The 1,153,433-nt window shown below is 39.6% G+C and overlaps 6 protein-coding genes and 4 long non-coding RNA genes across 48 annotated transcripts; 5 read left to right on the top strand and 5 right to left on the bottom strand.

Annotated features, from left to right (window-relative positions):
• Window positions 1-217,742: 217,742 nt before the first annotated feature.
• CHRM3 (cholinergic receptor muscarinic 3) lies at window positions 217,743-734,001 on the top strand. Of its 6 annotated transcripts, none has more exons than XM_073793631.1 (6): window positions 217,743-218,305; window positions 359,306-359,414; window positions 452,904-452,956; window positions 489,808-489,910; window positions 636,129-636,249; window positions 730,685-734,001. In XM_073793631.1, the coding sequence occupies exon 6, from the start codon at window positions 730,704-730,706 to the stop codon at window positions 732,474-732,476; it is 1,773 nt and encodes a 590-aa protein (XP_073649732.1). In that variant the 5' UTR covers window positions 217,743-218,305; window positions 359,306-359,414; window positions 452,904-452,956; window positions 489,808-489,910; window positions 636,129-636,249; window positions 730,685-730,703; the 3' UTR covers window positions 732,477-734,001. The 6 variants fall into 6 exon arrangements, with proteins under 6 accessions (XP_073649732.1, XP_073649731.1, XP_073649733.1 ...); XM_073793630.1 differs by having other exon boundaries at window positions 452,904-452,966; XM_073793632.1 differs by lacking the exon at window positions 217,743-218,305 and adding an exon at window positions 356,064-356,167 and having other exon boundaries at window positions 452,904-452,966.
• A 12,439-nt stretch (window positions 734,002-746,440) lies between these two features.
• LOC141276716 (uncharacterized) lies at window positions 746,441-755,047 on the top strand. Its single transcript, XM_073793695.1, has 5 exons — window positions 746,441-746,483; window positions 746,940-748,152; window positions 748,742-748,848; window positions 749,799-750,012; window positions 754,526-755,047. The coding sequence occupies exons 2-5, from the start codon at window positions 747,934-747,936 to the stop codon at window positions 755,045-755,047; spliced, it is 1,062 nt and encodes a 353-aa protein (XP_073649796.1). The 5' UTR covers window positions 746,441-746,483; window positions 746,940-747,933.
• A 14,082-nt stretch (window positions 755,048-769,129) lies between these two features.
• Window positions 769,130-873,465, top strand: ZNF37A (zinc finger protein 37A). Its single transcript, XM_019935919.3, is given in 11 exon segments — window positions 769,130-769,285; window positions 770,348-770,483; window positions 783,601-783,745; window positions 784,397-784,492; window positions 789,894-789,998; window positions 817,342-817,400; window positions 851,541-851,667; window positions 851,950-852,045; window positions 852,424-852,450; window positions 863,288-864,685; window positions 864,688-873,465. Coding segments are annotated over 10 exon segments (2,100 nt in total). The 5' UTR covers window positions 769,130-769,285; window positions 770,348-770,468; the 3' UTR covers window positions 864,720-873,465.
• Window positions 873,466-878,650: 5,185 nt separating this feature from the next.
• LOC141276694 (uncharacterized) lies at window positions 878,651-918,333 on the bottom strand. Of its 2 annotated transcripts, XR_012326658.1 has the most exons (5): window positions 918,040-918,333; window positions 917,453-917,607; window positions 879,547-879,630; window positions 878,993-879,088; window positions 878,651-878,747 (listed from the first exon to the last, which is right to left on the bottom strand). It is a non-coding gene; the product is annotated as an uncharacterized lncRNA (long non-coding RNA). The 2 variants fall into 2 exon arrangements; XR_012326657.1 differs by lacking the exon at window positions 878,651-878,747 and having other exon boundaries at window positions 878,950-879,088.
• A 45,182-nt stretch (window positions 918,334-963,515) lies between these two features.
• LOC141276696 (uncharacterized) lies at window positions 963,516-965,157 on the bottom strand. Its single transcript, XR_012326660.1, has 3 exons — window positions 964,914-965,157; window positions 964,448-964,577; window positions 963,516-964,172 (listed from the first exon to the last, which is right to left on the bottom strand). It is a non-coding gene; the product is annotated as an uncharacterized lncRNA (long non-coding RNA).
• Window positions 965,158-970,416: 5,259 nt separating this feature from the next.
• On the bottom strand, window positions 970,417-1,005,190 carry LOC141276697 (uncharacterized). Its single transcript, XR_012326661.1, has 3 exons — window positions 1,004,915-1,005,190; window positions 971,477-971,548; window positions 970,417-970,763 (listed from the first exon to the last, which is right to left on the bottom strand). It is a non-coding gene; the product is annotated as an uncharacterized lncRNA (long non-coding RNA).
• Window positions 1,005,191-1,008,283: 3,093 nt separating this feature from the next.
• On the bottom strand, window positions 1,008,284-1,012,239 carry LOC141276695 (uncharacterized). The gene is made up of 2 exons (XR_012326659.1): window positions 1,012,128-1,012,239; window positions 1,008,284-1,008,647 (listed from the first exon to the last, which is right to left on the bottom strand). It is a non-coding gene; the product is annotated as an uncharacterized lncRNA (long non-coding RNA).
• A 17,901-nt stretch (window positions 1,012,240-1,030,140) lies between these two features.
• Window positions 1,030,141-1,050,159, top strand: ZNF25 (zinc finger protein 25). Of its 4 annotated transcripts, XM_033842142.2 has the most exons (8): window positions 1,030,141-1,030,339; window positions 1,032,410-1,032,510; window positions 1,032,618-1,032,731; window positions 1,038,219-1,038,302; window positions 1,043,622-1,043,748; window positions 1,044,048-1,044,143; window positions 1,046,167-1,046,230; window positions 1,046,723-1,050,159. In XM_033842142.2, exons 5-8 carry the CDS (start codon window positions 1,043,715-1,043,717, stop codon window positions 1,047,804-1,047,806), a joined length of 1,278 nt encoding a protein of 425 aa, XP_033698033.1. In that variant the 5' UTR covers window positions 1,030,141-1,030,339; window positions 1,032,410-1,032,510; window positions 1,032,618-1,032,731; window positions 1,038,219-1,038,302; window positions 1,043,622-1,043,714; the 3' UTR covers window positions 1,047,807-1,050,159. The 4 variants fall into 4 exon arrangements, with proteins under 4 accessions (XP_033698033.1, XP_033698031.1, XP_019791494.2 ...); XM_033842140.2 differs by lacking the exon at window positions 1,038,219-1,038,302 and having other exon boundaries at window positions 1,030,142-1,030,339; window positions 1,032,436-1,032,510; XM_019935935.3 differs by lacking the exon at window positions 1,038,219-1,038,302 and having other exon boundaries at window positions 1,030,142-1,030,339.
• Window positions 1,050,160-1,064,313: 14,154 nt separating this feature from the next.
• ZNF33B (zinc finger protein 33B) lies at window positions 1,064,314-1,098,626 on the bottom strand. Its single transcript, XM_033842136.2, has 5 exons — window positions 1,098,459-1,098,626; window positions 1,096,152-1,096,210; window positions 1,084,180-1,084,306; window positions 1,083,824-1,083,973; window positions 1,064,314-1,068,109 (listed from the first exon to the last, which is right to left on the bottom strand). Exons 2-5 carry the CDS (start codon window positions 1,096,164-1,096,166, stop codon window positions 1,065,990-1,065,992), a joined length of 2,412 nt encoding a protein of 803 aa, XP_033698027.1. The 5' UTR covers window positions 1,096,167-1,096,210; window positions 1,098,459-1,098,626; the 3' UTR covers window positions 1,064,314-1,065,989.
• A 10,982-nt stretch (window positions 1,098,627-1,109,608) lies between these two features.
• On the top strand, window positions 1,109,609-1,152,748 carry ZNF248 (zinc finger protein 248). Of its 30 annotated transcripts, none has more exons than XM_073793618.1 (10): window positions 1,109,667-1,109,718; window positions 1,110,728-1,110,781; window positions 1,111,524-1,111,625; window positions 1,111,718-1,111,759; window positions 1,119,976-1,120,123; window positions 1,120,402-1,120,497; window positions 1,125,196-1,143,798; window positions 1,148,428-1,148,554; window positions 1,148,695-1,148,899; window positions 1,150,038-1,152,748. In XM_073793618.1, exons 4-7 carry the CDS (start codon window positions 1,111,745-1,111,747, stop codon window positions 1,126,674-1,126,676), a joined length of 1,740 nt encoding a protein of 579 aa, XP_073649719.1. In that variant the 5' UTR covers window positions 1,109,667-1,109,718; window positions 1,110,728-1,110,781; window positions 1,111,524-1,111,625; window positions 1,111,718-1,111,744; the 3' UTR covers window positions 1,126,677-1,143,798; window positions 1,148,428-1,148,554; window positions 1,148,695-1,148,899; window positions 1,150,038-1,152,748. The 30 variants fall into 30 exon arrangements, with proteins under 30 accessions (XP_019791490.1, XP_033697681.1, XP_073649719.1 ...); XM_073793626.1 differs by lacking the exon at window positions 1,109,667-1,109,718 and having other exon boundaries at window positions 1,109,725-1,111,625; window positions 1,125,196-1,141,160; window positions 1,143,057-1,143,115; window positions 1,143,540-1,143,798; XM_073793619.1 differs by lacking the exon at window positions 1,109,667-1,109,718 and having other exon boundaries at window positions 1,109,725-1,111,625; window positions 1,125,196-1,141,160; window positions 1,141,820-1,141,884; window positions 1,142,064-1,143,798.
• The last annotated feature ends 685 nt before the right edge of the window (window positions 1,152,749-1,153,433 follow it).

Raw genomic sequence — 1,153,433 nt, 5'->3', positions numbered from 1 at the left:
AGCAAATCTCTTTCTCCGATATTCTGTTTATGTATATAGGATAGATATGATTTCTAAATAGATGAAAATACCCAAGAATATCATTTCTGTTACTTAATAAACACTCATTGTATGTTAGGTACCACTATCAGCGTTAATAAAACATATCAAATATATATATATATATATATATATATCTCACACCTAACTCCCTTTTCTAGTCTCTGTTTATTTTTTAATTTTATGTCATGGAGTTGTGAAGCGTCTACTCAAGAAAGATAAAATTTCTAAACATACAAGTTGCATAGCAATGGGAGTGAGTGTTGTAGGCTGTGATACATGCTGGACTTTAGTCCCAGGGGTTGTTTCTAATTCATTATATTATTTCAAGAGCCTAGTAGGCAGTTGAATAAAGTATTCGTTTCTTAGCCCTGTTGTAACAAAATGTTACAAACTGTGTGGCTCAGAACAATAGAAATTTATTGTCTCACAGTTCTGGAGACCAGAGATCTGAAATCAAGCTGTTGGCAGGACCATTCTCCCTCTGAGGGCTCTAGGGATGGATCTGTCCAGGCCTCTCTCCCTGTTTCTGGTAGTTCCTTGGCTTGTGGCAGCATAACTCCAGCTTTCATATAGTAGTCTCCCTATGTACAGTCTTTCGTGAATCCAACTTTCCCTTTTTTATAAGGACACCAGTTGTATCAGATTAGGGGCCCACCCTACTAATCTTAATTTAAATAACATATGTGATGAATACGATCATATTCTGAAGTATTAGGACTTCAACATATGAATTTTTGCAGAATATATTCAGTTCATAATAGGCAGCAATTAAATAAATGTTATATTACATTAAGGTGATATAGGATATAATCTCAATAAATGACCTTTGAAATTTTTGTAAAAAAAATGTTTTAAAGAGAGTTTTCTGTGATTTTACCTTCTAATAAAATTTCATAGGAAGTTACCCTTCATTGTCCTTAATTGTATTTTAATACATACATTTTTAATCTGCCCAATTGTTTACCTCAACTTGTGGGTTTTTTCCTCCAAGAAACAGCATGAAATAATAATGGGAGGCACAGAAATTAAATTCCAGTCTGAGGACAGACTAATTACCACACTGATGTTTCCGCAAAAGTTGGGTATGAAGCTGGGTATTTAGGTTTCTCCTATTTAATCAGTGTGTGGGTGTTTCAGAACTCTATTGTATTCACATCTGTTCGTAATCCAATGGTGGAACAGTCCAAAAAAGCTATCGTGTATGTTGTTGCTTCTAATCAGTTTTATTAATTATTTCATAGTTTTCAATAGAATAATTGCCATTTCTTTCTTATGCAATCTCTTTTTTTCCTTTTCTCTTTCTCTCTCTTTTTTGCTTCTTATGTTTTGGGCCATTGAATACAAATCAACTTTGTTATTATTTGGCTATTTTTGTGCTCACTGTTTTTTGTTTTTTTTTTTCCAGAAATGAGCTTTAATATTTAGACGTCTGGGGGGCTTCCCTGGTGGCGCAGTGGTTGGGAGTCCGCCTGCCGATGCAGGGGACACGGGTTCGTGCTCTGGTCCGGGAGGATCCCACATGCCGCGTAGCGGCTGGTCCCGTGAGCCATGGCCGCTGGGCTTGCGTGTCTGGAGCCTGTGCTCCACAACAGGAGAGGCCACAACAGTGAGAGGCCCGCGTACCGCAAAAAAAAAAAAAAAAAAAAAAAAATATTTAGACGTCTGGGGTTGCTACTGGTTTTGTTAGTGATTATAAGCAAGTACAAAAATAGAAAATCCTTATATTGGCAGTTCTTAGATGCTAGTAGTGTTCTAAGCCCTTTAGATATATTAATACACTTAATCTTCAAAACTATATGAATATGTAGGTAGTATAATTTTAATGCTGATTTTGTGGGTGAGGAGATTGAGTCACAGTATTTTGTTTATTATGTTATAATTACATTTTACATGTAAAAGGTAATATATTTTATGAGTGTTATGAAGCTGAAATATGTTCAATCCTATTTTTAGGATTAAATTTCACTCTGCCTGTCTCCAAGATGGGTGGTCAGCAAAATTTTTCTTTAAAGAGTCAGATAATAAATATTTTAAGCTTAGTTGGCCATATGATCTTTGTTACAACTAATGAATTTTGTCATTGAAAATATGTAAATAAATGATGTGGCTATGTTTCGATACAACTTTATTTATAGAAACAGGAAGTGAGCCAGATTTGGTCCATGGGCCATACATTATAAATTTCTGATCCAGAATATATTTTTAAAATCCACTATGTATTCACTTATGCTTAAGGTGAAAAAAATTTACTAAGCTCCTACTTGCTATGCTGCATAGATTCATTTTCCTCAGAGAACATTTCATGAACCTTTGTAAGGTAGTGCTTTGCCTTAAAAGTAAAAGATTTTCCTCAGTGCTTAAATTTAATGTTTGTGCTAAGTACATACCTAAATCTAGAAAGTACATGTAAGTTTTAAAATGCAGAATTGCATCACTTCTAAGATGCACACTTTTTATACATCAATATCTGTGAAATTGGAATGTGTCTTGCAATTTGTAGTCTTAAACTTGAGGAATTACAGAATTAGCTCATTTAGTTATGTTACATGGTTGATAATTTTTGATGAAAGACCACCAGAAACACACCTGGAGTTGACCAAGTTGTGTTTCCTACTCATTTCAGGGAGTAAGAAGGCACCCAGGAGTAAAATGGTGTTGAAAATGACTTACGGAATTGGAGTTTGTGTCAGCAGATTTGGGGGAGGGTATAAAAATGGATATTTGTTCCTCATTGGATGCTGTCAGGAACTGTGGGTAATTCTATGCCTGGGTATCTTACTAAATCTTCTCTGAAGATGAGAGTATAGATAAAGGCTAAGCTGTAGTTGGTAAAAGGGCAGTAGTCACTCACATTTTCCAGTATAAAGTGATATTTAGTCATTTTTGTGACATGAACAATGTTACAGAGTGGTCTTCTTTTTGGTCTCAATTCATCGTGGTCACAGAATGGCTTTGTTTGATGGTGATGATCTGTGAAATTGTTTATGTTCAAGGGCAGAGCACTAATGCCTCCCCGTGTGTACCAGGCCAGCCTCCGGACAGACGGTCAGAGGCTGCTTTTCTCTAGCTCAATATGATGTTATCTTAATCAACTTATCATGCTGCTATAAACTTTTAGTTGACATCAAAGAGCTCTATGTGTAGCTTTTATTCTTAGAATTTAAGATTTCTTGAAGTAATCAAGTTTGAACTAGAGTGACTAGTAGAGTTTCCTGAGTGTAGGAGGTATTCAGTAAACGGTTGCTAAATGATTTCGTTACACTCATGCGGTATATTTTTCTCCATGAATATTGAAGGCTGAATTCTAAATGAAATGTATCAGAGATGAATGACACACAGATGTCCAATATATAGTCTGATATGTCTAACAGACCTTTTAAACATCAGACTGATGAACTTCTGTGAGTTCACTGAAACGCTAGAAATTTTTCCATCTGTTTCCTTACTCTCACCTACAGTAACATCACCTTCAAAACAAGACAAGGTGATTTACAGTTGGGCCAAAAGACCTCTCAGACATGAGTTTGCCTTAGATAAATATGTAAACTATTCATCCTAAATGAGAAAATTAGAAGTTAAAAATGATTCCAATAACCATAAATTTTAATACTTCTGACTGGAGTATTATTGAGTGATTTATTTTGGTTCCTAATCCTTTCCAAGTCGTGGTCCCAGAATGTAATAGTTTTACATAATAAGGGCAGAAAATATCTATTGCTAAGACTCACAATAATAGGGGAGAAAACAAAGTTAGAAAAAATATAGTAAACAAAGCACATAGGATCTTACACAATGGGAACATTCTGCACTAATAGTGGAGTTGTTGAAGTCATTTAAAGTCTTCGACTTAAATTTTTTGGTTAAGTACATCATTCTTTTCCAACAAGTCTTAAAATGTCATATTTTTCACAGCAACATCAGTCTCATAAAAAAATGAAAAGAACTTGTTTCTGAAAGTGTCATTTTTTAACACCAAGAGAAGAGAGTTGTAAAATGTGTTTCCTTATATAAGTGGGGAATCATGAAATCATTTAAGGAAAAAGTTGCTGAAAAAATTTATTGAAAGTGCTATGTGTATCTTGTTAGGATGGAGTTTAGTTCTGACTTATAGGATCACAAAAACACTCATTAAACTGTCACTCAGATGCTACACAAGTAGAATAAGCTATTACTGATTTAATTAGGTCTTTGGGATTTTTTCAGTTTAATAGTGACAGTTGCCTACATGTGAACAAGAATGTATATTTTTGCTTTTTTAATGTTATTAAATTTAAAGTTGATGATGTAGTGAAGGCAGAATATTGCCCTTTTCTTGACTGTAGTCATAGTTTATATCTGATGTCTCTCAGTTAAGGAACATGGCTTTTCAAAATTCAGCTTCATTAGTTTTTTCAGATGGCATGGGCTAAAGAAGAAGGGACTGGAAAATAATTATAAATAGTAAAAGAAGAAAATATGTACTTTGGAGGGCATAAGGAAGTAAAGTTAATTGAGTATAAAGTCCTGTTTTGAAAAGCATGCTCCCCATTCAATCATAAATTGCTTCTGGGTGGACATTTTTTGTCCATCAAAACACCTAACAGCATTTCTTGGTACATAGATAACTATTAAATCTGTTTAGTATAATCTTTCAAGAACTTTTATTTTAAGCCATCATTAAGAATTCATTTTTAATGTGGTTATTTGTAATAATACATATTAGCTAGTTGAATAAATAAAATTTCTTGTATAGGATCCAAGATAGGACCATTCATATGAAATTCTACGTTGCAATAAAGTAGAAAATTCAGGGATATTATTAATCTAAAATGCCTACATTGATTGCTTCTATTCTGGGCAAGATTCTTGACAGCTCTAAGTACCATTATTCCTGAGAGCATCCTTTGGGAAGATAAGAGGGAATGGAATCTAGAGCTTTACTAATTTAGGCAGAAAGGTGCCAGGATGGAAAATCTCCATACAGGATGTGGGTGGTGAGAGGAGGCAGGGATAAACTCCTGTTATGAAAACAAAATTGTCTAGGATGTTACACTAGACATCTTATTTCATGGCATCGCATTCAGTATGTCTCTGAACATAGGGGGGAAGGAACCCTATCAGACAGGTAAGTAATTGAAGATCTCTTGGAAAACATACTTGTATGACCTACAGAATCTTGTGGAATCTCTTCTCTAGGCTGGCATAACACTTTTATGCTGTCAGTGCTTAAACTGCAGTGATTAGTCCGTGAATTCAACAATCGATATTCATTAAAAACTCCCCCAGTTTGAGTCTATATATATAAGTAGCATGAATAAACTTTGCTAGCTTCATGGTCCTATTTTCACCCATAAGTTTAGAAACTGCCATCTCCTTCATGTTAAATTCTCTGTACTCTGCATAAGAGTGTAAATTGGTATAAACACCATGGAAACTATTTGAAAGATCTGAAAAAGCTAAAAGAACATATATCATATGAACCAGATTTCCATTCCTAGGTATATATACAATAGAAATGCATAGGTATATGTTCAATTAAAATATGAGTAAAAATATTTATTGCAGCTCTATTTCAGTAGTCCTAATATTCATTTTCTAGGCTGCCATAACAAAGTACCACAGACTAGGTGACTTAAACAATAGAAATGTGTTGTCTCAGTTCTGGAGGCTGAAAATTTGAGATCAAGATGTAGTTTGGCAAGGTTGTTCCTTCTGGGGATGGTGAGGGAGAATCTCTTCCTGGCGTTTCCCCTAGCTTCTGGTGGTTTGTTTCATTTTCACATGGTGTCCTCCTTATATGGATATCTGTCTTGAAATTTTCCCTTTTTATAAGAACAACAATCATACTGAATGAGTGTACACACTGATGATCTCAGTTTAACTTGATTACATTTATAAAGATTTTATCTTCAAATAAGGTCACTTTCTGAAGCACTGGGGATTAGGACTCCAACGTATGGATTTTGCGGGCACACAGCTCAATCCATAACAGTCCTCAAATAGAAATGGCCTAAATATCCATCAGCTCAGAATAGATAAAGTGTAGTATATTCCTAAAAAGGAAGAAATTCTAAATGGTAATAAGAATAAATGGTGTATTGACAAATGAATCAACGAGGTTGAATCTCGTAGTCATGATATTGAGCAAAAGCAGCCAGAAATTTACATACTGCATGAGCTCTAGAATACAAGCATAGTGAATCATTGCTTATAAAGTCCCAAAATATGGGCTACATTGCAGAGATAGGAGCAGCCACTACTGGAGAAGGCTCAAGGGTTGTCACTAGGGTATTTAATTCTTGATCCAAAATGATTAAATCACATAATTAATTAATTAATTGAGCTGTAGAGACATGATTTGTGTGCTTTTAAAAAATATATGAAGACAGTATAAAAAGTTCTAGGACACAAAAGAAAGGAATAATTATGTGCTACCTTTAAGGAAGCCACGGAAAACTGTCTCCAATTTCAATAAAAATATTTTCCAACTTAAAAAATTGCTCATAATCTCATGCAAAATGAATGGTTTAATTAATATGCAAACATGATCATATTGAAGCCCATAATAACTAACTCTTTCATTAGAATATATGAAAACTTCAGAGGAAAAGTGATTTAAGGCAGATTTTTTTTTATGGGTGAGTAAAAATGCTACAGGTGAAAAAGCAGAAGAAAAATTCTAGAAAAAAAGAACTCTCTGTGAATTGGCTGAGATTCACAACAAGACTATGACAAAGTTGAACAGAAGTTACTGAGAGATTTAATGTGACTAAAACATGAAGGAAACGTCTCAGTGTATTTGGTGTATGTCTCCTGCTAACTTACAGAACTCACAGCTTGGAATGCTTTTCTGTATTCTCCTGTGATTGTTGGTTGAATCTTTTAACATGGCTTCTGTAAATTACATTTGTTTTGATGCCTTCCTCAATACCCACAGTTTATTATGACTGACAGCGTATTGAATCAAAAACATATATTTTCTCTGATTGAGAGATAGACTGTGCCAGCGTTGGCTTGTAGTTTAGTTTCTGGGAATATGGGAGACATTTAAAGAAACATCTCCTAAGAATGTTAGATAAAATATTTATTTTGAAAATTTTTATAATGCATAGGTGAGTGGAATTTAAGTATGAATCAGTGATCAGAAATACCGTAAAGGGCATTGCCACAGAGGTTAGGAGATCTATAGCAAATGTTTGTCCCAAGTATATGCGTCAAACCAAAGTGTTTTGATGTTTGAGTGTTAAGGGTTGCGTACCTGTGATAAAGGAGACAAAGCCTGGCCTGAGCAAGGTGGAAACTCAGATTAGAGATCCCCTGAGTAAGACTAAGACAGCAAAGGATAGTATCTTCTCCTTATTTCCATTTGTACAAAACAAACAATGTATGTGTTGGAAAATGACCTGTCTTTCCCAGCCCTGTTTCTAAGTGAAGAAAATTCTCACTTAAACAGCCTTAATAAATCATGAGATTGAGGCCATTATTCACAACATCCATTGAGACTCTAAAATCTAAATTAAAGATTTGCATTAAATATGCTACTAGGCATTTGGCAAAAACCAGTGCACATTCTCTGTGGAGGAGCTCAATTTAAGTGCAGGTTTCAAAGATTTCCCAAAATTAAAGTCAAAGAAAAATAAGCCCAAACTCAAAAATCACTGAAAATTTAGAAAACAAAACATAATGCAAATGAGTCAACAGAAAATAAATCAGCAAAATCACTTTCAAAAAAGCTTGTAAAAAACAGGCATTCCTCATTTTATTGTGCTTCGTTTCGTTGCACTTCACAGGCATTACAGTTTTTTACAAATTGAAGGTTTTTAGCAACCCTGCATTGGGCAAGTCTATTGGTGCCATTTTTCCAATGACAGTATTTTTTAATTAGAGTATGTACATTGCTTTTTCAGACATAATGCTATTGCACACTTAATAGAATACAGTGTAGCGTAAACAACTTTCATGTGCACTGGGAAACCAAAACCTTCCTGTGGCTAACTTTATTGTGATATTCACGTCACTGGAGTGGTCTGGAACCAAACCCTCAATATCTCCAAGGTATGCCTGTAGTAGAATTGTGAGAGACAATATAAAATAAATTATGTTTAATATTTTGAAATACATAAAGAATTAAAAACGTGAAAATAATAAGAAATTATAAAAATGGACCAAGCAGATTTGTAAAAGTACTAATTTGGACTTACAAAAATTACAAAAAATGTATAAGTAAAATTAAAAATTCAGTTAATGTAATAAACATCAGAATAGGTGTAACTCAAGAAAACATTGACAAGTTAGAAAATGTATCTGAGAAATAACCAAGAAGTCAGCACACAGAGAAGTAAATAAAATAAAATATAAAATGGAGGTTTATAGACTTACAGAATAAAGTAATAATAATCAAAATTCATCTAATCAGAGATTCAGAAGTAGATCTGGGGAAAAGGAAGTAATAGCTAAAAAGAAATTTCTAGAACTGATGAAAAGCATCAATCCAACTGATTGGAAGAAGACTAATGAATAATAAACATGTTGTAATTTAAAGAAGTAAAACTGAAACACATTGACAACAAATAGAAGACTTTAAGATCAAATGCAAAAGGCAGATTTTCAGTAAATGAATGATTACTTGGCTGGTAGAAATAACAGATGCCAGAGACATTAAAATAAGTTCTTCAACATTCAGAGAGAGAAAACAAAGCAATTCATCTAGCTAGAATTACATATCCAGAGAAATTATCTTTCAAAAATAAGGGTAAAATGCTGGCAGTATTACACAAATGAAACTCAAAAGATATTATTAATAACACACCCTCAAAAAAGGAATTTTTAAAGGATGAACTTTAGAAAGAAGTTTCCAAAAGGAGGGTGTCAGATGTAAAAGATGATAAAATTATATTTATGTGTAAATCTATTCAAATATTTTGAATAAAAGAATAAAAAATCACCCTGAAATTTGTGGAATTGAAAAATCAATATAGAAAATAGCACGTATCTGACACAGAGGGTGATAGCACTTTAAAGTTCTCCAGTGCTTGTTTTCTTAAACAGTCTAAACCATTCCCTAAAACATTAGACAAGTAGTATATAATTTTCATAACAGTACAGGCAAAACTGAAAGAAAAAGAGATGATTAAGAAAAAGAAAAGTGGATAGAGGAGAAAGAAATACAGGAAAAGTGTAATCACTGAGCACACAAATAATGATGGTAGAAATAAATCCAACCCTATCAATAGTTATTATCAATATAAAAATGTTAAAATCTCCAGTAAATGTCAAAGATTGTCAAAAAATCCAGTTACATGTTGTTTACAGGAGGCATACTTAAAGCATAAGGACATAAAAGTTTAAAAGTAAAAGTTTAAAAGTAAAAATGTTAGTAAATTTTATTTCCTATGAATCCTAATTACTATCAGTCAAAATAGATATAAAGCAAAACATTGTAAGTGATGAACAATAACCATATGCTAATAGAAGGCTTAGTTCCTTAAGAGTCTCTATCAGTAATTCACCAGTATAGTCTTAACATGACTTCCAAACTCAATAAGCAAGTTTTTCTTTTTAACATCTTTATTGGAGTATAATTCCTTTACAATGTTGTGTTAGTTTCTGCTGTATAACAAAGTGAATCAGCGATATGCATAAGTATATCCCCATATCCCCTCCCTCTTGCGTCTCCCTCCCACCCTTCCTATCCCACCCCTCTAGGTGGTCACAGAGCACCGAGCTGATCTCCCTGTGCCATGCAGCTGCTTCCCACTAGCTATCTATTTTACATTTGGTAGTGTATATATGTCACTGTTACTCTCTCACTTCGTCCCAGCTTACCCTCCTCCTTCCCTGTGTCCTCAAGTCCATTCTCTACGTCTCTGTCTTTATTCCTGTCCTGCCCCTAGGTTCATCAGAACCTTTATTTTTATTTTTTTTTAGATTCCATATATATGTGTTAGCATACAGTATTTCTTTTTCTCTTTCTGGCAAACTTCACTCTGTATGACAGATTCTAGGTCCATCCACCTCACTACAAATAACTCAATTTCATTTCTTTTTATGGCTGAGTACTATTCCATTGTATATATGGACCACATCTTCTTTATCCATTCATCTGTCAGTGGACACTTAGGCTGCTTCCATGTCCTGGCTATTGTAAATAGTGCTGCAATGAACATAGTGCTACATGACTCATTTTGAATTATGGTTTTCTCAGGGTATATGCCCACTAGTGGGATTGCTGGGTCATATGGTAGTTCCATTTTTCATTTTTTAAGGAACCTCCATACTGTTCTCCATAGTGGCTGTTTCAATTTACACTCACACCAACAGTGCAAGAGGGTTCACTTTTCTCCACACCCTCTCCAGCATTTATTATTTGTAGATATTTTGATGATGGCCATTCTGACCAGTGTCAGGTGATACCTCATTGTAGTTTTGATTTGCATTTCTCTAATGATTAGTGATGTTGAGCATCCTTTCATGTGTTTGTTGGCAGTCTGTATATCTTCTTTGGAGAAATCTCTATTTAAGTCTTCTGCTCATTTTTGGATTGGGTTGTTTGTTTTTTTTGATATTGAGCTGCTTGTATATTTTGGAGATTTATCCTTTGTTAGTTGCTTCATTTGCAAATATTTTCAACCATTATGAGGTTTGTCTTTTCATCTTGTTTATGGTTTCCTTTGCTGTGCAAAAGATTTTAAGTTTTGTTAGGTCCCATTTGTTTATTTTTGTTTCCATTTCTCTAGGAGGTGGGTCTAAAAGGATCTTGCTGTGATTTATGTCATAGAGTGTTCTGCCTATGTTTTCCTCTAAGAGTTTGATAGTGTCTGGCCTTACATTTAGGTCTTTAAACCGCTTTGAGTTTATTTTTGTGTATGATGTTAGGAAGTGTTCTAATTTCATTCTTTTACATGTAGCTCTCCAGTTTTCCCAGCACCACTTATTAAAGAGGCTGTCTTTTTTTCATTGTATACTCTTGCCTCCTTTATCAAAGATAAGGTGCATGGATTTGTCTCTGGGCTTTCTATCCTGTTCCATTGATCTATATATCTATTTTTTGTGCCAGTACTATACTGTCTTGATTACTGTAGCTTTGTAGTATAGTCTGAAGTCCAGGAGCCTGATTCCTCCAGCTCCGTTTTTCTTTCTCAAGATTGCTTTGGCTATTCGGGGTCTTTTGTGTTTCCATACAAATTGTGAAATTTTTTTGTTCTAGTTCTGTGAAAGATGCAAGTGGTAGTTTCATAGGGGTTGCATTGAATCTGTAGATTGCTTTGTGTATTATAGTCATTTTCACAATGTTGATTCTTCCAATCCAAGAACATGGTATATCTCTCCATCTGTTTATATCATCTTTAATTTCATTCATCAGTATCTTACAGTTTTCTGCATACAGGTCTTTTGTCCCCTTAGATAGGTTTATTCCTAGGAGAATAGGAATAAACACATTAGTGTATAGGAATGCAAGAGATTTCTGTGCATTAATTTGGTATCCTGCTACTCTACCAAATTCATTGATTACCTCTATTAGTTTTCTGGTAAGATTATTAGGATTCTCTTTGTATAGTATGTCATCTGCAAACAGTGACACTTTTACTGCTTCTTTTCGAATTTGGATTCCTTTTATTTCTTTTTCTTTGCTGATTGGTGTGGCTAAAACTTCCAAAACTATGTTGAATAATAGTGGTGAGAGTGGGCAACCTTGTCTTGTTCCTGATCTTAGAGGAAATGATTTCAGTTTTTCAACATTGAGAATGATGTTGGCTGTGGGTTTGTCATATATGGCCTTTATTATTTGAGGTAGGTTCCCTGTTTGCCTACTTTCTGCAGGGTTTTTATCATAAATGGGTGTTGAATTTTGTCAAAAGCTTTTTCTGAATCTATTGAGATGATCATATGGATTTTATCCTTCAATTTGTTAATATGGTGTATCACATTGATTGATTTGCATACATTGAAGAATCCTTGCATTCTTGGGATAAACCCCAGTTGATCATGCTGTATGATCCTTATAATGTGCTGTTGGATTCTGTTTGCTAGTATTTTGTTGAGGATTTTTGCATCTATGTTTGTTAGTTATATTGGCCTCTAGTTTTCTTTTTTTGTGACATCTTTGTCTGGTTTTGGTATCAGGGTGATGGTGCCCTTGTACAATGAGTTTGGGAGTGTTCCTCTCTCTCCTATATTTTGGAAGAGTTTGAGAAAGATAGGTGTTAGATCTTCTCTAAATGTTTGATAGAATTTGCCTGTGAAGGCATCAGGTTCTGGGCTTTTGTTTGTTGGAAGATTTTTAATCACAGTTTCAATCTCAGTGCTGTGATTAGTCTGTTTATATTTTCTATTTCTTCCTGGTTCAGTCTCGTAAGGTTGTGCATTTCTAAGAATTTGTCCATTTCTTCCAGGTTGTCCATTTTATTGGCACAGAATTGCTTGTAGTAATCTCTCATGATCCTTTGTATTTCTGCAGTGTCAGTTGTTACTTCTCCTTTTTCATTTATAATTCTGTTGATTTGAGTCTTCTCCCTTTATTTCTTGATGAGTCTGGCTAATGGTTTATCAATTTATCTTCTCAAAGAACTAGCTTTTAGTTATATTGGTCTTTGCTATTGTTTCCTTCATTTCTTTTTCATTTATTTCTGATCTTTATGATTTCTTTCCTTTGGCTAACATTAGGGTTTTTTAGTTTTTATTTCTCTAGTTGCTTTAGGTGTAAAGTTTGTTTATTTGAGATGTTTCTTGTTTCTTGAGGTAGGATTGTATTGCTATGAGCTTCCCTCTTAGTACTGCTTTTGCTGCATCCCATAGGTTTTGGGTTATTGTGTTTTCATTGTCATTTGTTTCTAGGTACTTTTTGATTTCCTCTGTGATTTCTTCAGTTATCTCTTGGTCATTTAGTAATGTATTGTTTAGCCTCCATGTGTTTGTATTTTTTACAGTGTTTTTCCTGTAATTGATATCTTGTCTCATAGCATTGTGGTCAGAAAAGATACTTTATACGATTTCAGTTTTCTTAAATTTACCAAGACTTGATTTGAGACCCAAGATATGGTCTGTCCTGGAGAATGTTCCGTAAGCACTTGAGAAGAAAGTGTATTCTGTTGTTTTTGGATGGAATGTCCTCTAAATATCAATAAGTCCATCTTGTCTAATGTGTCATTTAAAGTTTGTGTTTCCTTATTTATTTTCATTTTGGATGATCTGTCCATTGGTGAAAGTGGGGTGTTAAAGTCCCCTACTATGATTGTGTTAACTGTCAATTTCCCCTTTTATGGCTGTTAGCATTTGCCTTATGTATTGAGGTGCTCCTATGTTGGGTGCATAAATATTTATAATTGTTATATCTTCTTCTTGGATTGATCCCTTGATCATTATGTAGTGTCCTACTTTGTCTCTCGTAATAGTCTTTACTTTAAAGTCTGTTTTTTCTGATATGAGAATTGCTACTCCAGCTTTCTTTTGATTTCCATTTGCATGGAATATCTTTTTCCATCCCCTCACTTTCAGTCTGTATGTGTCCCTAGGTCTGAAGTGGGTCTCTTGTAGACAGCATATATATGGGTCTTGTTTTTGTATCCATTCAGCCAGTCTGTGTCTTTTGGTTGGAGCATTTAATCCATTTACATTTAAGGTAGTTATCGATATGTATGTTCCTAATACCATTTTCTTAATTGTTTTGGGTTTGTTTTTGTAGGTCTTTTACTTCTCTTTTGTTTCCTGCCTAGAGAAGTTCCTTTAGCATTTGTTGTAAAGCTGGTTTGGTGGTGCTGAATTCTCTTATCTTTTGCTTATCTGTAAAGGTTTTAATTTCTCCATCAAATCTTAATGAGATCCTTGCTGGGTAGAATAATCTTGGTTGTAGGTTTTTCCCTTTCATCACTTTAAATATGTTCTGCTACTCTTCCAGGGCTCAGAGTTTCTGCTGAAAGATCAGCTGTTAACTTTATGGGGATTTTTAACATAAAATAACTTTTTTATTTTAACATAAAATAACTTTTATGTTATTTGTTGCTTTTCCCTTGCTGCTTTTAATATTTTTTCTTTGTTATAATTTTTGATAGTTTGATTAATATGTGTCTCGGCCTGTTTCTCTTTGTGTTTATCCTTTATGGTGTCTCTGCACTTCCTGGACTTGATTGACTATTTCGTTTCCCATGTTAGGGAAGTTTTCGACTATAATCTCTTCAAATATTTTCTCAGACCCTTTCTTTTTCTCTTCTTCTGGGATTCCTATATTTTGAATGTTGGTGCATTTAATGTTGTCCCAGATGTCTCTGAGACTGTCCTCATTTCTTTTCATTCTTTTTTCTTTATTCTGCTCCCTGTCAAGTTATTTCCACCATTTTATCTTCCATCTCAGTTATCCATTCTTCTGCCTCAGTTATTCTACTATTGATTCCTTCTAGAGTATTTTTCATTTCAGTAATTGTGTTGTTACTCACTGTTCATTTGCTCTTTAGTTTCTCTAGATCCTTGTTAAATGTTTCTTGCATTTTCTCCATTCTGTTTCCAAGATTTTAGATCATCTTTACTATCATTTCTCTGAATTCTTTTTCAGGTAGGTTGCCTATTTTGTTTTCATTTTTTGGTCTTGTAGGTTTTTTCCTTGCTCCTTCGTCTGTAACATATTTTTGTCATTTTTTTTTTTGATGGGTGGGGCTGTATTCCTATCTTACTGGTTGTTTGGCCTGAGACGTCCAGCACTGGAATTTGCAGGGAGTTGGATAGAGCCGTGTCGGTGCTAAGATGAGGACCTCCAGAAGGCCTCACTGATTAATATTCCCTGGGATCTGAGGTTCTCTGTTAGTCCAGCAGTTTGGACTTGGAGCTCCCACCACAGGAGCTTGGGCCCAACCTTTGGCCTAGGAGCCAAGATCCTGCATGCTTCATGGCGTGGTAAAAAAAAAAAAAAAAAGAACAAAAGAAAGGAAATAAATAAGGACTAGTACATTATCAAAGAATAAAAAAGAAAATAAAATTAGAAAGATAAAAAATATATTAGGAAAAATAAAACTATAATTGAAACAACTGCAACAAGGTAAAATATAAGCAGAACAGAAAAAAGAAAAAAAAGGGGCAGGAACAAGCCAAAAAGAGAGAACAATAACAATGTATAAAGAATAAAATAAAATTAGAAAAATGAAAGGTTTATTAGGAAGAGTAAAAATATAAAAGAATAACAATGAATCAACAAGGTAAAACAGAACGCCAATCTAAAAGAGAAAAAAAATAAAGTCTTGGCTATGGGAGCGGAGTTTAGGCAGGGGTGGAACTTAGGCAGGGGTGGGGTTTTGGGTGGGGCAGGACCTAGTTGGGTAGGAGAGTGACGTTTGAGAATGGGACGGGGCCTAGGTGGGGTGACGTTCAAGTTGGGGTGGGGGCTGTGCTTAGGACCTGTGTGGAAGGGGAGAGGCAGCACCTTGAAAGGAGGGTCTCTGGGGTGTGCAGTTCCGGAGTTTGGAGGCAGGGCCCTGGATGAGGGTGTGTGGGTGGGGTTAGGCCCAGCCCATTGGAGGGGGTCTCGGGGGGGGGTCTCCGAGTGTAGAGTTGGGGCCTTGGGTAGAGGTGTAGGGGCGGGGCTTGGGCTCTGAGCAGCAGGAGGGAGGCTCCAGGGGCAAAGAATTAGGCCTGGGAGCCCAGCAAGCTTCCTGGTGCCTAAGTGGACAGGGAAATCTCTGGCTGTGTTTCCTTCTGTTCCTTCATGCCACTCCCCCACCGTGTCCCCCAGGGTCTCCCCCATTGCTGCTGGACCCCTAACAGTGGGTGGGTCCCTTGGGTATAGGAACTCCTTCCCTCCTCCAGCCACCCTTCACGGGTGCTGGTTCCGGAGGTCCAGCCTTTACTTTTGATCCCCCTTCCCTCCCTCCCTCTCCCTCAGGACCCACATGGCTGGAGGGGGCCTTGTTGGGCAGAGGATCAGGCCTGGGATCTCAGCAGGCTCCCAGGGGCCCAATTTGGCAGGCAAAACCTGGCCATGCTCCCTTTTGATCCTCTGCCCCCCAGTGGTTCCCCAATTTCCCCCTTTAGGCGTGGGATCCCTTCCCCTCCCCCAGCTGCCCCTTGGGAGGGCCAGTTCAGTCCTGCTGCCACTTTTCCTCCCCCTTCACTCTCCCCATGTCCCACATCCTACCCAGTCGCTTGGGTTTTCTCCCATCCCCTTAGGTGTCGGTGGTCCCCCACCGTTGCAGGGTAGATGCCCTAGTTGTGAGGAGACACGAATTCTGTGTCCTTCTAGTACGCCATCTTGACTCCGCCCCCCAATAAGCAAGTATTGACAGAATAAGAAGGAAAACAGAAAACTTCACAGACATAATAGAATATTTTAATTCAGCAATCTTAGCTGTTGTTGAATCAAGCAGAGAGAAATTCAGTATGCATCCAGGTGATTTATTTAACATATATAACAAACTTATTTAATAAACTTATATACAGTATTTCATTGTATACAAATGTGCATTGTATAGTTAGTCAAACTCTTCCAGAAAACTAAAAAAGAGGAAATACTAATTCATTTTATGAAACCAGTATTGCTTTCTTACCAAAACAAAATAAGGATGTTATAGGACAGAAAATTTTATTAATACTTACAAATCATTAATGTAGATACAAAATAATAAAATTGGTGAAGCCAGTATGGAAAACAGTATGACAATTCTTCAAAATATCAAACATAGGATTACCATGTGATCCAGCAATTCACTTCTGGGTGTAAACCCAAAACAATCGAAAGCAGTAACTAAAACCGTTATTTGTTGATCTGTGTTCATTGCAGCTTTATTCTCAGTAGCCAAAAGATGGAAGCAACTCAAATGTCCGTTAATGGGTGGATGAATGAATAAGCACAATGAGGTGCGTATACACATACACACACACACACACACACACACACACACACAGCACAATGAAATATTATTTAGCTTTGAAAAGGCAAGACATTAAGATACATGCTACATCATGGATAAACCCTGAAGACGTTATACTGGATAAAATGAATCAGTCACAAAAGGGCAAATGTATTATTTCATTTATAAGAAACATGTAGAACAGTCAAATTCATAGAGACAGAAAGTGAATGGAGATTGCTAGAAGCTGGAGGGAAGGAGAGTGAGAAGTTAGTGTTTAATTGGTAAGATTCCTCCAGCTCTGTTTTTCTTTCTCAAGATTGTGTTGGCTGTTTGTGGTTTTTTGTGTTTCCATACAAATTGTGAAACTTTTTGTTCTAATTCTGTGAAAAATGCCCTTGGTAATTTGATAGGGATTGCATTGAATCTATAGATTGCTTTGGGTAGTATAGGCGTTTTCACAACATTAATTCTTCCAGTTCAAGGCCATGGTATATCTCTCCTCCATCTCTTTCTGTCATCTTTGATTTCTTTTATCAGTATCTTATAGTTTTCTGAGTACAGGTCTTTTGCCTCCTTAAGTAGGTTCATTCCTAGGTATTTTATTCTTTTTGATGCAGTTGTAAATGGGATTGTTTCCTTGATTTCTCTTTCTGATCTTTCATTGTTAGTGTATAGGAATGCAAGAGATTTCTGTGTATTAATTTTGAACCCCGCAACTTTACCAAATTCATTGATGAGCTCTAGCAGTGTGCTGGTAGCATCTTTAGGATTTTCTATATATAGTATCATGTCATCTGCAAACAGTGACAGCTTAGGAGTTTCACTGTGGGAAGATGAAAATATTCTGGAGGTGGCTGGCGGTGATGGTTGTACACAATGTGAATGTACTTAACACTACTGAACTGTACACTTAAAAAGAGTTAAAATGGTAAATTTCATGTTACGTATATTTTACTAAAATAAAAAATCATAATAAAGTATTTTCTAATTGAATTTGGCATTTTATAAAAAATAATATGCCATGATAAAGTTAAATTTATCTTAAGTATACAAAGATAACTTAATATTTAGGAATATATGCACTTAATAGATCAAAAGAGAAAAATTTTATCAAGAGTAGAAAGTATTTTCAAAATTAAACACTCCTTATGATTAGAAAGAAAGTCATGAATAAAAATGAGGAAGAGAAGGGAACTTCATTAGTCTAATAAATCATATCTAGAGATGATTACAGGGCAAAGTACATCATTCTAAATGGAGATTTCTGTAAAGAGAAGCAATCTCTTTAAAATCAGGTGTAAAAGATGATCACTATCATTGCTTATGCCCATCAGTATACTAGAGATACTGGCCAGGGTATTGAGGAAAACAAACAAACAAAGTAAACTGGAGGATTAGAATAGGAAACAAAGAACATAATATAATTACTGCATTAGAAAACCCTAAAGAATTGTCAGGCAAATTCTAAGAATTAATAAGAAGAGATTAGTTAGATGGCTGGATATAAGGCTGATGATCATAAGTCTTTTTACACACCCCTAGCCAATAACCCAAATATGAAAGAAAACACAGCTTATAACCATATAGGCAAATGTTAAGTATCTAGAAATAAATTTAGTGAAAGGGGCACAAGGCTTCTACAGAAAAACAATTTCACACATTTATGAAAGAGATAAAGAGAGATTTGCAATGTGTATGGATAGAAAGAATGAATGTTTCACAGATTTTAATTCTTCCATGTCAATCTATAGATTCAGTACAATTACATTAAAAATCCCAACACAGATTTTCATAAAATGTGATAATATTCTAAAAAAATTAATTGGTCAAGTGAAGGAAGAATAGCTAGAACACTTTCGAAAATAAAGAGCAAAGTAAGGGGACTTGCCCTACAAGATGTCCAGATTTATTCCAAAATTGTCATCAAGAAGATAGTGTGGTATCGTCATAGAGACATACAAAAATTGACAAATGGGTTAGAATAGAGGACACAGAAACAGACTTACAAATGTAGAAAACTGCAGTAAATGCTACAGATGTCATATCCGATTAGTGAGAAAAGGAGCAACTTCAATGAATCTAGAAAAGAAAAATTATTAATATGGGAAATGTTGGATTGGGTGAATATCACCCACCATATTATAAAATAACTCTAAACATAGCAAAGACTTAACTGTTCAAAGAAAAATCTTAAAATCTTAGGAGAAAATAAAATGTGACAATCTTATTAAAACGAGTTAAAGATAAATCTAAGACTCAAAGAACATTGTTCAGGAGAAAACAGATCAATGTAACTTATTAAAATTAAATGTGTTTTTCTTCAAAAGACAACAATGAGAAAACACGATAGAGACTGAGAGAAGATATTCTCAGTACACACAATTGATAAATGATTTGTATCAAGAACATGTAAAAAATCTATAAATCAATAAGAAAAACACAAACATTTCTATAGAAAAATGGTTTAATAATTGTCAGTGAAATGGAATTACATATTACCAATAAATCTAGGGAGAGTTGTTCACGTCATTATCAGTTTGGAAATGCAAAACATAACCATAAAGAGTGATAATTTTACACCTAAATAGCAAATTAGTAAATTTGAAGATTGTAACACTACCTAGGATTGGAGAGAGTAATTACCCTTAGAACTCCTGTTATATTGACTGTGATAGTGAACTAGTACTACTGTTTTACAGATGCCGTGTCAAATTATTTTGTAAAGTTGAATTTTTTTTTTTAAAGGGAATGCTATTTTATTTTTTATTTTTTGGCTGTGTTGGGTCTTTGTTTCTGTGCAAGGGCTTTCTCTAGTTGTGGCGAGCGGGGGCCACTCTTCATCATGGTGCGCGAGCCTCTCGCTGTCGCGGCCTCTCTTGTTGCGGAGCACAAGCTCCAGACGTGCAGGCTCAGTAGTTATGGCTCAAGGGCCTAGTTGCTCCGCGGCATGTGGGATCTTCCCAGACCAGGGCTCGAACCTGTGTCCCCTGCATTGGCAGGCAGATTCTCAACCACTGCGCCACCAGGGAAGCCCTAAAGTTGAATATTTATTTACCTTATGATCCAGTTCTTTATGACCTAAAAGAAAGGTGACAATAGCAAATGTGACAGTTGCAAATACCTGAGGATGATCCAACTGCCCATCAATGAGAGAATGGATGAAAAAACTGTTCTAATCACACAATAAATATGATGTTGCAGTTAAAATGGATGAGAGTAACATGTAACATCGTGGATGAATCTGCAGACAAGTTCCAAAATATTATATACAATAAATACCTTGTTCCTATATTTGAAAAGTATGTAAAACTAAAATTTATGTGTGCATATGTGTATGTAAACATATGCAAATGCTTTTTAGTAATACCTATAGAAGTAAAAAATAAGTTGAAAGCAAGGAAAAAATGAACACAGCATTCACGATTAAGTAGGCTCAAATGTAGTGGAGGTGGAGTGAGGAGATAACTTGGTTAAATGAAAGGCATTGTTCAGGTCCTAGCTTTTGTTATGGGTGTTGATTTCACACATAATAATATGATTAACAGTGATATATAATAATATAAATATATTATAAATGAGAAACTAGATAAGAAACTAAAGTGGTTATGAGAGTGTGTCATGACATTAATGCTAAACATTTGTTTATATTTATGGGTTACCAGAATGGCACTGACTAACGAAGCATTTGGTTACTGTGCCTATCATAAAATTAAAATATTTTGCTCATCAAAGGTCACCTTAGAAAAGGTAGAAAAGATAAATTACAAATGAAGACAATATATATGTCCCCAGTTATCCTTTTCCCATATATTTGGGAAACCATAAGTTAAAGCAAAAGAATGATTACCCCAATTCAGGTTAGCCGTTAACTCTGGGTGTGGGGGGAGGAGGCTGCAATGAGGAAAGACACAATGGAAACTACTAGCAAAATTTGGTGTATTAAGCTTAGAGGTGGTTATATGGCTGCTCTTAATTATTACAACCTTGTTATCACAATAATTTGCATGTGTATTGTGTTAATACATATACTACCTGGCATTATCAATTTCCACTAAAATACCTTCTAGTTGGGTGAAGTGTATCCTTCAAACTGATGTTAGAGTTAAATAATTTATTACATATAGATAAATCAGAACAGTGTCTAGCAATAAGTCCTTATTTTAGTAAGTCCTCAATAAGTGTCAGCTGTTCTCATTATTAAAAATGCTGTAAAAGCCATTTGCAGACTTATCTCATTTAGTCAGCAGAACAGTCTTCTGGAATCAATATGTCTGATAACATTTTATAGATAAAGGGTTTTATGTTTCCCAATGAAATGCCTTCCTCTTGGTCATATTTCTAATGTGAAATAGAATCAGAAGTCAGATTATTAGATTCTAAATAATAATCAGTTTACTGTAAAATGCCTAAAAAGAACTCAGTGTTAAAAAATTGGCAGGCAGTATGCCATCACCAAAATGCAACATGGCCTGGGATTCAGCTCCATTCTGCTGCTGACTAGCCTGTGACCATGGCCACTTAACCTCTGTGTAACTCAGAAAGTGACCTGGGCTGAATAAGGTTATATCTTAAGCACATTTTTAGCTCTAAGATTGTGTCACATATTTGATCTTTTTCCCGTATTACCACTGATATTTTTGTAAGGCTTGACAAGAGTAGGTGGAAAGGAGGATACATCCATGTTAATTTTCCAAGATAAATGTGGCTGCCTGTTAGTCTACTTTTTAATCCTTTATTTGCATCACTCTTGCTTTGTTTTCTTGTCTCTTTCTGTGTATGTCAACATAAAATTATTTTTTTCTCAGAATTTTTTATTAAGAAAAATAAAACCCATGTTTTTGGTATAGCACTGGAGCTTTCTAAAACTATGCACCAACCACAGCCGTAGTCTTTTGTAGAGACTATAACACACTTTCGACCAGCTCTATATCCCAGTGGTTCAGAAGTGATATTATGTTTTACATATTTAAATCGTTGAAAATATTTTACTGTTTTGCAATTCATGAAATTTAATCTGGAGAAAGACAGAAAAAGAATAGAAGGTGCTCACATTTCTATTAACTTGAAAAGTACTTAGATTGCCTGGCGTATAGGAAGGAACAAATAAAAATCAGTTATTATCATTGCTAATACTAAGTAAGTGGAATTAGGCTTAAGAAGTGACACACTTTAGGCTGTCAGTCAGTTACCTGGTAGGATAAATACAATTTTTGGTACAGTTTGGAGATAGTTTTCTTGTAATATGTAGTAGACAGGGACTGGGCTCCTGGAAATAGGACAGAAGGTACAAAACTAGTTGCTGAGGGCACTGAAAACATACTTCACTGATTTGCATTTGCTTAGGAATAGTCTTTGAAAAAAGGAAACATAATCAGGTAAAAATGTTAAAGCCAATTCCATATTGATAAACAAGTATTAAAGCAATGTGCTCCCACTTTGGAAATAATAGTAATTATTTATATAAATACTATTTTAATGTACTTCACATACCTTAGTCCAAAAATTATACTGCAGATGGAATAACCAGGAGAATTCAAATACAAAAGGCATTAATGTTACTGGAAGTGTTAGATGTTATTTTTAAGAAATGACTACAAGAAATTGTGTGGATAATGAGAAAATAAACATTAGGATTTATGGAGAACTCAACATCCATTCAAATAACATCATTCTCTATCTACTATGAGTAAGGACTCTGATTGATATTGGCCTTCATGGTCTCCAAGATAAAAGTAAAAATGTCAAATTAATTTTATAGGAAAAAAGAGATTTTTAGAACCACAGAAAAAGTCATGTAGGTGTTGCTTCTTCTGCTACTAAAATATTTGAATAGCAATCATTTGGTGTTAGAGTATCAAAGATTGTAAAAGACAGCAACTACCTCCAAAGGAAGCAATATCCATGTTTTCTGAACTTTACAAAGATTGCCTCCAAAGAACTATTATATTCTTTATCAACGGGGGATATGTTCCAAGACCCCCAATGGATGCTTGGAGAGTACCAAACCATATTTGTACTATGTTTCTTCCTATACGAACATACCTATGATAAAGTTTAATTTATAAGTTAGGCACAGTAGGAGATTAACGACAATAACTAGTAATAAAATAGAACAGTTATGACATACAAGTTAGGTGAATGCAGTCCATATCTTTCTCAAAACATCTTGTACAAATGCAGTGCCTTTCCATCTTAACTAAGCGCTTATCATGCACTGTGGCCATAAGTTTTGCAGTTTGAGGTGTGACAGCAAACCTAGCATGAATTTCTTTTCATTCTTCACAATTTCAAAGATAGAAAATTCATTCTTACCATACATTTTAGCAATCTCACTATAATGATTTTTTTCTTTCCTTATTAAGTGGAGAACTTTCAACTTTTCACTTCAGGAAGCATTTTGCAGCTGCTTTCTGGCATATCTGAATTGCCAGCATCCCTGCTCTTGTGCTTTGGGGACATTTAGTAAAATAAGGGTTACTTGAACACAAGCACTGTGATACCTCAACAGACTATCTGGTAACCCAGCTGCTACTAACTGACTAACGGGTGGGATGTGCTAGACAAAGGGATGATTCACGTCCCAGGTGGAATGGAGCGGAATGGCGTAAGATTTCATCTCACTACTCAGAATGGCGTGGAATTTAAAACTTATGAATTATTTATTTCTGGAATTTTCCATTTAATATTTTCTAACCACATTTGACCATGGGTAACTGAAACCTTGGAAAGCAAAACTGTGGATAAGGGAGGACTATTGTATACTTTCTGAATATTTCTTTCAGTAGTATAAGTTGATGAACTGTATTAAGAAGCTCATCAGTTGCTAGTCATCTTTAAGAGAATATTAACTTCATCAGGCCAGATATATAGAATATACATTTAACATTCTGCCCCAAATAATTTGAGGCAGTAGTATATACACATTGGTTACAATGAAAAATAATAAAATAGTGGTTCCCTGTTTTTTCTCTGTTCCTTCACCCATTCTTCCCTTTATGAAAATAAGCATATTAAATAAATTACTCTAGACAATTAATGTCACTTGAAAATTGAATGGCAGCCAGGCATTTTCTTAGGAAACATTTAGAGGATGGAAGTACTTAGAAAATTGAGGATTTTAAAAGTGCAATATTTCAAACATATCATTTTCTAACATATTTTAATTTTTTTAATTAATTAATTTTTGGCTGCATTGGGTCTTAGTTGCTGCGCGTGAGCTTTCTCTAGTTGCGGTGAGCGGGAGCTACTCTTTGTTGCGGTGCGCGGGCTTCTCATTGAGGTGACTTCTCTTGTTGTGGAGCATTGGCTCTAGGTGCACGGGCTTCAGTAGTTGTGACTCGCAGGCTCGGTAGTTGTGGCTCACGGGCTCTAGGGCACAGGCTTAGTAGTTGTGGCGCACGGGCTTAGGTGCTCCATAGCATGTGGCATCTTCCCGGACCAGGGCTCAAACCTGTGTCCCCTGCATTGGCAGGCGGATTCTTATCCTCTGTGCCACCAGGGAAGTCCCTTATTTTAATTTTTAAATTTATTTTACTTTTGAAAGAAGAAAGAGGAAAAATTGCAAGGCAAAAAAACCTTACAGAAAAAAAGCACAACAGTTTGAATTGGTTCTTTCCAAGAAACTAATGAATCAGTTCAATAATGAGTCAACGTAAGGTTCTAAAAACAATCTATATTTTAACTCGTTAATTGGTTGCATACTAATTTGAAAAAATATTGTTAGGAAATTGGAGGATTCTGGGAAAATTACATACTAAGTACAATAATGTGTTTTCTTTTTCCCAGAAGTTGACCTTGTATGTGTGTGTGTGTGAGCCCATGTGCACATGTATGTGCATTGCAGGTAGGAGAGGGAGATGATTAATCCCCAAAGTTATGATGGGGCTCTCTAATCTGTTTCCAATGTGCCATGATGATGTGGATAGGTGTGGATATAAGAATGAGAGGACCTAGTGTTTGGCGAGGAAAGTTGCCTACCCAAGTAAGCCAAGAGCAAATAAACACCTTGATATGCTAGCTAACAGAGGGTACCCAGATAATTTACATATTGTATCTTCTTAGCCATCTGTTCATTTATCCATCTGTTTAATTTGTGCTCACTTATTTTACATGTATTTATTATCTACTATTTGTTGGAACTAACTTGGTATTGGGGATGCAGTGGCAACAAAACAGACATGGTCCTTACCCTCATGGAATTATCAGTCTGCTTGGGATTGGGGTGGTAGATCTGTGATGGGTAGGAAATAAATGCAAAAACATAAAATCCTCTTTTAGAAAAACATAAAATTCTCTTTTAGAAAAGCGTACAGAAAGTGGAGACTGAACAAGCATAATCTTGCCAGAGGAGGTCGAGAAAATCTTCCTGAAGGAAGTGACATTTGAACTAAGACTAGAAAGATGAGTAGGAGTTAATTAGCTCAGTAGACAAAGACTTGGAAAGGGCAAAAGTCCCTGAGGCAGAAGGGAGTCTGGTTCATTTAACGAAGTGAAAGTTGAACAATTTGACTGGAATGAAGAGAAGGAAGAAGAATTGTACATCATGAAGTCAGAGGGCTGGACGGTGACCAGATTTTGTCCTTAAAACTAAGGGAAGTTATTGATTGAAATACTTAATCAGAAGAGTGCATGGTTAGATTTGTAGTATGTAAGAGGCTTCTATGACTTCAGTCTGGAAAATGGTCTAGTGGTTCCCAAGAGTAGCTGTGCAGAGACTATTAATACCATAGCCAGAAAAAATTGATAGTACCTAGGACTAGAGATGGTGAAAAGAGGATAGATTTGTGAGATATTCGGGGGAAAAAATATCGGGTGCTAGAATGTAATAGTAAAATTTGAAGAGCCTTCAGTTATTTGCCATGGGGTATTTTATGTTGGGTATATTGAATTTGAAGAGCATTTGAATTGTGTGAGTAGAGATTCAAAATAGTATTTGGGTGTGTGTAACTGGAAATGGAGCAATATGTATTGAGCAAGAGGTGTAGATTTAGGAGTGAACATCAGATATGTGATATCTGAAACTAGGTGGAAGTGTTAACCAGAATCATGTAGAAATTTGAAGGAAATTTGAAGGAAAAGAAAATTACAATATTATTTTGAGGAATAAGAAGGAGAATGCCTAAAAACAACCAGAAGGAAGAAGCAGAAAGGTAGGAGGAATTGGCAGAAAAGAAGAGTAGTACATTTTTTTAAAAACTGCAATGATATGAAAAGCTGCTGAGATAAAGTCTAAAAATGTTCATTATTAAGAACATGGAGGATCATGGAAGTTAATGAAGTCTTTGACAAGAACAATTTTAGTGGCTGCTTGGTAGGAATGGAAGTAGGATTGCCTTGGGTTCAGAAGCGCAACGTGAGGAATTGGAGAGAGTTAGTGAAGGTAGTGTTGGAGTGGGAAAGAGGAGTGGAAGATAAGAAAAGCTCCCCGGCCCCTGTGTACCCCATCAGGATGGGAAATAGTTGAGTATGTTGGAATGCTGATAGAGAAGGAGCCATTTGAAATGGAAATATTGAATATAGGAAATAGAAAAATATAGAAAAAATAGAAAATGTTGAACATGGAAAAGTAGTAGGAGTCATTGGGATCACCTTAATCCAATCAGGCATTTAACTCAAAACTTGTGGTATGGTTTTTTCTACCTCTGCTTTGCCCCGTATTGTAAGATGTAAATTTCCAGGGACGCCAAATGTTTTATAAGACTCCTTCTATTTAGTATAATCTCATTTTCATCTCTAAATCAGCTTGAGGCTACTGATAACTCTGCTCTGCTTTTTTGGTGGCTTTTTGCTTAGTTTTTAGCATCTTGCTCTTTTCCTGGTTAAAATTTCAGCAAATATATCAAGGAAGGAACCCCTTGAGTTGGACGTTACTTCCCTACACCTCCCTTCTCAAGATTTTGGCTTAGTGAATCATGGATGACTGGCCAGCAGCAAAGTTTATCTCACCTTGCCCTTGTGAGGTTGGGAAAAGTTTGCCTTGCTCTACTGATTCTTTGCTGCATTCCTGACGATTTTATCAGCCTCTAGTTCTTCGCTATTATTAGCAAATACCCTGCATAGAAAAACAACTTACATGATACTAGCTCACATTTCTGGGATTCCCTTTCCTTCAAGATCTTGTCCTCTCAAATACTAGTTTCTTCAGCAACTCTGCAATGGATTCCACCTGATTTTGTATTTTATCCAACTCCTCTGGTTGTTCCCAGTGGGAGCACGGCTTTTCAGCAGGCTACTCCATCATATTCTAAAGCGGCAGAGTTGTGCTTCATCTAACTCTAAATACCATGATTGATTCAACAAAAATCTCAGAAGTTATGCTCAAGGTGTTCTCTTGTTTTATACAGTTAAATCATTATAGTGGCAATTCATTCAGCGTTCTGATTTTGCATAGAAACCTTTAAAATGGTATGTTGTTAGCATCCAATACCCAGTGTAAAAACAAAGTTCTTTTAATTAAAACCTGCTTTTCCATTAGGGACAGTGCACAGTCTTCAAAAAACTGGTAAACAAAACCAACAATTTGGGTTTGATTCACAATCCACAAGCCATGGATTTTAGAATGTCCTCTGAGGAGGAAAGGCATGTTTTCTCATTCCAATGATTTCGGGAACAGAGAGGTGCCTGATGAAGCTTTGAGGACTAAGAGTGCTCCCCTTAATCTTGATTTTTTTAACAGGGAATCTTTTATATTGCAAAATTTATAGAATTAAACAATGAAAATAATTTTTTACATGCTTCTGTTTATTCTATAAGAATTTCCTTGTAATAGGAGACAAACAGCATCATTCCTCAAGTATAAAGTTTAAATTATAATTCACTTGATGAAAGAGACGAACTCTATACGTAGTATGTTGTCCAGTTATAGCCCTATTAAATTCTCCTCCTTCCATTGTCCTTTGCTTTGTTTTATTAGTGATTGGACATAGCCCAGCACTGTTGCACTGTTTATATGAACTACATATTGATTCAGGGCCTTCTTTTCTAAAATCCTGTATTTTCATTCCAAGTTTCCACAAGAAATCAAGAATAAAATTATATTGTCATTGGGAGGTAACTACAATATCCTTGGAACTTATTTTTAGGATATCAGACAGAATATCATTTTTTATCTGCTAAATAACCTGAAAAGATCTTTCTTTAACAAGTCAGGTTGGTTATATCTCTCACAAAGTTTGAATAATTTGGCTTTTACCTTCTTGTTCTCTACTGCTGTAGTGATTAAGGAAGGTGAATTGAGTATAGGAGTGATAATATATGTCTATTTTGAATATTGAACTGTAGCTTTCAAAGAATCTAAACAGCAGCTTTGGGCCTTTGTGTTGATGTGTCTGTAAGTCAGTGTGATGAGTTAGACAAGGTGACACCTCAATAAGAAGGACTTGAGAGTGCAAAGAGTCTGATATTGACTAGCTATATCCTTGGGCAAGTTACTTAATTACTCAGCTCTATAAATGGAGAAGAATAGAACAATAACAATACTGTCCTCAACGATATTCCCTCAAATGCAAATCAAAGAGTGTGTGAAAGCACTTTATAACCACATAATACTAGGTAAATGTTAGATTGGACAACAGTTAATAACTAATAATCGAAAACATCAAGGGTAGTCAAAAGGTACAAACTTCTAGCTATAAAATAAATAAGTCAAGGGGATATAACATACATTATGGTGACTGTAGTAATAATACTCTATTGTATATTTGGAAATTGCTAAGAGAGCTAGATATTAAAAGTTCTCAACACAAGAAAACAGATTTGTAATGGTGCGTGATTATGGATGTTAACTAGATGTTGTGGTGATCATTTCACAGTATGTACATGTATTGAATCATTATGAAACTAATATAATGTTATTTTGTCAATTATATCTCAAACAAACAAATAAGAGCTGAAATCTATACTTAAGGATCATGGTAAATCCTAAACCACAACCTAACACTTCATTGATTAAACAATGAGGTTTGGTTTTAAGAAAATGCTATTTTTTTTAACACCATAGTGGTATATAAAACATTGAGGATTTTGTTCTTATCATCATGATTTTCAAATACAAAATTAGGTGTGTCATACCATGTAAGTGCTTCGAATATTTTCATGTACAAATGACTGATCATCCAATTTCGTTTAACATGAATGAAAACTTTTGGCTTCCAAATAATTGCTAATTCTGTAGAGATGGCCACATGGATAATCTGAAGAAAGATATTAGCATTGTATCGTGTTTTCATTTTGGTTAAATCCTCATTCCAATCTGATTTAACATTGATAAAGCAATTACTCTGCTTTTATAAAGCAATTATAAAGTCCTGGCCTAGGCTTGGTTCATAGTTTGTTCCTCCTTGGTCTTCATTTTCTAAACAATCACATTATAAAATATTTAATAGATATTGTGGGATAATAGATATTGTGGGGCATCACATTTTTTCCAAAACACATCTATTGGGATACTGTATAAATATAGTGTAAGAAAAGTATGACTCCCTGCAAATAGTTGTCTAAATACTTCTAATAGTCCATATCTATTTTGTTGAGAGTATAATTTTAAGGATGTATAAAAGACAGTAAAAAGAAAGCTCAATTGAGAAATCATATGCTTTGGGGAAAACGGAATAATAAAATAGTGATATGTAGCAAAAAAGCACAAAATTTGATTGTGTAGATGCTTCCTACCTATAGAATGAAAGGGTTTCTATTCATTTTAAGATAAAATGGGTAATAATTTAGGAACAGGAATGAAGAAATTGACCTCCTGTTAATAAGGCACTAACTAGAGAACAGTTTGTTTACTTCCCTGAAAAAACTGAGTCATGCGTACCTAGCCTGAGGTGGTTGCTGGGATCTGAATCCCAACCCCATGGCCTCAGAAAACATTGTGCAAAGGAGGGCCATGTACCCCAGCAGGCGGAGACAGGGGAAGTGGGTTTTGCTTTCCTTTACTACTTGTCTTGTGAAAACCCAGTTGGGATTTTCCCCCCTTTCCTCCTTTCTTTTTTCTGTGTCCAGTTCTAGTGGTGGGTGGATGGTGGGAGTAGCCAAAAGCAGGCAGGAGAAATCTGTAGAATACATGTTAATGTTGTGTGCACACAACCAGTACAGTACAGATTACCAGGATTTAACAGACACATGGTAACTGGAAGAGCTTTCCCTTAGCTGTCAACCCAACAAAAACACAATGACCCGTTCTTTCTGAGTATCGGTCTGTGATTTTCCTTCAGTGTCTACAGGTTTTCCTTTCATCTCCTGTGCTTTTGAATGCCTTGGCACAAAGATTTCCCAATCTCCTACTATTGTCTCCGGGGTAACACAACCAATGTGACAGGCGAAGTCTCACGCTTTAACGTTCTGCTTCAATTTTTTTTTTTTCTTGTCGTCCTGCTTCCACATTCTGTGGGCTTATGCTCTGGCACAGATCCAGCCTGGGACTGAGCATCAATATTAAAAGATTGGATTTGTCTAAGGAAGTTATTAATCCTATTGTGCTAGTTAACATTATGAAATATTTATGAAAAAATACTGCAAAACACTTGGAAAAAACCCTCAGTATTTTGTCACGAAAGAATACTAGAACTTAAAAAAAGTAATACAATAAAAATGTATGGTGCACATATTGATATGAGCCCAAATCAAAGGTTATTTATTATGTAGTGTACAAAGTAATAATGTTTTTAGGAGAAAAAGGCCAGAGTAAAAGGCACAGCCCCTGTTTTTATGGAAATAGAGTGTAATTACAGACACAAGTAAATAACTAGTTACATAGAGATTGAGCATATTATTTTTGTTATGATAGAGTAATAATCATACAGAGGATAAAGAAATTATCTTGATTGGCAACATAAGAGAAAACTTTATGGAAGAGATAACATTGAGTAGAGATTTACAGAATTTCAGCATATCAAGTTGAGATTAGTAGGGTAGGTTGTCCAACATAAAAGAAAAAATGTGAAAAAAATTAAGAAACCAAATGATCAGAGAATTGGAAATTATCATGTGTTTCATTTTTTTCATGAAGAAATAGTTACTGAACATTTGCAAACAGTGTTTAATAAAATAGGATGAGCCTTACTGCTTAGTGTTGAATACAAACTTTAAATAAATGAATAATTATAATTGTGATGAATGTTATGAAAAACGTAGCCACTGTGTTTTCATAGTTCCTTACTTGGTCAACTCAGGGTGGAGGAGCAGAGAAATCCGTCTGATAAAGAGATTTTTAATTAAGTTAGATATAAAAATTGTTTATATTTTGCCATACTAATTGCATCCTTTTTGCTAAATTTTGTGGGGTTTTTTTGTTTTGGGTTTTTTTTTGGGGGGCCACACCCGTCAGCATGCAGAACTTCCCTGACCAGGGATCAAACCCGTGTCCCCTGCATTGGAAGCACGGAGTCTTAACCACTGGACCACCAAGGAAGTCTCTTTTTGCTAAATTTTGAAAGTAAATTATAGACATTGGCATTTCATACCTAAACATTTTAGTAGGAATCTCTAAAGTATAAGAACATTTTCTACGTAATCTTAAAATCATCATTAAAGCTAAGAAGGTACCAGTATTTCCCTAATATCATACACTTTCCAGCCATATTTAATCTTCTCAAATTGCTCCCTTAAAAAATGTTATTTTTTTAATAACCAGACTGTAGTCAAGGCCACACATTGCATTTCTCTCTCTTAATCTATAACATTGCTACTGCCCAACCCAAATGTGTGTGTGTGCGTGCACACACATGGAACATTGGCAATATTCTACCTTCTGGATTTGTCTCAATCATTTCTTTTTGGTGTGTTTTAGGTTGTTTTTCTATACCCTGTATGTTCTGTAAATTTAAGATTAAATCTAGGGACTGGATAAGATTCACTCCATAGATGATGTTGTGTACTTCCTTTTGCATCATTTCAAAAGGCATATAATGCATAGTGTAGGTTTTCTCATTATCAGTTATTTTAAATTTGATCTCTGGGTTAATGTAGAACCAGAAAGCTCTCTCCATTGTGAGGTTATATTTTACTCCCCAAACCAGCAATTAAGCTGAGACAATACCTCAGCTCCTTGCAAATTCCAGTTATCCATTGATCTTTGACCTAATAGATTTAGTGTCTAATGATAATGCTTGGTTACCAGTTCTACCACTACAGTTGCAAAATTGTGATTTTCTAATTCTACCACTCAATATATTTTTATTAGCTTATAATTTTTAAAGAAGTTCTTTGCAGTATCACTATTTGAGCATATTTGGTAACCTTGAAACACAATTGTGACTAAAAAGGTACCACAAAGGCTATTTCTTTTCCTGTAATTACCAATGCTTCCAACAAGTAAATAGTTTACTAATTCATTTGATGAAACATTTTTAAGCTAGGAACAACAAAAAAAAGAACAAGATGTGGAAAAGAATTTTTTAGACAAACAGGACAGCATTTCAGAGTGTACACTTTAAAAAAGATATAGTTCATTAAAGGAAACAAAAGAATGGAGTGAGGTTTGGATGGGGAGAGTGAAATAATGCTAGAAGAAATGAAGCCGTAATTGTGGGCCTTGTAACTGATGGTAAGGATTTTGGTCTTCATTTCTATGTAATTACAAAATCACTTAAAGGTTTTAAGCAACAGAACCAAATGTTCAGATACGCATATTTTTACATAGTTCCATTTTTTTCTTTCTTTATATCTATTTTTTAAATTGAGGCATTTCATACATAGGATAAAGTGCACAAATCCTGAATGTACAGCATCATGAATTTTCTGATATCGATACATTCATGGAACTATCCAGATCTACATATAGAATATTTCCAACCTCCCAGGATGTTCCCTGATGCATTTTCCGAGTCAGTACCCTGTGGTACCATCCTCAAGATGAATCACAATGACCCCTGTGTCGTGGTATCCATATCCTTGTATAGTCCCCTTGCACAATAAATAAGGCTGGGTTTTCTTGTCTTCTTGTTTTGTTTTGTTATAACAAATAAGATGATGTATGTTGCTGATAGAGGTTGCATTGAATATGTAGATCTCACATTTTAATAATATTAATTATTCCAACCTAAGAACACAGAATACCTTTTCATTTATCTGTGTCTTCTTCAGTTTATTTCATCAGTGTCTTATAGTTTTAAGTGTATAAGTCTTTCACTTCCTTGGTTAAATTTATTCCTAGAGTTTATTATTTTAGATGATATTGTAAATGGAATTGTTACCTTAATTTCCCTTTTAGATGGTTCATTGTTAGTGTACAGAAATGTAATGTATGTTGATTTTGGATCCTGCAACTGCACTGAACTCATTTATTAGTTCTCACAGTTTTGGGTGGAGTTTTTAGGGTTTTCTTATAAGATCATGTAATCTTCAAACAGAGATAATTTTACTTCTTCTTTTCCAATTTGGATGCCTTTTATTTATTTTTCTTGCCTAATGCTGTGGCTAGGACTTCCAGCACTGTGTAGAATAAAAGTAGTGACAGTGGGGCATCCTTGATCTTAGAGGAAAATCTTTCATCTTTTCACTATTGAATGTGATGTTTGTTGTGGGCCTGTCATAGATGACCTTTTAATTAATTTATTTATTTATTAACATCTTTATTGGAGTATAATTGCTCTACAATGATGTGTTAGTTTCTGCTTTATAACAAAGTGAATCAGCCATACGTATACATATATCCCCACATATCTCCTCCCTCTTGCGTCTCCCTCCCACCCTCCCTATCCCACCCCTCTAGGTGGTCACAGAGCACTAAGCTGATCTCCCTGTGCTATGCGGCTGCTTCCCACTAGCTATCTATTTTACATTTGGTAGTGTATATATGTCAGTGTTACTCTCTCCCTTCATCCCAGCTTACCCTCCCCCTTCCCTTTGTCCTCAAATCCATTCTCTACATCTGTGTCTTTATTTCTGTCCTGCCCCTAGGTTCATCAGAACCGTTTTTTTTTTTTTTTTTTTTTTTAGATTCCATATATATGTATTAGCATATGGTATTTGTTTTTCTCTTTCTGACTTACTTCACTCTGTATGACAGACTCTAGGTCCATCCACCTCACTACAAATAACTCAATTTCTTTTCTTTTTATGGCTGAGTAATATTCCATTGTATATATGGGCCACATCTTCTTTATCCATTCATCAGTCAGTGGACACTTAGGCTGCTTCCATGTCCCAGCTACTGTAAATAGTGCTGCAATGAACATTGTGGTGCATGACTCATTTTGAATTATGGTTTTCTCAGGGTCTATGCCCAGTAGTGGGATTGCTCAGTCATATGGTAGTTCTATTTTTTGTTTTTTAAGGAAACTACATACTGTTCTCCATAGTGGCTGTATCAATTTACATTCCCACCAACAGTGCAGGAGGGTTCCCTTTTCTCCACACCCTCTCCAGCATTTATTGTTTGTAGATATTTTGATGATGGCCATTCTGACCGGTGTGAGGTGATACCTCATTGTAATTTTGATTTGCATTTCTCTAATGATTAGTGATGTTGAGCATCCTTTCATGTGTTTGTTGGAGATTTGTAGATCTTCTTTGGAGAAATGTCCATATAAGACCTTTATTTTGTTCAAATCCATTCCCTGTATTCCCACTTTGTTGAGAGTTCTCATCATGAAAAGATATTGAATTTTGTTAAATGCTTTGTCTGCATCTATTAAAATTATCATAATTTTTTATTTTTATTTTTATTTTTTTTGCTGTATGCGGGCCTCTCACTGTTGTGGCCTCTCCCGTTGCGGAACACAGGCTCCGGATGCGCAGGCTCAGCGGCCATGGCTCACGGGCCCAGCCGCTCCGCGGCATGTGGGATCTTCCCGGACCAGGGCACAAACCCGCGTCCCCCACATCAGCAGGCGGACTCTCAACCACTGCGCCACCAGGGAAGCCCTATCATAATATTTTAAAAATTTATACTGTTAATGTGATGTATCACATTTATTAATTTGAAATATCCTGACATCCCAGGGATAAGTCCCACTTGATCATGGTGTATGATCCTTTTAATGTGCTACTGAATTTTGTTTGCTAGTATTTCATTGAAGATTTTTGCATCTGTGTTTGTAAGGGATATTGGCCTATAGTTTTCTTTTCTTGTAGTGTCCTTATCTGGCTTTATTTGGTATCAGGGTAATGCTGGCCTTCTAAAATGAGTTTGGAAGTGTTCGTTCCTTTTCAGTTTTTTTGAAAAAGCTTGAGAGAAATTGGTATTAATTTTTCTTTAAATGTTTGGTAGAATTCACTAGTGAAGCCATCTGGTCCCTTAGTTTTTTTCAGTGGAAGGTTTCTGATTATTGATTCAATCTCTTTCTCATTATTTATCTGTTCAATTTTTCTATTACTTCATGACTCAGTCTTGATAAATTGTATGTTTCTACAAATTTGTCTGTTTCTTCTAAACTATCTAATTTGTGTGCATATAATTGTTCATAGTAGTCTCTTATCCTTTTTATTTCTGTGGTATCCATTTTAATATTCCTCTTTCCTATAATTTTATTAATTTGAATCATCTCTTTTTGTCTTAGTCTAGCTAAAGGTTTGTCAATTTAGTTTCTCTTTTTAAAAAAATAACTCTTAGTTTAGTCTATCTTTTCTATTGTTTTTCTAGTCTATTTCACTTATCTCTGCTCTAATTTTTATTATTAAATTAACTTCAGTTAACTTTGGGATTAATTAGCTCTTTTCTAGTTCCTTAAAGTGTAAGGTTAGGTTGTTTGAGATCTCTTTTTTTTTTTTTTCCTTAGCGTAGGCTTTTATCCCTCTAAACTTTCCCGTAAGAACTGCTTTTTCAGCATCCCAAAAGTTTTAGAAGGTTGCGTTTTCATTTTCACTTATCTCAAGATATTTTCAAATTTCCCTTTTGATTTCTTCTTTGACCCATTGATTGTTTAGAAGTTTGTTGTTTAATTTCCATGTATTTGTGAATTTTCTAGCTTTCCTCTTGTTAATTGGTTTCCAGTTTTATACCATTGTGATCAAAAATGACACTTGATATGATTTCAGTCGTACATTTGTTAAGACTATTTTTGTTACTTAACATATGACCTCTCCTGGAGAATGTTCCATGTGCTCCTGAGACGATTGTACATTCTACTGCTGTTGGATGGAATGTTCTACATATGTCTGTTAGGTCCATTTTGTCTAAAGTATAGTTCAAGTCCATTATTTCCTTATTGATTTTCTGTCTGGCTAATCTATCCTTTGTTGAAAGCAGTGTATCAACCTCCGCTACTTTGATTGCTTCTTTCTACCTTCAGGTCTGTTAAAAATTGTTTAATATATTGCAGTGCTCTGATACGGGATGCATATATATTTACAATTGTTATATCCTCTTGATAAAATTACTCCATCATTATATAATAACATTATTTATGTCTTGTTATAGCTTCAACTTAAAGTCTATTTTGTCTGATATAAGTAGAGCTACCCCTCCTCTCTTTTGGTCTCCAACTGCACAGAATATCTTTTTCTGTCTCTCCTATGAGTGTTCCTAAAGCTTAAGTGAGTCCTTGTAGGCAGCATATATTTGGGTCTTGTTTTTATCCATTCAGCCACTCTGTGTCTTTTAATTAGAGATTTTTAAACCATTTACCCTTAGAGTATTTACTGATAGCTAAAGATTTACTATGGCCACTTTGTTCATTGCTTTATGATTATTTTGTGGTTGCCTTCTTACTCTCTTGCTATCTTTTGATAATTTTTTATAATGGTATTCTTTGATTTTTTTTCTCTTTATCACTTGTGTATCTATTGTAGGTTTTTGCTTTGTGATTCCCATCAGCCTTTCATAATACATCTTATAAGGGTCTATTTTAAGCTGATAAGAACTTAATTTCTACCTTCTTACTTGACCTCCCCCCACATTTTACATTGTTGATGTAACAATCTACATATTTTTATATTGTGTATCCATTAACAAAATATTGAAGCTATATAGTTGTTTTTATAACTTTTGTCTTCTAACCTAACTAGAGTTCAAAGTGATTTATGCACCAGCATTTCAGTACTAGAGTGTTTTGAATTTTACTATATATTCACCTTTACCAGAGAATTCTATTTTGAATTCTTTGTCAGGTAACTCATTGATCTTCATTTCTTTGGGGTCAGTTACTGGAAAATCATTGTTCCTTTGATGGTGTCATGTATGATTGCTTTTTCACATTTCTGATGGCTTTGCTTTGATGTCTGAGCATTTGAGGGAGCAGTCATTTCTTCCAGCCTTTTTGGAGAAAGACTTTCATCTGTGGTTGGCTGTGAGGTCACTGGCTGGGTGGGGTGTAGTGTCTCCAGTTCCTGGAAGGGCAAGGTGGCGGTAGTCTCCACGCAGCTCTGCCAGCTGAAAGCCGCATCCACAGAGACTGTGGGGGTCTTCTGTGGTCAAGGGTACAATGGTCCCATGAGTGGCAGGGTACTCAGAGGCAACAGCTGCTAGACTTCTGTTTTCCCCTTTTTGCCTATGGGAAGAAGTTTTAGCTGAGGGGATTCCTCTTGGTGCCAGTTATGGGGTGCTGACGCTCAGAGCAGAAGCTGATCTGGGGTCCTGGGATCAGGTACAATTAGAACTACTGTAGCACCTGGGTTCTGGGTATGTTTGTTGTGATGGTGGTGCAGGTATCTGAGATGTGGGCATGTGCAGATCTCTTGTGGAACCTTGGTCTGGGTCTCTGGGGATTGCCACAGTGACTCAGGCTGAGGGTGGGGGGGGAACAGTGGAATGGTCCCTGGGTTAAGAGGGTGTAGCGGTGGCTTCAGCTCAGAAGGTGGGGTGCAGCAGTAGCCTGCCTTGGGGATGGTGGCCCCTGGGGGCGGTCACAGAACAGCAGTAGCTCAAGTTTGGCAGGTCAGAGCCCCAGCTTGGAGCCCAGCGGGTGGGACGCAGAGCAGCAACAGTGGAGCCCTGGTGATAGTGGGTAGAACCATGACATACAGCCTTGGGGATGGGGCAGAGCTGCAGCAGAGCAGCCTGGTGATGGCAGGTCAAAGCCCCAACTTAGGACCAGGGAATGGGTTGTAAAGCAGCTGCAACTTGGCCTCGGTAATGGCAGGTAAGTGACGTAACTCGGGGCCTGGGGAAACGGGGGTGGGGTGCAAAGCAGCAACAGCTTTGGTCCTGTAGATGGTGAGGTGCTTTGGTGACATGATCTAGGAGAGCCAGGCACAGCAGTCAGTGTGGTCTCACCGCAGAGACAGCCCCAGCCCCAGGGAGGAGACACAAGGGCAGGGACTTCAGGCAGCTCCATCGTCTGGGTTCAATATTTGTGAAGAATTGGGAGATCCTGAGCAGCAAAGTCTGCATAAGTCATTGGTAGTAAGGATTGGTGAAGGTCTCCTGCTCTCCTTTTCCCTTTGGCATGAACTCCCCCCAAGGGAGGGTGTCTCTATTGGCCCCAAGCTCCTCTACTCTGGGGGATGGGGTGGTGCAGGTGAAATGCTTCCTACACTCTTCTCTGTAGCCATCCTTGGATTTTGAGCTTCATAGTTTTTTGCTACTTCTTTGCTGTAGTCCACAGCTTTCCCAGAGATATTTTCTTCAGTTCGTGGTTATTTATTTACTACTTTTGTTGTTTTTGTGGGGAGAACAAGTGTTGAGACCTCCTAGCCCTCTCTTTGCTGACATCACCCTCGTGCAAATTTACTTTTGTTCTGAAGTCTTTCGCTTAACGTAATGTTTTTGAGATAGATTCATGTCCTTGGGTATGAGTAATTTGTTCCTTTTTACTGTTAAATACATTTCATTATGGAGATATACCATATTTTTAAAAATTCATTCTACCACTGAAGGGTATTTGTTTTAATTTTTTCAATTTGGGGATATTATGAATCAAACTCTTTTTTCTATTACACATATTGTATATGTCTTTTCATGGAGTTATGCACTTCATTTGTCTTACGAATATGCATAAAAGTAGAATTGGTGAGTCATAAGGAAGAAGTTCATTTAGTTTTTAGTAGATTCTGCCAAATAAATTTTCAAAGTTTTTCTATCATTTTACAGTCCTACCAGCAATATATGACCATTCTAAGTTGTGTCACCGCTAGATATTGTCCCTTTCTAGTTTAAGTCGTTTGTTTAGATGTGTAGTGGTGTCTTGTAGTTTTAATTTGCGTTGCCATGGTGAGTATTGTTGTTTCATGGTTTGTGACCACTTAGATAACTTGTGATATATCTTTTTCCCATTTTACTTTTTATTTTGATCTATAGGTTATTGATTTGAAGAATTTTTAGGACTTCTTTATATAATCAGGGTATGACTCATTTATTGTATGTATGTATTGAGAGAGATTTGCATTTTCAATCTTTTAAAACTGTCTGCTATTTAGCAGAAGTGATTAAGTTTAATAAAATTCAACTTATCTATCTTGATTTTATGTCTAGTGACTTCTGTGCCCTAAACATTTAAGAAATGTTTGCTTATTCCAGGTTATGAAGATATTATCTCATGTTTTCTTCTAAAAGCTTTATAATTTAACATGTCACACTTAAAGCTACGATCCATTTCAAATTAGATTTTGTATAAATCATGGGGGGAGGTCAAGGTTCATGTTTCTCTACAGTTTCCAGTTGGCTCAGTATCATGTTTGGAAAGGCTATCCTATGCCCTGTGAATTGCAGTGGTGTTTTTGTCATAATCATATAACTATATAGAAGTGGGTCTTTACGTGCAATGAATGGATCCTATAACAGAAAACAGGCATGAGTGGAAAAACTGGTGATTCTTCAGTAAAGTCTGGGGCTTAGTTAACAGTAATGTTTCAATTTTGGCTTCTTGGTTTTGCCACATATATCATGGTGATGTAAGATGTTAACATTAGGGAACCCTGGGTGAGGGTATATGGACACTTTCTGTATTATCTTTGCAAATGTTCTCTACATTTGAAAGTATTCCAAAATAAGTAGCTTGTTTTTCAGAAGTCAAGTCAGCATGGACTCTATTTTGCTTATTTGGTGTATTTTCCTACCATTTGCATTGATAGCACAGTGCCTTAATTGCCGTGGCTATATAGCAATCCTTGTATAGCAATCAAGGTGGTGGAAGTAAACTTAGCCAGTTCTGGGATTAAGCTGGCCTGTCAGATTCTGCTTTTTCACTTTTAGGAGTCATGAGTCTCCAAGTAAGTAGTTCCAGTTAGAGAGAGTATATGTAGCTATGACACAGAGAGGTGACATGGAAAGGAAGAGAAAGAGACTCAGCTAACCCAGAATCTCTGCGGAGCCCTGCCTTCAATATTATCCCCTACGTCAGCTGACTTGGGAGTGAGCCATCTTGGACCTCCAGGTTACTGAGGCTACTGCTGGTATCATTGGGAACAGGACACTCCAGCTGAGCCCAGTGAACATATGGAATTGTAAAAGCCACTGAACTTTGGGTTTGTTTATTATGCCACAAGAGCTAAACAAGAGTAAAGCTCTAACAAAGGCCTAGGCAAAAGGTAGGGTAGTTGATCATTGAAGTTAAGAAGGAAGGTTCAAGTGGCCAGGGAGGAGGGAAGTGTAAATGTGTAGACTAAAGGGAAAGCACGTGACCTTCGATAGTGCTCTGAGGGACACAGTGCTCTGAGGGACACAGTGCTCTGAGGGACACAGTGCCTGGCTCTTCCAGGAGGCGAGAGGAGGGAAGAAGAAGAACGAGCAACCACCTCTACTTCTCTACGTGCTGCAATTCAGGGAGCAGACTTCTCCTCCTACCTTAAACAATAAATATGACGAAACATAACAAAAATTCTTCTCAAATATGGGACAATAAATAGTGCAGGACTGATTATTTTTTTCCTTTTCTAAAATATTTATTTATTTATTTGGCTGCACAGGGTCTTAGTTGCGGCATGCGGGATCTAGTTCCCTGACCAGGGATGGAACACAGGCCCCCTGCATTGGGAGTGCAGAGTCTTAACCGCTGGACCACCGGGGAAGTCCCAGGACTGATTCTTAGGCAAAGGGAAACAAACATGGTGAACCCTGTGACTGTACCAGATATCTATCCAGAAGCAATTTCTGAATCATGGTGCAGGGAAGAGGAACCGAAGCAGAGCCAATAGTCTTGCTTAGCTGAGGAAACAGATCAAAGTTCCGGAAGACTGCTGCACGCAGAATTTGGAGGGCAGAACACTGACAATGAGGGCACCATGAGAAGAGAGCTCCATAAATCAAAATAGGGGTCCCATTCACCCTTTAGCTGCAAACCTATCCACACTTACATGGGGTAAAAACTCATGAAAAAGGTGGGAGGCCAGGAATCTTAAAAGTCCATAGTTCCTGGTTTTCAACAGGATTGGGAAATGTTTGAATTCTAGCCACTGTGGAGACCACTTTGGACAACATTGAAATTTTAATCAGTAAAGCCCCAAGACAAGTCAATTCTTACCAATAAGGCTAATTTAGTCCTGAATAAAGGCTGCTGTAAATCTTCCCTGCAAAAGCTTAACAGTAAGCCTCCAAAAGAAAAACCTGATTTGCAATTAACTTATTGCCTACCAAAACAAACTTCAAAGCTCTGAAAGAAAGGAAACAAAATCCGAACAACCAAAATTCTATAAAGGAAGAAAACAAGTTCTAACACTCAAAAATATAAGAGTCAAAATATCATACATTCAATTAAAAATAGTAAGCATATATGGACATAGAAAAAAGTGATCCATTACTGCATTTAGTCAATAAAATCAGCGAGAAATAATAGAGATGATAGAATTTGTAGAGTAGGATGCTAAGGTATATGTTTTAAATGTGCTCAGTATGTTTAAGGATTAAAGGAAATTAGGACAAGACTAGAGGGAGAAAAGAAACACATGGAAAAAAAGAACTGAAGGAAATTTCTGGAGATGAAAAATGTAGTATTTAAAATGAAAAATTCAGTTGATAGAATTATAAGTAGATTAGTCATTGAAGAAGAAAATATTCAGTGAAGTTGAATACACAGTAAAATAAATGAGCTAATAGTGGAGATAAAACGGACTGTAAGAAAATATAAAATTAATAAGGAAAAAAAGAAGGGCATAAAAAAGATGAAGAGAACAGAAGAGAGAAATGGAACATAATTGGAATAGGGTTGATTTACCCTAATCATGTTAAAATTTTTATTAAACAAATAATCTAACTATTCTAACAAAGCAGTGGTTTTAAATACAAAGATACCAATATTTTTTAAAGAAAGTAATAATTTTAAAGTGATATAATCATCTAAAATAACAGTAATAAAGCAGCAGTGGCTGTGTTAATTTCAGAACAGGTAGACTTTATGACAAAGGACATTACCAAGGATGAAGAAAACATTTCAAAATTATAAAGAATTCAACTTATCCATGGGACTTACCTGGTGGTGGAGTGGTTAAGAATCCACCTGCCAATGCAGGGGACACAGGTTCGATCCCTGGTCCGGGAAGATCCCACATGCCACGGAGCAACTAAGCCCGTGCACCACAACTACTGAGCCTGCACTCTAGAGCCCATGAGCCGCAACTACTGAGCCCATGCACCACAACTGCTGAGCCTGGGTGCTGCAACTACTAAAGCCCACGCACGTAGAGCCCGTGCTCTGCAACAAGAGAAGCCTCCACAACGAGAAGCCCGCACACAGAAATGAAGAGTAGGCCCCGCTCACCACAGCTAGAGAGAAAAGAGCTTCAAAATACATGAAGTAAAACTGACAGAACTGAAAGCCAAAAATAGACAAGTCTATAATAAGAGTAAGAGTTTTCAACACTCAGAGCTTAGTAATTAATAAAACAAGTAGGTAGAAATCTCTAAGGATGGGGGAATTTATACAAAGATTATCAACCAATCTGGTCTAGTAAATTTGGTAGAGTACTCCATACAACAGCTTAAAAAATAGACATTCTGTAATGCACATAGAAATTTACCAAGATAGGCCTTATGCTCATCCATGAAACAAGTCTCAATACATTCATAAGAATAGAGGTAATTCAGAATGTGTTTTCTGACCACATTGGGATTAAACTGGCAATTAATAACAGAAAGAATGAGACACTGCCAAATATTGGTGAAATTATAATGTACATTTTAATGTAACTTATAGATAATAGAAGAAATCACAAGAAAAAGTAGAAAATATTTTCACCTAAATGGGGATGGCAACAAAACATAAGAAAACTTGTGTGATACTAATGAAGTGAAATTTGAGGGAAATTTATGGCTTTAAACATTGTTATTAAAAAAGAGGATTTATCTAAAATTAAATAAGAGAAAGAGGAGAGAAAAAGGACAAGGAGCAGGAGGAGGAAAAGAAAAGTGAGTTAAATCCAAAGTAATTAGAAGGGAAGCAGTGGTAAACATAATAAAGATTAAAATCAGAAAATGGCAAAATAAAATATGAAAAACAATAAAAAAAACAATGAAACTAAATGCATATTATATGGAAACGTTTAAAAAATGGGGGGAAAAGTCTAGTTACCAAGGAATAACAAAAAGACAAAGACGTAAATTCCTAATACCAGGAAGGAAAGGGCCCATTACTACAGATTTTACAGACATTAAAATGATACCGAGGGACAGTATAAGCAACTTTATGCCAGGTTATTGAATATCTTAGCTGGAATAGACAAACTTGTTGATAAACACAGCTTACCAAAATTGACTCAAAAAGCAATAGAGTACCTGTCTCTCAATAAAATCAAGTAATTTTTAATTTATAATAATTTGCCACAGCAATGATTTTAGGTCCGGATTAATTCATTGCTAGTTTTGACCAAGCATTTAATGAAAACTAATATCAATTCTACAAACTCATGCAGAAAATACAGGAAGAGGAAACACAAATCATTTTATAAAGCCCGCATTACTCTAGTATCACAACCAGACAATGACATCGACAAGAAAGAGATACACAGTCCAATATCTTTTATGATCATAAATGCAAAAATCTTTTTCATTAATATTAGCAAATCAAATTTAGTAATATATTGGAATAACATACCTGACCAAGTGGGATCTGTCCCACTTGATTTCAACATTTGAAAACCATTCAATGAACTTTATTAACAGAATAAAACAAAGGAGATATATGATTGTCTCAATAAATGCAGAAGAAAACACTTGACGAAATTCAACCTCCATTAACAATAGTCTCAGCAAATCAAAAAATTCAACTTTTCATGTTGAAAATAGACATCTTTAAATTTCAAAGCTAAAATTATACTTAAGAATAAAAGCATGGGTCTTCCCTGGTGGCTCAGTGGTTAAGAATCCACCCGCCAATGCAGGAGACACGGGTTCGAGCCCTGGTCCAGAAGATCCCACATACCGCGGAGCAACTAAGTCCATGCGCCACAACTACTGAGCCTGCGCTCTAGAGCCTACAAGCCACAACTACTGAGCCTGCTCACCTAGAACACGTGCTCCGCAACAAGAGAAGCCACCGCAACAAGAAGCCTGTGCATCGCAACGAAGAGTAGCCCACGCTCGCTGCAACTAGAGAAAAGCCCACGTGCAGCAATGAAGACCCAATGTAGCCCTAAATAAATAAATAAATAAATAAATTTATTTAAAAAAGAAGAAGAAAAGAATGAACACTCCACCCATGAGACTGGGAAAAATCAAAGATGTTCCTCTCACCACTTACACCAAACATTGTACTGGAGGTCTTGAAAAGTGCACTAAGGAAAGAAAAAAAGGAAAGCATACACTTTAGAAAAAAACTAAATTTTTAAATTAATAGACAATATGATCATGTATGCAGAAAATTCGTGGAAATCTACAAATAACTACAAGAATGACACAAGTTATTTGACACAGGTCAATATGTAAAATTAATTGTATTTCTACGCACTAGCAATGAAAATTGGTACTCAATATTTAAAAAAAAATTATTTAGAACAGTGTAAAACATGAAACAATTAGGGATACTTTTAAAAAATATGTGCAAGAATGGAAATAAAACAGTGCAAAATGAAGCAGAGAGAAAATAAAAGAGATCTACATAAACGGAGAAGTAAGTATACCATGTGGATAGATCAGAAGATTCAGTATTATTAAGATTTCAATTATCCCACACACTGTTGGTGGAAATGTAAATTGATACAATGACTTTGGAAATGCATTTGGCAGTTTTTTAAAAAGTTAAACAACACTTATAAATATTTATCTCCTTAGACATGTTTGTCAAAGAGAAATGAAAACTTGACCACACCGATACTGGTATACAAATGTTTATAGAAGCGTCATTCAGAATGGTCAAAAATAGGAGTCAGTTTATCCATTGAAAGGTAAATGGATAAATACACTCCAGAGTATATATAGTCATACATAGAATACTACTCAGCAATAAGAATGAACCAACAACTGATATATGAAGCATGAATAAACCTCAAAAATAGCAAGATGAGTACATACTGTGTACTACAATTTAAATTAAATATTGGGAAGGATAGATTGCAGAGCAGTTGGTGGTGGTATCTGGTTTGGTAAATGGTATACCAGCAATAAGCACATGGGAACATATTGTGGTGATGGGCATATTCTGTATCTTTCTAATGGTGATAACTACATGAATGTACACACACAGGTATTTGTGAAAACTCATCAAAATGTGCACATAAAGTGGATGCATTTCATAGTATGTAAATTATATTTCAAAAATTTAATGAAAAATAAAGTGTACAACACATAGCCAGGAATACAGGATTTGGGTGAGGAAAGTAGTGGAACAAATATTTGGAATTACATATAAGTTCGGATAATGGAGGGAGTTGAATTCCATTTTAAAATTTGGGGATTTTATTCTGCCTTTCAGGCTGTTGTAATATCAAATTCTCACAGTTTACTGTCAGACACTCAACTTTTTGAATTGTTTTACTATTGTGTCTCATAACTTGACGTGTAAGAGCCCAATTTAAAAATACAGATATGGACTAACAGATTTTACAAGGATGGATAAACTTGGCCTGATAATTGAGGCTGGTTGGCTGAGGAATTGGCCCCTGTTTGGAAGTCTACTCATGAAACTATTAGGACAAACTTGGTGAACATAGCATAAATAAAATAGACCTCAGTATTCTGAATGGGGTATTTCCATGGTGAAGTGATAAATCCTCTTCTACATTTAGAAATATACACTTGTACTATGCCCTTTATTTTAGGCTATAAGGGACAAGCAAGGAACTCTCCTTTTTCATGTATGATGATCATCCTCCATCTTAATAAATTCTAAAGAATGACTTGATTTTACAGTTTGCAAAGCATTTTCGTGTAAAAAATTTATATTAGTTTTATTAATTGCATTGGTAATAGACAGTATACTAGCTTTATTTATATTAGCTTTATATTGCTTCTATTTTAGAGGTAAGGAAACTATGATTCCAAAAGTGAAGGAGAAGAAGACACAAATAGAACTGACATTTATTGAACATTTATTATGTGTCAGCATTATGATGTAGAACCTAACCTCTGCGTGCTGTCTGCACTAATCCATACAACACTCTTGAGAGATCAGAAGTATATCACTGTTAATACATACAGAGACTCAGAACCAAATGTCCAGGCTAGTGAAAAAAAAATAGTAAAGAACAGAAACAATGTTTTAATCCAGATGTCTGGCTTCAAATATCTGTATGTTTCACTAATCAAAACTGCCTTACGTGAGTTCCTAAAGAAAATATAAGTTGAATCCTGCACTTTCTATTCCAAGTTTAGTTTTCTTCACTGTGCGTCTGCTGGTCAAAGTACATATTCCCCCACTTACAACTCATTTCAAATTAACTTTATAATATAACAAGTTTTAATTAATTCTTGTGTGTAGAATAATTTTATCAATTTTATATAACTGAAACTATTCAAATTAATATATAATTTTATCAGGAATATGATCCAAACCAAACTCCAATAATGGTCATTTAAAAAATGTTTAATTTAGCATCTATTCTTTCCTGTAATTTGCAGATTTTTGTAGATTGCATTTGCAGAAACATTTTCTGACACAATTATCCCAGGGAAGCCCGGTTTGTTTTTTGGGTTTTTTTTGGATATTGAGCTGCATGAGCTGTTTGTATATTTTGGAGATTAATCCCTTGTCAGTTGCTTTGTTTGCAAATATTTTCTCCCATTCTGAGCATTGTCTTTTCATCTCATTTATGGTTCTCTTGATGTGCAAAAGCTTTTAAGTTTAATTAGGTCCCATTTGTTTATTTTTGTTTTTATTTTCATAACTCAAGGAGGTGAAATCTAGAAAAATGGTACTGATGCACCAGTTTTCAGGGCAAGAATAGAGACACAGACGTAGAAAATGGACGTGTGGACATGGGGTGGGGAAGGGGGGTGGGATGAATTGGGAGATTAGAATTGACATATATACACTACCATGTGTAAAACAGCTAGCTAGTGGGATCCTGCTGTACAGCACAGGGAGCTCAGCTGGGTGCTCTGTGGTGACCTAGATGGGTAGAATGGGGGGGGGAGGGAGGTCGAAGAGAGGGGATATATGTATACATATAGTTGATTCATTTCGTTGTACAGCTGAAACTAACACAACATTGTAAAGCAACTATATCCCAATTTAAAAAAAAAAAAAAGAATAAAGCTGCAGAGTGGGACTTCAACCACTAAAGCATTTCCTCTAAATAGAGTTGAAAACACAGGATCTTTCACCAGACTTTGAACTTCTTGGTTTTTAAAACAATGGTCTAGGCTAATTAAGTAATGTTTAGGAATGTAGTTACCTAAGATTTTATTTGCTCTCATTTCAGTAACAGCTGACAGCACCTTGCTCTCTATAACTAAGAGTAGAAAACAGTTTTGGACACTGTAGACCTAATACTTTTGAAATAATTTCTAATGAGTTGATGAATTGCATAAGTTTTAAAATACTGTTCTCTTTCTCTTTGGTTTTATAATTCATGAGGTTTCAGAGAGAAAAAAAATCACACATATTGAGGCTTCCCTGGTGGCGCAGTGGTTGGGAGTCCGCCTGCCGATGCGGGGGACACGGGTTCGTGCCCTGGTCCGGGAGGATCCCACATGCCCCGGAGCTGCTGGGCCCGTGGGCCCGTGGGCCATGGCCGCTGGGCCTGCGCATCCAGAGCCTGTGCCCTGCAGCGGGAGAGGCCACAGCGGTGAGAGGCCCGCGTACTGCAAAAAAAAAAAAACAAAAAAAACCCCCACACATCTTCAGCCTTTTAAACAGCTGAAAAACATCAGTAATTTATCTAAAAGTTACCCAGATGTAGGCAAAACTTGTAACATTTCCTAGAGTTTTGTTTGTGTATGCTTGACCTGGAGTTTGTGATCTTACAAATTAAATTCATGCTGATGTTAATGGACCCAAATATATTTGTCTAGAGAGTATTACTACTTTAGGCAATTTTGCCTGAAGAGGACCGTGCTTCACCAATGGAAGAAATCTCTAAGGGTAACCTTTTGGAGACTGCAGTGATTCTGGTGGAAAAAAAAAAAAAGCCCATGGTCTATGTTTTGGTTGCTCAGGTGGCGACATTTTTTTTCTTTTTTGTTGTCTTACTTAATAGTTGAGATTACTAAATAAATAGGAAGAGATCCAATTTGAAAAGACCTTGGAATGATCCAATGGCACATAAGAAAAAAGAAAAAAATGCCAGGTATAAAAGGCTGGGGAGGAAGAAGTCTTGGAAAATGAAAATAGTGACAAAGGTTTCCATAAATAGAAAATAACTATCAATAGTGATATGTATACTCGTATAAAATTTACTTCAGATCAGAAATTTTTTTGAAGACACATGAATGCAATGTAAAGAAATACGAATATTATTCTGTATCTGTATTATATATTATATTATTCTGTATCTGTATTATTCTGTAGCTGATATATACAGAATTATTTAATGGGTGTTGAGAAATATACTCTTCTGAAAGTCACACTTTTTTGTTATTGTTATTGCTGAAGGATTTCACTGCCAAAATGAACATTAAAGGGGAGTAAATTCAGTAAAAGTGAGAAGAACAACACATTAACTTGTCTTAAAAATAGTTCTGCGTGTGGGAGAGAAGATGGTTGCTCTAAACTTCATTAAGCCAATTGTTAAGAAGACATCTGGAAGCTGATATACTAGGGGAGGCCAGGCAATAAACGTGCATTGCTATTTTATGTTAAAATGCAGCCGTTTAAGTTGGATTTGCTTGAACAAAACGCATTTTTTTAGTACTTGCCAATTGCGTTGCCTCCCTGGGTCCTTGCTGGTGTGGCAGGAGGACAAGAGATAATTTTTTTTTTTGTATTCCATATATTATGCTCTAGACCCAAACCAACATTGTGGTGGGTCTTTGGCAATATCATTAAAGCAAAAATGAAAGTTCATAAAATGTCTTTGGATATATACTTTTACATCAACTTTATCACTGAATATAAGACTTCATTTTTCCATGCATAAATAATGAATTGATGTTAAAGAATTATTAGATATGAAGTTCCAAGAAAGAAACGTTAGTATACTCATAACTTGGCTCCAGTGGCTTTTAAATTTTTTGAAGGCAGCTGCTGTGTCTTACTCACCTTTAAATTAACAGGGCCTAATCCTGCATTGACTGAAAAAATTGCATAAAATGGTTCAGGAGCCTTTTGATATTTTACAGAAACAATTCTTTAAATCCACCACTATCTCCCTCTTTCCATACCATTTGCACAACCATTTAATATCTGTTCTATATATTTCTGCACAAGTATAGCCTGTGCATAATGGTCACTTCCCTGCAAAAAGCATCATGTATTTGTCTTCCCAAGGATTCTGAATATGCATGGATCCTCAAAGCCACCACCAATTCTTGCCTAACTCTGGTTAACAGTCTGTTTTTATTAGTTTGTCATCTTTCCATGTGTCTTCCCTTGCCTTCATCAAAGCACATTTTTAAAAGGGCTGAGATTTTTTTTCTATTTCAAAGCAGCTGTTTCAAAATATATACAAATGAGTTTCTTTAAAAATGTATTACCAAGGATTATGCTCAGCATAAATCTCCCTGACCCTGACTCCTGAGTCCCACTTCGATTACTGAGCACTTTCACTTTCTATTTTATACATCCCTCTACTGTTTGAAGTTTCACAAGCGTGTATTGCTTTTTCTATTCAGGGAAAACAATAAAGATATTAAAATTTTGAGTAGGCTTCTAAGGGGATATATCAAGCAAGTATATCCTCAAAAGAGTTTTCCAAATATTAAATTTAATTTATGTGAGCTATTGAGAGAACTGTAAGAAATTTAATTAAGTTTTTCTAATGCAGAATAGAGATGATATAAGAAGAAATATTTTCCCAACCCCATCTCCTATATAATTAGGAATACCATGAAAGATAGAGGTGTTTATCCTCTGGAATAAATGTAACACTAAACAATTCTTATTCTTCAGCATGGAAATGTATTAATTCAAATAAATTACAGCAATCAAAGACTTCAGGTATAAAAGAGAAAATACTTGAAGGATGTCATTTAAAATATAGTTTATAGACCTTAGAATTTGATTGTAATTTTCAAAGGCCCTGAGTCAGATAAACAAATAGGACCAAAACATGACTCCTGATTTTATGTCATATTTCTATTCCAATCCTCATCTGTGTCATCACCCTGTTTTCGAGACATTTCTCACCCCTACCACATTAAGTTCCCCAGTTCAGAAGATAAGGGTGGAAATGAGAGGAAAATCATGGATATATTCAATCATGTATGGCACTATTACTTTGACTCGCTTTTCATTTCTTTATACTCACTGAGCCCTCCAGAAATGCTTGCATATCTCTTTTATAATTTTCTCCCACTGTTGTACATTTCTGCTGTTTCCAAGTAGCTCTATACCACTTGTATATGAGATCTTTAAGAATATTTTTGTAACTTCCTTCCTAGAGGAGTGAGTGTCACCTGATAGAGGATAAATGTATTTGTTATAAGTAGTATTTTTAAAATTTATTTATTTTTAATTTATTTAATTTTGGCTGTGTTAGGTCTTCATTGCTGTGTGTGGTCTTTCTCTAGTTGTGGTGAGTGGGGACTAATCTTCATTGTGGTGCATGGGCTTCTCATTGTGGTGGCTTCCCTTGTTGCAGAGCACATGCTCTAGGTGCTCGGGCTTCAGTAATTGTGGCACGCGGGCTCAGTAGTTGCGGCTCATGGGCTCTAGAGCGCAGGCTCAGTAGTTGTGGTGCATGGGCTTAGTTGCTCTGCAGCATGTGGGATCTTCCCGGATCAGGGATTGAACCCGTGTCCCCTGCATTGGCAGGTGGATTCTTAACCACTGTGCCACCAGGGAAGTTCCCAGTGTTATTTTAATGAGTCTTCAACATGGAAATTTAGGCAACAGTAAGGCTGTCAGAAAAACAAAATGCCATTTAAGAAATGTTAATCTAGGACATAATGCTATAAATGGAATGAATGAAGTCTAAGAGCATGTTTCCAATGCTTTTCTATTTATTATTCTGTTTATTTGGGAGTACTCAAAAAAGCTTTTTGATGGTTATCAAGTAAAGATGTACAGTTGTAGTAGCCAGCTTTGATGATGACCCCAGTGATGCTCACCCCCAGATGTGTATCCCTGTTGTCTTCCCCTCCTGCATTGAATAGGGATGACTTGTGAAACACGTAGCAGATTGGGGAAATTATTGCAGCTTCTGCTTTTCTCCCTTGGATCATTTTCTCTGGGTGAAACCAGCTGCCATGTCCTGAGAATACTCTAACAGCCTTTTGGAGAGATCTCTGTGGCTAGGAATAGATTCCTCCTGCCAGCAGCCAGCACCAACTGGCCAGGCATGTGAGCACTCCCCTGAGAAATGATCCTCCAGCCACAATTAAACCTGCAGATGACAGCAGCCCTGGCCAACATCTTGACAACAACTTTATGAGAGGTCCTAAGCCAGAACCACCCAGATAAGCCACTGACAAATCCTTATCCACAGATGTGATAAAATAAATATTTATTGGGTTTCCCTGGTAGCGCAGTGGTTGGGAGTCCGCCTGCCGATGCAGGGCGCACGGGTTCGTGCCCCGGTCTGGGAGGATCCCGCGTGCCGCAAAGTGGCTGGGCCCATGAGCCATGGCCGCTGAGCCTGTGCGTGCATCCGGAGCCTGTGCTCCGCAACGGGAGAGGCCCTAGTACCGCAAAAAAAAAAAAAAAAAAAAAAAAAAAAAATTATGGCTTTAGGCTGCTAAGCCTGGGGGTAATTTGTTATGCAGCAAAAGCTAACTAATATAAGCCTATTTACTAAAGAAATTACTATAACTTTCTTTTATTCCATCACATTATAGATAGAAAATATATTTAAAATCAGAAAAAAAATTCTGACAGAATCTAACTACTTTATATGAGGTTATAACCATGAGAACATTCTACGACAGACATATTTAAATATATCTTGCTCTTGATCTTTTTTATTTTTAACAATGCCAGCAGTCAACATAATAAGTCTTGTTAGTGCAGAGTTACAGAAACTTCATCTTAGAAATAGTTTTACAGCTGTTGATTTAAAAGACCATGAATATTTAATCCAAATGGTGTTAAATTAAAATGTATCTTAATTCAACTATTCCCAACTTAACATAATTTAACTTTAATAAGATGTCCTCAAAATTAAAAAAATATGAACCATGAATATATGCATATAATTTATTGGAAAGCAAAGTGATTCCTATTGCTAGCTTTTGACCTGCTATGCTTAATCTATTTTTTTAAATCCTTTTGTAAATGATGATTAAGATGCACAGCATTCAAAGGTAAGAATCTCAATTAAATTGTTCTAAAAAAAAGTCTAAATTGTTCCAGATTAGAATGATAGACTGACACTGGAGTTCATTTCTCCCTCAGACTTTATATTGGAAAAGAGAGATAACAATTACTCATCCATCCTCCTAGTAATTGTACTCTATAGTTCTTCTTACTGATTTATTCAAATAAGCTGCTGTAGTTTTTCCTTCCAATATACACCTCACAGGCAGTATCTATTCCATACTCTTCCCCCTAAATTTAATATATCTCTCATAAGAGAAGTATATTTTATGCATTTTTTGAGTAAGTGTATTTTTAAGAATTTTGAGGCCCAGTATTTATGAGGTAGATAGAGGTGGTAAGTGGAGTGAAATGTTGATCTCATCAAAAAGAAACAAACAATGAAACCCGACCCAGGTATCAAATCTATTTCTCTTGGTCAGGATTATCAGGTCTCAAATGGAAGCTAATCTCTCATCCATACTAATATTAACTGCTTTTGTTTCTTAGGTTGTTTGGGAACGGCTAAATATATTTCATGGGAATTCATCGTTTTTAAGTCTCCCTGATTACTTGCCAGTAGAGGGAAGGGAAGATATTAGCATTGTTTTCCTCATCTAACTCCCTTAATATTGAAAAACAATCTGAGCCTTCTCGGTGAAAAGCTTTACTGAGTATATTCAATTCTCCTGCAGTAAAACTGAAAGCATTTTTTGTATTCAATTATTTCTAGTTATTTTCCCTGTATTTTCAATGCTGTTTTTTTAACCACACTAAGGAGTAAATCAAATAGACTTGGTTTTGCTACTTACCAGCTATCTTGAATATATTTCTCAATCATTTATGTTATTTTTCCTATGGTGGTTGTATTTCTTAATCACTCTGAGCCTTAGTGTCCTCATCTACAAAATGGGAATGATAATACCTAACATTATGTCTAAGAAATGTGAACTGTGATGATTTTACCTTGAGAAAAGGGAAAGTGAAACCACACAGGAACTATTTTGGTTTAGAATGTATTACTCTGAGTAAGTGAAGTGTAGATAATTTTGAGCTGGACAATATCATCAGGAATTGGTAACAGCAATTTCTTCTTTGTAGAAACATTTATTCTCCCTGAATAAAAGAGAGCAGTTTAGCATTGGTAATCATATCCCTAATTCTCTGAGCAAGTCTTAGGAGACATTGGCTGCTCCCTTGGGGAGATGCAGACAGCTGGTCTTTGATGGGCAGGCATTCGGTTGGTGGTACAGGATACACTTGGAAGGCGGAGGCCTGGTAACCAGGCGTGCCTATAATGCAGATTTGACTTGTTCACAAAACACTGAAGTTCTGGGGACGCTCCCTTTAAAATAACAGTGGAAGAGAGGTCCTAGTACCAACAAACCATAGTTTAACACAGGTCCCTGAAATCTGCTACGATCTCAGATTTTGCAAGGGAAAATATTCATAGTCTATGAGCATTCTCCTTGCATCCCAGGACAGGACAATGGCAGAGATGGGGGAGGTTGGTTCTTTTATTGTTCATTGATCCTTATCAGTTCTTTTTCCCTTGCCTGATCCTGAGTGCTCAATGCCAGGACCCACATATGCAGTTTCCCTACCTAGCTCAGAAGCACACAGAGCACCAAAATGCACAAGGCTGTGGTGATGATTAAGTAAAATATCAATGAACATTTACAAAATACCCAGCCCCATACCTGGTCCAAGGTCATCATCCAGCAAATCGTATATATTCCCTTGCTCAATCCTTTGCATTCATTTATTCAACAAAACTTACTGTCAATGAGATTTCTTAATTAAACATTTTCTCTTTTTGTCTTAAAATGTTAATTTAGGAAGAATTTTCATCTAAGCATGTTGAAGTTGTAGATGATGAGAATTGAGTTCAGATTTGAGATCATTGCAATTTTTAACACTAAAAAGGTATCTGCTTCTCAGTTTTAGGCAAAATGACTCTTTGGTTTGTTTACTTTCCCTTTTTTTTGGTATTTCTTGCTACATGTCAGTAGCCCTTGAGTGTGATATGTGGTCACTGAGCAGCAAAGAGCCAAAAGGAGGAAGAAGCCAGATGTGAGGAAGAGGTACTGACTGGGTAGTGGGAAGGGGGCAATCCTGGTAGAGTATCCAAGGCACTTTCAGTGCTATTTCCAGAGTAGTTTTTCCCAGGACATCTAATGAAGTGGAAAGTTATGACATCTTTTTTAAATTGAAGTATAGTTGGTTTACAATGTTGTGTTAGTTTCTGTTATACAGCAAAGTGATTTATATATATATATATATATATATATATATATTCTTTTTCAGATTCTTTTCTGTTACAGGTTATTACTAATATTGAATATAGTTCCCTGTGCTATACAGTAGGATCTTGTTGTTTATTTTATATAAAGTAGTGTGTATCTGTTAATCCCAGGCTCCTAATTTATCCCGCCCCTTCTGCTTTCCCCTTTGGTAACCATAAGTTTTTCTTTGTCTGTGGGTCTATTTCTATTTTGTAAATAAGTTCATTTGTATGATTCTTTTTTAGGGTCCACATATAAGTGATATCATATGATATTTTCTTTCTCTGTCTGACTTCACTTAGTATGATCATCTCTAGGTCCATCCATGTTGCTGTAAATGGCATTACTTCATTCTTTTTTATGGCTGAGTACTATTCCATTGTGTATATGTACCACATCTTCTTTATCCATTCTTCTGTCAATGGACCCTTAGGTTGCTTCCATGTCTTGGCTATTGTAAATAGTGCTGCTATGAACATTGGGTGCATGTATCTTTTCAAATTAGAGTTTTCTCTGGATATATGCCCAGGAGTGGGATTGCTGGATCATATGTTAACTCTATTTTTACTTTTTAAAGAAACCTCCATACTGTTCTTCATAGTGTCTGCAATTTACATTCCCACCACCAGGGTAGCAGGGTTCCCTTTTCTCCACACCCTCTCCAGCATTTATTATTTGTAGACATTTTGATGCTGGCCATTCTGACTGGTGTGAGGTGATACCTCATTGTAGTTTTGATTTGCATTTCTCTAATAATTAGTGATGTTGAGCATCTTTTCATGTGCCTGTTGCCCATCTGTATGTCTTCTTTAGAGAAATGTCTATTTAGACCCTCTGCCCATTGTTTGATTGGGTTATTTACTTTTTGTTTGTTTGTTTATTTTTATTGAGCTGTATGAGCAGTTTGTATATATTGGAAATTAAGCCCTTGTCTGTCACATCATTTGCAAATATTTTCTCCCATTCCATAGGTTGTCTTTTCGTTTTGTTTATGGTTTTCTTTGCTGTTCAAAAGCTTTGAAGTTTAATTAGGTCCAGTTTGTTTATTTTTGCTTTTATTTCCATTACTCTAGGAATTGGATCAAAAAAAGTATTGTTGCAGTCTATGTCAAAGAATATTCTGCCTATGTTTTCCTCTCGGAGTCTTATAGTATCTGGTCTTACATTTAGGTCTTTAATCCATTTTGAGTTTATTTTTATATATGGTGTTAGAGAATGTTCTAATTTAATTCTTTCACATGTAGCTATCCAGTTTTCCCAGTACCACTTATTGAAGAGACACTCTTTTCTCCATTGTATATTCTTGCCTCCGTCATCTAAGATTAATTGACTGTAGGTGTGTGGGTTTATTTCTTGGCTCTCTATTCTTTTCCACTGATCCATAGGTCTGTTTTTGTGCCAATACCACACTATTTTGATTCCTGTAGCTTTGTAGCATTGTCTAAAGTCTGGGAAGATTATACCTCCAGCTTTGTTTTTTTCCTCAGGGTTGATTTGGCAATTCTGGGTCTTCTGTGGTTCCATGTAAATTTTAGGATTATTTGTCCTAGTTCTTTGAAACATGTATGGGTAATTTTAGAGGGATCACATTAAATCCATAGATAGCCTTGGGTAGAGTTATGACATCTTATGGTAATCCAGCTGGGAATTAAAACTTTGGGAGCAGAGGCATGAAGAACATCATGACCACAGATACATATTTAGGTACTGAAGTGTTTATGATCAGGGTTAGGTGTAAGGCCTAGAAGCAGGGGATAAAAGCTGTATAGAGAGAGTGATGTAGGGTTCATATGGATAAGTTATACATTTGTTCACCTTCTGTGGATAAGTATATGAGACTGACCCACACATTCACTATCACCTTCCTAGCACAACTGCATTAATTACATTATTACATAATATTATTCCCTTTGCTTTGGGCAGAATTAATATTAAAACCAGTTGTGTGAATAATACTTTGGTGTGTTTTGGAGCTGATATTCACTTGGGTCCTTGAGTTACTTTTATTTTTTTAATTATTTATTTTTGGCTGCATTGGGTCTTCGTTGCTGTGCGTGGGCTTTCTCTAGTTGCGGCGAGTGGGGGCTACTCTTCGTTGCGGTGCACAGGCTTCTCATTGCGGTGGCTTCTCTTGTTGCAGAGCATGGGCTCTAGGTGCACAGGCTTCAGTAGTTGTAGTACACGGGCTCAGTAGTTGTGACTCGCCGGCTCTAGAGCACAGGCTCAGTAGTTGTGGTGCATGGGCTTAGCTGCTCCGTGGCATGTGGGACCTTCCTGGACCAGGGCTTGAACCCATGTCCCCTGCACTGGTGGGCAGATTCTTAACCAGTGCATCACCAAGGAAATCCTTCGAGTTACTTTTTAAAATGTCTTTGTGAGAAATTTGTGAATTCTTACTTTCAGGAGAAAATACCTCAGAGATTAAGTTCCCTTTTAAGAAACAGATAATGAAATATAGCTAAACAAATGTTTTTGTTTTTACTAAAATATTTCTTCTCAACTGTAGTAAGGGATTAAAATCAAATGGAATTCCAATAGCTTCTATTTTGTTTTACCTTAAATATCCTAAGGGGTGAGTTGGACATAAGAACAACTAAATATAGATCATAAAGGCTTAAATACAAAAATGTTCATTTGAACAAAATCTTCATTTTCTATAGATTTTCTCATGGAAGCACCCTAGAAAGTCTTGTTCAGAGATTCAGACAGTTGAGGTTAACTCTACAACCTACTGTACTCACTTTTGCATTTATCAAAGAGCATAGTATGATCTAAATTTATTTTGATATTTTTGATATTTGAAAGCCTATTAATAATATTTATCAAGACAATGGAATGTGCATTTATATGTTCTGTTGAATCTGCAGTGGAAAAACTCCAACACAGTATTCGGCAAGAATATTGAATTATGAATACTAATAGATTCTGGGTTTTTATAAGACTCTACATCCATTTATTTGATAAATAAAAATAATGGGTGAGACTCTGTGCTAGGTCAGAAAGATTCAGTGTATTCCAGGCTTCATGAATCATGGAATCTAAGAAGCAGGACAGACTTTAAACAAATTAACTATGTAGGGACAAATGAAAGCATTTATCAGAAAAATATTGAAATATAATCCGAAGGGCCAGAGAAATATCTTTGAGGAAGTGATTTTAGATGAGTCCTGAGGGATGAGAAGAAAGTTATACTTGTGAGAGTGTGAAAGGAAAGATCAAGGTCTAAAAAAGTCACCATCTTTCAATGTTTAGTGGAGAGAGGAGCATGATGAGGGAACTGAAGGTTAGGCGAAGCCATAAAGATAAGAAAGAGGGGAAAAAAAGAAAGGAATTAAAGGAACAAAGCTGGAATTACAAGTGATAAAAAAGTCAAAGGAGTGTAAGATGAAGGAGGCCTTGGTCAAAACTGCAGACTTGTACAGAGAGAGAAGAACTAAGATGAATACTGATAGAAGACCACTCCATTTAGTGGGCTAGACATCATTTGAAATCTTACCAGTGAGTGAAAGGTAAGGGGAAAATAAAGGGATGAAGACAAACATATACCACTCTTAAAAAGTTTAGCTATGAGAAGATTAAAAAATCAGAAATTGAAAGAAAATAAGGGTAGTTGGAATTTTTTGTTTTGTTTCACTTTGTATTATCTGAGGATGCAGTGCTATTGTGATCATTGCTTATAACACAATGGGAGCTGCAATAAAGAAAATAATTTGAACATGTTTGTAAAAGTGAAAATGTGTTAAAAGGGAGTCTTCTTTCTAATTAATGATTTAACTATATACAAAAATACTTACAATATGAAACCTGTGCAGAATTATGAGATGAGTGTGATTACATCTCAACATTTTAATGTCACATAAAATCAAGAATATTTCAACAGCACTTAAATCTTCAAAGCTAAATCCATTTTTCAAATTGATTTTAATGGCTCATAACACAATGCCTGATTATTTTCTCTGCTTTCACCCAGTATATGTAAGGATATTAAATAAAATCAAGTAGAAACTATCTTTAAGAAAGGAAGCTTTGTCTGGCCTATAACTGTGTCAGATTAGATGGGTTAACAACCACTGTTTTAGCTTAAATATAAACTCTGGATTTGGGTATTGAAAAAGGATAACCCTTTGGACTAGTCTAACAGACTAGAACTTTTTACACTGCTGGCTTAACAAATGGGTCAACTAAAAAACAAGTACAGTTTGAAAACATACTCAGTCTTTTAGATGAAAAGTATGCCAAGATTGTTCATGTCGATAACTGATACCATTAAATTAAGACCTGTCTGAAGTTAATCAGGGAATGCATTTTATCACTGTGAGCTACAATTGCCAAATTGCTCAAAGTTCAATATTATTTGTGTTAGATTAAATGATTATCTTAATGATATTAATTATTAAGTACTTACCATTTAAGCATTTAGTAACCACTGTCTTATCAATTGAGATGATATTCATGGTGGCACTGTATTAGTTCACTAGATATGTTATTTTCCATGATCATGATTCTATTACAACTCTGTTTTCAAAATCAGATATTGTAGCAATAAAAAAAAAAACTGGTAGAGCTTCCCTGGTGGCGCAGTGGTTGAGAGTCCGCCTGCCGGTGCAGGGGACGCGGGTTTGTGCCCCGGTTCGGGAAGATCCCACATGCCGCGGAGCGACTGGGCCCGTGAGCCATGGCCGCTGAGGCTGCGCGTCCGGAGCCTGTGCTCCGCAATGGGAGAGGCCACAACAATGAGAGGCCCGCGTACCGCAAAAACAAACAAACAAAAAAACTGGTAGAGCTTATGATTTCTACTAGTATTAAAAATGTTTGAGTCAATCCAAATAGGAATTCTAAGAATAATAAAGGTGAAAATTAAAAGCTGATAATAAAAGTGAATAATTTAATCAATGATATTAGAAAGAGTGAGGCACCAAGGTTAATAAAAATAAAATAAAATTTCTACTTAATTTTTTAAATTTCAAAATAAAGTCCAGTTGGATGAAAACTTTTAAGATAAAAATAAGAATGATTTTAGCCCCAGTATGTAAAGAGCTGAAAAGCTGCTATTTTCATCCTTACAACAAGAACGTTGGACAAAATGAAAACTGACAACTTTCTACTCATCAGATGACTGAAGTCACAGGGCAGACTGACACCCCAGGCACATCCACAGAAAGAAACCCAGATCTGACTACCTGGAGCAGAATCCTTTGAAGTCATAACCTGAGAGGAGCAAATAAAGGGTAACTTTGATTAATTGCAGAGATTCAGTGTGGACTTGAGTGTGAGTTAGAAACTCCTTGGTCTCGTAGGGGAGCCCTCACACAGTTTTCACTTTGAAGATCTGAGAACATCCCCTCCTAGCCTTGACAAGGGGAGGGGGAGGGAAATCAATGTGAAAGAAGCCCAGCACACTCTCTACCCAACTCCCAAGAGTATGGGCTGTGGTAGAGGAAGGAGTAAAAGCACTTTACCTGAGCTCAATTCTGAAACCATATCTCAGCTGGGAGAAGGAAATTCCTCTTTTCTCCAGCCCCTTGAGCTTTCCTGTCTTACCTGAGTGGGGGGAAGAGGAAACACATTTCAACAGGGGTAGGGCTTCAAGAAAATAGACTGGAAGTGTACCCAGGAAAGTCAGCAAGAAGAAAAAGCTGTATGAATGGAAGAGGGGGAAAAAAATCACTTTTGAAGTCTACGGTGCAGAGACGCAGGCCCACTAAATGGCTGAGACTTTTTCAGAAGACTATATAGAATGTTCCTCCTCCTCCCCTAATTGACCACCACACCAACTGGGATCCAGGATAATAATAATGAATTACAGTTGAAAAAACAGCAAGCTGTAGACTCTCTCTGAGGAAGAATACTTAGATAAGCCCCAAATCAAGAGGAGAGACAATAACAAAAGCTCTAGAGAGATCTGAAGCCTCAGACACTCATAGCTACAGCAAACATTAAACATAGGCTAACTCCTAGTAAGATTAACATAATACTCAGACTAAAGGAATTTCTGTTACCTAATACAACATGTCTGGCTTTCAAAAAGCAAAATTACAAGCTTTGAGAAAAGGCAATAAAATACACACCATGAGGAGATAAAGCAAGTGTCAGATTCAGACTCAGATATGACACAGATTTTGGAATTATCAAACAGGAAATTTAAAATAACCATGAATAACATGTTAATAGATCTATTGAAAAGAAAGACAACATATAAGGACAAATGGGTAATGTAAGGAGACACAGCAATTCTAAGAAAGAATCAAAAGGATACATTAGAAATAAAAATAAAGACAGTAACAGAAATGAATACCTTTGACTGGCTCATTAGTAGATTCAACATGGCCAAAGAAAGAATCAGTAAACTTGAACACAGATCAATAGAAACTTCTCAAGCTGAAATGTAAGACGATAAAAATAAAAACAATAACAACAACAACAAAAACCCAAAACATAATAGCACATTGAACAACTGTGGGATAATGTTAAATGATATATCTGTAATTGGAATATCAAAGTAGAAGAAATAGTGAACAGAACAGAAAACATATTTGAAGTCACAATGGCAGAGAACTTTCTAAAATTAATTACAGACACCGAATCACAGATTCAAGAACCTCAGAGAACACCACGCAGGATAAATACTGACAAAGACACACCAAATCATATCACATTCAAACTACAGTAAACCAAAGAAAAAGACAAAATCTTAAATGACATTAAGGGATGGGGGAGTGTCTTACATGTAGAGGAACAAATATAATAAGTAGGCTTCTTATTGAAAACAATGCAAGACAGAAGACAGAGAAGCAGAACCATAAAAAGAATGAAAAACATTTAAAAATAATATACTGTCAAATTAGGATTATTTTTTATTGGAGTATAGTTGATTAACAATGTTGTGTTCATTTCAGGTGTACAGCAAAGTGATTCAATTATACATATACAAGTATCTATTCTTTTTCAAATTCTTTTCCCACTTAGGTTATTACAGAATATTGAGCAGAGTTCCCTATGTTATACAGTAGGTTCTTGTTAGCAGCCTAAATGTTCATCGACAGATGAATGGACAAATTAGGATTCTATACCAACAAGTATATTTAAAAATGAAAGCGAAATAATGACATATTAAGACATACAAATCTGACATAAATTATCACAAGAAGACCCACATTTTAAATACTAAACAAGCCCATCAGACAGAAAGAAAATGATAACACTTGAAAATCTATATCTGGGTAAAGAAAGGAAGAAGACTGGAAATGACTTGCATTTGGGGAAATTGTTATTTGTTTGCATTATAAAAACTACAAAGCAAATTACGAAGATTATGAGTTATCTCATATGGGTTATGTCACATTTTTTAATTAATAACTTCCAGATAGAGCCCACATTATAACGATTTCTGTTGCCTATTTTTTCTGGTATATCAAACATTCTTTTCTGGGTTTTGTTGTTATTGTTTTTCATTTGTCATAATTCTTTGTGTAAACTGCATTTTAACTAAAAAAATGTTGTAGCAACTCTGTCCTCCCACACCCAAAATTTGTTGTAGTTTTTCATTATCTCTTTTATTTTTTTAGTGACTAACTAGATTATTTAGTTTAAATCTCTTCTGCCCTCTACAGAGTTAAGTCTCTAATGTTCTTTAAGAGGCATAGCCTCGGTTATGCCCAAAGTTGACTGGGAGTGACAGCAGTTTTGGCTTGTTTCTCTTTGACTTTCTTTCCTTAACCACATCCAGCTCTTACATTCCATTAATTGCTAATCTCTGTAGTCATGAACAATGTCCTGATGCATAAATAACTCAAAACACTATACCCATCAATACCAGACTCCTTTGAAAGGATATTTCCTTAGGTTAATGTTTGAGATGTGTTTCAACCCCAATCAGGCTCTTCTGTGCTGTCTTTTTAGCAGGTTCTCACAGGCAAACTAACCAGCCTATAGTTTAGCTTATATGCACAATGACTCTACTAATCTTCTGCTTTTTGTCTTTTACTACAAGCTCCACTGTTTTTATTTATTTATTTATTTTTTTAACATCTTTATTGGGGTATAATTGCTTTACAATGGTGTGTTAGTTTCTGCTTTATAACAAAGTGAATCAATCATACATAAACATATGTTCCCATATGTCTTCCCTCTTGCATCTCCCTCCCTCCCACCCTCCCTATCCCACCTCTCCAGGCTGTCACAAAGCACCGAGCCAATATCCCTGTGCCATGCGGCTGCTTCCCACTAGCTATCTACCTTACTATGTTTGTTAGTGTGTATATGTCCATGACTCTCTCTCGCCCTGTCGCAGCTCACCCTTCCCCCTCCCCATAACCTCAAGTCCGTTCTCTAGGAGGTCTGCGTCTTTATTCCTGCCTTACCTCTAGGTTCTTCATGACATTTTTTTTTCTTAAATTCCATATATATGTGTTAGCATACGGTATTTGTCTTTTTCTTTCTGACTTACTTCACTCTGTATGACAGACTCTAGGTCTATCCACCTCATTACAAATAGCTCAATTTTGTTTCTTTTTATGGCTGAGTAATATTCCATTGTATATATGTGCCACATCTTCTTTATCCATTCATCCGATGATGGGCACTTAGGTTGTTTCCATCTCCGGGCTATTGTAAATAGAACTGCAATGAACATTTTGGTACATGACCCTTTTTGAATTTTGGTTTTCTCAGGGTATATGCCCAGTAGTGGGATTGCTGGGTTATATGGTTCTATTTGTAGTTTTTGTAGTTTTTTAAGGAACCTCCATACTGTTCTCCATAGTGGCTGAACCAATTCACATTCCCACCAGCAGTGCAAGAGTGTTCCCTTTTCTCCACACCCTCTCCAGCATTTATTGTTTCTAGATTTTTTGATGATGGCCATTCTGACTGGTGTGAGATGATATCTCATTGTAGTTTTGATTTGCATTTCTCTAATGATTAATGATGTTGAGCATTCTTTCATGTGTTTGTTGGCAGTCTGTATATCTTCTTTGGGGAAATGTCTATTTAGGTCTTCTGCCCATTTTTGGATTGGGTTGTTTGTTTTTTTGTTATTGAGCTGCATGAGCTGCTTGTAAATTTTGGAGATTAATCCTTTGTCGGTTGCTTCATTTGCAAATATTTTCTCCCATTCTGAGGGTTGTCTTTTGGTCTTGTTTATGGTTTCCTTTGCTGTGCAAAAGCTTTGAAGTTTCATTAGGTCCCATTTGTTTATTTTTGTTTTTATTTCCATTACTCTAGGAGGTGGGTCCAAGCTCCACTGTTTTTAAGAGGAATCGGAAGCTTTAAGTTCTCCATACTCTATTGCAAATAAAGACAGTCTGTTGGGGTAAAGAAACTATCTATTTTACGCCCTGCTTTTGCTTCCACCCAAAATTTCTGAGCCTTGAATCTGGAGTTGGGCTTGGGGATATTGTGCACTTCTCACTGGATGGCATCATTGCTTTGGTAGTGCAGTGCTCAGTGGACAGGAAGCAGTAGTCTCAGATCTTCTACGCTTGTCTCTCCTGAAATGGAACCATTGCTAAAGGAAGGGCTCCAGGATTCTCAGCTCCATGCCCAAGGTAGACTTTCTGACCCACAGGCGAGGGCTGGGTGAAAGAAGAGAGTTCACACTAATCAGCTACACTCACCCCAAACTTAGCCTCAGCAACACACCCTGAAGGCAGGATGAGAAATGCTGACATCCTGCCCATCCCAGTAAGATAGCCCTCCATCTGGGCATTGGCTGGACGGAGAGCCTTGTGGGGAGCCTTGTGTCCTTGGCTATACCAGTATGAACTGGGATTTTCATCTAGCTGAACTGGAAAGGGAAGGGAGGAAGCAGATCTCAGTTCAAATACCACAAACTCTCATTATTCTTGCCAAATGTTAGTGAAATCTCTTGAGTAAACAGTTTCCTCATTTGCCGAATAGGCAGACCTCAGAGATGTGGAGGGTTTGGTTCCAGACCACCACAATGAAGAGAATATGGCAATAAAGTGAGTCACACAAAGTTTTTGGTTTCCTAGTGCATGATCTATGTTATGCTTACACTATACTGCAGCCTAATAAGTATGTAATAGCATTATGTCTAAAAAGACAGTATACTTGTATAACTGATTCACTTGGTTATAAAGCAGAAACTAACACACCATTGTAAAGCAATTATAGTCCAATAAAGATGTAAAAAAAAAAACAGTATACATACCTTAATTTAAAAATACTTTATTACTAAAAAATGCTAACAATCATATGAGGCTTTAGCAAGTCGTAGTAGTAGCATCAAAGATCACTGATCACAGATCACCATGACAGATAAAATAATTACGAAAACGTTTGGAATATTGCAAGAATTACCAAAATGTGGCGTAGAGACAAGAAGTAAGCAACGCCTTTGGAAAAATGGCACTGATAGACTTACTGGATGCAGGGTTTCCATAAACCTTCAATTTGTAAAAATTGCAGTATATGTGAAGCACAATAAAACATGGTATGCCAGTATACCCATGGGACCATTTCCGGAGACTACTGATTTTTTATATATACATATATATGTGTAAAATTTTCCCCAGTATCACTGAGGAATGGATCCACAGAACATCTTACACTGTCATGCCAGAAAATACTGCAAAGAAATTGTTAAAGCATCTAGTGTCCAATTCAAATAGAAAATACAAAATCAAGTACTTGGGTTTTAATTTGATCCAAAGAATTATAATATAGAATTAACTAGGAAGAAGATAAAATGAGGAGGCAGAGTGATTACTTTTGTATATTAAAATTTTTTTAATTTGGAACTCATCCAGTACCTTCATTTATTTTAAAGGCAGCAAACAGGCAGATAACGAATTAAAAAAGGTCTAGACCACCTGTAATAGATGTTACAAAATCCATTCACATACTTAGAATAAAGTCATTCAGGTCTTCATTCAGAATCAATTTACTTTAATACATACAGAATTCTAACAATCTTAGTTATCTGGTTTTGAAACCCAAAGCTGACTAAAAGCAGCTACTACGAAGATGAATAAATTCTACTGCTGCAAAATGTAATAGCACAACAGAATAGACCTATTTAGTATAGGAGAAATAATCTTCAATAATATAATAATTTATGTTAGTAATGGTCATTTTTAAAAATTAATTTACTTATTTTTGGCTGCATTGGGTCTTTGTTGCTGTGTGCAGGCTTTCTGTAGCTGTGGCGAGCAGGGAGACTGTTCGTTGCGGTGCGCGGGCTTCTCATTGCAGTGGCTTCTCTTTTTGCGGAGCACGGGCTCTAGGTGCATGGGCTTCAGTAGTTGTGGCTTCTGGGTGCTAGATCACAGGCTCAGTAATTGTGGCACACAGGCTTAGTTGCTCCGTGGCATGTGTGATATTCCCAGACCGGGGCTCGAACCCATGTCCCCTGCATTGGCAGGTGGTTTCTTTACCACTGCGCCACCAGGGAAGTCCTCTCTTTGCTCTTCTTAGAACACACTTTGACATGTTCCTACCTCAGAGGTTTTGCATCCCTCTTCCCTCTGCTTCAACTTCTCTTCCCCAGATATCTCCAGAACTCCTTTCTTTACCTCTGCAGCATGTTTGCCTGACTGTGAACTTCACAATTAATCTTCCCCAATCTCTGTATTAACTTGTACACCTCCTCACCATTTCCTATTCACTGTCCCTGCATACTCTCCACAGCCCCTGTTGCCATCAGACATATTTATTATCTAACCCTCTTGTGTACGATATAACGTCTATGACAGCAGGAGTCTTTTTTGTTGTTTGTTTTGTTCATTGCTAAGCCTCAGTTGGTAGAAAAGTGTTTGACACAATGTACCCTCTTAGTAAGTATTTTTGAATCAGTAGCTATGACTGGAACACCGGTGTGCTCAAGCTCTTAAATTTAGTTGGAAAAGGAATCAGTAAAGATCATTAAGAGCAAAGAGAGAGGAGAAAGCAAGTCATATAAGTCATGGGTAGGAAGAGTCTCATGAAGGTTTGGGTAGGTGAAGATTTTAAAATGTGGAAAGTAGTCAGGATTTTGAGGTCAGGTCATGCACTTTGAAATTAGGAGCTTGATGATGAGACAGACTCTTTCCACAGAAGCATGGGTCTGTAAGTGACATTGCACTGATGTTTTGTTTTGTTTTTTAAATATCTATTATTTATTTATTCTGCTGCGTCAGGTCTTCATTGCCGCACGCAGGCTCTTCACTGTGGTGCACGGGCTTCTCTCTAGTTGTGGCATGCGGGTTTTTCTCTTCTCTAGTTGTGGAGAGGGCTCCAGAGCATGTGGGCTCTGTAGTTTGCGGCATGCAAGCTCTCTAGTTGAGGTGTGTGAGCTCAGTAGTTGTGGCGCGTGGGCTTAGCTGCCCCACAGCATATGGGATCTTAGTTCTCCGACCAGGGATTGAACCCGCGTACCCTGCATTAGAAGGTGAATTCTTTACCACTGGACCACAGGGGAAGTCCCTGCACCCATGTTAAATGTGATTTGGAGTAGATGAAGTCAAGCAGCAGCATTTGACCATTGTGTTACAAAGCCTGATAAAGCAAGAAGAGATAGAGATTGAAAATGACTCTATGTGGATTTAGGCATGAAAATAGGTTATTTTAAGATGTGGGAGACTTGAAAAGAAGTCTGAAAAGAAGGAAGGCAGTAGAGATGGACCATGGCTGAAGATAATAAGATAAAGTGTTCTGCTTCATGGATCCACCATTCTAACTGGAGAGGAAAAACCAGAAATTTCCGTAAAGAACAGAGTATAATCAATACTATCAGAGGAGTAAAGGAGTTCAGCCAGAGCAGATAAAGTTAAAAAGGTTTCAGCAAGGTTCTGACATATGAGACATCGCTTGGAAAATACAACAGTCCCTTCATAGTATGTATACATTTATACAGTTATAGTTTTCATCTAAGAATAAAGTTTGGGGGGAAAAAAAACCTTATGCTTCTGAGTTTTGTAGACCCAACACAAGAAGCAGAACTAAGCTGCTGTAAAAAATCATTAAGGTGCAAGGAAAAGCAAACTTTATAGAAGCAAACTGTAAACCTGTGATCCTGATGGTTTTAACAAGTTCCAGAGTAGACATGCTATACAGAAGGAACTTCCACAGCAACACAAAACAAAACAAAACAAACTGAGCCAGGGAAAGGGTATTTTGATGCAGTGTTACAATAAAATATTTTACCTAAAAATAATTCATTGTGTCATAGTAGGGAAATAAATTTGCCTGCAGAAATGACAGATTTTGGAGATAGAGTCCTAATTCAACTATTGAGATTGATTTCATTTTTTTGGAGAGTGGTATTGGGTCTTGAAATTTCTTAGTATTTGTTTGTATATAAAATTGTCTACTTTATTTGAAGGATATTATAAAAATGATAAATAAAATTAAACTTGAATAACACTTGCTCTGCAAATAATAGGCAAAAAGATATTGCTTCTTCAGTTTTAGAGACATCAGTGCATTGACATTTGAAGGCTTTCAAAGAGTGACAGAGCAGTGGCCCTTGTCAAAATCAATCTAATCCTTAAGGAAGTATCTATATGGCTCCCACATTTTGTTGTCCTTAACATGTCACATTGAGAAATTTAATGGTTAAGAATTATGTTTGATAATATATAATTTTAGAAGGCTTTTGAGTGAGTATAATACTGTATTTTTATGGATAAAGACAACACAGGTGAAGGAGTAGTTATTTGGAGTGCTCTTATGGGAATGATATTCAACTTGTCAAATCAGTATTGTCAACTTGAGAGTACTTAATAAAAACAAGGAAGGGGAAATACAGGGAAAATGATCTCTGTCAAGAGGAAAAAATGTTATTTTGCAATGTTCTAATACATTAATCAAATAGATTTCATGTTTGCTTTTCATTTCCCAGTGGTATGCTAGTTTAAGATAATTAGTGCTATGTAAAATATATTATTTAAGTAATTGAAGGTTGGTTGTGGGAAAATTTTTTATCTATTTCTATTACATTCTGGATTTTATATTAACACAGTGAAACATGGTTTCCGCAAATATAAAATTCTAATAAGGATTTTTTATGGTGATGTCAGGTATAAAGTAAAGATCAGTTGTTTGTTTTTAGTTACACTTCCTTGGCAATATATTTTTTTCATTGTTTAACTGAATGAAAATTATATAATACAAATTATCCTCTCTTCTAATGCTTAAGAGAAATGGAATGGGTTTATAGTAACAATCATTAAAAATGAGAATCATTTCAAATGTAAAATTTATCATTTTAAAAGAAATGATTTCAGAAAAATCTACACTCATTTTAGCAATAAACATGTACTTTAGGAACAGATTTCCTGCTATTTTATTTCAAGCAGAAATAATTCAATATCAACCTCTTTTTACAATGTTAAATTATTCAATATGTTCTTTGATTTGAGACTGGGAATTGAGCAGATCATTTAACATAAAAAAAATTGCATAAACTCAGAGCTCAGACATTGGAATCTCTTTGTTATTTTGAAACTTTTAACTGTCAGTGAATAAAAACAGTCCCAATATTCTCTGAGTCATTGAATCGGTCAATTCTATCAGTAATCACCTATTGTTTTATGGTAAGCACAGTGTTAGGCCCTATGGGTACACAACAAGGCTAACTTCTTGACCTCAGGAAGCTCACAGCCCAATGGCAAAGAGAGGAAAAAAGAAATTCACTTGGCACCATAACTATATGCAGCTAACAAAAGAAACTAAATCTGTTTACCTTTAACAGAAGTAGTGTTTATGAGAAGAGCACTGGAGAACCCAGAGATTAGGAGGGAAGCCTGAGGACCTTAACTTGTAAAACCCAAAGGAACCAAGGCATGGTGGCTCTGCTGATGGGGTTTTGGATGCTGTCGCGGGCACTGTCACCACTTGATAACTGCTTCACCACTGCTAGATTCTTGTTGAGTACACTGCTGGTGTTGGGAATTTCTCATCTTCCCCTGCAACTCTGTGTCACTCGCTCAAGATTCAAACTCGAAGTGGAACGCAGGTTTGACTGAACTTAAGTAATGTATCCCACGCCCCGTGTGTCAAAGAGAAGGGAGAAAATATTTTCCCCATGTGGTCCTGAGGTTGGATCCACAGCTGAAGTTCTTATCATAAGAGTCAAGAGGAGGCAGCATGGGCTGATGAAGCAGCTTGAAGGAAGCAAGGTGGCTAGTGCCATACTGAAGTAAGCCCAGCTCTCATTCATATAAATTTGACAATAAGAGGAGAAAAATGTAATTTTTCAGTATCTGATTCAGCCCTGTTCCCACCTGCTCATCCTTTATAACTACTATTCTTGATTTCTTCTGTATCTGTCTAGAATTTCTATCTTCAAAATCAAGTAAATATGAATATAGTCTTATTTCCTTCCCCCTTTACACATAAGAACATATTAAACCACTGTTCTACATCCTGCTTTTTTATTTAATTTATCGTGGAGCTCTTTCTCTATCAGTACATATTTTCCTCCCCTTTTTTTAAAGTTCCATGCATCATTTTGGATTAGCATAAGTTATTTATCTTTAAATTACATAGAATTTAAAATAAACTGGCTTAAATTATTTTAATTTAAATTATTATAATTTAAGATAAATCAATACATTATTGATGTCTAAGTTTGTCCTTCAGCCTTTTGCCATCACAAACAATTTTTGCAATGAATATTCAGAAGTCATTTTGCAAGTGTGTGTATACATCTATATAGATATAGATATGATAAATTCCCATATGTGAAGTTTCCCGATTGAAAAATACATGTATTTGTTATTTTGAAAAAAATTTACAAACTTTCTTCCATTAGGATTGAAGTTTTGCTCCCACCAGCAGTATATGAGAGTGCCCATTTTATCCCAGCAACTTCACAAAAAAAAATGACTTTGAACTTTTGTACTGTTGCCCATCTAATGCAGTTTCAGATTTTTTCTTGCCACTTTTATTTGCATTCGTTTATCAAATTTTGCCAATTTTAAGTTTGGTGTTTTAGATTTTTGTGGTTGCTGTTTATTAATGTAGTCAAATGTATCCTCTCACTGTTTCTAAATGATGAGTAAGAAAGGCATTTTCCACCACACAATTGTAATGGGATCTCCCACATTGTCTTCCGAGGCTTTTACACTATTAGTTTTACATATAAATCTTCGATCCACTTGGTTATAATTTAGTGTAATGCATATGATGGAACTCCAAATCCATCCTTTTCATATGGATATTCAGTTACCCGTTTATTCAAGTCTATAATTTGCTGTCTTGGGTCTCGCTTTTAATCTACACTCAATTACCATACCATTTTGATTTATTTCCAGGTTTTTAATCATATTACATTGGTCCATTTGCCTGTCTTTCTAAAAAATGAATTTCTTACCTACCAGGGTTATGATTTACTTCTTAAAATATAAAGGGAGGGCTTCTCTGATGGTGCAGTGGTTGAGAGTCCGCCTGCCGATGCAGGGGACACGGGTTCGTGCCCCGGTCCGGGAAGATCCCACGTGCCGCGGAGCGGCTGGGCCCATGAGCCATGGCCGCTGAGCCTGCGCGTCCGGAGCCTGTGCTCCGCAACGGGAGAGGCCACGACAGTGAGAGGCCCGCGTACCGCAAAAAAAAAAAAAAAAAAAAATGTAAAGGGAGAACCTGATGCAAATTGTGGCACTGGATTTAACTTTAACTGCTGAAAAATAACTGGTGCTACGAAAGTGTGTGAAGGCTTGGGAAAAAGGTAGTCACAGTGAAAGTTGCTTTTTTGCCAAAAATCTCTCCCCTTCCAGTCTTTCCATAATTCTTGAAATTATCACACAATGTATTCTGTAGGGTTACACTGTGAATAGCTCCTTTTCAAATGCAAATATTAAACTGCTTAACATTTTATATATATATATATGTTTACATCTCTTTTGGAGTATAATTGCTTCACAGTGGTGTGTTAGTTTCTGCTTTATAACAAAGTGAATCAGTTATACACATACATATGTTCCCATATCTCTTCCCTCTTGCGTCTCCCTCCCTCCCACCCTCCCTATCCCACCCCTCTAGGCGGTCACAAAGCACCGAGCTGATCTCCCTGTGCTATGTAGCTACAGGTAAATCTTAGACACAGCAGTCAAAATCCAGGGTAAATTACATTATATCAGAGGCACTGGAAAATCTTCAAGGATGTCTTCCATTTAAAAGATTTTATACCTTTCTGTTCCCTGTACATTTATTTTCATAAAGGCATATTAGATTAATCCTGTAGGTAGCAATCTACTGAGTACTGTGTCAGGAGCGCAGTAAAACTTCAAAAATACGGTTCTAAAATGAAGAATATTTTATCCAGAGTAATGATTGATGTTTACTGCTATCAGGGAGAGTTTGAGGATTGTTATGTTAGTAACTTCCTTTTCTCATCCTTACATGTTAACAGATGCAACCTGAACTTCATTGCCAAAACTCGAAAAACATTCCCTAGAGCAGGGGCACAAACATAGGTCCATTTGATGGCAAAACATGAACTTCTTGATTGCAGCTCTTACAGGGACTTCTAAATGTGCTGGGATACAGGAGAAGCCTGCTTTATTTCGCCCTGTGTCTCAAGCCCAACAGATCTGAAAGACAAAGCCATCTGCTCATTGGTCATTTATTATGCCATGAACAGTATCTAAATCCTTAGAAGAACAACAAAGGGCATCCTTACTTAAAATAGATTTTTTTCTCTTTTTCCTCCCTACCATTTATTATATTTTGCCATAGTTTTCTGCACACTTTTTTATTGCGTTATAATTTATAAAACAAAACACAACTACATTTTACTTTTGAATAAAATATGTAATGTCATGAAATAAAATGCATTCATTTTAAGAGCACTTTTTAGTGACTTTTGACAAATATGTACATGTAATACACCTACCCCAACACACGCATATTCAAAACCAAGAAATACTTCCACTCCCAGTGTACCTGCATGCTCCTCTTTTCCCTTTGTAGTAGATTGTGCACTGCCCCTCCAGGTGCCTGAACCCAGGCAACCAGTAATCTGTTTGCCAGCAGAGATCAGCTTTGCTTTTCTAGAATCACATATTAATGAAAATCATGGTGTATGTACTCTTTTGTGTCTTGTTTTTTTCCTCTCAAAAAAATGTTTTTGAGATTCATCCATGTGGCTCAATGTCAGTTTTTAAATCTTCTCTGAGGTTGCCCATTTGAATAAAGCTGCTGTCTTATTAAATTGTAGACATTGCATATTTGGATACCAGTCCTTTGTCAGATATATGTATTGGAATATTTTCTCTAGTCTATAACATGCCTTTCACCAGAAATCACAAGTTTTTATTTTTGATGAAGTCCAATTTATCCTTTCTTTGCCTTATATGCCCCAAATAACATAGCTCTGCCTATTTTATTTTATTATTATTTTTTTGTGGTACGCGGGCCTCTCACTGTTGTGGCCTCTCCCGTTGCGGAGCACAGGCTCCGGACGCCCAGGCTCAGCGGCCATGGCTCACGGGCCCAGCCGCTCCGCGGCATGTGGGATCTTCCCTGACCGGGGCATGAACCCGTGTCCCCTGCATCGGCAGGCGGACTCTCAACCACTGCACCACCAGGGAAGCCCAGCTCTGCCTATTTTAAATTAAAAAGCAAACTGTTTCTTGTTTTACAGGCATAGATTTTAGGTTTAATGATCCATTTTTAGTTCATTTTTCCGTATGGTATGAGGAAAAGAAAGTAGTTTGTTTTTTCCCTCCCAAATGATATCCACTTGTTCTGGCACCCTTCGTTGAAAAGGCTTTAATTTCCCCATGAAATTACCTTGGCACTTTTGTTAAAAATCAATTGCACGTGTATGTATGGTTTACTTTCTGAATCCTTTCTGACCCATTGATCTATTACCAAGTTGCCTTCATTACTGTAGCCTGTTAAGTACTGAAATAAGATGGTATAAATCCAGATGGTATAAATATGTTCTTCTTTTATAAAATTGTTTTGGCTATTCTAGGTCCTTTGTGTGCCCATATCCTTTTAAAAATCAACTTAACAAATTTCTACAAAACAAATCATGCTTTGATTGAGATTGCATTGAATCTATAGATCAATATAAGGACAACTGATATCCTAGCATTTTTCAGACCAGGAGCATGGTATATATCTGCATTAATTTATTTCTTTAATTTCTCTCAGCAACATTCTGTAATTTTCAGTATACAAATCTTGCACGTATTTTGTTAAATACCTCCTTAAAATTTCATGTTTTTGATAATGTTGGAAACTTGTTGTTATTGTTGATGTTGTTTTGAAATTGTTCATGGCAGGTATATAGGAATACAGTTGATTGTTGAGAACTAACCTTGGCTCTTCTTGTTAGTGGCCTAAGATCATCTCTGAAAATTGTTCGCTGTTCACTTAACCCAGAAAACCCCACAAAATCATGCGAATCAAGAGGTTCAGATCTTTGTGTTTACTTGTAGAACATGAGTGAAACTTTCCAGGCCATCAAGGGCATGCATACCCAAAAAGCCACTAAGTATCTGAAGGATGTCAGTTTATAGAAGCAATGTGTGCCATTTTGTCATTACAACAGTTGAACCAGTTGGTGTGCTTAGGCCAAGAAGTGGGGCTGGATACAGGCTCAGTGACCCAAAAAGAGTGCTGAATTTTTGCTGCACATGCATAAAAGTGCAGAGAGTAATTCTGAACTTGAAAGTTTACATGTAGTTTCTCTGGTCATTAAGCACATCCGGATGAAAAAAGCACCTAAGATACAGAACTTACAGAGCTCATGGTTGGATTAAACTATACATGAGTTTCCCCTGTCACACTGAGTTGATCCTCAGCAAAAAAGAATAGATTGTTCCTAAACCAGAAGAGGAAGTTGCACAGAAGAAAAAGATATCCCAGAAGAAACTGAAGAAACAAAAACTTGTGACCCATGAATAAATTCAGCATAAAATAGTTACAAATAAAAGTAAACAACGACAAACTAACCTTGTATCTTACTACCTTACTAACTTATTATTCGTAGTAGTTTTTTATAGATTCCTTAGAATGATCTACATACTTGGTCGTGTCATCTACAAATAACACTTTTGCTTCTTCCTTTTCAATCAGTATGCATATTATTTATTTTTCTTGCTTGTTGGACTGGTAAGGATGCTAAAGAGGAGGGTTCAGAAGGAACATCCATGGCTTGCTCATATCTTAGGGGAAAGCTTTCAGAATTGCATCATTAAGAATATTGAGGACTTCCCTGGCTGTGCAGTGGTTAAGACTCCTTGCTTCCAACTGAAGGGGGCACGGGTTCAATCCCTGGCTGGGGAACTAAGATCCCACATGTCGTATGGCATGGCCCCCCCCAAAAAAAGAAGATTATTGAGAGTTTTCCTCATTGATGGGCATTGAATTTTGTCTTTTTTTTTCACCTGTTAGTATATGCACGTGGCTTATCCCTTTCTTTGTCTTAATAAGGTGAATTACTCTGATTCACCTTTCCATGTTAAACCCAATTTGGTCATGCTGTATTACATCTTTATGTGTTGCTGCATTCTATATTCTAATATTTTGTTAAGGATCTTTACCCTTATGTTTAGCAAAGTATTATTATACACATTCTGGATTTTTTTTTCCCACAGACTTGTGATGTTTCACTTTGATTAGTTTTGGAAAATTGTATACACCATGAAACAAATACTAAAAAAAACTACAGGACATTTCAGTTACACCAGAAAGCTCTCTCCTGCCTCCTTACCCCGTGGGTAACCATTGTTCTGATTTCAATCACCATAACTTAGTTCTGCTTGTACTAGAACTTTATATAAATAGAATCATACTGAAGTCTTTTACTTCTCTTTTGTTACTCAGCCTGATGTTTTTGTGATTCATTCATGTTTTTTTTCCATGCAGAAGTAGATTTTTTTCCCTTTATTGCTGAATGGTAGTTCATTTGGTGAATATACTACAATTATTTAAAAAATCTCCTTGTTGAAGGACAGTTGGCTTGATTCCAGATTTTGATGAGTATCAATAAGGGTCCGAGAAGATTCCCGTAGAGGATTTTGGGGGACATATGATTTTATTTTTCTTTCTTTCTTTCTTTTTCTTGGGTAAATACCTAGGAGTAGAATTGCTGGGTCATAAGACAGACATATATTTAAATTTAAAAAAACACAGAAGAGTGTTTCAAAGTGATTATACTATTTTTCTTTCCTGCCCACAATGTATGAACATTCAAGTTGCTCCACGAGGACGTCACCATTTTGTATTTTCAGCCATTTTGATTTAAGTCCCTTTACTGGGTATAAGAGGGTATTTAAATATTGTTTTAATTTGCATTTCCGTGATAACTGATGAAGTTAGAAGTATTTCTGTGTGCTTATTGGTTATTCACTTACCTTTCTTTATAATTGCCTCTTTATGTTCTTAACCCATTTTAATTAGATTGTTTTTCTTTTAATAGTTTAGTATTTCTTCATGTTTTCTAGATACTGTGCTTTTACCTGGCTTTGGTCTACTGATTCATTTCCTTAATTGTACTTCTGATGAGCAAAACATTTTAATTCTGATAAAAATCCATTCTTTTCTCCATTTTAACTGTTAATTTTTATGTCTTATATTAAAAAATCTTTGCTTATACCCAGTTTGCAAAAGTATCATCTTATGTTTTTCTTTAAAAAACTGTATAGTTCTACCTTTGTATTTATGCCCATGATCTATCTTGAATTAATTTTTGTATATGAAGCATAGTCATGGTAGAGGCTCTTTTGTTCATATGGATACCCAATATTACAAAATTATTTATTAAAAAGCTTCTCCTTTTTTTATCAAATTGAATTGATGCTTTGGTTGAAGATTAATTAACTGTATAGGTATGATTCTATTTCTGGACTCTTCATTCTGTTCCAGTGATTTATGTGGCTAGCTTTCAACCAATACTACACTATCTTGATTACTATAGCTTTATAGTAAGTCTTGAATTCAAATACTGAGAGTCCTTCAACTTTGTTTTCATTCTTAACCATTTTTCTTCTCTGGCCGTTCTAGATCCTTTGCATTTCAATATTAATTTGAGAAACAGCTTGCTAATATATTTTTTAAAGCCTGTGGGATTTTAATTGAGATTGTGTTGAATCTGTAGATCAGCTCCATGAACATTGTATATGTTTCTATTTACTTAAGTCTCCTTTAATTTTTTTCTCAGCAGTGTTTCATAGTGTTTAGGTCTCGCATACCTTTTGTTAAATTTACCCAAAGGTACGTGATGGGTTATATTTAAGTATTTTAAAATTCAATTAATTTTAAATTTGATTTCAAATTGTTTATGATTACTATAGAGAAATAATTTTGCATTGACCTTGCTAAATTAATTTATTAATAATGATAGGTTTTTATAAATTTTATAATGTGCCCTACATGCAATCACATTAGCTGAGAATAATGACAGCTTTTTACTTATTCCTTTATATACTTAATGTCATTTTTTTCTTGCTAGTATCTTCATGAACCACTACATTAGGCCCTCCAGATGTTATTTTTTTAACTTTTTTTTTTTTTTTTTTTTTTGCGGTATGCGGGCCTCTCACTGCTGTGGCCTCTCCCGTTGCGGAGCACAGGCTCCGGACGCGCAGGCTCAGCGGCCATGGCTCACCGGCCCAGCCGCTCCGCGGCATGTGGGATCTTCCCGGACCGGGGCACGAACCCGTGTCTCCTGCATCGGCAGGCGGACTCTCAACCACTGCGCCACCAGGGAAGCCCTTAACTTTGTTTTGATTGAAACATAGTTTTCTCTTTTTTTAATGGCTCTCATAAAATATAATTGACTAAAACAAACTGTACATATTTAAATTGTACAGTTTGATAAGTTTTGACATATGTTTATCTGTAAAATCATTGCCAGAGTGAAGAAAATTAACAAACCAATTATTGCCAAAAATTTTCTCTTGCCCCTGTAATCTCCCATATTGTTCCTTCCCATATCCATTTCCAGTCCCTCACTGCTACTGGGCTGCTTTCTGTCACTGTAGGTTAGCTAACATTTTCTAGAATGACATATAAGTGGAACCATACATTACTCACTATTCTTTGACTTATTTTGCTCAGCATAATTATTTTGAGACTCATCCATATTGTTGTCTGTATAAATAATTTAGTTTTATTGCTGAGAACTATTCCATTGTAAAGATATACTAAGTTTGTTTACCATTCACCTTTTGATGGGCATTTGGGTTGTTTTCAGTTTTTGGCTAATAGCAATAATGTTGCTATAAACTTTTGTGTACAGGTTTTTGTAAGAACGTAGTCTTTCTCCTGAGCAAATACTCAGTAGTAGAATGTCTAGACCATATGGCAGATGTAAATTCCCAAGCCGTTTTCCAAAATCTTACCTTTTTATATTCTAGCAGTGTTGGAGAAATCAACTTGCCCCAAATATTTGTTAATATTTAGTGTGGTTAGTTTTGTTGACCTAAAACAAATAGACTGCCAGATAGTTCTCCAGCAAAGATGGATTTATTTAGGATTAGCAGAGAATTGCAGGTTGGGGTCTACAGCCATGGCAAGTTATGTGCAAGTCCCCTCACAGCAAAGGAAGGCGAATACATTTAGAGAGGCAAAAAGAAAGTTGGGAAGGCTCTAGTAAACAAAGGGTCCGTGGCTCTTCATTGGCTGAGTCCTTGCCAGGAAAGAAAAGGAGTCTTCCTTCTTCCTGTTAGGCTCTGCTATCCTTCTAGGGTGTGAGATACTGTGCCTCTGGTTTCCAGACTCTATTTAACTGAGGTTTCTGTTTATTAATTATTATACTCTTTTAAAAATATTATATATTCTAATACGTGTACAGTGGTTACTCATTCTAGTTTGAATTTGCATTTCCCTAATGGCTCATAATGTTGACATCTGTTTATATGCTTATTTATGTCATGAAATTAAAATAAACTAGGTAGTTAAAAATGACACATTTGCAAGAAAAAAACAACATGGCAAGAAAACACAGATTTATTTATGCTTTAATAAGTTATGAGCAGAATAACTAGTATGTATGAATTACAGTTGCAGTATGTTGGCACTGGTAAATTTATCTGATTGTTACACTATCCCAAGCTTAAAATATATTTGAATATTAAAAAACAAAAATGATTGTGTATTTCAAATACTAATATTTCTTTTCACTAGAATATTTCTTTCTGAATATTCCTCTAGTTTTACAGTACACACACATGCACACACATACTTTAAAAAATAAAATTGTTACTATTAAAAGAAAACAGTATACTGAGACTTATAAATTCTTAACTGTACTATTCTTCTGATACTGCATCTGATATAGCTCCCAGGTGATGTAATATGCTTAATACATTTCTCATTAGTAGTGAATAATTTGTGTTATTTCATACGATCCATCCTGTGACAAATATCAACTTAAATTTAGTAGTACTGTCAACAACTGTGCTGCAAATTGTTGATGAGAAGGCTTTACAGGAATTAAATCCACAACCTTAACTATGTTGTCAATCTTTTCTAACAAATGAGTTAACTTATATAGGACTGGTTTCTGTACGTGGTCAGAAATGTAAAATAATGCTGAATATTTATGAATTTTGAACTGAGATGACCTGGGTTTGATTTTGAGGTCTGAAATGTATTAAGTATATATTGATAATTTTGGACAGAGAATTTAATCTCACTGCACATCAGTTTCATATTTTATATGATTGCATTAAAATCTTTTATATGTCACAGATAGTAAGTATAAGTTTACAGGAATAAAACTAACAAGAAATATTTCCATCAGGACATGTTTTTGATTGCCTATAATGTGCCAGTCCTAGTGTTAAACCAGAGATTTTTTTTTTCTTTTGGCCGTGCTGCGTGGCATGAGGGATCTTAGTTCCCCAACCAGGGATTGAACGTGCGCCCCCTGCAGTGGACCACCAGAGAAGTCCCTAAGCCAGAGATTTAGATATGAGTAGGTCATATGTGATTCCTGCCTTCAAGGGAGTTATATTTTAATAGAGAAGATAAAGCTAAGGAAGTGAGAATTCAGTAAAAATATCTAAGACTAAAGGAGTTAAATAGGCAAATGAGGGAAAGAGATAATATGCCAGGCAGAACAAATTCCATAGGCAAAAGCCAGTAACTGAGAGAAAATAACATTAAAGTTTTGTGTCATGGCTAAGGTTTAGAAAATAACAGGAGAGAAATGGCACAAGATGAGCCAGGAGGGTTGAGCTGGAGACATCTCAGAGACCATGTAAACATATTACTAACATTGCAATTAATCCTTAAGACAACTGAACAGCTAGGTTGAACTGTACTAAATTGCTGTCCTTATAGATGAAAACAACTCTTTGGTTCAAGCTTAATAAATAATAATAAATCATAAAATAAGATGAATAATAATACCTGACATATAAGAATAGAGATTTACATGATCCAATATATTTAAAGTGCTTAGAACAATGTTATACTGTGTTAGCTATATTTTAAAAAGGCAATGGTGACAATGATGGGGAAAAGATGACCAATAAGAGGTTATATTTAGAAAATGTGAGATTATTTGGAAATTTATTGGTTATAAAGGAGATGGAATAAATCTGGGGTTTTAAGGATGATCTTCACGTTTCTGGCTTAATGCAAATGATTTGTACCATTTCTTGTCAGCATGAACAGTGTTCAGATATCACATCTCAGGGAGCTCAGTTTTGGACATGAGGAGTTGGGGATGGCAGTGGAATGTGAACATAGAGGTGTTTGGTATAAAGTTTTGGGGTAAATGCTGTTAGGAAATATCAATATAAGAGTTGCTAGCATGTGGATGATAATTGAAGGCATAGGAAGGATGAGTTATGGGTGTCCCAGGGAGAGTGTGGGCAGTGGACAAAGTGAAGGTATTATGCTGTAGCTCTGAAATACACCCACTTTTAAAGGGTAGATGGGAGGATGGAAAAATAGAGTAAGAGACTAAACAAAAGTAATTTGAAAGCAGGAGATCTGTTGTCTTAAAGGTCAAAGGAGGAAAGTATTTTGAGGAGAAATCGTTTCATGTGGAAAGCAGTCAAATTTAGTGGGGTCAGTTGGTGCATCACCATGAGTGAGTATTCTGTACTGCTGCTTTTCCCCCATGCACGTTTCATTTTCTTATTTTTCTCTGACAAGAAATATACTTCATGTGTCACTCACAGGGAGCACAGTGTACAAAAATCAGCGAAAGAAGACGGTTATTCATAATAACCTTCTTGATAAAAGCCAAGAATGATAGTTTCAGTATATTACAAAATAGACACATGCTTTTTTCCTTTGCTAAATGACTACAGTAGTGACTGACATAAATGCATAAGAAAAGTCAGAAAGGGGAATTCCCTGTCCATCCAGTGGTTATGACTCAGCACTTATACGGCCATGGCCAGGGTTCAATCCCTGGTTGGGGAGCAAAGATCCCGCAAGCCCCGTGGCGCTCCCCCTTTCCCCCTCAAAAAAAGAAAAGGCAGAAAGTTTGAAAATGAAAAATTAATAATTTAAATTATTACTATTTAAAGTCATTAACATTCATTGTGAACAAAGAGGGAAAGAATGTCAATCTCTTTTTTAATATTTTTATTTGTTTATTTTTTAATATTCATTTTTATTTATTTATTTGGCTGCGTCCAGAGTGCATGGGCTCTGTAGTTTGTGGCACGCGGGCTCTCTAGTTGAGGCACGTGAGCTCACTAGTTGTAGCGTGCGGGCTTAGCTGCCCCGCAGCATGTGGGAACCTAGTTCCCCGACCAGGGATCGAACCCGCGTCCCCTGCATTGGAAGGTGGATTCTCTACCACTGGACCACCAAGGGAAGTCCCAAGAACGTCAATCTTTTAATTCACAAATAAACTAAACAAATAAATGTCACAATTAAAAAATTTTTTTTAATAAATCTATTTATTTTATTTTTGGCTGCATTGGGTCTTCGTTGCTGTGCGCAGGCTTTCTCTAGTTGTGGTGAGCGGGGACTACTCTTCATTTTGGTGGGTGGGCTTCTCATTGCGGTGGCTTCTCTTGTTGTGGAACACAGGCTCTAGGCACAAGGGCTTCAGTAGTTGTGGCACACGGGCTCAGTAGTTATGGCTCGTGGGCTCTAGAACATAGGCTTAGTAGTTGTGGCACATGGGCTTAGTTGCTCCACGGCATGTGGGATCTTCCCGGATCAGGGATCAAACCCGTGTACCCTGCATTGGCAGGGATATTCTTAACCACTGTGCCACCAAGGAAGTCCCTAAAATTTTTTGAAGAAAGTTTTATAAGGAGTTGGAACACTCCAGGTTACCAGTGGACTATAAGGACCATGCAATGGAGGCCTATTGCCTCACCTAACCTATGGTGCCTTTTGAGGAGAATACTGATCTGAACTCAATGTTGGCCTGTATGATGTGTTTATCACAATTCAACAGAATATTTTGGAGATTGTGTTATCCCTAATCGTTTTCATTAAAGAATAATTTCTGAAATATTTTCATTTTCATATGTGATGCCTATCATGGAAGATATTTATAATCTAGTTTTACAAACTTTCTTAGGATGTAAAATAATAAATTATATATATTTGTCCCAATAATTCTGATAAAATGAAGTGTAAGGGTAACAGAAAATTTATACCGATGGGAACTTATATTACAAATTAATTTGCATAACAACCTGAACACTAATGATTAAATATTACTTATGTTTGTGGCATGAGAGGGTTGAAGGGGTCATTGATGATATAATAGTGAAATCACTACTTATTGTTTAGATTATATAACATTTAATTCTGTCACCTAAAAATGGAGCATCAGTGTTACTATACTTCTCTCCAAGAAAATGGTATGAAATAATGTGTTATCATCAATAAATGTAGATGAGCTGGGCAGGGGTTAGCAGGGCACTTCCTTATAGTTTCTTTGCAGAGTCAGCCTGTTTCATTATTGACTTAAAAAATTGATGTCCTTAAAAAAAAAAAAAAAAAATTGATGTCCTTGTTTAACATGCTGACCAAGCACTTTATGTCTCCCGGATTACTTTAGAGAGGTTGGTGAAGCATAGGAGAAGGTTAGGGCCATCAGTTGTTGGAAAAAAATAGAGTATATAGCAGCAAGCTAAGTGGAGTGGCTGTAAGATCAAAACTCTTAGAGACTTAACAGTTTATCAGGAGGTAAATTGGGGAAAGAAGAAAATAAATCACTAGCACAGAAGAGGAGATTAGAGGAAGAAATGTAACAAAATAAGTAAAGTGCAAATAAAGTACAAAACAGAAGAAATAGGGAAAATGTTTTCCTACTTACCTGGAGATAGAGAATTAAGAATTTAGAGAAACCCACCAGAATAGATGAAATTACCATTTCTGAATATGAACTCTTACGATTTGTTCGAGTATCTCATAGAAGCAGAAGTGAAATAATTCTGAGTGTTTGAAAGATCTACAGCTTTAATGAAATGAAAATGATTTTGGGGTGGGGATTTTTAAACATGCTATCAAGTTATAGTTTAGCCTTATCATGCACAGCAATGTGAATTATTACTAACATTAGTTATTGTTTTCCATTTCATAGATTTCTACGTTGCTTTCATTAAACTGACATTGCAAATGTATCAGTGACATTTTTCCTCCAAGGTCCAGTGTGGAATCTCTTTAAATAAATGAGCTGATGTCATCTTAACTTTGAGTGATACTGAGATCAGGTCAATACCTAAGGATGAGAATGCACTTTCATTAAGAAAAAAAGAAACAATAAAAGTAAACATGTAATAAATCACAGTCTTCTTTGATGGCTTTAAATGAAGCCTCATTCTGTAATTCCCTTTCAATCAGAAAAAACATTAGCATGTATTTTTTACTTCTCTTGCAAACTATTTTAAAGAAACCTTCAGCATTTACCTAAGTAACCTTACTACCGGCTCAAAAATTAATTTCTCTGAACCTTCTCAATTTCTGTTAAACTAAGTGAACATTTCTATTATGGTATTAAACTTAAAAATATTCCTTAGAAAATCCAGCATAACTGGCAATTTTGATTTTTTATTGATTACTACATCTGCCATGGAACATCAAATATATGATTTCTGATGTTTGTTTTAGGAATAGTTCCAGAAAATATACAGAAATTTGAAATAATAATCCAACTTGAAAGAAAAAGAATGAAATTGGCACACTGGACTGGACAGCATAGGAAAGTAGTCAAGAACAGGGACTAATCTTGGCTGTGTGATTTACTGGCTGTGTGATTCCAGACAACTCTCTACTTCAGTTTCCTCTTGTGAAAATCAAATATACTAGTACCTAATTCATAGAGTTGTGAGGATTTGATAAGGTGATATATATAAATTACATAGAATAGCACTCTCTCTATATAAATGCATATGTGTGTGTGTGTGTGTGTGTGTATAAAATTATTGCCTAAGGTAAGGCAGGGATTGCTGACCAAATTATATCTATAAATGACAAAACAAATACAACTAGGTTATCGTTTAGAGAACCATGATTGGTTATTAACAAAATTTAACATTGTTTTCTAATTTATGAAGACAATTGTCTAATTCTATTCAGGCTGCTACAAAAATACAATAGACTAGGTGGCTTATAAACAACAGAAGTGTATTTCTTACAGTTCTTGAGGCTGGGAAGTCCAGGATCCAGGCACTGGCAGACTTGGTGTCTGGTAAAAGCCCAATTCCTGGTTCATAGATGTCTATCTTCTGTGTCCTCACATGGCATAAAGGGCTGGAAGATTCTTTAAGGTCCCTTTTATAAGGGCATTGCCCACCCTCGTGATGTAACCACCTTCCAAAGGCACCACCTTTAAATATACTCATATAAGGAATTAGGTTTCAACATATGAATTTTGGGTGGGGATGAATGCAGTCTATAGCAACAATCCAGAAAATATGTCTGTGTGAATGCAAAGACTGTCTCCTACAATCATGGTCTAGAGATCGTTTGCTCAATAGAACATCCTGTGATGACTAGCATGTTCTATAGTCTTTATTGTCCAGTGTGGTAGCTACTAGCTTCATGTGGCTCTTGAGCCCTTGAAATGTGGCTAGTTTAAATGCTGAACTAAATTTTCAATTTTAATTAATTTAAATTTAAATAGTCACGTGTGTCTCATGGCTACTACGTTGAATATCACAGGTGGAGAAGATATGATAGAGGACCTAGAAATATATTTTTAATTATATTTTATTTTGTTTACAGGTTATAAAAGACTGCATAGTCTTTTCAACAAATTTGCATGCTATATAAACAATAATAAAGGGAAAACTGCCTATAATTTCAAAATGTATAAGAAATAACCTCTCATAAAACCTAAGTAGATTTTCTCCCAGATTTAATCATGAATGTGTATAAAAATTCTATGTGCTTTAGTTTTTTGAATAGTTGGTATCATAATGTGTAAAAACTAGGGAATTTCGAAAAATGGACTTATGTACAATGTTTTTGGGGTCATTGGGTGCCTCTGGAAATGGAGGCAAATTCGTTTGTGTTTCAAGAAAAGGTATTACCAATATCAGACAAATGCAAATGGACAGACGTTCCAAAAAATAACTGATCAGTACTCATCAAAATTGTTTTATGATGAACTGGAGGGATGTGGAATGCAATGTGGAGCACTAGATTGGGTTCCGGACGAGAAAAAAAGAAAAAGTACATTAAGAGTTGGGTTTCCCTGGTAGCACAGCGGTTGAGAGTCCGCCTGCCAATGCAGGGGACACGGGTTCGTGCCCCGGTCTGGGAAGATCCCACATGCCGCGGAGCGGCTGGGCCCATGAGCCATGGCCGCTGAGCCTGCGCATCCGGAGCCTGTGCTCCGCAATGGGAGAGGCCACAACAGTGAGAGGCCCACGTACCGCAAAAAAAAAAATGTACATTAAGAGAGGGGACAATGGTAAAACTCAAATAAGTTTGTAGCTTAGTTAAATCGTGTTTTGGATGATAATTGTTCGATAGTTACATAAATTGCTAACAGGGGAGACTGAGTGAAGGAAATACGTGAAATCTATAATTAACAAATTCTTTGTCAGTCTAAAATTATTTTAAAATAAAAAAAAATCACCAAATTCTGTAGCTTTAAACATTGGCATTCAGTAAATTTTCTTGAACTGAATCAGACTTCAGTTAGCAGCATGTACCTTTCTGTATTCCTCCTGCCCATTTTCCTTCAGCTTAAGCAAAACGGCAACACACATCGTACAGGTTGTGTGTACGCAGGAAAACGGCTTAATCTCTCTGAAGTTTAGTTTCTTCACTTAAAAAATCAAATAAAACCTGTTGCCTGCCTGACTCATAGGATGGTTGCCAGATTCAGATAAGGTTTGGGAAAGGAAACTTTAGCTCAAAGCTTTTCCTTCCTTATTGAGCCTGAAACTCTAAACTTCATTGATTTATTGTATAAATATTGAATGGGTATATAGTACAGCATATAAAATCATGGCTCTCAAAGTGTGCTAACCTAATGGAAAACACAACAAAGTCAACAGATAAGCAAATCCTTTAGGATTTCATGTTAGGAGAATCTTATTCCAGATTTTGGATATCAAAAAGTTTTCTCTAAGGTGAATGTGATTTTGAGATTTAAATAATTAATATGTATTATCAGATGAAATATGACTTTTGATCCAAAGACACACACATAACCTGTTTAGGAAATAAACTTCAGCATGACTAGACAGTAGTGAAGTGAACAACGGGAGCTTTAATTGTTTAACTTCAGACAGAAATTATATCATGACGCCTCTTGAACGTCATGCTAAAAATTGTTAACTTTAAGGTTTGGGGGAGGAAATATGGATTTTAAGAAGAGGCTTCGGAGGCCTGTCATCATGATTACATTTTGGAAAAATCATTCTGTTGAAATGTGGAAAAAGATTGGTAAATCTTTTCATGAATCTGTATGATTTATCCAGGAATCCTAAAAATAAGCTTTGGTAGGAAATGGTAAAAATAATTACAGGTGCTACTGCTCTTGCAATAGCAGTGGGAGCAGGAAAGAAGAGATTCCTTACGTTTAAGGAAAGGTAGTTGGTATGCATTTTGAACCAGCTAGATGTTGGGAATAAGAGTAGTAATCGGTGGCATCCTTGATCTTGGATGGTCAGTTAATTATGCAAGATTATGTACATCAGGAATTTGTGTATGGAGTTGGGGATTTAGAAGTTGTCAATAAATATACTGTAGTTGAAAGGAAACATCACAAGAAAAGATTATTAGTGAAAAGTATACACCGCAAGACAAGAGAAGGGCTGGAGGATGAAAGAAAGAAAGAGTACAGAGGAGTGTTGAGTAGGAGTAGCGAGAGAGATTGAAGAAACATCAAACATGGAAAGGGTTTGAAATTCATTAATGATGCCAAATACTGAAGAGTGGCCGAGATGCTGACTTGGCGCTCAGTTGTTCACCGGTGACCTGGAAAACAGACTTGGTAGAATGGCAGGAATCCAGAAAGCAGCATGGATAAAGAGTAAATGGGAAATTGTAAAATTGGAAAGGCAACTATGGCTAGTTCTCTCAAGAAGCCACTCTGAATCTGTATCTCTGGCTAAACAAAATTGTTGAACTCAGTTATCTTGAGGGACTCTTAGCAACTCTAAAGTTCCATGTAAATAGTACTGAATGGAGCATTGCATCACTTCTCTATAAGTTACGTATTTGGACTGAGTGATCAGAATTCTTAGTTGGTATGGTCTTATAAGAACCATATTCTTTGTGAATTCCCTATTCAGCATACACATTAATGATGTTAAATGATCAGGGAGGCTATTAACATTCCATTGTTTTAAATTTTGTCAGCGGATTTGATAAAAATAAAAAATACAGCAGTTTCTCTTTTCTCTACCCAAGTAATAATTATCATACTTGTTTGCTTCTGCTTATTTCTATGTTGAAATATAAATGAAATGTAGTCTAAGTGCTAGTTCCCTTTGTTTATATACTTTATTTTAATTTATCTTTAAAATGAAGTATTAAAGATTATTTTGAGTGCCTCAAATTTCTGCTAAAAGTTTTATCATAAAATAGTGTAAAATGTGCAAATCACATGTCAGAAAAGATTATTCCAGCCCAACTGAAAATTCTTCCCTGTGTGTTCCTTGGCACGTTAATCAATCATGAACATGAAGGAACAGCTGGTGCCAACTAGTCTCATTGACAAGGAAGTGCCAGTGTCTGGAAATAGATGGTCCAAGATTTCCTTGTGTTGATTTCTTTAACCCTCTCTCTCTCTCTCCTTTTTTCTAGTTTCCTCCCTACCCTCTTTTCACACATACACACACCCATGCTCACACATGCATGCACACATGCACACGTGATTCATGGCCAAACAAATAGGCATTTTGATCAACTTATTCATATCATGATTAGACACTATAAGGAACCATACAATTAAAAAACATAGCTTGGGGCTTCCCTGGTGGCACAGTGGTTAAGTATCCGCCTGCCAATGCAGGGGACATGGGTTGGAGCCCTGGTCCGGGAAGATCCCACGTGCGACGGAGCAGCTAAGCCCGTGTGCCACAACTACTGAGCCCGTGCACCACAGCTACTGAGCCGGTGCACCTAGAGACCGTGCTCCACAAGAGAAGCCACCGCATTGAGAAGCCCGCACACTAGCTCGCCGCAACTAGACAAAGTCTGCACACAGCAATGAAGACCCAACACAGACAAAAATAAATAAATAAAATAAATTTATTAAAAAATAATAAAAAATTAAAAAGTAACTTTAAAAAAACATAGCTTGGGAAACATTGGGATTTATTTTTATTTATTACTAACCATGTGTTCATTTCCCTTGATTATGAATAAATTTCTTTTTAGAGACTAAATTATCATATTCAAACATTTATGAATACTAGCCCCTAATACATTGAACAAATATGGTTATCAGTCTTGATTTTAATGTATATATTATTTCTTCTTGAGTTCCTGATGCCATTTTTATTGTATTCCTTATTATGCATACCACAGATGAAAATCCTCAGAAAGTATTTCAATATACATTTAGAAAAACTTGTACTAATTCTGGATTTGCAGATTGCTGTATCACTCCTTTCAAATGTGTGGTCCCCAGTCATTTGTTTGAATACTATAATTGTATATTTCTGTAAATTTGTTTTAGGTGTTGTTTTAGAATAAAGTCAAAAGAAGATATTTATTATAGTTCGTAAAAGGTAGCTAAAATAATGTAAAATTCCTAGAACTGAATAAAAAGGGTCTTACAGAGACAGAAAACAATACAATTTCATAGTGAATTGGAAATGGTATGTGTCACCTTGGCAAAACCACCTTTGTTTGTAAACATTACAAAACAGTGTTACCTAAGCAGGAGGAAGAAAATGCAGTGATAAATTACATGAAAGGTTCTCCATTATAAGAAACATACAGGAGGAAAAAAATTGTGTTTAAAGGAGAAAGGAACAGATTCTGTTCAGCTTAGAAATTTTGCCAGTGAGGAAAATGAAGGTAAGGGAGATTAAATTGTTTGCTCTAAACCACAAAGCTATTTACTTAATGAAACAGGTGGGAAAATAATATTTTCTTTAATTCAGAATTATAACTAGTTTTTCATTAAAATGCATTTAGCTTGCATTATTATGCTTCCAAATTACGATTATATGGTTGGCAATAATTCATCTTCTCTAAATAAATAAACTTAGTTTAATCTGAATATTTACAGATGAAATAGGATTGGGATACCTTCATTAGTTAGTGATTTAAATGTAATTTGTGCCTAATAAGCAAGAAAACTAAATTGTAAGAAAGCCAAGTAGGCTATTACTGCAAATAATGAATACATTTAGTAGATGCTAATTCTAGAGTACATACATTACACTTAACTCTACATTGCTTGTACTGCATAACTCTACAATATATCAAATAGATGATCCATGAAAACTTCACTAATATTTCAGAGTTTGAGCTTAATTTTCCTTTCTGTAAAATGGAGGCCTTCGACTATTTGTCCTTTAAGATTTCATCTGTTTTAAAACTTTTCTAACATTTACATCTGATATTAAGTAATATCAATTTTATGACAAAGCATTAAGTAATGGAACAGTATATCTTTACAGTAGAATTGTAGAAGAGCTCATTTCTTTTAGCTCCTGTCTCCTTGCCATTGGTCTCTACTTCTAGGACTACCCTTCACACTGTCAGAGTTATAATATTTCAATCAGAGAACAAGAAACACAATAGAAAACTCTCAACCAACCTTTCTTTAAAAAAAAAAAAATACACAACAACATAAAATGAAATGGTTTCAACACCTGAAAACTCACCCCCTGAGGTCCCCAGGCATCTCAGAAGGCAGGGGTTAGGCTTAAGTCTAAAAATAGAGGGATTGTTCAAACCTCCCCAGAGGGAGCAGGTCAGTGGCTGTGTACCCTCTGAAACCTCTTAGCATCAGCTAGGTTGTGACCCTTCTACCTGCACCACTACGGGAGACTGGATTTTTTCTCTGAAGATTTAAAATCTGAGAAATTGCAGACTAAGGACTACCAGGTGCAGAAAAGTTTAGTGTTGAGGTTCAGGAATACAAACATTAAATGAAAGTCAAAAGGCTGAAAGAAACTGCTCCAAGCCCTCTTGCTGCACCTTATCTAAGAATACAGGCAGCCAGGAGGATCCTCTCCAGAGAGAGCATTCCTCTAGATACTAACATTTGGGAAATTCTTAGTGAAAAATTCACTCACTATCTGTTCATTCTGCAGGGAAGCCTACACGTTAATAAGTCCTGGCCATGCACACATAACTTCCAATCAACACGATTAGTTTTTAAAGAGCAAAAGGAATTCTACTTCAGAAAATAAGGTGAATTGGTCTCCTTCCAGTGTAAACATATAGACATTCTTGATTAAATATATTTTATATTAAACTACACTGTTCTTGTTAATACATTTGTATTTTATTAGAAAATCAATCAAAGTATCCAGATTCCAATGACAAAGAAAGGAAACAAATTGGTAGCATTAAGTTGGAGCTGATGTCAAATAACCCAGATGGATTGGGTCCTACTTCCAACTTTTTGTGACCATATAGGCATAATGCGACTTTATTAATAGATAGCATCACATACACAGTAGTCCAGAGTAAAAATGTCTTCATAATAAAAAATATGTAACAGTGAACTTTGTTGACATAATGACTTAATATAATAATACTATGTTATAATTAACATGATTTCTTTTTTTTTTTTTTTTTTTTTTGCGGTACGTGGGCCTCTCACTCTTGTGGCCTCTCTCCTTGCGGAGCACAGGCTCCAGACGCGCAGGGTCAGCGGCCATGGCTCACGGGTCCAGCCGCTCCGCGACATGTGGGATCTTCCCGGACCGGGGCACGAACCCATGTCCCCTGCATCGGCAGGCGGACTCTCAACCACTGCGCCACCAGGGAAGCCCAATTAACATGATTTCTAACCTGAGGATGTACCTAGGGAGTTACTTTCAGCAAATAGTCATGCCTCATAACACTATTTTCCTTCCATGTCAAGAAAAAAGTGAGAAATATCGTCTATGTATAGACTGTTGTACTAACTTCTAGCCACTTTGTTTTTTAACTTTTAGCCTATCTGTCCAATTGTTTTGACGATTCTCCTTGCACAAGGTCTAGGAAGAATTAATCAAAGTAATACCAACTAATGGCAACTAAGATGTAGAGAAAATAATTTTGTTTTTTACCTAGAAAATGTTATTAGCATAAATAAATCTTTTCAAGCCATTAAAAGGGTGAGTTTAGAAATATCAAATTACTGATTTCAAGAAAATGTAAGATTTAGTACTCTGAATCATCTATTATTTTTCTTGACGTAAGCAGCTTAGTAAATGGGTTGAAATCACTGTGCGTGTAAATGCCTTAATTTATCTCCAACTGCTGGTATCTGGGGATCAGAGATGTGACGTCTCTCACACCCTCCCACTCTGATGACATCTCCAGCACACACCTTATTTTTTCAGAAGTTGAAGGAAGTGAAGGAGGCAAGAGAGGAGAGGGACAGGTTATTTGTTTGTTTGTTCATGTTGTTGTTTATTCACATTTAACTGTCCTGCTATGGCAGGTCTTTCTTTGTTAATGCTCATAATCATAAATGCTCAAGATGTGGCAGTCGCTCCAAAGCTTACTTGGAGATACATATGCTGTTTGGAGGCCCCATGGGAGAAACGCTAGTATGTTTCATGATATGGACAAGGCACATTCTGGCTGCAGTCTTGCCACATGTCCCTATTTTTGCCCCTTTGCAAGGAATAAAATCTATACCCTTTCAACAGTTGAGGTCTGCTCATCTTGGCAGTATGCCTACTTTGGAAGAATACTTGCAAGATGGCTCTGTTCAGCTATCATCCAAAACATCCATGTGCCAGTCAATTCCCACATCTTTGGATGTCAATCCAGGATGCTCCCCAGCTGCCCCCTCTACTCACCCTGTCATAAGGGGCTCCTCCAGGTCATTTCATGTCTTCATCATCCTTAAGGCAGAGAGGTCGGCGCCAGTTTCAGCGTTTGCAAATGTCCTCAGACTCCAATAGATGTATCACCTTCTAGCTACAGTGCATTTTCGTGGTGCCCCTGGGGTACGCTTAAGAGTTTCTAAAACTCAGTCTCCTCTCCTTTCAGACATCCCCAACTCTACAAAGTTGGGGAAGCCCTCTTTACCTGGCATGACTATAACATTATGTGAAGCTTGATATTTTATGAGATTAATCAACTTCAAAATTACTTTGCTATTTTCAATAACTTGTTCTTCCATATGAATATTATGAAAAATACCTCAGTGTCATTGTAAAACATCTCTGAGATGATTAGAATTACATGTAATTTATACGTTATTATGAAGAAAATTGGCATAGTGAATCCTTTTATTTATGAACGTGGTTTCATTCTACAATTAGATTCTCATTAGTTTATTTCAGTAGAAATTTATAATTTTTTGTAAAACTCTTGTACATTTTTATTTAATTATTCAGTATTTTCAGTTATTGATACCATAGCTTAAAAACTACTTTTTATTGTGGTAAACTATACATAACATAAAATTGACCATTTTATCAATTTTTAAGTGTACATTTTAGTGGAATTAAATACATTCACTTTGTTGTGCAACCATCACCACTATCCATTTCCAGGCCTTTTCATAATCCCAAACTAAGCTCTATCCTTTTAAGTTAGATTGCCTAATTAATTCTTTTGCTACTATAAAGGATAACTACTAATTTTGTATAGTTACTTCATGTAAGGAAAACTCTCGAGTCTATTATTCATTCTAATAGTTTATCTCTAGATTCTTTTATATTTGCTGTATAAAAATTCATGTTGTCCTAAAACACCAACTATGCCATTTCCTGATAGTTTCGTGTAACTTAATCTCATATTTTATAACATTTTTTTTCTCTATTCTAAATCTTGGGCATTTTCCTTGTGTCTTTCCTAAATTTCTGCTAATTTCCCTTTTAGCTGGGTGTAATTAGCTATTTAACTCAGTTGTTGAGGTTTTAAGTTCCCAATTTTAATTTTTCTCAGATCTACCTGTTCTCTCTTTTTTTTTAAAAGATTTATTTACTATTTATTTATTTGTTTCATTTATTTTTGGCTGCATCAGGTCTTAGTTGCGGCACACGGTCTCTTCTCTGCAGCACGAGGGCTTCTCTCTAGTTGTGGCATGCGGGTTTTCTCTTCTCTAGTTGTGGTGCTGGTTCCAAAGCGCTTGGGCTCTGTAGTTTGCAGCACTCAGGCTCTAGTTGAGGTGCACAAACTCAGTAGTTGTGGCGTGCAGGCTTAGTTACCCCGAGGCATGTGGGATCTTAGTTCCCCGACCAGGGATAGAACCTGGTCCCCTGCATTGTAAAGCGTATTCTTTACCACTGGACCACCAGGGATGTCCCTCTACCTGTTCTTTTGTTCATAGCACCGACTCTTTTCATTATAACTTCTCCTCTTTGTATTTTGCTTCTAAATGCTTTTTTTAACATCTTTATTGGGTTATAATTGCTTTACAATGTAGTGTTAGTTTCTGTTGTATAACAGAGTGAATCAGCTATATATATATATATATATATATATATATATATATATCTCCTCATATCGCCTCCATCTTGTGCCTCCCTCCCACCCTCCCTATCCCAACCCTCTAGGTGGACACAAAGCACCGAGCTGATCTCCTTGTGGGATGCGGCTGCTTCTTACCAGCTATCTGTTTTACATTTGGTAATGTATATATGTCAATGCTACTCTCTCACTTAGTCCCAGCTTACCCTTCCCCCTCCCTGTGTCCTCAAGTCCATTCTCTATGTCTGCATCTTTAAGTGATTTTTACATCACTTTAAAATTGTTCTGGGGCTTCCCTGGTGGTGCAGTGGTTGAGGGTCCACCTGCGGATGCAGGGGACACGGGTTCGTGCCGTGGTCCAGGAGGGTCCCGCATGCCGCGGAGCGGTTGGGGCCGTGGGCCGTGGCCGCTGGGCCTGCGCGTCCGGAGCCTGTGCTCCGCAACAGGAGGGGCCGCAGCGGTGAGAGGCCTGCGTACTGCAAAAAAAAAAAAAAAAAAAAAAAACAAAACAAAACAAAAAAAAACTGTTCTGTTTTAGTTTCTCTGGGTGCTAATCTTCACATGTGTTGTTCTTGTGTTCTCTTCTTTATGGTAGAATGTTTAACATTGAATTTTTTTTTCTCTTAGCTCATCTTCTGTTGCTTCTTCCAATCCTGTAGTCATCCATAAACTTTAATACCACTTGTTCCTCTAGAGTTATTTCATGTTTGTCCCAGCAGGTGCTCAATGGATTTCAAAAGTCACCTTATTTGTCCCTCTATATTAATTACTGGCTTGTAGATATCTAAACAAAGGGAATGCGGGCAATTTGAGCTCAGTGCTTGCACCAGGTAGAGGCTATAGCTTTTTCCACATACTAAGTTCAAGTTAAAGCCAATTTTCCTATTCCATCTTGACCTGCAGGTGGTTTCTTTTTCATCCACTATCCTAGAGGGTGATGCCTGCCAAGCTTCCTATATCATGCAGATATCTCAGTTCTAGAGTCTGATTTGCTTGGGCCCAAGGAAAAGTCCTTATGCCCCTTACCATGGGATAACCCAGACACCCAGTCATTATGTCCTATTTCTGGACCTAGTTCTTTCAGGCTGCATATCACTGTTGTGTCAAGTTCACTCTTGTTTTGCACAATGACATTTTTTTTCATTATGTTTTTCTCCTCTATTTAAAAATTCTTCATGTTATTTTTTTTTATTTTTTTTGCGGTACGCAGGCCTCTCACTGTTGTGGCCTCTCCCGTTGCGGAGCACAGGCTCCGGACGCGCAGGCTCAGCGGCATGGCTCATGGGCCCAGCCGCTCTGCGGCATGTGGGATCTTCCTGGACTGGGGCACGAACCCGTGTCCCCTGCATCGGCAGACGGACTCTCAACCACTGCACCACCAGGGAAGCCCTGTAACCACATTTTAATAAAAAAACATAGATGCTGGAAGAAACTGAGAGATCTTTTAAGTCTAACTACTTCATTTTAGAGTGAATCTTCTTATTTATGCAGATTTGGCTCTTGGCCAAATTGAATGCCTCTTATCTCCCTGCTTTTAAACGGTAGCGGTCTCAAAGTAATCTGACTAAAGTACAATAATTTAATCTACTTCTATTCTATTTCAGTACTAAACATTGCAGAATGTATTTTTTAGTTTTGAGTACAGATGCTTTATTAAGAAATGGCAGAGAAACAAAAAGAAATATAAGGCAAGGAAGAATGGGAAATAAAGAGATGGTGCATTACACAGAGGTCCTTTCTTCATGCAGAAACACAAACCTCCCCTTTTACTTGCAAGATCGGCAGACAGGCTATAGAGAAAACAACATGCTCCAAAATGGACATAGAAGGAGAAATGGAGAGGGAATTTGTCTGTCTGCTTCCACCATCTTCCATTGGTCCATGTTTGCCCATGGGGAGTTCCAGTTTTCGTCTGACAGATCAGATAATGGAACTGCCCAGATGTGCATGGGGAGTAGGTCTCCTCAGCAGCAGCTTCAGCTGAGCAAAGGGTCAAGGACTCCAGAGACAGATAAACTGAGAATCTAAAACAGTGCCTAAGAGGTATCATAGTACATCCATAGTCCCCATCCTCTTTTCTTCATCAGATTTGCTTGCGTATCATGTGGCACCAAGTTCCCTTTCTGAAACCCCCTACACTCGTATTGTTGGATTTAAGCAGACGTAGGTGAGAGGGGTCCTTCATCACCAGAAATATCCATGCGGAGGTGCTGTAGTACAATCTGAAGCGTACAGTGCCAGAGGATGTTGAGCATCGAAATTGTATATCGACCTTCCAGTCCTGTTGTCCAGTCTTGAGCCATGCAGAGTGTCACAGCTCTGGGCAGTAGATTCCAGCGCTGCATCCCTGCTAACACGGAGTTGTAGGCTCACCTGAACTTTCCAAAGAGGTTTATGGTCAGTGGAAATTGGAATATTTTGCCCTAGAGGCATTCTTTTTGACCCCACAAGCATTCTTTTTAGGTATAAAAATATCTTCTTAAAGCACGTAGAACCTGGAGAGATAAATATTATAGACAGGTTAAGAAGTGGTTTTAATTACACAGTAAATTATTGGGCTAGTCATTATTATTTTTTTTTAAGAAGATGTTGGAGGTAGGAGTTTATTAATTTATTTATTTATTTTTGCTGTGTTGGGTCTTCGTTTCTGTGTGAGGGCTTTCTCTAGTTGTGGCAAGCAGGGGCCACTCACTATCGCGGCCTCTCTTGTTGCGGAGCACAGGCTCCAGATGCGCAGGCTCAGTAGTTGTGGCTCACGGGCCTAGTTGCTCCGCGGCATGTGGGATCTTCCCAGACCAGGGCTCGAACCCATGTCCCCTGCATTAGCAGGCAGATTCTCAACGACTGCGCCACCAGGGAAGCCCGGGCTAGTCATTATTGAAGGTAGATACGGAATTCCTTTATATTCTCTCTGTGAGTTGTCCTAAATGAAGGATGTTCTCTGAACTGTAACTTAGTTATTTTAATACACTTTAAATGAATAGATTTCAGAAATCACCTGAAAACATATTAAGTCAGTTTGAGTCTCTCCTTCAATTTCTTTTAGGTTTTATCTATGGGTTACAAAAATAAATTTGGTTAAGTTTTAATTGTCCTTCCATTGTATTTCAGAAGAGGAATCACAAATAGTCCCTCACACTAGCTGCTGACTTGAAGAAATTAAAAGTCATAAACCAGTTGGAGCTCTTTGAGTAAAAGATAGTGTGTATAGTCTAGTAAATAGACTATATACTAGCCTATTATATACCATAGTGTACCTATAATATACAATATATACTATAGTATAGTATGTCTTTTGGGAAGGAGGATGGGAGTTGGTATCAGTGAAAAAAAAAAAAGAAAATAAGCAAGGGAAAAGTAAAATGGTAAGCCAGCATCTTTATACAAACTAATGAGGTGGTGTACTCTGAATTGAGAGCATGTAAACTCAAATATATGAACTCAGCGAACACCAAAGTTTTAAAATAAAAGTGAAGTAGGAAGAAATGTAATTTCAAACTGTATTCTGTTTTCCTTCCTCCTTTACACAGTGGTTTTCCACAGACCTTTAGAGGTACATTGTATTAGACACCTTCTTTTGAAATTCAGCGTCATGCTCTAAATGTAAATTTGAATCAAGCACGGTGATGCGTAGTTTTACATGTCAGTGGCTACACTGTAGTACCCAGTAATTCAAGCACTAATCTAGATGTTGCTGTGGGGGTGTTTTGTAGAAGAGGTTGACATCTACCATCAGTAGTCTTAAAGTCAAGGAGATTATCTGCAATAATGGGGGTGAGCGTCATCCAGTCATGTGAAAGACCTTAAGAGCATAACTGAAGTTTCCTTAGAAAGAAGAAATTTTGCTTCTCAACTGCGTTTTCTGTTCCTGCTTGTAAGTTTCCAGCCTGTCGTCCTGCCTATGGACTTCAGACTTGCCCAGCCAGACCCCACAACCACATAAGCCAATTCCTTGAAAAACAATCGGTGTGTGTCTGTGTAGTTCTACTTCTCTGGTGGAACTCTGACTGATATAAAGCTTGAAACCTTGACTGTCAAATACAAAAATCAGAATTATGAACAAAATAATCAGCACTTTCAATATCAACAGTGAATTTGGCTTAAAGGGACACAAATTCTCAAAAACAAATAGGTTCTTTAGATTGTTTTCCTCGATCATGAATCAACCATGTTCTGAATTTCTGACACTGCTGTAGAAAGGCAGTTTTATATATGAGTCTATATTTGGAGATTTACCTCATTTTCTGCACAGTCTCTCAGTTTATATTCTTAGGAGTTTGTTTATTAGCACATACCTTCACAGATGCAAGCATGCAGATAGTAGATGATAATTTTAGGTAGACAATTGCAGGAACAATAATTTGTCATCAACAACAAAAATTTTCTCAATTTTTATTCAATTATGAACTGCTTACTTTCACATGAAACGTTTTGTAGACTTTTAGTTACAATAACTCATTAATTTTATCATGCTCTATTTTCAAGTATACTGCAAACTTTTGTTTTTCTTTTTACATATTAATTAATTATTTATTTATCTTTGGCTGCACTGGGTCTTCATTGCTGCGTGTGGGCTTTCTCTAGTTGTGGCAAGCGGGGGCTACTCTTCCTTGTGGTGCACAGACTTCTCATTGCAGTGGCTTCTCATTGCGGAGCATGGGCTCTAGAGCACAGGCTCAGTAGTTGTGGCGCACAGGCTTACTTGCTCCGTGGCATATAGGATCTTCCCGGACCAGGGCTCGAACCCCTGTCCGCTGCATTGGCAGGCGGATTCTTAACCACTGTACCACCAGGGAAGTCCTGTTTTTCTTTTTTTCAAAACATTCAGTCAATTCTCTCAGCAAAACAATTCCTTCTCTACTGCCCCTAGGGGAGTTTGCACCAAACTGTTAGTAGTTTATTTTTCTGAAATATCAGTTTTGCTGTTTGAATATTTAAGCCAAAGAGGAGGGGGTCAGAATTTTCAAAAGCATTGCCTACCTTGTAAAAAAGCAAGTAAATGATCTTAGAATTCTGTCAAGGCAGAATGTGCAGTTTTGCAAAGGAATTTCCCTTCATAATTCTGCCTTTCCTTCTCTCTCACCTGTGGAATGGCTTGTGTGTCTGAATACTTCTGTAAGGCTGGGCTTGGCTGGACTTCCTTACACTGACTCTACTTGCCTGGTCCCTCATTGTCATTTGCATCACCTTTGATCCTGGCCATGGAAGTTGGAGTTCTTTGTTTCTCCCAGTGCTTTCATCTCTTCATGAGCCTTACCAACTCCACTGTTCCAAGTGAAAAGGCAGTCTAACCGATTTTCCTTGAATGCCCCCCCACTGGACCTCTTTCTACTTTAGACACTTGAACCTTCAATTATTCTCTTTGACCGAGAAGCAGATGTGTTTGCCCTAAATATTACACACTCTGAAACAAAATATGTTGAATGCACATTCATTTCTGTATATACATGTTTAGCATAACTTCTTGAAGTGTGGGTAAGGGGAAAGCTAAAACTTAGACAGCAATTACAACAGTTACAAAAGTAACTTTTTCTTCCCCAGATCAGATAGTCTCTGAGAAGGAAAATTAAAGGCCCTTATTAGTTTTGCAGTCTTGGACAAATTATTTAACTCTGAGTTACATCAATGAAATGCAAATGATATCTATCTTGCAGAGTAAGGTAATGATTATGTACATAAAGTTCCTGATACATTGTAGGTGTTCAGTGAAAGATAGCTGTTACTGTCATTAACTTTCTCTCCAGAAAAGGACATAATCACACCTGATTATATCTTCCCTGTGATCCACACCCCAGGGTGTGAGGATGGGCAGAGAAGCCTCAGCTCCATCCAACCTCAAATTAATACCCTGCCTGTGAAGGGCATTGCCCTTAATATTAGGGTAGCTTTGGTTCCTGCTAGTTGTTCAAGTGTCTTGACCCTAGAATATCAGGGCAAGCACATCGTCACTGTCTTCCCCATGAGCTTCATTCAATACAAACTTTGATATCAAGAAATTGTCCATGCATGCACGCAAATTGGGCAATCCACTTTGCCCTATAGTTGTTTATTCTACTCAAATATTTTGAAGCTGATATAGCTGGAGAGGTCAATTTGAGATCAGCTGGATTCCACATAGGCAACAGCATATATTTGGAAACATTTATTTTAAGGTTTTGGTTTTTAATTTTTCTCGAGTTGGAAGATACATATGTATTTGAGCTTAAACTGATTTTTCAAAATCCAATTAAGAGTGCTACCCACTTGACATGGAGATCCAAGCACCAATAAAATTCGGGAGTTGGAGCTGAAATAAGGTGGAAACAGAGAGTCAGAGCCAGATCCCACACCATTGCCATTCGGGCACCTACTACAAGGTGTGTCCGTGTTAACTGGAAGAACAAAGACAACCAACAAGCCGTGGACTCGGCCTCACTCATTCTGTAGAGACATCTGCCCTTCAAAACTATCTTTGATGACTCCCAAGACTGAAGGACTATAACCTAAGAAGGGAGAGGACTTGCTTAGAAGCTGCCACTTTGCTCATTTTTCCTTCCACGCTCTTGAAATGTTTCCCCTCCTGCTGGGAGTGCCACCATCCTTCTCTTTCTCCAGTGAGGTTTCTGCATTCTTATTGAGTACTGAGCTCATCCAGGAACAGAACAGGAGACTGTTCTGAGTCTCAATGGATTACGTGCTCTTTCTTTGTGCTCCCACATCCTCATTAAAATTATTACAGAACTGTAATTTGTATCTATGTGCTCCACTGGACCACGATCAGTTTAACAGCAGAGACAATGCTACACTCATCTTTGATCTCCAGTGTTTAGAATATTGACTGGTAAATGATACAATTTTGGCTTTTAGAAAGAGTTACATCAATAAATAACATTTGTAAGATACATTTATTCAAACTACTCTGCATTTACTTAAGAATACTGTTATTTAGCTCAAATCTTTATTCATTTTTCAAAAAACATATCACAATAAACTTGATTAAATGATCTGTTAAACACAAAGGAAAATACTGATTTTAACATACCTTCATGTGCCACACTAGAAATGTCATTAAGGGAGGAAATGATTTGTCTGTTATGACCCCTTAGGTGGCCTGAGTTTGGTCCCACTTATAAGTTCTTTCTACATCCTAAGACATGATTTGTTGATATGAAGCCAGGGTAAATCATCTCTTGTCATCCTTTCTTACCTTTGGGGCAATCCATTTCTGAGATGGTTGGTTCTCTTCCCTTCTCATGGAGGTGCCTTAGTCACAGTAGAGATTTACTGCTGGGGGCTTTTCCTCATCATATGGAAATCTGTACCAACCATCCCAGATAGTAATCCTGTCTTTTGCGTCTTTGGTCCTTATTGTTTCTTCTCTCTTTACCCAAACACATTTAAATAGTTACTAAAGTTTGTAAATCCACAAATTCTTCCCTAGTAATCACTGTCAGGTCTTATTGCTTTCCTCCATGATTTCCTGTAGCATTTTTTCCTATACCATTCACTTTGCCATTTAATTCTTTCTCCAACTGATGACAAATGCTGTGCAGTCTATTTCCAAATATAATATAAGCTGGCATGTTAACAAATGGATAACATCTCAGTGTGAGTTTTCCCAAGCCTGAGATAAGGGATTGTACTCCAGTACCTTATTTTGGGAAGTAATTCCAAGGGACAAAAGTGGGGGACTGGGAAACATGAAACCAGGAAAGATTGCCAATTCAAGGCTAAATGGTTACTGCTGTGGACAATGGGGTCCCAGTTCTACTGGGGACTCTCTGAAGAACCATGTGAAGTAGTCCTTAGTCAGTGAATCAGGGTGTACTTATCCATGGACCTCCCCCTTCGCCTTGACCAAGGGCTTGCCCATACTTCTTGGTTTAACTTACCTCAGAATGGTGAGTGGATCCCTGCAGACCCCCATGTGGGGGTCATAGAGAATTCTCACGGCAAGAAGTAAGAAATGTGTGATGCTGCTAGAGCACAGTATTTCAGGTTGCACTGCATAGTGGTGGCCACACAGAGCCTAGAGTAAAAAGGTGGGCGAGGGAAGGTGAGGGGAGCATAAAAATGGCTCATAGAAGCTATAAAAGCGGCATCTCTGGCTTTTGGTGGGTAAACACAGGAGCTAACTGGTCAGCTGCTCCATAGGGCAAGAGGAGGGGCAGGGAAAGCATTGTAGATGGGGTGATCATTGAGTTGCACAAAATATTGACTTCAGCCTCAATGAATTACTGTAGTACAGCATGAAATGCTTTGGCAAATTCAATGAATATAAAGGAGAGATTTTTCTATTTCCCTTCTTTGGCATCTTACTTACAGGAATAATTTCATTCCGGCTCTGCTTAATGAGTTTTATGACCCCAGGCAAGTGAACACCTTGGCTGGACTCCAGTTTCTTCATTTATGAAATGAGGTGATCACTGAACTCCACTGAGGCTCTAACATTATGATTCCATGAATCCGTATCCTCATAGTACACTAGAGCCTAAAATCCCACTGTCTTTCCAGAAATATGCACATCTGTATTACTGTGCTTTGCTTTCCTGCTAAATTCTCTGCTAGAATTTTTCCAGGGCTGGGAGACTCCACTAAGCTTCATTTTGCTTTCTTATGTTCTGTATGCTGATATTAATGATTCATGAATTGCTTTGGAATTTCCTAAATATTTATACAAGAAAAAAGTCTGTAAAGAATGCAACCCTGAAAAAAATAGTTAATGATGACTTCATGAAAATTTTAGCACATGTGCCCTTGGAAATAGTGACTTATAACTGCATGCTAAATGGCAAATTCCCAGAGTGTTTCCACTAAGATGAAAACAAAAAAAAAAAAACAAAAAACCCTGAACTCTTTCCCATGGCCTCCAGATTATATATCATCTGACAAACAAACTCTGCTTCCTCATGCCCTTCCATCTCCCTTCCCTCTCCTAGTTCGAGCAACAGTGGCTTGCTTTCTACTTCTTGACCGTGCTTAGCTCATCTTTGACTCAGGGTCTTAACCATTCATGTTCTTCCTGCCTGGACTGCTCTGCTCATCTGTGTCTTCTCCTTGTTATTCATCTCTCCAAGCCAATATCACATCCTCAGAGAAGCCTGTCCTGCCTGCCCATCCAGCCTAAATTTGCTACGGTCAGTCTGTGTTACTTTATTTTTCTTCCCCAAATTATCACCATCATATTTTTTGGTTATCTAGTTTATATTTAGTTATGTATTTATTTATTTTCTGTCTCTAATAAAAGATAACCTTCCTTCTTCAATTGCATCACCAGTTCCTATTAGAATATCTGGAACATAATCGATTCAGGATTGCTGAGTGGCCCATGGTCAACATTCAAACAAAAGAAAACAAACATTGAACTTGAAACTAGAATTCTTGAGTTGTTTCTGATATGAGATTATGTAATCTGAGAATAATACCATCTATCCTGTCTATTGCACAGGTTGTTGCTTTATGTTTCGACTTTAATTATCTGAGACTTTCCCTTCAAGAATATTCTAGAAGAATGCATTCATTCATTCTTTAACACTTTATGCTTATGGTTTGAATCCCAACTTCATCATATATTAACTGTGACAACTTGTCCAAGTTACTTAGCTGCCTTATGCCTCAGTTTCCTCATCTACAAAACAATGATGACAACAGTACCTACTTCATATATTATATCCAGAGTGCTTAGGAAGTACCTAACACATGGTAACCACTATGTAAGTGTTAACTACTGGTTTTTTTTTTCATTCTGTATAAGCTTCTTTCTCTGTTAATAACTCTGATTAATCCTAACCATCCTCCTAGGCAACACTCAAATGCTTGGTCTTCCATAAAACCCTTCCTTATATCCCCATTTACCTTTACCTTCCCCCACCAAAATCCACGTAACATTTATACTTTTTTACATTCTATTCACTTAGTAAACACTTCAATACTTTCTTGTTTGTTTATTATTTGGTTTTGTAACACACAGTAAAGAATCATCAGGTATTTTCTTAGTGCCAGTTTATGAATAAATTTTTCTCCCAATAAATGGAATTAATTCTGTCTCAATTTACTTAAAATGCATATTTAAAACATTTGATTCAAACGGTTCCCTTTGTAATGATCACTGGTCTTCCTGAATAGAGGGGAAAATGTCACATCTACTTTTTCAAGTCAGTTGTCTTTTCATTTCAACATACTCCAGAAAAAGTTCATTTTTATTTTACTACAATTTATTTGTTATAATTCAATATAAATTTTCAGAAAAATAGTTACTGAATTTAATGAAAACGATCTGTACACCAACCCTAAATGATGTGTATCTGCTGTTTGTCCAGAAGATTTGTAACTTTAAAAGTACAATACAATATTTTTCAGGATAGTTCTTATAATTTAAAATCGTTTATACCCAAAATGAAGTGTGAAGCAAAATATTATACACAAATTATAGTTTACATCTATTTCCCGGTTATAGTCAGAAGTGTTAATTTCTTAGTAAGAACTTCATTTGCTTCATTTTCTACTGATAGAAATATAGACGAAACTCCAAAGATGTTCTCCTAAATATATTTAGAAATTGAACAAACGTAATTCCTTTATTTATCTCCAGTCAGTCATCTCTTCTATTTCCTGAAAAGACGGGTCTAAATCTTTATCGCTAGCTCCAGTTCCCCAGGTGTACACCTGCAGGGACATTCATCTGCAGATAAAATAGGACCATCAGATATGAACCTTTTGATTTCCTTCTACTTCCGGTCATAAAGATCTCTGTATTCACTTATATTTACTTCCTGTTCTTCTGTGGAAGGTCAAAGAAACGTACCCCATTTTCAAGCTCAACACCTTTGTCCCCTTGGCTTGCTGGAATAAAGAGTATTAGATATACCTGATTTAGGTGTACCTGAATATGAATCCCAGTTCTGTTACTTAATAACCATGGGACAATGGTTATTAAAATTTTCTGAGTATCTTTTGTTTCTCTGTTGTAAAGTGGAGATAATAAGTGCTACCTTGTCGAGTGATGATTATAAACATTATAAATTACATAATGTGTTAAGTAACCAGCAGTGTACACGTACAGGACCTAAAAAAGTTGATTTCTCCCTCTGCTTCTTTTTCCTCTCTTAAACTCACAACTCGCCAGACCTCAATTGTCTTTGTCTCAATGAGGGGAGATTCCTTTTCCCTTCATCCCTCTCTAACATCTCATTTTCTTATTTTTATCTTGTCCTTATCCAAATCACTCCATTACCTCCTGGATTCTACACTTAAAGACCCTTTCCTTACTGTCTCTCTTCTCCTTCTTATAGCCAAATTTCTCCAAAAGTTTCTCCTGTCTTCATTTCCTCAGTTTCCCATTCATCCTTCTAGCTAACTCAGACGCCTATCATGTTATTAAAACTTCTGTTTGCAAGTTTAACAAGAATCAGTTGTCAATTTTACCATTTTCTTTATGATCATTCTACTTCTTCCACGTCCTTGAAAGTCGTACCTTTCGTGGCTTTGATGACGTGGTGCTATTTTTCCTCCTCTCTAGGTAAGTCTCCTTATTCTAGCTCCCTCTTACATACACGTAAGTTCCAGCAACCCCTTCTTTGTCTCATGTGCACTCTGTCTATTCTAACAGAGCATTATTACAAGTTCCCACAACGTGAATAGTTTCCTCTCTGCTGCTGTCTCCCAAATCAAACTCCCCAGCCAAGCATATCAATTGGTTAATATGCATTTCAACCTGAATATCCTACATGACACTCAGACATCTAGAATCATCATCTCTTACACCCTCAAATCTATTGCTAATGGTTTTCTATATGTTGCTTACTGGACAAAGAGCTTTCAAATGTCCAAACTACAGGCAAATGAAACTTTCCAGATTTCTCTCTGGATTCCTCATCAACCCTATCCAAATGTCCGTACAGTGAATTCTACCTCATAAATGTCATTCCATCTGTTCTGTTTTTTCCCACTGCTTAAATTTAATGCCTTAGAATTTTTCACCTACACTATTTTCATATTTCCCAATTGAGCTCCTCAATAATTTCTCCTTTCTTATTGATCATTGTGCAAAATACTACCAAAATTGTTAACATTCTAAAACATAAAACTTAAAAAAATTTATAAACTTCAATAATTTTAAGTTCATCAGCAGCCTAATTATGTATTCAATTACAGTCCCTAGAGGATGGGAGAGGACAGAAAAAATATTTGATGAAGTCTGTAACTCCTTCATGAGAAGCTCAAAGTTATGAATACTTCCAAGAATCCTAACATCCTCCTAACTTCCCCCCCCCAAAAAATGAAGGAATCTGTAGTTGCTTAAGAAAATTACTTAAAAGAAGTGATGAAGATAAAATTTTAAAATCAGCCAGAGAAAAAGTTTGAATTACACACAATGGAACAAAGATATGGATGACAGCAGATTTCTTACTGAAAACAAGGTAAGCCAGAAGAAAAAAAACGCTGAAAGAAAAAAATTTCCACCAAGCTAATATTCTAAATTCAACAAAAATTAAAATTCAAAAACAAAGGCAAAATACTTTTTTAGACCAAGAAAAGCTGAAAGAATTCATCATCCATCAGCAGACCTTCATCATACCATATACTGAAGAAAGTCCCTCAATAAAAAGGAAAATGACAGAAGCTGAAAATCTGAATATACACCAAGAAATGAAGAGCACAGGAAATGGTAACTGCTTAAGTAAATACAAAAGATGTTTCTCTTGCACATTAAATCATTTTAAATGGTAATTGATAGCTTAAGGCAAAAATAGTAATGCACTATAGTATTTGTAACATTTGTCAGAAGTAAAATATATGACCAAAAAAGCACAAAGAACAGGAAGGAAGAAAGAGAAATATGGATTTGAACAAATACTTTATCATAAAAGATACATGGAAGGCAACTAAATACATGATAAGCTGTTTAACAGCATTCGTCGTTAGGGAAATGAAAATTAAAACCATGATGATATACCACTAAATACTTACGTGAATGACTCAAATTAAATGACAATACCAAGTGTAGACAAGGATGAAGAGCAACTGGAACTGCTGATGGGAATGTAAAATGGTACAATCACTTTGGGCCCTAAGTTAACAGTTTTCTAACATTGTGAATAAACACTTCCCAAGTGACGCAGCCATCTTTATCGGAGGTATTTGCCCAAGAGAAATGAAAGCATATACCAGTATTCCTCTACATGCATGTTCCTAACAGCTTTGTAATAGCTCAGAACTGGGGACAACCCATATATCCATCCATAGTCTAATCAATAAACAAATTACAATATATGCTTACAATAAAATGCTACTCAGCAATAAAAAGAATGAGCTATGGATATATTTTAAAATATAGATGAATCCTAACCTGTTTATGCTTAGTGAAAGAAGCCGCTTCAAAAAAGTACAACTTATGATTCCGTCTAAAAATTACATGTAAATCTCTAGTGACAGAAATGAATCAGTAGTTTCCTGGAAGGGGATGCAGGCATTGCAGGAAGGAAGAAATACAAAAGGGGCATGAGGAAATTTTTGCTGATGATGGATATGTTCATTATCTTTATTGCTTTGACTGTCTCATCAATGTCTACCTATGTCAAAATGTATCGAATTGTACACTCTAAATATGTATACAATACAGTTTATTGTATATTGATTATACCCCCAATAAATCTGTTAAGTTTTTTTAAAATTCAATATCCATGTTCTTCAGCATATTATGAAAGGTGCTGTTTTATGTGCATAGCCTTAATTCCTACTTCCCACGTGCATGCATCCTGTCCTTCAGTCCTGCTGCATCACTACCTACTATGCTCTAAGAACCATTCTCATGCCACCATGACTCAATATCCAGGCCTTCTTTTTAGAGCAGACTTTATCCCTTAACTGGAAAATACATAATTTTTCTTCAAGGTACAATTCAAATGCCCTTGGCACCAAAGTACAACCAAAACAGCAAAAAGAAGGAAACACTATTTGTTGGGTATGTCTTATTGAGTTGACCCATAGTGAGTGAAAAATCTTAATGTCAATAACCAGTAGAAGTCCATACAATCAATAAACAAATTTCAAGGATTCTTTACTCTGGAATTTTTAAAGGCAAGAAAGATACTAGTTGAGAATGATTAATCCAACACTAGGAGTGTATGATTAATAGAGAGTTTAGTAAAGAATTGTATTAGGCACACAGATACTAATAATGTTACCTAAATTTTATTGAGTGATTATTATACTGTGGTTACTACAAATGTATTATCTCATTTAATGCAGAAATTATATTAGTGACACATTTTTATTATCTTCATTATAAAAATAAACTGAGATTTTATAGTTAAATTAGCTTTCCCAAAGTCTCAAAGGTCATGAGTTGGGAAGCAGAGGTTTGAATAGTAGTAGTCCAAATTCAGAGATCTCTCTTACTGTCAGCACCCTGCCATTCATTCTTATGAGAATTTCTAAAACCACTTCACTGAGGAATTAGTTAAACATTTATCCAGGTATAGTTAAGTAAAATGTCTGTTTTGTTTTTTTATAGATCCTGTTAATTTCCCATTCATACTCTACATTGTCCTAAACTTTTATCTTCTCCCTTACAAATAAGTGACAGAATGAACTCTTTTTAGTATTTGGGCTGCTAAACTAATTTCACAGAATTTTATATCTCTGTCTGCTCAAAATCCAGATCCTAAAACCCATCTTTCATCAACAGCATTCACATTGTTTCAAATACCCCTGACTCTGGTTGTTACTGCATTGAGTCTATATAATGCAAAGCTTCCCAATGCTTCTCCTGCCATATGTCTAGTGTCAGTTGCTTTCAAGATGGTGTTTGTCTCTGTTTATCTGTAATGTCTTCAGCAGTACTAATAAGGGTGGGAGGTATTGTGTGGGCAACCCTAGCTATTACTGAAAAGAAACATCTTCCAGACTAAGTTTCACTAGATTCAGTCTCCTCCACTGAAGAGAAATAATTTATTCTTCGTCACTTACTGCATAATATTTTCAAATATTTGCCTTATGATTTTTTTCATATCAGGGCTTATGTGGTTATATCACATTTTCCCTGCACTCTTTCGTGTCACCCTCAGTTAGAATTGCCACCACCCCCCCTCTGTACTGCCCTGGCGCTTTGCCTGTAGCAGAGTTATAAAACTTTGCCTCTTGGAGTCTGCTAGACTATAAATTACTCCCAGGGCATGACCATGTCCTATTTCTTTCATATGAAAAAGCCATCAGGGACTTCTCAGTCCTCATCTTGTTAGAACTCTTAGCAGCACTGGACACAGTTGCCTCTCCTTCTTCCTTGAATCCTTTCCTTCGTTTGGCTGCCAGGTCACCACCCTCTATTAGCTTACCTATGCTTGTGGTTGGCCCTGCTTCTCTGTCTCTTTCTGAAGGTGAATGGTCCCCAAAGGGGTCGTGCAGAGCATAGCTGTGCCATTGGGTGTGGCGGCCCTGTCCCCAGGGCAGATCCTTTGAGCATTTATATTCTATCTACTTTAATTCTTTTTTTCTATCTCATCCATTTCTGTGGCTTTAAAAACCATCTCTAAGCTGACAAACCCCACATTTATATCTCCAGCACAGACCTCTCCATGAACCCCATCCTCTTACATCTGTCTGCCTATTTGACATGTCTGCTTGCACGCCTAATAGACATACAAGTCCTAGCTTGTCCTAAATTGAACCCTGAGTCTTTCCTGCTCCCGAATCTCCTAATACGGGCTTTCACCTTTTGGTAAAAACAATTCCATCCCTCCTGTGGCTCAGGGTAGAACCCCTGGACTCACTTCTGATTCTGCTCATTTGTCTCCTATAATATAAATGATCCATTAACACATCCTCTCATCTCTCTTTTCAGTATATATTCAAAAACCACACACTTCATACCTCCTTCACGGCTACCACCCTGACCCAAACCACCATCATCCTCTACATGGATTATTGCAGCAGCTTCCAAATTGTCTCCTAAATGATAACCTCACTCTCTTCAGCCTGTCCTCAATACGGCAGCTAAAGAAATTCTGTTGCTCAAACCTGCCTAAGGCTTCACATCTCAGAGTAAAAGACAAGCTTATTGCAATGGCCTACGGGGCCTTTCAGGATTTGTCATCTCGCCTTCAGTGCGTTGTATCTATTCCTCCTTTCCCTACTCACTCTGATGATCCACGCTGGCTTCTTTGCTGTTGTTCAAATATCCCAAGCAAAATCCTCTGTACTTGCTATTCCCTTTGCCTAGAACAGTCTTCTCCCAAATGTCCACACAGCTCATTCTCCCCCTTCTCCCAGGTTTTGACTCAAATGTTATCTTCTAGGGAAACTCTCCTTGATCCTCCCTAGGCGATAAAAAGTTTCTGACCACTTCTATCTCCCTTCCTACTTTGTTTATTTTCATAAAATTCACCTTGGTGTAGTCTATTATATATTTTAGTTATTTAGTTAATTTATTGTCTTTCTCTCCCCTCATTAGAATGGAAAACCCAGAGTGCAGGGATTCTGTTTTTCTCACCATTGTTTTCCCAGCACTTAGAACAGTGCCTGATGCATAGAAGGCACACAAAAAGCATTTGTGGAAAGTGTAAAAGTATGAGTGAAACAAGTGCATGTGTGAATGAGAGAGTGAATGAATGAATATTTCCCATGACCTAACCTCATTTCTGTGATAGATAAATAACAGTAAATATTTATTGAAATGAAAAGGAAAGCTCAGGCAAATAGGACAAAGTTAAAATGAGAAAAAGGTGAAGATTAATGGAGAAGGACAAAAGTAATAACAATATTACTCTCTCTTCTCTCATCTTCACATCTGATGTGGGAAAAGGAGAATTGTTCTGGACAACTTACACTATTGTTTACTTTAGCACAAGCACTGAATTTTTCTTTTCATTTGTTAAGTTCCCTGCCACCTGCTTTCTTTATGTTTGTAAATACAGATGATCCACCTACTCAGTTGGCTTCTGTCAGCTGTCCTGACTTTTGTTCCAATCTTATTTTGCTGTTTGACCTACTCTACCATGCTGTAAAGACATCTAGATGTAAAACTGCTAAATAAATCAAAAAGATTATGCCAGGTCCTTTTAGAAGAGACTGTACTTTGGTTCTCGAGGAATAAACATGAAAAATTGTTTACATATTAGTGGAGACATAACTTGTCTCTATACGTATTTTTTAATATATATAATCCCACTTTCGCCAAGTTATGTCAGGAAAATTCCCCAGTATTTTTCCTCACTTCACAAAAGTCAGTTTATCAGGGTTCTTATAAAATAGAACTGAAGAGGAACTCATTTGTGCCTAATCATGGTGGTTGATTCAGACACTCATACTATCAGTACTATTGTCACTCCATTTTGAGAGGCATGTTGTATGCAAACCTCTTGCTTTTTCTGTAACTAGATGGACATTGTAATTTCTGTAGTGTGCTGTTCCCACTTGGTTACGTTTTGGAGACACTGTCAAAGCACTAATGAAAATTACTAGTCAATGAGCAATCATTTATTGCGCAGAGCCCATGCCTTCAAGGAGCTAATGATCCAGCAGAATTATCAGACATACATATGGGATTATAATATTCAGATTAATAGTACACAGCTATTAAAAAGGCATGCTACTCTAACCCACATACAAGTGGGCGTGAGCCAGAGGTTGCCTTTCAACTTTCATTGAGACAGCGTGTTGCTTCTCTCTGCCCAGCCTGTAGTCCGAGACAAAACTGATCATGTTAGAAAACAACTGAAAGAGAAACAGCTAATCCAATGTGTTTTCTGCTCACACAGGGAACAGAAGACAATTTATGCTCTTCTAAAGCCAGAGAGGAGTGTGTAAACCACCCCTTACTCCCACCTATGCATAAAATCATTCACAAGCAATGCAGCCTAAAATGCAAATTTTAAACAAGGTTTAGCAGAGCCAGAGAAAGCAGAGCCTCTTTCCAGCTTCCTTTGGCTCTCACTAAGAGGGAGATGAAGACAGTCTGTAGTGTCAAAACAACCAGGCTGCAGAGAGGATCTTGCTGTTGAGATTGAGGAGGGGGATTCACCTGAGGGATCAATCTGGGGGATTCTGCCTCGTGACAGTCCCTAGTTATTGCCTCTGTGGCTGGGAAGAGTCAAGAGTCAGAGGATTCTGCAGGGCATGGAACTCTGCCCATATTCTTCTTCCAGCTCCCTTTTCTCTTAATGGCTTTGAGGAGAGCAGCCGGATGACCTCGATGTGACTGCCCCAGAAATAAGCACCTGGCGCTAGCACCCGTGTGGCTTCCCGTCTTTCTAGTCATTCTGAGCCCTGCATCTCTGAATTGCAGGATATGCCCTGTTTGCTCTCAAATCATTTCCTGACAGTCTCCTGCCTGCTCTGCGTCTCAGGAAACTATTTTCCATGCTCCCTGTCCTCCGGCTTCTGTGTATTTTGAGTCCATGGGAAGCGGGGCCAAAGGAAGGGAGAAGCCCTTACACTGGGTATCGCTCCCCCTCAGCCTCCTGACAGCTCCTCGGTAGCTTCATTTCATGCTGCATGGGACCTGCCTATGTCACAGCTCCTGCCAGGGAGCCAGCCTCATGGCGTCTGAGCTCTGTTAACACGACCTCTTCTTATTCCTCCACTCCTGGGCTAATAGGGGCTTCCTGGTACAGCTAAGCTCTAGGTTGCCTTCCTGTCTCTCTCTGTCTTGTCAGGCTGCCCTTCACCTGTGTTACCAATTTCTTGCACTAAATTATTTTATTTTGAAGGAGCCAGTGCCATTTCTGTTTTACTGCTGGACACTGATTCACAGGTTGTCAATCAAGTTGGATCTTTCAACCTCCTTCTTGGCTAGGGTTGCTAAGGTGTAGAAAAGGACAATGTTCAATAGACCACCAGTTGTCTTCCCAATCCAGCAGATGATAGCCCTGACGTGCATATTAACTATATATATGTTTTATTTAGTATATTCTTGACGCTCTGACATCTGGGCCCTCGGTGACTGGTAGGAGACTGCCCCTTGAAGGGCTAGCTAATTCTTAGAGGTGGCAGACAACTCCTCTGTGCGCATGACTGTCATAAGCAAACCAGCCAATCCAGAGCCCACAGGGCTCAATCACCTCCTTTATCACAGTCTAACACTTCCAACTCTTATCCACCTGCCGTAATGACCCTGGGCAGTGCTTGTACTCCAGAGCCCACTGAAAGTATTCAAACTCGCCAACCCTACGCCTGCTTCCCCTCCTGCCTCACCCATTCTTGCCATGGAAACCATGGTGAGGGCTTCGCTCATATTTTCCTCTTACTTCTTCTGCCTCCCGACTGGTTCCCCGTGTGGCCCTGCATGGTGTGTCATGTGTCCTATTTCTAGGGATCTAGCGCATATGAGTATAAAAATTTCTTCCTTCCTAACAGTCAGTTCTGTGTCTGTTTGTCTTACCACACATGTTTAAACAAATCTTGGTATGTTTTTAAACAATGAGATACAGTCTTTGGTTTCTGTAGATTTTTTTCCTCTAATATTTTATTCTTAAATATCATCATTCTATTAAGATAGTCGGTTGGAAGATCAGATGAAAGGGAATGTTAGCCTGAAGCTACATTTATCTAAACACCACAGAGTGTTTACATGCCACTGGTCAGCCTTAAGCCATCTTCTTTAATGGTCATTTTTAATTGTAATCAGTCTTATTAGGTCTTCTGCCCTAAAAGAACCAACCTCCTGGTTCACCTTTCTTTCCCTCCTATTTCACAAAGACAATCGAATGCACCGTAGGTGAATTACTTCAGTTACCTATCCCCCACATGCAGAATGTTCTGTTCCTGCAACCTCAGAGAATGTAGCTTCACTCCTCCTGGAAGCTAATCCTCTCCCCTGTGCTCTGTATCCCACCTGCTCCAAACTGCTGTATGCTCAACCCAGCTCTCTTCCTTGGATTCTCTACTTTTTAAATTCTTCCCCTCAGCTTAAGAAAAGTCCAAGTCTTTTAATATTTTTCAAAATTTATTTTATTCAAGTATAGTCAATTCACAATGTTGTATTAATTTCTGCTGTACAGCAATGTGACTCATATATATATATATATATATATATATATATTCTTTTTCATATTCATTTCCATTATGGTTTATCATAGGATATTGAATGTAGTTCCCTGTGCTATACAGTAGGACCTTGTTGTTTATCCATTTTATATATAATAGCTTGCTCTGCTAATCCCAAACTCCCAATCCATCCCTCTTCCCCTTCCCCTCCCCCTTGGCAACCACAAGTCTGTTCTCTATGTCTGTGAGTCTGTTTCTATTTTGTAGATAAGTTCATTTGTGTCATATTTTAGATTCCACATATAAGTGATATCGTATGGCATTTGTCTTTCTCTCTCTGACTTACTTCACTTAGTATGATAATCTTTAGGTCCATCCATGTTGCTGCAAATGGCATTATTTCATTGTTTTATACGGCTGAGCAATATTCCATTGTATATATGTACCACATCTTTATCCATTCACCTGTCGATGAACATTTAGGTTGTTTCCATGTCTTGGCTATTGTGAATAGTGCTGCTATGAACATAGGGGTGCATGTATCTTTTTGAATTAGAGTTTTGTCTGGATATAAGCCCAGAAGTGGGATTGCTGGATCATATGACAATTTTATCTTTAGTTTTTTGAGGAACCTCCGTACTGTTTTCCATAGTGGTTGCTCCAATTTACATTCCCACCAAAGGTGTAGGAAGGTTCCCTTTTCTCCACACCTTCTCCAGCATTTGTTATTTGTAGACTTTTTAATGATGGCCATTCTGACCAGTGTGAGGTGGTACTCCATTGTAGTTTTGATTTGCATTTCTCTAATTAGTGATGCTGAGCATCTTTTCATGTGCCTGTTGGCCATCTGTATGTCTTCTTTGGAGAAATGTCTATTTAGGTCTTCTGCTCATTTTTCAATTGGGTCGTTTGTTTTTATGCTGTTGAGTTGTGTGAGCAATTTGTGTATTTTGGAAATTAAGCCTAGTCGGTCACATCATTTGCAAATATTTCCTTTTCTGTGTGTCCCCCCTCCTTCCCGCTTTCCTTTCATACCTGAACTTATGGAAGATTAATACTTAAAAGTAATTTATCTTCTCTTCGTCAATTATAATCTGGTTTATGCCCCTTCTTTCCACCGAAACTGATGTTTCTGTGGTCTCCAGTCACCTCCCAATGAACTACTTTGTAAATCTGATTTGGCCTGTGCAGTATTTATCACCTTAGGCTCCTCTTTCTTCCTTTGATTGACGTGACACCACCCTCTCTTGATTCTCAGGCTGCACTTTCTCACTTCCCTTCCTTGTCTCTTCTTCTTCCTGTTTGCCTTTTGAATATTGCAGTTCCTGGGTTTCTTCCTTTGTCATTCTCAAAGATCCATTCACCTACTTTCCTGGCCAAAATGGTGTCACTCCAAGTTATACCATTGGGTTAAGCCAGCATTCCCCTAGTGGGTATTACAAAGAAAATGTATGTAGATATATACAAATATTGACAGATATTGGTAGAAATGCTATAAAGGAATGTTTTCCCTAGTCAGATAAGATTGGGTAACAGTTAACTAGAGAAAATTAAACAGAGAGAGCATATCTGCGATGCACCATTTCTAAAACATTTTAATTTTTTTTTAAAATAAGGCATATATTAACACCTTTTGGCAGTATTGTCATGCAGAAGCTAGTTTATAAAATGTCGGATGGTAACACTGTTTCAGAAGGACCTTGCATAAATTTGCACTAAGATACATTAATTTATTAGGACCCTCTAATAGTCTAGTGTGGGCAGGAATAACGCAGTGTATCTCATATTAAAACGTAAGTTAAGCAAGTTTTGGTAAAAAGGAAGAGACAGGCCTGAGGCAAGTCGGGACCATGAGAAAGCATGGCACTGGGCTAACTTAGACATTCCCAGAACTTGAAGAAATTTCACGAAACTGCAGTAAGGCAGTAGACATACCAAAGGAATGAAAGATTTGTACAAGACTATTGTTCTGCACCAGTGAAAGTAAAAAATTACATGTTTTTTAAAGTTGTATAGGTTAATGAAACTCTTCAAAATATATATAACTTCTCCCCATCAGTTTCATCAAAATGTAATACTCAGATAAAACCTTTGAAAAACTAAAAAAAAAAAACCCTTTTCCTTATAAACAATTTTATTTCCTTTCACAAATGATAAGGCTGTAACTAATCCAATTTACAAAGAGAGAAACCTAGTTTTAGAAGATAATTGAATTTGTGTTATTACGTCCACAGAACTAGTCTTTGTTTTTCTTGTAGGTATAATTAGAAATAGGAAAATGAAGAAACAAAATTGAATTTTACCTAAAGCACATATGAAAGTTTAGTTACAAACATGGTGTATATTGTTCAGCTTCGAGCTGTGATGAATACTTTTCAAAGTCGTGGAAAGCTGTTTTAGAATGGTGTCCACAGCAACCTAGCAAAATCTAAGCAGAGGTACAATTTTTTTTAATTAGTCTTTAATTGTCCCTTTTCAAAGCTGGAACAATCATATCAAAACTTTCAATAGATTTCATTTATATTGACACAAAAATACAATACTTTAAAATAGTACCCTTTAGCATCTACACTACAGATAGACACAAAATTAGAATACAGCTGTAAATAGGAAATTACTCATTTCAAATTATGCTGTTAAAATAGAATGTGACATTACATGATGCATCTCTTCTTATGAAAAAAGCATATCGCAGATATTTCAAGACAATCCCATATTACATAGAATTTATTTCTTTTTGCTTACACATGTGATTTTTTAATATTAACCACTGACTATGGTATTCAAAATTACATACTTGGCCACATAAAAGCTTTACAACATTTTAAATGCATACATTGAAAGTTTAGATTACATTGTAATCTAAACAAACAGTATTCACCCAGCCAGCAATACTCAAGAGAAGGGAACACTAAAAACTGGACATTTTAATTTTAAAATTTTGTATGAAAGAGAATTTGCTATCCTCTCAAAACTTGACGGAACTATTACCAAACTGCAGATTATGTCTTTTCAATCCCTCTGGGAACATCTATCTACCCAGCATCTGTCCTTGTTCCCAGCTTCACTCCTCAGCGTCACAGCTTGTGTTGAAGTATAACATCTTTTCTGTCACTTAGCAAACTACTTTTGCTCACAAGCACAGAACTTGGGATTTCCAAGGCATTACTCTAAACTTGAGAAGAACATCTTTGAGGATGTAGCACTTCTCTGCTAATCCTTCCTCGTTTTCCGTCTTCAACACACACAGAGGCAGCAAGGAAATAAACAGAACCATACAGTTGTTTGGAGGACTCTGTGACGAGGAAGTGTCTGGGTCTCAGTGGATTGTTTAAGACACTGATGTCAGCCTATGCAGTATTCATTCTTCCTTTCCTCCAACCTGAAAGGCTCCCATCTGTTCAGGATTACAGCATGCTCAGATAAAAACTTACAACTTATAGATCCTTTGTTATTAGACATAACTGAATGCTGGCAAATAATGCACATAATGGCATTGAGTGGGGCTTTGGGAAAGTTTCTTTTAAAGGAGGAAGATTTAGCTGACATGTGCCCTTTGCCTTTTTTTTTTTTTTTTTTCCTTCTTCCTGCTTGAAATTCAGTACAACACTGGAGGCAAACCAGAGGTGCCAAGTATAACATGTGAAGGATGACTGAATGAAAGGCTGAATCCCACACAGAGTCTTGGGACCACCATACCTGTCCCAGGCAGCCTATCTCTGGACCACTTGATATGTTGAACAAACAAACAGAAAACCCAAATCCCTCTCATGTACAACTGATTTTTCATTTGGTTTTCTGTTACTTGTAGCTGAACACAATCCTAGCTACTACAGTAAGAATAGTCTACCCTAGTTAATTTTTATAATGCTGAGCCATGTCCGTAGTATTTGTGCCAGATAAGCATGACTTTTTCTGTATTATAACAGAATGAAAATATTAGACTTTATCCCTATTTAAATCCTTGTTTTTGTGGATAAACTTAAAAGAAGCATAATTATCAGCACTATAGCCATTAGAAGTCAGAAATAAAACCAGATAAAATCTGAAAACATGTTTGTATTGGGTGTTGTTTAGAGCTTTAAATTTAATTGTTAATAAATTGTATATGTAGTACATTAATTAAAATGGATAACTCCACAATAATGAAATATATGACATTTGAACTATTAAACATAAACAGAATTAAATAAAAGAAAGTTAAATTTCAGTAAAAGAATGCTATAACTTAAAACCACCAGAAAGCTGGTAACTGAAAGGACATCATTTGAATTTAAAATTTAAGGATGGAATGAGCAGCTGTGTTGTTGAAGAGCAGTATAGTTTTGTAAAACAAAGTGCTTGTGTAAAATCTGTGAAACCAAAATCTCAACGCTATCCACTCTTATCACACTAAATAGATAAATTGATGAGAGAGAGAGAGAGAGATGATAGATGATGGGTAGATGGATAGGCAGATGGGTGGATAGATAGATGAAAGATAGAGAGACGGGTAGATGATGATGGGTGGATGGATAGATAGGTGATGCATACATGCATACATACACAGATAGAAAAAATATGGCAGTTACCATGGTACAAACTCTTTATGTGGCATTCATGACTCTCAGCGAAGTATCCCCAGACTCTTTCTCCAGTTCCTATCTTCCCACCTCGCCACCCTCAAACTCAGTAATCAGTTCCACACAGTTTGCATAAATGGCCACAGATAGAAGGAGAGTTACCACAGCCTTCCCCCACTCCCTTAGGAAGAGCAGACAGGGGCTGATAACTGTGTTCCCACTTTGCACACTGAGTAAAAAATGTCTCTGAAAGAAAATTAAAAATGGGAAATTCAGTGCTTGTGAACATGCAAGAATCAGGACAGCTTCATTTTTTAGATTGTGTAAAAGGTGAGACTACGGCTTTACTTTGATAAGCAAGCATTTGAAGGTGGCTGAGTTTACTAATACTGTAGAAGCATTTTAAATTATTTGCTGATGATTGACTCTTAGAATTACCTGGTATTCTCCATTTTCCTTGTAAAAATATCAGTATGGACCTACTCACCTGATGCAGGAGCCCTTCTGATCTCATTTGTTTTTACTTTCTTTTGTTATGTTCATTATGCATTTTAATTAGACATCAGGAAACCAAATAAAATATAGGTGTATAAAGAAAAGTAATTCAATAACCTTGAAACTTGTAAAAGTGAGCTGTTGCTGCTCTCCTCTACCTCCCAAACCATCTGTGGAATGAGGTGTGAGCTAACTAAAATAGGAGTAAAAATGTAAAAATATGGACTAATCCTTCATTTGCTTCGTGTTTATAAGCTACCACTTGATGTTAAAAATAAAAATTGAAACTTTAGACAATGCATTATGAATATAGTTTATGCAAGAAAGACTAAGAGATATCCATCATGGGCATCTATTCAAACAAAAGGCTTTGGTCTTACATCAACAGGTGGGAGATTGCAGGTATACTGATCAGCTTCAAGTTACAAAAATGGTGTTAAGCTATTGGATCAGATGATTGCTTTGTTGCCTCGGAACTCTGAACTCAGTATAATTTATGCCTCTCTTATAGAAGAGGAAAGACTAAGAAAGGGAAGCAACATGGCCAAGATCACCTGGTAGAGTTCATACTTGAACAAAATCTGCTCAATTCCCAAACCGCTGTAAGCAGATACTGAATTCCTTCCTTAGATGCCCACTATGATATAGTAACATCATCGACAGTGGCTAAATTGGAAACAAGTATACATACATAGAAAACATATGTATCCCTCAAGCAAACTGTATTGATTTTCAGTTTTGCTTTCTATGAATCAAATAGAAAAAAAAAAGACAGTATTTTAGTATTAATGTTTATTACCAACGAATTATGATTTCCATTCAACTGGAATGCATTTACTTGGATCCTGGATATTAAGATATTTACTAAATTTATATTGTTGCTAAGTAACAGATTAAATGCAACCCACCTCAGTGATTTTAAACACTGGATAAATGCCACCAGTTTTTAAATAGAAAATGTGAAGTACTATAGGATACTCAGTTTGGGGTTCTTGAGTTGCATTATGATTGGAAACAAATTTTCAACTAATTATTCTTCCCTCAGCCTTCTTATATCACGTCATTCCCTTTGCCTTCATGTCCTCCTCATGTAGAAAAACTTATTTTTGTACACAGAAAAAACATGAAGGCTCTTTATTTAGCTCACAGAAATTATACCTTAAACCTGGAAAGATTTTTAAGTAAATGGTAAAAGATCATTTAATAATCTTATGGCCATTAAACCTAATAATCTTTTTTTAACATCTTTATTGGAGTATAATTGCTTTACAATGGTGTGTTAGTTTCTGCTTTAAAACGAAGTGAATCAGTTATACATATACATATATCCCCATATCTCTTCCCTCTTGCATCTCCTTCCCTCCCACCCTCCCAATCCCACCCCTCTAGGTGGTCACAAAGCACCGAGCTAATCTCCCTGTGCTATACAGCTGCTTCCCACTTGCTATCTATTTTACATTTGGTAGTGTATATATGTCCATACCACTCTCTCACTTTGTCCCAGCTTACCCTTCCCCCTCCCCATATCCTCAAGTACATTCGCTAGTAGGTCTGCGTCTTTATTCCCGTCTTGCCCCTAGGTTCTTCATGACCATTTTATTTTAGATTCCATGTATATGTGTTAGCATACAGTATTTCTTATTCTCTTCCTGACTTACTTCACTCTGTATGACAGAGTCTAGGTCCATCCACCTCGCTACAAATAACTCAATTTAGTTTCTTTTTATGGCTGAGTAGTATTCCAGTGTGTATATGTGCCACATCTTCTTTATCCATTCATCTGTCGATGGACACTTAGGTTGCTTCTATGTCCTGGCTATTGTAAATAGAGCTGCAATGAACATTGTGGTACATGACTCTTGAATTATGGTTTTCTCATGGTCTATGCCCAGTAGTGGGATTGCTGGGTCATATAGTAGTTCTATTTTTAGTTTTTTAAGGAAACTCCATACTGTTCTCCATAGTGGCTGTATCAATTTACATTCCCACCAACAGTGCCAGAGGGTTCCCTTTTCTCCAAACCCTCTCCAGCATTTATTGTTTGTAGATTTTTTGATGATGGCCATTCTGACTAGTGTGAGGTGATAACCTCATTGTAGTTTAGGTTTGCATTTCTCTAATGATTAATGAAGTTGAGCATTCTTTCATGTGTTTGTTGGCAATCGGTATGTCTCCTTTGTAGAAATGTCTGTTTAGGTCTTCTGCCCATTTTTGGATTGGGTTGTTTGTTTTTTTTGATATTGAGCTGCATGAGCTGCTTGTAAATTTTGGAGATTAATCCTGTGTCAGTTGCTTCATTTGCACATACTTTCTCCCATTCTGAGGGTTGTCTTTTCGTCTTCTTTATGGTTTCCTTTGCTGTGCAAAAGCTTTTTAATTTCATTAGGTCCATTTTTAAATTTCTGTTTTTATTTCCATTTCTCTAGGAGGTGGATCAAAAGGATCTTGCTGTGATTTATTTCATGGAGTGTTCTGCCTGTGTTTTCCTCTAAGAGTTTAATAGCGTCTGGCCTTACATTTAGGTCTTTAATCCATTTTGATTTTATTTTTGAGTATGGTATTAAAGAGTGTTCTAATTTCATTCTTTTACATGTAGCTGTCCACTTTTCCCAGCACCACTTATTGAAGAGGCTGTCTTTTTACCATTGTATATTCTTGCCACCTTTATCAAGGTGGCCATATGTGCGTGGGTTTACCTCTGGGCTTTCTATGCTGTTCCAGTGATCTATATTTCTTTTTCTGTGCCAGTACCATACTGTCTTGAGGACTGTAGCTTTGTAGTATAGTCTGAACTCAGGGAGCCTGATTCCTCCAGCTGCGTTTTTCTTTCTAAAGATTGCTTTGGGTTTTCGGGGTCTTTTGTGTTTCCATACAAATTGTGAGATTTTTTTGTTCTAGTTCTGTGAAAAATGCCAGTGGTATATGGATAGGGATTGCATTGAATCTGTAGATTGCACTGGGTAGTAGAGTCATTTTCACAATGTTGATTCTTCCAATCCAAGAACGTGGTATATCTCTCCATCTATTTGTATCATCTTTAATTTCTTTCATCAGTGTCTTATAGTTTTCTGCATACAGGTCTTTTGTCTCCTTAGGGAGGTTTATTCCTACGTATTTTATTCTTTTTGTTGCAATGGTAAATGGGGGTGTTTTCTTAATTTCACTTTCAGATTTTTCATCATTAGTGTATAGAAATGCCAGAGATTTCTGTGCATTAATTTTGTATCCTGCTACCTTACCAAATTTATTGATTAGCTCTAGTAGTTTTCTGGTAGCTTCTTTAGGATTCTCTATGTATAGTGTCATGTCATCTGCAAACAATAACAGCTTTAGTTCTTCTTTTCCAATTTGGATTCCTTTTATTTCTTTTTCTTTGATTTCTGTGGCTAAAATTTCCACAACTATGTTGAATAATAGTGGTGAGAATGGGCAACCTTGTCTTCTTCCTGATCTTAGTGGAAATGTTTTCAGTTTTTCACCATTGAGGACGATGTTGGCTGTCGGTTTCTCATATATGACCTTTATTATGTTGAGGTAAGTTCCCTCTGTGCCTACTTTCTGGAGGGTGTTTATCATAAATGGGTGTTAAATTTTGTCAAAAGCTTTCTCTGCATCTCTTGAGATGATTATATGGTTTTTCTCCTTATTTGTTAATATGGTGTATCACATTGATTCATTTGCATATATTGAAGAATCCTTGCACTCCTGGAATAAGCCCCACTTGATCATGGTGTATGATCCTTTTAATGTGCTGTTAGATTCTGTTTGCTACTATTTTGTTGAGGATTTTTACATCTATGTTCATCAGTGATATTGGCCTGTCGTTTTCTTTCTTTGTGACATCTTTGATTTTGGTATCAGGGTGATGGTGGCCTCGTAGAATAAGTTTGGGAGTGTTCCTCCCTCTGCTATATTTTGGAAGAGTTTGAGAAGGATAGGTGTTAGCTCTTCTCTAAATGTTTGATAGAATTCGCCTGTGAAGCCTTCTGGTCCTGGGCTTTTGTTTGTTGGAAGATTTTTCATCACAGTTTCAATTTCAGTGCTTGTGATTGGTCTGTTCGTATTTTCTATTTCTTCCTGATTCAGTCTCAGAAGGTTGTGCATTTCTAAGAATTTGTCCATTTCTTCCAGGTGGTCCATTTTATTGGTATATAGTTGCTTGTATTAATCTCTCTTGATCCTTTGTATTTCTGCAATGTCACTTGTTACCTCTCCTTTTACTTTTCTAATTCTATTGATTTGACTCTTCTCCCTATTTTCCTTGATGCCTCTGGCTAATGGTTTATCAATTTTCTTTACTTCTCAAAGAAGCAGCTTTTAGTTTTATTGATCTTTGCTATAGTTTCCTTCATTTCTTTTTCATTTATTTCTGACCTGATCTTTATGATTTCTTTTCTTCTGCTAACTTTGAGGGTGTTTGTTCTTCTTTCTCTAATTGCTTTACGTGAAAGGTTTGGTTGTTTATCTGAGATGTTTCTTGTTTCTTAAGGTAGGATTGTGTTGCTATAAACTTCCCTCTTTAACTGCTTTTGCTGCATCACATAGGTTTGGGTCGTTGTCATGTTTTCATTGTCATTTGTTTCTAGGTGTTTTTTTGATTTCCTCTTTGATTTCTTCAGTGATCTCTTGGTGTCACTAAGTAGTGTATTGTTTAGCCTCCATGTGTTTGTATTTTTTACAGATATTTTTTCCTGTAATTGATATCTAGTCTCACAGCATTGTGATTGGAAAAGATACTTGATACAATTTCCGTTTTCTTAAATTTACCAAGGCTTGATTTGTGACCCAAGATATGCTCTATCCTGGAGAATGTGCCATGATCACTTGACAAGAAAGTGCATTCTGTTGTTTTTGGATGGAATGTCCTATAAATATCAATTAAGTCCATCTTTTATAAAGTATCATTTAAAGCTTGTGTTTCCTTATTTACTTTCATTTTGGATGATCTGTCCATTGGTGAAAGTGGGGTGTTCAAGTCCCCTACTATGATTGTGTTACTGTCGATTTCCCCTTTTATGGCTGTTAGCATTTGCCTTATGTATTGAGGTGCTCCTATGTTGGGTGCATAAATATTTACAATTGTTATATCTTCTTGGATTCATCCCTTGATCATTATATAGTGTCCTTCTTTGTCTCTTGTAATAGTCTTTATTTTAAAGTCTATTTTGTCTGATATGAGAATTGCTACTCCCGCTTTCTTTTGATTTCTATTTGCATGGAATATCTTTTCCATCCCCTCACTTTCAGTCTGTATGTGTCCCTAGGTCTGAAGTGGGTCTCTTGTAGATGGCATATATACGGGTCTTGTTTTTGTATCCATTCAGCCAGTCTATGTCTTTTGGTTGGAGCACTGAATCCATTTACATTTAAGGTAGTTATCGATATGTATGTTTCTATTACCATTTTCTTAACTGTTTTGGGTTTGTAATTGTAGGTCTTTTCCTTCTCTTGTGTTTCCTGCCTAGAGAAATTCCTTTAGCATTTGTTGTAAAGCTGGTTTGGTGGTGCTGAATTCTCTTAGCTTTTGCTTGTCTGTTAAGGTTTTAATTTCTCCATCAAATCTGAATGAGATCCTTGCTGGGTAGAGTAATATTGGTTGTAGGTTTTTCCCTTTCATCACTTTAAATCTGTCCTGCCACTCCGTTCTGGCTTGCAGAGTTTCTGCTGAAAGATCAGCTTTTAACCTTATGGGGATTCCCTTGTATGTTATTTGCTGTTATTCCCTTGCTGTTTTTAATATTTTTTCTTTGTATTTAATTTCTGATAGTTTGATTAATATGTGTCTTGGTGTGTTTCTCCTTGGATTTATCCTGTATGGGACTCTGTGCTTCCTGGACTTGATTAACTATTTCCTTTCCCATATTAGGGAAGTTTTCAACTATAATTTCTTCAAATATTTTCTCAGTCCCTTTCTTTTTCTGTTCGTCCTCTGGGACCCCTATAATTCGAATGTTGGTGCATTTAATGTTGTCCCAGAGGTCTCTGAGACTGTCCTCAATTCTTTTCATTCTTTTTTCTTTATTCTGACCTGCAGTAGTTATTTGCACTATTTTATCTTCCAGGTCACTTATCCGTTCTTCTGCCTCAGTTATTCTGCTATTGATTCCTTCTAGAGAAATTTTAATTTCATTTATTGTGTTGTTCATCACTGCTTGTTTGCGCTTCAGTTCCTCTAGGTTCTTGTTAAATGTTTCTTGTATTTTCTCTATTCTATTTCCAAGATTTTGGATCATCTTTACTGTCATTATTCTGAATTATTTTTCAGGTAGACTGCCTATTTTCTCTTCATTTGTTAGGTCTGGTGGGTTTTTATCTTGCTCCTTCATCTGCTGTGTGCTTTTCTGTCTTCTCATTTTGCTTATCTTACTGTGTTTGGGGGGCTCCTTTTCACAGGCTGCAGGTTCGTAGTTCCCGTTGTTTTTGGTGTCTGCCCCAAGTGGCTAAGCTTGGTTTAGTGGGTTGTGTAGGCTTCCTTGTGGAGGGGACTAGTGCTGTGTTCTGGTGGATGAGGCTGGATCTTGTCTTTTTGGTGGGCAGGTCCACTTCTGGTGGTGTGTTTTGGGGTGTCTGTGGCCTTATTATGATTTTAGCAGCCTCTCTGCTACTGGGTGGGGTTGTGTTCCTGTCTTGCTAGTTGTTTGGCATAGGGTGTCCAGCTCTAGAGCTTGATGGTATTTGAGTGGAGCTGGGTCTTGGTGTTGAGATGGAGATCTCTGGGAGATTTTTGCCATTTGATATTACGTGGAGCTGGGAGGTCTCTTGTGCACCAATGTCCTGAACTTGGCTCTCCCACCTCAGAGGCACAGCCCTGACGCCTGGCTGGAGCACCAAGAGCCTGTGATCCACATGGCTCAGAACCAAAGGGAGAAAAGAAAGAAAGAAAGAAGAAGATAAAATAAAATAAAGTAAAATAAAGTTATTAAAAAAAATTATTTAAAAAAATTTTAAGTAATAAAAAGGAAAGAAAAAGACAGAAAAGAGCAACCAAACCAAAAAACAAATCCACCAATTATAACAAGCACTAAAAACTATACTAAAAAAAAATAATGGACAGACAGAACCCTAGGACAAATGGTAAAAGCAAAGCTATACAGACAAAATCACACACAGAAGCATACAAATACTCACAAAAAGAGAAAAAGTATAAATAAATAAATATATATATATATATATATATATATATATATATATATATATATCGTTGTTCCCAAAGTCTACCTCCTGAATTTGGGATGATTCATTGTCTATTCAGGTATTCCACAGATGCAGGGTACATCATGTTGATTGTGGAGATTTAATCTGCCGATCCAGAGGCTGCTGGGAGAGATTTCCCTTTCTCTTCTTTGTTTGCACAGCTCCCGGGGTCCAGCTTTGGATTTGGACCTGCCTCTGCGTGTAGGTCACCTGAGGGCGTCTGTTCTTCGCTCAGACAGGACGGGGTTAAAGGAGCCGCTGATTCGGGGGCTCCAGCTCACTCAGGCCGGGGGGGGGAGGCGCACGGAGTGCGGGGCGGGCCTGTGGCTGCAGAGGCCGGCGTGACGTTGCACCAGCCTGAGATGCGCCATGCATTCTCCTGGGGAAGCTGTCCCTGGATCCCGGGATCCTGGCAGTGGCGGGCTGCACAGGCTCCGGGGAGGGGAGGTGTGGAGAGTGACCTGTGCTCTCACATAGGGTTCTTGGTGGCGGCAGCAGTGGCCTTAGCGTCTCATGCCCGTCTCTGTGGTCCGTGCTTTTAGCTGCGGCTTGTGCCCGTCTCTGGAGCTCCTTTAAGCAGCTCTCTTAATCCCCACTCCTCGCGCACCAGGAAACAAAGAGGCAAGAAAAAGTCTCTTGCCTGTTCAGCAGCTCCAGACTTTTTCCCGGTTCCCGGGTAGCCGTGGCCCACTAACCCCTTCAGGCTGTGTTCACACCGCCAACCCCAGTCCTCTCCCTGCGTTCCGACCGAAGCCCGAGCCTTAGCTCCCAGACTCCGTCCGCCCCGACGGGTGAGCAGACAAGCCTCTCGGGCTGGTGAGTGCCGGTTGGCACCGATCTTCTGTGCGGGAATCTCTCTGCTTTGCCTTCTGCACCCCTGTTGCTGCGCTCTCCTCCGTGGCTCCGAAGCTTCCCCCCTCTGCCACTCGCTGTCTCCGCCCGCGAAGGTGCTTCCTAGTGTGTGGAAACCTTTCCTCCTTCACGGCTCCCTCCCACTGGTGACGGTCCCGTCCCTATTCTTTTGTCTCTGTTTATTCTTTTGTCTTTTGCCCTACCCAGGTACGTGGGGAGTTTCTTGCCTTTTGGGAGGTCTGAGGTGTTCTGCCAGCGTTCAGTAGGTGTTCTGTAGGAGTTGTTCCACATGTAGATGTATTTCTGATGTATCTGTGGGGAGGAAGGTGATCTCCACGTCTTACTCTTCCGCCATCTTGAAGATCCTCCCAAACCTAATAATCTTTTATATAAATACTTTTGTTTGTAGCATTCAAAAATATAAGAAATAATTATTTTAGATTAGAAAAGAATGCTTTCTTCAAACTGAACATTTTAACTTATTTCTGTTAGAAACTTAAGGTTGAAAAGACCCACACCACAAAATTCCTATAGTTTCCTTTAACTTTAGAAGTGTTTCAACACTGAGATCAGAACAGTGTCTCTTTAATTAAATAGTTCTGTACCAAATTCTATGGCTGTTTAAGGAGGTATATTCATACTGCTTCCTCGGAAAGTCATAAATCTCACAAGGATGTGCCTCACTTTAGAAAAATTCATCTTGAAAAGCCACCACTTATGGAAAAAAGATAACATGTACATATATTTTTGCATAAGTCCAAGCAGCATCTTAATTATGTATGAATCCATAGCTCATAACAAAATCAATAGCGGCAAACACCTTTATTGTGCTTTCAGCCCAGCAGATCTTAGTTAAATAGATGAACAATTAGTGTATTTACAGTAAAGAACAAGGAATCAACATGAGCAGAAAAGCCAGCTGCTTTTAACTTGTACATTGGCTTTTAAAGAATGCTTATCTTAGATAAGATGTCTCCAAGAATGTGTACCTTTGTTTGCATTAGGTTCCTGACTTAAAAAAAAACACAAAACACTATTCAATTTTCCTTGTATTTAGATCTTTGGCTTCATCCTTGGTTAGGTTTTTATTTTTATCTAGAGTACAGTGTATTTGTTTTCTAGGAACATACTTAATTTTTATAATGAAACTTGGAAAGAACTTAAAGTTTCAGTTGTTTTAAGAAGTTGATTGAACATGTATCTTTGTGGAATATGTCTCTCTGCCTAGTGATGGATGGCTTAGCCTAGTAATTTAGAATTTGGTTTCGTTACAAAACCTGAAGAGTTGAAGTTTACTGTCAGTATCAATATCTTGACTTTGGTTGTGCAGATTATTGGGGGGTGCTTAATTACAGACATGAAGAAGAGGATTTTTCACCATGCCTAGATTATGCACTGGTAAATTATTCTACAGTAGTAAATTATGCACTTTTTATAAAATGCCTTATCTCTTTCAGAAATAACTGCTGCATTTAAAATGGATACATAGTGAGTGTTTCTGCCTGACTGTCAACTGAATTGTTAGCTCAAATATCATCAGTAACTTATTTATTTATTTATCGCTGTGTTGGGTCTTTGTTGCTGCGTGTGGGCTTTTCTCTAGTTGCGGCAAGTGAGGGCTACTCTTCATTGCGGTGCACAGGCTCAGAAGTTGTGACTCCCGGGCTCTAGAGTGCAGGCTCAGTAGTCGTGGCACATGGGCTTCGTTGCTCCGTGGCATGTGGGATCTTCCTGGATCAGGGCTCGAAGCTGTGCCCCCTGCATTGGCAGATGGATTCTTAACCACTGCACCACCAGGGAAACCCTCATCAGTAACTTCTTAATCTCCAAAGCCCATGGCCTTTTTGGTCTACATCTTCATCAGTCTTTTGCATCATTTGCCCCTATTGGTTATCCTTTCCTTGACATGTTCTCGTAGGGGCTCTATAACCCTGCTTTTCTGTCCTGCCAATCATTCTTATTCCTCCTTACATCCCCTGAGCAGCAGTGTCCTGAGTTCATTCCACTACCTTTTATCTTCTTGATTTCTTTCTCTCTGAAGTCATGCCCTCCTTGTAGCTCCAAGCATCTCCTCTTAGAAGATGACTTCAGAATCTGCAGGCCCAGCCTAGTCATTTCCCCACTCTCTGGGTCCACACTTCCAGCTGCCAGCAGTTGTGTCTTCCTGGATGTCTCATCAACAGCTTAGACTCTGATTTCCTCACCATCAGGTGCAAACGCCTGACACCACTTGGTCCCTATCTTCTTCCATGCATCAGACAAAATGAGTTTTTGGTCATTTCCTAAGCACAGCTTATTCACTTATTTGACTCTTTTGTCCATTCTGTTCTCTTTGGGTAATATGTTTTATAATTTTTCTCCAGAAAAGAGTTTACACAAAATGCTTCAATTCAGTGCTTTGTGATTCTGTAGAATTTCATTTTAAATGCCCTTAGGCTCTCATAGGTCATCACTTTCATCATGGATATTTATGTCAAGATGTGTTTTCTGACCAAGATCCTAAGTTCCTTGTGGGCAGGAAACTTCATGCCATCCACAGTGCCTATGTGAGGTGTTCAGAAGGTGGTGTTCAAAGAATATACAATGGCCCATAAACAGAGTGCAATGAACTAATGGCTCTTGAAGCAGAAGGATGCTGTTATTGGTTTGGAAAACTGAGCTCTACAACAAACTGTCTGAAAGGGAGAGTGCTAATGGTAACCTTAAGAAGTAAATTTGCTTCCAAAAACCTGTGATAAATTCCCAAGGAGGGATATACTCACCAAAATAACCTGTCTCTATATTTGAACTTGAAAGCTATGATTTTTGCATTTAAAATAATTTACTTAAATCATTGTGGAGCTGCAATTTTTCCTTATATAAATGGTTTTAGGAAAAGCAAACCTGAGTATACATAAGAATGTGGTTCTCTTATATATAATTTTGTTTCAAGCAACGTAACTTTGTATCGGCAATGTAATGCCAAAATCCAAATACCTGAGCAGCTGGTTTAATTTTTAATATTGTAGAAATGTACAGAGTTCTAATTTCCCTTATCACTTTCAATAGATATTTGAAAGTATCTTTTTCAAACTATTCAGAGAATTGGGGAAATATTTACATCAGTTGACTATATCATACAAAGTTCAAATACCTTGGCAGCATCTTAATTTATCATTTTTCATACCAGAGGCCTGTTTTCAGTTAAAAAAAATAAATTTTGTATGAAAAATTAAAATACTGGTATAGATTTTTTTTAAAAAGAGACTCTCATAAATGTTGTTTCATATAATGTACTCTTGTTTTTTGCCAGATCCTGATAGTAAATTAGATAATACACTATTAATCAGAGTTCTGGTTTGTGAGTCACAATTTTATTTTGGCATTTCAGGTGCACTAATTTTTTTCCTATAAACTAATCTGTTCCAAAAAGTCTCCGTGATGTAGTTTCATGTTTTGTTTTGTTTTTCCCAAGAACAGCAGCAGGCTCAAAGTCCATGTGGGAGAAAAACATAGGGATCTGTGACTTTTTTCCCTTTGTTAACTGTTGATGTATAGAAAAAAAAGTAACTTTATCTTAAGAAAAGATAAAGCAAAGAATAGGTCTCATATTTTCACTGTAGCCCAGGAATTAAGGCTCTCGAATCGGTCTACCTGCCCCTGGCAAGGAAAAGCTCTTGTGGGATAGAAGCATGCTCCCAGCTCTAGGGGGTGATGAAGATTCCCCATCTTCCTTTACATCTTGTTCACTTTTCTGAGCAGGACATTGGCTGTTGGCTTGGACCAATGCCAAAGACACCATTGGTGCTTTTTTTTCTGAGGCACATAGTTTTGGGTTGGGTTGGGGTATGATAAGGATTCTAAAAGCAATTACTCCCAGTTGGAAATCTTCTTTTAGGATGTTCCTTTTAGGATCACCACTTTGGGAACCAATCTCTTTCAGCTCTATCACTTTTGAAATCCTTCTTTCCTATTTTGGATTGGTTCTTTTGGATTGCTTCTGTTTATTCTCCTGTTGGGTCTGATACAGTACCTCTTCTTGCTTGATGTGATGAACCACAGTCATCTCCTTAGAGCACCACATGGGAACCAGGGTGAGGGCCAAGGAAAGAAAAGATGAGGCAGAAAGCATAGGTTTGTCTCGAGTCCTGGTGGTGGAAATTCCTGACTCATACATAGTCTGTTCCATCCCCATAAAGTAGGCTTCATGAACACTGGAGGCCAGAGCTCCAGATAGTAATACAAGGTTAATTTTATCCTAGAGTTTCTCCTCTGCCCAACTCACTCAAAAACTTGAGAGAAATCAGCCAGCTGATTGGGGCTAGACATTCAGGCTCCTAGCCATCTCTCTTCAGAGTCTCCATGTAAGAGAAAGATTAAAACCAAAGATTTGGGTCATTTATATATAGGAGATTAGAGCAAAGAGAGAAAGAGCCTCTGAGGATTAGAGACATGTAAAGACCTCAAACCTAGTCTAGACACCCTCAGGTAAAGCCCTAATGTCAGTTCCACCCAAGGTCTGATACAGAGAGGGCTTCACACAGTACAAAGATAGCTGAGACACCATCTGATTCCATCTAAGCAAAAACAGGCAGAGATTGCTAACAGTCATTTTTATCAGAGTTAAAATAGATGATCTGAGTCCTAAATGATGATTTTTCCAGGTAACAGCTATGTGATATTCACTGATGAGATAGCACTCATCAGTCAACCCTTATTCATGCCATTCATAGGCAGTACCACTCTTAGATCTGGCTAGGCAGGGTCCTTATTTGTAGTTTGGAGTGTCTTCCTGAAAATATCCTAAGACCCCTCTGCTGTGTGGGCCTGCAGTGTCATCAGGCAAGAGGTCCCAGGCCTGGACTGCTTGGTCCTAGTCTCCGTTTTTCTGTTTTAGGGCACTCTCTAACCATATCCCATCAACCCCCTCTCCTATGCCCACTCCACATGAGGCCAATGGGATGCCCCCAAGGAGGAGAGAAAGGACTCAAGCCTTTAGGGTTATCCCAAGACCTTGTATCCCCAGTCCCTGCTTCTAGAAGGAAGATCTCTGGTAAGCAGATCAATCCAACTAGCTAGCACAATATTTCTTTCACATGCCAGTATTATGCCGACACTCTGATTTTAAGTCATGGAGGAAACAGAAGACATTTACAGCTATGGGTACCAAAGAACCACCACTAATCCATGGGTTTGAGCCATGTGTTGAGGCCTGTTCATTGGCTCTCACCCATCCGTCTCACCCATCCATCACTGCCTCTGCTCTGGACCTGAGAGTGGTGAAGTAGCACCAGAATTCCCTTACTCCATGTTCCCCATGTCAATAGCCCTAAGAGAAGCCAACTCACCTCCTCTACAGTCTTCACCACACATATGAAGCGGTTCTCAGGGGTGGCTGTACCTATTTCTTTTAAAGTATTTTGAGACCCTTAAAATCCACAAGAGAAACCTGCCATGCCAATCAATGTCCTCTATTGCCTCCAATAAATATGGTGATGTTTTGTTCTCCTTCGTCATTATTAAGCCATACCAGATGAGAGATCGACATTGCTTATTCAAAGGGAATCACTCTTCTTGCTTGGCTCATGGGCCCCTTAACTATCCTCCCGACTTGTGTTAGTATCTAGAAGGCAGGGACACCATTGTAGGAGACCACATTCTAGGAATTTAGTCATCGTGACCTAAAATGTTCAAGAGATATGGTTGCATGTTGTCCTGTGTTTACAACGTAAATATTGGCAATTTAATGTACCAAGAAAATGAATTATCTTTCACGTTATTCTGAATATTCTGAGTAAGATTTGCATTTGAAATCATTCTTAACAAAGCACAGTAACAAATTTTGATAGTCATTAGAATACAGTATTCATGATGGCTCAATGGATGATATGATGTCATGAGTATCAATGTAATCAGCATTAAATAAAGGATATCAGGAAACTGAAATAGCAAGAATATCTGTATTGTTTTAAATATAGATCATTTGAATAATAACATTTTAAATATTAACATTGTTGCTACCTTTTCATTGTGGTGGACATATGAAATTATCCAAGAAGTATGCATTTGATAATAAAGTCCATGAAGAGATAGTTTCCTAGATCTGAACAGCAGATGATAGTGCCCGAACACCACAGAGAATCCTCATGCATTGATTGGACAGTAAATGAAAAAGAATAAGTACCTCTTCTCTACTCATTATTCTAAGTCTAAATCTAAACCTATGGGTCATTATACCTCACATGGTTCCTTGAATTTTGCTTATAAATACAAAAGCCCCACACAACAATATTGCACAAGTTCCCACATACTAAGAGCAGCCCTGCCCACATGCTGGGGTTTGGCAGCCTATTTGGCCCCGGCAACGTCAGCACAACCATACTTTAGTGTCTGTCCCAAAGCAGAACTGATCTCAACAAGAACCAGCAGGTCTGTGATCATTCCAAAGACAGTCATTTCTTAATAGGTGCCAGCTACAATACCAGTAGCTGACGTGTGGCTTGGGTTGGGGAAGGGGTATGCAGAGGAAGAGCCTAAGGAAAGTGGAAGAATGTTTTAACTTTCTGCTTAATCTCTGTCACAACCTCCACTACCATCAGCTTCCAGAATAAACCAATAGACCAGTATGCTAAGGAGTGCAAGCAACCTCAACCCAAGCCCCAAGCATTTCTCATTTTAAACGAGATTGTAACTAGTAAGCCTTCCTTTTCTAGAAATTATAGAACCACCACTCTTCGTAGGAGTAATATCAACAGACTATGCAATAGGATGATAAATTAACCCTTTCCTGATGTTCAGGAATTCTTATTGAGCCACAAAATGAGTCTAAAGAAGTGTTAAGTACTCCCATAATCTAAAGAGATCTCTTCATAGTGGAATGTGCTGTAGAAAGAACTTACTTCAAGGAGAAAGAATGAACTATGTTAAACTCGGTTCATCCCAACCCAGAAATTTTAAATACATTTGAGACATTGAGAGAAAGGGAGAACTTCTCAGGTCTTCTCAGACAAGGCACACAGTCTTACCCTCCAAATGGGACAGGAAAGAAGGAAGTGCTCACCCTGCTCTCACAAGCCAGGTGAAGGTGGCTGCAAGAGATTTTCCCATAAAGCTTAAAGATGTCTTCCAGAAGGGGATCCTGGTAACAGTTTGTGGGCCTATCTTATATTTATTCTTTGTACACCAATGCCAGTAACATTAAGATGAATCCATCTAGGCCTAGCCTAAATATAATGAATAAAAGATAATTTTCAGAATGTTGTGTTAGAGCAGCTCCTGAATACCAATAGGGATCACCATAAAATTGTTACAGTGATGGGGTCCAAGCCAAAGTGGAGTTGAGGTTTGTAATGACTCCTACTGACCTTTTCTGATTCCGTTTATAAGTTGATTCTAAGAAAGTCTTATTCACAAATAACCCAAAAAATAGGCAAGTACAGAAGAAACGTAAAAATTTCCATGATAATTTGTCATTTCCTTCATTTGTCCTTACTCCACTCTCTGTGCCAATTTTCCATGAATTACATAGACAAACTTTCGATAATGTTAGAGCTCATAGGATAAGCCCTCAATTTTCCTTTACTTTTTGTGACATAACTATTATTTCTTGTTGAATTTTTGAAAAATACCTACATTGCTTTTAATTTCTTAGGTATACTTCCTGAGTCAGAGTTCAGTGTTCCATTCACTGTAAAAATTCAGTAATCGCTTACTGATTGATTATCTCAAAAGAGGAAGCGTCCAAAGTAGTGTAGCTGGATTTGAACCTGACTGAACGCCAGCTGACACTTAAATGTGCTGTGGGATCATCACCATGTCACATGAACTTCCAGGGCCCAAGGTTTTTCAACTGTAAAATGAAGGGAATGGACTCAAATATCCATCTTGAGGTGTCTCATCCTCCATTATCTTGAATGTTTTGCTTAGTTTAATTGAGAGATTCAGCTGTTTTCCAGCCTGAGCAATGTTGCATCTGAATATCTGGGTTTATTAGCTAAATGTCAGAGCCCCTTCTTGTGCCGATGAAATGTACATAATTTAGACTGTAGCAGAAAAGGTCTACTTTACTATGACACTGGAACAGACTTTTCCCTATGCATCCCACTCACACCATCTCTGGTTGACTGAGACCAAGAGGCTTCCTGAGCAGGAAATGAAACCCTTACCTTGAGAATAGATCACAGTGGAATGGACACTTATGCCTGTGGGTTATGACTATAGAAAAATATACTGGGAATCTAAGGAGAGTGAATTAGAAATGCCAGAAGCCTCTTATACATTACCTGTTGAAATATTCCTACTCTTACTTTACTGAAGTGTGTTTTCTAACCTCCAAAGAAATGTCTGGCCATTTAGTGAAAACTATTATTTTTTTCGTTAAAAAAAACAATCCCACAATTTTATTTTCCCACAGAAAATTCTACCTTGGTACCATCATTACTATATGCCAGGAAGAAAAAACAAACCATATTCTTCAGAGCATTTTAAAATGTGTGAGAACCTAGCATATTTCCTAAATAAAATTCATTCTTTTGGCATATATTTGGGGAGGGGAAAAAATTATAATACAAAACCGTCACGGAGTTTTTGCTTCATAGCTACAATATATTTGACTTCTTTCCCTTTTGTTGTTAATTTATTCCTTTGGCCAAATTGACTTTTCTTTTTTTTAACATCCTTATTGGACTATAATTGCTTTACAAGGGTGCGTTAGTTTCTGCTTTATAACAAAGTGAATCAGCTATACATATACATATATCCCCATATCTCTTCCCTCTTGCATCTCCCTCCCACACTCCCTATCCCACCCTTTAGGTGGTCACAAAGCACTGAGCTGATATCCCTGTGCTATGCGGCTGCTTCCCACTAGCTACCTATTTTACAATTGGTAGTATATATAAGTTCATGCCACTCTATCATTTCGTCCCAGCTTACCCTTCCCCCTCCTTGTGTCCTCAAGTCCATTCTCTAGTAGATCTGCATCTTTATTCCTTTCCTGCGCCTAGGTTCTTCATAACCATTTTTTTTTTTTTTAGATTCCATATATATGTGTTACCTTATGGTATTTGTTTTTCTCTATCTGACTTACTTCATTCCATGTTACAGACTCTAGGTCCATCCACCTGACTACAAAAAACTCAGTTTCGTTTCTTTTTATGGCTGAGTAATATTCCATTGTATATATGTGCCACATCTTTATCCATTCATCTGTTGATGGACACTTAGGTTGCTTCCATGTCCTGGCTATTGTGAATTGCGCTGCAATGAACATTGTGTTACATGACTCCTTACGAATTATGGTTTTTTCAGGGTATATGCCCAGTAGTGAGATTGCTGGGTGGCATGGTAATTCTATTTTTAGTTTTTTTAAGGATCCTCCATACTGTTCTCCATAGTGACTGTATCAATTTACATTCCCACCAACAGTGCCAGAGGGTTCCCTTTTCTCCAAACCCTCTCCAGCATTTACTGTTTGTAGATTTTTTGATGATGGCCATTCTGACTGGTGTGAGGTGATACCTCATTGTAGTATAGGTTTGCATTTCTCTAACGATTAATGATGTTGAGCATTCTTTCATGTGTTTCTTGGCAATCAGTATGTCGTCTTTGGAGAAATGTCTATTTAGGTCTTCTGCACATTTTTGGATTGGGTTGTTTGTTTTTCTAATATTGAGCTGCATGAGCTGCTTGTAAATTTTGGAGATTAATCCTTTGTCAGTTGTTTCATTTGCAAATAATTTCTCTCATTCTGAGGGTTGTCTTTTCATCTTGTTCATGGTTTCCTTTGCTATGCAAAAGCATTTAAGTTTCATTAGGTCCCATTTGTTTTTGTTTTTGTATTCCATTTCTCTAGGAGGTGGGTCAAAAAGGATCTTGCTGTGATTTATATCATAGAGTGTTCTGCTTATGTTTTCATCTAAGGTCTTTAACCCATTTTGAGTTTATTTTTGTGTATGGTGTTAGGGAGTGTTCTAATTTCATTCTTTTACATATAGCTGTCTTGTTTTCCCAGCACCACTTATTGAAGAGGCTGTCTTTTCTCCATTGTATATTCTTGCCACCTTTATCAAAGATAAGGTGACCATATGTGCGTGGGTATATCTCTGGGCTTTCTATCCTATTCCATTGATCTATATTTCTGTTTCTGTGCCAGTACCATACTATCTTGAGGACTGTAGCTTTGTAGTATAGTCTGAACTCAGGGAGCCTGATTCCTCCAGCTCCGTTTTTCTTTCTAAAGATTGCTTTGTCTATTCAGGGTCTGTTGTCTTTCCATACAAATTGTGAGATTTTTTTCTTCTAGTTCTGTGAAAAATGCCAGTGGTATATTGATAGGGATTGCATTGAATCTGTAGATTGCTTTGGGGAGTATAGTCATTTTCACAATGTTGATTCTTCCAATCCAAGAACATGGTATATCTCTCCATCTGTTGGTATCATCTTTAATTTCTTTCATCAGTGTCTTATAGTTTTCTGCATACAGGTCTTTTGTCTCCTTAGGTAGGTTTATTCCTACATATTTTATTCTGTTTGTTGCAATGGTAAATGGGAGTGTTTCCTTAATTTCTCTTTCACATTATTCATCATTATTGCATATGAATGCAACAGATTTGTGCATTAATTTTGTATCCCGCTACTTTACCAAATTCATTGATTAGCTCTAGTAGTCTTCTGGTAGCATCTTTAGGATTCTCTATGTATAGTATCATGTCATCTGCAATCAGTGACAGCTTTACTTTTTCTTTTCCTATTTGGATTCCTTTTATTTCCTTTTCTTCTGTGATTGCTGTGGCTAAAACTTCCACAACTATGTTGAATAATAGTGGTGAGAGTGGTCAACCTTCTCTTGTTCCTGATCTTAGTGGAAATGGTTTCAGTTTTTCACCATGAAGCACGATGTTGGCTCTGGGTTTGTCATATATGGCCTTTATAATGTTGAGGTAAGTTCCCTCTGTGCCTACTTTCTGGAGGGTTTTTATCATAAATGGGTGTTGAATTTTGTTGTAAGATTTCTCTGCATCTATTGTGATGAACATATGGTTTTTCTCCTTCAATTTGTTAATATGGTGCATCACGCTGATTGATTTGCGTATACTGAAGAATCCTTGCAATCCTGGGATAAACCCCACTTGATCATGGTGTATGATCTTTTTAATGTGCTGTTGGATTCTGTTTGCTACTATTTTTTGAGGATTTTGGCACGCATGATCATCAGTGATGTTGGCCTGTAGTTTGCTTTCTTTGTGGTATCTTTGTCTGATTTTGGTATAAGGGTGATGGTGGACTCACAGAATGATTTGGGAGTGTTCCTCCCTCTGCTTATTTTGGAAGAGTTTGAGAAGGATAGGTGTTAGCTCTTCTCTAAATTTTTGATAGAATTCGCCTGTGAAGCCATCTGGTCTTGGGCTTTTGTTTGTTGGAAGATTTTTCATCATAGTTTCAATTTCAGTGCTTGTGATTGGTCTGTTCATATTTTCTATTTCTTCCTGATTCAGTATCGGAAGATTGTGCATTTCTAAGAATTTGTGCATATCTTCCAGGTTGTCCATTTTATTGGCATATAGTTGCTTGTAGTAATCTCTCATGATTCTTTTTATTTCTGCAGCGTCAGTTGTTACTTCCCCTTTTTCATATCTAATTCTATTGATTTGAGTCTTCTCCCTTTTTTTCTTGATGAGTCTGGGTAATGGTTTATCCATTTTGTTTAGCTTCTCAAAGAACCACCTTCTAGTTTTATTGATCTTTGCTATTGTTTCCTTCATTTCTTTTTCATTTATTTCTGATCTAATCTTTATGACTTCTTGCTTTCTGCTAACTTTGGGTTTTTTTTGGTCTTCTTTCTCTAATTGCTTTAGGTGTAAGGTTAGGTTGTTTATTTGAGATGTTTCTTGTTTCTTAAGGTAGGGTTGTATTGCTCTGAACTTCCCTCTTAGAACTGCTTTTCCTGCATCTCGTAGCTTTTCGGTCATTGTGTTTTCATTGTCATTTGTTTCTAGGTATTTTTTGATTTCTTCAGTGATCTCTTGTATCACTAAGTAGTGTATTGTTTAGCCTCCATGTGTTTGTATTTTTTACAGATTTTTTGTGCTGTAATTGATATCTAGTCTCACAGTGTTGAGGTCAGAAAAGATACTTGATACACTTTCAGTTTAGTTATCTTTATCAAGCCTTGATTTTTGACCCAAGATATGATCTATCCTGGAGAATGTTCCATGAGCACTTGAGAAGAAAGTGTTTTCTGTTGTTTCTGGATGGAATGTCCTATAAATATCAAATAAGTCCATCTTGTTTAATGTATCATTTAAAGCTTGTGTTTCCTTATTTATTTTTCTTTTGAATGATTGTTCCATTTGTGAAAGTGGGGTGTTAAAGCCCCCTACTATGATTGTGTTACTGTTGATTTCCCTTTTATGGCTCTTAGCATTTGCCTTATGTATTGAGGTGCTCATATTGGGTGCATAAATATTTACAATTCTTATATATTCTTCTTGGATTGATCCCTTGATCATCATGTAGTGTCCTTCTTTTTCTTTTGTAATAGTCTTTGTTTTAAAGTCTGTTTTGTCTGATATGAGAATTGCTACTCCAGCTTTCTTTTGATTTCCATTTGTGTGGAATATCTTTTTCCATCCCCTCACTTTCAGTCTGTATGTGTCCCTAGGTCTGGAGTGGGTCTCTTGTAGACAGCATATATATGGGTCTTGTTTTTGTATCCATTCAGCCAGTCTGTGTCTTTTGGTTGGAGCATTTAATCCATTTACATTTAAGGTAATTATCAATATGTATGTTCCTATTACCATTTTCTTAATGGTTTTGGGTTTGTTATTGTAAGTCTTTTCCTTCTCTTGTGTTTCCTGCCTAGAGAAGTTCCTTTAGCATGTGTTGTAAAGCTGGTTCGGTGGTGCTGAATTCTCTTAGTATTTGCTTGTCTGTAAATATTTTAATTTGTCCATCGAATCTGAATGAGATCCTTGCTGGATAGAGTAATGTTGGTTGTAGGTTTTCCCCTTTCATCACTTTAAATATGTCCTGCCACTCCCTTCTGGCTTGCAGAGTTTCTGCTGAAAGATCAGCTGTTAACCTTATGGGGATTCCCTTGTATGTTATTTGTTGTTTTCCCTTGCTGCTTTTAGTATTTTTTCTTTGTATTTAATTTTTGATAGTTTGATTAATATGTGTCTTGGCATGTTTCTCCTTGGATTTATCTTGTATAGGACTCTCTGCACTTGCTGGACTTGATTAACTATTTCCTTTCCCATATTAGGGAAGTTTTCAACTATAATCTCTTCAAATATATTCTCAGTCCCTTTCCTTTCTGTTCTTCCTCTGGGACCCCTATAATTCAAATGTTGGTGTGTTTAGTGTTGTCCTAGAAGTCTCTGTGACTGTCCTCAATACTTTTCATTCTTTTTTCTTTATTCTGCTTTGCAGTAGTTATTTGCACTATTTTATCTTCCAGATCACTTATCTGTTCTTCTGCCTCAGTTATTCTGCTATTGATTACGTCTAGAGAATTTTTAATTTCATTTATTGTGTTGTTCATTATTGTTTGTTTGCTCTTTAGTTCTTCTAGGTCCTTGTTAAACGTTTCTTGTATTTTCTCCATTCTATTTCCAAGTTTTTAGACCACCTTTACTATCATTACTCTGAATTATTTTCCAGGTAGACTGCCTCTTTCCTCTTCATCTGTTTGGTCTGGTGGGTTTTTACCTTGCTCTTTCTTCAGCTGTGTGTTTCTCTGTCTTCTCATTTTGCTTAACTCTTGTGTTGAGATCTCCTTGTCTCAGGCTGCACGTTCGTAATTCCCTTTGTTTTTGGTGTCTGCCCCCAGTGGGTAAGGTTGGTTCAGTTGGTTGTGTAGGCTTCCTGGGGGAGGGGACTGGTGCCTGTGTTCTGGTGTATGATGCTGGATCTTGTCTTTCTGGTGTGCAGGACCGCGTCTGATGGTGTGTTTTTGGGTGTTTGTGACCTTATTATGATTTTAGGCCGCCTCTCTGCTACTGGGTGGGGTTGTGCTCCTGTCATGCTGATGTTTGGCATAGGGTGTCCATCACTGTAGGTGCTGCTCATTGCATGGAAATGGTCTTGGCATTGAGATGGAGGTCTCTGGGAGAGCTTTTGCAGTTTGCTATTACGTGGACCTGGGAGGTCTCTGGTGGACCAACATCCTGAACTCAACTCTCCCACCTCGGAGGCCCAGGCCTGACACCCAGCCAGAGTACCAAGACCCTCTCAGCCACATAGCTCAGAAGAAAAGGGAGAAAAAAAATAAAGAAAGACAAAATTAAAATAAATTAAGTTATAAAAATAATTATTAAAGATTAAAAAAAATTAAAAAAAGAAAGGAAGAAAGAAGAGAGCAACCAAACCAAAAAACAAATCCACAATGATAACAAGCACTAAGAACTATACTAAAAACAAACAAACAAACAAACAAAAAACAGACCGATAGAACCCTAGGACAAATGCTAAAAGCAAAGCTATACAGACAAAATCACACACAGAAGCATACACATACACTCTCACCAAAAGAGAAAAAGGGAAAAAATATATAGTTTCTCCCAAAGTCCACCGCCTCAGTTTTGGGATATTTGTTGTCTATTCAGGTATTCCACAGATGCAGGGCACATCAAGTTGATGGTGGAGATTTAATCCGCTGCTCCTGAGGCTTCTGGGAGAGATTTCCCTTTCTCTTCATTGTTCGCACAACTCCTGGGGTTCAGCTTTGGATTTGGATCCGCCTCTACGTGTAGGTCGCCTCAGGGCACCTGTGCTTCGCTCAGACAGGACGGGGTTGAAGGAGCAGCTTATTTGGGGACTCTGGCTCATTCAGGCTGGGGGAGTGAGGGGTACGGATGCGGGGTGAGCCTGCGGCGGCAGAGGCCAGCAGGACGTTGCACCAGCCTGAGGCGCCGTGCGTTCTCCTAGGGAAGCTGTCCCTGGATCCCGGGACCCTGGCAGTGGCGGGCTGCACAGGCTCCCAGGAGGGGAGGTATGGATAGTGACCTGTGCTTGCACACAGGCTTCTTGGTGGCGGCAGCAGCAGCCTTAGCGTCTCATGCTTGTCTCTGGGGTCCGCACTGTTAGCCACGGCTCACGCCCATCTCTGGAGCTCCTTTAACCGGCGCTCTTAATCCCCTCTCCTCGTGCACCCCGAAACAATGGTCTCTTGCCGCTTAGGCAGGTCCAGACCTTTTCCTGGACTCCCTCCTGGCTAGCCGTGGCCCACTAACCCCTTCAGGCTGTGTTCACACCGCCAACCCCAGTCTTCTCCCTGGGATCCGACCTCTGAAGCCGGAGCCTCAGCTCCCAGCCCCGCCCATCCTGGCAGGTGAGCAGACAAGCCTCTCGGGCTGGTGAGTGCCAGTCAGCACCGATCCTCTGTGCGGGAATCTCTCTGCTTTGCCCCCCGTGCCCCTGTTGCTGTGCTCCCCTCCGTGGCTCCGAAGCTTCCCCACTCCGCCACCTGCAGTCTCTGCCCGCGAAGGGGTTTCTAGTGTGTGGAAACCTTTCCTCCTTCACGGCTCCCTACCACTGGTGCAGGTCCCGTCCCTATTCTTTTGTCTCTGTTTATTCTTCTTTCTTTTGCCCTACCCAGGTACGTAGGGAGTTTCTTGCCTTTTGGGAAGTCTGAGGTCTTTTGCCAGCATTCAGTAGGTGTTCTGTAGGAGTTGTTCTACATGTAGATGTATTTCTCATATATTTGTGGGGAGGAAGGTGATCTCCACATCTTACTCTTCCGCCATCTTAAAGGTCTCTCCAAATTGACTTTTAATGCTAAACTTGCTTTGGGATTTGTTGGGTTAAGATTGACAGTGTTCAACTTACTTGTCTTATTAAAGACACTTTTGCTCATTAACTGGTATAGACATCTTGCTTGTGTTTCTAAATCTTTCTCCGTCTAGAAAACTTACTCTTTGGAAAGATTAAATAAGTAAGGAAACTGTAACAGAGAACAAACTTTCCTCTTTAAAATAGTATCTTAGAGTTAAAACCAAAATTTTAACCATAGAATGCAATGGAGAGTTTCCACTGTAAGTAATGTTTGAAGATCCAATCCTGTTTTCTGAGACCACTAGTATTATTTTCATAAGGAATAAGATATTCTCTTTACACTTAAATTTATGCATTTGACCTTCTCCCATAAAAGATTATTTGTTTAATACTTAGACAAAGGTAGTAAGGAATTAGTTTCACTTCAAATAACTGTCCTGCACAGCACTGACCTGATAACTTGGTTACTGAAAGCCACAGGTCTGGGCTATTAACAATTAACTAAGGTAAGCTGCAATTGTGAGGGGTGATAAGAATGACCTTGTTTAATAATACAGTTCACAGGTGAGCAACGAAGTTTATGTAGCTCTAGGCTTAGAATAAGTTCTAAATAAGCCCTAACATGTACATGCACACAAAAATGGCAGTGTTCACCAACTTTATTCTAATATTTTATCAGAAATTTTATTATTCTATGGTGGGATCATAAGGAAGTTTATTTGCATGCTCAGATTTGATAAAATAATATCATCCAACTTACTTCCTTATATGTACTGAAGTAAGTCATTGTGAAATGATTTCAGGAACACTGTCTTTTAAATTTCATATCACATCTGAAATGTTTAGTTTTCAGAAGATATTATATCCCAACAATCGTTTTGCATTCCACAGTAAGTATTCAAGAAAGCATTTCAAACCATCCTAAGCATGTGTTCTTACTACTACTGAAAATGGAAAAATCATAAATATTGCATTTGTTCAATGAGCAAATAAAATTGTCTAATTTGTTTCCTTTTTTCTTTTGTTGAGCAATTAGATATTTTAAACTATAGTAATGATTTTTCACTGCAGAAAATATAAATGAAAAAAATTATTTGCAGTTTGAGAAATAAAAATGTGAGAATTTAGTCTTCCAATGACTCACATGAACAAATATGCAAGGGCCCTCAGCTCGATGACTGACCCATGCACCAGGAGCTCCATGTTCTGTGCTGACTGGGGATTTGCAGGGTTCAAGAGAAGACAGGCAAATTAAGACATCTGCTGGTACCCTACACAACTCTTAAAACACAACTCTTAAAACATTGACTTAAGCAGGTTTCTGCACCCCCACTTACTATGCTTTGGGTGCTCTGTTTACCTCCAAGTAGGGGATCGAGTAAAGCAGGATCCTAAACATTATTTCCAATGGAACTATTTTTCGGTTGAATTGCTATCACCAACATGAGGAACATTCGTGCCCCACAAATACAGTTTGGGGAATGCTGGGCTGTAGATCTGTGTTTGGGTGGAAGTAAGCAATATTCTTGTGGTAGTTAAATCCATGAGACTACACGAGGTGGCTCACAGGCAAAAGACAGAACAAGAACTTTGCAGAAGAACACCACAAGTTCCAGGACAGGCAGAATATTATATTGAGTTTATTATGCATGCCATAGACTCACAGAATTGTTAAATTAGAAGTAAGAACAGAGATCATTTAGTTCAACTTCCTCACTTCAGAGCTAGGGCAATTAAGAACTGAGGAATTAGGTGACTTATTTAAAGTTACACAGCTTGGTTCCTGTTTGCTAGTTGAAATCAGGAGAGAAAATATATTCGCCTAAGGAAACTTGCTCTAAACAAAAGCAGCAACTTCGGGTCACAAGTCATTAAAGTACGTTAAAATTAATTTCTTAATATAGAAGATGAAGGAATCCACTGGGCTTCTTCCTTCCTTCATGTAATTTTTTTTTAATTTATCTATTTTTGGCTGTGTTGGGTCTTCGTTCTGCGGCAGGCTTTCTTTAGTTGCACTGGGCAGGGGCTACTCTTCGTTGCAGTGTGCGGGCTTCTCACTGCGGTGGCTTCTCTTGTTGCAGAGCATGGGCTCTAGGCGCGTGGGCTTCAGTAGTTGTGGCATGCAGGCTCAGTAGTTGCATCTCACGGGCTCTAGAGCAGAGGCTCAGTAGTTGTGGCGCACGGGCTTAGTTGCTCTGTTGCATGTGGGATCTTCCTGGACAGAGCTTGAACCCGTGTCCCCGGCACTGGCAGGTGGATTCTTAACCACTGTGCCACCCGGGAAGCCCCCCTCCATGTAATTTTTGATAATGAGGAAGGAATGTTTTGAGTGGACAAAGTAGACCAAACCCTGGTCGGAAGCAACCACACAATGATAGTTCTCATGACAGTGATAAGAAGAGAAAGAAAAAGAGAAAATTCCTGTGGTTTGTAGTTTTATGTGGCCTTTTGTTGTTTCATTTGAGAGTGATGAATACAGAAAAAAAAATAGAGTAAGTTCTTTTTATTCCTCTTGACTCCTCAACAGCTCAAGTTATCTAATATAAGTGGAGTGTTTTTACTCTTTAGTAAAAGACTTTGTGTATGTTGGCCTAGAATAATTCAAAATGATATAATACACCTTCTAGCAGCATTTCACACTCATTTTTTTAAAATTTATTTATTTATTTTTGGCTGTGTTGGGTCTTCGTTTCTGTGCGAGGGCTTTCTCTAGTTGCGGTGAGCGGGGGCCACTCTTCATTGCGGTGCGCAGGCCTCTCACTGTCGCAGCCTCTCTTGTTGCGGAGCACAGGCTCCAGACGCGCAGGCCCAGTAGTTGTGGCTCACGGGCCCAGTTGCTCCGCGGCATGTGGGATCCTCCCAGACCGGGGCTCGAACCCGTGTCCCCTGCATTGGCAGACGGATTCTCAACCACTGCACCACCAGGGAAGCCCCCACACTCATTTTTTATGCTAAAAAATAACAAAAAATGGCAACTTTTTTAACACACTCTTAAAAGAACTATATTTTTGGAGCTGCAGGAAATCTAGTTTCTTGTCCTCACGGTTAACAGTGTTTGCTCATATGAAACAGGCCACTGAACCTCTAATTGCTTAACAACTGTACCTTTGATCTGTTCTCATTTTCTATCTAATTAAATGAAAATGTTATTTCAGATTATAAGCCAATGAAACGAGGTGTCATTTTTCTACCCTTCGCCACATCTTCCCTTTTAACTAGAGCAGGTGCCATAATGGATATTCAATATAAATGCCTATAAAGTAGAGATAACAATAATATCTCCCTCAATCTTATTGACAGGCTTCATTGAGATAATATACGTGACCATTCTTTGTAAAGAGTACAGCACTATTTATACATCATGGATGATGATGATTATTATTACTAGTGTTAACATTGCAATTTACAAGACAGTGCTCCAAACATGGAATGGGGGATATTAAAAAAGAATCAGGATATTTATAAAGCTAGGTTTGCAACTCTTAGCACACGATAATCCTTCAAAAATATTTGCTGAATTAAATATAAAATCAATAGAGAACAAATGCAACACAGTGGAATGTGGGTACAGAATAACAGATGAGTAAAAGCCTCATGAAATTAATGTGGAAAGTGAGTAGTAAGATAATTTTTTAAAAAGTGAGAGACCTTGATTCATAATTTGATGGAGAAGATAACATAAGAAAAGTAGTTTTGATGAAATCAAAAATGTCAGGAGTGATTCTGAGCAGGGAACTATGATTGTAATGTGATCAAGGAATTAGGCAATAATTAAAGTATCATAATCAGGGCGGGTATTTATTTGTGAGGGTGATGAAGTTGGAAACTTTTCTATATAGAGAGAGAAGAAAAAAGAGGTGAGATAATCCAGGATTTAGAAAGAGGCAGTTCTGTTCGACACAACTGTCTCAGTGAAGCAATCTTTGCTTCACTTTAAAGATATCTTTTGGACTTCCTGGCAGTCCAGTGGTTAAGATGCCGAGCTTCCAGTGCAGGGGATGTGGGTTCAATCCCTGGTCGGGGAACTAAGATCCCGCATGCTGTGCAGCCCCCTCAAAAAAATATCAGCTTAATGTATCTGTATTAAAAGTATTCTCCAGTCTAATCTCTCCCTTCAACTCCAGAATTAGACATCTAGTTATTTAGCACCCATGCTTGCATGACTAATATAAGCCTCAAAATTAACAGGTCTGGGAATGAACTGTTGCTTCCCTGCACCCAAAACCTTGGCTCCCCGGGTCTTCCCCATCTCAGCCAATAGCAACACCTTTCATTTAAGCTAACATGCTTGGATCGTTTTTAACTCCTTTGTTTTGCTCATACCTCAAATCCAAACCATCAGCAAATTCTCTCAGCTTTCCTATCAAAATATATCCTAAAACCGTGAATTCACCATTTCTCACAATTCCCACAGTTCTGTGCTAGTAAAACCCACAAAATGCAACAGATTCTTAAATGGCCTCTGTGCTTTCTGCTTTGCCCTACGACAGTCTGTAATCCAGTTGGCAGTTATTTTTGTTTGTTTTGTATTGAAGTATAGTTGCTATACAATATTATATGTTACAAGTGTACAATATAGTGATTCACAACTTTTAAAGCTTATAATCCATTTATAGTTGTTATAAAATGTTGGCTGTATTCCGCATGTTGCACAATATATCCTTGTAGCTTATTTTATACCTAATAGTTTGTACCTCTTACTCCCCTACCCCTGTGTTTCCCCTCCCCGCTTCTGTCTCCCCACTGGTAATCAAATTTTGCCCGTTGCAGCAACATGGATGGACTTGGAGGGCATTATGCTAAGTGAAATAACATCAGACAGAGAAAGGCAAACACTGTATGATATCACTTACATTTGGAATGTAAAAAATACCGCAAACTAGTGAATATAATCAAAAAGAATGACTCACCTGGGAATTTTCACGCTTGCTTTTCCTTCTGTCTGGCACACCCTTCCCCCAGATGGTCACAGGCTTCCTTCCAATCTCTGCTCAAATGTCACTCCTTCAGAAACGTCTTCTCTGACATCTCATTTAAATATTACCCTTAAGCATTCTCTGTCCTTTTACTCAGCTTTATTTCTCTTCATTGCAATTATCACTACAGACCTCACCCTATTTAGACATTGTGTGTTTGCATGTAGCGTGTCTCCTCCACTATAAATTAAGTGCGTGAGGCGTGTCATCTGTCTTACTACTGAGTCCCAAGAACCAGTGCCTGGAATATAATGGACACTCCATAGATGTTTGCATATAACGTTTATTAGTCCCTAGAACCCTGGTTTTTTTCTTCGAGCTAATATGTATTTGACATTTGTGATTTTTACCTATGATCATCACCTGAAGAAGAAAAAGACTAACTGAATTCTGCAACTTTTCGACAATACTCTTGAGGCACACTTTCAGCTCCTCAGGAGGGCTCTGTACTATAGAAGTGAGTCATTACCTGCCCCCAGCACACACACTTCTAAGAGAAGCCAGTCTCTATACCACTGCAGACGGGCATTTAGAGCAAGGTTCTGTGCCATGTGAACCTGAGGGCCTGCCCCAGCTTATTGGCTTAGCTGTGGTCAACAGGTTCCTGGTCATCCCACACGCACCACCTGGCTTGCAAAAATGAGCAGAATCAATCATATTCATGCCTTGAGAGTTTAGAAATAGGAAACTGTGAGATTGAAGTAATTAGCTGAGCTGAACAATCTTAGGAGACGGGGAGCCGAAGCAGCCGTTCTAGGTCTTCTGCAGGTAAAAGACAGAGCAGGGTAATGAGCAAGAGTGCTCAGAGGTGCCAAGATTCCCTGTGTGAGCTGCCAGGGAAGTCCTAAGAGGGAGACAGAGAAGAGGACACCTTCACAATTCAGCTCCAGACTGTGTGTATCTTGAAAATAAATAACCCCCCTCTTTCTTGAAGTATTTGGGTAGACCACTTTTCTCTGAACCCGATAGAACCATGACATAATCTGCCTAATTACAGACTAAGGACTGCAAAAGATACAATATCATACATAGCATTCTTTTGCTCTCAACCAAGGGCAATTACAGGTTAAGTGGCAGTGTCTTTTTTTTTTTATTAATTTTTAATGGAGTATAGTTACATTACAACGTTGTGTTAGTTTCTGCAGTACAGTAAAGTGAATCAGCTATACGTATACGTATATCCCCTCTTTTTTGCATTTCCTTCCCATTTAGATCACCACAGAGCATTGAGTAGAGTTTCCTGTGCTATACAGTGGATTCTCATTAGTTATCTGTTTTATACATAGTAGTGTATATGTCAATCCCAATCTCCCAGTTCATCCCTCCCCTCTTCCGCCCTTGGTATCCATGTTTGTTCTCTGTGTCTGTAGGTAGCAGTGTTTTGATGATGGTCTGTGAAGCTCGTGCAGCTTCATCTTTATCCATAGTCACACAGGCACTTTACCTACCTTCTCCTTGCATGTGAAGTTAGATGTTTTATTCACCTTATAAAAATATAATGAAATCAACTGCCAATAAAAGTTCTAGGGATGAAGGTCTGAATTGGAATCTCTCGGCTACTTGCTGCCTTAAGCCATTTTTCCCTAGGTTAGCTTTCAATTAGCAAAGCAAAATATAGGTTTAAAGCAATTATCTGGATAATTCAAGCAAAAACATTGCTTTGACTTAAATTGCCTGAATAATTGTAAGTTAATCATCTCTTCTCTGTTGACTTCCTCTCAAGTGAATTGTCCAGGCAGTAGAGACAAAGCATGGTGGTAGCTTAAGTTACCCAGATAATGACATGCTTGCTTTACTCCACCTAGTCAACAAGACCTGGCTATGGTGTAAAGAACACCAGTGGAGAAATGACAGGAAGTGACAGCTAAGGCCAGCCCTATCAACGGGAGGTGAATCAGGCATTGGACAAAAACCAAGAAGGTTTTATTAGGGAACACAAGGTGTGTGGGGCACCAGGGACAGCCCAGGTGGGCAGACCTGCCTCCCTGCAAGGCCACTTGATGAGTAAGGGAGTGGAGGTGGGGAAGGACAAGTCTGATGATGACAAATCCTCATACATGGGAGATGCTTGGGGAATAAAATGGCCTTCCAAACCCCCAAACAGTCACTATGTAGTATGTTCAGCTGTTGATTAAAGAGAAGAATTTTTAAAATTTTAGGAACTTGAAGTCCAACATAATATCACTCCAGTGCCTTATACATCAGATAATTTGAAATGTACTGTTAGTAAAATTACATCCAACAAACTAAAAGCTCAAAGAAATACTCCCCACCATTATCTTATTTTTATAGACTTATTTTTAAAGTGTGATTTCCTCAATTAAACTCTCTCTAATTCTAATGCTAGCTACAGGGAGGAAAAATTAAGAGGTGACCTTTTAAATAAGAACCTAGAGGCAAGACGGGAATAAAGATGCAGACCTACTAGAGAATGGACTTGAGGATAGGAGGAGGGGAAGGGGAAGCTGGGACAAAGTGAGAGAGTGGCGTGGACATATATACACTACCAAACGTAAAATAGATAGCTAGTGGGAAGCAGCTGCATAGCACAGGGAGATCAGCTCAGTGCTTTGTGACCACCTAAAGGGGTGGGATAGGGAGGGTGGGAGGGAGGGAGACGCAAGAGGGAAGAGATATGGGGACATATGTGTATGTATAACTGATTCACTTTGTTATAAAGCAGAAACTGACACACCATTGTAAAGCAATTATACTCTAATAAAGATGTTAAAAAATTAAAAAAATAAAATAAAAATTGAATAAATAAATAATCTGAGCTGTGCTAAATCAACAATGACTCCATTTCCAGAACTGAGGGAATTCATGAAGTAATGACTCTCTATCTCTATTGCTTTAAATCCATCTGCCAGTAAAGTAATTTCTGCTGAAAGGCTGTCCTGTGAGCTATTGGACATCTATGTTGTGAAGGTTATAATCAAATTATCGTTTAAGGTTTATGGATGTATCATATTCATTCAGCAAACCTTTATTGTACGCCTATAATGTGAGAGGCAATGTGCTTTCACACATATTATCTCATGCTTTTATTTGCACCACAGAGCAAGTGATATATTATCCTTGTATTTCACCGTAGACTACTTTACTTTCAATTCCCAAAGCTGTAGCTTCTATATTAAAATAAAAAAAGAAATCAAAACAGGATAGGATATAAAGGGAATCAGTATTCAGATATAGTCTACACTGTCAAAAAACGGTTTTCTCTTCTATACTATTAGTATGTTGGTATAAAATGTCAAGCTTTCCCTTTTACTAAAAATTCTGACTCTATCTCATTATTATCATTAAATAAATAATACAATTTTTATATTATCAGTGGTGGTAATTATTATTTATAATGTTACCTAAGTCTTTTTTCTTACCTTTCATGTGTCAAATGAATCTTCCTGACTATGTTGGCAACAGATCTGCTTTTGTGAAAGAATGATTCTGTGAAAGAAAATCTGAAATACATGGTTAAGAGAGTGGTTTGGAATTACTTGAGTTTCAGTTTTGATTTGTAAGAATCATTTCTGCCTTAATTTTTAGGTATATTGTAGATTATAGAATACATGGAACTATGACAAATTACTCCATATAATGTAGACCTGTTTCCTCCTCTTTAATTGATTGGTCTAAATTACCAATATTACTTAACTTGTATTTTAGAACACATATATTCATATTTGAAGACTCAAATTTGTAATTTCTGTTCCTGGTTAATGCACACCAGGTCAGATACGGATACTATGTGAATTGCCCAAGGTCATGCAAACTGCTTCTATAGGCTGGCAGTGAGGGCTTATCAGAACAAATCAGCAAGGCACAGCGCAGCTTTGAGTTTACGTAAGAGGAGACAGAAGGATACAAATAATTGATGTGCCTAATCAGGTAAGGGATCAGCTCTAGAAACCACACTGCTCTGTATAAACAGCATGTTTTTGCTCAGATGTCTGCCTTGATCATTTCCCCCCCACCCTTTTTTTTTTTTGCAGTACACGGGCCTCTCACTGTTGTGGCCTCTCCCGTTGTGGAGCACAGGATCCGGAAGCGCAGGCTCAGCGGCCATGGCTCACGGGCCCAGCCGCTCCGCGGCATGTGGGATCTTCCCAGACCGGGGCACGAACCCGTGTCCCCTGAATCGGCAGGCGGACTCTCAACCACTGCGCCACCAGGGAAGCCCTTCCCCCTTTTTTGTTCAAGGAGTTTAAAACCTTCAGGCTGATGGATCCCAGGAAAGAAGTCAAATGGGCTGTAGGAATTACTTGGTGGTTCGGTTACTAATACCACAACAGCAGTTACACTCAATTAGATGCCACTGAATTGGCAGTTTTTAGTGGCTCTCTTAAAAAGTGTGTGTGTGTGTGTCTATATTTCCTCTCTCTCTCTCTCTCATTTCTTATGTGGTCACACTCTGCAGTTGACACTTATACTGGCCCCTAGAATTTTTGGTACATCGTATGATAATGTCAACGTTTTTCCTTGAGGCCATTCTGAGAAGTTTATTAGAAGGCCTTCCCGTGTGCATTTGGTTGAATTTGGCTCTGCTTAGATACCTGTTTGTTCTTAGATTTTTTTTTAAACTGCTACGTATGTTGGAAGGGAAGTTGGATGACATTTTATTTATTTTAAGTTGTCTTTTTGTTTCCCCTAGAGCAGCAAAAGGAAGGATGTTTTTGAGAATAATCTTTTTTTAGTTACTGATTTCTACAAGGAAAAGCTTTTTCATATATTTGAATAATTCCTTTTGTAAAACAGACTAACTTTGAAATACAGCTGCTATATGCACTTAATTGACTACTCGACACAGCAATTTTCTACTCTATAGGGTGTCCCAGTGCTACAGACTACCATATAAAATGATTTTCAAAGTGAATTGAAAACCTACGGAATTCTTGGAATGATTTGAAAATTACCTTTCCCTTTTTTAACTTTTACATTGAAAAATATTGTGTGCCAATCTGACAAAAGTAAACTTGAAGCTGAATTTTGTATCTTAGATATGTGATGGATGGTACCTTTGTGTTATTGTTGTTGTAGTCTATATACAACAACATAAACTTTCTTTTCCTTTGTTCGCCATCTTTAGATATTTACTGAGTACCTGCTGTGTGCAAGGCACTGACCTGGTACACAGAAGTATACAAAGGACATAACATGTAGTTCCAAACTGCAGTGAATATATCATCTGTTATGTAATATAAACTATGGATACAAACACTTTGCCTTCCAAACCCCAAAATAATGTACAATCTGAGTACAGAGGAGGAAAGATAACTTCTTTCTTTATTGAAGTTTAGTTGATTTGCAACACTGTGTTAGTTTTAGGTGTACAGCAAAGTGATTCAGTTATGTATGTATGTGTTTTTATCAAATTGTTTTCCATTATAGGTCCTTACAAGATATTGAATATAGTTCCCTGTGCTATACAGTAGGACCTTGTTGTTTATCTGTTTTATAAATAGTAGTGTGTATCTGTTAATCTGCTACCCCTAATTTATCCCTTGCCCCTTGCCCCTTTGGTAACCATAAGTTTGTTTTCTATGTCTGTGAGTCTGTTTCTGTTCTGTAAATAAATTCATTTGTATTGGGCTTCCCTGGTGGTGCAGTGGTTGAGAGTCTGCCTGCCGATGCAGGGGACACAGGTTCGTGCTCCGGTCCGGGAAGATCCCACATGCCGCAGAGCGGCTGGGCCTGTGAGCCATGGCCGCTGGGCCTGCGCGTCCGGAGCCTGTGCTCCGCAACGGGAGAGGCCACAACAGTGAGAGGCCCGCGTACCGCAAAAAAAAAAATTAATTTGTATTATTTTTGATTCCACATATAAGTGATATCATATAATATTTGTCTTTATCTGATTTACTTCGCTTAGTATAATATTCTGTAAGTCCATCCATGTTGCTGCAAATGACATTATTTCATTCTTTTTTATGGCTGAGTAATGTTCTATTGTGTATACATACCACATCTTTATCCATTCATCTGTTGGTGGACACTTAGTTTGCTTCCATATCTTGGCTATTGTAAATAGTACTGCTGTGAACATTGGGGAGCATGTATGAAAGATAACTTCTAAATAAGGGATCTGAAGAACACTTCCAGAGTGGAGGAGCAGATGATATTTGAGGGAGAGGATGTTTAGGACTTCCACATGTGAGATTAAAGGTTGGAAATCTGAAACAAAGAACGTGACCAAAGTGAAGAAAACACAGGATGCAAAACTCACCAGGAAGTCTGCCACTTTGATGAAACCATAGAATAACGATGTAATAGTAGAAGGATCGAAGATGAACCAAGATTCAATTGTAGTAGGTCTTGACTGTCAATCAAAAGAGGCAGTTTGTTATTCGGTGGGTAATGGGATTTAAGTAAAAAACAATAATAACACAAACAAATATCTTTGCTCAAGAAAAATCAGATGATGAGAATTGGATAAATCAAAATGTAGGGCTTCCCTGGTGGTGCAGTGGTTGAGAATCTGCCTGCCAATGCAGGGGACACGGGTTCGAGCCCTGGTCTGGGAAGATCCCACATGCCGCGGAGCAACTGGGCCCGTGAGCCACAACTACTGAGCCTGCGCGTCTGGAGCCTGTGCTCCGCAACAAGAGAGGCCACGATAGTGAGAGGCCCGCACACAGCGATGAAGAGTGGCCCCCGCTTGCTTCTACTGGAGAAAGCCCTCTCACAGACACGAAGACCCAACACAGCCAAAAATAAATAATAATTAAAAATGAATATCTGCTTATAAAAAATAATGTAAAAATAATAATGTGTAATAATGTATTACTGTTGCTATAATTGTTATTGTTAGAGAGGAACATTGTCCCATACCTTCTCTTTCTGGGGAGAAGGAGCAAAGTGTGGAAGAAAAGCAAGGTAGATTGAATTCAGAACAGAATTAAACCAAGAGCAGAATGAAATGAGAAAAAGATTTTGAATTTTAAAATAGCAATGAAGATATGTTAGGGGATAGAAATCCCAATCCGAATCAACTTAGAGAAAAGTGTATTAGATCACGTAACTGAAAGTTCTGGAACAAAGCAAGTGTCATCAGGCCCTAGTCTGCCTTTCAGCTTTGTTCTTGTCTATATATTGGTTTTATTCTCAAGCACAGTGTGATTCCAACATAGCTGCTTGTAGCTACAGACCCACATCTTCCCATGACCAAAGCTGGTGGAAAGGAATATCTTCTCTTCCCCAACACCTGATGAAAGTATCAGGCCCTGATTCACACTGACCTGAGTCGGGTCAGTGTACATCTCAGAAACATTAACTAAAGCCAAACAAGCAAAGAGACAGCCAAACACCTTTGGATCTGACAGCCCAGAATTGCCCTGTTTCTCAGAGACCTGTTCTACTTCTTTGGAATGAGCACCTGGTACCCTGCTGACAATGGGTACCTGCTCCTTAGCCATAGCTGAGTAGATAAAGACATTCTTCTGACCCAAGCTGAGCTGATCAGAATCTGTCTCCAGGAATTTGGATTCAAAATGTCTCTGCATGTGCCTAAAAGTAAGGATTTATAGAATCTGTAGCAGAGGGAGTCCATGTACTTTTAGAAGCAGACATAGTCGATAAAACAGGAAGAGTAAAATTAATGTGCAGAGAGAGAAAAAGATAAAGAGACCATGTACCTCAAGAAAAAAAAAAAAAAAGAAGAAGATCTTGAGAAAGTCTTAGTCCCACAGAGCATTCAGAGCCTAGTTCCTGCCCCTTCTAAAAGCCCAGCTATATAGCCTGCAGCTGCATAGGTCTCAGACATCCTTGTGTGCTTTTTGATGAATACACACGGGCTCCAATATCATAATCCTCCCCTTCCTTTTATTTTCTTAAGATATTTGTAGTTTTTTTTAAATTTGCAAACAAAAAACATGCACAAAACCAGAAACGAAATAGGGCTTAAGTCAGCCACTCATTCATATATCTGAATAAACTGCAGTGGTTCCTAGAAGCAGTAAATGAAGAAAGTACAATGAAATTTCTTGCCAGATATAGAATGGCTTAAAGGTCTGAAGCTAAAGAGGAGAGGAGGCTAAGAATAACAAAGAGGAAAGGCTAATTATCTCACTAGTAGAGGAAAAGTCATTTGCACATTCTGCTTTACAGTGACTTCTGTCTGCAGGGATCAAAGTTGTCAGCTATGGCATTTTAGAATATGAATGATTTAATCACAACATCTTACAGTTGAGATTTGGGATTTTTTTTTTTAATGTGCTTGTTTTTGAGGTAAAAGGAAAGGGTTTCTGAATGCATCCTTAATTACAAAGTTCAAAACAGAATTTGGTACCTTTCCAGCCCTATTCACGACTAAACCCCAAGGCCATTTCAAGATGATACCTTAGTCAAAGAAGTAATGCTGTTGGTCTATTGTCATTCTTAGATCTTGGGAGCATTAAGTAATCTGGGCAGCCTGGTTAGGATGCCATTAACTCCTGTGTAGTTTGATTCAGTAGGTCAGATATGTGGCCAAAAATCTACATTTTTAACAAATATTCCAACTGATTCTGACTCAGGGGTCCCTGAGCCAAGCCCTGAGAATTCTCATTCTGGGAGTAATTATCACTGATCTTGAGTAGGCAGTTTGGGACAGCAGATTAAACACTGACCTGTACGTCAGAAGTCACGACTTTTCTGAGGCTGTTTCTTCAGACTAAGAAATATTAATTCTATCCTTACCCATTTCAGTTATTGTCAAGTTAAAATAGTATAATAAAGTATGATTACAATATTCTTTGTTCACCATTTATGTTGCAGATCCCGTGAGTGAAAGCATACTTATTCCATGGGAAAGTGCCCTGAATATCAAAGTACTCCTTAGCTGCAATTGTCAACAGGTATGAACTAGACAGCAAAACTAAATGTCTTCAGGGTGATTACAAAAGCTCTCTTTGTTTTGATATGAATTGGGTTTCCTTTCTCAAGACCTCATTCTTTCTCACTGGCCAAGGGTTAACAAAATCATGACATTTCCAGTTATTCTTTTCTCTTTTAGTTCAAAGCTTCACTTCCTTTGGGTAAATATTCAGTCAAATTCAAGTATTATTATTTCCATCACTATCCACAGCGTGTTACGTCCCCCTGTCTTAAGGTCTTCACCCCCTGTTCTCACTTCTCTTTTTATAGGCCCTTTGTGTCCCTTTCTACCACAGCTACAGGTAGGAAAAGAGGAGTGGTCTTATGTAATTGACCTCCCTCAAGGAGAGGCATTGCATATCTGGTCTGTGCAGTTCTTTTGTCTTCTGCTGTTACTGTTGAACTTTAGTCAGTGTCTGGGACGAGCAGTATCCCAGCTCGCTTTCAGCCTGAACAGCATCCGAAGGTGGTCTCAGCAAATGAATCATTCTCTGTCTGCAGATCCCCATCTGGACCCCAGTGCAGGGAAGCATGGCTGCCTCCCTCAAAATCCAGATGGAGTTCCAGGCTGTCTCTAGTGAGAGAGCTCTCTTTCTGCATGGTATCCCCATGTAGTGGTGGAGAAATGACTCACTCTTCCAGAGTCTTTCACAGGCTATTGGAAACCTCTGAATCTCTGCCAGGCCAAACTCAGTTCTAAGGGAAACTGGGGATTGTCCTTGCTGTCTCCCACCATGTTACAGCTCTCCCCAAGTTCTGCGCTATCCACATTCCCAAATTGCTACACTTATCTGTAGACAGGTTTCACTGCCAAGCCAACATCACCAAACTTGATTCCGTTATAAACAGAATAGCCTCCCTAATGTTCAGCAATGTCCTTAGTGGCCCCCATGTTAAGAGGAGACGTGTCAAGTATACCCCTCATACCAGGACCAAGTTCCATTCTTCAACTTTCTTCTTTGTTGCTTCTCTCTTTTTCCTTAGCTAAGTTGTCTTTTTATTTCTTGCTGTAATCAAATAAAAGGAACTAATTTTGCCTCATCCACTTGGTTTGAATCATAGGCTTTCAACACCAGTGACACCAGTGTGGGGTATTAGTAACATTTGGCGTTTTGGAATTCAGTCTCTTTTATTCTCAGCTGCGTACTATCTCATGGGAATCCACACATTTTTACTTTGGTCACCAGATGAGACAAACAGCATGCTTATTTCTTAAAAACAACAACAACAAATAATAACAAATGATAAAACCTATAGACACTGCCTATGTTTTCAAAGCATTTACAATTTTTTAACATCTTTATTGGAGTATAGCTGCTTTACAGTGGTGTGTTAATTTCTGCTTTATAACAAAGTGAATCAGCTGTACGTATACATATATCCCCATATCCCCTCCCTCTTGTGTCTCCCTCCCACCCTCCCTATCCCACCCCTCCAGGCGGTCACAAAGCACCGAGCTGATCTCCCTGTGCTATGCGGCTGCTTCCCACTAGCTATCTATTTTACATTTGGTAGTGTATATATGTATGTCAATGCCACTCTCTCACTTCATCCCAGCTTACCCTTCCCCCTCCCCATGTCCTCAAGTCCATTCTCTACATCTGTGTCTTTATTCCTGTCCTGCCCCTAGGTTCATTAGAACCTTTTTTTTTTTTTAGTTTCCATATACATGTGTTAGCATATGGTATTTGTTTTTCTCTTTCTGACTTACTTCACTCTGTATCGCAATATATTTTAGTTTGTCTTTTACCATCATTTTTGTATCAGCAGTGCTTACCACAATAACTCGAACTTTGTAGAGGCTCCTAAGACTTTTTTAAATAATTAATTTACCAATATGTTAATTGCATTAAGACAAGTGCAGTTATTAATAAAATATCACATCAAAGATTTATCATGGGGTTGGCAATCAGAGAAGAAAAAGAAATAAAAGGAATCCAGATTGGAAAAGAAGAAGTAAAACTGTCACTGTTTGCAGGTGACATGATACTATATATAGAAAATCCTAAAGATACAACCAGAAAACTACTAGAGCTCATCAATGAATTTGGTAAAGTTGCAGGATACAAAATTAATACACAGTAATCTCTTGCATTTCTATACACTAACAACCAAAGATCAGAAAGAGAAATCAAGGAAACAATCCCACTTACCATCGCATCAAAAAGAATAAAATACCTAGGAATAAACCTACCTAAGGAGACAAAAAACCTGTACTCTGAAAACTATAAGATGCTGATGAAGGAAATCAAAGATGACACAAACAAATGGGAAGATATACCATGTTCTTGGATTACAAGAATCAATATTGTCAAAATGACTATGCTACCCATGGTAATCTACAGATTCAATGCAATCCCTATCAAATTACCAATGGCATTTTTTGCAGATCTAGAACAAAAAATTCTTAAAGTCTGTATGGAAACACAAAAGACCCCAAATAGCCAAAGCAATCACTGATCCTGGTCAGTGAGTAGCCTCCTTCTCTGGTGGCAAAGGCACAATTATAATCAATGTGATAAGTGTTATATGGGACCTACAAAGTGCTATGGGGAGAAAGAGAGGTAAGTCCTACTTAAGAAAGCCAAAATAACATGTACACAAAGAGTGGATTTAAAGATGAGTAAGAGTTTGCAAGACAGTGACAGTTACAGCATGTACCAACCTAAGGAGTAGATTAAAAACCTAAGCTGCCTAAGGACCAGTGGGGTCTGGTGTGACTGGAGCATGTTTTATGTCAATTGTGGTAGGAGATAAGGGTAATGCTAAAACTACTAAGCTTTTAGAAGACACTGAAAAACATCTTCATAAATTTGAGTTTTGGGAAGACATTCTTAGTATGAATAAACTATTAGCCATAATTTTTTAATGAAAATTGGATTGCAGTAAAATTAAGACTTCTACTTATCAAAACACACTGTTAAAAAGTGAAATGGCAAGCAATAAGCTGGAAGAAGAATTTTTTAGTCAATACATATGACAAGGGACAAGTATCCAGAATATATAAATAATCCATAAAAAGGAATAATAAAAGAAAAGTGGTATCTAGAACATGTAAAGAATTCCTACAAAACAATAATAAATAAATAAAACCCTATATTAAATGGGCAAAAGATACTTCACAAAAGAAGATACATGAATGGCCAGTAAGTACATTAAATTATGTCCAATATTATTATTGGACATAATTATGTCCAATTGGACATATTATGTTGGGCATATTATGTTGGACATATTATGTTGGACATATTATGTCCAATATTATTATCAGGGAAATAAAAATTAAAACTAAATGAGATGCCATTTGCTTCCCACTCAAATGGCTAAAATTTTAAAACGAGGTCAGTGCCAAATATTGGCAAGATTTGGAGCAATGGGAACACATTTACCATCTTGGAAACCTTTTTGTTTTATGTGTTTTTCTTTTGTTTTGTTTTCTTAATTACACATACCTTTACCAGATATGCCTGCAATTTCACTCCTAGTATCTGCACAAGAGAAATGAAAACACATGTCCATGAAAACAATTCCACTAGAATGTTCACATCAGTTTTGTTCATAATAGCATAAACGTGGAAACAACTCCATTCCCACGAACAGACACATGGATTAATAAATTATGGTGTAATCATTCAAGGGAAGATCACTCAGCATTTTTTAAAAAATGAAGTAAATTAGCCCTCTTCAAAATACTTACTAATAACTAAATGAAAACTAATAATTTTGCCGAAGAAAACACTAACAGACAGCAACTTAACCAGGTATCCAATGTAAGCATCACAAGTCATGGGGCAAAGTGACAGCGTGAGCCTCCCCGTAGGATGTACTGAGAAGGATACATCATCATCCTCATGACATTCCTGCCAAAAACCGCATAGCCTGAATTTAATAATGAGGAAATATCAGACAACCCAAACTCGAGGACATTATACAATGCCTTTGCTCTTCAAAAATGTCAAGGCTATGAAAGACAAAGTCAGACTGAGAAACTGTTCCTAATTAAATGATCCTGAAGAGACCTGAAAAGTAAATGTAACACTTGATCCTAGATTGGATCCTGAACCAAAAATCATGTTTTTTCTATGAAGGAAAATATTGGGGAATTTGGTGACATTTTAATAAGGTATCTAGATTAGATGCTGCTATTATATTAATGTTGATTTTCTGACTTTGATAAGCGCACTGATATTCTGCTGTTTTGAGGCGTTATACATGGAAGAATTTAGGGGTAAAGGGGCATAATGTCTGCAACTTAACCTCAAAAAGCTCAGAAAGAGAAAGAGAAAGCAAATATGGTAAAATACTGACAATTGGTAACTTGGGTGAGTGGTTACACAGAAATTCTTTAGACTGTCCTTAAAACTTTTATGTACATTTGAAATAAAGTCTTTTTAAAAAAATCTGATACACACAGTAACAGGGATGAAATTCATAACTAGCATGCTGAGTGAAAGTAGCCAAACAACCCTTAACATATAACAAACTTAGATAAAGCTCAGAACAAGCAAAACCAACCTACGATGATAGAAATCAGAGAATGTCTTTTTTTGCCTATGACCAGTAGGGATTGATTGGAAAGGGGCACTGGGAAGCTAAGAAAAAACCAAAAACAGGAACTGAGGACGTTGCAGATTATATTTTGCAATGAAGCAGGAAGTATTAAATCAAGCTCCTATCTGGCCCTACCTTAACGGATCAACTGTTTTATAATAGTTGATTAGGTGGGACAGCTTTCTTCCAGAGACATCATATCAGTTAAATGACACGGAGGAATTGTTATGTTGTTTCTTTTGGACTCTTATGGAAGCTGTTTCCGACTCTTTTGAGTGAATACTTTTAAAAAGAGCTTTAGTAAGTGTAAAGACTACTAGTGATAAATATTATTGATAGTTCACAATTACTGACTACTTAGAACATCCCCAGCACCATGCAAAGTATGTACCATCTCCTAAATATGGGTATTCCCATTTTACACATAAAGAAATGAAGAGTCAGAGAGTTCAAGCATCTATAGAAATTTACAAAGAGGCAGAGCTAGGTCTGGAATCTAGATGCAAACCTGGATCCGTGTTAACCCAGAGGCCCCTATTCAACATATATTAGTATATCCATTATTCATTGTATAGTACCTGTTGGTACTGCCTCCCTTATGTGACAGAGTCTTTATAAACAAGAAACACACATCTAGTTACTTATCTTTGTAGAAAATTAATAACATTCGATCTCTCACATGGACTGTGGTGGTATGACAACATGTTGAGTCATACCATATGTCATTTCAAAGTAGTGTAAAAAAGCTAGGTATTTGTTTGTTTCTTTGTTTAGGAATTTAAATAAAGTATGGGGTATGTTGAGGTTCATTTTTGGTTTTATAATCTCTGACAAAATTCACCAGTATCATGTTAAATGATGCCAGGATACCACTTTTCCTACTAGAGAATCTGAGGATCTAAGATCATTTTCAGAGTATAGAAACACAAATGATTTTTGTATACTGATTTTGTATCCAGCAAATTTACTGAATTTGTGTAATAGTTCTAATAGTTTTTTGGTATAATCTTCAGGGTTTATTATATATAATATCATGTCATCTGCAAATAGAAACAGTTTTGCTTCTTTCTTTCCAATTTAGATGTTTAGATGGCTTTTTTTTCTTGACTAATCACTCTGGCTATGACTTCCAGTACTTTTTTTTTTTTTTTTGCGGTACGCAGGCCTCTCACTGTTGTGGCCTCTTCCGTTGCGGAGCACAGGCTCCGGACGCGCAGGCTCAGCGGCCGTGGCTCACGGGCCCAGCCGCTCCGCGGCATGTGGGATCTCCCCGGACCGGGGCACGAACCCGTGTCCCCTGCATCGGCAGGCAGACTCTCAACCACTGTGCCACCAGGGAAGCCCTCCAGTACTATCTTGATAAAAGGGGTGAGAGTATCCTTTTCTCTTTTCTCATTTTAGAGGAAAAACTTCCAGTTTCTCACCACTGAGTATGATGTTAACTATGGGCTTGTCATGAATGGCCTTTATTCTATTGAAGTTTATTCCCTCTATTCCCACTATGTTGAGAGTTTTTATTGTGAAATGATATTGAAGTTTGTCAAATTATTTTTTGCATCCATTGAGATGATCATCTGATTTTTATCCTTCATTTTGTTAATGCAGTGTATTACACTGATTTTTTGTGTGTGTGCATGTTCAACCATCCTTGCATCTCTGGAATAAATTCCCCTATATCATGGTGTATGAGCCTTTTAATGTATTTGAATTCTGTTTGCTAATATGTAATTGATAATTTTTGTATCCATGTTCATCAGGGATATTTGCCTGTAATTTTATTTTCTTATAGAGTCCTTGGCTGGCTTTGATATCATGGTAAAGCTGGCCTCATATTATGAGTTTGGAAATGTTCCCTACTCTTCTATTTTTTGGAAGAATTTGAGGGTTGATGTTAATTCTTCTTTAACTGTTTGGTAGAATCCACCAGCGAAGTCATCTGGTTCTAGGCTTTTTTTGTTGTTCAGAGGTTTTTGATTACTGATTCAATCTCCTTACTAGTAAATGGTCTATTCAGATTTTCTGTTTCTTCATAATTCAGTCTTGGTAGGTTGTATGTTTCTAGGAATTTATTCATGTCTTTCAGTTTGTCCAATTAGTTGGCCTATAATTGTTTATAACAGTCTCTTATGATGCTTTCTATTTCTGTAGTATCAGTTGTAATGTTTTATCTATTTTGTTTATCTTGTCAAAAAACAAGCTCTTAGTTTAATGTTTCTTTTTTATTGTCTTTTTTGCATCTCATTCATTTATTTCTGCTCTGATCTTTATTATTTCCTTCCTTCCTTCTACTAATTTGGGGCTTCATTTTTCTTCTTCTTTTTCTAGTTTCTTGAAGCGCAAGTTAGGTGGTTTATTTGAGCTCTTTTTTTTTCTTAATTTAGGCATTTTTTGTTATAAACTTCCTTCTTAGAACTGTTTTTGCTGCGCACTATAAGTATTGATATGTCGTATTTCTGATTTCATTTGTCTCAATATATTTTTATTTATTTTTGACCCAGTTTTTTCAGTAGCATGTTGTTTATCTCCATATATTTGTGAATTTTTCAGTTTTCTACTTGTAATTGATTTCTAGTTTCATACCACTGGAATCAGAAAAATGTGTGATATGATTTCAGTCTTCTTAAACTTATTGTGACTTGTTTTGTGGCCTAACATATGAAAATGCTATATTTTTTATCAGTTAGTTAGTTATTCATACATTTTACTCAATATGAAAGAAGCTACATTAGAGACTGGTATTATGAACTTTTTAGTCCTTCCCATATGTTTTGTTTTAACAAGTCATGCTATAGCATTTGGACTGATACAGCTCACAGTATTTGGCCATTAGATTAGTGGATGGAATACTACAGTCCCACAGTTTGATAAGATACAAAGTCTTTTTAAATAAAATACTTTTTGGCATGATATTAATGTGTTCCCTCTTGGTACTTGACATTAAGAGTACTCAAAGTAATGATGAGGCCACCCTGATCAAGCAAGGTTATTTGTACCCTGCTTCAGATATTATCAATAGGTTTTTGTAATTAAAATCAGTACAGTCACTAAAAAATAAATGTAATCATCACATCTAATTTACACCACTTAAGGAAGTGAGAGAGATCAAACTTTGTTAACTAGTTCTTTTCTACTGGATTCTTTCACAAGATGTAGATAAAATTAGTTTCATTAGAAGAAGGTCAAAACTTTGTTTCCTATTAAAAGAGAAAAAAGTGCATGAGGAGATTTTCTATTTTCACTGTCTCTTCCTTTCACCTTATTTGTCCTCCTATGAAGATATGATAATTGGACCATGGGGGAAAAGCCAAGAGAAATCTACAGAAGCTGACCCAATACTCTGATATTACTGAGTTGCTAAAATAATTTTGGAACTACCTACCTCTACACTTCTTGTAATGGGAGGTATTTAAATGTCTTAAGTCACTGCTAGCTATTTTGTTGTTTGTATCCCCCAATATTTCTACCTAATACAACATCTTTATTAACCTCCTTAATTCTACTCCCCATATGCCAAGTTCTGCAGGAATTCTAACCTTTCTGGAATAACAATTCATTCACAGCTCATGACCTTGTTATTTATGTATAAGTGAGTTTGACTTTTACTCTACTCCCAACAGACCAACCAATAAAGATATAAATTTGATATGTGCCCACTTTTATCTTTATTTCTACTTTAATGGCTGTGTTTTTATAACTGAAATATCCTTTTATCTCTCCCTTTAGTCTTGAAATAAATTCCCCCCTTTACGTGGCTAAAGCTAACCTGTGTACAGTAAGTCTCCTACATACGAACGAGTTCCATTCCAAGAGCGTGTTCGTAAGTCCAATTTGTTTGTGAGTCCAACAAAGATAGCCTAGGTACCCAACTAACACAATCGGCTATAGAGTACTGTACTGTAATAGGTTTATAATACTTTTCACACAAATAATACATAAAAAACAAACACAAAAGATAAAAAAAACATTTTTAATCTTACAGTAAGTACAGTACCTTGAAAAGTACAGTAGTGCAGTACAACAGCTGGCATACAAGGGCTGGCATATAGGGGTTGGCATCGAGTGAACAGGCAAGAAGAGTTACTGACTGGAGGAGGGAGAGGAGGTGGGAGATGGCAGAGCTGAAGGATTGTCAGCAATAGGAGACGGAGGGCAAGCTGCAATTTCACTCACGCCTGACGTTTATGGTACATGTTCTGGTTCCTTGCTGGATTGAATTCTATCTACCCTCTTGAAAAAATAATCCAGTGATGTTTGGGTAGTAGCTCTTTTTTTCTCATCATAGATGACACAGTAGCATTGGATTGCGTTCTGAACAGCTGCTGCAACCATCGTGTACTGTTCGACTTTTGGGTCCTGTGCCTCAAAAACTAACAGTGCCTCCTCAACTAAAGAAAATCCCCTTGCCATTTCCTTCGTCATGAATCTCTTTGGTTCTTCAGTTATTTCTTCTTCCTCTTGTCTCTCTTCATCCTCTCTCTGGGCCTCCAATTCCATCGGGTCTTCATTAGTAAGCTCCTCGTGTTGCACAGCAAGGAGTTCAATGAAGTCATCCTCTTGCAGATCTAGCTTGAAATAAAGATACTGTACTACTGTACTCTATACAGTACTGTACAGTAAAGTACACAAAAGCACAACCACTTGTAGAGGATGCATGCACGTGACAATGTACACCAGACACATGAACTAGCTTACGTGATTGGACATGCGGACACATGTTCGCATGTTTGAAAGTTCGCAACTTGAAGGTTCACGTGTAAGGGACTTATTGTATTTTAAGCTTCTTTGTTCCCATCCTTGAGTGCATCTATTCCCATAGCTCTTCACATCTGGCTAATGTGAACTATCTCACTCATTTAGATCCTTTTTCTCTGTCTTCAAATTTGTCTATGCTTATTTTATTATGAAATAAATAAACTGATGTCTTTCTACTCCCCTTTTTCCAAGGCTCTTGAAAATTTCCCACTAATTTATTTCCCCCTTCTTCACTTATAATCTCATTTACTCAGGTGTCTGCTCACCTTAAAGCTTCCGATTTATTTTCTATTGCCAAATATAATAGCTTCCATTTGTTGTCCTTTTCCTTAAATTCTGAATCAGTTGAACACCATCTTATCCACAGATGTTTTCCTCCCTCAATTCAAATGAACCAGGATATAATGATTCCCCTTCTATCTCTCTGACCATCCCTGTGATTTTCCTTACTGACTTCTCTACCTGTTCTCTCCCTTTCTACATTTGCATTCCACATATTTAAGCTTCCTGAGTTCTTCTCTCGACAAAATTCTCTCTCCCTTGGGGACTTCTTCCATGCTCACTGCTAAGATGTCATTTTGATGGAAATGGTACTAGACCAGAAGCTGGATCAGATCCCTGAATTTAATTCACAAGCTAATTTCTCAACTTCTCTGTGTCTCAAGCTTTCATTTGGCAATGACGATTAGTTATCTTTAAGATAACTATTAATTCTAAGACATTAAGTTGCCACTTAAATTTGCATCTCTGATCCTTCCTACTGACCATTTTCACTTAGAGGTTCCACTGCTTTTTCAAATCAGTAGGAATAAAATCAAGCCTTCTTCCCTGTTCCCCCTCCTAACTTTTTTCCCTCCAGTCAGCTCCATCATTGCTTCTTCCATTCCTGAGTCTCCTCCATGACTATATTCTCCCCTTCTGTCTTAATTTTCATTAAATACAATCTTTATCATAGCACTTCACTCCTTTAAAAATATGATTAACTTGATTTTATTTAAGATGTTAAAATTACCTCTGTTTTTCTCACATTCATTACCCTTTGTAATCTGGCCCTAGCATACCTGTCAAAATATTTTCTGCTATCTCCTTTGATTCTCTGCACTTCTTTTTTTTTTTTTAAATAATTCTTTCTTTATTTATTTTTTTTATTTTTGGCTGTGTTGGGTCTTCATTTCTGTGCGAGGGCTTTCTCCAGTTACGGCAAGTGGGGGCCACTCGTCATCACGGTGCACGGGCCTGTCACTATCGCAGCCTCTCCCGTGGCGTAGCACAGGCTCCAGACGCGCAGGCTCAGTAGTCGTGGCTCACGGGCCCAGTTGCTCCGCGGCATGTGGGATCCTCCCCGACCAGGGCTCGAACCCGCGTCCCCTGCATTGGCAGGCAGATTCTCAACCACTGTGTCACCAGGGAAGCCCTCTCTGCACTTCTAAAGCTAATTCCCTTAATGCTTGGGGAAAAGTCTCGCTTGTCCCTTTTGTTGGTAGCTTTGCTTATACAGTTCTCCTGTTGAAATTTTCTCTACTTTCTCCAAATAATGCTTTTCTCTAAATAATGCTTATTTTCAAAACCCTTTTCTCCATGAAATCTTCTCAGAAGGATCCCTGTCTTCAATCATTTCACTCTTCTGAAATCTTATTCAACTAACATCAGCCTATCACAGATAATTGTTATTGTTCAGAGGTTAGAGTTCACACCTTAGGATGCATCTGTGTAATATCTTGTATGGTTTGCTAATTGTTTTCATGTAGGTGATGAACACAACCCAGTTTCCCTAAAGGCCTTCTGGGAGAAATTTCATGCCTTTTTTTCCTATCATTTGTAGGTCACTTGTTGAATGGGTCACATATATTGGCACCAACCCTTTCAAAAATGAAGTAAAGTGTTATTATTATTCAAAATTTATGGTTGAAAACAACGTGGTTCTGAAGAAGTCAGTCATTAACCCAGATTTACACAATGATTAAGTTGAAAGCCAAGACTTAACTCTAAATCGGCCTTATTCCAAAGCTTGTTATTGAGCATAGTTCAAAAAACAAAAAGGTAAAAAGCCTCAGAAAATACACCCTTAACCCTAGTGGCACAATCCAATTAGTAGTAGGAAGCTCCCCAATATTGTAAGATTTTTCAGCATTTTCAAGATTTCATAAATCAAGTCCTTGTCTACCTGTGACTTATTGGTCAATGTAGTGGTGCTCTAGTCTTGTCACACATAGTGGGTAAATGTATCCATTTACACTATACCACTTTTTCTATATGGTGAATAAAGAAGTGGAAGTAAAAATCACGGCCATAAAAATTCTTAATTGCACAAATATGATATACTTTAATTTAGAAAATATCTCACTGGATAAAATTGGAGTTAAAACATTTGGAATTAATTTTAGTTATGTGATTAAAAATGGGTGTGTGCCCATGTGCATAATAAACACATGTAAATAAAGAGCTGAGGGAGTTTTTGGTGTTGTTGAGGGATTCGTCTTTATCTTCTCTCCATATTCCTTTCTTATTCATACTGAACTTGGTTTAAAAGTAGCACAGATTATTTTTATATTAGGATCCATTAGCCTACATTCCAAATATGTCACTCATGGATATATATCTGCTTTTGAAAAAAAAAATTAACTGTGACAATAAAAATAGAGCTTTCTTTTGTAATTACTAGTAGTGAGAACAGGTAAATATAAAAATTCAAAGAAAGTATAGGGTTGTTTAGGACATACGGACCACGGGACAAGCAATGAGCAGAGCTTATCACAGCAAAGCACACAACACCTGGGAGATGGGCAATGCTGGCCAGCCTTGTCCATTCACTTTCTTGAAAAATCACATCTTTAATTTTAATTACAGAGTACGATTTAGATAACTAATTGGACTGTGTTGGAGCAAATGGAGCTTAAGTGAATATCACATCAATGACCTTAGAAATTTAACTTTCCTAAGAAACAAGTTACAATATAAAAGTGTGTTTATTCACTTCAATAAATATTTGTTGAATACCTACTCTGTGCCCCATGTTACATTAAGTGCTGTTGATGGGGGAAATTAGCAAGACTGGATCTTGACATTTCAAGAATTTCAGTCTGAATGAAAAAATAAACTATAAATTATAATGTGACATATACTATGGGAAAAAATTTTTAAAGAAACTTGTAAAAAGAGATAAAACTAAAGATGAGAAACTTCTAAATGCAGTCGGGATTTGAACTCAGCACTCATTTATGAGTAAAAATGCTGAAGAGAGCTTACTAACATGTTTGTAGTCAAAATGTATATCTTGCAGAATAGTTTATGATACAGTCACTATTACCAGTGTGCCAAGTTCTGTGTTTTTTGCTCAATAGGTCATAAAAATGTGTTGAAGTTATTAACCCTCCTTTGGTGATATATAGGGAGTTACAAAATGCCTTAACCTCCCAGGCTTACATTGCACATGTAGTACAGAATAGGAAAATAAGCACATTTGATAGCATCTTATGTTTGTAGAGCACTTTATGGCTTTCAAAACAGTTTAACATAATTCACAAAAATATGACGTATGAGTAATTAGCAAGAGAATGGCAAAGAAGTTTCAAGACTCATTAATTATGATGTAATATAGGAATTGAATCTATTATCACAAGATAAAACTGAAATATCAAGTTTGTCAGTAATAAGCTCTGAGACCCTGAGCTTATCACTCCACCTTTCTGAGATTTAATATTATTGTCATTGAAATAATTTAATACTTATGTTGCAGGGTTATCAGAAGAATTGAGAGAAAGATCTTAGATATAGCTCTTTCTACATATCTTGGCAAAGTTAAAAATACTATTGCTTTTCACATCCCAAAACGTGATACCATTTTTTAAAGCAAATTAATTGGTTTGCAAGATATAGAGATCACAAGTTTTCTTCATTTAGTAAAGTGTCACTCTAGGTAATTATTTTTGTCAAATACTTGAAATACAGCTTGTTTAAAACTGAAAATGTGAGATTAGCATCTAGTGGAGTGGACTGTCTTTACTTCTTTACTTACTACAAAGGAAGAAAGTAAAACATTTTTGAATAATTTCTCCAGTACTTTATAAACATAAGTACTTTCAGCATCCATGTTGAAAAAGGAAATTATGCGTGCATCTCACCTAAAAAGCTTATGTAAAATGTGGAGATATGGATGTGAAAAAAAGAACAAACTGGACTGGGAACTAAGGTTTATTCTGAAGACTATATTTAAGACATAATAATTTAGGTCCCAATATCAATTAGTTCCTAAAATAAGAAGTTAAAAAAACCAAACACCTACTCAATTCTACTCTACAATTTAGAAATAGATTTTATGATGCACATTCCTGGCATGCAACAACCTGAAACTCACGTACTTTTGATATTGGCTCAGACCTCTTTGCATTCAAGATGCATACACTTCTGCATAGTATTAATAACTCTCACATTCTCTTCTGAGGGGGCAGGAGGCATAACAGTGCTTACGTACATCTTACAGGGTTGGCGAGATATTGGTGTGATGTTATCCAAAGCCATAGAGATTGTTGCCAAGACTATATTTGATATAGGAACTGCAGTTAAAATGCAGTCGTTATGGCTCTAAGAATTCTCTGTAACTGTAATCATCTTAAAATAAAAATGATGTAATTAAAAATTTTCCTGAATAAATACATCCATAAAATAATTTTCTTAGCTGGCAAATCAAATTATACTTGAGCTAAAGCAGTTCATATTATAAGTGATAGTAAAACTGAAAAATTTTAATCAAAATATCAAAATTAGAAATTTAATATTTCATTCCCATCCCAAATATTAATTGAAAGTCTTTTATATCCAATCTCCCAGCTTCAAATAGTAAAAATACAGAAACTTATATAAACTTTGTAAATTTTAGGGTCAGGTTTGGAGATTAATGCATTCATATAAAGAAAGATAAAACTAATGATACAAGACAGTAATAATATGAATGATAGCTTTAATTTTCAGTGTGCCTACTCTGTAGGTAGTCCCAGATGTTTATAAAGTGTTGTATTGTTCAAGCCTACCATTTACCTTTTTGTGTGTGTGTGGTACGTGGGCCTCTCACTGTTGTGACCTCTCCCGTTGCGGAGCACAGGCTCCGGACGCGCAGGCTCAGCGGCCATGGCTCACGGGCCCAGCCGCTCCGCAGCATGTGGGATCCTCCCGGACCGGGGCGCAAACCCGTGTCCCCTTCATCGGCAGGCGGATTCTCAACCACTGCGCCACCCGGGAAGCCCTACCATTTACCTTTTAAAATAAGCCTTTATATTCCAATAATCCAGACGAAGAAACAAGCTCAAAATGGCTATTGCAGTTTACCGAAGCTACATAGTTAGACTTCTATAGACAGAGCCAAAATTGGAGATCAGTTCTTTTGGATGCAGTCCCGCTTTTTTTCTTTAGTGCATGAGACATATTTACAGTAAATGCTATCAGATATTAAAAGAATGAGAGAGATAGGTTGATTACCTAAGCCTGAATTGAGCCCTTACAAATAGATAGGAGACAGATACAGGCCAAGCTTGAACAAAAATATGAAGCTCTCCCCTGAATCCCCGTAAGTGAACTGAAGTTCCGTAGCGTACCTCAGCACACAACTGTGGAACCTTAGAACTGGTAATCAAAGATCGAGCAAAAAGCTGCAATGGTAACCATTGAAATAGACCAAATTCAGGTTATCGGCACAGGGATATAATAGACGGTAGTAATGAAATAAAGGGTCAGGTGACCGGAGGGGAACATCAGGAAGGAAATGCTTTGCAGGTCTGGGTGGTTGAATCAACAACAAAAGAAAAAGAAAGAAAAACGTGTCAAAAGCTTTAGCTTTCTAACACTTTCCTTGCATTTATTGTTTTGCTTTTGTTCAAACTGGAGAGCTACTTATATGGCTCTGCAAAATTCACTTCACCCCATTGGCCTTAAGAATATTCACCTAAATAATGAAGGATTTTTCACTAAAAGATCTCAAAGGATCTAAGGTTTCTTCTAGATGTGCACTTTAATGATGTTTTGCTTAGAGGGCATTTAATAAATATATCTTGAATAAATGGGTCCCTACCTCCCACATAGGAATTTATTATAACTCAGTAACTGTAGAACAATGAACCAAGTATAGGGAGATTTTAGATAATGAGTTTTTGAGAGCACTGGAATTGTTTTCCCTTTTGATGAGTAAAATTAGAAAGGTAAATTATAGGATATGGTAAATTTCATAGGGGCAAATGAACAACAAAAATAGCGCTCATTTCAGGGTAAGCATTTGGCTTTTTTTTTTTGGAGATTCAGTGTATTTTCTGAGCAAACCTGCTCCTATCTCCTATCAGTAGTTAATACCACTGAAAAAAAAACATGGTATGATTGACAGCATAGAATAAAAGCAGATGAATGATTCATCAAAGCACCAACATTCACAGTCTGTAGTACAACAATTCACAAATAAAGTAGAAGAGTCAAAGTCTTCTTCCCAGAGTGTAAACCCATTTCTCTAGCTAATTAAAACTCAAATATTAGCTGAAATAAAAAGAAAAAAATCACAATAATTCCATGAATTTTACCATCTGAGAACAAAGCTGATATCTTGAGGATTGGGGGATACTTTTCTCTTAAGAGAACACTGTAGCTGTTTCTAAAATTGTCTCAAGGAGAGATGTTGATGCTCCTTGAGCATGGATTCAAGAGATTTTTAAGGAAAATTAATGGGGAAAATAGTTAATAAAAAGAAAAAAAATAATTCTTGTTGTATAATAATCATAAAAACTTAGCAAAGATAACAATTAAAAGGGAAAATGGAATCAGGTGAGAATATTAGCATTATCCTTTTGATAATATTGAATACATTTGGGGTTCACACAATCAGTAAATGTTGGGTCAGCAGAGCATGTGTGAGCACACTTTGCAGCCAGGATCTCTCAGAGCAACCAGAGTAACTGACACATCTACCATTAGTTAAGAAGAATATTGGACAACAGAACACATTTGCACAGACTGAAATCTATTTCCATTGCTAGAATATCAATTCAAAACCCTTATTACGATGGGTCAGACCATCCTCAACATGAAGACTGTCATGTTCCTATGGTCATCATTATTGACAATAATCTAATTTCTTGAAAGTTAGCCAGACTTATAGGATTCACCTCATATATTAGACCAAATATATATGTGCAGGTGTTAGTGAAAATATCAAGAGTAAGGTCAATGGTGATTAAATTTTAACTCTTGGTGGTTTGAATATGGGTTTCAGTAGGAACTCTGACTTGATTTTTTTCTCTCACACACTTTTATAATATATCTTTAATTATATAAGAGAATTGAATTAAAAGAGAAGTCTCTCTTCTCTGTAGTTCATATAAAGCTTGCCTTCTTTCATTACTTTATCTTCTGATCTTTGTTACAGAGCACAGTATAATATACAATGGAAACCACACTTCTTTCCCATCCAAAATGGCAAGAAGAAAAAAAAAAGCAGCACATTCTTTTTAGGGCATGGTTTATCTATAGATGTGGCTTCCTGTCTGTACTTTGTGGAACTGTTACTGAAGCCTTCGGCATTTATGTGATCACACAAGGACATGCCATTTTTCAGTTTAATACATATGCAACCGTATTTTAGACTGTATTGATACAATGGAAACCTACACAGTTCATATCACCAATTCAGTCTCTCACTTCTATGTTCCTTTCTCAAGAAACAAGAATATTAACCCAAAGTTGTTGATAAACTATAGTTTCTACTTTACTGTTTACAAAAGTTCATCTTAAATCATTAGCCAAAAATAGAAAAAATAGCAATGTAATGAGTTATATAGTATATACCACATTCTGGGCACTGGTCTATATGGGGTAGTGGTGAGATTTGGTCATCACAGTTCACTTAATAAAGAAACTGAGAGGCTAAGTAATTCACTAAATGTCACACAACTACAGGGGTAAGTCAGGATGTAAACCCAGGCACTCATGCTCAAATTCTAGAACAGCCACTGCTTAGGCTGCAATGAGCAACTTCAGCAAGTATCAGCATTTCAAAGGCTGACTCCTTTTCACCTTCACAGAAGGATAACTCTGAAGCAGGCCTTCTAAGAATGAAGCAAACATTAAGAAAATAAATGAATATGTTGACTTTTATTTACTTTTGAGGGAAAAGAAGTGATCAGGAGAGTTTTGTAACATTATGACTTTTAAAATACATTTTACTTCTCTTTATAAATACCTCACAATCAGAAAATTCATTTAAAAATAATCCCAAGATGTATGGTTGTAAGAATTTTCATAAGAACCTAATTACTGTGGGTTTACTTCTCTGTAGTTTTTGATATAATCAATAGAATGGCTCCTTTATAAAGATGAAAACGAATACAAGTCAAACTAATTCAAATCTGTTTGCATTTTTAGCAGAATACTTGATGTGCTTTTAATTTAGTCTTCACCTCAGATTAAATATCAAGAATTTGTATTGATCATCATTAATTCAGTGTGTCAAGTTAGAATTCTACAAAAGTTTTCATGCCTTTTCTAGTTTCAAATCTAAAGAGGAGGAAAAAGTATACAATTGGCCAATGTAAGCTTCATTTCTAGTATCATTTCCAACTGTTTCTATTGGAATTAGGCAAAGAAACAAGTTGACAAAGTAAAAATAGCTACAAAAAATGATTCTGGAGAAATTAAATTTTTCAGGTCAGGCCTACAAAGAAGAAAAAAGCAGCATTAACAGGTAAGAAATTCAATGAAAATGGAAGTCACGCGCTTAGCAATAGACATGATGACAGAAGAAGACCTTGCTGTGTAACCACTGCAAGCCTTGGGATCTCTACTGTTTAAGTTTTTTAACCTTGCTTTGGTCAGAGAAAAAAAGAAACAAAAACATTCATAAGTTCAAGCCCAGAGGACTCAGAAACAAACACAGTCTCATTCATGTAACTCTGATTGAACAAAATAAAATATGTTTCATGTTAAAAGCATTTGCATTACTTTTGATTCATGATAAATACCATCAAACTAGTTCTCCCTGAATGACTTCATGCTCAAGGCATTAAAAATTCAGGACATACAAGTAAACTTCTCTAAATACTTTTTCCCAAACCTGTCACAATAATTCATAGGAAATTAAATAAACTTCCTATTCAATATTTTTTAAAAATTATTTGATTTTCTATTCCTTATGCAGCACCAGCTAAACCATGTTCTGTTATCCTGCATGCAGACATACATCAGAAAAAAAGCTAAATGTTTTTATTAATATAATTATCTTCTTATCCTATAATTTAATACATACTGTGTTTTGCTTTTTGGAAAAAAAAAGCTTTGTTAGTACTTAATAAACTAAGGAAAATACTAAAGATCTGGGCATACAATGCTGCATTTAGTATGTTTATAATGATCATGGAATATTTTCATGGGAACCAGCCAAAGCATAATCTTTCCCCATATCTTAAACCCAGCATAAGATAATGTCAGGAAGAAATGCTAACTGGAATAACCAAAAGGAAGAACCAGTGCTTACAAAGGAGCATAGCTTCACTTCATGCCTGAACAAATATATAGGCAGGTCTACTTGCAAGAATATTACTTAGGTTTGTCATCTGATTTTACTAAAGTCAAAGATGTGACACATCACTTCCAGTGGAATGAAACATTCTTCCGGTTTAATTAAATATCCTGTCCGTTGAATATATATCCATACTATACCATTATTTAATATATAAAGCCCTGGCTTTCACTATTGTACATAAATAACCATAAAGAAGATTGCATCAGTAATTAAATGTGCTATGTAGTGACTCACTGTGGCTATATAAATAACTCTGCATTATGCACATAGTATATGTACATTTGCCACCTTAATAGCAACAAATGATGCAAAATAGATGTGGGAAATCAAAAACCAAATGATTCACCTTTTCTTGATACAATATTGAGTGTCAATAATTCACACAGATGATACATTAAAAACTTTGTGATTTTTTTCCCAAAGGAATATTAGGAGAGTCTAATGTTCGTACACAAAATGCAGATGACAACCACCATTCCAATTACAAGCTCTGAACACAAAGAAGAGTGGTTTTCTTATTACCTGAAAGCCATTGGTCATTTGCACATTTCCACAGGGATGCCAGGAACAGAGAACTGTCTGGATACTGATGATCTTTTTATTTCTACTTTGTGACCTAGCCTCACTAAAGTTAATACATCCTATTTCTTACTACATTTGAAGAAGAACAAAAAAAAAAAAAGAGGAGAGGGAGAGAGATCATTGGAAGAGTAAAAGAAAGAACCAGGAACATGAAATAACATGAAATTAAGCTAAGGAAATTATGTTTCCAGAAGAATGGTGTTGTCTAGTCTGGAAGACAAATTGCCCCCAACTTAATTGCTTAGAGTAACAGCCATGTATTTCTTCACGATTCTGTGGGTTGGCACTTGTTGCGGCACTCAGTTGGGAAGGACTGTTACTGCTCACTCATGTATGTAGTCCTCAGTCAGGACGGTTAAGACGACTGGGCCTCTGTCTTCTTTGTGCTCTCTCATCCTCCAGGAGGCTAGCCTGGGCTGTTTGTTCTGTTGTGTTTTGTTTTTTAATGTTGAAAGAGCAGAGAGTAATCTCCCTTCAGCAGGTCTTTTTCCAGTATCTGATGGCTCCCTTGACCAAGCACTGAGGGAATGTAAGAAGAAAATCACACACACCTGAGGGTGGAGGGAGGCATGAGTCATTTCATGAAATTATTACAACCATCTACCCCAGATGACAGAGTCCACCTTATCACAGGCCGAAAGAAACGGTTAACAAAGATGAAGGTTGAAAAGGGGGTTGTTGGATTTGATACTTAGACACAAGTTTTAGGAGTAACGGGAGAGTGTGGCAAACCGAGATTGAAAAATTAAAGAGAGAGAGGTTGGGAGGGGAATATGCTCTCCTTTTGTAGTAATTTATTGGCAAAAGAAAGAAGAGAAGCAGGGCAATGCCAGAAGAGGCAGCAACAGTAAGGAGAATTTGTCAGCTTCTTTTTGTTCGTTTATTTTAGGCAGAATTGATTTCAGCAGTTTTTTTCCCCCCTTGAGGAGAGTAAGTAGAAAGGAAAGTTTTAAATTTTTGCAAGACAAAGGCACAGCTACTCCCTAGGCAAAGATTGATAGATGAAAAAGAGAAGGCCAGCTCTGGTCTTCTTGAGCCCTGAACTGAGGTGTAATGAACCAGAAAGTTTACACTTACGTGTTAATGATTAAACATGGTAATAATGTAAAAAGGTGTTTATTTGCACAGCAATATAACTGGCACTCAGATAAACTTCCTTGGAAATCTCCCTTGCCTTACATCATCTTTTGTAGCTGCGGAGCTCTCAGAAGCTCTGGGAGATTTGCCTGATTTGCCACCTGCCGTAATTGGATTATCAAGAGCAATGAGAGCAGTTTTCCCAAATGATTTTCAATTTATTGTCTTTGTGATTGAGAGGAAAGAGAACATTTCCCATAACCCTGGAATTTAATCCTTGGGAACTTAAACAAAAGTATCTTTGACTCAAAAAAAAAAAAAAAAAAAAAAGGCATGTAGGTAGTATTTATGGAATTGTAGTTGAATGGTCTAAAACGTCAAGTGCCGCATTATAAATAAATGCCTGGAGTTTCCCACTATCGTATTTGTTTGCCTCACCAAACACTATTGACACTATTGCTAATAAACTACATGGCAATCACTTGGCAGTGAGCAGGAGAAAACAAATAAAATCTAGTTCTTCTGTTGATTAGAACGTTAAAAACAGGCTGTTGGCAGATTACTCTCCTAACACAGTATTTATATAGACTGTTTCCCACATTTCCTTGTAGTTGTTGATATGAATAGCTTTAAGGGAAAAAGATCTAACTCTGAGCAAAAGGATTTTGTAAAGCCAGTAAAATAATGTAGTCACTTATTTTGTTTTGAAATGGGAGTGGGTAAGAATAAAGAAAGTCACCTTTTCACTATTAATTCAGGAAATCTCTCCACTACCACTCTTGTTTGTTTCCAAAACTGGAAAAGCAGAAGGAAAGACCTAGTGTACTGTTGCAGAAATGGAAAAATCTCATAAAAATAAAAAAGCAGGAAGTAGCAAGGTAGAGCTATAAAAACCCAACCCACCTGGGGGAGAGAAAGCATTTTCTCACAGATATTTAAGACAATCTGAGAACTTCCCTTTGCATATAAAAAAAAATGTAAAGTGTGAGATTAGGCAGCAATGTTTTTCAGACTCCTGTACACACAAGAATTATCTGTGGGTCATGTTTTTTAAAAATAATGACTCCTCGTCCCTTCATTCCCCTTCCCAAAGGCTCTAGATATTTTTTGAAGCATCTTGAGTAATTACAATGAAAGTGTTTGTAAGGCAAAACTTTGAGAAATATGGATTAAAAGTGAGAGTGTCTTCTACATGTGTGTAAGCTTCTATTCTATTCTCTCCAAGCCTGCAGCCTATACATTTCCAGGTCCTGATGACTTCACTTGGATCATCTACCTCACCTCTTCCCACAACTAGGTTTGCAAGGTCCCAGTTCACACTCTTGGATAATGCTAAACCAATTTAGATGGTGCAGATACATCGTGTTTTGAAATGGTTTTGGCTTTTAGTATTGTCTTTCCTTATTTTTCTACTGTGCTCATTTGCCATTTGAAGAAGAAGGGCAAACAGAGAGACAGATGTCCCATGCCACTCTTAGCCACTAGATATGTAAAAGGGAGAGAGAAGACAGAGTTGGTTTCTAACTGAAGGATGAGAAGTTGGTCATAGGCAGTGAAGGGAAAGGGCACGTGAGGTATAGGGAACCAGATAAGGAAAAGCACCAAAGAGTGATAGAATGTAAAGTTTCAGAGACCTAATGTAACGATATGTAAGACACCATGCTGGAGAGCTACAGGTGCTTTCAGTGCTAGATAGAAGAATGACACTGTCAAGAGACGCATTAAATGAATCAGTATCTAATTACGTTTAGAAGAGATGTTTACTAAATAATAATATCAAAGAACATAAGCACTTTTTGTAAACACGTGAGTATAAAAGTTTATCTTTTATTCCTTCTTTTTATATCTAGGTCTTCAAGCACAAAAATATTCTCTTAATTCACTAAACGTTAATCTCTTTAAATAGTATGTGCAGGAATTCAAAACATCTGACCAAAGCCACATATGAAATTCCTTCACGGCAGACTGCCATCAAGAAGGGTGTGAAATCATAGTGTATGTTTACTGTCAGCATAGGTTTAGAACTTTTTTCATTTGAGAGCTTAATAATTGGGCAGGGTTTTGATAGTCCCCAACCTGAGAGCTAATCAAGTATACATTCCCCAAATCAGTTAGCTTCTCCATTGTCTTTGTGATAGGAAAATACAATTCAAGAATAAAGAATAGAAATGAATCTTTTGTTAATATCTGTTCCAATGAATTGGTTAAACTGGTTTAGTTCTAATTAAGAGATGTATGAGTTAAAGAGAGATTTTCCCAACTTAAAAAAAAAAAAGTTTATTGAAATGTTACAAGAACTTGGACTAATTGCCCTTTAGAGAAATTTAGAACTATCTGGTTTATCTCTAACATTTGAATAGTAAACTTCAAGCAAATATGTATATATATATATATATATATATATATATATATATATATATATATGTATATATACCTAGATGTACATGTATGTGTGTGTGTTTGTGTGTGTGTGAGTGAGTGTATGGGTTAGTATACATATACATATTTCCTAGCTCTTTCTACTGAAAAAATCTAGGAGCAGTGACACCCCAATAGCAATTAGCACACATAGAGTCCAGGATATTGGTTTCTAAATAACATTATATAAAAGGAACCAGGGACACTTGGACAAATGATTGATTCTAAAACTAGGGCGGAGAAAGTATCTGGCGTATCTTGTGGCTCCAGAAAGTTTTTTTTAAAGGGGAATTAAAAAAAAAAGATGAAGGTATGTATAAAAGGCACAGAACCGAACCTGAAATAGCTCCAATGGCCAAAGATGGAACAAATTGAGCCATGAAATAAAAAATAATACAATCTCTAGAATAAAGTAAATATCTATGAATCTATAGTGATATAAATAAGTGATAGAGTAAATAAATGAGGGAGAAGGGACAGGTCTTCCTCACATAAAAATTACAAAAATTAAATGTGAAAGGAATAACATTTTTAAAAAAATCATTAAACCACCAGATTAATTTATTCAGACAAGATCGACAGATAATAAAATTAGTGAGCAAAAGTTTAAGGGGAAACATATTTGCATAGTCAATAGTATCTCCCCCAAGTATTTCTTATGTACTTAAAAATACAAGGTAGAAATGTATCTGTAAGTAGTTAAGAAAACACAGTAGCATTATTGGAGAGATCCGACCAGCAAACGCACTTTAACCAGATTCCATTTTAAACACGGTATCAAGTTTAACGTCAGCAATAGTAAGATCTGTTGACATCACATAACTCCTGTATGTAGCACTGACAGTGGAACACCATCACTTCTGTGATGTTCTGGGCAAAAATATATTAATATAACCTCAATTCTTTTTTGCCGCACCATGCATCATGCAGGATCTTAGTTCCCCAATCAGGGATCGAACCTGGGATCAAACCAGGGATCGCACCCCCTACAGTGGAAGCACAGAGTCTTAACCACTGGACCACCAGGGAAGTCCCTATAACCTCAAGTTAATCATGTGCAAATGCCAGACAAACCTAGATGGGAAGACATTCTGCAAAATAATTGATCTGTATTTTTCAAAAGTGTCAGGGACATAAAAGATAAGGGAGACTGAGGAATTGTCACAGATTGGAGGAAAGTAAGGAAATCTAACAACTAAATGTAATGTGCAATTCTGGGTAGGATTCTGGAACAACAAAAGCCATCAGTGGATAAGCAGGTGAAATCGAGATACAATCTATAGTTTAGTTAACTATGCTGTACAATGCTTACTTTGTTGGTTTTACTAACTTTATTACAGTCATTAAGACTTTACTGTTAGGGGAAGCTATGTAAGAGGCACACAGAAACACTCTACATTATTTTTGCAGCTTTTCTCTAAATCTAAAATTACTTAGAAATATAAAAACAATCTAATCCTGTACAGATACCCACAGGGATTTTGCAGAGGCTAATATGATTTTGCCCTAGGAATACACAACCTAGGACCGGCCGTAATTCCCAGGGAAAACCACTCCTGCAGAAGTTGGAAACCACAGTTAACAATTGCAAATCTTGCAAGAAGCTCTCATGAAGGAGAGTTCATGGGATCAACCAGAAGGAGGATTAGGGCCTAAAAATTAGAGAAAATGGACGAATATGAAAAAGACCTTAAAGAATGTATGTTTCAAATGTTTAAAGAGGTTAACAAAAATAAACAACAGAACAGGATATTCTGAAAGTTTAAGCAGACTTTACAAAATCAAAAATTAATCTCCAAATGAAAAATAAAGAAAATGTAAAACTTATACAGACAGTCCTCAACTTACTATGGTTTAATTTACAATTTTTTTGACTTTACTGTGGTGTGAAAGCAACAGCATTTAGTAGAAAGCTGTACTTCAAATTATGAATTTTTGTCTTTTCCCAGGGAGGTGGTATGCAGTGAGATAGTCAAGAGGGGAAACAACCAATACACTTATAATCATTCTGTTCCCATGCAACCATCCTGTATTTCACTTTCAGTACAGTGTTCTATAAATTACATGAGATAGTGAACAGTTTATTATAAAATAGGCTTTGTATTAGATGATTTTTGCCATATATATATATATATATATATATATATATATATACACACACACAGATAGATATCTGTATCTATCTGTGTGTGTATATATATATATGTATATCTGTGTGTATATATATACACACACACTATATAATCCAATATTTTAAACATAGTTGAAATAATCACAGTTTTAATTAATACAGCCTTATGTTTCACTAAATGTAGTTTTATATAATTTTGTGCAAATTTCTTCTCATTGGGGGGTGTGTGTGTGTATGTTATTTTATGTCAAAAGTGCTATTTCCAATGAGTAAATGAGTATGGTAATGATGGGCAACTTAAAAGGTTACATAAGTGAAATTTGTCATTCATTTGGTTAAAAAAAAAACTCTACCTCACTTAAGACATTAAGTAAGTCCTGGTAGATTAAAGATCCAATATAGGAAAATCTATTTAAAATCAGAATGGGTAAACATGAAGAAAAAATTCACAAATTTGACAGCATAAAATTAAAGCATTTGGTTTAGCAAATTAAATTAATGGAGGAAGGAGAAACATGAAACAATTGATGAACATCCAGATAGCTAGTATTCCTACTATCCCTAATATTTTTAAAGTTTCTTCTCAGGCATTGATTCACTTATTCAACAAGTATTTATTGAGAATATACTTTGTGTCAAATGCTGATAAAGATTCTGGAAATGCATCTGTGAATAAGGTAGACATCTACCATTATAAAATCTAGATTTTAGTGGAATAAACTATTTTTACTCTAAAAAAGAGTAAAGCAACAAATAAACAAAATGATTGCAGACTGAATAAGCATTGTGAAATAAGCAATAAGTGCCTGAGATGAAAATTAGAGGAAGACATAAGATTTTTACTGAGTTTGAGCTCATACTGTTTGCCACATGACAAGCCAATAAATCAAGGTAAGGTTTTGGGGCAAGGAGTAGTGACTTTATTCAGGAAGCCAGCAGACAGAGAAGAAGGTGGACTAGTGTCCCAAAGAACCATCTTACCCAAGTTAGAATTCAGACTTCTTTTATACTAAAAGGGAAGGGGATGTGCCTGGTTGTTGTAAACTTTTTGGTGCCAGAATCCTTTCTTCTTGCAGCTGCCCATGTAAGTCTGGACAGGGTGTTCTTGTAAATCTCCAACAAGACAAAGGTTATTCTCTGTTCTGCAACTTTTTATCTCTATATGAATGTATAATGTTATACCTTTAAAGATCAGAGCCTTGGGAATGGGCTATCATGTATATTTCAGGCTACAGACAACATGCTTTTACAGAGGTGCAGAGCCAGCATGACTAAGCATAGGCAGCAGAGCATAAGGCTTAGAGCTAAAAGAATCGATCCAATATGGAGTCAGGTTTGTTCTTCTCTGTTACAGGATGGTCCAAGAAGGCATCGCAGAAGCAGGGACAATTTATCTGGGAACAGAAGAATAGTATGAGCCAGTCAGCTGACAAATGGAGAAAAGAATGCTCAAGCCAACTGGTACAACATGTGCAAAGTGTCTGAGGCAGTCAAACTTTATTGTCTTTGCTATTACTTTAAGAATTCAAAGAAATAGAGTTAGAAAAAAAATGGCTGAAGTATATGGAGGCAAAGGTCACATCATACATGCAGTTATCATGTAGAATATGGTTAAAATGTTCCGATTTTACTCCAAGTGCCTTGGGGAACTATTTAAATATTTTAGGCAAGGCAGTGATTCTATGTCATTTTTCTTCATCTTTGTTCCTGTGAGGAAATTGAATTGATGGTGTGAAAGACTGGGAGCAGGGAAATCAGGTAAGAGATTGCCAGGGATGTGTGATGTAGGCAAAAGTGTTGTCAATGGAGATGGGGGTCAATGCCAAATTCAGGGTATATCTTGAAGATTTAATTTGCAAGAGTTTTGATAAATATGATGTATATTTAGGTACCTAGGTTATTGACTTCAATATAAATTTAGGTTTTAATTATAATTTTAAATTAAGCAAAAGATATTACTAGGCAAATCACATAATAGGATATATAAATATTTAATAAACCTATGACTAGATCCTCTACCTTACTAGTATTAAAATTTGATAATTAAAGATAAAAATAAACACAAACATCAAAAGATTGATAATATCCAGTGTTGGCATGGATGTAAGGAAATGAATGCTGGGCTGAAGCCTATGCACAATTTGTGTTTTCTTTCCCTCCACACAGATATAACTTGCTCCAACAAACTGACTATCCATAATATAGAGCAGAGACTCAAGCAACTGCAATAAATACATAGTTGAACAAAAAATAAACCTTTATTGTTAATTTTTTTCAAAAAACCCTGAAATTTGGGAATGATTTATTACCTATTACTGAAGCATAACCCAGCCTACCATAGCTGGTAAAAACTCTTTTTGTGCTTAAAACATGTCCATGATATATTGTACGGAAAGCAAGTTGTAGAATAACATGTATATTAGAATCCCACTTCTTAAAAAATTAGAAAAAACTATATATGTTATATGAGACAGGAAAAATATCACAAGGCAACTGGTAACTTCTGGAAAGCAAGAAATTATAAGTATTAATGTTTTCTTATACACATTGTAGTTTTTTGGTTTTTTTTTTTTTTTTTTTTGCGGTACACAGGCCTCTCACTGTTGTGGCCTCTCCCGTCATGGAACACAGGCTCTGGACGCGCAGGCTCAGCGGCCATGGCTCACAGGCCTAGCCACTCCGCGGCATGTGGGATCCTCCTGGACCGGGGCACGAACCGGTGTCCCCTGCATCGGCAGGCGGACTCTGAACCACTGCGCCACCAGGGAAGCCCTGTATTTTTATTTAAAACAAGAAGCAGTTGTTTCTAAACATAAAAAAGAAAAAGTTATCCTGATCAACCAGACCACAAAAACTATACTATAATTCTATATTTATTGAAAAGTATTGGTTATGCATGAGAATAAAATGATCAATTAAAGTGAATAGCAAGTCCAAAACCAGACCAAATACAACTGAATAAAGAGGAGTTTATCATTTCAAGACTGTGCAGAAATAAATATCTATTCAATGAATTCAATTGATACATTGGTTACACATTTGAAAAGGATTAAGTGAAATCCATACCTCCTCTTTTTAGCAAAATTAATTCCAGATTCATTACAGTTATGAATGTAATAAAATAAATCACATAGATAAATGGTCTTTGTCTCATGGGTTGGGATGGGCCTCTAACTGTGCTGCCAAGGCCAGAAAGAGTTACGAGTAAATTGGTAGATTTGTCTACATAATCATCAGTCAACCAATTACAAAATAGGGGAAATATTTGCAAACACATGTAACAATGCCCAGTCAAAAATATATAAACCTATCCAGGAACATAGCAATTACATCCCTAGGTAAAATTCAGCAGAGATTGCAGAAGAGGTGTTTTTTTTTTTGCACTGCTAAGTCATTAGGGACAATCTGGGTGCCCATTCTTGGAAGACTGGACTCATAAAATGTGATTAATGAACAGCACAGAATATCTTGCAGAAATCAGAATTAATCAACTAGATATACACCCAGCAATACGGATTCTTCTATTTAAAAAAAAACATGGTGATGAATGAGTTAATTATAAAATAGGATGAGATGTATAGCGTATAAAATTTATGTAAACTAACTTCATAAGTGCACAAAAGGACAACATACATTCAGAAGCACATGCAAACCAAAAAAATGTACATTAAATACTTTGGAATGGATATCTGTGTGGGAGGAGCTGAGAAATAAAACAAAGGAAATGGAATATATAAAAAAACCATAAAACAAAAGCGAAGGAACAAAACAGAATTAGGCTTTGCAGAGACCAATGATAATGTGCCATACCGTCGATGAGTGTAGTTATCTCAGTGCACTCAAAGTTCAAAACATATATCATCAGTATTTTAAAAATAGGCTACGGCATGAACAAGTAAATGAGCAGCTAAGAGATACAAATAGGTAGTATGTATATGAAAAAGACTTCACTTTTACTATCAATTAAGTACTTACAGATTAATATAAAAATTGCTATGTGTTTATTTATTGACTAGTCCATTGAGAAATGTGATACCAAGTAGGAAGTATCATTCATAACCATCGCTAATGGCACTAGACAGTGGTAGAGAAACTTTCTGGACCATTCAGACAAGGCTCAAACAATACTTGAACAAAAATGTATATTATAACAGTCTTTATAAAAGCTAACAGCTGGGAAGAAATATCCAACCCTTAAGGGTTAAATCACATAAATGCTTCATCAAACAATGGAATACTTAGAATTGATGAGTTAGAGGCATTTTTCTCTGTCTCCATATTTTTAAATCTTTCTACAATAGACATGCATTATTTTCTGCAAAACATGTAAGAAACAAATAATAAAAATAAGATGAAATAAATTTGGAGGGGTTTCAGAAATTAAACTCCTGTAGAAGAAAAGCTCTACTGTTTATATTCTGTTCTGTGACAAATAACATTAGAATTTTAATGTATTTTACTTTGCTTCTTTTCACATAGATAACCTGAAGTGGTCTTTATTAACTTGTAACTTCATACATTCCCTTCCCACAATTAAGAAATGTTTGTGATTGTTATTAAAAATCTACATGGACATTTACAATATAGTTAAGAGGGAAAACATACTTAGATTTTTCTGCAATAAAAAGGCTTTTAAAAAATATATGTGCTAAACCAGGAGAAAAAGTTTCTTGAATAGGAAATGGCATAAAAAGGTGTTTTTCCCTCATTAAATTAATTCATTATTACATTTTGATAAAATGTAAAATGAAATAATTGCAAATTTGATATATTTCATGTGATTTCTCGGTTCATGGGTAAATAGTAAAATTTATGGACAGCACTTTTTTAAAATTAAGACTTGATTTTCTAACGTGCCTTCCAGTTGGTGTGGAAGATGCCAGACTCCATGAAGACTGGATAATCCCACAGGCTTCTAGGAGGTCATAAACACTTTAATGTCGGTGGAAGGTGAGAAAACAGGAGGCTCAAAGAGGCAAGTTCAGAAACTTTCATTTATTTAACCTCATTCATTAACTATTTATTGAGTACTTCCTGTGTGTCAGTATTCTGGAAAAAAAAAAAGAAAGGATGGTTCTTTTAGAGCGGTTTGAGGTTCAGAGCACAATTGACCGGAAGGTTCAGAGATTTCCCATTACTGCCCCATCCCACATATGCACAGCCTCCCCCATTATCAACATCTGCCTCCAGAGTGTACATTTGTTACAACTGGTGAACCTGCATTAGCACATCATAATCACCCAAAGTCCATAGTTTACATTACAGTTCATTCTTGATGCTGATCATTCTATGGGTTTGGGAAACTGTATTACGACATGTATCCATCATTATAGTACCATACAGAGTATTTTCACTGCCCTGAAAATCCTCTACGGTACACCTATTCATCCCTCCTCACCCATAACCCCTGGCAACCACGGATCTTTTTGTTGTTTCCATAGTTTTTCTTCTTCCAGAATGTCGTACAGTTGGAATTATACAGTGTGTAGGCCTTTTCAGATTAACTTCTTTACCTTAGTAATATTCTTTTACGGTTCCTGCCTATCTTTTCATGGCTTGATAGCTCACTTCTTTTTAGTGTTAAATAATAGTCCATTGCCCATATATACCACTTATTTATCCATTCACCTACTGAAGGACATCTTGGTTGCTTCCAAGTTTTGGCAATTGTGAATAAAGCTGCTATAAATACCCATGTGCAGGGTTTTGTGTGGACATTCTTTTTTAACTCCTTTGGGTAAATACCGAGGAGTGCAATTATTTTTTTTTAACAGATATTTTTCAAGCTAATCAGATGTTTCAGGTATCCAATATTGAACCTTCACACTCTAATAACTTTTATTCCTTATGAAATGGAAAAATAGTTTTATTCTGATCTGAGTGCTGGAAGTTGCCTTGCTCATCTGTCTTTGCCAGAGAAGTTGTCACTTAGAAGAAAAATTTGTCCTTCACATCATCTGACCACACAAACCTGTATTCCCCCTATGTAATTCTCCTTTCCTGTTGTCAGACTTATTTACTTTTTTAACAAGATGTTTGCACTCTTTCCATGTACATTCTCGTCCACAAAGATGCAAATGATTAAAGTACAAAAAGGTATGACCTTTTTGACCCAGAGGTATGTCTTGGTCAGCTGTGTACAGTGAGAACTCTGAGAGATGAAGGACTGGAGCAGAGTCTTATCTTGCCAAAAAAAGTTTATCACTTTTTTTTCCTCTGCAGCTACGGGGGGTGAAGAATTCACTCTTTTATTTGTGGTCTGATGACAGTTTAAAGTTTTATTGAGGATGTGGTCAGGCAGTGGTAATCTGCAACCCACATACAAAACATAGCACTGAAATCTTTATAATTAACTGTGTATGATTTAGTAGGGTCATTTAGAAAGATGATTCATCAGCAGTAGGTGTAAACTGGTTCACTAAACCTAAAGCTTAAGGGGAAAGAAGAGATAGAACAGTTTCTTGATTCCACTTTAGGCTATTAGCCAGGTGATTCAGAGTCCTTGAGAGTCCTGATTCAGGCTTCATCTCTCACCTCTGATAGGATGCTGGAGTTTCATGCCAAAAAACTTATCTTTCCACACTTCAATTATGTAAATCTCTAAAATAAGCCTCTAACAGGGGTATAGGGATTATGCTACTTGTAAGCCTGTGTTCCAAAGCACTAATATTTTTCTTCATTCTTCTTTATATTTGAGTGTGTGGATTATTTGTGTACAGGGTTTTCTTTTCCCAGTGAGATTGCACATCTTGGAAAAATTGTGTGATGGGCACTGCTTTCTTTTGGTACCTTTTCATCTTTTCTCAGACTCGTCATACCTAGTCTTTTTATGCTTCTGAGCCCTGGCAGACACTCTCAGACAATTATAACAGACACTCTCTCTGGGTAGCCCTTAGCCTCGGCAAAAAGATTTACCCTTTTCTCTTTAAAATCTGCTGTCAGCAAGCTGTCAATTTAAAAAAATCTGAAAGTATCTTCTTCTAAATGGTTAATAACAGCTCACTGGAGTTCACTGTTATTCTGTTCAGCAGAGCTTGCAGGAAAACGTATCCTTTTATGATAAACGGAAATGGATCCTTTATTTGAGGCAGTGTTCCACAACTAAGGGCAGCAGAATCTCTTGGAATGAATTTTTAGGAATGCAGGTTTCCAGGGTACCAGACATAGGGTTAAAGCAAGGGGCTTTTCGTACCCCTTAAATATTTTCTACTGTGACCTCTAAAGAGATTTTGTATCCAAGGTATGATATTATATGAGTGCTATAATTTGGCCTTATGCCAAATGCCAAGAAGTTTAGAATCAAATATTGAGCATTGTACATCTATTACAACCTCTAAGACATATATGGTCAGCTCAAGATCAAGTTCTAGAACATTCGTTGATTGTATATTGCAACAGCTGCATCTCTTAGAGGAAATTACATTCACTTCATCAGCAAGGTGGTTCTGTTTGACCACTGGTTGTCCACATAGTCCAGTCTCCAGTGGTTTCATAATATTTTTATTGGTTTATTGCAAAGCCTTTTGTTGTAATTTTTATTCCAAAAGTAATGTTTGTTACAGCTGCACTGTCCAATACGGGAGCCACTGGCCCCGTATAGCTACTGAGCGCTTGAAATCAAGCTGGTCTGAATTGAGATGTGCTGTAAGTGTAAAACATAAATACTCACTGGGTTTTGAAGAGCTAGTGTAGAAAAATAATATATCATAATTTTTATATTAACTATATGTTGAAATTATGTTTTTAGACACATTGGATTAAATTAAACGTACTTTGACTATGAAATCATTTGTTTTACTTTTTCTAAAATTGCTACTGTAAATTTTAAATTGCACATGTGGCCCACATTATATTGTTAAGGACAGCACCAGCTAGAGATTTGCATGCCATAGTCTGAAGTTTCAGTTTGCTTTAAATACAATGAGAGGTATTTAGTAGATTCTAAGGAGGTGATATTATTTACCCTTTAAGGAGATTACATTGTTGCTGTGTAGAGAAAGGACAAGAATGGTGGCAGGGAAACCAGGCATAAGATCAATGATGGTAGTTTAGACCAGTATGGTATAAATGAAGATGGAGAGAAGAGGATAGTTTCAATATTTGCTGTGAAAGTTGGGCTATAGGAAAAAGCGATGATTTCCAGTTATTGAGTAACTGAATAAGTGGATTCTTAGGGTGCCCTTTTCTGGGGTGGGGAAAACTGGAGTAGAAATGGGCTTGAGAGCAGGGGCAACAAAGAGTTGTGCTTTTGAAATATTTTGAGATGCCAAGTAGACTTCAAAAATGAAATTGTTAACTGAGTCCAAGCTCTATACTTCTCATCTAATGACAGGCCAATAAATCAAGAGACAAGTTGTTGAAGCAAGGAATAGCGACTTTATTTGGAAGGACAGCAGACCAAGAAGATGGTGCTCTAGTGTCCCAAAGAACCATCTATCTTCCTCAAGTTAGAATTCAGGTTTCTTTTATACTAAAACAAGGGAAGTGGGTAAAGTCCTGGTTCCAGCCAGACTCCTGAAAGGGTGTGTTAATTTCTTTCTTCCTGCAGCCCTGCACTGGTTGGCCTGTTCAAGATGTTTCCTGTGAGTTAAACAAAGGTATTTTAGCTTAACGTTCATTACCTGGGAGGCAGGGTTCCAGGAGATGGGTCACTGTGTATGATTTAAGCTTATAGGCAACATCCCTTTAGTGACTAACTTGTAGTAGAATACAAAGGTTCTTCCCTTTTACAAAATCAAGTAGAGGAGGAAGAAGGGCCAGTAAATTGCAGGACAATAATACATGGCAATGTCCCCGAGGTCAAATAAATAACTTGCTTCACATTATCTGAGAGTGGTTCACAATGTCACATTCTGTTTAGTAAGCAAGGAAGATGTGCGCAGAGAATTAGCCATTACATGTGGCAATGTGGAGATAGGTAGCAACCTTGATGATAATAGTTTCTTATAGTCATAGTGATGAATGTCCAGCCGACGTGGAAGGTAGAGTAAATGGGGGTGATAAAATTAGAAAATCACTTCGCTGTACAGTAGAAACTAACACAACATTGTAAAGCACTATACTCCAACAAAAATTAATTTAAAAAAAAGAAAATTAAAAAGAGGTTAGCAGCTCATTCGAGATTTGTTGTGAAGATAATCAGACAGAAGGAGTAGTAGCTGGAGAGAGACATGATGTCTGTACTTCTTTTAAAAGTGAAGGCCTATTGGGGGATTATCTGTGTGCTAAAGAGAGTTATTCCATAAAGTTGGGGAAAAAAACAATGCAGTAGAGAGAGAGGATAATCGCAGACACAAGATTCCCGAGTACAATAGCTGGAACAAGATTCAGATCTCAAGGACTTTGATATGACTAGGATGCTTTTCCCACTGTATCTGAAGAACAGACAGTGTAGATGAGTACAGATACAAGTGAATATTTGTCCTCTCTCTCCCCACTTTTTTCCGTCCTCCCATTACGTGTGTGTGTGTGTGTGTGTGAGTGGGTGTGTATTTACAAATCTCATATCATTCCAAACTTATCAGTTTGTAATATTTGGAGACAGTTTTGAATGCATTGATCTATGTGTTCTAGCTTCAGATATCATTACAGAGAACTCTTGTGCCTCTTTCAGGGTTAGGACCTGTCACTTCACTTTGGTCAATTTTATAATATGATTTTAAAGTCTCCTAAAAATGTGACATGGTTAAGTCTTTTGCTTATTAGTTCATTATTCTGAACACTTAATGATTCACTTCAGTTTGGAGATTCATGTCCTCCACTTTGGGGAATTTTCTGTATTACTTGTTTGATTATTTCCTCCTTTCCAATGTTTATTTTCTCTCATTGTGCAAACCCTATTATTTGGGTGTTCCATGGATTATTCCTACAATGGCCACACCTTTATTTCTTATTATCCATTTGGTTGCCAATATGTTCTATTTTCTAGTAGTTTCCAGTAGACTTTAACACCCTAAACTTCTTCTTTTCAAAAGAAAAAAAATGTTACATGGTACTTTTAATTTCCTAGAGCTCTTACTTTGATCTCCATTCTTCTTCACTACATTTTACTCTTCCCTCATGGGTTTGGTATCTTATGTCTCTGAGTATATTAATTACAGTTTCTTTGAAGTTTTCTTTGCTTTCAGCATTGCTTCTGATCCTTCTGAGCTCCTTATGTGTTATTTGTTTTTTGGTTTCTACCTTTCCTGTTAGAGACTTTCCTCATAAGTTTTGACATACTCAGCTATCTGTTCATATTTAAAAATTGTTTTAAGCTCTGTGTGAATGGCAGAATATACTGACTGGTAGGATTTATTGTAAGATGATCAGATGGCCTTTGGAGAATACTAAATAGCAAGACCTAGGTTTTTTTCCTAGAATGGTTCAGTTTATCTCAAGAAGGATCCCTCAAATTCTTGATCTTGTATAAAACTTGATTGCTGGTGTTCCACAGCCAGGTAGGGGAAAGAGCTTGGGAGGAGGGTAGCAGTTCAGCATTTAGTATATGAACTTCCATCTAACACACCTCTTTCACCCTACATTTTTCAGTATCTGGTTTTCCTTAACCTACGCCTCTCTGGTTCAGTATTCTCCAGAGGGCAGTTTCCCTTCCCTAAAAAGCCTGGAAGCCGTAGTTGTCTGACAATGTAAGGTGGAAGTGGGAGCTAGGGATCTAACTCCTTCTTCTGTAAATTCCAGGCCACCCCAGGCTTCCATCCCATCTCCAAACATACTCCTTTCTATAGTTGTGATGCCTTAGCTTGTAAGTTTTTCCAGAATTCTAAAGAACAAAATCTGCTTTCTTCCCGTTGATCACCTACTTTGTAGATACACATATTTGATCTTTCTCTACTTTGTTAAATAACTTAATTCCTACTTTTCCTTTCCATCTTCGTATGTTGTAATTCAGAATTATAGATGTTTCCTAATTTCATGAGAAATTAAACCAGTGTTTCTGCTTCCTGGCAGAGGTAGCAACATTGCTGAGTTGCTAACGTTGCTAGGTTAACTGTTTACATTTAATTTTGACAATGGAGTTCTTCTTAACAATCAAGATTCTTGAATATATTGCCTTTCTGAAACTCTAAATTAATAGCAGCATTTACAGTGTTCTATACCCTCACATGTATGCTGAGTATTGCTTTTTATCCTAAATATTAATCAAAACATAGTATGGTGGTCTTTCCTGGTGGCACAGTGGTTAAGAATCCGCCTGCCAATGCCGGGGACATGGGTTGGATCCCTGGTCAAGGAAGATCCCACATGCCGCAGAGCAACTAAGCCCGTGCGCCACAACTACTGAGCCTGCGCTCTAGAGCCCGAGAGTCACAACTACTGAAGCCCACACGCCTAGAGCCCGTGCTCCGCAACAAGAGGAGCCACCGCAATGAAAAGCCCACACACCGCAACTAGAGAAAGCCCACGTGCAGCAACAAAGACCCAATGCAGCCAAAATTGAAAAAAAAACCCAAACATAGTATGGAAGGAATAGCTTCTTGTTCAAATTCTCATACTTAAAACCTAAAAGGGTTATTATCTTCTGAAAAAAAGAAAAAAAAAAAGAAAAAAACCTTCAGAACCAGAATGGAACGCAACTAATTCTGGTTTCCTGGTGAAACAGAGGTGACTTCATGAAGGAACTAATATTTCACCTGTATCTTGAAATATTTGCCCACCTTTTTTTAAAGGCATTTAAAGAGGGGATTATAAACAAGAGAATGGAGGCAAATAGGAGACCAACATGTTCAGAGAATAATGAGATATTTGGGAGGAACAAAGAGATAATGTATGAGAAAGGATTTTGAGAAAAATAAAAAGCTTCCATAAATTCAGAGAAGCATTACTTTTATTGATATCAGTTCCATCTTCATCCTGGAGTTTCGTGTCTCCTCAGTGAATAATATATATGCTTAATGGTCTAGTTCACAAGGAACCCACAAATCTTCTTCAGGAGAGCCCTAGAAGAGATTCCATTCCAATTTCACAAGAATTATTACTTGATAAAAAAGTTCATAAAATTGTCTTTTGCTATTTTTTTATGATTAAGAATTAGGCTGTTGTCAATGGTTGTGATGCATCATGCAGAATTCCCTGAGTCCAGCTGATTTCCACTCACTGGTGGTGGACAGCTCCAAGCATGCTGCCAGTGGCCAACATCTTGAGTGCCCCTCTGCTTTGCTGCTTCAAGGCCCTCTTCTAATCCACAGGAGGCCATTCAGCTGCAAGCTGGCTTAGCCTGCAAAGGTAGGAGGACTAACCTCGTGGGAGCAATCCGCCACAAGCTAGAGACAGGAGTCTTGATAAATGCCCCAGCCTTCCTGTCTTCTGTGGTGGCAATGCTAAGGCAGGTTCTACACAGTTCCTCACCAGGGTCCATGGTGGGATCGAACCTCACTTGCTCACAGTGGCAACTGGAGCATCAAAACATAGAGCTGGCTCTTCTTCCTTCTTTTTCTCTTTTTATACACTTTTAATTCTGCTCCATGAAATTTCTTCTGGGATAATTTACCTACACCCAATTCCTTTTCTCATGTTGGGCCTTTGGAGAAATCAAAATAAAACATGTACTTAACAAATTATGTGTCTCTACTACTTACCTATTTCTATTAACTCCACGTAATTTGCAAGCATCTAGACTTTCCTATCTCTTTATCTTAGACTGACAATTTAAAATTATGGCATTTTTTTCCCAAATTCTTGGCATTGATTACATTGATATACTTAGAAGAAAGATTCATCAAAGATACATAAAGGAAGAACACTGACCTAAGAACCAGAAAACCCATATTGTATTCCAAGATTTTGTATCACCTAATGGGGAGACTGTATAAAAGTCATTTTACCACTCTAAAAACCTCAGTTTTCTGGTTTATTGAAATGAAGGTGATATAGAAGGTTATTCCAAGGCACTGGTTTTATGATTCCATGAAATTGTTAGAGACAGGCCTGCTTTAGACAAAGCTGTCAATTGAGCCAGTTGCTAGGTGGTCAGTTGGTCACGGTTTGGAGGCCCACTTGCACGTGTGTTGGTCACGGTTTGGAGGCCCACTTGCACGTGTGGCCTGCCATCCTCAGGCCCAGAGCAACTTCTCACCAGCCTCCAGTCCAAATCTGTCACTTGCTTGGAGAGTTCCTAATATTTCAACTGCCCATGGCCTTAAATATACATAATACTTAATTTATGTAAATAGCAGGTACTGTCTGCTTCTAGAGAATGTAACAAAGTAAACCATGTAAACAGGAAACTTGCTAAGGAGGACAAGCCTACAAATCCCATGCTAACCCCAGGTTCTTCCCCTTTCTTAATCAGCCCTCTTAGGTAACACACATGGATATGTGACTTTCTCCATATAAGTCACCTGGCTTTGTGTTGGCCCCCAATCTTGGCTCCAAAGGTGAAGTTTCTAGACAAATGGGAGGTGGATACCCAGTGATGGGAGGAGCTTGGAGGCAGGAAAGGCTTTACTGCACTTTGCAAGTCATCCTGTGTCACTGGTTGCCGATTCACTTACCCTGAAGGCTGGCTCTGCCAGAAGGTATTACAAGAAGAAAGTAAAATAATCTCTTTGTTCTGACTCTAGAAATGCTGAAAGGAAATTCCTGTTCGCAGCAGGTGATTAAACAAGCTTTATTAGAGGCCATTACATGGAGTCACTAATGCTGCTTTGTTGCAATAAAATGGTTCATTTTCCCATTTTCTCATTCTCTGAAATTTCAACTAGAATTAATTAGATTTATCAAAAATTTTATAACTCCAAACTGGCTGCCAGAGTCTTATAAGAACACTTTTATAACCTGGGCTCTTAAAGCAGTAGAGCTCAAACTTACCCACCAACTTCCCCCTAAGATAGAGGAGAATGGAGTTACATCTTGAAGAAAGGGATGTCTATGAAGTTTCTGTTACAAGCATGAGAATTCTCCAAAGCCTTCTCTTTCATCTTAAAAATTCATATGAATTTGCCTTCTACTCAGTAATAAACCTCAACTTAGGTCAATTTCAAAGTAATGTATGAAATTATTTACTAATTATTTTACCCCATCAAAATGTTTAAGGAAGAATAATAATTTGGATTTTATGTTTTATTCATATATGATTTGCAAGGATGAAATAGAAATATTTCTCTCTCTTCTCATGACACTTCTAAACTGCTCCTGTGTCATATATTCAAACTGAATTCATTATGAAGCATATTTTTGGTGCATCTGAAATCCTATATCACATCTAAATATGAAATTCATTGGGAGATTGGGATTGACATATATACAGTAATATGTATAAAATAGATAGCTAATAAGAACCTGCTGTATAAAAAAATAAATAAAATTCAAAGAAAAAGAAATTCAAACGTCAACTCCATTATCCTTACAAGAGAAACATAATGATCAAAATTAATTATCTATCAAGTGAAACTGGAAGAAAGAGGATATTATGGTCTTTGTGTCTTTAGGCTTCAGAATGTATAGGTTTAGCATGATAGCTACATCAGCTGAACAAGTCCAGAAATTACTTTTTACTGCTGGCATCTGACCTGCCACAATATCTAGGGCAGGTTCAAAGTGAGCACACAGTGTTCAACAGAAACATTCAGTTCTCTTCCTATATCCCCTTTTTCATCTCACAAACTCATCCTTTTCCTTTCTTTTCCTTCCTTTTACTTTATAAACCCAATCACTGCCCACTTCAGAGCACATTCTTGCAATTTTGTTTCCACCCCACATTCTCCTGCATGGTAGATACTGTTGTTTTGTCTCATTAGAGAAAGGCATAAATATTCTTCCTCCTTTCACTTTAGCCACTCTCTTTGGATTTCGTATTAATGAAATCATTACATTTCCTTGCCTAATCAATTATTACTCTGCTATTCATAAATCCAGTAAGTTTGATGGCAAAACTTTGATGGCAAAACTCTGCCAAGTCCTTTGGATATCACAGAATGGCAACCTCTATATAAATGTCTGCTGTGATTTCTATTAGATGAAGACACTTTATGGTATGTTTTATTGCCCATTAATAAATGACCAGAGTGGTAAAGATATCTGGAGAGAAGCCTCGTTTCTTGCAAGCACAAAATATGTGGGTTAATGGAGCAATTAAACATACTTTCATATCCCAAGGCTGTAATAATATTAGGAAAAGTAAGTGAACTATTAAAAAGGAAAGACAACTGTAAATACAGAGAAAGAACCAGAAGCTTAACTTCTGTAAAAAGTGAGCAGGAAATATATGACAGAATTTCAAACAGTAAGCAATTTATAGGGCGCCAGATAAATTGATGTCTTTATATCTTTTCTTGTCCAAAGAGGTATCTTATTTTACTGAGGTGAAGGAAATATAAAGTGGGTAAATAATCCTACAAAAGAAGCAAACAATAGGGCAGTAGTAGGTCCTGTGGGGGAATAGTAGTCAAAAAGCATTTTAAGAGGTATTAGCAGTTATGTGATTATGGGATGTTGGTATAATAGGCTGTTTGGGAGATATAGAGGACATGAGGGTTTGTAAAATGAAGTGCAGAGCCCAACATTGGTCATCTTTGTGTTCCTAGGACGTTGCACATTTGTGCCATGTAGTGCTTGTTCAATAATTGGTAATCTGCCAGTATTAGTATACCAGTAATTGGTAATAATGGTAATAAAGGTAATAGAAAGATTGGGTTTATTGGTAACTTCTTGACAAAGCCAATTTGAAAGATAAAGTTTAGAGGAAGATTTAGCCACTTGATATCAACAGCATATACATCCTCCCAGGACGCTCACCTTCTTCTTTGCCTTTCCTCTTCTATCCAGCCTGTTTCTGAGACTTCTAGTCTCCCGCCTCTGATTCCTTTGTACTCTAATGCTTCCACCACCCAGACTCAGTACACTCATTATGATAATCTAACTTCTTAGCTCCTATACCCTGCAGGCTGAGGGTTGCTAGAAATAACTGCCTAACCATAAACTCTTGTGGCCTTAAAAGTTAGCTGAGACTTTAGGGCAACTTGTAAAAATTTCACTTTTTTTTTTTTTTTCTTGCGCTGCTTCTTTCAACTCCCTCAGTAGCTTCCGAAGATCTCTCTTCTTCGTTACTCTCCTTACACTCTCTAATCAAATTCCATCCTCCACACTACAAATGAACACTTGCCCCCTGATGCATGAGCTCTGCTTAGTTAGCCATTATGGCTAATATCTTCCCATATTCTTCTTCACCTATGACAAATCGTGTGTATATGTGTGTGAATCTTGGCCTAAAGTCATTTGTAGAAGAGTTTTATGTCCAAAAAAGCCACAATTTTTACTTCAGATGCATTCAAGAGTAATGAAAGTCCGTGCTGAATTCCCCAGAGTAAGTACTAACAGGATTATACAAATAGCAAGATGTCATAAAACTTACCCAAATTTCGACTAATCATTATAGCTACTGTCCTAACATCTTTATTTTCTTAGTCTCTAAAATTTTTTTGCCTGTTGCTTCCTTATCCAGATGTGTTAGGGTTTCCTCTCCCAGAGGAGTGCCATGTCTTTCCTTACATAACTCAGTTTTGCTTGCAGAGACCTCTTCCAATCTGTCATCAAAGAGGCCCTTTGGCGCTTCCCTGGTGGCACAGTGGTTCAGAAACTGCCTGCCAATGCAGGGGACATGGGTTCAAGCCCTGGTCCGGGAAGATCCCACATGTAGCGGAGCAACTAAGCCCGTGTGCCACAACTACTGAGTCTGCACTCTAGAGCCTGCGAGCCACAACTACTGAGCCTGCATGCCACAACTATGGAAGCCTGTGCTCCTAGAGCCCATGCTCCGCAACAAGAGAAGCCACCACAAGAAGAAGCCACGCACTGCAACGAAGAGTAGCCCTGGTCGCCACAACTAGAGGAAGCCCATGGGCAGCAACCAAGACCCAACACAACCAAAAATAAATAAATAAAATTTTAAAAAATGTTTAAAAAAAAGGCTCTTTGTGGCAAGTCACAGAGTGAGCAAAGACTCCTTAGAATGCAATGAGAACCATGAGATGCTTTGAGTATTTGTGTTTCTACATTCATGCTTGTCTTTGCTTTCTCTCCTTCAGTTCTCAAAGACAATTATGCCAGCTCTTTTCAGCTAACCCTGCTGAAAAGCACACACCTTTGAGCACACACCTTTCTGTCTTCAAGAAATTATCCATCAGTATTTCTTTCTTCTATCCCTGTATCTAGAATATATTTAAAAAACACCTAACTAAGTAATAAGAAAAAATAGTTTAAAAACAGGCAAGGGACTTCCCTGGTGGCACAGTGGTTAAGAATCCGCCTGCCAATGCAGGGGACACGGGTTCGAGCCCTGGTCCAGGAAGATCCCACATGTCTCAGAGCAGCTAAGCCCATGTGCCACAGCTACTGAGCCTATGCACCACAACTACTGAAGCCTGCGTATGCAGAGCCTGTGCTCTGCAACAAGAGAAGCCACTGCAATGAGAAGCTCGTGCACCACAACAAAGAGTAGCCCACACTCGCCCAATTAGAGAAAGCTGGTGCACAGCAACGAACACCCAACGCAGACAAAAAATAAATTAATTAAAAAAAAGTAAAAACAGGCAAAATAACTGAACTGACATTGCACTAAAGATGGACCAATGACAAATAAGCAACATGAAAAGATGCTCAACATCAGTAGTCATTTAGGGAAACACAAATTAAGACCACCGTAAAATATTACTATACAACTATTTGGCTAAAAGTAAAATGACTGACCATATCAAGTGTTGGTGAGAATATGGAAGGACTGGAACTCTCAGACATTGCTGGTAGCAACATACAATGGTACAGTTTGGTAGTTTCTTAAAAAAATGAACATAAACTTTTTGTATGATCAAGCCATTGAACACCTTGGTATTTACTCTAGAGAAATGTAAGTGTATATCCAAAGAAGATTTGTACAGAAATGTTCATAGAATCTTTATGTGTAATAGTCCAAACCCAAATGTCCATTAACAGGTGAATGGATAAACAAACTGTGGTACTCAGCACACACACACACAAAGGAATTAACAACTGATAATAACTACAGCATGAACAAATCCCAAAATACTACACTGAATGAAAGAAGCCAATCCAAAAAAAAAATACAATATATAATACATGAGTCCATTCATAGAAAATTCTAGAAAATGAAAACTAATTTATAGTGACAGCAGATCAATGGTTGCCTGTGGGGGTGACAGGGAGTGAAGACAAGGAGAGGTGGGAGTGACAAGTTACAAAGGGTCAGGAGAAAACTTCTGAGGGGCTGGATATGTTCATTAAATTGTGGTTATGATGTTACCAGTACACATATAAACACTCCTGTGTTTCTCCTTCAGTCTCACAATAGTTTTTTACACCAGATATGTGATTTCTCCACATGTCAAGCAATTCTGCAACACTAACTGGGTGTCCTACGTTTCAATGCAGTCCTGACACTACTTGGAGTTAGCATCAGATCCCACAGGTTAAGGGCTCAGTCCCACAAGACTGCCCCTACTTCAGATGCCATTCCCAAGTCCCAGGTTGTCACCTGTACTTCTCATCAATGGGCTATAAATAGAGATTCTCATGACTCTTCTTTGTGATCAATAATTTGCTAGAATAGCTCAGGGAAACACTGAGTTACGTTTATTGGTTTATTGTAAAGGATATAATAAAGGTAACAGATAAAAGATAGCAGCCAGATAAAGGAATGCAAGGGGAAGTTGTGTGGGAAAGGGCATGGTCCCTCTGTGCTCTCTCTGGGTATGCCACTCTCCCAGCACTCGATGTGTTCACCAATCCAGAAGCTCTTCAAACCTATAATATTGGGATTTTTATGGCAGCTTCATCGTTTAGGCATGGTTGAATATTAACTCCATTTTCAGCCCTTCTTTCCTCTCTGGAGAATGGGAGGGAGGCCTGCTGAAAGTTCCAAGCTTCTAATCATTGGTTGGGTCTTTCTGGCAGCCAACCCCCATCCAGGAGCCTACTGAGAGTTGCCTCATTAGAACAAAAGATACTTCTATCACCCAGGATATTACAAGGAATTTAGGAGCTCTATGTCAGGAACCAGGATCAAAGACCAAAAATTAAAACAAAAGATGCTCCCAATTCTCTTATCACTTAGGAAATTGCAAGGGTTTTAGGAGTTCTGTGCCAGGAACTGGGAGCAGAGACTAGTGTATATATATATATATATATATATACATATATTTCCTATTATCTCATTATACATATATATATATATATATATAAACTTATCCAATTTTGCACTTTACTATGTACACTTTATTGTAAGTCAGTTATACCTCAATAAATCTAGTAACATTTTCATACACTTGCTTTCCTATTTATGTCTTAACCCATTAAAATTTGGTTTCTATTCCTATCACTTTAGAGAAACAGCTTCAATAAGATCTTCATTGATATTTGAATTGCTATCATTTATCTATCTATCTATTTTATCCTTATTTTACCAGATCTTTCTGGTACATTTGATAATTGTGGTAAGTTCCACTACTTGAATTCCTTTACTCCACTGGCTTCTGTGACACTGTAGTCCTTTTTTTTTTTTTAATAAATTTTTTAAAATTTATTTATTTATTTATCTTTGGCTGTTTGGTCTTTGTTGCTGCGTTCCGGCTTTCTCTAGCTGTGGTGAGCAGGGGTTACTCTTCATTGCAGTGCTTGGGCTTCTCATTGTGGTGACTTCTCTTGTTGCAGAGCCCCGGCTCGGCACGTGGGCTTTAGGAGTTGTGGCACTTAGGCTCAGTAGTTGTGGCGCACGGACTTAGTTGCTCTGCGGCATGTGGGGTCTTCCTGGACCAGGGCTCGACCCCATGTCCCCTGCATTGGCAGGTGGATTCTTAACCATTGCAGCACCAGGGAAGTCCCTGTGACACTGTAGTCTTGTAGTGGTCATCATACCTTTCTGAGAGTTTTTGTCTTTTTTCTGTATGTACTCCTTTTTCTTTTCTGATTTCTAAACTGTGGTTGTATCCCAGGATTTCACTGACATCTCGTCTCAACCTAAATATTCTTCCTGAATATTCTCCTTGACTGTCATTGACCCAGCTGTCTCATAGATGCTGGTCACCCACATCTACATTGCTAATGTGAGACCCACACTAATCTTCAGAGTATTATTTCCAAATGCTTGATGGACATCTCCACTTTTATTTCCCATAGAATAGTGGATACAACAAATGAAACACTGAAATCACCATCTTCACTCTTAAACAAAGTCATACTCCAGAACTAACAGCCTGGATTTTAAATATCATAAGCCCACCTATCACCCACGAATCACTCTTGCATTATCCTCTTAAATCACTTCCTCCTGACTTCTTGCTTGTATTACCTGAAACAGCCTCTCAAGTAACCCCTCTCTTCTAGTCAACTCCTCTTCAAGCCCATGTTTCCCGTAACGGCTGCCATTTCACACATCAGCTGTGATGCTTTATTAACCACAAGATGAAATGCAAACACCTTATAGGACTAATCAGATACAGAATTTTCTAAGGTCTGGCCTTATCTATCTTGTTAGCAAACATGTGCATTTACCTTCTGCTACCAACACTCTGCTCTGGCAGTAGTCAAACAGCTTTTAGTTCTACACATACACTGTGCTACCTATTGCTAACATGTCATTACTCCCACTGTCCTTCCTGCCTAAAATGCTCTTTCTTCTTCTGTTTTTTTCTGGATAACTGTGCTTGTCTGTCCAGATTCAGCAGAGGCTTTAACTACTCTAGGAAGCCTTGCTTTATCACTCATCGACTCAGTCACACCACAATTACTCCTGTTGCATCCAGGGCCTTTTTCAGTGCTCTCCAAATACGGTTTGATCTAAATCACTCTACTTATTAGTTATTTATGTAATAATCACATTTTACCGGAATAATTTAGTGTCATTCTATGCCTAATACATATCTAATATGTCTCAGGTACTGTGATAGTAACCTTACAAACAATTATTCCTCTAAACATTCCTTTGAATCAAATATCCCCATTTTTAGGGTATAATTTAAGAAATTGAGATGTAAAGAGATTAATTAACCAGTTATTAGTGGGGAGGTATGGGATTTGAACTCATCTATGTAACTACGGTAGCTTAAGCTCTTAATCACCACTATAACCAATTTTGTTCTCTCTCTCTCTCCTTCTTCTCCATCTCTTTCTCCTCCTTCTCTTTTCTCTTCTCTTCTCTGTTTCCACCTCTCTCTCCCTCTCTCTCTTTCTCTCACAGCAGAAATTGTGTGTTCACTTCAGAAATTGTGTGTTCTTAGGGAAGAATAGGACCTACACAGCTGACGTTCAACATACATTTGCCCAGTGAGAAAAAGAATTCTGACAACTAAATCATTTTCTTTCCACTGCATCAAATTAAAATTGGAAAAAATAATAACTTTTAGTAGGAACAATTCTGAAAAGTCATCTGCTCTGATTTGATCACATTTTTTATACTGAGAAATTAAATGTCTGGTAAATTTTATTCTCCAGTGACCCTATTCATTCCTCAGTCTTAAAAGTGGAACAAATATGGATCTGAATATTATGAGATTATTTTTTAAAATCCCAAATAAAATGCATTCTGTAACTGGCAAGAGGCTGATAATATAATGAGCCTGTGGTAGATCTCATTTTACATATATTAGAAGACTGAGTTAGTTACAGAATTTTGGAATGGGTACAGAAAAGAAAAAAAAGACTGAGAAATGAAAAATTGGTTGAAATGTTGGTAAAGACTTAATAACTAAATGTCCTTAAAAATAATGATATGCCAAACTAAAGGAACTTAAAGAGGGACTTCCCTGGCAGTCCAGTGGTTAAGACTTTGCCTTCCAATGCAGGGGTGTGGGTTCGAGCCCCTGGTCAGGGAGCTAGGATTCCCACATGTCTTGCAGGCAAAGAAACCAAAACATTAAAAAAAAAAAAAAAAAAAGCAATATTGTAACTAATTCAATAAAGACTTTAAAAAAATGGTCCACATCAAAAAAATCTTTAAAGGAAGTTAAAGAAAAAACTTTAGTCAATATGAAGGAATGATGTGGGGTGAGTTCTAATGCCAAGAGTGCTTGTAAATCCTGAAGTGGTATGCCTTAATGAGCTCAGGGAGTTCAGAGATAAGGCATTGATTCCGTGGGTTTGTGTACTTTGTGTTATCTTCGGTTTGAAGAAAGTTTAATTTTAACATGCATTGAGGGCCCGCAAACTATCTGTAGCCATAGGAGGTATACTAGATATATTTGTTCAAAATGTGCCCAGTCCTTTGCAGAAGACACAAATACAGAGCTAAAAAATAGTCAGCTAATAAGTTTTTTTTTTTAAGTCAGGTTGCCTGTATCAGTGAAAGCACCACAACTTCTGAGAGTCCTGGAAGATTTTTTGCTTTTTCTCAATTAATTTGTATTCTCATTTATGCATTTTGACTAATTTTTGATAGGTTTTGACTAAGTTTGGGGCATATGTAAATGAATAAAACTTATTTTCTACCTACATGAAGCCTACAGTTAAGAAGATGAAAACAACCTTTAGTACCTGATATTCCCATATGATCTTCAGCTAAGCGTTAGATCCTAGGCTTGTTTAGGATGACATAGAAATGTACATATAGCAACATAATCAGTTATACAGATTAATCTATTTTATAAATAGGGTGGTGTTGTAGATTGCACTAGAATTATAAAAGGATGAGTAAAATTTTCTGTGTTAGAGACTGCCTTATGGCTAGAAGTAGGTAACACTTCTAAATATGGTATACCTTAATCCTAAGAGAAAAGGGAGTATGCAGCAGAGATTGTTAGTGTTTTTATCTGATATTCATTTTCCCTTTCTTGTTTACAAAACTGCAATTACAGTCTAAGCAAAGAACAATGTTTCATAACTTCTTTTGCAAATGGAATTGATAATGATAAGTAAAGGGGCAGACGCTGGATGGATCTTTTTGACCTTAAAGTGGTCTATCCCAGGCTAGAGGTTATCCTTTTATTTATTTATTTTGCGGTACGCGGGCCTCCCACTGCTGCGGCCTCTCCCGTTGCGGAGCACAGGCTCTGGACGCACAGGCTCAGCGGCCACGGCTCACGGGCCCAGCCACTCCGCGGCACGTGGGATCCTCCCGGACCGGGGCACGAACCCGTGTCCCCTGCATCGGCAGGCGGACTCTCAACCACTGCGCCACCAGGGAAGCCCGAGGTTATCCTTTTATCTTCCCTCCTCTCCACTTCCTCCTTTTTCTTGCTTCCAGCACAGACATCATTACAGGAACTCCAGCAACCACTGTAGACCATGAAGAGATCTTGATGAAAGCTACAGATTTCTGTTGAAGCAGAAAGCTGGCAGGAACATGCCTCCCTGGTGATTGCAATGTTACCATACTTCTAAGATTTTTTTATGGGTGAGGTAATTGAGTCTCTATTATGTCTAATGGTGAAGTTAATTTGAAGTTTTATTTTATATGTATCAAATTTAATCACCCATACAGAAATAGGATAATCACCCATACAGAAATAGGATCACCCATACAGAAATAGGATAAAAATCACCCATACAGAAATAGGATAAAAATAGTCAGCTAATAAGTTCGGGTAAGAGTCAAGAACTTGATCTGAGCAGAATAGAGAGTAAGATCCCACTAATGTCACTGACAAGTATTAACACCACTTCTCTCATACACAATTCTAATTTTCAGCCTCCCCTATACAATTATAACTCTTCATTTAAGATGGCTTCAGACTTGTTGAGTACATAACCTTCAAATGTAGCTCTATGTTATTGACATCTATAACAATCAACCCAAATTTTCCAAGGAGAACAACTAAAAATTGTGGATAATGTTCTTTTAAAAAAATCAAAGATATTAAACTGCTGTCAATGCAGCCTGGATACAGGGACCAACATCTCCAAGAAGAGGAAAGTATATTGGGGTGAGCCTTGTGATTCACTACTTTTCCCTTAGAGACATTTGTCTCTGTGAGCCAAGTAGCTGATGTTGGTTTGCAACTTCCGGGGTCCTCAGGTGAAATTGAAAGTGGCCCCCTTACACACAGGGCAAGGAGAGACTGAAGAAAGAGGCAAACCACCCCAGGTTGGCAGGTAGCAGATTGAATAAGCAAGGGAACTTACGTACAAGACTTGTCTTGGGCGGCTGCAAGATGAGATCTCTGCCAGAATCTGAAAAGTTTATACAGAGGCTTTAATGAGGTGCAGTTACATATTGTCCAGATGGTCTCAACAACACTTTACTCTCTGAAGACTGCATCCTTGAAACAGCTCAGGCTATGGGAATGGTGGGTGGAAGGTGCTTTCCAAGGACACTGGGGACGGTAAGGGGCCACTGATTGGCCGGATCCAGTTCACAAGTCAACCAACGCTCAAGTCCTTTTGATGACCTCCAACAGCTGAATAGCCTAGCAGGAAGCAGGGACTAAAAGGTTAAGCAGCAGAGCAGACTATCAGCAATCTCTGGTTGATAAGAAAACCAAAATTGAAGTTCAGGGCTGGCCAAATATAAGGGTCCTGGTAACCATCCCAGGCATTCAGGTGGAGCCCTTGAAAAACTAAACCCTAGATGGCAAACTGGAAATTGTGCAGCTCTCTCTAGATTAAAACTGAGTTTCAAATCAACTCATGCTAGACTTGATTAAGGTTGTCTGAGTCTAGACTAACTGCTTGCATTTTTGAGAAATTAAAGAATATTTAAATTAATGATGGGATGTATCATATTCATGAATTGCAAGATTCAATATTATGAAGGTGTCATTTCTGCCCCAAACTGATCTGTAGATTGAATGTGATCCCAATTAACAATCCAGCAGCTTTTAGTGGGAAGCTACCACCGGTTGTAAAAGTTTTATGGAAATGTGAAAAATTAAGAATAGCCAAAACTTTTAAAAAAGAACAAAATTGAGCTACTAGAAATACAGTGATGAGAAAAGCAATGAGGTCCCTGCCACTATAGGGTGCACAGTCCTATGGGAACATCAGAATATGAGCATAAGTTTTTTTCAAAAGAAAAGCATAGGATAGAGGGGCAATCCAACCTAGTTTAGGGAGCCTTCCTGAGAAACTCATCTTTAAGCTGAGCTCTTGAGGATAAAGAATGGTTATCTAGGAGAACAGTAGAGGTAAGAACCTTCTAGGAGAGGGAAGAGTTGGTGAGAATTCCCTGAGAAAGAGAGAGGGCTTATAAAATAGAGTGGAGGGTGGGACGTGGGGATTGGAATGAGGATTGGAAAAGGATAACTATAGAAACATAAGCAGGGACTAAAACTGGGTAGGGCTTACAGGGTGTGTGAAATAATTTGTACTTTATGCTAAAAGTCAATATTTTAAGGGACCTCCTCCCCCAGGGAATACAGAGATAGAATTTGCATTATCAAAAGACTTCAAAATATTATTCTATCTGCAGTGGGGAAGATCAAATAGAGAAGTTGGGAGAGAAACTAGCAGGGTCTTCCTAGAAAAGTTCACTAGAGACATGCAGTTGTTTAGAATAAAGTAGTAGAGGTAGAGAAGAGTAGATGCAATAAAAACTAAGACACATATATGGTACTAATAAATGCTAGTACATCGTTGTTAAATGTTGGGAGAGAGACCTATTGATTTATGAACCTTGGAATACTGGGGAAGAAGGAAGGAGGAAAGGAAGATAGGAGGAATGGAGCGGGGGAGGGAGAGAGGAAGAAGGGAGGGAGGAAAGGGAATTCAGAATCCCACAGTGTCTGGGAGGTATGGCAGCAAAAAGAAGGAAGAGGAATCAAAACTCCAAAACTCGGGCTTCCCTGGTGGCGCAGTGGTTGAGAGTCCGCCTGCTGATGCAGGGGACGCGGGTTCGTGCCCCGGTCCGGGAGGATCCCACATGCCGCGGAGCGGCTGGGCCCGTGAGCCATGGCCGCTGAGCCTGCGTGTCCGGAGCCTGTGCTCTCACAACAGTGAGAGGCCCGCGTACGGCAAAAAAACAAAAAACAAAAACACTCCAAACCAAATGAAAGGTTTATAGACAGAGATTGAAACAGTAATAGAAAGTTTTGTTACAAGTCAAAATACAGTCTTCACACTGTTTACACAAGATTGTGGGTCCTTTTAGCACAATCTACATGGTTAATAGCTCTGGAAGCACCAGTCAATATATTTGATGATAAGTAAATAAGTCTTAATTATAATCATTAATAATTCAACAGATAATCAAGAATAATGTATAGATGTCTTTTAACTTGGTTTTATGATATTTTTACCAGGACATTCAGTTTCTAAATTATGCATTTCTTACTTTGGCAGCTGTTGTAATTCTTTTGTGTTCCTGGGCACAGGCTCTCTAGAGCACACAAACTCCAAAGCTTGTAAGATGATGGGAAGGAAATTCATGAGTTAAAATTACACCATAGGTAATCCATGGTAAATGAGATACATGATAAAAAAATTTAAATTTATATATTATAAAAAACTATATGAGCAGAGTCATTTGAGTCATAATAAATAGCATAAAGTTTTATTTCATTTTGTTTTACTTAAGAACAACTGTTCCCATCACCAGAATAATTTTATTTGTAGGCAGAAATCAGCACTGTGTGATTTTGAGCTTGATGGAAAACTAAATGTGAATCCAACTTCTGCCATCTATTAATTTTTGTCACATTTAATAAGACATTCATGCCTATTCTAGCCTGTTTTCACCCCTACAGAATGAGTTTCATCAAAAGATCAAAATAACAGAAATAAAAGTATTCAATGTATTAAAGTATTACCTATAATTATCATACACAATATTGTCATATTGTTCCCAGATATGACATTGCCTCAACTACCAAGTTAAAGGTCATTTTCTTGCTTTAAAATTGTTCTTAATCTTGATATTACTCATTAACATTCTTATTTTTGAACCTCAATATATTTATAAGTTTATGAAATTTTTAAAGAATGAGTTCAATGACAATTAGTGATTTGTTTAATGTGTAAGGTGATGAGTCAAGGGAACATAGGACTGTTATGTAATAGACTGGAGAGGTCTGTCACTAGGCGACATGAAACATTCAGAAGCAAAAAAGGTTTGGAAATGGAGGAGAGGAGGGAAGATGAGTTCCACTGGGCAATGTCTAATATGTCATCGTTAAATCTGAGCTAGTGGAAGTCTTGGCTATAGATGGGATGGCTCAAGTATAGAACACAGAGCAACAGGAAGAGGGCCAAGGGCTCCGGGGAACTAAGGGAGCACCGAGACACAGGGAGAGAAATAAACCAGAGCTCCAGTTAAACCACATTCCAACAAACAGTATTGTCAGAAGAAATAGAGGCAAAAGCAGAACAAGAGAAAAGGAAATATGTGATTACCAACATGTTTCTCACCAGCCAGTCATGGACCCCTTTTCTCTCACAGCTACTTTCTTGGGTCACTCCCTGTTAGCTGTCAAGGTGTCCTAGAGCAGAGGTCCAGCTGTCATCTCCGTTTTCCAAATTCTACTGGAGAAACCTGTCATAAGCAGCTCCTTACCAGAGGCATTTATGACAAATAGGTAGAGGGTGACTAACTTGGAAGCGAATAAGCTCAAACTTCAGTCTCTCCTTGTATGAGCACTCTTCTAAGGCCTTGGGGCTATTTTAGTATTCATAAATGTATGTTATTTTCTCCTGAAGAAAACTCAGCCCCAAACCAGGGTCCATCCATGCATACTGGATAAATTCACACATCTTTGATTTGGAAAGGACTTTAAAGGTCATATGTGTCCTCCAACCTTACAGGAATCCCTCTGCCAACATTATTTAAAAATCATCATCTAGGGCTTCCCTGGTGGCGCAGTGGTTGACAGTCCGCCTGCCGATGCAGGGGACACGGGTTCGTGCCCCGGTCCGGGAAGATCCCACATGCGGCGGAGCATCTGGGCCCATGAGCCAGGGCCTCTGGGCCCGCGCATCCGGAGCCTGTGCTCCGCAATGGGAGAGGCCACAACAGTGAGAGGCCCACGTACCGAAAAAAAAAAAATCATCATCTAAAGGAGGTAAATGGCCAACTGTGTTTGGATTTTGCTCTGTCACTTGTCCAGTTTCCCCATCTCTAAAAGGGCAATAATATGAATTTCCTGAAAAGGAAGCTGTTGAAATAAATAGAAAGTTCATAGCACCTTACCTAGCACAAAGGTGGGGTTCAGGAGTGATTGTTACTATTGTTCTATATTGGAATGTTTCCAGAGATTAAAATCTCACCACTTCTTTAGGACAGACGGACACTTTATAAAGGTTAAGCTACGTCTTCCTTATCATGAGCTGGAGCCCATATCCCCATAACTTCCTCTAGAACTACACAATTTGTTTACCCTTTCTTCAAAAGTTTAAAAGAGCCATTCATGTCCTCTAAGTCTTCTAAGAAGAGCTACATTCTTTAACTATTACTTGACGTGTCTTGAAATGTAGAAAGCACAGCTTACTGTCTGGCATTTAGCGAAGTTCAATGAGTGATCTAAAGTAAGTGAATGAGTAAGGGGATGCATGAAAAAATAAAATTAATCTCAATCATTCTATCCTTGGTTCTCACTTCTTAAAATCTGGTGGACTAACTCTGAAGAATCAAAAGTATTCTGTCCAAAAGAGAGTGCTAAGGAATTATCTCCTCATGTAATCAAATTACTACTTTTATTCTCTTGACACAAAGAAAATTGTACACGTTTTTAAACAAGTTAATCCCAAGTTTTTTTTAATGAACTTTAGACTGGCCAGGTATCCCCATTCTTGAGAGCAGGAATTCGGTGTCACTGAAGTTTGCATTCTCCACCTCGTCTTGGACCTAGTGCTTTGCCTCTAATAGATACTCAACATACAATTTTTAAAATTTGAAATATGACATACACATAGAAATGTGCACACATTGTAAGTGTGCAGCTTGATAAATTTTTACATATGTATTTACTTCGGTAACCACCATTCAGATCAAGATAGAACATTATGCCCACCCCACAAATTTCTTCTTTTCCCTTCCTTGTAAATACTCCCCTCCAATCAAGTAACTATCTACCACCATAAATTCGTTTACTCTGTTCTTGATTTGATTGTTAAGTTAAAATAAATGTGTGAGTTTATGGATTTTCCATTACTTTCTACTGTTTTTTAAATTTTATTTTTTTTAAGACTTGGTTTTTTAGACCAGTTTTAAGTTAACAGCTAAATTGAGGGGAAGATACAAAGATTTCCCATTACCACCTGTCTACACACGTGCACGGCTTCCCCCATTATCAACATCCCTCACCAGAATGGTACATTTTCTACAACTCATAAGCCTACATTGGCACAGCATAATCACCCAAAGTCCATAGTTTACATTGCAGTTCACTCTCAGTGTTGTACTCTCTATAGACAAATTTATCATGGCATGTAGCCATCATTTTGGTATCAGAGTATTTTCACTGCCCTAGAAATCCTCTGTGCTCCATCTATTCATCCTTTCCTCCCCTCCAATCCCTGGCAACCACTGATCTTTTTACTACCTCCATAGTTTTTCCTTTTACAGTATATCTCTTATAGTTGGAATCATACAATATATAGACTTTTCAGATTGGCTTCTTTCACTTGGTAATATTCATTTAAGGTTCTTCCATGTCTTTTCATGGCTTGATAGCCCATTTCATTTTAGTGCTGAATAATAATATTACATTGTCTGGATGTATCCGTTTATTAATCCATTCACCCACTGAAGGACGTCTTGGTTACTTCTAAGTTTTGGCAATTATGAATAAAGCTACAATACACATTCATGTTCAGTTTTTGTTTGGACATGTTTCCCACTCCTTTGGGTAAATACTAAGGAGTGCACTTGTTGGATCATTATGGTGAGACTATATCTTGTTTGTAAGAAACTGCCAAAATGTCTTCCAAAATGTCTGTATCATTTTGCATTCTTTCCGATAACGAACGAGAGTTCCTTTGCTCCGTATCCTCGTCAGAATTTGGTGTTCCAGATTTGGGCCATTCTAATAGGTGTGTAGTGGTATCTCACAGTTGTTTTAATTGGCATTTCACTGATGTGAAGCATCTTTTCATATCCTTATTTGCCATCTACATATTTTCTTTAGTTAGGTGTCTGTTAAGGTCTTTGGCCCATTTTTTAATAGGATTGTTTGTTTTCTTATTGAGTTTTAAGAGTTCTTTGTATTTTTTGCATAGTGGTCCTTTATCAGATGTGTCTTTTGCAAATATTTTCTCCCAGTCTGTGGCTTCTCTTCTCATTCTTTTGACATTGCCTTTCACAGAGCAGAAGATTTTAATCATAATGAAGTCCATCTTATCAGTTATTTCTTTCACAAATCATGTCTTTGGTGTTGTACCTAAAAAGTCATTGCCATACTCATGGGCACTGAGTTTTTCTCCTGTGTTATCTTCTTGGAGCTTTATAGTTTTGCATTTGACGTTTAGATCCGTGATCCATTTCGAGTTAATTTTTGTGAAAAATGTAAGCTTTTTTCCTAGATTCTTTTTTTTTTTGCATGTGGATGGATGTACAGTTGTTTCAGCACCATTTATTGAAAAGACTATCTCTTTTCCATTGTACTGCCTTTGTTCCTTTACCAAAAATTAATTAGCTATATTTTTCCAAGCCTGCCCCTGGGCTTTCTATTCTGTGCCATCAATCTATTTTTCTATTCTTTCGCAATACCCACACTATCTTCATTGCAAAGCTTTTTTAAAACTTTTTATTTTTTATTGGCATATAGTTGGTTAACAATGTTGTGTTAGTTTCGGGTGTAAAGTGATTCAGTTATACATATACTGTATAGATATATGTAGATATACATGTATCTATTCTTTTTCATTCTTTTCCCATTTAGGTTGTTACATAATATTATTGAGCAGAGTTCCCTATGCTATACAGTAGGTCCTTGTTGGTTATCCATTTTAAATATAGCAGTGTGTACATGTCAATCCCAAACTCTCTCACTATCTTGATTACATAGCTTTATAATAAGCCTTGAAGTTGGGTAATGTCAGTCCTCCAACTTCGTTCTTTTCCTTCAGTATTGAGCTGGCTATTCTGTGTCCACAGTGTCTTTGTACAAACTTTAGAACCTATATTTGTCTATTTTCTTTTCCTTCTGACAATACCATAATGTCCTGATTACTGTAACTTTATAATAATTTGAAAATCTGGTAGGAAGCCTAAAAGTCCAATTTCTAAATTCTTCAGTACTGTTTTAACTACTCTAGCTCCCATGCATTTACCTACAAATTGTAGAATCACCTTGTTAATTCATACACACATACAATGTAGGGATTTTGATTGAGATCACCCTGGAACTGTAGACCCATTTGAAGAGATTCAACATCTTAAAGTGTTTAATATTTCCATGCTAGAATTTTTCCATCTTTTTATTTTCGACCGTTCTATATTCTTACATTTAAAGTTTGTTTCTTGTAAACAACAAATAGTTGGGTAATTTTTGAACCCATTCTGAAAAATATTTGCCTTTTTAAAGGCCATTTATATTTGATATAATTAATAATACAGTTGGATTTTACGTTTTCTATCTTGCTATTGTTTTCTATTTGCCCCATCTGTTCTTTGTTCATTCATTCTTCCTTTCCTGCCTTCTTTCACAGCAATCAAATATGGTTGACAATTCAACTTTATCTTCTCTATTACCTTCTTTTTTTATACCTATAGGTATCATTCTTCCATTGGTTACACTAAAAAAGAATCATCCTTAATACTCTATACCTTAAATCATTACCAAATTCAAGAAGAGAATATTTAATCTTTCCACCTTGGTGTTATTGTTATTATACGTTTGACTTCAGTGAATGTTTTAAACCCCACAAGGGGGACTTCCTTCGTGGCACAGCGGTTAAGAACCCGCCTGCCAATACATGGGATGTAGGTTTGATCCCTGGTCCAGGAAGATCCCACATGCCACGGAGCAACTAAGCCCGTGCACCACAACTACTGACCCTGTGCTCTAGAGCCTGTAAGCCACAACTACTGAGCCTGCAAGCCACAACTACTGAGCCTGTGTGCCACAACTAATGAAGCCCATGCACCTAGAGCCCGTGCTCCACAACAAGAGAAGCCACCCCAATGAGAAGCCCGTGCACTGCAGTGAAGACCCAATGCAGCCAAAAATAAATAAATTTATTTTAGAAAACCCCACAAAATAGTCCCATTATTTATGCTTTAAACAGTCTATTTTCTCATACATTTACCTTTTATGGAGCTGTTTATTTTTCCTTACACTTCTCTGATTCAGACCAGGATCACCTTCCTTCACCTTAAAAAGAATACCCTTCAATAGATATTGTAGTTTATGGTTAGCTGACAATGAATCCTCTCAGCTTTTGTCTGTCTGAGTGTATCTTTTCCCCCCTGCAATTTTAGCTTTTTTTTCAATGGGCATAGAATTCTAGCTTGACGGGTTTCTTGTTCCTTTCAGTCCCCTAAATATGTCTTTTATTGTCTTCTGGCTTCCATGATTTTTCTGTTGAAGTCAGTGTTCATTCATATTTTCCCTCCAAAGGTGACATTTTTTTCTTCTAGCTGGTCTAAATATTTTCTTTTTATCTTTGCTTTTCAACAGTTTGAATCTTACGGACCTCGTTGATGTTTTCTTTGCTTTGGGTTCATTGAACTCCTTGAATTTCTGGGTTGACACGTTTCATTAGACGTGGCACGTTCTCATGCATTGTTTCTTTGAATGTTGCTTCTGGTCCTACTCGTCTTTCCAGATATTTCCTATGAGCTTGTATATGAGACCGTCAGCCCCATCTCCTGTTTTGCCCAGGTGCCATGCATCTAGTTAGTTCTTGATTTAGCAGTCCAAAAAGCTCATTTTATTCTTTTTCATAGAATGTAATAATCTGCTGAAATTCTCTATCTTTGTATTCATTTCCAGGGTAGTTTACTTAATATATTATTTATGGTTATTTAAAAGTCCTTGACTGTTAATTCCAGATCATTTCTTGGTCTCTGTCTATTAAATGTATTATTATTAATTTTTGTCATCAAATTTCTGTTTTCCTTCTTTTCTTCTTCTTTTCATGTCTACTAAGTTTTTATTGCATACTGCATTTGCAAAAGTTCTAGCTTAGATTTTCTTCCTCCAATGAATTTTGAGTTGTGCTGTGGCAGAATAGTTAAAGCGTTGGTGGATCATCTTAATGCTGAAAAGGTCTAGTTTTTTGTTTTTGTTTTTTTAATTAATTTATTTATTTATGGCTGTGTTGGGTCTTCGTTTCTGTGCGAGGGCTTTCTCTAGTTGTGGCAAGCGGGGGCCACTCTTCATCGCCATGCGCGGGCCTGTCACTATCGCTGCCTCTCTTGTTCTCTGTGGAGCACAGGCTCCAGACGCGCAGGCTCCGTAATTGTGGCTCACGGGCCCAGTTGCTCCGCAGCATGTGGGATCTTCCCAGACCAGGGCTCGAACCCGTGTCCCCTGCATTGGCAGGCAGATTCTCAACCACTGCGCCACCAGGGAAGCCCTGAAAAGGTCTAGTTTTATTAGGGCGAATCTATTTTGGTTTTATTCATTTTCCTAGGGCGTTATTTGTACACCCAGAAAGTATCCTTCGGGGTGGTCTCAATCAACCAAATGTCTAAGGTGTTCACCAAAGTCCCTACTTAAATATCTCCCCAGAATTGTGTGATTTTCAGGATCTGTACTCAGATTTCCACTTCTCAGCCACTACACTCTATCAGGCTTCCAGAATCTTGCCCTGGGACTATGCAGCATAGGCATTCGGCTAAGGAATGCACAGGAGTTTCCGCAGAGACTTCTGGGGTTTCCTTTCCATGTCCCTCTCTCTCGTGCCCTCCCAAATCTCAGTTACCTTTGCAGCTCCAAGCTCTTGAGCTATGTGTCCTCTGCCTGGTGAAACTCGCTGCTTAGTCTCAACTTTCCAGTACTTCTGCTGGAAAAAATGGCCCTTAGGGAAATATCTGTGTGAGTGGGCTCCTGACTCAAACATTGTAGCCCCGTGTTGGTTGCTTTTAATAACTGAAAATGTAGTTTTATATATTTGGTCCAGGTTACGTAGTTATTTTATGGTAGAAGGCTAAACTGTCTGTCTTGTCCATATCCAAAGTCTTGTCTAATAATTGAATAAATCTTTTGCTTATCCTGTTCTTTTTAAAAACAAACCTAAAATGCAAGATTTCAAAATATATTTTAGTTCTAGTTTATCTCCTTTGTTTTAGATCAGCATCTGAAGTAATGTACTCTTTGGGTTCTGATTTTGGCATCTCGCAAGTTAGTACTGCCCTTCCTTTGGCTCATTCTCAAATCTAATAAGTATCCCTTTTATATTTTTCTCTTAAGTATAATTTGATAAATCTGCTGAACAGTAGGGCAATAAGCTCAGAATCAAACACCTTACTCTGATCTAGCAAGAATCTCCTTACTGGGACATTTGGGGCAACCCTGTCCAAACTGTTAGTTTTTAGTTTGTTTAATATTAACACAGTTTACATTTACCTTGTTCATAAAGATAATAGGAAGGTTGGCTGAAATTAGAAAATGCCATATGTATCAGTTTAATGGCTACTTACAAAGAGAAATGAAGTTAACCTGGTAAGATATTTTTACTACATTGTAGTTGTTTCCTATTCTTTTCTGACTACTGCCAAAAAATTCATTTCAGGATCTTCTATAGAATATTGCCAGGGATCCATCTCAAACTTAATCACTGTATAGATAACAGAATCTACTTAAAAAAATAGAACATATCTCTATGCCCATTCTTCTGGCCCCTTGTCTGTTACTTATGGAGTTACCAAATATTATCAAAGTTACCCCTGTTCCCACAGGCAAATAGCAATTTCATACTCCTCTTACTAGCTATGTAACAGGCAATTTACTTAGACCTTTAAATTCCTGTGCTTTATTAAATGGGGATAAAATATTTGTGTGAAAGTTTGCTTTGAAGATTAGGGTAATATATGAAGACAACTATTGTTATTTCCTTTGAGAGTTATCCAAACAAGATGGCTTATATATTGATATCATTGTCATTCTAGTAATCTGCATATAATTCACCTGAGCTTGGATATTTGAATTAATTTAAGTAGCCACACGTTTTCTCATTATCTTTTTTCCTGTTATGATCTTTATTCTCTGTAATCAATGTTTAGTCCCTTCTCTCCTAAAGATTGTTCTACCTAGAAGGGACTATATAGACTCAGAAAGGAAGGTGTATATTTATATTTCTCTCTTCCCTTAGTATTACTTACTTTCTCCAAGAAGAGGTTTACCTTTTTCTGTTTGTCTTGCTCCAGATAGAATTAACAAAATCATGTTGCCTCTTTTAATATTGTTAAAAAGTTTAATTTCATACTGTGCTCTTTTTTTTCTTGTTTTTTTCCCCAGTTACCACTGTTGATTATCTTTGTTCTTTGTGGGATTCTCTTATAATCTTTCCTTGCATACTCTTTAAAATACCCTCAGCCTTCTGTGGGGTAACCTCATTGGCATCTTTGCCACTTTGAGATCTTTCCACTAGTTAGCTGAAAGTATTTAGTAAGAAATTTATTTTTCCCTCCCTTCTTTCCTTTTCCCTCGTTTCTTTCCTTTTTTCCCCCTTCCGTTCCTCCCTCCCTCCCTTTCTTCTTTCCCTTTTCTTTCCTTTTAGCTTCCCATTCCTCTTGAGTTATATATGAAACTTAAAAGCCTGGCTAGCAAGGTCCTATCTTTTTTTTTTTTTTTCTGATTAAAAAATAAAACAACTGTGTGTTTGTGTGTGTCCGCACACCTGTGTCTTTTCCACACACGTTTGTCTCATTTACTCCTAAGGCGTAAACTTCCAGAGAAGGAAAGGCCAAGAAGTCCTTTATTAGTACATTGCTCTGTATGAACAAACTCTCACTAAATGTCAAAAAATGAATGCCTCAGGCTGCTCTCTGGGGAAAGGTTTTCAGCCGAGTCGTATACCGTAACTGAGCTGATGATGTTCTTTCGTCAGTAAGTTGTTCCCAGGAATCTACGTCCTTCCAGGCAGTTCAAGCAAACCAATTTATAAGAGAACACGACGAAACTAATTGGCCAACAAAAGCCGTCCTTGAAGCACCAGGCGCACGATTAGGGGACACGTGTGCCCGGGCTGGGTGGGTGGGTGAGTCTTGCGTCTTCAGGGAGCCCGCCCGAGGAGGACGCTGGGCTCTCCCACAGCTGGGCGCCCTCGCCCCCGACCAGGCGCGACCGGCGGAGCCGAGCGAGCACGGGGGAGTCGAGCGCCACGCCGGCGGGGCAATTGGGCATGCTCAGAAGGCCGGCAGGTTTGGGTCTCACCCAGGCAGCTTGTGCATTACACCAGCACGCAGCCGAGGCGGGGGGTGGGGGGGAGGAGGGAGGAGCGGGGGAGGCAGAAGAGGAGGAGCGGCCAGCAGTAGCCACGACCGCCACCACCAGGCAGAGGAAGAGTTCGCGAGGAAGGAAAGACCCTCCTCGCACTTGAAGCGCCTGGCATTTGCTTTTGGAAAAAGAGAATACAAGATAAAGGAGGAGACGGGAAGAAGAAGCGGGGGAAAGAAGTGAGGGGGGAGATAGAGGAAAAAAGGACGTGAACCGAAAGGGCTAGATCGTGCAGGGAGCCCGAGGCGCGGGGGCGGCAGTGCGGAGCCAGGAGCGCCGCCGCTTGGGCAGGTGCCGCGGCTGCTGCCCGGAGGCGGCATGTGACGCGCGGCCGCAGCTGCCCGCGGGCGGAGCGCTCTCGGACCCGGGAGCGCACACCGCGGGGCAAGTCGGTACCATCCCGAATCCCCACGCTCCTCCTCAGTTCGCCGGGGCGGCATAGGCGCTTCTGGAAAGACAGGCGATGAACCGAAGGGCGGCTCCGGGCATGGGCGCGCGGTCCTAGGACACTCGCTTCCTGAACGCCGAGCGGGAGGCGACCAACGGACGGTGGACCGGGCGCCTCCCGCGCTTTGGGGAAGCGCAGACGACCGGCGTGGGACGGCCACCTGGAGCGCAGCGGCCAGGTAAGGACTGCCCGCACCAAGCCGGCGCTGGGCAAAGCGGGTGGCGGTAGCGGTTGACCTAGTTTTTTTGCCTTGTCGCGTTGCAAAAGGAGGAAAAAGTTTTCTGCGCGAGTAGGAAATGCCCTTGCTATGGGGAGTTTAAAGCGGGTACTGGGGAGGGAGGAGAGAGTTGGTCTGTCGATTTGGGGGGCCGGGCGGAGGCTTGAACCTGGAGAGAGCGGCATCTGGGGCGGAGTTGGAGTTCTGGAACCAAGGGTGCGAAACGCCGGGGTGACCATGTGCGGGGAAAGCGACGAGAATAATACGAGCGGTGGCCGGGAAAGAACCTGGGATGCCCCACCCGGCGCTCCTTCGCTTGGATTCTCTGTCCCCCGAATGCGGAATCCGAGGCACGGAGTGTCCGGACAAGAGGAGCTTCTTGGGTCGGTGTGTGTGTGTGTGTGTGTGTGTGCGCGCGCGCGCGTATGTGTGTGTGGTGCGTGTATAGGTCCCCCCATTTGATTTCCTAACGCTTTTAAGAAGGTTAAAGCAGACACCGGCCAACCTTGCAGTGGGGCCGCTACCTCGGATTGCATTTCAGGGACGAAAGAGGCAAATTTGGCACTTAGTGTAACACCTGGGCGAAGGTACTGAGCCCGGGTGCTCGTCTTCACTGACCCAGGCAGAGTTTGCGCTCGCGGAGCGGCAGCCGCTGGATTGCGGCGGATCTTCTCTCTGGAGCCCTCCCCCAGCGCAGCCTCCTTACAGCTGGGTTAATTTCTGTGTGATTTGAAGCGGTGGGGGTTAGGGGAGGGTTGACTCAAGCAGCAGAATTCACTTGTCTACTTGGCGCTTGTGCGTGCTGGCATGGTGATCCTGTTCGGCGTGTGTGCAACTCTCCTTGCACGCAGTTTGGAAGTGGTAGAGGAAGCAGAGGTTTGGGAATTGCATCCCATATGGACAGATTTCAAAACGCAAACATTCATTTGTCTGCAAGTGCTATTTGAACCTGTTCGATGGCTGTAAGGATATGCTTCCCTCCCGGTGTCCGTGTTTGCAATGTGAAACGATGGCTCTCCTTAGGAGGTAATTTAAGCGTTTATGTTGTTAAGGACACTGATTATTTCACTGTATGCTTTGCACAGACCCATCATTTCTCTCTTGGCCTCTGAATGCCAGCAAGCCAGTAGTCCTCCATGTGGGGTCTTTTGGGGTTATGATTGGAAAAATAATCTTTGTAAAAAGTATATTGGCTGGTTATATAGTGCCCGATAATCTTACGTTTTGTGAGATCATTGTATTGCATGAAGCATTCATCACTATTTTCTGTGTTTAAAACAATGCCCCTGTATTTACTTAAGAGGCACTACACAAGAACATACACTTCAGAAAGGGGAGAGCTGACGCTGGAACAAATCCATGCATATAGACAGGGTTGTGATAGTAGCTTATTAATTAAGAAGAAGAAGAAGAAGAAAAACCCTGAGGTCTTTCTGTTCCAAATGTGGTGGGATAGATATGGCGTTGGGTGCACCCTCTTGTTATGGGAGCTGGTACTGTGGAGTATACGTAGAACACGTGTGCCTCTCCAGTGTGGATTCAGCATGCCACAGATACGTGGTTTTGATCATACACTCCTATCACTGAATAACCCATCTTTAGATTTTGTGTACATGGTTTTTTGCAATTAGCTTAATATGTAAATAGCTATTGTTGAGCTAGAAAGCACATTAATTTTGAAATGGGTTTCCATATGGAACTGTAACTTGAGCTTAAATTACTAATTTAAAATTAATTACATTGCAGGTCTGATTCAGACCATTTCTGTAGGCTGGGGAGGGTGGTATAAGATTGAATTTAATATGAAAATAGTAGTATTGAAATACTGACTTTTAAATAACAACCCATATTCCAATGTGCTTGATATTTAAAAAAGAATATGAGATGAAAAGTAGATTTTGAAAAGGATCCTCGACAGTGTATACCTTTTGCATGGAAAATTATGAGAAAAGTGTAATTTGGGGAAAAGGAAAGCATGTTTATGGAATTGGTTAAGATTTACAGAATGATCCAGCGTGTTACAGTAATAAGTAGCTCTGCATTAAACCTGCATTTAAAGTTATTTAGGAAACTTTCCTTTAAAGTTTAGAGAAATGGGTGACTGTTTATTACCTCATTTGTCTTCCTGGGACAAAAGGTAAAAATATAACTTCAAAAATATTATTTATTTCTGAAGATTATTTAGGCATACTTAAAAGTTCTTTAGGGCGCACCCTTTCATTTTCTCATCCTTATAAAGACAGCTGATTTATTTCCTTACAAAAAGAAACTTTGTTATTTTAAGTGTGTAAAAACATGAACTTCTTTGCATGATATTTTAGCATTTGATTGCAGACAACCTGTTGAACATGAGTCTAGAAAAAAATACGAAATTTGCAGAACTAGAATTTCTTGAATCCATACCAGGAAACTGATTAGACAGAAAATTAAACCTTATGATTAAAAGCAAAGCTGCCTTGTGTATTTGAACATAAGAAAGTAATTTTCTCTATCGTTCCCGGAGCCAACATAGTGTTCTCTCCTAATAAAGTTGTTAACATTGGCAAAATTAGTTGCTTACCCCTAAATGGCCTGGACGTTGTCAGTGTAACTATTAAGAAACTGGGTCTTGTTTGCAGTGCAGGGAAGTTTATGTTGAGAACAGCTGTGATGTAGTGGCACTTCAGATAGGAGATGAATGAACTGTGACGCCTATGAAGCGTGAGCCTCTGATCGGGACGCAGAGAGATGCATCTGCCCTTCACTTATGGGACCTAATTTGATGTCATAATGTATTGTGACTAATAGCATTTTCCTCACGTTGTGGTTCTGAAGTATCAGTGAGTGACTGGAAATGTTTTATTTTACACAATGGGTTGGTGAATTTAAAACACGTTTTTCTTACAGAAGAGTATCAAAAAGGCATATATGGCTCCAGTTAAAAAAAAAAAAAAAAAGCAAATCCCTCCACCATGATGATTTTTTAAAATTAATCAGGATAATAAAATGTGTCTCATGCTTAATCCTTGAATGCAGTGCTTTCCCGGGTGTGATGGCAGTGACGTGTTCCACAAGATTTTTCACCTTTCGATCTCATTTAGTCCAGAGGAATCCCTATCCTGGTTATTAGTCTTAACAGAACTTTGGGATAAAATTTCACCGTGAATGGAAAGTTTTAATTTTAGAGGGAGAATGTGAAGAGATCATTGAAGGAATTTGACAGGAGGCAAAGCTAGTCAAATTAGAAATTAATTTCAATTTCTCGAATCTGACAGTCTCTATCTTCTCCATTAAGGAAGTGGTCCTTGCTCCTATCAAATTCAAAGTAGCCACTTTGAATCCTAAATCAGTTGTCCCTGTACTTCTTCCTCCATAGACGCTCCGCAGAAAGGCTGTGCAAGTGCAAAGGTTCCCCCCTTACGTTGTGAACCCAGCGTCTCTAGAGAGCTCTGTTAGACGTCTCCATTCCCTAAAAGTTGCATATCCTGTGCAGTACAGATCTGCATTAGCATTGTCTTCAAACAAAGAAATGAAGAGTTTTGATGCAGTGAAGCTACTGCAAATGTGGAATCACAGTGGGCCTTACAGGAAGACTGTGTCCCTCTCCAGAGCATGTCTTTCCCAGTGCACAGATGGAGATGATCAGACAGTAGTTGCAGAGTGGGTTTAAGAGTTGAAAGGCGTGATGCCTGTGCACACACTTTTTGATCAGTCTCTAAAGCACTGTAAAATGCAGTGCGCGATTTGGTTGCCCACCCACCTTTATATTCCTTGGCGTCGAGCATGGAGAGCCAGTGTGTAGGTGTCCCTCTGGCTCAGTAGTTGGCTACTGTGTGTTCCTTTTTGTCCAGAAATTTGGGCGGCTTGCAGACTCCCCTGCCTCTGGCAGGCTCACCCCTTCAGGCTGGCAGTTTTGTTCTCCCACCTGTTGGAACTTCCTGCTCATCAGCTCCCAAGGGCCAAGTCCTCTGGCTGGCGTGCACCTTCTCAGACTTCCTCTGCGGAGGTGCAGCTGCGGCTGGCCACGCTGACACAGGACCTGGGATCTACTGGTGATGACAGCAAGCCAACAGCAGGAATATTTGAGCCACTGCCATCTTCTTCTCGCCAGTTGTGCCAGCTCATCCTGAAGCCAGCTAGAATGTGAACACTTTGAGGAGGAACAATGGTGGAAAAAAACCACAGTAGCTGGCGGGTGCGCTGTGGGGTTTGAGCTCTTGCCTTCCCCAGCCCTGTTCTGGTGAGACTGGGGGTGGCGGCAGGGCTGGCCTTCCTGATTCATCAACCGGTGCAGAAACAGAAGAAGGGAGTCTGAGACGGGATTACCTGCCCTAACCCTAGTGAGCTCTACTGATTGCCATGCCCAGCTAGCCTCGGTTTCTGCAACCCCCGTCATATTTGCCATTTCGTAGGACTAAACTTTTCTCATGTTTTCAGTTTGCATTTGCAGGACTGAAGTTGTGCCTAGAAAGACTTTAGCGTGACCTTGACAGTTAGTCTCACCCTTTCCAAGAACTTCTGTCCAGAAGCAGGAGTTTACTCCTTCCCTTGCCAGTCTCTGCTGCAGCCCTGAAGTGGACAAACCCCTAGCTAGGCCTGAGGCAGGGCCACCCTTGGGACAGTGTATCATTTCTGCCTGGAGACTTGTGCTGCCAGGTTCCACTTGACAAATCTCCTTGTGTGTCATTGTTGGCAGGATCAAATCTCTGTTCTCCACTCTCCTCCTGGCCACTGTAATTTGAGTTGTTGACTCTCCACTACGGAATTAATCCTTCATTAGGTCATTTGTTCTAGCCTAGCCCCAGCTTATTTCCTGTCCCCGGTGTTCCCTTGAAATCCGGCACACCAGCTGAGCCATGACATATTCTACCTTCAGTCACCTCTACTGCAGGAAGTGGTGCTCGTCTAGACATCCTGGGTTGAGCAGGATATCCTCCAGTGACTGCTGTTTAGATAAAAGTCAGGTGAGGTTAAACCAGAGTAAAATACTACCAGCTGGTTTCAGAGAGGAGCGGGCTACCAGGTGTCTACTGCAAAGGCTGTGCCTTTACGGTCGTGAGGTGTTTTGATGTTCTTCCACTGAAGCCTTCTAATTGATCACAAGTAGGTATGGCCATGGCGTTAGATTCATACAAAAATATCCTGTCAGTAAGCTCTGGGAAAAGGCATCTGCTGACAGTCTGTGTCAGTATTTTTGTATTTATCACTTTGGAGTAGATTACCTCATTAGAATTGCCGGCGCGATCCAGTCTGGAGAGAAACCTAGTTATTGCTTAGCTAGGTACCACTTCTTGCGCACAACCATTTGCAGTTTCATCCAGCCAGCTTTCACCTCTAGGGGACCCCAATCCAGTGGTATTGTGTAGACTCCAAGAATCCGTATACATTTCAAGTATCATTGGGTTCTGTGTGTCTGTATCTGTGTGTCTATGTATCTATCTTTATTTATCTCTATCTCTATTTCTATGTCTTTCTATCTGTATCTATCTGTGTACATTCATTTAAAAGTATTATTGAGCACAGTGATTTTTTTGGTGATTTTCAATTTTTTTTAGTTCAAAATAGTCTAAAAGCACAACGTCTCTCATGCAGAGATCCCTCAAATCAATTGCATTGGAAAGAAGTTCTCATACATGAGATGGAAGCAAAGAGCCTCCTGTCTTCCTTGCCTATGATTTCTCACGTATGTGATAACACATGTCACGTGCATTACCTCGTGGGAAGGGAGCCCTGCAGGGAAACTGGCATTGCCACAAGGTTCCTTTACATGGGGTCCTCCTTTCTTCCTTCTTTATCCCCAAACCCTTCTCATCACACAATAACCAGCCAACCTTTTTCAGCTTTCCTTGAGTGCGGCTATCACCCTGCTTTCCCTCTGATAAATTATTTTAAACCCCTCAATTCATTTAATAATAAGAAACTGAAAACATATCTAAGCAACTACAAGCCACATGTCCCTCATCTGAGTTCTGGTTGTTCTCACTATCTTTAATATTAAAGTCGACAGTCAAGGGTAACCCAGGTAGTATTTATGATTCTTTCTAAAGAAGTTAAGTCATGAGAGTGTTTAATAAGTACATTTTAATAAATACTTGCTTGAGTAAAATGAGTCCCTCTCTCTATCTGTCAATCATCTGTCTGCCTATCCAGCCATCTCTGCTTTTCACTTATACACAGGAGTGTATATCCCTGTGGTAACGAGTGTTATCTAATGTGCCAGGCACAGTGGACATTCTTTTTTTGGGTGCTCAGAAGGGTGAGTCCGGGGCTCGGCCTTTCAGGAGCACGTGATCAATATGAGGTGAGAGCAGCTCCAGAAATCTCAGAATTGGAAGGTGATGTTAGACATTGTATTCGCTTCCTAGGGCTTAAAACAACAGAAATGTACCATCTCATAATTCCCACACTCCCTTCAAAGGCCCTATCGGAGAACTCGTACTTGCCCCCTGCAGCTTCTGATGGCCGTGGCTGCATTCCCCGACCTGTGACTGCCTCTCGCCATTGCCCGGAGTCAGATCGTCTCCTCCCTTTCTGTCTGTGTGTTTCCTCCTTTGTGTGTCCATCTTACAAGGATACGTGTGATTGCATGCAGGGCTCACCCAGAAAATCCAGGACAAGCTCCTCCTTTCAAGGGCCTTAGCTCTCACACCCTTTTACCATATAAGGTAATATTCATGGGTTTGGGGGATTAGGACGTAGACAGACATATCTTTTGGGGGGGCCGTCATTCGGCTCACAGCAGAAGTCATCAGTGAAGGGCATCCTACTTTGTGACTCCCCATTGATGATTGTACAAACTGTGTGGTTTGTACGATTTGAGAAATTAACGCCCGCAACGCGTCTCATTCCATTTCCAGAGAGCAGGGAGAGGCAGAGCCTCCTTACAGCTGAGGCAGAAATCCAATTCCTACTCACTGTGCCTGTTGGCCTTCCTAATCATTCTGAAAATTATGATGGGAATACTTCTGATCTTTCTTCCATAAGAAAATCTTTATCAAGTTCAATAGTTTCAAGTTAAGTCAACCTAGCCCTTTCCGCCTCTTCTAACTTTTCATGTTCATTCCTAACATCTTCATTTACACTTGGTGTGTAACATCCACATATCTCTAATTTTACCGACTTCTGACTGTAACGTTTGCTCTCTGGCTTCCATCCTCAGGAGGTTCACAGAAACCGCTCGGCCAAAAACCACCTGTCCCCTCTTAGTCACAAACAAAAGGCCCTTTCCCGGGCATCCCGCTTCCTCTCTTAGCAGCACCTTCAACCACCCTTCATTTTCAAAGCATTGTACTTCCCTGGCTGTCTTCCTCCTCTGGTTCCTCTTCCGCCTTCCAGCCTCCCTGCACCGTCTCCCAAGCTGCATGAGGCTCTGCAGGTCTTTCTCCTCCGTTGACTCCCATGCCTTTCTTGCACCCTTTTCCTTTTGTGACTTCATCCATTGTCATGATTTCCACTACTTTTCAATGTGGGTCACCCATCTTATCATCTCCAAGCCTGGTGTGGCTTCTGGAAGGGGCATTTCCGTGAGCTTGCTGGGTAGCACCGCCTTCATTTGTTTCCTCCTCGCCCTGCTCCCCTGAGGTTTCCTGTTTCCATGCCTAGGGTGGCCACCCTGTGGCTTGGAGTTTTCTGAGTAATCTTGATTTGTTCTCTTGCATAGTTTCCCACATTTAGTCAGATACCAAATTGTAATAATTCAACCAAGTAATAGCTCACTCAACCTCTTGGCTTCTTTTCTTTCCTACTACCAACACCTCCGTTCAGGGCTTTTCCAACTTTCATGTGCAGTCAGGTCACATGGGGATCTTGTGATAAAGGCAGACTCTGATTCAGGAGGGCTGGAGCGGGGCCTGGGGATCTGCATTTCTAACCCCCCCCAGGTGATGCTGATGCAATCAGACCTTTATACATTTCTCTGAGTCTCCAGGCTTCCCAGCTGATTTCACTGATTATAGTCCCTTCTTCTAATCCACTTTAGAGATTACTTTTATTGAAGATCAAATCTGATCATTTTTTCCCTCCTATCCTCAAAACACTTCTCTGACATCCCCTTCTATTACCTATCGAATAACAATGAAATCTCTTACATCAGCATTCAGCTAGCATTCCATATGTTCCATGGTTTGGATTTACATTAAATTCAATCTCAAGTCTCAAGGTCACCTTTAACTTTACCCGCAGTACTTGCTGTTCTGTACACCCCCTCTGCCATTTTCATGATTTTCACATGTTCTCATGCTGCTTGGAATGCCCTTTCTTCCACATCCTCATGGGTCCAAATTTTAGCAATTTGTCAAGGACAAAGTGCTTGAAATGCCACTTTTCACTGTGAATTCATCTCTTAGTACTTTATCAGATTCTCAGTTTTATCACTGATCACATTCACTCTTATTTGTGTGTGTGTGCGTGTGTATAAATTATTTCAAATACTAGAGTGTGAAGTGCTTGAATGATGATGCCATGTTGCATTTGTCTTTGATTGCCCTAAAGTACTTCCTATGGAGTCATCCCCATAAAATGCTCAATATACATATCGACATATAAAGTATGTAAATATAGTGGTTTTGATGTTTTTCTCATTATAAAAATAATATAGATTACACAGAATTCAGTCATGAAAGAAATATATTATGTCAAAAGTAAAAGTCCATCATGACCCAGTGCCCCCAAAGATAACCAAGGTTAACAGTTTGATGCATAATCCTCTGATATTTTTCTGTACATATCCTAACATTCATGCAAAACTGGGATAATAATAGACTTTTGTGAGCTGACTTCAAATGTAAATCTACCTCCTTGATTTTTAAATCTGCAGTGTGTTCTAAAAGATTGACTGATTTCACTGCATAAAAATCAATCCACTTAAAGTGGCCCAGCAATAAAGAAATCCGTTTGCTTTGAATTTCTGATTAGTTAAGCATGTCTATGTTCAGCACTTTCTCTGCCCCCAGGATCATACTAGACACTTCAGATTTGTAAGAGTAACACACAAACACTGCCCTAGAAGACACAAGCTGTTCTTATGCCTTCAGGCTAATGTCGGCCAGTGGACTAATGGAGGTACAGTGGTCACTCATTTTCGATGCCAGATTAAAATCATCATGTTTGATGACATGCACTCTCAGATCGTTAACTTTTATGTTGAAATTGAAGCTTTTGCATTATTTAGATCCATAAAGTACAGGTGACTCATTTTGAATTCGGAATGTGGACATTTTAGTCTGTCTAACGCACGCACACATATATATGTATATTTGTTTTTGTTTCATGAATGAATATAAGTTTGGAATAAAAACAGAAAAACTTTAACAAAGACGACAACATCTTGTATGTGCAATAAAACTACAATTTAGGGAGAAGTATGGAGAAAAAACATCATAATGATCTGTGTCTTAGAATGCCAGTAAGTCAAGACACAATATGACACATTTGTTGAAAAGAGAATTCCTTTAGAATTTGTAATCAATATTCCCCTAAGAATTTTGAAGAGAGAAATCTTTTTTTTTTTTTTTTTTTTTTGTGGTACGCAGGCCTCTCCCTGCCGCGGCCTTTCGCGCTGCGGAGCACAGGCCCCGGACGCGCAGGCCCAGCGGCCATGGCCCACGGGCCCAGCCGCTCCGTGGCATGTGGGAAGAGAGAAATCTTAATAATGATGAATGTTTGTTATTGCTACCCTATTTGTCATTTAGAAAAATGTTTGTGGTAGAATTCTGGAAGATAATTTTCCTGGATAGTGGGAGGGCAGGTATATGGTCAGGGAATCTAGAATTGTCAGCAAAATTGGTTGTGTCTTAAGAAGAAATACTTAAAACTAGAATGCCAAGACAGTAAGGGGAGAAAACTTTGAACCTGTTTGAGATTTCTGCAGTGTGAGTTAGTGAAATTATAAAAAGAATATTTCTGCATCCTGTTGAGTGATTCACCCAGGGTCCCAAAATTCACAGGCCTGGATCTTTTGACTCTGTGTCTGGTTTTCTCTATCCTTTCATGCTAGATCTCTTCTCAGGACCCAACTCACCTTTCTCGCTTGACATCCTCTCTCGGTGATTTCAGCTGCGCTTAGGGCTTCAAGTGTCGGTAGACATAGTTTTGTAGGCCGTAGCTCTTCCCCTGAGTGCTAGATTTCCATGCTGGCACCCTGTTGGACATTTCCACAAAGAATATCAATCAGGCACCTGTCATGTATCATTTGGACTCTGGAACCCATCATCTTTCTCCAAAACATGCTGTTCCTCCTATTTTTTTCCTGTATTAATTGACTGCATCACAGTCATCCTAGGAGCTCAGACTTGAAGCATCTCCAATCTGCATCTCCTTTATACCCTCCCTCCTCTCGTTCAGTCTCTAAATCCTACTGGATTTTCCTGAACCGTCTCATCAGTTCCTTCCTCCCTACTCCCACTCCCATTTTCTTGATACAGGCCTTCCCCAACCCCCCCCAACCCACCCCCGCACTGTCCCGATGGCCTCTGACTTGTCTTTTTGCTTTGTTTGCTTGTACCTATTCTACAATGAGATCAAAGTCCATTACCGTTTCACTCTCCATAACTTTCAGTCCCTTCTTTCTTTCCCCCCTCTGCTGTGGCACTGTAGCCACGTCAGCCTGCTTTGAGGGTCCTGGGATGTGCCTCTAGGTAGACCCTCCACACTTCCTGAAATGTGCTCCCTAGCTTTGGCCTTAGCAGTCCTGCAAACAGGAGGAGGCCTGCATGCCTCCTCTAAGACAATTCGTCTCTTCATTCCCCATGCCCCTTGAGTGTATTATTCTTTGCCATACTTGTTTCCACTAGAATAAACGATGCAAATATCAAAGTTTTCCTCTGGATTTTGAGCTTCTTATCAGGAGCCACCCATTATTTATTTCTCTATACCCAGGACTTACACATTGTGAAATGGGGATGAGCAACTCACTATATTGAATGATGGTTAGATCTCTGTCAGGGCAGAGATGTTTATGTTATGTTTTATTCATGATACAGTCCAAGGGTCTAAACAGTGCTTGGCAATAGTACTCGCATTAAGTATTGGTTCTTGAATGAATTCCTTCTTACTGTCCCTTTTGGGGTGGGGGAAGAAATCTGAGGTTTAGAAGTTTTCAGTGTATTTTGATAATGACAGGATAGTTTACATGTTAATAAACAGTAAGGAGTTCTTGATGAATATGATACAGAACATAATAAAATTATCCCAGGTCAGACTCAGAGTTTCACTTGCTTGAAGCGTTGTCTGCAAGGATATAATGGTTGCCCTGGTGACCCTAACATTTTGAGAGGCATTGTTATCTCAGATAACATCTAACAAATTAGGGCTCTTCTCACCAACTTGTTCTAGTGGCCAGGACTTTTGAAGGAGTCATTTTTCATTGATCACCAGTTGCTATAAGTAGCCAGGTCTCCTAAGGGCTTTTCATAATCACTGAAAAGATTTCCATGACAGGGATTTAAGGTGATGTTTCTACCATTGTGGCCTAGGATCATTTGACCAAAATCACCTGGGGTAGTTGTTAAACTGTAGCCTTGGGGATTGAAACTAGATCAGCTGAATTAGAATGGGGGGAGGGGCAGGGTCTGCAATCTGCATTTTAAATAAATACCTTGAATGATATTTCTGCCAGCTAAATTTTAAAATCCACTAAGGGAAGAGAGAGACAGAATATTTTGTTTGAGAGAACGATTGAATGAGCTAGAGAAACACTTTGTATTTTTTTTAAGTAGATTAATAGCCTGGATTGGCAAGGGGTACATTATCTTAGGCTGTTCTCTGGTAAAATGAGCCATTCAATTTCGGGTGTTTCTCAGGCTCTGAGGAAGGGCAGAGTGCTCTTTTCCACTGAAATTTAAACACAATTGAGGAATAACTGAGGTCTCAGGTATAGAATTAAGGTGAAACCATTTCCATCACATGTACCCCTTGGTAACTAAATATATAGTTTTTTAAAAATATGGATAACATTGTTCACAAGGTGCTATAGAAACAAATTATCTCAAATACATCTAGTCCTGAACATTTTTTCTTTGTTTCTTGTGTTGTACCATGGAACTATATCAGAAGCGGACCACATTTTTGCATGTGTATAATGCTATATTTAGAGTCTAACTTTCTGAGCAAGTACATCACATATATTATTGATGTGAACAACAGAATGTCAATAAAGGAATGACAAAATAGTCTATAAATGCTGCATATGTGCACAGTAGTTTAATTATTATGAATGGTCTTAGAAATGGACATAGATTAGTTTTGCTCAATTAAAGGGCATTTTATAATAGATCTTCTAGACGTGAGTGCATTTTAAAAAGCATATACAGTACAACTAATACTTTCACACAGATTTAATGTAAACTATAACATAAATTTTAAGAGAATTAAACAAAATTGTCAATCACTCTGTTCCTTAGAACTTTAGAAATTCCTCTGGTAGGGGACCCACACAGTCTGGCCTATTTTCAGCTTTTCTACCGGCCATTCACTTGTTCATTAAATTTAAGTTCCTGAATTGTTTCAGGCACTGTTCTAGATGCTAGAGATAATTAGATGAATAGTCATTCTGCTTTCATGGAACTTATGTCTTTGTGAATTCAAATCCATGAAACCTGGAATAATATTCCCAGGGTTTTCTAAACAGGCCTGTTCCTACTTAGTGTCAAGAAGAGAGGAGATGGGGGTATTAGGATAGTGTAACCAATTAGATGTGTGATCTTCCTTAGGCTTTACTTTCCCCTCACCTCTTAAACATGGGGTTTAGATTAAATTTTTCTCGGCAAAATACTGCTGCTTTTCTAGAAAAATTAGACTGCTGATACTAACTTTTGCCACTAGATGGCAAACATCTGCATTTGTGTGTCCAATGAGTGAGTCAAGTTTTGAAAATTAAAATGAGGTTGAAAGTGATTCACTTGATATGAAAAATAATGTCAGTCTCACATGAATGAGAGGTAGCGGTTGCTCCTATGTGCCATGGATTCCATCCTTTAAACGTGACCATTTTAAAACTCCCTGGCATCTACTTTTCCATGTGGCTACCTGCTCTGTTTCTTTTCAAATGCAGGGCAACCCATTTTTGAAATGCTTTTTGAAAATCGCATATATTGCTGAAGTTATAACAGTGAGTCTTTAATGTACTTTTACCAGTGTTCTTTTTTTATGAAAATTAAAATAGTTTTTTCAAGCTGAGGCATAGATGAATACACTGGGTGGATCTAGAGAATGTGTTAACTTTATCAGATATAACATGAGAAACAAATGTTTCATTTTCCTGTGACAGAAGAAACAAAGATACTAGATACTCTCTGCCTGACTACTTCACTCGATCTACTTTTGGCTACAAGAGTCCAAAGAAAATGAAACGGGAACAGAAGTTACATCTGGCAAATCACATATATAAACCAAGATTAGCATCACTGTTACAGAACTGAAAGCTGGCCCAAAGCCTGGTGATGAAGAGCCCACCTGTATCCCCTTTTCAGCAAGGAAATAACTAACCAAAGCATGAACACAAGCATGTCTTTTGGAAGACCGAGGGTGCCATATCAAGTCCAAACAACACTAAGCTATGAAAAGTAGTGCCCACTGACTCGAAATTTCTGGGAAACCCATACCAACTACACATACCGCCTTTGACTTTATAAAACAATATTGTTTTGAGGCAGCTAGGTTCAGAAGGGGTTATACAAATTTGCAGCAAGTCTTGACCCTAGATATGTGCTTATAATCTACAACGATGTTCACTTGTAAAACAGAGTTTTCTTGGCCAAGTTGTTCTTGGGATTCAAAGGGTGAAGAAGCCAGATCTTTTTGGAGGGTTATCAGGTACTTGGTGTTGTAAAGGATTTCACTTGAGGAGAGATACTGTAAAAGGACCAGTAAGGTTTAAATAGATGGAGACGCAAGGTAGAATATTTAGGCAAAACTTAACTTACATGTGAAAACCCCTTGCCGTTTTTGGTCTATACCATGAACACTCCATCTCAGATCCTTTGCACTTACTGTTCTGTTTGGAACGCTCTTTGTCCAAAAACCTATACAGCTTGCTTCTGCACTTAAGATATGTCCTCAAATATCACCAGCATTTTGTGATCACCTCATCTGAAACAGCATGCACCTCTTTCATCATTCACCATCTCCTTAATCTGTTGTTTTTCTCTTCTGAGCATTTATCACCACCTGATACAATACATATTAATTTTTTTGGTTTCATTTATAGTCTGTTTACACCCACTACAGCATGACTTCTCTGAGACCAAGGAATTAATCTTTTATTTTAATTGCTAAATATCCAGTTCCTAGAACACTGCCTGGCCCAGAGTAGGCTCCTGTCAAACCCTAAATGACTAAATGGGTATGCAATGCGCTTTTCCTAGAGCCTGCAGGAGTGAAGCCCTGCTGACTGTTTTTTTTTCTTTTTTTGGCTTCTGGCATCTTAGTTTCCTGACCAGTGACTGAACCCCGGCCTTCGGCAGTGAAAGCTTGCTGTCCTAACCACTGGACCACCAGGAAATTTGCAGTGCCATGTTTATTTTTCCTATTTATTTTGTTAACATCTTTATTGGAGTATAATTGCTTTACAACGGTGTGTTAGTTTCTGCTGTATAGCAAAGTGAATCAACTATACGTATACATATATCCCCATATCCCCTCCCTCTTGCATCTCCCTCCCACCCTCCCTATCCCACCCCTCTAGGTGGTCACAAAGCACGAAGCTGATCTCCCTTTGCTATACGGCTGCTTCCCACTAGCTATCTATTTTACATTTGGTAGTGTATATGTGTCCATGCCACTCTCTCACTTAGTCCCAGCTTACCCTGCCCCCTCCCCATGTCCTCAAGTCCATTCTCTACGTCTGCGTCATTATTCCTGTCCTGCCCCTAGGTTCATCAGAACCTTTTTTTTTTTTTTTTTAAGATTCCATATGTACGTGTTAGCATACGGTATTTGTTTTTCTCTTTCTGACTTACTTCATTCTGTATGACAGACTCTAGGTCCATCCACCTCACTACAAATAACTCAGTTTCGTTTCTTTTTATGGCTGACATATTCCATTGTATATATGTGCTGCATCTTCTTTATCCATTCATCTGTCGATAGACACTTAGGTTGCTTCCATGTCCTGGCTATTGTAAATAGAGCTGCAGTGAACATTGTGGTACATGACTCTTTTTGAATCATGGTTTTCTCAGGGTATATGCCCACTACTGGGATTCCTGGGTTGTATGGTAGTTCTACTTTTAGTTTTTTAAGGAACCTCCATACTGTTCTCCATAGTGGCTGTATCAATTTACATTCCCACCAACAGTGCAAGAGGGTTCCCTTTTCTCCACACCCTCTGCAGCATTTATTGTTTGTATATTTTTTTGATGATGGCCATTCTAACTGATGTGAGGTGATACCTCATTGTGGTTTTGATTTGGATTTCTCTGATGATTAATGATGTTGAGCATCCTTTCATGTGTTTGTTAGCAGTCTGTATCTTTCTGGAGAAATGTCTGTTTTAGGTCTTCTGCCCATTTTTGGATTGGGTTGTTTGTTTTCTTGATACTGAGCTACATGAGCTGCTTGTATATTTTGGAGAGTAATCCTTTGGCAGTTGCTTCATTTGCAAATATTTTCTCCCATTCTGAGGCTTGTCTTTTCGTCTCGTTTATGGTTTCCTTTGCTGTGCAAAAGCTTTGAAGTTTCATTTGGTCCCATTTGTTTTTTTTCTTTTTATTTCCATTTCTCTAGGGGGTGGGTCAAAAAGGATCTTGCTGTGATTTATGTCATACAGTGTTCTGCCTATGTTTTTTTCTAAGAGTTTTATAGAGTCTGGCATTACATTTAGGTCTTTAATCCATTTTGAGTTTATATCTGTGTATGGTGTTAGGGAGTGTTCTACTTTCATTCTTTTACATGGAGCTGTCCAGTTTTCCCAGCACCACTTATTGAAGAGGCTGTCTTTTTTCCATCGTATACTCTTGCCTCCTTTATAAAAGATAAGGTGACCATATAACATGGGTTTGTCTCTGAGCTTTCTATCCTGTTCCATTGATCTATATTTCTGTTTTTGTGTCAGTTTTGTGTCTTGATGCCTGTAGCTTTGTAGTATAGTCTGAAGTCAGGGAGCCTGATTCTTCCAGCTCCGTTTTTCTTTCTCAAGATTGCTTTAGCTATTCGGGGTCTTTTGTGTTTCCATACAAATTGTGAAATTTTTTGTTCTAGTTCTGTGAAAAATGCCACTGGTAGTTTGATAGGGATTGCACTCAATCTGCAGATTGCTTTGGGTAGTATAGTCATTTTCACAATGTTGATTGTTCCAATCCAAGAACATTGTATATCTCTCCATCTGTTGGTATTATCTTTAATTTCTTTCATCAGTGTCTTATAGTTTTCTTCATAGAGGTCTGTTGTCTCGTTAGGTAGGTTTATTCCTAGGTATTTTATTCTTTTTGCTGCAGTGGTAAATGGGAGTGTTTCCTTAATTTCTCTTTCAGCTTTTTCATCATTAGTGTCTATGAATGCAAGAGATTTCTGTGCATCAATTTTGTATCTTGCTACTCTACCAAATTCATTGATTAGCTCTAGTTTCTGGTAGCATCTTTAGGTTTCTCTGTGTGTAGTATCATGTCATCGGCAAACAGTGAGTTTTACTTCCCTTTTTTCCTATATGGATTCCTTTTATTTCTTTTTCTTCTCTGATGGCTGTGGCTAAAACTTCCAAAACTATGTTGAATAATAGTGGTGACAGTGGGCAACCTTGTTTTGTTCCTGAACTGAGAGGAAATGGTTTCAGGTTTTCACCATTGAGAATGATGTTGCCTGTGGGTGTGTCATATATGGCCTTTATAATGTTGAGGTAGGTTCTCTCTATGCCTACTTTCTGGAGAGTTTTTTCTATCAAAAATGGGTGTTGAATTTTGTCAAAAGTTTTTTCTGCATCTATTGAGATGATCATATGGTTTTCCTCCTTCAATTTGTTAATATGGTATATCACATTGATTGATTTGCATATATTGAAGAATCCTTGAATTCCTGGGATACACACCACTTGATCATGGTGTATGATCTTTTTAATGTGCTGTTGGATTCTGTTTGCTAGTATTTTGTTGAGGGTTTTTACATCGATGTTCATCAGAGATATTGGCATGTAGTTATCTTTTTTTGTGACATCTTTGTCTGGTTTTGGTATCAGGGTTATGGTGGCCTTGTAGAATGAGTTTGGGAGTGTTCCTCCCTTTGCTGTATTTTGGAGGAGTTTGAGAAGGATAGGTGTTAGCTGTTCTCTAAATGTTTGATAGAATTCGCTTGTGAAGCCATCTGGTCCTGGGCTTTTGTTTGTTGGAAGATTTTTAATCACAGTTTCAATTTCAGTGCTTGTGATTGGTCTATTCATATTTTCTATTTCTTCCTGGTTCAGCCTCGGAAGGTTGTGCTTTTCTAAGAATTTGTCCATTTCTTCCAGGTTGTCCATTTTATTGGCATATAGTTGCTTGTAGTAATCTCTCATGATCCTTTGTATTTTTGCAGTGTCAGTTGTTACTTCTCCTTTTTCATTTCTAATTCTACTGATTTGAGTCTTCTCCCTTTTTTTCTTGATGAGTCTGGCTAATGATTTGTCAATTTTGTTTATCTTGTCAAAGAACCCGCTTTTAGTTTTATTGATCTTTGCTATAGTTTCCTTCATTTCTTTTTCATTAATTCTGATCTGATTTTATGATTTCTTTCCTTCTGCTAACTTTGGGTTTTTTTGTTCTTCTTTCTCTAATTGCTTTACATGTAAGTTTAGTTTGTATATTTGAGATGTTTCTTGTTTCTTAAGGTAGGATTGTATTGCTATAAACTTCCCTCTTAGAACTGCTTTTGCTGCATCCCATAGGTTTTGGGTCATCCTGTTTTCATTGTCATTTCTCTCTAGGTATTTTTTTATTTCCTCTTTGATCTCTTTAGTGATCTTTTGGTTATTTAGTAGTGTATGGTTTAGCTTCCATGTGTTTGTATTTTTTACAGTTTTTTTTTTCCTGCAGTTGATATCTAGTCTCATAACATTGTGATTGGAAAAGATACTTGATATTATTTCAATTTTCTTAAATTAACCAATGCTTTATTTGTGACTGAAGATATAGTCTCTCCTGGAGAATGTTCCATGAGCATTTGAGAAGAAATTGCATTGTGTTGTTTTTGGATGGAATGTCCTATAAATATCAATTAAGTCCATCTTGTTTAATGTGTCATTTAAAGCTTGTGTTTCCTTATTTATTTTCATTTTGGATGATCTGTCCATGGGTGAAAGTGGGGTGTTAAAGTCCCCTACTATGATTGTGTTACTGTTGATTTCCCCTTGTATGGCTGTTAGCATTTGCCTTATGTATTGAGGTGCTCCTATGTTGGGTGCATAAATATTTACAATTGTTATATCTTCTTCTTGGGTTGATCCCTTGATCATCATGTAGTGTCCTTCTTTGTCTCTTGTAATAGTCTTTGGTTTAAAGTCTATTTTGTTTGATATGAGAATTGCTACTCCAGCTTTCTTTTGATTTCCATTTACGTGGAATATCTTTTTCCATCCCCTCACTTTCAGTCTGTATGTGTCTCTAGGTCTGGAGTGGGTCTCTTGTAGACAGCATATATATGGGTCTTGTTTTTGTATCCATTCAGCCAGTCTATTTCTTTTGGTTGGAGCTTTCAGTCCATTTACATTTGAGGTAATTATTGATATGTATATTTCTATTACCATTTTCTTAATTGTTTGGGGCTTGTTTTTGTAGGTCTTTTTCTTCTCTTGTGTTTCCTGCCTAAAGAAGTTCCTTTAGCATTTGTTGTAACACTGGTTTGGTGGTGCTGAATTCTCTGAACTTTTGGTTGTCTGTAAAGGTTTTAATTTCTCCATGGAATCTGAATGAGATCCTTGCTGGGTAGAGTAATCTTGGTTTTAGGTTTTTCCCTTTCATCACTTTAAATATGTCCTGCCACTGCCTTCTGGCTTGCAGAGTTTCTGCTGAAAGATCAGCTGTTAACCTTCTGGGGATTCCCTTGTATGTTATTGGTTGTTTTTCTGACTCGCTGCTTTTAATATTTTCCCTGTATTTAATTTTTGATAGTTTGATTAATATGTGTCTCAGCGTGTTTCTCTTTGGGTTTATCCTGTATGGGTGTCTCTGTGTTTCCTGGACTTGATTATTTCGTTTCCCATGTTAGGGAAGTTTTAGACTATAATCTCTTCAAATATTTTCTCAGACTCTTTCTTTTTCTCTTATTCTTCTGGGACCGCTATAATTTGAATGTTGGTGTGTTGAACGTTGTCCCCGAGGTCTCTGAGACTGTCCTCAATTCTTTTCATTCTTTTTTCTTTATTCTGCTCCCTGGCAGTTATTTCCACCATTTTATCTTCCAGCTCACTTATCCCTTCTTCTGCCTCAGTTATTCTGCTATTGATTCCTTCTAAAGTATTTTTAATTTCAGTTATTGTGTTGTTCATTATTATTTGTTTGCTCTTTAGTTCTTCTAGATCCTTGTTAAATGTTTCTTGTATTTTCTCCATTCTGTTTCCAAGAGTTTAACTCATGTTAACTATCATTACTCTGAATTCTTTTTCAGATAGGTTGCCTATTTCGTTTTCATTTATTTGGTCTTGTAGGTTTTTACCTTGCTCCTTTGTCTGTAACATTTTTTTTTGGTCATTTCTTTCTTTCTTTCTTTCTTTTTTTTGATGGGTGAAGCTGTATTCCTGTCTTACTGGCTGTTTGGCCTGAGGCATCCAGCACTGGAATTTGCAGGCAGTTGGATAGAGCCAGGTCTTGGTGCTGAGATGAGGACTTATGGGAGGTGTCACTCTGATTAATATTCCCTGGGGTCTGAGGTTCTCTGTTAGTCCATCAGTTTGGACTTGGAGATCGCACAGGAGCTTGGGCCCGACCTCCCACCTGGGAACCAAGATCCTGCAAGCCGGTTGCTGGGGGTTCCTCCTGTCCCCTTAGGTCCCCGTGCCCTATCGGTGCCTGGTAGGTGCCCTAGTTGTGCAGAGACACGAATTCTGCATCCTCCTTTTCCACTATCTTGGCTCCGCCCCTATTTTTCTTATTGCAGAAGGGAAAACTGACAAACCTATCCCATATTTTCCTTTCAACCAGGGCCTTTTCTTTTGAACATCCATGTTGAAATAGTCACTAATAGCATCATTTACAGTGAATAACAGATTACAGGTTAACAATTGTAGGCTTGAAGAATAATGAAATAAACTAGCACATTCAATCAAATTGAATATGGCCAGCTTTTTTTCCAATAATGCTATTTGACCCTGTTTTTCTGTTAGAATTAGATAAGAGAGAAACAACTTGTTGCCTTCTTATTCTTTTCAATTCTATTTTTGTAAATGCCCACTGACTTAATTACGAACATATGCTTTAAAAAGGAAGTAAAGAAATTCTTCTCATTGTAAAATGGAAGAGGAAGATGGAGTAGAGATTTTCTGTAGTTGGGATTCTGTGTCATACTTTAGGAAGTCAGCGGTTGAGTGCCTACCGTGTGCCACTGTGCAAAACATGATACACAAGAGTATGTTGGCCTGGGATGCTCTTGACATGTCATAATATACTTAATTTTCTACGTTACTTTGCTAACATGATTTATAGTGGTTCAGTTATGCTGAGTCTCTCTAAAATAATGAAATGGTATACTCTGTTAGCGTTTTCACAACCAAGTCCAGGTTTTGAAATATTGCTAAACATGCTTGAAGGTAATGTTTTCTGTCTTTCCATCCATCACACATTTATTAAGCAGCCGCTAATGCCAGGATGCTGCTCCACACTGGAGACAGAGTGATGAGGAAAGAAGACAGGGTCCTCCCCTAATGGAGTTTGAGGTTTGAGTGAATCAACTAATTTTTCTTTCTGTTGAGAAGTAGCTTTAAAAAGTAGTATAATGTAAGAGACAGTCTGGTTTGAAGGATGCTGATGTGGGCATAATCATGAGCAGATCAGCATCCCTAATACTGGAAATTGTGTTCTGTTGGTGGTTGGGTAGAAGGCACTCCCTGGAGATACGGTTTCTTTGGAACCTGGGCCTCACCAAATCACACACACACTCAAGTTTAGAAACTGTCTTGACCTCAGTTGGGCCTGAATTTTTCCCATCTCAGATCTTGAAACCATATGTGTATGTGAAAACCTTTGATGGTCTGGGCTCTGAATCAAGGCAGAAAACAATATTTGTGTAGGTGTGGCTTCAAAGCAGATATTTGGAAAGTTAGGGAGATATCTTTCTGGGATCACATAGGTTAGTGGTCAAATAGAATTTGGGATGGTCATGAGCTTGGCTCATTGATCTCTAAAAGGTAATGAGATGCTTGGAGTTGGCATCAAAGAATTCACTGAAGAGAGAATGTCTTTTATTAAAACAAAATCAGTGATCTAGGTAATAGGGCAGTTTTGATTTGAGGGTATCTACTGTTCTCTTCTAACATTTTAAAGGAGCTTCTGGTGTATGGTATTAGATGTCTGATATTAACCTTAAAAATTGTTTCAATCACAAAATGCCCTCATGCTCCCAGAATTTGTAAGGTCCTTCTGAGTGTTTACCAATTTACATTCCCAAGTTCTCCAACCATTATTTCTTCTTTTACCTTTTCCTTTAATCCAGTGTTTCTCAAGTGGATTTTCCTCATTAATGCCCTCCCCATCCTAGGAGCCTTTTAGACTATTTTTTCCCTTAATCATGAAAATTTTAATGCCATACATTTATTGTGTATTTGTTTATAAAATGTGACCGTTTAGAGAGTCAGAAACCATTGCAATCTCTAAGACATTTTCACCCTCTAAGAACTCATTTTCACCCCCTTTGGGGTGATATCACCCCCATAGAATGCATGCTTTAATCATTTATAGCAGGACGATATGAAGGCAGGAGTGATTCCATGCCCCACCGCACTCACAGTCCCTCAGTCCCCTTTCTCTCTCCTCTCCCCAGAAGTTCTGCAGTGTTGACCTTATTCCCTCACTGAAGTCTGCAGGATCCCTTCTCACCCCCTTCCTCCATTGCCATCTCTTAGTTGAATGCTCTGATCCTTCAGGACTGGTCCCTGTGTAGACTCACCAGCTATCCCTAGAGAAGGATTTCCATTAAAACGTCGACAAGGATGTCCCTTAATACTTGGTTTCTGAACAGTAGAAAAGATCAGTATATTTTTTTCGGAGGCAAAATGTGAAAATCCAAGCACGATTTCATGTATCTTCCTGCTTCTTATTGCTTTTTTTCAGCCCCATTGGCTCAGGGAGTCCTAAGCTGGCTGTGTTCTTCCTGGCAAATCTGCCTGTTCCCAGCACCCAAGTGCAGTTGAGATACAGGACTGCCTAGATGTGTCCACTCTGTTGTATTTTTAATATGATTTTACACAGTCCTTGCATTCTTGTGCCACCAAAGAGTTTTCAAGCTTTTGTAGTACCCCAGGCCTTTAGAAAGTCGCAAAGTTCCCAAGGCTGCAATAAAATGATAGCATCCTCAGTGCCCACCCTTCCTAGATCCCCATTCATGAGAGGCAACCATTTTCATCTCTTTAGGCTCTTTTTTCTGTTATTTACTTCCGTATTTCTAAATAGCATGCCCAGACGGCTATGTTTTGCTTTTTGACTTTTAGAATTTACTTCTTACTATATAAAATGAGGGCTGTTACTTCTTACTATGTAAAATGTTTTAGCCCGTTAGAAATCATTTTACTCCCAAGAGAATCATTAAAATTTTTGTTATATCAAATTCATTGCAAGCATGTTTGACTATATGTTTTACTCATTACTGACCTATTTAGAGACCTTTGATATTTTCTTTTTTTTGTATTATTTTTTGGTTTTCTTGGAATTAATAGTGTCTCATAGTCTCCCTTCCTCTCCTTCCTTCCCGCTCCCTCCCTTCCCTCCTCTCTCCCTCCCTCCTTTCCTTCCTTCCTGTCCTTCATCTCCTCAGGAGTCTTCCAGCCTTTTGCTCTAGTCAGGACTAGCTGCTCTCTAGAACTGCCAGGTAGCTGTCCTCTAGGATTTTTCCATCACTATACCCATCCCCATATTGTTTCTTTTCTTCAGAGTTCTTCAATTTTATTATCTGCAGAGTGAGAAGGATAATTACTATCCTGGCCTCTCCTGGTTCTCAGGAGCATTAAATGAGTGTATATGTAAGTACATATTAGAACTCGCATGTAGGACTTCCCTGGTGGCACAGTGGTTAAGAATCTGCCTGCCAGTGCAGGGGACACGGGTTTGAGCCCTGGTCCGGGAAGATCCCACATGCCACGGAGCAACTGATAAGCCCGTGTGCCACAACTACTGAGCCTGTGCTCTAGAGCCTGTGCTCCACAACAAAAGAAGCCACCGTAATGAGAAGCCCACGCACCACAATGAAGAGTAGCCCCGGCTTGCCACTACTAGAGAAAGCCTGCACGCATCAACAAAGACCCAGCGCAGCTGAAAAATAAATCAATAAAAAAAAATTTAATTTAGAACTTGCATGTAGTACACACCCCAAAAAGGTAATAACAACTTACTGCTACTGTGTATACTGTTTGTATACTCATTTATTTTTCCATTACATGTCTTAAATGGAAAGTTTCTATGGGACAATATGAGTAGAGTAGGAGCTTACCGTAGAATAAGTTAAGAGTCCTGCACAGTGGTAATGTACTCATACTTATTAGAATTACTATTAATGGTCTACCATACTGCAGACTTTTTTCAAGGGTCAATCAGAGCAGGTACCACTTGAAGGAGAGAAGGGTAGTTCTTTTCAGTGTGACTGAGGTTTGCTGGTTAGCCACTGCTGCCCTCACCTTCCTACACTCTGGCCCTGACAAGACAAGCCCATTTTCTATGAAGGTGGGAACTTTCTGTAATCTGAATGTAAGTTGTATGCTGTCTTTTAGGAGTGTTCTATATTTTATGAACTTCAATCATATTAAAATCAATATCATTTGAAGAAAACTGAATCATGAAAGAGTGAGTGTCTATGTTGGAATGGAGAACTCACTTGTCCAGGGTATTTAGCTAATTAATTAAATGGAAAGGCTGAAAATCAAGTATATTGAGATGTTTCTTTGCCACTAGTGAGGTTTGGAGATGTAGAGGATACACATATACATGTATAAACACATTTTAAACAAATAACCAAATGCCAGCTTGTTTCCCGTTGTTATTATTTCCATTGCAAATGTTTGCTTGGGTGCTTTAAAATCATACTGATGATATCAGAATAATATAAACTCAAGGGGGAGGTGTTTGTTGAAAAGAAACCAGGGTTCTTGACAAAAATAATTGGCATTTGAGGCTCTTCTAGGCTCTCATCATTAGTGGAGCCTCCACAGTAATTTTATAAGCAGCCCCTGTGTTGCCATTAGGAACAGGTGGTGTTTGTCAGCTGAATATCTAAACGTTCTGAATCTCTGGGCACAGGCACACCTCATCACTGCTATACTGTTTCATCTATTCCTTTGCTTGCTTTCTATTCATAATTAATTTTGTATTGAACCCACTGGCTTTGATGACAGTTAAATACTTGTTTTTGACATAATGAGAAGAATACTTCTTCAGTGAATCACACAAGTGGCCTACCTTTTTTAAAAAGGGTTAATCCCTTCCTTTGATTTTTCGTAAACTTAAGTAATGTGAATATTCATTTAGGTTGCATCTACCTAAGGCAAGTGTTTACAACCATTTGATGTTATTTGGAACATACTATCTTCCATCCGGTCCCATTGGCCTCTGCTATGTGACATTACACAAGCATCAACCTCTACCTTATGTTTGCTCCAAAGCAGGTAGTAAAAAATCTGGAACAGAACAAAATAGTTGAGATCACATAACAGACATTTCGAGACAACGGAGTAGCATAGACAGTCTGCCTAATTTTATATATTTCTTTAAATTCAGTCCAGCTGGGATTAAGGAGGATTAATTCAATGTATAGAGTAGAAGCTGAAAATGTATTTTATTTTATGATCAGTTTATTGGGAGCTCCTGCCCTTAATGGAACAATGGCTCTTAGTGCAAATACAACTAGGTTATAGGAAACCACAGTTTGAGCCTTTCTAGAGAATGATTCACTGACAATAATATAAATATTAATATTTACAAAATATTGTGTGCTTACTCTGTGTTAGAACAGTGCTAAATACTTCCCTGTGTAATGTATCATTTAATTCTTGAAACAATATACAAGATAAGTACTCTCTCTTGTTTAATGGATGGATATAGTAAACCACAGATAGGTTAAATGACTTGTCCAGATCAGGTTTCAAACACACGAGTGTTCGGTTCTGTTTAAAGACGTTTGCAACCTCTGGACTAAAAACATGAATCTCACAGACTGATCAGAGAAAAAGTTTTCTTTTTACAGAAGTTACTTCTTATATTCCTTTCTACGTGTCACAGTAACAGCTCATTAAATTTAAAAAATTAAGGCCACAATAAAAATACGAAAAGCAGGAAAATGAAAGTAACTGGAGGAAAAAATAAAGTTGTAAACAAGTAAGGGACCCAAATTTGGATAGGGAAAATTTTAATATATCTAAAAGTATAATTCTTTAGCTGCATTGCTGTGGCATACCCATGATAATTTTCATTACCAGTGAAGCTAAAAGAAGAAAGATTAGTAACTGCTTAAGCAGCAGCTAGAGAGGAAAAAAATTTTTTTTTTAGTAGTCAGACTTATAACCAGATTCCAATAATATGTGATTTTATTCATTTAAGTAGGATCATCCAGGGCTCTGAGTATAATGTTCTCTGTGCAACTTGGAAACTGATTCAGTGGTCTTATGTAAACAGTGCATAACTGATATAAAAGATGACAAGTAGAAATCCTAAATTTCTATATTTGGTATAGATTTTCCAAGTAGATGAAAATTAAGGGAAGCAGAGCAGACTGTTCAAATATGAACATGGGCTAGTGGGACATTGCCATTGTACCTACCTTCCTTGATCATCAGTCTGTTGAGAACTAAAAGAAGGGCTCTTCAAGAACAGAATTAAGTATTGTGGGGAAACCATATTTGCTCTGAATTTCAAAATCTGTTTTTAAAAGAATAAAATCTTAGAGATCATATTTCATATGGTCATGGGTCTTCAGTGATTATAAGGTTTTTTTTTTAATTAAATGATACTTTAGTTTTGTAGAATAATTTTTATCTACACTGACTTTAAAGTTTAGATTCAAACAAATTACAACATGTTATCAATACATAAACTAACCATTGACATGTATGGTAAAGTAGAAGGATATTTCCCCTTCATAAAAGATTTTCTCTATAGAACACCCTCTCTGGGGTGGGGAGGAGAACCTCTGACAGGCACTTCATTCGCTTCCTAATGAGTCTCATTGTTTTGAAGGATAACTATTCAGCAGTGTGAACTAGAATGAAATATTCTGGTATCTTTTTTCCAAGGAAAAATATCCACCTGCACTAATGACTGCAAGTTATCAGTAGTGGTGTAAACTATGTTCTCTTTTTGCTGCCAATTAATAGTTTTCTTCTTTTCAGAAAGTGATTTCATGGAGTGCTACTTTGTAAGTCAAAAGAAGAGGGGGAAAGTTTAAGTTAAAAAGTATAAGGTTTAGGGCTTCCCTGGTGGTGCAGTGGTTGAGAGTCCGCCTGCTGATGCAGGGGACACGGGTTCGTGCCCCAGTCCGGGAGGATCCCACGTGCCACGGAGCGGCTGGGCCCGTGAGCCGTGGCCGCTGAGCCTGCGCGTCCGGAGCCTGTGCTCCATAACAGGAGAGGCCCGCGTACCGCAAAAAAAAAAAAAAAAAAAGTATAAGCTTTAACAAAGATTATGCTCTGACATATGAGACTCATTCCATGGTTGGTATGTTACAAGACTTCCAGAAGGGTACATCTATAACCCTTCTCCCCTCCAGCGGATATGGTTTGGCAGCCCAGATTACCGCCAGCTAGTAAGCTACCTCAGCTCTCCCTTTAGATACGAGGATGGACAGTTCAGAAAGATGAGGAACTGGGTCATGCCATTGTTGAGGGTGGAGGCAGGAGACCAGTAGGAAGGAGTGTGGTGCCAAAATTGCTTCTCCAGTTCGTGGATAAAGGGTATTGCACAAGGGGATAAATTATTACTATTTGAGGCTTTAAAGTTCATTTGTAGAATGAAGAAAAAAAAAAACCTTGAAAAGGATGGAAACCCATGGTATCAGAGGCAACTGATAACAGATTGACTAGGTGATTTTGCAGTCACCCTTACCTTCTGCTTCTGAGTTTCGGGAAGAAAGATGCATGTTAACATTTCATCATCCTCCTAAGATGTGAAGAAAACAATTTCAGCTGTGAATATGTGTTGCTCACACATGCTGTTTTCGAAAGAAAAAAAATGTGTCGATGGAGAAAGATTTTGTGAAATGAAATTCATAGACTTCATGATTGAATAAAGAATATGGTATATTTTAGAACAAGCGGTCTGTGCTTCTGGGTAAACTTTGTGCTTGTTCCATTTGGTTCTTAAAAGAAAAAAAAAGTTATTCCTGGTTGCGCTTCTCAATCGCTGCATCCTACTGGCCAGGCGTCGCATCTTTTGTTTCAGGAGATTGCCATAGATATCAAAAGGTTAACTTTGTAATGGACAACAAATTATGAGTGCATGGTGGTATGTTTATTATCCTAGACAGTCACTGTAAATTTATGTTTTAAGCCAGCATATGAGATTGGAAAATTATTAAAATTAATGTTTTAATTTTTGCTTTCCATAATTTTACACATAATATGTATATCCCCTAGAATGTAATTTGGTATCAGAAATGACTTTTGACTGTCCAAAGACATCTGTTTTCTATATTCCTAAATTTAAATTTTAGAAGTTGACAACGACTTATTAACTTTGAGTTCCGTAGGTTTCCCTGTAACTAAATACAAATTGAAAAGCACAAATCTTTAAGTCTAGACACATGAATACAATGAAGAAAAAAATAATCCAGGTCATGATTTTTGTTATAACTATTTAACAGCAGATAACCAATTGTAACAGATTTATTTTTCCTTTTCAACAGATTTTTAATTTACCTTCACCAAATATTTGCTTCTGAGCTAAAACCTACGCAAGATAGGATGCCTATACACCTTAATAAGAAATAAAGCAAACTAAGTATCAGATTTCCTAGACTGCTCTATTAGTTAAAAGTTTCATAAATGACTGCTAAAACATATATACGTTAGGGTGTTGAAGCAGGGATGCTAAACTCAGATGCCTACAGCAGTGAGGCAGTGGGCCAAGTGGATGTAAAGTGTAGCCCCTGGGAGAGGGTAGGGACTCAGGCCAAGTAGATGGTGCACACCATTGTGAAGGTGACCCACTGCTCACCTGAGCCTGTCTTTATAACACGACAGTGCTGACCCTCTGTTGTCAGATGTTCTATGTGTTTAACGGATGCTTAAAATCAAGTTTTTAACATGAGTTTTACTAATGTTTAGATGTTGCTTTATATGTATATATTTATATGCTATAGATGTTTATATGTATTATTTTTTAAATATTGCATAAGCAAACAAAAGATTTACCAGGATCAGATCATCTGGGTGGCAGGCACTTTGCAATCTGCCTTAAGGAACTCATTTGTGTGTGCACACAGTGTTCTATAAATTGTCTGAGAAGCATTTGTGATTTTTTTAGTCTATTTGATATATTAGGGAGAAATTTGGTTTTTTCAGGTTATCTTTTTTTTCTTGAAAACCTTGAAAGGTTTAAAATTATTTTTATTTATCCTAACCATGTATAGGAAGAATGTCCTTTATTTTCTTCATAAAGAATAAGTAAAATATCACAACTTTGTACTACTTGGTTATGGTCATATGTAATGTGTATTTTTGTTTTTTTAAGAAATTCCATCTACATCACTCTAGAATGGACTTGGTCATTATTAATCTATTATTAAATCCAATATTAACATACATCATACACCAAAAGTCAGTGAATAAATGCATGAAAGAGTGCTTACATGGATTTCTTTTCAATGTAGAAAAACACTGCAAGAAAGCCCCCCAAAAATGAACAGTTATTTTGTGCTAGCCACTAGTAATAAAATGATGAGCAAGAAAATCTATGTGTGTAATGGAAAGTACGATAATGGTAGTTATCCGATTTGTAGCATGCCAAGTATCAATAGATAAAATCTGCTTGCTTTAAATGAAGGAACTGAAATTTTCAATGTATTCTTCCTTTTACCCTCAATGTTTCTCAGGGAGAAATTATGTTGATATTGATACTGGAGTGGGACTCAAGTGTAACACTTGAGAAGGGAAACATCTCCCATGACAATGAGTCATTTGGTTGGTTGGTTTCCTCATTGCAGTTTCATGGGACACTGGTGCAGTCACTCTTGGTGTCTGCACATTCTAGTCTAAGGGTTCTTGTATTTTTTACCTCTGTCTGTTAGATGTCTATCTGACTTATGTTTTTGACGGTAGAGACATCTGTTCTCTCTCTAATCCATAGTATTGCCTCAGTGAATTTGACTTGATCTGACTCTGTATGTCCAGCTCTCAAGAGGATTCTTTTAAGTATAGTCTACTTATTCAAGTCAAACAAATTTTAGTGCTGTGAGCTCCCACCCAACCTTTTCATATGGATTAACTTTTTTGGAAGAGTCAGGATGGAAATGCTTTTTGGAAGAGTCAGCATAACATTTCCATGTGTAGGTATAATTTGTATTGACATTTAGATTTTTCTTTGAGTTTATAACAACATACAAGTTGGATTTAAGCTTTGAGGTCAGGAAATCACAAGAGAAGAATATATAAGAGTATTTAATTCATCTACCTTTTATTTTGAAGGATGATAGTTTAAAGAAGGATCAGACTGTATATGATTAACGTTTTCAGACTTGAGTCTGTAGTCCATATTGTTCATATATTCCAGCAATTCAATAAATTAAATGTTAACAATGTCCACATGTAATCGTCAGGATGCAAATGGGGAGCAATTTATTGTATTAGAAAGATTAAAATTGAAATAACTTCAGCCTTCTCACTGTGCTTTGCATCATTTTTCCTGGTATTATTTTACACCGCTTGAACTAGGGAACCATTACCTTGAACAAGCACAACTAGTGTGGTGCCAGTGAAAGCAATTGTATTTATATCTTTCTCCCATTGCTGCTTCATGTCATTTCAGTGGGACTGATCATTTCCCTGCCCCTGAATGAAACTCTACAGTCCAGTGACTTTCTGGTCCTCCTGTCAGATGCACGGACTGAACTCAGTGGTTAGACTGTATACTCCATCTAATGGTCAAAGGTCTAACATGGTTTTAGGGAAGCTCTTTTCTTTATTCTCAGGCTCCCTGAAGATCAGGACCTTTAGTCAAAGGAAGAGAGTGAGAAGGCTTCTCATTGTTGAGGACTTGAGCTCTCTCACAAAACCACATCTGGCTTAGGGGTTCCTTTTCATTGTTCCAGAGCACTCTGTTTGCTTGCCTCTATCTGAGGTAAACTTACCACACTTACCACAAACAACTGTTTCCCTCTTTATCGACAGGACTTAATGTTTTCTGCATCTGTGCTTTCCCAACGCTTTCCATAGTAGGCACATACGCTGGATGGATAAACTCATAACTGGAATGCTCAAAGTTCTTGCAGAGCTTTTAAGAAATTCAGATGCTCTGACTCTACCTGGGAGATGTGAGCCAGCAGATTTTTTAAAGTTTCACAGGGGATCTTGATTTACAACAGAGTTGAAAGCCACTGAGCTTGATGTTTAAGTTTTGGCAAACTTAATAGCGTCAACACAATTTAATTAAGGGAAATTTACACTTTTAACCTAAAAATGAGTTTCAGAATAAGGAATCTTATGAGGTCTTTCTAGTTTTTCCTCATTCTGAATAAAATTATTAAAAGTACCCTCTATCTTTTAAGATTGATAAGTAGGTATTGATTTCAGTATAAATCCTCTGGGACAGCTATGCCAACTTTCCCAGTTATTCTCTTTTAGTAAGTTTTATGCAAATGGTCAAAGTTTAAATGTATCTTTGACCTCAATATATCTTTATTTTTTAAGAACAAAGAAAGCAAAAGTTATATAAATGTATTATGATAGTAAAACGTTGAAACATCAGGGCACCATGATGCAAGTTGTTTCCCCTTCGCATATTGACATGTAGATCTAGTGGCTGTTTGATAACTTCATGTAATCTCTTACAAGTTATTCTACTTAAAAAAAAAATCATGTTTTTAATGGTGAGAAAAGGCAAAAGAGTCTACAGGAAATGAGTAAAACCTCTAAGATAGATGGCATGTAGGTAGAGTTAGTTTTTTATTTTTTTAAAGGAAATGGATAATACAACATTCCAATTTACTGATTTTTTTAGACTACACCAAATTTCTTTAATAATTCAGCAGATATTTATTGTGAATCTATAAGGCACATTTGGTTGTCATGAAATGGCAAGATTATGCTGTATGTTTAGCATGCTTGTTAAAACGAATTCTTCCTGATTTTATTACTTTTTGATTTTCAGGTTTAGTAAGCAGTTACCTTGGAAACATGGTGTCTATTAGTGATAACTAGAATATGCTTTTCATTTTCTGACTGCCTTGTATGAAATGCCACAATGTTTTAAGTTCCTTATTTGGAGTCCTTGACCTTTTCATTAGAGTAGAATAACTTGGGCGGGGGATAAATTTGCATTGAGTTATATAAACTTAACTATCTTTTTGCTAATAAGTACTTATCATTTAATTACACTTAAATATTAAACTATCCTTTAAGACTGTAGTCCCCAACCTTTTTGGCACCAGGGACCGCTTTCGTGGAAGACAGTTTTTCCACGGACCAGGCGGTGGAGTGTTGGTTTCTGGATGATTCAAATGCATTATATTTATTGTGTACTTTATTCCTGTTATTATTACATTAGCTCCATCTCAGATAATCAGGCATTAGATCCGGAGGTTGGGGACCTCTGCTTTAAGATACCCTGTAAATAATGTCAGTTTTAAAAATTGCATTGATGCATTACTTTTATATGTTTTAAATATGTGACTTTCTATTTATAAAAGTTTCTTTGCTCTCCAGAGATTGAGCTATCGTTCTTGATTTGACCTCCAGAACGTAGTTTAGGAAATATTAAGTGTTCTTAACTTTTTATTGAGAAATTCCAACATCAGTGTGAGACTTACCCTGTGGAATGCTTCACCTCTAATATATTCTTTATCTCTCCATTTCTCTATATTAGGCTAGTTTTACAGTCTCTAGTTTTCATTGCCAAACCACATCGTACTGATGCCAGATTTTTTTTTATTGGACTAACGCATATGTTTAATTTTTTTTTAATACGTGAAGAATTCAGCTTATAATTTATATTACACCATGGAATGTGCAAAATACAATAATTTTAACATGTGTACAGGTAATTATGCTCTGTAGATGACATGTCACCATTGCTAAATTATAACACAGATAACATTACAGAAAAGTGAAGGCCATGTTGACACCTTAGCCAAGAGATAATAAATGAGGCAAGAAACAGCTTACCAATTATGGCCAAAAAAAGGGGAGTTTATCTTCCTTTTATATTTTACAAAATGTTTTAATGCAAAAATAAGCAGTGGTCTCAATAATACTACCATAAGGAAGCTTTCTGATTACAGTTTTTAGACATAGACTACATTTTTTCTGTTGCAGACTTGAACAACAACAAAGTTGTGTTAGACCCTGTAAATCCTGAGGAAATGACTTGCCCAGTGCATGTATTTGGAGATTTTCTGGGAAGTCAGTAAACAGTCTTCTGTTTTATTTTCTTTTTTCTATTTTACTTATTTTCTTCAGAACAAGCGTTAGAAAAATATGGATTGTGGTTGTACTGTGTTGAGCTCCACTTTTTTATTTTTAAAAGACAGTCTCATGCCATTGAGAAGGTTAAGTTTTTATAATGATAATGACTTGTTAAATGGGAATAATACCCATTTAACACAGGAAAGCTGTGATCTTACAGAGCAAGTCATTGGAGAGATCATTTTGCAGTTGAGAAAACGTGTGATCAGAGAGGATGAGCCTTCAGTTCAAATATTCTGGGTGCCAGTTCTGTTTGATCTTGGCCAAGTTTCGTAACTTCTGTTTGATCCTTTGTTTTCTTATCTGTAAAATGGACGTAATAATACCAATCCCAAAGGGCTGTAGCTAGGACAAAATGAACTAAAGCCTGTTAGTGTCACCTGCATGGTGCCTGTATCTAAGGAATTTGGGGGGAATTAATTGAAATTCCCAAGAAACTGTCTTTCTCATTCTTTTCTTGGTCTTTTTAGGACATTCATTAAAAAATATGAACAGCAGGTGCACAATGTTGATCCTCATATTTTTGCCTTTAAAAGAAAATCATATGCAATTAGGAAGTCAAAATTCTCATGATGAAGATAACTTGTTTATGCAACACTTTTGACTGGAATAGAAACTCTACCACACATGCTCAAAGACCACCTGGATTCCATTTATCCAAAGGTATCCATTAATCAGTTACCCTGCATCTAGCACAGCACTGTGGAGGAGGATGAAGAGTGGGGATGAGGGAAGATACAGTATCAGATTCCAGTTTTTGAGCAGCATTTGGGAAAGCCAAGCCAAGTAAGTGAAACAATACAAATAACAATCGTGCAATGTATATTTGGGTGGGATTTTGTTGTGAAACCATGTTACTAAAATTTAGAGTCAGAAACTATTATGAGGTAGGATTAAATTAGGAAATTTGTAAAAAGCTTCGATCAGAGTGACTGGTACAGAATAGAAGCCCAATAAGTAGTAGGTTTAAATGTACTTATAGGGCTTCCCTGGTGGCGCAGTGGTTGAGAGTCCGCCTGCCGATGCAGGGGACGCGGGTTCGTGCCCCGGTCCGGGAAGATCCCACATGCCGCGGAGCGACTGGGCCCGTGAGCCATGGCCGCTGAGCCTGCGCGTCCGGAGCCTGTGCTCCGCAACGGGAGAGGCCGCAATGGTGAGAGGCCTGCGTATCGCAAAAAAAAAAAAAAAAAAAAAAAAATGTACTTATATATGTCATTATCATATTTTTCCTAAGAAATAGAAAAACATTCAAGAAAAAAGCCATAAAACTGCAGTCCGAATGCTTCTTCCTTTGTGATGCCATCTTGAATATCCAGAGAGTATTAATCTGTTTCTCCACTGTGCTTCCATAAATTCTAGTCATACCGATATTAGTACTCCTTACACATAACGTGGCAGTTAGTGGTGTATCCTCCTGGGTAGACCAGGCATCCTCAGGGGAGCTGGTAAGAACTTATGCAGCCATATAGTCCCTGCCCCTAACACAAAACCTGGAACAGAAGAATTTGTTAATATTCGTTGCATTAAATAATGGGTTTTTGAGCTGGGCATGGAAAGAAATGTTAGATTTGCATTCATGGCAGGACATGAAGGTGCAGGGTGGTAAGGTCACTCCAGGAATGAGAACAATCTTTCAAGATGTGGAGATTGAAATGAACATCTCATTTTGTTCATTCATTCAACAAATAGCTATTAAGCAGCTATTTTGTGCCAAACACTTGAGTGAAAGCAGATATAGCCTCTCCCTCTGGAACTTACGAACTAGTGGGAGAGATCAGCATTAATCAAACAGTTGTAAGAGTAAGTACACATTTATAACTGTGATAAATTCCACACAGGAGAGGTACATGGAGCTCTAAGGCAGCACCTGACCTGGTCAGAGAGGACAGAGTGTATGTGCAGTTGGGTGATGAGAGAAGGGGGAGGATTCCTAACAAAATGAGCAGCATTGCAGGCACCACTTGACGGCCTAAGAGAAGGCTGTGGGGTCAGCACAAGGGGATCTATGGACAGGGTCGTGGGTATCAGCCTGAAGAAGGCACTGGGGCCGGAGCAGATAGGGCCTTGGAGGCCGCATTAAGGAGTATTGACTTTCTTATGAGTCAAACTTATCAGAACAGTCCAAACCACTGAAAGACCTTGAATCTCTTTTTTGAAATTTATTCAAGTATAGCTGATTTACAATGTTGTGTTAATTTCTGCTCTACAGCAGTGATTCGGTTATATACATATATACACATGTATATACATTCGTTTTCATACTCTTTTCCGTTATGGTTTATCACAGGATATTGAGTATAGTTCCCTGTGCTATACAGTCTACAGTAGGACCTTGTTGTTCATCCATTCTACATATAATAGTTTGCATCTGCTAACTCCAAACTCCCAATCCACCCCTCTTTGTTGGCAACCACAAGTCTGTTCTCTGTGGAAAGACCCTAAATCTTAAATGAGCGGTGACAGGGTGGCAGAAAACACCAGACGTTCATTTTGGCATTTTGAAAAGCAGACTCTGGCTGCAGCAGGGGTGATGCAGTGGAGCAGGGCCAGAGAGGATTCTGGTTGAGGTTTCCAAGGGGCTAGTGCAGTCCTTGGAAGCATAGACACCAGTGCTGCTGATGGAGACAGAGCAGTTGGATACCGGGACAAAGAAGAATTAATAACTTCACTACAAGTGAATTAGGAGTACTAAGAATCAAGGTTAAAGAGCTAATATGGGCACCAAATGACACAGCCTTAGGCCCAATAGGTGAAACCCAATGCAAATGCTTTTTCACATTTCTGCCTTTACCCACGTTTCCCCCTTAATTCATTCACTCAGTCGTTTATTCAGTGAATCATTTACTTATTTATTCATTCTCTCAAATATTTGTTGAGTGCCTACTATGTGTCAAACACAATGCCAGGTTCCCTGGCTGACTTTAATTTCCCTTTCCTCTGTCTCTCAATTTATTATAATATTTCTCACCAGAGTGCAGCTCAAAGCCTCATCTTCCAAGAGCACTTCGTGGATCTCCCCAGTTAGAAATAGCAGCCTTAGGACAGGAATAAAGACGCAGACATAGGGAATGGACTTGAGGACACGGGGAGGGGGAAGAGTAAGCTGGGACGAAGTGAGTGAATGGCATGGACTTATATATACTACCAAATGTAAAATAGCTAGTGAGAAGCAGCCACATAGCACAGGGAGATCAGCTCGGTGCTTTGTGACCACCTAGAGGGGTGGGATAGGGAGGGTGGGAGGGGAGACGCAAGAGGGAGGAGATATGGGGATATATGCGTACGTATAGCTGATTCACTTTGTTATAAAGCAGAAACTAACACGCCATTGGAAAGCAATTATACTCCAATAAAGATGTTAAAAAAAAAAAAAAAAGAAAGAAATAGCTGCCCTCACTTGTCTTCCCTCGTGAAGAAACAGCCCGGGTCTCAAGCATTAAGTCATTCCACTTTACCTGTAAACCTTGGTCAAAGAGCTTCTTTTTCACGTTTGGCTTCTTCCACCGGAACAGAGACCCACAAAATATAGGCATATGGTAAATGATTATTCAAATGAGTCAAATGAAAGAAAACAAAGGTGGGAAGTTTTTCACGGGGCAAAATTAAATTTTCTCCAAATGATGATCAGATTCCCATGATGCTTCTAGCTTTATGTACTATTTTTATTATTTTTCCTGTACAATCTTGAGATACTCTATTCCTTGTAATTGTGTTCTTTCAGAAATCTCTGATGTGTCTTTCAGTGGCATGCTGGAGCCAGCTCAGGAGAGCCAGATGTGCCCATCTTTTTCTAGCTCCTTCTTCAGTGATGTTGCTTTGGTAGCTTGAAATTGACAATGATGGCAGTGTTTTCACCATGGAAATTGGCACATGCTATAAATCAGAGATGTGGCTTTTTTTCTCAGAAAGCTGGTTGTTAATTATCTTCTAGCACACCATTGCTATGAATTCAAAATACAAAACAAAATTAAGTTTGGTGAATTAAATTAATTCTCAAACAGATGTGTGTGTGTGCACCGCGCGTGTGTGTGCATCGCGTATGTGTGTGTGCACGTGCAAATTGAAGTGACCTGAAGCTATTTGTAAGACCTGTGGAAAAAGTGAAATTCTATTCTAATCTTCATTTTGTACTTCACTCACTCAATCACTCATTCAACCAATGCACTTAACTGGTGAATGTAGCAGACGATTGTCTCTTTCCTCAAATTGATTATAACTAGTTGGTGAGAGACAGCAGGAATTCCTTCTCAATATAATGAAGATGGATTCTAAACTAAAGGAGAGGCCATGCAGGTGAAGAGGAGGAAATAGATTTAAGAACTATATAGGAGACAAAACCAAGAGCACTTGATAAACCAGTAAGAGAGTGAGGAACAGAAGATAATTGCCAATTTCCTAGATGGTGCAGGTGGTGGATGGTTGTTTTTCTCTAAAATGAGAATGCAGGCAGAGATATGGATTGAAGAGACATGTGGGTTGAAGGGAAGGCAGAGGTGGGTGAAAGAGATGAGTTTAATTAGGGGCATGTTAACTTGATGTTGTTTTAGAATACTTAGGCGGTGCTTTGAAATATATATGTATTTGGAAATTGGAAAGAGATTGGGTTCCAGTGAATTAAAGTAATTACCATGTAGTGGTAATTAAAGCTGAGTGAGACTATGATGGAGTGTTAGTCAGGATCCCAGCAGGAAACAGATGTCATTCTCAAATGGGTAATGAAGGAGAATTTGATGAGAAGACTATTCATAAAGGTTATGGGAAGGATTAAGGAAACCAGCTGAGTTGGTGAAACACTGGGATTAGCAATAGCAGAGAGCTATTACCACTCAGGCCTGAGGGACCAAAGGGAAGAAGATGGACAAGTGGAAGCTGAATCTGTAGAAGTGGCTGCAGGAGAGAGTTGCCCAGTAGTATCTATAGCCTTCAGTACAGGAATGTAGCCACTGCCAGAACTTGGCCCAGCAAGAGAAGAGGTTGGGGGATACATCTGATGTCCTCCCTCTCTGCCCACCCTCTGCCCTTTGCCCTCTGCCTCCCATTAGCCAAATCCATAATAAAACCAAAGGGCAAGGAAACACCTTGAGGCTCCATAGAGGTCATCTTCCTTGGGTGCAGAGCAGGGTAGAGAAAGGTGGAGAGTATGATAGTGGATTTAGAATGGCAAGTGGAAAATAACCAATGAGATGATGCAGAGACTGAGCCAGGACAGAACCTTAAGAAGCACCAACACTGAAGAGACAGGTAGAAGAAGGAGCCTGAGAAACGGCATCCAGAAAGACTAGATGCAAACCAGGAGTGGGTAGTTTTGCTGAAAGGAAGAGTGGTCTAAGAAAGAGGAAACAATTGTCACATGCAAGGGAACAATCTAATAACAAAAGTCCAAAGAATGCCCATAAAATTAGCCATTTAGGGTCCTTGGTGACTATTTTTACTTCACATTGTGATTTTCAGACAAAGTTATGAAATTGGTGGTAGGCACAAAAACAGATTTGTAAAATCCAATGTCAGTGTTCTTGAGTCAAATGTGAAGAGAGAGGTAGAAAGTGTGCCACCCTCAAAGGTGGACCCCTCCTCCCCCCACGGTATCTCCTGTTCCATGTGTGCTCCTGTGTCTGCAAGCACACATTGTGAAAGGTACCTGAGGGGAGATGGGGAAGTATCACCTTGAGTCCACCATGACATTATCCAGGAAAGGAAGACAGTGGTAACTGCCAGCAACAATAAAGGAGTAGGCCACTCCTTTCTGAAGTCTCTTGGAGTCTGACAGTAGCAGACACATGTGCAAGAGTTCAGTATTTTCCATTTCAAAACTGGTGGTGAAGTTATAGTTGAAAACTTCCCTAATATGGGAAAGGAAAGAGTCAGTGACGTCCAGGAAGCGCAGAGTCCCATGCAGGATAAATCCAAGGAGAAACACACGAAGACACATATTAATCAAACTATCACAAATTATATACAAAGAAAAAATATTAAAAGCAGCAAGGGAAAAACAACAAATAACATATGAGGGAATCTTCATAAGGTTAACAGCTGATCTTTCAGCAGAAACTCTGCAAGCCAGAAGGGAGTGGCAGGACATATTTAAAGTGATGAAGGGGAAAAACCTACAACCAAGATTACTCTACCCAGCAAAGATCTCATTCATATTTGATTGAAAAATTAAAAGCTTAACAGACAAGCAAAAGCTAAGACAATTCAGCACCACCAATCCAGCTTTAAAACAAATGCTAAAGGAACTTCTCTAGGCAGGAAACACAAGAGAAGGAAAAGACCTACAATAACAAACCCAAAACAATTAAGAAAATGGTAATAGAAACATACATATTGATAACTACCTTAAATGTAAATGGATTCAGTGCTCCAACCAAAAGACATAGACTGGCTGAATGGATACAAAAACAAGACCCGTATATATGACGTCTACAAGAGACCCACTTCAGACCTAGGGACACATACAGACTGAAAGTGAGGGGATGGAAAAAGATATTCCATGCAAATGGAAATCAAAAGAAAGCTGGAGTAGCAATTCTCATATCAGACAAAATAGACTTTAAAATAAAGACTATTACAAGAGACAAAGAAGGACACTACATAATGATCAAGGGATCAACCCAAGAAGAAGATATAACAATTGTAAATATTTATGCACCCAACATAGGAGCACCTCAATACATAAGGCAAATGCTAACAGCCATACAAGGGGAAATCAACAGTAACACAATCATAGTAGGGGACTTTAACACCCCACTTTCACCCATGGACAGATCATCCAAAATGAAAATAAATCAGGAAACACAAGCTTTAAATGATACATTAAACAAGATGGACTTAATTGATATTTATAGGACATTCCATCCAAAAACAACAGAATTCACCTTCTTTTTAAGTGCTCATGGAACATTCTCCAGGAGAGACCATATCTTGGGTGACAAATTAAGCCTTGGTAAATTTAAGAAAACTGAAGTCATATCAAGCATGTTTTCTGACCCCAACGCTATGAGACTAGATATCAATTACAGGAAAAAATCTGGAAAAACTACAGACACATGGAGGCTAAATACTACACTACTAAGTAACCAAGAGATCACTGAAGAAATCAAAGAGGAAATCAAAAAATACCTAGAAACAAATGACAATGAAAACACGACCAGCCAAAACCTATGGGATGCAGCAATTCTAAGAGGGAAGTTTATAGCAATACAATCCTACCTCAAGAAACATCTCAAATAAACAACCTAACCTTACATGTACAGCAGTTAGAGAAAGAAGAAGAAAAAAACCCCCAAAATTAGCAGAAGGAAAGAAATCATAAAATCAGATCAGAAATAAATGAAAAAGAAATGAAGTAAACAATAGCAAAGATCAATAAAACTAAAAGCTGGTTCTTTGAGAAGCTAAACAAAATGGATAAACCGTTAGCCAGACTCATCAAGAAAAAAAGGAAGAAGACTCAAATCAATAGAATTAGAAATGAAAAAGGAGAAGTAACAACTGACACTGCAGAAATACAAAGGATCATGAGAGATTACTACAAGCAACCCTATGCCAATAACATGGACAACCTGGAAGAAATGGACACATTCTTATAAAAGCACAACGTTCCAAGACTGAACCAGAAAGAAATAGAAAATATAAACAGACCAATCACAAGCACTGAAATTGAGAGCGTGATTAGAAAGCTTCCAACAAACGAAAGCCCAGGGCCAGATGGCTGCATAGGCGAATTCTATCAAACATTTAGAGAAGAGCTAACACCTATCCTTCTCAAACTCTTCCAAAGTATAGCAGAGGGAGGAACACTCCCAAACTCATTTTACGAGGCCACCATCACCCTGATACCAAAACCAGACAAAGATGTCACAAAGAAAGAAAACTATAGGCCAATATCACTGATGAACATATGTGCAAAAATCCTCAACAAAATACTAGCAAACAGAATCCAACAGCACAGTAAAAGGATCATACACCAAGATGAAGTGGGGTTTATCCCAGGATTGCAAGGATTCTTCAATATATGCAAATCAATCAATGTGATACACCATATTAACAACTTGAAAGAGAAAAACCATATGATCATTTCAGTAGATGCAGAAAAAGCTTTTGACAAAATTCAACACCATTTATGATTTAAAAAAACCCTCCAGAAAGTAGGCATAGAGGGAACTTACCTCAACATAATAAAGGCCATATGTGACAAACCCACAGCCAACATTGTTCTCAGTTGTGAAAAACTGAAACCATTTCCTCTAAGATCAGGACGAAGACAAGGTTGTCCACTCTCACCACTACTATTCAACATAGTTTTGGAATTTTTACCCACAGCAATCAGAGAAGAAAAAGAAATAAAAGGAATCAAAATCGGAAAAGAAGAAGTAAAGCTGTCACTGTTTTAAGCTGTCACTGTTTGCAGATGATATGATACTATACATAGCGAATCCTAAAGATGCTACCAAAAAGCTGCTAGACCTAATCAATGAATTTGGTAAAGTAGCAGGGTACAAAATTAATGCACAGAAATCTCTTGCATTCCTATACACTAATGGGGAAAAATATGACAGAGAAATTAAGGAAACACTCCCATTTACCACTGCAATAAAAAGAATAAAATACCTTGGAATAAACTTACCTAAGGAGACAAAAGACCTGTATGCAGAAAACTATAGACACTGATGAAAGAAATTAAAGATGATACAAACAGATGGAGAGATATACTATGCTCTTGGAATGGAAGAATCAGCATTTTGAAAATGACTCTATTACCCAAAGCAATCTACAAATCCAATGCAATCCCTATCAAACTATCAATGGCGCTTTTCACAGAACTAGAACAAAAAGTTGCACAATTTGTATGGAAACACAGAAGACCCCAAATAGCCAAAACAATCTTGAGAAAGAAAAATGGAGCTAGAAGAATCAGACTCCCTGACTTCAGACTATACTACAAAGCTACAGGCATCAAGACAATATGGTACTGGCACAGAAACAGAAGTATAGATCAATGGAACAGTATAGAAAGCCCAGAGATAAACCCACACACATATGGTCACCTTAGTTTTGATAAAGGAGGCAAGAATATACAATGGAGATAAGACCGCCTCTTCAATAAGTGGTGCTGGGAAAGCTGAACAGCTACATGTAAAAGAATGAAATTAGAACACTCCCTAACACCATACACACAGAAAAACTCAGAATGGATTAAAGACTTAAATGTAAGGCCAGACTCTATAAAACTCTTAGAGGACAACATAGGCAGAACACTCTATGACATAAATCAGAGCAAGATCCTTTTTGACCCACCTCCTAAAGAAATGGAAATAAAAACAAAAAGAAAGAAATGGGACCTAATGAAACTTCAAAGCTTTTGCACAGCAAAGGAAACCATGAAGATGAAAAAACAACCCTCAGAATGGGAGAAAATATTTGCAAATGAAGCAACTGACAAAGGATTAATCTCCAAAATTTACAAGCAGCTCATGCTGCTCAATATCAGAAAAACAACCCAATCCAAAAATGGGCAGAAGACCTAAAGAGACATTTCTCCAAAGAAGATATACAGATTGCCAACAAACACATGAAAGGATGCTCAATATCACTAATCATCAGAGAAATGCAAATCAAAACTACAATGAGGTATCACCTCACACCAGTCAGAATGGCCATCATCAAAACATCTACAAACAATAAATGCTGGAGAGGGTGTGGAGAAAAGGGAACCCTCTTGCACTGTTGGTGGGAGTGTAAATTGATACAGCCACTGTGGAGAACAGTATGGAGGTTCCTTAAAAAACTAAAAATAGAACTACTATACGACCCAGCAATCCCTCTACTGGGCATATACCCTGAGAAAACCATAATTCAAAAAGAGTCATGTACCACAGTGTTCATTGCACCTCTATTTAGAATAGCCCGGACATAGAAGCAATGTAAGTGTCCATCGACAGATGACTGGATAAAGAAGATGTGGTGCATATTCCATAAAAAGAAACGAAATTGAGTTATTTGTAGTGAGATGGATGGACGTAGAGTCTGTCATACAGAGTGAAGTATGTCAGAAAGAGAAAAACAAATACTCTATGCTAACACATATATATGGAATCTAAGAAAAAGAAATTGGTTCTGAAGAACCTAGGGGCAGGACAGCAATAAAGATGCAGACGTAGAGAATGGACTTGAGGACATGGGGAGGGGTAAGGGTAAGCTGGGACGAAATGAGAGAGTGGCATGGACATATATACACTACCAAATGTAAAATAGCTAGCTAGTGAGAAGCAGCAGCATAGCACAGGGAGATCAGCTTGGTGCTCTGTGACCACCTAGAAGGGTGGAATAGGGAGGGTGGGAGGGAGATGCAAGAGGGGGGACATATGGGGATATATGTATATGTATAGCTGATTCACTTTGTTATGAAGCAGAAACTTAACCATTGTAAAGCAATTATACTCCAATAAAGATGTTTAAAAAAAAAAACAACTGGTGGTGAATTATTTGACATAAATGTTTAATAGTACTAGGCTTGGTCTCCTACAGTTTGAGTAGGTAGTTCAGAATGCAAAGTATGACCTGGTTGTGAATTGGACAAGGAATCCCAAATCATTGCATGGGATAGTTTAGAGGAAAAAGATAAAAGACTTTGTATTTAGTAGGCAATGTCAGGAGACTAGCATTTTGAATTATGAGTGAAATGCATATAGGGAAGGGAATAGTATATAGGAAACATTCCCTGAATGTTTGTTAAGTAAAACAAAATAAAACTTAGTTGCAGAAACATTTAGTCATGAAAATACTTGATAGGAGAATTGTTCTCTTCTTAAACTGTTGGTCATCTCACCAAAGGATCCGCAAAAGTAACATTTGCCCTGTATGTTTCTAGTTGATTTTTTCCATTACAAAATATAACTTCATTAGCAAACCAACTACACCAAAAATTTTAATAGGCAAACGTAGCCATCCCTTTGATAAATTCCTTTCAAGGTTGTTATTCTCTCTGCCCTCTTTTTCTACATATTATATATACAGTTATGTATAGTTTTCCTTACTAGCTTTATATGATGGGCATTCTATTACTTTATAGCCATCACTTTTAGTGGCTGAATAATAGTCTGTCCAGAAGATGCAAGATGGTCTTCTTAGCTTTCTCCATGTTACTGGGAGTTTGTGTTTTTTCATGTTTTTCCCTATTATCAATATACTTGTGATGAGGTCTTTGTACCCAGAATTTTTCCCCTTGAGTATTTGGTTGTTTCCTTAGGAAATCTTTTGGAATTCCTGAAATCAATTTACTAGGGTCAAAAACATTGGTAGGGATCTTGATGCAATTTACAGCTAGTTGATATTACTGTTGCTTAAGCTCGCCTTTGAATAAATACAGTTTTACTTGCTTCAGCCCTTTGCATATCTAACAAGTCCCTCAACCAGGTAAACCTGGTGGTTTTTAATCTTTAGGCCTGTAGAATGCAAATGGTAGTAGCTCTGGGTAAGAGGGAAATTAACAAACAGATTTAAAATCCATTATCCCTGAGTACGAAGTTAGAGATTAAGTCTGAATACATGATTCTTAAGTCATTATCTGTGATTTATTTCCATCTAATAATTATTTGCTGTAACACTTCAAACTAGATCAAAAAGGCTAGCTGTGATCTCCGTAGTCATACCCACTGTAACATATGCTATAAAACCGTGATGTAACTGTTATTAACCAGTACTTGTTTAATGGGTTTAACTCTTGCCCCAGCAAACACCGCAGAGCTCAAGCATGTGGCACATATTTTCTGTGCTTTGCTCTTTTACACTTCTGAGAATGTGTTGATTTTTCATATCTGGTGTTTTTAGTTGGCTGGTCTGATTGCATTTTTCTTCTCTTTGCATTTAATTATTTTTTCCCTTCTGTCAGTATTTTCTGCCCGTCTTTATTATCATGAGTTTTTCTCACCATCTCACGGTAATTCTTTTGCATTTTCCAAAACTACCTACACAAGGATTCTGCCATCTTTATACTTCTTTTTTTTACCTTCCAGATACAAATATGTGTGTATATACATATATCACTTAAACATGTGATTACAGTTAAATAAAATACATGTTCAGATCATAAAAAAACATTTGATTAAGTAAATAAATGCACAGACAGTCCTTTAAATATTTTTGCACTGTGCAATAATCGGTGAAATCTGTAATTTTACACATTTTTTGAATTTTCACTTCTGATTCCAAGTTAAGTCAGTAAATGCCCCAAATGCATAGAGTTTCATAAACTCTCACAAGCTACCACCATGCATCTGTCTAAGATAGGCTCAACATTGATAAGTTAATAGGTTAATTTTCATGTAACCACTGGATACTTTTTCATTCATTGGCCAAAGTGATCAGAAGAAAACCATGTTCAGCTGGATTTTGGGAAAATATTGACACAGATAAACTGGTAGACTCACTATTTTTTCTTGAGATTATTTTTAGAGCAGTTGTAGGTTAACAGAAAAGTTGCAGAGAAGATACAGAGATTTCCCATATACCCACTGCACCTGAACATGCATAGCACTCCCCATTACTGTCCGTATTCCCCACCAGAGCGGTACATGTGTTGCAATTGATGAACTTAACACTGACACATCACAATCACCCAAAGTCTGTACTTTACATTATAGTTCACTCTTGGCGTTTATTGTATATTCTGTCGATTTGGACAAATGTAAAATGACATGTGTGCATCAGTATAGTATCATACAGAATATTTTCACTACCCTAAAAATCCTCTAGGCTCTGCCTATTTCACCCCTTCCTATCCCCCCTACTCCTGGCAACCACTGATCTTTTAACTGTCTCTATAGTTTTGCCTTTTCCAGAATGTCATACAGGTGGAATCATACAGTATGTAGCCCCTTCTGATTGGCTTCTTTCCTTTAGTAATGTGCATTTAAGTTTCTTCCATGTATTTTTATGACTCGATAGCTCATTTCTCTTTAGAGCTGAATAATACTCCATTGTCTGGATGTACCACAGTTTATTGATCCATTCACTTACTGAAGAATATCTTGGGGCTTCCCTGATGGCACAGTGGTTAAGGATCCGCCTGCCAGGCTTCCTTGGTGGCGCAGTGGTTGAGCGTCCGCCTTCCGATGGAGGGGACATGGGTTCGTGCCCCGGTCTGGGAAAATCCCACATGCCGCGGAGCAGCTAGGCCCGTGAGCCATGGCCGCTGAGCCTGCGCATCTGGATCCTGTGCTCCTTAACGCGAGAGGCCACCACAGTGAGAGGCCCGCGTACCGCAAAAAAGAAAAGAAAAAAAAAAAAAAGAATCCACCTGCCAATGCAGGGGACACGTGTTCGAACCCTGGTCTGGGAAGATCCCACATGCTGCGGAGCGACTAAGCCCGTGTGCCACAACTACTGAGCCTGCGCTCTAGAGACCATGAGCCACAACTACTGAAGCCCACGCACCTAGAGCCCATACTCTGCAACAAGAGAAGCCACCGCGCGCCGCAACTAGAGAAAGCCCACGTGCAGCAACGAAGACCCAACACAGCCAAAAATAAATAAATAAAATAAATAAGTTTATTTTATTAAAAAAGAATGTCTTGGTTGCTTCCGAGTTTTGGCATTTATGAATAAAGCTGATATAAACATCCATGTGCAGGTTTTTGTGTGGACATAAGTTTTCAGCTCCTTTGGGTAAATACCAAAGAGCATGACTGCTGGATTGTAGGGTAGCATATGCTCAGTTTCTTGAGAAACTGCCGAACCGTCTTCCAAAGTAGCTGTACCATTTTGCATTCCCACCAGCAATGAATGAGAGTTCGTCTTGTTCCGCACCTTCACCAGGATTTCGTATTGTCAGCGTTTCAGATTTTGGCCATTCTAATGGGTATGGTGATATTTCGCTTGTTTTAGTTTGCATTTCCCTGATGACATATGATCTGCGGGGAAGACTGAATTTTAGAAAAACACTTTCCATACCTAAAAATAAGGTTTTTTTTTACCTTCCAGATACAAATATGTGTGTATATACATATATCTTCAAATATCTAAGTAAGGATATCTTAGTTACTTTTAATATTCAGTGAATAATAGAAAAGCATTTTCAACATACCGAAAATCATAACATCTGTTCCTCTTGGTGGACATCGGAGTTCCTTTTAAACGAGTCTCTGCTTCTGATCCATGCATTACAGTACTGAGCCAAAGTTTTCACCGTGAATGATAGAATAAGACTTTCATAACCCTTACATATTGAAAAGTCTAATGATATTAACTCATTTATTCACTTGTTCATGAAATATTTATAGGTACCTACTATGCTTATAAAATGCTCTGGGGTACAATAGGAGTAAAATTAATTTACATAATAAATCTATGCAACCTAGCTTATTTACCCCCTAAGATAAATTTATAGGTTCATAAGGGTCACGTAACAGGTTTTTGTTCAGTCGGTCCTCCACAGATGATCGAGTCTGCCTCATTGATTTTCATTTCCAGGAAAACGATTTTTAAAGCCTATAAAGTAGTAACTAAATTGCCTGAGGATAAAACTAGGCATGCCAAATAATGAAATTAACAAGGTTCAGTGGCTCTACAAGACACAATAGCCTCTTTAGGAACAAGGAAATAAAGAGTATCACTAAAAGGTACTGTGTGTGGGCTTAGGTTGGAGCAAAAATCAACTTGGAGTTCAAGGTCAGGCCCTGCTTTTCGAAGTGAAAGACTTACTGTCTGTTAGTGTGAAGTTCCCTGAGGTTGCTTGCCTTTCCCATGCGCTGTAATTGAAAGTCAAAGATAGCATCAATTACCACTTGAGTGTATAATGATTCATTTCCTTCTTTAGTGCTTATTAAGTACTATGAGAGATACAAAGAGATAGTGTTTGGTGCCCTTTGAAGAAATTAAGCTAACAAGGATACCTTTTTCCTACCTTGTGGGATTTTGAAATGCTGTTTAACTAACTAAACTTCTGGGCCATGATCCTAAACTACTTTCATTTCCATTTTACTGTATCCAGATACTTCTTCCCAAGGGTCAGGGATTCTTCTGCTGAGAGTACATCTCCAGGAGTGCTAGAAGCTGTAACTGTTTATGAACTGAGTTAATAAACACTCAGCAAGCCCCTGCCCTGGGGGGAGAGTGGGGACCATGGCTCCCCTTGGTCCTCACTCAACCCAACACAAACTTTTTGTAACCATCTCTCTCATCCTCAAAGGATGTGGATTTGAAGGGGACTAAGATGATTTATGGATGCTGTCAAGGGGGTCTAGAGGGGGAAGGGGAAAAAGACAAGTGAGAAGTTCAAATTCAAAATCCCATCTGGAGGTGGTCTGTTAGGTGTTGACCTACTCAGTCATTCCATAAGCAGTTTTGTTATCTTCTGGGAAAATTCTGGGAACATCTTGTTATTGGTTGATAACTTCTCAGGGGCATTCAATCAGCCGGTCTGTGCTTCAGTGATTTGACATGATAGATGTGAAAATGCATTCATCTTCTATATTTATAATGAAATACATGAATCCTCTTCTTTAGTCATCTAGGTTTCATTTGCGTTTAATCTTACCTAATTAGCTACCGCTATACTGCCGCTGTTTGCTACAAGGAGAGTTACTGGGGAAAACGCTCTGCACGTAGATTGTAAGCAGAGCTGCTTTTGCAAAGGTGAACTAATTTTGGCCTGTCCTGACCCCATGGTATGCCATTTATAAGTGCTATGCTAGGATATCTACTTTGTTTACTTTGAAAAGTTGGTTTTGATGCTCATTTATGAATATATGGTATGATAAACAGTAGGATATGTATGAAAATGGAATGTATGAAAGCCAATTACGGTATCATTTAATAATCTAATTTAGAAAGAAGATGAGTTTTCTTTGGTACCACAGACTTGAAAGAGAAACTCAAATTCCATCGAATGCATTTTCTACCCAAAGATAGTCTGTCAAATAATACACAAATATCACTGTCTAAGCTGCTTTCATAGGCTCTTTTATTTTTGAGCACTGGGGCTTCCCAGGATATTATCCTGGGTCCTTTTATTAATTCAACAATTTTTTATTAAGTTCTGTCCTCTTCGTTATCCTCTCCCACCGCACTCTGGGTTACCTTAACCCCAAACATGACTTTATCAGTTAAGGCTTTTCAGCCAGCCCAGTGCTCTGTGTTCATCTCTACCAGTGTTATTAACTCTCCGATCCATGGCTCCATCAGTTGCCCCAAACCTCCACTTCAAACCCAGGACCCAAACTTATCTCTCCCCAAATATCAGAACCTCTGCAGCCACCTTTATCCGTGGTGTCAGTGAATGGAACTCAAAGGCTCTCAGTTGTTCAATTCAGAAAGCTCAGATCAGCCTAAATTCCCCTGCTCTCACCGTGAGTCATTTAGTCATGACAATCCCATTTCCTAAATATCTCTCTTATCCATTCTCTTTTTTTTAAAAGCACCTCTATGGCCTGAGTTCAGGCTCTTCTCATTTTTTGCTTCAACAAATGCACTTAATCCTTAGGCTTCAGTCTTCTTGTCTTTTCTACCTCTCCTCCTCCCCCTACCTCAAAACTTGCTTTTGAAGATCACAGTCTGATCAAATCACTTCTTTGTTTAAACTTTTTCTTTGGTTTCCCGTCAGTTACGCTTGAGCCTTGATAATGCCTGGTAACTTCTGCACCGTCATCTCTAAACAGTCCTCTCAGTAGCTGGGCAGGCAGTATATTGTGATCTCATACTCCAAGTCTTTACATGTCCTATTTTGTCTACCTGGAGGGCCATTTCTTGCCTTGTCTGTATAGCTAATTCCTGTTCCTCTTAAGAGAAACATCTTCTCTTGGATATTTCCTAAGACCCCCCATCTATATAGGAGTAGAGTTACTATGCTGCCCTTCTGTATTCCAGGAACCTTTTGTTCATGACTCTTATAACTTACCACATAGCACGTGTGTTTATATGATAATCTGGTCTGTTTCCTCAAATATGTAGTGACTGCTTTGAGAGCAGGAACTGTGTCTTGTTTACCACTGTCTTCATAGGAATGGGCATATTCAGTGGCAGTCAACAAATATTGAGCACCTACTGTCTGCTGGGCACTAAGTGCTTATAACACATCAGTAAATGAAACAGTGAATGAAAGATCCCTGCATACATGAATTTATGTTCTAGCATATATAATATTTGGTTGGTATTGAGAGAGAAAGAAGGAAGCAAGAGGACAGAGAAAGAAGGAAAGAAGGATACCTTGAGATGAAATGATGGAATCGTAATTGCTTTGAAAGGAAACAGGAATGGGTATTTTGGTTGAGAATTTGAGATTTCCAAATACCAGTCTGTAGAAAGCGAAGCAGGCCTCTTGAGATCTCCTCGTGGTTTTTCTCATGCCGGCTGCCACCTTAGGACTTCATTGTAGGACTTTACTGCCTGTGGGGGGCAGTATTGTTCCCATGTATTTCCAATTAATAAATGTTTTATAAAACTTAAAGAAAATTATAGGAGCGTTTATTTAACTTTTTTTTAGAAATTTAAAAGAAAACTAGTAATGTTCAATGCTTTTAAGGAGGGCATAAAAAGTTTCCCCACTATTGCTGGTGGGATTTTCTTATCCCAAGGAAATCCTGAGTGAATAAGTGAATGAATGTTTGCATTGATACCTATAGCTTTCCTACAGATCAGTATCTGAGGTAGGCATTTGGAAGTTTCATATTTATTTTTGGCAAATGTGCATAGTTTTAAAAAGATGCTCTGCTGTTTTTCATGCTTTACAGATAAAGTGTAGAAGGTGAATCCCAACATGTTTCTTCAGTGCCTAGATTTAATCTTGAACTCAAACGGACCTTTGCTTTTCCTGGAAATAATTTTATAGCCTTATTTTTTTTAAATTATGCGCTATATATTATAACTTAGGCCGAAAGTCTAAGCTTTTCATAAATTTATTTATGTATTTATTTTTAGCTGCGTTAGGTCTTCGTTGCTGCACGCTGGGCTTTCTCTAGTTGCGGTGAGCAGGGGCTACTCTTCGTTGCAGTGCGTGGGCTTCTCATCGCAGTAGCTTCTCGTAGCAGAGCATGGGCTCTAGGCGCATGGGCTCAGTAGTTGTGGCTCACGGGCTCTAGAGCACAGGCTCAGTAGTTGTGGTGCACGGGCTTAGTTGCTGGGCGGCATGTGGGATCTTTCTGGACCAGTGCTTGAACCCCTGTCCCCTGCATTGGCAGGCAGATTCTTAAGCACTGTACCACCAGGGAAGTCCTGCCTTTTTTTCAGCATTTCCATAGTGTGATGTTTTGCACTGCTAGGGCTTTATGTAAGGCATTGTTAGGAGGATCACATTTCTCTTTTGAGAATTAAAGATATGTGGTACTTTCTGAAAATAAGTTTGAAAGATACTGTAAATAATAATGAGACAATTTTTTTTAAAAAAATCTGTATATGCACATGTGTGCAGGTGCGCGCTCATGGGCACGTAAGAAAGAGAGGGAGCGAAATCTTGGCTATTTAGCTTAGTAGTTTAAAAGACAGTAGGATTGGTTTGGAAGAGTTTTCTTGAAGTTTTCCAGCAGATTGTAAACACATTAATTTAAAAGAGACCACTTTCAGCTAGTCAAGGCGTCTTTGAACTGGTTAGTTTGAGGGACACCAGCCATTTGGAACTTGGAGGTTCTCAAGGGACCGTTGGTCCTGAGCGTTCGGGGGTAGAGGCACCAGGATGAGCACGTGCTTCCCCACGGCAAACAGAGCTGTGGGTCCTGAGCAGCTCTCGCGAGACCACCATGAACTGAGTGGGCAGGCGGCCCCTGCCCCGTGGCATTTTACTGTGGGCAGGCCGGCGGTGTGTGGGGATGACACAGCTTTCTTTGCTCCTGTGTCTGCTGCTGTACTCTTTCCTCTGTTTCACCCACCTGTCCGAACCAGCCAGGGAAAAGTCGCTGGTCCTTGTTTTGTTTGAAAGTGAAAGAGCTTTATGAATTTCTCTCACTTCATTAATTGCACTCAGATACTTTTTTTATATGGGATTTCTTGTAACCTCTTTTTCAAATGTTATGCAGATGAAAAACGTCAAAGAAATGGTTCCTTTTTCTAGGGCAGACATATTAAGTTTAGTAGTAAGGTAGGCTTCTGTCTTTATGCCTTGTTGTTTTCTCCAGCACCTTCTCAGATAAAACCCAGACTTGAGTGTTACTCTTACTCCGTCTTTATTGGGAGGTATGCTTTTGCCTCCCCAGGTTTTTGTTTGACCTTATCACTGAAGGAAGCCCCCATGAAGTGACCTCTCATGGGATTTCCAGTTCTAGACCATGTGAGTGACTCACCAGATACAACATAGCTCACACAGGAAGTCTTTTTTTTCTCTTAAATAAGTGGCCTCACATAGTCTGTAGTCTACTGAGTAATGCAAACTTGAACTTCTGTCCCAGTTAAACAGTTCTTGATGCCTTTGTCATGCTTCGTTCAGAGCTTTGAAATAATACTACCATCTCTGCTCTGGGACACTGTCTTCTCCCCCACCCCCAGTGGTCTTGGGGACCTTGGGGATTGTGGTGGCATGGAGAGCCTTTCTGATTGGACTGCTGAAGTGGCAGAAGACGAACAGTGACCAAATAGAAATGAGAGTCCAAAAGGTTCACCAAAACAGCTCAGGGAATCTGAGACTGGAATCTGAAACTAGAGAGCATGGACAGCATTTGATCGCTGCTGCTAAAAGTACAAAGCATTTCATCTGTTTGAGATGAAAACTAGAAGGATTTTGGAATTATTCTTGCAGATTTCTAAGGCCTTATTGTCTTCCTAGTGCTTTGCTTCCTGAATAACTGTGCTCCCCACTGGGGTCATTGAAGTAGGGAATGGAGGAATCACATAGTGTAGGTCACAGGAATAGAAATGGCAGATGTAACCACGGATCTTAAAGCTCGTTAGCGGCTCCTTATGCACTGTATTTCTTCTTCAGCCATAAGCATGTTGCATTTTAAAATATACCAAAACACATTCTCACCTAAACCGTCTTGCATGATATTATATTTTAAGTACATTAACATTTATTTCTACCCCGGGATGTTTCTTAATAGTTAAAAAAGATGTATTCTCTCAAATGATAGCTGAAGTGTAATTGAGATGTAAAACTTACATAAATTATAAATAGTGCAGATTTTCGACACATGCATAAACACAGACATATTCAAGTAAAGCCAACTCTGTGATTTCAAATTCGTATCCAGCTGAAAATGGAGCTGCCCTTTATAAACTAACTAATAAAGAACAAGATTCTGCTTTGATTTGCTCGAGCTGAACAAGGCATTATGCTGCTTATCTTAGCGTGCTGACCCTGGTGGAGTCTGGAGTCTGATTTTTTATATTTTCCTGTGATACACCAAAGTTTGTCATATAAGCTCCTTCCTGTAGATTATCTGTATGACATGGAGTCATAGTGAACCTGCAGTTACTATGAAATTGATAGAACTGTTTTGTCAGTCCCAGCAGTGACTCAATATTTGAGTTATGAGAAGCTTTTCTGAGCTACGGAAGGTTTAAGAGATCTATATGTTAGAAGAGATAATGGATATTTTTATCAAGTTGTGAATCTCTTATAAAGAGCATCGAGGCTTTCTGATTGTGTGCAATCAAAGAAAACGTACTTATTTCACAGTGTAATATTTTTCAGTAGTGATGGGCTTCTGAAACCTATTCCAGAATTCTGAAAGGGCCTAAGCAAAAGGTTGCCCAAATGTGCACCATTCATCAAAGAATAAAAAACCAAATCAACAGAACTTAGGGACTCTGGAAACAAAGAATGTCTCATATGGAATCAAAATACAACTCTGATTGTAATGAACAATAATCACCGTCCTTCTAAAGAGTTGTGTAAGTTGAGCCTAGCTTATTATCCAGTTTGTTAAATAGTTGCAGCAGTATCTTCTCTTGGAGTACTTAGTGTGAAAATCTAGATTCAGACACATTAGTGGCAGTTACTGAAAAGGGCGCATGGCCCTGGGTAGCCCAGCAATTCCATTGAAGGCCACTAGATCATGGTTAGTAACAAATACAGTTTTGAAACATGTGCCTTGGGTCTGGGTTGGATTGGAACTCCTGGGTTATCGTAGGTGGTCAGGTCAAGATGTGGCTGTCTTTTGAGACCTAAATCCAAATGGCTCTACGGACTTTAATAATAACACTAGCACTTTGTGGGAAAATGTATTTTTATATTTAGTCACTTGTGGGAAAATGTAAATTTATGGAGGAAGGAAAAGTAGAATTAGAATTTGTGGTGCTTCTGAGGACAGTAGCTTCTGGGGGGCGCTGGGGTCAGAGCTTTGGATGCTACTGGCCAGCACCAGGACACTGGACACCTGGAAGTGTGTAAGGACAGGAAAGGGGGAAATTGAAGTAAGGTACAAAGAAAGGTAAGAGAGGGCTTGTGCACAAATTCTAATTATTTGTGTTTTTTAGAATAATGGAGAAGGCAGTCAACCAACATACTATACGAAGTTGATCTTAAAGATGTCCAGGTTGTTAAAATTCCTTTAAACTTAGGTTTCATTGGGGTATTAGGATCTATTATAGTCATTTCGAGATTGTTATGCCTGGCCTTTGCACCTGAATGGTGCAAGCTGGGCATGTCTAGGACGCTGGGGCTGTCAGTACAGAGAAGGTTTGCTAGGGAGCAAAAGGCAGTCGTGTCTTCAGTTAGGACAAGGCATCTGCCCATTAGATCTTAGAAAATAATGTGCAAGAAGATGGTGTCAGGAAGTTTAAAAGACCTCACTACAAGGCCAGGAGGCTGGTAGGTTTAGACATGAGTGAAAAGTGAAGAAGCTAGTACTTGAAAATGAATCACAGGGGAAAAGAAAAGAGGACAGGAGACCAGCAAATCTTGGTCTGCTGGTCTCAGACAATGTGTGTGTCCTGTTTAGGAGAAATACTGGCATTAAGGGCAGGACTAACTCTATATGCATGTGTTAGGTCATTCCAACTTGGAGGAACATAAGGCATTTTTATCATTAAAGTGATGTTTAAAGGGTCAAAGTATTCCTATCTCATAGTCATATCAGTACTTACTGAATGTAATATTTTTTTGTCAGAGAACAGGTCTCAGTGCTCTGTTGTTCTTTAGCCAGTTAACAAATGTATCCTTTCGAATAGTGCTAAAATGGCACGTCACCCAAACTGTACCTAATTAAGTAATTTCTTAATCCTTGCCTGGAAACCTGTACTATTAGCTCTGACGTCTTTATGGTTAAACTCCGTAAAGAGTTCAGTCTCCCCTGGGTGATTGAATTTGCATTTACTCTTTGTAAGGCAGACGGTACTCTCTTTGACAGTCATTCGATTGCTTAGTCCTCTGGGTATTGACAGCTAAATTTATAAATCAGCAGATTGAGGACAGAAATGGAAAAATAAGCAGAAATAAATTCTCCTGATAGTGATGATTAACTAGAGGAAAGGTTTATAAAGTTTCCCCAAATTATTGGTTATTATTTTAAGCATGCATCATCATTTGCTGATGAATAGATCTGAAATGGAAACAAAATGTGAAAGAACATTTATAATTGGAAAAATTATTAGAGCTCTTGGTTCCTAGCCGAGTTAAGCAGAAGTAAGACAAAACAAAAAAGGAAGCAAAACCATGACCATTACCTAAATCGGAGCTAGTTTTCATGCTTTTCTGTGTCGTTCTGAGTAAGGCTTTGGACACTTGTACGTTTCATCAGTATCGCTAAGATGTTTTAAAGTCTCTTTTCCCTATAAAAAGGTAGAGGGGCGAGTTGACATTTCTTTTGCTTCATTTTTCATTCAGAGCTCCCAGTATTTCTCTACATTTGAGCAGAATGGAATCTACAAATGGAGGGTATAAGAATTAGTAGATTTATAGCTGGGCACATCTGTCTGCAAACCAATAATAGACCGGTTTTCAAATGTTGGGGAGGGGGATGGACACTAAATGGACCAAACCAAGTGCCAGGACATTTTGGAAAGGTCCGTAGACAGTGGAAATGCTTGTGACCTGTGATAAAATAAAGCAGTGAAAATCCTTACAAGTAAGTTCTTGAGAGAGACTAGGAAAGGATTTCCCAGGTTGTTAAAGCTCTTCCTTATTTTTCGTAGCTGTAATTAATAATTTTAAATAAGACAAAATTTTTAATTCTTGCCCTGACCAGTTTATTTTATAAAGCTGTTTGTGTGTGTAAGAATCCGTACCCTTCTCATTAGCCGAACTCAAGTTACCACGCACAGGTGAAGAATCTTAAAATCCTCGAGAACAAACACTTAAGAGAAATGAAGATACAACTCCAAATACATGATTTATGTCTTTAGCATGCGGTGCTATTTGAATTTCATTGTATACCTAGAGAAGAGGCGGCCCATATATTAATTGTCAAAGTGTATATAATTGTGTGTTTTCTCAAATGCTTCCTTTCACATAGCAGGGCTGAATATCAGGTCCTGTCAGCTTGTATGACGTTTAGCATTGAGGACATCAAATGCATGTTAGTTCTTGATGCGGCGTAGATAGACACGACGTTTTTCTTTCTTTCTGTGTTCTTGAGGTTAATGAATTTTTCAGGTTGAGAGGTATGGACTGTCTCTGGAAACAAATGTGTGCAGCAAGAACTGGCCTGGGAGAGAAAATCAGAATACTCATTTCCTACTTAGAACCTGTGTAGTTTTTTTTCTGGTGAATTCTTTGTGCTGGTTTCCTCTCTCTACCCAACAGTGGGCGTGCCAGTTGTTAATATGCACAGGCCTTCTACCCAAGGCTGAGGTTTAAAAAAATGTATTTACAAATAAGGATAAAATGTCAATTTAATAGATGCACCTATCTTTAACATTTTGTGTTTAATTTATTGTGAGATAACAAAGCTTACTTTATTCCATTTAATAGTGAATTTCAAAAGTCTGAGGTCATTGTTCTCACTTATAAAAATATTTGAAGTGAATTTACAGTATTTTTCTCCTCCCATATGTGACTTGCAGCTTTTGGTGTTCGTAGGGGCTGAAAGTCATTTATAGAAGAGTCATGTATTTGAGGAATAATCTGATGGTTGCATAATTTCTCATGAGTCATATAGTCTCCTAATATGGTATCAAAGTGAATATTTCTTACTGAAGTCTTCGGCAGCTAAGGAGAACTTTTTTTGTAGTGTTACGGGTATAAAATTGATACCAGTTCTTCTAAATAAATAATTATGAGAACATCAAGTCTGGAAAAAATTGCAGTAAACTATTACATTTACATAAGCACAAATGAAGTTGGAATTGCAAAGATCACATCAAAGTGTCTGTGGGGAAGAACAGATGCTAGGATGAGATTTGGGGGACTTTTTTTAAGTTGACTGTGACATCAAAAGTTGTATATAATAAATACAGAGTACTTTGTTGGAGACTATTTACTTTAATGAAGATTCTAAGAAATGGTTAGGAAGTGAAAATTTAAAGAAAATTATTATTTTTTTCGTTTAAACATTAGTCGTATAATATTTTGACTTGTCAAAGGCTAGGTATGCCTCAAATTGGTTGAGTAGAAACTTGAGTCATCACAGAGAATTTGAGAGAGACTGAAAGAAGAATCAATTAAACATTTGTTGAGGTCTTCCTTTTCTCCTAATTGTATTATTTGAGCTCTTTCATATAAAATGTGTTTCATGTTTTATAGTTAACAAAATCTTTCTACACTTATTGTGTTATGCAATGCCTACCCAAAAAGGAGCTTGTGAAACATTCACTTTTAATACTTGCAATCATGACCTTTTTGTACTAAGAACCAAGCATGCCAGGTACGTCATGTATATGTCTTCTTCGATTCTTACAAGAACCCTTCAGCTTAGTTATTAGTATTGTTGCTTTAGAGATGGGCTAAAAGAAAAAAAAAGAAAAGAAAAAAAAAGCCTTAAGCTGGTTGTGGGTCTTCCCTCAAGAGTCACACAATTCCTATGTACCAGAGAAAATATGAAAGCCCATTATATTTTAACTCCATATGGCTTCTCTCTATATATTTTTAATTGCTCTCTCTTTTAAAAAAGAAGAAAATAAGATGAAAAGAGTTAAATAACACACACACACACACACACACACACACACACACAGATTCTACTGGATACAACCAGTCCTACAAAGGTAAGCAAGACATTTTGCCTTATAATAAGAGAGAGAGGCATTTCATATACAACTGTAATAAAAAGAGTGTTTTTAATAAATTGAGGAGGATATAAAATACTAGGGATTTATAAAAGAGGAAGCAATTAATTTGTATTGGAGGGAATAAGAAGGACTTCATTAGAGGCCCTGATGGGCGAGCTTGGATCTGAAAGGTGGGTAGATCTTTGTTAAGGAGAGACGTCAAGTGTGAGGAGTAGATAGGGATGGAGATGGAAGACTGCAAGGCAGGGGGTAGGGGGTGGGGTGGAACTAGATCAGGGAACACCTGGAATGTCACGCTGAAAAGTCTGTTCAATTCAGTTGATCTCAGAGAATTTAGGGGGGAAAGTCAACTGAATGTTAGAATGATAACTCTGATGAAAGAATATAACATGTTTTAGTTGAAGAAAAAGAGAATTAAAAGAGAACAGAGAATGTTGCATATGTCCTAGTGGCATACAGGAGGGACCTGAAATAAGAGAGTTGGAGTGGAAAGGATGGAGAGCCTCTCTAAGGTGGAAGGATTGGATTGGATGATTTTTCGTTTGATGATGATTTACTTGTAGGGGCACATGGAAAGAGAAAGAACTAGGATGGTACCAAGGTCTCTGGCATTAGTGACAGGGAGGATGGAAGGTGTGGAAGGTTTAGGGGGATGGATGATGATTTCATTTTGTGCAACAGGCCAGCAGATTTAGCACCGAGGAGATGATTGACACTGGAGGTGGTTATCTTCATGAAGGGTAATCCGATTGTAATGCGGAAGAATATGTGAAAGTTGGGGAAGTTGAACCATACAGATATGAAATAATAATTTTTCAGAAACTTGTCTAGCTTGGCAAAGGAGAAAGAATGAAGACACAGGTGATGCTAGCTTGTCTAATAAAAATGATGCTGGTGATCATAGCTGAGAGTTTTTGAGCTCTTCCAGGGGTCAGGCATCGCCCTAAGTATTTCCCCATTTACTCCTCATTGCACCCTTATGAAAGAGATTGTATTATTATTTTCTTTCTACTGATGAAGGAAAAAACACACATAGAACGTAATGGAAAGTGACTACGCATATAACAGACACGTTTCAAGACTAAGGCATCTGAGTTTAGGAGTGAGAATATGGATTAACAACAGGAGCTGGAATGTCATTAATGTTTCATGGCGCTCTGCGTACTGCTTTATTTTACAGTTGCTGGTGGATAGTGTGGCCACCCTCTAAGGCATAGGGTGGAGGCATAAGTTTGATGTTTATTCTCTAATGCCCCTTCATTAGAAAAGCAGGCTGTTTAACATGGATTTGTGACTCTTTCCAAGATTATTATGTAGGTATGATTAAGAATAGAAACCTCAGTGCCTCAAGTTAATGTTTATAAAAGTGATTAGAACAGTGCTTAGTAAGAAGTCAAATAATATTAGCCATTATTATTAGCATCATCATCCATCTTTTCATCCATCCATAGAGCCAGTAACTATGGAGTGCTGTTTACTAAGCACTGGGGATTTGAGATGAAAGACAGAGCCTGCCATTAAGGAACAGTCCAAGGGGGAGGAAAGCAAAGCAGCCAACTGCAGAGGGTACTGATCCCTTAAAAATAAAAGATGGAGTTAATTATCGAACATCTTAAGTGGTGTGTGCTTTCTAAGCCCTGAAGACAGAAGATATAACAAATAGAATTGAATGCATTTTTATTTATAACTTTTATACCAAATGAAAAATCAAATTAGGAGCTTATTAACCTGTGAATATAACTTGTAGCAAAATAAAGGGAAACTGTCTTGAGTATATAATGGTATCAATTAAACTGTTAAGAAATTAGTAAACATCTCAGATTAACGATCAACGTATGTGACTAACCATTTGCTAAAGAGTGATCAACATGTCTAAACAAGAACAAAAACACTACAATTTAAACAGTAATCAGAAAAATATAAATTAAAACCATTATGAGCTAACTTTTCCTTTGTAGATTAGACACACATTTTTAAGACATTTTCATTGATAATGTGCAGTGAAATGGGCTAACTCATGAATTACCAACAGCAGTATAAATAGTACAATCCTTGAAAAAACAACTTAGTAATATGTGTAATACTGTATGGCCTGTTCTACAGCAATACTGTTATGTGTGGTGAAAGCGATGTGCATTTCCATTTCAGCCCTATTTAAGCAGGAGAAATTGGAGTAATCTAAATGTTCATTTAGAAGTGGGGAATGATTAAGTAAGCAGTGACTCTATAAGGGATCTTTTAGAAGGGCGTTAGTAATATTATTCAATACCATGGAAATTGCCCATATAATATTAAATAAATAAAGCAGGATACAAAAATTATGTATGTAAAAATATAGGCATTCATAAAAAGAGAGGACATATATATTGTTTTTTTAAAAGTAGATAATCTTTTTAAAGGTTTTTAAAGTCTTTATTGAATTTGTTACAATATTGCTTCTGTCTTTTGTTTTGGATATTTGGCCCTGAGGCATATGGGATCTCAGCTCCCCAACCAGGGATCGAACCCGCACCCCCTGCATTGGAAGGCGAAGTCTTAACCATTGGACCACCAGGGAAGTCCCGAGAGGATATATTTTGCTATTGTATTGGGTTTGGGAGTAGCAGGTCTACAAGTGACTTTTTTGGTTTTTCCACATTTTACAAATTTTATTTAATTAGAATCTATTCATGAATATGTGTGTACGTAATCAATTTCATCACCAACTTAAAATTGATTAAGATTTTAAAATATTTACTAAATGACTTCACTTTGATTTTTCAGAATAGCTTGTAAGATAGGGCTGGTAATATATTTTTCTTTTTAGAGATAAAGAGGGATTCATGACTTCCCAATACTAAAAATATTATGTTAGAAAATGTCTTAAGAATCTTTATACAAAAAAAGATGTAGAACGACAGGATTAAGTGAAAGTGGCTTTTCTAAGTTAGTTTCTATACGTATTTTCTTAGAATATTCCAAGAATTTGGGGAGAGAGAGAGGGAAGGGCACAAAGGAAAGTTCTGGAGGAAAAAAAAATGCATGCATTTTTTTCAAGAGCAACTGAGTGCCAGAAAAGCAAACAAAACATTTACAAATTCTTAATACTATAGTAGGAGCTTTTGGTTCAAACAGGAAAAAGAGAGCCTTCAAGTTGGAATCAACTTATCAAGAAGGCATCTTTGGAGTTGACATTATGAATTAGAGTGTTTTTCTTGACCTCTACACTCTTTTTAGTATCTTCTCAGTTTTGGGCTGGGTTTGGTGTGTCATCATTCAATGCTAGATGCATTCCAGCCACACTACAGGGTGTAAACCCCACCCAACACTTTGACCTTGAGAAAACACACACTTCAGGTCAGACAGACCTGGATTCCAGTCTGGATTCTGCCACTTCACCATCACAAGGTCTTGGGGGAATTATTCCAACTCTCTAAGCCTTGTTTTTATAGTAAAGGCGCCTTGTAAAGTGATTTGGTGGGATTAAATGAAACAACATAGGAAAAGATTTAGCAAAGCGTCCAACACATCATAAATGCTCAAGAAATGTTTCTTTCCTAGATCAGCCACTGTCAGGGTGTTGTTTACTCTGCTCTTGAAAGGTTCGGAAAGGTGGACACAGTGTTCCTATATAATTCACTTTCTATCAGAGTCTTAGCCAAATTATTAACTTTATTTTTTAAATAATTATACATGAAATAACATACTTGGCAAGTTATTAATACATTAGGTTGGAGCCTAGCATATATTTCATTAAAAGATACCTCAAATATAGTGAATTATTTTGCCAAGAAATGATATGTAGTATTTGTTACAAACTTGGGGTAAAAATACTTGTTTTTTTAGAACATGAACACTTTATCAAGTTTGTAACAAATATTTAGCCCAATTTTACCTCATAAGAGAAGAGATTACCTAAGTTGCCTAAAAATTGAAATAAATGTTCTTTCGTAAACATTCAAAATGATGTTTCAACAGACTTATTTATCATGACTAAAATATTGCTGTTGTTATAAGATAATTTTAAAAGAAGTATTGGTAATAATCTTCCCATAAAACACCAAGTAATTTTACTTCAGGCAAATAGTTAATTTTTTTCAATGTGGTTGTAAATCATCTAAACCATGAAAAAAGGATACTAGAGGATGGACTAGAAATAACAAACTGAGACCAAAATTCTCCGTGGGTCAATATTAGGAATTGAGAGCCTTTCTACTTTTAAAATACTCTGTTCTGTGGGTCTTCGGTATCACAAAGTATAAAGTTGAGGAATATCAGATTCTTTTCAACTAGAGGATGAACACTGAGCCTTCCATTTGATTTTTAACACAACGGCTCTGTTTATTATAACAGTTTGTTACCATAAAAGTATAAACTGAAAGGTAGCAATGATGGGTGAGTGTAATATATTACGTTAAATAAACTTGTCCTGCGCGCAGTGCAGGGAAAGCTCTGTTTACATTACAGTAAGCTGTTTTCTGCTACATTTACAATTCTGCTGGGCAAGTAAATTAAGAGGGCTTATGACAGCTCAATTTAGTTTATCTGGTCAACCCCCCAAGACATTATTAGTATAATTTTAGCATATTTAACTCTATTTAGGTATTTAGCAATGCAATACCAACAAAGTCTTTTTTATTTTTAAAGGAAAGAATGTTTTAGCTTTATCATTTAGAAAAAAGAACAAAAGAAAATTACTGGGCCCAAACCTGAACAATACAATCCAACATCATCAAACTTGCAAAGAAGGTGATTATAAAGATCACTGTGTGAGGCTGAAGGAGACTTGAAAAACGGAAGGATGTTTAACATATAAAAATAATTTTTCATACTCCTTCCCACAGATTGATTCTGGTTTCAACTCTGGTTTGATCCCAGGGTAAAAATGGAGGAGTTGAAAAGAGGTGTGGAATTTGCAGGTAGTTCTAAATTCTATTCTGTATTAAGTAGAATAGATACCAAGACAAGAAATTTACTTAATGACAGTGTTTTTTCCCCAGACTTCATTTTCTCAGCTTTCTATTATTTAGGATGACTTGTCACTTTCTGCTGTGTGTGTGTGTGTGTGTGTGTGTGTGTGTGTGTGTGTGTAGTTGTAGCATAAAGTGGCAGGGCAGCAACGTGCAGTGGAAGGAGACATGGGTTTGGGATTAGAGCACCCAAATTCAAGTCCCTGCTCAGCCATGTGTCAGGTAGGTGCCCACTTACACTAAGTAAATTGTTGGAGGCTTAGTTAAGGCTCTCAAATTCTGGAAACTCAAAATTATATGGTAAATATGGGTTCCCTGTTACTGTTAATCGTATAGGGACCTTTGCAAGTTACACATTTTGTGCCTTTCAAGCCACTGTTCTTTACCTTTTCCTCCAGCCGAATAGATCCCACTTCTCTTAAGCGTCTCATGGCTCTGCATTTGCACATGCTGTTCCCTTTGTCAAGAATGCTTTTCCCCCTCCTCCTCCAGGTGAGAGTTTTATCATACTTCTGTGCCCATCTCAAATTCCCCCTCTACTCTAAAGCTTTTCTCTAAGGTACCTTTAGTTATCTCTTGTTTTAAAAATATATACTGCTTCCAACAGACTCACAGACATAGGAAACAAAATTATGGTTACCAGAGGGGAGAGAGAGGGAAGGAGAGACGAATTAGGAGTATGCGATTAACAGATACAAACTACTATACATAAAATGGATAAGCAACAAGGATTTACTGTATAGAACAGGAAATTATATTCAATACCCTGTAACAACCTATAATGTGATATAATCGGAAAAAAATATAACTGAATTACTGTGTTGTACACCTGAAGCTAACACAATATTGTAAGTCAATTTTATTTCAATTAAAAATATACATATACTGCTTCTAAAATTAATATAAATACATTCTATAAAAATATAGAAATAAAAAGTTAAAAATATCAAGCATAAAATATCAACCATCTAGACATAGCTCCATGTCTAGAGATAAATATCATTAGTATTTTAGTGTAGTTTCTTCCAATTTGTTTATGCACACCCATTCTCCTCCTCCGAAAAGCAAGCAGTTACAACAACAAAATCAACTCAGGAACTGGTATGTATATACCCCTGTATTCTGTTTTCCACTTAATATTAGATCATGTGCATTTTTAAAAGCTTTAAGTATTCTTAGAAAACATTATTTTAATATTTTCATAATAGTCCATCACACAGGTAGAGTGTAATTAATGTAAGAGTTCCTCTCTTGTTGGCCATCGAGGCTATTTAACATACTTTTCTTTTATAAACAAAGGATTCTTGTGCACATCTAATACTATATCTGTAGGACAAATTCCTAGAAGGAGAATTCCTGGGCATGTGCATTTCTAATACTTTGGAAATATACTGCCCAATGGGCCCCTAGCGAGGTTGCATCATTTTTCACTTCTGCTAGCCTAGTGCAGTAGTGCCTGTTTTCACTGAGCTCTTCCTGCAAGGGCAGCACTCATCACACCGTATTTTAATGACTTACTACTTGTCTGTCTTGCTCCCTAGACTACATACTTCTAGGTGGCAGGGGCTGTATCTTATTCATTTTGAATCCTAGGGTCTAGCGCAGAGCCTGCTCTGGAAAATAAGTGCCGAGTTAAAACCTGCAGAATGAATTACACTTTCCCACTTTTTGTTTCTAATCTATGTGTCATGTATTTCTATAAGTTGATTCTTAATTGTTGATGATATTAAAAAAATATGAAATTCTGCCATTTCTGTCACTTCGTTGAACAACCCTGTCATTTCAGTATGTTAATTTTAGGACTGGCCTCGTTCTAGCCTATGACAGATTTCCTCTCTCACACAGTGTTAGCTGTGTAGAGGATAAATATGGTCATGAAAACTGAGTTTGTAGCTATCCCACTTTTGATTATGAGTGTTTAGAAAAAAATCATGAAGCTAGGTGTAAAAACGTCCTTTAAAAAAGGATATAGACTTCTTTCACAATGCTTGGGAGTTCCTTCTGCTGGTATAATTTTCCTTGGTTACTCAGGCTCGTAAATGCCCGCAGTGGTGATATATTCATTTTGTATCATGTGGCATTACAAGATGTTGATAATTTATCTTTGGTTAGGTGTCTCTCCTTAAATCCTTTAATCATTCTTCTCAAGCCAGTATTGAGGTATTACTTATAAAATAGAACATTTGTGGATCTGATCCTAAGAATCACATTATAGTGGTGAAGTGATAGATGGAATGTGTCGGTGCTAAATGGCACTGTATAGTATCAGCCCAGTAAGTGCTCAGTGAGTGGAGAAAGCACACCCTAGCCATCTGAATTTGAGGTAAAACAGCCTATATTTTATAATCCGGCAGAATTAAATTTGTAAGTTATACCAGACAATACCAAGATTACTGCCAAGGATGCATATTGAGGTAAGAAGAGAGTGTTAAGTCACAAACGTGGCCTCTCATGGTATTGAGGGCACAGAATGGGGATTTGGATGCTGGCTTAGATGTGGCCGTGGGCAGCTTACCCCAGCTCTGGCGCCTTCCTTTCCTTCCGGCATACCAAGGATAGGAATGGTACAGACTCACTTCACAGATGTCGTGCAGATTAAATGAATTCAGCACCTGTGGAGCACTTTAAACAGTGCCTGGAACATATTTTTTTAATCAGATTTTCTAATCAGGGTTGCAAACTTCAGTAAGATCATTTTAATGATTTTAACCTGGTAGCCAATCAAAAAAAAATCCAGCCAAGGGATGGGAAAAAAATAAAAGAAAATATATTGTACAATGCAGTATTACTGAATGCAAAATAGATGAATAAGGTAGTCAAAATGAACATAATACATAAAATATTTGTTCTTCGTTTCCTAAATCCTATTGCCTTTTTAAATTGAATACTATATTTTAATATAACTTTTTAATTAGATTTTAGAAATAAAATTATCAACTGATTAAATGCCATATATTTAAAAATTAAGGAAAGTGTGAAATTTAAACAGACTGGCCTGTATTGTTATTACATTATACAACATTCTTGCATAAATATACTTTCCATAAAATAATATGCCCATCCTTTAAAAGATGGTGTTTATCCATTTCCCATAACTATGTAATACAAATTGATACCCACATGTTATAAATCAAAGTCCCATTCTACCCAGATTTTGGACACATGAAACAAAAATTTACAAGTTAAAATAATTGTGAATACATGTGTCTTAATTAGTTTTTAACCTGAGTTTGGATTCCATAAATGTAGCAGAAATCACTGGCCATTTATTCAAGCTAATCGGAATATGTTTCTTTAAAAAGTTTGTATTTATTATTAAACAGTTAACAGTACTCTCATTACCTAGCCACGAATAGCTACAGCAATAAGTGACTGATGACAGTTCCACGGGGTTGCAACTAGAGTGAGAAAAAGACCAGGAATTCTAGAAATTAATTGCTTCATTAAGCCCAGATTTTAAAAACAGTTTCCTGTTTTAAAATATCTCTGCCTGAAAAACCGCTGAACTGCTGAATATGTTCCAGTATTTCCAGTATCAATTTTCACTGTAGCCAAGATATTTCACCAAGATGTAAGTTCACTGTAATAATGTTGGATCAATCAGAGTCTATTGCCTGATGTCAGCAAACAAAGAAATAATGGAAGTGTCAAAATGCATTACCCAAAGGGAGTATAAATTGTAAGAAAACTCTAGATTAATATCTGACAGTTACATTTGAAAAGAATGTCGTTTCTATTCCAGAACGCAGTGAAAGTTGGAAGGATGAAACAGACTCTTGATTTAGCCTTGCTTCTAATTAAACGATGGTGGGGAGAAGGATGGTAAGAGAGACGAGGAGGACAGGAAGTCTGCTCAGAAGCCCCGAAGTTCAAGCTCAGTGTACTGTCATGAACATAATTTAACTTCTCCATCTTATTTCAGCCCTACTTCCAAGAAATAAGAAAGAGGAAGTCTTTTCGCTGTTAATCTTTCATTCCTACCTCACAGTGTTTATCATTGTGAACATAGAGCTAATTCAGAATAATAAATGGAAATGACTTTGTTGCTATCCCATGTGTTGTAGCAAAAGCTAAGCTAAAATGCCTACTTTTAGAAACAGATTTAATTTTTTAATGTGGTTTCATCTAAATATATGCGCGTGTCTACAATAACATGCATGTTCTCATTTTAAATGGCAAAGCTACATCTCTGTACAGTTGTGCAAACTGTTGCGTGACCACATTTCATATCATGTTAGAAACGAGATGTTGCCCAGTTATATTTCCGCACACTGAACACAGATACGTTCCAAAATGAAAGGACAAGTTTAGCTGTTAAAAAAAGGATGCCCATAGATGTAAATTACACCTTCTACTAGACAAGACATTAATTATGCATCCTATTAGACAATCTTAGATACTGCAAAGATTCTGAAACAAAGGATTCTTAGTCTCATGAGCAAATCTAACTCTGTCAGTTCAGAAACAGGCACCAAAATGGTTGCACCAGGGATTTCTTGGGGGAGGTGTCTGTGAAGGCTGAAGAGGAAGGGTATGGGGCTAGGCAGGAGGACCTTCAAACCACAGTGCAGGTCTGGCATCTCTGAAGGGGGAGGGAAGTAATAGGATGGGAGAGTCTCAGACTACAGTGCAGTTTGGAGAAAAGCTTGGCCAGGTTGATAGGAAGTCTCTGAGGCACAGAGATGGGCAGAAGTAGCCTGATTCTAGGACCTGCCCTTGCTTGACCACTGGCTGGGAGTGCCTGGAGGTGGGGGGGACAGGGGTCCTGGGCCTGATGGAGGGCACGTGTCCTGCTGTGAACACCACAGCGGATCAAAAAATACAATAACTCCGGGCTGAGGCAACGACCCCTTCCCAAAGCAGGTTCTATCAACGGGAGCTCTGAGCAGGCAACGTTGTGGCCACCTTAATGACTAATACATAAGAGGTAAAAATTCATCTTTTACAAATGAGCGGCATTTGAGACCTGTTTTGTCGTTCATAGATGTTTGCGTGTATTTTGTGGTTTGGTGTCTAAGTGTCAGCCCTCCTGTTTCTGAGTGCCAGCAGTGAAGCAAACAGCTTGCTACTGCCACTCCACAGGAATCTCCTGCTTGTTGCATCTTTGACGTTCGTATGATCCTTTCCCGGTTCTAACCAGGGCAGTCAGTGGGAGTTCGGATTCAGCCCTCCACCTGGCTTTTTTGTATGATCTTAGGAGGGTTACTGAACTTTTTAATCCTCAGTTTTCTCGACTTGTAAAATGGTAAGAATAAAATAAAAGGTGGAAAGTGAGGATTTAATGAGAGAACACATATAAACCTCTCAATATGCTGCTCGGCATGTGTTAAGCACCTTAAAACTTTAGCAGTTTTTATTGTGACTGTAATTTTTGAGTATCCTTCTATTATCTATCCATTTCATCCTCTTATCCAGAAATATCTGGGTTACTGTATATGTTATATTGCTTCCATTTGAGCTGAGGAGCTTTGCTTTGAAAGCTCCAACTGAGTCTTTCAACTTAATATTTAATAGAGAATAAGTGATGTCAGAGGTCCATAAAGTACCAAATTAGGCCCGTGTCTAGTGCTGTAGATTTTAAATGTGACATTTTGCCTATTTGCAAGCAAAATGCAAGTTTCATGAAGTGTACTAAGCTTTCATACTTCTGAGAACAAAAATAAATGTCAAGGACCCTGAGGTTTATGGATAAAAGGAAGCGTGTTACCTGTCTGGATGGAGGCCAGGACAACTGCAGTTCAGAGACCTGGTTTGCTAATCAAGAAATGATACACATTTTGTTACTTTTGTTGCTTAGTGAGAAATGCTCACCATAAAATGATAAACTGCTTGAGAATGTGCATGATGGATAGTTTAAAAAGTAAAGGATTTCCCTGGTGGCGCAGTAGTTAAGACACGGGTTCGAGCCCTGGGCCGTGAAGATCCCACATGCTGTGGAGCAACTAAGTCCGTGTGCCACAACTACTGAGCCTGTGCTCTAGATTCTGCGAGCCACAACTACTGAGCCCACGTGCCACAACTGAAGCCCGCACACCTGAAGCCCGTGCTCTGCAACAAGAGAAGCCACCGCAATGAGAAGCCTGCACACCGCAAGGAAGAGTAGCCCCCGCTCACCGCAATTAGAGAAAGCCCGTGTGCAGCAACAAAGACCCAATGCAGCCAAAAATTAATTAATTTTTTAAAAAAGTAAAGTATTTTGAATTATAAACAGTGGGATTCAATACAGTATTGTGTGGACCGAAACCAAGTGATTTGTGAAACTGTTTTATCACTGGCCCCTGCCAGTTATGGAAATTGCTCCTCGTGTGAAAGTATAAATTTGTGGGTTTCAGTTGTGCTGCCCTTGTGTTTTGTCCAGGAAATTACATACCACAGAGACAGATGAGTATTAGTAGCTTGCATATAGTCGGGAGAAAAAAGAATAGAATATATATTCTAAGAAACTATATAAAGAAAGTGTAGAGGGCTTCCCTGGTGGCATGTTGGTTAAGAATTCGCCTGCCAATGCAGGGGACACGGGTTCGAGCCCTGGTCCGGGAAGATCCCACACGCCGCGGAGCAACTAAGCCTATGCGCCACAACTACTGAGCCTGCGCTCTAGAGCCCGTGAGCTACAACTACTGAAGCCTGTGCGCCTAGAGCCCGTGCTCTGCAACAAGAGAAGCCACCGCAATGAGAAGCCCACGCACTGCAGCTAAGAGTAGCCCCCGCTCACCCCAACTAGAGAAAGCCTGTGCACAGCAACGAAGACCCAGTGCAGCCAAAAATAAATAAATAAAATAAATAAATTTTTTTTAAAATTTAAAAAAAAAAGAAAAGGTAGAATATATAGTATGTTGAGTGCTGATAAATCTATGGAGAAAAATAAAACTGAAATGAAGGCTTTGGTTTTGAGTGACAAGGGTTACCATAAACTGTGACTGTTTTTCCAAAGGCCCATATTTTAAGATGCTGGCTGGGTTTAGGGGTGTAGTGTGTGGCTGGGAAGCAGAGCTAAATGCATGGTCTGGGTGATGTTGGGATGGTTCTTACTAAAAGAGCACTAACTGTGTGTCACACACTATTCAGGGACTTTACACATATTCATTGAGATTAATTCTCGGAGCAGCCCTATGAGGAAGTTACTTCTGTCTCCATTATACAGATGGAGAAATTGAGTTATATAACGGCATGGTTATATAACTTGGCTGAAGTCACGAAGCTAGTCAGTGGTGGAGTTGGATTCAGACCCACGGAGTCTGGCTCCAGAATATGTTCCGAAAAGGAAACTGTGTCTGGGAAAGAAGGGCTGGCCCCTGTTTCTCCATTAGCTTGTCAGGAAGTATAAGGAGTAAGTATTAGGGAAGAATGGAAAGGTAAAAGAAAAAAATGGCTCAGGGAAGAAGTGGATCCATATATGCTTTTTCTCCTTCTCTGTTCTCTCTTGGACATGGGCTTCCAACTCCCATTTTTTTCCCATCGTAACTGAAGGGTTGATGCTTACTGGGGAGATGCTCCAGTGTATTAAGAGAGCTGTACCTTAATTCATCTTTTCCGTGGTGAAAACCAATGAACTCACTTCGTATTAGGGGATGGGTTTGCCCAACACGGACCATTGGAGAATGATTTGTAACTAGGGAAGCTAGTGGTTGATTTCAACCCAAGGCTGCATATTGTATTGTCTTTTTTCTTCTTCATTAATGCTTTGGGCAATTATCCTCCGTCTTTATATATTATTGATCTTTGCATCTAAGTAAAACATCTTTCCTTAACCTAAATTCCTTTACATCAAAAAAAAGATTCTATACACCTTTTTCCAAAAAAGATTTAAGGCAATTTTCAAAAATACTTCAAATATACCACAATAAAATGAAATAAAGGAGATAAGGAAAATAATGATAGGAAAAAAAAGCAGAACTGGAAATAAGTTAACATCAATTCATGTGTACTTAAAAGTGATGGGAAACAAATAGGATCATAGACTCCTGGTAATCCACACAGAAAGGAAAATATAAAGTAAAATGCAGTGTTCTTTGGGTTTGAAAAGATGAATAGAAGTGTAGTTATCTGTGTGCCACAGAGAGAAACTTCCATAGTTCCTTATATAGAGATATTGTGTGAAGTAATGAGTGTCATTTGTGATACTGATGGTAAATTAAAAAGTGTATACAAAAGATACATTGGACTGTTTCTTAAAATGACCTTTATCGAGGTCTATAACATAATATCCAAGAAAAATTCAGCCAAAACAGTTCTGCTAGGGTCAAACATGACATGGTTCCCACGTGCATGTCCTGATTATTCTGGCTTGATTCAAGGATCAAATTCAGTGTGCTTGCAGAAGAAAGTTCAAGATTACATTCTCTGACAAATGCTTTAAATTTAGATATGCTGTGCCAATAAAGAAGGACAGACTTATATGAGTTATAGTTTCTGATCATGTTTATTTTAAAAATTAAATTGTTTTTCTTTTATTGTATAATGAAAGCATTCAAATTTAGAAATTGTGTATGACTTCCTCTGAGAGGAGATGTAAACTGATGCATTTTCTGTTCAATATACATAGATGATAATGACGTTTGAGTCTCAGACCATCTCAGGGAGAAATAAAGATGACAGAAATTGCAAAAGCTTATGTTATTTTTCCCCCCCCTGCGGTACGCGGGCCTCTCACTGCTGTGGCCTCTCCCATTGTGGAGCACAGGCTCCGGACGCGCAGGCTCAGCGGCCATGGCTCACGGGCCCAGCCGCTCCGCGGCATGTGGGATCTTCCCGGACCGGGGCACGAACCCATGTCCCCTGCATCGGTGGGCAGACTCTCAACCACTGCGCCACCAGGGAAGCCCGCTTATGTTATTTATTTATTTATCTATCTATTTATTTTTAAACAAATTACATTGTGGGAGAATTGGCTTCCTTTACACCTTCACGGTTCCTTTACATCTGTTTTTCTTTGGTGTATGCTTAGCGAACATTCTACACAAGCAAACCTTAGAGAATGTGCTTGTCTCTCTATATATTGATACAATACATATGTGCATATGTGTATGAAAGTCCCTTGACAGGATGGGCTCTTCAGGTGGTATTTCAGGTTGATTTACCATGTGGTTTCATCCAGTACATGCAAACATAGACCCTTTCCCTTGGAAGGTCACTAGTAACCATTTTCTACCCTAGTTCTCTCCCCACTTCCTACCATGGCCCATCCCCAGCATCTCCCAGCCCCTCCCAGCTCCTCTGGGGACATCTTTGCCAGTTACAGGTTGCCTATTTTTCTTCACTGTTTCCCTTCCTACCAGGTGTTTCTACTTCACATTCTCAATTCCTTCCCCTTTCAAAAGTAAATAAGTAAAATGACAGGAAAAACCAACCTTTTGTCGAACCATCCTTGGGCCCCTCCACCCCCAGATAATGCCATGTCTCTTCAAAGGTAAGTAGAAATATTAATTTTTAAAATTATATTTGATTTAGCTATGAGTTGAGTTTCTGTTTCCTGCATCCATTTAACTAGTAAATAATTGTGAATTTTTTTTGTCCTTTTCTCTGAAACATAAAAAAGCATAAGTGCTGAATTTATTTAAAGTGGAAAATGAGATTTAGGGGCATATACTAAATTTGAGAACTCAGGAGGCATTCCTTTTATTTTTCCACAAACCGTTTCCTCTGAGCAGAAGTGTTTACTGGTTTGTTATTGTTATTTTGTTTTTCACTGGCAAAATAAATAATGTATTTTGGGTTATACAAGGTTAGTCATATTAACAAGAACCAGTTTTTGTTACCTAAAGTTATTTGTTTCAAAAGTTGTGATTCTGAAAGCCCATTGTCATCAAAAGAAAAAAAAAGTTTTTTGTATTTATGTTTGTTCCAGATCATAAATACTTTTGTTTTTTATAATATAATGCATCCCAGGGATACAAAAAACAGTCAGCATTTCATTTTGTACATTCACACTTTTACAGCTGCTTGCAGGGTATGTGTAAAAATAACTGGACTACAAGTTCACTTTTCTGGCAGATTAGGATAGCAACATAGATGATTGATATTAAACTACTCAGAAATGCTCTAGTAGAGATAACTTTAAAATGTGTAAGATAAAGTCTTAGATTAACTTTATGTACATAGTGTGTTTGCAGCTAAAAATAATTTTATAAAGTTTTGAACTTATATCTCAAGTTTGGTTGACAACTATTTCTGCAGCTTTTTTCTTAATTACATTAACGTAAAGTTTTAAAATCCCATAGTGTGAACTAAACTTAATTTGTACATTTTATGGAATCCGTTTTGGACATTTGGTATAATATTTCTTATACTTTGACAAAATTTTCTGATCACCATTCAGCAAGTATATGACAAGAGGAAAAGAGAAAATTAATGAGTCATGATTCCTAGAAAAAGCAGTTTATTTTATGTAGCTAATATACATGACTACCTTTTGATATTATTCCAGACTATGCATAATTACTTCATTAATTGAACAACATAGATGGCCAAGTGGAGGATATTAACATCTTCTTGTAGTGGTTGTGATGATGACATGAAATAATACTAAGCTCCTGGCACAGTCTTGTATGTAATAAATAATGATAGTAACTAGTAAGCAAATAAATGAAGTGGATAAGTAAAAAAATACAACCGGATTATATTAGTGTTGCAATGATATGAGACCTTATTTTCAACCACGGAGAGAATTTTTTTCCATATATAAGCTAATTTTAGTAAATTTTCTTGGTGAGGTCTGAAAGCCTTCCAAGGCTTTCATGACAGTGTTCCATCCTGCCTCTCCTTATTCCTCCTTGCACATTCCTTTGCTCTTTTCCTAGAAGAACTGCACTTCTCTGCCATCCTGTTTGATGTTAGCAGCCTAGCTGACTTTTCGGAATCAGGCTCTCCCAGTTGTGATCTATCACTGCCGTATTCATTTTTCTTAAATAGTACTTTCACAAGACCTCTTCTCAGCAAGTAAATGTTCAGCTATCTCCCATTTGCCCTTACAGTTAGAATCTAAAAGCCAAAGTATCTTACCTTTCCACCTCTCATCGGCGTGCGTTCTCTGCATTTGCTTGGTGTTTCTTCTTCCCGTGGTGGACTTTACTTCCCATTCCTGCCAACTCCTTATAGCCTCCACCGTCATGGGGGAACTTCTCCCCTTGTGTGGACAGTGCTCTTTTCTCGTCCCCAAAGCCAATGTAACACTTCACTCTGCCATAATAGAAGTATACCTGCAGTTTCATGTTTATTCTGGGTGTGATGGATTAAAGATGACCACAAATTATTTGACTTTCTTCCCATGGAGGTGTGATGTCCGTGTGCCTTTCCCTTGGCCATGGGCAAGCTCTGTGATGCTCTGACCGACACAATGTGGCAGAGGGACACTCTGCCTTAAGAGATGGGCAGCTTCGGCTGCTTTTGTCTTCCTAGAGCGCTCGTTCCCCAAGCCTCCGTGTAGAAAATCTGACTACCCTGAGGTGGTTCTGTTTCTTTTATGAAAGAAAGGACTGTAATGGGTTCCTGACTCTAACTTATGTTTTATATATATATATATATATTTTTTATTTATTTATTTTTGGCTGCATTGGGTCTTTGTTGCTGCGCGCAGGCTTTCTCTAGTTGCGGCAAGTGGGGGCTCCTCTTCGTTGCGGTGTGTGGTCTTCTCATTGCGGTGGCTTCTCTTGTTGCGGAGCACGGGCTCTAGGGCACGCGGGCTTCAGTAGTTGTGGCGCGCAGGCTCAGTAGTTGTGGCGCATGGGCTTAGTTGCTCCGCGGCTTGTGGGATCTTCCCAGCCCAGGGCTGGAACCCGTGTCCCCTGCATTGGCAGGCGGATTCTTAACCACTGCACCACCAGGGAAGCCCTAACTTATGTTTTAATTTGAGACTTTCCCCAAAAGAGTAGTCTCCAAAGTACAGTGTGAAAGACAGTGTGTTTAGGTGTAGGAAGTAAATATTATAAATTGCATTGCTAAGTATTTTTGTTGAATATTTTAAAATTTCCATTGGGTGCATCACTTATATTTTAGTAATGTGTGATATGTAATACGTGGTTTTGATTTATGTATGAATATACATCTACTTGAGGTATAATGTATATTTTAATGAAAAATTGCATTGTTAAAGTGTTCGAAGTTCTAGGAGTCTGTAAAAATAATCCTGGACCTCTGTGTGTATATGTACCTACCTGTGCCTCCTAGAAAAAGAGCAGTAATTAACTTCTGATGCAGAGTTACAAGTCCCTGAAATGTGGAGAATGCACGTATAAAAGAGACGTGAGCCAAAGGCTCTCCTTGCAGATTTCCAGATCTATGCCTCTAATTTGATTTATTCGCCCCAAATCAGTTCCATTTCTTTAGGTGCCTACATAATTTCTCTACACGTTTCATCATAATATCAAAATGTAAAATGGAGATTTTATATTTTCCGAATTTTCTTTATTTATACAGCAAGCAAATCAATCTTGAACACCCATGATAGCTGCATAGTGCTGGGCTAGGTGCCGATGTGGCAGAGATGTGGAAATTGTGGTCCCATCTCTCAGCTCACAGAACGTTAGTGAAAGCTATGCTCTGGGCTGTCTAGAGAGGAGTGAGGTAACAGAGAACTTTCCAGCCTTGTGAGAAGGCGTAAGGGAAAGGAAAACTCTGGAAATGACCCAAGACATTTAGAGGCCAGTGAGCTGTCCATTCTGGTTACAGCATAGGATATGTGTCCAGTAAAACTGGACTGAAGTTGGAAGGATGAGATAGGAGTAGAGAGTCTTGAATGACAGGGTGAGGACCTTGACGACCCCTCCATAGGTGTGAGATACAGCCCAGCAGGTGGTTGAGCAGGCTCCAGATGGAGTAGGGAAGGTGCTTTGCTTATCAGTTTCCCCCTGTGGTGATCGTACTTTTGTTCGCCATTTGTGGCTTCTGTTCCACAGCCAAGCTAGGAGGTTTGCAAGGTTAAGGGTCATTGTTTTGCTCTTCCGTGTCACTACAGCCACGTTGATGACCAGGTAGCTTCGATTCAGGTGATGCTTAGTTGGACTACATAATTCCAAACCTTCAAATCTGAGTAGTGAAATGTATTTCTGAGAAGGAAGATTCTTCACTTTCAGTTCATTATTATGTAGCATTTCTTATTTTAAATTATAAATTACACTTCTATTCCAATTTGGAAGATTCACCAAAAATCCCATAATATGGACAGGATGATGATATTATCTGTAGTTAACAAATGAAGAAACTGGGTCCAAGAGGTTTCAATCAGCTTCTCATGGTCACTTCTCTGATTAAGTGCAAGACTAGGAATAAAGTTCACATGTTTGGAATTCTGTCGCTATGCTGTCTCTAGTTACTCTAAAGATAGTATAATCCTGGAGAAAGAGAAATTGAGCTTTGAAAATAATAAAGAAACATTGTGCTGTTGTCCTCTTTAAATGGAGCGGCTGGGCCCATGAGCCATGGCCGCTGAGCCTGCGCGTCCGGAGCCTGTGCTCCGCAACAGGAGAGGCCGCAACAGTGAGAGGCCCGCGTACCGCAAAAAAAAAAAAAAAAAAAAAAAAAGGTGATAAAGTATACTGAATTTTTTCCTCTGGTAATTTAGTATTTTTTCTTTAACAAGGTACAGTTGGCAATTAGGAAAGTGACCCTGTCACTTTAAGAACTCCATCCATGGGAGCTGCATGCCTTGAAAATGAATGCTTGTTTTTCTTTTATTTAAAAAAAAAAAAAGTCTCTGGATGAACAAGTCCCAGAGATAGGCAAATGCGTACAGGTTGTTGAGTTAAATGCCTTTAGATCTTGAGTAAGAACACACAGACATTAAGAAAAAAACGTATCTGGGGAAAATTATTGCTGTGACACTGGGTATATTCTATAAGCTTTACTTATTGACTTTATTTAAAAAGCATAACACTTTTGCTGAGATAGTTTGAATCTTGAGTTGAAGGGAATTATGATGAATGTCATGCTCTTCTTTGGCTCAGGGGGTTAGATCAGTTCTATTTTAAGGATGACACTCGGGGAAATAAAGAAAATAAAACTGATCATTTTCTCCACCAATTATGCTAAAAGCACATGGCCCCTTATAATTTTCTTCTTTAAAGAGCTCCAAAACTTAGGCTTAGTAATGGAATAGGCTTTCCTATTCTTGTGTAAGGCTTAAAGAAATCTCTGCTTCTCTCTATTCTGACTCACTGCTGTTTTCCCAGAGTGCGTGTCCATTTTGGATTAGCAGTTGAGAAATGATGATTTAATAGACTCTCACTGCCACTTCTGAAGTGCCCATGATTCTTAATTTTATTGAGAAGGGAAATAAAGCAGGTTATGAGAGTAATACTGAGTTTGCTCTGAAGCTTCAGAGTCTTCAGCTGTCTTTATCATTAGAGTGTGTTTCTACCATTACATAAATGATAAATATATTTTTTCTATGAATAATGACTCAGTAGCACTAATTTTAAAGTATAGTTTTTCAACAAAAATTAATTTTGTTGAAGTTAATATCTGGCATTATGTTTCTGGCAACATGAGGGTGATAGTTGCCAGTCCTCTATGAATGAAATTTGCTGTTTTAGGAGGAAATGAAATTTGCTGCTTTGTTCGCTCCTAGACACAGCAGTAAGATCTTTAAATTCTTTGCTGTAGATGGTACACTCAAGTATTTGGAACGATGCCATTTTACTATTTAGCATTTGACATACTGAAAATAAAAACAGTGGAAATTGAATGTCATTCCTATGACTCTATCTTCAAATTTAGTGTCAAAAATATGCTTTAAATGGTTAATGTGTAATAACGATGTAGTCTCATGTGCAAAAAAACATTGAAAAGACTTAGTATGACCCTGTCACTTTGAGAACTCCATTCCTGGGGAATTCAAACACAGATTGCAAACTATGAAACTCCGGTACGTACTGTGTGGATCCTTAGGTCCGCTCTCTTAGCCAGATTAGGAAAGATAGGACCAGAAACCCAAGTAAAGCAGGAGCCAACTGTACACAAGTCCAGCAGATTCATTAGCAGACAATTACTAGTAAACAGTATCAACTTACTAGTATGTTCCTACAGAAAGAAAAATTATACTGGGATTATAAAAGCCAGAATTAATAAGGGAAGACCAGAGGTGGTTAATTCATGTGAAAGGCAAGTGTAAAGAGAACAGTAAATCTGACTAGGGGTCAAAAGTGCTAGTTCTAGTCTGTAATTGACATCTATCCAACAGGGAAGTCTGGGTGATTTATTCAACCTGGGTTTCAGGGTCTCCTCCTCTAAAACTAGCACTTATCACAGAATTGTTGTGAAGGGTCAGATGATACAGTGCATGTTGAAGTGTTTTGCACTTTCCTGACTCTTTCCACGTAGAATAGATCATACTTGTGTCTTTGTCTCCCTTCCTTCCATACCTTGTCCTTGCAGTTTATTCTATTCATTTATTTCACATGTCCCTCTCTGCCTGTTAGACTGTCAGCTCATTAAGGTTTGATTCTGAATCATCTTATCTCCAGCTTCTAGCACATTGAAAGTTCTTAAGAAATGTGTGATTAACATTATTTTCCTAATCATTACTATGACATAAGATCTTCACACTAACTTTAAATAAGTAAATAAATTTGGGGTATGTTCTGGATACAAACCTTGAGCACTTTCTCAGATTCCTTTCATGGCCTCCTTTCCAAAAGCACCACCTGTTTCTGGGACTGTGTCCACCCCTGCCCTTTTCAAGTTTCCTGAACAGGCTGGAGTCTGCAGTGAAACCCCAGGGCTGTGTGGCCCTTGCACCCCACCCACTGAGCTCTGTCTGTGCCATTCACCTTGTGAGGGATTGAATAGTGGTCCCCAGAAATGTATGACCAAGTCCTAACCCCTGGCACCTGTGATGGTGACCTTATTTGGCAATAGGGTCTTTCAGATGGCATTAAGGATCTTAAGATGATCTCTTTAAGTCCCATAACTGCTCTCCTTATAAAGGAGAGAAGAGGGCGATCTGAGCTACAAAGACACGGATAAGAAACACGGGGAGAAAGTGATTTGAAGATGGAGGCAGAGGGTGGAGGGATACAGCAAGAGCCGCCGGCAGCCACCAAAGTCTAGGAGAGATCCACGGAAAAGATTCTCGCTCACAGCCTCCCCAGGGAACCAACCTTGCCAACACCTTGGTTACTGAGTTTTGACCAACTGAAAACCAAAGCAACCAGCCAGAAAACATCCCTGTTCTTCCTTCCTTCCTTAGACTGTGCCACGATGTGGTTTCTTCTTGCACTCTTTCCAGGGAAGCCTCAGTGTCTACCTGTCACACTTGCCAAGCTCCCTGCATTATCTCTTCCCAGTTCATTGTGGAGGCTAGCACTATAATAACACCATATGGCATTGTTTCGTGTTTTCACAATTAGATATAAAGTCTATACATTTTTATAATCTCTTAAACAGTCCTAAGAAATGGGCGTCCATTCACTACACTGACATTACACTGATTATATGAGATAACTCAATGACTCCTTAATTGTACTTGGAAGAATTTCAAAATAACTTCTGCATTAATGAGACTAAATTTTAGTTGGTATTTCATTGTTGCTGGACTCTCTTCTTTTTTTTTTTGGTCAAAGAGTGGCTTCAGGAGCTCAGCTGAGCTGGGAGAGGGCTGAACTGCCAAGTGTGGCGTTGCCAGAACATTCCATTAAAGCGCCAAGCCCAAACTGAAAGAGTTAAGCCTTTAATCACTTTACGAGATGACGCAAGCAACAGGTTAAAGTGGGAGAAAGTGCTGACGGCCCCTCACCCATTTTCCCCTACGGAACGGCGCACTGGTGGGTGTCAGGTGGGCCAGCCCAGATGGCTCACTGTGGAGCCAGCCCGGAACTATAGGCTCCGGCAGATTTATGGACCCTGGAGTGGGGAAGGGGTAGCCGAAGGGGTAAAGGAGTGGAAGAGTACTGGGACTGAGTCAGAGTTGAGAAAGGTGTCTTCAGGGTTTTGCTCTCCTCCTTCACGAGGAGGTTTTGGCAAAGACTCTTGAAGAAGACAATTGCCCAAAGCCTCCGATAAAGAGACCTAGGAATGAAGGCACCAGGGCTAGTTACGCAAAGCTGTGTAAGGGCACGACCAGCCAGAGGAGGGGGTAAGTCTTGACTGCAACTCCTTTCTTACAAAATTGATAAAAGTCTACAACTTTATGCCGTATTTACATCAAAAAGTTAAATTAAAATAAATAATAAAAATAATAAGTTGGTAATACTTACACTATGCTATTGTATTTGGGGCTATAAGCAGAGCCAGTGATACTGCCTACTCACAAGAATAAAGTTAAACTATATTTTTACTTTTGTATTAGCTTTGGGGCACCAGAGTACCAGACAGATATACACAATTAAGAGGAGGTTCTGTGAAGAACAACAAAACTGTTAGGAACATGGGATGATTTATTTGCTAAGTAAAATTAAGTTGACAAAATACCTGCAAACTGTGGGATAATATCAAACATTCTTCTGTTAGTGTAAGTGCAGTCCCTTTAAGAGAGGAGAAACACATGAGGCAGAAGAAATATTTGAATAAATAATATCTTTTTTTCCCAAAATTAAACAAAGACAGCAATCTACAAACCCAGTAAGTTTAGTAAACCCAAGCAAACGGAATACAAGGAAAACCATACTGATATGTAATATAGTCAGACTGCTCCAACCAAAGATAGGAGGGAAATCTTTTTTTTTTTTTTTTTTTTTTTGCGGTACGCGGGCCTCTCACTGTTGTGGCCTCTCCTGCTGCAGAGCATAGGCTCCGGACGCGCAGGCTTAGTGGCCATGGCTCATGGGCCCAGCCGCTCCGCGGCATGTGGGATCCTCCTGGACCGGGGCACGAACCCGTGTCCCCCGCATTGGCAGGCGGACTCTCAACCACTGCGCCACCAGGGAAGCCCAGGAGGGAAATCTTAAAACATCCAGAATAGAAGGTGCATAACCTACAGGAGAACAAAGATAAGAACAGCTAACTTCTCATCAGATACGACGGAGGCCAAAAAGATGATGGAGTGAATGATGAGAAAATACCTGTCTACTTAGAATTCCACATCTAGAAATCAATATTGTTCTAACATGAGGACTCAGTAAAACATTTCAGGCAGACAAAAGCTAAGGCACTGTGTTGACAGCTTATTTGCACTAAAGGAAATACTAAAAATAAAAGAAATGATTTAGGCTGAAAGGTAATACCAGATGAAAACTCAGATCTGTAGAAAAGAATGAAGAACAACAAAAGAATGAAGATAAAACAAAGGGCTCTTTTTGGTGTATGTCTGTCTGTCCTTGTGTCATATATATTTATTTATCTGTAAAACTGAACTCTTCAGAGCTTATATATAGCAATGCACTGGGAGATGTATAGCACGTGAGCAGCACCTCACAGTACTTAATACAATCTTACAAAAATAAGAGATATGATTTATTGAGTGCCTCCTGTGTGCCTGGTTACCATTCTTTATACATATAGCTCAAGTTTATAGCCCTTACTTTATAGACTAGGAAACCAAGGCTCAGATAAGTGAAGTCACTTACCTAACACCCTACAGCCTCTAAGTTGCAAAACAAAAATGTCAGCCCTTGCTCTCATATACTCCAAAATGGATGAACAAGGTTTTAACATTGTTTGTATGAATAGGAGACTGAAAATAACTTGATTCTATACATAGGAAACTTTAATAAATTATTGTGTTTCCATTTGGTGGAATATTATGCAGCTGTTGGAGTCAGAGACCTAAGTGGGCTAACCTAGAGCAATATCCATGACATCATTTTAAGTGGAAAAAGTCCAGATTGAATATAATGAGAATAGTGTATTTATGTCTGTGTGTGTGTATGCGTGTGTGTGTGTGTGTGTATATATATATAATATAAATATGCATATTTTGATGATTTTATGCACAAACACACATTCAATACATATACACATAGAGAGAGACCAGCTCTTAACAATACATAAGAACTGCTAAGAGATTTTGAATCTAAGGAGAAGTGCTTTAGAACTTGAGGGTCAGGATTGAAAGAGAGACCTCCTTTTTTACAGCACTCACTTTTGGTGTTTTTAAAATTTTTACTACATACTAGGATTTCTTCGCCTGATTTTAAAAGGCCTAGTTCACTACACTAAATTAATGGAGGACTCACACATAAGCTTATTAGGGGCAGAGGCCATTACTTCTTTCCTTTTTACCCAGCTTAATGTGCTGGTATATAGGCATTAATATTCATTGACCTTAAATTAAAAGGGTGTCGGTAATATTAAATAGTAAAATTTCTTTTAAATACTGGTATAGGGCTTCCCTGGTGGCACAGTGGTTAAGAATCCGCCTGCCAGTGCAGGGGACATGGGTTTGAGGCCTGGTCCGGGAAGACCTCACCTGCCACAGAGCAGCTGAGCTCATGCGCCACAACTACTGAGCCTGCTCTCTGGAGCCTGTGCACCACAACTACTGAGCCCATGTGCTACAACTACTGAAACCCGCGTGCCTAGAGCCTGTGCTCCGCAACAAGAGAAGGCACCGCAATGAGAGAAGCCCGCGCACCGCAACGAAGAGTAGTCCCCGCCCACTGCAACTAGAGAAAGCCCACGTGCAGCAATGAAGACCCAACACAGCCAAAAAATAATAATAATAAAAAATAAATAAATAAATTCTGGTGTAAGAGACAAACACAGAAATATATAGGACTGTTTAGAATAATACATAATGCAGGAGGTAATATTTGAACAGATGCTGAATGGGTAGTGTTTTGGGGGCTGAGCTGTGAAATAATATCACTTTAGGCAAGAATGATACACAGATGGGGAAGCAGAAAAGTGTAGATATGTGTTGGTGAAATGGAGTCTTTTTTTGGAAAATGATGAGCTGATGAAGGTAGGTTGGTGCCCTATGTGGAGCGAAGGGGGTTCCATTGATGGGTTTTGAACAGGGTGTCCCTCAGACTTAAGAGTATTTCAGAAAGATTAATCGGCAAGGAGTTCTTTCTCTGACGCAGAGTTTTAAGTCAGTCCTCTTTGCCATTATAAGGACTCCCTTCGTTTTCTCTTCTCCTTTCCTACTCTTCCAGCCTCCCCTCCCATGTTTTGACTCCACTTCCTTTTCCTCTGCTCTCTTTTTCTGGCATTTCTTCCCCTGCCTGGGCATGGCCGTGGCAGCCCAGTGACACCCTCCTGCTTTTCTGAGCTGCTCTGCTTACTCATAGAACCAGTATTCTCTCACACCACTGTTGAATATATCATTTCTTTTTTTTTTTTTTTCATTTCTCTTTTCTGCATGTCTTTTTTTTTTTTTTTTTAACTTCTGTCCACATGGACATGAAACTGTGATGGGAAACAGTATGGATCTTTCAGGGAGAAATACCCCCACAGGACTTGAAGCCAACAAAAGGGACAGTTTTCCTATTTCTGCTCCACAGAGTAGCAGGTTGGAGCTTGGAGTAGCACATACCAGACTACAGTTTCTTTTCTCTGCAAAAAAAAAAAGATAACATTTTTTGCCTAGAATACCTTTCTCGTCCCCACTCTGTCCAGCACCCTCAGTTCACCTGGCTAACCCATGCTCATCCTTCACTTCTCAGAATGGATTCACTTCCTCTAGGGAGGCTTCCCTGACATCCCACACCCAGGTTGCATCTACACAACCCTGAACGATACATTTCTGTTATTACACTGAGGAGCAGTTGCCTGTTTGTCTGAATTCTCCACTGAGCTATAAATTTCATTCAGTTTTGTTTCATGTCTGTCATATTCATCTTTTATGACCACTTCCTAGCTTAGATGCTGGAATTTAGTAGACTCTCAGCAAATATTTGTTAAATGAATGAATGAATGACATGATATAAAAATATAGCAAGGTATTTCCTTATTGTTTTCTTGAAACTAAATTCCTCAGAACTTTTTTCATGTCTAGCATTTTTTGTATTCATAGAATTGTAAAACATAGCTTTTTCCCCCAGAAGACACTACAGTATATCTGTGCTGACTTCATAATCATGTTTGTAAGAGGCACCATTTGAATCAAATGAATTCTTTAGTTTCGGTTTATTGCCTTCTGAAGGTAAATTTGAGAGGGGTAAGGAGACTATTTTGAGGATACTAGTGTGAACTTAGCAATAATTAACAGATTTGTTAAAGTGTTTGAAAAGACCACTTCACAGAAAGTCAGTGTTACAGGTCTTCCAGCTATTACATGTCTGTTCTACATCTTCTACATCCTAATTATTCTAACCTTTATTATACAGGAAGGCATTAAGGATTTGCTGACTAAAATGAGGCTTAAGAATATTGCACCAGTAGAAAACTGCTCCTTTCCAGAAGCTGTTAAGAAGCTCTCACTGTCATAAGCTCTCATTGTAATTCTAATCTGCTCTTCTGTGCTTCTGTGAAATTAGCTAATCATACCCTGCCTGGGTTCCCAGTGTGGTCTTTCATATCCTGCACACCACCGTAAAAGAGGCCGTTCACTGTTGGACTTCCCAGTCAGATGGAGCCCAAGTAGTTGAATATGGTCGCCCCGCAAAAGAGTGGACGGGGGAGGCACAAACCTGGGTTTGCAGGAGCAAACGGGAGTGGTTTGCCCTCCTTTTGCAAAGCTTCTTCAGCTGGGAAGTCGGTTTTGACAAGATGCTTTGTCACATGCTTGACATCTTTTTTCTTTTTTTTAATGAGGGAGTGACTGGAAGATAATTTAATCTGAAATGCTGACACCTACGTAGCTACAGATTAATGGGATACTGTCTGAAAACTTATTTCAGCACCTCAGAGACAGAGTCTACGTAAACAGAAGATGGTATGAATAAAGTAGCGGCACGTCGTGCCCCTGTCTTGGCCATTTAACTAGGCTGTGGGTAGACCATTGCCCTTGCTCTGTGTCTGCCCTCACATTGGCTGAAAAGATAATTTGGTATCACGGCAAATGTGGAACTTATAAGACCAGGATATTGCCTACTTGTAACACAGTTACTAATTTAGCGACCTATCTTTTGGATGCTTATTTTATATGGGAAGGAAAACAATTCCACTGCAGTGGACGTTGTTGAATCACGTAAGGTTATTAACAAAATGTGTAACCTTCTCAGCTTTGAAACATTCCTTCAGGATCTCCAAAAGATCTTTATTTATTTATTTTTTATTTTTTTGCGGTACGCGGGCCTCTCACTGCTGTGGCCTCTCCCGTTGCGGAGCACAGGCTCCGGACGCGCAGGCTCAGCGGCCGTGGCTCACGGGCCCAGCCGCTCCGCGGCATGTGGGATCCTCCCGGACTGGGGCACGAACCCGTGTGCCCTGCATCGGCAGGCGGACTCCCAACCACTGCGCCACCAGGGAAGCCCAAGATCTTTATTTTTAAAGTGTTTCTAGGATCTCACTCTGGCAAGAACAACGCAGTTACAAGCATGGAAGGGAGTCAGACATGGGGACGGGGGCAGGAGTGGACGTGTTGTAAGGGCTAGGCATCCTGCCTCGACCGAGGCAGTGACATGGTGCGAAGCTCACAGTGTGAAACTTAGACCCTCAGGTTGCTGTGTTCTGAGAAAGCAAAGTTAAGATCGAAAAGGAATCTTATGGCAAAACCTTCTGTAAAATAAAACCTCATATAAGAGAAAATAATGTAAGTGAACTTCAATGCATACATTTTCGTAAACCTGTATGTTCACCTGTCCGATCTTGCTGGGAAGGGGAAGATAGTGCACAACTCCATTGTGGCAATCTTGAAGTCAACTTGATTTTGGCTAAACATTTCCCCGTTCATTATGACATAAGGTCATAATTAATATTCTGAAACGGAGCATTATTAATTTTTATCTATTGTGTTTATCTATTTTATCCCGCTATGAAAACATTACTTTATGGACAAATTTCATTATCTTAGGATGCCTGGGAACCCAGCTGTCACCTGTGTCTTCGCTGTGTCTCAGGTTCATAGGATTAGGGCACAAAGCTTACCTGTCCACAGGAGTCACAGAGCAGGCCGGGAGTTTGCTGTTAAATGGGCAAGGCTAGTCTTTTCATTCTCGGACCATATGCCACCTCCCATCTCTTTTCTGAAACATGCACCAATCTTGGTCTGCCTTTTCCTTCTCCCTTTTTTTCTTTTTTTTTGCGGTACGCGGGCCTCTCACTGTTGTGGCCTCTCCCATTGCGGAGCACAGGCTCCAGATGCGCAGGCTCAGCGGCCATGGCTCACAGGCCCAGCCGCTCTGTGGCATGTGGGATCTTCCCAGACCGGGGCACGAACCCGTGTGCCCTGCATCGGCAGGCGGACTCTCAACCACTGCGCCACCAGGGAAGCCCTCCTTCTCTCTTTTGATAAGAGATTTGGGAATAGAGAAGTATATCTCCACTAGGGAAAGATATAAATTCCAGCTCAATGATAAATTGCAAATGAGATTTGGCCTCAGTGTTGGGAAGCATCAGGGGATGGCAGGGCTGTGGCCCCCTGGGGACCCATCCCGTCCTGAGCAATAGTCCCTACATAACTCCTACTCGTCCCTGCCATGCATGATCTGGGCACAGTGTGGACCAATTTCCCGATTATTTCAAGAGAAAGCAGGTATTAGGTTTTCATTTTAAAACTTCTTGATTTTAAAAGATTGCTCCCCAAAAGCATGTGTGTCACCTGTGAAGTTTCCTTACTAAGATCCTTGACCGCAAACTCTAGCCCTGCATTTGCAGATGTGAGATGGGCATTTTCACTGAGCAGTCTTTGCCTTCACCTCGAGTTTGGTTTCACTAATGCTAAAGTGACTACCTCCTGTTAAAGCTAGAAAAGTTGCTCCTCTGCTTAATATTTTATTTCAGTTAATGACCCCACCCCTCCCCAGTGCTCCTTTTGATGTTATTTTTAAGTTCCTCAGTACTGTTAGGCAAAGTCTATATTTTTTTCTTCATAATCCTCTCAAAATTATCTTCCCCTTTTCATCTCCACTAAGCACCTACTCGGGTTATCATCATTAACTTATTCCTGAACAAATGCAATAACTTGGCTACTTTTCTTCATTCAAGGAGAGAAATTTATTAGTCGGTGGGTGTTGAACATTGTGTGATGTGCTTGGGACACAGCGCTGAATAAGCCACATTCCCCGACTGCTGTGATGGTTCTCATTCAGCTGTCCTTTTTTTTGCAAAATCTCCTGTACAGACATCAGGTGTATCTTTCTTAGTTTCTATATTGATCATGCCCCACCCTCTAGAACATCTATAAATCCCTCCTGCTACCAAATGGATTCTAAACTGCTTAGAGTTGAAGGCTTTTCTTAGTCTAGCTGTGGTCTGCCCTGTATTCCAGCCTTCATTTATCACAGTGCCTTCTGCGGACATGACAGTCTTGTATCTTAACTCCCAGCTTACTTCTCCACAAACCCCATCTGCTCTCCATCCTGTTACCCTCCAACTGTCCCCCACAAACAATGGGAAATATCTAGTTCTTTTCTATCTATGGGAACTTGATCATGACATGGTTTAGAACAAGCGTTGGCAAACTTTTTCTGTAAAGGATCAGGGAGTAACTACTTAGGCCTTTGCAGCCCACATGGTTTCTGTTGAAACTACTAAGTCTGTAGTTGTAGCCTGAAACCAGCCAGAGAAGATGTAAAGGAAAAAGCATGTTCCAATAAAACTTTATTTACAAGACAGATGGCTGACAGACTGTAGTTTACTGACTCCTGACTTAGAATGTCCTCCTCTATGTCTGTGTTGCCGAATTTTCTGTTCTCTGATGCTTTCTCATCGTCACCACCAGAAAAGAATTCTTGTTTTGATTTGTGGCACTCGCCTCTATCATATCTACTGTAACAAAGTGGTTACCTCCTCAGCAAGACGACAGATTCCTGGGTGACAGGGTCAAGTGTCATTCTTCTTTATATCTCCTGCATTCAGTGTTGAGTGAATGAAAATATGAAGACATGAAAATTATATAATGTAATAAATCAGCATTACCTCAATAAAAAATAGATCTAAAATTTTAGAAATAAACATTTGCTCTATTTCACTGAAATTTCTGGATTTTGACATGTATCACAATTCCAAATGTTTAGATAGAACTTAGTGAAAAAAAGCAGTAAAAACCAGTGCAGGGAAGACCAAATTCTTGTTATAGTTATACTACTCTTTCTTCCTTTCAAATATGGAAACCAGTAAGGAAAATTGAAACCATACATGTGTTGAATTTTGTAGCATCAGTCAACTCCAATTAAGTGTAAGGAAAAAAGCTCTCATTTAAAACATTAAAGTATGATAGAAAGACAAAGCTATTTTCTATGATTTTTGTGCATGATAGTTTAGGTAAAGAACATTCAAAATCCCAATTAAAATCTCATTAGCCTTTCAAATTAACTATAAAATTATCATTAATAGTATCTATGATAAGCCTGAAAATCTCAGTGAAAACAAATTTTAAAAAAGAAGAGAATTAAGTAGTGTCTAATTTTTTAAAGTATTGTAGGAAACTTAGTATAAACTTTTTTTTCATAAACACAACAAATAAATACTTAGATTTTGGAAGAAGAGCCCTCATGTATAATATCAATAAAAAGGATAACATATCTGGGAAGAAATTCAGTAATAAGTATGTAGGAATCACATGAAAAACTTCAAACCTCCACTATTGGCCTAAATGAATGACTGAATACATGGAAACACATGGCATGATTTTAGGTGGGAAGATTTGGTATCGTGAAAATATCAAGTCTCCATAAATTAATCTCTAACTACATTGCATTCCCAATCAAAATAACAAAGTACTATTTTAGGAATACTTACAAAGATGCTAGAAAAATAAACCTAAGATAATATCAAATTTATCAATCATATCAAATTTATAAATCTTAATCTATAAAGGAAAAATATTTTCCTTTCAAAAAATCCATACTACTATATATACAAAGTCAAATGACAAACATGCTTGTATAATAGTTGCAAAAACAATTACAATAAGAACAACAACAACAGATAGACAGAAGAGAAATATCCTTAAAATACAAAGAGAGGAATACAAACCACGAAATAGAAAATTAAGCGTAGAGCGACTCACAGTTAAAGAAATTTGAATAAGTAGACAGTAACCATATGGGAATAAAGCTCAGCCTCATTACTAAGTAAAGAAATGCACATTAAAATGAGGTACTTTTTTAAACTACCAGATTGGCAAAGATTAAAGGTTTGTTAATTCTCAGTATAGTAAGGGTATCGGGAAATGGGCACTCTTCACAGCCTCTTGATTGAGAGTGTAAATCGGTATAGAGCTGTTGATAGGCAGTTTGGTTAACTTTGAAATGTGAAGTGCACATCTCCTTCAACTCTTCCCAAGAGTCAAATTCCCCCCCTTAGGAAGATTTCCTACTTGTGTAATTTTGAAAGGTGTTATTGAAATTACAGTGGTTACACCTAAATGTTCATTAATAGGAGACCCACTGAATTACGGTAAATCAGTACTTTGGACTACTAAGTAGTTATTAAAACGAATTAGACAGTTTTGTAGGTATTATTATAGGACAGTCTTCAAAATATAGAGGGAAGAAAGCAAGATGTAGACTGTTCTACGCATGTTGTTACAGTTTCTTCTATATAAGTTGTTTTGCACTTGATATGCATAAAAATTTCAGAAGAGTTAGTAAGAAATTAGTGTCTGTAGCATAGTGTCTATAGTAGGTCAGGAGATGGTGTGGAAATTGATTTTAGATATATCAAAATTTATATCTGTCTATTTTCAATTTAATCATATTCTATCTTTATAACAATAGTCTTGTTGCAAATAAAGATTATCAAGCTTTGCCTAGATACTTTGCACCAGAGAAAGGCAGGATGCAATTTTTGAGTATGAAAAATACTTATTAGGTTAGTAACAACACAGCTTCTCATACTAAGTATCACTTATATCACTGTAATGAATGTAATCTAAACCTTAACATATTTTCGGGACCTCCTGCCTCATAGCTGGGTATGGCAGGAATCACAGTTGAATTTGTTAAACTTTTTTTTTTTTCCTCTACTCCTGATTTCCTGGAAGGTATTTTTGCCCAAACGCACTTGGGCTCAGTGTACTCTCTCACTCTTTCCTCTGCCCCGCCCCCGGGAAAATGAGTTAGCAGAAATGTGGGCAGAATAACCTGGTGGGGTGTTTGCTGCTCTGGGCAAGGCTGTGAACCGGGGCGTAAAGCCCCCACCTTGGCAGAGGGGACCTGCCCGGTCCAGAGCTGTCAGCAACAAGGTATGTGAAGTCAACCTCAATCAGCCTGTTCTCCAGGAGAGATTTTGTCAGGGTGATGAAGACCTCCATATTCTGACTCTTTGGTCTTACTGTTCATTTGTCCAAAACTCATCTGAGAAGACAGATGGTACTTATTGAGTCTCCTCAAAACTCCACTGTTATACTATTCAAGACCTGAAATAGTCCTGAGAACTCACCATTGCGAGCCTCTCAGTGTATAGGTGAAGAAACTGAGGTTCAAAGCAATGAAGAAACTTGTACAATTTGAGACAGTAGCTGAACTGAAACTAAGGCACAGATTTAGTTCTCTTCCAGTAATTAAAAGAGTTTGGGGGCTTCCCTGGTGGTGCAGTGGTTGAGAGTCTGCCTGCCGATGCAGGGGACACGGGTTCGTGCCCCGGTCCGGGAAGATCCCACATGCTGCGGAGCGGCTGGGCCCGTGAGCCATGGCCGCTGAGCCTGCGCGTCCGGAGCCTGTGCTCCGCAACGGGAGAGGCCACAACAGTGAGAGGCCCGTGTACCACAAAAAAAGAAAAAAAAGAGTTTGCAAGGAACCACTAATATTAAAAACAAAAGACTCTTGGGAATTGTGTTTCATGTAATTAAGTATTAGAAATCTACAACTGATGGACTTATACATTGCTGATTTACTAATGGTTTTTATGTAGACTCATGCAAGATGACCAGTACAATTTCTCAGTAAGACATCTGGATCCACCTGAAAGATCCCCAGTTACTATTTGGAGAACTGTGTTTTTCTTGCTAAACTAGACACAATAGGCCAGGCTTTACTTGGCAGGTTATTACCTTGAACCACAACCCAATTATTACATGGGTTTTATAAAAAATCCTGTCCATCCTGTACTGAAAATATCTCAGCTAAATTAATCTCTGTGGGAAGTTGCTCTTACCACATATTTATAAGCTGGAAGTTTATTTATAGTTGAAGTTTCTTGAAAACTTTGTTTAAAAAAAATAGCTTTAAAAATTATTTGGATAGACTTCCAAACACACAGTAGGGATTTGAAAAGCACTAAGGCTCATAAGGGTTTTGTATTTAGTTAATAGGTTCCTACTGAGCAGAAGATTAAAATCCCCAGCTTGCAATGTGATTTAACTCTAAAGTCAACTAATCCAGGTTCTGAGGTTTAATAGTGTCCAGTAGGGTCCTTAAATACAGACTGCATACTAAGGATAAAAGCACTAGTTGAGCCTGGCTGAATTCATGTTATGTTCACTTCAGTAGACTATTAACCTGATATTGAACATACATATGTGGATATTTGCACATATGACACCTAAATAGGTTACCAAAAATATTTGCATATTTTCAGCTTTTTACTTCATCTCTTCCCTAGGGAAAATGTTTCTTCCAAGCAGATACAAATAATTTCTTTGCCCCAGGGTCTTCTTTTTTAATCATCTTGATATTAAAGCATTCATTGCCGTTGTTCACTATTCCATTTTTCCATGTCTGTCTGGACTGGGGCAGTCGGTCCCTCATATCACAGCTTCTATTCTAATGACATACAAAATTCTTAGTGGCTCTACCTGCAGTTTTGCAAAATTCACATAATAGGTACAGGACTCAGCAGTATTTATGTTGCTTCATGTATTGTTACTGAGTTTGTCTGCCAACCGTACTACGAGAAGGAGGGTTACATCAGTGTCCTCAGAATTAAACTCATTGGAATCCATGTAGATATTTGGGTTTTCTGTGCATTAAACCATCAGCTCTTAGGCAAAAGCCCAGACCAAGAGAGCAGCTCAAGAAACAGGCAGGCAGTGGACTTTACCCCTATTACTCTTCCCTATAATTTACCTTCCTTTTAGCTGAAGCCCTCCTTAACCACTCGCTCCAGTGTGCAAATTTGACTCTTTTCTGTGAACCACCCGCTCCTTCCCACCTCTGAAATACTTCTGTTTATCCTGAGCTGGTCTGTGGTAGGACTTACATTCTCTGTGGTCACAGTGGAATGGGGGTTAGGGCTGCCTAAGTAGCAGACAGGTCCCGCTTGGGTGTCAGCCTTACCTCCATTTGAATCCAGTTCTGTTCTTTGCCAGTTGTGAGCCCTCAGACTAGTCACACTCAGCTTCAGATCACTCGTGTGTAAAATGGGGATGATAGTAATAACTGCTGTTGCAGAATACTGAAGAATCAATCAACAAATCCATGTAAAGTCCCCAGCGCATAGTAAGCATTCATTACGTATTAGCTATTATTGTTCGTGATGACTGCTCTTGTTTTTGTTCATCTCTGCACACCCTGTCTTGGATTTCCCTTCTCCTACCCAAATTCAACCTATAAAATAACTAGGATTACAAGGGCAAAGGGGTAGAGAGTATATCTGCTATTACTGGGTTGTCAGAGGGACCAGGGGTCCTGGAGCAATATTTCCTGCTACCGCCAGTGCCTAGTTCTGTGCTGTGCTGGAACCTAAGGACATTCATCGTCTTTCATGCATTCTCTAAAATGATGCCTCCACCACGCCTTATTTTCTTATGTGTCTCTATATTTCACTTTTTCTTGGGGATGTAGATGCAGAAATCATTCAAGGCACAAACCAGATGAAAATAGCATAATGGTGTCATCTGAGGGTAGGCTAGCAGGAACTGGCCTTCCACAGTACAGATACTATTATTTCCATTCTGTGTGTTAGAATTCCAAGGCTTGGAGAGACTGAACCAATTATCTACATTCAAATTACAGCCCTACACTTGCTAGTTTTATGAGTTTATTTTTATCTTACTAAGCCTGTTTCTTTCTTTGTAAAATATGTATACTATCTACCATGTGGATTATGTTAGAGATTGAAGAAGATAATATCTGAATAATGGCTGACATAATCTATCATATATTATATATGTGTATATGTATATACACATATATACATATATATAACACATATGGGGATAATAAATATTTTTCCTGCAATGATAACTTGTCTCTTTTTTCTCCAGATTTTACTACAAATTAATTTTAAGCAGTTGCTTGTCTTGATACTTACAGTTATCCAACACAGGTGAGGCATTTTTAACATCACACAGTTTTTATGTGGGAACCATAATTACTCTGAAGTTTTGTTTAAATTTTATTTTTTTAACCTGCAGTCAGGATCCTTTTTTTAGCAGACAATTATTGAGATATAGTTTATTCACATGTTCAGCTTTATAAGACAATACAGATTGCTTTTCAGAGTGGGTTAAATCAGTTCACACCCACGCACAGGGCATACAATTTCCATGAATACACATTCTCAACAATAACTTCTGTTGTTTGATGTGTTTTTTAAAAACCCGTTTCACAGGTGTAAAATACCATTTCATTATGATCTTAAGTTCCATTTGAGTCTGGGTTCTGTTTTGATGAATCCCTGATGTTCTCTGCTGAAGAAAAGCTACTACTGAATCCATTCTGTCTGCCTCATCATTGCTTTTGAAAATCCACTTTCCCTGGCCAGTCCTCTTATCTGTATGTGTACGTACATTTGCTGAACTCCACCTCTTATGCTTTTAGTGAGGAGTATTTTGGTTTGGGTGTATGCTAAAATACCTAGGCAGACCCAGAAAACACAGTTGGATTGAAGTTCCCAAATATGGCCTATTGAAAAGAGTAACCAGGATCTTGTTTTTGGAGAGTAAATTTAGAGAGAAATGTTATTCCAAGGAATGTGAAACGGTGATAACTTTTCGGAAGATCGTTGGTGATGATGATGAGGGTCAGTCTGGTCGTTCCTTTTATGCTTTGGAATAGAGGCTCAAGGCCCTGCTTTCGCAATTACTTTTCATTTTATCCAGTGTTCTCTAGGGATTGTAAAAAGGCTGATTAATATACATTCCAGTTAAACAGACTTTGGAAAAAATATGTCAACGAAGACATTATTAAGTAGTGTTCCACGCGGTAGTAATGATGGCAAGTAGTGACGGAGCAGGGCAGCGCCAGAGACTGTCACTAAGCCCTGCAACACACTGAGGGTGTCGGTTGAATGTCTATTTGTGCTTCTTTCATTGTCTTAGTACTTTGCTTGTTCATGAACTATTTCCCCAACACATTACTTGGATGAGTAAGAAGTAGATCACAGTGTTGTTCCGAGGTCTTCCTTTCCTTATCTGGAAGTTGCTGTCTTTAAAGAATAATAGAAAGTGGAGAGACTCTCTAAGGCTGTAATACTCTACATCTATAATACTCGCTTTTTGTCCTTGCCTTCTTTTTCCTGAGGTGATAGGAGAGAGGTAAAACGGCAGTATGAGTGAGGCCAGGGCAAAGTAATGGTGATGGACCTAGCAAGGAATGAGGCCATTGCCAATGCTTGGAGAAAATCGGGAGGAGAAACTGGGTATGAGTGACATGTAAACCATTTAAAACAACTGGAATAATAGAGACGGCAGCCGGTCAGAAGGGATGTGGCCATGGTGCTGGAGCGGGGAGCCCACCATGCCACTCACTAGGTCTCCAGTGGAAAAGTTCTAGAGTGTCTTGGGTTATGAACCAGGCCTGTCTGGGCAGCATGGGAAGAACTGGGGTACAGCTAATTACTAACTGATATAAACATGTCTTAATAACTCACTAACTGCTATGACTCTCTGTCATAGGGCTGCAAATGGAGCAAGATTGAGGTCCCAGTGATGAGAACTGCTAGTCAGATACGGACATTGAGCACTGTTGATTTGGGGAATTACATATTTGCTTTATTCAACCTTTTTTTAATCATATATAAGTCCATATCAAGACATTTGCCTGGTGGAACTAAAGATCTTGCAAGCGTCAAGTTTTACTGTAAACAATAAGAATTAAACTCATGCTAGGGATTTAGAGATTTTGAACTACCTAGCACTTTAAATTTGATTATTAGTCACACGCATTCTTGGCTTTTGTAGTCACTGTATTTATTATTCAAGATAACCTAGTAATTACAAAAATAGATTGCAGGACATAGTTTGTTCCGTGAAAAATATATTTAATTTAAATAAAGTTAAATTTCCACTGCATGAATTCTACAGCTTTGTGTGTGTGTGCAATCTCAGTTTTCTAAAGAGCAGGTGGACCCAAAGAAGACCAAAGGTTGCTTTATGAATAAGCAAAATAGAGGAACATACACCGTGAGTATAGACTTTCAGAGAATTTTAAGAAAACTGTCTCTCTCTGACTGATGAATAAATTATTCATCAGTGTTGTAATAGACAACACCCTAATATCATGAGCTGAAATGTAGGTGTCTGGCAAAACCTGATGTATTTTGTGTGTAAACTAATAAAGAGTTGCATGTAAAATGTATCTTTTTCCTCTTGTCCTGCTGGAGAGCAGATATTTAATAAAGCTAAGAGATCAGCTCCAGCTTCTGGATATTTACAACCACTGTACAATTACATTTTAGATGTACCTGCCACCTCCATGGTATGCTATGCCTATTTTAATTTATTTCGCACAATCTCTTATGGAAATCCACATTCCCTAGTAGACGTAAACATGCTTGCATTCAAGAACTTTTATCTTTATAACCTCTTCAGTGCCAAGCAATGTGGAAGACTCTTAGGAACTATTTGACCTGAATTTCATTCGTGGCTGGGATTGTAAAATGGAAGGCCACCTTGGGGAATGGCTAGAAACAAAGTGGGAACTTCTCCAACTTGGTCTGTTACCTCTGATGGTCCCATGATTTAGAAAAGATTTGGCTTCTGGATTTAGGAGATCACTCGCTAGTATCACAGGCTTTTAAGGAGGTACAAATAAAGGACTTTTGTAGTTCAGACTGAGAGATTATTTCTAGCAGGGAGATCAGGATTGACCTTTCAGAGGAGATAGTATTCAAGATCGGGTTTAAAAGGTAGACATTTTAGGCAGAAGGATGAGTTACTCATGACTTCATTCAGTAAGCATCTATTGGATACTTGTTATATGTTAGGCAAAGGAAACAATGTTGAGATATGTATGGCTACAAGGAGCTTTCAGTGGCTTTGGAGGGTAGGAGTTAAGCTTGGGAAGGTGTAGGGCTGGCCAAAAACTTCGTTTGGGTTTTCCTGTAAGATGGTATGGGAAAACCCGAACAAACTTTTTGGCCAACCCAATAAATTGGGACCTTAATGTGCAAGGCTGGGTGAAAGATTGTGTTTTGTTTTGTTTTTAAAATAAATTAATTTATTTATTTTTGGCTGTGTTGGGTCTTCGTTGCTGCTCACGGGCTTTCTCTAGTTGCAGCGAGAGAGGGCTACTCTTCATTGTGGTGCGCGGGCTTCTCATTGTGGTGGCTTCTCTTGTTGCAGAGCGTGGGCTCTAGGCATGCGGGCTTCAGTAGTTGTGACACGCAGCCTCAGTAGTTGTGGCTCGCGGGCTCAGTAGTTGTGGCTCACGGGCTCTAGAGCACAGGCTCAGTAGTTGTGGCACACGGGCTTAGTTGCTCCGCGGCATGTGGGATCTTCCCGGACCAGGGATCAAACCCGTGTCCCCTGCATTGGCAGGTGGATTCTTAACCACTGAGCCACCAGGGAAGTGCCAAAGATTGTGTTTTTATTTTTTTATTTTTATTTTTTTTTATTAATTTATTTTATTTATCTTTGGCTACGTTGGGTCTTCGTTGCTGCAGGCGGGTTTTCTCTAGTTCCGGCGAGCTGGGGCTACTCTTTGTTGCTGTACATGGGCCTCTCCTTGCAGTGGTTTCTCTTGTTGCGGAGCATGGGCTCTAGGAGCACAGGCTTCCATAGTTGTGGCATGCAGGCTCAGTAGTTGTGGCTCGCAGGCTCTAGAGTGCAGACTCAGTAATTGTGGCACACGGGCTTAGTTGCTCCGCTACATGTGGGATCTTCCCGGACCAGGGCTTGAATCCATGTCTCCTGCACTGGCAGGAAGATTCTTAATCACTGTGCCACTGGGGAAGCCCCAAAGATTGTGTTTTTAAAAAAGAGATGGAACCATGTCTCCCATCCCATGAGCTCTTCTTGGACTCTGCCACCACCACCACCACCATCAAGGGGTAGAGTTTGTGTCTCTTTCCCTTGAACCTGAGGAGATCTCTGTCACTGCTTTGACCAGTAGATAAAGTGGAGATAACTTCAGACACCAAATCATAAAGATGACACGCACTGCCACCTTGTTCTCTTGAAATGCTCATGCTAGGAACCCACCTACCATGCTGTGAAGAAGCCCCAAAGCAGACTAAGACAAAACCCACATGGAGAGGAACCGAGACCCCCTGCCCTCAGCACCCACTGGGCTCACAGCTGGCAGCTAGCAACCAGTATGCTCGCCCTGTGAGTGAGACACCTTGAACGTGGCTGCCCCAGTCCTCGGTTGAGCTGCTCCAGGTGGAGAGGGGCCATTCCCACTGAGCCCTGCCCAAGCTAAAAGAATGGATTTTTACTGTTCAATAACTCCATGTTATAATGGAGTTTAATGATAATTAAATAGATTTAAGTCTTATTAATTAATTATATCATCAATCTATATTAATACTCATCTACATTCATATATAATTTTAGTATTTATTATATAGCATTAATTATTAATACATAGTTAATACTTGGAGTATAGTTAATACTATAGTATACTATAATTGATGATATTAATAAATCATAGTTTAATAATAACTAAACAGACCTGTTTACCAGCTCTGTATTTTGGGAAAGTTCTCGATCTGTTGAAAATTCCTGGCCTTGGTTTCTTCAACTTTAAAAGTGGGGATCATACTAGTACTTGCCTCTTAATGGTACGGTAAATAAGTGGAATTAATTAGAAAAGTGCCTGAGATGTAGTAAGTACTCGGTATCTGTTCGTTGTGATGACGATGACAGTGATCATGATGATGTTGATGAGGGGGATGAAAGCAAAGAGATCGCCTGGACTGGTTTATGTGAATTGACTAAAACTCACGGAATTCAGGGAATTGGTCTCATTTTTTATTTATTTATTTATTTATTTATTTATTTTTTTTTTTTTTTGCGGTACGCGAGCCTCTCACTGTTGTGGCCTCTCCCGTTGTGGAGCACAGGCTCCGGACGTGCAGGCTCAGTGGCCATGGCTCACGGGCCCAGCCGCTCCGCAGCATGTGGGATCTTCCCGGACCGGGGCACAAACCCGTATCCCCTGCATCGGCAGGCAGACTCTCAACCACTGCGCCACCAGGGAAGCCCTGTCTCATTTATTTTTGTAAGTCGAGCAACAGCTGTGCTTGTTGGACTGTCGAAGAACAGGCATTAGAGTGAGAAAGATAAATTCTGTTTTGGACTTCTGGGGTTTGGGATATGAGGGGCATATCCCTATAATTTATATAAAAGTCCCTGAAAATGTGAGCTTTGTGCTTATGAGAAGAGCAGACATTTGACTGATAATTGAAGACACAGTTGAGAAGACCTCCATGGTATATGACTGATAAGAATACAAGGCAGAGTGCAGTAATTATTTCAAGCACAAGCTACAGAACCTGCAGCTTCCTCTGACTGGGAAGACAGAGGAAGAATTCCCAGAAAAGGTGATACTAGAGAAGCTTCTTCTTTAAATCTTGGAGAGTCACTGGAAATGACTATCAATTTTATTCAAATTTAGTTTCCAAAGAAAAGAATTAGATCCGCTCTCGCCGGGTTAGTATTCAGAGACAAATGGGAAGTGAAGCTACACATTCTCAGTTTTAGAGTAGTTGGTAGTTGAATATGGAAGGGCTATTATGAAGTTGGGCACTTCTGTACAGTGAAATGGGATCTCAAACTGTGTCCCTCAATATTTTCTAGAATTTGAGTGAATTATCATGAATGTCAGAAGTTCTCATTAAAATACAAAAAACATGTTTAAGCACCAAATATGGACACAAATGAATTCCTTGTGTTGTTTTTGTTATTATTGTTTGTTTATTTTTTTAACTTCACCACCTCTACTTTGGCCGTATTTTAATTACTTTTGCTTTTGCTGTTCTCAATCTAATACTTGTAATATTCTTTCCTCTTCTAAGTTTTAGGGTAACAGTGGTCTCTGTTCTCTTTCTCAGCTCACCGAAGTCTGGTTTCTGATTTTACTTATGATTGACTTATGATCTGGCCCTCTGTTTTTACTTCAAGTATAATCACCCATAACCTCCTATTTATAATTCCAGTTGGCACATTCTTATGGAAAAGAGTAGAAGCTTACAAAGAGGACCAGAATGTTTCCCGTATTTTTGCCTATTTTTAGAGCATGAAAGTTAAAGTGTTATGGGTCCTCTTATGAACAAAGGCAACAAGAATTATGTTAATCATGTTCTACAGTCATCTGTCTCCTTGCATACTGTCATTCCACAAACATTTATTAAATACTTTAGTGTACATGCCAACACAATTTTTATACAGTGGGATGTAACACTTGACAAAGTAGGACGAGGTCCTTATTGTCTTGGAATTAACATTTGGGTACTCTAAAATTTGATGTTTATTAAAGACACCTGTTCTGCTTGTTTAAAATTCAGATTTCTAAGCTTCATTCCAGATCTCCTGAATCATAACCTTGTGTTGAAGCCAATAAGTGTAACAGGCAATTCTAACATTGGAGGTCCAGAAACTTTTTCCCATACTAAGCCTTTGAGTGTGCCCTTCCTCTTTCTTAGTATAACCGGCCCAGACCTCCCTCTTACCTATACATGTATTATCCTTCCTAATACACCTCTCTGGAGTTCTTCTTCCTGTAAACTTAATTCTCTCCTCCGTAGCTCTTTCCTCCTCTAAGTTGTTAGTAGCTAAGGACTTCCAAAACCATCCGGCAAGTTAATCCTGTATGAACTTGAGCTGGCTCTTTGTCTTCAGTATTCAATATTTGTCTTCAAATATTTTTCTTCTGTTTGTATTCTCTTTGGATCTGCATTGTAAGTTCCAGAAATACACAAACATGTGTATGATGCTTCTATAATCACTCCTAAAGCTTAGCTGGGTGTTTTTGACGTAGTACATCTTCAACATATAATTACTGATCAAATGAACCATGAATCAGGTATCAAATAAGCTCTGTTATGATTCCAGTGCTCTGTGACTAGTTGTGATATAGGACAAGTCATCAATCTCCTTCAACTCTGGCTTTGTCATCCGTTGAACTGTGTACTCCTAAGGGCCCTTTCAGTTCTATGTTGTGAGATGATGATTTGAAAAATGTGATAAAAGTCAACTTTGCCTGAATTGTCAGCAGTGCATAAGACTAGAAGAAGCAGGATTTTTTTTCAAAAGAAACAATCCCAAATAAATATACTGGATAAACCGTTAAAGGACTAGGCCTTAATCTCACGCTGTATAAATTGCTCTAGTGTAATAAACACTTATAACACTCTCTGAACCAGGTATTTTAGTGATAAGGAAGTTGTCACTTTAGTTCCAACACAAGTTCTTCAGAATCAAGCTACTATTTTACTTTCTTGATTTAACTAAACCATCCAGTGAAAATGTACAGGGGAAGAATAAATATATTTGATTAATATTATTTCTTGAAAAATATTCTTTCTTGTTACCTCTCTTCCTGGACATGTTACAGCTGGAAGATTTTTTTTTTAACTCTTGAGTAATTACATATCCTATTGTGGTCTTGAAATTATTTTAATAAATTCCACTAATGGGAATACCCAGTTATAGGCTATTTTCATTTATATAAAGAAGAAATTAACCTAGAATTTTCTTCCAGCAACCATGCTTTTGACTCTGGGAAAATCTGTATGCAAGATACTTGTAAATGTTTCCCTTAAGGTGCAGCTGGAGTTGGTTTCCAGTGATCACTCCAGCCAGAAATTCACAAAATTCTGGGATCATGTGAAACCATTCCTGTTAACAGAGAAATGTTGATACTGTAGGTAGCAGATAGAAACAGTGTTTGTTTTTTTTTTAAGAATGGCATGCTGGGGCTTCCCTGGTGGCGCAGTGGTTGGGAGTCCGCCTGCCGATGCAGGGGACACGGGTTCGTGCCCCGGTCCGGGAGGATCCCACATGCTGCAGAGCAGCTGGGCCTGTGAGCCATGGCCGCTGGGCCTGCGCGTCCGGAGCCTGTGCTCCGCGGCGGGAGAGGCCGCAGCAGTGAGAGGCCCGTGTACCTCAAAAAAAAAAAAAGAATGGCATGCTGTTCTGAACTTTATTTATGCTATTGTAATGTCTATAAGAATAACATTATTTTTATGTTTTAGAATAAATTCAGTGCATAAAAATATGTGTCTGTGCATTTCTGAGCATGCATTTTGCTTTGGAATTGTGTCTTGATGAGTTTTATTTGCTTAGTCAACGCTTGAAAACTTTTAAGAAGTGAAAGCTATTTATCCTGTGTAAGAATTCTGAGATACCATAGAAAAAGCTGTAGTTTTCACTGAGGTTGATTTGTCAAAATATATCATACTTCCAGATTATTAGGGTAAGCCAAACAAGGTAACTCTATTTTTCCTACCAAATACTGGTTTAGAGAAGAGTAGGTGCAGTAATCCAGGCCTACGAGACATGAGCAGAGTCAGCTGGAGACTTCTGCCAAGTTTTTTTGTTCATTAGAAAGAGACATAAGAAAAGTTGTTCCCTCTTCTTTCTCTGGGTGTTAAGAAATACAGATGCTGCAGCCATCCTGTTACCATCACTGAGAAGGTAACGGCACAGCTGAGAGAGGGGGACAACCTGCATCTTTAGTGGCATCATTGGATTGGATCGTGCCTGGAGCCCTGGCTGACACCCTAGACTTATTGTAATGTGAGATAATAAATTTCAGCTGTAATGAAATGACAATTTCATTGAAATTGTCATTAAATTACATTAAATTTCAGTGTAGTTGAAAACCTCCTAACAGATAAAGAATAGATAATGAAATCTTAGGGGTGAGATAGAATAGTCCAGAAGAACAAAATGAAACTACAGCAACAAAGGTAGAATATTAAAGAGAGAAACAATTCTATGTGAGGCGTGAAATGTCCAAAGGCGAATCAAAGAAAAGTACCAGATGCAATTAATTGAACAGTATTCTGTGTTGATCATCACATGGTCGGTGTTTATAGCTTATGCACTCTGATGCAGGAGGTTGGAGAGAGGTGTTCATCAAATTAATTCCGTGCAGTTTTATTTTATTAACAACTATGAGGGCAGTCTAGAACCATGGATATTACTTTCCAGTACTGTGGATAATATGTTTGAAAAATTAATTACACATGGAGTAAATCAGTCATCTACAGCTGTGAGGTTATTGTTTCCTGTTTCCATTTTTCTCATAGTTGTTATCTTGCAGATGTATTTAAGATCAAATCATTATAAAGGTGAGATTTATAATTTGCTCTTGTAATTTTGTTACTCCGTAACTGAAAATAAATTCATTTTCTTCTGGTGAGATTAAGTGTTTTAAAGGGTTCAAAAATGAAAGTGTCAAGTCTGATTTCTATGGTTATTTTTCTCCTTAAAAAATAAATTTCCAAAAAGATTAGCTATGTCTCTTCCATTTTTGTCTTTACTTTGTTGAATGATTTCAACTATGGGGGATTCATAGCTGAAATCATTTAAAAATAAATAAATAAATCAGGCTCAATTTATTTAGGAGTTGGACCAGGTTATGTTGGGAGAAGAATTTGGAGAATTTTTGCCTGGCAGATAACCAATCAAATATTTTGATTAAATTTAATTCCATAAAGTACAGACTGATACTTTCATATTTACTTCTTGATTGGAATGAAATGTGTTTCATGGGAAGTTCAGAAGGAGAGAACAAAAGTTAAAATCCTGTCATTGCCAAATCCATAGATCAGGGAAGCAAAATAAGCTTTGTAAGGTAATCACAACTGTAATAAATGATATCTTTGACTTTTTATTGCAAGTACATTTTTAATTCACTTATTTAAAGAGAGGAATGTTATAGGAGTACCCACTGGTTATGATATGTGTACGTGGATTGGAGGGTTAAGACTAAGAGAAGAAAGATGGAACGAGGGACTTGTTTTGGATGAGGTTTTGGGCTAGGACACTGGCCTGGAAACTGGATGGAAGGAACCAGCATGAGGTGAAAGATTGACTTCACAGGTGAGCAGGAGAATGACTGAGTGAGAAACAGGAATCCCGAAGAAGGACGATCCAACCTGGAGAGGGTGTGGTTTTGGTGGAAACCCCAGTTCACTCTCAGACAGTCATGATGCAAAAAATGGGATGCCCAAGTCCAGGTTTTCAAGCCGCAGGTAGCATTCAGGGCTCCAGTCAGGTGCATGGAGATGTGGGGGCATTCTGAGCTCAGGTGATAGCTAAAGGATTTCAGTTCAACTCAGCAGATTTTACTTGAATGAATGCCTAGTCTGTCTGGGAGATCTCATGGGAAAGTGGCTAAAAGTGAAGGCACAGGAAGTAGCAGAGGCCTGAGCTTCAGGACTGTGTCCTTGACCCCCACCCCCTCCTCAGCCTCTTGTTGACTCCACTACTGTTTGACAAGCACTTCAGGGTGTTTATTCTCTTTGGAGGCTCGTTGTCACCTCCCTCCCTCCCTCCCTCCTCCCCACTCTTCCTCTTCTACTTCCATATCCCTTTGCTGATGGACATTCTTTTTCTGCTGCCCCATTTTCTTGAAGGTGTATCCAGTCCTCTAAGGGACTTAGCTTAATGTGGAGGTGTCAGTTCCATACCTTGTATGAGTCCAAGGCTTAACCTCTTTCCCCAAGAAAAACTACTAGAATCGAGACTCCTGGTTGAGCAGTGAGGCAGGGATGCGTCTCTGAGTATCTGTGGTTCTGCAGCAGCCCAACAACCCGGCTGTCAGAGTCCCCCTTCCACCCCAGGCTCTGGTGATTTTTCTCATGTTGCTGTGAGGTAAGCCATGCAGTTGGGCGATGCACGTTCTCATGCCCTTTCCAGCATAGGTAGGTGTTTTATATTGGAAAAGATTTTACATTTTAGGTTACATTTCTGATGTTAGAAATCCGTATTTGGGAAGTTAGTCCAATACCAGCTGATTTTCCAGTGATATGTTTTAAATGTTTTAATAGGTATTGTAAAAAATACAATAGAAGATAACAAAAAGAGCATACAGTTATGAGCCTTTTGGCATCTTAACCTGATGCTTTCTTTTTTTTTTTTGCATTTTGATTAAATTAACTTAAATCTGTATATTTTAATTTTGTCTTTGTTTTTCTGAAAAGGATAACTTATTTATTTAAATATCCATCGATGCTGGGTTTTTTCCTATTTCCTACAAACTTTATAAACTTTCTAACAATTGGAAATAGAACATTTTCTGTAAAGTAGATATTCAAAATTCTAAATTTTTAAATGATCTTTTTATAAGTCCTTTACACCTATTATTTAAGATATTAATTAACCAATCCGATCAATTAGCCACTTAACAGATATTCACGGCAGTGGACAGTTACTGTTCTGGGCACTAGAGATTCAGTTGTTAATAAACTTTCTGATATCACAGCATTTACAATCTTCTGGAGCAAACACATTATTTACTTATTTCAGTTAGAATTTCTTTTGTGAATGAAAACAAAGATACCTTTGGAAATTGTGCCTCAGGGTACAGCTTACTTTGAGGTGCATGTTTGTTTTTAAATTGGACTTTATTTTTTAGAGCAGTTTTAGGTTTGCAGCAAAATTGAGGGGCAAGTACAGTGGGTGCCCGCATACCCCACACCCTCCACCCATACTGTCAATATCACGAGAGTGATATATTGGTTGCAATCGATGAACCTACATGGGCACTACATCATCACCCAAAGTCCTTAGCTTACATTAGGGTTTACTCTTGGGATTATACATTCGGTGGGTGTTGACAAATGTATAATTCACCCACCATTATATAATAGTATCCTAGAGAGTAGTTTCACTGCCCTAAAAATCCTCTGTGCTCGGCCTGTTCATCCTTCACTCCCTCCTAACCCCGAACAACCATTAATATTTTTGCTGACTCCACAGTTTTACTGTTTCAAGAATGTCATATAGTTGGAATCATACAGTACGTAGCCTTTTCAGACTGCTTCCTTCACTGAATAATATGCATGTAAGATTCCTCCGTGTCTTTTCCCAGCTTGATAGCTCATTTCTTTTTAGCACTGAATAATATTGCATTGTCTGATATACCATAATTTATTGATCCATTCACCTACTGAAGGCATTTTGGTTGCTTCCAAGTTTTGACAATTATGAATAAAGCTGCTATAAACATTCATGTATGGATTTTTGCGTGGACGTAAGTTTTCAACTAACTGGGATAACGACCAAGGAGAGTGAGTGCTGGATCACATTGTAAGAGTATGTTTAGTTTTGTAAGAAACTGCTAAACCGTCTTCCAAGGCAGGGGTACCATCTTGCATTCTCACCAACAACGGATGAGAGTTTCTGTCACTCTGCATCCTTGCCAGCATTTAGTGTTGTCAGTGTTTTTGGATTCTGCCTATTTTATTAGGTGTCTATCTTGTTTTAATTTGCAATTCCGTAATCACATGGAATGTTGAGCATCTCCCCACATGCTTATTTTCCATCTGTATATCGTCTTTGGTGAGGAGTTTGTTCAGGTCTTTTGCCTATTTTTTTTCATTGCATTGTTCATTTTCTTATTTGAAGTCACGCTTATCAATTATTTCTTTCATGGATTACACCATTGGTGTTGTATCTAAAAAGTCATTGCCATACCTGAAGTCATTCTAGATTTTCTCCTATGTTATCTTCTAGTTTTACAGTTTTGCATATTAAATTTAGGTCTGTGACCCATTTTGTGTGTTTGTGAAGGGTGTGAAATCTCTGTCTAGTTTTTTTGTTGTTGTTGTTTTGTTTGTTTGTTTTTGCATGTGGATGCCCAGTTGTTCCAGCACTGTTTATTGACAAGACAGTCTTTGCTCCATTGATTTCCTTTGCTCCTCTGTCAAAGATCAGTTAACTATATGTGAGTCTAATTCTTGGCTCATTGATCTATTTATTCTTTCTTTCTCAGGTACCACCCTGTCTTGATTACTTTGGCTTTATAGTAAGTCTCGAAGTCAGGTAGTGTCAGTTCTTCAACTTTGTTCTTCAATGTTCAGCTGTCTATTGTGTGTCTTTTGCCTCTCCATGTGTAAACTTTAGAATCCCTTTGATAATACCTGTAAGATAATTTGCTGGGATTTTGATTGGGATTGTGTTGCGCCTATAGATCAAGTTGGAAGGGCTGACACCATGACAGTATTGGTTCTTCCTTTCCATGGACATGAAATATCTATTTGTTTAGTTCTTCTTATTTTATTCACCCAGAGTTTTGGGTTTTCTCAGGTACAACTTGTTTTATTTTTTGTAAATTTATAACAAAATTTTTCATTTCTGGCTGCTAATGTAAATTTTGTTTGTACTTCCAAATTCTACTTGTTCATAGCTGGTATATAGGAAGGTGACTGACTTTTGTGTATTAACCTTGAACTTGCAACCTTGCTACACTCACTTATTATTAGTTCAGGAGTTAAATTATTTTATTGGACATTCTATATAGACAGTGATGTCATATGTAAACCAAGTTTTATTTCTTCCTGCCCCTTCCATATACCTTTTATTTCCTTTTCTTTAAAGTGTATTAGCTAGGACTTCCAGTGGAATGTTGAAAAGGAGTGATCTGATCGGAGGAAACATCCTTGGCCTGTTGACGATCTTACCGGGAAGCTGGCTAGTTTCTCATGAGGTCCCTTTTTTCAGCTAACTGGTTTTGAGCATTTTCTATGCGCAGAACTTAAGTGTTTTACTTGCGTTACTTAGTTCAATTCTCAAACCTGACTGCTGTCTGCTGAACTTGATCAAGAAGAAAATTTGCAGGGGGAAATGTTCCATTATTTGGTGTTGGACCATAACACAAATAAAATTTTGAAATTTGCAAGACTCAGTTCATAAAGTCCTCTCTAAACCCAAATATCACCCCAAAAAATGAAGATTAAAATTATCCCATTGAATTTTTGAGAACTTACAAATATTTTCCTTTGTCAACATCATCTATTTTTAAATAAATAACAGAAATGTGAGTAAATATAATGCTCATGGAAATACAGTGGTTTTCTCTATCAGTATGTGTATTCACTGGCCATATTTTAATGCTTAAAATGTTGCCAGTGTTTGATAATTGTATATATTTTCCTACAAATAAACTAAATATTCAAATCAAAAGTCCTTTAAAATTCTTATTAAAAAATAAATTAAGATTTTATCTAAAAATTGGGAAGACTTCAGGTGGCTTCTGATCATATATTGACTTTATGAATAAACAATAAGATTAAAAAGTACATACGACTCAAAAGGCAGAAAATGTGTCATATCGTTGTAACTTTTAATGGAACATCTAGAATAATTTGTAATTGTTCACTTTTAAAAAAATTCTGGGATAAGGATGGGGGGTAGGGGCAATACGTTTTCTTAGCTTAAAGAATTTCACAATATTTATACTTCATGAAAAGCAATGTCTGTTGCAAACCTGGTTTTCTGCCATAAACAAAGGGAGAGTTATTTCTCTGGATTTAACTTATTTATTTTTCTAAAGCATTCTGCATGGTTTCAGAAGCATTGCAGATAAACAAATATTGTGAGAAATGAGAAGTGACAATGTATTTAACTCCTTGCATCAGATTTTTAAGCAGGCAGAAGTCTGTATTTCTAATGAATAAAATGTGAATACACTGAACTCCGTCATCGTTTTGCCAAGATAGTACAAAATGATTTTGACGTATTCAGTTCACAATGAATAAAAGTGTAATACCATTAATAACCAGTTAGATATCTAAAACATGTTATATTTTAAATTTTTATGACTTTTATGTTTATTAAGATAAAAGCTCATTAAAAGCCTCTGGACATTTTAGGAACATGAACTATGAAATTAAGACTGCTATTCTTTGGGCTGGTTATTGACTGGAACCATAGGGCACCTTATTCCTGATAACCTCCTTATAATGGTATTAAGAGCTAGATAACTCATTGCTTCCCCCCTGCCCGTTTTTTTTTTTTTTTCTCTAGATTTGCAGAAAGCTCAGAGTTAATTTTTGCTTATGTTTTTGCTAATGTTTTGCTTATTTGCAGCAACCATTTGTAGGCTAGTCCTTCTAGTATGATATCTCGTTCTCTTTCTAGAGGGAATCCACCATATGTAAGAGGGCCTTCCTAGCAGGAAGAATATTGTAAGCAATTATGAAAACATATTAAGTAAAGGGATATAGCTAAGAAATATGCTAAGAGATTTATTTGCAAGTAGTTTCTCTGCAAGCTTGAAAATAACACAAGCTCCAACCTTCAATTCCCTTTTCTGTAAAATGGGCATCAAACTTACCTTGCAAGGCTACTGTGAGAATTAGGGCAGATGTTGCCTGTAAAGATGTTTTTGCACGTACATAGCCTGATAAATATTAATGACAGCTACATCTGAGTATTTTCTGAGCTCTTATTCTCATGTCAGAGACTTTGATAATCCTATTATCAAAGACTCTGGTTAAGCCCATATTGTTTTCTACTAGAGTGTGAGATGCTAGAAAATCTATAACTTCTTAAAGCTTCTGTTCCCTTCCTCTGAATTGGGGAAAACCAGTGCATCAACCTCCTAGGCTTTCTGAGAGAATTAAAGGAGAAAATGTATGTAAACCTTGGCACGTTATAAATGCTTGAAAAATGCTAGCTATTGTTATCACTGACTACAGTATTTCAGTAAAACCTTGACGCTTAGGTTAGGATTGGTTATTTCTCTCAATTCACAGATTTAAGAGCTGAAGTAAAAAGAGACTAAGTTGCCTGATTTCACTCAGTTAATAAGTTAACTAAGCAAAGTGTTAGTTTCCTTAGTTCCAAAATCTTAGCTTTCCCATTTATGTTACATCTGTGAACATTGCTGTGTTTTTCATTTAGACCATGGACAAATGAACAACGTGAGTTTACCATAAACGTAATATATACCTTATAAAGTTGCTCCAGAGTTTAGTGAAGTGTGATACATGGGGTGTTCAGTTATCAGTTGATATTAATGAAACTCAGGCAAAGAGTGTCCTTCAGACTTTCTAGGAGTATAATGGAGTTAAGAAAATTTTATCATCTGAATTATTTTTGATTTTTCTCCAGGGACTACTTTTGTCTTAAGGAATAAGCATTTTGGAAGGACACATTTTAGAAAGCACTGTTTTGATTGTCTTATATATTCTACTTTACAATTAACTAAAGCAAACATGGGGATGAATAATCAGTGTATCTGATGAGATAAAGATAATTTCCACACATGTTTTAATTTAATTGCTTTTTAAAGAGCACGAGGGAAGACTAAATAGTCAAATTAATTTTCTAGGCCAACTGTAATAAGCAAAAGTAATAAACTCATTAAATATATGCAGTGGAATAGTAAATACAGATGAAGCATTTCAACCATTTATAAAAGAGAATCAAGTAAATGTGGATTTGACCCTATCTAAGTCCAATCATCATTTAACCCCACTGCACCCCTTTTGTCAACCCAAATCATTCTCAACTTTACAACTGGATTTGGGTTGCATAATATAAGCACAAGGGTAGTTGATTGGGTTCAGTGACATATGCTGTACAATCTCCCAAACTGAGGTCCACAAAAGACACATCCCATGAGGTGCTCTTGGTGGAAGGTGGAGAAAGCAGATGCGGCCAAATGTGGACAGTTGTTAATCTGGGTGAAGACCCTTTCAATTTTCTGCAGGTTGGAAATTTTTCAAAATCAGAAGTTTGTGGGGAAAGAAACAGAAGCTAGTTCCAGGAAGTTAACCGGTGCTAGAAGTTGACCGTTAAATGCAGTGAAGACAATAGCGTGATTTAGGGTCATTATGAGAAATTGTGTACACCAGTACTTATGAGGAGGAAGTTTATGTGCAATTGTTGCAGATGAATCCCCTTGTTTAAAAGGCCGAGGGACAGTGGTTGGGCTGCCGAAGACAGGAAGACAGCGTGCCTTCCTGTCTAGCGTGATCTCATCCCTCTTCTGAGTTTAGCCCAGTGTGTATTTGATACAGAGGCTACTATAGACACAGAATGATGGACTAATGGTATTTGCATTAGAATGATTTGCCTCTCAGAAGTCATAAACCTATATTTTTTTTGACTGTAATTTAGGGATAATTGGAATGTAATTTCTTCAATGTAAATAATATAAAAATTTAGTGTGTGGTGCACACTTATCTAGATAAATAAAAATTTGTACAGATTTTTCTCTGTAGTAATTTAAACTCAAATTTTATGATTACATATTCTAGTTTAAAAATGCATCTGTTATGAGGCAGTCTTAACAAATATAGCATCTTCCCATATGTTTTAAGACCTACCAAAATTAACTTGCAAAGTTTTTTTGTAGTTCTTTCACTGATATTAGAAATCTGGTTTCTGTGTTTGGCACTTGAATTTTTAGGGATTCATATGTTAAACAGTTCATTAATTGGGTGAAGGTAGGCATAAGTATTCTTTTTATCATCAAAACAAGACCTATTTTGAAATAACTCTAAACTATTATTAGCAGAGATTTTTTTTTTAAGATTTTTAGAAATTTTTATTTATTTAATTTACTTATTTTTGGCTGCTTTGGGTCTTAGTTGCTGTGTGCGGACTTTCTCTAGTTGTGGTGAGTGGAGGCTACTCTTCATTGCGGTACATGGGCTTCTCATTGCGGTGGCTTCTCTTGTTGTGGAGCACGGGCTCCAGGCACATGGGATCAGTAGTTGTGGCTCGCGGGCTTCAATAGTTGTGGCGCATGGGCTCAGTAGTTGTGGTTCACGGGCTCTAGAGCACAGGCTCAGCAGTTGTGGCACATGGGCTTAGTTGTTCCACGGCATGTGGGATCCTCCCGGACCAGGGCTCGGACATGTGTCCCCTGCATTGGCAGGCGGATTCTTAGCCACGGCGCCACCAGGGAAACCCCAGCAGAGAGGTTTTTAACAGAGAATATTCAATGTTCATCAAATTTATTTTGACATCTCAAATATTTATCTGTAAGAGAATTGTTCTCCCAGTTTCCTTGCCATTTAAATTTACTTTGTCATTTTCTCCTGCTTAAAAGCTAGCTCCTTGGTTCTTACTCTTTTCCTTTCTCCATCTCTTAAGGTTCAAAGTGTATTGTCTCACATGTCAAATACCAAATGTTTAACTGTAAATGTGCTCAATTATTCCTGAGGAAAAAACCATTTTAATTCTCATAGTGTATTAGTATTCTTGTATCCAAGAAATGCACACAAAAAATTAAGTTGAAATCAGGACAGTTTGAGGATAAAAATGTTTTATGGTCATCAAGTACTCTAGTGTTTAAGAGTAGAGCAGACCTGTCATAATTTAAGTCAAATCAATAACTAAAATAGCAACCTTCCCAGGTTCTTCCAGGCCTTGCAGCAGTGAGCTCCCTTGAGCAGATCTAATACTGACCCTGTTTTAGGGAAGCTTTCAGGTATTTGTCAAGGCATTTGTTGACTTTCAAAAGGCAACTACAATGCAAAGCATTTTGTACGTACATGACATACTGTTAGTACAAACTTATGAAGAGTTTCAAGTGCACCTTGGTAAAAATACTGTCTGTTTGGAGTTACATAATAATAAAGCACAGAACAGACAGTGATCTGACCCAGTATGAACTTGAAGGAATCAGGGTTGGCAGTGAGAGTGCAAAAATAGACATATGCAGGAAATCCTTTAGAATGTATTTGATTATTCTGATTTCTATTAAAATAACTGGATTAGATGGTCCTCCCACATTGTAGCAGCATCCAGAAATCTATTAGCTTTACTTCCAAGCACAGCCATAACCTAGACTTTGTCTATCAGCCAAAGACCAAAGATCTTCTTTTGTAGTAATCAATACACAGACCAGTTTGAAGCGCTCCCATGGTCGACAGATGGTCGTTGCTAAGCGCAGTGTTGCCCTGTTCCCACCTCTCTTATGACATGGAAACTATTTTCCTGGACACAGGCCTTCAGAGTTATGGCTCCAGTAAAGCCAGAGGACTACAGGTGGGTTTGTGAAGACAGTGGGTCTCTGAATAACACAAGAAAACAGTGGATCTTCTTCATCCTCCTGGAAGACAGCTTCCTTCCAGGATTAGTCACTGAAAACTTGTGCTTCGCATAAATCTATAAAATTCTCCAGTGTTGACATGGTAATAATTGTTCCCATAAATAGAATGAATATATACTATGCATGTTTTGGTTATTCACTAAATGTTTGAAGTAATTTCTAGTATTGAAATAATATACCATGTGAATTCTGCTAAACTGTCAAAGGATTTCTTCAATGCATTGATTTTATGAAAAGATAGTGAACTTTTTTTGCACAGCTGGACATACATATTTACCCTCTGTTTTGTATGTGGGAAGGTCGTATATTGTTTTGGCCGTAGTACTGTTCTTACAGCGTGATGCTGATGACTGTCTGTCAAAAGATGGGAATGTGTTCTCTTTCCTTGAACACGGGCAGACTGTTGTCACTGCCCCAATTCTTAGAATAAGAGGTTTTGATTTCCATGCCATCAAAGACGTTACAGGGTCCATCTTGCTCTCCTGGATTGTTGTAATTACGGGGCCAGGTGTCATGTCAGAGGACCTTGAAGCATCCTGTGGAGCAAGAGGGCCGTGCAGAGGGTCTGATGCCTTAGGCCACCAGCCAGCACCAACTTACCAGCCATGTGAATGAGCCGCCTAGGAAGCTGATGCCCCAGCTCCAATAAAGCCCTTAGTGGGGCCTCCAGGCTCAACCAACACATGACTACACTGCATGGAAGACCCTAAGTAGACATCCCCAGTCAAACTCTTCTCCAGATCCTGTCCAACAAATACTATGAAGAATAATAAAACATTATTATTGTTTTGAGCCACTATGTTTTTGATTACTTTCTGCAGCAAGTGATGGCAGACACTGATCTTTGTTGGCCATATGTATTCATTATATGTTCTCCTTTTGTGCCTGTAGGGAAATGGGCTTTCTGGCCACTGAAAATCAGGAGGTAGAGACATTGTTCAGTTAAAGGCCTTTGAGTCCATTTTTTCCTTCCAAGAGGTATGTGGCCTTGCAGATGCTGAGCTTAATTTAAGAACAAGGCACTCTCAGTGTTTCTAATCATTCCCCTACGAAAGTTGATACATCCATCGTTAGTTTAAATGCTTCTGGAAAGGTTATATAACCTCACAGAAGAAAAGGTGGCCGTCTAGCAGAAACTTGAACTTTTCAGACCTGGTACAATCCTTTCTTGAGTCTGCAATGTCAACTACATCTGGGGGTGTCCATGTGGACTCCAGGGCCCAGGAAGGCTCTGCTGTAGGAGGCTGAGTCAGCTCCAGCCTTGCCTCATAAGATCAGACATCGTGATTAACGGGAGCAGAGAATTAATCTAGCCCCCAGGGGGTGGTGTCGTGTGGTCTCTTCCCACCTGTCTAACCCATGTGAAAAGCGGCACTGAAAAAGCAGAAAATGACAAAAGTCAAGCTGATTGCATATGTAGATGGGTTAGTCAGGATTCTCCAGAGAAGTAGAAGCAACATATATAGTTGACCTTCGAATAACGCCAAGGTTAAGGGAACCAACCCTCCCTGCCCCCATAGAATTTTAAGTGGGCCCTCTGTGGTTCCACATCTGCAGATTCAAGCTGTAGTACTGTAGTTCATATTTATTGAAAAAAATCCACATATAAGTGGGCCCGAGAAGTTCAAACCTATGTTGTTCAAGGGTCAACTATGTGTATGTATTTATCATAAAAAGTTGGCTCACCCAGTTATGGAGGCTGAGAAGTCCCAAGAGCTGCAGCAGGCAAGCTGGTGTCCCAGGAGAGCCCATGGTGTTTTCCAGTCTGAGTGCAGGCCTGAGAACCAAGAGAGCCAGTGGTGCCAGTTCCAGTCTGGGTCCAAAGACAGGAGAAGACAATTAATTGTCCCAGCTCAAGACCTTCAGGCAGAGAGAGTAAGTTCTCACTTTTGCTCTAGTCAGGTCCCACACTGGGGGGAGGGCAGTTTCCTTTATGCAGTCTGCCAATTCAGATGTTAATCTCATCTTGAAACACCCTCACAGACACACCCAGGATAATGTTTAACCAAGTATTGGGCACCCTGTGACCCAGTCAAGTTGACACAAAATTCATTATCACAGTAGGTAATATATGTTATATGTACCTGCATGTAGAAACATTTATGACTATATATGTACATATGCACACGTACACATACATACATATATTCTAACCATTTACCGACCACTTACAATGCACAATAAATAACCATTTCCAGTGTGTCAAGTCAGAGATGTCACCTCATAAAATTTTCTCAAAAATCTTCGTAACCACTATTTACATGTTTTATAGATGAAGAAACTTAAGCTAAAGAAGTGTCTGCACTAGGCCCATCCCAGAACTAACTTCAGAGCGATAATTTGAAACAACTCTGATTTTAAAATCTTCCCACTATGCCTCAGAAATGTATTATCACTCAGCATCAAGAAATAATTGTGTTACTTAGTCTCCTCTAATAAATTAAAGAACTCTAGTGTAATCGTGCCAAGTACGCAACAGGCATCCACAGAATACCTGTGGAGGGGTTGACTACGTTTCAAAACACGCGTAATGGAAAGTTGCGCAGCAGAATCATCCCAAAACCTACGCTTAGCTTTTACTTTTTTTCTTTTTGGCCCTGCTGCACAGCAGCTTGTGGGATTTTAGTTCCCGGACCAGGGATCGAACCAGGGCCCTTGGCACTGAGAGCATGGAGTCCTAACCACTGGACAGCCAGGGAGTTCCCTAGGCTTAACTTTTAGAGAGTAAATCACAGACAGCATCTTACTCCACAGCCATGCCTGTTAACTGAGCAAACATTGATAATGATATTCTTAATGCTGACCTGAGGTTCTTTCAGAATCATCAAAGGATTTGTGCCATTTAGTTTTACTGTTTCCTGCACTCGAGTTTTACAGATTATTGGAAGAGAGAATATCTGTCTATACCAACTTGCTATTAATGAATTATTTTATCAAAAACATTTCTCTAGTGATTTCAGATAGAAGTATTGTCAAAAATGGTTTATCAAAAATATGGACAGTGTCCACACAGTGCAATTCAAAACTGCCCCCAAATTTTCCATAGCAATCTCTCACGCATTCCAAGGTGGAATAAATGGGATATTATTGAGTGAAAATGCCGTGCCGTTTTCATTTGCAAATCATCATTGCTGCCATCCAGCAGTTTCAGCCTGCTCTAGGAGTTCTCATATTTTGCCTTCCACAAATATGTTAAAAGATAACTTTTAGAAAAGTTAAAAGTTGTATGTTACATTTGGAATGTTTCACTAAATTCAGCATTTCAAAATGAGATCAACTTAATTCTAAGAAATTGAATACAATTCTTCTGATGTAGTTAATTTTCTTTATTGCCTGCATTTCCGAACCTTTCATTTGGGGGCCTTTCATGAGATCGGGCAGTTAAATGACAGTGCGTGAATATAGCACCACAGAGACAGGCACACGTGTGTGTGTACTTGTCCAAGTTTCCTTTTCGTGGAAAGCTTTTCCTCCACCTCTGCACATGACTAGTTCACTAACATCCTTCAGGATCCTGCCCAAAGTCACCCCCTTAGAAAAGAAGTCATCCCATCCCCCATTGTTTCATTGCTCTCTTTATTTTCTTCCTAGCAGTTGTCACAGTGTAATTACCTGTTGAGGTATTTGTTTACTTGGGTATCATCTATCTTCCCCACTGGCATGTCAGCTCTACAAAATCAGGAACAGGTAAATTTTATTCCAAGATATACTCCTAGCTCCTAGCAGAGGGCTTGGCACACAGTAGGTACCCGTTAAATATTTGGTGAATTGTTGAATAGTTGGTTTTTATTTCAGCCTGTTGTTTCATCAGCTGGTTATCTCAGAATATACTATAGTAAACAAGTCAGTTCTGTATATTGGTCTGTTCCGTCTTACTAAGGAAGGGGCAACATAGTAAGAATCCTTGAAACTTACACTCTTGAAGTTTGAAGTAGCCTTATGATCTCTTTAGTCCTGCTTGGTCATTTAATGGTGGAGTTAGAAGTCTTAAATGTAAAGATAATGCCCAGGATTACACATCATTAGTAAGTAACATATGTCCAAGCAAGATGCCTGGCTCACAACTCTCTACTCTAGATGCTAGCACTGCAATAGGAAATTAATTTCTCAGTAGTGATGTTTTGCAAATGAAAATATCATTTCACAGTTCCAGATAAGCTGATGAATGCAAATAATCAGAGTGACACATGTGGTTTAAGATAAAAAAAAAAAATCTGAATCCATTGTCCCCCGTATGTGAAAATGTTTTATCTTAATTTTTTTTATATTCTTACTTTATGTCTCTGTTATTGTCATATTCTAATTCTGAAATTCTTATTTCAGTTTATTTTCTTGATCAAAATAGAACCAGGAACATAAAAGTACCATAGAGGCATCCAGTAACAATTAGCAAGAAACTATTCACTGTTTGGTAGAACAGTGTTTCAGAAGGGCCAAAAGTATAGCTGAAGTGATAGAGGTAGATGAAATTAATGGCAAGAAACAGCGTAATGGTGTCACATAAAACCTTGCTGTTCAGATTTTTGTGATTTAGTACAAAAGTTACAATCAGAAAAAGAGTGGTCAGATCAGGAAATTGAATAAATAAAAGAATAAATTAATAAATGAGATATTCATGATGAGTATATTAAATCAGTTAAGTTTGTTAGAAAGTAGGATCTATAGGGTGGAACTGATAACAGGAGGGCCTGAGTTGTGGAATGCCTGTATAATTTCAAGGCACATTTCTCAGCTTTTAAGTGTTAAAACCACCCAAATCATTAAGCCTGCACCCTACCCTTCAACAGTTTTGAAAATCCAATAACCCCACCTGTTATAATTCTGGATTCCTACTGATTTAAATAAAAAATATATATACCAGTTTTGCATATTATTATTTGCTATTTTTTTTACCAAAAGCAGGCCTTCTGTGACTTTCAAACTAAGTGCAAATTTTATTGACAGCGTATGTTTTTATCTTCTCAAGAAGACAGCTCCTTGTCATTGTTGTTTCCAGCAATTTGGCATTTGATTTCAGTCACTTCCCCTCCTGTTTGTAATACTTGAGCCATCATCCCAGCAACATTGCTCTGTATCTATATAGAGGTGTAGTTTTTTGAAAACATGGACAAAGAACTCAGTTATTTGTTGCCAGGTCCATCCTTTGGGTTGGCTATTATCCAGCTAAAATTTCATAAATGTAACCAAGAAAATTGTTATCATAGGGGTTTTTCTGTTAAATATAATCAGTGAATTACTCAGACTGAAGTCATAACCTGAGCATGAAAATCAAGTTTCCTTTCCAGTTTTAAATTTTATTTTATTTTTTAATAATTATTTTTTTACTTGAAGTACAGTTGATTTACAATGTTGTGTTAATTTCAAGTGTATAGCAAAGTGATTCAGTTATATATATAATATATATTTTTTCTTTTCCATTATAGTGTATTACAAGGTATTGAATACAGTTTCCTGTGCTATACAGTAGGACCTTGTTGTTTATCTATTTTATATACAGTAGTATGTATCTGTTAATCCCAAGGTCCTAAATTATCCCTCCCCACAATTTCCCTTTGGTAACCATAAGTTTGTTTTCTATGTCTATGAGTCTGTTTCTGTTTTGTAAACAAGTTCATTTCTATCATTTTTTTAGATACCACATATATATATATGATATAATATGATATTTGTCTTTCTCAGTCTGACTTACTTCACTTGGTATGATAATCTCTAGGTTTATCCATGTTGCTCCAAATAGCATTAGTTCATTATTTTATATGACTGGGTAATATTCCATTGTATATATACCTCATCTTCTGTATCCATTCATCTGTTAAAGGACATTTATGTTGCTTTTATGTCTTGGCTATTAAATTTTAATCAGAGTGAACCACGTGTTACCTCAACAGTAAAAATAAATAAAATTAAATGATTAAATAAACATAAAATTTTGAAAACAGAAAATGATAAAATGTAAGTAGATTATTTGAGCGGCAGCTTCTTTAGCATTCTTCCCAGTAGCCTGGCTTAGTTCAGAGGCCTGATCAAGAAAAATTGCTTCCAATTACTATTCTTTGATTTTTCTCAAATCTATCATATTTTTAGGGAAAAAAAATCTAATCCCTTATTTTAATACTTGGATAAATGAAGAAGTTTTTTTTATATTGAGTTTTGTAAAATGAAAATAAGAGCAAGTTCAAGCGTTCCAATCTGTCAACACAACATCCTTTACAAAATACTAACCAGAATACATTATTGTGCATTTTTGGCTTCATTTTTCTTATACAGATATCCATGTATTAAGATAGTCAGCCTAATGTTTACCTTCCTAGCCACATGATGTTGTATTGCTGTATCCTAGTTTGATTACCAGTTATTATATTGTTAGGCATTATGGTTTTCTCTTTAAAAAACTTTTAATCATGTATAGTATTAACAATTATGTACAGATTCAGCTATTTATTTGGGTTTAATTCAAAGGCTCAATTTAAGTTGAATAATGCAAATCATAACATATTCCCAGATTGTTCTTTAGAGAAAATAAATGAATTAACTGGCAATATATGTATATGTACCACTTCACCTTCCCCCAACCCACTATCTCATGACAGCGTATATTTTTTTTATTTTAATGCCTGAAAGTAGATTAAATTTGTGTCTCTTTACTCACTCTCAGGGTGATGCATTTTTCAACAGGACAACTTTCTGTCTGTTTTATCATTATTTGGAATAACGGCAAGTAGGCAGGATATGAGATACTATGCATAACATATTGTCCACCCCAGCGGTTCTCCACCTTGGCTGCATGTTACAATCAACCCAGGGACCTTTTAGAAACCCAGTGCTCAAGACACCCCAATTCCACTTAAGTCAGAGTCCCTAGGAGTGGTAATCAGGTATCAGTACTTATTAAATCTTCTCAGATGATATTCCACTGGGCAGCCAGGTTTAGGAAGCACTGATCGGGAGTTTCAGCTTGGTTGGATGGGGGATTGGAAGGAGAGAAGTAGTCGTAGCTCCATCTTACGGGGCAATCAAAATTAAGTGGTGTTGCCTGCCTTACTCAGATCTCTTGTGCTGAAGCAAATTCTGCCTCACCCCTGACTCTTCTCCTGTTGTCCACATCCTCACCCATCTAGTCTCCACATTGGAATAACCAATAAGACAGGGCTCCTTACCCAGTAGTCCCTCTTCCTCTATAGTCAGTATGATCAATGTCTATCTTCTTCTTGTGTACTTTTTTCTGCTCCTTTTCTCTGCAGAGCTAAATCTTGCTTCCTGAACCTCCAAATTATGGCTCAAGTTGTACTCTCAATGAATAACTGGTATTTTTACATTAGAGTCCCAACAACTCTACTTTGTCCCAGTGTTTTTACAGGTACTAAGGCACACCCTGCCCACTGGATTTGACCTCTGTGTTGAATATGGAGGCTGGCCTGGGTACCAATGATTGCTAGCGGCCCCTGGCTGGGTTGGGCTCTCATAGCGTTAATAAGCAAGACATTTTCTGGCCTCAGCAAACACATTCCTGCTCTGATTCCTTTGCTGCAGTTAAGTGCAAGTGAAATGTTGATGCTATATTTGAGGACCGACTCCTATCAGATAGTAGGGAGCAGGGGAAAGGGACCCCTTTTCATTTATTAGATTTTTCCTTTTTTACGTTTATTTTCTACCAGCTGCAAACTACATCTGTCTCATCCATAATGATAATAAGCATATGAATAATGATGAGAATAACTTTCATTGGATTCTTTTTACATTTACATACCAAAATGTCTTCTACAAGTGCTATATCTCATTTACTGCTGTAACAACCTACAAAATAGTTACTATACTTATTCCCATTTTACAGATGAAGAAACAGTGGGTTACATAAAGTTTCTTAGTCAAGGTAACATATTTAATAAATGATAGAGCTAAGAGGATTCCAACCTATAATTATTTTATTCCCAGAGCCTGAATTGTTAACCATTGTGTTGTTCAAACTGGGCTTCTTAAAAAATATGCAAGGCCCTCAAACAACCTACTCCCAAACTCCATTTTATATCCTTCTGTGTTCTCACTCACTGCCACTTTCACCCACCCTTTCCTCAAGCACTACCGACCTACTGGTTGTTCCCTGAACCTGTGACAACTGCATATCTTTCCCTGTGCTGTTCCTTAAGTGTGAAATTTTTCCTCTCTCCTTCCAGGTGAACTCCCACTCACAAATTTCAAGCCTCAGTTCAAATGTCAAGCTATTCTCTTTGAAGCTTTAACTGAGCATCCAAGTTGGTTAATTGCTCTTTTCCCTGTGTTCTTACAGCATACGGTAAATATCTCAATCACAGCATTCATCACTTACTACCTGAAAACTTCTGACAATTTAATTAACCTCTGTAAGCTGCAGTTTCCTCATCTGTGAAGTTAAAGATAATCAAAAAACCTATCTCAGAGGCTTATGAATATTAAAAGATAGATAATGAAAGATACACAACTGCATATTATTTAGAAAGCATTTTTAAAATATTAACTATTTTTATTACCATCTCATTGTAGACAGTTTTTTAAAAATCTGTTTTCTCATACTGTACAGTTAATTTCTATAATGATGGGTGTGATGACATGTATTTTGTACTTTTGTATTTTGCTAAGTGCTCAGCACAGAATGGAAACCTGTGAGCTCTTGCAAGTTCCTTAACTTCTCTATCTCCAAAATGAAAACGCTCATAGGGTTGATATGAGGATTAAGAGAAAATGTAAAACTGTTTAGCATAGAAGGCCTTTAATAAATGTCAGTAGCTATCATTATTTAATAAGTGAGTAAATGGTTGGATGAATTCAAGAGGGAGTAAAACCCTTTCATGTTGCTGCTTTCTTTGTCTTATACTGAGATGATGGCAGATCACAGCTGTCCATGTCAGCCATCTCTTAGCTAGACCTCGTTGTGTGATGGGATATGACAAGTCTTGAGATTCTGTCTCATTAATACTCAGCAGGACTGATTCCTGCTGTCGTGCAGGGAGTATGTGATGTATTGATCAGTGAGAGGCTTGGCACGTCTTGTTGAATGTCTCTTGTGACAACAGGATAAACACTTTCTGTAGATCCTTTCTGTTCTGCACTGGGCTTTTGGCTGGCCATCTGTCTGAAGGTGCAGGTCATCAGGATGACAGAGTAAACAAGGTGTCCTCCTCTAAATTCTAGTGATCCAGCTACAGTAAATGCCAGAATATGACTTGAAAAGTGTAGTTGACAATCTTTGGTACAAATAGGACCTGTAGATCCTGGAACAGCAGAGGTTAGAGATGGAAATAAAAGAGCCTCCATTTAGCTTGGGATGGAGACAGTCGTAACAACATATTTTCTTCTGGAATAACTCAAAAGACCATTATGGATATTCCCCTTCTTATTCAGTCTTAAAAGACTAGTCTACACTGGCTGGATCTTCTTCCTCCTCTTCCATTCACTTTTCAACCCACTGATGTCTTTTTCTAGTACTTGAAGTGTTTCAGCAATGGTTCCCTTTGAGGAAAGAAAACAAGATTTTAAAAAATTGTTACTGAAGAAATACTTGCAAATCTTGCCCTGTTTCCAGGGATAATACATCATGGAATATAGCATATCTTCAGTTTAGTGAGTACCATCTGCTCTGATATGATAGTCTGAGAAGTGAGTATAGAAAGCTCTAATTTAAAATGCCTTTCATTTTGAAGCTTAGATAGCTGATAGTTATGAGGTGTCTTGTTAATTTTCTGTTACTTTCACTGACGATGTATTTCCTACCTCAGTCCATTTATCATTCATCTTTACATCAACCCTATAGTCATCCATCTTCAGAAGTTACCTGATGCAGATTCAGTACTAGCTTCAGCTGCTAGTCTCAATCCTTTTCTTCTACCAAAAATAGCAAACCAAATCAATGTATAAATTAACCAATATGTATAAATTAAGTGTAAGTTGTTGTTTGAATGCAAAATTGGTTTGATAGGAAAAAAAATCAATTAATGTAATGTACCAAATTAATGGAATAAAGGGAGAAAACACAATATCATTTTAGTAGATGCAAAAAAGCATTTGACACAATCCAACATCCATTCCTGATTTAAAAACAAAAACAAAAACTTTCAGCAAACTAAGAATAGAAGGACACTTTCTTAGCCTGTGAAAAACGGTATCTACAAAAAACCCTACAGCTAACATACTAAGAATGAGAGAGGAGCTTCAAGATGGCAGAAGAGTAAGATGCTGAGATCACCTTCCTCCCCACAAATACATCAGAAATACATCTACACGTGGAACAACTCCTACAGAACACCTACTGAATGCTGGCAGGAGACCTCAGACCTCCCAAAAGGCAAGAAACCCCCCACGTACCTGGGTAGGGCAAAAGAAAAAAGAATAAACAGAGACAAAAGAATAGGGACAGCACCCGCACCAGTGGGAGGGAGCTGTGAAGGAGGAAAGGTTTCCACACACTAGGACCCCTTTCGCGGGTGGAGACTGCCGGTGGCAGAGCGGGGAGGCCATGGAGCCACGGAGGAGAGCACAGCAACAGGGGTGCGGAGGTAAAAGCGGAGAGATTCCCGCACAGAGGATCGGGGCCGACCGGCACTCACCACCCCAAGAGGCTTGTCTGCTCACCCGCCGGGACGGGCGGGGCTGGGAGCTGAGGCTCGGGCTTAGGTCGGAGCGCAGGGAGAGGACTGGGGTTGGCGGCGTGAACACAGCCTGCAGGGGGTTAGTGCACGACGGCTAGCTGGGAGGGAGTCCGAGGAAAAGACTGGACCTGCCGAAGACACAAGAGACTTTTTCTTGCCTCTTTGTTTCCTGGTGCGCGAGGAGAGGGGATTAAGAGCGCCGCTTAAAGGAGCTCCAGAGACAGGTGCGAGCCGCGGCTAACGGCACGGACCCCGGAGACAGGCATGAGATGCTAAGGCTGCTGCTGCCGCCACCAAGAAGCCAGTGTGTGAGCAAAGGTCACTCTCCACACCTCCCTTCGGGAAACCTGTGCAGCCCGCCACAGCCAGGGTCCCAGGATCCAGGGACAACTTCCCCGGTGTTAACTTCATTAACAAATGAAGAGGAAATAGGCAGTCTACCTGAAAAAGAATTCAGAATATTGATAGTAAACATGATCCAAATTCTAGGAAATAGAATGGAGAAAATACAAGCAACGTTTAACAAGGACCTAGAAGAACTAAAGGGCAAACAACAGTGATGAACAACACAGTAAATGAAATTAAAAATTCTCTAGAAGGGATCAATAGCAGAGTAACTGAGTCAGAAGAACGGATAAGTGACCTGGATGATAAAATAGTGGAAATAACTACTGCAGAGCAGGATAAAGAAAGAAGAATGAAAAGAATTGAGGACAATCTCAGAGACCTCTCGGACAACATTAAAAGCACCTACATTCGAATTATAAGGGTCCCAGAAGAAGAAGAGAAAAAGAAAGGGACTGAGAAAATATTTGAAGAGTTGATAGTTGAAAACTTCCCTAAATTGGGAAAGGAAATAGTTAATCAAGTCCAGGAAGCACAGAGAGTCCCATACAGGATAAATCCAAGGAGAAACACGCCAAGACACATATTAATCAAACTATGAAAAATTAAATACAAAGAAAAATTATTAAAAGTAACAAGGGAAAAGCAACAAATAACACACAAAGGAATCCCCATAAGGTTAACAGCTGATCTCTCAGCAGAAACTCTGCAAGCCAGAAGGGAGTGGCAGGACATATTTAAAGTGATGAAGGAGAAAAACCTAAAATCAAGATTACTCTACCCAGCAAGGATCTCATTCAGATTCAATGGAGAAATTAAAACCTTTGCGGACAAGCAAAAGCTAAGAGAATTCAGTATCACTAAACCAGCTTAACAACAAATGCTAAAGGAACTTCTCTAGGCAGGAAACACAAGAGAAGGAAAAGACCAAAGATAACAAACCCAAAACAATTAAGAAAATGGTAATAGAAACATACATGGGCTTCCCTGGTGGCGCAGTGGTTGAGAGTCTGCCTGCCGATGCAGGGGACACGGGTTCATGCCCCGGTCTGGGAGGATCACACATGCCACGGAGTGGCTGGGCCTGAGAGCCATGGCCGCTGGGCCTGTGCGTCCGGAGCCTGTGCTCCGCAATGGGAGAGGCCACAACAATGAGAGGCCCATGTACCGCAAAAAAAAAAGAAACATATGTATCTATAATTACCTTAAATGTAAATGGATTAAATGCTCCAACCAAAAGACGTGGACTGGCTGAATGGATACAAAAATAAGACCTGTATATATGCTGTCTACAAGAGACCCACATCAGACCTAGGGACACATACAGACTGAAAGTGAGGGGATGGAAAAAGATATTCCATGCAAATGGAAATCAAAACAAAGCTGGAGTAGCAATTCTCATATCAGACAAAATAGACTTTAAAATAAAGAATGTTACAAGAGACAAGGAAGGACACTACATAATGATCAAGGGATCAATCCAAGAAGAAGATAAAACAAATGTAAATATTTATGCACACAGCATAGGAGCACCTCAATACATAAGGCAAATACTAACAGCCATTAAAGGGGAAATCGACAGTAACACAATCACAGTAGGGGACTTTAACACCCCACTTTCACCAATGGACAGATCATCCAAAATGAAAATAATAAGGAAACACAGCTTTAAATGATACATTAAACAAGGTGGACTTAATTGATATTTATAGGACATTCCATCCAAAAACAACAGAATATACATTCTTCTCAAGTGCTCATGGAACATTCTCCAGGATAGATCATATCTTGTGTGACAAATAAAGCCTTGGTACATTTAAGAAAATTGAAATCGTATCAAGTATCTTTTCCCACCACAATGCTATGAGACTAGATACCAGTTACAGGAAAAAATGTGTAAAAAATACAAACACATGGAGGCTAAACAAAGCACTACTTAATAACCGAGATACCACTGAAAAAATCAAAGGAAACCTAAAAATACCTATAAACAAATGACTATGAAAACACGATGCCCCAAAACCTATGGGATGCAGAAAAAGCAGTCCTAAGAGCAAAGTTTACAGCAATACAATCCTACGTTAAGATACAAGAAACATCACAAATAAACAACCTAATCTTACATGTAAAGCAGTTAGAGAAGGAATAACAAAAAAACCCCAAAGTTAGCAGAAGGAAAGAAATCATAAAGATCAGAAATAAAAGAAAAAGAAATGAAGGAAATGATAGCAAAGATCAATAAAACTAAAAGCTGGTTCTTTGAGAAGATAAACAACACTGATAAACCATTAGCCAGACTCATCAAGAAAAAAGGGAGAAGGCTCAAATCAATAGAATTAGAAATGAAAAAGGAGAAATAACAACTGACACTGCAGAAGTACAAAGGATCATGAGAGATTACTACAAGCAACTCTATGCCAATAAAATGGACAACCTGGAAGAAATGGACAAATTGTTAGAAATGCACAACCTTCTGAGACTGAACCAGGAAGAAATAGAAAATACGAACAGACCAATCACAAGCACTGAAATTGCAACTGTGATGAAAAATCTTCCAACAAACAAAAGCCCAGGACCAGATGGCTTCACAGGCGAATTCTATCAAACATTTAGAGAAGAGCTAACACCTACCCTTCTCAAACTGTTCCAAAATACAGCAGATGGAGGAACACTCCCAAACTCATTCTCCGAGGCACCATCACCCTGATACCAAAACCAGACAAGGATGTCACAAAGAAAGAAAACTACAGGCCAATTAAACTGATCAACATCGATGCAAAATCCTCAACAAAATACTAGCAAACAGAATCCAACAGCACATTAAAAAGATCATACACCATGATCAAGTGGGGTTTATCCCAGGAATGCAAGGATTCTTCAATATACACAAATCATTCAATGTCATGCGCCATATTTAACAAATTGAAGGAGAAAAACCATATGATCATCTCAATAGTTGCAGAGAGATCTTTTGACAAAATTCAGCACCGATTTATGATAAAAACCCTGCAGAAAGGAGGCATAGAGGGAACTTTCCTCAACATGATAAAGGCCATATATGACAAACCCACAGCCAACATCGTCCTCAATGGTGAAAAACTGAAAGCATTTCCACTAAGATCAGGAACAAGACAAGGTTGCCCACTCTCACCAGTATTATTCAACATAGATTTGGAAGTTATACCCACAGCAATCAGAGAAGAAAAATAAAAGGAATCCAAATCGGAAAAGAAGAAGTAAAGCTGTCACTGTTTGCAGATGTTGTGATAGTATACATAGAGAAACCTAAAGATGCTACCAGAAAACTACTAGAGCTAATCAATGAATTAGGTAAAGTAGCAGGATACAAAATTAATGCACAGAAATCTCTTGCATTCCTATATACTAATGATGAAAAATCTGAAAGTGAAATCAAGAAAACACTCCCATTTACCACTGAAACAAAAGGAATAAAATATCTAGGAATAAACCTCCCTAAGGAGACAAAAGACCTGTATGCAGAAAATTATAAGACACTGATGAAAGAATTAAAGGTGATACAAATAGATGGAGAGATATACCACGTTCTTGGATTGGAAGAATCAACATTGTGAAAATGACTCTACTACCCAAAGCAGTCTACAGATTCAATGCAATCCCTATCAAACTACCACTGGCATTTTTCACAGAACTAGAACAAAAAGTTCACAATTTGTATGGAAACACAAGAGACCCTGAAGAGCCAAAGCAATCTTGAGAAAGAGTAATGGAACTGGACGAATCATGCTCCCTGACTTCAGACTATGCTACAAAGCTACAGCAATCAAGGCAGTATGGTACTGGCACAAAAACAGAAATATAGATCTATCGAACAGTATAGAAAGCCCAGAGATAAACCCATGCACATATGGTCACCTTATCTTTGATAAAGGAGGCTAGAATATATAGTGGAGAAAAAGCCTTTTCAATAAGTGGTGTTGGGGAAACTGGACAGCTACATGTAAAAGAATGGTATTGGAACACTCCCTAACACCATACACAAAAATAAACTCAAAATCGATTAAACACCTAAATGTAAAGCCAGACACTATCAAACTCTTAGAGGAAAACATAGGCAGAACACTCTATGACATAAATCACAGCATGATCCACCTCCTAGAGAAATGGAAATAAAAACAAAAATAAACAAATGGTACCTAATGAAACTTAAAATCTTTTGCACAGCAAAGGAAACCATAAACAGGACAAAAAGACAACCCTCAGTATGGGAGAAGATATTTGCAAATGAAGCAACTGACACAGGATTAACCTCCAAAATTTACAAGCAGCTCATGCAGCTCAATATAAGGAAAAGAAACAAGCCAATCCAAAATTGGGCAGAAGACCTAAATAGACATTTCTCCAAAGAAGATATACAGATTGCCAACAAACACATGAAAGATGCTCAACATCACTAATCATTAGAGAAATGCAAATCAAAACTACAATGAGATATCATCTCACACCAGTCAGAATGGCCATCATCAAAAAATCTACAAACAGTAAATGCTGGAGTGGGTGTGGAGAAAAGGGAACCCTCTTGCACTGTTGGTGGGAGTGTAAATTGATACAGCTACTATGGAGAACAGTATGGAGGTTCCTTAGAAAACTAAGAATAGGACTACCATACGTCCCAGCAATCCCACTATTGGGCATATACCCTCAGAAAACCATAATGCAAAAAGAGGCATGTACCACAATGTTCACTGCAGCTCTATTTACAATAACCAGGACATGGAAACATCCTAAGTGTCCATCGATAAAGAAGATGTGGCATATATATACAATGGAATAGTGCTCAACCATAAAAAGAAACGAAATTGAGTTATTTGTAGTGAGGGGGATGGACTTAGAGTCTGTCATACAGAGTGAAGTAAGGCAGAAAGAGAAAAACAAATACCCTATTCTAACACATATATATGGAATCTAAAAAATAATAATAATAAAATAAGGTCATGAAGAACCTAGGGGTAAGACGGGAATAAAGACACAGACCTACTAGAGAATGGACTTGAGGATACGGGAAGTGGAAGGATAGTTGGCACAAAGTGCGAGAGTGGCACGGACATATACACTACCAAACCTAAAATAGATAGCTAGTAGGAAGCAGCCGCATTGCACAGGGAGATCAGCTCGGTGCTTTGTGACCAACTAGAGGGGTGGGATAGGGAGGGTGGGAGGGAGGGAGACGCAAGAGGGAAGAGATATGGGGACATATGTATATGTGTAACTGATTCACTTTGTTATAAAGCAGAAACTAACACACCATTGTAAAGCAATTATACTCCAATAAAGATGTTGCAAAAAAAAGAATGAGAGACAATCTTTTTTCCCTATGATAGAAAAAAAGACAAGACGCTCAATTTAAAACTCAAAGTTGTACAGGACATTCTGGCAACTGCAATAAGGCCAAAATTAAATATAGAGATAAGTAAATTAAAGACATCCAGATTAGAAGAGAAGTAAATTATGCTTATTGGCAGTTGATGTGATCCTGTATGTAGAAAACCCTATGCAATCCATGAAAGTAGTATTAGAACTAGTAAAGTGTTCAGCAAAACCAGAAAATATAAGATCAATGTGCAGTCAACTGTATTTCTATATACTACCAATGAACTTTCTGAAAATGAAATTAAAATAATTTTATTCACAAAAAATTAATATGTAGGATTAAATTTAGCAAAAGAAGTACAATACGTATACATCAAAAATTACAAACCATTTCTGAGGGAACTTTCTGAAGAATGAACATGTTATCTTAAAGAAGTTAATGAAGATTTGAATAAATGGAGAGCCATCGCATGATCATGGATTGAAAGACTTAATATTAAGATGGTAGTTCTTTCCGAGTTTATCAGTCGATTCAGTTAAAATCTATTAACATCCACTCAGATTTTTGCAGAAGTTGATGAGTGGATCCAGAAATTTATGTGGGAATTCACAGGACCCAAAATAATCAAACGTTTTTTAAAAAGACAGATATACAGATCAATGGAACATAATTCAGAATCTAGAGATAAACTCGTACAATTATGAGTCTTCCACATATTAACATATGCCCCATTAAAGGAACCAGACACAAAAGCGTTTAATTTGTCAGGCATTCTGGAAAAACTGCAAGAGTAGAAAGCAGAGCAGTGGTTGCCAGGGCTGGGGAGGTAGAAGGGTACTAACTACAAAGGACACAGGTAACTTCCTAGGGCAGTGGAGATGTGTATCTTGATTGTGGGCATGGATACACTACAGTGAACATTTATGAAAACTCAACAAGCCGTATACTAAAAAAGGGTGAATTCCACCGGATGTAGATTCTTTCTAAATAAATTCACATAATTTTGTATTTTCTTTATGCTTTATCTTAAAATATAGAAAACAAGAATTGAAAGTTGAGGGATTTTTTTTTTAAATTTGTCTTTTCTGTTTTTGCCATTTCAAAGATAAAAGGCTTGAAAGGAGTGCATTTATTTTCCCTTTGCTTATCCTGTTGACCAAACCTTATTCTCCAATGCAGGCAACCTAGTTTTCTACACTAGACTAGCTGACTTGCCATCACTAACAGAACCTCTCTCCCATGTACAGCACCGGCTGTCCTTTTCTCAAATTTTTCTGCTCTCATCGAGTCCACATTCAAATAGATGTATTTTGGGAAGCTTTCCTCAATCAACCCAATTTGACGTGCACATGATCTCATTCTCTTCAGTAGCCCCCTCATTCAGATGTATGGAAATTTGTATGCATGTGATCTCTTTTATACATTGAATTATTTGTCTCGTGTCACTTCATAAAGTTGTATCAAAATTTATCTCATTCCATTGCTTAGTATACTTTTAGAAGAACGAGATTTCCTCTACCCAAGCCATATATGAGCCTCATGGGGACTAGAGTCAAGCTTTGTACCAGGACCACTCTGTTAATGAGTTTGATAGTAATGATAAAAGAATAAATAGGACTCATTTCAGAATTTGTTTCTCATTATTGTATTTGGCCATTATTTTTTGAAAGCTTTGGGGCCAAAACCAGGAAAAAACTACATATTTGATAGAGATGATGAATTTAGATGAGGGAAATTACGTTTTTTTCGCAGTTTTTTGGAGAAATAATTGAATACATTACTGTGTAAGTTTAAGGTGTACAGGAAAATTATATTTTAAAATGTTAGAGGATCATGAGAACATCTCATAAGAAACTTAAAAAAATAGTTTAATGGAACCAATGACTATATTTAGGGATTGAGTATAACTCATATAGTTTGATCATGTCAGGTGTCATAAAATGTTAGAAGCATTTTCTGTGACTCTACTTAAAATAGAATTTTTGTGGATTAAGTGTTACAAGATACCATGCACTTAATTAATTCTAAGGAAAATATGTCTCCTTTTTACTTTGTCTTGTAGAAAAGAATGGCTCTAGAATGGGCTTCTAAGATGAATTTTTCTTACAAGATATGTAGGAGTTCACTCTACCTGATAAAGTTTAACGTTAAGATCCTAAAAAAGCAAAAAAAGCAAAGTGTACTGAAAATTGGGAGGTTAGGTATGAAAGTCATCAGGAATATACTGGAAAAATGTAAGAGAAAGGATTGCCTGGTAGTTGAATATCATTTTGCTATAAATGTATGCAGAGTCACCTGTAACGAAATGAGAACAAAAAGGATTCAAGCAGATTCAGCTGAGATATTATTTATGTCTTAAATTTTCACTCTATTAGTTGCATGAAACAGAAGATTTATTTTTGCAAAATGCCCCCTTAATTAAAGCCTTAAAGAGTAATATATTTGGGAACATTTTCTTTCTCCTTTAGGGGGAAAAAAGGCCAAATCACTCTGTTTTTAGAAAAGAAAAGCATTCTGTTCTTCCTATTCCTCAATTTTTATGTGAATATGATAATAAAACCTACTGAATAAAACCTCCGTAATTAAGCTCAGTCTTCCATGATGGTAGACTACTACATTAGCAGTGAGGCTAATCTGCCTGCCACCTCTGTTGCCCCATTGAGTATAGGCTGACTTGGCTGTTCTTGCTGGTTAGCTGGTTGTCCCCCGCTACTTTCCCTCACCGTTACATGAGTGTCAGAATGGAAATGTTCGTTAGAGAACACACACTGATATACGCTTCTACATCCTTAATTTTCAAAACATGTTCACGTGTTTATTAACTTATTTTATCCCATTTCATAGATTGGGAAGTGAATCCCTGGCTAGATTACCATCATATAACAACATCATCATGATGCCAGAATTTGCTGCCACCTCTCACCTCCAGAAGTCTACCTATTATTTCTGATTTCAGGAACATTCTCTGTGACAGAAGATAAAGAAATTATTGTATGGTGGAAAGTGAATGAAATTTGGCAAAATTCAACCTAAGTTTGAATCATCAGTTTCTTAATCTGTTAAATGAGGCTGATATATATTTTCAAGGTTGTGATAAGGATTAAACGATACAGTCCATATTTGGAACAGCTAGCATTTTACCTAGTTCGCGGGAGAAGATGACTAAATGATACAGAATAATAAAAATAATCATCTGTGCTGTAGTAAAGCTGTCATTGATTGAAGGGTGTATGTAATACCACTACTAGGAGCTGCTAAACTTCAGTGAAGACTTACTTAGGAGATGCTGTCTTTCTATAACATGCTTATCCATCCAAAGATATTCCACTACCTTCCAGGCAACTGTGCTACATGCTGTAGAGGCAGCAGTGAGCGAGCTTCTGCTCTCATGCAGCTTACATTCTAGGTTGGTCTTTAGCATTTGCAGCCTGGGCTGCTTTTACAACTTTCTTCCACCAAATGCTTATACTTTTATCAGAACCTGAGTAGTAGAATTAATTCAGCACCAAATCTTTGTTGAGGGAAGGAAGATAGATTAAAACTTGGGAGAAATCTTTCTGTTAGTTAATATTGGTATTATGCACTCAGCATATCTGGGGCAAAAAGATCTCAATCTATCTGTCTCTTCTCTCCTAAAAGGGAAGTTCATCATGTTGCTGTCATATTACCAACTTTCAGTGGAACCCCAGTCACCAGGTCTTACTTGAGACCTTTCTTTCCTATCTAGTATATTTTAAGTCCTTTGCATTTCTTTTTTTCCCCCTTAGGCCCTGTATTTCTAGAACCCCAGAACCGCATTGAGCGTGGGATCTACCTTGTGAAAACACTTTCACACTCTTGTCAGCAACTTCTTCAGGCTCCTTGTGTTGCCCTTGGGTTTTGCTTAGGCCTAAGAATCCTGTCCTATTGGGAAGATGTTTTTTCCCCTCATCCCTACATTTGTTTTTTCGTTTGGGAATCTCAGCCGTTTTCCTGGCCTGGACCTGTTGTTGGTACTTCTGAAGCTTGTTCCCTAGAATCAAGGAGTCAGCCTCATGGAGGTCAGTGGCTTTTGAGGGCGGGGCCATCGGTTAGGCTGGAGTAGAGGCAAGAGCTGTGAAAGAGGCTGTCATCCGGGCCTTTGGGTACAGGCTGTTGCAGCTTGACCTTGAACCAGAGGGATGCAGCCTCACCTGGCATTGCTGATGAGGCTGAGGCAGATTAGGTATCTTGAACAGCATGCACTGTTTTCAAGTTGCAAGCCTGCCGCGTGTATGAGAAAGCATGCTTTAGACTTCAACAATGCATTGCTAGTTCCAAGCCCGTGAGGCGTCTTAAGTCTGTTGCTCCCGACTCCATTCTGTATTTGGAGTCCAGGAGGCAGGAATAACATTTGGTTTAGGGTTATGTGACGATCCTCATGGTGTCACGTTTCCTTTCGTTGGATGAATTACCTAAATTCTAACCTTGGCTTTGGTTTTCCAGTTCCCAGAATGTCCAGAGGAGAACGTGGTTTGACTACTCCCCATTCTATCTCAGTAATTTATTTCTAGCTGAATAATTTACTTCTAGTCCTAGCCGGAGGACATGGTTACTAGCATTCTCTTGGCTAAAGGCATTCTCCTCCAATGGCAAACAGTCTCTACTGGGATGGGGAACATAGCTTCAAGATTAATACTCATGAGCTGTGACTGAGGAAAAAGGGAAACTTTGTGAAGAGTGCATTCTACTAACTGGCTTAGAGTTTACTGGTGGGGCTGCCAGCCCGTGTTCTTACGTCCATCAGGAAGTTGGAGGCTTATGGAATTCAGCAGGTAACTGCCAGGAAGGTCAGTAATCTTAATGGTTGGCCTCACTGTATAAATGCATAGTTTAAGAACAATCTGTGTATATACACATATGGTAGAGGCGTTCCTATCCAAAGCCTTTATCGTGCCCTCTACTTTAGAATTATTGCTTGTTCATTGTTTCTTAATAATATCCTTGATATCAATTTGTAAGTAACCTAAAACATACTTTCTCTAATATATAAGTGGGAAGGCCCTCTTTTTATCCTTATTTAAAATGATACTTCCCTTGCTTAAATGTAGAGGTTAGAGGAGACTTGGGCTAAGAGAGACAGCTGTATGAAATGATGCATCTGAAGTACTGAATGCAAAAGCCACACTTGCTGCCATCCTAAGTGATGAGGTTGTCCTCTTTCTGCCCTAAGCACACAGTATCCTGTTGCCCTGTTTACTTGCAGTCTTTCTCACTTAGTCAAGAGAGATCTGAATGTTAGTACTAAGGAATGCTTACCGCATTTGTCTTTTAGCTGTGCCCTGGGATTAAAGGAAGTGCGATCACTTCCAAAGACTAAATAGCATTTGTGAAATTTGTAAATATTTTAACTCCAAAACATACCCGAGGCATCTCTATACCCAAGATACTAGGAAGCCCTCAACTTTTTGAAAATCGTCATATCCACTTGAGCTAACTATGATTTCTGAATCATAAGTCATTTCATTTCAAGACAAAACTAGGAAAGTATCCAAAGACATGCACGAAGATAGCCATCTAAAAGTCCAGGCTGGTAATGTGAAAAGAGAAAACCCCAACCTGAATATTTTCTATGCTTTTTTGGCTGTCTTCCTTCATACTGTGCTTCCAGGAAACCAAAGGCCTTTTCAGGTTTCAGAATCAAGAGTGCACGGGCTTCTCAAGTACTTGAAAGTAATTATGCATTCTAGCAGACAGCTTAGAAATTGTAAGGGCGCCATTTCCATCTCAATGTAAATGAATATTTTGCCTCTGTGGATGTATTCCGGTAGAAAGCTTCCTCATTCCAATAGTGGGTCCTATGAGGTCTTAAGGTAATAATTAAGCTTGCTTTTCTTTCTTTGTTTTTTCTTTTCTTTCATTTCTTAGGTTTCAAAGGTGACTTTTAAGTTTGCTTTTCTTGGGTTCCATCTCTAATATTCCTAGCATATTTCAGGTGGCCGAGGTAGTCATAGACTGCTAATTTTGTTGCAGTTTGGTAAAGAAATACCCCTTTAACTACCCTGCCTGTTTACATATCTGTTGGTCTAGTAACAATTGTCTGTCTTTGTTTTTATCATCCATAAGTTAACTGGTACATTGACCCTGTTGTCCCTCCTAACTTTAAGGTTCAGAAATTACTTTCATTTGTTCCCAAACTTATCTGTTGTTGTTATTTGAGAATGTTTAAGTGAATAGCTCTCTGATATGGAATTGTGTTAACTTAATTCAGCTCCCAGATTCCACCACCCCACCTAACATCCTAATACCTTAGATGCTCAGGGTCTGTGATGTTCTGCTAAATTCTGCATTTGCAAAGAGTTCTATTCCCAGGAATCTTTCTTTTACTAATAAAAGAATTAGATTGAATCAGATTTGATTCCTACATTTGCTCACTCACTGGCTATTTGGCTGTAAAATTCACTTGATAAGAACTGCAGGTTTTTAAAAGATGGATAGTAATAGCAATTCTGGAAGACATTGAAAAGAAAACAGATACGCGTGTAAAGCCCCCATCAAAGTGTTGTGCACAGGGGAAGGCACATAAGTAACACTGATTATGATGATGCTCCTGCTAAAAAAGGACAGGTAGAGGGCTTCCCTGGTGGCGTAGTGGTAGAGAGTCCGCCTGCCGATGCGGGGGACACGGGTTCGTGCCCCGGTCCGGGAAGATCCCACATGCCGCGGAGCGGCTGGGCCCGTGAGCCATGGCCGCTGAGCCTGCGCGTCCAGAGCCTATGCTCTGCAACGGGAGAGGCCACAACAGTGAGAGGCCCGCGTACCGCAAAAAAAATAAAATAAAATAAAATAAATGAAAATTAAAAAGGACAGGTAGAAGAGGAAAAGGAAGAGAAGCGAGGGTTGGGGAGAAGCAGAAGAGAAAAAAGAAAGGGGAGAGCAGGAGCGTGTAGTGGCTGAAATAATGAGATTGTACCTTTTGGGGAGGGCTTTCCAAATATCTCTTTCTTTCATGTACATAGTTCTCACCTACAGTGCAATTACAAAGCATGATGAGAGACTCTGAAAGGTGGTTTTTCCTCCTTTTTTTTTTTTAAAGGAGAATCCAATAGAAACTGCTTCCCACTTTCTCTGTGTTGGCTTTGCCCTAACTTTTGACCTTTCTGCATTAGCTCACCTCCCCTGTCCCCTCCGTCTGACAGTTTAACCACTTCTGTACCATCGTGACAGCACTGATTCATAAGAGAGCCCTTTATCCACAGTCTGTCTAATGGTTGTGTCAACCCAATTAGATAACGTTGGAGTTTGATTTAAAATTTAAATAGAGTTGGAGGCCGGCTGTCTCTGTTTTGTAAACTACATATGAAAAATAATCCACTGATTTTTGTCTAGTTAATTTAACTGTCCTTTAGTTAAATTTAAGAGAGAAGATGACTGGGACACTAGGAGAGCAAATGTAGACTAAACATAGAAGTTAATTTTCAGTACAACTATTCTTTAAACTCTAATAGCCAATAAACGTAAACATGAAGTGACAGTTGCCTCATTACAAATGTAAACACCCATATAAACCTGCCCAGTAGCAATTTAAACCAGACTTAGAGATATACCTCCTACTTTGCTTATGCCTGAGCCTTTTCCACCGAGGCTGTCCTTCTTTTTGGTTTATTATTTTCTACCTTACCACTGTGGCTATCAAATGCAGTTACTAAAATAGTTAAGCCTGGTGAAAAATAATTTTAGAGTCAACGAAGAAAGAAAAATACTCTTCAAATAGTCTTCAAGTTATGGAAAACCTAGCTAAAATGTATATTTTCATCCGGAATATCACTATCTGCCTCAGACCTAACCATTAGTTTGCTCAGACCATGGATAAATCAGGCGTTAAACTCTTGACATAATCATCATAGGGAAGAGAAGCCACCCACTCACACAGGAGGAGATGCTTCTGATTCCTAGATGAGTAGGTTTCATAGCTTTGCAATCAAGGTCACTTTCCTGCACCTTCACTGGTAAAAGGTGCTTTTGCTCAAACAGAATTCTTTGAATTCTTTGAATTCTTTGAATTTTTGTACCTTTGTTCTCTTATAATGTGATGAGAATAAAAGAACTCACGAGTGGGTGACACTGATTAGAACTGCCTTCAGAGGAAAGTCTGCAACTAAAAAGAGCAGTGAGCTGGATAGCCTCTGGTGGGGTTAGTTTTCAGATGCTGTCTGAGCACAAATCCACACGTTTTTGAGCCTCAACTGTTGCTCTTGTCGAATATTCTCACCCTTTTTTGGATAATGACTTTTGACACTATTCTTTTTGAGGTTCTGCTGAAATAGCTGTCTCTTTTTCTCATATATATGTGTGTGTATGTATCACATATATATAATATATACATATAAAGCCTTTGTGTATAGGAGTTAGCATCATCATATGTTGATTGCTTATGCTAATTGGGAAATATTAAAGTAAACGATGTCTGTTTTAATTAGAGTGGATGGTTTAAATGACTCCATTTCAAAGAAAACTTCAGTCATTCTTATTTTTTAAATCAGCCCCTAAATGTTTCCACTCCTAACAGCAAAATAAATAAATGGACAAACAAACAGCTCTTTACTGAAACAATAGTAATATATTATCTTGCTCGGAGAAAAAAATGAGCTTTCAAATGTGGAGAAGGTCTAGGATGTTATCACCACTTTTAGAAATGTATATACATATCTGTTTTTTTAAACATAAATTTGAACTCAAGCAAATTTTCACTTTCTCAAATAAATTGATGAACTTCAAATAAGTTACCTATAATCGAAAATTTTATTATATGTATCACACTGTGTTCTAATTTTTGTTAAGCTACCCTATGTGGAACTGCCTGTAATTTTAATGAATCTATATGTAATATTTTGTATTCTGCATTTATGTACACATTTCCTTATATCAGCATAACTTTCATACTTATTATAGCAATAAAGCATCATATACATTTAACAATGTAACATTCCGTAGTGTTGAACTGATTGCCTTTTGTTGGGTTATGGTATTAATAATAGTAGTAATAACAGCTACCATTTATCAACTGTTTGCACAATTAGTGTTCTGTTAAGAACATCTTCTTACAATGTAGAGACCAAGCTTAGTTTCTTATATGGCAATGCCTAGACTTTAGAATTTGATATACTTAAGTCTCTACTACCTGTGTGATACTAGTCAAGAAAAAATTCTCTTGTTTCCTCACCTTCAATGTTCTCCTCTGAAAAAAAAAAAAAAGAATAATAATAGCTACTTAGAGGTTGTACCTACCAGAATCTGGCACATGGTAGATGTTTAAGATATGGGAGAAGTTTGTCACTGGGGACTACTTCTAAAGATGATTTAATAACCAAGTGTGTAAAATGAAGACATTTGTACGATTTTGTGCATATTTCCAAATGGTGTTCCAGGATAATTAAGTGGTCAGGGCCACCAACAGTGTTCTAAATGTCCATTTTTTATGTATCAAATCCTCACCAACTTTACCTTTCCATCATTCTTTATTTATTCCTTAAGAAAATAATAGAGCCTGTTGTTCACCAAGCATTGATGAAGTCACTGTTTGACTCCAGGTTGCATCTTGCATGAAGGAGGTGCTGTCCATTCAGTAAGGATCAAAAGACTTGGGGGCAGTGTCCACTGCGAGGTCAGTGAATAGGCAGAAATGTAGGCCAAGTGTATGTGTGTGTGTGTGTGTGTGTGTGTGTGTGTGTGTGTGTATGTTTCCATTGCCATGTCTGTCTTCCCCATGAGACCATAGTTTTTCCTCTTGATGTATCCTATCAATGCACTTGACCAAGATATAGCCTCCTGGGAAAGACACATGTAAATAAATAATAATACAGTATTAATCATAAAAATAGATTTAATGTGCAAAATCTTGTGGCTGTATATTTCTGCCTAAGGGATTAAGGATGGCTACAGAATTCCCTTCTGAATTAAATTCTTTTTCAAGTGAATACCGTCTTACCAGTTAAATAGAGAAGAGCCCAAAGTTAAAAGGTGTAGTCCACCTAGAGAAAATAAGGTGCAAAGTCAAATGTGACAGCATAGATGAGACCTACGTGTCCGGCAGCCATTTTCCTACAGCTGTAATGATCGCGGTAGTTGATTGCTGTTAGAACAAGAGGGGGTGAGAAAGTAAGCAGGGCCAGAAAGAACATACGAAGCTGCTAAGTATCCTGTGACTCCCATGTGACAGGCAGTATGCTGGACTTCTTATGCATATTTTGTCCTACAACTCTCAGAATAACCCTGTTGAAGAGGTGATGGGAATAAGACTTATAGAAAGTAAGTTGTCCAAGGTCGTACAGCAAGAAAATAAGTGGAATTGATGTTCAGACCCAAGTCTTTGAGATCAAAACCCCTCTTCTCTTCACCGAGATGCAATTAAAATTTAAATGGGAAACCACTTAAGTGTCATTCCATTTATTGGGGTGTAATTAACTTCTCTAAAGATAAATCTTTGGGATTTTATTCTGTGTTGTCTCAAACTTAATCAAAAGCACAAAGCGGACGTGCTACAAAACATTATTTTAACTTTCTTTGATATCTTTCAAATGCAAATACTTCATCTATGGTTTCCTTGTGTTATGTAGCAGATTCTTTTTTATATAGTCTTTGTGCTTTGTTTTGTTTTGCTTCATCACCTGTTTATCCATCCTTAGATATGGCCCACCATTTGCCCTTCTGTGGGATAGATGGAGTGTCTTTTACCTGCGTAGGGTTTCTCCGTTTGCTCTCGTAATCTTCTTCTTCAGACCTTCAGCAAAAACAACAAAACAAAACTGGTTGCCTAAGTTATCTGCCTTTCTTGAGGCTGGCACATATGGGAAGAGAATCAGAGCCCTGGAGGTTTGATTTCCTTCATGAGAACTTCATTCTGCTGTATTGAAAACTGACATCCTGGTAGCCAGATTTCTCCATCCATCCTCATGGGCCCAGCCTGTGTGCCAGATTGAGTGTGGCTGAATTTACCTTCCTTTCTGGTGCTTCCTCCAGGGAAGAACCCCACTGTCCCCAGAAAAACTCCTGCTATATTCATAATATTGCATTGTCCATGGGTCTTTGTAGGGAAGTGGATTCCCACCTCCTGCTTCCAATCTGCCCTGAAGCAGCCCCTTTCTCTAGTATCATCCCCTCCAAATTGAGAACTAACAGTTTTCTAGACCAGAAATCAGCCAATGATTTCTGTAAAGGGTCAAATAGTAAATATATTTTAGACTTTGCAAGTCATACTATTTTTTTCACAACCTCTCAACTCTACTGTTGTAGCATGAAAGTAACCAGAGACAATATGTACGTGAGTGGTTGTGGCTGTATTCTCATAAAACTTTATTTACAGACTCTGAAATTTGAATTTCAAATAATTTACACTTATATGATTCTTTTAACTTCCTCCAACGATTTAAATGTGCAAAAACCATTCTCAGCTCACGGGCTACCCCAAAACAGGCAGCAGGCTATGGTTTGCCAGGCCCTGCCCTACATAGGCAGGGTGCTGAGACGCTGTTCGTCTGCAGGGTAAATTAGGGTCTGACCATCAGAGTCTCCAGTCTGGCTGCTTCTCTACAGCATCTCCAATCCAAAGCAGCACTTCTTAGTTTCCTGTGATCATGAAGTTTCTACCTGGAGTCTTTAGTCATTTCAGTTTTCTCCTCTGTTGGGATCTGACCACAGGAAAGGTGATTAGATTTTGTTAGCCAGCTGATGGCCGACCTAGAAGTGAAAGGTGGATTTTTTCTTTTCTCCCTCTCTGGAAAATTTTTGTTACTTTACCTTTTGCTGTTCTTCCGAAACCTCTCCAATTGAACTAAATTAAACTGACTACTGACTAGTTTGTAATTCTTTGAATGATTCTATTTGAACTTCATTCACATGATTTTTACATGTTTCTTCCTACTTTTTCCTGAGATTGTGTTGCAAACAGGAAGACAAGTTTGGCAAGTAAGTGAAAGGACTGACAAAGCAAAAAGTGTGACTTGAGACAAAAGATATTTGCCAATTCCTACTTCTGTTGATGCTGTTATTCATTTATTTACTCAGCAAATATTAGTGTGTGCCAGGTACTGTATCCCAAAACAAGATCTCACTTTACATTTTGGCATACAAAGATGAGTAGAATACAGTGCTTGTCTTCTGACAGTTTTAACAGTTTCTAACAGGGAAACAAAGATACGTCTTTATATAATCCTCCTGGTATCTGCTTTTCATATTGTAATTTACATGGAGCACAAGTAAGCATAGGAAAAAGTGTGTGCTTGGCACACTCCACATGATACGGAGAAGAAGCATAAGCTATAGAATAGGGACTTGCACCAACCGCCCTGCTCCTCTAAGCCTTAAGTGTTGTAAAGTGAGGAGATTACCTACATTGCAGTTTTGTTGTCAAGACTAAATGAAATTCCATACAGAGACGTCCTATAAATGCTCAGCACATAGCCCCGCCCCCCAAAAATTTACATCAGAGTATGTTAATTTTTTTGGTTCAGTTTGTTATTGATAAGTTTATAGCCTCCAGTAATGTGATACCAGTTTACTACTAAATTATTACTTCCTAATTGCTTCATAATCACTAAATTTATTCTTTACTGACTGTACAGTGTGTTTCCACTGCTATATTGCTCATAATATGGAAAACAGAGGTGTGTAAATTAAAGCCCTTTCATTGGATTGCTTGTCAGACTTTTTTTTTTTTTTTAATGCTGCAGGTTGGAAAGATGCTCTTGTGCAAATGGTACGAAATGGTGTTTACTGACTGTCCACTCTTTGTGTGCCTGCTTAGGTCTGAACAGTGATGGCGCTTGTTTCAGTTATGAGTCGCTCAGTGGACTGTGGATTGACTGAACTGTACCCATTCCCATCATGATGTACACCGCCAAGGCTCCTCACTAGTAAGTATTCTCTGTTCAGTACCATTTACATGGTTATATATTGAGCTCTTCAGCACAGTGTGCACTTACCTTGCAAGAAGTGTACAAAATACTTGCGTTTGTTTTGCTGTTATGAAATTGGCTAGACTTAGTCTATGTACCAACCAACTGCAAAAGGAAAAAATAGGTTTAGATGTATCTGTTATGTATATGTGTGCATATTGATATGGTAATATATATGTATCTAAATAGGCAGAGTTTAGAAGTGTAGAATTTTACCTCTCTTTTAACTGAATAAAAAGTTGCAGTGTCTTTTGGTTCTTTAATATCATATAAATCAGTGTAAGCCTGAAAATTTTACTTAGTTTAATATTGTGAAACAGTTCAATTTTATTGCAGTTTTATCTAACAGGGTATCTAATACACTTTCACTTACACAAGTATCATACGGGTAATTGACATAGGTTGTTTATGGTGTCATTGAAAGGAAATTCTACTCAATTCCCTTAATTTTAGTTCCAGCTCCAACATTTATCATCTGACTAGTCCCTTAAATATCTAGGGCTCAGTTTCTTCATCTGCAAAATGAGAGGAAGAATTTCTGCTTTACCTAATTCACAAGATTAAAGGACGAATAAGATAATGAATGTGAAATTATTAACAGTAAAACCCCATAAAAATAGATATCGTCTGTGGCTGACTATTATTACAAGTAGGGAGCTGGAAATAAAGTTGTGACCACAGTGTTCTTTTTAAATTGGTTAATAGAGTCTAACATTTTATTTGTTATTCACCTAAGAGATAAATGATAAAATTACACTTAACGTTAACTCATGACCCCAATTATTTTTTGTATTTCAGAAAGTTATGTTTAAATGAAATATGAAAAAACACTTTTCTCACACACACTGCACACACAAATCCCCACCAACCATAATAATTAGGTTTCTACTTCTGATCTCCAGGATGTTTACTCTATTATAGTTTATTTTTAGGTGTTTTATTCTTGGAGGAGACAAGATACACTAGATACTTATTATGTATCATTTAATTTCAGGATCCCAAGGGAGCAACATAGAAATTCGATCAGATATTACTCCTTCAGTTTAATGTATTAATTTTTTTGTTTACTGAAATCTCTTTAACACCTCATCTGACCATTCTCTTTAGCCAACAGAATACAGCTAGCCTGTTTAAAATAAAAGACTGTAAATGAAAATCTTGACAACTATATTTAGTAATATTGAGAAAGACTTTTCCACTAAAATTAAACAAATTATTATGTAACCGGGTCAGTGCAATAAAACTGGTTTGGAAATTCTTTTCCAGAAATTAGTTATGATTACCATTGAAGAGGCCATGGTTTATTACACAAATAAAATTTTTACATATAAGTGAAACAAAAATCTTAAAAATAGGTAACATACATTCACTTGCTGATATTGTAGTGTAGTCCTTAAGTATGGTGGTGGGGCCAGGGGTGGAGCAGGGAGTGGTAGAGTCAGATTGCCTGGGGTTACAACCCAGTTTCATCATTTTCCTGCTTTGCAGTGTTGAACAAGTCACTTAACCTCTCTGTGCCTTAGTGTGCTCATCTGTAAAATGGGTCTAATAATAAGAGTATTTATCTCATAGGGTTGTTGTGTGAATTACATGAGTTAATGTGGTCAAGCTCTTAGGAGCACTGTGTGACAGTAAGTAGCCAATCAGCATTAGTGATTATTATTCACTGGATGAGCATGGGATTTTGGTGCTGACTACAGATTTTGGAATCAGAAAGTCCTAGGTTCAAAACCATTAATGAATTAATGGTGAAATCTAAAGTAGTTACTGAACTTTTTGAAGCCTCGGTTTATGAGAAATAGAATGGGAATAATTATAATATACTCCATAATGCTTTTGTTAGGATGGTGGAACACAGCATCTGGCAAGAAAGGGTAGGCTATCACCATTGGGAATTGTGGAGGTATAATTGCAAATTACTATGTAATGCAATTATAAAGTAATGTAAATGAGAGATTCTCTGATTCTGAAAGTGTCTTTGCAATACGTTGTATTTAGGGGACTTTTAGAAATGTGTTCAATTATAGGATTTGCTTTGTTAGATCCACAATTTCAAAAACGACAGACAATAATTTAAATCAAATTACAAGTACAAACATAACAAATACGGCATCCTGATTTAAAAAATAAAGGTGACAAAAATCCATTGGCCTTTTTTAGGCCTAACAGAGAACATCAGCTCATTATTTAATTTGTTAGGAAGATTGGGCTGTTACCACATTTAAAATGACTTTCTGGAAAGAAAAGGAAGAAAGAGGAAAGGAGATGGAAATGTAGAATATGTGTCACAAAACAATGGAGAGTGAGGGTTTGAACTTCCACTTTCATAACCCTAGGCTCTAAGACAGACTCTCTACTTGTTCTTGTTATGAAGAAATTTCAAGTATTGTCTTTTGGGTTTGTATTGGACAAAATTCAGTAGTTGGAATGGGTGGCATTTTTCGAATGAGTCACGATTTGTTTCCAAGGTGGAAAATACTGATAAGCTGGGGCCGTAATCCAAGAGTAGATTGTCTGGCTGCTATATGTCAGTCAGAACAGAAAGCTCAGTCTCTTTCTCTCACGTGTTAATTATACACCATCTGAAACAATGGCGGTGTTGGGTCTGGTCCATCTCTGTATCCATCTAAATCAGCAGCCAGAGAGTCTTTTGCATGTCAATGGAATGTGACTTGTCTGTAACTCAGATTATAACATTACTGAATGCTTCTGTGCGCACTCCCTTTTATTCTTGTTGCTTATTTTTGCAATACCTTTAGCCTTTATAGAGTTTGTGCCTGACATGGAAAATCATGTTTCTGGAGGAGGCTTTTGAGGGTAAAGGTTTTGGAGGTGGATTCCTAGGTAGGAGCCCACAAACCATGGATGTGGTGTTAGGCTGGACTGCTGCTTTGCTGACCCTGCTTGGGGCCCCGGGTGAGAGATGACCATGGTGCTTATTCTGTCCTGCTTCTCCTGGGCCCTGCCTCATTCCATACTTGCAGTCCTTTAATGTGGCCAGCGTTCACATTTTGACCTCTCATATTAGGATTTAGGGTGTAATAAAATGAAAAAGCAGGGTCATGATGTTGGAACACAGTCGTACTCATGTGTCCTTATTTCCATGACCATTATGGATTTGTGATGTTAATCTTAAAAACTGTTCGTGACTTTAGATGTCTCCTTCTAAAGGAGTCTGACTTAGATGTCAGTCTAGTATTTCATAAAACAATATCTCTAAAAACTAGAGAGAAGTACCAGAGTTTGGAGGAGACCTCGGGTATTCAGAACTGAAGTCTCCTGTAATTTGGAGACAGAGATAGATGAAGTGTCTGTATCAGTGGGACTTTAACAACAGGCACACTTTGTCAGGCTATAAGTCTAAGCGTAGCATCATCCAGATAAAGGGAACAGTTTAAGCCTCCCATTCACAGTTGTGAATGAGCGGGAGGTATTCGAGGACAAGCAGAAGATGAGTCCATTAAAGTTGAATGTCTGCTGCAGAGTCACCGGAAGTGGAATCAGATGACTTGTTAGTGCCCTGGGGGGGGCTTTATGTGGCCCCCTCTTGTTTTCCTGCTGCAGAACCCCTCCACCTGTTTGCTGGCCACCTGTTTGCTGACCAAGCCCTAGCTAGAAGCACCCCAGCCTTACCTGTGTGACACCGCAAGCCTCCTAATGTTTGCAGATACTGCCCATCAAACTCTGATGCTTCCTTCCAAACTCATTTTACCTGCTCTGCCACCTATGAAAACTTCCTTAATCCTCTTAAAATTGACTGTTGCCTCCTTTTCTTTAACCTCTGTACTGTATAGATGCCTCTTTGATAGAACACATTCACTTCTTTTGCAATAATTGGTTGACATTTCTGTCTTTGTCTCTTTGGGCTGCTAAAACAGCACCATTAACTGAGTAGCTTATAAACAACAGAAATTTAATCACAATTCTAGAAACTGGGAAATCCAAGATCAAATCACTGGCAGATTTTATGTATGGTAAGGGCCTGTTTCCTAGAAAGCCATCTTTTTGCTGTGTCCTCACCTGGTGGAAGTGGCAAAGGGGCTTTCTTGAGCCTCTTTTATGTTTCATAAGGGCACTAATCCCATTCATGAGAGCTCCACCCTCATCATCTAATAATCACCTCCCAGAGGCCCTACCTCCAAATACTCTCACACTGGGCATTAGGATTTAACATATGAATTTGATGGGGTGTTCAGTCTATAGCAGTATCCATCTTTCCTGTTACATTCTTGGTTTATTGAGGGCACTCCTTGTCTTAGTCAGTAAAATTGTTATTAATGTAAGTCAGTAAAAAGTATAAACAGAAAAATGAAAAGTGGTCACTTTCAGCATACCATGAAGGTTGTATCATTTAAACATTTTTAGCCAAAGATAACAGGAATTTTGAAAATGTATAACTCACTCTACTGACTTCCTTAGTAGTTTATCATTAAGCATATTGTTTTTAGAACAACATTTCAACAATGATGAGAATTATTTGACCTCATCTTGACTGAAGTTAGCATGATTTCCTCCATGTAAATAAGACAACAGTTCTTAGGATTTTATATTATTATATTAACTGTATATAATACATTACTACATATATGTGTATATATATATATATATATATACACACACATATATATTTCATGTTCATAGAGGGTGTCAACTACTAATTTTATTTGAGAGAGGAGGAATATATCAAGTGTAATCAAAGGTTCCTCTAGGTTCAAGCTGTTTTTTAAAAAAACTTAGAGGGAAACATAACCAAATCCCCAAAAGCCCTCTAAGTCAATAAACAAAACCTTTGTTATAGAGCCAACTGAAATTTTATCTGAAATTTATTTCGGTAACTGTATATCACTCAGAGGAGGACTTAAAATTGTTTAGGTTAAATATTCTTGAATAGTACTGTTTTAATAGGAAAGCCCGTTAAGTCCACCAAATCAGTATGGAAACACTCTGACTCTCATCTTTGTTACTTAGTGTACATCAGTCATACACAGAGGAGTCAATATGGGCCGACTAGGAAGAGTTATAAGTAGCACAGGGTATCTCAAGCCATTCAGCTTTCACAGATGGCTGTAGACAGATAAGTGGAAAGCATTAAGCTAATAAAGACATCTTTAAGAGAGGAAAATGGGCTGACAGGGTACTCCAGTTTTCAGTGCATGAGCTATTTTAGCTTGACATGCTTTAAGCAAAAAGGCATAATGCTTGAATGAATCCTATATTAAGAATATTCATCCAGTTGTGTAAGCAGAAATATAGTGGAGTAATGTAGGTATTATCACAGTATGCAAGCTTTGATATGCTCAAGTAGGTTGAGAAATGCAGCAAGAATAATATTCTTCAAAGAACTGGGAATTTTTAAAACTGTGCCCAAAGGTAACATTTGATAGAATTCCAGGTTGTTTCCTGATAACTTTGTTAGTCTCTATTTTATGTATTAGTCTTGAAACTACAGTAACTTGGTGACCATTTTCTGACATTCTTTTTAGCTAAAGGACCTAGAGTTGCATGTTGAAATTTAATGATAATGCTGATAATGGCCACCATCTACTAAGGTAGTAACTATGCAGTGGGGTTTCACTGTACAGCATCCTTTAAGATTCACAACAGCTCTGCAAGGATGGCTTTATCTTCTCTTTACAAAGGAGGAGATGTATAATGTGCAGGGTACCCTACCAATTTATATGCATATTTCTATAACCTAAATTTGTGACAGCTTCACCACTATAGAATGATACATAAATATGGAGGCGCATAATACTTTATATGTGGAATTAGAAAACTAATTTTACTTTTAAAATAAAATTAATTTTGAAAATATATGCTTCAGGTTTTAAGTCATGCTTATTTAATATTCTGAAGAATAAATAGCTTATAGCATTATAATTAAAGATTTCCCCTTTTATCCTTCTCCAGCAATTGATATGGATAAAAATGAGAATCTGTATCTGTTAGAGACATGTCCTCAAGCAGATACAGGCAGGTGTCTTTCAGGAGAACGCATTAACCATTTTTAAGATTGAACCGTTTATCCTTGAAGTCAGATAATATCTTCATTTAACAAGTTTTATTCCATTTTATTTTTTTCACATTAATGGTCAGTGTCAATACCATGGTATGAGCATGTGTGGAAGCATTAATTGATTGATTCCACGAGATGAAGACTAATATTCTTGGTCTCAATAAGTATCTTATATCCACTAACATCCCACCAGATGCTTTCACATGAACTCTTTCTTTTCAGCTCAATTAGTTGAAAAGAATTCTGTTGATTCATCTCACATTTTGCTTCTCTGTATGATGGACAGAGACCACCAGGGTTTTACTGTCCCTTAGATGTGCCACTCAACTGCTCTATTTACCCAAACAAAGAAAATATAAATGTAATACCAAATATGCCTAGGAAGCAGAGATAGTTTTGAAGAAGCAGTGTTTTTTTTGTTGTTTTTTTTAATTAAACAGCAGGTGCTTTTTAAATTAAGCACCTGCTGGGGCTTCCCTGGTGACGCAGTGGTTGAGAGTCCCCCTGCCGATGCAGGGGACACAGGTTCATGCCCTGGTCCAGGAAGATCCCACATGCCACGGAGCGGCTGGGCCCGTGAGCCATGGCCGCTGAGCCTGCGCGTCCGGAGCCTGTGCTCCGCAACGGGAGAGGCCACAACAGTGAGAGGCCTGTGTACCACAAAAAAAAAAAAAAAAAAAAAGAAGCACCTGCTTTTTAATAAAGAAGATAATTATAATATTTAGAAGTCATTTGAAATTTAAGGGGATTACATTACCTGAAAAGAAAGTCATGTTTTAAATTATGTTAGTTAAATATATGAAACTGGAGAACTTAGGTATCCCATGTATTCATTCAACAAATATTCATGGACTTACTTCTATGTAGTAGGCCCTGGGCTATGAACAATAAACAAAGTTCCTGTCCTCATGGAGTTTATATTTCTAGGTAGCCACTGGGGAGTGAGGGGGCAGGTGGTGGAAAGAAAGGAAGTAGAATAGAATATGTGTGCGTTTATGCATATATATATATATATATATATATACGCACACACACGTATACACATATATTTATATAGAGTGATATATATCACTAAATACATGTATATACAAATAGTAATAAACTTAATTTTAAATAAAAGCCACTTCTTTTATAGCAAAAAGAATTCTTGTTTTGAACTTTCTCTAAAGCGTTTCTGTAGCAAAAAGAATTCTTGTTTTGAACTTTTTCTAAGTTTCAGATTACAGAGTTTGAAATTCTTACTCACCAAAACTTCATATTTTAATCATTTCCAGAAAGGGAAATTCTGATAACATATCTCAGTCATTATTTTTAAATAGTTCATATGTTTGCTATCTTATTTTCTTTATTCATTTTAAGAATATTTGTAGGTGTTCCAGAATCTAAAGGAGAAATCCCCGAGACTATTTTGTACATCACCAGGTTGCACTGAGAGTGCAGTCGGCTGATGGGGGACAGAAAACTTGAACCCTGTGAGACCCAAAGGGGGAAAAATTACACTGAAGGAAGGGAAGCGATTTCTAAATTTTTTTTGTTCTTTAATCGAAGTTCAAGTCCTCTCTGTGTTGAAACACGGAATAATGCGGGCATGTTGTGCTTGTATTACCTAATTGCACGAAAGTTGGTTATGGAACCAGATTTGTTTCATATAGGTTATTTAATAAGAAGTGTGATATCAGATGTGCACCTAGTGCTTGTGACAAAAGGAACAATTCAAAAATTGGAAAAACAAAGCGTCAGCCGTGCATTCACTGTTATGAGCCAGTTTTCCAACTGGACAGTGAGTCAATCATTTTTAGTGGTTTTGGATACAATATAATGACCTCTTTATTAAGCTCAGCAAGTAAGTGGATATTAAACTCTGTTTACTTTGATTGCAATGATAGATAAAGTAGACCATTCCTTTGGGGGAAGACGAAAAACCTTATAACAGTGCAGTCATTTAAAAAATATTTCTTTCTTTCCATGAATCACAGGTTCATGTTTGAAAACTTACCTACTTTTTAACTCTGAATACATGGTTTTTGTGACTTTCTCAAATCAAGATCATTTGACTTTAATGCCACTGATGTAAAAATCAGTGCTTGATACACAAATGTGCCACAAAAGATTTCGTAGCTGTTCTTACTTCATTTTTGAATTTAGTTTTTAAAAAAAATCTAGGTTAGAAAATAATGTCAAATGATTAGGTCTAATGGCTTTTTGATGATGGGGTAAAAAGACTGTTGAGGTGGAGTAACGCCAATAGTGCCTCAGTGCTAATTCTGCTGTTTTTCATTACTCCATTTAGGGAGCAAAAATAAAGAAATGTCTGCCAAAGTAAAAACTGTTGACAAATTGGGTCCCTACCCTAGGTACTAACAACCTGCAAAATGTAGCACTTGAATAATAGAGTAATTAAAACTGAATTTTTTTGAGTGTCAAAACTGTATAATCATATCAAATAATGCAGAAAAATAAATCGACTGAAATACTCTGAATATTAAGCCTATTAAAATACATTAAACAGATTATGGTAATGTCAGAGGCTTCCTTACTTAGGTTAGGGTTGCATCTGCACCTTTCACAAGGAAGAGGCACGTAAGTCGCAAGGTAGAGGTGGCAAATTTAAGGCAAAGAAAAACCCTGTATATATAAAGAGTTCTAGGTTGTTTATTTCAGTTTTTTTATAGCTCTCCCTGGAAAATTAACACAAAGCAGGGCACATAGGAGAAGGAAATAAATGTTAGGTGAATTGAATGATGTTCCTGTTTATTAACTTGAGAGATCAGCTACAAGTTTAGAATACATTAATAAAAGTGTTTATTTTTTTTAATCTTAAAGAGTAACTGGGTCATGGACTTTAATCTCATTATTTCCTTCATGTGTTGGGCTAGGGGGCCCTCAAGGGCTGTGCAGAGTAAGGAAAAGATAATTAAGAGAGAGAATCCTCTTCCTTTGTTCAGACTCTCTTCTTCCTGCTAACGAGAAAGGTGAGAAAGGCGACTTGATCACATTGTTCCTGACACCCACACTTCTTTGTTTTGCTGGCTGCTGAACAAAACTAGTCCTGCTATCTAAATTCTCTGTCAGTGTTGTTCAAACTTCAGGGATGACCTAAGAGTCAATCATAAAATCAATTTAGTATGTTATCATCAGCATTTTAAAATGAAATATAATAAAATAAAGACTATATTCCATAATTACTTTTAATAACTTGTATATACATGTGTGCCTGACTTACATGGTAAAATGTGTTTTTTACTGAGGGTCACAGTCAAAACAGAAAACCAGTGTTATTAATCTAATCCCCTTAAATTCTTCTCAGCCTTTTTTCTTGGGTAATTTGTCCTTTGTAACTCATACATTTTCAAAATCTTCACCTCATTTACTTTTTTCTGTCAGTTTAGATAGTAGCTCTTTAGTTTCTCAGTGTCTTCATCTTTATAGCCAACTCTTAGTATAGTGAGAACTGGAAGAAGTGCTCACTAGATGTTTGTTGTTTGAAGCAATGAATTAATGGTATTCTAAAAAGAACTACAATTTTGTGAGTCCAAATGCCAATTTATTTATTAATTTCACCCTTTTTCTCTTCCCTTAAACCCTATTATGGTTACTGCAGGTGCCACCATGCAGTTACACTTTAGAATTTGAGTCATTTTCTCAGTTCCCTGGCCTCTTTAATCAAGATGAGTGACCAATCCAGGTGACTCTATCACTTAATAGCCTTTAAAACAATCTTCTTCTTTACTTTGCCATGACTACTATGTGGCCCTGCAGTTTATACCTAGATTGTGGCCATAAACATTTTAATATCTATCTGACTCCAGCACTACTCCCTACTAGCATGTCATTGCCCTTGCCGTTGGGATTCTTTCGGACACACAAATCTGAATATTTTACTCTTTGGGTAAATATCTCCTGTAGCCATACTCCCTTTGCCTTGAAATTTACAATCCAGACACATTTGAATGAGAATAAAATGCCCTACAATATCTGATTTCAAGATATACTCCAAATGTATCCAGCCACACCCTATCATGCACCAAACATTTGAACTTGGGTTAGCATTCTAAACTATTACCTGAGTTACAGTCTTTTGTATAACTCGGCCAGTGGACTAACGCATGTTCTCCTCTTTGCCTAGAATGACGTCACCTTTTCTTTTTTTTTTTTTTCTCCTTTGTGGTACGCGGGCCTCTCACTGTTGTGGCCTCTCCCATTGCGGAGCACAGGCTCCGGACGCGCAGGCTCAGTGGCCATGGCTCACGGGCCCAGCCGCTCCGCGGCACGTGGGATCCTCCCAGACCGCAGAACGAACCCGCGTCCCCTGCATCGGCAGGGGGACTCTCAACCACTGCGCCACCAGGGAAGCCCAACGTCACCTTTTCTTATGCCTGGAAAATGACTACACATCCGTCAACATATGGGTCAAGGTTTTGCCTCATGTAAGAATATTGAGTCACCTGAGTCAGCTCCTCTGCTGTTACTTACTAAGTATGTAGGGAACTGATAATCCTTCGCTGTCTGTATGTTCATCCTCCCGTCCCTAACTGGACTCTGAGCTTCTCCTGCAGAAGTATTTTCAGTTCTCCATTGTAACCCTAGATAGAACCTGTCACAGTGCTGGACACTTGGAGGATGCTCAGTAAACACGGGCTGAGTGAATTCTTGTCTCAGAAACATCTAAGAACAGTCACAGCCATTCCCCATCACTTTTCCTTTTCCTTTCTTTCCCTAAGACTGTGAGTTTTATAACCTGTGAAAAGATCATATAAGCAAAGCAATTTGTCTCCGTTATTGTCTGTAGAAAGCCACTGATAACCAGTGAAAGCTCTGAACTTGGGTTATGATCTTTTTATATGGATTCACCAATTCATAGGTCTGGTAAGAGTATCCCTACGGTGTATTTCCTAAAGGAATGTTCTAATATGAGCTTGACTACTTATCTAAACACATATATTTAAAATCAAATCTTGGGTTTCAGCTTAACTTTGACCTTAACCTTGACATTGAATACCATTATATAACACGTTTTCCCTAATTTCTTCATTACAGTCAAACATTTTTAATTAAATGCCAACAACTGACCTATTAAACTATTGCATCAGATTTTAACACCAAATTCAGAGGGGTTGATTTTTATAAATATAAGATTTCCTTCATAAGATTTCAGGAAAAATTAGGTAGAATTTCAAGACAGCACAGTGATTGGGTTAATTTGGTAAATAAGACATTACTGTTAGTGCAGGAAGCTAATTAACATTTATTGTGCCTGAGTTAATTATATCGTTACATTTCACTGGATGATCATGGGAATGTATATTTTATAAAGGAAGATATTGCATTAACTCCTTAACTGCAGATATATGTAACACTAGTCCAGTGACTATGATATACCTTACCCACTCTTTCCCCCTTTTTGTCCTTGCAGAGCCAGTTTTCACACAATTGATCATTCCCAATGTGGCGTGCAAATCAGCCATTAAGGGGAAATGAAACATTGCATGTCCCTAGTCTGTTTGTTTTGGAATTAACAGCAGTGGATCTCACATTGCACTTTTCCAAGTAAATTTAAGAGTGATGGATGAACTAACTACGTACCACTTATTCATAATAAAAGGTACAAACGGTGAAGTATGGCACATTGTATGCAGAATTCTCTGGGACCAAACATTTATGTATGCGAAGAACAGGAACAAAACATAGAAAATTTTTGTTTTGTAAAAATTGTTAAGTGATATACAAGCAAATTAATTAGAATATGTATCAATACCTCTTAGTTAATAAATTTACAGTAATGTTTACAAAATGAAATATTGTTAAACTATTTTTGCTAAATCTCTTTTAGTACCTTCAGCTGTTTTATTGTAACTCATAAGCTAACTGATATTTTTAAAGACATTTGTTTTTATGACCATTAATTTTCCATATTTTTATAAACTTGAAAATACAAAAAGTAACACAAACACCTCTAATCTTAGCAATGAAAAACTCCAAAGTAAGTTTTTTCTTTTTTTTTTTTTAACATCTTTATTGGAGTATAATTGCTTTACAATGGTGTGTTAGTTTCTGCTTTATAACAAAGTGAATCAGTTATACATATGTTCCCATATCTCTTCCCTCTTGCGTCTCCCTCCCTCCCACCCTCCCTACCCCACCCCTCTAGGTGGTCACAAAGCACCGAGCTGATCTCTCTGTGATGTGCGGCTGCTTCCCACTAGCTGTCTATTTTACGTTTGGTAGTGTATATATGTCCATGCCACTCTCTCACTTTGTCAAAGCTTACCCTTCCCCCTCTCCATATCCTCAAATTGATACTCTACTAGGTCTGTGTCTTTATTCCTCTCTTACCCCTAGGTTCTTCATGACATTTTTTTTTTCTTAAATTCCATATAAATGTCTTAGCATACGGTATTTGTCTTTCTCTTTCTGACTTACTTCACTCTGTATGACAGACTCTGGGTCCATCCACTTCATTAAAAATAGTTCAATTTCGTTTCTTTATATGGCTGAGTAATATTCCATTGTATATATGTGCCACATCTTCTTTATCCATTCATCTGATGATGGGCACTTAGGTTGTTTCCATCTCTGGGCTATTGTAAATAGAGCTGCAATGAACATTTTGGTACATGATTCTTTTTGAATTACGGTTTCCTCAGGGTATGTGCCCAGTAGTGGGATTGCTGGGTCGTATGGTAGTTCTATTTGTAGTTTTTTAAGGAATCGCCATACTGTTCTCCATAGTGGCTGCACCAATTCACATTCCCACCAGCAGTGCAAGAGTGTTCCCTTTTCTCCACATCCTCTCCAGCATTTATTGTTTCTAGATTTTTTGATGATGGCCATTATGACTGGTGTGAGATATCTCATTGTAGTTTTGCTTTGCATTTCTCTAATGATTAATGATGTTGAGCATTCTTTCACGTGTTTGTTGGCAGTCTGTATATCTTCTTTGGAGGAATGTCTATTTAGGTCTTCTGCCCATTTTTGGATTGGGTTGTTTGTTTTTTTGTTATTGAGCTGCATTAGCTGGTTGTAAATTTTGGAGATTAATCCTTTGTCAGTTGCTTCATCTGCAAATATTTTCTCCCATTCTGAGGCTTGTCTTTTGGTCTTGTTTATGGTTTCCTTTGCTGTGAAAAGCTTTGCAGTTTAATTAGGTCCCATTTGTTTATTTTTGTTTTTATTTCCATTTCTCTAGGAGGTGGGTCAAAAAGGATCTTGCTGTGATTTATGTCATAGAGTGTTCTGCCTATGTTTTCCTCTAAGAATTTGATAGTTTCTGGCCTTACATTTAGGTCTTTAATCCATTTTGAGCTTATTTGTGTGTATGTTGTTAAGGAGTGATCTAATCTCATACTTTTACATGTACCTGTCCAGTTTTCCCAGCACCACTTATTGAAGAGGCTGTCCTTTCTGCACTGTACATTCCTGGCTCCTTTATTAAAGATAAAGTGACCATATGTGCGTGGGTTTATCTCTGGGCTTTCTATCCTGTTCCCTTGATCTATATTTCTGTTTTTGTGCCAGTACCATACTGTCTTGATTACTGTAGCTTTGTAGTATAGTCTGAAGTCAGGGAGCCTCATTCGTCCATCTACGTTTTTCGTTCTGAAGATTGCTTTGATTATTCGGGGTCTTTTGTGTTTCCATACAAGTTGTGAAGTTTTTTGTTCTAGTTCTGTGAAAAATGCCAGGGGTAGTTTGATAGGGATGGCATTGAATCTATAGATTGCTTTGGGAAGTAGAGTCATTTTCACAATGTTGATTCTTCCAATCCAAGAACATGGTATATCTCTCCATCTATTTGTATCATCCTTAATTTCTTTCATCCATGTCTTATAGTTTTCTGCATACAGGTCTTTTGACTCCTTAGGTAGGTTTATTCCTAGATATTTTATTCTTTTTGTTACAATGGTAAACGGGAGTGTTTTCTTGATTTCACTTTCAGATTTTTCATCATTAGTGTATAGGAATGCCAGAGATTTCTGTGCATTAATTTTGTATCCTGCTACTTTACCAAATTCATTGATTAGCTCTAGTAGTTTTCTGGTAGCATCTTTAGGATTCTCTATGTATAGTATCATGTCATCTGCAAACAGTAACAGCTTTGCTTCTTCTTTTCCGATTTGGATTCCTTTTATTCCTTTTCTTTATTCCTTTTATTTGGATTCCTTTTATTCCTTTTCTTCTCTGATTGCTGTTGTTAAAACTTAGAAACTATGTTGAATAAGAATGGTGAGAGTGGGCAACCTTGTCTTGTTCCTGATCTTAGTGGAAATGCTTTCGGTTTTCCACCATTGAGAACGATGTTGGCTGTGGGTTTGTCATACATGGCCTTTATTATGTTGAGGAAAGTTCCCTCTATGCCTACTATCTAGAGGGTTTTTATCATAAATCGGTGTTGAATATTGTCGAAAGCTTTTTCTGCATCTGTTGAGATGACCATATGGTTTTTCTCCTTCAATATGTTAATATGGTGTATCACATTGATTGATTTGCGTATATTGAAGAATCCTTGCATTCCTGGAATAAACCCCAATTGATCATGCTGTATGATCCTTTGAATGTGCTGTTGGATTCTGTTTGCTAGTATTTTGTTGAGGATTTTTGCATCTATGTTCATCAGTGATATTGGCCTGTAGTTTTTTTTCTTTGTGACATCCTTGTCTGGTTTTGGTATCAGGGTGATGGTGGCCTCGTAGAATGAGTTTGGGAGTGTTCCTCCCTCTGCTATATTTTGGAACAGTTTGAGAAGGGTAGGTGTTAGCTCTTCTCTAAATGTTTGATAGAATTCGCCTGTGAAGCCATCTGGTCCTGGGCTTTTGTTTGTTGGAAGATTTTTAATCACAGTTTCAATTTCAGTGCTTGTGATTGGTCTATTCATATTTTCTATTTCTTCCTGATTCAGTCTTGGCAGGTTGTGCCTTTCTAAGAATTTGTCCATTTCTTCCAGGTTGTCCATTTTATTGGCATAGAGTTGCTTGTAGTAATCTCTCATGATCCTTTGTATTTCTGCAGTGTCAGTTGCTATTTCTCCTTTTTCATTTCTAATTCTATTGATTTGAGTCTTCTCCCTTTTATTCTTGTTGAGTCTGGCTAATGGTTTATCAATTTTGTTTATCTTCTCAAAGAACCAGCTTCTAGTTTTATTAATCTTTGCTATCGTTTCCTTCATTTCTTTTTCATTTATTTCTGATCTGATCTTTATGATTTCTTTCCTTCTGGTAACTTTGGGGTTTTTTTGTTCTTCTTTCTCTAATTGCTTTAGGAGCAAGGTTAGGTTGTTTATTCGAGATGTTTCCTGTTTCTTAAGGTAGAATTGTATTGCTATAAAGTTCCCTCTTAGAACTGCTTTTGCTGCATCCCATAGGTTTTGGGTGTCATGTCTCCATTGTCATTTGTTTCTAGGTATTTTTTGATTTCCTCTTTGACTTCTTCAGTGATCACTTCGTTATTAAGTAGTGTATTGTTTAGCCTCCATGTGTTTGTATTTTTTTTACAGATCTTTTCCTGTAATTGATATCTAGTCTCATAACGTTGTGGTTGGAAAAGATACTTGATACAATTTCAATTTTCTTAAATGTACCAAGGCTTGATTTGTGACCCAAGATATGGTCTATCCTGGAGGATGTTCCATGAGCACTTGAGAAAATTGTGTATTCTGTTGCTTTTGTATGTAATATTCTATAAATATCAATTAAGTCCATCTTGTTTAATGTATCATTTAAAGCTTGTGTTTCCTTATTTATTTTTATTTTGGATGATCTGTCCATTGGTGAAAGTGGGCTGTTAACCTCCCCTACTATGAATGTGTTACTGTCGATTTCCCCTTTAATGGCTGTTAGTATTTGCCTTATGTATTGAGGTGCTCCTATGTTGGGTGCATAAATATTTACAATTGTTATATCTTCTCTTGGATCAGTCCCTTGATCATTATGTAGTGTCCTTCTTTGTCTCTTCTAATATCCTTTATTTTAAAGTCTATTTTGTCTGATATGAGAATTGCTACTCCAGCTTTCTTTTGGTTTCCATTTGCATGGAATATCTTTTTCCATCCCCTCACTTTCAGTCTGTATGTGTCTCTAGGTCTGAGGTGGGTCTCTTGTAGACAGCATATATATGGGGCTTGTTTTTGTATCCATTCAGTCAGTCTGTGTCTTTTGGTGGGAGCATTTAATCCATTTACATTTAAGGTAATTATCGATATATATGTTCCTGTTCCCATTTTCTTAATTGTTTTGGGTTTGTTATTATAGGTCTTTTCCTTCTCTTGTGTTTCTTGCCTAGAGAAGATCGTTTAGCATTTGTTGTAAAGCTGGTTTGGTGGTGCTGAACTCTCTCAGCTTTTGCTTGTCTGTAAAGGTTTTAATTTCTCCATCAAATCTGAATGAGACCCTTGCTGGGTAGAGTAATCTTGGTCGCAGGTTTTTCTCCTTCATCACTTTAAATATGTCCTGCCAGTCCCTTCTGGCTTGTAGAGTTTCTCCTGAAAAATAAGCTGTTAACCTTATGGGGATTCTCTTGTGTGTTATTTGTTGTTTTTACCTTGCTGCTTTTAATATGTTTTCTTTGTATTTAATTTTTGACAGTTTGATTAATATGTGTCTTGTGTTTCTCCTTGGATGTATCCTGTATGGGACTCTCTGTGCTTCCTGGACTTGATCAACTATTTCCTTTCCCATATTAGGGAAGTGTTCAACTATAATCTCTTCAAATATTTTCTCAGTCCCTTTCTTTTTCTCTCCTTCTTCTGGAACCCCTATAATTCGAATGTTGGTGTGTTTAATGTTGTCCCAGAGGTCTCTGAGACTGTCCTCAGTTCTTTTCATTCTTTTTACTTTATTCTGCTCTGCAGTAGTTATTTCCACTATTTTATCTTCCAGGTCACTTATCCGTTCTTCTGCCTCAGTTATTTTGCTATTGATCCCTTCTAGAGTATTTTTAATTTCATTTATTGTGTTGTTCATTGTTGCTTGTTTCATCTTTAGTTCTTCTAGGTCCTTGTTAAATGTTTCTTGCATTTTCTCTATTCTATTTCCAAGATTTTGGATCATGTTTACTATCATTATTCTGAATTCTTTTTCAGGTAGACTTCCATTTTCCTCTTCATTTGTTAGATCTGGTGGGTTTTTATCTTGCTCCTTCATCTGCTGTCTGCTTTTCTGTCTTCTCATTTTGCTTATCTTACTGTGTTTGGGGTCTCCTTTTTGCAGGCTGCAGGTTTGTAGTTCCTGTTGTTTTTGGTGTCTGTACCCATAGGCTAAAGTTGGTTCAGTGGGTTGTGTAGGCTTCCTGGTGGAGGGGACTAGTGCCTGTGTTCTGGTGGATGAGGCTGGATCTTGTCTTTCTGGTGGGCAGGTCCACGTCTGGTGTTGTATTTTGGAGCGTCTGTGAACTTATTATGATTTTAGGCCACCTCTCTGCTAATGGGTGGGGTTGTGTTCCTGTCTTGCCAGTTGTTTGGCATAGGGTGTCCAGCACTGTAGCTTGCTGGTCGTTGAGTGAAGCTGGGTGTTGGTGTTGAGTTGGAGATCTATGGGAGATTTTCGCTGTTTGATATTTCGTGGAGCTGGGAGGTCTCTTGTGGACCAGTGTCCTAAAGTTGGCTCTCCCACCTCAGAGGCACAGCCCTGACTCCTCGCTGCAGCACCAAGAGCCTTTCATCCACACGGCTCAGAGTAAAAGGGAGAAAAAGTTGAAAGAAAGAAAGAGGATAAAAGAAAATAAAATAAAGTATGGTAAAATAAAATACAGTTATTAAAATAAAAATATATTAAGAAAAAAAAATTTTTTTAAAGTAAAAAAAAAAAAAATTGACGAATAGAACCCTAGGACAAATGGTGAAAGCACAGCTATACAGACAAAATCTCACACAGAAGCATACACATACACACTCACAAAAAGAGGAAAAGGGGAAAAAATAATAAATCTTGCTCTCAAAGTCCACCTGCTCAATTTAGGATGATTCGTTGTCTATTCAGGTATTGCACAGATGCAGGGTACATCAAGTTGACTGTGGAGATTTAATCCTATGCTCCTGAGGCTGCTGGGAAAGATTTCCCTTTCTCTTCTTTATTCGCACAGCTCCCGGGGTTCAGCTTTGGATTTGGCCGCGTGCTGCGTGTAGGTCGCCGCAGGGCGTCTGTTCTTTTCTCAGACAGGACGGGGTTAAAGGAGCCGCTGATTTGGGGGCTCCGGCTCACTAAGGCCGGGGGGACGGAGGGGTACAGATGCGGGGCAAGCCTGCGGCGGCAGAGGCCGGAGTGACGTTGCACCAGCCTGAGGCGCGCCGTGCATTCTCCCGAGGGAGTTGTCCCTGGATCCCGGGACCCTGGCAGTGGCGGGCTGCACAGGCTCCCCGGAAGAGAGGTGTGGATAGTGACCTGTGCTTGCACACAGGCTTCTTGGTGGCGGCAGCAGCAGCCTTAGCATCTCATGCCCATCTCTGCGGTCTGCGCTGTTAGCTGCTGCTCGTGCCCATCTCTGGAGCTCCTTTAAGCAGCGCTCTTTATCCCTTCTCCTCGCACACCGGGAAACAAAGAGGGAAGAAAAAGTCTCTTGCCTCTTCTGCAGATCCAGACTTTTCCTGGACTCCCTCCTGGGTAGCCGTGGTGCACCAACCCCCTGCAGGCTGTGTTCATGCCGCAGACCCCAGTCCTCTCCCAGCGCTCCGTCCGAAGCCCGAGCCTCAGTTCCCAGCCCCGCCCGCCCCGGCGGGTGAGCAGACAAGTCTCTTGGACTGGTGAGTGCTGGTCAGCACCGATCCTCTGTGCGGGACTCTCTCCGCTTTGCCCTCCTCACCCCTGTTGCTGGGCTCTCCTCCGCGGCTCCGAAGCTTCCCCCCTCCGCCAACCGCAGCCTCCACCCGCAAAGGGGCTTCCAGTGTGTGGAAACCTTTCCTCCTTCACGGCTCCCTCCCACTGGTGCAGCTCCCGTCCCTATCCTTTGTTTCTGTTTATTCTTTTTTCTTCTGCCCTACCCAGGTATGTGGGGAGTTTCTTGCCTTTTGGGAGGTCTGAGGTCTCCTGCCAGCATTCAATAGGTGTTCTGTAGGAGTTGTTCCACGTGTAGATGTATTTCTGATGTATGCAAACTGAAAGATAGTCTCGCTCTAGACACCGAAACTAGTGAAGGCAGTCCGGAGAACCCGAAGCTCTCAGGAAGGAGCGCAGCTGCCACCTCAGTTGCGGTCAGCCAAAGTCTCTCTTCAAATAGTTTTATATTCTTGTCTTCTAAAACTTATATATATGTATACAAATGTGGGATCACAGTACTTGTACCTTTTTCGTCTTAAAAGTATAATAGTGCATTCCCATTTTGCATTCCTCTAAATATTATTCTAGAAGATAAGGGCTACATAACATATTGTATGGATATATCATAATTTATGGTGTGTTATGGTGATACTTTAGTTTGTTTTCAATCTTTCTGTATTACAACTTTCTTTAACATCCTTGCATACTTTTTTTTTTTTTTTTTGCGGTACATGGGCCTCTCACTGTTGTGGCCTCTACTGTTGCGGAGCACAGCCTCCGCACAGGCTCAGTGGCCTAGACTGTGTCTAGGTTCAGATGACAGTTCCAGTTCTGATCCCTTCTCTGACAATAAGATTCCATGCAACAAAGATGGTGTCTTTACTTGAATGCCTAAATTAACTTGTCCAAAACAGACTCAGAAAACAAACTTGTGGTTACAAGGGGAAAGGTGGGGGGAGGGATAAATTAGGAGGTTGGGATTAACATATGCACACTACTATATATAAAATAGATAATCAACAACGACCTACTGTATAACACAGGGAACTCTACTCAATACTCTGCAATAGGGCTTCCCTGGTGGCGCCGTGGTTGAGAGTCTGCCTGCCGATGCAGGGGACGCGGGTTTGTGCCCCGGTTCAGGAGGATTTCCACATGCCGCGGAGTGGCTGGGCCTGTGAGCCATGGCCGCTGAGCCTGCGCGTCCGGAGTCTGTGCTCCGCAATGGGAGAGGCCACAACAGTGACAGGCCCGCGTACGGCAAAAAAAAAAAAAACCTCTTCAATAACCTATATGGGAAAAGAATCTGAAAAAGAATGGATATATGTATATGTATAACTGAATTACTTTGCTGTACATCTGAAACCAACACAACATTGTAAATCAACTATAGTCCAATGTAAAATAAAAAGTAAAAAAAAAAATTCTGTAGATTTTGCCCACCTAACCCCAAACTTGCCTCGCTCCCATCTGTCTAATCTCCCTTTTCCAGACTTTATTCCCAGGGTATCCAGACCAAAGGCTAGATGTTTTTCTTCTTTCCTCATTCCCCATGTTCAGTTCATCCGTAACTTTTATTGACTCAGTCTTCAAAACACATTGTGAATCTGCCCTCTTTCTTCCAACTCTGCCAGTTCCATCTAGTCCATCAGTCTTGCCTGGACCCTTCCAGGTGGTCCCTTCTCTCCTGCTCTCCCATGACCACTCTTGTGTCAGTCATATCACTCACTTGCTCACAGTGCTGCAGGGGCTTTCAGAATACTTGAATACAATCTAAACTTTTTTATGGCTGTCACGGCTCCCTATGATCATGACCTGCCTGTTTCTCATCTCCTCCCACCATCCTCCACTTTCCCTCTTTATCTACCAAGTTGGCAACTTTCTGTCTTTGTGGGCTGGAATGCTGTCCCCTCACACTCCAGATGCCTCTTCCCTTTTGTTAAGGATTCAATGGATGTCATCTCTCTCAGTGGCTTCCTGCCTGTTGAGTGCAAAAGGAGCACTCCAGCCACTCTAAACAGACTTCCACATTGTGTTTCCTTCATATATGTACCATTTCTTAAACACTCATGCATTGGCTTATTATACAGTACATCTGTTCATCAGAATGTAAGCTTCATGGAAGCAGAGAAAGAGCCTGGTCTTGTTCACTCACAGCTCTATCCCTAGAACCTAGAATAGAGCTTACTGTGCGGTAGACACTAATTAATTACTAAATAAATGAATAAATCCATGAAGATTTACTACTATAAATTGTGTAAATAGAATTTCTCAGTCAAAAAGAAATTTTTAAGTAAAGTATAGTTAATGATGTTGTGTTAGTTTCTATTGTACACCTAAGTGATTCAGCTAGACTTCTCTGGTGGCACAGCAGTTAAGAATCCACCTGCCAATGCAGGGAACACGGGCTCGAGCCCTGGTCTGAGAAGATCCCACATGCCGCGCAGCAACTAAGCCTGTGTGCCACAACTACTGAGCCTGCGCTCTACAGCCCGTGAGCCACAACTACTGAAGCCCGCGTGCCTAGAGCTCATACTCAGCAACAAGAGAAGCCACCGCAATGAGAAGCCCGCGCACCCCAATGAAGAGTACCTCCCGCACACTGCGACTAGAGAAAGCCCGTGCACAGCAACGAAGACACAGTGCAGCCCAAAATAAATTAATTAATTAAAAAAAAACTAATTCTAAGTGATTCAGCTATGTGTATATATATACAATATATATGTATATGCTTTTCAGATTCTTTTCCATTATAGTTTATTATAAGATATTGAATATAGTTCCCTGTGTTATATAGTAGGACCTTGTTATTTATCTATTTTATATATAGTAATTTGTATCTGCTAATCTCAAACTCCAAATCTATTCCTCCCCTGGCTTCCCCTTTGGTCACCATAAATTTATTTTCTATGTCTGTCAGTCTGTGAGGCTCTGTGTTGTAAATAAGTTCATTTGTGTCATATTCTAGGTTCCACATATGAGTGCTGTCATATGATATTTGTCTGTCTGTCTTCACTTAGTATGATAATCTCTGGGTCCATCCATGTTACTGCAAATGGCATTATTCTTTTTTATGGCTGAGTAATATCCCATTATACATATCTATCCATCTTTATCTGTTCATCTGTCCATGGACATTGAGGTTGCTTCCATATCTTGGCTATTGTAAGTAGTGCTGCTGTGAACATTGGTGGTGCATATATGTTTTTGAACTAGAGTTTTCATCTTTTCGAGATATATGCCCAGGAGTGGGATTGCTGGATCATATGTTAATTCTATTTTTATTTTTTTAAAGGAACCTCCGTACTCTTTTCCATAGTGGCTGCACCAATTTACGTTTTCACCAACAGTATAGGAGGGTTGCCTTTTCTCCACACCCTCTCCAGCATTTATTATTTGTAGACTTTATGATGATGGCCATTCCGACTGGTGTGAGGTGGTACCTCATTGTAGTTTTGATTTGCATTTCTCTAATAAGTAGCAATGTTGAGCATCTTTTCATGTGCCTGTTGGCCACCTGTATGTCTTCTTTGGAGAACTGTGTATTTAGGTCATCTGCCCGTTTGATTGGGTTGTCAACCTCTTTGATATTGATGTGTATGAGCTGTTTTTATATTTTTGAAATTAATCCCTTGTTGGTCGCATCATTTGCAATTATTTTCTCCCAGTCCATAGGTTGTCTTTTTGTTTTGTTGACGGTTTCCTTTGCTGTGCAAAAGCTTATTGGTTTGATTAGGTCTCATTTGTTTATTTTTGCTTGTATACCTTTGGCCTTGGGAGAAATGTTTTGCCCGTTAATCCATAGTCCCCATACCCCAAAATACCAGTTTTCCTTCCCACCAACCCTTGTACAGCAGGACTAACTTTACTGCACTCCCTGCCCAACACTGCATACATAAATTCGTTTTGCGAGTTCACTGTACCATGTTTAAGCAATTGTTTTAATTTCCATATTAGTGTCTACATATGGGGTCAAAACATTTGGAAGTTTGAAAATCTTTTTCATTAGAAGCTGCAGTCACTTCTGACCCAGTCCCTGTAGGCCACATGCATCTGATGACTTCTGCAAGAAAAGTATAAAGAAAGTGGGGACCCGTTTAGTGAGATAAAATGTTAGGGACCATCCTCATTATTTGTTTTTCATTTACATATTTACATTTAAGTCATTTGATCCTCCTAACAATAGGATAGATACTATTCCCTTTTGTCAGATGAAGAGACAGCCTTTGAGATTATGGTTCGTGAAGCTAATATGTCATAGAACTGAAATCTATACCCAGGGTTGCTGGTGCCCAAACCCAAAAACTGTTAGTACAACATCATAAGAAGAAAAGGTTTGTGTCTGTTACCCAAACTTCCTGAGACTTAATGACTAAATTTCATGTAGATTCTGGATGTTAGTGTTCTATTCAGAGCATTTTTAAAGGAGACAAGTGTCATTCCTTTAGAAGATTTCCACAGACTCAAATATTTGTTTTACTATGTAAAGTTACACAGGTAGTGAAATAGACGAGACTGGAATTTATCATTTATATGGGCAAAGAAACAATAAATTGCTGTTGAAAATTTTAACAGATGTTTTATTTATGCCATTAATATAATCACATCATTATAATTTGCACTGATGGAATTTATGTTATCTTCTAGAAATGCTTACAACCTCAGAGGCTTACCTACCTTCTCAAGAAGGGTAATGTTTTCCTTATTCCAGGGTGGATGTGGAGCAAAAAGAAAAGAGACCGTAAAAAGGTCTATCCAGGTGCAAGTTGTCTCCTTCAGTTTATATAATCAAAATTATGAGTGTTTATTTGTTTCCAAGAATAAGTAGATCATCACAGACATAGCTTACCTCAAATCAGGAAGGTGAGCGTGCATCAAACTGTTAGTTTCTCAGATAGCTAACTTAATACAGAGTCATCAGAATGTCATTAACATAACCAATATTGGGGAAAATAGGAAAGGTAAAAGAGATAAGAATGGCTTAAGCTAAAAAACTAGAAATAAATCTGAATTACTTTTATACTAGTTCTCCAGATATTTGAATGACTTTTCATGATTGCTGTTTTTTAATCCAAAGCATTTAACAGTGTAGTAACTCAATAATCATGCAGAATTCCAAATGGGTTCATAGAATTTTGATATTTTTATATTATAGCAGTGACCTGTTTTAAGACACGGAGGCAAAATGTCAGTGAAAAAGCTGTGTTTTGTGACTTTATAATTAAAGGGAGATGGTTGTAGTGAATTGGAGGGTCTCTTTATTTATGGTAACTGTGTGGATAGCTAGGTATGCATTTGACAAGAGGCTGTTTGTAGGAAGCTAACTTAAAGTGGAAACAAATAGTTGTGAAAAATGAGGAAATCCTGCTGGAGAAAAAAGTGTGGCAGGATCACCTCAAATAGGAGTGTTAGAATAATTTACTATTGTAGGAAATCCAGCAGCTGGTTTATCTAAAGCATTCCTCTTTTTCATGAGCACGGGAACAAGAACAGGAAATGGTTCAAAAAGCACGCTGACGTTCCGGTCACAGATTTCTGTAAACATTTAATAGCAAAAAGTGATTTTTAGAAGCTCAGTGCTTAGCCATGTCAGGAAGTCTTTAATGAGATAATGCATATATTTCTAACCTTGGTTACTTAGAAATGATTCTAGAATGAAGAACTTCAAGTAGAATAAAGAGGAAACAAATTTCGTCTTATGTCATTCATAAAAAGTACACTGTATTGAACTCAACACTTAGAATTGGTTTTACAGAATAATGAAGATTAACTAAACATTGAAAAAATTATCCAGAGACCTAATGTAAAGTAGAATATGAGTAACATTTTATAAAACAACACTTAATCGTTCCAAATAAGGAAATAGAAGGACTGGTATAAAAAGTAGTTAAAAATCCCCAAAGATACAAGAATTAGAATAGACAAAGGAAACATGTGTAGATCACATGCCATAAAACATATCTAGGTCATTGCAAAGCACCGAGTCGATCTCCTTGTGCTATGCTGCTGCTTCCCACCAGCCAACTATTTTACATTCGGTAGTGTATATATGTCGGTGCTACTCTCACTTCGCCCTAGCTTCGCCCTCCCACCCCATGTCTTCAAATCCATTCTCTATGTCTACCTCTTTATTCCTGCCCTGAAACTAGGTTCATCAGTACCTTTTTTTCTTCTAGATTCCATATATATGTGTTAGCATGTGGTATTTGTTTTTCTTTCTGACTTACTTCACTCTGTATGACAGACTCTAGGTCCATCCACCTCACTGCAAATAACTCAGTTTCGTTTCTTTTTATGGCTGAATAATATTCCATTGTATACATGTGCCACATCTTCTTTATCCATTCATCTGTTGATGGACACTTAGGTTGCTTCCATGTCCTGGCTATTGTAAATAGAGCTGCAATGAACATTGTGGTACATGACTCTTTTTGAATTTTGGTTTTCTCAGGGTATATGCCCAGTAGTGGGATTGCTGGGTCATATGGTACTTCTATTTTTAGTTTTTTAAGGAACCTCCATACTGTTTTCCATACTGGTTATATCAATTTACATTCCCACCAACAGTGTAGGAGGGTTCCCTTTTCACCACACCCTTTCCAGCATTTATTGTTTCTAGCTTTTTTGATAATGGCCATTCTGACCAGTGTGAGGTGATATCTCATTGTAGTTTTGATTTGCATTTCTCTAATAATTAGTGATGTTGAGCATCTTTTCATGTGCCTCTTGGTCATCTGTATGTCTTCCTTGGTGAAAAGTCTATTTAGGTCTTCCACCCTTTTTTTTTTTTTTTTTTTGCAGTACACGAGCCTCTCACTGTTGTGGCCTCTCCCGTTGCGGAGCACAGGCTCCGGACGTGCAGGCTCGGCGGCCATGGCTCACGGGCCCAGCCACTCCGTGGCATGTGGGATCTTCCCAGACCGGGGCACGAACCCGTGTCTCCTGCATCGGCAGGCAGACTCTCAACCACTGTGCCACCAGGGAAACCCTTCCACCCATTTTTTAACTGGATTGTTTGTTTTCTTGATATTGAGCTCCATGAGCTGTTTGTATATTTTGGAAATTAATCCTTTGTCTGTTGTTTCATTTGCACATATTTTCTCCCATTCTGAGGGTTGTATTTTTGTCTTGTTTATGGTTTCCTTTGTTGTGCAAAAGCTTTTAAGTTTAATTAAGTCCCATTTGTTTATTTTTGTTTTTATTTCTGTTACTCTAGGAGGTGTGTCAAAAAAGATATTGCTGTGGTTTATGTCAAAATGTGTTTTTCCTATGTTTTCCTCTAGAAGTTTTATAGTGTCTGGTTTTACATTTAAGTCTTTAATCCATTTGGAGTTTATTTTTGTGTATGGTGTTAGGTAGTGTTCTAATTTCGTTCTTTTACATGTAGCATCCAGTTTTCCCAGCACCACTTATTGAAGAGGCTGTCTTTTCTCCATTGTATGTTCTTGCCTCCTTTGTTGTAAATTAGGTGCCCATATGTACATGGGTTTATCTCTGGGCATTCTATCCTGTACCGTTGATTTATATTTCTGTTTTTGGTCCAGTACCATACTGTCTTGATTACTGTAGCTTTGTGATATAGTTTGAAGTCGGGGAACCTGATTCCTCGAACTCCGTTTTTCTTTCTCAAGATTGCTTTGGCTATTTGGGGTCTTTTGTGTTTCCATAGGAAACACATTTTTTGTTCTAATTCTGCAAAGAATGCCATTGGTAGCTTGATAGGGATTACACTGAATCTGTAGATTGCTTTGGGTAGTATAGTCATTTTCACAATATTGATTCTTCCAATCCAAGAACATGGTATATTTCTCCCTCTGTTTATGTCATCTTTGATTTCTTTCATCAGTGTTTTATAGTTTTCTGAGTACAAGTCTTTCGCCTCCTTAGGCAGGTTTATTCCTAGGTATTTTATTCTTTTTTTTGCAATGGTAAATGGGAGTGTTTCCTTAATTTCTCTTTCTGATTTTTCATTGTTGGTGTGTAGGAATGCAAGAGATTTCTGTGCATTAATTTTCTACCCTGCTACTCTACCAGATTCATTGATTAACTCTAGTAGTTTTCTGGTAGCATCTTTAGGATTCTCTATGTATAGTATAATGTCATCTGCAAACAGTGACAGTTTTACTTCTTCTGGAGGGGTGGGATAGAAACGATGGGAGGGAGGCTCAAGAGAGAGGGAATATGGAGACGTGTATGCACATGGCTGATTTGCTTTGTTACACAACAGAAACTAACACAGTATTGTGAAGCAATTATACTCCAGTAAAGATCTATTAAAACAATTAATGTAGAAAAGCAAACTAGTCTACCATCAGTTAAAAGGAAAGCATATTTGTTATGTGGTTCAATAGCCTTAATGTAAAATAGAAAATTGATTTCCATTAAGTATTCAGAAAAGTCACATTTTTATGGCCCAAAGAATAAAGAATGTTCAATAGAAAGAAAGAAAAAAACATATATAGAGGAAACCTGGAAAAATACTTTAATGGAACTCATTCCCTGTAAGTAGGACTATTATTATTACTTTTTAAAATCATCCCAAGAAATTTAAATGTAATCTCTTTATAAAGACCCCATAAAGAAAGAGATTTCCATTACAGGGGCTAGAGGGTGGGGGAAATGCAGAGATGTTTGTCAAAGGGTACAGATAATTCAGTTATAAAACTGAATATGTTCTGAGCATCTAATCTACAGCATTAAGTAATATTGTATTGCATATTTAAAATTTGCTAAGAGAGTAGAAGTGTTTTCATCACACACACAAAAGATTTACTTTTCTTTCCATTTTACATAGTGAAACAGAGAAATTAATTCTTTATTCTCTTCAAAATATTACCTAAATATTTAAAACCATGTTTGTTCTCATGGTTGCCAATAGAATCATATTTCCTAAAATATCTATTGCAGTGGTTAGCCACTGCAACTAACTATATTTTTAACAGAAATATATGTGCATTGGAAGTTTTGCCTTTTTCTTGTTTAGGTTCATTAAGAAGACGCAGCTAGGCCAAAAATATGTTATGACACTTTTTAAATGATACACATGTCTTAGTATAAGGATCTCCTTGATTCTAAATTTTATTTGGTTGAGAGGAACAAAAATCAAATGCTGTGTGTTAGTTTTCTATTGCCACTACTAAAAAGCAGAACAAAACAAAATCTTTGTGGCTTAAACAATAGAAATTTATTCTCTCACAGCTGTGGAGGACAGAAGTCCAAAATCAAGATGTTGACAGGGTCTCACTTCCCCTGAAAATTATAGGGAAGAATCTGTTCCCTGACTCTTCCAGCTGCTGGTGACTGCCTTTATTCCTTAGTTTGTGGCCACAGCACTACTATCTCTGTCTCCATCTTCACATCACCTCCTCCTCTGTATAGGTCAAATCTCCCTTTGCCTTCTTTTCATACATAAGTAATACCTTTAGGGCCCACCTAGATAATCCAGGAAAATCTCCTTACTTCAGGATCCTTAATCACACTGGCAAAGACCCTTTTTCCAAATAAGGTAACATTTACAGATTCCAGAGATTAGGGATTTCATCCTAATCCAGGGATTAAGATATCTTTGGGGGGCATTATTCATCCTACTGAATGCTGCAACATGTAGTTTTCTATTCTCTAGTAGCTTTACATCTGATGCAGTTTGGGAATATATTAGAATGTAGGTGTTACCTAGAGCTTTTAGTTAACTAAAACTAATGAAAGCTACCATAACTGTAAATAGTGCAAGGTGGAAAGTGTTTGGGGTGAAAATATCTTTGTATCCAAATTACTTTTCACCCCAAATATTTAATCTGTTTTCAATTACTGAGGTCATGCTATAAAGCTATCTATTGTTCTGTGCCAACTAAGTGCTGTAGAAATCAAGTTTTAAATGTTTCAATAAAAAATGATTTAATTTACTATAAATTTTTTTTACAAGGTTTCTTGTAAAGAAACCTTGCTTAAATGGTTTGCCTAAATGTCTAAATTCCTAAAAAGAATTTCTTGCCTAAATGTTCCTCATGATGTTTATTGGAAGTAGATTGGAATACTTGCTATTAGGTGTTTCTAAATTGCCACAATCAGGTGAAAAACTCTCTTGTTTTTGTTTTGTTTTCTGGTGATACTTTTCCTCACATTCAGGCAATTTGTTATCATGGTTAACAAAATTAAGGAGATAAGATAACAAACTCTGATCTGGCTTTGTATTATAGCATGTCCAACTGAGAAAATGATATATGTTAAAACACCACATGGGTCTTTAGAGCATGGACTTGAGGACACGGGGAGGGGGAAGGGTAAACTGGGACAAAGTGAGAGAGTAGCATTGACATATATACACTACCAAATGTAAAATAGCTAGCTAGTGGGAAGCAGCTGCATAGCACAGGGAGATCAGCTCGGTGCTTTGTGACCACCTAGAGGGGTGGGATAGGGAGGGTGGGAGGGAGACGCAAGAGGGAAGAGATATGGGGATATATGGATACATATAGCTGATTCTCTTTGTTATACAGGAAAAACTAACACAACATTGTAAAGCAGCTATACTCCAATAAAGATGTTAAAAAAAAAAAAAACAACACTGCATGGGTAAAACACTGTTGTCATTTCAAGCATCTTTAATTTTGATTCAGCTGCACATCCCCAAGAGCCAGCTAAGCTCTAGATATTAATGTGAATCCGGAGATTATGTCATTGTGTCTGTTATTATGTTAATCAGTTGAAGTGAATTACCAGTGTCCAGCAAGACATTACTCACTTTGCAATGCATTCCACTAGCAATTTATCTTAGTAATAAGAGGTAGAAGAGACATATTAGTTGCTTAAGTGGCAGCAGTTGTACCTGCTAATGGAATGGGAGGCTGTAGTTATTAAAACACATTATATCTTTTGTATCTGAGTTATTCGTCTTTACTTAGATGCCTAATTTCCATTCCCTTTGATTCAGATTCTTCTGTATATGTTTATTACCTTTGAAGAATTCTTTGGATCCAGGCTAATTATTTACTTTCTATCCTAAATTGCTGTGAAATATGATGGGACATTAATTCCCTTTGGGACGTGAAGATTTCTCCTAGGAATGTAGATTGGAAGGGAACTTTGAGGAAGATTCCTTGCTCTCCTTTAGGTCAAATGTTTGTAATTCAGTATTGAGTTTTAAGCTCATCAGCACTGCCAGGCTCTTAGCCTATGGAGCAGTAGGTCCAGTGGCAGAGCAGTGGCCCCAAGATGAAGGGTTACCCACAAAGTACAGCTTTCTCCAGATAAACAAATATGATTCCTTTCCCTAATCACAAATACATATAATGTGTCTGGGTACAAGTGTATTCTCAATGATAGACTAAAAATTCTTTGCAGAAATGTACCACATTTGTATAGAGTTAACTTAACTAGCTCAAGATCTTTATTCCAGAATGACTAGAAGACCTTATTCTAAGAAAAGCATCATTGTATTAGAATGATTGGATGGAGTAATCATTTATTTCATAAGTATCTCAGAAAGTTAAATTTAATTCTTTGCTGAAATTTCAGCAAAGAATTGGCCCTTCTCAACAGTAAACAAAGTTGTAACTATCCCATCAAAGAAGTATTTAAGAATTACTGTTAGGGGCTACTTAAGCTATCTATGACCTCATTAAAACTGATAAGCTCTCTTTATGTCCATGCTAGTTTAAAAAAGAATTCTTTATGATGTAGTCAAGGCACAGGGATATTGTCTCCGTGCTTTGTGACAGCCTGGAGGGGTGGGATGGGGAGGGTGGGAGGGAGGGAGACGCAAGAGGGAAGACATATGGGAACATATGTTTATGTATGACTGATTCACTTTGTTATAAAGCAGAAACTAACACACCATTGTAAAGCAATTATACCCCAATAAAGATGTTAAAAAAAAAAAAAAAGAAAAGAAACAGAAGCTCCAAGACATTAAAAGACTTTTGCAAATTTGAAAAAAAAAAAAAAAAAAATTCATACCGTCTATGGTAACTGTAAACTACTGGTTAAAACACTTTGAGAATTTATTTTGAAGCAATTATTTAAACAGTGCCTTAGATACTGCACATTCTCTGATGGAAATGATCAGCCTCAGGCCACCTACCACCCCCACAGGTGAAGATTGCTTCTGTGGGTGGAGGTGAGTGTGTGGCTTCCATTATATCATGGAGGATGTGATGCATGTCACTGGGGACCAGGGCCCTCTGGCTGTCTCCATTGGGCTCCAGGATGCTGCCCTCCTTACCTCTGCTTTGCTTGCCCTGTTGGCATGTAAGGATGAAAGATGGATTAGTGGAAACATGGAGACTTCTCTGTTTTGGCACCGAGCCTGGTGGCTTTCCCTGCCTGACTCCCCCTCTCCATGGCGCCCGCTGGTGGGTTCTCTCTAGGCCCCCATGGGGTCTTCACTTTATCCCATTGGGCTCCAACTGGGCTGGCACTCAGCAGCCCCTTCCCCCTGCTATGATGACCTGCCCTAGTCTGCAGGCAGCCTCTCAGCTAATTCCGAGCCCATCTGCACCTCACATGAACAGGGGGAGGCCAGGAAATGGAACTTGCATGGTCTCTCGTGCTCAGTCCTGCAGGGCAGCCACATTTCCTTTCTCGTGGCTATACCCCAGGCTTGTGTGGGCAGCCTCTTTCCTGAGTCCAAGGTAGGAAAGTGAGACAAAAGCCCTGCTGGGCATGCTTTCTTCTCTCTTCCTTAACCCACCCTCCCATCCCGTGGACAATGCAGGAAGAAGGGCAAAGTAGAGAACACCTACCTCGCACCCTTGTGTGGGTCCTGGAGAAGAGCAGAAGCCCGGGACCTACACAAGGGCAGCTTTTCCTGGATGACATGCTTCTTCTTCTGGATACAAGCCTAATAATTAGTCCCAGAGGGTGAATAGGGGCATGGTCTCTACGCACTGGGACATCTGCAACTCAAGTGCCTGTGCTTAGGTCTTGAGAAATTAAAGGAGAGAGACTGGGATTCAGCAAGTCTTTTCTCTATGCATCATGCCTGGCTCTCATGTCTCCTGCTAAATTAGACAGTCAGTTTCTTTTCATTTTGTGTCCAGAAAAGGAAAGGCTACACTGGAATATAATTAAAGGAGAAAAAGTAGAATACGTTGGTCTAATATTTACAGTCGTATTATCTCTAATATTTAAATATATATGGGATGCATGTGCATACCTACGTATGTAAATACAATAATCTTGTCATCTGTTAGCTACACAGCAATAAGAAAGTTGCTTCATTTTGTAAACTTTAATTTGCTCTGTGGATATACAAGTACATACATCACAGGATTGTTTTTTGTTTTGTTTTTTGTGGTACGCGGGCCTCTCACCGTTGTGGCCTCTCCCGTTGCGGAGCACAGGCCCCGGACGCGCAGGCTCAGCGACCATGGCTCACGGGCCCAGCCGCTCTGCGGCATGTGGGATCTTCCCGGACCGGGGCACGAACCCGTGTCCCCTGCATCGGCAGGCGGACTCCCAACCACTGCGCCAGCAGGGAAGCCCAGGATTTTTTTATTTTTTTTAATGGTAAGCAGAGCTTAGTAGGTGAAATGACAGATAAAGGCTTCAAGAGTTTTAACGATACAGATCTCGTAGTGATCCTTTTTGTCCCTTGTTCCCACGGTCACCTTCCCTGTGGCCCCTCCAGCTTTGTGCAGTGTCACACACTGCTTTGCACTTCTTTTACTCTCAGTGATCTCTGTCCCACACTTCGTTACTCTCTCCTGCTCGGTCAGGACAATTGCAGCCCATCAGCAAGGTCCCTAATGTGCCCAACCCCAAGTGGAAATGGTCAAAGATCCAGCTCCTTTTCTCTTAAAAGTATTCTTTGTACTAGTTTGTAAATGCAAATAGATACGTGGGCATTGGGCATGTGCCTCTTTCTTCCCACTCAGATTCAACCTCTTGATGCTGGTCAGTGCATTGGAACAGGGCTGACTTCCTTGACTTCTTTTCCCAAGGATAAAAGCTCAGCCAGTATGTCCTGCCTCGCCATGTGTCAGATGCCATGCTCAGTAATGTACATATCATGTCTAAATTACTTTTACAAGCATTCTATGGGAAAGTTGCAGTGCTCCCCATTTTAAATTGGATTTGACCTAAAGCTGCATGATTAGCTAGTTTAGCAACTCCTATGAGTTGCCAACTAGGACTTAACACATGTGCACAGGATTACAGATGCAGGAGCTGGGGGAAATATTCCTTTACCCAGAATGATTTTTGAGCCCCGGGGGGGTTTGCATAGTGACTGCTGAAGAATTCCTGGGCCACCTTGATGAGGTGGAGAAGAGATTTCAATGGATCACTTTTCCACAAATTCAGTCCTCTTTTTCAGGCAGTTATGTGGATACCAGATACTGCTGATTTTCCGGTCCGAAAATGAGAAGCTTTAGTAATTTCTAGGCTGTATGTCAGGAAATTACTGCTAGAATTCTGCTATTGTTGGGGGTCATGTTGGATGAGGTTTCCTAATTCAATATAAACTGGCATCAGGGTAATGCAGATGTTTTCCAGCCAGTATTCATCATAAAGAATAACCATCGGCAATGAGCAACTTCATAAATTTGTATTTGTCTCCACTGCTCTTTTAAACCATTTTATTTAAATGATGGCTTCTATTTCCATTAGGTACTTAATATGTCAAATCTTTGTTCTCAAGAATTACTGGATTTCATACATCATTTTGAGGCAACGATGTTCCTCTGGTCAGATAATTAAGTTATGTGATCTGGTACATGTATTATATATACATAGTCATTGTTTCAAATTTCTTTCAAAGTGATTGCTTTATTTCAAAGAACAAAGTCATGTTATTAAGGATTCCACAAAACATTTCAAAGTAAAGAGAGAGAAAAATAAGCCTGTATACTTGATATATAGCCTTCTCTTGCTTGTGGTTATTTATAACCCTCTTTTGAATTTGCCTTTCAAGTCCAGTACTCTTTCTTCTCTAAAACATTCTTCTGCTTCACTGAATAGGTATTGTATTCGCTCCCATTTCACCCAAGCTTCCAGGGGTTCTTTGGCATACGTGACCCTTGAACTACCATATGGAGTATACACCATATGTGTGTGTGTGTGTGTGTGTGTGTGTGTATGTGTGTGTGTGTGTGTGTGTGTGTGTGTGTATATATATATATATATATATATGGAAGACATAGCGCACAAAGACCTTATATCTTTTCTTCCATTCCCTACGTCTTTCCATTACAAGGCTCATCTTCTTTTCCAGCATCCTTTCTCCTACTGCTATTCAGACCCGTTTTTTTCCCCCCTTTAGCCATCACCTTCCCTTTTCGTCTCTGATCTCTGGCTCTACCCTTCCAGTGCTATGCTGATTAGCTAACCAGGCAGTTTGACAGTGCCCTCTAGGTGATGAAGATCAAAGAGATGAAGATGCTGAGCAATATTACCTTGATACACAACAAGAGATTCTCTGTAGGAAGTTTCTTTGATCAATTTAACATGGATACATCTCAGGGCCAGAATTTGGCCCTGGTTCCCTGGCAAGTCCCAGGAAATTCTCTTTTCCAAGCCATATTCTTCCCAAGGTGATCGCTAAAGTTCTTTAATGATTTCACTACATAGCGTAAGAACAAAATTGTATTAAATGCATATAACCTGTGTTAAAGAACTTGTACGAATGTACATAATACTGTATAGCAATGCAGCATAGGTCCCCATAAACCATGCTCTTAATCCCCTTCAGCTCTCTTGCTGGTAGTAGCCATTTTGGCCAAGATCTCCTTTAGGTGACCCTCAGGTTCCCCAGTCAAATCTCTTTACAATTGTCCTGTTCTCTTCTGAGTTTTGTTCAGATCATCTCTCTGAGCTGAAATCCCCATTTTATAACTCTGTTAGTCTTGTATTTCTTTTCAGTCTTTCGTTTCTGGCCCACAGTTTTCATATAATTCTATCCCCATAGCTTTATCATCCTGGACCTTGTCTTTCACACGAGGTCACCATCATGCCCTAGAGAGACTCCTAGTTAGTTATGCAGTTAGTGGTAGAGGTTGGATCTGATCTCTTGTCTCCTGATCTAGTGCTCTTCGCCCTGTACCAAGGCAGCCTTGATAGCATCACACCTACAAGCAATCCACACTGACTTACCCTGACAACCCCTGAGAGTCGTTCTTTTATCTGCACACAACTGTTGTTAAGTGGAAGAGAGATTCGATCTGCCAACTCCTTGCCCCATTTTCGCTTACTCTTAGCAGAGCAGCCACAGTGGCCCTTGTAAAATATACACCAGAGCATACTGCCTTGCTGCCATATCCCTACCAGGGCTCCCCATTTCACACAGTGTCAAAGCTAGAGGCCTCACACAGTCCTGAAGCTCAGCGTGGTTTGGGTGTCCATGTGCTGTCAAGCCTCCGCTCCTACTTCTGCTCTTCACTCCTCTCCAGCCCGTCATCCTTGCTGGTTCTAATACCTGCCACACATGCTTCCACTGTGGCCTGGAGCCCTCAGCTCCCAGATGCACTAGGACACGCCCTTCACTTCCTTCAAGTCTTCAGTGAGATCTAACTTCCTGTACCAGGCTTACCTGGACTGCCTTGTGTAACAGAGCCAGCTGCCCTTCCTTTCTCCCCACTGAACCCTAGGCATTTCCCGCCACTCTTGGCTTTCTCTACTTATTCATTTTTGCCATGTTCTTATCACTTTCTGATGTATATAATTTACTTTTTTATTGGATTTATTGCTTATTGTCTTATTTCCTCTGCCATAATTTATATTCAATAATGGCAATGATTTTCATCTGTATTATTATTACCATCATCAGCATCACCTAGATTAACAATGCTCAGCATATATTTGGTATTCAAAAAATATTTATTGGATGGAAGTATTCATCTTAACCAACCGATGATTTGACCCTAATATTACCCATAGAACAGAAGACGCCATTCCAGAATCTTAAAATGCCGATTTTATAGTGGCAGAAACTATGCCTTGATTCTTATGTAAAATAAATACGTCAGTGTAATGAAACTCTTTAAACTTTGTATGTCCTAAAATAAGAATGGAAGGATTTAAGTTAAGGAGTTTTTTGTTTTCCAGCTGGGATATTACTTTTGTGGTGAAGTTTCTCCTTTAGGACAATAGATTTTCAAGAAAGATTCTTCATATTTATTAGCACTCAGCCCTTAAAATTCTCTGAGTAAAGTAGAACAGAAGGTGGTGATGGTTCCTCTTTTTGCTGAGTAGGCTTAAGAGTCTTGGGGGGTGTATTTCATTCACTTCTGATTAACCAAGGTCATCAGTCTATCATGAATGCAGAGAGAGAAACTCCAAGTCCTAGGAAAGCCCAGGGACAACCAAAATAGCTCCCATTATTTTATTCCTAATATCTTACAAGAATCTCCAAGGAGGAACCAGAGTACTTTCTGACTTACTGTGCTTTGAATTGGTTGCATCTCACCACTTCTCACTTTCCAGAGAAAGTAGAACACCTTTGAGAGTGAGGATGGGCCTGACATCATGCCCAGGACACAGAGTCAATTCTGGCTCCTGATTTAGGTCTCTGTCACCAGAGATAGGTGTGGGCTGAAAGTCCTGGATGTTTCATGGTATCTGGCAAAGGGCTTCATGTTTTCCCCTAGGTCAAGCCAGTCATTTAGATTCTCTGCTAAAATAAGATTCCCTTCTAGAGGTTGGGAAATCTATGGGATATCAGAGCCAGGAAGGTGTCACCTCTGGTCAGTTACGGCCATATGCAACCATCCATCAGGACTTGAGCAGGACAGCTATGTGATGACAAGCTGGGTCTGAACATGTGCATGCGTGCCCTTCCATGGGCTGTGTACAATTTTAAAATTTTGAACACACACACACATATTTAATTATTTTTTTATTGTGGCAAAAAAACCAAAACCATGGCATTAAATTTACCATCTTAACCATTTCTAAGTATACAGTTCAGTTGTGTTAAGTATATTCACATTGTTAAGTGCAGTGAATCTCCAGAACTTTTTCGTCTTGCAAAACAGACTCTCCTCATTAAATACTAACTTCCCGTCCCTTCCTCTCCCAGCCACTGGCAACCATCGCTTGGCTTTCTATCTCTATGAATTTGACTCCTCTAGGTGCCTCATATGAGTGGAATCAGACTTTTTGCCTTATTCTGTCTTTCTCTTCTTGGTGACTGGTTTATTTTACTTAGCTCATATCCTTTATGACCATCCATGTTTTAGGCTGTGTCAGAATATCCTTTCTAAGACCAATTAATATCCCATTGTGTGCATGTACCACTTCTTGTTTCTATTCATCTTGTGAGACTAGACCTCTCCCCGCTCCGTGCCCTTCCTCTCAGGGTCACAGTTAATAGCATTTGTAAATGAAATTATAGTGGTTATAGGATGTGCTTGAGATTATTCAGAAAGTGGCCTCAGAGAGTATTAGAACAGCTTCTATTTTTAAGCGAGGAATAGAGGAGTAACTCGTGAGCAGTTCGGTTCATGATGAGGAAATATGAAAGTTCACCATTTCTGCAGTGACCATGGCCTACAGGTGTTTTATCACAGCAGAGAGACCCACGGCTCCTTATGTGTCACTCAGAAAGACACACATTGTGCACGCAAACATGCACAAGCCCAATCCTCCGTGAAGATTAAACACATAGAGATTTTAGCTGTAAAGCTTGACTACTTACTTCTCCATATAAAAAACATTTCCAAAGGCAAAAAAATGATCAAAAACAGTTGAGAATTTTCAAGACCATTTGAAGACTTTAAGTTGAAAGTGAAATATTAGAAACTTCGTCTGTTTGTAATTGCTCCTCTAACACGTGTAAAGGACTTCTAATGGGTCTCTGACTAGGATCCAGAGGCTTCTAATGGATCTCTGACTAGGGGTTATTCTGGTCTAACCTTTCCTCCCTCCCTTCCTCTCTTTCTTTTCTTTCTTTTCTTTCTTTCTTTTGGTGTTTATTCACTGATAAAGTTATGCTATGACCCTTGTCCTTGTAATTTCAAAATGAGAAGTATATTTCTCATTTATATTTCTTCAAATACATTTTGAAAAACAATGGACAATAAGCTGGTCAGAGAAAATTCATAATGAATGCAGTTCTTCACCTGAGATGACAATGGCCGACTTGGTTGGGATTGACACGTGATCTTCTCCTGCACGGGAGCCAAACAGCACGTGTTCACACGACACCGTGCACACCGCGCATCATCCCCTCCCCTTCCTTGCCGTTCCAGAGTGATCAGTTATATAAATCCTTACAACTGTTAAAACAGGCACTTAGGTTTCAGAATGATTGCTTCTGAGTATGAACTGCTTCCTAATTTTGCATTGGTACCTATTCCATTGTAAAATTCTGCAGCGAATTGCTCACATTTGAATGTAATGTCCTATTTTTTTTCCTCATCTTATTTCCTGTCAGATTTATGTGTTGGTTGCTATGTCACATATGCCCAAGCCATGCATTATCTTGAAGGAGTCAAGTCCTCTGCAGCGTCCTCACTTCCCCTTTTGTTTGCGTTCCCTTAAAGTGACCAGCACAGGCATTCCGATCCCTCGTGAGAATAATTAGCTTCTAACAAAACCTGGTTCCTGAAGGAGATGATAGACGTATTGGTGTGAAGACATTAATGTTTGACAGGGCTTATTATGTCATTCTTCCCAAGGGTATGTGCATTTTTGTAACAGTCAATGCTGAAAGCCTGAGGAACAGAACGCTAATGGTTAGGTTTTAAATGCGTGCAGTGGACCAAGGAAATGAGTTTTGTTTTTTTTTGTTTTTTGTTTTTTTTGTAAGATGTGTGCTCCTGAGTATCCCTGAAGTCCTATCACACAGACGATTGTCTTTATGGGAGGCCAGCTAGGTCTTTTGGCACCTTCCAGTCATTTTTAGCCCCATCTATGTGTGCAATTATGGTAAATACATTCATGAATTTGTGTCTTGTGGCTTTTCAGTTTCTTGTACAAGAAAAGTTTGCGTATATTTTAAGATTTTTTATATTACATTTCATATTTTATGTTTACCAAAACTATTTACTATGTTTTACAAAGATGTATTACATATATCTCAGTGATACCACTTTCTTCAGGAAAATTATTGACAAGTTGATTATGCACGTTATTAATATTATTTAGCTCTGAAAAACTGGAAATTTTCCAAAAATCAAATCTATCCATAAAGGTGAAAATTTACTACCATGGTCAGCATTCAAAATATCACACTGCAGAATCTGAAGGGCATTCCACAAGAGGCACTCTATCATGTTTTAATCAATGATATTTTCTTTGTCGTTAGTATATAATCTCTTACGTGACTATTGTGAAGATGACCTGACTTACTAGAAAGTATAGATTGGAATCTGTTGGATTTTATAAAATGAATATGATTATCCCGGGTTGAGCTCTTCATTAAATGCTGTGTTTTCAGCGGTTCCCAAGCCTAGATGAATATCAAAACCACCTGAAGGGCTTCCCTGGTGGCGCAGTGGTTGAGAGTCCGCCTGCCGATGCAGGGGACACGGGTTCATGCCCCGGTCCGGGAAGAGCCCACATGCCGCGGAGCGGCTGGGCCCTTGAGCCATGGCCGCTGAGCATGCGCGTCCGGAGCCTGTGCTCCGCAATGGGAGAGGCCACAACAGTGAGAGGCCCGCGTACCGCAATAAATAAATAAATAAATAAACAAATTTTTTTAGAAAAAAACACCTGAAAAGCAAGTTACACCAGGACTCTGCCCAGTCCCCTGACCCAGCGTCTCCAGGTCTCCTACCCAGGATGCACAGATGTAATTGGCTTCCCCAAGTGATTCTTACGTAGCCAGGTTGACACCTTTCAATGGACCATTGGGAATCATTGATCTCTGTGGCCCTAGTTCAGAAAACTTGGAGCAACCTCAGAGTTTCTCATCCCCCTTCTATTAAGTAACAAGATCCTATTGACTTTATTTTTTAATAAATTTATTTTATTTTTTGCTGTGTTGGGTCTTTGTTGCTGCACACAGGCTTTCTCTAGTTGCAGTGAGCAACTAGAGTGGGGGCTACTCTTCGTTGTGGTGCGCGGGCTTCTCATTGCGGTGGATTCTCTTGTTGCGGAGCACGGGCTCTAGGCGCGCGGGCTTCAGTAGTTGTGGCACATGGGCTCAGTAGTTGTGACATGCGGGTTCTAGAGTGCAGGCTCAGTAGTTGTGGCACACAGGCTTAGTTGCTCTGCGGCATGTGGGATCTTCCCAGACCAGGGCTGGAACCCATGTCCCCTGCATTGGCAGACAGATTCTTAACCACTGCGCCACCAGGGAAGCCCCATGATCCTATTGACTTTATAGTTTAAATATCTCACTGTCCAGCTTTTACATGTATTAACATAAATGTCTCACCATTTCTCTCAAATAGAGGAATTAGATTCTATTCTGGCATAATTTTAGCATGTACTAAATATCTGTTGAATGCATGATGAGAGGAATGAATGAAAGAAATTGTGACAGACCTTGTTAAATGCCTTTTTGACCCCACGTTTTATGATATTACACAGTTCCCTAAGTTACCAATCTACCAACTCTACCAAAGAAAACAATGAAGTTAGTTTGACACATACTGGTTTTATTAAACCCATACTGGTTCTTAGGGATTCGCAAGTCTCTCTTCATGATGTCCATTGCTGTGCTAATCTATTATAGAATCATTAAACATATTAATCTCAATATTTGGGAATTACATTGCTCTTAGAAATTAGAATAGCATATGTCATTTTCCAGAATTGTAGGAACTCTTATTTTGTATAATGTTTTAAAGATCTCAGGTCATAGAGAAGTTTTCTTACCTGTGGATCCTTTCAGTACCTCTAAAGGTATTTTCCCTGAGGCCAGGATACTGGAATTCACAGAGCAGCCCTGTATAATCCCTGCATTCATGTCATGGAGTTTAGGTTTCACCTTAGCAGTTTTCATATTCACTTAGAAGCTCATTCTCCTTGACAGAGAAGACAGAAATTTATGAAAACTTGAAGAGTTTTCACTTTCTCTTTCACTTTTTCATCCAGTAACATAAGTCCATTGTTCAGAAGCACTAAATGTGAGCTTGCTTACTCCTAAAACAGTTCTTCTTACCTTTAATAATTATTGTTCACTCAGTGTGAGTTTTAGATTTTTTGAAATGGTGTTATTTGTCCTTAATAATAGTTCATACTTACTTAGTACTCACTGTGTGTCAGGCATTGCTATAAGTATTTTATACACGTGTATTAACTTATTAATTAATCGTCACAAAAACTCTATGAGATAGGCACTATTATTATCACCATTTTACAGAGGAGGAAACCAAGGCACAGAGAAGTTAAGTAATCCGTCCAGGGTCCTACAGCTCAAAGATATCTGAGTTGAGAGTTGAATTTAAGCAGTCTGGCTCCAAATATTAACCACTGTGCCAGACGGTCTCTTTACTTACCTGTCTTCCGTTATGTGCCATTTGTCCATATAGTTCATCAATAGCTTAATACTGTATGAATTCACATCCACATTGATTCTCTTAAGCATTACCTACCCCTTCTTCTATTACTAAGAGAACTTATGAATACACAGAAGAACGTTACTTCTCTCCCCATATTTTCCCAAGTCTCTTGGAACCGGACGGTACTGTGCAGAAGACAGACACACACGCACACATGCACGCACAGTTACATGAACACGTCCATTGTAAGTTGAAAAGAAACTAACTAAACATATTCGACCGAGTATTACGCTCAGTTTCCATCTTTTCTTCACTTTCAACCAAATTGTTAGTATGCTGTTATCTACCAAGGAAGGAAACTAAAATTCCTCCATGCAGTTCACACTTTTCAACTATTTATATAATCTTCTATTTTGGCAAATAGTTTAGCAACTGTTTATGCCTTGTTGAGAAGTCACTGTTATCCTCACTCAACAAAAGAAAAAACTGTTAAGTGATTGATTTGTGGTCCTCGAGAATTTCTGAAAACTGATAATCCAATGGAATGTTTCTGATCTCACCCCCAGACCTAGTGTCAGAATATCCACCAGAGCTCACTCCCACTTGATATTTGTATGTGGTTTTATATGTACCACTTTGCCTATATATAAAATATACTCATGTTAGTTATATACATGAATTATTAAGAAATGTGATGTTTAACATGCAGATGATTCCAGTGAAAATGCTCTTTCCCGTTGGTTTTCTGGTGAGCACATCTCTCTACATTGGAAGCAGACGATTCTTTACGTCTAGGGCATTTGACTACCAAAACGTATGTTGATTGGGTCTTACTCAGAGCACTTGACAGTGACCCAGGGGCGTTGTGGCCCTTTACACAGACCTCAGGATACTTCGAAGTTGCATTTTGTCCCCCTTTTTCTAATCCTTTCAAGACAGATGCTCATTTTAATTTAGGGTTTCTTGACAGGAAGTTATTATATGAGCCATATGGTACCACTACAGACCCTGTACTCTCATATGTAAGGTTTTGTTTCTCAAATGAGAATGTTAAAAACATGAAGGAGGAGGAGTATGTTATCATAAACAAGTTATCTTGTTTAAGTTTTAAAGCATCCTTATGAAGTAGTTATTGTTCTTCTCTTTTGGATGGAAACAATCAAAACTTAGAGGGTAAGAAATTATTTAAGGACACACAACTGTTAAGTGGCAAAGCTAGAATTCAAATTCAGGCCTGTCTGATACCAGCACTCTATCTTGCCTGTGTATCTGTGTGTAAAATGCTCGCAGAGTTTCCTTTGGGCAAACATTTATTGAGGACCTGCAAAACTGAACTCCCTGTGCTGGTCACCTCTGGGTACTGACATGATTAAGGCCCAATCAAAATGAATACAATTCACCATGGTTAACTATGTGTCAAGTGATTGGTAGGTGACCAGCACTGTGCGAATGTCTTGGTGGCATTGTCTCATTTAATGCTCATAGTAATCCTGAAAGGTTGGTAATATCCCCATTTGATAGATGATGAAACTGAGGCTCAGAAGATTAAGTTGTCACTTAGTAAGTAAACGGAAAAGCCAAGACTTGAACTTAGGTTGCCTGACTCCAAAGCCTGTGTATCTAACTGCTTTACCATTCGGAAGAAAAATTAGGAGAAAAATTTTCCTACTTTTCAAGAGTATACGGAGCAGAGAAAAATAAGTTCTACAGATGATTTGTGAGGTCTTTCTTTTTATCCTTTTTCATCCCTGCTGTAATGCTGTGACAATAAAAGAATACTTATAAATATCCAGTATTTGTAGGACATTTTTTAACCTACCCACTTTGCAAATACGTGTCACTTAAATAACTAAAACTTTGAATTTCTGGTAAGAGGGCACCGTGACACTAAATTGTGTGCTAAGTACAACCATAGTTTATGTGCTAGAAACTTTGGATACTGCTGGGTAATACAAATTATGCCAACCTGCTAACCTCTATGAGTTTTTTCCTTATGTTCTTGTTAACTTGACAGCATCAAACCAAGGAGGACTCAGGCTGCACTGTAGAATTGGAGAAGTTACGGGCCTAGTTTGTCTGCTAAAAATGCTTACTTCTAAACTATATTATCATCTCACTGGGAAAAATGAACCATTGTATAAAATAATGTATGCCTGGGGTACTTACCTTTTGAGTATTATTTTATCGCTAATGCAGTTTGTTACCTGTAGAAAAATTGTTCACTCAAGTGGAAAATCTCTCAAGACGTGGTCTCCCTGAGACCCCCACACAGCCTGGCTTCAGCTACCAGCCGTGTGCTTGTGGCCCTCAGACGATTTCCCTGGTTAGCAAGAATCTGCTGAGCTCCAGACTGATACATCCTCCATTTTGTTGCATATCACCTGTTCTGTGCTGCAGGCGTCTCATACCGAGCACGTTGTTTTCTCTCATTCCCTCAAAGCTACCTCTCCAACCCCATCCTAATCCACAGTGCTACCGTCTCTAACCTGAGTTACTGAAACACCACCATAGCCTGTGCCTTAACTAATCTCTCCCCTCTGGAATCCATTCTTTACATAACAACTAAAGTGAACCTTCCAAAATCACGCAGGGCCTTACTGATGAGATCAAGCTGTGAGTTCACGCAGAACCCTTCCATGTCTTCCATGGCGATCAAGTCCAGTGGCTTTAACTTGACTTGCAAGACACTCTCTGATATGGTCCTGGGTGAGCTCTCCAGAGTCCGGCTAAGCCACTTTCCTTTTTCCCTGCTGCCCTTCAGCCAGTCGGCAGGTCTCTCAGTTTTCTGGATGAGAGCTTACTCACACCCATGCCTTCACATGAGCTGCTCACTGGTCTGGCTAACATCTTCCTTGTCACCCATTCAGTGAAACGCTGCTCACTTTGGACCAGACTAATTTCCCATATCACCACTCACCATACTACAGTGATAGTTTAATATCTGTCTTCCTTGGGAGGGTGAGATTCTGTGAAGGCAGGTCACATGTGTGAATAAACCATATGGGAAGTCAGTATGTTAATAACTATTTGTGTATTTTGTATTAAATATGCATATGTGTTTATAGCTTAATTACAGATGACTTACTGAGGATATAAAACATGGAAATACTCAAATACATCAGCAGTCTCAAAAATATTTATGTTAATTACCATTATGTTTATGACTAAATGCTAGGCACAAGAAATAATGCGTTTGTTCAATAAATATTTAGTAAATTCTTCTGCTCTGCCTTGAAAATGTGCTAAATATAAGAGATATGAGGCATAGTGTGTCTTCAAAGTTTTGGACAGTTTAATTGGGAAGATAGAACACAGACACGAAGAACTATGGTAATTGAGGCCAATCTAGTGTAGGGGTACCAGGTCTCAGAATCTATCCTTAGTGACTAATTACTTAGCTAGGAATTACTTTGAAAGTAATTTTACTAATTTTGACTTGCTTTTCTCTCTGTTTACTCCTCCCACACACCCACTTTTCCCAGCAGAAATGTAAGATTTATTTAATTCCCTTCATTTGGCATCATGACAACATAAAGTTATCAGCGTAATCACTGTAAGAGGACTTTGTTTTATTTTTTGTCACCCAGCACATTTTTATTGTCAGAATAGTTACTAATCATTCATTTTTATTTACTCTAGCTGGGGAAATTTTACAAAAAGTCTTGTGACTACTTAGAAAAAAATACTTTAAATAATGGGCTCTCTTCTAGCCTGTTGACCAGCGAACACACCATAGACTCAAACCTCATGACTCCGTTAGATTAAGCCTTGAGTAATAGATAAGGTCTGTTTCTCCCCTTGCCGACTGGGGCTTCCTGACCACAGAGCCCCCTTACTCTTCCAGACCATGCTGGGCCCCAGAATGTCAGAGCAAGGCTGTATATTTCTCAGGTTCAATTAGAATAACCATTCTGAGTGACTGAGATAGAAAACAAAGATATAGATGATTCCTGTCTATTTCAAACTCTTGGGCTCTTAAGTTTTTTGTGTTTTTCTTTTTTTAGTTTTGTTTTATAGTTTTGTTAAGCTGAATTCGAATATTTTAGTGGTGTATTTAAGAACACATGGAAGAAAAGAAGAGAGATGGGGTAAGGGTAAACATAAAATAGACTAAAAAAATAGTACAGTGACAGAAATGATGAATTCTTTGGAAGCTGATGAGTAGCTACAACCTTGTGTTGAGATAGCGTCAAGGAGCGTTGGGATTAGAGTAATTCTCATGGGTGTCCAGATTTAGCCTCCTCTCCTCTGTTTACAGTATGTTCCTCATAATCTCGTTCAGGATGCCGGTTTGAAATGCATTTGTTGGTTTTGTGGCCATCATGTTGACCAGCAGTGTGTCATGTCAGTTGTAGTTCCTGATACTCTTGAAGCTCCTTAAGACCTCAAATTCATATTGACTGAGATATCCATATCATAATTCTAAAGTCGAATTAATTTTGTGAACTTTTGCACTAGGTTCTGGTTGGAGTGATTCAAACAGGTCCATGGCTTACTACTGTCAGAGGCAGTAGTTCATCACGAAAGCAACAAAATAAAACTTGAAAAATTACATAAGTGATCATTTGGAGATATAATGAATATATATAAATCTATGCATACTTTAGGACCCATATTCATATATGTAAAATATAGTCAAAGTCTAAGGACTTAGATGCTAAAAGGATGATAATCTGGAAATTCCAGTTGAATAAGGGGTGGTTGCCCTTCCTCCCTTGGGATTTTCCAGGTGTGTTATCTGGGAGAAAAAATAGGTGCTCAGGACCTTTATGAGAGTCAACTAGCTGCTCAGGAGAAAAGGTTGTTTCAGTTTGGTGACAGTGGAGAGATAGGTGAAGCTGAGGTCAATAGGAAAACATTTTGACCAGTTATGTCTAATGTAATTAAAGGAAGTGACTCCTCTTATTAAAGGAAGAGATAATATGATACATTCATGGAACAGATCCCTTTGTAACCTGTGGTAATTCAGAGAAGTTTAGGAGAAACCTCACTTTTGATCATTTTGTCATAAAATGACAAATCATTTTGTCATAAAAGTCACCCCTCAGCCTTTCCCTAAATAGTATTCACGAATAAACATGGAGCTGACTGGATCCAGGACAGCTTGTGTCTAATGATCGCAGTTGAAGATGCTGGAAATGCTTGCCAGGCACATCATTACCTTCTTCTTCAGGCTGAATCTTACGAAAGCCAATGAGGAGTTCTATTTCAGTAAGTCCTTGTACTTTAAAAGAAGACAAAAAACATGAATTCTGAATGGCCACATAGGATTAACTTGGTTTGTAAACTATGGTAACCATCTTATATCGAATTTTCAGTAGGATGCAAGGAGGAGAAAAAGAACTAGATGTTAATGGACACTTGCAATTTCCTAGGCGCTTTGCTCTCATTTTTGCCAAAAAAAAAAAAGTTTTTACTCTGCAATGTCAATTTTACTTATCATTCCCATTTTAGAGATGAGAATACTCCAGCCCAGTCAAGCAACCCTGCTAGAACTCAACTAATCAATCATGATGCAAAGCCAGAACTTCTAGGTCAGCAGTCCATCTACTTTCTACCCCCCTTGCTGCCTTTCTGAAGAATATTTCTCTCTACCCTGTTCTGCCTTAGGAAGCAGACAGCCCCAGACAGACCTCCAAAGTCTGTGAATTAACGTGTTAAAGATGTTTAGATTCTTCACGAAATAATACCTGAGGTCAAGTCACAAAAAACACCTATATAACTTGTATCAGAGTCAGAACTGATACAAAGTTATATAGATGTTTTTTGTTGCTGTCTCTTAGTGAATTTTAGCTCTGGAATTACACCATAGCCTATTAATATATAATTGTGGTCCACACCGCCATAAAGGTCTCTCTGTGAAAACCGCAGAGGTGAGCTTGGACTGCAGCCTATTTTCTGCTGCGTGGAAATTTCTCAAAGCGAATGTCAGGGCTTTGGATACTCATGAATCAAAACACAGACAGAAATAAAATTTTAGGTGCCTCTTAGAACCAAAACTAAAGGCCAGAATATAATCCCCTTCTCATTCTTCAACTTCTGAAGGAGATTATTCTTAAATTCACCATTAATTTATTTGTAAAGTATTCAGGTGTTCTTTGCGAAACATTTCAGTTCTTTTCATTATATATATTCAGATGTTATAAAGCAGATATGTTGCACACTTCCTTTTTCTTCCTGTGTGAAAATTATAAGTTCGACATTCAGGGGAAAAAATGTGCTATGTAAGCTTCTTAAATTTTTTGAGTAAAAGTTAAAATTATTTTCTTGCACTTTATGTGATACTCCCTGAGCGACAGCCAGTTCCAGGGTTGGTACTGGAAGTTTGGTGTTCCAGTTTATTACCTCTCTTCTTTTTAGAATCTGTCTGGCAGAGAGAAAGAGGAAGGTTGAAAGGTCAGCTTTATTTAGGATGAGCATTGACACCTCTTGATAGGCAGGTGTTTGGGGTAAAGCTGGATTTGAAAACACGGCTGGTGGAGAAATCTGGGCTCCTTGTAAGTCCTCAGGGCTGTCCCTTTCTAGACTTGTCAAGAAATCTGAGTGCACGTCCCTTACCTGAGCCAGCAGGTGGTCGACCTCAGCCTTACCTCACACAATCAGACCAGAGTCAGCAGGGTGACCCTCCTGGTCACCCTCTGGGAAGGTGGGCCCTGAGCCTTACCACCAGTGTTGAAGGGAGCAGCTGGCTGGGTCCTGGTGCCTTCCTGCAGGTCTGTGACGTGCCCACAGGGACGGGGCAGTGACATGCAACCCACCCCCACCTAAGGAGTAAGCTCAGCCATCCATCCTGTAAGTGAAAACACCTGTAGAGGCCAGCCTTTTAGTCAGTTTACTGCAGCTCCCTTTCTCTTGATGAAAAATATAGTGGAAAGAGGGATATGAAGTTGAAGAGGGTCTCCTCCCCCCAACCCCACTCCCGCCCCCAAACACACACACCAGAAAAGACTTTGCTTCTCCTCAAGAGATTCCTTCATTGACAGGCAGAGTAGGGATGTGGGGAAGCAGTGGGGTGCCCATGCAGCAGAGGGGTGCCCATGCAGCGCAGGGGAATTTCAGGCCATGCACTTAAGGGTAGTGGGGTTGGCAAAACTGTTTAAATTACCCACAGACACTTTCTAGTCTCTGTTTTATTTTTCTGTTTATCTGTCTGTCTCTCTGTCCTGCTCTCCCTCCTTTCTCCATTTCTCTTATCCCTAAAAGTAACAAAGTCATTTTTTGTAGGGCTTAATTCAGCAATTTTGGCCAAGGTTACAAAAGCATGTTCTGGCAAAGAGAAACATCCTGTCAGATTCATATATAAAGAAATTTTCTCCCGTGCTAAGCAACAAAAGAAGCTCCAGAATGTTTTTTTTTTAATTTTTTTAAGTTTTGGCTGTGTTGGATCTTTGTTGCTGCATGCAGGCTTTCTGTGGTTGCGGCGAGCGGCGGCTACTCTTCGTTGCGGTGTGTGGGCTTCTCATTGCGGTGGCTTCTCTTGTTGCAGAGCACGGGCTCTAGGCGCGCAGGCTTCAGTATTTGTGGCTTATGGGCTCAGTAGTTGTGGCTCACGGGCTCTAGGTGCGCAGGCTCAGTAGTTGTGGCACCCGGGCTTAGTTGCTCCACGGCATGTGGGATCTTCCCGGGCCAGGGCTCGAACCCATGGCCCCTGCATTGGCAGGTGGATTCTTAACCACTGCGCCACCAGGGAAGCCCCAAGAATTTCTTAAATTTTACAGACCTGACATAACCAATATAGTTTTCTCACACATGCTAATTATACTTTCATTAGACCAGTGAACAGGCTAATGCGTTGCGATTTTCTTTTTTCTTTTATTTAAGTGCAAACGTTTCTGAAATTTGGGTTTTGAATATCCTATTAGACCCATAGATCAGCTACATATCTTTGCTCTCCCAATTCAAATCATGTAGCATATTTTTAATTCTATGTGAATCCTCCATAAAAACATTATGAATTGAATACATTATGCCATTTTCTAATTTTAAACAAACTTGATTTAAGCACGTATGCAGATTGGTTCATTTGCTAGTTAGAATACCACCCCTGCAGCTCGCAAGGAATAGGTGAGGGACAATATTTATGAAGCCATCGTTTAGAATATTGATCAGCCTTCATACTGTCCAGTTGGAAATGAAGTGACATATCTGCAAGTGCCTCTCTACTGTATGGAGGTATTTTTATTGTTGTTAACAAAGTACCCATCTCAAGAACTCTGGTATGCAGAGGACCTCTGGTATGCAGCACATTGCATGGTATCTGGGAGCAATTCAACAAATAATTGTTGCCTGAATAAATGCTCCTGTGCTTAATGCATGGCCATAATCAAGCCCCCATTAGAAATGTTCAGTTGTCCTTTGCATTTTACATTTGTAGATGTTATATTGCAGTGATTTAGTGCACAATCATCCTGTGAACGAAAGACGATTTTGAAAATCTAAAGCAAAGTTAAAAAAAAAAAAGCATTGAGACACTTTAAAAAAAGAAAAAAGACGTCTATATATTTCAACTGTCATGTGCCCCACTGTCCTGCTCTGTGGCAAAGGAACCAGAATGCCAGCAGGTCTGGGTGCACTGCTGCTCATAATAGCATTTTACAAAAACCTGCACAGTCTTTAGATATGCAGAGCAGTGGAAGGAGTATATGCACGTGTATATGGTGGTTCACAAATGCCCAGAGCACTTTGTAGAAAAGGAAGTTGGTTTATGAGTCCAGCTTAGACCTCCAGGTGTTACGAGAAAGCAAAACTGTTACCCTAGTGAGTTACTGAAACATCATTATAAGTGAGAACTGAAAAATGTATTAATTTATGAATAATCAGTGTACTGGTTACAATGCAAAACCAAATTTTAATATCTACTAAATCACTCAACTGAGTGAAAATAGCCTCCTACACATGTAGACATCTCTCTGCCAAAGATGATTCAAGGTGCTAAACGTAAGCACTGTCCTGGGCTTCCTTGGTGTCACAGTGGTTAAGAATCCGCCTGCTAATGCAGGGGACACGGGTTTGAGCTCTGGTCCGGGAAGATCCCACATGCTGCGGAGCAACTAAACCCGTGTGCCACAACTACTGAGGCTGCGCTCTAGAGCCCGCGAGCCACAACTAGTGACCCCGCGCACCTAGAGCCCGTGCTCCGCAGCAAGAGGAGCCACCACAATGAGAAGCCCGCGCACCGCAACGAAGAGTAGCCCCCGCCTCGCTGCAACTAGAGAAAGCCACAACGAAGACCCAATGCAGCCAAAAATAAATAAATTTATTTTTTAAAAATGTAAGCACTGTTCATGAAAAAGAATCATATATTAGTGCATGAAAATTACATAAAATTATATATTTCAGACTTTGCATCTGAAATACTGTATAAGTCTCCATTAAATGTATGACTAGATACAAGACCACTTATTTACAAATGCCATAAAATGCCTTAGTGATAAACATAAAGTCGTGGTATCTTTTATTTTTATATGAAAACCCACATTTTAAGTATCACTGATTTTTTTTAAATCTTATTTTAGATTTCTCTCTGAGGCATGTTGTATTGTTTGTCTGTAAATTGTCTTGGACCTAAAATTATGGATGTGATGGGTCCACAGCACTCAACATCACCTTCATAGATCACCTGGTCTGTCTGATTCCCTTTCTCTCATTGTTCCCCCGGAGGCCAAGATGGTGGCCTTGCCCCTGTGGATCTCTAGCTCTGCCTGGAATATAATAGGTGCTGAAGGTTTGTTGATGAGATGACTGAATCCTCTTTCCTAATACTTTCATCTTCAATTCATTCACTGGTTTATTAAGTTAACCATTAAAAATCTGTTAAATGCCCATGATATATCTTGGGATATAAGGACCAATAAGATATGATTCTTATCCCCAAGGATTTTACAGTCTAGCATAAAAAGAGGACAAATAGGCAAAGAAGGGCAGTACATCTTACCAGTTTTATGACCTACGTATAAAACAAGATGCATGTGGGACACAAGGAAAGGTTGGCCGGTTCTCTTTGAGGCAGGGAAGAAAGTTTACTTAAAGGACTAGGTTTAACCCATTTTTAATAAATTGAAACTTTATAATTAAAAAAAAAAGTAGAGACCCAAAATTTCCCTATATTTATTCTAGCTTCCCTGATCTTCCCAATAGGAAACTCTTTATCTCTTACCCAAATTCTTCATGATGCATTTTTAACTTGAAGTCCCTTAGTTTCTCCAGGGAAGATAGAAAATAAAGGATTGGTATCCCTTATTTAGCAGTCTGAATTTTTGGCAGTCTGAATTGCTGGATCAAAACCAAAAAGATTAAATATAACTGGAATAAACATAAAATCCTATATTTAAATTAAAAATTTTATCATACGTATAAGAGATAAGAGAAGCACAGTTTTACATGGGGAAAAAAAAAAGGTCTGAGGATTTTAGTTGGCTACAAACTTAAATATAAGCCCATTGCAGGATGTAGCTGCTAAAAATGTAACTCACCTCCTTGCTCACAGTTGGCATTCATGGAAAATGTCTTCACATCACAGTGAGAATTATGCTCACTGTGCTGGGCACTGGGCGGAACACATCTGAAAAATGATCCGTTTGGTTCTGCATGTCATATTGAAAACTGTGGAAAACCTGAAAGCTTCTTTTGGAGAAGACCATTCACAGATGCATCTCTAGACTAGCCCTGGCCAGCATCCTGATCTTCAGCTCCAGCCATCTGCTGAGCAGCTCTCTCACCCATTTGTACCAATTCTCAATTGTTCCATCACTTCTTCAATCCAAACAGTCCACAATCAGTTATCTAAAATTGAATTGCTCTTGCTTCCCTCCACAAGCACTCTCCCTGTAATGCAGGCTTCCCTTCATAGCATCTCTGCTCTGCGTCCACCCAGATGGAAAACTTTGGGTTTCTTTCTTCTTTAACCTCTCCCTTTTGCCTCTGCTTCTCTGACATTCCCTGGCACCAGCGACAGGGCTTACACACGTCATTGTCTCTCCTTTACGTTTAATCAGCCTGTTCTTCTGTCTCTTGTATTCATTTCACAGCTAAGGTGAAAGAATATTGCCACACCATCTTAAAAATGCTAAAACAAGGACTTAAACTTACTACTGATGAAGGGTTATTTTTTCTTTTTTAATTTTAAAGTAAAGACTTTGGCAAAATTCACCCTGCATGTGGTCTTTATTTTTTTAAAAAATACAAGAAATAAGAAGATGACTCTGAACTAATACTCTAAACTGGAGTTTTCATAACCACTTAAATGAATGCATGGGGGCTTCAGCTGAAAGTTGAGAATAACTGAGTCCCCACCACACACGTTTTCGGGGCCTTGTGTCTGAGAATGTAGCAAAGTAACACAGTTTGAAGTTTATCTAAGTAGAACTGCTACAAATTTTATGTCCTGAAAAATGACAGTGTTTCTGAAATTAAAAAAAAAAAAAAAGACAGTATTTTGTCTGTTTTTGTAAGGAAGAGGGGTGCCATTTCCACTCCCTCATTCCCCTGGAGAGAAAATGCAGTAAGTGAAATGGGAGGTAGCTGCCTCAGCTTCGGCATGGGATGTCAGAGTTCAAAGGTCTCGATTGGCGAGCCCCAGAGCCCTGCTCCAGAGCTCTGAGCTGGCAGAACACAGGGTCCCAGGCTTGCGGAGTTCCAGTCTTTTATTTTCTCTCTTGAAAAGAAGCTGGCTTTCTGTAAGTGGAGCTTATTCATTTGAATTAGGACTTCTCACCATGTCTTCATTAAAAATAGATGGAGTCCCTGATATATGACGCTAGTACATTCCTTAGTGGCCTAGATGTTATAGTGGCAGAGCTGTATTGAAAAATGAATTTTAGTCTCAGAAAGCTTCATTGTAGTGAAGAGGTTTGGGCTTTTTTTCCCCGAAATACAGCTAGTCTAGAAACATGTGCCCTTATAATTATTTGAGCACGAAGTGATCTACCGTGATTGACCTTAAAACTAAAATTTAAATCTGCATCTATAGTAGCCCTGCCACTTTTTTTTCCTCTATAGAAATTGTCAGATGTTTTGTTTTTGCTTTTTGTTTGTTTTTTAATCTTCATTCTAGTGCCTGAAGGACCTGATTTCTCCTTTAGTTTCCAAAATTTGTTTGGGTGTCAGACCAAAGTATAATAACTGGATTAACTTGATTTATTTCTTACTTTATTTCTTACTTTAGAACGTTCCTTTAAAAAAAAATGAAGCTCAAATATTTTATCTCATTTGGCTGAGATCAACTCTATGATCTGTTTACCAGGTTTTTATAATTTCAATATTACTTTCAAGCCATCTGAAAAAAAGACTGTATTAACTTATATTTAAAAGTAAATAATTATATTAATTTCAGCAGCCGCCCCCAAACTTTTCCCTTCTCCATTTCTACGAACAAATGAGTAGAGTTTTGTTTTTTTTTTTCATTTTCTCTTATTTTTACTGATTTCTCTAAAAATATGTACTTACGGACCAACTTAGAAGAGCAATTTCAAATCTGTTGCCTATTTTTAACCTCAGTTTAGAGAATATAGACATTTCTTTATCAGGCTCAGAATTTCCCTAGAAGCACAACTTGAAGTAATTTGAGTTAAAAGATGAATAATACCCTGAGTAGTTCTGGACTATGGCGAGTCCAGTAAGGTAGCATTTCTCAAGTAGAGGACACAGTGTCAAGCCGTCCGTGAACCACCAGGTGAAGAAAAACATCAACTGATAGAGACCTTCATTCAGGCCTAAAGATGTAACTGACATATTACAGCAGTTGAACAGTTGATTATAAAAGCAACCAATTTGTTCAAAAGTAATCCCTAGCACCTTTAACCCTTACTCAAAAGCAATTGCTATTAAGTTGAAAATAAATCTTCAGAATTGTAATTAAACCCCTGAAGTTCAAATCCACAGATAAGCAAGTTTATCATTTGCTGCTTTATATAACCACTTTAATTGTGCTGTTAGGTATTTTCCATATCATTGGCATCTTTTTTCCCCTTTGAATCTGTATTGATTACCAGTGGCCTTGGGATATACCAGGAATTAAATAAAACATGTAAGTAGATAAACTTTTTCTCCCTTTTGATGTCCAAAACATTCTGCTAGGTGTAAAGTATTTCTGTATTCTGTGTTCTGACACAACATAATGTTATTAGTTTTAACGTTTGGAAATCAGAAGTGAAGTACTTTGCACATGACTCGTTTGATTTACAAGCAAAGCACTAAAACTGCATTTCTAAAACCAGAAAAATTTGATAAGCACAGTTGTACTACAGGGAGTTTGTTGACTTTTGTTTTAGGAGACTAAAAGTGGCAGCAACAAAACTTTTCCCCAAATGGTTCATTTTCTATATGTGTTATGCTATCGTGAGATGCATTGGCAGAGAATGCATTTTGCAAGATGTTTGTGTTTATAACAAGCACTGTTTGTATCTGTACAGGAATATCTTAATTGTGAATATAGCAGTCATACTGTTGTACCTATAAATTACTGTCTAAAACCTGTGAATTTATTGTTCTGGAACCTACTTGATATTGATGGAAAGGCTCACATAAGTTCAAAGTCTGCTTAAGACTGTCTTCAGTGTTTCAAATTTTGATGGTATTTTGAGAAAGTATAATTTCAGATACATTTGTGGCCATTTCTAGGTTTGATCAAAGTCTCACTATATTTCAATTTTTGATAGCTAGAATTCCAGTAGCCTGCAGAAAGCTGCCAGCATGCATGATTAAAGTATTTTAAGAAAGGAAGTAGTATGAATTTGTTAACTGAAAAAAAGACTTAAGTCTTCAGAAATATTTCCCATAACTTAAGGTATTAAAATATGCAAGTTGACCTCTACTATAATCCCTTATCTATATTTTATTTTTATAAAGCACAAAAACATTGGATTTATTTAAGTATTCAAAACTCATGTATTTCCAAGATGTTTCTTATATTAAAGCGTTTTTCTAAACTTCTCTTTCAGTTCCCCAGCTCTTCAAGGTTGTGAACATTGTGAGTAGTCATTGAAATGACGTTTTGTATTTATTCATTTCGGTGGAAGAGATTAGAATTCTCCTCCAACAAATCTAAACCTACCTTAACCGTTTTGCCATAAAATGGTAAAACTAGGTCCAGTGCTGCTTGGAAACTGGATTGTATACCAGGGGAAATATGTTCAATATAAACATCATTGTCAAAATTTAGTTCTATTTTTCTACTTTCAACTTTACTTCCTTAATTTTAGAGTTGATTTTTAGAATACTGCAAGTTTTTGCAGAGAGTCCCATAATTTTGACCACTATTACACCAGTCTTTCTTACTACATGTTGTTACATGTGTTTTATTTAAGAGACAGAACCTTGCCTACAACATACAGCGTCTTTATACTAGGAATCAGTGTTTGTTCATGCTTCTTAGTTTTAATTAGAGAAAAAAAATCCACTTTAAAGTACATTTCACCTGGATGGACTTATGAAACTCAAATTTTTTAAATTCGATGTGTAATATCTCTTCCATCTCTCAACTTTCACTAGACTGTTTGAAGTCACTAGAAATAAATCAATGCTGAGATAACCCCTCTAAGAATGCCTTCTTTAAATCTAGTAATTTTCCACCTCTGACTCTTCACAAGAAAAGCATTTGCAGCTCCTGGGACATTTCAGCTGTTGACACTTCAGGAACCTCCAACTCTGTGTAGGTGTTTTGAAGTAAATTTGAAACATGGAGGTGGAAGAAAAGCCATATGTCCCTGAAAGTTTTATTTTATTTTATTTTTTAAGTGAAAGATTGCTGCAAGTACGAAAGGAGAGACAACAAGCAGCTCATCCATAAGGAAAGTCCTAAGAAGAGAACCACAGTAGAGCCTCTAGTGTTTAAAATATTCTTAGCAAAAATAACAAGCCATTGTTTTACTCCTTGGAGAGTATGACAAATTAAAAAAAAAAATAGCTGCATAACTCTGCGGTTTCTGTTTGATGGATAAAAAATTCTAGCAGCAATGAGTATATCACCTGATAATACTAAATTTTAATTCATAAAGAAATTGATTAATTTTAACTCAGAGAATGGACTCCAGCTCTAACCATCACACTTTTTGAGAAGGGTGCTTTCTTGCAGCAATGCATGTATGTCACAGTGTTTCAGAATTTGCAGCACTTTCTGAGGAAGCAGAGGTACTCTTTGTTGATGATTTTAAAGTTTAATATTAACATTTAATATTTAATGGACAAGAGAACACAAAAATGTTTTTTTCTTTTGAGTATCTGCACATAAATACAAATACTTTGTATATTTGTTAGTGCTGTGGAAGTGACCACAAGTTTTTAAGCAAGATTCAGGGGAACAGAAAACAAAAGAAGCTTCATTCTTCTCTGTGTTTCTGAGGGAGAGAGGGAAGGAGGGAGAATCTGAGAACCAGAGCCTTTTCACAAAGAAAATAAGTAATTTTTAAAATTTTCCAAATAGCTCAGAGTTTAAGCTGAAGAATCAAAATAAAAAGTAAAATAAACACATCTGAGTAAATTGAATTAAATTAAAGTGAAAGATGTATGGGTGAGAATTCAATTATAATTCACTTCAACTTATATTTGGGGAATATTCCTCTTTTTACATCATCCTACCATTTATTATCATCATCAGAATGCATTTTTGGACATTTCCTGTGAGCAGGGCCCCGAGGATACAAGAGGGTATACAGAATGTTCTCGTCGTTTAGTGATTCCAATCTGTTTTCACTTTTTATGTTGGAAAAAAATAATTGCACCTTTATTTTTGTTTCAATGGCTTTATCAAGAGGGAAATTTATTTCCGAAAGGTAAAATGGTATATAATAGCACAATTACCAGTAGCTAACATGTAGAGGATGCTGAGAAATCTTGTCCAAAGTATAAAGTAAAACCACAGTAAAAACAGTAGTGTTAGAAGTTTCTGGTCTAGTGGGTTCTTTTGGTGGTTGTTTTTAATGAAGTGACTGCAAATTAGCTTTCTCATCATGAATTGTTTCTAATGATACCTTTTGATTTTTTTAATCTCATTAATATTAGGCTAAATGATTACAATATTAACTTGTGTTTATTCTCCCAGCTGTCCCCAGACCCCACTTCACGCATATAGCCATGCTTTAGTATTTTCTTACCTCTGGTTAGGTTCTTGTATTTTTTTTTTTTTTTCTATCAGGAATATTTCCTGTTTTCTGTTAAAGCCTAAACTTGTTGACAGGATTGTTTGCCACAGTGTATCTTGTGAGGGCAACAAGAAGAGAAGAAATGATTTGCTAGAGCTTTCCTTTCCCCCAAAAGTACAACTCTTGACAGTTGAGGTCTCTGAGAATAGGGGTCCCTTGTATAATTCAGTGCGGGACACAGCACGTCTTCAGAGGTCGTTCTAGAAAGATTCTGGGTTTAGACATCTAGTTCTTAATTGTACAGTTAATTCTCATGCCTCATCATAGCACAGAGCCGGGACGTTGAAGGTAGAACCCAAAGTGGGTAGCTGACAAATGACTGCTAGGGTGGGTGAGGGGCTCCCTTGTGTTTCGGTGCTGCGTAAGACACCACTGGGACCTGGGAAAAGCCTCAGTCGTTATTGAGATTGCTATTGTTATGTTATTATTCTTTAGATTTCCCTTGTCAGCCCAGCAGAACAGAAGCTTCAAGTTGGATCTTTGTTGATTCAGAGAGGATAAGAAAGCGTGTTATTTCCTGGTTCCCTTGCATCTTGAATGTGCCCTGAGACACATCAGGATCCCTTACTTTTATATTCTTGTGAAACTGATGTAATGAAAAGGTCGCTGGACTAGTGCTCAGGAGACTCTGATTCTAAGTCTGGGATTGCAACCTTGTCTTAGTAGAACTTGGGACATAAATAACTTTGTATTTTCACTGAAGTGATGTTAAATGGAGTTTGCTGTATCCATGACCCCAAATTTAAAGGTAGGGTCACTTGATTCAAGGTTCCTGATTACGGATAATACATGAATATGACCCATGGACAGAGTCACAGATGAAGGGTTGGTGCCCCCCAACTTGTTTGCGGAAGCAGCGCTAAAGGTTTCCATTTTTACACTTTAATTGGCTCTCAGATTTTGAGTGGATGTAAACTGCTTTGAACTAATTTTTCTCCTTTACACACCAAAGTGCCCTCTCCCCCCTCTCCTCTCTCTTTTTTTTTTTTTTTTTTGCCAAAATTGAGAGTGCTTTTTCCAAATGTGGGCTGTGAAAGTCAGAAGAGACGAGCTTGAGGGCTAATCGTATTCTCCCCCAAACCCCAACCCAAACCTGTGCTGCCACCAAGGTCTGCACAGAGGCCACCAAACACAACCAGGACTTCCCATGCTACCACCTCCAAGTTCAGGCCCCCCTCGCGCACACTTTGGCTCTTCCATCATCCTGTCTCAGCTGCTCCCTCCTCTTGTGACATCTCTTTTGGCATCTTATTTCTTCTCTGTGTTTTCAACCCCTCTCTCTTTTAGCTCCTTTCCACAGCCTGGACTCAGCTCTCTTTTCTTTTGAAAAGAGATCCTTCCCTTTGTTGTGTGTTCCGTGTAGACGTTGCTGCACACCTTCCCGTCACCAGCAAACTTCTTCAGAGGTTAGAGGGACTTGGCTTTGTCCATTTCTTTATCTCCCATTTTCAGCTGCACCGGCGGCCATGAAGATTCTGCCTTCAATAAAACTGTTCTCTCTCAGATGAACAAAGACCATCTCATCACCAGACTCACTGGACCCTCCTCCACTTCTCCACCCTTCCGCCTTTCAGCTGTCTCTCACGGTGACTCTCGACACAGCTCTCTCCTCCCAGACTTTCGCCTACTTCTCATCCTTTGTCAGTCTCCTTTGCAGGCTCTAGGTGGCTTTTCTTCCTCTCTTGGATCCTTAAACATTAATAGTGTTCCACAGGGTTACTCCCTGACCATCCGTTTTTCTTTCCTGATACCATATCCAAGGGTTCTCCATCCTTTTCCCTTGGCTTTAACTTCTACTCACTTGCTGATTATGCCCAAAGTTGATGTCTTACCCATACCTCCTGCCAAGGTAGTATAAGACCCAACCCAGTAACGTCCATTATATGCCCACTTGGCCACTCCTTTTATGCACACATAAGAGCTAATTTTCCCCTAAACCTACATGTTCATGTATATTTCTTCTCCTGGTTATAAGCCATGCCACTCACCAGCAAAACCAGGAACTTCGAAGTCGTCTGTGAACGCTTCTCTTTTCCCCCTCTTCACATCCCATCCAAAACTAAGTCAAATTTAGTTTAACTCTCAGATCATCTCTGGTATCCTCCTCTTCCTCTCCATCCTTGCTGCCACTCCCTTTAAAGCCCACATCATCTCAACAGTGATGGTATCAGGCATTTTGATGGTTAGTCCCCCTTGGGCACCCCCATCCCAGTACATTCTCTGCCCTTCCTCCTAGATGGAGCCCTGGGAGGCTAACTACCGTGTGGGCTCTTCTTATTGAACTAGATTCATGGGAGGCTCTGAAGGATGACAGGGAGTGAGGAGAGAGGTTGGGTCCCCGTGGTTTTGATTTGTTTGCCTTTCTCCAGGGACACAGCTCCTCCAGGGAGGCCCTCCTTCCATCCCCAGTTTTCTCCAGGCTCTCACATGGCTCCCTCCTGCCCCTTTCTGCTTTGGGCTGGTAACAGGTTTTCACTGTTACCGGTCTCTGGTGCTTCACCTTTTTTTGGTGGTTCTTTGTCTCTGCTCACACCTCTGTAAACAGCCCCTTCGGTAAAACGTCTTCTCTTAAACCCTTCAAGTGTGCCAGTCTGTTTCCTGCCAGGACTCAGACGGATGCACCTTTTAACTAGTCTCTCTCTTTAGCTCTGCGTTTCTCCAATCCCTCCTCCACCCTCTTTTTGCAGGATGAACTTCTTAATGTAAATTTGATGTCACCTACCTACTTAAAACCCTGCAGTGGCTTCCTCGGCTCCAAGAATGAGAATGAAGGCTTCTGTGGCAAACAGTGTCCTTTATGATTCGCAGCCCCTCCAGGCTTTCCCCACACCGCCTGCCCCTTCTCAGGATGGAACTAGTTAAGGCTAAGTGCTTATAAGCCGTATCAGTACAGAAAGCCCTGTGCTCTAGCTCCAGAGAGGCTGACTCTGGCCGTGCTCTGTGTGACCTGCTGGTCCCCCTCTCCCAGTGTTACCACCATGTGAACCAATAGGTATTTTTTTCAGATTTTGTCACTTAGGTTAATATCCAAGAAGAGGAATGGAAATGAGAAAGATTGCTTTTTTTCCCCAGGGGATGACTTTTTTCCTTGGAAGATGTTAAATTGGAAATAAGGATGAAAACGAGACGGATGAAATGAGGGTTGCTCAGGGAAGCTCAAGAAAGAGGCATTTTCTCCTGTATGCAAGTACCTCTGGAAAGATCAAAGGAATATTTCCCCCCTCCCTCTGTTCCTCCCTTCTTTCTTTCTACTTTTCTTTCACTCCTTCCGTCTTTGTTTCTATTCATGTTTCCCTTAGCATTAATCTCTAGGCATGACATGTTTTCCTACATTATGTGAAGTGTATTTGAGATTTTTAAACCCATTGATTTAAATACGTGGGATGGGAAAGAGGGAGAGGGGTAATTTTAAAGCCCAGTGATCGAAGGCTGGGGCCATGGTTCTCCTTTGAAATATTACTTTCAAGAATCCAGTGGAGAGGATTATGTAATTTCTTAAGTGGATCTTCACATTTCAGGAAAGGTATTACTTTTCCTAAGGGAGCGAGTCTCATGCTGGATCATTCCTTTCAGCAAGCCCCACCTCCTGCCATCCTCCACTCTCAAATCTTGTGTTTTCTCCAGTTAATTTGCTGCGGTCTGGGGCGGGTGATTGATGGGAGATTTTAGAGAAGCATAGACTCTTGAGTGGTGGTGGTACAAGGAGTGACAATGTTGGGTTGTTTCCTGATCCGTAAAACAAGCAAATAATTTCTGTGACCTGATCGATCCCCTGTGACAGAAGTGGTTTTTAAACTGTATTTTCTTAAAGGAAATGTCAATATGCATGAAAATCTGGCAGAGAGTATTGAATAATAAAGTGGAAAGAAATGGGAATGAGTTTAGAGTTTTAGAGAAACTTCTGAGTTTTTTTTTTTTTTTTTTTTTTTTTTTACAGTTTTGTAGTTCTATGACCCATTAGGGAGGAAATAAAAGTAGGCTCATGAAAGCAAGACTGTGTGACATTGGACAAATGACTTAATTTCTCTGAACCTCAGTCTTATTTCTGAAATGAGGGGAAAGAGTATACCTCATGTACTTATTGTGATGATTCAATAAAATAGATAACCTAGAAAACGTGTAAGAGGGTCTAAAGCCTGAGTTCTCAGTAAATGGGTAAATGATGGCTCTTGTTCTGTTCTGGTGGCTGTTCTCATGGCTGTTACTTAGACATTCTTGGGCTTCTCATTGTTGTCTGCATGTATGCTTTTTATGTCAATTTGGTCTCAATCCTTTCGTTCCTAGTTGTGCAATAACCTTTCCACCGTGTTAGTCTTCAATTTAAAGCTTCCGTAGTTTCCTCCTTTATTCTCATAAAACCTTTAATATCAATATAAATGCCAATAATTTGGTCCTTTTTTAAAAAATCGTGTTTTGAGTAAGAGGAGTTATGTCTGACTTTAAGATTATGATTTTATAATAAAAATTTAATTCTAGTAACAATTCTGGACAACTTTCGGTATTTTTTTTTTTTAAGATTTCTTTTTTCATGTGGACCATTTTTAAAGTTGTTATTGAATTTTGTTACAGTATCGTTTCTGTTTTATGTTTTGGCTTTTGGGCCGTGAGGCACGTGGGATCTTAGTTCCCTGACCAGGGATCGAACCCGCACCCACTGCTTTGGAAGGCAAAGTCTTTACTGCTGGACTGCCAGGGAAGTCCCAACTTTCAGTATTGTTAGGGGTGAAGTCTCCATTTAAGATCATGAATTTTGGTATGAGAAGAAACTAAATAATTGGGAGTGTGAAATACTGACCTAATAAGGGGTTTTAATTAGTGATGCATTCAGGTAGGAGAAAACAGATATCTGTCTGTCAAGAAAAGCACATCCTGGACTCAAACCAAAAAAAGTGTTCGTTGATAGATCTTTACACAATAAAAGGTAGCATTTTAAATAACATGTAAACAATAGATGCTTAATACATACCTTTTGAAGTAATGCTCAGTATTCAAACAATTATTTATGAAGCCTGCTGGAAGTATGTCTTATAGGACTAGAAGCATTTTTCTAAAAATCTGTAGAAAAATTCACTTTTTCAAGCTATTTGCAATAATAATGTAAGGAACTTTAACCATTTCTACATGTGCAGTTCAGTTACATTAAGTACATACACATTGTTATGCAACCAATCTCCAGAATTTTTCGTCTTACAAAACTGAGACCCTGTCCCTATTAAACAACTCCTCATTCCCCCCAGCCTTTGGCAACCACCATTCTTTGTTTCTTTTGTTTTTTTTAAATTGGACTATAGTTGCTTCATAACGTTGTGTTACTTTCTGCTGTACACGAAGTGAATCAGCTATATGTAGACATGTATCCCCTCCCTCTTGCGCTCCCTTCCATCCCCCGCTCATCTCACCCATCTAGGTCATCACAGAGCACCGAGGTGAGCTCCCTGTGCTATACAACGGGTTCCCACTAGCTATCTATTTTACACATGGTACCATTCTTTGTTTCTATATGTCGACCACTTTAGATATCTCTTGTAAATGGAATCATACAGTAGTTGTCTTTTTGTGACTGATTTATTTCACTTTGCATAATGTCCTAAGGTTCATTCATGTTGTAGCCTAAATCTGAAAGCTGAATAAATACTCCATTGTTTGTATTGATATATACCACATTTGTTTATCCATTTATCTGTTGATGGACACTTGGCTTGCTTCCAGAACTCATGGCTGTTGTGCATAGTGCTGCTATGAGCATGGGTGTGCAAATATCTCTTTGAGATTCTGCTTTCAATTCTTTTGGATATATATACACAGGAGTGGAATTGCTCGATCATTTGGTAATTCAATTTTTAATTATTTTGAGGCGCCTTTATACAGTTTTCTATGGGGACTGCAACATTTTAGATTTCCATCAACAGTGCACTTTGATTTCTCCACGTCCTCAACATGACTTGTTATTTTCTTGGTTTTGATAGTGACCATCCTAATGGATGTGAGGTGGTATTTCATTGTAGTTTTGATTTGCATTTCCTTAATCATAGTGACATTGAACATCCTTCCATATGCTTATTGGCCATTTGTATATCCTCTTTGGAGAAATGTGTATTCAAGTCCTTTGCACATTTTTCAATCAAGTTGTTTTTGTTGAGTTGCAGTAGTTCTTTAAATATTCTGTATATAATCCCTTATCAAATATATGATTTACAAATATTTTCTCCCATTCTGGGGGTTGCCTTTTCACTCTGTTGATTATACTCTTTGATGTATAGCAGTTTTTAATTTCGATATAGTTCAATTTGTTTAATTTTTAGAATTATTTTTTAATTTTTTAAATATATAGTAAATGAATACAGAGTTGTATTATAGTACTTCTAGTTCATTGTTGTTGTTTGCTATGGAAAAGAAGTAACATGGAAATATTAATAGTCCCTTATCACAACAGGATAACATTTTTAAGAAGTGTAGTACTTATTTTTATCTGAAGTTTTTTGTAAGGAATTCCTGCAATTAAAGGCAAGAATTTAGGCAAAGTTAACTTTTTGGGAAAGATAGATAAGGCAAGAATAAATAATAAAGTGTTACTTCAAGACTATCTGAGTTATTCTAAACAGATGCTATAACTACTACCGCTATTCAGTGATAGGCAAGGCCACGTATCTTGTATCCTGGTGGGCATTCAGTTGTCTTGGACAAAACATGCTATTGGACATGCTATTTGGACATGCTATTTATAGACTACTCATCACCAAGTTCTCACCTGAGGTTGGTTATTCAGTCTTCCTTAGCCTTTGGAAGGAAGTTGTCTCTAAAGTAAGCATGTATAGTAAAAGCCAGTGAGCTCTGGGTTTGACCTTTATTATAGCCAAGGGTTTTTCAGTCTGGGTCTAGAAACTGACCCTCTGTTTTACCAGAGAAAATGTATTAGTGACCCATGAAAAAGAGCCTTATATGATTAATGAACCTCAAGGTAAGTTGGGGTGCATGGGCATTTCTTTTAACCTTAACCATGTATCATTTTATCTATCTCTGTCTACACATACACACACATATATAACAAAATTTTATACACACACGTAGACACAGATACATTATGGATAGTTCATAGATATGATAAATTTCACAATAAATGAACAGCTTTACATTAAGTTCTGTTTGGAGTGAAAATTATAAGTATTTTTCTGTAGCTTAGTCATTTGCCACTGGAGAGAGTGGTTTTATGGCCCAAATTCTATTTGATTTTCTTTGGTGGTATTATGAAGTTTCAGACATGCAGTAAAAGATGAACTTTGATAAGAACAAGAAGATACCTAGTTACATGTTAATAAAAATGAAGAGGGCTCATAAATTGTACATTTAAAAATTGAAATATATTTTTTAAAAATTTCTCTCCTTAAGTAAATCCTTTTTCTTTGAATTAGACATCCTTGTTGTTGAGTTTGCGATTTAAGATAAAGGAGTAAACATTTCTTGCCTGTGTCTTTGTGTTCCGTGAGTGAAAGATGTTGATTATTTACACTCTAAGAAATAGCATTTCTTAGGTTGGAAATTTAATAAAACTGTAAATGGGTTAGAAAACTTAGCCTATCTGGGAAAACTGAGGTTGGATTCTTTCTTTTTTAATGACAAAAGCAATGTGAAAAAATTTAAGTTTTCTAAACACAGCTTTAGTATACTGCCATGATATTCGTTCACTTCATTGATTTCATCTACCTGACCCCTGTATTTCCTGGGCTAGATGAATTCTTGAATATATTTTCACCTATTTTTGAAATTATTGAGAAACGGAAAGATTCTCTGCAGTCTCTGACAGTATGTCTAGCAATATACTTGCTTCTCTGAGATTTATGTCTAGAGCCAAGGGAATCTTGGCTGGCTCTCTTTCCCCTGTACACTTAGCGTGTCAGGTGACAGTTGCCCTCTAATGAAGTGGTAGACTGTGCATCTCCAGAGACTGGGGTCATTTTCCGTGGCTTACAAATAATCCAAGAGAAATAGGTCCCAGCATCAATGTCATCAGAAGCATTTCAACCTGAGAATTTTTAGATATTTCCATTGTTCCTTTAATCTAGGCATTTGCAGATATCGTTCCTCTGAAATGGTGCCGTTGGGGAAAGTGGAATGCCAACTAATATTTTAAATTTCTGTACCTTTCAAAGGTACTATTTCTGGGATGATTAATTACAGAGTAAGTTTCTTCAGTGTTGCTTTCTTAATTTATGATTGTATGAGTTCATTTCATTAAGGTCTCTTTATTTTCAGTCAGAATGCCCTATTTAATGACTAAGATTTTTAATAGAAAAATTGGATTTGATAATATATTTCTAGAGGTAGGATGAAATACATATCTCATGAGTCATTTATGGGTTGAGTTATACTGGTTTTTACGCCAGGAAGAACCACATGAGCTATCCAAAATTTAATCAGCTAACATTTTAAATATCTGTATGGTTGTATGGTCCAGATAATATAAATGAGTGAAGAATCATTGTCACATTCAAAAGTTTTTATGCAAGAAGACATTTACATATCTTAAGATCTAGATATATTCAAAATCTAATCAAGCCATCAGCCTGTGTGAAAGTTTCAGACTATTTTAGTAGAAGGAAAAAATAGGTCATGCCCATAACTGAATTTAGGGTTATGGAACACGTGTTTTCTCCCCTCTTGATAGTCAGTGATGGAGCCATTGATATAATGACCATGTGGAGTTTAGTGCCTCTCATAAGATTGAGCAACAAAATCCCATGAAAACCCTGGCCAAAGGAGCAGGTCGAAAGGACTCACAATCAGGCTGACAAAGCAAGCATCTTTCAACTCTGAGAAGATGTGGAATTAAAATATAAATGTTTAAAAGAATCAAGACCATAATATTAACATTTTTGTTTTAAGGAGAATCCGTGCATATTTGGTAATTTACAGACATGTCATTTTAAGATTGTCTTAGTAGAGTTAGTCTGATAATTCTACTTTAAAATGTGTAATCATTTAAACTTGAAATTTTGACCAGAAATCTCACTGTTTATATTTTCCATTAGAATATTTAAGATAAAGTTTGTGGCATTTGTAAGGTTAATTTATTAGGTTATGAGAACTACCTAATACTTAGGGAAATTTTCCATTCAAGCATGTATAACACTTTAAAAGGATTAGACGTACCAATTGAGAACAACTATCATTCAAGGTCACCCTGGGATCAGTTTCCAAAGTGTGCCTTGGTACCCTTTGGGGTCCTTCCAGGTCCTTTAAGGGGTTTCATATGGTCAAAACTATTTTCATAATACTACTAAGAGACTATTTGCCTTTTTCACTCCTACCCCTCAGCATGTCCAGTGGACTTGCCCATAGATTTCATGAAGGTACTATATTGCAACAGAGAGATTGCAGAAGCAGATGGAATCCAGCCGTCTTATATTAAGCCAGACATTAAAGAGATTTGCAAAAACGTAAAGCAACGCCACATTTTTACTACATTTTATGTTTTGAAAAACATAGTTATTTTCCACCAAAACATATTATTTATGTTAATTTTTTAAGAATTTATTTTTTGATTTAAGTGAATTAAATAAATATGTGTTTTAATTTCTAAAACAGTAAATGTTGACAGGTGTAATTCATTTAAGAATAGCTCTTTTAGGGTCCTCAGTAATTTTTAAGAGTGTCAAGGGATCCTGAGTCCTAAAACTTTGAGACTCACTACTCTAATGATTGCTAAAATTACCAGATTTATAAAGTAAGACAGGCTAAGTAAAATGCCTAAGGAAACCTTGATTTTGATTTGTAAATTTAATGAATTGAATTCCAAATTCAAATTGAAATTTTAATTCCGAAGTAAACCTAAAAATAGTCTCTTCTATGCACCAAAAATGCTCTAAACATCAATAAAAAATGTGTGATTACATAAATCAGGCAACACCTAAGTTTTAGTTTCCTGACTGCAATCCTGTCACATACTCTATCTGAAGAGGGTACTGGGTTTTCACTGTCATCCACATGCCCTCTCTTCCCTCTTGCTGCTAAGGTTTCATTTAGGTAGAAATGTGTTATTTTCTAAACTTAAAGAGCAAAATAAAGTTTCTACATAAAAAGAATATTAATAAAAGTCTATGTATTATGGGCAAGCCCAACAGGCTAACCCCATTGTTTCCCTGGGACAAATTACCTCATCATTCTGGGCCTCGGTACTCTCAGCTATACCAGGCTGATAACAATGCAATAATTCTGCATAGGATTGTTGGGAGGGATGAATTAGTAAATTAAAGGTGATTATAATAATTCCTGGTACATCGTAACTGTAGAAAAAGTACCCAATTATTGTTTGTATTTTTATTAAAAAATTGTCAAATTCCCATTAACAAATGCATAGGCATCTTGTTGAGACAACTTTTTCTTGGTTTGCAGGTTGCCTGTATTCCTTGCTTTTATATACCTAGGGAAAATAAAAGTACATGTAAGACTGATGTTAATTGTGGGCCCAGTTTCTTTAATAATTTGGAATACTGGCAAATTTTTTCAAATTCCTGACTCAGCTTTTTCTTTGTCATAAAAATTTTATTTTATTTAACTTTTAAAAATTTATTTTTATTTTATTTAAATTATTTATCTCACTGGTATGCCACTAATATAAAAGTGAAAACCAAAGAAAGTTCAATTTAAATCAGCCATTCCATTATATGTGTATGTGTGTGTATTAAAAATTAATTTTGGAATTTATTCCTTGATCTGAAAAATATATAAACTTAACTTGCATTCCTTAGATTTATTTTGAAGTGCTTTTGCAATGTAAGTCGTGGTTGTAAACTTAAAACTATAAGATCAATTGGGACCTATTCCAGGGCTACAAGAATGGTTTTAACATCCACAAATCAATTAGTGTGGTGCACTACATTAACGAAATGAAATATAAAAATCATATGATCATCTCAATAAATGAAGAAAAAAATTTGACAAGATTCAGTATTTTTATATGATAAAAACTCTCAACAAACTGAGTATAGGGGTATGTACCTCAACATAATAAAGGCCACTTAATGGGACTTCCCTGGTGGTCCAGTGGTTAAGACTCCATGCCCGCAATACAGGGGGCTTGGGTTCAATCCCTGGTCAGGGAACTAGATCCCACATGCCACAAGAGCCCACATGCCACAACTAAAGATCCCACATGCCACAACTAAAAGATCCCACATGCTGCAACTAAAATGATCTTGCACATGGCAACGAAGATCCCACATGCCACACAGCCAAGACCTGGAACAGCCAAATAAATAAATATTAAAAAAAAAAGTAAAAGCCATTTATGACAAACCCATAGCCAACAGCATACTCAACAGTGATAAGCTGAAAGCTTCCTCTAAGATCAGGAACAAAAAAAGAATGCCTGCCCTTAGCACTTTTATTCAACATAGTACTGGAAGTCCTAGCCAGAGCAATTAGGCACGAAAAATAAATTATACCCTATGTTCTATTTTAATATTGGAACATCAGTGTTCATTCTTTTGTTTGCATTTAGAATTAGGGAAAGCTTTCATTAGGCAATTTCCCATTGCCTTCTAGGAGTCTGTGTATTTTTAAAGGAAGGTGCATTTTCACTGAAAGAAATGCCCAAATATTTATTAATAAGCACAGCAGTGTTCATACTCTCTCAGGTTCTAAGTTCCTTTATTTTATGGGGCCAACCTTGTGTCATAGTAAATATAATAAATTGCAACAACATGCTATGTTAAATATATTATTTGTAGTAAAACTTTGAAGTTTATGTATAACTTTATTTTGGAATCATTTAGTTACAAATGAATCAAGCGTATTTGTCATTGGCTGAGATTTCTTGATAAACATCATGGTAGATGCAAAATTTAACCCAAGTATTCTGCCATCTGAATCCTTAAGTGCTTATCACATCTAACTCCTTTGCTCAGAGGTTGCTTTTGAAAATATTCCATGGTAGATGCAAAATTTAACCCAAGTATTCTGCCATCTGAATCCTTAAGTGCTTATCACATATAACTCCTTCGCTCAGAGGTTGCTTTTGAAAATATTCCAAACATAGTTACTTGAAATGAACTTTTGTGGGTTTTAATAAATTACAGTCTTGGAAAAGAGTTGCTCTGACAAAATTCTTGTTGGCAAGGATATTTCCTGCTAGATACTTCCATCTGTTTTAATTGTTCTGTATGCCCTAAAGTAAGCAACATGGATATTTTACATGCAAGGAAGTACCATAGTTCTCTTGCCAAACTATAAGAGAATAAACCTTGGTACTTCTGTGATTTAGAACATGGAAAAACTCATTTGGTAATTTTGAGTACCACCATGCTAATGCAGAGAGTAACAATGACACCACTAGCCAGTGGCACACACGCAAGAACATTAAGGAAGGGCAAAGTTTATCAGCTCCATTACTCAATTCTAGACAAAATGTGACAATTTTCATCAGAACAAAAATTTAAATACAAAACTATTAGACATGATGTTAGCAAAAAAAGATTTTTGACTTGACAAATTGTACATGCTATATAAAGCAATTCAATTCAAAATTATTTTTTCTTGCACATCCCCATTCTATTTTTTTTAAATTTTTCATCATTTTTTTAACATCTTTATTGCACTATAATTGCTTTACAGTGTTGTGTTAGTTTATTTGGTGAATCAGCTATATACATATGTATATCCCCATATCCCCTCCCTCTTGCATCTCCCTCCCACCCTCCCTATCCCACCCCTCTAGGTGGTCACAAAGCACCGAGCTTATCTCCCTGTGCCATGCAGCTGCTTCCCACTAGCTATCTATTTTACATTTGGTAGTGTATATATGTCAGTGCTGCTCTCTCACTTTGTCCCAGCTTACCCTTCCCCCTCCCAGTGTCCTCAAGTCTATTCTCTACATCTGTGTCTTTATTCCTCTCCTGCCCCGAGGTTCATCAGAACCTTTTTTTTTTAGATTCCACATACATGTGTTAGCATACAGTATTTGTTTTTCTCTTTCTGACTTACTTCACTCTGTATGACAGACTCTAGGTCCATCCACCTCACTACAAATAACTCAATTTCGTTTCTTTTTATGTCTGAGTAATATTCCATTGTATATATGTACCACATCTTCTTTATCCATTCACCTGTCGATGGACACTTAGGTTGCTTCCATGTCCTGGTTATTGTAAATAGTGTGGCAGTGAACATTGTGATACATGATTCTTTTTGAATTATGGTTTTCTCAGGGTATATGCCCAGTACTGGGATTGCTGGGTCATATGGTAGTTCTATTTTTAGCTTTTTAAGGAACCTCCATACTGTTCTCCATAGTGGCTGTACCAATTTACATTCCCACCAACAGTGCAAGAGAGTTCCCTTTTCTCCACACCCACTCCAGCATTTATTGTTTGTAGATTTTTTGATACTGGCCATTCTGACCAGTGTGAGGTGATACCTCATTGTAGTTTTGATTTGCATTTCTCTAAGTATTAGTGACGTTGAGCATCGTTTCATGTGTTCGTTGGCAATCTGTATATCTTCTTTTGAGAAATGTCTATATAGGTGTTCTGCCCATTTTTGGATTGGGTTGTTTGTTTTTTTGATATTGAGCTGCATGAGCTACTTGTAAATTTTGGAGATTAATCCTTTGTCAGTTGTTTCATTTGCAAATATTTTCTCCCATTCTGAGGGTTGTCTTTTCGTCTTGTTTATGGCTTCCTTTGCTGTGCAAAAGCTTTTAAGTTTCATTAGTCCCATTTGTTTAGTTTTGTTTTTATTTCCATTTCTCCAGGAGGTGGGTCAAAAAGGATCTTGCTGTGATTTATGTCATAGAGTGTTCTGCCTATGTTTTCCTCTAAGAGTTTGATAGTGTCTGGTCTTACATTTAGTTCCTTAATCCATTTTGAGTTTATTTTTGTGTATGGTGTTAGAGAGTGTTCTAATTTCATTCTTTTACATGTAGCTGTCCAGTTTTCCCAGCACCACTTATTGAAGAGGCTGTCTTTTCTCCATTGTATATTCTTGCCTCCTTTATCAAAGATAAGGTGACCCTAGGTGCATGGGTTTATCTCTGGGCTTTCTATCCTGTTCGATTGCTCTATGTTTCTGTTTTTGTGCCAGTACCATACTGTCTTGATTAATATAGCTTTGTAGTATAGTCTGAAGTCCAGGAGCCTGATTCCTCCAACTCTGTTTTTCTTTCTCAAGATTGTTTTTTCTATTCAGGGTCTTTTGTGTTTCCATACAAATTGTGAACTTTTTGTTCTAGTTCTGTGAAAAATGTCAGTGGTAGTTTGATAGGGGTTGCATTGAATCTGTAGATTGCTTTGGGTGGTATAGTCATTTTCACAATGTTGATTCTTCCAGTCCAAGAACATAGTATACCCATCTGTTTGTATCTTTTTTTTTAAAATTCATTTATTTATTTATATTTTTGGCTGTGTAGGGTCTTCGTTTCTGTGCGAGGGCTTTCTCTAGTTGCGGCGAGCGGGGGCCACTCTTCATCGCCGTGCACGGGCCTCTCACTGTCGTGGCCTCTCTTGTTGCGGAGCACAGGCTCCAGACACACAGGCTCAGTAGTTGTGGCTCACGGGTCCAGTCGCTCCGTGGCATGTGGGATCTTCCCAGACCAGGGCTCGAACCCGTGTCCCCTGCATTGGCAGGCAGATTCTCAACCACTGCGCCACCAGGGAAGCCCATGCTTGTATCGTCTTTAATTTCTGTCATCAGTGTCTTATTGTTTTCTGCATACAGGTCTTTTGTCTCCTTAGGTAGATTTATTCCTAAGTGTTTTATTCTTTTTGTTGGAGTGGTAAATGGGTGTTTCTTTAATTTCTCTTTCAGATGTTTCATCATTAGTGTATAGGAATGAAAGAGATTTCTGTGCATTAATTTTGTATCCTGAAACATTACCAAATTCATTGGTTAGCTGTAGTAGTTTTTTGGTGGCCTATTTAGGATTCTCTAGGTATAGTATCATGTCATCTGCAAAGAGTGACAGTTTTGCTTCTTCTTTTCCAATTTGGATTCGTTTAATTTCTTTTTCTTCTCTGATTGGTGTAGCTAAAACTTCCAAAACTATGTTGAATAATAGTGGTGAGAGTGACAACCTTGTCTTGTTCCTGATCTTAGAGGAAAATGGTTTCAGTTTTTCACCATTTAGGACGATGTTGGCTGTGGGTTTGTCATATATGACCTTTTTTATGTTGAGGTAGGTTCTGTCTATGCCTACTTTCTGAAGGGTTTTTTATCAAAAATGGGTGTTGAATTTTGTCAACAGCTTTTTCTGCATCTATTGAGATGATCATATGGTTTTTGTCCTTCAGTTTGTTAATATGGTGTATCACATAGATTGATTTGCATATATTGAAGAATCCTTGCATTCCTGGGATAAACCACACTTGATCATGGTGTATGATCTTTTTAATGTGCTGTGGCATTTTGTTTGCTAGTATTTTGTTGAGGATTTTTGCATCTATGTTCATCGATGATATTGGCCTGTGGTTTTCTTTTTTTGTGACATCTTTGTCTGGTTTTGCTATCAGGGTGATGGTGGCCTCGTAGAATGAGTTTGGGTGTATTCCTCCCTCTGCTATATTTTGGAAGAGGATTGGTGTTAGATCTTCTCTAAATGTTTGATAGAATTTGCCTGTGAAGCCATCTGGTCTTGGGCTTTTGTTTGTTGGAAGATTTTTAATCACAGTTTCAATTTCAGTGCTTGTGATTGGTTTATATTTTCTATTTCTTCCTGTTTCAGTCTTGGAAGGTTGTGCTTTTCTAAGAATTTGTCCATTTTTTCCAAGTTGTCCATTTTATTGGCATATAGTTGCTTGTAGTAATCTCTTATGATCCTTTGTATTTCTGCAGTGTCAGTTGTTACTTCTCCTTTTTCATTTCTAATTCTATTGATTTGAATCTCCTCTCTTTTTTTCTTGATGAGTCTGGCTAATGGTTTATCAATTTTGTTTATCTTCTCAAAGAACCAGCTTTTAGTTTTATTGATCTTTGCTATTGTTTCTTTCATTCCTTTTTCATTTATTTCTGATCTGATCTTTATGATTTCTTCCATTCAGCTAACTTTGGGTTTTTTGTTCTTCTTTATCTAATTGCTTTACATGTAAGGCTAGGTTGTTTATTTGAGATGATTCTTGTTTCTTGAGGAAGGATTGTATTGCTGTAAACTTCCCTCTTAGAACTGCTTTTGCTGCATCCCATAGATTTTGGGTTATTTTGTTTTCATTGTCATTTGTTTCTAGGTATTTTTTGATTTCCTCTTTGATTTCTTCAGTGATCTCTTGGTTATTTAGTAGTGTATTGTTTAGCCTCCATGTATTTGTATTTTTTACAGTTTTTTTCCTGTAATGGATATCTAGTCTCATAGCATTGTGGTGGGAAAAGTTACTTGATATGATTTCAATTTTCTTAAATTCACCAAGGCTTGATATGTGACTCAAGATATGGTCTGTCCTGGACAATGTTCCATGAGCGCTTGAGAAGAAAGTGTATTCTGTTGTTTTGGGGTGGAGTGTCCTGTAAATACCAATTAAGTCCATCTTGTTTAATGTGTCATTTAAAGCTTTTGTTCCCGTATTTATTTTGGTTTTGGATGATCTGTTCCTTGATAAAAGTGTTGTGTTAAACCTCCTACTATTATCGTGTTACTGTCGATTTCCCCTTTTATGGCTGTTAGCACTTTCCTTATGACTTGAGGTGCTTTTATGTTGGGTGCATAAATATTTACCATTGTTGTATCTTCTTATTAGGTTGATCCCTTGATCATTATGTAGTGTCCTTTGTCTCTAGTAATAGTCTTTATTTTAAAGTCTATTGTGTCTGATATGAGAATTGCTACTCCAGCTTTGTTTTGATTTCCATTTGCATGGAATATCTTTTTGCATCCCCTCACTTTCAGTCTGTATGTGTCCCTAGTTCTGAAGTGGGTCTCTTGTAGAGAGCATATATACGGGTCTTGTTTTTGTATCCATTCAGCCAGTCTGTGTCTTTTGGTTGGAGCATTTAATCCATTTACATTTAAGGTAATTATTGATATGTATGTTCCTCTTACCATTTTCTTAATTGTTTTGGATTTGTTATTGTAGGTCTTTTCCTTCTCTTGTATTTCCTGCCTAGAGAAGTTCCTTTAGCATTTGTCATTAAGCTGGTTTCGTGGTGCTGAATTCTCTTAACTTTTGCTTATGTGTAAAGGTTTTAATTTCTCCATTGAATCTGAATGAGATCCTTGCTGGGTAGAGTCATCTCGGTTGTAGGTTTTTCCCTTTCATCACTTTAAATATGTCCAGCCACTCCCTTCTGGCTTGCAGAGTTTCTGCTGAACAATCAGCTATTAACCTTATGGGGATTCCCTTATATGTTATTTGTTGCCTTTCCCTTGCTGCTTTTAATATTTTTTTGTTTGTATTTAACTTTTGATAGTTTGATTAATATGTGTCTCAGTGTGTTTCTCTTGGGTGTATTCTGTATGGTACTGTCTGTTCTTCCTGGATTTGATTGAATATTTCCTTTCCCATGTTAGGGAAATTTTTGACTATAATCTCTTCAAATATTTTCTCAGGCCCTTTCTTTTTCTCTTCTTCTTCTGGGATCCCTATAATCCTAATGTTGGTGTGTTTAATGTTGTCTCAGAGGTCTCTGAAACTGTCCTCAATTCTTTTCATTCTTTTTTCTTTATTCTGCTCCGTGGCAGTTATTTACACCATTTTATCTTCCATCTCACTTATCCGTTCTTCTGCCTCAGTTATTCTGTTATTGATTCCTTGTAGAGTATTTTTAATTTCAATTATTGTGTTGTTCATCACTGTTTTCTCTTTAGTTCTTCTAGGTCCTTATTGAATGTTTCTTGTATTTTCTCCATTCTTTTTCTGAGATTTTGGATCATCTTTGCTATCATTACTCTGAATTCTTTTTCAGGTAGGTTGCCTATTTCATCTTCATTCATTTGGTCTTGTAGGTTTTTACCTTGCTTCTTTGTCTGTAACATATTTTTTTGCCGTTTCTTTTTTTTTTTTTTTTATTGGTGGGGCTGTATTCCTGTCTTACTGGGTGTTTAGCCTGAGGTTTCCAGCTGTGGAGTTTTTAGGCAGTTGGATATTGCTGGGTCTTGGTGCTGAGATGAGGACCTCCGGGAGGCCTCATTGTGATTGATATTCCCTGAGGTCTCAGGTTCTCTGTTAGTCCAGTGGTTTGGACTCAGACCTCCCACCACAGGATCTTGGGTTCACTTTTCTGCCTGGAACAAAGATCTTGCAAGCTTTGTGGCATGGTATAAAAAAAAAAAAGTAAGAAAGAAAGGAAAAAAGGAGGAGTACAATATCAAAAAATAAAGTTAGAAAGATAAAAAATGTATTAGGAAAAGTAAAACTATATTTGAAATAACCAGTTGCTGCGGGTTCCTCCCATCCCTTTAGGTGCCCGTGGTCTACCACCGGTGCATGGTCAGTGCCCTAGTTGTGAGTAGATGCGAGTTCCACGTCCTCCTAGTACACCATCTTGACTCTGCCCCCCAGTTCTTCTTTAGTTTCTATTTGTATAAATTACAGGACATTGAAAAGTACTATAAATTGAGTTGATTTATTATTTTCCAGCTTTATTAAAGCAAAAATTTTATCTATAAATTGCATATTTAAAGTGTACCGTTCTGTCTTATAACATAATGTATACATATATGAAGCTGTCAACGAAAGATAATAAGTATGCCCGTCACTTTTTAAAGTGTTGTGATGTAATTCTTTGTAATCCCTCCCTTCCACCTCCCACGGGTCATTCTCCATCACCAGGAACCACTGACGTGCTTTCTGTCAGTATAGATTCGTTTGCATTTTCTGGAATTTCATATAAATGGAATCCTGTAGTAGGCAGTCTTTTTTGATCTACTTTCTTTCACTCAGCATAACTATTTTGATATTTATTCATATTTTTGTGTGTATCAATAGTTTCTGCCGTTTGTTGCTTATTATTATTCCATTATGCTTATACACTACTATTTATCCATCCATCTTTAATAGACATTTGGCTTGTTTCCAGCACTGAGTTGTTAAAATTAATCTGCTCTAAATGTTTGTGTACGTGTCTTTGTATGGAAAATGATGTCAGTTCTCTTAGTTCAATACCCAGGATTAGAATGTCTTATGGTAGGTGTATGTTTGACTTTGTAGGAAACTCCCAAGCTGTTTTTCAAAGCGGTTATAGATTTTACATTCCTAGCGGCAGATGGGAGTTCCAGTTCCTCTACATCCTTGCTAAAGCTTGCTATGATCAATATTTAGTTATTCTAACAGATGTGTAGTGGTACTGATTTTTATTTGCATTTTCCTAATGGCTCATGATCTTGAGCATCTATCATGTTGCTTATTTAACATCTGTGTATATTCTTTAGTGAAGTGTCTAATATATTTTGAAATATTTTGTTCATGTTTTCTGTTGGGCTGTTCATCCTATTATTGAGTATAACAATTTTTTGCCCACTTTTCAGGTATAGTTCTATAAACTAAAACTTAGAGCTAATTTGATGCTGTTTAAAATCACCTTTTAATCCATAAATTCATCAAACTAGATTTCCATATCCTTTAAAATTGATCTTAAAAGAATGGTCCAAAATGTGAACCATTTCTAGTGTTACTGTTCATGCTTCGAAAGCTGTTATCATTATTTGTGCCTGTTATATTTTAATGTGTATGTCTTGTATATATGAGATTATAATTTCTTCTTAGACGATATATTGCTGTCCCATTTCTCACGCTATGGTTATCAAGTTCTTTTTAATGCTTTTCCATATCTGTAGTATATTTATAAAACCTTGTAGCTTTATATAGATATAAGAATAGCTAAAACTTGCCAGGCACTAAGCTGTTTTAAGCCCTTTACATGCATTACACAAATTAGTCCTCACAACAGCTTGGGTGTACTATTGTGATCCCATTTAGAAATGAGAAAACTGAGTCTCAGAAAGGGAAGACACCTGCCTGAGGCCACAAGTAAGTGGCAGAGCTAGGATTCACATCAGGCTATGTAGTTCCCTTACGTGTTTCTGTTAAAAACTTGAAATATGTGCTTCTGTTAAAAACTTGAAATTTTTCTTTTCAAAAACTGCTCTGGACAACCATCTTTTTGCAGAGTATCAGCAGAATATAAATCATGCCTCAATTTTCTCTCTCCAGTTAACCTTTGTACAAAAGAAAATTTTCAGTTTTATCTTATTTTCCTTTTTAAGCAGTGAAATTGCTGAAATATATGTAATGGGAGGAAAGAAAACAAAGTTTAGCTTACTGGAAAAATATGTAAATTGTAATCTGAGTTCTTATCCGTTATACAATTTGAATATGATACACTCTTATGTGCTAATTTTTACAACATGACTTCCAAGAGCATAGTATCATATGAACAGACACTCCATTAAGCATTGGCTAGATCCAAAGTTTATAAGTGGAATTTTTGCCTCAGAAAATTTAAGGAGGGTTATTTCTCTATGTAGCCTGTGTAGACAAAATTCTCTAACATGGCAAATTTGGACAGATCTACCTAAAACTTATTGTCAACAGGTTATAATTAAGAAGTTTATGATATCAATGTTAATGAAAAATGAAGTAAAGAGAAAATTTTAATTGAAGTTAAGAATTCTAAGTACAATTTATAAAATTCTAATTTATGTAAATTTATGCAATTAGGTTCATTCATAAAATGACTGGGTCATAGAGCTAGAATGGCTCTTGTGGCTTTTCTAATGTGGATCTCTGCCTTTATCAGCTCCTCATGAACCTGGCAATAAACTCTCTCTGCTTAAAGATACTCAGAAATAGAAATGCCGTGTCTTTTTTTTTATCTTAAATCTCAGTATTTTATCATGTCAAAGGGATAATCACAATTTCTGCTGCCCTAACCTTCTTAGAAGGGAGACTCTTAGAAAACATATGCCAGATTTTAAATTTTATTTTCATTGGTATGTCACAAGACATAATACCACATATCATTTTGCAGATTTTACTTAATTTTTATTAGGTAATTTTATTAATCGATAGATAGCTGTAGTGTGCATTTTTGCATGATGAATTGCCACTTCTATAAGTCAAAGATAGCAACACTTTCTGGGTTTTGCAAAGTCCTCTTTAGGATTTAAAACTTTTCCTTAAATCAGAAAATATCTTTTTTCTCATTCTGTAAATTGCATGCCCTTTTTTCAGGCGGCTAAGAAAAAAGCAATCAAACCCACAGATAAACAGAACCCAGCCCATTCCTCACTGCCTGTGAAACTCACTCTTCATTATGCAGTGAGAAATATCAACTGAGACAGGGTCTTGTTCACCATCCCAGAAGCAGCTTCATTTCTTTGGGTTTTTTGGGGGTTTTTCTTCTTCTCTTCTCCATCATTTCTTTTCCCTTTCCCTGCAGGATGCACCTAAAAGAATGCTGACTGTTGTCTCACACTTATGTTTCTGTACCCACCATGGAACTTACTCCCCACTGTGTTTCCTTGTGGGGTGAGGTGGGATTTACTCACCCAGCAGCAGTGTGGAATTGCTTTTGTGGGAGAAGAGCCCCAGTTCTGGGGCCTCACGGCCTAGGTTCAAACGCTGCCCCTCACCACTTGTGTCATCTTGAGGAAAGCTACTCAGTTACAGGGATGATAATAAGAGTACCCTTGCCATTGAGTTATCATGAGAATTACAGGAGGTAATTCATGAAAATCATCTGGAATATGTTAAGTGCTAGGTATGTATGCTCTTTCGTTTTTGGATGTAAACTCAGGATTAGGGTGAAACTATATTGCAGAACAGGCAGATGTGATTTGGGGTGTCCTCTCGTCCTCTTCCGTATGATTCTTCCAATACTCCGAGGGGGACCAAAGCGGGGAGTGAAGAAGTGATGTGACATTCATGCAGCCCAAGTTTTTGCTAAGCCAAGTTCAAACTGCACTGACTGTGCACAAGCAAAGGCTAAATTAGGTAGGCTCCTTCTTATAGCCTTTTCTGCCCTGTTGCCAATTATCTTTGAGGAATAACTGATGACTTGGAGAAGAACAAGCAATTTCAGAGCAACACACTGCTGTGTTTTTTTAAAAAATAGAATTAAGACAATGTGCATCTTTATGCATATTTAAATATAGGGTTTGTAGTTACAGGAAAATGAGGATCACACAGATGATGTATTTTTAAAATCTCCCAGCCTCAAGTACCACATAATATAACTTAATTCACTGTCAGTCTCATGCCAGCACACAAAGGCAAAGCCTAAAGTGAGCCAGCCCTCAAAATGAGTAATGTTAGTTGCCGAAAGGTCTGTAGGTACAAGAGCAATGAAAACAAAGAGACCATAAGGGGAAGAAAAGCAAATGTCTGTCACTCTGTATATGTGTATCTATCTATGTTTCTGTCTATGTCTCTCTCCCTCTGTCAGTCTTTCTGTGTGTGTGTGTTTCTTACTCTGTCTCATTCTGTCTCATGCTGTCTCTCTCAGTCTCTCTCTTTCTGTCCTACACATGTGCACACATACACATATTAATGACTTTAATTATTCAGAAATGGAAATATGACAGCAATAATCAAGAAAGATGCAGCATTGCATATGAGAAAAGGATAAGAATAGGGAAGTTAAGTATCCCTTTACCTGGCTCGTGCTTTCTTCAAGCTCGAGTTTTGTGTCTCCAGCTGACTAGTTACACGTCAAAAATTAATCTCTCATGAGTCTGACTTAGGAAGAAATACACAAGCTGGGAAAGTAGCCACTTATTTGAAAACAAATTTGCAACCAATATTGATCCCTTACAACTGTTTAGTTGTAAAGGATGAAATGAAAACGTCAGTTGGATAATATTTGGATGAGCAACCAAAAGATGCAAAAGAACAATGTTACATATGAAATTTTCGACAAAATAAAAATCTGAGTTTAAGGATTCATCATATCGTGTATGTGCGGTAGTGGTTGTCAGGTCACACTAGGAAGACATGGAAATAATTGTTATAATTTTAATGCTTATTCACAGAACAGGCTTATACTATACCTAGGAAACATAAGTCTTGAATTAAGTTCCAACATCTTTTTTTAAACTGTACCTCAGATTTCCCAGTGATTCGTGCTGCCCTTCTAGGTTGTTACAATGCCCGGCTGTTACCTCGTCCAAGAAAACTTGTATTCTCTCAGTATACCTCGTGTGATTAAAGGAAAATAGTGTGCTTTAATACATCCAAAGGTGGAATGATTTCATGTATTACAGAAATGTTTACACTTAGAGTATTTTTTGAATCCCTAAATGAGTGTCTAATTTCCAAAAATGTAGGTAATCTCTTTCAAAGTAATGAATATTTCACAGTGGGATTAGTGTATTTTAAAAAGCAAAATGGAATACAAAGGTTTAATATTCAAATAAAAATACCCTACTGTTAGCTTGAAAAGTATTCACTTCTTTCTACTCTCCATTAGGTGGGAAAAAGTCAACATATATTTTCAAGTGTTATCTGGTTGACTATTCCTTAAATAATTCTTACTGTTGTTTTTTAACAAGTAGAGTTTTTTTAATTTTAGTATGGTTGATTTACAGTGTTGTGTTAGTTTCATGCGTACAGCAAAGAGATACAATTATATATATATATGAATGGATAAAGAAGATGTGGTACACGCGCACACACACACACAATGGAATATTACCCAGCCATAAAAAAGAATGAAATAATGCTATTTGCAGCAACATGGATGGACCTAGAGATTATCATACTAACTTCAGTAAGTCAGGCAAATACATATGATATCACTTATATGTGTAATCTAAAATATGACACAAATGAACTTACAAAACAGAAATCGACTCACAGACATAGAAAACAAACCAATGGCTAACAAGTAGAGTTTTATTAAAGTCTGTTTTCTTCTTCCCTTAACCTTGCCCATGAGTTTGGCAGGGGTGATCTCAGAAAAATGGGTGTTACTAGAATGGGACCGTTTCTGTAAAACCCAGATGGACCTTTCTAAGGGAAGACAGGGACCCCTCCGTTGCTGTCAGCCATCAATCAAGAATAAGCTCCTCCCCTGGCCTGGCCCTGGGCATCCTCCAGACTGCTTCTGGTTCACAAAGACTGGGGTATAGCCTTGCTTACTAGAAGGCATTGATTGTTCAACAACAAACACAGCCCAAGACAAAATATAACGTCTATAGGTATTTTCAGGATTTTAATCTGGGAACTCACAAATGAACTAAGGAGAGTCAAATATCTTAAGTGGGAAAGAAGAATAATACTACATGAATAATACAAATATCTTCATTACCATAGTGCCTATTCCCTGATATAATTCGTGTCATTCTTTTGTTCCACTACTTGGGCCCAGACTGAGGGAAGTCTTTTAACACTGGATGCAGCAAACATTTTTTTCCCCAAACTCTGGGAAGCCAGGATCCTTTCTTACATATCAGTTTTATAGTGAGATGTGGGAATCCACATATGACTTTTGAAAATGATACCTAAATCACAGTCCACACTCTTCCTTCGGTTTCTTTATCTTCCCCTCCAGTAAACAACCTAGTGCTTTCATTAACGTTTTTACTTCTGTGTCTTCTTGTAAAAGTTTAAAGGTGTATTGTATAAAAGCAATGAGAACTCATTGTGAGATTTCGAAAATAAGCGAAAGAACACACCCACAAAGAATAAAAGGGACTGTCACAGCCATTCATTCCAGACACAAAAGGAACCTCCAGGGGACCGTTCGAGTGGTCATCTGATCTACAATCCCAAGTTCCCAAGTTATAGCCACTGTTAACATTTTGATCTGCAATTTGACCTATATGAAATTGCTGATAATTGACTGTTTGGGACCTGTTCAATCAGCAAATTCATTTGGTTAAACCTAAATTTTCTGTGTCTTTTTAAGGATTACTTTATGTGTGTATTTGTGCTTTTAAGATTGTGGACAGGTTGTCCAGACAACATTATACCTAGGTTGGTTTTTTTATCTTAATATAATACAGAGTACATTTTGCCATGTGACTGTTCTTTAAAAATATAATCTTTAAATGAGAGTTTCTTTTAAGGAGCTCTTTCATCTGTTTTTTTTGCTTCATAGATTGGGGGTCCTGGGCTCCAGGAGGGGTGTTATTCAGCAACATGTGTTAACCGTTTACCAACCAAAGGCACTGCTTAAGCCAGCAGAAAAAAACGATATTAGCTTAGGACATTTGAGCATTTTCTGAAAGGTATTTAACAAGAAAAACTCCAGGGAAACTGATTAAATACGTTATTTACGCCACCAACAGTATTATATTTCCTGAGGACAGCTGTACAGTAGGAATTGACAAAATTATAATTCTTCATATCAAAATTGACCTTTCCAAATATTTGAGAGGTTGGAATTTTAGCTAAATCCATTTTGAAGAGTTCATTCGATTTTCAAGATTGTATCTAAGAATGTCATGGTTGCATTTCAAAATTTGGTGTTCGAATATATGTATTTCTAAATATTATCATTGAATGGTTTTTCTATCTCAGATCAATTAGTTTTTGTTTTGCAGCATAGCATGCAGTATTTCTTTTTCAGAAAAATAAATTTATTTTTCATGATGTCATGGAGTCTTTGAATTTTGAGAGAAATACTTATCCAGACTCAAGAGCAAATTAATTTTTAAGCTAGGCTAGACTTTGACGAATAGATTTCTTTTTTCTGAATTACAAAAGGATCCTGAGCTGTTTGTGCAATGCAGCATTTACCCTGGTTCCCCTAAGGAAAACCTCACCTGGCCAGACAAGATTGGGAGAAGCAAGAGTCAGAATATACCTGCCTTGAGGAAATTCCAGTGCATTGCTCAGTTTTAACATTTCTGACTAATCCTGTTGTAAAGATAATGATAACATAGTATTTAAGCCAGTATTTCCCAAATTTATTTGAGCAGCAAATCTCTTTTTGGGATATTGTGGAGCTCCTAGGACTTGGGGTGAAGTCTAGAAAATACTGTAAACACCTATGAAGAGTCCTTTGATTGCTCGATTTTTCTCCTCTACACACTGTCATCTTGGTCATTTATTAGAATCCCGACAGTTAAGGTGGCTCTCTGCTACAATGCCAGCAAGAGTTACTGTTTATAAAGATGATAAATTGTTGTACCAAAAACTTTGTTCTACAGTGTGGCATTTAAATATCAATATTTTTAATAAGCAAAAGTATACAGCACTGTGAATGATGATGAGTTCTAATATTAATTTCCATTGTGTTCCTTATACACACATACACACACACACACACACACACACACACACACACACACAATGGATGACAGATTGTAGATCAGATGACCACTCGAATGGTCCCCTGGAGGTTCCTTTTGTGTCTGGAACGAATGGCTGTGACAGTCCCTTTTATTTCCCCACACAGTTACTGTTTCATGACAGTATCCCTGAGTACCCTGCTTATCTTGTATCTTCTAGAAGCATTTATAAATCTTCTCAGTCTCTGCCTGCAGTTAAGTTTGTTTCTTTTAATCACCTGTATTCCCAAGGAGTCTGGCCTAGCTGCATTTCTCTCTGAGAGGTGCCTGCAGTTAAGAGTTTACCAGGCAGGACCTCATTATTTGCTCTGGTCTTCTCTGTGTGTCTGCTTTGGTAGCAGCGTGGACCTGAGGGCACATTTGGGGCACACAGTCCTTACCTACAGTCTTGTGAAAGAGATGGACCCATGAATAGATGAGTGGGGGAAACTTAACTACAGGGAGTGTGGGAGCCTCAGAACCTAGCAGTCCAGAGAGAGAGTGTGGTGAGGACAGAAGCTGAGAGAGGCCAGCAGGGCATCAGGTGTGGCAGGTCCTCTCTGACTTGGACACGAGCTCAGCCTTCATCGTGTGGGGGCTTTGTTTTCAAGTTACTTTTCCATTAGAATGTAATATATGGCCATTAAAAAAAAAAAAAAAACTTAGAAAATAAGAATGTTAGATTTTTAAAAATCACATTCCCATCATTTAAAAGACAGGCACATTATCATTTAGCTGTAGTATTTCCTTCCTCTTTTTTCACAAGGGGCAGTTATTTTTTTTATCATTCCTCTGAGGTAGGTTGATGATTTTAACTTCTGGCTGTGGATGAGAAAACCAAGGCACTGAATCACATTAACTATCCAGAGTCCAAATTGCTTCTATTGCTGAAGACCCAGCATGGAAATTTCCTGAGTTCTGAAATGAAGAGTAAAAATTGGGGGAAAAGAAAGAAAGAAAGAAAAACTTTATTCTCCGAACAAGCAAATTCTAGGCATACAGAAAAATATGCCTTTATTATTATTAATTTTAACTTTTAAAAACATATCTGCCTTAGACGTTTTAAACTGAGCTAATATGATTACTAATTCTTCATCATCTAATGAATTCCAAAGTGTAATTGATGAGTTTGGCTGTCTCATTACCAAGGAGAGATCTTAGACTGCAAATTTGTTAGTGGTCCTTTAAGGTGTTTCTCTGATTCCTGTGTTTTTCCATGTAGAGCAACTTACTGAAAGGAGTGTTTACTCATTTTCACTTGATACAACACAAGCCTTTAAAACTCCTTTCTCTGAATAGTAGTTCTTGTTGTTTTCCTGAAATATATTTTTCCAAGGATTATTTCCCTTTTATGACACTGCATTGGAACATTGGCTAAAGGTTGTTTCCAGTCTGCCCTTGGTACAAGACTGCCTCTGAGAACCAACAGATAATAAAGAGATGCTGCTGAGAACACTGTTTTTCTTGCCAAAAATCAGATAGACTTACCTATTGATCAGTAGATAGACAGAGATAGTATCCAATTACAGTGAGGAAAGTGGGAAACAAATTGCTAAATATTTTTGATAAGTGAATAGCATTTCCTACTAAAATAAATGTGATGATCTTAGGACCTATAAGTTATAGTTTTAGGAATATATAACTATAAAAATTAACATACATGTACAGAGACAAAGGATCATTATTGCTAAATTGTTTGTAATAGAAAAAAGGAAACAATCCTGTTCTCATAAACAGTAAAAGGAATTGAATAAATTGTGGCACATCCATGCTGAGGTGGGTTCATCAGCTCTTACAAAGCGTGTGTTAGATCCACTGGGATGGATGAGGAATTTGTGCTGTATTGTTTAGTGAGAAGGGAATATGCGTAATAATATAAATGGCAGGATAACAGTAAAGGAAATGCGTAAGTTTGAATGAAAAGTGAAAGCACATGTAATGATAAACATCAAACTGTAAACATTCAAGGGATTAAATTTGGGAGTGAGAATGGGAGGAAGACAAAATCTTTTTTTTCCTTTTATGTAACTAAGTATTGTTTGGTTTATTAAGTGAGCTTAATAAGTGAGTGAGTAATAACTTTATAACTTAGAAAAAAAGAAAAGTGTTTTATTATGTATTGTTATACAGGAATGGTCATTTAATTCTGTTTCTAAGTTGCTAGGCTGCCTAGAATTCAGGCTGACAGAGATTAAGACCTAAGAACAGGAAATGAATGACAGAAGCAGGGTGAACAACACAGCTTCCTGCCCCTGAGGATTCTTCCCACTCTGTTTCCATAGGTTCCTTAGAATTGTAAATAAGCTAGTCTCCTAAACTTACTCACAAGTGCATGTATCAACTCATAAATAACTCTATCTCCACTATGAATAAAAAGGTAGAAAATATAGTTTTTCTGGATAAAAGGAAAAGTGAAAGTTTGTAACCCATGGCCCCTCTTCTCGCCTCATTTCTACCAGTAATACAGATTAACTACTTTCTGATCACCCTGTCTTACCAGTTTAAGAAATATTATGGTGAATCACATGCAATAAATTACTCTTTCACCCTCTCATTCAGATAATAGGTCTCACAGAATATCCAGTGGTATGAGTTGCCTTCAAATTAATTGTTATGAAAGGAGCTGTGGTTTTGAAATGTGCTTGTTTGTTTTTTATCCTTATACCGAAAGGTGTTAGTTAGCAAACAGGGATATTTCTCTTCTGTCATCATACATGTTCTACTCAAAGGTCATATTTTATTTTAAATCCACCACTTGGAAGACAAGGACAAAATGTAGGAATGGTAGGACTTGGGCTAAGTGATTCTTTAATTCTTTTCAGCTTCAACATTCTATGATTTTATGATTTTAAAGAAAAATAAAAGCCAAACCTACAGATAAAGCTAGACATAATCTTCCAAAGGCTTTTGTTCACTGTAGGACTGAATAGAAAATTGGGAGTGTCTTAGTCTTCTAGGGCTGCTATAGCAAAATACCAGATTAAGCTTAAACTGGAGGCTGATGGGCCAAGATCAAGGTGCCAGCAGCGTTGGTTTCTGGGGAGGGCTCTGTCCTTGGCTTGCAGACAGTGCCTTCTCAGTGTGTCCTCGTGTGGCCTCTCTTCTATGCATGGGGGGTGGCGGTAGAGAGAGAGCAAGAGAGAGCTTGTTCTCGAGAGCACTGGGTATCTCCTCCTCTTCTTATAAAGACACAGTCCTATTGGATGAGGGCCCAACCCTACGACCTTGGGGGTTAGGGCTTCAACTTATTATGACTTTGAGGAAGACACAGTTTAGTCCATAACAGGGAGAAAAATAGGCATAGGATACTGTAGGATACTAAAGTTGTGTATGTTTCACTTTATGCTAAGTTTCTGCTTTCTGAGTTTTCAGTGCATCTTTTAGTAAAAGCAATAAATTGAAGTGACATTTAACTGCCTTTTCCAGCCAGCAGTCGTAATCTTTAAAGTCTGATTTTATAAAGTCATGCGTTATTTCATTAAATTGTTAAAATGTCTTTATGGTTAACATTTTATGCAATATATATATATGCATATATCTTTCTAAAGGGTTACATTTAAAACTATCTTTTAAAAAGTTTTACTTTTAAAATAGCTTTAGTGTTGAAAGAGCTGTTTAAACCTCAGTTAGATGTTAAATGTCATCAAGTTTCTGTTCTTTAACTGGCACTGTAGAAATACTAATTAGTTGTTAAATACTTTTTTTTTCAGAATTATAAAACCAATTAAAATATAGAACACAAAACTCACATCTAATTACAGAAAGAACTAACCAACAAGCATTCATATTATTGGTTAAGTTCCTTTCAGTCACTTTTCTGTGTCCACAGAGCAAAAAGTGAAATTACAAAATTTGGGGAATACTCTTCACCCTGTTTTGTGTGTCTAGCTGAAGTTAGCCTCCAACTTTTACCTCAGCAGTACGAGATTAGGTTTGCTCAAAATTGGATTGACAAGCGGTCCTTTTCCATGAATGGGGGTACTGTTTCCTTCTCCCATTAAGACTCTGTCAAAATTGAAACGGAGAACAGTACTTTTCACTTAATTGTCTGTTGATAGTGCCTCGAATTTCTAGAACTCTTGGCCTAATGAGACTTTATAGGAGTCTCAGTATCCACTCCTGCAGGCCTCGGGCTCAGGTTGTGGTAAGAATTGAAAACTAGCAGACTGCGGGTCTCAGGCCTGCCCAGTCTCTGCAGTAAATGAGGAGATTCATCCCCTTCTGTTAGTTTCTGGGAGAACCAACAAGAGATCTGGGGTAGGCCTTGGCAAGAGACAGTTTGTAGTTTATCTTCCCCAAATCCTGGTTTGCTCTCCTCATTCTAATTTAAATGTAGATGCCATTCACCGCCTCGCCAGCATACCTCCTGTGAAGGTAAGGGACTTAATGATCTGATCTGCTCCACCATTACCAGTCCACTCACCCCAAAATACTGAATCTTGCCCACGTTCCCAACCACTGGCTGAGGTCTTTTCTGCTTATATGAACCACCAAGTTGGCTGCCGTCTTGATAACAAGTGTGGAACCTGCCTGGAAGACTTCTGAAACTGTGCTCCCCGTCTGCCAGCCTGGTCCACTGGATCTCATTCTGGGTTTGCAGTGTCTCCTTAGATACTTGTCGACTGAAAAAAATGCACGAGCTAAAAATTGAGGATTACGTTTATTCGGCAGACATACTTAAGCCTAGATGACAGCCTCTGAGGGATTGCTCTGAAGAGGTGAGGGAGGAGCCGGGATACAAAAGAGTTTTTGCAAAATAGCTAAGTAGTCGGAACATCAAAAGATTACTGTTAATTAAAGAAAAACAGACATGTCAAGTTAATGAATTTAGCATTTTTCTATGTATAGGAAGATGCAAGAATCTAGACTCATTGAAACCATTCCTTTGATGTGCATCTTAACTATCTAGGGCCAGTGTCTTGCTTTTCTCCATCCTGAATCCCCTCGGGGTGCACAGTCAGGGGACAGCTGCAGCGGGCTGACGGCTTGATGGCCACAATATCCTTTGTTTACTGTTGTGGCAGGCAACATTGTTTGTCTCCACGCTGAAGTCAGCGGTGATACAATGCTCACTGATTGAAAAAACAAAAAACTCCCAAAGTGGATGATTTTCTTTAGCTCCGGAATGCCATTCCCATTTGCGGTCTCCTCCCGCCCACAGTGTTGTGCTCTCAGGAATGCCCAGGTAGAACCTATCTTAGAACACTTGGTGTCCACCAGGAACTCTCGTTGTGCTGCTCTGAGCAAGGCCTATTGACCAAAACAGCCAAATGACTTCCCAGAATCCTTGTAGTGATTGATGGACCAAAGGAACCTCTCTACTCATTCAGACCAGGAGTTGTGTTCATTTCATAAGCAAGGTGAAGTAAAACAAGGAGGATAGAGAGAGGAGGATAATGGTAAATGGAAAAGCATGAAGCAGCACCAGGTTTTCTCTCGACAATCCCTGTAGAGCTGTGGTTCTACACAGAGCAAGCAAGCATCTGTTTCTTTATCTATAAAATGCGGGTAGCAATAGATAGGGCTGTGATGATGAAATGATTGGGTGTATGTCAAGGGCTTGGAATAGCACCTGGACTATGGAGAGCATTCAGTAAATGTTTGTTGTTGCTATTGTTGTTCCTACTATTATTAAATGGAATTTGAAATGGAAAGGATCTAAGCTAGTTCCTTAACTGGTCAACTTGGAGACAGTTATTTGATCCCTGAGCCGCCTCTGCAAATTGGGAGTAATACCAGTCTGGCACACAGGAAACAACACTTATTCTCTCACCCTCTTTCACCTGCTGTGATTTTTGTTTTCCTTCAGTTACAAAGGAATGAACGAGTTTATTCGTAAGAACTGTTGCATGTTTTCATTAGTTCTGTCTCTCCCTCTCTAGATGGTGTGGATAAAAAAGAGAAGATGGGCTCTGAAGGGAACAAATAAAAATGCAAATCTGAATGAGCAAAGATATTTAGTGAATGCTGTTTTTGGATAAGAACTGAATGCAAACCAGACCTAGCATAATATATACATTTTTGGAACTATATTTATCCTATTCCCATGAAATAGGCTGTCAGGCTCAACTTTGTCAAAGCACTTGTTATCAGATAAGGAGGTTAAAAGACTAAAGATACGTTGTGAAATTAAATAGGGGAATATTCTAGGTCCTCCCTGAGAGTTTGGGGTCTAATTTCCACCAAATACTAGAAGTTATTCTGTCTCTGGCTTTGTTTTCCTCACTATTTGGCTAACTGCATAATTACAACAATGATCTCTAGAATCGCCAATTATATTTTGATTATGAAACCTTTTGAACCATGTTTACTGGGATTTGGAAGAACCTGTCAGTTATACTGAGAGATCTGAAGCTTACCCCTAAATGAATGTCATGTGCGATTAATTTGCAATAGAGTGAATATGAAGCTAGGATGAAAGCCAGTTCCCTTGCTGGTTTTCAAAATGAATGCTTTGCTGAATCTAATCTAGAGAAACTTAGATAAACTTCAGGGTGTTCAGTCTTATTTATTGTTCTCCAATTCATTTAGCGAATAAGGTCTTTTTATTAGCAGACACGTTAATGACTGAATGGTGTTCGTTTCTTTTGTCATTAATCGTGCCACTTAATTTTCATTATTGAGAGATATGTATTTGCTTATTTTCAGTTATGTGGATCTCAATATGTAGGCATGTTGGGACACTCTTAATTGTAAATTAGACAAGTGTGTCCTGGATATTTATTAATTTTAATGATAAAACCCATATAACAAAGACATATTGAGCAACTACTAGGTGCAAGACACTTAGTAAGTTACTGTGAAAAGACCGGCACGTGCTTAGTGGAATTCACTGAGCACTTGCCCTTTAAGTCGTTAGATTCGATAAGGAGTCTATGGTGAAAGATGAATTCTAGGCTCACTGGCATGCCCCGTATGGCAGAAAACGTCTATTTGTTAGATAGAGAGGAGAGACAGAAATCAGTATTAAAGAGGCCTCCATATTGGTTTTTGGTAGACTTCCTTGATTATACTTTCTTTATTTTAGACTTTTATGGATTGCATTTTTTTGGCAACAAGGTTGATTTTCCTTGTTTGATGACTTACCCATCACTTCCTCTGGTAGGAATGGGTGTGTTAATACACCGTTGAATTTTCTCCTGAAGTTCCCATTGTAGAGATACTATTTCCTAAGGAGTTGCTTGTATCTAAAAGGAGCAGGGCAATGAGTGGAAAGAGACAGACAGCCTGGATTCAAGTGACCTCTGCTCACTCACACCCTCAGCCTCAGTTTCCCCACGCATAAAGTGAATGGCTCTCATGAAAGAATGGCTCCAGCCACTTCCTTCCTTAGGACACACTTCTCAGACTGGGGCCCCCAAGGGAGAAGCAATCTGAGAGGCCTCGCTTGAGTCAGGTGCCTGCCTTTTGCCAAAAGGAGGAGAGGGTCCCTTGATTGATAGTTCCAGTGCTGGGAGCAGTAGTAGAGGGAGAGGCTCTGGGCGTCGGGGGATGAGTGGTTTTGAGCCAGGAAAGTGGCTGATGTTCCCTGAGATACTGCTTCTCCAGCTGTGAAGGACCAATGACTTTTTTTTCTTTTCTTTTTTCCCAATCCTTTGCAGGTTGATACTTTTCTAAAAAAAGACATGTAAAGTAAAACTCTATCTTTAAATTATTAATCAAACATTTCTCCACCTCTGGGTTTATCCTGTCACAGACTCTCAGAGGAGTTCCTTGCATTCTTGCTGAGGAAATCCCCCTGCACATGCCCCTAGGATCTCTCTACTTCTCACCTCGCAGCCTCTTCTCATCCTCCTGTCATCTGACTTACCCTTCACCTCTCTAGAAACTGCAAAGTCCTCCTTTGAAAAATCCAGTAATATCTTATCAGGTCTCATCCTCAAGTTCTCCTGTAGCACTTACTGTTCCTTCCAGACGGATGCTCTGTCCTCAAGGACATCCCTCACAAGAACACACTTCCCTCCTCCTCTCATGGAACTTGGTGCCTTTTTCCTTCTCTGGATCAACCTTCTAAGAGAGATGCTCTTCTAAGATTCTGGCCCAAATGTCTGGCTCTGTACACTTTAAAATGTGAATATCAGTGTCCAAAGAGGGGTTAGGGCATTTTCTTTAAGATTTGATTATATCCCAAGGTATCTGCAAACAATGTATTTGACAAGGGACTGAAATCCAAAATATATTTTAAAAACTTATACAACTGAATGTCAAAAAAAGAACACCAACAACCCGATTGAAAAATGGACAGAGGCGGTCTTCCCTGGTGGCGCAGTGGTTGAGAGTCCGCCTGTCGATGCAGGGCACATGGGTTCGTGCCCCGGTCCGGGAAGATCCCACATGCCGCGGAGCGGCTGGACCCATGAGCCATGGCCGCTGAGCCTGCGCGTCCGGAGCCTGTGCTCCGCGGCGGGAGAGGCCACAACAGTGAGAGGCCCGTGTACCGCAAAAAATAAAATAAAATAAAATTTAAAAATGGACAGGGCTTCCCTCGTGGCGCAGTGGTTGGGAGTCCGCCTGCCGATGCAGGGGACACGGGTTCGTGCCCCGGTCCGGGAGGGTCCCACATGCTTTAGAGCGGCTGGGCCCGTGAGCCATGGCCGCTGAGCCTGCGCGTCCGGAGCCTGTGCTCCGCAACGGGAGAGGCCACAGCAGTGAGAGGCCTGCGTACCGCAAAAAAAAAAAAGAAAAACAAGTGTTGGCGAGGATGTGGAGAAAAGGGAGCCCCTCGTACACTGTTGGTGGGAATGTAAATTGGTGCAGTCATTATGGAAAACAGTATGGAGGTTCCTCAAAAAAGTAAAAGTAGAACTACCATATGATTCAGCAATTCTACTTCTGGGTTTTTATATGGAGAAAACAAAAACACTAATTTGAAAAGATATATGCACCCCTATGTTCATTGCAGCATTATTTACAATAACCAAGATACGGCAGCAACTGACGTGTGTATTGATAAACGAATGGATAAAAAGGTGGTATTCTGGAATATTACTCAGCCATAAAAAAGAATAAAATCTTGCCGTTTGTGACAACATAGGTATACCTAGAGGATACTACGCTAAGTGAAATAAGCCAGAGAGAATAAAACAAATACTGTATGATTTCACTTATATGCAAAATGTAAAAACCAAATGGACAAAATAAAACACAAACAGACTCATAGATACAGAGAACAAACTGGTGGTTGCAAGAGGGGAGAGGGATGGGGGAACAGGTGAAATAAGTGAAGGGGATTAAGAGGATCAAACTTCCAATTGTAAAATAAATCAGAATGATGTAATGTACAGCATGGGGAATATGGTCAGTATATTGTAACAACTTTGTATGGTGACAGATGGTCTCTAGATTTATTGCGGTGACCATTTCATAATGTGTACAAATGTCAAATCCCTGTGTTGCACACCTGAAACTAATCTAATATTGTCTGTCAATTATAATTCAATTTATAAAGATTTGATCCTATCTCTGTATGAGAATTGAACTAATCATAAGATAATGGTGTGTATATACTTCCAGTAGTGTCTGGGAGAAGATAGTGGACTGGAACTTCTAAGGGTCATTCCTGTGACTTCTCTTTGAAAGTCAACAGCGCTAAGTCATTTACTGAAAAAGGAAGGCACCATCACTAACATGTAAAATTAAGGGATGAGCAGCTTTTTTTTTTTTCTCTTCTTCTTACTTTATGTCCTTTCACTGTGACTGGAGCTTTGGCAGGTGTGAGGAGTGGAACTACAGAAAGAGCCTTTCATCCGAAGTCAATAGACGTGTTTCTTTTGCCAATAACAGGTGCCTTAACTCTCTGACCACCTGTGTCCTCATCAGTTACAAGAGGCGGTTGGGCACCATGATCTTTGAAGTCACTTTCTAGAAAATTCTGTGATGTTCTTACATTTTTAGAAATCATTGTGTGTAACCTAGTGACTTTCCCTTTTCCAGGGTCCTGGCTTAGTGTAAACCCTATTTTCTTGTTCTCTTCTAGCACCTGTTTTCTGATTAGAGACGAAATACATGACATTCAGAACTTCCACTAAGGTACTGTAAGGTAAGATCTTTTGTTGAGTTGAGTTCTTTGCTTTAAAAAGGGGGCTGATGGCTTGATCTGTGAGCAGAGGTTAATGAAGAATAGGAATTTCTAGGTTGGTGTTTTTCAGTACAATTTATAATTGTTACTCTGTGCATCTTAATATAAATAAGTCATGCTCAACTTTTTGTGTCTTAGTAAAGGTACTTTTTGTTTTACTAATTTGTTCATCAGATTCAAAATTACAATGAAGGAATTTGTTGAAATATGAAATAAGTTGATTTTATTTCAAAAACGTATTGTATCTTAACTGTAGTAATGTGAGGGTTTTTAAATAGTGGAAAATGTTTGACGTTTTAGCAAATATAGGACCTTATAGCTTGCCTAATTCATAGCTTAAATATTATCTTTTGATTATTTATATCGCCTTATTTGGAATCCTGTACAAAATCCGATCGTAAGTATGAAGAAAGAGCAACATTGTGAAAAAGCTCAATCCTTTTTAAATGTTATTGTTCATAATACTTTTTCTATTCAGCAGACAGTGCAGATAGCCTACCCAATATACATTCTCCCCTATTCCTTTCTTAAAAATTCCTGAAGTTTTGAAGGACAATAAGACTTCCCAGACTCCTTTGCTGCAGCCACATGACCCGTTTCTGGCTAATGAGTTCTGAGTGATGGGCCCTGGGGAGGGTTTCCCTTCCTGAATTAATTCCCTTCCTGAAATAAAAGAGCAGAGCTTCAAGAGGAGAATATTTTTGGAACATTTTCCTTTGTTATTGCCCCATCTTTCTACCTGAAAAGTAGTTCTAAAATTTGTGGCTGCAGGATCTTAATTTATGAAAGTGACTGAATGATGACACAGAGAAGTCAGTGTCACTGGAAGAAGAATTTATTACTTGCATTTCCCGAGAGAAGGGAGCACTCCATGAAGGGCCATCTGAGGAAGACCAGGTCTGGTCAAGGGGCAGAAAACAGAAATGAGGAGAAAGTCTAGGTCAGTGTCTTTCTTGGGAGTTTCGTCAGGAAAGGAGAGGCAGGGCAGGGTAAACAGATTAGGATTGGCCAGTTAGAATAATGTCGGTGGGCCCTGGGCTGCAAGGGTGGTCTCTGGTTGCCTGGTACTTGGCAGGGTGTTGATTTAGGCAGGGGAAATATTGACTTGGTGTGTGAGTTAGATAAGAAGGTGGATGGGACTATACACTCAGGATTGTTTGGTTTCCATGCAAAAGATGTGCTCCAGGCCAAACCCTTTGCTATTTCTAAGAATTGGCTAGTCTTGGGACGGACAGTTTCTCCCTGGTCAGCAACTTTTAAGATGTCAAAACATCATAAAATACAGAAAATAAAAACATGATTAATACAAAGCACAGCCCCCATCTTGTAATCACAAGGACAAAAGCCACAACCAGGGATATTGGAGCAGAAAGGTAAAAGGAGCTTGACACCTTGATGACACTCTTAAGCTCTAGTGAAGCTACCATTACATTTCCTGTTGTAGGAGACAAATAAATCCCTTACACAAGCTTGTTAGGTCTTCTGATACTCGGAGTCAAATGCAGACTTAGCTGATTCTAGCATTCATATCTGGTCATGATGCTAGATAAGTATTTCTATACCTTATTTAGTCTTCACAGTAGTGCCATCCGGGTAAGTATTATGATCCCCATTTTACAGTGAGGAAACTGATGCTTTGAGATGTAACAACTTTGTCCTATGGTAGTAAGTGTCAAAGGCAAGGTTTGAACTTGGACCTGTCAGGTGCCCTTCCCGGTACTCTGCTACGTCAGTGCTGGTCCTGGCATTATGATGCCAGGAGCCTGTACTGTTTTTGTGGCATCATCAGTGCACTAATCCTTTGCATGTCGTTCAATAATACAGAAATTCCACTAGATTATCCATTTATAAAACTAAGTGAACTGGGGCTATTCCATATTTTTAAATAAAAGGAAAGAGGGGCTTCCCTGGTGGTGCAGTGGTTGAGAGTCTGCCTGCCAATGCAGGGGACACGGGTTCGTGCCCCGGTCCGGGAAGATCCCACATGCCGCGGAGCGGCTGGGCCCGTGAGCCATGGCTGCTGAGCCTGCGCGTTCGGAGCCTGTGCTCCGCAACGGGAGAGGTCACAACAGTGAGAGGCCCGCGTATCGCAAAAAAAAAAAAAAAAAAAAAAAAAAAGGAAAGAGAAAACTCTGGTTTGGGGGAATCAGGATGAATTGAAATTGCCTATGAAAGCAGGTGAAAGAAATACTAATTCCAAGTTTTTTATTTTGCTTTTTGTTCTTTTGAAATAAAAGTTTAGGACTAATGGTCTAAATATGGCCACCAAAACTAAGCTTTTAAGCTACAGTCCTAATATTAAATACTTCCCTTCTAACAGTGTCTATTACTTCACTCAGTAGGCTCAGAAAAAAATGCAGGAAAAAGATAAATTATATAATAAAATTCCTTTCCAAAGAAAGACATGCAAGATATTGAATAAGGTACTGAGCTGAGTCAGGGGAGGAGTGCTGGATAATGGAAAAGTCCCTGGTCTGGAAACTAGGAGATGGGAAATGCAGGTGACAGCCAGCTCTTTGGAGGCTCAAAAAAGCTCCTTCACCTCTCTGGACCTTTGCTCTTTGTGTGTAAATGGAGGGTGTATGATATTCTGATATTCTCTTAATATAAAATAATAACTTACCTTGTTGGATGTCCATTGCTAATGCAGGAAAATGCTGTGTCTACTAAAGTCAACTTTCTTCTTTTTGGCCATTAAACTAAAGAGTTATCAGTTATTTTCCTTTTGCTGTCCTTTATTTCAAATACATCCTGAAATTCTTAATTTCTTTCTGTATCTTCTGTTACAACCCTGCTCCAAGTCATCATTCTCTCTTGCCAGGACAACTGTGTAAGCTTCCTGGTGGTCTCCTGGCTTCTATTCTTGCCACACCAAAATCCCTTCTGTGTGCAAGACCAGTGTCTGGGGAAACTAGATCAGAGCTTGTTATTCTCCTGAGACCTGCTCAAAACCCTTCAACTCCTTTCTCTGCATTTAGAGTAGAACCCAAACACATGACCACGTCTTACCTATCTGATACAATCAGGCTTCTACTTGTGCCTTTTCTCCCTGCTTCCTCAACACCAGTGGCCCTGTCTTTCATTCTGTTCCTTTGTGTTCTTGTCTCCCTAGGGCCCTGGCATGGCAGTCCCCTGGCTTGCAAGGTTCTGTCCCTGAAGTTTCCCATTGAGATCTCAGCTGCAAATCTTCCCTAACCACTGTCTCTAAATGAGAACTATTCCAAGTTTAATTCCATTTAAAAACTAGAAGTTTTAGGGACTTCCCGGGTAGTCCAGTGGCTGAGACTCCGTGCTTGCAGTGCAGCAGACCCGGGTTCAATCCCTGGTCAGGGAACTAGACCCCGCATGCTGCAACAAAGATCCCGTGTGCTGCAACTAAGACCCGACGCAGCCAAATAAATAAAGTATTAAAAAAAAAAAACTTAGAAGTTTTATTTTTAAGGCATATTAAAATACCCCCATATGGAAAAAGTACTTATTTGTATAGCTTAAGGGATTTAGGCAAGACATGAAGAATTCCGACATGTGTTTATGGTTTGTTGTATGGTCTAAGCTCCTTGAGGGCAGGGCCTCTCTGGTCTCTTTTCCTCACTGCCTGAACCGCAATACCTATAAAGATGCCTGTTCCCTGCAAGAAGCTTAGTAAATATTTATTGAATGAATGAATGTAGAGTCAAAAAATGCCTTAGGCAAAATATCCCAAAAGAAATTAAACAGTGCTTATAGATGTCCCCGATGGGTTTGTTGCTCTAGACTGGAAAGAAAGAAAAAAAAAAAAAAAGATGAAAAAACAAATTCTGAGAACAGGGACAGAGAACAGTACACACAGAAAATAGCAGTAAATCCTTGGGAGGGACCACTTTTGGTATTGGCACTAGTGGCATTTCTGATCTATGGTGATGGGTGACAGAGCCCAGTTCTTTGGATCTTGCGTAGATTTATTAGTTAAGCCTGGCACATAGATGATTGGAAATGTTTGTTGAATGAAGGCCCAAAAGAATGAAATAATAAATTATCGAACTACTAAGAGCAAAGCTGCCTTTTTTTCCAGTGGCCAACATAATATTCCCATGATGCCAATATTTAGTCCCTGTTAGTAACAGACATTCCAAATACAGTGAGTGTGAAAAATGTTCCATGAAACTGAGTTCAATTACTGTGCTAGGCTTCTCCCTTAGAGAGCTTCAGAGTTAATTCCATCTTCCAAGTCAGTTGTCACAGGGACGATCCAGGATGGCACACCATGCAAATGTATTAAAATGCTGATGGGAAAACGGAAGCTCGAAAAATGTCTTATCTGTCAATTAAATGATGTAGCCTCGTGGTTAGATTACAGTAATTCGGGGGGTTTTTGTTTTCTGCCAGTTGAGATTTGACAGCTGTTTATAAAATATTTACGTTCTGATTTCAGTCACATTGACAGCACTTTTGGATCTTTGGAAGATGATAATTATATGTTAGGAAAATGTTTTAAAAAGTTTGAAGCTGATCTGTTGAGGGGGAAAATCTGTTTTAAAAATTGTACAAAGGAAGGAAATCCACTTTATAAAAGGATATACTTCCAATAAAAGTCAGAAATAATAGACATTTGTGACCTGAAGACACACCTCATGTGATGGGAAGGAGTATCCTTCTCCACTCTGCCTATTTTGGCTCCCTTAGCTTTTTTTAACTCTGGCTAACTGGGTATATGCTTCTCACCTTTTTTCACTTAATTATGTATGTGTGATATTTGTGTGGTAGGTACTTGGGTAAATTAGATAGGATTTGGGGGCATCCATATGGAATTTCGTGAACAAAATTTCAATACATATACTTTGTGTTAAAAGAAGAGAAAATAACAAAACAGAAACAGACTCATTGATGCAGAGAACAGACTTGTGGTTGCCGAGGGCGACGGGGGGTGGGGAAGAGATGGATTGGGAGTTTGGGATTAGCAGATGTAAACTATTATATATGGGATGGATAAGCAACTGTATAGCACAGGGAACTATATGCAATATCCTGTGATAAACCATAATGGAAAAGAATATGAAAAAGAATGTGTATATATGTATCCCTGAATCCCTTTGCTGTACAGCAGAAATTAACACAACATTGTAAATCAACTATACTTCAATAAAATAAGTTTTAGAAAAAGAAGAAGAGAAAAGAAAAAGTATTGGGAAGAAAACTAAGTATTGAATTTCCAAATAAAATGTTTTCAAATGTTTTAATGAAAAGCGTAAATTCACAAATAACTTTTTCTTATGAGGTATTATGTTAGAAACGCTGACTTGTAATTTCCAATCAGTGATCTCTCCAAAGTCTTGATACCTGCTATTTGTGGGATGCTTTGTAAGAACAAGGAGATGATAAAAAGTTTAAAACCTATTTTATAGCCATTCAGAAGGTTCCTGGAATTGAAATTATACCTAGAGAATCTGATGACTATTACTTTCTTTCATTGACAACTGTAATGTTGAAATTTCTTAGAATAAGGCAAGTGATTCTGGAATCCAGCCTAACATGTTAGTATCAAATATTTAAAATTTTCGTAGAAAGCATATATTCTTTTGTAGCCATCACCCTGCCCATAGCTTGGACCCCACTAGATGTGTATATCAGCTCTAAATGGACAGAAGTGGGCTCAACCCTGTCTAAAGGGACCAGGAGCAAAAGTATAATTGGAGGCCCTGGACCTGCCCTCCTTCCCACCCCTGGCGCTTTCCCGCTCCTCCAGGGCCTTATGTGGACACTCAGCCTGGAAGTCCAACCCACCCCTCCCCACTGTGTCACAGCTGTCTCTTGACCACCTGCTGGGTCCTGGATGCAAGGGAGGATGTATCTTGTGAAAACACCACTGTATACCCTAGAAATGAGCAGACTTGGGCCTGTGGGCAAGGGATTCTGGGGACCTGAGTATGAAGCCTGGTCTAAAAGGAGCCCAGCTCCCCTTGGGCATGTCCCTCGGAAAGGATGAGGGCCAGAGCGGGTCCTCTGATGCAGTGCTTCTCAAATGCAAATGTGTGTACAGTCACCTGTGCAAATACAGATCCTGATTCCCAAGGGCTCAGGTGGGCCTCCGCTTTTGCATTTCTGCGCCGCACCCAGCTGCTGCCGTCAGTGACTGCGCTCTGAGAAGCAAGACTGTAATGCACAAACCGAGGCAGGGGTCCCTTGCCTGGGTGTCCGGGAGGTACTGGACAGAAGTACCAGCTTTAGGTAAAGACAAAGATGTGGGCCTGCCATGGAGAGCTGTTCTCTCCAGGACCCCCCAGCCCGGATCCTGTCCACATGGTCCTCCTCCCTGTTCTGCCCCAGGCCCCTTGGCAACCTGTCCCTCCACTCCCTCCATCTGCTCACAGCCCCTGGTCCCTGAGGGGCGGCAGCTCACTCTCTGTCTGGACACTGAACTTGCCGTCCGCGTGGAGAGCCCACCTCCTCTGTGCTCAGAGCATCTCGGAGGAGCAGCAGGTACTGGGAGTCCCCATTTTCCTTGCAGCCTGCAAGACCTGAGGCTCAGCACAGACCCGGCTCAGCCACACCTGCCTCTGAGGATTGGGCCCCATGCCCCAAACCTGCTGGCCACACGGGGGTCTCAGGGCACCAGTGTGAATCTTACACACCAGGGTACTGCTGCCCAACACGTGGAATGCCCCACAATTAGGCTTAAGAAGGCACTGTAAGTGAAGGTAGTAAGTCTAATAGCTCTCTAGCAAGATTTTAATACATTACACGGAAATAGATGAAAAAGCAAATGCATTGTCAGAAATGAACCAATTGAAAGCAATCCATTTAAAAAAAATACTTAGGGGCTTCCCTGGTGGCGCAGTGGTTGAGGGTCCACCTGCCGATGCGGGGGACACGGGTTCGTGCCCTGGTCCGGGAGGATCCCACATGCCGCGGAGCGGCTGGGCCTGTGAGCCATGGCCACTGAGCCTGCGCGTCCGGAGCCTGTGCTCTGTAACGGGAGAGGCCACAACAGTGAGAGGCCCGTGTACCACAAAAACAAAAACAAAAACTTAAATTCTCAGTGGAACATTTGAACTAAAAGGAAAAGAAAATCCAGATCAGGAACAAAATAAAGCAGAAAGTCACAGATCGTATTTTTAAATAAAAGGATCATTTGTTTGTTATGCTATACACAAATAAAATGCGAAAAAAATCAAAATAAGTTGATCAGATGATCAAAATATATCACAGAGTAGCATTTAAGACACAGAACAAAGAACCCACAAAAATAGTATCAGAATATGGAAATAAAATATATCTTAGGGGATAACTAAAAATTATAACGAGAGTAGCTGTAGAAAACTAAGAGTGATAGGTAAAGTAATAGAGATAATTTATTTCATAAAAATCCAAATTTGGAGTTCGTAGATGATACTTTTTAACTAAAAGAAGGTTTTAGACACAGTTTCATAACATGAATAAATTAAATTACATTCTAAGAGAAATGAGGAAGCTCATAGGCTTACAGTGAAAATCATAGAAAAGAATGTGAAAATGAGAGGCACAGTCTTCACAGGAAACAACATGCAGCATGCATGCAGGTATAAGAAGAAATAAATCCAAAGCACATATAAGAATGCCTTGAAAAAAAAAAGATCTCATAATGTGATAAAAGGCAAAAGCTGTGGAAGTGCTATATTTACATTCCAGCATATTATGGGGGAAAAAAGAAAATTCAATTTACACAGTTTCTTATTATTCTGAGATTGCAAATTCTGTCCAGTTTCCTTTCAGCAAAATACTTATTCAATTCTTGCTGTATGTTCCTGAGATGAAATTTCAGATGATCTGTGCTAACACTTTAATACACAGCTTCTCTCTTGAAGAGCTTGCAGTCCAATTTTGATGACAAGGTACATACACACAGTTTTTAGTAAGTGTTAAAATATAAGACCAGATTTAAATAATGTGACCAAGTTGTTTAAATACCGAACAGATTATGACCCCATAGTTGTCATGGATTGTATCTTTAGCATGTTTATATTCTTGATACTTTTCACAGTGATAAACATATATAACTTTTGGAAAATGTTCATGATGTGTTGATGACCTGCCAAGGTAGAATAAAAGATAACATTTTTATATGGCCTCAAGGGCATGGAGACCCCTCTATAAGAAGAGGGTGACATATTACGAGGTTTCAGGAAAAGTAGGGTTTATAGGGGCAGAAAAAAAGAAACAACCCAGTAGGCATTGCAAAGGATCACAGGTATAGGGCAGAATGTTACAGCCTCAGGACCTGGCTTGTGTGGAGGCGGGGTGGCGCTCTAAGAACAGGGCAAAGTGGGTAAGACCAAAAGGAGAATAATTATATTTCTAAAGGAGCTTGGAATTTCATTTGAAAATAACAGAATACACTGAAAGAGTAGGAGCAGGGGAATAACATGAGGAAAATTAACTGGGCAACACTCTGTGGAAATAGATTGAAAGCGGGAAGATACATTGATAACTTTTTCAGGAAAAAGGAGATTCGAGACAAAAGAGGAAACTTCCAGCAGGAGGAAAGAATAGACTCAAAAGACAGCATGAGACAGTCTGGCCCTGAGTCCTTCCTACATCCGTTTTGTGTTTGCTGCCTCTTGGGTCTTCGCACTTTCTGGTTCTTTGGAAGATTTGCCTCTCATATGTAAATGGAAAATGGGCTCAAGTCGCAAAGAAAAAGCAAACAACACCCCTGCCTAGGTTTTCTTTTGATTCCTGTGTCTCCCTCCTTCTCTTTCTCCCGTCTTCCATGACCCTGTTCTTTCCTTCAGTTTCCTCATGTTCCCAGAACTCCTCAAACAGCTGCAGTTTGGCCTCTGATTCCACCACTTCTCTGGAACGGCAGTTGCCAAAATGAGAAAGATCCCCTGGTTGATAAACACCAAGAATTTTTGAGTCCCAGCTTTCTTGACTGCTCTGCAAAATTTGTTACCAATGACCTTTTTGAAATTCCCTCTTTCCTTGTATTCTAAGGAACTTTCCTCTGCTTGAATCTCCTGGTACTCTTTTCCCCTCATTGTCTTTCTTTCTCCCTCCCTCTTTTCCTTCCTTTCTGTTTCTTTCTTCTGTCTATTGCTTAAGTACAAATCCCATTCCCTGCCCCTGCCAGAATTCTGTTTAGAATTCTTTTCTGCCTAATTCACTTAACTTCCAGGCTTAAGCTATGACCTTTAGCCCAGTGACTCAGATCTCTGCCCCCAGCCTAGACGTCTTTCCCTAGTCCACATCTGTGCATCCAGCTGGACCACTGTAGCTGGACTTTCACCCCAGACCCCCAGTCACAATGGCGGAACTGAATTGCTTTGTTCCTCATGCCCCTCCCCACTTCTCCATATCTCTGTCCTAGCCTTCTGTGCATCATACAGGAGCAACCCAGAAACTGAATACATCCCTTTACCTTTCTGAAATCAAAGTCTCATTATCATTCAACTTGAGCCTCTTCCTAGCTGTCTGACCTTCAGCATTACTTAACTTCTGTGTCTCTCAGTTTTCTTATTTATAAAATGGAAAAAAAATAATAGCACTTGCCTCACAGGAGTGTTGTGAAGATAATAAATGGCACATTGTAAGCTCTCAGTAAATATTAACTATTTTATTGTTTGAAGTAAGCAGACTCCCCTTGACTTGAAAAAAACAAAACTAGTTTTCTTAGTGTGTGATTTGGTTTTTGCCTAATTCTCGAGCTTTGTTTCCCACCATTTCCTAACTTCCACCCTGATTTCTTTTTTTTTTTTTTTTTGTGGTACGCGGGCCTCTCACTGTTGTGGCCTCTCCCGTTGCGGAGCACAGGCTCCGGACGCGCAGGCTCAGCGGCCATGGCTCACGGGCCCAGCCGCTCCGCGGCATGTGGGATCTTCCCGGACCGGGACACGAACCCACGTCCCCTGCATCGGCGGGCGGACTCTCAACCACTGCGCCACCAGGGAAGCCCCCCACCCTGATTTCTACCCTTACAAAAAGATGCTCTAACAGGCCATGCTCTGCCCCTCCCTCTCCCAAGTTCACTGGTGCCTCTTCCCGTTACTGGATCACGACTTAGCCATGATAATTTCCACTGATCTTCAAAGTGTGTGGGGGATATCTCTTCCTGCCCTTTTCTCCCCAAGTGTAAACTAGTTTTTCCTCCATGTGCTCCTGGAGAGCCATTATCTTAGAGATCGTTCATGCTGCATTACCACTGTGTGTGCATCTCTGTGCTGCCAGCTTCTTAGGGGTAGAGGACGCACTATTTATCTTTAGGTAGGAGTGGTTTTGAGAGGAAGTGTAACCATAGGGCGTGGACAACGAAAGAGAAGAAGCAGTAGCATGCATCAATTGTACACCTAGATGTGGCCCTGAATACAGCCAGCCGTCTTTCCTCCTCCATTTGAGCCTGAGGTAGCTGAAAAGGGGGAAGTTTGAAGAGCAGAAAACAAAAGGCAACATGATGCTATCAAGGTAAATCTAAAAGATGTGAGGGGAAAAAATGGAAGCCAGTTGGTAGACTGTTCACAATGGGTTAGAGATTCCGTGAGTCACAATGGAAGGGACTCACACAGGGGCGGCTGGCAGGAGAGGAGAGCTCATGCTGACCTGGTGGTAAATCTGTATGAAATCTTCTGGAGCAAGATTTCAGTCTCAAGAATGAGGAAAGGACGAGACTGATAACATAAATTTGTGATATATAGGAACTTGAGCTGTAACATTGGCATATACGCACAGTTTTAATGAGTCACAGTATTTTTTGTTATGAGATGTGTGTGTGTGTGTGTGTGTGTGTGGTACCATGTATAAGAGCATACTACCTATACATTTTAATATATTTTGATAATAAGAGTAGTACAGTGTTTATCATAGAAATATTGGCAGCCAGAGAAATAAAAGTCTGATATGAAGCGGTGGTGAGGAAATGGAGGTAGGTGGTATAGACGACTTTGTAGGCAAGGTTGACCTTGAGAGGCAGCAGAAACGTCGTGCAGTAGTGGTGTGGTCCAGGTAGAAGATGCAGGACCTGGGACCAAGTGAGGCTTTCTGAAGCTGGGAGACTGTATAGCCTGTTTGTAAAATGATGGAAATAATTGAGAAAGGAAGGATAAACTGACAGCGAATGGGAGAGCGGGGCACTTCAGGAGTAAAGACCTTGAGTGGGTGAGAACAGTGGGCCGGGTTGGCCCTGGATAGGTGCAGGGGCACAGATGCCAGTGGGTAGACAGATGATGATGGTCAGAAAAGGAAGCAAGTATCAAATTATTATTACTTTCCCCGTGCTGCTTTGAGTTCAAATAATGCACAGATTTAAACCTGTCCTTTGGACTGAGAAGGATAGCTCTGAAGAAAGTAAGCCGTGTGCACAGTGACCGACTTTAGGGCCTTTGTTTTTGGACAGACCTTTGTCTCCCGGCTCCGCCACTCTCCTTCAGCTGTGGGACCCTCATCAGGTTAGCTGATGGTGGGTAAGAGCCCAGGCTCCGGACTGGACTCCAATGCTGGGATCCTGGCTCCATCACCAACTGTCTGTGTCAACCTGGATCAAGCACTTGGCCCTTTCTGCCTGGGTGCTGCTTGTGTAAAAGTGGAGATTTAAGATGACCCTACCCATAGGCAGGATAAGTGACAAGTGAGAACACTGTAAATTTTGTAGAGCATATATATTTCTAGTCAATGTTAGTGGTTATTACTTCACTCTCTAAACTTTCATGTCCATCTGTAAAATGGGGTAGATAATAGACCTGCCACATGTGATTGTTGTGAGAGTAAAAAAGACATTACATGCAAGGTTCTCAGCATTACAGCAAGTGAGTGTAACGAGAAAAAGGATGTGAGTGAGGGTCAGGGGTGGCTCCACTGGATAGCCAGAGATTGGGAACTTTTGAATGAAGACTGGGAGAGAGAAGATGACTTGTGATTTGAAGGCAAAGGTTTTAAAACTTCACTTGTAACAGAATGGAAGCCAATTAAAGCCTGATGATGTGGCCAAAGACACAAAGCCCTTCCTTTGAAGCTGATAAATTTAATAAAAATTGATTCATTTTCACTTCACTAAAGATGAGGGGAGATTGTGTGTGTGCATGGGCACATTTTAGAATGAATATCTGCAGAGGCTGAGTTATTGGAATGAGATTTTTTTTTTTTTTTTTTTCCTGCGGTACGCGGGCCTCTCACTGTTGTGGCCTCTCCCGTTGCGGAGCAACAGGCTCCGGACGCACAGGCTCAGCGGCCATGGCTCACGGGCGCAGCCACTCCGCGGCATGTGGGATCTTCCCGGACCGGGGCACGAACCCGTGTCCCCTGCATCGGCAGGCGGACTCTCAACCACTGCGCCACCAGGGAAGCCCTGGAATGAGATTTTATATTGAGAAGTGACATTAATTACCACATTATATCAGAGCATCTGAACAAGTACACTAAAATAGTTAAAAATAAGTAAGCTAAATTTATTTAATTAAATTACTGGGTTTTATAGCATCATGCACGTAATATAAAAATAGTGTAATAAAATATATATACATTATGTTTTGATTTCCAAATGGAACAAAGGATCACGAGGGCAAACCTAGCATAGTGCCTGGTGTACCGTAGCGGCCGGACAGTGATGGGTGGATAAATGGATGAATAAATCCCACATTTGCAACTCTTGTGACTTACATTGGACCTCTCCATCTTAGAAAAAAATAGCTAACACATTCTATTTGTTTCTTTACAAACAAGTGCAATACAAAGTGATGCTTAATGATGGAAATCTAGATAATTAGGGATTTTTATATGAGTTGCTGTGTCACGTCAAAGAGCAAAGCAGGGCATTATGAAATAGATGTAAGGTAAGTGTAGATAGGATTGTGTTCCAGACAAAATGATACCATTAAGTATCATCTGAAATAATGTCTTTTGTGCTTCAAGATGAAAATATTCTTATGAGAAAACAAGGAAGGGAAGAGTTAAAGCTGGAAGCAATGGAGCATAGCACAAGGAACAGTGAGGGGCATTCAGAGAAGCTTGAACGGTAGGCTTGGCTAAGGCAGTCAGGATCCTCTCTCCTTCCCTCTTTCCCCGCCCCCAGCTAGTCCCCAGAATTGGAACATCAGTGACTTGAGTTGCTCACTCTAACACTGTCTCAGGGGAGTATAAAGAAACTGGTACTTAAAGTGTGGTCTCCGGACCATCAGCCTCAGCATCATCTGGGAACTTCTTGCAAATGCAGAGTCTTAGCACCCCGTCAGCCCTACTGAATCGGAATCTGCAGTTAACAAGTTCTGCAGGTGATTCACATTAAATCACAGATTAAAATTTGAAAAGTGTTGGCATAGAGATGAGAAGTGTGGGCTTTAATGCACATTGATCTGGATTCAAATCCCCATTCCACCAGTGACTGATATGGCCATTCCCCCTTGGACAGGAAGAGAGAAGGTGGACTCTGGTTGCATATGGGGAGGAGAGGAAATTGGTTCCCTCTTCAGAGACAGAGGCCTCTGCATGTAGATCCCAGAAAGTCTATCGTTGAAAAATGATCTAGACTTAAAAGGGATAAGCGTTTTGCTCTTTACCTACATAGCAGCAGAAAATGAGACACATATACTTAAAGAGTAAGACAAAATTAAACAAGTAGGCATCGAGGAAAGTTTCTAAGGAGGAATTAGAGGAAGGACTGCATCTGGTTGTATGTCAGCAGGGCTTCTGAGACAGAAGGTGTTTATGGTTGGCCTTGGGGGAGAGAGACTCCTGAGAGGGAGTTGCAGTGCAGTCTTCTTGGAGGGAGTAGCATGAGGAAAAACAGAGCCAGAAAAGCCTGAAGCACATAAAGGAAGGATTTAAAAAAAAAATCTACTTGGAAACTCCAGATTACAGCGGGGTGGAAAGAAAAAATGAATGGTACGGGTAGGTGTGGATCAGATTTTGAAGGACCTTGTTTGCTCAATTCCTAATTTCTCGTTGATGGCTAGTCATTTATTATTTTGGAGGTGGGAATTGTCACGACCAGGGATGTGTCTCAGAACATTTATCTGGCATCCAAGTGGGAGTTGCTTTAAATCAGGAATGAGTAGGGAGACTAACTCAGCAGATATTTTGTGGCCCAGGAAAAGTAATAAGACCCTGAGCTGAATTTGTAACGCTGGGAATGGAAAGGAAAGAACAGTTTGCAACAAATGCCTTTCTAACAGGTTTAAGTTGACTCTTTCATGTCAGCAAGAAACCTCAATGTTAGAGGAAAATAAAAATGATTCACCTCATAGTGGGTGTCGTTCTTGCCAAGCTCCATCTCTCGGTATATTTTTTAAAGTTAGTGTGAGTAGATGTACAGATACACTAGTTACTTATTCTATTTTTATGTCCCTGTGCAGGCAAAGAGAAAAAGGAAGCATTCTATTCATGTGTCATACTCTGAGACTTATGGTAGTTTGCTAATAATATGTTCTATTGTCTTGGTCTCAAAAGGCATTCAAGGGCTGAACCAAGTATAGTAAGGTCTTCCAGACCCCACTGATTACACAGCTGCAAAATTTGTAGCCTAAATGTCAAGCTGCCCTAGTATTTTTGCAGGCCAAAACACCAAGCAAAGTCAAGTCAAATTGTTTCTTGTTTTTCTTGAAACTTTGCAGGATCTAACAATAGAGGTCAAGTCTGGCTCAGAAACTTTAGTCCCTTCTTTAACCTCCTGGATTGTTGGCTGAGCCTGGTTTTTTCCATCTGTTGAATGAGGGATAGTCATACTTTCATCTATTCCTGCCTTTCTAAGAAAGGCTTTTTGAGCTCCTTGGTTTCAAGATGTTTTCGTAGAGTTGAAAATTAAATATACTTCAGATGTCCTCCCACACGTGGCTCTAGGCCAGTTTCACCCTTGGTGTAATTCTTTAGACTGAGGATTACCTGCGTTCATCTCACTTTACTCTCAGAGTTTGGTGCCTACCTGCCTTCCCATCTCTATAGTTCATTAACCTGCAAATCAGGCATGATATTAGTGTCATCTTGAAACATCTACTCTGTATAAACAGTGTTTCTAAAGGCTTCCCGAGTAATAGGAAATGAAATAGTCGACTTGATGCCATCCCTTTTTTGGTAAATATAAATATTAAGAAAATGTAAAGAAAAAAAACTGACATAAAAAAACTGACATATATATAAGTATTGGGATTATAAGTGATTTTTTAAATTTTAATGATTTCTTCTTTTCATATTCTCCATAATGAACAAATACTACTTACATGAGTTAAAAAAACATTACTAAAGTACTTTTTTCTAGCTTTAGTCATCATACTTCATTTTTATAACTTCTGTGTTTTATTTCTAAAACACATATCCTTGAAATGTTTTGATGATTGTGTGCATCAAGGAGTTATTTGTTTCTATAGCAATGGTTCTCAAATTTTAGGATTTCAAAATAGCTTAGGAGGCCAAGAGAGAATTATGAATTTGGGGTTTTGAAAATGGGGATCACTTAAAGCAACTAATCTTTGCTGACAACATGTTTAAGGGAAGGATATTATAATACTATGCTTTTTATACAATATACTTTTTATAATAGAAAGGATTTAGTCTAAGAATAAAAAAGGGCCTTTCACGAGAAAGGCCATAGGTGTATTTGCAGCGACGTTTACGCGTGATATATTTATATATGTATATACTATTTCAACTTCATTAGACTTCTATTTAATGACATATACTGAATAAATTATTTTGGAAACAGCCATTTTACGGTGGAACGTGACGAGGAGCTGGAATACCTAAAACGTCTCAGTGTTCTTTCTGTAATTTTATTGCCATTATAAAATTACCCAGCTTTACACAGGATATTGAGAAAATGGAAACAATAGTCTTTAATACTGTTGCACTCAATTTGGAATGTTTCCAGTAAATTGAGAGAAACCAAGGTAGAACACCACCCTGCCAAAATTTTTCCACTGCAGAACCTGGTATTAAGGATTGAGCTGACTGGCTAACAAGGTGGGCTCAGCAGTTATGGGCCCTGATGATTCAACACACAAAGGTCAGCAGCTTATGTGAACTATTCATCAAGATTGCTACCAGAATAGGTGTTTGAGACTCCCTTTTCTTCTTTAATTCCCTATTATACTATGATACTTTTTTCTCGATCAGAAATCTATATTAGGTACTAAATCTCACGATATCACCAATTTCTAACTCCCGTTTGATTCTGTGATTTGAAGTTTGGACAGGTAAGTCACTGGACCTCAGAAAATGTTCACAGTGGTAGGCTGCCTTTTAAAATAAAGCAAAATCTCATGAAAAATCTCATCTGTCTCCACTGCCCTTGGTTGCTTTGTGGGCTTCATATGTCCTTTAAATAACTAACATATTCTTCCTCCTACATTCCTTGGAGAGAAATTGCAAGGTTTATCTTCTTACTCTGACAGCTTTGTTGTTACATCCTTAGTGAAAAATTGAGGACAATGGAGTATATTTTATTGGGGTTATCTTATGTGGTCTAGTATGTGCCTCTTTGTTAATTTCAATTTGCAGTTATTAATATGCTCTGTTTATGGGTCTCTCTAATAAGGAAAAGTTCCCAGATTACGAGTTAAATACCTAAAAGAGCTGAGACCATCTATTGAGGTCTACTCTTTTATTCTGATGAGTGATTCTCTTTGGATTTCAAACAGTGAGATGAGTGTATTGTTATCATATAAATCTGTAGCTTTACCATGGGCTTCCTCTGTGTGATTCACTCTACAATTCTAATGTCATTTGTACTGATTGACAAATAGGTTTTATTTCTCATACTAACTAGTAGACTGAATATGGGTCTTGTGTTGAAAGGCATCCCGAGGCTTCCTTGGGCTCGACCAGAAGGAATGTCAAGATTGATTCATGATTTCTATAAAACGACAAGAGCAACGAGTTGCAGCCTGAGCGCCAGAGGGTTGCCACCCCTAATTTGAGATAACACGTTTAAGCTGTACTCTGTAATGTAACATTTATTTATGTTGTTCTCCAAGATCTTTCCATAAATCCAGACTTTCAATTTCATTATGTCTGCTTAGAATGCCTGGTATATTAGGATCCAATACATAATAATAATTGTTTGATTCATGGATATGAAAATTATCAACTATTGTGGCACCTAGAAGTTGCCAAGTTGTAAGAAGTATCTGTGCATCCTCTTGGCTTCTTCAAAATAATTTTACTGAGTTTGATTTTCAGTAAGTACACTTATTCCATATCCACTGTGTGAAAACACTAGTCCAGTCAAAGTTCTTTATTCTCCATGGTTGTTTTTCCTTCTGCTCCAGGTTTTCATACCTGCACAGGTATGAGTGTCTTTATCTTCTGTTTCAAACTGTCTGCTTTTGTGCCTGTCCTCTGCTCCTTGTGTCTCTGGGGAGAAGGGGCTTTTCCCCTTCACCTCTAAGTAAGCCTCTGCTCTGCCGTTATCCTCTGTCCCTCCTGAGCTCTTGTAGCTCAGCTCAGTTGTTCCCAAGATTTCTAATAACTGCCCTGTTGTCCTCTTGTCTGGAGCCTTCCCCTCTCCATAAAAGATGTACTTGTCTCTGCTATTTCATTATAAGCTGCACTTCATCTTGCTCTCTCTGTCTCTCACCTCCAGCTTTCATCCCCTTTTTCCCATCTGACAGGTACCTCTCTAGCCTCCAGACCTTCTTTCTCTTAAGAAGCTTGATATGATGATGGAAATGTTCTACATCTGTGTAGTTCGGTGAAGTAGCCGCTAGGCTCTTGTGGTTACTGAACACCTGAAATGTAACTAGCGTGACTTGAAGAAATTATTTTTTTCTTTGCATTTAATTTAAATCTCAACCATTCCCATATGGAAAATGGCTACAATAGTGGGCAATGGGTCAACCTTCTCACCCACAGAACACCAAGAATTATTTGAATCTATCTTCTCAGTTCTCCAAGGATAACCAGTACTATTCCAAGATACGTAGAAGAGAAGTTAAGCCCTTACATACAGTAGATGCTTGACAGCATTAGAACTTTCTGCTTTCTGCTTAGGTAACTGAAGTCTTTCTTCCCTGACCATTTGAAAGAGGAAGTTTAAATATCTGTCATTTGCGAATATGACAGAAAATATCTGTCACCAGCATGTCTAAAAGGCAGTCAGCGTACGTTTCTCATTCGCACCTCCTAACTCTCTACTTTAATCAAATTGATCACTGCCCTCCAAATGCTCCTTTTCCTTCTGCTGCTCAGCCCAGTATTATGCTATATCCTCAACCACTTATATCTTTCTTCCTCTCTCCACTTACCAAACTATATACTTTCTTCAAGGCTCACTTCTTGGCTTTTCTCAGAAGCTTGCACAGACCAAATGAAGCCTGTGAAAAGTGGAATCCTCCAGTCTTTAAAAATTATTTATCTATTGAAGTTTTACTACATTCTAGGCAAAGAGAAGAGTGGTTAATAATAATAGATTAATATGGGTTGAAATCTGAAGTGCCAGATCCTCTTCTTAGCTCTATGTGCCTGATTCATTTCCTTCTCATAGTACACAGTGTGATAGTAATAATATATAAATTTTACACATGAGGAAACTGAGGCATCCAAAAGTACCATGCTCAGTCTCCTGGTCAGTAATTGACAGTAAGGTCCTGCTCTTACAGAGTTTCTATCAGGGGACTTGCCAGTTCTTCATGTTCCTCAACAGTACTAATGGATTTCTAGTTCTGTTCTGTTTTACCCTTTGATTACTAAGCATCTCACAGATGTAGACCTTTCCTTCCCAGTAACAGTCTAAACTCCTAATATAGGGACCAAGCTGTTTGTTCCTTTGTGTCCAGCAAGAACCTAAGATCACATTTTAGGCAATAGTTTCCACACCACAGATATGACCCACTCGTAGGTTCTGAAATCAGTTTACTGTTTGCCTACTTCACAGCCAGACTGTTTTAATGAGATAGAATGCAGTAATATCAAACTGTGGTACATCCATACAACAGAATATTATACAGCAATGAAGAGAATGAGCTCTCGAAGACATGCAGGAACCTCAAATGCATAGTGCTATGTGGAAGAAGCCAGCAAAAAAAGCTCCGTGCTGTGGGATTCCAATTATATGACTTTCTGGAAACAGGAAGACTATGGAGATAGTAAAAAGATAAGCCGTTGCCAAGGGTTGAGGGAGAGGGAAGGAGTTAGTGATGAATAGATAGAGCCCCGGGGGGGTGGTTTAGGGCAGTGAAACTCTTCTTCATGTCATGGTGGACACATGCCATTATACACTGTCAAAACCCATTGAATGTACAACACAAAGAGTGAACCCTAATGTACACTATGGACTTTAGTTAATAAAGATGTATAAATATGTGTTTATTAATTGTAACAGATATACCACAAGAATGCAAGATGTTAACTATAAGGAAAATGGAGGCTGGGGGGAGTGATGAGAGAGATATATGGGAATTCCCTGTGGTTTCTGTTCAGTTTTTCTTCAATCCTAAAACTACCCTAAAGAATAAAGTTTATTAATGAAAAAAGTGGCACAAAATATCTAAGAACACCATGCACTGTGAGAATAAATATTGTTACAGGAAACGTTTGTTGCAGTTTTAGATCCTCATTTGTGTACACAGGTACATGGGTACACTTGGTTGCAATGTAAAAAAATACGGATCTGATTGCCAGTAAGAAGTCAAAAAAGGTTGAAGGTCACTGTTTCAGAGATTATTGTAAATACAAAACAACTATTTTCCAGCTGATTGAAAACCATCTTAGAATTCTGGTAATGATTGTAAGCTTACCTCACGTAAGTAGGAACAGTCTTTCATCCAGACTTTAGTAGGTATGAAATGTCACCGGCGTAATGTATCCGTTTTCTAAAATGATTATACATGATAGTTATAGGATGCTATATGAAAGCCTTTAACCATGTGGTACAACAGAATTAACCCAAAAGGTATAGATGACAAAATGGCTCTTGTCTGAACATTTTTCAGCCTTCCTGACTGGATGTGGTAGCTACCTATTCAGGTTTTAGTAAGATACTGGGAGTATCTTGATTTTTTTTAAGTTGAGGTATAGTTGATTTACAATGTTGTATTAGTTTCTGGTGTACAGCAAAGTTATTCAGATATATATGTGTGTGTGTGTGTGTGTGTGTGTGTGTGTTCTTTTTCAGATTCTTTCCCATTATAGCTTATTACAAGATATTGAAAGTTGTTCCCTGTGCTCTACAGTCGGACCTTGTTGTTTATCTATTTTGTGTGTAGTAGTTCTGCTAATCCCAAATTCCTAATTTATCCCTTCCCCCCTTTCCCCTTGGTTAGCCATAAATTTGTTTTCTATGTTTGTGAGTCTGTTTCTGTTTTGTACATAAGTTCATTTGTATCGTATTTTAGATTTCATACATAAGTGATACCATATATTTGTCTTTCTCTTGTCTGACTTACTTCACTTACTATGATAATCTCTAGGTCCACCTATGTTGCTGCAAATGGCATGATTTCATTCTTTTTTATGGCTGAGTAATAGTCCATTATATACAAGTGGTATGTGTATATATATATATGCCACATCTTCTTTATCTATTCATCTGTTGATGGACACTTTGGTTGCTTCCATGCCTTGGCTATTGTGAATAGTTCTGCTATGAACATTGGGGTGCATGTATCTTTTCAAATTAGAGTTTTATCTGGATATATGCCCAGGAATTGGATTGCAGGATCATATGGTAACTCTATTTTCAGTTTTTTTAAGGAACCTCCATACTGTTTTCCTTAGCGGCTGCACCAATTTACATTCCCACTGACAGTGTAGGAGGGTTCTCGTTTCTCCACACTTTCTCCAGCATTTATTATTTGCAGATCTTTTGATGATGGCCATTCTGACTGGTGTGAGGTGATACCTCATAGTTTTGATTTGCATTTCTCTAATAATTAGCAATGTTGAGCATCTTTTCATGTGCCTACTGGCCATCTGTATGCCTTTGGAAAAACTTCTGTTTTGATCTTCTGCCCATTTTTTGATTGGGTTGTTTGTTTTTGTTGTTATTGAGCTGTATGAGCTGTTTGTGTATTTTGGAAGTTAAGCCCTTGCCGGTTGCATCGTTTGCAAATCTTTTCTCCCAGTCTGTACGTTGTCTTTTCTTGATTTTTCTTTTCAATACAGCAGAACTGGTTTATAGCCTCAAAACAATATCAGGCCTAGTTTTTAGGAAATATCTGAAGTAACCCATGAGCATAGAGACTGTATTTATTTGGTTCCTACTGTTGTCCCCTAAGCTTGCTAAGAATAGGTTCCCAATAAATACAAGTCGATTTTAGACTGACTAAAGTTAGCAGTTTTATGCAATTGTTAAAAAAGGGTAGGAGTGTTTATTTGGTGATTTTGTTTTTGTTACAGGTTGGTTGGTTTTCATCTTTCTTTTCTTTCTTTTGGGGTTTTTTGGTGTTCTTTCATTTTTTCTAAATATCTCACATGGATTCCCATGTCTGGGAAACAGGAGGTCTTAGTTTGGGAGCCAGTGCGGTCCTGGTGCTGGAGCAGCGCTGAGTTGGAGCTGAGAGGGGCTGCTGTCCCGTCCGCTCTGCTTCCTCAAGTTTTTCAATCTCACCTCTTTTGTTCCTTCTTTTTCTTATCCCCTCTTTCAATACAGATCACCCTGAGAGCTTTGACTTTTATCTCAGCAAACTTACAAGAATATCAGAAGAATTAACACAATGAATTTTAATTTTGTCAGCAGTTTGCTAAACTCCCAGACCCCATTTACTTCACATTTCTTTTTCTTACTTTTCTTTACCTTGCTGCCCATCCCAAGAGAGTGAAACATGAATGCTTCCCTGTTGCAAATATACTGGAAGGTGATCGCATCACATATCAGTGCTATAATGGCCAATGGAATGGAATCATAGGAGAGAGGAAGAATATACAGTGGTAAATTAATTTCTAGTTTATGGCCTAATTATCTTTAGTCCGATTTATATTCTTAAGGAGGAATAAATAAAACCAAAGTCGTTCGTATTAGGTTTCCAGTGCAATAACAAGCTAGTCTTATATCTGGGACAGGAGTTGACCAATGCCAGTTTACTCTTATATTTCGTACAATGTCAATCAAAATACATTTATTTTGCAGTGTGTTAATTATAGTCAGTCCTTACCAGTAGAAGGCTCTTTCAGTATTCCTTTGGAGACTTTTTGTAAAAATACAGATCCTTGTGCCCAGTCTCAGGCCTCTAGAATTAGAATCTCTGGAGATGTACCAGAAATCTTTCCCTCTAAAGAAGTCTCTGGGGAATTTCGATGAGTTCATCAGCTTAGGGAACCAGTGGGATAAAATCTTGGTACAATCTTGGATGGTAAGTGAAAGTCAATTACATATCAGAACAATTTTCTAATATATATACATGAAACACTTATAAAAAATAACAGTGTTATATTTCTTCTTAGTCACAAAACCAAGTTTCACAAATGTGATACTCGGATTTATCCTCTGGGTCTTGCCTGTGGTCCCCATGAAGTATTGAAAGCTACCAAAATCCTAATGTCATCTCCACTTAAAAATACTTTTATGACGTCAGACAGCAATAGATAAGCATTCAGTTATCTAAGAACCCTCTTTGTCTGTAACTACTTAAGACTCCTTTCTTTTCAAGCATAAAACAGTATCTTCACTTAAATTGTTCTATTCAGTCCAGTTCTATTAGTTCATGTACACAGCCAGGGAAGGAAAATAGCTGTTATTCCATGTTTGGTTTATCACTGATTCAACGGTATCAAAAGCGTTTTTCAAATTCCTCTTTGTGTGTGGCCCCGTTCTTTGTGCCCTACACAAAGTGAAAGTTGCAAGCACACTGGTCTTGCTTCCTTTGAACTAATGGGGCCTTCTATATATATCCAAAATACTTTCCAAACATTTTCATTTTTTATTCTGTGACATAGAGAACACAATTACCCTTGTTCCTTTGATGGAGGGACCTGTACCATGTAGAAAGTTTATTTTGTTCGCCACACCTTTTTTTTAGTGTTTATTTTTGGCTGCATTGGGTCTTCATTGCTGCGCTCGTGCTTTCTCTAGTTGCGGCGAGCAGGGGCTACTCTTCGTTGCGGTGCGCGGGCTTCTCATAGCGGTGGCTTCTCTTGTTGCGGAGCATGGGCTGTAGGCACGCAGGCTCAGTAGTTGTGGCTCATGGGCTCTAGAGTACAGGCTCAGTCGTCGTGGCGCACGGGCTTAGTTGCTCCGCGGCATGTGGGATCTTCCCGGACCAGGGCTCGAACCTGTGTCCCCTGCATTGGCAGGCGGATTCTTTTTTTTTTTTTTTTTTTAACATCTTTATTGGAGTATAATTGCTTTACAATGGTATGTTAGTTTCAGCTTCACAACAAAATGAATCAGTTATAGGCGGATTCTTAACCACTGCGCCACCAGGGAAGCCCGACCACACCTCTTATCTTCAGAATCTTGCCTTGTGAATTCTGGGCTCTTTTTCTTCCTCAGTCTCCTACGGAGACTGTGCTGCGAGTTCCCTTCAGGCCACACCAGGCATCTTGTCCAGACCCCTCATTGCCACCCTCTCTGACGCTCCGGCCTCTCTCACCCCTTCCTCTGGACTTGCCCCGTCACCCTCCTTGAAGCCCGCCTCTTCTCATGTTTCAGTGTCACAGGATATTATTGGGCAAAGCCACAAGGCTTGTAGACAAGGCTCATTGTAACTGTGGCTCCTACTGCCTCCTCAGCAAGCCTTCACCATGGCTTAGTCCACTCTCCAGAGTGGCTTTGCCGAAAGTTCCCCTTCAATTTCCACCCCTAATTCTATGCACCGCCCTTCTGACCCAAGCTCTCTTAGAATACCCCCATGACCTGCTTCTCTGAGAAACCTAGAGCCCACACATCTTTCCTCCAGTCTCTTCAGCACATCTGTCCTTATTCTGCCCCTTTCTCTGTCTCTGAAGAGGAAATGTCCCTTCAACTAAGACATTCACATTTCTACCTGGACTCTCATCCTCTCCCTGGTCTCTAACATCTGCCCTTTCTGCCTATTTCCTGACTTCGAATCCTGGTGTTTTAAACATTAAAACTCAATTTTTTCCTTATCACGAGAAAAAAAAATGAATAACTGTGTATGATGACAGATGTTCACTGGACTTCTTGTGGTCATCATTTTGCCGTGTTTACAAATATCGAATCGTGTTATGCCCTTGAAACTCATATAACATTATATGTCAATTGTACCTCAATAAAATTTTTTAATTAAAATTTTTTTCTTGGGAATTCCCTGTCTGTCCGGTGGTTGGGACTCTGCACTTTCACCGCCGAGGGCACGGGTTCAATCCCTGGTCTGGGAACTAAGATCCCACAAGCCACGTGACATGGCCCCCAAAAAATTTTTGTAATGTAAAATATTTCTTGACCTCACCTCCCAGCCTCCTTTCACTCCTTCAGAAAGATTCCAGTGTCTGCTGTGTGCCTGGCGCTGTATCCTCCAGCTCGCGTGCATTTTCCTGCTTTGCCTTCACTGCCAGATTCATCAGCGTTGTGTGCCCTGCCCTGCCTTCCCCTCCCCTCTCACCGTTAATTCACTGTCATTTAGTGTCTCCACTTTAATTATCCTGAAACATTGGTCTTAAAGGTTATCAGTGAACCCTTCTTTTTCCTAACCTGAGCTTTTTTTTTTTTTCCCCAGTTTTTCTACCTGAAAACTTCTTAGAATTTGAGGCGGTTTTGTGACACTGCAGTCAGTATCTTAGCATCCTTGGGTTCTTCTGCTTTCTCTTGCCGGTCTCTAGGTTTGGGCTGGATTCTTCTTTTCCACCTCCTGCCTCCTGAAATAGTGATTCCCTAAAAATGAGTCTTCCTCTACTCTTTTACACTCTCTTTGCTTCCTTTTCTACATCTCTCAAGTCACTCTCCCAGCTGTTACGCAGGTAGGTCATCTTCATGTTTAATCTTTCAACTCTCTCTCCAAAGCTTAATTTCTGTGTTACTAGTTGTTTGTTTTGCTGAATGAGTCCCCCTCACCCCAGACTCAGCATCTCGAAAACACAGATCTATTTACTATGTTTCCTGAAATACACACACACACACACACACACACACACACACACACACACACACGCACACACCCCTTTCCCTTTTTATCTCAAAGGAAGTACTGTCCTTCTGGTTCCTTGACCATGTAAAAATATGTAAATAATCACCTTTGTCTTTTGTATCCAGTCTGTTGAGAATTTGTCTTGTTGGGTCAGCAGGTTGACAGTGACTGATAGGCTAAGAATGCCTGGGCCTGTATTATTACTTGTATTGAGCCACCACAGACATTTCCCCAGCTAGAGCCAGAGCTGTGGCTTGACCAGCCCTTGTGGTTCCTATTATGATTGCAAGATGCACCGTAGCAAAAACCATTAGGGAACTTTGAAGAACAAAATTTATTACTCACAGGTCCTGGAGGGTACATGACACTCCTGAGAACCAGACAGCAAGGTCAAGGGTAGAGAGAGGGAGAGGGCGTGCAGACCCGAGACTCTGTCTTTATTGGCGTCTAAGGGTGGGGTCACTAGGGTTTCTCAGGTTCACTCTTTATTGGCAAATTTAAGACAGAAGAGCAGGAATTAGGGTGCAGGAAGGGGAAAGCAGGGTCACTCAGTAGGTTGTTATCTAGGTCACCCAGTTCTTTCTAAGAGGGGAACTTGTGCGCGGGACAGCACGGTTTCTTATCTAGTGGCTTTATTAGCGGCTGTGTCACACAGCTGGCAGCATGTTTATTGAGACTTTGAAATGGGTGCTTAATGTCAGGAACTTACATTACAGTCAGAAAGCTCAAAGTCAGGCATTTACACTCAGAACTCTGGTGACACGTTTTCTTTGGCACCTGCCCCTTATTCCACCCACCTGAACATCCTTCTCTGTGCCTGGTACATTGCAGTCATCTCCCAGGATCTATCAAGACCTCGTCTTTTCTTATGATCCCCACCATGACTGCCCCCCACGATCTCTCTATTTCATTGCTCTCAGTTACAGGGTGATTATCATTTAACTTCTGGGCAGGTCTTCAGTGTGAATTTAAACTGTAAAAATATAAAGTTCCATTGCAGGAAGGGGGACCCCTTCCAGGGCCTGAGAGTGGACTCGTCGTGCCTAACACTTGGCAATGAATTGTCCGAGGAGACACACATACTGACAAAGCAAAAGACGTTGTTAGAAAGGGATGCCTGGGCGGAGAGCAGCAGGGGAAGAGAACCCTCGTGGCTCGCAGTCTCAGGTTTTCTGGTAATGGGGTGAGTTTCCGGGTTGCCTCTGGCCAGTCATCTTGCTTGGCCCATGCTGGGTCTGACTCAGGCTCCTTCCTGGTGACACGCGCATCTCTCAGCCAAGGTGGATTCCAGCGTGAGGGCTTCTGGGAGGTTGGCAGGGCATGTCGTCGGTCCCCTCCCTCCTCCTTTCGGCCCCTCCCGAATTCTTCCAGGTTAGTGTAACAAGATGTACTGTGGGCTGGCGTGTCCTCCCTCCCTTCTGCCCCTCCTGAATTCTCCCAGTTAGTTTTTCCTGGAGGCAGTGGGATCTCCTGTTGTGAGACAACTCAGGCAGGCAGTTATCCTCATTCCTGGCTAAGGCAGGTGGTTTCGGTCAACAGTTCCCTAAGAGTTCCGTGAAGAATCTGAAGCCCAAAAGGGAGAAGTAACTTTCTCAAGGAAATATTCCTTCATTTTCTCCTTCCGCACGTGCCACCTCCTATAAATACGGGGACAGGCACTCGTGGAGCCCCCTGACATGTTCGCTGCTGCTGCCTCCCGACCTTTTCCTGATCGCTCTGTGTCCGAATCCCCTCGTCTTCAGTGCGTTCTTGTCAAAACCTGACCCCACTCCACAGGTTCTAGCACAAATCAACTTCCTCTTTGTCCTCTTTCACTGTCTTCCGGGGCCTGAGGGACACCAGACTCATCCTTCTCTGCTCTTGTGGCTTTACAACCCTGTGATGACCCCTGTTGTCTTTCTCATACAGCTTAAAGCCGTGTGCAGTCAGTGTTTTGTGTTGAGTCACTTTGAAATTGAACAGTGTGTGCAGACTCTAAGCACTTGATTTTATCAGGAATTTACTACTACTTAGAAATGTTCCTTAGTCATCACTTAAGGTCGAAATGCTTTGGAAATTTGATTTGGCCTGTGGTTCTCTAGCCTCTTGCCCTGTGTCCAGTCGGCATAGCTTCTAGATCTCTTTGATGTAAAAACCACCTCTAGTGTGTCAGTCTCCTACTCAAAACATTTCAGCGACTGTGCTGCTCTCAGGCTAAAATACGAGTTCCTGAGGACCAGCGTTCAAGGCTTTCCCAAGTTGGGCTCCAACCTGATTTCCTCTATCTCAGCTCAGTGTCATTCTCCCTTGGTCCCACATGGTGTGTCCTCTCTGTTCTTGATTCTTAGCCTTTGTTTTTATTGTCCCCCATCCCTGAAGCACCTCCCTCCTGTTATTTTATGAGTTTTACTCATAATTTGAGATCTAGCTTATCTCCCACAAAGCATTTCCTTCTCTCTCAGTTTATCCTTTCTGAATCTGTGCTTTTCCCATGACGCTATAGTCCTCACTGCCAATAACACGAGCACCACGTTAGATAGAGAGATAGATAGGTAGGTAGGTAGATAGATAGATGGATAGATGGATGGGTGGATGGATAGACAGATGAATGGATGAATACATAGATGGATGGATTCACATTATATATATAATATACATATATATATATAACTTTTTATCATGTTACTTATGACGTGATTATCTTTTTGCCTAAAAGAGAAAATAAACTTCCCGAAGGCAACGAAGATAATTACACTTCTCTACATCCCACAAAGACACTAGTATATCATGCTTTCTACCTGTGCATTTCTTTGGAATAATTAAATGTAGAACATCTTGGTAAAGAGACAGGTGTCATATGTCCCGATCCTAGGAATTTTTCTATATCCCTTGTTCTATAGTCAGACTCTTTTTAAAATTTTTGTTCTTTAAGTTTGCTCCTAAGGTGAAACGTTTTACTAGAAGATAGAAAAGGAATGTGTCTAAAGGAAAATGAGAGCTCTGTGATAATAGGATTGTGTGTAGCCCCTGCACAACTTCCACTCTTAAACACCCTGTGCCTTCTTGTTCTAGTTTAACATTAAGAACAATTCTCAGTTTGTCCATAATGGGTTAGGTTCTGGAGAACAAAGTTCTAATTTAGCACATCAGAGTGTGATTGCAGCACTTACGTTCTTTGTTGGTAATTAGTACATGTTTTTTGTCCACTCTTTTGCTCATTAGAAAAACAGTTTGGGATCTTATACACAGAAACAACGGGTAGTTCTAGAGATAATAGGATGGGGGAAAACACCATTTTCTATTTTATACATCACTAAGAAACTGAAAGGAACATTAATGTCTCTAAAGACCATCCCTGCCTACATAGTTGAACACTGCCATCTATTCAGTATATCATTAATCAGTCTATTTTGACTGACTTCATTGTGAGCTTCAATCTCCTGGAAAATCTATAAAATGATTTATAAAATCTGTAAAAATAATGTCAGCATGGAGTCTGTGTACACTCTGTGTTAGCCAGAACCGGGCTCAGCACTTCCGGACCAGAACCCTACTCATGTGACTGGGAGCCTGGAGCCAGCTTTGCCTGAAGGTAGCAATACTCCGAATGCCTTAAAAGGGGAAGGTAGGATGAAAATAATTAAGTCCAATTTTCTTTCCCTTTTAAATTTTTCATACTCTTTCTTTGTGTTCACTGTGTTGAATTGGTTTCCTTGTTCCATTTGTTTCAGTCATCACGTTAAGCAGACTGTCATTCAGCTTTACTTAACAAAGTAGTGTTTCTCTACACCTTGCTGTTTCATTTGTTCCTGAAAGGGCCTCTCTTCTGCAGGTAGGCTTACTGAAATTCGTGATTGTCAAATATAAAGGACCAGACTGAGAGGTTTAATTAATTTTCTCTCAAATTATTCAGGTCTTGACTTACCCATGTCACACAAGTTGATTCTGTGAAAATTGCTGTTGACTAAGAGATGAAAGGAGAAAAGCAGAGAATGAAATGGAAAATGTAACAAAGATGCAGAAAGACGTTCACAGGATCAGGAGATAAGGATGCGGAGAGGAAGTAGTTAAGGCAGACATCTACCGCTAACTAATATAGTAAGAATATCTTAATTAAAGAAACGCAATCCACTAGATGTTTAAAACGTTTTAGATAAAAAATTGCAGACATATTCAAAAGTAGACAGAATAACGTAATCAACCCCCTGTGCTGACCACCTGCCTTCAGTAAGTGGCAGTACATGGCCAGCTTATTTCTTTTCTGTGGCACCCTTTTCCCACAAACACTGGATTCCTTTAAAACAAATGTAAGACCTGTGTATTTCCTTTTGTACCTAAATTAATATTTTAATATTAAAAATTACTTAAAACTATTTTAAGAGATCAGTTCTGATACTATAAAAGAATAAGAAACCAGGTAAAGTTAATTTTAATCTCAATATTATATTGAGATATAATGTATATACAATAACAAGCACTCACTTTTAGTACATATTTGGTTGAGGTTAAACAGATTTACCTACCATGCTATTACCGCTAAATCAAGCTGTAGGACATTTCCATCACCACACAGAGTTCCTGTGTAGCCCTTCCTCGTCGATTGACATACACCCTATCCCACCCCAGTCCCAGGCAATCACTGTTCTGCTTTTTGATCCTTCGATTAGATTTCTTTTTTCTAGACTTTTATAATAATTGAGTCCCACAGTATGCACTTTTATATCTGGGTTATTTTGCTCAGCATAATATTTTTGAGGTTTATACATGGTATTGTGAAATAGTATCAGTGATTCATCCCTTTTTATTGCATTGCATCCCTATTTAATTCCATTGTAGGACAGTAACAAGATTTGCTTTCTCCCTTCCATCTGATGGACATTTTTTTCCAGTTTGATTATGAATGAAGTTGCTTTGCTTATGAACGTTGATACACAAGTTTCTCTATAGACATATATTTTCATCTCTCTTGGGTAAATAGCTAGGAGTAAAATTGCTCAGCTACATATTAAGCGTATATTTACCTATATAATAAACTGCAAAACGGTCTTCCATAGCGGCTGTATCATTTTACATTCCTACCAGCAGTGTAAGAGAGTTACAGCTACCTCACATCCTTGCCAAGGTTACGATAACCAGTTGTTTTAATGGTGTCATAGCATCTAATTGTGGTTCTAATTTACATTTTCCTAGTAACTAACGTTGTTGAGCATCTTCTTCAGAGGACTACTAGACTCCTCAAACTTTGATCACCACTTCCTCAATTTAGTAAGGCAACCAAGCTGTGCTTGATTTCCCCTTCCTGTGCCCACTTCCCAGAAGCCTCTTCCAAACCAAGAGCCCAGTTACAGGTTTCTCTTCTCTTCTTGGTTTCCCTTCTCTGTCATCACAGTCCTATACTACTTATCCAATTCCTCAAAATAGTTATTTCATTTATTATATTTTCTCGGGGTTTTGGGGGGATGGGGGGTGCCAGGGTATAGGTTATACTCCATCCCTGTACTCTGTTATGGCTAAAAGTGGAAATACAAGTTAGTTTTCAAGAAAGAATTTTCTAGATTTTTTTAGTTTATCAAGGGTTAGCCCAGAAAATGCCAGTCATATATGGTGGAAAAACCCTTCAACTTATTACATCTAGGCTCACTCTCTGATATTAATAGACTACAACACCAAGAAAGAAAAGGAAAACATGACCCCTTGCTGAGTCCGAGGAATTCTGCAAAACAAGAATGACGGTGGAAGGAAGGAAAGTGAAGCAGTCTAATACGTGCCTCCCAACTTTCTCTCTTGGAGTTTCAGCCCAGAGAATGAGGACTGTATTTATGAGAAGGACATGTGTACCAAGACAGGCAACTACTTCATATGCAGCCCTCTGCCAGCATCATAGCAAACTTAGCAGTTCAGCCTGGTCAATCGGAGGAAAGCCTTGGAACTTCCGTTCTGGTGTGGCATAGATAGGACCCCGGACAGCTGCAGAATGTGTCAGTGGTTCTTACCTGAGGGCTGCAGCACCCCAGGGCTGAACGTGCATCGCAGTCAGACGTCAGAGAAGGCTGCACTGTCAGCAGGAGGTTGGATGAGGCTGAGTTAAACAGAAATGTCTACCCAACTTTAATTGGTCAAGAAGTAACAAATGGTATGCATGCCAGTGGCGAGCCTAATTCTAAATGTCAGCCGTGCTAGGAGCGCCCACATGGATAAGGAGCCCTGCCGCATAGGTCAAGGGAGATAGACTAAGTCATGTTTTGAGATGCAGAATGTTTCTTCTCTTCCTGAGTTTACTGAAGCCATACCCCTCTACACTGTGTGTGTGTGTGTGTGTGTGTGTGTGTGTGTGTGTGTGTGTGTGTGTGTGTGTGTTTAAAGAAAGAGTGAGAGAGGAACGCTAATGGAAAGGCTGACTTACACAAAAGAGATTGAGCAGTACTTGAATTACATTTAATTCTGCATTTCTCTTTATATGTAAATGTATAAGGAACTGCCGGGGGAGAGGCAGGGGATGTGGTTTGTGAATTTCTTTTTATTTTTTTATTTTTTTACATCTTTATTGGGGTATAATTGCTTCACAATGGTGTGTTAGTTTCTGCTTTATAACAAAGAGAATCAGTTATACATATACATATGTTCCCATATCTCTTCCCTCTTGCGTCTTCCTCCCTCCCACCCTCCGTACCCCACCCCTCCAGGCGGTCACAAAGCAACTACCAAACGTAAGGTAGATAGTTAGTGGGAAGCAGCCTCATAGCACAGGGAGATCAGCTCGGTTTGTGAATTTCTAATGATTTGTGAGATTTACAGACTTAGGATGGATGTTCCTTTGCTTTCTAAGAGCTGTTGAGCCAGGAGATAGGCCATGTAGTTTTTCCACCTTAATCTCACTTCTAGAGGGTAGGAGATATTTTGGAGCAGCAAATCCTAGAAATTTACTGCCTAAAACCAGGAATGAGATCACGACCAGAGAGAGATGAATAGATACCATCTGAGACAAATGACGAACACTTGCTAGTTCACCCTTGTTCTTACGTGAGACAGAAGCCAGTAGCTGTGAGTTAGCTATTGTCTCTTCAAATGCACCTTCTCCCTGCCCTGGGAAGACTAAATGGCTTCCCAGGGATGGAGGAGACTCTGTTTGGGAGATGGGTGATGTCTTAAGAAAATGAAGAAATGGGAGATTCTGAGGCTCAGCCAATTTTCTTTAGCTTTTTTTTTTCCTTTAGAAAATGGGATAGAGGGAATGTAAGAAGGTGAAAGTTATGTTACAGTGTGGAAAAGACTGTTGATCATAGATTCATTTAAAATCACATGCATTAGCAATTATGTCAACAGATCTTCTTGGTTTTGTAATCTAAGTTTTCTGTGGACTGTCATTATAAGAAATTGATTGTCACCATTCTGTTAAAATATGTGTATATATATATAATCTCAGCATCATACTAAGTATATCTCTTTCATCTCCTACCTCCTTCCTCCACTATCAAATACTTAACGATGTAACAAAATAATATTTTATGTGCTGGAGACCATTTCACCATGTAAACACGTATTCCAAATATATATCATGTTTGTGGGTCTGTATTTTTATTCAGTAGGTATTTCAAATGAGTACAATTTTAAAATATATTATGAGAATGGGGTTAAGATTTTTTAATGCACTCACAGCTACTCTATCCTAGCACCACAATTTTCTTTATTCTGGTTACGTCTCTATATTGTGCCTTAGTTATTACTTTATTGGCTACTTAATATACTGTGGAGTTAATATACAAACATTTTCTTAGATGCCCTGCTGTGGGATACACAAATAGTTTCTGTTATTCACTAGTATTATGAATAATGCTACAATGAACATTTTCCTAATTTTGAATTGTTTCTTTGGGATAATTTGTGAGTGGGATTAGTAGGTCCAAAGATATGAATATATTTCAGGACCCTAAATATAGGTATGTGTGAGATCAGTGATTCAGTGGGTTCTACATATGCATAATACCACCAAAATATATGAGTTTATCCATTGTTTTCCCAATAGTCCCATCTGCATTTTATTATTTATAATTGTAGCTAATGCAGTCTGTGTCATTTTTTAAATTTTGGGTTTGTTTGATTGCTATTGAGATTTTTAAATTTACATATTGCTTACTGTTTGAGGATTACTGTGGTTTTAATTAGGAAAATCACCTAAGTATCAGGCAAACATAGTTTCAAATCCCAGTTCAGGCCACTTCTTGTTGTGTATTAAGTAAATTAGCCTCTCAAAAAAAATAATAATTCATTTGTAAACTAGTGACGATGATACCTTCTTCACAAGGTTGTTGAGATGATCAGATGAGAAATCAATGCCTGGTGTGTTAGTACTATAAGGGAAATAATTAATTCTCCTTCCCTCTGCCTGTACCTCCCTCATCTCATCTACCAATCCACCTGCCCCGACTTCTTCTTGCATGGATTAAGCATCCAGGTTCTTTTGGTACAAATTTTCATAGAACCCGATTTCTCATTCCAGAGTTTACAGGGGCTAGTTGTCAGGTTTCTCTATTTTTATTTATTTATTTATTTATTTTTTGCGGTACGCGGGCCTCTCACTGTTGTGGCCTCTCCCGTTGCAGAGCACAGGCTCCGAACGCACAGGCTCAGTGGCCATGGCTCACGGGCCTAGCAGCTCCGCGGCATGTGGGATCTTCCCGGACCGGGGCACGAACCCGTGTCCCCTGCATCGGCAGGCGGACTCTCAACCACTGCACCACCAGGGAAGCCCTGTCAGGTTTCTCTAGAGAACCAATTTCTATCGTGCCGGCAAATGCTGGATTATACAGCAAATCACTGAGGTCAAATCGGTTGGACCCCATGAATTTCCTAAGTATTCATACAAACAAATGGGAAATACATTCGAAATAATTTTTTTCTATAAATTACTCATTTTAGAATGTTGTGTGTAGTCCAGTTTCTCTTTTAAATGACTTATCCAAGTTTTCTTCCATTAGGTTGCTCACAGGTATTTTTGATTCGTTTATTTGCTTCTACGTTTTGGTTTCAAATAATGCTTCTGCTTCATCTGCTCTCTGCTGCATGTCAAGAACAAGCTTACTTCTGTGGTAACAAGTGTGGTTTGTCAAGCAGCTGTAACACAAGGTCATTGCTGGAAGTTGCATATCTGGATGATACTGTCATTTGGATTTTGTCTGTCTTACATCCAGTGTCTGTCTGTATTCTAGGCATTACTGTTCATCTGTTGCCTGGCATTGGTTTCTATCTTGAGAGCCTCTGTAGCAGAAGCTGCCTTTTTAAGCCATCACGCTTCTTTAAAGCCAAAATAATTCCTAATATGTTGTAAGGTCTCAGAAAGCCTGTAACAAGCATACAGTTTCTCAACTGGAAAAGCATTGAAAATAAAAACTTCTATCCTCTTTCATGAGGGCAAGGAGATTTCAGGGCTACCGAAATATTTTTCCAGTCTCTCACCTTCATGCTGAGAAATTGAACTGAGTAAGATGTATTCTAAGCAGTTTCACTTCAGGAGTTTAAAAGAGAAAAAGTGGGAGGAGAGAGAAGAGGAAGGGAAAAAATCCTCTACAATCTTTCCAGCCTCAGCAACTATATTTCTCATCCTTTGGAGAATGCCACAGGCTCCTTTAGAGTTTTTCTTATATAAGCTATGTGTCATAGACAAGGTTTCTTCATTTTTGCATTACTAAACCTGCTTTGCCCTCATCTCCATGCTTTCTCTCCCCATTTTTACATGTTACGAATGAGTGCTGGACTCCATTCCTCTCTGAATAGATGCACTAATTCCAACCTCTGCCTAGAGTTCAAAGCCCTTTTATCCACACACTACATCAGCAAAGTTATTAAAGTGCTGGTGAAGTCAGAAGCGAGAACCACCAGGCCTGAGAGAGGCTCATATATAACAGTTACGTCCACAGAGGGCGTTTGAGGATCAGAGCTGGGTGTAGACAGAATCACCGGTTTCTCCACGGTTGCTGGACCAGTCTTGCCTTCAGTATGGCCACACGGAGAACTCTTTTATTAAAGATATCAAAATCCAGGTGAAAACATGTGGAATTAATCACAATTTTTCTATCCCACGCTTGACTTCCTGAAATTGGAAACAGGAAAGGTGATGGTGGCCGTGGTTTGGTTGTACCCGGAGTCCACACGGCAGTACAGTCGGGAAAGCACACGTCATGAAATAGGACAGAGACTGGAACGTCCATACCACATGCCACATGCACCGCTCCCTGCACAGAGAGGGCACTGGACTGGTCTACACGAATCACTTTTTTTTTCCAATTGTATGAAGCTTTTAAATTTTTTATTTTTATTAAATGTAGGTGATTTACAATGATTCAGGTGTAGAGCAAAGTGATTCAGTTTTATACACACACACACACACACAGACACACACACACACACACATATGTATGTAACTTCAGATGCTTTTCCATTATAGGTTATTACAAGATATTGAGTAGAGCTCCCTGTGCCATACAGTAGGTCCTTGTTTATCTACTTTATAGATGGTAGTGTGTATCTGTTAGGCCCAAATTCCCAATTTATCCCTCCCCCACCTTCGTTTTGGTAACCATAAGTTTATTTCCAATGTCTGTGAGTCCGTTTCTGTTTTGTAAATAAGTATATTAGTCATAAAAAAGAATGAAATACTGCCATTCGCAGCAACATGGATGGACCCAGAGATTATCATACTAAGTGAAATAAGTCAGAGAGAGACAAATCCCATATGACATCCCATCGATGCAGAATCTGAAAAATGATACAGATGAACTTACACCAGTTACCTTCAGGTCTTGGGCAGACCCCTCAGCCTTGTGAAGCCACGATGCGATGACGTGTGTAGAGGAGCTTGGGAATAGGTTCAGCTTCTGTACAGTTATTGGAGTGGGTGCTTTCGTTTGTACCGCCGTGCCGTGGACTGATTTACAGCCCTTTAAATCTGTAAAAGGATGTTCCGCCATTTCCTTTGTGCATGTTCTGTTCCCTCACATTATTGTAGGCCCGATATAAGGCAGCTTTCAGAACATGCCGTTCTCCCTCACAGCTTCCTGTGTTTGAACATGCTGCCTGAATAACACCCTTCTCCTCCCTCAACCCTGCTTCGCCGGCGTATCTCTTTGTCTGCCTGTCACTCTTCTACTCAACATTCAAGGCTCAGCTTAAAGACTCTCTGCTCAGTGATGCCACCCCTGTACCCTGTCTGCACTGTGAACACAATGACTGAGTCCTCAGGGTTGATGAGGGTCCAACGTGGCCTTGCCCACTTGAGTGGACTTGGGTTTTTTGAAGGCAGGACCAAGTCCTATTCATTTTCTCAACCCAATATCTGGTTCATGTTATTCACTCAGTAAATATTGATCAAAATGATGGATGAATGTCAAATACTTGTTGCCATGAAATAAATTGTACTAGTCAGGTGAGTGGTTCTTCGCTAATTCGCTATGAAACTTGTGAAGGAAACTCAACACTTAGCTTTCTATGTGTTTTAAATATATGTGCCTCATGTGCATATTTTAATGGGGAAGCATATAAAGTACTCCCAGCTATTGGAAGTTTCAACCTGCGAACATGTGACCGTATATGACAGAGTCTACGAGATGTGGCATCTCGTGGAAAAGTAGGGTACACAGCTCACTGTTTCCCCAGTAACTGCCGTGGATCACTCCTGCAGCAGGATGCTAACAGGTATTATGGAATGAAAGGGTTTCCTTGATGAGGTCCATTTGGGGAAAGTCTGGGATGAATCTCCATTTATGAAATCTGTCATTTAATTAAAATGCCATTTCACAATCAAGTGATCCAAGTATCCTACTTCTTCTTTTATCTTGTTTTAGGTTTATTTACTCCTTCTTTATTTGTTTGGTTTTCAGCTTTTGTGGTGACATGGCATCTGGTTTTTTCCTACACGGAGAGTTCAGCACACAGCACAGTCCTTGATACATGGGATTGGTTTGATGATCCTACCTGGAACAGGTACATAAAAGCTTCAGTGTTTGCTTACCCATTCTTTGAATCATACCTAAGGATGTTCAGCCATGTCTGCTTTTCTTGTTGTTGACTGAGGATGAAATTTGTTCTGGAGAGTAAAATTCACGTGTCAGAGATGACCTTTGTCTTTTCTACTTAGCGTATGTGTTTATAGTATGACCTACAAGACTCCCCAAGACCCTTCATTTCCTTTGTTATGGGATTAATATAAATTAAGAATACATTCATGCCAGTCGAGAAAGGAAATTCCATGCTCATATGGTTCTGAAACTAATAAGATTTAATATACAACTCTATGGAACTCAAGTATATGAAATATGACAGATCCCCTGGTATGTTTATAGATATAGTATCTGTAGCTCAAAAGTCTAACAGAAGGATGTAAACTTTTTTTCCCAAAATTAGTTCAGTCTTGGACAAAATTGAGTACCAAATTATGAACTAAATGGGAATTAATTAATGATCCTTTGATCCTCTTAGCTTTTGTGACAAGTACTCCCTTGGTATATAATGACATAAATATGACATAAAACCAAGAAAAATACAGTATTTGAAAGTTTCATGGTTTAATGAATACTCTTGAAGGGAATATTCTGAAATTAGATTCTCATGAGATATAAGCCTTGGAGCTCCTGATTTAATTCAGTTCAGACTACTTTGATGAGTACTGTGTGTGTGTGTGTGTGTGTGTGTGTGTGTGTGTGGTATTTTATCACTAACAGATACTTTATTACAAGATTCATTGCTTTATTGTATTCAACTTTCAAAATATTGTTGGGAACGTGGTAGACTTGTTGAAATTCTGGTATGTATTTAGAAAAGCGTCCGATGTATATAAATTGTATTTTCAAAAGTAAAACTTTATAACAGCCCCCCTGACCACCCCCTCCCCCCAAAAAAGTCTGCTGAAAACCACATTTGAGAAGTAGCACAGACCTGAGACTTAATAAGATATAAGATATCTGCTTAATATATCTGCTTAAGATATCTTAATATCTGCTTAAGATATCTTAATAAGATATCTGCTCCTTAACCCATAACCTTGGAAAAACAAATTATGCTTCCTTAGAAAGGAGGAGGGGGGAAGGAGGGAGAGAAGGAGGGAGAAAATAAATTCACAATTGCAGTGCACCAAATACTCCAGGTCACCTTTATTCTTAATGAGGTATCAAGTAATTAATCGATGTGTTTCCAGGAGTCTCCAGAGAATTTCACTCCTGCATTCTGTGACAGTCTGAGATCCATAATTAGAGTTTAACCTCCCTGATTTAAGGCAGAAGTTGCGACTGGTCCCCTGAATGTTAGGGCTATCTTAGGTTGTTTATTTTATAGTTTTGGTGAGTTTTCTTTGGCCTACACACAATTGATACACATGTGTTTAAAAAATTGCCAAATCAAAATCATCAGGAGAGTTCACATTCAAATCTGGGCTTCCAGTCTTCTTTTCCTCTGGAAATTGCACTATAAGTAAACTAGTTACTCATCTGCCACAATTGTAGCTGTCATACAAATGACCTCCCTCGTCTTAACCTCTCCACGTCTAATCCATCAAGTCCTCCAAAGCCTTGCTGGGACCCAGTGGTTCTCAGCCCTCACTGTGAAAAGGTCATTTCCTGAGAGCTCAGGCTGCACCCAGAAAAGTAAGCCAACAGCTCTGAGGGTGGAGCTGGGCTTCAGAACTGTAGAAGGCTCTTCAGATGATTCTGATGTGCAGCTGAGGTTCCGAACCACTGACCTAACATCTTCATGTCTCTGTGTCAAAGGCCATGCCCCCAGTCCAAGTCACATTCACCACTTTCTGGTCTCAGCCGTCTTCCACTGTCATCCCTAAATCACCTTCTCATTTCTATTTTTGTCCCTGTTCGATCTCATCTTCACCCAACTGCCAGAGTCATTGTTTATAAATAGAAACATATCTGGTCAATGCCTGGCTTAAAGCTCTTCAATAATAATAGCAGTAATGATATCAACTGATGATGATCATTGCTACCTGGGTTGAATAAAGAATCTGAGTTGAGCCTTTGTTGAAGGATCAAGTCATTCATTGAGACATTAAGTATCAGAAGCAAATGGGGGAAAGGGCACAAAAGGTGTGACCGAAGGTACCAAGGAAATTTTATTCCATTTCCACATGGGGCCTGTTGCCTAATGTGACGATACCTTCCCCTTGCCTGCCCCTCCAGGTAGTGACCCTTAGGCCAAAAGCATTGCCGACTTCTGCCAATTGGCATCCAGCCAGTGTCCTGATGTCACACGTCTATCAGAAGCAAAGGGATTTTATAGTTTGGCAGTGACATTATTATAAGATTAGTGTTCGAACACAGCTACCAAAGTTTATTAAATGTCACTCCTTCGTAGTTGCGTGATTCACCCAGCAAAATAAGTTGATACTAGTAAATTTTTAGGCAGAATAACTGAATTAGGGATGTGTGTTTGTCGGGGTTGGTAGTTAAACCTGGGATCATATCTCTTGCCTGTCTGACATATAGTTCCTCCTCTTCACCAGCAAGAAATGTAAATCCGATTATTTATTTGAGCTGCAGTGGAGACTTTTTTTCTCAGAATGACTGTGTAATGACTGTGTAGACCATAGAGGTAGTTACTGAAGTCTTTCCTTTAGACTCCAACCACCCATAACTGGAGACGGTGCGCTTCCCATTGGAAGGGAAGGAGATAAGGTGTCATCAGAAAGTTTTCGTCAAAGACACCTTCTGACATACTCTGATGTTATTTTATTTAGAGTTTAAAAATAAACCAGTAGGGCTTCCCTGGTGGCACAGTGGTTGAGAGAGAGTCCGCCTGCCGATGCAGGGGTTGTGGGTTCGTGCCCCGGTCTGGGAAGATCCCACATGCCGGCGAGCGGCTGGGCCCGTGAGCCACGGCCACTGAGTCTGCGCGTTCAGAGCCAATGCTCTGCAGCGGGAGAGGCTGCAACAGTGAGAGGCCCGCATACCACAAAAAAAAAAACCTAGTAAATGCAAACTTCTTTGAAGCTGAGTGGAAACTTGGGTCCATGTCAGCACTCCTTATGTACAACATACTCAACTTTATTTCGTACTGGTGACATTTTTTTCCTTCAATATAAAACCATCAGTGTTTCACAGTTGACATTATAAAAAGTTCAAGTATCCGTGTTAAGACAAAAATGTGCCTCCGATGTTCAGGTAATGGAGACCAATAAAGATGCTGAAAACTCTGTTACCTAGGTATTAAATTAATTCATGAGGAATAGCTATCTCCTTTACCTTAGGGGACCTAATTTACCCAAATAATATGTCTGGGCAGAGTTATCCTTACATTTAAGGAAACAGTTGATATTTTCAGCTCTCTCCTAAATATTTATTTTGGAGGACAAATGGAGAACAAAATACACAGAGAGGCACAGCACATACACACTGAGCATCCCTAGACACAGTACAAGATAGTGCTTATTGACAAGATGCCTTTGTATTTCCTTTGGGGATCAAGCTGGATTGGCCTTGCGTATAATTCTTCTCTGTGGTGAACAGAGGTGTAATAAGGCCACAGATTCTTCTCATGTAGGAATTTCTTTGAAAGGATTCAGGCAGGGATGTCCATTATGTTTTAGGGTTCTACATTAGTATAGACAAAGCTTTTCCAGTAAGATAAATCCATTTTTCTAAATTCTTTGTATCACTGAGTGCCTGGGATCTGGACAGAGGAAGATTAAAAATCTCTCTAAAATTTACCATACTGCCACCACATGAAACAGCTATTGAGAGGGAAATTAACAGTGTCTGAAATGAACCTTGGGTTAAGCATACTTCACTTTGCATTTTTTACTATTTTTTTCACTTGCCATTAACTCCCTTTAATCAGAGAGGTTCCCTAAATTAATTACGATTAATTTTTCAAATCTAATATAAAAGATAAATGTATCCTATATTTATTATAGGGCAGGAACAATATAGACGCTGAGTTGATTGTGAAGATCTGTGTTATGTTATAGTAATACATCAAACAGCTCCAAAAATATACATATTTGTCATAGATATTTACTATTATATCAGACTTTTTCTTATTCCCATCATCATTTTAGCACTTTGTGTTGACTTTTAAGAGTGAACATTTTGGAACAAAAGATACATTCTTCCGGGATCCTCCATGCTTGAACAATATTAGACTTTAGAAAATATTTGTGAAATGAATGATGAATAATTCAAATGCATTTTAATCTTAGGCACAAGCAGATGAAATTATACCACAGCTAGGAACTGACTTAGCCAATGAACTAAATATATAAAATAATGACCAATAAAAATGGTAATTCATCAGATCAGATATTATATCTGGTATGCTCTGTGGAATCAGAGAGATGGGCATCATTTTTAAAGGATTTGGACAAAGTCAAAGGTCCAGCAAATCTAATATTTTGGTGAGCAGCTCATCCTGATTTCATTAAGGCATGGCTGTTCACTTCCCTCTTCTCCTTCACCAATATTTTCATCTTTAAAATCTTTTTTTTTTAACCTGTCATGTTAAGGGGACATTCTAGTCTAAAGACTCCTGATTGAGGTGCCTTACCTTTAAAAACTTTGCTAGGGGCTTGTGGGACATTAAGAGGTAAAACACTATAGCATTTCTGCACTTGTGAATAATTGAACAGAGTCTAATGTTGTCTGATCAGGTAATAGTGCTACCCAAGTAAACTCTCTAGGAAGTACTTGAATCATTCTTATGCCTCCATCTACTAACCTATTAAATTTCTGACTTTTCTTGGCAAAGCTCAAAGCCAGTTAAAGTCCCATATGCTTTACATTGCTTCACTTTTGCATTTTAGAAAAAGAGTAGATGGTCCAAATGGATGTGATGATCTCATCAGCCAACAGTAATGTAAGCCCTTCATACATAAAATTATTTTTCTTGGAAGAATGTGAAATTTCACTTTGAAATTATATTGCATTCTTAGTATCACAACAGTAGCACATGTGATACTAAGGGATAAATAATTTCATATATTTAGGATCCCTAAGTTATATTCCTATATTGAAGAGATATTTAAAACAAATTATTTTACTTTATCTGAATATTAATAATATGATCAATGATAACTTTGATTACAAGTATTCTGCAATTGGGAACTTTACCATATTTAACTTAGCCATCTTAATGTTCAAACGTATTTCTCTTTATATTATTAATTTCTTTTCTTTAAACATTTTCATTCTCTACTGTTCACTTGTTTGTATTGATGTCTGCACTCTGCTTTTTTTACCCCCCCAAAAAATATTTTGGATAGATTATAAAAAGAATAAAACCTAATAATTATCAACAAAATAGAAAATTAAGGCAGAACAAATATAAATAAAACTGTAGAATCAACTGAGAAATAAACATCAGTCACAGGCAGACCCTGGGGACCAACAGTTGATTATCAGACATGATTATCAGACATGACTGTTGATTATCAGACATGACTCTGGGTTTAGTGGGGTCTAAAGCAAAATTCTGTTGGGCAATTCTGCTATCTGAAAAAGATACATTTGCGTAACATTAAAATACTCATTCTGTAAAAACAGAAATTACACATCTGATAGGAATGGAGGGGCGAAGAGTGCTTATGATACTGTGGGAACGTTGGACTAATATTTGAGGATTACTGATGTAGGAATGAGATACAGCTGTCCTGAACCATGTGTGTCTACCATCAGCCCCTTTTTATTTATGTTTGTAGTCATGCTTCAGCTGATGGTTGAAAGAAAACCATTGAAGTCAGAATTTTGTGTATTTTATTCCATCGGCCTTTGAACCTCACTGTGCTCAGAGGTCTTGATTTTGTTTTCTGTTCTCTACCACAACACTAAATTTTAAATGATGTTTTATGAAAACAAGTAGAAGGTATAGTTGCAAAATTATGTGACTTATGTCCACATAAAAGTGGAGATAGTTTTATTGAGTTAAATTCTGTAGTTTATTTCTCTTGGCATAAAATTACGTGTTTGCCTAACACTTTTTATTTATGATATTGGCTACTACTAGATATGTGTATTTTTTTTAACATCTTTATTGGAGCATAGTTGCTTTACAATGTTTTGTTAGTTTCTGCTGTATAACAAAGTGAATCAGCTATATGCATACATATACCCCCGTATCCCCTCCCTCTTGCATCTCCCTTCCCCCCTCCCTATTCCACCCCTCTAGGTGGTCACAAAGCACTGAGCTGATCTCCCTGTGCTATACGGCTGCTTCCCACTAGCTATCTATTTTACATTTGGTAGTGTATGATACGTGTATGTTTAATTTGTTACTCTCTGAGCTTTTTTTGGGGAAAAAAAAGACAAGTCTTTATATATTCTTTGACTGAGACCATTGAACAAAGAGAAGTAAAGTGCTACTTATTTTCCTAGACAGCAACTTGTTGGATTCATGGCACAAGCTTTATATCGTTGTCCTGCTCTTGAAATCTACCCCATTTTAAATCTTCTATCAAATCCTTTGCAATATGAAAATTGTTGTGATTAATCCTCATAAAAGCATGGCACACAATTTAATCATTTTAAAAAGTAAAAAAGGGGATCATACTTTGCAAGCATCATTCTATAAGATAAAAGGGAGTTGGGAATGCCTACACATGGATTCTGGCCTTAGAAGATTGAAGACTTGTTTTCATTTTGGAAAACCAGTAGAGATAGATCTATAAAAAAAGATGAGTCTTTAATTTAAAAAAGCTTCTCCTCCTGGTAAATTACTTAATTATATATTAACATATAGCTTATTTCCAAGTACCACATTATAAACTACACACAGTTTTGAAACAATGGTAGCAAATAGAAGCAAGTAATGAGTGGCCAAAATCTCAACTTAATGTTCGTCTTCCATGAGTTACCACTGACTTTGAGCATAGTCTTAACTTCTGATCGCAGTACCTTTATTTCCTGTTTAGAAAAAAAAGATAAAGACATTTGAGAGCCTGTCTCAGAGTTGTAAACAAAATAGCACCATGGTGGTTCTGAGAGCTATCCTTCTGAGACATTTTTTCAACTAATAAAAACCATTTTAATCTAAACTGATTATCTGTACAGTGCAAAACAATTAACACAATTGAGTTTCCCCTTTAATATGCTGGACCGTCTCACATTTCCAAGGCACTGTCATGGTCCAGTCCCTGTGTGAGTCCCCTAACACATATGTTTACTTCAGAATCTCTTATTTAGTCTTCAAAGTAGCTCTGTGAGATAAGTAATGTCCTCACTTTACATGTAACAAGGAAAAATGGGTTACAGAAAAATTATGTCATGAGTCATTCCTATCTAATTACTAAGAAGGATAAACTGTGATAACCGGAACTTTTGCTCTCTTAATGCAAAACCCTTTTCCTCTAAATCAGTGCTTCTCAATCAGGGTGATTTTGTCCCCTAGGGGAACATTGGGCAATGTCTGGAACCATGTTTGGTTTTCATAACTGAGGGGGGAACTCAGTTGGTTTCACGACTGAGTTTCTATGCAAGCTCGTATAAACTACTCTCTTCCATGCGTCCTACGTATGCTCCACATTCCGGTGTCTTACTGTTTCCTCGGAATTATACAAACACTGTGCTTGCACCTACTCATCACTCTGCATGGAGTACCCTGAACCCCCTTTCCTGACAAATGTGTATTCATCTTCAAGACCTAGATGGAATCTCACCAGAATGCTGATATCTTTCCCCGTGCCCTGCTCATCTTCTCCCCAGGCAGAGTTAAGCTCACCACGTTCTTTCCCCAACCCCTCCCTTCATAGTTACCCAGCACTTATGGCTCTATATTGCAACTTCTTGATTTCCTTGATTGTTTACCCCTGAGACTGAGTTCCTTGAGGACTGGCACCCCCATCGTATTCATCATAGTATTGCTTAATGGCAGTACAAAACAGTCACTAAACAAATGTTTTATTGTGAATTGAGTAAATGCTAAGTGATCCATGAATCCCTCTTGATTTATCGTTCCCTTGCAGCTAGGGAAATGATGCAATAAATTAATTTGCCCCAGCATCCAAAAAGATTAGCAGTGAGTTTCATTAACTTGAGCTTTCACACTCTCACCCTTTTATAGTTGGAAAAAAGTCCAAATAGAGAAAAATGTAATGTTTTAGAAGGTGACTCCTAAAACTTTAACGCCTTTAAAAGATGTAGTGTCAGGCTTCCCTGGTGGTGCAGTAATTGAGAGTCCGCCTGCCGATGCAGGGGACACAAGTTCGTGCCCCGGTCTGGGAAGATCCCACATGCCGCGGAGCGGCTGGGCCCATGAGCCATGGTCGCTGAGCCTGCGCATCCGGAGCCTGTGCTCCGCAACGGGAGAGGCCACAGTAGTGAGAGGCCCGCGTACCGCAAAAAAAAAAAAGAAAAAAAGATGTTGTGTCATTCAAATTCCTCTACTTATTAATATAAGTACTTAGAAAAAATTTAAGATATTAAAATATTAAGAAAAAAGCTATCACTGAAGGTCAAATGTTGTCCATTCAACAGATTTGTATTGATTGCCTAACATGTGCCAGGTTACCTGGAACATTATTTTTTTATTAATACTATATTTTAATAATTATAGTAAGTTGGGGGGAAATTAACAAGATGTGAGATGTGTCTTCTAATGCCCTAGAATAGTTAATTGATTCACTTTTGCTTAGAAAATATCTACACATTTTATATTTGATCTATGACTTTAAATTTATTTGTTAATAATTTTCTTTAATGGAAGCTGATGTTACCTGGTAACCCTGGTGCCGGGTTCAGAGGTTATTCATCAGTCTTGTTTATGAGTGAGAACATTCCAGAACAATAACTTCATGTAGTACTATCACAGCATCATCTTTCTGAGTAAATAGATCATATTGATACTTAGATATACTTTAAAAAATCAGTTCACTGCATAGTTAAATCCATTCTAAGTTTCAAACCCTTTAATAGAGAATAAGAAACAAATTTGTGGTCTTCGTATCACAAAATTATAAAAAACCTGCCTTTACTAATATAAATGTGACCTACTTTAACTAGGTGCACTCAAGAAATATATACATTAGAGTTTATAATTATATTTTTCCCACCATCAAATACTACTGTTATCAGTGCATCGTGCCATACTGTTTCACATTAAGCCACAAAACTGTCTGCTTCTAACGTAGTTTCCAGTCTGAAAAAGGATATACCTCTGTTACTTTTTTTTAATATACTGCAATATTTTTCATTGATCTATTTGCAGAAGGGACTGATATAAATGTAATAGTGTGTAAGTAATAATGTATATAATTAATGTATAACTCTCTGTGTGTCTGTGTATTTCCCATCAACTTAAACACATTGTTTTGGGGTTTTCCCCCAAATATTTTATCATGCTGATTTTCAACAAAGATCTAATAACCTTTTTTTTAACTTTATTGAAACTGCATTATCAGTACAATATTTAGTGTTTTAGTTGCTGTCTATTTGAATGCTAAAATTATTCAAGTTTACTAAGCACATTGTGCATATTTATTTGTACACATGCTCATCTTCCTTTAAGAGTAACAGTATTTTATGTTGGCGTAGCTATTTAGCAGTACTTCCATATAGTAAGTAGTATAGTTAGTGGATATGGGCATCAGCTTTGCACCCAGCAGCTCTGGATTCAAGACCTGGATTAAAACCTACCAATTGTGTTGCCCTGTTTCTTGACTTATCTTGGCCTCTGCTTTCCCATTCATTCTGCCGATGAGGGCAATCAGGCCCACTTTGTGGAGTGGCTGTTGAAAGGATTCAGTGAGATGAGGTATATAAAAGGAATGCCTGGGCATGGTGAGAGTTTGGAGAATGGTGATTTTAATTTAGACCTCACCAAGGTCCTTAATAGTTTAATTTTATGTAGAGGGAGGGACAAAGGGAAAAAGTGATGTCCCCAGAGACTATGAAGTGTCTAACTCCAGGTAACACAGCTTTGATGTTCTAGTGTGAAGGCTTCCCTCCTACAGGCCAACATTAGGCGTGACGGATCTTTGCATCCTCTAAGTTCTGACACATAGTAAGCATTCCAGAAACAATGAGTAAGTGAGTTTTAAGAATTCCTGTGAAGAATTAAAGTCATGGATGAGCACATGGAAAGTGAGCCACAGTAGTGTAGCAGAAAATAATCTTTTTTGCTGAGACTGTGTTTGTTGCTCTCACACCCCATGAGCAAGAATCCTATATTACTTGTTTTTATGTTGCCAGTACTTAAGCGAGGGCCTTGTGTAGATACTCAGTACAGCTTTATTTAATAATTGAATAAATAAATGAATGAACTTGAAAAACTGAGAATTAAGTTTTAATGAAAATGTTTTTAATTTTAAAAAGATGTTTTATTATTATTATTATTATTTTGTCACTAACATTTTGGAAAGAGTGTATGTCTTTCAGAAGTTTTTTTGTTTTGTTTTGTTTTTTTAACATCTTTATTGGAGTATGATTGCTTTACAATGCTGTGTCAGTTTCTGCTTTATAACAAAGTGAATCAGTCATACACATACATATATCCCCATAGCTCTTCCCTCTTGCGTCTCCCTCCCTCCCACCCTCCCTATCCCACCCCTGTACGTGGTCACAGACCACCTACTTGATTTCCCTGTGCTATGTGGCTGCTTCCCACTAGCTATCTATTTTACATTTGGTAGTGTATATATGTCCATGCCACTCTCTCACTTTGTCCCAGCTTACCCTGCCCCCTCCCCATATCCTCAAGTCCATTATCTACTAGGTCTCCAGTCTTTGTTCCCATCTTGCCCCTAGGTTTTTCATGACCATTGTGTTTCTTTGTTTTTTAGATTCCATATATATGTTAGCATACGGTATTTGTTTTTGTCTTTCTGACTTATTCACTCTGTATGAAAGACTCTTGGTCCGTCCATCTCACTGCAAATAACTCAATTTTGTTTCTTTTTATGGCTGAGTAATATTCCATTGTATATATGTGCCACATCTTCTTTATCCATTCATCTGTTGATGGACACTTAGGTTGCTTCCATGTCCTGGCTATTGTAAATAGAGCTGCAGTGAACATTGTGGTACATGACTCTTTTTGAATTATGGTTTTCTCAGGGTATATGCCCAGTAGAGGGATTGCTGAGTTATATGGTAGTTCTATTTTTAGTTTTTTAAAGACTCTCCATACTGTTCTCCATAGTGACTGTATCAATTTACATTCCCACCAACAGTGCAACAGTGCAACAGGTTTCCTTTTCTCCACACCCCTCTAGAATTTAATGTTTGTAGATTTTTTGATATAGCCATTCTGACAGCGGTAAGGTGATACCTCATTGTAGTTTTGATTTGCATTTCTCTAATGATTAATGATGTGAGCATCCTTTCATGTGTTTGTTGGCAATCTGTATATCTTCTTTGGAGAAATGTCTATTTAGGTCTTCTGCCCATTTTTGGATTGGGTTGTTTGTTTTTTTGACATTGAAGTGCATGAGCTGCTTGTAAATTTTGGAGATTAATCCTTTGTCAGTTGCTTCATTTGCAAATATTTTCTCCCATTCTGAGGCTTGTCTTTTGGTCTTCTTTATGGTTTCCTTTGCTTTGCAAAAGCTTTTAAGTTTCATTAGGTCCCATTTGTTTATTTTTGTTATTATTTCCATTTCTCTAGGAGGTGGGTCAAAAAGGATCTTGCTGTGAATTATGTCATAGAGTGTTCTGCCTATGTTTTCCTCTAAGAGTTTGATAGTGTCTGGCCTTACATTTAGGTCTTTAATCAATTTTGAGTTTATTTTTGTGTATGGTGTTAAGGAGTGTTCAAATCTCATTCTTTTACATGTAGCCGTCCAGTTTTCCCAGCACCACTTATTGAAGGAGCTATCTTTTCTCCACTGAATATTCTTGCCTCCTTTATCAAAAATAAGGTGACCATATGTGTGTGGGTTTATCTCTGGGTTTTCTGTCCTGTTCCATTGATCTATATTTCTGTTTTTGTGCCAGTGCTATACTATCTTGATTACTGTAGCTTTGTAGTATAGTCTGAAGTCCAGGAGCCTGATTCCTCCAGCTCCGTTTTTCTTTCTCAAGATTGCTTTGGCTCTTCGGGGTCTTTTGTGTTTCCATACAAATTGTGAACTTTTTTTTTCTAGTTCTGTGAAAAATGCCAGTGGTAGTGTGATAGGGATTGCATTGAAGCTGTAGATTGCTTTGGGTAGTAGAGTCACTTTCACAATGTTGATTCTTCCAATCCAAGAACATGGTATATCTCTCCATCTATTTGTATCATCTTTAATTTCTTTCATCCGTGTCTTATAATTTTCTGCATACAGGTCTTTTGACTCCTTAGGTAAGTTTATTCCTAGATATTTTATTCTTTTTGTTGCAATGGTAAATGGGAGTGTTTTCTTGATTTCACTTTCAGATTTTTCATCATTAGTATATAGGAATGCAAGAGATTTCTGTGCATTAATTTTGTATCCTGCTACTTTACCAAATTCATTGATTCACTCTAGCAGTTTTCTGGCAGCATCTTTAGGGTTCTCTATGTATAGTATCATGTCATCTGCAAACAGTTACAGCTTTACTTCTTCTTTTCCAATTTGGATTACATTTATTTCTTTTTCTTCTCTGATTGCTGTGGCTAAAACTTCCAAAACTATGTTGAATAAGAGTGGTGAGAGTGACCAACCTTGTCTTGTTTCAGATCTTAGTGGAAATGGTTTCAGTTTTTCACCATTGAGGACGATGTTGGCTGTGGGCTTCTCGTATGTGGCCTTTATTATGTTGAGGAAAGTATACTCTGTGCCTACTTTCTGGAGGGTTTTTATCATAAATGGGTGTTGAATTTTGTCGAAAGCTTTCTCTGCATTTATTGAGATGATCATATGGTTTTTCTCCTTCAATTTGTTAATATGGTGTATCACATTGATTGATTTGCGTATATTGAAGAATCCTTGCATTCCTGGAATAAACCCCACTTGATCATGGTGTGTGATCCTTTGAATGTGCTGTTGGATTCTGTTTGCTACTATTAGTTGAGGATTTTTGCATCTATGTTCATCAGTGATATAGGCCTGTAGTTTTCTTTCTTTGTGACATCTTTGTCTGATTTTGCTATCAGGGTGATGGTGGCCTCGTAGAATGAGTTTGGGAGTGTTCCTCCCTCTGCTATATTTTGGAAGAGTTTGAGAAGGATAGGTGTTAGCTCTTCTCTAAATGTTTGATCAAATTCACCTGTGAAGGCATCTGGTCCTGGGCTTTTGTTTGTTGGAGGAGTTTTAATCACAGTTTCAATTTCAGTGCTTGTGATTGGTCTGTTCATATTTTCTATTTCTTCCTGGTTCAGTCTCGGAAGATTGTGCATTTCTAAGAATTTGTCCATTTCTTCCAGGTTGTCCATTTTATTGGTATGTAGTTGCTTGTAGTAATGTCTCATGATCCTTTGTATTTCTGCAGTGTCAGTTGTTACTTCTCCTTTTTCATTTCTAATTCTATTGATTTGAGTCTTCTCCCTTTTTTTCTTGATGAGTCTGGCTAATGGTTTATCAGTGTTGTTTATCTTCTCAAAGAACCAGCTTCTAGTTTTATTGATCTTTGCTATCTTTTCCTTCATTTCTTTTCATTTATTTCTGATCTGATCTTTATGATTTCTTTCCTTCTGCTAACTTTGGGGGTTTTTTGTTCTTCTTTCTCTAATTGCTTTAGGTGTGAGATTAGGTTGTTTATTTGAGATGTTTCTTGTTTCTTAATGTAGGATTGTATTGCTATAAACTTCCCTCTTAGAACTGCATTTGCTGCATCCCAAATGTTTTGGGTCATCGTCATGTTTTGTCATTTGTTTCTAGGTTTTTTTTTTTTTGCGGTAGGCGGGCCTCTCACTGTTGTGGCCTCTCCCATTGCAGAACACAGGCTCCGGACGCGCAGGCTCAGCAGCCATGGCTCACGGGCCCAGCCGCTCCATGGCATGTGGGATCTTCCTGGACAGGGGCATGAGCCCGTGTCCCCTGCATCAGCAGGCGGACTCTCAACCACTGCACCACCAGGGAAGCCGTGTTTCTGGGTATTTTTTGATTTCCTCTTTGATTTCTTCAGTGATCTCTTGGTTATTTAGTAGTGTATTGTTTAGCCCCCATGTGTTTGTATTTTTTACACATTTTTTCCTGTCATTGATGTCTAATCTCATAGCGTTGTGGTCTAAAAGATACTCGATACGATTTCAATTTTCTTAAATTTAACAAGGCTTGATTTGTGAGAGAAGGTATGATCTATCCTGGAGAATGTTCCATGAGCACTTGAGAAGAAAGTGTATTCTGTTGTTTTTGAAAGGAATGTCCTATAAATATCAATTAAGTCCATCTTGTTTAATGTATAGTTTAAAACTTGTGTTTCCTTATTTATTTTCATTTTGGATGATCTCTCCATTGGTGAAAGTGCGGTGTTCAAGTCCCCTAATATGATTGTGTTACTGTCCATTTCCCCTTTTATGGCTGCTAGTATTTGCCTTATGTATTGAGGTGCTCCTATGTTGGGTGCATAAATATTTACAATTGTTATATCTTCTTCTTGGATTGACCCCTTGATCATTATGTAGTGTCCTTCTTTGTCTCTTGTAATACTCTTTGTTTTAAAGTCTATTTTGTTTGATATAAGAATTGCTACTCCAGCTTTCTTTTGATTTCCATTTACATGCAATATCTTTTTCCATCCCCTCACTGTCACTCTTTATGTGTCCCTAGGTCTGAAGTGGGTCTCTTTTAGACAGCATATATACACGTCTTGTTTTTGTATCCATTTAGCCAGTCTCTATCTTTTGGCTGGAGCATTTACTCCATTTACATTTAAGGTAATTATCTATATATATGTTCCTATTACCATTTTCTTAATTGTTTTGGGTTCGTTATTGTACGTCTTTTCCTTCTCTCATGTTTCCGGCCTAGAGAAGTTCCTTTAGCATTTGTTGTAAAGCTGGTTTGGTGGTGCTGAATTCTCTTAGCTTTTGCTTGTCTGTAAAGGTTTTAATCTCTCCATCAAATCTGAATGAGATCCTTGCTGGGTAGAGTAATCTTGGTTGTAGGTTTTTCCCCTTCATCACTTTAAATATGTCCTGCCAGTCCCTTCTGGCTTGCAGAGATTCTGCTGAAAGATCAGCTGTTAACTGTATGGGGATTCCCTTGTGTGTGATTTGTTGCCTTTCCCTCGCTGCTTTTAATATTTTTTCTTTGTATTTAATTTTTGATAGTTTGATTAATATGTGTCTTGGCGTGTTTCTCCTTGGTTTTATCCTGTATGGGACTCTCTGTGCTTCCTGGACTTGATTAACTATTTCCTTTCCCATATTAGGGAAGTTTTCAACTATAATCTCTTCAAATATTTTCTCAGTCCCTTTCTTTTTCTCTTCTTCTGGGACCCCTGTAATTCGAATGTTGGTGCGTTTAATGTTGCCCCAGACGTCTCTGAGTCTGTCCTCAGTTCTTTTCATTCTTTTTTCTTTATTCTTCTCTGCAGTAGTTATTTCCACTATTTCATCTTCTAGGTCACTTATCCGTTCTTCTGCCTCAGTTGTTCTGCTATTGATCCCTTCTAGAGTATTTTTAATTTCATTTATTGTGTTGTTCATCACTGTTTGTTTGCTCTTTAGTTCTTCTAGGTCCTTGTTAAACGTTTCTTGTATTTTCTCCATTCTATTTCCAACATTTTGGATCATCTTTACTATCATTATTCTGAATTATTTTTCAGGTAGACTGCCTATTTCCTCTTCATTTGTTAGGTCTGGTGGATTTTGCCTTGGTCCTTCATCTGCTGTGTGTTTCTCTGTCTTCTCATTTTGCTTAACTTACTGTGTTTGGGGTCTCCTTTTCGCAGGCTGCACGTTCATAGTTCCCATTGTTTTTCGTGTCTGCCCCCATCGGCTAAGGTGGGTTCAGTGGGTTGTGTAGGCTTCCTGGTGGAGGGGACTAGTGCCTGTGTTCTGGTGGATGAGGCTGAATCTTGTCTTTCTGGTGGGCAGATCCACATCTGGTGGTGTGTTTTGGGGCATCTGTGGCCTTATTATGATTTTAGGCAACCTCTCTCGTAATGGATGGGTTTGTGTTCCTGTCTTGCTAGTTGTTTGGCATAGGGTGTCCAGCACTGTAGCTTGCTGGTCACTGAGTGGATCTGGGTTTTGGCGTTGAGATGGAGATCTCTGGGAGAGTTTCGCCATTTGATATTGCATGGAACTGGGAGGTCTCTTGTGAACCAACGTCCTGAACTTGGCTCTCCCACCTCAGAGGCACAGCCCTGACGCCTGGCTGGAGCACCAAGAGCCTGTCCTCCACACGGCTCAGAATAAAAGTGAGAAAAAAAAGGAAGAAAGGAAATAAAGTTATTTAAATACAAAAGTAAAAAATAATTTTTAAAAAAATTTTTATGTAATTTAAAAAAAAAAGGAAGAGAGCAACCAAACCAAAAAACAAATCCACCAATGATAACAAGCACTAAAAACTATCCAAAAAAAAAAACAAAAACGGACAAATAAAACCCTTGGACAAATGGTAAAAGCAAAGCTATACAGACAAAATCACACACAGAAGCATACACATACACACTCACAAAAAGAGAAAAAGAGAAAAAATATATATATATCATTGCTCCCGATGTCCACCTCCTCAATTTAGGATGATTCGTTGTCTATTTAGGTATTCCACAGATGCAGGGTATATGAAGTTGATTGTGAAGATTTAATCCGCTGCTTCTGAGGCTGCTGGGAGAGATTTTCCTTTCTCTTCTTTGTTTGCACAGCTCCCGGGGCTCAGCTTTGGATTTGGCCCCGCTTCTGCGTGTAGGTTCCCTGAGGGCGTCTGTTCTTCGCTCAGACAGGACGGGGTTAAAGGAGCAGCTGATTCTGAGGCTCTGCGCACTCAGGCTGGGGGGAGGGAGGGGTGCGGATGCGGGGCGAGCCTGCGGTGGCAGAAGCCAGTGTAACGTTGCAACAGCCTGAGGCGCGCCGTGCGTTCTCCCGGGGAAGTTGTCCCTGGATCCCGGGACCCTGGTAGTGGCGGGCTGCACAGGCTCTCCGGGAAGGGCAGTGGGAATAGTGACCTGTGGTTGCACATAGGCTCCTTGGTGGCGGCAGCAGCAGCCTTAGCGTTTCATGTCCGTCTCTGGGGTCTGCGCTTTTAGCCGCGGCTTGCGCCAGTCTCTGGAGCTCCTTTAAGCAGCGCTCTTAATCCCTTCTCCTCGCGCACCAGGAAACAAAGAGGGAAGAAAAAGTCTCTTGCCTCTTCGGCAGCTCCACACTTTTCCCGGACTCATTCCCGGCTAGCCTTCGTGCACTAGCCCCTGCAGGCTGTGTTCACGCCGCCAACCCCGCGAAGGCCGAGCCTCAGCTCCCAGCCCCAACCGCCCCGGCGGGTAAGCAGACAAGCCTCTCGGGCTGGTGAGTGCCGGTCGGCACCGATCCTCTGTGCGGGAATCTCACCGCTTTGCCCTCCGCACCCCTGTGGCTGCCCTCTCCTCTGCGGCTCCGAAGCTTCCCCCCTCCGACACCCGCAGTCTCTGCCCACGAAGGGGCTTCTAGTGTGTGGAAACCTTTCCTCCTTCACAGCTCCCTCCCACTGGTGCAGGTCCCATCCCTATTCTTTTGTCTCTGTGTTTTCTTTTTAATTTTACCCTACCCAGGTACGTGGGGAGATCTTTGCCTCTTGGGAGGTCTGAGGTCTCCTGCCAACGTTCAGTAGGTGTTCTGTAGGAGTTGTTCCACATGTTGATGTATTTCTGATGTATTTGTGGGGAGGAAGTTGATCTCCACGTCTTACTCTTCCGCCATCTTGAAGCTCCTCTCCGGTAGGTTTTTATCTTAGAGTCCGCCTTACTGTATTCTTTTCTACATTCAGTCTAAAATTCAACAGTTACTTTGTCTTCTCTTAGTTTTTTGTTTGTTTGTTTGTTTATAAACAACTGACTTTGTTTTCTCAATTTTCATGTTTTTCTTAAGACTCATATTGAAATAATATGAAACTACTCATGTGTACTAAATTAATAAAAAGTCAAGACTTGTAGATATTTATTTGCTTTGGTTTATACATAGTATATAACTCAAATTCAGGTAGCAAAGTAGTGATGGTGGTGCTTTGAGGAATCTGTGTTACAAGGTCAAAAAAGAAAGATACTCACTGGGCATAACAATTGTAGTAACACAGACACTTGTAAAGTCCTTTAAGTAATTTTATGTTTTCAGGACAGTTAATCTTGCACTGAAATCTTATTTACTCTCATGTTTTTGACAGTCAAATGAAAGACTCTATCACTTTGGTCCCAATATTATGTTAAATTCACTGTTGATTAAGTCACAATTAAAGATTTAGCTCAGAGAATAAAGACTGAAGGTATACTTTTTGTTTTAAAATAAGGTAAACATCACTAGGTCTCTCCATGGAAGTTTTTAGTAACAGAGTAAAAATGTGATTTGTTTGAATGTCACTACTTTGTTTTCTTGAAAGATGCAGAATGAGATTTTCTCAGTTTATTTTTTTTCTGGGGAGGATTCTGTATTGAAGTGTCACAAGTTTTAGTTGCAGGAAGAATGATGAATAATAAAATATTAATGGAGCCAAACGTTGCGTTGGCTTTGAGCACTACCTTTGTATACAAAGAGATTTACATTGAAGCTTAGTTTAAGTAAACATTCACATAAAACAGTGACAAGGGGCTTCCCTGGTGGCGCAGTGGTTGAGAGTCCGCCTGCCGATGCAGGGGACACGGGTTCATGCCCCAGTCCAGGAAGATCCCACATGCCGCGGAGCGGCTGTGCCCGTGAGCCATGGCCACTGAGCCTGCGTGTCCAGAGCCTGTGCTCCACAACAGCAGAGGCCACAACAGTGAGAAGCCCATGTACCCAAAAAAAACAAAACAGAACAGTGATAAGAACATGAATAAAAATGTAAATTTCTCTGATTAGAGTGTTCTTTAATAAGAGTGAAAAAGTTGTAAAATAGTGGGGCTCATGAATTAGATTTTTGAAAATGCTGCACATTAAAAAACATAAACTCCCTCCACAAATATAGGAAAATTATTTTGTATTTGGTATTTCCTGTACTTCACCAACCTTGCACTATATCTTCAAAAAGAGTATATTTTCTCTTTTGAGAGATCCTAAAACCGGGATATTTATTGACTACATACTCTGTGCCAGACATTCTTTTAGGTACTGAGGCTCTGACAGGAGATAGAACAGAAAAAGGTGTGCCTTCATAGAGGTTATATCCTAGTAAGGGGCAGATAGAAGGAACATACGTAAATACACAGTGTCAAGTGAAATCAGTCTTATTAAGTGTATTAAGGGAACAGAGAATCATGGCAGTGGGGGGAAGGGGGAAGCTCCAGTGTTTTTTTATAGAGATTGTTCAAGAAAGTCGTTTTTAGTAAGGTCACATTCGAAGAGAGACCAGAAGCAGCCCAGGCAGGGGAACCAGTCATCAACAAACGCCCTAGGGTTTGGGTATTGGAGGAGAGGCAGAAAGGAGACATCAAGCCTAGAAGGGAGAGCAGGAAAATGGTGAGTAAATGGAATCAAGCCAGAGATGAGTGGAGGACGAGCCGTTCACGCAAAGGCCAAGTAGACCATTGTAAGGCTTTGAATTCTGTACTAATTGATCTGCGAAGCCATTGTAAGACTTTGAACTGTAAGGGAGGAAAACTTTTCTTCTACCCTTCTAGGTGTTTTAATTTAAATTGACATAAGACAGATTAACTGGAGAAAAACAAATTTAATTTTGCACATATGGGAATCTCACACAGATATGAGAAGCTCCCAGCCGGTCAGGCAACTGAGGCTTATGCGCCATCCTGAGCTCAGGGGAAGGGAGGAGGGGTCTGGGGCTTCAAAGGGAAGGAAGACAATGCACAGGACGGTGGCAAGAGCAAATGTTTGGTAAACAAATGTTTGCCATGCCAGGTGGAAGCCATGGGACACAGAGGGGAGTTTGAGCAAACACCCTGCCTGGCTCCCCGCAGCTTCTCACACCAGCCCACACTCTTTATAGTTATCCCTGGTGATGGTTCTCTTCCTGGACCAGGTCTTCTATCCAAATGCTTTTAGGCAGTTAAAGGGGAGGTAAAAAGCTCTTCCTGAGTCTGTTGGGCCTTGATTGTCTTCAGATCAAGATAATCCACATGCCAAAGTGACACATGCTGGGGCTGCCTGCCCTGAACCCCATCAGAGCTACAGAATGAACTAATATAAGGATTTTTTTAAAAATAAATTTGTTTATTTATTTTTGGCTGCGTTGCATCCTCGTTGCTGCGTGCAGGCTTTCTCTAGTTGTGGTGAGCGGGGGCTACACTCTGTTGCGGTGCGCGGGCTTCTCATTGCAGTGGCTTCTCTTGTTGCGAAGCATGGGCTCTAGGCATGTGGGCTTCAGTAGTTGTGGCACGCGGGCTCAGTAGTTGTGGCTCGTGGGCTCTAGAGCGCAGGCTCAGTAGTTGTGGTGCACGGGCTTAGTTGCTCCGCGGCATGTGGGATCTTCCCGGACCAGGGCTCAAACCCGTGTCCCCTGCATTGGCAGGCAGATTCTTAACCACTGCGCCACCAGGGAAGTCCTATAAGGATTTTTTTAGAGGAATCATTCTGGCTTTTCTGTGAAGAAGAGATTAGGGAAAGGTTTGCATTCCATCAACAACGTGCAAGAGCGTGTGGAGTAGAAGGGAGTGTTTCTCGTTCGTGCATAGCCACGCCTTGCTGCAAGGAAAGTAGCCATGTGACCAGCTCAGTGTCTGAGGGATTTATGATTCCAGGAAAAGGGAGAATGGCTAGAGGTGTGTAAAGGGCAGTGTTGGTGTTGCTTCTAGAAGTAGGACCTGGAGTAGGAGGGGTTAGTGGAGGGGAGGTCATGAGTTAGGATTTGCACATGAAGAATCTGAGGTTCTTAGATGAATTCCAAGGGGAAGGTTTGGGAGAGGCCCCCAGGAGGTTTGGATTTCAGGAGTTGTCTAGTTGGAGAAGATCTGGTGGCATTTCATATTATTATATGGCAGTTCAAGGCCTGGAAACGAGAGCATGTAAACTGAGAAGGGATAAGAACTCTGCTGGTGCTTCTAAGCCCATATGGTCCTAAAAAATACTCAAAGGGTCACCTAACCCTCGGGAGGGAAAGGAGAGGTTGCTGGGTGGACTTCTCTTTTTCTTCAAAGTCTGTACATTTCCTTTTGCTGTAACTCCCAGAGTCCCATGCATTCACATTCCAATTTGTGGCTCCAACTTAATGTGAAAGCCAGTTTGGGGAGGTATAATACTTGAAATTCCCAGATTGATCCCAACTTGGCAAAATAATTACCCAAAGAAAGGGCTACATTAACATAAATTGAGCAGATTTCTTGCAAAAGTACTTTTTCATCTTAAAAAAAAAAAAAACAACACTTAAAAATAAGACTAGGTTTCTCAAAAATTACCCCTTGTATGGAAATTCACAGTAAATAATTTTTTCCTGCTTTGGAAAAGGACTGTCGTTGAAAAGAGTTGCATATAGTTGTTTTTGTTAGTATTCCTAAAAATTCAAAATATTTGTTTGACATGTAGTGGCTGAAACTTTTAACGTATATTTATTTCTAATTCATCTGTTCATCACAAAATACCTAAATATATAAAATCCAAGTGAAAGGAATCCAGAAAGTTGAGAAACTGCAGAGTATCTGAAGTTGAAGTCATTAAGGATGCTTGGACCCCAGCTGAGAGCAGCCCAAAAAAAGCAGAAACCCTTGGTTTCTAGGTCCCTAGGCGGGACCAAAAGAGCTAAGGAACCAGCATCGCTCAGGAAAATGTGTCACACTCAGATGGGAGTTGTCAAGGGCTGAGCCCTTGATGCTGGCTAGAGGAAGCTGCTCTCGGGTGTGAGAAGCCAGGAAGTAGTCCTGTTCAGGTAAGGAATCATCCAGGGTCACGGAGCTGGGCAGAGGGGCTTGAACGGCTGATTCACGATCTCCAGGAAGCAGTAGGATTTCATGGTAAACCTGTAGGAGGCCATCTGCTTGTAAAGGGAGGCATTGATAAGTGTGATTAAGGACTTTCAAAGGTTTCAATTATAAGAGTAATTTTTAAAAATATCATGGATATGATTTGTGTTTGCTCAGAGCATTTTTGTTACTCAACATGTTGTTTGAATATTTTCTGAGTCTTACCCAAAATCAAGAAAAAGAAAATATTTTAAAGGTCAGAGGCTACAAGCTTTTCATCATTTAGCGAAGAGACATAGGCAATATAGTCCATGTATTCAGTTTAATTTAAATTGGGGCTTCCCTGGTGGCGCAGTGGTTGACAGTCCGCCTGCCGATGCAGAGGACCACGGGTTCGTGCCCTGGTCTGGGGGGATCCCACATGCCGCGAAGCGGCTGGGCCCGTGAGCCATGGCCGCTGAGCCTGCGCGTCCAGAGCCTGTGCTCCGCAATGGGAGAGGCCACAACAGTGAGAGGCCCGCCTACGGAAATAAAGTGTCAGCTTGAGGGCATAATTACTAAGCAATTGTCTAAAGATAGATTAGAGTGACGTTAAGACATGTTCCTCCTGTCTACCTGGGGATCTCGTCATATAGTAATTCATACATTTGAAGTTTTAAATATTGTTGCTATGGAGAAAATATTCATAATTTTAAATGAACTCTAAGGGTTTTATGTTCAGTCATGATGATGTCTCCTAATTTGGAGGCACCTATAAGTAGTGGAAGAATTGGCTCTCTCCATATTTTGATGAGAAATAGAATGTCCCCTCTTAGACTCAATGCTTACAGCCCCCTAAGGCACACCATTTGAGGATTTTCCCTCAAGACCAAGTGTCCGGAAAGATCAATTGTGAAGTAATGAAATCAAAGAGTACTTATTTCCATGTTTTGACAAGTATCCTGAGGCAGTAGACCCCAGGGGATGCAACTCTCTCAAAATGAATTAGCAATTTCAAATGTCATGGTATGTCAGTTTCCTCTAGGCCAATTCCCTGGAATTTGTTCTAGGTTCTTTCTCTTGAGTCTGAAAGGTGACCACCTTTTAGGCATCTTGAGCAAAATATTTAATATCTTCCAGATAAATATTCAGAGGCTGGAATCAGTGGAGCAGGGAAAAAAATAAGTGCATCTTTCTTTTGAAGAAATTGGCTTTGTGGATGACAGTGCCTTTCATCCTCCAGAGAATTTTGCATACGCAGTGGGCCAAGGAGTTCTATGGCGGGGCACTGAATCTATGGAGTTTAAGAGAATTAAGCTTTCAAGGAACAACACTCTGGGATTTAAACTCTAGTTCGAGATGATTTATATGTCAAAAATAATTGAAGGCTTGTGGTTAGTTACAGTTGCAAAAGACAGACTCCCCTGGAATAAGAAATAGCAGCTGAGATGGAGTAAGGAACTGTCGTGCCTCTCTGTTTTGAAGTTTTGCCAGCTATTTTCAAAAATAGTAAGGTAATCCTGCTGTTATGCTCAATACTGGTGAGACCCTAATGAGTGTATTGGTTCCATAACTCAAGAGGAGTGTGGAGAATTTGAAGAGGGTTTGAAGGATAATCACAAAGATGAGTAACAGAACAAAAGATAGGAAAAGTTAGGAAAACTGAAGAACTCATCAAGAACTTCAACATTCTTGAAACTCATGAGTAGCTCCTTGAGAGAAGATGGTGTACATGTTTACTCTCTTCCTGGCTGGAGGGCTTTCCACTGCAGAAAGAGAACGGTTGCTTGACAGTGAAACTTGGGAAATAGCAGGAGAGGGAACCGAAAGAGATTGTAAAGTTGAATAGTAATAGTTCAAAGAGTTACGGTGAGTAGAAGATCTATTTTCATCTATTTTTTGGCTTCAGTAAATTCTGACCCAGGTTGACTCCTTAGCCTTTTCCAACCATTTCTATGAATTTATTCATGTACTCCAGAGAAATACGTCTTAAGTGCCTTTAGGAGTAGGAAATCAGATCATGCCCCGTGTTTATATTCTTTGCATTCATGCACATCTCCTCAGTATTTTCTTCACATGGCTTTGTAAGAAAAGTTTGACGGTCACTGCCCTCAGCACTCTACAAAATGATGGCCACATAGTTCAAAATAGACTCTCTCTCCACCTCCTTTTTGTTCACAAAGCTCCAATAGTTCTTTGCCTTTTCAGGGTGCTATTGATTCAGCTGTCTCCCCTCAAGTTCATATGTTGAAGCCCTAACCCCCAATGCAATTTTATTTGGAGACAGGGCTTTCAGGAGGTAATAAATATTAAGTGATATCATAAGGATAGGTCCTAATAGCGTAGGATTGGTGGCCTCTATCCCCACACCAGGAACCAAATCCACTGGAACCTTCATCTTGGATATCTTAGCCTCCAGAGCTATTAGAAATAAATGTGTATATTATCGAACCCCCCAGCCTATAGCACTTGGTTATGTCAACCTGAGCGCATTGATACACAGAAGAAAGTTTGCTGCTTGACTCTCATAATTTCATTTGTTTCAAATTGGTTCTCATGAGAAGAAACCTTAGAAACTTTTTTCTCATAATTATCTCAATAGAGATGAGAGGTGGGGAAACTCAAGGTATTGGGGAGAAGATGAGGGTGGTGAGAAAAGCTTGAGGCAGGTTTACCTTCAGCCATTTTTCATCAGAGTGAAAACAGAGACTTGGTTGACGCCACGCCTGAGATGTGAGAATACTCCTTTAACCTTTAAATTGGGCTTACTTAATGCTTTGATGATATTAGATTAGTTGATAAACTTAACAGAATGTCCCCTGATTTCATAAGTTCCCCTGGAACTTATTTTTCCAATATGATTACAAGATAGCCTCTGACAAATATATGAATGACAGAAAGCCATACTTCAGAAAGATGATTTTCAGTTCCTTTACACATAGCAAGGTTTTTTTTTTAAATGTATTGGGATGCCATGAGCTTTATGTTATGTGTGGTATGCAGGTTTTGGACCTTTAGGTATCTGCGAAGTTTAAGACATTTAAGGACAGGAGTCAACACTCAGAAATGTAAAATATAGTTAGAGAAGAGTCACATTTGAAAAACGGTTGAAGACTTGTGTTTGCCAGTTGAAGACTAAGTGATCTGATGCCTACCCCCCAGTGCAATAGGAATTCAGCTAAGGAAGGCTTCAGTTAGGAATGGAACTTGAACTTAGCTTTGTTTTGTCTATCATTACTGTTTAAAACTTCACTGAACAAAAAACTGTTTCATTCTTATATCTGTGTATTCACATAGATGATAACAGTTGCTCATAATGGAATGAATGCCCAGAATGAAAGACTGAACAAGTAATAGATATTAATCTAAGAACTGTCTCAAAGACTGGTGATTTGCTATAGAAGCTTATAATTGAATGCAGAAGCCTCTTCATGATACTGGCTGGATTTATTATGATCTAGCAAATTTAGAGAATCCTCAGACCTAGAATTTCTTGAGCCATAGAAATTTCTAAGGATTTTGCATTTATTAATTTCTCTCTTCCTCATAGCAGTCCTCCTTTGAGGTAGACACTGATCATTGTGCCCATTTTCCAGATGAGGAAGTTAAGGCTGTAGGATATTGCCTGTGCAAGTCTCAGGGAAGGGAGCTGAACTCAGCAGTCTTGAGTCCATACCTCCTCTGGTCTATACTGCCTCTCACCAGTTCTAGCCTCTGTAGAGTCCATACTGCCTCACCCTTAAGCTTCTCTACCTCTCAAACTTGTCTTATTCATAAAAAAATAGATCAATATATGACCAAAACTTATGGTCATAATGAAGATATGTTTATATTCTCTTAAGATATGAAGTCACATAATGTAGGCAAGGTCTTCTGCCTCATTTTCCACCAGGGCACATGGGAGCTCCCCTGGGTCGGAAGGAACAAAGTACAAATCATCTGTCACAGGTGATGGGGACCTCAGCCAAATCGGGCATATGATTATGTCTGTGCTCCCACATGGTGCCCTTGTGTAAATGAGCCATCTAAGTTCTGAATCTTTGAAACAAGATTAGATGTTCCAAGAAATAAGAAAAGGTCTCTGGCACTACTGGGTGAAGTGCTTATATAATGTAAATTTGCTCTTGCATAATGGTAAATTAATTTTTTTTTCTGTCTGGTGTTAGAACAGTAGAGATTTCCCTCCCTCTGTTTTAAAAATATTTTGTTTCATTTTTACCTTGAGACTCTGGGCTTGAAAATCAAAGCAATTAAAATGTTCCATTCTCTTGCACATTAATGAACATATAAAAATGGAACTGAAGAAAAAATTCTGAGTCATCATTTGTCTTCTAACATAAACTTAACATCCTAAAATTTATCACACTAATCTTTTTTTAAAATATATATATTTATTTATTTATTTTATTTATTTATTTTATTGGCTGCATTGGGTCTTCGTTGCTGCGTGCGGGCTTTGTCTAGTTGCAGTGAGTGGGGGCTACTCTTCATTGCGGTGCACAGGCTTCTCATTGAGGTATCGCACTAATCTTGATCTGCATCTTCAATGTAAAGAAAAGTATCCTCAATTTTATTAATAATACACAGGTAACTTTAATAAAAACTACTTTCATTTTCATCAATTTTTATTTACCTTTTAGAGATGTATGTTTATTTTTCATTGACATCTGTGCTGCAGGCAAAAACAAAAAGAACCCTAGAAATGACACATAAAGTTGGAGTTGAATATTAAAGAATATTTTAATTTTACATTTAAATTTTTTTCTGATAATTTAAAAAAATATTTTACCATACACAGCACTAACAAAATGGTATTTTGTGGGTTATTTTTATTTAGGAAAATTTGGTTTACTGCTTTGACATGTTGGAACGTTTATATTACTCATAAATTTATTTTTTCTTACTTTCACAAGAAATGTGGGAGATCTTGAGGAGCCAGTGACTAAAATCATCACCGTAAACTCTACGTAGTCAACTACAGTCATTACATGTAAAGCGATAAAGGTTGAAGTTCCTGCTAAGAGCTTAAGCGATGAAAATTCAACCTATGCTGTAAGAATTTTTTAAACTATTTTTGTAGTTAGACAAACTAACTTTTTTCCCTTATATGCCTCAGGGTAGGCATATTTAGATAAAATGAAAGGAAACTCACTTTTATGAGTCTGGTTCTCAAAATTATGTTTAAGAACCAGAGAAAGAATTTTCATTTTCTTTGAAATATTTCAGATTCACTGTTCTATAATTGGATTTTGAACTAGACTTACGCAGTTATTTAATTTCACTTATTTGGAAAATATGCTAGACGATATGTACAATTCAAGTGACCTAGTTGCCTCAAAATCATTTACCTTGATGTTTTTTTCATTTAATGTATGCATTACATCTGTAGGCCTAATAATATATAAGAAGCGTTACCTCTAACTTCAACATCTTCTTCACCCTTTCCGTCTTTGCACTAACAAATTACCTCTTAAGAATATTATTTACAACACAGAGAGTATGTAAACCATCTTTATCAAGTAAAGTAATAGAAAGCACATATTTGGATTTCAAGCCAGAAGACATGATTTCTGGCCCTGTCTTTGTTACTTGCTAAAATTCTGGCTGTGGGTAAGGCACTTAACTTCTCTAAGCTACAGGTCTGCATCATTAAAATAGAGATAATGATACCTGCTCTGTGGCTTGTATGAAAATCTCGGGTCAAAAGTATAAGTGCTGGGCTCCCCTGGTGGCACAGTTGTTGAAAGTCTGCCTGCAGATGAAGGGGACACGGGTTCGTGCCCCGGTCAGGGAAGATCCCACATGCCGCAGAGCGGCTCGGCCCGTGAGCCATGGCCGCTGAGCCTGCGCGTCCAGAGCCTGTGCTCCGCAACGGGAGAGGCCAAGTGAGAGGCCCACGTACCGCAAAAATATATATATATATAAGTGCTATCTTTTGTAAACTGTAACGTACTATAAAAAGACAAGCTCCTGTATGCTCTCACTTTGTAGAAGTTGAAAGCTGTTAAGAGAGTAGATCTGAAATTTTATCACCACGAAAAGAACTGTAATAATATATGGGGATGGAGGTGCTGACAGACCTTATTGTTGTAATCATTTTTCAATATATACATGAATCAAATCATCACATTGTATACCTTAAACTTATATAATTGTATGTCAGTATCTCAATAAATCTGGGATTGTTTTAAATAAAAAAGAATAAATAACAAAAGAAGAGACATTATAAGAAATAATATAAAATTATGAGTAGAAAATTATCTGTGGCTAGAATATCCAATAATGTAGCCACTTGCCACATGTAGCTATTCAGCACTTAAGAGATACTCCAAGTATCAAGTTCATCGTGTTATGAGGAAATGTAAAATATCATATTAGTAATTTTTATTTTACTGCATGTTGAAATTCTAATATTTTGGATATATAGGGTTAAATAAAATATATTATTAAATTTTTTTTAAGCGCAGGCTCTCATTGGGGCCGCAGAGTAGGTGTCTTGATGGCAACATGAACACTCGTGTCCTCCTCCTACAGTTCATCCCATCCCTGTCATTTTTACCAGCCTAGTGACTTAGGATGAGTTCCTTCACCTTTCTGAGTTTCAGTTTCTTCATTTATAAAATAAGAATTATGAAAACATTCCCTTCCTGGGGCAAAGTGAAATTTCAACAAGAAAATACATGGAAAGCACTTGTAGAAGAACCTGGAAGGTTCTGAGCATAAAATAAATAACTATTATTATTATCTTCGTTAAAGGTAATAATAATTAAAATACACATATTCAGCAGCATACTGACACATTTTTGTACTTGGCCTTTGCAGTACATGCTCAGAGTCGTCTGTATGTTTAGAAGAGAAAAAAAGTGATTTTTCAGTTTTTATACTATTTCTTTTTCTGAACTAGATAATACATATGTGCTGTAAAAGCTCAAAATATACAGAAAAGCACTGAGAAGAAAACAAAAGCACCAGCCATCCAACTCTCCAAATATAATCACTGTTTAGCATGTTTCAGAAGGAAAAATACTTGAGCAAAAGTGATTTCAGGGAAAACGAAGGTAAATAGATGACAGCAGTAGAAAGTGGACGGATTTGGGTTGCAGAGGAACCAGTCCCTAAGAACGGAAACCAGTGGATGGGGTGGGATAGGGTTGGAGGGCGGAGGCACGGACTCAGGACGTATAAGAAAGGCAGTTTTAACAAGGACTGATAATTACTCCAAAATGCCAGAGACTAAGTAACTAAAGCACTTGCCCTTGCTTAGGGTAGAGTCGTACTGATTTCACTGTTGCCTCCAGAGCATTTGGCTGCGCTACTATCGGTGATGTCTCCAAAGCCTGGTTTACAGAGTTATCCACACAGACACAGGGAGAGGGGTCAAGAGGTATAAACCACTTTCCAATCCTTTCCCGAGAAAAATAAAATAGAAAAAGGAAAGATCACTAAATTCCCTCTATCCTTCCCTTCATACTTATGGTGTCAAAAAAACACTGTCCTCATGGACAGAGAGTGAGTAAGAACTGGCAGCATGGAAAACGAGGAAGAGAAGGAAATTTGACATCCTTGGATTCATGCTGATGGAACTGGAGAATTACTCATACACAGGGGCAATTAAAAAAAAAAGATTCTAAGAAAGAAATGACAAACCAAGTTGGTCAAATTCATTTTCTAGAAACAGGCATTAAGAGGTAATTATTATTTTGTAAAACCATGCACTGTGACAGCTATTATGAACGCTACAATGTCTGTACTTGACATTACTACATAATTAAGAACAGATTATTTCAAATCTTGAGAAATTACTCTCTTGTTTCCTCTTTAAAGGTCATTATTCCTAAATCATTAATCTGAACTATTACAGTGCTTTAATAGCATATATAAAAAATAGTTTAAAAGTTTAAGGCAAGGCTTCCCTGGTGGCACAGTGGTTGAAGAGTCCGCCTGCCGATGCAGGGGACGTGGGTTCGTGCCACGGTCCGGGAAGATCCCACATGCCTTAGAGCGGCTCGGCCCGTGAGCCATGGGCGCTGAGCCTGCGTGTCCGGAGCCTGTGCTCCGCAACGGGAGAGGCCACAACAGAGAGAGGCCCGCGTACCGCAAAAAAAAAAAAAAAAAAAAGTTTAAGGCAGATTTATTCTTTTACATGCTACAGTAATTTAATTTACAGTTGTGGAGCGCTCAAAAGATAGAATTGTGCCTGCCTGATATGCCTGACATTCTGGAATTCTACTCAATACTTCATTGACACAGAGTGAAGTGAATCAATTGCATTTTGGAGAGGAAATAAATTACACATTGCTATGAGGCCATTCAATTGTTCAGCAGTACAAAAGATTTAAATCACAATAAACATAACGTACTTCCAGTCGAGTATACACACATCTGGCAAAAGTTAATTGTTCCGAATAAAAAAGGTTAATTGGGCTTCCCTGGTGGCGCAGTGGTTGACAGTCCGCCTGCTGATGCGGGGGACACGGTTCGTGTCCCGGTCCGGTGGGGATCCCACGTGCCGCGGAACGGCTGGGCCCGTGAGAGCCATGGCCGCTGAGCCTGCACGTCCGGAGCCTGTGCTCCGCAACGAGAGAGGTCACAACAGTGAGAGGCCCGCTTACCGCAAAAAAAGAAAAAAAGGTTAATTAACTAAAATACATACACTTGCTTGGGGAAGAACCACACTGAGTTTCCCATTGTCCCTGTAGTATTCAGCCCGAAGAAACAATAAGTTCAATAACTAGTTACTGAGGGTAGACTGTGTGTCTTATGGGCTGTGACTGCAGTGTATGGCCCCTACCTCCGCATGGCCAGGGTCCTGGTTGTCTGTGTCTCTCTCGCCCCTGGGAGTCACTTGTATAACACAAGTGGTAGAGGCTCAGTCAATTCTTGAGGGTTAATTAGCAGGTGTGTTCTCACAAATTTAACTCTCTAGCACAGTTTTAAAGTTGTATATACTTATTTATTAAAACCTGGAAAATAAAAATTTAAAAACATTCATAGTCTCAACACACACACAACCACAGCTAGCCTATTGATATTTTTCTTTAAAGAGTTTTTTTATAAGTTTTTCTCACCATGACTTTAATAATATTACATGTGTAATTTCTGACTTCTTTATTTAATGTATCAAAAGTATGTTCAGCTTTATTACATAATTTTATAAAACTCATGGATGAGTGGTGTTATGGATTGAATGTTTGTGTCCCTCCCAAATTCCTATGTTGAAGCTCAGACCTCCAGTGGTATTTGAAGATGGGGTCTTTGGGAGGTGTTAGGGTTAGATGGGATTGTGGTAGTGGGGCTCTGGTCTGACAGTATTAGTGCCCTTTTAAGAAGAGATAGCAGAAAGCTCATTCTCTCTCCATACAAGCACAAAGAGGTCATGGGAAGACACAGTGAGAAAGTGGCTGTCTGTAAGCCAAGACAAGAGAGTCTTCATTAGCCTGAATTGGCTGGTACCTTGATCTTGGACTTCCCAGCCTCCAGAACCATGTGAAATAAATGTTGTTTAAGCCATCCTGTCTGTGCTGTTTTGTTACAGCAGCCTGAGCAGACTAAAACAAGTGACTGTATTATATACTGTTTGATTGTTTCTAATTGTTAATAGCAATCAATATCATTATGATATATATCTTTTACATAAAATATTTTTCTATATTTCATATTACTTTTGTGCAAATTCTCAGAAGTGGAATTATTTGACCAAAGAGAACGTTTGCTAAGGGTTTATAAACTGTACCAATTTACATAGCCAAATGGAATATGGAAAAAGGATGTCTTCAACCTAACAGCACTGAACAGAAAAACATAATTAAAACTCTTTAAATGTTAGTTAAAATATCAGAGCTATGTTTGAAACCAGCCTTAGGAAAATAGGGAAGACATTTAATTTCTTTTATCTTTCCTTTTTCCTACTCTTAATTTTCTTCCCATTCAGCAGGATTGTATTTTCCTTCACTCTGGAAGGAAAAGGAATCCTGGATCCATATGCCTTCAGTTTTTTAATTTATTCTGTACCTTTCCGCCAGGGTACCAATATTCTTTTCCATTCTCCCCTACCTGAGACGTCGATGTTATATAATGCTAGAATCTTAGATGTGCAAAGGATTTCAGAGGCTATCAACCAACATCCCATCTAATATATGCTATTCACTCTGTAACATCTTCAGCAAGTATTGATTTAATCTTAAATCACCTTCAGTGATAGGAAACTCACTATCTCACAAGCCAGTCTCATTTACTGATATCCATCTCTGACTGTTGGAAAATTGCCCCAGATAGCAAGCCCAAAACTCTGACACCTCGTCCTGTTAATACTGATACTACCTTCTGGAGGGATCATGAAGAACAAATCTAATTCCACTTTGACTTGAAAACCTTCAGAAATTTGAAAAGAGCAATCAAATCCACCTTCTCCTGGATAACTCTTTATCAGTCCAGCCCCTGTCCCCGTGTGATATGACTTTGAGTCTCATTAGTATTCTATCCCCCTCGGGATGCTCTCCACTGTGGGCCTGTTCCTGTGAAAGCTGATGTCATAAACCCACAGCCTGCAGCCTAGTTTTTGATCCTTGAGTATTTGGGAGGAAAAAAAGAAGGATCCAAAGGGCATGATTTCCTTGGTCTGGCAGGTTCCCCCTTATTTCCTACTGCTAGAAGTTATGAGTCACCTAAGTTACCTGCCGACTTTTGGAAGCATTTCTGTTTCTGTGGCCTCTGTCTTAAAGGGTAGATTCCTCAACTCACCTCAGTACTGTAGGTGATCTGAACAGTTTGGAGGAAAAGAGAGCTGTCCTCTCCCTCATTTCATTACATTTCACTAATGGGTTAAAATCAATGTAGTACTTTTATCAGCCATTTATACTCTTGGCTTTTGTTTACTCTTCATTTGTCTTCTTAATAATAACTCAAGTTCCTAAGACATTTTTCCACTCTTTGACATAACTGATGAGTCATTTCTCGGCCGTCTTTTACTTGTGCAGTTAGTTTTTTGAACCTAAGTAAGACTTTGCATTTGTTACCACTGCTTATCTTTTCCTAAAGTCAGTCCACCAAGGCAAAATTGGAGAACTTTTTGCGTCCTGGTTCTGTCAGTCCTTCACAGGATTGTGTTGTCTGCAGAAAGCTTTGTCTCTGTCATGTGCTGATAAGCTGGTGAGCAGGACCAGGTTGAGGAGGTACCCAGAAACAGGGTTCTACAAACGTTCTTCTTCCCCCCAAGCTCAGCTCTCCTTTCTCGTCTTTGAGTCTTTCCTCCTTCACCAAGACTTGACACTGAGCTGTGCGAGATCTGACTTTCAAATGGCCCTCAGGAGCTTCTCCTCATTCTCATGGATGGGAGCTGTCCCTCATCTAATTAGGCCTAGAGTTTTGTGAGTAGTTACCTAGTTTGGCCAGCTGACCAGCTGACCAGCTGGATTTCTTTTCTTTTTGACCAGCTGACCAGCTGACCAGCTGACCAGCTGGATTTCTTTTAATCCATCTTCCATCTTTCATAACATTACCCAACCATTTTCCTAATATATCACACTCATCATGTCTGCTCTGCTCCTGGTCTTTTAATAGATGGTAGTTAGCCATGCAGATTCTTCTCTGTGGGGTACATGGCCTCAATGGTCCCCTTCCTTTCAAACCCACCCATTGTCCTAGGCAGCCTGGACTTCTGTGTTTGTGCATGCTCACTCCTTTCTTGTTCTTGCTATTTCTTTTGCTTAAGATATTCTTTATTCTCCTTCCCGTCTGTCCAATTCTTACCTGTTCTTTAAAGGCCAGATTTAATCCTTTTCCTCTATATAATTTATTTACCCTGGTCCACACTAGTCAACTTTAAGTCAACTGCTAAAATCTAGGTAATAAATATTCTGTTATCACTCTCTTAATAGTTCCAGTTGTGTTATGTTCCTCCTTCTGGGCTGGAGAGTAAGTGCCTTGAGAAGGCACCAGGTCAGTTAATGCTTGGGTCTAAACCACTTCCTGAAATAGCATCAATCCTCTAGTTGATGCTTGGTAAATATTGCTCTTGGGTTGAAACAGTTATCTTTCAAAGGAATGTGGTGCTAAAATGAATCGCTGATTAATCATGGAATTAATTTGATTGATGGGTTGAGTGTGGAATTTACACTGAGGATAATATTGGAGATGACCAACTTATTTCCAGCTCTTGTAACTATTTCTGAAGAGCTGTCTACTTGCCCCACAAGCATGGCTATCTTGATTCAATTCTGGCATTCCTATCAAAGAAGGACACTGTGGGCAGTTCTTCTTTTATAAACTGTAGGTAAATTCTTCCCTTTGCTGAGTAATGGGCACTACTCTGAGCTGCCTTTCACAAATGCTCATTCAGAACGCATTGTGTGTGTGTTCAGTTTAAGTCTAGAAAAGTAGGCATTGCCTTTTTCTCCATTCTTTTTTTTTAATTCATGTCATATGCTAAATGTCTAACATTTACAAAAACAAAATTCTCCTCATTTGCTACACAATAACATCTTAAGACTTGAATTCGACCCACTGAGTTATATATTTCTATAGAGACTTGAGTCTCCATTCAAAAAAGTAGCATGCAATGAGTAACTTCTTTTGTTTGTCCTGATTTACAGTGTCTTTATTTCAACATTTACAGTCTTCAATAGATATCATATATGAATTGATAAAATTTTAAAGTGCTTTCAAAATTCCACAGACTGAGTTATCCCATCCCCCTCTATTATATATTGTTATAATTAATTCAAAGTTGTATCACCCACTGCAGAAATATATTGATTAGGCCCCTAATTAAGAGTGGCATTGGGCTCCACCTTGCATAAAGAGAGCAACACAGAAAAGCCATATTTCTACTCTCCTGAGACACTCAGTTTTGCTTGATTCTCTTGTACATTTACACCAGTTTCTGGTTCCTAGGGTGACAGAGGAAGTTTCTAAATTGTCTGGAAATTACATATCCCTACACACTGGAATCCCTTTAACTGGGTGATGTAGGCTTCACTACTGCTGTGCCTGTGGGCAGAAAGCAAAGTACGATGCACTTCCAGGTCCCAGTCACATTCAGGAGGCGCCAGGTTAAGGAAAACACAAAAACATTTGTGTTTACTAATATGGTTTGATTTCTATTGTTTTGGGTAGAGGTGTGAGAAATTATACAGTACAAATCAAGAAATGCATAAGGGCAACCAGCTGATGACTGTTATCTGGTAATATTTCATTTTCTCTTCTTTTTACCCCAAATATGTGTCCTCTTATTCCCGATAAAGGAAGCAAAGTCTTCTTGCTCTTGTGAAACAATAACATAATAAGCATTAAATTCAAATTTTGGTATACGTGTCTTCAAAGTTTTAGGCTGAAATGGTTTAATCAAATTCTAACACAAATTGATGTGTATATACATCACTTTAATAAGTAATAATGTCATCTTGTAAGAATTAGTTGAAATTTGTGTTTGGTTCACCTCTCTTCAGAATTTACTTGTTTATTAATTAATGCAGGAATAACTTTTTTTCCCATAAATTTGACATTTCAGCTGGAAAGAAGTGGAAGAACTTTGGGGGAATAGTTCTTTGGGATGGTAATAAACATTTGTCCTTTAGATATTTTATGAAAGTCTCAGAGGCTTAATCCAGCTTTGTTCATTTTAAAGAAGAAATCTTGTTGGGGAAAGTTTTTGAAGCACCCTTTCACAGCTTTTTTGGAAGTAGTCTATATCAGCTGTGCTTTCTGCACAACAAATAACTTTCAAGGTAACTAACACAAAAAGCAGAAAGAGCTGCACATATGAATCAAAAGTACGTGCAAACTTTAGAGTGGTTCTGCATCTTGTGCCCTTGGGGAAGTGTGGGGTGAAACAAACAATGAAGAGCTGGCCCTGAAAATTATAAATGAATGGGAGAATTCTTCCTCCCATTTAACTGATGTATCAGTCAGGGAAGAACTTTTTGCAGAATGGTGATTTGAATTTTTGTATGGATTACAAAAAGGGAAATTTTGGTAAACCAGATCCATGAAGAAGACGTAATTTGAAAGAATGTTGAAAAGAAAATAAACTATCAAAAGTGTATTTTAGCTTCTTATCGCAGAAGCAGGAAGACAGTTCTCTGCAACCTTTTTTCCAAGTAGCTGGATCTCTCTTGTGCAATACAAGTGAAGTACCTTCTCTGTGTAGAGCACTCCGATCAACATCATGAGTGGTACCAGAAGGAGGAAGAGGTAGCCCTTGTCCCAAAGGACTTGGTTTATTTCTTAGAGGAAGATAAGATATGTATACAAGTAGCTACAATGCAAGAGAGAATTTGTTAGTATTTATAATAAAGATACAATAAAGTATATAAATAAAGAATTTGTTAGTATTTATAATAAAGATACAATTAGTATTTATAATAAAGATATAATAAAGATATAATAAAGATACAATAAAGATATAATAAAGATATAATAAAGATATAATAAAGATACAATAAAGATATTTATAATAAAGATACAATAAAGATACAATAAAGATACAATAAAGATATTATATCTTTATAAAGATATAAAGATATAATAAAGATACACTTTAAAGATAAAGTGCTAGAGAGAGCTTAGAGGAAATAAATTTACTCCAGCTAGGGATTTTGCAGAAGAATTTACATGGAAATCATCTTTGTGCTAATCGTAAACGTTAATGAGAAATTCTCTACACATATGAAAAGAAAAGGCTCTCCAGATAAATTAGGAAAAGAAAAAAGTATGGAACATGGTTGCAGAAAAGCAAATAGCCCCCTTTGAATATAGTTCAAGTTGTACTTGCATATATTAGTTTCCTAGGACTGCTGTAACAAAGGACCACAGATGGAAGGACTTAAACTACAGAAATTTATGGTCTCAGAATTCTGGTGGCTGCAAGTCCAAAATCAGAGTGTTGGCAGGGTTGGTTCCTTCTGAGTGCTGGAAGGAATCATCTTCCATGCCTCTCTCTCAGCTTCTTATGCCTGCCAGCAATCTTTGGTGTTCTTTGGCTTGTAGATGCATCTCTCCAGTCTCTGCTTTTGTCTTCAGATGGTGTTCTCCCATGTCTCTGTATCCAAATTTTCACTTTTTATAAGGACATTAGTCATATTGGATTAGGGCCCACCTGGATGACCCCATTTTTACTTGATTGCCTCTGTTAAGACCTTATCTCCAAATAAAGTCACATTATGAGATGCTAGGAGTTTAACATATCTTTTGGAAGGGAAACAGAACAACCCGTAACAGTATGTAAAGGAGAGAAAAAGGACAATTTGGTCTGGGAAAGAGATTCATTTTATGTATCAAGTGGCCTTAATGTTCATAATAAGGAACATAGACATTATTTTAGGCAGTGGAGCTGTGTAGCCAATATGTGCAAGGTGATTAAATTACCTTGGGATACCAAATAAGCTTTTATACACGATTGGGATGGAAAGTTGTGCAGGAAAGGGTAGACGTAAATGATATTGAAGACAAAGAGAAATGCAAATTAAAAAAATTTAACTCTGAGATGAGGAATTTGGATATAAGGGAGGATAGTTAATTTATTACAAGATGGAAGGAAAATTTATTGAGGAAAATAATACCTTCATTCAACTTCCAAGAGTTGGAAAAGACACTGAACACAGCAAGGACCCAGTGTGCAGACCGTTTCCCCACTCCACGTTATGACAGTATCTAAAACCCTGTTTTCAAACACCATCTTGAATGGTGTTGGATGGACTGTCTTCTTGGAAGTTTGGAAGGAGGAGAATTTGCTAGCCATGAAGCAGAATTGGGAGAGACTCCCACTAACTTCTTAAAACTAGCAAAAAAATTACTTCCTCTCTGCCCTACACATGCACACACACACACGAGAGTATGAACAGGCATACTCTCACACACCAGAGACAGGGAAGTGCTAAGGGGATACATACAGAAACTAAATTTAGTATACAAGTAATTTCCAAACAAATGTAAAAAACAAAATGATGTCTTTCAACATATATGAGGAAAGTGAAGGCAGTATACAGGAGTGGAAGGAACAGAGTTTGGAGTCTGGGAGGCAGCCTTACACAGAGCTCCATAATCTGTTTTCTGGGTGACTGTGGACAAATGAACTAATCTTTCAAACTTAGGTTAATGTGCTATGTAAGGTGGGGATAAATATGTCATACAGTTATTTGGAGGATTAGGTGAAATAAGCTATATAAAGAACACAATAAGTGTTCCATAACTCTTTCATTATTATGAATTCTAATTTTCATAAGCAAAAGGATTCCAGACGTTACTCCCCATAGAGTTAAACATGTGCTTACGCACAGACTGACTTGCTCTCTTATTCTTAAGCTGAAAGGAAATTAACTGGATAATAAAAATTTTAATCTGAATCTGTGGATGGAAAAACACATGGCTTTTGTGGCACTGTGATGATTCTTAGCGAAAGTGGTAACTATTGTTTGTGTAAAGTTTCCTTCAGTTTGTTTAGCTTTGCAAACCTAGACGTTCTGAATAATGAGATACTTGTTTTAGAAGTAAATAAGGTCTACATTTTCAAATGAATGTATCAATAATTTTGTTGGAGGAAAACTTAAGGAACAATTCTAAACTTTTAATGCAGATGTGTGATATTGGGCCTGCAGAGAAATAGAATAGCACGGAAGCACTGGTTTTGAAATAGGATGTAAATAAAACATCCTCCTTTTCTAGTTGCTTTTGTATTTTTTGGTACGCAATAATTCCAGTAGACGTTTTCTGGGCAACAGAGTTTGTCAGCATTTACTCTGTTGAGAATGTAGAAAAGAAAGCAGTAATTAAATACCTTCACTTATCCTACTTTACCCCTGACTCTGTAGCTAAACTTAAGCATAGATTGAAAATAAACATACCTTGGGATAACTTAATATAGAAAAGTATTGGGTATCCTTGCCCTTGAAGCAATCTTTTATAAGGTTATAGACAGTAAATGCTTTCATGTATACTACTTTAGCTTTTTCTTTCAATCTGTCTCTGACTTGGTAAATAAATACTCTGGGATATTTTGTTAAGTGAAATACCCACTTATCTTTTTAAAGAGTAGACTACGGCAGCATCTGAACGTAGTAATTCTGGAACATGGGAGAGAATGTAGCCTGCAGGATGTTTGAGTCTATGTAGTAACACCTTATTTTATGGATTGAAAAAATAGCCAGGAGACAAAACAAAGCAAAAACCAATCCTACCAATATGACACTACACAATTTTTTAGAAAATAGGAAAAAAATAGTCATAATTTCACTCAGCTATTAACATTTTTATTCTTTTCCCTAGTTATAATCACAGTATGTGTGAAAGTTTACAGACATTATGTTTTGGAACCTTAATTAAATTTCCCATCATAATGTGAACTCTTACATTGTTTCATTAGATTGATAATTATCATTTTATTAGATATATAATATTTCAGAAAATAGTCCTTCATCTAATTAAATATTTCTCTATTGTTAGGCATTTATAGTAATCTCAATGTTTCAGTATTTTCAAAATTATAAATAACCATGCAACAAGTTCTCTCTTATATTAGCTAAGATTTCATGTTATGTGTCTTACCTGAAAATATAATTCCTGAGGTTAGATTGTTCAGGTTTCCACTTCTTAGAACCAGGAAAGAAAATATATTTCGAATTAGAAAAATGTCTTAGCAGAGTTACTATGAATGTGTCTTGAGTTTTTTTAAGAAAATAAACCTACAGTGTTAGCATTAAATATTCCATAAAGAAATGATAAAATTAATTTTCTGAGAAATTAGGATATCCAAATTGATATTACTTTGTAGGCTTAAGCAAAAATAGATCAAAAAGCTTTTCCTCCTTCCTGGAAGTGGTGTTTATGAGCATGTAAGGTACATATTTGAGTTCCTTTTATGAAATATGCAAGGTAACTTAAGAAGGTAGCTACTTCTCAGAGGCAAAAGGGCTAGAATGGTTAATTAATTAAATAACTTTTATGAGTCTCTAAGCTTCTCTTCCTCCTTGGGTGTAGAAATGGTTTCTGAGCCTGAAGTGTAAAGGTAGACTTGATCTTATTTATCGTTATCTTTTGTTGGGCTGTTAAATTGTTTCATTCGCAATAGTTTGTTCCTATGGTCCCATGACAAGTTCAGTAACATCAACCAGCCTTCAAGGTCCATGTTGCCAAAAAGAAATTTGCAACTTAAAAAAAAAAAAAAAAGTTACCCAAAACTCTATCTATCTAGTCCTGCCTAGTTATTTGCATATTTTAAAAAATATAATGCTTCCTCTTTCTATTTTTCTGCAACTAAATAGAGTATTCATCAAAAGTTTTAACAGTCAGAGTACAGTCACACTGACCTTGCAGCTTCTTGAAACCGCGAAGCCGGTTCCCACCCCAAGCCTTTGCTCTCTCTGTTGCCACTGTCTAGAATGCTTTCACAGACTGTCCCCTGGTGAGCAGGGGTCTGCTCAAATGTCTCCATCCTCAGGCAGCTTTCACTGATGACCAGATCTAAAATAAATAGTCATACTCCAGACAGTTACTCCTTTTACATACGTACCCTGCTTTATTTTCTCAGTAAGGCAGCTAATGTTATCTTATTAATTTTGCTGCAATTTTGTGTTCCCCTCTAGAATACAGTTCCTTTTAATCAATGACGTTATCTATTCTGTCCATATAGACCAAGCTAGAATAGTCCTTGTTATGTGGCAGGTACTCCGTATTTGTTGAAATAATGAATGAATGAGTGAATAAGTGAATGAATGAATGAATGAAATCCATGTTCTAGAAATGGATCAGCTGAGAGGGGTTGGGATCCCTTTAAATGGTTATTGGCTGCTTTTGGAAATAATTGGTGTTAGAGACAGGCTTTTTTTTTTTTTTTTTTTGCGTTATGCAGGCCTCTCACTGTTGTGGCCTCTCCCATTGCGGAGCACAGGCTCCGGACGCGCAGGCTCAGCGGCCATGGCTCACGGGCCTAGCCACTCCACGGCATGTGGGATCTTCCCGGACCGGGGCACGAACCCGTGTCCCCTGCATCGGCAGGCGGACTCTCAACCACTGCGCCACCAGGGAAGCCCTAGACACAGGCTTTTAAGAGTTCTCTGACTTAGGAGGCAGTTTCTGGCAGGTTCTTATTTGTTGTGAAGTTCTAGTTAAGTAACTAAATAGAAATAAGTTTAAAGAGGTAACCAATGGTATATTTAAATTCTTCATTACTGACAAATAATTGCTTGGTAGCAAAGCTGCTTGTTTAATTTTATCCTTAAAGCCTAAGTGTTTAAAAAGAGTCAATACCATAAGTCAAAACAATATCCATATTATATAGGTTAAAAATGATATTAATTGGCATTTGGCACAAAATGTCATTGTATCATGAGATACAACTAAAAGAAACTATGTGGTCCTCCTATACCATGGCCGGATAAGAAAGGAACTGATGATGATTCTTATAATGGTAATTTCTTTCCACCATCATTGACCCTGAAGCCTGGTTAATATTGTCGAACTTATCATGGGAACCCAGGAACAAAAGATTGTGAATTAGACAATTTAATAGCCCAATTAAATACTAAAAGATAAACAATCTTTCTATCTATATCTATATTCGTATCATTGAAGATCAATCGTTGCAAAATTCCCCGATCCCAGTTGGGCAGAGGTTTCATAAAGTCTTAGTAATTTCACATCAGTAGGTAGGCAGATAATGCCAGAAAATACATCAGGGCTGTCTGAGTAATGACATAGCATTGTGAATGATTAATACTGTTGAAACTGTAGAGATAGATGTGATGTGGGTCTGTGTATGCAACACATGGGGAGGGACCCAGGAAGGGGGCAACCTGAGGTTCACTTCCAAAGCAAGCCTCAATTAAGCATGTAAATTAAAATATTTTCCTGCATATTGTTTAATCATTTAATCAGGTATAGTGCAGAGAATTTGATAGCTATAGAATATCAAGTTTAGATTAAGTAATAAAATTTTCTTATGTCTCATTCTTGGGAAATCACTCCTTTCTGTGCATAAGGACAAAAAAATACAGCCTGTCTCTGAGCACTTGACATCCATGTACCCAGCATTTTTCAGTACTCCCCAGACAACCTATTTGTCTTCCTTGTCAACCTCATTCATGCTCTGCCCTCTGCTGGGAAAGCCCATCCTCTTCTTTTCTGGTTTTGTTCAGCTTCATTTTAGGGAATTGAAGGGATACTGTTCTGAGTTTTCCCAATTATTTGACCACTCGTGCTCACCCTGTAAGACCTGCCAAAAATGACACCTCCCGTGACACCTTCCTGAGTCCCCAGGTGAGATAAGTGGGGGCTTCTCTGGGGCCCCCATGGCTTTGTGCAGATGCGACCACTCTGGCTCTGGTGAGATTATTTAGGTTTAGTTCATTGCTTGCCCATCTGTCTATCTCTCCTTCCACACCATGAGCCCTTGGGGCTCTGCATGGATTATATCTGTAACAAGTTGGAATTTTTCTGCTCCTCTGAGATCTGGTAAACTTTATTCACCCATATCTAACTTTGCATTGTCTTGGAGTCCAGAGTTCGCCCCACAAGTCCTGAAAATTACTCGAGTTAATTTCTGTTCAATCACCAGTGTCTTCATTCCAAGCTCAACGTGCCTTAGTAATTCCCTAGCACCCAGACTCACCACTCAGCCCCTTCCCAATTTGCCAGAAAAAATATTTGACTTTCTCCAGAATTTGATGAGCTTAGTTAGTGATTCACCAAAGATTTGAGGCGTTATGAGGAAAGGGTCACAAAACACAACAAACCCTCAGTCCCCTGCCACTCTCCCGGTCCCCCTTTCTGTGTGTAAAGCGTCAGCCATATCCTTCCCCAAAGCTCGCTCAGGGCAGCTCCTCCTAGACAGGCTCCTCGTGATCTCAGCTTTTATCCCTAGCAAGCTTGTGCAGAAACATTCCCACAAAGGAAGCTCCCCCTTTAAGAGAAACTCTTAGACTACCCAAAAAGGGAACGACTGCTTTTATCTCAAGTCTTATTCATCTTTGTCAGGAGTACAAGACCAAGATTTTTGTAGATGCTAAAAAGAAAATACGCTGGACTCTGTTGTCTCAGTTAACTTGGTCCCTGATCAATTTCAGGCAACTTCAGCTGTCTTCTATTTTGGTTATCCTTGGTTGTGATTTGAACGACTTAATTGATTTGTGAGCTATTTTAATTTTCCTTTTGCCCTTTACAAAATTCTCCTCAGATCAGAAGAGAAAAGTAGATTGTGTGGAAGTCATCTCTTACTTAGAAATACTTGTGTAAAATAAGTGAAATCTATTATTTAAAAAAACTAAAAATATCAAAATTCACCTTTGAGTTTATCAGTAGGATCATATACTAATAGAACTCTGTGGTTGGAATGAATGAAAACGCAGAGGTCTTTGTAACTGGGAGGATATGTGTGACTACTGAAAACACTCAGCATTTTAATGAGCTTCTCTTGCCAACATTTAGGAGGATATAAGCACGATGGCTTATTGCTTCAATCACCATAATGGCAATCTCAAAAGCAATTTCCCTTAAGAACCTGAGAAAGGTGATAGAAAGATCTATTTTGTAAAGACTGAAAGAGAACTCCGAAGCACCAATAAATTAACCCTAACCCTAACCCTAACCTTATTAGAATTCATCTGTTAGATTAGAATTCATCTGTTAATGATAATGTAAAATGTTCCATAGTGGAAGGATAACCATATTTTGTGTGGTAGAGATGGTCTGTTATCCCCAAGGGTAGAGTGACTATATCTGGACTATTTCATTGCTCCCCTGAAGTGGAATTTGACCGTAAAGTAAAAGGACATGTTTTTGGCCTTTTAATTTACCCAGGATTTAAACATGGGTATGATCTATGACGAGCCAATCAGAGATGTGTTTGGCATTCTAAAGCCCCTTTAAATCCTTGTCACAGGGCCAGTTTCCAGTGCCTAAAAAGGAAGTCCACACAGGCAACACAAACACTGCCTGCTGAGCCTGGGCACAGTCTGCTTCTGCAGAGACTGTATAAACGTTCTTCATGGGCGTTTCTATGTGGTAGTAGACAAGACCATAAAACACATTTAAGAGTGTCATCTCCATTTTGGTAGCTTAGCCAAATAAACTAAACTCTGAACTGGAAGTCAGAGATCTGAATTACAATTCCAGCTCTGTGATTTACTGTCTGCATAACACTACCCAAGTCATTTCTGAGTTCTGGGTGCCAGTTTCTCCATCTGTAAATCTGGGCGATACTACTTGCCTTATCATTAAACTGTCCATGCTGTAGGAGTGGTTGATATCTTGTGCGTCCTTCACATCTGCAGTTGTGCCTGGTCCAGTGCTCAGTAAGTGCCTTTTGAGGAACTGATTTGGGTTTGTCGTGGTCATCAAATAAAATGATAAGCAGAACAAGGTCCAGATAAAATATGGAATGATGAGTGCAATTATATTATCGATGATACGTTATTGGAGATAACATTACTTATTCAACAGTTTGTACAGACACCAACACCACATGCTTTTGTTGTTGAAATATGGTTGTTTTTTTTTAATTGAAGTATTGTTGTTTTACAGTGTTTCAGGTGCACAGCAAAGTAATTCAGTTATACATATCTATACATATATATATATATACATCTTCTTTTTCAGATTCTTTTTCATTGTACTTTATTATAAGATATTAAATATAGTTTCCTGTGCTGTATGGTTGGTCCTTGTTGTTTATCTATTTTATGTATGGTAGTGTGTATCTGTTAATCCCAAATTCCCAATTTATCGCCCCTTCGGTAACCATAAGTTTGCCTTTTATGTCTGCCAACACCACCTTGTAAGAAGCCTCCTTGTGTAATGGATTTGATCATTCTGTGACTCCAGACACAGTTTCCCATGCTCAGAGAGTTTTGCACTTACCTATTTTATTCTGTTATGTCAGCTAAAGCTAGTGTGACCACATGTCCCAGTTTACCAGGGACCTCCACAGTCTACCTGTGTTGTCCCAGCATAATTATTAATATTACCCCCTTTCACCAGCAAATGTCCCAGTTTGGATGATAAATCGTATGGTCATTCTATTTAAGCCTAAATAATGATGTTCTATTTATATTCTATAAGGAGAAGAGACTAAGCAAGAAACTGGAGAAATGTATACAGCTCTTTATGGTTTTAAACCTTCATCTTGAGACTAGACATAGTGTTAAAACAACAGATTTCTCTTATATCACTTGAGTAAGTCATCCATCTATGTCTAACCAGCAATGCTTACTAAGTCAGATTCTACCTCAAGGCCTTAATTTCCTGGCTTAGAAGTGCTTTCTGCTTGCCTGCAGGAGATCTAATCTTCTACCAGTTTCCCCACCTGAAAAACTGGAAAGTCCCAGGGTCTGCATTCATTCATTCAGTAGATATTTATAGGATCAGCACAGCTAGCATGACATAAACAGCTAGGCGTGCAGTTGTGAACATGAATGTGACCATCCTTCATGGAGGTCACCTTCTAAAGAGAGAAACAAATATTACTAATCACCCAAATATAAAGCTGTGCTTCTGATAATGTTCAAAAGAGAGAAGGAGGTGTAGGGTGCTCTGAGAGCTGATAATAGGCGGATCTGAGCTGATCAAGAATATTCAGGGAAGGTTTCTTTGCGGAAGCTTCAGTTGAGTTGAGATCAGAAAGATAAGTCAGCATTACCTTGGTGAGGGAAGAAGAGTAGACGTGGAAGATCTCTTGGGCCGAAGTCCTGTGGTGGGAGGGGAGTATTAGCACAAGAGTGGGAGGGTACAGAAAGGCCAGAACTTGCCGGAACACAGTACAGCGGTCAGGGAAAGCCTTGTGGGAAATGAAGCTGCAGAGGTATCACAAGAGGTAGGGAAGAAACAGAAGAGTCTTAAACCACGGGGATGTGATCAGATTTGTGCTTGGAATATATCAGCTCACCTAAGTTGTGTAAGATAGATTGAGAGGCAAGGGGACCAGAAGAGGCAAGATGACAAGGTAGGAGGCTTTCATAGCAGTCCTGGCTGGAGATGAAGATGGATAGATTACAAAAGGAGAGAAATATGCTGGCTTGATACTCAGGAGGTAAAGTCTGTAGATCGACGTGATGTTGGTAAGATATGGGAGGGGGAAGGTGAGGATGGGACCAAGGATGACTTCCAGTTTCTAGCTTTGGGCAATTTCATGGTTCACAAATGCATCTTGCCTGCCTTTCATCTTTCACTTTGTCCATCTGACACCAGTCTTGTGTTCATTCTGCTTCAGGGCATGGGATGCTATCCCCAAGAGTGGGCAAAGACCTGATCTTAATTCCCCAGGAGGATAACTGTGAGACATTTTTCTTTCTTTTAGAAGACTGTACTAAAGTTCAGGGAAAACAGAAGAGCATTATAACACGGAGAGTAACTCTAAACTACCCAGAAGTAACTACTTTTGGAGCTGAAAGCCCACACTCATCCTTATGGAGTCTATAACAAGGTGTATCACTACTTAACCTAGAAAATACCACCAGGTTGCAAGGGTAGACTTATATTCACCAATGGGAGTGATTTCACACACGTAGATGCTTCTTGATATTAAAAGACCCTATCCTCCAAAATTCTGCAATAAGGCCATGTCTTTCTTACCCTATTATAATGCCCTTGTTTCCGTTCCCAAGATTACCTTCTTCCCATAATTGACTCTGCAGATGACCCTTCTATTGGTAAAAAAACAACCTCCCAGCAAAAGGGGTGTCATCTTGTCTTATGATCTCAATAGGTCAATGAGATGGGAACACAAAATCAGAACATTCTGTGATATTCGGACTTAAATCACCCCCTGTAGTTAAACCCTGGAGTGGAGTGTGTTATGAGCAGATTTCATTAGCTTTCTTTGGCTGCAATGTGGATGATGGACTAGAGAGAGGCAAGACTAGGTATATGGAAGTGAGAAAGAGACTTCCATAGCAATCCCAACATGAGAAGATGAGAATTTGAACCAAGGTAGTGACAGTAGTGGCAGAGAGACACAGAAGAAGAAAAAATCAAAATCATTAAGGCTCAATGATTAAGGCTATACATCATAATAATTAAGAGTCAAGGCTCTGGGGCTTCCCTGGTAGCGCAGTGGTTGAGAGTCTGCCTGCCGATGCAGGGGACACGGGTTCGTGCCCCGGTCCGGGAAGACCCCACATGCCGCGGAGCGGCTGGGCCCGTGAGCCACAGCTGCTGAGCCTGCGCATCCGGAGCCTGTGCTCCGCAACGGGAGAGGCCACCACAGTGAGAGGCCCGCGTACCGCAAAAAAAAAAAAAAAAAAAGATATACACACCTAGAATCAGCCACCAGCTCCAATGTACCACTGCATAGAAGCCGGTGCAATGGGAAAGCTTGAAGGTTTGTATGAGAAATGAAGTATCTGATAGAATAGGTAAAGAGAGTGAGGGTTAGGAGGCAAAGATTTGGGTTGGAATAAATTGATAGTGAGGAGATGAAGCTGAGTAAGTTCTCGCTTCATGGGCTAGCACAAGCCCATGTAAATTAGGAAATGAGGGCTTTGCTGAGAGGGAGCAAGTGGCGGTTGGTGTCTAATACTGGATTGGAAGGAACAGATAATGTTTGAAGGAAAAGTGGATGTGGTAGGAGAGTTGGACAGCGTTGAGGTCCCAGTGATACTGAGACCAGGACTTTGTATCAGCACCATTCTGCAGTCACATGGATTTTTCCAGAACTTAGCAGCGCAGAAATAAAAATTATTATATTGTTCTTGGGTTAAAATTTTGCAGGAGAATGTGGAGGGTGGGCAAGAATTCAGGGGAGCAGTGGGTATTGACAAAAGCATGTTTAAAGTGATAGGCTCTGACGTCTGGGGTGAAGAGAGGGAAGAGTAGAGCCAGAAGCATCGATTCAACCATTGCCATTGAAAAAAGAAAGTGGCCTTTTTTTTTTTTTTTTTTTTTGGCTGTGTTGCGTCTTCGTTGCTACGTGCAGGCTTTCCCTAGTTGGGGCGAGCGGGAGCTACTCTTCATTGCGGTGCACGGGCTTTTCATCGCACTGGCTTCTCTTGTTGCAGAGCATGGGCTCTAGGCGCATGGGCTTCAGTAGTTGTTGTGTGTCAGCTCAGTAGTTGTGGCTCATGGGCTCTAGAGCGCAGGCTCAGTAGTTGTGGCGCACGGGCTTAGTTGCTCCGCGGCATGTGGGATCTTCCCGGGCCAGGGATGGAACCCGTGTCCCCTGCATTGGCAGGGGGATTCTCAACCACTGCGCTGCTAGGGAAATCCAAGAAAATGTGACTTTTAAGAGAGTTAAAGTCTTAATGAGGTTGTGGAACAGACGTAGAGGAACTGTGAAATCAAGAAAGCTGAAAAGATGGGGCGGGGGCGGTGCTGGTGAGAGAATATCACAGAGTGAATAATTAAAGAGGGAACAGAGTTTGGGTGGCCATGAATGTGACTGGCCGAAGCAGAGTAGAGGTGAAGATCATTAAAGTGAGTAAGGCAAGGCGTTGGATGGACATTATAGTCACCCAGGGTCTTGGATTGGATATTAAGACTTTAAACCACGTGCCAAAGTCTTTGTTGGATGAAAGGGGGGTCACTGGGTTTACAGCCGTTCGCAGGGGAAAATGGGGTATAGTTAAACACTGCAAGCCTCAAAAGAGAGCATGCGCTATAGGACAGTGAAGAAATAGTATTTTTTAAAGTGATAATGAAGAAAGCTAGCCAGTGAGTCCTGAGACAGTATGATTTTCTTTTTTTTTTTAGTTAAGTGCCCGCACTTCAGTAAACATTAGGAGACACAGGGAAGAGCCCAGGTGCAGCTAAGGTGGAAATCAGGGGAAGGCAGCTCTCTCCCAAGATGAGAATCACAAGAGGGTTTTGGTTTATTTGGCTTGGTTTAGGTTTGTTATTTAATTTGGTTTTAGCCATTCACACAAGCATATTTGAAGAATAAATGTTTCTGAAGATAGTTATAAGATGACATTTTCAGGAATAGTAATTGAAATGTCTTCAGTTCCAGAAAGACAGGTATTCTTAATCACCGTCCCTGTTCTGTGGGGTTTTTGTTTGTTTGTTTTTGGCATGAATAAAGTTGTCATGAGTGCATCTTCCAGAGAAGTAAAAGTTCAAGTGTAAGATCTGAGATAAATTGTGAGGTTCTCAAAAAGGCTTATACCTATGCTGGACCTATGCTTGCTGAGAAAGTAGCCACTGGCCTTGAAAGAAATCAGTTGTATTGACTTTGTTATGCTGGCACCGAGAAAGCACAGAACAGACTCTTTGGAATAACGGGAACCTTGCTGGACACTTCAGTATCACAGAAGGGAGTTAGGGCCATTTCTTTGACAGAAATGGAAATATTTTTCTTACCGGACAATTCCATCATCATTGGAAAACACTAAGACAGAATTTAAGAAGGAACAGACACACACATTTATCATAGTTATGTCACTAAAGAGTAAATTAAATGTGGCTGTTGATTATTATCAGTTGGTTAGGGATTTAGGGATTGAAGTGACATTTCTTCAGATACGAGCAGTGACCCATGCGGTAAAGTCCTTGTGTGGCAGAAATGTGAGGTTGGGGACGCTTATACCTTTTGCTTTCTCAAAGTGTGGTTTACTCTTTTATGCTACCTGTCACTTCTAGCTTAAACGTTGTCCAGGAAATTCACCAACACTGAACAAAGAACCCGCTCCCAGACTTGGGTTTTATCCTTCCTGCTCTGAAATTGACTTTCCTTGAGGCAGTGTCCTGAAATGACTTGTCCTGCCCTGGCTAAATGGTAGTAATTTGTGTTTAACTCCAGCAGTTTATCAAGCGAGCTCATTTTATGCCATGTCAGTGTCTAGAGTGACATAGCTACAATAGGACAGGGAAGTGGATTTTTCTACATTTATTTCCACTTCATGTGAAGCATGATTTTGCATACTGACAAGTAAGTGTTATAGGTGTAAGGGAAAAGGATAGCAACCACCATATTATTTTGCAAATAATGGTATACAAATGGTATCCAAAAATGCCGAGAAAGATAACAGTGCATGTTATAATGTTCCTGTCAAATAATGGCAAAGCTTTAATCAACGGATATACAGACACACTCAGGATTGAAATGCAGCTTCCAAGGTTGAAACATGGCAAGTGGTTCATTGAACACCGCACAGAAGGTAAATGAACTGTGTATTTTCCGATCACAATTGGAATTTTAAGTGAGTGGAATGGAATAAACTCAGTTTGGAATTTGAAATAAATTCAGTTTGGAATGTGTCTTAGAGACCAAGGTTTACACAAGAGCTACACAAACCTCTCAGCATGGAACATGACACAAGGTGAAATTTTCCTGGCATCTTAGAAGAGCCAGATATGGATTTCTGCAGGACCAGGGCACAGGCAATTGGTCCAGAGCTATTTGTTTCTGCTTGGGGAAGGAAACATAGACACTTATTTAATACCCTGGGGTGGGAGTAACAGTCCATCTGGTGGATGGAGTTGTGTATGTTTTCTCAGAAGACGCTGTTTTTAGCTTGGTGTTACCAATAAAATATTTTCATCCTATTTCCATTTTTCTTTCTGTCGATGCCTACTTCAGTAGTTCTAAGTGACTTTATCTATCACACATAGTAAAACTAGTTAGAAAAAAAGAGAAGTGTCTGGAGAGAACACAAGAATCAACTTGCGGTAATTCAGAAGTAACCACCAGCAGCAATTTCCCTGTCTTGTTGCCAAAGCAGTTTTCTCAAACTATAGATTCTCATGAGCCCGTAACTTTGCAGGGGAATCGTAAAGGAGACTAGACTTTGCATGCAAAACTGAAGAAGCAATTGGTAACTAACAGTACATCTTTTTTCTAAGGTAAGTTTAAGTCACAAAAAAGACTTAATCTGCAGAGGAGAAAAACCTACGTATTTCTTAGGAGCTTAGAAATACTGGGTTAGTTAGGGCTCCAGGGAAATGCAAGGTGCTAGACTTCAAAAAAGACATCATCTGTAGATTGACACACTGGAAAAGGCAGATGACTCCAAGAAAATGGAGAAAATAAAAAGAGCACGGGGCTGTGGATTAGAGGTTCATAGTTAGAGTTCAGGGGTTTCGGAAGTGAAATGATGAAGTGCGTGAGCTTCAGGAATGCGGGATAATCAGGTTTGATGGATTGCTTGTTCTGAGTTTATAGTTGTTTGGAGGGATGGAATTATTCCCTTGTACTGCATGTTACATTTTCCACTAAACCATATTTCCATTCAGCAGTAGCTTGGGATTATTTGGCCCTCGTTTGCATTCAGGGAAAATCAAGATAATGCCCTAGAATTTAGCAAATATTTGTTTTCCTGGCAGTGACAGACTTGCCAGTATTACTCTTTTGGGGGCAGATGTACAGTGTTTATAGTTTCCACTGCTTGGAGCTTTCTATACATTTATCCTTGGATTAGACTCAAAGTAAGCTGATTTTAGCGAGCCACTGGGTAATTCTGACCATTTCATCTGGCGATTTTAGTCCTGTATTGTTGCAGCTGACCTGTAGACATAAGGAATTACTGGGTCAGCAGCTCACGGAAATGTCTTTTGATTATGAGCACACTTTCAACATGTGTCCACTGAAGGTAAGGGGGAGAATATTGCATGATCTACTTGAATGCCAATTTTAGTTAAATAAAAGTGGGATTTCAGGCATGGCCTAGTTGTATCTTCTTAAATTTAAATAGTTGTTCAGCAATTCTGTGTAAAACAAGAGGTCTTTGAAGAACTGAACACTCGGATGAAGCAACCGTGCCCTTCAAGCCACATCCTTCCTGCTGCCTGTGGGAAAGAGGAGGTGTTTGTGTTGGGCTCTGAGCACATGCAGAATAGATCTGTGTGTATTTCCACAAATAAAAGGACATTGTGTGTGTGTTTGGCACCTGTCATGGCAAGAGCAGTTGATTGCTTCCTAAAGTTTTGTTCCAACTCCAGGATCAGCAGGATTTTTAAACACTGAACTAGGAACTAGGCACTAAAAATACATACACAGGAGACCTATGATAGCATTAAGTTTCGGAAGCAAGGCGAAGACCTGCAAACTGTGTTAGAGCTGTGTCATTACTCTCCTTATTATGGTTCAGGGGAAGGGATTTGACAGGCTGTGTATCCAACCTGCAGACTAATGAGCCATGCTGTAGTAGCGATTTGAGGTAATGCTTATTGTTTCAGTGAAGATGATCCAGAATGTATAGAACATGAGCATGTAGTTTGCTAAAACTGGAAACTTTGCCCTGTTTTCTTTGCTTATGTTATTCATATTGGGTTTCATAGAGCCACTGGCAACTCATGATCTTGTCATTTATTCAGAGACAGAGGAGCACCCAATCAAAAAAAAAGTTTAAGATAGAATAAAAGTTATATTACAAATTAAGCTTGGATCATTAAAATGAAACAGTAATTCTCTAATGCCACTTGGCTCCAGTTTTCTCAGGGCAAAAAAATCGGGACTTTTACGTGTTGCAAATAGTTACCAAGTGAACAAAGAGCTCAGTGTGATGTTTTAAATATGCCTGGTATTTCCAAATGCTTACTCCCAAGTCTTCAAGGGTTTTGTCTGTAGAGGTATGGGAAATTTGAGTGGTTTTTTTTTTTTCTCTTTTAGATTTTCTCTTACTTGATTCTCAAGAGCTTTTACTGTATAAAAGTTCATGAACAGGCAGGATTTAAAGAGAAAACAAAGTCTTATGAAATTCACGTTGGAAATCATGAGTATTGTATTTGATCCTTACATCAAAGTGGTCACCTCCTTGAATATAATGAAAATAAAGACAAGTGTCATCCCCTTAGGTTTTTTGAAAGGCACTTTTTTCAATGTGAATTAAATTTCCCTCTTGAAATATCTATGACAGGGAGTGATTGTGTTGGAGGCAGTATGCATTTTTAAATTTTATTTTTGTTTTATTTACACTCAACTGAAATAGATTTGAGAAGGATATATATTTATTTAAGGAAGGAGCTCCATCAATTATTATAATATGGGAATTATATATTGTGAATTTTTAAATAATGATAATTTTATTCAGGTGATCCAATTAAAGGAGCACTCTTCTGAAGAACTGGGAATATGTCAAAAGCCCAAACTCCATGCTGTGTAAGGATGTCTGTTTCTCAGAAAACCCAGTGTGTTTCAGTTCTCAGAACAGATACTATAAAAGACTCCCTGTATAATTCGGTGAGTGAAATTCTCTTCAAAGAGAATGCTGCATACAGAAGATGAGGTTAGTGATAGGTGAGAAAGGAATGTCTTTCTCCAGCTCACCTTACAGTAGGACCACCATTCCCCCCAGCTCAGATAGCTCTACTAAGATCGTAATCCCAGAGATTTCATGATCAAGTGGGAAGAACCACGTTTAAATGATAGGCCTGGCATTTAACATTAAGAATGGCATTTTATTGAGTAATCATTAATGGTTTCAGGGCTTCTAAAACACAATAATGTGTAACCCATGAACAATATAAATGCATTTCATTAAGAGGCAGTACGAAGTTTCCAACTGAAAGTAACTCAGAATGGGAGTTTATATTTTAATGAAGGTCAGAAACAGTACCCTCGTAAGAGATTAAAAAGAATGAGAAAAATCTTTTACATATTGTCAGTTCAAATAAAGAACATTTCATTGAAATGATTCCTACATTGAAAATTCATCATGGAATAATCAATGTGTTCTCTTTATACTGTATGGGAAATACAAAAGAAGTGTTATATAATCTGGTAGGAGATGATATGCACTCATTTGTGTTATATGCACCTGCGAAACAATTGGAGAAAAATACAAACAAGACCAAAAAAAACATAAAATTGTAGCATGAAAAAGTAAATGTTGCAGAAGGTGAGGGAAGGGAAAGGAGTTGATGTGGGAGATTTCCAGGACAGTGAGGTATTTTTAAGAAGGACCTTGAAAATGGGTAAAATTTGTACCCTCAACAAAAGGTAGGGAAAAGTATTCCAGACGATGAAATCCTAAAAGAAAATGAAAAAAATAATTATTTACCCAGTTCTCATTCAGCTTTTGGTTCAAGGGATAAGCATTTAGAAACAGTGCAACTTATTTGATCTTCTCCTGCATAAATTGTTCAATTTCTTTAATGTTCCAGCCAAAGTCTGTGAAGCAGTTTAACCACTTGATTTTGCCAGGCGATTTATAAAGATGTAGTCACCTGGAAAATGCTAAAAGGATTGACTGAAACCAGTTTTCTTCTACTCTTGTGAAACATGCCTTTGTTTCAGTCAGGTTGACGTGATAGCTAAGAAAACAAAAAGAACCCACGGGACACGTTTCTTAGCGCCCCTTGGCCATGTGGGCCTAACCACTCAGATGTACCTAGTTAGCTGCACAAACAGATATTATTGCTATATGCCCCCTCCCCAATTTAAGTATTATTTTTACCAAATGAAAAATCTTTCCTCTCGCAGTTTAATAGTAAAAAGGACACAAATGACAATATCTGAAGATGTAGATTCTAGTCTTGTAGATATTCCTATTTGTGACTTTGGTCAAGTCAATTGCCTTATTTTCATCTTAGTTTTCACTCATTGAGTTACTGTTCATTAAGCACACTGAGCAATACAAATGCCTCGTCTGCAATGCAAGTATACTGGAGTTAAGAATCTTCAATATTTAAACTATTAAAGATAACTTTAATGTACAAATAATACATTTCATTTAGAGCTAAACCAACATATGCAAGAGTTGCATTTATGATGATCATTCAAGTGAATTATAAGCCTGGAAAAGCTATGCACTTTTTTAAGGACACAATTCATAAACACAATTGTGCTGTGTTGAGTCCCACATTTCTTTTTCGTGAGTTTCTTAAGTACATTCCAGTGTAGATATAGAGCAGATATCACTTAAGAGATTATAAAATGTTAAAAGGGAAATAAAATTCAAACTAGGTTTGGTTGATTGTGTCATCACTGTAGTATTTTTTTTGATTAAAGCTTGATAGCTCCTTATTGAGAGAGATACATATATATAGAGAGAGAGAACCTAGATGAGCACTTGAAGTCAATGGAGACTTATGAATTTACTCAGTACCCTCTGCTTTCTATCTCTTATTTCCTCTGTGTAATGTGAAAAATATTGCTGAGTTGCAATGTCAGTGCTATCTAAATCTGCTTTCATGAGAAAGAGGCCATTACTTCAATTTATGTAGCCATATGCAAGGCATCATCACTCAGTTATTTACCAGAAATACCAAACACAGGAAACAGTTCCCTTCAGTAAGCATAAAACAGGGCCTAAGTAATTTCTAGAGGTACTTTATTATGAGGATAAAAGAGTTTTCTAAAGTATAATTGAATTATAGCTTTTATTTTTTTAATTTTAATGTCTTGTCAATATTTTTCTTTGAAAGATTGATAGTTTATATTATCTTTTGACAGCAACGACATAAACAGAATTAGATTTTTTACTTTTTTGGGACTTGATATTTTCAACGTTATCTTTAAAGTGCATAATGGGTCACAAGGACTGGCAAGTTCAACAATTGGGCAAATGTTTATTAATCTCCCCTAATGTTATTGCTAAACTGTATTACCACAACTTATAATAATAATAGCTAACAGATATTGAACAATTCGTTTGTGCCAGACACAGTGTTTGGTGCTTTATATGCTGTATCTCACTACACTAATCATGTGTAGGATGTCAACTGATTAAATATGATCCCTGTCCTTTGGGGTGAATTGTATGAAATGTTTCTAGAACTAGATTGGAAATTACTGTGGTCAGTGTGACTGACCCAGGGCTCATACAGCTCTTTTGTGGCCCCTTCTCTTCTCACCGCTGAGCCCCTGTAGACTAGTAGCGTTTTGCATCTTTAGAGCCCCAGCTTGGTTGAGTGCCAGATTGTGGAGCTTGACGAAAATCCAGGGACTTTCACTACAAAAAATCAGGAAACAAACTCCATTTTATGAATGAGTATATTTGGGCCCTGAGTTGATAGTCACTGAAGCCAAGCTGTACAATCTCTGTTACTTTCAAACATAGTTGAAAACTTACAAATCTACCCTTTGTCTCTGTCCAAATCAATATTGGCCAAGGCCCGAAGCCTTGCCTTTGTTGGCCATGTTGTAGGTGCTGGAACAGTGGTCCACTTGGCAAGGATGTCAGCTTAGGAGGGCATGAGTACATTCCAGTTCTTATAACCCTCCCCGATTAACAGAAGCATGTCCTGAGCTCCTAGTGGAGTGTAGTGAGTGTGATTCTCTTTCTCAAGTCGTTTGTTGATGAGACACATGGCAAAGCCCAAACAGTGCACCTCTGGGGCCAGCACTGAGAAAAAACAGTAATTTTTTGGAGTGTTCTTCAGATTGAGATATTTTATTATCACAAGATATTATAGTGGTTAAGAGTCATTTTGAGAAGTATGAATTAATGGGTTAAAGTCCAGACTTTGCCATGTATTTGATTGTGTGTGCTTTGGGAAGTTACTTAACCTCACTAGACTTTAGGTCCCTTACTTGTAGAATGTGTATACCAGTAGCGCTATCGTGCGGATTCAATGAACTTGTACAGTCAAGTGCTTAGCACAGTTCCTGGTGCAAAGAACACATTTAATAAATGCTGATGTTAGAATAGTGTATAATAATGGTTCACCAATCTGGCATTTTCTCCACACGGATGTTTTAAACATATCTCAAATAGAGCACCTTAATCTTCTTTCGGCATGCCGTATTTCAGCTTTTCACCAAATCATCTAAGCTAGAAATTCTAGTTGCTTCCTCTTTTTTCTCTTATCTCCCACATGCGATCAATGACCAAGACCTGATGATTTTACCGTGTAAATATTCCTAAATTTTCTGCATTCTTATACCAGGGCCTTATTTCAGACCCTTGTCATCTCTGGACCTGATTACTAAAGCAGCCAATCACTTATTCGCTCATTTAATCTTGCCTAATAACCCCTCGTCACTCTCTCCCCAGCAGTGTTCTACAGCGCATGCTCCCGATGGCACGCTTCCCATCACCTGTAAATGTAAGCTGAGCGTTTAAGGGTAGCATCTTCGTTGATCTGGCTGCTGCTTCCCTCTCTAACTTAATTTCCTTCCTCAACATACTTTGCACTTTGGAAGTTACCTAGGAAATGATTTTTTGAAAATAATTCTGCTATTAGAAAAATTCTAGCTTTATCATTGTCTGGAGAATAATGGCACTGTATTTTCTTTGCTTTTCTGGTATAATGCTAGTATACTTTACCAAGTGATGGGGCCGTTTTTCTACCATCGTAACAGTTAAATTGAAGCTTGGAAAATGGATATTAAGTAAGAACCTAAAGTCAATAAATTATTGATAATTTGTTGGCAAAATATTATAAATTCAATGAATACACATATTACGTAGAAATATACATATATAAACTAAAATCGAATATATGTTTACTTAAAATGGATGCAGATATACAAGAGTATACATGTGTTTATATACTAGAATAATTCCACCCTCTGCAACCTGATGTGCTTTTTGTTTCTTGTCACTAGACACGCCAGTTGTTTCTATGGATGTTCATACTTTTCATGCCAAATGTCTCACTGCATAAATTAAGGTGATATAGTTGCCTCACCTATTAGGTTTTAAGCTTCTTGACAACAGGGAAACTCTTACAAGTGTGAATCCCTACTGTGCTTAGAAAAGGCAAAACACTCTGTAACCAGTCTGTGAATACTTGTTGATTGGCTGATTGAGGGTCAGATCATGAATTTTGAATTATTTACCCAACAGTAATGAGAGTTCTGCTGTCTGGCTAAATAGTTTAGACAGACTCCTTGCCCTAAAATCCAGCCTGGAATTTGCAAACTATTTCAAGGGAGGAAAGGTGAAGTGGGTTAAAATAAAAATGGTTGCTGGCTTGAATTCAAATGAGGAACAGTACAGTCTGATTCTTGAGATGTGCACGTTTTCCCCTTTTTAAAATTTATTAAATTTTTCCATACTCCCATATTCTGACACAGGAGTCAGCAAACCAGGGCCCTCAAGCAAAATGTGCCCCACTGACTGTTTTTTAAATGAAGTTTTATTGGAACACAGCCATGCTCACCCGTTTGCACAGATAGAATAGAAACTCTCAGGTCCTTTAATGGAAGTTTGCTAACTCCTGATCTAGCATATTAGCTCTTCTAATTTTTTTGTCTAGATTTACTTATATTAATATGTAATTTTGGTACATTGTGAGTGGTTATATGTTTTATCTGTGTATTATAAATAATGTTCATCTTGGCACTGAACTTTTGAATAAAAAATAATGGTAAATTAGTTCCCTGGTGGTCTAGTGGTTAGGATTCAGCGCTTTCACTGCCAAGGGCCTGAGTTCAATCCCTGGTGGGGGACCTAGGATTCCCGCAAGCCACAGGGCACGGCCAGAAAAAATAAAAATAAATGGTAAATTCATAATACCCATGGAGTTCATGTGCCCTGTATTACTAAACTAGACACCATCTGTTGGACATTTAGTTTTTTTCTATTATATTTTGACTGATTTTGATTTACCTTTTTAAAAATATGACTACCATAGACTTCAAAGTATAAAGTATTAATGTAACTCCTGTATCTAGAGAGGTTTACCAGGTGGTTTACCAGGTTTGGAGAGATAGAACTCACCTTTATGGCCTCAACAATTACTTTCCTGATTATCTACAAGATAGATGGTGATATTTAGTGGACAAAACACTGGCTTGAAGTCAATGGGGAGTAATTCTGTGTTGCATTGAGCATAAAATCCTGTACAGTCTCTATTTTAGTTTTCCTCTGTGAAAACAGACACGACAATAAATGCCTTATGGAACCAACTCCAAGAAATGATGCACTGATGAAACTGTGTGTTTGTGAATAAATAAGACTGATTTATTTACTTTTATGATGTCAGCATCTCACAGTGCGTAACAGATAGCAGTGCTTATTAGAGATTTATCATCTGAATTAATGATGCAGTAGAGAATTGTAGATGTTCTGGAAGGCTACCAGAATAGTAGTTAAGCGTGTCGCCTCTAGAGAGTTAGCAACCCTGGGTTTGGATACTGGCTCCGCCACTCACTACCCCAATCGCTTTACACGCATTAAACTCTAAGCCACAGTTTTGGCACCCGTATGATAAGTATAATAACAGTACCTACGCCACAGAGTTACTGTGAAGATCAAATGGTAAAATCCAAATATAGCACTGACAATGTACTTAGCACATGGACACCTCTCTGTGTACGTAAGTTATTATCACGTACTAGTATGAATCTCAAGTGAAGAGGTATAGCGTGTTTTGAAGGTAATTCTTCCTGGAAGGTCTTCATCTTCTGTTTGGATATCATTGTTATTCCGAGGAGCCTGGACCTGACCCCAAAAGAATGAATATTAAAATCTTCTGTCATTTCAAAAATGTCAGTTTCATAATTTCTCTGCCAATTGAGCCCTCGACAGGGAGGCACTCTCTCTGACCTTTTTTTGGTATTACCAATGGTTTAAAAGTCTCTATTAAATTTTAAAAAGCTCTTGTGCTACTTCTCCTTGATGCTTATTATAGGTTTGGAATCGTGTGCTGTAAAAAGTATTTGGCTGTATGTGCTTGTATAATGGAAGTAATTTAATTGGGCACTCTGCCTCCACAGATCAGCAAGGCTCAAATGACTTTTTTAAGAGTATGTGAGAGAAGTATTACAGAAGCGGGGAGAAAAGAGAGAGAGAAAAAAAAACACCTCATCATTTGCTTTCAGCGCTGAATTGTTCATGCTTCATTAAGGCCATTGGTGAGTCTCCCAGGCTGTATATTTGCAAACTTGCTCCACAGACAGACAAGCTCTCCACATGTGTGCTCCTAGAGTGGACAGCTAATCACCTCACATCTGTTTAGTTTCTATCTGCACAGTTTGAAAATCCTGGGACACGGGCACCTCAAACACGCTGCACCTAATATACTTACGCACTGTTTTGTCAGGAATTCTTGCTGCCTTCGAAGTTTCCTTACTGAACTTCTCCAGGATTACACTTGTCACTTTGGAAGAGTACAAGAAAAAAGATACCTTTCTTAAAAAGGGGATAGATGACCCAACCAAGTTCATCTACATAACCTACTTCCTTTTCACACAATGTCAGCAGAAGTAGAGTTAACCGCCTTTCTGCCTTTTTTTTTTTTTTTTTTTTTTTTGCGGTGCGCGGGCCTCTCACTGTTGTGGGCTCTCCCGTTGCGGAGCACAGGCTCGGGACACGCAGGCTCAGCGGCCATGGCTCACGCGCCCAGCCGCTCCGCGGCACGTGGGATCTTCCCGGACCGGGGCACAAACCCGTGTCCCCTTCATCGACAGGCGGACTCTCAACCGCTGTGCCACCAGGGAGGCCCTCTCTGCCTTTTTTTGATAAAGGTTTCCTGTCTAAGTGGAAGAAACAGCTTGCCTCTTTCTGAACATACACACACTCATGTCACCCCCCACTGAGAGAAGCTAAATTGGTGGTCAGGGTTACAGGCCATTTGAGTGAGATTAGGATAGAAGAGATTGCGACCTTAGGGGGCCTGGCAGAAATCCTGAGTTTCTGATTTATGCAACATTAGGATACACGCATGTTGTGGCCAACTCTCTGGTAAACGAGGTACTGTAGGTACAACGATTAGGGGAGAAAACTAAATCTCCTAGAAAACACCACGTCCATCTGTCAGTATTCCTGACTCAGTTTGGTTGAACGAGTCTTTTAGATCTTTCAATCTTTGTCTCCTGTTCTGTAAGTTCACGATAGTAGTTTGGTTGTGTGTTATGTAGATGATTTTTTTCAAAATAATTAAAATAGAGTACATTGACAAGTCTTTATAGAAAATGAAGCAGAAATGTTTTATTCCCTTGTAGCTGATGGTATTGCAATTAATGGAATAACTTCATCCTTTCCCTTTAGGATATTCCCAAATCAGAATGGAAATTTGGGTACAGAGTCTCTGTTTTTCATTCTAAATTTGACTCAGAGGTCTATCTTTCATAAGCAGGCAGGTCTCCATTGTGCGCGCACACACACACACACACACACACACACATACATGCATGCATACACACTTATTTGTATCCTTTGACCCACCAAAAGGAATATCACTGCTATAGATAAAACCAACACAGGTTCATTCATTCAGTTCTTCATTTGGAGTGTTTTGAGTACTCATCGTGTTTAAGGTGTTGTCTAGATCAGCCGTTCTCCAAGTGTGGTCTGTTGAGATGGTTTTTGTTTTTTGGGTTTTTTTCGAGACTCTTCCAGAAGGGAGTACACCAAGTCAGAACTCTTTAAAGTATTAAGATGATACTCTGTGGACATTTGCACTGATGATGTAAAAACAATAGTAAATAAAACTGCTGGTTCCTTAGCAGGAATCAAAACTACCAGTCACTGTTGTCTTCAGCACCCCTTGCCCACACAGATTTCACTGAAGAATGTTTGAGATGAAGCAGTTAAAAAATAAAAGCCAACTATTTTGTTAAATCTCTATCCTTGAGGACACATCATTTTAATATTCTCTGTGCACAGTGTGAAGTATGCATAAATTTCTGTCTCATACTGAAGCATGATGTTCGGCTTAGAAAAAAACACGTGCTTGTTTCAGACACAAGCTGAACAAACCACTTTTTTCATGGAACACCATTTGTATTTGAAAGAACAGCTAACAGATAAATTCTGCTTATTCAGACTTGAATATTTTGCAGATATTTTCTTTAAAATGAATGAAAGGAGCTGTGAGTTAAAGAAAAATAGTTGACAGTACTTGTTGACAATGGTAACTTTTAACCTTTCAAGTAAAAATTTAAATTTTCAAAAAATGTTATCCACCACATGAGTTTGACAGCTTTATAATATTTTAAAAGTTTGAGACAGGTGTAATGAGACCAGTGATATTAATTAATGTGACTATTTTGTATTGCAAAACACATGTTGAAATCTGGAAGATCTACATAAGTCAGTGAACCAATGTTTTTTTTAAAAAATGCAAGATGGTACAGAATTATGCATTGGTAAAAGATTCATTCAAAATACAGTGGATTTTAATATAACATTGTATGAAAAGTGTGGTTTCAGATTTCACATTGCATTTCATATTTAAGAAACGACTACTGTTGAGTTTGGGTGTATTTTCAAAGTAAAATACCCATAATTATCTGAAATAAAAGTATTAAAATAATATTCTCCTTCTAACTATGTAATCTGTATGAACCCTGATTCTCTTCATGTATATCAACCAAAACTATTAATATATATCTCATGAACAAATTCAGAAACAGAAACAAGAATCTGTCTTCTGTAAAGCCAGACATAAATGCAATCTGCAAAAATGTAAAACAGTACTACTCTTACTAAGTTTTTGTTTTAGAAAATACAGCCACTTTTCAACAAAAATATGTTATCTGTGTTAGCATGTGATTGGCTTGTTATTATTTTTAAATTATCAGTTTTAACTTCCAATATGGTAAGTACTGTGATGTATAGCCCCATAAACAAATGGTCTTTCGTGTACCCGATAATTTTAATAGTGTAAAGAGGAGTTGAGACCAAGAATTTTGAGAACCAGTGTTTTAGACATGGAAATGCAGAATCAAAGACACATAGTCGCTACCTTCACAGTTTAATAGAGGAAGCAGAACAAGCAATACAGCTATTATATTTCGTGCAATATTGAAATAGAAATTTGTAAGGAGACCATGAGAAGGCAGAGGCAGGACTTCTCACTCACAGGTGGGACAGGAAAGGCTTCTTGAAAGAAATATCACTGTATCTGAGCCTTAAAGTTCCTCTGAATCTTGATGTTTGTCTGAATCTTGAAGACCAAATACACATTAGGCCAGTAAGGAGAGAGTGGGCATTCTTGTAGAGAGAACAGTCCATTCAGAGGAACTGATGATAAGAGCACGGTTTTCTGGAGACTGCAAATTTAGGTTGCGTGAGCGAGCCACGGGTGCTGAGACGAGAGCAATAGAAGTTGGCCGTGGTTCCGACTGTGGTGAGAGCAATTGAAAGATTCCCCTGGTGGAAGGATAAACTTCACAGTGGTGTGGATGCTCACGTGGGCATTAGGAAAGACTGGCTTAGGGAGAAGTAATTTAGGACTCCGTTGCAATAGTCTGAAGAAGGATTGATAAAAGCCTGTACTAAGGCAGTAGCATGGCAGGGGTGGGGAGAATGAAGGAGTGGATTTGAGCAATGTTAACGAGGTCATGTTTATAGTACTTGGTAGTCAAGCCAGCTGAATGCAGAGGAGGATAAAGAATGTGGAAAATATAACTAAGTTTTTAGGCTTAGGTGGTTGCACAGCAATAATGCCATTCTTTGAGTGAGAGAAAAAAAGGAGGGAAAACATTGGGGAAGGGTGGTGTTGATAAATATACTTTAATATTTTGAGCCGTATATGACTGTGGATCATCAGTTGGAGAGAGCCAGTGGGCAGCTGAATGTATACATCTGTTAAGAGAAACACAGAGGCTAAAAATAGAGATGTGGGAGCCATCAGTATATAGATGTCAGCCAAATCCATGGGTCTGATACTGAGATCACTCAGACAGTGGGTACAGGATGAGCACAGAGCAGGTCTGAGGATATCAAAGTGGAAGAGGTGAACAAGGCAAAAGGTATTATACTGCAAGTGATATTAGCTATTGTAGTACATTTAGCCTTATTGGATATAGTTTTGTTTTCAACTTCAGTTAACCTAAGATTGAGATGAAGGAAGACCTCAGTTAGTGACTTATTCATAATTGAAGAATTCAACGATTGATTCTCTGTCACAGTTAGTTTGTATATGCCATTACGATTTTGCTATCTGTATGCATTCTTGCATGTGAGCGAGAATAAGAGTGGGGAGAAGGGGAGGGTGGCTTAGAGTGCAGTGAATGTGAATGTGTGTAGAAACTGTCACGCTTTCTAGTACAGATCTTCCCTTTTTAAATAGCTGGCAGCATTTAGATAATTGAAAACAGTTTAATTTTGCTTTAGATTCAAATGCATCTTTGGCCAGTCATTTATGATCTATCATAAATAGCCATTAGAATTGTTCCCTCAAAAAACACTTGAAAATCCTTACTGCTGGCCTCAATGATTTGGCAAAAATGATGATCCAGAACTGGGAAAAAATTAACCAGTAATTAGACATTTGTGCTTGTGTTTTACATTTTTAAATGTCTATTAAACTGCTTTATGAGGATTGTGGTTCTAGACTATAAAGAGCAAATGTAGACAATTAGGTTCAAACACAGTTGTTTAGCAACCTGTAAATTTCACTTCTAACTCAGAAGAATCTCTAGAAGATGCTCAGTGATACAGCCATGGGACACAGCTTGCTTGAGCAGAGGCCCTTCTTCCCTAAATTGGTACTTGGTCCGCCCTCTACCCACATACAGATGAAATTCAGCGATTCAGATGAAGCTGTTTAAAACATATCACATAATCACAATTAATATCTCATTTTGTTTGATTAATTGGGCTAAATTTATCCAAAAAGAGGAACAAATGTCATTTTAACGTTGCTTACATTCTCAGAAGTGTTGTTTTCCCTCCAGATGTCTCTATTGTCTACGTGCCATTTTATTCAGTTAAGATTTTACAGCATCTTATCCTTTCACCTTCTGTTTTCCTGGTCACTTAATCCTGTTGACCAAATTCTTCTGTTCCCTGAGTTCTCCACCTGTTTAAGTTACCTTGCTGTGGCCTCTAATTTCAAACCGTAGGACCAGCTACCTCAGTCAGTCATGAGACAAAGCGGAGACAGCTCCAGCAGCTGGACAGCTCCCCAAGCTGTGCAGGCTAGGAAGAGCCTCCAAGGGCAGGAAGGATGCTGAGAACTAAAATGAGGACTCCAAAGGTTTCTCCAGCTGTCTCAAAGACTTAGGAACAATTGGAGAGAATTGAGGCAAAAAGTTCTATTAACAGCGGTCAAGTAGCTATTTGTAGATATATATGCCCGACATATAGTAAGCATCTAAGAAATACTTCATTATTATTATTGTTGTTTAGTCATTTTCAAGGTATATAGTCTTAAGTTAGAGACTAGCCATAAATTCTTGTTTTGCTACCAGCCTCTGTAGGTGCTTATAAAGGTACTTGAGTTTTATCACAAGGTACATTCATTTCATTTTTTAATTTTTTTAAGTATAATTAATTTATAATATCTTAAAATTTTATCTATTTTATTTATTTTCGGCTGCGTTGGGTCTTCGTTGCTGCGCACGGGCTTTCTCTAGTTGCAGCAAGGAGGGGCTACTCTTCGTTGCGGTGCGCGGGCTTCTCATTGCAGTGGCTTCTCTTGTTGCAGAGCACGGGCTCTAGGCGTGTGGGCTTCAATAGTTGTGGCTCGCGGGCTCTAGAGCGCAGGCTCGGTGGTTGTGGCGCATGGGCATAGTTCTCCGCAACATGTGGGATCTTCCTGGACCAGAGCTTGAACCCATGTCCCCTGCAGTGGCAGGCAGATTCTTAACCACTGCAGCACCAGGGAAGCCCTATAATATTATATTAGTTTCAGGTGTACAGCATAGTGATTCAGTATTTTTACAGGTTATAAAAAATGAAGTAAAGTTGAAGATGAGGATTAAATAGGAAATTGGGTTGAGTCAAGAATTAAACTCAAATATTAATTTAAGTATGCCTCCAGTACATTTTCCTTGTGTAGGGAAAGGTGAAAGGAGGTAAATTGATTTTAAGCATCTGTGATCTTTCAGACATTGCTAGGTCCTTAACAAACCTATTTCATTTAGTTCGATTTGATATAAAGCATCTCCTCTCTTAGACTTCTTCGTATAAGGTATTAAACTATACTAACTTGATTCGAGATGTTGTGAATCCAAATTTTATTTTCATATAAGCAGTTTTTCAAATGACAGAAACCATTGTATCCTGCAGACTTTCCACACGTTTACACAGCACAGAGGGTACTAGTCAATTGTTAGTTATTTTTATTTCTATTTTTAGTAATATAAACTATTTAGTAATATAAACTATTTCTATTTTTAGTAATATAAACTATTTTTAGTAATAGTTTCATTACTATTACCTCTGGCTCTGCAAAGCAGAACTTTTATTCATGAAAGGCAGCTAACCTAATATTGATAGCAAGAGCATCTCAAGCATTCAGATTTTGGTCTCTATAAATCATTTGCCGTTTAAAGAACAGAGTCGCTCTTGTGGAAATGGCTAGCTCCAAATCTGCGACAGGAAATGTTCAGAATGAGCCTAGAGTATCTTGTGCTGACAGTGAGGCCAAAGACTACCGGGGTCATGTCACAATGACTTGGATTCAACTTGAACGGACTTCTGTTAGTTAGAGATGGGACAATTTGAAAATCAAAAAGTGTATTCACAAATAATTGAAATATATTAAATGTGTTACAATTCTATGGATTTGTGGTAATAATGCCAAAAAGTTGGTAATTTTCAAGGAATGCTAGTACTCGACTTAATATTCTGAAAGCTGGTTAAAAAAAAAAAGGAAAGAATTTTTTCTGCCTTTCCTTTGCAAACTGTATCTTGGGCTGTACCACGTAATTGATGAGAGAAATATTGTCTTTTTAGAACTCCAGTTAACCTATGAAGAATGGCAAACTTAGAATCACTACTTTTTAACCTGTAAATGAAATAATGAATTTGAGCAGTGATCACCAATCACTGTCAAAACCATTAGTAGAAAAAGCTGATGAGAAATTTACACATGATAAATAAATCAGGATCTTCAACAAAGGGGGAAAAAGGGAGGGCCCATATATTAAAAGAGAACTAAGGCCAAACAATTGCAGTGTGTGGATCCTGATTTGAACAAACCATAAAATAACATTTATGATACAATCAGGGAAATGTCATTAGTGAACATCAGGGAATCTTTGTGAACTGTTTAGGTGTGATACCAGTATAGTGGTTATGTATAAGTGGTTATATAAGCAAAGCTGGGATTTGCTTCAAAACAGTCCAAGATAGAGAGAAGTAGGTGGAGATTTAGATGAAATAAGATTTCCATATGTTGGCAGTTGCTGAAGCTGGGTAATGGAGTTCATTACAGTATCTCTACACTTGTGTACGTTGGAAATTTTCCATTATTTAAGATAAAAATAAATATTTTTTATTCTGTAGGGTAGAGTCATTTGAAATACAGTGTATTTGTATTTGCTCCAAAATGGTGGTTATGTCAGAATGGGAAAAGTATTATTATACTTTTAATTTACCTATTTTTTTAGGGGAGAAAACAGACTGAACATATGTCCTCTGACCCAGAAACGTAAAACTTTACTATAAAGTCAATGTAGCATGAGTTTATCATCTCTGATGTCACCCTGGCTGAGATCACTGTGACTGATCTCAAACTCCAGTGGCTCCACATGGGTCTTCTTTCAAAGCAAAAGTCAAATAGTTTCTGCCACCACATTATAGATGATGCTAATTTGCTTGATCCATAAATTGGGCATTCAGAGCACATTGCACATGCCTGTTTCCTCTACTGCCAAATAATCGTATTCAGCACTGTCTGCTGCAACACCATGTTTCCTGTAGCTGACAAGTTTTAATGAAAGACAATTTTTCCCTGCTTTTATTATTTTTAAAAAATGATAAGCCAATTTAAAAATCATGGAAGAGTTTTGATCAAAACAAGTCACTGTCATATTTTTTCCCAGACATGGATTCATTACTTTTGAATAAACTAAAAGCAGTGACTAAAAATAATAAATAATAAATGAAACAGCATTTGGGCTTGAGGCGTAAGTTGCTGTCACATTTCTTTTCTCTGACCATCTATAGTACTTCATTTGATTGATCATTACCTCTGGAGGACTGAATTTTGTTCAATTACTGCTTTTTTTTTGTCCTTGGAATGTGCCTCCCCTAAGATGAATGCTGACAAATGAACATTATGATATAATTTACACGAACAAAATACATCAGAAAAGCAGTTACACTGAAATCATTTAGCTGCTCGGGCCACACAGGAGGATTTCATTGGAGATGCATGGATATGCCATAAGTTTTGCTGGTCACACCCTTCAGCAATAAGAAGTCCTGTAAACACTGTGGACAAATAAATTAATGACCTCCCGATCCCCATTTCTACTACCTCTCCCCTTGAGATTTGAGTATGAGGACAAGGAGAACTAAACCAACATAATGTTATGATGTTCTCCACTAAATGACAGCAGCTAACAGAAACTGCTCTCTCTCCATGTGCCATATGTAGCTCTAGTGCTTTTTATATATCAAGACCTTTAATCTTCACAGAAGTCCCATAAGGAGGGTATTCTTTTTTTGTTTTTTTGTTTTTTTTTTTGCGGTACGCGGGCCTCTCACTGTTGTGGCCTCTCCCGTTGCGGAGCACAGGGCCCGGACGCGCAGGCTCAGCGGCCATGGCTCACGGGCCCAGCCGCTCCACGGCATGTGGGATCTTCCCGGACCGGGGCGCAAACCCACGTCCCCCGCATCGGCAGGCGGACTCTCAACCACTGCGCCACCAGGGAAGCCCGGGTATTCTTTATTATTGTAGGTATGTATGTCATATGAGGAACTGGTGGTCTAGGAAATAAGCTGCGCCGAAGCCAACAGGCTAGGCAACGGGTTATAGAACAAGGATTTGAACTCTGCATTCTGCTCTGAACCCTGCGCTTTTAATCTCTACTCAACACAACTGCTTTGAGAATCAATAGGTTAAAATATCTGCTTAAAAATAATATGCAGTTAAAGACATAACCAGTCACCAAGTAATATAACAAGAAGAAAGAGGAGGAGGAAGGGAAGGGGAGGAAGAAGAATTTAAAACTTGTTGATAAATCTTTGCGTAACTCCATCTCCACTTTAATACTGTCCTGAAGACGAATGACACCAGCTTCAACTGCATTATATGCAGGGACATGGGTGTGCCACAGTTATTGCTATGGGAATAAAGGATTTATTTTAGGGTATCGTACCAGATGTTGAACCTAATGACTGTAAGATTAATACAGGATGCTACAAATTTTGCTTTCTGTCATAGATTTGAAACTCCATGTCAGTTTATTGTTTTTGAAATGTTTCTAAGATTAATTGCTGATCTCACTGATGTTAGTTCCATAACAGATGATGCCAACAAAATTCACATCACCAGGGTTGAATTGGCAACATCGAGTTGTTAATGTTTTGTTTCTTTAAACATAATAAAGTGTAATAAAGTAACTTGTAAAGAAATTGCCTTCTAAAATGGCTGCAACTTGGCATCTACTTAAAATATTCCATTGAGTAATCACAGAAACTGATTTACTGCTCTTAATATAATTTAGCATGAAAGTTTAGTCTGGCTAAAAAATGTGTGGATACACTTATATAACACATTTATATTCGTATGGAATTACTGCTACTGCAGAAATATTTTTAAATAGTTTATTGTTGGGGTTTATTTCAAGGATTTTCCCCAAAAAACACTAACTTCTGGGCAATTAAGTATATATTTGAGTTAATATCTATGTTTCCCATGTACAAATCACACTGCAACATAGCATTCTAAAGTATACATATTGAGAATGATGTACCTGAGTCTGTTTACAATCATTAGTCATCCGGGGCATATTTATTTTATTTACCAGAATTTTTAGCCACGTTTTCATAAAATGACAAAGTAACTTTTGTTGTCCTCTATCACCATAGGTAATGGGTAGAGCCACTTTGTAATGATCTCTTTGGAAAAAAGGAATTTTCCACAAAAAATTAAAAACTTAAATCTAACCCCTAGATCCAAGATCCCTCAAGGAAATTGTGATACTGTTACTTTTGGGGTAACAAGTTTATTTAAAGAGAAAACAAAACACCACTAACCATAGGTGCAGGTGTTTAAATGCTTCAAATGCCATTTACCAAAGTCCCAAACACGTAATTCAAAGCTGGAGCTCTGCCAGGCAGCTCTGACCTTGCTTCCTTTTTTCAGATACCCTCTACTCCTCGCCCTGGAGATATAACCACTTTCTTCTTGCATATTTGTATCACTACTTTTTGCAGCTTAGACCTGGCACTGTGGGTTGACCTAGAGCAGAGAAATATTTTCCGGAGTTGAACTGCCTCTGTTCGTAACACGATGCTTCTGTCTCTGCCACTCAGATTTGTTTGAAGTAATAGATAATTCAGAAATTCTTCCTAAAATACCCTGCCTAGGAGAGAATCGTGATGGATTACAAAAATGCCTGTCCAGGTATCTTTGAGATCACACCTTTGAGAGTCCACAAATGGAAGTAAACTGATCAGAACACATGTGAAAGCTGTATTTATTTCTCACGGTCGATTAAAAATAATAGTAATTACTCATGGATGTAGGTTCCTTCGTTTGCCTGTTTCTTTAATTGCCCGCAGAAATTAAGAGAACCTCTTACAATAATGAATTGGGGTGGGGGTTGCGAGTTTCATTCCATGACAGTTTTGCAGGAAAGCATCGACGTGACTGGACTTTTTCTTTAATCGTACTCTATACCTGCGTTTTGGAAATCAGCTTTTGGTCCCTTCTCTCAGACCCATCCTCATCCCTGATAACCTTGTGCTTTTCATTTCTCACTCTGATGCCATCAATAGTTGTAGGATCCACTTCTGTGGATCAGGGTAAGCCTCCGTATAAATATTAGGGTGGGGCTTCCCTGGTGGCGCAGTGGTTGAGAGTCCGCCTGCCGATGCAGGGGACGCGGGTTCGTGCCCCGGTCCGGGAAGATCCCACATGCCGCGGAGCGGCTGGGCCCGTGAGCCATGGCCGCTGAGCCTGCGCGTCCGGAGCCTGTGCTCCGCAACGGGAGAGGCCACAACAGTGAGAGACCTGCGTACCGGTAAAAAAAAAAAAAAATTTCGTCCCCAGGGAAAGTTTTCAGTCTTTCGACGCTGCTCTTGGATGGCTGGACGTGGTCAGTTTGGTATTAGAAACCTGTTAAATAGATGTTTGGACATGAGGAATAAAATGAGAGAGAGAAAGCCAGAGCCTAGCCTAAACCTTCTTTTCCCAGTTCTTATGCACTGGGAACAGACACTGAAAATCAACCACTTGGGCAGTCTTTCTGCTCTCAGGAGGTTTGCAGAGTGTCCTCAGTGCACTGTGTACAAAATAGATATTATTCAGAAAGTTGTGTATTATTAGGAAAGGATTGAAAATGACCATCCATGTAGGGCCCCGGAAAGGATAGGTTTCACGTAAGACTTGTTTTTCAGGTAGAAGCCTCGTTTCAGTCACTACTGAAGCGGGGAACGTGTCATGTCTTTTCTGAGGTTGCTCCTGAGGGATTCTATACGCCCGCTGCCGCATTCCCCTCTCACTATCCCTACCTGTTTCCATAGATTTCAATAGTTCTGTTAATGTTCACTACTGGAAGAACCTAAGAATTGACTCGCTGCCCTGAGCAGGTTCTATCTTGGGACATGATGGGTGGAGAACAGCCAAGAACATTGTAGCAAATAGGTGTCCAGTTGGGCTTTTCAATATTATGTATTTGACAGAGCGCAGCAGCACCAACATGCATCGGCATTGAAAAAACACAGTGCCCAGTGCTGTTTGAAAACTCCCTGTCATTTCAGAGGCACTTGGAAACAGGCGTGCACTGGGCTTTGCTGCTGTGCTTGCAGGGTCTATTAATAGGAGTTCAAGACTTGTACTTGTATTGCCTTTCTTATCTGAGAAAAAAAAGTCCCAAAGCTTTACTTTTCCAAAACAGTACCAATCAAGCCAACTGTGGCCATCTTCCCACATTACATCACGTAGCTCTTAAAACTTGTCGGGTGAGCTGAATCACATTCACTTTTAGGCAAGATATTTCCTTTGTGCAGAAGATATTATAGGATTCACATTGAATGAAGGTGGTGAATGCTGGGCTTCCCTACCCAGTCTGGGAACTAGCCAACTCGGGGATAATGCCAGGGCACTGGGTGATTCTGAAGAGCTCAGCTGCATATTATATACCCTGATAGCCACAGTCACATGCCAGAGGAGAGTTAGATATAGGTATAGATGCTTTTTTTGGCTTGTTTTAAATACTATAAGATAAAAAAAGGGAGTGTCTTCCAGTCGTCTCAGGGAACATAGTGGAAGTGATGTCAAAAAACTTAATGTCTTTTTTTTCAGTAAGCTAATATTTTTATTTTTTACGTGAATTTTCATAGCATTTTTATTTATTACATCCAAAACCTGGATTGAGGGAAGGAGTGTCCATCAGCTGGTGAATAGATAAACAAATTGTGCCATATCCCAAGAAGGAATACTACTCAGCCGCAAAAGCGAACAAACTATTGATCCATGCAACAACGTGGATGGATCCCCAAAGCACCATGCCGAGTGAAAGATGACAGACACCAGAGAGTACAGAATACATCATTCCATTTATATTAAATTCTAGAACTGCAATGGTGGAAAACAGGTCGGCGATTGCCAAGGGTTAAGATAAAAGAAAGGAATTAACTACAGATTGGCAAAAAGGGAACTTTCTGGGATGATAGAAATATTCTGTATGACGATTACAGTAATGATTCAGGAACCTAACATTTTTAAAGGCATCGATTTGTCTTACACACTGCTAGCTGGCGGGTGCTTGGCATCTGGAGGCCAGTTGACTTTGCTTTTTGTCCTGTTACTTAATGGGAGAGTGTGAGCTGCTTTACATAGGAGAGCTGTCCAGGGAGATGTCTTTTTGTATGGGACTTCACTCTATGGTCATTCATGGAGTAAATGTGCTAGTTTCTGAGTCAGAAGAGCAAAAAAAGGAAGGGAAATATTCCACAAAGGACAGAGCACAGTGATTCAGTAGTGGAGCAGAGTCAGCCTGCTGGGAGGAGTATGGGTGCCTCCTGCAAGGTCACTTTCCATCATGCAACCGTCTTCTTCCTGTCAGGGAAAAGGATGTTCTCTAGGTCAGGAATTTTAGAGGTTGAAGCTGAAGTTAAGAAAAGTATTCTCCTTTAAAACAACAACTGGAAATCTCTTGAAAATAATACCATGAAGTGCTTTGCCTAGGATTTGAGGGGAAAAAAAATTTCTTTTTCCTTACTATTGTTTACCAATTTTCAAAGCTGGAAGTTTGGAATTTTGACAAGATGTTCTAGGCTCCATCAGAGCTGCTCAAGCAGCAACATGAGTTCTGCTCGTTCTGAGGTGCCGCTGGCTTCCAAGCAAGTTGACATTGAGGATGTTTTTACAAACATGCACTGAGGTGAGGGTGAAGGTTAAATTTAGTTAAATGAATCGTTATTGTTTTTAAAAAAGATTCCCCCAGCCTAATCTTATTATCACTCCCTGTTCTTATTTTTTCTTGATGTATTCATATATTTTCTTCTCACCTCTGTGTGTGTGTTCTGTAAGCCATCTCATATCCTTTTAGTAAAACATCTGGGCTTGAACCAATAAAAGAATTCCATCACTGAAACCAATGGAGTATTGGCTGAATTCAATCAGTTAAAGCTTTCTGAGATGTTTGCAGTTAAATAAGTCACCACACCCACTCACATATACTTACATTCACACACACACACACACACACACACACACACACACACACAATCTTATATTTGTATGTAAACATAGTCAAAGAGTCACGGCAGATTAGGATAAGAAAGTAAAACTTCTTTCTAAACAATAAATCTCATTTCCTTTTGCCCATCAGCCTCTTTTCCACCTACCCATCTAACAGCCTCTGCATGGGGCGGAGTCCGCCCCACATATCATGGCAGTTGTGGCTTCTACTCATCTCTTAAGCCCTTCACCTTGTCACCATCTTCTCCAACCATCTTTGCCCTGTCCAAAGCCTTCTCACACTCCTCCAAATCCCAGGCCTCTCTCATTCTTTCAGAGAGCTGTTCCATTTCAATTATGACCTGTAGGCCCTAGCAGTTAACATTGTTTATCCCTTAAATAATTCGACATTTTTGCCTCCTAATTATGTAGTGTGTAAAAGTATGTATGAATTCTGCGTCTCATGAGTCACAAAGTACAACGTGAGGCACCTAAAAGGTACTTCATGAGTTCAGTTAGTCGAGAACTAATGTAGAAGTTGGTTTCATAATACACTTTTGGAGAAATGTCTCTCAACTTTTAAATTTCTTCCAAGATATGATGAATCCAACTTTTTTCTGGGGGAAAAAAAAAAGATAAGTGAAAACAATTGCCATGTGTATTTGCTTGAACAGAATGTTGCAATTTTCGCTGTATCACTGCAGCATGCATACATATTTTGGTCCTTCTCTGTTTATGTGGCTTTGGCTAAACTTGATACAAGAGAAATTTTATATTAAAATGACCTATTTTAGGAAATATTTTTGTGATTTAAGTTATTTTAAGAACTGCTGTCTCGGTTATCAGCTGCTGTACAACCACCCCAAATTTTAGTGACTTAAAGCAATAACCATATCTTGATGACATTTCTGTACTTTGGATTGGTCCCACCTGGGGTCACTCATGAATCTGGAGGTTCAGCAGAGGCCACACGGCCCCACATTGTCTCACTAATCTGGGTGACAGCTGGTGGGGCTGTCTGCAGGTGACTCAGCCCTCCTTCACTTGGCTGATCTGGCAGGATAGCCTGGTTTCTTATGACGCTCTAGCCAGTCCAAGACGGGAAGAGCAGAAGCAACAGACAGGGCAGTTACATGTTAGGACCTTCACATCCTCTTGGTCAAGGCAAGCCACAAGGCCAGCCTAGATTCAAGGGAAGAGAGGAGATACACTCCCACAATGGGAAGAGCAGGAAATAATTTGTGACCATGTTTAATCTATCATCGTCTTAATTTTTATCAAATTCATTTAATTAGTAGTAGATATGCAAATAAGAGAAATAAGATTTTCATGTTGCAAGACTGAATATTAGGCAAGCCACAGGCCAGGTTGGATTCAAGGGAGGAGAGGAAATACACTCCCATGAGGGAAAGAGCGGGAAATAATTTGTGACCATGTTTAATCTATCATGGTCTTAATTTTTATCAAATCCACTTAATTAGTTGTAGATATGCAAATAAGAGAAATAAGATTTTTACGTTGCAAGACTCAATATTAATGAAACAAGTATCTGGTGTCATTTTTAAACCTCTAACCAAGTTCATTCAGAAACTATGGCCCTGTGATAGTTGAAAGAAAACCAAAAAGCTGTATTGCTGTTTTCCATTTTATTTGTACTTACCACCATCTAGCTCTACCTAAACCTCAACTGAATATAGATGTTTTTAAAAGCTACCAATTTCTATAATTTATTGTAAAAGGAAACGGTTTCAGGATATGTTTAACATCTAGTCATATTTAATGAAGCCATGCCTTGGAACCTAAAGTAAAACAAGTCAGACAAAGAAATGACTTCTATTTAAATAGAAGCTAACAATTGTTTAGGAAATGAGGATGCCTTCATTTTAGTACCTACTTTATTTATAATTTGAACTAAAAATTGGTTTTCTTTTTTTTCTAAATTAGCTACACATTTATTTGTTTCAGTGTTTTAAAATCTAAGCTCTATGTCTTTTCTGAACACTCAGAATAATTGAGTTGAAATGATTTAATGATATAACAGCTCAATTAAGTAAACTCTCAGGATATCTTCCATCTTATGAGTCTATTAAAAATAGCCCTCTATCCTGTAATAAACCATAATAGAAAAGAATACGAAAAAATACACATATATATATATATATATATATATATATATCCGAATCACTTCGCTGTACATCAGAACCTAACACAATATTGTATATCAACTATACTTAAATTAAAACAAAATAGCCCTCTTGGTGTACCAAGTACCTAGATCTTGGTCTTTAATACCATTTTGCACTAAAAGGAATCCTTGGAGAAATGGTTGAGTCCAGAGCTGGCACAGGAAATACACAAGATGAGCCTAGAACATCTTGTTAGGCCACAAGTAAGGAAGTGCTCAAAATAAATAAATAATGGAGTATGTTACAAAGACTAGGGAGATAGCTTGAAGGTTTTCTACTGGTCAAATCAAAAACAATTTGAACACAAAATAATTAAGTACACTAATGAATTATAAGCAATTGCAAAAAATCAGAAATCATGATTCATATTAATAATAAATAGGTAAATAAATAAGTAGGGGTGAAGGCAGTACTCTGGAGGAATCAGGCTCCCTGACTTCAGACTATACTACAAAGCTGTAGTCATCAAAACAGTATAGTACTGGCACAAAAATTGAAATTGGTTTTCAAAGGAAAGAGAGAATTTTTTTTTTTACATTAGCAACAAGTTTCTTTCTTAGAGGATTGTAGGCTTGAGTTATTTAAGGAGGAATCCCCTAATCACATACTACTATAAAATTAGCTAATGATGCAAACAATGATAACAGCTGCCATTGCACTAAGGTTTCTTGAGTGTCTATTGCAGTTTTAAACAATTATCCCTTTTAATCCTAGTTTGTGGAAGGTGGATCTTGAGGATCTTAAAGATTATGAAATTTGCTGAGTGTTACACAGCGGAGATTGGAAGCTGGTATGCCTGACTGCTACTCACCTCTACAAATAAGGGCAGGCATCACACCTTCTAACAAGCTTCCTCTGTCAGCCTCACTGAATTGAAATTTGGTGCCGAGCTCGCCCATCATGCCTGTAATAAAATATATAGCATATAAGTAAGTGATAAAAACTGTAGGGAAAATAGGAAAAGGGAAGGTGTGTGGGGCAGGGGTGGTGATGGGGGAGTCATCAAATCAGTTTTAGATGGAGTTCAAGGAAAGCCTCACTGAGCAAGGGGCCGGGTAGCTAGGGAAGAAGGATGTTCTGAGCAGAAGGAAAGAAAATTGCAGATGTCCTGAGGCAGGAGTATGAACGGCTTGTTCAGGAAAGAACAAAGAGGCCAGCATGGCTGGAGGGCAGCCAGGAAGAAGGGCAGTTTGGCAGGGGATGGTTTGTTTTAGGTATTTTAATTTTCATATGCTTATGAAACATCCATGGGGAGATGTAGAAGAGACACATAAATAGATAGATGTAAGAATCCAGACTGCCGGAGGACATCAGGGCTGGTACTTACCTGTAGAAGTCATCGGTTCATAGACTGTTTCAATCGGTGGCAACTCAGATTGGGAAGAGAATAACAAATTTGTGGTGACTTGTCCAGGGAGACATGCTATCAGGGCAGGATCCTGAGGAAGTTGCCTGAGATCTAGGAGCAGAAATTGGGGAAGAGGACATGGCAGGTGAAGGGATCGGCTTTATGCAAGGACACCGGACGTGGGGAGGTTTGGAGTGTGGGGAGCAACATCAGATGCGGCCACTTGCAGGACACAACACTGAGGGAGAAGAAAGGGTGTAGGAGAGGGGCTGGTAATAAGGTTAGAGAAATAGATTGGAGAGCCGGAGAGCCAGATTGCTAACATCTTTATATGACACACTAAGAAATATAGTATTTGTTCTGCAACCAGATGGGAGCCATTGAAGGCTTTTAAGCAGGAATGTGACACGATCAGATGCATCCCTTAGAAAATAACTAGCAGACCAGTGAAGGTTAAATTGGAGACGAGAAAGATTTAATTCATGTGCATAATAACTGTCAACAATGTTGAAAGTGATGGTCACACGATGTACAGGTTAAGTGCTATGGAAAGATTTATATGTACCTCTTTAATGTTGAAAACTATCTCTGAAAAGACAAATAGTGATCTGTGTTTGATGTTACTCATTTTTTTCTTTCTTTCTACATAAGTCCAGTTTATATTTTTTACCTTATAGTCTTTAATTTAAGAAGAAATTACAGACTTTAGGAAGCAGGTTCCAAACCCAAGTTAAAAGGACCCCTGTTTGTAACAGCTACAGCATCATTGTTTTTCATTTCATTTTAGTTTGCTTTGCCTTCCAGTTAAAATCTCTAAATATATTTATTTCACAGTTTATATAGTGCCCATCAGGAAGACATCTACCTGGGTGCCTTACAGTTTTTTATTTAATTTTTATTTTATATTGGAGTATAGTTGATTTACAATATTGTGTTTGTTTCAGGTGTACAGCAAAGGGATGTTACTCTTTATTATAATTTTTGTTAGAGAATAATATGCTATGATTGACTTCTTTTTCCTAAAGGCCTTTCTTATCTTGAAAGGTCTAAAATTATCATCTATTTTGAAATGTGAATACACTGTAAATATTCACATCTCTGTCCACAGGGCTGAACCCTCAGGTGCCACAGTTAGCTCACCATTTTACTTGGTTCCTAAAGAAACCTGTCCAACTCACTTGTAATTAAATCCCATTTCAATGGGATATGAGAAAAAAAGAAAGATGGCAATTCAGAAATGCCCTCGTGTCTTCTATCCCAGAATACCATCAGCCATGTAATACTGGTCAGATTGTACTATTTCATTTTGGAAAAACAATGGAGCATTTAGCCCAAACACAAGGTATAGGAGCCAGAAATATGCATCCCTTAAAGCTTGCTTAAAGGAATTCCCCTTAATCAGACGGGAGCCTGTTCTTCCTGTTGATGGAGATTGAGAGAAAAGCCACATTTCTTGCATGTCTGTTCTGTGCCAGGCAACTTTCACATGAATTTTCATTTAACTTTTAAAACGCTGTGGTATAGGTGTAATTTTACAAGTGACAAAATTGAGGCTCAGAGATTTAAATAACTTGGCTAAGGATAACAGCTCTTATCTGAAGTGACTGTTACTTCCATTTCACCTCTGCTTACCTTATTAAGAGAAAGCATACTTGATGTCTAAAGCAAAATCTCCACAGACAGGTAGCAGAAAGGTCCTGTGAATATTGTTTCTCATAGAAGGGTTTGAGTGCTGTTGAAGATCCATCCATCTCAATAAATATCAAGTCTCTTTCTTTCGAAGTATTTCTTTCTGCATCCCTGGTCATGATGCAAGTGTTGATTGAAAAAATGCACAACCCAGAGGTTGAGAGTTATGTTTTATTTGGCCGACTTTCTGAGGACTTCAAGCCTGGGAGACAAGACTCTCAGATCACTCTGAGGGACTGCTCCAAAGAGGCAAGATGGGGAGCCAGGATATATAGTTTTTGCAGCAAAAACCAGGTAGTCGGAACATCAAAAGGTTACTGTTAATTAAAGAAAACCAGACCTCTGAAGTTAAAGAAATTAGCGTTTTTCTATGTATGGGAAGATGCAAAGTCTGGGCTCATTGAAATCATTCCTTTGATATGCACCTCAGCTACCTGGGGCCAGTATGCTGTGTTTTCTCATCCTGAGTCTCCCCAGGGTGCACTGTTGTGATGGGGTCAGCTACAGCAGTGCGCATTCTGTTTCCATCCTGAGTTCCCTCAGGGCTCACCTTTGGGGCAGCTGTAATGTGCTGGCTTCATGGCTGCAACATTCTTTGTTTATTGATATGGCAAGTGGCATTCTTAGTTCACACAGGTATAGGTATGAAGGGTTGAAAAAAATTAAATTGGGAGCGTTTTTTTTTCCCCTCCAGGACTTAAAAGTCTTATTAAAGATGAGCATTTATTACTTTAAGTATGTCATTCCATTAATAAGATATTTGGCTAATTTGGGTGAATAATTGATGAAATTAAGAGAAAAATCTAAATTTGTTCTTGTATCATGTAAAAAAAGGTTAAAAATCATTTGAATTTTCCTGCATTCGAATGGACTGGTTTCTACTATCGTTTTCTCATCAAGGGATTCAATAAATATCATTCATAGTGTAAATATTTACTGAGCACCTACTCCCTCCCTACGAGGCGTTGTTCTGGAAGCTAAATAGAGAACAGTAAACAAAATAAACAAAACTCCCTGCCTTTTGGAAGCAGACATCCACTATAAGTTTGTGGTATGTTCAGTGAAAGATGTACATCAGAGTCGTCCACAGAACAGTTTAAAGATGCAGAGTTCTTCCCATCAGAATGTGAGGACATTTGCAGGTTTTATCAGTTTCACAGAGGATTGTGATTAGGAAGCTCAGACTGAGAAACTCTTGTAGAAAGAAGTGGTGACGCTCACATTTTTCCTCCATTGAAACCGGTCTTGCTCCACTTTTCTTATCAAATCCCCACCCTTTGTCAGATAGGGAGAGAATATGAGAAAACACAAGGCACAGAGTTATTGCTCTGAAAAAGTGTGGTTTGCTCAGTGTTTTAAATGTATTGATTAAATCAACTTTACAAGTAGAATAATGTTTTAATCCATGAGAAATATTGATGTATAAAGGAACACTATCAAAATAAGAATGAGGAAATGATCTTATTCTAATTTGAATAGACACCTGTAGATCTCACTGTTTCATAAAATTGTACTCAATCATCAACTGTTGGGGTATCTTAAACCGCCGCTCCAGAAGAAGGTGTACACACACTGACCCATTTTCTGCACTAATCTAAAATGTATTGGATATTAACTACTTTTATCGTTAATTCTCATTTTGAGAGTCACATTTCTCATTTTTGTCTTATTTTGGTTTTCCAAACATCAGTGCTCTCTCGTTATGAGGACAGAGTTTTATTGGCAATTCTTTCTAATTCTCAGCCTGATCAGTCTCCCATTGTATACTGTGCTTTTCCTCAGCCATACCCTTAAAGGATAAATCATAATACCCACCTGTCCTCGATGCTTTTTAATTCCATAAAATTTTTAAATATATGTTTTTCAGTTAATTAAATATCTGGACAGCTAAGTAGTAAATTCTGTGCAGAAGTGGACTTCGAGGTCAGGAAAATTTCAACTATGAAGTTATTACCTAGTATCAGTTTGCATATATCTTGCTTCATTGTTACCTCAATGTTAGGAAGAAAAGAAGGAACAGCCAGGGAATATGTGATTAGTCCAAGATGAATGAATTGAATTCACTTGATAAATATAATTAGCCATTACACACCAACTTCATAAACAAGGAACAGTTCGCAGAAAACAAAGGTGTATGCAAATTCCGGTGTGCCTTCTATTTTATGTTAGGCCTTCTCTAGATGTATGCAGGACTGAGATAACTTGACCTTCATGTTGGGTGGATGGCTTTCCTGAGGGAAAATTATTTGTGTGCAATACCAAGGCTGCACTGGTGGCTCTGTGATGGATGTTTAACTCTGAGAAAACAGGTGCTGAAATGAGCGTCGGTATTGAAATACACAGTAATGATGGCTCCTCATTAAGGTGCAGGTAAGGAGAACCTAGGCAATGAGCAATACAGTTACCAAGGCCACAGGCTGTGTTTCTCACTAGTTCAGAAGGCCAAGGATACATTTAGTTTTCACCCCTCCATGTTTGCTTTCTCTTTTAGTAAAATTTGGAGTAGGCACTATGTGGTAGAGAAAGGAATCATTACCAGTGGCGAAACTTTACCTTTTGACCCTTGACGACTTTTCAGTAGTGAACTTAAATAGGATCTTTTTTTCCGTTTTGGAGGCTGGTTTTGATCAGACCACTGTACATGGCTGCATAGGTCAGATAAACCCTAAAGCAGGAAAGCAGATGTCTTCTCGTTATCCCTCCAAACTCCGAGAGCTGGGCACGAAGTTTCGAGGGTGGCTTTGCGTATTGTGTGAGCTGAGTTTCAGGGTGCTGAAAGCCCATTTTAACAAGGACAGTTAAATCATTAACCAGAATGGTTGCATTTGGTTAAATCAGAATTTCTTTTATAAGCAAATTAAAATTTAGGTAGGACATGCTGACCTCAGATTATAAAATAACCCATTTCGGAAGAACTTACCCAAATGGTAAGAGGATACTTGAGTTATAACGATCTGTGTGAATGATACAAAATAACATAACACTATCACTTCGAGTCTCAGTTAAGGGTTAGGATACTCCATGCCTGCCATTGAAGAAATAGTTATTCATAGATTGAATTCTTACTAATCAGGATAATAATTACCCTATTACATCAAATTTTATCTTAAATATCACCCGTTCTTACCACTCCTCCATTCATATCACCTCCTCTAACTGCTCTTTTCTGGAGCACTCCTTTTCGTAACTGTTCTGACCTGTACTTACCTGCGTCTTCGCGCCTGTAACTCAGCTTTAGAGTTTGCAACTTACTTGTTTGGTTGGCTGGCACAGGATTTAGTAAAATGTGCAGGATATAAATGGAAAAATATTAGATGAATAGATATAAAGTCACTTGGAAGAAAGTACATGAAAGGCTATAATAATGAAATTGTAAAAATCATACCTATGCTGAATGAATACCCTAGGAAGTCTCCAATGACATATATTTATTGTAGTCAAAGGCACTTGGGCCATTTATCCAGAAATTTTTTCTTTGATAACTTGTGCTGCTGCCATCATTCAGTCAACTCTTCAAATTCCATTTTCCACGTGAGGACTTCTCATTCAAAGATTTTTGTATTGCCATCACCCAAAAATGTTCTTCTTACCGAATTTCTCCTGATGGATTCTTTCATCTTATCCTTAACAAAGGATGAAGGAACCCCTCTGGGATTTCTTGCTAACATCAAAATGTGTAAAATAATTATCCCTTGAAGGGATGTTCAATGAATAATTGTTGCTACCTCCTATTTGCATCTTTCGTGTTGCTCTAAGGCAGGGGTCCCCAACCCCCGGGCCTCGGACCGGTACCAGGCTACACAGCAGGAGGCGAGCCGTGGACGAGTGAGCAAAGCTTCATCTGCCGCTCCCCGTCGCTCGCATTACTGCCTGAACCGTCACTTGCATTAGTGCTTGAACCATCCCCACCCCTCGTCCATGGAAAAATTGTCTTCCACGAAACCGGTCCCTGGTGCCAAAAAGGTTGGGGACCGCTGCTCTAAGGGAAGACAAACGCAAGGTTTCTGTGCTGAAGGTGCCAGCCTCCCAGTCAATTTCTGCGACGTAAATCTGCACTTTACATCAGTCACCTTAAACTGACTTGTGCTGTTAAGATAAGAACAAGTAGACATCGGACGTCTAAATAAAGTTCATATTGTTGGGATTCTTATAAAGATTTTTATTAAAATGTTTTTACTCATAACAACATTTCTTTTGCAAATGGACTTGTGGGTCACAGTTCATGTGCATAACTAGCTAGCGTAATTCTAGAGAAGCAAAGAATCGTCAGGTCAGAAGAAAGAGCATAGGCACTCAGTCAGACACACTGTGATTCTCATCTCAGAACCACCAAGTTATTCAAGGAGCCTCAGTATTCTCATCTACAAAATGGGGACAACAGTAGAATCTACCTGAGAGAGTTTGTGGTAAATAAATAATATCCATGTAAAGTGTTTAACATTCTGTGAAACACAGACTAAGCATTGAAAAACTAGGAGCTATAATAATTTTAACACAGTATTATTTTAAAGGTATGCAGGAAGACACAAAGCAGAATTAATTTGCTGAAGAGTCCATCAGGGCTATGTATCAGTTAGAGAATGCTACACTGCTCTATCAAAAGACTCCTTATAGTCCAGGGGCTCAAGGAATGCAGAAGTGTATGTATTGTTCACTTAACCCTCCTCAACAGGTATTCCAAGTCAGCGAGTTCTATTTTATATGATCATTTTCAAGGTCTCTCTGGTTAGCATCATTTCAGCACGGAAAGGACAAAAGAACAGGGAAAAGCAAATGTGGGAGATTTAGGGTCAGACATGGAAATTGCATCTGTCAGGTCCACTCAGATTGCACTGGGAGAAAAAAATAGTCACAAAGCTTTTCACAACTGGAAGGAGGCAGGATGGTAAAGGAACACACGTAGCTGGGCAGCCATACGGTTCTATGGAAAAAGAGGAAGATGAATTTTGGTTAGCTGTTAGTCTTCTACGGAAGATTGAAGTTTTCAGAAGATTGGCAGAGCACACGTGGGTCTTAAGGAAATTGCCTACATTAGAGATTATAAGCCAGCCTGTCTAGAGTTTACAGTTTTGTGGTTTTCCTTGTATTAAATGAGTGAGTGGGAATAAACTTTACAAGATCGTTTCCAGTTCTCGGTATTACAGAATTAGAGAATACTGACTTTCAGCAAAATACCACCTTGGTTATCTTTCCTAATTGGAAAATCGCCAACAAAAATATAGGGTAAGTACTATGTGGATTTTGTTTTCCATTTTCAAAGGTGAATAACATTAAGTGTGAAGTTATGACGAACAATTGCCAAATGTATCCATTCAGACATTTTTAAAAACAAAATAGTTTAATTATGCTGGTTTTTCTAAGTTTTTCTGAACTGGAAAATCGTGAAATTTCTGTGATTGTCTATTTGATGTGATAGTTATATTTTTAAGTGTATTTTCACTAGACTTCACCTGTTGTGGGATTCACATCATAACTCAGAGGAAAAAAAGGGATTAGGGTCGGGGTTAACCTCCTCATATCTCGGTAAAGAGAATGTGAAACTTAAGATATACATCATTTTTATTGATATTTATGTAGAAGGAGATAGGTAATGTTTTTTAAATTCATTCTTTGTGGGCCTCCCTGGTGGCGCAGTGGTTGAGAGTCCGCCTGCCGATGCAGGGGACACGGGTTCGTGCCCCGGTCCGGGAAGATCCCACATAGCACGGAGCGGCTGGGCCCGTGAGCCATGGCCACTGAGCCTGTGCGTCCGGAGCCTGTGCTCCGCAACGGGAGAGGCCACAATAGTGAGGAGCCCGCGTACCGCAAAAAAAAAAAAAAAAATTATTATTCTTTTAGGCAGCACAGTATTTGTTTGGAAGAAATACTTTGATCAGCTACCTAAGGTAGAGGGCAAGACTGCAAAGACATAAACTACTGTGTATAAGATAAGAATCATTTATATTCTTTCTGAAATCTAGAGTGAGCATATGAACTTCTCCCAAGCTTATTAGCACTTAGAATGACTTTGGGTGAAAAACATAGAAGTTTCTTTATAGTTTCTTGAAGGCAAGAGTTATATCTGTCTTGTTTACCAAGGAGCAGCCCCAGGATCTGGAAGGATGCCTATATCTATAGACATAGATGATATAGGTATAGATACAGATATAGGTGTAGATATAAACGATAGAGACAGTGCATCCTCATATTCTGTTGAATGAATGGGTGATTGTAGAAGTCTGAGCTTCAGGGAGACCCCAGCTGACTCCTGGGTTGTATAGGTAACCTGCAGATTGGGAAGATGTCATTTAGCAAATGACTGCACTTGTTACAAAGACGACAGTGGATATTTCCCAAGAGATTTTTTTTTAAAAGACGTTTTTCAACAGAGTAAAACATGTAACTCAATAGAAGTAGACAGCTTCCTCTGTTGAGCTTTTGAACTTCGAAAGTCACGTGTGACCGAGCTCATTCCTGCTTGAATTGTGAGTGTCTTGAATCGTCGGTGGAGACTTTGCTGAGTTCATTCATTTACTAATTTATTGTTGGTTTTCAGTGTTTATTTATGCCAGACTCTGTGCTTATTAGCACTGTGATTACAGTGACAAGCAAGGGGAATAAGACACCCTACTGTAAATGAGCTTATAGTTCAGAAGCAAATGTAGCCAAGTCACCACCAGGCTGTTAGGTATAGGCTGACTGTGGGGGGGGAGGGGAGGGGAAGGGGGGGATCCAAGAAAATGTCTTCCAATTGCAGTGGTTGGTACAGAGGAAATACGTCTGATAACCACATTTACAAGCTGTGAATATCTGTGTTCCATGTGAACAAATAATTCTGAACCTAAACATCTTCCTCATACTGACTTGGCAACAGTTTAATGGGAATATCACTGCTGGCCTAATTTGAAGCTATGTTTGTTGAGACAGTAATGGTTTCTGTAGACGTTTCAGCACAGCGCAATGACTACAGTGGTTCTCAATTGGGGCCAGTATGACCCCCCCAGGAGCCTTTTGGCAATATGTTAGAGCATTTCTGGTTCTCACAATGACTGGGGATACTGGGCAGAGACCCAGATTCCTAGACACCCTACAGCTCAGTACCACAGAGGATGGTTTCACCCGAAATGTCACTGGCTCCCCACTGAGAAGCCCTGGGAGAGATCAAGTCATTCTTTCTCCCTTTCTGTGTCCTGAAGCTCCTACTCTAGGTATCCATCCCGGGCTAAGCATGTAAAGAGGCAATCCGTTCCCGCACTGGGGCACAAGACGAAAAGAGTCATACCAGAATCTGTGATGACTAATGCTACGTTCATAAGGGGAGCGGTGATCCTGGAGTTAACCCCAACCAAAGGACAGTGAGGAAGAAAAACATCAAAGCCCATCAAAGCCATGAGTTATAGGCTGGTCCTCCAGAGGCTGAAAGAGGCAGAAGGAGGAAGGAGGATTTTCTTTCATGATTTGCCTGATTGTGGGGAAAAATGCCCAATCTAATTCTCAGCTTAAGATCATTAATGAATTTTAAATGTGCAGACCCAAGGCTGTCCTACCCAGTCTTAAAAGGATTAGGGATCGTTTTAAGGGACTTTTCTGTTCCATCAAAACTTACGAGAACTTTCCTACTTTATTGAGGTAGAATTCGTTTTCATCTTAATGAGATTTATCCTTTCTTTGTTCTCTTAAAACTAAATCTAAAGCATGTCCTTATCAATGCTTCTATTACCCAAGTTAAATATTCCAGGGGCCTCTATCCTCCTATTTTTTTTAAAGGAAATCTGTTCAAAACCACTGGGGGTGTCGTGATCAACATTCTAAAAGGTTTCATTTACCTTAAGTATGTCAGGCAGCCCCCAGATTTAATTTTGCAAACCATTGTGTTTTATTTCAGTAACACAATAAAACCTCACTTATCAGGAAGTGCCTTATCTGTGAACTTCAAATACCTAGGACATGGTAAACTCAGGGAACAAAGTTCCTGATTTTTACGCCCCAAATGGAAAACTTTTGGCGTCTCCTGGGAGTCAATTTATTTTCAATTTACGTAGAGTCCTAAGGAGCTTGGTTACCTGGTTCTCTAGCTTACAACAGATTGGAAAGTGAACAGCCAGGGTCTTGTTTAGTTCAGGCTGGGGACTGGAGCAGGAGCCTGCCTGTAGCCTTGCGAGGAAAAGGTAGAGAAAATGGTATCAAACATTTGAAAACAATAGAGGAAGTCCAAAACCATGAGAGTCTGGAGCCATGCTCTTATGTCCAGAGGAAACATCCTAACCAGGTGGTTCCCGAAGCGTGGCTGGTGCCCAGCTAGGGGTAGTCATTGATGATCATGGTAACCGTATCGTAAGAAGTGAGAGAAGTTTGTAGCATATTTTAAAAGGTTCCCCTCAAATTTGTAATTTTTTTAAGTTGTGTTAATTATAAGACTAAGCTATAGTGGTCTGCGGGGGGGGAGCTTATTTAGACTGTCTTATTTCCTAATAAAATTGGCTGGATGAGGCAGTTGTATGTGAAATTCAGTTGAGAAATCCACCATTGAAAGTTGGAATGATTCAAAGCTGATCACAGCAAGTTCTGTATTTTCTTATGCCCCTCAAAGGGTAGGTGTGTTTCTGAGCTACAGACTTCCTGATACTGTGTGTAGTTCACTTGGTTTCCTCATATGTACATTTGGGTCCGTCCTGGCTCAGATACACATGCTAATGTGTATCCTGAGGCTGGTTCATGCATGAGATCGTCAGTTCCCAGCATTTATTAAGGTGGAAAGAGAGAGAGCTTCTCCTACTCAGTTCGCACTAGTATGGATAAAAAGGATTGAGGAATTGGACTGAAATCAGATGCTACCAAAATAGAAGATAACTGTTACATAATATTACTAAAGCTTACATATAACATTATTTCTATATCTTTATCACTCTTAGATTAATATAATTGCATTTGTATTTGTAGAGTATGATTTCAATGAAATCAATTTATTTCAGAGAAAGACTAATCAATGTTGATAGAGTAAAATGTATAGCCCTAAAATGTTTGTATGTATGGGTCACTATTGTTCTAATACCCAATGTCTGATAAGGAAGAAAAATGTAATAGTTACTGAAATGATGATAAACAATGGGAGTGCTTTGAGACAATGAACTGGATGCTCTGAGAGAAAAAAAAAATGGTGGGAGGAAGATTGACCTGTTTTCTATGCGAAGTTTTGAATTATAGAACTATCCAGTTACAGTTATATTTTGATGCCCAAAGTGGGCAGCATAGATAAATCGTTGCTCTTAGCAAATATTGCCTCTTCTTGTCTTATTCTTTCCTTAGTTTTTAACATAATATTTCTGCCCTCTTACTACATAGAGCTAAATTTTTAGACTGTTTATATTATGAGGAAATTCTGAGATGTAGGTTGTCATTTGCATTTTTAATCATTATGCAAGTGACTTGTAATCATTGACGAGTTGTATAATTATACATAATCTATTTAATGGAATCTAAAATAGAACATATGCCTTGCTGTAGCCTCATGTTTCTCATTTGAGAATAAAATAGCATTTCTTTTCCTCACATGACAATGTTGTGAATATTGTTTGTAAAGGACTTTGAGAATTTCAAGACAAAGGTGCTAAAGGTTTTTCAGTACAGAAATGAATATTGTTGCAGTTCTTAATTTATCTTCCTCATTCATGAAATAATTTCAAATTCCTATTTATTCCAAACTTCCTCTAGTTGTTAATTCAAGGAATGAGATACTGAAAGATCAACTTCACATGTCTTATCCTTTCCTGTTTAGTTAATGAATGTATGTTATGTCTCCATTCAGTATATACAACCTATTTTAAAATAACTATAGGGAAGACTTCTTTATTAAGAATGTCTGAGTGGTAGATGTGGAATTATTTTTTATGTACTTGCCAGTGGCTTTATAAAGTAGAAGTTCAGTATAAGCAATCCATTTTAATCCTTTGCTGGTCTGACTTTAAAGCTCAATAAACATTTGGTAAATGAATGTTGAATGTTAATGCATTCTGTTTACCCAGCTCATGAAATAGACAAAAGGAAGCAGCTACCTTAATAAAGGCAGCAGTGGCTGAAGCACTTAATCCTGGTGATATGAAGATGTTTAAATGCAACTCACTCTTCCTGAGTGACTCTAGGTCAGAAGCAGTCAGTTCAACTGCAAACATCTTACATGTGGTTAAGAAATCTAAGTTAATTTGTAGAATTTAATAATTCCCAGCACTGCCCAACAAAGTAGTGCTAGATCGTAACTGTTTGTTGCATAAATAACAATTATTGATATTGGTTTATAACACTGAGTACCTTACACAGCTCTCCTGGACTTAGCAGGGATTCCTGAAACTGCCCAATCTCATTGGACATAATAGTCAAGAATAACACGTTTCAAAGGAATCCTTTCTCTTGCTTGTTACCAGAGTAAATTTTAGCTCTGACTATATCCCCAAAATATTTTAAAATGAATATAAAAAGTTAGCAAATTATATATATTTTTAATGCAATTTTTTTATTGGAGTATAGTTGATTTACAATGTTGTGTTAGTTTCAGGTATACAGCAAAGTGAATCAGACATACACATATATCCACTCTTTTTTAGATTCTTTTCCCATATAGGCCATTATAGAGTATTGAATAGAGTTCCCTGCACTATGCAGTAGAGTAGGTCCTTATAGAGAGTCAAATATCAGATTTAAGACTGCGGTTGGAAGGTGAGGGATAAGAAACAGCTTGCATCGACCTAATATGATACGTTCCAAGGATTGTAGCTCTTGAAACTTTAAATAGTGTCTCAAAATTGTCATTAGGAAAGAGCCTTTTATAGCCAGTATTTTTCATAACTGTGTACTAGGTGGTAGGCAGGAGATATTTCCTGTTCCTCTGAGTTTTGCCCCAAGCATCCAGCTCTGCTCCTGCACATAGTAGCTCTTGGTGAGTAAATGCTGAATGCATCACTGAGTGGTACTTTCCCCGGTGCCTCCCCTCCCCACCCCAGCACACAAGGTGGTGTGTAATGATTGTAATGATCCTGCAGAAGCAGCAGCACATTTCCATGAAAATGGTTGGCAATTGCCTACTGGGATATGAATATATAAAAAACATTTATGTAGGTGATTCCAAATTTATCCAACATTTTGGGAGTTGTCTTCATGCTTCATAATCTTTAGGTAACAGGAATTGTTAACTGTCTGAACTTTTTTTTTAATTGCCTTGTCTATTAATAGCATTTCAAAGGAAAGAATATTTTTTCTACTTCCATGATTTTTTTTTTCTTAAGAAAACTCTTATCTCACATTGTTTTTTGGTAAATTATTGTGGTTATTGATTGATTTCAGAAGTGGGCAACTTTGTTTTATAAATATTCATGTAATAGAGTTTGGGCTTGATCAATATGATTCCTCATTCTCATGCATCTATTTAAGCTGTCCTGCCAGGAAATTCTAAGCCTCAGGCATCTTTTCTAAGAAGTCAGGGAATCAACTGTACAGATTGTCTCAGAGTCAGGTACCTGACGCTTAAATTTGTAGGTTTTTCCACAGTGTTTGCGGTCAAGCATTCAGATTTATTAAATGGCGCCATACCTAAATCATCAGAGCTGGAGTGAACGACCAATCAAAACTTGGACATTTTCCTCCTAACTCATTGTTTAGTTTAAGCGGCTTATCCAGAATGTCTGTGGGCTTTAGCAGAGAGGAAACTCATATTTTAAAATAAATGCGTACACACTTTTGGCTGAATTTTAATGCAATAAAAAATACGCTATTTTGCAACAAGCTCTTTAATATATTATCTAAGTTTACCTGGGATTTCATTTCATATTAATTTATCAAAGAGAAAGGGAGAATGAATAGGGATACCATTCATACTTTAGGAAAGGAGCTGCAAGCAAAAAAAATAACGGGCTTTTTGGTATTCCGCATAAATCTTGGCCATGTAACCACAAAACGAAAGGGACGAGAGGATTTAACCTTCAGCATTTTCTAGCCTTTTTATCATTCAAAATGAAACAAAACTGACTGTGGCTTCTTGTTTGTTTGTTTGTTGATATCTAAATTTGTTCTTCAGTCTGTGTATAAAAATAGCAAAAAATAATCATATTGCTACTTTAAATTTATTTTGAAAAAACTATACAATTAAGAGATTTTGAAACGGAAAAATGGGTGTGGTCATGCCATGTTTCCCCATTTTTACGCAGCCAGGAAGGAACAGAGGAAATGAGTGCAGACCCCTGCTCTTTCTCCTGTAACAAAATTTCGAGTGCTTAGTTGATTACAGTGTAATTTTACTCCTTAATAAAAGTAAATAGTAAATAGGTAGTAAATAAGACATTATTTTTTAAAACACCTAGAAAGGTGTAGGCGAATAATTTTAACCAGTTTCTAAGATGTGTCCTTTAATGTCTGTTTATCTTTCACAGTCATATTTAAAATAATCCTATACATCATCTATAATATATAACACGTATAATATGTAGCTTTATATATTTACATATACATATAATTTCTAAAAATTTTGCCTCACCAATTGGTTCTCCAGTCTTTATTCAGTCTTTACAAGGTCTGTAAAGTACCGTACAATGTATCATCCCATTTTAAAATTTTCACTGAAGTCTCCGCTTTACTTGAAAAAAAAAATAGTTTCTTTATTGTGGCTTGAAAGTCAAGGACCTCTTAGCTCTGTTGCTAATCTGTCTTTCCCTCCTCATGTCCACCCCTGTCCCTCCATTTACACTGCTGGTGCTACCCCTTTCCTGTCTGTTCCCTGAATTCACACTACTTCCTCCTACCCACACACCTTTTCTTACACTATCCCCGTCTTCCCCTGTGATTCCTCTCTTCTGTTTACCCCACCTTTCTGTCTGTGAAATAGTTTCTCTGATTCTGAACTCTAGGTTGGCAGGTGACGTTCTTCGTTGAGTCTAAAGGGGCTGCTCTCTGACGCATTTTTGCAGTGTCTCCGACCAGAAGTTGGCTGTCACTTGTATCTTTACTCCTCTATAGAATTTGTTTGTTTCTCTGAGCACTTTTAAGATTTTCTCTTTTATCACTAGTTTTAAGCAATGTGATTATAATGTTCCTTGGTGGGGTTTCTCTCCATATTTCTTTTGCTTGGCATTTTTTTGAGCTTCTTGAATCGATGGGTTTATAGTTTTCATCAGATCAGGACATATTTCAGTCAATATTTCTTTAAGTAGTTTATCCATTTCCCTCTCTTCTCCCCTTTCATGAAACTCTAGTTACCCATTTATATGGTCATCTGATGTTGTTCCACTGTTCACTGATACTCCATTCTTTGTTTTTATCCCATCCACTGTATATTCAGTTTGATTGATGCTTTTTATATCTTGTATAATTCTCTTATTGTGTTCATGCTTTCCTTTACCTTCTTCAACAGAGAGAGGGAGATGGAGAGAGAATGCGTGTGTGTGTGTGTGTGTGTGTGTGTGTGTGTGTTCTGTTAACATCCTGTCTACTAAATTACATCATCTTTGTCATGGCTGGGTCCATTTCTATTGATTCTCTCTTAATTATAGATTGTATGTTCCTGCTTGTTTGCATGTCTGAGGATTTTTTTACTTTGATGCCAGCTATTGTGAATTGTGAATTTTACACCCTGGGGTACTGGTATTTTTGTACTCCTGTAAAATGTCTTATCTTCATTTTGGGATGCATTTAAGTTGGAAACATTTCCATCTTTTTGAGACTTACTTTTAAGATTTGTTAGGAAGGACCAAAAACTCCTTTAGTCTAAGGCTGCCAAGGCAGTGCCCTTCAGAGTGTTCTGCAGATGTCCCACGCGTCACTCTGGCTGGAGGAGATGTGGACTCTTCCTGGCCTGTGTGCTCTGGAGGTTGCTCTTCTTATTTTTCCTTTTTTTTTTTTTTCAAAAATCCGTTATTTTTCTTTGTTTCTTTTAATTTACTTATTTTTCTTATTAGTCATCCATTTTATACACATCAGTGTACACATGTCAATCCCAATCTCCCAATTCATCACACCACAACCCCCCCCACTGCCGCTTTCCCCCCTTGGTGACCATACGTTTTTAATTTTTTTTTTTTTTTTTTTTTGCGGTACGCGGGCCTCCCACTGTTGTGGCCTCTCCCGTTGCGGAGCACAGGCTCCGGAAGCGCAGGCTCAGCGGCCATGGCTCACGGGCCCAGCCGCTCTGCGGCATGTGGGATCTTCCTGGACCGGGCCACGAACCCGTGTCCCCTGCACTGGCAGGCAGATGCTCAATCACTGCACCACCAGAGAAGCCCCATCTGTACCATTTTTCTAGGTTCCACATATATGCGTTAATATACGATATTTATTTTTCTCTTTCTGACTTATTTCACTCTGTATGACAGTCTCTAGATGTATCCACGTCTCTACAAATGACCCAATTTCATTCCTTTTTATGGCTGAGTAATATTCCATTGTATATATGTGCCACATCTTCTTTATCCATTCGTCTGTCGATGGGCATTTAGGTTGCTTCCATGACCTGGCTATTGTAAATAGTGCTGCAATGAACATTGGGGTGCATGTGTTTTTTTGAATTATGGTTTTCTCAGGGTATATGCCCAGTAGTGGGATTGCTGGGTCATATGGTAATACTATTTTTAGTTCTTTAAGGAACCTCCATACTGTTCTCCATAGTGGCTGTATCAATTTACATTCCCACCAACAGTGCAAGAGTGTTCCCCTTTCTCCACACCCTCTCCAGCATTTGTTATTTGTAGATTTTCTGATGATGTCTATTCTAACTGGTGTGAGGTGATACCTCATTGTAGTTTTGATTTGCATTTCTCTAATAATTAGTGATGTTGAGCAGCTTTAATGTGCTTCTTGGCCATCTGTATGTCTTCTTTGGAGAAATGTCTATTTAGGTCTTCTGCCCATTTTTGGATTGGGTTGTTTGTTTTTTTAATGTTGAGTTGCATGAGCTGTTTATATATTTTGGAGATTAATCCTTTGTTGATTTGTTTGCAAATATTTTCTCCCATTCTGAGGGTTGTCTTTTCGTCTTGTTTATGGTTTCCTTTGCTGTGCAAAAACTTTTAAGTTTTATTAAGTCCCATTTGTTTATTCTTGTTTTTATTTCCATTACTCAAGCAGGTGGATCAAAGAAGATCTTGCTGTGATTTATGTCAAAGAGTGTTCTTCCTATGTTTTCCTCTAAGAGTTTTATAGTGCCTGGTCTTACATTTATGTCTCTAATCCATTTTGAGTTTATTTTTGTGTATGGTGTTAGGGAGTGTTCTAATTTCATTCTTTTACATATAGCTGTCCAGTTTTCCCAGCACCACTTATTGAAGAGGCTGTCTTTTCTCCATTCTATATCCTTGCCTCCTTTATCATAGATTAGTTGACCATAGGTGCTTGGGTTTATCTCTGGGCTTTCTATCCTGTTCCATTGAACTATGTTTCTGTTTTTGTGCCAGTACCATATTGTCTTGATTACTGCAGCTTTGTAGTATACTCTGAAGTCAGGGAGTCTGATTCCTCCAGCTCCGTTTTATTCCCTAAAAACTGCTTTGGTTATTCGGGGTCTTTTTTGTCTCCATACAAATTTTAAGATTTTTTGTTCTAGTTCTGTAAAAAATGCCATTGGTAGTTTGATAGGGATTGCATTGAATCTGTAGATTGCTTTTGGTAGTAGAGTCATTTTCACAATACTAATTCTTCCAATCCAAGAACATGGTATATCTCTCCATCTGTTGGTATCATGTTTAATTTCTTTCATCAGTGTCTTATAGTTTTCTGTATACAGGTCTTTTGTCTCCCCAGGTAGGTTTATTCCTAGGTATTTTATTCTTTTTGATGCAATGGTAAATGGGAGTGTTTCCTTAATTTCTCTTTCTCATGTTTCATCATTAGTGTATAGGAATGCAAGAGATTTCTGTGCATTAATTTTGTATCCTGCAACTTTACCAAATTCATTGATTAGCTCTAGTAGTTTTCTGGTGGCATCTTTAGGGTTCTCTATGTATAGCATCATATCATCTGCAAGCAGTGACAGTTTTACTTCTTCTTTTCCAATTTGTATTCCTTTTATTTCTTTTTCTTCTCTGATTGCTATGGCTAGGACTTCCAAAACTATGTTGAATAATAGTGTTGAGAGTGGACATCCTTGTCTTGTTCCTCATCTTAGAGGAAATGGTTTCAGTTTTTCACCATTGAGAATGATGTTTGCTGTGGGTTTGTCATATATGGCCTTTATTATGTTGAGGTAGGTTCTCTCTATGCCCACTCTGGAGAGTTTTTATCATTAAATTGGTGTTGAATTTTGTCAACAGCTTTTTCTGCATCTATTAGGATGATCATATGGTTTTTATTCTTCAGTTGTTAATATGGTGTATCACATTGATTGATTTGTGTGTATTGAAGAATCTTTGCATTCCTGGGATAAACCCCACTTGATGATGGTGTATGATCCTTTTAATGTGTTGTTGGATTCCATTCACTAGTATTTTGTTGAGGATCTTTGCATCTATATTCATCAGTGAAATTGGTCTGTAATTTTCTTTTTTTGTAGCATCTTTGTCTGGTTTTGGTATCAGGGTGATGGTGGCCTCATAGAATGGTTTGGGAGTTTTCCTTCCTCTGCAGTTTTTTGGAAGAGTTTGAGAAGGATGGGTGTTAGCTCTTCTCTAAATGTTTGATAGAATTCACCTGTGAAGCCAGCTGGTCCTGGACTTTTGTTTGTTGGAAGATTTTTAATCACAGTTTCAATTTCATTACTTGTGATTGGTCTTTCATATTTTCTGTTTCTTCCTGGTTCAGTCTTGAAGGTTATACCTTTCTAGGAATTTGTCCATTTCTTCCAGGTTGTCCATTTTATTGGCATAGAGTTGCTTGTAGTAGTCTTAGGATGCTTTGTATTTCTGTGGTGTCTTTTGTAACTTCTCCTTTTTCATTTCTAATTTTATTGATTTGAGTCCTCTCCCTCTTTTTCTTGATGAATCTGGCTAATGGTTTATCAATTTTGTTTATCTTCTCAAAGAACCAGCTTTTAGTTTTATTGATCTTTGCTATTGTTTTCTTTGTTTCTACTTCATTTATTTCTGCTCTGATCTTTATGTTTTCTTTCCTTCTACTAACTTTGGGTTTTGTTTGTTCTTCTTTCTCTAGTTCCTTTAGCTGTAATGTTAGATTGTTTATTTGAGATTTTTCTTGTTTCTTGAGGTAAGCTTGTATAGCTATAAACTTCCCTCTTAGAACTGTTTTTGCTGCATCCCGTAGGTTTTGGATCATCGTGTTTTCATTGTCATTTGTCTCTAGATATTTTTTGATTTCCTCTTTGATTTCTTCAGTGATCTCTTGGTTATTTAGTAATGTATTGTTTAGCCTCCATGTGTTTGTGTTTTGAGTTTTTTTCCCTGTAATTGATTTCTAATCTCATAGCGTTGTGGTCAGAAAAGATGCTTGATATGATTTCAATTTTCTTAAATAATCTGGGGCTTGATTTGTGACCCAAGATGTGATCTATCCTGGAGAATATTCTATGCGCACTTGAGAAGAAAGTGTAATGTGTTTTTGGATGGAATGTCCTATAAATATCAATTAAATCTATCTGGTCTGTTGTGTCATTTAAAGCTTGTGTTTCCTTATTAATTTTCTGTTTGGATGATCTGTGCATTGGTGTAAGTGAGGTGTTAAAGTCCCCCACTATTATTGTGTTACTCTCGATTTCCTCTTTTAGAGCTGTTAGCAGTTGCCTTATATATTGAGGTGCTCCTATGTTGGGTGCATATATATTTATAATTGTTTTATCTTCTTCTTGGATTGATCCCTTAATCATTATGTAGTGTCCTTCCTTGTCTTTTGTAACATTCTTTATTTTTAAAGTCTATTTTATCTGATATGAGTATTGCTACTTCAGCTTTCTTTCGATTTTCATTTGCATGGAATATCTTTTTCCATCCCCTCACTTCCAGTCTGTATGTGTCCCTAGGTCTGAAGTGAGTCTCTTGTAGACAGCATATATATGGGTCTTGTTTTTGTATCCATTCAGGCACTCTGTGTCTTTTGGTTGTAGCATTTAATCCATTCACGTTTAAGGTAATTATCTATATGTATGTTCCTATGACCATATTCTTAATTGTTTTGGGTTTGTTTTTGTAGGTCCTTTTCTTCTCTTGTGTTTCCCACTTAGAGAAGTTCCTTTAGCATTTGTTGTAGAGCTGGTTTGGTGGTTTTGAATTCTCTTAGCTTTTCTTGTCTGTAAAGCTTTTGATTTCTCCATCATATCTGAATGAGATTCTTGCCGGGTAGAGTAATCTTGGTTGTAGGTTCTTCCCTTTCATCACTTTATCATGCCACTCCCTTTTGGCCTGTAGAGTTTCTGCTGAGAAATCAGCTGTTAACGTTATGGGAGTTGCCTTGTATGTTATTGGTTGTTTTTCCCTTGCTGCTTTCAGTAATTTTTCTTTGTCTTTAATTTTTGTCAATTTGATTACTATGTGTCTTAGTGTGTTTCTCCTTGGTTTTATCCTGTATGGGACTCTGTGCACTTCCTGGACTTGGGTGGCCATTTCCTTTCCCATGTTCAGGAGGTTTTCTACTATAATCTCTTCAAATATTTTCTCGGGTCCTTTCTGTTTCCCTTCTTCTAGGACTCCTATAATGCGAATGTTGTTGCGTTTAATGTTGTCCCAGATGTCTCTTAGGCTGTCTTCATTTCTTTTCACTCGTTTTTCTTTAGTCTGTTCCACAGCAGTGAATTCCACCATTGTGTCTTCCAGGTCACTTATCCGTTCTTCTGCCTCAGTTATTCTGCTATTGATTCCTTCTAGTGTATTTTTCATTTCAGTTATTGTATTGTTCATCTCTTTTTTTTTCTTTAATTCTTCCAGATCTTTATTAAACATTTCTTGCATCTTCTCGATCTTTGCCTCCATTCTTTTTCCAAGGTCCTGGATCATCTTCACTATCATTATTCTGAATTCTTTTTCTGGAAGATTGCCTATCTCCATTTCATTTAGTTGCTTTTCTGGGGTTTTGTCTTGTTCCTTCATCTGGTACATAGCCCTCTGCCTTTTCATCTTGTCTATCTTTCTGTGAATGTGGTTTTTGTTCCACAGGCTGCAGGGTTGTAGTTCTTCTTGCATCTTCTGTCTGGTGGATGAGGCTATCTAAGAAGCTTGTGGAAGTTTTCTCTTTTTATTTTTCTTAATTAATTTTTTTTAATGGAGCAGAGTTGATTTACAATGTTGTGTTAATTTCTGCTGTACAGCAAAGTGAATCAGTTATACCTAGGTCTACTCTTTTTTAGCTTCTGTTCCCATAGAGGGCAGGGAGGCAGGTCTGCTTTCTCAGTGAATTCTTTGGAGCAGATCAGCTGCCCAGATGTGTGTGTCGGGCGTGAGACTTGGGTATGGGAAAGGTGAGGAAGTGGAATAGGGGTTTGAATTGAAGGAGTTTTAAATAGCTCCGTGGAAACCCCACTTCTCAGGATCCTTTCATATCCTTTCTGTGTGCGTGTGGGTTTTCATAACAGAAAGCAATCTTGGTACCTTGCGAATGTCCAAACTTAGCATAATGGGTTAATAAATTAAGTGACATTAACTCAATGGAATAATTTTGGTAAAAGAGGCGATTCTCTGGCCACTTCTCATCAGGATTTATCTCTTGGCTTGACAAATTCTGAACAGGTAAAGACATGTCCACATAGTTACTGTTCAAGAAAGTCTTGTCCATATGAGCCTGAGATTGCCTTTGGTTGGATAACAAGTGTGATCATATGAAGGAATTTAGTCATGCAGTTGACTGGCTACCACTGAGGTAACATTATATGACTCTAGAAAGTCTTCTCTGCCTTTTCCGTAGTCTACAACTCAGAATATTCTAGAAAAAAAATTATTTTCAAGGCCCTTCTGGAATCATAGACTTACAGCAGGCTAGAAATGAAAGGGACCTAGAGATGATCATTTTATTCCCTCATTTTAGAGATGAGGAGAGTCTACCAGTCACAGGGTGCCTTACTCAGTGGTCCAGAAAGTACAAATGATACTGCAGTTCTGCTGCCCAGGCTTCTCCAGGGAAATGCTGATCTTTCACTGCGGGAGCCAGCAAACATCTCTCCAGCTCTCTCTCTATTCAGAGAGCCTGGGAATCTGTCTCTGTCCTCCTGTTGCTGTTCATTGCCTCCTAGGAAGCAGGGAGATCCCTTTGCCATTGGCCCTGGGCCTTGCTGGCTCTTTAAGTCCTCATCGCTATGGCAATAAGTCCTGTTCAGGGTCAAGTCCAGTTAATGCTTTGTTATTTTCTAGTTATGATGTTTGTGATGCTAATTGTTCATGGCAACAGAAAATAGGAACCTATGCAGACTTTATTTTGACAGTCTGTGACATTTGACAGAAATAAACTGAAAACACATTTTTAGAACAGAAGATTAGTAGTTGAATCTCTTGATGTTGCTGGTATCAGATTGGTCATAAAAACTGAAGTCTACTTCTGTCCTTACTCAAAAAGTGGCATTGTAGGAAAAGAGCCCAACTTCTGACTTTTGTCTATTTTATTTGATGTAAGAATGTATGAAATATGTTGGAAAGGCCCTCGAGAGGTCAGTACATTCAGCATGCATCTACATGGTCAAACTGGGGAAAAAATCAAACTGGCAAGGAATGATGAAGTGAATGAGTATCTTCTTAACAAAAATACATACTAGAAATGGAAGAGAGAAGTAAGAAGAGGTGGTATGTATAAATAACTGAAATTCTGAGAGCTTATCATCAAATGTGGGATTACCATAAATAGATATGCTGTCATATAGAAGAAATAAAATGAAGGGAAAACAAGAGGAAAAACAGTTCACCTATCTCAGCACACTGCCCTGCCAAAGCTTGTTGAAATACAGGATGAATAACAAGGGTCCTTTAAGCATAATAAATAAATATTTATTTACCAATACTGCAAATAAAGAAGTTTAAAAGTCTTCCCCTTTAAAATGTAGTAAACTCTTAATGTCATTTCTGTTTTTCCTTGATTTTTGTAAGCATGCATAGGGAGCTGTAGAGAGTTTATGAAACATCCAACCCTTCCTCTTAGAGTGTTCCCTGTGTGATACCGGTTATAGCAAATCCAGAAGGAAGGACATCCATGCTCTCAAGGTCATGGATCTTACTCACCCTCCTGGCCAGGTGGATGGGGAAGTGGTTTCTACATAAGAAAGGCAGTCAAGCTCCCAACCAGCTAAGCTACTTTAAGAACATGCAGACTCCTATGCTTTAGAACAAAACCTTCCAGAAGGCTTAATATTGACGCAATAGTAGGTTTAGCAAAGAGATGGAATACAAAACAACAACAACAACAAATTCACAAAAACCCTGATTTCTTATTCTAGCGTTGCCCGTGAAACACCGTACGTATCCCTTAAAAGTCCGTTAAAAGTCCCTTAAATCCCCCAGGCCTCTGAAGCATCCTATTAAAAAACGATAGTGTGTGTCTCTTCTACTTCTAGGAAAATATTATGAGATTTAAAGAGGGGTAATGGGAAGGGACCTTCTGAACATTTAAAAGTAGACATTGTGTGTGTGTGTTATATATGATATATGATACATATGTATAATATAGAGAGACGATTATAGAGAGACTGAAACACATAATTCCTAGGACTTCCTAATCCGAAGAAAAAATGAAAAGTTTTGGCCAGTTAAAGCAAAATGGAGTTCATAGGATGTATATTAAATAATGTAGCAAAAATAGAAAATGTGGACAGAAAGGATTTTGCTCGTCGATCAGTTGTTTTTTGTTTTCATTTAGCTTCACTTCTTTCCCACTGACTTTTGTACATTTTTCTTTCTGACAGTATCTCAGTAAATGTCTGCTACATGCAACATGGAAAGCAAGCTAATGCAGTTATTTAAAAAATGGATATTGTTTGTAGATGCCTAAGATAAATAGAAGTTGAATTGCTAATTAAATATTAGTGTATTAAATTAATGGCATAAAATGTGTCCTCAGGAATCTAAGCATTTCAGACGTGAGACTTAAATTCCAATTCTGTGTCCTCCATTTCTCCTGCAGGAAAAGGAGAGCAACCCAAAGAGAACCAACTCAGATTTATGTAAAACAGCTTCCGATTCCTCTGAAAGTGTAGGTCCGTGTAATGAAAACAATTCCTTTGGAGAAGAAGTGAAGGGGAACTTTTGAGGTTACAAAATTCCCCTTTCATTGCAATAAACATTAATTATACTAACCTTACAGAATCAAAACTATTAACAGATCACTTCTGATGGTCATTTGAAGTGAACAACTATAATTACATATTATATAATGAGTGGAGTATATATAAAGTATGAATAACAATCATACTATTAATAGCTATAATTTATTTAGTAATATTTATCATGAGCCAGGTGATTTATGTATATTACCTTATCTTCACAATGACCATGCAAGATATATATTGTCTTTGCAGGAGATAACATGGTAATCAGATAGATCCATCTGATTCCAAAGCTAAAGCCTTTTCCAGTTACACCAGAATTTCAAGTGTGTCCTACAAACATTGATGTAGTGTGAATCACTCTGGGTATCTTGTTAAAGTGCTGGCTCGGGTTCTGTAGGGCTGCGGTCAGAGGCCTGAGATTCTGCATTTCCAACAAGCTCCCAGGTGATGTCAGTCCTGCTGGTCCATGGACCACACTTTGAGTAGCAAAGTTCTAAAGCGGGATAATTCCACAGTAGGTCAATAGAAATGATTAAAACAAAAAAGTACTCCTATTTAACATAATAGGTGAGACTGAGCTAAACGGGACTGAACTGACCATGTCAATGCAGGTCTTTTCAGAGCCTGTAATTTGCTGTGTGCCTGTGACTTCCGGAAGGAGAATAGTATATACCCCATTTTTCAAATCTATTTGGCAGTAGGAATTTTTTCTCATAAAGCATCATACAGGGTTAGTGTTCACTTCTGAAGCATTGCACTCCGTCAAGCTGACTGTTTAAAGGTAATTTTTTTTTCTGGAAAACACTGTAATAAAGACTTGACAGTAGTCAGGACAGGGTGAAATTATAGAACCATTATTATGCCTAATATATGCCTGGTGGGAACTGGAGTTGGGAAAGGATGGGGTGAATAGGGAATACAAAGATGAAGAAAGCAGGACTCGTGCCTTCAAGGAGAGGTCAACCTGGTGAAAATAAATGTGTAAAATATTAACTTCAGGGCAGGATTAAATAAGTTCTAAGTTGCAGGCTGAAAAAAAAAAACATGCTGTAAGCAATAAAGGGAGGAATTGTTAATTTTAAACTTTTGTTAGTAGTTTGGAATTCTACTTTTTTCTTCCTTATCCAATGTTTCCTTTATTGACATCTTTAGACACTGTGGGAATTGCTTATGGAGAGATGTCGAGGGCTGAGTACATTTTTAAGATTTAACCTTTTACCATACCATAAGTTTCTTTTTTGCTTTACTTCTCCATGGGGCTGGGTTACAGCATGAGTGATTTTTTCTTTTTCTTCAGAATATGTCCTGCATGATTTTGCACATCTAGGTTTTGAATTTCTTCTTTAATGCATTTGCTTTATGGGGGGAGTGGTAGGGCCTGTGGTCCATTTGCTTTTCCCTGCCGGCGTCAGGAGAACCTAGGCATTTGGTAGAAAGGATGACTGTGTGTCACCACCTGCGCCCGTAGCACCCTCGGCTGGTCTAACAAGGCTCTGAGCAGTCTTGTCTGAACTTCCCTGGAGCTGATCTCAAAAGTCTCAGGCAGAGGCATCTACGCTGTTGTTATGACACTCGGAGCTGCCAAAGAACTTTAGTAGCAGAGTTGCTGGTTCTCATAGACAAGAAGCCCTAAGATCATCTTTGCTTCACCATGTGAATTTTGGTAATAGAATTACTGACCTATTCAGCATGTAGAAAAGTTGTGTAAGCACCATGTTCCAAAAGAGATCATGGCATTTTGCTATCAGCTTTGTTTCTGTAACTTATTTTTCTAGATCACTCAATAATTCCATCCATGTTTTCTTCTCAGGGTCCAGAATCATGTAGGGTCCACCTCTTCCTTTCCTCAACACAGTTTCTTTTGGTCAAATTCTGTCCATTACTGGAGCTCCTTTCCTCTTAAAAATTGCAGAAACAAAACCACAAATGTTATCATATTACTACCTCATTTAAAAAATACTTACAGATTTTAGAACACTCTGGTTTAATACCCACCAAAACTCTGTAATAAGTCATGTTAACAGCCCACTGTGGAAAATCCCACAGCGCTTGGAAAGCACAACTGACCTATGGCATTTTCAAATTTATTAACTTTTCTTCAACTATGTGTTGTTGCTCTCAAATTCTATGGACGTGTGTTTGTGGAGGCCTAAATTTGCATGGGCTCTGGGACGAGGCGGGGTTCCAGGGAGCATCTGCCTTTATGAGTTCATCTGACTTTATGGGCCTCTGGCAGTCTCAGCTTAATCAGTAATGCCTGTGACGTGGAAAGTGTATTTGTGAAAAATGGTCATCAAGTGAAAGAGATAATCTCAGTGAAACTTAAAAACATGTTTAACTTGTGGTGTGGGGATATTCACAGGAAATATGTGACTTCCTATGAAAATGTGATTCAGAAGAAAGCTAGACGCCTGGATAAACATTTCAGTGATCATGAATTTAAGGATGCAAGGGTGTTTGCCTTAGGAGTTTTGTCTGCTGTTTGGGAGGGTGAGGGACAGGACTGCAGGGAAGGTGGCTGCGTAGGTGACCAGGGGAAGGCTGGCGAACCAAGGGGAGGCTGGCGAAGGACAGTGGAAAGACAGCAGGGCGATGACCTCCACACCGGGAACTGTTGGATTTAAAATAACTAGTGTTGGGGCTTCCCTGGTGGCGCAGTGGTTGAGAGTCCGCCTGCCGATGCAGGGGACGCGGGTTCGTGCCCCGGTCTGGGAAGACCCCACGTGCTACAGAGCGGCTGGCCCATGAGCCATGGCCGCTGAGCCTGTGCGTCCGGAGCCTGTGCTCCGCAACGGGAGAGGCCACAGCACTGAGAGACCTGCGTACCGCAAAAAAAAAAACTAGTGTCGGTTGTATACCTGAAACTAATGTAATAGTGTAAATCCACTAGACTTCAAGAAAAACAAACTTACATGGGTAATAAAGAATCCAAACCTTTGTTGACGGTCACACTTACTTGTCCCAGAATGAAAGTACTCATGGGAGTTTTATATCAATTTGTCATAACAGTGATATTCAAGTAAAATACACTTCCTTAAATTCACATTTCTGATGGTGCTTATCTTTTCTTTCCAGTGGATGAATTACCTAACCTTTTGATTTCAGAAGCATTCAACACCCACCTTCCTTCTTGACTTTATCCAATGTGAATAACTTGACTTTATCCCATGTGGCATTCTCAGCATTCCCTCCTGAATCTCTTCAATTCTAACACTTCTGCCCATTCCCACCTGTGGACTTGCCTAATCTCTAACCTAGATGATAAGAATCACCTTCTAATTGATCCATTTGCCCTAAGACTCCTAACTCCAGACTCTTCACACTGCCACCAGGATTCTCTCCAAAAAATGAAAAAAGAAGAAAATCTGCTAATATAGCAAATCTACTTCTAGAAAACTCTTCTACAGAAGCATTCACTTAAACAGATAGAGATATACATATCAAAATGTTAGTTACAGTTTTATTTGTGACGAAACAGTTGGGTGACCTGTCTGTCAGTATGGAAATAATGAAATTTATTCTAGTGCATTATTATAGACTGGCAGTCAGCAAATGTTTTCTGTAAAGGACCAGATAGTAATATTGCAGGCTTTGCAGGCCATATGGTCTCTATCATAACTACTCAACTCTGCTCTTAAGAAAGTAGTTATAGACAATATGTAAACAAATGAGTGTGGCTGTCTTCCAATAAAACTTTATTTACATAAACAGAGCTGTGCTGATTTGACCCTTCGACCCATGCAATGCTGAGCCTGTTGTAGATTACTATGCAAATGTTAAGAACAATGACATAAATCTTCATGTGCTGACAGGGAAGTATACTCTTAGGTGAACAGTAGACTATAGATGTATCCCCTTTGTTATCCTATCTTTGTTTGCGGTTCTATCTTTGTTGAAAAGATAGATACATACTCAGAGGGAGATAGATATAGATGCAGACAAATAGATAAAACAGATGACAGTATACGTGAAAAAGAAAAATCCAGAAGAATACATACCAGATGTTACTAGAAGATTATCCTGAGATAGAATAGGTGTGAAGGCAAGAAAACTTTCCATTTGTATATATTTTACATTTTTATATATTCTGTATTATTTGAACTTTTACATGATTATGTATTATATTTTTGTTATAGAAAAATATTGAAGTAAAGAATTCTCTCCCCAAATCTGATTCTGTCCCTCCAGTGTTTCAAGACCTTCTAGTATTCTGCATCATCTGTAGTATAAACTCTAAGCAGTTGATCAGGACATCAAAGGAAGTTCACAATCTGCACAGCCTTCTACTCTGGTGTCACCTCCCATCATCCTGCCTCCTCTGCAAAGTCTCCCTACTCCCATAGCTGCCATGCCACTCCATGACTCCCTCCCTTTACAAAGACCACTTCCCTTTCTCTAAATGGCTTTTGCCCCGCTTCTCCTCCAGACAAACTCTTACTTATATTTCACAGCCCCAGCTAGATGTCCCCTGCTTTCACAACTTTCCCGTCCCCTTCAGGCAGAAGTTGCTCCCAACACTTTATTTTAATGCATACTTAGTTCCATTTTCCATATCCACTCTTAGAATTAGTTTCTAACCATTTCTCAATCCCCACACTCAGCACAGAGCTTAGCACACAGTACATACTCATCAAATCTATGCAGGTGGAAACTTCTAGTTAAGGAAATATTTTGAGTATCTTCGTGATATGATAGGGAGATTTTTACACTGAAATTTAAAATATTCAGTAAAGTCTACAGCATAGACTCGTATGGCAAAATTTTTTAAACATCCCCATCTAGAAAAGGGTTCTTCGTTAATGATCTGTAAGAGAAAAGTGCACATTCGGGTGTCCTTTAGGGCTTAACGTACTTACGTGTTTTCAGCATCATCTAAGCAGCCAGAACAAGCAGGAGCTTGTTGCAGTATAAGTCAAAACGCACATTTTATTCTAAAATGTTGACTTTATAGCTATAGTTGTAGTGAAAGTATTCAACTGCAAACGATAGAATACTCTATGAGTGGCCTAGAATGTTAAGAGCTTACTTGTCTCAAATATGAGATCGTCTAGAGGAAGGCAGGTGTTGAACTTGAATTAACTGCTCAATGGTAGCGTCAGGGGCAAATGCCCTTTTCATCTTTACTTTTACTGTTTCTTAGCACATTGATTTTGACCCCCATCCTTGTTGACTTATGGTTGCAGGGCGACTACTGCACCACCAAGAATCACATCCACATTGAAGGCAGGAGTTAAAGTGTAAGGACAAAAGACCTTCTCTTCTTTGTCTTTAATTGTGAAAGAGAAGTCTTTACTAATAGTCTTTGCCTTACATTTCGTTGGCCCGTTACCCATGGCCAGTCATATCAATCTAGTTAAGGGAAGTGAGATGAAGATGATTAGTTTAAATCAATCATGATTTAACCCTCAGACGTAGGAGAATGATCATAGCCTCTCTTAATTGAAGGAATCTCTACTGTTACCTCAATATGTAAGGATTTTGTTAGAATGGAAGACAGAGGGAGGATGAGTGAGCAGCCTCCCTCTTAGTGAGCAAAGAACTTCTACATCAGTGTCGTTTAGCCATTGTCAGATTGGTAGGTGATTGGACTCAGATATACTAGAAAAAAATCATGGAATTTTTAGTTACACAGAAGGATTCTAGTTCTGCTATTAGCAACTATGGGAACCTGAGATAATTACTTAACTTCTGTGGACATTTTGCTCTATCTATAAAATAGGAGAAGATACTATATGTCTCACGGTATTATTGCGAGGACTCAACCAAGATGACTTACCTCAAAGCCTAATGCAATGCACCACGTGGCTGTCATGCCAGCAATCCAGGTCCCTTCTTTATTGGTCTTGGCACAGGGATTGAACTTGATCGATTCTTCCTTATCCTTGAGTTTCAGTCTCCATTTGAGTCCACTGATGTCAGTTTTCTTTGTACAATCATGGCTGTGTCAGGCTAGATATAAATTAGGTTCTTTTAAAGCTCCAAGTGTGTATTTAAATAGTCAAAGTAGGAATACCTTGGCAATGTGTTTATTTAAAGAGAGTGGCGAGGTGCTCACAACACAGAGCAGTTCCTGTGTTGCTTAATCATGAAAGCCAAATACGGTTTCAACATGGGGAGAAGAAAGATGTGTACAATCAGGATGTAAAAGAAGAAAATTTAATTTAGGAACCAACGCAAAATGAAATTTCTTTTGAATCCGAAGTCCTTGGATGACATAGCTTTGATTAAATAAAATATTTTGTTCATCAACAATGACAGGCGTTCCATTAAATAAAAAAATGAGTCTAAGGGACTGTTTCGTGCTTCAGGATCGTCTTGACCTCCAGGGCCCTTCACCCATACTTTCCTTCTGGCAGCTTTCTGCAAACTCTGGGCTTCCATGTGAGCAAAGTCCCTCAATTTAGAAGCAAGAACTATCTGATCCACACCTTGTCAGATATCCCTACTTCTAAAAAGGACCAGGAAGGTTTTCCCTTCGCAGAAAAATAAGACACCATGTACCACTCAGACATTTCCCAACAGCCGCTGTGGTGCAGGGTGCCGAGAGGGAAGGATTTGGGGAAGGGGAAATAACTTCCTTAAAACTTATTGTGCAATAGTTCTGGAACTCTTCCTGTCATAAAAGAGGGAGTCAATCTCCATGGAAAAAGAGGGTTTGGAAAAAAAAACCCAGAATCAGAAAACCTCCCATGTATTCTTTATATGAATTCTGTCTTTTGGGAGCCCTACTGAAGTGAACTTTGCAATAAGTGCTATTTGATATCATTCCCTTATCTGACAGCCTCCCATATCTTTTCTAATTTAGGATCATGGCTCCAAAAAAAAGTTCGTGTCTTCAGGTAAGTTAAAAAAAAGAAAATCAGATTAGTTTTGAGACTTACTAAAATATCAAACAATAACTTTATCTTTGACATCCACATTAATAATCCAGTAACACTTTTCTATTTATTATTAAAGAAATAGTTTGAAGCTTGAAAGTTTTCCTACTTACTTCTTCAGGAATATTTGAACTGCAGCCTTGCACAATTAAGTATTACTCTCTGAAAAGTACTTATTTGGAAAACTCCAGGTACTCTTTTTATATTTAATACAGTCAGCTTTTTAAAAAGTGTAGGACTGTCTATGAAAATCTTCAAGATTTCTACCCAGATGGGAGGGATTTTTCAGTTTTCAAAATCTTACCGAAAAGAATTGTGCCATGAAAAAGGTTTAAAAACACATATTATCTTTTGTAAGAGAAGTGTCCTCAGTCTCCTTGAATAGAAAATTCAGTTCGGCTTTAACTTGTACTTTGAGAACTCCCAAAATCTCCCCAAGTAGCAGTTGCTGTTGTCCTCGGTTGGTTGTGTACTGCGGCAATGCCTGTAGTGTGTTTGATTTCAAGATTCCATTTTAGGCTGCTTAGTGAAAGAAAGCAGGAGGTATTGTACAAAATAAATTATAGAATACCGTCATGTGATGGGAGAAACAGACGTTCAGTATATTGCAACTTGTCGTTATGTAATCAGTGGAGAGGTGCAACAGGCTATCACAGGGCAGAATTTGAGAAGCAGCCTAAGATTTAGGGCTGCTGCTAGTGATACAAAAAGGTTTTCAGTTCAGTACAGGTGAGTTTTTAAGAAGGGAGCTTTCTGGGAAAGATTGGTTTAGCTATAATGCCCTGGTGCATCTCAACCTTAAGAGACTTTTAACCTGTATACTTATGTGTACACCTGAAGTTCTAGCATGCTTTGTACATGTCGCAATAAGAGAAGTCTGATAGGTTTTTTTGCATTCCTCCTTTCTTTTGTGCTTGTTATTTGTTTCTCCATTCATTTTCTTTGTATTATCTTCTCTGTTGAAAGGGGCATCAAATGATGATTTGGCATCTGGAGATGTTTTTCCCATTACTTCCCTAGCAGCATAGTGTAGAGGCTAAAAGCACAGACCACGGAGCCAGACTCCGTGGGTTCGAATCTAGACTCCACCTGTTACCAACCTTGTGCCTCAGTTTTCTCATCTGTAAAATGGGAATAATAATAACTCCTATCTTATAAAGCTGTTATAAAGATTACATGAATTAATGATCATAAAGCCCTTACAACAATGTCTGAAACATAGTAAACGCCTATATAAATATATCCTAAATTAATTTTTAAAACATAGTCTAACCTGTTATTAAATAGGATAACAACATAAAGATTTGTTCAATATATTCTCATTTCTCTCAGTGCTGCTACTCAGAACTAGATGACATACTCCATATCTCCCTCACCCCTTGTCAGAGCGTAAGTCCTTTACAAAATTTTATGAAAGGCAAGGAGGAAGAAGAAGAAAAGGAAGGAGAGGAAAGCAGGACTCTTCCCTTAGGAAAGGATCTACTAATTGAGGACCATGCCAGGCGACTGACTGTAGAGCAGAATATAAAGTAGTACATCCTTCATCCATGAGCTGGAACAAGAATTCTCTCAACCAAAGTTTTTTGACTGTCTATGTAATACACTGTACTACTTGTATTCTAGAAGAGTTTGTTAAGCAGATGATTGTGAATAATGGGAAGATAGAAGACATCCCTAGGAATAAACAAGAACTCACCAAAAGAAAGTCATGCCAAACCAACATCATCATCTATTTGACAGAAGAGATTAGTAGAGTCAAATGTTGTGCGTCTTGATTTCAGTTGAGGGCATCTTGACTTAAGAAAGACATTAGACAAAGTTTCTCAGGGTACAGTGCTTGAAAGGAATATGGATTGCTTAATAATGCAGGGAGATGGATGTTTAATTGGATCAACAACTGTGAAAAAGAAAACGAACATTATTTCATAAAACTTTTTTCTGGAAATTGTGCTATGTGTGAGGTGGGATAGTTATAATCGACGTAGACTTCACGTAGACAAAACATTGAATGTATCATGTTTAATTCAGTCAACTGTAAGCCCCAAATTTGGGCAAGGTCCAAAGTTTTTGTTAAGGGAATTAGGTAGGTGGGTGGTGCACAGAGGGGAGAAAACATAACCTCATACTATTCTTTGAGCAGCCAGGTTATAAGGCTAACTAATGATTTATGCTATTTAGACACAAATGCAGTGCGAATAAAAATGAAGGCTTGAAGAGAGCCGACTGTATTCCAGGTTTTTATGTAAGACACTAGCAACAAACTTAAATCCCTCAGATAGTTGGAGGGTGTGTTTCTGGATACTCGTGTATTGATAATATGCCTTTGGCCAGTTTCTTTTCTTCAGGTGAACATAAGAAACACAGAACTGGGTTTGACCTTTGGTCATCTACCTCAGCATTCTGCCTAAGAGCAGCACAGCAAGCAAGGCCATACCCTTAATCAAGACATTACTGGGATAGAGTCTCAAAGCATAAAATTGCACTGTTAGACTTGATATTATGCAAGTCTTTTGGAGTTCTGTCTCCTTGTACCCTTTACCAATTCTTGAAGTAATGAGTGACAAAAGTTTACTATATACTGATTAAATGGTACTTTTATTTATCCTAAATTGACTTCTGAAATCTCCAAGGCATCACCTCTACCACCCTCTCTCCATCTCCGGGTTTTAACAGCCTCGGGCTGTAGAAGTTCCATGTTTACCCTACCCGTGCCCTTTTGATTCTGTAGACTTCCATCAGCTCCCTCTTCCACATTCATCTTGGCAGATGAGAATTTATACAAATTTAACGGCCCCCTCCTGACCGTGATCATTTCCACTCCCTCTGGCCCCCATCCAGTAACATTATAGGATTCTCACAGGGCAGTAACGTAGAACTCAAGTCCTTTCTGTGAGGTGGATGGTTGTGAATCGTTGGTTTGCATACAGTTTTCCTGATAGCAGCTAGGGGATTTGGATTGGATTCAGAAATGACTTGGACGTTACCCACACGCAATCCTGTAATTCCTCTCCTTAGAGCCACAATTACAAGGGATGCCAGGTCCTATTCATTTTGGCCTTTTTTGTCCAACTTTTCCTTCTCTGATTATAAACACTTGCCGTGACCATATAAAGTCCTATCCTTAAAGGACACTCATTTATAGGTTCAGAAAGGTGATGTCTCTGAGTGCAGCTCCGTTTGCATTCTTCTTCCTTCAAAAAGTGTGGTTTCACAGTATCTTCTAGTCGCTTGTCAGAAGGAGGAGTGGACAGTTTTTCCTTTCTTTATATTTACAGCGATCATTTACTAATCAGTCTTGACTTATGGGTTTGTTTGTTTTTATTTGTTTGTATTTTTTAGGGACAGAATTAACTTACTGGTGACAATGCCTTACGTAAGTCATTTGAGCCTCCCTGTATAAATATTTGGGGGGGTGGTCGGGGAGAGAGGGGGCTAAGTTATTTCTAATGTCTCTTCCAGCTCCACTTTTCAGTGAATTTAGTTGTCTTTATCTTCTTTTATTGCTCACTAGATTTGCATACCAAATTGTTAGTTAAAACCGAACAGCGTCGTATCCCACAGTTGTCTAGCATTTCCATTGTCTCTTCAGCTCCCTTGCTCTCTTTCCAATTTGCCATCTGTCCGTTTGCTGACTTGGCGATATTTCCACCACCCTTGTGCCAGCTTTGCAACCTCTCAGCAAAGCTTGCAGCTCCTTACATGTGATTTGAGGGTCTCAGTATAAATAAAACGAGGGAGGCAGAGGGAAGCCTTCCAGCCCCTGCCATGTGATTGCTCCCCTGTAAACCACACAAGGCCCATCCAGCATCCTCTTGGCCCATGATTATAGATGAACCCCCTGTAACCTCATTTGGAAGGATTTCGCTTATATAGACAAGGTGAACTTAATGAGTTGGGAAAAATAAAACCTAGTTATGTGACTTCTTAAAGTTAAATTCTGAGTTATGAAGCCTGCATGGTTTTAAATGGATTTTGGAATTTAGTTGAGATGAGCATTTGAGGATGTAAAAATAGAAAAATAAATCACTTAAGCCCCTGGCTTTCTGTCCGCCTGCATGGAGACCACATAGCTTGTTTTCTTTGTTACAGTCTCACCCTGTCTCTATTATTCTGCCTTGAGATGTTTGCCCTACTCTTCTGTCTTCTTTCGGTGTGAGGTTTCTTTCTCTTTTCTTTTGTTTTTTTTTTTTTGATGTTTATGTAATTTCTTATTACCTTATTGATACTTTGTGGACTTCTCAGCTCATGTTTGCCTTGGATGATGATTTCTCCTGATCCCACATGTATTATCTGGGATTGACAAGGGTTAGTTCCTTCAGGAAAAAATGGGGACTAAACTGATTGTGGGAGCAGCTGTCACCAAGAGGCTATAGTTTTTATTTTAATCTTCATGGAAAGGTTTAATTTGTAGAACCTTCCTGCTTTGGCCCTTAGGAACTTTTCCTATGCAAGGGAGTGGAAATATTTTCTTTGGGTAAAATTATGTATTTAAAAAATATCGTGTGTGTGTGTGTGGGTTCACGTGTGTATAAGTGATCTTATAGGTCCAAGTGCTTTCATTATATCAACTGATCTAATATTTTAAACATTATCTCAGGTTACTGACATACATTAAAGGGTTCATCAGCTGCACTTTTAATCCATCTTGTTTCCCCAGTGGTAGCATTAGCCTGTACTTCTCCTGATGTCCATTTAATTTCAGGAGGACTTGGTATTGCTATAGCCAAGATGCAGTCTGATTTCATTTTACTTTTAAAATACATCCTAAGAGCAATCGCTCCCACAGTTATGTATAGTTCATCATATTAACATTTTCTGCCCACTGTGCTAGGCTGTGCTGAGGCAAAAGCAAATCGTAACTATTACCAATGCTTATAAAATACTATGTGCTGAGTGTCATTCTAAGTGCATTATAAGTATTGCCTCATTTAATCCTCACAACATTCCTATCTCACAAAGACTGTTACTAGGCAAGAGAGACAGCAGTATAGCATCAACCAGTTTTAGGGCATCGTTTAACACAGCGGAAGGCAGGGTAGGAACTGGATAAACAGTGCAGAACAGGAGTTTGGAGAGCAACAGGATAGGTTGTGGAATATCTTGTAGCTAAATCAGTTTGAAGTTACATTGGGGGCCGGGGTGTGGGGTTGCTGTTAAAGGACATTATGGAAGCAAATTCAATGATAAGATTTCTTTTTCAGAAAGAGCACTCTGGCTTAAATGCCGAGGTGGTTGGCACAGGGGCCGGACAGAAGTCAGGATGACTAATTGGTGGGCTCCGTAATAAACCAGAGGGAAGGTGGAAAGGTTCAGATCTAGAGTATTGGCTTTTGTAAATAGATGAATGATACTAATTCGTATAGAAAACGTAGGAAGACCAGGTGGGAAAGGAAAGATGGCAAGTTCGATGGCAGCTCAAGAGACCTGTCTGGAAGTCGGAGGACATTTGCTTTGAAGAAATAGAGTTCCCCTTGAGGTAGCCGGTAAAGGCAAGGGACTCGGACAGTTAAGTAAAGCCATTCCCATATAGAGTGAGAAGTCCATGGGGCAGAGGATGCAGCAGAAGTTGCGTAGAAGCTTGAAAGAAGCCTGCAGGGGGAAAGAAAACCAGGAGAGAATTAAATCTTAGAATCTAAAACAGGAGTTTCCAGTGGGAGGAACGTTCGATAACCTGGATTCTGAGAGAAGTCAAATAAGGATAGAGAAAGGGTCAGTAGATTCGGCAGTTCAGAGGTCTTTGTGACCTGAAGATAGGTCAGTGGAGTGAAACAGGCAGAGGCAGACTTCACTGTGAGCCTGCTGGCCCATGCTCAGAGGATGTAGGGACAGCTCTCTCCAGCTTCTCTTCTAATGAGAAGGAACGTGATAACCAGCACAACTGAGTTCACGCTACAGCCCTGTCATTTGCAAGTTTTCCAGTCTTAGGTGGGTGACGACACACCCTTCCAGCAGTTTTCTGGCATGTGAAGTTAATACTGTGTATCTCAAGGACTATTTGGGGGATTAAATGTGCCAATATAAAAAGATTTTACATATAAAAGATGTTATATGTGATATATGTACTATATCTATTGAATACATGTAACATATTTTAAAACATTTTTTAACATGTTTTATAACATGTTTTATTATGTATGTGTATATATGTATATATATATATTTAAAGTACATTGGTAATGTGAATAGTTATTTTTAACTGTAATTCTTAGATTAAATAGATAAGTGTTTTTCTTCCCTTGAATCCCATTTTGGGCAAATATTTTAATATTGGGAAACCAGACAACCACTGAGCTCCAGCAACTAGGCATTTTTTTACATTTTTCATTTGCATGACCCCAAATGTAAGACTCTGCAGCCCATGTTAAATCACCAAAGAAAGATGAAACTTCATTCAATTATAGAGTAAGGTATATTTTATGCTATTTAAATTATTTGAAAGAATATTGAATCTGTATTAAATATGACAATTCTAGCTGATATAACTGATAAACTCCAAAAACTCAGTGGATTAAAACAGTGTTAACTTATATTTCGCTTATGCAAGAGTCCACTTTGGATTTTTCTGGTCAGCTTTGTCTTCTCTAAGTGGTGATTTGAGGATCATTCCAACCGCTGGGTTTATCATGGCAGATACAGTTTCACAGTCACCCTAAGGTTCTCTCTGTTGCAGCCAGTGGGAAGAGGAAAAGAGCATGTAAGATTGGGCATGGGAGGGGATGCTGTGGGCGGGGCTTGAAGTGGTGCAGATCATCAGTACTTCTGCCCACGTCCCAATGATAGCACTCAGACCTCCCTAATTACAAAGGAGGCTGGAGAAAGTCACCTAGCTGTATGCTCAGAAGGAAGAGAAAATAAATTTTGTCAAAATTAGCCAGTGTATGCCCAGTATGTAAGCAATAAGAAATAAGGCGCATATTTTTACTGTTTTAACTAGAATACCACTTTCCCAGCCACGCTGAATAAATATACAATTAGTTCCATTTTAGGCTTTTGAGGATTACCTGAGATAATTCCTCATTATTCTTCGGAGGATTACTTAAGATAAATATCCTTCCTCTAGCCTGGCGATTGTACAAAAACCTAAACAGAGGCAACCACAGAACTGTTAGTAGCAGAACTAAAAGTGGGAAGATCAGTTCTCTGACCTCTTGCACGGAATATTAGTTCCTAAATCACACTAACCTCCTAGAGCATAGACACAACACAGCCAAGACCCGGCTTGTGCCTCAAAATACAGCTTTATTGACATCAGAGTCAGTTGGAGGGTAAAGCTTCATCTACTCTGCAGTCATACTAAATGTGTAACTTTGTGAAAAGAACAGTTAAAAAAGAAAATGTACAGTGAAATTATTCACAGATAAACGAGTTTGTGTTTTTACTAGCAAAATTCCACATGCACAAAAATAATAGACAAATAGCTGCAGGAGTCTCTGAAGAAAAAAAGATAGCATGTATTACAGCGTATCAAGATCAATAGTATTTCTTTAAAAGGGGCACATTGGGCAATTTTAGTAATATCATTAAAGATCTGCTGAGCAAGGAGAATTGAGTTGAGTGAACATGTCTGAGTGTCTCTGCATCTTTAGCTGCCATAGAAATGCAACTGTTGGCATTTCAGTTTTTCTCATCAGTTATATTTTTTGATGTTTGATGTAATGATAGATTTTGCTCGCCATCCTAGAGCTTGCTTTGCCCTGGGAGGTCTTGAACCAAACCGAAAGCTTAGTGTGATCTCTGCCAGTTCTTAGAGCTTGAAGGGGAAAAAAAAAGTATTCCATTAGAATACACAGGCACTAAGATGGTGTGGAAAAGAGGAAATGGGTCTTCGTGAAGTTGGGTGAGGAGAGCGGATTGAAAGCCTATGGATTCAGCTGTGAAGATGAGAAAGTGATGGGGGCGTGGAGTTACCAGAACCACATTGGGTAAGTGGGCAGCTACAGGAAGGCCTTTAGTAATTGTGTGTGTGTGTGTGTGTGTGTGTGTGTGTGTGTGTGTGTGTAAATATATGTATTTTGTCATTTTTTAAAATTTTTATTGGAGTATAGTTGATTTACAATGTTGTGTCAGTTTCAGGTGTACAGCAAAGTAAACCTGCCATACCTATACATATATCCACTCTTTTTAAGATTATTTTTCCCATACAGGCCATTACAGAGTATTGAGAAGAGTTCTCTGTGCTGTACAGTAGGTCCTTATTAGTTATCTATACTGTATATAGTAGTGTGTATATGTCAATGTATTTAGTCTCATAAGTCCTACTCAGCATACTGATTTAACAAAGAGGAAGGGTCCAGTGTGGAGAAGAGGCATGTGGGTGGTCAGGATACAGGAGCGGTTTCTCACTTCCCCTTCCTTGTGTCTCACTGTCACCACTGTCCACAGCTCTGGCTACCTTCCAGCCTCTCTCTCTCAGCTCCTTGGCCACTGGGGAATCAGGCTAGCAGAAAAAAAAAATCTTTCTTTTTCCTGTGCCCTTTTTTCTCCCTGATTTTCACTGCCAGGATAATGGAGGAGAAAAAAACTGCTATTTATGTGTGTGTTAGTTTATGTATTACTGAGTACCTACTATGAACCAGGCATTGTACTGGATACCAGGGAAACAGTGAACAGAAGGCTCTGCCCACTGAGAGCTTTCATTCTGTTCAGCAAAAAGCTTCTGAGATGGAGAATTAATGCTCAGACATCAGCCAAAGAAAGCCTACCTACCTGCCAGGCTCCTAGTGAAGCCTTAGAAAAGACACAGACAAAAGTCACTTTCCTGCTAGTAGCTAGTAACATGTCTTTTAATGTTCACACGTGGATGAGATCATTTTTAAGTTTTTCCTCTTATTCAACAAACTATAAATATGATGACTTCCAAATTCATTGTTCTCCCCTGTTTATAGCAATTTGTTAAAATCAAAATGTGTTCGTATGAAACTACAGGATGTTAGGACTATGGATTTTAAAGACGGTAAAATTCAAGGCTCACAGAGGATACCTGGTTCTTTCCAAGGACATTCAAATCATGGGCCACAGAGTGTTGGGCCCTAGGCTTGAGGCTTGTTCATTAAATTATATCATTGCTAGTGTCTTCAGTAAATCATGACATGCTTGAATGACACAGCTATGATTGGCATCTTAGAGCAAGACCTAACCTGTGTTTGTGAATGGCCAAGTTACAGATGCCATTAAATAGAAAACGATTATCCTTTATGATACAGGTATCAATAGGAAGCCGAATCTTGAACTTGCTGTTCTCAGCTAGAGAGCGTTCGACTCAGCTTGCAATTATTTTTCAAGAAACACTCCCCATGTGCTTTAGTCATTTCTCATTCTGTGTCCCACACTTGGATATCTTCCCCATTTTAGAATATGAATTATTGAGCTTCCATAAAACACTGCTATGGATTTTAATTTCACCTTTTAAAATGAGTTATGGGACTTCCCCAGTGGTCCAGTGGTAAAGAATCCACCTTCCAGTGTAGGGGATGCAGGTTCAATTCCTGGTCGGGGAACTAAGATCCCACGTGCAGATCCCTTGCGGCGCAACTACTGAGCTCCTGTGCCTCAATGAGAGAGGCCGCACACCACAACGAGAGAGAGAAAATTCACATGCCACAACTAGAGAGAAGCTCGCGTGCCACAACGAAGAGCCCGCACCGCAATGAAAGATCCTGCATGCCTCAACTAAGACCCGAGGCAACCAAAAAAAAAAAAGAGTCACCATTCTTAAAGGTATTATAATGCTGGTTTCATAATTCTCTAGGGATTACTGCAGGATTGTTTGCTTTAATGTATTTTATCTTCTGTTACAAGAGATTAAGATTTTGTCTGCCCCTGGAAGGGGGAGAAATAAAATCATGATGACCTCGTCATTTTTCACTGGGATGGAGTCGTGGGGAGGATACTGGTGAGACCAGTGGGCTTCCCTTTGATGGGAATCACCTCTCGGATTCTCCACCAGGTTATCATAATTCCAGGAAAGAATGAGGGGGAGCTTGCCCACGTTAGGGACTTTTTGAAAACTGATGGTAAGCAATCAGACGCAAATCTGAAGAAAAATGATTCGTAGAAACCTCCAAAATTTTACCTAACTGCTCAGGCAGATGCGTTAAACATATCAGATTGGAATCATGAGTGAAAACTCCTGTAAATGCTCTTATCTTTTGAGCTGTTAAGCATAAAAGCATTTCATCTACTAGGATTAGGCAAAGGAACCTGAATGATGGAACTGGCATATCTCCTTAGCTTTTTTGAGGAGTTTAGGGAATTCTCACTTTATCACCACCTTCCGAGGAAGGAGTAAGCCAATGTGTACCTTGCGAGAAATGAAATGTTTACTTTCTCCTCCAATTACCTGCTGTCAACTGTTTAGGTCAGAACATTCTTCTTTTCTGTACAACCCATATTTCTGAATGGAAAATATAGAGATTGCAGTAAAATAAATGATATTCCAGCTATTAGCTGTAACATTTATGTTAGGAGACCATACGGAATGCACTGTAAAATAAATGGTAGGCTATTTGCTATAATGATGGTGTGCGTGGCTGGGGGAACACCTCACAAGTGTAGCAAACACCTTCGCGTGACGTTGAGTTTTGTCTCACCACTTATTAGCTTGTTCCTGTTTTGTCATTTTCCCCTGGGCTGACGTCTCATTTGTATTAGATTTATTGTGTGACCATCATATAAATCAAACAGATATGTCTATAACATGCAAGATTTCAGACATTAGAGCCAAAGGGGTGGTAACCAAGAATCTGCTATATACAGTCTGTGCTTTGTTTTAATTAGTGTCACTTGGGCACTTGATACCTAATCTCTCTGTGTTTTTATTCTCCTAGCAGTAAAATATGGGAGTTGGTCTCTACGAATTTGGAGGTTTCTTTCAGCTCTAACACAGTAGTTTTAATTACCACCCTCTGAACAAACAGTAGTGTTTCTGTTTATTAATTTGCACATTTTATAAGATATGAAGCCACTTCTAAGATGAAGCAAATATTTGATAATACATTGCTATGTGTCCATTTCATCATTTTTCTCTTTCATTCTATATTTTCAAGATGTTTCTGTTCATATCAATGAAATTAGTAGCTCTTTTAAACAGCAGAATGGCCCCTGTGTTGGCCAGATAACAGTACTTAACTTGTTATCACATCTCTGTAAATATCTAGTACTGGACAATTTCCAAAGTTGTTTATATTATCCATACATGAGGACAGGTTATTCATCTATTCATTAACTCACATTTGCAAACGAACTCTTGATGTTCCAAATCCTTACAATATTATACTGGTTATTCTTAAGAGGGTACAATCATCTTTAATAATTATTTTGTACTCTTTGTATGAAAAACAAATCAGTATCAATATCTTTGCCGTGGCAACCAGGTTTTTAATTAAACCTCAAATTAAGGAAATATTGGCTTCTCTGGTGTTAACTTATCCAAAGTCCTTTGATTTCATGAGTAGCATTTTGAAAATGAGCTGACATAAAAAATAGGGGGAATAAGTAATATTTTTGTTTGTTTGTTTTTATTGATGATCTTTTAAGAGTAATTTTACTGAAGTAGATGGGTTTAATGATTATTTTTATTGAGGAACCTTAAGAGTAATTTTTCTTGAGATCCTCCAAGAGAATATATGCCTTTGACTAAAGCGGCTTTAATTTTTGTTCACAAGTGGAGTTGAATTGTGTCACGAGTGACTGGTACAAGTACTGGTCAGTCCAACCCCTTATGCCGTGAGTTAGCACATCATTGTCTCAGAGGGTGTGTTTTGATTAATCGTTTCTGAAGCTGATCTCCTGCCTGCTGTCTGAGTTGGCTCTCTTCCAGTCCTTGTTAATTGTCCAAGTACACGCTGATCGGAGTCAGGCAGGAGAATAAAGATAAAAGCCTTTCTCTTAATTTCTCCATTTGTTTCCACCTTCTGTAAAGTGCTTTATTAATCTGTGATAATAACGGACTCCTTGAATGGATTTACTATAGCCCAGTAATTGGGAAAACATTGAACGAGGCACCGTTTTTACTGAAAGTTGATCATCCTTGTGTTTTCAAGAACAGCTTTTTTTTTTTTTTCAGATTTAGAAGGATCGCATTTTGAATAACTGAGAATTTTTGTTTGCTTAGCTGACAGCAGATTAGATCCGACCAATTTGTCTTAGCTTATTTATACTCAGCTCAGACTATCGTTTCCACACGATGAGGTATAAGGGGAGTTTATGCTGATATTTTTATGTTGACTGTGTTCAGTGACATTTACATTCTGGCCTGGGGAACACAAGAGAGATATTTCTTGGAGTCTTCTGGCAACGCGTATTTTTTAAGTTCATCAAAACATGCAAATGCTGAAAATCCTATTGCTATTATAGTTAGTTTTACGACATCTGTTAATATTACTACTGCTTTGAACAAACGTATATTAAATATGCACCTGGATGGAACCTCATCTTTCTTGAAGAACATCTAAAGTTACACATATATGTGTTGGAGTTTTGATATTTTCCTCCTTTCTCTATACTGTATTCTATTTTTTCCATTAGAGTTGAAGAAATAAAAATAGAATAAGATGAAGTAAGAAAGAAGGCAGTCACAGGGGATTAAAAAAAAATAAAAGGGAAGTGAAAAACAGTGAATTTTACCTGTATGTCACAGGGGAAAGAAAATCACATTTTTAAGAGGTATAGAGGTCTCAGAATGAACAGACATCACAAGAGGTCCTTGCAGGTAGGCAGAGTTTCAGTGTAACTTTCCAATTATTTCATAAATAATGAATGGAGACTAGAAATCAGTTGTGTGGGTTCCATGTACATTTTGGTGTAATTAGCTATTCACTTTAGGCTCCTGTGCCTACTGGCAGATGTCCGTGGGAGATCACTTAGATGACGCACCTCTCAGAGGCTTTCTCTCCATTGCTGAAAGGCGTGCTCCCATTGTCTGTTCTTGGCATCCACCACGTCTACCCCACCACATCGAATATTTCATTTGCTACTGTTTGTAAACAAAGTAAATGAATTCATCAGCTATATGAACATTTCCTCTCAACATCACAGTAATAGTTTTTGCAATGAAAGTAAGACCAAAGGCCTGAATTGTTTCCAAAATAATTGGTTTAAAAATATGAAATGGTTAGGCCTGTTCGAAGGAATACCTCAACTGTATGATAGAAACCACTTTATTTAGTGGATGGCTATTTTCAGTGTGTAGTGTGCAAAACAGCAGTAGCAGCTTGTGCGATATGCCTCATTTCTTCCCCTGTGGGATCTATTTCCTTTTGCTATACAGCATTTTAAAAGTTCTGTGTTCAGTGCAGTGGTCGTCTAAGAGTGTAGCAACTAGGGCACATATAACAAATTGCTTCCTTGATTCTATGCCTGATGCACACTTTAAAACTAAAAGGTCCAAACCCAAATTCCGTATTCCCATAGCCCCAAACCTGCCCCTCTGTCCTTTGACACCTCTTTTTTTTCCATTTCCTCAGATCTACAACTTTGGGGTTATCCTTGCTTTTGTCTTTCTCCCCTATTGCTGCTGGCTCTATCTTTAAAAAAAACAGACCAAAAAACCCCCCATAATATCCAGCCAGTTCTACCAGTCCCTCACTTTTTCCCAGTCCAGTTCACCCCCAACTCTCATCCGAGTTATTTTAATCATCTCTCACTACACTCCCTGCTTCCATCTTCGAATACACACGTTTTTCCAGCATATTCTCAACGTGGCAGTCAGCACGATTCTTACGTTTACAGCCATTACATTCCCAACACTCTTATTCAAAACTCTATATGGCTTCTTCTCTTATCCAGAGTAAAATCCAAAATCTTTGCTGACACCTGAGCCCCAGATGGTCTGCTCCCCAGTGCTTCTCTAGTGTCACCTCCCACCACCATCCCCTTCCCTCTCTGCCTGGCCCACACCGGCTTCATCACTGTGTCGCCTGTAGGGTACACATACTCTTTGGAGGGGCACCTGGAATACCTTTCCTGCAGTTATCGTCATGCCTTGCTGTCTCTTCCTTTAGACCTCTGTTCGATATCAGGCTGTCAGAGAGGCCCCCTTGAACAACCCTAAATAAATAGCCATCCTCTACAATCATGTCATTTCCTTCCTACTGACTTTTATTTATGTTCCTTCATGGTGCTTATTACCACATGAGATAGATAGATATATATTATTGGCCAGGTCCCCCTCCTATTCCAGAATAGAAGCTTCTTGATGGCAAACCTGTTTGTAGACTTCTCTGTTCCTAGCACAGAGAACAGTGCCTGGTACACAGCGGATACTCCATAAATATTTGCTGAATGAGAGAGTGATACAAGGCAGAAATCTCACCCTGCACAATGTCAACTGTTGCTCAGTGCTGCACTGTCTTGGGGAGACAAATAGCTCTGTGAAATACCAAAGAGCAAAGACTACTTTGCAAATCTTAACTGGCACACATCAGTAGGAAGAGAGGGGTTTGTTATAGGCTTAGAAGTCTTTGAAGGCTTCATGGCGCAGCTAAGACCAGGGCTCAGCCTGGGATGATGGGTAGTGTTTAGAGTTAGATGCAAGTAAATGGCGAGATTGCCAATCCTATGCAAATGCCAGGGAGACAGTGGGAGATTCATTATTGGATTCTGGGGAATAAAAACCTCAGATGCTGATACCTATATTCTAGAGGTATTTTCAGTGAAGTATCATTTGAAGCTGTTGGAGTGGATGAGTATCTAAAAATGAGAGTATAGCTGGAAGAAGGCAGAGACTGGACCTCAGGAAGTGGCTGCGTTTAACAGATAGGGTGAGGGGTAAAGCCATTAAAGGCAAAACAGAAGAGAAGGCCAGATATGTTGAAAAGAAGCCGAAAAATGAGGTTCCGAAGGAAGATAAGACATTGAAAGACAAAACTGTTTCAAATATTGAAGTAAAGTCTAGTAGAAGAAGAGCTTTTGAAAGGCCATTGGGCTTGAAACTTAAGAGGTCATGGGTAGACTTTGTGCCATTTAAGTGATGGGAAGGGATGCAGGCTGGATGGAATGAGCTTCCAAGTGAGCACGTGGGAAAGCAGGGCAGCTGGTACGGATAACAGGCTCAGGAAGTTAGGCAGGAAAAGGACCAAGATATAAACGTGATCCAGGAGTAGGGCCAGAGGAGAGGGATCTGCTCTTCTGATGCACACGAAATAAGCCCTCCTTTCCCTGCCTATGCCCAGGACAGAGGAACCACGTCACAGAATCCCTCAGCCCACCCTCTTAGATAACCCACCGGTTCTATTGTTGTCTGCCCATGCCACAGACGATACTTTGCCACCCTGTCCCTTTTGGTGACCCAGGTCCATTTGTAGACATTAGGAGAAACAGTCCTATTGGACTTGCATTGACTTTTCTGCCGTAGCTTTTTCTGCCTTGACCATCTTTTCTAACAGTGCACATCTTACTGTCTTCAGGTGAACATGCCGCTCGGCGCAGCCCTGTCTTGGGGAGAAAATAAAAGCTCTGTAAAATACAGAAAAGCGTCCATTCCCTTGCAGCTTTCAACGAACCCATGAATTATTAGCAACAGAGTCAAATGAGCACATGTCAGAAGCTTAGGCCGCAAACAAGTGTCTGCAATGCACACACAATTCGTTATGCACCCTAAGAGTTGCCTCAGGAAAACTGCTTATTGCTGGTCTTGTTAAAATGGATTTTTATTTCTCCTTCATACCAGGTCATTTATTTTTTTTCCGACACTAATGATATGTGTCGGAATGTAAGCATAATATATGAGAATGCTGAGGAATTTTTTTAATAGGGCTGGATATAGGTAGGGAGGTGGAGAAGGGAACAGATGGAAAGAGGATTATGGTCGTTTTTCTAAGATTTCCAGGTAAAGAGCGCAAGTTTCCTTTATTTGCACTTCTCTTTTAGGTGGGCGGTCTCTAAAGAATAGCTGTGTAAATTTCTAATGGAGCAGATGGCAAGTCCCAGTGGGACCAGCTCATTGCTGCTTCCTGGTTTCCAGCTAGAAAACCCTCAAGAGAAGGGGGACATATCACTGTCATCTCTGTGTTCCTCGCAGCTTTTAGCACAATGTCAGGCTCCCATTAGATGCTCAATGACTGTTTGCTGATTTCTCCATCTTAATCACAGTAGGTTAGAGCCTGTAGTTCCTTGGAGATCATCAAGTTCATTGCTTCTCAGTGTTAACACGCATACTAATCACCCAGGGATCTTTATAATATGCAGCTCTGCTCCTGTGGGTCTGCAGGGAGGCCTGATTGTGCATTTCCCACCAGCTCCTAGCGGTGCTTTAACCCCACTTCGCGTAGCAGGGATCTGGTGGAATGCATTTCGAACCCAACACCCCCCCGCAACCCGCCTACCTCTGTGGGTGGGCTGAGGGGACCCAGAGGTGATCAAAGTTCTTCTTCATGAAATGTCAAGTGTGGCTGAAGAGAATTTGAGCTCTGATATTTTTTTAAATATTTAGATAAAGTTTTAATACGAAGCAGAATACAAAATGTGATTAAGGAAATTTGTAAAACTAAAAATGTAAACTGTTATAAAAATGTAAGACAAATGGAAGGGATTTTTTTGCAAATTCCCTCTTCGGGTTATACTCCCGGCTGGCCTCCAGGGGATGCGTTGTGATCAGATGCTCTTAAAGGTACTTTAGTGGAAAAGTTTCAGAAGCACTAACGTGGTATGGATGAGGAAATGGGGACCCAGGGAGGTTCAAATAGCTAGTTAGTCTAATAATAACTAACTTTTAAAAATTTATTTGTTTTTTTAAAAAGTAAAGTATAATTGATTTACAATGTTGTGTTAATTCCTGCTGTACAGCAAAGTGATTATATATATATATATATTCTTTTTTATATTCTTTTCTGTTATGGTTTATCCCAGGATATTGAATATAGTTCCCTGTGCTATACAGTAGGACCTTGTTGTTTATCCATTCTATATAATAATAACTAACTTTTACTGGGCTCTTACTATGAGCAAGTCGTCGTGCACAAAACATATATCATCACATTTAATATCAGGCTAATTTTCTCAAGTCCATATCACTGTTGTTTCCATTTGGATCTGAGGAAACTGAGGCTTGGAGAAGCTGGGTAGTTTGCCCCAGAAGTTACCTCAAAGTCCCTGCTGTCAAGTACGGAGTTTCAGATCCTCCTGAAGTAAGAAGGCCTGGGGCTAGAACCAGACCATATCACTTCTGTCCAGGACTCCACGGAGACGCTGGGCTAAACCAGGCTGACGCACCTGGCAGCGCTCAGTGTTTCCAAGGAGTGCCGTTGACAATTACGGAAATGTGTCTCGTATGAATCGGGATATTTATTCCTTCCTTGTTTCTTTCATGATAACAATAAGAAGATTAACTAGGTTTTCTGTTCAGTAACTGAGCCCCGGTTCTAGGCTTAGAGAAAATCAATAGTTTCTCACTAATATGTACTTTTCCTGCCAAGCAGCCATCAGAGTTAAAGGAAAAGAGTGTCTGTAATGAGCTTTTATAAATTGCATTACTAGGTGACAGTTAATGGGTTTCATTCCTTACACAAATGGGATTAAAAAGAGTAGTACTCAGAGCTTCCCTGGTGGCGCAGTGGTGAGAGTCCGCCTGCCGATGCAGGGGACGCGGGTTCGTGCCCCGGTCCGGGAAGATCCCACATGCCGCGGAGCGGCTGGGCCCGTGAGCCGTGGCCACTGAGCCTGCACGTCCGGAGCCTGTGCTCCACAACGGGAGAGGCCACAGCAGTGAGAGGCCCGCATACCGCAAAAAAAAAAAAAAAAAAAAGAGTAGTACCCGGAGTGCTGTAAAGAGTGACTGCTCCGCTTCTCTGCATTTCAACTCAGCATTCTGGAAGCTATCCAGACATCTTCTGGATTTTTCCATGCTTGTGACACTACACCTTCCATGTTTGTGATAGCAAATATGCACTGAGCTCATCATGGGATGAGGCTAAACGTGCCTGCTGCCCCCAGATCTCCCTGGTGACTAAGGGCGGGTGAAGCAGGAACTTTAGCCCCAGTGGCAGGTCTGTTTTTCTTGTTCATTATGGCTCTCCGTCCTATAAAAATAGACCAAATTTTTCCTCTTCCCTCTAATGAATCCCTGACATTTCCAAACATGAGAAACAGTGGGTCATTTCTATGAAGTGAGATTTTTGTAGAGGTTTGGGTTTGGATAAAGCCAAGACGCTTTGAAATTATACAGTCTGACATTGCCGAGATCATCTGTAGGTCCAGGGTAAGTAGAAACCCTGAGGTTTTGTATCTCTCCCCTTAAACTAATAAACATTAAACATGTGCTAAAGAAAAAATATGATTCTGAACCACACGATATCATCATTTTTAAATTTATTTCATACTGACGGCTGAGAATATGTAAAAATTTAACACAGCTTGTTAAGCAAGAAATACAACAGGAGCTGAAACGCCACACGGCAAGGCAGTTCAAAACACTTCTATGCCTGTGAATTACATGCTAAAGACCCCATCCAGTGGCTTAGTGGTGCCCTCTCTTTATCAGCGGCAATGCCTAGCCTTTGTGAGAGTAAGAAGCTGAAGGACCCAGGACTCACCCTACATGTAAATGGCATGTGTAGTCAGCTCTAAATCTTAATTTGAGGTTTGATCGAGAGGCGCAGGGAAGCTGCTCCACAGGAAAGCATCTCTTCTAACGAAGCTAAAATCCACCATATGCACACTATGATTCCTGCTAAATCTGGCCATACTCTTCCCATTGTCTTTACAATACAAATATCCCTGAGGAAAATGATACATTAAGTTCCTCACATCACAGTGTGAAGACATTTTTTTTAAGTTTTTTTTTGGTGTGGACCATTTTTAAAGTCTTTATTGCTTCTGTTTTATGTGTTGGTTTTTTGGTCCCGAGGCATGTGAGATCTTAGCTCCCCAACCAGGGATCGAACCCACAACCCCCTGCATTGGAAGGCAAAGTCTTAACCACTGGACCACCAGGGAAGCCCCTGGAGATATTTTTAGAGTCTTCCTTCAGAGCGGAGCAGGGGGGAAAGCTGTATTTTTTCCTAATGCACGGGGACACAAGGTCTTACCTTGTTGGAAGTTTGAGGTTGGGTAACTATCCTTTGTGCCAGGCCATTTTGATATAGTCTGTTATTACAACACAAAGCCTAACACATGGCAGCAAATTCAGACAACACTGTCCTTAAAGCATATCCTGCAGGTGAACTTTGGTACATATTTGCTTATCACTTATTCACTTGGCTGTAGTGGGGAACCCAGAAAGAATAACGTACTTAAAAAACAGAGGACATGGGCTTCCCTGGTGGTGCAGTGGTTGAGAGTCCACCTGCCGATGCAGGGGACACGGGTTCATGCCCCGGTCCGGGAAGATAACCACATGCCGCGGAGCGGCTGGGCCCGTGAGCCATGGCCACTGAGCCTGCGCGTCCGGAGCCTGTGCTCCGCAAGGGGAGACGCCACAACAATGAGAGGCCCGCGTACCGCAAAACAAAACAAAACAAAAAAAAAAACCCAGGGATGCATTTTCATCATCACACTCCTTTCAAAACCATGAGTCAGTTTACCAAATCCTTTTATTTTTTTTAACATCTTTATTGGCGTATAATTGCTTTACAATGGTGTGTTAGTTTCTGCTGTACAACAAAGTGAATCAGTTATACATATATCACCATATCTCCTCCCTCTTGCGTCTCCCTCCCACCCTCCCTATCCCACCCCTCTAGGTGGTCACAAAGCACCGAGCTGATCACCCTGTGCTATGCGGCTGCTTCCCACTAGCTATCTATTTTATGTTTGGTAGTGTATATATGTCAGTGCCACTCTCTCACTTCGTCCCAGGTTACCCTTCCGCCTCCCCGTGTCCTCAGGTCCATTCTCTACATCTGCATCTTTATTCCCGTCCTGCCATACAGTACATTTCCCAGAGAGCATGGTGTATCACCACATTAGGCAGGAATCCTGGGAAATGTTTTCCTTTTTCATCAGCTGGAGCCGATTCAAAGAGCTTTGAATTTCAAGAGGTGACGGGTTTCTCTACCCATCCTCACTGATCATTTCACTGTCAAATTTAATTATGGATTAAATTCTTAAAGATCAACTTTTTTTTCTTAGTATGAATTTTCTAGTCTTAGCCGCTAAGATAAAATCTGAAAGGCATATGGTAGGTAATCATAGTTAACAAGTTAAATGATGAGGGCCAGCTAAGGGTATGTACCACGTTGCCAAGCAGAGCGGACCTCTCATCAAGTGACGCAGAAAAGCAGGGCACCAGCTCTCCCTTTCAGAACGGTCCATTGGCGCTCCCAGTAAGTGCCTTAAGTCACAATGGCATTTGTCTGAATTTAACTCTGCTGTGGTAGCCCTGGGTACAGCAGCAGACAGACTGGTATCTTGCCATTGTCAGACTTGCCAGATTTGCCAACCAAACCAATTTACTTTTTAAACTATGACGATCAGAGGATTTATAGTCTCCAAGAGCAGTAGACATTATGCTAATGGGAGAGAGGCAGCCTTCCCCTTCTCGGGGAACATTTATCTCTCCTGGGTGACGACAGCTTTATGATTTTACTGAGAAAATCCATGGAAGGTGCTTTTACAAAATCGACTGTCTTTTGAGATATTTCCAAGGACAATGGCACAGGAAAGAGGAACCATATTATGAAGCAGAAGCTTAATAAAACTCGGGAGTGAAAAACGAGATGTCATAACCATGAGGGGAAATTGACTTTCTTTCACTTGATCCATCCCGTCCCATTGCATCCTTACATGGTATCCATTGCATTTCTTTATTCATAATGGACTACAATGGGGAAGTTATTCTTCCTGTGGTAAAGCCCTGTGCATTTGCTGTTTGACATGCTCTCCTGGGAAATTCTCAAAGTTAGGGGCCTTTGAGTTGTATTGTTCCTACTTGGCACAGGTAGAAGGGCTACCCCACCACTTTGTACTGTTAGAAGTCTTATCCTATTTCGATCAGAACTGCCTTTTGTTTTGAAGGGAGTTTGTTTTGCAGTCAGGTTTCTAAGGGAAACAGGCTGATGGTGACCCTGACTTCCACGGCATCTTTCCTGTACATCATGTGGTCCACAGGGCATGTGCAAGTTCATCCCCAAATCCTATGACTCAGCTTGAGTGAACTGCAGTCCTTTCCTCCTAGCTGGGGCCGAGGAGGCAGCAGAAGATAGAGCTCTATCATTCTTCAAAATCTTCTTCCCTAGCTGCGCACACTGATGCTTTTTTTTTGCTGTGTCCCTTTGCTCTCATATGTTTTCCTCTTGATTTCTCTCTGGCTGTGACTTGTGCAAACTCTTTTCTTCTCCTTTATCATATCCTTGTACTAATATTTCTACTCTTTCATTTCTTCTCATTCTTCCCAAAGATGATTAAGTCATTTCCATCTCCTATTCCTCCAGTATCCTAAAGTCATCCTCTTCTCATTTCCTTCCCTCTTGCATTATTTCCCTTCTAGACCTAAAGTAAGTCATAATGATGAGAGTAGTAATTATTGCATGTTGAAGCTGCTGTGTTTCAGGACACACTGGGCTACACACTTCTCATTTGGCATCTCAATTAATCCCTGCAAATGAGAGGGTGGTATCATGCCCTTTTAATTGACGAGAATCAATGAGGTTCATAACAGTGATTAGTTGGCAGAGCTGCTGGTCCAGCACAGTTTATCTGACTCCTGGTGTACAAAAAAACCCACCATAGCTTGCTTAATGATGAGCTGTAACTCATAGGCCTCAGGTGAATTTGAACAGATATTTACACCCCTTCGCTCAGGGTATTCATTGACCTGTATCCATTGATGCAGATAAATTCCTTTTCCTGCAAACCTATCAATAATTATATATTGAATATTTAGCTTAAGAAATTCATAAGGGGCTTCCCTGGTGGCGCAGTGGTTGAGAGTCCGCCTGCCGATGCAGGGGACACGGGTTCGTGCCCCGGTCCGGGAAGATCCCACGTGCCGCGGAGCGGCTGGGCCCGTGAGCCATGGCCGCTGAGCCTGTGCGTTCGGAGCCTGTGCTCCGCAGCGGGTGTCCAATGTTTTTTTCCAGCGTCTTAATAAATGGTATTTCAGTACTACATTTTTTTAAAAAACAGGCTCTCTCCTGAGTGAGTTTTGTATTTTGAAAGCTTTTGATTCCTTGGGCCAAGATATCAAGGAACCCAGCCTGCCCAGACACTTTTGACACATCTCCACATAAAGCCCCTACCCTGCTCCTGTCAGCAGGTTCCTGGGAGAGGTTCTGGGATGGAATGAGCCCTCGGCTGCCAGCCTCCAATTCAGTAGCAGCTTTTGCCCAGCTTCGAGCAGCCATCTAATGAATAAGAGGCCCGAAAGAAGATCTCAGATCTCAGAACTTCTGCTCTTCCAGTGTCCTGACTGCTTGCTTAAAATGGCCTTGGCCTCATTCACTTAAAAAAAGAAACAAAACACTTGTGCACAGGTGTTAAGCAGGACCCTGCAGTATGGGTTGGAGTTACACCCCACATACACATCTGTGGGCCTCCAGAGATTATAATTGTTGAGTTCATCAGGAGTAAGTGGGCATATGCTTAGCAAGAAAATAGGATTGACTGCAGGAATTAAGCTGACAGCAGTAAGTGAATTAGTGGGCCAGATTCATCAGGCCTACAGAGTAAGGGCATGTAGTGTTGCAGGTCACGTGACCTTGAGTGTGCCCACACGCCATAGGGCCAGGCTTCGTCTGAGAAATGGGCCATTACTGTGTTCACATATATCATAGAAAACAAATACATACCTGCATGCTGTTTCCCCTTCTAAAAAAAGTAGACAAATTGTAACTTTCTTTTCATGGTTCAGAATAGGCAGGGGTTCTTTTGGTTGGTTGGTTGGTTGATTTTAACTTGAAGGATAGTTGATTTACAATTTTATGTTAGTTTCTGATGTACAACATAATGATTCAGTATTTTTATAGCTTATGCTCTATTTAAAGTTATTATAAAATATTGGCGAGATTCCCTGTGTTATATAATATAACCTTGTAGCCTGTTTATTTTATACACAGTAGTTTGTACCTCTTTAATCCCCTACCCCCATCTTGCCTCTCTCCCCACTGGTCACCAGCCACTAGTTTGTTCTCTATATCTGTAAGCAGACTAGGCAATTTTGGCAAGGAAAGTTAATCGCTGAAAGAAAAGCTAGGTATACAAGGCATCTAGAAATATTAGATGTACTTCCGTTATCTTTCAAGATGGAAAGATAATAGTTCCAGGAAGAACCATAAAGAAGCATGTATTCTGTCATCTCTCCGTAGGCTGCTCCCTGGTCAAAGAATATTCCAAATGGCTGTGGCTGCATTGTGACTTTTGATGGTGATGATAATGAAAATTCCCATTAATGCGTTTCTTTATTTGAGGTTAGTATTAGATGACCGTGTCTAACAAAGTCTCGGGATTTGACTAACACTCCATCTGCAGGTTTTAGTTGCTAACACGATGAAAATATAAGAAAAAAAGCAAAAGTCTTATTTCGGTAGAAGATCATGTGACCGTTTTAATCTTTGAAAATGTAGTTCCTTTTTGTTCTTTAGAGAAAGAAAAGTAGCTCCAACTCCCTAATACCTCACTGTAAATAATTATTCTTCTGGCCTTTTTATTAGTGGTTTTTAGTTTAGAGTTTTATGGCAAGAATAATGTTTATAGGTTGGCACAACGTAAAAAAAAAATCACCTTGTTTAAAATTGTCCTACCATTTAAATATCATCATTTTGGCAGTGAATACCTTCTAAACTTATCCTTCTCAATTGTGGGCATTAAGCTCATAAATAGGAATGCTAGAGGGGGAGAAAAGGGAGTCTCTTCCAGGAGAAGAAAAGCCTTGGAGAAGTGAATGGAAAATGTTGCCTCTGTTTAGCATGAATGAGCCTGGGATTTAAATAACATTCTTCAGGCCAGATAAATAGTTTTTCTTTGGCTTAGTAATCATGCATGGCATTCAGATATTTAAGTGAAATGTTTTCTGGCTTTCCTCACTTCCTCTTTGATCTTGACGTGCCCTGTTGTATTTTAACTCATCAGCTTCACCAAATAAAAACTCTAATTTATTCTTTTTAGTACATGTAACGGAGGCAAATTTGCTGTAAGACATTGGAAATGCACATAATCAAGTTTTTTGCTTTATACACACATATCCCTAAATGCTGAAATACACCAGGATAATTAAAAGTAGTCACTGCTGGATGGCTGCATCATGAGAGATTATGATCTCATTTATTCTTTTCTTTGCTCTCTTTTCAAGCCGTTCCACAACGACTATGCATTACATTTATTTTAAAATGCAGATTTTTTAAAGAGAACTATTCCAAAATGTATTTGAATTCTTTGTTAGTAAATGTCATTTTGAGACACTGGTTAGTTTGTAGTTTGGGGTGGGGTTTGTTTTGCTTTTAATTTTTATTGGAGTATAGTTGATTTACGGTATTGTGTGCATTTCAGGTGTACAGCAAAGTGAATCACTTATACATATACATATGCCCACTCTTTTTTAGATTCTTTTCTCATATAGGCCATTACACAGTATTGAGTAGAGTTCCCTGTGCTATACAGTAGGTCCTTATTAGTTATCTATTTTATATATAGTAATGTGTATATGTCAATCCCAATCCCCAATGTATCCCCCCCCATTACCCCCTGGTAGCCATAAGTTTGTTTTCTACATCTGTAGCTCTATTTCTTTTTTGTAGATAAGTTCACTTGTACCATTTTTTTAGATTCCACATAGAAGTGGGATCATATGATATTTGTCTTTCTCAAGACACTGGTTATTTTGACCCAGATCTGAATAGCCCCAAAGTCCAGTTGCAACCAAGTTCCTCTGAAATATTTACCGCATGGGAGTTCGATAAAGACAGCCTTACAGAATGTATGCACACGTCATGACGAGTCACAGCTGAAATCAGATGAGCAAAAAGGAATTGCAAGTCTATTTTGTGTCTCTCCCTTTTTGTGACCTTCAGACAAGGTAAATCATTACAGCCCTGATCACTCAATAGAATGCTAGCTTATTCTATGGGCAGGATTAATCTGCACCAGAGAAGGTGGGAATTCACGTTGGGCATTCAAAACAAGGGAGGCAAATAGAGTTTGCCCTAGAATCGTGCTATGGGTAAGGAGACAACCTCATGCTGCCTTTATTACATGCTATGTGAACTGTTTTCACTCTTATACAGGTGATCTTTTCTAGGTCTAATGATATATCAGATCTGGAGGAATAAAGAAGTCTGTTACTTGTTACCTGGAAAGGGCCTGGTGATCATCTTTGCTGTGTCCATAGGGCTGATTAATCAGGTGTGACAAGACTGTCACCCCTTCTGTTTCCTAAAACTCAAAATGGATCATGAAGAAAGAATCAGGGCGAACCACTGATTTTCTTCATAACCTTTAACTGTACATAGACTCTGTATAAGCCTTTCAGACAATTGCCTAAAGTATTTGCATTCCCTAGAAACAGACTAAAAAGAATTAATCAGCTCTGCTATAAAACCCAACACAGATGACTGCTCGTGTTAATGCAGTGGACAGGCAGTCATTGAAAAGGCTTATTTATAATACTGTCTTTTCCTATCGGTGGTATCTTGACAAGCTACCAGTGAAGCACTGCACGTTAATCTTTACAAAAGGAGGAAATAAGGAAGTCAGAACCAGGGGTCTGTGACTCTAAAGTCTATTTTTTTTCTCCACATGGCTTAGAAAGATCAGCCTTTGAACCCAAAAGATTTCAGCTCGGAAGCCAGCGTGAACCCCGCCTCTTTGTCCCGTCCCTCCCGCAGCACTGTCCCCTCCCAGGAGTACATCTTGGGCCCACTTGTTGTTTTTCCTTTTTGCTTCAGCAAAGCCTCCTTTTGCCCTTTCAGCTGAGCTGATTTGCCACATGAGAAGATAAGGAAGCCACGCACTTCTCCACCTAGGTGGTAGACAGGCTCAGGAAAGGCCAAGGCAGCGTCTGCTCAACCAAGGAGGAGCGGGTATTTGTGGCCGTTGCAGTTTTCAATCTCGGGACTCGCAAAGGTTCCTCCTCTGCCTTGAGATGCAGTGTATTCTCAGGAGGCCCACGTGTGGAATGTGGCCACCGTTAGCGTTGTGCTTATCAGCCTGGGCCAAGCTTAGGGGACCCAAGATGATCTGTGTGCTTCCGCTGTCAGAATGTAATGACTGTTCTTCCAAGTATCCTTTGCAATCCCTGGGGCTGGGCTGAAATGCCAGCTGTGAGGTAATCCTCACCAAAAAGGGATCTGGGCAGCTTTGCATTCCCAGGCTATGAAAGGGATGCCGGAGAACTTGAAGGCCCACTTGGCTGTCCTGCTGAAGCTCTGATGAAGAGCCCACAGACACTTGGGGGCCAAGTCACAGCCCGCTTCCCCATGGCCCTGGGGACCGCACTGCTGGTATTCCAGAGGAAAGCTAGGCTAGCCCTGGGAAATGTCGACTTCGTCCTGTGAGATCAAAAAAACGCCCTGCCAGGGGAACACATCCCAAGATCTTCAAGGGGAATGCACCTGAAGGACTGGGAAGGGGGAGGATTTCCAAATTATGTGCTTAGGATCCCAGAATTTAAACCTGTGCCACGTACTTCAAATGTTACTTTCCTGGAATTGATTGGAAGTTTTTTGTTTGGTTGATTTGGGGGGTTTTTTTGCGGTACACGGGCCTCTCACTGTTGTGGCCTCTCCCGTTGTGGAGCACAGGCTCCGGACGCGCAGGCTCAGCGGCCATGGCTCACGGGCCCAGCCGCTCCGCGGCACGTGGGATCTTCGCGGACCGGGTCACGAACCCGTGTCCCCTGCATCGGCAGGCGGACTCTCAACCACTGCGCCACCAGGGAAGCCTTGATTGGAAGTTTTGTTTCCCAGTAACCTATCATAGAGGGCCAAGTGATAAATGTTAAATTTCAGAGTACTTGCAATTATCAGTAGTGTGTCCTTGGCCAAGTCCAAAGACACGTTGATCATTTGCTAGTAAGAGCTAACAAATGGGGCTGGACTACCAAGTTGTGATTAAACACTGCCACCTGCTTATCAGCCCTTTGAGGCTAAGGAAAATAGTTGTCCTCATTTCACCTTTCATACATTGTAATATTGCCCTGGTAGCATTTCTGAAAATGGCCATCTGTAAGTGTAAGTTCACTGCTGAGTACCTATACCTGTACCTGTGTGTGGTTCTAACTGAGCCATGGTTTCCACGATATCCTTAGAAGCATCCTAAGTTTTGCTTCTAAGAGCACAGAGCAACCTTGCCACCTTACATATTCGGGCATAAGCATACTCAATACGTATGTGTGCATTTTTAAAACGTCTCCTCTCTTTTAAAGCAAGACGCAGTTTATGGATTTGCACTTGCCCATGATTTGACTTTGTTGGTAAAAGCCATCCTGATTGCCACGTCTGGATAACATTTCAGGGCCTCACTGAGAATGCTCTGTCTGTGAAATGTGTGAGCGGACCGATGCTACAGTGAGGCTCTGCCTTTTGTGTTTCCCAGGTAGTCTGTGATTAGATTTATTTTAGCAATTATGATGTGGCGCTTATCTGGCACATGATAGCACGCTGACCACAGGACCTGTTGTCTTGCGCTCAGGCCCTCCAAGACCATGTGAAAATTATCTTCTTTGCCAGCCACTTTGATCTTGTCACCCTGGCACTGAGAGCTTCTGGCTGTTTCCTAAAGCCCTTCACGTTAGCCTCAGCCTCCTCACTCTGGTTGCTGCAGCTTGGCCCTCCCCTAACCACAGCTTTTCCCCTGATCTCCTGTCACCTCCTTTGCTTCAGCCAAAGAAAGCTATTCTCAGATTCTTTTGACACAATCTGACATTCTTGATACCTTGAGTTCACTAGCACAGTTTACCGCAATAGAACGAGGATACATAAACCAAAGTCTATAAGGCATGTGTTAGTTCCGTTGGCTTCCTAACCTTTAGAAGTTAGGAAAGGAGTCGAGAGAATGAGATCTGCATGTTGATTCATGCTTTGCATCTTTTCCATGGTTATCAGGCATTTAATGTCAGAGTCCTTCAGGAGAAATTTCAAGAGGGAGAAGGAACTGTTCCGTGTTATTTTAATCACAGTTTAAGGATGTTTTAAACCCAATTTAAAAACATGATAAAAGAAACAGAATTTATAGCATCAAAAAGTATCACAGGTGGGGAGGCAACCAAAATGAATAGAAGGTAAAGCTATTCAGTGACCAACGGATAAATTTTACAAGTGAGCAGCATGAAATGAAGTACAAGGCACAGAATGTGGATTAAATGACTTTTTTTTTTTTTTTTTTTTTTTTTTTGGGGTACGCGGGCCTCTCACGGCTGCGGCCCCTCCCGCTGCAGAGCACAGGCTCCAGACGCGCAGGCTCAGCGGCCATGGCTCACGGGCCCAGCCGCTCTGCGGCATGTGGGATCTTCCCAGACCGGGGCACAAACCCACGTCCCCTGCATCGGCAGGCGGACTCTCAACCACTGCGCCACCAGGGAAGCCCCTAAATGACTTTTTAAGCCACCTTCATTTATACATTCATTCACTCATTTGATAAAATATATCAAGAGCCTGACATGTGTCAGGTGGAATCCAAAAAATAAAAAATATTGTCTCTACCCTGCAAAACTAGCAACACAAGTTACAGTTATAGGAAAGCGAGACATATAAGATACAGTGGGGATAGAAATTATAGTGGGTTCCCCATGTAAGCCCTTTAAGCCTACTTATTTTAAATACTATTTTAAAATTCATGATTTATACTAAGAAAATTTATGGACAAGTTTTATAATAATACTAGTGTCTTTGTAGTTGTATCTATTTACTCTTTTTTCAGTCCATTTCTTAGACCTTTGGATATCAGTCGTGTAGAGAGTACATCTAGGATTCTTGTGTGAACCTGAAACCATGGCTACCAACTCAGCAGCAGAGATCCTGGGATCAACACCAGAAGCAAAGCTTGGTTTCATTTCAATCATGCATGAACTGGCTGATTGCTACCATCCTGGGAAGGATTTTTGTCCCCTTGGAGTCTTTTGCTATAATCTAGTATCTGGTAGAAAACATCACTTCTCTTAGAGGAAAAATGATCTGGTCCCGCCATTATGATGACTCTCCAGCAGTGAGATGGGAGGTCCTATCCAGTGGTGTTGGTGACTGCTGAGCAACAGAGCCTGGGTCTCATTGAGGCATTCCCAGAACTGATGGTGAAACTTGGGAGAATTCCCTTAACCACTTGTTTGAATCTCCCCTACCAAATGGAGAATATTCCCATAAACATGTATGTGCTTACTTATAAGATGTACATGGTAGGGCTTCCCAGAAACTATAGAATATGTTGTTAAACATTTCACATGCATCAAGTCCTTTTGCATTTCCCACCTATGTGACCTTGGGGACTTAACTGCTATGCTGTGATTACTTCATTTGGTTGGGATTTCTCAGTGCCTTCCCCTCCATTTGGAATAAGACTGGGAAGTAGGAGATAAGCTGTTTGCTGAAGCAGTTGAGAAACTGAATATTTGCCAAAATTAGTTCATGGAGAAAAGTTTGTTTGATCAAACAAGTGTTTGAAATTCTGGTTAGTCTAAGTTAGATTTTTTTCTCACACCTTCCACCCCACCTTTTTAAGTGTAGGTTGTACTTAGGACCGTTAGTATACTGATATGTATTGTGAATCTCTGAACTGGAGAATATAGTGGGCATCCTTTGCTAAATTCATTTTTTAATTGAAGTGTAGTTGATTTACAATGTTGTGTTTCAGGTGTACAGCACAGTGATTTGGATATATATATACACTACCCCTCTTTCCTCTTTGGTAACCATATGTTTGTTTTCTATGTCTGTGGATCTGTTTCAGTTTTATAAGTTCATTTGTATCATTTTTTTTAGATTCCATATGTAAGCGATATCATATGATATTTGTCTTTCTCTATCTGGCTTATTTCACTTAGTATGATAATCTCCAGGTACAGCCATGTTGCTGCAAATGGCATTATTTCATTCTTTTTTATGGCTGCGTAATAATTTTTAAACTTGTATGGAAACACAAAAGACCTCGAATAGCCAAAGCAGTCTTGAGAAAGAAAAAAAATGGAGCTGGAGGAATCAGGCTCCCTGGCTGCAGACTATACTGCAAAGCTCAGTAATCAAGACAGTATGGTACTGGCACAGAAACAGACATACAGATCAATGGAACAGGATGGAAAGCCCAGAGATACACCCACACACCCATGGTCAATTAATCCATGACAGAGGAGTCAAGAATGTACAATGGAGGAAAGACAGTCTGCAATAAATGGTGCTGGGAAAGCTAAATTCATGTTTTTAAAGAAAATTTCATGGAACTAGTTTTCTGCAGAAGCTTCTTTAGGAAGTAGTGGAGTAACAGACCAATGTATCTCCTTCTAAAACCTGCCCTCTTTCTACTGTGAAGTAAAGGCAACTTTCACACATAGAGTTGTAGGAAGGCCTTCCCAGTGACAGAGTTCTTTGCTTTTATTCACACCCAACTTCACAATAATCCTGTGAAAGTTATTAACTTCCCTTAGAAGAAAAATGGATGAAATAATCTCAAAAGGCCAATCTGAGATTTTTTTTTCGTTGTTTAAATCCAAATTTAAATGAAAGATTATAATCACTTTAGGTGCTCATGGTCTAGAAGATTATAGATTATATTATAGATTATAGATTATATTATAGATTATAATCACTTTAGGTGCTCATGGTGTAGAAGTCCAATGGTAAATATCAAAGTGAGAATGAAGCTCAGTATGTGGTTTCTTTCTCTCTCTCGCTCTCTCACTGTTTTCTCTCTTTCTCTTTTGGATTCTCTTTCTCTCATTCTTTCATTCTCTCTCCCTTTCTCTTTCTCTCTCTCTCCCTCTCAGTGTCACAAAATGCACATGGATTATCTAAATCTTGCACATGGGATTTAAACAAGGCACCGTAGAGTTTATCTGATGTTATTTCTCGGCAAACTCAGCCTTCCCTGCTTTACAGTGTTGGCTGCTTCTCCTCTTAGTCGCTCATAGGAGAAATAGTCTTGAGTCACATGGAGACAAATATAATGTGAATTTCAGAAGCACACAAAGCTTCCTTTCCCTCCCCCAACCCCACCCACGGGGGAATGCACCGGTTTTCCTTTCACCTGCGGTCACTACCACGTGTACCTGCTGGAACCTTCAGCATTATGGATGTCAGTGAAATTGCCTGTAATGTTGATTTGTCTGTCATCCCAGGGATGAGGCACGCTGATGAGTGGCTGAGCTCGGGAAAGAGAGGGTCGACAGAAGGCAGCACGCAGAAGTGCTGTAAATGAGGCATTGTGTTTCAGCACAGCAAGTGGTTTCTGAGTGTGACTGAGTCGGCCTCAGAGATAGGAACAGGATTTGGGCTCCTCCTGATTCTTTTCTTTTTATTATTATTTTATTTTATTGAAGTATAGTTGATTTACAATGTTGTGTTCATTTCTGCTGTGATTCAGTTATACGTATATATGTATGCTTTTTCATATTCTTTTCCATTATGGTTTATCACAGGATATTAAATGTAGTTCCCTGTGCTATACAGTAGGATCTTGTTGTTTATCCATTCTATATATAACAGTTTGTATCTGCTGATCCCAACCTCCCAGTCCATCCTCCCCCCAACCCCCTCCCCCTTGGCAACCACAAGTCTGTTCTCTATGTCTGTGAGTCTGTTTCTGTTTCACAGATAAGTTCATTTGTCATATTTTAGATTCCACATGTAAGTGATATCGTATGGTATTTGTCTCTCTCTTTCTGACTTATTGATAGTTCACTCAGTATGATCATGTCTAGGTCCATCCACGTTGCTACAAATAGTATGACTTCATTCTTTTTTATGGCCGAGTAGTATTCCATTGTATGTATTTACCACATCTTCTTTTTTTTTAATGTTATTTATTTTTGGCTGCATTGGGTCTTTGTTGCTGCACGCGGGCTTTCTCTAGTTGCAGCGAGCGGGGGCTACTCTTTGTTGCGGTGTGCGGGCTTCTCATTGCGGTGGCTTCTTCCGTTGCGGATCACAAACTCTAGGCGTGGGACTTCAGTAGTTGTGGCTCATGGGCTTAGTTGCTCTGTGGCATGTGGGATCTTCCCAGACCAGGGCTCGAACCCGTGTCCCCAGTATTGGCAGTTGGATTCTTAACCACTGTGCCACCAGGGAAGTCCCTACCACATCTTCTTTATCTCTTCATCTGTCGAACATTTAGGTTGCTTTCATGTCTTGGCTATTGTAAATAGAGCTGCTGTGAACACAGGGGTTCATGTATCTTTTCAAATTACAATTTTGTCCAGATCTATGCCCAGAAGTGGGATTGCTGGATCATATGGCAACTCTGTTTTTAGTTTTTTGAACCTCCTGATCCTTCATGTTACTGTATACTTGCTTTTCTTTCGCTTTCCTCTGGCAAACCACCCATCGATCCCTTTTATACATTTTAGCACCTCATCATGTTATCAGAAGGCAGAGGTAAAGTCAATTTTGCCAATCGAAGGCCACAGAAAAGGGTTCATGAATAAAATTGAAAGTAGCTGTGTTGATTTATGTATACCCTCCTCTGTACTGTCATCGCAAATCAGAGCGTACTCATTTTCAGGACTCTCCCAGGCAAGGGAATATGTGACTTTGAACTACATTTCAACTCTCTTCACTTTGTTTTGTGGAAATTTTTTCTTCCATTTCTTTTTTTTTAATTAATTAATTAATTTTTATTTTTGGCTGCATTGGGTCTTCGTTGCTGCACGCAGGCTTTCTCTAGTTGTGGCGAGCGGGGGCTACTCTTAGTTGCAGTGTGCAGGCTTCTCACTGCGGTGGCTTCTCTTGTTGCAGAGCCCGGGCTCTAGGCGTGGGGCCTTCAGTAGTTGTGGCACACGGGCTCAGTAGTTGTGGCTCACGGGCTCAGTAGTTGTGGCTCACGGGCTCTAGAGCACAGGCTCAGTAGTTATGGTGCACGGGCTTAGTTGCTCCACGTCATGTGGGATCTTCCCAGACCAGGGCTTGGACCCATGTCCCCTGCATTGGCAGGCAGATTCTTAACCTCTGTGCCAGCAGGGAAGTCCCTTTTCTTCCATTTTTAAGCAAGTTTCTTTATTTGAAAAATGAAAAGGTTTGTCTAAAACATTCTAAGAGCCCTCCTGCCTTGTTATCTGATTCCATATACTATGCATAAGTCCATATCTTCATTGAAATGGTACTTATTTCAGAACTTACAGTAATTAAGCCCAATAATATAATACAGTCTTTCTGAAAGCTTAAATCTTTCAGAAGAAGTAATTTGAAAAGGAAGGAAGTGAGCTCAAACACCCAAGTATAAAGAAGATGCCAGAATATTTGCCACCAGGTAGGTCTGGCTCAGCCTACAGGCAATTAAATCAAATGTGAAACAAAACGCTATTTGAACATTGAACAGAGGTAAATTGACTTCAGGAGGAGGAGGGAGACATTTTCATCTTGAAACCTGTATTTGATCTTGAGGCACACGTTGCCTGGGTCTCCTGCTACACCTTTGGTCCGGATTTGATGTATCTCTCAATTGCACTCTTAATTGACTCTTCTCCAGATGAATGATGTGTAGTGACAGCACTTCAGCAAACTCAATGTGGCACTTTTATCTCAATGACAAATTGGACAGTAGGTCATTACAGTTCATCAGACATCAATACATTTCATTCTGGTTGGCCTTTTTTTTTTTTCTTTTTGGCTAAGAGTCATTTAGGAAGCCAAAAGAAAGAAACAAACAAACAAAAACAACAAAAAAGGGGCTTCCCTGTGGCGCAGTGGTTGAGAATCCGCCTGCCAGTGCAGGGGACATGGGTTCGAGCCCTGGTCCTGGAAGATCCCACGTGCTGCAGGGCAGCTAAGCCTATGCGCCCCAACTACTGAGCCTGGCGCTCTAGAGCCCACGAGGCACAACTACTGAGCCTCCGTGCCACAACTACCGAAGCCCATGCACCTAGAGCCCGTGCTCCGCAGCAAGAGAAGCCACTGCAGTGAGAAGCCTGCGCACCACAACGAAGAGTAGTCCCCACTCGCTGCAACTAGAGAAAGCCCGTGCGCAGCAACGAAGACCCAATGCAGCCGAAAATAAACCAATAAATTAATTATTAAAAAAAAAAAGAAAAGAGAAACGACAACAACAAAAAAAACAAAGCCAGGCTTCTAGTCAGCTTTCTCCCCTCAGACTCTCCTCCCAGTGTTGTATATCCAGAGGATTCACCCACCAGTTAATGCCATCTGGATGCTCTCATAGCTGGCAGAGCCACAGGGCTGCAGAGAAGCTTCTAGAAGGCAGAAAAGGCCGCACGTCAGTATGATTGATGTCTGCTTCTACCCATTCCCATGAAGCTGATTCAGGCTAAGGGAATGTATTTGCCTTGCTTCAAAGAGATGGTCTTTCCTAATACAGTCTTGCTTTACTACTCCAGCAGGAATGCTCCTTTTTTTTTTTTTAATCCACATAATCCTGTTTTCCTGAGCAGAATTATTAATAACTTCCAAGAACTGCCTCACTAATCCCACGGAGAGTCTATAAGTAAGATCTATAGTGAATGACACTGTTTGAAGGAAGGCAAACTGAGACACAGGTGGAGGAAGAAAAAGAGTCAATGTCAGCCTTTTGGATACCAGGCTCAGAACTTTGCTGGCCGTGCCTGCCTGCCCCTCTCCTGGTCCAGGAAGTACAGAGCAAGGTGGATTTCTTCAGGAAGTCACCGGGAGGTGGAATTTAGTGGTTAAGAACAGGGGAGTGAGTCCACCTGGGCTCAAACCTTGGCCCCTTTATTGGCTGTGTGACCTGAGAAACTACATCCAGCCTCTCTGTGCCTCACTTTCTTTATCTATAAACTTAGGGATATTAGTACTGGTTTCAAAAAGCACTTGTGAGGATAGATGAGCTGATGTATGCCAAAAGCTTTGCAGAATACTTGGACATAGAGAGTTCGCTGCACTCGTGACCCTCTCTAGGGAGCCAGGAATGCCCATCCCGGAAGCTCCCTGTTCAATCCTGAAGACCTACTTAAATCCAGGCTAGCTCTTCGTTCAAGGTCTCCTTCCCTGAGTCTTTGCACAACCGCCTTTATCTCCTTACCTTCCCCTTCCTAACAGGGGTTTCTCAGTCAGTTTGATGTGAGTCATATTCTCTAACGGTCCCCTCCCCAGAACTGCCGAAATTTTCAAGATAGGACACAGCCCCACTGAAATCGTCATGGGCCAGAGCTCCCCCTGGGTCCTTGGGACCACCTAGAGTCTTTCAAGCTTTCCCCCAGCTCTTCCCAGCTGATGCCTCCCCCTAACACATAAGCACTCACATGCACAACCTCCAGCCTCACCCCCGACAAACCCACTACTCCACCCACTGGCTTCCACAAGCTTGCACCAATTTCTCAGCTCAGATCTTTAAATCATAAAGAGATCCCTCCTCTCCGGACTCAGGGAACTGCAATTCAGTCAAAAAACGAGCTCCGCTGTTACCGTGCCCCTTCCCTGTTCAAATGTCAAGAGACACTTACTTGCCATGGAGCATTAGAGACACGGCTTTCTTTTTCTGAGCCTGTTTCTGCATGCATAAAACGGAGATAATAAAGCCTGCTTCACACAGAGGTTTTGAGAATTAAATGAATTAATAGTACCTGCGGTGTCTGCCACACTGTCTCTGTCTACTCTGATGGCCACCACAGACTGGGTGGCTTAGGCTACAGTCATGTATTCTCTCACATGTCTCAGGAGGACAAGTTCAAAATCAAGATGCCAACAGAGTTGGTCTCGGGTGAGATCTCTCTTCCTGGTTTGCAGGTGGCTACCTGCTCATTCTATCCTCACTGCTCTTTCCTCTGCGCATGCCTAGAGAGAGATCCCTTGTGTCCCTTCTGTATTAGGGGCCTACCCTTATGACCTTATCTAACTTTAATTACCTCTTTAAATGTACTGTCTCCAAATATGGTCACTTTGGGGGTTAGGGCTTCAATGTAAGAATGGGGGCGGGGGGGGCAGCGTGGATACACATTTCAGCTTACAGCACACATCATAGTAATGTAACTCTCGCCCTTCCTGTGCTCCTCCCACCCCCTGGCAACCCCTTGGTTTCCAGTTATTAAATCAAATGTATGTGTCCCTCTTGTCCTAGAGTCCTGCCTCACATGTAGTCGGTTGACTGAGAGCCACAGTCCTGCGTCATGCATATGGCCAGACTCCCAATGGCCAGGGTCCTCTGTGCTCCTGAGAGCACCTCATGTTATAGGGATGTCAGTCATCCTCTCTGCCACCCACCACTTAGCGCACCTTCCTGACCGGAGCCCGTGGCCAAGCTGAGCAGCAGTGCCCCTCTGGGAGATCTGCCCTCCCTGCCCTCTAACCAGTGTCACCTGGAATAACGGAGGCTGGTGGGCACGGGTCCCACGGTTGCAGGTGTGCATCTTAGGACCCCTCTGAGAGGCACGTGGTCAGTTACTTCATCATACGCATAGGAAGGGTTTGGGTCAACACTTTCCACAGTTACATTTCTAATATTTCTAGAGATCAGCTATCATCTTGGGACCTGTGGTTCCTTCGGAGGGAGAAGAGTAGCAAACAGATAGATCTACAGTCCCTTCCTAGCTCAGCCTGCATTTGACCTCAATTTTCTTCTGTTTTCTGGCCATGTTGAGAAAGATAGTTAAAGGCATCGAGCTGCATATATACGCATTTAAAGGATCAGGGAAAGTTGACTGGAAAGTTAAATGCACGTACAAAAGCCTGTAGAAAAGATAAGTGTGAAGATTAAAGTCATTAAGATGACTGTGGCAAGGATTTCTATGTGGAAATGTTCATTGAAGAAACGTGTGTGGAAAAAATCTCACTGAAGCCCTGTTACCGTGAGCTCTGACATATGTCAGGCTGCTAAATCAGAATACCATCATCCTGTTAATGTGCTGTTTACAGTAAAGCTTGAAGTGCAGAGCAGGCTAGAGGTGTCTAAGAGCTGTTTTGCCCTGCCAGTCATCCTCTGGTTCTCATAAATGAAGAGGCTGTGTGACTGATCTGGGGTCCCCTACTCCCTTCTGACCCTGGTCCACACCCTTTTCACAGTTCATTTCTAGACACAGTCTCAGGGGCTTCCCCAGAGACAGCTACCTGCCCCTGTGCTCATGGGGCATCCAGGACACGGGCGAGGCTGCACCCCATGTTCATCAGGTGGGCAAGACCTCCAGGGTGTTCAGATAATCCATTTTTGAATCCCCAAGCCCAGAAGAACCAGTAGTTCTACAGCACAGTAAATAGGAAGATACCTCACAGATCTTCAAGAGAGACAGCAAAACAAGGGGCCAAAAGTTGTGCTTTTTCTGCTTTACATTTCAGGGGCAATTTTGTATTTCTTTAAACAATCTCACACTAAAGCTATAGCCAGGCTTCCCTGGTGGCGCAGTGGTTGAGAGTCCACCTGCCGATGCAGGGGACACGGGTTCGTGCCCCAGTCCGGGAAGATCCCACATGCCGCGGAGCGGCTGGGCCCGTGAGCCATGGCCGCTGAGCCTGCGCGACCGGAGCCTGTGCTCCGCAACGGGAGAGGCCACAACAGTGAGAGGCCCGTGTACCGCCAGAAAAAAAAAAAAAAAAGCTATAGCCATTTTAAAATGGCCACAGCTAGATGTGTATATTGTTCATTAGGGACTCACACAACAGAGGCATTGAATGAGATTTCTTCTCTTCTCTCCTTACATTCTCTTGCATCGTTAAACTGAAGGCAAACTAGAAACGTCATGACCCATGGTGATTTTTGTGGACTTATTTCTGTCTTCTGATGTGCCTGCAGACCATCCAAGGAGGTGAACAGCAGAAAGAGCTGCATGTTCTGACGTAATAGGTTAGGTGGTGCTCCCAAATCAGAGGAAAGCATCTGTAGTTCAGCTGTTGTTAAAATTCAAGCCGCCTTATTTACTTTATGGTGTGTCCATTGTGTAGGATAAAGTCGGCCAACTCTTTCAGTGACACTGTGGTTAGGGTCTGTAATCAGTCACATACACACTGATCTCTGCTTGATCTAATGGGCAACAGCAAGTCCCATCCTCTACGCCAGTTAATCTCCTTTAGTATGTGGAGCGATCTGATCTGTCTCCAAGGAAACAGGGCAGTGAAGGCCCTCTGATGCCTTTACTTGGAGTCCTTGCTGGTCTTGAAGCGACTCTCCACTCACATCAGTTATCAAGATATTCCCAGATTCTGGTGCACGTTCTGATGACACTCACTTCCATTCTGCACTACCTGGTGCTGGGCGGGAAATAGAAACCAAGAGCCAGGAGCCAAGGGAGTGTCAGTGATGAAGGGCAGAGGGGTGCGGATGGGCCCCAGGCCTTATGCGTGCTGTCTCCCAGACATGTTGAGGGCACGTGTCGATGTGCCCTCGACATACACACCAGGACTCACTTCCTTGTGGAATGCAAAAGGGGCAGATTTGAAACTGCTTTATTGAAGGCTAAGAACAGAATCTTTAAATTCCAAAATCAGAATACAGTTTTCTAAAACTGCACTTTGAACATTCGCAAAGTAATAGAGGAGAAACATTAATGGAAGTATTTCTGGATAGAAATCTAATCCACTACATTATAATGCCGTTCAAAAATTATGACACCGTCACCAACACAATTAAGTATTAATAATTGCTCTTCGTCCCAGCAAAGATTCTAAAGCAGAAACTAACACACCACTGTAAAGCAATTCTACTCCAATAAAGAAGTTAAAAAAATGATAATAATAATAATTGCTCTTTTATAACCAACTAACAATACACATGACTTAATTCTGATGCTGGGATTCCCGAACAGTGTCTTATAACTTGTATTTGTGTTTGTAAAACAGGATAGAAAACTAACACAAGGCTAACTAAGAGGAGTACCGGGAACTGCAGGAGAAAAGCTTTTGGCTACTTTCCAGGGACTGTGCATTTGTTTAACCAGAATCTGTTTCAACACATGTAAAGGTGGGTGTACAGTGATGATAATTTACCCAGCATGAAATGTGAGTATATTGAAGAATCGTTATTCTCCAGAAACGCAGTGAGTACTTCTTCAAATAACTTTTGCAACTAGAAAAATTGCCAGCACAGAAGAAAAAGTTTAGACTGAGACCCAGATCTTGCTTTTCAATATCAATCCAGGAAGGTAACTGTATAGTTATACTTAAGTTAATTATTATATAACCTTAGTAAACAAAGATTCCTATTATCTATCCCCACGTTTACCCAAACGTGCGAGGCAAAAAAATATGTATAAATAATCAATAGGAGTGAAACTTGTCTTCTGAACGCTAACACCATTGCTGAAAAATGAGACGTGGAAATGTTTTTCATTCAGTTGTGTCTTTGAGGAGCCTAGGAAATTTGCACTGTTTGCATCATTACCTGAGTAACATAGGTACCCAGAGTAGCAATGAAACAGTAAAAAAAAAAAAAAATCAATGAAAAAGAAAAAATGGACATGCATGGAGAACCAAACCCAACAGCTGTAGTTTCCCCACAGTTATAAAGTGGCAAAGAAATAGACTAGAACTCTGGTCTCAAAAAAATAATAATTAAAATAACAATAATAATAAGGAGGAGGGTGAGAAGTTAATATCAGAAAGATTGGTTTAGTCAGGTACTCAGAAGTTTGAGAGTGAAATGTTACAAACCAATGGTGGAAAGTTTATCACAGATTTATGCCAAAGTGGGATCATTGTCATTGTACATAATCTAATTTCAAAGCACTGTGTCCTACATTATGTTTAATAATTTTTAAGAAAACTTGATGAAGGAGGCAGATAAGGTGATACCCCTCCAGAAACTGAGGCTTAGAATCAGTGACATAATGACATTCAAGCTAGGAATGTAAAAACCAACAGCCTTATGGAATAATAGAGCCAGAAGAGGCCTCCAGGTACCACGTGGTCATGCCTGATCCCTTTAAGCAGGATGATAGCTAATGCTCCCAAGAAAGTTGACAAGCAGATGGTGACAAATTCCCCTAGCCTCGTTCCAGGAAGGCCACTTACGTGATGCCCAAGGCAGAGCCTGGCTTTCGCTCACTTCTGTGCATTCTGTGTTTCCAGCAAGTGGACCATTATGCCTTTGTCCCTGCTCCCTTCCCTCTCAGCCTCAAGTCAGTATCGTCAAGAGAATATCATTGATTGCTCAGAACATTCCCCATGAAATAACTTACTAATGAGTCCGGGTCATCTTTAAGAAACCGTTCAAAAAATAGGTATCACTTTATGATGCTGATAAAATGAATTATTTTTCTCATAAGTAAGCAGTTTATGGGAGGTGTTTCAAATAGGAAAGACAGAAAAAGCAGACAACTCCAGAACACATTTTTTAAGTAAAATGACAAACTATGGAAAAAATAGTTTTCCAAAAGGAATTAAAGAGAAAACTGCCAAGCAGAGAGAATGTCAAATGATACTAAACGAGGGCAAATGCGGTGAAGAAAACTATAACTGTGCAGCTGTGGGCGGAACCAGATTAGACGCTGACCTTCCACAAACACCTAAAGAACACAGCTCCCGAATAATAAATGTTGAGAGTAGCTGGAGGGGCCCCCGTGCGCCTGGGCCGCTGCCTCCTCGGCACGTGCGTGGCTGTCTGCTACCCGGACACGGAAGGCCAGACCAGGGTTGGTGCCTTCAGCCCACGCTGGCGATGCCTCATTTCACTGCAGTTTCTCATGGCATATTTATTAACTATCTTTAATCTTTATAGTCTAAAACATCTGGTTTTTTTAGGGGTTTTTTACATCTTTATTGGAGTACAATTGCTTTACAATCGTGTGTTAGTTTCTGCTTTATAACAAAGTGAATCAGTTATACACATACATATGTTCCCATATCTCTTCCCTCTTGCGTCTCCCTCCCTCCCACCCTCCCTATCGCACCCCTCCAGGCGGTCACAAAGCACCGAGCTGATCTCCCTGTGCCATGCGGCTGCTTCCCACTAGCTGTCTACCTTACGTTTGGCAGTGTTTTTTTAAAATATATTTTACTGAAGTATAGTTGATTTACCATGTTGTATTAATTTCTTCTGTACAGCAAAGTGGTTCAGTTATACATGTATATATTCCTCTTCATATTCTTTTCCATTATAGTGTATTACAAGATCTTGAATATAGTTCCCTGTGCTATACAGTAGGGCCTTGTTGTTTATCCATTTCATATATCCTAGTTTGCATCTGCTAATCCCAAACTTCCAGTCCATCCCTCCCCCACCCCTCTCCCCCTTGGCAACCTCGAGTCCGTAAAACGTTTGTGTTATATCCTGAGTCTAGGATTGGAAAACCTTATAATTTCATTACCAGTAACACCATGTTGAGGACGATATGTGCTAGAAATAGTCAGCAAACATATTTATCATGTTCCATTTAGGACCCGAGAATACACAAGGTGGACTCAGTCCCTTCAGCCAGGGCGTTTCCAACATGGAAGTGTAGACTAAATTTTCTTCCCTGGCTTAACACGTAAAACCATCAAATCCCAGCATTCAATTCTAGTGCAGTGCCAGTCACATCCGTTTATTGCTGTCGCGTAATCACACTTAGGGGAAAAAACTAAAACCTCTACTGTTTGTGTATAAACAGAAGATAATTAATGAATGCATTGTTTCTTTTTTTTCCACCCTGGAAGAAGTAAAGATAGACTAGTCTAATATAACAACATAAGCATATCCGTTAATTAGAATCATGTTTGTGTTCCTTTTTTTTTTAACTGAAGTATAGGTGATTTACAATGTTGTGTTAGTTTCAGGTGTACAGCAAAGTGATTCAAATATATATATATATATATAATTCTTTTTTCATATTCTTTTCCATTATGGTTATTACAGGATATTGAATATAGTTCCCTGTGCTATACAGTAGGACCTTGTTTTTTATCTTATCTATTTTATACAGAGTAGTTTGTATCTGTTAGTCCCAAACTCCTAATTTATCCCTCCCCAACTCCTTTCCCTTTTGGTAACCATAAGTTTGTTTTCTATGTCTGTGAGTCTGTTTCTGCTTCTGTATCCTTTAGGATGGCAAGTATCTTAATAAGAAAATATTGACTACAGGCGAGCCTTGCAAAAGAAAGGTAGTGATTGAGAACACACTCAGGGCAGAGGGAAAGAAATTAACACCTTGTTAAAATACCCATTGGTTATAGAAAGTTAAAGTAACTTAGAACAAACTAACACATTTGGGTATTGACAATAGATCTAAACAAAATCCTAGCCAATGAGTTCTAGCATTTTTGTCTCACAGATTCTTCCTTCTTAACATGTTTCAGATCCAATACCTTTGTTATTTCTTAGAGCTATGCCAGCCAGCCCTAATTCCTCCAGATAAAACCAGCCACAACAGCATTCTCTTTTAGCCCATCTTCATCAGCAACAAGCATCTTTTGCAGTTGTATGAGCATGAGGTGCCTAGAGGAGATCACTTATACATGTATTTGACAGATGTTTACTGAGTGCCCCTGGGTGCCAGTGCAAGTACTGTTTGCTGGGCATTGGATCACAGTTGTGGGCTAGGCCTGCCCTCAAGGGACGTACAGTCCAATGCATAGCTCTTCAGTTCTAAGAAACTCACTTTCTCATTGTCATGATTTCTTTGCAGAAACATGGAAATCATGATGTTTAATGTTTTATATCAATTGCATAGCATTTTCCTCATTTATTCTGGCCAGTGCTGTATGTTCTAGCCTAGACACTGTCCCACCCGCATTTTACCCCCCCGCCCCGCGTCACTCATTTCTCAACGTTTATGATTATTCTGTGCACAATACTAATAGGCCAAGTGCCCTCCCTGAGTACTGCTTCCAAACTCTTGCTACCTTGAAAGTGCCACTCAACAGTTCCCTCTTCTGCAGAGCTCCCGTCTGACGTTAAATGCTTTCCACGGTAAACTTAAGTGCTTGTGCACCGTTCTCATCCTATATCTGTGTTTCTCTGTGACTTTAAGCCTTTTAAAATTGCACACACTCTGAAGAGATACTTGCACACCCACGTTCATGGCAGCCTTGGTCACAGGACTCAAACGGAAGAAGCACCCTAAGTGTCCATGGACAGATGAATGGAAAAACAAAATGTGGTGTATCCACACAGTGGATATTACTCAGCCTCAAAAAGGAAGGGAATTCTGTTGCATGCTGCATTGTGGGTGAACTTTGAGGACATTATGCTGTGTGAAATAAGTCAGTCACCAAAGGGCAAATCCTTTATGATTCCACTAACATAAGGGACCTAGAGGAGTCAAACTCATAGAGGAAGTAAAATGGTAGTTGGTTGTCAGGTGCCAGGGAGAGTGGGAACAGAGAGTTATTGTTTCATGGGTACAGAGTTTAGTTTTGCAAGATGGAAAGAGTTCTTGAGATGGATGATGGTTGCCCGACAGTGGGAAGGTACTTAATACCACCGAACTATATGTACACTTAAAAATTGCTGAGGATGGATTTTATCATAATTTTAAAATGTGTTTTTAAAAATCACTCGTGCTCATTCCCCCACCCCACTCCTTTGTGAATGGGACCCTTTTGCTATCTTATAATGCTGATGTCATTCGTAATGTTCTCTAGACACTGAAAACATAAGATACATATGCTCGATAGACATAATAAATATGATTGCAAAATGACACCACCTGAGACAGAGAGAAACTTCCTCAGCATCAAAGCATGTCAGTCCTTCCTCTGGTTTCAGTGTCATGCAACAGTCATAGTCTGATTAAACCAAGGTCAATGGAGCAGATATTTAGGGAGAGGACTGTGGCAAAGAACCAAACAAGAAAAAAAAAAAATTACGTTAATCCACAGCATTGGAAAAATGAAAAGAATCAGGTAAGGTAATCAGTCGAAAAGCTTTGAGATAAGTACAGAAGCAGGACACTTTATTAAATAGATTTTTGAAACAGGGCGGAAGCAAGTACCGTCATCAATAAAAGAAACCTGTGAGACATATAAGGTACACAAGTGAAGGGACTTCCCTGGAGGTCCAGTGGTTAAGACTGTGCCTTCCAGTGCAGGGGGTGCAGGTTCGATTTCTGGTCAGGGAGCTAAGATCCCACATGCCTCACGGCCAAAAACCAAAACATAAAACAGAAGCACTATTGTAGCAAATTCAATGAGGACTTTAAAAACAGTCTACATCAAAAAAAAAAAAAAAAGATGAGTGAAATCAGATGAGAGAAAGTGCATCAATATATTGAGGGGAAAATGCAAGAAAATCGCATTTCCACAATAGAGGGACAGACATGAACCAATGGAAATAATAATAATATATTTCTTCCCGGACCAACACTAAACGCAAGTTGCAGAGCTGGCCTGTGGTGGAACTCGCAAGTTTTATTGGCAATATATGTGAGGAGACAAAAAGCAGCATATGGAGGAATACAAAAATATACTCTCTAGAGACACTGCCTCTTCAGATGTCAAGAAAAACCTGGCTGAAGTGCAGCGAGAGTGGCACACTGCAAAGTTACAGATTCAAGGCCACCCACAGAACCAAACAGCAAGGCTTAGGCAACTTATTACTGAAATAGCCCCTTTCTTCTCTGCGTTCAGTAGAAGACTCTAGGGGACGAAGAGGGAGAAGCTGAATCACTCCAAGGTGCTTAATGACCCCACCATTAATACGGAAATTACAATGGAGAAGGGATTAACTCTGTGCCCAGTGAAGCATCCCTGTTCCCATCACCCCAGGGGGGCTTGGCCTCTCGGGCAGCCTGGCATCCTGTCCGCTCCCCTGTTCCGTGTGACAGTAGGGGTTACATCATTGTGTTGCATCCCTGCTACTTAACTCGATGCCTGATACACTGTAGCTAAATAAAAGGTGTTTTTTAAATTAAAAATGATGACTAAATAGAAGCGTGAAGACATTGTCATTTGGACCCTGGCTCCACTGCTCATGAGCCCTGTGACCTCCATTAGGATGCTTTATTTCAGGGTCCTCATTGGTAAATTGGAGGTAGAGAGAGATTTTTTTTAAGGATACCTGCTATCTAGTGTAGTGTTTTACTTTCCATATTTAAGAAGCATTTATTTTCAAATCAATTTCAGTATATCAGTCTTTGGTGTTTCTTCTCCTACCAGCCTTCCTTAAAACTCTCCAACCTGCCTGTCTGCATGCAGGTTGGGGAGGCTGAGAATGCCAGCCAACAGAATGGTTAAAGCAGGATCCGTAGAGCCTGACCTCATGGATTTCAAACCCAGCTCTGCCGCTTACTAGCTGTGTGATCTTGAGCAAATTACTCAACCTCTCTGTGTTCAGTTTGCTCATCTCTAAAAAAAAGATAACAACAATACTTCCCTCACAGGATTGAGGATCAAATAAATTCATGTCTGATAGGCACTCGGGGCATTGCCTGACACATGGACAAGCTGAATAGGACTTCTTGATAATTATCATTCCTTCACCCTGCTCAAATACTGTACCCTTCCTTTTAAAGAATTTGAAAAAGGCTTAATATTTAAAATCTCTGTGTCTCCTTCCAAGAATTCTTTTTAATGGTAAAATGATACCCATGCCCTGGAACTGTGACTTAAGACAGACTGTGAAATGTGCCTTTTAAAATACCATGAATTTTCAAATCAGAAAGAACTCAGTTAATCCCATCCTGCTTATTTATGGGCTCCATGTATTTGGGGAGATTCTGAGTTTCTAGTCCTACATCTGTCACATAAATTAAAATATGTACTTCTTGAGGTGGTTGTAAGGTTTAAAAGAGAGAATGTATGTAAAGTGCTGGAAAATACATTACATTCTTTATCCTTCACCCTCAGTCAAAACGTGCTTAATTTAAAGCAGCGTATGTAATATTTAACATGATGTCCACAAGAGTCAGAAATGAAATGTGTCAGTGGACCACGCTTGGATGAGAGTTGCTTCTAAGAAAATGAGGCCATATATGGTGACTCATGTGGGCAATGGGGGACAGATGACGTCCCTGAGGGGTGGGCACTGCCAGCACGTGATCTCCACAGCACCACTCTGTAGCCTCTCACCACCCTGAAACTACTGTGTTTTCGTTTGGTGTCTCCTCTGTCTCCAGTTCAGAACATCTAGTACCAGCTGACTGGGGAGACAGAAAATTCCCCTATTCATTTCATGAGGAGTTTTTCTCAATCGTCTTTCTTTGTGTTTGGTGGTGTTTTTTTAATGCGGGCTTTGTATTCTAAAAGCACATTTAAGAAAGTCAGAGCTATACAATGTTGCCTTATCTCCTTTTCCATCACCTGTCACCCAGAGAGGTGGGTAAAAGCAGCATAGCTCCCCGACCAGGAGTCAGAATAAGCGGCTTGGTCCCAAAACACTACGTAGTGGCCAGAGACTGTTGGAGGACTTGGTTAATCTCTGCATTTTCTCAACTCTAAATGGAAGATACTGAATCAGATGCTTTCTAAGGCTTCCTTCCATCTGTAATCCTTGCATTCCCCGTGAGCGATTTATTTGAAGGGTGCAGTTCAGACGTGGTTACACCCCAGGTCCTGGATGCACCAGGAAAGGGTGCAGGAGGCTGCTGGTCTCTGAGGTTCACTCCTTCAAGAAAGCCTTTTGGCATCAAGCGCTGTATAAATACCCTCTTGACCGACTTGAGGGAACAGATACACTAGCAGAATACCTGAAGGAACCGTTTTTCTTTGTCTATGAATTTTTTTTTTTTTTTTTTGAGTATGCGGGCGTCTCACTGTTGTGGCCTCTCCCGTTGTGGAGCACAGGCTCCGGACACACAGGCTCAGCGGCCATGGCTCACGGGCCCAGCCGCTCCGCGGCATGTGGGATCTTCCCAGACCGGGGCACGAACCCGCGTCCCCTGCATCGGCAGGCGGACTCTCAACCACTGCGCCACCAGGGAAGCCTGTATATGAATTTTTAAAATATGTTGCTATTCCTGACTATGGTGGTAAGCGTTCTGGCAATTTTAACAGATTTGAGCAGAAAAATGAGAACTCATCCTCCACAATTTTGTCTCCAATATAGAAGGAGTATCACAGAGATTATAGAACTGTTGAGAGTTCCAAGGGAGGGGATAATTTATCATTACAAAGTTAGCCTAGCAAATATCCATTCTCTGAAAATTAAGTCAGAAGTCCAGAAGCAAAGGTGAGGTCTGGAGGTGCCCTGACCTGGAGCGAAAGCCCACCTGTGGGATGGGGCACGCTCTTTGCCAGCAGCATTCCAGGGACGTAATTTACTAAGTACCATGTGATGAAATCAGCAATACAGATTGAAAGCAATATTTTTATATTTTATCAGGAATAAGCAGTAAGACTTTTTGAGTAGCTAGACTTTTTTCTCGTCTTAGAAGCATCCTTCCCCCAAAGCAAATGGGCGTTAGCATTCTTTATGTGATATGTTTTCTCTGTGTATTTACGGCATTACGTTTTTGCCTCAGCTGTCGTGCTCTTTTTTTTGCTCATGACCTTTATGGAAATGAGGGAAAAAATTCACTCTACCTGCTTGTGGTCTAGGACAGAATGTTCCACTTAACATTTTGTGGTAAAATCTTAGAGAAAACTGCTGCATGTGAATCTGTGTGGTCCCTCCGTTGTAGTACCAGCCTCCTGATTTCTGGAGGAAACTGCTTTTCCACGGGTTAGTTGCCAGCCGATTACCTTTTGTCCTATTCTTGTTCTTCAATTATAATTTTGTCAAACGGAGACAAAAGCTGCCACATCATGTGAAAAGCAAATGATTATTGGTGTCTGTGCTGCCTATGAGGACATCTGGATTTCCGTGGCTCCTTGTTCATCTTTGAATTATTTTTTTCCTTTGCAAAAATCCCTAGCATTTGTCTTCATTCTGGGACATTTAGAAACCCTCCACTGGATCTATTCCTTATTTGAGCATATGCTAAGAGGGCACCCTGGCCTTCTTGAGCAACAGGGACACTGCCACTGGGTCTGTTGTGCAGGGCACAATTGCATAAGCTACAAAGCCTTGTGGCTTAATTCTCCCAGAGAGTTAGTGCGCTCTGCTTTCATATTGACCTGATTTGGGGTCCACCTTCCTTGTGCCATGGGGCTGGGACTGAGCCAGAATTCAATGACTCAGTCCCTCCCCTTGAAAGGGAAGCTTTTTCCTTGGACTGAGCTAATTACCTTGACTCTGTCCTCCTTCGGGATGAGATCTTTCTCAGCAGGCTTTGATTGCTCACACAAAGACACCCAGGCCTGTCCTGTCACTAGGATGAATACGGCCTGTGCTTAAGATGGGGCCCCACAAGCCAGAATTTAATGTCCATGGAAATCGAGAACTAGCCCCTGAGAGGAGAGCTTTCTCAGAATCCTTCAGGCACTGACTTCTCAGAGCCTCTTCTGGGGTCACAGTATCTTATGATCTACATCCCAGAGGAGGTCGAGACAAGACCCGTCAAAGGAGGCCGATGCCCTTAGACTCAGGGTATTATTCACGGAGCGGCCTCTACCCCCAAACTTCTTGTTACCGGCCGAGGAATTCCTACTCACTAACTAGGGAGAATTTTCTTTTAAATCCCGAAGGAGGGGAAGACCTTCTATGTGTGCTGTTCGTAACTGAATTAAAAGACACCCTGGTGGGGTCCAGAGGCTCTGCCTTGTGATTACTTTCGGCATAAAACTGCCTCATTACCGAGTCCTCCTGGTACTTCTGTAGCTCAGTTCCCTTGGAAGGTGTCCAAATTCAAAGCTACCTTTACACTAAATTCCTCTGTGCCCTGAATAGTGAGATTATCGGGTCCACCCACCTGCTCCTGCACTTCCTTCCTGCTCAATTTAAATAAACAGTGAGCTGTTTTTCTTTTTGACTAAGTGCCGGTCTATACAACAGCAACAGGAAGATTGTTTTCTATCTATATGCAAATGGGCTGAATTTTCTCCAGTCCTTGGGAAAAGACCCTTTGAACCAAATGACTTATATTGCTGTTTCGTCATGTATAAAATTAGTGGTTTGGGGGTAAATAACGTGAGTTTCCTTCCAGCTATATAATTCCACATCACAAACACTGAGGAGGACAAGCTTTGCACACACTCAGCAATTAAAGAATAAACACAGTGGTACATGTTTAAATGCCCGGTACATACCCATCTGCCTAGCATGATACTCTAGTTTTTTTCTCAACTGGATATCAGCTTCTTCCTGTTCAACTTGTACCATAAACCTTTAAGCAACAGAAACACCCAGCCACTTAGCAATCCCTAAAGCATCCTAGACCTACCTGCTCCTGGCAGCCAAGTTCATATAGTCCCCTGTAACCTGAATGCCCCTTACCCTTCGACTTCTGGAAATTCCCATTCCATCTTTAAAGACCTGCTCAAACGTCACCTCCTCTGTTAAGTCCTCCCCCTGGACTCTACCTCTCACTCTCGGCATAACAGGAGACTTTCTTTCTGTGTATACACAACTCTTTACTCAGATCTATGGTCTGATGCTTGAAATACCATAGCAAAGCTTACTGTGTACACGGCTGCCTGCACCAAGTAGGCTGAGATCTGGTCAGGTTTCACTTACCTTTCATGCTGTCTAGCACTATGCCTGATAGGGAGCAAGTTCTCAATGACACTCGTTGCGTATAGCTTGAATAAGATCCATTAGGGAAGGGTTCTTAAAATAATCTATTTAGGCTAAAGTTTAACATGTACACACGATTGTGTATTTAAAGTCAATGCTATAGGAAAAGCAAATGAAGATAGGGGCAAGCTTTGGTTCCTGGCAAATTTAGTTTGCTTTCGTTACTTGGAGACGTTAGAGGCCATATCTGGTGAAGATTCAGGTGGTAGGGCTGGGGATCAAGGGAGAATTACCCTTTCACCTTAAATTGCCATTTTGATTTAACGTGTTTTGTCTAGCAATGATAAAATATAAATCACATGGAGCTCTCGTGGGCCAACATGAAACTCGGCAGATCTTCAGTCTTCCTGGCTTCTCCATGCCAGCTCATTCCTATGCCTTTTGTTTGAAAATGAACAGAGATAGCTCTGCCTTTCTTCCCTTTTTTTTTTTCCTATTCCTTCCTTCAATGAAGACATTAAAGCATGAATCTTTTCTACATTTCTGTGGCCATTCAGCAAGCGACTGTCCAGCTCCCACTGTGTTCTCTGCACCACACAAAACACAGGGAGAGAAATCAAAAGATGGTTTTTGGGTAGTGCTGTCCAAGAGAGTATTCTTTTTACTCAGGAAAAAATATTTATGTAACAACATTTCTTGACTTTCTTCTATGTGTGAAGGCACCATATGAGACAGAGATGAATAAAGACTGGTTCTCAAAGTCCTTAGAGTTTCAAACAGTGGTTTTCACATTTCGAGTCATGAAATCAACTTAGTAGATTCGGAAGAGCATTTTTATTTATTTAGGATAGCATAGAACAGAACGCATCAGAACACCTCCCACAAAGTGAGGATATTGTCACACGAAATTCATTCTCAGTAGAATGCATATGTGTGTGCATTGAATCACAAGGTAGAATGTTTTTATTTCTGTAAAATGCAGTCAAAAAAGTTAGAAGCCCACTGATTCAGAAGAATCAATGAACATGTATACAAGTCATTGCAATTCAGGTTTTAAGAAACTGAAGATGAGAAGAAAAGTGGGCGTGAGAGGATTCCATGTCAAATTTATAAGCTTCAAGGATCTCAACTGCCAAAACTGTGTCACGTTTGTGCCACTTTATAACTTCCTTCCTAGGACCAGTCAATTCTGTATTAAAGTGTTATCTCTAAGCATCCCATCATGCTTAGAGTATTGGAATTAGATGAACTAATTCTTTGAATGTCCTGCTTCAATTGTTAGTATTCATAACAAGTAGAAGGAGACTGATGGGAGGACCTCATATCTGTCTTCTGACTACTGTTTATCATCTTTATTATATCAATAATACATATTCACCATATTACATTGCAGTATTTAGATAAATGACCTATAACCTCATCTCCCAGAGATAATCACTTTTAGTATTTTCCTCGAGGTCATTTTCTGTAAATATCCTATACTATACATTTATGTAAGATCACTTTCTTGGATGTCTAAATGTTTTTGAGGAAAGCTCGTGTATTCAGTCTTCTTAAAGAAATAACCAACCATATCCCTAACACATCTTTTGCATCAACTGAAGGAAAACTTTAAAGATTTTCAAGATAATCTTTAGAGTTTTATTTTCAAATTAAATGTAACAAATATGAGTGAACCTCCTATGTGCCAGTCGCTAGGAACACAGGTAGGTAAGCGTGTTCCTTCCCTTTAAAGGGTTTGTAATCTAGTAGGGGATAAGAAAAAGGTAAATCACCAGAAAACAAAACAATGCGATAAGGCTCATTTGAAAAGTAAGTATTACGTGCAGAGGAGAAGATGAAGCAGGTTTTCTGGGGGGCATCACAGGGAGCTTTCCAGAGGAGGTGACCTCGGTAGAAAGAGTGGTGCTGCCGAGCCGGCAGGGAACCTACCCGATAAAAAGCCAATTCAAGAACCATTTCCAAGCATGATTCAAACACAGAACCAACTAAGAGGTAGCAAAACCTGGAACGGGTAGTGCATAAGGGGATTCATCTGACCACAAACCTGGGGACCTTCTCTTTCTAGTGGCACAGGGATCAATCATGACTGGAGAGAAAGAAATGCAATTCTAGTTCACTCGCCGTGCATTAGAGTCATAATAAAGGAAATGTTCGTTATTGGCTTTCAACTTTTAGAGTCAACCTGAAAACAAAATAAAGAAAATGACGATAATGTAACGGATGTAGATGTCAGTTTTGGCAACAGAAATACTAAAGATGTGGTCAGCAGAAGATGGAAAAGGGACAGAAAGAGGAAAGTTGGGCATAGCAATAATACCTCATCTTGCAAAGCCAGGAAAACAGATCAGAGTTGATGTTATAAGAATGCAGGGGTTAACTATTTAAACTGTAAAGGCCACGCCATTATTGCTTTGAGTAAAAAATAAATAAAAGCATTTACAACAGGTATCATTGAGGGGGAAAGCCTACCATAAATATAATACCTTTAGTCGGAGCTATTTCAAAGATTCTCTAACTGTAGTACTTATTCTCTTTAAGCTTTTATTCCTGGAACACTGAACTCATAGCATGATTTTATTTAGGAAACAGTAGTCTAATAGGAAATATATTACCGTAAGTAAAAAGGTAATTCTTACCATTGATGTTATAAATTTGTTTTTTTGTTTTGTTTTTTTGTTTTGTTTGCGGTACGCGGACCTCTCACTGCTGTGTCCTCTCCCGTTGTGGAGCACAGGCTCCAGACGCGCAGGCTCAGTGGCCATGGCTCACGGGCCCAGCCGCTCTGCGGCACGTGGGATCCTCCCGGACCGGGGCACGAACCTGTGTCCCCTGCATCGGCAGGCGGACTCTCAACCACTGCGCCACCAGGGAAGCCCATAAATTTGTTTTTTTAATGTAGCCACATCTTTTTGACTAATGTGTTTTGATTGTTCTTCTAGCTGAAAGAACAAATAAAAGTTGCGAAGTCAAAAAAAAAAAAAAAGAATCCTTTCCAATTCTAGGGACAAAGGTTGAAACTAGGTAAGAAGAGCCAGCTAGGATGAGGGGAATAAATCAGTCTCCTTTATCTCGCATTTGAATTCATGGAGCTCTGCGTATGTCCCCAGAAATCCATTTGTTTTCCCTGTGAAAATTGTATCAAAATACCCAGGAAATAATACCATGCATAGCCCATAAAGTCAGTGCAAAAGGACAGGTGCATATGTATACAGTAATATATTCAGTGCAGAAAGAATGTACTCAGGCAGGGTTACTTAGAGGTCGGCTTCTTTTGAGTTGATGGAGGTACATTTGTAGAGGAGAAGGAATTCAGTGCCATGTGTACACAGGCATGGATGGCATTTCGTGGATAGAACTGGCCACAGATTCCAGCCAATCGCCTGGTATCACCTCTTGTTTTCACCAAGGGGAATATTAGCTTCTTCCTGATGAAGCTAAGGTGACCAGTTCCCCAACCAACAAATCCACAAGTAAGAAATAAGAAGACTTAACGAAACATCAGGAAATGCAAGTTATTTTAGCCCTGTCTCTCTCAGCTATTTCAGAACCAAAATCTTATCCTCAGACCAAGAAAGGGTGCAGCTTTAGAGGAAGTATGCTTTCTGTTGCCTAGCCAAGCATTCTGTTGGCTAGCCAAGCATCTGAGCCTGGCACAGTGTTTGCTGAATGAAGCCATATCAAATCTTTCTCTCTCTATTTTTTTTTAAACACGCAGAATATAAATATATTCCAATTGATAAAAATATAAGAAACCCTGTGATTATGTGATTCCTATTCCATTATTTTTCTTGCCTGGGGAGCTGAGATAAGAACCAGTCTGTCCTTAACACCCTCCTCTGCTGCAAGTGTGGGATCCAGATTTATTCCCACTATCCCCGGACAGAGCCCTCAGAGCTCCTTTTCACCTGAGAGCAGACCCTCTTAGGATTCCAGGAAGGAGCTCTGTGGATGTGTATGGAAATCAGTAACAAAAAGAAAGTTTCTTAAAGTGTAAGATGGATAGAGGGGTAGGGAATCTTTTTGAGCACATAGCATCATTTCCTGCTGTCAGATATGCGTAATAAATAGGGTTGTAGGAGAAGATACGGAACGCTTTTGCCTGGTGCTTCGTGGATCACCCAGTGAAATGCTAGCTAAACCATGGATTGAGAATCTGTCATGCCTCAGGGTGTGTGAAGCACCGGGGACGCCTCTTGCTTTTCTTTCATTTCCATGCTTACCCTTTGAAGAGTCTGTTTACAGCCAATAAATGATACCTTTGACACATCCTTAATGATAGCTCAGGAGAGCCAGAAAAATATCCGGGGGTCTAGATTAGGATGAAGTTGTCGAGGTCATCCAACCCAGCCTCTTGTCTCCAGGTGGTCCTGTCCCTGACATTGCCAATTATAGTTTTGAGATGGGAGGGACCCTGGAGAGGGAATCAGGTACAAGTCCTCACTGTTCCCCTCTCTTAGCCCTGCTCTCCTTAGAAAGTGGCAAACCCTGACAGACATTTGCAACCAATTAATTCCACAGGTTTAATGGCTCCATTATGTTATATGTTTTAGGTTATACTCCACAGAACACTACTGTGAAGCAGAGCAGTAGAAACTGTATGACTGTAGTGAATTTGAATTCCTGCAAAATATTTTTGCACTTAAGCACTTAACTACACAATTACATAACGATTACTAGACACTTCTCCTTTGCAGTTTCATCGGTTTGCTGATTTTACTTGTTTATCTCAAGTCCCCAGTCTCCTAAAGACGGAGTTGGGGTCTCCTTTTGATAATCTCTTATCTGTATCCACTCAATGCAGCCTTCTCTCTCTCTCTCTCTCCTCTGGAGTTTCAAGTGTCGTGGAGAAGATACATTGCGTGCAGAGATAACAATACTAAAAGGTAGAAATGATAAAATGGCAACATTCTGTGGAATTTTAAAGAACAGAGAGAATACTTCAGACTACAGGACTCAAAGAAGGATCGTTAAGCAAGTGGCATTTGGATTGAGTCCTAAAGACCAGGACATGTAAAATGACATGTAAAAATGGGACAGAGTGTGCTAAGAGGTGGATAAACAATGAGGTAGGAAATTTCAAGGAGTATTAGGTACACGAGAAGCTGTTTCTTTTGACTACAAAATGGGGTCTATTAATGGAAGGGTAGCTTAAAGTCAGACAACAGTAGGCAACAGAGCTTCAACTTGATTCTAGATTGTGGGAACCAGGGAAGGTGTTTAGGCAGAAGGAATAGATTTGATCAGAAACAGATGTTTGTGGTTGAAGATTCCAAGCTACACAAATACCATCTGTTTTCATGCAGTGTGGGATAACACTGCAACATATAGGGATCGTGTTGACTGTCACTGGAACAGAACACATGGTAGACACATTCCTTTTTTCACTGCTCCTCTTAAAATTTGTAAACTCTTTAAAATTGCCATGCCCGTTTTGTACGAAACTGATCTCATTTGTCCCTTACCATGAGCCTATGAAGTTTTATCCCATTGTATAGGTGAAGAGAAGCACACTCAAGGAGGTTGGGTGATTTGTCATCTGGGCACATAGCTAGTTAGTAACTAAGTGAACACTGGAATCTTCTTCCTCCAGATCCAGGGAACTTCTCATTGTGTGACGGGCTGCCCCCTACCTAGTTCTCATGTACTGTTAACCACAAGCCCTGTAAAATACTATGGGTCCTTTTATGTGTAAAACATTGTAATAAATAAAGAGAGCTCTTATTGCAGACATTTGAAAGGATTTTCTGGGAAACTGACATTTCTAAAAAACGCAGCTAGTTTTTTTTATATATTCAGAGAAGAATCAAGAAGATTCAAATTAGACTAAGGAAGATGTCAAGCAAAGTGTCATATCTAGAAAATTAAAGCTTGGATGACGACCTATTTTCTAAGAGGAGGAGTAAAAAGAAGGGAGCGCTATATCCATCCTTGAAAATATAGGATGCAAAATAAATATCCCTTCCCTCTGATCACCCTTCAGGCCATTTGCAAAACACCTGATCCTCCAAATAACCCCGTAAGAAAGGCATGGTAGATGTTATTATGCCCCGTTTGGTAAATAAGAACATCAAGGCTAATTAATTTGCCCCAGATCATGCTAGTAAATAATTGTTCTTATAGATCGTGTGGCTCTTAATTCAAAGGCACTTTCACTGCCCTTAGATCTGACACACGAGTGAAGATTTGTTTGTTTTTTTGTGTCTGTTTTTTTTATTTATTTTTGGCTGCATCGGGTCTTCATTGCTGCACGCAGGCTTTCTCTAGTCGCAGCGAGCGGGGGCTGCTCTTCGTTGCAAAGGGCAGGCTTCTCATTGTGGTGGCTTCTCTTGTTGTGGAGCACAGGCTCTAGGCGCGCGGGCTTCAGTAGTTGCAGCACACGGGCCCTAGAGTGCACAGGCTTCAGTAGTTGTGGCGCGTGGGCTCGGTAGTTGCGGCGTGCGGGCTAAGTAGTTGTGGGTCGCGGGCTCTAGAGTGCAGGCTCAGTAGTTGTGGTGCACAGGCTCAGCTGCTTCGCGGTATGTGGGATCTTCCCGGACCAGGGATCGAACTCATGTCCCCTGCACTGGCAGGCGGATTCTTAACCACTGCACCACCAGAGAAGTCTTAAAGATGTTTTGAGATGATTAAATAATAAAGTGCTATCAGCTGTATGTTGTTTGGGAAATATCATTTATTCCAGTGGTTCCACGTGCTGATCTACCTCATCTTTTAGGTCTTTCTGGGACAGTTCTTTGTTTGGCCTTTGGGAAGTGCCGTCCAAGTCAGAACGGGGTGCTTGGGAGCAACATTACCATTTTTTTCCCTAGCTATTTAAATGCTTTAAAACATTCAGGGACTGGTGGCGCAGTGGTTGAGAATCTGCCTGCCAATGCAGGGGACACGGTTCAAGCCCTGGTCTGGGGAGATCCCACATGCCGCGGAGCAACTAAGCCTGTGAGCCACAACTACTGAGCCTGCGTGTCTGGAGCCTGTGCTCCGCAACAAGAGAGGCCGTGACAGTGAGAGGCCCGCGCACCGCGATGAAGAGTGGCCCCCCCTTCACCGCAACTAGAGAAGGCCCTCGCACAGAAACGAAGACCCAGCACAGCCCAAAATAATTAATTAATTGATTAACTAATTTAAAAGAAAAACATTCAGGGTCAGTAATCAGAACCTCCTGAGGGTCCAGTTATTCATATGTATCCTCTGAACAGAGAGGCATGGGTGAAGTGGCTCACAAGGGGGTTAGGAAGTGCCATGAATGCCTTGAGAGGCTCAATGTTAGATTCAGTGGGAGGTGTGAGCAGTCCTTCTGCACAGCGCACCAGAACTGCAGGAGGAGAAGTAAGAAGAGACAAAAGGAGGTGACATGGGCTCTCCTCCCAGCACTCAAGGAAGAATGTCAGTTCCTGGTGCAGAGTGCAATCCAGCTTTGGCCTCAGTTTTTAAGTGATTAATGAAATTGTTACATGTTTTATTTATTTTTAATTTTGACAATAGTGCAGGAATACATTCTTACTCCAAAAACGTCACACAGGAAAGAGGGAACTAATATCTCCCTTGACCAGCACTCAGTCTCACCCTCCTCCCCAGATGTAACCACACTCTTCAATTTTGGGTGTATCCATCCAATTGTCTATAAATTTACCTTAATGTGTGCATTCAGAAATACATGGGTTTGTTTTGGTTGTGGTCTTTTTTTCTTCTTTCTGGCATCCCGTTAAAGATATTAAGAAGTCAGTTACCTTAGGACACTGTGTAAATTAAAGAGTTCACCCCATTAACCTGTTCTCTGTGCCTCATAACTCATTCGAGACCGTCACTGTCTGGCAGCCCTTGGACACTTGACAGGGCGTTGATTTCCTATTCTTAATCATGTCCAAAGAAACAATCTGGTCTACAGTTCCAGCTGAACTCCTGACAAACTGATATTTGGAGGAAAGTGACAGATAATACACAAAAGAATATTCTGTAAAGAAGCAAATAGCAGTATCAAAATGTAGTCTTCTGGCCTGAAGTAAAAGGCGTGGGCAGCAGAAGTGGACACCGTTCATCTACGGCAGGATGTTAGATTTTGAATTATTACTCATCAAGTACAGACCGTTATCCTGGGGTAAAGAGAAAACATTTTAAAGATCCGATTTTAGGGCTTCCCTGGTGGCGCAGTGGTTGAGAGCCCACCTGCCGATGCAGGGGACACGGGTTCGTGCCCCGGTCCGGGAAGATCCCACATGCCGCGGAACGGTTGGGCCTGTGAGCCATGGCCGCTGAGCCTGCGCGTCCGGAGCCTGTGCTCCTCAACGGGAGAGGCTACAGCAGTGAGAGGCCCGCGTACCGCAAAATAAAAAAATAAATAAATAAATAAAGATCCGATTTTAAAAGTCACACCAAACAAAATCTATTCGGACAATAGAAATCTCATTTTTGCATTTGTATGTTCCTCCCATAATTCAAATAACATCAGTTAGAATAAGAAAAAGAGTTACCGTGGTGTTTTCTCTTCAAAACTTTCAGGATTATTTCCATTTGTAGTATGCTGTTCAGAAATTGAGCACAGTCACTGTTTGTTCCATTTCTTTGTGATTAATATTCATTGCTGTCACTCTGGCATATGAAGTGATTGTCCCTTGATTCATGGTGCACGTGCGGGCAGCAGCAGACACGGAGGAAGCATCATAATTTTAGGCCATTTACAAAGGCCCAGCTATCAGATTGCTCAGAGGTCATCCACTTACATTGTACTTCAAGACACCCTGCCTCTCTGTCTGCTGTGAAACTGACCCGAGGCATCTTGTTCAGTAATGAGCGAAGATTAAGTGAGAACATCTAGTATTGCCTTTCACTGATCCTTAAAGATTGAGAAATGACTTCAGATATGATAAAGCTCTGTACGCTTAACTCCGAATTTTCTTGTGGAATCAGCCTCTTGTTGAATGATAACAGTGTTAGTGTGTGTTAGATATTGGCCCTTGGGGGGCAATTTGCTTGAACTTTCAACATCAGTCTTGAGCTATTATGCTCTAGAGATGAGTTTAGAAGAAATACGGGATTTGGTGGGACATGTCTGAACCTGATGTTGCATTTTGGTAAAACAGAATTAGGTTCGTTTCCGATCTTCTGTTGGGATGCACTGTAGAATTTTATTGTGTACAGATTCACAAACTTCCAGCTGTCTCCAAGGGGGAAGATAGGAAGTAAAACTCTATTATTTGTTGAATTGCTATTTTTCATTAGGGCCCACAGGGCCCCATATTTTTCCACCACAAGAGATTTTCCATGTGGTTAGAAACGTGAAAGGCTACGGGACTTGGTATTCTGAATCCATTGACAATTAAGGTAGAAAATGAATCCCAAGAATCAGACGGCCAAGGCCCCGGGAGCTGACTAGACTTACTTCATTTTCCAGTTTGGAGTCATGAGTAGTGTGTGACTCCTGGCATAACTGGCTTTTTATTTTTGTCTCCAATGGGAAGATGGCCCCGAAGGATAGCCTCAAAAGCCACAGAAAGTTGGCTCTATCTCCAGTGGCTGAAAACTGGAAGTAAACGGGGTAGGATGAGGAGAGAAATTGTGCAAAATAGAATTATAGAATTGTGCAAAATAGAATTATAGAACAATAATACTTTGCATCTGGAAGGAAACTTGGAGTTCATTTATTCCAGAGGATTCTTAGCTGTTGGTCCTATGTAGTTTGAAAATCTCCTTCAGGTGAGGGCGAAGAGGGCTGCCCCTAATTTTACTAGTGAGAGTCAAAGGTATTGAAGGATTTATTTAAGGTTATCCAACTTATAACAAAACTAAAATTTGAATCCATGCCCTCCATCCCCAAGCCCTATGATTATTGCATATCATAGAATTATAATATTTTACCTTTAAATCCCATTTTCTTCTTCCTTATTGATGATGGGTGGGGAGAGCTGGAAGGAGAAAGGAAGGGAAGGGGAGGGAGGAATGATAAACACAGGAGAAAAGTACAGAACTATATAGGCATCTTTTTTGCCCCAGATGTTTTATCACTTTGAGGTGTTAGGAATCCAGGCGTCTTCATAAAATCCCAGAGTTAGATGGATCATCTAGGCTACCCCAACACACACACACACTTTAAACATAGAGTATAGCAGAAGATTTGAAAGACGTTAGAATATTATCACCATATCTCAAAACTCTTGGGTTTGCATTCCCATGGCCACCATGAGGGATTCAGATCTTTGTCATCCCTCACCCAGACTATCTCATCAGACTCCTAGATGGTCTTCCTGCCTCTAGAACCTCCATTGTTTTGACCATCCTTTAAATCAGAGCCAAAGTTTTGTGGTGATCATCTCATTCCTCTCTTCCAGAAACTTCAATAGATAAGATCCCACCACTTACTGAATAAGGACAAAACCTCTTACGTGGCTTTCTTGTCCCAAGTTGCTTTTGTTGCCTTTTACCCTTTTTACTTCTTACGTTCCAGGTAATATAAATTTGTGGCCCCAAACAAGGATTGTGCTTTGATGACTTGGTGGCTTTGCTCATATTAATCCTTCTGCCCATAAACACATCATCATTGTACTCTTTACCTCCATTTACCAAACTTTTGCCCATCCTTCAAAACTTAGCACAACTGTGGAATGTGATATTCACTTCCTTTAATCATTCTATAACAGTGCCTTTGTAGCACCCAGGGACCCATGCTGACTTATGTTAACAGTTTTTGATAGATATTTCTTACCTACTCTATTAGAAATTCTGTTGCATTCTCATTTTTCTTGGCATTCCTCTGAGGCCTTATCATTTGCCTTGATATAGCGGATTAGCTGGAGGCATGAATGATTCAGCAATGGTCGTATATAGACAAAGGCAGAAATCCAGCAGAAGGTTTAGTTATCAATAAAAGAGCAAGAGTTTCCCGTACTAAAATTTAGGTTAATTTAGGTTAATCCCGTACTAAAATTTAGGTTAGCATTTCCACATGTTACCAGCTAAAAAAACTAATTTTCTACATAAAAGTACTGGGTCCCTTTCCCCCTTCCAAAAAAAAAAAAAAGGGAAAGAAATGGATAAATTTTTAAAAACAAGGACCTAAAGATGCTAGTTTTAGTTTCCCTTTCAACCAATAATGCAGAGGTAATTTATGTCTAGAGGACATTATTTGCCGGCTTTTTTTCTGAAATTATATTTTTTTCACTAAGTCTTCAGGAGGAAAAAATGTTAAGTTTCTACACTTAGAATCAAAACTCAAAGTTTAGGAGATTTGATGTATCAGTGAGCTCAGTATGAGTCATTGATGTCAGGCACTATTCTTTTCTATGGCAAACGTGATCCCAGACTATAGGAAAAGAAATGCAGTCAGTATCTAGAATAAAGGAAGTGATAGTCAGTCCCCTCTCCAGATGGATCCAACCACATCTGTTCACTTTGAAATTACGTTTAAGATGAAACATGATTGCTTCAACCCTAGGAAGTAGTACTGGGGCCAGTAGATGGCATTTTAACTCAAATTCAGGGAAAATTCCCTGGGAATAAGAACCATATGATGATGAAATGAATAGCTCTCGCTAATATTTGCGGTTAAGGATAGAGCAGACTCTGATTTGTTATTCCATTCAGTCCTTCCCACCAGTAGATTCTATTATTATCAAGCCCATTTTACCAATAAGAATATTTAGATACGAAGAGACTAAGTAATTTATCCTGGGTTACTTGATGAGTAAGTGGCAGAGCAGGTAGTTTACCCCCATGCATTTGACTTTAAAGCCCAGGTTCTTAACCAAGACACTGATACCATTTGGTAATTGAAGGTGGAGGAGGGAGAGGGGTGGGATAAACATGGTCTGAGAAGGTTGTAGATGGAATGCAATGCAAACAAAGGGAAGGGGCTTGTAGTAGATGTCATAAAAATTGTTACCTACCCCCAGATTCAGGGGAGATTTAATCTGCCTCCAAAGGATACGCTCTTTGAAAGGTAGAAGGTCACAGATGGGCTAAATGGCATGGTATCCGCAGAAAAGAGCTTATAGCCAGTTCACAATGAGTTTTCCCTTAAGCTCCACTTAGTCACAGTATAAAGAAGCTACATAATGCCTATGAAAGAGCCAATGAATAAGGAGATACTAGAAAACTGTAGGAAGTGCTTCCTCAATGAGGGGATGGATGAGTGAGGAAAAGAGATGGTATAAACAAGATGTAGCAAAGTGGCAGCCCCTGGGCCAAATCAGGAATTAGACCCACAGATATATATATATATATATATATATATATATATATATATATATATATATATATATTTTTTTTTTTTTTTAGTTGATTTTTACTCTGCTAATTTGGGGGAGGGAAGGGTGTGTTTTAGGTCTGTTTGTGTTTGCTTTTCAAATAGTTAGTTGCCAATATTTTTAAATCAGAATGTTTACATACATGCTTTTCTTGAAAAGTCAAATCTGGCATTGCTGGACCTGAGTCCTTGCTTCCAGAAGGTTCCTACCATACACTATGGTCTTAGACCTTGTCTGCTTCACTCAGTATATGGTCTGCTCAGCTCTTGTAGTCATTTCAGCGTGGTCCCACCATTTATTCCAACTTTAAGAATCCTTTTTAAGTTGCTGGAGTTCACTAAGTGACTAAAGCATCATTTTGTTTCTGAAACAGTTTTGCATAAAGAGGCATTAAAGAAAAAAAAAACCTTCAGTAAATCTAAAGAACAACAACAACAAAACAGTTCAAAACTTAGGCCTTGCATGTCAAATTATAGCTTCTGACCTATGTTACAGATACATGCTAAACACATGTCAAGAGTGGACACATATTATATCACTGTAAACCGTATACAGTCAAATGGGCCCTTGCTTACTCTGGTTAATCTTCCTTTATTTTTGCTTTTCCAAAGAAGGATCACTTTTAAGCATTGCCTTTATGAAAATGGATTTTAAATTTGCATTGATTTTACAGAATGAAGATTTGGTAGAGAGTGATTTGTCAACAGAGGGATAGGTGGAAATATTTTTTAAATGCATACTAATAACATTTTAACTGCTAAAAAAGAAAATGTATCAACACACTTATCTCAGGTTCAGCGATTTTGAAATTAATCTTACAATATTTTTTAAAAAACTGTGATTTAATAGATGTTTTCAAGGACAGGGCTCCTGCTGTTGTAATAAATCTGTGCTTTGTTTCCTTGTAAATTTTCTCTCTGACAGAGACAGCAGTTTCAATGTCATTTTTAAAGTAAATTTCAGAAAATGCTTTCTCTTGAAAGGCCTATAACAAAAATTATATTCCTGGGACTTCTATAGTTATTGGCTATTTGAGACTTGAACATTTATCTAGACATAAAGGAAAAATTATTACTCCTAGTAGATATCTAGTGATTTTTTTTGTTATAACACAAGAAAAATCCAACAGACTGTATCTAAATTCAGTAAAACTAATTGCCTCCATTTCACATAAGGAAAGGAGTCTCAGTCTAGTGCACCAATGGACAACACAATGAAATATACTCCAGACGTGCCAGCTTGGCCAAGGTCTGAGAAAAAACTGAGAGACAGGTCTTCCCAAGCAGCAAGTTAGCAAAAGGCTGAGTGATATGGACAATTCGTGACGAATACTAATTCAGAGGAACAGCAATGCAGAACAGCATTTCCCACAGTGTACTGTGTGGAAGGGATACTAATAACCCAGGATATTAATAGGTATTATTCCAACAATTAAAAAAGCTGTGGTCATATAAGTTTGGGAAACAGTGAGTTAATGAAGTCAAGCGTTTTCTTTTATTACAGAATTCTCTGAGTTCTTATAGTTATTGTGTTAATATGAATGATGAATTTCCAGGAAAGATGTGGCATGCAGTAATTCTTAAAAGAAATCCAGTTTGGATAGAACATCTCTTTGGATGAGTACTCCATATACTATACCTTTTATATTGATTAGGAATAAGTCCAGCTGCAGGAGACAGGATACTAAGCTTCAGTAATAGTGACTTGTTTCTCTTACATGTAAAAAGAAGTTTAGGAGCCAGGACAGGACTCACAGGGCTCCATGTTTATAGAGTCCTCAAACTCCCTCCACTGTTCTGTTCTATCTGTATTTTTATGATCAAAGATGGCTGCTGTAGCTCCACCCATCACATCCATATTTCAAAAATAAGATGAAAGTGAGGGTGATATCCCTCCTCTCTTTTAAGGAGATTTTCTGGAAGTTCAGCCAACATTTTCTTTTATTTCTCAGTGAACAAGACTTAGTCCGGACTGCCAGGGAGATTGGAAATGTAGTCTTTTAGCTAAGTGGTTATATGCATGACTAAAAGTAGAGAATCTGTTTAGTTCAGAGAGAAAAGGAGGATGGGTATAGCATAGGCTATTAGAATATGCCATGCCTCAGAAATCACCAAAATAGATAAAATAATATATAACATAAATATTTATCTTTGATTTAGATACATTTAAGGATTAATTTACAAAAGCTTTAATGTTTTTACCAGTATGAATTTTTTAAGCCCATAACCAAAAAGAAATAAAGAAAAAGAAATAGATGTAATGTTGAATTACATGGGAAAAATAAGTAAATGAAAAATAACTACATGGATTCATGATAGTGGGAAGCTGATCTCATTATTTGAAATATATAGGAGATAAGCACCATTTAACCCAGTCTTCACCCTCATATTAAAATATCTTTTTGTTAAGATTTTTATGCATAAGTTTGCCTAATTGTAATATACATATCCACCCATCCATGGCAAGGAGACATTGTCTAAATTCAGAATTTTTTCATACCGTCCAATAAAATGAGCTCTGACTCAGCTCAGCAATAAATCACTATTACAAATGCTTTCAAAAGGAGTAGGAAGAGTTGTGGTCAATGTTTCTGTCATTCAAAGTTATTCTCAAAATTGTCCTAGTTGGCTCAGTCATTTGTTCTGCTAGGTTCAAACCCATATCAAATCACACTATGCTTTATTTATCAGTAGTTTCCAAACATCCTGTTGTTGCAGTTGATTTTATATGATTTTAATGATTCTCTCAAAACATTAGAGAAAATTGTTACAGTTTACTGACTGCTAGGTATTGTGTTAAGTGGTCTGTATACATTGTCACATTATCCTCATAATATCTTATCTCCATTTTTCAAATGGAAACTGAGGCGCGTGGAGATTAAATAACCTAATGTCGACATTTAGGAAGCAGCAGGTGCAAGCTTTTTGGTCTTAGTTTCTAAACTCTATGCTGTATTTCTCCAATTTGGAAAGAGACTATTAATCCTTTCAGAAGTGTTTATTATATCTATTTGAATGTATTTCTGCAAGGGCATCTCAATATACCATGTTCATGTATAATAGAACAACACATGCCTATTGTTTATTATCAAGAATAATAAACCTTAACTCATTAAACTGTGGTATTAATGTGCCATGGTGTTTACACAGCATGCACAGGAATACAGTTCTGAACATTCTTGGTCCTATTAGATTGAAAATAATTTGATTATCTGCAAATAAATTTCACCAAACCATCATTAACAGTGTAGAGTTTTCAAAATAAATGATTCCATTTTCACCATGGAGTCTTTGAGACTTATTCCTTATGGATAAACTTTAAAGCATTTTAAGAAAAGGGACAGAATGCTAGTTTCAGCTGATTATATAAAAAAGTGATGATGGATAAGTAGTCTTTTAAAAATCAACATCTGTTCCCTATGTATCTTCTAGTCATATTTGCTTAGTTTACACTTCAGGCAAAATCTGGGCTGTTTTTAGCAAAGCCAACACATCAATGGAGGAAGGCGCTGAATACCATTCTGATTTTGCATATTTACTTCCCTGTCCCAGGAGTCTTTATTACTGGTGATGATTCAAGTATCATTGCAGCACAAAGATAAGACCAACAGCTACCTTCTTCCATCTACAGACATTTCCTATTATAGGTGCAGTGCATGCCTGGGGGTTGAATTTAAAACAGACCTAAAATACTGTCTATATAGGAGTTGTTGACTTAATCTCTTTAAATACTAGAAAAACTGTCATATGAAATGATAAAATTTACAAGAAACAAAACACATATATTTATTGTGCAGCAAAATACAAAGAGACCCTAATAAAATAATTTTACATTCTTCCCGTATTCTAAGGTAGTAGTTAAAAGCAGAAACTTTTTTTTAAATTAGTTTTTATTGGAGTATACTTGATTTACAATGTTGTATTAGTTTCTGCTGTACAGAAGAGTGAATCAGTTATACCTATATATACAGCCACTCTTTTTTAGATTCTATTCCCATATAGGTCATTACAGAGTATTGAATAGAGTTCCTGTGCTATACAGTAGGTTCTTATTAGTTATCTATTTTATATATAGTAGGATGTATGTGTCAATCCCAATCTCCCAATTTATCCCTCCCCCCACCTTTCCCCCTTGGTAACCATAAGTTTGTTTTCTACATCTGTGACTCTATTTCTGTTTTGTACATAGGTTCATTTGTACCACTTTTTTAAGATTCTGCATATAAGCGATATCATGTGATATTTGTCTTTCTCTGTCTGACTTAATTCACTTAGTATGATAATCTCTAGGTCCATCCATGTCACTGCAGATGGTGTTATTTCATTCTTTTTTATGGCTGAGTAATATTCCATTGTATGTATGTACCACATCTTCTTCTTTTATTTTTTATTTTTTTTATTTTTGCGGTACGCAGGCCTCTCACTGTTGTGGCCTCTCCCGTTGTGGAGCACAGGCTCCGGACGCACAGGCTCAGCGGCCATGGCTCACGGGCCCAGCCACTCCGTGGCACGTGGGATCTTCCCAGACCGGGGCACGAACCCGTGTCTCCTGCATCAGCAGGCGGACTCTCAACCACTGCGCCAGGGAAGCCCCCCACATCTTCTTTATCCATTCCTCTGTCAATGGACATTTAGGTTGCTTCCACGTCCTGACTATTGTAAATAGAAAACACAAACTTTCGATGTAGGTTGATCTTGATTTGTTCAAAGAAGCACCATTCTTTCACTAGCTGTGTGACTTTGTTGATTAACTTCTTGTTTCCTCAGTTTCTTCATCTATAAAATGAGATGATAATGATACTTGCCTCATGGGGTTTTTCTAAGAAATAAGAGAGTTAACGTAGGTAAAGTTCTTTGAAAGTGACCAGTAAATGTTAGCTATTCTTGTTAATATTAGTAATGGGTGTAATTGGTATCTTCAGCTCATGAATCCTGGTTTTCTTACTGAAATGTATCTGCTCCCTTTTTGACACTTGACATACACTTTTAATATAAATATGTCCAAATTCCTAGGAAAATACTTAAGAAATATATAATCTTTTCAAAACTGACATCATTTGCTGAGAAATATGTTATAACCAGCCATCTATGGACAGTAAGTTTTTAATTATGGGACATACCGGCTTCTTTTTGCTGTATGTTCTCACTGGTAAGAGATAAAATCGTATCTACCCAATATAGGAGAATAAGTGGTCCTATCATCCCACATATTTTTGTCAAGCAGAAGAAAAATGACTTCTCCCTTTCCCAAACTATGGGCTTCCATGACACATGTGGCATTCTTGGATCTGTTACAGACCCTAAGATTCAGCTCCTGTATCCCAAAGAAAATAGTTAAGTTCTGGGAAAAGTGAGTAAAACCAAGGCTGGTCTGGCTCAGGAAAAAAACAATATTGATGAGGATAACTCACTGTTATTACTTTCTAGTGAAAAACATAAAATGAACTGAATAAATGAAAAAGTGTAATTCATTTTGAAGAGTAATGGTTACCTAGCAAATTTAGTCATTGATTTCAGAAATTAACTAAAATTTGAAGAACACAATCTAGAGCCTTTAATCCTTCATTAAGAAACTATTTGCTACTTTAGTTGGAATGCGTATCACTCTGAAATACCAAGGAAATTCGAAGAAAAAATAATTTCCATCTTTTTTATTTCAGAAGAACCATATATCTTTGCTAAATTATTGCAAATACAAGCAAAGCATTTTTATCTTCCAATATTATGTAGCAAGATCAGGCAGAACCACAGAAAGGCACGTTTTTAAGCCTCTTACTTGCCCCTCACTTGTTGAGAAGAAGCTATTTCATATAATGCAATTGTCTAACAAATGAAATTTAGGTATAAAAGACTCCAAATTTGATTTCAACCATGTTTGATTAAAAATAAAACTTTCCTGAAACCTATTAAAGACCCACAACCCTTTTCAGATAGGAAATAAATAGCAAAATTTGACACCTTCTTCGGAAGCCAGGATTGTCATAATATAGATATGGAAGAAGCATGTGCTGCTCTGAGCAGTGGCCTAGGACTTAATTTATAGGAACTCTTGCTGTCATCTGCTTACCTACTGACTATTTGCTTGTTTCAATAAAGCTAGCCTAGTAAAGGTACAGTTGCCTTACCTCTAGGGATGAGTCTATATAAAATTAGTTGCGAAATGAAAGGCTTTCTCCAAATGACTTTGCTACCATCTAGTAGACATTGGCTTCTCAAAGTGACCAGCAACATCAGCATCACTTGGGAACTTGGTAGAACTGAGGAATCTCAAGTTCAGCCCCAACCTCATGGAAGCGGTCTGCATTTGACAAAATCCCTGTAGGCACACTAAAGTTTTGAGAAGTGCTGATTTAGATAATCTGGTTTATTATCACCGTTAACTTAGCACAAACATAAGACAACAACTCTAATTCAACTCCAATTAACTGGCTCCATTCTTATTTACAGTGAGTTTGTTGAAGGTCTGTGAAGGAAGTTTCTCCCTCACCAAGTCAAGGAATCACACTAGGGTATTTTGGAAAAGGCTTTTTTTTTTGGCTGCACTGGGTATTCGTTGCCGTGCGTGGGCTTTCTCTAGTTGGGGTGAGCAGGCTTACTCTTCCTTGCGGTGCGCGGGCTTCTGATTGTGGTGGCTTCTCTTGTTGCGGAACACGGGCTCTAGGCACGCAGGCTTCAGTAGTTGCAGCGTGCAGGCTCAGCAGTTGTGGCTCACGGGCTCTAGAACGCAGGCTCAGTAGTTGTGGCACACGGGCTTGGTTGCTGCGCGGCATGTGGGATCTTCCCGGACTGGGGCATGAACCCGTGTCCCCTGCATTGGCAGGTGGATTCTCAACCACTGCACCACCAGGGAAGCCGTGGAAAAGGCTTATTTTTAAAAGCTATGTTTGTTTCATAAAAGAGACATGGAGGAAAATGGGACAGTCTGACAAAACTGAAAAAGCAATTAATTAGACACTTCCCATCATACATTAACTGTAATGTGAGCTTGGTCTAGTCATTATAACTCTGAGCCCTTTTCCGCCTCTGAAAATTTCTCAAGTCCCTTTCAATATAATGCTCGTGCACTTGCGCAAGTATAACAACAGGCATATTTTTCAAGTCTTCAATTATATTCTTTGTATAGGATTTCAGATACAAGCACTAATATGTCCTTCCAGACAGGGAGTTTTTCATTTGTAACAAAGATCATGAAGTCGTGGATAGTGGCTAAGACTAAAATCCAGGTCTCTTGATTCAGCATTCAGACCTACATTATCAATAAATTCTTCAGGAAATTATGTGTAAATGAAAAAGGTGCCCATACTCTTGGATTAGGAGCAACCAATATGAAAGGTTTAAGTTGCCCATATTTTATGAATTTTTCATATACTCTAGAATTAGTCAGCAAATACTTTGAATTCATGACATGAGGTATTTTCAAGAAATTACCAGTACTGCTATATAGTATATTTTAAAGTTCATAAGAAAGTAGATCCTAAGAGTTCTCGTCATAAGGAAAATTTTTCCTTTATTTTTTAATCTATATGAGGTGACGGATGTTAACTAAACTTATTGTGGTATGGTAATCATTTCTCTATGGATGTAAGTCAAATCATTATGCTGGACACCTTAAATTTATACAGTGCTCTGTAATGATTACATCTCAATAAAACTGGAGAAAATGAACAGTGATGGATAAACAAGAAATTGAAACAACAACATACTCAAAAATATTTTGAAGAAATTAAATGAAAAAAGTTTGTACATGGTAGTTTTACTAAAAAATTTCATGCGTCATTGTGAACATTCTAATTTATGTATTGACAAGAATTACATGGTAATTTTTACTTTGTTTTCTCTTTATCTATAAGAAATTAAGATGTTCTGTTGTGGTTTTTTTAAACATATTTATTGGAGTATAATTGCTTTACAATGGTGTGTTAGCTTCTGCTTTGTAACAAAGTGGATCAGCTATATACATACATATATCCCCATATCTCCTCCCTCTTGCGTCTCCCTCCCAACCTCCCTATCCCACCCCTCTAGGTGGTCACAAAGCACTGAGCTGCTCTCCCTGTGCTATGTGGCTGCTTCCCACTAGCTATTTATTTTGCATTTGGTAGTGTATATATGTCAGTGCTACTCCCTCACTTCGTCCCAGCTTACCCTTCCCCCTCCCCATGTCCTCACGTCCATTATCTATGTCTGCGTCTTTATTCCTGTCCTGCCCCTAGATTCTTCAGACCTTTTTTTTTTTTTTAGATTCCATATGTATGTGTTAACATACAGTATTTGTTTTTCTCTTTCTGACTTACTTCACTCTGTATGACAGACTCTAGGTCCATCCATCTCACTACAAATAACTTAATTTCGTTTCTTTTTATGGCTGAGTAATATTCCATTGTATATACATGCCACATCTTCTTTATCCATTCATCTGTTGATGGACACTTAGGTTGCTTCCATGTCCTGGCTATTGTAAATAGAGCTGCAAAGAACATTGTGGTACATGAATCTTTTTGAATTATGGTTTTCTCAGGGTATATGCCCAGTAGTGGGATTGCTGGGTCATATGGTAGTTCTACTTTTAGTTTTTTAAGGACCCTCCATACTGTTCTCCATAGTGGCTGTATCAATTTACATTCCCACCAACAGTGCAAGAGGGTTCCCTTTTCTCCACACCCTCTCCAGCATTTATTATTTGTACATTTTTGATGATGGCCATTCTGACTGGTGTGAGATACCTCATTGTAGCTTTGATTTGCATTTCTCTAATGATTAGTGATGTTGAGCATCCTTTTATGTGTTTGTTGGCAATCTGTATATCTTCTTTGGAGAAATGTCTATTTAGGTCTTCTGCCCATTTTTGGATTGGGTTGTTTGTTTTTTTGATATTGAGCTTCATGAGCTACTTGTGTATTTTGGAGAATAATCCTTTGTCAGTTGCTTCATTTGCAAATATTTTCTCCCATTCTGAGTGTTGTCTTTTCGTCTTGTTTATGGATTCCTTTGCTGTGCAAAAGCTTTTAAGTTTCATTAGGTCCCATTTGTTTACTTTTGTTGTATTTCCCTTTCTCTAGGAGGTGGGTCAAAAAGGATCTTGCTGTGATTTATGTCAAAGAGTGTTCTTCCCATGTTTTCTGCTAAGAGTTTTATAGTGTCTGGCCATACATTTAGGTCTTTAATCCATTTTGAGTTTATTTTTGTGTATGGTGTTACGGGGTGTTCTAATTTCATTCTTTTACATACAGCTGTCCAGTTTTCCCAGCACCACTTATTGAAGAGGCTGTCTTTTCTCCTTTGTATATTCTTGCCTCCTTTATCAAAAATAAGGTGACCATATGTGCGTGGGTTTATCTCTGGGCTTTCTATTCTGTTCCATTGATCTATCTTTCTGTTTTTGTGCCAGTACCATACTGTCTTGATTACTGTAGCTTTGTAGTATAGTCTGAAGTCTGGGAGCCTGATTCCTCCAGCTCTGTTTTTCTTTCTCAAGATTGCTTTAGCTATTCAGGGTCTTTTGTGTTTCCATAAAAATTGTGAAATTTTTTGTTCTACTTCTGAGAAAAATGCAATTGGTAGTTTGATAGGGATTGCATTGAATCTGTAGATTGCTCGGGTAGTATAGTCATTTTCTCAGTGTTGATTCTTCCAATCCAAGAACATGGAACATCTCTCCATCTGTTTATATCATCTTTAATTTCTTTCATCAGTGTCTTATAGTTTTCTGCATACAGGTCTTTTGTCTCCTTAGGTAGGTTTATTCCTAGGTATTTTATTCTGTTTGTTGCATTGGTAAGTGGGAGTGTTTCCTTAATTTCTCTTTCAGATTTTTCATCATTAGTGTATAGGAATGCAAGAGATTTCTGTGCATTAATTTTGTATCCGGCTACTTTACCAAATTCATTGATTAGCTCTAGTAGTTTTCTGGTAGCATCCTTAGGATTCTCTATGTATAGTATCATGTCATCTGCAAACTGACAGCTTTACTTTTTTTCCGATTTGGATTACTTTTATTTCTTTTTCTTCTCTGATTGCTGTGGCTAAAACTTCCAAAACTATGTTGAATAATAGTGGTGAGAGTAGGCTGCCTTGTCTTTTTCCTGATCTTAGAAGAAATAGTTTCAGTTTTTCACCATTGAGAACAGTGTTGGCTGTGGGTTTGTCATATACGGCCTTTATTATGTTGAGGTAAGTTCCCTCTATGCTTACTTTCTGGAGGCTTTTTATCTTAAATGGGTGTTGAATGTTGTCAAAAGCTTTTTTTGCATCTATTGAGATGATCATATGGTTTTTCTCCTTCAGTCTGTTAATATGGTTTATCACATTGATTGATTTGCATATATTCAAGAATCCTTGCATTCCTGGGATAAACCCCACTTGATCATAGTGTATGATCCTTTTAATGTGCTGTTGGATTCCGTTTGCTAGTATTTTGTTGAGGATTTTTATATCTATGTTCATCAGTGATATTGGCCTGTAGTTTTCTTTCTTTGTGACATCTTTGTCTGGTTTTGGTATCAGGGTGATAGTGGCCTCATAGAATGTGTTTGGGAGTGTTCCTTCGTCTGCTATTTTGGAAGAGTTTGAGAAGGATAGATGTTAGCTCTTCTCTAAATGTTTGATCGAATTCACCTGTGAAGGCATCTGGTCCTGGGCTTTAGTTTGTTGGAAAATTTTTAATCACAGTCTCAATTTCAGTGCTCGTGATTGGTCTGTTTGTATTTTCTATTTCTTCCTGGTTCAGTCTCGGAAAGTTGTGCATTTCTAAGACGTGTCCATTTCTTCCAGGTTGTCCATTGTATTGGCATATAGTTGCTTGTAGTAATCTCTCATGATCCTTTGTATTTCTGCAGTGTCAGTTGTTACTTCTCCTTTTTCATTTCTAATTCTATTGATTTGAGTCTTCTCCCTTTTTTTCTTGATGAGTCTGGCTAATGGTTTATCGATTTTGTTTATCTTCTCAGAGAACCAGCTTTTAGTTTTATTGATCTTTGCTATTGTTTCCTTCATTTCTCTTTCATTTATTTCTGATCTGATCTTTGTCATTTCTTTCCTTCTGCTAACTTTGGGGGGTTTTTTGTTCTTCTTTCTGTAATTGCTTTAGGTCTAAGGTTAGGTTGTTTATTTCAGATGTTTCTTGCTTCTTGAGGTAGGCTTGTATTGCTATAAACTTTCCTCTTAGAACTGTTTTTGCTGCATCCCGTAAGTTTTGAGTTGTAGTGTTTTCATATTCATTTGTTTCTAGGTATTTTTTTATTTCCTCTTTGATTTATTCAATGATCTCTTGGTTATTTAGTAGTGTATTGTTTAGCCTCCATGTGTTTGTATTTTTTACAGCTATTTTCCTGTAATTGGTATCTAATCTCATAGCGGTGGGGTCGGAAAGGATACTTGATACGATTTCAGTTTTCTTAAGTTTACCAAGGCTTGATTTGTGACCCAAGATATGATCTATCCTGGAGAATGTTCCCTGATCACTTAAGAAGAAAGTGTAATTCTGTTGTTTTTGGATGGAATGTCCTATAAATATCAATTAATTTCATCTTGTTGAATGTATCATTTAAAACTTGTGTTTCCTTATTCATTTTCTTTTTGGATCATCTGTCCATTGGTGAAAGTGGGTGTTAAAGTCCCCTACTATGATTGTGTTACTGTCGATTTCCCCTTTTATGGCTGTTGGCATTTGCCTTATGTATTGAGGTGCTCCTATGTTGGGTGCATAAATATTTACAGTTGTTATATCTTCTTCCTGGATTGATCCCTTGATCATTATGTAGTATCCTTCTTTGTCTCTTCTAATAGTCTTTATTTTAAAGTTTATTTTGTCTGATATGAGAATTGCTTCTCCAGCTTTCTTTTGATTTCCATTTGCATGGGATATCTTTTTCTATCCCCTCACTTTCAGTCTGTATATGTCCCAAGGTCTGAAGTGGGTCTCTTGTACACAGCATATGTATGGGTCTTGTTTTTGTAACCATTCAGCCAGTCTGTGTCTTTTGGTTGGAGCATTTAATCCATTTACATTTAAGGTAGTTATCGATATGTATGTTCCTATTACCATTTTCTTAATTGTTTTGGGTTTGTTATTGTAGGTCTTTTCCTTCTCTTGTGTTTCCTGCCTAGCGAAGTTCCTTTATCATTTGTTGTAAAGCTGGTTTTGTGATGCTGAATTCTCTTAGCTTTTGCTTCTCTGTAAAGGTTTTAATCTCTCCGTGGAATCTGAATGAGATCCTTGCTGGGTAATCTTGGTTTTAGGTTTTTCCCTTTCATCACTTTAAATATGTCCTGCTACTCTGTTCTGGCTTGCAGAGTTTCTGCTGAAAGATCAGCTGTTAACCTTATGGGGATTCCCTTTTATGTTATTTGTTGTTTTTCCCTTGCTGCTTTTGATATTTTTTCTTTGTATTTACTTTTTGATAGTTTAATTAATATGTGTCTTGACGTGTTTCTCCTGGGATTTACCCTGTATGGGACTCTCTGCGCTTCCTGGACTTGATTGACTATTTCCTTTCCCGTATTAGGGAAATTTTTGACTATAATCTCTTCAAATATTTTCTCAGGCCCTTTCTTTTTCTCTTCTTCTTCTGGGACCCCTATAATTCAAATGTTGGTGTGTTTAATGTTGTCCCAGAGATCTCTGAGACTGTCCTCAATTCTTTTCGTTCTTTTTTCTTTATTCTGCTCCCTGGCAGTTATTCACACCATTTTATCTTCCAGGTTACTTATCCGTTCTTCTGCCTCAGTTATTCTGCTATTGATTCCTTGTAGAGAGTTTTTAATTTCATTTATTGTGTTGTTCATCATTGTTTGTCTGCTCTTTAGTTCTTCTAGTTTCTTGTTAAATGTATCTTGTATTTTCTCCATTCAATTTCCAAGATTTTGGATCATCTTTACTATCATTACTCTGAATTCTTTTTCAGGCAGACTGCCTAGTCCCTCTTCATTTGTTTGGTTGGGTAGGTTTTTACCTTGCTCCTTCATCTGCTGTGTGTTTCTCTGTCTTCTCATTTTCTTAACTTACTGTGTTTGGGGTCTCCTTTTCACAGGCTGCAGGTTTGTAGTTCCCATTGTTTTTAGTGTCTGCCCCCAGTGGGTAAGGTTGGTTCAGTGGGTTGTGTAGGCTTCCTGATGGAGGGGACTAGTGCCTGTGTTCTGGTGGATGAGGCTGGATCTTTTCTTTCTGGTGAGCAGGACCGCGTCTGGTGGTGTGTTTTGGGGTGTCTCTGAACTTGTTATGATTTTAGGCAGCCTCTCTGCTAATGGGTGGGGTGTGTTCCTGTCTTGCTAGTTGTTTGGCATAGGGTGTCTAGCAGTGTAGCTTGGTGATCATTGAGTGGAGCTGGGTCTTAGCGTTGAGATGGAGATCTCTGGGAGAGCTTTTGCTGTTTGATATTACACGGAGCTGGGAGGCCTCTGATGGACCAGTGTCCTACACTCGGCTCTCCTACCTCAGAGGCATAGGCCTGACACCCAACCGGAGCACCAAGACCCTGTCAGCCACATAGCTCAGAAGAAAAGGGAGAGAGAAAGAAAGAAAGAAAGAGAGAGAGAGAGAGAGAGAATTAAATTTAAAAGTTATTAAAATAAAATATAAGAAAAAAATTATTAAAAATTAGAAAGTAATTATAAAAAAAGAAAGAAAGAAGAGAGCAACCAAACCAAAACACAAATCCACCAGTGATAAGAACTGCTAAAAACTATACTAAAAAACAAAAACAAAAAACGGACAGCCAGAAGCCTGGGACAGATGGTAAAGCAAAGCCATACAGACAAAATCACACAAAGAAGCATGCACATACACACTCACAAAAAGAGAAAAAGGAAAAAAAAAAAGGTATCTTTTGGGAAGTCTGAGGTCTTCTGCCAGCGTTCAGTAGGTGTTCTGTAGGAGTTGTTCCACATGTAGATGTATTTCTGATGTATTTGTGGGGAGGAAGGTGATCTCCATGTCTTACTCCTCCGCCATCTTGAAGGTCTCTGTTTCTTACAACGGATATAACTCAGGGACAGCCAGATGGGAGAGACACACAAGGCAAGGCACATGGGGAAGGGGCTGGAAACTTCTATCTCTCTCTACAGGCATCACTATTGTAGCACCTGCCTACGTTCACTCTCCTGGAAGTTCTCTGAATGCTCCTGTTGTTGGTTTTTTTAGGCCATTATTTTACTTGGATTTTTCTTTTGTGTGTTCCGCCAAATTTATCAATTTCTTTTCTTTTTTTTTTTTTCTTCTTACTCCTTGAGTTTTTTGTCTTTGTTCTTTCTATAACTTCTTAAATGGAATGCTAGGGTGTTTATTTTCTTTGCTTCTATTAATATAGTGAAATCATTTATGACTAAAAAGTAATCTCATAAAGGTTTGGTCTCATCCTCTTTTTACTTTTATATTTAAATCTCAGCATCTCCTTCACAACCAAATAAATGTTTGGGGAAGTGGTTTTAAATATCTAAAGAGTTGGAAATATTAAGTTCTTTTTATTGTAAAGTTCTAGTTTTATTAGACTAAATTTAAAGGCAGATTCTGTTGTGAAATGTAATTTACACTTCTAAATTGTAGAAAGTAAGAGTAAATGTAGCATTTTGAAACATTTTTTAAAGTTCAATGCCAAAAAATATGTGACTTAGAAAATGAAATATATTTCTAAGTTCCAACATTATAAAGAATTGCCTTTTCTGTAGAATTTAATTGCTTTTTTAATTTGAAAAAGTGAATACTCTTTGTACCTCCACTGTTTATTTGTGTAAAAACTTCATCAGTGTGTGTCTCCCTGTCGACATAGCAGATTCTTTATCTTCAGAGAACATGTGTGATTCACCTGTGTGTTCTTTTTCCTCTCCTTTATGCAAAGCTCAATAGAAAATCGGTATTTTTGAAATTAGATTAAGTTGAAAGGAGAAGAGATAATGGATGAAACCGCATCACCTCCAAGCACGTAAAAAAATTTAAGTGTAAAAGTGATCTTATTTATCTTTCCATTATTTTCATATTATAAAGGACTAGAACTAAATGGAAAGAAAGAGTTGGAAAAAAATGCAAAGGAAAGGATCTGGTCTGATTTTCTCAAAGTTTTGATAAAGGCCCACCTTGGTGGAGAAATTAAGAAATACATTACTCTCTGTTTTCAAGAATTTTAAAGATTTTTGTGTATGTAGCTTCTGGGGGAGAGGGATATATGTGATATTTTATTTAAGATATGAGTCATGTGAAATCTAAAAAAATACCTGATTAAGGTAAATTCATTCTTCTTTAGAATTTTGAAATTTACATAAAGACATCAGCTGTAATAGGCAACACAGATGAAGAGACTGTCCAGGATTCTATCAAAAGCAATATCCATGGTTTTAGAATTGATTTTACTCTTCAGTCCCTCTGAAAATGGAATCATTCAGAATTTACTTTAAATATTCATTCATTCATTTAGTCATTCATTCATTAAATACTTGCTGAGCTCCTACTATGTGCCAGGCGCTCTTCTCAGTAGGGGATGCAGCACTGATCAACTACAACAAAATCCCTTCCCTCATGAGGCTTACAGGTGGTATCCTGAGCTGCAAGGAATGACAAGGAGCATGAAAGCACAGCATCATGTGTTTCACCCATGAAAGTACAGGTGAGAAAAAACAGTATGAGAGCAAGAAGAAATGCCAGTCACTAGCAACTGTATGATAAGCTAGTAATAAATGTTTCCCAGAAAACAGAGTTCTGAGAAGCAAAGATCAGTAGGATCAGAGTACAGCAAAGAAGGAAACAGTTGGAAATATAAGAAAATGAAAATGATTTGTTCTTATTTTCATAGGCTTTCATTCAGTGTCGGTTTTGGAAGCTCTTAATATCAACATAAATTACTGTTGTTCCCTAAATCCTAAAATGGATAAAGTGGAGAGTATTTAACTGAATGCTGGAGAACAAGATGTGAGCTGTTAAAATATGGTATAGAAGACAAACTAAGGATGTTCTTCATATGTTTTGAAGAGAAGGATGTTTCATGTGAAAGGTTGAAAATATTCAATAAAATGACCAATATAGAGATACAGATAAAGATACACATATACATATATAGGTATACACATCTGGTGAGAAAGAATCATTTAAAATATCAATATCAATGCAGTTTTTTTTTTTTTTTTTACTTTTTTTTTCTTCGGTACGCGGGCCTCTCATCGTTGTGGCCTCTCCCGTTGTGGAGCACAGGCTCCGGACGCGCAGGCTCAGCGGCCATGGCTCACGGGCCCAGCCGCTCCGCGGCATGTGGGATCTTCCCGGACCGGGGCACGAACCCGTGTCCCCTGCATCGGCAGGCGGACTCTCAACCACCCGTGCCACCAGGGAAGCCCAAATGCAGTTTATGATAAAGGGCAATTTAAAACATTTGAGACACAAATAGATTTATTTCTATATAAAATAGATAACTGGGCGACATGCCGCGGAGCGGCTGGGCCCGTGAGCCATGGCCGCTGAGCCTGCGCGTCCGGAGCCTGTGCTCCACAACGGGAGAGGCCACAACGATGAGAGGCCCGCGTACCGAAAAGAATTTTTTAAAAAATAGAATACTTTCAAGATGATTCTTTAATGAATAAATATTAGGTCAAGACATAAATAAATTCAGTGAATACATAGCTTTGTGTTTTTAGGCTGGTAAATTCATACCATGATACATGAATCAATACACACATAGAATGAGTAAGGAAAGGATGTGGGAAAGGAGTTGAATTATTTATTTTTTAATTGAGGATTTTTACAATTTTTTAGATATAATTGACATATAACATTATATTAGTTTCAGGTGTACAACATAATGATTCAGTATTTGTATATGTTGCAAAATGATCACCACAGTAAGTCTGGTTAACATTCATCACCACACATAGTTACAATATTTTCTTCCTATGATGAGAACTTTTAAGATGTACTCTTAGCAGCTTCCAAATACTCGATAATGTTATTAACTATAGTCACCATGCTGTACTTAACATCCCCAGGACTTATTTATTGTATAACTAGAAGTTTATACCTTTTGACCCCCTTCACCCATTTCACCCACCCCTCACCCCCTAGCTCTGACGACCACCAATCTCTTCTCTGATTCTGTAAGCTCATTTTTTGTTGCTTTTTTAAAATTCCACAGGTAAGTGAAATCATAAAGCATTTGTCTTTCTCTGTGCGACTTATTTCACTTAACATAATGCCCTCGAGGTCCAAGGTTCATCCATGTTGCCACAAATGACAAGATTTCCTTCTTTTTTGTGGCTGAATAATGTTCCATTTAATACATATTCTATTATGTGTATGCGTGTGTATTCTTTATATATTCATCCGTTGATGGACACTTAGGTAGTTTCCATGTCTTTGCTATTGTAAATAATGCTGCAATGAACATGGGAGTGCATAAATCTTGTCCAGTTACTGTTGTTTCCGTTGGATAAATACCTAGAAGTGGAATTGCTGGACTGTATGGTAGCTCTATTTTTAGTTTTTTGAAGAACCTCCATACAGTTTTCCAGATTGGATGTGCCAATTTACATTCCCACCAACGGTGTGTAAGCGTTCCCTTTTCTTCACATCCTCGCAAACGCTTGTTATTTGTTGTCTTTTTGATAATAGCCATTCTAACATGTGTGAGGTGATATCTCATTGTGGTTTTGATTTGCATTTCCCTGATGATTAGTGATGCTGAGCATATTTTCATGTACCTGTTGGCCATTGGTGTGTCTTCTTTGGAAAAATGTCTATTCAGGTCCTTAGCCCATTTTTTAATCGGATTGCTTGGCTTTTTGCTATTTTATTTTTTAATAAGGATCTAATGAAAGAGTGAACTCTTTATTCTAAAATATAGTTCAAAAGATTTTATAATGGAAGTTACTTCATGTCATGATGTGCTACTTTAGAAGTCATTTTATAAGGTTATCAGATTTGCAGGTAATTATTAGAAGGACTATAGGACAAATATGCATTGAGAGCTAGCTATGTATTGTGAATATTTTGAAATGTAGTTAAATAGGAGTAAATTAGCAAATATAAAATCATCCATGTGCCATTCCTTTCCAGTTAACCCCAAGGGTAAAGCCAAAACAATGACAGATCTACAAAGATGATTTGAAAATTAAGTCCCACGATTCCTGCTTTTACTGTCATTTATGTAAGACTAGAGATATTCCTCAAAAGGGCAACATGACAATGCAATTCCTGGGTAGGATTTTTAATAAGTATATTGAATTTAATTGGCCCAGTTGAATCTCCTTCTTCCATGAGCTTTCAAGCTCTCCCAATACTGTAAAGATCTAACTTTACAAAGGCCAGCAATGCCCTCATAACTGTTTGGAGAGTTTAAAGCAAATATATCACTTCTTTATACTTTCTGTGTCTCACCAATAATAAACTTCTGTAACCTATGCTACCCTCATTAAAACTCCTTCGTATTCGATCTTTCGTCATTCACTAATGGTTTCCAACCACATTGCAAGCTCTTGCAGTTTCACCATAGGGAACAGAGTTGGCCTTAATGCCCACTTGATTGACCGTTTGAAATGCATGCGGTGTGGGAACTGAGCAGTCAGTGATTTATGAAAGCTTAAGTGGATTGTTTCTGGGTTATCCTTGAGAACACATTTTATTCTACGTATGAACCTCTTTGTTGATAACACCTGGAAAATTCTTGGTCATAACCTATAGGTCCAAATATAAAGAAGCTAAAAAAATAGTAATTTCATTTGAAGATGTCTGTTAAAATCATCTGGTCTCTTAATAAACAATTGTTTACGTCTCTATGGTTTAGGAGCATTAAACAACACTCTCTGTCATGGTGGCCGTGTCCCTAGAATGAAGGAATTTAGCAAGATATATTGAATCCATAGGCGTTTAAGCTTGCATCCATGCTTTGTCCAATGTGCAAAAAAAATGGGCATGTTTTAAAAAGAGACAAATGCCAAAGTACTCAAGTTTTATGGGCTCTTTTTAGCCTGAAGGTGATTGACAGAAGACATGACTCATATGCCACCTGGGTTCATAATGAAAAAAAAAGAAATCCTTTCCAAACTGCCTGTTGCCTTGCCTTTGTACCTGAGGAATCACATCCACCATGAAACATGGGCTCTCTGTCGTTACTGTTTGCAGGGAAGAAATGATAAGTCCAAAGGTTTTACCAGTCTGTTCATTCTAAATCACTGTGGCTGTTAGGGATTTCAGAAATATTTTACTGTGTGGAAAATATGAAAAATTTAAGCTCTAGCATGTTCTCTTCACTCTTTTAAAGCTTAATACTGAATGACTCAAAAGAATTCAGATAAGGGGAAGGCATTTTAAAGTTAATTGCTCCATTTTACAAATTGCGTTGCTCAGATTCAAGAATAAAAGCCATTTCCTAGTTTTTGTCAGGTACTTCTTTCACTGTGTATCAGTTGTCAACTTCATTCATAAAGTCTGCAAAGATTGAACAGCCTTATTATGCAGTTGTTTCTGGTAATGCCCTTCACTCTTGACTTTGCAAATTGAAATATGTTTTATTGATCCAGATGCATTAAGTGTTTCAGACACTCTTTAGCATATTCCACCTTGCTCGCAGCTACTTTAGGAATGCCTACTTGAACATAAACGATGACTGTCCCTTGATTAAACCCTTGCCTTCCAATAATGGCTTTTAAATGGTCAAAATGATCATGAGTCATCGTACATTCCCAAAATATTTTTTAGCACTTGAGTAAAAAAAAATACAGAGGGATTTTTAGGTTTGAAGTGGACCTTTTTTGATGTGCAACTTCATTGTGAAATGCATTCAGAAATTACATAACTCAGTTTTACATCAAATATTTTTATTTAAGCTTCAGATGAATTACTATTGTCAAAACACGTTAGACAAGAATTTCCTTCACTATATGTGGACAAAACAGACTATAAGCGAGATAAACGCACATTAGTCTAATATATCAATGTGTCCTATGAAACCTAGTCAACATTAGTGGGGTTTTGGTAGCAAATGAACCTTTTTTCAGATTCACAACACACACGCGTGCATGCGCGCACACGCGCACACACACACACACACACACACACACACACACACACACACACACACAGGCTTTATTCGCAGATAAACTTATCTGTTTATAGATTGACCAGTGGGTAAAATAAGAGAACATCTCTTTATATCGCCTTTTTACATTATAACTAGCTTTCTCTCCCATCATTGATTATATAAATTTTCAAACACACTGAAAAGCTGTAAGAAATTTTACAGTGAATATCCCTAAACCCACCTCTTAAGAGTCGATAATTAGGGTTGTGCTGTATTTGCTGTGGCACATATCTGCCCACATGTCCATCCAACAATTTGTCATGTGTATTTGGTAGATTTCAAAGTTAGCTGCAGACATCGGTACTTGTTCCCCTAAATATTTCAGCAAACATATCATTGTAACTCATTTTTATGTTGTTGTGGTTTTCTTTTTTAATAGTTTCCAAGAGGGGATCATTTCAGGAGATCTTAAGTATTACAAACTACTGAAAATTTTAGTCTAGCTGTTCTAGCTTCCGCAAAGATCTTATATTCTCCATTCTCTTTTTGGCTACATCCATCCACTGCTCCCTTGAGACCGATGCTAACTGACCTAACTCTGTGTTTCCATCTCTGTTCCTTCTGCTTCACTACACTGATTTTTTTAGGCAGCCATGAATCAGTTAGAGTTCTTGAACCAAGGTGCTCGTAGCTGCATAGGTTGTATGAGATCACTACCAGCAAGACAATTGGCAGCCATAGAATATTGCAGACCATGAAAGGCAGGGATGGTTGACAAAGTGTCTAACGCAGTGTCTGTGACACCTAGATGGTGCTTGATCAACGTTTATGGGTGGGAGGTTGGAAGCAGAGAGGAAAGGAGAGAGGGGGGAAGGGAAAGCACAAGCTAAGACAGTAAGTGAAGGCTTCTTGGAAGAGCTGACATTTATCTGAATGAGATTTCATAAAGAGAGTAGGCAAGGCTCATCTCAGTAGAAAATGTTAAGCAAACCCTCAGCTGAACATAATCTCTACAGCACGTTGAAAGAAATGAGGGCTTCCCTGGTGGCGCAGTGGTTGAGAGTCTGCCTGCCGATGCAGGGGACACGGGTTTGTGCCCCAGTCCGGGAAGATCCCACATGCCGCGGAGCGGCTGGGCCCGTGAGCCATGGCCGCCAAGCCTACGCGTCTGGAGCCTGTGCTCCGCAACGGGAGAGGCCACAACAGTGAGAGGCCCGCGTACCGCAAAAAAAGAAAAGAAAAGAAAAGCAACGAATCCCTTGCTAAATGAAAAGTAGAGCTGGCCAGTGTGTTCTTTGTGGCAGCAAGTTGATTGGAGAAATCTTCCTGAAGACAAGTAGCATTCAGGGGTGTCTTTAAAACTTAGATGATTTTGTAGGCGTCTGCTTTAAGGACTTGAAAATCAGATAGAAGCCACAGGGTAGAAATGAGTGAGTGGCGAGTTTGGGGCAAACAGAAAGTTGCTAAAGCAAGATGGATAACTTTCAGCCACTGATCGCAGTATTTATTTTTTTTAAATGGTAATATCTCAACACACTTCCCAAAGGGAAAGAACCATTTTTATTTGGAACAAGAATCTCCTTACATTTAGTATATGAAAAGTAAGGCGCCTTTCCCAAATTGATTTACAAGGATACTCTGACAAACAGGCAAAAGTACTAGTCTGTTGCCTAAAGATGAGAAGATGAGATTTATTGCTTTCAAGATGAAAAAGATGAAATAATCCAAAAAATTGCATGTGTATATAATTTAAAATTATATATATATAAAATACCAAGATAAAAATAAAACATCCTTCTAAAATTTATCATATAATTCCAAAAGGTTTTGAAGTTACAAGCTAGGTCTTAGGAAACTGAACTAATATGTACCATTTGTTTTTATTTATTTATATTATTTAAAAATTACTCTTATTAGTTAGTGATGCCAGAGGCTCTCTATGAATAATTTGGGCTATCACTTGAAGTGCTTTCTTTTTTAACCTTGTCCAGGTCCATGAAGAGACCTTGAGGGAAGCTGGATAAGCATAATGAATGACAGTACAGTCAGACTTTCTAGTTCAATTGGACATAAAAATTAAAATAATTTATCAGATGACAAAGAGTTTAATTATCCATAAGTCTTTAATCATGTTTTATTACTATTTCTCTGAAATCTTAGATGTTTTAACATGATCTGAACTTGCTTTGGACATTACCTAGTGTGGTCCCTAGTCAGTTAAACGATCTAGGTGTTAAAATGTTTATGTTTAAACAATTTGTATGCTATAGAAATATGGCTATAAATATGTGTACAAGGTAGAGGTTATATAGTTCTCACCGTATCCATCTCTTATTGGTTGCCTTAAAGCAAGATGACTTCAAATGAATTCACTCAGTGATGCACTGGTCATTTTATTAGACAGCAAGAAAGCATCAACAGTGAAATTCATTGACTGGTTTTCAAGAGCTCTCACAAACTGGCATCCTTGTGATTTCACAATATTGCACAGCCAAATGGTGGTGTTCTTTAATCATACATACGAATGCATTCACTCTAAGTATATATTAGATCATCCCTTTCCTTCTCCACACATCCCCTTTTAGAGCTGGCTCTTACTTTTTATTGTCACTTGAATCCAATCAAAGAACATCCAAAAGGAATAGTAAGAGTAAATAGTAAAAAGGAATAGTTCGTAAGTAGTTGAGTATGTGCTCTAGAATCAGACTGCCTAGACTCCTGTGTTTGTTCTTCCACTAACTAGCTATGCAACTTGCAGCAAGTTACTTAACCTTTCTGTGCCTGAGTATTTTCATTTGGAAAAGAAGAGATAATTGTACTTGCTTCATACAGTTTGCGGGATTTTGTTTTAATCAAGGTAAAATTTATATAGCATAAAATTAACCACTAACCCTTTTAAAGTGTACAGTTCAGTGACATTTAGTATGTTCACAGTGTTAGTAATGATCACCTCTGTCTAGTTTCAAGTTCTTTTCATCACCCCATAAAGAAACCTTGCACAAATTAAGCAGTCACTCCCGATTCCCCTACCCCCAGCCACTGGCAGCCACCAGTCTGCTTTCTGTCTCTATGGATTTATTCTGGATATTTCATATAAATGAAATGACACGATAAGTGACCTTTTTTGTCATGCTTCTTTCACTTAGCCTATTTTCGAGGTTTGTCCGCATGGTACCGTGTATCAGTACTTCATTACTTTTTATGGCTGAATAATAATCCATTGTATGGAAATACCACATTTGTTTATCCATTCAACAGTTGCTGGACATTTGGGTTGGTTCTCTCTTTTGACTGTTAGAAATAATATTGCTGAGAACATTTGTGTACAAGTTTTTGTGTGGACATATGTTTTCATTTCTCTTGCAGTAGAGTTACTGGATCATATGGCAACTCTATGTTTAACCATTTGAAAAACTGCAGGACTGTTTTCCAAAGTGGCTGCACCATTTTACACTCCCACCAGCAATGTATGAAGATTCTAATTTCTTCATATCCTTGCTAACACTTGTTATTTCCATTTTATTTTGATTTTTTTTTTTTTTACTATAGCTATCCTAATGTCCAGGAAGTAGTACCTCGTTGTGGTTTTGATTTGCATTTCCCTAATGATGAATGAGGTTGAGCATGCTTGTTGATCTTGTACCATTTTATATAAGAATTGAATGAGCAAATAATATTTATATAGTGCATACTACATGTCATACTACATTGTACTAAGTTATATATATAACTAAGTTGTATATATATAAAAGTGTGTGTATATATATAATACACACATATAATCACTGAATCTCAAAATAGGTATAGTATTTTTATATATAAGGTATTTAGAACAGTACTTTGCAGATAGTAAATGTGAGTTAGAAGGGAAAGCCAGAGAGAACAAGCATAGGAAAGAAGACCGTATCTTCCTTCTCTTACTACGCCATTGATTAATGTTTATGACTGACTACCCAAAGATATCAAAATTGTTTCTCCTCTTCTCTCTGTCATACAGGAATTCACCAGAAGTAGGACAGCTACTTCATTGCTTTTGGTTCATCAGCAGTGAGGATGTTGTTCTTAGGGTGGAGCAGAGTGTTTTTAAGGTTCTGTATTCTAGTGGCACTGATATTTTTAGCCAGTCGGGATCCAGAGATGAACTTCACTCACTTTAAATGAAACTCATGTAAACTGCTATGGGGAAAATGTGCACCTTTATTTCTCATACCCAGTCGTAATTTTGAGAAGGAGTGAGCACATGACTATTATATTCTTCCTTTAGCATTTGCATATGACTCGAAGATTTGGTGGCTCCGTCTATCACAGTCCATTGATAGTTGCTAGAAATATAAGCTTTGCCATTAGCAGGGACATTTCAACAAACCAACACAACCTAATTTTTCAGAAATGTCTGATTCAGCTATGAGCAAACAATAAGGTGCCAAGTATGTACCTAACGTCAAAGGTTAATCTAAAAGTATTTAGCAACAGACATGGCTTGGTTATTACTAACCAATCCAAAAAGATTCTGGCCTTGAACAGTGGCGTGGCCATGACAGTGTGTGTCAGCCAGATGCATGCTTATGTAAGATCGCTCTTTCTCTTCCGTACTTAGATCCTCTTTTATGAATTAAAGAGGCAGGGGTATATTGGGGAGTACTAGAGCCAGACAGACTTGGTTTTGATTCATACTTCGGGCGTCAAGCAGTCTGGCCTGTGGCAAGGCCATTTGGTTACTGTAAAATGGATATAATAACAACTATTTTGTAAGATCGTTGTAAAAACTACATGGAGTAGATAAAAAGAATCCAGGAGGGCTTCTGAAACAGAGTAGGTACTCAATATGTCACAACGGTAGTAATTGTCCTTGTGGTTACTGTGATTCGTATCTGGCCAAAATCATTTTGACCTCAAGTGGGCGTTAAAAGAGCTTCAGAAAGACTCTCAAACCCAGCCTCAAACAATGCAGAGGCCGCAACGTGCAGCCCAAAGAATTTGACAGCAGTTGGAAAGGAAATCTATCTCTAACTCATATGTGGCCACAATGAGGAGAAAGCTGCTAAGGAATTGGTCGGTGGTGGAAATTGCTCAGGGAGTTGGAGCTGAGCACTAAACTTAAATCAGAGAATCTCTGGCCAAGTTTCAGCTCTTCATTCACTAGGTCTGTGACTTCGGCAACTCAATCACTTAACATAAACAGAAGCCTGTTCTTTCATTTATAAAATGGAACCATAATAATGCCTATGAAAGTTCATTGTAAACTACAGGGTATTATACAAAAACATTATTGTTATTAAATGTGTGAATACCTACATTTCTGCCTTTAACAATAAGCACAGTATCAAAAGAATACAGAGATTCCTTTAAAAATTAAAAATAGAACTACCATACAATCCAGCAACTCCACTGCTGGGTATTTATCCAAAGAAAATGAAACCACTAATTTTAAAAGATACATTTACCCCTATGTTCATAACAGCATTATTTATAATAGCCAAGATATGGAAGCAATCTAAGTGCCCATCAGTAGATCAGTAGATGAATGGATAAAGGAGATATATATATAGAGAGAGAGGAATATTACTCACATAAGAAAGAATGCAATCTTGCCATTTGCAACAACATGGGTGGACCTAGAGGGTATTATGCCTAGTGAAATAAATCAGACAGAGAAAGACAAATACTGTTATGATTTCACTTATATGTGGAACCTAAAAAGCAAAACAAATGAACAAACATAACAAAACAGAAACAGAGTTAATAGATTCAGAGTAAAGAAAGATGGTGGCCAGACGGTAAGGGGGCGGGGAGAGGAAAGAAATAGGTGAGGGACATTGAGGTATAAACTTCCAGATGCAAAATAAATGGGTCACGGTGTGAAATGTACAGTGAGGAATGTAGTCAGTAATTATGTAATATCTTTGTATGGTGACATTGTAACTAGACTTACCTTGGTAATCATTTTGAAATGTATAGAAATATAAAATCACTTCGTTGCGTAACAGGAACTAACATAGTGTTGTAGGTCAGTTATGCCTCAAAAACAAACAAACTCGTAGAAAATGAGATCAGATTTGTGGTTACCAGAAGTGGGAGGGCCGTGGGGGGAGGAGGAATTGGAGAAAGGTGGTCAAAACATACAAGTTTCCAGTTATAAGATAAATAAGTACTAGGGATGTAATGTACAACATGATAAATATAATTAACATTTTGTATGTTATATATGAAAGTTAAGAGTAATTCCTGAGTTCTCATCACAAGGAAAAGTATTTTTCTATTTCTTTAATTTTGTATTTATATGAGATGATAGATGTTCACTAAACTTACTGTGATAATAATTTCATGATGTATATAAGTCAAATCATTATGTTGTAAACCCTAAACTTATACAGAGCTGTATGTCAATTATATCTCAATAAAAGAGGAAGAAAAAATAATTTTAAGAATGTAAGCCTTCTAAAACTGTAAATTATTATAAATATGCTTGTCCATCAATTATTCCTAAATATACAGATAGCAACTGATAGGGTGGAATTGAGAAATTAGTCTGTGCAGCTCAAATTCTTTTTTTTTTAATTATTGAAGTATAGTTGATGTACAATGTTGTGTTAGTTTCTGTTGTACAGCAGAATGATTCAGTTTAAATATATATATGTGTGTGTGTATATATGTATGTGTGTATATCTATGTATATAAGTATATATATAGATATACACACATACATATATATATATTCTTTTTCACATTCTTTTCCATTATAGTTTATCACAGGATATTGAATATAGTTCTCTGTGCTATACAGTAGAACCTTGTCATTTATCCATACTATATATAGTAGTTTGCATTTGCTAATCCCAAACTCCCAATCCAACCCTCCCCCGCACCTCCTCCCCCTTGGCAACCACAAGTCTGTTCTCTATGAGTCTGTTTCTATTTTGTAAATAAGTTCATTTCTGTCATATTTCAGATTCCACATATAAGTGTTATCACGTTTGTCTTTCTGACTTACTTCGCTTAGTATGATAATCTCTAGGTCCATCCATGTTGCTGCAAATGGCATTATTTCATTCTTTTTATGGCTGAGGAGTATTCCATTGTATATGTATGTACCACATCTTCTGTATCCATCCATCAGTGGACATTTAGGTTGTTTCCATGTCTTGCCTATTGTAAATAGTGTGCAGCTCAAATTCTTAGCATCAAATATGTAGGTGGTAGCATTTATCTAAGAAATTTGAAACATTTCAAATATCTTTTAAATTAATCCCTAGAAGTTTCACTCACAACTATTATTTTGTTCTTATCATATCCTTTGAGCACTGTTGTTATTATTCATATTCAGAGGTTAAGAAAATTAAAGACCAAAGAAGTATAGTCTCCAGTATCTCACAGGTCACTTAGTGGAGTAATTATGACTAAAATTTAGAGGGTTTTTTCTTTCTATAATTAATATCTATTATAAGTAACATTCAGTTCATGTCCATTAGTATATTTTATGAGTCAGGCCCTCTGCTAGACCGTAGGAATTCAACGTGAAGAAAAAGAAGCTGTGGAGCTTAGGAAGGAGAAGGAACTGTTAGTCCAGTAACCACACAATTAAACATAAAATCACAATTGGAGAGGTGTCTTTGAAAGCAAGTGTTTTGGTATTTTGAGAGCCTGCAGTGGGAGATTGATGTAGATGGGGAATCAGGAAAGATTTCCCAAGGAAGTGATGATGGAGTTGAGATCTAAAGGATAAATTTATATTGATTCAGCAAGACCAAACAGAAAGCCAATTCCAGGCAGAAGAAACAGTATGAACAGCATGTGTTGAAAAGAAACAAGGCCAGTGTTAGAGACTGAAAGAGAACTGAGGCACTGGAGTGCAAGAATGGTGCAGAGAAAGGTCCAAGATGAGGCTGGAAAGGTACAAGGGTCAGCTTGTCCAGGGTCACACAGGGCTTGTAATTGTTCATGTGACCAAGTGGGACAAGGCAGGGGTAAGACAATGTTTAGTGATGTGTCTAAGGTCACATGAACTTTGTCCCCTCTCCATAAAGACGTAGCAGAGCTCCTGAGAGCCGAAAGCACATCTCTAAAGCCCTTGGAAATGTCCCTGAGAAATTCAGCTCTTCCAATCCAGTGTTTGATATTGTTTTCTTCTTCTGGGCCTTCTTAGTTCACATAATTTTAGTAAGGATTAAGCTGACCAAATCATTAAAAAGTGAATAAATGTTTTAGTGGAAAGAACAAAAATGGTTTTAGGAGAGATGAACAGTTTTGTAGATAGGACATTGAATTCTCTGAAATAGGCCTCTCTTTTGAGACTGTGGAGCCCAGAGCCATCAGGAAAATCCAACAGAACAGCTTAAACAGTAAATCAGCCTTCCTCTCTGGTTTTCTGGTTTGCAGTAGGGGAATGGCATGACACTATCCAGACCCCAGCCTCTCAGTTTAGACAGGAGTGCTTGTTTCAATGAAGGCGCAAAATTAAGGAAAAGATTGCAAAGCCTTCTGAAGTCTGTGGAATTCTCTCATGATTTTGTGAATGTTACCTACTATGTAAACCCTAGAGGAAGTTTGCTAAGTTTCTCAATAACTATGAAGACTTTTAGGAAAAAAACAACTTTTATGCTGGTTTATTTTCCTCTTATCTGAGAAATCTAGGGTATTAAAAAGGAAGCTGTATCAGAAAATTGAAATGTCCCTGCAGCATAACTGCTTGGACAGTCATCATCCCTTTGACTTTATTTACCCATAAATTGAAGAAAAACATTCATAATCACAGGTTTATCAAAATAATCAGTGCAGTGGTGACTGTACTTTGGAAGTCATTAAGTGACAATTCCAATGACATGGTTATTTTTAATTCTTTTCTTTGCTAAGTCCCAAGAGGATGGTAGAACACACAAAAAAATAAGAATTGACATGTAAACATAGCACTTGGAGGTAGAGATTTTCAGGTAGAGTGTGTTTGAACATGTAGACAAATAATTAACTTTAATGTTTTGATAGTTATTCATTTGATTTCTATAAGTGGCCTATTAGTAACATGTTGTGAAAATAAATATAACAAAGACTCACACACTGTTTCATAAAGCAGAAAGAAAAACGAGGAGCTCATAGGCTCTGAATCACGTAAGTGCAGCCCACACTCACAGAACCTTCTTTCCATTAGGCTGTATACATCACAGCATAGATTCCCATGAAATTAAGGGGCACTTTTAGGAAAATTATCACAACAGTTTTCTAATTTATTTTCACCCCTATAATTCTAAATGAAATGCTTGTGGAAAAAAAAAAAAGATTCACAGAAAAATGTCCCTAACGTTTGGATCATTAAGGTGGATGTTAGGTTACAGAATCCATATTTACATAAATATTTTTGAGCCTCAGGATGGATGTCAGGAGGCGTTTTTACCTGGAGGGAACTTGCAGTCAGTTGATGAGTCTTGGAGTGGGTGGTAGGAGGCTGAAAGAGGATGGAGCGACACCTGGGCTTGTTCGGCTCCAAACGGTGTACTCCTAATGGCTAAACCACAGCATCTCATATTATGTAGGTTCGTAAATTGCAAGGCAGAAACACTTTGTATATAAGCTTGGACCCTGTTGCTCTGAAAGCAGAATGACATGCTCGCCATCCTCTGAGAGTATGGAGACAGTGGCTGGTCTTTATTCTGGCTATCATTGCAGCGCCTGCAGTGACCCAGTCATCATCTTTTGAGACCCTCAGAAGCCAGGGCCACTTTCTGTCTGTTCCTTCCGTGTGGGCAGCTCAGACTCAGAATCTCCAAGAGCAGAACACATCAGGTCCTGAGTCACTTTGCAGTATGAATGACCTCACTGGCCAGAACCTTGCAGTATGAATGATCTCACTGGCCAGAACCTTAGCCCAGCCAGTTGACATCACCCAGTAGAAGCATTCTTGTCTAATCAGTAATAAACAGGGTAGCAAATAGAACCACTGATGGCTGGTTCCTAAAAATGGGAACATGGAAAGCATGGAGTCACTATCCCCATTACTACTAACATTGTTCTAAAGTCACTGCAATCAAAAAAGAAACTAGATCTGAAAGTTTTTTTACTTGATTCTCTTGGATTCTCTAAGTATAGAATGATATGCAAATTAAACTATCCAAGATCTCATTTTTTATCTATCGGACTGGAGAAGATTAACAAGCATGGTGACACATTATGTTGTCAAGAGTGAGAAGAATCTGGCACTCTCATGTGTTGCTGATGGGAGTGTAAATTGATACATCTTCTAAGATGGAGAATGTGACAACATCTATCACAATTACAAGTTCATTTCTAGGAATACTTATGCATGTTACATAAGTACAGAATGAAGAATGTACACTGCAGCATTGTGTGTAATAGTAAAAACACAGAAAACACCTAAGTGGCCACTAGTTGATTAAATCATGACCCACCCATGAAGTGGAGTCAGTGCAGTCATAAAGAGAATGAGGAATCTCCTTGTGAAAGGACATGGAATTATTCTCCTCTGTGATATTCTAAATGAGAAAAAGCAAGATGGAGAACAATATCTATAGTAGAAATGCTTATATGTGTACAGCATGCCCCCATTTGGATGAAAAGAAGAAAACAGAATCTGTAAACTTACATATGCATAAAATATCTCTAAAAGAATCACTAGACGCTGAAAACATTGGTTGCCTGTGGCGTAGAACACCGGGTGTCTGGGAGTTAAGGATGTCAGGGAAACATTTCCATTTGGAGTTCTTAAATTGTGAACCATACGAATATATTACCTTCTCAAAAATAAATGAATAAAATGTAAATTAAAGAAGGAAGGGGAAGGCAGAGGAAGAGTGGGGGAGTATGGCAGGAATTTAGAGATGAGTGGCTGGTCTGGTCCAAGTAGCTGGAAGGACACATCACCTGGAGAAGGAGTAAGGGCAGAGAGGAGCAGTGTGCGCGTTCCATGTGGTGGGAAGGCTGGAGCAGAGGGGTAGGGCTGGGAAAGTGCAGGAGGGAGAATGTTCAAAGGGCAACAGCGACTCAAGTTTGACCAGAAAGAACAGAGCAAGAATCAAAGGTAGAGGACTTCCCCGGTGGCGCAGTGGAGAAGACTCTGCACTCCCAATGCAGGGGACCCAGGTTTGATCCCTGGTCAGGGAACTAGACCCCACGTGCATGTTGCAACTAAGAGTTTGCATGCCACAACTAAGGAGCCCGCCTGCCGCATCTAAGACCCGGTGCAAGCAAATAAATAAATATTAAAAGAATAAAAAGAATCAAAGGTAGAAATATTGGGGCAGCATTGCGTAGGGCATTTGACAGCAGGCTTGAAGGGGCTGCCTTTTACTTGGTAGACAATGGGAAACCATCAGAGGCTTTTCATTAGAGGCAACGTGATCAAAACTGTTCTGTTAAAAGCTTAACCTGTTACCAATGGAGGTGATAAATTTAAAAGAAAAGACATTGCATGTCAGCTCCTTGAGCACAGAAACTCATGCTGGTTCAGCCCTGCAGCCCCTGTGCCTAGAGCAGTGCCTGGTGCAGAGTAGGGAGACATTCAGGCAGGACTAGCTAAGGCATTACCATGTGCTAGACACTGTTCTAGAATGTTCCATGAGGGCCTGGTTTAATTCTGGCAGCAAACGTATGAGGAGGCTTCTGCTGTTGTCCTCATTTTATAGATGGAAGAAATTGAGGTTGGGAGGGTGTAAAAATACTTGCCCAAAGTCACAGCCAGGAAGGGTGGAGCCTGGATTCACCAAGCATTCTGGCTGTAGAGTCTGTGCTCTTGAAGTACATTGAACTCTGTTTGAAATACCTTTGTAAACGAGGATGGTCACAGTGTACCTGAAGAGGAAGGCATGGATTCAGAAAAAAAGAAATACAACAGCACACACTGAGCCCGGCAAAATTAGGGTGACATCCTTACACTTGCCATTAAATTAGGTAATGAATGTGGAAGCTGTTTAAGGAAAAAGAAATGATAATACAGCATATTCCTTCCTTCATTCAACAAATATTATTAGTCATTTTGTGCAAGGAAATTCATTTGACTGGATATAGAATGAATAATAAATACTAACCCCACTGTTAAGAATTGTCTATGAAAAATAATAAATATCATTTATTTTTATGCACCTAGGATTAATAAACCTTTACCTGGGATTTTGCCTGCACCATGCTATTGGATCCAGTGATCATGGGGTACACTAGATAGCACTGCCCCCATTTTACATAGGAAGGATGGGTACTCATCCATGAAAAGTGCTGTGCCAGGGGTCCTGCAGTTAGTGTGTGGTAGAGCCGCAGGGAAATGTGTGTGTCTGACTCTGGACCCCTTGGCTGAAGCCCCAGGCCAGCCCCTGCGGCCTCCCCTTCCCTGCCAAACTCAGAGTAGGACTGCTTGCACAGAGCTCCTTTCTAGCCCAGAGCTCCAACCCAAAACCTCAGTGAGGCACCCGCAGAATGAGGGGACATTGCTCAAATCGAAATAAAATTAGAAAACAAATAAATATAACAAAATACCTTTTCCCTGACACCAACCCAAGAGAGGACTTTTCTTTTTTTCCTGTTTTACACTGATACAGAAAGTTTATTTCAGTTGTACTTCATGGTTTCCTTATCTGATATTAAGATATATTGTAATTTTTTAACATCTTTATTGGAGTATAATTGCTTTACAATGGTGTGTTAGTTTCTGCTTTATAACAAAGTGAATCAGCTATACATATACATTATCCCCATATCTCCTCTCTTTTGTGTCTTCCTCCCACCCTCCCTATCCCACCCCTCTAGATGGTCACAAAACACTGAGCTGATCTCCCTGTGCTATGCGGCTGCTTCCCACTAGCTATCTATTTTACGTTTGGTAGTGTGTATATGTCCATGCCATTCTCTCACTTTGTCCCGGCTTACCCTTCCCCCTCCCTATGTCCTCAAGTCCATTCTCTACATCTGCGTCTTTATTCCTGGAGAGGACTGTTTTTAAATGAAGATTGTGCTGAGGACAGCAAAGCCTGAACATACAAAATCAATGGTTATATGATCATGTTCTGCATATTTGAAAAGTGAATCAGGGCTTCCCTGGTGGCGCAGAGGTTGAGAGTCCGCCTGCCGATGCAGGGGACACGGGTTCGTGCCCCGGTCTGGGAGGATCCCACATGCCGCGGAGCGGCTGGGCCCGTGAGTCATGGCCGCTGAGCCTGCGCGTCCGGAGCCTGTGCTCCGCAACGGGTGAGGCCACAACAGTGAGAGGCCCGCGTACCGCAAAAAAAAAAAAAAAAAAAGTGAATCAGATCGTAAGAAATAGGAATATACCCACTAGGAGTAGGGCATTTTCTGTGACACTGAAAGTCACATACAGTATACAACTGTCTTTCTTTCATGATAAAAGAACTTACGAGTGTACCCAGAGAAATATGGCATATTTTTATAGCTATGTCTGTAGCCACGCCCACTTGGGGCCCCGAACAACACACGACCTCCTATGTTATCTTCCATCTCCCCTCCAAAGGTAGCCTTAGATGCACTGTGGAACTGGCAAAACCTCCAGGCCCCAGAAGTGATGGGGGTGCCGGGTCGCTCCTGGTAATCAGTGTCATTTCATGAGCACTTTGGAGGCACCTGCCGTCACCTGTCTTACATTCAGCTAGACATGGGTGAGCCAAGGTGGAAAATGAGGCAGAAGCGCCCCCCGACGATGTGCCCATGGCACCCCTCCTCCAAGCGCTTCCTTATCTTTCCCTCTCCCGTCCTCCATGCACTGTAAACAAATATGAAACGTGGGCCTCTGAAGGAGTTCGCAGGAAAGTACTACTGTGTGGGCAAGAAATTAAACTGCTCGGCAATAGCCTTGGATGCTTTCAGAGGAGAATATTAGGGAACTACTACAGCATGTTGCTGTAAGTGGTCTCTGGTGACCTTAAATGATAATGTGGCATCAGGGTACCCTAGTACAAACCTCCACTGGGCATGTTTATTTTACACCTGTCGCCAAATACCATGTGTATTTACTCATGTGGTGTAGCTGGACTGCCACCCAGAGCCCACGTGGAGGGGCTGTTCTCCTCATTGTCTCTGTCTCTGTCTCTGTCTCTCTCTCTCTGTAAGTGACAGCTCCTGACCTTAAATGATAAATTAGATAAAAGATATTTCAACGGAAACACCCAAACAAAGCTCACTTTACTGTGAATGCTACCCTGCTGCTTTGCCTCACCCACACCTTCAAGCCAAGTCTGTGACCCCATCCTAGGAAGTCCTCAAGTTCATTCTCAACCACCATCCAATACTCAAAATCCTCCTTTACCACCCTCCTCCCTGCCTCCCTGCTCAACTGAATGAAAGAAGATCCAATACTTCCAGCCATGCACCAGGGGAAAGACCCCAGAGCCTGGAGCCCCATCTCGGCCTTGGGGGAAGGGTAGGTGAATTAATGAAAGTATGGTGCTGAGACAGGAGCCTTTGCTGCTTAATAAGCCCTGTTGTTATCACCGATGAGACAACTTCATGTCTTTGAGCTTCAATTTCAAGATTGAGAAAATGTGGACAATAGCCTGCTTCTCATGAAATAAAAATACCCGTGAAATCGCTTTGTAAACCTTAGGTCAGGTTCCCGGGAAACAGAGCCTGTGGTGAGAATTCCTGTGCCTGGAAGGGTTGGGGCAGTGTTCTCAGGAGCTGAGCAGGGGTGCTTCTTGGCTGGAACCTGTTTCCACCCAGTCCCAGGAGAGCCCTGGAGCCCACCTGCACTGCAGACTTGGCCCCCACCCCGAGGCAGGGCCCCAGGTGAACCACTGTAAGTTATCAGCCCTAACACAGCAGGGCAGTAGGGAGGGACGCTGTGTAGCACTGGAACATGAAGAGGGTGTGTGCAAGTGGGGTCTGCGCGCCGCCCCAGCACCATGCGCCGAGAGGAGCCATGGCACGTGATACTACAGATTGTCAGCCACACACAAGGCAGTGTGATGCAGACTGAAAGCTGGGCTCGGAGGAAGATGAAAGAGTTGAGAATTGGTCCAGAAACAATGGTGGGAGGCAAGTCAGAGGGATGCTTTTTCAAGCCCCAGGAATGAGCCAACAGTTCTTCCCCACTTCCGGCTCTAACCTCTCCGTCTGAAAAGAACACGCAGTCAAAAACAGCCTTGCAGCCTGGAACATAATAATTAGCCAATTAGGTGGAACAGAGAATTCACCTGACCCCGAGGCCTGCAGCTTCCTTTGAGGAGGCCTGGCTCATCCCATCCACACCCGAGGGCTGCTTCCTCCCTCTGACCCCCAGAGCCCTAAATTTATACTTATTACAGTATTTATGGCCTCTTGGTAGGTATTCTCTCTTCCTGTGCGTATGTCATCATTTGCCCCAATTGTGAATTCCTGTAGGAAAGGGCTGTGTCTAAAATTTTTATATGCCTTGTTCTACCTGGATGTTTGGTAACTATTCATTGATGGGACATAAATTCCTTAATTACTGGAGTGCCAGAGGTTTCAGGCATCTGGAAAGGAGGGGAGAGTCTGTGAAGGGGAGAAGCCCTTGCAGTCACGTTCCACTCGTTTCTTGGTTTCAGGTGCATTGTCTTCTATTCAGAATGGGCTGTTGGGGCTTATTGTTTCCACTGCCATGTATCCTTTACTATTTGAGAGCCATTCTGGCATTCTTCTTGGCCAGTTACTCCTTGGTTCTCAAAGCCGAATAGGATAAGGGAACATTCTATGAGGCTCTCCTGGGAAGATTCTCAATGTGTAAATCGCACAGTCTTTGCACACGAGGAGTTTATTATCTAAAGAAGGAAAGAAAAGGTGTTTGCGTACAAGGCTGACAGAAGGAAGTAGACCTACAAGTCACATATGCTGTACAGTCACAGGTTTAGACCTAGGGACATTAGGAGAGGTGAGAAGCAAAGAGCTGAGCGTTTCCATTTCCCAGGCACCTTACAGTTGTCCAAATAAGTGGAGTTACCCCTTCCGGGCAGGGAGGACAGATGAAACCTCGTCTGTTAGTTTCCTGTGCAGGCCTTCGATTAAGTCATATGATAAGGATTAATATTGTTTGTTGAGTGTCAGCAAGGTGCCAGACATCTGACACCATCCCTTCCTGTGAGTGCTAGGACAGACGAACAATGCAAACACAAAATGGATCAGCTGATGCGATGGCTCCATCTCAGAGGTGAGCTGTTTCAGGGTTCCAGGGACTGGTTTTGTTGTTTGTTCTTTAGATACTTTTCCCCACATTTTCACCTGGCGTTCTGGAAGGAAGTAAAGTGCCTCCTCTGTGTTTTGTGTTGGGCAATCACTCTGCGGTTATGCTTCCAGAATGGCTGTCAACCTCGTTAGCCACCTTCCTTAATATTAAAACCTGTCTAAAGCAGAATTGCTCTAAGGAGATCCTGCTTTCCATCCATTCTCACTGGTCCATTAAATAGGTGACTGATCACAGGTGCCGGGTATGTTTATCCTCTTTTAGACTAAAATGACATTCATTCGTTTTTGCCTCTGGCATAGCTGAAAGCTAGCTTCACTTCAAGTGAGCAGGGATGAAAATGATAACAATTACAGAAGCAATTTTGTGCTTTCCTTCTCCTTGTGTCTCCCAGACTCATAGCTAATGCGCTGCCCTTCTGATCTAAGGCACCATGTCTGACCTACCCCAGCAGTGAGATGTTCCCAGTGAGTTCTGCAAAGTGAGGATTGTGGAATTGCTCCAAAACTGCTAGTGAGAGAAGATGATCAAGAAAAGTGAAAAGTTAAAATTATAATGGCATTTATTTAAACACATATTATTACTTATACAGAGGATGTCTGGGAGGTACTACAGAGTAGCCTATGGTATTACTATTTTCTGTGTTTTATGTACAGTATGGGTGGAAATAAGTACTGTAGTAAACCTGAATCAGAATATATGATTAGTGGTTTGTTTCTTCTTCTCTTTGCTTTGTCTTGGTCTGTTAATTTGTAATATGTCCCTGTCGTTGTATTTTGAGTAGATACTTGCAGTTGCATGAGCTACCCAGCCTAAAAGGGATTCTGGGGCTCAAATGCTTACTGCCTTAGACTTAATATAAGTGCATTAACCTAGAATAGGTTCTCCTTTTCTCCTCAGTAAAAGGCAGCATTCCCAAAGATTGGCCAAATAGGAGGGGTACACTGAAAATTTTAATTGGGGCCAAGAGTAAAAAAAGTTCTTGGGCCACAAATATGCCCATGTTTATATGCAGACTTTTTACATCTTGCTAATTAATTTGGACAATTATGTTGATTGAATTCTGAAAATAGAAACACAAAACAATTAGTCCCTGGTTGTTCTGATAACCTTGGTAAGGTGGCCAACATACCTCACCCCCACCCTAGCCCCTGGCCACTTTGGGAATTGCTGGTGTTTACTACATAGATGAGGCCTGGGTTCCCAGCCCACTCTGACCTGGAGCTACTGATTAAACACTGTACATAGTGTGATCAACATACAATTTCCTGTGAGTCAGAAGACCTGAACCTTTGTCATTACCACTTCTCAATTTTAGACTGAAACCCTAAAGGCCTCAGTTTTCATGTCTGTAAAATGGGGTAAGAAGCTGCCATGTCACTTGAGGTTGGTGAGCTGATGATACCTTCCAACTCCGACACTCTGTGACAAATCAAAGCTCCAGTTATACCCAACAGACCTTCAGGCATGGCTAGGCCAGGAAGAGGAGTACCTATGGCGAGAACCTTTCTGAAGAGAACTAGCTCACTACCTATGTGTGACAGGGGCCCACACTCAAAATCATCTCCACAACAAGCAACTGGGGCTAAATGATTTATCCAGAAGAACTGAGAAATGGCGGGCCACAACACTCATCCTTTCCTGAAGTAGCCCTTTAAGCCTGAGTCCACACGGTCTACTTTTATAAAGAAAAACCGGGAAAAAAAAGTAAACATAATACTTGTGAAAATGTCCAAACATCAGAAGGAAGTATCAAAATCAGAATATAACATTCTGACAGCCTGCAGTCAGGCTAAACTGTGGAGTATTTTTGGCACCACGAGTCTGTTTTTTCAAGTCGTATACATGCTGTGATCGATGTCATGAACAGACCTCAGGAATTAGCAGTCTCCGAATTCCTCAGAACATAAGCCACCTGCCCCGAACAGTGCTTTCGTCAAAGTTTCTCTTGTTCGGCTTGAAAGATTTGCAGAACAACCCTTCAGTTCATATTTTTTTCCTTCTGGAACTACGTGCAGAATCGAGGACCAGAAGATTGTTGTCTCCAGAAAGTACTTTTGAAATGGTCCCAGGATATTGATGGCCCCAGGAATTGTTAGGGAAGCACGACTCTTCCTGGGATCCTCAAACGGTTTTAAAATCACGACTGGGCTCAGCAAGGACACTGGGATGTATGCGTCCAAACACCTCTGGGGTCTTCGAGGCTAGAACTGTGAAAAAGCTGAAAACCCGCACTGGTAACATGATCATGTGCAGGGAAATTTTCTAAAAACTGCTTTTTACAGCTATCACTTCCTGTAGCAGACCTCAATTCTTTTCACATAAGAGTCAGAACCCCGGAAGCAGGCCATGCATAATTTGCTGTTTCTCTGTGTGTCTTTCTCCCATTTCCCTGTACGTGCACCCTCCGGTACTGCCACCCTCGTTTCATTTTCCTCTGCGTGTGCCACATACTTCCTGATGCTGACCTGCCGTCTTAGATCCAGGATCTGGTTCTTCACAGGCCAGCTAAAGAACCCCCTCTCCTCCCAGTTGTGTTCATAACACTCAGGCTCTGTCTCCAGGGTGTTCACTGAATTCTTAACACATGAGGACTGTCATTTATCTCATGCCCACCAGCTGACTAGGAATTTTACACACATCATTTTATTTTAGCTTCACAGGAACCCAGAGAGAGTATCCCCATTTTACAGATGAGGAAACCAGGCTCAGGAGGACAAATGACTTGCCAAAGGTGCCAGCATTCGTCTTTGGAACTGGTTTTGAACTCAGTGTGAACTCAATTTGAACTTCCCTGTGTGTAGGTTTCCTTCACACGGTTTCCTTGCAACTTTAGTTTTAGGATATATATATATTCTAAATAAATATACATGTAAATATGTGTATTATGTGCACATACACACATATATGTATTCATTTAGAACATACACACATGTTTATGTTCGATGTCCCTGGTTAAATTTAAACCTAAAGGCAGGGTCAGTATATTATATGTCTTTGTATTTGTCTGACTAGAAAAATGCCCAAGAAGTCATTGTTCATTGTTCAGTCATTTGGCAAATATACTGAAATGCCAACTACCTGGGAAGCCTGTGCCACCTGCTAGGTAAACAGTAGTAATAAGACAGACAAGATCCCTGCCCTTCAGGACCAACGGCTCGAGAGCAGATGCATGTTACAAAGAAGGCTAGGTGTGCTTCCATGGCAGGGGGCCACAGACTTTTTCTGTGAAGGGCCAGATAAATACTAGGTTTCACTGTCCTATGGTCTTTCTTGCAACTGTTCAGCTCTGTTGCATGAAAGCATAAACAAATGGGCCTGGCTTTTTCCAGTAAACTTTATTTATAGAGACTAAAAATGGAATTCCATATACTTCCCATGCATTGCAAAATGTTATTCTTTTGATTTTATTCTGAACCACTTAAAAATGTAAAAACGTTTCTTAGCTCAACAGACCTTACAAAATAAGAGGGCTTGTCAAATCTGGTCCACAGTCAGCCCCTGATCTATGGAACAGTGTGACAATTAGGATGTAACTGAGTCGTGTTTTTTATTGACAAAAGTGATGTTAGGGGCTGTATCTTCACACAGTGTTGTGTAGCCATTGCTGTTTTATGTTCAGTCTGCCTCAGATTGTTGATCTCATCTTGGTGTTTGATTTAACATGTTGGGGGAAACGAGTAGCAATTGGTCAAAATTAACTGGAAGTTAGTATTTTTCTATATAATGCTTCTTATAATCTCTCCTGTTGTTTCTTCCAAGACAATTTCAAAGGAATTAAAGGACAGAAATTTATATTTAATTGCTCCCTCCATCCTCCAATCAGGACACTTACTGCCACCCCAGCCTCTTTCCCAAACTGTCCTCCTCGAAGGTAGCTTCATACATTGCTGTAGAAGTAAATAGCATCCCCTATACTTGACTGCATCTTCGTCCTTAATTTGCGAAGATGGGGGCATCAAAAAGCTGATTTCCATACCTTGCCCACTGGTAACATGCTGGATAACTCCACTTTTGCAGATTATTCAAAATCAAAGAATGGCAGTCCAGCCTTCGTTCCCAGTTCCAGCTCTCCTTTGGCTGTTAGTGGTATTAGCCCAATGGATAGGAATTATTTGAATAACCAGCTTCAATTTACGGGGTCTTCGCACATAACTGATAGTTATACACAGAGATAAAGAGCCCCACGTCCTTAAAATTGATCTGATTTCTCAATGTTAAAGTATCGGTAAGCATTTATGGTTGACACGCGTTTATGGTTACGGCTCCTGTGGTTTACCAGCTCCAAAGCAGCTGGAGATAGTGTAAGCAAAACAGAGAGGTAGTGAGATGATAACAAGTATCACAGGGAACCTGAGGCAGGGAAAAGGGCGAGGCTTACGTGAGGCCCTAACTAGGACCTGGAAAGCCATTAGGACCCCAAGCAGAATTGTGTCTTCCGCTGTGCCCTAGTCTCATCGGCAGACCAACTCTCTCCAAACTTCTCTACACATCCAAGCCTGAGGGTACATCTCTACTGTACAGGAAACTAGGCTCCACCGACCCACCGCCTGCCATTCAGTCCCAAATGCACATTCTTGGGAGAAAGAATGTCATCCGACCTGCTCTGGTCAGCTCACTCTGGCCAACCATCTGTGCCAGCATGACAGGGTTAAATAGCAGAAACTAGGAAACCAGAGGGATTTCTGCTGAAGTTACTCTACATCTGGGTATACTATATATTCTTTTTTCTTTTGTTTTAATTTTGGTTATGCCAACAATCAGTTTCTAGAGTGGTTATTGAACACTCCATAACCTTTTTTTTTTAATTTATTTTATTGAAGTATAGTTGATTTACACTGTGGTTTTAGTTTCTGGTGTTCAGCAAAGTGATTCAGTTATACACATATATACTCTTTTTCATATTCTTTTCCATTATGGTTTATTATAGGATATTGAATATAGTTCCCTGTGCTATACACTGGGACCTTGTTGCTTATCCATCCTATATATACTAGTTTGCATCTGCTCATCCCAGACTCCCAATCCATCCCTCCCCCACCCCCCTCCCCGTTGGCAACCACAAGTCTCTTCTCTATGCTTATGTCCCTTTTTTAGCTTCAACTTTTGGGGCCACTAAAGTGTTTCAAACCAGGCAGATTTGTAAAAAGTCGTTTGCCTGTTGAACAGCTCTCAGGAAGAGACAAACATCATTTTGTTTTCACTTTCCACAAGTCATCATCATTGATATCTTCAACAGAGAGAGCAAGTACAAAATGTCTGGAAAATTGCTGCGCGAGAAGCGGCTTACAGAACACAAAGCAAGTTTATGTTAGAATTTCTCCCTCTCTCTCTCATAAACACAGGCCTACATAGAGTCTTTGTGTTTGCTTGCAATTTTAATCTTTAAAAGGCACTCACAGGTAATTTAGGTTCCACTTAAGATTCTATCATAATCATTCCTTCAGAACCTAACTGAAAGATGTGTATTTTGAAACGTACAGGCACTTTTCATTAAAATCCTATAGGAAGTTGGGGACTTCAGGGAAACCACAGTCCTGTTTTTTCTTTTAAGAATCAAATTTTCAACTACACGGTAAATAAATTCTACCAGTTGTCATTTATTTAGTGCCGATTATGTGCTAGATACAGCTGTAGGTGATTTCTAACTTTCAAAACTGCTGCAGAAAGATAATCGCTCCATTTTACAGATGAAGAGACTGAGGCTCAGTTTTGTGAGAGGATTCAGACCCAGGGGTCAGTTGACATGCTTCTTCCCATGCAAAGAAATTCCAGAATTTTTTTCTAACAGAAAATGTTATGTGATGACCATCTTCTCGGTGTTTTTAAATTGTTAGATTTAAAAAAAACAAAATCTACCCTTAGCTGACCACAGGTGCTAAGGGAGGTGGACAATCAGACGGACAGTTGAAGCGCAGTTGGTTTCATCATTGCCACGTGAGAACACGTGCTGGGTGCTCTGTGACTGCCCAGCTGAGGCACCTAACCCAGCCTGAGGACGTGCGGGGTGAGGGGAGGATTTTCTATCAGCATCTTCTGGACTTGACCAGGTGACCCTGGAAGGTGAGGCAAGACTTTTCCAGGTCCAGAGAGTCGCAAGTGCAGAGACACAGCAGAAAGAAAAGAGGTAGTCCTTGAACTTGAATGAGCATCAGAATCCCCTGGAGAGCTGGTTAAAACAACCCTGATTGCTGGGTGTCACCCCCAGAGCTTCTGACTCAGCGGGTCTGGCATGGGGTCCAAGAACTGTGCACTTCCAGCAAGCTCCCCAGTGACTCTGCTGCTACTGGACGCCCCCCGCCACCGCTTGAGAAGCACTGCTTTAAACATCCCAAGCCTCAGTAGGCCATTCAAACTGGGCTTTGCTTTCCAGGTTTTATCGATTTGGTGTTTATAGCCACGTTACCTCAGAAACCAATTTTGTGTCACTAAACGTTTACTAAAGCATCTATAAATCTGTCAGGCTTTCTTCGTTCAATCTGAAAACTCCCCCAGCAAGGGAGCCATGAATCGTCAAATTGAAAATCGGGCTCCCCAGTGAACTGGTTGGTCCAGGCACCGGGCTACATGCTGGCAGTTGGGGGTGAGCAGAAGCCAGAGTGATGAAAGCCAGAGAGGAGAGAGAACTGCCCTCCTTCCTTCTCGCCCCTCCAACCCCCTTAGAGGAGTACTCACTGGTCCAAAGCAGAACCAGTCAATCACACACAGCTTCGTGTCTGGTCCCTCTGCCTCAATAAAAATCTCCCCTCCCCAGTCGTGACAACAGCACTGAACATACTTCGATTATATCTGCTTCTGACGGCCATGAAGATGCAATGGAGAGTTTCAAACATCTCTTGTTCCCGTTAATTTGCTGAACTCCTCTGAGTTCAGAAGAGGAAACCGCAGCAATCCCAGTTTTCAGCTGAGGAAGCAGAGAGTAAGACACTTAGTGATGAAGGCAGAGAGCAGGTGCCCCATAAAAGAACTGTGAACTAGGAGGCAGCGCGGGTTGCTAAAGCTGCCACCAACTGGCCTAACAGGAAAGTGGGAGAATGGGGTAAAAATAATGAAAGCAATAGAGAAGGAATCAATCAAGAGTGCAGATTGATCGGGGCCCCATCCACAAATATACCTGGGTTCTCGTTTGGATAATTATCAGTTGCCTCACGCTGCCCGCAATCGCATTTTCCCCAAAGCTTCCCATGTCCTAAATCAAACAGAAAAATTCACATCTCCAGATTTTACCTTAATTTTCCCAGGGTTCTTTCCTAAGCTACTGAGTTGGAACTCACCCTCAACCATCTGCTTCCTGTGCCCTTTGAATAACTATTTAAAGGAAGTTGTTTGCGTGCCAGTTTCACCAATGGAAGAAAACCTTTTTATGGTTGTTTTCCGTGCAAGGCAGTAGGTCTCTCTCTTGATGGACCATTAGTGAAACAACAGAACCTACAGAAACAACAGAAGCACTGAGGGGGTTAGAAACACAAGAGTTCTACAAAGTTACAGCTGGAGAACAATGATTTCCTCCATTGTCCTCATTTCACCCAGGAGAAAATTGAAGCCTTCAGGGAAAAATGACTTGCCCCAAATCATCTGCTAATTAGCGCAGACCTGCTCCAAATGATGGTGATCATTAGTTGTTCCTTTGGCTTGTTTTTACTAATTAAGAGGTTTTGAATTAAGAGGTTTCCCAGTGATGGGGTTTCCCTTGTGACGCAGTGGATAAGAATCCGACTGCCAATGCAGGGCACGCGGGTTCAAGCCCTGATCTGGGAAGATCCCACACGCAGCGGAGCAGCTAAGCCCATATGCCACACTACTGAGCCTGCGCTCTAGAGCCCGTGAGCAACAACTACTGAGCCCGCCTGCTACAACTACTGAAGCCCACATGCCTAGAGCCCGTGCTCTGCAACAAGAGAAGCCACTGCAATGAGAAGCCCACACACCGCAACGAAGAGTAACCCCCACTCGCCGCAACTAGAGGAAAGCCCGTTGCGCAGCAACGAAGATCCAACACAGCCATAAATAAATAAATAATCTTTAAAGAGGTTTCCCATTGATACTAGTAAAGGATAACTGTAATCATTGGGTCCTTACTATGTGCAGACACTGTTCAAGCTACATAGAGTAATTTACTGAATTCCAGCACAACCCTAGGTTAGTGCTATTATCTCCACTTGACCATTTAGGAAACTGAGGTACAGAGAGCTATAGTAACCTCCTAAAGCCTTTCACATGTGTCGTCTTTCACATATTCATGCATATTTAGGAAACACTGAGAGTAGTCAGTTGTTAACTTGCATGGGAGCAATAAGACAAATTTGAAGGAAAATCTAATCTATGCTAAATTTTAACCTGAAATGTACATATCTTTATACTACCATGTATGTCTGCTACAACGAGGCCATATGGCCTAGCAGCCATAGCAGGGTCCCTTGCAGACCCTCATATAGAGCGAACTGGCTGCACCACGTGTATCAGATAAACCTATAGTGAATTGAAATTTACCGATGGGTGGGATTTCTATTCCAGGGTACTCCACAGTTCTGAGGCTACCTTTTACAATAGGGAGGATTCTCTCCAAGGTGATTTGAGGATCATCTTGCTGTAGTAGCTTAGGAAATACATATCCATGCATTCCCTCTGCATGGGATGTTTTCTTTGTGGCTCTGGAGAATTTCCTGCCTGTGTCCACCCCCTGTGGTCTAGGTTCTGTTGAAACATCAAATGACATTTAACCAATTACTCAATAGAATAAGTGCCCCCCCTTCGACTCATCATTGTAAAATATAAAAGTCTGTCTTATCAAGAACCAACATCTCTCAGCCCATAATGCTCCCCCACCCACATTTTGCATGGCTTCACTTTTTTATGCTTTAGTTCTCAGGTTAAATGGCGCCTCATTAAAGAGCTGACCCCTCCCCTCATTTTCTAAAATTGGGTCCCCAGATACCCTTTAACTTCAGCTCAGAGCTTTATTTCTTTGCAGCACCACAATTGTGTCCATTGTTTGAAGGATTGTCCTTTCTGTTCGAATGTAACCTTTCATTTGTCTTGTTCATCCCAAAAGCACAGAATCGGGCACTTTTATGTCTTTAGCAAACACGACCTATTCTATATGTGCTCTGCATTTGAAGTGCATAATTTATTTTTTTTATTTTTTATTTTTTTGGCTGTGTTGGGTCTTTGTTGCTGTGCGCGGGCTTTCTCTAGTTGCGGTGAGCGGGGGCTACTCTTCATTGCGGTGTGAGGGATTTTCATTGCGGTGGCTTCTCTTGTTGCAGAGCACAGACTCTAGGCACGTGGGCTTCAGTAGTTGTGGCATGCAGGCTCAGTAGTTGTGGCTCGCGGGCTCTAGAGCGCAGGCTCAGTAGTCGTGGTGCACGGGTTTAGTTGCTCCGTGGCATGTGGGATCTTCCCGGACCAGGGCTCGAACCCGTGTCCCCTGCATTGGCAGGCAGATTCTCAACCACTCACCACCAGAGAAGCCCTGAAGTGCTTAATTTATTTAATCCCCACACTCAGGCACTCGTACCACGTTTTACAGATGAGGAAACTGAGGCACAGAGAGATTAAATAACTTTCCTAAAGGCACAAAACTGGAATAAGGGTTTGAACTCACACTAACTCTGGGTTTGTGTTCAGCCATTACTTTTAACCAATCCATGCACATTGAATTTTTTTTAATTAATTAATTTATTTTTGGCTGCGTTGTGGCTTCGTTGCTGCACGCGGGCTTTCCTCTAGTTGTGGTGAGCGGGGGCTACTCTTTGCTGCAGTGTGCGGGCTTCTTACTGCAGTGGCTTCTCTTGTTGAGGACCACAGTCTCTAGGTGCACGGGCTTCAGTAGTTGTGGCACGTGGGCTCGGTAGTTGTGGCTCGTGGGCTCTAGAGCACAGGCTCAGTAGTTGTGGCGCACGGGCTTAGTTGCTCCGCTGCATGTGGGATCTTCCCGGACCAGGGCTCGAACCTGTGTCCCCTGCATTGGCAGGCGGATTCTTAACCACTGCGCCACCAGGGAAGCCCTGAATTCTTATTTGTTGAACATATGAGCATGTTACTGAATGCAAGTTTGTGTGCCCAATGCACAGTAAAGCCAAACAAACCAAAACATCATAGTTTGGAGCAGAGAAAGGTTTATTGCAGGGCCATGCAAGGAGACGGGTGGCTCGTCCCCAAAAACCCCCAACCCCACAAAGGATTTCAGCAAGGCTTTTTAAAGGCCAGGTGAGGGAGGAGCGTGATTATTTGTTGCACACTTCTTGGTGTCTGACATCCTTTGTTCTTGCAGCTGTGCAGGTAGGTCAGGTCACAATGTTCCTTTAAACCTCCAACAAGACAAATGTTATTTATGTAACTTTTTATTTCTATATGAATGCACTCTTAAAGGTCAGAACCCTGAGAATGGGCTATCCTGTATATTTCAGGCTGTCCCGACCTTTCACAAAAGGTACAGAGCCAGCGTGACTAAGCACAGGCAACAAAGCATAAAGGTTAAAGTAAAAGAAACAGATCTAATATGGAGTCAGATGTGTTCTTCCCTGTTACAAACATATGAATAAATGAAATTGAAATGTAAGTAAAGCAGCTGAGGATGAAATGTCCCCCTACCTACTGTGTCTGCTTTCCTACCACTTCACTTCCGGCATCTGTATGTACCTTTATCCACATCTCTAATTTGGGGGTGTTTTTTTTTTTTGAAGTATTATTGAAAGTGTTTCTCTCCTCTTAAAATTTTTCTAATGCAAATAAAAAACACACTGATGAAGCTAGCATTCCAAAGGAACTATATTCATCATATGAAAAGAGAATGCCATCAACAAACACAAACATCAGCCTCTGTTTGATAAAAGTTCTATTCTCAAGAGGAGAGCTAAATTTGCCTGCTTTATCCTATGCTAACTTTAGCCCCCAAAAGATATGCCCACATCCTAACCTCGTGGAATTTATGAATGTTACCTTATTTGGAAAAAGGGTCATTAGAGATGAAATTAAGGGCCTGAGATAAGAAGATCATCCTGATTATCTACGAGAGCCCCAAATCCAATGACAAGTGTCCTTATAGAAGACATCCAGAGGAGAAGACAAAGAGGAGTTGGCAAAGTGACCATAGAGGCAGATTACTGCCACAAACCAAGGGATGCCTGGAGCCACTAGAAGCTGGAAGAAGCCTGGAAGGGATTCTGGAGGAACTGCAACACCTTGTTGGACTTCTAACCACTAGGACTGTGAGAGAATAAATTTCTCTTGTTCTTAAGCCCCTAAATTGGGGTCATTTGTTATGGCAGCCACGGGAAGCTAACACACTGATACATGATGATTATAGTAATGCTTCTTAGTTTCCTTAATGAAGCTTTTTGAGGCTGATCTGGTTCATCTCTTTTGTGTAAATGGATAAGGGGTAAGAAAAATAGCTCACCACAGGCATCTTGAAATATCTTTTTTCTTTTAGTAACTCTGGCTTTACTGAGCGTGCCTGTGCATGCAGATTCAATCCAGCAGTCCTACGGTGCTTACTAGTAAGTTTTAAATATTACTCTTCCTAGGTAGTCACTCAGCAGGTCTTTGTTTAAGTTCTGCCCATCACTTTATTTGGCGTTGTGGAGGGAACAGCGAAACAGAAGCCTGTTTTTAACTTCAGTGGTTCTGTTTCATTCTCTTCAGCTGGACTATAATCCCCTGAGTTAAAAACACGTGCCTTGAACTTTGTTAAGTATCTTTCAAGGCCTTAGGAGGCTGAATCGGTAGGAAAGGTGCAGAATGAATTCTTGTTCAGTGGCTGGTAGAAAACAAGTAAAGTATGCTTAGCCCCCAACAGCAGATGTCTTAGAGATAGAGGACATGGATCAGGTCACTGGTCTTGATTCCTTCTTACTGTCAAAGAGTTTACAATCTAACTGCGCGTTTAGAATCTGATAAGAATTGGGGTTGGGGAGGCGACCAGGAGGAATGCCTGAAGAGAAATTTTTAGAGATCGTTGGAAAAATTGTAAGAGGCAGGTGCCTTAGAAGGAATGAAAAATAATTGATATCCCTGAAATGCCCCCATGGTACACAGTATGTGAGGGTGTCTTGATTCTGTAAACCCGTGAGATAGAAGACACATGCCAATCATCTAGGACAATGGTTCTCCACCTTGAGCATGCATTAGAAATACCTGGAAGACTTGTTAAAACACAGATTGCTTGTCCCCACCTCCAGAACTTCCGATACAGGAGAGCTGGAGTAGGCCCCAAAAATGTGCATGTCTAACAAGTAACCGGTTGATGTGATGCTCAAAGTGTGACAGGGACCACACTCTGAGAACCAGTGGTTGAAGAAACTCATATGAGTGAAGCCCATACTCATCTAATTAAAACTGGTTGGCTTGTTGACAGTTATTGGCGATCATTTTCTGTACCCTGAAAGAAATATCACTACGTTGCTTTTGTGCTAAAGCCCTCAGTGTATTTTTAGCAGCAGATAAGTTTATTTGGTGACAACTTTGGTACCATCTTTCTGCGGTGGGTACTCCAGCAATCACATCGCGCCTTAATCAAGTAAAGGGCACACCTGCTCAGTGCTTCCTATGTCCATACAGTGACTAAGCTATTAATCCTCTGTAAACATGACACCTGCCGTGGTTTTTCCCTTAAAGGTCCCATAGGGAACCTTTAGCTCCCTAGCAGGCCCATTCCCATGCAGTGGAAGGCGACTAAGCTAAATAGCTAAGTGCTCCAAGTGCACCAGGTTAAAGTGGGTCCTACATCTTGCTCATTCTCTGATCTTGTCAAATGGAAACTAACCTCTCTCTGGTTCCTCACTAGATTATTGAGGGGAAGGCTAATTAAAATGCTCCTGAAGCAGTTTCTAAATGATCCTGTGACTATTCCTAAGAGTTTTGCTAAGAAATTTAGTACCATGTAGGCTGTTCCCTAATTTCTCCTTAGGTGTGTTTTGTTATTTCAAGCCAGAGTGAGTCATGTGGCGGTGATTGTTTAAGTAAGCAAGGAGGGTAAGAATGGTTCTTCTTCAATCCTTGTTGAAGTAGAGTCTAAGCCTTGAATTGAATCTTCTCTCATACCCAAACTTTGGTGAGAGAGGGAAGTCTTGGGTTGCAATTGTAAGCATTCCAAAACTGATCTTGAGCGCTGGATGGCCAGCAGAGGAGTCTCCCACTGGAAGGGAGATGTGCTAAAGACCAATGATAATCGTTTGGGTATGTGCAATGAGGGTTTCCAACACTGATGGATATGTATTCTAATTTAAAATATCACGGGGAGGAGAAAATAGACGTTCCCATGGAAACATTTTTTCAGGGCCAGCTCTTCTGTCTCATTATCATATCTTATTTAAATATTTCCTGGAAACAGTTCTAACTTAATCCTTCTGTATGTCTTCTATCTTCAGTGGCCTTGAATAGCCTAACATCTGGTCAGAGTTTTTCTTTAAATAAATTGCATAATAGTGGGCAGTTCCTTCGATCTCCACAGGTCTTCTTACAATAGTTGCAAATCTAATATCATGAGAAAATTGCATTAGCGTTCATTTCCAGATCTGTAATTAAGAATTTTAAGTTGGCTGAACCTCACATTCCTTCGGGAACTACAGTAGACAACTGCCTGCAGCTGGATATAGTACCATTTGTCACAGATATGCTGTTTATTGCAGCTGGGCTGCAGTGAGCCTTACTGGGCCTCTGTGCATGACATTGTACCAAATACATGGAGAAAATTGTCCCATAAATGTTGCTTTGGCATGTGGTATTATAAAAGTGACCTCCTATTTATTATTCTTTATTATTCTCAGAAACACTAAATCCCCCAACTGTGATGTTTGCATGTCCCGATTTGTCCCTTTGTCCTTCTTGAAGAACTTGCTTATGTGACTCACAATGCCTTGTGTTCCCTGTGTTCAGGGATGGGTCCCCTTACTTCTGGCTCTGCATTGACACCAGCTCACCAACAGAGGGAATTTGCTCTTCCTTTTTTCCCTATTTCCCCCTTTTTTGATGGGATCATTTGATAGTGTACAGTGGGAACTTGTGGGTTCTCAAACAATTTTCAAAGCTGATTACACCTTCAGTCATCTAATTCCCTGAAATGCATTATACCTGGGCAAGTTGAATCTCCTTCCTTACAGCATCAGGATTTCCAGCCATTCTATTTGTATACGTTTGTTGAGATGCTTTTGGAGAGACTTTCATTACCTCTAAATATATGAATACACATATTGAGTTACTTAGCTATGTGCAGAGATTTTAAAACTTTCAGTATCTCAATCATAACCAGATCATCTCAATTTTTATTGGAATCAGGAGAAGATTTACTGTGAATCTAATAAATCAGAACCTTCAAGTTCTACCACTTACATGGACCCCTGAGGGAGAGAGGAGTGGTGGCATTTTGTAGTCATAATTTTGTGTTCATTTTGTTAAAGGAGGACAATAGATTTAGAGAAGCTCCAGTCTCCACAAAATCTGTATCTGCCCCTGGTTGGAATATATTGAAATATGAATTTTATAAAAAGCCGTTTCTTTTGCAGTCTCTTTTTAGAGTTGAAAGCTTTTCTTGTTGAAGTTGTGGTGTTGATAGTCATGGTGGTGTTTTTCTCTGGAGACGGATGCATTCTGACACCAACACTCATATGTCATTAAGAATGGCAATGAAAAATAAACTGGATAAAGCTATCTATTCTGATGCATGTCCATGCCTTCAGGGAGAAACCAAGCAGTGTGTTAATCAGCTTCCCCAAACAATTAATTTTCATCAGTAACTTCCCACATCCAAGTTTCCTAATGTGCCAGGGCCAGAGGAGGAAGGCAGTGATCTTAGTGCTGCTTCCTCTGGAGTGTGACACCTGCCCAGAAGTCTCAGGTCACCTCAGCGTATTACTGAGTCCAAGCTCGTACTACTCCCTGAACGACAGGCCAGTAAATCGAGACATGAGGTATTGGGGCAAGGAACAGAGACTTTATTCGGAAAGCCAGCAGACCAAGATGATGGTGGACTAGTTTCCCAAAGAACGATCTTTCTAAATTAAAATTCAGGCTTTTTTTATACCAAAAGGGGACTGGGTGTGGTTGGTTGTTTCAACTTCTTGGTGCAGGAATCTTTTGTTCTTGCAGCTGTCCTTGTAGGTCAAGCTAGAATGTTTCTATAAACCTCCAACAAGGCAATTGTTGTTTTCTGTTCTGCAACTTTTTATCTCTGTATGAATGGAAAAGTGTTACACTTTTAAAGGTCAGAGCCAGAATGGGCTCTCCTGTGTGTTTCAGGCTATAGGCAACATTCTTTTACAAAAGGCGCAGAGACTGCATGACAAAGCACAGGCAACAGAACACAAGGGTTAGAGCTAAAGGGATAAAGTGTACAGACCGGCCCTGACTTATGATGGTTCGACTTAGGATTTTTCAACTTTACGATGGTGTGAAAAACAACACACGGTAGAAACCGTACTTCAAATTTTGATCTTTTCCTTGGCTAGTGATATATGGTCAAAATACTCTCCTGTGATGCTGGGCGGTGGCAGCTGCATCTGCCAGCCAGCCATGTGATCACAAGGGTCAACATCTGATACACTTACAACCATTCTGTACCCAGACAACCATTCTGTTGTTCACTTTCAGTACAACATTCAGTAAATTGCATGAGATATTCAACACTTTATCGTAAAATAGCCTTTGTGTTCGATGATTTTGGCCAACTGTAGGCTAATGTAAGTGTTCTGAGCACGTTTTAAGGCTAGGCTAAGCTATGATGTTTGGTAGGTTAGGTGTATTCAAAGCATTTTTGTTTTAGGATATTTTAAATTTACAATGGGTTTATCAGGGCTTAATCCCATCATAAGTCGAGGAAGATCTGTACATCTCCATCACTTTTGGCTTATGCCGGCTGGTTCAACCAGGCTACACCAGTGATGGAGAACAACAAGGTACCTCATCATCTCCACGGCAGCTGGTGACCAGGAACCAGTCCATTCACTTTAGCAGGTGTTCATGGGGCAGTGTTTCAGCCTTCAGTCCTGGGCTGAGATACGCTGAGACTGTGTCAAAAATTTAACCAATTCTAGGGCTTCCCTGGTGGCCCAGTGGTTGAGAGTCCGCCTGCCAATGCAGGGGACGCGGGTTCGTGCCCCGGTCCGGGAGGATCCCATGTGCCACGGAGTGGCTGGGCCTGTGAGCCATGGCCGCTGAGCCTGCACGTCCGGAGCCTGTGCTCCGCAGTGGGAGAGGCCGCGGCGGTCGGGCCCGCGTACCACAAAAAAAAAAAAAAAAAAAAAAAAAAAAAAATTTACCAATTCTAAATGACAGGCCCTCCGGAGGACATCAAGCATAGTGAGGGAGGTTAAGTATGAAAAAGACAATCATTGGGACTTAGGGATTGACATGTACACACTGCTATATTTAAAATAGATAACCAACAAGGACCTACTGTATAGCACAGGGAACTCTGCTCAATGTTCTGTAATAACCTACATTAGAAAAGAATTTGAAAAAAAAGATAACATGTATAATTGAATCACTTTGCTGTACACCTGAAACTAATACAACATTGTCAATCAACTATACTCCAATATAAAATACAAATTAAAAAAAAGAAAAAGACAATCAAAGAGTATAACTTTAAATTCCGGAAGACCCTCACCCTATTTAGTCTTGCACCCTCTTACAAACCATTTCCATGTTCACCTGTCACAGAGAAAGAAGAATCAAATGTGTTGATTCTTAAACTAGCAATGTATGAACACAACAATAATCACGTGATTAATGCCAATTACAAGAGGAGCCCACTGTAGGGTAAGCTAAACAGAGTGTGTTTCAGTGTCAGATACACACAGTAATCCCAGCACCGGTATTTAACTAGTCCAGTGTCCCTGGGGCAGGTTCTTAACTCCTCTGAGCCTCAGTTTCCTCAAACATAAAATACTAAGAATATCCACCTTATAGAGTTATGATAAGGATTTACCCTAATGAATATGTATATATATATATTTTGAATATGTATAATTAATATATGTATGCCATATACAGAGTGGCACATTACATATATATATGTGGCACTTATGGAGGCATATTACGTACACGTGTGTGTGTGTGTGTGTGTATATATATATATATATATATATACACACACACCTTATATGGAGTGGCACATTATATGGCATTTATGAAGGCATATTCCATATATGCCATATATGGAACATATATATGGACATAGTAAGCACTCAATGGATGACAGGTATTATCGGTTATTATAGAATTGGTTGTGTCATAAACCATGTTGTAGACCCTGAAATATATCAGTTCAGCAATATGCACAGCACTTTGCAACACACAGTGCATTCTCCACTGCGAATGTTGTGTTCCATGCTGAATCACTTAGATCCTGAAGACTTTAAAATCATTTGATAGATAAAGAAGATGTAGCACATATATACAATGGAATATTACTCAGCCATAAAAAGAAATGAAATTGAGTTATTTGTAGTGAGGTGGATGGACCTAGAGTCTGTCATACAGAGTGAAGTAAGTCAGAAAGAGAAAAAAAAAAAAAAAGTATGCTAACACATATATATGGAGTCAAAAAAAAAAAGTGGTTCTGAAGAACCTAGGGGCAGGACAGGAATAAAGACGCAGACATAGAGAATGGACTTGAGGACACAGGGAGGGGTAAGGGTAAGCTGGGATGAAGTGAGAGAGTGGCATGGACATACATACACTACCAAATGTAAAGTAGATAGCTAGTGGGAAGCAGCTGCATAGCACAGGGAGATCAGCTCTGTGCTTTGTGACCACCTAGAGGGGTGGGGTAGGGAGGATGGGAGGGAGGCACAAGAGGGAGGAGATAAGGGGATATACATATGCATATAGCTGATTCACTTTGTTATACAGCAGAAACTAACACATTACTATAGAGCAATTATACTGCAATAAAGATGTTAAAAAAATAAAATAAAATCATTTGAATCTGGGGGTTGGCAATTGCTAAAAGAATTCCTTTGGTGAATTATGGCTGCCCCCATTGTGGTATATTAATTCTATGGAGTGTTTCATGCATGTAATCAACAGTAAGATACAGCTAATAATAATATTTACTGCAGACAGAGACTTCATATCTCAGCCACTGAATTATATGTTTTCAAATATTATCCCAGGGAAGATAAACACAAGCCTCACCACAGAGGGTGAAGTCATCTACCCAGATAACTTAGGTGTACATGGGGAGTTTGCTGTCAGGTGTGTCTGGCTCCAAATCACCCACCGGCTGGGTTGTACACACGTATGAGACCAGTTCCTTGACCTCGGGAAGCTTAGGGGCAGGTGATAAGACATGATGCTTCTGAGCTCATCAGCGCAAAGTACTCTCATGCCAAGAGGCCCAGGCGAGGCCCAGGCAGCCAGTATATCGCTCAGAGGAAGTGCAGATTCCTTTTAAAAGTAATTCCAGGCACCAAACCACAACAGTCAACCTGAAGTTATTTTTTGTTTGTTTTTATTCATAAACCCCAGTATAATTTCTTCCTTTCTGCCTGGATAAATCTTTTCATTTTATTGATTTCACACTTTCAGGGTTTAATTTTTAATTCACATTCCTCTCGCATTTTACGATGAGGATTCGCACTGTTTCTTTGGACTAGCTCAACTTTCTTCCTTGGCCTCTTTGTTTTTCATCCCATGGAGCCAGAATTAATAGTGATGTGAGTTTTAGTTTCCATTTGGGTTCAGGAAATTTAAAACAAGAGATCATTGTTTTCCAATATTTAATTATACAGGCTGTGCCAAAATATACATTTTATTATTATTTTATTTCAATTCTCACAGTTTCTGTTCTCATTGTTTCATTTTAAGAGATAGGTAGTACTTTCAATAAAATAGTCTCTTTTTTTATACTGGTATGTCATATTTAAAGAATTTCATTTCCATTTTATTTTTTAATCAAAAACTGCAAATGCCCTTGGAGTTTAGTGTTTTAAGAGTTGTTTAAGCTCCTGGTCCATCTTATACTTCATCAGAGTGCTTTCATATCTATTCATTTGTTTGGTTTTCTACACAATTTTGTGATGTGAGCGAGGTAGTCAATGGATAGCTCTTTTAAACACTGATAAACTGAGGCTGACCTTTAACTCCTTCTGAAATTACAGTAGAACTTGTGGGGGAAAATGAGTTTGGATACCCGCCAGACTCATTTTTGGAGTGTCTTAGGATTTGTATTGGCTGCATTCATGCTCTTCACTCTTTCACTTCAAAGAAAGAACCCTCAGCAAACACAGCAACATGCCCTTACCTGCCCTGAAAATTCTATTTGAGTCAAGAACACAATCTGCCAATAGATGAATCCTCAACAGTCCCTCTCTATGTTTTTGAGTTCATTTTAAAGTATGTGTGACGTAGGTTTATCTGCACTGAATGAGAACGATGCCCATGATACATTGTGAAGTGAAAAACAGAAAACTAGGGAACATAATACCATTGTTTGTTTGGGAGCAAAATTTTGGGTCAGATTGCCTTGCTTCACATCTTAACTCTGCAACTGAGGAGCTGTGTGATCTGGCTCAGTCACTTAACCTCTCTGTGCCTCCATTTTCTCATCTGGACATTAAGTAAAAGACTTAACTCACAGGGTTGTTAGGCAGATTAAAAGACTTAATGTGTGTAAACAAAGAGAACAGTGCCTGGCACGTAGTGAGTGCTTAAAAACACACATATGTATTTTGTAATTACAAGAACACGTTTGGGAAGGACATATCCATTCATCTAACAAATATTTACCAAGTGAACTGTTGCCAGTGGTTACCTCTAGGGCATGGGAATGAGAGAGGCAAGGGCAAGAGGACTGAATTTCTGCTTTATACACTTACGTATTGTTTGAAAATTTTGCTTGTTCATGACAAATCCGCTACTAGGATAGAGGTTAGGAATAGACTCGGAGCCAGCACACCTGTGTCTTACAATTAGTTGTATGTGGACTCTGGGCAGATCTTTTAACCACTTGCTATACCAGTTTCTTTAGCTTCAAGTAGAAAGCCTAATAGCCTCCACCTCACATGATTATGATGAGGATTAAATGAGTTAACACATGCACATCACCTAGAAAAGCACCTGGCTCCCTGAAGAACAGATGCTATCACGATAGCAGAAAGGAAACACCGAGAGCAAAACCTGCAGTGTCCTGAGGTCATCATGATGTTTGTCCTCAAAGTCATATAAAAAGAACTTAAAAAGCATGTCCCTGGAAGGACAAAAGAAATCAAAATATAATTGTGGTGTCTTGTTTTCATTTACCTAGTTTCCTATCCTTCCCACAATGCTTGTTTTTAATTTGAAGTATAGTTGATTTACAATGTTGTATCAGTTTCCCACAATGCTTTTAAATCTCTTAGCCATGGAGAAAATTCTTCGCTGAGTATTTAAAGCCATCTTGCTAGGTTTTTTTTTTTTTCCCCATGACTGGTGGGGTTTTTTCATTTTGTATTCTGTCTCCTTCTCCCCATCCTTCAATGCTTCTTCTTCTTCAGTAGAATTCATTTTGATCTTCAGGACGTTTTACTTTCAAGTTGTTGAGAGAAACGATGATTACTATGTCTTTTTCTTGCCTAATTTGCTTTTATAAAAAAAGATGAATATTTATTAATCATATGTATCAAATATCTATACATTAAACATGTTACCTATGAGGAAACCACTTTATTTTATCACAAAAAAAGACTTGGAAACGTAAAGAAAGGGAGGAAGAAAAGAAAAGAAAAAGTAATCCTTTGTTACTGCCCCCAGAGGTTTATAACCTAATAGTAAAATAAAAATTCATATATACACAAAGTAATATTTCAAACATTTAAAAACAAGGAATGGCACAGGTGGCTGCAAGTGCAAGTGGTCACCTCACCATGGCCACCTTGGCATATCCCAGTGAAACAGGAGGGAAGGGGTCAGGGCACAACCTTTAAAAGAATGAAATAGCCCTAAGACATGACAAAAACTGGCTAGAACCAACTAGGTCCAAGATGGCAGAATATTCGACTTCCAGTGGACCTTGAGCCTCATCACATGCTCCTTGTAATACATTAGCTAAATGACACACCCACCAGCGTCATGACAGTTCTAAGGCTACCACAAAAGGCCATAAAGTGGGCGGTGGCCCAATTCCTGGAAATCTCCACCCCTTCCCCAGAATAATTGGAATAATCCTCCCACTCATTAGCCTATGAAATTACCCAGCCCATAAAAACTAACCACACCATGTTTCTCCTAAGGCCTCTCACTTTCCAAGATGGCCCACACTCTGTCTGTGGAGTGTGTTTTTCTCTAAATAAATCCACTTCTTACCTATCACTTTGTCTCTCACTGAATTCTTTCTGCAATGAGACATCAAGAACATCAAATTCACCAGGACCATATTGGCGAGACAGCCAGGAGAATTTGGTAAGCCTCAGCCTCTTGCCTCCCTTGCGCTTGAGAGGTGCTGCCTTATTTCCAGCCATCTCCATCTCTCTCTCCCTCTCTTTCTTATAGTCTGTCTCATTTTCAGACCTATTGCCACAAAAATGTGGACGCAGGACAAGCAGTTAAAAGCCATCAGGGTACTTGGCGTGGAAAAGAAGTCTCTGTGAGAGGATAAGTGGATCTCCCAGACTACAGAGATGCTAGGTCTGTCCACCCACCTCAAGGCAATTGCCACGCAATGATTTCAGGCTCACAGTTAAAAGCATAACACTGCCCCCTCCCCGCGGCTACTGTCATAGGCTTATTATTGGTCCACCTACACCTAATTATCCTTGTCTCAACTCTGCATCCCTACCTCACTCTTTCCACTCTTATCTTGTGCCTTACTCTGCCGCAAATGGGGAAAAAGAAATCTGCCAGGTACTCTCCAACCTTACTGGTAGGTCTTTCACTTCTTAATGTTACATATGGGCAGGGCATGTCAGAGAAAGTTTCCAGCCATCGTCACAGGCAACCAGGGACCCGAGCCGTAGGATCTTTGCCGTCTGGGCTTGCCTTATCCACCATTTGATTAACTGTTAACAGGTCCAGTTGTGTAAAAATATGAAATACAGCCTTGCTTAGTGTTTGTGCCATGGTTACAGCAGCTGTGATCCCTTCGGGAGCTCCCTCACGCGGTAGGCAGGCTGTGCTCATGACCCCCAGGTATCAAGAGGAGGATGGTCCTGAACCACATGGTTGGGACTCAGGGTAGTGGGACCATCTTTCACCTACCCCCCCACCCCCCACCCCCACCTCCTGGTGTTTGGCTGGCCCCTCCAGGGTCTGCCCTGACTCCATCCCGTTAGGGCGGGGCAGGCGACACAAGCTTGGTGGGTCACACACATGACCGCGCCCGGGGATACGTGCTTGGGAAATGATCCGAATTTGCTGTGCTTGCCTCCCCAGGGTCACGAGATTTGGAGTGTCCTTCCAGGGTCATGGGGCCTTCCATCCCCCTAACTACAGTCACAGTGCCTCCACTTCAGCTGCCATATCCGCCCCTGCACCCAGCCCCGCTGCTCACTGGCCAGAGTACATGTGGGAAGAGGGGAGGGCGAGGATGGCACCAAGGCCCCAGGGGTGCCGCCCACAAAAAGAAATGGAAGAGAGAGGGTTTTTTTCCTTTTTCACAAACCATCTCCCTAAATGGCCAGTGCCTGTTTTCCAAAACTTACCACCTTTGGAGAGAAAAAGGCTGGGACTTAAATAGGTCCTAGAACCATGAGGATGTCCATTCCAGGGCAACATATCCCAGAATACAGGGATTAATCTATAGAATCTATAGAGAAACCTTCAGGAAGGTCACTTATCCTGGGTGCTGCAGATGCCAGGATAGGACACGTGTCCCAGAATGCTGGGGCCAAAAAGACTGCCTCATGGGGAAGTAGCTAACCCACATTGTGGATAAAGTCGACAGGACTAGGGGAATGGGGACACCTGGAACCAGTCCTGTCTTAGCCCCTATGGGACCTCTTAATGCTAGTGCTTCTCTCTGGTACAGGAGCATTCTCTCCCTGAAGGAACGATGGGGAACACCTCCTCCATCCCCAAGGACTCACCCCTCGGGTGCATTTCGAGTCACTGGGACAAATTTTCTCTAGATTCTTTAAAACAAAAAAAGCTCATTTTCTTTTGTGATGAAGTCTGGCCCCAATATAAACTTGAGGACGATGAGGCCTGGCCAGAAAATGGGAGCCTCAACTATAGTGCCATCCTACAGCTAGACATCTTTTGCAAAAGGCAGGGGAAATGGACAGAAGTTCCTTATGTACAGGCTTTTATGGCCCTAAGAGAAAACCTGGAGCTATGCAAGTCCTACGTTAGGGAACCTCGCCAACTGGGACCCATTCGGGCTACACAAAAGCCCTCTCTAGTGGCACCCAGAAGAACAGGAGCCCCCGACAGAGGACCCAAACCCCAATACTCTTCCACCATCTTCAGTCTCTCCCCGGCCCTACTGCCCTGTAAGCCTCTTTATGCTTCCATACCAGAAATGTAGCCAGAGCCTCTTTGCCCCCTTCAGGAAGTAGTAGTGTTCCCGGTAAATTTGAGGTTCTTGATGTCTCATTGCAGACAGAATTCAGTGAGAGACAAAGTGATAGGTAAGAAGTGGATTTACCTAGAGAGAAACATACTCCACAGACAGAGTGTGGGCCATCTCAGAAGGCAAGAGGCCTTGGGAGAAACATGGTGTGGTTAGTTTTTATGGGCTGGGAAATTTCATAGGCTAATGAGTGGGAGGATTATTCCAATTATTTTGGAGAAGGGGCGGGGATTTCCAGCAATTGGGCCACCGCCCACTTTTGGGCCTTTGGTGGTAGCCTCAGAACTGTCATGGCGCTGGTGGGTGTGTCATTTAGCTAATGTATTACAAGGAGCATGTGATGAGGCTCAAGGTCCACTGGAAGTTGAATATTCTGCCATCTTGGACCTAGTTGGTTCTAACCAGTTTTTGTCATGTCCTATGGCTATGTCATTCTTTTAAAGGTTGTGCCCTGCCCCCTTCCCTCCTGTTTCATTCCCTCCTCCAGAGATTTTACTCCCATATTCTTACGGGAAGCAGAGGGGCGACAGTCCGTCTTCTGTAACTGCTTCAGTGCTGAGTAGGGGCATCGACCCTGCCTGTCAGGGAGTAAAAAAATCTCTGTATGCCTGATCTAGGGGCCCCAGGGGCAGGACAACTCCTTGTTTTAAGTCGGTATGGGCTGGAATCCTCACATAGCCACCTTCTTGATGTGGAACTGTTGTAACTGTTTCCATAGCCTTTCTGTGGATCTTCTTGATGATGAAGTATTTTTTGTAACAGCATCATAGTACGAAATATCTAAAAATGACAAAAGACTTAAGAGGCACGGTTAAACATCTGATTACAGTGTTATTGATAAAGAACCTTGGTTACAGTAACCAGAATTACAAATGATTACATTTAACTTAACATACCAAATAATCCTAGTTAAATATTTTTCTTTGGGATACCTCAGGGCCCCCCCCAAAGCATCCCAAAGTTAACTGGAAATCAAAAGAACTTTAATTAAAATTTGATATTTGGGAAGTTTGTCAAGAAGTTTTAAAACACTTGGTCAAATAATATCATAGGGCACTGTGAGACAACACATTTCTCAACCAAAGTTACAAGAGATCTCAAAAGCAAATACAAATCACTTAAAGGCAAAGAAACTCACACAATCTGTTGTCAAAGGCAGCATTTCAAGAATACTTTGGAGGGAGAAACCAAATGCAGTCTTGTCCTAGCCCATTCCCAACAAAATCCATTTACCTGACTAGATGTAATTCAATCTTAGAAAATCCTGATCATGCACAACTCTTTTCTCAGGGTCCACTTTCCACCAACCTTTCATCACTTTCTGTATCCATCACTTTATTTTTCCATCCAGAAACAGCCAGCTCTAAGTCAAACCTACTTCCTTTTCGCTTAATAAAATGCAATTCCATTCCTCATACTTTCTTTACTGAAAACACACATCCTACTTTTCTTAAAAGTTATTTATTTCCATTTTAAGTTATTTTTCTTGCTAACAAATTTGCCAGATATACAGTAATAAGGTTTTATTTGACCTCTAGTAAACCCAGGTACAATAGAAGTACTATACTTAACAGTGATGACTGTAAAGACGTGTCTGTATTAATCAGACCAACAAGCTTAAGCCACCTTTAATACCAGATATCAGTTTAGTATTGAATATTTCCCAGATGACATGAACCTGAAATTCATTTTGGCCAGTTTTATATTTCTGAGTATTTATATAAGCACTTAATTAAGTCAATTAAGTAGAGCTCTTTTACTAATTAATTTTGGTAATACCATACATTTAAAACACATATAGAGGGCTTCCCTGGTGGAGCAGTGGTTGAGAGTCCGCCTGCCGATGCAGGGGACACAGGTTCGTGCCCCGGTCCGGGAAGATCCCACATGCCACGGAGCGGCTGGGCCCGTGAGCCATGGTCGCTGAGCCTGCACGTCCGGAAGGGCTTCCCTGGTGGCTCAGTGGTTGAGAGTCCGCCTGCCGATGCAGGGGACACAGGTTCGTGCCCCGGTCTGGGAAGATCCCACATGCCATGAGCGGCTGGGCCCGTGAGCCATGACCGCTGAGCCTGCGCGTCCGGAGCCTGTGCTCTGCAACGGGAGAGGCCACAGCAGTGAGAGGCCTGCGTACCGCAAAAACAAAAACAAAAACAAAAAACACATATAGATACATATGAATACATAAACAAACAGAGAGACCTCATAGTTCTCATTTCAGAATTTCAGCCCTGAGTCAGGTACAACGTAAAACCCATCAATTACAAAAGGTTGGGTTCAAATTGGGCTTCTGGCAGATGGAACAAATCAAGGTCACCTGTCTAGATGGCTAAACCCTTTTTACTAATGTTTACAGTAAAAGACACTTAGGATTTCTACTTATACTTGACAAGTCTAGTTCTAAATTACTTTACTCCCTTTTGCAAAATTTGCATTTTATAAGGATGGCAGAGATGAGGGTTCCTGAGAAGACCAGGTAGGATTGGAATATTACAGAGAGATTGGCATGGCACCAAAAGCGCATATTTAATGAGAGCTCATATTTAATTTGAGATTAGGGGTTGGAGGCCTTGTCAAACCTCTGGTTTTATGGGGTGTTGGTGCCTGGAAGGGAAGTTATTAGTTTCCTTTAAGGTGATTTTTATAGGAGTGACGAACTTTGTCTTCCCTGGGATTCCCTGATCCCAGGCCTGCGGATCTATAAGTTTTTCAATTTCTGGGGAAATATTTTGGGCTGGACTGTCTGTGTCTTGTATAATACATAGTCCAGCCAAAAACACTCCTTGGCTTTGGTCTTCAGAGAGAGTAAGAGTTGCCCACAAGGCTGAGAGAAAATCCCTCCCCAATAATGGGCTGGGGCATTCAGGCATGACAAGAAACTTGTGAGTTATAAGAGTCTTTGCCCAGGTGCAAGGTAGAGGGGTGGCGAAATATTTTAGTTTTGGCTTTCATCTGTCCCCAGTGATAGAGCAGGTTTAGGGGCAAGGGACCTAGCATGAGACATCAAGACAGAGTAAGTGGCTCTCGTGTCCACTAGAAATTGGACAAGCTTATCTGCCACGTCAGTGGTCACCCGTGGTTCCTCCCGTGTGATGATGACAGTCTCCTCAGGAGCCTTGGGAGGTGCCAGGTCCCATCAGTCAACCACTGTCATGACTGGCGTGGGGGAATTTCCTCACTCCCTTCAGTGCTCGGGGCATTCCCTCTTCCAGTGGCCCATCTTGTTGCAGAGTGGGCATGGCATTTTGGGTGTAGGCTGGGACCTGTTTCCTGTGCATTCCTTGCTCCAGTGTTCAGGACTCCCACAGCTGAGAAAGGCTCCCTTCCTTGGCAGAGGTCTTCTGGGAGTACTTTTGGGATGATCAGGTGGTGGGTTAGGTCTTGTCATGATGGCTGCCAAAAGCCTGCCTTCCTGTCATTCGTTACTTAAGTCACGCTGTTCCTTCTTTTCCTCCTCAGCCTGGTCTCTTGCTAAAAATACTGAAGGCTGTGTCAATAAGAAGGTTGAGAGGGGTTTGGGACCCCATGGCAAGCTTTTGAAGCTTCCAACGGATGTCAGAGGCTGATTGGCTAATGGAAGTGGGCTGCAAATACAGTTTGTCCCTCGAAAGTATCTGGGTCTACATTCGTATACTTTCTGAGGGCATCTACCAATCGGGCCTGAAATAGGGCTGGATTTCCATCTTGGCCTTGGGTGATCTCTTTAACCTTATCATAGTTAACAGGTTTAATTATGCATAGTTTCATCCCTTCAGTGAGGCAAAGGATCATGTGATCCCTACTAGTGATACCAGGCTGGCCTGGTTGATAGTCCCAATTGGGATCCATTAGAGGTACTGCTGTCACAGGGTTTCTATGTGGTTGGGCAACATGTAGCCTGTGCCCAAATTTGGGCCTTTTCCTCACTGGTGCAGCAGTGGGAAAGGACAATATTTACATTCTTCCAGGTAAGTCCAAGGAAAGAGTCAGGGCCTGCAATTCTTCACGGAAGCGGTTAGGGTCCTCCGAGAACCTGCCTAAGCAGGTGCAGCATTGGTTAAGGTCAGACAAGGAAAAAGGGGTGTAGACTTTGGTAATTCCCTGAGGCCCACCTACTGAAACAGGAGGGAAGGGGGCAGGGCACAACCTTTAAAAGAATGACATAGCCATAGGACATCACAAAAACTGGGTAGAACCAACTAGGTCCAAGATGGCGGAATATTCGACTTCCCGTGGACCTTGAGCCTCATTATATGTTCATTGTAATACATTAACTAAATGACACACCCACCAGCGTCATGACAGTTCTGAGGCTACCACCAAAGGCCAAAAAGTGGGCAGTGGCCCAATTCCTGGAAATCTCCCCCCCTTCCCTGAAATAATTGGAATAATCCTTCCATTCATTAGCCTATGAAATTACCCAGCCTATAAAAACTAACCACATCGTGTTTCTCCCAAGGCCTCTTGCCTTCTGAGATGGCCCACGCTCTGTGTATTGTGTTTATCTTTAAAAAAAATCCACTTCTTACCTCTCATTTTGTTTCTCACTGAATTCTTTCTGCGATGAGACATCAAGAACGTCAAATTCACTGGAAACACCAGGGACCCCAGTTCTGGGTGTGAGGATGAAGTGGGAGGGGAGGGGTCTCCCGCTTGTAAAACATCTATTGAGTGATGGCAGTTGTATCAGGTGCTTCACCTGTTACCTCACTGAATCTGCTTAACAACCATACGGTATTACTGCTATTACTATTCTGAATTTTCTGGTGTGTGTGGAGACTGAGAGTTTCCGAGCTTTCATAACTAACCGGAGATGCCACAGCTGGGTGAACAGTGAGCTAGGAGGGTACCACCTTGCAGGACTCCTAGTGCCATCAGGGTGCGTGACAAGTGTCAAGGGTTTGAGGTCCAGAGTACATTCAAGGGCAGCAAAGAGTGATTACAAAATTTGTGTATTATGAGATGCTTGTTTTTCCAGAAAACTCTTGTGTTTGTATTGTGACAACTACCAGATGAACCTTCAAAGAGAGGGTGTGGTTATTTGAGAACGCATCTCTCTTTCTCTTAGGTGGAAGAGGCTGCAGCCGCCCCTGGGCAATGGCCTGGTGATCAAGGGAAGACTCCTCTCTCAGGTTCTTCCAGTCCTGAAAGATGTATTCCACCGAACTCTTTCTTTTCTTGGGTCATTCTCAGCCAAATGCCACCATATCTGAGGTCGCTTTGAGAACCCCAGAGAAGTTTGTCAGCCTTCCCTACAGCTGGAGCCCCCAGCCTGTTGGAAATACAATGTGTTTCTTCCTTCCTGCCGCCTTTACCTTCTCCAAGCTTATCTCCTTGAGCCCTTATGAGTTCTCCTGTCCAAAGTATAACAGTGTTAATCTCAGTAATGCTGGGGTGGAGGCAATCGTTCTGGGTCTACTCTGGGAGGGAAATTGTGCTAGATGTCGGAGGAAAGAGTTGAGTAGCAGAAGGTGGAATCTTCGGTGTAGTGAGGGAGACAAGTTGAAATGCTGTGGGCTCGGATGGGAGGATGTGCAGGGCGTGCAGGACCGCTGGGCGGTGGGCTTTGAATCGTCTGTGTACTCCCTCCGGAATGCTGTGTTCTCCTTTTACTGGCATGGCAGCCTGGAGTTATATTCCTCAGACTCACAAAATAGCCTCGCCTTTCTCCTTCTATTGCAGTGATTTTGTTTCGTTGATGGTGTCTCCAGGTGATTCCTAGACAGCAAGAACTCTGTCTTCCACATAAGGCCTGCAGTAAGCACTCAGACACATTCACTGTCTGAAATAATGACTGAAGAGCCAAATAAACGAATGTGAGATTCATCCTCAGGGGGAGTGGGGAGAGTGTGATTTCCAGAGAAATTAAATGTGAGCTGATTCTGGAAGAGACTTAGAGCATGCCAGGTATGTGAGTGCCAGGACGTTTTCCAGATTCTCCTGGCAAATGGAGTGTTGCAACATTTTCTGAATCTCTCCTCTCTTTCTTTACAGTAGAGTTTCTCAACTTCAGCACTATTGACCTCTTGGGCTGGATAATTCTCTATTGTAGGGGCTTGTCTGGTGCATTGTAGGTTGTTTATCAGCATCCCTGGCGTCTACACACCAGATGCCAGTAGCACGTTCTCCCCAAATTGTGACAAGAAATGTCCGCAGACATTGCCAGATGGAGACAGAGTCACCTTGGGTTGAGACCTCAACCCAACAAGTGCTTTATACTCAACAAATGTCAGCTCTTGTTAGCCTTGAAAAGCGCCAATCTATAAAATCAAACAGTCGTAGAAAATTATTCAATTAGCCTTACCATTTTTGAGAAACTGCCATGGACCCGTCAGACTATACTGAGTGTTTTATACACGTTCTATCCAATCCTCAAGTATGATAATCCTCATTTTATAGATGAGGAAGCAGGATCAGAGGACTCAGATAATGTGCCCACGTGGCAGAATCAGTATGTTTCTGACCCTAATGCATCGTGGCAGGGCTTGTTACACTGTTTTCTACGTGTCTCCCACTTACTTCTACTTTCTTTGCAAACAGACAGTCTTCTGTACATGTGTGAATTGGGCAGGACACATGTAGGCTGAAGTTTAAAAGGAAATCACATGTATGGACTATGTCCAGATACAAAAATAAATACTCTGATAAATATGGACCTTGAAAAATATCATAGCTACTCTAACTTAAAGTAATCACAAGAAGTCAAAATCAAGCCAGAAGAACTTTCTTCCCAGATGTCCTTACAGTATGTAAATAGAGATGTAAGAAATATTTAGCCCAAATGACTGTTTTCATTAAAAAGATTTCCAATCAGAATTATTTCTACAATTATGTTAGCTCTAATAACATTACAAAAGCACGGTCTTCAAAATATTAATAAATAACAATGAATTTGCAGAATGTTGAAACCATACTGAACGTACCTTAGGTCATAAAGGTTTGCAGTAGAACAGAATTCAGCTGCACTCTGTCCCTCTTTTTTCCTCAGAAAAGGACTGCAGGGGGAGTGCATGGACTCCTGTGGGCAAAGTGGGCTTACAGATATTTATTTATTTATTTTTAAATTTATTTATTTTAAGTTTTGGCTGTGTTGGGTCTTCGTTGCTACGGCGGGCTTTCTCTAGTTGCGGCGAGCAGGGGCTACTCTTTGTTGCGGTGCACGGGCTTCTCATTGTGGTGGCTTCTCTTGTTGCGGAGCATGGGCTCTAGGCATGTGGGCTCAGTAGTTGTGGCACGTGGGCTCAGTAGCTGTGGCTCGCAGGCTCTAGAGTGCAAGCTCAGTAGTTGTAGCACCCATGCTTAGTTGCTCCGCGGCATGTGGGGTCTTCCCGGACCAGGATTCGAACCCGTGTCCCCTGCATTGGCAGGCGGATTCTTAACCACTGCGCCACCAGGGAAGTCCCCAGATATTTTAAAAGAACTGCTTCACCTCTGCTTTTCATTTCTTGTCATTTCTCTAGAATTCTAATAACAAAGGCTTGAGAGTGCTGAAGCAGATAATCATTAGTCCCATTTAGGCTTTTGTTTTTAAGGTAAAAACCATGTTATTTCAGTAGCAACTGCTATGCCTAGGCAGTGCTGATGTAAGTGCTTTTCCAAGCAGCCTTCATTTTTGTTGTCAAACTGAATAAAACATATGAAAGGCGGCAACCAAGGGAGGCAGCACGATGCATCCACTTTTTGAAAACAAGCTTTGTCCTTTTTAAATGGAATTCTGTTCCAGTTTTGGCTTCTGGGATGTTGTTTTGCACCAGGAGTGACTGCACCATATTAGGGCACATCTGTCCTCCCTGCGGCTTGAAATGAATAACACGAGCTGAGTTCACAAAGTTTGATTCTGCCTGTGCGCGTCTGAAAAGGTTGGATGCCCTTTAAAGACATGTTTGATTGCCGAGCGTGTGTTGACCCTGTTTGATATCCTTCACGGACTGCATGACTGAACTAAGCTGAAGTTTCCCCATCACCAGCCTGGGGAAACGGGCGGCTCTTTGGCGCCTGCTGGAGAGGTTGTTCTCCGAGTCCGCTCTGCCACCTAGTGGTCGGCGGTGGCATTTCCTGTGCCCGACCAAGCTAGTTTCGGGAAAAGTCATTTTAGCTGTTGAATACTGTGATGAATTATGACAGAAAACAGAGACACTCTTAGCAAAGAACGCAGTCCAAGAGAGACCCGAAACAAGCCCTGCAACATGATGCATACCAGATTTCGAATATGGAAGAAGCACTAAATAATTGGTCTTAGAAAAAAGCATGATTGTGAATTGCAAGATATTTTTCCTTTTTTTCCCTGAGCCTTCATGATTAAAATAATAATAATAATAGAGGTAGAATTGATTTAGACAAAGCCTTCAGATTTATATTGGCCTTTTAGGACTCTCTAAGAACTTTCACATGTATTTTCATATCAGATATTTAAACATTTTTTAAGTTATCTATATATTTTACAGATTTATAATCCCAGAAAAATTTTATTCCATAACTAGGGGGAAGGGAGTTAATTTCTCACAAGTGTCCTTCGCTTTCCTCTAAACTTAGTACTCTCAAATTGTTCTTTCATATTTTCTCCTTCACTTTCTCCTTTTAAATTTTAAAAAGATGTCAAACTATCAACTGCAGTGGTTTTCGAACATTGTTGACTGTGACCCACAGTACAAAATACACTTTACATCATGACTATATATTGAATGTGTGGGTGTGTGTGTGCACATGCGCTAATCAGAACTTTTATGAAACAGTACTGTTATCGTTATGTGGTTCGTGTTCTGCTGTGTCCCATTCAATTCTGTTTATTTCCTTTTCTTTTTTATTCTCATGCTGGCCCACTAATTGGCTCCTGACTTACATTTTGAAAAACTAAGTGAATCAATTCTGTTTGTGCTGCTAGATGGAATGAAGTGAAAACGGTCTGGAAATCTATATATACTCAGAGATGAAATCAAGAACCATCCTATATGTACAGAGTTGTAATTAACCCACATGGAAGGATGACCCTCCTCCCAGAATCCAGGAGGGCTCTGGAAGGTGCTTGTCTCGCCCACCGGCAGGATCATGTTCAGTTTTGAGCTCCTTGCCTGGGGGCTGGGCCTGCACCACTTCAGTAGCAACGCCCTGAATGTCCCAGGGACCCCACAGCCCCCAGCTCCCAGCCTGGACAGGAACCTGCTGTAAATCCCAGAGCGGATCTAGAGCCACCCCCCGCCCCCTTCTGCTCCTATGTGATAACCCCATTTGCCCTTATGCAGGCTGCATTCCTAGAACTCCTGCCTGGGACCACTTACAAAGTACTAAGGTCAGCAGGCTTACAGGCCTCTCTGTTCCCACCACCTGTTTCTTCCTGAGCATTAAAAAGCAATGTTTCCCTTAGCTCTCCTCACCAACATAAGTCAATTCAATGAGCACTAACCATGAACTCCCTTGACTCAGAATATACTAACTGTACAGCACAGAGGCTGTTGAGTCAGGATGAGGAAAAGAGCATGGAGCATAGACGTGACGTCCCTTTCTCGGAAAAAGCACCTTAAACAGAATACATTTAGTCAGGTTTATCGTTGTTTCATCTCGGTCTCAACTAGAACCCCTGATTCTTAGGAAGTCACATATTACTCATGAAAGGATAGCTGTACAGGAAGAAAGGCGTTGGGTGACTATCATGTCTAATAAGAACTTTTAGATATTCTTTGTTGAAGTCCTTATGAACTTTTGATTAGGTTCTTCTGATGTCATACTGTGTACTAACAAGACATCAATTGTCAAACCTCCAGAATGGGAAGATCCTTTTTATGAGATGAATATGGCTCAGTGGCATGGAGCCCAGAGAAAAGGTGATGGAAAATGTCTCAGGTACAGGGACCTGAGTGAAGGTTGGGGGAGGGAGATCTTTCTTATTTGCCTAATGTTTAGGCCACTGCACCATCCCTTAATGCTCAAAGATCAATGTGTTTGCAGCTCAAAAGACTTTATCTCAAAGCTCTGTCTCTACTAGAGTATTTAAAGGCCAATTGACTGTATATACCTGGATTTATTTCTGGTTACATTAGTCTCTATTTAGGCCAGGAAAGACATATCTTGTTTTATTGCACTTAGCTTTACTGCTCTTCACAGATAATTGCATTTTTAACAAATTGAAAGTTTGTAGCAACCCTGCATCAAGCAAGTCTATCAGTGCCATTTTTCCAACAGCATTATTTTTAATTAAAGTATGTACCTTGTTTTTTCAGGCATAGTGCTAATGCACACAGTATCTGAAACTTTTAAGTGATATTAGATAGTGAATTAGTGTTGAATTATAAAAGGAACAATGGCTACTGGTAAGTATGCCAAAGATTTCAGGTCAAAGATCACGTAACAATTTGTGGTTCACAGGTTTTCTGATATGAGTCAAGATACCCCTAGACACCAGAAACACCAGGACAGGTATTTAATCAACCCATTATAGAAAGCTGGTTCTAAGTGTAGGTGTCTTTCCTCAATTCTGGTTTCTTTTATATTCTGTATTCCAACAAAGCATGATTGGACTGGAATATTGTATAACGTGTATTGCCCTCACGATTCACAGAAATGAACTGAAAGAGAGAATTGATCGCCGGCTTATTTCCAAAATTCCTACTTATATTCTTCACTATTATCGGTCAACTGAGCAAAATAAGTTGATATTCATTTGTACAAACATAATGTGTTATTTGCAGTGAACAATGTGACATTTGCTTAAAAACTACGTGCTTTTTAAAATTACGTTATCCATGTCCTGTATCTCATCTAAGGTGTACGTCCTTGGAAGGCAGAGTCTTGACTTATTGAATTCAGCGGCACCAGTCTTAATGACCTAAATCTAGTAGTGGTTCAGTGAGAAGTGCTGATGTAGCTGATGACAGTTATGTTAATAAGGACCCTTTCAGGTGCAGATGACAGTAACCTTTCTCAGGTAGCCCAGGCAGCAAAGGAAATGGTTGGCTTACATAACTGGCAAGTTCAAAGAGGCAGAGTTGACTTCAGGAATGGCTAGATCTAGGTTTGAGAGGCCATGATGATCATACTGTCTCTATTCCCCCACGTTCCCTCCCATCTCTCTGCTTCCCGCATATCTCTTGCTTGCTTGAAGCAAGCAAACACAGATTTTTCCACGTGGGTATAAATAGAGTCACCAGCACCCAGGAATCCCAAGGAACAGAGAATTACCCTCTCTCTTTCCAACATCCATGTCAATTCCCCATATTTACTCTTACTGCTCCTCTTTTTTTTTTTTTTTTGCGGTACGCGGGCCTGTCACTGTTGTGGCCTCTCCCGTTGCGGAGCACAGGCTCCGGATGCGCAGGCTCAGCGGCCATGGCTCACGGGCCCAGCCGCTCCGCGGCATGTGGGATCTTCCTGGACCGGGGCACGAACCCGCGTCCCCTGCATCGGCAGGCGGACCCTCAACCACTGCGCCAATACATTACTTTTTCTAACTGTGTGTTAAAGAGATAATATAATGGAAAGTGATTTATGCGTATTTCCCCCCTTGCTCCAGGTTGCTGTTGCTTATTCCAGTGAGGCTTACATGGCTGGAATTGCCTTCAAGTTGCTTATGTTTGAAGCCTGGGTTAGGAAAATGCCCAGGTGGATAAAATGCAAATGAATAAGATCAATGTCTCACGTAGTGTGATGATAAAGCTATGTTGGATGAGGATCATATATGCAGCTACTATTTTTCCCCTACTTTTCAAAGAAAGAGAAGGAAGGAAGATCTTGTTTGATGACAACATCATGTGGAAGTATATGTGGTCTGTATTTAGAAAGGTGGAAGTTGTGGAGAAAAAGCACAATGTTCAGTGCATGTCACCAGCTAATCGTGCTACCTACCTTGAACAGATCGATCTCTGCCTGCCCTGTGCTGTTCACCTTTATTTAATTTATCTATTTTTATCGAAATAAAGTTGACAACTCCTCAGCTTTAAAATAAGGGGATGAACTGATGTGCTGGACTCTCCCAGGTTCGCCTGTAATATAGGTCCTATTATCCAGTAATAGGAGGAGTGCTACTTTGAAAGGATGCAATGCAAAGAACAAATCAGATGAAGGCAGAAATGGTCCTGACTCCGTCTTTTCTCTTTTCTCCCCAGACTATGTCAGAGAGTCACCATGACCTTGCACAATAACAATACAACCTCACCTTTGTTTCCGAACATCAGCTCTTCCTGGATTCACGGCCCTTCCGAGGCAGGGCTGCCCCCAGGAACGGTTACTCATTTTGGCAGCTACAACATTTCTCGGGCAGCTGGGAATTCCTCCTCTCCAAATGGCACCACCAGTGACCCTCTGGGAGGTCATACCATCTGGCAGGTGGTCTTCATTGCATTCTTAACGGGCGTCCTGGCCTTGGTGACCATCATCGGCAACATCCTGGTGATAGTGGCATTCAAGGTCAACAAGCAACTGAAGACCGTCAACAACTACTTCCTCTTAAGTCTGGCCTGTGCCGACCTGATTATTGGGGTCATTTCAATGAATCTGTTTACTACCTACATCATCATGAACCGATGGGCTTTAGGGAACTTGGCCTGTGACCTCTGGCTTTCCATTGACTACGTGGCTAGCAATGCCTCCGTCATGAATCTTCTGGTCATTAGCTTTGACAGGTACTTTTCCATCACGAGGCCGCTCACGTACCGAGCCAAACGAACAACAAAGCGAGCTGGTGTGATGATAGGTCTGGCTTGGGTCATCTCCTTCATCCTTTGGGCTCCTGCCATCTTGTTCTGGCAATACTTTGTTGGGAAGAGAACTGTGCCTCCAGGGGAGTGTTTCATCCAGTTCCTCAGTGAGCCCACCATCACCTTCGGCACGGCCATCGCTGCCTTTTATATGCCTGTCACCATCATGACTATTTTATACTGGAGGATCTATAAGGAAACTGAAAAACGTACCAAAGAGCTTGCTGGGCTGCAGGCCTCTGGGACAGAGGCAGAGGCAGAGAACTTTGTCCATCCCACAGGTAGTTCTCGAAGCTGCAGCAGCTATGAGCTTCAACAGCAAAGCATGAAACGCTCAGCCAGGAGGAAGTACAGACGCTGCCACTTCTGGTTCACAACGAAGAGCTGGAAGCCCAGTGCCGAGCAGATTGACCAAGACCACAGCAGCAGCGACAGCTGGAATAACAACGATGCTGCTGCCTCCCTGGAAAATTCCGCTTCCTCCGACGAGGAGGACATCGGCTCGGAGACAAGAGCCATCTACTCCATCGTGCTCAAGCTTCCGGGTCACAGCACCATCCTCAGCTCCACCAAGTTACCCTCGTCAGACAACCTGCAGGTGCCGGAGGAGGAGCTGGGGGCAGTGGACTTAGAGACGAAAGCCAGCAAACTCCAGGCCCAAAAGAGCATGGACGACGGAGGCAGTTTTCAGAAAAGCTTCTCCAAGCTTCCCATCCAGTTGGAGTCAGCCGTGGACACGGCCAAGGCCCCTGATGTCAACTCCTCAGTGGGCAAGACCGCGGCCACTCTGCCTCTGTCCTTTAAGGAAGCTACTCTGGCCAAGAGGTTTGCTCTGAAGACCAGAAGCCAGATCACCAAGCGGAAACGGATGTCCCTCATCAAGGAGAAGAAGGCGGCCCAGACCCTCAGCGCCATCTTGCTTGCCTTCATTATCACCTGGACCCCCTACAACATTATGGTTCTGGTGAACACCTTTTGTGACAGCTGCATCCCCAAAACCTATTGGAATCTGGGCTATTGGCTGTGCTACATCAACAGCACCGTGAACCCCGTGTGCTATGCCCTGTGCAACAAAACATTCAGAACCACTTTCAAGATGCTGCTGTTGTGCCAGTGTGACAAAAGGAAGAGGCGCAAGCAGCAGTACCAGCAAAGACAGTCAGTCATTTTCCACAAACGGGCGCCCGAGCAGGCCTTGTAGGATGAGGTGTGTTGTCAGTAGCAGTCACCAAACGCACACGTCAACCCACAGACCTTAGGAGGGAGTGAGGCGAGGGTGGGGGTGATTTCTGGCGCTGATAAAAGATGTCTTTATCACCCAGATGTGAAAGAAGCTGCCTGTTTACCGATCCATTAAATAAATCCATTTTCATATCAAAAGTCAAATACCAATTCAGCCAAAAATAAATAAATAAGCCTATTACTGGATATGAAGAAATTTATTCTGAAATAGACTTTGTTTTTTCTTAAAGAGAAAGAAATAATTGTTTCATAGCAATTATATACCCAAATTGGTCTGCCTGGGCCTTTTCATTCCCATTAGCTCTGGAATCTCGGTGAGGATAACTAGCGGGCCCAGTTGCCCTGTTCTCCCCAAGGGTCCCCAAAGTGTCGATCCACATCCCACGTGGAACGCGTCAGGCTAGTGAATCCGTGGTTCTGAAATTCTTTCGTACGTTGCAAAGCCTCACCTTCTCGTCCCTGTAGAGCTCCCCGTCTTCTCATTGGTGTGTCGTTGAACTCTATTTGTGGACTTGATTCTTGATTCTTGCAGAGTACTGTTTTGTGCAGTTCAAGTTTCGTACAAATAAAAGATGCATAAGTGTATATGTATATATGTGTGTGTGTGTGTGTATGTGTGTGAATTCCACGCACACACACACAGTGTATATAATATAAGGGGAATCACTGAACCGGCAAATTATTCCGGCAATATATTCTTTCAGTACTTTGGTGACTGATGTTTCTCTAGGATCCTAACACAACGTAAAAGTGAACTTAAACCCCGTGTAGTGTTTTGGAGACCAGGGCTGTTTTCCCGGAGACTATGCAGCAGAGAACAGCCAGGCCCTCTGGGCAGGTCTGTGTGGAGCGGTCAGCCTGGTGAGTCAGATGAGCACCAAGGTTCGACCAGACTCTGAGTAAGCTGTTACCTCTGTGGACACCCTCAACAGAGCTAAATCGAATGGGGGCCCCTCTGAGCTCTAAGAATGAACCACATCCACATGTCTGAATTTAATGGTCCAAATCTGAATGTTTCCAAACAAAACCTTTGCTATCTTACCTGCTTGAAACTCAGTAATAGTGACACGTTTGAATGGCATACACAGCATTACATGGAGCAAAGCAGAAGAGACCTTCTGAGGGGCAAAGAAGAACACGAGATTCGATTTCTTGCTACTTGACATATTTAAATGAAAAAGGGCTTACACCTTTTGTCACTTAGCTGGGGCCAGTACTTTCTGCCGTTCATTGCGCAACATTTACCCAGGAATGGGTGGGGTTCGTGAAGTCATAAGTCCTCTAAAGAAAGTATTACACTTTGAAAAGTATTGCTTCAAATTGATTTCCTTAGTACATTTCTAAAAAGTGATTTTGTATTCTCTTCTGAATTGGCCCAAACGCTAACTGTTCTATTGGGGGGAGGGGAGGGCTGCTGCTGTAGCCGTCGTCTGTGTTGCTGCTGTAGGTGTCAGGGGTCTTTTTTTTTTTCCTTTTGTGGGCTGTGTGGGGAGTGGGAGGGGTGGGGGGTGGGGGGCTGAGGAGAAATCTTCCCTCTGTACAGGGTCTCCGTGGTGTGAACCCGGAGCCAGGGTAGAAGCTGCTTTTGTGTTCAGTGTGAGCTGGTGTTTACAGCAGATGTTGACAACAGTGGAAGTGTACTCAGTGGTGTCTGTGTTTCTGAACTATTTAATTTTGTGTTATGTTTATATGAAGATGTATTTATGCATATTTCACCGAGTTCTATTTAATGTTGATAAATATTACTCTTTAGTCTTCAGCAGGTGGTGTCCCTTGAAAGTGATTCTTTAAGGTCCACTTGAGCAATGGGTAGGGTATATCGAGCTTTCTTGTGGCTAAGAAGACGAGAAAGTCATCCTTTTGGTGCCAGGAGGTACCTAACTCTTTCTAGGTAATAAAAAGTCAACTTTAACTTCAACATAATGGTTTAATACCGTTCTAGTTAAACCTGATGGGAACCGGTCAAAGCAACCCTCCACCAGTATATTTGAAATCACGTGACAAGGGCAAAAAAAGGCAAATCGGCATAATTGAAAGAATTATTTTTTTGGCCCACATTCGACCAAAGAATAAGAAAAAACAGAGACTATTTTCTAACATGTATAGCAAACTACAGAATGTTATGTTATTAACCTGTGAAATGTCTAGTGAGCAAGTGCATCTATATTTTATTACTCACGTTGGCCTGGCACTAATAAATTTGTGAATGCTGATTCAAGACTCCCTGTACATCAGTAATTCCCATTCTCTTTGAATCTCCTATCTTGCCTCCCTCTCAAAAGACTGTTTCCCGTATTTAAAAAGGAATAGAATTAAATTTAAGAAATGAAGAAACGTAAGCTTTAGCAGAACTGTGAAGGTTAGTAACAACTCTACTTAAACATGATTATCTCCTCATCCTTGTCCTTTTATGATGCTGAGAATGGAAGAAAAGAAAGACGTCCAAGACGTCAGCTCTTCTGTTACTGGTTTAATTATCGAATTATTTTTAAATCTCTTGTGAATGAAAACTGCTTTTAAATACTGTCTACTGACTCTGTTTATAGAAATGTATGTCCAACTCTTAGGTCATTTTCAGAAAAAGAAAATAAGAAAAACAGATTCTTTTGAGTTTGGAAAATTTAGGAGTGTAATCAAAGATGTAGTGAAGTGTTTAAAACCAGACATAGCTCCACATGCATTTCTCAAAGGACTTGTCACTAGAAAAGGTATTCAGCATTTACATAAGATCATCCCCCCAGATGGGAATCAAATTGTTTTCAATCCATATCAATGAGGTTTGCAGAGCTTTCATGATTATCCACTTTAATTGAGAGTAAAATAATCAAACCTAAATAAACTACACGTGAAGAAAGCACCCCCGACACACACACACACACACACACGCACACACGTGTGCGCGCGCGCACCCCTGACCCTGTTCTCCCATTCTCTATTCTCCAGGGTTTACCAGGTGGATAAGAGAAGTGAGCTTTCTGGTCCCGTATTCCCCTTGGCTCTGCTCTCTTTTATCCATCACCTACCTGTAGTCTTTCTGCTGGTTCACCATATTACCCTGAATCATCCTTGACTTCAAATCGAGCCTTGAGTCTCCAGATAAGTTCCATTTCTACTTACTCTTTCACATATAATAGTTCTCACGGAAAAAAAAAAAAAGAAAGAAAGAAAGCATAAGCATAAGAAACTGCAGGGGCTAAAGATCTAGAAGGCATTGCAGCTTTCTCTGTCCACCCCTCTGTGTGCAGATGGGCAAGTTCATTGCTCTGGAGAAGGATTAGAGCCCTTTGTGCATCACTTGTGAGAAGGGGGAGGGCACAGCTCTGATGCAGAGTTAGCTGCCTCAGGTCAATCTCAGGAAGGAAAAGGGTGCCAAGGCTCAGGCACAGTGGAGAAGCCTGATGGAGACAACACGAGACGGAGGCAGAGCCTCCGGATCATTCTGGGTGCCCCATACTTAGCCGAGTAGAGACGATTCCCAGATGGGGACGTATGGCTGAGAAACTGGACAGTACATCCCAGGAGCTTCAGAGGACAAGTGAATGTATCACAAAGAAGCTCTAACTTAGCATGAGGAGCCCTGAGCTTTTGGCCCAGTTCTGTCACCAGGGAATTACATGGCCTCTGCCACACGTGTCATTTACCCTTAAACTCAATGGGTTGTCCCCATACGCTCTTACTCATTAACAACATGAAAGCATCTTTTTGCCTTCTAATAGCAAACAGGTGAAATAGAGTCAGGGCGTTAGGTAAATAACTACCATGATGAATGTAAATGCTGTAACCGAAGAACACTTGAAAAATTCTGATTTTATGTATCCCTCAGAGTTATTTACTTATATTTCAGTACAATGATCTCTAAGGAACTCTCACAGTTTGTTGGTAAACCTGGAATTTTATTTCAAATACCACTTTATTCCAGGAGGATCACCTAAGGCCTGACAACCTTACAAGTAGAGCTGCTGGGTAGCGGGTGTTTGGTTTCTCAGTAGTATTTCTCGAAATGGACTGAAACTGTATAGCATACAGCACCCAAAATGCTGGTCCTTTCTTCAACCTGACAGCCCTACTTATACCACCTCCTCTAAAACCATATTTTTTCTCATATGTCATGCGTGACAAACTTGGCACAGCAGTGCAAACGCCACCCCATAGTAGGATGCAGGTCAATTTTACTACTTGCCTTTATGGACCTAGGTTATGCTGTCTCTCCTGGTGTTTTCATGCCTCCGTTTTGTAGGAATTCCGCCTCTACTGGGACTCATGCTGTGAGAATAAATATTCCAGCCCTAAGAGGTTGGCTCCAGGGACAGAAGCCCAGGGCTCTGGAGAACTAGGAATATTCCATTTTCTTTTTCTGGCTTTAGCGTCAGTGCCTGAGAAAGGAGGCTCGTGTTGAGATAATAAAAATGCAAAAAGAAAAACAAGTTCCCAAAGTGACTGTGTTCAACATAAGATTGGAACTGCATAATATTTTGTCACCAGGCTCCAAGATGGACAAGGGTTAGACTTGTTGTTAACTGGACACACATTACATTCACAGCTTCACACACAGAGATACAGTGCACTCGGACATGTGGAAGCGGACACCCAAGCACTTTAGCACAATGTTAGGACTGTGGTCACTCTGGTAGAACCAGGAAGACTCAGCACAGAGTTCAGACCCTACAGTTCTTGGCCTGGGCTGGGAACTCCCCACATAATCTCCCAGATCCAGGGCGGCTCTCATCTGAGTTACACAAGACGTTCTATACGAACAGGAAATGGAAAAGGAGGCTATACTCTCAGTTGCAAAGAAGTATTAATAACACTTCCCTCACCCAAATAATCTTATCTTAAGCTTAAAAGATTATCCTCAGAATATAAATCTTTATTTTTGTTCTTTCTTGAAGTCCAAAATACTTATTCATTCTGCAATTTACATACCAAACCCCGAACTATTTTTATCCTAGATTCTGTGATTTCCTTAATGATAGAAATCAGGTCTTCCTCATCCTGTGGCTGGCACATTATCTGTCAAGCAGTAGACATTCAATAAATGCTGTTGAATGTTTAATAAACTCCTTATACTTAATATAGCAAATATTTATCAGAATTATGTGTACGTCAATGCCCCACACTTCGACTGTAGCCGGAGGGCATTGAGCTGGGAAAGTAAATTAAGGGAAAAATGGTTCACTGATATGACGGTTTCCTAATAAAGTATTACTAAGCAACAAGGAGAAATATTTTAATAGATTTGAAGGAGTAAATATAATTAAGAGGACAGGAAGGAAAGAAAATCAACTCTATCCCTGGAATTTGGAAACGTTTTACCAGGTTGGTCAACTCTCCTTGATCCTAGTGAGGGAAATACTGAGAGAGCCTGGAGAGTCTATACATATAAGTCTTCTGTTTGTACAGGTGAAGTTCTGTAATTTGGCTTAAAACATCCTTGCATGTAGTTTTGCTTGGCATGAAGGTTAGGAGAGAATCCATACTGTTCTGCAAGCATTAAACAAAGCCCTCTCTTCATATCCTCTGTTCATTCCTCATGTAACACGTGGATATTTTCAGCCTCCTACGTACAACGCTCCAGAGAAATTTCTTTGGGGCTTGTGCTTAGAGCTATGGCAAGGCAACGTTTTCAGGAATGCCCCCCCCCCGCCACGTTTTCAATCACATGGAAACTGTCTCTAAGTTTGGTGCAGGTTCGAGGAATAATAATTAAAATAGGCTTCAAGTTGGTGAATCAGCACATTGATTTTTCTTGGCAGAAAGCTTTCTGGGAAATGTCTGTGAAATGTTCAGTGATACTCACATCCTTCTAATTTATGAAGGTGTAGAAATCACTGTCCAAAGAGATGGCTATATATTTGCTTTGTAAGCAAAAGGCATGTATCATAGTTGCATCTAAAATAGTGTCCCCATCTTTATCAAAGGCACTGAATTTTAACTGTTTTTATTTCCTAGTGTCCAGCACTTCCTCAGTAGTCATTTTAGGTATGTCATATGCCATTTTTATTCCTTCTTCTAAAAATAATTCTATTGTCTGTACTATAAAATGATGCCTGCAACTTTGTGGTGATATTATCCCCTAAGTTTAATAGTGAAATAAGGAAATAAAACTATAAATAAACAAAGAATGTGGTTGACTTTCTTTTTAATCCGAGGTCTATAATACAGCAACAGTTTTTTTATTGTATAAAAGGGTGGAGTACATTGAAGGGATAATTCTGAAACAGACCTTTATTTGCATTGACTTCTCTTTTTTACATGCACTAGAACTTTCTTCAACAATGAACATTGCTGCTGCCATAACTCAGAATAATACTCTGTGTTTTAGACGATGAGTTAAGCATGTATTAACTATATCTGCAGACATAATCCTAATTTTAAGACTGCAAGTAAAGAAAAATATTTCTCTCTAGATACATACTATGGACCTAACACAAATAGATTACTAGTTACTTCTCCAGCAAAGATGGGTTTATTTGGGGTCTGCATCCTGGCAAGCCTCATGCAAGTCCCCAGACAGCAAGGGAAGAACACTTTTACAGCGGGCTGCGGGGATGGGGGAGTGGGATTTGGGAGGGCTCTAGTAAACAGAGTCCATGGCTTGTTATGGGCTGAGTCCTTGCCAGGAGAAGAGTTTTCCTTCTTCCTGTTGGGCTCTGCTGTCCTCACAGGACTTGAGAGCTCCCCCTTCTGGTTTTCCAACTCGCTTTGAGTTTTCTGTTTATGAATTTTTTATAATACTTTGAAGTGGGTTTTATTTTCCTCTTTTTAAAAGAAATTCTTATTATCGTCCTTTCGCCCTTTGCTGTTTCCTTTGCTGTGCAGAAGCTTTTTAGGTTGATGTGATCCCACTTGTTAATGTTTGCTTTCATTTCTTTTTTTAAATTTTTAAAAATTTTATTTATTTTTAAAATATTCATTTATTTGGTTGCGGCAGGTGGGCTCCTTAGTTAGTTGCGGCATGTGAACTTTCAGTTGCGGCATGCATGCGGGATCTAGTTCCCTAACCAGGGGTCGAACCCAGACCCCCTGCACTGGGAATGCAGAGTCTTATCCACTGCACCACCAGGGAAGTCCCTGCTTTCATTTCTTTTGCTTTTGGTGTTAGATCCAAAAAATCATTACCAAGACTGATGTTAAGGAGCTTACTACCTATTTTTTTCTAGGAGTTTTATGGTTTCAGGTCTTCTATTCAAGACTCTAATCCATTTTGAATTCATTTTTGTGTACGATGTAAGATAGTGGTCCAGTTTGATTCTTTTGCATGCAGCTGTCCACTTTTCCCAGCAGCATTGATTGCAGAGACTATCCTTTCCCCTGTTGTATATTCTTGGCTTGTTTGTTGTAAATTACTTGACCATAAATGTGTGGGTTTATTTCCGGGCTCTCTATTCTATTGCATTGATCTGTGTGTCTGTTTTTATGCCAATACCATACTGCTTTGATTACTACAGCTTTGTAATAGAATTTGAAAGTAAGGAGTGTGATGCCTACAGCTTTGTTCTTCTTTCTCAAGATTGTTTAGGCTATTCAGGGTCTTTTTTGTTTCTATACAAATTTGAGGATTGTTTTTCCCTTTTTCTATGAAAAATGCATTAGAATTTTGATAGGAATTGTACTGACTCCTGTAGATTCCTTTGGGTAGTATGGAGATATTAACAATATTAATTCTTCCAATCCATGAGGATGAACTATCTTTCCATTTATTTGTATCTTCTCCAATTTCCATCGCCTATGTGGTATTATGGATATTGTTATTCTGAATCAATGTACATAAGTTGAGATAAAACAAGTGACTAATTAGATATTCAAATTCAATTAGAGAACCAGAATTGCCAGTGTGGAGGAAAGGAGATACAGATGTAACAGAAGAAATTGAGTAAAAACTATACAGTTCTCTGTATGAGTTGGATGTATCAATATAAACTCCCAGAGTGTTCTACCATATATGTAATTTCTAGCTCTTCCCACAGAAAAGAACTAGAGACAGTGATCAACTCAGTAGCAAGGAGGATTCCTAACATCCCAACGGTAGTCTTTAATAAAGGAAACCAAGCCTTCCTGAAGAAATAGCTGATTCTAGTCTTGGGCAGGCAATGTACAAGATGGGCTTGAAACATCTTGCCAAAGTAGATATCAAGGAAGCATTCAGACTACTAGAAAAGATATTTACATAAACAAACAGTTGATATCTAGCAGAAGTGGCACAGCAGGGCAGTGGGAAAGTGACATTCTTCTTAATAAGTGGTACTTAAATATCTACATGGGAAAAAGACTTATACTTCACTACATACTAAAGTAAATTACGGGTGGATTAAAGACCCAAATTAAGAAGTCAAAGTTAGAAAGCTTTTAGAAGATAAAAGTTGGAAAGTTTTTAAGAGAATATTTTCATGACCCTGAAGGAGAGAAAAACTTCTTAAACAAGATTCAAAAAGCATTAGCCACAAAGGAGGACAAGACATAAAGAAAGTGAAAAGAAAGCCACGGTGGAAGAGATCAATCCAAAACATATAACAACAATGAGCAAATACAGAATATATGAGGAATTTCTGTAAATCAGTAAGAAAAAACTATGCAACTGCAGGAGATAAAAATTCCTTACTATTCCTCACATTGAAAGGTGGCATCTAATTTCCCTTCCCTTGAATCAGGCTGGACTTAGTGACTCGCTTGATTAATAGAACACATCTGGGACGTGCAAGACTAGATCAGAAGAGGCCTTGCACCTCCCACCCGGATGTTTTGCAGTGCTTGCACTGGGGGAAACCAGCTGCTATGTAAGAAGTCTAACAACACTGAGACCACCATGCTGTGAGGAAGCCCTTCTCCAGGAAGTCCAAACCCCAGCCTTAAATCATCCCAGCTGAGGCCAAGCGCTGCTCATATTGAAGATTCATGAGCAAAGTACATTATTGTTGATATTAAGCCACTAAGTTTTAGGGTGTTTTTTATGCAGCAATAAAGAACTGAAATAGCAACCCAATTAAAAAAAAAGAAAGAAAGAAAGACGAAAGATTTGAACAGTGGTTTCCAGAGGCTTGGGTAGTAGAAATAGGGAGAAGTTGGTAAAAGGGTACAAACATTCAGTTATAAGATAAATAAGGCCTCAGGATCTAATGTATAACGTGGTAACTATAGGTGATAGCACTGCATTATATAATTAAAGTTTGCTAAGAAGGTAGAACTTATATGTTCTTACCCAAAGAAAAAAAAAGTAAATATGTGAGGTAATGGATATATTAATTAAAATGAGGAGAATTATTTCACTATGTATACTCACATCAAATATCACACTGTACACTTTTTTTTTAATTTTATTTATTTATTTTTGGCTGCACTGGGTCTTCGTTGCTGCGCGCGGGCTTTCTCTAGTTGCGGCAAGCAGGGGCTACTCTTCGTTGCGGTGCGCGGGCTTCTCATCGCGGTGGCTTCTCCTGTTGCGGAGCACGGGCTCTAGGTGGGCGGGCTTCAGTAGTTGTGGCACACGGGTTCAGCAGTTGTTGCTCACAGGCTTAGTTGCTCCGCGGCATGTGGGATCTTCCAAGACCAGGGCTCGAACCCATGTCCCCTGCATTGGCAGGCAGATTCTTAATCACTGCATCACTAGTGAAGTCCCCACACTGTACACTTTAAATATCTTACATTTTATTCATCAATCATACCCCAAGAAAGCTGGCAAAAATAAAAATTAACTTAAAAAAACAAATTAAGTCAAATAACAGTCAAGATGGTTCAAGAGTACATTTAGATGGCACAATTATTTTAAAAATAGCATCAGCGAAGGCAGAATGGTGGATACATCTAGGGCAGAAGGAAAAGATTCCCATTGGACAGGAGCCCTGGGAAGATTTTTTTAAGGTGTTAATAATGTCTTTTTTTTTCCCCCAGGTGATGGTTACACAGGTATACCATAGTATATATGTGTTTTGTGTGCTTTTCGGTAAATATATTTCACAAGTTAAAAAAGAGAGAGAGGACTTTGACAAGCAACCCTCCCTCCAGCTGCATCTGTGCACACAGTCTGTTCTCTTGTTGCTGTGCATGAGGTGCTCTGGCTGTTGCAAAGTCAAGCTCTGCTCCCTAGGACATCGCTCCAGCCACTCTCCCCTGTCCTGGATCAGTATGTTCACCTCTCTGTTAGGCCTGGTCACCTCCCTTCTCCCTCCAGCTGCTGCCCCATCTCTCCTTCCCTTTAAAACACTGTCAGAGGCTCGTCTAAACTCCCCTGCACTGCTCCTCCAGTTCTATCTAGAACCCACTCCAATCAGCCTTCACCCCCACCATTCACCCAGCTGCTCGGTCAAGGTCACTCGTGGCCTCCATGGTGTTGAATCCAGGGACACCCCCCCCCCCCCCGCCAAGTCCTCATCTTGTCCCATCAGCATTTGGTACAGCCGATCATCCCCTTCTCCATGAAACACTCCCTTCCCTTGGCTTTACTGCCCTCCCACTTACAGGTTTTCCTCTTATCTCCTAGCTTCTCTGGCTTGGGCTACTCCCTACCTCAATCCCAACACACCCACATGTTTTGCTGTTTTCACCTTCACTCTCTGGATGGTCTCATCTAGTTCCAAGGCTTTAAATGCCATCTCTCCATGACTCCCCACCCTTGACTTCCAGCCTAGACCTCCTGTGAATTCTTGTCTCTTTTATCCTCAGCATCTAACCAGCAACACCACTAGAGGTCATCTATTCAGCTCTAACTGGACATGTCCCAAGGTGAGCTCTTCATCTCCCCCTCCCCGAACGTGCTTCTCCAACAGCCTTCCCCAACCTGACAACTCCAACCTTTCTGATGGTCAGAAACTTGTGAGTTTCCCTCGAACCCCACATCCAATCAAACAGTAAGTCCTATCCGCTCTGGCTTTAACTTAGAACCAGAATCCAGCCTCTTCTCACCGCCAGCGCCCTGGTCTCCTGATATCACAATAGCCCCTACCTGGTCCTGTGACTCCTCTCTTGTCCCCTGCTGTCTTTTCTCAGCTGCAGCACCCAAAAAGATTCAGTTATTGGGTGTCCGTCCTGCCACTCGCAGGCCAGGAGCCCTCCTGCCTTCCCCTCCCTTGGAGGAAAAGCACACGTCCCACTACGGGTTCCTCCCAGGACTCATCCCACTCTGCCCTCCCCACCCATCCCAGCGCCCTGGCCTATTTGAATCCCTTGAACACACCTGTGCGCTTGTTGTTTGCTCCACCCAGAATGCTCTTCTCCCAGATAGATATTTCCATCAGAGCAGTGGGAGTGGAGTCTAGACAAGCATCTGACAGTGCTTGCTTTAAGGAGAAGAAGAGATGGGGTAGTAGCTGGAGAGAGATGGGAGGGTCCGGATCCAAGTGATGTAAACATGTTGACGATCGGTCTCCCCACAATAGACTGTAAACTCCAAGCCGGCAGGCTTTTTGTAGGTTTTCTTCCTACCAAGTATTCCCGGGCCTAGAATAGTCCCTAGCACGTTTAATAAAAGAAAAAAGGTGACTTGTACCAGCACATAGTGGAACAGCAGAAGTGAGGATTTGCACCCGGGTGTCCCTGACCACTGATCTTTAGACACCAACCTAGGAAACTGAAAGGGGCGGGGCCTGTGAGGGGCGGGTCAGGATCTGGAAGCCCCGCCCCCAGCTCTGGCTTGCTTGCTTCTTCTCTAAATTTCACCTGGGAAACCAAGCAGGTGGCAAGGCTCAGAGAGCACTGCGAGACCTTTCCTCCCCGGGTCGCCAGGTGACGACAGAGCCTGCTGGGCTCACCTGCCCACCAGTGGCTGAAGCAGTCCCAGGGCCGACCACCTGAGGTTGCCTAGGGTCCCAGGCTCCTGCCATTTCCTCTGGCAAGTACTGGGGCCCAGCAGGCCATAATGACAACTCCCAGGACCATGGAAAGAGCCCTGAGGGAGGGACGGAGGGCCCCGGGCAGAGCAACCTACAGCAAAACCTGAAGGAGGAGGCATCCACGTGAAGAGCTCAGTGGTATCCAAGCCTGGGGCTTTTGAAGGCTGGGGAGGGGGCACCCTTGGAGGAACAGACAGAGGCCAGTGTGGCTGGACTGAGGGGAGCAGGCCAGGTGGGCTGCTGGCAGGATGAGGGGCTTGAGGTCTGGCTAAGGACTGGGGCTTTTCCACAACGTGCTGCTGAGTTCCTGACTGTTAGCAGAGTGACAGGAGAAGATCTGTCTTTTAAACATCCCTCCCTTGGATCAGAGGGAGTGAGAAACAGAAGCAAAGAGCACGAATCAGGGACAGTGTCCGTGGTGGCCTGAACTAAGAGGGGAGGGAGATGCAGAGAGGTGAGGGATGCATTTTGAAGTTGGGATCCAGGGAAGGGGACGAGTTGATTGCATGTGGGGGTGAGGAGCAAAGAGGGAGCAGACAGCGGCCCAAGGTTCTGGTTTGAGCAGGTGGGGAAATGGAGCTACATGGATGTTGGGGGAGGGATGGGAAGAGAGGTCCAGAAGGCAGACACTTCTGGGGCTTCCCTGGTGGTGCAGTGGTTGAGAGTCCGCCCACCGATGCAGGGGACACGGGTTCGTGCCCCGGTCCGGGAAGATCCCACATGCCGCGGAGCGGCTGGGCCCGTGAGCCATGGCCGCTGAGCCTGCGCGTCCGGAGCCTGTGCTCCACAACGGGAGAGGCCACAACAGTGAGAGGCCCGTGTACTGCAAAAAAAAAAAAAAAATGTTAGACACTTCTGAGGTTAGATCAACTCTGATCTACTTTCCAATGAAGTCACTGCTTACCAGGAGGTTTCAAGTGAGGGTGAGGATACTCTTACCCCAGCTGATTAAACGTCACCTTGTTCCTGGTAAAGTTGACTCTGTTTATACTGGGGTTGGACCTCTATAACATGTTCCAGCCAGCCTCAGTATTGAGGAGAGGCATTTAAGGACAGGAACAGAAAGGCAGAAGCAAATGAGACTGTCATGTCTGTGTGCTGATGGCAGCCCGTCATCTGCCAGTCTGTCCCTGGGCCACTGTGAGTCCAGCCGGAGAAGCCGAGCTTGTCAGGCTGTGAGCCCCATGAAGGCAGCGGTCTCACTGCGGCCAGCACAGTGGTTGTGAGTGTGGACAGTGGAGCCAGACTGTGTGAGTCTGTCATCCCAGCTCCTGCTACCTGTCTAGCTTGTGTCACTGTGTCCTAATGTCCTGGGTCAAGGCTGGAACACTTCTCATCAGATTTGCTTTGGAAATTAGAAGCCCTAAGATCTTAGGAAGCTCTTACCCATCCCTCCCTATGGGGGCGGTTTTCTTCTGGGCTCCCAGAGTGAGCACTGGCGTCATACACACACACAAACATTCACAAACACATACATGTGCACAGTGACATTAAATAAGGATGACAGAACGGGATCAGAAGACGAACAGACATGGGGGAGGTAATGCGAGGAAGGAAAGAAAGGTTGGATGCAGGACCTACATGTGACACGACTCCCACACTTTTTTTTTTTTCCCCCACACTTTTTAGATCTTATCCCAACTATGCCTGAGGACATCCCTCAAAATACATGCTAGAATAACTCCTACTGTGCAGGTGGGGAGACAGGCCTTGAGAGACACAGTGACTTATCCAAGATGGAGAACAGGTAAAATGGGGAATTGAGTCTGGAACCCAGGTCTGCCTCCTCAGAGCTGCGCACAGACCCTCCCCGGGAGCGGTGGAGAGGGCTGTGAGGTGTGACTGTGTGAGACATGGGGTTGCGTGGAGAAGGGGTGAGCCGTCGGCAGCCCAGAGGGCTGTGTGTAGCGGTGTTGTCTGAGGAGGGGATTCAAGTAAGGGGCCCCCAGGAAGTGAAGTCACCTCCTTGGCAACAGACCCCAACAGAACTCTGAGCCCCGGGAGCCGGGCACACACGTTCTAGCGACAGCCCCACAGCCGGCTCACTTGGCTGGAGACGCTTCACAGAGACGGATGTTCTCCTGCTGTCTCCTGACTTCCCAGGGCTTCTGCTTCAGGAAACCCCTGAGTGGGAGGTTTCTCAGGTGCGTTAGGCGGTTCAATGCTTAACCTGGACGACTCTGGTCCTTTACCAGGAGGTCCCTAAGGGAACACGAGGTGGCCTAGAGCAGGCCAGTCCAGGCCCGGCCGCGTCTGGGAGCCCTCCCCGGGCAGCCTCACGTCCCCGCATCTCCATGTGGGGCGAAGGGGGACTTGAGGGGAGGTTTCCCCTCTGGGCAGGAACGGGTGGATGGGAACTTGGTCAGCTGGTGGTCCCGTCATGATCGCACTCAAGCACAAGGGTGAGAGAGGATTCCTGGGGTGCCTCTTATCTGTGCCAGTGTGGATCCAAGGCCCTCAGGTTGTCATCATTTTTCCCTTCTTGGAGGAGGTCTGTGCAGAGAGTGGTGTGCGTGTGTCTGCAGTGGACATGGCTGGTGGGTCTGAGGGGCAGCGCAGGCGGCAGGCAGGGCTCTGAGGCTTCACAGGGCTCCACACAGGAGATCGTACAGGAGCCGGTCCATGGCGCCCCCTGCTCCATCTCCCTGCAGGAGGGGCAGGAGCCCCACACCAGCAACAGAGCCCAGGGCAGGCTCAGGGTGAGTGCCAGCGAGGAGGAGACTGCACACCCAGGAAGCCCCAGAGCCGCCCTGCCCCTCCCCTGGGTCCCTCCTGGCGTCCTGCTCCCAAAGGAATCTGGGACCCCATCTCCTCTCCCGCCCGCCCTCACGGCCCAGGCCCTGCCCGGTCCAGCTATAAAGTCACTATCCACATATATGTGGGAATCTCAGAGAGAGACTTTCATAGGATTCCACTTCACTTTTTTTTAATTTATTTATTTTTGGTTGCGGTGGGTCTTTGCTGCTGCGCGCGGGCTTTCTCTAGTTGCAGAGAGCAGGGGCTACTCTTCGTTGCAGTGCTCGCGGGCTCTAGAGCACAGGCTCAGTAGTTGTGGCTCGCGGGCTCTAGGGCACAGGCTCAGTAGCTGTGGCACACGGGCTTAGTTGCTCCGCAGCATGTGGGATCTTCCCGGACCAGGGCTCGAACCCGTGTCCCCTGCATTGGCAGGCGGATTCTTAACCACTGCGCCACCAGGGAAGCCCCCACTTAATGTTAAGTCAACTTTGTTTCTGCATTTTTCTACAGATTTTCCTCTTTTAACTCCATCCTCAGGTGTCCATGTTGGCCTGACTAACCTGATCCCTCCTGCCCCAGGGAGACTCTGTGTTCTCATCCCCAGAATGGGATGTTTTGATGACAATCACAGGGATGATGCAGTTAATACAGGGGGAGCTGTCAATACTGTGCTACAAACTGCCCTGAGATAGTAACACATGTAACCATCGCCCACCGCCAATTCACTTGTGAAGCCAGAACCTTTATTCTGCTGAGGGCACTCCTGTCCCACCTCTTGCCTCGAGTCCCTGAGGCTTGGGGATTCGGTCTCAGCTCCAGCCCCAGCCCTCCTGGTGTCCTTGACGCTGCCTCTGACTCATGTCCCTGCTCTGTTCCACCCCAGGGGGAAAACGTGTCCACAGGGGACAGGAATTGGACCTGCATGGTGTGGAGCGTCCAGGCAGGCAGGCTGGAGAAGCTGGTGGGAAACCTGGTGCCTGCCCTCCTGGGCGGGGCCCCCTCCGACCTCCCCACATTCCTGGGCACCTACAGGGCTTTCCCTACCACCCAGCAGATGCTGGAGCTTCTCTTCACAAGGTGAGCACTCTGCTCCTTATGGGACATTGGTGACTCGGCCACCTTCTAGCTGTGACATGTGGGAATGTCACTCCACCTCTCTGAGCCTCAGCTGGCCCCTCTGCACACTAGGGTAAAGAGAGGACCAGCCCCCTACGGTGACTGTAGAGACCAGAGGGTCCTTCACGGAAAGTGCTTTCTGGGGACCTGGCCTGTGGAAAGGTCTGCTGGAGAGGCCGTGGTTGTGCTAATTCATCATGTCCCTCCTCCCCACGAGGAAGCCTCTGCCTCAGTTGTCACTGTGCCTCTCACCTTGGGATGAACTCTTTTCCCAGTTGAATGGTGATGGGTGATTCCATTAGGGGTGCCCTGTCCTGGGTGGGTGAGAGCAAGTGTTCCTGGGAGTGGGCAGTGGGGCCCCAGGCCACTCAGATGTGTGCGATGGGGCTGGAGGGGCTCATTCATTCTTCACATATAGAGGAAGGCCCACTAGGTGCAGGCGCTTTTCTAGGAACACCCATCATTTAACGCATCGAGCAGACAGCAGTCCTGCCCTCCAGGGCTTCCGTTCTACCGGGGGTCACACTGTCACACTAGGCATCACATCCAGGTGTGTCCTCAGGACAGTCCCTGTGACGCCTTCCTGGCCTCCTCTGGTTATGGATGCATCCTCCCTTACTCTGATGAGGACGGTGGACCCCTGCACCAGCTGAAAATGTGAGTGGGCTTTGATTCAAGAGGGAGGGACTCCCTTCTCCAAAGAAGATGCATGGAGATGTGGGGTCTGTAGATGGGCAGGGCTGGCAGAACCCTGGATCCCACTCATCTGATGGTTCGTGCTGAGGGCGGAGGTCTGAGGGCTTCTCCTGGAAAAGAGGAAAGGAGTCCAAGAGAGCTGCGGACGGGGCCGGGGTGCCGCTAGGAGCATCCGGGAGGTCAGAGGTCAGAGGTCAGAGGACCCTAAGAGAGTCCACACCCGTCCCCTCTCCATCCCAGCCCTGCCTCCACCCCCCATTCTGGGACCCAGAACACAAGGTGTGGAGAGCATCCTGGTCACTGTCTGGTGGATCCTCACCAGTGGGTGCTCAGCTGGTGCTCGGGGACCCAGTGACACGCAGGGGGCAGCTGACCCCGCCCTGTGGGAGATGAGTGTCAGTAGCAGGAGGAGAGCCAGGGCTCCGAGAGGATGAGGCAGCATGTGGGTGCAGGAGGTAAATCTGAGGTGTTAGGAGGCCCGCAGGAAGCCTGGACCGGAAGATAGAGCCTGTGTGTTCCCTCCTGGGTCAGATATTCGTGGAGCACTTACTGTGTTCCCGAGAGGGCAGGACCAGAGCAGACACCCTGCCTGTCCTCACAGAGGTGACATCCAGTGGGGAGGGGCCGGAAGAGGGACAGAGCAGTGTGTCAGGCTTCCCTGAAGAAGTGGAGAGGTGGACACACCGTGGATCAAGGGCTGTCACTTCTGCAGGCTCGTTGCCAGCCCCTCCTCTGTGTCCAGGTCCCCTCTGCCAAGTCTGCCAGGTTAGATGGTACGTGGAGTAGAACTGGCCTCTGGATGGGCAGAAGCAGAAGGCTCAGAGGCTCAGGTCCCCGCAGGGCTCTCCTGGGGGCGCAGTGCGGAAGGAAGGCCAGACCTCTGACTCTGCTGCCCACCTGACTCCCCCCAGGGCCGTGTCCTCCATGCTGGGCACCTGGCTGCACCATTACCCTGAGCATTTCCACCAGCCCCCAGAATTTCCCCGCCTGAAGATGCTTCTGGCTTACACAGAGCTCAGCATGCCTGGCTCAGACCTGGAGCAGCAAGCCCGCCTTCTCCTGGCACAGCTGGAGTACCTGGAGCCCCCTGAGGCAGAGGGTGATGGTGAGGGGGACTCAGGGTGGGTGAAGGGGGGCAAGTGGGGAGGGGAAGGGGTGGAGCCACACGGAACAGAGCTTCCCGAGGCTGGAACTGGGCCAGGAGCAATGAGGAGACTCAGATCACTGTTCCCCTGGACTGCAGTCTGGGAAGCCTTCCTGGGGGTGGCATCTTGGACTGAGACTTCATTGATTGGCAGTGAGAAGTTTCCTGTCTTTGGGAGGCACATGGAAAAGCAGTCCTATTGATGATATTTTCTAGTCTTGGGTCTATAGCACCAGCTCCAGAAGAAGCTCTGGGAACTTCTGCAGAACTAGAGCCAGCTACACCTTTACTGCCTGCTACAGCTCCAGAGTCAGAGCAAGTCCATTTTTAATATGATTTTTTATGATATTTACTAAATTGTTTAATCTAGATATAAAGTTCACTCAAAATAAAATTTAATAGTTTGATTTTTTTAACTTGCACATGTAAATGGCAGTAAGTACAGTCACAATGTTACATAACCCCCCTCTAACATCTCTTCCAGAATATTTGCATCCTTTTTGTCCCTGAATAATATTCCATTCTGAGAACACACCGCATTGGGTTGTCCTTTCATCTGCTGGTGGACATTATGAATGTTTTCACCTTTAGGCTCTTGTGAATAGTGGTGCTCTGAATACTTGTGTACCAGCATTTGAATGTCTGTATTCACTTCTTTGGGGTATTGATGTAAGAGTGGAATTTTGGGGTTGACTGAAAACTGTATGCTTGTCCTTTGAAGACCTGCTGAAGTGTTACATACGGTGATTGTACCATTTGACAATCCCCCAGAATTATTTAGGTGTACAATTTCCATGCTTCATTTATGTTGCAATTTCCTCTCTCTCTCTCTCTCTCTCCCTCCCTCTCCCCGCCCCCCTTTCCCTTCCACCTGGTCTTTCACCCTGGGGAAGAAGTCTATATGTTATGAGATGCTAACTGAAGAGGTCCCCATGGCCTGGCACCGAGGGAGACCAGCAGACAGAGGAGCACCTGGGTCCTGACTCGAGTCCACAGCCCCAAACCCCTGGGAGACACTGGCAGAGGCCTCCAGCTGAGTCCTGTTCAATTCCTGGCCTACAGATAGCGTGAGATAATGTTTGTTGCTTAAGCCACTAAGAGTGGCTAATGCTGTCGCACACAGTGGATCACTCACACGGCCATCAAGCACCAGGCCCTGGCCCTGCCCTCCCTACTGTCCCCTACTGTCCTCCCAAGCTCCCACCAGCCACACTGGCCCCCTTCTGACTCCCTCTCTGGCCAAACACATTCAGCTTCTATGTTTCGTGCCTTCTTCTAGGCTAATTGTCCCCAGATGTGTGCAGGGCTGACTCCGTCTCACTGCTGGGAACAGACATGTCACCTCAATGCAGCCTTTCCAGATCCCCTCACCTAGTGGACCCCAGGACCCCGTTGTGGCACCCTGCTGTTTTTCGATATAGAACTTGCTGTTTTCTTTCTTTTGTTTCTGTATTCTTGGTTTTGTCTATTTTCGCTTCCAGACTGTGAGCTGCTAGAGGGCAGGGACCCTGGTGGTTCCTTTCATCATGGCCCCCATTTGAGGGCTCAGGGCACAGCTGGTGAATGAGTAGATAAGAGGCTCCATCCTGCCACTGACAAGCTCAGATGTTAGAGATGGATGCTAATAAGAGGAGGTACAGGCCAGGTCAGGGGCAGGGGAATGTTCAGGAGTCCAGGGGACACTCTCCTGGCCCCAGTTGCTCCAGTAGAGCACACTGGACACATCATTCCCCCTGATGGGAACCACCCATACTATACACCAAGCAGGGAAGCCACAGCACAAAACATACCTTTGTTTCAGAGACTTCAGGACATCAACTTTCCTTGGGCCCCAGGGGGGCAATGTGACAGGACCCATAGGAACCAGGGGCTTTGAGAGTGACCTTGGAAGCTTCCCTCAACCTTCTCTTGTCCACATTGGCCCTGGGGTGTCCAGTGCCCTTACAAGGACTCCTCAGTACAGCCAGTGCAGTGGATCTGGCCCCAATTCCAAATGAGGCCCCTGATGGTCCAGCACGGTGGTCTTTGCTTCAGTCCAAGGAAGAATGATCCAGGTTTCTGTCATTGTCTTTCTTCTTTTACATTTGTCACCGCCTCAGTGTCCCCCCTTCCCCTGACCCCATGTCCTATTGTTCCTTTCTCTGATGTTAGTGTGAGTGTCAGTGTACACTTGTGTGGACTTCCACAGAAATCTACTCCACATGGGTGGGGGCGTACTGGGGTCCTAGGAGCTCTAATTCCAAAGCAAGCCCCGTGGGAGGGGGCAGCCCTAGCCTAGGAGGTCCAAACTCTCCCTTATTCTCAGGACTCTGCCCCTGCCCAGTGCCCTGGATTTTCCCTGCCCCTCACTGGACCTCAGTTTTCCAATTGTACAATGATGGCTTAAACAAGGAGCTTCCAAACCCTGCACACAGTCTACCCAGCCTTCCACATCCCTGGATGTGGTATGTCTGGGAGACATGAGCACCCTCAGGCCTCCCTCACAGGTTTTGGGCACCCCAGTGGCTCTGTGGGCCCCTCTGCCCTGCAGCTAGGAAGGGGTTTCAGCCTCAACTAAGCTTGTGCACTAAGGGACAATGGACAGTTCCCCAAGAACTGATGAGGCCTTTTAAGTAATAGAAGATGACATGGATGTAGACCAGGCCAAAGAATGGGATCTTCAGAATATACGGGCCATCTTCACCCCTGCATCTTCCATGGTACATACGAGGAGGTTTCTCTGAGATGGGGACTGTGGTGTCAAAGTTCACACAGTGTTTCAGTGCAAAACCAATAGTTCTCTTGATATTAGATTTCCATAATATAACAGAAAACCCAAACAATACAGGTTCAGACAAGAGGGAGACTTTTTCCTCTCTCATGTAAAAAGATTTATGAACTTGGACAGTCCTTCCTGACCCTCAACTGCACAGCACTGTAGTCAGCCATCATTTGTCTTTCTGTCCCATCATCTTTTAGCTAGTGTCAATCCTGAAGGCTGTCTCCTGGCCCAAAATGGCTGCTGGAGCACCAGCCTGGGCCAGACATCATATTCATTTTTGAGGCAGGAGGGAGCAAAGATGAAGGACCAAAGTGTCCACACAGCTATCTCTGCCTATCTAAGCAATCCCATAAGTTCCACATAATCGTTCTGTTCAGGTGTGATTTGCTTAAAGTTTGCTTGGCCACTCTGTGCTGCAAGAGAGGTTAGGAATTAGAGCATTAAAATTGGTGAACTACTGGGGCTTCCCTGGCAGTCCAGTGGTTAAGACTTTGCCTTCCAATGCAGAGGGTGCTAGTTCGATCCCTGGTTGGGGAGCTAAGATCCCATAATGCCTTGCAGCCAAAAAACCAAAACATAAAACAGGAGCAATATTGTAACGAATTCAATGAAGACTTTTTAAAAATGGTCCACATCAAAAATATCTTTTAAAAAAATTGGTGAACTACTGTCCTCAATAAAACTGCGTTTGTCTTCCTAAGGAAAAAAAAGAATGAAAACTGCATGGTGATGACCCGTGCTCTTTTCCTACACTAATCACCAGGATGAAGAGTTCAAGATTGAATGTTTGTCAAATGAATTGTTTGTTAATTTCCGCGGCACAGTCTCTCCTTGGCGTTTTTTCATTCCTAGAGGAATTGGAGGTGTGGTTTGTAACTAGGATATTCAAGTGGGAAACGTTCTTTCAGTTCCTAGGCAAGCAACTGGGAACAGTTTGTTATCTTTCATCTGCCTGTACCTTGGAATCCGCTGAGAGAAAATCCTTTTCCATTCTCTAATGAAGAGGACAGACGAGGAGGGTGGGGTCTTTGGGGGAGGCAGCATGTTCAAAAAGCTGGATGAAAATTGAGTATCTGTCTTCAAAGAAAAAGAAAAAGAATCTCTGTGATCAAGGTAGTAGACCTAATGGACCCTTACATTTTCACCCTACCGACCATGGGCCTCATGGTGATTATTAGTAAACGTGATGCACGCTAAATAAAACTCCACGTGGCACAATGTATTATTGACTGAAAACTGATGGAAGGAAAGTAGAATTTTGAAAACATTTGATTCCTGTTAACTTGACTCAGGTCGGTTGACAGCGGATAAATTATGGTCACTGAAGAAATCTTACAAAGGCAGCATCTATAGTCAGCAAATTATGATTTGGACAAGAAAACGTGTCATTTATTTTTTAAAAATCGATTTCAAGTAAAACACTTTCAGGAAATTAAAAATAGACACGGGTATGCAGACCGGGTGTCCTGAGGCCTGGAAGCGCCCCGCCCCGCCCCGCCCCGCCCCTCCTCGCCCCGCCCCGCCCCGCCCCGCCCCGCCCCGCCCCCTCCCTCCCGAGGAGAGTGCGCAGGCGTGAGTGGAGGCAGGTGAGAGGGCTGTGCCGCTGCGAAGCTGGGGCTCCTGAAGACCCGCGTCCTGAGGAAAGGGAAGTTGGAGACCGAGTCGGTCCCCACACTGTGACTCTCCCGGCGGCGGAGCCGCGCAGAGACGAGTAAGTGCCGCTCCACCCGCAGCACCTCACCGCGCGCCTCCCGGCCGCCGCCCCCCGCCTGCCCAACAGCCAGGGGCCCGACCCCTCCGGGCCCGACCCCTCCAGCCCCGAGGGGCGCGAGCCTCCCTCGCTCCTCGGCTCCGGGGACGCCGCCACCGGCCGCAGGGTGAGGACGGGGCCACGAAGGCGGCCGTTCAGCGGTGGGCGCCTCGGGCGCTTGCAGCCCTCCCTCCTCGGCGCCCCTCGGGCCTCCTCGCGGCGGGGCTGTCCCCACGCGCCCGGCGGGGGGCTGACCTCTGGGTCTGCGGACGCCGGACTCGGCCCCGTCGCCGCGGGCTCGCGGGGCCTGGACGGGGAGGCGGCGCAGAGGAGCCCGAAGACGGGGCCGCGGGGCGGGCGTCTCGGGCACGGTGGGTCCGGAGGGGTGCAGGGACCTCTGCGCTCGGGATGCGCGCGGGTGATGGGCGCGCGCGCAGCTCGGGGATCCTGGACCCCCGGCCGCCAGGAGCGGTGTTCATACGGGGGCCTCTGTGCCCTTTCCTGAAGCCCTCAGGAGGGTCAGCTCCAAAAGGCTGAAGGTTCGCTTTCAGCGTTTTCACCCTTGATTAACTGAAATGACTCGTAACTGACTCGCAGAGCGCTCTCTGGAGGGTGTGTGAAATAGTAACATCTAACCAAAGTTTGAAATAAGGAAATTCTGTGCTTTTTATATTTTTGCGTATGGAGGGCTTTTTGAACGGTTTATGTTTTTCTTGTTTGTGTTACTCTTTTCCAGCAACAGGTTGTTGCGAAGCAGCGTTACTCTAAGTTAAATGAGCGTTTAAAATTTCATGTTTGAGTAGTTATCATAGGCGCTCAAATATTTGAAAATTCTCGCTACTATCGGGCTTGGTTGAGTTTTTTTTGTTTTTCTGGGGGTTTTTTGGTAAATTTTGCATGAAGAAAGGAAGACTTCCGAATCAGGGGAAATGTTTATTTCGTGACATTCTGCTGTGCACTATTGCAATTTTGAATGTCTAATCACAGGTAAATCTCAGATTGTCTCCAGCAAGTGTGTATTTTGTTTGAGAATAGTTTGTTGTTTTGTTCTGTGGGTTTTTGTGTGCTATTCTCTAGGTACAAATCTGCCTAGTTAGCAGGGCTCAAATCATCACAGAATGTACTTAAAACTAGTGATTGGTGCAAGAGTATTCCTAGGATAAAGTATAACTTTATATATATAACTCTTATGACATCCCCGCAGTGTAAACATAGGCCACGTCACCTGAGACTACAGCCTTGGCTCAATTAGTAGAAATTAAAACTTTAAGAGAGGAAAAAAAAAAAAAGAAAGGAATGAGGCTTTTTTAAACTCAAGCAGGCACACTGTGAGATCTCCGTGTCTATCTGGATGTATGTATGTCTGTGTGTCCAAGATATGAAATTTTGTCCCTATTTTGTTTTTTAATGTTTGTTTATTTGACTGCAACGGGTCTTCGTTACGGCTTGCGGGATCTTTTAGTTGAGGCATGTGGGATCTAGTTCCTTGACCAGGGATCGAACCCAGGCCCCCTGCATTGGGAGCACAAGGTCTTAACCACTGGACCACCGGGGAAGTCCCTATTTGTGAGTTAACTTTTATAAATGGTGTTGGTAGAGTCCAGCCTCGTTCTTCTGCACGTTCATATCACATTCTCCCAGCACCTTTTGTGGAAAAGACTGTCTTTTCCCCCTGAATAATCTTGCTGTTCTTGTCAAAAATCATTTGACCATATATGTGAGGGTTTCTTTCTGGGCTCTGAATTCTATTCCATTGAGGTATAATTCTGTTTTTATGCCAGTACCAAACTGTTTTGATTCTTGTAGCTTTGCAGTAAGTTTTGAAATCAGGGAATGTGCATCCTCCCACATTGTTTTTCTTGCTCAGAAGTGTTTGGCTCTTTGGGGGTCTGTTCAGTGTAAAGTGAAGTTTAGGATGGGGCTTTCCATTTAGAATGGAGTTTTGATAGAGATTGCATTGGAATTGTGAATTACAATGGGTACTATTGAGGTGTTAGCAGTCATAAGTCTTCCAGTCCCTGAAAATGGGATTTGTGTCATTTAGTCTCTTTCACAAAGTTTGGCAATTTTCCTTGTGTAAGTCTTCACCTCCTTGGTTACGTTAATTACTAAGTCGTTTACTCTTTCTGATGCAATTGTAAATAAAATTGTTTTCTTAGTTTCCTTTTCAGATTGATCATGTTAGTGTATAGAAATAAATGATTTTTAATGTTGACTTTGTATCCTGATACTGTGCTGAATTTATTTATTAGTTTGGACATTAGTTTTGTGACGTCGTTAGGATTTGTATGCATGAGATCATGTCATGTGAGAACAGAGATAATTCTGCTTCCTCCTTTCAAATCACTGGATGTCAGTGATTTATTCATTAACTTATTTATTGATCTATCTTTCCTAACTGCTATGGCTAAAACTACCAGTACTATGTTGCATAGAAGTGGTAAAACCCAGCATTCTTACATGCTTCCTGATCTCAGAGGGAAAGTTTTCAGTGTTTCACCGTTGAGTGTGATGTTGGCTGTGGTTTTACATACACGGCTTGAATTCTGTCGTGATAATTTTCTTCAAACCTAGTTTGTTGAGTAGTTTTCATCATGCAGAGGTGTTTAATTTTTTCAATTGCTTTTTCTACCTTGAGATGGTCATATTTTTTCCCCTTCATTCCATTACACCAATGCATTTTCCTAGGTTGAAACATTCTTGCATTTCAGGAATAAATCCCACTTGTTCATGGTATAGAATTCTTACTATGTAGATAGATATAAATAATTATTATATAAATAGATATATATGCGTTCCCAACCTCAGCTCAGGCTTCCTGAACCCTGGTAGGGTGGCAGGTGATGGCCAGGACACAACACTGAACCATAGAAGTTTATGCCTCCAGTTAGTCGTGATTATTGCTATTATTAATCCATGAATGTTGTTTCACACAGTCGATGACTGTCTGACTGAGACCTGCTTTCCCCCATCTCCTGCTTCCATGTCTCTCACACGCTGCTCCTTCCTTCTGGGATTCACTCACTTCTTCCTTAAATACATCCTTCCTCACTTTCAGTGAGAGCCTGAGAGAGGCAAACTCTCTTAGTCATTTTTATCTGAAAATGTTCATATTTTGCTTTTATTCTTGAGTGATAGTTTAGGGAGAAAAATATACAGATGTTTCTGGATGCTTCCCTTGACATGAAGATGTCTTTGCTTTGTGTTCCTCCCTGAATTGTGACTGCTGACTGGGCTGCTGTTTGGTCTCACTGTGGTCTGCCTTCCCTGCTCTGTGATAAAGTCTTCAATTATCTTTAATATTCTACAATCCAATACTGTAGGGTGAGGTTCAAGTTTGTTTTTATTTTTCCTGCTCAGGACTGGAATCTGAAAATCCATGTTTTACAGTAATTCTAAAAGTCTTCAAATCCTATGTCTTTAACACTCCTCCCATTTCTCATCGTAAAATCCCAGGGAATATTAAACTCTTTCTTTCTACACTTCATCTGTCTCACTGTCTTTGCCCTGTTTTTATTCTCCATTAGTTTATCTCTCTGCAACATTCGGGTTCACTAATTGTCTTTTCAACCCCGGTTAACTTGCTGTCTAATCCACCCAGCAGTGTTCTTATTTCCATGGCAGTGTTTTTTTACTTTTAGAAATTTTTTTATCTTGTTCTGTTTTTCTAATTTTCCTGGTATTTTTTTTCATGGTGTGTTATTCACTTATGATTCCAATGCAATCTTTTGGGTCTTCAACCAATTTACAGTAATTTCTTTTATAGTTTTATCAAATTACCTATTTCATGAAGGTGTTGGGGTTCTAATCCTCCCAGTCTCTGCTTACTGTTGTTCATGGTGAGATCAGGGCATGTTTTGGTGATAGCGATTCTTTCTGGCTTTGGGGTTTTGACATATACATGTTTCTTTTTCATGTTAAGGACATTTCTAACTATTGCCATTTTTGTTGTGTTATTTTGGTTTTTAATTAGAAAAGGATATTGAATTTTCTTAAGTGCATTTTCAGGCCCTATGGAGGTGAACATATAGAATTCTTCTTAAATATCAATTCTTCCATGTTCCCCCTGACACAAAGACTTCACCTACCACCCTAGTTAAAACAAAACGTCCCCAACTCCCCACCTCCAGCCTCTTCCTCTGTTTACTTATATCCATAGCATTTACAATCAGACACTGGCTGCTTGAATCACAGGCTGTCTTATTCCGTTTGGGATGCTGTAACAAATACCACAGACTGGGTGGCATATAAGCAACAGAAATTTATTTCTCAGAGTTTTAGATGCTGAGAAATCCAAGATCAAGGCACCTACAGATTCTGTGTCTGCTGAGGGCCCACTTTCTGGTTCATAGGTAGTCCTTTTTTTGCTGGGTCCTCACATATCAGAAGTGGAAAGGGGACTCTTTCTGGCCTCTTTTACGAGGGCACTCGTCCCATTCATGCGGGCGCTGCCTTCTGACGTCATCACTTCCCACAGGCCCCACCTCCTAACATCATCACCTTTGAGGCTAAGGTTCCAACATATGAATGTGGGGGACATAAATATCCAGTCCACAGCACAGGCCTACAGTTTCCCCCTGTTAGGGTAGTGTCTTTCTGGCTCACCCAGAGCCCAGACAGTAAAGCTTCCTCAGTGAGTAGAATGTTTCTAGTCACCCTTCTGTTAGGGGCACAGTCCACCAGCAGACCTGGCTTTCTGTGTGTGTCCATCTCTGATCCCTGCCTCCTCTCCCACCAAAAGGGAGTGAAACTCAGCCCCTCACCTGGTTCCATGGACCAGTAGCAGGAACTTCACCCTAACAGCTGAAGCATTGGGTCACAAACTTTTACCTGGTTTTCCCTTCTCTCTTCACTCCCAGGGCCTTTCCCTTTCTCTCTTATGAGCTGGGCCAGGCCATCCCATGTGTTTGCTCTACATCTTGCCTGGACCAGGAGCTGCCACATCCCTATCAGTTGCAAGCTACCTTGTTGACAGTGGGAACATGTCTAGGCCTTGAGCAGAAAATAGCCTTTTGTGGGTTTCTTTTGTAATGTAGTTTTAAAAAATGTAATGTAGTTTTTTTCTGTATATAAAAAATTAATTCTGTTCTCCATTGTTTTCTTTTGAAGTACCGTTTTAAAAATAAAATGTATTTAGGAATTCTGGGAAGTTGGTGTGATCATGGAAGCATAGGTTTTATGTTCCAGAATCTGCATATAAACACAGAGCATAAGACATTAAAACTGAAATCCATGGGCAATATTTACAAGGAGACTAGATGACAAGGTATCCCCCTGTTACTGCAAAATACAACTGGGTGGACAACAGCCGTTATACCTGCTCAACATCACCCTAAGTGTGGGGAAAGCAGAAGGAAGCAACCGTGTAACTGGACACATGTGGGCCCTGCGCATGCTCAGTACAGAGGCAGAGCAAGCCTGCGCGCACCCCTTCCCAGGAGAGCCCCATGCATGCGCGGTGCAGGGACCAAAGGAGGAACCACAGCAGAGCTTTGAGCTTGTGCTACGCAAGAGCCTGGCCAGGAGCTGCAGCTGAGACTGGGAGAAACTTGGTTTACTCCACCAGTTAGTGAGGCAGAGGTCTAAGGTAAGGCATGAGTGTCTTTGAATTCTCACACTGAGCCGCCAGGGCTCCTTTGGGACTGGATTATGCATGCACAGCAACTGTTGGGAGCGCTATCAAAGTAAGTAGGATGGGAACAGTAAAGACAAAGGACAGAGAAGCTCCAACTCCGTGCTTGGACTAGGGTGAGGTGAGAAAGGCACTGGCCTCGGGCACAAAATTTCAGGGGCACCGACAACTCAGTAATCAAGATAAATGAGGCTTTAATGCAATAATTATTCAAAAACTAAATTCAGTGTCAAAAAGTCCTTGATGAACAAAATATCAAACTTTGAAATAAAGAAAGAATCATTAAAAGTCCCATATTGAATCATATTGGAGCTGGAGGCAAAAAGAAAAGTGAGTAATACTGACCCTCTCATCATTACAGTGTTTCAGGAGAGTGTTCCAGGAGCCCTCCTTGAGGAATCTACTGAAGAACCAGCTTCAGAAACCACAATAACTAAAGAGACATTGCAATAAGGATTAGTGTGAGCAGTAAATATATAGTTACCTCTAGAATTAAGATTAAATGCGGGTTAAAAAGAAGTTATACTATGTAATTGATACAGATTTGGGCCCTTGGACGCTTTACTCACAGAAATTGATGAGGCTGGAGGAGGAATTCAGGCAAGCCTTTATTGGGACTAGTGCTGCAGCACAAGGGAGCGAAAACAAGTAACAGGTGCCCTTGTTCACTCTTCTAGAGGGGCAGGCTACTTCCTTAAATGGGGTGAGGGTGGGGGCAGGACTGGTGGGTCGGACTGAGGTGTGGCTTAGGTGGCCTGCCCACCCCCTTGGTGGTGCTGTGTGCAGGGATCATGTGCAGTACCCTGCTTTTGCTCCTGGCACCTCAGAAGCAGCAGTTGGTTTGTGGCCCTTAGTATCTTACTGTTCCTAATTGCCCCCAACTGGCATGCATGCAGCTATTTTTAGTCCCGTATAGTTATATACTATTCAGTTGCTGGAGGAGACGTTTGCCCAGGTACAAGGACACGTGTACAGATAGAGGATCCCAGGTCCCAGACTATCTCAATGGCTTTATGTTCTGAGAATGTAGATACGGTACAAAGAAAAAATGGGGACGGGAAGGAGAGAATTTCATGCAAAAAAAGTTTTAACTGTTTTCAGAAGTCACAACTAGTTCTGATATTGTATTGTTCCTAGGATATCATAGTTTTTTTTTTTTTTGAGGTATAGTTGACATATAACATTATGTTAGTTTCAGCTGTACAACGTAAGGATTCATTATTTGTATATATTGTGAAATAATCACCATGTTAGGTCTAGTTGAGATCTGTCAAGATACATAGGTACAAAAACTTTTTTCTTTTATGAGAATTTTTAAGGTTTGCTTTCTTAGCAGTTTTCACATATGCAATATAATATTATTAACTATGGTCACCATGCTGTTTCTTACATCTCCGTGACTTATTTATGTTATATTATAGCTGGAAGTTAGTACCTTTTCACCTTCACCCATTTCACCCCACCCACCTCTTGTCTCTGCAACACCAATCTGTTCTCTATTCCTAAGATTTTTGTTTTAAAGATTCCACATATAAATGAGATCATGCAGTATTTCTTTTTGTCTGTGTTATTTCACTTAGGATAGTGCCCTCAAATTCTTCCATGTTGTCACATGGCAAGATTTCATTCTTTTATTTGGCTGAATAATACTCCATTGTATATCTGTACAACAATTTCTTTATCCATTCATCCATCATGGGACACGTGTTGTTTCATATCTTGCCTATTGTAAATAATGCTGCAGTGAGCATAGGGATGCATATATCTTTTCAAATTACTGTTTTCCTTGTATCAGAAGAGGGATTGCTGGGGTCAAATGGTAGTTCCACTTTTAGTTTTTTGAGGAAACTCCATACTTTTTTCCACAGTGACTGCACCAGTTTACATTCCCAACAACAGTGCAGAAGGGTTGCCTTGTCTCAAAATCCTCTCCAGCACCTGTAATTTCTTGTCTTTTTTGATAATAGTCATTCTAATAGGTGTAAGGTGACATTTCATTGTGGTTTTGATGAGCATTTCCCAGATAATTAGTGATGCTCAGCATTTTTCATACCTATTGGCCACCTATATTATCTTTTTTGGAAAAATGTTTATTCAGTTCTTCAGACCATTTTTTAAATCAGAGTGCTTGTTTGTTTGCTGTTGAGTGGTATGAGTTCTTTATATATTTTGGATATTAACCACTTATCAGATTCATGAATTGCATATATTTTCTCCCAGTTGGGATAGGCCTTTTCATTTTGTTGATGGTTTTCTTTGTCATGCAGAAGCTTTTTAGTTTGATGTAGTCCTCCTTGTTTATTTTTGCTTTTGTTTCCTTTGCTTTTGGAGTCAGATCCAAAAAAATCATCACCAAGACTGAGTTCAAGGAGCTTACTGCCTATTTTTTTCTGGGAGCTTTGTGGTTTCAGATCTTACATTAAAGGCTTTCATTCATTCTGAGTTAATTTTTGTGTATGTGTCAAGATAGTGGTCCAGTTTCATTCCATTACATGTAGCTATCCAGTTTTCCCATCACCATTTACTGAAGAGGTGGTCCTTTCCCCATTGTATATTTTTAGTCATTTGTCATAAACTAGCTTAACATACATGCATGGCTTGATTTCTGTGTTCTCTATTTTGTTCCACTCATCTGTGTGTGTGTGTTTTTATGCCAATACCATACAGTTTTGATAACTATAGATTTGTAATATAGTTTGAAATTAGGGAGTGTGATGCCCCCAACTTTGTTTTTCTTTCTCAAGATTTCTTTGGCTATTGGGTGAGTTTTATGGTTCCATATAAATTTTAGGATTTTTTTGTTCTATTTCTGTGAAAAATGCCATTGGAATTTTGATAAGGATTGCATTAAATCTGTAGATTGCTTTGAGTAGCATGGACATTTAACAATATTGATTCTCCAATCCATGATGATGGAATATCTTGCCGTTTAGTTCTGCCTTTTTCAAATTCTTTCATTAATGTCTTATATGGTATTATGGATATTGTTAATCTGAACTTGTGTGTGCATCATTTGAGGTGAAACAAATGACTAATTGGATATTCTAATTCAATTATTTCCCATGTCCTTGAGAACGAGATTTTCCAGTGTGGAAGAAAGGAGATACAGATGTCACAGAAGAGGTTAAGTAAAACCTTACAGTTCTCAGTTTGAATTGGCTGTATCTGCATAAACTACGAGAATATTTTTTCGTATATGTAATTACGTGTCTAGGGCTTTATCCATTTCTTCTAGGTTATCCAACACATTGGCATATAATTGTTCATAGTAGTCTCTTACAATTCTCTGTATTTCTGTAATGTCAGTTATTTCATTTTTGATTTCATTTATGAGTCGTCTCTTTTTCTTAGTGAGTCTAGCTAAAGGTTTGTCAATTTTGTTTATGTTTTCAAAAAAACTTAGATTTTTGAAATCTAAGATTTGTTTTCTGCTATTGTTTTTTGTGGTCTCTCATTTGTTTCAGCTCTGACTTTTGTTATTTCTTTCCTTCTCCTAACTTTGGGCTTAGTTTCTTCCTCTTTTTCTAGCTCCTTGAGATGTAAAGTTAGGTGGTTTGCTTGAACTCTTTCTATATTCTTAATATATGCATTTATTGCTGTAAAATTCCCTCTCAGAACTGGTTTTGAAGCATCCCAGAGGTTTTGGTTTGTTGTGTTTCCATTTCATTTGTTTCAATATATTTTTTGATTTCCCTTTGCTTTTTTTAATCCATTGGTTGTTCAGAGTGTGCTGTTTATTTCAATTTATTTTTAGATTATGCAGCTTTCTTCTTGTTGTTGATTCCTAGCTTCATACCATTGTGGTAAAAAAAAATACTTGATACAATTTCAATATTCTTAAATGTGTTAAGACTTATGTGGCCTTTCATATGATCTCTTCTGGAGAAAATCTGTGTGCACTTGAGAAGAATACGTATTCTGCTGCTGTTGAATGGAATGTTCTATAAATATCTGTTAAGTCCATTTGGTCTAATGTATGGTTCAAATCCAACTTTTCTTTATTTGTCTAGGTGATCTAGCCTTGTTGAAAACAGGGTATTTAAGTCCCCTACTATTATTGCATTGTTATGTATTTCTTCCTTCAGATCTGTTAGTATTTGCTTAATATATTTAGATGTTCTGATGTTGGGTGCATATATATTTGCAATTGTATCTTCTTGGTGAATTGACCTCTTTATCATTATGTAATTACCTTCTTTGTCTTGTTACCATTTTTGGCTTGTATAGCTATCCCTGCTTTCTTTTGGTGTCACCCTGCACAGAATTTATCTTTCCATTCCTTCGCTTTGAGACCATATGTCCTTAAAGCTGATGTGAGTCGTTTGTAGGCTGCATATAATTAGGTCTTTTTTTTCTTATCAGTCCAGCTACTCTGCCTTTTGATTGGTGAAATCAATTCATCTACATTTAGAGCTATCATTGGTATGTAAGGAATTACTGAAATCATCTTATTAATTGCTTTCTGCTTGTTTTGTATTTCCACATATTCTTTTCCCCTCTTCTTGCCTACCTTTGTAAATTTGTGATTTTCTGTGGTGGAATCCTCTGTTTCCCATTTCTTCTTTTCTTTTGTGAATTTATTCTAGGTTTTTACATTATGGTTAACATGAGGCTCACATGAAATATCTCATAGATAATAAAGTCCATTTATAGCTGATAGTAACTTAACTTTGCCTACAAAAGCTTCACACTTTTACTCCCCCTTTTATATTTTTGATATCACTTTTTACCTCTTTATATTATATATATTCATTAGCACATAATAGCTATAATTATTTTTAATACTTCTTTCTTTTAAGCTTTATACTTTAGGTAAGTGGTTAACACGCCATTCTTTTATAGAATTAGAGTTTTCTAAGTTTAATTGTATATTTATTTTCACCAATGTGTGTATACTTTACATTTTCATGTTTCTGGTTAGTGTCTTTTCACTTCACCTTGCAGAACTTCTTTCAGCAATTCTTCTAGGCATGTCTAGTGGTGATGAAACCCCTCAGCTTTTGTTTGTCTGGGAAAGTATTTCTCCTTCATATGTGAAGGATAACTTTGCTGGTTAGAAATCTTGGCTGGAGTATTTTTTCTTTCAATCCTGTGAATACAACTTTCCATTCTCTCCTGGTCTATAGAATTTCTACTGAGAAATTTGCTGGTAGCCTAATAGGGGTTCCTGGATAGGTTTGAATCTTTTTTTCCCCTCTGGCTGCTATTTGCATTCTCTCTTTATCTTTGAATTTGACAGTTTCATTATAATGTGTCTTGGAGAAGGTCTTTCTGAATTGAGAGAATAGTGTGAACTATTAGCTCATGATCTTGTATGTCCATATCTCTCCCCAGGTTTGGGAAGTTCTCAGCTATTATTTCTTTAAACTTTCGTTCCCCTTTTCCCTCTCTTTTCCTTCTGGAACCCAAGTTATTCCAATACTTGTACATTTGTAGAGTACCATCAATAATGTAGGCTTACTTCATTTTTTTTTCTTTTTTCTCTCCTTATTGGGTTATTTCAAAGTTCGTATTCTGAAGCTCACTTAGACTATCTTACATTTGGTCTGCTCTGATGTAGATACTCTCTACTGCATTTTCATTTTATTCATTAACTTCTTCAGCTCCAGAATTTCTGTTTTGTTTTCTTAAAGATTTCTATCTCTGTGGTAAATATTTCATTTGGTTATGGTTTTTTTTCTGATACCATTGGATTGGCTTTCTGAGTTTTCTTGTAGCTTTTTGAGTTTATTCAAAACAGCTCTTTTGAGTTCTTTGTCAGCTCAATCACAGAATTCTTTGCTTTTGAGCCTGGTGTTTGGAGAATTATTGCTATCTTTGGGTGATGACATGTTTCCTTGATTTTTCATGTTCCTTGTAGTTTTGCATTGCTGCTTTCACATTTGACGTAGCAGACACCTTGTAAATTCTTTACTGTTTGCCTTCAGGTGGATTATACTGTACATCTGTGCTCAGTTTTTTTTTAATATATCAGGGATTTTTTCCCCTGCCTTCGTATGGTTACATCTTCTCCACTCTTCTTACCCTCTTGTGGAAGGATTCTTAAGTTTTTATGTCTCTTCTGAATTTTACCAGTCACCAAGCTGGCTACCACAAACCTCTTTTTTCTAGAAGATGGCACTGTACGTCAAGTTTGTGGTTTTTTCCTTGCTCAAAGATCCTGGTCTTGGGACTTTCCTGGTGGCGCAGTGGTTAAGAATCCGCTTGCCAGTGCAGGGGACATGCGTTCGATCTGGGAAGATCCCACATGCCACAGAGCAGCTAAGCCTGTGAGCCACAACTACTGAGCCCGCATGGTGCAATTACTGAAGCCCATGTGCCTAGAGCACGTGCTTCGCAACAAGAGAAGCCACCGCAATGAGAAGCCCACACACCGCAACAAAGAGTAGCCCCTGCTCTCCACAACTAGAGAAAGCCCACGCAGAGCAATGAAGACCCAACTCAGCCAAAAAATTAAAAAAAAAAAAAAAAAAAAAAATCCTGGTCTGTTTTCCTGATAGCACTCTGTTTACTGGACTTACTTTTGCCATTGTTCTTGGGAGCATGCACAAGGAGCTGGCTGCAGAGTGGTGGGAAGTGTGTTTTAGCACTTGGGGCATTGGTGGTGCCTGTGGACCCAGTGGGGAGATCCTCACTGAGGTACACCCACAAGCTCATGGGTGAACTTCCTGCTGAAATCTTTTTTTTTTTTTTTTTTTTGCGGTACGTGGGCCTCTCACTGTTGTGGCCTCTCCCGTTGCGGAGCACAGGCTCCAGACGCGCAGGCTCAGCTGCCATGGCTCACGGGCCCAGCCACTCTGAGACATGTGGGATCTTCCCGGACCGGGGCACAAGCCCGTGTCCCCTGCATTGGCAGCGGACTCTGAACCGCTGCGCCACCAGGGAAGCCCCTGCTGAAATCTTGAGCACAATCACAGGAACCACATCCATTAATGCCCTTTGATATTCTTATTTGGCTCTTTCCTGATATAATCCCTTCCCCCAGTCATGGAGTTCCTATTAGGATTTTATTTGAGATTGCTATGAATTTGTACATCAGCATGGAGAGAACTGATATTTTTATAACATTGAGACTTCCTATCTAGGAATTTGTTATATCCCTCATTATATTTTATAGTTTTTGTAAAGATTTTCATATTTTTCATGCTATTATTAGGTATACCTTTAAAATAATTTAATTTTCTGAAATTTTTTATATTGAACGTGTATCGAATTTCTAAAACTCTTATTTTGGATACTTTTCTTTGAATTTTCTGTGTATATGATTGTTTTACTATATTACTCTAAGAACTTTAGAAAAATGCTGAATAAGGTTGGAGATAGCAGGCATCCTTATTTTTGTCCTACTTTTAAGTTGAACACTGTCCATATTAACTATAATATTTGTTGTAGGTATTTGTAAAAATACTTTTTTAAAAAGGCAAACATATAGGTATGAAGAATACATAGTGGTTGCCAGAAGTTAAGAGTGCTGAGAGGTTTTTATTTCAAAAGGGTATGAAGCAGTTTGGGGGGCAATAATGAAACAGTTCTGTATTTTGACTGAAGTGGTGGTTACACAGATCTATGCATGTGTCAGAACTCATAAAACTGTACCAAATAAAATGAACTTCTGTGTATATATATAAATTCTAAATTAAAAAAAGTTAAATCTCAGTAAGTGATATCTTACATGTTTTACATAAACATTTACATTTCTTTCAATTCTCATAATCAACTTCTCCAAACACGTATTATTCATTTGAATTTTCTTTTTTTATTATATTGCTGCTTAGTTCTGTAGCCCATTTTAAGTTTTTTCTTTCTATTGATTTAAAGATCTTATTAAGTAATACATCTTTTCTTTTATATAGTAAAAATATAATTTCCTGGTTGCTTTTAATATCTTTTAAAAACTAGAACTGAGTTGTTCGCTATTTTTTATAATAAAATGTATCACATTAAATTTATGGATTTCTTTGCGTCACAACTTCTCATCTCAATTTATTTTCTTTTACTAACTTAGTGGTTTACTTTAAACATTTCAAACCTTGAATCCACGTGAACTGTATCACATGTGATCTGTGGATATAAACTTTATTCCCAATTGTTAGGAATGACTTGATGTTTGGAATATTTCATTCTTTCCCTCATTGTTTTGAAATGCTACGTTTATTATACTACATTTTAAAAACATTCTTAATCATGGACGTTGTATTATCATGAAGCAGATGCCAAACTATTTTAATAACTGAGCAATTATTATACGTATTGATATTTCTTAGGCAGCTTTCTCCTTTTTGAAATGCTTTCTGGCTGTTAATTTAGATTTATTTTTATTCCAGATGTAGTTGAGAATGCTTTTGTAAAGTACACAATACTTTAAAAAGTCACGGAGAAAAAAGTACATGCAAAAATTTGTTGAGATTCTTATTGGAATTTTGTCCAAAATTTTTGAATCTTTCTATGAAAGGGTATATCTCCCTTTATTCAAGTAATTTTAATGTCACAGGTGAACGAATGTTTATATAAATGACTGTTTTCTTTTGGATTGTGTCTTATTTATCTACAATTTTCATTTATTGCTTTCATGATTTTAATGAACTGGCTTTCTTGTCCGCCCCTCCTCCGCTTTTTAATTCCTGAACAGATCGCTGATGATGGCGCATATTATTCTTTTATTAATGGGGTCTATTTCCCAGTATTAAAAAAAAGTGAAATTGACATACAGGTTCCCTTTCCTTGACAGCTCTGTGTGTAAATTTGCATTCTGGCTGCACAGAGAACTCAGCTGTAATCCGTAACTTTGGGGGGAGTCCCTGACCAGCTTAAAGTTTAGGGAACTTAAAACTCCAAACTTCCCACTGCTAGGTAAGGCTGCACTCTCAGCCAATCCCGAACCGCCAGTCGCGGAGGCTCAAGGGAAACAGACTTCTGACGTTTGGCGCAGACTGTCTGGCCCTGCGTGCGGGCCATCTGCGCATGCCTAGAGCCACCTTTGTGCACTTCCGCCTCTGTGCACTGCAGCCTTTACTTCTGTTTTCCTCAGGCCTTGCGTGGGAAGCGCGGTTCCCGGGCTGGCGGGTCTGTGCGCTCTTCTAGGGCCAGTGCTGCACGACGAGGGAGAGGCGGGTGAGCCCGGGAGGGTTGGGTGAGGAGCCCTCGGTTTGGAGGGCGGGAGGGAGAAGGTCGGTGCCCGGTGGTGGGAAGGAGCTCCGCGGACCCCCGGGACGGCGGGAAGCTGGCGTCTCAGTCAGGAAAAGAAGCCGAAGCCCCTGCTTGACTAGCCCCAGCACTGAGCTGGCGCGGCTGTCTGAGAGGCCCCCTTTTTGAGGGCGCAGGAGGAGGGTTTAGTACGCATGCGTGACGGGTGCAGCGAGCCTTTCGGGGTAGGTGGGCGGTGCTGCGGGGAGAGCGCACGAGGCTGAGTAATACAATAGTTAGCTTTGTACACATACCCATGCCTATGGTTCTCCATTTATGCTTTTTGGATTCCGAACTGCTCTTCAGTCATGTCCATCACTTCATCTTGATATACGTTGTCTCTCTGTTCTGCCTGCCCTAGCATTCAGGAAGGATCAAGAATTATCCGGTTTTTGTATCATGTGATAGAATTTCTGTCTTTTTGTTTCTGAAGATTAGTGCCTTGTTCAGATCAGTTAGTGGCAAAGACTAAAAGATCCGACTCCTAAGCCAGTACTGTTTACTTTTCCATATAACTAAAAGCAAGTTTTTTATGAAAGATCCTTTTGAGAAACAGCAACAAAGATAAATTAAAACACGGGTCTTAAAGCACTGCTTTTTATAGCTTTCTGTGGAGTCAGTAACCAAAGGTTTAGTAATATTAGTGGGGAAATTGATAAACAGCTTAGTTTTGAGTTTTATTATTTTTCTTTAGTCTTGAGTGTTTTTTTTTAACAGCAGCTTTGGTGAAGAGTTAATGTTCCTTCATAATGTGTTTTTTAATTCGTTTTGACCAGTTTTATCATTTAAACTTTTTTTGTGAACACCAGGGGAGATTTAAACTGTTAAAATATCCTTAGGAGGTAAATACCTAACTCTGAACAATTTTATACCCAAGAGCTACCTGATTATATTAGAGTTTAGGTAGGTGGTCTTCTACCATCTGTCTCCCTGACTCTTCTGAAGGTCAAAGGGACATTGAGGTTTTTCCTTATCTAGTGGTGTGTTTAGCTTTATAGGGAAGGAGAATTCAGGAGCTGCCACACAGGCCAGATCTTTCATGACCCCAGTCCTCCTCTTCTAACCCAGCGTATCTTGAGAGTTGTCTACATTTTCCCAAGAACAGCAGAAAATGAATAAATCCCAGGTAAGTTTGTTCATTCATTCCTTTATTTAACAATGGATTTTGTGAGATTTGTAAGAGTCCATATGTTAAGATGGGAAATTAGTTATAGATAAAAATCAAACTTAATAGAAAATATAAAGTTCACAGATCAATAGCAGGACCAAATTGGCTTACAGATATATACTAATCTTTATATAATGTATAGTTTCTAAGTTGACCTGCAGATACATTTCTGATGACCATGGCAGAAAGGGAGACACTGTATCTTGGATACAGTTTCCTATCAAGACATAAAGACATATCTTCTTACTGGAAGATATTCTTCTTGGTGTTAACGTAGGGACACATAGTGAGTAACCTTCCAGGGACTCACATAGTAAGTAACCTTCCCTGAAATGAGTGCCTCAAACCATTCCTTACTGGGAGTAAAAGGGTCCAAGAGAGGGTTCAAATAATCAATTTTATGATAGTCTTATTAATTTGGGTATACAACTTGGTGTGTTCAGATTAATAAATGGCCTGCACGCCTATTACAAAATTACTTTATCTTAGCCCAGCTGTGTGTACAAGTCCTGCAGCAGATGGTTCAAAGTTAAATTCTCTGGTAAATGTTTCTGAGCCTCTCAGTCAAATTTCATCCCATAGCATTCTGTCTTGGTTCTTCTCCACTTCAGAATCTGTTCAGGTCACCAGTGACTTAATTGTAGTTGCCTTCCTTGAACAACTGCTACATTACCCTACTGACTACCCTCTCCTGGAAAGTCTCCTTTGTCCACTTCTGATACCACTCTTCTGATGGCTTTTTCCTGGAGTCTTCCTCATTATGTCCCATAGTTCAGTTCCGAGTCTAGTTCCAAGTTCTACTAGTCTTCTTATTTTACCCCTGTATGTACATTGGAAAAATATATAGTTAGCTGAACAATACTGTATATTGTTTTGGGTGCTTTTACAAAATATGTAAATTATTTTAACATATGTATGATACACATTTTTCTCCCAATTCACTAATAATTTGAGATCTATCCGTATGTAGTTTATTTTATTCCTTTTAAAGTTATATTTTCCCATTCTAGGTATTTTATTGGTAGACATTTAGATAATTTCCATTTTTCAGTAATATAAACAGTGTTGCTATGAATATCCGTGTCATTCTCTCTGCACAAATACAAGTGTATCTCTGGACTCTAGAGCAGTGCTTCTCAAAGTGAGGTTCTTTGGCTAGAAGCAGCAGCAGCACCCGGAAACTTGTTTGAAATGCAGATTCTCATGCCCTATCTCAAACGTACTGGAAAAGAAATTCAGGGGTGAGGCTCAGCAGTCTGTTTTAACAAGGTGTTCATGTGATGCTGATACCTGCTGAGTTTAAGAATCACTGCTCTAGTGTTCTATGATTAATATTTTTGAGTTATAGGATATGAGGATTTCTAATTTTTCTATGTACCTTGTTATTCATTAGCAGACTACTTTTCTTCCCTCCTCACCAGGTATAAAAGTTATTTCCTCAGTAATGGGTGAAAAACTTCACTTTAATTTTGTGACTGATTACTGAGGTTGTGCAGTTTTCATAAATTTATGGCTTTTCAGGTTGTTTTCTTCCACTGAGTTTTGTAAGCATTCCGTATGTATTCTAAATGTAATCTTTTGTTGTAATTGTTACTACTTATCTTTTCTTAGTATGTTTTTTGTCTTTTAATTTAATGGTGTATTTTCTGTAACTTTTATATTATACAATCCTCCTGTGCTTTCTATTTATTTTTGGCTGCATTGGGTCTTTGCTGCAACACGCGGTCTTTCTCTAGTTGCAGGAAGCGGGGGCTACTCTTTGTTGAGGTGCACAGGCTTCTCTCAGTGGTGGCTTCTCTTGTTGCAGAGCAGGGGTTCTAGGCACACGGACTTCAGTAGTTGTGGCACGCAGGCTCAGTAGTTGTGGCTCGTGGGCTCTAGAGTTCAGGCTCTGTAGTTGTGGCTCACGGTCTTAGCTGCTCCGCGGCGTGTGAGATCTTCCAGGATCAGGGCTTGAACCTGTGTCCCCTGCATTGGCAGGCAGACTCTTTTTTTAAAATTAATTGATTAATTAGTTAGTTAATTATTGCCTGCATTGGGTCTTCGTTGCTGCACGAGGGTTTTCTCTATTTGCGGTGAGCGGGGGCTACTCTTCGTTGTGGTGTGCAGGCTTCTCATTGCGGTGGCTTCCCCTGTGGAGCACGGGCTCTGGTTCACATGTTTCAGTAGCTGTGGCACATGGACTCAGTAGTTGTGGCTCGCAGGCTCTAGAGCACAGCCTCAGTAGTTGTAGCACACGGGCTTAGTTGCTCAGTGGCATGTGGGATCTTCCTGGGACAGGACTCAAACCCATGTCCCCTGCTTTGGCAGGGGGATTCTTTTTTTTTTTTTTTTTTTTTTGCGGTACGCGGGCCTCTCGCTGTTGTGGCCTCTCCCGTTGCAGAGCACAGGCTCCGGACGCGCAGGCTCAGTGTCCATGGCTCACGGGCCTAGCCACTCCGCGGCATGTGGGGTCTTCCCAGACCGGGGCAAGAACCCGCGTCCCCTGCATCGGCAGGCGGACTCTCAACCACTGCGCCACCAGGGAAACCCTGGCAGGGGGATTCTTAAGCCCTGTGCCACCAGGGAAGTCCCTGCTTTCTATTTTTCATTCTGTTTTCCTTAGCCCAAGGGCCTAATGAAATTTTTCTTTATTTTGTCTAAAAATACCAAGCATGATTTTTGTCTAAAAATACCAAGTATGTTTTTTAAAAAATTTTTTTTAAAAAAAATAGTATCTTAATCCATCTGGAGTTTTAAAAATATATATGTGTGTATATTTGTGTGTGTGTATGTATGTATGTATATATATATGTAATGTGATTAAAGGACCTAATTTTATTTTGTCTGTCTGTGAAGAATAAGCACAATAAAAGGATAACACTTCCTGACCAAGCACCAACAAAACAGATTTGAGTGGGAGTGCCTGCCATATTTCTTCATTACGCATGCTGCTGTCTTGGACTGGGTAGATTTTGTCATATTCACAAAGTATTCACTGAGTCTTATTAAGAATGAGAGTTTAATTTCTCCAAATGCTTTCTTAACATTTTATGGGGGATATTTCCACATCTCTTAATAACTAATCTTTGTGTTTTGAAACAAGGCCCACTAGGTCATAAAGCATTATTCTTTTAATGATCTGCATAATTCTGTTCATCAGTATTTTTTCCATAAACTTGTCTATAGTATTATTATTATTTTTGTGTGTGTGTGTGTGTGTGTGTGTGTGTGTGTGTGTGTGTGTGGTACGCGGGCTTCTCACTGTTGTGGCCTCTCCCGTTGCGGAGCACAGGCTCCGGATGCGCAGGCTCAGCGGCCATGGCTCACGGGCCCAGCCGCTCCACAGCATGTGGGATCTTCCCGGACCAGGGTACGAACCCGTGTCCCCTGCATCGGCAGGCAGACTCTCAACCACTGCGCCACCGGGGAAGCCCTGTATTATTATTTTTAAAATGTTTAATCTGTTGCTTTTTATTTCTAACAGTTTTTCATTTGTGACTTTTATTACAGATATGTATTTATTAGTCTTTCAAGGAACCAGCTTTTGGCTTCATTGATCTATAATTTTCATTAGCTTCTACTTTTACCTTTATTCCTTGCTTCAGCTGTCTTGGTTATAGACTATTTTTTCCAACTTTTTGTTGAAGATGAGTTTATTTTAAAGCTTTTAAGTGTATGCATTTAAAGATGTAATTATCCTCTGTGTACCATTTTAACTACAAAATCCAGGTATCAATACGTAGTGCTTTTTTTTTTTATGCAGGCTTCAGTTTCTATTTTCATGCCTTCTTTGATCAATAAATTAAAGTGTATCTTAGTTTTTAATAAATCTTATTTGTATATGTATAGCAGGTTTATAGAAAAGTAGCAGATCTTAACTATATCTTAACTATAGAACTCAATGAATTATTACAAATCCATTTCCCATGTACTGTACTTTTCAAGGGACTGTACTGTAAGATTAAAAATGTTTTCTTTATTTTTTGTGTTTGTTTTTTTATGTATTATTTGTGTGAAAAGTATTATAAACCTATTACAGTACAGTACTATATAGCCGATTGTGTTAGTTGGGTACGTAGGCTATCTTTGTTGGACTTAGAAACGAATTGGACTTACGAACGTGCTCTCAGAACAGAACTCGTTCATATGTAGGGGACTTAGTGTATTTCTCTTCTTGGAGAATCATCTTTGCTCATTTAATTCTTTTGGCCCTCAGTGTTACCTTATCTCATATAAATATAGCCAAACCTACTTTTATTTTACTTATATTTTCTGCAGCATGTTTGATTTTTTGCCCGTCATTTTATTTGCAAATTTTCATGTTCTTTTCTTACAAATAACCTGTGGCAGGTTTTGTTTTTCAAGTCAGGTATGTCTGTCATCGATAAGAAATTTAGCACATTCATATGCCATCTTATAGCTTAGTTGCTGTCTTTGCTATTTAGGTTAATACATATCTTAGTATGACATCATTGATATTTTTTATGTTCTTTATATTATATTTTTTGTCATACTTTCTGGTTCTTTATGCACTGCTAGTCACATTTATTTTCTTTTTTTCTAATTTGGTAGATTGCTGCTTTTTGGTTCTGATTACCAACACATTAGTAATTGTTGTAATTGAATCTGTATTTCTTTATTAACATATGTATGTTAAATAGTACTTTCTCGTCAAGATCTTTTGATTGTCCATTGCTTGTCTTTCATCCAAGCTAGAGAAGAACTTCAGAAAAATTTTGTATTTCCACATCACTCCTAAAAAAGTGCCTTGGTTTTGTTTTGATATTTCATACTTTTTTGTTTCAGGCTATTCGTTTCGTGAACAGTGTATCAGTTTTATTTCAGAGACTTTCAGTCAAACGGATGTTATAAATTCCAAAAAATATCTGTATTTTTTTCCCTCAGTTCATTGAAGTAAAGTGTACATAACTTAAGTGTCAAACTTAAGTATCCCATGAGATTCCCTGGTGCTCCAAGTTCCTCATTATTCTGACTTCTGTTATTGTTGATTACTTTTGCTTCTATGTCTGGCTTTCACTCGATATAGTTTCTGTGAGATTCATTTCTTTTGCTAAGTATATCTATTTCTTTTTATTGCTGTATAGTATTCCACTATATGACTCTGCTACCGTTTATTTCTCCATTGTATTGGTGGGCATTTGGGCTCTCTCTAGGTTTTGGCTATTAAAAACAAAACTTCTGTGAACATTTTCTACAGGCCTTTGGTTAAGAAAAACACACATGTTGGGTGTATAACTAGGGGAGGAATTACTATATATAGCTTGAGAAGAAATTCCCAAATGTTTTTCCACCGTGTATATGTTTACTTACACTCCCACTAGCAAGGTATGAAGGTTTCAGTTGCTTCATGTTCTTGCCAATATCTCCATTTGGTGTTTTCTGACGTTTTCGTTTTAGACATCTAAGTGTGTATAGTGGTATGTCATTGTGGTTTTCATGTGAGAGTAAGATAGGGTATAGGCAGTAGATAGGGGCATGAGGGAACTTCTGGATTTAAAGTAAAGTTTTGTTTCTTGACTTGGATTCTGGTTAAGTGGGTGTGTTCACTGTGAAAATTCATTGAGCCATTTGTACACTTAAGTACACTTGTGCATTGTTTTTGTATATATATTGTACTTCAATAAAAATTACAAAAATCACAAAGAGGTGACAATGACAAATTAAGTTATCTAAAGAAGTCTGAAGAATAACATTAAGCTAAAACCAGGAGTCAGAATAAGTTTACTTATTTTATACATGGGGATTAGGTCAACAAATATAATTATACCAATAAATATAATTATATCAAGAAATGTAATTGTACACATTTCAAGTGTACAATGTGATGATATGATATGCATATATATTGTGGGATGATAACCAGGATCAAGATAATTGACACATCCATCACCTCACATAGTTAACTCTTTTTTTTGACAGTGAGAATGCTTGAGATATACTCTCAGAAAATTTCAAGTATACAATACTGTATAATTAATTATAGTCACTGTACTGTACATTAGATCTTCTGAAGTTATAGTAACTGAAATTTTATACCTTTTTACTTACATCATTCCATTTCCCCGTTCCCCCAGCCCTTAGCAACCCCCGGCAACCCCCATTTCATTCTCTTTCTATGAAATTGGCTTTTATTGTTGTTTTTGTTGTTATTTTTAGATTCCACATATAAGTGCTACCAGTAGTATTTTTCTTTCATTGTCTGACTTATTTCACATAGCATAAGTCCAGCCACATTGTTTCCAGTGGCAGAATTTCCATCTTTTTGTCGCTGAATAGTATTCCATTGTATATATCCATTACATTTTCATTATTCATTCATATGTTGATGGACCACTTAGGCTGTTTCCATGTTTTGGCTATTGTAAATAATGCTGCAGTGGACATGAGGGTGCAGATATCTCTTTGGGATAGTGATTTTGTTTCTTTTGGTTTTATACCCAGAAGTGGAATTGCTGGATCATATAGTAGTTCTATTTTAAATTTTTTGAGGAGCCACTATAGTGTCCTCCATAGTGGCTGCATCAGTTTACATTCCTACCAGCAGTGCACAAGGCTTCCCTTTTCTCTACATCCTTGCCAGCATTTGTTATTTCTTGTCTTTCTGATAATAGCCATTTTAAGGTGTGAGGTGATATCTCCTTGTGACTTTGTTTGCATTTGATGATTAGTGATGTTGAACACCTGTTCATATACATGTTAGCCATTCATATGTCTTTGGAAAAATGCTTATTGAGGTCCTTTAACCATTTTTCAATTAAATTATTTGCTTTTTTGCTTTTGAGTTGTATGAGTTCTTTATAGATTTTGGATATTAACCCATTATCAGAAAAATGTTTTAGTATTTTCTCCCTTTCTGTAGGTTGCCTTTTCAGTTTCTTGATTGTTTCCTTTGCTGTGCAGAGGCTCTTACATTTGATGTTAGTTCTACTAGTTTATTTTAGCTTTTGTTGCCTGTGCTTTTGGTGTCTTATCCAAGAATCATTGCCAAGAACCATGTCAAGGAGCTTCTTCCCTATGTTTTCTTCAGGGGTTTTAATGTATCAGGTCTTATGTATAAATCTTTGATCTATTTCAAGTTAATTGTTGTGAGTGGTATAAGATCAGGGTCCAGTTATATTCTTTTGCATGTGGATATCCAGTTTCCCCAACATCAGTTACTGCAGAGACTGTCCTTTTCCCATTGTGTATTATTGGCACCCTGTCAAAAATCAGTTGACTACATAAGTGTGGGTTTATGTCTGGACTCTTTGTTCCACTTGATCACATCTATTTTTATCACAGATAAGTCTCCCTTTCCCTGAAATTAATATTCACTTAATGTAACTTAATTGGTTCTTTATTCATTCTTCCAGAAACCATTTATGAATATTTATTATGTGTCCTAATGTGTGCCAGAAGCTGAGGATTCTAAGAAGAATGAGATATATATTTATAACTCCTTATAAAGAGAAACTCTTAGAATTATGTAGGGCATTAAAACAAACACATAATTTTTGTATCATTACAAGTCCTACAATAGAGATGTAAACAAAATCCTGTTTTGTTTTCCTTAGGATTTTTTTCTGGTCAAAAAAAAGAAAGAAAGAAAAAGTGGGACTTTCAAGCTTAAGATAACTGTTTTTTACATTGAGTGATTTAACCTATTTTCATTTATTGTTGTTTGGTTTTAGTCCTTCCATCCCACGGTATATTTATTTGTACTTTTTCTTGTTGGTTGTTCATTACATGTTTTATTCTGTTTTATTTTTTCAACACTGAGCTTACGATGCAATATTCTGTTTTAACATAAGATACCTAAATTTTATCATCTCTCTCCACCTTACGTCTTCATAAACTTATGTTACTTTACTTCTCATTCAGTGTACTCTCCCTCTTCAGATATTTAAGGAATCTCAGTGTTGGTACTCATGATATGTATCTGCATCAACAGATAAAAAAGATTTTATTTACATGTTCTTTATTAGCAGCGTAAGAAAATGTCACAGCTTCATATCTTTCCTTTCAGAAGGTATAAATTATCCTGTTGCAAACTCCTACAGCTGCTGGCTGTCACTTTACTAGCATCTTGTTATTGCTGCTTTTATGAATTCATTCACCATTTCATATATGCCATTTTCCTCCTTGTTTGCATTCTGATTTTTTTGGTTTTGTTTTTTGCTATGTCATGATTCAGTAAAGTGTGTAAGGTGCATTCATCGTAACTGTATAGTGCTTTTTTTTTTTTTTTTTTTTTTTTTTGCGGTACGCGGGCCTCTCTCTGCTGTGGCCTCTCCCGTTGCAGAGCACAGGCTCCGGACGCGCAGGCTCAGTGGCCATGGCTCACGGGCCCAGCTGCTCCGCGGCATGTGGGATATTCCCGGACCGGGTCACGAACCCGTGTCCCCTGCATCGGCAGGCGGACTCTCAACCACTGCGCCACCAGGGAAGCCCTGTATACTGCTTTTTAAAAAACAACAACAACAACACATATATGTCCTAGTAACTACCAGCTAGGTCAAGATATTTAATATTTCCACCACCCCTTCAGGTTCCTTTCCAATCTTTAACAACTTCCCTTCCCTTATGTGGCACTGTTCTATCATTATTTGTTAATGTTGCCTGTTATTGAAACTTAGATGTACAGAATTAGTGTGTACACTTTTATATGAGGCTTTTTTCATTCAATATATGTTAGATTCACCCATGTTGCTGCCTGTACCAGTAGTTTATTCCTTGTATTACTGCATAGTGTTCCACTACATGAAAATACTACAATTTACTTACCCATTTTCCTTTTGAGAGGAATTTTTTCTTTTTATATCTAGTAGCTTTTTAGTTATAAAATTTTGTATTTTTTTAGTTTTTACTCTAGATATTACAGTTTGTGTTTGTGATGTTGTTATATGTAATGAATATTTATTTGGGTGTTCCTCCAGGATTCCTTAACTTAGTTCCTAAAACTCTAATAATATCCCTAAGAGCTGTAAGGGCATCTGTTGTTATAATATGTAGTTTTTGTTCCCAGTTCCTGAAGTAGCTTTAGAGACATTAAGGTGGAATTGGTGTCTTTTGCTGTTCATAACAAGCTGCTTTCAACCACACCTGAGTTTGTGTTAATGAGGTGACTTTTGGAATGCCTCTAAGAATGAGATACGGGTACCAGGAACACTAACCATGTGATTAGAGGGTTGGAACTCTCTGAGGAGGGGTGAGGGGCTGGAGGCTGAATTAGTTGCTAATGACCTGTGCTTTAATCAATCATGACTATATAATGAAACCTCCATAAAAATCCTTGAATTTATGGGATTCAGAGAGCTTCCAGGTTGTTGAACATGTGGAGGTACTGGGAGGGTGGCGAGCTCTGAGAGGGCATGGAAGCTTTGTATCCTTTTACCCATTCTTGCTTTGTGTACCTCTTCCTTCTGGGTGTTCCTGAGTTGTATCCTTTTATAATAAACCATTAATCTAGTAAGTAAATCATTTTTCTGTGTTCTGTGAGCCACTCTATCAAATTATTGAACCAAAAGAGGAAGGTGTGGGAACCTTAATTTATATCCATTGGTGAGATGTACACGTGACAATCTGCATTTTCAATTCATGTCTGAAGTGGGAGTGGTGTTGTGGGACTGAGCCTGGGATCTGACGCTATAGTGTCAGAGTTGAGTTAATTCCTTGGAGTGGGAAAAACTCCCACAAATTTGGTGACCTGAGTAAAACAGAGGAATTGAGCTTTTCCTCTACAGTTTTCTTATTTTTGCCTACTGTAATAGTGCTTTTACCACTCGACAGACAATACAAGAATCTTAAAACAGTTTAAGTATCCTTTTACTAGTGTTTTGCTGTATTTTACTTTTGTGTTTGTCACAGATTCCAGAAGACATTACTTGTTGCTTTAAAGTCCATTTTCAGTTTTATTTATTACTTCCCGAAACTTTGTGCTTCCATCAGGTATCATTTTCCATAACTGTAGTATTTCTTGTCTGTGTGTACTGTTGATAACTTTTTCAACCCTTATGTGGAAAATATATTCATTTTAGAAGAATATTTTTGCTGGATTTGGAATTTTCTAGTGGCGTTTTTCCTAGCTGCTTAAAATGACATTCCATTTTTGTTTTCTTATTTGCAAATGGCCTATTCAAATTTTTACCCAGTGTCTTCTCATTTTCATAGTTTCTGTTGAAGGGTTTGCTGTCAGTTTAGTTACCAAGATGACTTGCCTTTTTTTCCCCTCGTTAATTTATAGTGTCTTTCTTTATTAGGGATAGAACTTCTTTGTCAGGTATATGTATTCCAAATGCCTTCTCCCACTCTGTTGAATTTTTATTCTCTTTCTGTCTTTTGATAAGGGTAGGTTCTTAATATTATAGTATTATTATATAATTTGTGTCCCGTTTAAGAAATCTTGACCTATCCTGAGGTCATGAAGGTATTTCTTATGGCATTTTCCAAAATTTTTATTGTTTTACTTTTCAAGTTTAGGTCTATATACCATCTAAAATACATTTCTCTTTACACTTAAGGTAGCAATAAATGTTCATTATATCAGTAATTAAACTAGCATCACTTATTGAAATGATTGTCCTTCTGTTACCCTTGTCATAAATCAAGTGACATATATGTGTGGGTCTGTTTTTGGCCTCTTCTTCCATTCTGTTGATATGAAAATTCTTATGCTGGTATCACACTGTTTTAATTATGGTATATTGATAATTATATAAGATAAATGATACTCTTTCTGGCTTAATTTTTTTTCAATATTGTTTTGTCGATTTTCACATATTTCACAATTAGCTTGTCTGAGATTTTGTTTGAAATTGCTATGAATTTGTACATCAGCATGGAAAGAATTGATATTTTTTATAATATAATATTTTATAATATTGAGCCTGCCTATCCACGAATTTGTTACATTCCTCCATTTATTTGGGTCTTCTTATTTTCCTTCATTTTATTTTTTGTAAAGATTTTCGTATTTTTCTTGCTATTGTGAGTTGTACCTTTAAAAAATTTAATTTTCTGAAATTTGCTATACTGAACTTGTATCTAATTTCTAAAACTTTTATTTTGGATACTTTTTTTTGGATTTTCTGTGTACTTGATTGTTATACTATATTACTCAAAGCTTTAACTTCAGAAAAATGTTGAATAAAATTGGAGATAGTAGGTGTCTTTATCTTGCTCCTGATTTTAAGTGGAACACTTTCCATATTTTACCATTAAATGTGATACTTGCTGGAGGTATTCGTAAAAATCCTTTATCACATTGAGAAAATTCCTTTCTATTTCTAGTTTGCCAAGAGTTTTTTTTTTTTTTTTTAATCCTGCTTTTCTGTATTTACTGAGTTGGTCATGTCATCATCTCTTAGGTTTAAAAACTATTCTTTCTTGTAATTCTACCTTTTAGAAAATTCCATCGTGGCCTTCATAACCTGTTCTTTTTCTGTAAGCTAGTTAAAAAGTGATTTTCCCTCAGCTTCCAGTCTTTTTTATTTTCAATCTTAATTTTCTGAGAGCCTTCTGATTCATTCTTGATGACTTCAGACACTACTAAACTATTAATGTCTACCAAGTCCTTATTTTCATTCTACACCTCCAGTATTATGGTTCAAATTTATTATAGTTAAGAAATATCTTGCTAAAGTACAGTGCCCAATCTATTTTCTTCTAATGTTGCTGGCTTGCTTTGTGACTCTAGTATCTGTACAGCTGTTCATGCATATACCCTGAGAAAACATTTCCTTTTCTGTCCGTGAATTGCTGATCACGTTCTGTTGCTGTCTATCTCCTTTTTTTTTTATTATTTTTTTTTTGCCGTACGCGGGCCTCTCACTGTTGTGGCCTCTCCCATTGTGGAGCACAGGTTCCGGATGCGCAGGCTCGGCAGCCATGGCTCACGAGCCTAGCCACCCTGTGGCATGTGGGATCTTCCCGGATCGGGGCATGAACCCATGTCCCCTGCATCGGCAGGCGGACTTTCAACCACTGTGCCACCAGGGAAGCCCTCTATCTCCTTTTATCAGTGCTCTACTTGCATCCCAGTTTCTACTTTAGTAGTTTATGTAAATGGTGTTGTTTTGTCCTTTAGCTTTCCCTTCCCATTTTTAAAAAAGAGAATTGGTTCTGATATAAAAACCTGGTCACATACTTTCAGTATATCCTTGAATCTCTTCTTTGGCTCCTCTTTCTCTGCAGTAGTGATCCCTCAAGTAGAGGCATGAATTCTAGATGATATCAAAAACAATACAATTGAATATCTTCTTTTATATGTTCTACAGACATTTCAAGTTCAGTAGGTCCAAAATCTTTCCTGTCTCATTTTCTACACATCCTAATTATTGTCTCTGAATTGAAGGATTGGAACCTAGAATATGTATTGTAGTGAAATAAAATATTAGACTTTTTTTTACATTTTAAGTCTAAGAATAGAACTAAAGTTCATAATAAATTTATTGTTTATTTCTATAATTTATAAATATAAACTTCTGTAGTGTTCAAAAATATTCTTTAACATGGAAAGTTATCACATACTTTGGAGACTATTGGTCTGAAGTTACTCTGTAATCTGTTCCTTGAATACATCCATGGCCCTTTTTCTTATCTCAACTCCTCCTCTGCTGTTTGCCTTTTTGCTCATCTCCTGAAGATGTTAGAGGGCCACTGCCTTTGCCTGTGCCCTGGCCTTGTGTTCATGAAGAACACAGTGTTACTCTTTATCCAACAGCTGTTCTTCCTCAGTGAAGCTCAAAATAGAACTACTTTTGCTTCTCATTTAATCTATTATATGTGTACTTTAACAATAGTGCTTGTAACATATTACTGCAAGTTTTCTTACCAGATTATATGCTTCTTGAATACAGGATGATTTTTAGTAATCTTAGTATTTCCAAGGACTAGCATAGTTGCAGATCCATTGTGCGGGCTTGATAATTAATGCAATGGCAGAATATTTCTACTCTGATTTCTCTTCTTCTCCCAGAGTATAAAGCAAAAGAAACATTCTGCAAACCAATTTGGTAATCTGTAAACAGTAATCATGGTAAGGATTTGTTTCCATACATCTTTTTCCATGTCACCTTAATTCTGAACATTTCAGATTGAACAGAAATTCCAGGGATCAGTATCATTTACGGATGTGACTGTGGGCTTCACCCAAGAGGAGTGGCAGCACCTGGACCCAACTCAGAGGTCCCTTTACAGAGATGTGATGCTGGAGAACTACAGTAACCTTGTCTCAGTGGGTAAGGTCTGTTTATTATGTAATTCTCAATGGCATTTAAAATTTTTCTTTTAAACCCTAATTCTCAATTAGGGTTAGATTAAATTATTAGATCCTCATGGTGGGATTAATGCACTTACAAAAACAGGAGGAGAAAAGGGATCTTTCTGCATTCTCTACCATGTGAGGACACAGCAAAAAGATAGCTATCTGCAAACCGGGAAGAGAGGCCTCACCAGATTCTGACCATGCTGGCACCTTGATCTCAGATTTCTCAGCCTCCAGACTGTGAGAAATAAATTTCTGTTGTTTAAGTCTCCTGGTCTGTGGTATTCTGTTATAACAGCCCGAACTGACTAAGGCATCAAGTAATAATAAATGCATGAGAATCTTAAATCAGACCCTCATCCTGGCCACAAATTTATAATGAAAAAAAATGCCTTTAATTAAGAAACATATGGACATTCTGTAGAGTTTAATGATATTTAAGATTGGAAGTCAGGAGTTAATGTTTATTGGTCACTTTTGGGCACCAGGAAGACATTTGTATTTACTTCTCCAAGGAAATGTTCAGTGGCACTTTCATTGACCAGCTCTAGAAGCTTCCTCCTCTTTCAGAGTCCCTGAACTCTAGGCCACCCGGTCCAAGTCCTAAATTATTTCATTTTGACAGGGTATTGTGTTACCAAACCAGAGGTGATCTTCAGGCTGGAGCAAGGAGAGGAGCCATGGATACTGGAGGAAGAATTCCCAAGACAGAGCTTCCCAGGTGAGTTAATGTGTACTGAACAAATGAACATCAGGGAATTTATTAGTCCAGAGGTTGAAAACTTTAAAATATTTTTTGAAGAATATCACATTAGAGAGTCTAATCCTTATAAGTGACTTAAAATACTGGTATTTTGAGGGCTTCCCTGGTGGCGCAGTGGTTGAGAGTCCGCCTGCCGATGCAGGGGACACGGGTTCGTGCCCTGGTCTGGGAAGATCCCACATGCCGCGGAGCGGCTGGGCCCGTGAGCCATGGCCACTGAGCCTGCGCATCCGGAGCCTGTGCTCCGCAACGGGAGAGGCCACAACAGTGAGAGGCCCGCATACCGCAAAAAAAAACCAAAACAAACAAACAAACAAAAATACTGATATTTTGAATCACACCTCCAGATACCACTGTTACAAAAAATGTTCTCCTTTTGATTCACTTTTTGAATATTCATCATTATTAAATTTGTCAGTAGTCGAGTTTTTGCCCATCTCATCTTTACTCGTTTTTCTTGGTTACTCTATGATTCTCAAAGCAATTTCAGTTGCCTGCCTTACTACCTCCATTGCTCTGCATTCCTGTTGTTATTGGCCATTTTTTGACTTAAATAATTTTTGAGTACCTGCTATACTGTAAGAGCTGAGTGTAGTGTGAAAAAAATAATGTCTTAATGAGTTTATAGTAGTGTTGTTAATGGCCACAGGTATGTGAAAAGGTGCTCAACATCACTAATCATTAGGGAAATGCACATCAAAACCACAATGAGATATCACATCACACCAGTTAGAATGGTTAGCATCAAGAAAACAAGAGTTAAGATGTGTTGGCAAGGCTGTGGAGAAAAGCGAACCCTTGTACACCGTTGGTTAAGATGTAAATTGGTTCAGCCAGTTTGGAAAACAGTATGCAGGTTCTGCAAAAAATTAGAAATAGAACTAGAATATGACCCAATATTTATACTTCTGGGTTGTATACCCCCCCAAAATGAAAACAGGATATTGAAGAGATATATGCATTCTGATGTTTATTGCAGCATTATTCACAGTAGCCAGGGTATGGAAACAATCCTAGTGCCCATCAACAGATGAATGGATAAAAAAGATGTGATGTGTACAATATGTATACACAGTGGAATATTATCTAGCCACAAGAAAAGGAGGTCATCCTGCCATTTGCAATACGGATGGGCTTTGAACACATTATGCTAAGTGAGATAAGTCAGATAGAGAAAGACAGGTTACTATATGATATCACTTATATGTGGAGTCTGAAAAAGCCAAACTTAAAAACAAGAGCGTGACATGGTGGTTACCAGAGGATGAAAGATGAGGAAATAGGACATGCTATTTAAGGGTACCAACTTGTAATCAGTAAATAAGCCTTAGAGAGCTAATGAACAGTATAGTGAATAGAGGCAACAGTATGGTATTATAATCATCAAATTTGCTAAGAGACTAGAACTTAAAGAGACTAGAACTTAATTCTTCTGCTAAAAAGAAATGATAATTATGTAACATGATAGTTGTGCTAATTATTGCTACAGTGGCAGTCACAGTATAGCTTATAAATTTGTCAAGGTAACATGTTGTACACCTTAAATTTATAAAGTTATATGTCAAATATATTCTAATTTTTTAAAAAGTAGTGTTTTGATTTACATTTCCCTGATGATTAATGATGTAGAGCACCTTTTCATGTACTCTGTGGCCATCTGCATGTCTTCTTTGGAAAAATGTCTATTCATATCCTCTGCTCATTTTTAAATCAGATTTTTTTTTTGCTATTGAATTGTATGAGTTCTCTATGTATTTTAGATATTAACCCTTTTATCAGATACATAGTTGTAAATATTTTCTCCTATCAGTAGGTTGCTTTTTTCATTTTGTTGGTTTCCTTTTATGTGCTAAAGCTTTGAAGTTTGATGTAGTCCCACGTGTTTATTGTGCTTTTGTTGACTTTGCTTTTGGTTTCAAATCCAGAAAAAAAAAAATCATTGCCAAGACCACTATCAAGGAGCTTATTACTGCCTATGTTTTCTTCTAGGAGTTTTATGGTTTCAGGTTTTATGTTCCCATTTTTAATTCATTTTGAGTTAGTTTTGCATGTGGCTATACAGTTTTCCCAACACCATTTATGGAAGAGACTGTCCTCTCCATGTTGTATATTCTTGGATCCTTTGTCTTAAATTAATTGATTTTGTATGCATGGGTTTATTTGGGGGCTCTCCATTCTGTTCCATTGATCTATGTGTCTGTTTTTATGCCAGTACCATGCTGTTTGATTATTATAGCTTCGTAGTATAGATTGAAATCAGGAAGTGTGATACTTCCAGCTTTCTTCTTTGTTCTCAAGATTGCTTTGGCTATTAGGAGTCTTTTGTGGGTCCATATAAATTTTAGGATTGTTTGTTCTACTTCTTTGAAAAATGCTGTTGAAATTTTGATAGGGATTGCTTTGAATCTGTAGATTGCATTGGGTCATATGAACATATTAATAATATAATTCTCTCAGTCTATGAGCATGGAATAACTTTCCATTTGTGTCTTTTTCAGTTTCTTTTATCAGTGTCTTATAGTTTTCAATATGCAGGTCTTTTATCTACTTGGTTAAATTTATTTTTAGGTATTTCATTCTCTGATGCAGTTTTAAATGGTATTGTTTTCTTACTTTCTCTTTCTGATAGTTTGTATTAATCTATAGAAACAACAGATTTTTGTATGTTGATTTTGTATTCTCCAACTTTACTGAATTCATTTATTAGTTCTAAAAGTTTTTTGATGGAGTCTTTGGTGTTTTCTATGTGTAATACCATGTTATCTGTAAATAATGACAGTTTACTTTTCCCTTTCTGATTTCGATGGCTTTTAAAAAATTAATTAATTTATTTGGTTGTACCAGGTCTTAGTTGCGGCAGGCAGGCTCCTTAGTTGCAGCTTGCCAGCTCCTTAGTTGCAGCACACGGGCTCTGTAGTTGTGACATGCAAACTCTTAGTTGTGGCTTGCATGTGAGATGTAGTTCCCTGACCAGGGACTGAACCCAGGCCGCCTGCCTTGGGAGCGTGGAGTCTTATCTTCTCTGGTGGGGAAGTCCCTGGATGGCTTTTATTATATTTTCTTGCCTACGTCCTCTGACTAGGACTTCCAATACCATGTTGAATAGAAGTGTCAAGAATGGGCATCCTTGTCTTGTTCCTGATCTTACAGAAAAATCTTTCCGCTTTTTACCATTGAGTATGATTTTAGCAATGGTCCTGTCATACATGGCCTGTATTATGTTGAGGTACATTTCCTCACTACCCACTTTGTTGAGAGTTTTGATCACGAATGAGTGTTGAATTTTGTCAGATGCTTTTTTTTTCCATTTATTGAGATGATCATTGATCTTTATCCTTCCCTAATATGATGTATATCACATTAATTTCCAGATGTTGACTCATCCTTTCATTCCTGGAATAAATTCCACTTCATCGTGGTGTATGCTGCCTTTAGTGGGTTGTTGAATTTGATTTGCTAATATTTTGTTGAGAATTTTTGTGTCTGTCTTCATCAGGGATATTAGCTTGTAATTTTCTTTTCTCTCAGTGTCTTTGTCAAGTTTTAGTAACAGGGTCATGCTGGCCTTCTAAAATGAATTTGGAAGTGTCCCTCCCTATTAATTTTTTGGAAGAGTTTGAGAAAGATTGGTAATAATTCTTTAAGTGTTTGTTAGAATACACCAGTGAAGCTGTCTGGTCCTAGGCTTTTGTTTGCTGGGAGTTTTTTTGATTATTGATTCAAACTTCTTACTAGTAATTGGCCTGTTAAGATTTTTAATTTCTCCTTGATTCAGTGTTGGTAGGTTGTATATTTCTAGGAATTTATTCCTTCTAGTTGTGAAATTTATTGTGGTATAGTTTTTTATAGTAGTCTCTTACCCTTTGTATTTCTGAGGTGTCACTTGTAACATCTTCTTTTTTGTTTTTGGTATTATTTATTTGAGTATTCTTTTTCTCACCCTGAGACTGTCTAAAGGTTTCTCAATTTTGTTTATCTTTTCAAAGAACCAACTCTTAGTTTCATTGATCTTTTCTACTGTAGTTTTAGTCCCTATTTCATTTTTATCTGCTTTAGTCTTTGTTATTTCCTCTTCTACTAATTTGGGCTTCATTTCTCCCTCTTTTTCTAGTTCTTTGAGTTGTAAAGTTAGGTTGTTTATTTGAGAGTTTTCTTATTTCTTGATGTAAGCATTGTCATTATGAATTTCCTGCTTAAAACTGCTTTCACTTCATCCTGTGAGTTTTGGTCTGTTGTGTTTACATTTTCATTTGTCTCCTTTGACTTCTTCTTTGACTCATTGGTGTTCACTAGTATTTTGTTTAGTCTCCAAATATATGTGAACTTTCCAATTTTCTTCTTGTAATTGGTTTTTTTCATTCTATATCATTGTGGTTGGAAAAGATGCTTGATATGATTTCAGTCTTCTTGAATTTGTTAAGACATATTTTGTGGGCTAACACATGATCTATCCTGGAGAATGTTCCTTGTACATTTGAGAAGAATGTGTATTCTGTTGCTTTTGGGTGGAATGTTTTGTGTATATCTGTTAATCTGGTCTGATATGTTGATTAAGTCCAGTGTTTCCATATGGATTTTCTGTCTGGATTATCCATTGACAAAAGTGGGATATTATCCCTACTATTATTGTATTGCCATCAGTTTCTCTTTGACCAGCCCTTGCTTGTCTCCTTAGTCCCACATACTACAAGTCCCTTCATTCGGGTTTCCCAGTAGTCTGAGCTCTATCAGAACTGTGACATCATCTCAGTATTTTCCCACTCACAGTGGAACTTTTTCTTGCTGGGAGTAATTTTTATTTGTGGTTAATCACCTCTAAGTTTTCTGTCTCTTGTTTTACATGTGTTTACCACAGTTTCTAGCTGACTCTTTTCGTAGATATGGGCTCTATCTCAGTTTCTTCTGTATTTGAATATTTATTTCCTTACTTAATGGTGATATGAAGTTAGTAGTATTCTGTATCTCCTAGTTGTGCCAAAGTCATGGATTGTTGTTGGTAATTTTATTTGTTCTCCTTATATTGATATTTTTAGTTTTTTGGAGGATTCATGGAGAGATTCAAATTTAAAGAGTTTCTGTTATTCCTCAGATGTTGCAAACCAAATGTATGTGTTCTAATAACAGTTTCCTCTCCCTTTTTCCACTATACTGGCCTTTTTCTTTCTTGCATTTGTATTTTCACCTGAAACCCTAGAAATAGAAAAAATACATACTTGCAGTTATTTTTATCCCTGGAGAATAGACAAGAAAGCAAAGTCAGCTACAAATAATGTAGGACATTTGTATATAGTATATAGGTCTCGTCCCATAAGAAATGTGTTAATGTTCATGTGATGAGATTAATTTTTCTTGTTTCTAGAAGTCTGGAAGACTGACCACATGAAAGAAAAGAGCCAAGAAAACCAGCCTAAACATGTGTGGGAAGTTGTATTCATCAATAACAAAATGCTGACTAAAGAACAAGGTAATGTAATAGGAAAACCACTTAACTTGGACACAGATTCTTTTCCTTCCAGAAAAATACTCTGTGGGTGTGACTCATGTGGAATGAACTTCAACTATGTTTCAGAATTCGTTATCAATAAGAAAAACTATTTAGGAAAAAAGACTGATGAATTTAATGCCTGTGGAAAATTGCTACTCAATATTAAACATGAGAAAACTCACACTAGAGAAAAAAGTGAATTTTTTAAAAATGGGAAAACGGTCAGTCATAATGAGGATCCTGTTCAGCTTGAGAAGATTCAAACTTTAGGGCAAAATTTTGAATATAGCATATATCGAGAAACCTTCCTTGAAAAGGCAGTATTGTATACACACAAAAGAGAGATCACTGAAGGGAATGACTGTGAATATGATGAATATGGGAGAAGGTTCTGTGATAACTCAGCCTTCTTGTTCCATCAGATAACTCCCCCAAAGGAAAATCACTATGAACTTAGTAATTGTGGGAAATCCTTATGTGTGAAGTCCACCCTTTTGAAACATCATGGGGCATATTTGAAATACTATGAATGTGATGAAAGTGGGAATAATTTCAGGAGGAAGTTGTACCTCTCACAGCTTCAGAAAACTCATACAGGAGAGAAACACTTTGAATGTAATGAATGTGGGAAAGCTTTTTGGGAGAAGTCACACCTCACTCGACATCAGAGGATACACACGGGAGAGAAACGCTTTCAATGTAATGAATGTGGAAAAACTTTCTGGGAGAAGTCAAACCTCACTAAACATCAGAGATCACACACAGGGGAGAAACCCTATGAATGCAGTGAATGTGGGAAAGCCTTCAGCCACAAGTCAGCCCTCACATTACACCAGAGAACACATACGGGGGAGAAACCCTATCAGTGTAATGCATGTGGGAAAACTTTTTACCAGAAGTCAGACCTCACTAAACATCAGAGAACACACACAGGACTGAAACCCTATGAATGTTATGAATGTGGGAAATCCTTCTGTATGAATTCACACCTTACAGTACATCAGAGAACTCATACAGGTGAGAAACCCTTTGAGTGTCCTGAGTGTGGGAAATCTTTCTGTCAGAAGTCACATCTTACACAACATCAGAGAACACACTTAGGAGATAAACCCTATGAATGCAGTGCGTGTGGGAAAACTTTCTACCATAAGTCAGTACTCACCAGGCATCAGATAATTCATACAGGGTTGAAACCTTATGAATGTTACGAATGTGGGAAAACCTTCTGCTTGAAGTCTGACCTTACGGTACATCAGAGAACTCACACAGGGGAGAAACCCTTTGCATGCCCTGAATGTGGGAAATTTTTCAGCCATAAGTCAACCCTCTCTCAACACTATAGAACCCATACAGGGGAGAAACCCTATGAATGTCATGAATGTGGAAAAATCTTCTATAATAAATCATACCTAACTAAACATAACAGAACACATACAGGGGAGAAACCCTATGAGTGCGGTGAATGTGGGAAAACCTTCTGCCAGAAATCACAGCTCACTCAGCACCAGAGAATTCACGTAGGGGAGAAACCCTATGAATGTAGTGAATGTGGAAAGGCTTTCTGCCATAAGTCAGCTCTAATCGTACATCAGAGAACGCATACAGAAGAAAAACCCTATAAATGTAATGAATGTGGAAAATCTTTTTGTGTGAAATCAGGACTTACTTTGCATCAGAGAAAACACACAGGGGAAAAGCCTTATGAATGTAATGAATGTGGAAAATCCTTCAGTCACAAATCATCCCTCACGGTGCATAACAGGGCTCACACAGGGGAGAAATCTTGTCAATGTAATGAATGTGGGAAAGTTTTTTACCGTAAATCGGACCTTGCTAAACATCAGAGATCACACACAGGGGAGAAGCCCTATGAATGTAACACATGTGGGAAAACGTTCTCTCAGAAGTCAAACCTCATTGTACATCAGAGAACACACACAGGAGAAAAATCTTATGATTGAAGCGAATATTAGAAATGTTGAGCATTTCAGACAATTCACATCATGGAGAAAGCTCTGTTGACATCCTGAATGTTCCGTAACCTTCATCCACAAACTGGCCTTATTTTACTCTAAAGTAATGACATGGGACATATCTCTAGACTGCAACAAGTATAGGACAGTCTTGTTAAGAGGTAACATTCCATTGAACGTCACATAACTAATACTGGCATAAAACCTCACAGATATTTTGATTTTGTAAAAATTGTAGCAAAAATACAAACTAGGTTATGTCGTAATTTATGTTGGGGAGAAGTCTGTCCATTTGAGACATATGGCTTGAAGATTTTCTTTAGAGGTAATCAGACACTAGAAGTTAGAAGTTGTGTTTTGGTTTTGATGTCATAGTTATTTTTAGGAAACAAATTGTAATTTATAGATGTATATTGTGCAATGTAAAGCTTTAAAAACTAAAAAAAAAAAAAAAAGTAAAATAGACTCACAAGAAGTTGCAGTAATAGTACATAAAATTCTCATGTGCCCTTTACGAAGCTTCCTCTAATAGTAATGTTACATAACCATAGCAAGTACAAGGAATTGATGGTACTCTACTACTAAGTCAGATACAGACTTTATTCATATTTCACCAGGTAGTCTGTGTGTTTATGTGTGTATTTCTATGAAATTTTATGGTTTATATATTTGAGTTAACCTTCACAGGTTGCAAAATCAAAAAGGAATCTGGAATCTGTATTACAATAAGATTATAAAGGAATCAGGATTTCACAATAAGAAGTTTCCTTGTATTAATAATCACAGCCTTTCTGCCACCCTGATTTTGGCAACCATTTGAATATGAAGCTTTTTAAAAGCAGAGATAAATTGACTAATTAGGGCAACAGCACTAAACACCTGTGAAGTATCCCTTAAGTTCACAGGGCTATATATGTAGGAAACTATATGTTTCCTACACAGAACTTAATGAAATTGTGAATAGAAAATAGATACTCCTAGTTTAGCAGTTGTTAACAACATTAGGCACATCTCCCATGTGTGTAGGGCCTGGAGCAACAGTTCAATAAAAGGAAGCCCACAAAGCTAATGTCTAACATTTTAAAACTTATATATCAAAATAACAGAATGTTCAATAAAATGTATTCTATGCATGGGGATATCTAGGCCCTACTCCCATTGCCCCTTTTCTCTTTTCACCCATGGTTCATCGCAAACCATGATGTGCCTTGAGTATACATATGTAAATACTCTAGCCTTCAGCCTAAATTTATCCAAACCCTGTGTAAGCAACTGCTTTCCAAGACAGGGTCCAGGAAAGAAGCCTCAGACTAGATGACACTCAGGGCTGTAAATTAGACTAAATTCCAGGGTCTGATGTACCCAGAGATCTGGGCCCTTAATGACTGTTGATTCTGTGAGAAGGAGGATTGAGCCTGGAGCAGGGCCAGAGTAGAACTAGAGTGGTGCTTTTATTGACAGGGCAAAGGTGATATACTAAATTACATGATCATATTATGTAAATAATTAGGTTAAGCTAATAATCTAAGATTACATAACCAAATGATCTTAGATTGCACACAGAGTCTAAGCTTCCATTTTAGGAAACTAGACAAAGAAGAGCAAATTAAGTCCAAGGAATAAAAAACAAAAGAATAATGAGAATTAGGGCAGATATCAGAGTAATTGAAAACAGGAAACCAATAGAGAAAATCAGTAAAACCAAAAGCTGGTTCTTGGAGAAGGTCAATAAAATTGATAAATCTCTAGCCAGTTTAACTAAGAAAAACAGAAGACACAAGTTGCTAATACCAGGAATGAAAGAGAGCCATAACTACTGATCCCATGAGCATGAAAAGGATTATAAAGAAATGTTATGGACAACTCTGAGACCACAGATTTGATAACCTAGATGAAATGGGCCAATTCCTTGAAAGACACAATCTGCCAAAACTCACAGAAGGATAAATTGGAATAGGCATATATCTATTCAAGAAATTGAATCAGTTGTTAATCTTCCAAATCAGAAAGTATTAGGCCCAGATGTTTTCACTGGTGAATTCTACCAAATTAAGGAAGAGATGGTGTCAGTTCTCTACAATATCTAACAGAATGTGAAAGCAGAGAGAATACTTCTTACTCATTGTATGAAGCCAGCATTACCCTAATTATAAAACCAGGCAAAGACATAACAAGAAAGGAAAACTACAGACCAATATCTCATGAACATAGATATAGAAGTTTTCAACAAAATATCTGCAAATTGAATCCAACAATGTATAAAGAGAATTACATGCCGTGATCAAGTGGGATTCATCCAGGTATGCAAGACTGGTTCAACATTTAATAATCAATTAATGTAACCCATCATGTCAACAGGCTAAAGAAGAAATATTATATGATCATATCAATAGGTGCAGAAAAACATTTCAGAAAATCCTAACACCCATTCGTGATAAATAAGAAACTCTCAGTAAGCTAGGAATACTAACTTACTATAAATAAATACTAAGGAATTTCCTTAACTTGGTAATAAACATCTATAAAAATCCTACAGCTAGCATCATACTTAATGGTGAGAAACTAGTTGCTTTCCCAATAAGATAAGGAACAATGCAAGGAGGTCCCCTCTCACTACACCTTTCCAGCATCCTTCAGGAAGTCCTAGCTAATGCAGTAAGACTAAAAGGTACAGATTTGGAAGAAAGAAATAAATCTATCTACGTTCACAGATAACATGATTGTCTATGTAGAAAATTCCAGAGAAACAACAACAACAAAATCTCCTGACACTAGTAAGCAGTTACAGCAAGGTTACAGGATATAATGCTCAAGCAGGTGATAAAAAGAAGTGAGCTATCAAGTAACAGACACACAGAAGAACCTTAGATGCGTATTGCTAAATGAAAGAAGTCAATCTGAAAAGGCTTTATACTGTATGATTCCAACTGTAATGCATTCTCATAAAGGCAAAACTGTGGAGAGAGCAAGAAGATCACGGGTCCGGGGTGAAGGTGGGAGGGATGAATACGTGGATTACAGAGAATTTTTAGGATGGTGAAACTATCTTGTAGGATACTGTAATGGTGGATACATGTCATTGATTTGTCAAAACCTACAAAATGTAAAACACAAAGGGTCAATCCTAATGTAAACTATGGATTTCAGTTGTAAAACTATATCAGTATTGGCTCATCAGTTGTAAAAATGTACCACACTAATGCAAGATATTAATAATACGGAACACTGTGGAGGGAGGTGGAGGTGAAGGGGTATATAGGAATTCTGTGCCTTCTCATTTTTTCTGTAACCCTAAAACTACTCGAAAAAATGCAGTGTATTAAATAAATAAACAACCCTGCCTCATATAACAGAATACATTAATCTGTGAGGATGCTTTCTTACATATTTACAAAATTGAAAACTCACATCACTCAGTACCAATTTTCCCATGTGGGGTTGGGCTGGGGAGGGGAATGCATTCTCAGAAATCATATATTGACAACCACTGAAGCATATCTTCAATTACAGCTTTCTGCTTTTCTAAGACTTATTACCTTTTTTTGGAATTATCTTAAATTCCTTACCTCTCATTATAACATCTTGTTTCTGTACTAAAGTTTTTGCTTGTCAGTCATACGTTTTTGCACTGCAGCTATAATCACCACTAATGAATATTTGGGTTGTTTTTATAGTCTTCGTAATACTTTATTTATTTTAATATTTATTTAATTATTTATTTGGCTGTGCTGGGTCTTGGTTGCAGCCTGCGGGATCTTTGTTGCAGCATGCGGGATCTAGTTTCCTGACCAGGGGTCAAACTCGGGCCCCCTGCATTGGGAGTGCGGGGTTTTAACCACTGTACCACCAGGGAAGTCCCCAAAATACTTTAAATTATAGCAACTTAAGGCCCAGTGTAATAGAGTCTCTTAACACCTAAAACTAAAAGGTCCTCTAATGTCCTAACTTGCACATTTCCCTCCCCATTCTACTCCCACAGATAAGGTCCTGTAATCAAACAATCCTCCTGTTTTACCAAGGCAACCAGGTGTACCTGTGGTTCTTGCTTTTCCCTGAGTAGCAAGTTTCACTTCCCTACCAGCCCGCAAGATTACTCAGAAAAGCCAGTCCCATCCTCTCACAGGAACCAGGGGTCGCTGCACCCTCTTGATAGTACAGAGCCATTTCCCACAACCCCTAGTTGTTCCCTCTGTTCCCAAGTGCACTACCTGTGTGACCTTGGATGGCATGTGGTGCCCTCTTGCCTGGCCTGTGAATATGCATAACTAGTAAACTTATGTAGATCTCACCTGTCCAGTGTGAGATGTCATGTGTTCAGCTATTCCATTACCCCAGGGCAGGAATCCCGCCACCAACAGAGTGACTAGAAGGCAGTTAATACAGTTGGCATCATGAGCAGGATTATCCATCCAAGACAGGTCACCTAGTCAGTGTTAGCTCATTGCTCTTGGCTAACTGGTTCTGTGATGTGGCAGAGGCCACTTGGGATAGAACCACCAATCGCTGGTAGGCTTGCACTTTGGCCTGCTCTGCTCTGTGTTCTTTTTTTGGAGTGTCGCTCTCCCTTCCCACTCTGAGAGGCTGTTTTCGCTAAGAGAGAATTATTAATTGGCTATGCCCCTGTGTGCCTTGCCATTGGGTTCAGTCTGTTTGGCAGGTGGTCTCTAAGCTACCTATGAGGCCAGCTGCTGGACTTTGATACTCTCCCTTGTAACCACCCAGAAGGTCCATGCCATGGGTGATTGGATAGAGACAAAAACTGAAAGCCAAGACTTTACATGGCTAGAAATCCAAAATAACCGAGGAAATTTGCACAGAGAAAACAGAGAGAAAGAAACCTGCGTGGCAGAAAAAAAGACCACAGCCATGGCAGACAGAGGATGTTCAATCAATCAACCTCTGGGTTATGGGCCCAGCATGCTTTTGCTGCACCACCTGCTACCTATTTCTATGTTGTAAAAAAAAAAAGAAAAGAAAAAAAATTCTGTGCTCATAGTTAGAGGGGAAAACTCCCATCCTGTGGCACAGCAAAGAGGTTAATTCAAATGCAACTTAAGCCTGGGATCCTTAAGCCATATGCAGAAACCATTGCCAGGGAGCAGGCCCCTAACCCTGACGATCCTGATCGGATGCTCTCTGGAGACAGAAATTTGTAAGTTTGATTAGAGTAAAAAGAACCCCTCCTCCTCAGAAGTATATCCAGTAACCACAAAAAGAAAAGAAATGGAAAGAAAGAATGAAGGGAGGGAGGCAGACTTAGACACAGGGAGAGGAAACAACAAAATAACTGATACAAAAGTCCACAGTCTTTTGTTTTTGTTTTTTTTTTAATTGAGGTATAGTTGCTGTACAATATTATGTAAGTTAGGTCCACAGTTTGACCCAATTGGAAATCCAGAATTTACTAATATAATTTATACAACAAAAGATAAAAGGGTGCTGATTGGCTTTTATACCTTCCAAATTAACTTTAGTGTTAACTCTAGTATCTGCTGAAATGTACCATTGGCAAACTTTCATGGCCTTAATACAGGGTTCAAGTTATAGTTATACCTGAGCATCCCACTAAATGTAATCACGTTACCCCTAAAATCTTAGAGGAGTTATTGAACATAAAATAGTGCTATAGACTCAATTGTGTATTGCTCCAAAATTCGTAAGGTTGAAATCTAATCGCCAGTGTGATGGTATTTGGAGGTTGGGCTTTTGAGGGTGATTGGGTTATGAGGACAGAGCCCTCATGAATGGGGTTAGTGCCCTTACAATAGGAACTCCAGAGAATTCCCTTGCTGCTTCTGTCATATGAGGACTTAGGAAAAGACAGCCATCTGTGAACCAGGAAGTGGGTCCTCACCAGACATCTGGCACGTTGATCTTGGACTTCTCAGCCTCTAGAACTGTGAGAAATAAATTTTTGTTGTTTATAAGGCACCCAGTCCATTGTATTTTATTATAGCAGCCCAAACAGACTGAGTCATTGAGAAGAAATAGACAGTATTTCTGTTGGTTAAGGTGAAACATCCTAAGATTCATGGTATCCATTGATTTAATTTTAACATAATCCCATAGAAGGCATGGATGCTCTGATCCAGTGAATAATAAAATTATATTTTTGGCACTTACAAATTGACAAAATGGGACCCCGTGTACCGTATACCCCAACTGAAACCATTATAAAGACCTATCTAGAGAAGTGGTTATCACCTCTGCTTCTCTGTTTAATGGTCCAGTTTAGCTTATTCTTAGTCTGGAAATAATGATGGTGCTTTACAAGGGATTATCACAACCTTAATGCTATGGCCCATCTGTTAAGGACCCAGTACCCAATTTATTAAAATTATTGCTTCCATCCAAATAGCAAGTAGTAAATATTTTCTTATTCCAGGTTTGGCTAATATATTCTGTTCAGTGCTCTTTTCAACAGCCTCTCAGCCACAGTTTGCCTTCACCTCTGAAGGGACATCAGACACCTTTACCAGGCTACCCGTGGGATACCTCAGCAACTCTGCCATTGCATAGTCTTCGTGGGCAATACCTTAACTGCATCCAGTTTTCTCCAGGAGCACAGGTATGACATTACATTGATGACATCCTCCTCTGAGGAAATTCGTTTCACAAATCCACTTGGGACATACAAATACCCACAAAAGAACTCACAAAAAGAGACATAAGTTATTTCACCACACATAACACAAAGATCTACCCCCTCAGTTAAGTTCCTGAAAATTATTTGTAAACCAAGGGCCGCTCCATCCCTGACACCGTCAAGAAACAGCTATTGACTGTTTTTTTTGTTTTTTTTTTTCATTGTGTGTTCTTAACACACACAGTGTTAATACAGATATGTCCTTTAGTCCTTTTGGGGTTCTGTAGGCAACATATTTCCCCACTTAAATTTTTTTTTTAATCTCACTGATGCTGTTACTTTCAAATTGGCCCAACTTGTATAGGGCCTCCTCCAAAAGCAGGCTCAAGAACCAGTCCAAATTGAAATCAGCAGGTGCTCCCATTCATGCCCTCAGAGACTCTTTCACTGTGGGGGCTTTAGCAGCCTCCTGGAAGCCAAACCAAGGCTGCAAGGAATACCGTGCTGGTGGATGAGGCATTCTGTAAACCTCTTGATGTTGGTTTTGACAGATGCATTGCAGGCAGGGAAGGCAAATCCATGTACTCCAAATCTTTTGATGGTAGGTACAAAATACTATCTGTTTTGTGACGGGAATGATCTAATGCAGTCACCCTGATAACAAGTAGCTAAACTGATCCATCCACGGAATGGTGCCAAGTTGGTTGGTAATTGGTGGTCTCTACTGCTGGCAGATTAGGCACTTAACAGGGACTTTAGCCAGATCGGCCTTGATGAGAGTGAGTCCGTTTTGCTGAGCCCATGCATAATCTCTTTCACTCCTGCTGCGGCCACTTCATTCATGAGCCCACTGGGCAATGCCAGAAGAGGCTGGGAAAAGGGCCTGACTGACAGAAGGGGATGGGCATCCACAGAATGTGTCCTTAATTATTCAGTCCTCCAGTGAGGTTACTCTTTGGTGAGCATTCACATGGTACACAAATACCTTCACTCTGCCCATTTGGAAAGGTCTGGGCATGCACCTCTTCCCAAGAACTTTTCAAAGATTTTCCAGGGTACCCCTTCTTAGTCCTTGACCATTTAGCTAAACCATTAGCCACTGTACATAAATACGTGTAGACCCATAACTTTGGCCATCTCTGCTTCCAGGTAAAATAAACCAGGTGCACTGCTCAAATTTCTTCCCCTTTGGATGATTTCCTTTTACCACTGACTTTCAGGGCCATCTCAGAGTGGGGCTGCATACTGTGCAGAATCATCTAACCCAAGCCTGAGGTTTTTTCTTTCTCAGTCATCTGGTCATAGGGAACTCCTCATGAGGCCATAGCTGTGGATTTAGGGGTGGGGGGCATGGGGTTAACAGATATACTGAAAGCATTTGTAGGCATTGAGGATCTCGGCTCCATTGAACTCTGTTCTTATTTTCCTGTCCCAGTTTTCAGGGTTCTGTTCCCTACCAGTCAATGCCCTAACTTGTAATGAGGCTGTGTAAGGTTGGAAATTCAGTTTACATAGTAATTAAGCTACCCAACAGATTTGTCACTGGGTTTCCTTTCATAAGTCTCAGCCCTGCAGCTTTAGGGGATGAGGTGCTTTCAAGGTTATCATTGAAGCTTTAAGGTCCCTGTGTGGATCTTGAGCTGGGAATTTAAATCCCCGAGCTTCTCATCTTCTTTCCCCAAAGTTCTCCAGCACATTTAGAAGTAACAACCAGTTCCATTATACTCCTTGTGTTCACTAAATATCTAGGGGAGAAAATACTTGATTCCCAGAGCCTTGCTTTCTATAGGCACTTGATTACAGGTATCTAAAGGTAATAATTTGTGTATCTGTATTGCCACTGCATGTCATGGACTATCAGTGACCCTTTACAACTGAAACAGGATCTTTAATAGCTTTAAATCTGACTCTAGTCAGATAACAGCATCTAATTAAGAAAAACCAGACCCAGTTCAGAAAAGCCAGACCTAATTTGGTACAAATTTATGATTCAGGAAGGATTTAATTAGAGACATAGAACCATAAGAAGAGTGTGTATGTCTAAAGGGATTTATTACAGGGCTTTGGCTTTCTACAGCTGTGGGAACTGGTTAAGCAGTCTCTATAAGGTTGTTGTCTTCATGTCTGATGAAGGCGCTTGAAGTCCACAAGGCAGACAATAAGGAAAGGAAGGTGGATGTAATGCGGAAGAGAGCAAAAACAAACGAGAACTCACAACCATGAGTGGCGCCGACGAGGATGGGTTAAAACTGGAGTCAGTTCTCATTGCCTCTGACCTTGATGGTGTGGTGTCCTACAGAAGCTTGGCCCCTTAGTCACTGAGGTGGTATGTGCATCAGAGGAGCTGAAGGATCCATGTGGAACACAGTCCTAGAGGTGTCTCATGCCAATGAGGTGGTCAGTAGATCAGCAATAGCACGTGTGAGATACAAAATGGCTGCTACATCACTTATGCCCTCCAAGTCTTGCTCAAGAATCTCTTATGGTCCACCCCATGGGAAACATATAGGAAAAGGAATTTTGGGAAATGTAATTCAGTCTCGCCTAGGTAACACATTACAGAGCAACCACATTGGCCTATGAAGGAACTGTGAAATCAGTTCAATGAATCAGAGCTAACATTTTTAAAGAAATAAAACATAATATCAGAATTCATTATAGATATAGGTAAATACTGTTTTATGAAAAATATTTAAGGTCAGTTATATGTTATCCTGGACTGAAGTGGTTTTCCCCCAGATCCATTCTAATGTGACTGTTTTGGAGGTAGAGCCCTTAAAGAGAGAAAGTTAAATGAGGTCATAAGGGTGGGGCCCTAATCCAACATGACTGGAGTCCTTATAAAAAGAGGAGGAGACCCAAGGATGATCATTGCACAAAGAAAAGGCCATGCAAGGACACAGCGAGAAGGCAGCCATTTGCAAGCCAAGGAGAATACAAATCTACCAACACCTTGACCTTGGACTTCCAGCTTCCAAAACTGAGCCAAATAAATTTCAGTTAAGTCACCTAGTCTGTGGTGATATTTTGTTATGGCAGCTGAATGTTTGTGTCCCACCACCCCAATTCATATGTTGAAATTTAATCTCCAGTGTGATGGCATTAGAAGGTGGGACAGTTGGGAAGTGATTATGTCTGGAGAGTGGAGCCCTCATGAATGGGAACCCCAGCCTTTCCACCATGTGAGGACACAGTGAGAAATTGCTGTCTGTTAACCAGGAAGACAGTTCTCACCAGAATGCAACCATACTTGTGCATTAATCTTGGACTTCCCAGCCTCCGGAACTGTGCAAAATAAATTTCTGTTGTTTATAAGCTATCCAGTCTGTGGTGTTTTGTTATAGCAGCCTGAATGACTAAGGCAGCAGCCTTAGCAGACTAGTACATGTGTGTACTAAAGATTGAATCAGTCTTCTGGCAGCTTTTTTTAAAAAAACTAAGACAATCTTTCTAGAGCAGTTTCAGGTTCATAGCAAAATTAAGGGGAAGGTACAGAGTTCCCATTTCCCACACACGCACAGCCTCCCGTGTTACCAACATCCCGCACCAGAGTGGTGTGTATGTTATAATTGATGAGCTTACATTGACACATTGTAAAAGTCCATCATTTACATTGCAGTTCACTCTTGGTATTGTACATCCTATGGTCTGGACAAATGTATTCATGACATTTATCCATCATTATGGTATACTGAGTATTTTCACTGCCCTAGAATTCCTCTGCACGCTGCCTTTTCATCCTTCCATCTCCACCCCAACTCCTGATTTTTTTATTGTCTCCATAGTTCTTTGTTTTCTGTAAACTCTTTATCCCACTTTAATACTTTAGTTTTTTGCCAAGGTATCATTTAGTATACAAAATATTTTACTTAGTCTCTATTATTTTATAGTCCCTCACTAGAATATAAACTCCATCAGAACTGGGAGTTTTATCTATTTTACGCACTACTATGAATCCAGTGCCTAAAACTGGCACATTGTTAATAGTCAATGAGTGAGGGGCTTCCCTGGTGGTCCAGTGGTAAAGAATCTGCCTTCCAGTGCAGGGGACACGGGTTCAATGCCTGGTCGGGGAACTGGGATCCCACATGCCGTGGGGCAACTAAACCTGCGTGCCGCAACTACTGAGCTCGCACGCCTCAACTAGAGAGGGCTGCGTGCCACAAACAGCAGAGCCGATGCGCTCTGGAACTCAACGCACCACAACTACAGAGCCCATGCACCCTGGAGCCTGCTTGCCACAACTAGAGAAAACCTGCGCGTCGGAACGAAGAGCCCACACGCTGAAACCTAAGATCCTGCGTGCCTCAACCAAGATCCCACGTGCCACAACTAAGGCCGTACGCAGCCAAAAATCTTTTAAAAAAATGTTGAATGAATGTTTGTATTGGATCATGAATTTAAATGTATTTCTTACTGTAAATTGAGGTTGAAGATATTTGCAAACTTTGGCAATGTCTTACAGAAGTAAAAGTAGTCTTATCATTACAATTCAGCCATTGCTCTCCTGGATAATTACTCAACTTATTTGAAAATTTAGATTCACACAGAAGCCTGCATATGAATATTTATAGCAGGTTCATTTCCAAAATTGGAAGTAACCACGATATGCTTCAGTAGGTGAATGGTTAAGCAAACTGTGGTACATCTATACAATGGAATATTATTCATTGATAAGAAGCGAGGTGTTAAGTCACTAAAAATCATAGAGGAATCTTAAATGCATATTGCTTAGTGAAGGAAGTCAGTCTGCAAGGGCTGTACAATGTATGATTCATATTATATGACCTTGGAAGAGGCAAAACTATAGAGATAGTAAAAAGATAAGTATTTGCAAGACCTTTAGGGGGACGTTGGGAGGGTTAAATAGATGAAGCACAGAATATTTTTTCCTGATTGGTGAAGCTGTTTATTATTCTGTGTGATACCATAATGATAGATACATGACATTATGCATTTGTCCAAACCCACAGAAGTTTACAGCACAAATAGGGAGCCTTAATGTAGGCAAATTTAAAAATCATTGAGGAGTTCAAGGAATACCAGGAAGTATTGCAGACTATGACAAGAGAATCTATGTAACAACTTCCCTGAAGGAGGTGGGCAGAAAAGGTGCTAACTTTGGAAATGAGACTGTTAGCCTCAAGACAAAAGAAACTGCACATAAGCACTCTAGGTGACAAACTTGTTTTCCATGGGGTACAGGTTAGCAATTCTGATTTATACTGGAATGGAACAGTTAAGTAAGCGGATGGCAGATGAGGGAGCCAGGTTTATCACTATTGTATTGGAAGGTTACATATCAGTGAGAAGAGGAGGCTAGAATGATCCACGTGGTACTCTGGATTAGAGTTGGAAACATCAGTATGAACTCATGTTTAATTTAATATAGATACATATGGTTATATATGAGAATTATATAAATAGGCTTATGTACACGTTAGTGTACACAAAATATTCCCTTGCTCTGTCATCTGAGAGACTATAAAAACACCAAAACCCTAATAGCAGTATGTACATGCAGTGCCCAGATCTTGGTTCCTAAAACCATATTCCCATAAAAGGAACCAGGGCTTCTTGGAGAAGTTGCTGATTGTAGCACTTGGGCAGGAAATAAATAGAAGAAGCCTGGAGCATCTTATAGTACCAGAATGTAAGGAAGTGCTCAAACAAAAAAATACCACCTTGATGAGGATATGTCAGAGGACCACAGGAGCCAATCATACTGATACAAATTATTAAATAAATGGGGGAGAACAGAGCTCCTATGTAAAATTCCAAATAATTTATGTAGATTGCCACCAAGGAGGAAGAGCATAACTCCCCATTCTTGTGGCTCTGCATGGTTACTTCTAAAGTGTACTGTATGGAAAGAAAGACATAAAAATATAACAACCATGGAGAAACTGGACAAACAAGTGATCAAGGTCAGTATCAGCAGTGGTAGGTCATGTTGATGGTGTGTACCTCTGGTCTGATGTGATGAAAGTGGCATTTTATGTGCTTTTCCTTCCCAAATCCCACAACCACAGTTTAATCTTAAGAAAAATTTCAAATTTCAGCCAAGAGGCATACTGAAAAGTACCCGACCAGTACATCTCAAAACTGTGAAGTTCATACAAAACAAGGAAAGTCTGAGAAACTGTCATAGCCAAGAAATGCTTAAGTTGATATGACAACCAAATGTAATGTGATATTCTGGATGGGATCCTGGAACAGAAGACGACATTAGATGAAAACCAAGGAAATCTGAGTAAAGTGTGGATGTTAGTTAATAGTAATTGATCAATATTGGTTCCTTAATTGTAACAAATGTGCCATACTGATATAAACTGTTAATCATATTGGGAGCTAGATAGTGTGGGTTATATGAGAACTCGCTGTACTGTCTTTTCTATAAATTAAAATTATTCTAACAAAGTCTATATATAAAAATGTAATGATAGAATTAGGACATCATTATTTTGCCTCGTCCAGTGAATTAATGGCATCATCAGTTGTTACAAAGAGAGACTACTAGTTAATTATATGCCTCATGGTAAAAGAACACACACTGCATATGGTCTTGCTAAAGTGATCACCCTCAGCATGATTAGGCCTGTAAATCCAGCAGCCAGTTTTCATGGAGTACAGAGGACAAAGGAACACTGACTGCACCATGAATGTGTAAGCAGCAAAATCTGGACTGCACCATGTCAGATGCCCCAGGTTTTTCAAAGCCAAATTGAAAAGAACAGAAAGATATAGAAGAAAATCTGTAGAAAAAATTGAAAGCCATAATCAGTTCTTATTTTCTTGCTTTTTTAAATGGGAAAGACTAAACTATAATGCTAGAGATGCACACTTAGAGATAACACATGCTGTAAAGAAACGAAAAAAGAATGACTCTAAAATTCAAGATGATATTACTATGGGGAGAGGTAAATTGGGCAAGGGAAAGATTTTTAGGGTGGCTGGTAAAGTTCTATTTCTTGACCTAGTGGTAATTACTAGGATGTTTGCCTAATAACATTTATTTATGTTGTATATTTGTATGGTTTTCTGTATATGTGTTTTATTTAGTAAAAAAAAGTTTTGTTTTGTTTTTTTGCGGTACGCGGGCCTCTCACTGTTGTGGCCTCTCCCGTTGCGGAGCACAGGCTCCGGACGCGCAGGCCCAGCAGCCATGGCTCACGGGCCCAGCCACTCTGCGGCATGTGGGATCTTCCCTGACCGGGGCACGAACCCGTGTCCCCTGCATCGGCAGGCGGACTCTCAACCACTGCACCACCAGGGAAGCCCTAAAAAAAGATTTTTAAAAATTGAATATACGGGATGAATTGGAGTTCAGGTGAGGAAGGGAAACCAGGAAGGAGTCTTTTATAGTAGTTTAGATGAGAAGTGATGAATGCCTAGTATGAGGAAATGGTGGTGTGGAAGAGCTCTAAATAAGAGAGAAAGGCAAGAGGCAATGAGTAAGACTGAGTAGACATTTGGGTGTTTGGTGTGAGATAGAGACAGATCAGGGAGTAGGTATCTTATATCGAGAAGACTTGAACTTTTATTCTTTTGAAAAGAGCAGGATGTAATAATAGTTTCCACGTGGAGCCAAAGGGCAGAGAGTAGGTGCTGAGCTTTGTTTTATTCATCTTCCTTCCACACTTTCTTCTTATCAGTCTGATGCTTGAGAGCAAAAAAAGTTTTTTCATTTTCTTCAATTCTGCCTCCCTCTATTAACTGCAGCCCTTCAGTGTAACTTCACTGTCTCTGCTATCTATAGAACGGAAGCTGAGGAGTCTGAGGTATCTTCATTCCAAGTGGATTTTATAAGATCACATATATGGAATTACATGAGTGCATGCACATTTATTTAATGGTTTCTTGGCTGTTACTGTTACTTTCAAATAAAGCGACCCTAACTGATATTGACATGTAATTTAATGATAAAGGTATAATTGCCTATAAACGTAGAAGAAAATTAAATGACCGCATCCTCTTTTAAAATAGGCATAATTAAATTAAATATGCATAAACTCCAGAGAGATTGATTGGTTTTAAGGAATTGGCTCACAAGAAGTGAGCTTACCAAAGGCTCCAAACAGCATCCCTATCTGCCACTAACACTTCAAGCATGTATAGAAGGGATATCTTGACATGCTCTACACCACTGAACCCCTAGAAGTTTCACTAAGGTAAAATTCTCCTGAATTTTTTCAGATTTATTTTTCACCTTTTGACATGCAAATATATTTCTGCTGTCTTTCTCTTGTCCTTCTGGGACTTCCATAATGTATTGCATATACTGGTTTTCATCCATGGATTGTTGTTAAATTGGTGTCTCTGGGGAGAGAGAGGGCTGGAATCTTATTTTTGCCATCTTGCCGATTTTCCATTTATTTAGATCTTTAAAAATCTTTCAGTGAACTTTTCATCAGGCAAGCCTTGTACAGGTCTTTCAGTTTTCTTTGTAGAAATGTTACACTCCTTTTGTTAAATTCACTGCTAAGAATTGTTTTCTTTTGATGCTATTGCAAATAAGTTTGTTTTCTTAATTTTGTTTTTGGAATGCTCATTGCTAGTGTATACAAGATCAATTGATATATATATATTGATCTTGTGTCCTGTAACTTTGCTGAACTCATTTATTCTAATATTTTTCATTGGGTTTCTAAGCATTTTCTATATACAATGTCATGCCATCTGCATATAGCAATAGCATTACCTCTTTATTTCCCATCTGTATGCCTTTTGTTGCATCTTCTTTCCTAATTGCCGTTAAGACCTTCAGTACAATATTAACTAGAAGTGGTGAGAGTGGTGTAAGGGCAAATAGAAATGAAAAGTAAGAGGATTATTATTCTCTGTTAAAAATAATGGAAGAGACATCCCCCCTTCGTTTTTGTAGAGCATTTTCTTTTGTAAACTTGTAAATTTTTTATCCCTTTGAGATGAATATGAAGCTTTTAAAAAGCCTCTTGGCAGTTTTGCACCCCTACAGAGTATCTTTCTCAAGGAGCCTCAGAGCCATCTCTTTGAAATACTTCCAGGGAGATAGCACTCCTTTTTCCCAGTTTCTGGGGGAGGGTGGGAGCCTAACTTCAATGGGTTCCTTGCTCCAAGTTGCAAAACTGCCTCCTGTCATAAAGATATGAGAAGCTTGTTTTTCCTTTTATAAAGACAACAGATGGTCATCCCAATTACCAGATGAATTTTGGGTGAACTATGTGCAATAAATGGTACTGTCAAGTCCTCTTACTTAAGGACTAGTTATTGTTTATCTTGAGAACATGTATGTAATGAGTTGTACCTGCTTGGCTTTATAAAAGGGTGAGATTTCTCTCTGTCTTTGCAGTCTCTTAGCAGATTGCCTGTAATGCACATCACATTCTGGTTTTATGCTTATTCAATGATAAAATTCTTTGTCTTCTACCTTTGTAAGTAGGTTTTCTGTGTTGGGAGAAATTTTTATTTTTAATTATATTTCTCCAACAATTTTGGTAATAAGAATGGGATGAGTCTGGCAGTTCTTGATTTGAGCCAAATCAACTGAAAGTCTGTGGCCTCACAATAGTCAGTAAAAGACCCTAAGTTATTTTAGCTCTATGCTTTTTTGGAATACTGGCTAAACAAACCTCCCTGTTCAAATTCAAGATTTTACTATTGAATGAACATGGGTAATAATGGGCTCTAAACTCTCATCAAGATCACCGTATGGTTGGAAAATACGGGAAGCCAGGAATGTTGCCTGCAGGTCTCTTTTTTTAAAGCAGTTAGTATCTGTCTGTCACATGGGGAATGGGCATACACGTTGAGACTCCAATCCTGCAGTGGGCAGAGGACAATTCTTTTGATTTGCAGAAGTTCTTAGAAGGACTTTATTCCAGTAAGTGAGTTGCTGATATTTATGGGATGAATATAATTCTAACTATCCTAAGAGGAGTTAAAAATTATTTGGATAGCCAGAAGGAAATATCGAAAAAACAGGAGAGAAAAATGTGAGAATTAAATACATTTCCTCTTTCACAGAACCCTACTCCTCCTCACTCTGCTTGTCCCTCCTCCTACTTTCCCTGAATGTCTTTACCCCTCCGTGCCTGAAACTGACTTAGGGGAAGAGTGAGGTGATGATCTTTCAGATGGGTGGTTCCCTTCAGGGTTTTTTTTTTTTTTTTTTTTGCAGTACGTGGGCCTCCCACTGCTGTGGCCTCTCCTGTTGCGGAGCACAGGCTCCGGACACGCAGGCTCAGCGCCCATGGCTTACGGGCCCAGCTGCTCCGCGGCATGTGGGATCCTCCCGGACCGGGGCACGAACCCGTGTCCCCTGCATCGGCAGGCGGACTCTCAACCACTGCGCCACCAGGGAAGCCCAGGGCACAACTTCTTTAGCTGGTAATAAATTACCTGCTCGGTTTGAGGACACAGAGTTATGTACTTTGTGGCCTAGACTGGGTCCATTTCATGTCTTAGACCAGATGACACCTTAAGTAGTCCCTTATTATCCACACATAGCTAGGAAGGCACATATGATAAAGGGAGAATCATGGAAAGATTAAGAGCTTGGATAAAAGAGTCTGCGTAGTAAGGCAACATATGGAGAGTAGCTGTACTAGTCACTTGGAAAAAGGCAAACAAGGTGTTCAACTGATTAATGTAAACACAGGAAGGGAAACCAAAGTGCCCACATGATTCATATTTTTCTTGTCTCAACATGAAGGAAACCAGCCCATCCTATTTGGGTCACCAGCACAGCTGATGCCATTGAGAAGCCAGCCAGGACTCCTGGGTAATTCAAGTGCCTTTCTCACCAGCTGATGTTACTCATTTAAACGCTTCTTCTCCCCATGCCCCAGAAGACATACACCTCAGTGTGTTTTCAACTTACAGCCCACACATGGGAATGTATACTGATTTATTGCATAGAATTCAGCAACCAGCAGCTGCGTGGAATCCTGTAATTAGCAGATTTTGCTCCTTTGATAGAGCAGTCACGTTAGGGTCTGGAAGATCACTACATAAAGGTGGCCAGGGGAAGCTGACTCTTTGCCACGCCACCCCTCGTAACTGTGGAGTAACTAAGGAAGTTACGAACTCTTTGAGAAGGGTTGCTAACAGCTGTACTCGAAGCCTTTCCACTGAAGTTGAGCTGGGAGATACTGCAACAGTGTACCCAGAAGACATGTGAGTCCCCCACTGATTTCCGTCAGTGGTTTGTTGAGGCTTTCTCAAAATTCCCTGATGTGAACCTGGGGTCAGGTCAAAATATGCTCTAGTTTTAGCAACCTTTGTTTTGACTCTCTAGCCAACTGTCCAAATCCAAATTAAGGAAAAGTGGGAGGATGGCAAGGACAGACTGTTAGTCAAATCTGAGCAGCAGCGACTCACTTTGGGGATAATCTAGAGAAAGTGAAAAAAAGAAAGGCTTCTCTGTTGGCTGCTCAATTAGAACTCCTTGCTAAAGGGAATGCTCCCTACTCCAGTCAGCCTGTGACGGGATCAGCGAGAGGGGACTGTAGAGAGAGACTCCCAGGGACAAGAGAATCAGCAGGACCTAGAACAAAACCTTCAGCCAGGAAATACTTGGCAAATGGCTCAAAATTGGCAGATTGTGAGAATCTCAGAGGTGGGAGCTGGTGAACCACATGTGTCAGTAACTTTCCCTCAGGCTAATCTCTGCCTGCTCTAATAAAGCCTGGTGCTACTTATTCTGCAATTTCCTCAGAAATTTCTCATTTTCCATCTGGCGGCAGATCGATACAGAGGGTTGGTATTTTGCATCAGTCTCCTACTTGTTCCTTTTCCTCCACAATTCCCATGCAGACAGGTCCTCTAACTTGGGAATGCATGTTCTTACTTTCTCCTGATCCTTCTATAAACCTATTGGGGAGAGACCTGCTGTGCAACTAAAAGGCTATCATATTCTGTACTCTGGATGGAGTAGCTGTGGAGCTCCTTGGGGAAAAGACACCTGATTTGGTCATGATGTGGCCTTTGAAAGAAAAGGGGTATGGCAGGGAGTGGCAGTTTCACACCATGCTGGGCAAGCGCACCAAGTGAAACAAATAAGTGCATCATGCTGGGCCTAGGAAATGATTTTTCTTTCCTTCTACCTATGTGGAGAGGGTTTCTGAATTGGAAGATTTTGTTTTTAACATCTTTGTCTTGTTCCTGATCTTAGGAGGAAAGCGTTCAGTCTTCCATCATCAAATATGACGTTAACTGTGGGTTTTTCAAAAATGGCCTTTATTAGGTTGAGGCAATTCCATTCTATTCCTAGTTTGTTCTGTCTTGTATCATGAAAGGGTGCTGGATTTTGTTGAATGCTTTCCTGCATCTATTGAGATAATCATATATTATTAAATGAGATAACAATATGAGTTTTTTCTGTTAGTATGGTGTATTAATGTAATAGTCATTTTTGATATTCTATAATTGATGGTTTAGCATCTTGAAATCATGGGCCAAGTTAATGGCTAAAGATGTTGGCATACATACCATCCCTGTGTTTCCACAGGTGCATAAAAACCCCACCATCTGTGTTTTGCTTCCTGCCCAATAGGGCACTTCCCCACCTAACACAGTATAGTTAGGTTACTATAGTTTATCACCACCACTGTAGTAAGAAAGGCTTTCGTTCATGATTTCTCTTCATGTCTTCTGTCTCTTGACTGGTGTTTCCCCATGTGGCCCTGCCTGGTGTGGTGTCTCCCATCCTCTTGAACACTGTAAGTAATGAAGTCTTCTTTCAAAGACAATTGTCTCCATGTCTATCATTTTATCATGCCTGATTAAAACAAATCCCAGGTACGTCTTAAAACAATTGGTGCAGTGAGCCGGGTGGTTCAGTGACGGATGAGGATAATATGTCTCCAGCCGGCTTTTGGCTTACTAACTGGATCCAGCTGACAGCACATAATGCTTGGGAAGGCTCTGCTGGCTGTTGACATACTTGCTTTAGGAGCCACCGTGTAGTGTTGTATCTGTTGGGTTTTTCTGGTTATCCAGTCCAATTGTGTCAGAGCTCAGAAAGCTGAGCCCACCCTGAGCTTAGGGTGCTGTAGTCTGAGCAAAGAGGTCCCCACTTGGTCCCTATGTGTTGTGATGCACCTAGTCTGGATGCGGTCTCCAGGGCTGCTTAGGGTAATTGGCTATCGTACTGAGCAAAGGTTCCCTAAAGGGATGGGAACAGTTACCCTCCCACCCTCACCTGGCGAGCTTGATCTGTAGGTAGGGGCTGCTCCAATATTCTCCCTTATTTTCCTTGTATGCAAAAGACATACTAGCCTGTCTCATTAGGTAGCAGGATGCTACCTGGTTAGTCATCCTTAAATTGGAAGGACCTAGTGACGATCAGCTTGAGGGCACCCACCCTACAGAGACCATGGCTCCCCACAAATGTTATGTTATTGCAAAATCCTCTGCTGTTCTCCACCGTGCTGTTGTCACAGTTTGATCCCAGACCCAGTGATATAAGATAGGAGGGCCCATCCCTGGAGACCAATGGCCCAGTGTTTAAGGAAAAAGGGGAAAGGAATATCTGTTTCGAACTCCCCCTGCAAACTAAGGATGTGGTCCAATTAATAAAAAATTATAAAATAATCAATTATATCTCCTAAGTGCTGCTGATTATCAGTACACAAAAGGTCTTATACTCTTACCAAAAAATTTTAAAGCTAAGGCTGATGCCACTCTTGAAAATTCACAACACTTTCAATGGTTCAACCTGTTTGTGGTTATTTGTGAGTTCAGACGTGTGAATGACAGACACATTAATGTGTCATAGGATTATCAAGTTCAGTCATTTCAATTTTTGCAGTGGTTGCTATTATCTGTTTTTATTTGTGTACATTTGAATCCTAAAACACAAAAATGCAAGTTTAAACTTTACGATGAATTTTCTGAAAAGTGGAAATTAATTAAGCAAGGAAAAATTCCCTTTGAAGATTTTTTTACAGTATGTAAAAATGGTAGTGGTAATTCCCTGGTGGTCCAGTGGTTAGGACTCCATGCTTTCACTGTCAAGGGTATGGGTTCAGTCCCTGGTTGGGGAACTAAGATCCCACAAGCTGTGTAGTGTGGCCACAAGGCAAAAAAAAAAAAAAATGTAGTGAGTCAGATATAAACCGGCATATACTAACAGCTAAGCATAAGAGATGTATAATTTCTTCAGCTAGTACTATAGAAAGAAATAAAATAAATTTTTTGATTAATAGGAATTCAGATTGAGATATAGTAATTGCAGCGGAAGCTGTAAATACCCTCCACGCCATACATCATCACCAGTCTTTCAGCTCAAATGACTGCATGTACTGCTGCCAGAGTATTTTCTAATTCCAGAGTTGCAATCAAAATTTCAAGTGCCAAGGCTTCCCTGGTGACACAGTGGTTAAGAATCCGCCTGCCAATTCAGGGGACACGGGTTCGAGCCCTGGTTGGGGAAGATCCTACATGGTGCAGAGCAACTAAGCCCGTGTGCCACAACTACTGAGCCTGTGCTCCAGAGCCCGTGCTCCACAAGAGAAGCCAATGCAATGAGAAGCCTGCGCACTGCAACGAAGAGCAGCCCCCGCTCACCGCAACTAGAGAAAGCCCACGCACAGCAACAAAAGCCCACTGCAACGAGAAAGCCCACGCACAGCAACGAAGACCCAACGTAGACAAAAGTTCAAAACCTTTAAAAAGGGTCTTCCCTGGTGGAGCAGTGGTCGAGAGTCCGCCTGCCGATGCAGGGGACACGGGTTCGTGCCCTGGTCCGGGAGGATCCCACATGCCGCGGAGCGGCTGGGCCCGTGAGCCATGGCTGCTGAGCCTGCGCATCTGGAGCCTGCGCTCCGCAACGGGAGAGGCCACAACAGTGAGAGGCCCGCGTACCAAAAAAAAAAAAAAAAAAACCTTAAAAAACAAATTGCAAGTGCCAGGATAAAGTCCACTGCAACAACAACAAAAATAGCTTCAGTTATGATTACAGAGATTATCAATGCTCTAAATCCCTCATCTTTTTTCTTTTTAGCATCATTGCTGTGGATGCAAGCAATTACAATGCAGAAAATACATATTTTCCCCTTGCTTCTACATTGCTTTTGGTTGAGGTAATAAAAATACAAATTTTGGTGGATGTTTGCATAAAGGTGCAGACATGTTTATTCCAAGGTTAAACAAAACATGAATGATTCTGTGGAAGATGATGACTGTGCTGCCCATATTCTGCACAATGCTTGCTGTTCAAATAGCTTCTGATGTTCTTTCTATTGATGTTGAAGTAATTGTCATGAAGTTGTTCTCTTACTTCAGCACTTATACTATTTGAATTGAGTGATTAAAGGATTTTTGTGAGTTTTTAAATTGGCATTCAGTATTTTTCATTTCTCTTGCATTCAGAAACTCATTGACTCTCTTTAACAAACACAGCTGTAAGAGTTCTCAGTTTATTTAAAGCACTGAAATAATATTTTAATTCTCAAGGCTCCCAGTTCTTGTTTAACCTTTTAAATATTCCATTGAATGAAGCTAATTTGCTTATTTCTTGTACATAGATTTCAATATCTTTTTAGCAATAGGATTATGGAAATTGAAAGAAGAGCAAAAAGTGTTAGTGAAATATTCCACTGTTTAATGAAACTTAGTGAAATCTTCATGTCAGACTGTTCTTAAAAGGGAAAACATTACTTATGGAATAATAGGAATAGGAAAATAAATTTTGACTTGTGGATAATCATTATTGTACTTGCCATGACTGTATTTTGAAATGAGTTTCATCTCTTGAAGAATTTGATTCTTTTACATGGATGTTACTAACTGCTCTTATAGCATGAGGACAAGTGGAATTGTCATGTGTAGTGTTAAAAAGGAAAGGAAAAAAACTGACAAAAAGTTTTCTTTTATCAGTGGACAGACAGCATGTTAAAAACTTGTTAATCAAGAGATCCATCATAATCCTGAAGAATGGAAAAGGCAAGTTCTGCCATGAATAATGGTATTGTTTCAACAAATCAAATCTGAAGAGCAATTCCTAGAGTTGTTAACTTTATGCCATTATATCTGCTCAGAACGCTAAAGTTGAATGCCTTTTCTCATTAATGAATGTCCAATGGACAAAGAACGAAGTAAGAGAGATGTGACTACTGTAGAAGATATGTTATAATGAAAATGGAGCAATGTAACAGTCTCTGGAAGAAATTCTATAACTCAATTCTGCAAGGAACTGTTAAGGAGAGCCAATATATCAGGAAAATAATTAATGAAAGATATGTAATTTAGATACTTAAAATTTATTTCAGATGAACAACGAATAAAAGTATGTCTCATGGCTTGTATTTGCTAAATCTGGCAATTTTACCCAATGTGCCCAAAGTCACCGACCCTTTTTTTTTAATTGAAGGAAGTATACTTGATTTAGTGTTGTATTAGTTTCAGGTGCACAGCAAAGTGATTCAGTCATATGTGTGTGTATATATATATATATAGAACTTCAGTTTTATATAATCTATATACATACACATAAAAATACTTTTAGATTCTTTTCCATTATAGGTTACTACAAGAAACTGAATATTATTCCCCTATGCTATACAGTAGGTCCTTGTTTATTTTACATATAGTAATCCCAAACTCCTAACTTATCGCTCCCCCCTTCCCCTTTAGTAACCATAAGTTTATTTCCATCGCAGAGACTTTTCTAATTGAAGTGGCTCTAAGGCTTTCAGGAAATGTACCGTGCACAGCTTTCTGGCACAGGACGGGGCTGTCACTATGGGCCTTCTGCGCATGTGCACTGCCTCCCCCTCCCCCCTCCCCCCGGATGCTGGGCGTGTTCCCGTTCCGCGGCCGCTGTCTCGCGAGGAGATGGTTGCGGAGCCTCCGGCGGCTGCGAGCCCGGCAGCTGGCGAGCAGGACGCTGCTGTGGAGCACCGGGGGAAGATGAAGCTCCAGGCTAGAGGCGGGTGAAAGAGGAAACGGCTTTGTGTCCAGATTCGGTGTAAATCTGGCCCCGTTTTTATGCACCTGTTGAGAACCTGCACGTCCCAGCGCTTAATTTTCTCATCTCCAAGGTGCCCTGTCGTTTGAGGCCTCGGTAAGACCGCGCGGAAACTGGCCCTTGGCTGTCAGTAGATGCGCACTTTTCTTCTCAGCGGAGACCCTTGTTCTTTTCCACTCAGTATCTCGCTGAATCCTCCCAACCACCTGTGGTCAGCGTCGCGTCCCCTTTCTAACAGTGAGGCTCCAAGACGGGATAGGAATTCAAAGTGGCGAAGAGAGCAGGGGAAGGAGCAAGGATAGATCCCATGCCTCGTTCTCTGCCCAGCATGAAATCTGAGCATGAGTCGGTCGCAGCAGTAAGCAGCTTGAGTACCCTAACCCCTCAAGGAAATAGTTTTGAAGTGAATGCAGCATTGGTTTGGGGGGATTTCTTCTTGTTTCTAAAGAACCTGTGAACATAAGTGGAGGCGTCCAGGCCCCTCTGACCCCCTCCAGCTTTGCCTGTGCCCTCAGTAGCACCAGTTTGCTTTTACAGGAGGTCCTGCTTAAGGTCCAGGAGCTTTCGATCTTGGATGAATATTCTAACTGGCTTAGGTTTCACCTTTCTTGCAACAAAGCGGCTTTTGTGAGGTAGGAAGGGGGATTCCCGGGAGCGGGAATTGTCCCGGTAGGACAATCAGTGCGCCTGAGACCTCAGGAGAGATCCAGAGCCCAGGTGCAAAGACGCTTGTTGCTCAGCTGGAAGCAATTTGGGTCCTCCTGCCGGAACCAGTCATATGCAGACTCACAGACTGGGTGATGGTGGAAACCTTGGGCCAACTTTCCAGAGAGATGTACGCTGTGGTTGGGATAGGAGGACAAGACAAAAGGAACAGAAGATACTGCTTCTTGGGGAGTTGTGAAGGCATCGTGTGGCGGGAAGAGCTGACCAGCCACAGGGGAGGGAATTACCGTCTTCCTTCACTCTTTACTCCACTCTTTCTGAGCTCTGAGCTGTTCCCACACTCGGCACAACTAGAGATATACCGATGCCCCCTGTATCCCGATCTTACAGAATCAGAGATGGTACTGCAAGACAGGTCGTTAAGACTTGGACTTAAGACAGGTCTATTTCTGCTTTACTTAAAAGATGGAGTTGGATTGGGGTGGGCAAGAAGTGGGTCAAAAATGTTAAGTGGTTACAATTCTACGTTTTGTTATGGCAGAATCAAGAGGAGACATGGAGTCTCTTGATGGTCTAGGCAGGTCTTTTCTGCATTAACAACAGATAAGTCAAAACCGGTTTGGTTTGTTTTTTTTAAATTAAAAAATACTTTTGAGACCTGAAACCAATTTAAGAGTAAACCGTTTTTTTTCCTTCCAAAAAAGACCAGCCCTTTTTTCCTTCCAAAAATACCCCATCCTTTTTTTCGGAACCTTGTTGAGATTCTCTGGTTTGTAATGAACATTACAAATTTTTGTGCTGAATATTTTTGCTCAGCATCAGTTTTAATGAAAGCATTGTGTTCTATTCCTTGGCTTTTCCTAATTGGGTTAATTAGTTAAATCTGTTGTTTATATTTTTTCTGTGTTAGAGCATACATTGTTAACAAATCAGCAGAAACCAAATGTTTTTACATTTGAAAACGAACTTGTCCAAATATTACATAATCATCCCAGAGTCATGCATGGACACCAGAGTGCTTCCCTCCCTCACTGTTATCCTTTCTGCTGCTTCTCAAAGTGTCTCCCATTCTGAGGTGTTTCGCCAGCTGCTATGTGGAGCTTTCTAGGCAGGTGATGTCACTCATGAGCTTTCCTTCTTTTTCAGGTGTAGCCCCTCAGTTCTCTACATTCTTCCAGGAGCAGCAGAAAATGATCATATCCCAGGTGAGTCGTTTAATTTATGCACAGTTTTGCTTAACACTGATTATTTGAGGTTTATAAAATATCTATGCATTCATATGAAATAGTAGAAATAGATATGTTAACATCAGGAAAAATATAGAACAGAAGTCAGCAAATTGCAGTCCATGGGCCAAATGTAGCATGCTGCCTGTGTTTTTATGGCCCACAAACTAAGAATTTTTAGATGATTGAGAAATAAATCAAGAGTAGTAGTCTGTGATGTGAAAACTGTATGAAATTCAAATCTCAGTGTCTGTAAAGTTTTATTGGAACACAGCCATGCTCATTCATTTATGGCCATGGCTGCCGTCAAATTACAAGGGCAGAGTTGAGTGGTTGTGACAGAGACTGTGTGGCTCACAGGCCTAAAATGTTTACTATGTGGACATTTACTGAAAAGGTTTGCTGACTTCTGATTTAGAACAGCAGATCAACAGTAGGACAAAGGTGCCATGTAGGTAAATGCAGATCCTGTGATCTTACTGAGTTGTGAAACTGGGCCATAAAAAAGTTTTTTGATAGACCTCATTAGGTGACATTGTGAACCTTCTTTTTCTTAATTTTTGGCTGCGTTGGGTCATCGTTGCTGCACGCTGGCCTTTTCTAGTTGCAGCAAGTGGGGGCTACTCTTCGTTGCAGCACGCAGGCTCAGTAGTTGTGGCACACGGGCTTAGTTGCTCCGCAGCATGTGGGATCTTCCCGGACCAGGGCTCGAACCCGTGTCCCCTGCATTGGCAGGCAGATTCTTAACCACTACGCCACAGGGATGTCCAGTGACATTGTGAACCTTCTAGTGACAGTCTTGCAGTTGCATAAAGAAGTGGTAGGAATAAAGTGAATGATTTTTGTCTAATCCAGGGGAAAAGTTGAGATGTTGAAAAAAAATATGTGATAAATAATTCAAATGAATTAGAGCATCATTAGGACTCATGGTTGTTCAAAGAAGGGACAAGTCTGGGTAGACCAGGGTGACCTAGGTTGGTTAGTAGGATGAGGCAGGCTATGTGACAATACTGAGGACTGGGCAGAATATAAATCTTTGTAGAATATGGCAAGGGATTCCCCTATTTTAATTGTGGCAAAATACATATAACATGAAATTCACATTTCAACCATTTAAAAGTGTAGAAATTAGTGGCATTTTGTACATTCATGATGTTATGCAACCATAAACACCACCTACTTCCAGAATATTTTCATCACACCAAAAGGAAAACCCTTACCCTTAATAAGCAGTACTATATAGCTTAATAAACAGTTACTCCCCATTCCCCTCAGCCCCTAGCAACTGCTAATCTGTTTTCTGTTTATGGATTTGCCTTTTCCGGATAGCTCATATAAATGGAATCATGAAGCCTTTTGTGGGTGGCTTCTTTCACTGATCATGTTTTCAAGACCCATCCATGTTGTAGCTTGTATTACTACTTCATCACTTTGATGACTGATTAATATTCCATTGTACGTATATACTACCTTTTGTTTATCCATCATTTGATGGGCATTTGGGGGTGACTCCATGTTTGGTTATTGGGAGTAGTGCTGCTGTGAGCATTCATGTACAAGTTTTTGTCTGAAGACCTATTTTCAGTTCTTTCCTGGGAGTGAAATTGATGGATCATGTGATAATTCTGTGTTTAACTTATTTTGAAACTGCTAAACTGTGTTCTGCAGCAGGTCTCTTGCAAGGCCTTATGAATTTTATGTTAGCTTTCCTATTTCCACACAAAAAGGCTGTTGAGATTTTATAATTTTTTAAACTAATTAATTAATTGTTTTATTTTTTTGGCTGAGTTGGGTCTGTGTTGCTGTACGTGGGCTTTCTCTAGTTGCGGCAAGTGGGGGCTTCTCTTTGTTGCAGAGCACGGGCTCTAGGCGCGTGGGCTTCAGTAGTTGTGGTGCACGGGCTCAGTAGTTGTGGTGCACAAGCTAAGTTGCTCCGCAGCATGTGGGATCTTCCCAAACCAGGGCTCAAACCCGTGTCCCCTGAATTGACAGGCAGGTCCCTAACCACTGCACCACAAGGGAGGTCCAAGACGAGATTTTGATAAGGATTGCATTGAATCTGTAGACCACTTTGGGGAATCTTGCCACTTTAAGAATATTAAGTATTAGAATCCATGAACATGAGATGTTTTTCCATTAATTTAGGTTTTCAGTTACTTTCAGCAATGTTTTATAGTTTTCAGAGTATACAACTTACATATACTTGCTTAAATTTATTCTTAAGTATTTTGTTCTTTTATTTTTTTAATTTTTTTTATTATTTTTAACATCTTTATTTGAGTACAGTTGCTTTACAATGGTGTGTTAGTTTCTGCTTTATAACAAAGTGAATCAGTTATACATATATATATGTTCCCATATCTCTTCCCTCTTGGTCTCCCTGCCTCCCACCCTCCCTATCCCACCCCTCGAGGTGGTCACAAACCACCTAGCTGATCTCCCTGTGCTACGTGGCTGCTTCCCACTAGCTATCTATTTTATGTTTGGTAGTGTATATATATCCATGCCACTCTCTCACTTTGTCCCAGCTTACCCTTCCCCCTCCCCACATCCTCAACTCCATTCTCTAGTATGTCTCTCTCTTTATTCCCGTCTTGCCCCTAGGATCTTCATGAGCATTTTTTCCCTTAGATTCCATATATGTGTGTTAGCATACGGTATTTGTTTTTCTCTTTCTGACTTACTTCACTCTGTATGACAGACTCTAGGTCCATCCACCTCACTACAAATAACTCAATTTCATTTCTTTTTATGGCAGAGTAATATTCCATTGTATATATGTGCCACATCTTCTTTATCCATTCATCTGTCCATGGACACTTAGGTTGCTTCCATGTCCTGGATATAGTAAATAGAGCTGCAGTGAACATTGTGGTACGTGACTCTTTTTGAATTATGGTTTTCTCAGGGTATATGCCCAATAGTGGGATTGCTGGGTCATATGGTAGTTCTATTTTTATTGTTTTAAGGAACTTCCATACTTTTCTCCATAGTGGCTGTATCAATTTACATTCCCACCAACAGTGCAAGAGGGTTCCCTTTTCTCCACACCCTCTCCAGCATTTATTGTTTCTAGATTTTTTGATGATGGCCATTCTGACTGGTGTGAGATGATATCTCATTGTAGTTTTGATTTGCATTTCTCTAACGATTAATGATGTTGAGCATCCTTTCATGTGTTTGTTGGCAATCTGTATATCTTCTTTGGAGAAATGTCTATTTAGGTCTTTGCCCATTTTTGGATTGGGTTGTTTGTTTTTTTGATATTGAAATGCATGAGCTGCTTGTAAATTTTGGAGATTAATCCTTTGTCAGTTGCTTCATTTACAAATATTTTCTCCCATTCTGAGGGTTGTCTTTTGGTCTTCTTTATGGTTTCCTTTGCTTTGCAAAAGCTTTTAAGTTTCATTAGGTCCCATTTGTTTACTTTTGTTTTTATTTCCATTTCTCTAGGAGGTGGGTCAAAAAAGATGTTGCTGTGATTTATGTCATAGAGTGTTCTGCCTATGTTTTCCTCTAAGAGTTTGATAGTTTCTGGCCTTACATTTAGGTCTTTAATCAATTTTGAGTTTATTTTTGTGCATGGTGTTAGGGAGTGTTCAAATTTCATACTTTTACATGTACCTGTCCAGTTTTCCCAGCACCACTTATTGAAGAGGTGGTCTTTTCTCCATTGTATATTCTTGCCTCCTTTGTCAAAGATAAGATGACCATATGTGCGTGGGTTTATCTCTGGGCTTTCTATTCTGTTCCATTGATCTATATTTCAGTTTTTGTGCTAGTACCATACTGTCTTGATGACTGTAGCTTTGTAGTGTAGTCTGAAGTCCGGGAGCCTGATTCCTCCAGCTCCATTTTTCGTTCTCAAGACTGCTTTGGCTATTTGGGGTCTTTTGTGTTTCCCTACAAATTGTGAAATTTTTTGTTCTAGTTCTGTGAAAAATGCCAGTGGTAGTTTGATATGGATTGCATTGAATCTGTATATTGCTTTGGGTAGTAGAGTCATTTTCACAATGTTGATTCTTCCAATCCAAGAACATGGTATACCTCTCCATCTATTTGTATCGTCTTCAATTTCTTTCATCATTGTCTTTTAATTTTCTGCATACAGGTCTTTTGTCTCTTTTGGTAGGTTTATTCCTAGATATTTTATTCTTTTTGTGGCAATGGTAAATGGGAGTGTTTTCTTAATTTCACTTTCAGATTTTTCACCATTAGTCTATAGGAATGCTAGAGACTTCTGTGCATTAATTTTGTATCCTGCTACTTTACCATATTCATTGCTTAGCTCTAGTAGTTTTCTGGTAGCATCTTTAGGATTCTCTATGTATAGTATCATGTCATCTGCAAACAGTGACAGCTTTACTTCTTCTTTTCCAATTTGTATTCCTTTTATTTCTTTTTCTTCTCTGATTGCTGTGGCTAAGCTTCCAAAACTATATTGAACAATAGTGGTGAGAATGGTCTGCCTTGTCTTGTTCCTGATCTTAGTGGAAATGGTTTCAGTTTTTTTTTCACCATTGAGGATGATGTTGGCTGTGGGTTTGTCATATATGGCCTTTATAATGTTGAGGGAAGTTCCCTCTATGTCTACTTTCTGGAGGGTTTTTATAATAAATGGGTGTTGAATTTTGTTGAAAGCTTTCTCTGTATCTATTGAGATGATCATATGGTTTTTCTCCTTCAGTTTGTTAACATGGTGTATCACATTGATTGATGTGCATATATTGAAGAATCCTTGCATTCCTGGGATAGACCCCACTTGATCATGGTGTATGATCCTTTTAATATGCTGTTGGATTCTGTTTGCTAGTATGTTGTTGAGGATTTTTGCCTCTGTGTTCATCACTGATATTGGCCTGTAGTTTTCTTTCTTTGTGACATCTTTGGTTTTGTTATCAGGGTGATGGTGCCCTTGTAGAATGAGTTTGGGATGATCCTCCCTCTGCTATATTTTGGAAGAGTTTGAGAAGGATAGGTGTGAGCTCTTCTCTATTTGTTTGATAAAATTCGTCTGTGAAGGCATCTGGTCCTGGGCTTTTGTTTGTTGGAAGATTTTTAATCACAGTTTCAATTGCAGTGCTTGTAATTGTTCATCTTTTCTATTTCTTCCTGGTTAAGTCTCAGAAGGTTGTGCATTTCTAAGAATTTGTCCATCTCTTCTAGGTTGTCCATTTTATTGGCATAGCTTTGCTTGTAGTACTCTCTCATGATTCTTTGTATTTCTGTGGTGTCAGTTGTAACTTCTTTTTCATTTCTAATTCTATTGATTTGAGTCTTCTTCCTTTTTTTCTTGATGCATCTGGCTAATGGTTTATCAATTGTGTTTATCTTCTCAAAAACCAGCTTTTAGTTCTATTGATCTTTGCTATTGTTTCCTTCATTTCTTTTTCATTTATTTCTGATCTGATCTTTATGATTTCTTTCCTTCTGCTAACTTTCGGGGTTTTTTGTTCTTCTTTCTCTAATTGCTTTAGGTGTAAGGTTAGTTTGTTTATTTGAGATGTTTCTTGTTTCTTAAGGTAGGATTGTATTGCTATAAACTTCCCTCTTAGAACTGCTTTTGCTACATCCCGTAGGTTTTGGGTCGTCATGTTTTCATTGTCATTTGTTTCTAGGTATTTTTTGATTTCCTCTTTGATTTCTTTAGTGATCTGTTGGTTATTAAGGTGTGTATTATTTAGCATCCATGTGTTTGTATTTTTTACAGATTTTTTTCCTGTAATTGATAGTTAGGCTCATAGCGTTGTGGTTGGAAAAGATACTTGATACAATTTCAAATTTCTTAAATTTACCAAGGCTTGATTTTTGACTCAAGATATGATCTATCCTGGAGAACTTAAGCACTTGAAAAAATGTCTATTCTGTTGTTTTTGGATGGAATGTCCTATAAAAATCAATTAAGTCCATCTTGTTTAATGTATCATTTAAAGCTTGTGTTTCCTTATTTATTTTCATTTTGGATGATCTGTCCATTGGTGAAAATGGGGTGTTAAAGTCCCCTACTATGATTGTGTTACTGTCCATTTCCCCTTTTATGGCTGTTAGTATTTGCCTTATGTATTGAGGTGCTCCTATGTTGAGTGCATAAATATGTACAGTTGTTATATCTTCTTCTTGTAGCAATCCCTTGATCATTATGTAGTGTCCTTCTTTGTCTCTTGTAATAGTCTGTATTTTAAAGTCTGTTTTGTCTGATATGAAAATTGCTACTCCAGCTTTCTTTTCATTTCCATTTTCATGGAATATCTTTCTCCATCCCCTCACTTTCAGTCTGTGTATGTCCCTAGGTCTGAAGTGAGTCTCTTGTAGACAGCATATATACGGGTCTTGTTTTTGTGTCCATTCAGCCAGTCTATGTCTTTTGGTTGGAGCATTTAATCTATTTATATTTAAGTTAATTATCAATATGTATGTTCCTATTACCATTTTCTTTTCTTTTCTTTTTTGTGGTACACGGGCCTCTCACTGTTGTGGCCTCTCCCGTTGCGGAGTGCAGGCTCAGCGGCCGTGGCTCACGGGCCCAGCCACTCCACAGCATGTGGAATCTTCCCGGACCGGGGCACGAACCCATGTCCCCTGCATCAGCAGGTGGACTCTTAACCACTGCGCCACCAGGGAAGCCCTGTTACCATTTTCTTAATTGTTTTGGGTTTGTTATTGTAGGTCTTTTCCTTCTCTTGTGTTTCCTGCCTCGAGAAGTTCCTTTAGCATTTGTTGTAAAGCTGGTTTAGTGGTGCTGAATTGTCTTAGCTTTTGCTCCTCTCTAAAGGTTTTAATTTCTCCATCAAATCTGAATGAGGTCCTTGCTGGGTAGAGTAATCTTGGTTGTAGGTTTTTCTCCTTCATCACTTTAAATATGGCCTGCCACTCCCGTCTGGTTTGCAAAGTTTCTGCTGAAAAATCAACTGTTAACCTTATGGGGATTCCCTTGTGTGTTACTTGTTTTTCCCTTGCTTCTTTTAACATTTTTTCTTTGTATTTAATTTCTGACAGTTCGATTAATATTGTCTTGGCTTGTTTCTCCTGGGATTTATCCTGTATGGGAGTCTATGTGCTTCCTGGAGTTGATTATTTCCTTTCCCATATTAGGGACTTTTTCAACTATAATCTCTTCAAATATTTTCTCAGTCCCTTTCTTTTCCTCTTCTTCTTCTGGCACCCCTTTAATTCAAATGTTGGTGTGTTTAATGTTGTCCCAGAGGTCTCTGAGGCTGTCCTCAATTCCTTTCATTCTCTTTTCTTTATTCTGCTCTGCAGTAGTTATTTCCACTATTTTATCTTCCAGTTCACTTATCCGTTCTTCTGCCTCAGTTATTCTACTATTGATTGCTTCTAGAGAATTTTTAATTTCATTTATTGTGTTGTTCATCAGTGTTTGTTTGCTCTTTAGTTCTTCTAGGTCCTTGTTAAACGGTTCTTATATTTTCTCAATTCTATTTCTAAGATTTTGGATCATCTTTACTATCATTATTCTGAACTCTTTTTCAGGTAGACTGCCTATTTCCTCTTCATTTGTTAGGTCTGGTGGGTTTTTGCCTTGCTCCTTCATCTGCTGTGTGTTTTTCTGTCTTCTCATTTTGCTTATCTTACTGTGCTTGGGGTCTCCTTTTTGCAGACTGCACGTTCGTAGTTCCCGCTGTTTTTGATGTCTGTCTCCAGTGGCTAAGGTTGGTTCAGTGGGTTGTGTAGGCTTACTGGTGGAGGGGACTAGTGCTGTGTTCTGGTGGATGAGGCTGGATCTTGTCTTTCCGGTGGCAGGTCCACGTCTGGTGGTGTGTTTTGGGGTGTCTGTGGCCTTGTTATGATTTTAGGCAGCCTCTCTGCTAATGGGTGGGGTTGTGTTCCTGTCTTGCTAGTTGTTTGGCATAGGGTGTCTAGCACTGTAGCTTGTTGGTCGTTGAGTGAAGCTGGGTCTTGGCATTGAGATGGAGATCTCTGGGAGATTTTTGCCATTTGATATTACGTGGAGCTGGGAGATCTCTTGTGGACCAGTGTCCTGAAGTTGGCTCTCCCGCCTCAGAGGCACAGCCCTGACACGTGGCTGGAGCACCAAGAGCCTTTCATCCACATGGCCTGGGAAAGCTAAGACAATGCTCTGGCATATTATGGGCACAGGTGGGTGAGCCCAGCTGGACAGGACCTGTGTTATGACCATACCAGAGCCTGGATGGATCCTCTGACCCCTACATGGCCTCGTGCTGGGATCCAAGAACTCCTGCGGAATGTCCTACCTGTGTTTAGGTCACTGCAGACATGTACTCAAGTCCGGGATCTGTCCTGCAAGGTGACTTGCTAGTGTTGCAGGGTCTTCTACAGAGGCAGGGGTGGCTGTGGCTCACTGTGAGGACAAGGACACTGGCAGCAGAAGTTCTGGGAAGTACTCCTTGGCGTGAGCCCTTCCGGAGTCTGCCATTGGCCCCACCAAAGAGCCGTGTAGGCTTGTATTTTGTTCTTTTAGATGCTATTGCATATAGAATCGTTTTCTTAGTTTCTTTTTTGATTGCTTACTGATAGTGTGTTGAAATACTACTGATTTTCAAGTGTTAATCTTATATCCTGCTTGGCTGCATTTGTTCTAGTTCTAATAGTTGCTTTGTAGATTCTTTAGGATTTTCTATATTTGCTATCATGTCATCTGCAAATAGAGATAGTTTTACTCCTTCCTTTCCAGTTTGAATACCTTTTATTGATATTTATTTATTTTTTTGCCTAATAGCCCTGGCTAGAATTTCCAGTACAAAGTTGAATATAAGTTACCAAAGCAGGCATCCTTGTTTGTTTTTTTACCATCTTAATATTCTTAAGTGTACAGTTCAGTAGTGTTAAGTTTATTCACACTGTTGTATAACCAACCTTGAAAACATTTTCATCTTGCAAAACTGAAACTCTATGTTCATTAAAAAAAACTTCCCATTCCCCTCTGCCCCCTAGCCAGTGGCATCCTCCATTCTACTTTCTGTTTCTATGAGTTTGACTACTCTTGATACTTCATATAAGTGAAGTCATACAGGACTTGTCTTTTTGTGACTGGCTTATTTTACTTAGTGTAATGTCATCACAGTTCATCCATGTTGTAGTATGTGTCAGAATTTCCTTTTTAGAGGTTGAATAATAGTCCATGTGTGTATATATCATATTTTTGTTTATTCATTCATCTGTTGATGGACATTTGGTTTGCTTCTGCCTTTTGGCTGTTGTGCATAATGCTTCTACGAACATGGGTGTACAGGTACCTCTTTGAGACTCTGCTTTTAGTTCTTTTGGATATATACCAAGAAATGGTATTGCTGGATCACATGGTAATTAAATTTTATTTTTTGAAGAACCACCATACTGTTCTTCACAGCAGCTGCACCATTTTATATTCCACAAACAGTGCACAAGGGTTCCAATTTCTACATATCTTCACGAACACTTGTTATTTTTTTTTAGATTCTACGTATAAGTGATATCATATGATATTTGTCTTTCTGTGTCTGACTTACTTCACTCAGTATGATAATTTCCAGGTCCATCCATGTTGCTGCTAATGGTGTTATTTCATTCTTTCTAATGACTGAGTAATATTCCACTATATGTATGTACCACATTTTCTTTATCCATTCCTCTGTCAATGGACATTTACATTGCTTCCATGTCTTGGCTATTGTAAACAGCACTTCAGTGAACACTGGGGTGCATAGATCCTTTCAAACCATGGTTTTCACTGGATATATGCCCAGGAGTGGGATTGCTGGATCATGTGGTAGCTCTGTTTTTAGTTTTTTAAGGAACCTCTATACTATTCTCCATAGTGGCCGTATCAGTTTACATTCCCACCAACAGTGTAGGAGGGTTCCGTTTTCTCCACACCCTCTCCAGCATTTTTTGTTTGTAGACTTTTTGATGATGGCCATACTGTCTGGTGTGAGGTGTTATCTCAGTGTAGTTTGATTTGAATTTCTCTAATAATTAGTGATGTTGAGCAGCTTTTCATGTGCCTCTTGGCCATATGTCTGTCTTTGGAGAAATGTCTATTCAGATCTTGCACCTGCTTTTTGATTGGGTTGTTTGTTTTCTTGATATTGAGCTGCATGAGCTGTTTGTAAATTTTGGAGATTAATCCGTTGTCGGTTGCATCATTTGCAAATACTTTCTCTCATTCTGTGGGTTGTCTTTTCGTTTTGTTTGTGGTTTCCTTTGTGCAAAAGCTTTTGAGTTTAATTAGCTCCCACTGGTTTAGTTTTGTTTTTATTTCCATTACTTTAGGAGATCGAAAAAGATATTGCTGTGATTTATGTCAGAGTGTTCTGTATTGTCCTCTAAGAGTTTTTTAGTATCCAGTCTTAGATTTAGGTCTTTAATCCATTTTGAGTTTATTTTTGTGTATGGTGTAAGAAAATGTTCTAGTTTTATTGTTTTACATGTAGCTGTCCAGTTTTCCCAGCACCTCTTATTGACTAGACAGTCTCTTTTCCATTGTATATTCTTGCCTCCTTTGTTTTACATTAATTGACCATAGATGTATGGGTTTATTTCTGGGCTTTCTATCCTGTTCCATTGATCTATATTTATCTTTTTGTGCCAGTACAGTGCTGTTTTGATGATTGTAGCTTTGTAGTATAGTCTGAAGTCAGGGAGCCTGATTCCTCCAGCTCCGTTTTTCTTTCTCAGGATTGCTTTGGCTATTCGGGTTCTTTTGTGTTTCCATACAAATTTTAAGACTTTTCGTTCTAGTTCTGTGAAAAATGCCATTGGTAATTTGATAGGGATTGCATTGACTCTGTAGATTGCCTTGGGTGATTATTGTCATTTTTACACTATTGATTCTTCCAATACAAGAACATGGTATAACCTTCCATCTGTTTGTATCATCTTCAGTTTCTTTCATCAGCATCTCTTATAGTTTTCAGAGTACAGTCTTTTGCCTCCTTAGGTAGGTTTATTCCTAGGTATTTTATTCTTCTTGAGGTGATGGTATATGGGATCGTTTTTAAATTTCTCATTCTGATCTCTCATTGTTAGTGTACAGAAATGCAACAGATTTCTGTTTATTAGTTTTGTATCCTGCAACTTTGCCAAATTCGTTGATGAGCTCTGGTAGTTTTCTGGTAGCATCTGTTAGGATTTTCTATGTATAATATCATATTATCTGCAAACAGTGACAGTTTTACTTCTTCTTTTCTAATTTAGATTCCTTTTATTTCTTTTTCTTCTCTGATTGCAATGGCTAGAACTTCCAAAACTATGTTGAATAAAAGTTGCAAGAGGGACATCCTTGTCTTGTTCCTGATCTTAGAGGAAATGCTTTCAGCTTTTCATTGTTGAGTATGATGTTAGCTGTAGGTTTGTCATATATGGCCTTTATTATGCTGAGGTATGTTCTCTCTATATTTATTTTCTGAGGAGTTTTATCGTAAATGGATATTGAATTTTGTCAAAAGCTTTTTCTGCATCTATTGAGATAATCATATGGATTTATTCTTTAAATTATTAATGTGGTCTATCACATTGGTTGATTTGCAGATATTGAAAAATCCTTGCATGCCTGAGAAAAATTCTACTTGATTATGGTATGTGATCCTTTTAATATATTGTTGAATTCGGTTTGCCAATATTTTATTGAGGATTTTTGCATCAATGTTCATCAGTGATATTATCCTGTAATTTCTTTTTTGTGGTGTCTTTGATTTCGGTATCAGGGTAATGTTGGCCTTGTAGAATGAGTTTGGAAGCATTCCTTCCTCTACAATTTTTGGGAACAGGTTGAGAAGGATAGGTGTTAACTCTTTTCTAAATGTTTGGTAAAATTCACCTGTGAAGCCATCTGGTCCTGAACTGTTGTTTGTTGGGAGGTTTGTTTGTTTGTTTTGCTTCATTTTTAGTTGCAGATTCAGTTCAATTGCTGGTAAGTGGTCTGTTCATACTTTTTATTTCATCCGGGTTCAGTCTTGGGAGATTTTCATTTATTGTAATTTGTCCATTTCTTTCAGGTTGTTCATTTTATTAGCATATAGTTGTTCATAGTAGTCTCTTATGATGCTTTGTATTTCTGTGGTGTCGGTTGTAACTTCTTTTTCATTTGTGATATTGATTTGGGCCCTTTCTTTTTTCCTTGATGAGTCTGGCTAAAAGTTTATCAATTTTGTTTATCTTTTTGAAGAACCAGCTCTGAGTTTCATTGAACTTTTTTATTCTCTATTTCATTTTTTATTTCTCTGATTTTTATGATTTCATTCCTTCTACCTATGGGTTTTGTTCTTTTTCTAGTTCTTTTAGGTGTAAGCTTAGGGTTTTCATTTTTTCTTGTTTCCTGAGGTAAGCTTGCATCACTATAAACTTCCTTTTTAGAACTGCTTTTTCTACATCCTATATATTTTGGATCATTGTGTTTTAGTTTTCATTTGTCTACAGGTATTTTTAAATTTCCCTTTGATTTCTTCAGTGATCCATTGGTTGTTTAGTACCATATTGTCTAGCCTCCACATGTTTGTGTTTCTTGCAGTGTTTTCTTGTAGTTGATTTCTAATTTCATGGCGTTGTGGTCAGAAAAGATGCGTGATATGATTTCAGTTTTCTTAAATTTACCGAGGCTTATTTTTTTTTTTGGTGTCCTAGCATGTGATCTATCCTGGAGAATGTTCCATGTGCACTTGAAACGAATGTGTATTCTGCTGCTTTTGGATGGAATGCTATATAAATATCAATTAAGTCCATTTGGTCTAATGTGTCATTTAAGGCCAGTGTTTCCTTGCTAATTTTCTGTCTGTATGGACTGTCCATTTGATTCAAGTGAGGTGTTAAAGTCCCCCACTATTATTGTTACTGTCGATTTCCCCCTTTATATTTAATATCTGTTTTATGTATTTAGGTGCTCCTGTATTGGGTACATATATGTTAACGAGTGTCATATCCTCTTTTTGTATTGATCCCTCGTTATGTAACCTTCTTTGTCTTTTGTTAAAGACTTTGTTCTAAAATGTATTTTGTGTGATAGGGTATTGTTACCTCTGCTTTCTTGTTGTTTGTTTGCATGAAATATGTTTTTCCGTCCCCTCACTTTCAGTCTGTATGTGGCTTTAGCTCTGAAGTAAGTCTCTTCTAAGCACCATATAGATTGGTCTTGTTTTTTAATCAGTCAGCCACACCATGTATTTTGATTGCAGCATTTAGTCCATTGATGTTTCAAGTAATTATTGATAGGTACATACTTATTGCCATTTTATTACTTGCTTTATTCTCATTACTAATGCTTCACAGTCTTTAGTAAATTGCTTATTTCTATTTCAGTAGTTGCTTTTTCAGGGATTTTCTCTTGCTCTTCAATTGAGAAATATTCTTCCTGTCTTCTCATTTTGCTTAACTTACTGTGTCTCTATGAAATAGGTGAAGCAGTTATCTACTGCAATCCTGAAGAGGTGACCTTATGTGGGAGCATTGCCATACTGTCTGCGTGTGCCCAGTGGCTTTGGTGGTATAGCTGGATTTGACTTGAACACAAGTCATGTCTTTTCTCAGGTTGTGCTGGCAATTATCACATTGATAGTAGGTGTTGCTGGAGATGTAGGGACTAGGGCTGGATACAGGTTTGAGCTCAGGCTTCCCCTCTGCTCAGTGGCTGTCTCTGCCCTGTTGGGGTTGGGGGTAGGTTCTGTGTTGCTGGTCTACAAGCCCTGAGGGCTGGGTCCAAGCTGGCTCCATTCTCTTTAAGTATGTGCTCTCCCATTCCCAGCACTGGCACCCTTACTCCAGAGGGAAGCAGCTCTGGAGCAAGGTAGGGTACTTGGCTTGAGCCCCACGTGCAGACCATGGCAGTCCTGCCAGGGCAGAGATCTGGACTGCTGATGCACTGCCTGTGTGAGTGCCAGCAATGTCTGCCCCCCCCACCACCTTTCTCCAACGCTGCTTTGGGTCTGAGCCTCCTTTTTCCCTCACAGCTGGGCTCTTCCCTTGCCCTCTGCTTCCCTTGACCTGGTGTGGAGTTGTGCTGTAGAACAAGTAGGGCCCGTGTGGGCTCTCAGTGTGGGTCTGGGCATGGGCTGTGGTGTTCTTACTGCAGATGGAGATCATGGCTGCTTCTGATGTGCTAACTGTGTAAGCACCAGTAATGACTGTCCCTTCTCTGTTCAGATGCCGTATTGGGTTTGAGCCACCTCTGTTACACACATCTGGGACCTCACCCAGTGAGGAGGTGCACTGTGCAGCAAGTGGTGCTTGAGCATTTGCTGGGCTCAGGCTTGGGTGCCTGCTGGGTCAGTCACAGGAAATTGGTCAGCCATGAATGCAGTTTTCAATCTGCCTTGCTTCAGGAGCAAGCAAGCATGTGCATGCTCCTCACTGGCAAAGTCCAGGTTTCCCATAGCCTTCCTATTACTCTTACTGGCACTCCAACCAGACGAGGGGCTCATCTTTCCTATGTTGGGTCCCTGAATATGTTGCTCGACCACTTGCTCCCCAGAGAGGATTTCCATCTGTCTAATCTCCCTTTTCTTCCATGTCTTCTCTCAGGGGCACAGGTTCCAGCCTGATCACTTCTCTTAACTTCCTACCTGATTCTGTATGGATCTTTCTTACAACCTTGGTTGTACAGGATTCTTTCTGCCAGTCTCCAGTTAGTTTTAAGTGAGAATTGTTCCACATCTAGGTGTATGTTTGATGTGTTTGTGGGGAGAGGTGAGTTCCACATCATACTGTGCTATGTTCATCTCCTTCCTCTGTCAACTGAGTAGCTTGCCCACTAAGTTAAATCTAGTCTCACTTATTTACAAAGACCTATATTATAGATGTACTTGGAGACATTCTCAAAGTAACTAGGAGATTTGGGTATAGTATTAGGGTTTTACAAAGTTACAAAGCAAAGAATAATAAAAACAAATCACCAAGAAGTAGTTATTGAATCCAGAGAATCCTCAAGGGCTCAGGATAAGATGGATCATTTTTCATATGAAAGTTAGAATTATTTTTCCTTAAATTCTCCAGTTTTCTCATAAATATCTTGTACTCATATTTAAAGTATAAGAAATCGATGAACCCTTCAACTGATTTTATCACAACTTTATTCATCACAAAAATAAATCTCTTTTAATTAATGTTTATTTAACTCAGGTATTCATTCAGCAACTACTTATGAGAATCTACTAAGTATCCTTTGCTCTGTACTGTAGGTTCTAACAAAAATGAAATATTGGCCCCTGCAAAAGAGGCGCTCTCAGTGGGGCACAAGTGGGAGATGGGCGCACTGATAGAACACTTGAAAAGCCTTGTAACTCAGGTGCACACAAAATTCTGCTTCATATTCTTTTTTAAGAAATTGCAGCTGTTTTATTGATCACCTTATCACACTACCCTGTAGTAAAAAATATGAATAAGTTGATGTTTAAGTGTTGTTTGAAAAAGTTTCCTGTCATGATAAAACTCTCAGTCTTATTATTTCAATTAATCAAAGTGAATATATTTCAAATATTTAGAAATAAGTATTAAATACAAAAGTAAAATTTTACTGGAAAAGCATCTTACAGAGATGGAGTTGGGTAGATTTTTTTACAAACTAGTTTATCATTGGATGAGAATTACTAAAATGAGAAATAGTCAGCATTAATTCTATTGCAAGTTCAATTCCATGGATGTAAGCATTGAGAAAATTTGCGTAAATAAGTAGATATGAATGAATGGAGTTTTATTATAGTAATGCCTCTAAATTTTTTGAATCCTTACAAATCATATGCCACTAAAGATCTAACAAAGAAAAATATACTTTTAATGATCTATCAGCTGGTAACTCTGATTAAGTTCTCTCTCAACTGAAAGCAAGTATAGTCATCCCTTGGTATTTACAGGGGATTGGTTCCAGGATCCCCTCCGAGGATATCAAAATTGACTGATGGCCTAAGTCCCTTAGTTGGCCCTCTGTATCTGCGGGTTCAGCATCCTTACATATGGAGGGTGACTGTAACTGAAAACCACTTGACTTGTAAAATGATAAGTTCTCACTCACCAGTCAGTTGTTCCTTTCTTTGATGTGCTTGAGGGTTTTGCATCATGGGGGTATTTCACCTTAGTAAGGTTTTCCATATTCTTTATGAGTATGTTTTTTGGTAAAGAATATGTATCCTGACATTTTAATTCTAATATGAAGTACTCTGCCCTTTATATTGAGAATGTAACCTGTTTTCATTTTGTTATGGTTACTTATTTGAATTTATAGTAGCTTGACTTCAATAACCTGCAAAAAACTGCTCCTTTATATCTCTGTCCCCACCCCTTTCAGTTGTTGATGTCACAAAATTACATCTTTCAGTATAATTGCTTTACAATGGTGTGTTAGTTTCTGCTTTATAACAAAGTGAATCAGCTATAGATATACATATATCCCTATATCTCTTCCCTCCTGCATCTCCCTCCCTCCCACCACAAAATTACATCTTTCTATAATGTGTGCTCCAAAACAAAAACGAATAATTCTTTTAAATGTCTTAGTCTCCAAATTATGTAGGAAAAATAAGACTTGGAATTACAAACCAAAGTTACATTAATACTTTCATTCTAAATTTTTAAAAATGTATAACTCTCTTAAATCACATAAAAAAGATCAACTGCAGTTAAAAATGATTGCTATAGTTATACTAGTTCTATAATTGCCTATGTATTTGCCTTTATTGGATCTTTATTTGTACGGCTTCAAGTTACTGTCTAGTGTCTTTTCATTTTACCTTGCAGGACTCCCTTGAGCATTTCTTGCAGGGCACATCTAGTGGTCATGAACTCGCTCAACTTTTGTTTATCTGGAAATATCTTAGTTTCTTCCTGACTTTTTGAAGGACAGTTTTGCTGGATATAGTATTCTTAGTTGACAGGTGTTTTCATTTAGCCCTTGAATATACAGACGTGCTGTCTTCTGACCGCCAAAGTTTCTGATGAGAAGTCTGAAGGTAATCTTAACTGAGGATCTGTTGTATGTGATGAGTCTCTTCTCACTGCTTTCAAGATTCACTCTGTCTTTTGAAAGTATGATTATAAAGCGTCTTGATATGGGCCTCTGATTTCATTTTACTTGGAGTTTGTCGAGCTTCTTGGATGTTTATATTCATGTATCTCATTAAATTTGGGAACTTTTCATTCAAATATTAGTTTGTCAAATATTTTTTGTATATTTCTGTGAATTTCTTCAAAGATTCTCTGTGCCCCTTTCTCTTTCCTTCTTCTGAGACTCCCATGATATGTATTTTGCTCCAGCTGATGGTGTTTCACAGGTCCTATTGCTCTGTTCACTTTTCTTCAATCTTTGTTCTTTCTGTTCATCAGCATTGATAATTTCCATTGTCCTATCTTCAAGTTCACTGATTCTTTTTCCTACCATCTCAAATCTGCCTTTGAATATCTGTATGAATTTTTCATCTGTTATTGTACTTTTCAGCTGCATAACTTCTTTCTGGTTTCCTTTTAGGTTTTCTGTATCACTGACATTTCCATTTTTCTCACACATCATGTTCTTGACTTTGTCCACATCTTCTTCAAGTTCTTTGAGCATTGGTAAGATAGTGGTTTTAAAGTCTGTCTGATATATCTGCCATTAAGTCTTTTGCAGGGACAGATTCTGTTGATTTATATTTTTCTTTTTCATGGACCATACTTGCCTGCTTTTTTGTATACTTTACTCTGTGTGTGTGTGTGTGTATATAAATATGGAATTTCTGGCTCATATGGCAATTTTATGTTTAACTTTTTGAGGAACAGCCGAACTGTTTTTTCCACAGTATCTTGAACCATTTTTCATTTCCACCAGAAATGTATGATGGTTCCAGATTCTCTAATTCTGGCCAAAATGTGTCTTCTGCTTTTTGATTATAGTCATCCTAGTGTGGGTAAAGTGGTACCTCATTGTGGTTTTGATTTGCATTTTCTAAATGACTAATGATGTTGAGCATTTTTTCATGATTTGGCCATTAAAAAAAAATCTTCAGAGAAATATCCATTTAAGTCCTTTAAATGTATTGTATTTGGGCTGTTTTTCCTTTTCGTTGAGTTGTAAGAGTTCTATGTATATTCTGGATAATCAGGTATTAGATACATGATTTGAAAATATTTTCATCCATTCTGGATATTGTCTTTTTTCTTTCTTGATAAGATACTTTCATTTTAATTTTGATGAAGTCCAATTTATCTGTTTTTACTTTTATTGTTTATGCGTTACTGTCATATCTCAAAATACATTACCAAATTTTATATTTCATTCTAAGAGTTTTATGGCTTTACCTTTTATATTTAGATCCATGTTGATTTAATTTTTGAATATGGTGTTGACATAGTTGTCTAACATCATTCTTTCCTTGAGATATACTGTTGACCCAGGTCCAGACTATTCTTTCCCCATTGAATGGTCTTGGCCCACTTGTTGAAAATCAGTGGTCCAGAGGTATGTGTTTATTTCTGGATTCTCTATACTGTTCTGGTGGTCTTTGTGTTTGTTTTTTAATATTAGTTATTTGGTTGCATGGGGTCTTAGTTGCAGCAGGCGGGCTCCTTAGTTGTGACTTGTAGGCTCCTTAGTTGTGGCTCCAGGGCTCATTAGTTGTGGCATGTGGTTTCCTTAGTTGTGGCATGCGAACTCTTAGTTGCGGCATGCATGTGGGATCTACTTCCCTGACCAGGGATCAAACCTGGGCCCCCTGCATTGGGATCATGGAGTCTTATCCACTGTGCCACGAGGGAAGTCCCCGGTCTTCATGTTTATACTTACACCACTACCTATAGCTTTGTACTAAGTTTTGAAATCAGGAAAGTGTGACTCTTCCCAATTTGTTCTTTTTGTTTGTTTAAGATTGTTTGTGCTATTTAGGACTGCTTGCAATTCCATAATTTTTAGTATCAGGTTTTCCATTTGTGCAGAAAAGGCTGTTGGAATTTTAATAGAGATTGCATTGAATCTTCAGATCACTCTTGGTAGTACTGCTTTTTTTTTTTTTTTAATATTTGTTTATTTGGCTGGATCTTTAGTTGCAGCATGCACATGGGATCTAGTTCCCTGACCAAGGATCAAACCTGGCCTCCCGGCATTGGGAGTGCGGAGACTTAGCCACTGGACCACCAGGGAAGTCCCAGTACTGCCATTTTAACAATACAAAGTCTTCCAATCTATGGACATGGAATATCCTTCCATTTATTTAGGTCTTCTTCAAGTTCTTCTCACAGTTTTTTTTTGTAGTTTTGCATATCCCTGGTTAAATTTATTACTAGGTATTTTACTCTACTGGATAATATTGTAAATAGAATTTTTTTTAATTTACTTTTTGGGTTGTTCATTGCTGGTATAGAAAAAGAAATCCTGATTGTTGTGTGTTGATTTTGCACTGTTATATAAATAAGTTCCTTTGTACCTTTTTAAAAAAATAGATTCCACATATGAGTGACATCATATGATATTTGTCTTTATCTGTCTTACTTCGCTTAGTATGATAATCTCTAGGTCCATCCACGTTGCTACAAATGGCATTATTTCATTCTTTTTTATGGTTGAGTAATACTGCATTGTATATATGTAGCACATCTTATTTATCTATTCCTCTGTCAATAGACATTTAGGTTGCTCCCATGTCTTGGCTATTGTAAACAGTGCTGCAATGAACATAGGCATGCACGTATCTATTCGGATTATGGTCTTCTCTAGGTATGTGCCCAGGAGTGGGATTGCTGGATCATATGGTAGTTCTATTTTTAGTTTTTTAAGGAACCTCCAATCTCTTCTCCATAGTGGTTGTACCAATTTACATTCCCACCAATAGTACAGATGGGTTTCCTTTTCTCCACACCCTCTCCAGCATTTATTGTTTTTTAGACTTTTTGGTGATAGCCATTCTGACTGGTGTGAGGTGATACCTCATTGTAGTTCTCATTTGCAATTCTCTGATAATTAGTGATGTTGAGCATCTTTTCTTATGCATTTTGGCAATCTTTATTTCTTCTTTGGAGAAATGTCTATTTAGATCTTCTGCCTTTTTTTTTTTTTTTTTTTTTTTTTTTTTAAATACATAGAGCTGCATGAGCTGTTTGAATATTTTGGAGATTAATCCCTTGTCGGTCACGTCATTTGCAAATATTTTCTCCCATTCTTTGGGTTGTTTTTTCATTTTGTTGATGGTTTCTTTTCTGTGCAGAAGCTTTTAAGTTTCCTTAGGTCCCATTTGTTTATTTTTGTTTTTATTTCCGTTATTCTAGGAGATGGATCAAACAAGATATTGCTGCGATTTATGTCAAAGAGTGTTCTTCCTATGTTTTACTCTAAGAGTTTTACAGTTTCTGGTCTTACATTTAGGTCTTTCATCCATTTTGAGTTTATTTTTGTTGTGTGGTGTTAAAGAATGTTCTAATTTCATTCTTTTGCATGTAGCTGTCCAGTTTTCCCAGCACACCATTTTTTGAAGAGACTGTCTTTTCTCCATTGTATAGTTCTTGCTCCTTTGTCGTACATTAATTTTTGTGTGTGTCACTTAGATATGATTTACAATTTCACTTCCAAAGGTCCTTTTCAGAAGACGGCTTTTCAACGAATCTTATTTAACACAAAGTGTAGAAATTTGTTAGTTTACTAACTCTACTTTTGTCATACACTGGCAATCTCTTTACTATCTAGAGACTAGATGTTATAAAACTGGGACCCATTTGTCCAGTATATACATAATATATACAGTAAAGTTAAATGAAATGCATATAACATATAGAGCAATGGGTAAGTTGAAATGTTCTAGTACATACTGGCAAAACCTCTTCTGCCATCTTCCCTCCCACCTCCCTCGACCCAATGAACAAGCAGAGAGTACATTGTTCAGAGGGGAGGTTTAACAATTCCATTTCTGAAGACAGTATTTCCCATCAGTTTTTAAAAGATATTTACAAGAAGCATTATTCTACTGCTTCTACTTTTAAATACATAAAGCACTTCTAAATATCTAGAAAGACTAGATATTTCAAATAAGATCTTACTTGTGCACTATGTACATAGCACTGTTAAATAAAATTGCACACGTGTAACAATGGTTATAATCTGAGGTATCTTCTAAATATGACCATTTTGGCCTGAACTATTCCCTCCCTCACTTCCTTCTCTCCACCACCAATCCGGTGGACAAGTACAGGCATGTGTAATCTTAGAGGTGGTTGAGCAAATTCATATCCAAAAGTCATTTACACAAGATAAGCTTCCCTATGAATTTCAACACAAATTGTACAAAATGTGCTAATTGTACTACTTTGTCATACACTAGCAACCCCTTTAACATCTAGAGACTAGATGTTGCAAAATTAGGACTCATTTGTCCGTTATATACACTATATACACAGCAAAACAAAATACACATAACATACAAAAAATGGTTTTGTCTGAAAATGTCCAGGTACAAACACATTAGCATATTACCTTTTGCAATTCTTTCCCTCTCATCTCCTCCAAACCACTGAACAAGTTAGACAGTAGTATACTGCTCACAGAGGTGATTTAACATTTAACATTCCCCAAGATAGTACTTCCTATGAATTTTAGCAAAAATATATTTACAGAGAGATATTTTACTACCTCTACATTTACCATACATTGGGCACTTCTAAACATATAGCTGGACTAGATGTTTCAAATAAGGACTTAATTTGTCCACTATATACAGAGAAGTCTTGAATAAACTACACACATGTGACAGTTATAATCTGAAAGTGTCTTTAACATGTGTGCATTCTAGCCTAAGACCAACCCCCTTCCCTTCTCTCCCATCTCCACCAACCCAGAGAGCTATACTGCCCAAGTTTTCAGAAGACAATCTTTCCCAGAAATTTTAACACAAAATGTACTATTTACTAACTCTATTTTTGTCATATTCTGGCAACCTTTATAACATCTAGAAAGACTAGATGTTGTAAATTAGGACTCATTTGTCCATCATATACACTTCATACACAGCAAAGTGAAACAAAATGCATGAACATAAAAAAGACAGTAGTTAATCTTGCCTCACTATAAATACACTGGCACAGGTCTTTGCACTTCTTTCTCCTCCACCCGACCTTGAACCAGAGCACAAACGCAATGCATACTGTTCAAAGAGGTGGTTTGGGGCTTCCCTGGTGGCACAGCGGTTGGGCGTCCACCTGCCGATGCAGGGGACGCGGGTTCGTGCCCCAGTCCGCGAAGATCCCACATGCCGCGGAGCGGCTCGGCCCCTGAGCCGTGGCCGCTGAGCCTGCGCGTCCTGAGCCTGTGCTCCGCAACGGGAGAGGCCACAACAGTGAGAGGCCCGTGTACCGCAAAAAAAAAAAAAACCCCAAAAAAAGAGGTGGTTTGGCCAAGCTTGCCCCCCCAAATAAAGAACAATATTTCATATGAATTTTAACAAAAATATATTTACAAAATGTCTTTTTATTACTTCTACTTTTAATATATATCAGACACTTCAGAACATCCAGAATGATTAGATATTTCAAAAAAGTACTTATTGTCAACTGTATATACAGTAGTGAGGAATAAAATACACACACAAAAAATGGTTATAGCATGGAAATGTCTTATAAGTATGACCATTCTGGCACAGAACTTTCTTTTCTTCCTCCTCAAGGTTTTCCATTCCATGTCCTTTAACCCACTGAACAAATGTGGACCTCTGTGGCTCCTTTCTATTGTTTTCTTCATCTCTATTTCATTTATTTCTGCTCTGATTTTTACAATTTCTTTCCTTATACTAACCTTGGGTTTTGTTTGTTCTTCTTTCTCTAGTTGCTTTAGGTGTAAGGTTAGGTTGTTTGAGATTTTTCTTGTTTCCTGAGATAGTATTGTATTGCTATAAACTTCCCTCTTAGAACTGCTTTTGCTCAGTCCCAAAGGTTTTGAGTCATCATGTTTTTGCTGTCATTTGTCTCTAGGTATTCTTTGAATTCCTCTTCACTTTCTCCAGTGACCCATTGGTTGTTTAGTAACATATTGTTTAGCCTCCAAGTGTTTGTGTTTTCTACAGTTTTTTGCCGTAAGTGATTTCTAATCTCATAGCGTTTTGGTCAGAAAAGATGCTTGCTCTGATTTCAGTTTTCTTAAATTTAATGAGGCTTGATTTGTGGCCCCAGATGTGATGTATCCTGGAGAATGTTTCTTGTACACTTGAAAAGAAAGTGTATTCTGCTGCACTGGGAGGGAATGTTCTCTAAATATCATTTAAGTCCATCTCGTCTAATATGTCATTCAAGGCTGTGTTTCCATATTGATTTTCTGTCTGGATAATCTGTCCATTGATGACAGAGGGGTATTAAAGTCCCCCACTATTATTGTGTTACTGTCAATTTCTTTTTTTTATGGCTGTTAGCATTTGCCTTATATATTGAGGTGCTCCTTTGTTGGGTGCATATATATTTGCTATTGTTATATCTTCTTATTGGATTGATCCCTATATCATTATGTAGTGTCCTTCTTTTTCTCTTGTAACAGTCTTTATTTTAAATGGTTTTTGTTTGTTTGTTTGTTTTTGTGGTACGCAGGCCTTTTACTGTTATGGCCTCTCCCGTTGCAGAGCACAGGCTCTGGACGCGTGGGCTCAGCGGCCATGGCTCAAAGGCCCAGCTGCTCCACGGCATGTGGGATCTTCCCAGACCGGGGCACGAACCCATGTTCCCTGCATCGGCAGGTGGACTCTCAACCACTGCGCCACCAGGGAAGCCCCAGTCTTTATTTTAAAGTCTATTTTGTCTGATATGCTTATTGCTACTCCAACTTTCTTGTGATTTACATTTGCATGGAATACTTTTTTGCATCCCCTCACTTTCAGTTTGTATGTGTCCCTAAATCTGAAGTGGGTCTCTTGTAGACAGCATATATACGGGTCTTGTTTTTGCATCCATTCAGCCAGTCTCTATCTTTTGGTTGGAGCGTTTAATCCATTGGCATTTAAGGTAGTTATTGATTTGTTTGTTCCTATTGCCATTTTCTGAATATTTTTGGATTTGTTTTTGTAGGTCTTTTTTCTTCTCTTTCTGTTTTGTTCTCTTGAGGTTTGATGACTATCTTTAGTGTTATGTTTGGGTTGCTTTTTCTTTTTGTGTGTGTGTCGTAGTTTTTTGGTTTGAAGTTCCCATGTGGTTTTGATATAGTAGTCTATATAAGATTGTTTCAAGTTGCTGGTCTCTGAATTTCAAATGCAATCCCCTTTTCCTGCATTTGTACTCTCCTCTTCTAATGGCTGCTGGTTTTGATATCGTATTTGTGTGTGGATGATTTTCTACTTTTACTGTATCCTTCCCTTTACTGGTGAGGTTTCCCATTTGTGATTTCTTATTTCTAGTTGTGGCCTCTTTTTTTTTCCTTCCCCTGCCTAGAGAAGTTCCTTTAGCATTTGTTGTAAAACTGGTTTGGTGATGCTAAATTCTTGTAGCTTTTACTTGTCTGTAAAGCTTTTGATTTCTCCATCAAGTCTGAATGAGAGCCTTGGTGGGTCAAGTATTCTTGGCTTTAGGTTTCTCTTTTTCATCACTTCAAATATATTGTGTCACTCCCTTCTGGCCTGCAGAGTTTCTGCTAAGAAATCAGCTGATAACCTTGTGGGGATGCCCTTTTATGTTATTTGATGCTTTTGCCTTTTTGCTTTTAAGGTTTTTTTCTTTGTATTTAATTTTTGTTAGTTTGATTAATATGTGTCTCAGCATGTTCCTCCTTGTGTTTATCCCAGATGGGACTCTGCACTTCCTGGACTTGGGTGACTGTTTCCTTTCCCATGTTAGGGAAGTTTTCAGCTGTTATCTCTTCAAATATTTTCTCAGGCCATTTCTCTTCCTATTCTTCTTCTGGGACCCCATAATGCAATTGTTGGTGCATTTAATATTGCCCCAGAGGCCTCTGAGACTGTCCTCATTTCTTTTCATTCTTTTTTGCTTTATTCTGCTCTGTGGAAGTGATTTCCACCACTCTGTTTTCCAGCTCAGTTATTCATTCTCCCACCTCAGTTATTCTGCTATTGATTCCTTTTAGTATAGTTTTCATTTCAGTTATTGTGTTGTTCATCTCTATTTGTTTGCTCTTTAAGTATTCTAGTTCTTTGTTAAACATTTCTTGTATCTTCTCAGTCTGTGCCTCCATTCTTTTTCCGAGATTTTGGACCATCTTTACTATCATTACTCTACATTCTTTTTCAGGTAGATTGTCTATCTCCTTTTCATTTAGTTCTTCTTTGGGTTTTTAGGTTGTTCCTTTGTCTGCAATATATTTCTCTGTCCTCTCATTTTGTCTAAATTTCTGTGCTTGTGGTCTCCTTTCTGCAGGCTTCAGGATAGTCGTTCCTCTCGCTTCTGGTGTCTGACCCCTGGTGGGTGAGGTTGGTCCAGGGGCTTGTGCAGGCTTCCTCATTGGAGAGACTGGTGCCTGCTGCCTGGAGGGTGGAGCTGGGTCTGGTTCTTCTGGTGTGCAGGGCCATGTCAAAGTGTTGGTTTTGAGATGGTTATGAGCTCAGTACAACTTTAGACAGCCTGTCTACTGATGGGTGGAGCTGTGCTCCTGTCTTGCTGGTTGTTTGACCTGAGGCTTTCTAGCACTGGAGCCTTCAGGCTGTTGGGTGGGGTCGGGTCTTGGTGCCGAAATGGGGACCTCCAGGAGTGCTCACGCTGATCACTATTCCCTGGGGCCTCCACTGCCAGTGTCCTTGCCCCCACAGTGAGCTACAGTCGATCCCCGCCTCCCCAGGAGACCCTCCAAGACCCCTAGATAGGTCTGCCAGGTTCCTTTGGAGGTACTGCTTTGTGCCGTGTCCCAGTGCACATGAGGCCTAGTGTGCACGGCCTCCAAGAGTGGAGTCTGTTTCCCCCAGCCCTGTGGAGCTCCTGCACTCAAGCCCTGCTTGGCCTTCAAGGCTAAATGCTCTAGGGGTTTTTCCTCCCAGTGTCAAACCCTCAGACTGTCTTGGAGGGCTATTTTTTTTAATTTAATTATTTTATGTATTTATTTTTGGCTGCCCTGGGTCTTCATTGCTGCACGCGGGCTTCCTCTAGTTGTGGCGAGTGGGGGCTACTCTCCATTGCAGTGTGTGGGCTTCTCATTGCAGTGGCTTTTCTTGTTGCGGAGCACGGGCTCTAGGCACATGGGCTTCAGTAGTTGTTGCACACAGGCTCAATAGTTGTGGCTCACAGGCTCTAGAGCGCAGGCTCAGTAGTTGTGGCACACAGGCTTAGTTGCTCCGCAGCATGTGGGATCTACCTGGACCAGGGCTTGAACACGTGTCCCCTGCATTGGCAGGTGGTTTCTTAACCACTATGCCAACAGGGAAGCCCTGCAGGGCTATTTTTCTGTGGGAAAGTCCGTGTAGCCTGCATGGGTTTAACATTTTTTGGTCCAAGGGCTGTTTTCAGTATGGGTGTCTGCCATCTTTTTCTTCAGCTTATGCTTATCACCTTGATAAGAGGTGTGACTGATGTTTTAGTGACCAGATCCTGCACTGGGTATTGAGCAGGGCCTCCTCTTTGCTCTGTGGTTGTCAGTGCCCTGTCGGGGGTGGGGTCTGCTCCCTAGTTGTTGTTGAAGAGGCTCCCAGTCTGTTTTTTTTTTTTTTTTTTTTGTGGTACGCGGGCCTCTCACTGTTGTGGCCTCTCCCATTGCGGAGCACAGGCTCCGGATGCGCAGGCTCAGTGGCCATGGCTCATGGGCCCAGCCGCTCCGCGGCATGTGGGATCTTCCCGGACCGGGGCACAAACCCGTGTCCCCTGCATCGGCAGGCGGACTCTCAACCACTGCGCCACCAGGGAAGCCCCCCAGTCTGTTTCTCAGCTGTGTTTCTGATCTGTGGTGCAAGGTAGGCTGTATTGGAGCACTCCAACTGGGAGAGAAGCCACTGAGTACACCTCTTCTGCACGTGTTTACTTCTGAGTGTGCTCTGCTGCATCACCTTTCACCCGTTGTCCGAGCTCACAAACTCCAATCTCGTTGGCACTGCTTTCAGCCCCCCCTTAACCGTGGGTACACCAGCAATTGGCCCTCGTTTCTCTCAGGCATTGTTTTCACCACGCCACCAGCATAGATCCACTGAGGTCAGTTCCCAGGACTGCAGTAATCATGCATCTGGAACCACTGTGGACACTGTGGAGGCAATGCATACTCTGGCCTGGCCTATCTCCCACATGCACTTGCTCACAAAGTCCACAGCTGCAGGAACACTTATTGTCCCTTCAGATGTTCCCGAGGTGCTGAGTTTATAAAGCCAGTTGTGAGGGTGTAATTCTGTGGTTCACACAGTGGGAGGAGAGATTTCAGCTCTTCTTTCTTAGTTGCATGGGTCCTGGGGCTCTGCTGTGGTTTCAGCCTCACCTCTGCACGTGGGCTACCCACAGGCATCTGCTCCTGGGGCTTCCCTGGAGCACATGAAGCCCTCCCAGGTGGGAGGGGGCTGAGGCAGCAACCAGGGGTGCATGAGCCTGCCCAGGCAGGAGGGGGTAGAGGTGGCCACTAACTGCCATGTGTGCCCGCCCAGGCGAGAGGGGCTGGAGGCGGCCACCAGGGGCACATAAGCCCGCTCTGGCAGGAGCCCCTCCTAGTGGCATCCCCTGGGCTTTTTCCCTGAGCATTCCCAGTTATGGAGCTCCTCACTCCCACCCCTTCACGTTGTCTCCTTGCAGCCAATAGCAGTCCTCTTTTCAGATCTGTTCTCCAAGCACCCTGTTCCAGCACCCAGCCCCCGTTGTACTGGTGGACGCACCTCAGCCTGGGGTGCACAGGGCTGTGGCATGGACCACCTTTATGGGTCTCACTCTGTCCGACCTGCCACAGATTGCTGCTCTCTCCTCCAAGCCCCTGAAGCTCCCCTTTTGTCCCAACTGATCTCGCCACTGGTGAGGGGGCTCTCGGGTGTGGCAACCTCTCCTCTCCTTTAGCTCCACAACAGAGGTGCAGTCCATCCTGTTTCTGGGCTTTTTTTTTTCCTTTGGTCCTATGTGGTTACATGGGGTTCTTTCTTGTCCTTTTAGGTGTCTGAGGACCTCTGCTAGTGTTCAGCAGGTGCTCTGTGAGAACTGTTCCATTGGCAGATGTGGTCTTGATGCGTTTTTGGGGGGAGGTGAACTCCATGTCCTCCTCCTCCATCATCTTGACTCCTACCATATTTAATACAGTTGACTTAAAGCCTTTGTTTAGGAAGTTCAATGTCTGGTCTTCTCAGGGACATTTCTGTCAATTTATATTTTTCCTTTGGGCCATACTTTTTTGTTTCTTTGTTTTTTTGCTTCTTTGTGTGCTTTGTGATTTTGTTGTTGAAACTGGACATTTGTGTATCATAATGTTGTAATTTTAGAAATTACTTTCTTGCTCTTCTCCAAATTTTGCTGTTCTTGACTGTTGAAGACTACAGTTATCCAAATGACTTTTCCAAACTGCTTTTGTTTGTTTGCAAAGTCTGTATTTCTTATCTGTGGTCACTGAATTCTCTATTCCTTTAGCTTGTGTTCAGTTAGTGTTTTGAACATCCATCATCTCATATAGGTACAACACTAAAGAAATAGAAAAAAAAATTTTTTTCCTTGTGATGAGAATGCTTAGGAGTTACTACTCTCTTAACTTTCATTTATAACATACAGCAGTGTTATCTTTATCATGTTGTACATTACATCCCTAGCACTTACCTTATAACTGAAAGTTTGTATGTTTTGTCTACCTTCATCTAATTCCCCTTCCCCCTCCTTCCCACGTCTAGTAGCCACAAATCTGGTCTCTTTTTCTCTGAGTTGGTCTGTTTGCTTTTGAAGTATAATTGACTTACAGCACTATTTTAGTTCCTTGTATACAACATAGTGATTCTACATTTCTATAAGTTTCAAAATGATCATCAGTAATATGTCATTTGTTACTATATGAAGATATTATATAATTATGTTTTCCACACTCTACATTTTCTACCTGTGACTCTTTTATTTTGTTAAGTGAAAGTTTGCACTTCTTAGTCTCCCTCACCTATTTCTCTCCTTCCCCTACCAACCTCCCCTCTGGCAACCACCTATTTGTTCTCTTTATCTATGACTCTGTTTCTGTTTGGTTATATTTATTCATTTGTTTTGTTTCTTGGATTCCAGATATAAGTGAAATCATGCAGTATTTGTCTTTCTCTGTCTGACTTATTTCACTTAGCACAGTACCCTGTAGGTACACCCATGTTGTCGCAAATGGCAAGACTTCATTCCTTTTATGGCTGAGTAATATTCCATTGTGTACATGTGTGTCTGTGTGTATGTATACACACACATACATACCACATTTTCATTATACATTCTTCTGTTGATGAACACTTAAGTAGCTTCCACATCTTGCCTGTTGTAAATGATGCTACAGTGAACATGTGGGGGGGGTGAGCGAATATCTTTTCAAATTAGCATTTTTATTTTCTTCAGATAAACAGCCAGTAATAGCCAGAAATGGAGTTGCTGGGTTGTATGGTAGCTCTGTTTTTAGTTTTTTGAGGACTCTCCATTACTGTTTTCTATAGTGGCTTTACCAGTTTACATTCCCACCAACAGCGTGTAAGCGTTCCCTTTTCTTCATATCCTCACCAACACTTGTTATTTTTCTTTTCGGTAATGGCCATTCTGACAGATGTGAGGTGATATCTCATTGTGGTTTTGATTTGCATTTCCCTGATGATCAGTGGTGTTGAGCATCTTTTTATGTGTCTATTGGTCATCTGTATATCTTCTTTAGATCAATGTCTGTTCAGTTCCTTGCCTGGGTTTAATCAGATTGTTTTTCTGATGTCAAATTGTATGAGTTCTTTGTATATTTTGGATGTTAATCCCTTGTTGGAGATAACCATTTGCAAATGTCTTCTCCCATTCATTAGGCGGCCTTTTCATTTTGTTGATAGTTTCCTTCATTGTACAAAGCTTGTTAGTCTGACGTAGTCCCACTGGGTAGTTTTTGCTTTTGTTTCCCTTGCCTGAGCAGAATATCCAAACCATTGCTAAGATTGATGTCAGAGAGCCTATTTATTTTTGAATTTTATTTATTTTTTTATACAGCAGGTTCTTAATAGTTATCCATTTTATACATATTAATGTATACATGTCAATCCCAATCTCCCAATTAATCACACCACCACCACCCCCTGCCACTTTCCCCCCTTGGTGTCCACATATTTGTTCAGAGAGCCTATTTTTTGTTTGTTTGTTTTTGCCACACAGCACAGCTTACAGGATGTTAGTTCCCTGACCAGGGATTGAACTCATGGCCCCTGCAATGGAAATGCAGAGTCCTAACCACTGTACTGCCAGGGAAATACGCTGTGTATGTTTTCTTTTTTTTTTTTTAATTAATTTTATTTATTTATTTTTGGCTGATTGGGTCTTCATTGCTGCGTGCGGACTTTCTCTAGTTGCGTTGAGCAGGGGCTACTCTTTGTTGCAGTGTGAGGGCTTCTTGTTGTGGTGGCTTCTATTGTTGTGGAGCATGGGCTCTAGGCGCACAGGCTTTAGTAGTTGTGGCTCGCAGGCTGTAGAGCACAGTCTCAGTAGTTGTGGCACGTGGGCCTCGTTGCTCCAAGGCATGTGGGATCTTCCCGGACCAGGGCTTGAACCAGCAAGTCCCCCCTGCATATGTTTTCTTATAGAAGTTTTATGGTTTCAGGTCTTACATTTAAGTTTTTAATTCATTTTATTTTTTATGGTGTGAGAAAGTAGTCCAGTTTTCCCAGCAAGAAGCTGTCTTTTCCCCATTGTATATTCTTACCTCCTTTGTGGTAGATCATCTCATACACTTTAAATTGTCTCTAGATTACTTATAATACCTAATACCATGTAAATGCCATGTAAATAGTTGTAAATACAATGTAAATTCTATATAAATAATTGCTGTTATGTGGCAAATTCAATTTTGCTTTTTGGAACTTTCTGGAGTTTTTCTTCCCCCAAATATTTTAATTCTGTGGTTGGTTGAATCTGTGGATGTGGAACCTGTGCATATGGAGGGCCAACTGTATATAGATATGTTTTTAAAAAAAAAAGTGTCCTGACTTTATAGAATGGCTGCACTTCAGCTTTGGTTTTCATTAACTGCTGGATCTCCACAGAGTGGAGGTCCACCAATGTGCCCTAGGAGTCAGTTACTTTGTCAGTGATTTACTTTACCAGTCATTCATCTTAGCACCTATGCTGACCGCTGGCCCTGGTTGGAGGGCTTAGAGATTGGTAGTCTTTGGCTGTGGCTGGAAGCCGCTGCTTCTGCCCACTTCTGTGCTTGTATAAATTGTAGGTACCATGCTTCTAGTTTCTTTTGTCTGATACTATCCACTTATATCATCCAGAAGTTGCACAAAATTGTCTTTCTGGTGTATTCTGTTATTGGCACATTTGTTTGTTTTACTTTTGTTTTATTGTTTCTTCCACTTATATTGTTGGAGGCATCAGAGATAGATGTGTGTTTTAAGTCCACCATCTTTAATTGGAAGTGTCAGTTATTTGTGAAACTGTGTTGTTATTTCCCACTATTCTCTTGTCATCTGGTTCTGTTCTTACATTTCAGAAAATTTCTTCTCAGCCTTCAAAGCCTATTTTTCTTTTTTCTGCCAGCCTCTCAAATATTGGTGATCCCTTAAATTCTGTGCTGGTATTTTTTCTTTCCTCAATTTGTCTCCTCTGTGACCATCTGATTCACTCTGGTGACTCCAGTGACAGAGTTGCAATTTTCACCCAAATCCTTATTTTCATACTACACTTCTAAATTCCAGATTCATCTATCCAAACTTCCAGTTGATATTTCTACTTCCATGTTCTGAAGATATCTGGCATACTGTATGTCTAGCGTCTGTTTCATTGTCACTGTGCATCTACCCTGCTCTTCCTCCTGTTTCCCCAAACTTGACAAGAGGTTTCCAGAACCTCCAAGGCAGATCATGCAGACCCTCTGGGAGTAACTCTTCCTCTCTTCCTTTGCTCAGCAAGTTCCCTGTTTAGCATCTCTGCTAATAATATAGGCGACTCCCCTCTTAATAGAGGCGATCCAGCACAGATATTTACAGTGTTGGGATTACAGCATGTGAATTGGCCAGTGGGCAGGTACCTTTCCAGGACATGCACAGGACTCAGATGTTGTTACAGAAAGGTCCTCCTTAGAGCCCACTGGAGATCAGTATTTTCCCTCAATCAGAATCCAGAATGAAAAGTTCCCGATCAGGTGTAGACTCTGGGATTGGAGAAAGTGTACACATCTCCAGTGGAACTCGCACAGTAAATAGTGACAGATTGCAAACACTGCCCTCAAAAACATTCTCTCCTGTCTTCCTTAGCTTGGTACAGCTCTGTCTGCAACAAGACCCTGAGAAAAGGCCATCAGCAAGCAGTGTATTATCCCACGTTTTCTTCATACAGCCTTATTTTGAGTTTCTTTAGCAGATGAAGGAAGAAAGCCAGAGTTTAGCACTTACACTGTTGCCTCCTGCTTGTCACAGGCCATCCACAGCACCACCTCCAGCCTCACCTTGGACTGAACTGGAATGGGATTTTCCTGATGACAAAGATTCAAACTGGGAATTCTAGGGCTGCCAAATCCTTTCATGTCCTATATACTTGACACTTCCTCCCTGCTGCTTTTTCTTCTGTATTGCTAGGTACAAATACTAGAATTAAACTTGAAAATACAGCTGGGTGCACTACAGAATCTATCATTTAGGACCACTCTGTTCAAAGGAGCATGAGTTTATAGCCCCTTTGGTTAGCTCAGAGTGCTATAACTCCAGGGAAACTTTAGAATTATTAATCTAACTACATTTAGTGTCATCTGTTCTCCAAATTTTTTTCCCAAGCTGTGACTAGCTCTTCTTTTTGATCTCTCAATATAATTTTTTGAGCCAGTTAAATTTTTCAGCATTTTGTTGCCCTCAGGAGAATGAAGCCTCAGAGGACATTGCTTCCAAGTACATTTTTTACTTCCAGATTCTCTAGTCTTTTTAATCAGCTATGTTAAATCAACAGGCTAGTTTATCCTGGCATCAAACCCATTTTTGATAGAAGGGGAAATGTTTATACTTTCCCATTTTCTTCTGTTAATACTTATGGTAATATCAAACTGAGCCTAACACATTAAATGATTCACTTGAAAAAAAAACAACAAACCAACTTTGGGATCATTGCTTCCTCGGCAACAATTAGTTTATATAACTAGGACGGAAGTGTGTATTTCCATTTCACTATTGGCTTCATACTGTTCACAGCAATGACCTAGGGTGAGTGGAGATGGGGGAAGAGAGAGAGACTGTGCCCTAAGGGAGTGTGCAAGATAATTCTGCATACATCATATACTGTCAGTCCTTTAGGGCATGGGAAGAAAATATTAGCTTATTTATATTTTTATCTGAGAAGAACAGAATTAAGCTCTCCTCATATGTGAATTGACAGTATTTAATTTATAGATAAATATAAATAAAACTGGTGGTTCCTCAAGAATTTTATGGATTAGATGAGTGATGAAATATTTGGATATCACCAACAGAATTTAAGCCAAATATATTCCCTAGTTTCCTCCCCTGAACGTTTTGCCCCTGCCTCTGCAGCCTCTATCTCATCACAGGTTCAGACCTGCTCTCCTGTCCTGTTGTACAGTCCATTGACTTGCCACATGTTTTTTCAGGTCTTCTTAACATTTCTTGCAGTTTTGACGCATATTTGCAAAGAAACTACTATTTATATTTAAGCACTGAAAGTTTTATCTGCTCAGTGAAATCCAGGGTGCTGATACTCTCACATGAACTTGCACAGAACCCCTTTATGATCTGTCTGCATTGTACATATTTGTGATATGGGTCCTTTAAGTCCTATGGTAGGTATATCTTTATCTCTTTCCTTATGAGAATAAGCTCTTTGAGGCCAGGAAGAGTATATTTTTCAACTTGGAATTCTCAAAAACTAGGACACTTATAGGCACATAAAGGCATGCAGATATTTTTCCATTAAGTAATAAATTAATCCACCAATGGTATTTCTACCATGGTTTCTTGTTTAATCACAAAGTATAACACAAAACAAGCTATATAGTAAAGGTCCTTTGTAACATGTTCTGGTCAATTTTCACCAGGATAAATGGTAAGAATTAGTCTTTAAAATTCTTTTTCCACATCACCTGACTCTGACCACTGCAGATTGAGCCGAAGTGTGTTTTTCTAGGGATCACTGTCATTCAGGGATGTGACTGTGGGCTTCACCCAGGAGGAGTGGCAGCACCTGGACCCTGCTCAGAGGATGCTGTACAGGGATGTGATGCTGGAGAACTACAGCCACCTCATCTCAGTAGGTAGGTAGCGCTTATTTCCCATGTAGACTCCCAGTATACATGTCCTTTTTTATTTACAGAAACCTGTGGAATTTTTGTAGTATATAATAATATTTAGGTTTGGGATTTACAGGTCAAGGACAATTTATCCCTTTTGGGTACCAGAAAGAATGTGTTGTCCTCTGCCCCATAACAGGATGAGATGAGCTTTTTTTTTTTTTATTGTATACTCTTTGAGAACAGTGTATCAAAGACCCTGACATTCATCCAATTTGTCTCATGTCATATAATTCTGATTCACAGGGTTTTGCATCCCTAAACCAGAAGTGATCCTCAAGTTGGAGCAAGGAGAGGAGCCATGGATATTGGAGGAAGAGTCCCCAAGCCAGAGTGTCCCAGGTGAGTCCGGGAGTATGAGCCAGACGGAGTTTAGGAGGAAACCAGATCACAAAGGGGTAGTTCAGAGATTAAGGCCATTGAAATGGTCTTTAGGCATCATGTTTTAGTGGCTCTGGACCTTTGGAAGTAGCATGTTAACATGACTCAAATATCCAGTGTCACTGAATCGTGCAGTGTCTCCCCAGTGTCACTCTTACACACAAATGGTATCCTTTTTTTTAACAGATGTTTAAGTGTTCAAGTAAATAAAGTTTTGTATATGCATACACCCATATAGCCATTGTCAAGGTGAACATATGGAACATTTTTTTAGCACCCAAGAAGGCTCCCTGGTGTCCTCCTCCCAGTAAATAACATCTCTCCCTTCTATTATCATAGATCAAGTTTGCCTGTTTTCCACTTCAGGTAACTGTAGTCATACAGTAGGTACTATGTATATATGTGCACTATGTATATACATACACACAATATATAAATGTGTATATATACTATGTGTGTGTGTGTGTGTGTGTGTGTGTGTGTGTGTGTGTGTGTGTGTGTAGTGTCTGCCGCCTTTGGATCAGTACTATGTCTGTGAGATATATATGTCATATACATTAGTAGTTTGTTTATTGCTTTATATTGCTGTGCAGCGTTCCATCGTGACTATCCCAGAATTTATCTGTCCATTCTATTATTGAAATATAATTAGGGCACATATTTGAAACATACTTGTTTTAAAATACATTTATTTTGCATTTGGGGGTATTTGAAAAATGGTGTTATATTTTTTAATTGAAGTATAGTTGATTTACAATATTACATTAGTTTCAGGTATACAACAGTGATTCAGTATTTTTGCAGATTATACTCCATTATAAGTTATTACAAGATAATGGCTATAATTCCCTGTGCTGTACAATATATCCTTGTTGCATATCTGTTTTATACATAGTAGTTTGTATCTGTTAAACCAAACACCTAATTTGTCCCTCCACCTTCAGTCTCCCCTTCAGTAACCCCTTCAGTAACCATGTTTTTTTTCTGTATCTGTGAGTCTGTTTCTGTTTTGCATATACATTCATTTGCACTATCTTTTTAGATTCTATATGTAATTGATATCATACAGTATTTGTCTTTTTCTGGCTTATTTCACTAAGCATGATATCCTCTAGGTCCATCCACATTCCTGCAAATGACAGAATTTACTTTTTTTTTATGACTGAGTACTCTTCTGTTGTATGTGTGTATATATATGTGTGTGTGTGCATGTGTGTGTGTATATATAATTTTCTTTATCCAGTTGTCTGTCAATGGGCACCTATGTTGCTTCCGTGTCTTGGCTATTGTAAATGCTGCTGTGAACATTGGGGTGCATGTATCCTTTAAAATTAGTGTTTTCATTTTCTCCGGATATATACCCAGGAGCATTATCTGCAAATAGTGACAGTTATACCTCTTCCCTTCCAATTTGGATACCTTTTATTTTTTCTTTGTGTCTGTGATTGCTGTGGATAGGACTTCTGATACCGTGTTTAAATAGAAGTGGCAATGGTCTGCATCTTTGTCTTGTTCCTGGAAATAACAGGAAGGCTTTCAGCTTTTCACCATTGAGTATGATGTTGGCTATGGGTTTGCCATAAATGGCCTTTATTATGTTGAGATATGCTCCCTCTATACCCACTGTGATGAGAGTTTTTATCGTGAAAGAATGTTGAATTTGGTCAAATGCTTTTTCTGTGTCTAGAAAAAGCATTTTTTCTTTCATTAATGTGGTGTGTCACATTGATTTGCGGATATTGATCCATCCTTGCATCCCTTGAATAAATCTACCCACTTGATCATGGCATATGATCCTTTTTATATAATGTTGAATTTGGTTTGCTAATGTTTTATTGAGGATTTCTGTATCTATTTTCCTCAGAGATATTGGTCTGTACTTGTGTCTGGTTTTGGTATCAGGGTAATTGTCACCTTGTAGACTGAATTTGGGAGTGTTCCATTCTCTGCAGTTTTTTCAAATAGTTTGAGAAGGGTAGGTATTAGTAGTTTGTTATGTGTTTGGTAGAATTCCCCTGTGAGCCACCCAGTCCTGGACCTTTGTTTGCTGGGAGTTTTATTAGAAAAACAAACTATTGTGGGTTTTTGATTTGTAGTTACCATGTGGTTCATATATGTTGACCTAGAACTGTATTTATTTTAAACTTATAGTCATTTAAATTCAGGCACATTCTAGAAGATCTACATTCCCCCACGTTTTGGTTTTTAACATATTTTACATCTTCATGTGTATCTCTTAACTGTTTATTGTAGTTAGTTTATTTTACAAATGTTGTCTTTTAACTTTCACAGTAGCTTATTTTACTACATTTTTGCCTTTTCTGGTGGGATTTTCTCCATTCTATAGTTTCTTATTTCTTGTTGTACCTTCCTCCCACCTTTTTTCACTTAAGGAAGATCCTTTAACACTTCTTATAAGGTCAGTTTAGTATTGATGACTGTTATAGTTTTTGCTTGTCTGAGAAGTTCTTTATCTCTTCTTCAATTCTGAATGATAATCTTGCTGGGTGGAGTATCCTATGTTGGAAGGTTTTCCCTTTTAACACTTTAAATATCTCATGCCACTCCCTTCTGGCCTGAAAAATTTCTGCAGACAAATCAGCTGATACCCTTATTGGGGTTTCTTATACGTGACTCTTTCTTGCTGCCTTTAGAATTCTCTTTATCTTTAATGTTTGCCATTTTAATTATGATATGTCTTGGTGTAAGTCTCTGGGTTTTTCTTGTTTGGGACCCTCTGTGCTTCCTGGACCTGAATATCTATTCTTTAGGTTCAGGGTTTTGAGCCATAATTTCATCAAATATGTTTTCTACCTGTTTTTTATTTCTTCTCCTTCTGGTACCCCTATAATGAGAGCATTAGTATGCTTGATGTTGTCCCAGTGGTCCTTTATAAACTATCCTTCTTTTTTTAAGTTTTTCTTTTTGCTAATCTGATTAGATTTCCATTATTTTATCTTCCAGATCACTTCTGCATCCTTCTCTATCACCTATTCTGCTGTTAATTCCATCTAGTGTATTTTTCATTTCACTAATTGTGTTTTTCACCTCCAAGTGTTTTTTTTCTGTTTTCTAGTTCCTTGTTAAAATTCTTACTGTGTTCATATATTCTTTTCACTAGTTCAGTTATCATGCTTATTACTAATGCTTTACTATCTTTAGTAAATTATATCTGTTTCATTAGTTGATTTTGTTAGGGTTTTCTTCTTGTTCTTTTGTTTGAAACAAATTCCTTTCTCTTCTCATTTTTCTTAACTTTCTCTGTCTTTGTGAAATTAGGGGAAACAGTTACCTATCCTGGTCTTGGATTGGTGTCCTTGGGTGGGTCACTATATGGTCTATGTGTGCCCAGTGGCTTTGGTGGGAGTATCTCCCCCCAGGGTATTCTGGCACCTACACCTTGCTGAGGGCTAGGGCTGGAGGTGGAGGGGCTAGAAGCCAGGTGTCAGCCAGGGCTCCTCCTATGCTCAGTGGTCGACACTGCCTACCAGGGCCAGGGCCGGTGTCAGGTCTTAAGTTAGTGGAGCAGAAGCCTGGAGGGTTGGGTCAGAGCTGGTTCCGTTCCCCAGAAGGCCAGTGGTTGGAGCAAGAGGGACTGGCGTGTGTGCCCAGTGCGAGCCAGAACACTGACTTGTCCTGGCCCACAAGTCAGTGTTCTAGGACACTCCTGATCTGCTGCCCCTCCCTGCACTGGTAGTGGCCCCCCCTCATACCATTCAGAGGTAGTGTCAGGTCCAACCTAGCTCCATGCCCCGAACTGCATGGGCTCCTCAGTAGCAACAGCCTTTGCCCTAGTGGGGAGCTGCACTGTGGAGCAAGAAGGGCTGGAGCGGGTGCTTTGTGTGGGCTGGGGCACGTGCTGGGTCAGTTGCAGGAACCAGCCCAAATTCTGCAGTCTCAGTCTGCTTCCTCTGCCTGTTCCCTGAGCAAGCAAGTGTGTGCACTTCAAGAGCAGAGTCCAAGTTTCTCACAGCTCCCCACACCGCAGGTCCCACTGGTCTTCATACCAGCCAAGAGGCCTTATCTTCCTGGTGTCGGACCCCAGGGCTAGGCTGCCCAATAAGGGGTTGGAACTGCTTCCCGGCCCGCCCCCCCCAGGGAGGATCTTTGAGCCTCCTCTTCTGTGTCCCCTCCTAGGGGCACAGGTCCTGAACTGATTGTTTCTCTTCCCTTCCTTCCCAAATCTATGAATCTTTTTAATAGCCTTAGTTGTGTAAGAGTCTTTCTGCCAGTCTCCACATTGTTTTCAGTGAGACCTGCTCCAAAATAGATGGTTCCTGGGGGGAGGTGAGCTAAGTGTCCTCTTCTGCTGCCATCTTGATTTCCTCTTCTGTAAGTATTCTTGTGTATGTCTTTTGGAGGACCTAAACTCTTATTTTTGTTAGCTGTAGAGCCAGAAATATACTTAGCTTTAGTAATATTTAAACTGTTTTCCAAAGTAATATTTAAACTGTTTTCCACCAGCTATGTAAGAGTTCCAGTTACATTACATCCTTCTGAGAACTTGATAGTCAGTCTAATTAATTTTATTCATTCTAGTCATTGTGGTGTGTTACTAAGTTTTAATTTCCATTTCTCTGATGACTAATGATGTTGAGCATCTTTTCATATGTTTGTTGCTTATTTGGATATCTCCTTTAGTGAAGTGATTATTCAGGTCATTTACTTTTTTTATATTACTAGGTTGTTGGTCTCTTACTGATTTAGAAATGTTTAACAATATATATATTCTGGGTATGAATCTTTTGTCAAACTTCATGTATTGAAAAGTAGCTTCTCAGTTACATCTTATCAATCACTTTCTTAATGATATCTTCTCATAAACAGAAGCTTATTAAAAAGACTGTCCTTCCTTCCACTGAATTGTGGTTTTTTTTGCAATTCACCTTTTATTTCCTTTTTCTTTTAACGACTATGTAACTAGAACCCAAGTTTGTGGATGAAGAGATAACCGTGACAGACAGGCCCCTTAGAGAATGAAGGGAGTTCACTCAGACATCCAGAGTTAACACACTGTGTTCCCCAACGTTGGAGGTTTGCTGTAGAGCTGGGCAGTTTTAAACAGTTGACGTTTCTATGTTTGGGCAGCCTAAGAGTGCTTGTATGATAATCATATAAGATGGTGAGGTGGGCATGGGCCCCAATTACTTATTACCTCTTTTCACATGGTGGAGCTAAGTGAAACTGTTAAAAAAAAATATTTCTCCAGCTTTTAAAAATACAAAGAATGATTTCCAGAATTCCCCAGGAAGTAAGAACTGTTCCTTTTGAGTTGAAGAACATATTGTATTTTCTACTTCACTGCAGAGGTACTTCCTACTCTAAAATATCATCATCTTTTCATCCACATACAAATTGTGGAACAGAGGGCAACTGGGGCCAGGCACGGAGTATGAAGAGGAATAATTTCACATCAGGTGGGCTGGAAGCCAATAGCTGAGTTTTTTTTAAATTTTTTATTGGAGTATAGTTGATTAACAATGTTGTGTTAGTTTCAGGTATACAGCAAAGTGAATCAGTTTTAAATATATATATGTATCCATTCTTTTTCAGATTCTTTTCCCATATAGCTTATTACAGAATATTGAGTAGAGTTCCTTGTGCTGTAAGGTAGGTCCTTATTAGCTACATAGTAGTGTATATATGTCAATCCCAATCTCCTAATTTATCACTTGCCCCCATATTTCCCCTTTGGTAACCATAGGTTTGATGTCGAGATCTGTGAATCTCTTTCTGTTCTGCAAATAAGTTCATCCATTTCATTGTAAAATTAGATTCTACATATAAGTGATATCATACGATATTTGTCTTTCTCATTCTGACTTACTTGGCTTAGTATATGATAACCTCTAGGTCCATCCATGTTGCTGCAAATGGCATTATTTCATTCCTTTTTATGGCTAATATTCCATGGTATATATATGTACCACATCTTCTTTATCCATTCCTCTGTTGATGGATGTTTATGTTGCTTCCATCTGTTGGGTATTGTAAATAGTACTGCTATGAACATGGCCGGGGCAGGGTGTGTGTGTGTGTATCTTTTCGAAGTATGGTTTTCTCTAAGTATATGCCCAGTAGTGGGACTGCTGGGTCGTAGGGTAGTTCTATTTGTAGTTTTTTAAGGAACCTCCATACTGTTCTCCATAGTGGCTGTATCAATTTACATTCTCACCAACAGTGCAGGAGGGTTCCCTTTTCTCCACACCCTCTCCAGCATTTATTGTTTCTAGATTTTTTTGATGATAGCCACTCTGACCAGTGTGAGGTGATACCTCATTGTGGTTTTTGATTTGCATTTCTCTAATGATTAGTGATGTTAAGCATCCTTTCATGTGTTTGTTGGCAATCTGTATATCTTCTTTGGAGAGATGTCTATTTAGGTCTTCTGCCCATTTTTGGATTGGGTTGTTTTTTTGATATTGAGCTGCATGAGCTGCTTGTAAATTTTGGAGATTAATCCTTTGTCAGTTGCTTCGTTTGCAAATACTTTCTCCCATTCTGAGGGTTGTCGTTTGGTCTTGTTTACAGGTTTCCTTTGCTGTGCAAAAGCTTTTAAGTTTCATTAGGTCCTGTTTATTTCTGTTATTATTTTCATTACTCTAGGAGATGTATCAAAAAAGATCTTGCTGTGATTTATGTCAGAGCATGTTCTGCCTATGTTTTCCTCTAAGAGTTTTATAGCATCCGGCCTTACATGTGAATTGCAGTTTTATCTTTGTCATCTATCAGGTGATCATATATGTATGTTTCTGGGCTTTCTTTACTGTTCCATTGACTGATTTATCCATCTTTATGACAATACCACACTGTCTTTTATTATAATATTATAAGTCTTGACATCTGGCAGAGTTAACCTTCTAGGTTTGCTGTTTTCTTCAAGATTCTTGGGTATTCTACAGCATTAATGTTGCCAAGAACATCTTTAGTCTACACAATGTATTAAAATGATATCTATGTTTTTAGACATTCTGGACAATTCTATACTGTTATAGGTCTTTTGTATTTTCATTAACAAGGTGATTCTAAAATTTAATTTCCATAAATACAGACACACCTGTTAGGACGTTATTTGGGATTGCATCACTCATTTGGGGGAGAACTGACATCTTGACCAGGGTATACCTCTACTTAGGTCTTTAAATTCTCAGTTGAGCAGTTTTGCTGATTTTTCTTTAAATATATTCCTAAATATTTTATATTATTTTTGTCTTTATACTAGCATTAAACAACTATAGAAAAAACAGTACAAATAGTATATAGAAAAACTTTATGTTTGCACATTTACCTTGTATCCTGCAACCTTGCTGATGAATTCACTTTTTCTGGTAGTTGTTTTGTAGATTTGTAAAAATTTTCTATGTCAACAATTCTGTCATTTATGAATACAGACTTTTTTGCCTTTTGTACTGGCATTCCTAGCCAGTAGAGTGTCGTACAGAAGTTCTGACCTCAGGGAGATACTGTTCAGTATGTTACCATTAATTTTGATGTTAAGGATTTCTGTAAATGCCCTTTATCATTTTAAGGACGTTCTCTTCTAGTCCTCGAGTTTTTAAAAAAAAAACATGAATTCAGTTTTGTCAAATGCTATCTATCTCTGTATGCGATAAATCATATGGCTTCTCCTACTTATTCTGTTTGTACTGGTGAGTAGTCTTGATTAAACCAATCTCATATTTCTGAAATACATCATCCTTGATCAGAATGTATTCAGTTTTTATAATCACTGAGTTTTTCTGTGTGTATTCTGTAGCTATCCTTTGTTGTAATCTTTCCAGGTTTGGGGTTGGAGACTGTTCTATTTTCGTAAGATGAGTTGAGCATTGTTTCATGATGATTTTTCAAGATTGTGTTATTTATTTGCAAATTCAAAAAGCCATTTCAGTCTGAAGTTATTTTTATGGAGATTTAAAATTTCAGAGTTAAATTTTTTACCTTGATTAATATCATAAATACAATACATGTAGTTTCTGGAACAGAACACATGGTGAAATATTATTTACGTAAAACCAAATAACAACTGTGTAGTTCCAACGTACCTTAATATCTTACTCTTGGTGCAGTGAGACAGAAGCTAGGTGTCCTACACATACACACAAAGTTGGTATTGCAGGTGAAGAACACTGATAAAATGAATCTGGGCTTGCTCCTGTAGAAGGGAGAGGTAGCTGTCCCACTCTTTTAAAAGGAGAAAGAAAAACCTTTGCTCCCTTGGGGAGGATCCTGAATTCTTTCTTTAACCTTTTGGTATATAAATTTCTTCAGGGGAAAAAAAAGACCACTGTCTCCAGCTTCACACCTAGGATGTCATCAGGGCTCCCAGGTTTCAGCACCTGCACTGAAATGTAAATCTCTCTAGAGTTCTACCCTTAATAATTACTCTCCCAATCTCATTCTTTGACCTTAGGTTCCAAGTTTCATTAACATTTGCTCACAAAGGCCTAACTGTGTAGAAAAGTAACATTATTTTCCAGAGTCCCACAGTGCTACTCATTTTACTTCTCCATAGGTGACTTCTGGCCGGTTTTTCTACCTATGTGCTCTTCCTCATTTTGTTTTAGCCTTTTAACAATGAAGGTCTGTGGTAGAAAGCTGGATAGTTTCCTCTTCAAATTCTTCTCTTAGCCTTTTGCCTGGCCCAGCTGTACCCAGGTGCAGCAGGGTATACTAATATTTTGCCTACACTTTGCCTTGGTCTGCAAGGAAGAAGTCTGTGGCACATTTTGCCATCCATACAACTCTGGCCAGTCAGTTGAAGCTGATTTAAATGCCTTCCAGGCTGAGGCGAGATCATGTATCATTTCAGCTAAATTTAGGAAAAAATTCCACACCTCTTTCTAGTGGAATAACAGCACTATAGGTAAAACTCCTCACAGACTGAGAGTCTGAGGTCTCTTTCTTACACTACCAGGTGTTTGCACAAATACTTGAACATTTCTGATAACTATCCCTATGTGCAAATCACACACATATTCTGATGTAGTAGCCACAAAGTAACACAAAGCTGTTTTTTAAAAATTACCCTTGTGAATGATGTCAGCATCATGGCAGTTTGAGATATTCATTTTGTCACTCCCCTTCAACCATCTGTAACTCAAGAAATCCTCTGCCCAACACACCAGGACACCAAAGAAAGAGTTCCATACATCATTACATCTACAGGTGGGTGGATGAACACAGAGGAGACAGAACCAGGGTAACAGCAAGGAGTAGATGACAGCAGATGAAAATGAGCAATTTATAGGGGATTAACAGCTGGGCTTACCCAAAGAAAAATATAGTCATTCTAGATTTGTAAAATGATGGCTAAAAAATATGTTTTGTCTCAGTGATACTTTAAAAAAATATATTGTCGGGCTTCCCTGGTGGCACAGTGGTTGAGAGTCCACCTGCCGATGCAGGGGACATGGGTTCATGCCCTGATCCGGGAAGATCCTGCATGCCGCAGAGCGGCTGGGCCCATGAGCCATGGCCACAACAGTGAGAGGCCTGCATACCACAAAAAAAAAAAAAAAATATATATATATATATATATATATATATATATATATATATATATATATATATATATATATAGTCAGTTCTCAAGGGCTTAATTTCCCAAGTATACAAACAGCTCATACAACTCAACAACAAGAAAATGGGCAGAAGACCTAAATAGACGTTGCTCCAAAGAACACAAAGATGATGATAGTCAATAGGCACATGAAAAGATGCTCAACATCACTAATTATTAGAGAAACGCAAATCAAAACTACAATGAGGTACCACCTCACACTGGTCAGAGTGGCCATCATTAAAATGTCTACAAATAACATGCTGTAGAGGGTGTGGAGAAAATGGAACCCTCCTACACTGTTGGTGGGAATGTAAATTGATACAGCCACTATGGAGAACTCTATGGAGGTGGAGGTTCCTCAAAAAACTAAAAATAGAATTGACATATGATCCCACAATCCCACTCCTAGGCATATATCCAGACAAAACTCTAAGATACATGCACCCCAATGTTCATAGCAGCCAGCACTACTTACAATAGCCAAGACATGGAAGCAACCTAAATGTCCACTGACCGAGGAATGGATAAAGAAGATGTGGTACATATATACAATGGAATCTTACTCAGCTATAAAAAAAAAGAATGAAATAATACCATTTGCAACAACATGGATGGACCTAGAGATTATCATACTAAGTGAAATAATTCAGAAGGAGAAAGACATATACCACATCACTTATATGTGGAATATAAAATATGACACAAACGAACTTACATATGAAACAGAAATAGACTCACGGATATAGAGTACAGACTGGTGGTTGCCAAGGGGGAGGGATGGAGTGGGTGTTTGGGATTAGCAGATGTAAACTAGGATATATAAGAGTGGATAAACAACAAGGTCCTCCTGTACAGCACAGGGAACTAGATTTAATATCCTGTAATTAACTATAATGGAAATGAATATGTAAATGTATATATATATATACATATATATATATATATGTATATATATATAAAAATAACTGAGTCACTTTTCTGTATACCAGAAACTAACATTGTAAATCAACTATACTTCAATAAAGTAAATTTTTAAATATATACTGTCAGTTTTTGGACATTAAACTCAAGGATATAGAATACTGTAGATAGCAGAGGAGTAAAAACAACCACAGATAATCATAAGGTAAAGGTAAAAGAAATTTCTAGGACCAGGTTTAGAATTTTATTCCTTAAGGTTTTCATGGTATACAGAGATGTTGAAACATGGATATGAAAGCAGGATTGAAAACTGATACGAAGGTGAAATCTGGGGGAAAGCCAGAAGGGATTGAAACAGGGTTTGATGGTCAGGAGAGGTCCACTGCTGACCAACTCTGATGTAAAGGGAACATACCATACCTACAATAGAGCTGTAAGTCTGAATCTGTGGCAAGTTTGCTCTTTTGTTGCTTATTTTTATTCCTCATGAATCAGAGCTAGAAAAGAAGTACTGTTCCTTTATGAGTTAGGGCTCTTAGAATATTGATTTCTTGCTGCTGGGTAGAATGGAAAAGAGAGAGAAGACTGGACATATACACTCTTGTCATATTCTAGGCATGGAAGAGATAAGACCTAAACTGATCAACTCCCCGAAACCTAATGCTAACTATTTCCTCCAAATATCCTTGTGAACTAATCTTTCTTGTCACTTTATTTCAGAATTAATTAATAGCAGTAGAAACTATTCAAGAAAGAAGTTTGATGAGTTTAACAAAGGTAGAAAATGGTTCCATGATGAAAAGCATGAAGGAATTCACTCTGAAGAGAAACTTTATGAATATAATAAAAATGGGAATGGCCTCTGTCTTAATGAAGACTCTGTTCAGCATCAAAAAATTCAAATTTTGGAGCAACCTTTTGAATACAGTGAATGTAGGAAAGCTTTCCAAGAGAATTCACTCTTTGTTATACATAAGAATCCTTACACAGGACAGAACACCTGTGAATACACTGAATACAGAAAAACCTTCTGTGATATGTCATCTCTCTTTGCTCATCAGAGAACACATCCAAAAGAGAATCATTATGAATTTAATGAATGTGGAGAAAATTTCTTTGAGGAATCCATTCTCTTTGAACATAATGTTCACCCTTTGAGCCAGAAGTCAGATCTCATTCCAATTCAGAGAAGCCACTCAATTGACAGTATTATTGGATATAATGAATGCGGAAACTTTTTCAATGAAAAATTAGTCTTTGGCATACAACAGAGCATACAAACAGGAGAAAAACCCTATGAATGTCATGAATGTGGAAAAACCTTCAACAAGAAGTCAGCCCACACAAGACATCGGAGAACCCACACTGGGGAAAAATCCTGTGAATGTCATGAATGTGGGAAAACTTTCTGCAAGAATTCAGACCTCATTAAACATCAGAGAATTCATACAGGGGAGAAACCTTATGAATGTCAAGAATGTGGAAAATCCTTCAGTGAAAAGTCAACCCTCACCCAACATCATAGAACACACACAGGGGAGAAACCATATGAATGTCATGAATGTGGAAAATCCTTCTCATTTAAGTCAGTCCTTACTGTACATCAGAAAACACACACAGGGGAGAAGCCCTATGAATGCTATGAATGTGGGAAGGCCTTTCTCAGAAAATCAGACCTCATTAAACATCAAAGAACTCACACAGGAGAAAAACCTTATGAATGTAATGAATGTAGGAAATCCTTCTCTGAGAAGTCAACGCTCACTAAACATTTGAGAACTCATACAGGCGAGAAGCCCTATGAATGTACTGAATGTGGAAAATTTTTCTGCTACTACTCAGGTTTCACAGAACATCAGAGGAGACATACAGGAGAGAAACCTTTTGGGTGTAATGAATGTGGGAAAAACTTCCGTCAGAAATCAGCCCTAATTGTTCATCAGAGAACTCATGTAAGACAGAAACCCTATGAATGTAATGAATGTGGAAAGTCATTCTGCGTGAAGTCAAAACTCACTGCACATCATAGAACACACACAGGGGAGAAACCCTATGAATGTAATGTTTGCAGGAAATCATTCTATGTGAAGTCAAAACTTACTGTACATCAGAGAACACATTTGGGAAGAAACCCTATAAATATAATAAATGAGGGAAGTCACTCTGGGTGAAGTCAAGAGTTTATATAACAAAGAACACAAAGCAGGGAGAAAAATCTATTAAGATTTTGAGAACATCTTTGGTCTAAAGTCAGTTCTCGTAATACAGCAGAGAACTTACAGAGGGAAGAAAATAATATGAAGATATTCTGGACATAGGAAAATTTTCTACTGGAATTTGAACCATACAGTGCATCAGAAAGCTCAGAGTACAGAAAACCTATTGGTGAATGAATACAGGGAACCTTCTGCCCAAAGCCACACCTCACTAAACATCAGAGAAATCACACAGGGTAGAAACCTCTATCAGTATTCATAAAGAAGACTTCATCCACAGGCCAGAGAAAAGGCACAAACTATATAGCAAATTATAGGAAAGCATTTACTATGAGTTGGTGTTTTATTGGACTTGTGTGAAATGTTTGAAGTAGCATTTCAGTGGATATCAGATAGTAATTTAAGTGGGTAGAAGCTTTAAGTTAAACCTAAGCTTATCATACATCAGAAATTTTGAACTGAAGTGTCTAGCATTTAGGAAATGTGGAGAATGTTTGCATTTAGACATAGCATTTATACAATTTGGCCTATTGCTGGGTGTGCTATTCCTTCCACTTTAAGGTACTGGATATCAGCTGGAACCAGGGGGTTATAAGCAACTCACATGTTTATTGCTGAGGCATATGGAAAGCAAGGGAAGATTTTTAGCAAGGGGACCCACCTGCAAGAAGATTTTCTGATGTCCAGGTAGAGAGAGATACCCTGGTCTTGGTGATATACATAGGACAGGAGCTTGCCAGCAGGATTTCTGATTAATTGTGAGGCTGACTAATTTTGAGTGGCCTGTCCTGAAATGGTGGATCAAAGGGGCAATGTAGGTTCCTTGAATGCAGCTACCTGGTGTAGTGGAAGTGGTATGAAATATAGGTAGTTTCTGCCTTACCAGTGTTTAACAGTTTGGCCAGATGCCATCCTGCTGTGAAGTGACTTACTGCAACCAACTTAACATGTTTCTTTAAAAAGCAGAACATTCATGTACAAACATATACATTGTTAAGTATGGAACTTTAAAAAGCACAAATAGATTTTACTACTGAGTAAGATACAGTAGTTTGCAGCAGACCAGTGCACTCACTAAGAACAACTAGAAAAGCAGTTCACAAAAAGCATCTATTTACTTGCAACCTATTGCAGAAGCAAAGAGGGCTAGAATGGTAATATTCAGGAAGGGAGTGAATGACAGAAAGTATATGGGAAAATATAGCTGTTTTTCCTGGGAGCACTTGCCAATTCTGGCTACAGGGAGGAACCTGAATATTGGGCTTGGCTCAGGCAGAGGGCTATAGCTTGGTGGGGCAAGGGGGGTTAGGGTGCAGGGAGACCAGAAGCCAGGGAATGGTGACCTTTGCCTGTCAAGGCTGGAGTGAAAAATTCTGAAACATGAGAGGCTTCAAACACATAGCCAGTTTCTCAAAATTTTGAGAATACTGACACAGGGCAGGAACTTGAAAATCTAATCTCAAAAACACAAGTAGATTTTCTTTTTCAGTACTGAGAAAAAAATGAATAGAATTCAGGAACTGCCAGGAGGATGGGCCCCTGGCAAACACAGCATGCTATCAATAAAAGCACAAGGTCATACCAGAGGTAGATTATACCTTACCCAAACTGCAAACAATCTGAGTCATATTTAAAAATCTACCAGAAAGAAAACTCATAGGAACAGATGGCTTCACTGCACTTGTTCTAAATATTAAAAAAAGACATAATACCAAACTTTTATAAACTTTTCCAGAGATAGGAAGATAGGAACTTCCCTGTTCACTTTATGAGGCCAGTACAACTTTGATACCAAAACCTTTAAGACATTTCAGGAAAGTAAAGTTACAGACCACTATCTTATGAATTTAGATACAAAATCCTAAAATTAAAAAAATTCCAGCCATATCAAAGGACAATATATCTTGACTAAATGATGTTCACTAGAGGAATCAAAGGATAGATTTAGTATTTCAAATTCAATCCATTTGGCCTTCTACTCCTCTCTCTCATTCTCCTTTCTCCCTTTGCACTTTGTATATTTCTCTTCTGCCTTCCCTTCCTAGCGTTGAAGAGGCAGAATAGGCCTGCCGTGAGGGATGAGAAAGGTGTTGTGGTGATGTGCCAACCTGCATCAAGAGTGCTGGGGGCAAACGGAAGAGATGGTTAGCATGGCTGAGATACTGGTAACATTGAGCAGATAAGTAAATGTATTGAAGATGATGAAAGCCAGGTTCCTCACTGTTAGAAAAGGTATCTGTAAAAATGGAAAGGGGGGAAGGTAGAAAACCACCTGGAGTGTTGGACTGGAATGATACTCATTTTAACTACACAGAAATAATTATAGTAGTCATTGTGTGTGTGTTTGTATGTATTTTATGGATCTGTCTACTGACATCTCAGTAGCACTGAGCACACCAATTACCAGGTTATTAATTACTAAATACTATCCTCCCACCAAAAATGGAGGAGGTCTCTGGAGTGATAGCTTATTCCAAGTCAGAGATGGGGAGAAATATCTACCAGACAATAAGAAAATGTTCTAAGAATTATGGAAACATGTCAAAAGAACCACCTTGGACAGGTTCCAGTGGCCAAATTTGAGACAGTTTGATCAAAACAAATAAAAATAGCATCATAATATAAGTGACTTAAAAATGTGAATCCAATAATTTGTACAGATATAAATAAGTGAATAAATACATAGAGGAGGGAAAGCTTTCTTTATAAGCCAACTAATAAACGTAGGAGGAATAATGGCAATAGAAGAAACACTATTTGGCAACCATCATACTGGTGGTTGATTCAGTAAGTAGGTGCCAACATAGGCTAGAGTTTGTGGGTAGAAGTTTAATGAAGAACAGGTATTGGCATTATCTCCAAATATTTCGCCACAAAATACTAATCAACTACCAAGGTGAAAATGGTGATTTTTATGATAAACCTGGCAGACACCAACATAAGTGATCAAAGTTCACTTCACCAATGGTAGGACAGGTCAACGTAATGTACTCCCTGGTGAGATGCTCTGAGAAGAGCCAACACATTTGTGCTGCATTCTTACCAAGAAAGCATAGCCAGAGTATGCTAATGCGGAAATATCAGATGAACCCCCTTGAAAGGTTATATTATAGAATGTAAAGCCTGTATTTAAATTGTCAAGGACATAAAAGGAAAAGACTGGGAGACTGTTCCAGGTTGGACTAGACTGAAGATGTTTTAAAATAAAAACAAAAAGGAAAAATAGAATAGTTGGGACAATAAAGAGTGTGTAAATTCGATGGTAGTGTTTATTTCCAGACTTGGGTCCATAGGTAAGTAAGTGTTTTGTTTCAGGAAAATACACACTCAAGTACATAGGGGAAACGAAGTCTCGTGTCTGCAGGTTATTTTCAAATGCTTTAGAAAAAGAGTAATGAGTGTGTGTGTGTAGACACAGAGTTCAAGTATGTGCTCAAGGGACAGATGGAGGAAATGCAGTGCACAGGGGGAAATGGGAATGAGTTTTTTCTACTAGTGACTTTAGTAAGTTTGAAATCATATCCAAGCAATACTTAAAAGTTTAAGTTAATTGATGTAGCCTACCACATTAAAAAAAAAATAAGTTAAACAATATTAGTGTCTCAGTAGGTGTGGAAAACATTTGATAGAACTTTACACACATTCATGATTAAAAAACTACACTAGGAATAGAAGGAAACTTCATTAAAAACAAGTAAAAAGCTAATATACAACAAACATCAAATTAAGTAGACGAATACTGGAATATTTCTTCCTGATATTAATAATGGGACAAGGACCTCCCTGGTGGTGCAGTGGTTAAGAATCAGCCTGCCAGTGCAGGGGGCACGGGTTCAAACCCTGGTCCAGGAAGATTGCCACATGCCACTGAGCAACTAAGCCTGCGTGCCACAACTACTGAAGCCCGCGTGCCTAGAGCCCGTGCTCCACAAGAGAAGCCACTGCAATGAGAAGCCCGCACATCACAACAAAGAGTAGCCCCCACTTGCCACAACTAGAGAAAGCCCGCACGCAGCAATGAAGACCCAATGCAGCCAAAAATAAATAAATTTAAAAAAATAATAATGAGACAAGAATGCTTGTTACTGCCACCACTACTATCTAACAGTGGACTGAAGGTTTTAGCTAGGTCAGGTCAGTAAGGCCAAATAAAAACAAAAATAAGACCTAAAAACTGGGAGGATTGAAGTAAAACTCATTATTTGCAGGTAATACCATTGTTTACATTTAAAAGTCTATGGAAAAATTATTAGAAATATGTGAATTTAGCAAACTGGCTATATAAAAATTATATTTTTATGTATAAACAACCAATAGAAAAATTAAATGATGCCAGGAGAATTGCATCCTTCCTGGATAGGGTGGCAAAGAACAGATTTATTCTCCTGCCTGGCATAATTGGGGAAAGGGGAAACAGAAAAATAAAGGAAATAATTATGTTCAAGTCACTGGACATACAATAGCCCTAAAACAGTTCCAGAAATCCAAAAAGTGCATCACAAAATTAAGAGAAGTTCAAAGACAAAAATAAATGAAAGGGTGTTAAGAATGACTTGTGGGGAGAAGACAAGATGGCAGAGTAGAAGGAAGTGAACTCACTCCTTACGGAACCATCAAAATCACAATGAACTGCTGAACAACCACTGCCAAAAAATAAATAAATAAATAATGCTAGAACCTACCAAAAAAGATACCCTACATCCAAAGACAAAGAAGAAGCAACCAAGAGACAGTAGGAGGAGCACAATCACAATAAAATCAAATCTCATATATGCCGGGTGGGCGACTGACAAACTCGAAAACAGTTATACCACAGTTCTCCCACAGGAGTGAAAGTTCTGAGCTCCCAGCCTGGGGGTCTGACAACAGGAGGAGGAGCCCCCAGAGAGTCTGGCTTTGAAGGCCAGCGGGGTTTCATCACAGGAATTCCGCAGGACTGGGGTAAACAGAAACTCCACTCTTGGAGGACGCACAAGGGTCTTGTGTGTACCAGGACCCAGGGAAAAAAGTGGTGACCTCATGAGAGACTGGGCTAGACTTACCTGCTCGTGTTGGAGGGTCTCCTGCAGAGGCAGGGTTGGCTGTGGCTCACTGCAGGGACAAGGACATTGGTGGCAGCAGTTCTGGCAAGTACTTACTGGCCTAAGCCCTCTTGGAGGCTGCCATTTTCTCACCAAGACCTGGCCCCACCCAACAGCCTACAGGCTCAGTGCTGGGACACCTCAGACCAAACAACCAACAGGGCAGGAACACAGCCCCACCTAACAGCAGACTGGCTGCTTAAAGTCCTCCTGAATAAACTGCTGCCTGATAAACACCCCAACATGGCCCTGCCTACCAGAACGACAAGACCCAGTTCCACCCACCAGGGCGCAGGTACCAGTCCTTCCCACCAGGAAGCCTGCATAAGTCTCTTAGCCAGCCTCATCCACAAGGGGGCAGGTAGCAGAAGCCAGAAGGAACTACAACCCTGCAGCCTTCAGAATGGAAACTGCAATCACAGAAAATTAGACAAAATGAGACAGCGGAGGAATACGTCCCAGATGAAGGAAAAAGATACAACCCCAGAACACCACCTAAGTGAAGTGGAGATAGGCAATCTACCTGAAAAAGAATTCAGAGTAATGATAGTAAAGATGATCCAAGATCGTGGGGAAAAAATGGAGACATAGATGGAGAGGATACAAGAAGTGTTTAACAAAAACCTAGAAGAACTAAAGAACATACAGATGAACAATACAATAACTGAAATGAAAAATACACTAGAAGGAATCAATAGAATAACTGAGGCAGAAGAATGGATAAGTGAGCTGGAAGACAGAATGGTGGAAATCACTACCATGGAACAGAATAAAGAAAAAAGAATGAAAAGAAATGACGACAGTCTAAGAGACCTTGGGGACAACATTAAACACACAAACATTTTCATTATAGGGGTCCCGGAAGGAGTAAGAGAAAGGACCTGAGAAAATACACGAAGAGATAATAGCTGAAAACTTCCCTACCATGGGAAAGAAAATAGTCACCCAAGTCCAGGAAGGGCAGAGAGTCCCAGGCAGGATAAACCCAAGGAGAAACACGCCAAGACACATAGTAATCAAATTGACAAAAATCAAGGATGAAGAAAAAATATTAAAAGCAACAAGGGAAAGGCAACAGATAACGTACAAGGAAACTCTCCCATAAGGTTATCAGCTGATTTCTCAGCAAAAACTCTGCAGGCCAGAAGGGGGTGGCACAATGTATTTAAAGTTATGAAAGGGAAGAACCTACAACCAAGAATACACAGCAAGCTTCTCATTCAGATTCAACAGAGAAATCAAAAGCTTTTCTGACAAGCAGAAGCTAAGAATTCAGCACCACCAGACCAGCTTTGCAACAAATGTTAAAGGAACTTCTCTAGGTGGGAAAGAAAAGACCACAACTAGAAACAAGAAAATTATCAATGGAAGAGCTCACCAGTAAAGGCAAACATACAGTAAAGATAGTAAATTATCTGCACACAAATATGATATCAAAACCAGCAATTGTGAGGAGAGCACAAGTGCAGGATATTGGAAATGCATTTGAAATTAAAGATCAGCAACTTAATACAATCTTATTTTTTTGATATAGACTGCTATATCAAAACCTCATAGTAACTGCAACTGAAAATCTACAATAGATACACACAAAAAAGAAAAAGGAATCCAAACACAACACTAAAGTTAGTCGTCAGATCACAAGAGAACAAAAAAAGGAAGGGAAGAAAAAACACCTACAAAAACAAATCCAAAACAGTTAACAAAAATAAATGAAAGGATTTACTTAGTGTTGATGACTTTGAAGACTGATTTCTCCCTAAATTGAATGAGTAATTCAATGCAACCCTAACTGCCATCCAACAGCAAGTTTTGTTGTTGGAAATTATGAATTTAAAATGTATTTGCAGATGCAGTGACCAACAATAGCTGACACAGTCTGAAAATAGCAAAGTAAAGCTGCAGGACTCAGATTGCTACATAACTAGACTGTTACAGGCAGACCTCAGAGTTATTGGCTTGGTTCCGGACCACAGCAATAAAGTAAATATTGTAATAAAGCGAGTCACACTGCTTTCTCAGTGCATATAAAAGTTATGTTTAGGGCTTCCCTGGTGGCACAGTGGTTGAGAGTCTGCCTGCCGATGCAGGGGACACGGGTTCATGCCCCAGTCTGGGAAGATCCCACATGCCGCAGAGCGGCTAGGCCCGTGAGCCATAGCCGCTGAGCCTGCGTGTCCAGAGCCTGTGCTCCACAACGGGAGAGGCCACAACAGTGAGAGGCCTGCGAACCGCCAAAAAAAAAAAAAGGCAGTGGCATACTGGGAGGAGACAACTGCAGTGCATGTTTCTAACCAAGGATTCTTACACAAAATGTGTAAAGAGCTCCTATAAATCAAAAAAAGTCAGAAAAGTTAGCAGAAAAACGTAAATTGAACATAATTTACAATGAGTATATTTAACTGGCAAGTAAACATGTGAAAACTTGATTAGCTTCAGTAGCCATCAAGGAAAGGTAAATTATAACAAAAATTTAATACCACTACACACCAGAATGGCTAAAATGATTTTTTAAAAACTGATGAAGATATGAAGCAACTGGGATTCATACAAGTTTGGTGGAAATCTAAATTGTACACTTTGGGAAACAGGCTTTTTCTACTAAAGCTGAGCATGCATGTTAATTTCGGGGTTTTTGTTTTTTGTTTGTTTTGCTAGTTTTTTGTTGTCGTTTTTGGCCGTGCTGCGCAGCATGCGGGATCTTAAGCATGGAGTCCTAACCACTGGACTGCCAGGGAATTCCCCTATATTTTGGATGTGTAATTGTACTTCTAGGCATATATCCAACAGATAAATAAAAATATTTTTACTGAAAGAGTATTCACAGTAGTAGTATTCTCAATAGCCCGGATACAGACAACAGCACAAATGTCCACCAACACTAGAATGGATATATAAATGTGCTCTATTCACTCAGTGATACACTCTACAGGATTGAGAATGAACCAACCACAACTGCACGCATACAAAAGAAACAGCACAGAGGAGTATATACTGTATTTCACTCAAAAAGGCAAATTTAATATGTGGTGTTGGAAGTTGGGATGGTAGTTTCCTGGATGGTGACAAGTTGCAAGGATTGACTTGAGGGAGCTCCTCTGGTGTTAACAGTGTTCTGGTTTTTTATCTGCATATTGATTGTAGGTGTATTCACTTGGCAAAAGTTATTGTGAATATTTATATATATACTCATAGTTTAGTATAACTGTTCCTTAATAAAAAACAGAAAGTCTGAAATGTTGGCTCTCTGAAATCCCTCCAATAGTTTCTCAGTTCTTAAAAAACACACAACACAAATAAGATGATCCATTAGGATAACAGCAGTAAGTATGTATGTGAAGAATCCCCGTGTGTTGTGCTAAAGGTATGTGAATATATTACATAACATATTTTGTCCCCTTAGCTATGTGACAAAGATTTTTCACGTTAAATGCTAACCAATTTCTCTTAATATACATTTTAAGGCAAATAATATTTTACAGTTGTCAAGTTTACCTTACCTAGTATACGTTCTCTTATGGTTTCCTGGCATATATAAGTGCATATGGCCAGTGTTTTCTATTAACTCTTTAATAAAGAATTTAAACATTGTGTTTATTAAGTTTTCATGGCCTCAGCATCTACCAGTGGGTATCATGAAAATACTAATTAAACAAAATAAGCATTATCATGTTGATTAAAGAAAGCAGATTTGAACTACTTCAATTCAACACAGTATTGTTTTCCATTATATGAAGAAAATATCCTGTTAAAATGTTCAGATGAGACATCTAGGTATAAGTTGTATAATCCAAGCTAAACAGGAAATACTTACATCTGTATTATGATGTTGTGTATATATTTTTTCCTATTCCTTTCTTCCCAATAAACAGGAGAATACAGAGTTAGATACCAGATTGCTTGAGTTTATATGCTCTCTGGCTTTGGCTCTTAAAAGATTTGTGACAAATTAACTATCTGTACTCAGACCCTCATCTATAAAATGGGGACATTAGTAGTGCCTACTTCATAGCGGTGCTCAGAATAATTTATGAACTATTTATGCATGCATTAGCTGTTATTTCTTGAATTAGCTTTCAAACAATTGAAAGATTCTTACAAACTCTTCATTCCCTATACTCACTTTTTTCCCTTGGTAGCATAGCCTTGATTTGTATTTTTTTTACCTTAGTCTTAGAATGCTCAGAGTAAACCTTGGTTAGATTAAGCCAGTCATGGAAAAGTTTCTCCTCGGGGATTTCTTTGGGATTGGCACATGTCCTCATTCTGGCCAGAGCTGTTTGCAGAGGTGTTCTGAAAACTTCTGGAAAGGCTTCTTTCTTGTGCAGCTGAAATTTTTCATGTCTGGACATGACCCTTAGTTATATCCTGCATCTCTGAGCAGTAGGTGAAGACTGAGGGTGGTAGAGCAGAGAGTGAACAGATCTGGATTCATGAGGATGTCATTCAGCTCTTTAACTGTTCTGCAGTGAGGATAGTCGGAGGCTGTACTCAGCAGTGGGCAGAACTCAGAGTAGCTTCCCTGCCCAGGCAGGGCCACAGAACAGCCCCCAAGGCTGGCAAGACTCTTGTTTGGGGAGTTAATCAGGGAGAACTGTGCCCCAAGTTCCTTGGCCAGACATGGCCCAGTGTCCTGGTTCTGCAGATGTGCAGTGCTGCTGGCCATGCTCTCTGAAGTGCTGTTGGGTTAAGCAGCTTTCCAGGCGCTCGGGTCAGGCTTCCTGGTAGGGTGGGGCTATGTATTAGCTCCCCTGCCTGGCTGGAGTGGGGGGAACAGCTCCACCAAGCCTTGCAAGGCTATTTTTTTTGTGGTCTTACCTCAATCCAGTTCTGTGGTCCTGCCTGGGCAGGGAAGCTACTCCATAGCTCTACCCATTGCTGAATACAACCTCCAACACTACCAATCAGGAAACCTAACCAGAATTCCTGGGAATCTCAGTAGCTCACCCTGCAGCCCTGATTGCAGTGGCACTTGAGCAGAGAGTTTGGCCAGCAGCTCTGCGTCTGCAGAACAGAGACAGTGGCCCCATTTGTCCAGGGAGCTTAGTGCACAGTTCTATCTAACCTGATCCCCAAACAAAGAGCCCTGCCAGTCTTGGGGGCTGATCTGCAGCCCCAACTGGGCAAGGATGCTCGTTTATAGCCACACCCAAAGTGAATACAGCTTCCAGCCTGGCTTGACCAAGAAACCCAGCCAGATCTCCTGGGAATCTGTGTAGCCCATCCTGCAACTCTGATGACAGCAGCACTTGAGTAGAGAGCCCATCCAGTGGCCCTACCCATTTGACAGAGCTAGGACAGTGGTCTGTCCGGTCACGGAACTTGGTACATATTTCTGCCTAATTTGATCCTCAAACAAGAGACTTGCCATGCTTAGGGCCTGTACAGGGGCCCACCCTAATAGGGAAACTAATTTGTAGCCCCTTCCATTGCTGAATAGAGCCTTCAGTCCATCCAATTAGGGAGCCTAACCAGAGCACAAGAGGAGCTGCCTAGCCCATCCAACACCCCTGCTTACAATGGCACTTGAACAGAGAGCAAAGCCCTTGGCTTTCCTCATCTGCAGGGCAAATCGGGGGGCCCCATGTAGCCAGGGAATTTGACGTACAGTCTTGCCTTATTTGGGTTCCCAAACAATGAGCTGTGCTGGCCCTGGGACCTGTTCTTCACCCCACCAGGGAAGAGAAGCTCATTCATAGCTCCATCTAACTGCTGAGTATAGTACTGATACCCAGTCCTGACTGTCCAGGAAGCCTGACCAGAGAACCCAGGCAATAGCAGAGCCCATCCTATGGCCTCACTTGAGCAGGAAACCAAGTCAGCAATTGCTATTCAAATGTTTTCAGCCAGAGGCAGCCCCTCCTGACCTCAGAGCTTGGGCAGAGGCCTTGCCCCAAAAGAGATGGAGAGCAAGCCCCAATTGCCCAAAGTATGCTACCAGTTGACATGTCCAGAAACCGAAACTGAGCTGACTGGTGAAGAACTGACTTTACCAAAGTTAACCTGTGAAGTCTGGAAGAGGAGACCGTTTGCTCAAATGTAGAAACCAACATATGGATTCAAGGATCATGAAAAATCAAGTAAACATGACACCATGAAAGGAAACTAATAAAGCTCCAGTAACACCCTAAAGAAATGGAGATCTAGGAACAGTCAGACAAAGAATTCAGAATAATCCTCTTAAATAAGATTAATAAACTACAAGAACAGAGATACTTAAAGGATATTAGGAAAACAATGCATGAACAAAATGAGAAGTTCAACAAAGGAATCAAAAAAAATTGAGAGCTGAAAAAAAAGAAACTGCACTGAAGAATTCTGTAGTGTCTCAACAGCAGGCTCAACCATGCAGAAGAAAGGATCAGAGACCTAGAAGTTATCCAGTCAGAGGAACAAAAAGAATCAAGATTGCAGAAGAGTGAAGAAAGACTACACAATGTGTGGGGCACCATCAAAAGCAACAATATCCTCATTATAGGAATTCCAGAAGGAAAAAAAGGACAGATGGCATATTTAAAGCAGTAATGTCAGACTTCCCAAACTAACAGAAATGGCCACCCAGATCCATGAGACCGAAAGGACCCCAAATATGTTAAATCTGAATAGGGCTACACTGAGACACATTATAATTAAATTGTCAACAATCAAAGACAAAGAATTTGCAAAGCAGGAAGAAAATGGAGACAAGTTACATGCTAGGGAACCTCCATAAGACATGGTGGATTTCTCAACAGAAACTTTCCAGGCCAGGAGAAAAAGGAATGATAAATTTAAAAATGCTAAAGGAAAAAAAACCCCTGTCAACCAAGGATTCTATATCCAGCCAAGGTGTCCTTCATTCAGAAATGAAGGAGAGATAAAGACCTTCCTGAACAAATAAAAGCTGAGAGAGCTCATCACCGTTAGATCTGCCTATAAGAAATGCTAAAGAAGCTCTCTGGAAGAAAAGGACACTAATTATATAATCATAAAAACATAAGGAGGTAGGACAAAACTCACTGGTAATGGTAAATATATAGTCAAAGTTAGATTTTGTAATACAGTAATGGTGGTACATAGTTCCCTAACTCCAGTTTAAAACTTAAAAAAAACAGTAAAAATTAGCATAAGTAAAAACATCTATTATATACGCAATATGAAAAATATGTAAACTGTAACATCAATAACCTAAAATGTGAGGGGGAGGAGAAGTAAAAGTGTAAAGCTTAGGAATGCTATTGAAGTCTTGTTATCAGTTTAAAACACGGTGTTATAATTTTAAGATATTTTATGTAAGCCTCATGGTAACCACAAGGAAAAAACCTGTAGTATTCATACACACAAAAAACAAGATAATGAAGTCAAAGTATACTAATTCCAAAAGACATCAAACACAAACACAGCAGGATAAGAAGCAAGGAACAATGGGTCTACAAAACAATCAGAAAACAATTAACAAAATGGCAATAGTAAGTTCTTACCTATCAATAACTGCTTTAAACATAAGTAGATTAAAGTCTCCAATCAAAAGACAAAGATGGCTAATTAGATAAAACAATAAGATCCAATGACATGCTTCCTACAAGAGACTCACTTTAGCCTCAAAGACATACATAGACTAAAAGTGAGGGAATGGAAAAAAATATTTCCTGCAAATGGTAACCAAAAATAGCAGTGGTAACTATACTTATATCAGACAAAACAGACTTTAAACTGACACTGGGAGAAAGAGAAAAGTTTTATACACACACACGTAAAGGGATCATTCCATTAAAAAGGTATATAATGTTTGTATATATTTATGCACCAACATTGAAGCAACTAAATATCAACATATAAAGTAAAACTACATGGGCTAAAATAGCAATACAGTAAGAGTGGGGGATTTTAATACTGCACTTTCAAAAAGGATAGATCATCCAGAGAATCAATAAGCATCCAGCGGTTTTAAACAGAACTACATACCAAATAGACCTGATAGACATATACAGAACATTCTATCCGACAACAGCAGAATATGCATTCTCATCAAGTGCACATGGAACATTTTCTAGGACAGACCATATCTTAGGCCACAAAACAAATCTTAGCAAATTCAAGAAGATTGAAATCATACCAAGTATCTCCTCGGACCACAATTACAAGGAACTAAAAATCAACAGGAGGATAACTGGAAAATTCATGAATACACAGAAAATAACAACACATCCTGAACAACCAATGTCTTAAAGCAATTAAAAGGGGAATAAAAAAGTATCTTGAGACAAACAAAAATGGAAAGACAACATACCAAAACTTATGGGATACAGCAAAAGCAGTTCTGAGAGGAAAGTTCATAACAATAAATGCCTACATTAACACATTATTGACCGGAGATGTATTAATTTTGTTACCCAAACGTTACTGACCAGAGACATATCGATATGTTTTTAGAGAGTGACACAATTTACATCACCATGCGAAGTTGTTAGAGCTTAGAATTGATCAAGGGTTCATTATACAACTTATGACTGCCGTTATCATTCACATTTTGCTCCGTTAGGTTTTTGTTCCAACCTTGTGCATGGTTTATTACCATAAAGTTTTCAAAAATGACGCATTGCAAAATTTTGAGTGAAGAAGAATTTTTCAGTGAATTTTATGCAGATACTTTCTCTGACTGTCCGAGAGGCATATATACTAGTGTATCAGAAAATGATAGTTCTTCAGAATATAGTTCTGATTCAGATGATGTGAATATTAGACCAAAAAAAGACAAAAAAATCTTAGTGACTGATTGTGATATAGAAAGTGAAAATGAAACTTACAGTGCTGGAGAATGCTCCTTTGCTTCTACAGAAGAGTGGATTGAAGACAACATTTCAGGAAAATTAGAAGACTTTACAGGTGTGTCAGGTGTAACTGCTGAATATAATAACCAGCAAAGTGTTAGTGAAATAACAGAATTAATTTTTAGTAACTTGTTCGAGTTGGTCACTTCTCAAACTTGTATCACCAACAAAATGAAAAATCATATAAAAAGTATGATAAGGTTTTAAAATGGACTGCTGTAACCAACAGTGACATGAAGAAGTTTCTTGGATTAATAATTTTGATGGCACAAATAAGAAAGTCACACTGGAAAGGATATTGGTCGACTGATCCCTTACTTGAAACACCTATCTTTCCAAAGATTATGACGAGAAGAAGGTTCAAACAAATAAGGACATTTCTTCACTTTAACGATAACTTGGAAACTCCACTTCCTGCAGACAGAATTTCAAAAGTTAAACCTCTTTTGGATTATTTTCTACCAGAATTTCAATCAATCTATATACCCAAACAAGAGTTATCACTTGATGAGGCAATGATAAAGTGGAGAGGATGACTCAGATTCAAAACCTATAATCTGTAAAAACTCACAAAATATGGAATTTTAGTCAGGATGGTTAGCTAAAGGGAAACTGGATATATATGCAACCTTGAGATTTACACAGGGAAGGAAAGAAACCGCAAGAAACAATATTATCAGTCCTACAACCTTATCTTGGTTCATGGCACCATATTTACCAAGACAATTATTACAATGGTGTGTCCACATCTGAAATATTGTTGAAAAATAAAACCAGAATTTGTGGGAATATAAGAGAGAATCATCGTCTACCAAACCAATTAAAGGAGAAATCTAAAAATCTATGTGGGGGGAGGGAAATGACATTCTTACGGAAGGGAGAAGTGATTCTTCTTATATGGAAAGACAAGAGGCTAGTCCGCATGGTGACAACTATTCATGACGCCTCCACAGCATCTACAAGAAAGGCAGACAGAAGGATTGGCCATCAGACAACTAAGCCCACTTATGTATTAGAGTATAATAAATATATGAAAGGAGTTGATTGATCCGATCAATAACTGGCACACTTCAATATCTTCCAGAAAACTCGAAAATGGTATAAGAAAATGGGTTTCTATTTGAGTAATGCAGGGGGCCCGGGTTCGATCCCTGGTTGGGGAACGAGATCCCGCATGCATGCCACAACTAAGATTCTGCATGTCACAACTAAGAGCCCACATGCTGCAACTAAGAATCCTGCATGCCGCAACTAAGACTCCTCATGCCACACTAAAACAGATCCTGCAGGCTGCAACTAAGACCCAGCACAGCCTAAATAAATAAAATTTATTGTGGCCTTAATGCACAGAATAAAATGACTCACAAGCAATTTTAGCAGTAGCTAGAGAATGGATAACTGACCATTCTGGTGAATGTAGTGGTAGTCCCGCACCTGGTCCTTCTTGTGGCGTTTCTAAAAGAGCCCCCCACAAGTCGATCCACCTTGTCGACTATCAGGTAAAATAAAAGAACATATTCTAGAGGAAATAATACCCACAGGACTAAAAAAAATGCTGCCATAAAGTGTAGAGTCTGCTCTTCCAGGGGAAACTACAGTGAAACAGAGCATATTTATAATAGATGTTCTGTTCCCCTGCACAGAGGTGCCTGCTATACTGCCTATCACACTCCAACGAAATATTAGAATGCTTTAGTAAGACATGTACAAAGTTTCAAATAAATACATTAAGTGCAAAAAAAGTTGATATTTACTCAAACATGGGTGTTTCAATATTCACTTACATAACAAATTGCCAGCCACAGGCATTAGTTTCTGCAAAAATCCCCTGGTCAAACAGTGTGTTAAGAAATTGAAACCGGGCTTCCCTGGTGGCGCAGTGGTTGAGAATCTGCCTGCCAATGCAGGGGACACGGGTTCGAGCCCTGGTCTGGGAAGATCCCACGTGCCGCGGAGCAACTAGCCCTGTGAGGCACAATTACTAAGCCTGCGCGTCGAGTCTGTGCTCCACAAGAGAGGCCGTGATAGTGAGAGGCCTGCGCACCGCGATGAAGAGAGGCCCCCACTTGCTGCAACTAGAGAAAGCCCTCACACAGAAACGAAGAGCCATACACAGCCATAAATAAATAAATAAATAAATAAATAAATAAATAAATAAAATTAAAAAAAAAGAAAGAGACTGAAACCATGCCCCACAGGGTTAAAAAAAAAAAATCTTAAAACCATGCCCCATAGGGTTAGTAGAAACTGGTGATTTACAGAAATTGAGTTTATATTACAGCTTGCTAAAAACCCCTCTGGGGCTTCCCTGGTGGCGCAGTGGTGGAGAATCCGCCTGCTAATGCAGGGGGCACGGGTTTGAGCCCTGGTCTGGGAAGATCCCACATGCCACGGAGCGGCTAAGCCCGTGAGCCACAACTACTGAGTCTGCGTGTCTGGAGCCTGTGGTCTGCAACAAGAGAGGCCACGACAGTAAGAGGCCTACGCATGGCGATGAAGAATGGCCCCCGCTCTCTGCAACTGGAGAAAGCCCTCACACAGAAACGAAGACCCAACACAGCCAAAAATAAATAAATAAATAAATTTATAAAAACCCCTCTGCTTGTAGCCTGCCTTCACTGAGCAAACTTGCCTTATTATTTTATTGCAAATTACATGCTCTTCAAGCTTCATGTAGCTTAAACAATAAAATGGTTGCCTGAGTTGTTTTCCAGGAACTTGCAGTCAGCTGAGTCTAGTTCAAGCTGAGCCAACTAAGACTGGTTGGGACCACTAATCCTAAAACTGGGCCTATGCAAGTGTTTGATGAATGGCTTTTTGATGTCAGAGTGCCCAAAACTAAACCCTCATATCACGCTACACACCTCCATTTGTTTTTTCCTGATTACATATCTTTCTTTTGTTTTTAACATCTTTATTGGAGTAGAATTGCTTTACAGTGGTGTTAGTTTCTGTTGTATAACAAAGTAAGTCAGCTATAATATACATACATCCCCATATCTCCTCCCTCTTGCATCTCCCTCCCACCCTCCCTATCCCACCCCTCTAAGGTAGACACAAAGCACCGAGCTGATCTCCCTGTGCTATGCGGATGCTTCCCACTAGCTACCTATTTTACACTTGGTAGTGTATATACGTACATGCCACTCTCTCACTTCATCCCAGCTTACCCTTCCCCCTCCCCGTGTCCTCAAGTCCATTCTCTATGTCTGCATCTTTATTCCTGTCCTGCCCCTAGGTTCTTCAGAACCATTTATTTTTTCAGATTCCATATATGTGTGTTAGCATATGTTGCTTTCCTCTTTCTGACTTACTTCACTCTGTATGACAGTCTAGGTCCATCCACCTCGCTACAAATAACTCAATTTCATTTCTTTTTATGGCTGAGTAATATTCCATTGTATATATGTGCCACATCTTTATCCATTCATCTGTCGATGGACATTTAGATTGCTTCCATGTCCTGGCTATTGTAAATAGAGCTGCAATGAACACTGTGGTACATGACTCTTTTTGAATTATGGTTTTCTCAGGGTACATGCCCAGTAGCACGCCTCCATTTTTGAACTTATATCCCATGAAGAAAAACGTAATTCAGATACGCCTGCACAGAACACAGATTGCCTCACCTCTTCCCTACCTCCAATCATCTTTCCCCACACCTAAGACCACCCTGCTTCTTTATGCCATAAATATTCCAAGCCCCCCACCATTAGGGAGGCAGATTTGAGACTTGTTCTCCCATCTCCCCCCTTTCTTTGCCGCAAACCTCAGTGCCTCAGCATGTTAGCTTGTTGCACGTCAGGCAAACAAACTTGGTTTGGTAACAAAACAAGAAAGATTCCTCACTCTATGCCTCAAAGTAGTAGAAAAAGAACAAACTGAGCCCAAAGTAGAAGGAAGGAAATAATAAAGATTAGAGCACAAATAAATAAAAGAGAGAAGAGGAAAACAACATAAAAAATTAATAAAACAGAGTTGGTTCATTGAAAAGATGAACTAAATTGACAAACCTTTAGGTAGACTAACCAATAAAAAAAGAGAGAGGACCCAAATCAACAACTTTATAAATGAAAGAGGAGCCATTATAACTGATACTACAGAAAAACAAAGGATCATAAGCTATATGAAAAAGTATACACCAACAAACTGGATGACCTAGAAGAAATGGAAAAATCCTTAGAAACGTACAACCTACAGACTGAATCGGGGAGAAATAGAAAATCTGAGCATATCAATAACAAATAATGAGAGTGGACCAGTGATAAAAAAAAAATCAACATCGAATACCCCAGGACCAGATGGCTTCACAGGTGAATTTCACCAAACATTTAAAGAAGAATTAATCAATCCTCAAATTCTTAAAAAGAAAATCAAAGAGGTGTGAAACTCTGAAACTCATTTTATGAGGCCAGCATTACTCTAATACCAAAGCCAGGAAAGGACACCAGAGGAAAAGAAAACTATGGGTCAATATCCTTAATGATTGCCTTGGGTAGTATAGTCATTTGTAGCAACATGCATGGACCTGGAGATTATCATACTAAGTGAAGTCAGTCACACAGAGAAAGACAAATATGATAGTGCTTATATGTGGAATCTAAAAAACAAATGATACTAGTGAACTTACTTACAAAACAGAAACAGACTCACAGACTCAGAATTAACTCATGCTTACCAGGGGGGAAGGATGGGGGTGTGGGGAAGGACAGACAGGGAGTTTGGGATTGACATGTACACACTGCTGTATTTAAAACAGATAACCAACAAGGACCTACTGTATAGCACAGGGAACTCTGCTCAGTATTCTGTAATAACCTGAATGGGAAAAGAATTTGAAAAAGAATAGATATATGTATAAGTGAATCACTTTGCTGTACACCTGAAACTAACACATTGTTAATCAACTATACTCCAATATAAAATAAAAATTAAGGTAATATCCCTGAGAATATAGATGGAAAAATTCTCAGTAAAATATCAGCAAATCAAATTCCGCAGCACATTAAAAGGATCATTCACCATGATTCAAGAGGGATTTATCCCTAGGATGCAAGATTGCTTCAACATACACAAATCAATAAACGTGATACATCATTCTAATAGAATGAAAGAAAAAAATCATATGATCATTCGATAGATACAGAAAAAGCATTTGACAAAATTCAACATCTGTTCAGGATAATAACTCATAACAAGTTAGGTCTAGAAAGAATATACCTCAACATAATAAAGGCTATATATGACAAGCCCACATCATCATACTCAGTGGTGAAAGGCTGAAAGCTTTTCCCACTAAGATCTGGACAAGGATGCCCACCCTTATCACTCCTATTCAACACAATAGTGGAAGTCCCAGCCAGAGCATTCATGCAAGAAAAATAGGCATCAGAATTGGAAAAGATTAAGTAAAATTGTCTCTATTTGCAGATGGCATTGATTTTATATAGAGAAAATCCTAAAGACTCCACACACACACACACACACAAAAAACCCCACCCTGTTCTTTCTAAGCAACAAATTGAGGAAAATTACAGGATACAAAAATAACATTAAAATATCAGCATTTCTATACACTAACAATGAATTTTTGAGAACTCTTCCATTCACAATAGCATCAAAAACAGTAAAATACCCAGGAATAAAAATTAACCAAGGTGGTTAAAGATCTCTACACTGAAAACTACAAGACACAGATGAAAGAACCTGAAGATAAACACAAATAAATGGAAAGGTATCCTGTGCTCATGGGTTGGGAGAATTAGTAATATTAAAATGTCCATACCAACCAAAGTCATCTACAGATTTAGTGCAATCCCTGTCAAGATTCCAATGGTATTTTCTTTTATAGAAGAAAAAAAAATCCTAAAATTTATGTGGAACAGCCAAAGACCCTGCATAGCCAAAGCACCCTGAGAAAGAACAAAGCAGAGGTTCATTCTTTCTGATTTCAAGCTATATTGTAAAGCTAAGGTGTTCAAAACAGTATGGTACTGGCATAAAACAGACACATAAACCAATGGAAAAGAATTGAGAGCCCAGAAACAAACCCATGCATATATGGTCAACTAATATTTGACAAGGGAGCCAAGAATACTCAACGAAGAAAAGACAATTTCTTCAATAAACAGTGCTGGGAAAATTGGATATTCACAGGTAAAAGAATTATAATAGATCCCTATCTTACACAACTCACAAAACTTAACTCAAAATGGATTAAACACTAAATATAAGACTTGGAAAACATAGGAAAATAACTCCTTGACATGGGGCTTGGCAATGATTTTTTTTGCATGTTAACACCTAAAGCACAAGAAACAAAATAAACATGATTACATCAAAGTAAAAAGCTCTGCAGAGCAAACAAAATGAAACAAAATGAAATGGCAACCTATTGAATGGGAAAAAAAATTTTTGTAACCCATATATATATCTGAAAAGGGTTAACATACAAAAGATGAAAAGAACTCATGTAACTCAATGTCAAATTATCATCGTCATCCAATTAAACAATGGGCAAAGGATCTGAACAGATGTTTTTCCAAAAATGACATTCAAATGGACAACAGGTACACAAAAAGGTTCTCAATAATTAGAGAAATGCAAATCAAAACCATAATATCTCTAGCCTGTATCGACCTAAATAAAAAAGGAAAATGAGGCAAGCTCAAATTGTCAAAAAAATGACTATTCAGGAATAGCAGAGAAATACAAATCAGGACATGCAAACTGAAGCAAGCTACAAGTGAGTCCACTGAGGGTCTGGGGTAGGCTGTATTTATGGGCAGGGAATGTAAAGAGAGTTCATCTAGAGTCTGTTAAAAAAACAAAACACACTGGGCTTTCCTGGTGGCGCAGTGGTTGGGGGTCCGCCTGCCGATGCAGGGGACGTGGGTTCGTGCCCCAGTCCGGGAGGATCCCACATGCCGCGGAGAGGCTGGGCCCTTGGGCCATGGCCACTGAGCGTGCAGGTCCGGAGCCTGTGCTCCGCAACGGGAGAGGCCACAATGGTGAGAGGCCCGCGTACCACAAAAACACACACACACACACACACACACACACACACACACACACACCAGAGGTCAGCTTTGAAAATTCCCTGTACAGACAAAACCAGTCTAGTCATACAAACAAAGCTCAATTCAGCTTATTTTTTTGGGACCAATCCGACCTGGGTCATTTCTTGTTCATGACTCTGGAAACCATAAGCAAAACTTCCCAAGGTTGATTTCCCCTGACCAACTCCCTATTATTTAAGAAAATTCAAATATTAACAGTTTTCTGTAAATCAGGCACATACAGGAAATCAGTCCATAACTTTTGTTTTTCTGAGGGCACATGTATAAGATTTTCCATTTTATATCCTTTGGTTCCACTTTATTTTTTTTTAATAAATTTATTTATTTATTTTTGGCTGCATTGGGTCTTTTGTTGCTGCGCCTGGGCTTTCTCTTGTTGCAGCGAGAGGAGCTACTCTTCATTGTGGTGACTTCTCTTGTTGCAGAGCATGGGCTCTAGGAACGTGGGCTTCAGTAGTTGTGGCATGTGGGCCCAGCAGTTGTGGCGCACGGGCTTAGTTGCTCCGTGGCATGTGGGATCTTCCCAGACCAGGGCACGAACCCATGTCCCCTGCACTGGCAGATGGATTCTCAACAACTGCACCACGAGGGAAGTCCCTGGTTCCACTTTAGATTGAAATTCTTTCACACCTGTTAGAATACCTTTTAAGAAATGAATGCTGGCAAGGATATGGAGAAAAGGGAACTATTGTGCACTGTTGGTGGGACTGTAACTGTAACTTGGAACAGCCACTATGGAAGACAGTGTGGAGTTCCCTCAAAAAATTAGAACTACCATTTGACTTGGTAATTCCACTAGTGGGAATATATATGAAGGAAACAAAAACACTATGTCAAAGAGATAGCTGCACCCCCATGTTCCCAGCAGCATTATCTACATTAACTAAGACATGGAAACAATGAAAGTGTCCACTGCAAGAGGGAGGAGATATGGGGATATATGTATATGTATAGCTGATTCACTTTGTTATAAAGCAGAAACTAACACACAATTATAGAGCAATTATACTCCAATAAAAATGTTAAAAAAAAAAGTACCCACTAATAGATGAAGGGAAAAGATTGTATTTATATGCAGTGAAAGAGTCAGCCGTAAAAGAAGGAAATCCTGCCATCTGTGACAACATGGAAAGACCCTGATGATTTATTCTAAGTGAAATAAGTCAGACAGAGACAGACAAATACTGTAGGATCTCACTTATACGTGTAATCTAACAAGCAAACAAACAGTAAAACCAAACTCATAGAAAAAGAGCTGAGCTTTGTGGTTACCAGAGGTGGTAGGTGGGGGTGGGCAGTTGGATGAAAGTGGTCAAAATGTATAAAGGTTCAGTTCCAAGATAAATAAGTCCTGGGTATATAATGTAAAACACAATGGCTATAGTTAACTCTGCTGTATGGTATATTTGAAAGTTATTCAGAGCAGATCCTAAGAATCCTTATCACAAGGAAAATACGTTTCTTCTTTTTTCTGTATCCATGAGATAATGGATATTAACTGAATTTACTGTGGGAATCATTTCTCAATATAGGTAAGGCAAGTTACTACGCTGTATACCTTAAACTTGTAATTCACACACAGCACTGTGTCATGGAGTGAATATGTTTATAAAAGTGGAACCTGTATTCCACAACACCTATAGAAGAGTGTTATTGAAGAAAAGAATGTGAAAGGGGGGACAAGATGGCGGCGGCGGAGGAGGACGTGGAGCTCCTCCCCCCCCCCCACAAACGCCTCAGGAACACATGGAACAGTTCCCACAGAGAGCCTGCTGAACACTAGCAGAGGACGTCGGACACCTAAAAGGGCAAGAAATATCCCCACGTGACCGGGTAGGACAAAAGAAAGAATAAGGAAAAAAGGAAGAGGAGAGGATGCGGGACGGGACCTGCGCCCCTTGGGGGAGCTGAAGGAGAGGAGAGGTTCCCACATCTGGGGAAGCCCCCTCACTGACAGAAGATCAGCTGGGACAGAAGGGGTCCTTCAGGGGCTCTGAGGCGAATGCAACAACCAGACTGTGGCAGGCAGGACAGAGTGAGACCTGAACAGAGGGACCGAGCCACAGCCCTGGGGGCCCCAGCCTGAGAAGTCTGTCCCCAGTGCGGACGGGGACTGGGTGCTGGAATGTGGGGTTTGGAGAACAGACCCGGGGAGGGAACTGCTGTTGGCTGTGAGAAGGGGACAGCCTGAGGGCATGGGAGTGAGGAAATCTGCAACTGGGAATGCTCGTGAAGGAAACCTGGACCACCATAGGAGCAAGGCACCAGTTGCTGAGTGACGCACAAATGGTGTGGCCACCACTGCAGCCTTTCTCCCCACCAGCTGACACCTGCCTCCCCAGGCACTAGGAGGGGCTCCCGCCAGGGCTGGCTCCTCGCGCCCCCACGTGCCCCACCCCTCCAGGCCAGCTCTCTCACGCACGCTGCCGCCAGCTCTCCATGCAACGCAACCATTCCTGCTGGGGCCGGCTCTCCTGTACCCGAGGCCTCTGGATACACTGCCTGACCCGTCCCTACCAGAGTGGACTCATGTGTTCCGGGGCAGCCTCAGGAGCAGACACCTGTGGATGGCCCACATGCAGAGGTGGAGCTGAAACCACAGCTGTGTCCCAGGGGCCATGCAACAAAGGAAGAAGTTGAAATCTCTCCTCACAGCTGCACAAACCGTGGAATCACACACCCCCCAATGACCAGCATTGTAAACTCAGCACCAGCAGAACATCTGAATGGTCGACAAGTGCTCCCGCAGCTGAGACGAGTCTAGCTTTAGCAGCCGTGGGGTTTGTGGGCAAGTACATGCAGGGGATGGGCTGTCCCCATAGCGCCCACAATGGGTCCAGATCCATGATTACTGCAATCCTGGCACCTGACTTCAGTGGATCTATGCTGGTGGCCTGGTGAAAACAACACCTGAGAGACACCAGGGCCAACTGCCAACATACCCATGGTTAAGGTGGGACTGAGAGCAGTGCCAACAACAGAGTAACTTCTGAGCCTGCACAACAGGTGAAAGGTGACACAACAGAGCAGCTCACAGGTGAACATCTCCAGAGGAGGAATACTCAGGGGCTTCTCTCCCAGTGGGACTGCTCCAATCCCATCTACCTTGCATCGCAGATCAGAAACACAGCTAAGAAACAGATCTGGGGGCCTCTTCAACAACAACTAGGGAGCAGACTCTGCCCCTGACAGGGCGGTGACAATCACAGACCAAAGGGGAGGCCCCGCTCAATACCCAGTGCAGGATCTGGTCACCACAACACCAGCCAAACCTCCTATCAAGGGGATAACGGCCAGCATACACTGAGGAAAAGACGTGGCAGACACCCATACTGAAAACAACCCTCGTAACAACAAACAAACAAAAAGTGCAGGCTACACAGGGACGTTCCCACATAAAAATAACCCTCCAAGACAGTCTGAGGGTCTGGCATTGGGAGGAAGAACCCGCAGAGCATTTAGAATTGAAGGCCAGCGGGGCTTGAGGGCAGGAACCCCACAGTGTGGGGAGAAACAGACTCCGCTCTTGGAGGGTACACACAAGATCTCATGTGCACTGGGACCCAGCACGAAGCAGTACCTCCATAGGAACCTGAGCTAGACCTACCTAGGGGTCTTGGAGGGTCTCCTGGGGAAGCGGGTATAGGCTGTAGATCACTGTGGGGGCAATCACCCTGGTAGCAGAGGCCCCAGGGAATATTAACCAGCATGAGCTCAGCAGGAGGTCCACATTTTGGCGCCAAGACCCAATCCCACATAACAGCCTGCAAGCTCCAGTGCAGGAATGCCTCAGGCCAAACAATGAGCAAGACAGGAACACAGCCCCACCCATCAGGAGCATATTACATATTAATCAAACTAACAAAAATTAAATACAAAGAAAAAATACTAAAAGCAACAAGGGAAAAGCAACAAATAACATACAAGGGAATCCCCATAAGGTTATCACCTGATTTTTTCAGCAGAAACTCTGCAGGCCAGAAGGGAGTGGCATGATATATTTAAAGTGATGAAAGCGAAAAACCTACAACCAACAATACTCTACCCAGCAAAGATCTCATTCAGATTCAATGGAGAAATCAAAAGCTTCACAAACAAGCAAAAGCTAATAGAATTCATCACCAACAGACCAGCTTTGCAACAAATGCTAAAGGAACTCCTCTAGGTGGGAAAGAGACCAACAACTTAAAACAACCTTGTACATATATAGACTGCTATATCAAAAACTCATAGGAACAGCAAACCCAAAACTACAATAAATACACACACAAAAAAGAAAAAGCAACCCAAATACAACACCAAAGATGGTTATCAAACCACAAGAGAACAAAAGAGGAAGGAAGAAAAAAGACCTACAAAAACAAATCCAAAAATATTCAGAAAATGGCAATAGGAACATACATATCGATAATTACCTTAAATGTGATTGATTAAATGCTCCAAACAAAAGACACAGACTGACTGAATGAATACAAAAATAAGACCCATATATATGCCCTCTACAAGAGACCCACTTCAGACCTAAGGACACATACACAGTGAAAGTGAAGGGATGGAAAAAGATATTCCATGCAAATGGAAATCAAAAGAAAGCTGGAGTAGCAATACTCATATCAGACAAAACAGACTTTATAATAAAGATTCTTACAAAAGACAGGAAGGACACTACATAAGGATCAAGGGATCAATCCAAGAATAAAATATAACAATTGTAAATACATGTGCACCCAAAATAGAGCACCTCAACATATAAGCCAAATGCTAACAGGAATGTAAGGGGAAATTGACAGTAACACAATAATAGTGGGGGACTTTAACACCCCACTTACACCAATGGACAGATCATCCAGACAGAAAATAAGGAAACACAAGCCTTAAATGACACATTAGACCAGACAGACTTAATTGATATCTATAGGACATTCCATTCGAAAGCAGAAAAATACACTTTCTTCTCAAATGCACATGGAACATTCTCCAGGATAGATCATATCTTGGGTCACAAATCAAACCTCAGTAGGTTTAAGAAAACTGAAATCATATCAAGCATCTTCTCTGACCACAACACTATGAGATTAGAAATTAATTACAGGGAAAAAACTGTACAAAACACAAACACATGGAGGCTAAACAATGTTACCATACAACCAGTGGACCATTGAAGAAATCAAAGAGGAAATCAAAAAATACCTAGAGACAAATGACAACGAAAACACGATGATCCAAAACCTATGGGATGCAGCAAAAGCAGTTCTAAGAGGGAAGTTTATAGTCATACAATCCTACCTCAAGAAGCAAGAAAAATCTCAAATAAACAATCTAACATTACACCTAAAGGAACTAGAGAAAGAAGAACAAAAAAAAACCCAAAGCTAGTAGGAGGAAAGAAATAATAAAGATCAGAGCAGAAATAAATGAAACAGAAACAAAGAAAACAATTGCAAAGATCTCAAATTGATAACACTTTAGCCAGACTCATCAAGAAAAAAAGGGAGAGGACTCAAATCAATAAAATTAGAAATGAAAAAGAAGTTACAACTGACACCACAGAAATATAAAGGATCATAAGAGACCACTACAAGCAATTATATGCCAATAAAATGCACAACCTAGAAGAAATGGACAAATTCATAGAAAGGTACAACCTTCCAAGACTGAACCAGGAAGAAAGAGAAAATATGAACAGACCAATAACAAGTACTGAAATTGAAACTGTGATTTAAAAACTTCCAACAAACAAAAGCCCAGCACCAGATGGCTTCACGGGAAAATTCTGTCAAACATTCTGAGAACAGTTAACACCTATCCTTCTGAAACTCTTCAAAAAAATTGGAAAGGAAGGAAAACTCCCAAACTTATTCTACAAGGCCACCATCACTCTGATACCAAAACCAGACAAAGATATCACACACACTAGAAAAGAAAATTACAGGCCAATATCACTGATGAACACTGACACAAAGACACTCAACAAAATACTAGCAAAGTGAATCCAACAACATATTAAAAGGATCATACACGATGATCAAGTGGGATTTATCTCAGGGATTCAAGGATTCTTCAGTATACAGTAATCAATCAATGTGATATACCACATTAACAGATTGAAGAATAAAAACCATATGATCATTGCGGCGAGCCGTTTCTGACCGGCAGAATAACGAGCCGCCACACGCAAGATTCTGCTCGTATCACACTTTATTGGAGCACAGCTTGGTTGAAGAAAGATGGAAGGAAGACCCCGCAATCCTAGAGCAGTCTGCTTATATAGGGATTAAGAACATGTGTCGCTCTGTGATTGGCTTTCGCCGATGGTGCGATTTGTGAGCCAGCATCGGATAGGTCGCTACTTTAAAACCTCATTAGTATACTTAGCGCAAGCGCAGTGGCCACAGGAAGGATGACTCAGCTTATTTCAGCTTCCTGCTGCGTAGCAGTTAGCTGACCGCGCCCTACAGATCATCTCGATAGATGCAGAAAAACCTTTTGACAAAATTCAACACCCATTTAGAAAGTGCACATAGAGGGAACCTACCTCAACATAATAAAGGCCATCTATGACAAACCCACAGCAAACATCATTCTCAACTATTATTCAACATAGTTTTAGAAGTCCTAGCCACGGCAATCAGAGAAGAAAAAGAAATAAAAGGAATCCAAATTGGAAAAGAAGAAGTAAAACTGTCACTGTTTGGAGATGACATGATACTATACATAGAAAATCCTGAACATGCCACCAGAAAATTACTAGCACTCCTCAACGAATTTGGTAAAGGTGCAGGATACAAAATTCATACACAGAAATCTGTTTCATTTCTATACACTAACAACAAAAGATGAGAAAGAGAAATAAAGGAAACAATCCCATGTACCATCACATCAGAAAGAATAAAATACCTAGGAATAAACCTGCCTAAGGAGCCAAATGACCTGAACTTAGAAAACTATAGGATACCGATGAAAGAAATCAAAGATGACACAAACAGATGGAGAGAGATACCATGTTCTTGGATTGGAAGAATCAATATCGTGAAAATGACTATACTACCCAAAGCAATCTACAGATTCAGTGCAATCCCTGTCAAATTACCAATGGCATTTTTCACAGAACTAGAGCAAAAAATTTTACAATATGAATGGAAACACAGAAGACCCCGAATGGCAAAAGCAATCTTGAGAAAGAAAAACGGAGCTGGAGGAATCAGGCTCCCTGGTTTCAGACACTACAAAGCCACAGGAATCAAAACAGTATGGTACTGGCCAAAAACAGAAATATATATCAATGAAACAGGACAGAAAGTGCAGAGATAAACCCAAGCACCTATGGTCACCTAATCTATAACAAAGGAGGCAAAACTATACAATGGAGAAAAGACAGTCTCTTCAATAAACGGTGCTGGGAAAACTGGACAGCTACATATAAAAGAATGAAATTAGAACACTCCCTAACAACATACACAAAAATAAACTCAAAAGGGATTAAAGACCTAAATGTAAGGCTGGATACAATAAAACTCTTAGAAGAAAACATCGGCAGAACATTCTCTTACATAAATCGCAGCATGATCTTTTTTGATCCACCTCCTAGAGTAATGAAAATAAAAACAAGAATAAACAAATGGGACCTAATGAAACTTACTTTTGCACAACAAAGGAAACCATAAACAAAACGAAAAGACAACCCTCAGAATGGGAGAAAATATTTGCAAATGAAGCAACCAACAAGGGATTAATCTCCGAAATACAAGAAAACCTCATGCAGCTCTATATCAAAAATACAAGCTACCCAATCAAAACATGGGTGGGAGATCTAAATAGACGTTTCTCAGAAGAGGACATACAGACGGCCAAAAAGCACATGAAAAGATGCTCAACATCACTAATTATGAGAGAAATACAAATCAAAACCACAGTGAGGTATCACCTCACATCAGTCAGAATGGCCATCATCAAAAAAATCTACAAATAGTAAATTCTGGAGAGGGTGTGGAGAAAAGGGAACCCTTGTATACTGTTGGTAGGAATGTAAATTGGTACAACCATTATGGAGAACAGTATTGAGTTTCCTTAAAAAACTAAAATTAGAACTACCATATGATCCTGCAATCCCACTCCTCAGCATATACCCAGAGAAATCCATAATTTGAAAAGGTGACAATGTCCCCAATGTCCACTGCAACACTATTTACAATAGCTGGGACATGGAAGCAACCTAAATGTCCATCGACAGAGGAATGGATAAAGAAGATGTGGTATATATACACAATGGAATATTACTCAGCCATAAAAAAGAATGAAATAACCTCATCTGCAGCAACATGGAGGGACCTCGAGACGGTCATACTAAGTGAAGTCAGTCAGAGAAAAACAAATACCATATGATATTGCTTATATGTGGAATCTAAAAAATATTACAAATCAACCTGTTTATAAAACAGAAATAAAAGTCACAGATGTAGGAAACAAACTTATGGTTACCAGGGGTGAAAGGTGGGGGAGGGATAAATTGGGAGATGGGGATCCACACATACACACTACTATATGTAAAACAGATAACTAATAAGGACCTACTGTATAGCATAGGGAAGTCATCTCAATACTCTCTAATGACCTACATGGGAAAAGAATTTAAAAAAGAGTGGATAAAACTAAAAGCTGGTTCTCTGAGAAGATAAAAAAATAATAAACCATTAGCCATACTCATCAAGAAAAAAAGGGAGAAGACTCAAATCAACAGAATTAGAAATGAAAAAGGAGAAGTAACAACTGACACTGCACAAATACAAAGGATCATGAAAGATTACTACAAGCAACTGTATGTCAATACCATGGACGACTTAGAAGAAACGGACAAATTCTTAGAAAAGTACAACCTTCCAAAACTGAACCAGAAAGAAATAGAAAATATGAACACACCAATCACAGGCACTGAAATTGAAACTGTGATTTAAAATCTTCCAACAAACAAAAGCCCAGGACCAGACGGCTTCACAGGTGAATGCTATCAAACAATTACAGAAGAGCTAACACCTATCCTTCTCAAACTCTTCCAAAATATAGCAGAGGGAGGAACACTCCCAAACTCATTCTATGAGGCCACCATCACCCTGATACCAAACGAGACAATGTGAAACACCATATTAACAAATTGAAGGATAAAAACCATATGAACCTCTCAATAGATGCAGAAAAAGCTTTCAACAAAATTCAACACCCATTTATGATAAAAACTCCCCAGAAAGTTGGCATAGAGGGAGCCCAGCTCAACATAATAAAGGACATATATGACAAACCCACAGCCAACATCGTTCTCAATGGTGAAAAACTGAAACCATTTCCTCTAAGATCAGGAACAAGACAAGGCTGCCCACTCTCATCACTATTATTCAACATAGTTTTGGAAGTTTTAGCCACAGCAATCAGAGAATAAAAAGAAAGAAAAGGAATCCAAATCAGAAAAGAAGAAGTAAAATTCTCACTGTTTGCAGATGACATGATACTATACACAGAGAATCCTAAAGATGCTATCAGAAAACTACTAGAGCTAATCAATAAATTTGTAAAGTAGCAGGTTACAATATTAATGCACAGAAATCTCTTGCATTCCTAAACACTAACAATGAAAAATCTGAAAGAGAAATTAAGGAAACACTCCCATTTACCACTGCAACAAAAAGAATAAAATACCTAGGAATAAACCTACCTAAGGAGACAAATGACCTGAACTCAGAAAATTATAAGACACTGATGAAAGAAATTAAAGATGATACAGATGGAGAGATATACCATGTTCTTGGATTGGAAGAATCAACATTGTGAAAATGACTCTACTACCCAAAGCAATCTACAGATTCAATGCAATCCCTATCAAACTACCAATGGCATTTTTCAAAGAACTAGAACAAAATTTTTTACAATTTGTATGGAAACACAAAAGACTCCGAATAGCCAAAGCAATCTTGAGAAAGAAAAATGGAGCTGGAAGAATCAGGCTCCCTGACTTCAGACTATACTACAAAGCTACAGTCATCAAGACAGTATGGTACTGCCACAAAAACAGAAATATAGATCAATGGAACAGGATAGAAAGCCCAGAGATAAACCCACACACATATTGTCACCTTATCTTTGATAAAGGAGGCAAGAATGTACAATGGAGAAAAGACCACCTCTTCAATAAGTGGTGCTGGGAAAACTGGACAGCTACATGTAAAAGAATGAAATTAGAAGACTTCCTAATACCATACACAAAAATAAACTCAAAATAGATTAAAGACCTAAATGTAAGGCCAGATACTATAAAAGTCTTAGAGGAAAACATATGATATAAATCACAGCAAGACCCTTTGAGACCCACCTCCTAGAGAAATGGAAATAAAAACAAACAAATGGGACCTAATGAAACTTCAAAGCTTTTGCACAGCAAAGGAAACCATAAAGAAGACCAAAAGACAACCCTCAGAATGGGAGAAAATATTTGCAAATGAAGCATCTGACAAAGGATTAATCTCTAAAATATACAAGCAGCTCATGCAGCTCAATATCAATAAAACAAAGAACCCAATCCAAAAATGGGTGGAAGACCTAAATAGACATTTCTCCAAAGAAGATATACAGATTGCCAACAAACACATAAAAGGATGCTCAAATCACTAATCATTAGAGAACTGCAAATCAAAACCACAATGAGGTATCACCTCACACGGGTCAGCATGACCATCATCAAAAAATCTACAAACAATAAATGCTGGAAAGGGTGTGGAGAAAAGAGAACCCTCTTGCACTGTTGGTGGGAATGTAAATTGATACAACCACTATGGAGAACAGTATGGAGGTTCCTTAAAAAACTAAAACTAGAACTACCATATGACCCAGCAATCCCACTACTGGGCATATACCCTGAAAAAACCATAATTCAAAAAGAGTCATGGGACTTCCGGGAAGATGGCGGAAGAGTAAGACGCAGAGATCACCTTCCTCCCCACAGATACACCAGAAATACATCTACGCGTGGAAGAACTCCTACGGAGCACCTACTGAACGCTGGCAGAAGACCTCAGACCTCCCAAAAGGCAAGGAACCCCCCACGTACCTGGTTAGGGCAAAAGAAAAAACTAAACAGAGACAAAAGGATAGGGACGGGTCCTGCACCAGCGGGAGAGAGCTGTGAAGGAGGAAAAGTGTCCACACACTAGGAAGCCCCTTCGCGGGTGGAGACTGTGGGAGGCGGAATGGGGGAGCTTGGGAGCCGCGGAGGAGAGCACAGCAACAGGGGTGCGGAGGGCAAAGCGGACAGATTCCAGCGCAGAGGATCGGGCCGACCGGCACTCACCAGCCGAGAGGCTTGTCTGCTCGCCCGCCGGGGTGGGCGGGACTGGGAGCTGAGGCTCCGGCTTTTGTCGGAGCGCTGGGAGAGGACTGAGGTTGGCGGCGTGAACACAGCCTGCAGGGCGTTAGTGCACCGCGGCTAGCCGGGAGAGAGTCCGGGGAAAAGTCTGGACCTGCCGAAGAGGCAAGAGACTTTTACGTCCCTCTTTGTTTCCTGGTGCACGAGGAGAGGGGATTAAGAACGCTGCTTGAGAGAGCTCCAGGGACGGGCGCGAGCCGCGGCTAAAAGTGCGGAGCCCAGAGACAGACATGAGACGCTAAGGCCGCTGCTGCCGCCACCAGGAGGCCTGTGTGCGAACACAGGTCACTAGCCACACGCCCTTCCGGGGAGCCTCTGCAGCCCGCCACTGCCAGGGTCCCGGGATCCAGGGACAACTCCCCCGGGAGAACGCACGGCGCGCCTCAGGCTGCAACGTCACGCCGGCCTCTGCCGCTGCAGGCCCGCCCCACACTCCGTGACCCTCCCTACTCCCCGGCCTGAGTGAGCCAGAGCCTCCGAATCAGCGGCTCCTTTAACCCCGTCCTGTCTGAGCAAAGAGCAGACGCCCTCCGGCGACCTACACGCATAGGTGGGGCCAAATCCAAAGCTGAGCCCCTGGGAACTGTGAGAACAAAGAAGAGAAAGGGAAATCTCTCCCAGCAGCCTCAGAAGCAGCGGATTAAAGCTCCACAATCAACTTGATATACCCTGCATCTGTGGAATACCTGAATAGACAACGAATCATCCCAAATTAAGGAGCCCTGTGGATGAAAGGCTCTTGGTGCTGCAGCCAGGAGTCAGTGCTGTGCCGCTGAGGTGGGAGAGCCAACTTCAGGACACTGGTCCACAAGAGGCCTCCCAGCTGCACATAATATCAAACAGCAAAAATCTCCGAGAGTTCTCCATCTCAACGCCAGCACCCAGCTTCACTCAACGACCAGCAAGCTACAGTGCTGGACATCCTATGCCAAACAACTAGCAAGACAGGAACACAACCCCACCCATTAGCAGAGAGGCTGCCCAAAATCATAATAAGTCTACAGACACCCCAAAACACACCACCAGACGTGGACCTGCCCACCAGAAAGACAAGATCCAGACTCATCCACCAGAACACAGGCACTAGTACCCTCCACCAGGAAGCCTACACAACGCACTGAACCAACCTTAGCCACTGGGGACAGACACAAAAAACAACAGGAACTACGAACCTTCAGCCTGCAAAAAAGGAGACCCCAAACACAGTAAGATAAGCAAAATGAAAAGACAGAAAAACAGATGAAGAAAAACAGATGAAGCAGATGAAGGAGCAAGATAAAAACCCACCAGACCTAACAAATGAAGAGGAAATAGGCAGTCTACCTGAAAAAGAATTCAGAATAATGATAGTAAGGTTGATCCGAAATCTTGGAGATAGAATGGACAATAGAATGGACAAAATGCAAGAATCAGTTAACAAGGACCTAGAAGAACTAAAGATGAAACAAGCAACGATGAACAACACAATAAATGAAATTAAAAGTACTCTAGATGGGATCAATAGCAGAATAACTGAGGCAGAAGAACGGATAAGTGACCTGGAAGATAAAATAGTGAAAATAAATACTGCAGAGCAGAATAAAGAAAAAAGAATGAAAAGAACTGAGGACAGTCTCAGAGACCTCTGGGACAACATTAAATGCACCAACATTCGAATTATAGGGGTTCCAGAAGAAGAAGAGAAAAAGAAAGGGACTGAGAAAATATTTGAAGAGATTATAGTTTAAAACTTCCCTAATATGGGAAAGGAAATAGTTAATCAAGTCCAGGAAGCACAGAGAGTCCCTTACAGGATAAATCCAAGGAGAAATACGCCAAGACACATATTAATCAAACTGTCAAAAATTAAATACAAAGAAAACATATTAAAAGCAGCAAGGGAAAAACAACAAATAACACACAAGGGAATCCCCATAAGGTTAACAGCTGATCTTTCAGCAGAAACTCTGCAAGCCAGAAGGGAGTGGCAGGACATATTGAAAGTGTTGAAGTAGAAAAACCTGCAACCAAGATTACTCTACCCAGCAAGGATCTCATTCAGATTTGATGGAGAAATTAAAACCTTTACAGACAAGCAAAAGCTGAGAGAGTTCAGCACCACCAAACCAGCCTTACAACAAATGCTAAAGGATCTTCACTAGGCAAGAAACACAAGAGAAGGAAAAGACCTATAATAACAAACCCAAAACAATTAAGAAAATGGGAACAGGAACATACATATCGATAATTACCTTAAACGTAAATGGATTAAATGCTCCCACCAAAAGACACAGACTGGCTGAATGGATACAAAAACAAGACCCATATATATGCTGTCTACAAGAGACCCACTTCAGACCTAGAGACACATACAGACTGAAAGTAAGGGGATGGAAAAAGGTATTTCATGCAAATGGAAACCAAAAGAAAGCTGGAGTAGCAATTCTCATATCAGACAAAATAGACTTTAAAACAAAGACTATTAGAAGAGACAAAGAAGGACACTACATAATGATCAAGGGATCGATCCAAGAGGAAGATATAACAATTGTAAATATTTATGCACCCAACATAGGTGCACCTCAATACATAAGGCAAATACTGACAACCATAAAAGGGGAAATCGACAGTAACACATTCATAGTAGGGGACTTTAACACCCCACTTTCACCAATGGACAGATCATCCAAAATGAAAATAAATAAGGAAACACAAGCTTTAAATGATACATTAAACGAGATGGAGTTAATTGATATTTATAGGACATTCCATCCAAAAACAACAGAATACACATTTTTCTCAAGTGCTCATGGAACATTCTCCAGGATAGATCATATCTTGGGTCACAAATCAAGCCTTGGTAAATTTAAGAAAATTGAAATTGTATCAAGTATCTTTTCCGACCACAACGCTATGAGACTCGATATCAATTACAGGAGAAGATCTGTAAAAAATACAAACACATGGAGGCTAAACAATACACTACTTAATAACGAAGTGATCACTGAAGAAATCAAAGAGGAAATCAAAAAATACCTAGAAAGAAATGACAATGGAGACACGACGACTCCAAATCTATGCGATGCAGCAAAAGCAGTTCTAAGAGGGAAGTTTATAGCAATACAATCTTACCTTAAGAAACAGGAAACATCTCGAATAAACAACCTAACCTTGCACCTAAAGCAATTAGAGAAAGAAGAACAAAAAAACCCCAAAGTTAGCAGGAGGAAAGAAATCATAAAAATCAGATCAGAAATAAATGAAAAAGAAATGAAGGAAACGATAGCAAAGATCAATAAAACTAAAAGCTGGTTCTTTGAAAGGATAAACAAAATTGATAAACCATTAGCCAGACTCATCAAGAAAAAAAGGAAGAAGACTCAAATCAATAGAATTAGAAATGAAAAAGGAGAAGTAACAACTGACACTGCAGAAATACAAAAGATCATGAGAGATTACTACAAGCAACTCTATGCCAATAAAATGGACAACCTGGAAGAAATGGACAAATTCTTAGAAAGGCACAACCTGCCAAGACTGAATCAGGAAGAAATAGAAAATATGAACAGACCAATCACAAGCACTGAAATTGAAACTGTGATTAAAAATCTTCCAACAAGCAAAAACCCAGGACCAGATGGCTTCACAGGCGAATTCTATCAAACATTTAGAGAAGAGCTATCACCTATCCTTCTCAGACTCTTCCAAAATATAGCAGAGGGAGGAACACTCCCCAACTCATTCTACGAGGCCACCATCACCCTGATACCAAAACCAGACAAGGATGTCACAAAGAAAGAAAACTACAGGCCAATATCACTGATGAACATAGATGCAAAGATCCTCAACAAAATACTAGCAAACAGAATCCAACAGCATATTAAACGGATCATACACATGATCAAGTGGGGTTTATTCCAGGAATGCAAGGATTCTTCAATATACGCAAATCAATCAACGTGATACACCATATTAACAAATTGAAGGAGAAAAACCATAGGATCATCTCAATAGATGCAGAGAAAGCTTTTGACAAAATTCAACACCAATTTATGATAAAAACCCTGCAGAAAGTAGGCATAGAGGGAACTTTCCTCAACATAATAAAGGCCATATATGACAAACCCACAGCCAACATCGTCCTCAATGGTGAAAAACTGAAAGCATTTCCACTAAGATCAGGAACAAGACAAGGTTGCCCACTCTCACCACTCTTATTCAACATAGTTTTGGAAGTTTTAGCCACAGCAATCAGAGAAGAAAAGGAAATAAAAGGAATCCAAATCGGAAAAGAAGAAGTAAAGCTGTCACTGTTTGCAGATGACATGATACTATACATAGAGAATCCTAAAGATGCTACCAGAAAACTACTAGAGCTAATCAATGAATTTGGTAAAGTAGCAGGATACAAAATTAATGCACAGAAATCTCTGGCATTCCTATACACTAAGGATGAAAAATCTGAAAGTGAAATCAAGAAAACACTCCCATTTACCATTGCAACAAAAAGAATAAAATACCTAGGAATAAACCTACCTAAGGAGACAAAAGACCTGAACTCAGAAAATTATAAGACACTGATGAAAGAAATTAAAGATGATACAAATAGATGGAGAGATATACCATGTTCTTGGATTGGAAGAATCAACATTGTGAAAATGACTCTACTACCCAAAGCAATCTACAGATTCAATGCAATCCCTATGAAACTACCACTGGCATTTTTCACAGAACTAGAACAAAAAATTTCACAATTTGTATGGAAACACAAAAGACCCCGAATAGCCAAAGCAATCTTGAGAACGAAAAATGGAGCTGTAGGAATCAGGCTTCCTGACTTCAGACTATACTACAAAGCTACAGTAATGAAGACAGTATGGTACTGCCACAAAAACAGAAATATAGATCAATGGAACAGGATAGAAAGCCCAGAGATAAACCCACGCACATATGGTCACCTTTCTTTGACAAAGGAGGCAGAAATGTACAGTGGAGAAAGGACAGCCTATTCAATAAGTGGTGCTGGGAAAACTGGACAGCTACATGTAAAAGTATGAGATTAGATCACTCCCTAACACCATACACAAAAATAAGCTCAAAATGGATCAAAGACCTAAATGTAAGGCCAGAAACTATCAAACTCTTAGAGGAAAACATAGGCAGAACACTATGACATAAATCACAGCAAGGTCCTTTTTGACCCACCTCCTAGAGAAATGGAAATAAAAACAAAAGTAAACAAATGGGACCTAATGAAACTTCAAAGCTTTTGTGCAGCAAAGGAAACCATAAAGAAGACCAAAAGACAACCCTCAGAATGGGAGAAAATATTTGCAAATGAAGCAACTGACAAAGGATTAATCTCCAAAATTTATAAGCAGCTCATGCAGCTTAATAACAAAAAAACAAACCACCCAATCCAAAAATGGGCAGAAGACCTAAATAGACATTTCTCCAAAGAAGATATACAGAGTGCCAACAAACACATGAAAGAATGCTCAACATCACTAATCATTAGAGAAATACAAATCAAAACTACAATGAGATATCATCTCACACCAGTCAGAATGGCCATCATCAAAAAATCTAGAAACAGTAAATGCTGGAGAGGGTGTGGAGAAAAGGGAACCCTCTTACACTGTTGGTGGGAATGTAAATTGATACAGCCACTGTGGAGAACAGTATGGAGGTTCCTTAAAAAGCTACAAATAGAACTACCATATGACCCAGCAATCCCACTACTGGGCATATACCCTGAGAAAACCATAATTCAAAAAGAGTCATGTACCAAAATGTTCATTGCAGCTCTATTTACAATAGCCCAGAGATGGAAACAACCTAAGTGTCCATCATCGGATGAATGGATAAAGAAGATGTGGCACATATATACAATGGAATATTACTCAGCCATAAAAAGAGACGAAATTGAGCTATTTGTAATGAGGTGGATAGACCTAGAGTCTGTCATACAGAGTGAAGTAAGTCAGAAAGAGAGAGACAAATACCGTATGCTAACACATATATATGGAATTTAAGGAAAAAAAAATGTCATGAAAAACCTAGGAGTGAAACAGGAATAAAGACACAGACTTACTAGAGAATGGACTTGAGGCTATGGAGAGGGGGAAGGGTAAACGGTGACAAAGCGATAAAGAGGCATGGACATATATACACTACCAAACGTAAGGTAGATAGCTAGTGGGAAGCAGCCGAATAGCACAGGGAGATCGGCTCGGTGCTTTGTGACCGCCTGGAGGGGTGGGATAGGGAGGGTGGGAGGGAGGGAGACGCAAGCGGGAAGAGATATGGGAATATATGTATATATATAACTGATTCATTTTGTTGTGAAGCTGAAACTAACATACCATTGTAAAGCAATTATACTCCAATAAAGATGTTAAAAAAAAAAAAAGAGTCATGTACCACAGTGTTCACTGCCACACTATTTACAATAGCCAGGACATGGAAGCAACCTAAGTGTCTGTCGACAGATGACTGAATAAAGAAGATGTAGCCCATATATACAATGGAATATTACTCAGCCATATAAAGAAACGAAATTGAGTTATTTGTAATGAGGAAGATGGACCTGGAGTCTGTCATACAGAGTGAAATAAGTCAGAAAAATACCATATGCTAACACGTATATATGGCATCTAAAAAAAAATGGTTCTGATGAACCTAGGGGCAGGACAGGAATAAAGACACAGACGTAAAGAATGGACTTGAGGACACCGGGAGGGGGAAAGGTAAGCTGGGAGGAAGTGAGAGAATAGCATGGACATATATACACTACCAAATGTAAAATATATAGCTAGTGGGAAGCAGCTGCATAGCACAGGGAGATCAGCTCGGTGCTTTGTGACCACCTAGAGGGGTGGGATAGGGAGGGTGGGAGGGAGGCACAAGAGGGGGGCGATATCGGGATATATGTATACACATAGCTGATTCACTGTTACACAGCAGCAACTAACACGACACTGTAAAGCAATTATACTCCAATAAAGTTGTTTAAAAAGAAGAGTGGATATATAACTGATTCATTTTGCTGTACAGCAGAAACTAACACAATATTGTAATCAACTATACTCCAAAAAAACTAATTTTAAAAAACGGAAGTGACAGAATTCCACAATGCATTTAGAAAGTAATTAAAACACATGTAATAATAATGGTTATATAAGTGTGCATGCAAGCTACTTGACAAAAGTGTTATTTAAGGCAACAGGTGTGATAGCTGTTCTCTAATGCATTAAGAGAAGTTTTTAGAAACAAATACAATAAGAGTGGTTATAGTACTATGTGCATGTTACTTTGAGAGGAATGTTATTTCAAGGAATGCATGTGATAGCCTTGTAGTAATGCATTTTGAGAAATATTTTAAAACACATGGAATAATGATAGCTATAAGAGTGCAACCCATTTGCTACATTAAAAAGCTGTGTTATTTAAGGGAATGATTGTGATATCCACTCTGTAATGAACTTAGAGCAGTGTTTAGAAAGACATGTAATAAAGATGGTTATTAGAGTGCTACATATCAGCTTCACTGAAAAGAGTGTTATTTCAGAGAATGCATATGATAGACATTCTATAACGCATCGAGAGAAATGTTTAAAAACACATGGAATAATGGTTAAAACAGTGAAACCTGCTTGCTACACAGAGAAGAGAGTTGTTTAAGGAATTGGATTTGAAAGACATTCTGTAATGCATTTAGAGAATTGTTGAAAAACCTATGTAGGAAAATGTTTAAAAGACTGCTATGTACAAGCTACTTTGACCAGAGTGTTATACCAGGGAATGGATGATATAAACATTCTTAATGCATTTAGAGAAGTGTTTAATGCCCTTTGATAATCTCCTCTGCTTGCTTCCTTTGCTCGTTATGTATTAAAAATGGTTATATTAGCGTTCTGTGTCAGATACTTTGACAGAAGTGACGTTTCTATCTCTAGCAGCACGACAAGAAGGAGCCAGCCAGTCACAGGTCCGGAGATACTCAGCACAGAAGAATGCACAGCTGTGTAGAGGCACGGAAGCAGAATGTATCTGGCCAGAGATGAATTTAGTAAGGAGGCCAGTGTGGCTGGAAGGGGGCGTGGGCGGAGAGTAGGGGAGAAGAGTATGGGGCGGGCGTGGCCCGCTGTGTAATGACTGAATTAGTGATCTGTTGCTATGGGACAACATTTCCCAATGCTGCTGGCTTGAGCAACAAACATTTATTATCGCAGGTTTCTGGGACCAGGAATCGAGCGTGGCTCAGCTGGAAGCTTCTGCCAGGGTCTCCCAGGAGGTTTGGGGCTGTGAACAAAACTGAGTCAGGATCTGACCTCACTGAAGGAGCAGTATAAAGAGGCAGTTTGGACTGAAGTTCTGAGTTCTCCTCTGTCTGTTGCTTTCCTCAGTTCTGGGCCATGTGGGCCTCTCCAGATAGCAAGGGACCAGACAGAGGGCAGGAGGGAGAGACAGAAGGGGAGAAAGAGAAAGAGAGAAACAGAGAGAGAGACAGGGAAGGAGGGAGGTTAGACACTGACTGTTGACAACCAAACCTTGGAAGTGACCTTGTATCACTTCGCCACCTTCCATGGAATAGAATGGGACACTAAGTCCTGTCCACACTCAAAAGTAAGAGATGACACAAGGATGTGTTCACCAGGACGTGGGGACCACGGGGGTCCCTCCATGAGTGGAGAAGGGGGAGGCCCTGAGAGCCTTACTGCCTTGCCCAGAACCACAGACTGCCAATAGGCAGAGCCAGGTATGAACCCAATTCTGTTTCCTCAAAGCTGGGGCCTGGCTGCACCCAGGTTCTCTCAGGGGCTCTGGAAAAGGCTGTGCTGGTATAGTTAGAGAAGATATGGAGATGGCATGGGGAAGAGGGACAGCATTTTGCAGCCTAGATGGGTATCTGGCAACTTCTTCTCCTAGGAGGTGCCTATGTCACGGGAACCCTGAGTGAACCCCTGTCCACACCACAACCAGGGAAGAGGGATCTAGAGACAGCTCTATGCTGAGTTTAGTTCTTATACTTCTGAATCTATCTCTCACTGGACAGTTGAAAACTGAGGTCCATAAACACACAGGGACTACCGCAGGGCCCACAACAGGCAGCGTCCAAGAGTAAGGGTGTGTTATGACCCTCTAGGCCAGGCTCAGACCCCTCCCATAGGGATTGCTTCGGTAATGAGAAACCCTAAGATCTTGGTAAGTTCTTGTCCATTTTCTCCCTATCGGTGGAGGGTGGGGGTGGGCATTTTCTACTGGGCATTCAGGGAGTGAACACTGGCAAATACACACACACACAGTGACATTAGACTGTGGTGTCAGAAGAGCAACAGACGCAGGGAGGTGACAAGAGAAAGAAAAAAGGGTTTGCAGGCACTCCCAACATGTGATACCACTCCTCCACTTGCATAGATATTATTCCACATATGCCTGAGGACATCCCTAGAAGTACAGGCCACAATAGTCTCCATTGCACAGACAGGGAAACAGAAAGGTCCTGAGAGACACAGTGACTTATCCAGGATGGAGAACAGGTAGAATGGGGAATTGAGTCTGGAACCCAGGTCTGCCTCCTCAGAGCTGCGCACAGACCCTCCCCGGGAGCGGTGGAGAAGGCTGTGAGGTGTGACTGTGTGAGGTATGGGGTTGCATGGAGAAGGGGTGAGCCGTCGGCAGCCCAGAGGGCTGTGTGTAGCGGTGTTATCTGAGGAGGGGATTCAAGTAAGGGGATTCAAGTAAGGGGATTCACTTCCAGGAAGTGAAGTCACCTCCTTGGCAATAGACCCCAACAGAACTCTGAGTCCCGGGAGCCAGGCACACACGTTCTAGCGACAGCCCCACAGCCGGCTCACTTGGCTGGAGACGCTTCACAGAGACGGATGTTCTCCTGCTGTGTCCTGACTTCCCAGGGTTTCTGCTTCAGGAAACCCGAGTGGGAGGTTTCTCAGATGCGTTAGACGGTTCAATGCTTAACCTGGATGACTCTGGTCCTTTACCAGGAGGTCCCTAAGGGAACACAAGGTGGCCTAGAGCAGGCCAGTCCAGGCCCGGCCGCGTCTGGGAGCCCTCCCCGGGCAGCCTCACGTCCCCGCATCTCCATGGGGGGGAAGGGGGACTTGAGGGGAGGGCTGTAATGGGGGAGGGATGAGCTTGGGGCCGTTAGCCATTAGTCGTCCTGCTCCACCACCGGTCAGCATCGCAGTGGTCCCCACAGCCGCAGTCTCCCTGGGTCACAGGCCACAGGACCTGGCCCCCATTTGCGCACTCACCCTCTTCACCAGCACAGTCACCATGTTACTGAATGCCAAGTCCATGTGCCCAACGCACGGTGAGGCCAAACGATACCAAAACATCAGAGTTCGGAGCAGAGAAAGGTTTACTGCAGGGCCATGCAAGGAGACGGGTGGCTCATGCCTTAAAAACCCCGAACTCCCCAAAAGCTTTCGGCGAAGCCCTTTTACAGGAAAGGTGAGGGAGAGGCGTGGTTAGCTGTTGCAGACTTCTTGGCGTCAGATCCTTTGTTCTTGAGGTCAGGTCATGGTCAGGTCACGATGTTCCTTTAAACCTCCACCAAAACAAATGTTACTCTCTGTTCTGACAAGGAAGGGGAAGGTCCCAAGGCTCAGCTTTCGCCCTCCAAGGTCCAGGCCCTGGCTAAGAGGAGGGGGTCCCTGCATGGGCCGCTTAACCCTGCCCCAGAGCGTTCGTCCAGCACCCAGTCTGGGTGTTCCCGCCAGTGCCCAGGTCTGGCTGAAGAGGCAGATCTCAGCTGGCGGTGCCCTTAGGGCTGAGTCCCCAGACCCTGCCCAGCCGTCATCACTGAGGGAGCCAGGCACCCAGCACCCAGCCTTCCCTTTGGCTTTTCATTTAAACTGGAGAGAATCTTCTGTATAAGATCAATAGTAAATACCAATCAGGTTATTAACAATTGTCCTTCCCAGCTCACAGCAATTGTCCTTTTTGAGAATAACCCGAACCACAGAGGTGGACCTTAAGTAATGATGGGCCATGTCCTTGCAACTTAACCCTGACCTCTGGCCACCTCCTAGCCGTAGACAACTGATCTAAAGCTGTACCAATTTTCGAAACTTGGAGAGACTGAAGCTGGCTGAAGCTGTTACCTTAAGGCAGTGTCCATGTACTCATGGACTGTGACCCATGGAGACTACCACCGCCATTAGGTCGTAGAAACGGGAATGGTGGAGAGGTGCACTGCTGCTTCAAGGCCTGGGCCTGGCCAGTGGGCAGCTGTGGCGAGGGCTCTGGAGCTCTGCAGGACACAGCCCTCAGCCTGTCCCCAGGTCCCCAGCTCGCCCACTAGCCCGAGGCCGGAGGCCCCAGAGGGCCCCGGGGAGAAGGCTGGGATCTGTCTCTCATGGCGCCCAGCTGCAAGGACCACTGCGAGGCTGACTGTGGGTAGAGCAGGACCTCTAACCACCAAGCTAACGGTCTTGCGCTAACAGCTGCATGCCCACTCCGTCCCTGTTACATCCTGCGAGGGCGCTGCAGGGGCCTGGACAGCAGCCGAGCTGAAGGGTTCACACTGTCCAACAGCAGATGCTGGGCGTGTGGCTGGGCACAAGCCAGCACCTCAGGCCCCACGCCCACACACCGAACGGCCCCTGTACTGGGGTGGAGGGCCATCTTGGGGGTCAAATCCTGGGTCCTAGTGGGGCAGCCCCGGCCAGCCCACCTGTCCAGGTATGTGCAGCCGCACCTTGGAGAGGGCTTGGTAGGAGCCAGCAGGCCGGACATGCAGGCAGCTGCATCATCGCCTGTGGGGCCGTTTAGTCCCCACCCCAACCTCGGGAGGGCAAACGCCCGCGCTTCATGGCCTCCCCTTGCTCCCAGTGGCGACCCTACCGCAGCCACACTGGGCCTCCACATGTCCGAGCGGACGAGCCCGCGCCGGGGCCGTGACCACCTCTGTTCCAGCCATGCGGGGCAGCCACCCATGAGGTAGCCACCATGGCTCGTGAAAGCTCCAGGACAGCTGCACCCTTAGCCGGCAGCGACGGCCCACCTGCTACCTTGAGTAGCGACAACGGGAGAGGCAACCTCTGGCCCAGGCTCACACCAGCTGCCCGGCAGGCGCCACATGAGCCTGGTCTGACACCGTGGGATGCTCCTTGAGCCCCTTCTCTGGCTGTTACCTTTAAGAGTATTACACTTTCAGATTAAAAAGTTGCAGAACAGAGAATAGTATCTGTTTTGTTGGAGGTTTGCAGGAACATCGTGACCTGACCGTGACTTGACCTACATAGACAGCTAAAAGAAAAAAAGATTTCTGCACCAAGAAGTTCTCCACAACCAAACACCGGCTGCCTTTCTGGTATAAAAGAAGTCTGAATTCTGACTGGGGAAATATGGTTCTTTGAGACACTAGTCTGCCATCTTCTCGGTCTGCTGGCTTTCTGAATAAAGCCATTATTCCTTGCCCTAACACTTTGTCTCCCGACTTATTGGCCTGTCATGCAGCGAGCAGGACAAGCTCGGACTTGCTATCAATTCTGGTGAGCCAGCCAGCAGCCTCGCTGCTTGTGGCCAGACAGCCCGGGTTGGGAAATTTGGGGGTAAGGCCCTAGCTAGCAGCTGCCGGGACCACTTATCCTGAGGATCTTCCCTTCAAAATTCCCTGCAGTGGCACTGGCTGCCCTGGGGCCTGGCAGCTGGAGCAAGTGATTGAATTTGGGAGTCGATGGGCTCCGTACAGTAGGGTAGGTCACTCCAGTGTGTACAGCCGAGAACATTCTCCCCCGCTCAATTAGGGCTTTTTCTGTAAGGTAAAGGCCATCTTGTTTTGCATTTGATTGGGGTACCCTGTTGGAGAGGAGAATTATTGTGGGAACCTGTTCGTTTGCTATTGTTTTGTGTTCATTCAGGATGGAATTTGTTTGTGGTTGTGGTATTGGAATTTATGCCTTCTGTGTTTTGTTGCTCTTGAACTTGTAAACATAGGAAACGCTCCATCTGTCCCTAAGGAAAGCTCTTTGGGGCGTATCTCAAATAAATGGGCAAAATACAGCTGTGGGCCTATGACTAAGAAAGAGATAATATTCTATTGTAAGAGTTTGTGGCCCCAATATATGTTAGGATCAGGAGAGCAATGGCCCTTGAATGGCTCAATTATTATACGATCTTGCATTTAGAACTGTCTTGTGAAAGAGCAGGTAAAAATGATGAGATTCCATAGGTAGAAGCATTTATGTTATTCATCAGGAGGAAAAAAGTCAGATGGCTGCCACCTTATGATGCAGCAGTCTAAAAGGAAAACCAAGGGAAAATCTGTTCTACAAGAGGGAGAGGGAGAAAGTGAGACTGAGGACATGTTATTTCAAAACGTAAACCCTCTCTGACCAAGCCGGCTCCCCCACTGGCCCAGCCAGCTGCACCAGCAGTTGTTCTGACCACCCCCATGCCACCAGTATATGTCCTCCTTTACCAATTCCTATTTCCCCTACTTATGGGGATCAGTTAGAAGTTTCTACGTTAACCCCTGGGGCACAGGGGCCTGCTTTGGTATCACCATCGAAGACCCGACAGGGCACCCAATTTGGACCGGGAGCCACTTCTGGATTGGGGCAATTTCCCTTGCGCCAATACCCCACAGAAGGCCTTAATGCAAATGGCCAGCCAGCTGGGTTTCTATGAATGCACAATCCATTCTCAACTTCAGATCTGTTTAATTGGAAAGACCATAACCCTGCTTACTGAGAGGACCCCCTCCACGTGACTGAACTTTTCACTTCTATCTTTGCCACTCACCATCCCCCCGGGGTGGACATTCACACGGTGATGAATATGATTCTTACTGGGGATGAAAGGAGGATGGTCACTGGCTAGCAAGGAAGCACACCAGCTTCATCCAGCAGATCCAAATGGAACTCCAGAAGCAAGTCGGGCGGTTCCTACTGCTGAGCCTGACTGGGATCCTAATAATGGAGATATACCGCATCTAGAGCATTATAGGAAGTGTATCTTAGTGGGTCTCCAAAAGGGGTACCTAGGCAAAAGAGCTTAAGCAAAATTCAGGAGATACACCAAAACTCCAATGAGGATCCATGAGACTTTCTAGAAAGAATTTATCAAGCTTATAGATGCTACACTGATGCAGACCCTGAGGTCCCAAAAATATGAGAATGGGAAATATGACCTTCATTGGGCAAAGTGCCCCAGATGTAAGAAGAAAATTACAAAAATCAGATGGTGCATTTGGAATGAACCCTTCTCAATTGGTAGATGTTGCTTTTAAAGTGTTCAGCAACAGGGAATAATGACAGAGGAAGATGATGCAAAATGGAATTCCACTTTTCTGGCAGCAGCATTAGACTCCCGGAAGGTGAGTAACCCCAACAGAGGTAAGCCACCATTGGGGAGGGAACAATGTGCTTACTATAAGGAGGAAGGGCATTGGAAAAAAGATTGCCCTAGGCTAAAAATTAAGACGGGAAACAATAAAAGAAAGACGGGAACCTTTTATATGGTAGAAAGAGAGGAACACTCTGATGATGAATGAAGAGAACCAGGGGCTCCCTTGGACTTGAGGTGTCCAATTCCAGTTTCCCCATAGGAGCCCCAAGTAACTTTGACTGTGGGAGACAAGTTGATTGACTTTCTGATAGATGCGGGTGCAACGTATGCTGTGGTAAACACCAAGGTGGCACAGAAAACATCTCAATCCATCCTGGTCATGGGAGTTTCTGGGCAAGTACAAAATCGTTCTCTCTTACAGCCTCTAGAATGCCAATTAGGGGACCTCACCCTGAAACACAGTTTCTTATATATGCCAGCGTGTCGATCCCTCTTTTGGGCCAAGATCTCCTTTGTAAATTAAATGTTCAAGTAACTTTTTCACCGGAACAGCTTGACATCAGGGTCCCATTGAAGCACATTTTAAGCCTACAGAGGGCACTCGTGGCCACCCCAGAAAAGGAGACAGAGCTCTTTCCCCCCGAAGTCTATGAAAAGATAAGGCCAGAAGTATGGGCTGACGGCACCCCAGGGAAGGCCAAAAATGCATGTCCAATACAAATCCCGTTAAAAAGGACCCCGGGACACCTAATCTAAAACAATATCCTCTGAGGCAAGAGGCCCAAAAGGGAATTGAGACAATCCTAAAAAAGTTTTCGGGAAAAGGACTAATTAAACCTTGCAGGTCCCCGTATAAGACCCCTATTCTCCCAGTCAAAAAGCCAAACTCAGCAGAGTATCACTTCGTCTAAGACTTGAGGGCTATTAATGAAATAGTCCAAGATTTGCTCCCTGTGGTACCTGAGCCATACACTCTGTTCACAACGATTCTGGGGGATACAGGTGGTGCTCAGTTTTGGACTTGAAAGGTACTTCTTTTCTGCATTCCTATTGCAGAAGAATCACAGCAGCTATTTGCTTTTGAATGGCAGGACCCAGAAACACAGGTAGTCCAACAGTATTGTTGGACAGTCCTGCCTCAAGGATTTAAGAATTCCCCTACCGTGTTTGGGGAAATGTTGGCTAGGGACCTTAGAAACTTAATATTGGATGAAAGACTCGTACTCCAAAATGTGGACAATTTGCTCATAGCGAGCCCTACATGTGTAAGTGTCTACAAAATACCATCAGAACCCTGAACTATCTGGCCAACAATGGATATAAGGTTTCCCAGAAAAAGGCCCAAATATGTAAGCAACAAGTCATGTATCTGGACTTTGTCCTTCCCCAAGGACAGCAGGATCTTTTGCCTGATAGAAAACAGGTAACTGCAGGCTTGGGAACACCCAAGACTCGCAGACAGCCGAAGGGGTTTCTGGGAATGACAGGGTTCTGTCGGATTTGGATCCCGAACTGTGGGCCCATAGAAAGCCCCTCTATGAGACTTTAAAGGGACATGATCTTGAGTCCCTTACTTGGACTAAAGTAAGCTTCAAACAGCCTTTGAAACAATAAAAACAAAGTCAGTCTTAGCCCTGGCTTTGGGACTGCCAGACTTAAAGAAACCTTTCAAATTGTATGTACATGAGAGACAAGGCATAAGTCTCGGCGTGTTATTTCAAACTCTGGGGAATATCCCTCTACCTGTTTCCTACTTCTCAAAACAACCCGAACAGACTTAAGGGATGGCCCCTCTGCCTTCAAGTTGTAGCAGCTACTTGTGACATACTTCAGGAAACTCAGAAGTTTACCCAGAGGCAACCCACCATTGTGTATGTCCCTCACCATGTTCTTTCTTTACTGGAACAAAAAGGGGGCTATTGGTTGACTTCTGGGAGAATGGGAAAGTACCAAGCCATTCTCTTCGACAATTTCAATGTAAGACTTCAGGTCACTTCAGCCCCAAATCGAGCCACAATGCTCCCAATTAACGCTGCACAGCCCCCAGAGCACAAATGCCTACCCGTCATCGAGCTAGTACACTCTAGCAGACCGGACTTAAGCGATTAACCCTCGGCTGGGCCAGATATGGAACTGTTTACCGATGGAAGCAGCTTCATGGACCAAGGTAGGTGACGTGCTGGGTATGCGGTGGTCACCCTTAGAAAGAGCCCTGTCCCCAGGTAGCTCAGCCCAGAACGCAGAAATCATTGCTCTGACAAGAGCCCTACTACTCACTGAAGGAGAGTGAGTAAATATATACACAGACTCACTACGCATTCTCCGTGATGCATGCTCACGGGGCAATCTGGAAAGAAAGGGGGCTCCTCACTTCAAACAGTAAAGACATAAAGCACACTTCTTAAATCCTGTCACCATTAGAAGCAGCCCACAAGCCCTCACCATTGGCCATAATGCACTGCCCAGGCCACCGAAAGGGTGAAGCTCATATAATAAAAGGCAACTGGTTAGCTGACCAAGCTGCAGAGAAGGCAGCAAAGGAAGGCAATTATCAAGCAGTAACAGGGTCACTTCTCCTGCAGATCGACTTGTCAAAATACCAGGAGGCTCAGATTAGTTAAAGCCCTCCTTAAGGAAAGTATCCCCTGATGTGGACTGCCTAATACCTTTCACAGTGATAATGGGCCTGCTTTTGTCTCTAGCATAACCCAACAAGTGTCTAAAGCACTGCAAATTGGAAGCTACATTCATCCTGGAGACCACAATCAACAGGAAAAACCAAGATAATGAATTATACGTTAAAAAGGAGCACTGCTAAAATATGCCGAGACTAATTTAACTTGGGATAAGGCTTTGCCAGTTGCCATGCTACGGATCAGAGTGGCTCCCAGAAGCAGGCCTAAATTAAGCCTCTTTGAAATACTGTATGGTAGGCCATTCCAGATGTCTCCTCTGTTCCACCCCAAGGGAAAAATGTGTTCACGGTGGGCAGGAATGAGACCTGCATGGTGTGGAGCGTCCAGGCAGGCAGGCTGGAGAAGCTGGTGGGAAACCTGGTGCCTGCCTTCCTGGGCGGCGCCCCCTCCGACCTCCCCACATTCCTGGGCACCTACAGGGCTTTCCCTACCACCCAGCAGATGCTGGACCTTCTCTTCACAAGGTGAGCACTTTTTCCCGATGGGACATTGGTGACTCGGCCACCTTCTAGCTGTGACATGTGGGAATGTCACTCCACCTCTCTGAGCCTCAGCTGGCCCCTCTGCACACTAGGGTAAAGAGAGGACCAGCCCCCTACGGTGACTGTAGAGACCAGCGGGTCCTTCACGGAAAGTGCTTTCTGGGGACCTGGCCTGTGGAAAGGTCTGCTGGAGGGACCGTGGTTGTGCTAATTCATCATGTCCCTCCTCCCCATGAGGAAGCCTCCACCTCAGTTGTCACTGTGCCTCTCACCTTGGGATGAACGTATTTCCCATGTGCAAGGTGATGAGTGATTCTATTAGGGGTGCCCTGTCCTGGGTGGGTGAGAGCAGGGATCCTTGGGGCCGAGCAGTGGGGCCCCAGGCCACTCAGATGTGTGCGATGGGGCTGGTGGGGCTCATTCATTCTTCACATATAGAGGAAGGCCCACTAGGTGCAGGCGCTTTTCTAGGAACACCCATCATTTAACGCATCGAGCAGACAGCAGTCCTGCCCTCCAGGGCTTCCATTCTAGTTTGGAGTCAGACAGTCACACTAGACCTCACAACCAGGGCTACCCTAGGAGCACAGTGTGGAAGGAAATGCCCGGTCTCTGACTCAGCTGCCCAACTGACTCCCTCCAGGGCCGTGTCCTCCATGCTGGGCACCTGGCTGTACCATTACCCTGAGCATTTCCACCAGCCCCCAGAATTTCCCCGCCTGAAGATGCTTCTGGCTTACACAGAGCTCAGCATGCCTGGCTCAGACCTGGAGCAGCAAGCCCGCCTTCTCCTGGCACAGCTGGAGCACCTGGAGCCCCCTGAGGCAGAGGGTGATGGTGAGGGGGACTCAGGGTGGGTGACGGGGGGCGAGTGGGGAGGGGAAGGGGTGGAGCCACACAGAACAGAGTTTCCCGAGGCTGGAACTGGGCCTCTGAGGAGACTCAGATCACTGTTTCCCCAGACTGCAGTCTGGGAAGACTTCCTGGGGGTGGCATCTTGGATTGAGACTTCCCTGATAGGCAGTGAGAAGTTTCCTATCTTTGGAGGCACTGGAAAAGCAGTCCTATTGATGATATTTTCTCTTCTTGGAGCTACAGCACCAGCTCCAGAACAAGCTCTGGAAACATATCAAGACCTAGAGCCAGCAACACCTCTACTGCCCACTACAGCTCCAGAGCCAGAGCAAGCTCAAGCCACAGCTATTGTTCAAGCTCAAGAGCCAGAATATGCATTACTGCCAGCTCCTCAGCCAGAACTAGAGAATGGTCATTCATGCCCTAGCTCTCATTTAAGCCACAGGTTATCAACTTATTTCCAAGATCTACTGCAGTGATTTACAACAGAACAAACAACCAAGCAAACGAATGAAAACCCAGTATGGCCCATCTGCCCCCCACGGAAATGTTTATGATTCAAAGGCATAAGCTCTATATTATATCCATAGATATTACAATATATAGTTATATATATTATAACTATCCAAAGAGTAATACTTTTATCTCTGAGTAAGAGCACAGAATTTCAGAAAATACGCAACGTGCATCAAAGAAAATAATCATTCCTCCTTTAGTCACCTTCCTGGTATCCAAGATCAAGATCCGTGATGGGGGAGACAATGTTTGCTTTCCCACAGTCAGAATACGTTCGCTAGCACACCCTCTCTCTCGATTACTCTTACCATCAAACCAGCCAGTTTCTATGTCAGTCTTTCTGTCTCTGTCTCTGATTCCCTCCTTCTACCTGTCTTTGTCTGTCTGTTTTCCTCCCTCTCTATTTCTGTCTCTCTCCTCTGACTCTCACTTGCTCTCTTTTGCCTTTTTGCCTCATGGATGCCTGAGTAATGTTTCTCTGTCTCTCTTAAGTCACCTTAGGCAGTACTGTTTCGTAACATACAGTACATTGGCAAGTGCCCCTGTCAAAAACTCACTAAACCCAGATGACAATAACTAAAATCCCATGCTGCCTGGGAAGTACTCATTTACAGTTATTTACCTCTTAGTGGATACATGCCACAGTCATTTCTAGGTCAAGACACACTGATGTACCCGATCCCCATCTTTGAAATGTGCGCCATTGACTTCAACAGTGAAATGACGCGCTTACTTCCTCATTACTGAAGACCAAAGAGCAACGTGTGTTCATTTTTCAGTCATTTCTGAATGTTGTGTGTGGATAATTAGATAAACCAAGAGAACATTTCAATAGGGAAAGGCAGCCAATCTTTGTTGACGTGTTGTGATGTCCCAGGCCTTGCGCTCAAATGCTAACTCCCTTCCTTTAATTACTCCTCTCAAACCTGACCAGAGAGGAAGCCTTCACAGGTAGTTCTTTGGAGGCAAGCAATAAAGGAACAAACTCCATGGCACGACCAGCCTCATGCTTCATTGTTTCATGGACTTTTCTTTCTCACCATCCATTGGAATGGGCCTATAGCCACTCGTCTCACTCTGGCCACATGTTCCCAAGGGATGCACAATCACTGCCAGGATTTGAGTCACTGTTGTCTCAAGCACCCAGAAGAGAAGCACCGACAGAAAGAAGTACGTCCCCTCCCCAGCGTGCCCTCAAACCTGAAGTCCCTGTAGCAGACGGCACACTGGGCGTTCAAGCCATGAGAAAACCCTCATCTCGTACGCTTCCTCTAGTACGTCACTTTCACTTGTTGGGTGTTTTCATTTCGTTCACATTGCATGACACCATCTGGCTAATGCTTATAAGCAAATTTCCAGACCTTAAAGATTGACTCCAGATTGCTTAGCCCCGACTGCTTCTGGTCGTGGACCCTGAGAGAATGAATAAAGACATTCAAGTTTACCTGAACTCTGCTTTCTAGAATGCCAAGGTCTCAGGCCAGCTGTTCTCTGGTAGCTACACGAGGGTAAGGGTTCTTCTGAAGCAGTGCTTGCACAGCATCCTTTTGACATGGCTTCAAAACAAGTCTCCTTCTTCAGTCCTCTTGGGAGTCGCCTGCTGAAGAGCAAAGGGGAGAAGTCTTAGGGGGGATTCCATATAAATGCAAAACGATAGTGCCAGCCCAGCTCTTGTCTTTATGCCACGTGTAAAACTTCTGAGTCCAGAGATTATACTCCATTTTTAACTGAATGGGACACTGGGAGCTCAACATACACCTATCAGAAAAGATGACAGTCAATGTTATTGGGATCTACCAACCACTAACAAATAATCCATAGAATTACATGCAAACGAAATGCAAAGCCATAGAAAAATGGGATTTCATTCAACTGATGTAAGAATTTTTCACATATTGACTCATGGGAGGGTCATTATGGCTTACGCTAACTAGAAACGCCTGTCTTATGGCCTGTCGTACGTACATTACACATCTGCTTGAACTATTAAAAAAACACAGAATGCCTTCATCAGATTGTTTTCAATACCTACTTTCAAGATAAGGGCAAATGTCCCCTTTCTGATGATGCCCAGGCTGGTTCTCCTTGGAGGATGAGTTTCTCTTTCCAGACAGTGAGGTCATGCTGCCTAGCTGTGTACGTGCTAAACTTTCTCTCTTGAAACCTTGAAGTGACGTACTCCATATCTGACGTTTGTCCCTTGTTATGAAAAGATATACAACTGTGTTTCAGGCATTCCAACTGGAGCCAGATGGCCATGGTGGATGTGGTTTCAGACACGTTCCTGCACCATAGAGATCTTGGATTTCCTGAACTGTATCAAACTCCAGGACACCACCAGCCCTTCTAAAAGAAAAAAAACCAACAACCTGTTAAAAGCTGCCAGCTGCAAACTTATGGCCTCAAGGTCTTCCCCTGTGAGTAGGCAAGGGTTTCAGACCCCAACCAATACTAGCTTAATGACACCCTTACCTCTTGCCAGCTCCAATTATAATTCTTTAGAAATAACTCATGGAACTAAGTGCAACACTGCAGATTTTGCCTATATAAGCCGCCTCCATTTTGTACTCCAGGAGAAGACAATTCAGGTGCTTCTGGAATCTGTGTCTTCTGGGGTCTAGTTTTCAGTTTGGCAAAAATAAACTCTCTTCTATTCTTACTACAGTTGGTTTATTATTTCATTCAACACAATAGAAATTAACCACTTAAAACTGAAAACAAAACACAATAAAATAAACGACAAAAAAGAACCAAACCAACTCAAAATCCCAAACTTGGTCTACTGGAAAATAAACATACATTTTTATCAACTGAATTGAAAACATTTGAAAATTTATGTAGCATTCCATCCAATTACAGTACCAACTTTAAGAATTTTGGTAGAGAAGCCATTGATGGGCAACAGGGCTACCAACTTCCTTTTCCATTTCAAGAAAACGCCCAAGCCACTCTCAACCTTTTTCCCCAATTTATTCCTGAAACACAGCCCAATAAAATCTGTCACTGCAATCTTAATGGTCACTTATACCTTCGTTAACCCTGGAAGGGCATCAAGGCATCTGGATGATCTAACAACAAAGTCCAGATGCTGATGTATACTTACCGCTCGATGTGCTGATGAATCCATGTTGGGAGAGCCACCTGGACTGCACAGAAACTGCTGGCCAATTGTTCAGTTCGTGGAAGCACAGGACTTATACAAGTACAAGGATGCCTCACCCCTACTTATTTCAACAGCTTCCTACGGTAAACCCTCATTCAAAATTTATGACCTTGAAGGAATCCCACGAAGCAAGTGGAAATTAAATGAAAGGCAAGTTCAGAGGCTACCAGGTACTTCTGAAGGTGCCATCATCCTTTCGCCAGTACAATTTTGTTTCAGGGCTCTCTAGTTTTCACATACTCAAACAGTTTGCTTTCGGTTGCAGTCCATCACTCTGGGTTCCTCAGGATTAGGTTTGGGTGTGTTCTTTCCAAAATGAAGAGCCTAGCTTCCTTGTGTACACTGCACATATCCCTCAGCATCTCCAGAAACCCACTTCATTCCATGCCTAAGTCATTTCCTTCTTTTGAGGGTGAGATCATGATACTTTGAATACTAAGGGTGAATGGATAAGTCCAGGGTCTATCCACACATCACGGTCTTGAATCCCAACTTCTTGACAGCTTCCTGGGTGTAATCTGAAACCCACCCCATTACTCACATGCAACAGAGAGTCTGAAGAAAGGGGTAGACCACACTAGGGTAGGTAGCATATTTAACAAGCAAGGGAACTTACTTCTGAAGCTTGTCTTGGGCAGCCACAAAACGATTAGGTTTCCCACCTGTATGCCAGAACCTTAAAAAAGGTTAAATAGAGGCATTGATGGTTCAGTCAGCTATACTGTCCAAAGGTGTCAACAATACCTTGCTATCTCAAAGTTGTGTCCTTGTTAAGCTTACTTCTTGGGGAAGCCAAGCAGAATGTACATTCCAAGGACAAGGCTCGGGGGGTGGTTTGAGGTGGTTCCATTACCTGGGTCCATCTCCCAGGTCAATCTAGGTCATGTTCTCTCCATGAATTCCAACAACACATGCCCAACATCACTGAACGCTTGGTTGAGGGTAGCCCATCTCATACAAATACAATGTACTCTAAAGCAATGTTCCCTGACAGAATCCCCAAAAGGGAAATGAGACATAACTTTAATGGTTTAAGGGAAAGGAAACGAACCATCTTTAGCTGGTTACTCCTTCTCTGGTCTGGGAATGTCAGAAAATATAGAAAGGAAGGGCATGACACAACTTGTGAGAAGAAAAAGACAATTCAAATAAGGTGGGAAGTACAATGATAGCCCCACAGCATCCAAGATAGACATCGTTATACATAACACGAAAACAAAACACAGAGCCAAAGTACCGACTTACATTTAAAAAATGGTGTGTTTAAAAAAAAAGAAAAAAGAAGGCAGCAACTTAGATGATGGATGACACAGCTGTGTTTGAAAGGAATGATTTGGATGAAAAATACTACCACACCAACATTTCAGTTTAGTTTGGTCTCGTGACAATTCAAAAATTAAAAAAAATACACAAATTACCAACTTTACTGTATTCTTTTCCCACCCAGGTTTATGAAACTCAGAAATGTGGACTAGATGAAGACAAGTAAGCCTATATAGAATTGGGAATGAGAATAACTATACCAGCAATTCATTAAAATCAATTAGGTTAAAATAATGCTGATGTGAGTGTGTTTACATGTGTGTTTGTGTTTATGTACGTTTGGGAGAATGGCCACTGGCTCTACATAACCAAAACATCATATTTTAACTCCACATGCTGTTTGGTGGAAGCACGGGATTCCTCCCAAATAGGAGTTTGCTCTCCACCCTCAGATGCAGCTAGGGCTTGTTGAGAACTGCCCTACAGCACAAGCGGTTGCCTGAGGCCTCCAGCGTGGGCCCAACGACTTTCAGAAGGAGGGCCTCAACTGTAGCATCTGTGAAAGCATAAAACCCCCAACCCGGTCCAGGATCTGTGTCTCAGTTAGGGCTCCTCCATTCTGGCTGCTACATGTTTTCGCTTGTTTCTCTGTCCACTCTAAAGATGGTCATCACGTGGTACCATGGATGGCTGCCACCGGGACCAGAGCTGTCTTCAAGTCTCAGGAGAATGTCTTGAAGACACCCAGATTCTGGTCCCTTGTTCTCAGGTGCCAGAGATTGAAGGGTGATGGGACCATCTTGATGGATCAGGACAGTCTTTCTCGAGAAGGTGGAAGTTTCTGTGGATAAAATTCCCTGAAGCTTCTGATTAGATAGCTGCTCTCACCAAAGCACTGGCTGCCAGACCTCTACGAGCTCCCAACTGGACAACTCAGGTGGTAGGCTGCTTGTGAGAGCGGAGGCCTTTTTTCTGGCAGTGCCATGTGGCTTACGGGATCTTAGTTCCCTGACCAAAGATCAAACCCAGGCTCCCTGCCGTGGCAGCGTGGAGTCCCAACCACTGGACCACCAGGGAAGTCCCAGAGCAGAGGCTTTGATATGCAGAGCATCCAGGGTATCCCTAGAGAACGCAGATGTACTTCCACACAGGCCATCAGATGATGGTGCGGGCTCCAGTGCCCATCCCTGGGCTCCTCTACAGCGGGCAGCATTGGACACACAAGGGGCTAAGCCACAGCCCTTAGCTCTGTCTACAGTCTGCAGAAGTCCTGCCAGCAAAGGATCTGAATGTTTCCAGCCACCCTGATGCAGGCTTCCTCTCACTATATTGAAAGACACAATCCTTTCCACAAGGAGTCCCTTTCCAAATCTCAAGCCCCATTTGTCCTGAGGCTACTGTGTTCAGGCTCTTGTTCCAGAAGCGCTATCCCACTATGTGTGGCCATTGTAACAGAGTCTTCCTGTCAACTGAAAATAGAGGTAGATCTGTACATATAGATAAGGGGAACCGGAACGCTGGGACAAGTAAGAATTGACCAAACCACAACCAAGAAGTCAGACTGAGTTCAAAGATGTATCTGTTGAATCAGTGGAATGTCACATACAACCTGAAAATCCAAGGCACACTTTTTTTTTTTTTTGCGGTATGCGGCCCTGTCACTGTTGTGGCCTCTCCTGTTGCGGAGCACAGGCTCCGGACGCGCAGGTTCAGCGGCCATGGCTCACGGGCCCAGCCGCTCCGCGGCATGTGGGATCTTCCCGGACCGGGGCACGAACCCGTGTCCCCTGCATCGGCAGGCGGACTCTCAACCACTGCGCCACCAGGGAAGCCTCCAAGGCACACTTTTCAAAGGAAGGCAGCAGGTCCTGTTGATGCAAGAGCCTCAGAACACAGACTTTTTTCAAAATCCACATGGAAAAAGTACAGGTACATATACAGGCCCATACATACAAACATGCTAAAATGATGGAAAGAGCAAAGTTCCTATCCTTTCCTGATGGGTTAGAGATGCTATTGTACCTTTCCCCACCATTTTTTACATTGCAAATGTTCCCGGGGCAAATAATATGCAAAGTCGCCACTGTATGAAGGACTGAAGCTTTGAAGCAATCATCGCTAGTTAGAGGCTTAAGTTGCTTCCAGTCGCCAGAGCCGACATTCACAGCCATGGTAAGAGCTCACGTTCCTGGACCCACGTTTGAGCCATGTCACATCCCCTCCTCTTCTATACACCAAGCACACTTCAGATATACCTTCCCATCTTGCCAGGAAGGTAACGTGTGTGAATGAGTCCTTCTTCTACCTAATCTCCTTGACTTGTTTTGATTCCAGTTCAGGGATGGCGCAGACAGAAGAGTTGGGTCACCTTGGTCATTACAATGCTAGATTTCCTTAAGGCTTCAGGAAGGGCGCCCCTCCTGGTGTCCATGCTTCCTAAGAGCTTGTGTGGAGCTGGGCAACACTCACTGAGGCAACCAAGTGCTGCCAATAGGACAGAGGGGTTTCAAGTGAAGGATGGGTCTTCTTGCCTAGGTGCTGCTCCCGAACACTAAGGGTTGCTTGTTCCTTCTTTTTATCATTATGGCCCTGCATCCCAGGAAAGAAGGCCTGGAAGGAGCTCGGGAGAAGGTTTCCTTCCTCCTCCTAAGTCTGAGGCCCTGGTGAGCTTGGGAGCGTGTCGAGAAGAGCCTGAAATTCTTCCTTGCTGAGGGCTGCTCCCGGGATTCCCGGTGGTTCCTCTCCCCGTGCATCCGCCTTCAGGAGAGGCTGTGCCTTGCCCTGAATGTCTGAGGCTGACAAGAGTCCATCTAAGAGGCTTGATGAGCTTCCAAGTGCTGGGTGCTGGTCCAGCGGAGGAGATGTCTCTTCACCTGCGTGCCTGCTGTGGCCAGACGTGTGTCTCAGCCTGTGCAGGCTGCAGAACCCTCCATTCCTGAGGCTCCCATCTGGAGATGACAACTTGGGTCCCCTAGCGCCACCACTGCATGACTTGGGATGTGCATGGCCGAGCCCGATCCTGTAGGTGCGGCTGAGGATTGCCAAGGTCAGGCTGAGGGCAGTCTTGGAGGGGGAGTGCGGCCAGGCCAGTGTGCAGGCTGTTCTCCTGGCATGTTCCCTGGGATGGAGGCCAGAGAGCTGTGTGAACAGGTGGGAGACCCAGTCCCGGATTTGGTCCTGCTTAGGAGTGACTTGCAACTGCTCCCAGAGGTTCAGCTTCTCTCTTCCCTGCACAGCGGAGTGGGCTGCACCACCATGGACCTCAATGACGAGCCCCCATGCCCCCAGAGGGAACACGAGGAACAAAGAACGTGGGGGAGAGAAAAGGAGCTGCTGTGGCCAAGGACTGGATGCTCTCAAGCAGACTGGAGGGAGGAAAATGATGAGAGCTACTGTGGGCAGTGGACAGGTGGCTCTGGTCCCACGAAACAGTCAGAGCTAATCTGGCACTGGGGCCTTCTGCCAGTACCTTCACGGGCCCACCTCTGCTCTGCTCTGGGTGCAGAGCTCTTCAGTTCTGAAACCACATCTAGGGAAGAAGGAAGGCAGGCACGTCAGAAGTAAGACATTCCAGATCGATTTGCCCCGATCTGTCTGGCAGAGGGCAATTTCGGTTAGGCCTAATCTCAGGGGAATTTGATCTAGACCTGCAACCTGGGCCTTGGAAATGAGGGGTACGTCATGTCAACACTGGACACCTGGCTTCCAGCAGATCCCTTATTGATTGGCTAGAATGTCAGGCCCTTCACACACTGCCCAGCACCTCTATTGCCCTCTCCTCTTCTGGAAATGGATGCCTTCAGATCAGCCCCCTAGGAGTCCAGTGGGGAATGGTTAGAGATTTGCCTGCACTTCCTTATGCACTAGGCTCTAAGTCCTCAGCTATACAGGCATTGCTCCAAATCTTTCCCATATTTGTCAGTGCCTGGGATCCAAATGAAAAGTCACCTTTCCTGGATGGCATGCTTTTCCTGGATCAGGCGTGAGTTGACATACATGGCTCCAGTCCCTACGTCCACTGAATATGTCCACCAGCCCATCTCTTATGGACAGGGATCCAGGGCCAGGTAGGTACCGAGTCCAGATGAAAATCACCTGGGTGTAGATTCAACTCCCAAGTTTCTGGGCTGGATCAAGAAAGGGGCTCTCCTGATCGGGTTGAGGTTCCTCCCAGTCCATGGTGAACAGATGCAAAGCCACCTGAAGCACAGCCATAGGTTCTTGATCCAAATGTGAGTCTTTCAGAGACTCTGTCTCCATATACCTGTGGATCTGCTTCCTGACGCCTATATTCACAAACACTGTGTCAGTAACGTATGGAGAACAACAATTCTCACCCGGGCAACAGTCCCTCCCCCCACTTGAGGATAATGTCAAAGACGCTACGTCATTAAGGCATCCTTCCAAGAGGGGAGGGAGGCTGGGTGGGTTGAGGGCAGGCTCTGCACAGGTCCAAGGGCCTTGAGGCCCAAGATGTGATACGGACAAACGTGCTGCCACACAGTTCAGCGCCTCCACTTTTATAACCAAGACATCTCTCGGGCAATATAACAGCACTGCTAAGCCTGAACAGCAGTGATGCTATTTCTTACAAAGAGAGAGCAATGCTCACTTCTCCCACTTTTGTCCTGCCACTCTTTCTACACGTATATGCACTGCTGCCAATTTGATTTTGAAACTCTTACCTTGGAAGGACTCTCACTTGCAATGCCAGGCCTTTCCAACCCACAGCTTTGCCCTCAATCAGCGGGATAACCACCCCTAGAGCCTACATGTATCCAGCACCATCTCAGGGGTTAACAACCCTTCCACACGGGACAAATCATGTTCCACTCACTGAGAACTTACCTGGATTTGAGATTCTGGAATTCCTGTTTGACAAGCCAATTCTTCTCTGGTTGCAATGCCAGGAAATCAGTTCTTCTTGAAGGCTTGTACAAGGATACTTGTTTGAGATGGAGAGGTGAATGTCCACTTTCTCCCGGCCCCTTTATGGAAGCATTCTGAAGAACAAATAAAGAAGAGATTTAGGCCAGTTGCACATTCAGTGCAGATACAATGTGTGATATGTATGGAATATAATATCATTTATATATAATTTATCTTATACATATATATGTAGGTATATACATATATTTTTTTTTCTCACCACCTTTCTCCCCACTGAGTGCTCAGAAGTACTCACCCAACAACCCTAGCTCAGTAGCCCTAGGATAAGGTTGCTGAGGTGGTGGAAAAGGGGAACTCTGACTTCTTCGCAGTTTCAGGACCAGAAGATTCAAAGACTTCCTGGCCGTGCATCATCACACCCTACAACCAGGGACATGATGCTCATATCTGCAACACTAATGGGGCAAGAACCAAATTACCGTTGGTTTCTCTCCTAAGCATTCTTTGCCACACATTTATCGTTCACATTCAGAGGTGATCCTGTCTCCAGGAGATCCTCTGAGGAAATGCGCTTGGAAATGCTGGGTACTTACTTTGAATCCAAGGCCGAGGCTGTTGATGATGATTTAATTGCCCCCTTCTCTTAAGGTTTTCAGGGACACCACCTGGCTCTGCCTTAGATTTCTTCTTCATTGGTTTTGAAACCGATCCTAAGCACACATAGGGAACCCAATGTCACTCAGTGCTTATGAACATACTTCCAAAGATCTTTTGCAGTGATTTACAACAGGACAAACAAATAAGGAAGCAAACTAGTGAAGACCCAGAATGGCCATCTGTCACCAGTGGAAATATGTGATTCAAAGGTAGTAGTCTACATAAAGAATAATGCTTTTATCTCTGAATAAGTGCGCAGAATTTCAGAAAATACATAATCTGCTATCAATAGAAGTAATCATTTCTCCTTTAAGTCATCTTCATGGTATCCAAAGTAAAGACTCATGACAGGAGAAAATGCTTGCTTTCCCAAAGCCAGAATGAGCTCGTTAACACACCCTCTCTCTCCATCATCCTCTTCCAGTCAATAGTGACAGTTTCTCTGTTGGCTTTTGTCTCGGTCTCCTTCTACCAGTTTTTGTCTATCTCTGTTTTTCTCCCTCTCAGCCTCTGTCTCTGTTTCATCCTCTCCTCTTTCTTTCACTTGCTCTCTTTTGCTCTTTTTGCCTCATCTTTCCTGTGGTCGATGCCTGAGTAATGTTTCTCTGCCTCTTTTTTTTTAATTTTAAATTACTATTTCAAGAATATTTCTTATTTATTTTATTTATTTTTGGCTGCATCAGGTCTTAGTTGCGTCACGTGGGAACTTTCGTTGCGGCATGCAGGCTTCTGTCTAGTTGTGGCATGCAGGTTTTTCTCTTCTCTAGTTGTGGCGCACAGGCTCCAGGGAGCATGGGCTCTGCAGTTTGTGGCACAGGGGCTCTCTAGCTGAGGCGCACGGGCTCAGTTGGTGTGGCTCACGGGCTTAGTTGCCCTGCAGCACGTGGGATCTTAGTTCCCTGACCAGGGATCGAACCCGTGTCCCCAGCATTGTACGGTGGATTCTTTACCACTGGACCACCAGGGAAGTCCCTCTCTGCCTCTCTTATGTCCCCATAAGCAGTACTGTTTTGTAACACACAATGCATTGGTAAGTGCCCCTGTCAAAAATTCACTAAACCCGGACAACAGTAATTAAAATCCCACGCTGCCTGGGAAATACTCATTTACAGTTACCTCAGTGGATACATGTCACAGTCACTTCTAGATCTGGAGACTGTTATGTACCTGATCCCCATCTTCGAAACGTGTGCTATTGTCTTCAACAGCGAAATGATAGTCTTGCTTCCCTATTACCAGAGACTGAAATGCAGTGCGTTTTTTTTTTTTTTTGGTCATTTCTGAATGTTTTGTGTGGAAATTCTAATAAATCTAGAAAAACCTTCAGTAGAGAAAGACAACCAGTTTCTGTGGACTTGAGGTAACGTCCCAGGCACTGTGGTCAGATGCTAGCACCCTTTAATTATTCCTTTCAGACCTGACCAGAGATGAAGTGTTCGGCACAGGTAGCTCCTTGGAGAAAAGCAATAAAGGAACAAACCCATGGTACAACCAGCCTCATGCTTCACTGTTTCATGAACTTTCCTTTCTGACCATCCACTGGAATGAGCCTATAGCCACTAAAATAACTCTGGCCACATTTTCCCAAAGGATGCACCATCATTGCCAGGATTTGAGTCAATGCTGTCTTGAGCACAAAAGTAACTGACTGTCACTTAATCCTTGTCAACATACTTGCAAAGGTTAACTAGTGATTCACAATTGAACTGTTACCAAATAAAGACTCACTGCCCTATAAGCATAAAATTCAATACTCCGGCACCAGCTTTTAAGAAAGCTTTAGGAGGACATGGCGATGGTGGAGTAGAAGGACATGCAGCTCACCTCCCCTCAATAAACACATCAAAAATACAACTACATGTGCAACAGTCCTCCCAGAACACCAACTGAAAGCTGGCAGAAGATCTCACGCAACCAAATCTGCAACAAAGATCCCCACATGACCAGGCAGGACTAAAGGAAAAAAAAGGGAATTGAGATAGGACCTGCACCCTTGGGAGGGAGCTGTGAAAGAGGAAAGTTTCCCTCACCCTGGGAAACTCCTCTGCCAGCGGGGATGGAGCTGCAGGGGCCTGAACTTTGCCTGAGAGGAATGTGCACGGGCTGGCTGGCTGCCAAGCAGGACAGAGAGGTACCAGTGCCAACGGCTGCCACCTCGCTGCACTTCCCAGCCCGAGACGCACGCCTGCCGCTGCGCACAGCGCTTGGGTGCTGAAACTCAGGCTTCATGGACAGACAAGGGGAGAGGACTTGGTTTGGCTTGCGGAGACAGCCCAAAGGGCCTGGAGTGTGGACCAGGCTGCAACTGGGGGTGCACGTGGGATGGAGCCCCGGTCCGCCACAGAAGCCCCATTATCAATGTGAAGGGCAGGGCACAGGTCAGCCGCAGAAGCCGCACTGTCACCGTGCTCACAGTGGGGCATGGCTCCGGCCGTGGCAGACCTTACGAGCGTGCACACACTGGGGCTGACATCCGAGCCAACTGTTGGTGCTCCCAAATCGGGGGCAGCTTCAGGGGGCTTTGAAAGCTCGTGGCCTCGGCAGACTCGGGGAACTTGGGCTTTGCAAGCATGCACACGTCGCAAGCAGGAGGGGCTGGCGCGTGAGCCAATTACCGGTGCTCCCACAGCAGAGGTGGGGCTGACTTTGTGGGCACGCACAGTGGGTTGCGGGTAGTGTCACAGAGTCACACGTTCCAGCGGACAGCTCCTGGGGAGGAAATCCTTTCCCAGAGGGAGCGTTCCAGTCCCACCTAGCTCACAATGCAGTTTAGGACAAGACCTGTGGGTTTCTACTCCAACAAATGGGGAGCAGACCCTGCCCCCAACAGGGCTGTGACAACCACAGAGCAAAAAGGAGGCCCCACCCAACATCCAGTGCAGGCTCTGGTCACCACAACACCAAACACACCCCCTATCAAGGGGACAAATACCAGCACACCCTGGGGAAAGATGTGGCAGGTATCCATACCAAATACAGCCCTGGCACCAAAAATACTGGACTGTACCCACCAGTGGGCAGGCACTGACCCTTCCCGCTAAGAAGCTTGTACTGGCCTCTAGACCAGCCTCACCCACCGGGGAGCAGACACCAGAAGCAGCAAACTAGAATCCTGCAGCCTACGGACCGAGCCTGCCAACAGCAAGCTAGACCCTACCCTGGGACCAGCTGGGCCCTGGCCCTGCCCACTAGCAGGCCAAAGCAACCTTCAGTACACCCTGGACCCCATACCCAACTGTGTCAGGAACTGCCCCTTCCCCACAACCAATGATCTGAAACCAGATCTGGGATCCCTGGGCCCTGCAGCCTAACTTCAGGAACCAGCTCTGCCTGCCAACAGTCTGGCACTAATCCCAGGATCTGGCTTCACCTGCCAATAGGTGAGCAATGGCCCCAGAGTCTTTGGGACCCTGACTCCGCCTACCATTGAGCCACCACTAGCCCCAAGGCCACCTAGGGTTCTGCAGCCGGCTGCCTTGTGACCAGGTCCTGCAGCCAGCAGCATCCACACGAGGCAGGGGCTGGCAACCAACCAGACTAGGGGCCAACCGAGCCTACCAGACCACCCAGAGCCAGCTCGCCACAACAGAAGGACCCACACAGCCCTCTAGGGGGAACCCTTAGTGCATACAGCTTGGGTGACAAGAGAGGAGTGCACTTCTGTGACGTATAGGACATCTCCTACAGAAGGCCACTTCCCCAAGGTTGAGAAATATAACTAACCTATCACATAATACATAAAAATAGTAACTTAGACAAAATGAGGTGGCAAAGGAATATGTTTCAGGCTAAGGAACAAGACGAAACCCCAGAAGAACAACTAAGTGAAGTGGAGATAGGCAATCAACCTGAAAAAGAGATCACAGTAATGATTGTAAAAATGATCAAAGAACTCAGGAGAAGAATGGCTGCACAGAGCGAGAAGTTAGAAGCTGTTCACAAAGAGTAAGAAAATATAAAGAACAATCAAACAGAAATGAAGAATACAATAAGTGAAATGAAAAATACACGAGAAGGAATAAATAGTACACTAAATGATACAGATGAACAGATCAGTGAGCTGGAAGACAGAGTAGTGGAAATCACTGCCACTGAACAGAAAAAAGAATTAAAAGAAATGAGGACAGTTTAAGAGACCTCTGGGACAACATCAAGTGCTCTATTATTTGCATTATAGGGGTCCCAGGAGGAGAAGAGAGAGAGAGAAAGGGCATGAGAAAATATTTGAAGAGATAATAGCTGAAAATTTCCCCAACCTGGGAAAGGAAACAGTCACTCAACTCCAGGAAGAGCAGAGTCCCAGGCAGGATAAATCCAAAGAACACACCAAGATACACTGTAATCAAAATGACAAAAGTTAAAGATAAAGAGAGAATATTAAAAGCAGCAAGGGAAAAGCAACAAATAACATACAAGGGAACCCCCATAAGGCTATCAGCTGATCTTTCAGCAGAAACTCAGGGAGTGGCATGATATATTTAAAGTGATGAAAGGGGAAAACCTACAACCAAGATTGCTCAACCTAGCAAGGCTCTCATTCAGATTTGAAGGAGAAATCAAAAGCTTTACAGATAAGCAAAAGCTGAAAAAAAGCAGCACCACCAAACCAGCTTCACAAAAAATGTTAAAGGAACTTCTCTAAGTGAAAAAGAAAAGGGCATAGCTAGAAACAAGAAAATTATGAAATAAAAAAGCTCACTGGTAAAGGCAAACATACAGTAATGGTATGGAATCATCCACACACAAAGCTAATAGGGAGGTTCAAAGACAAAAGTAGTAAAACCACCTGTATCCACAATAAGCAGTTAAGGGATACACAAAACAGAGGTAAACTATGATATGAAAACTATAATCATGAGTGGAGAGAATACAAATGCAGGATTTCAAAAATGCATTTGGGGGCTTCCCTGGTGGCACAGTGGTTAAGAATCTGCCTGCCAATGCAGAAGACCCATGTTCGAGCCCTGGTCCAGGAAGATCCCACATGCTGTGCACCACAACTACTGAGCCTGAGCTCTAGAGCTCATAAGCCACAACTACCGAAGCCTGTGTGCCACAACTACCAAAGCCCATGCGCCTAGAGCCCATGCTCTGCAACAAGAGAAGCCACCGCAATGAGAAGCCCACGCACTGCAATGAAGAGTAACCCCTGCTCACCACAACTAGAGAAAGCCCGAACACAGCAACAAGACCCAACACAGCCATAAATAAATAAATAAATTTACTTATTTTTAAAAAATGCATTTGAAATGATCAGCAACTTAAAAAAATCAGATATATTTATACATATACATGTACATACATATATATGTTTGTCTATATATATATACACAAACTGCTCTACAAACACCTCACAGTAATCACAAGCCAAAAATCTATAATAGATATACACACAAGAAAGAAAAGGAATCCAACCAAAATATTAAAGATAGTCATCAAATCACAAGAGAAAAGAAAAGAGGAAAAAAGACCTACAAAAACAAATCCAAAACAATTAACAAAGTAGCAATAAATACATATATTGGTAATTACCTTAAATGTAAATGGACAAAATGCTCCAACCAAAAAACAAAGTGGCTGAATGGATACAAAAACATGACCCATAAATATGCTGCCTACAAAAGACTCACTTCAGCTCTACAGACAGGTACTGACTGAAAGTGAGGGGATGGAAAAAGGTATTCCATGCAACAGAAATCAAAAGTAAACAAATAGCAATACTTGTATCAGACAAAATAGACTTTAAAGACAAGAGACACTACATAATGATGAAGGGAACGATCCAAGTAGATATAACAATTGTAAATATATATGCACCCAACATAGCAGCACCTCAATATATAAGGCAAATATTAACAGACATAAAAGGAGAAATCAACAGTAACACAATCAACAGTAAGTGTCTTTAACACCCCACTTACGTGAATGGACAGATGGAAAAAGAAAATCAATAGGCAAACATAGGTCTTAACAAATTAGACCAAACGGACTTAATTTATATATACAGAGAGAGAGCATTCCATTTGAAAACAGAATACATTCTTTTCAAGTGCACATGAAACAGTCTCAAGGATAGATTACATACTAGGCCACAAAACAAGCCTCGGTAAATTTAAGCAAATTGAAATTATATCAAGCATCTTCTCCAACCACAATGCTATGAGACTAAAAATCAACTACAAGGAAAAAACTGCAAAAAACAAACACATGGAGGCTAAGAAATATGCTACTAAAAAACCAATGGATCAATGAGGAAATAAAATACCTAGAGACCAATGAAGACAAAAACATGATAAACCAAAACCTATGGGATGCAGCAAAAGCAGTTCTAAGAGGGAAGTTTAGAGCAATACAATCTTACCTCGGGAAACAAGAAAAATCTCAAGTGCCCTAACATTACACCTGAGGGAACTAGAGAAAGAAGAAACAAAACCTGAAGTTAATAAAAGGAAAGAAATCATAAAGATCAGAGCAGAAATAAATGAAATAAAACCTAAAACAACAGAAAAAAATAACTGAAACTAAAAGCTGGTTCTTTGAAAAGATAAACAAAATTGATAAACCTTTAGCCAGACTCATCAAGAAAAAAGAAGGGAGAAAGCCCAAATCTATAAAATCAGAAATGAAAAAGAAGTTACACCACAGAAATACAAAGGATCATAAGAGACTACTATAAACAACTACAGCCAATAAAATGGACAACCTAGAAAAATGGACAATTTCTTAGGAAGATACAATCCCCCAAGACTGAACCAGGAAGAAATAGAAAATAAGGACAGACCAGTTACCAGTACTGAAATTGAATCAGTAATTTTAAAACTCCCAACAAATAAAAGTCCAAGACCAGATGGCTACACAGGTGAATTCTACTAAATATTTAGAGAAGAGTTAACACCTATCATTCTTTATTCCAAAAAACAGCAGAGGAAGGAACATTTCCGAACTCATTCTATGAAGCCACCATCACCCTGATACCAAAACCAAAGATATCACAAAAAGAGAAAATTACAGACCAATATCACTGATGAACATAGATGCAAAAATCCTCAATGAAATACTAGAAAACTGAATCCAACAATACATTAAAAGGATGTAACTGAATCCCACACCATGATCAAGTGGGATTTATCTCAGGGGTGCAAGAATTTTTTCAATATCCACAAATCAATCAATGTGATACATCACATTAACAAATTGAAGAATAAAAACCATATGATCATTTCAGTAGATGCAGAAAAAGTTTTTCACAAAAATCAACATCCATTTATGATAAAAATTCTGCAGAAAGTATACATAGAGGGAACATACCTCAATATAACAAAGGCCCTATATGACAGCACACAGCTAACATCATACTCAACAGTGAAAAGCTGAAAGCATTCCCTCTAAGATCAGGAAAAAGAAAAGAAAGCCCACTCTCACCACATTTATTCAACATATTCTTGTAAGTCCTAGCCACAGCAATCAGAAGAAATAGAAATAAAAGGATTCCGAATTGGAAAGGAAGAAGTAAAACTGTCACCATCTGCAGATGACATACTATACACAGAAAATCCTAAAGACGCCACCAATAAACTGCTAGAGCACAATGAATTCAGTAAAGTTGCAGGATACAAAACTAATGCACAGAAATCTGTTGCATTTCTATACACTAACAATGAAATATCATAAAGAGAAATTAAGGAAACAATTCCATTTACCATCACATCAAAAAGAATAAAATACCTAGCCATAAACCTACCTAAGGAGGCAAAAGACCTGAACTCTGAGAACCCTAAGATGCTGATGTGAGTAACTGAAGATGACACAAACCGATGGAAAGATATACCGTATTCTTTTTTTTTTTTTTTGCGGTACATGGGCCTCTAACTGCCGTGGCCTCTCCCGCCATGGAGCACAGCCTCCGGACGCGCAGGCTCAGCGGCCATGGCCCACGGGCCCAGCCACTCCGCGGCACGTGGGACCCTCCTGGACCGGGGCACGAACCCGTGTCCCCTGCATTGGAAGGCAGACCCTCAACCACTGAACCAACAGGGAAGCCCGATATACCGTATTCTTGGATTGGAAGAATCAATATTACAATGACCATACTACCCAAGGCCATCTACAGATTCAGTGCAATCCTTATCAAAATACCAATAGCATTTTTCACAGAACTAGAACAAAAAATTTTTTAATTTGTATGGAAGCAAGATCCTGAATAGCCAAAACAATCTTGAGAAAGAACAGAGTTGGAAGAATCATGCTCCCTGACTTCAGTCTATACTATAGTGCTACAGTAATCAAAACAGTATGGTACTGGCACAAAAACAGACACATAGATCAACAGAACAGGATAGAATACCCAGAAATAAACCCACACACTATGGTCACTTATCTGTGACAAAGGAGGCAAGAATATACAGTGGAGAAAAGACAGTCTCTTCAATAAGTGCTGCTGGGCTTCCCTGGTGGCGCAGTGGTTGAGAGTCCACTTGCCGATGCAGGGGACATGGGTTTGTGCCCCGGTCTGGGAGGATCCTGCATGCCACGGAGCGGCCGGGCCCATGAGCCATGGTTGCTGGGCCTGCACGTCTGGAGCCTGTGCTCCGCAACGGGAGAGGCCACAGCAGTGAGAGGCCCGCGTACCACAAAAAAAAAAAAAAAAAAGGAAATAAGTGGTGCTGAAAAAACAGGACAGCTACATGTAAAAGGATGAAATTAGAACATTCTCTAATACCATATACAAAAATAAACTCAAAATGGATTAAAGACGTAAATGTAAGACCAGATACTATAAAACTCTTAGAAGAGCTTCAAGATGGCAGAAGAGTAAGAGGTGGAGATCACCTTCCTCCCCACAAATACATCAGAAATACATCTACCTGTGGAACAACTCCTACAGAACACCTACTGAACGCTGGCAGAACACCTCAGACCTCCCAAAAGGCAAGAAACTCCGCACGTACCCGGGTAGGGCAAAAAAAAAAAAAAAAAACAGAGACAAAAGAATGGGGACAGGACCTGCACCAGTGGGAGAGAACTTTGAAGGAGGAAAGGTTTCCATACACTAGGAAGCCCCTTCGCGGGCGGAGACTGCAGGGGGCGGAGCGGGAAAGCTTCAGGAGCCACGGAGGAGAGCGCACCAACAGGCGTGCAGAGGGCAAAGCGGAGAGATTCCCGCACAGAGGCTCGGTGCCGACCAGCACTCACCAGCCCGAGACGCTTGTCTGCTCACCTGCTGGGACGGGTGGGAGCTGGGAACTGAGGCTCAGACTTAGGAGGTTGGATCCAAAGTAGAGGACTGGGGTTGGCTGCATGAACACAGCCTGAAGGAACTAGTGGGCCACAGCTAGCTAGCAGGGAGGGAGTCCGAGAAAAAGTCTGGAGCTGCCGAAGAGACAAGAGACTTTTTCTTGCCTCTTTATTTCCCGGTTCACTAGGAGAGGGGATTAACAGCACCGCTTAAACGAGCTCCAGAGACAGGCGCGAGCCGCGGCTATCAGCACGGACCCCAGAGACAGGCATGAGACGCTAAGGCTGCTGCTGCAGCCACCAAGAAGCCTGTGTGCGAGCACAGGTCACTATCCACACCTCCCCTCCCAGGAGCCTGTGCAGCCCGCCACTGCCAGGGTCCCGGGATCCAGGGACGACTTCCCCGAGAGAACACACGGCGCGCCTCAGGCTGTTGCAACGTCACAACGGCCTCTGCCCCCGCAGGCTCGCCCTGCACTCCTAACCCCGCCCTCCACCCCCCCACCCCCAGCCTGAGTGAGCCAGAGCCCCCAAATCAGCGGCTCCTTTAACCCGGTCCTGTCTGAGGCAAGAACAAACGCCCTCAGGCAACCTAAACGCAGAGGGGGGGCCCAATGCAAAGCTGAACCCCGGGAGCTGTGAAAACAAAGAAGAGAAAGGGAAATTTCTCCCAGCAGCCTCAGGAGCAGCGGATTAAATCTCCACAATCAACCTGATGTACCCGGCATCTGTGGAACCCTGAACAGACAATGAATCATCCCAAATTGAGGAGGTGGACTTTGGGAGCAATGATACATATATATTTTTTCCCCTTTTTCTCTTTTTGTGTGTATGTGTATGCTTTTGTGTGTGATTTTGTCTGTATAGCTTTGCTTTTACCATTTGTCCTAGGGTTCTGTCTGTCCGGTTTTTTGTTTGGTTGTTTTTTTAGTATAGTTTTTAGCACTCGTTATCATTGGTGGATTTCTTTTTTGGTTTGGTTGCTCTCTTTCTTTTTTTATTACTTAAAAATTTTTTAAATTATTTTTTATTTTCATAACTTTATTTTATTTAACATTATTTTATTTTACCTTCTTCCTTCCTTCCTTCCTTCCTTTCTTTCTTTTCTCCCTTTTATTCTGAGCCGTATGGATGACAGGTGCTTGGTGCTCCAGCCAGGCATCAGGGCTGTGCCTCTGAGATGGGAGAGCCAAGTTCAGGACACTGGTCCACCAGAGACCTCCCAGCTCCACGTAATATCAAATGGCAAAAATCTCCCAGAGGTCTCCATCTCAACACCAACACCCAGCTTCACTCCACGACCAGCAAGCTACAGTGCTGGACACCCTATGCCAAACAACTAGCAAGAAACACAACCCCACCCATTAGCAGAGAGGCTGCCTAAAATCATAATAAGGCCACAGACACCCCAAAACACACCACCAGACGTGGACCTGCCCATCAGAAAGACAAGATCCAGCCTCATCCACCAGAACACAGGCACTAGTCCCCTCCACCAGGAAGCCTACACAACCCACTGAACCAACCTTAGCAACTGGGGACAGACACCAAAAACAATGGAAACTATGAACCTGCAGCCTGCGAAAAGGAGACCCCAAACACAGTAAGTTAAGCAAAATGAGAAGACAGAAAAACACACAGCAGATGAAGGACCAAGGCATAAACCCACCAGACCTGACAAATGAAGAAGAAATAGGCAGTCTACCTGAAAAAGAGTTCAGAATAACGATAGTAAAGATTATCCAACATCTTGGAAACAGAATGGAGAAAACACAAGAAACGTTTAACAAGGACCTAGAAGAACTAAAGAGCAAACAAACAGTCATAAACAACACAATAAATGAAATTAAAAATTCTCTAGAAGGGATCAATAGCAGAACAACTGAGGCAGAAGAACGGATAAGTGACCTGGAAGATAAAATAGTGGAATCAACTACTGCAGAGCAGAATAAAGAAAAAAGAATGAAAAGAATTTAGGACAGTCACAGAGACCTCTGGGAAAACATTAAACACACCAGCATTCAGATTATAGGGGTCCCAGAAGAAGAAGAGAAAAAGAAAGGGACTGAGAAACTATTTGAAGAGATTATAGTTGCAAACTTCCCTAATATGGGAAAGGAAATAGTTATTCAAGTCCAGGAAGCACAGAGAGTCCAATACAGGATAAATCCAAGGAGAAACATGCCAAGACATATATTAATGAAACTATCAAAAATTAAACACAAGGAACAAATATTAAAAGCAGCAAGGGAAAAACAACAAATAACACATAAGGGAATCCCCATAAGGTTAACAGCTGATCTTTCAGCAGAAACTCTGCAAGCCAGAAGGGACTGGCAGGACATGTGATGAAGGAGAAAAACCTACACCAAGATTACTCTACCCAGCAAGGATTTCATTTGGATTTGACCGAGAAATTAAAAGCTTTACAGACAAGCAAAAGCTAAGAGAATTCAGCACCACCAAACCAGCTTTACAACAAATGCTAAAGGAACTTCTCTAGGCAGGAAACACAAGAGAAGGAAAAGACCTACAGTAATAAACCCAAGACAATTAAGAAAATGGTAATAGAAACATACATATTGATAATTACCTTAAATGTAAATGGATTAAATGCTCCAACCAAAAGACACAGACCGGTTGAATGGATACAAAAACAAGACCCGTATATATGCTGTCTACAAGAGACCCACTTGAGACCTAGGGACACATACAGATTGAAAGTGAGGGGATGGAAAAAGATATTCCATGCAAATGGAAATCAAAAGAAAGCTGGAGTAGCAATACTCATATCAGACAAAATAGACTTTAAAATAAACACTATTACAAGAGACAGAGAAGGACATGACATAATGATCAAGGGATGGATCCAAGAAGAAGATATAACAATTATAAATATTTATGCACCCAACATAGGAGCACCTCAATATATAAGGCAAATACTAACAGCCATAAAAGGGGAAAAGGACAGAAACACAATCATAGTGGGGACTTTAACACCCCACTTTCACCAATGGACATCATCCAAAATTTAAAAAGATGAACTTAATTGATATTTATAGGACATTCCATCCAAAAACAACAGAATACACATTCTTCTCAAGTGCTCATGGAATATTCTCCAGGATAGATCATATCTTGGGTCACAAATCAAGCCTTGGTAAATTTTAAAAACCTGAAATCTTATCAAGTACCATTTCCAACCACAACGCTATGAGACTAGATATCAATTACAGGAAAAAATCTGTAAGAAATACAAACACATGGAGGATAAACAGCACACTACTTAATAACCAACAGATCACTGAAGAAATCAAAAAGGAAATCAAAAAATACCTAGAAACAAATAACAATGAAAACACAACAACCTAAAACCTATGGGATGCAGCAAAAGTAGTTCTAAGAGGGAAGTTTATAGCAATACAATCCTACCTTAAGAAACAAGAAACATCTCAAATAAACAACCTAACCTTACACCTAAAGCAATTAGACAAAGAAGAACAAAAAAACCCCCAAAGTTAGCAGAAGGAAACAAATCATAAAGATCAGATCAGAAATAAATGAAAAAGAAATGAAGGAAATGATAGCAAAGATCAATAAAACTAAAAACTGGTTCTTTGAGAAGTTAAACAAAATTGACAAACCATTAGCCAGACACATCAAGAAAAAAAGGGAGAAGACTCAAATTAATAGAATTAGAAATGAAAAAGCAGAAGTAACAACTGACACTGCAGAAATACAAAGGATCATGAGAGATTACTACAAGCAACTATATGCCAATAAAATGAACAACCTGAAAGAAATGGACAAATTCTTAGAAATGCACAACCTTCTGAGACTTAACCAGTAAGAAATAGAAAATATGAACAGACCAATCACAAGCACTGAAATTGAAATTGTGATTAACTATCTTCCAACAAACAAAAGCCCAGGACCAGATGGCTTCACAGGCGAATTCTATCAAACATTTAGAGGAACTAACACCTATCCTTCTCAAACTCTTCCAAAACACAGCAGAGGGAGGAACACTCCCAAACTCATTCTACGAGGCCACCATCACTCTGATACCAAAACCAGACAAAGATGTCACAAAAAGAAAACTACAGGCCTATATCACTGATGAACATAGATGAAAAAATCCTCAACAAAATACTAGCAAACAGAATCCAACAGTACATTAAAAGGATCATACACTATGATCAAGTGAGGTTTATCCCAGGAATGCAAAGATTCTTCAATATACACAAATCAACATGATAAAACATATTAACAAATTGATGGAGAAAAACCATAGGATCATCTCAGTAGATGCAGAAAAAGCTTTCAACATTCAACACCCATTTATAATAAAAACCCTCCTGAAAGTAGGCATAGAGGGAACTTTCCTCAACATAATAAAGGCCATATATGACAAACCCACAGCCAACATCGTCCTCCATGGTGAAAAACTGAAGCCATTTCCACTAAGATCAGGAACAACACAAGGTTGCCCACTCTCACCACTATTATTCAACATAGTTTTGGAGGTTTTAGCCACAGCAATCAGAGAAGAAAAAGAAATAGAAGAAATTCAAATTGGAAAAGAAGAAGTAAAGCTGTCACTGTTTGCAGATGACATGATACTATACATAGAGATTCCTAAAAATGCTACCAGAAAACTACTAGAGCTAATCAATGAATCTGGTAAAGCAGCAGGATACAAAATTAATGCACAGAAATTTCCTGCATTCCTATACACTAATGACAAAAAATCTGAAAATGAAATTAAGAAAACACTCTCATTTACCACTGCAACAAAAAGAATAAAATACCTAGGAATAAACCTACCTAAGGAGACAAAAGACCTGTATGCAGAAAATTAAAAGACACTGATGAAAGAAATTAAAGATGATACAAACAGATGGAGAGATATACCATGTTCTTGGATTGGAAGAATCAACACTGTGAAAATGACTCTACTACCCAGAGCAATCTACAGATTCAAAGCAAACCCTATCAAACTACCACTGGCATTTTTCACAGAACTAGAGCAAATAATGTCACAATTTGTATGGAAACACAAAAGACCCCAAATAGCCAAAGCAATCTTGAGAAAGAAAAACGGAGCTGGAGGAATCAGGCTCCCTGACTTCAGACTATACTACAAAGCTACAGTCATCAAGACAGTGTGGTATTGACACAAAAACAGAAATATAGATCAATGGAACAGGACAGAAAGCCCAGAGATAAACCCACGCACATACAGTCACCTTATCTTTGATAAAGGTGGCAAGAATACACAGTGGAAAAAAGACAGCCTCTTCAATAAGTGGTGCTGGGAAAACTGGACAATTACATGTAAAAGAATGAAATTAGAACATTCCCTAACACCATACACAAAAATAAACTCAAAATGGATTAAAGACCTAAATGTAAGGCAGACACCATCAAACTCTTAGAGGAAAACATAGTCAGAACACTCTATGACATAAATCACAGCAAGATCCTTTTTGACCCACCTCCTAGAGAAATGGAAATAAAAACAAATGGGACCTAATGAAACTTAAAATCTTTTGCACAGCAAAGGAAACCATAAACAAGACGAAAAGACAACCCTCAGTATGGGAGAAAATATTTGCAAATGAAGCAACTGACAATGGATTAATCTCCAAAACATACAAGGAACTCATGCAGCTCAATATCAAAAAAACAAACAACCCAATCCAAAAATGGGCAGAAGACCTAAACAAACATTTCTCCAAAGAAGATATACAGATTGCCAACAAACACATGAAAGAATGCTCAACATCATTAATCATTAGAGAAATGCAAATCAAAACTACAATGATGTATCATCTCACACCAGTCAGAATGGCCATCATCAAAAAATCTACGAACAATAAATGCTGGAGAGGGTGTGGAGAAAATGGAACCCTCTTGCACTGTTGGTGGGAATGTAAATTGGTGCAGCCGCTACAGAGAATAGTCTGATGTTCCTTAAAAAACTAACAATAGAGTTACCATATGATCCAGCAATCCCAATGCTGGGCATGTATCTAGAAAAGATGAAAACGCTAATTAGAAAAGATACATTCACGCTATGTTCACAGCAGCAGTGTTCACAATAACCAAGACATGGAAGCAACCTAAATGTCCACTGACAGGTGAATAGATAAATATGGGATATATATATATATATATATATATATATATAATGGAATATTACTCAGCCGTACAAAGAATGAAATATTGCCATTTGCAGCAACATGGATGGACCCAGAGATTATTATATTAAGTGAAATAAGTCACACAGGAAGACCAGTATCATATACCACTTACATGTGGAAACTAAAAAAATAATACAAATGAACTTATTTACAAAACAGAAACAGACTCACAGCATAGAAAACGTATGGTTACTAAAGGAGAAAGCCGGGGGCGGGGAGAGGGATAAATTAGGAGTATGGGATTAAAGATGCACACTATTACATATAAAATAAACAACAAGAAGTTACTGTATAGCACAGGGAACTATACTCAATATCTTGTAATAAACAATAATGGAAAAGAATCTGAAGCTGTACACCTGAAACTAACACAATACTGTAAATCAAGTATAGTTAAATTTCTTGAAAAATGAAAAGTTTAATGTGAGGTCAACTGGTAGGGAGACAGGAGGCAAGCCTCCCAAATCTGTCTCCCTGATCCAGGGTTCGTGGAGAACTTTTAAGGGTTAGGGGAATTTCAAACTTGGAAGCTGACTAGCTATTCTCACATCAGTCCATATAAGCTACTCATGCTGCTGGAACATAGATTTTCCTTATTGAAGGCCTTTACACATCTTAACGCTCCCATGGCAACACTTTTATTCTTTCAGTCCATAGACTAAATTGCGTAGAATTCATGCTTCTGGGGTCATCCTGTAGACATGGGTTCCTGTCATACACATGTGCAGTGCTGTCTCTAATATAATTCAAGGTTTGATTATTCAAAACCCTATTTATGGAGGCAAATCCAGTTAAAGCTGGTGAATGTTTTATGTGCTACTTCAACTCTTTTTTTTTTTTTTTTGGTACATTCCTAAATCAAGGGAAATAGGGCAAGGACCATTCTAGCTTCTGATTAGGTGCGTGGATATTTTAATAAGATAAATGACATTGCTTTTCATTGAATTGTAAATATTCGTGATTCCCACCTTGAACCCTTAAGTCTCAGACAATCATCTTGCCAATGGGGGAGGGCTTTTTAAGTACAGGAGATAGACAATAAGTACAAAATTTGGTGAATGAAAAGATTAACCCTAATATACTTAGAACTATGACTCCTAATTTTACCTGTCCTTCCAAAACAGACCTCATTACTTTGGGAATCCATGAAAACATTTTATTGTAAACATTTTTAGTGATTCAATTGGCAATAATACTTAGTCTTAAGGAAGGGTCTCCTATATAACATTCCATAAGGGCTCAACTGAAGCTTGCTTCTAGGGGCTGCTCTTAATCTAAGCAGGGCAACTAGTAAGACATCCCTAGTTTGGTTGGTTTCTTGACATATTTTGGTGATTGACTTTACGGTATAATTTATTTCAGTCTTTCCCACAGCCCAAGGTCTCCATGAAGCATATAACTTCCATTGTATTCCGAGGGCCCCAGACACCAAGTTACCTTGGTTACGAAAGCTCCTCGGTTGTCACTTTGAACTGAAGGAGGCAACCCAAAATGAGGGATAATTTCTTTTAGTATGGACTGTTACCTCAGAAGCTTCTCCGTTCAGCATGGAAAGGCTTCGACCCATCCTTTGAAGTTGTCCACAATTACCAGCAAATATCTGTAATTTCCCACAGCTCTTAGCGTAACAGTAAATGCTATTTACTAACCATATCCTGGTTTTGTCCCTAAGGTTTGCACCCCTTTTATTATTGGGGGTGACCCGGTTTTAGGATTGTTTCTGGAACAGATCAGTTTTGTGTTACCTTTTGGATGGTCCTTTGCATTTGTGAACCAACTATAAACATTTGTAGCCAGGGGCAGGTTGCATCCCTCCCATTAATGGCTTCCTTGATGTAGGTGAGTAATTATTTTTTCCACTAAATGCTTGGGTGTAAGCACAAGTCTCTCTGTTCATAATAAATCCAGCCTTCTTTGATCGTTTGGTACTGATCACCATCGAAGTCTCAAGAATCAGCATGAAATCCCCATTTGTCTGCTCTCCCTAGATCTATTTCACAATACTGGGGCTTAAACAGGTATTGATCCACACTCAGAATTGAGTGTAGGGCCTTGGGAATCTGGGGTTTTGGTTCTGGCTGTCTGTTTTATGGCTGATCAGCTAAATTACTTCTTTTAGCTATATATATCAGTCTTTTGGTGTTCCGGGCAATGTACCATGGCTATTTCTTCTGACACATAACAGAATCTAGTAAGGTGAGTATCACCTCTGTGTGTTTACTTTCTTTCCTTCCTGTTGTCAGTAGACCTCTCTCCATATGGCCCCATGTGCATACACGACAGAGAAGGCGTACATAGAATCAGTGTAAACAGTTGCCTTTTTCTTAGCTCCAAGATGCAGGGATCTTATAAGGGCTATAAGAGTACATCTTCTGGGCAGATGTACTTCTGCTTCCAGGACTTCCTGATGAGCTGCTATTGCATACCCAGCCTTTCAAAGTCTGTGGTCCATGAAGCTGCTCCCATCCATAAACGTGTCCTTAACTGTATATTCTAAAGGCTCATCAGTCAGGTCAGATGCATGAGAATAGACTTCTTCAATTATTTGTATGGTATGGAACACCTTATGGCAAGCTGCAGCCCAGCTTAATAGCTCAATGCCATTTCCTTTAAGAGCCTCATATAGATGTCTGGCCACGAGTCCAAAGTTAGGAATCGAAATATGACAAAACCCAGCCATTCCTAAGAATCCTCTCAATTGCCTTCTGGTGGTGTGTATGGTAACCCAAGCTAATACTTCCCTTTGATCCAGCAATACGTTTCTTCATCCTTTTGCTAACTCAAGCCCTAGATATTTTACAGTTGGTTGAGAAATTTACACTTCTCCCTTGGAGATTTTATATCCCTGGTCTGCCAGAAAGCTTAACGTGAGGATTGTATTTTTTCCTACAGCTTCCTTAGTTTTACGAGCAATTAGTGTATCATAGTAAGACTCCCTCATTTAATTGGAAATCCCTTAAGTCCTTGGCTAAGGGTTCCCCGAAGATGGTGGGGACACTCTTAAATCCTTGTGGAAGTACCATCCAACAATATTGTTTTTTTATATTAGTGTTTCAGTAGCACCATTTAAAGGCAAACAATTCCTGGGACTCAGGACTTAGGGGTATGTAGTAAACAGCATCTTAAGTCCAGAACTATAAACCAGCAAAAGTCTCTAAATAAAGTTGTAAGCAAAGTGTAAGTATACACCACTGCATGTATATCCTCTACAATTTGGTTAATGGCTCTCAAATCCTGTACAGAACAATAATCTCTGGTCCCCAGTATTTGTACCAGCAGGACTGGAGTGTTATATGGGGACTGGCAAGGTCTGATTAATTGGCACTTGAGAAAGGTGGTTATCAGCGGCTTTATACCTTCCTTCACAAATCTCTTTAAAGGGTATTGCTTTAAATTGGGAGCCTTGGTGGATGGATGGAGTTCTGCTATTGGGTTAGCTGTCTTGGCTCTTCCTGGCCTACATCAGTGCAAATATCCACTCTTACCTTTTGTAGAATTTCTTCAGGGACTTCTGGTTGAGGCTTGCCTCCCAATAGTAAAAGCCCAGCTTGGAGGGAATAGGCTTGATCTAGGAATACTTTAATGCCTACTTCTTCTGATAAAATTCATTTAGTTTTGTTAGTAGATCTTGCCCCAAGAAGAGAATAGGACATTCAGGCACATACAGAAACCTGTACTTTAAATGTTTTTTTCTCACTTATATAGATCAGAGATAGAAAATGGAGAGTTCACACATATAAATCCCCCGGGGCGACTTTGGTCATCTAGACCTTCGGGAACCTGTCTCAGCAGATACTGCCCTGCCTGAAGCAGAGTACCCCCTGGGCTGAACTGAGTACCCTGGCAGGTACGGGGAGAGGAGACCAATCCCTTTTGACTAGCTGGTAAGGAAGGGGCTAGGGCTAGACCTGTGGCTCTAGGAGCACTGCTGGCGGACGCCTCCGCAGGGCTCGCAGAGATTCCCCCCTTCATACAGCAGGGGAACCGCAGGAGGCACCAAAGGAGAAGCCAAATGTTGTGGCGATCGTGAGGCTCTGATGCAGGCAAGACAGGCTTTTTCTGAGGGCCTCTCCGGTAGCTGCTGAACAGGGTACAGAATAACCTAGAAAAGCCAAGTCGAGGTCAAACGCTGTGAGCCCACTCCTTGTTCCTGACTACTCTTGATCTGAGGAAAGCTGATGATCACAGTGCAAGGCAGAGCTGATGGGAGGACAGCCAAGAGTTCTCCATCTGGGAGTCTATTCTCCGAAGAAAAACAAGTCCTTAGTGAAGTCAGCACTCTGCACTTGGCTGACTGGATTTCCTCCAGTGAGCGCTCACAACAGTTTAGTTCTCAGCCAACAAGAACCCGGAAGAGCCTGGAACAAGTGCCTTTAGCAAATGCCTGCCACCTCTTCCCAGGCTTCATGGATTGGGCCCAATGTCAACAGCAGTCTCATCAGAAACTCAGGGCTGTGTGATGCAGCAATGTTGGCTGCACCTGGAAAATCCCTGCGTTCATGAAAAATGAAAGGGCCATGGTTTGTCAATTGTTGGCTCAGAACACACTTTCCTTTATAGGAAGCACCTGGGCACACTAGAAGCTTGCCCCCCCTCAACTACTCTCCACCTTAGTGCCGGTTCTGAGGGGTTAGCCTGCCCCTCTGAGAATGGAGAGAGAGATGGGGGAGAGAAAACATGCAAGTAACTCCTAAGTCAAAGGCTTAGTTAGTATCCCAGTTCTTAGTTAAAACCCAAGAACTGAAAACAGTCTATGGATTGCTAATCTCTAGAAAATATCTTTCCCTCAGCTCCCCCCCCCCCACAAAAAAAAGCACAGGGAAATCATACAACCTCAAGAGGCGTGAGAAAGCAAGAGTCTTAGGATTTAGGAACCAATTCCGTCTCCTAGTTTGGTTTCTGGAAAGAAGCAAGCAAATGCAGTAGCAACTATCCACGATTTGGCTGGAAGAATTCCCTGGAGAAGCCACTGCAGAAGATGGACAGTCTCAATGATGACCAGTTTGGATGTGAGGGTTCACTTAGGAAACACTGCGCAGCTTTCCATTAGAGATGATTGTCAAGCACGGTAGCCTGAAAGTCACACATGCTACCCAGCTAACCAAGGAATCTGTCCAAGGCTGTAGCCAATCTGGTCAGAGGTTCCTAATTGCCCCCACCCCATGTGCTGAAGGCAGGCTTGCCTATTACAGAGAAGCCTATGAAAGTCCAGGCTCTGTGTCGCGCATCACCTTGAAAAATTTGCTGGATGAGGAGGAGGGTAGAAGAGATGACTGTACCACCTTGAAGAAATGCAAGTGAGGAGACTGTTTTAGACACATCTGAGCTGAATTTGAGGAGGAATTCAAGAATATACAGGGTGAAATACTGAAGCCCTCACTTCCTCTCTGAGCAGGTACAGGTATAATCTTCCTGGTAGATGACTAAAACATTTTATCTCCCCAGCAGAGATCACAGACAAGTTAATCTAGATGTCTGGGCAACTTCCATGTAGAACTATTCATCCCAAGGCCTCCATATGGCCCATGGCCTCTAGCACCACCACCGATTTCTTCCTCCTGGTAAATCTGTTACAAACACACACACTTGAGAGCAGTTCAATGCTAACTCCCTGTTAGTTTGGCTCATACAAAAGAAGATTAAAATTCTCAGTGAGGAAAAACCAAAAATGTATAAAATTCCTTTAACCCAGGCATGGGGTATGTTCTTCTGGGGTGAATTTTCCTGCTTTACACTCCTTCCTTTCTCCTTTATCCTCTCACCCCAACGAGGTAATCAGGGTTCGTTCTATTAAGAATGCACACTAGGCTTCCCTGGTGGCGCAGTGGTTGAGAGTCCGCCTGCCGATGCAGGGGACACGGGTTCGTGCCCCGGTCCGGGAAGATCCCACATAGCACGGAGCGGCTGGGCCCGTGAGCCATGGCCGCTGAGCCTGCACATCCGGAGCCTGTGCTCCACAACGGGAGAGGCCACAACAGTGAAAGGCCCACGTACAGCAAAAAAAAAAAAAAAAAAAAAAAAGAATGCACACCTTTATCAATACCACCAGGAAATTACATTAGGCCCAGGTGAAACACCCTGACACTTCCTGCAGGCAACATTTCTAGTCAGGGAGCAATGTAATTAATCTCCTGAGTCAGAGCACCCTCACTGATATCAGGTTTAATAAAGTTTTGCTACAATCATCCAAGAACAAACCCCTATGAACTAATCCTAACAAATAAAACAGTTAGACATAGAAAAACATGGACAAAGAAATCCAAGATGCTAGGACTTCAACCCAGGCTTCAAGACTCTAACCCAACCTTTTGAGAACCTCGCTGGCCATAACCTTTTATCTTGTCTCCCTAAAGTGGGACTACATCCCCAGTCCTAGCCTTGGGACTCTAACCCTTGTCTCAGAACTCTAACTTGACAAAAATCTCCCCAGGGTAAGACTCTAACCCACAATCCTGATGAGGTTATTAGACAATTTAGGCACAGGAGCATTTTAACGACGTTACTCACCCAAAAGGCGTCTGGTCCAGGAGCCGTTTCTTTTCTAAAACATGAAAGTAGTGCTGAGGAGCCTGAAGAGCCATGGCTGGGAAGCAGGAACCCCACAGCTGACCCTCTAGACAAATTTGGTCTAGATAGCCGCTCAAGGATGGTGGCAAGAGCGCGTACCTGCTCCACCAGGAGCTACAGTGCCTCAGGCACTGTAGAAAACTCTGTTACCCAAATTGTTACCTAGCAAGGGCTCCCTACTGGACACACGTAGAAGCCAACACTATGGCACTGGCTTTTGGAAAAGAAGAGCTTTACTGCGAGGTTAACCTGCAAGGCTCTCAAATTTGTCTCCCTGATTCCGAGTCTGGGGCAATTTGTAAAGGGTTAGGGGAATTTCAAAGTTGGAAGCTCATTGGCTAGTCTTGAATCAGTCCATATAAGCTACTCGTGCTGCCGGAAGCCAGATTTTCCTTATTGAATGGCTTCTCAATTAAGGGGCTCAGGTGGCAACATTTCTATTCCTTGAGTTCTGCAGACCGAGATTCTTGGTTCCAGGGTCATCCTGGAGATATGGGTTCCCAGTTTGCACATGCGCAGTGTTGTTTCTGTAAAATGCCTCAAGGTTTGAATAATCAACAATCTGTTTAAGGAGACAACCAGTTTAAGCTGGTGCTGTTTCAATTTGATTGATCAAAAATCTAAGGCAAAAGCAGTTTAATCTAGTCAATGTTTTACTTGCTGTTCCAGAACAAACAAACAACTGAAAACCCAGAATTGGCTGTCTGCCCCCTGTGGAATTATTTATGATTCAAAGGTACTGTATTGTACTAAGAAATCCTTGTTGCTTATTTATTTTATGTAGTTTGTATCTGTTAATCCCATACTCCCAATTTGTCCCTCCCTCCATCTCCCCTTCAGTAACCATGTTTTCTAAGTCTGTGAATAACAGATTCATTTGTATTATTTTAGATTCCAAACATAAGTGATATCAAATAGCATTTGTCATTCTCTGACTTACTTCACTCAGTATAATATTCTCGAGGTCCATGCATGTTGGGGCAAATGGCAATATTTCAATCTTTTTTATGGCTAATATTCCATTGTGTGTGTGTGTGTGTGTGTGTATGTGTGTGTATGTGTGTGTGTGTGTGTGTGTGTGTGTGTGTGTATAAAATATATATCAAGCCAGTCATCTGTTTATGGGCACTTGGGCTGTTTCCACACCTTGGCTATTGTAAAGAGTACTGTGGTGAACATTAGGGTGCATGTATCTTTTCAAATTAGAGTTTTCATTTTTTTCTGGATATACACCCAAGAGTGAAATTGCTGGATCATACTGTAACTCTATTTTTAATTTTTGAAGGACTCTCCATACTGTTTTCCATAGTGGATTCACCAATTTACATTCCCACCAACCATGTAGGAGGGTTACCTTTTCTCCACACCCTCTCCAGCATTTGTTATTTGTAGACTTTTTAATGATGGTCACTCTGACCAGTGTGAGGTGGTACCTCATTGTAGTTTTGATTTGCATTTCTCTAATAATTAGTGAGGTTGAGCATCTTTTCATGTGCCTATTGGCCATCTGGATGTCTTTTTTAGAAAAATGTCTATGTCTTTTTCACATTTTTCTATTGGGTTGTCTGTTTTTTCTATATTGAGTGTATGAGCTATTTGTATATTTTGGATATTAACCCCTTGTCAGTTGCATTGTTTGCAAATATCTTCTCCCATTCTGTAATTTCAAACTATATTGCCAAGCTACAGTAACCAAAACTATGGTACTGGCATAAAAACAGACACAGAATAGAGAGCCCAGAAATAAACCCATACGTGTATGGACAATTAATTTATGACAAACCAGCCAAGAATATACAATGAGGAAAGGACAGTCTGTTCAATAAATGGTGTTTGGAAAACCAGGCAGCTACATGCAAAAGAAGCAATATGGATCACAATCCTACACCACACACACAAATGAACTCAAGCCCCCACCCCCACCCAGCTCTGACGGCCGCCAACTGCTCCTTGACATGGACGGCCTCCTTCTGGTGGGTAGCCTGCGGCCAGCTCAGACAAGAGCTGTCAGGTGGGGGGGCGAGTAGGCCGCAGGCTCTCAGAGCTGGGCGCAGCAGGGCAGTGTGCGGGACCCCCAGGCAGGCGGCAGGGACCCCAGGGCTACATCAAACCAGCCACACAGCACTCGAGCGTTGAGGGCACCAGGGGCACTTCTGGCAGCCGTGCTGCAAGTGAGGACGCAGTGCATGGGGGGCAGCATGCGAGGGCGCGGTGCTCCGGGAGGGACGGGAGGTTTCCATCCAGCCTCAAGGGGCCACAGGCACTGCCGGCACAGCCTAGCCTCAGTTTCCCCAACTGCACCCTGACCTCCAGGATCCCTACTGGCTTGCCCCGAGGTGCATGCACCTTGCTCATAGCATCCTACAGGGTGTGGTCCTCCACCTGCCGATTTGGGGGCATCTGCCAATGTCTGGAGGTGTTTGGGGTAACCCAGCTGGAGGGTGGGAGTTACCGGCATCCAGGGCAAAGCAGCCAGGGATGCTGCTGAACCTCCCACAATGCACAGGACCACCCCGTGCCACTGCAATGCTCCAGACCCAAGTATCTGCGGTGCGGAGGTGGTTGAGGAGCCCTGCTAAGAGGTCTGGCTGGTAGGAGTGACTCCCAGCATGGACATGACCTGGGAGCTGCTTTGCAGTGCAGAGCTCAGGTCCCCACCCCACAATTGCCAAATCAGAATCTGCATTTTCACCCAAGTGCCGGCAAGTTTGAGATACACACAGCGCTGTGGATTTGAGCAGTTAACAATCCTTATGTGTGTCCTAAACATTCCCATAGTCGATGGTGGTAGGCAAGAACTTCACCAACCAAGACGAATTCAAGTAGAATTCAAAGAAAACACTCAATTTATAACTCAAGAGCAAACTGCCCTGAGCGCTACCTAAAGCTTAGGTATATGGTTCACGACACTATGAAATGTTATACTGTTATGAAACGTGTTCTATTCTCCTAGTCTCCAGAAGCCTTCAAAGGACTGTAACAATGTCTGCATACTTGTTTTTGGTTGCGCTGGGCATTAGTTGCAGCAGGCAGGCTCCCTAGTCGTGGCTCTCCAGCTCCTTAGCTGCAGCATGCAAACTCCTAGTTGCAGCATGCATGTGGGATCTAGTTCTCTGAACAGGTATCGAACCGCTGTCCCCTGCATTGGAAGGCGGATTCTTAACCACTGGACCACCAGGGAAGTCTCAATGTCTGCATACTTTATGTAGCCTACTGACCTGGTGGAGGTTTACATACATTAGTGCTTCAACTCATAAAATCCTGCAAGGTGGGAGAAAATATTTGCATTGACTAATTAAAAACAAAAACGTTGCCCTCAGAGAGATAAAGTTACTTGCCCAAGGTCACACAGCTAATAAGGAACAAAGCTGAGAAATGATTCCCGATCGATCTGATTCTATATATATGTGATGTTGTGCTCATCTTACAGGGTGAGTGTGACCTGCCCCTGATGATCATATGGCTCAGTGGTTCAATAGTAATGAGACTGATTTTTTTTAAAGGACCACAAGAAACTGTCTTTTCTTTTTATGGACCCAGAGATATAAACAAATAAATTCCTAAGGGGGAAAATAAATTCCCTTAGAGGTCACTAATTGGATACAGCAGTGTATGCAGCTACTAAATCTGAAATTACTCAATTTCAAAAAGCTTCTGGGATTCATAAGTATGGTTTGCAGACATGAGCTTTCCTGCTCAGGTGATCAAATTAAATTGTTAAATAAATTCCTTACCCTCTAAAAAAAAAAAAAAGAACTCAAAATGCATTAAAGACTTGAATGTAAGACCTGAAACCATAAAATTCCCTAGAAAAAAACATAGGCAGTAAGCTCTTTGATATCAGTCTTGGTGATGGTGTTTTGGAATTCCAAAAGCCAAGGAAATGAAAGCAAAAACAAACAAGTGGGACTAGATCAAACTAAAAACCTTGTGCACAGCAGAGGAAACCATCAACAAAATGAAAAGTCAACCTACCCAGTGGGAGAAAATATTTGCAAATCCTATATATGATGAGGGGATAATATCCAAAATATATAAAGAACTCATTCAACTCAATAGCAAACAAAACAAAAAACCCCAAATAATCTGATTTTAAAATGGGTAGAAGCTCTGAATAGACATTTTCACAAAGAACACATACAGATGGTCAACAGACCCATGAAAAGATGCTCAGCATCACAAAGCATCAGGGAAACACAAATAAACACAATGAGACACCACCTCACACCTGCTAAAATGACTATTATCAAAAAGTCAAGAAATAACAAATGTTGGTGAGAAAGTGGAGAAAAGGGTTCCCTTGTGCACCTTTGGTGGAAATGTAAACTGGTACAGCCACTATTGAAAACAGTATGGAGTTTCCTCAATAATTTAAAAATAGGGACTTCCCTGGTGATCCAGTGGCTATGACTCTGCGCTCCCAATGAAGGGGGCCCGGGTTTGATCCCTGGTCAGGGAACTAGATTCCCGCATGCCGCAACTAAGAGCCTGCATGCTGCAACTAAAGATTCCCACGTGCGGCAACTAAAGATCCCACATGCTGCAACTAAGACCCAGCGCAGCCAAATAAATAAATAAATTTAAAAATTAAAAATAGAACTACCATATGATTCAAAAATTCTACTTCGGGGGATTTGAAGAAAAGGAACACACTAACTGGAAAAGATATATGCACCTCCATGTTCATTATTCGCAACAGCCAAGATATGGAAACAACGTGCCCATCCATGGATGAACAAAGAAATATATACCTGTGAGTGTATATATATATACACATATATATACACACACACACACATATATATGTTATTCACCCTTAAAAAGGAATGAAATCTTGCACTATGCTAAGTGAAATAAGCCAGAGAAGACAAATACTGCATGATTTTACTTATATATATGGAATCTTAAAAACAAAAATAAGGGCTTCCCTGGTGGCGTGGTGGTTAAGAATCCACCTGCCAATGCAGGGGACACGGGTTCGAGCCCTGGTCCGGGAAGATCCCACATGCCGCAGAGCAACTAAGCCCGTGCGCCACAACTACTGAGCCTGCGCTCTAGAGCCCGCGCACCACAACTACTGAGCCCATGTGCCACAACTACTGCAGCCCGTGTGCCTAGGGCCCATGCTCCACAACAAGAGAAGCCACTGCAATGAGAAGCCCACACACCGCAATGAAGAGTAGCCTCCGCTCACCACAACTAGAGAAAGCCCGCACGCAGCAACGAAGACCCAATGCAGCCAAAAATAAATAAATGAAATAATTTTTTTTTAATTGAAAAAAAATCTCCAACACCCGACATTCATAAATATAGAGAACAGATTGGTGGTTGCAGAGGAAGGAGCTTGAGGATTGGTGGAATGGGTTAAGGTAAAAAGATACAAACTTCCAGTTACAAAGTAAGTAAGTCATGGGGATGTAATGCACAGAATGGCAACACCATAGTGATAATACTGTATTGCATATTTGAAAGTTGCTAAGAAACTAGATCTTAAAAGTTCTCATTACAGAATAAAATGTCTAACTATGTACGGAGACAGATGTTAGAGAGACTCATTGTGGTGATCATTTCCCAATATCTATAAATATCGAAACTTCATGTTGAATATCTGAAACTAACATAATATTATGTCAGTTGTAACTCAATAAAAAATAAGGTAACTACTGTATCCTAGGAAAAAAATAATGCCAGAACTAGTTATGACTTTCTGAAAATGGTAAAAAATTTTTTACAGATTTCAATTCCCTCCTCCTCTACTCCCATTTATTGTTTGTACCCTATCTACATTCTTAGAACATAAAGCCATTACGTACTACAATCTCCTCTTTTCATCCCTCATTTGATCTTAATTCTACAATAACTATATATTTACTGCACACAGTATTTCTTACTGCAATGTCTCTTTAGTTATTGTGGTTTCTGAAGCTGACTTTTTAGTACATTCCTCAAGGAGGGCTTCTGGAACTCTCTACTGAAACACTATAATAAAGACAGCACCAATATTACTGATTTTTCCTTTTGCTCAGTATGGCTCAGCACAGAACTGTTAATGAGTCTATATTTAAAAGTCTGATGTTTTGCTCATCGAGGACTTGTTGGCATTACAATTTGCTTTTTGAAAAACTATTGCTTTAAACCTCATTTATCTTGATTTCTGACTTTTTTTGGTGGCCCCTGAAATTTTGTGCCTGAGGCCAGTGCCTTTCTTGCCTCACCCGGTTCTAGCCCTGAGTTAGAGCTTCTCTGTCCTTTGTCTTTACTGTTCCCATCCTAAATATTTAATGCTCATTTCACTCCCAACAGTTGCTCTTCTCTATGGGCTCCAGTCCCATGGAGCTCTGGGGGTTCAGTGTGAGAATTCACAGACATTCATGCCTTACCTCAGATCTCTGCCTCACTAACTGTGGAGTGAACCAAGTCCCTCCCAGTCTCAGCTGCAAGTCCTGGCCAGGCTCCTGCACCACACAAGCTCAAGGCCCTCCTGTGGGTCCTCAGTTGGTCCCTACACCGCGCATGCGTGGGGCTCTGCTGGGAAAGGGGCTGGTGCAGGCTAGTCTGCTCCTTACAAAGAGCATGCCCAGGGCCCTCAGGAATCCAGTTACCCTGTTGCTTCCTTCGACTTTCCCCACACTCATGGTGATGCTGGGCAGGTCTCGTGGCTGTTGTGCTCCCACTTGTGCACTGACAAATACCTTGTCACCTAATTTGGTAAAAATTCTCCATAGGTTTTGGTTTAAATATCCTATCACTCTGTGTTTACATAGGGATTCTGGAAGCCATAAGACCATGCTTCCACCACCACTGCCATCTTCCCAGAACTCCTTAATTTATTTTTAAAGGATACTTAAAAAAAAAAAAAAAAAAGTGGAGAGCCAGAATTATTTTGTCACGTACAGACAGGATTAACAAAAAAACCTACATAAAAAACAAAACCAGACTCTATCGTCTGCTCAAAGCATATGTATGTTCTCATTGTTAACAAGGCAGATTGCAACTGCTAGAGACATGACAGCCCCTGGTCCAGGAGAGATGTAGACCAGACAGTCCAAACACCCACGTGCTACACACGCCCAGACCTGTGATGGCCTGGCCCAGCTCAAAAGGAAGAACAGGAAAGGCCCAGGGAGTGAAGAGAGGAGGGAAAACCAGGTGCGACTTTGGGACCAATGTTTCCGCTGTCAGGGTGAAGTTCCTGCTACTGGTCCGCAGAACCAGGTGAGGGGCTGAGTTTCACTGCCTTTAGATGGGAGAGGAGGCAGGGATAGGGATGGACACACACAGAAAGCCAGGTCTGCTGGTGGACTGTGCCCCTAACAGGAGGGTGACTAGAAACATTCTACTCACTGAGGAAGCTTTACTGTCTGGGCTCTGGGTGAGCCAGAAAGACACTACCCTAATGGGGGAAACTGTAGGCCTGTGCTGCAGACTGAGTAAGTATGTTTCCCCCAAATTCATATGCTGAAATCCTAACCCCTAAGGTGATGTTATTGGGGGGTGGGGCCTTTGGGAGGTGCCTAGGTCATTAGGTCATCCCACGAATTCAATGAACACCTTATAAAAAAAGGCCTGAGAGAGTCCCCTTCCTTCTGAGGACACGAAGGATGAAACATCACAGAAACAGTTCGTGTATTTTTCATTCTAAACTATCACTCAAGAATAAAAGCAAAATAAGAACATTTCCAGATTAAACAGACTGCGAGAGTCTGCCTCTCTCAGGCTCTCACTGAGAGTGAGGAAGGATGCATTTAAGCAAGTGAGTGAATCCCAGAAGGAAGGAGTGGAGTCTGACAGACGGAGGCAGGAGATGGGGGGAAGCAGGTCTCAGTCAGACAGTCATCAACTGTGTGAAACAACAGTCATGGATTAGTAATAACAATAACCATGACTAATTAGAGGCATAAACTTCTGTGGTTCAGTGCTGTGTCCTGGCCATCACCTGCCACCCTACCAGGGTTAGGGAAGTCTGAGCTGAGGTTGGGAGTGTATATATATCTATTTATATCTACCTATATAATAAGAATTATACACCATAAACAAGTGGGAATTTTCCTGGAATGCAAGAATGCTTCAACCCAGGAAAATATTATACATTGGTGTAATGGACCACATTCATGGAATACAGGGGAAAAAAACCCATGATCATCTCAATTAATGCAGAAAAAGTAACTGAAAAAATTCAATACCCTTTCATGATAAAAAAAAAAAAACACTCAACAAACTAGGTTTGAAGGAAATTACCATGACAGAATTCAAGCCATATATGTAAAGCCCATATCAATATCACACTCAATGGTGAAGGACTGAAAACTTTTCCTTTGCGATCAGGAAGCATGTAAGAATACTGGGTTTTACCACTTTGCAACATAGCACTGGTAGTTTTAGCCATAGCTGTTAGGAAAGACAGATAAATTTTACAATTAATGAATAAATCACTGACATCCAGTGATTTGAAAGGAAAATGTAAAATTATCTCTGTTCACACACGACATGATCTCATGTGTACAAATCCTAAGGATGTCACAAAAATAATGTCCAAACTAATAAATTCAGCACAGTATCAGGATACAAAGTCAACATTAAAAATCATGTGCATTTCTGTACACTAACATGATCAACCTGAAAAGGAAACTAAGAAAACAATTTTATTTACAACTGCATCAGAAAGAATAAACTACTTGGTAATTAACTTAACCAAGGAGGTGAAGCCTTGTACAAGGAAAACTGCCTAACTTTGCGAAGAGAATGCCACATATCCCATTTTCATGGACTGGAAGACGTATCGCTGCTAAGACCTCAATACTGCCCACTGAAATTTACAATTCCAATGCAATCCCTATCAAAATCCCATCCTAAATGGAAAACCCCATCCTAAAATTCACCTTACACTCAACAGACCCCCAAATAGCCAACAATTTTGAGGAAGAAAAGCAATGTGGGAGGATGCACTCTTCCTGATTTCAAATCTTACTGCAAAATTAGAGGAATCATAACAATGTGGTCCTGGCATAAAGACAGAATTAAAGATCAACGGAATAGAATTCAGAGCCCAGAAACAAACCCTCACACATATGGTCAAATGACTTTTGACAAGAGTAGCAAAATCATTCAAGCCGGAAAGACAGTCTTGTCCACAAAGGGTGCTGGAAGAACAGGATATGAACGTGCAGAGGAAAGAGGCTGGACACGGCAAACACCGTTTATAAAAGTTAACTCACAAATCAGTCAGAGACATAAGGGTAAGAACTAAAATTATGAAACTCTTAGAAGCAAATATGGGACAAAATTTCACTACGTTGGACACAAAGACATCCATCCATCCATACAGACACAGACAGAGATTTCAGTTTCCTTGCTTGAGTTTTAAAAAACCTCCTTTTCTTTCCCTTTCAGTTTTAAGTTCTACTAACTGAGCCAAGGCTGTAGTCTCATGTGATGTAGGCTGTGTTTACATTTCAGGACACAATGAGAGTTATAACTTCAAGCTTTCTCTTAGGAATACTTTTTCTCTCAGGCTCAGAATTTTGAAATGATATTTTCTCAAGCCGGCTTTCTCTACAGCTTTAGAATGTCAAAAGAGCTCCATTTAAGAGTTAAGTGCTTGCAAGCACTGCCTTTGTTCCAATTCTACATGAAGTCAGCCTGAGTTTCAATGGGTAGCTGTCTGTCAAGGGAGCTGTTTGGCTTTCGAGGCATGGTTTCTCATTATTAATCTGGTACCTAATTCAGATATGATCTGAACAACCTTCTGAGGGCAGAGTGATGGATCAAATTTGGGCTGCTTCTGGGTCTAGCTCCCTAAGGAGTTACCCCTGAGTCTGTTCCACTCTTTCACTTGTCTCAGTTTCCCTATATGGCAGAAACACTGCTGTGGATGCTCAGAGCACGAGGTGATCAGTCTTATTGTGCCCTCAGGTGAGCGGAATTTACTTAATGGTTAGCGTGCAATCCCCTGTAGGACCACTAACCGAGAAGAGGATTGATCGTCAGATACCTCCACTACATTCTCTCTCAGCCGCTTGCGTGAGAACACCTGTGGCCAGAAGGAGCAAGCCCCTCTTGCCTTCAGAGCTGAGCAGGCTCAGTCTCTCATTTCACTAGCAAGCAGTGTGTTCAGACATATATACATAGTCTTTCCAATTTAAGCTAAATTTCATTTCGCTCCAACCCAGTTCACTCTAAATTTACCCCAGGTGCTTGCCTAGTAATTTCCCCCCGAATCCCTGCCTAGGGAATGAACCAGTACCCTCTTAGCACTCCAAGTCCCAAGAAAAATAGCTCGAGTAAAATTCAGAACATCACTTAAAGCAATGCCGTCCAGCTACCAGGAGAACTCACCACAAGAACCCAGGAACACTGAGAAGCAGGTGGAGCTCAAAGGGCCCGTGCTGCTACCAAGCACCAGTTTGGGGCGGACCTGAGGTATTCTCTGATGGGTGGCTCTAGACTATACAAAGAATAATGCTTTTATCTCTGAATAAGAGCACAGAATTCCACACAATACACAATCTGCAATCCATGAAAATAATCATTTCTCCTTTAGTCATCTTCCTAGTAACCAAAGTAAAGACCCGTGATTGAGGAGACAATTCTTGCTTTCCCAATGCCAGAATGAGCTCGCTAACACACCCTCTCTCTCCATCTTCCTCTCCCCTTCAACCCTGACAGTTTCTTTGTCCATCTTTTTGTCTGTCTCTGATTCTCTCCATCCACCTGCCTTTGCCCATCTCTGTTTTTCTCCCTCTCAGTCTCTGTCTCAGTCTCTCTCCTCTTTCTCTCACTTGCTCTCTTTTGCTCTTTTTGCCTCATCTTTGCTGTGGTCGATGCCTAATTAATGTTTCTCTGCCCCTCTTATGTCCCCACAGGCAGTACAGTTTCATAAAACACAATCATTGGCAAGTGCCCTTATCAAAACTTCACTAAACCATGATGGCAATCATTAAAAACCCACGCTGCCTGGGAAATACTCATTAACAGTTGCCTCTTAGTGGATACAAGCCACAGTCACTTGTACGTCAGGAGACTCTTATGTACCTGATTCCCATCTTCGAAATGCATATTCCTTTGTCTTCAAAATGAAATGATGTCCTTGCTTCCTCATTAGCAGAGACCTAACTGCAGTGTTTTTAAAAGTCATTCCTGAGTGTTTTGTGTGGAAAATTTGCTAACTCAAGAAAAAATTTCAATAGAGAAAAACAACCTATTCCTGTCCTACCAAACATTGTACCTGGCACCAATCACTAGTTTTGACTACATTCTATTATGATTTGAAGTCTGATAACCAGGCCGTTTGGTACCAACAAATAATACATAAAAACCCACAGAACAAAAAACAAATTCTCAAACAAAATATGCATTTGCTGGAGACAATCTGAGATTTACCTGCAATTAGACATTCAAAACTGCAATAGTTGGGGACTTCCCCCTGTGGTCCAGTGGTAAAGACTCCACCTTCCAATGCAGGGGACGCACGGTTGATCCCTGGTCGGGGAACTAAGATCCCACATGCCGTGGGGCAACTAAGCCCACGCGCCACAACTACTGAGCTCTTGCGCCTCAACTAGAGAGCCCACGCGCCCTGGAGCCTGTGTGCCACAACTAGAGAGAGAAAACACGCACACCACAACTAGAGGGAAGCTCGTGCACCGCAATGAAGAGCCCGCACATCTCAACGAAGATCCCGCGGGCCGCAACTAAGACCCAACACAGCCAAAAACATAAATGAGATAATAAATTAAATAAATAAATAAATACAAAACTGCAATAGTGCATAGAACAGTGTCATGAAATAAACACTTATCCTGATTCCTAAGTCTTCCCTTTCTCATGCAAAATTTAACACAAAAACAAACAAAAAACAACCTAGCACCTAAGTAACTAGAATGTGCAAATACTTGAGCGTCTATGATAATTGCTCAGAAACGAATTTTTAAATGATCATTTAACTTAGAGGAACACTGCCTCGCGAAAAGATGGCCTGTTGCTGGAACAGAGTTCCACAAACAAGAAAAACATAAACCGTTCAAAAAGCCCTACATAAGCAGAAACATAAAAAGTCCAGAATTTCCTTATTTCTAACTTTGGTTAGATGTTACTATGTCACACGTTACCCTCCAGAGAGCGCTCTGCGAGTCAGTTACGAGTCATTTCAGTTAATCAAGGGTGAAAACGCTGAAAGCAAAGCTTCAGCCTTTGGAGCTGACCCTCCTGAGGGCTTCAGGAAAGGGCACAGAGGCCCCCGTCTGAACACCGCTCCTGGCGGCCGGGGGTCCAGGATCCCCGAGATGTGCGCGCGCCCATCACCCGCGCGCATCCCGAGCGCAGAGGTCCCTGCACCCCTCCGGACCCAACGTGCCCGAGACGCCCGCCCCGCGGCCCCGTCTTCGGGCTCCTCTGCGCCGCCTCCCCGTCCAGGCCACGCGAGCCCACGGCAACGGGGCCGAGTCCGGCGTCCGCAGACCCAGAGGCCAGCCCCCCCGAGCGCGTGGGGACAGCCCCGCCGCGAGGAGGCCCGAGGGGCGCCGAGGAGGGAGGGCTGCGAGCGCGCGGGGCGCCCACCGCTGAACGGCCGCCTTCGTGGCCCCGGCCCGGCGTCCTCACTCTGCGGCCGGTGGCGGCGGCCCCGGAGCCGAGGAGCGAGGGAGGCTCGCGCTCCTCGGTGCTGGAGGGGTCGGGCCCCTGGCTGTTGTGCAGGCGGGGGCCGCGGCCGGGGGGCGCGCGGTGAGGGGCTCCGGGTACAGCTGTACTTACTCGTCTCTGCGCTGCTACCCCGCCGGGAGCATCACAGTGCGGGGACCGACTCGGTCTCCAACTTCCCTTTCCTCGGGACGCGGGTCTTCAGGAGCCCCAGTATCCCAGCCCTCTCACCTGCCTCCGCTCACGCCTGCGCACTTGCTCCTCGGGAGGGAGTGGGTGGGGCGGGGCGGGGCGCCTCCGGGCCTCAGGACCCCCGGTCTGCATACCCGTGTTTATTTTTAATTTCCTGAAAGCGTTTTACTTGAAATCAATTTAAAAAAAATAAATGGCACGTTTTCTTGTCCAAATCATAATTTACTGACCACAGAGTCTGCCTTTGTAAGATTTCTTTAGGGGATCTTAACTGGTTCTCGGTCAAATAACCCGAGTCAAATAACGGGTATCAAAAAAATTTTAAATCATATTTTCCTTCCATCAGTTTTCAGTCACTAATAAGTTTTACCATGTGGGGTTTTATTGGGTGTGGATTATATTTACTAATAATCACCATCATTGGGTCCCTACAGTCAAAATGTGGGTTTCCAACAGGTCTACTTCAATAATCACAGAGATCCTTTTTCTGTTTGAGAGATGCTGAACTTTGATCCACCTTTTTGAACATGCTGCTTCCCCCAAAGACTCCACCCTCCATGTATGTCCACCTCATTAAATAATAGAACAGGATTTCCTCAGCTTCTTCCAATGTACAGGCAGACAACAGCTACAAAATGGTTCCCAATCACCTGCCTATGAATTAAAAGAATCTTTTCCACTCAAATATCCTGGTTAGAAACCATATCTCTAATTTCTCTGGGCGTGAATAAACACCAAGGAGAGTTTGTGGTGGGAAAATGAACAATTCATCTGAAAACTACTGCATTTCCTCTCCTTCATCCTGGTGTTTAGAGTAGGAAAACACCACTGGTCAACACCAATTGGTTTTCATTAAGTTTTCCTTAAGAGGAGAAACTCAGTTTTATTGAGGACAGCAATTCACCAGATTAAATGCTCTAAAGCCTAACCTCTCTTGTACCTCAGAGTAGCCAGACAAACTTCAAATCAGATGTGAATGGAAGGATTATGTGGAATTTACGGGATTGCTTAGAGCAGAGACAGCTGTATGGGCTCCTTTGCCCTTCATCTTTGTTCCCTCTGGCCTCAGAAATGAAGACATGGTTGCCGGTCAAGGCTGGTGCTCCAGCAGCCATTTTGGGCCAAGAGACAGCCCTGAGGTTGGATACCAGCTAATGATGATGGGGAGAAAGACAGATGAGGCTGACTACAGTGCTGTGCAGTTGAAGGTCAGCAAGGACTATCCAAGTCCATAGTGCTTTTTCACGAGAAAGGAAAAAAATCTCCCTCTTGTCTGTGCATGTTTTGTTCTTGGTTTTCTGCTATATTATGGCTATCTACTATTAAGGGAAGTACTAGTTTTGCACTGAAACACTGTGAACTTTGACGTGACAATCCCCATCTCTGGGAAACTTCCTCACATGTACCATGGTGGGAGCAGGGGTGAAGATGGCCTGTATATTCTGAAGATCCCATTCTTTTGCCTGGTCCACATCCATGTCATCTTCTATTATTTACAGGGCCTCAGCTGCTCTTGGGAAACTGTCCCTTGTCCCTCAGTGCACAAGGTTAAGTGAGGCTGAAACCCCTTCCTGGCTGCAAGACAGAGAGGACCACAGAGCCACTGGGGTGCCTCCAAACTGTGAGGGAGGCCCGAGGTTGCTCATGTCACCCAGACATACCCTACCCAGGGATGTGAAAGCCTGGATAGCCTGTGTGCAGACTTTGGAAGCTCTTTGTTTAACCCATCATTGTACAAATGGAAAACTGAGGCCCAGAGAGACTAAGGGAAAACACAGGGCACTGAACAGGGGCAGAGTCTTGAGAGAAGGGAGAGTTTGGACCTCCTAGACTAGGGCTGCCCCCCTCCCACAGGGTTAATTTGGAAATTAGAGCACCTAGGACTCCAGAACATCCCCACCCACATGGAGTAGATTCCTCTGTGTGTCTACACAAGTATACACTGACACTCACACTAGCATCAGAGGAAGGGACCATAGGGCCTGGGGTCAGGGAAGGGGTGGACCTTGGGGTGGTGACAAATGGAAAAGAAGAAAGATAATGACATTTATTATCTCACACTATCTGTGGGCCAGGAATTGAACATAATTGAGCTGGAGGCCTCTGCCAGTATCCCCCAGGGGTCTGAGGCTGTGGACTCACCTGAGTCAGGATCTGCTTCATTCAGTGGTAGGCCACAAGAGTCTCTTCAGAGGCTGCTTCCCTAGAGTGAGGGACCAAGGGGAGAGAGAGGGAGGAGAGGGAGAGAGAAAATGGCAACAAAGATGAAGAAGTGGAAATTGTACACCTAAGTTCTAGGAGATTATCAAATGGTCCAACCACTGTATATAACACTTCAGCAGTTCCTCAAAAAGACAAACACGTAGCTTTCAGTCAAAGCACAAATTCCACTCCTAGATCAATATCAAAAAGAAGTGAACACAGACATTCAAATGCCTGTACAGAAGTATTCAGAGCACCACTATTCACAAGAGCCCCAAGGTGAAAAAAACCCTGATGTCCATCAACAGATGAAAGGAAAGCCAAGTGTGGTGTGTTCATGGAATGCAATATTATTCAGTGACAAAAAGGATGCAAATGTTCTGAAATAGACGTCAGAGGGGGGTTATGTAACATTGTGAATGTTCTTAAGGTCACTCACATATACAATTTAAAATAATGAAAGAATTAAATTTTATTTTAAGTGAAATTTGTATCATAGAATAAACAAGTTAGTATATGTAATTTAAAAACATACATTAAAAATGGAATTATGGGGGAGGAGAAGAAAGGCTCCAGTTTTGCTGCTGGCAGTGGGGCAACTCCTCATCTGGCCCTGAAGGCACTGCTAATGCTGGTGCTTGTTGCTAATCTGGGAGCAGCACCTGAGTTGCTAGAAGAACTGGGTCTGCTGTGGTCTCTAGATCTAGAACTGAAGCTGAATAACACTCCGGGGCCACAGCTGGTTCCAAAGCACGATGGCGCTCCAAAGCCAGGGGTAGCTCCCTGGTTGAGGTTGGCTTAAGTTCTGGAACTGAGGCTGTTGAGGACACTGGCTGAGGCTGTAGAGGAAGTGCCACGACAGGTTTCCGTGATGATTCAGCCTTTGACTACGGAAGGAGAACTGTTTCTTGTACCTTCTCTGGATCTCCATTTGGAGCCTCTGTAGGTGCTTTTCATCACTTGGAGCTTAAATGAAAGCTACGGCATGAGCATTCTCTGCCTCTGGAATTGGAGCTACCATATTTGCATGATCTAGCCCTTGAACTTGAATAGGAGCTGTGGCTTGAGCTTGCTCTGGCTCTGGAGCTGTAGTGGGCAGTAGAGGTGTTGCTGGCTCTAGGTCTTGAGGTATTTCAAGAGCTTGTTCTGGAGCTGGTGCTGTAGCTCCAAGAAGAGAAAATACCATCAATAGGACTGCTTTCCCACAGGTCTCCCAAAGACAGGAAACTTCTCACTGCCAAGCAACGAAGTCTCAGTCCAAGATGCCACCCCCAGGAAGTCTTCCCAGACTGCAGTCCAGAGGAACAGTGATCTGAGTCTCCTCATTGCTCCTGGCCCAGTTCCAGCCTCTGGAGGCTCTTCTCTCTGTGTGGCTCTGCCCCTTCCCCTCCCCACTCACCCCATCACCCACCCTGAGTCCCCCTCACCATCACCTTCTGCCTCAGGGGGCTCTAGGTGCTCCAGCTGTGCCAGGAGAAGGTGGGTTTGCTGCTCCAGGTCTGAGCCAGGCATGCTGAGCTCTGTGTAAGCCGGAAGCATCTTCAGGCAGGGAAATTCTGGGGGCTGGTGGAAATGCTCAGGGTAATGGTGCAGCCAGGTGCCTAGGATGGAGGACATCCTAGGCAGGAGTCAGGTGGACAGCAGAGTCAGAGGCCTGGCCTTCCTTCCCCACTGCGCTCCCCACTGACATTCATCTCCCACAGCACAGGGTGGGGTCGGCTGTCCCCTGAGTGTCGCTGGGTGCCCTGAGCACCAGCTGAGTACCCACTGGTGAGGATCCACCAGACAGTGACCAGGATGCTCTCCACACCTTGTGTTCTGGGTCCCAGAATGGGGGGTGGAGGCAGGGCTGGGATGGAGAGGGGACGGGTGTGGACTCTCTTAGGGGCTGACTCTGACCTCTGACCTCCCGGATGCTCCTCGCGGCACCCCAGCTCCGTGCGCAGCTCTCTTGGACTCCTTTCCTCTTTTCCAGGAGAAGCCCTCAGACCTCCGCCCTCAGCACGAACCATCAGATGAGTGGGATCCAGGGTTCTGCCAGCCCTGCCCATCTACAGACCCCACATCTCCATGCAATTCTTTGGAGAAGGGAGTTCCTCCCTCTTGAATCAAAGCCCACTCACATTTTCAGCTGGTGCAGGTATGATAGAGCGCTGCAGGGCGCAGCCGTTAGCACTGGGCCATTGCTGTGCGCCCTTACGCCGCACTCCCTTAACAGGCAACGGTTACCAGGAGACCATTAATGCATAGGGTTAGAGCTGCATTAGAGGTCTTGCTCAGCCATTGGTCAGCACCACAGAGGGCCCCATTCAGCCATTGGTCGGCGCTACAGTGGGCCCCGCCCCCAAGTGAGCAACTGTCAATGAGCGACCCTTAGTGGGGGCATTGAGCCAATGGTCTGGGGAGTGGTTGTCGTCAGGTGGGGAGAGAGGTAAGAGGCAGATCCCGGCCTTCTTTCTCCCTGGGGCCCTCAGCTCCCCGGCCTCGGGCTGGCGGGTGAGCTGGGGGCCCAGGGAACAGGCTGGGGGTGTGTCCTGCAGGGCTCCAGAGCCCTCGCCACGACGCCCACTGGCCGGGCCCAGGCCCTGAGGCGGCGGTGAACCAACCTCTCCCCCATCCCTGCCTCTGCGACCTAATGGCAGCGGCAGGCTGCATGGGACACAGTCTGAGCGACCGGGCCCCCACCGTTTGGACAGCCTGAGGAGCCTGAGGGCCAGCTGGGTGCTGGGTGCCTGGCTCCCTCAGCGATGACGGCTGGGCAGGGTCTGGGGACCCGGGTCTGGAGATCTGCCTCTTCAGCCAGGCCTGGGCACTGGTGGGAGGACCCAGACTGGGTGCTGGACGAACGCTCTGGGGCAGGGTAACCCGCCCCCCGCCCCCGCGCAGGAACCCCCTTCTCTCAGCCAGGCCTGGACCTCGAAGGGTGAAAGCCGTGCCTTGCGACCTTCCCCTTTCTTGTAGAACAGAGTAACATTTGTTTCATGGAGATTTACAGGGACATCCCTACCCAACTTATTTTTATTTAACAGGTAAATCCTCTAGTCAACTGGCTTCAATCTACTTCTCCCACCTTCAAGAAAGAAGAAAAAAAAAAAGCAGGAAAATCACCGGCAGAATTGAAGTTGCTTCTCTCTGAAGTTACAATTCAATTTGTTGATTCACCACAGGGTTTGCTAAAAAGAGGGTCAATCTCTGTCTTTAGATTTACAGTCTAATGCTAGCTCAGTCATTTTACCTCTGTTCATACACTGCTGATTATCTGCAACAAATCACAAAGGTATCGGCATTTTATATTTACTACTTGGTGCTTGAGCTGGAGTTGCAGGCAGCACCTCAAGTCTATTAATCCAGGCTGAGCTATGCTAACCTGGAGCGCTTGGAGATGCTCAGACCTGTAACGTAGTCATTACAGTCCCTGCACTTGTAATAATCTTCTTTACAGTTGTACCCATTATGATTGCAGGGTTTGAAAACTGACTTGTCCCACAAATAACTGGGGCACCTGATAGAGCATTTCCCTGAATAAATCATAATCTTTTGACTACTTCCCCCATCATTCTTACTCCTGCTCGTATCACCAGCAGTAGAAGCTGGTTCTGGTACCAGTGGAACCACATCCTCAGCTCCAGCCTGCAATCTGGCCCACGCAGGAGGCTCTGTCAACCTAACCATTTTCTCCTTACATTTAGCAGGTGTCTCTTCAATTCTTGGTGCTATTATTTTTATTACTATAGCCTTTAATATAAAACCAGCAGTTATATCCCAATACCAAAACGCCATTATTTGTTTAATCTGTCCCAACTATAGCCATTTTACTATAATTATCATTCTCAGTCCGAGCAGCCAGAATTGCCATACTGTTAAGAGATAGAAATCTCAACACTACTTTCTCTGACCCTGCAGGAGGAGACCCAGTCCTATACCAACACCTATTTTGATTCTTTAGTCACCCTGAAGTCTGTATTCATAGCCTACCAAGGTTTGTTATAATCTCACATATCATTACATACTATTTAGGACAAAAAGTGCCTTTCAGCTATTTGGGAATAGTATGAGTTATGTCCACTGGCTTTTTAGGATTTATCTCGTGGACCCATCATTTGTTTACCAGAAGAACAGCTGTCGACTCATGAGCAGACTTTGCATCAGCTTCCATAATTATTTCTATCCCTACAGGAATAAAAGTATTTAGATGATTAGCAACTCTTCATGGAGGTAATATTATATGACCTTCCACTATATTATGAGCTTTAGGCTTTATTTTCCTTTTTTACAGTAGGTGGTTTCCTCCACAATACCTACTACGTAGTAGCACACTTCAATTACGTAATGTCCGTGGGAGCAGTCTTCACTGTCATAGGAGGCTTCCTACACTGATTTCCACTCTTCTCAGGTTATACACTTAACTCAGCATGAGCAGAAATTCAAATATTTGTAGCAGTAAATGTGACTTCCTGCAGCATTTTCTTGGCCTCTCAGGGATGTCGCTATGTTACTCCGAGTATCCTGATACACACACAACATGAAATATTTTGTCTTTAGGCTCATTCATCTCAGTAAGAGCAGTAATGCTAATAATCTTCATAGTTTGAAAAGCATTTGCTTCCAAACAAGAAGTCTCAGCAGTGGAAACGGCTACTCCTAACCCAGAATGGTTACACGGATGCCCTCCACCATATCCTATGTTTGAAGATCCTACCTATGGAAATATAAAATAAGGAAGGAAGGACTCAAGTCCTTTTCAACCAGTTTCAAGCCAACACCATAACCATTATGTCTGTCTCAATAAACGAGATAAAAGTAAAAAGTGATGTAACTTTGTCACACAGGCTAAAATCCTGTATATCACTAAGGCATATCCATTTCATCCAAGCTCTCAAGATGCAACATCACCGATTATGGAAGAACTTCTACTTTTTCATAATCATATATTCATAATCATTTTTATAATAAGTTCTCTAGTCCTCTATATTACTTCACTACTATTGACAACTAAACTGACTCATATACATAAAATAGATGCACAGGTAGAGAAAATTTGAACAATTTACTAGCCATTATTATCATCTTAATTGCCCTATCATCATTGTGAATCCTTTATGTGATACATGAAATCAATAACTCCTCCCAAACCATAAAAACTATGGGTCAGTATTGATAATGAAGCTACGAATACACAGATTATGAAGATTTTTTTTTTTTTTTTTTGCGGTACGCGGGCCTCTCACTGCCGTGGCCCCTCCCGCCACGGAGCACAGGCTCCGGACGCGCAGGCTCAGCGGCCATCGCTCACGGGCCCAGCCGTTCCGCGGCACGTAGGATCCTCCCGGACCGGGGCTCGAACCCGTGTCCCCGACATCGGCAGGCAGACTCTCAACCACTGCGCCACCAGGGAAGCCCCAGATTAGGAAGATTTAAATGTTGGCTCCTCTGTAATCCCCACATCAGATCTAAAACCAGGAGAATTATGACTAATAGAAGTCAACAACCGAGTTGAGATACGTCATTGAATATTAGTCTCATCTGAAAATGTTTTACACTACTGAGCTTTTCCTTCTTTAGGCCTAAAAAGAGCTGCTATCCCAGGAGGGCTAAATTAAAGAATCTTAATACCGACAGGACCAGGCCTGTGCTGTGGACAGTGGCCAGTAGAGGTCGTTTTCCTGAGTTCAGGGACAGGACAGAGGGATATGGCTGAGACATGGGGTGAATCTGGAGCCCATGCGGGATGCACTCTCCAAGCTCCAGGATAGGAATGGGGTCTCTGGGGTCCCAGGCCACCCACCACGCCCTCCCGAGGGGGATCTTGGCAACATTCTCTGTCAGTGATGAGGCAGCCCTAGCACTTGTCATGCCCCAGTGCTGTGTCCTATGTGGGTCCCATGCTCTTGGGACCACACCCCACACTCTGCAGGTCCATGCTGCAGGGTCCTTCATGCCTCAGGAGTAGAGACCACACAGCAAGCAGTTCCCTCCCCAACCAGCAGGAGGAGGGGAGGAGAGCAGGGGCACCAGGGGAATCTCACTCAGACAACAACACCCCAGGGGCGCCAGCGGGGCCAGTGATGATGCAGATGAGGCCCAGGCCAAGAGATGGAACCAGAGGACCCAAAAGGCAGCTGGTCAGGTCCTGGCTCATCGCACCCCGGACACCCTTGTCCCTCGTACACCCCCTTCCTCATACACCCTCTCCTTAAATGCAGATTCTTCAGATGCAAACAGGCAGAGCTTCAGACTGAAAGTCAGCTCTTCCAAAGTGACCCGTCAGCAAACACTGCAGGATTCCACTCCAGTGGGTGCCCTGGAGTCGACAACTCAGGGACCGAAGTGGATATCGGTGCCAGGGGCAGTGGAGGGAGTGGGGAGTGAGACTTTCATGGTGGTGGAATTTTGGTTTTGCAAGATGACAAGTTCTAGGAATGGTGGCGATGGCTCCATGAGAAAGTGAATAGATCTGATGCCTCAGAAACGTGCACTTTAAATGGTGATGATGGTAAAGGGTATGTGACGTGTGTTTTATTTCACTTAAAATAAATTCTTAAAATAATGTCTTGTTAATTGAGATTCCATTTCCACTCCCCTTCATCACAAATGTGGGAGACCCAAGCACAGTCCCTCACCTCAGGGGCCATCATGGTACCCTCCCATGGCACGTGAGAGACCATTCTTAGGGGGGCTAGTCTGTGCTCACCTGAGCTCTGTCAGGGGAACCCAGACAGTGGTGACCCCCATGGATTAGATATATGATATGCTATGATATTAATATGATACCACCAAGCGTTGTCACTCACCAGAACACAGAGCAGCTACCCACTCAAATGTGCCTGACCTCATATGAATGTGACAAGATTAAAAGAAGAAAAGGAACCACAGGTTAATCAGGGCAACACCCTCAGTACAGAGGTTGGAAATCTCAGAGGGGACAAGAAACACTGCAGGAAAAGAGCAGATATGGGGTCTCCCCGTACACGTGATCCCAACCCATGCAGATGGGGTGCGACCAGCACAATCCCTACGCCATACACCTGGGGTCACACATCCACACTCACCACGGTGACCCCACCTCCCCAGACCCTCCATCTGGGGTCACACGTTCTCACTCCATCTCCCCAGACCCCCAATACCTGGGGTCACAGGTCCACACTCACCACGGTGACCCCACTTCCCCAGACCCTGCATCTGGGGTCACACGTTCTCACTCACCAGGGTGACTCCACCTCCCCAGACCTCCAACACCTGGAGTCACAGGTCCACACTCATCAGGTGACCCCACCTCCCCAGACCCTGCATCTGGGGTCACACGTCCACAGTCTCCAGGGTGACCCCACCTCCCAAGACCCTGCACCTGGGGTCATACGTCCCCTTGGTCAGAACACCATGGCTCTGCTGGTTGGCCCCCTAATGTGGAAACAAGCTGGGTTCCTGGGAACTCCTGGGATGGCAGAAGGAAATGTAGGGTTGGTCTCCTCTCCCCATACTTGTCCCAGACAAGTTCTCCTCTTTTCACTTTGGTTCTGTGTGATTTTAACTGCTTTTAAAGCTTTCATGCTAGAGTTGAACACACTACCTTGGTTCTGACAGGCCCAGTCCTTTCTTGTCTCACTGATGTGTGGAGAAAGCTCACAGGACAGCAAGGCTGAAAGACGAGGGGCAGCTCAGGTTTCTGCTGAGTAGGGACGGTTGACCGGAAGGAGATCACAGCAGCTGCCTCACCTGTTGCCCATCAGCCTTTTGCCTGATCCGTGTAACCTGCAATCAGTTCACCAGGTAAACCTGCCTCCCTGTTCATGCATGTGCTGGTAAATTGGAATAATTTCCAGGTAGCTCACCTGAGGATTCTCCACGAGCCCCAGGGAAGGTGAACCTTGCAGGGATAAAGACTAAGGCCCCGACCACAGCACTGACCCCTGGGAGGACCAGGTAACCACACTGAGAACAGAGGCTGTTACCTAGACAAGCCCACCTCAGCTCCAGACCCCAGACACCTAAGCACTGACATTCAGATGCAGGCATGGAGCTTTCCAGTCCTGAGACCAGGCCGGAGCTCTACCCAAGTCTCCACATCCCCCATGAAGCTCCCAGTACTGAGGCCAGGCCAGGTCTCTACCCAGGTCCCCATGGTCCTAGCGTACACAGAACACGGTCAGGTCTAAATGTTCTTATTACAGAGAGCACATGGTCAGCTCTAAACATAATCAGCAGACAGGACATGGAGAGGTCTAAATCTACTGTGTAGACAGAACTTGATCAGGTTTAAACTAGCTTAGGGCTGATCTCGTAGGAGGTACCGGTCACAGACATGGGGTCTCTCATTTTTGGACAGGGTGCTCACCCCCATGTGGGAATTAGGACGTACATTTCTTGGAGAATAAATCACATCAGGCTCCACCCTTCACCCACATCAGGAAACTGAACAAAATTTTTGTCATTAAACATTTCAACAGGCAAAACAAAAATGTTACCAATTTCTCTGGCCACGTGACGGTCAGGAACCAGGGGTGAGCCAGGAACTTCCTGTAGTGCAGCCCCGTCTCCTGCAAGAACAGACAAGAAGTGGCCTGATTCCAGCCTCCCAGGCTTCCAGCCATAAAAAGGAATGAAATTGGGCCATTTGTAGAGACGTGGATGGATCTAGAGACTGTCATACAGAGTGAAGTAAGTCAGAAAGAGAAAAACAAATATCGTATATTAACACATGTATGCGGACCCCAGAAAAATGGTACAGATGAACCGGTTTGCAGGGCAGAAGTTGAGACACAGATGTAGAGAACAAACGTATGGACACCAAGGGGGGAAAACCGCGGTGGGGTGGGGATGGTGGTGTGCTGAATTGGGCGATTGGCATTGACATGTATACACTGATGTGTATAAAACTGATGACTAATAACAACCTGCAGTATAAAAAAACAAACAAAACAACAACTAATATTAAACTTTCTTTGGGTTATTTGTATGGAAATATGTTAATGTAAATGTTTCAGACATTACACGAAATTTCTAAAAATCTTATATGTTCTGGTATAATGTTATAAGTCATAATTCTAGTTATTACTTTAAAATGTATATCTCAGAAATAACTACATTTCCTTGTCAATTGCAGTATTATGAACTTTCATCAAAAAAAAAAACCTTCAGAAAGAAAAAAAAAAAACTTATTCTTTCAATTTCTTCCCAATTACAATACCCAAATATTACACACAAGGTTTGGCAACCTACCAGCTGACAATGTGATTAGCTTTTCTTTCAATCTTGTTGAAAGCAAACCACGGGAACCTTTCAAGAGGATTTATGAGAATCCTTTTTCAGTGTCTGGGAAGCAGGACAAAGGCTTCACCAGGCTCAGCAACTGAGCAGCTGTCGATTTGATCAGCTACTCTTTCACTGAGAAAGTCCTGCTTAACCTGATGGCCCAGGAAAGTTGCAACACTGTCCATCTTATTCTGCCTTTGGGCATGTGGTATTTTATTTTAATAAAGGGCTCTTACGGCAGGATGTGCTTTAAGTGCATTTTCTTCAAATCTGCATATTTTAGCTTATCCTGCTTGTGGAAGATCATTGGCATGTCCATCCTCCCTGCTTGGCCCACCAGCCTGGTTGGATTCTCTGACAGTCAAGACTCATTTCAATGTTCACTGCAAGAAAAATGTGTGTGTTTTTGTTGAGAGGAGGCTCACCAAACTGGTGAGAGGCAAACTGCAGAACGCATCCCTGAAAGCAGCCCCGCTGAGATCAGAATAAAATGGAGCTGGGATGAACACGGTTCCTATTTAAGTCACAAAAACAAGACAGATCAAAACGCCGCTTGTCATTAAGCCGCTGAACATGCAATGATGCATTATTACGTAAAACTCTGGGATATTTTAACAGCTTTATTGAGGTGTAATCGACATACGACGAATGCACACGTTTAAAATGTACAATGTGGTAGGTTTTGAAACACATGTACCCCCATCAAGGTAATGATTATACTGTCAATGAAAAATTAATCAATGGTCAATTTAAGAAAGAAATGGAAAATTTCATTTGTGCCAACCTGAGGATTATAACCCAGGACACAGTTTTTCAGAAAGCTCTGAGGACTGTTCCGAAGAGGTGAGGGGGGAGGCCAATATACATGTGAATTTGATGAAGGGGTACCTGCAACCAAGCACACAGCTTGGTAGGAGGTTACGCTATTCAGGAGGAACGGACACTTTAATGGTTTTTGTGCTTTTCTAAATGTGGGAAGAGGCAAGAATCCAGGTTCATAAAAATTTTCTCTGGAAAATACTGAATTCTCTGAGGGCCAGTTCTGCCAGTTTCCCCAGAGCACAAAGTGCTTCATCCTGGTCTTTACCCTGAATTCCTTTCAGGATGTCCTGCAAGTCAGCGACTGTGGTGGTTGATGACTTAATTCTTGTAGAACTGGATGGTGGGCAACCTTCTTTATGTTACAATCCCCTCCCTTTTGGTCTTAATTTTCACCAAGGTTTAGGAGGCATTTCATGACCAATTTATCCCACAGTGCTAGGAATGCTCATTCCCAGGTCAGGCGAGGATTTCCTTGATAGGCCACTCAATGTGCTGCTACTGGACCAGGCCCTGTTAACAGTAGCCCAAAGCCTCTGGGCTGCCTGTCCTACTAGTCTGTTATGGTCCAGGAAATGGTTCCCTCTTGTGGCTTCTTCCCATATCTAGAGTTACACTATTACAATCACTGATCTTATAGAACTATGTATTTGACAATTGTTTTAGATCACCTACTCATCACTATTTTTAGCAGAGGCTCAGTCACACATTTGGTAATGCAAGAAACAAAAATCTTGTAAAGTGGGCAGAATACAAGTAATATAGCTAGTGACACTAATAAGGTCATAAATAAGTATTTAAGCTAAGAACTTCTTTAAGTGCAGCCCAGTATCTCCCCAGGTCATCTGATCGGTCTGTTCTGCACCAACCATTCTATTTAAGGGGACATGATATAGTGGCCTTGTCCATAAACCCCACCAAAGACATCTGCATGTACAAGGTGAGTGGTGGGTCATCATGACCCCTTACAGGATGAGGAAAGGAATGCTATCTTCTAAGGAGTTACATGGCTGTCGCCAGAAGGAAAACAATTGATTTCTGTGGCTGAGCAGATTCCTGCCATTTGGGAGGTCAGGTGAACACATAATGCAGATGCACATGCACACTAGTGGGGAGGGAGGAGGCCAAAGGGCAGAGAAAAAGTTTATGTCTTAAATTTGTCTTGCCTTGCCTTAAAATATCACTCTGTCCTGACCTTCCTGGGATCTTTCCTTTCACGTAGAGAAAAGCTGAAAAGAACTACTTGTATTTAAAAAGTGACACATTTTTTGATGAAGCAGAGAAGATGGTGAAGTAGAAGGACGTGCTCTCACTCCCTCCTGCGAGAACACCAGAATCAAAACTAGCTGCTGGACAGTCATCAACAGGAAGACACTGGAACTCACCAAAAAAGATACCCCACATCCAAAGACAAAGGAGAAGCCACAATGAGAGGGTAGGAGGAGCCCAATCACAGTAAAAATCAAATCCCATAACTGCTGGGTGGGTGACTCACAGACTGGAGAACACTTATACCACAGAAGTCCACCCACTGGAGTGAAGGTTCTGAGCCCCACGTCAGGCTTCCCAACCTGGGGATCTGGCGACGGGAGGAGGAATTACTAGAGAATCAGACTTTGAAGCCTAGTGGGATTTGATTGCAGGACTTCGACAGGACTGGGGGAAACAGAGACTTCACTCTCGGAGGGCACACACAAAGTAGTGTGCGCATCGGGACCCAGAGGAAGGAGCAGTGACCTTCCTCTGCTAGTGGAGGGGAGACTAAACCAGAGCTACCTGCTAGTGTTGGAGGGTCTCCTGCAGAGGCAGGGGGCGGCTGTGGCTCACCGTGGGAACAAGGATACTGGCAGCGGAAGTTCTGGGAAGTACTCCTAGGAGTAAGCCCTCTGAGAGTCTGTCATTAGCTGCACCAAAGAGCCCAGGTAGGCTCCAGTGTTGGGTTGCCTCAGGCCAAACAACCAACAGGGAGGGAACCTAGCCCCACCCATCAGCAGTCCAATGGATTAAAGTTTTACTGAGCTCTGCCCACCAGAGCAACAGTCAGCTCTATCCACCACCAGTCCCTCCCATCAGGAAACTTACACAAGCCTCTTAGATAGCCTCATCCACCAGAGGGAAGACAGCAGAAGTAAGAACTACAATCCTGCAGCATATGGAACAAAAACCACATTCACAGAAAGACAGACAAGATGAAAAGGCAGAGGCCTATGTACCAGATGAAGGAACAAGATAAAATCCCAGAAAAACAACTAAATGAAGTGGAGATAGGCAACCTTCCAGAAAAAGAATTCATAATAAGGATAATGAAGATGATCCAGGACCTAGGAAAAAGAATGGAGGCAAAGATCGAGAAGATGCAAGAAATGTTTAACAAAGACCTAGAAGAATTAAAGAACAAACAAACAGAGATGAACAATACAATAACTGAAATGAAAACTACACTAGAAGGAATCAATAGCAGAATAACTGAGGCAGAATAAAGGATAAGTGACCTGGAAGACAGAATGGTGGAATTCACTGCTGCAGAAGAGAATAAGGAAAAAAGAATGAAAAGAAATGAAGACAGCCTGAGAGACCTCTGGGACAACATTAAACGCAACAACATTCGCATTATAGAGGTCCCAGAAGGAGAAGAGAGAGAGAAAGGACCAGAGAAAATATTTGAAGAGATTATAGTCAAAAACTTCCCTAATATGGGAAAAGAAATAGCCACCCAAGTCCAGGAAGAGCGGCGAGTCCCATACAGCATAAACCCAAGGAAAAACACGCCAAGACACATAGCAATCAAACTGGCAAAAATTAAAGACAAAGCAAAATTACTGAAAGCAGCAAGGGAAAAATGGCAAATAACATACAAAGGAACTCCCATAAGGTTAACAGCTGATTTCTCAGCAGAAACTCTACAAGCCAGAAGGGAGTGGCATGATATACTTAAAGTGATGAAAGGGAAGAACCTACAACCAAGATTACTCTACCCGGCAAGGATCTCATTCAGATTCGATGGACAAATCAAAAGCTTTAAGGACAAGCAAAAGCTAAGAGAATTTAGCACCACCAAACCAGCTCTACAACAAATGCTAAAGGAACTTCTCTAAGTGGGAAACACAAGAGAAGAAAAGGACCTACAAAAACAAACACAAAACAATTAAGAAAATGGTCATAGCAACATACATATCGATAATTACCTTAAACATGAATGGATTAAATGCTCCAACCAAAAGACACAGGCTTGTTGAGTGGATACAAAAACAAGACCCATATATATGCTGTCTACAAGAGACCCACCTCAGACCTAGAGACACATACAGACTGAAAGTGAGGGGATGGAAAAAGATATTCCATGCAAATGGAAATCAAAAGAAAGCTGGAGTGGCAATACGAACATCAGATAAAATAGACTTTAAAATAAAGAATGTTACAAGAGACAAGGAAGGACACTACATAATGATCAAGGGATCAATCCAAGAAGAAGATATAACAATTATAAATATATATGCACCCAACATAGGAGCACCTCAATACATAAGGCAACTGCTAACAGCTATAAAAGAGAAAATCGACAGTAACACAATAATAGTGGGGGACTTTAATGCCTCACTTACACCGATGTACAGATGATCCAAAATGAAAATAAATAAGGAAACAGAAGCTTTAAATGACACAATAGACAAGATAGATTTACTTGATATTTATAGGACATTCTATCCAAAAACGGCAGATTACACTTTCTTCTCAAGTGCGCACGGAACATTCTCCAGGATAGATCACATCTTGGATGACAAATCAGGCCTCAGTAAATTTAAGGAAATTGAAATCATATCAAGCATCTTTTCTGACCACAATGCTATGAGATTAGAAATGAATTACAGGGAAAAAAACCTAAAAAACACAAACACATGGAGGTTAAACAATACATTACTAACTAAGCAAGAGATCACTGAAGAAATCAAAGAAGAAATCAAAAAATACCTAGAGACAAATGACAATGAAAACATGATGATCCAAAATCTATGGGATGCAACAAAAGCAGTTCGAAGAGGGAAGTTCATAGCTATGCAAGCTTACCTCAAGAAACAAGAAAAATCTCAAATAAACAATCTAACCTTACACCTAAAGGAACTAGAGAAAGAAGAACAAACAAAACCCAAAGTTAGCAGAAGGAAGGAAATCATAAAGATCAGAGCAGAAATAAATGAAATAGAAAAAAAGAAAACAGCAAAGATCAATAAAACTAAAAGCTGGTTCTCTGAGAAGATAAACAAAATTGATAAACCATTAGCCAGACTCATCAAGAGGGAGAGGACTCAAATCAATAAAATTAGAAATGGAAAAGGAGAAGTTACAACAGACACTGCAGAAATACAAAGCATCCTAAGAGACTACTAAAAGCAACTCTATGCCAATAAAATGGACAACTTGGAAGAAATGGACAAATTCTTAGAAAGGTATAATCTTCCAAGACTGAACCAGGAAGAAATAGAAAATATGAACAGACCAAGCACAAGTAATGAAATTGAAACTGTGATTAAAAATCTTCCAACAGGGCTTCCCTGGAGGCGCAGTGGTTGAGAGTCCGCCTGCCAATGCAGGGGACACAGGTTCGTGCCCAGGTCCAGGAAGATCCCACATGCTATGAAGCAGCTGGGCCCATGAGCCATGGCTGCTGAGCCTGCGTGTTCGGAGCCCACACACCGCAAAAAAAAAAAAAAAAAATCTTCCAACAAACAAAAGTCCAGGACCAGATGGCTTCACAGGTGAATTCTATCAATCATTTAGAGACGAGCTAACACCCATCCTTCTCAAACTCTTCCAAAAAATTGCAGAGGAAGGAACACACCCAAACTCATTCTATGAGGCCACCATCACCCTGATACCAAAACCAGACAAAGATACTACAAAAAAAGAAAATTACAGACCAATATCACTGGTGAATATAGATGCAAAAATCCTCAACAAAATACTAGCAAACAGAATCCAACAACACATTAAAAGGATCATACACCATGATCAAGTGGGGTTTATCCCAGGAATGCAAGGATTCTTCAATATATGCAAATCAATCAATGTGATACACTATATTAACAAATTGAAGAATAAAAACCATCTGATCATCTCAATACATGCAGAAAAAGCTTTTGACAAAATTCAACAGCCATTTATGATAAAAACTCTCCAGAAAGTGGTCATAGAGGGAACCTATAAAGGCCATATATGACAAACCCACAGCAAACATCATTCTCAATGGTGAAATCTGAAAGCATTTCCTCTAAGATCAGGAACAAGACAAGGGTGTCCACTCTCATCACTATTATTCAACATAGTTTTGGAAGTCCTAGCCATGGCAATCAGAGAAGAAAAAGAAATAAAAGGAATACAAATTGGAAAAGAAGAAGTAAAACTGTCACTGTTTGCAGATGACATGCTACTATACATTTTTAGAGAATCCTAAAAATGCCACCAGAAAACTACTAGAGCTAATCAGTGAATTTGGTAAAGTTGCAGGATACAAAATTAATGCACAAAAGTCTCTTGCATTCCTATACACTAATGATGAAAAATCTGAAAGAGAAATTAAGAAAACACTCCCATTTACCATTGCAACAAAAAGAATAAAATACCTAGAAATAAACCTACTTAGGGAGACAAAAGACCTGTATACAGAAAACTATAAGACACTGATGAAAGAAATTAAAGATGATACAAACAGATGGAGAGATATACCACGTTCTTAGACTGGAAGAATCAATATCGTGAAAATGACTATACTATCCAAAGCAATCTACAGATTCAATGCAATCCCTATCAAATTACCAATGGAATTTTTTAGAACTAGAACAAAAAGTCTTAAAATTTGTATGGAGACACAAAAGACCCCGAATAGCCAAAGCAGTCTTGAGGGAAAAACACGGAGAGGGAGGAATCAGACTCCCTGACTTCAGACAATACTACAAAGCTACAGTCATCAAGACAATATGGTACTGGCAAAAAAACAGAAACATAGATCAATGGAACAAGATAGAAAGCCCAGAGGTAAACCCACGCACCTATGGTCAACTAATCTGTGACAAAGGAGGCGAGGATATACAATGGAGAAAAGACAGTCTCTTCAATAAGTGGTGCTGGGAAAACTGGACAGGTACATGTAAAAGAATGAAATTAGAACACTCCCTAACACCATACACAAAAATAAACTCAAAATGGATTCGAGACCTAAATTTAAGACTGGACACTATAAAACTCTTAGAGGAAAACGTAGGAAGAACACTCTTTGACATAAATCACAGCAAGATCTTTTTTGACCCACCTCCTAGAGAAATGGAAATAAAAACAAAAATAAACAAATGGGACCTAATTAAACTTCAAAGCTTTTGCACAGCAAAGGAAACCATAAACAAGACGAAAAGACAACCCTCAGAATGGGAGAAAATATTTGCAAACAAATCAACAGACAAAGGATTAATCTCCAAAATATATAAACAGCTCATGCAGCTCAATATAAAAGAAACAACCCAATCCAAAAATGGGCAGAAGTCCTAAATAGACATTTCTCCAAAGAAGACATACAGATGGCCAAGAAGCACATGAAAAGATGCTCAACATCACTAATTATTAGAGAAATGCAAATCAAAACTACAGTGAGGTATCACCTCACACCAGTTACAATGGGCATCATCAGAAAATCTACAAACAACAAATGCTGGAGAGGGTGTGGAGAAAAAGGAACCCTCTTGCACTGTTGGTGGGAAAGTAAATTGATACAGCCCTATGGAGAACAGTATGGAGGTTCCTTAAAGAACTAAAAATAGAATTACCATATGATCCAGCAATCCCACTACTGGGCATATACCCAGAGAAAACCATAATTCAAAAAGACACATGCACCCCAATGTTCATTGCAGCACTATTTACAATAGCCAGGTCATGGAAGCAACCTAAATGCCCATCGACAGACGAATGGATAAAGAAGATGTGGTACATATATACAATGGAATATTACTCAGCCATAAAAAGGGACGAAATTGGGTCATTTGTTGAGACGTGGATGGATCTAGAGACTGTCATACAGAGTGAAGTAAGTCAGAAAGAGAAAAACAAATATCATATATTAACGCATATATGTGGAACCTAGAAAAATGGTACAGATGAACCAGTTTGCAGGGCAGAAATTGAGACACAGATGTAGAGAACAAACGTATGGACACCAAGGGGGGAAAGCGGCAGGGAGGTGGGGATGGTGGTGTGATGAATCGGGCGATTGGGATTGACATGTATACACCGATGTATAAAAAATGGATAACTGGGCTTCCCTGGTGGCGCAGTGGTTGGGAGTCCGCCCACCGAGGCAGGGGACATGGGTTTGTGCCCCGGTCCGGGAAGATCCCGCGTGCCGCGGAGCGGCTGGGCCCGTGAGCCATGGCCGCTGAGCCTGCACATCCGGAGCCTGTGCTCCGCAACGGGAGAGGCCACAACAGTGAGAGGCCCACGTGCCAAAAAAAAAAAAAAAAAAGATAACTAATAAGAACCTACTGTATAAAAGTAAATAAATTAAATTAAATTTTAAAAAATAACTACCTCCTTTTTTAAAATTTGTATTTTAAAAAGATGGCAGAGGTAAGGGTTTCTGAGAAGATCAGATAGGACATTTGTATCTCAAAGATACAGGCAAGTTTTTCCTCAGATGACTGTTTCCCCTTTGTTTAATATTTACAAGCCTCTTAAGATCACCTGTATCTATTAGAAAAGCAATCAACTCGTTCCCCACTGTCAATGTTACCCTGGCTCCTGTGGGGAAATCAGAATCGGACGCCTCAAGTGCACGGAAGTCCCCTGGCCTCTTACAGGATATCGGGGCAAGGGAAATTGCCCTGCTCAGAAGTGGCTCCCGGTCCAAACTGGGTGCCCTGTCAGGTCTTACGTGGTGATACTAAACCAGGTCCCTGTGCCCCAGAGGTTACCATAGAAACTTCTATTTGATCCCCATGGGTAGGGGAAACAGAAGGCGGGGAATATGTTGGCAGCGTGTGGAACAACTGCCGGTGCAGCCTGCTCGGCCACTGGGGGAGCTGGATAGGCTGGAGGGGGGGGTGAAGTTTTGAAATGACATGTCCCCATTCTCATTTTCTCCCTCTTCCCTTGTAGAACAGGTTTTCCTCCGTGTTTCCTTTCAGATTGCTGCACCATAAGGGGGCAGCCCTCTGACTCCTTTCCCCCTCATGCAACAGCATAAATACTCCTACATATGGGAAACTTATCTCTTTTCCCTGCTCTTCTGCAGAACATTTCTAACTGGAAGATTGTATAATAGTTGAGTGAGCCATTCAGGGGCCATCGTTCTTCTGATCCTAACATATATTGGGTCCACACCCTATTACAATAGTATATCACGTCTTTCTTAGTCATAGGCTCACGGCTACGTTTTGCCCATTTATAATATATTCCCCAAAAGGCTCTCCTTCAGGATAGATGGAGTATTTTCCACTTTCAAAAGTTTGATAACACCAAGACACAAAAGGCGCAAATTCCAACACAAAAGGCACAAACAAACTCTAGCACTGATGCACAAAAAACCAAGACAAAACCAAAGAACCAGTTCCTAGATCAGGTAGACTTACCCTACAGAACCAATGAACTCGTTCCCAGCGAACTGGTGCCCAGAATCAGGTAGAGTCTAACAACGATTCTCCCCTGCAGCAGGGTACCCAACCAGACTGGCTCGTCCCGTAAAGGAAAAGCCCAGATCGAGGGGGGAATATGTTGCCGGCGTGCACGCCGGAGTGACTTACCCTCCAGAATCAAATCGAGTCCGTCAACTCGTAGCCCCAAATGGGAGTTGGTCGGTTCCTGGCCTCAACCGCCAAGCGCTGGGGTAGCTGGTGCTGCTTCAGGGAACTCTGAAGGGAAGGTCCTCAGGACAAACTGTCCTGGCAGCGGCTAGGGGCCTTGCCCCAATATTCCCTGACGGGGGCCGGCTAGCCAAGAGCAGCAGGCCTCCTGCTGGCTAAGCCGAGTGCGTTACTGAGTCCAAGGTCGCTCTGCTCGCCACACAACAGGCCAATGAATCGGAGACGAGGTGTTGAGGCAGGGAGTAAGACTGTTTGAGAAGATGGCTGACTACTGTCTCTGAAAAACCAACTTCTCGGGGTTTGGATGCCGGTTTCTTTTATAGAACAGAGAGAGGGAGGAGATGAGGAAGTAAAGTAAAAAGGCCATAAGATTTGCAAATGTCCCCAGGAATGGCCAGCCTCGGGAGGGGATGTGTTAATGTCTTCTTTCTTGCAGCCAGCCACAGGCGGTCAGGGTCAGGAAGCACAAAGGCACTTTCGTTTAACATTCAGGCAGAGGGGCAGGGTTCCCTGAGGCAGAACATTCTGTATTATTATAATAACAAAAGCAATGAAAAGCAAAGGTTAAAGTCAAAGAAACAGATCAGACTTGGAGTCTGATTTAGCTCTTCCCTGTTACAGGGGTGGGGAGCTTTGTCAGGGCCTGATGGAGGAACCAGGCACAAGATTGGGCTTGGGCTAGGGCTGTGGGTGTAGAGGAGAATTAGCCTGGGGACTGGCCACAGACTCTGGAGGACGAGCTGACAGTCACTGGGGCACAAAGAGAGTGGGAACCAGGGAGGCGCCAGTGTTGCCAAACCAAACTTGGTTCCAAGCACCCATGCGTGGTAAACCTGAAGGGTTTCAGCAAAGCAATTTTAAAGGCCAGGTGAGGGAAGGGGGTCGTAGGGTAACTGATCATCTGGTGCACAATTCTCTGGCTGATGGTGAGGTAACAAGGCGGTTAACATTATAAAGTCTTAGGCACCAGTAGCTCTGGGGCTACGTGTTCATGATCATCAAGTAGTTAATTTCTTCCATTTGGTGGTGGTTTTAGTATCAGTGAAACTCTGGAAGTGTGCATCAGATACTATTATCTAGGTACTTCATAGAGGAGTTACAACAAAGGATATGAAGGAGGGGTCTGTTCCAGGAAGGCCCCATAGGGTCCTGCCTGGTTAGACACCTGCAGGACCCCATAGGGTCCTGCCTGGTTAGACACCTGCAGGTGTCTGGGCTCAGCAGCCAGGGGAGGTGGGGCTCCCTCGTGGGTTGGGGAGCTGCAGGATCACAGTCCTCTGAGGGGCCTGTTAGCCCCCAAGGTGAGATGGGGATGCAATGGCTGGACAGCGGCATGTGGCCTGGAAGAGGGGTCCAGGCTGGAAACGTCCCTGGAATCATCGCAGGGAGAAAGAGGAAAGGCCAGGTGGAAGCAGGTGGGTCACAGCAGACTATGTGCAGGTGACTGCGGTCCTGATAGAAGCAACTCAGAGCCAGAAAGGAGTGGCCATCAGGGGTTCAGCTTCATTCTCTTGTTCCTTTGTAAAACTGCTATGACAGTTTGAAACACCACCAGGAGACGTCTGGGCCCAGTGCTGCCATGGCTTCATCAAAGGGGCCCGGGTGGAAAACAGAACCACCGCAGGCCCTGCTCGTGTCCACACTGGGAATGAATCCCATCAGGGCACCAGGGCTCACAGACTTCAGTGAACCTCTGCCCTCAGGACTGGTCTTCCTCCTTGCTCTCACCTGCGGTCAGAGGCCCAGGAACCCACATCCTGGCTCCGCCCCACCCCCAGGACTGAGTAGTATTCCACTGCATATCTGTACAACATCTTCATTCTTCTGTCAGTGGACAATTTGGTTTCTCTGTCTTGGCTTGTAACTAGTGCTGCCTTGAAAACAGGGGTACACTTGTCCTTTCCAATTATGATTTTCTATGGATCTAAGCCCAGGAGTGGGACTGCCGGATCCAATGGGAACTCTATGTTTTGGTTTTTAAGGAACCTCCATACTGTTCTCTACAGTGACTGCACCAACTTGGATCCCCACCAACAGTGTAGGAGGGTTCCCTTTTCCATATGCCCGTTCCACCATTTATTCTTCGTAGATTTTTGTTGGCGATGGCCCTTCTGACCAGTGTGAGGTGATACCTCATTGTAGTTTTGATTTTCATTTCTTTAATAATCAGTGATGCTGGATGTCTTTCCATGTGCTTGTTTTCTATACAGTGTGAATACAATTTTCCTCTTGCAGTTGGCTTTTTGTAAGTCGGTCCTGTTTTGAATTCTTTTCCGATGATTTACCCCAGGGCATTTCTTGAGGGCAGGTGACATTTGGAGCCCTGCAAGGCCTTGTGAAGATTAAGTGCCCATCAGCACCGGTTTTAAAGTTGTTGTTATGGGAAATGGCCACAAGGCGGCAGCATTTATCATGCCCAACTCTGGTTACTCGGGCAACCAGAGACTGAGGGAAAGTCCGCTTCCAGGATTGTCAATTAGGGTGGAACGTGCCTGAAGAAACACCCGAAGCTTGTGTCTCATTGTTTCTTCCCCCTTACCTTTTATCCCCGGGACAAATCCCAACTCCTGAAACACCACTCTGCTGAGGGTGCTGTCATCCATAGGTGGGGCGACCCTAAGGAAGGAGGCTGGAGGTGGGAACCCCACCACCAGGAGACGTGGAGCCCAGGAAACCTTTCAAAGCTCTTCCAGCCCCGAGGCTCCATCATCCTTTGGGTGCACTAGGCTTGCTTTCGCTGTAGGAGGGCCCACCTGGATCTGGAGACTGTGGGCTCACGCAGAGGGGAACAGGAACTCCAGGGGCTCAGTGGCTCACTGGCATCCTCACTGGCTCACTGGCACGTCTTCCCCAGCTCCCTCAGCCCCACGACAGTCCAGCTTTGGAACACAAGCCTGCCCAGGCTCCAGGGATGTGACATCAGCCCAGATCACCAAGGACTGACGGGAATAGGGTCAGCATTTCTTTCTTTTCTTTCTTTTTTTTAATGTTTATTTTGAATTGGAGTATATAGGTGATTTACAATGTTGTGGGGGTTTTTTAAAGTGTACGGCCACTTGATTCACTTATACATAGACATATATGTGTTTCTTTTTGGGTTCTTTTCCCGTATTGCTTATTACAGAGTGTTGAGTAGGGTTCCCTGTGCTATACAGTGGGTCCTCGTTGATTATTTTATAAATAGTAATGTGCATATGTTAATCTCAACCTGCTAATTTCTCCCCGCCCCGCACCTTTCCCTTTTTTGGTAACCATAAGTTTTCTTTCTAAGTCTGTGAGGTTGTCTCTGTTTTGTGAAGTTCACTTGTATTCATTTTTACGTTCCACCTAGAAATGATATCATATGATACTTGTCTTTCCCTGTCTCACTTACTTCATTTAGTATGATCATCTCTACTTCCTTCCCTGTGGCTGGAAATGGCATTATTTCATGCTTTTTTATGGCTGAGTAATATTCCATTCTGTTTATGTACCACATCTTTATCCATTCATTTGTCCTTCTACCCTTAGGTTGCTTTCTTCTCTTGGCTATTGTACCTAGTGCTGCCATGATCGTGGTGGTGCAGGTGTCTTAAAATTTTGGTTTTCTCCGAATCTATGCTCAGCTGTGGTTTTGATGGGTCACATGGTACTTCTACGTTTAGTTTCTTAAAGAACCTCCATACTGTTCTCCATAGCGGCTGTACCAGTTTACATTCCCACCAACAGTGAAGGAGGGTTCCCTCCTCTCCACACCCTCTCCAGCATCTATTGTAGATTTTTTGATGATGGCCATTCTGACCAGTGAGAAGCGATACTTCATTGTTGCTTTGATCTCTATTTCTCTAATAATTAGTGATGCTGAGCATCTTTTCATGTGCTTTCTGGCCATCTGTATGCCTTCTTTGGAGAAATGTCCATTTAGATCCTTGGCCCATGTTTTTATTCAGTTGTTTGTTTTTTTGATATTGAGCTGCTTGAGCTGTTTGTACTTTTCAGAGATGAATTCCTTGGGGGTATCTTCCTTTGCAAATAATTTTTCCCATTCTGAGGGTTGTCTTTTTTGTTTGTTTATGATTTCCTTTGCGGTGCAACCACTTTGAAGTTTAATTAGGTCCCATTTGTTTATTTTTGTTTTATTTTTCATTATTCTAGGAGGTGTATCATAAAAGAATTTGCTGCGATTTCTGTCAGAGTGTTCTGCCTATATTTTCCTCAAGAGTTTTATAGTATCCGTCCTTACTTTTAGATCTTTAATCTATTTGGAGTTTATTTTTGTGGGGGGGGGCGGTTAGGGAGTATTCTAATTTCATTCTCTTTTTAATTGTTTAAGGAGCCTCCACACTGTCTGCCACAGTGGCTTTTACCAATTTATATTCCCAGCATCAGTGTAGAAGGGTTCCCTTTTCTCCACACCCCCTCTAGCATTTCTTGTTTGTAGACTTTTTGACAATGGCCATTCTGAGCGGTGTGAGGTGATAACCTCCTTGCAGTTTTGATTTCCACTTCTCTAATCTTTAGCGATGTTGAAAACTTTTCATGTGATTTTTTTTTTTTTAAAGAGTGTGAGTAAAAGTTACCTCTTTCAATTGGCTTCTTGAACATCTGCCCTGTTTTGAATTCTTTTTTGATGACCTACCCCAGGACGTTTCTTGAGGGCAGGTGCTTTTTTAACTTACAGCCCCGCAGGCCTTGTGAATATTAAGCGCCCATCAGCACAGGTTTTAAAGTTGGTGTTACAGGATAACGGCCACAAAGCAGAAGCATTACTTCAGGCCCAACATTTTTTTTTCTTTTGTAATTTCATTTTTATTTTATATTGGAGTAGAGTTGATTTCTGATGTTGTGTTCATCTTAGGTGTCCAGAACCTTGCTTCAGTTATACATAGACATATATGTATTTTTTTCAGGTTCTTCTCCCATATAGGATATTACAGTGTTTTCAGTAGAGTTCCTTATGCTATTCTATAGGTCCTTTTTGATTATCTGTTTGATATATGTTAGTGTGCATCTGTTAATCCCAACCTCCTAATTTATCCCTCTCCCTACCTTTCCTTTTTGATCATCAAAAGTTAGTTTTCTAAGTCTGTATCTGTTCTGTAAAGTAGTTCATTTGTAGGAATTTATAGATTCCACCTGTAAGTGACATCTTAGGATATTTGTCTTTCTCTTTCTGACTTACTAAACTATGATTATCTCTAGGTCCATAGGTGACTGCAAAAGGCATTATTTCATTTTTTTCATGGCTGAGTCATATTCCATGTGTACATGTCTCATTTCTTTATCCATTCATCTGTCGACGGACATGTTGTCTGCTTCCATGCCTTGGCTATTGTAAATAGTGAAGTGCACACTTGGGTGCATGTGCCTTTTCGAATTCTGCTTTTCAACGCATATACTCTTAAACCTGGGACTGCCGGATCATACGGTAGCTCTCTTTTCACCTTTTAAAGGCATGTCCATAGTGTTCTCTATAGTGGCTGTTACCAATTACATGCCACTAGCACCATAGGAGGGTCCCCTTTTCTTAACCCCTATTTTAGCACTTATTGTCTATAGTCTTTTTGATAATGGCCATTTTCACTGGTGCATGGCGGTGTCTCTTGGTAGTTTTGATTGGCGAGTCTCTAGTAATTTGCCATGATGAGCATCATTTCATGTGTTTTTTTTAAAATGGTGTGAGTTGTACATAGTTGTTGATATTTTCTTCTTGATAGTTTGCCCTGTTTTTAATTATTTTCAATTACTTGCAACTGGAAATTTTTTGAGGGCAGGTATAATTTAAAGCCCAGCAGTCCTTGTGAATATTAAGCGCCCATAAGCAATAGTTTTCAGATTGCTGTGGCCGGAAATGTCAACAAGATGGCAGGATTTCTTTGTTCCGAACTCTGGTTAGTCTGTCTCCTGGAGCCTTAGTAGAAATCCTGCTTTGGGGCTGTAATTTGAGTGGAAATTTCCAGAACAAGCACCCAATAGCTCGGGTCTCATCAGGTCTTCTTTTTATTAATTTCTATTTTTCATTGGAGTAACACTGATATGCAATGTTGTCTCTGTTGTAGGTGTACACAAACTTTCTCATTTATACACACACACATATCATCTCTGGATTCTTTCCATATAGATTATTATAGAGTGTTAACAGACATCCCTTGGTATATATAGGTCCTTGTTGATTATCTATTTTATATGAAAGAGTTTGTGTTTCTTAATCCAATCTTCAGAATGTATCAATTGCCCCCTTCTTTAAACTTAGGTAACTTTTTTTTAAGTCTCTGAGACTCTTTATGATTTCTCAATTATTTTATTCATGTGCATTTTAAGATTCCTCCTATAAGTGACACCTTCTGATATCTGTCTTTCTTGTTCCGACTTACTTCACTAGTTTAATTATCTCTAGGTTTCTCTATGTTCCTGCAAACGGCATTATTTCATTCTTTTTCATGGCTGAGCCATACTCCATGTGTACAGGCACCACTTCTTCTCTATCCATCCATCTGTCCATGGACATTTTGTGTGCCTCCACGTCTTGGCTCTTGTAAATGGTGCTACAGTGCACGCTTGGGTGCATGTGTCTTTTCGAATTCCGGCATTCTCTGCATATAGTCTTAGGGGTAGTACTGCCGGATCATACGGTAGCTCTCTTTTACCTCTTAAGGGCACTTCCGTAATGTTCTCTAGAGTGGCTGCTACCATTTACATCCATAAAAGGGTTCCCTTTACTCCATGCCCTCTCCACCATATATTCATTGCAGATTTTTGATGATGGCGTTGCACTCTTGCCAGTGGAACCCTCATTGTAGTTCTGATTAGCACATGTCTGCTAACTGCTATTTTGAGCATGTTCTTATGGGCCATTTTTACTCATAATCAGTGTGAGTAGAATTTACCTGTTGAAATTGCCTTCTTGAAAGTGTGCCCTGTTTTCAAATATTTTTGAACACTTAGGCCTGGACATTTTTAGAGGGCAAGTATCATTTAGAGCCCAGCAGTCCTTGTGAACACTAAGTGCCCAGAAGCAATCGTCTGGAGGTTGCTTTTGAGGGAAATGCTCATAAGGCGCAGTATTTCCTCGGGCCCAACTCTGGTTAACTCGGCAACCAGAGCCTTAGCGGAAATCTTTTTGGGGTTGTAAATTTGAGTGGAATGTGCCAGAACAAACAGGCAAATCTTGTGTTTCATTACCAATTCTTTAATTAGATTAATTTTTAGTTTTTTATGGCAGTAACATTGATATACAATGTTGTATATGCTGTAGGTATAGAGGATCATTTTCAGTTATACATATACAGATATCTAAGCATGTTCGGCTTTTTTCCCCATATAGGTTATTAGAGAGTGTCGATAGACTTCCCAGGTATAAATAGGTCCTTGTTGATTATCTATTTTATATGAAAACAGTTTGTATTGGTTAAGCACTAAATCCTCCTAATTTATCCCTTGACCCCTTAAGTACCCTTTGGTAAACATAGGATTACTTTCTAAGTCCCTGAGTCTGTTTATGTGTTCTCAATTATTTCAATGGTGGGTATTTTTAGATTCCACCTGTAAATGATATCATATATGTGTCTTTCTGATTCTGACTTACTTTACCTGGTATGATTATCTCTAGTTTTCTGTATGTTCCTGCCAATGGCATTATTTCATTCTTTTACGTGGCAGAGAGCCATACACCATTGTGTACATGTATCACTTTTTTTTAATCCATTCATCTGTCCATGGACATTTTGAATGTCTGCACATCTTTTGTATCAGTGCACGCATGGGTCCATGTGTCTTTTCGAATTCTGGTATTTTCTACATATAGTCTTAGGCACTACCTAAGTAGCACTGCCGGATCACGTGGTGGCTCTATTTTTAACTTTTAAAGGCACTTCCGTAATGTTCTCTATTGAGGCTGTTACCATTTACATCCCACCAGGACCATAAAGTATCTCCTTTCCTCCTTGCTCTCTCCACCGTTTATTTATTCATTATCGATTTTTGATGATGGCCTTCCCAATCGGTGCAAAGTTATGTCTCGTTGTAGTTCTGACTTGCATGTCTCTGCTAATTTCTATGTTGAGCATGTTCTTATGGGCTGTTTTTATTCATAATCAGTGTGAGTACAATTTACCTGTTGAAACTGCCTTCTTGAAAGTGTGCCCTGTGTTCAATTATTTTTGAACACTTAGGCCTGGACATTCTTTGAGGTCAAGTATCATTTAGAGCTCAGCAGTTCTTGTGAATATTAAGTGCCCATAATCAATCGTTTTGAGTTTGATTATCCGGATTTCCTCCGGCCCAACATCTTGCCCAGCAAACAGAGCCTTAGGGCAAATGCTGTTTGTGGCTTGTAAACTGAAGAGGAGTGAGCCAGAACAAACACCCAAATCTCGTGTCAATTTTTAAATTAGATTAATTTTAGATTAATTAATTTTAGATTAATTTTTAGTTTTTATTGGAGTAACAGTGATATACAATGTTGTGTATGTTGTAGGTATAGGGAATCATTTTTTTGTTATACATATAGAGATATATATGCATGTTTGGCTTCTTTTCTCATATATATTATTAGAGAGTTGATAGCCCTACCTTGGTATACGTACATCCTTGTTGAATATCTGTTTTATATGAAATAGTTTGTATTTGTTAATCCCATCCTCCTAATTTTTCCCTTGTCCCCTTCTGTCCCCTTTGGTATCCATGGTGTTTTTTTAAGTCCTTGAGTCTGTTTATGTTTTCTCAATTATTTCAATGGTGTGTATTTTAAGATTCCACCTATTAGTGATATCATATAATATTTGTCTTTCTGATTCTGACTTACGTTACTTACTATGATTATCTCTAGTTTTCTCTATGTTCCTGCAAATCGCATTATTTCATTCTTTTACATGGCAGAGTCATATACCATTGTGTACATGTATCACTTTAAAAAAATTTGTTCATCTGGCCATGGACATTTTGTTTGTCTCCATGTCTTTGTAATCAAATTTACTCTGATAAAAATACAAATTTAATTTAAAAAATTCAAATGAGAACTAATGAGATATAAGCTTTTGGGGGTTTGTCCTGGCTGATTCCACTCTAATTTACAACCTAGGAACAGGACTTCCAGGAAGGGTCTGTTGCCATAGTAACCAGAGCTGGGAATGGAGAAATTGTGCAAACTTGTGGCTGTTTAGCAGCTTTCAATCCAGTGCTAATGGTCACTTAATATTCACAAGGACTGTAGGGCTGTAAATGACACCTGCCCTCAAAAAACATCCTGAGGTCTGGAATTGACAAAAAATTTCCAAACAGGGCAAACTTTCAAGCACATAATTTCAAGAGGTAAATTTTTCTCGCTGTAATTTTTAAAGAAAAAAAAGGACATGGAAAAATGGTCAATATAACGAATAATTAGAGTAATGCAAATCCAAACAACAAAGAGGTATCACCTCACAGCAGGCAGAATGGCAATCAGCAAAAAGGCTACAAACAATAAATGCTGAAGGGGTTATGTAGAAATGCGTGCCCTCCTATGCTGCTGGGGATATGTAAACTGGTAATAGCAACTAATGAGAAAAGAACGGAGCTGCCTTTAAGAGGTAAAAATTGAGCTACCATATGATCCAGCAGACCTATTACTGGGCCTATAACCCGAGAAGACCAGAATGGATAAGGCAGAGGCACCCAAAAGAGCACTGCAGCCATATGTACAATAGCCAAGACTTGGAAGCAAGCAAAATGTCCATCGACACATGAATGGACAAAGAATAAGTGGTACAGGTACACAGTGGAATATTAGCTACAAAAAAGAATGAAACATAGCCCTTTGCAGCACCATAGATGAACCGAGAGATAATCATAGGACGTGAAGTAAGTCAGAAAGAGAAAGACAAACATAATAGGATATCATTTGTAGGTGTTATCGAAAAATTGATACCAATGAACATATTTCCATAGAGAAAGACACTCACAGGCTTAGAAGACAAACTTATGGTTAACCAAAAAGAAAGGTGGGAGGAATGGATAAATTAGGATACTGGACTTAACATACATATACTAATACATGTAAAATATATAATCACCAAAGACCACCTTGTACCAAGGAATGTCTACTCAACACTCTGTAATAACCTACATAGGAACAGGATCTGAAGATGAATAGGTATATGTATATGTATAAATAAACCAAATTCTGCACACCTAAAACAAACACAGCATTGTAATCAAATTTACTCCGATAGAAAATAAAAATTAAATTAAAAAAAAGAAACAACAAGTCATGAGACATAAGATTGGGGTTTTGTCCTGCCACATTCCACTTCAATTTATAACCTACGAACATGAATTCCAGGAAGGCTCTCTTGCCATGGTGACCAGAGTGGGGAATGGAAAAATCCTGTCACCTTGTGGCGGTTTCCCGCAACAGCAGTTTTAAACCCAGTGCCAACAGTCAGTTAATATTCACAAAGACTGCAGGGCTTTAGAAGACACCAGCACTCAAAAATGTCCTGGCGTCGGGAATTTACAAAAACTTTCAAATCAGGGCAAACTTTCAAGAAGATAATTTCAAGAGGTAAATTTTTCTCACTGTAATTTTTAAACAAACAAACAAAAAATGACAGAAAAATGCTCAACATCATGTATCATTAGAGACATGGAAATCTAAACTAGAAAAAAAATATCACCTCACACCAGTCAGAATGGCCATCAGCAAAAAGTCTAAAAACATTAAATACTGAAGTGGTTTTGGAGAAAAGCACAACCTCTATGCTGTTTGTGGATGTAGTCTGGTAACGGCCACCAAAGAGAACAGAATGGAGGTGCCGTTAAAGGTAAAAATTGCGCTACCATATGATCTGGCCGACCCACTACTGGGCCTGTAACTGGAGAAGACCAGAATCGAATAGGCAGAGACACCCCAATGGGCACTGAAGCAATATTTACAATAGCCAAGACATGGAAGCAAACAAAATGTCCATTGACACATGAATGTACAAAGAAGCGGTACATGTACACAGTGGAATACTAGCCCCTAAAAAGGATGAAATGATGTCCTTTTCAGCACATAGATGAGCCTAGAGATAATCATACTATGTGAAATCAGTCATAAAGAGAAAGACAAATATCTTATGACATCATTTATAGGTGTTATCTAAAAATTGATACCAATGAATACATTTCCACAGATATTTACTCTGTTAAATAAAAATTAAATTTAAAAAAAAGCAAGCAAGAAGTAATGAGACATAAGCTTTTGGGGGTTTGTCCTGGCACTTTACACTCCAATTTACAACCTCGGAACACAACTTCCAGGAAAGTCCTTTTTCCCTAATAGCTAGAGTTGGGAATGTAGTAATCCTGCCGCTTTGTGGTCATTTCCCGCAACAGCAGCTTTAAACCTAGTGCTAACAGTCACTTCATATTTCCAAGGACTGCTGGGTAATAAATGATACCTGCCCTCAAAAAGTGTCCTTAAGTCGGTAATGGAAAAAAAATTCAAAACAGGTCAAATTTTCAAGAAGAAAATTTTAAGATGTAAATTTTACTCACACTTAAAAAAAAAAGGACATGGCAAAATGCTCAATATCACGAATTATTAGAGACATGCAAATCCTAACTACAAAAAGGAGGGGAGAAGGAATGATACACATGCCCTGGGGTGTTTGTCCAGGCACATTCCACTCTAATTTCCAACCAGGAGAAGGACTTTCCCTAAGGCTCAGTTTGTCCCAATTACCAGAGTGGGGCATGAAGAAATCCGGCAGGTTTGTGGCTGATTCCCGAAACAACAACATGAAAACTGGTGCTTGGGGGTCCTGCATATTCACAAGGCCCTCAAGGCTGTAAATTACACCTGTGTCTTGGGGTTAGTTTTGGAAAACAAATTCAAAACGAGGCAGAATTTCAGGAACCAGATATCAAGATGTAAATTTCCCTCACAGTGATTTTATATTTTTTTTAAAAAAGCACACCAGAAGCTACTCAACATCAGAAATTATATGCTAGTGCAAAAAAAGACTACAACGAGGTATCACCTCTCACCAGTCAGAATGACCATCACCACAAAGTCTCTGGAGAGAGCGTGAAGAAAAGGGAACCATGTTATACTGCTGCTGGGAATGAAATATGCTAACATGTGCTAAAAGGCACTCTGGAGAACAGTATGAAGGGTCCTTAAAAACAGAAAAATAGAGCTACCTTAGGATCCATCAAAACCACTCCTGGGTGTAAATCTGGGGAAAACCAGAAATCGACAAGACACACGGACCACAATGCTCACTGTAGCCCTGCTTACAAGAGCCTAGACTTGGAAGCAATGAAAGTGTCCATCAAAGGACGAATGGATAAAAAACATGTTGTACATATATACAATGGAATATTACTCAACTATGAAATGAATGAAATAAGGTCATTTGCAGCAACTCGGATGGACCTTGATACACATACTAAGTGACATAAATCAAACAGAGAAAAGTAAATTTCATATGATATCCCTTATAGGTGGAATCTAAAAATCGATACAAATGAACTAACTTACAAAACAGAAACAGAGGCACAGACTTAGAAAACAAACTTTTGGCTACCAAGGAGAAAGGTGGGGGGAGGGAGGCTTAAATTAGGAGGTTTTAATTAGCATACATACCCTTATAGAGAGAAAACAGATAATCAATAAGGACCTACTGTATAGCACAGGGAACTCGACTCAACACATTATAATTTCGTCAATGGAAAAGGAATCGGAAAAAGAATATATAGATGTCTCCGTGTAAGTGACTCCAGCTGCTGTACAACAAAAAGCACAACACTGTAAATCAGCTGTATCGTTATATGATTAACATTAAATTAGCAAAACAAACAAACAACAACAACAAAAAGAGAAATGGTTACTAAATTGGTTCAGGCCCAGTGACCCAACACAGCCTCACATCCCTGGAGCAAGCGCTGGCTTGGCTCTCAAGGCTGAGTTGCCAAGGGGCTTAGGGAGCTGGTGAGGATGTGCCAGCCAATGCAGCCCCACGGGAGTTGTACTGCCTGATCCCCACTCCATGCGTCCAAAATCTCCAGGTGCAGCGGAGCCAACCTACAGCTAAACATGCCTGGGACACCCAAAGGATGGTGCACCCTCTGGGCAGGAAGAGATATAAAAAGTCACCTAATCTCCACATCTCCTGGTGGTAGGGTTCCCACCTCCAGCCTCTTTCCTTAGAGTCTCCCCACCTGGGGAAGACAGCACCCTCCAACAGCCAGTTTTGCACAGATTGGTATTTGTCCGGGGTTGAAGGGTAAGGGGGGGGGAGGAATGAGACACAAGTCCTGGGGTTTTTGGACAGGCACAGGCCACTCTAATGTCCAGTCAGGAAGAGGACTTTCTCGAAGGCTCAGGTTGCCCCAGTAACCCGAGTGGGGCTTGAAGAAATCCTGTCCCCTTATGGCCATTTCCTGAAACAACAACTTGAAAACCGGTGCTCAGGGACATTGCCGCTCACAAGGCCTGCAGGGTTGTAAAGGACACCTGCCCTCGAAAAATGTCTTTGGGTAAGTAATCAAAAAGGACTTGAAAACAAGGCAGAATTGCAGGAACCGGATTTCAAGAGGTAGATTGGACTCAACATTAAAGTCAAGTCACTGGACATCGCCAATGACTGGGTTGGCCCTAATGGGCATTGGGGTTTTTCCATAACACCTTATGGAAAAACCCCAACGCCCTTTATGGCCAACCAAATATTCGCGAAATGCAAATCAACACTACAAACAGGTATCACCTCGCACCACTCAGAATGACCATCATCACAAAGTCTAAAAACAGAAATGCAGAGAGGGCGTGGAGAAAAGGGAACCCTGCTACGCTGATGGTGGGAATGTAAAATGCTACCAGCCACTCTGGAGAACAGTATGCAGTTTCCTTAAAAATCTAAAAAACAGAGCTACAGAGGATATGGCAATCACAACATTGTAAATCTGGTATACTCCATTATAGAAATAAAGTAGCCTAACGTGAACTATTTAGGTATGAAATTCTTCATTATTTTTTATTTTTTTAATTTTAATTTTTTCTAATTTTTTTTTTATTTGCTTGACAGGGTCTATTTCCAAATCGAAAAACAAGACTGTCCTTTTCCAAAAAGCAGCCTTTAATTGTATCTGTCAAGCATAGTGTTTGCTCTACAATTGGTTATTTTAGGTTTTCCATTTTAAATTCGTCCTCCATTTCCATTGTTTAAAATTTTGTCTTCCATTCCTAGGTTCAATGTATGTTTTTTGTAATTAATACTTGTAATTTAAAACTTCAAGTTTTTACTGAAAAAAATAAAGCACAGCTGCCATAAGTGAAAAAAGACACAAGAAATGAAGTTATAGTAAGTGATAGATGGAAGAATATATTTTCCCCATAGATAAGACAAAGAGTTAAAATCAATTACATACAAAGTTACCACAAATTAAGAAAAAAGAATAGAAAATCTGACAAAGGGCATAACAAAAACTCACATCTAAGGAATTGCAATTGTCAGTGAATTTCGAATTTATCCCTGACCTTAGCTAGCCATGAGAAAAGAGCATTTTAAATGACTTCCAATCACTACTTTTATACAAATTTTTAAAAATTGCAGCATGCTTTACCTGGCACGAAATGCACCTCTTTCACAACAGAAACAAGCAAATACCCTTCAAGATGAAAGGCTAAGCACACCTCTTTGTGCTTCTTTCACAGGTTATAGGGTCTTGATTGGATAACTGCAATAGCACAGATTCTATGGAGGAGCCATTTCACCCATCAGCTTACCTTTTTCCCAATTAATCAAATGATCTAAGATGCTGGGGGGCTGAGAAGACTCCTTCAAGGAGAGACTGGTAACAAACCTTCGTTATATGTTAGTTAACCATCATGTACTGGTGTGAAACACTAGGAAACAGAAGACTTGTGTTCCCCTGGCTGTTGATGGCGGAGTTTTCGTTAGGAGGGAAGGCCCCTTCTCAGCTATCACCCACTTCATACCAGTGTTTCCCAATTTCCCTGAGCATGAGAGTTCCTGGGAGCCTTGTTCGAAGCAGAGTTCACCTGGTGCTTCACGGAAGCCTCAGCAGCAGGACCAGGAGCATGGACTTTTCACAGCACGAGGGGCTTCTTAACATCAACAAAGACTGGGGAAACACTCTTCAAATCATTCACTCTGTGCTGCTTTATCGACAGCTTCATGGGTGTACCAATGAGGTACAAAAAACTGCACATATTTAAAGTATACACTTCAATGAGTTTTGTCATATGTATATACACAGTAAAGCATCAGCCTAATTAAGATAAAAAACATACCCATTGCCCCCAAAAGTTTCCTCATGTCCCTTTGTAATCCACACCTCCCTCCTTCCCATCCCCAGGCAACCACTAATCTGATTTCTTCTACTAGAGATAACACTGCATTTTATATGAATGACATCTTTCTGTATCTGGCTGCTTTCTCATAGCCATAAATATTTTGAGATTTACAAGGAAATAAATAAATAGCTACAAGGATACACTGTACAACACAGGGAATACAGCCAGTATTCTAAATAACTTTTTCTTTCTTCTTCTTTTTTTTTTTTTTTGGCTGAACCACACGGGATCTTAGCTCCCCGACCAGGGACTGAACCCATGCCCCCTGCAGTGGAAGTCAGGAGTCTTAAACCACTGGCCCAGCAGAAAAGTCCTAAATAACTTTTAATGCTGCATAATCTATAAAATTTTGAGTCACTATGTTGTACACCTGAAACTAGGATAATATTGTAAATCAACTATACCTTAATTTAAAAAAAAGGAACACCATTGTGACCACCATCCAGGTGAAAATTTTACTTTTCCATCCATGGCAGAATACCCTCCCTGTGCCCCATCCCAATCTCAACCACCTCCCTACTTCCAAAAGGACTCACTGTCCTGATTTTTATAGTCATTATTCTCCTTGAGTTTCTTTTAGTTTTTATCACCCAAGTGTGCTCTCTAGAACCTACAGTTTAGTCTTGCTCACGTTGTTGATGTCTTTTAATCCTCTCTTAGCCACTAAGTTCCTTCTCCATCCCTTTCTCTTTCTTACACTGTATCCATGGAAGAACCCTAGCCCTGCCCCCATGGGATTTTCCAGTAAGAATTTTGTAGACTGTGTTCTCAGGATGCAGTTCAACACATCCCTCTGTTCTCTATTTCCTGCAAATTTTCAACTGTATTCAGAGGCTTGACCAGACTCGAATAAATATTTTTGATGAGACTCTAGGTATTGATGTGCTCTTTCATCAAGGGGCACATAATCTCAGGTTGTCTGTCTTTACTGAGATGTCAGCAGGGATGATTTTCAATGCTTACATTCATTAATCCATTGGGGGTGGAAAATTATGATATTCTAATTACATCATTTTTTTATTTATCAGCTGGATTAATCTAATAAACAAATACTTCCCTTCATCTACTATTTCATCACCCAGTAGAACCATTCATAAAGGAAAGGCAGATTAGATGCTTCTTTCATTTATTTATCCGTTACCAAGATAATAAATTTCTACCCTGTCATACTCCAAAGATGATGAATTAATTTAAACACACCGGGATGAAGTGAAGAATTAAAACATATGTGATAGATTTCAATACATGGCCGTTATTATATCTGTTGATGTTCACATTGTCCCATCTTTTACATGGTGGACCCTCTTCAGGTTAACTCTTAAGTCCTTTTGACATGCCCCTAATAGTCTGAATACTTCCATGATATCTCGTTTGGCAAGATGTTTCAAGTTCATCTTGTATATTTCCTTCCCAGGACTAGAATCAGTCATTTCTCCAAGAAGCCTTTGTTTCCTTTAGTGGGAAATAATATTGAATATTAAATACTGAACACTGTGAAGTTAGGAATCCTCTTTGCTTCTGGTCTGATCACTGTTTCTAGTCTTTTCAGTGGGAAGAGATAGATTTTACACATATGAGACAATACTCTGGTAGGTTATACAGATATACCCAATTCAAATTGAGAACTGTAAGGTTTTTACTTAACCTCTTCTGTGACATCTGTATTTCCTTTCCTCCACACTGGGAAATCTGGTTCTCAAGGACACAGTGGAATAACTGAATTAGAATATCCAATTAGTCATTTGTTTCATCTCAACTGATGCACACACAAGTTCAGATTAACAGTATCCATAATAGCATACAAGACACAGATGAAAGAAGTTGAAGAAGACATCACTAAATGGGAAGATATTCCACCTCATGGATTGGAAGAATCAATACTGTTAAAATAACCATGCTACCCAAAGCAATCTAAAGATTTAATGCGATCCTTATCAAAATTCCAACAGAATTTTTCACAGAAATAGAAGAAACAATCCTAAAATTCTATAGAACCACAAAGGTCACCCAATAGCCAAAGCGATCTTGAGAAAGAATAACAAAGCTGAAGGATTTACACTCCCTAATTTCAAACTATATTACAAAGCTATAGTAAGCAAAACTCTATGGTGTTGGCATAGAAACAAACATATAGATGAATGGAACAGGGGGGAGAGCCTAGAAATCAACCCATGCTTATATGGTCAGTTAATTTATCACAAATAGCTAAGAATATACAATGGGAAAAAGGACAATCTCTTCAGTAAATGGTGATGGGAAAACTCGACAGCCCCATGCAAAGGAATGAAACTGGACCACTATCTTACAACAAACACAAAAGTTAATGGATGAAAGCCTTGAGTGGAAAACCTGAAATCACAAAAAAAACAGGCAGTAAGCTCCTTGACTTCAGTTTTGGTGATGATTTTTTGGATCTGACTCCAAAACAAAGGGAAAAAAAGCAAAAATTAATAAGTGGAACTACATCTAACTAAAAAGCTTCGGGACTTCCCTGGTGGTCCAGTGGGTAAAACTCCGCGCTCCCAATGCAAGGGGCCTGGGTTCGATCCCTGGTCCAGGAACTAGATCCCACATGCATGCCGCAACTAAGAAGCCTGCATGCCCCAACTAAAGATCCCACATGCTGCAAAGAAGATCCCACGTGCTGCAACTAAGACTGGGTGCAGCCTAAATAAATATTAAAAAACAAAAACTAAAACTAAAATGCTTCTGCACTGCAAAGAAAACCATCAACAAAGTGAAAAGGCCCATTGGAATGGGAGAAAATATTTGCAAATCATGTATCTGATAAGTGGTTAATATCCAAAATATATAAAGCACTCATACCACTCAAGAGCAAACAAAGAGGCACTCTGATTTTAAAAAATGGGCAGAAGAGCTGAAGAAACATTTTTCCAAAGAAGATACACAGGTGGCCAATAGGTATTTACGTGAAAAGATGCTCAACATCATTAATCCTCAGGGAAATGCTAATCAAAACCACGAGATGTCACCTGTCACCAATTAGAAAGGCTATTATCAAAAAAGACAAGAAATAACAAATGTTGGAGAGGATGTTGAGAAAAGGGAACCCTTGTGAGGTGTTGGTGGGAATGGAAATTGGTGCAGCCACTATGGAATATGGTATAGCATTTTCTCACAAAATTAACAGTGGAACTACCATATGGCCCAGCAATCCCACTTCTGGTATTTATCCAAAGAAAAGGAAAACACTAATTTGAAAAGATATATGCACCACTATGCTCACGGCAGCACTATTTACAATAGCCAAGATAGGGAAACAACCCATTGTTCAAAGACGGATGACTGGATAAAGAAACTGTGGTATAGATAGATATACAATGGAATATTATTCAGCCAAATAAAAAAATGAAATCTTGCCATGTGATAACATGAAAGGACCTTGAGGACATTATGCTAAGTGAAATAACTCAGAGAGAGAAAGACAAATACTGCATGATCTCCCTTACACGTGGAATCTTTAAGAAAAAAAACAAAAATCCTAGCTCATACATAGAACAGACTGGTGGATGCCAGAGTTAGGAGGTGGGTGGGGTGAAATGACTGAGGGTGAAAAGGTACAAACTTCCAGCTATAAATAAGTCATGAGATGTAAGAAACATCATGCTGACCATAGATAATAATATTATATCGAATACGTGAAAGTTGCTAAGAGAGTCGACCTTAAAAATTCTCATGAAAGAAAAAAAAATGTACTTATATATGGTGACAGATTTCATCTAGACTTATTGTGGTGATTACTTCACAATATATACAAATAACGAATCCTTATGTTGTACAGCTGAAAGTACCATAATGTTATATGTCACCTATACCTGAAAAAAATAATATCCTTAGAACAATAAAATATCAGAACTAGTTGTGACTTCTGAAAACAGTTAAAACTTTTTTTGCATGAAATTCTCTCCTTCCCTTCCCCATTTCTTTGTTTGTACCATATCTATATTCTTAGATCATAAAGCCATTATGAGATGGGTTGGGACATGGGACCCTCTACCTGAGCGCTTGTACCTGCACCTGGACAAACGTCTCCTCCAGCAACAGAATAGAAGGCAACTATAAGGGACTAAAAATAGCTTCATGCCAGCCAGGTAGAGGCAATTAGGAACAATAAGATACTAAAAGGCCACAAACCAACCACCACTTCTGAGGTGCCAGGAGCAAAGGCAGGGTACTGCACATGATCATTGCACACAGCACCACAAAGGGGGTGGACAGGATACCTAATCCACACCTCAGTCCGACTTACCAATCCTCCCCCACCCTCATCCCATTGAAGGAATCAGCCCCCCACTGGAGAGCTAGCAAGGGCACCTGTTACTTGTTTTTATCCCTTGTGCTTCAGCATGAGTCCCAATAAAGGCTTGCCTGAATTCCTTGTCTGGCCTCTTATCAATTTATGTTGACTGAAGAGTCCAAGGGCCCAAATCTGTATCAGTTACATAGTATAACCTCTTCTTTTTAACCCACATTTAATCTTGATTCTAGAGGTAACTATATATTTACTGCTCACACTAATCCTTATTGCAATGTCTCTTTAGTTATTGTGGTTTCTGAAGCTGGTTCTTTAGTAGATTCCTCAAGGAGGGCTCCTGGAACACTCTCCTGAAACTGTAATAAAGACAGGGTCAGTATTACTGGCGCTTCCTTTTGCCTCCAGCTCCAATATGGCTCAATACGGGACTTTTAATGATTCTATCTTTATTTCAAAGTTTGATATTTTGTTCATCAAGGACTTTTTGGCATTGAATTTGGTTTTCGAAAAATTATTGCATTAAAATTTCAGTTATCTTGATTACTGAGTTGTTTGGTGTCCCTGAAACTTTGTGCCTAATGCCAGTGCCTTTCTCACCTCACCCTGGCTCAAGCATTGAGTTGAGCTTCTCTGTCCTTCCTCTTTACTGTTTCCATCGTACTTATTTTGATTACACACCTTATAATGGATGTCAATTGTGGGGTGCAGTCCCAGTGGAGCCCTGGGGGCTCAGTGGGAGAAGTCAAGGACTTTCATGCCTTACCTTAGACCTCTGCCTCACTCACTGGTGGAGTGAACCTAGTCCTCCCAGTCTCAGCTGCGGCTCCCGGCCTGGCTCCTGCTCTGTACAAGCTCAAGGCTCTGCGGCGGGTCCTCATTTGGCTCCGGCACCGCGCATGCGTGGGGCTCTCCCGGGAAGGGGGCGGACGCGGGCGCACCTGCTCCTGTACTGAGCATGCGCAGGGCCCTCAGGCGTCCAGTTACGCTGTTGCTTCCTTTTCCTTTCCCAACACTCATGGTGATATTGGGCAGGTCTCATGGCTGTTGTTCACTTGTATTTTGTGGTAACAGGGGGATACCTTGTCATCTAGTCTTGTTGTAAATATTGCCCATGGGTTTTGTTTTTAATACCGCTCTGTGTTTATGTGGGTATTCTGGAAGACAAAGACTATGCTTCCACGACAATTGCCATCTTCCCAGAATTCTTAAATTAATTTTATTTTTAAAAGGATACTTTAAAAGAAAGCAACGGAGAACCAGAATTATTTTCTACACACAGAAAGCTTAAAAAAAAACAAACTACATAAAAAAATCCACAAGAGTATTGTTAGCTAAAGGCCTACGCATGTTCTCATTGTTAACAAGGGAGACTGCAGCTGCCAAGGATGTGACAGCTCCTGGTCCAGGAAAGATGCAGACCACACAGTCCAAACACCCTTGTGCTACAAAACACCCAGTCGTGTGATGGCCTGGCCAAGCTCAGAAGAGAGCAAGGGAAAGGCTCTGGGAGTGAAGAGAGAAAGGAAAGCTGGGTGCAAGTTTGTGATCTAATGTTTCAGCTGCCAGGTGAGGTTCCTGCTACTGGTCCACAGAACCAGGTGAGGGACTGAGTTTCACTGCCTTTTGGTGGGAGAGGAGGCAGGGATCAGGGATGGACACACACAGAAAGCCAGGTCTGCTGGTGGACTGTGCCCCTAACAGAAGGGGGACTAGAAAACATTCTACTCGCTGAGGAAACTTTACTGTCTGGGCTCTGGGTGAGCAAGAAAGAGACCCCCCTGAGGGGAAAGCTACTAGGCCTTTGCTATGGACTGAATATTTATGTCCCCCCAAGTACATATGCTGAAAACTTAACCTCTAAGCTGATGATATTAGGAGGCAGGGCCTTTGGGAGGTGATGAGGTCAGAAGGCAGAGCCCCGATGAATGGGATGAGTGCCCTTGTAAAAAAGGCCTGAGAGAGCCCCCTGGCTCCTTCTCACATGTGACAACACAGCAAAAAGAGGGCCACCTATAAACTAGAGGATGGTCACTCACCAGACACCTTGATCTTGGACATTCCAGCATGTAAAACTGCAAGAAATAAATTTCTATTGTTTATGTGCCACCCAGTCTCTTTGTATTTGTTATAGCAGCCCAAACAGAATAAGACAGCCCATGATTCAGGCAGCCAGTGTCTGATTATAAGGCCAGCGTCTGAACATAAGTAAACAGAGGAACAGGGTGGAGGTGGGGAGTGCGGGACATTTTGTTTTACTGAGGTGGTAAGTGAGGTCCATGTACTTTTCATTCTAAACTATCACTCAAGAATAAAAGCAAAATAAGAACATCTTCAGATAAAAAAGACTAAGAGTCTGCCTCTCTCAGGCTCTCACTGAGCATGAGGAAAGATGTATTGAAGGAAGAAGTGAGTGAATCCCAGAAGGAAGGAGTGGAGTCTGAGAGACGGAGGCAGGAGATGGGGGGAAGCAGGTCTCAGTCAGACAGTCATTGACTGTGTGAAACAACAGTCATGGATTAGTAATAACAATAATCACGACTAATTAGAGGCATAAACTTCTGTGGTTCAGTGCTGTGTCCTGGCCATCACCTGCCACTCTACCAGGACTCGGGAAGCCTGAGCTGAGGTTGGGAGAACATATACATCTATTTATATAATAATCAGTTATAACTACTTTGTAATAAGAATATATACCATGAACAAGTGGGATTTATTCCTGGAATACAAGAATGTTTCAACCTAAGAAAATGTACCAGTGTAATGCACTACATTAACAGAATGAAGTAAAAAACATGATCATCTCAGTTATTGCAGAAAAAGCAACTGAAAAAAATTCAACACACTTTCATGATAAAAAACGCTCTAAAACTACGTTTGTAGGAAATTACCACAACATAATCCAAGCCATGTATGTAAAACGCACAGCCAACATCACACTCAATGGTAAAAGACTGAAAACTTTCCCTTTGCGATCAGGAAGCACGTAAGAATGCTGTGTTTTACCAACTCTATTCAACATTGCACTAGTATTTTTAGCCACAGCAGTTAAGATAGATAAATACATTAATTAATTAATAAATGAATAAATCACTGACATCCACATTTGAAAGGAGGAAGCAGAATTATCTCTGTTCACACATGACATGATTTCATATGGAGTAATTTTAAGGATGCCACAAAAATCATGTTAGAACTAATATATGAATTCAGCAAAGTAACAGGATACAAAAGTCAATGTTAAAAATCATGTGCATTCCTGTACACTAACATGATCCCCAAGGGAATCAGAGGCATCCCCTGAGCCCTGGAGTGGACAGCCACACAGTAGGACAATCAAGGAGGCCAAAGTGAGGAAGAGAAGTCAGCAGATGGTGAGATTTGATCTACGAGATACCTGGGATCAGCTGGGTCCTGGCTGAAGGGTGCTATGAGAAGGCCAGCAGGTGTAAAGGGCCTGGCAGGTGAGGTGGCAGCCGATTTACGATGACCTCCTGTCAGGACAGTTCTGGGAGAGTCCTGATTTCAAATACATTCTCAAACCTGTCAGATCTTGCTTCCCAAATGTATTCATTCAGCAGTATTGGCCTGTCTTCTTTGCCAAGTGCAGGGCTGGCGGTCTGTAATATACTGAAACCAAGGTGTAGACTCTGCTGCCAGAAGGTTGAGCATCAGTTGTAATGTAATACAGTGAAGGCTGTTGTAGGTAGAGTACCAGGTAATTAGAATCATAACCCATCTCTCTCCCATAATTATTTTTTTAAATTAATTAATTTATTTTTTTGGCTGCGTTGGGTCTGCGTTGCTATGCACAGGCTTTCTCTAATTGCAGCGAGCAGGGGCTACTCTTTGTGGCGGTGCATGGGCTTCTCACTGCGGTGGCTTCTCTTGTTGCAGAGCACGGGCTCTAGGCATGCGGGCTCAGTAGTTGTGGCATGTGGGCTCAGTAGTTGTGCCTTGCGGGCTCTAGAGTGCAGGTTCAGTGGCACACGGGCTTAGTTGCTCCGCGGCATGTGGGATCTTCCCAGACCAGGGCTTGAACCCATGTCCCCTGCACTGGCAGGTGGATTCTTAACCACTGTGCCACCAGGGAAGTCCCTCTCTCCCATAATTATTATAACCATTATAATAATGACCCTGATGCTCCTTCAGGATAGACAGGATTTTAGCAAAGTTCCCCAGGGGGAAAGCAGACAGTGCTTTGGGGATAGGAGACATGTGGACCCGATCTTGGCTGTGCTGAGTAGGAGATCTCCACTTTTGACCGACTCCACTGAGACCTACTGCCCACCTTCAATTGTCTCCTAGGGCGTCAGGGACATTCTCACTGTCTTACAAGCAGACAACGTGCCACCCAAAGGTTCACAGCACAAAGAAGGGGCAATGTGATTGAAAAATATCTCTAATATGTTACATAGATGATGTTTTACATAAACAGATGTTTATAGATGGTTGGAGGGAGAGAGGAAGGTCCAGAGGTGGACAGACATGGGGAGGAGTTGGACACATACTTTTTTTTTTTTTACACTAGGCCACCAGGGAACTCCCTTTGGCATTATTTTTTTTAACATCTTTATTGTAGTATAACTGCTTTACAATGGTGTGTTAGTTTCTGCTTTATAACAAAGTGAATCAGCTATATGTATACATATATCCCCATATCTCCTCCCTCTTGCGTCTCCCTCCTACCATCCCTACCCCACCCCTCTAGGTGGTCACAAAGCACAGAGCTGATCTCCTTATGCTATGCAGCTGCTTCCCACTAGCTATCTATTTTACATTTGGTAGTATATATAAGTCCATGCCACTCTCTCACTTCGTCCCAGCTTAACTTTCCCCCTCCCAGTGTCCTCAAGTCCATTCTCTACGTCTGCGTCTTTATTCCTGTCCTGCCCCTAGGCCCTCCAGAACCTTTTTTTTTTTTAGATTCCATATATATGGACACATACTTTTAAATGCCTGTAAAGATCACAAGGGACAACATCCAGTCAGTGGCTCATCTTATATTTGTTACTTTTAGTGGATTTTCACTAGTTTCCAAATGACATTGGAGAAGGAAAGCAAGCAAATATACCTTAAAGAATTCCTCTAAGTTTATAAAACACATTCTGACGAAGGCTAACTTGGAAATGACTGCTTTTGAAGGGGGCAGTGTGTTTGTCAGAAGCAGCTACACACCGCCCGCTGGTGGCCTTGTGAGAAGTGGGAAGAGTGCTGCAGGGCTCTATAGTTCTGTCAGCAGAAGTCAATCACACTTACCCACCTTCACAGTCCTGCTGTTAGAGCAAACCAAATTCTGTAGATTCAGTGTTTCTGAGGGGTGCCTTCTAGTGGAAGTCCTTGTCTGGACTATGACACAATAGGCCAATGAGCCCCTGAGTCAGGCGGCCCTGGGTCCACAGCAGAGAATAGAGATGAGGTCGATGCCTCACAGGGAGAGGACCTGCAGGGAAAGGGTGAGAAAGTGCTGGTGTTCACTTGTCTACATCCCAGCTGTGTGTGTCTGGTTTGGAAGAATTAGTCTATCCAACCAATGTAATTTATGGCACTTTTCTGTTTAAATTAACCGTAAAAAATTTTAGAAGACTGTCACTCAACATATCTATATAATTCCATCCAAATTTATATAGAGTTAAAAAATGAGATTAGCTTATTTACTGGTCACTTTTTCATTTAACATTAGTAATTATTCCATCCATTTAAAATTTTAGAAAATATGAATTTAATGGCTGCATTATATTCCTTATGACACCTTGTACTTAAAAGACCTGCTTCTACAGCTCCTGCTGCATCTTCCTCCACACCCGTATCTTGCTCATCTCTGAAAGTGGAGTCCAAATCCTATCATCTCCAGGCAGCTTCCAAATCTAAAATCATCCCCCGAACTTCCAGATCAGGTTGTCTTTATCCTTTTCTCCCAGGATGGCAGGCACTTTATACCATGTCCTCTCTGCCTCTATGGATTCAGAGCTTCTCCCCGACCAAGATGCTGCTCAATCAATTCTCAGTTTAAACCCACAGAATGGGAGAAAATATCTGCAAATGATGCAACTGACAAAGAATTAGTCTCCAAAATTTACAAACAGCTCATGCAACTCAATACCATAAAAACAAATAACCCAATCAAAAAATGGGCAGAAGACCTAAATAGACATTTCTCCAAAGAAGACACAGATGGCCAAGAGGCACATGAAAAGCTGTTCAACGTCGCTAATTATTAGAGACACTCAAATCAAGACTACAATGAGATATCACCTCACACCAGTCAAAATGGCCATCATCAAAAAATCTACAAACATGGGGACTTCCCTGGCGGTCCAGTGGTTAAGACTCCACGCTTTCGTTGCAGGGGGCACGGGTTCCATCCCTGGTTGGAAAACTGAGATCCTACATGGCACAGCTAAAAAATAAATTAAAAAAAATTTACAAATAACAAATGTTGGTGAGGATGTGGAGAAAAGGGGACTCTCCTACACTGTTGGTGGGAATGTGAATTGGTACAGCCACTATGGAGAACAGTACGGAGGTTCCTTAAAAAACTAAAAATAGAGCTACCATATGATCCAGCAATCCCACTCTTGAGCATATATCCAGAGAAAAACTTGGTTCAAAAGTATACATGCACCCCAATGCCCACTGCAGCCCTCTTTACAATAGCCAAGACATGGAAGCAACCTAAATGTCCATCGACAAATGAATGGATAAAGAATATGTGGTACATGTATACAATGGAATATTACTCGGCCATAAAAAGAGAATGAAATAATGCCATTTTTCTAAAAATTTATTAAATTTATTTAGTTTTGTATGCGTTGGGTCTTCGTTGCTGCGTGCAGGCTTTCTCTAGTTGCGGTGAGCAAGGACTCCTCATCGTGGTGGCTTCTCTTGTTGCAGAGCACAGGCTCTAAGTGGATGGGCTTCAGTAGCTGTGACTCGTGGGCTCTAGAGTGTAGGCTCAGTAGTTGTGGCACACGGGTTTAGTTGCTCCGCGGCATGTGGGATCTTCCCAGACCAGGGCTGGAACCCGTGTCCCGTGCATTGGCAGGCGGATTCTTAACCACTGTGCCACCAGGGAAGCCCCTGAAATAATGCCATTTGCAGCAACATAGATGGACCTGGAGATTATCATACTGAGGGAAGTCAGACAGACAAAGACAAATATATCATATGATATCACTTACATCGGGAATCTAAAAAAAGAAAAAAATGATACAAATGAACTTATCTACGAAACAGAAACAGACTCATAGACTTAGAGAATGAACTTATGGTTACCAGAGGGGAAGGGTGCTGGGGCGGAGGGACAGACTGGGAGTTTGGGATTGACATGTACATCTGCAATATTTAAAAAAGATAACCAACAAGGACCTACTGTATAGAACAGGGAACTCTGCTCAATATTCTGTAATAACCTAAATGGGAAACGAATTCGAAAAAGGAATAATTTTTTTTTTTTTTTTTTTTTTGTGGTATGCGGGCCTCTCACTGTTGTGGCCTCTCCTGTTGCGGAGCACAGGCTCCGGATGCGCAGGCTCAGCGGCCATGGCTCACGGGCCCAGCCGCTCCGCGGCATGTGGGATCTTCCCGGACCGGGGCACGAACCCGCGTCCCCTGCATCGGCAGGCGGACTCTCAACCACTGTGCCACCAGGGAGGCCCTAAAAAAAAATTTTAATGAAATTAAATTAAAAAAAATAAACCTAGGTGCAATAAAAGTATTATACTTAAAGAAAAATCAAATCTCATTCTACTCTCCACACAGTGCTTGGTGTATGATAAATACTCAATATAGATTTGAAAACACAGTAAATCTAATGAATTACTCCTGTTGCTGACAACTTTGTCTATGGAAATCCATGCTCCCCTTCTTGGGGCACACAGCTGGAAGATTTCCCAGCCTCCTTTGTGGCCACAGGACCACTTTGTTGTCAATGGAGCAGGAGAGGAACTGATGTGTGTCCCTCCAGACCTGGCCCTTTTAACCTCCCACATGCATTTCTCCTGGTTCTTGGCCCTTCTGCTCATGGAGGTCCTAGGGATGGTAGAGGCACAAGATGGGAGACTCTGGGATCCTGAACGACCACGTGAAGGAGTGCAGCCTCCTCAAAGTGAACACCCACCCAGCGCTGAGATGTGGGAAATAGAGAGTGATATGCTGCTGAAATTTTGAGTTATTTGGTAATTCAGCATAAACTACTATACCCACAAAAATTTTAATCATAGAATCAACTTAAATAGCCATCGATCTAATACATTTAAAATGACAAAAGTCAATTTTGTATTTTTAATAGTTTTGCCCTCCAATTTAACCCTGCTCTTCTGACCCAGTGATCTGACCTCAGAGAACTTAAATTCCTCAACAATTTTTACTGAGTTTAATAAACACTGCAATCAGCATTATAATAATATTTGAAAAATAGTGTTGAGAAAGACATTTTAATTCCTTGATCCTGCTTTGAAAACACAGCACAGTAAATTATTTATAGTTTATCCATGTTTATTTTTAATAAACTGAAAGTATTTTGGTTGGGATCTATTTTTAACAAATAAACGACAGGATTCTTGTCCACATCACAGCTGAATGACTATAAATTCTCTCTTTGGAAGTTCTGTCTACTAATCATTATTTGTACTCAGTCGATTGGCCTAGGTCAAATATCAGACATCAAAATTCTTCAAAATGTTATTTTCTTTCATCAATATTCAGTCAATAATTCATTTGATGAGGTGGATTTTTATATGGTGTGGATTATTTCTCCATGACGTTGCAAGTGACCTTAAGTTCGAAATGCTGGGGTCTAGTCAGTCCATTTCTTTGAAGACAGCAATTCACTTTTGGTCCAGCTTTTAAAACACTTGCCCCAAAAGGGTCCACCACCCTCCCATTCTGCCCACCTCATTAGAGAAGAGCATTTTCTCAGAGCTACTTAGAAGGACAGGCAGATGAAAGCTACACAACAGATTCTGTCACCTGTCTAGGAACTGAAAGAATCTTCCCACTCAAATATCCTGGTGAGGAAACCACGTTTCTAATTTCCCTGGGAATCAAGAAACACCAAAAAGAAAGTATGTGGTTGGTAAATGAATGTCCATTTCATCTGAAAATCACTCCATCTCCTCCCCTTCTTGTTGTTTAGTGTAGGGAAAGAGCCCTGGTCATCACCAGGTGGTTCTCGTTCTTTTTCCCTTAGAAGAGAAACTCAGTTTTATTGAGGCCGCCAATTCACCAAACTCAATGCTCCAATTCCTCTTGTTACCAGATCCCCATCTTTGAAATGTGTGTCATTATTTTCAACAGTGAAAACATGTGCTTGCTTCCTCATTACCAGAGACGGAACTGAAGTGTTTTTAAAAGTCATTCCTGAGTGTTTTGTGTGGAAAATGTGCTAAGTCAAGAAAAAATTTCAATAGAGAAAGGCAACCTATCTCTCTTAACAAAGCACTGTACCTTACATCAACCACTACTTCTGACTACATTCTATTATGATTTGAAGCTAGCTAATTAGGTAGATTGGTACCAACAAAATACTACAAAAAAAAACCCCCACAGAACAAAAAACAAACTGTTCTCAAACAAATTATGCATTTGCTGGGGACAATCGAGATTCACCCACTGTTAGATACTCAAAATTGCAATAGTGCTGCATGGCAGAATATCATGAAATAAACGTTTCTCATGATTCAGAAATCTTCCCTTCCTCATGCAACATTTACCAAAAAGCCCCCCAAAACAACCAAGCCCTTTTTAGTAGCTAGAATTTTCAAATATTTGAGCATCTATGATAACTACTCAAAAATGAAATTTTAAATGCTCATTTAACTTAGAGTAACGCTGCTTCGCAAGGGCTTGTTGCTGGAAAAGAGTAAAACAAACCAGAGAAACATACTGGTCAAAAAGCCCTCCATACGCAAAAAGCCCAGAATTTCCTTATTTCAAACTTTGGTTAGATGTTATTATGTCCCACGTCACCCTCCAGAGAGCGCTCTGCGAGTCAGTTACGAGTCATTTCAGTTAATCAAGGGTGAAAACGCTGAAAGCGAACCTTCAGCCTTTGGAGCTGACCCTCCTGAGGGCTTCAGGAAAGGGCACAGAGGCCCCCGTCTGAACACCGCTCCTGGCGGCCGGGGGTCCAGGATCCCCGAGCTGTGCGTGCGCCCATCACCCGCGCGCGTCCCGAGAGCAGAGGCCCCTGCACCGCTCCGGACACACCGCGCCCGACACGCCCGCCCCGCGGCCCCGTCTTCGGGCTCCTCTGCGCCGCCTCCCCGTCCAGGCCCCGCGAGCCCGCGGCGACGGGGCCGAGTCCGGCGTCCGCAGACCCAGAGGCCAGCCCCCCCGGGCGCGTGGGGACAGCCCCGCCGCGAGGAGGCCCGAGGGGCGCCGAGGAGGGAGGGCTGCGAGCGCGCGGGGCGCCCACCGCTGAACGGCCGCCTTCGTGGCGCCGGCCCGGCGTCCTCACCCTGCGGCCGGTGGCGGCGGCCCCGGAGCCGAGGAGCGAGGGAGGCTCGCTTCCCTCGGGGCTGGAGGGGTCGGGCCCCTGGCTGTTGGTTAGGCGGGGGGCGGCGGCCGGGGGGCGCGCGGTGAGGGGCTGCGGGTAGAGCTGTACTTACTCGTCTCTGCACTGCTACCTCGCCGGGAGCGTCACAGTGTGGGGACCGACTCGGTCTCCAACTTCCCTTTCCTCGGGACGCGGTCCTTCAGGAGCCCCAGCATCCCAGCGGCGTAGCCCTCTCACCTGCCTCCGCTCACGCCTGCGCTCTCTCCTCGGGAGGGAGGGGGTGGGGCGGGGCGCCTCCCGGCCTCAGGACCCCAGGTCTGCATACCCGTGTTTATTTTTAATTTCCTGAAAGTGTTTTACTTGAAATTAATTTTAAAAAAATAAATGACACATTTTCTTGTCCAAATCATAATTTACTGACTACAGAGTCTGCCTTTGTAAGATTTCTTTAGGGGATCTTAACTGGGTTCTCGGTCAAATAACCTGAGTCAAATAACGGGTATCAAAAAAATTTTAAATCATATTCTCCTTCCATCAGTTTTCAGTCACTAATAAGTTTTACCATGTGGGGTTTTATTGGGTGGGGGATTATTTTTACTAATAATCAAAACGATGGTCCATGGGTTCCTAGTGTCAAAATGGCGATGTCTGATAGTTCTACTTCCTTGATCAAAGAGATCTTTTTTTTGACAGATACTGAATTTTGATCCAGCTTTTTGAACATGCTGCTTCCCCCAAAGACACCACCCTCCATGTCTCTCCACCTCATTAGAGAACAGAAGAGGAATTTCTCTGAGCTGCTTTCAAGGTACAGGCAAACGAAAGCTACCAAAAGTTTCCAGTCACCAGCAGGAATTGAAAGAATCTTTAATACTCGAATATCCTGGTTAGAAACCACATCTCTAATTTCTCTGGGAATGAAGAAACAACAAGGAGAGACTGTTGTGGGGAAATGAATGAACAACTCATCTGAAGAGTATTCCATCTTTAACTCTTCATCCTGCTGTTTACTGTAGGAAAAGAGTACTAGTCATCAACACTTGGTTTTCATTCTTTTATTGAGGACAGCAGTTCACCAAATTCAAGGCTCTAATTTCTAACCTCTCTAGCAGCTCAGAGTGGCCAAACTTCAGGCAAATCAGTTGTGAATAGAAAGATTACCTGGAGCTTTGGGGACTGCTTAGACAGTGCAGACACAGCTGTGTGGGAGCTATGGCCCTTCATCTTCGCTCCGTCCTGCCTCAGAAATGAAGACATGGTGGCTGGTCTAGGCTGGTGCTCCAGCAGCCATTTTGGGGTAGGAGACTGACTTGAGGATTGACACTACGTAAAAGCTGCTGGAACAGAAAGACAGATGATGGCTGACTATAATCATGTGCATTTCAGGGTCAGCAAGGACTGTCCAAGTTCATAGATCTTTTTACATGAGAAAGGAAAAACTCTGCCTCTTGTCTAAGCCTGTATTGTTCTGGGTTTTCTGTTATATTACGGAAATCTAATATTAAGGAAACTATTGGTTTTGCACTGAAATACGGTGTGAACTTTGACGTGACAATCCCCATCTCAGAAACGTCCTCGTAGGTACCATGGCAGTCGCAAGGTTGAAGGTGGCTCATCTATTCTGAAGATCCCATTCCTTGGCCTGGTCCGCATCCATGTCATCTTCTATTACTTACAGTGCCTCAGCACATCTTGGGGAACTGTCCCTTGTTCCTCAGTGCACAAGGTTAATTGAGGCTGAAACCCCTTCCTGGCTGCAGGTCAGAGGGACCCAAGAGCCACTGGGGTGACTCCAACCTGTAAGGAATGCCTGAGGGTGCTTGTATCACCAAGACATACCCAGCCCAGGGATGTGGAAGGCTAGTCAGACTGTGTGCAGGCTTTAGAACGTCTTTTTTTTTTAACCCATCATTGTACAATTGGAAAACTGAGGGCCAGAAGGGGGCAGGGAAAACCCAGGGCACTGGGCAGGGGCAGAGTCTTGAGATGAAGGGAGAGTTTGGACCTCCTAGGCTAGGGCTGCCTCCTCCCACAGGGCTTGCTTTGGAATTAGAACTCCTAGGACCCCAGAACATGTGGAGTAGATTCCTCTGCATGTCCACACAAGTGTACACTGACACTCACACATTATAGGAAGGGACCATGGGGCATGGGGTCAGGGAAGGAGTGGACCTTTGGATGGTGAAAAATGGAAAAGAAGAAAGACAATAATTGAAACCTGGATCACTCTTCCTTGGATTAAAAGAAATTCCCCCTTGTTAGACCATCAGGGTCCTCATTTGAAATTGAGGCAAGAACCACTGCACTGGCTGTGCTGAGGAGTCCTTGTAAGGGAACTGGACACCACAGGGCCAATGTGGACAAGAGGGCCCCTTTCCGGGGGGGGGCCCAACATGCCGGGGCCCAAGGAAAGTTGATGCCCTGAAGTCTCTGAAACAAAGGAATGTTTTGTGCTGTGGCTTCCCTGCTTGGTGTGTAGTATGGGTGGTTCCCATCAGGGGGAATGATGTGTCCAGTGTGCTCTACTGGAGCAACGGGGGCCATGAGAGTGTCCCCTGGACTCCTGAACATTCCCCTGCCCCTGACCTGGCCTGTACCTCCTCTTATTAGCATCCATCTCTAACATCTGAGCTTGTCAGTGGCAGGATGGAGCCTCTTATCTACTCACCAGCTGTGACCTGAGCCCTCAAATGGGGCCATGATGAAAAGAACCACCAGGGTCCCTGCCCTCTAGCAGCTCACAGTCTGGAAGGGAAAATAGACAAAACCAAGAATACAGAAACAAAAGAAAGAAAACAGCAAGTTCTATATCGAAAAACAGCAGGGTGCCACAACGGGGTCCTGGAGTCCACTAGGTGAGGGGATTTGGAAAGGCTGCATTGAGGTGACATGTCTGTTCCCAGCAATGAGACGAGAAGGAGCCAGCCCTGCACACATCTGGGGAGAATTAGCCTAGAAGAAGGCACGAAACATAGAAGCTGAATGTGTTTGGCCAGAGAGGGAGTCAGAAGGGGGCCAGTGTGGCTGGTGGGAGCTTGGGAGGACAGTAGGGGACAGTAGGGAGGCCAGGGCCAGGGCCTGGTGCTTGATGGCCGCGAGAGTGATCCACTGTGTGCGACAGCATTAGCCACTCTTAGTGGCTTAAGCAACAAACATTATCTCACACTATCTGTAGGCCAGGAATTGAACAGGACTCAGCTGGAGGCCTCTGCCAGTGTCTCCCAGGGGTTTGGGGCTGTGGACTCGAGTCAGGACCCAGGTGCTCCTCTGTCTGCTGGTCTCCCTCGGTGCCAGGCCACGGGAACCTCTTCAGTCAGCAACTCAAAATGTACAGGCTTCTTCCCCAGAGTGAGGGACCTGGGAGAGAGAGAAAGATAGAGAGAGAGAGAGAGAGAGAGAGGAAATTGCAACATAGATGAAGAAGTGAATAGTACACCTAAATTCTGGGGGATTGTCTAATTGTAAAAACCACTGTATACAAGACTTGAGCAGATCCTCAAAAGGACAGGCATACAGTTTTCAGTCAACCCCAAAATTCCACTCCTAGATCAATCAATACCCAAAAGAAGTGAATACAGACACTCAAATGCTGGTACACAAGTATTCAGAGCAGCACTATTCACAAGAGCCCAAAGGTAAAACCGTCCTAATGTCCATCAACAGATGTAAGGAAAACCAACTGTGGTGTGTTTCTGGAATGAAAATTATTCAGCGACCAAAAGGGTACAAGTGTTCTCGAATAGATGTTAGAGGGGGTTATGTAACACTGTGAATGTACTTACTGCCATTTACATGTACAATTTAAAATAATCAAACTATTAAATTTTATTTTAAGTGAACTTCATATCATAGAATAAACAATTTAGTATATGTAATAAAAAATATTAAAAATGGACTTGCACCACTGCTGAGCACCACTGCTAACCAGATCCATCAAACAGTGAGCCGGATGCTCTCCACGTCTTGTGTTCTGAGTCCCAGAATGGGGGGTGGAGGCAGGGCTGGGATGGAGAGGGGACGGGTGTGGACTCTCTTAGGGGCTGACTCTGGCCTCTGACCTCCCGAATGTTCCTCACGGCACCCCAGCCCCGTCCGCAGCACTCTTGGACTCCTTTCCTCTTTTCCAGGAGAAGCCCTCGGACCTCTGCCCTCAGCACGAACCATCAGATGAGTGGGATCCAGGGTTCTGCCAGCCCTGCCCATCTACAGACCCCACATCTCCATGCAGTTCTTTGGAGAAGGGAGTCCCTCCCTCTTGAACCAAAGCCCACTCACAGGGCTTCCCTGGTGGCGCAGTGGTTGAGAGTCCGCCTGCCAATGCAGGGGACGCGGGTTCGTGCCCCGGTCCGGGAAGGTCCCACAGGCCGCGGAGCGGCTGGGCCCGTGAGCCATGGCCGCTGAGCCTGCGCGTCCGGAGCCTGCGCTCCGCAACGGGAGAGGCCACAGCTGTGAGAGGCCCGCGTACCGCAAAAAAAAAAAAAAAAAAAAAAAAAAAAGAATACATACAAAGCCCACTCACATTTTCAGCTGGTGCAGGGGTCCACCGTCCTCATCAGAGTGAGGGAGGATGCATCCATAACTAGAGGCGGCCAGGAAGGCGTCACAGGGACTGTCCTGAGGACACACCTGGATGTGATGCCTAGTGTGACAGTGTGACCCCCGGTAGAATGGAAGCCCTGAGGGGCAGGACTGATGTCTGCTCGATGCGTTAAATGATGGGTGTTCCTAGAAAAGCGCCTGCACCTAGTGGGCCTTCCTCTATATGTGAAGAATGAATGAGCCCCTCCAGCCCCATCGCACACATCTGAGTGGCCTGGGGCCCCACTGCCCACTCCCAGGAACACTTGCTCTCACCCACCCAGGACAGGGCACCCCTAATGGAATCACCCATCACCATTCAACTGGGAAAAGAGTTCATCCCAAGGTGAGAGGCACAGTGACAACTGAGGCAGAGGCTTCCTCGTGGGGAGGAGGGACATGATGAATTAGCACAACCACGGCCTCTCCAGCAGACCTTTCCACAGGCCAGGCCCGCAGAAAGCACTTTCCGTGAAGGACCCGCTGGTCTCTACAGTCACCGTAGGGGGCTGGTCCTCCCTTTACGCTAGTGTGCAGAGGGGCCAGCTGAGGCTCAGAGAGGTGGAGTGACATTCCCACATGTCACAGCTAGAAGGTGGCCGAGTCACCAATGTCCCATAAGGAGCAGAGTGCTCACCTTGTGAAGAGAAGCTCCAGCATCTGCTGGGTGGTAGGGAAAGCCCTGTAGGTGCCCAGGAATGTGGGGAGGTCGGAGGGGGCCCCGCCCAGGAAGGCAGGCACCAGGTTTCCCACCAGCTTCTCCAGCCTGCTCCACACCATGCAGGTCTCATTCCTGTCCCCTGTGGACACGTTTTCCCCCTGGGGTGGAACAGAGCAGGGACATGAGTCAGAGGCAGCGTCAAGGACACCAGGAGGGCTGGGGCTGGAGCTGAGACTGAATCCCCAAGCCTCAGGGACTCGAGGCAAGAGGTGGGACAGGAGTGCCCTCAGCAGAATAAACGTTCTGGCTTCACAAGTGAATTGGCGGTGGGCGATGGTTACATGTGTTACTATCTCAGGGCAGTTTGTAGCACAGTATTGACAGCTCCCCCTGTATTAACTGCATCATCCCTGTGATTGTTATCAAAACATCCCATTCTGGGGATGAGAACACAGAGTCTCCCTGGGGCGGGAGGGATCAGGTTAGTCAGGCCAACATGGACACCTGAGGATGGAGTTAAAAGAGGAAAATCTGTAGAAAAATGCAGAAACAAAGTTGACGTAACATTAAGTGGGGGCTTCCCTGGTGGCGCAGTGGTTAAGAATCCGCCTGCCAATGCAGGGGACACGGGTTTGAGCCCTGGTCCGGGAAGATCCCACATGCCGTGGAGCAACTAAGCCCGTGCGCCACAACTACTGAGCCTGTGCTTTAGAGCCCGCGAGCACTGCAACGAAGAGTAGCCCCTGCTCTCTGCAACTAGAGAAAGCCCACGCGCAGCAACGAAGACCCACCGCAGCCAAAATAAAAAAATGAAGTGGAATCCTATGAAAGTCTCTTTCTGAGATTCCCACATATATGTGGATAGTGACTTTATAGCTGGACCGGGCAGGGCCTGGGCCGTGAGGGCGGGTGGGAGAGGAGATGGGGGCCCAGATTCCTTTGGGAGCAGGACGCCAGGAGGGACCCAGGGGAGGGGCAGGGCGGCTCTGGGGCTTCCTGGGTGTGCAGTCTCCTCCTCGCTGGCACTCACCCTGAGCCTGCCCTGGGCTCTGTTGCTGGTGTGGGGCTCCTGCCCCTCCTGCAGGGAGATGGAGCAGGGGGCGCCATGGACCAGCTCCTGTGCGATCTCCTGTGTGGAGCCCTGGAAGCCTCAGAGCCCTGCCTGCCGCCTGCGCTGCCCCTCAGACCCACCAGCCATGTCCACTGCAGACACACACACACCACTCTCTGCACAGACCTCCTCCAAGGAGGGGAAAATGATGACAACCTGAGGGCCTTGGATCCACGTTGGCACAGATAAAAGGCACCTCAGGAATCCTCTCTCACCCTTGTGCTTGAGTGTGATCATGACGGGACCACCAGCTGACCACGTTCCCATCCACCCGTTCCTGCCCAGAGGGGAAACCTCCCCTCAAGTCCCCCTTCCCCCCACATGGAGATGCGGGGACGTGAGGCTGCCCGGGGAGGGCTCCCAGACGCGGCCGGGCCTGGACTGGCCTGCTCTCGGCCACCTCGTGTTCCCTTAGGGACCTCCTGGTAAAGGACCAGAGTCGTCCAGGTTAAGCATTGAACCGTCTAACGCATCTGAGAAACCTCCCACTCAGGGGTTTCCTGAAGCAGAAACCCTGGGAAGTCAGGACACAGCAGGAGAACATCTGTCTCTGTGAAGCGTCTCCAGCCAAGTGAGCCGGCTGTGGGGCTGTCGCTAGAATGTGTGTGCCTGGCTCCCGGGACTCAGAGTTCTGTTGGGGTCTGTTGCCAAGGAGGTGACTTCACTTCCTGGGGGCCCCTTACTTGAATCCCCTCCTCAGACAACACCGCTACACACAGCCCTCTGGGCTGCCGACGGCTCACCCCTCCTCCACGCAACCAGTCACACCTCACAGCCCTCTCCACCGCTCCCGGAGAGGGTCTGTGCGCAGCTCTGAGGAGGCAGACCTGGGTTCCAGACTCAATTCCCCATTTTACCTGTTCTGCATCCTGGATAATTCCTAGTGTAATAGCGTGCTGCAGTGTGCATGCCTAGGCCATTGCCGCGAGCTTTACCCACCTCCCCCACGCTGTTACCAGGCAACAGTTACCGGGAGACCATTAATGCCGGACGGTTAGAGCCGGGTTAGAGGTCCTGCTCAGCCATTGGTCCGCGCTACAGTGGGCCCCGCCCCCAAGTGAGCAACTGTCAATGAGCGACCCTTAGGGGGGGCATTGAGCCAGTGTTCGGGGGGAGTGGTGGTCGTCAGGTGGAGAGTGAGGTAAGAGGCAGATCCCGGCCTTCTTTCTCCCTGGGGCCCTCCAGCTCCCCGGCTTTGGGCTGGTGGGTGAGCTGGGGGCCCAGGGAACAGGCTAGGGGTGTCCTTCAGGGCTCCAGAGCCCTCGCCACGAGTCCACTGGCCGGGCCCAGGCTCTGAGGCGGCGGTGAACCAACCTCTCCCCCATCCCTGCCTCTGCGACCTAATGGCAGCGGCAGGCTGCATGGGACACAGTCTGAGCGACCGGGCCCCCACCGTTTGGACAGCCTGAGGAGCCTGAGGGCCAGCTGGGTGCTGGGTGCCTGGCTCCCTCAGCGATGACGGCTGGGCAGGGTCTGGGGACCCGGCCCTGAGGGAGCCACCAACTGAGATCTGCCTCTTCAGCCAGGCCTGGGCACTGGCGGGAGGACCCAGACTGGGGGCTGGACGAACGCTCTGGGGCAGGGTAACCTGCCCCCCGCTCCCCGCGCAGGGACCCCCTTCTCTCAGCCAGGCCTGGACCTCGAAGGGTGAAAGCTGTGCCTTGCGACCTTCCCTTTCTTGTAGAACAGAGTAACATTTGTTTCGGTGGAGGTTTAAAGGAACATCGTGACCTATGACCTGACTTCAGGAACAAAGGATCTGACACCAAGAAGTCTGCAACAGCTAACCACGCCCCTTCCTCACCTTTCCTGTAAAAGGGCTTTGCTGAAACTTTCAGGGAGTTCGGCGTTTTTTTTTTAAGGCATGAACCACCCGTCTCCTTGCATGGTCCTGCAATAAACCTTTCTCTGTTCCTAACTCCGGCGTTTTGGTATTGTTTGGCCTCACTGTGCGTTGGGCACATGGACTTGCGTTTCGGTAACACTTGGGTCTCTCAAGGCCTGTCTCTCTCCCCCCACCTGCCCAGTGGGGATGATTCTAGCGTGTATTTCTAGGGATGTCCTCAGGCATGTCCTTTTCTGATCCCACCCCATAGTTCCTTATTTAACGTCACTCTGCAGGTGTGCGTGTCTGTGCGTACACAACAATAAGCACACAGCCCTCTGTTCGCGCGCGCGTGCGGACACAACAACGAGCACTCTCTGGGAAGCCAGAAGAAAACTGCCCCCACATAGGGAGGGATGTGCAAAAACTTCCTAAGAGCTTATGGTTTCTAATTTCCAAAGCAATCCCAATGAGAGGTGTCCAATCCTTGGCCTAGATCAGGACACAGTGACACAAGGCCATACAGGTAGCAGGAGCTGGAGTTGGGATAACAGACTCAGACACTGGCTCCACTGTCCACACCCATAACCACAGTGCTGGGTGCAGCAAGACAGCCGCCTTCAGCAGGGACCCATCCTGGCAGGCTTGGCTACTCTGGCTGGACACATAGTGGCCCAGGGTCAGACTGGAAAATGATGGGCTGCTGTCACCAGACAGACTTGACAATCTTATTTGCTTCTGCCTTCATGTTCCTGTTCTTAAATACCTCTCCTCAGTACTGAGGGTGGCTGACACCTTTTACCCAGGCCCAACCTCAGTATAAACTGAGTCAACTTCACCAGGATCAAGAGGATTTTTTAGTCAGCCTCGCTGGAAATCCCCGGATAAGCAGTTTTCCCAGTGACTTCATTAGGAGTCGGGCACCAGAGGTAGTCACTGAGATGGGGAAAAATCACATGCTCAAATTTATAAATATTCTCTCATAAAATCATCTCATTATTAATAATGTCTTACCTGATTAAGGACTTCACGTGTCCTGTCAGATAATATATGCCTACATACTCACATAAAATGCTGCACATTTCCACACTGCATGTTTTATTCAAATATGGCATACATACACACACACACCAAATCCACTCAGAATATAGTTACAGTAGCTATTTGTACTACTCCTTTCCTTTAACTTCTATATATTTGAGGGGGTAACAGACAATCCTAATACAGAGTTACAGTTTTCTAAGTTTATTTTCACCTTTACCAGTGTCCTGTGTATTTTCATATGTTTTCACGTTGCTGATTAGCATCTTTTCATTTCAGCTTGAAGGACTCCTTTCAAGGCAGGCAGTGTCCTATAATTGGCCCATCTGGGTTATGCACCAGCAGAATAATGTGGACAGGAATGCAGAGCCTAAAAATACAATAGCCACTTCAAAGGGTAATTCTGCATACATTTTTTTAAACATCTTTATTTATTTATTTATTTATTTATTTTTATATTTATTTTTGGCTGTGTTGGGTCTTCGTTTCTGTGCGAGGGCTTTCTCCAGTCGCGGCGAGCGGGGGCCACTCCTCATCGTGGTGCGCGGGCCTCTCACTATCACGGCCTCTCTTGTTGTGGAGCACAGGCTCCAGACGCGCAGGCTCAGTTGTTGTGGCGCACGGGCTTAGTTGCTCCGCGGCATGTGGGATCCTCCCAGACCAGGGCTCGAACCCATGTCCCCTGCATTGGCAGGCAGACTCTCAACCACTGCGCCACCAGGGAAGTCCTGCATACAATTTAAAAACGGGTTTCAAATCAGTGAAATAGGGTGAATAAATCAAACGGTGAGAGATCAACTGGCTATTCATCTGGAAAAAAACAAAGTTGGGTCTTTACTTTGCACCATATTTAATCAAGCAGTAAGAGAAGGGGGTCAGTTGATCATTCAATTTAACTTAAAACATATTTGTTTCATATGTTTTAAAGAGAAGACACCTGACAAAATGGAAAGTTCTAAAAAGAATCTTCTTGTATCAACAAATAGAAATTCCTTTCAAACAATGGAATGATAGACAATTTTATTTCTAAAGTTCAAGTTCTGAACATAAATGCCTTTGGCTATAACAGAACACTCCAAGTCAAACTATTCAGTATCTGTGAAGTAGGTAATAGTATCTCCATTTTGCAAATGAGGAAACTGAGGCACAGAGAGATTAAATCACTACATAGGTCACACAAATGATAAGTGGCAGAAATAGAACAGCTTGTCTGAGAAAACAATGCCATGTCACATAATTCAAGGAAGAAAACTGTGGCATTCTACCACACTAAATACAAACACAGATAGTTCTTAGCTCACATAAAATCTGGGCTTCACACCTAAATTTATGTAAGCATATCACTTAGACATATAAAAAATATAAAATGGGGGTAACTTCTTCAACAAGTGCTGTTTTTAATCTGTAAAGTATAAGTACTAATGTTCAAGGCTACTTTTGAACATTGACTCAGATGTGTGTTATAAACAATTGTGTACTGGTTCATTGCATACTTTAAGTAAACCTTGATTCTATTAAACATTGTTTGGGTCATTTACTGAAAGGACAGTTTGGTAACAATGTTTATACCCATTTATATATGTCACCAAAGAGTAAAGAACACAGGATATGTGGCATTTTATGCATTCAATGTGTCTTCCAAAGTATATGTTGTGTAAATATATGATGAAACAACAATAGTATTTAGTGTAAGAAACCCTGATATAAATAAAGTTATTTAGGTAAGCGTCATCATTCCACTACGATTATTTTGGGGTCTAAAACAAAAATCAAACATACATGAAATAAGTGTTAAAGAGCATAATTATGCGTATCAGCCTGACATAGCTCAGAGGCTATTTACATACACATTGAAAGCTGCTATTCTGATGCTTCAACTCATTTGTGCCTTTTTTAAAGCTACATATTCCATGGTGAGCATGACTAAGTAAACATACTGTGTTATATTTCTAATAAGATATTTGGTACTGCATCCAAAACCTTGCTTCTGGAATTAGATTATTTCCAGATGAAGATTCCCCCAACATTTTTTTAATGAACTTATTTATTTTTGGCTACGTTGGGTCTTCGTTGCCGTGCACGGGCTTTCTCTAGTTGCGGTGAGCGGGGGCTACTCTTCGTTGCGGTGCACGGGCTTCTCATTGTCGTGGCTTCTCTTGTTGCGGAGCATAGGCTCTAGGCGCACAGGCTTCAGTAGTTGTGGCACATGGGCTCGGTAGTTGTGGCTTGCGGGCTCTACAGCCCAGGCTCAGTAGTTGTGGCACACAGGCTTAGTTGCTCCCACGGCATGTGGGATCTTCCCAGACCAGGGCTCGAACCTGCATCCCCTGCATTGGCAGGCGGATTCTTAACCACTGCGCCACCAGGGAAGCCTCCCTGACATTTCTAAAGCTGACAATTTTCTGCTGTCACATATTCTCTGATATACAAATTTTGAAATGTGTTTTGATATTATAAGGTTTTATTCTACTCTCAATTATCTGATGTTCAGTAAAATCTGTGTCTTTGTGAAAATCTTCCTACAGCCATTTCATCTTGGGGTTTTTCATGGTAAATATCTGATTTACAAAATGTTTGACTTGCTGATGAAGGGTTATTAAAATGCAGGATATTGACAGGGGTTTCTCTATTACTGAATTCTCTGACATACAGTGTTTCTCACTCCATCATTAGATTCACAGGCTATATGAAATACAGGATGGCTAAGATAAGCTATGACAACAAATAGACCTGAACATGTGATGGCTCAACACAATGCAAGTTTATTTCTTGTTCCTGAAAAGACTTAAGGGTCATGGTAGAGAAGGGAGAGCTCTGCTCAGGAAGTCATTCAGAGACCCTGGTTTCTTCCAACTTGTGAATCTGTAATCTCTAATGCCTCACTCCCAAGCTGTCCTGAGGATGATCTTTGACAGGGAAAGAGTGGAAAGTAGGAAGGATTCCAAATGAGGTCTTTCATGGGCTTGGAAATAATGTACATCACTTACGCCCACATTCTGATACAGAGCTTGATCGCATAACCTCATGTGGATCAAGGGAAAGCTAGAAAATCTTAACTAGTTGTGTATCCACACAAAAAAGGAAATGAGTATTGGGAAAAACATAGCCAGTTTGTGCCACATGGGGTTTCTGCCCTATGTGAATTCCCTGATGATTAGTAAGGGTTGATTTCTGGCAGAAAGTTTTCCCACATTCTCCACATTTATAAGGTTTCTCCCCGAGTGAGTTCTCAAATGATTAGTGAGGGTAGATTTCTGACAGAAATTCTTCCCACATGCATTACATTCATAGGGTTTTCCCCCTGTGTGAGTTCTCTGATGTTTAGTAAGAGTTGACTTCATATGAAAAGATTTCCCACATTCATTGCACTGGAAGGGTTTCTCTCCTGAGTGAGTTCTCTGATGTATATCAATGGCTGACTTCTGACAGAAAGTTTTACCACATTCATTACACTGAAAGGGTTTCTCTCCTGTGTGAGTTCTCTGATGTTGAATGAGAGCTGACTTCTGGCAGAAAGTTTTCCCATATTCATTACATTCATAGGGTTTTTCCCCTGTGTGAGTCCTCCCATGTTGAGTGAGGGATGACTTTTGGTAAAAGGACTTCCCACATTCATTGCATTTGTAGGATTTCTCTCCTGTGTGTGTTCTCTGATGGTCTGTGACGGCTGATTTGTGACTGAAGGTCTTCCCACATAAATTACATTCATAGAGTTTCTCTCCTGTGTGAACTCTCTGATGGACCATGTGCATTGACTTCTGTTGGAAGGACTTCCCACATTTAGTACATTCATAGCGCTTCTCCCCTGTATGTGTTCTCTGATGCACTGTGAGGTTTGACTTGTGATTGAATGTTTTCCCACATTCATTACATTTGAATAGCCTCTCTCCTCTCTGATTTTTCTGAAGTTGAGTGAAGTGTGATATTCTGCTGCAATTATTTTCAATTTGACTGCTTTCATGTTGCTTCATTTCCACGTAGATTCCATGACATTTCAAAAGAGAGGACTTCTCACAGAAACTTTCCTCATGTCCGTTATATTCACAGAGTTTCTCTCCTGTATGAATTTGCCTATGTGGGATTATCACAGTCTTTTTCTCTAAGGCTTTCCCACCATTATTATATTTAAACGTCTTCTCTGAAGTTTGGATGTTTAGGTGTTGAATAATACCATTATTACAATCAAGGGCTTTCTCATTTTGATTATTTTCATAAGAATTCCCTTGAGTATGAGACTTTTCCTCCTTAATAACAAATAATTTCTCATGTATATTTAACACATCAGGCTTCTTTCTTGAAAATTTTCTATTACTACTAATTGATACCGAAGTATTTTTCAAACTTGTTCCATATAAGTCATATTTATAAGGCATTATTCTTGAAGAAACAAAGTTTGTGCTCATATTAGATGATTTTCCTAAAGCATTAACTTTCTCTGAAGTCAATGTTTTGTTGTTGAATGCAACTTGTGGCAAATATTTGTTTTGGTTGTCCTGGATTCTCTCTGTTAGGTCATGAGTTTTGCAGTCTTCTAGAAATGAAAATATTGAACATACCATAAGAATTTGAATAGATTTCTAATAGAATTGGACTAAGATACAAATGTCATACTATATATTTGACTTTTGGTTTCAGGAGTCTCTCAAGATCAAAGTGACTCTTCCCCATCTAGTTTGTTTGGGAAAACAAATGTGGAGAAAAGCTAATAATAGGCAGACGTAATGATTCAGCATTTTAGAAACAGAAATTTCAAAGTGGGTAGAAATGAAAATGTAAACTCAAGAAACAGCAAATAGAGGATGGAAGATTTTACAGAAGTGGTAGCTTCGGGTAGGAGGAAAATCACAGAGACTGGGATGGGTACAACTGAGCTAATGAAGAGTAATTTCAGTGACAAGGAAAACAAGTAGATAAACGTGTTAATGGGGAAAATAAAGAGATGGACTACAGAGTAGGTCTAATACCCTCAAATCTACATTGTTTTTAATAACATTGTGACAAGTTTTCATGCTCCAGTTGAACTTCCCTTATTTCCATTCTACACATAACAGCAAAGTAAATCTCTGAATGCACCAACTGCCTCATGTTTGAGGGAAGAGTTATTAGATTGCACTCTAATTTTCCTTCTAGCCATGATTCACAGGAATGTACAAAAGAAAGTACAAAACAATGGCAGACTAAGTCACCTGTGGCAATCTAGTTCTGACTATTTTGGCTGTGATACCTTAATATTGATCTATCATAGTTGTTTGACAGGTAAACTACCATGATAATCACATTTACTTTCACTTACTTTTCCTTAAAACCTTGCCTGTGCCACAATACTAACACTTAATTTTGCTTTATATCTCACATCTCACATTTCTACATTTCAGGCTTCTACATATTATTAGAATTTAAGGGACATATTTTTCAATCCAGTCTTAGAAAATGAGTAACAATCATGTTTATTTACCATTTAGAAAGTCTTGTTCACATTTGTTATCCAGTGCAACGAAGTCTATCCCAAGCTGAAAAACCACTGACCAAGTACCACATAGAAAACGATTACAAGTCATCATTCTAGCAAACAAAATTTACACCAACTAAATGCCCATCAGATTTTCAAGCTACCAATCTACAGCTCCATAATCAATAACCCCTGCCCCAGTCTAGTCAGTTCTTTGTCTCATTGAACTGTCCACTCTTCACAACAAGCTGAAAATGTGTTCTCTCACTCAGCCTTGGCTCTATTTAGTATCTAGAAAAAAAATGTCATAATGATACTATTACTCCAAATCTCCACAAATGCCATCTCAAATCTTCCTACTTTCTAAACTTTCAAAAGTTACATTTACTCTAAATCTAAAAGTAGTTCCTGTCTAGACCACATGAATAGCATCATTCTACAAATTTATTCTACTGTCATTTCCTGGGACCAGTCAAATAGAAATCACTTGGATAAGTGGTATGAAGAAAATAAAATTGGGGAAAATTCTAGGTGGGGTTTTAGTTAAGGCAGTACATTTGAAAGGAAATGAAATTTGAAATACTGTAGACAAAATAGTGTCTCATGTTTGTTTTAATATTTCTTTGATTTCTAGTGATGTTACATATTTTTCATATACTTAGTGACTAGTTGTACTTTCTTTTTTAGTATTTACTTAAAAATTTTGGGGGGCTGCATTGGGTCTTAGTTGTGGTAGGTGGGATCTTTCATTGCGGTATGTGGACTTCTCTCTAGTTGTGGCGCACGGGTTCCAGAGTGCATGGGTTCTGTAGTTGTGGCACGCGGGCTCTCTAGTTGTGATGCACGGGCTCAGTAGTTATGGCACCTGGGCTTAGTTGCCCTGCGGCATGTGAGATCATAGTTCCCCGACCAGGGATTGAACCCGTGTCCCCTGCACTGGAAGGCAGATTCATAACCACTGGACCCTCCAGGGAAGTCCCTGTACTTTCTCTTTTATAATTACATTTCAATATTTCTAAGACATGCATTTTTTCTCGTATTTTAACAGCTCTGAAATTGGATCTTGTAATGCATCTTAAAGTAAATGGTATGTCATAGTTTAATTGTCCATATATTTTCTTTTGCAATAGTAAATAGAATATTGAGGCATCTGGCAGTCCACTGCATTGTAGATTGAATGAAAAGCTGCAGCAGGATATTCTTTTTCTATTTTTATTGCATGTTAGATGTTCATCTTTCAACTGATTTGTAAGAGCAGTTTATCAAGAGTGTGAAATCTGTGTCTCGTAATTATTAAATATATTTTCTCAGTTTGTGTTTTAACTTTCTGTTATATCCTTTCTGGTTTCTGCCTTTTGTTTCATGCTATATCAAATTATGTTCTTTAAAATCTTTTATTTATATTCTAGGTAATTGATGGTTTACTTTTTAAATTTACATGCTGAATTCATGTACCATTAACCTTATTTTCTCAAATCATTAACTGAACATTCCAAACTATCTCCATTGTTTGAAATAACAATTAAAAAATAAATTTATGTATTCATTTATTTTTGGGTGCATTGGGTCTTCGTTACTGCACGCGGGCTTTTCTCTAGTTGCGGCCAGCGGGGGCTACTCTTCATTGTGGTGCACGGGCTTCTCATTGCGGTGACTTCTTTTGTTGCAGAGCACAGGCTCTAGGCACGCAGCTTCAGTAGTTGTGGCTCGCAGGCTCTAGAGCGCAGGCTCAGTAGTTGTGGCGCACAGGCTTAGTTGCTCTGCGGCATGTGGGATCTTCCCGGACCAGGGCTCGAAACTGTGTCCCCTGCATTGGCAGGCGAATTCTCAACCACTGCTCTACCAGAGAAGCCCTGAAATAACTATTTTAACATATACTCAATTCTTATGTATTTGGATCTGTTTCCGTTCTTCTTTGAAGCCAGCACCAAACTTTTAAATTATGTTTATAATAATATGCATTTCCAATAAAATTTCCTCCCTATTCTCTGAGGTTATATATTTCCTGATGAAGTTTAAAATTATTTGTCAAGGAAAACGAAACCAAACTCTCAGAAAAAAATTGTCATTTTGATTTAAATTGTTAAGCTTTATAGTTTCCTGTAAGAGTAAATACAAATATTTAAAAATTGAATTTTCCCTGGTTCAAAAAGGGGAAAAGATTTCCCTCCCCTCTTTTCTTAGAGCATTTCCTTGAGAAAACTTGTAACTGAAATCCTTTTTTCTGTCCCTTTGAGATGCATGCAAATGTTTTTAAAAGTAAATAAACTTCTTGTTAGTTTTACAACCCACGATTATCTTTGTTAAAGGCCTTGGAGCTATGTCTTTGAAATGTAAATAAACATCAAGGAAGATAGCACCCCATCTCCCTGTGTCTGTGGTAAACTCCTAGGCTTTTGGCTACAAGTTGTAGCTACTTGCTTGTCATAGAGATGCAAGAAGCTTTACTTTTCATTTGGATAAAGGCAATTAACTAATAGAAATGGCCACCCCAATTACCGTGTGAATTTAGGATGAACAGTGTGTAGTAAATGGTGTTGTCAAGTTCTCTTAGTACATAGAAAGGGTTGTATCTGCCTGGTTACATAAAAGTGTGATATTTCTGTCTGCAAACTCATTAGCAGATTGCCTGGAATGCGCATTGCAGTCTAGTTTAATGCTTAGTTCATTAATAAAATAATTAATAATAATTAATAATTTTTTCTTTCTCCATTTCTGTAGAGGATTTTCTGGGTTGGCAAGAGACTATTTTTAATCATTTCCCCAACACCTCCCACCCAGGATATTGGGGTGTGTATGTGTGTGTGTGTGTATACAGCTATGCACACATGTGCACACATTATTCAGATATGTATATATATTTTCTCTATATGGATTCCACGTTTTTTAAGTTAATTTTATTATAAAAATTTAGTATTTTTGTAATTACTTTGAGAGGAAACATTTCTATTGTTGGCCCAGAGTAAACTGATGTCATAAAGTTAGATCAGAAAATCAGCATACATTCAGTATATATTCCTTAGTGAAGTGATAGTCAAAATATACCATTAGCGTAAAATTTGAGTAAAAATCTCAGAAGAGTGTGCACCTAACATTAAGCGAGGTTTTTTCTTTTTGTAAAGTGGCATGTGTGCGACTCGTCTTCTGTTTTAGCTTATTCATGTTTTCATCACGTTTCATGTGTCATTTCCATAATTCTGAAAGCTAATACTCCTAAAATAAAGTCAGCTGTTACAGGGTGTTATTCTTTGAATGTACTACTGTACTTAGTTCCGAGTACTACCTTTCGATTACTATCGATATTCATCGCACTACCTCAAGGTAGCTTCCTGCTTTCAAGCGGGTGGCCAGTTCTAATCCGTTACCGCTGCGAGTGAGGAAAGGACCGGGCCAGCAGAAAACACTCGGACCGCGGGAAGAACCCGACCCTCGTGACGTCATCCGAAGTGGAGGCGCCGGGAGGCTCCCGGGACGCGCAGTGCCTGCGTGGGGCGCGGGAGTGTTCCGCGCATGAGCAAATCCACCTCCCCTCAGCAGCCGCCATTCTCCGTCTCGCTCCCCGGCGGGGAGAGGACTCAGGCGCCTCCAGTCTGCTCGGCGCCGCGGAGGGCGGGGCCTGGAACCTGCGCGGGCCGGGAGCTGAGGCCGAGCCCCTGCAGGTGTGTCGGAGGCTTCGGTGCGGGCGCTAGGCCGGGGGCGGGGGGAAGCCGGTCTCCACGGCCGCGCCGAGTCGGAGGCCCTGGCAGCCGCCGCCCCCCACCCCCACTCTGAGCGCCGGACTGGCCTCCGAGGAGGTCTGGGGAAGAGGCCAGGCAGGGGGCCTGGCGGGGAGGCTGGCTGTCCGCAGTGCGGTTCCTCCCCAGAAGCCTTGTTTCTCGACCTGCGTGAAAGGGGCGGCTAGAGGAGGCCTGGGGCGCCGGGCTTATAGCGGGACGTACGCGCGCGAGAACAGCCGTTTGTGACGTGGATGCCAAACCCGTCACGTCGGCGCTGGCGCGTGGGCGGCGCAGGCTGTTGGAGACGTGGGTTGTTAAAGCCTGAGGGGCCCGGGCTTAAGGCCAGCGCCCGCCGGTAAATGGGCAGGTTAATCTGGGTACGACTCGGATACTCATCTGTAAAATTATAATAGCCTTTAGGGTCGTTTTTTGTATTGAATAGGGTAGTGTATATAAAGTACGTTAAGGATTCAATAAAGGTGAGCTGCTTTTCTCATTAAAAGGTATCCTGTTCTTTTCATTATTGGCTCATTTAATCATCTTAATCATCATAACCATCCTTTGAATCCGTATTTACCACCTCCATTTTAATAAATACAAGTACCAAGGTTCAAAGAGATAACTGGCTTAGCCATCATTAGCAGGGATTTGTTTTACTCTGTATCTCATGCTGTTTTCCACCCTAAAATCCACAGGCTTGGGTTGTATTTAATCCAGTGATTGTCCCTAAGCACCACCAGAGTACAGTGTAGTGGACCTAATCGTACAATGTAGTATTCTATTTTCAAAAATTCTTGAGGCTTCCTTAAAACTCCTGTGTAAAGGTTAATTAAGGCCCTTCCTGCATTCTCTAACCTGTCTCGATACCCAGACGACTGTTACACATGTGAATTTAAACCATAGTTGAAACCCTGAATTTTAAGTTTTACTGGAGAAGATGAGAATCCTATCCAGGCCAGAGGGGAAATGGGACAGACTTTTTTAAAGATGAAAACAGCGATTTCATCCATGCTCCATATTATGAAGGTGATATCATAATGCCTCTTATTGGATGGTGTATCTAGGCTTTAGTAAGTAGGCATCATGTAAGCACCAGGGAAGTGGTTTCTTCTGCATATGAGAAGGACCTCGGCATTTGGCACCTTTTGCTCCCCATGTGAAGTGCCTATTTTGGGATTATGGTGCCAAATTGTTATTTTAGAAGTTATATTTGTGTTAGTGTCAACAGTTTAGATGGCCATGTCAGAATTCATCAAGGCCTAATTACATTTTACTCTAGGCCCCAGCCCAGGGTTGGAGGGGACAGTGAATTCTGGGGTTCTGTTGGATTTGTGGTACTGAATGAAGACTTATAGAATCAGAATAGTACATGATTGTTTAAAATTACCTAACTCCTTCTCATGTTAAAGATAATAGCATAAGTGGGAAGCAGCCACATAGCACAGGGAGATCAGCTCGGTGCTTTGTGACCACCTAGAGGGGTGGGATAGGGAGGGTGGGAGGGAGATACAAGAGGGAAGAGATATGGACATATATGTGTATGTATAGCTGATTCACTTTGTTGTACAACAGAAACTAACACACCATTGTAAAGCAATTATACTCCAATAAATATGTTAAAAAAAAGATAATAACATAGAAACTAAGATAGTCACTAGGTTTGTTAATAGCAGAGCTTAGCATAGAACTGAAGCCTCCCTGTCACTGTACCATATTTTAGTCAAAATAGGGTTTTTGGAGAAGTGATTCTGGAGAAACTGAAATTTAGAGAGATGAAACATCTTATTTTCGAGAGCTCTGAAGACTTTCTAACCTTGTGGGGTTTATAGTATCAATAGGAAAAATTGTTATGACATGTAACTTAAAAGATTTTCCATATCAATAGATGTTTCTCTTCAACATCATTTGTGATGTCAGCATAGGGTTCCATACTTTGGATATATATTATATACCTTGCTTAACTAATCTGTTATTATTAGACATTTAAGTTTTATATTCTTTTGTGTTATTTAGTAATGGACATATAATTTTCAAAACAGCCAATAGGAAAGAAATGTTTAGATTCAAAAATGTCCCAGATTCATCAAGATTATATGAGAGTCACCAGTGGACAGGTGGGTACTCCTTTCTCATGGTCCTTCCTATTCCTTCTCATGTCTCAAAGAGACATTTTCCCAGAGGTTTATCTTTTACTAAAATGTTGTATGTAAATTTCTCACAGGTGATTCCTGACGGCAAGATAAGGTCTCTTATGACTTCTGTCTTCCAACTTTCCCTGTTCTGACTTCATAGTTTCTATACTTTCCAATAGCAGCAGAAAATGAACAAGTTCCGGGTGAGTCATTTATTTACCTCTTAACTTTATTTCACTCTGTGTGTGTGTGTTTTCAGTGAATTTTATGAAAGAGAGCCCATATATTAAATTAGAAAAGTGGAAATCACTAAAAATCACCTTCAGGGAAAATACTGTTTGAATACAACAGCAGTTCCAAGGTGTAGTCTGGGAGCCCCAAGACCCTTTCCGAGGGTTTGTGAAGTCAAAACATAATACCAGGATGCAAATTGCCTTTTACACTGACGACATTAGCACTGATGGTGTAAAAGCAATAGATTGCTGCCTATCTGGCATACATCAGGATGATGACACCAATGACATTGTCTTCCTCTGCAGTAGTAAAAAAACTGCCACCTTTACTTAAGGTTATCTTTGATGAAACAGTAAAAGTTAGTAATGTTATTAAATCTTGACCCTTGAGTACACATCTTTTTAATATTCAGTGGGATGAAATGGCAAGTTCAGCTAAAGTACTTTTGCGGCATACTGAAGTATGATGGTTGGTTGTCTTGAGGAAAAGCACTTGTGTGATTGATTTGTGAGCTCACCTAGCCACTTTTTTTCATGGAATATCATTTTTATGTAAAAGAGCAACTGGCAGACAAACTACGGTATTCACATGGTATGCAAACATTTTCTCAACAATGAGTGATGTGAGCCTGTCATTTCAAGGAAAATAACTTAGTATTTGTTGCTAATATTAAAAGTTGAGCTTTCAAGTGAAAATTGGAATGTTGGAAAACTTGTGAAGTTAACAAATGCTGATACTTAAAGACTTTTCTGATGAGATTGGTAAGGATATTAACAAATGTGATTCTTTATTAAATAATAAAATGTGTCAACACTTGAGTAATATTTCTGATGTATCTGCTCAGAGGCAAACTCAAGCAGTTTAAGAGGACAGAGTGTTAGAAGTGAGGAACAGGGAATAAGTTGGTTAGGGAATGCCACTCTAAAAGGTAATATTTGAGGAATATCTTGAATTAAATGAGAGACAGCCAGGTAGAAATCTGGAGGAAGAGCATACTACATAGAAGGAATAGCAAATGCATACACCCTGAGGCATGTTCCAGAAACAGTATTTAGGATACTGAAACTAGAGAGAAGTGAACTTGGGGGAGAACAGTAAGAGGTAAGATCTAAGAGGTAGAAGGGAGTAGAATGTATATGACTTTGTAGGCTGTAGAAGACATGAATTTTGATTTTATTGGTTCATTAAATATTTAAAAAATCATACTTTATGCAAGTAATGTACATAATGTATATGTATAATTTAGGGAATACTGATTAAGTAACACCACTGTATCCCATATCTGGCTTAAGCAATGAAAATTACTAGTACTTTTGAAGCCCCTGTATGCCCTTCCTTAATCTCATCCCACCATTACCCAGAGAAAAGGAATCCTGAATTCTGTGGTAACCATTTCTTTGCTTTTTAAACTTAATTTTTAAAAACAAAATAGCATATTTAGCAATTAATTAAATGCCCAGCCCTTTGGTAAGCCCTTGACGTAGTTTATCTTACATAATTCTCACAGCCAACTTTTGAAGTGTTGTTATTATTACTATAACATAAATTTTCAGTGTGGACATTATTATTAATTAGAGATCATAGCCTTTAGGCCTGATGGTGGAAAGAAAGAGACTCTAGAAAAATTTAACCTATTCTACGGTTCTGCTTTGGTCAGTCTTGAACACATTTATACCTTATATATGAAAATTTCCTTATCCGGCATTTGTTCAGGTGTGGCACATGATGTTTTTCTTACCTTATGCTCTGTAATTAACTGCTGAGTGGTCAGTCTGGAACAAAAGAAATAACTAGTGAGCCTTTTTGTTTTTTGAAGTAGTTTTAAGTACAGTCATCACTACCTACTCTTGGAAAAATTTATTTTGTGCAGATAATTGGATTTTTAAAGGCATTTTGGCCAGATTAGAAAGTCTTTTTTATTCCTTCTTGCATCTGTCAAGTTCTGCCATCAATTTCTGTTTGAAAACATCCTTTATAGTTATTGTTTTTATTCTGCTTGCTTGTTGTTTTAGTGAGGGTCTGCTGGTGGAAAATTCTCAGTTTTCTTTATATGAAATATCCACGAAGAGCTTTTTCACTGTGTATAGAAATACTGGTTGACAGTTCTTACCTTTTAAAACACTGAAAAGCATTCATTGTCTTCTACTACTGGTACTATTGAAAATTCACCTGTTAACTTGTCACACCTTTGAAATAAATTTGTGTTTTGGGCTAGCTGCTTTTTAAGATATCTTTTATCCTAGTATGTTTATATCTATATTTCTTTTTATCCTAATTAGATTTACTGTACTTCCCTTGGGTTGAATATTTGAGTATTTTGTGTATTACACTGTATCTCCTTTATTGACTTTGAAGCTTTATTTTTGTGTGTTATTTTGTTTATTGCTGAATCTGGAGATTACAACATGCACCATTAAAATAATGGTGTCTTCAAATACTGTATTCATGAACAGTGTAATAAACTTTTATCAGTATAATTCTCTTTACAGCCTCCTCACCCTGTGGTCCTTGTCTTATATCTCACTTATACATATATTTTTAACCCCCAATACTTGTTATTTTTGCTTTAAACAGTATTCATCTTTTAAAGAAATGTGTGTGTGTGTGTGTGTGTAAATAAAACTCTTTTGTGTTTATGTACGTATCTGCTTTGGGAGCTCTTTATTTCTTCCTACAGGTCTGGGGTTCTCTCTGATATCTTTTCCCTTCAGCCTAAGCAACTCATTTTATTATTTCATGTATTATTTCAGCACTGATGGTGACAAATTTACTTGGCTGGTCTTTCTGAAAATGTCTTTATTTCACCTTGGTTTTTGAAGGATATTTTGCCGGATATAGAACTTTATCGAGAGTTTTCTTTGTATCTGCATTTCTAGGATGTCTTTGTCTTCTGGCTTCTATTGTTTCTGATGAGAAGCTAGTCTTCATCTTACTGTTATCCACCTGAATATAATGTGTTCTTTTCCTCTGTGCTTAAGATTTTCATTTTATCTTTAGTTTTCAATAGTTAGACCATGATGCACACAGGCATGATTTGTTTTGCATTTATCCCTTTTGAAGGATGACAAAGATTTGTGGGTTGTTGCCTTTTTTTTTTTTTTAACATCTTCATTGGAGTATAATTGCTTTACAATGGTGTGTTAATTTCTGTTGTATAACAAAGTGAATCAGCTATACATAAACATATATCTCCATATCTCTTCCCTCTTGCTTGTCCCTCCCTCCCACCCTCCCTATCCCACCCCTCTAGGTGGTCACAAAGCACCAAGCTGATCTCCCTGTGCTATGCGGCTGCTTCCCACTAGCTATCTATTTTATGTTTGGTAGTGTATATATGTCCATGCCACTCTCTCACTTTGTCCCAGCTTACCCTTCCCCCTCCCCGTATCCTCAAGTCCATTCTCTAGTTGGTCTGCATCTTTATTCCCGTCTTGCTCCTAGGTTCTTCTGACCATTTTTTTCCCTTTTTTTTTAGATTCCATATATATGCGTTAGCATACGTTATTTGGGTTTTTTTCTGACTTACTTCAGTCTGTATGAGAGTCTCTAGGTCCATCCACCTCACTACAAATAACTCAGTTTCGTTCCTTTTTATGGCTGAGTAATATTCCATTGTATATATGTGCCACATCTTCTTTATCCATTCATCTGTTGATGGACACTTAGGTTGCTTCCATGTCCTGGCTGTTGGAAACAGAGCTGCAGTGAACATTTTGGTACATGACTCCTTTTGAATTACGGTTTTCTCAGGGTATATGCCCAGTAGGTTGTTGCCTTTTATCATTTTTTTAAATTCTTGGAACTCACTCTTCAGATAGTTTCTTTGCATCATTCTCTTTTTCTTCCTAAAATCCCAATTACACAGTGTTGAAATATGTACATATTGTCCTAAATATTCAGATGCTCTGTTCAGTTTGGTTGTTTTTTTTTGTGTGTGTCCTTTAGTTTGGATATTTCTGTTGAGCTGACTGTTTTCAAGTTCATGGCATCCTTCTTTTGCTCTGTCAGTTCTCTTCACTCATAAGCCTGTAGAATCCACTTCTGATATTGTATCATTCAGTTCTAAAAATTCCTGTTTTTTCTTTTGTTTTTCTTTCTCTGCTAAGATTTCGCATCATTTCATTTATATTCTCAATTTTTTTCACTAGGTCATTTAGTTTTATTTATTTAGTTTTAGGGTAATTACTTTAAAATCCTTATCTGCTAATCCCAACATCGAGGTTAATCTGTAGGTCTGTTTCAATAGGCTCCTTTCTTCAGTATGAATCAAAATTTTCTACTTCTTTGCATGTCTCCTATTTCTTTATTATTGCTAGACATTATATATAAAAGTACAGTAGGGATTGAAGTAAATAATACCTCCAGAAAAAGTCACGTCCCTTCCTCTGTCTGCTCGCTAAGTCAGATACGTAGCTGAGATGGCCCTGGGCTTTAGTGAGGTACTGTTCACCACCAAGCTTCACATGATTGAGGGCAGTATCAAGGCTTTCCCTTCAGGGGGCTTGGGTTGTGAACACCACCAGAGCTCCACTGATGTGCTTTTAGCTTAGCCACCAGCTTTTCTTTTGGATGACTGAGGAGTTGCTGCCCTGTAGAGCTTTAAGCACCAGAGACATCTCTTCCTGCCCTGGTGCTCTGCTCCCAGCCTTTGGAGGGTTGTGGCCATGCACTCAGTAAAGGCCTGTGGGGGGAAAATGGTGAGTATTTGTATTTCAGAGCATCCATATAAATTATGGAGCTTTCCTTTGGTTCCAGAAACTGCTTCCCCAACTTAAAATAAACTGACCACTTTGAGACATTTGATAGGAAGTAAAAAAGTTCTACAGAGGGGGCTTCCCTGGTGGCGCAGTGGTTGAGAGTCCGCCTGCCGATGCAGGGGACAAGGGTTCGTGCCCCAGTCCGGGAGGATCCCATATGCTGCGGAGTGGCTAGGCCCATGAGCCATGGCCGCTGAGCCTGTGCATGCAGAGCCTGTGCTCCGCAACAGGAGAGGCCACAGCAGTGAGAGACCCGCATACCACCACCACCACAACAAAAAAAAAGTTCTACAAATACTAAGCTTATGTTTGGGGACCTCTTGAATATGAAACTCCCACTCAGTCACCAGGTAGTATCAAAAGGCAAGTTGGTGTTGACTTGCTTTGTGACCAGGGATCTTAGGGATGCTAATACATCACACAAGACCATAAGCAAACATTAAAAGTTTGTTAAAGGTTGAACCAGTTTCCTCTCTTCCCTACTTGCCCCCAAGAATGAAATAAGTTGTGGTTTTCTGTTGTCTTTTGAAATATTTGTCTCTTCTGAATTTTATCTTTTGTTCACCTTTGGATTCTCAGATCTCTGATTTTAGAAAACACTAGGTTAGAGGCTTGTTCTCGTTAAGGTTAAGATCAACTTCTCCTTTGCTTCTCAGAATTTGTTTCTATTCAGAATTTCTTTCTTTATGCTTATTTTAGAGATGCTGGCTCTGAGCTGCTTTCTGCTCTACATTTTTGCCCTGGCTATGAAATTGGAAAATGCCCTGAAAATGCTAACCAGAGGTATAAGACTCATCATAATTAATTTCACTTTTTTCTTGGATCTTTACCTCTCAAATTCTAGTGCTTAAGTTAATATTTGATGCTTTTGTACAGCTGTTTTTAGTGTTTTGTTGTTTTTTTTTATTTATTTTTCTATTTTAAAATTAAAGTATAGTTGACTTATTTTTAATTGTAGTAAAATACACATAACAAAGTTTACCATCATAACCAATTTTAAATGTATAGCTCTGTGGCATTAAGTACATTCACATTGTTGTGCAACCATCACCACCATCCATCTCCAGAACTCTTTTCATCATCCTACACTGAAACTCCGCACAAATTAAACACTAACTCCCCACTCCCCCCATACGTTGGGAACCACCATTCTACTCATTTGTTCCAGCACTAGTTTTTTGAAAAGACTATCCTTAATCCACTGAATTTCTTTTGAACCTTTGTCAAAATTATATGTGTGGTTCTATTACTAGACACTGTTTTTGTTCCAATGATCTGTGTGTTTATCCTTTTGCTAGTAACACAATTGATATAGCTTTGCAATAAGTCTTGAAATCAGGTAGTGGATTTGCTGATATTTTGTTGACGATTTTTGTACTTATAACCATGAAAGATATTGGTTGGTAGTCACTATGGTGGTAAATGTTTAATCAGATTTTGGGGACTGGGAGAGAAATCTGGTTTGTACTGTTTACCAATTTCTATGGTATAAATACCCCTGCCAGGGCTAATTTCAAGCTACAAAATGATGTTAATCAATTGCCCAAAATTTGACAATCAGCACTCTTGATCTGGTACAAACAGGTGCAAGCCACCACTGTAGTTTTCTGATAATCCTTTTGTTAGGTTTGGGTATCAGGGTAACGTCGGCTTCATAAAATGAGTTGAGAACGGTTCTCTCCTCTTTGTTTTATGGAAGAGATTGCATATAATTGGTATTGTTTCTGCCTTAAATGTTTGGTGGAATTCACCACTGAAATGTTTGGTGGAATTCACCACTGAGACCTGAAGATTTCTTTGTTAGAAGGTTTTGTTGGTTTAAATGAAGTGAAATTCACATAATATTGACCATTTTAAAGCGTACAGTTAGGTGACATTTAGCACATCCACAATGTTGTGGGACCACTACAACATATAGTTCCAAAACATTTTTGCCATCCCCAAAGAAAACCCCATTCCCATTAAGCAATCATTACCTAGTCCCTCTCCCTTTAGCCTCTGGCAATTACCAATCTACTTTCCGTCTCTGTGCATTTACTTATTCTGGATATTTCATATAAGTGGAATCATATAATATGTACTTTTTCTATTTGGCTTCTTTCACTTAGCATAATGTTTTCCAAGTTCATTCACCCTATACCATGTATCAATACTTCATTTTTATGGCAAAATAATATTCCATTGTATGTTTATACCACAATTGTTTATCTGTTCATCCACTGATGGGCATTTAGGTGGTTTTCACTTTTTGGCTGTTGTGAATAGTGCCACTATGAACTTTTGTGTACAAGTATGCTGGGTTGTATGGTATTTGTATGTTTAACTTGCTGAGCAACTGCCAAACTTTTCCACAGCAGCTGTACCGTTTTACATTCCCACAAGCAATATATAAGGGTTACAGTTTCTCCACAACCTCTCCATCACCTGTTATTTTGTTGTTTTGTTTTTTTTTTTTTTTTTTGGGGTGTTGTTTTGTTTTTTTTTAAAAAAAACACCCATCATAGTAAATATGAAGTGGTATAATTGTGGTTTTGATTTGAATTTCCCCTAAGGACTGATGATGCTGAGCATCTTTTCATGTGCTCATTTGTATAACTTAAAGAAATGTCTGTTCAATTTCTTTGCCCATTTTCTGGCTGGGTTATCTTTTCTGTTATTGAATTGTAAGTATATTTTATATATTCTGGATAATAACACCTTTATCAGATACGCGATTTGCAAATATTATATTACATTCTGTGAGTTGTCGTTTTCCTATTTTGGTAATATCCTATGATGCATACAAGTTATATATATATATATACATAAAATTTCCTTGGCTGCCACGCCACATGGCATGTGGGATCTTAGGTCCCTGACCAGGGATCAAACCTGCGCCCCTTGCATTGGAAGCATGGATTCTTTACCGCTGGACCGCCAGGGAAGTCCCCATAAAAATTTTAAAGTTTGATAAAGTCAGCTTATTTTTATTTTACTGCTTGTACTTTTGGTGTCATATCTAGAATCCATCGCCAAATTCAAGGTAAGGAAATTTATTCCTATGTTTTCTTCTGAGTTTTATAGTTTTAGCTCTTAATATTTAGGTCAGTGATCTATTTCGAGTTAATTTTTTTTTTATATGGGGTGAAGTAGAGGTCAGCTTTCGTTCTTATGCATGTGGACATTTGGTTGTCGCAGTGCCATTTGTTGAAGAAACTATTCTTTCTCCATTGAATGGTCTTGTCTTCCTTGTTGAAAATCAGGTGGCCATAGATGTATGGTTTTATTTCTAGACTCTCATTTCTATCCCATTGCACAATATGTCTATCTTTATGCCAATCACACTGTTTTGATACTGTAGCTTTATAGTAAGATTTGAAATAAGTGTGAGTCCTCCAACTTTGTTTCTTTCCCAATTTTGTTTTGGCTATTAGGGACTTCTTGCAATTCCATATGAATTTGCGGATTGGCTTTTCCATTTCTGTGCAGAAGTCATTGGGATTTTATTAGGGATTGCACTGAACTTGTAGATTCCTTGGAGTAGTACTGTCACTTGAACTATATTAAATCTTATAGTCTATGAACATAGAATATCATTTCTTTTATTTAGGTCTTCTTTAATACTTCCAGCAATGTTTTGCAGTTTTCAGTGTATAAGTCTTACACCTCCTTGAGTAAATGTATCCCTAGGTATTTTATTCTTTTTGGTGCTACATTAAATGGAATTTCTTAATTTCTCTTTTGGATTTTCATTACTGGTATATAGAAACACTACCAATTTTTGTGGGTTGATCTTATAATTCTGCAACATGCCGACTTTGTTTATGAGCTCTATTAGTTTTCGTTTTTGTGGATTCTTTGGGATATTCTATATGTAGATTAATGTCATCTGCAAATATAGTTTTTTTTTTTTTCCTTTCCAGTTTGGGTGCCTTTATATCCTTTTCTTGTAAAACTGCTCTGGCTAGAACTTCCAGTACAGTGTGGATTAGAAGTGGCAGAAGCAGGCATCCTTGACTTGTTCCTGGTCATAAGGAGAAAGTTTTCAGTCTTTCACTACTGAGTATGATATTACCTGGGGTAGAGGTGGATTAAAATGTTGTTTATCATTTTGAGGAATTTCCTTCTATTTCTAGTTTACTGAGTGTTTTTATCATGAAAGAGTGTTGAAGTTTGTCAAACACTTTTTGTGCGTCAATTAAAATGATCTTCTACTTTTTCCCCTTTGCTCTATTACTGTAATTGATTGACTTTTGTATGTTGAACCACTCTTGCATTCCTGGGGTAAATCACACAAGGTCATGGTATAGATTATAATCTATTTTTTTTATTTTGTTGGATTTGATTTACTAGTAATATGTTAAAGGTTTTCGTCTTTATATTCATAAAAGATATTTTAACTCTTTATAGGGTAGAATGCTTATCTCCACTTCATTTAATTCTTTTTCTGAGGTTTTGTCTTGTTCTTTTGTTTGGAACATATTCCTCTGTCTCCTCCTTTTGCCTAATCCTCTGTTTTTATTTCCATGCATTTGGTAGGTTGGTTACATTTCTCAATCTTAGAAAAGTAATCGTATGTAGGAGATGTTCTCTGAGGCCCAGCAGTATATTCCCCTCTGATCACCAGAGCTATAAGCTCTACGGGTTCCCTATATGTGGGCTACATGAATCCTTCCTTGTTGTGGGGCCGACTATTGTGGGCACACTGGTAGGTAGGGCTGACCCTCAGCCCTGTTGGAAGCCAGGCCCTGCCTCATCCAGTGGCTCCCGGCCCACTGTTGGGAGGGTCTGGGTCCCTGCCTGGCTAGCTGCACGGCCTGTGGGATGCCTGGAATGGGACCCAACGTGGCTGGCTGCATGGCCTGAAGTGTCCTGGGATTGGTGATGACCCATTGGTGGGCATGGAAGCCTCCAGCACTAATAGGCTAGAGGGAGGACTCCAGAATGGTCCCTATTAGCACCAGTGTCCTCATGGTAGAACAGGCTCCCAAAATGGCTGCTGCCAGTGTCTATGTCTCCAGGGGGAGTTCCAGTTGCCTCCTCCCTCTCCAGGAGGCTCTCCAAGGTCAGCAAGTGGGTCTGAGGTAGGCTCCTTTCAAATTACTCCCTCTGCACTGTGACTTGGAACGTGTCAGATTTTTGCATGCACCCTTTAAGAGTGGAGTCTCTGTTTTCTACAGTCCTCTGGCTCTCAAGCCGCACTGGCCTTCAAAGCCAGACGTTCTGGTGGTTCGTCTTCCTGGTGCAGGACCCCCAGGCAGGGGAGCCCAATGTGGGGCTCGGACCCCTTACTCCTTGGGGACAACCTCTACAATTTTGGTTATCCTCCCATCTGTGGGTCACCTACATGGGCGTGTGGGTCTTGACTATACCGTGTCTCTTTCCCTCCTACCCATGTCACTGTGGTTCCTTCTTTGTATCTTTAGTTGTGGGGAATATTTTCTGCTACTCTTCAGATAATTTTCAGAGATTGTTGCTCTGTGAATAGTTGTAATTTCAGTGTGCCTGTGGGAGGAGCTCAGCTCAGAGTCTTCCTTCTCCACCATCTTGGCCATCCTTTGTGACCATCTTTCATCTTGTACATACTTTTGTCATAGCAACTGCTATGCATATTGCATTTAAGAATTTAATCTTTGCCTCCCTGTCAGCATGTAAGCTTCTTGATGACAAGAACAGTTGCTTTCGGGGCTTCCCTGGTGGCGTGGTGGTTGGGAGTCCGCCTGCCGATGCAGGGGACACGGGTTCGTGCCCCGGTCCGGGAAGATCCCACATGCCGCGGAGCAGCTGGGCCCGTGAGCCATGGCCGCTGAGCCTGCACGTCCAGAGCTTGTGCTCCGCAACGGGAGAGGCCACAACGGTGAGAGGCCCACGTACCGCAAAAAAAAAAAAAAAAAAAAAAGAATTGCTTTCATTCATCTCTGTATCTCTGGCAGAGTTCCAGGCATGGAGTGATATCTGAGTAAATATATACTGAACAAATATTTTATATATGTATAAAGCAGGGTGGCAGTATATCTAACTCTCCAGAATAAATACTATAGTTAGCACATTAACAGTTCACATGTCTTTTTGATGGTACTGTATTTTGATCGCTTCAGTTTTAACTGAAATACGTTGTTTCAGGGACCAGTAACATTCAAGGATGTTACTGTGGAATTCACCCAGGAGGAGTGGCAGTTGCTGGATGCTGCTCAGAGGACCCTGTATAGGGAAGTGATGCAGGAGAACTATCGTCACCTCATCTCAGTGGGTGAGGAAATCTTCCCTATCTGTAACTCCCAGTGGTTTGCATTTCCTTTCTCAGTTACTGGAATTTGTTAAGTCCCCTATAGGGTTGAATATTAGCTTTGTTTTAGGGGTCAAAGTTGATGAATCCATTTTGGGTACCAGAAAAATATGTGTGTCCCCATGCACTCCACTGATACAATCTAAATTTGCCAAGCCTATGTGGAACCTTCCTTGTTCTGCTCCTAAACTGCACTTCCTTATCCTTCAGAGTTGCTGTATTCCAAGCAATTTGTATTGTTTTCTTTATCTTTCTATTAATAGGTTATTGTGTGAATAAGCCAAATGCAGTCTTCAAGTTGAAGCAAGGAAAAGAGCCATGGATATTAGAAGTAGAATTTCCACGTCAGAAGTACCCTGGTAAGTTAGAAATTATAACCTGTGAGGAGATTGGTGCCTTTGACTTTTGAAATTTTTTTTTTCAGGAATCTCTTTTTTAAATGCCCTGTACTTTTGGAAATGATTGAGGATACTTGATCTGCATATGTAAGCAACATAAATCACAATTCCAGTTTTCGTTCTCCATCTAAATTCCCTCTTTTGCTTGACATTTTTAAAATAGATTTACTTCTCTTCCCTATATACTAACTTTGACTTAAACTTTCATTTTGTCTTTTTTCTAGAATTCCCAGTTACTCCTTGCCATTAAAGTATGCAACTATAATCTTAAAATCTGTCTTATAAATTTTGTCAAATGCCATTTTCCTCCTTTCATTAACAACAAAATGCCTTAGTTTTTTCAGCACCCATTTTAATTTCCTATTCTCTCTTTAAACTCTGAAATCAGTTTACAAATCATTATGCCTTTCATTGGTTATATTATTTCGGAGTTGATACAAAATACACCTAATTTTCTGTCAAGAACTAGTCTGGCGCTTTATTGCCTACTGCATCTTGTTATTTATTTATGTATTTACTTTTGGCTGTGTTGGGTCTTGGTTGCTGCACGTGGGCTTTCTCTAGTTGCAGCGAGCGGGGGCTACTCTTGGTTGCAGTGCACAGGCTTCTCATTGTGGTGGCTTCTCTTGTTGCGGAGCACAGGCTTCTAGGTGCACAGGCTTCAGTAGTTGTGGTTCATGGGCTCTAGAGCGCAGGCTTGGTAGTTGTGCACAGGCTTAGTTGCTCCGTGGCATGTGGGATCTTCCCAGACCAGGGCTCGAACCTGTGTTCCCTGCATTGGCAGGCGGATTCTTAACCACTGGGCCACCAGGGAAGCCCTGATTCTTATTTTTCCTTGTGGCCCCAGAACACATGCTAATTTTCATTTCATCTGCTCTCTTAAATGTCTTTCATATGTAAGATCTTATTTCATGAGTATCCAAGTTAACCTTGCACATGTCCTTATCAAACAACTTTTTTTATGTTTTCCCCACAAATGCCATGAAATTCTAACCCCAAGCCTCTGCTCATAATCTTTCACTTTCTTTCAAGCATTTAAAGATGAATAAATATGAAGGTCCATAAAGATTTAGAACAATGTTGAATAATTACTCTTTAAAGATCAGGTAGCAAATTGAAGCAGACATGTGGGAGCTAAGATGTGAAAGCAGAATAAAACTAGTGTTGAGTCATAGGTAACTCTCTTTTGGAGATGCAGTATTTGGTGGTCAGCATTGAAAATCTCTGGTGCTACAACTGGGAATTTGTTCTGTTATAAGGATGGCTTGCACTCTGCTTTTCTTTAATCTTTCCTTTTGGATGTATGTGTTTCTGGGTCTTCTGAACCAGCAAAAATTAAGCCAACTAGACAGAGCGGAATTTTCCTCTAAACATTAGGAAATGGATGTTTTGAGAAAATCACTTTAGTGTTGACATTGAGATTGTTGTATTATGGGTAAAGAGAAATAAAGTGGAAGTTTATAGTCTACTGATTACTAGGAATCCTAACACAGTAAACTAGGTTTGAGTGGGTAAAGACCTATACTTTAGCTCCTTCATCCAGTTTAATCTTTCCTCTGATATTTCCAGTGAACACAGTTGTCTACTAATTTTTATTTTCACCCTACTTACTATTCATTGTCCTTAATGGACTCACAGCATTCTCTGTGTCTCACATTCCTATTCAGCAGCACTTTGAATGTCCTTTGTTCTCTGCTCCCAATTCTTTGTTTTTTTTTTTTTTTTTTTTTGGCTTAACCTTCTCCAGGTTTTTAAGATCATATTTGTAGTGTCAAAGATACTTGGGTTTATAACCAGGTCCCTTCCCCTCTGCTATAGCAGTTTTTAGTGTTATTTATGTTTCTTCTAAACCACTGAGATAGAGGAAGTTTACACTTGAGAGTTCCTTCATTTGAGGATATTGGCCTGAAGCCTAAGAATCCACCCTATGACCATAATAATGTGTTAAGATTTATATGGTATTAAATTTTGGATTCCTTTTTAGAAGACCTATGGAATACTCATGACCAAGGAGCAAGATACCAGGAAAGCCAAGCTAAAAATTCAAGGCAAGTTCAAGAATTCAATTTTGAGATTAGAAGCTTCGTAAGAAAGGGTCTTGATGGGGGTACTAGAAGTGAGAGAGCACTAGTTAATAATAAATGTGAAAAAACTAACACTGGAGAAAATTCCAAAGAACATAATCCAAATGGGAAAGCCTTGTTTCATAATAGAGACCTTGTTTATAATTCAAGATCAGGAGATTACAACTTTGCAACAGTCCTTTGATTCTTCTTACTTACATGATAAGGGAGGCTTTATTACACAAAGTGGAGTTCAGGCAGTTAAGAGACCTATAATGCAAGTGAAATTCCTTCTACCAAATGTTAAGCCATAATGTATTTCAACATAGAATATTCACAATGGAGAAGCCCTATGAATCTAATGAATATTGCAAAAATCTCTAGAAATTGGTTCTCAGAGTTACTTGGAAAATATACACAGCAGACCAAAAAAAAAAAAAGCCTTATACATTAATGAATCTGCAAATTTCTCTCTAGGAATGGAGAACTCACAAAACATCAGAAAACTCATACCAATGAGAAATCCTATAAATGCAATGAATGTGGAAAGTCCTTCTGCCAGAAGTCTGTCCTCATAATACATGAGCATACTCATTCAAAGGACAAACCCAGTGAATGTGGGAAATCTGTCTCTCGGAATGGAGACCTCACAAGACAACAGAAAACTCCTACCAGAGAGAAGACCTATGAATGTAAAGAATGTAAGAAAACTTTCTACCACCTATCATCTCTCAGTAGACATTTGAGAACTCATGCAGGAGAGAAACCCTATGAATGTAATCAGTGTGAGAAATCCTTCTACCAGAAGCCACACCTCATGGAACATCAGAAAACACACACAGGAGAGAAACCCTATGAATGTACTGAATGTGGGAAGTTCTTCTACGTTAAGGCATACCTCATGGTACATCAGAAAACACACACAGGGGAGAAACCATATGAATGTAAGGAATGTAGGAAATCCTTTTCCCAGAAATCACACCTCACAGTACATCAGAGAACACATACAGGGGAGAAACCCTATAAATGTAAGGAATGTGGGAAATTCTTCTCTAGAAATTCACACCTCAAAACTCATCAGAGAACTCACACGGGAGAGAAACCCTATGAATGTAGGGAATGTGGGAAATGCTTCTACCAGAAGTCAGCCCTAACAGTACATCAGCGAACTCACACAGGGGAGAAACCCTTTGAATGTAATAAATGTGGAAAAAACTTTTACTATAAATCAGACCTCACTAAACATCAGAGAAAACACACAGGGGAGAAGCCCTATGAATGTAATGAATGTGGTAAATCTTTCTCTGTGAATTCAGTCCTCAGATTACATCAAAGGACTCACACAGGAGAAAAACCCTATGAATGTAAAGAATGTGGGAAATCCTTCTCTCAGAAATCACATTTTGTCATACATCAGAGAAAACACACAGGAGAGAAACCCTATGAATGTCAGGAGTGTAAGGAAACTTTTTTCCAGAAATCAAAACTCACTGCACATCAGAAGACACACACAAAGGGAAAAGCTTATAAAGAGTATAAATTGGGAAGTTCTTCTCTCTGAATTTATCCTTCAGAATAATCAGATAATTTACATGGGACAAAAACCTTATGAAATACCAGTATGGGAAAATTTCAGCCACAGTCTTTCATCATGGAGAGAAAGTCTGTAAATATTTTAGGGAGAAATTTTTACCATATTTCAGACTTTTACTAAGTATCAGACAACTTAGATGGTAGAAACACTACAAATTGTAAAACATGAGGGAAACCTCTCTTTCAGAAGTCATACTTTATTGTACAGCATAGAAACCATATGAGAGAAATCCTGTAAGTAAATGAATGTAAGGAAATTTCTGTCAGGGTAGCCATCATTTAGACATCCAAAAGCTCACATGAGTGAGAGATTCCTATCAGTATCCTGACCATTCAGAAATCTTTTTATATCAGTTGGACTTAAAATACTGTAAAAGGGGATAATCACAAAGACTGAAACACATATGGAAGGCTTTATCAAGAAGTGATGTTTTGGTAAATGTCAGATCAGTGATAAAGTATAGAACCTTTATAAGTATTTAAATATGTGAAAGCTTTCAAACAAAAATTCCAAGAGAATCTGTACCTAGGGTAACACTTTTACTAGAAGCCATGTTGCAGAAATCTGATTACAAAATTGTTTTTCTTTTAAAGAAACCTGCAAATATCTAGATATATGGAGCTTCTTAAAAAGCACAAATAAATTGAATAACCAGGTGACATCATTAAACACATGTGAAGAGTCCTGTAGTATGTAGGACTTATGTGTGAATGTCAGTGTGCTACAGAACACAGATTGTGGATGTTTGATGTGCATGTGGACCCATCCATAACTGTACATAGGGAAATATGTAGCCTTATTTAGTTCAGTAACTTTTTTTTTTTGCGGTACACGGGCCTCTCACTGCTGTGGCCTCTCCTGTTGCGGAGCACAAGGCTCTGGACGTGCAGGCACCGTGGCCATGGCTCACGTGCCTAGCCGCTCCGCGGCATATGGGATCTTCCCGGACCGGGGCATGAACCCGTGTCCATTGCATCGGCAGGCGGACTCTCAACCACTGCGCCACCAGGGAAGCCCTTAGTTCAGTAACTTTTACGTATATGAAGATATTAAGTCTCAGCAGTGACTCTTGTTAATAGAATGTGTATTTAAGTGTAATACTCTTTTATAATTATAATGTATCTTTTCCTCCTATTTCTGAATGGATTTGGATTTTACTGAACTAATCTTTCAGAAAGAAGCTAAAAATGTTTTTGTAAATTTTTCAACTCATGGTCAGCCAAATTTTACATTAGGGATACATTTATAGGAAAAACCTAAGTTCATTTTAAAAAACAGCTGGAAACACCCTACACAATAAAAAAAAATGCTATGTAAAGAAACATCTGTCTTAGTGTTGTTTTAGCAGATTGCAGAGCTGTCTGAATTTGTATTTTGTATGAGAGTCCTAAACATTCTTCACTACCTTTTTCTTCCTGGTAGAAGCAACGTGATATAGAGGGTAAGAGTGTGGACTCTGGACTCCTACTGCCCAGGCTCAGTTTCCAGCATGAAGCATGCACTTAACCTCTCTGTGCCTCAGTTTCCTTTTCTATAAAAAAGTGATAATGTGTTAGGATTGTTGTGAGGTGTAAAAAGTTAATATTTTTAAAGCACTTAGAATAGTGTCTGAGACACAGGAAGAGCTATATGTTAGATACTATCATCATTATAATTTGTATTTCTTGAATTATGTTGCAAAATAAATAAAAGGTTGACTACCAGCATTCATCCCTCACTTCATTGCTGTAGTGCCTTGGTTTGGTTTGGTTGTACATTTTTCCACAAGTGATTCAGATCTGGCCCACTGCCTGCAAGCTAAGAATGGTTTTACATTTCTGAATGGTAGAAAAATTAAAGAATATCTTGTGACATGTGAAAATTATATGATATTCAAACTTAAGTGTCTATAAATACAAATTTTATTACAACACTAATACAAAAACAAAGCAAAAAACATTCGTACCTGTTTTGCCTGTGGCTGCCTTCACATTACAGTAGCAGAGGTGAGTGTTATGCCTCACATGCCTAAGATGAGCCTAAGATAGTTACCATCTGGTGCTTTACAAATTTAAGTTTTCTTAGAGCTGAAAACATCACAGCCAATGTAAAGGTGTACTTTTATATATGGTATGTGTTTCAGAAATGATGAATATAGCAATCTATGGGTAGGTGGGGGTTTTTCCAATATATTATGTGCATTATATTTATATGTTACAAGACTAAGCATTAGAATTTATTTTCAAATGTGTTTTACCTGCTGGACTGTTGTAACATCAAAGCAAATTTCCTGATGGAATGTAGCAGTAAACATTGTCTAAATTAAATTAATTGATGCCTACTCACAGTATTCCTGTATTTTCTTCCATGTCAGTGGCCAGTTTTCCCTGTATCATTTTTTAAAATATATTTATTTATTTATTTTGGCTGAGCCAAAATAAGCCAGGTCTTAGTTGTGGCATGCGCACTTCTTAGTTGTGGCACACAGACTTCTTAGTCGCAGCATGCAGACTCTTAGTTGTGGCATGCGGGATCTAGTTCCCCGACCAGGGATCGAACCTGGGTCCCCTGCATTGGGAGTGCAGAGTCTTACCTCCTGGACCACCAGGGAAGTCCCCCTGTATCATTTTTTAATTTTCTCACTATCTCATAATAAATTACATCTTTATGTCATACTTAACTAATGCAACCCAATAACAAAAGCAAAATAGAATACCCAACTCCACCAGCTACATTACTAGTAAAATTATTTTATTGCCCACGCTTCATAGAATTGTTAAATGCTGCTCCAATCTAAATTCTGCCATCTTGGACCAATGCAGCCTGTGGTGGGGGCCTTGGAGGGCAGGGGACCCAGCCTGGGAGCCCAGCAGGCTTCCTGGGCCTGAGTGGGCAGAGCAAATGCCTTTTGCTGCTGCTCTCCTGCTCCTCTGGTCCTGGAGGGCCCCTCCTGCCTGCCTCTCCTGTTCCCCTCCGGCCTCCTTCCTATGCCCCCAGGATCAACATGGCCCGGAGGGGGCCTCTGGGGGCACAGGACCTGGCCTGAGAGCAGGGCAGACTTCCCTGGCCGGCTGGGCAGGGGAAATGCTCAGTGTGCTCCCCACTGATCTGAGCCCCAGAGGGTCCCCTGGGAACCCCTCCCCCTTCTCAGCCACCCCTCAGGGGTGCCAGTCCTGTCAGGCCTCCACTTCTCCACATCCCCCAGTCCCCGCACATCCTACTGGTTCATTTGGGGTTCCTCACATCTCCTTGGGCATTGAGGTCCCCCACCAGCATCTGGCAGGCACTGGTGTTGTGGGGAGACACTAACTCTGAGTCTTCCCATACCGCCATCTTGACTCTGCCTTGGGGGCATAAGAAGGAAGCCAGGACGAGAACAGGAGACACAGGCGGGTGGGGCCTTCCAGGACTGGAGTGGGAGAAGGAGCGGAGGATGTCTGCCCCGCACACTTGGGCCCAGGAAGCCTGCTGGACTCCGAGGCAGGGTCCCCGACCCTCTGAGAGCAGGGGCACACCTGGGCTCCTTCTGTTCCGCTGAGCTTAAACCCCACCCCCCCACACACCCCAGGGCCTTTTCTAGCCCTGTGTCTCCTAAGCATAAACCCTGCCCACCACCCAAACACCACCTCTGATTAGGCCAGGCCCTCCACAGCCAAGGCCTTTTCCACCTTTTTGTTGTTGTTGTTCTCCTCTCTTTTACTATTGTGGTTTTACCTTCCGGTTGTTTCATCTATATTTCTATTTTTATATTCTAATATTCTAATATATCTGTTAGTTTCCCAGTCTAATTTTATATTTTACTCTTTGTTACTGTTCTTTTTTTTTTTTTTTTTGGCCGCCCCATGTGGCTTGCAGGATCTTGGTTCACAAGCTTGTGGTCGGGCCAAGCTCCTGCAGTGGGAGCTCCAAGTCCAAACCACTGGACAAATAGAGAACCTCAGACTCCAGGGGATATTCACTGGAGTGACGTCTCCTGGAGGTCCTCCCAACAGCCTACAAACTCTGTTGGAAGCCTCAGGTCAAAGAACCAGTAAGAGAGGAACACAATCCCACACACCAAAAAAAAAAAAAAAAAGACATGGCAAAAAAAAATGTCACAGATGAAGAAGCAAGGTAAAAACCTGCAACACCAAATAAATAAAGAGGAACTGGGCAATCGACCTGAAAAAGAATTCAGAGTAATGATACTAAAGATGATCCAGAATCTTGGAAATAGAATGGAGGCACAGATTGAGAAAATACAAAAAATGTTTAACAAAGATCTAGAAGAACTAAAAAACAACAGAGATGAACAACACAATAACTGAAATGAAAAATACAACAGAAGGAATCAATAACAGAGTAACTGAAGCAGAAGAATGAACAAGTGAGCTGGAAGACAAAATGGTGGAAATAACTGCTGAGGAGCAGAATAAAAAAAAAAAAGAATTGAAGACAATCTCAGAGACCTCTGGGACAACACTATACACACCAACATTTGAATTATAGGGGTCCCAGAAGAAGAAGAGAAAAAGAAAGGGTCTGAGAAAATATTTGAAGAGATTATAGTGGAAAACTTCCCTAACATGGGAAAGGAAATAGTCACCCAAGTCCAGGAAGTGCAGAGAGTCCCATACAGGATAAACCCTAGAAGAAACACACCAAGACACATATTAACCAAACTAACAAATATTAAATTCAAAGAAAAAATATTAAAAGAAGCAAGGGAAAAACAAAAAATAACATAAAAAGGAATCCCCATAAGGTTATCAGCTGATTTTTCAGCAGAATCTCTGCAGGTCAGAAGGGAGTGGCAGGATAAACTTAAAGTGATGAAAGAGAAAAACGTACAACCAAGATTACTCTACCCAGCAAGCATCTCATTCAGATTTGACAGAGAAATCAAAAGCTTCTCAGACAAGCAAAAACTAAGAGAATTCAGCCCCACCAAACCAGCTTTACAACAAATGCTAAAGAAACTTCTCTCGGCGGGAAACACAAGAGAAGAAAAAGACCCACAAAAACAAACCCAGAACAATTAAGAAAATGGTAATAGGAACATACATATCGATAATAACCTTGAGTGTAACTGGATTAAATGTCCCAACCAAAAGACACAGGCTGGCTGAATGGATACAAAAACAAGACCCATATATATGCTGTCTACAAGAGATCCACTTTAGATCTAGGGACACATACAGAATGAAAGTGGAGGGGTGGAAAAAGATATTCCATGCAAATGGAAATCAAAAGAAAGTTGGAGTAGCAATACTCATATCAGACAAAATAGAATTTAAAATAAAGACTGTTACAAGAGATAAGGAAGGACACTACATAATGATCAAGGGATCAATCCAAGAAGAAGATATAACAATTATAAATGTTTATGCACCCAACACAGGAGCACCTTAATAAATAAGGCAAATGCTAACAACCATGAAAGGGGAAATCGACAGTAACACAATAATAGTAGGGGACTTTAACACCCCACTAACCCAATGGACAGGTCATCCAAACAGAAAATAAATAAGGAAACACAAGCATTAAATAACACAATAAACCACATAGATTTAATTGATATTTATAGAACATTCCACCCGAAAGTGGCAGAATACACTTTCTTCTCAAGTGCACACTGAACATTCTCCAGGATAGATCACATCTTGGGTCACAAATCAAGCCTTGGAAAATTTAAGAAAATTGAAATCGTATCAAGCATCTTTTCTGACCACAATGCTATGAGATTGGAAATCAATTACAGGAAAAAACTGTAAAACACACAAATACATGGAGGCTAAACGGTGTGCTACTAAATAACCAAGAGATCACTGAAGAAATCAAATAAGAAATTAAAAAATACATAAAAACAAATAACAAAAACACGATAACCCAAAACCTATGGGATGCAGCAAAAGCAGTTCTAAGAGGGAAGTCTATAGCAACTCAATCTCACCTCAAGAAACAAAAATCTCAAATAAACAATCTAACCTTACACCTAAAGCAACTAGAGAAAGAAGAACAAAGAAAACCCAAAGTCAGTAGAAGGAAAGAAATCATAAAGATCAGAGCAGAAATAAATGAAAGAGAAATGAAGAAAACAATAGCAAAGTTCAATAAAACTAAAAGCTGGTTCTTTGAGAAGATAAACAAAATTGATAAACCCTTAGCCAGACTCATCAAGAAAAAAAGGGAGAGGACACAAATCAACAAAATCAGAAATAAAAAAGGAGAAATCACAACTGACACTGCAGAAATACAAAGGATTATAAGAGACTACTACAAACAACTATATGCCAATAAAATGGACAACCACGAAGAAATGGACAAATTCTTCAGTTTGTCCATTTGATCTAGGTCATCTAGATTGTTGTCATGCAACTGCTCATACTATTCTTGTATAATCCTTTCATTTCTGTAAAATCATTAGTAATATCCCCACTTTCATTTCTGATATTAGTAATATGAATTCTTTTTTAAAAGTCAATCTAGCTAAATAAAGATCTGCCAATTTTGTTGATCTTTTCAAAGAAATTTTTTACATTTTGTCTTGTTTTTCTATTTTATTTATCTCAGCTGTAATCTTTATTGTATCCATCTGATCTATGAATGTGAGATGTTTTTCCCAGGTACTTAAAGGTCATTTCAAAGTTTCTTTCAACAATGTTTTGCATTTTTCAGATTATAAGTTTTGCAGTTCTTTTGTCAAATTTACTCCTAAGTATTTTATTCTTTTTGATGCTATGTAAATAGAATGACTTTTTAAATTTCATTTCTGAGTTGTTATTTGCAAATGTGTAAAAATACAATTGAGTTTTTGTATACTGATGTATCCTGCAAACTTGCTGAACTGGTTTATTAGTTCTAATTGTTTTTTAGTGAATTAAGATTTTCTATATATTAGATCATGTCACCTGTGAATACAGATAATTTTACTTTAATTTTCTATTGGTGTGTTTGTAAAACGTTTTCCATACTTTTGTTTTCACTCATTCTATATCACTATGTTTTATATCTATTGTAAATAAAATGTAGATACTATTTTTAAATGGGGTCTGTCAAATTCTGTACTCTAGTCAATTTACAATTACTGTTAATTAATATTGATATATTTGAAATTCCATCTACTCTGTACCTTCTATTAATTTTACCTCTCCTATCCATTCCCTTCCTTTTTCTCTTTTTTATGAATTCTTTTATTTTTTCCCAATTTTACATTTAACCCTCAATGTGGTTAGTCCACAATTCTGCTTTGTTGGGTTCTACTGGATCAGTCCATAGTTCCACTTTAAGAACTGCTGGTTTTGTTGGTGTACACCTAAGGCCTTCTCTTGGCCACTCCAAAGGACCATTTCTTTGATTACTGCTGCTGTCCACAGTTCTATTTCTTCAATTACTGTTGATTTCTGCTAATGTACACATGACATAAAGGAATAACAGGTCTGTTATTAATGGGAATCTCACTGAGAAACCAAACCTGCAAAATTGGTGAGCATGGGTTGAACGCTTAAATGGTGTGTTCGCCACCTAACTCTTAAGACTCCTGTGCTAAAATAAGCTAGTCATGGAATGGGTTAGATTGACACTAGGTCAGCTGTCAACCTTGAGAAAATTTCCTTGCAATGAGGTACACTGTAAAGCACCGCAAAATCCCCAACCCAATGGCACATCCCTCTTAGGTATTAATATGGTTCTGAGAGATCCAAGATTAAAGAAATGGGATCTTCAAGTTTCAAAGAATTGAGTGTGCCACCTTCCAGCACACCTCAAGAACTGTGCTCCTAAAAGCTGTAGTCTCAAAAATGGCAAAATTTTACTAAGATAACCTAGAATTACAATGGCCATTATGGGGAATGTTCCAATTAGATATGATCATTCATTTGAGAAGTACACTTGAAAGCAAGGGCTCCCAAATCAAACAAACAGAATGGGATACTTATTTTATATGCAGAAGCCTCCAAAAGACTTCAAGATTCCAAAACAGCATCACTGAAAGACTCATTACAAAGGCTAATGAAAAATTAAAGACACAAAAGGTACCTGAAACAAAAGACTAAATGACTGATGTGTCTCCAACCACTCCCTTTCTACCCTCATTTACCTGAGTACTCAGTCTACTATCTTAATTGCCTTTCCACTCTGAAGACATTGTAAGGCTATAAACAAAAGACTACCAAGTTAGTCGCCTTATAGCTGCAACAGCTCCAAGGCCAGAAACCTAGAACACCTGAGCCTCCCCTGTTGCACCCTCCTAGGGGTCCATCACCAAAACACTGGCCCACAAACTAGTGTCTCATTTGTAATAAACTGGGATAGTGGAAAAAAGTTTGTCCTCTGTCAAATCCTTCCATAAAAACTTGAATGCCCCCATTTTCACCCTCAGAGAAGACACCATATGGGGCACTCCCAGGGCTGACAGGACTCCGAGGAATCCTCCAGCAAACTTCTAGCAATTATTCCCTTAAACAGCTAAGAGAAACTGAGAAAGGAACGAAGGGGGGCAGGGCACAACCACTAAAAGAATGAGAAGGGGGACATGGCCTTTAAGAAAAACGGAATATGACAGAAACTTATTAGAACCAACTAGGCCAAAGATGGCAGAAGATCTGACTTCCAGGAGACCTTATGCCTCATTGTACGCTCACTGCTAAATGACACACCCACCAGTGCCACGACAGGCACCATGACAGTTCCGAGGCTGACCATAAAAGGTCAAAAAGTGGGCAGTGGCCCGATTCCTGGAAATTTCCATCCTTTCCCCAAAATAGTTAAAACATTTCTCCCACTCATTAGCATATTAAATTACCCAGCTCATAAAAACTAACAACCCTATACCCCGGAGCCATTCTCTGAGCCCGTCTGCATTCTGCCTATGGAATATGTATCTCTCTAAATAAACTTGCTTTAACTTTACTTTGGCTCACTCTTGAATTCTTTCCTGCTTGAAGCCAAGGACCCTTACTTGGTGGTCCATCCCAGGGATTCACTCACACGTCCCAGGACATGACATTTCTCTCTCCTGCAACAAAACTAAAAATTAGTGGAAAACTGCCAAAGTATGGTAGGTTCTGGGACAACTCTCTCTCTACCCAAATTGCTCCACAGCCTGTAGATGGGATCCTAGGAAAACTGGCAGAGCCAGCAAAGGGTGAGAATTCTTACCAGAGTCAACTGTCCTAGATCTATGTAGTGCCTGGTTGAGAGAGAAAGATAAAATTTCATATTGTCCCTTTCTTTCCAAATTCAGATTCTTGTGAATTTGGTTTTGAGATACCCATTGGTTGTCATCCCTTCTCTTCCAAGGACAACTACTGCTTTCTTGTTTGTCTTATATTGTGTTCTGAGAATTGGCTTGGTTTTCTGCATGCCTGGGACATGGAAATTGTTGGTTCTTACATATGCAGGCAGCTCAACAGTCAGGTTGGAGGCCAAAAAATGTGGCCTGACAGAAAAGGTGGGTTGCACCCCATTTGCGGCTAGGATCCTATCAACCATTGCTAGCTCCCAGAGGGACTGTCTTACTTTCTTTTGGCTATCTTTGGGACTGGTTCTGCATCTTGGGAGGGCAGTATCTTCTGCACCCGCTTTTTGGGAGGCCTCTTGTGTCCAAGAGGTTATTCAATACTGACAGGTATATTTACTGTTTGTCTCAGCTGAAACCTGGTAAGATATCGGGAAAAAAAAATTTTTTAAGGGGCACTATGATCAAAAGTTGACCAAACTGGAAGCTGATATTCAGAGCCCCATAGGAACTTTTTAAAGGCCTTCTCCCCTAAGCTGAAATGAAACTGTGTACCCAGAGGAAGAAAAGCATTCCAAAGGGAAACAGCTCTAAATCAAGACCAATGGAATCTTTTGATTTCCATCGTGGTTGAGGATCTCCTCTATAACATAAGGGAGCAAGCTAAAGATAATACTGTCTGATGAGTGGGTTAGCTTCTTGATGTCATTCAGGTTGCAACCCAACTCTCTAAGGAATTAAGAACAACTGTCCTTGTCTTACGAATTTAGTCTTAGCAAGAACAAAAATGCAGCTGTAGAAGCAATTCAAAGCCCACCTAACCTTTTTACCAATCCCCAAAACTTCCCTATTCATCTCAAAAGTGTTATAGATATTGTTAAAAATCTGGACTCAGGAAACAAAAGTCCTTCTTGGTAGAATTTGTATTCATATATATATATATATATAAATTTTTTAAAAAGTTGGCCCTCTTTTTAAAAAAATATGTATTTATTATTTATTTGGTTGCGCTGGGTCTTAGTTGAAGCAGTGGGCTCCTTAGTTGTGGCTTGTGGGCTCCTTAGTTGCAGCATGAATGTGGGATCTAGTTCCCTGACCAGGGATTGAACCCGGGCCCCCTGCATTGGGAGTGCACAGTCTTAACCACTGCACCACCAGGGAAGTCCCAGAACTTACATTCTTTGTGCCTTTAGAGAGTCATCTCTAGGAACCCAGGTCATTCTTATCAGAATTCAATGGAGAAAGGATAGTCTTGTCAACAAATGGGAGTGAACTAAAAATCCATATCCAAAAAAATGACCACAGACACAGACCTACAAGTTTAGCAAAAAGTTAACTCAAAATAGATCACAGTGGTGTCAGCAAAAATGGTGGAGTAAGGAACTCAAAATTATGCAACTCCATAAAAGCAACAAAAATATGGGCAAAAACTGTCAGAATCAACGTTATGAAATCTGGAATTTAATTAAAGCCTTGCATCCAAGTCAGAATGCAAATTCAAGGAACATGGCTGATTTTTGGTAAGAACAGTGAAACTGTGGGACATTCTAACTTGCCCCCATCATGGTCCTCACTCTCCAGCTTAGGAATAAAATGTCAAAATAATAGCCCACATTTCCAATATTAGAAGAATCACAACAAACCCCACTCACAAACACTTATATTTATCTGACCTGTCTGATAGCACAGCTCAAAGGCCTTGTATTTCTTTCAGCTAATTCAAAACTGGCCCAGTGCTAAAGTTGCTTCCTGGGGGGCATCTGTCAAAAATATTTACAGACTGATGTTGCCTAAGGTGATGGATGGCATTTGAGGTGAAGCTACAAATAGAAAATCCCAATAAATTCACACAAAAAGGGATTAAATCCAAAACAATTCATCAAGTGGCACTATACAAGATTAACCCACAAAAATCACTGAAACTACAAAACATCACAGAAACAATTAAAGACCTAAATAAATGAAATGACATCTCATGTTCCTGGACTGGAAAACTTAATATGGTTCAGATGACAATATTACCTAAGGCAATCTACAGATTTAATGTAATCCCTATCAAAATCCAAACAGCTTGTTTTTGCAGAAATGGAAGAGGTGATCCTCAAATTTACAAGGAATTGCAAGGGACCCCGAACAGCAAAAACAATAATGAAAAAGAAGAACAAAGTTGCAAGATTCACGTATTCTGATGTCAAAACTCATTACAAAGCTATAGTAATCAAAACAGTGTGGTACTGGGACTTCCCTGTTGGTCCAGTGGATAAGACCCTGTGCTTCCAATTCAGGAGGCATGGGTTCGATCCCTGGTTGGGGAACTAAGATCCCACATGCCACATGATGCGGCCACAAAAACAAAATAAAACAAAACAGTGTGGTACTAACAGAAGGATAGACATATAGACCAATAAAATAGAATTTAGAGTCCAGAAATAAACCCACACATCTATGCTCAATTAATGTTCAATGGGGGTAGGGGTACCAAATCATTCAATAGAAAAACAACAGTCTCTTCAGCAAATCGTCCTGGGACAACTGGTTATTGACATGCAGAAGAATGCAGTTAGACATTTCCTTCAGAATATATACAAAAATTAACTCAGAACAGACAAAGGCCTAAGTGTGAGAGCTAAAAATATGAAACTATTAGAAGGAAATAGGTGAAAATCATAATCTTGAATTAGATAATTTCTTATATATGAAACCAAACAATCAAACAACAAAAGATAAATTGGAGTTGACTGAAATTTAAAACATTTCTGCATCAAAGGAAGGACATTATCAAGAGTAAAAAGACAACCTTCAATATGAGAGAAAATATTTGCATATTATATACCCGATAAAGGTATACAACCCAGAATATATATAGAACACTTATATCTCAAAAACAAACAAAAGAATCCAATTAAAAATGGGAAAATAATCTACTGCATAGACATTTCACCAAAGAAGACATGCTAGTGGCCAGCAAGTTCATGAAAAATGCTCAATATCATTAGTTATTAGGGAAATGCAAATCAAAACCACAATAAGATACCACTCACACCCATTAGGATGCCTAAAATTTTTTAAATACAAAATATCAAGTGCTGGTAAGTATTAGCGAAACTGGAACCCTCATACATTGCTGGTGGGAATGTAAAATGGTGCAGCTGCTGTGGAAAAGTTTGGCAAGTTCCTAGTAATTCCACTCCTAGTTATAAAAAAATTCACACAAAAACATGTAATATATGTGTTCATAGCAGCATTATTTATAGCAGTCAAAAAGCAGAAACTGGGCTTCCCTGGTGGCGCAGTGGTTGAGAGTCCGCCTGCCGATGCAGGGGACGCGGGTTCGTGCCCTGGTCCGGGAGGATCCCACATGCTGCGGAGCGGCTGGGCCCGTGAGCCATGGCTGCTGAGCCTGCGCGTCCGGAGCCTGTGCTCTGCAACGGGAGAGGCCACGGCAGTGAGAGGCCCGTGTACCACAAAAAAAAAAAAAAAAAAAAAAAAAAGCAGAAACCATCCAAATGTCCATGAACTGAGGGATGGATAAACAAAATATGGTAACTCTACAATGTAATATTATCCAGTCATAAAAAGGAATGAAGTATTCTTACATGCTATAACAAGGATGACCCTTGAAAATATAATGCTAAGAGAAAGAAACCAGACAAAATAGGCCACGTAGTATATGACTCAATTTATATATAAAAAGTTCAGAATAGGCAACTCCATAGAGACAGAAAGAAGATTTAGTGCTTGTTAGGGATGAGGATGAGGGTATAATTGGGACTAAGTGCTGATAGGTATGGGATTCTGGAAAAGAAAAAGGACATTAGGGAAAAGTTAAGGATATCTAAATATTAAAGTACTGATATGAACTTCAGTTAACAATAAGGTGTCAATATTGGTTCACTAATTATAACAAATGTGCCATATAAAGATATTAATAATGGAAAATAGCTGTGGGGTATACAGCAACAGAAAAAACAAAACAAAATAAAATAAAATAAAAGGCTTAGTGTCAATGACACAAATCTACTGGTCTAAAATATATGTAACTAAGGCATTAGAAGAAGAGAAAAGAGAGACAGGAAAATATTTTTTAAATAAATAGGCAAATGGGTTCCAATACTGACCAAAACTACAACCCTAAGATCAAAGAACCCTAAGCATGATAAATGCAAAAAACAAAAAAACCCCAACCAAGGCACATCATAATCAATTTCCTGAAAAAGATATGAACAAAAAAATTTAAAAAAAAGTTTATATGAGTCTTGGGGGGGGGGGAACATGTACAGAGGAACAAAGATAAAAATTTCCTCAGACTTATCACAAACTATCTAAGGCAAAAGACAATGAAATGACATCTTTAAAGCCTTAGAAGAAAACAAACTACCAACATATAATTCTATATCCAGCTAAAATAACCTTCACAAAAAGGCAAAATAACTCCCCTCCAAATAAAGAAACGAAAACCTGTGAAAATTCATTACCAGAAGTACTGCATTACAAGAAATGTTAAATGAAATTCTCTTAGGCTAAAGCAAAATGATATCAGATGAAAATGTGAATACACACAAAGTAATAAGAAACATCAAAATTGGTAAAATAAGGAGACAAATATAAAATACTTTTCACTCAAATTTATTTAAAAAGAAATTTTAAAGTAAGCACAATAGTATATCGTGAGATTGATAATGAACAAAGAAATGGAAAATATGATAAAAACAGTGAATAGGAGAAATTTAAGTACACTCACGTATTTTAAATATTAAATGATCTATTACTTAAAAGTAGACTCGACAAATTAAAGAAGCGTACTGTAAATTTAAAAGAAACATCTATATGGTAATTTTAAAAAGAAGTATAGTAAATAAGCCAATAGCACTGATAAAATGGAATATGGAAAATATACATTCAAATTCAAAAAGGTGAGAGGAAAGGAGGCCAAAAGTATAGATGAGATAAATAAAAAACAAAAGCAAACTATTGGTTTATACAATATGGTGTAGAGCCATTTCTCCCTGCTCCTCTCTGTAAAACTCTTCCTATGAAACAATATGAGACAATCAACAGTGAACTGTGAAAAGTGTTAAGAAAAAGGCAAACTGGTTTATGACCCCAGGACCGGAGGAACAACTGTAGCACGTCCCTCCACTCAACAGAGGAAGGCCATCCAGACTCACTGTTTCCCAACCCTCAACCTAGCAACAGAAAGTAGGTAGTTTCATTCTTCTCCCCAGATTAAAAGGGAGTCCTTTTGACAGCTCCAGGCAAGCCAGAACCACTGGCAAAGGGGACTGATCTAGAAGATCCCATCCAACAACAGGCAGCCTGGGGAGGCACCCCCCTCCCCTACCAAGAAACAGAGGTAGGTGGGCCGAAATGACAAGAGACACCCAACCAGCACAAGTACCTTGTCAAGGAAGACTTTTTGCCTCCACAGGCTAAGATTTCTCTTTTCACTGAGACACCAATTGAATGGTGAGATATATCATATTCATGGATCAGTAGAGTCAATAATATTAAGAGGCCAATTTTCCCCAAACTGACTTATAGGGTCAGTGAAATCATAAAACAATATTAAAGCAGTCTTTTTTTTTAAAAGAAATTGACAAGTTCATTCTAAAATGTATGTGAAAATGCAAAGGACTTAGAATAACCAAAACAATTTTGAAACAGAACAAAGTTAGAGAACTTATACTATTTCCAAAAAGATTTACTATAAAGATAAGGGAACACAGACAGTGTAAAGAAGATATAAAGGTCAGAGGAACAAAATAAAGGGTCCATAGATAGATCCCCCCACATAAACAAATAATCAAATGATTTTTAAAAAGATGCCAAGTTAATTCAGTGGGGAAAGGGTAGTCTTTTCAACAAATGGAGCTGAAACAGTTGAATATTCAAATGAAGTAATATAAATCTAGACCCTTACCAAAGACCACATACAAAATGTACTCAAAATAGATCATACACCTAAACATAGAGTTAAAACATTTAGAAAACATGGGAAAAAAATCTTCGATGCCATTGGATCTGCAAAGGTTTCTAAGAAAAGAAAAAACTGATAAGCTGAACTTCATCAAAATGAAAAGCTTTTTGTGAAAAACCACAGACTGGGGAAAATACTCACAATTAACAAAGAACTCTTATAACTCAATAATACGAAGACAAACAACCCAAACTAAGAAGAGGCAAATGATATGAACAGGTTCTTCGCAAAATAAGATATACAAATGGCCAATAAGTAACTGAAAGATGCCTAATGTTATTATTCATCAGGGATATAAATGAAAACTACAATGAAAAACCTATACACTCCTTAGAATGGCTACATCAAAAAGTGACAATACCAAGCATTGACAAAAATGTGGAACAACTGCAACTCTTGCACACGGCTGACGGAAACGTAAGATGGAACAACCACTTCAAAAAAGTTTGATATTGCACATAATAACCCTACCAACCCAGAAATTTTACTCTTAAGTATTTAACCGAGAGATATAAAAACACCAGTCTACACAAAAATGCACATTAAGTTCATTACAGCTATGTTCTTAACAATCAAAAACTGCAAAGAACAGGCGAATGGATTAAAAAACTGTAATATATGCATACAGTGGAATACCACTCAGCAATAAAAATGAAGGTATTTACTGATACATGCTAAAACATGTATGAATCTCAAAATCATGCTGAATGAAAGAAGACAAACAAGAGGACATCTTGTATAATTCCATTTATGTGAAATGCAATTAAAAAAATCAATCTAACCTAGTGCTAGAAAGCAGATCACTGGTTTGCCAGGGGCCAGAAGGGAGAGGGACATCCCAGGAGGGACTGGGAAGGGGAATGAGGAACACTTCTGCATAAAGGGTATGCTGTCTTTCTTAATTGCAGGAGTGATTACATATGGTTATACTATTATTAAAACTCATTAAATCAGCTACTTAAATAGAGTATATTTTACATTTAAATTATACTTCAAAGTTGATTTTAAAAAAACGCAAACCTTATTACTTTATATTGAAACTGAAAAATTTTAAAATCATAAACAGAAAAATGGACAATATTGTTATAGTTACATAGTCATATATTATGCTATTTTTTTTAAGTTTTCTTAATATGGACCATTTTTAAAGTCTTTATTGAATTTGTTACAATATTGCTTCTGCTTTATGTTTTGGTTTTTTGGCCACAAGGCATGTGGGATCTTAGCTCCCTGACCAGGGATTGAACCCACACCCGCTGCATTGGAAAGTGAAGTCTTAACCACTGGACTGCCACAGAAGACCCCATATATTACGTTTTATTAAAATGAGTCAACTAAAGCAAAATATATCAACATGTATAAATACCAAAACCATGCATTTGAAGACAAAAGTTGCAGAACACGTTCCCAGTGATATACCTGTAAAACAATGTTATATCACACACATACACGCAATAATATATGTGTATTATTGTAAAAGTAATGAGACATGTGGGATCAGTATTAACCAAATTTAGAGTACTGTGGAAGGTGGTAACAGCTATAGGATGTAGAATGGGCTATGAAAAGCTTCCTGTAAATTTAAATGGGAGCACTGAGGTCTTATGTCCTAGAGTATTCTAGCCAGTACTCTAGCTTCATTCACACTCAATGTTTCTGGTTACTGAACCTAAGAAGAGGAAGTAGAAGCAGTCTCAATGCTGCCCCTGGCTGATCCTGGCAATTGTTCTGGGGATCTAGTCCATTCTGAGATTCCCTAGAGGTAGGCCCCTGGATGAACCGGACAATTAGGCAGTACAGTCATCCCTCAGTATCTGCTGGTGACTGGTTCCTGGACACCTCTTCAAATACCAAAATCAGCTGATGCTCAAGTTCTTTACAGTAGGCCCTCCATACTCTTGGGTTCTGCATATGTGGATTCAACCAACCACAGAACCGCAGATAGGAAAACACAGACATGAAGGACCAACTGTATTTGCATGGGTAACAGCACAGTTGGGGTGCAGACTCATCAAAAACATGTGATGGCTCATGATGTGGAAGGCCATGGGCTGATACGTGTTTCTCCAAAAGTAGAATCAGAGACTGAGAAGATTATTCAATTTATTTGTGCTTTTAAAAAAGCTTCATATTCCACTTAATATTTTTATAAATGTCTATTTTCAGTTTTATTTCTACTAAAAGATTTGAAATAAGTGCAAAATATAACTTTTAGAATAACATCATATCTAAAGGAAAATTTCTGTCCATACTTCCTAAGTTGACAGACTTCCTTCAAAACAATCTTCAGATATAATAAAGTCTGAATTCTGTTAAAGCCTTCACATACAAAACATCTTTAAGACTTCATCTCAACATCGCCTTGTTCAGTAAAATGGCATTTCTTGAAATAGGCTCAACTATATTTGCTGTATTCTTCAGGTCTCTTCCCTATTATTTCCCTGACATACAACAAGTACAACTTGTGTATGAAGTTTTCAAAAAAAAACAAGATGTTGACAGTTCTCCCCAGGTGTGGTTTATCTGACTGTTAGTAATGGCCAAGTTCTGGAAGAACATTTTCCTACATACATTTGATTCACAGGATTATCTCCTACGTAAGTTATTTGTTTAACAAGCCCTAACTTATAATATTTCCCCCCATTTCCCATATACATTAGTAGGGTTTCTTCTACATGTGTTCATTTTTTAGTTGTCTTATTAATAGATATTCATTACATTCATAGTAATTTCCCCTGTGGTTACTCTTTCATTTACTTTGGAGTATGACTTAGGGTAAAAAAATTTGCCACTTGACATTCATAGGGGTCATGTTCTGTGTGAATTCTCCATAGTATTTCAAGGTATGAAATGCTACATACTAAGATTTCTCTCATTGCTAAATTTAAAAGATTTTTTCCCCTGTATGTAATTTTGAATGTACTGTGAGAACTGATTTCTTAGAGGTTTTCCCACACTCAATACATTCATAGGGTTTCTACATTATGTGTCTTCTCTGATGTACTTTGAGACCTGAGTTGCAACTGAAGGTTTTCCCACAATGACTGCATTCATAGGGTTTCTCCCCTGTGTGTGTCCTCTGATGTTTAGTGAGATCTGACTTATGATAGAAGGGCTTCCCACATACATTACACTTATAAGGTTTTTCCCCTGTGTGTATCCTCTGATGTACAGTGAGGACTGATTTCTCAGAGAAAGATTTCCCACACTCCTTACATTCATAGGGCTTCTCCCCTGTGTGAGTTCTCTGATGTGATCTGAGGACTGAATTGCAAGTGAAGGTTTTCCCACACTGATCACAGTGAGAAGACTTCTCCCCTCTGTGTGTTCTCTTATGTACTGTATAGTCTGACTTATAGTAGAAGGTTTTCCCACATTTTTTACACACATAGGGTTTTTCCCCTGTGTGAGCTCTCTGGTGTACTGTAAGGTATGAATTTCTAGAGAAGAATTTCCCACATTCCTTACATTCATAGGGTTTCTCACCTGTGTGAGTTCTCTGGTGTTTAGTGAGATCTGACTTATTGTAAAAGGTTTTTCCACATTCATTACACTTATAAGGTTTTTCCCCTGTATGTATTCTCTGATGTACCGTGAGGACTGATTTCTCAGAGAATGATTTCCCACACTCATTACATTCATAGGGTTTCTCCTTTGTGTGTGTTCTCTGGTGTACTTTTAGGCCTGAATTGCGACTGAAGGTTTTCTCGCACTCATTACATTTGTAGGGTTTCCTCCCTATGTGAGTTTTCTGGTGTTTAGTGACATCGGACTTATGACAGAAGGTTTTCCCACATACCTTACATTCATACGGTTTCTCACCTGAGTGAGTTCTCTGATGTACTGTAAGGTATGAATTCCTGGAGAAAAATTTCCCACATTGACTACACTCATAGGGTTTCTCACCTGTGTGTGTTTTCTGATGTACTGTGAGAACTGAGTTGCTTATGAAGGTTTTCCCACATTGATTACATTCATAGGGTTTCTCCCCTGTGTGAATTCTCTGGTGTACTGTGAGATATGACTTATGGTAGAAGCTTTTTCTACATTCCTTACATTCATAGGGTTTCTCTCCTGTGTGAGTTCTCTGATGAATTGTGAGGTGTGAATTCCTAGAGAAGGATTTCCCACATTCATTACATTTATAGGGCTTCTCTCCAGTGTGGATTCTCTGATGTAAAGTGAGAAGTGACTTCCTAGAGAAGCATTTCCCACATTCGTTACATTCATAGGGTTTCTCTCCTGTATGTAGTCTCTGATGTTTGGTGAGTTTTGATTTTTCACAGAATGCTTTTTCACATTCATTACATTCATAGACATTGTCTCCTATGCCTGTTCTCTGAGTTACATTAAGAACTGACTTCTCCCAGAAAGGTTCCCTCAGGCTGTTAGATTCAAATGTTCTCTCTCCTGTGTCAGGAAAGTTTGATCTGCTGAAATTATCTACTTTTTCAGTATGTTCATAATCTTTCACCTTCAAATGAACTCTATGTTTCAAGAGAGATAATTTCTCAGAGCCTTTACCATATTCATTAAACTCATAAAGACTTTCTCTTTTTTGGGGGGTTGAATAATTACAGAATGTTTTATCACATTCCCTATGTTCACAAGGACTCTGTCCCTTGTGAGCTTGTTTATATGTGATGAAAAGTGTCTTCTCACAGAAATCTTTCCCACGTTCTTTGTAGTCAAAAGAATGCTCTACATTTTTAATTTTCTCATATGGCATGAAGTCTTCATTATGACTGAGGTACTTTCCATTTTGAATGAATTCATAAGGTATCTCTCCCACATGAGTTTTTTCATGGTTAATATGAAGGAATAATTTTCCATATGCGCTGAGATCATCAGACTTCTTTCTTAAATAGTTTTTCTCAATAATTAATTCTGAAATATATTTCAAACTCATACCACTTGTGTCACATTTACAAGGTATTTTTACAGAAGAAACTGGGTATGTGCTGAAATTAAACATTTTTCCTAATACATTACCTCTCTCTATAGTCAGTGTTTTGTTGTTGATAAACGGAGCTTGCCCGAAATGTCTGTCCTGGATTTCCTGACTCTGCTCTAGCTGATTATCAACTTTGCAGACTTCTGGAAAAGAGAAAAAAAACACTATAAGTTATTAATTTTATTACTATTATGATAAACTTACACTTACATACAAATGCCCTTTTATATGATTGACTCAGTTTCTTGAAATAAGAGTAATCCAAGATGTTCGTGTCCCTCATCCTTTTGGCTTAGAAGAAATAAACAAAACCTGACAGAGCAGAAATGGGGGATAAAAACTTAGAATGAACCCATCTACATTTAACAATTTATAAATATGTACTTCAAGACTTAATATAGGTTAAAAATAAATACAAATCACAGTGAATAAAGGAAGACAGACTTTGAAAAAAAAAGACTGATCCAGGTGTTGGAAATGCAGAGAAGCAGAGAGGCAATGATTAGTAGGTAAGAGTACCCTGGAGAAATATCAGAGGACTGATTTGATCTTTTGAAGGATACAGATTAGACTTTACATGATATACTTAAAATACTGCAGCTAAATCTCTATGATTTACAAGTTTCTAGTTCAATTCTCCTTTTTAAAATTATTTTAATTTTCTCTTATATATTGCTAATTTATTATACTGTTAATACCAAATTAAATTTATGGAAAAGTACTAATTTGTTCCTGCTTAAGGAGACCTGTAGTTTACTTTCTTATTCATTCTCTACTCATGTGACTTACAAAGAATACAAATGTCTACCAAGAAATGTAAAATCAAAGAGACAAGGAAGACTGCCAGAGGGCCAGATCCATTTGTTTTTTTGTTTGTTTTTGTGGTACACGGGCCTCTCACTGTTGTGGCCTATCCCGTTGCAGAGCACAGGCTCCAGACGCGCAGGCTCAGCAGCCATGGCTCACGGGCCCAGCCGCTCCGCGGCATGTGGGATCTTCCCGGACTAGGGCACGAACCTGTGTCCCCTGCATCGGCAGGCGGACTCTCAACCACTGCACCACCAGGGAAGCCTGTTTTTAGTTTTAGTATATTCAGGTTATTCTCTAAGAGTTTTTGCAAAAGTTAACCTATCCAACCATCAAATGCTAACTTTTCCTCATCTTAAATTTTCTGTGACAAATTTAATATGTTAATGTATTTTTTGTTTTTAAACCCAGATCTCTACATTTCTGGGTTTTATTTATATTTAAAACCATGGAGGACCTGACCTAAAATATTCACTGATACTTACATTTATTTATCCTAAGAATTCTCAGCTAGACTTCATCTTGTTATCTTCCTGTTCAGTATTTGCAATATAACAATGATGACCCTGTTCAAAAACCTGTCCAGAGCCCACTGTCTCCAAGCATCATTAGACAAAATAGACTGTAGTTAACATTCTGGGGGGAAAAATACTTTTTCCAACTATATTCATATTGGGTAACCACAATATCACTCCACAAGGCCATAATAAATGTATTCTTTCTAGAAATGACAGACTATTAATTTGCCAGAAATTGTTCAAATTCAACCAAGACTTTCACTAAGCTGGTTTACATTCCCATTTTGGCTTTGCTTAGAATTTAAACATTAAACATCAGGGAAATGACACTGTCTCATATCTGCTTCCCAATATGTCTTTACAAACATCTCTACAATTTCAAGTTCTATTCACACTGAAATTTAAAATTTACTACATTCTGTACATCTCATTCTATCACAACACTGGACAATACTCCTTTGTAACATAAACATCCTCTATTAATTGCTGAAATTTAAAATACTCAGTTGTCTTTTCTTTTTTTCCCCTTCTTTTCCCAAATATAACCCATGGTCTTACAAGTGTTTATCTCTGATTTCCTTTGAATACCTTGAGTGGATATGGAATTAATAATAGTCCTTAACAAGCAGTGTGCTTTTCAAAACACAAATCTCAAATTTTATTCAAACCTGTAATTTTTGAACAAGAATCTGAAGGTTTAAAATTCAATATGTGCATTCAGAAGTTAATTCTTTTGTAGTGTCTTCTGAATGAATCAATATAAAGGCCCTCTCACTCAAGAGTAACAATTAAGTAATGATCCAATATCCATTATAAGTTATATAACAAAATAAGATATGCTCTTTTTGGAGAAAGCATAATATACATAAGAAAACAGCCTCATTCAATATCCATACACTATCAAGAATTAGAATCTACAGCAGATAATGTATATCAAAACAAGTACAAAACATTTCATAAAAGCTGGGGAACCTTGAGCTTAAATTTTAAAATTTATCAAAATATTTTTACTTCAAAGGATAAAAATTAAAAATAAACTAAAGTGAATACATGTTGCAACATGTATACACATATATTATAAGCTAATGGGAAATACCAAGATTTGTTGGAAATACCTCTTAAAAATAACTGCTTATTAAATCTATAATTTTTATTATGAAAATAATGTACAAATATATTAATGGATATAATCAATATTTAAAACAAATCATTCATTTCAAAGCACTGTTAAAAAGCACATAAATACAGAGACTTTCAAGCTTTCTCTTTTATATCAATAAATCCTAAACTGATTTTTAATGGATATAGTTTCTATTCTGTTTCATGAATGGTAAAGACAGGATCTGAAGCACAAAGACAAAGGAAGTAGAAAACCACAAGTATTTAAATAAAAATCAGTGGATGGTCACCTTAAGGCAAGCACTGAGTATAAAAAAAAAAACTAATTAATAAATATAGCATTCTATATAGTGGAATAACATCCCTTTTGGGATCACTAACCAAAAAGGGCTAAATTATTTAAAAACAAATATGCTAGTACTGAGTTTATACCAGCTATTAGACCAAATTCTTTGGGAGGGGCACATCAATGAATAAACCTTAATCCTGACCCCAGGACCTTAGTACATAGTAGAGGAAATGTGGAAAGTGGATGCACAAATACAGCTATACTATATTGCAGAATGTAATAAACACATAAAAGAGAAATGAAGGATTATGAGAGTGGGAACAGGTAGAGATTTTTTTTTGAGGGGATCTATGAAGGCTTTTTAGAGGAAAGGGTAGAAATTTTTTTGTTGTTGCTGTTCTGGACTTACAAAGGATATAAAAACTATAAAACATTTTTTAGTACTATATTTTGAAATGAATAAGAAAATCAAACAATGGCAAAATGTATAGCTCCCTCTGAATATTAATAATTTTTAACATGGTAAATGATGCATTATATGAATCTGCTGTACAAATACTGAACTATGACCAATTTAGTCATTAATATGTAGAGGGGATAATTTCCAAATTCTAAATATGAGTTTGGGTATTTTTCATCTTATTACTTGTTTTGTGAAAATATAATTTTAAGCAGAGTGCTTTTTTTGCTCAGAAAATTATTTATGGAAATATATTATTTTTCTCCTTTGCCTCAGATGTTCGACAAAGTCAAGAAATAATCTAAAAAGAGTAAAAAAAAAAACAAGAAAAATGCTTAAAAATATTAATATGATAATAACAACAAGAAAAATAACAAACCATCTCTATGAGCCAGGCTCTGTTCCATGTACTTTTCACATATTAATTCATGAGAATCACTGAGTACATAGGAATCAAACATAGAGCTGTAGGGAAGGAAAGCACATATATGGGTGATACTCAGGAAGGATTAAATGGGAGTTTAGCACCCCCAGTTTTGTGCCAGCATTATTAAGGGACTTCCCTGGTGGTCCAGTGGGTAAGACTCCATGCTCCCAATGCAAGGGGCCCAGGTTTGATTCCTGGTTGGGAAACTAGATCCTGCATGCATGCCGCCACTGAGTCTGCATGCCGCAACTAAGAGTCTGCATGCTGCAACTAAGAAGTCCGCATGCTGCAATTATGAGCCTGCATGCCGCAACTAAAAAAAAAAGATCCCGCATGTCTCAACTAAGACTTGGCACAGCCTAAGTAAATAAATAAATAAATATTTTAAAAAAACATCATTAAAAGAGAAAAACTTAAATTTCATATATTACACATTGGGAAAAATGTAACTCAGGCTACTAACATGATAAATTAGATGCTTTGGGGGGAAAAGTATAATTTCATTTAGAAACTAGAACAAACTAAAACAATATGGTTAGTGTTTTGGGTGGTGTCAGTGGAAAATGAGAAAATAAAAATATTTTTTAAATACTTTTACAAAAGTATAACAATAATAGTGATCTAGGGACTTCCCTGGTGGTCCAGTGGTTAGGAATTCACCTTTCAGTGCATGGGACACAGGTTCAATCCCTTGTCTGGGAACTAAGACCCCACATACCACAGGGCAACTAAGCCCACGTGCTGCAACTAGTGAGCCCGCGTGCTCTGGAGCCCACACACCACAACTAGAGAAGCCCAAACCGCAACAAAGATCCCATGCATGGCAACAAAGAGCTGGTGTGCCACAATGAAAGACCCCGCATGTTGCAATCCCATGTGCCTCAATCCTGTGTGCTGCAACTAAGACCTGATGCACCCAAATAAATATTTTTTAAAAAACCAATAACAGTGATCTAATATCAGTAAGAAAGGATGATAGAGAGAAAAATAAAATGCTGCTATGTCAGTTTTAAGAGTAGAAGGTTCACAGAACCTAATAAATGAAGATTAGTAGGGAAGATTGTGATTTGTGAATGATGATTTTAATAGTAGTTCTTGACACATTAGAGGAATTGGAGTATCCTGTTAGAGATGTTCTGCAGACACATAAAACACAGAATGCTGAGTGAGCAAAAGATGCTGAAGATACAAAGTTACTAAAACCTGATGTCTTAGATATAGGTTATTTTATTATTTGAAGATCCAATTTGACAATTTGACTGGTAAATTTAGTCCTTTTATATATAATTATGGTGATTATTAAAATATGTCACGTTGTCTCCATTTTACTTGCTACTTTGTATTTGTCACAGTTTTACTACTACTTTTATTGTACCTTTCTTTCTTTGTTTTAGACTGATTTTTTAAAAATCTTTTCCACTTTTTTGTCTTTACAACTTTGGAGGTTATACATACCTGTTTCTCCACTTTAGGTGGCTGTCCATTAAATTCTGTCATTAATATTTAACTTAAAATCTAAGGTGATTCTATAACCTGAACCTCTTTTTCTGAATAAGAGAAGAGTCAAATGTCATTTGATCACCTCCCAACTCAATTATGCAACTATTTTTTAGTTTATCATAGTATCTTTTTTAGCCTTACAAATTAGATATCATAATGATTCTATCCACATGTTGTTTAGACTTAGCTATAAATTTCCTAATTTCTTATAACTTACCACTCCTCTCATCTCAAGCACTCTTCTGGGTTTCATTTTCTCTCTTCCTGTAGTATTTCTATTTTAATTTTACTAACAAAATTATACAATAAAAGATATTGTTCCTATAATTTATTTCAGGACCAATCCAAATTTAATCATACACTCTGACAAAGACTCTCTCCTTGACTAAATTTTAGTTAAGCTCCTCTGAGACTTATTCTTGACTAAGTCTTGACCTTGGCCTTTCATGTCTGTCTCTACTGAGCAGTTTCAGCAAGAAACCTTGTCAGTCTAGTGACTATCTCCTCACCCATAAGTTGCTCATGCTCCAACCATGATTTATAAACCCTTGGCCTGCATTTAGCAAGAATTCTGTTAGGCCAGTTTAGCAAGAATATCCCTACCCTTGATGTCTCCTCTTAGTAATTTTCTATTCACTTACACCTTCACTCTGCTTGTTGGCTACAAATCCCCAGCTGCCTTTGCTGTATTTGGAGTTAAGCTCAGTTTTATTGAAATTTTATCCCTCTATTTCAATAGCTACTGAATAAAATCTATATTGCCTTTAACTAGTATCTGGCTTTATTTCTCTTTGACAACTCTCATCCTTTAAAAAATAGCTTCCTGAGTTCATTATTCTATATTGACAAATATTTTTTGCTTCAATTCAGATGTCTCTGGCAATGTCTCATTCCTTAGGCGGTAACGTGATTTTTCTCTCTGGCTGCTATTAAGATCCAGTGTTCTCAAGTTATACTAATAGTACTTAAGTATATATTACTTTTTATTTATCCTGCTTGGTGTGTGTTTTGTGTCCACATATGTGGTCTTACTGAAGGATTTCTGGAAAATTCTATGTTAAATTTAAGTGGTCAAAATACTCCAATTAAAAAGTAGAGGTTTTCACATTAGATAAAAAAGACCCAAACATATGCTATCTGTATGAAATCCACTTTAAATATAAAAGAATGGGAAAAGGTATACCATGGAAATATTAGCTAAAAGAAAGCTGGAGTAACTATAATAATATCAAAGTAAACTTTAAAACAGAGAGTTCTCTCAGGGATAGAGAGACATTACATAATCATAAAAGGATCAATCCATCAAGAGGACATAAAGATCCTAATATGTATGCATCTAATAATTCTTCAAAATTCATAAAGCAGAAACCAATAGAACTGAAAAGGAGAAATAAACAAATGCAAAATTATACCTAGAGACTTCAATACTGCTCTCTCAATGTGTCACAGACAGCTTTTAAGTGTTATACCCCAACCCCATTTTCCCATTGCCATGTGATTTTTAATATACTATTTTGCATAAAACAATGATTTTTTAGGAATGCACACATCCTGTTTTAACAGAATTCACTGTATTACTATATTCCTTTCCATGTTTTTAGCCTCCCCTTATCAAGAGATATAGCCTTTCTGTGTTGCTCAGATTTGTAACTGTTAAGGTCTGCACATCCTAACTAACTGTTATCAAGTAAGTTTTTGCTTTAAATTCTGTGTTCTAGGATCATCCACTAAGATAACATGTATGTTTATTTCCCCACATACAGGCGTCTGTGAGGGTTTTTTTTCCACAGATGGAAAGTCTCTCTTTTCTTACTTGTCAGAGAAACAATAGTGCTACTGAAAAACATGGCTTATGTGTCTGTTTCCACACGTAGCCTTAGTATGTCTGATTTGCAGAACCAAATTGTATCTAAAAAGGCTCCAGCTATCCTGTGCCCAACATTGTGGTTAATCAAAACATTTAGGTTTCACACCTCAGAGCGTTTACTTTGTCCCTGATAAGTACTTTGCCAATTCCTTTTAGTGTCAGAAATGCTTTTGTTTTTTATCCATCTGCTGATACATACACTCCTGCTTGATTTTTTCAGTGATTTTGCAGCTTCTATATTTGTACTGATTGGGACTTTAGATGTTCTCTAGTGTTATTAAATGGAGTTTATATTGCTCACTTACTTTAATGTTTCTGGATGATTTGCAGGCAGGGATAGAGACAATGCTGACTTCACACGTCCTTCTTTGAAGAAGTTCACTGTCCTTTAAACACTGTCTTCTCTTGGCTACAGGACACCACATTCTGTTTCCCCCTAATCTCCAAACTGCTGCTTCTCTTTTTTTCTGCTGAGTCATCTCATTCTCATGGCTTCTGAAAGGTAGTGTCCCAGGGTACACCCTTCAGGCCTCTCAAATCTGTGCATTCCTTCTCCTAAGGAGAGACGTTATCTAATCCCTTAGCTTTAAATACTGCATTTTAAAACTTTAAATATTGCCATGGCTGATAATTTCCAAATAAATATCTCCAATTTAGGACTCTCCCCTAATCTACCTCTGCTTATATACCCATATGTTTATTCACAATAAACTTGGATATTTTATAATCACCTGAAATTTGGTATATGCAATTTTAACTCCTCCCAAGTTGTTTCTCTCCAATTTTCCCAATCTTGGCAATTGGTGCCCATTCATCCAATTTTTCTGGATGAAATCCCTGGAGTCTTTCTTGACTCGTCTCTTTCTCTCACAGTCCTTGCCCAATTCAAGAGCAAATCTTATAGGTCCCACCTTCAAACTAAATCCATAAGTCAATCACTTTTATTCTTCCTCACTATTTCCAACCAAGTGTAAGCTACCATCACATTTACAGAGATTAAAATACTATTCTGACTGATGTGCCTGCTTTCAGCCCTCTGCCCTCAATAGTATTTTCTCTGCTCAGCAGCCAGAGAAATCAATTTAAAAAAGCATATCAGCATATGTTGCTTACTGGGTTAAATTATACCAATGGCTTCTCATCTCACTCAGAATAAAATCAAAGTCCTTATCGTGGTCCAAATGGCACCACATAATTTCAGCTCCCGTTACCTCTACAATGCCAACTCTTTCTACTCTTCACTCACTCATTTCCCCCAATCCACAGTCATATTTATGTGTCCTCAAAAACACCAAGTATATCCCTGCCTTGGTGGACTGACATTTGATGTAATCTCTGCCACTAAGACTCCCCATGATTCTCATCCTCATTTTATTCAAGTTGATAATATTAGAAAGGCCTTCTTGATCTCCTTTCTAAAATAAAATACTCCATCATTCTTAACCTTCTCTAATTTCCTAGCTATTTACTGGCACATTTAAGTGTATATATGTGTAATTGTTTGTTTCTTATCCTTCTCTCCTTATCAGAATGCAAGCTCCATGAGGTCAGGGGCAAAATTTAGTTCACTGATATATTTCCAACACCTAAAACCAGAGTAATGAACGTAGGTACTCAATATCTGTTGAATGAAAAAACGGGGGTGGGGTGGGGGAGTCAAGATGGCATACTAGGAAGATGTGGAATTCACATCTCCTCACAACTAGAGAACCTACCAGGCACCAGTGGGGGACCGCAGACACCTAAGGGGCCGGAAGTAACCCCCAGCGACTGGGTAGGACATGAGGCTTGGGGGGAGTAAAGGGGGAGGAGAAGTGGAGGCGGCAGGGAACTGGCGCTCCTGAGGGGTGGCTGGGGGAGGGGAAGTGATACCACACAGGAAGGGGAAATTTGGGGAACCAATGGGAGGGCAGAGGATCAAAAGGGAGTATGGCCAGGTTTCCCCTGCCCACTTGGACCCCCAGGAATCTGCTGAGATCCCGTGCCTGATCCTCTGCACACCCAGGCCTCTTCCAGCTGCCCAGATCCTGAGGGAGTGGGTGGGGGGGAAGGGGGAGCAAAAGTAAAGGCTGGACCTCCAGAACCGGCACCCTGAAGGGTGGCTGGGGGAGGGAAGGAGTTCCTACACCCAGCAGAACCCACCCACACTTAGCAGTCCAGTGGCTACGGGGAAGATGGTGGGGGAGGGGCATGAAGGAACGGAGGGTAATGGGGCCAGCGCTTTCCCTGCCCACTTAGGCACGGGGGAGCCTCTTGGTCTCCAGGGCCTAATCCTCTACCCTCGGAGCCTCCCTCCTGCCGTGCAGAGCCCAAGCCCCGCCCTGCACCCCCACCCGGGGCCCCACCTCTGCACTCGGAGACCCCCTCTGAGACCCCCTCCAACGGGCTGGGCCTAAACCCCACCCAGGCACCCTCACTCAGGGCCCTGCCTCCAAACTCTGGAACTCTACATTCCGGAGGCCCTCCTTTCCGCCTGCTGCCTCTCCCCTTCTAAGCAGGTCCGAAGCAGAGGCCCCACCCCACACTCAAACGTCACCCCATCTATGCCCCGCCCCACACTTGAACGTCACCCCGCCAAGGCCCTACCCCATACTCAAACGTCACTCCCCCACCCGCCTAGGTCCTGCCTAAGTTACAACCCCTGCCTAAACTCTGCCTCCAGAGTCGAGGCTTTTTTTTTCTTTTCTTTTTTCCTCTTTTAGACTGGGGTTCTGTTTTACCTTGTTGATTCTTTTATATTTTTCCTAATAAGTCTTTTATTTTTCTAATTTTATTTTATTTTTTATACTTTGTTAATGATCTCTCCTTTTGGCTTGTTCCCCACCCCATCCCCCTTTTTTTTCTGTTGTGGTTTTATTTTACCTTGCTGCAGTTGTTTCAATTACAGTTTTAGTTTTCCTAATATATTTTTTACTTTTCTAATTTTATTTTGTTTTATATTCTTTGATACTATACTGCCTCTTCCTTCCTTCCTTCCTTCCTTCCTTCCTCCTTTCTGTCTGTCTTTCTTTCTTTCTTTCTTTCTTTCTTTCTTTCTCCATGCCATGAAGCTTGTGGGATCTGGGTTCCCAGTCCAGAGGTCGGGCCTGAGCTCCTGTGGTGGGAGCTCTGACTCCAAACTGCTGGACTAACAGCGAACGTCAGACCCCAGGGAATATCAATCAGAGTGAGGCCTCCCGGAGGGCATCAGCTCAGCACCAAGACCAAGCTCTATCCAACTGCCTGCAAATTCCATTGCTGGGCATCTCAGGCCAAACAACCAGTAAGACAGGAATACAGCACCACCCATCAAAAAAAAGAAAAATGAAACAACAAACATATGTGTTACAGACGAAGGAGCAAGGTAAAAACCTACAAGACCAAATAAATGAAGATGAAATAGGCAATCTACCTGAAAAAGAATTCAGAGTAATGATAGTAAATATGATGCAGAATCTCAGAAACAGAATGGAGAAAATACAAGAAACATTTCACAGGATCTAGAAGAACTAAAGAGCAAACAAACAGTAATGAACAACACAATTACTGAAGTTAAAAATACTCTAGAAGGAATCAATAACAGAATACCTGAGGCAGAAGAATGGATAAGTGAGCTGTAAGATAAAATGTTGGAAATAACTCCCAGGGAGCAGAATAAAGAAAAAAGAATGAAAAGAATTGAAGACAGTCTCAGAGATGTCTGGGACAACACTAAATGCACCAACATTTGAATTTTATGGGTCCCAGAAAAAGAAGAGAAAAAGAAAGGGTCTGAGAAAATATTTGAAGAGATTATAGTCGAAAACTTCCTTAACATGGAAAAGGAAATAGTCCATCAAGTCCAGGAAGCACACAGAGTCCTATACAGGATAAACCCAAAGAGAAACACGCTGAGACACACATTAATCAAACTATCAAAAATTAAATACAAAGAAAAAATATTAAAGCAGCAAGTGAAAAGCAACAAATAACATACAAGGGAATCTCAATAAGGTTAACAGCTGATTTTTCAGCAGAAACTCTGCAAGCCAGAACAGAGTGGCAGAACATATTTAAAGTGATGAAAGAGAAAAACCAACAACCAAGATTACTCTACCCAGCAAGGATCTCATTCAGATTCGATGGAGAAATTAAAACCTTTACAGATGAGCAAACGTTAAGAGAATTCAGCACCACCAAACCAGCTTTACAACAAATGCTAAAGAAACTTCTCTAGGCAGGAAACACAAGAGAAGGAAAAGACCTACAATAATAAACCCAAAACAATTAAGAAAATGGTAATAGGAACATGCATATCGATAATTACCTTAAATATAAATGGATTAAATGCTCCAACCAAAAGACACAGCTGGCTGAATGGATACAAAAACAAGACCGGTATATATGCTGTCTACAAGAGACCCATTTCAGACCTATGGACACATACAGACTGAAAATGAGGGGATGGAAAAAGACATTCCATGCAAATGGAAATCAAAAGAAAGCTGGAGTAGCAATTCTCATATCAGACAAAATAGACTTTAAAATAAAGACAATTACAAGAGACAAGGATACTACATAATGATCAAGGGATCAATCCAAGAAGAAGATATAACAATTGTAAATATTTATGCACCCAACATAGGAGCACCTCAATACATAAGGCAAATGCTAACAGCCATAAAAGGGGAAATGGACAGCAACACAATAATACTAGGGGACTTTAACACCCCACTTTCACCAATGGACAGATCATCTAAAACGAAAATAAATAAGGAAACACAAGCTTTAAATGACACATTAAAAGATGGACTTAATTGATACTTATAGGACATTCCATCAAAAAACAACAGAATAAAACAACAGAGTGCTTCTTCTCAAGCACTCATGGAATATTCTCCAGGATAGACCATATCCTGGGTCACAAATCAAGCCTTGGTAAATTTAAGAAAATTGAAATCGTATCAAGTATCTTTTCCGACCACAATGCCATGAGACTAAATATCATTTGCAGGAAAAAAACTGTAAAAAATACAAACATGTGGGGTTCCAAGGTGGTGCAGTGGTTAAGAATCTGCCTGCCAATGCAGGGGACATGGGCTCGAGCTCTGGTCCGGGAAGGTCCCACAGGCCACAGAAAACCTAAGCCCGTGCACCACAACTACTGAGCTGGCGCTCTACAGCCTGCAAGCCAAAACTACTGAAGCCCGTGCGCCTAGAGCCTGTGCTCTGCAGCAAGAGAAGCCACCACAATGTGAAGCCTGTGAACCGCAATGAAGAGTAGCTCCTTCTAACCGCAACAACAGAAAGCCCATGTGGCAATGTAGACCCAATGCAGCCAAAAATAAATAGATTAATTAATTAATTAATTTAAAATACAAACACATGGAAGCTAAACAATATGCTATTAAATAACCAAGAGATCACTGAAGAAATCAAAGAGGAAATCAAAAAATACCTAAAAACAAATGACAATGAAAACACGACGACCGAAAACCTATGGGATGCAGCAAAAGCAGTTCTATGAGGGAAGTTTATAGCAATACAATCCTACCCCAAGAAAAAAGAAAAATCTCAAATAAACAACCTAACCTTACATCTAAAGCAATTAGAGAAAGAAGAAGGAAAAACCCCCAAAGTTAGCAGAAGGAAAGTAATCATAAAGATCAGACCAGAAATAAATGAAAAAGAAATGAAGGAAACGATAGCAAAGATAAATAAAACTAAAAGTGGTTCTTTAAGATAAACAAAATTGATAAACCATTAGCCAGACTTATCAAGAAAAAAAGGGAGAAGACTCAAATCAATAGAATTAGAAATGAAAAAGGAGAAGTAACAACTGACACTGCAGATATACAAAGGATCATGAGACATTAGTACAAGCAACTATATGCTAGTAAAATGGACAACCCGGAAGAAATGGACAAATTCTTAGAAAAGCACAACCTTCTGAGACTGAACCAGGAAGAAATAGAAAATATAAGCCAATCACAAGCACTGAAATTGAAACTTTTATTAAAAATCTTCCAACAAACAAAAGCCCAGGACCAGATGGCTTCACAGGAGAATTCTATCAAATATTTAGAGAAGAGTTAACACCTACCCTTCTAAAACTCTTCCAAAATATAGCAGAGGGAGGAACACTCCCAAACTCATTCTACAAGGCCACCATCATCCTGATAGCAAAACCACACAAGGATGTCACAAAAAAAGAAAACTACAGGCCAATATCACTGATAAACATAGATGCAAAAATCCTCAACAAAATACTAGCAAACAAATCCAACAGCACATTAAAAGGATCATACACCATGATCACGTGGGGTTTATCCCAGGAATGCAAGGATTTTTCAATATACGCAAATCAATCAATGTGATACACCATATTAACAAATTGAAGGAGAAAAACCATATGATCATCTCAATAGATGCAGAAAAAGCTTTTGACAAAATTCAACACTCATTTATGATAAAAACCCTCCAGAAAGTAGGCATAGAGGGAACCTACCTCAACATAATAAAGGCCATATATGACAAACCCACAGCCAACATCATTCTCAATGGTGAAAAACTGAAACCATTTCCGCTAAGATCAGGAACAAGACAAGGTTGCCCACTCTCACCACTATTATGCAACATAGTTTTGGAAGTTATAGCCATAGCAATCAGAGAAGAAAAAGAAATAAAAGGAATCCAAATCGGAAAAGAAGTAAAACTGTCACTGTTTGCAGATAACATGATACTATACATAAAGAACCCTAAAGATGCTACCAGAAAACTACTAGAGCTAATCAATGAATTGGGTAAAGTAGCAGGATACAAAATTAATGCACAGAAATCTCTTGCATTCCTATACACTAATGATGAAAAATCTGAAAGTGAAATTAAGGAAACTCTCCCATTTACCATTGCAACAAAAAGAATAAAATACCTAGGAATAAACCTACCTAAGGAGACAAAAGACCTGTATGCAGAAAACTGTAAGATACTGATGAAAGAAATTAAAGATGATACAAACAGATGGACAGATATACTATGTTCTTGGATTGGAAGAATCAATATTGTGAAAATGACTCTACTACCCAAAGCAATCTACAGATTCAATGCAATCCCTATCAAACTACCACTGGCATTTTTCACAGAACTAGAACAAAAATTTTCTCAATTTGTATGGAAACAGAAAATATCCCGAGTAGCCAAAACAATCTTGAGAAGAAAAATGGAGCTGGAGAAATCAGACTCCTGGACTTCAGACTATACTACAAAGTTACACTAATCAATACAGTATCGTACTGGCACAAAAACAGAAATATAGATCAGTGGAACAGGATAGAAAGCCCAGAGATAAAACATGCACATATGGTCACCTTATCTTTGATAAAAGGCCAGAGTATACAATGGAGAAAAGACAGCCTCTTCAATAAGTGGTGCTGGGAAAAATGGACAGCTACAGGTAAAAGAATGAAATTAGAACACTTCCTAACACTATACACAAAAAGACACTCAAAATGGATTAAAGACCTAAATGTGTGGCCAGACACTATAAAACTCTTAGAGGAAAACATAGGCAGAACACTCTATGACATAAATCACAGCAAGATCCTTTTTGTCCCCCCTCCTAGAGAAATGGAAATAAAAACAAAAATAAACAAATGGGACCTAATGAAACTTAAAAGCTTTGGCAGAGCAAAGGAAACCATAAACAAGATGAAAAGACAACCCTCAGAATGGGAGAAAATATTTGCAAATGAAGCAGCTGACAAAGGATTAATCTCCAAAATATACAAGCAGCTCATGCAGCTCAGTATCAAAAAAATAAACAACTCAATCCAAAAATGGGCAGAAGACGTAAATAGACATTTCTCCAGAGAAGATATACAGATTGCCAACAAACACATGAAAATGTGCTCAACATCACTAATCATTAGAGAAAGGCAAATCAAAACTACAATGAGGTATCACCTCACACCGGTCAGAATGGCCATCATCAAAAAATCTACAAACAATAAATGCTGGAGAGGGTGTGGAGAAAAGGGAACACTCTTGCCTTGTTGGTGGGAATGTAAATTGGTACAGCCACTATGGAGAACAGTATGGAGGGTCCTTAAAAAATTAAAAATAGAACTACCATATGACCCAGCAATCCCACTACTGGGTATATACCCTGAGAAAACCATAATTCAAAAAGAGTCATGTACCACAATGTTCACTGCAGCTCTATTTACTATAGCCAGGGCACTGAAGCAACCTAAATGCCCATCGACAGACGAATGGATAAAGAAGATGTGGTACATATATACAATGTAGTATTTCTCAGCCATAAAAAAGAAGCAAAATTGAGTTATTTGTAGTAAGGTGGATGGACCTACAGTCTGTCATACAGAGTGAAGTACGTCAGAGAGGGAAAAACAAATACCGTATGTTAACACATATGTATGGAATCTAAAAAAAAAAAAAAAAAAAAAAAAACCATGGTTCTGATGAACCTAGGGGCAGGACAGGAATAAAGACACAGCCGTAGAGAATGGACTTGAGGACGCTGGGAGGGTGAAGGGTAAGATGGGATGAAGCAAGAGAGTAGCATTGACATATATACACTACCAAATGTAAAATAGATAGCTAGTGGGAAGCAGTTGCATGGCACAGGGAGATCAGCTTGGTGCTTTGCAACCACCTGGAGGGATGGGATAAGGAAGGTGGGAGGGAGATGCAAGAGGGAGGGAATATGGGGATATACATATGCATACAGCTGATTCACTTTGTCACACAGCAGAAACTAACACAACACTGTAAAGCAATTATACTCCAATAAAGATGTTAAAAGAAAAAATGAACACATGAGCAATACTTAAGATTAATAAGAATTCGTACCTATCACCAGGTGTCCTTCTGTTTAATACAGCCTAACTCACCTGGGGAGCTCTGGCTTGGGGACTCTTCCTCTAATACCCATGGTTGCTCTCCTTGTTCCAACCTGAAGATCAGTTCTGGTTTAGGGATGCAATACCCTGTGAATGGGAAATGACATGGGAATTGCGCTAGGCTCATGGGCTTTACGGCTCCTGAAGAAAACAGAAAATGAAGCTTCAGGGACCAATTTCAATCTATTATTGGGATAAGAAAAATTCTTTATGGTGTTTCAGCAGTCCTTTTTCTTATCACCCTGGATCTCAAGCCTAAGTATCTTCAAACTCAAAAAATTTCCACAGGTGTCAGCAACCAAGAAAGGACATGCATACTAGGAATCTACATGGAAAACAATCCCTACCCACTGAGACGAGGTGACTATAGTTCTCCAGCATCACATCCCTGTACAGTGTCCTCTGAGCAGGGTCCAGCTGCTGCCACTCCTCCTGGGTGAAGTCCAAAGTCACATCCTCAAATGATAAGGATTCCTGAAATAGCACATTTGTGCTCAAATTTAAGTAATCAGAATTGAAAGACATGGAGAAGCTACATGAGAATGGTTATACTGTTCACTATTCAGAGTCAATCAAAATACGTTTTGGGATGTCTACTTCTGCACTGTACTTGGTTGGAGAGGGAGAAATCCTAACAGATATTCCCTACTAATTCCCTCCAGTTATTAATATAAGTTATTGATGCTTGCATGCCATAAAAACTATCCTACTTTGGGGGAATCTGAAGACAAAGCAATGTTACTGTTATCAAGAAGCATATAATCTGAAAAACAGACAAATATACAAGCATATAACTACAATAAGATGTTACTATTGTGAAAAGATGAGCAAAGTTGATTGCGGTTTCAAAGGGGACAAAAGTTCTATTCCTGCTATTAGGGTGGGTTTCACTGAGGAGGTAAAATTCTGAGTGGTTAAACAACATTAGAGTAACAGTCATGAACCTGGGGCAACAGCATAACCATGGATACCTCTAAGAATAGTAGTTAAAGGAAAAGCAATTAGCACATAAGAGAGTACCATTTGGGACTATGATAAGATAAAGAGCTATGGAGTTATTCAGGGAGTGAGTTATTGAATAATTTTGGATATAACTCCTGTAGAATAGGGGTGTCCAAAATATCTGCTTACTCTTCCTTCTGGGAAACCTTTTTATTTATTTATAAATTGTAAACTCATATTGTCAATCTATATATAAAATTTCATTCTTTTTTTTAGATTAAAAAAATGTAGGTAGGCACCTGAGTATTTTCTTCCCATAACTGAACAGTCTCATACAATCTTCACCAAGAGTAGATTCGATCTCAAGAAACCACTTTCTTTGCTCATCTAGAAGGAGCAACTCCTCAACCGTTAAAGTTTTATCAAGAGATTGGAGTAATTCAGTAATATCTTCAGGCTCCACTTCTAGTTGTAGTTCTCTTGCTATTTCTACCATACCTGCAATTACTTCCTCCTCTGAAGTCTCAAACTCCTCAAAGTCATCCATGAGGGCTGAAATCAGCTTCTTCAAAATTCCTGTTAATGTTGATACGTAGACCTCTTCTGATGAATCACAAACATTCCTAATGGCTTCTAGAATGGTGAATCCTTTCCAGGTTTTTACTTTGCCAGATCCATCAGAGAAATCACTGTCTATGACAGCTATAGTGTTATGAAACGTATTTTTTAAATAACAAGACTTGAACATCAAAATCACTCCTTGACCCATGGGCTGCAGACGCTGTGTTATCAGGCATGAAAACATTATTAATCTCATTGTACATCTCCATCAGAGCTCTTGGGTGACCAGGTGCACTGTCAATGAACAGTAGTATTCTGAAAGGAATCTTTTTTTCTGAGCAGTAAATCTCAATAGTAGGCTTAGAATATTCATCAAACCATGTTATAAACTGATGTGCTGTCATCCAGGCTCTGTTGTTCCATTTATAGAGCACAGGCAGAGTAGATTTAGCATAATTCTTAAGGGTCCTAGGACTTTGCAAATGGTAAATGAGCATCGGCTTCAACTTAAAGTCAACAGCTGCATTAGCCCCTAACAAGAGAATCAGCCTGTCCTTTGAAGCCAGGCACTGACTTCTCCTCTCTAGCCATGCAAGTCCTAGATGGTATGTTCTTCCAATTTAAGGCTGTTTTGTCTACACTGAAAATCTGTTGTTTAGTGTAGCCACCTTCACTAATTATCTTAGCTAGATCTTCTAGATAACTTGCTATAATTTCTACATCAGCACTTGCTGCTTCACCTTGCACTTTGATATTATGGAGACGTCTTCTTTCCTTAAACCTCATGAACCAGCCTCTGCTAGCTTCAGATGTTTCTTCTGCAGCTTTCCTCACCTCTCTCAGCCTTACATGGAATTGAAGAAAAGAGAATTAGGTCCTTGCTCTGGATTAGGCTTTGGTTAAGGGAATGTTGTAGCTGCTTTCATCTTCTATCCAGACCACTAAAACTTTCTCCATATCAGCAATAAGGCTGTTTCACTTTCTTATCATTTGTGTGTTTACTGGAGTAGCACTTTTAATTTCCTTCAAGAACCTTTCCTTTGCATTCACAACTTGACTAACAGTTTGGTGCAAGAGGCCTAGCTTTTGGTCTATCTAGGCTTTCGGCATGCTTTCCTCACTAAGTTTAATCTAGCTTTTGATTTAAAGTGAGAGATGTGTGATTCTTCCTTTCATTGAACACTTAAAGGCCATTGTAGAGTTATTAGTTTGCCTAATTTCAATACTGTTGTGTCTCAGGGAATACAGAGGCCCAAGGAGAGGGAAAGAGACTGGAGAACAGCTGGTTGGTGGAGCAGTCGAAACAGATACATTTAAGTTCACTGTCTTATATGGGTGTGGTTTGTGGTGCCCCCAAACAATTACAATAGTAACATCAAAGATCACTGATCACAGATCACCATAACAAATATAATAATAATGAAAACGTTTGAAATATTGTGAAAATTACCAAAATATGACAACAGACAAGAAGTGAGCAAATGCTTTTGGAACAATGTGCCAAAAGACTCGATGCAGATTTACCACAAACCTTCAATTTGTAAAAAAAATACAGTATCTGTGAAGTGCAGTAAAGCAAAGCACAATAAAACAAGGTACACCTGTATTATACATGACACTGAAAAATGGAAATAGCAAGCATCTCTCAGTAAAGAAATGGAAAACTAAAATGTGGTATGGTCTCATAATAAAATATTATATGACATTAAAAATTAAAAATTTGGACCAATCTTAAGTACAATATTAAAATTTTTAAAACGGAGATACAGTAACCTACATATCAAATGAGATAACTGACATAATTCTAAGAAGCATATAAAACAAAATATATATTTTTCCATGATACATACATTTCTGTCTACTTACACAAATAGAATGAGAAATTAATGTATATATATAAATGTATAAACATGTATATGAACAGTGAGTCAAGGATGAAAACCCAGCTGTGGTAGGCTGAATAATGGCCTAAGGATATTCATGTCCTAATCCTGGAACATGTGAATATTACTGTATACGGCAAGAGGGCCTTTGCAGATGTGATTAGCTAAGAATCCTGAAAAGAGAGCATCCTGGATTATCCAGGTGGACGCTAAGGATAATCAAAAGTGTCCTAATAAATAAGAAGGAGCCAGAAAGAGATGTGACTACAGAAGAGGAGAAGGCAATATAAAGAGTTGAGACTGATGTGATATGCCTTGAAAATGGAGGAAGGTGTCACAACAGCTGAAAAAAGCAAGGAAACAGATTCTCCCACCAGAGCCCAGAAGGTACAAGTCCTGTCATCACCTTGTAAGGTTAATTTGGACTTCCCTCTAACTTTGTGTTGGTTTAAACCATTAAATCTGTGGCAATTTGTTACAGCTGTAACAGGAAACTAATATACAGGGATACATTAATTGCCAGGAGTCAAAGTCCTTAATTGTTCTGAAGGAGACATCACTAGAGGGGTAGAAGGAGGGCTGTATGAAGTTATAGGAGCTGCTAGTAGAGGCTGTGCAGAAGAGCAGGCAGTGGGGTCAAATGATGCAGAGAGGTCAAGTAACTCCAAAACTGCAATGTATCATTGGTAACAGACTCTGACCAGGGAAAACAGCAGCGCACAGAACTCTCAGGGCCACATCCCTCCAAAGGAACACCTAAAAACCTGGCAAAAACTATCAGAATCAACTTTAGCAGAACTCTGGAAAATAGACAAAGGTTACAACAATCAAGAGAATGATTAATCAAGAAAAATGCAACTGAAACCTGGTAGGAGGGATTTTGTGTTGTTTTAACTTACCCTTGCTCCATCTCACCCTCTCAGGCTGTATTAGCTTGCTACGGTTGCCATAACAAAGTATACAGACTGAGTGCTTAAACAACATAAGTTTATTATCTCACAGATCTGGAGGCTAGAAGTCCAAGATTAAGATGTCAGCAGGGCTGGTTCCTTCTGAGGGCTGTGAGATAAGAATCTATTCAAAGCCTTTCTCCTTGGCTTTCAGATGGCTGTCTTCTCCCTGTAACTCTACAACGTTTTCCTGCTATATGTAGCTCTGTGTCCAAATTTCCCTTTTATAAGGACACTAGTATTGGATTAGGGCCCACTCTAATGACCTCACTTTAACCTGACTACCTCTGTAAAGACCCTTTCTCCCAGTAAGATCATATTCTGAGATATCAATGATTAGGACTTTAACATATAAATTTTCAGGAGGCAGTTCAACCAGTAACATTTGGTCTTGAAGATGGACTCCAATATTCTTGGTGTAGATTCCTGGTGCCAGAGAGAGCAGAATGGAGTTATTTCTCAACAATTGGGGTTGTTTGTTTTGAACTGTCTGGTGGAGACCTGAAAAGACTACAGCAGAATGCTCAGAACCTCTTACATCAGAGAAATGACTACATGAAGGGCATTTACTGAAAACATTTAAAGGCAAATGAACCAGCTACTGCCACTGGGGCAAAGGACGTCAGCTGGAGCAAACAAAATATATGTCAAAAAAGTCTGTGAAGAAAAGCTGGGGAGTGAAATGCTTTGGGGCTTTGAAAAGTTTCCATATAGTCCTGGAAATCTAGAAGACCCACACATATCTAGGATGAAGCACATGTTCAAAAAAGACCTGACAAAATCCTAAGCTCTCAACTCTGGGTGACTATCAAGCTCTGTACAAATAAGAAGTGAGGGTGAGGGAAGAGTTTTAAACTGCCCAGTGTGGTGTTGAGGATATGCTCCAATACATACAAACCCTACAGTAAGGACTGGGGAGATTTTTGGTTTTGTTGACTCCAGGCACTTAAGGAAATCTCTTGTTAAATCACTAGTTGAGCACTATGTAAATGGGACAGAGATTTCAGTAATGACATGCAACAAAGAAGACAGTCTTTACAAAAATAGTTTAGACATTTACAAAACAAACAAAAAACTATGCCTCACACAACAGTAACAACTCTGAGGGTTGGGGAGGAGATCTGATCTCTGAATTAACACATTATAATATTCAAAATGTCCAGTTTCACCAAAAAATTATAAGGCATTTAAATGAGAAAGTATAGCCCTTTCACGAGAAAAAAATTCACAGACACCTTCCCTGAGGAGGCCTAATCTTTGGATTTACTAGACAAAGATTATAAATCTATTGTCTTAAATAAGGTTAAAGAAGTAAAGGAACCATGGGGGGTAAATTAAAGGAAACCAGAAGAATGATGTTCCACCAAAGAGAACATCAACAAATAGAAATACTGAAGTTGAAAAGTACAAAAATTGAAATAAAAACTTCAGTAGAGGGTTCAACAGCAGATGTGAACAGATGGAAAAAAGAATCAGCAAACTAGAAGATAGGTAAACTGAAATTATACAGTTTGAGCAAGAAAAAAGAATAAAGAAAGATAAACAGAGCCTAAGAGACCTGTGGGACACCATCAAGCACACCAACATTTGCATATTGGGAGTACCAGAAGGAAAGTAAAAGACAGAAAAAATATTTGAAAAAATAAAAGCCGAAAACCTCCCAAAGTTGATGAAAAACATGAACCTACATATCCAAAAAGCTCAAGGAACTTCAAGTAAGATACGCACAAAGAGACCCACTAAAACACAGTATAATCAATTGTCAAAGATAAAGAGAATCTTGAAAGAAATAAGAGAGAAGTGACTCATCATGTACAGAAGATCCTGAAAAGGAATATCCAATTTCTCATCAGAACCATGGAGGACAAGAGGCAGTGGCATGACATATTAAAGTGCTGAAAGAAAAACTTTCAATGAAGAATTCTATATTCAAAAATACTGTTCTTCCAAACAAAGAGAAATTAAGCCATTCTCAGATAAACAAAAGCCGAGGGAGTTTGTTGCTAATAGACTTGTCCTTCAAGAAAACCTAAAGAGTCCTTCAGGCTAAAATGAATGGAAGACACTATCTCAAAGCTAGTTAAAGAAACAAAGAACACCATTAAACAATAAAGGTAGGGACTTCCCTGGTGGTCCAGTGGGTAAGACTCTGCGCTCCCAATGCAGGGGGCTCAGGTTTGATCCTTGGTTGGGGAACTAGATCCCACATACATGCTGCAACTAAGAGTCCACATGCCACAACTAAGGAGCCTGCATGCCACAACTAAGAAGTCCACATGCCACCACTAAAGGTCCCACATGCCCACATGCTTCAACTAAGACCCGGCACAGCCAAAATAAATAAATAAAATAAATAAACAAACAAACAAATAATTTAAAAAACTATAAAGGTATATGTGAAAGCCAATATTATTATATTTTTGGTTAATAACTCCTTTTTTCTCTATCTAACTTAAAAGCATAAAACAATAATTACAAATCTATGGCACATGGATTAGATCCCTAGGGCTGCTATGACAAATTCCCACAAACTGGTGGTTTGTAATGAGAAATTTATCCTCTCATAGTTCTAGAGTCTAGACGTCCAAAAGCAAGGTGTTAGCAAGGCCATGCTCCCTCTGGGACTCTAGACAGAAACTTTCCTTGCCTCCCCCTTATTTCCGATGGTGACCAGCAATACTTGACATTCTCTGGATTGAAGCTGCATTACTCCAATCTCTGCTTCTGTCATCACATGGTGTTCTCTCTGTTTGTCTCTATCCTTCTGATACTGTGATACAGTAAGGAATATAGATATATTTTGGTCTTTGTCTCTGACAGGAGAAAGGAAATAATAAAGATTAGAGGAGAGACAAATAAGTGGGGGGAAAAAATAGAATGAACAAAACCAAAAGTGCTTCTTTAAAAAACAATCAACAAAACTGACAAACCTCTAGCTAGACTGACAAAGTAAAAAAGACTCAAAATATTCAAATCAGAAATGGAGACATTACTACCAACCTAACAGAAATAAAGAGGGTTATAAGACAATACTAAAAACAATTTACGTCAAAAAATCAGAAACTTAGATTAAATGAATAAATTCCTAGAAACACAAATAACCAACTGATTCAGGAAGAAATACAAAATGTGAATAGCAAGCAAAGAGATCAAATCAGTAATCAAAAACTTTTCAACAAAGAAAAGTCCAGAACCAGATGACTTCACTGCTGAATTTTAACAAACATTTAAAGAAGAATTAACACTAATTCTTCCCAAACTCTTCCAAAAAAGAGGAAGAAAAACCCTGAAAAACTTTTTTCAGACCCCTGAAAAACGCAGGGGTTAGGGGTGATGACTTCAGTGTGGTTAAAAATCCGAGTATAACTTCAGAGCTATCCCTCCTTATCTGCGGTTCTGCACCTGCAGATTCAACCATCCATGGATTGTGTAGTACTGTAATATCTAGTATTGAAAAAACTCTGCATATAAGAGGACCCATGCAGTTTAAACCTGTGTAGTTCAAGGGTAAACTGTACTTCTTAACTAATTCAATGAGGCCAGCATTAATTACCCTAATATCTAAGTTAGATAAAGGCATCACAATAAAATGAAATTACAGGCCAATATTCCTTATGAATATAAATGTAATATCCTCAACAAAATACTACAAAATTGAGTCCAAACAACATATTAAAAGGATCATAGGTAATTCCCTGGCGGTTCAGTGATTAGGATTCCACACTTCCACTGCTGGGGGCAAAGGTTCCATCCCTGGTTGGGAAACTAAGATCCCACAAGCTGCGTGGTGCATTACGAATGAATGAATGAATGAATAAACAAATAAATAAACAGATCATGAATCATGACGAAGTAGAATTTATACCAGGAATGCAAGAGCAGTTCAACATGAGAAAATCAATTTAATATACCAAATGAAGATGAAAAATCCCCACACGATGCTCAAGTGAAGCAGAAAAAGCACTTGACTACATCCAAAACCTTTTCAGGATAAAATCACTCAATAAACTAGGAATAGAAGTGAACTTCCCAACCTGATAAAAAGGCTTTTACGAAAAACCCATAGCTAGTATTTAATGGTAAAAGACTGAAAGCTTTCCCACTAAAATGTAGAACAAGACAAGAATACCCACCTTGGTCACTTCTATTCAACACTGTAAAAGAAGTCCCAGCCAGAGAAACCAGGCAATAAAAAGAAATAAAGCCATCCAAATTAGAAACAGTGAAGTAAAACTATCTCTGTCTTTAGATGACATGATCTTACACACAGAAAATCCTAAAATATCCATCAAAAAATTATTAGAGCTAATAAATTCAATAAAATTGTAGAACACAAGATTAACACACAAAATATCAGTTTAATGAACAATCCAAAAGTAAATTAAGAAAACAACTGTACTTACAATACCATCAAAAAGAATAAAATACTTTGGAACACAGTTAACCAAGGAGGTCCAAGACTTGTATACACTGAAAACTACAAGACTTCGCTGAAAAAAATTAAAGACCTAAATAATGGAAGGACACTCCTTGTTCATGGGATAAAATACTTAATATAGTCAAGATAAGAATACTCCCCAGTGTTCCACAAATTCGATGAAAAATCCAACAGCCTTTTTTTGCAGAAATGGACATGATCTTTATATTCACGTGGAATTGCAAGGAACCTCGAATAGCCAAAATAAACTTGACAAAGAAGAACAAATCAGAGGACTCACGTGTTCTGACTTCAAAACTTGCCACAAAGCTAGAGAATCAAAACAGTATGGAACTGGCATAAGGGTACACATATAGATCAAGTGAACAGAACTGAAAATCTGGGAAAAAACCTACACATCTCTGGTGAACTATTTCTCATCAAGAGTACCAAGACCACTCAACGTGAAAAAAACAGTCTCTTCAACAAACGGTGTTGGGACAACTGGATATCCACATACAAATATATGAAACTGGACCCCTTCCTCATGTTATATATGCAAAAATTAACTCAAAATAGATCAAAGACCTAAATGTAAGAGCTAAAACTGTAACACTCTTAGGAGAAAACACAGTAAATCTTCGTGATCTTGGTTTGGCAATGAGTTCTTAGATACGACATCAAAAGCACATACAACAGAAGAAAAATAGATAAACCAAACTTCATCACAATTAGAACCCTTGGGCTTTCCTGGCGGTGCAGTGGTTAAGAATCCTCCTGCCAATACAGGGGACACGGGTTTGAACCCTGGTCTGGGAAGATCCCACATGCCATGGAGCAACTAAGCCCGTAAGCCACAACTACTGAACCTGCGTTCTAGATCCGAGCCGCAACTACTGAGCCTGCGAGCCACAACTACTGAAGCCTGTGTGCCTAGAGCCTGTGCTCCACAACGAGAAGCCACTGCAATGAGAAGCCCACCCACCGCAACGAAGAGTAGCCCCCGCTCGCTGCAACTAGAGAAAGCCCGCACGCAGCAACAAAGACCCAACGCAGCCAAATATAAAATAAATTTATTAAAAAAAAGAATCAAGCACCACTAAACTAATTTATTAAAAAAAATTAAAACCCTTTTTGATTCAAAGTATATACTATCAAAAGAATGAAAAGACAACTCAAAGAATGGGAGGAAATATTTGAAAATCATATAACTGATAGAAGCCTAGTACCCGAAATACTCTTATAATAAACAACCCAATTTAAAAATGGACAAAGGACACGAAAAAATATGTCTGCAAAGTAGTTATAGAAATGTCCAAGAAGCACACAAAATGGTGCTCATTTGTCATTAGGGAAAAGCAAATCAAAACCACAATGAGATACGACTTTGCACACACTAGGATGGCTATAATAAAAAAATACAGATGTTAACAAGTGTTGCTGAGGATGAGGAAAAGCTGGAACTCTCATATATTGCTGGTGAAAATGTAAAATTGTGGAGCCACTGTGAAAAAGTTTGGTGGTTCCTCATTAAGTTAAAAATGATTAACATAGGACCCAGCATTTCTACTTCTAGGTATATACCCATAATTGAAACAGGTTTTCTTTTTTTTTAATAAAATACAATTATTTAATGAGACTATTCAAGACTGGAAAAGATGCAGTGATACAGGCAGAAAACAGGTTTTCAAACAAAAATGTGCACAAATGTTGACGGTGGCCCTATTCACAATAGCTGTAAGGTGGAAACAACAAAGACGTCCATCAATTGATACCTGCATAAACAAAATGTGGTACCTCCATACAGTGGAATATTGAGTCATGAAAAGATATGAAATCTTGGTAAAAGGGTACAAACTTTCAGCTATAAAATGAAAAAGGTCTGAGGATCTAATGTATAACATGGTGACTACACTGATAACATTGTATTGATTGTATAATTGAAATCTGCGGAGAACTTAAATGTCTCACAAAAAAAGAGAAAAATATGTGAGGTGGTGGATGTGTTAATTTACTAGATGGGAGGAATCCTTTCATAACATATATGTATATCAAATTGTCATGATATGTACTTCAAATATCTTACAATTTTGTCAATTATACCTTAATAAAGCTGGGGGGTGGGGAAGGAATGAAATCTGATACATGCTGCAATATGGATGAAATTTGAAAACATACTAAATGAAAGACACAAAAAACACATACTGTATAATTACATTTATGTAAAATATCTACAAGAGGCAAGTTCTTAGAGTCAGAAAGTAAATTAGTAGTTGCCAGGGACTGGGGTAAAAGGGGAATAGAGAATGACTTTAAAGGGTATTAGGTTTTATTTTGGGATGATGGAAATGTTCTGGAACTAGATAGTGATGATGGTTGCACAATACTGTGAATGTATTAAACGCCACTGAAATGTACACTTTAAAATGGTTAATTGTTTACATGTACTTAAACAATATATATTATTGGTGACTTTCACTGACCAAATTCCAGCAAATGATGAGGCAGAATCCATTCTGCATGAAGCAGATTGAAATTTGATTAGGTGCAGAAACACCTGCCAGAAAATCTTCTCTTAACTGAACACTCTATATACTGAGCAAGACAAAGAATTTTAGAAATTTATTTTAAGGACATGCAGTCAATTTATTCTGTAGATGTTCTAGTTTTATGCAGGGGTGGGCCCCCCCAAAAAACCCAAGACCATCAGAAAGCTGTCTACATGAGCATCAGTAATATGGCCTCCTGAAAAATCTGGGTTTTGCTTGGTACCATCTTGGTACCAAGGGTTTTGCTTGGTACCATCTTTTGCATCCACTGAAGAATAATTACAGGCATTGATTTCATGGTTGCCACCAAAAGGTTGTTCATCATTTACAAGAAAAGAAACAAAAGGTTTTTTTTTTTCTTCTTTCAGCTTTCAATGTCAGAAAATCTTTTGGCTCCAAAAGGAAGCAGGCAGCTTTATTCACATGATCAATAAAAGCCATGTAACATAGTCTTTTTTTTGGCCATGACTACCAGAATGGTCAGAAATATTTGCAGCTCTAATGAGAACCTACTCTATAGCTCAGGGAACTCTACTCAACGCTCTGTGGTGACCTAAATGGGAAGGAATTCCAAAAAATAAGAGGGGATATAGGTATACATATAGCTGATTCACTTTGCTGTACTGTAGAAATGAACACAACATCATAAAGCAACTATACTCCAATAAAAATTAATTTTTAAATAAATAAATATTTGCAGCTTAATTTTGGTAACCACATAATTTCTTATGATCTGTGTGTATGTGTCTCCTTGCCAATTCTGCTCTAGTGACCTGCTATTCCAATGTTACTGGCCTGTAGACCTCAATATCACCATCACCTGCAATCTCAGGCCCCAATACATGTTTTGCAAACTTTCCAGGTGATTTTAATGCACATTAAAGTTTGAGAACCATTATGCTATGCTGTTTCCCTCAGTTTCATTTTACCTATTTCTACTTTTCCATTTCAAGTATAGGAGTCATTAACCTCATAAAATACATTGTTAAACAGTGTAGAAAGACTTTAACAACTCACATAAGATTTCTTCATATTTTGCTGGTCTTGGAAAAATGTTGAAATCTCTGAAGGTATAGCTGGGACAGAAAGAGAGGAATAAAGTCATTAGAGATATAGACTGCCTGCAACTCCCGGATTTGCCTATTTAAATGGCTACAAAAATAGCCCGGGTAAAATGTTTCTATGTGGGAGAATATCCTTTTCATCCTGCAGAAGGGGCAGGAAGGGACATATGAAAAAAAGTACTCACATGTCTATGTGTGACTGTGATATGGTCATGCAGAGCTTGGGTATGCAATTTTTCACTGGGTGAATGTAATTATTTTCTACTTTTTTTTAAACAATATATGTACCCCTTTATTTCAAAGAAATTTAAAAATTACAAGGAAATTGGTCAAATAACAATACCCTAAATGAAGGAACACTAAGCTTTCATTAAGATATACAGCAAATGTTGTAATGTACACATATATTTTCTTATTTACTGCTTGAGGTAGAGAATTCACCCAAAGCTACGGAAAAAGGGAAGGAGGCATTTCAAGGCTACTTTTTAAGTGTTTTTCTAAAGTATGTGTATAGATAAACAACAAGGACCTACTGTATAGCACAGGGAACTATAAAATATAGTTATATATATAAAGCTATTCAGTATCTTGTAATAATCTATAATGGAAAAGAATCTGAAAAAGAATATATATATGTGTAACTGAATCACTTTGCTGTACACCTGAAACACTGTAAATCAATGATACTTCAATTTTAAAAATCAACTAATTAAAAAAATTTTTAATATGGATAAAAGTAAAAAAAAAATACAAAAAAGTATATATAGATCCTCAAAAGACTGCCTTTTAAGAAACATTTTACCAATGATGATGCAGCAGCAACCGGCCTGGGTATCAGGAGACTCAACATCTACTCTTGGCTCTGCCACTAACACAAAGCCAGGGAAATTCATTTACACCCTCAGGACCAATTTTTCCCAACTTTTAACAAGACAAATAGAAAGTTCTTCTTATACTGTTTTGTATAAGAAAATCATCAGCGTATTTTTAGATGCCAGATTCACTGTGCTAAGAGCTCAGAATCTGGGATGAGTGAGTGAAAAATAGAGTGCGGGTTTAACTGGGATTGCTAAAACAGAATTCATTCCAATCTAGCTGTAAAGCTCCTTTCCTCACACCATGTCCTCAAAAGCTCTCCAATGAACTTATATTTCCTGAGTAGCCTAACCCTCCTTCATTCCTCTCAGCCCAGTTCCCCTGCCTTCTGAAAACTTGTCCAGACTTTCCTCCATCAGGCAGCCTGTGACGACTTCTGAATGTGGCAACATCCAAATCTCACTCATTCTGAGCAGGCGGTGCAAACCTGGGATCTGCTCCCTTCTAGGAACTACTGCCTCTGCTAAGACACTTGCTCAAATGGTGGAGTGGTTCTCTCCCACGTCAGATTCTGTTCCTAGAGACTCCTCCTTACTTCACAAGAGGTACTTTATTCCAAGGTAGATGAGAAATGCACCTAAGGAACAAATTCATTTTCATTGGAACCTTCACCCAGGCCCGCAGTTCAACTCTTAGTATCCATTATTCCATAGAATCTCAGGTCGGACCTTCAATAAACTCAAACCAAGGCTGCTCAGAACACAAAACTAGACTGTTACAGAACTAACTCAGAAACAATTATGCTGTCTGTCCCCAGGACTCCGAAGACATCTAGAAATCCCAGAAACAGAGCTGTTACATAGTAATACTCAACCGTTCAAATTATTTCTTCACACGTCAAATTATTTTTGCTAAGTTCTGGGGAGGATGCAATGCTGGCTTTTATAACCAAGACAGTAAATGCGAAAGACCATGACATTCGGAGAAAATCTGAGTATGCCTTCTAGTTTGTTATCTGATAGTTTTGTGGCTTTGTCTATATAACTGTCCTCTCAGTCTCAGTGTTCTAATCTGCTACAGTGGGGAGAGTTATACTGACCTAAGTGACAGGTTGTGAGCCATAAAGTAACGAGTAAGAAGAATTATTTCTATGAACCACGGTAGCTAACATTTACTGCCAGGCACTGTGCTATGGTATTTAATCCTCTGAACAACCCCACGAGGCACGTTATTAATATCTTGAGTTTCACAGACGAGAGAATGAAGTCTCACGTAGGTAACGTTCCCAGATAATTCCTTTATACCTAGTTCTGCCCTGCACCCAAGCTCCCCTCAAACCCGCCCCCCACTCGCGGGCAGGGCGCACCCATCACGTATGTGCACATGCCCCACTCCCGTGGCCGCAGAGACCAGGCGGCCTGCGTCGCGGAATTTGCAGCCTCACCGAGGTCTGGCGTCCCCACGCCCGACGCCGACGACTTCTCCAGAAAGAAACTCCAGCAAGGCCGCCACCACCTGCCCTCTCAGGTTCTTACGCCGCGGGTCCTGCTCCTCCCCACCTTCGGGCACCGCAGTCCCCCCGCCTACTCCCTGGAGCCGCGCAGGGCCGCCCCCTCCCTCCCCCCGGCCCTCGTCCAACCCTTCTGCCTCGCCCGCCACTCCCACTAGGGCCGCACCAGCTCCCTGAGCGGCGCGCAGACCCGGACGCTCCGTGACCGTCTGCCACAATCGTCCCGAGGCTTTCTAGAGGCAGAGCCTCCAGGCTATCAGACATGCGCAGAAGGAGACGCGAAAAAGAGACCGGTTCCCGTGACCATGCGCGGTGAGCTCACGAACTTCCAGACTCCATTTCCCAGAAGCCTGCTCGCCCAGTACATTGAAAGAATTTCAGTAACATTTTTGTTCCTTAGCAATTCAGAGATTGTGGGCTAGGGTTATCACTTCTACTGTATGCAGCCCTGAGTTCTTTTAGTACCTCATAAAAACAGTCTCACAGCCAGTGTGCCTTTTAAACACCAGGCTACCCAAGGAAGCAAAGTTGTAAATCAATGTGAATTATGAATATGAACAGGAAAGTTACTTTAAATACTAGGAAATTAAATGAATTAAATACTAGGAAATACTAGCAATAAGATGATACTGTTTAAAAGTAAACAGTATATGGTAGCATTTCTCTCAGCAGTGAAAAAGATAGCAAGATGGCACGTTGGATATCAAAAATAAATCCAGGCTTCGGGTTAAGAGAAGCCTCTAAAAAAGACTACTGCAGTAGAAATAATGCCCTGACTTAAGGATCGGAAAGCGTCTCAAAATTAAATAGAAAAAGACTTTTCATTTCTAGGGAGGAATAAGAAGGATTAGCGGGGAACTCGAGAGGAAATTGAGTGAGTGGAGGAGGTGAACAAACAGCGTGATGGGGTAGTCTGACTGGAAATTTGTCTGACTCTGTTAAGCCCTTTTTGGAATGAGCTGTTAAGGGATGGGAGGATATATTCTGTAGTTCTGTGCTTGGTCACACTGGGGGACAGCCAAAGTTTGGGGCTTGTGAGGGCGAGAGAAGCCTGATTAAAGTTTGGTCCAAGCTAAGTCAGTGTAGACCTACCCTACAAGAAATTCTAAACTGTCTGTTAGCCTGAAAAGGAAGGATACTCAACACTAGACAGTAACTTAAAGCCGTATTAACAAATAAAGAATACCAGTAAAGATAACTACATAGGCAAATATAAAAAGAAGTACTGTTGTGTTTCTTTCTTAGTAACTCCTCCTTTTTTTTTTTTTTTTTTTTTATGAGTGGGATTATGTTCCCATCTCACTGGTTGTTTGGCCTGAGGCTTCCAACACTGGAGATTGTAGGCTGTTGGGTAGAGCTGGGTCTTGGTGCTGAGATGAGGACCTCCGTGACACCTCACTCTGATGAATATTCCCTGGGGTCTGAGGTTCTCTGTTGTTAGTCCAGTGGTTCGGACTTGGAGCTCCCAACGCAGGAGCTTCAGCCTGACCTGGCTCGTGAACCAAGATCCTGCAGGCTGCATGGGGTGGCAAAAAAAGAATGGGCTCAACAACATGGACTTCCCTTTACCAAGGCTGACTTGGCTAATGCTACTGCTAAGTGTCTAATCTGTCATCAACAACAGACATCAACACTAACTCCTGATGTGGCACCATTATCTGGGAGGACCAGCAAGCTACCTCCTGGCAGGTTGATTATATTTGACCTCTTCCATTATGGAGGGGGCAGAGATTCATTCTTACTGGAATAGATACACATTCTGGATATGGATTTGCCTTCCCTACGTGTAATGCTTCTGTCAGCACCACCCCTTGTGGTCTCAAAGAATGTCTTATCAACCTCATAGTATTCCTCATAGCATTGTATCTGGTCAAGAAACTCATTTCACAGCAAAGGCTCATGCCCATGGAATTAACTGGTCTTACAACATACTCTATTACCCAGAAGGAGCTGGCCTAACTTGAAAGGTGGAATGGCTTACTAAAGACTCAATTATGTTGCCAATTGGAAGACAATATCCTGAGAGGATAGATAGTGTCTTCAGGAATGTAGTATATTCTTTTAAGTAAGCATAAGTCACTGCCCCTTTCCCCATGGTTGCTAGGCTCCCAGCACCCGTGGAGCATTCTTGGTACTACCAAATCAATGAGAGAGTTTTTAATATACCTTCACATGCCTAGTCCACAAGATTTGGGGGCCTCAGGGGTCTTAGAAACTCAGAGAATCCTCAAGCCTGAGGAGACTCCAGGCCTCAGGGCCCGTACAAGTTTTCCCCCTTAAAGTAAATGTAGTAGGAGCAGTAGGGCCAAGGTGGTGCCATTCTTGATTCACACGCATATATTTACAAATATTCTCAACAATAGTGTTTTTAATTATGTCTTGGCTCATGTTGAATATAGTTGTGATGGTCACTCACACAATGTTATGAGCCTCTCCCTTAGGATAGCAGGTTACTATGGCCCTAAGCGTTCATCCTGGAGGTCACCAAGTTGACCTACTTGAGCACAAGACAGCAACCTGGGTTTCAAGAACAATCCAGGACCTTATCCTTTCTCTCTTTACCCCTATTCTAGGCTCAATATATTTGAAAAATTCAAAAATATATACATACAGGGACTTCCCTGGTGGTGCAGTGGTTAAGAATCTGCCTGACAGTACAGGGGACATGGGTTCGAGCCCTGGTCCAGGAAGATCCCACGTGTCACAGAGCAACTAAGCCCGTGCACCACAACTACTGAGCCTGTGCTCTAGAGCCCGCGAGCCACAACTACTGAGCCCACATGCCACAACTACTGAAGCCTGCATGCCTAGAGCCCGTGCTCTGCAACAAGAGAAGCCACTGCAATGAGAAGCCCGTGAACCACAACAAAGAGTGGCCCCCGCTTGCTACAACTAGAGAGAACCCACGCACAGCAACGAAGACCCAATGCAGCCAAAAATAAATAAATAAATTTATTTAAAATATATATATATACATACAAAATTTTTCTGTAACAACCCCTCCACACAGAAGAAATGCTCATAAATCTGGAGGTAAATAAATTAAAGTTCTAGTTGAATGCAGGAAGAAGAGAGTCAATTAGCCTAATTTATCAAGATCTCTTGGGCTGCATCATGAGACTTGTTTATTTGGGCCTGTGCGATAATGGAAAATATATTTTGGTCTCTGCCCCCAGTTCCTGGCACAGGGCTCCTAAAACACTTGAAAATTCCTAAGTGATAAGAACACCAGAAGCATTTCTCTTCTAATATTTGGTCTTTGACCCTGGTTCCTGACAGTGCTTATGAAACTCTGGGAATTTCCTGGGTGATATTTCCTTTTGTTCTGATGAGGCAACTCTGGGTTGGCTCCTCCATGGGCTCCTCGATGGGTGTAAAATCAGTAACCCAACCTTCCAAATTGAGACATTTAAAAAGCAAGAGCAAAATAAACTTCAAGCAAGTAGAAAGAACTGATAATAAAAGATTAGAGCACAAATTAATAAAACAGAATAGAAAAACAATAGAGAAAATCAATGAAACAAAAAGCCAGTTCTTTGATAAGATCAATAAAACTGAGAAACCCTTAGCTAGATAGATGGGGGGATGAGGGGAGAAGGGAGGAAGTGAGATAGGGGAGACTCAGATTACTAGAATCAGAAATAAAAAAGAGGAATTTACTATCCACCTTACAGAAACAAATAAAAATAGATTATAAGAAATACTAGGGGGCTTCCCTGGTGGCGCAGTGGTTGAGAGTCCACCTGCCGATGCAGGGGACACAGGTTCGTGCCCCGGTCTGGGAAGATCCCACATGCCGCGGAGCGGCTGGGCCCGTGAGCCATGGCCGCTGAGCCTGCGCGTCTGGAGCCTGTGCTCCGCAACGGGAGAGGCCACAACAGTGAGAGGCCCGCGTACCGCAAAAAACAAACAAACAAACAAACAAACAAAAAAACAAAACAAACAAACAAAAAGAAATACTAGGAACAATTGTATGCCAGTAAATTAGGTATCTTACTACAAATGGAAAAATTCCTAGAAAGACACAAAGGATCCAAACTGACTGAAGAATAAATGGACAATCTGAACAGACCTACAGCGTGTAAAGAGATCAAGTCACTAATCAGTAATTACCAGCAAGAAAAGCCTAGGCCCAGGTGGTTTCACTATGAATTCTACCAAACATTTATAGAAGACTCAATAACAATTTTTCACAAACACTTCCAAAAAAATAGAAGAGGATGGTACATTTCCCAACTCATTCTGTGAGGTCAGTATTATGCTGAAAACAAAACCAAAGGCATGACAAAAAATAAAAATAAAAACGAGACAAGTATCTCCTATGAATATAGGCATAATAATCCCCAACAAAAGAATAGCAAACTAAATCTTACATAACATACAAAAAAATTATAAATCACGACGAAATTTTCCCCAGGAATGCAAGGTTGGTTTAACATTTAATAATCTATGTCATATATCATATCAATAATATAAAACTAAAAACCACATGACCATCTCAGCACACATAGAAAAAGCACTTGACAAAATTCAACACCCTTTTATAATAAAAGCTCTCAACAAGTTAGGAATAAAAGGAAACTTCTTCAACCTGGTAAAGAGCATCTATATAAACCTACAGCTAATATCATACTTAATGATGAAACACTGGATGCCTTCCCCCTAGGATCAATAATAATTCAAGGATGCCAATTATTTCCACTTTTATTCAACTGTGTACTAGAGCAGTGGTCCCCAGCCTTTTTGTCACCAGGGACCGGTTTCATGGAAGAATATTTTTCCACAGAAGGTTGGGGGATGGGGAGGGATTGTTCAGGCGGTAATGCGAGTGATGGGGAGTGATGGGGAGCAGCAGATGAAGCTTCGTTCACTCGCGCACCGCTCACCTCCAGCTGTGCAGCCCAGTTCCTAACAGGCCATGGACCAGTACCAGTCCGTGGCCTGGGGCTTGGGGACCCCTGTACTACACGCCTTAGCCAGGGCAATTAGGCCAGAAAAATAAATAAAAATCATACAGATTAGAAAGGAAGAAGTAGGAATTCCTTGGTGGTCCAGTGGTTAGGACTTAGCACTCGCACTGGCAGGGCCCCAGGTTTGATCCCCGGTGGGGGAACTAAAATCCCATAAGCCAAGGGGTGTGGTCAAAAAAAAAAATAAAGAAAAGAGAGGAAAAGAAAGGAAGAAGTAAATCTCTATTTGCAGATGACATTATCCTGTATATATAAAATCCTAAAGAATACTTGAGTTCAACCAGGTGCCAGGATACTAGGTCAATATAAAAAAATCAATTCTATTTCTATACACTTGTAATGAGCAATCTAAAAACAAAATTAAAGAAACAATACTACTTAACAATAGTACCAAAAGAATAGAATACTTAGGGATAACTTTAACAAAAGAATTACAAAACTTGCACCTAAAAACTGCAAGACATTGATCAAAGGAAACAAAAATCTAATTAAAGGAAAGAAACTATTCATTCTATTTTATTTTTTTGGCCACGCAGCATGTGGAATCTTAGTTCCCCGACCAGGGATTGAACCTGTGCCCCCTGCAGTGGAAGTGTGGAGTCTTAACCACTGGACCACCAGGGAAGTTCCAAAAAAGCCCAAAGTTTTAGATCACAGGTCTTAGTATTGTTAAGATGTCAATACTCCCCAAATTAGTCTACAGATTTGATGCAATTCCTACCATAATCCCAGCTGGCTTCTTCATAAAAATTGACAATTGATTCTAAAATTTATATAGATTAACAAGGGACATAGAACAGCCATAACAATCTTGAAGAAGAAAACTCACACTTATGAATTTTAAAACTTACTGTAGAGAAGCAGTATCAAAGACAGTGAAGTATGGACGTAAGTATAGAAATATAGATCAACAGAATAGAATTAAGAGTCCAGAAATAAACTCATAGATCTGTGGGCAACTGATTTTTGGCAAGTGTGTCAAGAATATTCAATAGGGAAAGAATAATTTAAAAATAAACGGTGCTGGCTGTTGGTAGGAATGTAAATTGAAACAGCCACTATGGAGAACAGTATGGAGGGTCCTTAAAAAACTAAAAACAGGACTACCATACGACCCAGCAATCCCACTACTGGGCATATACCCTGAGAAAACCATAGTTCAAAAAGAGTCATGTACCACAATGTTCACTGCGGCACTATTTACAATAGCCAAGACATGGAAGCAACCTAAGTGTCCATCAACAGATGAATGGATAAAGAAGATGTGGCACATATATGCAATGGAATATTACTCAACCATAAAAAGAAACAAAATTGAGTTTTTGTAGTGACGTGGATGGACCTAGAGTAAGTCAGAAAGAGAAAAACAAATACCATATGCTAACACATATATATGGAATCTAAAAATTATATATGGTTCTGAAGATGCTAGGGGAAGGATGGGAATAAAGATGCAGATGTAGAGAATGGACTTGAGGACACAGGGAGGGGGAAGGGTAAGCTGTGATGAAGTGAGAGAGTGGCATTGACATATATACACTACCAAATGTAAAATAGCTAGCTAGTGGGAAGCAGCTGCATAGCACAGGGAGATCAGCTCTGTGCTTTGCGACCACCTAGAGGGGTGGGGTAGAGGGGGTGGGAGGGAGACACAAGAGGGAGGGGATATGGGGATATATGTATACGTATAGCTGATTCACTTTGTTATACAGCAGAAACTAACACAACATTGTAAAGCAATTATACTCCAATAAAGTTTAAAAAAACTGGTGTTAGTACAACCAGATAGCCACTTACAAATGAATAAAGTTAAACCCTTATTTCATACTATAGGAAAAGATTAACTCAAAACAGATCAAAGACCTAAATGTAAGAGCTAAAAGTATAAAATTCTTAGAAGAAAACATAGGGGTATATCTGCATGACCTTGGATTTGGCAATGAATTCTTAGACATGATACCAAAAGTACAAGCAACTAAGCAAAATATAAACTGTACTTCATTGAAATGCAAAACTTTTGTGCTTGAAAGGACAGTATCAAGAGAGTGAAAAGACAACCTACAGAACTGGATTACAAGGACTTCCCTGGTCGTCCAGTGGTAAAGAATCCACCTTACAATGCAGAGGACGCGGGTTTGATCCCTGGTAAGGGAACTAAGATCCCACATGCGGCAGGGCAACTAAGCCCGCGTGCCACAACTACTGAGCTCGCACGCCAACTAGAGAGCCTGCGTGTTGAAACTACAGAGCCCACCCGCTCTGGAGCCTGGGCGCCACAACTAGAGAGAAGCGTGCATACCACAATGAAAAATCCCGCGTGCTGCAACTAAGACCCAACACAGCCAATAAATAAATAAATAGATAATTATTTGCCTTGATCAGTTTAAAAAAAAAGAATTGGATTACATATTTGCAAATCATATATTTGATAAGAGACGTGCATCTAGACTACACCAAAAACTTTTACATCTCAATACTAAAAGAACAATAAAATAACACAATTTAAAAATTGGCAACAGATCTGAATAGAAATTTCTCCCGAGAAGATATACAAATGGCCTATAAACTTAGGAAAAGAGGTTTATCCTCATTATTCATCAGGGAAATGCAAATCAAGACTACAGTGCAGTTGTAGTTCATAACACTAGGATGACTAGAATAAAATATCAGATAAAAGCAAGTCTGTGTAGGGGAGTTCCCAGGTGGTCTAGTGGTTAGGATTTGGCACTTTCACTGCCGTGGTCTGGGTTCAATCCCTGGTCGGGGGACTGAGCTCCTGTAAGCCACGTGGCATGGCCAAAAAAAAAAAAAAAAGTGTGTGTAAGGATGTGTAAAAATAGGAACCATCATACACTTCTGGTGAGGATGAAAAATTGTGAAGCCACTGTGGAAAAAAGTCTGGCAGTTCTTGAAAATATTAAACATAGAGTTACCATGTGAATCACCAATTTAATTCCTAGGTAAATACCCAAGAGTAACGAAAACATGTCCAAGCAAAAGTTATACATGAATGTTTATAGCAACGTTATTCACAATATCTAAAAGGTGGAAACAATCCAAATGTCCATCACCTGATGAAGGGATAAAGAAAATTGATACAAAACAAAAATATTCCATACAAGGGAATATTATTCAGTCATAAAAAAGAATGAAGTATTAATACGTGCTAAAACATGGAAGAACTTTTTAAAATAAATTTATTTCATTTATTTATATTTGGCTGCGTTGGGTCTTCATTGCTGCGTGCGGGCTTTCTCTAGTTGCAGTGAGCGGGGGCTACTCTTCGTTGCGGTGTGTGGGCTTCTCATTGCGGAGGCTTCTCTTGTTGTGGAGCACAGGCTCTAGGTGTGCCGGCTTCAGTAGTTGTGGCTCGTGGGCTCTAGAGCACCGGCGCAGTAGTTGTGGTGCACAGGCTTAGTTGCTACGCAGCATGTGGGATCTTCCTGGACCAAGCCTCGAACCCATGTCCCCTGCACGGCAGATGGACTCTTAACCACTGTGCCACCAGGGAAGCCCATGGAAGAACTTTGAAAGACATTATGTAAAGTGAAAGAAATCAGTCACAAGAGGCCACATATTGTTTGATTCCATTTATATGGAGACAACAATAGATTAGTAGTTGCATGGCATTGCGGAGATGAAGGTATAGGGGGATGATAGCTAAAGCATATGGGGTTTCTTTTGAGTTGATGAAAGTGCTCTAAAACTGACTGTGGTGATGATCACTCTTATCTGTGCATAAACTAAAAACGACTGAATTGTACACTTTAAATGAGTGAGTTGTATGTTATATGAATTATATCTCAATAAAACTGTTATTTCTTAAAAATGATAAGAATACTTTAAGAGGATCCAAAAGCTAACCTACGATAGCTCTCAATGCCCAAACACAGAACAATTTGAGCAACATAATAACATAATAGTATTGGATGAAATTAAAAGAGTCAGGGAAAAGGAACTGACCTAAAAAAAAAGGGAGCAACCACATGAATGAATCTTAAATGAATTTTGCTAAGCCAAACCTAGGAGATACATGTAATTCCATTTGACATTCTGAAAAGGGTAAAATTATAGAACAGAAGACAGATCAGAGAGTGCCAATGGTTGAGTGAGAAGGTGGGTTGAATAACCATGGTTGGGAATAAAATAAATATCCATACTGATATAAATAAATGATGTAATAAATAAATGCTGGAAATGAAAGTTTTCCCTTACAGGGGATTCTCAGTTAATAAATATAGAAGAAAGAGGTGAAATATAAAATCACCAATTGGAACACCACAGTAATAACTGTTGCAGGCAAGAGCCACCAGTGAAAGCTAAAATTAGTGGCCAAAACTCTAAGTAGGAATAGTATATTTGCATAGCCTTAAAGGTTCTCGCTCCAAATTTACTACTAAATGTGGTGATTTAAAAATATGACCCTAAATTTGAGATGGAGCTTATTCCGCTCCCACTGAGTGCACTGGACTTAGTAACCCACACCTAAGCATAGATTGGAAAGGGGAAAATCCTAAAGATATAGTGGAGAAACCTGTCAGACACCACCTTCACCAAGTAACCAAGGTTAATATAAGTTGTGTTGATATCATGTGTCCCCTCATATATAGGTAGGACACATCCTCTCTGTGGTATTCTTTCTAAAAATTTATAACCTCAGTCCAATCAGGAGAAAACATCAGACAAACTCAAAGTCAGGGACATTCTTCATAATATCTGACCACTATTCTTCAAACATCTGAAGGTAATGAAAGACAAGGAAAGACCACGAAACTATTGCAGATGGGACGAGACCAAACAGACTTGATGATTAAACGTACTGTGGTATCCTGGATTGAATCCTGGATCAGTAAAACCGCATTAATGGAAAAACTGATGAACTCGGAATAAACTCTGTAGTTTAGTTGATACAATTGTACCCGTATCACTTTCTTAGTTTTGGTAAATGTAACCATGGTTATGTAAAATGTTAACAATTAAAGGGACTTCCCTAGTGGTCCAGTGGTTAAGAATACGCCTTCCAATGTAGGAGACTTAGGTTTGATCCCTGGTGGGGGAACAGATCCCACATGCCACAGGGCAACTGAACCCGCACGCGCGGCAACTAGAGAAATCCTCACGCGGCAACTAGAGAAATCCTCACGCTGCAGCGAAGGTCCCATGTGTGCCGCAACTAAGACCTGATGCAGCCGAATAAAAATAAATAAATAAATGTTAACAATTAGGTGAAACTGGGTGAAGAGTATATGGGAACTATCTTTGCAACTCTTCTGTAAATCTGTAGTAAAAAAAAGTTAAATGACATTGATCAAAAAGAGTTAACTACATATTCTTTTATGAAAAGTTCATCATAAAATAATACACCCATATGCTCATACTGTGCTAAAAATGTCATGAGGATGCCCACATAAAAGAATGTATATTTGGTTCCAGGTAAAGCATTTCTGAGAGATGATAAAGTGCTTTCTTCGTAAGTTTGGTGTGTGAACAGTTTCTTACATAGGAACAGTTTTTATTATTAATACTGAATTGCTAGGTTGCTTTTTTCCTCATTCCGCGGAATAACTAGGCTGCTCACAGATATTATTTTAGTTTACATAGATTTACTGTCTAAACTATAGAAGATAAATTTATCAAAACTAAAATAACATCTGTCCACGTTCATAAATTAAATTCATGTACCACTTTGCTTCTCTTGGTTTGTGTCTAGTCGAAAACGCACACTGCTTTGACATACATCTCTGGGACACGGACAGAATCCAGGGTCCAGGTAGCAGGAGTGAATATATCAGAGAGTAATATCTCAATCCAGTCAACAAGGCAGAAACTCTCCCAGCTGATTTCTAAAGGAGTGCGCATGGCGTATACTGGGCAAGGTAATCTTAAGAAACGTACTGAACAATTTATGTGCCAGACGTCATCCTAAGTGCTTTTACAATGTAAACGCCCTTAATCTTCATAAAAACCGTTAGCTAGGTACTGTACTACTATTAGCTTACTTTTGTACAATTTAGGAGTGAGGCATTCCTTCTAAAGGTAGAGCCACTTTTCCAAGCCAAGCTGCCAGAAGCCAACTTCCAACTCGCCGCCACCGCGCCACGCTGCTCCCTCCCTCTGCGCATGTGCATCCCCGCCTTCTCCTCCCGGCTCGTCCTTCCCCGGCCTCCAGCCCCTCGTGGGAAACAATCCCTGGCCTCCAGGTCCACGCGGCGAGGGAGCTGCGGGTGAGCCCCAGAGGGTGGGGGCGAGGGCCAAGGGGACCCCGCGCGGCTCGGGGAGCCGGCGGAGGCAGCGGTGCCGGGTGGTAGGTTGGAGCCCCGCGAACATCGGCAGGACCCCAGGAGTCTGCGGCGCCTGCAGAACTGAAGGGACTGCAGGCGGCGGCGCCTCTGCCTGGAGAGGCCGGAGTCCCGCGCGGAAACGCGGACTCTCGGGCTCGCTCGGTCCTCAGCTCTTCAGCCCTTGAGCTGAGCGGGCGGCGCCGTCGTGTGGCCGCCCGTGGGGAGTGCGCGTGCGTGACGTGTGCGCTAGGCCCGCGGGGAGGGAGCGGGGTTGTCAAGGGGAGAGCGCGTGCGTGACGTGTGATCTGGGCCTGCGGGGAGGGGCGAGGAATGCGGGGAAGAGCGAGTGCGCGTGCGCGACGTGTGTGTGTGTGTGTGTGTTTGTGTGTGTGTGTGTGTGTGTGTGTGTGTGTGTGTGTGTGTGTGTGTGTGTGTGTGTGTGTGTGTGTCTGTGTGTCTCTGTGTGTGTGTGTCTCTGTGTGTGTGTCTGTCTGTGTGTGGGTGTGTGTGCGCGCGTGTGTGTGCTTTACGTAGTGACGTGCTGGGATTACGGGGCGCAGGGAGGATGTGGGAGAGAACGACTGCCCCAGGAAGGGGCTCGGAAATACATGAATTTCCTGGACCAAATAGCCGCTGGGAGATTTGTCTTGCTTAGCTGTAAAATGCAGATATCTGGAGTGCTTGCCCCACTGTGTTGTTTTGAGCGCTCACGTTTTGTTGGCTGCTGTTGTATTTAATTGTTTTGTATGTAATACAGGCGGCTGGAGCTTGGATAAGTCTCTAGGGCCTCCATTCCTCAGTTAATTCGTTTGTGAAATGGGGTTGGAGGGGGCTAAACCAGCTAGCCACCAAGGCCTTTTCCTGGCTCTAACATCACCCAGATCCCAAGTTATTATTTATTATGTATTCATTTGTTATTTGTTGTGTATAATCATGACACGGTATCCTGAAGCCATCGAAGGCTGTGTGACGGTGGAAGGTCTGAGACAAATTTAAGAAGAGAGAGGTGAGCTGGAGCTGAGATGGGTGGGCATGCAGGCTGCACAGGAAATGTCACCTGTTTGGAGAGTTTGTGAAGGCATGGTCCGGGTTGAAAGGCTCACCAGCCATAGCTAAGGAAATTCTGTCATTGTCTGTCCCTAACACCTCCTCCTCCCCTCATTCTCCAGTCACTCTTTCCTGAGGTGAGCCGCCCTCAGTGTCCCATTTTTCATGGCATCTAGAGAAATGCTGAGGTTCCTGCTCCCCGGCTGGATAGACGCACAGGATGGTAGTGCAGGCAGGTCCTTTTTGGGTTATCTGTTGCTTACTTGAAAAATGAAAAAAAAAAAAAAAAAAAAAAAGAATTGAGCCTGAGAAGGTGAGTGCCTGACGTCATGCAATTTGTTAGTGGTAGAATCGAGGTTGAAAGTCAGGTCTGCAGATTCGTGGGCCACTGCCCATTTTGTGACTGTTAGGTCAAAGTTAGTTTTTTTATTAAAAGATCCTTCTGAAAATTGTAAGCAGGTGAGAACATTAAAAAAAAAAAAGAATTTGCCTTAAACACTCCCATCCCTTTTTTCAGAGGTTTCTTGGATTATCTGACCTCATAGGATTAATGGTGTTAGCAGATAACCAGATGAACAATATGGTTTGAGATGTTTTTCTCCCCCTACAACATCAGTTTTGGCAGATCCATAGTGTTCCTTCCTTTAGATTACTGTTCAATGTTAAACTCATCTCATGTTTTTAATTTTTCTGTGTCACAGAACCTAAATTGGTAATAAATCAATAAGAAACAAATGTTTACATTCACTCAGTGAAAAGTATCATGTCTAAGCTCAACATAAATCGGAGCCACACATGGACAAGTAAGTATCTTGTGTGTGGAGCTGTGTAGGCAGGTGAATCCAGGAACTACAAGGCAGGTCAAGTTCTTACTTCCTTCTTCCTTCTCCTTCAGCTCTCCCTCCTCCACTAAGAGTGAAAAATGAACAAATCCCAGGTGAGTTTTTTTTTGTTGTTTATTGCCATTTTGTCTTAAAATGCGTTTTCTAAAGTTTCTAAAGGTTTATAAAACCTCATGTTAGCTCATTTGTATTTCTAGCTTAAGTAGCAGGTAGTCCTGGCTTTTGTTTCTGCATTTCCATTTCCACCTAATACATGCAGTCTTGCTTCTTCACCACCACTCACCTGAATCAGTTCTGGAAAAGATCACCAAATTGTAATCAAATCCATGTTTTTGTCTTTGTCTTACTTGACCCTTTTGCAGCATTTAGTACTATTATCCATAGTCTCTTTGTTTTGGAAGTCTCCTCTGTTGTTGTCTATGATACTACCCTCCTAGCTCTCCTTTTCCTAACTTCTGTCCCTCATGAAGTTGGCTTTGCCTTTTGCCCCAACATTGCTTATCCCTGGATTTATTGCTTATCCCCTGCTTATCTATCCTTAGCCAACTGCCCTTCCCAGTATACCTATTTTTCCTGACTGCTTTTGTCTTTTTTTAAAAAATGAAATAATTAAAAATTGTTAGTATATTAACATGGTTTTAAAAAAAAGTAAGTGATACAAAAGAAGTAAGTAAAGGTACTTCCCTGCTGGTCCAGTGGTTAAGACTCCGTGCTTCTACTGTGGGGGGGATGTGGGTTCGATCCCTGGTCGGGGAGCTGAGATCCCGCATGCTGCTTGGTGCGGCTAAAACATGGAAAAAAAAAAAAAGTAAGTAAAAATTCACACCCCATCCTCTCTGTAGCTGATGCTTCCTCCATTTATTTCTCATCTAAACTGTGATACTTTCACTGAGAGTGAAAGCAGTTTTATTAACAATTATGCTGAGACAGCTGGCATATATTGGGACAGTCCCAGATGAGCTGCAGTGTACTGTCACCCTACTATAGTATACATTATTTCTATTTCTTGTTTGTCCTCCCAGTGTTTCTTTATTCAGTTGAAAGAAAATATGTGCTCCCCGCCTTTATTTAAAAGGGAATCTATTATTAGAGCTTCTTAAATTTAGATGCACCTGTACATCCCTGGCAACGTGTTAAAATGCAGATTTTGATTTAGTATATCTGGGTGGGGCCCTGGAGTCTGCATTTCTAATCAGCTCCCAGATGGAGTTGATTCTGCTGCTCAGGGAACCACACTGAGTAATGAGTGTATACACTATTTCCCATTCTTTTTCTTCTTCTTTTTTTTTTTTTCCTTTTTTCACTTCTTTTTTCAGCCTATTCCCAGGGATCTTTCTGTAACAGAACATCTTTCTTTGTTAACAATCACATGGTAATTCAATTGCGAATGTTCCATAGTTTATTAAACTAGTTATTAACTATTTCCAACCTTTTGCTACTACAAACCATGTTTTAATGAATAGCCTTGTACATGTAGGTTTATTCTACCAGATAAATTCCCAGAAGTGAGATTGCCAGGTCAAAGGGTTGAATACAATTGATGAACTTGATCCTTTTGGTGGGATTATAGATAGTATCATTTTGTATTTTCATTGGTACTGCATGATAGTGCTTTTTCTCCATAGCTTCTCCCATAGAAATACGTGGTTCACTTTTGGATTTTGGCAACTGATAGGTAAAAATTAGTATTTTATGTACTTTACATCTGTAATTATCTTAACTATGAGGGAGGTTGAAGATTTTTTTCATGCATCTAAAAGGTGTCTTATTTTTCTATTTCTGTGAACTGTCTGTTCATATCTTTTGCCCATTTTGCTCTTAGGTTTCTGGCTTTTTTCTTTTTTTCAATGTCTGGTTAGCTCTTTGTATATTAGGGATACTAATGCTTGTCTTTTATATGAGTTATTTTCTGGTATATCATTTGTCTTTTGATGATTGTTCATGTTTTTTTTTCTCCGTGCAGGTATTCTGCTTCAGGATACCACATTTCACTTAGTCATCAAGTTTCCTTAGGCTCCCCTTGGCTGTGACAGTTTCTCAGACTTTCCTTGTTTTTTGATGACCTTGTCAGTTTTTGAGGAGTACAAGACAGGTGTTTTGTAGAATGTCCCTCACTTGGGAATTGTCTGCTGTTTTTCTCGTGATTATATTGGGGTAATTGTTTTCATGTAGAAAGGCCACAGAGGTAGAGTGCCATTTGGTAACATCTTATCAGGGTAAATGCTCTTCACATGACTTTTCACTTTTCAACAGATGATGAATCACTTTTGATCACGTGGCTGAGGTCATGTGGTCAACTTTCTCCACTGCAAAGTTATTCTTTTTTCGTCTGTTTTCATACTGTACCCTTTGGAAGAAAGTGGGGAGTTATGCTACACCTCCTTCATGGTGGAGTATCCACATAAATTATTAGGAGTTCTGCACAGGAGACTTGTGTATTTATTAACTCAGTCAGTGTTTAATATCAATATGAACTCACGGCTAGTTATTTTTTACCTTGTTTATAGTCCAGTACTACCTTGGTCATTTTGTTGCTGAAATTGTTTCAGCTTGGTTATTAAATAGAGCACTTTCAACTGGTTCCTGTGTCTTTCTGATGTACCCCATTATTGTGTTTTTGTTTGAGTACTTCTTCTATACTTTCTGGTAGTAGAAGATATTCCAGGCTCATCTTATATTTCCTGCCCTACAATTAGCCATTTTTCCCTGAAGAGCTCTGGTTCCTTTTATTGGAGCATGGTATTAGAAACCAAGATTGGGGGGCTGGATTGCTACTGGTTTCTAATTCCTTAGAGACCCTCTCAGCTGACTGAACAAGAAAATATATATGTATACTAACTCACATGTATACACATATCTATAAATGTTTCAGTATGTAACCGTCTGTGTTTGCATTAAGCTAAGTATTATTTCGCACTGATGTCCCCTGCTGTAATCATTATCACATGGAACATTCTAGCATTCTCTCCTTGCTTGTCTGTAACTCCCATTTCAGCAATCTGTCTACCACCATCCGCACTTCATTTACTTAATTGTTCAGTTCCAGCATACATGTATAAGTGATTTCTGAGTCATTAACCCATGGACTCTTGGTTCCTTCCAGTTTTTGGTCATTATGAATTAAGCTGCTAGAAACATGTAGGTTTTTACATAGACATACATTTTTAAATAGCTAGGGTGTGAAACTGCTTGATCATATGTTAAGACTGTTTAGCTTTGTAAGAAACTGCCAGCCAATTTTACAAAAGTGCTGTATCATTTTACATTCCTACCAACTGTGAATCAGAATTCCTCTTCTGCATCTGGAACTGAAATTGATGTTGTCATTGTTTTGGATTTAACTGTTCCAGTAGGTGTGTCATGGTATCTCATTTTTGTTTTAATTTATATTTCCCTAATGACAGATGATATTGAGCATTTGTTCATAAATTTATCTGCTATCCATATGTCTTTGCTTGACATGTTTATTCATATCTTTGGTCCATTTTTCTATTAGGTGATTTGTTTTCTTACTATTGAGTTTTCAGAGTTCTTTTGCGTATTTTGAATGTAACTTCTTTATTAGATATATATGTTGCAAATATTTTCTTCCAGTCTGTGGCTTGACCTTTCATTTTCTTACAAATGGCTTTTGCAGGGCAAAATATTTTATTTTAAATGAAACCCAACCCATGTACTTTTTTAATGGAATGTGCTTTTTTCTGTTGTATTTAAAAACTCATCACCAAATCCAAGATCACATAGATTTCCTATGTTCTATATTGTCTTCTAGAAATTTAATAGTTTTGCATTTTACTTCTAAGTCTGTGATTCATTTTTAGTTAATATTTGTATAAGGTGTAAGGTCTGTGTCTAGGTTCATTTTTTTGCATAGATGTACAGTTGTTGAAGAATCATTTGTTGAAAGACTATCTTTTCTCCATTTAAATGCCATTGTGCCTTTGTCAAAAATCAGTTGACTATATAAAACAAACTAGTGAATATAACAAAAAAGAAACAGACTCACAGATATAGAGAACAAACTAGTGGTTACCAGTGGAGAGAGGGAAGGGGGAGGGGCAAGATGGGGTAGGGAAGTAAGAAGTAGAAACTAATATGTATAAAATACATAAGCTACAGAGATATACTGTACAACATAGGAAATATAGCCAATATTATATAATAACTATAAATGGAATATAATCTTTACAAATTGTGAATCACTATGTTGTACACCTAAAACTTATATAGTAGTGTACATCAGCTATACCTCAATTACAAAATAAAAAAAAATCAGTTCACTATATATCAGTGGATCTGTTCCTGGGACCTCTGTTCTGTTTCACAGATCTATATGTCTCTTTCAACAATAACACACTGTCTTGGTTACTTGTAGTTTTATATGTCTTGAAATCAGGTAATGTATATCCTCTTTTTCCTTCTTCCATATTACGTTCGCTATTCTAGGTCCTTTACCTTCCTGTTTAAATTTTAGAATCATTTTTTCAGTGTCTACAAAATAGCTGGGATTTTTATTTGAATTTCACTGAATTTATAGATTAAGTTGGAAGGAATTGACATGTTAACAATACTGTCTTCTGATTGATGAATGTGGAATATCTCTCCATTTATTTAGATCTTCGATTTCTTCCATCAGTTTTTGTTTTTCTGCATATCCCTGAAATATATTGTGTTAGATTTATATTTGAATACTTTGTTTTTGGTAGTCATATTGTAAATGGTATTTTTTTCATTCAAAAATTTGAAATTCCAATTGTTTATTCTGATATGGGAAAACAGTTGACTTTTTAATATTGACCTTATATCCTATGATGTTGCTATATTTGCTTATTACTTCCAGGATTTTTTTTCTTTTTCTTTTTGTAGATTCTTTGGGACTTTCTACATAGACAATGTTGACTTCAAATAAAGACAATTTTATTTTTTCTTTCTAATCACATTTCAGTTTTTTATTTTTCAGTTTTTTTTTTTTTTTTTTTTTTTTTGCGATATGTGGGCCTCTCACTGTTGTGGCCTCTCCCATTGCGGAGCACAGGCTCCGGACGCGCAGGCTTAGCAGCCATGGCTCACGGGCCCAGCTGCTCCGTGGCATGTGGGATCTTCCCGGACCGGGGCACAAACCTGTGTCCCCTGCATCGGCAGGCAGACTCTCAACCACTGCGCCACCAGGGAAGCCCTTTTTGTTTGTTTTGTCTTGTTGTAGGTCTTTCTGTACTAGCTAGGACTTGAATAGGAGTACTAAGACAGGACATCCTTGCCCTGTTCCTGCACTTAGGGGAAAAGTGTCCAGTCTCGTAACATTAAGTATGATGTTAGCTTCTTCATTAAGTCGGGAAAGTTCCCCTCTATTCCTAGTTTGCTGAGAGTTTTTATCATGAATGACTGTAGGATTCTGTCAAATGCTTTTTCTTCATTAATTGATATGATCATGTAATTTTTCTTCTTTGGCTTATTGATATGTTGGATTATATTGATTGTTTTTTTTTAATGCTGACCCAGCCTTCCATACCTGCAATAAATTCCACTTGGTTGTGGTTTGTATTTCTTTTTATACATTGTCAGATTTGATTTGCCAATATTTGAGAATTTTTGCATCTATGTTATTGAGAGACATTAGTCTTTATTTTTTTCATAATGTCTTTATCTAGTTTTGGTATTAGGGTAATGTTGGCCTCATGTAATGAGTTTGGAGGTGTTATTTACCAGAGGAGATTATGGAGAATTGTTATTATTTTTTCCTTAAATGTACAGTAGAATTCACCAGTGACGCCATCTGGGTTTGGTTCTTTCTATTTTGGAAGTGTTTTAATTATTGATTCAGTTTTTTTTTTTTTTAACAGAAATGAGTCTATGCAGGTTATCTGTATCTCCTTGTGTGAATTTGGTAGCTGTGTCTTTTAAGGAATTTGTCAATTTCATCTATGTTACCAATTTTTCAGGAATAGAATTATTTGTAGTATTCTCTTATTATTTTTTTAATGTCATTAGGCTTAGTAGTGTCAACCTATCTTTCATTTCTGAGATTTCCAATTTGCCTCTTTTTTCTTTTTTTCTTGGTTAGATTGGAGGTTTATTAATTTTATTGATCTTTTCAAAGAAGCAACTTTGAGTTTCATTGGCTTTTTGTATTTTTTTCACATTTTCAATTTAATTGATTTATTCTAATTTTTATTATTTCCTTTACTTTGCTTGGTTTAGGCTTAATTTGCCTTTTTTCTCTAGTTTACTAAGATAGAAGCTTAGGGTTTTCATTTTTAATCTTTTCTAATGTATACATTTGATGCTATAAATGTCCTCTGTGCACTGCTTTCACTGCATCGCACAAATTTTGATACATGGTATTTTCATTTTTATTCCATTTCATTTAAAATATTTTAAAATTTATTTTGAGACTTCTTTGACTTATAGGTTATTATAAGTTGACTTATAGGTTATTTAAAACTTATAGGTTAGACTTATAGGTTATTTATAAGTATGACTTACAGGTTATTTATAAGTATGTTGTTTAATTTTCAACTCTTTGCGATTTTTCAGTTATCTCTTGCTTATTGATTTCTATTTAATTCCATTGTGGTCTGAGAACATATTTTATATGATAGCTATTGTTTTAAATTTGATAAGGTGTGTTTTGTGGCCAGGACTATGGTCTATCTAGGTGAATGGACCATATGAGCTAGAATAGAATGATAGAATGTGTCTTTTATTTTTTTGGGTGGAATATTCTACAGATGCCAGTTAGATCATGTTGATTGATAGTGCTGTGCAGGTCATCTGTATACTTACTGATTTTCTGCCTGCTCAATCACTCAAGATAGAAGACCCCAACTATGGTTTTAGATTTGTCTATTTCTCCTTTCATTTCTATCAGTTTTTGCTGTATGTATTTTGATACTCTTTTGTTAGATGAATATGTTTCAGATTGTGTCTTCTTTCTCTAATATGATTTGAACCCATCTAATGGTTCTTAATTTCAGATATTGTAATTTTCAACTTTGGAATGCCCATTTTATGCACGTATGTATGTATCTGTGTGTGTTTGTATACACATGTATCAGAGGTCCCCAAGACCATCACCAGGTTCAGTGATTTGCTAAGATGACTCAGTATGTAGTTGTACTTACTGCTATCATTTATTGAAGTGAAAGGGTACAAAGCACAATCAGCAAAGGGAAAAGGCACATGGGCATAGTCCAGAGGACACCAGGCACAAGCTTCTAAGAGTCTTCTCCCAGGACACACCTAAGTCCTCTAGCAGTGAGATGTGGCAACTGATGTGAAATGTCTGCCAGGGAAGCTCAACAGACACTCAGTGTTCAGCATGTTTATCAGGGGCTAGTAACATAGGTACTTTCTGCTTAGCATATAACAGAATTCCAGACTCCAGAAGGAATGTATGTGTGCAGCAAAAACCATATTGTTTACACAAACAGTTTAGGTTCAGTGAACCATTCTTATTAAGGACTGGTAAGAACCCTCCTGAAATCCAAGTTCCCAGATGCCAGCCGAGGAACACCCTTGTAGCAGATCGTTCAGAGGATAGCAGTCTCAGGCCTGCTCTATTAATTCTTTCTCCACAACACACATACCACATATCTGTTGAACTTCTCCCATCCTTTCATTTATTTTGTTCATATTTTCCTCTATTTTATTGAACCTATTAATCATAACTCATTTTGAAGTTCTTGTTTGTTCCAATATCTGAGTGTCCTATGGGTACGCTTTTATTTTCTTTTTTTCCTTGGTCTTTGTCTCTTCATATAACATGAAATTTTTTATTGGATGCCAAACATTGTATTTAACAACACAAATATTGGTAGAGGCTCCAGAAAATGATCTCTTTTAGCAGAGAGGATTCATCCGTTTCTCTGTTGGGCAGGTAGAGTACAGGACTGGTCACTTTAATCAGTCACGGGTTGAGCTTGGTTAGGGCCCGTACCATATTAATTTTAATTCCTCTGTTCATTTTAACAACGGAAAGTTTTACTTCTTTAGTGACAGTTAACTTTATAATATAAAAGATAATATGAAAGAACATTTTCTTGGTAACCCCATTCTACTTTGTGCATAATGCTAGCTCCTACAATGTCTAATTTAATAAATGTTAATATGTATGTCTCCTTATCAGGAATAACAGTTGTAGCAACTAGTTCCACCCCCTTAGTGGAAACTCAATTTGTACAAGATATTACTTTTTTCCTACATAGAATAGCATAAAAGAAGGCAATCCTATATACCAATTTTTAGTAAACTCTAAAGAGATTGGTTCTTTTAAATATTTACCACTCATAGAGCTCTGACAATTTCATTATAGAAAAGGAATATACTGTTACAGGAACAAGTGTCATTCAAAGATGTGTGTGTGGACTTCACCCAGGAAGAGTGGTACCTGCTGGATCCTGCTCAGAAGATACTATACAGAGACGTGATCCTGGAAAATTACAGCCATCTTGTCTCAGTAGGTAAGAATTTTTTCTCCATGTGAACGAGGAGCATGCATTTCTTAGTTGATGAAACATAAGAACTCTCTGTGGAATTTTCTGATGGAGATTCAAGGGATCAGATGACTGATCCCTTTTGGCCACTATAAAGAATGCTATATTCTTACCTCTTTAAGGATTGGTTCATTTAGGCACCTCTTTTAGGTAGCTCCTGAAGCTATACATTTCTTCCCTATCATTTTTTCAGAGTCCCCGAAGCCAGGCTGTTCAGCCATAGTCCTGTGTTATTTTCTTTACAGGGAATTGCATTACTAAGCCAGAAGTGATCTTCAAGATCGAGCAAGGAGAAGAACCTTGGATATTAGAGGAAAGATTCCCAAAACAGTGCTGCTCAGGTGAGTTAGTGAGTTCACAGGCAGATGGAAGCCAGAGGAAATGAGATCTTAGGGCACTGGTTTATGGTTTATTAACTTTGAACTATTTTTCCAAAAAAACATTTTTTAGCCCCAGACCTTTGGAAGTGATTAAGGACAGTTGGCCCACATCCCTTTGTTACCTTAATCACATTCCTCCATATGTCACTTTCACTCATAAATGCTTCCCTTTGTTATTTGACATTTTAGAGTGATTTACGTATATCCATAATCCAAACTCATTTGGCTTCATCTGAGATAATTTTTCTTGGTTACTTTATCTTTTAAAATTGTTCACCTTCTCTTTTAAAATTGTTCACCTTCTCTGTATTGTCTTTGGATATCTCTTGTTAGGTAGTATGTATTCATGCAATACTTCCATATATTCATTTAACAAATATATGCTGAGCGCCCAATATGACCCAACTATGTTTATAGGTAATTAAAAGAATGTCCCTATTATCACAGAGTGTCTATTACAGTGAGGGACAGAAAAGCATACGTGTGTGTATAGGTGTAGGTGTGTGTATGTATACGGAGTTATACATGCTTGTATACACACACATTTTGTTGGGTGGTGATAAATACTGTAGAGAGTTAAAGCAGTGAAAAGGGGGTTGGAGAATGATGGCATGTGCTATTTGGTATGGAAGTCAAGAGAAAACCTTTTTGATGAGGTCCACAATAGACAAGTCTCTAATAAATTAAAATGTGAGCTCTGTGGATTCTGAGTATTCCAGACAGAGGGAACATCAGGTGCTGAACTTCTCAGACAGGTGTGCTCTTAGGGTGTTTGAGGAATGGCAAGGATGTCAGTGTGGCTGGAGGTGAGAAGGCCTGGGGGAGATTGGTAGTAGATGATGTCATAAGTAGCATGTACCATGGGAGACCCATTAATTTTGTTTTGAGTGAGGTGGGAAATCCTCAGGCTTTTTTGAGTAAACATAAATCAGATTAAGCTATAAGATTGGATTTACAGTTTTAAAGGATCTCTCTGACTTCTGTGTGGTGAACATGTGGTGGGTAGATGATGCTTAGGCACGATCAAGGAAGGAATAACAGGACACTACTATGTACTCGGGAGGAGAGAGGCTAGTGGCTAAGGCTATGTTGGAAGTGCTGAGAAATGGTGGATTTGTACATATATCTTGGAGACGAGGCCAAGAGGATTTGCTATTGGGTTGGATACAGAGTGTGAGAGAGAGAGGAGTTGAGCATGACTCCAGTGATTTGTCTCAAGCACCTGATAACTTAGCGTACCATTTACTGAGATAGAGAAAATTTGGAGGAGAGATTATAGGGGAGTTACTACGAATTTTACATTTGGACACAAGAAGCTGAGGTAACTGTTAGAATCTGGTATTGAAAAGGCGATTTCATATATACATCGTGTGAAGTACATAATGAGGCCAGAGCTAGAAGTATCCATTCGAAAGGCATCAGCTTTAGGTGGTGTTAAAGGTTGGGGCTAGATGAAGAGTTTTAGATTAGAGATTGGCAAACTTTTTTGTAAAAAATCAGAGAGTAAATATTTTAGGCTTCGTGGGCCACACATGGTCTCAGTTGCTGCTGCTGCTCTTCCTCCTCCTCTTACCTCTTCCTCTTCCTCCTCACTCCTCTCTGCTGCCTCTTCTGTTGTTTTCCCTCTAAAAACATAAAAAACATCCTGAGTTCTAGGACCACTGCCTTATAATCATAGTTTGCTGTCTCCTTTTCTACAGAGTGATTGTAAATGAGAGAGGTAGTCCTGGGATGGTACCACTTTTACAAGGTGTGTAAATCCATTAAATCTCATCATTAGAGGAGACTGAGAGGAACAGTCTGAGGTACAAGAAAATTAGAGAGCCTGGTTTCCCAGGGGTCAAATAAAGAACATTCAACCATCCATTACTGCCTTAAATGGCAACCATGGGATCAGGGTATGGAACCCGTTATCCCCTATTACTAGTTTTTTTAAATACTCCTGATATTGTTTTCCTTTCTATCTTCTTCATGTCTTCATTTTCTCACTTTTCACTGATGTCACTCAAAACCATAACTGTGTCTCTGTTCTGTCGTTCCTGACTTGATCTAATTCCTAATTGGTTTTTATTTTTTTACCTAAAGCATCCAATTTATCTTTAACTAACCTAACAAAATTGCTCCTTATTAATAAATGAATTTACAGTCTCCTTCCATTGACTGTCACAATGTGGTCCTGTTCTATATATCTCAGAGTCTTTCTTTCTGCTCTTCAGAGTTTATACTAAAACTCATACTATCTTATGTCTTAAATTTCACTTATAAATATTTTATCCTTTTTCTATAACTTTTACTTTTATTTTGCCTTTTCAGAAACTTAATTAAAATTGTAAATGTAAAGTGTTTAAATATTGCATGGTATATAGTAATGGCTTGTTATTATTTCACTTATTTTAAGTTAGAGATCAATTTTTTGCTGCAACTTAAATAGTCCATATTTTGTAACCCTAACCCACTAGTATCTGTATCCCCAAAACTCAGACCTGACCATATGACTGCTGCTTGGGGTTTCTATCATTGTTGAGATTTTGTTTTCCCAAAGAGAAGGCCCTTTCATATTTTTCCTGATTCTGATATTTTAATAATTACTTCGTTGAGCCAAGTTTAGAAGAGATCACTCTTTTTCATCTATTCAGAAAGCATTCTGTAGTACTCTTCCTAAATGCACATTTCCTTATTTTGTCCTCATGTACAGGTTGGAAGTAATTCATATGCACATTACTTTCTAAGAATGATTAATGTACCGTGTCCTCAATGAAGTCAGAGGAAACAGGATTTTGGTAACGCCTGTCAAGAGCTAGACTGTGGTCATGACAAAGGATTTAGCATTGAGCACTGGATTTGTTTTATTTTACAGTGAATTAAACAGACAGTAACTTCTTCTAAGGCAGCAAGTGGAAGCTAAACATGGTAGGGATGTTGTAGAGTTTGTTGGCTTTTGTTCTTTTATTAATATTTTTGTGGTTTGTCGTTTTAAATTAAAGTAAGTAGCATTTCCTGAAGGATGTCCAGGTCCCAAGGAGAGCCAAGGCTGGAGTGTAGCTAATTAAGTGAAATGTGTGTTGTTAGGAATGAACAGTTTATGAGCGCTCCAGCTAGAGTTGCACAGATAGTTTTTAGTGGATTTGTGGAATTGTGATTTGAGCTCTTACTGTGAATCTAGTTTTTGTTTTGATTTGTGTTTGCCAGTATAAAAACAATTATCAGTTAGCCTTTGGAGCAGTGGGCTCAGGACTGTTCTAGATTTTTTTTTTAACACGTAATTAACATTGTTGCATTGGGTACCAACAGTAAAGTATAGACAAGAATTTTTTATGATAAAGTTTGTTGAAGGTCTCAGAACCATATAGAAAAATGTGATCATTATGGGTCTCACCAGTAAGTAAAAGCCACAGATGAGGCTAGATATGAAAGCAGAAAACCTCACTGTAAAGATAAACCTAGATATAAAAGCAGACTTAAAAATCAGTATTGCTTCAGAAACAAAATTGTTATGGGGAAAAGTAGACCAGCAGACTGAAGTAAAGAAACATATGACTTGATGGTTGGGACAACTTCATTAACAGCTGTGAGAAAACCAAATGAACCTGGTCGTTTTGCAGAGATGGTCTGCCCCTCCTCTATTTTGTATTTCCTGTTGGACATTTGTGTTGTTGTGAATCACAGCTAGATAGAGAGTTAGAGTCTGGGTTAAAGCACTGTCCCTTAAAACATGAGGAAATAGGTGCTTTCAGAAATTTATTTTGATGTTGCTATATCAAATGGGAAAAAGAGGAATGGCAACATGCATATTAGTGAGGATCCTACCACAGTAATCAAGGTGTGGGAAGATAAGGACAAGAAACCATAATCTGTCTCTGTCAAACTGAGTGCTTCCTCTAATATGTTTCTCAGACAGCCTATTTTCCTTTAAAAAAACTAAACAAAAACAAAAAACCTCCTTTGTTGAACTCATCCAGTTCTCGGAGTTTCCTGCTCCCTACATGAACAATGCTCAGAAAATCTCCATCCCTTGCTCACTGTGTCTTGAGTTCATTTCACCTTCTCTAGCCTGCTGCTCTTACAGCATTAAAAAAAATAATTATTCCTTGTGAATTAAAGGAAAAACTAGATCCTGGGCTAGCGGACAATTCTTCTGAACCTGAGGAAGTTGGTGTTTTCAGAACTTTAGGCTGGTGTTGATGTGTAGAGTAGAAGCAAGTACTCTAGTAGGAATCCCACCCAGCAATCAGTGTCTGAGGGGATTAGGACTAGACTGTTCTGTCTCCACCAAACATAGTTCATCCCCTGAAAGCCGTTGTCTGCTAATCTTCAGTGTCACTTTATTCAGTGTTCAGTGTCTCTGTTGGGCTCACTCCATTCTCTTGAGCTTCCTGATTTCTGAATCAGCCACTCACCGGTTCCCTGTGCTTTGAATTTATTTCACCTTTTTCTGTCCAGCTTTAAAGGTTATATTAATAAAGTATTCCACTGCAGCGTGTATTTATTTTCCACTCAAACTAGAAGGGTAAAGGAAATGTATACTTGGATTTAGTTTACACCAGAAAACTGAGCCTAAAACAGAAGAATCGACTGCGTAATAGGGCATTAATGTAAAAGTCCAATTCCATTAGAAATGTACTAGGTTTTATAAGACGTGGTTATTTTTCTCATTTCTAGAAGACTGGAAAGTTGATGACCTGATAGAGAGCAGCCAGGAAAATGAAGATGAACATTTTTGGCAACTTGCTTTCACCAACCAAACGTTAAGTACAGATAGTGGTGACAGAGTAAGGAAAACTTTAAATCTAGGTACAGACTCTGTTCCTTCAAGAAATTTTCTGTATAAGGTATGTGACACATGTGAAATGAGTTTGAAAAATATTTCAGGCTTAATTATTAATAGAAAGAACTATTCTGGAAAGAAGCCTGATGAGTTTAATGTATATGAGAAATTGCTCCTTGATATTCGGCATGAGAAAACTCCTACTGGAGGGAAATCTTATAAATATAATCAAAAAAAGAATCGTAGCCCGGATCTCACTCAGCCAATTTTTGACCCACATTTTGAATATAATGAAAATGGACAAGGCTGCCATGGGGAGGCAGACTCTTTCACAAACAAGAAAGCTCAGATAGGAGAGACACACTGTAAGTATAATGAATGTGGAAGAACTTTCATCCAAAGTTTAAAGCTTAATTTATCTCAGAGAACTCATTTGGAAATGGAGCCATATGAATGCAGTATTTGTGGGAAGTCCTTCTATATGGATTTAAGATTGGGGCATCAGAGAGCTCTTACAGGGGAAAATCCTTATAATGAATATGGGCAGATTTTCTGTGACAGTTCAGCTTTCATTATTCATCAGGGAAATTACACAAGAAAGATCCCCCATGAATATAAAGTAAGTCACAAAATGTGGGAAAAGTCAACCCTCTTTAGACATCAGATAGTACACATGGGGGAAAAACCTTATGAGCACAATGAAAATGGAAATACTTTCAACAAGAAGTCACATCTCACCCAACTTCGAAGAGCTCACTCAGGAGAAAAAACCTTTGAATGTGGTGAATGTGGGAAAACATTCTGGGAGAAGTCAAACCTCACTCAACATCAGAGAACACACACAGGAGAGAAACCCTATGAATGTACTGAATGTGGGAAGGCCTTTTGTCAGAAACCACATCTTACCAACCATCAGCGAACACATACAGGAGAAAAACCCTATGAATGTAAGCAATGTGGAAAAACGTTCTGTGTGAAGTCAAACCTCACTGAACATCAGAGAACACACACAGGGGAGAAACCCTATGAATGTAATGCATGTGGAAAATCCTTCTGCCACAGGTCAGCCCTAACTGTGCATCAGAGAACACACACAGGAGAGAAACCCTTTATATGTAATGAATGTGGGAAATCCTTCTGTGTGAAATCAAACCTCATTGTACATCAAAGAACTCACACAGGAGAGAAACCTTATAAATGTAACGAATGTGGGAAAACCTTCTGTGAGAAATCAGCTCTCACTAAACATCAGAGGACTCACACAGGGGAGAAACCCTATGAGTGTAATGGATGTGGGAAAACCTTTAGTCAGAGGTCAGTACTCACTAAACATCAGAGAATTCACACAAGGGTGAAAGCTCTTTCAGCATCCTGAACATTCTGAAGCCTTTATCCACTCTTTCAAATTCGTTATACAGGTTTTTAAAATTAGATTAATGAAACCCAAAGAATGCCACAAATTATTAGAAAGTGAAGTTTTGTTGTGCTTCAGATAATTAGTACTAGAATAAAACCTTATAATGTTTTGAATATGTGAAAGCTTTCAAGAAAAATTAAAACTTTCCATCAGAAAATTTATATTGAGGGGAAATTCATTTAAATAATATGGCAAAAACCTTTATCTCAAATTTATGTTGTGTAGTGCCATATTCTGGATGTGATGCCAAAATTGTATTGTAAATCTAATGGATGATACTCTTTTACAGTCATATTCACAGAATCATAAGTTTAAAAAAGTTAAATGACAACAGCATTAAACATTTATGTGAAGAGTCCTTGATGTTTGCAGGCCTTATGTGAGTATGCTAATATCATAGAAATTTGAGGTATTCTTGATATGTATATTAGAGCCCAACATGCTTGTGAAGAGAAACTCTGAACCCTTAGTTAAGTAACTATTATGGTCTATATTAATATTTCCCACACTAGATATCATCAGTGTCTTTATAGGTTGACACAATTATGTACATATGGATATGTAAATATGTTTATACACACATACCAACACACAGTGGTGTACTGCAGTAAGCTTATACTGGCTTGCAAGTACTGCTGATTGTTAAATTTTCAGAAATTTTGTGAGCCAGTTGTTAAAAAGAGTCATTATTTAAAAATTAAACTATATAAACTTACAGTTAAATATTAAAAAAGCAAGGTAATAAGTACTCAACACTCATTACTTCCTAATTATTTTACAGTATTTTGCTGTTATCTTTGTTCTTTAGGTTATTTGTATTGTTGAATCTGCATGGTGAATACTGTATAATGATGTGCTACTGGACATCTCTTCCCGGCTCTACATTCAGTGCCATCATGTTGGTAGCTTGGCTTTAGTGGGAGTATTTACACCATGATAATTGGCAAACTCTACAAATCAGGGTTTTGTTTTCTCAGAGAACCTGTAGTCACATATTTACAGTAGCACATCACTGTGTATTTATGAAAATACATTTGGAAAATTTAAAGTACAAGCCACATACCCCTTTTTCCGTTTTCTGATATAAATAAATGGCTGTGGCCATTATTGCTGAATGGCCTCTTGAATAAAGAAGCCAAAATATGTTTTTGTGAGGTTTTTAACTACCTCTGCATCAATCCTATTCTAAATACTACCAGAGTCTCTCTGTAGTATGGCCAGTATATGCTATTTTACAACCATATTGCTTACCTTTCTTCTGACTTTGCTGGCATATGTGAATGAGTATGGCCATTTTTACTGAGCTTCCACTTCCATAAAAGAGCCAAACAATATTTTTCTGAGGTTACTCAGCTGCCTTGGGTCAGTCAATAATGCAAATGCTATTAATAACAACGATATTTACATAAATTTCGCAAAGGTTAACATCAGTTATGAACAGTAATGCTCACTGCATTCTACAAATAAAAAGTAGTGGTGTATAATGAAATGCCTCTGTCATATTCTTGGTGCTTTGTTGCTGTATCTATTTAGGCATGATGTGTGTAATCCGAGTTGTATGTAACAAAGGAACTATGTATTTAATTTAATAGACTGTAATATACTGTCTCTCTCTCCTTTGTCTTAGTGTTTCCTTTGCTTCCTTGGAACACATTGAAAGCAGTTCCAAGAGATACTGCCCACCCAACAGCCAATCCCTACTTCTTAGTTGCTGGGCTGTTTTGTCTCTTTGTCCGTCCTTCCCCCAGATGATTTAGGGGTAAATCCACATTAGTCTAAGTTAATCATGAAGATTCTATACTAATGATTTTGTTGGGATGGACATGGGAGCAGTGAGATATTTGGAAAATATTCTGCAGTGCTTTGGGGAAAGATCTCAGTGATAAAGTATTGTCATGACATGGGAAGAGATTGTCTCTCTTCTGCTGGACATTTTCATGTCTGTATGTTACACTAGATTATAGTTGTGACCCTGAAGGACAATAGCCTGAAGATAACAGTACACAAGATGGGAAAAGCCTGGCTCAGAGATGACGTCACTAAGCTGCACAACTCTTTTTGGACCTGCTCTCTACTAGGAGTTTGTATTACTGTGGCAATAAGTGGCTTCTTATTTATTCTCAGGGATGTCTGTTACTTAGACCTGAAGGCAGTTCCCTGATACAGATGAATTCTTGTCTAAGTGTTAATGTTCTATACAGCAATTTTAGGGAAGAATTACTTCTTTTGACAAGTTAGTATAGGGATGGCTGTTAGTATCAGCCATGGTTCTGGTGAAAAACAGAATTCTGCTTCAACTAAGAAGACTTTAGTGGCAGACTTATTACAGTACAGTAGTTTGGGCGAAAAACAAGGGATATTGAAGCACCTAGAGACTAGTGTCACCAGGAAGCCATTACCATTCTAAGTCCTTAAGGGGCAAAGGATGGAAGCAAGTGTTACCAGAGCCCAATAAGAGCTGCTCTTATGAAGAAGGGGCCTCCTCATAGGAGATATTGTCACTACCAAAATTTTGGCACCAAATCCCCAGAGCCCTCAGGTGCCACGTGCAGGTGAGCACAAGTGGGCTTAGAGAATGTAGAAGGGAAGGTCTGGGTGGAGCTATTGGAGAATAAGCATCACAATGTTTTTTATTCCTGTAAATTCCTATATAAAGGCTCAGTATTAGAAATAAAGTTATTCTACTCGTTGAAAGTTAAGTGTTTCTGCCTCATTGTGCTGTTACGTTGTCATAAAGTAAATTCCTTTTGGAACTGAGCACTGTGGCAGGTATGTCTTTCCTTTGGCATATGTGAAGCAGACATGTTAAACTGATTATTCATATAGCCCTACATGGTGTTTCTTGTCATAGTTGTGTGAGGTTAGCAGCTCTCTGTTCTTCCAAATAGCCAGTCCTCTGCACTGTTTGATTAATTCATCCTTTTTCTTGTTGGCTTGATATGACCAGTAGGGATAACTGGTTACCCCCCTCGAGAGCATAATAAGAGTAGGTGTTTACCTCACATATTATAATGAGTACATTTTTGTGTGGATTTTTAATTGAAATATAATATTTTGACAGTATTTCTGATTGGCAAAATTCAAATGCGCATAAAATAAGTGTATTTATAAATTCTCTATAGGTAGATATATATGGATTAAAATACATGGCAAAAGGCCCAGGATACCTGCTGAACTAAAAGCCAATAGTTACTTCGGGGGAGGTAACTGTTGGGGTAGAGTCTGAAGAGTAGTCATCCGTTATACTCCAAAGAGTATTTATGCCCTCTTCTCTCAATATGGGCCCTGGTTAATCAGCACAGTCCTAGGAAAGCTTAGGAAATTTCGCTGCCTCCTTGGGCACCAGTCATGGCCACCATGCTTCTCCAAGTTCCTCTTCTATTTTAAGGAATATGATTAAAGACTGACAAGAGCAGAGCATGTCTTCACAAGGGGCTTCAAGGAATTCTGAACCCCGTCTTATTCTTCAAGGACTTGGGCTTCTTTGCGGGGGGTTAGACAACTGAGAATTTTTGGCTGTGTGTTATTGGAAGTAAGTTCAGGGTAAGATCTGCTCTTTCACATAGGGATAACTACCCCTATTTTGTAGATGAGGATACTGAGCCCAGAGAGCATCAACCATTCCATCCTGTGGACTCCAGACATGCTCAAGGTGGGGCATGCAGGATATTAAGCATCACTTCTCTACCTCCTCAAGCATCTGAGAGGAACTTGCTCTCAAACAGTGGTGTGTAAGAGTAGACGTCAGTTCCTCAAGAATATGTAGTGGCTATTGCAACTTTTCTACATTGTTCTAGTAATGTAACCTATTCTTGTGAGCATGGAGTTGGCATTTACTCCAGATGGCACCATCTATTCCTGGCTCCACGTCTGTATTCATCCAGGAATGATCCTTTGTTAAAATGGGCCAATGAGAACCCATCCTAGAATATTTTTATTGAGAAGTCATCGTGACCAGGTAGTTTGTGTCCTTCTTGCTACCAGCAGCCATATCAAGAAAATATATCTGCAAGGGAGAAGATGATGGTGACAAGTGTTATAAAAATAAAATGGGAAAAGTTGTCAGAAAGATGGTTTGATTTTATGTAGTGTGGAGAGGGAAAGACCTCATTGGGGAGGCCAAAGTGGAGGAAAAGAGCCACTTGGATATCTGGACGAAGTTGTGTGTATATGTGTGTAATACATACACATGTGTAACCTGTTTTTGTTTTTTGTTGTTTTTTTTTTTAAATTGGGCCCGTTTTCTGTCTTGAACTTGACCTCCCCTTGCTTGGTATGAGCTATCATCATGCCTATGCTTGGCAGGGAAAGGTGGAGCCATAGCCTCTGGGAGGGTTTAATTCATGGGTATCCTAGAGGTCCTCAGCCACTACCCCTGTTTATTGCCCCCAGTTGGAGACTGCAGCTGTAGTTGCCCTGAACCTACCCCTTTATCTGTGTTTTTCTGGGGAAGGCTTATCCTGTTGAATCTGTTATTTTCACTTAATCTTCTGCCACCCCAACACCATTTATTAAATAGTCCCATTTCTCTTCACTTTTTTTAAAACACTACCAATATCATATACTGAATTCCTATGACAATCTTAGGACTTCACATGTTTTTTTACCCGACTCAAAACTAAAATATTTAGATTATTATAGCCATTAACAACACATCTTTAGATAAGCGTTAGTCTTTATTTTCACAAAATGTTTGGCTCTTCCCATTATTCCACATAAAATTTACATTTGTTCTAGCAATGGAACAAAAAAAATGTGAAGACACATAACTTCGTTGAGATTTTGTTTGGAATGTTGTGCCGTAACATACTTCATTTTGTAGTCAGGAAAATGATTTGTACCTCTTATTACTCAAATCTTTTAAACTATTGTTCAGTAAAGTTCGTTTCCTTCATATAGACTCTGCATATTTTTTATTTATGTCTAGATATTATTTTCTTTGAACTTGTATACCTCTTGACTATATTATCATCATGGACAGAAGGGGGACACTTTATATTCTTAAAATATATTTACCAGGGCTTCCCTGGTGGCGCAGTGGTTGGGGGTCCGCCTGCTGATGCGGGGGACGCGCGTTCGTGCCCCGGTCCGGGGGGGGGTCCCACATGCTGCGGAGCGGCTGGGCCCGTGAGCCATGGCCGCTGAGCCTGCACATCCGGAGCCTGTGCTCTGCGGCGGGAGAGGCCACAGCGGTGAGAGGCCCGCGTACCGCAAAAAAAAAAAAAAAAAATATATATATATATATATATATATTTACCAATAAAGATTTTCACTATATATTTAATGAAAAGACAGTCACACAGCATTATACCCTTTGTAAAAAAAAGTCAGAGTTGGTGCTTAAAGTTAATTTTGAGAGCAGGGGTCTTCTTTTGGATTGTATTTCTTTTTTGGATTTTTTTCCATTTTTGTTTAATAATTGTGTAATTTTTCGAATCTAACGTATTTTGCAACCCAGGAGAAACCCTGATGATCATGGATATGACACTTTTTAATTGTTGGCCTCTGTTTTCAGCTTTATTTAAATGTTTTACGTATATCCATAATTGAAATGGATATATTTGTGGCATATATTTGCGGTAGTTTTATGTTAGTATAGAGTCAGGGTGTGATTATAGCCCATTTTTAAACTATGTCCTTGGAATTGTAAAAGAGCAATACCTCCAGAGAGAAGAGATTATTTGGGGGAGCACTAAAGGAGGGACCATTGAGGCTAATGGATGCTGAATTCAGAAATGTGACATATTGGGCCTGATGACACTGGGGAAGGAAGGTGCAGCCCTTTGCTCAGCACATGTGCAGTTCAGTCTCCAGCCTCCTAAGGCTCCTTCTGGAGACCTGGTTCAGGACAGAGAACGGGAAAGGAAGTTTGTGCACTTTTGGGTTCTGTGGAATTTGGCAGAGAGAAAAGGAGTTGAGACTAGCTTACAGTGGGTAGGATCCAAAATTTCTCCAAATGCCTCTGAATTGGGCCCATTAATGTTTTAATTTGTGTCCATAATATTTTTGTGCCTACCCTGGACTTACCTTCAGATAAAGGCCTTTGAGGATAGGCTGTGCTCCAGGGTCTGTGTTTTAGAGTGAAGGGGAGGGTGCAGAGGAGAGAGGGTGAGGACTGGAATTGAGCAGGGGATCAGCTGTGGTTGCATTTGTTACTTTCTTTGAGGAAAGCTCCCTATGTCGGTGGCCAGATGTGTGCAGTAAAATGTATACGTCTCTATTCCAGAAGCTCTTTCTGAAGCTGTGTACGCCAGGGCGTGAGGTCCATGAGTGTGATTGAGAAGGGTTGTTAAAGGCTGTCCGGTAAGAGCTGGGGCTGTGGGGTGTTAGTGGTCTGTAGTAAAGCACATGGTTCAAGAGCATAGACTTTGGAGTTATTGTCTGCATACACGTCCAGATTCTATTACTTAATACATTTGTGAGTCTAGATAGGCAGTTTAACCACTGAAAACCTTAGTTTATCCCTGCCTAAAATGTGAATGATGGCGGTACCTACTTTATAGAGTTGTAGGACTTAAATAAGATAAGCAAGTAAATTCTAAATATATTTATTCAATCAATAGATATGAGTCAGTTTCTCAGTTGATTAGGAGTTATTTGAAAATCAAACAGAAAAAACTCTGGAGAGTTACATCACCAAGACAGCGAAGTAGGAGACCCCAGCCTTCCCCAACAAAGGTCAACAATTAGACAAGTTATCCAGGAACAAAAACAGCTGTGGGAGAGCTCAGGAATCCACTTAACAAACTTCAGCAACAGAGTAGAACAAAAAACCTGAGAAGAACTACTCAAAAAGGGAAGGAAGAACCACTTCATTTTGCCTGCATCGTCCCACCCTGCCGGCCCGCGCTGCTCAATGCCAGACGGACCAACCCAGCTAGAAAGAGCTCTCACTGGAAAAGGAGGAGCAGGTGAGCAACCAGCCTCCCCAGCCTTTCAGGGTTCCAGAGGAAGGACCCACTTCAGTTTCACTCCACCCAGAGACCGGCACAGGTGAGATGTATAGAGGTAGCTAGGAACACGGAAGAAGAACAGAGGCTACCAGTATCACCCACACAGCAGTAGCAACCACGGTTCCCAGTGACCTGTTCTGCAGAGGATCCCAGCAGCTTTCCCACTGAAGAAACCAATAGGCAGCACAGCCACAGACTCCCTGCAGGTGTTACCAGTTTTTGCCCAACAGGTATTTGCATTTACAGACACCAGCTGCCTGAGTCCGCCTCAGGCTCTTCTGCTCCACCCCCGTCCACCAGAGCCTGAGATCCACAGCAGCAGCTAGTGAAGGCCTCCGCAGCCGCAGGAGTGCAAGGCACCAGCCTAGCCCTCACAGCTAACTCCCACCACCATATGCACCCTTGGGGTTACCTCCTCCAGCTGTGCATTTGCATGCTGCCAGCCCAACTCTTGTCAGCAACTTCCATTGCCATGTGCACACCTGGTATGCCGTCCCGTGGCCATGGAAGTGCATGTTGTCAGCCAAGGTCCGCATAAATGCTGTTGGGCCTGGATTCAGCCGTATCTCAAGTCACTGGCCTGCACCACTGGGCTCACAGGCAGCTAGGCCCACTGCCAGCTGTGCACCTGCACTTCCCTAGCCTGAACTTTGTCACTAACATCCGCTGCTGTGTGCCTGTGGCAATACCTTACAGCCACAAGAGCGCACGGCAACAGGGCCCCATTAACTGCATCGGGGCCCAGATTCGGCCCTCTCTCGCCACTGGTCTGCACCACTGGGCTCACCTGCAGCTTCCCCTGCAGCTGTGCACCTGCACGCTCCTGGCCTGACTCCCTTCATTGGCCTCACTGCCATGCAAGTGCCTGTGGAGACACGCTGCAGCCCCAGGAGTGCACACCAACAGCCAGGGGCCCCACGGCAGCCAGTGTGCCCACAGTTGGCCGAGGTCCTTGTTTCTGGCCCTGGTCCTCACCACTCTGTGTCTGCAACCAACCCCTGCCACTTCACAGCAACTGCGGCCAGCCCCAGAGCTGAGTGTATGCGTGCCACTGGCTCTGGCCACCACTGCTGCCTGCCCTGATCCTTAGCTGCTGGACCTGGAGGTGCTGCTGAGAGCCCTATCAGTCCTTGCAGCCACTGGGGACCCCCACAGCACCCACCAAGGGCCACATAGTTGCCAGTGCCCTGCCCCCAGTGGCCTGAGCCAGTGAGACATCACACCTCCCCTCCACCAAGCCAGAGCTGCCACACACTCTAGCACTTGGCACCCTGCACCAGTAAACCTGCATCACAGAACATTCTGGCATGTCCCCACTCACAGGTGATAGTCTTTCCTTACTAAAGTCAGTCCATAACGTCTGCAAGAGGTGACTGCTTGTTCATATGTACAAACACCTATGCAAGGGATCAGGAAAAATTAGGGAAATATGACAATACCAAAGGAACACAGTAAACTTACAGTAACTGACCCCAAAGAAATAGAGATTCATGAATTGCTTGATTATTCAAAATAATTGTTCTAAATATCCCCAGAGAGCTGTAAGAGAACACAGATTAAGAATTTAGTGAAATCAGGAAAATAGTACAAAATCAAATTGAGAAGTTCAATGAAGAGAAAACATGAAAAAAACCACAACAAGATTTTAGTTGAACAACACAATGACTGAAGAATTGAATAGCTTCACCAGCAGACTGGATTTTAAAGAAGAAAGAATAAATGAACCCCCCAAAAAGAAAAAATATCACTTGTAATTTATCCAGTCAGAGGAGAAAACAAAAAAAGAGTGAAGAAAGACTATGGGACTAATGGGACACCATTAAGTGAAACAATGTATACATCACTGGAGACCCAGGAGAAGAGGGAGAAAGAGACAGAAAGCTTATTTAAAGAAATAATGGGGCTTCCCTGGTGGCGCAGCAGTTAAGAATCTGCCTGCCAATGCAGGTGACATGGGTTCGATCTCTGGTCTGGGAAGATCCCACATGCCATGGAGCAACTAAGCCCATGTGCCACAACTGCTGAGCCTGCACTCTAGAGCCCACAAGCCACAACTATAGAAAGCCTGTGCGCAGCAACGAGAACCCAAGGCAGCCAAAAATAAAATAAAATAAATGAATGGAAGGGAGGGAGGGAGGAAGGAAGGAAGGAAGGAAATAATGGCAGGACTTCCCTGGTGGTGCAGTGGTTAAGAATCTGCCTGCCAATGCAGGAGACATGGGTTCAAGCCCTGGTCCAGGAAGATCCCACATGCTGTGGAGCAACGAAGCCCATGCGCCACAACTACTGGGCTGTGATCTAGATCCTGCTAGCTGCAACTACTGAAGCCCACACGCCTAGAGCCTGTGCTCCACAGCAAGAAAAGCCACCACAATGAGAAGACTGCGTACCGCGATGAAGAATAGCCCCCGCTCACTGCAACTAGAGAAAGCCCACGCACAGCAACGAAGACCCCACGCAGCCAAATATAAATAAATAAATTTATTTATTTATTTATCTATTTATTTTTTAAAGAAAGAAATAATGCCTGGAAACTTCCCAAACCAAGAGAGAGATTTGGACAGCCAGTTACATGAAGCTAATAGATCACCCCATAATTTCAATCTAAAATAATCTTTTCCAAGACACATTATAATAAAACTGCCAAAAATCAAAGCCAAAGAGATAATTTAAAAAGCAAAAAGAGAAAAAAATTTTCTCTCATACAAGGAAACCATCATAAAGCTATCAGTGGATCTTTCAACAGAAACCTTGCAAGCCAGGACTGAGTAGGATGATACACTTGAAGTGCTGAAAAAAAAAAAAACTGCCAATCAGGAATACTTTACCCAGCAAAACTGTCCTTCAGAAATGAAGGCACGATACTCTCCCAAACAAAAGCTGAGGGAATTCATTACCAATAGCAGGAGTTATTCAAGTACAAACAAAAGGTGCTAATTAATAACATGAAAATATACAACACACTGGTAAATATAAGTATTCTAAGTCAGACTTAGAATACTCTAACACTATAATATGGTGGTGTGTTGAACATTTAACTCTAGTATAAAGCTTAAAGGACAACAGCATTGAAAATAGCTATAGCTATAATAGTAAATGGATATACAGTACAAAAATGTAAATTGACAACATAAAATGGGACGGATAAAGAAGTATAGCTTTTATATGCGATGGAAGTTCAGTTGTTTTGAGCTTAAAATAAACTGTCATGTCAATAAAATGTTTCAAGTAAGCCTCATGGTAACCACAAAACAGAAACCTATAGTAGATACACTCAAGATAAAGAAAAGGGAATCAAAGTATACTTTATGCAAAAGAATGAAATTGGGCTGTGTATATGCAAAAGAATGAAACTAGACCCCTATCTAACATCACTCACAAAAATAGAAATGGATTAAAGTCTTAAACATAAGACATGAAACTGTAAAACTCCCAGGTGAATGCATAGAGAAAGAGCTCCTTGGCACTGGCAATGATTCTTTGGATAAGACACCTGAAGCACAAGCAACAAAAGAAAAAATCAACAAGTAGGACCGCATCAAGCTAAAAAGCTTCTGCACAACCAAAGAAACAAAATGATCCAGGAAACTATGGAATGGGGGGAAATATTTGCAAATCATATATCTGGTAAGGGGTTCATATCCAAAATATATTAGGAACTCACACAACACAATGGCCAAAAAACAAAACAAAACAACCCCCAAACAATTTGATTTTAAAATGGGCAGAGGAACTGAATAGACATTTCTCCAAAAAAGACATACAAATGATGTCGAAAAGGTGCTCAGCCTCACTAATCATCAGGGAAAATCAAGTCAAAATGACAATGGCGTATCACCTCACACTTGTTAGAATGAATCTTATCAAAAAGACAGTTAACAAATGATGCTGGTGAGGATGTGGAGGAAAGGGTAGTCTGGTGCACTGCTGGTGGGAATATAAATTGGTAAGGCTACTAAGGAAAACACTACAGAGATTCCTCAAAGTGCTAAAAATAGAACTACCATATGATCCAGCAACCCCACTCATTGTATATCCAGAGGAAATGAAATCACTATCTCAAAGAGATACTTGCACTCCCATGTTCGTTGCAGCATTATTCACAATAGCCAAAATACACAAACAACCTAGGTGTCCACTGACAGATGAATAAACAGAAAATATAGAAATAATATATACATATTATATATATATACAATGAGGTATTATTCAACCATTAAAAAAGAAGAAAATCCTGCCATTGAAACAACACTGATAGACCTTGAGGGCATTAGGCTAAGTGAAATAAGTCGACAGTGAAGGACAAATACTGTATGTTCTCACCTATATGTGGAATCTAAAAACTCATAGAGGGCTTCCCTGGCGGCGCAGTGGTTGAGAGTCCACCTGCCCATGTAGGGGACACGGGTTCGTGCCCCGGTCTGGGAAGATCCCACATGCCGCGGAGCGGCTGGGCCCGTGAGCCATGGCCGCTGAGCCTGCGCGTCCGGAGCCTGTGCTCCGCAGTGGGAGAGGCCACAACAGTGAGAGGCCCGCGTACCGCAAAAAAAATAAAATAAAAATAAAAACTCATAGAAACAGTGTAGAATGGTGTTTGCCAGGGGCTGAAAGGTGGGGGAAATGGGGAGATGTTGGGCAAAGGGTACAAACTCATTCATAAGATGAGTAAGTTCCGTGAATCTAAGGAAGAGCATGGGGACTTTATAGTCAACCATATTGTACTGTATAATTGAAAGTTGCTATGAGAGCATAGCTTCATTGTTCTCACCATAACGACAAAATGGTAATCAATGTTAATTGAAGAATGTGTTAACTAACGTTACTGTGGTATACATTTTGTAATATACAAGTGTATCAAATCATCACATTGTACACCTTAATCTTACACAATGTTATATGTCAATTATATCTCAATAAAGCTCGGAAAAACCTCTGTCTTCTTATAGAGCTTATTTTCTAATGGGCACAACAAAGTACAAACAGGTACTTATGACTCACTCCACAGATCCACTCCCACATGAAGCAAGCAAAACTGATGAAAAAAAATTTTTTTTTAAAAGTAAAGTCTCTGGAAATTGTCCTAAAGGCATATGGCGAAAAAGAAACATTCAAGGAAATCTACTTAAAACTCATTAAGAACAGCAAGAGTTTGTCATATTTGAACCTCAACTAGCTCCCCTGCCCCCCAGCTCAGTGTGACAGTAACTCCAGTCACATGCAGCCAAAAGAACAGCTGTCTTGCCTCCCAGCTCCCAGTCGCATGCAATGGCATCTATCTGGGAGGGGCAGGCTCCCAGTGTTTCCTGTATTCCTCCAGCAATCTCTTTTAGAGGCTGCCTTGTAGGCGAGTGCCATTTAAAGAGAAGTCAAGAGCTCCTGTTCCTCCAGACCCCACTCCTGTTTCAGGTGTACCATGCTGAGAATACTGAGGCCCCAGTCACCCTCATTTTGACTAAATAGGGTAGAGCTTCCAGGCCAAAAGGGAAAATGAGAAGACCACAGGCTACTATGCCCATACGGCACTATGCGCCTAAAATACCTGTGTCACAGAGAGAAGAATGCCGCTGTATCCACTCCTACATCTGGGGCATGGCTCAGAGATTTTTGCCAAGGGGGAAAGGCAGGTCATAGAATCAAGAGGTCCAAAGCTCTCTCCAAGGAACTGACTTTATTTAAAAGAGTGTACAGGATGGTTAAGCCTAAAGGCACTCAAAAATCAGTGAAGGTATGGTGAAAAGCAATTAAAAAGAGGCTGGTAGTTTCATGAGAGATCTAGGCTAAACCACAGAACAGGTAGTTTACTAGAGAGAAGCAAGGAAAAGACGAATAAGAGTCTACCTGAGATCAAAATGAGCCCCAAATACCCAAAAACTTTTCACAGAAAGGCTTGGGTAGTAAATTGCAGTTAATTTAAGTCAATTTTAGTTATTAGCGTAGTAGTGGTTATCCATTCCCCACTTCCTAGTCCTGTGGCAGTCAGCTATTCACATGTTCCTGGAGCATGCAGGTTGCAGGAGCCTTGCATGCAGCTTGCAGGAGACAGGGTGGACATTAAGAGCCCTGTCCTCTAAATATGAGGGATTTGTGCTCTGTTTGCTCACTGCTGCTTCTGATTGTGAAGAGGCAGACACGGAGACAGGCAGCCACTGTTGCACCCCCCATACCACTGCTGTAAGCCACTCCCCCTCTGAATAAACTGACTTCTTAGGATTTAAAGGGCTGGCACTCTTTTCTCCTTCATTTTTCTCTTTTTCACCCTTTGGGAGTCATACATTTAAAGACGAGGATATTCAAAAGCAACCACAAATACAGGAAAATTTAGAAAGTACCACACATGCCCAAGGAGAGGTGCAGGCTCAGAAAAGACTTGAGAAGACCTTAAGTTTTCACCTCACACTGATCCCAGCCCAAAGACATCCTATAACAATTAAACAAACAAATAACACACTTAAAAGCCAGGGAAGGGAGAAAATCTGATATTCAGAGACACGACGTTGTGCGATTCAAATGTCCAGGTTTCAAGAAAAAAAAAAAAAAAACCACGAGGCATACAAAGAAAGAGGTAAAAAAGAATTTAAAGAAAATGTCTCTGAGAAACACCAGATGGTGGGCGTAGTAAATAAAGACTTTAAAACTGAAACATGCTCTAAGAGCTAAAAGATGATATGGACAAAGTCAAGAAAACAATGTATAAACAAAATTGAAATACCAGTAAAGAGGTAAAAAAGGAAAAAATTCTGGTGCTGAGGACTTCCCTGGTGGCACAGTGGTTAAGAATCCGCCTGCCCATCACTTTTAAGAAAGCTTACAATTGGGCCCTGTACCATCTCAAGTCCTCTGTAGCTCCTCTTGAACATTTTTTTGCCATAATAATAATTATTATATTTTTTTAAATTTTTATTTATTTATTTATTTTTGCGGTACGCGAGCCTCTCACTGTTGTGGCCTCTCCCGTTGCGGAACACAGGCTCCGGACACGCAGGCTCAGCGGCCATGGCTCCCGGGCCCAGCCGCTCCGCTGCATGTGGGATCTTCGCGGACTGGGGCACGAACCCGTGTCCCCGACATCGGCAGGTGGACGCTCAACCACTGCGCCACCAGGGAAGCCCTGAAAGTTATTCTTTTAAACAGATTCACTCAACGGCTCCGCATCCCACTGCGGTGTTTTGCAGTCTCTTGCAGTCCTGAAAGAACTAGCCTCAGTGAGCTACAGAGCCAAGCCACGCGGGGTAGAGAAGCCTCCTCTCTCATGCATAACCCTTTAAACTCTCCGGGAGGGCGTAGCACCAGGGCTTATGGGAAATGTAGTCTTACGTTCCCTGGCTCACACTGCGCGTGGTTCAGTAAGCCCCTCTGCCGCGGCTCGTCCTGCGCACGTGCAGTTCACTAGCCCCGGTGTCTCGCTTTTCCGTGTCTTGCGGAGAAAATCCTGGACCGTCTAGGTCTGCGCGCGCTCAGAGAGCGGGTGCTGCCTGAGTCAGAGCTGCGGGTGAGCCCGAGTTGGGTGAGGGCCGAGGGGTTCCGGTGCGGCTTGAGGACTGGTGGGAGGTAGCAGTGGGAAGGAACCCCGCGGTGTGACCCCCGGTGAGAGAGCCTGCGCGGAAGGATGGGGGCGGCCTCGGCTGCGAGGAGGGATGGCGGGGTCGGGGCGCCTCTGTCAGGGGAAGGGGCGGCCTCGGTCGTGGGGATGCGGACGTACGGAGCCCCGAGAGGCTGCCGAATCCACGCGACTGCGGGAGGGGGGGCGTGAGTTTTGTATCCAGGCGGAGCCAGGTGTAAATTAATTACTGCTGGCAAGATGATTGATCTACCTGAGACGAGGTTTTCTCATCTGTAAAACGAGAGTATTGATATGTACCACACGGGGTTGTTCTGAGGATTAAGTTTTTACATACGTTTTGAAAATACGGACGTAAAGTTTTTACATATAGCACATAACGTATAGTTGATATTAGCTGATAAGGTGTTTGGAAGATACTTTGCTGTTTTCATTAGCTGTTTTGTTTAATCTTCACAACAGCCTTTATGTAACTGTTTTCTATTTTGACAAAAAAGGAAAACTGAGGCTCAGAGGGTTCAAGTGAAATACACCAGGTCACACAGCCACGGTAGATATCCAGCCTAAAACCAGCACTGTATTCCTCACAGCACTTCCCGCGGGGCACAGGGAAACAATCCCAAAGTGTGTGGAGTGAATCTCACCTTGTGGTCAGGTATTCTGGGATTTCTTGCCATCTCGGAACCCTTGGGGCAGACTACATAATGTGTTGCTTGGACTGCAACACTGTCCAATCTTCAGCATCCTCAGTGGCCTTGGAGTTTAGACAAGTAAGTTCTGTGACATTTGGAGCCCGGAATGAAACTTCTAAATAAGATGATTTTGTCCTTTAAGCCTAGGTTCCTGTTCCTTTGCAAGTAACAATCTTTATCCTGCTCAGAATGAGCAATGCTTCGCTAATATCACTGCATCCAGAAGACCTCACCATGATGGTGAAAGGTCTGGACCAAGTTTCAGGAAAGATAGGTGAGTGGGGCCCTGAGAGTGGTGGGCAAGGAAGTGTTCATTCTTTGGAGGGTTCACGTGGGCATGGTCTGCAGAGAGAGATCACTAGGCCCAGCTTTTAATAAGCATACCATGCCTTCAGCCTCCACTCACTTTCTCCAAATTCTGAGCTGCTCTCCTGTGACATCCGTCATGATGTGTGCCCCCTAGAGGGATGCTGGCTGCTGCATCTACCCTGACATCATAGAATAGGGTCATCTGTGTCTGCTTCATTTCAAAGCTGAGAAACCTTGACTGTGAGTGTACAAGTAACCTGCCCATAGATGCCCAGTTTGTTAGTGGTGGAGCCAGGAGTAGAAAAAGGCTGTCCATGTTATAATGGGTAAGTCACCCACCAGGTTTTATTACAACTCAGTTAGAAACAAACAAGTTTTTAAATAGACCTTTTCCTGAAGGAACTCCCCCATCCCTTTCTGCAGGGTGATTTCTCTGACTCGAAGGGTAGGCAACTCAGTAGGATATAAGCAAACATATCTTGAGTACTTTTTCTACAGCGTTGATGATGAAAATAATGGTTTGTCTTCTGATGTAATATTATTTGTTCAATTAGTCCTGAATTGGTTCTAAAAGAAAAATGAAATTAATAAATCATTAGGAAGTAAATCCGGGGTTAAATTGCTCAGCCAGGCTCTATAACTTGGCCGTCAGAGTTGCACATGTGAATTCTCCCTCCACATAGTTCTTGCTGACTCCTCAGAGGCCAGAGAAACTTTTTCCCACAGAGGGGCATTTAACCAGCCGGTAGGCAGAAGTTCTTAGGAAACTCAAAGATTCCTAGCAGCCAGATCTCACATGACCCACTCCTGTTTTCTTTTCCCATAGCTGTACATACAGCCTTCTCTGTACTTTCCCAAAAGGAACAGAAAAAGAACAAGTCCCCGGTGAGTTGTTTGTTTATTCATTTCTCACATTGTCTTCCATTGCAAAAATGATTCAAGATTAAAATGATAAAAATTATTAAGGAATATATAGAGTTAACAGATCTAAAACAAGGAAAAGTCAACATTTAATTATATGGAGATAATCCTAGTTGCTTTGTTAGTATGTATATTACACATATTTTATAACTCATTTTTACAATAATAATTATGTGCAGATTTTTCTCTGATACTTTGTACAAAAGGAAAATGCTTTGCTTTGACTCTAAGAATAAACAAAAGTAACTCGTCATGGAATATAAAGACTTTCTGGCCTGAAGTCTGAAAACAATTTCTTTGTCTTAATGAAAGTGTGGTAGTTGACAACCGCACTTAACAAGCGTGAAGTGAATGCTACCTCTGTTTCTCTTCTCTGACTGTTCTTTAGTGGGCACAGGAGGCAGAGAGCCAAAGCATGACTCAGTTGATGTAAGGTGATGATTTCTTCTGTCTGCTTCTTGGTATGGTCTTCTTCCTGTTGCCTTTTAGCAAAGCTTATCCCCACGCATTCCTCCTCGGTCCATTGTAATTCTTACCTTACTATTGTTCTTGACTAATTTCATACCATGTGGATTTTCAACTATATCCGAGGATGAGACAACCGCTCCAAATCTGAAATTCAGAAGCTGAATTTTGTGCCTCGTTAAGTAAGTAAGACCTATCACTGGCCAGACATATTTTCAAAGCAAACTGTTGATTTTTTCCTATAGGGTTTTTGCAAAGAGTTAGTATATTAGTTTCCTATGGCTGCTGCAACAAGTTACTGCAAATTTGGCGGCCTAGAACAACAGAAATTTATTGCCTCGCAGTTCTGGGGGCCAGAAGTCTGAAATCAAGCTGTTGTCAGGGCAGCACTCCTGCCTAAGGTTCTAGAGAAGACTCTGTTCCCCATCTCTTTTGGCTTCTGGTGGCTGTTGGGAGAGAGGGAGGAGATGGAATGGAAAGAAAACCAAGGTGAAGAAAAATATTCCTTAAACCCTGTATCAGTCAGGGTTTTCCAGAGAAACAGAACCAATAGTGTGTGTGTGTGTGTGTGTGTGTGTGTGTGTGTGTGTTTGTACACATATATGCGTATAACACATGTACGCATACTCATATATATTCATACATGTATACATCCATTTTAAGGAATTGGCTCACGTGATTGTGGAGACTGGCAAGTCTAAAATTTGTAGGGCGAATTGGTAGGCTGGAAATTGTCAGTTATAAATATATATGGAATTTGAAAAATAATACAGCTGATATTTAGTACCAAGTTCCCCTTCCCTGAGTTCCTCTAGCTGCAGGTCTAGAATGTCTCCAGTGGCAGCAATGTCAGCAGTCCCACAGCTATTTCTTCTAAAACACCATTTATATTCAATTTGAATTTCATTTCTAAAAAACCCCTTTCATTTCTTTATTGCTCCTTCATCTTTGTTGGCCAGTTCCCTGTTGCAGTTAACTGTTTTTGCAAATGTCTTATTGCTGAGAGACAAGAGGCAACACAACTACATGCTTTGCTGTGTGTGGTGAATGCACAGCAACCAGTCACAGGCAGACTTTGGAAAAACCGACATGATTGATCATTGTTCATGATGTGTGTCTGTTATCTCGTAGTGATTTGTGGACTGAAAAACAAGCAGTGAAGTTTCTACTTTGTGCAATTACAGTTATCCTAGTAACTAAAAATCTGACCCGTGTTGTTGGGCTGGTGTTATTTAACTAAATTGTGGTGACTGAAATTCATGCCTATTAGAACCATGCGAAGTTGGACTATCTGTATAGACATAAACATTCATACATACCTATCTATTAACACAAATTTGTAGATGCTTAAAAGTTGTGCCTGGCAGTGTGGGTTATCAGAGACTTAGGAGCACTCTTGTGTAAAGGAATAATCCCAAGATTACACATCATCTATTCCCTGAACAGACCAGGGCATTTTTAAAAATTTATTTATTTTTTGGCCATGCCATGCGGCATGCAGGATCTTAATTCCCCAACCAGGGATCGAACCCGTGCCCGCTGAAGTGGAAGCGTGGAGTCTTAACCACTGGACCGCCAGGGAAGTCCCTAGACCAGGGCATTTTATATCACTGAAGCCCCAAACTCAGTTCTCTCCTGATTTTATGCTGTTTGTTAATCCAGTTTGCATCCATACCAGTTTCTAAGCTTTCTGAGGGTAGAAACAGTGTTTTATGTACTTTATATATCCACAGAAACTAGGACACTTTCATACATATAATGTATTTTATGCTTGTGGACATCTATGTATGTATATACACTGTAAGGGAGCAAAATTTGCCACACCAAAATGTGTCTCTTTGGCATGAGGATTAATTTAGGCTGATTATTATTATTAGTTTTTTACATCTTTATTGGGGTATAATTGCTTTACAATGTTGTGTTAGTTTCTTCTGTATAACAAAGTGAATCGACTTTGTATACATATATCCTCATATCTCCTCCCTCTCGCGTCTCCCTCCCACCCTCCCTATGCCATCCCTCTAGGTGGTCGCAAAGCACTGAGCTGATCTCCCTGTGCTGTGTGGCTGCTTCCCACTAGCTATCTATTTTACATTTGGTAGTGTATATATGTCCATGCCACTCTCTCACTTCTTCCTAGCTTAACCTTCCCACTCCCCGTGTCCTCAAGTCCATTCTCTACGTCTGCATCTTTATTCTTGCCCTGCCACTGGGTTCATCAGTACCGTTTTTTTTTTTTTAGATTTCGTATATATGTGTTAGCATATGGTATTTATTTTTCTCTTTCTGACTTACTTCACTCTGTATGACAGACTCTAGGTCCATCCACCTCATGACCAACAACTCAATTTTTTTCCATTCTATGGCTGAGTAATATACCACTGTATATACGTTAGGCTGATTATTTTTAAGAAACAGAAGACTCAGGAAGTCTTTCTTTTTACCTAAAGAATTTAGATATAGGGCCTATTCCTGGAGTAGAGCTGTCACCAGAGAAGCTGCAAAGGATGAAGGCTATATGTGGTTGGGGAAACTCTACAGCAGCGGTCCCCAGCCTTTTTCGCACCAGGGACCAGTTTTGTGGAAGACAGTTTTTCCATGGGATGGGGGCCGTGTTCGGGGATGGTTCAGGCGGTAATGTGAGTGATGGGGAGCAATGGGGAGCAGCACTTTCTTGCCCACCACTCACCTCCTGCTGTGCCGGTCCAAGGCCCAGGGTTTGGGGACCTGTGCTCTACAGGGCCTAGAGATCAGTGTCTATTCTGTGTTCCATTGTCTCTGCAGGCCCAGTAAACCTTTGTTCACCAAACTTCTGCTTTTCCATTTCCATGTAAATTGCCTTCCTCCCCTTTGAAGTCCCAAATCACTACCACTAACATCCTTTTTTATCTTTTGCTCAAGATGGTATTTAAAGTGAGGGTTTCAGCCATTTTGGCAAGTTACTTAGCTTTCCTGGGTCTCTCCGCTGTATACATTTTATTAAACTTTTGTTTGATTTTCTTTTGTTAATCTCTCTCATGTCAGTTTATTTTTTTTATGGAAGTATAGTTAATTTACAATATTATATTAGTTTCAGTTATATAGCATAGTGATTCAGTATTTTTGCAGATTATACTCCATTATAGATTATTACAAGATAATGGCTATAATTTCCTGTGCTATACAGTATATCCTTGTTACTTATCTATTTTATACATAGTAATTTGTATATGTTAATCCCATACCCCTCCTCCTTTCCCTCTCCCCTTGGTAGAAATGTAAATTGGTGCAGCCACTATGGAAAACAGTATAGAAGTTCTTCAAAAACCTAAAAATAGAATTGCCATACTATCCAAGGAATTCCACACCTGGGTGTATACCCAGAAAAAAATGAAAACACTAATTCAAAAAGGTACATGCAGGGCTTCCCTGGTTGTCCAGTGGTTAAGGTTTCGCCTTCCAATGGGTTCGATCCCTGGTCGGGGAGCTGTCCCGCATGCCTCGTGGTGAGAAAACCAAAGCATAAGAAACAGAAGCAATGTTGTAACAAATTCAATAAGGACTTTAAAAATGGTCCACATCAAAAAAATCTTTTGAAAAAAAAAGGTACATGCACCCCAATGTTTATAGCAACTTTATATATAATAGCCAAGACATGGAGGCAACCCACGAGCCCACCAACAGATGATTGGATTAAGAAGCTGTGTGTTACTCAGCCATAAAAAAGAATGAAATTCTGCCATTTGCAGCAATGTGGATGGACCTAGAGAATATTTGCTTAGTGAAATAAGTCAGGCAGAGAAAGACAAGTACTGTAGGACGTCGCTTATATGCAGAATCTAAAAAATAATACAAATGAATGCATATGCAAAACTGAAACAGACTCATAGATACAGAAAACAAGCTTGACCTAGAGAATATCATCCTTCCTTTTATCCATGTGGTGTAGCACATTGATTGATTTGCAAATGTGGAACTATTCTTGTGACCCTGGAATAAATCCAACTTGGTCATGTTGTATGATCCTCTTTACATATCATTGGATTTGGTTTGCTAATATTTTGTTGAGGATTTTTGCATCTGTATTCATCAAAGATATTGGCCTGTAATTTTCTTTTTTTGTAGTGTCTTTGTCTGGTTTTGGTATCAAGGTAATGGTGGCCTCATAGAATAAATTTGGGAGTGTTCCGTCCTCTTCAGTTTTTTGGAATAGTTTGAGATATGTATCTGGTAGAATTCCCCTGTGATCCCCTGACCAGGGATCAAACCCGTGCCCCCTACAGTGGAAGCACTGAGTCCTAACCACTGGTCTGCCAGGGAATTCCTGAAGGGAGTTTTTAAATTACAGATTCAATTTCACTTCTAGTCGTTGTTTTGTTCAAATTGTCTGTTTCCTCTTGACTCAGTCTTGGCAGGCTCTGTGTTTCTAGAAATTTGTCCATTTCTTCTAGGTTGTCCAATTTGTTGGCATATAACTGTGTCAAAGCCTCTTTTACGATTTTTTTTTATATCTCTGTGGTATCCAAATTGGAAATGAAGAGGTAAAACTCTCATGTCAATTTAATTCTTAGAGCAGCCAGAAGAACCCAGAAGGGTGGAGGAAAATTTCTTCCGCTCTGACAACATTACGCATGAATTAATAGATTAATTGGGTATTTTCACTATGTTTCTCTTTGTCCCACCACATATACACAAAACAGGGAATATGGTAAACATAAAAACTTTTTCTAATAAACTCAACAGTGAACATGGTGAGGAATTAGTTCCTAAATATCTTTTCTCTGTCATACAGTTGTGAATATTTCAGATTGATCAGATATATGCTCTTACAGGGATCAGTTTCATTTGAGGATGTGACTGTGAACTTCACCCAGGAGGAGTGGGGTCAGCTGGACCCTGATCAGAGGACTTTGTGCAGGGATGTGACGCTGGAGAACTACAGAATCCTCATCTCATTGGGTAAGCAGAGCTTCTCTAAGTAACAACATCAGACCTATCCTTTCTTTGTTACCAAAGCATATGGATCTTTTGTAGAGTTTAATGATATTTAGGTTTGGACACTAGGAATATTGTTTGTGTTTTCACCTCCCCATTGAAAGATTCCAGTGAGCTCCTTCATTGTGCAGTTCCTGAAGCTGGTCCTTGGTTTTTCTTCTGAGTTCCTGAAGCCAGGCAGTGTTCTCTATGTCCTGTATCACTTTCCACTATCAGGGCATCGCATTGCCAAACCAGAGGAGATCTTCAAGTTAGAGCAAGAAGCACCATGGATATTAGAGGAAGAATTTGCAAGCCATTGTTACCCAGGTGGGTAATCCAGGGGAAATTAGATCCCAGGTGGTTGTTTTAGATATAAGCATCTTTGGAGCATTTTGAACAAATCTATTTAGAGGCTCCATCTGTTTGGAATTGACTAAGGATGTTTAGCCTACATGCCTCAGATACCTAAATTCACCACCAGATATAGTCTCACACATAAATGTTTTCTTTTTCGCTTGGCTTTTTAGTAGTTTAATCCCTATTACCTGTACCTTGAATTTCATTCCTATCTCATAATAAATATTTTATCTTAGTTAGTCCCCTTTCCTCTAAGCATTCTCAGTTGCCCACATTCCCTTCTATTAAGGACTCCTTTTGTTTTCAGGAGTTAATTAATTAATTAACTTAACCAATACTGCTTGAGCACTTGGTCCATGCCAATCATACTCTAAATGAAAGAGATACAGCAGTGGGTGAAATAAGTCCCTTGCTCTCAGGGAATTTACTTATTAGCAGGAAACAGACACAGGAACCTGACTGCCCTGTGAGAAAATGATGTACAGGTGTGGCAAGAATAGAAGCAAGGAGACCAGTCAGGAAAAGAGATAATGCCATTGACTAGGTTTAGGGGGACAGAGTGTATAAAGTGATGGAGTTCTGGGTGTATGTTGACAGTGGGGTTAACAAAATTGGCACATGGACTCTAATCTACCTCCTCTAAATACTTCATTCCTCTGGTAATTTCTTAGAACAACATCCTTGTCTACTTGTGCTCCCTGTCACATTTACTGCATAATTCTCTTGATTGGGCATATTTTACTGTGAATTCCACTCTTTGTAATTCATCCATTCTTATTGAACCTTTAATTCTCTATTCCTGATGTTTCTTTCACCCCTTCTATCCATTTTGGAAGGTATATTCGTGAAGGGCCACATAAATATATGTACATTCATTGCCAACTTTACTCTCCCCTTTTCTACCCCAGTAGCTTTGATTAGTTGGTTCACTGTCACCCCGTCCCCTCAGCTCCTCAGAAAAGTGGAGGAAATGGAAACATTTATATGGAACTTTTATTTCAAAAGAATGATTCTGAAACCAAAGAGTCAGATAAATAGTATTTGTGTATTAGCCCAATTTTATAAGTAGTTTAATTCATAATGTATGTTTAATTTTTCTTATTTTTAGGTGAATTGAAAGTTGATGGCATGATAAAGAGCAAAGAAAACCAAGACAGACATTTATGGCAGGCTGCATTTATCAATAACAAAAAAGTAGTTACTGTGAAAGAGAATGTATTAAGAAAACCATTTAATTTTTGCATAGACTGTATTCCTTCCAGAAGAATGCCCAGTAAATATAACCTAGATGGAATCAGTTTAGAAAATACATCAGAGTTAACCAATAATAATAGAAACTATTCAGGAAAGAAATCTGATGATACCAATGGGTGTGAGAAATTGATTCCTGAAATTAATCATGAGAAAACTCATATTGGAGAGAAACTTAATGATTTTAATAAAAATGGGAGCACTTGCTATCATAATGAGGATTTTATTCAGCAACAGGAGAGTCACAGTGTGGAGTAACTATTTGAATATAATGAACACATTAAAGCGTTCCACGGTAATGCCCTCTTCATTACTCAAGAATGAACTCACACAAGAGAGAAACTCTGTGATTATGGTGAATGTGAGAAAACGGTCAAGGATGAGTCAAACCTCATGTTACATGGGGTAATTTACTCAGGGAAGAATCACTATAAACTTAATGAATGTGGGGAAACCTGTGATAAGTCAGTCCTCTGGAAGAAACGTCATAGACTTCACATGGGTGAGAAATACCACGAGCGTAACGTATGTGGAAAAGCCTTCTTCCAGAAGTCAAACCTCACAGTACACCAGAAAACACAGACAGGAGAAAAACCCTATCAATGTAATGAATGTGGGAAATCTTTTTACCATAAGCCAGCTCTCACTGTATATCAAAGAATTCATACAGGAGAGAGACCCTGTGAATGTACTAAGTGTGAGAAAACCTTCTACCAGAAGTCAGCTCTCCATCGTCAACATCAAAGAACACACACAGGGGAGAGGCCTTATAAATGTAGTTAGTGTGGAAAATCTGTCTCCCAAAAGTCAGACTTGACTGTGTATCAGAGGTCTCACACAGGAGAAGAACCTTATAAATGTTATGAGTTTGAGAAATTCTTCAGTATAAAGTCAAAACTTACTATACATCAGAGAATAGGCTCAGGGGAGAAGCTCTACGAATGTAGTGAATGTGGGAAGATGTATTATATGAAGTCAACCCTCAATAAACATCAAAGACTTCACACGGGAAGAAAATATATGAATGCAGTGAATGTAGGAAGACCTTCTGTGGGAAGTCAGTTCTCCTTAAACACCAGAGAACTCATACAGGGGAGAAACCTTACGAATGTGTTGAATGTAGGAAAACCTTTTCTGAGAAGTCAACCCTCAGTAAACATCAGGGGATTCATACCGGGGAGAAACCCTTTGAACGTAACAAATGCAGGAAAGCTTTCTGCCAAAAGTCACAACGCATTCAACATCAGAGAATTCATACAGGGGAGAGACCCTATGAATGTAACGAACGTGGGAGAATGTTTTGCCAGAAGGCCTCCCTCAATGTACATCAGAGAACACACACAGGAGAGAAGCCCTATGATTGTAACAAATGTGGAAAATCTTTCTATAATAGTTCATCCCTCGTTAAACATAAGAGAATTCACTCAGGGGAGAAACCCTATAATTGTAATGAGTGTGGGAAGACCTTCAGCCACAGACCCACTCTTGCCACACATCAGGGAATACACACAGAAGAGAAACAATGTAAAGACATTTATACAAAACACTCCTCCCACAATTCAGAGCCTTTGGTATGACAGAAACTATATCTGGGGAAGAAACTCTATGCATGTAATGAATGTGAGAAGTCCTTCTGCCAGAAGTTAGCCTTCAGTTTATATCAGAGAACTCACACGGAAGAAACCCTGGCAGTGTTTTTATCAATATACATTTCATTTTGCTACTCAGCACATTGCTAGTCTGTATTTCTGAGTTTCTCTTGCAACCACGTTGGACAATGTGAATGAGAACTGGCCAATGGAATGTGAGCATAATGATGTCATTCACTTCTAGGTCTGAGACATAATGGGCTCCGTGGCAGTCCTTTGTGTTCTCTGTTCTCTGTGGGGTAGGAATGTAGTTGCCTTCCATTGAGAGGTCTGTATGCACTGTATGTTGGTGAACTCACACAAGAGTGGAGACTCCTGTCAAAATCCTGAGTGCTTAGAAGCCTCATCCATGAATCAAACTCACTGTAATGGGAAAAATCAGAGTCAAGAAATCTATTGGTTACAACAAATGTAGAAAGGCTTTACTAAAAGGTGATATTTCACTGAACCTCAGGTAAATCAGAGTACAGTAAAACTTTATAAACGTTTGGCTTTCTGAAAGTTTTCAGTAAAACATACTTTATTACAGTTCAGAGAATTTTTACTGAGGGAAACAATTTAGAAAACAAATTTTTTTTAGAAAAATGTTTTGGTAACAAAACTTTTGCTAAATATAATAAAATATTTATATGTATGTAGCCGCTGTAGTACATGTGTTTTTGTAAAATATCACAAATATTTCGAATGAATCATGTATACAGCGTTATGTATGTGTGCAAATTCCTTGAGCTGTGGGAGACTTTTATATGAGTGTATTGTATAATATTTTCCGTGTTTAAAATTTTCACTGGAACCCAATAGAATCAAACTAAAACATCAAGATCCTTAATTTAATGACCATTATGACATAATTATCATTGTAAATATCACTGCAGTCTTTTATATTTTAACACTATATATATATATTTTTTTAAATTTATTTTTGGCTGTGTTGGGTCTTCATTGCTGCGTGTGGGCTTTTCTGTAGGTGTGGAGAGCAGGGGCTAGTCTTTGTTGCGGTGCGCGCGTGGGCTTCTCATTGTGGTGGCTTCTCTTGTTGTGGAGCACGGGCTCTAGGCGCGTGGGCTTCAGTAGTTGTGGCACATGGGCTCCGTAGTTGTGGCTCGCAGGCTCTAGAGTGCAGGCTCAGTAGTTGTGGCGCATGGGCTCAGTTGCTTCATGGCATGTGGGATCTTCCCAGACCAGGGCTTGAACCCGTGTCCTCTGCTTCGGAAGATGGATTCTTAACCACTGTGTCACCAGGGAAGTCCAAACACAATATATATTTTATGTGAGATTATATGTGACACATTTAAAGTATCATGCTACATGACCCTTGAATAACGCAGGGGTTAGGGACACTGAACCTCTGTGCAGTTGAAAATAAGAGTATAAATTATAGTTGGCCTCTGTATCATGGTTCCACATTCACAGATTCAACCAACCATATATCATATAGTCCTGTAGTATTTACTATTGAAAAAAATCCACATATAAGTAGACCCACACAGCTCAAACCTGTGTTGTTCAAAGGTCAACGGTACACACATCTTCTCTACTATGTCCTGGTGTATATTAATGGGTATGGCCATTGTTACTGAATGGTCTGTTCAGTAAAGAAGCCA

This window comes from Tursiops truncatus, chromosome 16 (assembly GCF_011762595.2).
Source record: "Tursiops truncatus isolate mTurTru1 chromosome 16, mTurTru1.mat.Y, whole genome shotgun sequence".
Classification (NCBI taxonomy): domain Eukaryota; kingdom Metazoa; phylum Chordata; class Mammalia; order Artiodactyla; family Delphinidae; genus Tursiops; species Tursiops truncatus.
Note: the sequence above shows the minus strand (reverse complement) of the source record. Positions and strands in the feature narration are given on the sequence as shown.

Excerpts from the sequence above, each read along its gene's own strand:
- LOC141276716 (XM_073793695.1), top strand. The coding sequence starts at position 747,934 with ATGTCCCTGCTCTGTTCCACCCCAGGGGGAAAACGTGTCCACAGGGGA. Across the intron at positions 748,153-748,741 it reads CTGGAGCTTCTCTTCACAAG|GTGTGTCCTCAGGACAGTCC; the intron begins GTGAGCACTCTG and ends CATCACATCCAG. Across the intron at positions 748,849-749,798 it reads CCCCTGCACCAGCTGAAAAT|GGCCGTGTCCTCCATGCTGG; the intron begins GTGAGTGGGCTT and ends GACTCCCCCCAG.
- ZNF25 (XM_033842141.2), top strand. Across the intron at positions 1,043,749-1,044,047 it reads TCGTCACCTCATCTCAGTGG|GTTATTGTGTGAATAAGCCA; the intron begins GTGAGGAAATCT and ends TTCTATTAATAG. Across the intron at positions 1,044,144-1,046,166 it reads TCCACGTCAGAAGTACCCTG|AAGACCTATGGAATACTCAT; the intron begins GTAAGTTAGAAA and ends ATTCCTTTTTAG.
- ZNF248 (XM_019935931.3), top strand. Across the intron at positions 1,120,124-1,120,401 it reads CAGCCATCTTGTCTCAGTAG|GGAATTGCATTACTAAGCCA; the intron begins GTAAGAATTTTT and ends TTTTCTTTACAG. Across the intron at positions 1,120,498-1,125,195 it reads CCCAAAACAGTGCTGCTCAG|AAGACTGGAAAGTTGATGAC; the intron begins GTGAGTTAGTGA and ends TCTCATTTCTAG.
- ZNF33B (XM_033842136.2), bottom strand. Across the intron at positions 1,083,974-1,084,179 it reads TAGTCACCTCGTCTCAGTGG|GAGCCGTAAAGCCCATGAGC; the intron begins GTAGGGATTGTT and ends TGTTTTCTTCAG. Across the intron at positions 1,068,110-1,083,823 it reads CCCAAGCCAGAGCTCCCCAG|AAGTCTGCAAAGTTGATAAT; the intron begins GTGAGTTAGGCT and ends TCTCTTTTCCAG.
- CHRM3 (XM_073793631.1), top strand. The coding sequence starts at position 730,704 with ATGACCTTGCACAATAACAATACAACCTCACCTTTGTTTCCGAACATC.